Source organism: Xiphophorus hellerii, chromosome 9 (assembly GCF_003331165.1).
Source record: "Xiphophorus hellerii strain 12219 chromosome 9, Xiphophorus_hellerii-4.1, whole genome shotgun sequence".
Lineage (NCBI taxonomy): Eukaryota > Metazoa > Chordata > Actinopteri > Cyprinodontiformes > Poeciliidae > Xiphophorus > Xiphophorus hellerii.
This window is the reverse complement of record NC_045680.1, coordinates 14,177,198-15,114,998: the sequence shown is the minus strand read 5'-3', so window position 1 is coordinate 15,114,998 and position 937,801 is coordinate 14,177,198. Positions and strand designations below refer to the sequence as shown.

General features: G+C 38.5%; 34 protein-coding genes, 2 long non-coding RNA genes and 5 other non-coding genes across 89 annotated transcripts; 13 read left to right on the top strand and 28 right to left on the bottom strand.

The window, feature by feature from the left end:
• Positions 1-40,554: 40,554 nt before the first annotated feature.
• dmrta2 (DMRT-like family A2) lies at positions 40,555-44,038 on the bottom strand. Its single transcript, XM_032571063.1, has 2 exons — positions 42,849-44,038; positions 40,555-42,041 (listed from the first exon to the last, which is right to left on the bottom strand). The coding sequence occupies exons 1-2, from the start codon at positions 43,306-43,308 to the stop codon at positions 41,152-41,154; spliced, it is 1,350 nt and encodes a 449-aa protein (XP_032426954.1). The 5' UTR covers positions 43,309-44,038; the 3' UTR covers positions 40,555-41,151.
• Positions 44,039-58,807: 14,769 nt separating this feature from the next.
• On the bottom strand, positions 58,808-133,430 carry faf1 (Fas (TNFRSF6) associated factor 1). Its single transcript, XM_032572493.1, has 19 exons — positions 133,127-133,430; positions 130,163-130,231; positions 127,402-127,448; positions 123,806-124,071; positions 123,185-123,276; positions 122,828-122,919; positions 113,812-113,917; positions 104,733-104,819; positions 93,345-93,440; positions 93,120-93,243; positions 92,965-93,028; positions 92,770-92,851; positions 84,756-84,910; positions 79,126-79,262; positions 78,959-79,047; positions 75,168-75,248; positions 73,908-73,985; positions 69,618-69,833; positions 58,808-59,752 (listed from the first exon to the last, which is right to left on the bottom strand). Exons 1-19 carry the CDS (start codon positions 133,184-133,186, stop codon positions 59,669-59,671), a joined length of 2,025 nt encoding a protein of 674 aa, XP_032428384.1. The 5' UTR covers positions 133,187-133,430; the 3' UTR covers positions 58,808-59,668.
• Positions 133,431-136,389: 2,959 nt separating this feature from the next.
• Positions 136,390-151,742, top strand: cdkn2c (cyclin-dependent kinase inhibitor 2C (p18, inhibits CDK4)). 9 transcript variants are annotated; one of them, XM_032573299.1, is made up of 6 exons: positions 136,390-136,797; positions 138,762-139,595; positions 143,432-146,841; positions 147,690-147,816; positions 149,580-149,943; positions 151,626-151,742. In XM_032573299.1, the coding sequence occupies exons 4-5, from the start codon at positions 147,691-147,693 to the stop codon at positions 149,940-149,942; spliced, it is 489 nt and encodes a 162-aa protein (XP_032429190.1). In that variant the 5' UTR covers positions 136,390-136,797; positions 138,762-139,595; positions 143,432-146,841; position 147,690; the 3' UTR covers position 149,943; positions 151,626-151,742. The 9 variants fall into 9 exon arrangements, with proteins under 9 accessions (XP_032429190.1, XP_032429189.1, XP_032429184.1 ...); XM_032573298.1 differs by having other exon boundaries at positions 149,580-149,948; XM_032573293.1 differs by lacking the exon at positions 151,626-151,742 and having other exon boundaries at positions 136,392-136,797; positions 138,762-138,924; positions 139,386-139,595; positions 149,580-150,383.
• A 295-nt stretch (positions 151,743-152,037) lies between these two features.
• On the bottom strand, positions 152,038-171,358 carry rnf11b (ring finger protein 11b). The gene is made up of 3 exons (XM_032571486.1): positions 170,806-171,358; positions 155,076-155,245; positions 152,038-154,275 (listed from the first exon to the last, which is right to left on the bottom strand). Exons 1-3 carry the CDS (start codon positions 170,926-170,928, stop codon positions 154,104-154,106), a joined length of 465 nt encoding a protein of 154 aa, XP_032427377.1. The 5' UTR covers positions 170,929-171,358; the 3' UTR covers positions 152,038-154,103.
• On the top strand, positions 162,074-169,617 carry LOC116725432 (uncharacterized). 8 transcript variants are annotated; one of them, XM_032571477.1, is made up of 11 exons: positions 162,074-162,402; positions 163,611-163,686; positions 163,803-163,918; positions 166,760-166,849; positions 167,010-167,152; positions 167,424-167,508; positions 167,692-167,836; positions 167,958-168,151; positions 168,349-168,493; positions 168,592-168,719; positions 169,063-169,617. In XM_032571477.1, the coding sequence occupies exons 2-11, from the start codon at positions 163,620-163,622 to the stop codon at positions 169,366-169,368; spliced, it is 1,419 nt and encodes a 472-aa protein (XP_032427368.1). In that variant the 5' UTR covers positions 162,074-162,402; positions 163,611-163,619; the 3' UTR covers positions 169,369-169,617. The 8 variants fall into 8 exon arrangements, 7 of the variants coding, with proteins under 7 accessions (XP_032427368.1, XP_032427373.1, XP_032427369.1 ...); XM_032571478.1 differs by lacking the exon at positions 162,074-162,402 and adding an exon at positions 162,820-163,424; XM_032571482.1 differs by lacking the exon at positions 163,803-163,918.
• Positions 171,359-172,613: 1,255 nt separating the features above from the next.
• ttc39a (tetratricopeptide repeat domain 39A) lies at positions 172,614-202,766 on the bottom strand. 3 transcript variants are annotated; one of them, XM_032571484.1, is made up of 21 exons: positions 202,506-202,766; positions 198,194-198,244; positions 197,997-198,047; positions 197,637-197,693; positions 190,902-191,006; positions 182,349-182,480; positions 181,110-181,150; positions 180,782-180,849; positions 180,632-180,696; positions 180,377-180,476; positions 180,035-180,100; positions 178,629-178,737; positions 178,476-178,543; positions 178,339-178,398; positions 177,838-177,999; positions 177,468-177,559; positions 176,737-176,857; positions 176,032-176,143; positions 175,377-175,491; positions 175,107-175,223; positions 172,614-174,402 (listed from the first exon to the last, which is right to left on the bottom strand). In XM_032571484.1, the coding sequence occupies exons 1-21, from the start codon at positions 202,520-202,522 to the stop codon at positions 174,288-174,290; spliced, it is 1,824 nt and encodes a 607-aa protein (XP_032427375.1). In that variant the 5' UTR covers positions 202,523-202,766; the 3' UTR covers positions 172,614-174,287. The 3 variants fall into 3 exon arrangements, with proteins under 3 accessions (XP_032427375.1, XP_032427374.1, XP_032427376.1); XM_032571483.1 differs by having other exon boundaries at positions 202,510-202,766; XM_032571485.1 differs by lacking the exons at positions 197,637-197,693; positions 197,997-198,047; positions 198,194-198,244; positions 202,506-202,766 and adding an exon at positions 196,045-196,218.
• Positions 196,372-198,974, top strand: LOC116725436 (uncharacterized). Its single transcript, XR_004340403.1, has 3 exons — positions 196,372-196,762; positions 197,061-197,148; positions 197,624-198,974. It is a non-coding gene; the product is annotated as an uncharacterized LOC116725436 (long non-coding RNA).
• A 962-nt stretch (positions 202,767-203,728) lies between the features above and the next one.
• eps15 (epidermal growth factor receptor pathway substrate 15) lies at positions 203,729-235,980 on the bottom strand. Of its 2 annotated transcripts, none has more exons than XM_032571902.1 (25): positions 235,877-235,980; positions 230,641-230,682; positions 229,862-229,951; positions 229,724-229,771; positions 228,445-228,540; positions 228,281-228,343; positions 227,879-228,004; positions 226,594-226,653; positions 225,961-226,191; positions 225,568-225,713; positions 224,959-225,115; positions 224,295-224,374; positions 220,504-220,576; positions 218,975-219,136; positions 218,643-218,840; positions 217,992-218,384; positions 217,759-217,836; positions 216,241-216,403; positions 216,083-216,127; positions 214,866-215,269; positions 210,585-210,654; positions 210,396-210,466; positions 209,518-209,653; positions 209,232-209,425; positions 203,729-205,832 (listed from the first exon to the last, which is right to left on the bottom strand). In XM_032571902.1, the coding sequence occupies exons 1-25, from the start codon at positions 235,928-235,930 to the stop codon at positions 205,692-205,694; spliced, it is 3,321 nt and encodes a 1,106-aa protein (XP_032427793.1). In that variant the 5' UTR covers positions 235,931-235,980; the 3' UTR covers positions 203,729-205,691. The 2 variants fall into 2 exon arrangements, with proteins under 2 accessions (XP_032427793.1, XP_032427794.1); XM_032571903.1 differs by having other exon boundaries at positions 217,759-217,833.
• A 1,952-nt stretch (positions 235,981-237,932) lies between these two features.
• On the bottom strand, positions 237,933-244,810 carry calr (calreticulin). Its single transcript, XM_032572742.1, has 9 exons — positions 244,533-244,810; positions 243,969-244,070; positions 241,552-241,755; positions 241,322-241,416; positions 240,893-241,102; positions 240,700-240,813; positions 240,419-240,562; positions 239,209-239,301; positions 237,933-239,112 (listed from the first exon to the last, which is right to left on the bottom strand). The coding sequence occupies exons 1-9, from the start codon at positions 244,624-244,626 to the stop codon at positions 238,894-238,896; spliced, it is 1,275 nt and encodes a 424-aa protein (XP_032428633.1). The 5' UTR covers positions 244,627-244,810; the 3' UTR covers positions 237,933-238,893.
• A 1,628-nt stretch (positions 244,811-246,438) lies between these two features.
• Positions 246,439-252,702, bottom strand: tor3a (torsin family 3, member A). Its single transcript, XM_032573137.1, has 6 exons — positions 252,355-252,702; positions 252,125-252,247; positions 250,723-250,988; positions 249,785-249,960; positions 248,356-248,480; positions 246,439-247,786 (listed from the first exon to the last, which is right to left on the bottom strand). The coding sequence occupies exons 1-6, from the start codon at positions 252,518-252,520 to the stop codon at positions 247,539-247,541; spliced, it is 1,104 nt and encodes a 367-aa protein (XP_032429028.1). The 5' UTR covers positions 252,521-252,702; the 3' UTR covers positions 246,439-247,538.
• Positions 252,703-255,452: 2,750 nt separating this feature from the next.
• Positions 255,453-258,553, bottom strand: LOC116725146 (uncharacterized). Its single transcript, XR_004340337.1, has 11 exons — positions 258,274-258,553; positions 258,137-258,184; positions 257,919-257,961; positions 257,097-257,128; positions 256,865-256,910; positions 256,662-256,689; positions 256,435-256,472; positions 256,212-256,260; positions 255,958-256,007; positions 255,763-255,781; positions 255,453-255,572 (listed from the first exon to the last, which is right to left on the bottom strand). It is a non-coding gene; the product is annotated as an uncharacterized LOC116725146 (long non-coding RNA).
• LOC116726541 (small nucleolar RNA SNORD47) lies at positions 255,641-255,717 on the bottom strand. The gene has a single exon (XR_004340614.1). It is a non-coding gene; the product is annotated as a small nucleolar RNA SNORD47 (small nucleolar RNA).
• On the bottom strand, positions 256,543-256,624 carry LOC116726542 (small nucleolar RNA snR60/Z15/Z230/Z193/J17). Its single transcript, XR_004340615.1, has one exon. It is a non-coding gene; the product is annotated as a small nucleolar RNA snR60/Z15/Z230/Z193/J17 (small nucleolar RNA).
• Positions 256,754-256,827, bottom strand: LOC116726543 (small nucleolar RNA snR60/Z15/Z230/Z193/J17). Its single transcript, XR_004340616.1, has one exon. It is a non-coding gene; the product is annotated as a small nucleolar RNA snR60/Z15/Z230/Z193/J17 (small nucleolar RNA).
• Positions 256,977-257,058, bottom strand: LOC116726539 (small nucleolar RNA SNORD79). Its single transcript, XR_004340612.1, has one exon. It is a non-coding gene; the product is annotated as a small nucleolar RNA SNORD79 (small nucleolar RNA).
• On the bottom strand, positions 258,027-258,092 carry LOC116726545 (small nucleolar RNA SNORD75). Its single transcript, XR_004340618.1, has one exon. It is a non-coding gene; the product is annotated as a small nucleolar RNA SNORD75 (small nucleolar RNA).
• A 1,554-nt stretch (positions 258,554-260,107) lies between the features above and the next one.
• On the bottom strand, positions 260,108-300,457 carry osbpl9 (oxysterol binding protein-like 9). Of its 4 annotated transcripts, XM_032571586.1 has the most exons (24): positions 300,309-300,457; positions 298,145-298,195; positions 288,703-288,781; positions 281,458-281,534; positions 275,924-276,019; positions 275,361-275,408; positions 273,577-273,606; positions 273,423-273,473; positions 272,938-272,976; positions 268,702-268,792; positions 268,186-268,290; positions 266,579-266,738; positions 266,240-266,352; positions 265,330-265,448; positions 265,152-265,237; positions 264,879-265,059; positions 264,607-264,691; positions 264,343-264,453; positions 264,195-264,258; positions 263,975-264,115; positions 263,796-263,874; positions 262,979-263,070; positions 262,759-262,894; positions 260,108-261,822 (listed from the first exon to the last, which is right to left on the bottom strand). In XM_032571586.1, the coding sequence occupies exons 1-24, from the start codon at positions 300,417-300,419 to the stop codon at positions 261,748-261,750; spliced, it is 2,220 nt and encodes a 739-aa protein (XP_032427477.1). In that variant the 5' UTR covers positions 300,420-300,457; the 3' UTR covers positions 260,108-261,747. The 4 variants fall into 4 exon arrangements, with proteins under 4 accessions (XP_032427477.1, XP_032427478.1, XP_032427479.1 ...); XM_032571587.1 differs by lacking the exon at positions 272,938-272,976 and having other exon boundaries at positions 300,309-300,419; XM_032571588.1 differs by lacking the exons at positions 281,458-281,534; positions 288,703-288,781; positions 298,145-298,195; positions 300,309-300,457 and adding an exon at positions 278,691-278,995.
• A 1,641-nt stretch (positions 300,458-302,098) lies between these two features.
• abl2 (c-abl oncogene 2, non-receptor tyrosine kinase) lies at positions 302,099-338,353 on the bottom strand. 4 transcript variants are annotated; one of them, XM_032571275.1, is made up of 11 exons: positions 337,684-338,353; positions 323,073-323,204; positions 318,409-318,704; positions 318,036-318,308; positions 317,796-317,880; positions 317,515-317,692; positions 317,236-317,420; positions 316,806-316,958; positions 310,721-310,810; positions 310,331-310,489; positions 302,099-307,265 (listed from the first exon to the last, which is right to left on the bottom strand). In XM_032571275.1, the coding sequence occupies exons 1-11, from the start codon at positions 337,898-337,900 to the stop codon at positions 305,464-305,466; spliced, it is 3,570 nt and encodes a 1,189-aa protein (XP_032427166.1). In that variant the 5' UTR covers positions 337,901-338,353; the 3' UTR covers positions 302,099-305,463. The 4 variants fall into 4 exon arrangements, with proteins under 4 accessions (XP_032427166.1, XP_032427167.1, XP_032427168.1 ...); XM_032571276.1 differs by having other exon boundaries at positions 323,073-323,201; XM_032571277.1 differs by lacking the exon at positions 337,684-338,353 and adding an exon at positions 323,393-323,612.
• Positions 338,354-339,279: 926 nt separating this feature from the next.
• soat1 (sterol O-acyltransferase 1) lies at positions 339,280-346,753 on the bottom strand. Of its 6 annotated transcripts, none has more exons than XM_032571279.1 (16): positions 346,608-346,753; positions 346,077-346,204; positions 345,158-345,216; positions 344,139-344,287; positions 343,940-343,999; positions 343,680-343,787; positions 343,264-343,549; positions 343,073-343,151; positions 342,792-342,876; positions 342,660-342,705; positions 342,436-342,565; positions 342,243-342,340; positions 342,058-342,156; positions 341,801-341,936; positions 341,577-341,722; positions 339,280-341,041 (listed from the first exon to the last, which is right to left on the bottom strand). In XM_032571279.1, exons 2-16 carry the CDS (start codon positions 346,201-346,203, stop codon positions 340,952-340,954), a joined length of 1,698 nt encoding a protein of 565 aa, XP_032427170.1. In that variant the 5' UTR covers position 346,204; positions 346,608-346,753; the 3' UTR covers positions 339,280-340,951. The 6 variants fall into 6 exon arrangements, with proteins under 6 accessions (XP_032427170.1, XP_032427171.1, XP_032427172.1 ...); XM_032571280.1 differs by lacking the exon at positions 346,608-346,753 and adding an exon at positions 346,425-346,536; XM_032571281.1 differs by lacking the exon at positions 346,608-346,753 and adding an exon at positions 346,297-346,315.
• A 1,042-nt stretch (positions 346,754-347,795) lies between these two features.
• LOC116725889 (collagen alpha-2(I) chain) lies at positions 347,796-368,748 on the bottom strand. Its single transcript, XM_032572294.1, has 56 exons — positions 368,722-368,748; positions 368,257-368,310; positions 368,008-368,061; positions 367,887-367,931; positions 367,720-367,773; positions 367,508-367,552; positions 367,353-367,406; positions 367,226-367,270; positions 367,091-367,144; positions 366,383-366,427; positions 366,238-366,291; positions 366,105-366,149; positions 365,902-365,955; positions 365,710-365,817; positions 365,583-365,636; positions 365,431-365,484; positions 364,800-364,844; positions 364,664-364,717; positions 363,675-363,719; positions 363,397-363,450; positions 363,240-363,293; positions 362,692-362,745; positions 362,534-362,587; positions 362,164-362,217; positions 362,021-362,065; positions 361,857-361,901; positions 361,564-361,671; positions 360,817-360,870; positions 360,642-360,695; positions 358,422-358,475; positions 358,182-358,289; positions 357,961-358,014; positions 357,766-357,873; positions 357,560-357,610; positions 355,004-355,057; positions 354,817-354,870; positions 354,650-354,703; positions 354,459-354,566; positions 354,194-354,247; positions 352,856-352,909; positions 352,680-352,733; positions 352,535-352,588; positions 352,395-352,448; positions 352,241-352,294; positions 352,110-352,163; positions 351,824-351,877; positions 351,678-351,731; positions 351,534-351,587; positions 351,381-351,398; positions 351,124-351,186; positions 350,274-350,435; positions 350,038-350,167; positions 349,833-349,939; positions 349,664-349,738; positions 349,356-349,565; positions 347,796-348,358 (listed from the first exon to the last, which is right to left on the bottom strand). Exons 1-56 carry the CDS (start codon positions 368,746-368,748, stop codon positions 348,206-348,208), a joined length of 3,669 nt encoding a protein of 1,222 aa, XP_032428185.1. The 3' UTR covers positions 347,796-348,205.
• On the bottom strand, positions 368,676-377,614 carry LOC116725282 (collagen alpha-1(XI) chain-like). Its single transcript, XM_032571227.1, has 8 exons — positions 375,996-377,614; positions 373,907-375,097; positions 372,192-372,245; positions 371,776-371,895; positions 370,577-370,615; positions 369,512-369,565; positions 369,176-369,229; positions 368,676-368,923 (listed from the first exon to the last, which is right to left on the bottom strand). The coding sequence occupies exons 1-8, from the start codon at positions 376,038-376,040 to the stop codon at positions 368,753-368,755; spliced, it is 1,728 nt and encodes a 575-aa protein (XP_032427118.1). The 5' UTR covers positions 376,041-377,614; the 3' UTR covers positions 368,676-368,752.
• Positions 377,615-378,670: 1,056 nt separating this feature from the next.
• Positions 378,671-486,722, bottom strand: cacna1ea (calcium channel, voltage-dependent, R type, alpha 1E subunit a). 8 transcript variants are annotated; one of them, XM_032571223.1, is made up of 48 exons: positions 486,270-486,371; positions 471,916-472,472; positions 447,551-447,817; positions 436,974-437,079; positions 436,729-436,868; positions 417,274-417,377; positions 415,530-415,688; positions 413,941-414,131; positions 413,027-413,130; positions 412,550-412,665; positions 412,269-412,322; positions 409,999-410,091; positions 409,619-409,828; positions 409,422-409,534; positions 409,208-409,320; positions 408,530-408,661; positions 408,067-408,136; positions 407,835-407,952; positions 407,355-407,422; positions 407,127-407,218; positions 402,597-403,481; positions 401,726-401,958; positions 401,277-401,388; positions 400,663-400,792; positions 399,926-399,985; positions 399,583-399,689; positions 398,928-398,939; positions 398,705-398,801; positions 397,803-397,963; positions 397,471-397,608; positions 396,798-396,999; positions 396,549-396,713; positions 394,761-394,871; positions 394,590-394,670; positions 394,310-394,495; positions 394,082-394,173; positions 392,541-392,715; positions 392,305-392,432; positions 389,216-389,312; positions 386,678-386,783; positions 386,473-386,580; positions 386,225-386,325; positions 385,461-385,567; positions 385,199-385,379; positions 384,162-384,290; positions 383,776-383,923; positions 383,170-383,351; positions 378,671-382,252 (listed from the first exon to the last, which is right to left on the bottom strand). In XM_032571223.1, the coding sequence occupies exons 2-48, from the start codon at positions 472,437-472,439 to the stop codon at positions 381,695-381,697; spliced, it is 7,566 nt and encodes a 2,521-aa protein (XP_032427114.1). In that variant the 5' UTR covers positions 472,440-472,472; positions 486,270-486,371; the 3' UTR covers positions 378,671-381,694. The 8 variants fall into 8 exon arrangements, 6 of the variants coding, with proteins under 6 accessions (XP_032427114.1, XP_032427115.1, XP_032427116.1 ...); XM_032571224.1 differs by having other exon boundaries at positions 385,199-385,373; XM_032571225.1 differs by having other exon boundaries at positions 402,597-403,328.
• Positions 486,723-487,342: 620 nt separating this feature from the next.
• On the top strand, positions 487,343-524,194 carry cep350 (centrosomal protein 350). Of its 2 annotated transcripts, XM_032571396.1 has the most exons (38): positions 487,343-487,712; positions 489,749-489,837; positions 489,933-489,976; positions 490,074-490,182; positions 490,271-490,436; positions 491,484-492,076; positions 492,205-492,318; positions 493,014-493,133; positions 495,353-495,472; positions 497,939-498,672; positions 498,774-498,892; positions 499,462-500,474; positions 500,596-500,749; positions 501,221-501,294; positions 501,666-501,843; positions 506,599-506,729; positions 506,832-506,995; positions 507,401-507,511; positions 507,640-507,780; positions 507,956-508,092; positions 509,163-509,270; positions 509,350-509,570; positions 509,740-509,954; positions 510,128-510,406; positions 510,505-510,654; positions 510,770-510,921; positions 512,107-512,229; positions 513,816-514,072; positions 514,378-514,577; positions 514,727-514,871; positions 515,398-515,546; positions 515,664-515,797; positions 516,141-516,202; positions 516,304-518,111; positions 518,518-519,039; positions 519,905-520,051; positions 520,423-520,545; positions 521,426-524,194. In XM_032571396.1, the coding sequence occupies exons 2-38, from the start codon at positions 489,762-489,764 to the stop codon at positions 521,591-521,593; spliced, it is 9,261 nt and encodes a 3,086-aa protein (XP_032427287.1). In that variant the 5' UTR covers positions 487,343-487,712; positions 489,749-489,761; the 3' UTR covers positions 521,594-524,194. The 2 variants fall into 2 exon arrangements, with proteins under 2 accessions (XP_032427287.1, XP_032427288.1); XM_032571397.1 differs by lacking the exon at positions 512,107-512,229.
• Positions 524,195-526,046: 1,852 nt separating this feature from the next.
• qsox1 (quiescin Q6 sulfhydryl oxidase 1) lies at positions 526,047-556,280 on the top strand. Its single transcript, XM_032572622.1, has 13 exons — positions 526,047-526,559; positions 529,288-529,388; positions 530,705-530,753; positions 531,039-531,141; positions 532,024-532,114; positions 533,293-533,438; positions 537,012-537,146; positions 537,237-537,366; positions 545,377-545,499; positions 547,053-547,191; positions 548,133-548,309; positions 554,285-554,446; positions 554,667-556,280. Exons 1-13 carry the CDS (start codon positions 526,259-526,261, stop codon positions 555,443-555,445), a joined length of 2,436 nt encoding a protein of 811 aa, XP_032428513.1. The 5' UTR covers positions 526,047-526,258; the 3' UTR covers positions 555,446-556,280.
• A 10,309-nt stretch (positions 556,281-566,589) lies between these two features.
• lhx4 (LIM homeobox 4) lies at positions 566,590-577,733 on the top strand. Its single transcript, XM_032573115.1, has 6 exons — positions 566,590-566,873; positions 569,976-570,147; positions 571,783-571,985; positions 572,491-572,645; positions 573,413-573,584; positions 575,228-577,733. Exons 1-6 carry the CDS (start codon positions 566,795-566,797, stop codon positions 575,614-575,616), a joined length of 1,170 nt encoding a protein of 389 aa, XP_032429006.1. The 5' UTR covers positions 566,590-566,794; the 3' UTR covers positions 575,617-577,733.
• Positions 577,734-584,138: 6,405 nt separating this feature from the next.
• On the bottom strand, positions 584,139-618,802 carry acbd6 (acyl-CoA binding domain containing 6). Its single transcript, XM_032573114.1, has 8 exons — positions 618,311-618,802; positions 617,345-617,409; positions 616,908-617,004; positions 614,102-614,178; positions 609,813-609,918; positions 606,066-606,155; positions 587,785-587,815; positions 584,139-585,075 (listed from the first exon to the last, which is right to left on the bottom strand). The coding sequence occupies exons 1-8, from the start codon at positions 618,584-618,586 to the stop codon at positions 584,921-584,923; spliced, it is 897 nt and encodes a 298-aa protein (XP_032429005.1). The 5' UTR covers positions 618,587-618,802; the 3' UTR covers positions 584,139-584,920.
• A 2,853-nt stretch (positions 618,803-621,655) lies between these two features.
• xpr1a (xenotropic and polytropic retrovirus receptor 1a) lies at positions 621,656-686,854 on the top strand. Its single transcript, XM_032573113.1, has 15 exons — positions 621,656-622,176; positions 627,387-627,438; positions 664,692-664,793; positions 668,385-668,605; positions 668,748-668,897; positions 668,973-669,056; positions 669,550-669,631; positions 670,164-670,351; positions 670,634-670,813; positions 673,893-674,055; positions 675,005-675,205; positions 681,304-681,470; positions 682,017-682,156; positions 682,252-682,473; positions 683,290-686,854. Exons 1-15 carry the CDS (start codon positions 622,108-622,110, stop codon positions 683,345-683,347), a joined length of 2,079 nt encoding a protein of 692 aa, XP_032429004.1. The 5' UTR covers positions 621,656-622,107; the 3' UTR covers positions 683,348-686,854.
• Positions 686,855-688,546: 1,692 nt separating this feature from the next.
• On the bottom strand, positions 688,547-709,924 carry sin3b (SIN3 transcription regulator family member B). The gene is made up of 19 exons (XM_032573112.1): positions 709,377-709,924; positions 706,740-706,846; positions 704,689-704,842; positions 703,084-703,446; positions 702,631-702,786; positions 701,704-701,829; positions 701,327-701,416; positions 701,075-701,193; positions 700,566-700,779; positions 700,306-700,422; positions 699,894-700,132; positions 698,964-699,147; positions 695,938-696,823; positions 693,555-693,724; positions 693,296-693,469; positions 691,413-691,505; positions 691,228-691,322; positions 690,601-690,799; positions 688,547-689,747 (listed from the first exon to the last, which is right to left on the bottom strand). Exons 1-19 carry the CDS (start codon positions 709,485-709,487, stop codon positions 689,511-689,513), a joined length of 3,834 nt encoding a protein of 1,277 aa, XP_032429003.1. The 5' UTR covers positions 709,488-709,924; the 3' UTR covers positions 688,547-689,510.
• Positions 709,925-710,260: 336 nt separating this feature from the next.
• Positions 710,261-718,305, bottom strand: haus5 (HAUS augmin-like complex, subunit 5). Its single transcript, XM_032571066.1, has 19 exons — positions 717,994-718,305; positions 717,851-717,913; positions 717,683-717,715; positions 716,831-716,855; positions 716,603-716,735; positions 715,924-716,083; positions 715,763-715,841; positions 715,483-715,574; positions 715,351-715,405; positions 715,108-715,235; positions 714,946-715,027; positions 714,697-714,851; positions 714,401-714,563; positions 713,885-713,965; positions 713,602-713,747; positions 712,740-712,836; positions 711,734-711,872; positions 711,454-711,586; positions 710,261-710,553 (listed from the first exon to the last, which is right to left on the bottom strand). Exons 1-19 carry the CDS (start codon positions 718,089-718,091, stop codon positions 710,451-710,453), a joined length of 1,965 nt encoding a protein of 654 aa, XP_032426957.1. The 5' UTR covers positions 718,092-718,305; the 3' UTR covers positions 710,261-710,450.
• Positions 718,306-730,601: 12,296 nt separating this feature from the next.
• Positions 730,602-737,034, bottom strand: rx1 (retinal homeobox gene 1). The gene is made up of 3 exons (XM_032572892.1): positions 736,728-737,034; positions 733,203-733,456; positions 730,602-731,543 (listed from the first exon to the last, which is right to left on the bottom strand). Exons 1-3 carry the CDS (start codon positions 737,026-737,028, stop codon positions 731,064-731,066), a joined length of 1,035 nt encoding a protein of 344 aa, XP_032428783.1. The 5' UTR covers positions 737,029-737,034; the 3' UTR covers positions 730,602-731,063.
• Positions 737,035-749,236: 12,202 nt separating this feature from the next.
• Positions 749,237-763,913, bottom strand: matk (megakaryocyte-associated tyrosine kinase). The gene is made up of 12 exons (XM_032571676.1): positions 763,527-763,913; positions 761,088-761,201; positions 760,852-760,967; positions 758,634-758,853; positions 756,806-756,899; positions 756,608-756,673; positions 754,682-754,781; positions 753,478-753,562; positions 752,817-752,890; positions 752,511-752,706; positions 752,004-752,090; positions 749,237-751,480 (listed from the first exon to the last, which is right to left on the bottom strand). Exons 2-12 carry the CDS (start codon positions 761,199-761,201, stop codon positions 751,253-751,255), a joined length of 1,380 nt encoding a protein of 459 aa, XP_032427567.1. The 5' UTR covers positions 763,527-763,913; the 3' UTR covers positions 749,237-751,252.
• A 132-nt stretch (positions 763,914-764,045) lies between these two features.
• Positions 764,046-786,549, bottom strand: zfr2 (zinc finger RNA binding protein 2). Of its 4 annotated transcripts, none has more exons than XM_032571672.1 (19): positions 786,418-786,549; positions 782,243-782,489; positions 781,900-782,020; positions 781,435-781,668; positions 780,559-780,884; positions 780,210-780,398; positions 779,820-780,060; positions 779,412-779,584; positions 777,830-777,949; positions 776,192-776,337; positions 775,711-775,846; positions 774,483-774,685; positions 773,536-773,704; positions 771,948-772,122; positions 768,412-768,500; positions 767,844-767,939; positions 767,567-767,678; positions 767,337-767,434; positions 764,046-765,560 (listed from the first exon to the last, which is right to left on the bottom strand). In XM_032571672.1, exons 1-19 carry the CDS (start codon positions 786,468-786,470, stop codon positions 765,396-765,398), a joined length of 3,093 nt encoding a protein of 1,030 aa, XP_032427563.1. In that variant the 5' UTR covers positions 786,471-786,549; the 3' UTR covers positions 764,046-765,395. The 4 variants fall into 4 exon arrangements, with proteins under 4 accessions (XP_032427563.1, XP_032427564.1, XP_032427565.1 ...); XM_032571673.1 differs by having other exon boundaries at positions 781,900-782,017; XM_032571674.1 differs by having other exon boundaries at positions 782,258-782,489.
• An 836-nt stretch (positions 786,550-787,385) lies between these two features.
• atcaya (ATCAY kinesin light chain interacting caytaxin a) lies at positions 787,386-801,062 on the top strand. Of its 5 annotated transcripts, none has more exons than XM_032571907.1 (13): positions 787,386-788,005; positions 789,946-790,045; positions 793,083-793,141; positions 793,232-793,480; positions 794,419-794,592; positions 794,689-794,791; positions 794,878-795,009; positions 795,373-795,459; positions 796,533-796,631; positions 796,817-796,852; positions 797,061-797,129; positions 797,254-797,312; positions 800,448-801,062. In XM_032571907.1, exons 2-12 carry the CDS (start codon positions 789,969-789,971, stop codon positions 797,279-797,281), a joined length of 1,113 nt encoding a protein of 370 aa, XP_032427798.1. In that variant the 5' UTR covers positions 787,386-788,005; positions 789,946-789,968; the 3' UTR covers positions 797,282-797,312; positions 800,448-801,062. The 5 variants fall into 5 exon arrangements, with proteins under 5 accessions (XP_032427798.1, XP_032427797.1, XP_032427795.1 ...); XM_032571906.1 differs by having other exon boundaries at positions 798,632-801,062; XM_032571904.1 differs by having other exon boundaries at positions 798,455-801,062.
• Positions 801,063-802,449: 1,387 nt separating this feature from the next.
• On the top strand, positions 802,450-805,928 carry mibp (muscle-specific beta 1 integrin binding protein). 2 transcript variants are annotated; one of them, XM_032571909.1, is made up of 8 exons: positions 802,450-802,696; positions 803,535-803,625; positions 804,086-804,134; positions 804,375-804,549; positions 805,053-805,124; positions 805,208-805,314; positions 805,433-805,518; positions 805,631-805,928. In XM_032571909.1, exons 1-7 carry the CDS (start codon positions 802,671-802,673, stop codon positions 805,516-805,518), a joined length of 606 nt encoding a protein of 201 aa, XP_032427800.1. In that variant the 5' UTR covers positions 802,450-802,670; the 3' UTR covers positions 805,631-805,928. The 2 variants fall into 2 exon arrangements, with proteins under 2 accessions (XP_032427800.1, XP_032427801.1); XM_032571910.1 differs by lacking the exon at positions 804,086-804,134 and having other exon boundaries at positions 802,675-802,696.
• Positions 805,929-811,370: 5,442 nt separating this feature from the next.
• On the top strand, positions 811,371-817,380 carry loxl5a (lysyl oxidase-like 5a). The gene is made up of 7 exons (XM_032571273.1): positions 811,371-813,135; positions 813,498-813,606; positions 814,772-814,909; positions 815,677-815,833; positions 816,002-816,097; positions 816,208-816,323; positions 816,411-817,380. The coding sequence occupies exons 1-7, from the start codon at positions 812,256-812,258 to the stop codon at positions 816,415-816,417; spliced, it is 1,503 nt and encodes a 500-aa protein (XP_032427164.1). The 5' UTR covers positions 811,371-812,255; the 3' UTR covers positions 816,418-817,380.
• Positions 817,381-821,529: 4,149 nt separating this feature from the next.
• Positions 821,530-831,416, top strand: mydgf (myeloid-derived growth factor). The gene is made up of 6 exons (XM_032572291.1): positions 821,530-821,755; positions 823,000-823,050; positions 823,144-823,205; positions 824,770-824,851; positions 826,920-826,992; positions 829,087-831,416. Exons 1-6 carry the CDS (start codon positions 821,621-821,623, stop codon positions 829,164-829,166), a joined length of 483 nt encoding a protein of 160 aa, XP_032428182.1. The 5' UTR covers positions 821,530-821,620; the 3' UTR covers positions 829,167-831,416.
• On the bottom strand, positions 825,550-847,153 carry LOC116725884 (actin cytoskeleton-regulatory complex protein PAN1). The gene is made up of 4 exons (XM_032572290.1): positions 845,408-847,153; positions 836,788-837,829; positions 831,142-831,282; positions 825,550-826,670 (listed from the first exon to the last, which is right to left on the bottom strand). The coding sequence occupies exons 1-2, from the start codon at positions 846,443-846,445 to the stop codon at positions 836,945-836,947; spliced, it is 1,923 nt and encodes a 640-aa protein (XP_032428181.1). The 5' UTR covers positions 846,446-847,153; the 3' UTR covers positions 825,550-826,670; positions 831,142-831,282; positions 836,788-836,944.
• A 9,976-nt stretch (positions 847,154-857,129) lies between these two features.
• Positions 857,130-885,005, bottom strand: tnfaip8l1 (tumor necrosis factor, alpha-induced protein 8-like 1). The gene is made up of 3 exons (XM_032573138.1): positions 884,545-885,005; positions 862,624-862,903; positions 857,130-860,866 (listed from the first exon to the last, which is right to left on the bottom strand). Exons 2-3 carry the CDS (start codon positions 862,893-862,895, stop codon positions 860,578-860,580), a joined length of 561 nt encoding a protein of 186 aa, XP_032429029.1. The 5' UTR covers positions 862,896-862,903; positions 884,545-885,005; the 3' UTR covers positions 857,130-860,577.
• Positions 885,006-885,740: 735 nt separating this feature from the next.
• Positions 885,741-891,534, top strand: cope (COPI coat complex subunit epsilon). The gene is made up of 10 exons (XM_032573126.1): positions 885,741-885,894; positions 886,070-886,132; positions 886,263-886,363; positions 886,904-887,056; positions 887,405-887,458; positions 887,673-887,754; positions 887,903-888,058; positions 889,855-889,923; positions 890,749-890,823; positions 891,160-891,534. The coding sequence occupies exons 1-10, from the start codon at positions 885,793-885,795 to the stop codon at positions 891,211-891,213; spliced, it is 909 nt and encodes a 302-aa protein (XP_032429017.1). The 5' UTR covers positions 885,741-885,792; the 3' UTR covers positions 891,214-891,534.
• A 1,839-nt stretch (positions 891,535-893,373) lies between these two features.
• cers1 (ceramide synthase 1) lies at positions 893,374-925,275 on the top strand. Its single transcript, XM_032571496.1, has 7 exons — positions 893,374-894,650; positions 915,024-915,183; positions 918,708-918,888; positions 918,973-919,134; positions 919,309-919,456; positions 919,552-919,706; positions 921,171-925,275. Exons 1-7 carry the CDS (start codon positions 894,414-894,416, stop codon positions 921,211-921,213), a joined length of 1,086 nt encoding a protein of 361 aa, XP_032427387.1. The 5' UTR covers positions 893,374-894,413; the 3' UTR covers positions 921,214-925,275.
• A 282-nt stretch (positions 925,276-925,557) lies between these two features.
• On the bottom strand, positions 925,558-935,441 carry ncln (nicalin). 4 transcript variants are annotated; one of them, XM_032571491.1, is made up of 15 exons: positions 935,165-935,441; positions 933,010-933,200; positions 932,295-932,439; positions 932,101-932,195; positions 931,468-931,548; positions 931,209-931,312; positions 931,000-931,088; positions 930,644-930,783; positions 930,134-930,360; positions 928,942-929,029; positions 928,815-928,853; positions 928,529-928,692; positions 927,735-927,788; positions 927,313-927,391; positions 925,558-926,913 (listed from the first exon to the last, which is right to left on the bottom strand). In XM_032571491.1, the coding sequence occupies exons 1-15, from the start codon at positions 935,337-935,339 to the stop codon at positions 926,851-926,853; spliced, it is 1,734 nt and encodes a 577-aa protein (XP_032427382.1). In that variant the 5' UTR covers positions 935,340-935,441; the 3' UTR covers positions 925,558-926,850. The 4 variants fall into 4 exon arrangements, with proteins under 4 accessions (XP_032427382.1, XP_032427383.1, XP_032427385.1 ...); XM_032571492.1 differs by having other exon boundaries at positions 928,529-928,689; XM_032571494.1 differs by having other exon boundaries at positions 930,182-930,360.
• Positions 935,442-937,801: the final 2,360 nt, after the last annotated feature.

Below are 937,801 nucleotides of genomic sequence, written 5' to 3'. Positions count from 1 at the left end.
AAGAGGGAGTGGTGGGTCAGATGGATTTGTCAGAGGATGAGGAGAGAGACATGTTCCCAGGACAGATTGAAGAGGTCACATGTGCTCCAGTTTGCAGGTGTTACAGCTCACAGTTATCATGTATTATTAGTGAAACATTGCTTTGCTGAAATAGTGGCAGTGAGTCTCTGTTTTTCATTCTTTAAAAGGTGCTACTTTGATGAGAAGCTCTTTATTTCACATGGATATATGGTCTTACTATGGGCATACATGTGAATTTGTCTAAACAGTATATTTTATAACACACTGTAAAGTGATCTTTACCAGTGTTTATTAGACATCCACTTTTATTTCAAGATGGAAATTGTGAGACTGCAACCATCTTTCTTAAGATGAAAATCTCTGAGTAGTGAGAGGGCAGATCAATTTTTAACACGGTAATTCTCTTCCATGTAAGCTGCTGAGCTTTATCCAAATTTTTTGAAACACCACAACGTGCACATATATTCTCTGATAGATGTCGAGAACCAGGGGCAGCCATGACCAAAGATGCCAGGGCCATTTTTTGATCCCTGTCCAGTCCTGAATACAACGTTTCAACGCCAACATGCACTCAAGGCAGTGATTGTCTGAGCTTATTCTATTTTTTTAATCTCCAGAAAGATTTCCTCCAACCCCAAATGATGTTTGGATTGTGAAGTGAATTATGAGACAGTGTTCATTTAAAATAAAACACAACAAAGAATTGTTTAATTTCCTAACAAGACAGCGAGACAAATGTGGAAAGTCGTAAAAAGAGTAGTAAAAATAGTAAAAACAAGAGGCAAGATGAGTCTGTCTTAAGATTTTTGCAGAGAAGTAGAGATATGCAGTTGCATAAAAATATTCATTTTTCACTACTTTCTTGGTTTTACTTGGCTGCTCTTTGCAGATTAATTTGATTCAGTTAGCTTCACATATACTTGTAAAGCTTGTAAAGGTGCTGCAGAGGAAGGTTTAATAGATGATAGTTTCTCCACTGCAGACATTCCCGCTTTCACCATTTTTAACAGCACATCCACTCAGCATCTCAACACAAACGGCATCATCCTCTGCAAGCTGGATCAAATCTAGCTACAGCAGACATATACAGTACAGACCAAAAGTTTGGACACACAGTTGTGTCCAAACTTTTGGTCTGTACTGTACATCGACATAATACATGCTTACGCGCATAATATACACAAATGGAATTAATTTTAAGCTTTTAACGATGTGTTTGAAACACCTCCTGTACAAAAAGACGACCTTTAAATTGAAAAACAGCTGGGTTGCATGATTTCAAATATGCTGACACTGTTATGCTCTGTTCACTGTCCTACAACTGAATCACATTCTTTATTATAGACTTCAATTTTTTTCTTGATTAAATCAGTTGGTGTGAACCAAGTTTATAAACGATCCAGAATTTTTCAGTGGAGTTGAGTTTGGGGAAAGGCAATTTAAAAAGAAAAAAAAAAACAGCCACACACAACAATACTGTTAATACCATTCTTGGCAGTTCTTATGTTGTCCTCTGAATATATTTATTCTCCTGCAGGATAAATAGCTCCGTTTTTGTCTTATCTGACCATAAAATCTCTTTATAGGAGATATTTTGAGCTGGAGCTTCACTCTTGGACAATCACAATGGTGTCCCAGTAGCTTCCACTTTATGATGAGCTTAACCCTCCATGGGTTTTTCCAGAATATTCTAACCAGTTTCCTTTTCAACATTATTACGAGTATGTATTTCAGCATGCGCACATTATCTTATAGTTTGTGATTAATAGAAGTCAAATACTCTATCGTGCCACCTTCAGCAAAAAAAAGTAAATTATTAAAGAAACAGACAGATGTAGACAATAAATGGATGTACAGTTTGCATCGCAAACAAATCGTAGTGTTGCAACAAATGCACCACTTCAGTACCAACTTTAGAGAATAGCATTAAATTCTAAGAATACAATTTTCAACCAGAAAAATAATAAAAAGTGAAAAAAATTGTGAAATAAAAGAGGAATACAATCAAATAATTTGTCATTCCATTAAAAAAAACATTAAAATCTTTATAATGCCACTTTGACAATGTATATACTTTAATTGAATCCTGCAGACATTAATAAATTAGATCTCAGAACATATCACAGTATCTGACTGTTGTCAGTGCTCTAGATGAAGATTAGCAGAGTAAAAAATAACCTGGCATACTAACTTGGCATGCTTGGACAGAAGTGCTTCAACGACCCTGTATCATTATTAATAGTACTGTTACATAAGTATTCACATAAAAGTACTGTGGTCCCATCTGTTAAATAACTGAATTCCCTTTGCTCAGGCTGGTATGGGAGAGTAATGCTGCAGGTTATTGACCCTCCACCCATTGAGTTCAGACTACATCCAGTGGCACATTTTCCTCGACTGGTTTTCTCCATCAGCATGAGAGCGGCATCTTCATGACCTTATTACAGGCAAAGAGGAGGAACAGTTTGTGTTTGTTTTGTGACCATATGGCCCCATTAGTAGGGTAACGACCCCACACTCCCTCCAGGACACACACTCATTTCTGAGTTTGTCTCTGCACATTAGTAAATGTGGTCTGTGTGTGCGTGGGTGAGTGTGTGTATCCCTCCAGGACTCTTAACACTGCCCCCAGTGGCCACTTATGCTGGCAAAGTCTCTCCACGCACCATTTGGCCTCAGACCATTGGTTGGATTGTGTAGTTCTAACTTACACACACTAAAGGACAAACCAGCACAAAGCTTCGCTGTTTGACTTTTTTGTCAATGCAATCATACTTGTACACTTGCACAAAAGACACAATTGTAAAGTCTGACAAAGGTCAAGGAAGCTGGCATGAAAGCAGAGCAGATCTCTTGCAGTTTAACAGCTGGGAAACCAAAGAGTTTTTGTTTTTTTTACCTTTGAAATAACTCTAAAAACAATATAAGGCTATTTGATATTACAGTCGGAGAGGATTATGATTTCACTTATTTTAAAAATACGAGTTTGACTGTGGAGATCAGTGGCTGATTATTCCTATTAAATTTGCTTAAAAAACACCACAAATAGTTACAGTACTCTAATACACCGATTTTGTAGTAAGAGATTACATTCATTCAAACATCCTTGAAACACTAAGGACACAAAGACAATATAAAATCTAATTTATACATGTCAAATACATAAGTAGAGTTAGAAAATGGTGATTTTTGAAATATAAGTTTTTTGCAAGTATTGTAAGTATTTCTTGTATGATATTTTTTTGTTTGTTTCGCAGAGCCCATCACAATAGGTCACACCTTACTCTTGCACTGGCTCAAAAAGTGGCAGCAGCCTTTTGTTCACAGCTCTGTCAGGATAGATGATGAGTTGAAGCTGCTTAGGTGAACTGAGACGTGCCTGATGTGCTGCTGGTGTGAAAACTAACCTGCTAACATGGAAGCCAAAGTGGAAAAATCAAACCATTCTGCATGCAATGCACATTTCACACTGCCTGTGTGAAGTCTGCTTTAGTTTTGTGGTAGTGTTGCTTCTGAAATTATTAGCTCTGTTTAATTGGGTGAAAAATAATCTCACTGATTTACAGTAATAAACGAATAACTTTTTACATCCGGACTGATGGTTTTAAAACATAAAATCGTTATTTGCTGTGCATGTTAAGGCAATGACTCAAACATAACCCGCAGATGCCTGAAGGTGCCACGCCCATTTCAAGAATAAATGTGAATATAAAGGCTGCAGGAATGTCCACCCATCATGTTGTTTTTTTATATTATTATTTTATATTCCTTTATTTAACCAGGTAAACCCCGTTGAGATCTAGATCTCATTTTCAAGAGGGACCTGGGCAAAAAAAATTGCAATACATAGCAACCTGGTTACAAGATATAAAAAAAATAATAATAATAATAAAAAAGTTTGTTTGGGATGTTTGTTTCTATGTCCCAGAAACAAACTTGTTGAGAAGCAAGATGTGCACATCACATCCTGAACAGCAAATGACATTATGAAGATGTTGTCTAAAGCTGGTAAAAGTGTCATTATCCTCAGTAAAACAAGTCCTACAGACATGCGACAACAGCAAACAGACAGAGCTACTACCCCAAAACAATCATAAAAACTACAGTTTCCAAATGCACTCAGGCACAAAGCCTTTAGTTTTTATGGACTTTTTGTGTGGTCTGACAAAACTAAAATGAAAGTGTTTGGCCATGAAGACCATTGTTGCATTTGGAGGAAGCCTCATAACACTAATTTTACTAACCTTCAGCCATAATTGTTCTACTCATCACATACAGAATGTTTTGCACATCTCTAATCTGTTTCATTCACATTTTGTCCTTTTCATAAACAAGAAAGTAGACATATTTTGTTTTCTGTTGTAATTTATTTTGTTGAGGGGTCTATTGATTGTTACTCTGATAAGCTCTGATCTGCTGTTGCTTTCTGCAAAACTTCATTTTCCTGATGGATGTCAAAAATAATTTAACATTATCTGTGCTAGAGTTTAGATTTGAAGCAGCAAACTTAAAAAAACAAAAAACTTAGATATGCTCCCATAGTAAACTCCCTCCTCTATTTTAATGTGATCCTTATTGAAATGCATTAAAAAATACTCACTAGTTAACTGACAAATACTCTCCCAAGATTTTATCATCCAGTTATGACCAAATATGATTGAGAAATGACTTGCTTAAAAACTTGAACCAGAGACAGGTACTGCAGATGAGCTGTACATTTCTTTTGAAGAAAGGTTTCTGTTGATGCTGCTCCCTTTTGACCTCAATGGTTCATCTTGCATGTCACACATTTGTTTCTTTAATTCAATTTGCTCCACTTCTATTCTCAGTGAAACTGAACATTTAATGTGAATATTTTCTTCTCTGCTTGCACGGTTGACCAGCTGGTCGGCATTTTGATGTTGATTTCCTCTTTCATATCATTCTCCATCTCCCTCAAACCCTTCTGGGCACCAATTAGGGCTTAAAGCTGCTGGAGTTTCTGTGCATAGGTGTGTGTTTTCTCCTTATTTTTATGTGTGTGCCTTGTTGCGCCTGTGATACCGCCAGCCCAGACAACACGCTATAGGCTACCTGTCAACAGGCACTTCAGTGCTTACCATCTGCTCAAGCTGGAAAATTGTCTGAATTTTTCTAGACTCCTAAGAAAAGGTTGATGCTGACAGAAATGTGCCTAAATTGCAATCTCAGGGAAACAGTTAGGTAACATGTAAATACCGTATGTCCAAAAGTCAGCATTGCTTTTACTAGAAACAATCCTGCATAATTATTCATCCTTGTTATTTACCTCTCACTGTTAAACAATTGTCCTTAAATATTATTTCATAGTTTATTTCCACTTTACATTTTCATCATTTGCTGCAGTGCAATTTCTCAACACATATAACTCTTATATAAAAATTAGAGGGTAAGTTAATAGCTAATCTGCACCAACACATTCCACTGTAAACAATGACCTTATGATCCTAACCTTATCATAAAGACGAAAAACAGCCACAGTTAAGAAAGACCTAGGTCTTTAAATGTTCATCTGGAAAGTTATGAGTAAAATTCAAATGTCATAATTTTCAAAGTCAAAAAGAACAAATGTATCACTTCAGCCAAACAATACTTTTTCAATTTGAGCTTAAAATGTTAATACTGACGTCCTCTCTTACCCCATTCTGCCTTTGCTCCATCATCCACTCCTGCAGACCCACCCACCCCGCTCTCTTTCTGCAGAATGTCATGCAGACGTACTTTGCCGCCAGCCTTCAGGCCATGGGGATTCAATACCAGCCTATATTTAAAGAGGGGTGATCTGTTCAAACATATGTTCCCCTTAACAAAGTCATCAATGTCAAACCTTACTCCCCAAGGCTCCACTAATGCAGCATTTAGCTTACAATGCATAACTTTAAAATCAACTCAACAGAAAGTCTTGGGATTGGAGTGAAAGCTAATAAACCACACTGCTGACCTTCCAGAGTTTCATTTATCAATTCAAATACGGCAAAGTCAATGTGTGTTTTTGTCATTCATAATCATGTAGAATATAGGCCAATTATTTAAATGACTGAACAAAGTATCAATAAAACAGAATTGGTGGTTTTTGTTATTCTAATCTTGAGGAGCACCTATGCAGAGCATAATCTCTTTAAATGTAATACTTGCCTTTGAGAAGTATAGTACTAAAAAAATTGTCTTTGGATTGAATTGATCAAGTCTAAATGACAATTTATACACACACAGACAATTAACATTGATTTGGATCCATGTTTGCTGAATCTAATAAAGTTGAAAATAACTTGTCAAATATATTGCACCACAGTAAAACAAAAAGGTGCACACTTTTTGTTTGCTCATCTCCATATGTCCAATTTAAACATTAAATTAAGCGAGAATGTTTCAAACCAACTTATTGCTGTATAACTCAGTCCACTGCAGTCAGCCACCTTCAAATCAGATTATACAATGTTAGACAATCTAATTTCTATATCACTGCTGCACACTTGGCATTGTGGTGGCTTTCAGCTAAAACTATAGCAATGGGAGCAAAAACAGCTAGAATACTACAAGTAGAGATAACGGGAGAAATTAAGAGGATGTTAGAGCTGTCTGGACACATGAGGGGATATATGAGCCACAAAACTGGGAAACTTGAGCTGACTGAGTAACTGAATGATACTATTCTCCTGTTAATTGGTATATTGCCATTTATAGTAATTTCATAAGACTAAATGATGGATTCACAGGTGTTTAGGAATATCTTTATATCTAAAGACTTCATTATAAATATAATTGATAATTTTTCATGTATGTAGCCATACAGCACAGTCGAGTGGCATTTACAGTATGCTCATTAACTCTGTTCTTTATGACCACAGTAATGGTGTCCAAAGTAAGTCCCTGAGGGCCAATATCTTACAAGTTTTAATTTGTTCCTCGTTTCTAAATAGCTATATCAAATGGAGGTTCATCTGCAGGTCTCTCTGCAGAACTTTGACATGCTGAGGAAGTTGTGACCTTTCAAATTAGCCACGTTGGAGCAGAGACATCTCAACCTGGCAGGACACTGGCTGGGGACAGAAGCCGGACACCTACGGACAACAATAATAAGCTGAGAATGATTATTGCCCTTCATATTTTACTGTGAAAGGACTGAATGAAGTGGCTTTTTATCCAGTATTAAATGCACTGGATAACAGGGCAGTTTACAGTACAAACTCTTTTTTCTGCTTGTGCGGTTTAGCGTTAACTTCCAACTCAATTTTTTGGAGGTTACAGGACAGACTGGGAGTATGTCTGCATATTTATTTATGCGACATGAATTTGTAGCACATCAACGAGCTAAAACCAAACTTGACACTGAAGGGTGCTGGTTTGGCGTCAGGAGTTTTGACAGACACTGATTAGTTTGTGTATCTTCACACCATCCTTTAATGTTCGCACAAATATCAGCAGCAAAACATTTTGGTGTAGTTTCCACAAAACAAACTAGCAAGCCATCTAAAATAATATTTTTTTAGTGCTGAAAAACAACATCTGCATACACCTCTCTGCGTAAACATTTTGTCTTACCGCTGTGTCATTTAAGCATTTTTAATTGGAGCATTTTTACCATCCAATTAAAAATGGAATTAGAAAATCTAGATTTTGAACAGAGGCATCCATGTTCAAACTCATTAAATGTTTAGATTTGTGTTCCTTTTATTTGTTCGTCTTGATTTCCATTTAATTTTGGGGGAAAAAACTGCTGGGAAAAAACCTTTATGTGACTTCTGGTTCCGAGGTGACAAGGGCCAAATAACAAAGCAGAAGCTTGAAAAAAAACATTAGGAGACAAAGGCTAATCAGAATCTTCATCAACCTGAGCATTTATTTTTATTTTAAATGATTAAGCAGACTGAACTACAATTAAACCTTCCTAACAGTTTAATTTAGCATATTTTGTGGCTAAATCAATCAATCAATCAATCAAATGTTATTTGTATAGTACATTTCAGCAGCAAGGCATTTCAAAGTGCTTTACATCATTACAAACAGAAACACAATGCAACATAGAATCAACAATCAAAACACAGCATTAAGTCAAGTTCCATCAATAAATTTGTAATTGATTACATTTCAAATACAATTCTAAACAGGTGGGTTTTTAGTCGAGATTTAAAAGAAGTCAGTGTTTCAGCTGTTTTACAGTTTTCTGGAAGTTTGTTCCAAATTTGTGGTGCATAGATGCTGAAAGCTGCTTCTCCTCGTTTGGTTCTGGTTCTGGGGATGCAGAGCAGAACCAGAACTGGAAGACCTGAGAGGTCTGGAAGGTTGATACAATAAAAGCAGATCTTTAATGTATTGTGGTGCTAAGCCGTTCAGTGATTTGTAAACTAACAACAGTATTTAAATAACATGTTTGATGTTCATAAATGCATACCAAAGCTGATAGAAACCCAAGACACTGGTCATCTTCTTTACAACTTTTCTCAAAGTGGAGCTGTGTCGATGTGTGGATATTTCATACTATTTGAGTTTCCCTTTTTGTCCATTGCTCAATTTTCTCCCCGTTGCTGCTGCTCTCTGGATGTCGTATGGAAGCAGCGTGAGGATAAAGTAAAATATTCCCCTCACACTTTGCAGTGAATGCCTGCTGCTTCTCCCACAGAGTACCGCTGTGAACACGGCTCTGGCAGAAACTTTCTGAGCTACTAAAAATTTAAAGACAGCCTTTTCTAGCAATAAAGTTTATTTCACATCTTCTTCTATCTTTTGCCCTTAGTCCATGCTGAGGAATACGATAAAACCTGTCAGCTTTAAGAGCTCCTGACGTCCGCCACCCACAGGCCTGTATCAGCATCCAAATACTTTCACTTTCCAAGGGCACTTTGAGCAGCGCTTTGGTTCAGCTCTCCAGGCGGGAGCATACTGAGCCGAGGCCACTTTGTGCTCTGTGTGCCCATGTTAGGGCCATGCATTATGTACGCATTTCTCTGGATAATATGCTGAAAAAATGCCCCCTGCCTGCCCTTGTTATTGGAAACCATCTCGGGATGAATAATGACAGACATCAGGGTGCCAAATGTCCCGTGCAGGACACCATAGGAATTTTTCTGCAACAGGAGGGGAACAACATCTGTTTGACTGCTGAATGCAACGCCGATTCATCAGTCTCTCACACAGACCTCGTCTTAAAGTCCCAGTCAGCTGTTTCATAAATCCACTGAGGGGTGCATTTGATTTAATGTCATTATACGCCCTTAACACTCAATCTGATGGCCAATTCAATCTTCAATGATCAGAACTAAAAGTCTGACATAAAATGAAAAGGAAAAATTCTCTCCTTCCTCTCAAACTGCTCACTGTGAATCAGAATAGTTTTAATCATGACTTGTCTCTTCTGCTTCTGAAGGACAACCACCCAGATGTGAAATCTCCACTGGTGGGAGAAAATTGCAGGAATTTCATTTCATTGCCTCAAAGTCTCACCGAACTAAACTCTGAATAAAAGTTTACTGTCCCTCCCCAAAAGTAATCATTCCCCACTAATTGCACCTCTTTCTCTTATACTATGAACAGCTGCGTATTTATGGGGGGTATATGCGACAGGCCAACAATAAGTAGTGCACTTACAATTGTCAGATCCCCAGCTCAACCTGAATAATCTTGACAGGCCAACTACTAGTCATGCACTCCACAAATTTGGCATCTGTGGTTAAAAAAGAAAGATGGAAGCAGGTGCTCTGGAAAGATGAGATAAAAACTGAATGTTCTGGCTTACATTCAAAACTGGAGGAAAATTAATACTGCTCATCACCCTGAACACACAGTTTCCTATGACGAAGCATGGCAGTGGCAAAATCATTCTGTGGGGATGCTTTTTACAGCAGAAATGGAAAATCTTGCCAGAGAAGGTAATCTTTTAATAAAACCTGTTAGAAGACACTTCCACTTCACAATTATGCACCGTGTTGTACTTTGCACTTTGTGTTGGGCTGTAGACACAATCCTGATAAAATACACATAAGGTTTGTTGTAACATTACAAAATGTAAAAAGTTTATAAATGGTAAATAAAAAGAACATGACAATAAAATGGTTACCACAGGACAATCCAACTTTAGACGACTGGATGGATATAACATTTAACATATATAAAATGGCAAAAATAACAGCCTCAGAAGACCGAACAATTTTGTCTATGGTGACAGAGTTGGGTTAGACGATGTAAAAACTAAAAGATCTGATTTTATTTTCAGAGACCAAACTTGATGAAGCCACCCTGATGGTCCACTGTCCTATAATAGCTTTACCTTATAATTACTTAACAATATGCTTTTGGTTGTATTCTTGTTTATTTTTTAAGTTTGTTTTTCTTTCTCAGGGAAGTGGAGTTGTATCTTTGTTTTGTTTATCATAAGGTAATGGCCTACTTGTCCTCCTTTTCTCAAATGTTGAAGTTGGCTTTGTGATGTTGAGGACAAATGTTGTGTAAAATTTGCTAACTTGGGAATCAAAGATAAACATTTTTAAAAATGTAAAAAAGTACATAGGGTGTGAATACTTTTGCAGGGCAGTAGCAAAAGTAAAGATGTACAAAATGTCCTCACATCAGTAAGCTCTCTTATTTTGTTTATCCAGGCCTCTGACTGGTCAGGTCACATATGTTGAGTAGGGGGACAAAGCTGAGTGTACATTCTGCATGTTAAGGACTCTGGGGCTTGACATCTTCTCTGTGCGAGTATTTTCACAAGTCTCCCTTTAAATGAAGGCATTTAATACAAGTCAAAAGGAGGAGAGGATTTCATTTGTATTCTTGAATAAATCTGCAGGGAAAGGATTGTGGAGGGAGGAACTGACATGTGAATGGAGAGGAGAAAATGTATGCCTCAAGGAAGTAGACTTGAGAGGGAAAAATGCATAAAGAAAAAAAAGAGATGGATGAATTGCAGGGATATGAGGGTGCAAATAAGCATAAATCATATGGAGCAGGGCCCCCTCTTTCAAAGGAACAATCTCTTTCATCTGACAGCTAATGATAGTACTGCTCTCAGCATAGTTTTCGTCTTACCCGGGGCGCTATTGCTTTCCATTTCTTTATTGTGTCTAACCAGAGTTCACTTAAGTGTAATATGATGAAGTCATTTTTTGAGGTCACATAATACACCAGAGATGAGAAAAATCTTTTCAAGTTCTCAAACTGACAAGAAAACTTTAATGAATGTAGAAACCATTTAAACATAAACACAGTGATCTCCCAAACTATCTAGAGTCAATTATTTTTTACATTAGAGACTGCTATGGGCAAACTGTTAAATATATAATTCTACCTTAAATCATTCACCTAGAGTAAAAACAAAATAAGTGCAGATTAGCTATATAATTTCACAGTTTTATTCCCCATAGACATTAAAAGTAATAATTGTAATCCAAGTCCTTAGAAAGGTCTGAAATCATATATATTTGCTATAATAAATGTAAAAAAGTTGGGTGAAGAAAGAAAGTTTTTTAATCCCGTTTTAAAATAGTAAAATACTTTGTATGAGTTAAGAAAAAAACAAACATAGGTCTACATACATAAACTCAACAATTTAAAGTTGCCTGATGGTGGTACAGTCTGCCGTCAACGTTTCAGTTCCCAAATACACAATACATGTTTGAAAACCATGTATTGGTTTGAAAACCAATACATGGTTTGTATGTATTGGTTACAAACCATGTAACCAATACATACAACAGTAATTTACTGTTTACAGTAAATTACTGTAAGTAATTCTTCTTAAGTTCAAATGTAAACAGTAATTTACAGTTTTAAATTACTGTAAAATACAGTATTTTACAGTAATTAAGAATTGAGTGGCTTGAAAAAGTTCTCTCTTAAAGTATTGTCTTTAACATTTCTTGGCATATGTGTATAACATGTTACTTTTTGAGATCTTTTCGCCTAGTTTATGTTGTCAGACAAGTTCTGTTAATTTTTTTTATGATTTTGCAGATCCTGCCAGCGAAAATAAATTGAGCCTTGACAAAACAATGTTAATACTCTGTCCAGGCTGTTCTCCTCCTCCTACCCGGTGGATGCACCCTGAAGATGTTTAAATTTGACAATAAAATCTGATGAAATCTGAAAGCAGCTAACTGTAATTGAACTTAATTTCTTATTAAGTTCAAATGAAATTATAAAAAGGTTTCATTTTATTCTTAAACATTTGTGTTTGCAAGATGCCAAATGAATCTTCTTTTAAGGCACATAGCTTGGGTGTTTTTACACCAAAAGAAAGCAAAATTACTTGTAATATGTCATCCTAAATCCAGTCTGAATGATATGTTAGAAGATTATTAGGGCTACAGTGCAGTATGCACAACACTGGACAATAAAAGTTTTAATGCTTTTCCTCTCCATCTAATGCCATCTTGGTTTTCTGTCCTTGCTGGTTGTTTATTAGTATTTCCAGTGGAAATCCGTTAAAATGCTACTGTCTGATCTTAAATTAAACATTCGTTGGATGTCCTTGGATGGAAAACAGGGAGAATGGTGAAGTGTAATATTCTCAGCTTCTACTTCCCAGCTTTTTCCTCACTTTTTGATGATTAATTGAGACAGGTTTAGCCAGTAGATCAGCGTCCCAACAGGTATAGCTTACATTTCTTCATCCACCTTTGTATTTCTTGAATGTGAGTTTTGTCACGTTCGAGTAGAGGAGCTACAAGCCAACATCTTCCAACGTTTGAACAGAAACCATAAACGAAGAAGTGTTATTTCAGCGCCATTATTTTTCTTTGTCACAAAAAAACAGTGTTCAATGTGTTTCACTTACACAGTAACATTTACTACATTTGCATCACAAAGCAAATACATTTTAACAAGTAACTCCTTCCCTGTTGCTTACAAATCGAATCTTAGGATAATGGTAGGAATGTTTCCTTTCTGAGCTGCAGATGCATCCCAGCACCCACAGCAACCATTTAATGTCTCTGACTGCGTTTCTTTTTTATGGCCTCAAATCTTAAAGAGGTCTTTCTCCAGAATTACTGCACATTGAGGCGCAGCACAGAGGCAGGATAAGAGCTCTCGGGCGTTTTAGGGGACAGGTGTTTAAATGCTCCGTGTGTGTGTGTGTGTGTGCATGGTTTTTACAGGAATGTCTGCGCGTTCTTGCCTGTTTTGGTGGATTTGTGTGTGTCCTGCGTGCTCCGTTGAAGTCCTGACAGAGGTAATCACTCAGTGAGATGGGAAGACGAGGCGGCTTTAAATGCCGACACTGTTTTAGGCTTCACTGCATAACCAAATAACGCTCTGTGTGTCGCAGGGGCTAATAAGGCGTATTCCTTTTTCAAGCAGCTCAAGGGGAAAATAGCCTCTCTGCCTTTAAAAAAAAAACTCCATGAGATAGAGTTTTTCTTCTTTCTAAGCTGAGGAATAAATGCCATTTTAATGGTTTTTCTTTCTTTCTGTGCTATCAGGAGTGGAAGTGACACATTGCACTGCCCCTGAAATGTCTTCATATGGGTATTTATTGGTTCCAGTTTCTCCTGGCTATGTTAATAATCCCACAGCAGTGGTGTAATGGATTTAGCCAAACCTCCTTAACCCAGGTATCTCTCATTCCCTTTCTAAATCCAGAGATTATTGCTGAAAATATGTTTTCCGCTTTCAGTCGTTCTGTCAAGTCAGCTTTCTTAGCACTGAAGGCTTTAGAGAAATTACAGGACTTATTTTGGTTTTTGCTCAACTTAAGATAATCACCAGTTCAGAGCGAGGATGTAGATCTGGGTTTGCAGAAGAAGTGTCTCGTTTTGGTTTTGCTTGCAATTCATTGAAATTAAATATTCTTGTTTACATAGCAACCACCAAAAGACTCAAAAAATAAATAAAAATCTCACTGTACATAAATGTACCCACTAAAAGACATTATTATTTTATACTTCTGTTTTTTGTGACAAACATTAAGACTGACCTTAAGCTCAACATGAAATATGCAGATGCATACAGTGTTCTGTCCATCCCATACAGACCCTGTTCAATGCAGTAAACTCCTGTAGTCTTTACCAGAAGACAGCACTAAATCCTAATTGATTCCACCTCTGGTTGGAATCAGCTCTGTGTGTGCAGACACATACACGGAGCTGTGGGGATGCTGATGCTGTTTTTTAGGACATAACAATTCTGACAAGTGAATCTTGTTCTTGCAAAAGAGCTTGATAATGGTCTCACCTGACCAGATCTTCTCTGAATCCTTCTGGTATTCACTGGCAAGCCCAACATACAGGTCTAAGAAACTTGCATCTTAACATATGCTAAACTGTGGGTATGTTTTTCCCAGAAAACACAAATACTAAGTGATTCCAGCATTTTTATCCAAAACAAAATAGAACTGGTACAAGAGTTCAAAAATATAGGGGTCACATTTGACTCAATTTTGTGAGGGGAGACACCAGGGGATTATGAAAAGAATTAAATTTAGCCTTAGAGAAAACCAAGTTATGTTTTAATGCCATAGTTGCCACTCATATGACATTCTGTATAATAAGTTGGTCATCGAGTAGAAAATCAATTTTAAAATCAATTGAATTAGTTATAAACAAGCATGAAATGTGATAAAAATCCTAAATCGTGTCATCATTGTCAAATACTTCAAAAACATAAAAGGCTTAACTTGGACAGCATGTTAAAATATCACAATTCTGTCTTGGCTCCACGGCTAATGCAGCAATTTATTCAAAAGAATCCCAGGGAACGAGGGCAGACTGGAGGGGCAATCGTTCAGTACCGCTCAGAAACACCACTTTTTTTCCAGACATGCAACTCATACTTGGACTACAATTTCAACATAAGAGTCGTTTCACTTTTCATTCAACTTAGAAAGCATTTTCAAAACTGGCTATTGAAAAGCCAAAAATTGCAATGAGTTTTGTGGTCACTTATATATTCCTTATTTAGTTGTGTTATATCTGTGGTTTTCATTAGGGGTGCACCGATTGCTGTCGATTCCAATTTTGGCCGATACCAATTTTTTTGTCTGAAATGTCGCTAAATATAGCAAGAAAGTTGCTGAGTTGAAACAGTGAGGTGACTATATTTAACTGCAAACATGCATACATGAACTGGAGGGCTGATCCGTCAGTCAAACCTCTCTTAAAGCAAAGCAGAAGAGGGCAGTGTTTGATTTTTAGACATCCACTGCTAAAAGTTCAGGGTATAAGATCGGCTTCACATGTACATATCGGCCGATCACTGATCTCCCAAAATTAAGGAAATCAACAGGCCAATTGGTGCTCTTCTAGTTATCATCCTTGTTTTTATTATCTGTGTTTTAACATTAACCTAACAACGAGACAATGGAAATTAGACACCTGGCTATAATCTCACATGTAAATGTGCATTAATATGCATTGCGTTATGTTTTAATAAATTGAAACAACCATCGTTAAAACATCAGATCCTGGCTATCGGTCTGTTTTAGTTATTCAGAAGTTTTTTCCCCATTTGTCTATCAATGTTTCTTTCCGCCCTCTTTCACAGAAACTTGTAGCCTACTTTTACAGTCTCTTTCCATCGTTGTCGCTCTGTCCATCCATCAGTGCATTCATTTATCTTTGTATAGCTTTTTTTCTGATGACTAGCATCGAGAACAATGCCGAGCTCAGGCAGGCAAGGTCCGTGGACGTGTGATGGAGTGCTCCACTCTACAACCTGGCAGCGACGTGAACAAATTGATTTTCTGACAGATTAAAATAGATTAAACCAGCCATAAAAACAAGCAGGAAAGGGCTTAATGGACCATATGTGCACAATAAGCTTTCATATGTATTCTTTTCCCACATCTCCTCAGGCCATCCATCTTATTTAGCGGGACGGGTTGCAGATCATGCTAACGTGACTGTCATGAAGGCTGGAGTGTGTCCTTCATGTGGTTTTGAACATTTCAAGCATAATCTTTCAAATAGATTCAAATTAGTAAGTACTTAAATGTTCACCACATGTCAGAAAATTCACACATCTTGGTTAAAGTTTATCTAAGCACACATTTCATCACTACTCATCAATCTAAGACAAGTGTTCCACATTTTTTCACAAACTGTATGCCGATTTATTTTATTTAAAAATTCAGGGATGCCAAAAGTGATCAAAGTTAAGTTTCTAACCAGCCAAGTCATTGTTCAAAGCCGACTGGTGCCTTTACGAAATGCCCTTCAAGCGAAAGATTGCAAAAAGATATCAAGACATGATGCCCCTCAACTGCATGACACATGTATACAGGTGGGTATTTGTGTTTGTGTGGAGGGAGGGGTTTAATTAATTATGGCAACTTAACAGGTCCAAATAAACACTAAGTGGTGAAAAGTTCTTTAGAAAAACAATCACAACTCGGGAGTGCTGAGGATTCATGTAAAACAGCAGATATCTGACCAGTGTCTGGCTTTTAAATTGAGATGGGTTAGAAAAAGACCGATTTTACACATGCTACTTGATTCAACAGAAACAGTTGAGCTATTCCTCCTTTCATCACATCTCTCGCTCTCACCTTTGTCCAGCAGAAACTTCCTCCTAAAAAATTCCAATTTTGTTTAACCAAATCTTCACAAATGCCTCTGTAGAAAGCTGCAAATGACTATTACATAAGAGCTGAGTCACTTTTTTACCCAAAACTGCCAGAGGACGCTGCCAAACCAGACAGAGGGAGACAGAGATGATGTATTTTTGGGCTCTAAGAAATAGCGACAGCATTTAATCCTTACTCAGTTCCTTCTGTTTTGGTTTTTTTTTTCTTGGTTGGCTTAATTCCTTTCTTTTTTTATTCCTACTAAATTATAGAAAGCTAAAAACATCTAGTCGAAAGTAAATAAAGCTAGAATGGGGTGTAGATGGTGGGTGCTCATTTATTTAGTTATTTAATCCTATTTGATAGAGACAGATAAAATAAAAATAGATCAAAACAATCTGATGCCTGCATCACAGTGTTTAAAGCCAAGAGTGATTCGCAGCTCCCATCCCTAGAAGGACCTTTAACAGTTGAATTAAATGAAGGTTAACAATAAATATGAACAGAAAAAGAATCTGGTTATCCATAAGATACAAAAGCTTTTTCCATATTTACTTAAGATAGGCCTGGACATTTTTTAAGGTTTCAGTGGTATTATAAGTATTGTATGAAAGTTTGACAAGACTGAGCCAGGTTAAAGTAAAACTGGGCCTCTTCGGTCAAACAGTTCTTAGGGAGCTGAATTTTCCTGTTGGTTGCAGCAGTTTGGCTTGGTACAACTTCATCAAACTGGGTATAAAAGCACAGCGCTCCCGCCCAGAGGCGAGACGGGAGTTGGAGTAGCGAGCGTTGCCATGTCGACTGGCAAGCATTGATCGATAGCGTTACTCAGCTTCACAAATGTGTGATTTATTTGCAATAAATAAATCACACATTTATTTATTGCTAATGGTTGCAACTCTTGCTGCTCACTCTGGACAGAAAGGGTGCAGAGTGTTGTCGCCATAAAAGTCTCAAACAACACACTTTTTTGAAAAAAGTCACTAGAGGAGTCTGAAAAAAAGAGTAAATATATCAAAGTAGATAAATTGACAACATTGCTTCCTTCATCCTAAGCATTTGTGCTTAGGTATGTTTTAAACTTTGCAAGTTGAATTTGACACACTGATGGAGCTTTTATGACACTGGCTCTCATCTTGTGCAAGGTGCCAAATAAACATGACAGAGTGGTTTTCAACTTATAAGTGCTTGGATAAATAAATTTTTCCACAATAGTTGAAAAAATTTATGTCAGATTTTGTAGTCAAACTACATAAAATCTCCATTTGCAAGTCAGACCTCAAAGGAAGATGGGAGTTTTTATTGGGCAGTAAAATCTTGATCGCCGCATTTCTAAAAATAAAACGTGCGTGCTTAAAACAGACTTCTGTGTTTCCATAAAAACAAAGTTGTGTACATTTTATAACCAATACACACAGACATGCTTCAGATGTACAAAAAACTGCTTTCATTAAAAACTTATGCCGACACCTGTTGTAAAAACCATCATGGGTTCCTTTGAACGTGCAAAGTGTTAAACACACACACTGTCCTGCAGCATCCCTGTCTGAGGCTGGGTGTCAATGCAGCATGTGAGCATCTCACTCTGTCACTTACTGGCAACCAGCCTATCAAAATCCAACAGCCCACACTTCCTACTGTGAGCCTGATCAACTTTATCCACTTCTAAACGATTCACCAGATGTTTTAGGGAATTTCTCCACAACGAGGACACCAACGTTCACAAACACCTTGATGTCTATTGACTCAGACGGATTAAAACTCACTAGAACATGTGGGCTTTTGTGTGATGATCACATTTTTGGCAAACGTACATAAAAGCAATGTGATAGGATTTAAAACCTCCTTTTGAAGTTTTGATTAGCCAAGGTAAATAAAGTCTGCGTCATCTACAGCAAATAAAACTCCAAAGGTCGTATTTGTTCAGTCACACGTCGTCAGAAAGGTGTTATTTTAAAGAAAATTTTAGCCTTTTTTGGTATTTAAAATTAAATTATATTTTTATGATGTGCTATATGATGCCACCTTTTAGAATACCGTTGAGCTCAGCTGTTTGCATTCATTTTAAAGTCTCCTTTAGCAGGCCACTCTCCTCCCACCTACTGCGAGCCACTCTAGATAATAACATTAGACGGGGCTCCTAAAATGGAAAACACAATTTTGTCTCTGATGATTTCATTAATTTCTCAGTGCAGGAGATTAAACTGATTTAAGTTCCCAGACTCCAAAACAGGAGCCATTTTTAGGCTAAGTGGCCCCTGAAGGTAGCAACACCATTAGTGGCACAATCTGTTGGGAGAAAATACTCTTTACCTTGATCCGGACTTGACCCTTAAGAGCACAGAAATGAAGTAACTCTGCTGTTTCTGTTACTGACTCTCAAAACTGGAATACTCCAATCCGGCTAAGTAGGGCTATCAAAGAAAATTATCACTGTCACTGGGGGGCCCATAAGGGGTCATTTTTCCACCAACAAATGTCCACAATGAGTTGCCGACAGACTCCAAGTTTAAATTCACCAGACCATAACATATTCTCCAGGTTTAAGATTTACTCCTACTTCATGTCCATCCTCCTTTGTAACCAGCAGATATAACTGCAAATTAAAAAAAGGTTAGAAAAATCCTTCTCAGACCACCGAATGGTATGATTTATTATAATTGATGTTAGGTGTGTACCTAATAAGACTAAATGTTAGAATTAGAGTCAAAAAGTGTTTCAGAAAAGTCTTAGTGAATACACACACATTTTGTTTTTGTTTTATTCATCTAAGTTTCATTTTTTTTCAACATCATGAAACCTGACATTTCACCAGGCTTTTAGGAGCCACAGTAGAGATGTCTGAAAATGGTTAGGGTTCATCAAACAGGCTAAGCAGTCCTGACTTAACATCTTTGTTCAGGGTAAATTTGGACAGGAGAGATAGACTAAAAATAAGTTTTCAACAGGTTAGTCTGGGCTGACAAAATGTCATAACATCCTTAAATAGCCATTTAAAAAAGATGTCACTGAATGTCCATAATTTGGATGGGGGAATTATTTTACTAGGGTGTGTTTCAATTACGCACAAAGCGCTGAAATGGAAACAATCATGCATTTAATTTGCATTAGTTTAAATGAGGAAGGTAGGGAAGTCCTAGCGCTGTCAATCATACTCGTGTAAGTATTGCTTTATATGCTAATGGTGGAGAAACAACTTACTGTTCCAGGAAAGCAGTTTCTCCACTGTCATGGGTGGCCATGCTAACTACAGCCTGAGCATTCATGGCAGGCTCTGCTGATGGGGACAAGTTGTAGCTTAGCAGAAAGCAAGGAGAAGGTTGTGAGCAACGCATACATGAGAGTGATTGAAAGCACTAAGACCCTTCTGTCAGCTCCGGTTGGTTGTTTTTGACTGAGCTGTATGTTTCTGTGCTTAGTACTGGGAGAAGGCAGAGGAGCTCTTATTTTTTCACAGCTTATTTGTTTCATACAATATTGTCAAGACATAGTGACAGCTTTAACAAATGTAAAAAAACTATTTTTTATAAAAGTTAGCTTTAACTAAGTTATGTGTGTATTTCCTCAGGATTCGCTGATTGAAAAGGGGAGAAACAAAAACTACAAAAAGTTAAAAGATCATAAAATATTAACGGTTCCTTCCTTGCCACGATGAATAAAATACAACCAGAACCAAATATTGTCATGTAGAAGAGGACCAGGCAGTGTGACGTAAAGACATTTTGAATGCAGCTGATTCTGGATCTGTAAGGTTGGATTAACCAGCATGAAAGCCTAACCGCAGCATCCCAGTTTCCACTAAGTAATGGCAGAAATTGCTGTATACTCATAATACAAACTGTGTTTGTTAAACTGACTGACTTTGGCTAAAGTTTAGTATATTGGTGGTGAGTGATAAACAGATTGCAATTATTTCGTTGTAAAACCTTTTTAATCACGACTGATTTTAACGTTTAAAAAACGTTTCAAAGCACAGAGTGCTAAATATTTCAGCATTGTTTTTGTTAGGATTTCTTTATATAAGCTTATATAAGCTATTTATAATATAGGTGATGGAGATATTAGTTAGCTGTGTTATTTTGTGTTTAGCTGCAGTAAAAGTTGTTTATCCAGTTTAGCTGCACACACAGATTGTTCCTTTTATAAATCCATTGTTGTTCCCTGTGACTGATTTCTTCAGCTGCTGCAGCTTGCATTCAGAGTCATTATTCTATACAAAGTAGGCACAGGTTCAAATGCATTTTTTGACACAAATGGGCATCCATACAAATATTCAGGCATACTTTAACCCACAGACATGTACAGAAATGTTACAAACACTTTTTGTAACACAGAGAGAGAGAGAGTGAGGGAGAGAGAGAGGGAGAGCAGGCATTCAGCAGCCATGTCTTTCTGTAGGATTCTCCTCTGGGTGCTGCATCCAAGGTGAGTGTGCTGGCTGGCAGCTCCTGAGGAGTTGGTAGGAAGAGATAGCTGAGCGAAGCTATTAAAATGCGGGCAGGAATTTCCCTTATCTCTTCTTTCGAGGCAGCTCGCTCCGCTTTGTGCTATTATGGAGATAAAATGCACAGAGGCTCGGAATGAGGGAGGACGAAGGGGGGTAGAGGAGAGGAGGGACGAGGTTGGGGAGGAAAGGCGTAAGAACGTCAGATTTATGGAGCTCGGGAAGCTTAAGGTTATTAAATCGGAAGATTACTCGGCTGCGAAATTGTTGAAGTTTTTACGAGAAGTTGAGGGATTTAGGTCGGTATTAAACAGCTAGGCATTAGGAGTCCGGCAATAAACATTATTCACAATTTATTTTTACTCCCTTTCTTCTGTTCTGCTCACACCTGTAATTAGCCCAACAGGGTTTCCTTTCCACCAGCCAAACAGACAACATCAAGCTCCTCCTAAAGGTTTATTTTAAGGGACACCTGCACCTCTCTTTATTTAAAGAGAGGTGCAGAGAGGGAAAATAAATAAAACAACTTAAAAAAGAAGCGATGCAGCATGGAAATGGAAAGAATTATGTTACCTGTTATGCAAGGCCAGCTTGCATGCATAGATTTCACCATTAACGGTAATTTGATCACAATTATTTTCTAAGAAAAATGTGAGGAAAAATGTGACGACAAAGGCTACAGAAAGATTTGAGTTTACAGTCAAATTATTGTTTACCAAAACAAGCAACAATAAGCAGTGAGGGGAGCATTACCCGTCGTCACTGTGGGTGTATCATGGGGAAGATGAGCAGCAGCAGCAGCATCAATCAGGGTTGTTTTGTTCTGGTTTAAGTGCTGCAGCCATCCTGTGTACATCCAGCCATGTGTACCGTTTACTGCCGACAGTTACAAATGATAGTCCATTCAGGAACATTAACCCCAGTCCTTGGTTTGCCAAAACAAAGTCCTTTTTATAGAATGGATCATCTTTATTGTTAAATGCATTGAATGGTGAGCTGGAGATTTGCTGTTTTTTTTCTCCAAAAATGGATGCATTGAGTTTTGCATAGTCTGTATTCATCCAGAATGTATTAGTGGATTTCTCTCCCTGACACGGCACACTTTCCTGAGGGAGCCTTTTTTTCTTACTATTCTTTTGTGTAAAAAATTATTTGTCCTCTCTGAGGGTCAGGTACAAGACGCCGATTCATGAACACACAAACATGTCGTAGGATTTGTTGTTTTTTCTGTTGAACTATTTTTTGATGCAATTGTCTTAGGTTGAATCAAATTATTTAAAATATTTTTGGAATACGAGAGTATTTTGTTTTGCTTACATGAGTTGAAGATTCTGCATACTGTCCTTAATTATTTTAGATTCACCAAAATCCAAGAGACTTTTGTACATTTGCATGAATGTTTTCCAACAACGTTTAAGCCTCTAAAATTAATACATTTATGAAGCTCACTTATTATTTAGTATATTACGCATTTATCTGTAACTGAAAAAGTCCTGACCCAAAGCTAAAGAATGGGGAAGAAATTTCAAGGGGAGCTTCAAAATGAAAGAACAGCAGCAAGAGGAAACTAGCCTTAGCCATCATCTATTTTATGTATTTTTAAAAATGTAGATAAGAGTTAGGTTTCAACTCCTTTTTGTATCCATTTTAAGTTTAAGACCACTATCCTTAAAATGTAAAACATTGTAGATACATCAGTCAGTATTGCTATGACAACCCTGATGGAGAAGGAAAAAAGGTTTTCTGTCTTTTGTACAAGCAAGGCTCCTTCACTGTGATGCTGGATTCAGTAAAATGGTCACTTTAACTTTTTGAGACAAAAAAAAGGTCAAGTGATTGATCTCCAAAAAGTTCACCTGCCAAATAAAACAAGAGTGTCTCTAACATTCTCTTGTTTCATAGTTTATTGAAAGAAATTATGCAAGTGTTCACCTGTCTTCAGTGTGAATCTCTCTGAAGAGATCCTTACTCTTTTAAATCCTCCTTCCACTAAATGACCTATAAAGATGAAAACATGGCAGTCCTGCTTGAGGAGATACTGCAAATGTTTACGACTGAGAAGGAAGCCGGGGTAGCTGAAAGCAGGTAAGGCACACAGATTGAGAAAATCCACACAAAAAAGCCCTGGCTTCTTGCTGAGAGGAAAGTGCTAAGAATTGCACCACCCAACAGTTACAATTTTGCTTTACCTTAATTTTCCAATTATGGGGATTTACCTGCACTTTACCACAGGCCCTGGAGACACATAGTTAGACTAATGATGTGTAAAAAAAGATGAAAGACATGTTCATATAAAGGGATTAACAACCATAAATACAGACATCTGTTTGTTTACTACTTCACTTTAACATGTTTTGATATAAAGCTACGACTCATGATGCTTTTAGACACTAAAAACCCTCTGAGGAAAGTGAAGCACCATGGAGCTCGCTGAGGGACTGTGCACGTTTCAGTACTTTTTGTTCTATAGTATTGTCAACACGTGAAAGCAGTGATTAAGAGACAACTCAGAATTGATAAAAGATTTAATTTGTAAGATAATGGGTTAATAAACTATTTCTATCAATTATTTTTGGAAGAGAACTTGAAATGTTTTGATTGCAATAGTTGTAGGGTTTAGATCAGGCCTATAAAATCCAACCTGGCCCATAAATATTGCATCTGAACCTGATCCAACCCGATTAGCTAACATTAATTTGCATCCGACATATAAAGCACATAGTTTGAAGCTGAGAAACATTAAATCACTTTTAAAAGCATTGTGTCATTGGTGCCGTTCTATTGCAGGAACTCTCTGCTGATATTGTGTAAAAACATACAAAAAACTGCTAAAACCACCTTTTCTAGTTGCCTTTTTAACTAAAAACATTTATAATTTTGTATGTAAAGAGCCACGCGTGGCTCTGGAGCCGCAAGTTGCAGACCCCCGTGCTAAATCTACACAGAAAGGCGCAAATATGCAGAAAATGTGTCCCAATAATGGGAACTTAGAACAATATGAATCTTTGAGGGACGGATCATTACATTTTTACCAAATACTGGTTAGACAGAGGTTTAACAGCTTCTTGTCATTCTTGGAAGAACCCACCAGTGTTTGTTGACATTCAGACAGAGAGACAGCCACCTCCTGCTTCACTAGATAATTCTCCTCTGCAGCACAGCAGAGAGAAAATTCATTAACCCCTCTGCCACACATCCACTTCAAGAGATGTGCTTGTGTAATGTGGCTGAAAGCAGCCTTTTAATGCTGTAAACACCAACTTGCTAGACGTCAGGATGTATTACACACTTCGAGTAAATTGTCGAGAACTCGTCTACAAGACTGGGTTTCATGGGCTGTGGATAAATCTTAAAAGTATGTGATAAATATGACATGAATGCAGATGTGTAGTTTTTGCAATAATAAACTCGCCCCGCTCGCACTGTCTGCGAAACACTTATTTGTTACAATTGCACTAATATGACACTTTAGTTTTGCTTTAAGTGCCAAAGGGGGAAATTTAAGGCAATACAAATTAATGTTGTAAACCCGGTAATAGTTCTGTCTTGTCATTTCAATGCATTCAAATTAGCCACAATAGTTTCTTAGCCCCTCGAGGGTAACAGTAACAAGCTGTAAAAACAAATAACCTGTGTTCGCTTTTTGTGAAATTATAATGTGCAGGCAGAGATTTTTTTTTTTTTTTTGCACACCCATCTGTTATAAATAAATCATGGTGGTATGTTTTATTTTGGCATGATGTCACCATTTATTTGAAGAAATATCTGTCTCGTTATCCATTTAATGCTTCACAGTCTTCCATGAGGAACTTGGTGCTGCATTTACAGTAAGAATAAATATGAGATAAGAAAGAAAGTAAAAATTAATGAAGGTATTTAACTGCCAATAACCTCAAGAAACCCCTAAATCTAATTTCATCCTGCTGCTAATGATTATTAAATACAGAAATTAATGAGGAAAAAAACTGCCTGCCATCATTACTGTTGGAAGATGGGAAATAACAGGGTACAAATCGGAAAACCAGAAAAAAAGAGAATTACTGAATAAATGTTTATCATTTGAATATTTGTACATTAATCATGAAATGTAAATAATCACTTTCTTTAAGACTATATCCTGATCAACTTTAATACATTTATTGATTATCTATACTGTTAGGTACCGTTTATGGTCTTGAAGGGTAAAGAATGGTTCAACCCAGGGACTGTGCGAGCAGTTCTGGTGGGAATCCGCCTATTTCTCCAAATTTAATAGTCGAATATAATTCCAACTCAACAATCTTCAAAAGATGAATGAAAATTAAAAACATCTAAAGACACTTTTGTGCAGAGCGGATATGTAGCCGAAGATCTGGCTGGTTATTAGCAATATAGTAAATAGTGAGTGTGAGAGTGAGAACTCTTAAGGTTGTTTACAAGAAAAATTGGTGAGATTTCTGAAAATTAACAAGAAGCCATTTATCTCATTCAGCTTTTCTGTTTGAAATAATTGTTACCTTAGGACTATAAAGCAACTTTTATAGGCTTTAGGCTAAGGAACAATCCAGGGTTGAGGCCCAAGGAGAAGGTTTATACACATTGATGATAAATAGTTAATAGTGGGTCTGCAAGCCAGACCATTAAAGAGATGACAAGTATTGTTTGTGAGCATAATGTTTCTTAAGTATTAAATTGAGCTCAGTCATAACCTTGCTGTTGTTTTTGACAGTACAAAATGTTAATTGGTCAAGATGTTACTGTATTAAAACATTTTAAAATTACTCTCTCTAAACATTCCTCCTGCCTCTTCACCCAGAATAATGAGCTGTAACAGCTACTCACTTAATTTCAAGCCAAAGGAGCAATGGTTGTATCATTATTTTAACTTCCTTTCCACCCACCACATGTATGGCATTAGATTTAAATGCAGTTTTAAAGCAAAGCAGCATGCTATGAGATGTATCATAATACATAGTTAATAGTTACATGTTGTAAGGCAACATGTTTAGGTTTTGTTGTAGACCGACTTGAAACTTGGCATTTCATTGTCCTCAAAATACCATTTTGTCAGTTTCTTTCCAGTAGTGCAGTTGAACATTTGTGTGTAAAACATACACACACACCAGATGTTGGGGAAAAAAAATAAATAAATGTAGGATGTCATCTGCTTCTATCCACTGCTGTAATATTTCAGACAATCACTGTCTGCTGGATGGATGGCGGATGCATGTACAGATCAATGTAACAAGTTCAGAATAAAGTTAGTTGCATCCAAATGTTACATCACTGGTGCAGTGGTTTAAAACACTCCACCACTGGACTCTAGAGTGGTGGAGAAGTGTTCTCTGCAGTGATGCACCATGCCTCAATGTCTGGCAATACAGCTCACAACTCTGGGTTTGGCTTTAGCCAGAAGTCTCAGAATATAAACGCATTTTGGGCAGTTTCATGCAACCAATTTGTGGGAGCATGCAGTTTGAACACAACTGCATACCAAGGCACAACTTTGATATGGAAGAGCTTAATTGGTCAATACAGAACACCTTTGAGATGAATTTGAGTGGATACTGTGACCCAGGCCTTCTGCTCCAAATCCAAATTTCCTTAAAAACTCCCAAACATCCAGGAAAGTCTTTCCAGAAGAGTTGAGGTTGGATTGACATCATGCTAATCCGATGGATTAAGAATGGGATGTCTCTCATCTTCATATGCAAGTGACAGTAGATGAGTAAATTGGCTTTGTAGTCTGCCTGACTCAGCTTAGCAGTTTCTATTAATTGTTTCCAGTTTAACACATTTATAATCAGATTGAGTTGTAGGCAAACAGTAAAACATATCTTAATTCTTTTTCTTTCCTTCAGGCTGTGAGGATTTTGAATAAAGCCCCAAAAGACAAACTCATCCATGAGACCACTGCCCTGTCTATATCCGCTCCTCCAGCTGAAAACAATACTCACAAAGCTGCTTCTTAATGGGATCCTTCTATCTCTCTGCATGCAGGCTGGACCGCATGTTGAAGAAATTATTCATTTCTGTAAGTTAACAGCCAAAATTACTGCATAAATGGTATTCTTATGTCTTAAACATCTCTGGACTTTGCAGGCACTTTCATCCTTTCTGGGGGTGAATTTTGGTCCTTTTAATTTTAATTAATGAGTTTTGGAGGGCCCACAGTCAGGTTTAGCCATCAGCGATGGCGCCCAGTGAAAACTGTGTGCTGCCTGCATGCCATTTATTTCCTCCAGTATCTGCCTCTAGCACACACCCTCTGCAGCCAACAGGCTCCTTCTGTTCCTTTATCACACACAACTCTGCTCACACATAGCAGTGCAAAGGGAGTAAATGAGCACACACACATGGATGCACACTGAGAAGATGAAAGGTACAGGAACTGAGCAGAAAAGGAAGAGGGGAATGAGAGACAGTGAAGATTGCAGCTTAACCTCACGGCTCCACTGTAAAGCACCACTCACTCGCAGAAACCTCGCTGATAGCCATCTGTCTGGCAAAGGAAAGGCACTTTTACCTTTCCAACACATCAGCACGCTCACAAACACTCATACTGCAAGCACAAGGGCAGGTACTCATATCTATCCACTGTGCATTTACAGACGATAAGTAAAAGAAAATATTCTGAGAGTGACTTTGAGCCGTTTTTGTTTATCTAACCGAAATGAAAGCTTGGATAAATTTATCTGCAAAATGAAATCTGAAACTGATCAGAATTCAAACTGCATGTTGCTACTGTACAGTATTTTTCCTCCATTCTTGCGAGCTTGGCTTGTGTAGGCACCTATTGATTAACATCTATTTAGAGTCAGTGTGTGACTTTCAGTGACCAAAAAAAAAAAGCGGTAACTCAAAATCCTGATCAAAATCCGAAACCACTTTTGCCATAAATCTGGAGCTTAGTCAATAGCTCCCTCTGAAGGAGAAAGAAAATGTTTGCTGTGCATCCTTGGTCTCCTCCTCTCTCTAACCTGCCACACTTTAAGTCCCTCTCTTCAAACATAAATTCCTCGAAATCCTCCCACTTTCCCACCTCTGCAGCAGCTCCACAGCCCTCACCCTGGCACTCCTTGGTGTCTTCTCCTTCTCCTCTATCCATCTTTGTCCCCCTGATCAATAATCAATCTGCTAGGGCCAAGGCCAGGGGACCCCACACCATCTGTCACCATTGGGAGGGAAAAAGAGAAGAAAGTCAGAGAGATGGGTTTAAAAGGAAAAAAACAGGGAGGAAGAAGGAGATAGAGTTCAATCTATCTCCATCTATCTCCATCCGTGGTCAGGTCCACTCCGCTGGTATAGATCATAATTTGGAGAGTTGTAATTGCTGGTCAGACAGTGGGAGAGGGAGCCAAAGGGGGGATAAGGGGACGTCAATAAAATTTCTTGGGTATCGCCCTCTCCTCCCTTCTTCCCTACTCTCCTGCCTGACCCAGTTTACTTCTTTCACTCCTCTTCACCTCCTCCTTTCCATCTGCTTTCTTCTCACTTTTCCTGCCATCCTCACTTCCCCCTCATAGTTCAATTTACAAAGATCTACAGACCACAACAACTTCATTTATCACTCTTACCCTCAGATTTTATGTTGGTGTGCCTGGAAGGGGCAGGGGTCTTTTTTCTTGTTTATCCTGATGAAGCTTTAACGTCTGTTTTTCTGTTTGTATTCATATCACTGTTAATGTGTCTACTGATGATGATGATGCATATGCTACAATTTACACTTGATTTAGTCACCATGAAGTTATTTAATAGTTTAACAAGTATTAAAAGTGAAACCTCAGTTTTTCCTTGAGACAACCAATGATGGCCTGTGTGAAAGCTCAACATGTTGAACAAATGGATGTTAATTTATTCTAACAATACTTAAAGATTCAAGTAAACCTAAAAATCTTAAGATCAGTTGCTGGAGAGACAATAAATCAAACTTTTATTCCCACTTAAAATAACTGAAATCACATAAACATCTCACATCAAGCGCCAAAATTTCCCCAAGTGTATTATGAGCCTGGCGGGCCACCCGGCTTTATTTGTGCCCCCACCAGGCTTAGCATTGCTTATTTATTTTTAATGTTTGCATTTTTTTAAGACTTTATAGTTGGTGTTCAGATATTAATCTTCCAATAACACATAATTATCAAGTGATATTTTCAAATTTCCTGTCAATTTAAAACATTTTTTAACTCAGAAGCACAGTGAGTTGCTGGATGAATGACTGCTGAGTGACCTAACCCACGGCCCTTAGGACGTTTCCTGGGGGAAACTTTGAAGTGCACATGACTAAAACAGTGCTAATCTGCGATTTGAAGGATATTTGCCCTATTTAACATCAGATATTTAGATATTTGTCAGAGAACTTCAGAAAAAAATGTGGCAACATGCGAGTCTAGTATATTCCAAGAGATCTCAGGCCTCTTAAGTCAGACATTTCACTCAGGTGGAGAACATTTTTACCAACATGTACAAGCAAGTTCACTCTAAAAGAAGCTGTCAAGATACTAAAAGCATATTGTACTTTTAGATACTAAAAGTGTCTGGAAAACTAACTATAATTTTCCAGGCATTCTGTTGCTTGTTCCAAGCCATGTTACTGTTGATGTGAAACTGCATGTCTGTATGCTCAGAAAGAGACACAAATGTAACTTTCATTGCAAGTGCACAAGAAGGAAACCTCTGTATAGTAAAAAGAAATGAAGCTGCTTGAGTAGAAATCTTCATAGCTCAAAACATGCACTTTCAACTATAACAACATACAATTTAATAGGAATAATTAACAAGTTCTGTGCAGATAGTTCAGTAAATAGCTAAAACATTATCTGTAAACACAGAGCGCTCTTCAATGCCAGCAGATTTCAGATATGACGCAGAGTCAGTGCTGCAGGTGGAAAATATTCACTTTTCACTCATTAGTTCTCTCTGAGCTGCCTCCCCATCTTTCACCTGGTAAAGGGTGAACAATGCTGTTAATCCTCACATCTTCTGCCTTCAAGCGTAGAACTGATGGGAAGTTTTGTGCTAATCTCAGAGTGTGACTCATCAAAACAGTTCCTGTGCGAGTCTCGATAATAAGCTGTCATAGCTAGACATAATTTCATACATCTTAATTATTTTGTTACCGCGCAACTGTCAGAAAAACAGTGTAAATATATAAGGTAAACAATAAATGAAAGTCAACTTTTTGATACGTTGGAAGCTTTAAAAATGGGCAGATTTTGAAATGTCAATTTTGGAGCGTATGTTGCATTTAAAATAATGTGGTCTAGAAAAGTAAACAATCAAAATGATCAAGATTGATTTAGTTTTAATTCTACTGATTTATGCATCTTTGTGTTAATAGGAGTCTGCTTTTGGCTACTCTGTGAAAGTCTTTGGATTCCAGAATGATTGCCAAGGCCTCTATAAGAGTCCATTGAGCATCAATACACCATTTATTTTATTTAACTGAAAGATCCCATTGAGATTAAAAACTTCATTTTTAAATGAGACCGACTCAAGATATTCAGCAGCAAGTATCCACAAAGTTACAAAAAAAATACACAATTAACCACAAGCAAAATGGAAAGAAATTATATTAACATTCGATTAAAATTACAAGCAACCTAAATGAAACACTTGCCTGTTATGGAATTGCCCTCAAGGAGTCTTAGTGTTGATTTAAAATAAAAATCAATAAAAATTAACTATAATTTTCCAGACATTCTGCTGCTTGTTCCAAGCCAAGAGAGCTAATTGGACAGAAGCTTTTTTACCAAATTCAGTGCATGCAAATGGAACAGAAAACAACAAGTGATCTTGTAGACTCAAATTATGTCCAGCATTTTTCATTGGAAGAAAGGAGCATGTATAGAATGACAACAATTCAAGCATTGCCTTTTATATAAAGCAATACAAATGAATGCTCTGAGTGGCCAGAGCTAGATATTATACTCAACAGTATAACTCAGTGATGAGTCAGTAATATTTGATTAGTGCTGAACCTCAAAAGCATAATACACACCATTCAAAGACAATGAGCAGAAAGAATTTATATGCATCTCCATAATCCTCCGTAAAACTGCTGCAACAACAAGCCGCTTCTTTGTATGGAAACTTACTACTTTGATAGTAAAAACCCAATTTTACCTCCGGTGCTTTCGCAGATTTGTCAACATTTGGTATAAAGTTGAGTGAGTCATCATTCAAGACGCCCAGATTTTGTATATGTGATCCGCCTCCATTTTATTACGATCAAGAGGGATCACTGAAGAAATCATTTGTGATTCAATTGGAAAACATCAGCTTTGTTTTGTCTGCATTGAGAACATGCCCTAGCTAAATTAATGAGTGCTAGACAGCAACAAAAGCCTTCTGCAGGGGATCCAGAGCTGTAAATGACTGTATCATCACCATAAATATAGAAGTTGTTATCCGACACCCTAAGTTCAAGATTGTGTATGTAAATGATAAATAGAAGTTGCATTTGAACTATATTGTCAACAAATTTTGACTCAACATAAGTAGCAACACCAACAACTTTCTTAAGCCTATTAAGTATGATAGATATTGTATCCAGCAATGCCAAACATGTTCACCAAATATAGATTTACACAACCAAATTTCAGAAATTTTAACAATATTCATATCTGTTAATTGAACCCAAATCCTTACACATCTTGGATAAACTGTGCACATTAAGATGAACAAGCTTTAGCAGAGGTAAGTATTGAGGATTTAAATTCAGATGGTGTCTGAATTGGGATTAGGTTGCACAATAGTACATAACATCAATAGCAAGACAATCAGTAGTCTGACATTATACACCAAATTTGACTTTTGAATGTTGAAGCTAAGCAGAATTTCTCATAAAATGTGAGGTAATCACACAAAGCATGAAGGTTTTGAAGTTGAGATAACTCTTTGGGTAAGTCAGGTGATAAGGTCATGTCCTGTGCCAACTGAATTGGAAGTTGTACATGATATGCATGAGCAATCATACAAGTGGACCTGTTCACAATGTCTCAGACTGAACACAATATTAAATGTACTCACCTTAGAATAACTAATTGTCTCAAAGTCTTCCACAATCAATAAGCAAAATATAGTCAAATAAAAATGCTACTATCCACAAAGCAAAATGCAGAAATATATCAGCAAGCTGTACAAACCAAAAATGGTAGAAAAGGCTTCAGACAGTACAAGCTTTAGCTTGGACAACTTCAGTTAGCAGCACTGACCTTGGTGTAGAGTAGAAGGCTTCAGCAAGCCTTCTAATCGGTGATCCCGATGACTTCAACACGGAGCTGCACGGTGCAGTGGGGTTTAACTCCGTGCTGAGATTGACCCACGCTGGTACAAGTCCTTGGATATTCAGCTTCTGCAAGAGGATTCATAAGATGGAGTAGGCCAGGGGTGTCCGAAGTCTGTCGTCAAGGGCTGTTATCCTTCATGTTTTAGATGTCTTCCTGGTTCAACACACCTGCATCAAATGAGGGCTCGTAGTAATGGTGCGTTCCGGTTACCTGGGAAGTGAGAACTTGGAGCTGGGTTTGACGTCAGACCCGAGGTAACAGTGTTCTAATTAAGAAGTCTGAATTTCAACATGGCCGCCCATAAACTTTATTTGTAATAGCTCTTACAAACATAATTTAAGCATTACTTTCCATAAGCAAACACCATTTTTATGTATTTTTTTCTGTTTAGGCCCTTATGTGACATTGAATTAAAATGCATTTTTGCATCTGTGTCTTGTAAATACATGTTTCCATCACATCTTGTTACCTCTGATGCTGGGAGCGGCCATATTGAACCCGGAAAGCCCGCCTTACTTGTCATAACTGGGGGAAGTGGATTGCTCCCACTATCCCAATGGGAAATCGGACTTCGGAAGACGTTCCAATTAATTTCTCCGACTGGGAAGTTGGAATTTCCCAGTTCCTACTACAACTGGAACGCAGCATAATTACCAGGGTTTTTAACCCGAGGGACAACGAAAACATGCGGCATACCGACCCCTGAGAACTGATTTTGGACAGTCCAGGAGGAGGCCAAAGCCAGAGCACACAGTTTTATAGCAAGATAAAATAGGCCACTGTTCAAAGACTTACAGAATATTTCTAAAAAAAAAAAAAAAAAAACTTGGAGACTGTATGTTTGAAATTATGAGTATTAACCAATCAGAAGCGTGATAAGCCATGACATGATCACCTACGCCTTTGCCAAACTTCTGACTTTGAAGAAATAAAGAAATTCTGTAGAATGTGCTCCCTAATCATTTTAACAATTAGCAAATACAAATAATTTTTGCAACCTGAACTAACCTAAAACAAAAAGGCTTAAAATAACTTAATACCAGATATAGAAAAAAAAGAATGTTTTTTTATTGTTATTTTAATTTAATGTTTCTATTATTTGTATATAGAATATATTTATAGTTGTTGATTTTTTGTTTTACTGTTTTTGTAAAGAAATAGGAAGGTTTATGCCTCCAAATCCTGATGGCCATAATCACATTAAGAGTTTTTTTTAATAAATTTTCCTTCTTGCATTGATTCACCTCCTTCCTTCTTTCTTTCCTTCGTTCCTACACTTTCTACTTGCCTGCTCTTGATGACAGTCATCAAATGTAGATTAAATACTCTTGTATTTTCACATGAAAGCGCGCGCACACACACACACCCACCGACACACCAGAGAATACGAGCACACACATAAAGGCAGCAGACTCAGACACACATATATGCTGAATTACACATGCAGAACTTTTCCTTGTATGCACACATGCACACTGCCTTGGCCCCCTTGGGAAACCTTACACAATTACGGCTAGAATGGGATTCATTCTCAGCCTTCAACAACTCATTAACTGCACATTGCAAATTGTACGTTTCAGCAGAAAGCACCGATGAGGAACAGCGAGGAATGGGGGCTCAGGGAGAGGCTAGCAACATTTCAATGTGTGTTCAGAATTTATTAGCATATCACATATGGTGCTCTATATGTATATTATGGGGGTGCAGACAGGGGTGGTATTAGTGAGTGTATGGATTTTATTACTCTTAGTAACTGTAAGATCAGCAGCTCACAGACTTTGAAATGTTAGCTTTTTCAGACTTTTTAAAACGCTCATGATAGAATAAGCTACTTAACCACAAATACAAGAACTCTGATAAAAACAGACAATCATCTGTTACACAAAGAAGTCCAAGTTCACATGTGCTTCTTTTGTATACATAGTCTCTTGAAAAGTATTCACACTCCTTCAACATTTCCACATTTTTTTCATGTTACAAAGATAAGCTTTAGTCAGACTGGATGGAAAGCAACTTTCAACATCATAGTCAATAATTACCTCCATTCTGAATTAGATTTAGGTCTGTATTCGACTGGGTCCAGCTACAAATTAATATGTATTTATCTAGACAGTATAGCTCAGACTATGTGAGTCTTGTGGGAAAGCAAGTATCAAGTTGTTGTTTTTTTTTTGTTTGTTTTATACACTAAAAGGTTTTCTTCCAAGATTGTCCCTATATGCTGGTAGCCTGATGCTGCTTCCACCGTGTTTCACTGTGGGAAAGGTTTGACTGAGGTGACATGCAGTGTTAGTTTTCCACCAAATGTAGGGTTTTGCATGTAACCCAGAAAGCTCCATTTGTTTCACACCAGACTTGATCATCTTCTTCTACATGCTTGCGCTGTTCCTGATATAAACTTTAAATGGAACTTTTAATGGATTTTTTTTCCAACAATAACTATCTCCTTCGTTAAGAGTAACACTGTAGAGTGTATGACTGATACTTGTTGTGACAACAGACTCTCCCACCATAATCTAAAAATTTTTTTATTAATTTTTTTAAAATGACATAAAATTATTTATACGTTTCATTCCTCTTCGCAGTTATAGTCTACTTTGTGTTGCCCATTTGAAAATGTAATGGAGCAAAATTCAGAAGATTCAATGCTTTTGCAAGGCCTTGCAGTTCTGTGTTTAGAAAGAGAAATGTATCACCTTGGAGTATCCTTCACAGCTATACACCTTTTTCTCACCGCAGCCCATTCACTGCCCACTCATCAATAAGTGTGAGAATGCAAAGAGTAAAAACTAATATGCACCTCTAACAATGTAACCATCTTTGTGGAATTGAAAAAAAACCAATGTGTCAAGTGATCTGTCGGTGCTTTTCTTTCTACTCACACTCACAAGCACTTCAGCTTTTTGCTCATTCTGTGTATGTGTGAGAACTTGCATTTGCTTATTTTCACATCTCACAATATTCATTCATTTATTTTCCATGATAGTTTTTTTTATCAGGGCTGTTTGGGACATTTTCCTGTTCCAGTAGTCACGCGGCAGTTGGCACTACTAGGAGGAAAATGACCTGAACGCCTAATGTGGATAATTATCTGGGTAATAAATCCAAGTTAATGCAGTGCCCTCAGGGAGAACTAAAACACACCCCACCTCCTCAAGAATTTTATTCAGCCATGCTGTACATACACATTAAAAAAATATGGTGTGCATATACAGCATGCAAACATAGATCATGCTCACAGATGAATACTGTCATATTTCAGCACACCTTATGTGTCCCAGCAGTATTAACTATTATTCTGCACGTGAGGAGATTTAGTGTGTTCCTGCTGTGTCAGGAAAGTCATGCACACCCTCTGGCCTGCAAACTGAGATTTGCACAGCACACAACACATGCATCGTCTCCTTCCATCGTCTCCAGCTTCACCTTTATTCAAGCAGGAGTCTCTTAAAGAGGCTGTAATCAAAGAAAAACATTTTAACTATCCAATGAATGTACATAGAAATGTACATACATTATTCTCATAAAAGAATAATCTTAATTTGCATTTTTCATTAAAATGCAGTTTATTGTTGTGTGGTTTCTGGGTAAAAGAGACAAAGCTTAGAGCATTTTATGATTCCTTCAATCCTTGATTAAAAGACCATGTGACTCTATCAGCAGTTTATTGTCTTTTTAAACAGTTGTGTAATCTCTTTTAACCCCTTTACTGTCACCCTCAGAACACTTACACGTAAGTCAACGAGCCTATGAGGACACGGATGTCCCCATGATAGTTAAGTGGTATAAGAAACAGAGGAAGGAACTAAATTGGCAGCAAGAACAAACTGTGACTGCATGTTCTGTCAGATTCCCAAAATGACCTGCCTGTATGAAGTTGTCTTTAGCTGAGGATGTCTAGCTGCAGATGGTGTCATGAATGAAGGTGAGGACCAAAAATTAGTCAACCATGACTATAACTAAACTATTCAGCCATAAAGTTTCAAATAATCTCCAAAATGATTCAAAATCTGGAAGTTGCATTTGCAATGACTGACCACAATATTTTATAACAGATAAATAACTATGTTTTATTATGATTTTGGAATTATAAGAAACAGTCTGTAAATAACTACATTTGTAGTGGTAGTAAGAATGGATAGACGGACGGACGGGTCTTTAGATTTTTAATTTTCTGTCGTCTTTCATTAACAGAAATGTTACAAAAATATTTGTTTCTTTTGTGTTTCAGTCAATACTAAACTTGTGATTTAAATATGCTTGAGCTCCTTTGAAAGCCAGAATGTGCATTCTGAAAAACACTTTGACAGTTTTCATGAATGTTTGGCATTATTTTTCAGGAAGTAAAAGGAATAAGAACTGGTAGACTACAGCTAATCTATCTGCTGTTTTATTATTGTGCTGAACAGTTGGTATTTGTGAAGCTGCAGGCAAGGATTTTAGTTATTTTCATCACTGGCAGCTCGTTTATGAAACACTGTTGGTGATTCAGGCAAGCTATAAAACCTTTTAGTGCATACTGTAGCAAAACAAAACTTTAATTCTTGCTTTATCTGCTTTGCTACAAGTTTACTGAGCTGTAAGATTGGAGGCACTAAATTCATTCCACACTGTGCACAATTGTTGTTGTCTTGGTGCGGGTTTGTTTTGCTGTTATCTATTTGTTATTGTTGCAGTAAGCCGAACAGTGTTTCTGAAAATGAAAATGGATTTTATGTATAGAGTAATAACATAAATGGATTCCCCCATGTCTTTCTGCACCACTCTGTAAGCCTGTGGCTATTTATCTGCTTTTGTCTAATTATTCATTAGTAAACACAGAAAAAGGAGCAGTGAATATATGATTGCACAAACCAGAAATGCTCTGCAAGCTGGTGCTCCTGGCTCTTCCTTTCCATATTTCTGAACCAACTGGCACACTTGGAGATAGATTTGCACTCATTGAGATCTGCACATCAACATCTCTATTGGAGGTGTAACATTGCAACGGAATTGTTAACAAATACATGCTTACGTCTTACAATGCTTCGAAGTTATTGTCTGCTACTGCAAATGCACACATGATAAGCAAGCTTTTCTCTAATCTGCAATTCAATATGTTGCAAAAAGGAAAGTTTTAACCCAGTGCACATGGATGACCAGCAGAGGGTGCTATAAGACTTTACCATTCCTAAAAAGACCAGATTCACAGTAAGTGTAGGTGAAAGCTGGTGTGACATAATCAGTGGCCGTTTTATTTATAGAAATTGTGGACACATGACAGAATAAAACATAATGTAAATGACAGTCCTGTTAATTTTGTCATGTTAATGACAAATTTGTAAGTAGACAGCGCAGTAATGCATTTCTGGGAGGTGGAAAGAAAATAATATGTGGCTTTGAATTTTTGTTGCAAACAGAAATCTGAAAAAAGTGTGGTATGCATGTATATTCAGTCACATTTTATAATTTCGCATTTACAGCTGCATGTCTTTTCTAATGTTTCCCGTCCAAAGACTAAAAGTGTTGCACTGTTTTGTTTCATAAACTACTTCAGCCTCAAGCAGATTGAATGGAGAATGTCTGTGAGTAGCAATTTCCATGTCCTGCTCCTACTGATTCTCATTAGGATTTCAGTCTGGACTTTGAAAGTGCTATTCTTACACATTTCCATATAGTTACATAACCTCCTGTATGAGAGCTTAATCTATGGGCTAAAAACATGTAGGGTTGTCCTTGTGCAAATAAAGCTGTGAACTTTTGAGTTTGTTTTCAAAAATTTGGCAGAAAGACTGGTACATGTCAAATTATATTTTCAGGAACTTGTGTGTAGTGCAGACTTATCTAGTTTAGAGAAGACCAGCCTAAGATAGAGATAATCAAATTCAGTTCTGATTCTTCATCAAAACCACTCAGCATTCTACTGAAACACCAAAGGAAAGGCAGAAAATAAAAAAGTATCTATAACCTCCTGCTAAAGTACAGTGGGAGATGTTCAGTCCTCAGAGATGGGGCATCGACCATCTCCTTAGTTCCTATAAACTTCACTGTCCCTGCTGAAACAAAATACCCCCATGATGCTGCCACCACCAGCAGCCTCTTGCTGTATAGTCAAAATTGATGCACAGTGTTAGCATTTCTCTACTCACATGATTTTGCATTTAAGTCAGATTGTTAGGTTTTGGTGTCATCTAACCGAAACACATTCTGTCACCTGCAAGGCTTGTGGCAAATGTTTGTTTGTTTTTTTCAGCAAAGTTTATTCTTGCCTCCCTTCCTCAAAACTCAGATTTCTGGAATAGCTGACTAACAGCTGGGATGTAAATTAAAATTTTCTAACCATAGGTGTGGATTTCTTACAAGAACTTTGATTAATGCTCTCCTTGATTGGCTTCTCAATTTAGGTAAATGTCCATGCATGTCCTTGTTCAAATCATAATTTGTGCAATTCTGTACTTGCTCTAAACTTCTGACTGCTGTGTTCCTGTGTTCCTTGGTCTTTATTATGCTGTTTCTTCTCCGATGTTCTCTATTAAGTCTCTGATGCCTTCACAGAACAGCTATATTTTACTGAAATTTAACTGCACACATATGGAGTTTAAATAATACAAATGCACATAACTCTTCCAGAAAAAGAAAACATGACTCTTTAAAAAAAAGATGTATAATTTTCCTTGCACTTCACAACTGTGGACAAATCTGCAATGGTCAGTCACATAACATCCAAATGAATGTATTAAATTGTGTGGTTATGTAGGGACAAAACGTAAAAACGATTAATGAATACTTCTGCAAGGTCCTGCACATGTTTGGACATGCTGATGCCGGTCTTTCACATCGTCCTAGTGATGCTGAGGATGCCATTCCTTTTATGAGACTCCCATCTAGTGGTAATGTCTGTCACACACAGGGACTCTGAGTGAACATGTTGACATTCAGCACGTGAATTGTTCAATAATAAAGGTTCAATAATTAGAATTAAATTATGTTGGTCACATTTCTTTTCTTTTTTTCCCATTTTGATCATAAATTTCAGCACAGCAAGACAAGAAGCATAATTTTAATAGCAGAATATAAACTCAACATGTTCCCTTTGACTTTTCCATCTGAATCCAATATTGTGTTACACAAACGCGTCTGTTCAGATGATCATCAACAAAAAATAGGTGAGAACATGTTTCATTGGACATTTTTTTAATCAGCAAAGAATCGGAGTGGAGACGCGTTTTCTAATCGAGCTGCCTTGAATATGAATGACCGGCAGAGGGCGCAATGCACTTTGACATGGTTGTCAGGATACCTGAGCGGATGAAGAGCTGACAGGTAGCATAATCCAGCGTTTTATCGACGGCATCATGCGGCGAAATCACACAAAGTGAAGCCTGACTTCCTTTTAGTTAAAGAAAGAAAACAACTGTCTGCCAAATGAGAAAAACAAATATATATCTATTTTTTTCAGCGAATGTTTAATTTTTATGTTTAGTGATTACTGTTCAATTAACCGTAGAAACTAACATTCTCATCATCCTTGAATTTATTAAATTTGTCAAATAAACATTTTTTGTTTTGTTTTTGTGTTTATTTTCTTCTAATCTTATTTTGTGTTATTAGAATTTGAGATGGATTAGAATAAAACTAATCCGTTTCAGAAAAAAACGGTGGCTTTCATTCAACAACAATGACAACATTATTATTATTATTATTATTATTAGTAGTAGTAGTAGTAGTAGTAGTAGTGGTAGTAGTAGTTGGAGTAGTAGTAACAACAACAACAACAATAATAATAATAATAATAATAATAATAATAATAATAATAATAATAGCTGCTGGAACAACTGTGCCAATTCAGGTTTTGAGACCATTTAGTGCAAAAATACGGAAAAAAATGTATTCCGCCATTTTTAGTCCTGAAAATTGATTAAATCGTTTGTCGAAGATTCCGGATAGTTTTTAAACAAGCTGAGGGTAAAATTAGTCAAATTTACTAGTGTGGTATTTCTTTGAACAAGATTAACTTCGAAATGTTCTGTTCTAAAACTATGTTTTAAGTTTAAGCTAAGCGCTTTACCTGCGGTGTCCAGTCTAATTTAGTTATGTTAAAAAAAAAAAAAAAAAAAAAAAAAGTAGACCCTGAAGATTTTCGCATATTAGTTTGGTCTCATTTTTATCTTGATAAATTATTCTAGTTTCCTCTTTTAGAACACTTAATCTAAATTTACCTAAGTTTGAAGCTACAACAATTGTTTGGTTTTGTTTTTGCCGTTTTTGTATGCAAAAAAGTTTTCCAATTTGGACAGCGCTGAAACATTAATAATAGTCAAGTTACACACATTTTTAAAATAACATTTATTTTCAACATATTTATGTGACATCACATCTTTTAACATTTGAAAAGGGGGTGTGACTAACTTATAAATGAGAAGTCAAACAGCATTTCATGCTGCCAAAGGCAATAGTTTATAGTACAGACAGAAAGTGAGATTGTTGAATTATAGGGGGAAAAAAGAGAGAAAAAACAAGGTCTGTACACACTATTCATTTTTGCATCATTTATTGTCCGATTTTTAGTTGTACCAGGCAGCGTTGAAATAAGACAGGCTATAAAAATTCAAACCCAGGGATAAATATTTATCTCATTATAATATTACATAAAACCTGAAGTTAAAGGTCTGAGTTCCCCCCCCAAGCTCGATTTAGCATGGAACTCGTTGTGATTTTATGAGGCTGGTAAGCGGGGGAAATCGTCCAGATATTTTGTTTTCTAACATTTGACATAAGCTTCAAAGTTACACATAATTCAGTTTAGTTTCTCCGCCTTAGAACAATTGTCTACAAGTCTGATAACTCTAATATACACAGAGTGCAGCCAAAACACATCACAGATTTATTATAATACAATGAAATGTGTTTTTCATGTCCACCAGTCACTGTTTGTCCGGCGTGTTGTTGACTAAAGGCCCGTACAGGCCGCTGGCATAGCCTTGCTCCTTGTGCAACATTGTCCTGTCTCTTATCAGGTCGCTAAAAGCATAGTCCATAGGGGGCCTGAAGCCCAAGGTGGGCATAAGCCCTGTGGTGGAGTAGGGCGTCATGAAAGCCAGTCCCCGGCTGTGCGCAGAGTAGGCCAGCCGCAGCGGGTTCAGTCCCAGGTGGGTTCCCAGCGGGTAGGTGCCGGGGTCTGCTCCGAAGTGCGGGGCGTTCGGCTGGAGCGGAGAAAACGCGGAGCGGTTACTCAGCGTCATGGCTCCGGGGAGCATAGGCCTCGTCGTGGTGGCTGCGGTTGCCGATCCAGCAGGAAGCTGTTGCGCGCTTTGGAGCATCCTCTCGGCCGTCCACGTCTCCTCCGGCCCGGCCTTGTTGGGGGCCTGTGCGCCGCTGTTGTTGAGGATCTGCTCGATGGCCTGCACCACGTCTTTTCCGCAGCCCTGCAGGACGAGCTCCAGGACGCTGCGCTTGTGGCTGGGGAACACCCGGGTCAGGATGTCGATGGCGTTCATGTGTCGGGAGGCCGCGGAGGACGGAGAGGGCTCCTGCTCTTCTTTGTCGGTCTCGGAACCAGAGTCCGATCCGAGGGAGCTGACCGACCCGGGAGTTTCCTCTCCGTCCTTCAAAGGCTTTGACACCGGCGAGTTGATGAAGGACTCACTGTCTCCATTTTCTGACCCTGAGCCTCCTCCGTGCCGCCCGTCCGGGGAAGACATGCCTGGGGCAGAGTCGCTCTCGGTGGACGCTGGTTTCCCCACGGACTTCTGAGTGGTGGTTGACCCGGACAGCTGGGTCTTTGGAAACAGTTCATACTTCTGGATACTGGACTCTGCAGACACGAAGATCAGCGATTAGATCAATGAAGACCAGGACGGATTCTCTTCAGCTCGCATAACCTTTAGTAAAAGGTTTTGAAGATGTTTGTAATAGGTGCGAAATGAAAAGAGGATTTGAAATAACACATCAGAGTAAATTAGTGAAGAAGTTTAACCTCAGGAGAGCTTGTCATTTTGCTAATTTGCCATTTCGTGCTTTTGCTATTTTGATCGTTTTGTATTGAGTGGAACTTCAATGGTCGTCTGTTTCGTATCGATAATGTCCATTTTGGTTCTCGACCCGAGGACGATCTGTCTGATTTGATGATTTTAACAACTTCTCTATAATCTGCTCAGGCTAGTGTAATGAGGTGTGCCTTAAATTAAATCTCAAATATTATATCTAACATCCGGAGGTCGCTCATAGTCAGTGTGGTTTCAGGAGACACAAAGTCGCATCTCGTAAGAGTCAACTGGCCCAAGTGAGCATCAGAATCCAAAATAAATGGAAATAGGGAACAGGCCACAGCAAACTGTTCTGAAAGTTAATAAAAAATATAAATAAAAGCTAACTATTTTTCCAGGGTAAGAATTTGTATGTTTATAGGTACGAAAGTGAAAAAGGAACAGCGAAAATGTGACGTAATATTTTTAGGACAGTACCAGCAACATGAAAAACTATGCGATATTCAATGTAAAATAAGCATCTTTTTAAAGTGTCAGTAAAAATACAGCAAACAGTAAATTATACAAGGAATCAGTGACGTCCTGTCGACAGGTGAATCCACCTGCTCCAACTAAAAACATTTCCCTCCACTCACCTGAATTGCTCTCGCTGTTGACAGAGCCGAACACCTCATAGTTGGGACGCGGCGGGATGATGCCGTTAGCCGCGGCCAGGGCCAGGCCCTCGGCGGTGCCGTAAAGCAGCTGCAGCTCCCGGGCTTCATTCTCCTCCTGCGCCTGCTGCCGCCGCAGTGCCACCTGCGCAGCCATCACCCGCTGCCGCTCGGCAATCAGCGTGCACTTTGCGCACATGCAGTCTTTCCAGCGGCAGTAACGCTTGTGGCCCTTCAGGGCGGAGACCACGCCGTGGTTCCTGCAGCGGGCGCACTTCGGCGTCCGCGGGTACTTGTCCGCGGCGCGCAGTAGCAGCGGAGGGCCACGCAGCAGGTTGCCGGCCATGGACACAGGGATGGAGGCAGCCGCGGCCGCCGCTGCCGCTCCCGGGTGAACCTGGGAGGCGGAGGACACCGTGGGAAGCTCCGGTCTCAGATCCATGCCGTCTTCAATGCCGTCAATGATGCAATAGAAACTAAGTGAGAGAGCGACGCTGGAGGAACGATCTGTTTTAGTTAAACTGACCCTGAGCTTATCACATCTGCAGCAACATCTCTGCTCAACAAGTAAAAACAGCGATTTCTGCTGACAGAATAAAAAAATATATCTCTGGTAGAAGCTATCCAGAAAACAAATGTAGAGAAACAGGCGAGTTTTAGTTCCGAGCCGAGAGGAGAAGAGATCAATCCTCTTCGATCAGAAGTTAAAAAGTGTCCAGAAGCCGCAGCCTGAGACACTAACTTCCTCCAGAGATCGTCAGTGGATACAGATCCCTCTCTCCCCTCTCTCTATTGTTGCGCCTACGTTTTCATTAGACAAATTTGACAACAATGTGGCGTCTGTCATTGGCCAAAGGGAGAGGGAGCGATCTGATTGGTTTGTCTCTCTCTTTATTTTTTTCAACTGTGTCCACCTGAGTTCTTTTTCCAAATATGAAGTGTTAAGAATCTGAAGGGAGTTCCCGGAAAGCTCAAATCGATGCAGTGTATGCCTCCAAAAATGAATTTTATAGATTTTAAACAGCACAATTGTTATCAATTCAACTGATGCAGCCTTATGGCATCTCAAGAGTCCAAAACAAGACAATTTAAACCATCTAATAAAGGGAATTTAACATCCCTTTAAATTACTCTTTTTTTTGTCTATTATCTTGAAAATGCTTTATTTTATTTCGGTTATTTTGTCTAAAAAATGAGAGATTAAATTAAAAAAAATACAAGAAGAATTCAAATTAAACCTGAAGCGCGTCTTTAATCCACCTTTGAGGTAAGTATTAATTATTTTGTTGGTTTAATAAAAGGTAAGATTTACTATCTGAAGGGGAGAAACAACTAATTTACTCCCAGTTATTGACTGCATGTCCGGAGAAGAGGTTGCATGGTTGTCCAAGGGTTCGCTCATCTAACGCGATCGTTTAAACCGTTCAAATGAATAAGACTGTGCAACAAAAAAAGTAAAACGAAACAAAACAAACAAACATAAATAATAATAATAATAATAATAATAACAATAAACGTTTTATACGGCTTAATTTAACATATTAACAATTAACGCTACTGGAAGCTGAAAAAGGAAATCTGTCCAATTCTGCTTGTTGATTAAATAAACACGTTGGTCAAATGTTTTGTGTTACATATTTATTTTTTAAAACTTCATTTTTCAACAAAATAATATTCAAAACCACCACGGAAAAACTTAAGAGTGGAGCAGAATTCACGTTTAATTATGACGACGGTGTTTCGTTAACTATTGTAATGCCGAGATCAAATCGAAAACTTGCAGCGTTTGCAGTAAATAAACATGTTTGTTTAAGAAGTTCATTAAGGCAATCTTAAGTTAGTGATCTTTAAAAATCGCATAAGAGTTGGTTTGAATTATTATTGTCACTGTTCTATTTGTGGATTTTTTTTTTTTTTTGCTTGTTTGTTTTTGATATTTAATTTAATATTTATTTTTATTTATATTTTAATAATAATAATAATAATACATATATTACTATCGTCTATAAAACGGCTTTGCTCTGGGAGCTCTGGCCTCTGATTATACCTCCACTATTAACTATCGAGTGATAAAGCCTCGACGCTCGCAGAGATTTAAAAGGTCCGCGACGCGACGCGCCTCCAAAGGGCAACACCTGCTCCCTCACCTGCTCGCGCAGGAGCCACACAGCGCGCGTGCTGCTGTCGGACTTTAAATTAAAAAGCAAACTTCTAGGTGTTCTCTCTAATCAACAATTGTCAATGCCTCCGAGGATGACAACAACAGCCTTGGTGATCAACGCATTGAAAGCCGAGATAAATGGCTGCTGCAGCAGTGAGAGCGCTCTGCAGCAGCCCTGCCTCTCCCCTCCCAGGCTCATTGTTTACTTTCTGAATCACTGTAAGCAAATGCCATCTGTTTCCCTCGCCGCTGTCATCTGCACCTTAATTACCTTGCCAACGGGCTAATAGAGACGATATTAAAACTACATCTTTTTGACATTCAAAGTAATTATCTGCATGGGCGTTGATCTCGCTCGGATGGAAAACGCAGAGAAGGCCCGGCGCTTATTGGAAAGATGGTGGATTTTCAACTCAGGAATAGAAACTTTAAAAAAAAAAGCGACTTGGTCTAAGTGTTAGATTGAGACAGAAGAGAAAGAAAAAGAGTCTCATCTTCTCAGTAAACAGCTTTTCCCGGTGATAACTCTGATGTGGGATTAATCCCATTTCTCCACACCTCCTCTATGCAGAGGTTAAAATATTGTGAAATAGGATATTCCTTCAATAAATCGACACATTCCGTATGGTGTTGTTTGTTGCATGATTATTTTTTTGACTGTTAAAGGAACTAAAAATACACCTAATTGAATGAATGTATTTTAAGATATTTTATTTCACTACACTAATTGCCCTCTTATTTGCATCCTGTTTGCACAAACGGGATTGACAAAAACTGGAAATTATAAACTAATAAATGTTTTTATTTTATTTTATTTTTTTTTTGAGTGGGGTCTGGGGGGAGAGATTTGCATTAAAGCACACAACATAATGGTTGCTTTTGTTTTTCTGGATCCCACATAAATTTGAGGTTTTTTCCTGCACCAAAAAGCAGTGAAAATGTTTTGTGTGTGTCTGTGACTTTACAAAAATGTTAATAAATATTAAACTGTGTTCCTATTAACCTCAGTACAACAATAAATAACCCAGGTCAAGTTTGATTTAACATTTTAGATATAGAACGAGGGTCTGCAGCTTTAGTCCTGAAGTGCCGCAGGACAGCAACTTTTGGCTGTATCTCTGCTTCAACACATTAACAATTTAATTTTCTTTTTGGGATAAATGAACATTTTTTTGAGCACACTTGAATCAAATTAATGGTTAATGACCAAAACGTGGTGCCAAAGAGGTCGTTCAGCATTTTGATTCAGGCCCATTGGAGCAGGGAAGCTTCCAAAGGTTGCAGGACATTTGCACTTGAGGCCTGGAGTTCCAGACCTCTGATTTTGAACTTTGGACAATGAAATACAGTCTCAATTCACACAAAAAATAAATAATAATAATAAAATTAAAATAAAAAATTTATGAGAACTTAAGCCAGCAGCTGGTCAATAGTAACATTTTCTTGCTGTGCCAGAAACTCTAGGAAGTTGATTGCACTGGGACATAAAAATAAGCTGTAGAAAACTTTACTGGGCTGCTCCCAAGACTATGCCGCCCTGGGCAGAGAGCCCACATCACATCCAGTCACTACTGTGATGCTAAAAAAAATATTTCTGCTGCTTTTAATGCTGGTTGAGTATACTGGTGTTAAAAACGTTAATTGAAAAAACGTCACATACGTTGTTTTTAAAACAATGGTTTTAAAAACAAAGAGCTAAAGAGTCCTGGCCCTTAGCCCTCCACTTACTGCACTGAAACAACAGGAAGGCCCGGTTCCTCAGAAACAAAGGGTCGGTGATTAAAAGTGAGGGTTAATGGGTGAATATTAATTCAGCTTTGGTTTAACAGAGTTGGTCCGGCAACGGAAATTTCATGTCTGAGAAATAGGCATTATGATGAGGTTTAAGCTTCCTATTCCTCCTGCTCCAATTAAAAATGCCCCCTATGCAATAAAAAGTGACTGTGGGCATTTAGAAAATCCAACATTCTTTTACCCACTTCATTAGGCACCATATGCATTAAAAAAAAAACAACATGCAATGCTTTCATTTCTTTCAGGAAGGCTACACAGATGAGTGGAGTTTTAACACCCTTTAGGATCACAACAAAGGCCGTGCTTGACTCAGCATATGTAGCAGCATGTTTCCGCTACCCACGCACCCCGGTGGAGCTTTTCTCCCCTTCTTCTTTAGCGGCCTCTTCCACCGCCGCCGCCCCGCCTGCGGCTCGGCGGGGCCCGGATCCCCTCCCGTGTCGCCCCGCCGCTGCAGCCGCCTCTGTCCCGTGGAGGCAGAGGTTAGAGTAGCAGTTAGACAAGGGCCTGCGGAGAAAAGAAAACGGACAAGGAGGAGGGGAGCAGCGGCGAGGAGGAAGAGGAGGAGGAGGAGGAGGAGAGGGGCGGGGGTTCACTCAAGTATTTACACGCTTGACGGGCACACCGAGTGCAGGCCCCGGGCTCAGAGACAAGAGGCTGTTAACCTGCCACTTCACACCAGCTCCACTGCGCCGGGGAAATGGATCAGGATAAATGCATTCCTTCAAATAAGGCAGACCCAGGGGAGAAGGCAGGCAGGCAGGCAGGCAGCGCTTCAACCACAGATTTACCCTTATAGCAGCTAAACATAACACTACAGTGCAAAACAAAATTTAACAGAATTATCTTTTATAATGAATGTGTTACGTGGAATCTGTCTAAAAGTGCCTCCACTGCATTACATGAAGAACAATATCCCTATTTACAATGAAAAAGGATAATTATGTATTTCATGTTCTGTTTTAGAAAAGAGACTGAAACATTCAAACGCCTATAAAATAAGTGCAGTGGCGTCACTCAGTTCGCTGTAACTCTACAGTAGACAGTCTGTTGCATATTTTCTCATAAACTGAATTGAAGAGAACACATTCTTGGGCAAATTTATCGATTTGGGAAGTCATTGATTAATAAATTAATTTGTTCTTCATTTAAAAAAAAAAAAAAAACAAGCTAAAAAAGCCTGGCATCAGTCAAAGCCAAACAGGGGCAGCTCAGCCCCCAGAAGCTGTTAGGAGATACATTCATATTCAGCACAAACCTGAAAGTTTGTATCTTACCTTCTAGAGTAAAGTGCCACTAAGATGATCTGCTAGTACCCTAAAATAATATAGATGGATATTACTTCAATGTCTCTAACTAATGCACACATGCAGTTTACATAAGGAAGCAAGACTATGAATTTAAATAAAGAACACAAAAGTTTATTTTCATGTTAAAATGGTCATTCTTGTGCTCTTTCTACTTCTCTATAGTTTGTGAATTTCAGTATTCATTGGGTGAAGATCATAAAATATGGACTAACTGTACTGTATTGTATTTCTATGCTGCCTAAATGTTGACCAGCATAGGGATATGTAATATTATGAAAACATACATTTATGGGAAAAAGAAAGTAAATCATCTTAAGTCTTTGAACACAGTAAAACAAACTGTTCAGGCACTGCCATTATTTATGAAACAAAGATAAAGTCAGAAGTGCATCTTACGTTCCAACAGCTGGGGTCCTCATTTAGCAGCAATATTTATCAGTTGGTTATTTTATGCATTTAATCATTTTTGAGTTTATTATTATCTTGGGTTAAGCTTGCAGATATTTATCTCTAAATATATCTGGTAAGGTCCCAATGCAGCATTTCGATCAGTTTGGGGTCTGGAGTTCGATTGGGCCAAAGCAACAGATTACAAAAACAGCTAATTTAGGCAATTTAGAGCATTTAACAGTATTGCCTCAGATAGTTTTCACCTACTCTTCTTTTCTAATATTCTAATCAAGAAAGCCCCAAATTATTCATGCGTTGGCAGATTTAAGTTACAAGTAATCTTTAAAGTTTATCAATATGTTTCTTCTGACTGGAAGTAATATTATTGTATCGGAACGGCTCAGTCAGGGTTTTCTATTTAATCGGCTGTGGAGCGAGCAAACGATTAGGGTGATAGTGAGGAGGATTTCCAACCTCAAACATTTGGAGCATCAAAGCTAAAAAAAAAAATTCACCAGTGGAAACATGTTAGAAAAGTTATCGGAAATTATAAGGAGAGACTGATTCCTGTGGTGCCAATAAGGATTTTTGTTCCACTAACTATTGGGAATTTAAATGTCTCACTTTCATTAAAACGGAAACACAAAAACATTTTTAAAGTTGATACACTGAGAAATTAATATCTCACAAACTTTCTGATCGAATGAAACTCATTTTATTTTGTGTCTTGCCAGTTGATTAGCAGTAAATAGTTTACAAAATAAGTCCTATTTATATAGGATGACATTTCTGGCCATATGGCTTCCAACCTTAGGGCTAAGCCACCTTGGCCTCTTAATCTTGGTGACGTCCCTGGTCTAAACATTCATTTGGATCAAATCAGATAATAATCCTTCAATTAAAATGGTAAAAATTTTGCAATATTATTTATTCTAACTCAAAGTCGCGTATATATATATATATATATATATATATATATATATATATATATATATATATATATATATATATATATATTATAGTGTGTTTAGGCCTTAGCTTCGTCCTTGTGACTGCTGGGCTGTGAGGCCATGAGACGAGGAGGCACTTGAGCTGAAGAGGCAGACAGAGGTCCCTCAAGCGTCGCTCTTCAGCCGCTAGAATAACACTTATTTATAAACGGGGGATAACCCCAGAGAGGCGTATGAATATTTCAAAGATTTGAAGGGTCTCTCTCTGCCAAAGCTCTTGGCCAGCAGCACTCCGGCACCCCCCCTTCTCTCCCTCTCCGTCTCCTCCTCCCCCCACTTTCTGCTCACACTCACACACAAATACAAAATACGTTTTTCTGCCCCCGAGGTAGGTTGGCAGGGATTATCTTTGTTTAATGAATGGGCTACAAGTATTCATCAACACGGCGAGATTATTGGGCTCCCTCGCTTCCCATTCTGCACAGACTATAGTGGCATATAACTCCAGTGTGTGTGTGTGTGTGGGTGTGGGTGTGGGCGTGTGTGTGTGTGTGTGAGAGAGAGAGAGAGGGAGAGAGCGCGAGCTACATACTGCAGCCAATTAAAATGCACTCTCCCCTGCTCTATCCCTCCACATCTGCCTCCTTTTCTCCGCTGCCGAATGGCGCAGAAAAGAAGGAAGCCCATGAATAGGCGCTCATTGAGATCACAGATGGAGTATGGCTTTCTCTTCGCTCGAAATTTGAGAAACACCATTGTCCCCAATCAAAACTCAATGTGTTCTCCGACAATGGTGCCGGCTTTGAGCCGCGCCGCTTCAATTGGCCTTGTTTTTGAAACTTGAAGTGTTCGGCACAAAGACAGGGCTTTCCTAGATGTCACCGGTGTGTGCGTGTGTGTGTGCGTGTGTCCGGAGAGAGAGAGAAGGGGAGAAAAAAAACACAATTAATATGAAGCTGTAATTACTCCCCTTCACGCCGCTGCACCCATTCAGGACCCCACCGGCCCATTTATTGCTTTATCCCATGCGGCTGATAATCCGAATACCACCTTTTTTTATTCTAGGGCCTCAGCGGTGCGCTGAAGGAGACGGACCTGAACATGGATATAAATAAAAGGATGCAGCCCTGAGAGATTAAAGGCGACGCAACAATAAGTTAGACGCTATTATTAAACGCTTAATTATTAATTCCGGTCTCCATTAGCGCATTAATAACAGTTGAGAGGAGACCAGTGTCCCCTCGGTTGTGCAGCAGTTAATTAGGCTAAACACCTCCAAAATTAGTTTTTAAATATTAAAGTAATTCAAATTTGAATTATTAGTTTGTTAGTTGATTATTAGTTAGTCCGAGAGATACTTTATTTGGTCATAAATCCGAGCTTAATTGAAGGTATTTGCTCAGTCAATCATTATTCTAACTTTCATTGTGTCCAGTTATAAAGTTGGACACATTTATAGGGACTCAAAGTTTCCTGAAAACTCAAAACTTGTTAAGGTTTCGACGAAATGTTGTGGAACGTTGCCGGATTTCAAGAAAGGCTGGATGTCTGGAAGAAAAATCTGAATGAAAGGGGAAATAAACCGGTGGACTGGCCTTCTGTTACACAACAATCCTTTAAAATGCGTTATAAAAGTTTAAAACATTTGATGAATTTTGATTATACATGTACAAATGTGGAAGTCGCACTTAAAATTCCTGTTTCAGTTTAGCAGGTGGCAAAAGATTTCCATCATGTTTCCTTCTGTTTATTTCAGTTCAGCTTTTGAATGTATTTTGAGCTCTTTAAAAAGAAGAAGAAGAAAAAATAGTTAAATTGCATTAATGAAAAAAGTAACCAATACACATCAGTATACCGTTTCTGGCAGCATCCTGCTGGCTACAGGAACAAAACCAGCACAACCCACATTTTTTACTTTAAACATAGGGAAAGCCTGCAATCTGATACCGTAGAATTGATTTATTTTAGATAAATTTTAACTTAGTTGAGCAAGAACACTTTAAAAATAGCTGAGATTCATAAAATCTATTTAAATTTCCTGCAGTTATTAAATGGTACTCAACTTCAACTCAAAAATATTAACGAAAATGTCACCAAATCAAATATGGAATGTGTGACCATTTTTATTGGTTTATCATTGGACCTTTTGCATGATCGCATTAAATTGCATAAATAAAAAAAAGACTGATGTCTCAACTGGCTGTAATTTTGTATTTTACATAGGATGGAATTAAAAACTCAGGAACATTTTTAAGCAATCCTCCGCCTAACAAAAAAATGTACTTTTATTCTCCATCAAAGCTTAAACGAGTCTTTTTCGATAGTTTTTTTTTTTTAATGCATCAGCAGGTGGATGCAGGATCTTGAGATGTTTCAGCCCACAGACAACCTGGTGGACCTGATGCTGTGGGAGGAAACATGTTGAATCTCTACAAGTTTCCCTTTCAATAAGACATGTAGCATTACTAACCATAAAAAGTGAAAATGACACAAAAAAGCTTCCCATCGTTAAGTTAAAGGTTTTGCTATTAAAGAAGAGTACTAAGACATCTAAACATTTGACTAAAGTTGTCAGACCTTTGCAGCTGTTCAATCCGTTTCATTAAACAGACTTGCTGCTAACCCTGAAGGAGATTTATTATTCAAAGATTACAGAAAGTGGTAATTTAGTTGTAGCTGGTACTTTGTCCAGATCAGGGCGAGCTGCATTAATGGTTCAGTGAAATGAAACCAAATGACTCACAGGACTGAGAGAAACAAAAGGTTTAACTATCCTTAAACCGTTATTTACATAAAAAACACAACTGTAGGCTATTGTTTTATATGATTATCTTACATTTTGCTCTGGTATTATTTAAATTTGATCTTAAATTTGTATACACAAATTCTTTATACCTCAGCCAAATTTTGTATTACAAGTTAATTTTATTCAACCAAGATATTTGTTTCTGATAGAAATCTCTCAAAAAATAATAAAAACAATTTAAAAGTAGAAGAAGTTTTGATAAAAGCAATTTAACTAATTTTACTTCATTTTTTAAAGCATATGGAAAATAATGCAATTCCTTCCCACGAACTAGTAAAAGAAGCCACGTTTTTACTGCTATTTATATGATTTGTTTTGTCTTTGAAGTTGGAAGGCCTCCTTGCCATCACCCTAATATTTAATACGACAAAATCACTAAACTCTACTGCACAGAAACATGTCGGACGAATTTCTGCAACACATTAACTTTTCTACTCAAGTTTAATGAAAAAAGGTTACATATTGTTCCGCTAAAAAAAGTGCTGGCCTTGTCGTCAGTATGAGAATAACCAATCCATTATACTTTGACCAATGTCTTCTCACAAACTGTGGCACAAATTGCATTAAAGTGAGAAATGGTCATATTGATTCTTTATTGTCCGAAATGGAAATAATTATTGGCTTACTTTAGCTGGAAATTACTGAGTTTTTCCAACAGAGATGAAAACCATATCCAAACTGTTCTTTCAAAATGCCACTTCTAGTAATCATGAGACCTAAAGCTGAAACAAAACTATAAAGTTTCATTATTTATACATGGCGTCCAACATCTTTTGATAATACTTATATTTTACTATTTATATGATAAATGATGGCAGTGAGTCTTAAAATATTAGGGGCAATAAAGAGTTTGACAGCAAATCTGGACCAATATTTGAAGCTACTAAAACATTATGCTAATATCTCACTAATCCAAGAACCAACAGAGAAAATAAACCACTTTCAGCAATCATTACTTGTTGCCTGTATGGTATTTAATTTAATTAGGATGCTATAATTTCTCATTTTATGTACTGAATTATATTAATTTAGCTTGGAACACAAAAACGTCTCTCTTCAAATGTGAAAACAAGATCCAGTCCCACACATTTAAGCTTTTAAAGAATTTAGAGCCATTTAAAAGCCAAACCTAATCAGATTTGTGACATGGCTGAATAAAATGTCCTCTGTTTTTCCTTCCAGGATAAAAATCAAAGTCTCTTCATGTCCATTGTGTCGCTGACAAACAGAGCTGTGAAGAGAAGGAGACGGAGGGGTCGAGATGACCCTCCTTTTGTGTCTGCACAACAGTTTAAGCTGCATAGATTCTGTTTCTTTGAGCGGGGCCCGCGTCTCTGAGAAAGTAAACTTGGGGCTGACCCTCCAGGTTAGGCCGGTCTGGGATTCAGGCAAGGATCCGTCGATTCAAGGATCGGCCGGCCTCTGAGATTTCAGAGGGTCTCACTTCAAAAGGAAGGAGGGGAGAGCACTCGGGGAATTTTGTTTCGTCGCCAGTGGGCTGCATTCTTGACCCCGGCGGGGCTGGTTAAACATCATCGACGCTTTCCGCTTTTGTCGTCACAGAGGCAAGACAGCAACCCGATGTTGCCATCATGGATCTGCAGCTGGGGTAGCCGGCAGAGTGAGCTCATTATCACGCTTTCTCCTGACCCTCGTCCACGGCGATCAGTTTAGGCAGGCACTGATTGAGACATCCATCTAAAGCCAGAGCACACTTTAAAAGAAAATGCCTCGTGTTTGTCAACATAATGTGCTCAAATCCTCTGAAATGTGAAAGTTGGTGCTGTACAGTTTTTTTGTGTGTTTCTTGGTTTTGAAAGACAAACCATTTGTGCAAGCTGAAATTGAACAATGAATCTTGAAGATTTAAAAGTGAAACATTATTTCCTTAAATATCATTTTAGATTTATATGAAAACAGGTTTTTGGTCACAACATGTTCAACATGGAAGCCCAGGCATCCCAAGCACACCAGCTCATTCAAGGCGTTCCCAGGACACCAGAGGGAAAACTCAGAGCTGAGCAAAAGTATTCATAATCCTTAAAGTTCTACTTTTGTTACAACTGCGAACTTCAAAGTATCTTACTGGGATTCTGTGTGTAGCGCAAACTAGTGCATCACTTGAAGGGTGTTGAAAATTACATTTGGGTTTTACACTTTTATTCAGCAAAAGTTCTGAAAAGTGTGGCAAATGTTTAGATTCAGCTCATTGAGCCAATACCTTACAGCAGGTTATAAAATAATCTCTTTCCCTGTTTTTTATTTCAAATCGTGGCATGCTGTTCATTGACATGTAAGACTACAGGGAATAGATAAAACTGCAAATCTAAAGTGGTGCCGTTCTATCTGTGTCCCTGCCAGGTAGTAGATATTAGGAGTGACAGAGCAAAATGGGCTAAATATAAATGCATTTTTTATTTTATTGGTAATAAACTGTGGAAATTATGAATAGTTTTCTTTCCACAATTATGCAATGATTTGTGTTGGTCAGTCATGTAAAAACTTGACAAACACATTGAAGTTTCTCGCTGGGTTATGAATAATTTCCTTTCTGGCCTGGGAGTACCTTAGGATCTCATTCAAAAAATGAGAAAAAGGGGGAAGGATTATAAATATTTTGGAAGTTGTGGGTCTGCATCAGGGTCTCCATTCATGACTGATGAGCAAAAGACAACAGCTAAATGGATCTAAATTAACTAGCATCTTTCCCACATAAGCAGACCTGAAGCCTGTAATTTGAGAATCAAATCTCTGTTTTGCATTAATGTATAGACCAACTTGTTTTGTATAAACGTCAACATAAACCTGATGACTTCTACCAGCGGTACAGAAATATATCACGACAAGTTTTGTCAGGTATAAGAGAGGAATATCATTATGTTTCATGGGCTTATCCGACTGCATCACCATCATCGTTCGAAAGCGAAATGTGCAAACATGCTTGTGCACATTCATCCAGAGAGCTGCATGAAACTGTAATCTCACAGTTGAGAGGAGCGGCACTATGCGTGCCGCTCCCTGAGGACGACGCACTCTGACAGAGGCGCAGACATGCACCTGTCTGCCTCTTTCATAACCACATTCAGCTTCACGCTCACTGAACTCCTCAGCCCGTTCTGACCTCGCCTTCGCCCCTAGCCGCGCGTGTCTCTGCAGCCACAGCACAACGCTGCAAAAAACCCTGAATCACTCAAATACCATTTAGCGACATTACCTTTTCAACTGCAACTTTGCAAAATTGTGAGTTTTATCTAAAATCTCTTTACACCGTGTGATCATGCAGAAGACCGACAGAGTAGCGCTTTCTATGTTCAACACGAAGTTGTAAAACATTAACTGGATTCACTCTGTGTGGAGCTGCTGTCAGACTATTCAAGACTATTTCCCATCTCGCTGTCCATGCTGGTGTCTTAACAAGTGTTAGGTGTGTCCAAATCTGAGGACATGATGGACAATTTGTAGATGATCAAGTCCTGTCAGATGTTTTGGGTCCCAAGAGACCCAATGATGCTAATGGTTTCAGCAGTAATTGAACCCACTTTAACTTTCTAATGCACCTTTGTGATCAAAACCAGTAAAATATGCTCCTGCAGTAATATGCCGTTGAAATGTCCTTCCACATCACAATGGTTTGCAAAATGTTTCTCAGATTTCACCTGCTACTAACTCAACATTTAGATAACTATATTATGTAAAGAATCATCACACAAAGCGGAAACTTACCAAAGTTACAGCTTCGAAACAAAAAGTTTAAAAGTGATGACAGAAGCATTTAAAACCCCACACAGCTTTCAACAAGCAAACATGTAGAAAAGGGAAGACAGTCCAACAATCACACAGAACAGAAGTCTATTGGTAGGAAATGATTGATAAAAGAAACTAATCTTGATCATCTGAGTGTTCAAATGATAAATCAGCTGAGATTCACTGCAACTGCTTTCCTTTAAGTATAAATTGAAAAAAGTAGCAACCCTATACAACTTTTGAAAACCAGTTCCCATTTTATTAACTATGGATTCTGGCAAAGGTGAACAAACTTTTTTTTTCTTGTGCATCATCAGGATTTATACCCCAGTGTATTAATTGGGCCTGAAGGCAACAAGTTGTCTGACTGAACCCGAGGAAGTGAGGCTGACTGAGCGCATTAGATCGACTCATTCTTTGCGTGAGAAGCGACAGCCACACAGAAACTGACTAATGCACTAATAACTGAACAACCTTACAAATGATATTAAATAGCTCTGAAAAAACATTAGAGCTACAAGACAGCAGCTTGAAGTGAGGAAAAGTCACCAGATCTCTCATTAGAAGTTAGACTGACATTCATTGGTGCACTGATGCATAAAAATTAATAAATGCAGAGCTCGGAGTGTGTATTAGATTACACAGTAAAAACATTGGGTAACAATGGAATGCATTATTTAACTCAGCCATTTTCTGCATGAAGCTACTGAACTTATTTAGAAGAAAAAGCAGAAAACTGCAGCATCAGTGTGGAGACTAAAGTTCTGGTCACACCTGCTTTGACAGATGATGATTTGAAGGTTTTTCTTGTTTGTTTTTACAATCTATACACAATCTACAGCGACAAAATGTGGTTGTGTTACTATTACTATAAATACATATCACTAGGAGGTTGCTCAGATTTGATCATAATCTGTAATTTGTGTAATTATCAGTTGACCCAAAGCATGATCAGACACATAATCGGTTGAAACAGGGTGTTATATAAAATCTTTAGAAAAATTTACTACTAAATTATATTTTCAAGAAATGATATGGGTAAATAAAAGAGAAAAAAATGGCTTGTTTATAGGCATGAAATGTTGCCGAATGGATACGAAAGGGAGGTACAAATGGCCAAATATTTATTGCCAATTTAAATTAAAATCTCGTTCTGATTTATTAATTTTTTTTAGAAGTTTAAAGAAATAATTTAAGAAATAGCAAGAACAAGATTTACATAAAAGAAAGTGGCTCATCAGTTTTCCCCTATCTTCAACACCATTTACACTTTTCCTCTGAGATGTTACTGAAAGTGCCAAAATGTTTATTACAGTGAGAAGGTTGGTGGAAAACCATCTTGAACTGACAGTCAGCATAAAAGAATAAAAAAGCTAACTAACAAGAGTTTTTATTTTTTTAAAAATCATAAATATCCCTAGATTGTGTCAGAATAAAATCAAAAAGTTATATCTTGTCCATCTCGCTGATCATGTTTAACATAATTTTTCACTCCCAAGTACACTTGAGAAGAAAATGAGCTATATAATTTATAAAGTGGACATGACTTGACCTCATTTAAGACGTGAGAGTATATTACAGATGAGGGGATTTATTAAATGAAGGAGCTACATTTTCTACAAGGAAGTTTTGGACCCGTCTTTCTCCAACTTTGCCTTCAGCTGACAGAGGAGCCCTGCTGCAGATGGAGGGCTAAGCCTCAGTGATCTCTGCTCGCTGGAGGCATCAAGCGTAGTGGCTGATATTAGCAGGTGGCGTGAGAGTGAGGATATTAAAACATTTGTTAAGAGAGGTAAACAAAAGGTCTGCATGTAGTTGTGGTCTTGCATATTCAAACTTTGGCGCAAACTAAAGCAGGAAAATAATTGTAAAAAATACGAATGACTATGATTACAAGTTTACTCTTTCCAGAAAGAGTTGGCATGATGGTTCTCTGACCCAGATAACTATCATCAACATTAACAAGATCAACATAAAAAAATATCCAGGAAGTTGTGTCATCTTATAGAAACTAAAACGTTCCTGGGAATGTGAACCTTGTTACTATTCCAGGTGAATTTTGAAGTCCTCCACGACTCGAATGCCGTTCGTTTGCTTTTTTATGCGTTGAAGATATTTTGGGTTTTTTCCAGGGTGAATTGACGCAAGTAGCTTTTCAACAAAAAACTGAGTACACTAGTTTGAATTTGCGATTAAGTTTCTGTAATCCACAGGGGTAAAAGCAGACATTCAGCCTCAAATATATCCAGTAATATTTGGTTAAATTTTAGGTTGTTCATTCTCTTTTCACAAACGGCATAATTCTGAGTTTTTGTGGAAATGTGAGAGTTTGTGTATTTATTTAATTGGTTTGTTTTCTACTTAAAACTTTTAAGTCAACAACTTTGGGATTATGCCACAGTAAATGTGTGCTATAATCAAAGTGAAAGGCAATATTACAGTGTGTGACCATTTTTGTTTTGGTGCCCTAACAATGCATTTATTAGAACATCTACAGTATGTATATTATGTGCATTCGAGAAAATAAACCATCAATTCTATTTGTGAGCCCAATTATTGTCTTAAAGAAGTTGAAGTTGTGTCTGAAAGCAAAACGGCTCAAAAGATAATGAAAAGACTAAATTAATGACATTCATGTCTATCACAGGTGTACAAAACATCCCTCATTCCCACTTGAATTATCAGGATAAATATATGAATGTCTTCCTGAAAAAGTTAAGTAAGTAAAATGATAGGTGGGTGTGTGTCTGACAAGTTTAAACAGATTTCTGGGCAGGACAAACGGGTGTTTGTATTCATAGATTTTATATAATGTATATCAAACTAAAACTAATACAGCATCAAACTGAAAAATGTCAGAAAAAATTAAAACTAAGGAGAAAAAAAAGAAAACTGAATCAACCTGGCGTGTGGAGCAGTGCCTGTTAAAACCCGAGGAAGCAGAGAGAGACATCGAGTCCCGTCCCTGCAGAGGCCAAAACATGGAGTTAGGCTAATGGGGTAAAATACAGGTGGAGATGAGGCACCCCAACCTTCAGAGGGCAACATTTAGTTGTGATATTCATTTTATTACAATCTTAGCATTTCAGTTGTATTTCAAACACAAAAACCTAAAAAAAAAAAAGCGGCCTTGGTGTGTCAAATGAGGAAACAGGGGAAGAAGTCCTTAATTTTTATTTATTCTCTTTTTTTTCTGTGACAAAGATTTGTCTACTTAGTCTCTCAGCACTGTTATTGTTCTTTGTGTTGTGAGAGAGAACCATGACACAGCAGTTTGGAGTTGTGAAGTTGTCAGGTGTGTGAACAATTGAGGAAGATGGACAGAGATTCGGGGAAGGTGAAAATTTGGCTGTGTGCTTGTGACATTGTCCTTTCTTCTCTGTGCAACACCAGACTTCCATGTACCACAAAACAGGCCGTGGGCAGAACAGCTTATTTGAACGTGTGTGTTTGCGTGTGTGTGTGGGCGTGTGTGTGTCACTGGATGTGCATGCCAGTGTATGGTAGTCTGAGAGATGGTAGCATATGTGTGTTTGAATGGTCAGCCCAGACTGTGAGGAGGAGGGGGCCACGCTCTGCGACTAGTGTGCGTCCAGCCAGTTCATTAGTCAGTGAGCGGGTTCTCTCAGCATTCAGAGGGTCCGCTCCTATTCCTTAGCCTCCAGGAAGAGCGTCTCCTGAGGAAACAACTTGGCCTCCAGCAGAGTTGACCCGGGATCCAACTGGGTGATCTGAGGAGAAACAGGTGTGGGGAACATTGGGCCGTCTCAGATTAAAAGTCCTGGAACAAGCCAGTGGTTCATTTCAATACTGGTCAAAATAAGCAACATTACTTCAACACAATTAAAACACAAGGTAACACTTTATTTGAAGGGGTTGTTCATAAGACTGACATGACACTGTCATAAATATAACAAAGAAGTGGTTCTGAACACGAGGAAGTCTTTATGAATGTTGTCATGAAGTGTCATTCGGTAAATAATGACACTTTTAATGCAAAGTTGGTTTAAAAGTAGCGTTAAAAGTCCATTAAAAGTGCAAAATTTGCATTGTTTGGTAAATAATGACACTTTAATGCAAAGTTGGCACTTTTAATGGTCTTTTAATGCAACTTTTAAACCAACTTTGCATTAAAAGTGTAATTATTTACCGAGTGACACTTTATGACAACAGCCATAGACTTTCATAAAAACTCCTTCATGTTCATAACAGATGTTATGTCATGTTTATGACAGTGTCATATCAGTCTTATTCACACTCCTTCAAATAAAGTGTTGCCAAACACAATTCTTGCAAATGTAAATAAAAGTACAAAATGAATGTACTACACTTACAATGCATTTTAAATATAAATATACTCACCTACACTGAAAAAATAATAGTTGAACCATCTTAATTGAATTGCTTCACATGGTAACAAGTAATTCAGTTAAGTTTATCCAACATAATTTATTAAGTTGGTTTAACTTGACAAATTTAGGTCAGTATTACTCAAATCATTTAGTTTGCTTCAAATAAACAAGTAAACTAATAAAGGATCTTTTTATTAAAAAGTTTTTTTTGCTCGACCTTTATTTGAGAATAATTAGACAGGGAAGTGGGTAACGAAAAAGAGAGTACCATGAGGCAACGGATATCAGGCCGGGAAGAGAACCTGCGACAGCCGTGTCGAGGACTAAGGCGTCCGTATGTGGGTTGCGCGCTAACGCTGCGCCACTACAGAACCTGCTTGGTACAGGATCTGTCCTGATGAAGCTCGAGTCATGATGTCAAATGTAAAATATGAACGCAGCATCAAACTTTAAAAAATAAAAATAAAATCAATATAAAAAGTTTCTTTAAGTTAAAAATTTGTAGTTTTGAGATAATTCAACATAAATAAGTAAGTTGTCATCACTAAACCAAAAGAATTAAGTGAGATTAACATGAACTACAGCCCAAAATATACTTTTTAGAGTGTGTGCAGAATAATACTCTCTCTCAGTGCCTAGAGTGTTTACTTTTTAAACTAGAACAAGTCCAAACCAGTTTGCCCTCAAAGCTGGAACATAAAAGTTGCAAAAGGCTTGCAAAGTTATTCATACCAACTGAACATTCCCACATTTTATCTCACAACAATAAGATGTTACAGTTGTGCAAAAACCCCCCACAAACTTTGAAGTGAAGTAAACTTTTTTACCAAGCCTCCTCTACTCTGACAGCCCAAAATACAATCTAGTACAACCACTTGACCTCAGAAGTCTTCAAACCAATTATTGGAGTCCATCTGTATTCTAAGTTCAAATCACACACCCCTACTTAAGATGTGATAAACCGGAAGAGGACTTGGCTAAATATGAATGCACAACAAAATGTTCATAATTTCTAATTGGGGGGGGGAAAAAGTGAAAACTCTTGTTTTTTCATAGGCACCACATATAAATCCTAACAAAACACATTGGAATTAGAAGTTGTAACATAACTAAATGTTGACTGCAAATCTGTTTTCCCACCATATCTAAAACATATCAGAAGCCTCTTCAGATTTATCCTTATTAAGTCAGAACTGCTTCAGCCAATTCACTGCCATTAAATCCTTCTGTGACTGACTGGTCAGAGATCTGCTGGGATTTATACTGGAGAACAGTGTAGCTGTAGTTTTATGTGTGTGTGTGTATTATTCTAACATAATGTTTGCAAAAAAAAAAACAACAAAAAAAACCGTTAAGCAGAAATGTGAGCAGTGAGACTCCAGTTACCCTGAGAGAACGTTTTGGTTTGTTTTCTTAAAAGAGCTCCGATCCAGAACAAACTGATGAAGATTACAGGCCAAGAGAGGCGAGTGAGAGAGAGAGAATTAACCAATGTGTTTTTAAACGACTAATAAGGACTAATTTAAGCAGTGGAAAAGGTCAAAGAGAAGCATTGCTAATGGTGTAAAGGAGAGAAACATTTAGCGGCGCTGAATGCTCCTCATAAAAGCAATTCTGTAGAAAGGAATAACGCTGTACCACCCACAGCGCCACTGATCAGGTTAGCTCACATAAAGGGGCTCTGAGCTGTTTTTTACCAAACAGGACAACCCGACTCTCCCTGACATCAGCCACCCCTGTGGGCCTCTTAGCTTATGTGAGCTAATCACTGGAGGTTTAGTGTTACATTGGGCCAATCTAACACCTGGGCCGAGCGGGCGAGGTGGTGTGACACCGAGATGTGTCCGGGGCTTATCTGATCACTGCTGCATCAGCTCCGTCTGATTAGGAATCCTTTCCTAACCTCGCAGCGGGATAATTAGCCGGCTCCCTGTACCTGCTGTAGAAAGGTCAGAGGGCAAGCCGAGTGCCGTAAAGGTCACACCCCCAACAAGTAAAGTCACAGTCTTCACACAGACATTCGTAGGCAGAGAAATATGAGCAGTGACCGTGAACTGAGCCACAACTCTACTTATTCTCACCGGCCACAGGCTAATTACACAGATCTTTATTATTAATGTTAAGAGTTGTGGCTCAGTCACAGTTAGGGAGAATTTCTGGGTTAAAAAATGTGTCTAAAAAGGCTTGGGATGGTATGTGGTTATCACTCTATTATAATCTTTAATAAAAATAATGGTAAAAATTTTAAAACGAATTCAAACAGTATGATCCAAGCATTTATTTAAAACTAAGTAAATGAGGAAATATTACTTATAAATCTGCTAATTTACTACGGAGAACTGAACATAACTTTTCAAATCATAAAATAGATCAAATTTATTGACTGGGTTAAACATTTAGAATGAACGGCTGATAAATGTTAGTAGTCCCCAAATGCGTAAAAACAAATATTCTCCTCGTTTGTCATTGTGATCTTTGATCTGATCTCTATCAGATTCAAGCCAGGATTCTACCTGAACCGCTTAGGAAATATTATTTACAGTGAGAAGAAACATGTTGGTACCATTAAAAAATTACTTTAAACCTAAATCTGCCGGGGGTGTGAATAATTTTGGGCTCACCTGTGTAACATTTATTAACTGCAGTTTGTTTTTTGATATGTAGGATTAACCAAAAATTTAGACTAAACACCAGCTAAATATAGTTTTAGCTTTAAAGTGCATGATATTACACAAGGACTTTTGTAATAAGTTACATTTATAAACCCTTTTTTCCACAATTATGAATTAATTTTTAAGCACTATTATGAATTATAGAAAATAAGTTAACGACACATCTAATAGCATGTATTTAACTAAGATGTTCAATTGATTATTTGACATTCAGGAGAAAAATATATGTTCTTTTTTATGTAGTCGACTGTTATATTAGTTTGCCACCTATCATTTATGCTCTCCTTTCCTACAGTGCTGACCCACTTTAGGCTGTGAAAGGGTGAGAAAAGAGAAAGAGGCCAAGAGACAACGGGGAAGGTTGGGAGGATATATCAGCGTGAGATAAACTCTCCATCTCCCACAGGTGTTTGAAAATGTCACTCCGTGTGGAAGTTGGGATCGTGTTTTCATCGCCTCGTCCTCATTTCAATGTGTCATTTAGACTCTTGACTCCCCAGCAGGGTTCTGGGCTGTGGAGAGAAGCCTGCGTGTGCGTGAGCCTCCAAAGGTGGGAGGAGGGAAAATGGCGAACAGGACTGCTGCGTTCCTTTTCCCACCTCAGGAGCGGCGCGTCACAAATGGCTGCCATGCTAATGAACCCGACAGGCTGTTGTGACACCACAGCATCAGGTAGGAGTAAATGAGGCTTTGTGGTGGAGCAGGTGTGTGTGCAGAATCGACACTGGGGTGTGTGCCCGTGTGTTCTGAGAGTAAAATTGGGTGGAAAGGGTTTGTGCCTGAGAGTGCACCAGGGAGGGAGAGCAGCATCTGACTCTGAAAAAGAGAAGCAGGGAAACAACATGCCACACTGACACAGGAGACGGGCGCCATCGGTGATTGTTTACATTGTTATCCAATTAACAGACCATAAGCATGGAGGCATCTGTCAACAAACAAAGCTGTTGTTTTTCCTCTGCTCTGCCTAAGCCATATTCTCTCTTCTCCTGCCTATGCAGCCACGCATGCATTCATAAACACATGCAGTCATACAAAACAGGACAGAGATAACATCTAACCTCGAGTCAATATGACTTTTAAATCTGACAGTGAAATCAATAAGTGGAATTAGAGGAGGGCTGAAAATATGATTTCTGAATTTTGAGCTTCTCATCTAACAATTAGAAGAATAACATCTGGAGCTAATTAACAACGGGGAGAAAAATCCCATAAATCAAAAGAATAAGAGCTAAATTAGCTTTTTGTTTTTAAACTTGAGATCAATTTTAAAGAGATAATAAGAGAGATAAATGTGATACCTTGCATTACAAAGCCTCACTTAAAAATTGGATCCAAACAAGAAAACAGATGGGGGCTTTTCCACAATCTTTAATTTTCTCTCTCTTGTCTCACTTATTTAAGAAGAAAAAAAATAAATAAATAAAATCTGTGTATTTACCGTCACAGGAACAGGGTGTCTCAACACAGTTAAAACCGCATAATTAGCTATTAATGTGAGTTTTAAAATAAACAGCACGATTGTACGTCACTGGAAAGAAATGAATAAAGCAGGCCGATAAGAGAGGAGGCGACACCGAGCAACGCTCCGCTGTGAAAGAGAAGAAAGGCAAAATAAACACAGGGCCCTCAAGATGTCCGTTTCCAGCGCAATCAGACGTGCAGCTGAAATAACGCATTTTTAATGAAGCCATTACAGGCCCTGCTATGTTAATTAAAACCAAATAACTTGTCTGTTTTAAACTAGTGTTGTCAAGTGTTTGTTTGGCCAATTACAAAAGCAGTGGGAGATCATTATCTGCTGCCAGGAGCGTTGACAGCATGTAGTGCTGGGGCGTGAACAGAGCAGAACAGAAAAGAGTACGGCACTTCAAAGGACGGAGGAAAAAGACTCGACTGGGGGAGGACTGAAGATTTAAAGAAAAAAAACTAGAAAAAAGGAGGAGAGAAAGAAAGAGGAGCGAGGAGAAGGCAGCTTGTTCTTAAATAATCAACTTAAAGGTGAATAAGAAGTGTTTCTAAGAAGCTAAGTTTGGGGGAAGTTTAAAGGGATGAGGAAAAAAACAATAAACGCTAAAAACGCAGAGTTCAGTGCTTAATTTTCTCTTTACAAATGTTTAAAGATATTTTAAAATAACCTGCGCTGAACAAGCGATTTTTCTTCGCAATGTTTCTGTTCAAAAATATAACTGAACAATCAAAGCAAAAACTGTATGTCTACTCATTCAAACCCCAATAACTTAGCACAATTTGTCTTTAAAACGGCAGCCATTTTCAGATATATTTTCACACAAATCTGGTCTTTTTTAGTTGGAAATGTGGGCAACATTGCATTCTTTACTGTAAATGATGATTTACAGAGAGTTTAGAGAATCACTGGAGACACGATGAATCTGTTCTGCTGTTTTAGTTTTGATGCTCTTCAGCTGTGATGCACCTGATTTAGCTGCTGTTCACCAAGAGATCCCCAGAAAAAATCCTGTTTCTCCTTTTCATTGCAACTTTTGTCATTAACTCAATAAATACCACAAAATATTGCGATAAAATTAAGTGATTTGGGAAGTCGCATAAGCACATTCAGATGTCATAGTCTTCACAACAGAGAGCAATATGAGCCACACCATCTGCTACATAACATTTAATCTCTATAAAGTTTGTGCTTTCAACTCTGACTTTGTGTTAGATTTAAATAGACTATTTATAATTTAGTGGTAGAGAATCCTACAAAGGTTTCTTCTGGGTTTTTTTAATGAGGTATGACCGACTGATTTGGAATATTGAACAATTCAGATGTTTTTGTTTTTTTCTTTACAACGATATCACATAAAAAATGTGTTGCCGTTTCTTTAAAAGAGGTGTTAACTTTGAATATTACATAAATAAGTAGGTAATCTTCTTTTCTCCATCAAAGTATATGTCCCGAACTTTAAAATGACTTATTGAACCCAAACGTTTCCCATGGTCCTGGAAGCATTTATAGAACAAAAACAGTGGGAGCTCTTAAGTTTTGACGTATTTAATAAAGGGTGAAGAAAAACTTCAGTTAATCAGATTTTTGAGGAAAATTGTCCCATCTCTGGCCAACTCTGTCTCTAAATCTAAAATCCACAAATCTTTACAAAACGCCATCTACTGGCTTCTAATCCAGAATAAACTTCCTCCTATCGCAGATTCCTCTGATAACAGTAACAGTGTGCTAAACTGCCAAAAATCTTTCAGCAAAGCAACAATAAACAAAACGAAATGTTGAGTGAAAAGCGATTTTAAGACCAAAATCCGTCTTTATGTTCAGAAAAAGAAACACTGAATTATGCTAGTGCTGGTGTTGATATAAGATGGAAAGACTGTTAGAAACCCCCCCGCCCAAAAAACAACAAACTATTAAAAGTAAAGGCTGCTTAACCTCCCACATGTCATCCCAGGACACCTTCAGATAACAAGAAAAACAAAACGCGGTTTTGTAGCAGATGTAAAACCTATTTCAGCACAGACAACAGCGTCTTTCTTTGTCACCGTTTATTTTTTTTCCATCTCTCGTTTTACATAGGAGTCCAACGCTGGATGGAGTATTACGAGGAGGTGACATGCATTACAGTATCATGTTGAGAAAACCCAATACATTTGTTTGACATTGTTTGGGTTTGTGTGAGCGTCCGCACAGGAAGCGCCTACTGCAAACCATTTTAATGGCAGCCTAAACATTTTTGCCACATGCTGAAGGAAGAAGACCTTTTTTTCTCGTTGAGAAGTATCAAAGGAGGGGAAATTCTTGAATGAAGAGCTGAAAACTGAAACACTGAGCCGTTCAACCCCCCCCCCCCCCCTTCCCACTCTTCGTCAAACCCGCTGACAGTCATAGAAATGGAGGAAGGGTTAGTTCCCTGAGCACGGCTAAGCCTGGTACAAATGATGCCAGTGTAAGGCCTGCTGTAGTGCTGAAGAGATAAGCCTCTGATACCAAATGTTGACGAAGACACTGAGTCCAAAATGTGGAGACTAATAGACACTGACTAAGGGAGAAGGAAGGTTGCAGAAGCGTAAATCAGACATTTCTAAACGTTCAACTCATTAAAATTCAAGCTGAAACAAGGTCTGCAACTAGATATATACATAAACAAAACTAAAGTGAGCTTTTTATCCTGGAGAACACCATCATAATTCAGCTCCAACTAATTTTCTAAAGTTGGATTCTGCAAAGCTAAATGAGCTGAAAAGACAGAAATAGTGAAGCAGCACAAAGAGCGACGGAAAACTTAAAGAAGGTTTCAACAGTTGTGCGGTCTTACAAATGCAATAGTGCTCTATCCTCTATCCTCTGAGCCTGGCAGAGCAACAGTGAGAGCGTCTGGACGGGATGGGAGCTTTCTATGCTCCCTCTCATTTAATTACAACACAGAGCTGCCGGATTAGACGGGGGCCTGTGTTCGCAGCCTCCTACTGGCACTAACACTCGGCTGCTTGCCTTTCGGTTTCCTGGAATTATCTCCCGTTTTCTACTTTTTAATATCGCCGCCACTTGTCTTCTCTATCCTTTTGTCTTTCAGACTGTTTCTCTGATTAAATCTTTTCTTTGTTCAAGCGTTTGTCCTTTCTGTTCTCTTCCCTCACCAGCTCTGCAATCACCATTCTCTTCCGACTCCTCTCCCACCCCCCGCTCTCCTCTAATCCTGCCATCCTGTTTTTGCTGGAATTTCATCTGCGACGCAGGCACATCTTTATCTCTGTCTCAAACACATGTTTACTCTTGATTATAAAGAGACAACTGTGAATCCTTTAAGTGACAAAGTTGTGAGCGGGGCATGTGTTCGCCTGAAAATATTTGTGCATGTGTTGAATTGTGCGAAGCCGACGAAACGGGAGTGTGAGCTGCGCGTTAATGTGTGTGTTAGGTGTTTGTGCCCTGACGGTCTCTGCAGACGGCGATGGCGCTCTGCCTGGGCAAGCCTACGCTCACACATCTCTTTGCAAAAACTACCACCCCTCAACATGCACTCCTGTCCTGATTAATGGAAATCTAGCAGCATGGCTAATTAAACTGGTAGTTAGAGCAGCGCTCATTAGATCGCTACCACGGAGCGTGGCGACCAAGCCCTCTAATGACTGGTTGCAGCTAGCTGACTGCTGCCAGGCATCAACAGAAGAGCCAAGGAAACTACTACTGTTAGTGCTGACAACTGTATCCTAACATTGTGAAATTGTACTGCAGGGACAATGGACCGATAATAATTAATATTCACTAAATAATGCATGGACACAGGAGGACGCTGAGACAGATTCAACGTTTTAATAGCTCAGAAACAAGAAAAAGAAGGCACCGGTGCAGCAGTACTGCAACGGCGTAAAACAGCAGGACTAAGATGGAAGCAGAAAGAGAAAAAGAGATAGAAAAATTGAATCATCAGAAAATTACAGCGGATTATCTTTACCATAATCCCTGCTGTTTGCCCGAGGTTTATCTCGTGTCCAACTGAAACAGCCAATTACAGCGGAAGAGTTTTCCAGCAGAGATGATCGTTATAACTTAACATATGTCAAAACCTGCTGTGTAGCTCTGTTCTAGTGGACAACATAAAGGAGGATTAAAGCACTTACATCTTTGTAATAGCGGTTTTCAATCAAATTTAACAAACCATTTGAGTTTCTGCACTATTGGTAATGTCTAATGTACAGCTTAACATGCTACTCCCTCAGTTAGCCTTAGCGCTAATGCCAAATTCCCTCTGCGGCTTCATGATGAGCCAAAACACCTAGACCTTATTTATTTTGCAGGATACAAAATAACTAAGGCATTTTATCTGAGCTGTTTCCAACAAGCAAAAACATGTTCACCGTATGAATGTACCGAAGGGATGTTTTGAACCAGTTTGGGTCCTGATAAAGACATTTTTAAACGTTTGAAACAGGATCCCTGAATAAACTTAAAATTCTCTTGTTGTTGTACTGCCATCAGTTTCTACACATTTCATCATGTTAAATTTAAGGCTGTAGATAAAGTTTAGATCTATGAAAGTTATACAACGTGACTCCCATTCCCCACAAAGTTTGCAAAACAAGAGAATGTTTTCTAAAGATTTGTCTAAAGACAATTAAGCAGAAACACATTAAAATCTGCTACCAAACTAAATCATCATCAAGTTGTACTACACCAACGTTAGCCAGGTACATCGGCAAACTGTTCTGCAGAAAAGCATGGTCAGCAGGAGAAAAATGTGACATTATTTAAGCCAAACTGCAGCTGAATGTGCTAAATCAGATATAATACAAGGATCAAATGATAATGCTGTGTTAATTTAGGTGAAATCTCAAAACAATATGAGAATAGAAAGGCCATCTTGTTGAGGTTTCGGTTAATAAAAAAACTAAAAAGTGAAACACATAAACTCGATTAAATATAATGGGTTTCTTTCTGTTTTGTTTCTTTCCTGCAATTTAAAACTGCTTAACACAAAAAAAATCATTCAGTAAATAGTGGCGAATGATCTCCAAATTAAATTTGTAAATGTACCAAGATGAGGAAGAGTGTCAGTTTCCACACTGTTATTTCACAATGGTAAGAAAATATGCAGAATGCTCACATTTCTACGAGGGAAGGTGGTGAGGATCTTGAATCCTTCGAAGGGAAATCCTTTGGAGGCCACAAAGTCAAAGAGGACCTGGAGCCGACAGCTGCCCAGGAAACGCCTTTCCAGAAACTCGCCGCTCGGCGTGCGGATTCTCAGTTTGCTGATTTGTTCTACTGACTCCTCATCGGGCTCGGGCGGTAAAGTCTGCTCCAACGACAAACGAATTGCCTGAAAAAAAAACAACAAAAAAACAAACAAAAAATTAATTCAGAATTATTATAATTTGTAATTACATGATTTTATTGACGGTGCTCAAGGAGAGCAGACAAGTTGGCATTCAGGTACTTGTTGGATTCAACTACAGCTTCCCATTTTTACAAGCCAATCGCATTTGTTTTGAGAAATTTTAATTTTAACAGCTTAAGAGCAAATTTAGCATAGATTGCATTATCTTGACTTAAAACAATTAAATTATTAAAACAATTTATACAAACTGATAGCCTTTTTAGCGTTTTACAATCATACAAGCATTTATATTTACATTTGTATATCAAACAAAGTTCAGGCATGTGAGGGACGACTGGCTGGTCTAATTTAAGGTGTTGCACATTTTAGACATGTAAAAAGACACTTATTATGAAAACCTATATGTGAAAAAAATTAAGCAAAAAAGAAAAACCTGTTCAAACAATAATATGGACGGGAAATAACGTATTGTTCATCATGTACCGGGTGAATAATACAAACTTTGTGATAACTCATTACCAGGATAATGATAAACTTTAATGGACAATATTTGAAAAAACAAAAACGTATCCTGGGATTCTACTTTGCTGTTCAACTATTTGCTCCATGATGACTTAAATAAAATCTCTACGTTTCAAAATGTGATTGACAGTAATTAATATGTAGTGTTTAGCAGCACAGTAGCACTACTCAATGTAATTTGTGTAGTGAAGTTTCATTTCTTAGGCAAATTTTGTCAGTGAAACTTTGTCAGCAGAGACTCATTTATAAAGTTAGGAATATCTTATGTTACTTTGATGTTCAGCCTACAATGCCTTCCCCGTTTAAACATCAAAACATGTAAAATAAAGTCCAACGTCTGTTTGATTCTCTGTAGATTGACATTAATTAATCAACCCTGTTGTATTTAGATTATTATTAAATTAGCTGCCCTGTGTCTCACCTTGTTCCCCAAAGCCTTGTGTAGCTCTGAAGGTTGCCAAGTTTCAAATAAGTATGATAAAAAAGCACCAACTGTGAACTTTCTTCATTCTCTGACTTCTTGTTCTACTAAACTGAGACTGATGTTGCTCAGTATCTCTTCATAAAATACAGTTTTGAGTTTTGTTTGATACAGTTAAATATATTTTAAGAGACACATAAATGTGGCAATATGTTCTACATCAGACTCTGTGTGGATCAAAATGCACAAAGACAAACATCAACTGTCATCTTTCACAGCAAAGCTAATCAATTCTCCAGAGTTTCCAGAAAAACGTGCTTCAGCTGCTCCCCTGAGCATCCCACTTCTCTCTGCTCCTCACCCCTCACCTCCTCCTCACCCGCCTCCCGCTTGTTGTTCCTGTTTGGCCAGCCGGGGAGCATATGCTGTGACAACAAGCCCCGGCTTTATTTACACACCATAATGCAATTATATTTCATAAGAGTGTACAACAGTAGCTCATTAGCAGCTTCTGGTGTTGGGTGGGCAGGGTAGGGCGCGTGCCGCTCCGCCATCAGCTCCCCCAGGTACACGAGCTGATGCTGACTGAGTTAAAGGGGTCCCCGGGGACAGACTCACACACACACACACACACACACACACAGAGCAGACAGAAGTGCGCATTTTGGACATTTAAATGCAGTGACTGAGCACCACAGAGAAGCATATCCACCCACACAAGGGAGACAGCGTCCTACAAGAAAAGACAGTACACGCGTTTGGTCAATCGCCAGGCCCAGGAAGCCCGGCACAAATAATCAGGAGCATCTCTCCGTCTATTCACCTGCGTGAGCAGCTCCGCTCGGCTGACCGCAGAGAGCAAACAGATGACGAGCCGGGGGAAGAGGAGCACCTGACAGCCACACAACTGTATGCTAAGACCCCATGAAGGAGGTAAATAATAATGCCAGCTCACATACAACCCCGCCCATAATTCAGAGGCTCTTACTTTCATCTCCCTTTTCTTTGCACAAAGGCACAAAATCACAGAGAAAGCATTCCCTCTAGCACTGCCCTCTCTCTGGTGGCAGCTTGAGCTTTTTGTTGTGTCTGCACTTCCTCCAACCCACAGCACGCCAGATCGGAGCCTCATAAGACTCAAATGAAAACTGTAAACTAACAAAATATATAATTGCTAATTATAAAAGGGTGGAACACGCTGTTCCTCACTCGTTCATTCTCAAGAGTCAGGTGACACAATGCAGATGTATTATAGAACAAAAGTAATTACTGCTTAAGAAAAAAAATATAAACATTTCAACAGAGTAGCCACTATTAATTGTTCTGATAGGGGAAGCAACTTTACATTGATTAAAGGTTAGAATAAATTTGGCATTTAATTAAAATGTCGCCATATCAATTTACTCACATACACTTATTTTATATGTAAAGTCTACTAAGGTGATGGTTTGTCTTTTAATAAAACGTAAAGCAGATTAATTTCTCAGTTGAGCAGAACATGAAAAAAGCCATTAAAGTTGTAACATCATCTATCATTGTTAAATAGATTTCCTCCTGTATTTATGAATTAAATCCTTCTGAATTATAAATGGGACTTGTGGTGGTGATTAGAACCGGTTCATTTTCAGTTACACTGACTATCAGCTGATCATAAACTCCAACCAGGTCACTTTCCCATCAGTGAACACAATATCCAGTTACTAACAGGTTGTATCAATAACAACACTCTTTGGAGGAAAGTTGTAGCTGACAGAAGACTCAAAGTTTGTAACTCTCACTATGAGTGAGAAGTTTAAAAAAATATGCAAAAGGTATGACAACCAGTAAACTGTATCTATTGTCTACTCAGGTTGCTGCTCATATACGGGGAATGAAATCCAACCACAGAATCCTGAATGTGTTGCAGTAAAGTTTTAAACCTGTATATAATATATAAAAACCAAAAATCATAGAGAAACAGAGTCTATTGTTTACAGTTAATTATGCTAACTATGCTAATTGTTAATGTCCTGTTCTGTTTTAAAATAACAAACCCTGTTTTACAGTGTTTTTGCAGCGCACTGTTCTAAAAGAAAAATCATGAATAGCTAAAATTGGTATTGGCAGGTTTACAAAACTGGAGAGATTTTGATCACAAAACTCCAATCAGATCATCTTTATTCCAAATGGATGTTTTTATGTCTTTAAAATTGTGATTTAATGCTGCGTTTTAAGTAATCGAATGTATGCTACACTTCTTAGTGGGTTGAAAAAGACTTTTACCATCTAGCTCATAAGTAGAGTTGATTTATTAATACATGTAGAAAAACAACCCTTTGTCTACTGGTTAGATAAAGTAAAAAGCCATTTAATAGTCTGTCAGCTGAGCAGCGCCAGTAAATACCACTGAAGTTGGGTGAGGAGAAAATTAATTTCGGCAGAACTACACGAAGGACAGTAGGTGTACCATTCGTGGTATTATGTACTGTTTTCACTGTGCATTGTTGGCAAACTACAGTGATATAATTAAGAAGCCCCGGTCAGGAGCTCTTTTGTTGTCATTTGTTAACTCAAGTGACGAATCAACTGAGCGAGCCGGGTCACCCAATACCTCTGCCTGCCTTGGGTTTTCTGCTGCTGAGTAAACAACAATCAGTGAGGACTACACTGTATTAATCTGGACTGAACAACATTGCTGCCTTCATTACTGACAATTATTACTTTCCTGTGTGCATGGCATTGTGTCTGCCTGTGTGTATTTGCCCCTATTTTACAGACAATAATTGTTTTCAAGTGAATATGCGTGTTTGCTTAGGTTGTGCATTTGTTTGTGCATCGGCCAGTCTCCTCGACCTGCTGCCGTCTTTTGTCCCACTAGGTTTGAATATGGTGTTGTCTGCGTTGCCAATAGAAAGCAGTTATGCAGAACAATGACAGTGTTTATGGAAGGTGACATTAACAAGCACTGGATATAATTAGGATATTTCCTTCATTTGAAATAGATATCTGGCTGTGAAACCTCACCACACAGGGTCCATTGACTGGCAGGGTTCTCCGAAACCACAATCTAATGAACCGATCAGAGCACACGCTCAGAAACGCATACAAATAAGGTGGAAAGACTCTGTTCTCACCTCCTTCTCCTCCTCCTGCTCTTTTCTCATCTGTTCCAGACGGACTTGTTCCGCTTCTTCTCTTTCCTGGGCTTCTCTCTGGGAATGAAAAAAAAAATCATTAAATGGGTCAACAAAACACAAGTGGCTGCTATACTGACTCCCAAGACTGTGTCACTTTGCCTTGTTTAATTATTAATCATGTTTTATCAGTGATCTGAACCACCTGGTCCCCTTTAATATGCACAAGGTCCTTAATCCAGAATACACAAATCGAATTACACATGAAGTAATGCAGTGCTCTGCAAAAGTATTTCTACCGATTTCAATGTGTTTTATTGAGATCTGATGTGACAGATTGGCGCGAAGGAAAAATGATACATGGTTTTTCAAAATTTCAACAAATACTAATTGAAAAAGCATGGGATGTGCTTTTTTAGCTTCCTTTACTCTGATACCTCGACGTGCAAACAACTGACCTCAGATGTGGTCATATTAGTAAATATGAAGAGTGGCAAGAAGCAAGCTGTTGAAAGAAAGCAGTAAGTAGTCTTGTTTGCAGTTTGCCACGAACAACACAATGATCATATTATTTGGAAGAAAGTACTTTTCAGCCCACATGTAAAATGTGCCGCGTTTCAGAAAACCAACACTGAAAGTCATTCTAAAAGTACTCTTAAAGAAAAGTGGTGGCATTACTTATATCCATGTAAATGTGCCTATTGTTTAACTTCTCAACAAGAAAAAAGGAAAAAAAACTGAGTAATATTTCTTTTTTAATCAAAAAACATTTTGATTTCTGGTCTGGTATATTCTGATGCATACTGTAGTGGAAGAATGTTTTATAAGTTAAATCTAAAAACTGCTGTCTCAAGATGTAAAAAGCTGGTCCACCCTGGTATTGCCTGAAGAAAACTTTTGAAAACCCAAAAAAATTTCCAGATGGATTTACATACAAATCCACATCAAATTTAAAAATAAAATGGGTTATTGTCTATTAACTACACATTTTAAAAATAACTGTATATAATATATAATCCTATAATAATCCTATAATAATATATAATCCTAATAAAGTACATTCAAATTTATTATTTTATTAAGAAAAAAACGTGATAAGGGGCATAAATATTTTTGCATATCATCATGCAACAAATTCAGACTCTCAAAATCCTCAAAAAGAGTGCCTTGGCAGGGGAAAAAAAATCAAATACACAGTAAACGTGGAAACACTTCAAAGTCAGAAAATAACAAATCCTCTTTGTTCTGGACGTACTGTACCTTCTTTCTGTCAGCCTCTAAGGACAAGCGATAGGCTTCATCCTGTTCCCTCTTCACCATCTCCCTGGCCTCGCGCTCGTCCTGGGTGGAGGGAGAAAGAGAGTTGGGCCTGTTTAACTAACAACATAATAAAGGGCACAACGAGAACAAAGCATCTAAGCTGAAGTGCCGGTATAGAAGCCAGGAAGAACTGGGGCAAAAGAAAATGGTGCATGTCAAGTGTGGTTGCGTACAAACATCAGGTATGAAAGAGTAGCAGTAGAAGGGATTTCATTGTGACTGGGCTGTCATTTACCAGACCCCGAACTTCTTTTATGCTTCCTATTCTCAGTTTCACCCTCCCTTTCTCTTTCATTCATTCTGCCCCTCTCTTCCTGTTTGTACAGAGGGAAGGGGACAGGAGGCCTTTCTCTTTCTACCTGCTGTGGCTACAAAGTGTTTCATAAAGACTCGGTCTAAATACGAGTGTCCCATTGTGTTAACACTGCACAGCCATTAGTTTTGTGTTTTCTGAAGGCCCATGCTGTGTGCCGACCCGGATATGGCAAAGTATGCTCATTGTGACGATCAGATGGCTACTGTGCAGCTAGGTGGCTAAGCAAAATGGCAGCGTCTATTGTCGCATTGAATCAGAAAATGCAACGATACATTTGTGCTTTGGGTTGACATAATAGAGGAATAGTGAAAGGAAACTGTAAAAGAATGGCAGAGAGGGACAAAAGCTTCAAAAGTGCCTGCCATCAATACACTGACCCCAAGTCACGCAAACAGGTCAGAGTGTATGACGTACGATACTCCCTTTAGCATTTGTTAAATATTTTAACAAATGCTTTTAACGCATTAATTAGAAGAATCATGAGGCATAATGTTCCTCTAACATGTATCAGCACAAACACTGTGATTCTGAGAGCTTTAACTTTGGAGAGAAAAAAAAAAGAAACAGATTTTCCACAATTAAATCATGGCTACTGTTCAAGTTGGCACAACATGTGGCATCTTTTAGTGTTGATGATACACTTGGTATTGAGGGGGGAAAAAAAAAATCAAGCTGTCACACATTCAATGTTTGCAAACAAAATAAGAAATTTAAACGGCTCTTCTTAATTTGCTTTTCAATTTTGGGACCAAGCGGCTCAGAGATTAAGCTGCTTCCAGAAAAAGTTGGGATGCTGGAGAAAATGTAAATAAATAAAAGAATACAATGGTTTGCATAGTATTTAAAGTCTACATATGACACTCCGATCTGGAAAATTTTTATTTACTTTGTGGAAAACAACATTAGGCCTGTTTTCAGTGTTATTCTTTTTTTATGTGACATATTCACTAATTGCTTACGGATGCTTCTTTAGCTCTGAACACTAAAAGTTTGATAGAAAAAAATGTATACCATTATTCACAGCTTACCACCAAAACTGAAAGTATAGAAGGGAAAGCACATATAACTGACTAGAAAACTGTTTCTTACGCATTATGATAAATGAAGATGAAACAGAATTAAAGATCAATTTCAGGTCCCAAATTCTTTGTTCTCATAACGAGTGGAGTCAACAAAGCACTCTAGTGTATGTACAAATCCAAACAAGTTTGCTGCAGTTTCTGGGTAAGATGTGTAACAAAAGCTTAAATAAATATTTTCATTCATTCATCCAAAACAACTGAGGTAGCCTAATCTCTATGAAAAATGTAGCGTTCTCCAAATTATAACCATTAATTTGACATGTCACTTTTTTATAAAGTTACCAGCTGCCTAATTGTTGAAACCTCCCAAAATTCTTCAAAATAAATGTAAACAAAGCACCAGCTTACTTTTTTCTTTTAAAAAAAAGTCAGTCCAAATTTTTAAGAAGTTCTCATTAGTAATTTATTAATCAATCAATCAATCAATCAAATTTTATTTGCATAGCAAATAAACAAGGCATTTTAAAGTGCTTTACATCATAAAATCACAAAAATGACTTCTTAAGACTCCTTTAACAGAGAATGTTTTTATATGCATGTGCAGTACAAGAGCCCTCCCGAATAACGTGTGGAGACTATTTTCACACTTTATAACATGTTTATGCAACATGACCTGAGAACAACCTGAAAAAACTTGTAGCGCTGACAGATGGAGACCACAAAACCTGAATAGTCACCCTGTTAGTAACCGCTAAGCTAAAACACAGACAACCCCAGGAATGACTGTTGTCTCACTAAGGCTGCTTGAAGTCAAAGTGCAGCTGCTACAGATTCAGACAGACACTGAGGAAGAGTCGTGGAGTTATGCCTGGGTTGAGTGAGTCTCAGTCTGAGTATTCACTGGAAAAGAAGGTGAAGAAATCAAAGAAAACAACGAATTTCACCAATACGTTCTTTGGCAAGAATGACAGAATGAGCAAAGTTGAAGATGAGTTCATTCACTGGTGAAAGGAATATGGTCCTTTCATTTCAAGGAAACTGAAGTAATAAGGTTAATGAACATATTAACATAGTAACAATGACCTATTTCGTCATTGTTACTTATCTTCTTAAATATTTCATTTTGTGAGTTATGTCTCATACAAAGAAGATCCATTAATTCATCCATCTCATTTGTTAACAAGACCCCAAAACACTTGAACTTGGGAAAGGTTCTCGTCTGCCCCAAAGAGGATCCTTTCTCAGTAACAATCATTTTTATATCTTTGATTTACAATTTTAACATGGAAAAACTGATTGCTTTCATATTCCAGGAAGTAGTAATAATAGAAAAATGCAAAACAAATTAATTGGAGAAAATTTTTTTTGAAAAATCTGCCAGACTGAATATGTCACATGTCAATAGCTCTTTGGTTGAAACAAAAATGTGTACATACCACCAAGTGCCACCCGCACCAAATGTCTACTAAGATCTTCTTAACCATTCTGTGAAATGCTAAGTCTTCGTTTCATGCCAGTTTTAGAGTGTTTACTCTCTGCACTTCTCTGGTGCAGCAGCTTGTGTTTGAACAATATTTAACATTTGAAGACTTTTTGCTTGCAGAGCATTTTACCCAAAAAGAGGATGGATATTGTAGAAAAACACGCTCATGTCTTTGAAAATAAGAAAAGTATCCTCTTGATGTCAATAAACTGCTTTCCCTTTGGCAACAATAATAATAAAACTCAAACTAACCATTCTGGGCGTAGGCGACACTGAACGTACATTCCTCTTGCTATAAGCTGTCACTAATGATTGTCTTTCACCAACAGTGACAAATCCAAAAGAAGCCAGTAAATTGTTCAAATATTAACAACACAGAGACAAAAGCTGCAGCTCAGTACCCAGGAAGTGACTGGAACAAGTTTAACCCTCAGGGTGTGTGCATATGTGTGTGGGCGTGTGTGTGTGAGCGAGAGACCCATTAGATGATCATAACTCATGCAACAAAGATGTTATGAATCTCCCAACCGCATTGTTAGTGAATCAGTTTGGTTGGCTGACTCTTTTAATATTTAACAACTAATCCAGAGTGACAAGCTGTCATCTGTAGATACTGTAGTTAAAAAACTGTCATGAACGAGTTTGAAAGCCTGGCAAAAAGTTGTGTATGTAGGACTGAACCACAGTTAATGACTTAAATCCTTCCCAACATACTTTAATACTTCTCCAAAACATAACAAATTGAAACATCCCTATTAAGGCTTCATAAACTGGAAGAATAGCAAACAAACCTGAATTCAGACTTGCTTTTTAAATGATGTACGGTAATTAATTTTCAGTCTTTTAAAAATCACTTCTGAGATCAAACTGAAGACGACTTTGGAATCAAATTCTCAAGCTCCAGCCGTACCTCATCTTTGATGTCTTCTTGCTGTTGTGCTGTGAAAATCTCCATCGCTCCCATTAACCTCATCATCAGCTCGTCCACCGTTGTGTTGCCTGAAGAAAAATTAAGAAAATAAAATCTCCAGCACATGGTTTTTTTAAAGTTAATGAAGACATTTCTCTTTAATTCACCTTGAATAACATTTAGAACTTCGTTGGATGTGCGCTTGCCCATAACTATAAGGAGCAGGGGGAACTGGTCTGTCTTGTATGTCCGTATAGTCTGTGTTACCACGCTGCCAAAGTGCCTCGTACACATGGTGAGAAGTCTGAAAAACAAAGAAGCACACTCCAGCCTATTTGCTTAGAAATGCAATCATCTCATCAGAATTTGTAACTTTAAATAATACGAAAAGGAAATACGAAATTCACAAGTATGCACACGTATTTTTCACAACAAATGGAACTGGTACGCTCTTCTTAGGCTGCGTTGAGAAATGAAAAACACACACAATTCATGGTATTAAGGACTTTAAAACCAATTCGGCTTTTTCTTATTCCATCAGAGTGACATGCTATCTCAATTGGAAGCATAGATGAATTAGTATTCCTCACCAGGCGCCCAGAATTGATAGGGCAAGAGAGGATTTCTTATTCCATTACAAAGACAGAACTTTTTAAATTAACATTTCAGAGGGAAAAGGGTAGCCGGCAGCCGGGGCCCCGCCAAGCTCCCTGTAAATGTCATAATATTAATGAATTGCTATAGACTGAATGCAAATATAGATTAGCTTTTTCTCCCGCCTTTTAATAAGATCTACTTTAATAACTGAGTGGTAAAATGGAGAAGTAATGGAATGGGTGGAGGGGGGGGCAGGTCAGAGAGAGAGCATAGATAGAAAGGCATGTGCCTGAGATAGGGGTGTAACTCATTAAAGATGAAGTCACAGCTATAGAAGCTGCTTGACCAACTTTCAAGCTGAGAAACTGAGCACCAAATCTCCATGTGATAGTAATAATCTCCAAAAACTAGGATGTAATAGTAAAAAAACCAGGGAAGAAAAGTGCTTCGGGCTGTAATTCAGTCAGAACTTTCCCAAATGAACTCCGAGTCACCCTTGACTTGCAATGAAAGAGATGGGTCACTCTAATCTTATGGATCATTTTGATCTGACATTTGTCCCTGTTCAGCCCTCGACCCAGCCGCACCATAACAATTGCCCACAGGGAAACTCTAACCTGTAATGAAAGGCCAGAGAACAATGGACAACAACTTGAAGGGTAACCTAATCTTAAAGCTCTAACCAAGCACAAGCCAAGTTGCTTTGGTTTCCAGCACAAAATCGAAGAAAGTCAGTCTTCCCAAATGAAAACAGACAAAACAGCAACATCAAAACTGTACAACTAACAGACATCGACTACATTTCCACTGTGATTTAAGCTGCATCTAGAACTTAAAACACTTTTGTATTCGGGTAGAAAACAAGTACGGACACAACACTGAGGTAAGAGGAAGCAGAGTTGCTCCAGGAAGTGAGGTGAGCAGTTCAGCAACATCATCCAGGATTAATCTAACATGGTAAAGAAGGTAATTGAGTCCATAGAAAGTCCACTACAACTCCATGAAACATGAAAGAAAACACCTGACAAAACTTGCAGCGAGCGTATTTAAGACTCCGTGTCAACGGACAACGTGATTGACAGGTTCTAATTTGTCCCCCATCCCATCTTATTTTCTTTGTACTTATCTCTACAGCAAAAATAGTTAATGTTTCCCCGCGCTGTCGCCTCACATTTCATCAGGCCCAGTTCACGCATTAAGATATGAATTGACAGGGAGCAGCTGACGTTTGCTCCAGTGAGCAGCTGATGAATCAGGTTAGTACAGTAGCACTGCGGGGAATGTTTCTGCAAGCCACCTGTATGGGAGCAGTCTGGGAACCGGATGCTCCGATAGCTCACTGTGTCATACACACTTTGCTAAAAAACATGGACAAGTTTTGATTTGAATGTGACATTTCGTTCTCCCTCTAAACCAGTTATGTTTTCAGGTTGGCGTATGTCAAAAAGAGTAGTCAGGTATACTGAACAGGTGTGCAAATTGGTCTGTGAGAAGTGAAGCCTTCAGTTTTCACTTTAGGACTACAGAATAATAACACTGTCAGAAGACTGTGTGGGTTAAATATGAGGAAGAACAAAAAAAAAATTTTTTTTTAATATGAACATATATCCCTGTTAGAGCCTTTAAAATACTGTGTCTTGAAAAAGTATTCATAGCTTTGAACTTTTAGAGACTGCGATTATAATTTTAATGGCAAAGTTTTATTTTTTTATTATATCACTAGACCAACAAGTTATTATTTACTTCACAATACAGTGAAGTAAATAAATGTTTTTATGCTTCCTAGTAATATTCTTTGCAGAAATACCTTATGTTGCATTTACTTTTTTTTATCAAAGTATATTTACCAGCTTTGTCCACTTGGAGACTGATATTTATTCCATTAATTTAAGTGCAAATTAATTTATGTTTAGTCAAATAAGATCAAAGTCTCGACTTTGTATCAGATCCCATGGTTTTGCATCAATTGAAAGACAGAGGCACCGGGAAAAACCCATTGAGTAGAGCTAAAGTTAATCTCTGAGAAAAAGAAAACCCATGGTTGTAACTAAAGGACCTGTTTATTAGTATGAGAAAGGCAAGAGTCAGGTTTTTAAAACTACTAGATTGGAGGGATGGTGTGGATATAATGAACAAAAAATGGGATGAGATCAGAAATGCCAGTTTGAGGAAGAGAACCACAGAAGCTTCACAGATCAGAACCGGCAGCAGCTGACAGAAGATATCGGAAATTTATGTCTCATTAAAATCCCACATAATACCTCCCACATATTCATGAAGTTATATGGTAACTAATATAACATATAAGTTATATGGTAACTGTTTTATTTTGTGTTGCATTTTAATTATAACTAGTGTGTGATCAATAGCCCTTCTTTTCCTTTGTCAAATACACATACAGAACTTCTTTCTGCCCATAAAAAAGTAACTAAGTATCTTTTACGTAAAGTAAAATTTTATGAGGAACTTTTCTACTTTTATTTGAGTAGCATTTAAAGGAGGTATTTTTTTTTTATCAAAGTGACAATATGGGTATAGTATTTTTGTACTATTTTCACCTCTGGGTTTGAGCCATTCTGTTGTAGTTCTGGTTGTAAATTTAGGGCTGCTGTTCTCCTAGAAGGTGAACCTCCAACTCAGCCTCATGTGTTCAGGTTTTCTTCCTGTCCTGTGGGCAACACAGTGACCTTCCATGTCACTGTTGAAATCTTGCATCCACACTGCCATAACTCCCTTTCATATTTTAGGCGTGGCTTTTCCAAACAGACTAAAAAAAATGACCCAAAAATTACACTTTGACCCCACTTTCTTCCACATGTCTGCCGTGTCCCCTTAATGGTTGGTGGCAATCTGCGAATAGGATTTCTTTCGACTTTCTTCCAACAATTGTTTTCTTTCTGCCAGTCTTCCGTGAAGCACACATTTGTGGAGTCTGTGTCTAATACTTTCCCCTAGAACAGATACTACCACCTAAGCAGTGAATCTCTGCAGCTCCTCCAGAGTTACGGTGGGCCGCCAGGCTGCTGGTATGATTAATACTCTACCTGCCCGACGAGTCCTTCAGTGTGTACCCTAACCCAAGAAATGCTAAAAGCTTAGAATATTATTTAAAATCTAATTCTGATGTAATGTCTTCATGTCTTTCACCCAAACCCGTCCTCTTGTTCACTAATGTTCTCCAACAAACCTCTGAAGCCATTTGGCTAACCCGGAGTGAGTCCAGGGGAAACAGGGAACAGGGTGCTGAATACAAATGCATGTCAGATTTTTCAGATTTTTATTAAAAATGTTGGAAACCCATTTATTGTTTTAGTTTCCTTTCATAATTATGGACTACTTTGATTAGTTCTATTATACAAAATGAAAAATGCTTTTGGGGTTTGTGGCAGTAACGTGACAAACTGTGAAAACCTTAAATGGGGTATTATAGTGTTTGCCAGGCCCCGTGAGACAGAATACTGACTGTACAATTCTTTTCCCACATTTCTGAAAAAACTCTGGCATCCAATCACCAGCCCCGCTTTTATGCATAATTAATCATTTGCCAAGGAAGCCTGTGAAGAATAGCACATTCCAGTATCAGCAGGTTTATCACTCACACAATTAGGATACCTTTCTAACAGCCTGTGTGACTAATGCCAATCGCCAGTCAGTCTGGATCAGCCAGAGAGCGTGAGAATGCAGAGCAGCCGTGCATTTGTGAGCGGGTTAGCCTGCACAAGTGCATGCATGTGTTAGCGGCATAGCTGCGACTAGCTGTGTGCCTTGAAAAGCTCCAGATGTTGCCTCTCTTTTAATGTGCGATAAAAAAGCTCAGCTGGGGCAAAAAGCAAAGGAGGCCAATCGGAGAGAAAGGAGAGCGGAATGAAGGAAGGAGGGAGTTTCCTTAAAAGAAATAATGGAGGGAAAAGGTCAGGGTGCGAGTCTTTCTTAAGTGGCTACTACCAGAGGGCAGGCTTAACTCAGAAGTTTAGGGAGAGGGGAGGAATGTTAGACCAGAGAAATAAATAAGAGAAATAGAAAAAAATGCATTTAAAAAACAATCTACTGTCTAATACAAAAAAAAAAGATTTGGAAACAAAAGCCCTTTACTAAAACAGTGTACAGAAGTTTGGACTTTCAGGATAAATGAAGTGATAGAGATGTTTGGATTCCAAGGGAGTCCTTCATCTCCCACTGACCCTCTATTCAGACAGCTCAGTCAAAATGCCCAATCAGGGGCCTCGCCGTGCAAACACAACGCCTTTTGTTAGCATGCAACCTCCAAGCTTCAAAACACAGAATGAAGCTGAAGAGAGAGTGAAACTGCTGAAGACATCTTAACTGATTTCTATTGCACGTTTTGTGACACCTGACGTTTCATCAACAGTCCATGAGTTAATATTCCCAAAAGTTCCTGGTGCAGCCAGGAACAGCTGTATAGCTGTTAGTTATACAGCTAAACATTTACCATTCAGTCCAACTAGAAAAAAAGTGTGGTCATTATTTTGAAGCAGCAATTAAAACATGAACAGATGATTGGAAGTCACTAACAATACTCAAACATCCTTGATTAACCAAACACATCGTCTCACTTTGACAACGTGTGTGTTCCCATCAAAGCGATGGTCTGTCAATAAGGTGGAAGGTAACTTTCCCCCCTGATCAGTAGAGAGAAAGACTGTTCATGAGTCCAAGTCAAGACTCCAATTTTGTTTTTGATTAAGTGGATCTAGAGCCCAAGTCTAAGACTTGAGTTTCCATCTGTTACAGGAGGCAGGATCACCGGAGCGAAATCAGGATTTTTTTTAATCACAGCTTGTACAAGTTTAGCTCCCGTTAAGTTTTGGAAAGAGGCTTCAATTTAGGACTAGCCTGGTAAATTATGTGATTGTTTGCTGGAGGCATGACTTTTACTAAACTTTAAAATGACAGGATCTGATTTTTATCCAGTCTTATCGTTTGGCCTTGACATATATAATGTGCTTGATCATAAAGGAAGCTACGCTATGAAGCTTACCAGAAAATGCGTGAACTTTTTAAACTTTCATTAAAATTTCAAAACTAAGATCTTTTATGCAACATTTTTCAAATTAAATAAATCAAGTAAATCAATGAAAATTAATTATATCACCTTTAAACAAGAAATGCATATATGGCATTAATTCTAATGAGTGGACAAGCCATAACCATGGAAACAAAGAAGACTCTGATGCCATACCTGGCTTTGTTAGCTTCTTTAGTGACATCCCAGGCCCATGTGATGAAGTTCTGGCTCAGGTAGGAGACGATAGAGTCGGCACACATCATTTGGGAACAAAAGACGTTGCTGAGGACGCTGTCGTCATTGTGGAGGTAGATGGCCAACAGCTTTCTCTGCAAGAAAGAAAAAAAGAAAAGAAAAGAAATTACAGACAAAAAAATATCAGCCGAGTGTATCCTTTAAGCCTTCACGGTATTTGCCTAAGTGTTATGAGACTACTTTTCTTTTTCTAATTTGGAAGAAGACTCATTTTTAGAATAAGCAGACATACACAGTGTAGTGGCCATGGGCAGCAGAGATTTTTTTTTTATTCATTTGTAAAAAGCAAGTAAAACTAATATTCTGAAGTAACAATGTTTAATTTGCATGAAAACAGAGAAAGTCATTGTCATTTAGATAATAAAACCCAATTGGATATATTATAAAACAACAGAATGACAGAGAGTCATAAATTTGTTTTTTTAGTCTTGAGATGCAGTGATTGGGCTGATTTTGACTGGTTCAAAGACAGAGATGTCATGTCCATATAGTGCATGTCCTTCATTTTTATAACCTCTATTACACTCAACCAAAACCGTGATCCGGTTGCATCACAGATTTTGGTTAAATTTATAGACAGAAAATGGCAGGAGTTTATTAGTTTGAATGTGCTGAACAGCATCAGACCTGCTGATTACTGATCAAAAAATATTACTCCCTCATAATCTATGGTCAACTGGTGCATCTCTAAATTAGGTTAATCTATTATTTGCCATCGTTTCACCACATATGGGTGCCTCCATATTGAAGAGACAGCGAGGGAACATGAATCGACATTAAAGACAATTAGGTGAAGAGATTTGAGCAGCTCATAACAAGGGCACAGCCGACAAAAACAGCAAATAGCAGACACAATCAAGTGGAAAGCGGTGTAAATAAACTTCTCCTGGATGCGAGGCAGATATAGCAAAAACAAAACAGACAAATCACTCTATTTATTTTATACCAAATGCCAGCAGCCTGCTCAGGTTAGTAGCAGCAAGGCCAGACAATATTGACGAAGCTCCAAATCCGAGGATATTGACACCAACATATAAGCCCGCTAGATTTTCCCTTCTGACAATCTAATTAAAAAACAAACACACCCACAAACGTAAAGGGTTTGAGGGGACAATGTTGGAAATAATGCTCTTTAAATTACATGTCACTTTGCGCCGTATAAAAGAACAAACAAGAACAACTCTCAATCTGTGCCTGGTTCATTTTAAGCAGGGCTGCGATGGTGGGAGTTAAGGGGCCTGTTTCTCAGGAGCAGTAATCTAGGCTACGTGCGCCAGAAAGCAAAGAAATCTACACAGGGCGTAAGATTTGAAGAGAAGAGAAAGAAGAAGTTGTGCTATACTGTGGCCTGTGTAGAATGGGAATGGGAGAGCACTGCTGTGTTTGCTCAACGATTAGTGCTTTAGAATAATCTCCAGGGCTCCTAGAGAGAAGGACCTGGGGACTCATTCACTGGGCCGATTCACCAGCCTGAAAAGATTAAACACTCATGCTGAGAAGACAAGCAAATTCAGCCTAGAGGGAGGAATGAGTCTGAGGATAGTGAGAGTTTTACAACCAGAGAGGAAGGGGAAAAAAAGAACCTGATACACACTCGAATACTGGTGTCCCAACCTGAATTTAGGTTTGAACCCACAGGCAAAGAAGGATTTATGCTCACAAACATGCATGCTCAATTAGACCAAGTGTAAAGACTAATCAAAGTAGGCATTTTGGCCAACTGAACTCCTTCATCTTAGTTAAACTGTCCATACCCCTCTGTTCCCTCTCCACTTTCAAAGTGAGATCTTTTGTGTCGCCTGTCTTAGCAGGGAGGAGCAAATCCCTCCGTACAGCTAAATTACTAGGTCCAACCTGAGCGAGATAGCGACCCCATAGCCCTTCCTCACACCTGTTCAACGCAATCTAAGCTCGCTTTGTGAGAGCGAGTGACCAAAGATTTCACACAGTATGGAGCTGATCATGCTTAGGTCTATGTGCGTAATTTAAACTTCATCCTTTCAGAAATTAATCTGAAGAAATTTCATTAAAAATGATCCTTTCTAAGCCTGTTTTATCAATCCAAACAACTTTATCACACAATTCAAATGTCTATGTCTTCAGGTAGGCCTTTTTCACAACATTGCAATAACATTCAGTTAAAATGTTCCTCAGAGGATGTATATCAATAATAATAATAATAAAAAAAGAGAGTAATTCTGATATTTAGCGAGATTATAAAAAAATAAGACTGAAGGCTGAAAACTAACTTCACTGGTAAAACAGATAAACAAACTCCAGCCAGTAGGGGACAGTAAGGCACTTGGAGGTCAGGTGTGAAGAAGACGCCCAGGGGAAAATTAAAAACTTCAAAACTACAATATCACCTCAATGTAAAACGTTTTGCTAAGAGCACAACAGAGATATCAGCTACATCAGGTCTAGGAGAAATGGTAGCAGGTTGGTTGGCCGCCACAGAGATTACATTAAAAAGATTCTGCACCAAAAAGAAAATTTGAGACCAAAGTCTGACCTCTGATTTTATGAAGCTGCCGATACTGACTAACTGGTTTCAATACTGTCCTATTTCATGGATAAATTGAACATTTAATAATCTTTACAATGATTTTCTCAAAAGGGATAATGTGTCACATAGTTGTCTCCATCTTCATTCCAGGAGATCTACGACAGCAGGTTATAGGCAACAGGTATTAATGCAAATAGAATCCAACAAAAACAATCACCACACATCTCATTAGGTCATTTATACTTATAGTTCTGCATCTTTTTGTACACTTTATAATACAGAAGTGCACCATATTTTTTAAGTCGTGTCCAACTTCAAATTTGTTGTATTCAACCTGTCATATATTTATTTTAACAATACAGGTGCCTTAACAAGGCTTTCTGCCATCTGTCATTATTTTTTTATATTGGATGCAGAGACATAATGTGTGAGAGAGAGAGAGCAGCCAATGTCACACAGCTCTGCTATTTAACAGGATTTTAACATACTTAAAAATCACAAAAATGGCATTTTAAACCCATTTCACTGTCAATTATATCAGAAATTATAGGGTCGGTTGATTATAAAAAAGGTAGAATTCATTAATATTTTTTGTTAAGATTATATGAAGGGATTGAGCTACATGAATAGTGCCATGATATTATCTACCTTCTAAAACTAGAAGGTAGACAAACAATTCATAGGCAGAAATGTCACAGACGAGTATTCAAAAAATAAACTCAAACTTTTCAGTTCACTGTTCCCTTTGTGGTTTGACTGGTTGTGAAGAATGTAGCATAAAATTATCGCCTAATTCTGTGTTTGACCTCGTTTGTCAACTTCACTCTAACTAATTATATGCACTTTTACACTTATTTTTGGAGTATCTTGTCAACAGACCTAATTTATGCGAAATTCTTCCACATTTTTGAGTTTGACTGAAAATGAAATAAGATCATTTAAAATGTTTGGACCAACACCCAGCCCCACTCAGTGGTGGGTGGGTCAAACTGACTCAAGAAACTGAATTATTCAATGTAAGTAATGATCATTTTATTTGAAGTGAATGTGACAGAGAGAACATCTGTCATTTCTTTGGCATTATATGGAAGAAAATCATTTCTATTTAACAGCTTGCAGGCAGGTGAACACAGCCTCCTGGAAAACCAACAAGACACGAATGAGAAATAATTTCACAGCCCTATGCAATTAGAAATGCTAACTTAATAGAGACTACAAACAAACAAAGAAAAAAGTCACATGTTTCAGCAAACAATGTTTCAGGTCTCTCCTGATGGAAAACATGATGGGAGAATGTTGGGAGAAACACCTAGAAATAATTGCTTTATTTTAGTAGCATATTTTCTTAATATCCCTAATCATAAACCTGAATAAATTCAAACAGAAAACAGTGTGTAATAAAAAAACACTCCCTAGCAAATGAAAATGTATCCCACTGAGCTATTCTGAAGATTAATGGTGAGGGAAACTACATTTCTTCCATGCTGCATTAAAACTTGGTGTGAAACCTGTCTAGATTTCCTCTTGTCTACAGTACTAACTTTCATTATTACGTATACATACCCACACAGTACCCTTTTCAAAAAGACAAGAAAATACACTGTGCATGAAAAATGGCATAAATCCCACAATACAGCCAAACTAATACCTCCCTCTATATACCACGAGTTATTGAACACAATCTTGGCTGCTGGGGCGCTCCACACTAGAGAAAAAGCTGATATTAATGAAACCAAAATACCAGCTGATATTGTTCTTTTATCAAAATAGCTGCTGTAAAGTCGCTACCAAAGTGCTGAGCTCTATATTTTCCTTGACACTTGTGTGATTCAGAGCTGTATTTACAGGGGATTCGAGGAGGATTTTTTTTTTATATACTGACTACGGTACTTTTAGTTTGATGAATGGATTGTTTTCTGTGGATTTTAGTGCAAGAAAAAAGGTCTTCAAAATATACTGTGTAGAACAGCCTGAAAAAATCCTAGCATCTCTAGCAGAGATGCTAGAGAAATTAAAAATCCTCTCTCAGAGCTGCGGTCTGGTGGAGACATTCATGGTTTGTCGACTTGTTGGCTGGAGCTCATTGTTCACAAAGTTACAAATGATTCAAGAGTCGCTGTTAATCTAGAAGCAATAAATAAATAAATACCTGCCTCCCCACTCACCATTTCTTGCTGTCTGCTAGGATATTAGCCAACCAATATTTGAAGAATATTGTCCAGCGGTAAATCATTTAAAAATGACAATTACTAGCTCTCTAACACTGATAACATTTACAGTATGTTGTCAATGTTATAATTTTGATGTTGTATTTTTGGTATTTAAGCTGAAATCTGGCCTCTTTTTGTCAATTCTGAGATGCATACGAACACCTCTAATGTTGACTAAATCTCTGACTGATATCAAAAAAAGGATTATTTTAAAATTCACATAGATATAAGAACCTTAAATGAACTAACAGCACTTAATGTCAAGCAGAACTTCAATCAGAACCATTTCTCTTTGCTGCAATGAAACAATTAGTTGAATTGCATTAGAAGTAAACGATATATCTGTTTCTTCAGTGCAACATCACATTTCAAAAGACTGTTTGGATGCAATTTTTAGCCATCATATTTCAAGTTAAATGCATTTTGCTTGCTGGGTTGACTTTTGCTGTCTTTGATGCCCAGACCTGATACAGAAATGTAGGCAGAGATGCTGGAGCTCAGCAACGTTGCGATGATGGATAAAAGTCAGAAGGTGGAAAAAAATGTGCAGGTTTATTACAAGTTATTGATCTTAAACAGCAATATCATTTATATAATTTGCAATATTTCCATGTTGCATCTTACGGAATATAAAAATCCCTCCACGTGAAATAACGAAAGATAAAAAAGTTTATATTTACGATGATTTCATTAATCTGCTTTTTCATATGGAGTTAAACAGTTTAGTGCTGTGGTTTGGTTTTCACTTCTCCGTCTGATGAATACAAGGACATGTAAGATCCATATTTCTGCTCCGCCTGACTGCTGCCGTTTCCTCTCAAGTCCTCAAGGTGATCGCTGGGATCTGAAGTGGATACTTGGCAGAGATAAATCCCCGAGCCTCCCTCTTCCTCATGGCTATGAATTTTTATGTGTCTTTGTGTGTGGCAGACAGGAGAGAGGAGCGAAGGAGAGCGGGGTTAGAGTGATTAGCCACTGCATTGATGGGGATTTAGCGAGGATCGCCGTTAGTGATGGGTGGCCTATCACTCTGTACGCGCCGACTAACCATCAATCCCCGAGAGAGTTCAGCTCAGCTCGGCTCAGCTCTGCAGCCCAAAGCATTTTCATTAAGGATGGATTGAGTCTATCTCAACAGTGCCCCAACACAGACCTTCAGAAACACTTCATCAAATGTAGTGTTTTGCTTAGTGATTAGCCTCTCCCAGGCTATGAGCGACTGAGACTGATTCCTCTGTTTAAAAAAGCAAGACGTTGTCTCTCTTCAGCCAGATCTGCCCTTTTCTAATATCCTCTTAATGAAGTAGGCTTTTCTCCCATGATGACAAAAAACCTGAATCTCCTTTTAAATGGAAGCAAACGATGACGTAGCTGAATCGATAAGAAGAAGAAATTGTGTAATTTGGAGGCACTAGACGGTGTAATGAAAACATTAAAACGAGCATGTGTTGGCCTGTTGTCCAGGCTGACAAAACAAGACAAACGCAGAATTGCTTCAGTTTTTCAGAAACTGTCTTGCACATAAACACCATCGATAAACCGTTTTAACCACAACACAGTTGGCAGGCTAAATGAAACTCAGAAAATACTGTGAAAATAAATACTTCATGCCCCTTCGCTGCACAGAGCACTGGTGCGGAGCGCGCGAACACCAGAGACATCAGCCATATTGTGCTGGCTTAGAAGCAGGGATCAGCTGGGAAAAAGGCAGGATGCCAAATGTTTTCTTAGTTTCTCTGTTTATTTCACTCTCTTTCCATCTTTCATCCTCCAAACTCACGTCCTCCCCATCTGACTCACTTCCAGCTGACATTTTGGCCTCATTCTCTTATTTCACATGTTCTTAATAATGCGCCATCACTGTCATCTTTATCGCCATCGCTCTTTGTGTGCCTGACGATGTGAACCCTCCCTCTTCCCCAAACATGTTCCTGTGTCCTCTCAGTGTAATAAGGCCGTAATCCACACAAGCTGTCAGTTGATACAGGCATCCTTAAAAAGAAAAAAGCGGAAAAACAAGATGGGAAAGAAGGCAGCAAAAACAAAGGCTCGATTTTCAGGTTGAAAAGCTAATGCAACTTCTGATAAAATCAAATCAATGTTGCATTATGTGGAAAAAAAAAGGTGTGGACAGCCGTCAAATATTCTGCTTTGAGTTTAATAATGGGGCTTTTGTTGAGTTCTGTGTGTTATGTATATTAACATGATTAGTTATTAAGATTTGTATTAAATATGATGCCATATTGAGATTATCAGACAACCTTCTATTCCAAAAAAATTGGTTTATATAAATTCACTAATATTATGAAAATATACATTTCTGGGGTTTTTATTTGTCTATATTTATTTAATATAATCCAAGCACCAAGTTTCAAAAAATGTGGAACAGATGCAAAAATAGACTGAAATGTGTGAAGCTGGAAAAACTGTTCCTAAATTTGTAGAGGAATAAAAAAGTATTTTATAATTTTTTTGAGAAACTATTTAGCCATGGGAGCAAAACAACCTGCTTCTAAACCAAAAAATTTTTTTTTTAATTATAGCTCTTATAATTTAAATTTTAAATTCAGACTTTGCAAAAACACCAAGGAAGTTTTTCTCCAGAATTTGTGAACTTTTAATCTTCTGCAAGATTTGTTATGATTAAAATTCAACATGGGGTTTATAACTAAAATTGCCTTGTTTTTATTTAACCTATCAAGTAATCTTGTTTAGAGTTTTGTCTTTTTGCTTTTTTCCCCACTTTTATAGCAATATACTACAGTGTTAGTACATTGATATCACACAAGATCAGAAGCAAACAGTGGTGATCATGTCATAAGTTTGTGACAAAGTAACACATCCAACATCACTCAAATTACAAAACATTTATAAAATAATTTACTATAGCTCTGCTGTGGTTTGTAAAAGACTCAATCAGCTATGTCCAGACTTTAGTTATAACAATGACTGTTAAGCTTTAAGTTCCCATGAGCTCAGTAACAAAAGTAAAGAAATGAGTCAAGCTGTACATCCCCTGATGGATGTAGAATGAATAATATCCTGCTCTGTGTTATTTTAAGTAAAGATAACTTCTCAATAACCTTGGGATGAGACCACAGGAAGTAAGAATGACATCAGTGCTGAGGGACACTCTATGTCCAATATAACCAAATACTGTATCGCCTTAAATTACAATTGTTCCTAAGAGGTCTGAACAGTAGAACAGCTCACTTACATCTCGGGCTTTGCCGTAGAAGGCCTCTTGAGACGCTGCCTCCAAAGACCCAATATAGAACATTGGGTGGGTCTCTCCATATCTGTGACACACAAGACAAACAATAGTTCATCAGTTGGGTTGGACATTACAACAATGAAGTCTTGGTTCTTGCTTAGATCGGTTCTTCGTGTCATCACTTGACAAGATGCCCACCTTGAAGAAAATTCGGCAGTAAAGTGAAGTAAGGCATCCGCTTCGTTCTCACTGTTTTCTGGCACTGCAAGATGAAAATGAAAATTAATTCATCTGTCTAACCAAGCTGTAATACGAGCCTAATATGTATTTTTAAACCGTTTTTCTGTACGTACTCATAGGTGATTTCCGACAGCCTGTTGTGCCCATTCCAAACATTTCCGAATCATCCACACCAAACTCTGACGCATCTTCAAAATCGTCCCCCTCGCTGTCACTGATCATATGAACATCTGTGCACTGTAAACATTCAGTTTTTAAATGTTATTTAACCTGCATGCACTACTGGTGAAGTAATCAAGAGAGGTGAGGACCAGGCTAGATCTTTTCTGTTGACTTACTTCTTCTGTGGGTTCCTGGGCGTTGGCTGGTGAAGATCTTCGACAAACACTGAGGTGATGGCATGGGTAGCTGATTCCAGACAGGGCTAATGTCATCTAAAAGTAGTAAAAAAGGAACATGGACAAAGGAGCGCCATTAGTTTTACAGATCAATTAACCAGCTTAATCTGAACAAATAAACCAAAATTATAAAAATTGCAGAAATATCTGAAAAGTGTGGTGAGGTTAACTCCAATTCAGTCAGGCTGGCGGGAGATGCTTTGATGTCTTTGACCATCAATTTTAAACATTTTCCATGATTATCTTCTGGATTTAGGTTGGAATTTAATTGAGTAATCTATTATTCATTGTAGCTCTGGTTGTACTTTTAGTTGGATCATCTGAAACTTGTCTTCGATTACTAAAGCTCGACACACGTTTTAGAGTCTGTGTCCTGCTCGAGGGGAAACCTACCCCACTTCAGTCTTTTGTAATAGTTTTCTTCTTCTTTCCATCAACTCTGACCACCTTACCAGTGTCTTGTTGGAAAGAAAAGCATTCCAACAGTACAATGCTGCCCACACCATATTTTACAGTGAGGAAGATGTCCAAATAATTATTTTCAGTGTTAGTCTTCTGCAAAAGATTATTTTTTGAATGCAAGCCAAAAACTCCAATCTTAACCGAGTAAAGCACCTTTCTCCATGTTAGTCGCTTCCATCACATGCTTTAGGTGAAACTGTTTGTTTTTTTTCCAATAATGACTTCTTGCTCTTCCTCCACAAAATGTCAGATTTGTGTACAAGTCTGGGCAATCCAGCTGATGGCTGTTCCTACCTGAGGTGTAGATTTCTGCAGCTCCTCCAGAGTTACTTCTTTAGTTTGGTTATTACTCCCCTTGCCTGTCCTGTCAGTTTAGGAAAATGCCTCAGAAAACTGAATTATTTCATACCCTACTCATGAGCTGACTATTACACTATTTACACTTATTTTATTGTCGTTACACAAAGAGGCGATGGTAAAATTGGAGAGGAAATGTCACCGGAACACAGAAAAACAAACAAAACATGATGATGGCATACACAGAACAGATGCATTTATATTGATATTAAATTGACCATTTTCTAAATGGATGACTTGCAAGACAACTGGGTGCAGAAGATTTTATCAAAGGTTTTTATTTGTAAAAAAAAAAAAAGCTTCACTTTTTGTCATTTTACCACACTGATCCAGTTAAATGCATAAAGAATGGATACACTATGTTTGTGGTTTTAACATAAAATCTGAAAAGTTTCAAGAAGTAGGAATATTTCCAAACACAACATATAAATTCAGACCTAGCCATCACTTTTTTCATGCCATTAAATCAAAACCATGCTCTTCACCATAACGAGGAGGAACTATGCTGTGGTTTCTGTACACCTGCAACAGCCGCCACTGAGGTTCTGTGTCTGTAGAAAAGGAGCAACTGACTAATTAGCTCCCAGACCCGAAGCCGGCATTGAAAATGTTGGCGTTCAGCAGGGACTCATTACAGCTAGTGTCTCCTGGTTTGGCCTCCAGGGACGACAACAGTATAGCCAAGCAGGTTTTAGGAAGAAAGAATAAAGAAACTTTGCTGTTTTTAAAACCAAAGAAAGTATCTTCATATCAAGATTTTCTGGTAGTGAAGAAATATTTGTTTTTAATCAACAGTGACGCCTGAAAGTAGGATTTTTCATTGTCTATGCATGTGTTCCTGATTGCAGAGATACTGCACCGTAAAGTAACAATATATTTTCACTGATGCACTATTTGTTAGGAGTCCATCAGAAAGACCAGATGTAAAGACTTTTCTGGGAGAGTGCACTTCTAAACCACAGCGGAGCCGTAGGGCAGCCAAGCTGAGTGTGATAAGGGAGACACAGAAGCTGAGCGTCCCCTGCAGAGGTCCTGTGATCTGCTCTATTGTCAGGTGAAAAGACACACAAAGACCAGCTGGACACGGTTGAATCAAGAGACGATTACATGCAACGCCAATTGAATCTGAAAAGGACCAAACAGGCTGAACAGAGCTTTTCTCTGAATTGGAGCGACTGCCCATGCCGCCCTCAACTTCTACAATAGGAGAGATCAGTGTAGCCATCAGACCTTGAATGCAACATGGACCCAGATGTTCCGCTGTTTGAATTGCATAGATAAATAAGACATATTTGCCAAAGTTCCCTGCTTTCTGTCATGTCTGTCACACTAGTCAGCAGCAAGAGAAATGTTTTAAAATGTTTGAACCACCTGCCTGGTGAAACAAGGACATTAATGCATATGTCTTTCAGAAGGGCTAAATAATATCCTATCATTTTGACTGAGGTTGAATCACTTTCTTTTCCCCCACAGAAATTTAAAATCCCACAATACATATATAAACACTGTAATATAAAAAATAAAGTTGAGATGCAACCAGTCACTTTGTAGCAGCCTTTCATATGCACACTAATTTCTAACCATCCAAGTTGTTAATACGTCGGTTTTTTAAGCTAATCTAAGAAGGTTTAAATTATCACAATGATCCTGGAGAAGTAGGCAACAAATTTTCTGGGGTCTTAAGAAAACTGACTGAGAATACTCTGAAACCACTTCTAATATTGACTGATGTGCACTGACCATAATAAAAAAAAGAAGCATAATATACAGGAAAACTAGTATTACCCATGGTATCAGTGACAGAATAATATCCTGGCGAGCAGTTCTCTTGTATGAAGCACATTGACCAGGGTCATTTACAATATTTAAACAACACAAACCAAAAACAGCATCAGAGTTTCTGTTTCCCATTTTCTATTGATCAGTAGTAAATTAAATCAAGAATGGCCAAGAAGAACAACAACAGCTAGCAAAGTCTGTCTTCACTCAGGCAGCTGTATTAAGTACTAAAGAACTATTGTATTGAACCAGCTATTCTCTCCTGAAAACCACAGATACACATGTACAAGTATTGTCAGGTCAAGCAAGATTTTTCAAAAATAAAATAAAAAAACAACAACAAATATGTCAAAGGAAGAAAAGACAAGAGGCTGTAGGAGAGTGAGATTGAGCAAGACTAATAACTAACAGGAAGGCTGAACAGAGTAAAGTTGCTTTGTTTTATGTTTTTAAACTTTCAAACCATCTGTAATGAGCTGGGTTTTAAAGTGTATTAGCCTTTTGGTGATCTCAGATGCTAATTTCATATAATTCTGTCAATCATTGATCCACAAATGTTTATCATTCCCATAGGGGAAACCCCTCCACAGGCAAAAGTTGCAAGTAGTAAGCTTGACTCTTTGATTCGGCAATCGCCGCATCAAGGGCTGTCAGTGATCCCAGCTGATTGCCTTGAATGATGTGAAAGGACAAACTGATCTGTAATGTGGAGGGAGGGGTAGTGATTTATTGTAAATGATTTGAACAGGGCAAGACTTGCGCTAACAGTCTGCTTTGTTTAAGGAACAAACTGCTACTAATGCAAACAAAACTAATCGCTCATGTAAGATTATAAAGTCAGGAAAAAATGTTAACCCCATAATCATTGTCTTCTTAAAATAATTAATAATAAAACCCTGTTTTGCAGTGATTCCTCTGATGCAGTGATGCCATTTTGTACTAATTTAAATTATTGGGCATGCCATGGTGGCGTAGTGGTTAGCGCGACCCGTATTTGGAGGCCTTGAGTCCTCGACGCGGCCGTCGCGGGTTCGACTCCCGGACCCGACGACATTTGCCGCATGTCTTCCCCCCTCTTGTTCCCCGTTTCCTGTCAGCCTACTATCATATAAGGGACACTAGAGCCCACAAAAAGACCCCTTGGAGGGGTAAAAAAAAAAAAAATTATTAATACCACTCACAAAAGGAAGGCTAGCTCAAGTATTATTTGCAATAAACATATCTACTTATACTATAGCTCTTACTGGAAGGGGCCATGGGTAAGTCAGAGCTTCGCAAAAACAGCCAATAAAATGGACTGCAAAACTCTGATTTATGCATCGCTAATGAAAAAAGTACAATCCCTTTAACAGTAAAACAAAGTATGTGGGCAACAGACTCCGATTTAAAAAAGAAAGGACTAGGTGCAATGAACCCATATTTAAAGCATGACGTTGATATGAGAACAGGTATTCTCACAAGTAGCATCAGGTCTTAATGGGTTGAAGAAAAGCCATGGCCAATTAGGACCTCATATGTACTAAGCCTTAAGAGTTGAATTAGTGCAGATGGCTGTAGGTGCAGAGCCAATGAAAGCCATACGAGGTCTAAGCCTGGAGGAAGACAACGAGTGGCCCCAAGACCATTTCTTTGAATTGAGTGGCAATCAAATGTGAGAATCCTGACAGCGAGTACGGAGAGGATCTCTGTAAACCCTTTACGCCGCTATTCACAATGAGAGGCTCTTGTCTAACAACCTAATAAGTGTTTAAATCAAGTTGATCACTTCCCCACAAAAGGACAGCCTGAGGGGTTTGGAGCTGACATTGATGCCAAGAGGGGAGCTGAAAATGGGGAAAAAATGAGCTGAGTGCCTCTCGGTCCTCTTTCTTGCTTTGACCGGATGGCTTTCACCAATGTTGAAGTACATAAGTGAAGCTTGGCGGCTCAGTGATAAAATGTGGAAACAAGGTTGAAGCGCCGTAGGGCATTAGGTCGGGGGGAAGATGAGGGTAACACCCCCCTTAAATGACCCTCTCTCACATCTCCACACAAAAGAAACTGGCTCCTCTTTTTTGGATTCTTTTAATTAACACTTGCATTGAGGCTCTAGGTATTCAAGGGCTGATACAGGGAAAGAATTTTCTCCCTCTTTTACCCCTACCTATCCTGTGCCTCTTCCCTTCAACCTTTTTTCCCCTCCCTGCTCCTCTTCTTCTCTTTCTTTCCCCCCCATTCCCTCTCTGTTTCTTTTTTTTCTTCTTTTCTAGAGTAGGCAGTGTTTGGATTAGGTGTCTGGCTGTGAGTGTGAGATAATTACCACTGACAGCTGCACTGAAGGCAACCACAATCACTGCAAACCAAACCACCTCACACCAGCATGTGAGTTACAGAGCAAGGGGAGAACAGAGACAGACGAGGAGGAGACGAAATGAGTTTGTAAAGAGTAAGAAAAGAAGAAAAACAAAGCTGAAAAATACCCCTCTTACTTGTTTGTACCAAGACGCTGACAGGAAGATACAAAGCAAAAAGAAGATGGAGAGAGCAACCGTTGTGCTGCAGGCCATTTGCACATGAAAGTTAAGAATTTATGACTTTTGAATTGGGGGTAAAAAATAAATAAATTGTACTCCAGTTAACTTTTATCTATCTAAAATCAGACATTTTCCGCCTTAAAATGCAATTAAATTAAGTTGTACTATATTAATCCAAAAGGAAAATTCAATATTGTTGTAACTCATCATCTTATTTTCTTCAGAGAGTTGTTGGAAATGCTGATGGCTGTGGGCAGAAAGGATGTCCTGCAGCAGTCTGTGCCAGATTGGCGAGGAAGAAGCCTCTGACTGAAGACATTTGCATAAGAGTCTCTTGAGGCTGCTTGGGGTCGTCTGTAATTTTCCCTATTTTGTGCAATATGGTTGCATTGCACATAAATGGAGCATCAATATTTCACACTCAGCTTCGTTTTGGCTGTGAGATAAAGGAGCTGCTGCTACAGGTCCTTCCTGTGCCATGCATGGTGGCATCATGTTTTTTATGTTTACTTGAGGTGGTTTTTTACTTTTCAGAAAAAGAGTCGATGCAGAAATGGGGAGATAAAAACACATTTTCCAAAAGAAGTTCTGATAATAGTGAACTTTCCCATCCATTGATTCATCTGTGTCTTATTAGAGGCTTTGAAAATGTCAAAGTCCAAACCTCCAACTTGGAAGGGAAAACTCTCCATTTTTCTCATCTGTATGGTCCATGCTAATTTGCAACCTCTGCATTTTGTTAATTATAGCCAAGATATAAACTTTATCTTACAAAAAAGTATATCAAAATTTTACAATCACTTCATAAGAAGTGCAAGAAAAATCTTTTATTCCAGCTTTATTATTTTAGGAAACGTTATTCTAGGCACAGAATGCATAAACCGAGAAAAATCTGTTGGATCAACAGGATGGATAAAAGCAGCCAGTTTCAAACACCTACCTCCTAAAGTGAAGATACAGTGAAGCAACTGAGGAGTTATACTAAACTTTTTTTTTCTTTAGAAGGAAAAAGAAATTCAGTCAGAGGGGCTTCTTCAGCTCTGAATGTCACCTGAAGAAAGGCAGGTGGTGGAGTGCCTGCGCTTAATGCTGAGCCCTGTTGCTCTGGAAACCAACAGGCCCTCCTCAATAAACCCTTGGTTCCACACACGCCTATCAGGTTGAGAAGGATTCCTTTAATGCCAGCTGGGAAACGGAGAGAGGCTCTGCCCTACAAGGCAAGGCACCTCAGAGGCTCCTCGGCATTAATACATTAGCAAACACCATGAAACACTGCATAAATGTCAGCAATTACAGGCCGGGAGGAACGGAGGGTGTTGGTGGTGGAAAGGGGGGATGGACGGATGAGGCAATGCAATAAGGATGTCCCACTGGCTGTCAATCACTACAACAGGTGTGAAGGAGGCGCTGCCAATCAAAGCAGCTCCAATGAGATGAGGCGCGGCTGGAAACAGACCAAGCTTGCTCAAATCATCCCCAACAGCAGAGGACGTTACCGTCCCATTGGCCTCGCAAATCAGCTGTTGCACAGACCTCTTGTCATCCTCAGCACTGTTCAGCACAGCTTTGCCAAAGCCTCAAGAATCAAGAGGAATTTGAAGGCAGAGCAACATTGTGGTATTTGCAAATAATGCCAGAGTATTTGTTTTAATCTACTTGGAGTAAAATGAACTTCATCAAGTTTTAACTATTGCAAAGTCCAAAATACTTGCATCTGAGTGGGAACTTTTTCCCAGAACTATTCAAGACCGCTGTGATGCAGTAAACCCAAGGAAAATGAAAACAAATGCTAAAGTAAACATTCACACAAAGACAGCATGCGTCTTCTCGTGATCCTCTATTTGGCTGCTCTGGAAAACATTATAAACTGTCTTCTAGCAAATCTAGAGAGCAGACAACATTGGAACGGAAATTAAATAGCTACAGGAAGATTTTAGAAATTCATTAAGAGCTACAAAGCTAAAAATCAAAAGCTTTGAGTGTACTATAAGTCAAAGACCTAGAGATGGCAAAACAGCTCTAAATATTTCAAAAATTGGGATGGATTTGTAGAAAAACAGCAGAACACATTAAAGCTACGTCTCCCAGATCTGCTCCAAATGAGCATCACTTGAACGTAGCCACACCAGTCACGTCCAACACCCCATACAACTGGAGTAAAGTCTATAAACCAATGTTTTGTTCGCTGCCAACTGAGCGTTATGCATCCTGATCCAGTTTCAATCCTTCATCAGGGCCTGAAAAACTCCAACCGCAATAAACAATGAAACAGATTTAGCGGACAGTGTCAGAAGGGATGATGCAACACATAACTACCAGTCTCACTGAAAGACGAGAGTTTCTACAAGCCTCTTTTCTTTCACACACAATCTGTGACTTCATTAAACTAAAACCACACCAACTTAAGAACTTTCTCAGGAACCATGAATAAGTAGTAGAACAATGCAAAGAAAGTAAAAACAATAACCTATAAAAAAAACTTAAAACCACAAAAAATTCTTGCCTTATCTTGTCAGTGCTATTATATAGGGTTATAGTCGTGCTATTTGTGTTGAGCGTGCAGTAAGACTGATGTGAGCGCATATTTCTCTGTGAACAAATATACATACTTGATACAGTTTATGTAAATCAATCACACTGCAAGTCAGTCATAGATGGTCTTTTAGAGTATTTCTTGCAATACTGCATTTGTTTGAATAAGCAACAACCAATTATAACCAGCAAATGACAATAATGGACCAGGCAGCAGTCGTTACTAAACAAAGAAAACTTAATACAACAAATACTTGATTATTACACCCTATGAATATTTATCTAAGCATACAAATATAACTCACTATATATTATTTAGTCAGTTACAGAAACTAAAAGTTTCACAACAATGTACAAAACAGTTTAGCCATCAGAGCTTTAAAATAAATTCAGGAGTAGAAGGAGAGGAGGAGTGAAAAGAGAAAGAGACTCTTAGTGTCTTTTTAAGAAATCAAAATCTGTTAAAGGAATATAATTGTGTTTCATTAGAGAGAAACTCATTATTGTAAGAAAAGTTCTTGTTATGAAGAAATCTCGATTCTCATCTGGAACAACAAAGTTCCTCGTTTAGTACCGAGATAATCGTGTTTTTTTTTCTTAGCTCTGACAGACAAACGCTTTAATAATAATGCTTTGCTTCATTGAATAATTTCTCACAGAAACACATGATGGACATTAGGTTAAATAGTGTTCGTCAAAGTTACTCAAGATAATCCTAACAACTTGAACTCCATCTAATTTGAAATACATCGACTCTGAATCCCAACTATTGTTGCAGACCCTACATGGAGCAGTGATGGACTGATGTACAATATTCACCACCAGAATCAATAACCAGTGGTATATTTGGAATACCCCACATGCAGAAAGCTTTGAAAAGGTACAGCAATGTAAAAACTATAGACATATTACCTACTTGATGAAAAATCAACATAAAGTGACAACCAAATCAACTTTAATCAGGAGAATGTGGGTCTAAAAGTAATCTAGGGGCTGTAGCTGCCATGTTTATTGGCCCAAACCCCGAGAGATGAGACTGGGCTAATGAGCTAGACACTAACATTGGCTCTCCATCCACCCGCTAGGCCAGCCAAGCCCTGGGCTTTCTCTGTTAATACCTTCAGACGTTTCAATAAGAGGGCTATGGCTAGTGCAGAGGCCATTATTACATTTCTGTCTCTCTCTTCTCTGTGCTTTTTTAATATCTTCTCATACAAAAAAAAAAACAAAAACAGACTCTGCAGTTATGTATTAGCCAAGGACCAGGCCTTTGTTGGCACAGAGAGCTCAAATTTATTCATAATCTTTGGCCAATAAATCTACAGCTATGAGCTAAAGTCCCAGCAAAAACTAAAAGAAATTGGTCAAATAATATATGATTTCCAAATAAATCTTAGTGTGAAATTGGGAGTAAAAGGGATTTTTTTTCTAGTTGTTGGTGAATAAGCAACAAGTAATTGGAAATTAATAGCTTTAAAACGTTTTTGCATGAAAACATACATGGTTTTGTTTTGTGTCTTAAATTCTTTTAGATTAACAGAGGAAAAGAAAATATTCAGATAATGATAATGGTCAAAACTTTCAACTTTAAGTTGAAATAATAGGTTTCATTTTGCTGCACAAAATACATTTTCTTAGGTTTAATAATTTGAAGAGAAAGTAAAAGAAACTGCATATAACTCTCTACATTTGAAGGCTTCCATGGCAAAGATATGTACAAATCCTTTAGATTAATCAGCTTCCTTGTTATAGCAAATACCAGTTACATTTCTCTGATTGGGAGTTTTGAAATGTATTTTTCCTCCCTCTGCCAACCTCCTCAATGTGTGCGGTGGCAAGATAAATGTGTGTATTTGTTAAGTTCACCAACCTTTGTGCTTTTTAAATTATTGCTCTAGCTGTAGATAAAGGCAACTTTACATCAGGAGCAATTTTCTTGCTGATTTATGGCTATCGACACATTTTCACCAAATAGCATGTTCTCTTGTCTTGGCCATTATGATGAAGGTTTAGGGAAGAATGGGAATGTGTGTGACATTTTATTTAATATCCGGAGAAGAGTCATGGATTATTAACTTTTTGCTAATCAGCGTTCACTGTCGCAGCATATTTTGCTTGGTGCTTGATGGATTTACAATTGGCTTCTCATAGCTTTGATAGACAAAAAAGCAGCAAACAATTTTCTGTAAAGTAAAAGGGTGGATATGCTTTTATTCTCAGTCCATGTGTGCACCATAAAAGGTATTTGCTTTTACTGTTAATGCTCAAAGCTTAACAAAAAAGTCAGGTGCAGTTATTGTTCTCCTCCTCTGAGCGTTACAAATATGAACAATGGGTACCAGGTATAAATAGCTTGTATTCAACAAAACCACTGGATACACTGAAACAGCTTGTTCTTATTAATCACAATGTGAACTGATATTACAGTCTGTTTTTATGGCATAGGTCACATGTGTCAAAGTATGAATTTAAAAGACGGCAAAGTCAACAACAATACTCCAAACCAAACAGCAGCCACGCATAACTAAAGGGAAAATGCTAGCCGGGGGTTAACCCAAGAATGTGTGTCCAACAGCTTGTCAATGTGGCATGATAAACCATCCCAAACAATTAGCATGGGAACACATACGCTGTCAAAGAGGGGGTGAGACAAAAGGGGTCAGAGGTTCCTCAACATGCTGTATGGGTCGGACCTCTGATCAGCTTGACACTGCGCAGAGTGAATGGCTGGGAAGAGCAACCGTGGGACGGAGAGGTCAGCGGGACTCAATGATGTGAGCTTTAATGTCCACAGATAGGGGACAGGGGACAGGAATGGTCTTTGACATCTTAATTAGCTTCAACATCTTACTCTAAAAAGGCTTGACATAGCAATGTACGACTACACACCAATCAAAACTTTGAGCCGAGATTAGAAATATCAATTAAAACCACATTGTTAGATCCGACTAATAAAAAATAGGAGAATTTTTATACTGAAAATTGCTTGTTTTTATTATTAATATGGCTTCATGTGCAAGGTGTGGGATGATTACTGAAATATTCAAGGGTTTGAAATTGTTCCTATGTTTTAAATTCCTTATAGACAGGGACCAGAGAAAGTGCTGCAATAGAAAGAGGTCAAGTCAGGTTATCTCGTACTCTATAGAGCAAAGTTGCAGATGTTTGATCTATTTTTGATTACATTGATACAATACATGTATCAAAATACTAATTTATTTTTTACTTTTTTCATATTTTGTGTGCTTGACATTAATTCACAAGCAGTGGAAAATATTAACCAATTAGATCATCTCATACATTTTGATTTTAATCCAGAAGTAGATCATACAGTTTGAATATTGTAGCGATCTATGCCTGATAACAATATTAGAGTAGATGAAAAGGTGGTTGAGTGTTGAACTCTTTGTGCAGGATATATTTCAGAGACGGGCTCTCAGAACATCAGAGACTCCTCACACACTCTGCATAAACGTTTTGAACAGTCACCATCAGGCACAAAGTAAAAATCACAGTATTGCAGTTGTTTTGTTTTTATTTAAAAATACTTCACACAAATCCGTTAAATAATCCCAGGGTAACACAGTCACATTTCTTTGTAAACTGCTTATTAAAAAACAAAATTATACTGAACTGAATTGATAAATCTCATTTATTAATTACTGTTTCCATGTGTGGCTCTTACAGAATCATCGGACGCCGACGCAGGCCATCCCTCCCACTGCTGATGCCTGACTGGGATGTTGGTCAAGTCTGAAATGTTCCTCTTGACCTAGAAAGAAAAATAAAATAAAATTAGAACAATATGAACAATGGAAAACTCACACCGTCAATGACTCAGGGCTTCAGGTTATGTTGTGAATATTTCGTCACTGCAATATTCATATTGTAAAGGACTGCTTGGAGTGGAATAATCGTTGGCTAATTTATTAAAGTGTTCTAAGTGCACATTTTACATGTTAATGTAATCTTTAGCCTGTTGGGCTAAATCTGCAATCTTACCGCTGCAGATGTTCACACCAAACACAAATGATGGTCCCCAAAACGCTAAAGGTCAAAGGGTGATGGAAGCACAGATAAGATAATAAGCAAATGTCGCAATTGTTATCGTCACCTCAATATTTACAAATATGATCATAATCATATTTCTAGTATCATGCACCCTAGACAAGTTAAATTAAAAATGATTAATAACTTCAAATAAGGAGCTTTATTACTAAAGGTATAAAAAGTCATCAATGTTAAGATTTTTGCTCCATTTACTGAGATGTCAGAGAACGTGCCTGAGGGCAGCCAGTTGTTTCTGGCTGAATGAAGCCCATTCCCACCCTGCTGCTGCACACTGCTGATCAGATGGTCTAGAGAAGGCTCCTACACTTTTCCCTTACTTACAGAACAGACAAATTTAGTTATGTGGAAACATTTCTAGTTGTGAGTTAATATAATTGTGTGGAAAATTAAACATGTTTTTTTATTTAACTTTTCCCTTCCGCTCCAAAGTGGGGAAAGTCTGCATCAGTCTGCTCTAGTTGCAGTGAGTCAGCAGGGAACAAAAGTCAGCATGAGAGATGAACAGACAGAGAACAGTTTTTAAGGTGGATCTGGTTGGATTTGGGTAATGTGAACGAATAACCAGCCCAATCACATGTTGTTGTTAGCCAATGAAAAGAGATGCTGGGATATGGTAACAAATGCCAACCAACTTTTAAAACAAATGCAGCAACAAGTGGACTTTTGTAATCAGTTGACTTAAAAGTACCCTTGATGACCTTTCAGTCAAAGAAACAAACAGATAATGAGCTTTATTGAATTCACATTAAAAAATTAACACTTAAGTCCCTTTTTATAGACAAAGCAAAATTTCAGCCTTCACCAATTTTTAGTGCCTCAAACAAAACATCTGAACAGAATCTAACAAAGGCCATCACTTCTTCAAAGTGCAAATGCAGTTCGATCATCCTGAAACATCTTAAAGATTACAATTCAATTGATATTTTCATTTTGTCTTGATGTCATTGGATCACTAATCATTTAATTAAGGTGTTGAAATGGATCAATGTACTGTTATATTCCTGTGTTCATTCTATATTTTAGATCAAATATATGAATTTATTTTAGCATACATATATCACAACACTTTTACAATTTGAATAACCAATATGTTGGGTTATTTTTGCAGCGGTAGCAAATAAATCATGCTCTCTACACCAAAGCCAAAAACAAAGTCCAGTTCGATACCCGGCCCCGAGACATTTGCTGCATGTTTTCCCTTTTTCTCTCTGCTATTCTTCCTGTTCAGCTACTAATGAATAAGGAACTCTAGTGTCATAAAATAAAAATATATAAAAAGAATACCATGTTAATTTTGTTGTTTGTTTTTTTATCTTTGATTAAATACTATAATACACTGTACTTGAGTTATTACTTCTGAACATTTCCATACCTGTAAAGTCTCTGGGTCTATGCCTTTTTATCTGTTTTAACATATACATATATATGAATAATTTTCACTGGAAAGTGTGGCTATAATTGCTTCCTGAAGATAAATAAACAAATAGGGCTCAGATTTTATTACTAATCTGCCATTCAAAGGTTAAATAGAAAAATTAGAGGGGAGGCAGAGAGCAGAGAAGGATAAGACAAGACAAAAAAAAATAGAGCCAGTGTTGTCAGCATTCCTCAGATGCCTCAGCTAATTCCCAGCAACAACAGCCACACACTCTGAAATGAACAGTATTTCTCTTCTCCCATTCATGCGCAGACCCTGTATCAGCATCACTTAATAACATTCCTTGGTTTTAAACAGTTAGCAGCCAGCAGCGGCTCTCTAACCAAGAGCCGTGTTAAACCCTCTGGTGGGTTGTTGGTTTAAAGCCCTCACGCCAGCCCGAATGTGCGCCAGTCAAAGCAGATCAAAGCCCCAAGTTAGCGCCTGAGCTCTGATGATGGTGGGTGCTGGTGAGTTTGTTCGGGAGGATCCTGACATTCGGGCCCTGCAGGGCAGGACGCCGACGCTGAAAAAACTACCTATTGTAGAGGAAAGATCCCACCATACATGGAGCAAATCCTGTTTTTGTTACGTGCACCGAAGATAGAGAAGTCCTTCTATGAACTTTGGGCTGCAGCTCATGGAGGTGGAAGTTTAAAGACTGCTACAAACACGAAAGCAAATTTAGGCTATAAAGGAAAGAATCTGCAAAACAATGTATTAATTTCGGGGACAAACATTGTTCTTATTACAAATTACGTCCATGTAATCACACCTGGATATGAATATCTTTTTGTCGAGATGAGTAAATATTTTATCTGAGTTATCAATCCCTTTGAGAAAATATATTATATTTGTGCTGAACCTGACAGCGTGAAGCAATTTACAGTACAAACAAGGAGAGACAATTTAAAAGAACAATGATAAATGAGTGGCACTTTGCTTCTCTCTTGTAAGTCCCACATCACTCCGCTCCGAGTCCATCCTTATGAAGAGACATCCTGGCCAAGATAGCAGGCTGGGGTCAAAGCGGGTGGCCAGTGTTATTACAGAGTGTAATATCTATGTTTGACCAGCCAGACTACAGGGATTTGACTGACCGGCTGGCCGGCCGATGAATGGCGGGGGGGGAAAGGGAGGAAAAGGAGAGGCATAAACACTAGTAATGAAGAAGCTGCAGTCAGAGGTTAAAGCAGCATCAGAGAAACAACAAACTGACGCCCACCACAAAGAGAGCGAAGGTGAGAGGTGGCGGCGGAGTGGAGCGGAGACAGACAGCAAAAGACACCTGGTGGAGGACAATCTAATCCCGGCACTGAAAGAAAACACAGCGAAACAGCCGGCCTGCCCACCTGAAACCACACAGCGAGGATATGTGCCGTCCTCTCCTGACACGTGCAAAAATACGGTGCAATTATGAGAGTTTTTCGAGACCATATGACAACAAAATGTTATTTAAGAAAAAGGAATTTGGAACAAAATAACGCAACAGCAGACAGACATCTTTTCTGAAATACTGCAGGTAAATTGCATTTTTTTTTTGTTACAAACACCATAAATGAAGCAATACTGTCTAATGCTGCCCCCTGTCTACCAAGAGTGACAAGTCAAACTGACTTTTTAAAAGCCTAAAAAGTCTATGGTGGTATTTTAAATGCAGATTTATAACGCTGTGGAAATACATACTGAGACAAATTTTACATTTTTGTTTCTTCCACTTCAACTTTTTTAGAGCACTTTCCAACATGAAGAGATTCAATATGGTTCATGAAATTGAAAAAAATATATATATAAAAATACACACATTTTATATGTAAATAAACTTGATAAGAATATGAAATCAAAAGGAAAGAGGACAATCAGAGAAAATAAAGCCTGAAAATAAAAAACATAAAAAAGTAGAACAAATATTTCTAACTGCATTCTATAAAATGTTCAAAAAAAACTGCTTGTGATTATTTATGCAATCTGAAAAGGCAATCTGTAAAGCAAATTGAACACAATTGGTGTTAAAATAGAATTTAAAAAACATTATTGTTTCAATAAATGATTATATTTTCTATCAAATTGCAACAAAAATATTTTCTCCATTTGTTGAAAACAAAAAATGAATGAATTATTAAAAAAGGTAATGTTTTCAGATCCACAACAAAAAAATAATGTTGATATAATTTAAAAGTCATAAAATATTAATTCAATTAGAAAGAGTTCAGTTCCTGACTTCCACAGCTATCTTCAGAATGCAGTCTTTCAGGTAATTAGTCCCTTTACAAGTAAAATGTTGAGCATTTCTGCAGGAATTCAGCAGGTAATGAAATGAAATGGCCGTCATAAATGTCTGCATACATGCATAGTGGCCTGTATTTATTTCAGAGCCGTATGTACGTCTGAGTTCTCCAACATAAAGGAAACTCAGCTCTGGCCAATACACCAAAATTAACGATCCGATCATTGTAAATGCCAATTGCCTATAATCCCTTGCTGGAAGCAAATCAAAGAGAAGGAAAGGTTTCCATTAAACAGTCACAAGCTCTTTCTCTCAGTCTCTCTTGTTCTTTATCTTCATCCCATCTCAGCACCAGATGCCTTTCTTTCATTTTGCTTCCCATCCAGCCTTGCTTTTCTCAGTCTCGCAGCCCCTGTCTGCGTTTGGTCCCCTATGTCTCTCAGCTGCAGGGTAAGGGATGGGGCCTCAGGGGGAGGATGGGGGAAGAATCCCCAGTACAACTGGTCTGGTCACGGACAAACTGGGACCCAGCAGCCATCCCTATTCTACCCGGTACTCCCCTGGCAAACATTTGCTCTGCAGCTTAGCCCAGAAGCTAGCCAGCAACATAGCCCACCCCACCCCAAACTCTTGTCTGGTTATGCCAATCAAGAACCAACACAAACTTTGGTTTAAAGGATGGAAAAGAGCTAGAAAAAAAAGGGTTGAGGAGAGCCGCTGGGGGAGGCGTAAAGAAAGAAGAAATAGAAAGCGGAGGGATAAGGGAAGATTGTTGGGATTCTATGGCCAAAATAAATAAAAGGAGAAGATAAGACTCTTTCTTTACTGATATGCACAGACAGGACTGAAGATCTTAAGCTAAAAAAAATAAGAAACTAGCAATGGGAAAAAATCCTTTGGCAAAGCCAGAGGTGAGGAAAAACAGACTCAGACAGGCTGAAAATGTTACAATCTTTTTTAATGGAAGCGAAAAGAAATAACTTTAGCTCTAGAACATAGTTCCATGTACCTACTTTTCTTGTTTTTCAGTCAGAACTTTCTCTTATCCATTACCTTTATCATAAAAAAGCCAGACAAAGCAGCTTCAACCTTGTTGAACATGATCCTACATGAGGTGAATATTTTTCCACATCTTGCGGGTAGCAGCATTTTTAGAGACAATGCGTACGCGGCCTGCACATCTCATGTGTGCAGGTTAAAGTTCTAGGTCTCATTTTCTCAGCAGGGGACTTTCAGATGTCTAAAGACAAACATGTGTAAGGAAAAGACCGCGACATGGAGGCCTGTTTAAGCCCACATTGTCCCTTCTCTGTCCGCTCTTGCCTCTTACGGCACCCCCCACCAAGCTAACACTCCTCGGTCTCTTTTCTGTGACCGCAGCTCCCACTCCCACACCACAGGGGCCCCTCCCCTGTGTTTGTAATCCCAGCAGAAACACTTAAGGTTCACAGTGGGTGCTCATCAAAACCATCTGCCTTAGAGGAGAGTGAAAGTAAAAAAAAAAGTAAAAGATGATGAAATGGGGAGAAAATTGTAGAGCGTGAAGGACGTCCAGGGAGGCAGGCGGCCTACAGTTAAGAAGCTAGTCAAACTAATTTAATCAATTAGCACCATTACAGGCTCCACTAGAAGCCTGATTATTAATCATGTGTTCTTCCGCTCTACGGAGGGTCCATGAATTAACCATGGTGGCTGCACAGAGCAAAACAGATGAATGGTCGACTTTTGCTCTGAGATTAAATAATTAGTTTGGATGTAAAACATGACAACCAGAGAGAACACCTGATTCCTAATTATATTACTAAAGACACAGAAGCAGCTGATACTAACCAGAGAAAGAACATATCAGGCGACGGGAATTAGCCAATTTCCAGCTTGACATTTCCGAAGTGATCATACAACAACCCTCAAAGTGGAAGTTATAACTAAGTGAAGCAGTGCTTAAGTTATCGATATTCAGTGCTGATTAGGTTGTTTCAGAATGAAGTCAGAAACAAAAAAGATGTAAGAACATACACTGCTCAAAAAAATAAAGGGAACACTCAAATAACACATCCTAGATCTGAATGAAAGAAATATTCTCATTGAATACTTTGTTCTGTACAAAGTTGAATGTGCTGACAACAAAATCACACAAAAATCATCAATGGAAATCAAATTTATTAACCAATGGAGGCCTGGATTTGGAGCCACACACAAAATTAAAGTGAAATAACACTACACGCTGATCCAACTTTAATGTAATGTCCTTAAAACAAGTCAAAATGAGGCTCAGTATTGTGTGTGGCCTCCACGTGCCTGTATGACCTCCCTACAACGCCTGGGCATGCTCCTGATGAGGTGGCGGATGGTCTCCTGAGGGATCTCCTCCCAGACCTGGACTAAAGCATCCGCCAACTCCTGGACAGTCTGTGGTGCAACGTGACGTTGGTGGATGGAGCGAGACATGATGTCCCAGATGTGCTCAATCAGATTCAGGTCTGGGGAACGGGCTGGCCAGTCCATAGCTTCAATGCCTTCATCTTGCAGGAACTGCTGACACACTCCAGCCACATGAGGTCTAGCATTGTCCTGCATTAGGAGGAACCCAGGGCCAACCGCACCAGCATATGGTCTCACAAGGGGTCTGAGGATCTCATCTCGGTACCTAATGGCAGTCAGGCTACCTCTGGCGAGCACATGGAGGGCTGTGCGGCCCTCCAAAGAAATGCCACCCCACACCATTACTGACCCACTGCCAAACCGGTCATGCTGAAGGATGTTGCAGGCAGCGGACCGCTCTCCACGGCGTCTCCAGACCCTGTCACGTCTGTCACATGTGCTCAGTGTGAACCTGCTTTCATCTGTGAAGAGCACAAGGCGCCAGTGGCGAATTTGCCAATCCTGGTGTTCTCTGGCAAATGCCAAGCGTCCTGCACGGTGTTGGGCTGTGAGCACAACCCCCATCTGTGGACGTCGGGCCCTCATACCATCCTCATGGAGTCGGTTTCTAACCGTTTGTGCAGACACATGCACATTTGTGGCCTGCTGGAGGTCATTTTGCAGGGCTCTGGCAGTGCTCCTCCTGTTCCTTCTTGCACAAAGGCGGAGGTAGCGGTCCTGCTGCTGGGTTGTTGCCCTCCTACGGCCTCCTCCACGTCTCCTGGTGTACTGGCCTGTCTCCTGGTAGCGCCTCCAGCCTCTGGACACTACGCTGACAGACACAGCAAACCTTCTTGCCACAGCTCGCATTGATGTGCCATCCTGGATGAGCTGCACTACCTGAGCCACTTGTGTGGGTTGTGGAGTCCGTCTCATGCTACCACGAGTGTGAAAGCACCACCAACATTCAAAACTGACCAAAACATCAGCCAGACAGCATAGGTACTGAGAAGTGGTCTGTGGTCCCAACTGCAGAACCACTCCTTTATTGAGTGTGTCTTGCTAATTGCCAATAATTTCCACCTGTTGTCTATTCCATTTGCACAACAGCAGGTGAAATTGATTATCAATCAGTGTTGCTTCCTAAGTGGACAGTTTGATTTCACAGAAGTTTGATTTACTTGGAGTTATATTGTGTTGTTTAAGTGTTCCCTTTATTTTTTTGAGCAGTGTATATTAAAAGAAACAGCATTTTCTATAGCCTGGTACACACAGTGTTATTTCAATGATTTTGGGAGTTAAACATCCCACTGTGCAACAGGAGACGCAAAATGTGTGATTTGTTGCTGAAGCAGACTCACATCAGAGACAGAATCTCAACGAGAGGGAAGCAAAGTAACAGGTAATCTTTCCTTTTTATTAGACTCAGACTGTAAAAAGAGGGAGAGAGGAGGAAAAGAAGACAACTGTGGAAGGTTTCTTAACTTAGAAAAAGCGGATAATAATCAGATATCTGCTAGAGCAGCAGTCATGTTGCATGACCATCCCACACCGCTTGATGTGGTGTGGGATAATTAAATCAATGATAAATGATAAATTGATTAAATCAATTTAATCCAAAACAAAAAATAATCAGACATTTTGAACCAAGCTTTCATTCGGAGACCCAGAAAATAACAAAAACACTGAACAGAAAGCAGCAAAGGTTCAGCTTTTGAGTTTCAACCTCTCATTGTACACACCAACATATTTCAGTGTATCACACAGAGAAGCTTTAATAATGCTTTCTGTACAACTTGCTAGAATAAGATGCTGGACACACTTTGAAACTTAAACTTTGTTTGGTAAAATCTGCATCAGCAGGTCAGCTTTTTACATATAACAGAAAATCTTTGAACTCTGATTGGTGCATCTCTAAGAAAAAAAAAAGATGAATTTCTTAATTTAGTGTTGCAGAGTGATGATTCCACCTGGTTTTACTTTGTGAAGTGAATTAACAAAAACGAGACGGCAGAGTATGTGTCATTAATTATGAATAACGTCTACTCAGGTCTCCCTTTTGCAGATGAGGTGAGACCAGGGCAGTAATGTATGTTTGTGCAGGCAAGGCGGTTTCAGCTCACAAACACTGACACACAAATACACACTCATCTGCATAGGCACATGGACCCACATGTTTCATAACCTTTAAACTACTTTCAATGCAGATAGAACAAGCTGTGCCTTCACACAGGGTCCAGGATTAATATTTCATAAGCAGCCAAATCTACTGTTTAGTTTCAGGTGAAGAAAATGAACGGACTCTTCGAGTGCTCCCGCATGCCTTGATCAAACAATGTTCAGTCATTTAAACTGCCTCTGCCTCAGCAGTCTGCAGGGTTGGAGGAAGAAGGGAAAAAGACGCAGTGTATACTGGGAGCAGGAGGAAAGAGGGGGCTGTACCAGACCACAGCTGTGAGAGTAATTATGTGCTCCGAAATGTGATCATTTGTGATGAATAATGAATCGATGGTGGAGATAGACTAGCAATGTTTGGCAAATAGAAGGAAAGCCATGTTATGGGGAAATGAGAATCAGGTGCAATAATATTATGGAGGTGAGAACCTGCGGGTGCGTTACAGAGAACTTCTGTAAGAGTCTGTGAGGGTGCTTCACGGTCGGTGCTTGCATGCTGTTGTGGCGTCTTACCTCTTGTATAGTTTTGGAGCCGGGAAAATTGAGGCTGTAGTCCCTCTGAGCCTCACGGTGGCTGATGACCAGCAGGAAGTTCTGATTTAGCGAATCTTGAAGTGCACTGAATGACAAGAAAAACAAAAAGCTGTCAAAAAAAACAACTGTTAAGCTAATTAAACCAAAGGAGGCAACACATAATAATGACATACGACAAAAAAAGACAGATGCAAGAAAAACAAACATTATCTCTGAGACAAAGATTAGGCAAGCTGAAACTTGTCGAGTAAGAGTGACCTGATGGCCCCCAGCAAAGTGGGTGCCTCCTCAAGGGGCCCGTCAGCCATTTTACTGGTCTTGTCTTAACAAGTCTGGCCGGAGCGCTGTTCAGCACAGCAAGCTCTCGCAGCATGACCACCTGCACGGTAACAGCATGGAGCCCATCAACCTGTATTACCGCCAACAAACCCAGGAGAGCCTTCAGCCATTCATCTCCAAAACCCCATGATCCCTCTGTAGTAGACTTGAATGTAACACAAACTACAGTAGCTTACCATCTTTTAATGATGTGCTTAGGTGGGGCACCAACAACTACCATGCAGGTTAAATTATTGAAATGTTTGCATTATTGCTCATTTGATGCTTTCTTCTTACATATATTAAATCTGCTTACACAGCCATGCAAAAGCGTTCTCACCCCTTTAACATTTTCACATGCAACCTCAAATCTCATTGCATTTTAGTGGAATTTATTTTGTCATAGGAGAACTCAAAGTAGTCAGTAAAATAAACAAAAAATACATGGCTTTACTTTTTTTATTATTTGGATTTTTTCAACCCCTACGAGTGCATATTGAGCGGTATATTGCCTCTATTGGTCTCTACTACCTTTACACTTCTAGTAGAAGCTGCTCAAGTTCACTTATATTAGACAGAAGGCGTGTGTGAACATCTCTTCCCATGTTTTGCCACAGATAATCAATTGAATCTGGACTTTCACTGGGCCATTTAAACACATGAATACATTTGATCTAAAGCATTCCACTGTAGTTTTGATTGTATGTTTGACCACAACAGATTTTTGTCCATAATTGTTTGTTATTTAGCTCCATTTATGTTACCTTCACTGCCAACCGGCGACCTTGTGCCTAACGAAGAAAAGCATCATGCGAATTAAAGTGGGAATGGTGCGTTCAAAGTGATGCGTAATGTTAGTTTTGCATGTAGTCCAAATAGCTCAATTTTGGCCTCATCTGGCCAGGGCATCTTCTCTCCTGTGCCACCTGTGTTTTTGTGGAAAACTGCAAAGAGGATTTTTAAATGATTTTTTAAAATAACTTTCTCTAAAAATCTTTAAAAAACACCTAACCTTTCTTTCACGCGACATTTACACTCTCCTTTTGTTGGCCTATCACATAAAATCCCAACAAAAGGCATTGAAGTCTGTGGTAGAAAAATTTAAACATACTTGGTAGATAAAGTATTACTGGATATGTCTCAATTTGTGAGCCATCACTTTTAGAACACTTGATGGATCCAGTTGAACTGGAGTGAATAATTTGATTTGCATAAGGTTTTTTTTAATGCTTAAAAACCTTTATCGTCACCAATAAAGGTGACCAATAAACTTCAAAATAAAAACTTTTGAAGCTTTTATTTTTTTTAAAAAACTTCAAAATAACATCTGCAAAATATCAAACATTTCTAAGTTGCTTATTATAAATGAAAACATTTGATCTTCTACTAATAAAATGTAACAGCAAAATATTGCAGCTTTTGTTTCGACCAATAGAAATACTGAATGTAGCCAGCAGAGAGTGTTTATAGGTAATCTCTGTCGTGATGTGTTCTTTCTGGACTGGCACCAATAACTCGCAAAGTAACTTGCGGCAATGTCTGAGAAACAGAGCAAAAAAAGCGAACATGGAGGGGATTCAACTTTTGGAGGCTTCATTTACAACAAGCTGCGAGGTTAAGTAGCGTTTTGAGCAAATGCTGGGTCTGTGAGGGTGAATAGCAATGGGAGGCTTAAAGGCCGAAACAGGCATTTAATCAGGGCTCAGAAACCAAGGAAAGGAGGAAGACTTTAGAGAAAGAGGAGGATGAGGGAATTAATATGTAGCGCACACATTAATTATGCAATCACACCCTTAATCTGTGCAGATCTGGACGAGCTTATGTTAACAGAAGCTCAAATTTACTGTAATGACAGCATATTTACATTGACTAAAACTACGAAATCAATATGTAAATGTAATGTTTGTTGTAGCTAACTGGAGAAGATTGGAAAAGTGGGAAGTGGGAAGGATGGATGCATATGTAATGGGGCTGAGCAGAAGGATGAAGGATGGGTGTGTATGTGTGTTTGCAAAAGAAGAAGAGAGAGAGAGAGAGAATGAGGAGAAATAGAAGGGGTAGGGACACATAAATAAGGATCTAGCTAATATCATGATTATGTTTGGACACGGTCCCGAGCTGCTGCTGGCAGGCAGCTAAACTCCTAAATAGGCAGAGATGGAGGGTAAACTGAGAGGAAGTGTTACTCTGTCCTTCCGAGCAAAGAAGGAACATCTTATCAGTCATTTGTGGCAGGCTGACAAAACATTTGGTGCATTTGTGGGTAGAGTTCTGTTCAAGATTTACTTTTTTTGTTATGTTCTATACAACAAATATAGTCACTTCAAACATCAAATGCATTCTGCAGGAAATATAAAAAAATCTGTCATACATAATGAGTCATTTTTTTGTAATTTGCCATCTGTTTAAAGAAGTCTGCTGCATAAATAAATATATATATATGAACCAGACAAGCGTGCTTCAAGTAGAGAGGGGCTGAGATGTTCACCACAGTCGACTGATTTCCATGATGATCAGCCCTGACCGGTGTCCAGCTGGGCTACAAACTCAAAAGTCTGACGTTTTTTTCAATCAGCGAGTTTAAGCATTTAAAAACGCAACATTCTTAAATGTTGCCAGATCACACTGACTTGACAATTAACAACTTCGACCCAAAGGAGTTCAAAAGTTGTTCTGAGAGAAGATTATTCAGCAGTTTGCTATTTTAAGTATTAGAGGGGTGTCTAAAAAATAAAGTTAGATGAAACAGCATTTCTTATGACATGTCAAGACAGGTTTATGAGTCTTTCAGGCTGCAATGGAGAGCAAAACTCGGCAGATAACAGGACGACAGAACGTTTTACGTCAAAGATATTTATTTTTATTTTTTTTGCTCAAACATATTTACCTCAGTCTGTCAATGAAAATGCAAGATTTGGAAATGCTGGCGGACTTTTGGAAATGTGAGTGTTAAGATAAGGGTCCAAATGATCTAAGCTATTGAATACACCAGGACAGTTTTACTAGAGATGTAAATATAAAATCCTAAAGATAGTTTAAAAATTAAACTATAATCCTTTTATATTTTAAATAGTCTTGTTTTACAGTGACTGTTCTCTCTCACACAGTGTGAAATCTCCTTTTCTCCAATGCAACCGACAGCCACTCACGACAGAAACGCTATAAGTAAATATTTTGAATACTCTTCTTATGTCCTCTTAAATCAATGAATCAGAATGATCTACAGTCAGTATCAGGAGGTTAACGTTCTACGAAAATCGTAAACCTGGCACAAATAAATTGTGGTCGATGCATCTGTAGTTTGGGGCGTTTTCTCCCTGAAGCAGGCCCCCGAAGAAGTCCAGGGTTGAAATACGGATGTCTTTGTGTTTGCCTCTGCCAACAGAGGTCTTTTTCTCACTCAACACACATAGTCGGTGGCATCTAGGTCAGCCTGCAACATCTCTGGAGGCTCTTGACGTGGGCATTAGGGTGAGGGAGGGAAATGTCATTTAACTTTATGGACAGCAAAAAGGCAGCGTTGTGCAGGGGAGAAGAGCATGCTAAACAGATTGGTTTCATTCTGAGGTAAGCCCGTCGTCTCAGCTGCGGCTCCCACTGGCACAGAGCAGACTCCAGACCTTATTAAAGAAGTATTGCCAGACACAGAGATGCACACGCATGCACACAATGTGACATGTGACTGAAAAACACTAGCACACACTATGCACTGAGAGATTGTACTACGCATGATCTCTCTCAAATTTTCATAAATATGCTGGCAACATGTGCTTTTACTTCTCAGATTGCTTAAAAACACACTGAGAACGCGAGCTAACCTGTCATACCTTCACAGAGGGCATCAAGAAGTACACATGATGTCTTCTTACCTCCGCCACATTTTACATCCACAACAAAGCAGAAAAATTTGAAACCACTCAGGCTCTGCTCTGTTTTGGTCTGCCATTTTGTCCGAAAATGACATAAGACGCTAATTGTTGAATCCTTTCCATCAAGCTTCATAAGCGAGCTCCCTCTACAGCTCTATGTTTCTGCATCTAGATCGCTCTCACAGAGCTGAGTGAACAAGAAGCTAAGACAATTTTTAAAAAAGAAACAAAAAAACACAAACATAAAACCTAATGAGTCCTTCTGCGATTTTAAACTTCTGTGAGAGTTCAAATTAAAATAACCTTTCATTGGCAAACACGCCTGCTGGGAGCTGGAGCGAAGAATAAACAAGAAAGGAAACAGGCTCCTTTGAAATATTCATCAGGCCTTCATCATTAATGCAGGAGATTAGCTCCTCCTCAACACTCTCTTGTATTCACAGAGAGTCATTGACATGGCCGTCCTCAGACCCCGGGCTTTCACACTGCACTGCTAACTGCACATCACATCGCTAACTAAATAACTACCTGAGGAGGATTGGTGCTCAGAGGAAAATCTCCCAAAGCCTCTAGATTTATTTCTAATCAAACAAGACGAACAAGGAAAGTTTGCTCAGCGCGACCGTAATGACAGTGCACCTCCGTATAATCGCTCCATTCGGTTTAGGTGTGTGCGGTGAGAACCAGGCACTACAAAGTGATCGCCGGAGACACAGTACATGGGACATTTTCATTGTCACTCAGCAACAATTTAAAGCAAATTAAACCCATTTAAACATACTTGGTAGATAAATTACTACTGGATACGTCTCAACTTGTGAGCCATCACTTTTAGAACACTTGATGGATCCAGTTGAACTGGAGTGAATAATTTGATTTGCATAAGGTTTTTTTTAATGCTTAAAAACCTTTATTGTGCCCTGTAAAGGTGACCAAATTTTATTGATATTACTAATGCAGATGTACAACTTTGTTTGGGAAGTAACGTCTTACTTAAAAAAAAAGTGGGCCTGCTCACGTGATATGATTAACAGTAACTCAGCAATTTATACTGGAACTGAGTTTTTACATCATCTAATTATTTCATGAAAAGCCTTGTAATTATGCATTGAGTAAAATAAATCTTGTACAATAATAATACATTTTAAGAAAACAAGCATTATGTTTGAGATACAATAAAGTCAACTTTTCCTAAAATAATCCCACAAGTGACCATATTCTAATTTGAGGGATTGTAATGAAGACATCTTCATTACTGGGACTATTTTTACTTAAGTCACTCTATAGCATTTTAAAAGCACTTTTTGCACTTTATTAACAAGCACTTTCTTTAGCGTTGAACTTTAAGCATAGATTTGCGCATAAATAATTTGCACACAAGAAGTTTTAATTGTATTTATTAAGTATTTTTAGTGATTAGCATGTAGCCTTTTGTTCTGGGCTCTGCATAGCTGCTCCTCATTGAGAAGTGAGGTGGTTGCCTGTGAAGGGAGGATAATTGTTACTCAGACTAATGAGCTACTGATGGGTAAAACTGAGCAAATGTTTGTGCATAATCTGTTAAGTGTGGAGTGCTAATATGAAGTGACTCACCTGTCTTTCTGTGTCCTCTCCCGGATGTTTGGACAAATACTACCCTGAGGTCTAGACACCATTTATAGGTTTCGGGAGAAGCCATTGAAAAAGGGTTTTGTGGTGTTTCATTATGGTGTAATGATAAAACATAAAATATTTATAAAAAGTAAATGGAAATGTTTGTACTTAGTAAAAGGCATTTTATTTAAATAGGTGGAGATTGGTGAATTTAGATCCCCCGGTAAATTAAAGGTGGTTTGGTCTGAAACAGCTGGGACTATTTAAGGCTGCGGTTTCTCCTGTGAAATGGTTATTGAAGCTGTGAGAAGAATAAACCACTGCTGTTCAACCTGACTCTGCCTCAACTTTTCACCCTCACTGTAAAATCCAGCCACAAAAGGCCGCCTTGTTACAGGGATATTGCATAGATTCTTTTAAACTCAGTTTTGCTAAATTTTAGTGTGCTGTTGGCCCAATTTTACTTTTTCACAAGAGGCCAACACATCCTCATTTACTGACCACTTTCTTTTAGGTTTATGCTTTATTTAAAATAGCAAAACTATCACACAATACATAAAAAATGGTCTAATATAAGATATCAAAGGGATACAGATATATTTAAAAAACATTAACAATAAGAGTTGCTGTCAGTCTTTTTGCTTGTCATTAGTGAAAACTATTTGCTGACATCGACACAAATTGTGCAAAGGTGTTTTGATGTCTTAGAAACCAGTTACTACAACTTGAGCTTTAAAGAGCATGCCTTTTACTTAGCCGAGTAAATTCCATGAAGCTGTTTATTAAAAAAAAAAAAAAAAAGGTGTCATTAATGGTATTGTTTAACAAAACATTAAGAGACAAGTGAATAATTAAGTTACTGGATTTTAGGTACAGACGTTATAAAAACATTGAAAACCAGTAAAAGTTTTTCGTCATAACATTCCAACAGAGTAAAGTCAGTTTAATGAGAAAGCAAAGAAAGTACTGAGACCGCAGAATAACACGGAGTTGCCACTCCCACACCTGTTTCTGCACACTGCCAGTCAGTTGGATGAAAGCCAGCTCCTACAGCTACTTTCCAACACTTACAAGAAACACAGAAATACTCCCAGACATGAAAAACTCAGACAGTTCTTGTGTGTAAACATTTCAGGGACTCCTAAGCAGCAGTCAAACAGACTGCAGGCTGGCTACCTGAGCAGATAGCCTGACTAATTAACCAGCTAACCCAGCCTGGTAGACTCCTAGCATCACTGTACAAAGAGCAGAACAAGAAAAGGTACAACATTCTGAACAATAAACACTTGAAAACTATTACTATTTAGCTTGTGTTCATTCTATAGGTTAAGTCTTTGCACTAACATCAAAACATTTATATTTTGATATCATTAAAACATCATTAAAATTGTAGTAATTAATGGTATATGATTTACAAGCAGCTGGAAAGTTAAATTAGCTCCTTTTTGTGTAAATAACATGATATTTTTACTGCTATCTTGCCCCATATCTAGCACTGAATTGAGCTTACTAATTATGGCTGTAATAATAACTGGGATAAACCATTAGCAAAGTCCAAATAATGTTTATTCTAACACATTAGAGCGTCGAATTGGTGTTTTGCTAATAATGTGCCCCAGTTTACCTGGAAAGCTTAGCCGACTGCCTGTATTTACTGCAACAAATTTGCAGACACTGCAAACTAATTGTCAGCGCACTGTGGATATATGGTGTGAGAACAGTTTATTTTTATTCCAAGCTAACAGCTTGTTTGGTCCCCCACCAGGGGGGCCGCTCCCCTCATTTTCTGTGATCTGTCACCCATCCTCTCCCTGTTTGACAGCAGGGTCATCAGACACACACACATACATACACAAACGTGTGTACATTCGCAATGGGAGCCCACCCGGGCCTTTCAGCCCCAACTGTCCGCAGCTAAAATAGCTGCTGCAAAATAATGAGCTCCTGTCACCCAAAATGATATCGATAACACTTGGAGGAATGGCAACGGCGCTGCTAAAAAGACGCAGCAGTCAGAGGGGGAGTGAGAAGATGAGGGAAGCGCAGGGGAGGGAAAACCGGGGAGATGAGGGCCATTAGCTGCCAACACAATATAACTACCACTTAGCCTAACTAGCAAGCAAAGAGGCAAACTGCCAAATTACTTACACAAGGGTTCTGCTGACATGAGGATGCTTGTTTGGGTGAGAACTAAGAAGCATTTTTTTTAATTTTTATTCACTGTTAAATATGAACCCTGTCTTACAACTGTACATATTGTGCCAAAAAGAGGAAGGCTTCAGATGACAGCTTATCCAAGTACTAACTCAGGACAATGACTTTATTATTAAACAAAGGATGAAATAAAAGAAGAGCTGGGTATATATAGTGATTTAACCCACTTTAAAAATAACAATATTATAATATACAGAATTGATTATGATTTCCTATTTTACTATCATCATATAGAAGTGTGATATAAAAATGCATTATTATTGTTCTGATCATGTCCTTGGGAACTATTTTTTTTATTTCCCCAAATATGTCTACTGATGTGACTAACAGCACAAGAATTTCAATGCATAAAAAATTGTCATAAACTATGTAATAATTGCAAAATAATAAAAAAGATCATAAAAACAAGCAAAATTATCCTCCAGTCAGTGAGGTCTGCGTAATCTTCTAGTCCACTTTTATTTGTTCACTGTCAGTTCAAACACATCTTGATCAATTTACAATAAGAGGCTAAAATAAAGAGATACATTTCTACAATTGAATTTACCTGACAGCTTTAAAGGAGTGTAAAAAAGAAACTGCAAAAACTAGTGATTTGTATGGATATTGCACAAAATGTCTGAAGCGCAAGATATAAAGTTAGACACAAGAAACAATGTTCTGCTGAAAGAAAATACTAGTACATAAGGAGGGGATGAAATGATTATTTACATAACAAGGACTGTGGCAGCTGATGCTCCTTTCAAAATGTCACAGTGGATGGGAGAAAATGAATGTGCAACACAGGGTCAAACGTATCCTGATAAATCAATGACAAGGATATTTGTTGGCTGGATTCTGCTCTATAAGTGGACAAATATTGCCACCTGGTGTTCACTAGCCGGTACTGCATGTACAATAATCAGTATTTTGCTTGTGAGGCAGGATTTGAGGAATGAATATGACTTCTAATGAAAGAGCGTGAAAAAGCAGAGATGCTGAGCAATGGTAATGAACGTTACCTGTTTTTGCTGGTGCTGGCAGTAGGGGCGATGTCTGGAGTCAGGACGTACAGGCTGTTGTTCTTGGGAAGGTGTAAACTTCTCAGCACCGTCTGATTACACACATAAGGACAAAAATGCTTCTCTTAACTGAAGCAGACTAATTACACCTTCTTTCTTCCTCACTGTTGTTTCATTAGCATTGATAAAAACATGAATGTCACAAAAAAACCGCTGAAATCCAATCTATGCACAAAAAAGACAAACAGGAGGCGCAGATTTGAATCATTTCAGCTACATTTTTAGTTAATTCTTGCCACCGTGAGTTGTTTTAATTCCTAGTAAAACAAATTTTAAAAACCCAGATCACGAACTCACAGTATCTGACACGTCTCCACTCTTCCATCCCTTCAGATGCATTTTGGACGCTGGAATGCCGAGTTCTGTCTGGAGGATTCCTTTAATTTCTCCTGTGGATTTAATTATAATTAAAGGGACGGTCAGGGATGTAAAAATGAGGACAACCTTGTAAGTTTTTCTTTGCTGAAGTCAAAACTAATACCTCTACAAAAAAATCACTATTTGATAGAATAAGATACACTTGATAAATTGTCCCAGAAATTATTGCAATAAACAATTATGTTGTTTTGAAATCATTTTCAAGTAAAAATAATGGTAATGGCATAGCAATACAAGTACACCTTCTCAAATATCAAACTTTAAATGATAAAGAACATTTATTAACATTGTAAGTGGAAGACATTTTAAATATCCAAAATATCCTTCAATTCTGGTTACACAACAGGGCCGGTTGAGACCAAAGCACCAGACTGAAGACTTTTGTCATCCAGTTTTTGGTAGAAAGAGAAAGAAAAGAGGAAAACGATAAATCATGCAAATTATTGAACTTGCTTTAATTATATATTTGATATATATTTGACATATCTTTATCAAACAATCTTTTCTCTCAGAGTGTGAGGTTATGCTTCTGGTGCTCACCAACTGTGCGGCTCTCCTCGAGGACAAGCTCCACTGATCTTTGCCTGTACTCCACCCTGAAGTTTATCATACGAGGTTGGCGCTCTACAATGTGTCGGGTAGAAGGGCTGATGGGACAAAATGCTGAAGTGGAGGACGATGGAGGAGAGGAGGAGGAAGATGACGAGGAAGGGGGTGGACCTGCACTTCTTGCTGCTGCGTCGGCTGCTTCTGAGTGGCTGGGGGGTCCGTACATGGTGGCCTGGCTCGCCTCGCTGGTAAAGTCACTGCACAGAGATCACAGTTTACTGATACTGTAATTTATAGTGTCAAATTTATATAATACTAGAAAGACGAAAAAAGGGTCTCAATTCAAAAACAGTATGAAGAGGTGATAAAAAGGCAGAACGTCTCTTTTTTCCCATATTTTCTTTTATAATATACGTTTATTTGTCGGTGCTGCTTTCTCAGATGATCAATGGTTCACATTTATTAGAACTGTATTCCAAGAAGGTAGATACAGATTTTTACATAAAGACTCCATTTTATTTAGTTCAGTGATAATGTTTCTGCCTGGAGGTGTACCTGCACCACTCACAGACCCACCAATAAAAAAAAACCAACCACACGATAGCACAGCTACCAAGAGATTTACATACTTATTACACACTTATTTATTAACCTACACTTTTCTTTTCATTGTCATGAGCTGCATTATATGCTTGAATTCTGCAGATTAGTTCATTATTTTTGAGTTAATGCAAAAATTTGTTCCTAGGTCAGCACTTACTGAATCATCTGATTCAGAAAAAAAGTCTGTACCTTTACCCTTACTTGGCACAATAAAACTTAAGGCCATGGAAATATCTGTAACCAGTACAAGTTCACAGTTCAAAATGTCACCATCCCAAAGCAAACCAAACCTTCTGCATCTATACAGAAAAAATATATATTTCAGTGCTCGTACTAACAAGGACATTTTTCTAATTCTGTTAATGACTGGAAAAGAGGTCACAGGCAGAAAGGGAAATGATTTTAGTGCTGGTGTGCCTCACGACTGGCCCCTGCTGACATCATCACTGTTTACTGGTCAACAGCAGTCTTCTCATAACAAAGCCAGCCATTTAGTAAATGTGTAGCCCACCAGTCACACTGCCAACCAGCCTCCATTCAAAGCAATCTGTGTCCTCGACAGAGAGCTGCAGTATTCTCATGGCCTCAAGCCCTTCATGTCTTTTTATTAATATCTCTTCAATGCATTTGAGAAAGCCAGAAAAGGACCTACTGTAATTTACATTTACCTACTGTAAAATGTCATCAGCTCATCACAAAACACAGATTTGTTCCAATGCGTTAGATCGAAAGTCTTTTCATCAATCTCAGTAGTGTTGTCGTGATACTAAAATGTCAAATTCGATGTTTAAAAAAATACTCAATACCGTCAAAGTGTCATTTGCAAACACAAGGTTTGCTTCCAACTAAAATATCATTATGCAATCATGCAATATGACAATATTTTAACTTCCTTCATAAGGGTAACACCATTAAGTAAGGGGCAATTCAGCCCTCACTTAGAAAAATGCAGAATTTGAAAGTGTCACTTCCCCATTTTGCAAACTAGTAGATAGCACTTAGTATAAATGTTAATGTTGTTTATGAAAGTGTGTGTGTTTGATTTATTCGTACAACTATTTTTATATATTTGCTTATGTTAATTGTGTGCTTCCATTTGCCTGTCATGTTCATACAAATCAATTTCACTACTGAGGCATATACAGGGGTTGGACAATGAAACTGAAACACCTGGTTTTAGGCCACAATAACTTATTAGTATGGTGTAGGGCCTCCTTTTGCAGCCAATACAGCGTCAATTCGTCTTGGGAATGACATATACAAGTCCTGCACAGTGGTCAGAGGGATTTTAAGCCATTCTTCTTGCAGGATAGTGGCCAAGTCACAATGTGATGCTGGTGGCAGAAAATGTTTCCTGACTCGCTCCTCCAAAACACCCCAAAGTGGCTCAATAATATTTAGATCTGGTGACTGTGCCGGCCATGGGAGATGTTCAACTTCACTTTCATGTTCATCAAACCAATCTTTCACCAGTCTTGCTGTGTGTATTGGTGCATTGTCATCCTGATACACGGCACCTCCTTCAGGATACAATGTTTGAACTAGAATGGTTCGGTAGTCCTCGGCAGTGACGCGCCCATCTAGCACAAGTATGGGGCCAAGGGAATGCCATGATATGGCAGCCCAAACCATCACTGATCCACCCCCATGCTTCACTCTGGGCATGCAACAGTCTGGGTGGTACGCTTCTTTGGGGCTTCTCCACACCGTAACTCTCCCGGATGTGGGGAAAACAGTAAAGGTGGACTCATCAGAGAACAATACATGTTTCACATTGTCCACAGCCCAAGATTTGCGCTCCTTGCACCATTGAAACCGACGTTTGGCATTGGCACGAGTGACCAAAGGTTTGGCTATAGCAGCCCGGCTGTGTATATTGACCCCCGTGGAGCTCCCGACGGACAGTTTTGGTGGAAACAGGAGAGTTGAGGTGCACATTTAATTCTGCCGTGATTTGGGCAGCCGTGGTTTTATGTTTTTTGGATACAATCTGGGTTAGCACCTGAACATCCCTTTCAGACAGCTTCCTCTTGCATTCACAGTTAATCCTGTTGGATGTGGTTCGTCCTTCTTGGTGGTATGCTGACATTACCCTGGATACCGTGGCTCTTGATACATCACAAAGACTTGCTGTCTTGGTCACAGATGCGCCAGCAAGATGTGCACCAACAATTTGTCCTCTTTTGAACTCTGGTATGCCACCCATAATGTTGTGTGCATTGCAATATTTTGAGCAAAACTGGGCTCTTGCCCTGCTAATTGGACCTTCACACTCTGCTCTTATTGGTTCAATGTGCAATTAATGAAGATTGGCCACCAGGCTGGTCCAATTTAGCCATGAAACCTCCCACACTAAAATGAGAGGTGTTTCAGTTTCATTGTCCAACCCCTGTATAATATAAAACAAATTATCAATAACTATCAATATTGACTGATATGAAACTTTTATATCGTGATGCGTTTTTCAGCCATATCATCCAACCCTAAATCTGTTTCTGTTGAAGTCATCTCTTCCTTGTTTTGGTCAGGTGAGCGGCTGCAGAGAGCAGGAGGGCTGTCTCTGTTGTTGCTGTGCTGCTGATGGAAAAATTGCAACAATTTGGGCAAATGAGGATGGGTTAGTTTATATCAACTTGGACTCAAATGAGCATCTTTGTAAAATACATTTTTTTAGTGTTGATCGTATTGGAATATTGACTTATTTTGACAATCCAAGGTTTCCTATAATCTTGTAAAACTAAATTTTAGGTTTTCAAGAGAAATAACCATAAAGTTTAACATCAGTAAATACTCATAGTATTCTACCTAATGAATCAATATAATATCTGAGGTTCTGAGTTTAACAATTTATTTGAAATTAATAATGACTGATGAATTTTTAAATAATATATTTCCCTCATTACCTTGTTGAAGCAAATCATTTTAGTTTCTACCAATGACTCTTAGGAATATTGACTTCCTCTAACAGAGTCAGCAGTCGTTACCTTTGTAAGATCCCATTCTCCTGTGGTATCACTCCATTGATGGCTGCCTGTAACAAAAGCAAAACTACATTTTACAACAAAATATAATTACATCAATGTGTTTATGTAATGTCCAAATTACCAAGTGTAACACTCAACATTCGATCTGATTATCTAAAAAAATAAAGCAACTATTAAAGGAGCTTATTTCACAAAGATGAGAGACAGTGTGTCGTCATATGAAAGAGGACACTGTGACATCACTGGCTCAATGTTTTCAGAAATGTCAACTAGGTCAAAATGTATGAGCTGGAATATTCAGAGAGGCTGGCCTGGAAAGAGGCACTGAAAAGACAAATATAACCTCTGTCAGCTTTGCAGGTGAACTTTTGTTTCAATGGACAATTGATTCAATCCAATTATCACTGTTGTACACAAGACAACAGGGAGATGTTATGTAACGTCAGCAGGAAGCTGTGTTGCTTGAAAGCATCAGGTGAAGCAAAAACATTTTCTAAATTAAAATGAAAGGGGGTTTTAATCAATGCCAAGATGACCATTCTCATTGTTGTATTGTTCAACACAGTTGAAGGTTTTCATGTAAAATGTTCATACAATTTCAGAATCCAATGTCTGTTTTTTAAGGAACGAAAAGAGAAAAGGGGGTACATGTAATAAAATAAATAGAAGAACAAGAAGGGAACAAGGGACCACATGAGAGAAAGGAAAGGGAAGAACACAAGAAGGAAGGAATGTAGACAGATAGGACACAAGGAAGCTTTAAATGAAGGACACAAAAAGAGGACAAGCAGGAAGTAAAAAAGAAACAAACAAAAAAGGAGAGAATGAAGAACACAAGGTAGGTAGGACAGAAATTAAGAATGAATAAGGAAACAAAAATGGGAGGACAAAAATTAGGGAAAAAAGTAAAGACACAAAGGATGCCGAAAGGAAGAAAGGAAGGACACAAGGAAAGAAAGAAACCAAAATGGAAGAAGTTAGAAAAAAGGAAAGATGAAAAGAAGGACAAACAAAGAAGATCAAAATGAGGGAAGGAAGAACAAGGAAGAAAAGTCTGAAAATGCAAAAAAATATATACTTTTTTCCCTCCATATTTACCCAGACCTTAAAAATAGTGAAATTAAATTCCAGACTTCTCCAAACTACATAGAAACCCTGTTAGCATCTTGTGTATCTCTCATATTTGTTTTGTCCTCTTTCCTTCAGGCCATGTTAATGCCCCTCTCACACAACACTGCACAAGCACATGTTTAGTGAGGCAGTTTCCAAATAGTGAGCAAGAGAAAGTTATTTGTAATAATTTTAAGGTTTAAACAAACCCAACTAGGAGAGCATTTGCTTTAGAGCTCAAGGTCTCCCTTGTGTAAACAAGATCTTGGCATAACTCCACAGTGTGTTTTTGGAAGACAAAAATCATTACTCTAAAAAAAAAAACAACCTTTAAATCAGGAAGCCCTCTTCTCCTGGGTGCAGCTAGGCACAAGAGAGACCAACACTGCCTGCTTAAATCTCCTGACAAGCTAGTCATGATCTTGTGGTGGGTCTATTAACTTCTCTGTGCAACAGCAGTAATTAATCATACACACAGTCCAGAAATAAACACGCATCCTCCTGAGATATCCTAAACTCTGACACAGTTATCTAAAAATATTTCCTACTTTAGAAGTAAAAGAAGTTTTTAAACCTATTGTTTGCCTAATCAGGCTCTGTTATCTTTAAAGTAAATTGATGAAGAAAAAAACTGTCAAATATAACCTACAATAAACTAAATTTATTAAGCTTAAGCTTTATTTACGCATGTTTGATGCCTGAGTGCTATAATCCTCACCTACTGGGATACTGAGAGCAGTAGCTGTGTGTATAACAATAAGAATTACACAGACTTCATAGTAGGAAAACTAAAATGTCACATGTAGTTGTTGCAGGCTTTACAATGCTGCAAAACAGTAGAGTTTGTGTTGCAACCTAACTAAGACGAGTAGCCACATTTATTTTAGTTTCAGTCTTAAAGAGTAAATGTTTACAGTGACATGTAAACTTTTATGTCAAAAGAGATAAGCAGACAAAACTTTATCATGCGGCAGCAGCTGTTCTAGTTTCAGGCATTCACGGTTCAAAACAATGATATAGACTTGGGAGTGTAGCTGAGGACTTTGGACGATGACACTGTCGTTCAATAACCTTGGAGCCGACATTGGTTCAACTAAAGATCAAAAAGATTATAAACAAAATAATTCAGTAATTTACTACATTTATTGTTTCCTGGTCTCTTAAATGGGGGAAAATGAGAACATATCCAGTTTTCCCAACTGCACTCCAGACCCTCACCAAGACCACGGGCTTGTTTTTTGTTTTACAAAAACCAACACCCACTGCAGAGGAACTGCAAGTCATCAGATCCACAGCAGCAGAAAGTCCAGTCCCCACAGTCTGCTCTGCTGCTGCCAGCATGCATCTAATTATAGACTGACCCCTTCCAAAAGGGACGTCACTGCAAGGGGCTCATCATGAATTAATCTAAACCCGACTGGACCTGATCTTTCTGGCCACTACAGTCTCTCTTTCACACAATACAGGACTTACACTTTTGTCTCACAACAACCTTCCTGCTGACATGAAGGTTGCTTGCAAGAAGCATTCCCTTCTTGTTGCAAACTGTGTGTTCCTCGATGATAAAGCTTCTCTGGGAACTTGCACTTTAGATGAACTGAAGACTAAATGTACAAGAGTAAAGCCCAGAGCCAGAAGCTAACGAACTTACCACTAAATCCCAGTTATTAAGCTCTAACAGAGTGATTGCCTCCGCGATGTTGTCGATTCCAGTGCAAGCCTGTGAGAGGACAGAAAAATGGAAAATTGAAGTTGTATTAAATTCAGCTGCTGATACATGAAACGTGAAAAATTAAGGTCCCCTGCAATGTAGTGCTCTCTTTTTTACCGCAGCGTATGTGTTTATTTAAAAACAGTTCACAACATCTGTCCAATCTAGCCTTTGGTCATCCTGTCAGAGACTTGGGAATTTGCAAGAATCAGTTTTCAGTTGCTGATTTTTTCCTTGAATCAAGTATCTATTTTGGATTTTTGTAACTCGGACTAAACACCCATACTTACAGAAGTAATGTTAAAAACCTTACCACCTTAGGATAAGATGAACTGATTGCAGCAGGATCTTTTTAATAACATCCTTTGTTTGTAACTTCAACAGCAGGTTTCATTTTCTACAATGACCCTTTTGACTGCAAAGCCCTTTTCAGATTCAATCACACATAACTATCAGGTAGCCAGCAATAAAACCTGTTTCAGCTCCGTGAACTGGTTTTGCAGCTCATTAGAATTTTTTTTGATGCAAAATATTACATTGTAATACTGAAGTCATTTTCACATGAAACAATTATGTATTCACTATAAACCAACTGAGAGGTTTTGAAATGTATAAAGTATGAGTGAAGAAAGGATCCAGATCCAGAAAAGCTGAACATGTTAAGCATTGACTGTCGATGTCAAACATTCCCGACTCAACATTTAAAGAATGTTGTGTGTGAAAGGAGAAACAAACACTGACTCATAAGTTGAAAATTTCCATTTTTCATCTTTTTGAAAGCATATTATTCAAACACAACTTTTTTTTAACTCTAACCTGAAATAATAGGGAATCTAAACAAACAAATTAGCGCCAACTTTGACAAATATTAAATAATTACGCTCTTATGCGCCTTAACTGGTTTTATCTTTAGAAACTGTAACACTGTAACTGTAAGGATGGTAAGCTTCAAAATCAATAACCACACCATGACAAGTCTCATAATATTGTCTTTTTGAATATTGGGACATGCTTTCCATTGTAACATTTTTTATTATTGCTTATCACAGGTGTGATTGATCACTTGTGCTGATATGTTTGATGTTTTGTAGTTACAATCTTTGCTCTGAAGATGATGTCAGACGTTTGAGAATATTCACTTCAGTGCCAACACACTAACTATTGGGCTTTGTCAAACTGCTATATAAATGTGTGTATTTTTAAGGGGTTTGTGTGATTATAATGGTGGTTTATCGGCAGATAATCTAGTTACAATGGTTTTGAATGTAGTTACTCCAAGTGATCCTTTGCTACATTACATTGTGAAAAAAAATGCACTTCATCATTCTTATGTTTTTGCATTTGATGTCTAAGGTTTCACAAACATTCCCACTTTCATCTCGCTTTTCTTTATGACATGGTGAAATCTGCTCAGTAGGCATTTTCATAATCTTGATACAAGATTCTAGTAATTTTAACATACTTTCATTAAACCAATTTTTTCTTACTAACCTGGTGTAATATTCTAATCTTGTGTAAAAACAAAAAAGGGTAAGTCATCACAACAGAAACAAAGCCCTGGAAACATCAATCTCAGAGTAATTAGTCTATATGAAGAGTTTCACTCATAAACTGAGCTTCTTAAATAAATGTACTTTTCAAAAATATTCAGATTTATTGAGAGGAACCTGTAATAATGGAGTCAGTATTGTGGACTGGCTATCCAAATTTTGAGTCTTATTTTTTTGTTTTTATAGATTAAGAGAAAGTTAGGGTAAACAGTGTTTCAAAGTCCACAAACCAATAGACTATGACTTCATTCTAAAACTACAGATTACTGGGAGATTCTGGGGTTTTCTTCAGGCAGATTCTGATTTATGGTTTTCTTTGATGTCTTCCCTGATGATTCAGACTTTCACCTTCCCCCACACTGCTTAATAAGGACTTTAACACCAAATAGAGAAGAGATATTCTCTGATAAAGTGGATGTAAATTTGCCACAAGAGTTCCAATTTTACACATCAAAGCCTATGTGATTTTATTAAACTCAAAGATTGCATCAAATTACCTTCTGTTAGTTGAGGCATTTATTGTAAATTAGAATTCTTAGTTTAAATGCATTTTTAAATGAGTAAAAATAGAAACTATGATTTTTAGGTAGCTGACTTGCTGATCATGGGAGAACTGTTTACAATTTCTGGCCAATTCCTTAATGTATTAAAACCCTAGAATAGAGTTCTACTTTTGATTTTCTATGACTATATGAAGAGAGGTAGCTCTTTATTCTATCAGGAAGCAATAATACTAAAGTAAATATTACTGTTATAAATGTTGCTGTCCTGAATTTTCGATTTTTTTATTTTTATTTTTTGAAACCCCTTTTTTAAAAAAAACAAATAAGTCTGACATTAAGAGATCAGTCCTTTGTCTCGCTAGCACTTATAGGTAGAAGATCACAGATTAGGGTTGTTGGGAAGATAACCAGTTGACTCAAAAGAAGACAATAGGAATCCAGATTGGAGTTGATTGGAAATAGAAATCCTGAATGTGTCGACGTTTAGCGTCAAGTGTTAAACTGCAGAAACAACAAGGGACGGTATGTAAACAAGTTGATAGTTTTATTGGGTGCAGCAGCTCCATTTTCAGCTGAACTGGAACTGAATACCAGTATTGTCCCATTCTTGGCCCGACAGTTTCGGTAGACTGCGATGTAAACACCGAGTTTTTGGTTAGTAAGTGTGTTCAGAGTCCGTTTCCGAGCTGTCAGTAAGTTAGCTCTGCGTGCTAACTCGGAGATCCTTGCTGCTTCCGACGAGCAGGGTTGCTGTTTCTGACGCCAGACATGTAATTTAATTCAGCACACGGAAGACAAAACGCTTCCAGCTGTAAACAATGCCACAGACAAACAAACAAACGGGGACCCACCTGAAAGTCGGCCAGGATCATTTCTCGATCCATGTTGCTTTCGCCGCTGTCGGAGGCCATAGCAATGACTGGCTAAAAGCAATACCTCTCCACTGGCTCACAGACAGACGCTGAATACAGATAAAAATGGATACTTACAGGCGGCTGTCAGTGTGATGTTAGTTATTTGTAGATATTAAAGTGGACGTGGAGTTAACAGCCTCAAAACAGACAAAGTTCAGGAAAGTTACGTTACAGTGCCCGGTTATCTCAAATCATTATTGTCAGCTAGCCCATTGCTTTACCGCTGGCGTAAAGTGATTTCGACTGTCGTAAAACGTTCGAGAGACTGCTTGAAAGTAAATCATGGGAATTTCGGGTCTTTTCCATGATTCGAATTATGTTGCTCAAACCAAAGATAAAAAGAGACGGTTCTTCCCCCCTCCCAAACAACTGTTTATTCAATACCATTCCTTAAATAACCTTCATATGTAAACATAAGTATGTGTGCATATAAAATACTAATACGACTAATGATATGGTTCTGGTTGTTCATCACAGCAACCTGGGGTGAATAGAGGAACATACTTAAACATATTTCACTCAAGTAAAAGAAATTACTCAAGAGTGAAAAAAGTATAAGTTATGGGCAATACAAATGACCAGAAGTTGATGCAAATAGATAACATAATTAAAAAAATAACACATTTTGATTTCTTTTTACCATATAAAGCCTATAAAACTAATGCTTACAGTGGAAATTGTATGTTTTTCACACAGTAAAGAAGAGTCCTTTATATTTCAACCTAAGGCAAAAAATAAATTGTGGAAAAAGCTGGCTTTCATAGCCTTCTGTCCTGCCTTACTAAATCATGACAACCATTAATTAGATAAATATGTATATGACTCACTAAACATTGGTAAAAGCCAATGCCTACAAACAATCTTGAAATACCCCTAAAATGATGACCCTGCTGCCTGCTGTATGTTCTTCAAAGAAATGCAGGACAAATGGTATGAATAGCCTCTTTCTTCAAGCTGTCCTTTCCCCCCTCAATTAAATCAACCATAATTGGTGTCTGTTTTATTGCGGTATGAGCTGTACAAGTCGTAAAAGCTCAAGCCTGTTCTACTATAAGAAAACAAGCTGCATTTAATGGCCGTAAAGTATGATGAAGAGCACTATACAGGGCAAAAATCCTGATTGGACACTCAGGATTGTCTAATCCTGATTGGACAATCCTGAATTTAAACACATTTGAAATGAGACCACAAAAAGTGCTGAATACATATAGAAAATATATGCTGAACTGTGTAAATTAACATAATCTTGTATGGTACAAAAATATAAAATTTAAACTCACATGTGAAAGCAGGATAAGCAATAAGTTTAAACAACTTTTAATACATAAAGTTACATATGCTTGTTTTTTTCTGAACTTATTACACGATAAGTCACGTCATCCTTTCCTTTCCTTTCCTAATCTGCAAAGCCTTATAGAAAGGGAAGTGAAACAGATTATGTCAATTTTAGACTGGTTTAATTTCCTAGTTTTTGTTACATTCTCATGAGTCAAAGTGTGTACTTCAATATGGAAAAGTATCCACAGCATGCACAGGTCAGAGACAAAGCTATGGGGAAGGTGAAAGACGGGTTCACTGTGCTGTAAAAATAGCAAACACATACCAACTGCTTTTATTTTTTTTTTGTCTCACTTGTTTCAGATCACAAAGCAAATTTGAATATCAGTAATACATAATAAAAATCAGCTTTCAGTGGATGTTTGAATTTGTTGGATTAGAAACCAACTCACCATACCGTAGAACAAAAAGCAGATATAAGTTTCCACAGAGGAGTCACAGAAAATTTAACCACAGCAAAAATACATATCAAGGGTAAAAGAAGAAGACGCAGATGACAACTCATACTGGACTGAAACCAAGAAGAAAAACAATAAAGTCTCTGTAATCCGTGGCTTTATAAAATGTTTTTGAGACCATCAAAACGAAAGTATTGGGTCACCAGATATAAGCATGCAATGGCATGTCAGGGTGAAGTAACTCAAGCAAATAAGTTGGGGCACACCCTTCAAAAAAACTTAACAATTAAAAGAATTTTGAAGTGGATTCACAGATGAAGAAGAAGTTCGGAAACAGTAATGTGTCCTCATTTGCCTGTGATATGTAGTAGCATTTATATCAACTGTAGGTGTGAGAGGGAAACCTAGATAATTCCAGTCAAAAGACTTTGCAATAATCTATGCGTGAGGTGATAAAAGCATGGATGACTTATCTAAGTGGCATCCAGACAGGAGGGGCTTGATTTCTGACAGGTGCCTTATAGGACTTAGCCACAGTGTTGACAAACGAATTAAGTTTTAGGCTGGGCTCCATTTTCACACCGATATTTGTTATCATATGTTTATGTTTATCATATGTTATCATATGGGAAGATGGACTGAGGTACAGACATGATGGTCCTGGAGGAAAACCTTTAGGAGGCTGAGGCTGCAAAGGAGACTGAGGCAGTGGTGCCTCAGTCTCCTAAACATTCAGCCAAAGCTACAACGATCAAAGCATTTTCATATGTTAAAATTACCCAGTCAAACTAAGGACCTAAATCCAATTGAGTATTTAATAAGATGCAACACTTTTTTGTTTACAAACTCTCTTTGTCCATTCTGAAAAAGTTTGAGGTGTTTTGCAAAAAGGTATGGGGGGAAAATGTCATCTCTAAAATGTTGAAGAAACACCCAGTCTAAAATGCATGTGAGTTTTGCACTTGTAATTGCAGCGAAAGGTTAACTTGACAAAGTATGGACTGAATACAATTCCACTGTCTATTTTGACTGAATCTAAAGTCTCATTTATTTAGTCGAATTAATGGGGAATAAAACAAAAATAGCACGCTGAAATAAAAGGAGAGGCCCACTGGACTGGTTAGATAAAGAACACTCCGACAGTACAGTCATCTCAAGGTGCACCAGGCCGCTTTCCTTGATTCAGAAGAAAAGCTAAATTTGAACTCCTCGGTAAGTAATACATGAAGAATAATTGGAAAGTTATTATTTTTATCAATACATAGGTTTTATAGATATAACGTAAAACAGATTTTGAGGGGGTAATACCACATATGGCCACAAGAGGGTGACGCTAAAACAGAAACAGAAAGGAGAAAAGCTCTCCAACGTCACGGCAGTACATGTTCAGCTTACTGTATTTATACCATGTGATGAATAGGGAGTTGATGAAACTTCCTATGCGCAAGCTGCGAGGGGCCTGTGCTCTGTGGACTAGATCCTCCATTTGCTGAAATCCACACAGTCACGTAGCGTCAAGATGGTTTCTTTTCCCAGTTTCTTTCTTTTCTTTTTTTTTTTTTGTGATAGTTTTCAGTTATGACTCCTCCTATTTAAATTTGCTCTGTCCAATCAGGCCATCTGAGCCTATTTTGGTGACAATTTCAAACGCATCTAAACGTTTGACAGAGGCAAGCTTCTCTTTAGCTCATCTTAAATATAGGAGGGTTCTTCAGCGGGGATCTGAGCGTTATTATTATAGATATTCAGTCCGATGATGATGTGAAAGCATCATCTGACACCCGGACGAGTCATTTTTGGAAATGAAAGGAAACCTATTCAGCAATATCGTCGTCGCAAAGTGAAGATCTCCCATGATGATGCCCAAATACAGTAAGAAACTGACTCCCTCTATTGTGATTACTGTTTTGAAAACGAGCGGGAAGTGACGGTTAATGACATCATGTTGGCTGGTGATCGGTGCAGCTTTTTTTTTTTTTTTCCTGTCACCGTAGCCGGGTGTTTTTTTTTGTTTTGTTTTGTTTTTTGTTCGTTTGTTTGTTTTTGCTTTCACCTGTTTATAGTATTTGACATTTAGCTATTTAAATGTAGAGTCACAATATTTCCCAGTTTCTTGGGCAGGGATGCATGTGCTGCCGTTCAAGGGTCATTTGAGGTGAAAGTCTGTTTGTTTTGTGTTTATGGTGTTATTGCGTCTATAAGTTGGACATAAAACCTATAAAAAACCTACAGTGTAAACATTTGAAGGCCTAATGGCTTGTGTGAATGTTTTTTTTGTGTTGTGTTATTTGCCTCCAATCACGCAAGCAGCAATTTGAATGACTTTGTGTTCTGTCATTCAGGACATGAAAATCCTAAATGCTTAAGAAGGCAACTGGACTTCCGCTGTTCTTGATGACGTCTTTCTTTACATCCAAAATAGATTAAAAGAAAGCTTCTCAGTTGTATATGTCCCACTGCTTAAAACACTAAATCAGAAACACATGCGTTTCTAATTTAGTTCTTGGATCCTTAAAGGGAATGTTTTTCCGTGCGGCTTGGTTTGGGAACAAAGGTTTGGACAACTATTGTCTCTCCGCTATAGTTATTGTCTTAAAAGTGGTTTATGTGACGGTAGTAAACCCTTTCAAGTGTTTGCAAAAACCAACAGTGTGGTTCATTTTTATTGGTGATAATTATATTTAGAATATAATTATATGTGTGTGTGTGTGTGTGTGTGTGGGTGTGTGTGTGTGTTCTTGGGGCCTGCTGAAAACCTGAATCACTGCGTCCTGCGTTTCTGCTGCAATATAAGGGATATTTCTCTTTTTGTTCAGCATTAAACCTATTTTTTATACCAGTTTGAAAAAAGATAGGTGTCTTTAAGTCAGTTTATTTCAATTCAAATGAATGCATATAAATATAAATTGAATATATTTTTCAGATTCGTCCAAGTAGCTATGTAAAGAAATTATTTTGAGACAGAGTGTGATGTTGCAGATGAGGTAGTCAAATGTAATAAAGGGTTAATAGGAAATATACATGCCATAAAACAAAAAGTATTTCAGCTAAATGAACCAGGAAGTTATCGCTGTAAAAACAAACAAAAATACATTAAGATTGAATTGATCCATTCTAAAATACAGAGCATTTTTTAGTTGTATGGAAAAAGGAAATAGGACTTTAAAAGTCATAAATAAATTACTAATGCACTGCAAAATAAGGCACCACCTCCAATATAAATTTAGATCATCCAACAAACTATGATTATGTCCAAAACTATACAGCTAGGATTATTTTTTAACTAACTTCTTGTTAAGGAACACACATGAGACAGTGGAGGGGGTTTTGGGTCCAGATCGGGCGCGCCCTGATGATAACAAAGGGAAAAGTCTCTCTCACAGGAAATTACAAACCACAAGCAGAATGTATCCAACACATTTAGTCATACCGTTAGCTATCACTCATTTGCAGATTTGAAAGTACTTGTTGGCAGTGAAATACGGGTCATGATAGTGTCTGTAATGGAGATGGAAATTATATTATCAGATAAACATGCATGGCCAGGGGTGCCCAAAGTGGGTCCTCCAGGGCCGGCATCCTGCATGCTTTAGTTCTCTCCCTGGTTTAACGCACTTGGATCAAATGATGGCTCATTAGAAGGTTTAAGAAGAACATTGACCTGCTGAAAAGGTTGTTACTACAACCAGGGAGAGAACTGAAACATGTAGTATGTCGGTCCTCGAGGGCCGACTTTGGGCACCCCTGGCCTAGGGCTTTATTGAACTTTTTTTTTTTGTCCCAGCAAAAGTGATCTAATATTTTTCTATTTCTATTTATTTTTTCTTTGTGTCCAGGTGATAAGGCTGGAGCACAACGCGCTGGTCAAGGCGCTCCATGAAGCAGGGGCTGCCCCCAACTCGCGCGACCGGGGCCAGAGGCTGATCGTGACTCAATCCCGGACTCTGGAAAACATTAAGAAACCACTGCACAGTTTTTCAAAAATCAGCATCTCTGCATGTATGACAGCCATTCCATTCCAGTCTCAGTGGAATTAAAGCCCAAGTACAGCTCATTCTGCTCAATGGAGTGGCATAAGGTCACCCAAAAGCGGTGTGAAAGACTGGCGGAAAGCATGCCAAGATGCATGACTGCTGTGATTAAAAATCACGGTTATTCCACCAAATACTGATATTTTTGAACTCTTCTTGAGTTAAAACATTAGTATTGCTGTTTCTAAATGAACATGAACTTGTTTTCTTTGCATTATTTGACGTCTAAAAGCCCTTCATCTTTTTCGTTTTTCTGTCCATTTCTTATTTTCCGCAAATACATACAACATTTTTTGCTCGGAATTACGTTGTCAGTAGTTCATAGAATAAAAAAAAAACAAAAAAAAAAAACAAAGTTAATTTTACTCCAAACGAGTAAAATCAGAGAACTGATAGTTTTGCAGTGGTCTCTTAATTTTTTTTTTCCAGAGCTGTATATAGCGTGCTGATTGACAAGTGGGTTGACGTCAATGACCAAAAGGGAATCCTGCAGCCGCACCTGACCGCCAGGGAGGAACATCTGGTGGTGGTTAAGCTGCATCTGGAGACCACTACCGATCCTCGGAGGGTCAAGAAGAACACCCTATGGTGCTGTCGCAGGACTCCCGGGGGGTAAAGACGTCTAAAAAGCTGAAGAAAGTATGTCTTATGGCTTGTAAGAGAGTTCCTGTTCCGGAATGAGTGATTTGGGGTTGGCATAGGGCCTGGACCAAAACTTTTTAAGGACGCTGTCGAGCGGAGGCGTCATGGCTTTAAAAATAATGTATTTATTTAGCGTGCATTGAATTTTACTTTACACAAAAAGCAGTAATTTTAAAAGAGAAACGGAAAAAAGAGCCGCAAATGTTCTGTAAAGTTATTCATGTCAACAGCTCATTGCGGTTTCTCGCCGCAATTGACACATTATTTAAAATAGAAAAGCTTTGAACACTTTGAACATCAGTCCATTTCACTTTGATGCACGCGGTTTTAAAAACAACGAGCGCGGTTTAGTCGAATAATAATGCAAAAATAAAGGAACCAGTAAAATCAGTTTTAAAAACTGATAAAGTAACAAACGGCACAAAAATCTCAATTGTATGTACACTGAGGCCTCGACTGCGTACTTTGTTGATTTTTATGTTTCCTGGCATATTTAAAAAGTAAAACATTGATTTTTACCAACTACATAAACGACACTTAATAAAAGTGCATTAGAAAAGTTTTCCAAGTTGTTATTGGAAGAATATTTTTTACATTTCTATTTGTCATTCATTGTTAGGCAGCTTTAAAGTATCGAGAATGAGTGTCTCAAATGTACCAGCGAAGATCCACCTTTCATTTATAAGACAGTGAAGCATGAAACGATGCTAGAATTATAGGCTTTAGCGTAACGGAATAAGCAGGAAATGTCCCTAGTCGAACTTCGCTGCGGCTGCAAAACTGCGTCACATTTTATCACCACTGCGCCAATGTATGAACCGACTTGGTGAAAATTAAATATTTGAAGTGGTACTTGGATTCTGTTAAAAGTCCTTACAGAATATTTTCTCTGGTCACAACTGACCTCCTTTTCCAACTATCCTCACCTACTTGCTTCTGGAAAATTGAAAATGGATTATACATTAAGCTCAGTTTTAAAAATAGGGTCTCTCATTTCGCTGTGTTAGGTGATGTGTGTACCTCTTCTTGATTTGGTTATACATTAAACACGGTCTCCTTTACTATTGTTATATATATATATATATATATAAATAATGCGGTTTTTTGTGTGTTTTCTTAAGTCTTTTATTACTGCAAACACTGCAGCTCGTCTTGTTCACACAGTTTGGCCTGTCTGAAACGCAGATTAAAACACCCAGACACTTTTAAGATGAAATCATAGCAGATTTGTTGGGTGTGAATTTTGGTGCTGTGGTATTTGGGTGGGGAGAACATCTGTTGTTTTTTTTGTTTGTTTGTTTTTTTACAATGGTGATCATTGAACATTGGTGTTGTAGCCGACAGTAGTTCTTTGTTCAGGGTAGCTCATGTCTTCTTGTCGTTTGGGCGTGACTGGTGCAGAGAAACGGGATTGTCAAGGTCAGGTCTAAACTTGATGCTTGTGATTTTAAATGTACCCAGACTCAGCGTTGCCCTCCCACAAAGTCAGCTGATTGTTGTTTTAACCCCAAAGTGGCCAACTCTCTGTTATTAGATTTGATACAGTAGGGGCTTCCGCACTTACCAAATATATCTGTGCTTTCTGTCACTTTTTTCAGTTGTTAGAACTGTTTAATCCGTTGTTAGCACGTCGTAACCTGCTTTTCCGAGCCGCCTTTAAACGCAACATACACCTGTGCAGCAGCGATGGAGACCTGCTGCTGTGCAGAGCTACTCAGGTGTGTTAGAATCATGGGCGTAGGTTTGGGTATGGACGGTCGTGACATTCAAGGGATATAAAATAGTCCCGACCAACTTTTGCCATATTAATTAAAAAAAAAACCCATATGTATTCTTTAACAAAAACAAAATAAATAAACGAAAATCTACATTGATTAGTTTAGTAAGTTGTAAGGTCCCACCAAAACTTAGACCAAACCTACGCCCTTGGTTAGAATCATGGCAGCAAAACAGCAAAACGCAAAGAACTTTGCACATTCCGCCCACACACACACCAACCGACTGAGTTGAGTAAAGTTGTTGTATGCAGGTAATGTTTGCTAAATGATGACGAGGTAATACCAATACAGCACCTTAAGCCTGTAGGCTACTGATGTTGTTTATGTTCAAAAGTGGGTAGTACTTGTTACATTCATCTGAGTACCTTTTTTGGAAAAAAGGTACTTATAATAGTAGTTTTACTGCACTGTACCTTTTTCTTTTACTTGAGTAACATTATTCTTGCTACGTAGATTAATTTTTGCTCTCCCAAAAATAAGCCGATGTCCCCCCCTGTTAAACTCGTCTGGACACGGGGCTGCCCAGACTTATAAACTGCTGAATCGAGCACTGTAAAGGAGGTTCATGGTAGCTACCATATATGTCACAAACGCGGATTAAAAAAAAAAAAAAAAAGTGTAAACCTTAATTTGAAAAATAAATAATTCTATGCTACAACAAATGGCTGTCACAAATGCCAATACATGTAAATGTTTAAGCTGCTATTTCTGTGGAAACGAGAGTGTTGTGTAGTGCATGCTACAGTGTTGTTCAATTTGAAAGTACAACTATTAGTCATTTGTCATACCGAGCTCACGTACCGCCTTCCTGGTGCAAATGTCCTGGTGCCTTTACCTTCGTTCCATTGATCATAGTTGCCTACTGGTTTTTGCCAGCATCAATGTGTCTGGCAATCCGTCTTGAACTAATTTATTTTGGGAAGTGTAAGATCATTTTTGACCTACTATGACATGTACTTTGTGTTTAATGATACTTGTGGCTCTGATCCTTGTAGGGGTCAGATGACAGAAAAATCAGAAATTATTATTAAAACTTGAGGTGGAATATTTCTTTATCGCTGGTCGCCAAAGTACGAAACTCGCTGTGAGGGCCTGAACTGGTCTGTAAGAAGCGTCCAGTGCTCATTTTTGTCCCCCGACTCTTAAAGTGACCAACATTGCAAAGGTTAGAAACGATGGAGAGTCGCAGTGACCTGCACCCCTTGATTATTGCGCTGCATTCTGGCTCCAAAGAAATGTAATAAATTTAATGAACTGGACATTTACTAAAGCGAGCGCTACGTTTTCTTTTATTTATTTTTATTTATTAAATCAGGTAAAAACCCCATTGACATCCAGATCTCATTTGCAAGAGGGACCAGGGCAGAAATCTGCGATTTATTTGTTGCATTACCTTTATATAAACAATGTACGCACCAAACTTGTACACGCATGCAAAGCGTTTTTTTCCTTAATGGAAATTTGGTAGAGAATATAATTATCTTAATTCTGGAAGATAAGATTATGTATTTTTTAGGCTGTGATTATCAACACAGCTACGTAAGTGGCCGCCGTTTACTGGTGAGCTATTTTTAATCTATAAAGCTTCATGTGCAGATTGTGACCAGCTAACAGATTCATATAAAGTCTAAATCGAAATGCATAACGTGATTCGATATTAAATGTTGCGCTAAAACATATTTATATATTAAACTTTTAAAAAGTTTGAGGTCAACCGCTCTGCAGGAGCGGCTTCCCGTCTGATAATGTAAAAACATTTTTACAAACTAATCTCCGTAGTGCTGGTCTGTTAAAAGCAAACAGTGCACGACGTCGCAATGCAGGGAATAAAGATAATAAACCTTTAAGTCAGATCTAGATCTAAATGTCATTCCCGTTAACCTGTCCTATTTTCCCCAGGGATCAATAAGCAACAAAAAAGCAAAACATTCTTCTTTGTTCATGATATGAATGACGTATGTTTCCCATGTATTTCTCACTGCATTACAGTATAGTTTCTGAACGTTTGTTTTATAATCTAATTCAGTTTTTATTCTCTCTTTCCCTCTATTACAGACTTAAGAAAAGGTCAGTGAAGATCAGGATGTGGAGTTTGTTGTCAGAAACATTCTGACATTTACACATGGATTAAAATATATAACTGTAAATGTGTGTTTTACAAATTAAAGCAAGAGGTTCATTTTTTTACATCTTTGAAAGTTTAAAACAAATCCTGCTGTGGATTTGTAGACTCATGACTATAATGAGTCTGCACATTATAGTCATAATGACTATAATGACTATATATAGTCATTATGTCACTCATTATGACATTATAGCCATAATAAGCTCTACAGACTCTTTATGACTATATCTTCTCGGACAACCTCTGAACGTTTTCATTTGCTCTGGGACCAGTAAGGCGAAGCAGAAGACTGGAAGTGAACCAGTGAAACCTCATTCTACACTCAAGACCGTGTGACAAATATTCTGTTGTCTCCACAGATTGAAACTTTCACTATGCGTCTGTTGCTATTGCAACAATGCCATAAACAAATGAGAAAAGAATCATCATCAGGTACGATTGTCACTTGATGGGTCCAAATATCACTGACAATATTTCATGTTTTCCCATTAATAAAATACATAGTGCAACATATTCCGTTAGGGAACAATTAGGTTCACTGACAATTGCCTTGTAGCTTTCAGTAGAGAAACTTTACTTCTTGTGAATTCAACAGGAAAGATGAATTGTGAAAGTGACTTCCTCTGCTGAGATTATAAAAAATGTCAGAGCTGTGTGTGCGTACGTGTGGGTATTTCACCAAAGTTTTGCAGTCGAACTGACCCTTATCTTTAGCTTTAACAGAAACACATGCAGGTGATTACAACATTCCTGTTTGCTAATATTTGATCTTGTGTCGCTTGTTGGAACAGCATCTCTTTGTTGGTCTTTTTTTAAATATAGCTTACGAATAATCACTATGCAGTCTAGATTTAGATTAAGTTACTTCCCAGATTAGTTTGTTGAAGGATGCATCTCTAAATATAAAGCTCTTGGTCAAGGCGAGGTAAGGAACCCTCTAAGACACTAATATGCAGACTGATATGTCAGTGTACACGATCATTTGCCACTGAAAGTAAGGATTTTTAGAGTTTATTAAATGTATACATCTCACCCTGTACATGAAGAAGATCATTATGTCCATCAGAAGTCCACTTCATTTTAACCTGTTAAATGTCAACATCAACAAAACAAGCTTGAATCTAAATGAGACAAACTGAATTTTTAGTTTTTGATTTCGAAACTAAAAATTGGAAGTAATGAGTGACTGCTTCCTTATTTACTCTCCCCAAAGGAAATATGTATAACAGACTCATTATTTTCAGTTCAGTTGCATTTTGTTATGAGTTTCTTGCCTAATTAGTCAGTTACCACATTATGAAAGCTTTCCAAGTAAACTACTTCATCTTCATCCCAAGGTCTTATTAAGCCACCCTTGCAGATTCATTTGTTGGTAACAGAGCGTTTTCCAGTTATCTTCTCCTCACACTTACTGGAGGACAATATTTTGAGTAGCAAACAAAGGGGATCTATGAATAACAAAGTGGATGCAGGCTTACATATCGGAAATAATTTCATTGGTATAGTCTGTTCTCACACACACACACAAGAAAATGGTTAGAGTCATAATTCCCCATTCATACAGAAGTCACCCATTCATGTAGCTAGTGGTTATTTTAAAGTAAAATTTTACAGCTGCGTTATAAAAAGAGAGAAGTGCCCATTTGTGTGTGCAGACTATTTTTTTTGCAACCATTTCAGGAACTGGCTGTAGCTTGACCTTCATTGATAAAGTCCCAAAATGACTTAAATTAACTTTTTTCCACAATTAATGAAATGAATTTAAAAAAAATGAAAGAAAGTCTGTCGATTTTAATCATGTTTTAAGCAGCCTATTCGGAGCCCCGAAGAGCTGAATTGAAAATGGCACAATTAAAAAGAAAAAAAGTTTGCCCTAAAATAATGCTACTTTTATATCACACTTTGTAAAAATATATATATATAAAGACAAACGGCAGGAAATAACAAAACCCTGGATTGTTGGGGGCTTTTTCATTTGAAAAAGGATGAATGTGGAGAAGAGGGCTGCTTGCTGCAGAAAGTCATTTTGTGGAAAGAGAGAACAGTAAGAAAGTGTGTGTGCGTGTGTGTGTGTGTGTGTGTGTGTGGGTGGAGGGGCGAGGATGCACTTTACTGTTTAGGGCTATTTTTGCTTTTACTGTCGTTATTACTTCTCTGCAGCACATTTGCGAATTATTAAACGTGCTTTATAATTAAGTAAACTTGAACGTGAACATTAAAAATACATTAAAATCCTTGCTTTAGGTGCGGAGTGTTAGGCGGGCAGAGCCCATTTTGTCAGCATATTCGGTAAAGTTTGAATTTGAAATGTGTTCCGGATTTTATTCTCCCATCAAGTTCGTGACCCGCCACGTTTATAGAGGAGATAAAAAAAAAATGTGGCTGCTACGTTGGTTCGCTCCTTCACAGTTCGCCGGCGGTTGATCTGGTTAGAGGTTACGAGGAAGCGGGGGCGGCATCGCTTTCCTGTAACGTAGCGCTTGTTGAAGGGATGAGGACAAAGAGGAACGAGAGACACCGCGATATGTTAAGAGTTTTGAGCAAAAATAACTTCTAAAATCGGAGAGGTCCTTGACAGCTATTATAGCATATTATACATATACACTGACTTTATTCAGAATCCTAGTTAAGAGCAAATTTAATCGTATCCTGCTGATGGCACTGCTGTGTTTGGCTAATGTCAGTCACATGATTGAAGTGCATCAATCATGCACTTCAATCATGTGGTCCAGTTTGAGCTTGGGCGCAGACCACACCCACCCGGAGCAACAGTCGCTCCTCTGTGTGACAAAATGGTGCGAGTCCGCTTCTTCTTCTTCTCCTTTTTGTCTTGTAGCTGGGCTTCACCCAATCAGGCCAACTTCATAGTTTTTAAAACAAAGCGCCTGAACGTCAAACTTGTCTTTGAAGTCAAAACAAAAAGGAGCACTTTTTCCTCTTCCTCACTTTGAGCCTAAAATTCACCGTTTTTGTATCACAGGGTATTTCTATTTCTACCATTCATATTGCAATTTCTCGTTCGGGTTGTGGTTATCCGCGCTGTAATCTCTGGAAACGAGGTGTTTCTCTATGATTCAGCGATATTTGAATCCAACCTGGACTGCTGGTCGTACCTGATGATGCCCGGCCATTAATTTATTTTTAGCTGATTGTTTTAAGTAACGTCAGCCGTTTGTTAATGACAGTATGGTGCAGGATTGTTTGGTCAAGTCTTTGATTTTAATTCAGTTTATGTTTTTTCCCCCCCCATGTTTGACTGACTAGCTTGCTTACATGTCAGAAGTTTCTAAAGTTTCTGAATAAGAGGAAGACATGTGCTGCGATTCAAACCTCATTTCAGGTAAGTTCCACACTTTTTTCGTTGTGTTTGTAGTTTTATTTCTTTTAAAATCCATTTTCTATTTTTATTTTTTTACAAAAAAAAGCATATTTATTGTTGTGTGGTAAACTCATATCCAACAGGTGTTTTCTCCAAAGATAAATGAGCAACGCCTTCAAAATTTTAACATGAATTTATAGTTAAGCAAAACATAGGCTAAAGAAAATATATATATATATATATATATTTAAAGCATTCATCTTGGGCATATTTTAGAGATTTTAGCATTTGAGAAAAACACAAATAAAGCACTGTCTGTCTGCACATGTATCCAGGAAGAGCCTATCAACTTTTGGCAGACATTTTAAGACCACATGAATGTGGTAGAAACAAATTAATATTATACATACATACATACATATACAGTCTATGGAAGAAAAAAAAATACACTTAGTAGGTTGTGGCTTATTTTTCAACATTTATAGATTGCTGAGTGGTGCACTACCAAACATTGTGTTGCCTTCTGCCTTTTATTTTCATGTTAAAAATATTATATTTACGTTCTAAAATACTATAAGTTTCTAGGTATACTGTGAGATTAAGTAAAATGTTAATTACACCAATTCATAGTTTGCAATTGTATGACTTGTGATGAAGAATGGATGTAGCTTTGGATGCATGAAATTATATTTAAAAAAAATAATAATAATAACAAACCCCTAAAATTGTTTCAACCTCTTTTTTTACGCAAAAATATGCCATTTTGAGGTAATCAGAGCAGCAGAAAGAGAAGGGAGAGAGGAAGACAGGAGGAGGGGCCTCAGGTTGATAGGACCACTAAGACAGACATTTTTTCTTTGTTCTATCAGGATGGCGTGCCGATCAGACCTGCTCTGCAATGCCTCAGCGTGTGGGAAGCTGGAAGAGGTGTTGGATTTATTGAAAGCTGGAGCTGATGTTAATGGACTGAATGAGTTTAGGAGGACTCCTCTGCAGGTTTGGCTAATAGTTCACTTTCTCCTATTTAGTAAAATTGGCAGCATTAAATCAACACGGTGCTGAGTATTTAAATTTGTGTAAATGTAACTCTTTCAGAGTTATTTTAACAAGAGAGGGTAGTTTTAACACTTGAACGAGTTAAAGCTACTCAATCTCTTGTTGAAACTAACCATACCATTTCTAAAGGCTCCAGTAGACACAGCACAGTGTTGATTTTAACTCTGTCATTTCCTGCCCTTTCTCTCTTTATGTTCAAAAGTAAGCTAAGTTTTTTTTTTAACTGTGTGCTGGAGTTATATTTATTCCATATTATTATTATATTTGTTATATATTACAAATGAAAAATGTCTAACCTAAAGTAATTAGCAGTTTTTTTCCCCCAGACTTGTGAACTCAGTCATAACAAAGAGAGAGAGAATGATTTTATTATTTATTACTATTTGTTTTATAAAAAAAAATGTCAGCACTAAAACATTTTTTGAGATGAATGTTTTAGTGCTCACTGAAACAGCACAGAGAAAGTAGGAAGTTGTTTCTCAGTGGAAAAATACAGGCCTCCTGTTAGAGGTGAAGTCTTACCATGCTCCAGATTAAATGGGAGGGAAAATTTGCACTGCCATTAATAACGTATGTTTAAATCTTTATTTTTTTCATGTTCAACAAGTAAACGTTAAACTATCTGCACAAACACACACACACCCCTCCCCCCACCCCCCCCACACACACACACTATATTTCTTTCAATCTTTACAGGGACTTTACAATGACTTCCATTCATTTTTCATTTAGGGGTGGAAATTAAATTTTTTCTCTACCAGCTTCTGTGGCTGGTAGAGCATGGTAAAACTTCACCTCTGACAGGAGGCCTGTGTTTTTCCACTTGATTAGCCACAGTGGCTGAGGCAATGGGGAGAGAAAGGCATCCCCAGTCATTCCCCATTTCCCAGGGGAATGTGGAATGAATGAATTAATGAATGAGAGAATGGGGATATTTCACAATATCAAATAAACTAAGAAAGCACAATAACTATAGGGCACTATGTAGCCAAAGAAAATAACTGGCATATTCAAAAAACTATAACAACATAAAAAATACTGTCACAACCTCACAGGTCTGGACATATACAAAAGAAGGGACAACTTAAAGATATGGAGTCTGTATCCTCTCTGTAGAATCCGCATTCAATACTGGCATGCAAATGTTGCAGCAAAAAGTTTACATTAGAATTTCAAATTAAAATATAAAAAACCTCAGTTCTCAGTGTTTATTTAATTTTCATTGACGTGCCTTGGGTCCAAGAAAGTAACGGAATTCCTACACGCGATTTGCTTTTCAAGCTGACTGACTTTAATTTTAACTCCCACTTTTTTCGTCTCAGTTTGTTTAAAGTGCAAACTTAAAAGCCGTAGTTTACTCAACTCATGGGCAAATGACTCATATATATGCCTTAAGTACCCGTGAGTTGTGAGTCAAAACTCACAACTCACAAGTTTTGACTCACAAAACTTGAGTCAAAGTTTTGTCAAACTAAATTTAGTTTGACAAAACTAAATTTAGCTTTGAACTAAATTTAGTTTAGTTCAAAAATTTGAACTAAACTAAATTTAGTTCAAATTTAAATCTAAATTTGAAATCTAAATTTGAACTAAATTTAGATTTAGTTCAAAATCTAAATCAACTTACAAAGTTGTTTGACAAAATAGTTGTGAAACATCCGACCAGTTCACTCGTCTGTCTTTTATTTTCCTCATGTTTCCAGGTGGCGATGCTCGGAAACACCGAGCTCGTCCGGGCTCTACTCGCGGCAGGAGCTGATCCCAACGCGCGAGACCACATCCTAAACCTCACCGTGACTCACGACGCCGCACGCGAAGGTTTTGCGGAGACCGTGCGTGAGCTCGTAAATCACGGAGCGGATGTGAATCTCGCGGACCAAATCGGCAACCTGCCTCTGCATCTGGCCGCAAGGGAGGGGCACCTGGAGGTGGTGAGGGTTCTCCTGGACCTCACCGAGGACCCCCGGAGGGCCAACCAGCAGGGACACACCGCGCTGTGGCTGGCACGAGACTTCAATCGCGCAGAGACGGCTGATTTCATTGAGCAATATCTGGACCCTGAGTGACGTGAGGGAAGGTCTTATTGCTAATTTGTGTTTATTATAATGGGCCCTCAGAGGAAGAGCAGCTCTTGTAGAGGTATACAGTCTAATTGTCATAAGGCAAATGAAAATGTTATTTTAACAGAGTCAGAGTCACCTTTGGTGACCAGACTCTGCTCATTAGAGGTGACTAACTGAATAAGTCTTCAGTGTCACACCATATTCCTGCGTTAATGTTTAATAATAGGGCTTTTGCGACGACTTGTCCCAACAAGACGTCACTTCCTTACGCAGGTGAAGATTCCAGCGGAGGCGCGGCATTGTTTTTGGTTGTTCAAATAAAAAAGTTTGTTTGTAGCTACTGTTGGGTCTACAGCACCCTTCTTCTTTGTGCCGAAGTGCTTTGTAAATATCATGTGACATCAAATACTGATTGTAAAAACAAGAAATAAACTTAAACAGACACGCCTGTGTCATTTTTGTGCTCAGTTTTCTCAAATACAGTCTGCTATTGTGAAAGATGGGCCTACAGGTAATTGACGTTTCAAATCACTTTATTTTCAGAATTTTAAAAACCACAATTAAAAAGTGACACATGTTGCAATAAGTAGTTGTCTTCTTCGAGTCTGCGCCGCAAACACAGAAGACAAAAGCAATTTTCTGAAGCCGATTAAGTCTGACCAGGTAGCGCTGCTCATATTTTTGTAAAGATGTGTAAAATGCCTTAAAATATATTCTTGGTTTTTTTTTTCTTTTGCAGGAGCATAATCTCACTCTGAAAATTGTGCAAAACATCCAATACATTTATTTAGTTGCGTAGAAACAATTAACTAATTATTGGCACCCCTGCTCTTATTACATTGTACAACCACTTTTCAATTCAGTTAAAAAATTCTTAATTTATCCGAAATGGAAATTAAATAACTAAATACACCATCTTTTGGGGGCCTTTAGAAGAACAACATAGCCACTACATCGCAGATTCTCCACCATACATGCAGATCACAACTATTTCTAGTTGCGTTAAGTCTATTTGTATTGTTTGAATTATGATGGTTTTTGCGGCCTCCTATTCTCTCCACCAGTCATTTAATAGCTACACTATTGAATGAACTTTCTGAAAACGGGGCATGTCCCACTGCAGAACTGGATCCACTATACTGTAATGCGCGAAAAGTAGTAAATAAAGACTTTGCAAGCAATTCGACCTGGAATGGTTAGTAAAACTTGTAGGCCTCGGTTTCATTTCGAGTAAAACTTCGGCTGCATTCACTTAACATTTGTTTATTTCTGGTAAAGGAGAAATAACTATGAAATAAATGCAAATTAGAGAGCTAATTCTAGTAATAAGCGCGTTTCGGGTTATTACTATATTCTGACGTGCGGAGACCCTTTATTCTGCGGAGGTAGCAGAAAATTTCTCATCTGAAAAAAAGGAAAAGAGGGGGAGGAGTTCAGCCATATATGGACTTCTATGATGGCAGTTATTTTTGACGTGGACTCACGTTCAGGGTTTTAATTGGCTGGAGAGTGTTTACAGGATGACCTATCAGTGGTCTGTTCTGCGTCTGAGACGGTATTTAAAGCAGTCTTACAAGCAAATACGTTTTCTGTTAAGCATATTTAATGACTGCTTGTAACTGTGGTAATTTGAAGTTTGCAAACTGAGACATCTAAAATAAATCACTGTCTCTTTCTCTCTTACAGACTTGAAATGTGAAGACCATGACCTGCCTCTTGCAACCAAACAAAATTATTTCAGAGCATCTGTCTTCATTACATTACATGAACAAGTTAGACCAAATAAAATTTGCCATGTTCTCATTTTCCCCTCTGTTCTGTGCTTACCTTTATGTCAGGGGTCTCAAACTCCAGGCCTCGAGGGCCGCAGTCCTGCAGTTTTTAGATGTGCCACAGGTACAAAACACTGGAAAGAAATGACTTAATGACCTCCTCCTTGTGTAGATCAGTTTTCCAGAGCCTTAATGACCTAATTATTCTGTTCAGGTGGTGCAGCAGAGGCACATCTAAAGGTTGCAGGACTGCGGCCCTCGAGGACTGGAGTTTGAGTTCAAATGACCTGAAACGGAAATTTAGGAAAGCAGTGAAGCGTCCCCAGAAGTTGTGCTTCTTTGCATTTTTATTTGCTTTTAATACAGAGCATATGCATATGTAATCTTACAAGAAAAGTTATTACAAGCATTCACAAACACATACATACTCCATCCACATGTGAGAACACCTTGCCATTTTGTTATTTAGAAATTAAAAAGGAACCACCTTAAAAACACTCAGTCACATGAGTTTGGTGAAATTTCAATAAATAGGTCAGCAAAATAATGAGTCAGAGTCCAACAGCACTCCATTTTGTGATTAAGCAACATCTTGTGCAAAGACGTGGAGACAAAGGAAATGTTTCAGTCTGTATACAGACTCCGATCCCGGGCCAAAACTTGAGATAAAGTAGCTGGAGAACCTCTAATTTTGTCAGTTCAGCTGCACTAAAATTGAAGTAGAGGGCATTTTGTTGCCACATTATTTCCAAAAAAAGAATGAAAAGTTTCACCATACAGAAGTCTCTCACATGTGTAAAGTATAAGGCCAAGAAGCTCCACCTAGCGGATGGAGGACAATATGTACAACAAAGATAAAAAGTAGTGTGCAAAAAACAAAAGTACAGATGGTTGATCAGCTTTCTATGAAGGTTTCCAAAAATACTCAGGGTGGGAAGCCTTAAAGCCTGTAACACATAATGTTTAACTCTCAATGAGAGCTTACTTGTTTTCTTATTTAAAACATGATCCAACTTATACAAGCAGGGCAGAAGGAGAATATAACAAAGTAATTTAATTTGTTTGTGCTCTTTCAGGTAAACTGGGGGACATTGAGAATGGAAATGTAAAAATGCAGCAGATCAATAAAATTGAGACCTATTTGTGCCACAAGGGAAAATTACATTTAAACAGAAATATGATTAAATAAAAGACAACTGGTCCTAAATGCAAACTACTAAACATTTTTTGTCTTTGTTTTGATGAGGCCTCAAAACATTTTCTCTTGTATTTGCTGCCAGTTTATAGATGCAACAACTCTTATGGGGATTTTCATATAGAAGATATTGTTGATCACATTGTAAAAATGCTGATTCTATTGTTCTAATCTGACTACAATGTGCAACAAAAAAAACAAAAACAACAACAAAACCAGAAAGCTGTTGAGTTGTGCTTTCGCTAATAATCTGAGGGATGAATCCAAACTTTAGACAGGACAGTTTTACCAGCAATCCATCACATTAGTAAATAAAGAACATACACTGCATGTCCTTTTGTTATGTCCACACTCTTGGTGAACACAGATTCAACAAAGCCCTTTAAGTTGGAAAACAAAAACACTTCACAAAACCACAGGACAGTCAATCAAGCCGTTAACCAGTCATGTTTGACAGAAAGGATCAGTACAGACAAACAGAACTGGGCCTGTGTGCTGAAGACGACTAGTGGAGGCCTGTGGTATCTCAGAACTAAACATCAGTAGTCTTAAGTTGGACGTCCATCTCAAATTATCCCACCTGCAGTCCGTTTTGCATCAGAAACAGTTTCTCAGCTAATGTGACTCTGCAGTTCTTACATCTGCTGGAGATCATCTCTTTTAGCTTTTATTATGAACTCTATCAGTTACCAGCAGTCCACGAGACATAATATGCAGCCCAGTGATGAAGGTCAGATGTCTCGTCACTTCTTGTGGACACATTTCTGAGGCTGGAGGTCAATGACGGAATTGTGCATGTGTGTGTGTGTTTGTGTATGCACACACACACACATTATATGCTTAAAGTCTTCTAAATCATGACATTTGCTCTGGCACGCTTCAGTTCTCTTCTCCGATTCCTACCTTCACCCCAGCTGTCTGCACTACTGTCCTTACTCCATCAGTCCTTTCTCAGATACAGTCCTGTCCAGCAGGCTAACTGAGGAAATGTTGCACAAACACAGTCATTTATATGCCTTCACATTTAAGTACATATATCAGCACAGAAACAGAATTGAGCCAACATTTTTAACCCTCCTCAAATCATGACCTAAACTTCATAATCTTACTAATCCGGGATATAAGTTAGCAGTGAGGAGGTTTAGGTTATATAATGTGTGGGTAGATTTTGCTGGTCCAGCGTGATCCAGGAGGCGGTCAGTTGGTCTCGTAGGAGGAGAGCAATGCTGCGTCCACAGGCTCCATGCAGGAGGGGCAAGTGAAGGATCTCATCAGCCAGTCGTCTATACAGTCCATGTGGTAGATGTGCATGCAGGGCAGGAACCGGATGGGGTCTCCATAAACAAAGTCCATCATGCAGATGACACACCTGTGGAGGTGAACACAGAATCTCAGTAACAGCCTGTATGCTTACTAAACTGAGTTTGTGTTGACAAACCCATTACTGCAACAGAATGGTTTCTAGGGTTGCACAATATTAGAAAATCTTGCGACGGTGATATTATTGGTAAATATTGTGAAGGACTCCTAAAACATATTAGCCAACAATCCAGATCCACACAGTCTTTTCAACATGATTTTATTGCTAACTCTGATTTTGCAATAACGATATAATGGGAAAACCACCAGGTGCAGCCAAACCAATCATATTTGACATGAAATATTTGTCAAAGATGATTTATCATAAAAAATATTTTTTTTAAATAAAAAAATTAAACAACTTTCATACAGATCAGCTTTTAGTCTTTTCATCTCCATCTCCTCTAAAGCTCATAGAGGGTGCAGAGTTATACTCTCAGAGCACAAGGAAGAGGTGAGCAGTAATTAAATGACGGTCGTTAGCCGATTCTTAATTGGATTTTGGTCTAGACTTTGACTGAACCACTGAACCAAAACAATACTCATTCTGGGTGTGTTTAAGGTTGTTATCCTGCTGGAAGATGAACCTCCTTCCAAGCCTTTTTTAGCCTCTAACTGTCTTATTCCAGGATTGATCTGTATACAGTTCCACCATATTCCACACACACTCTGTCCCTGCTGAAGAGAAGCATCCGCACCAGGTGATGCACCGTGTGTCACTACAACAATAGTTTAACCAAAGTGATGTGCAGTGCTATTACATTTTGGTAACCTGAATATTACCCCGATCAGCGTTAGGTTTGTACTCACTCTCTGATCTTCTTTTCAGAGCCATCGCGGCCTGGGTCGTACACACCCTTCGGAAGGTGCTGGATGAGTCCGATGCGTTGAGCGATGCGGACCTGCTCCTCTTCAGTCAGCTGAGTGGCCAGTCGGGCCTGGCTGGGTGTTGGGTGGTAGATAGGCACGTGGATCTGCTCCTGCAGACAGAGACTCTCATTAAAATATATCCAACAACTATCCAACAGTCTTGATAAATGTGGGCAGTGAAGGGAAAGACTTGTAGTAAAATAAGTTGCTTTTGCATTTTTGCAGTAAATTTTCAGAGACAGACCCAGTCAAAGTAGCCCATAATCCCTCCACCTCAACCTGTATGCACACTTTAGAAGCCACAATCTTTTTCTGCTTGGCTCACATCCCCCACCACTGGCCAAGACTGGCTAAACCGGCAGTGGGCCTCCAAAACTAAACTTTATCACTGGAGGTTAGACTAACTTGACAATAAATTTGGTTTACTAATATCTACTCACTTTATCAAACTCACAATGGCAACAAGATGCTTCATCTTAGTAACATGCCTAAGATGAAGCATAAAAATGGTGTATAATTGGGTAATATACAATACCAAAATCACAGTAATATCTCTACAAATCAAACATGTTTAAAGGCACTGATGTGTGAAATTCCTCAATATCTAGAGTGAACTTACAAACGAATGAAAATACTCAGTTGAATGTTTAAGTGTCATAACCCAAGACAAAGCCTTTGTTGTAAGCGTGACCGTTACCGTCCTGTAATGACTTGTGAAATATTTTCAGTCACTGCTGTCAGCAGACAGACCTTCCAGTCATAATGTGAGGCTGTAGGTGGAAATCAGTCAGAAGGTGGTAGTGTTTCCCTAGAGCTTGCTTGAACAAGCGGTGGCCATTCTGCCCTCATTTGACTTACTGTCACACTGCAATAGTCTTAATCTTTAAAGACTTTCTAATCAGTTCACACAAAAGTATTCGCACCCCTTAGCATTTTCCACATTTTGTCAGCTTAAAACCACAGACTGATTTCATTGACACTTCATTTGATAGATCAACAAAGAAACGCACAAGAAAGCTTACACATTTTCAAAATTGTCACAAAACACTAATAACCATTGTGTCAACAAATTCCCCCATCAGAGATTGAAATCTGCAGATTTTCAAGAATTACCAGAGAACTCTTCACCGTTTCCTTTCTTAGAAAGCCAGCCTGTTCAGATGGGCGGCCATGTTTTGGTAGGCTTGCTATACTCTTTGCAGTAGATTGAACAGCGACCTGTGTGATGTCCTAAGCTTTAGATATTGTTTTATTATCCAACTTTGCTTTAAACTTCTCCACAGATTTTTCTTCAACCAGTTTGCTGTGCTTCTTAGTCTTCATGATGCCATTTGTTCACTAATCTCCACAGAACTGCTGAAGTTATACTGGGGTTCATTTATGTTCAGGTGGAATCCATTTAGGTGACTTCAGGGGGAAACTGGTGCCATTTTATTTAGGAATATTAAAGGAAAGGCTCCAAATTATGCTGTATTGCTCGGATGAAAATATATATATATATTTTTTTTCCTTCCACTTTACAATAATGTATTAAAAAATGCATCAACAACGTGGTTGTAATGTTTACATGCTACAGAAATTAAAGTGATAAATGTGCCATAGCACAGTGTTCTGTGCTAGAAACCGATTATCCACATTTTTGAACACAGTGTCTTAATTCTTGTTTTCCATTCACTGAACTGACTTTGTGGTCTGGACCGATTCCTTTCCCCCTCCGTCTTCACACACAATCAAACGCTCAGCTGTTATTTATGGTGCATGTTTTGCTTCCTCTTCTTACACTTGAATGAATTGACGGTTTACTTCTTCTTTTTCAGGTTACAGAACCAACACATAGTGCCAATGCAAGGCCCCAACATCCAATCACAGATCAATAATCCCAATTTAATGTAATGTTTGTAGCTATTTTGAGCAAATTGAGCATTTATTTATAGTAGAAGCTCTTTTAGAGGGGAATAGTTTTTTTTGGAGTCAGCTGTTAAAACATGCCAGCTACTAGTTGAGCTTCTAGCAGCAGAGCATCTAAAACTACAAGTCAGCAGATTTTTAAAAATTGGCTGAGCTTGTCTACTGCTCCCCCGGCTTCTTTAGTTTACATTGAAGAAAAAAAGGCTGACAGTATGACCAGGATAAAAGCTACAAACAAGGCCTCACAGTGGGCAGCAGCTGTGCTTGGGTGCTCAACTATGCGACGGTCAGCAGTTTAATTGTCACATATCTGTCCCACTTACTGCCTTGCACGTCAGCTGTACTGACAGCTGCTAATTGAGTGACGTCAGGGTAACCAAAGAGGAGTTAGAAAGGTAGAGAGAGGTGAAGGATGGAGCTGTAGAGCAGATTTTGATCTCGTCTGCTAAAGATGCTGTAGGCTTTTGAACCAAGCACACAACATTTAGAAACTGTCAGCCTGCCAGACCCGGGCTGCTAATGGTGAGTGGGAAGAGGGCAGACGCATGCAGTTAAAATGAAAGGAAAACAAACTGATACAGCCTTCCCCAGTGGGCAAGACTCTGCTGAGAAAAGTGACTTAGTTTAACCAAGAATCATGTTCAAGCATGCAAATCCTTCCAGTTTACACTATTACTCGCTTCAAATGATGTTGTTGTACTTATGTAAAACATTAAACGTCTGTTTATAATGGAGGTGAGTTCACATATGTCCATACATTTTATAGATATATGCTAAAAGACCTCATGGGGTGAGATCTAAAAGACCTCATGGGGTGAGGTTTTTTTCAATTTTTCAATTGAAAAAATTTTTTAAAATCTTTTTCAATTTTCAAATACAATTGCAAAAAATAAAATCCATTTGCTGGAATACTATATTTTCTTGCAACCTCATAATTTATATCAGTGAGCACTTAAGGAATGAAACAACTGAAGCATAAAGAGGTTGCAAACTCTGACATCCAAAATTTTAGTTTGGCCACTTCAGAGTCTGATTGTTTGAACAAGACACCTGCACTGCAGACATCTGCACACAATACAAGGAAAGCACTCAAGTCAGATGCAAAGCCCACGGACGTTACCGTCACAGGAAACATTTGTCAACATGGTAACAGGACAGACAATACCAGTACAGTACATGGGTATGACATCACATAATCTATTTAGGAAGCTTGGTCAAAGATACACACTCTGTATACACGATGTTGTGCTAAATGATGCAAACCTTAACTTGGGCATAAAATACAGACAATTATTTGAGAGGATATGAAGTAAATATGAAGAAAGAATTTATTTTTGTTAAAAAAACTTTTCACAAGCTAAAACTGGCAGAACAGTTCAGGTTAATGTGCATGACTAAAAGGCTACAAATGTCTGCATGAGGGCTGTAAATGTCAGATGAAGGGCAATGGATAGATGTGGGAGAGCAAAATAATGCAACACAGGCCTCGTCTGGAACATCAATCCTGAATGATGACAGAAAATGTGTCACTGACCTGCAGCATAATGTCCTTGCCAGCCACGAAGAGTTTTTCTAACCTTATTTGGGAAATAGTAATGTAAATAGGGGGATGGTGATGAAAGCGGTGCCTCTTTTAAACAAATCAGAACATTAAAGAAAATTTAATCTAATCTGTCACTTCAGCATGAATATCAGAGACTCAACATATCTGAGACATGGTCAAACCACAGTTAACACACTACAGCCAAAACACTGAATTAGAATCAAAATGCTCTTAATTTCACTAAGAGGAGCAACTGGACTGTAGCAGTGTAACCAGGCAGTCTCAACAGTGTTAACACACAGATCTGTCTTTATTGAATTATGACTTGAGATTCTATGCATATTTGTAATCGTTCAGCAAAAAAACGACTTCTGGCTTTTCCTTGGAAAATCTTCTTCCTCTGAAGTCTCTTTCACAAAACATTTCTATTGTAAAACCACCAAGACCAGTCAGTCCTGAGCTTCCTCTGGTCACTCAAAAGTGAAGCTGTAAGTTTTGAAGGAACATGCTGGGAGTTTGGCACCACAGGGGCACTGATGTCAGCACAATTCTTAAATCTGCGTCTGAAGTCCTGTACACTTCTTTTTAGAGCAATGGCGTACAAAGTTAGTGACATAACCATGTTGCAGGTCAAGCACATAATTCAAATGTAAATTATATACATTACACCTTATTGTCTGAACATATTTCTAGTCTTGTTTAAATTCTGTGACAGGCTAGTCACACAAATAATGCCTCATCATTAGGCAGCCTGCCCTCGTTTGACAGCACACACAAGCATGAGCTGCAGTCTGTTGCTTACATAATGGCTCGCTGTTACCCCTAATTACAAGAGATAAAGATAGTTACAAAGACTTGAGTCCCAGACGACGAGCCTAAGTCAAGTCTAAACTATTTGTTTTTGTGATTGTGGTGTGACTTGGGTCAGACTCTGAAACTCAGTTCACCATCCCTGGATGTAGCATCATTTTAAGGTCCGTTTGTCTAGGTGTGGGATGTAATTTTATCGGAAGGTTTATTTCTTTGAGGTGCAATTACAATTTATTTTAGAATTGTAATTCAGATTAGCTAACTGCATAATTTCAGTGAGCCAAGACAAAAAGACTGCATCATAACCCCTGCCACTCTAAATGAGTTTCATTTTTATTTTCTGAAAATCTGAATTTGTTTTAGGAAACAGGTGAACTAATTTATGTTTTTTTAGCACATACATTAAAAAGCTTAGTTTACATAGAACATAATCCTCATTTCTCCAATCCACCATAACTTGCTAGACGTTGCTGGTCTACACATTGCTCCATCACACCAGTATTGCTTCTGACATAAAATCAAACCAACTACAGTTTCTTCTTTTGACGAGTAAACTAGGACATTTGTGCCTAAAGCTCTAGACATCCCTAGATATGATGGGTTGAATGTTAAAAATGTTACCAAATTCTGGGTAAACCTTAAAACCCTACATTTACAGAGATAATGTTTGGTTTTCCAAATGCATTTTTGGCAAAATGTCCAACAAAGACTGAAAGCTTTCTAATTTGATTATCTCCCAAAGAGGGCGGGCGTTTTTGCACCTGATATCTTAGAAACTCTATCGCAAACACATAAGCAATCTACACAATTAAATAACACAGTTATAGAATCATACCAAGAAAATTTAAAGCTTAGGCAAGCTACGTTTTGATTTTCAGAATCAATTATTGTAAGATATCAGACAAAAAGATTCACTGAATGTCTTGAGGCAGAATCAAGAGCACAATGAGGAGCTGCCTAAATATAATAACTTCAATTAGAAAACAAGAAAAATACTTGATTCTTTACTACAAAAAACTCTTCTTAAATATATTGAGCTGAACTTTAGGCACAGAGAAACATGTGTGCAAGTTTTTCATGGTTCAGACTGTGAAGGTGCTGAGTCACCATTAAAAAGTTGGCAGATTTGACAGAGTTGAAATCGGAGCTTTTCTGATCTTAACTCAGAAAACCTCTTATGAAATTTTGTCAGTTCAACCAGACCAAACTATAAACAGACTTCTTCAAAAGAACATAAATACTGTATAAGAGGGCTGTTATAGAAGCTGCACAACTCATGTGTTTATTATGTCATCCCTCTTCTGACCACAGCTGACAGACCTAATTACACAGTGGGAGGGATATGCAATAAAGGGTATAATAAAGGGTGGGTGATAAAAACAAAACAGAGCCTCTCCTAATGGGGAAAGTCATCTACATTGCTTTGACAGACATGAAACAAAAAGCTGAAGTCAATACTTCTGACCTGAAACGTTTCACCCATTGACTACATGATGTGTGTTCAGTAATTTCGTGTTGAAACAAAATATATTCAACTACATAGTCAAGTCACACTTTTTTCCTATTACCTAAAATGCAAATCCCAAAGAATGGGTCAAATAAAGGAATGTAATGAAATTATAACAATGGCAACTTTCTGTACTTGGTAATTATTCAGTAATACTGAGGGTTGTTCAATAACACATTAAAAGGAGGAGAGAGAAAAACCCAGCTAATCCAGTCTGCACTTACTTGATGGTAATAGGGGAGTAAAATTGACCTCAGTTTAAAAATAGTCCAATTAGAAACCTTACAGTCAATTTTTCTTCTGTTGATTAAACTATTAAAATGTGTGTAAATAAACACCACAGAATTCACCTGGGTATTTTGGAAATCCAGACATTGTAAAATACTGAGCAAAGACTGCAGGAAAGAACAAAAACAGATTATAGACTGTGGCATAATCCAGTGTTTAACAAACCTGATCCTCAAACCGCCCTGTCCTGCATGGACCAGAAACATCTAAAACATGTAGGAATGTTGTAGGAAAATGGTCTTTAAAGTGTATCAAATGCAAGATCATACACGCATCTAAACTCAAATTAGAGAGACCAATTAACCCAACAGTAATGAGATTGGATTATGGAAGGAACCCAGAGGACCCGGAGAGAACATGCAAACTTTAGGAAGACACCAGGCTGGGATTTGAATCCAAAACCTTCTTGCTGTAGGGTAACAGTGCTATTTACTACTCCACTGTGCTGCTAAATGACATCATGATTCTTTTCTCTTTTTTATTTACTTTATTAAAAAGATCATAAAAAATTAGTTAGGTGGTGAACAATGATCATGAGTCAATTTACTTAAACCTGGCTGAACAGAGTTAACTAGTTCTTGTCATGTATGAATTGGTAAACAACCACCCAGGATAATCTTAGACGCTATCTGTAAGCTTTATCAAAAAGGAAGATGTAGAAGTCACCTCAGAGATGAGATGGTGTTGAAGTACAAATTCGGATAAGCTTACAAAAACGACAAAAAAAACCCCAAACAAAAACCTGACAGCAGAACATGTTGGAAAGCGATATGATTATGATTGTTCAGATGTGGAGAATGTCTGAAAACCCCAGACTCTTCAGAGAGTAACCAAAATGGTTGACCAATAAGCCAACAAAAACTTAAGTAAAGCTCCCCTACACAGTAAAAAATGCTGGGTTATTTTCATAACCCAACTTCTGGGTAAGAGATGCTGGGTCATATGTTGGGTTACTTTGACCCAATATTGGTTCAAAAGTAGTGACCCAGCGGTTGGGTTGACTTTTTTTTTTGTTTTAATGAACTCCACTTAACTGATTCTGTTAGGTTTCAGGTTCAGTTGACTCAACACTTTACCCAATTGGTTGGGTCAAATACAGTTTGACCCAACCAATTGGGTAAAAATCCATTGCCCTCTTCACAAACCTCCATTTTCAACTGGACTGTGACCTGATCAGACAACACTGGATTTCTCAATTCAAATAAAACATGGTAAGTAACAATATCATGGCATAATATTTTTAAAGTTTATAGGGTTATTGTATTCTTCATATACTACAGATCTTTTAAATTAAATTTATGTAACTTTAATTTAATTATTTGATTTAACCTATCATCTTCGTTGATAGGATAATGTTTTTGAAATAATTAATTTAATTCAAAGATAATTTATCCAATTTGGTTTAAAAAAAAGGTGAGGGTGTGGGAGGGAGAGATAGCGCTTTGCCCCCTGGTTGTCGCGGGCCTCGTTCACTGGCGCGCGCAAAAGGTGGTAGCTTAGCCAGAATGCTAATAACGGATCTATAGCGACAAGTAGGGACTGGAGGCTTTGCAGTAGCGGTGTCCGAAGCGATACAGGCTATACAGGTATTCATAGTAATATATCAGTAATATAACTGTTAAATGTCATTTTCATTAAGCCTTTTATTTCTTACTGAACACACTATGCTATGCTATTATACGGCTAACCTGGGTGAAACCGATTGAGGCAGTGGAGAAGAAAAAAAAGTATGCACCAGCAATGGCAGAGGAGGGGAAGCTAAAGTTGGATAATATGCTTTCTGTCAAACAAAAGTAACTTTTACAGATTTCTAGTGAAGATTTAACTATGTAACAATAAAATATCTGCTCGATTTATTGAAATATCTCTTAATTTAAAAGTGCTCCGACATGTTTGGAGTCGTCCCCACCGGTGTTCTGTCAGATCAGCACACTCTGCGATGGCATATGCTTAACACAAACTGACGGCTATACTGTATCTGTCATTACCATATGATTTTATGTAAGCAGCAACATCATCATGACGCAGAAATTAGATAATGCGCACGTATGTTATTCTGGCCATTATTAGCCACCAAGGTGGAATTAAAAACATACAGTTATTAGTGAAAACAGCTGGATTAACTTTTGGGTTTACACAGATCTGCTTCATGTTGTCAGGTATCAGGTTGCGCTGAGGGGAGAGCTGGTGAAAACAAGACTGAACAGTGTGATCTCTCCTGGTGTCCCAAAAAGTGATGTTTTACATTTGTTCAGGGTTATTAGCTGCTAAACATATAGTCAATGTCCTATTATTTTTTCTTATTTGCTGTGAAATATTTGGTGATTGTCCTAAATAAAATATTTTTGCACACATTGTACAGGTTATTTTCCACATAGGAAAAAAATGACTCAAATTGTATCACTTTTTTCCCTGAAAGATCTGAAAGATGGATGAGTTTGTAAAACAGAAGCTGACTGAATGGAAACTTTCTGACCTAATCCCTGCTTTTGAAGGTAGGTTAAGTATATACATGTGCGTGTGTGTGTGTGTGTGTGTGTACTTAAAAGCATGCATTGGCAGGAATTCTTTGGATTGAAAATATTAATATGTAATTTCTAATATATTTCAGCTGAAAACATTGATGAAGAAAGCTTCTTTCTTTTGGATGCTAACTGCCTGACATCCCTGATTCCTCACCTTGGTCCTCGTCTGAAATTTCAACGTCATTTTGCAAAATTTCTCGAGGTATGCTTTGAGTCATAGGACAAGACAAAATGGGATATGTGTGTTTTAAATGTGGGATGTCTTTAGGACATAACATAAGGAATTTTTTTTCTCACCTAAGAGTAATTCATAACACATATTCAACTTCAAGATATTTCCAGTGTGCTCAAAGTGGATGCAAACGTACATTTAATCATATGAGATCATTTAGGCGACATCTACTAGGGCATGCTATTGAGTTTGACACAGAAATAAGAGAAACTAGTTATGTTGGACATTGTGAAAGAGCAACAAGTCCTCATTTGAGCACCATATGCAATTTAGAAAGTGATGAGGCAACATTGGAACACTGGGATGATTTGGAGGATGTGAGCATAAAAGACAGAGTTGCACTCTTCTTAGCTAGATTGAAGGCCAAATCCTCACAGACCTTAAGTGGAATCAGAGATGTTGTTGAAAACACATCTTGTCTGATCAGTGATCTAGTTGGCAACCTAAAGAGAAAAACTGCTGCATTCTTAAAAGAGACTGGACAGTCTGAAACTACAAAAGCTGAGAAACTTTTAGAGGAGTTTACTTCAGCTTCTGAACCATTTCAAGGATTTGAATCAGAATACAGACAAATGAAGCATTTCACCCAGTCAGGGTACTTCATACAACCTGAAGCAATTCCTTTTCCTGGCTTTTCATATATGCAGGAAATTGATGGAGAGACAGGGAGAGTGAAACAAGTAGCAGTACGAGACACCTTTCAGTATGTTCCTCTCAAATCTATGTTAAAAGTCGTTCTTGAAAGTCCTGGAACAATTAAGAAAATTCTTGAGTGGCAAAAAATGAAAAAGACAGGCCTTGAGGATTTTAAAGATGGAGCATTGTTTGCAACCAATCTTCTTTTTTCTGAAGATGTGTCTATTCCATTAGCACTTTACAATGATGACTGCGAGATGGTTAATCCACTTGGATCAAAAACATCAGTCCACAAATTAGGGTTTATATACTATACCATGAAGTGCTTGCCACAAGAGTTTCTTTCTAGTTTAAAATCTCACTTTTTGTTGGCAGTGTACAAAACTGATGATGTAAAAACCTATGGACTAAATGCTGTATTAGAGCCAATTGTTTATGAAATTAAAGATCTGGAAATGAATGGCTTTCATGTAGAAACTCCATATTTCAAAGGGACTGTCAAGGCTGGAGTGGCACAGGTCTGTGGGGACAACCTTGGACTAAACAGCATACTGGGTTACACAGAAAGTTTTGTTGGAAATAGTGTGTGTAGGTGGTGTCGCATACACAGAGATGTTCTGAAGGTACAGACAATTGAAGACCCTTCAGCATTGCGTGACAAAGCTAATTACAATTCGGACTGTCTTCTACACAACCAGTTTCAAACTGGTATTAAAAGAGAGAGTTTTCTTAATAAGTTATTATTCTATCATGTCACCGACAATGTTGCTCCTGATATTATGCATGACATTCTTGAAGGAGTTGGAGGTTATGAAGTTAAGCTTGTGTTAAATGCACTGATTGAGCAAAAAGTTCTCACTATTGACCAGCTGAACTATAGACTGACCAGCTTTGACTATGGGTTCTGTGATAGTCGCAACAAGCCATCTGCTTTCAAACTCCATGATCTCAAAAATCCTGATTCTGCATTTAGGCAAACAGCATCACAGACATGGTGCCTACTCAGGCTCCTACCTCTCATGATTGGGGATTTGGTTCCAGAGGGAAACCAGTTTTGGGAGTTACACCTTTCATTGCTTAGCTGTATGGAGTTGATTTTTTCTCCTTCGTTAACACAGGGAGCAGTAATGTTCTTGAAATATCTTATTCAGGAACATCACTGTCTTTATTTGGAGCTCTTTCCTGGTAAACACTTAAAACCCAAACACCATTTCATGTTACATTATCCTGAAGCCATAAGAAAATTAGGGCCTGTCGTTCACTTCTGGTCCATGCGCTTTGAGGCGAAACATCGATTTTTCAAACGAGTTAGTCATGTGAACTGCAGTTTTCGTAATATATGTAAAACCCAGGCCTACAGACATCAAATGATGATGTGCTACATTCTTCTGTCTGGTCAGATGTTCTCTCATGATCTTGAAGTTGGGCCTGGAAGCACTAAAATTCTTGGTGCTGTAGATGATTTTGAAAAGGTGACAAGTGGATTGGAGGAATTTGCTGTTTTAACAGAAGTGTTTGTGCCATCTTGGATAAAGTACAAAGGTACAAAATACAGGCCAGGAATGACAATGTTATTGTCTCACTCTGAAGATGGGGAACCCCAGTTTGGAATCATAAGGAGAATTTTGACAATAAACTCAAGTATCAAATTTATTGTGAACAACTGGGAAACCACTGGCTTTGAAAGGCATTTCTTTTCCTTCACCGTGTGTCCCACTTCAGAATTTGGGGCACTGGACATTGAATCCATTGATGATCATCACCCCCTACATGCTGTGAAAGTCCGAAAAGAAAACAGCAATGAGTTTTGCATTTCTATGAGATATAGGCTTTTTTAAAGACTGACATGTTGTGTATATAGTTTTCTCCATAATTTTGCATTTGTCTTGACCTATGACCAATAGCTACATTTTTCAAAGTGAGAACTCATTTATTAACTAAATTATATTAAAAAAAAGTTATTGTGGAGAGGATTATCATCATTGACATTACAATGGTGAGTGTAACTATGGGTTCATCAACTTTAAATGATTATCATTAACATTGTCTGTCTTGATTGTGTGAATACTTTTTTATACAATGTTTATATATAATTAACATAATTTCTATCATTTTGCAGTTTCAAACTTTAAATTTACTCTGGGGATTAATATTTCTTATATTTGTATTGTAAAGACATCTAGCCCTAAAACAACTGAAGATGCTGATCCTACACCACATGCTGAATTAGAGAGTGGAGTTTCTTCTGTTGGAAGAGCAGCATTTGTAAGTTAAGCTGCACAATCAACCTTTCCTACATAACATATTGACATCCATTCTTACTAATTAAAATTAAAAATGACACATCTCATCTTTTCTTAAATTTCTAAGAATATTAAACTGCAGCTAAATAACAGCTATTTTTTTTTTCACTATTTATCTGTAGAACATCCGTGAGATCCTCAGTGCCTCCCCTGAAGGTAGACCTGTGGTTATCAGTCTTGATGGAAATCAGCATATATCCATTCGTGAAAGACGGTGCATGGTCAGAACACTTGTGTCACACCTGATGGATCAATATGGAGAAAAGTGAGTATTTCTTGTAAAAACTGGATCAATTAGGTTGTTTTTGTGACATTTTGCTCTTGGTGAGAACATTAACGGCATTGTGCAGTGCTCACCTAAGTAAAATTTCTCCAGTAAGAAGTCTTAAAGTATGTGTTGGGCTAATAAAAACTGGATTTTTTGGAAATTGTTTGTGTTTTAAGGTTTCTGCTCTATGTTTTCATCTTACAATAACTAATTAAAATAAAATATTTTACTTGCCTGTCTTACTGAATGTAATTTTTTTTGTTTCCAGCCCATCTTCAGACACTAAAGCAATTCTGGCATCTTCGATTGTGGACCAGTTTCCATGTTTAAGAGACAGCCATGGCACAGGATATGTAAGTTTTCACACTTCAAAGAACTAGCACACAAGTACTTCAACAACTTGCACAATGGTTAGCATTAAATATCATTGTAACTATGGTGTTTGAGCTTTGAGTTGTAGGTTTAATAAAAATTTGGACATTAAAACAGAAAGGCTAACATTTAACTTTTATATTTCTTTTGTTAAAAATGTTCAGGACGCCTGGTTTACCCGCGGAAGACAACACAGGCCAGCAACTGGCTTTCTGGAGGAGCGTCTCCGTAATGTAAGGAAAAGGCATCAACCAAGGAAGAAGATGCTTTCAGCCCCAGAAGCTCCACCAAAAAGATCAAGTTTGCCTGGTACTAGCACATAGACTTTTTCCAAGCCCTATTGTTTTGAGCAGCAATCTAAGCTCTTATTGCTGTGAATTACCTCACATTTTTTTTTCTTTTAATTCCTGTAATATTTTTTTCCCCAAAGAACCAACCATCAGTGCTGAGCGTGCCATCCAGATGACAGAATGGCTAAAAAATAACTTCTGGCCCGCAGACCAGGTTGTCCAATACATGCGGGAAACTGCAGTATATCGCGCAGGATGGATCCGCTCAAGTGGGACAATCCCAATGCAGCAGATTTTTGCAGAGTTCCCACGTTTGTTGGACACACCAGGGATGGTGAGGTTATACCTCATATTGAGATCAGTTAAATGTTAAACAATAAACTGCAATACCATGTGAAAATGACAATTACAATCAAACTCAAAATGTCAAACTACCCAGAACATACATTTGTAGCACCCATGAAAGGTTGAATGTAATAGTTCATTTCACTTTTACATTTGATTTGTATTTTTGTCTTTTCTGATTGTTAGATTTTGCAGGACTTTGCCGTTTTATATCCACAGTCTTGTGGAAAACTGACAGAGAACTGGAACACCTTGTTCTCATCAAAGGTCATTCGCATGGGGAAGAAGGAGGAGAGCGGTCTTCTGCCTGAGATTGAGTTGCTTCCACAAGGTATTGAAGCTCAAAAGGAACATTTTCTGAACTAATTTTTTTCTCCTATTGCTCTTTTTTGATTGTGTAGCATTTTAATCTGAGTTTTTCTTTGACAGACAAACAAGGTGACGTGGCACTGCAGCTGCTGCCAAAACTCCTCTCTGCTGTTCCCTACAGAGTTGGGCGAAAGGTGGTCAGACCCAGCAACCTTGAAGTCCAGCAAGCCTTCATTGATGTCCAGCCAGTAAGTTCATGTCAGAATGAGTTCTTTGCTGTTTAAATGTAGTTGAAACCAGAAGTTTAAAACAAATATGCTTTTTTTCCCTCACTGTTCTTTCTGTCATTAATCTGGAATTTACCAAGTCCTAATTGACGTGAAATAAGAATTTTAATGTCATATAACATGAGACAGCGTTGACCAAAAATATGTCTTTTTATATAGTATATGTAAACTTCAAACGCAAGGGTCTTTTGATAATGTATCAAACAAAAATCATATAAGAATTAGTCAAAAATTATTAGTGGGGAATGTTCCTCCTTACCTTTAAATGACTAATGGCTTCCTTTCTGCTTTTTCCACACACCAGATTGGGACAAATATGGTGGAATATCTTGGAAGTACAGCAACAGAGCATCCACGTGTTCTCATGCTTGGGGACAGGTATTGTTGTTCCCAAGCATTTGTCGTCATAAATGGAACTGCTTTGGAATATCCATCTCTTTTGGGGGCCGTTGACGGCTGTTTCAAATCATTCTTCGTTTTTGATGTGAGTTATCCGAAGTCGTGTATCCAGATTTGGGATTTTCTCCAAACTGTGATATATGAAATCCCAGGAAACGAGTCACCCCCGATAAAATTAATGAGGGCACAGTTGGAGGCCATGGAAGAATAAATGCAATTCTTCAATAACCCTTAAATAAGTTTTAAATGTTCTGATTGAAAAACCTTTTTGTTACTATGTTACTATTTTTTTTTACATTTCCTTCAAACTGATGAAAATATTTCGTTGTGTACACCAATAAAGTTAAAAAAGGGTGCAGATTTAATCAACTGTTTATATGTAACTTTTACATGTCTGTATTAAAAATTTCATGTATGTTGGAATGTATAACATTTGCAAATAAAAGTTCTTTTGAGCTAATCTGAATGTTTCTAGTTAAATTTTTATAGTGAATTTTAAAGTAGAAAAGGAAAAAAAAATTAAAAATAAAAATATGGTGGTAAAAATGACCCTTTTAATGGGTAATAAATTTCAACCCAATATTGAGTCATTTTAACTTTGGGCAGTGGTCAATTTAACCCAAGCTTTAGGTTGCAGCTATGACCCAATGTGCTGGGTCAAACCCTCAACCCAACCCAGTTGAGTTAAAACAACCCAGCGTTGGGTCGGTCCATATATGACCCAGCGCTGGGTTACGTATTGGGTTATTTTTAACCCAGCAGTTTTTACTGTGTACTTGGTAGGAAATGTCTGGTAGCAGACAGCTGCTTTTCAACCATTCCAACATTTTTTATTTGTTCTTTTATCTTAAACATCTGAAACGCTCTTTCAAATGATCTATAATACAACAAGTTTATGTTGTACCGACATTGTCTCCCATACTTTAAAAATGTGTATTCTAAACCCAATGATAAGGTCTGGGTTGACTGAGTAAGTCATATAGCTACATCCCAAAATGGACAGAGATAATAACACGAACAACAACAAACATATTTGCAGTGACAACATGCTCTGATATGTTGTCACTACAGATGACAACATATAAGGCTACAGAAATGAGGTCACCAGGCAAACAAAGTTGGTGCCTGAAGATTGTCAGTCAAATGAAGAGTTGAGTAACTTCAGTTGAGACAGTCAACATTTTATAAAACTAAAATATTACAAGTTCAGGACTGTCCATGTTAAAATAATAAAAATGAAAGCACGCATTTATTTTATGATTCTTCACTTCAACCAAATGTCTGTGGTGGTATGGTTTGTTTCATTTTAAAAAATGACTTTTGCATATGAATGCAAAGGGAATTATTGCTTCATTAAAACTACGCCCAGAGGAAGGACCTGGGGATAAGAGGATTAGTTTCAATGCTGTGAAGGGACGGGGTCAGTGGGTTGGATTCCCTCCTGTAGGGTGATGTTAGATCTGTAAACAGCTGATACAGCTCCACATGATTTTTGTTTAAATAAAGACAGCCATCAGCTGCTTTACAGACGGGTATGTTAATAAGGACAGATCTCTAAGATGGTCCAAAACTGAAAAACATTATTATATATTATTTGAAGTTCAGCACTTCACATACTGTGTGTGGTTGAGGTTTGTTATAAACTTACCTGATAAGGGGGCGGTGGCTCCTGATCCAGGTCAGCACCGTCTCCATAACTGGCTCGGTCCGACTGGGATTCATGCAGCAAAGATATATCATCCGAGGTCGGAGATTTCAAACAGTTTCCCATCTCCTTCCTCTTCTGTCAAACTGGACCCCCACCCCCTGTCTGTGTCGGTGTATTTCACGGCTCACTTTAACAGAGAAGGTCAGCAGAAGCGTCAACGGGGCGTTTTTCCCATTCACAGCTGAGAAATATCCTCTCCCAGACGATGGGAGGGCTGCCTGTTCAACAACAAAACATCCTTCAGCTAGCAGCTAGCCGCACAAAAAGCTAGCCAGCTAACACCAGCTTCGACTCCGAACGAGAATGTTTATACGCAAGATACCGAAAATAAAAAGCTTTGACAATATTTTATATCTACTAAGCCAACCAAGAGAAGAAAATATTCCAGTCTCTTGTTGTAAGTGACAGAGGAAGGTGCATTTTCCCTGCCTGAAAGCTGTCCGCTTGAGAGGGACTTTCCAATTTGAGAGCAGCTGCTGAATAACGACAAAGGTGGTGATGTAGCAACGCCAAACACCGCCCCTTTAAAAAACTAACCAATAGGCGACGACTTACGCTCACGATGATCTTGGCAACAACCAATCAGATTTGTGGTCACATTGGCTTACGTCGAAAACATAAACATAGACCTTTAATCTGTAAATGAGTCGTTTTTCTGGAATACACTGTTTATTATTATGAATTGGAAGAAATGACTCACTTTAAACCCGTATTTTAAATAAATAAGGGGACTTAATTCTAAATTTTGTACAATATTTACCTTTGTGACAAAAACCTCAACGTTTAAGGATGAATATTATACCTTTTGTCGAATTGAGACAGAGATCGTAATATGTTTATTTTTTTAATTTCCCTCTCTTATCTGCGTTTAAGGGTGTCATGGCGAAATTTCTCATTGAAAAGCCAAACACACTATCAAAATCAGAGCTACGTGTTATAGTTGAGTTTAGATGTAGAGATGAAATTTTCTGCTTCATAATTAATATAATGCTCTTGTTGGAGAAATTTCAAAAATCAGTGCAGTGAGGGTTGAAGGTGGGGGACATTTTTAAAAATAAATTCTCTGGTGGCAGTTGTTGGTACATTTAAAAATAATTGTAGCTAAAACATGTTTTCTGTTGTAAACTTTACATTTTCACCATCATCAGAATATCTACAAACCTCTTATTACTAATTGTCAACTTTCTGTTTCCCTGGGGTATTAGTATGATTAAACACAGAAGCCATTGGCTGCAAAGCTGGATGAGGAACCAATTTTGGCTGGATTCACAGTGAAAACAGTGATAAAGAGGCATTTCCCAAGCTCACTATTAGAAGACTGCATCTAGGACAAAAGAGTGGTATTTTGGGGTCATCAAGCCTTCCTACATATTAGACAAGAATGAGTCATAGCAAAAAAACAAACTGTTTCTATCATCACACATATAAATGTGAGGGCTATGTTCAATACATGATGAGAAGTTAACTGAAAGTCAACAGCAGACATGTTGTTAAAACCTTTTTCCCCAATACTGCATTAACAAGCTTAAGTAAAAGGTTGGATTTTGCTAAAATTCAAAGTTGAGATTATGCTACTGCAGTAAGGATATAAATTAAGCAAGAGCATCAACATATTTGTCGGCTTCTTAGACAAATAAGAAGCAGACAACAAAGACGCAAGCTGTGCCTGTTTGTTCTATAATCAATACTACCTTGTACTGTGTACTTTCAAATATGATCTTAGATGGAAAAAAGAAGACAGTTTAGAATGGGGTGTTCAGTAAGACATTATAATTTCATCATAAATTACAACAAAAACATTTACATGAGTCATTCTGCTCAGTGGGTAACCATGCCCAATATAATATACAGAGTGTAAACACCTACAACTTTTAGTTTAGAATTTTATCCATCTACAGCATATGTAAAATCAGAGGGAAAATTAAAATATACTTTTTACTAATTGTGTAAAATGCAATATTTTACAGAAACATTCCATAAACTGACTGGATTTACATTTATATGATTACAATTCCTCCACCATTAAAATAAGTTTTGCAACTGACTCCAAGTAATCAAATTATATCCCTATGTTCTCTTGTATAGAAATAAATCATAATTTTTTCAACTCTTCAGACCCCATTGGAGTTCATCAAAGGCTGTTAGACGTGCACAGCCTTTCGCAATAACCCATCCACCAATCAATTATGAGGAGAAACCATATTTGTTGTGCACAGACACTCTTCAGCAGGATGTGGTTGTAACTTTGGTTCCTTCTGTAAGTAGTTCTAGGAAGGAGTTGGCTCAACGGAGAGCAGCATAGGGGTGTCAACAGATAAATCTCACAATATGCAAAGGCTGGAGTGGTTTGTGGTGAATAAGAGTTTCCTTCAACATGTAAAAGGATGCAGCAGGCAGACAAGCAAACAGCCCTGATCACTTTGAAAGGCCGGTTTGTTCAAGCTCAAGTAGCCCTGGAACCAGTCCCACACACCAGGAGGCAACAAAGAGGGAGTCTGCCTTTCTAAAAGACATGTTTATCTGTCCTCTTAAAACAGGACAATCTGTGTAAAAAGGTGCAGCTTACAGTAGGTAAATCTAAAGGACATCTGCAAGTCTTGCTGGCTTTTTGACTTTGGCGAGTTATTTGGTCTGTGCAAAGAGAAAATAGAGGCTTTCAGATAGTTTCAGTCTCATGTCTGGAAACAAAAAGACTGAATGAGTCAACTAAAATAATTCTTACTAACCACTATTTGACAAACTGAAAAGCCCCCCCTGAAATTTCCAATAAAAGGCTCCTTCATTCTGGAAAACACAGTGAACCAATAATTATACACACACAAACCTATTAAAAAAGGATTTTAAAAATTTGGTCAAGTTGGCTCTGAATATTTATACATAGCAAAATATATGTACATAAATAGATTTTGGGAATCTTATAACAAATAATTACGTCTTACCTTAACTCAAATAAAAACTTTTGTTCATTTGTACGTTATATGATGGTGGGGGAAAGCTTGTATATCGCATATATATGTTTATATATAAACAAATTTGACTTTGTTTGCCACTCTTATATTTTTAGTGAGCAGCCATGATGGAAGACTACAGCATTTTATAAACACATGACCGACTTCCAAACTTGTTTCTATTTCAAGTCAGATCAGCAAGTGAAGCTCCATGTAATATTTCTCTAAAAAGAGGATGTAGAAAACAGAGGAAGACGTCAGTTAAGGCCAGTCAGAGCTGCAGATGTCCACGCTAATTTGACACATAACACCAAAAATCAACAACAAGAAAATAAACAATTGCCTCCAGATTTGATGAACAGATAAAATAAACACTTCAGCCCGAACGGGCTGCAGCTGGTCGGGCTGGATGTCGTGCTGTGGGGTTGCAGAAGCAGAAAGCTGCCACTGCGCTGGTGTGCCCTCCTTTGCCTGTTATGGACTGGAAGGAACATGGACGCCGTTCTCCCCAGTTCCCTTAGCTTTGTGCAAAGCAGCCTGGATACGGAAATGCGTCCGTGATTCCATGGAGTAGTTTTTGTAATTGTGCCTAAAACAGAGCAGCAGAAAAAAAAAGCCAGCTTAAAATATGTCAAGTGATATTATTGTGTAAATTATAGGCATGTAATGGATAAAAATATTTTCTGTTTAAATGTGACAAAAATAGATCATTTAAATCGCTTCTCTTTACATGTAGATGAGTTGTACAGCTAAGCCCAAAATTGTTTACCACTCACAGATTTAGATTTCAAATTTATTTAATTCAACCAAAAATTTTATTCATAATGAGAAGCATTTCTCTCAAAAGCCAGTGTGTTTATCTGTGTAAAAATGTTACTGATCTGTTTTTATTTACATTTAAAAATGTTATTGATCTGTTCTTAGTTATATTTTATTGAGAAATGCCTTTCTGAGTAATTAATGAAAAAACCCTATACCGGATAACAGAAATCAAACCATGGTTATAATTGTTGATCAGATTTTCTTTGCTATTTTTTAGATTCATCTTTGGTGATGATCTCCAAGACTTTGAGGTTGAAAGGCCTCCTTGTCATCACCTTCATTTTCAGCTTTCTGCACAGAGTCTATTCATTTCAATTTGGAACTCTTGCTGGGCTGCTCCAAAATGTCAATATTACTTTCAGTCAGAAGAAACATGGTGCTAAAATTAAAAGGTTACTTTGAACCTAAATATGCCACAGGAATGAATCATTTGAGTTCTACTGCAAATATTTGGTGACTTCAAACACTTACTTTGCCGTTTCTAGAAGTTTAATAGCTTCATCTCTTCTCCCCTGCTCCAGGCACAGCAGACCGTGCTCAAGTAGGGCATTAGGAACCAGGTAGTGGTCATATTTTATCTGAGTCTCACTGCAGACAGCAACAAAACACAACAATGGCAGTTTAAGTGTGTGGCTCTATGCTTACTGTCTTCTAGAAAGATCCTGTTGGTTAGTTGCACAAAGACATGCTATTCTCAATTTCTGCTGGCTGCAAAATACTTCATCTGTGTATGAGGCTTACTTGCAGAGGACGAGGGTAAAGTAGTGTTCAGCCTCCTCTCGGTGTCCCAGGTGCTTCAGACAAAGGCCCTTCAACAGGCTCAACAGACACTGATCGTCTACGGTGTATTCAGTCCCTGACAAAGACCAAGCACCAAAAACACAACATGAGTCATCGTGTCATTTATTTAACGATCCATAAAGTGCCTTATGAAAGTATTTATTGTCTTAATATGGAAAAAAAATAATCCGTGGTTTTCAAGATTTTTCACAAGCAAAAATCTGAAAATTTACATTTGAATGGGCAGAAAGTTCTCATCCAAATAGGCAAACCTGGGAGAGATGAAGCCAAAATGTCTTGCAGGATAAATTAGAATGTATTGATTCACAGGAGCTTATTATAAAGACATGCTGAACTCTTCCGATTTTAATTTATAAACAAACAAGTATCACTTTCCTTCCACTTTGAAATCATTCACTATTTTATATTATTCTATAGAAATACCATTAAACTGAATTTGAAGTTGGACCATAAATTATGCAAAGGTTAAACTTTAGAAGGCAATGCATGAAATATACTGGATAAATTGTAGCTATTGTTTTAAAAAAATTAAGTTTTAAAAATTATCTTAATTTAAATCTGATATTACTTTATGCCACTGTAGAGTTTTGCATACTTGGAAAGCTTTCAAGTGTTGCCTGGGCTTCATCCAGGGTTTTCAGCATGCCCTCAGTCAGGTCTTTGTGTTTTCCAATGACTGTGTAGCCGTTCCAGATGTACATCATCTCCTGGACATCATCCAAAAAAAAGGTAAAATGATTTACAGGTACTAATTATCATCATTTCCTATTGTCAGTTTTGGTGAGCTGCTGACAACATACTTTGGTATGTTGTCAGCAGCTCACCAAAACTGCAACTACTTTAGAAACTAAATGCAACAATGCTTACTGCAGATATCTGAATTTTTGACTGGTTTATTCCAATATTTACCACTGCCTTGCATAAATATATATCTTGACTTAACAGCCATAATGCCACTGAGGAAAAGCTGACTGATCAGAGGACTGGAGCTCTGCTTATATAACTGGGTTTAATAGGTCTAACATTACAGAGCACTTTTGTTCTCTAAGAAGCAAGATTTGGGTCTCATTAAAGAATAAATGACAGCTTATGAGAGCAAATATTCTGGTTGCAGCTTTGATCCATTTAGTTGATGACTTTCTTGGACAAGAGCAATGTCGTGTGAAATTCTACTGATGGAAAATTATCGAGCAGGATGTCTTTGACAAACATTTAAGTTTCATCAACAATGAAACTCTGTTGAAATTTTTGACACACCACAGGGACTTTTAAAGCAGCACGCTGATTTTCCAGTACTGACCAGTGGAGGAGCTGGGAGAGGAACTGGATTTTCCCCAAAGTAGCGGCGGGCTTTCCTGATCGCAAACTTCTCTGTTGGCAAAGATTTTCCTGCAATTTTCTGTTTCAGCCCAGGGACCTGCCTGAAACATGATGCAAAAAGAACATAAATAACAGCAACATGGAGACCATGTGAGAAAACTGTAGGTCAGAACTTCTTAAAATATCCCACATTTATCCTTGAATCCGTTTTTTTTTTTCAACTAACTGTGGATATTGAAGAACAAAAGAAACATCCTAACAGAAAGAGGGTGCAGAGCTTTTTTTTTTTTGGTTAAATACAGACAAACTGAAGTGCATTCCTGCAGCTTTGACTATGTTTTGCATGTGTAGCAGCCATTTTGGATGCAGAACTCTTGACAGAGGCAGAATTTTCCAGGACTTCACTGGTTGCTCTGTTCCATTGTTCCAACTCCAAACCTTGTACGTTTAGAGTACTGACTACAATTAAAAGGTGATATATCGATCTCCAAAGAGCCACGGATGCTAATAAAGACAAAACAAACCACATCCCTGGCAAACTAATCAAACCTGAGGACCTTAGGTTTAGGTGATTAATTTATGATCCACTTTCTCAGCTTTACACATCAACAAAAAAAAACTTTACTATGATTCTACGTATCTCTAACGTATCAGGATGAATTATCTGTTTCACTCTGCTGTGAGTAATGTGAGTATTATCTGGGTTCATACCTGAAAAGAGTTAGCGCACTCTCCCCGAAGGTAAGGCAGTCATCCTCAGTCAGCATGCTGAGATAGGCTGCTTTCATATAAGCATACGTGGCCTGAGGGAAAATAAAACATGCTTACCACAGCGATGTCATCAGACCTTTAGAAATGAGGAAAAATAAACCCACAAAGATCTGGGATATCTCAACAGAATGTATTTTTTCATGTTTCTCTCCTGAGCTAAGAATAGATTCACAACAGCTTGACTAAATCTGTAGTGGAAATATTTATAGGTGTGCATCAACATGAAAATAATTCACTCATAATTCCAGAAGTTGATAAAAAAAAAGTATTTTTCTTCCAAACAAATACATCTCAGAGTACATAGTCAGACCTTGGACCACGAGTTCTCCTTGCTAAGCAGGTCTGCGTAGAAATAGGCCATCTTCCAGTGCGTCTTGTATGTGAAGCACCACATCAGCTCCCAGTAGCACATGTGGTGAAACTGTTTCCACTGCTGCTGAGCCTCACAGCACTCCTCAAAGAGCTTGATAGCCTGCACACAACACTGGTAGTAATTCACTGAGCCTGTGCATTTTGTAAATTGTTGAGTCCTGCAAAAATAAATTCTTTCCAGCATAACGCTGGTTCAAGCTAATTAGTACCAATTTTATCTATTGTATGAATTAATTTTTAAAAGTTACATATTTGAATGGATTTTTCCTACATAGTAAAATGAGTTATTTAGTTTGTTGTGTTTAAAGTGTTGAGCATTGCACAAAAAGTATAGAAACAGAGTGGTTGTCTTGTTGAAGCACCATATGTCTCCTGATTACAAAGCAGGTAATTTAGTGACATTAAGACCTTTGCTTTAAGGCAAAACGAAGATACTTGCCTCATCCAGGTTGCCTTTAATCTCCTCTATTCGACCAGCAAAGAACAAAAAGATGGATCCCTGCAAAAAAGCAAAATATAATATGCTATGGAACAACACAAGTCAAAGACAAAAGAATCAAAAGTAGTATTGCAAACCTTGGGGTATTTTTTCAGGTATGGTTGCAAAAGTCTCTCTGCATCTTCAACGTCTCCTTCCCCAGTGCCTGTGAAAAACATTCAAAACTAATTAAGTTTGGTTTGTTTGCAGTTTGTTTTTTGCAGCCTGGTGTTTGTGTGTCTTGGCTTTACCCAATATGAAGCTCATGAATGTGTGATAACACAGCAAGAGCATATTACACAGGAACGACCTGAAGGTGCTTTCTGCAGAGCCTTCCTGAAGCTGTTGAAGACCAAACTCCTGCACACAAACAGAAAAAGATAAAAACTAAACGTGAGTTAAGTTTCTGATAATGGAAGGTCAACTGGAATACAAGCAGTAAAATCAAAGCATGATCAACACACTGATTCAGTTTTTTGTGATAGCAGGGCAGAGGATGCCGCCTGTCTTCCCGGTTTTAAACAAGTGAGCTTGATAAACCAGTCTGCTTCCCCTGCTGCCCTCTGCTGGAGAAGTCAAGTCACAAATCAAACTCTGAACATCATCGGGTTGCTTTTTATATTGGTTACATGAATGAAATTTGAGACATTAGTAGCACTGATTCTAATCATGAAAGAATCAGTCATAAAAACAGAAACTTATAAAGTGATGAAATTGCACTTTCATTACTCATCATGATCAGAGATTCAAAGTCAATTTTGCAGCTGAGGAGTTTCATTTCACGCTTTCACTGTATGTGTCAGGTCCAACACCGTCACATCAGTAGTTATTTAGTGTTTCACCAGAAATCATAATTTACCACTAAATTATTATTGCTACATTAAATTAATTATTTCCATCTTATTACATAATGACCAGAAGTATATTAAAGAGAGCAGAAGGATCATCTGCAATTTTAAAAACTTAAAAACAAATATTCTCTTGTGTCAGACAGGATATTAAAGCTGGAAAAAATGTTACTAAAAGGATGTTCGATCAACTGAATCACATATTCATTACATGCAGAACAGTCTCATGAAATGATCTGCTGGTTTCTTGTAACAAACACTAGGAAAAGAGCTCAAGTCACAGCTAAGTCTCTGCTTTAATAAACATTTATTGACTTTAAATTATTAAAGGATTTAATCACTTACATTTATCAGACAGTTTTATGGTAGAAGAGTTTTAGATTTTAATGAGTTTAAAAGCAAACACAAGACTTATCTTTTTGGTTTAGCCTTTGGTTGAATTTCAACTGCCTTCAACTATATTTTGATTGTATTTGAAGTATTTATTTTGTTTTAATGCTGTAAATGAAGATGTTAGATTACTTTGAATTATTTTTATTCCTCTTTTTATGAATTATGATCTTCCTGTTGCCCCTCATTGGTACTTTACAAAACAATGCCCCTCAGGATTTTTATGCTCTCTGGTGTTTCCTGATTGTCATCAGCAAAAATTATATTTCCTCACATTTCTGTACACTTTACAGAAATGTCTTGTTTATCTAATTTAGTTAGCTTGTTTCTATATAATGTGGAGCCCTTTGTGTTGCCCTTGTTGAGTATGAAAATGGACTCATCAATAGGAACCAAGTCACTGGTTAAGTTTAACTCACCTTATTACCGGAGAATCCTACAAACTCCAGCAGCTTGAGCGTACGTGTGGGCAGCATGGAAATCATCTACAGGAGGCAGAGAAGTACATGAAACGCTCAGATGATCACAGGACATTGGTCTGTTATTAAAGTAAGAATGAGTCACAACAAAATCCTGAATTTCCAAACTAGGACTTGAACGTGGTCACGTCAGACCATAATGGTTCTTTATGGGGTTTTTTGCTTTGCTTTGCGCTTCTAAGAATCTGAAAATGTTAAATCTGTGTTTTAAACATTGGATCGAATCTCTAAAACATTGCATTCACTTTTACACTCTGATAGTTGTATTCTCCCCACACGTACTAGATTGAAGGCTCCGACTCCCAGTTTCACACCGCCCTCAAAATGGCCGTGATTGTCGCCGTGGGTGTATCCAGTCGACTTCAGGACGGTGTGGAGCTCTCTGAGAGGACAATATAAATCGGGAAAACAGAACTGATGCTCATTATCGGATGTTGCCAAAAAGTGTGCAATAACACATTTAAATACAAAACAAAAAGTTCATAAAGAAGCAGGAAAATGTAAAAGTCAGAGTATGGATATGGTTGAGAGTCTCACTTGTATGTCTGGTAGCTGTTCCTCACTTTAATACCTCCTTTGATGAAGCTAATCATGTTTTCATCCTGGACAGAAATGGAGCAAGAAGCTTATATACAGACAGATTCAGTTGCACACTGCAGTGTTTGTGTTTGATGGGTGACGGCTGACCTGAAGGAAGGTGAGTGCTGCCCTCTGCAGGAGACATTCTGCATAGCAGACCTCGGCATGCAGTTCCTCTGAGGTGAACATGATTGCATTACAAATTACCTTCATCAATGCAATTCATCAGTTTGGGTAGCAGCAGAATACACACACACACACACACACACACACACACACACACACACACACACACACATCTGAACCCTAGTGTCACACACACAATTAAAACCAACACACTTTTTTCAGTTTAGACCGACACACAAACATTCAAAAGACAAAAACATGCAAAACGCTAACATCTGACAAACTGAGGTGACATTTTTAACTCTCTGACCTTCTGTGAAGCTTTTTGAGAAGCTTGACTTCCTTCTGTATCTAAAAGGGAAAGCAGACAAAACCAAGTTTTAAAATATTGACTAATCACTCTGGAATCACAGAATAATACAAAAGTATTCATACTCCTTTTTAACATTTTGTTGCATAAGAACTGCAAGTCAGTGTGTATATTGGGATTTTATGTGACAAACAACTGAGCTTTATCTTGCTGTCAAGTGTAATGAAAGGTTAACAAGGTTTTCAGTTGCATTTACAAATATAAAAATAATTCATGTGCATTTTAGGGGTAGATAAGTTGATCCAGACTCTCTTTATTTTGGGAGATTAGTTGATACATGAGAAACCAATCTCAACCAATCCATCAGTTTTATCAAAAATCAGCCACTGCCCCCCTTTTCTCTGTTCACAGGGAGGACTGACCGACCGACCGACCGACCGACCGACCGACCGACCGACCGACCGACCTGCCCACCACAGGCCATGTCTGCATGTGTAAAGTTAACAATAGTCACCCGACTGCTGCCAACTTAGTGACTTTGTTGCTACATTTAAAGACAAACAATCGGTTTAGGACAAAATAGAAATTTGCAAGTCAGGCTTTTTAAAGATCATATTAGGCCAGAAAACTGCAATCAGTAGATACAAATACATGCCACACTTTTCAGATTATTTTAATTATTTACCAATAAATGTAAAAGTAATTGAAAATCTGCATGCAAGTTTTCTTTCAATGCACAGCAGTGTCATGCAATCCAAATAAAAACATTAAGGTTTACGGCGGTAATGTGACAAAATATGGAAATGCTCAGTGATGCAACACTGCTTGTCATTCAGTTCTCATGTGTCAAGTGCTTCAGTAATGCTAAAAGTCTTCAAAAAGAAAAGTGTAGGTCTGATCTTGTGTTGGTGTGAAAGTCATGCTGGATTCTCACAGGAGTTTAAGACCAACTTTAACAGAGCTCTGTAACATTTTTCTGCTAATTGGTCAGGATGATCTCAGCTTGTTCTTTGGCTTTGGCTTGAAGTTAACCACAAAATTCAGCATTAATAAGAAGAATCAGCAGCTTAACACCAGTCATCCAACAAAAACTTCAGGCAAGGTGTTCTGCTCCAGACAATATTCACCTCGTTTACTGACTAACGTAGAGAGGAACTACATTCTGCTTTTTCATTTATTTATTTATTTATTGCAGCTCAAACAGCTGTATTTCACTCTCAAGCTGTGGGAAAGCCTTACCGCTGACAGAGCGTCTGCGCCTCCTTCATAGTACTGCCCGCAGTCAGAATGTGTTGGGGGTCGAAGGTCATCATGGCCTTCATTTCTAAAATAGTGGCGTAGGTCAAAGCGTGGTACATGCTGTCTTTGGATCTGCGAAATGAAAGCAGGGCAGATAAAGAACTTTATATCAGATACTATAGATAGTGGGAAAAAATGAGAGTAGAGAAACCTCTTTTAAGTCTGACTGAATCTGAGCCACTTTTTGTTCAACAAAGATTGACCCAATGGGTTTTAGTGAAAACATCAGCAACATTTTCTCCGTGCATCTTCTTGTTGGACTGGTTCAGAATCTGGTTGCTCCAGTTTTAAACCATTATCAGAACTAATTCCCACATGAATATACATTAAATGAATTACGGTCCACCGCAGAGCTATTCCTCTGGAGTCATCCTTGTTGGTGGTCCCAATGGCAGCTGAATGTGTAGCACACAGTCTGCCTGCACGTAAAAAGTTGTGGTTTTGTTTTGCTTGTTTTGCTGACAAAAGTGTTGAGCCAGGAATGCAGTCGGGTTGCTCTGACTACACTTCACCGCACCACAGAGTCATGTGACCTGCCCATCTGATCAGTCAGCTCCAACCGGCCGTACACTGACGTTTGCATTAACCGATTTTCAGAGATCACTGAAAATTAGCACAAAGCAGAACTTGCATCATCAGAGTTAGTCATAATGAACCGGAGCTCTGTTTGTAAATGTTGTAAACCGGAAGAATAAGCTACAACCTTGTCCTCTTTCACATACTTTTAGATGTCTGTTAACTGAAATATAAATCATGCCCAAAAGTTAATAGCAAAATAGCAAAGTTAAATATCTGAAATGCTTTTAAATCGTTCCAACCATGTCAGACCTGTGTGACAACCAGAAAGTAAAAACAGCAGGCGACCAAGACAATACTGGGCCACAGGCTCAACCACTGGCATTTGCTTTACATTTCCATTTTCCCAGAGTAACATAAGCATGACGGCAACCCCGACTCAGAAACCTTTAAGTATTAGACGTTAACTTAGCTGTCTGACACAGCTGGTTTTTAAAACAGGGACTTGATTGTTTTTAACACAATGTTCCATGATGCAAGGGAGGAGCTGTAATGTAATCTCTTTCAAACACTCCAGGCACGCCTTGGACTCCGCTCTGCACACGTCAACTCGATTCAGGAAGTGTAACAACAGTCAGAGCATCACTACGCGCAAGACAGTTCATTCTTTACAAAATGGATGAAATTAAGACAGCAGAAATATACAAAATCAGAAAGACCTCATAAATACAGATAATCCTGCTCTTGGATCACACTGATTATTTAGCAAAAATAGTCCAAACTCGGACACATCTCTATGTGGTAAATTGACGGTCCAAGTTTCTAGTAGAAAGCAAAAAAGAAATAAATCAGAAAATAAAATTTTGTAACTTATAATGAATGCGTTAGTGAGAAATAGCAAAGACTGTGCTCCCTATTTGACGACTGAAAATAAAGTATATGATAGTAAAACCGACCAAACACTTGGATCAGCAGCTCATCCTCTTCTGAATTAATTTTGATGGCTGTTTGTTTAAACTGACCTTCCGTACATTAACAATCAAACTATTACAGTTTCACAGTCCAATTTATTTACAAGAAACCACTGAAAAACATTTTTGCATCTATTCCCATTAGGGAAGTTCTGATCTCATCCCAAATGTTGGGTCGGGGTCCAAATTAAGGCATTTTTAATAATCTTGTCCTGTTTGTCTACCGTGTGTGATTTTTATGTATCCCCAGTAAGGAATGTTGCCTGATTCTGCACAGACAATATTCAAAAGTCAAAATCAAATTATTTGTGCACAGACATCCCTAATCAAACCTAAAACTATTTATCCCCAGCTGCAGAATTTCTTCGCATACAACCTATATATTTAAAACACCTCGCCCTCGAAAATGAGATTTGACCGTAAAAATAATGGTGACATAAAAAAAAAAGCTCAATTCAACTAAAAATCACCAGAACTTTCTCCGTATTATACTCAAAACAACTGCAATCTGAAAACTGCTCATGAAAAGCATCTTTAGTAGCTAAGAGAGCTGCCACAACCTGCTCCAGGTGTGATTATTAGATGTGATTATTAGATGGGATTATTAGCCAGACTTCAGCTCATAGCAGAGTTCCTGAGCAATCTGTTCATTAATATTCACATTTTTGTGTGATGAAACCAACTTTTCAAATCCCACCAGAGATTCTGAATGGAGTTTTAGGCAGGTGACTCTGACAGTCAGAGTCGAGTGGTCCATCTAGGCCACTCCATGTGCCTAGATGGACTTTGTGCTTTGAGTCATTGTTTGGATCGTCAACCAGACTGAAGTTTCGGCTTTCTTCCCACCACTGTGGCATTTTCTTGATGATTTGATTGAATTCATTTTGCCCTTTAAACGCTGCATGTTTCCAGAGCCAGAGGAGACAAAGCAGCTCCAGAGCACCACCAAGATCCCGCCATGTTTCACTGCAGACAGGGCGTTATTTTCACCGTGTGCTTTAGTCTTCCTCATTCGGACCAACAGGCATAAAAAGTTACAGCTTTGGTTCAATCTCGTCACTGCTTTGGTTTATTTATACAGCTGTGAGCAAATCGGAGCTGATCTTTCTAGTGCTTTTGGGCCAGCAGTGGTACATGCTTCATTATTTAGCATGCACCTCACTGTGGAAACTGAAACCTCAGAGTCTGCTGTCGCCAAGTCTTGTTACATGTCTGTTTCTTCCAACTATATGTTTAAACATATTCAAGGTGCTTGCTATGTTTTAAATCCTTTTCTCTTCTCTAAATTTTATGAACTATTCCTTATAAGCCATCACTCAGTCCAGGTTCTGGAGTTGATCTGTCTCACCTGATGAAACTAAGGAAGTTTTCAATCAGTGGTCTGAGACCACACGTAATATCCAATGAATGCTTTTGTAAAGAATTAAGGGGTACCCATAATTTTGGCACTGCAGTAAAAAAAAAGTACAAATATTTTGATCTTAATTTGAATGAAATCCTCATAATATTAGTTTTATTTAACCATTTTAAACAGTTCAAATTTGCCAATAAACCCAATTGACACACGATATTTTTACTATAACTTTTTAATAAAACTAACTCTGCTAAATTTCAACCAGACCTGTAAATAAACTTAGGTAGCGTCATTGTAAACCCATCCAAATATTTGCTGTTTTGTACGTCCTGTCATGTTGTAATGCTATGAGCCTCCCTGTCAGCTGACTATCCCTTGTTGGGCTGCTCTCTATACGCTCACTGAATTAGCTCTGGCAAAACTGAATTAACCCCTCACTCTTCTCTTCAATGCAGTGCTTCACCAGTCAGATTAAAGGACTAATGACTCATTCCTCCCATTACGTGGACGCACCACCTCTGTCATCACTGTAACTTCACTTCCTCTCTTTGACAAATGAGTAACTTAAAAAGAAATACAATAAATCAACCTACAGTACACAAAATGACCTGCTTTCATGTAAGCCAATAATACAGTTAGCAATCTTCAATAAAAAAAATAAATAAAGAAAATCTAATCAAAGTAGATTGAATTTTACAAGTTTGAGTTAGAAGCAGAGTTATTAACTTTAGTGCACATAGCAGATAAAGTCAAAGGTGGAACAATTGCAGAGCAAAAATTAGAAACATCAGCTCTCAACAAACTGGACTAAACTGTGAGAAGTAACATGATTAAGCACAGTTAATGAGGATGAACAAAGGCTCAAAAATAAACCTTTCACCCATAACAGCCGGTTCTTAAAGTTACCTCCAACTTGTTAACAGGATTTATTTATTATAATTAAAACATATAATAAATCCTGCCTGTATGAATAATTTTAGATCCGTTACAAGCCAAACTGCAGCTTAACAATAAAATATGTCTCATTTTCCAAAAACTTTTCTGTTTTCCTTAGTTTACTAGTTTGGTTCTGGTTCAATCTGTGATATTTTATCTTTCATAAGTTATCTTTTGATACATTTAGGACCAACATAGACCAGATTTATGGTTATATTTAAGTTTGTCAGATTAAAAGTTCCTTTTTAAAATAAAAACCTCAAAGCAGGTGTTAAACATAGTTTAATTAAGCCTGTATTAAAATGTTTTTTTTTATATATTATTGGTCTGATGTAGTACTATAATCTTAAATGTCATGTTTTAATTAGCTGTAAGCAGAAAATCATCATAACTAACAGAAATAAAGGCTTGAAGACATGACTCTGTGTGCAAATGATTATTTCACGTGTTTCACTAAGTAAACCGAGTTACTGAAATACATGAATTTTTCAAAAATATTCTGATTTATTAATTACAACTGTGTATATTAAAAACAGTGCATTGCAGCTTCTTGCCACCATAGCTGTGACGAACACTCGTTCAAACTCGGCGTGTTTAATGCGTTATTAGTTTCAGTGTGACTGAGTGTGTGCACATGTGAGCTCTCATCCCAGCTGATCGGGGACAGATGGAGAAGCGAGAGATCAGAAAACAAGAAATGGGAAAATACTCTTTCATATTGTCAGAAACACAACTTAACATCAAGCAAAGTCGTCTGAGTCGTCAGGCTCTTTACTTCCAAATAAAACCTTTGACATAGGAACATCTATTTAATTATTTTGACAGTAAAGAAATGAAGAAGTATAGATGTTAAACTTTTTCTTTCACATAAAAAGCTTTAAACTATGATGCATGAATAAGCACAAATTCATGTTGTTAAAAACTATTTACTATGTAAATAGGCACCTAATATTGTTTTTCTTTCTGACATTAAATTAGGTTGAACGTTTCCTGTTTTACGCCATTTAGGATTACCGAAATTATTTCTATTTGACAAACAATGAGAGATTTTTGGGAGTTATGTTCTTTAAATTCAAAATCTTACATACTTTTCCTTAATATTTGGTAGAATTGCCTTTTAAAAACTGTATGACTGTAATGATTTGGGTTTTCTGTGTGTTTATTTAGGTTTCTGTGTTCTGTAGAGTTTCTGTGTTGTCCTGTCTACCTCTTGATTGTTCCCAGCTGTATCTGGTTCCTTGATTACCCTCAGTGTATTTAATCCCACCTGTGTTCCTTGTCGTATCTGTCTTGTCAGACTGTCTGGTTTGCGTCTGTTACTGCCGTCCATTGAGTTTCCAGTTGCTACCAGTTTTTTGAGCCTTAGCCTTCCGCTCTTTATCTGTGCTGTTTGGACTTTGGATTGTTGTTTTTCTGAATTCATCCTTAAATCGTTTCTTCATTTTCTGCCTGGGTTCTCAGCGTCTGCCTCACCACCTCACACCGCACCTCCTGACAATGACTTTTATAAAATATTTTGAGTGTCCTTCTGCAAAACTGGAAGAATAGTTTGAAGGAAGTTTGACCCACCTCTCCTGACGGAACTGGTCTAACAAAAATAAGTTTGTAGGCGTCTTTGCTCACATGCAACTTTTCAGCTTTGGCCACAAATTGCATGCGAAGCTGAGATTTTTGGGAGTTTTGTGACAGTCTCGCTAAAACATTGACCTTCTTGTCTCCAAGCCATTTTGTAACTAATTTAGCAGCTTCTTTGTACATTTGGAAGATCTGTTTATTGTTTTTATGTCTTAAGCTGCAGCTTTAATGCTCCCCTATAGTGACGCTTCCTCATGATACTATCTATTATGTGAAGCGTAGCTGTTCCACTGCAGCAAAACATGATGCTGCCACCAAGTACTTAGTCATTTCTTTTCTTTTCAGGATCAAGTATGGTCATATTATTTATTAACTTTGTCTCTGTGTGAATTTGTAAACTGAAGTTTGACTATTTGAGATTTTTCAGTGATGGATGGTTTTGAGTGGCTGTTTTACTCAGCTAGCATCTTTACAAGGTCTTTTGCTTTTGTTCTAAGGTGGATTTACACAACACATTCATCTTTGGGACACCCTCACTGTCTCCTGTTCTTACTCATTATTCTGCTACGTAGGAAAACATCGTGGTAACTCATCTCAAACATGTAATTTTAACAATATGGAAGTATGGAAAAAGTAGTATTTAAATTTGTTCCTGTGCATAAACAAATTGCACCAGTAAAATAAATGAAGACAAAATTACAAATGCATAGTACCAGGGGACAGAAAGCTCTTCTTACTATAAAATAGGACAGAAAAGTAAAAAAAGAAAAAAAAACTGGGACAAAGGAGTGGCCTACAGCCCTCAAAAGCTTCTATTGAAAGGGAAATATTAGTTACAGTGTGATAAAAGTTTTGATAATAGCCCACAGAACAAAAAGCAAACAGTAGAGTAACTTGACGACAGAACTAGAGAACAAAACATGAGGCTGGGTGGGACTGCACTCTGTCCTTGTAACTTCATTATGCAACTTGAAGCAAGGAATCATGGAAAACCTGCAGCCATCATTGCTGTATCTGTTACAGGGCCAGGACTGTTTTTGGTTTTCAAAGCCATAGACTCTTCCAACACTAAATAAAATAAAATAATCTTTTTTTTTTTTTTTTTTTTAAAAAGACGCGATCCAAAATTCTAATTAGAACATTTTGGCTATAACTTTGGAAAATGTTGTATCATTCATTTTGAAAAAGCAAAGCAGAAATACTGGAGACTTTACAGCGGACTGTACAACACACCTCTGTCATAAAAAGCAACGATGTGCCAGCACAGCCAAATGCAAGCAAGACAAGTCATTAAAGAAATGCATCAGCTACTGCAGTCATGTGACATGAGTTCATTTTTCGCTGATTAATGTGTCTTCTTTCCTCACATGGGGTCAAAACTCCCACTTTAAACTCTGCTTGCCAGTTAGATTTAGCTGAATAATGAAAATCACAAAAAGTTCTTCTTTTCCAGTTTTGAGTGAAGTATCTGGTGCTGGTCCATTAATCCAGCCTACATAAATAACAGCATACATTTTGACTTCTGCTATGACAACATTGGTTGTGATTACCTTACATGTTTCTCTGTCTATTTCTTCTGTCACCACAATGTAACTAACGCTCCCCAACTGGAAAAATCTGTTTTCCAGCAGAGCTTGAATGCATCACAACTGAGTAATTAAGACCTATTAAATATTTAATTTAAGCAATCCTCAGCACTGCGGTACTGCACACAGTGACGAATGCAATATTTTATTTGGTGCAGCTGAAATGTCTTAAAATTAGTATTTAAATGTTATTAAAATTATTAACTGAATAATCCAGTGTGTCCTTTCTATAATTTCAGCTCTTGTTCTCATCTGGGTTTTGATCTCTCATTGTTTGGAAGACACAGTCAGAGGAAATATTCCTCTGAATGCACAGTTAAACACTGTGAGGCACCGACAGACAGAAACGTATGACAAATATTAAGTGGACATTCATGAGGAAGATAGAATGTCATATGCTGTACATCAGGCTCTACGAGGCAAACATTTTAGAAATTAAAAAATTTACTTTTTAGTATTTAAACTTTAACTTACAGAGATCTCAAAACACAGTCATCTTCAGATAAACCTCAAATTAAAAAAACATTTCTAACCTACCATGTTTACCACATTTGAACTTGTTCTTTTAGGGACCATTTTATAACAGGGTTACTGTTATAAAATAACAGCAGAAGGAATGAGGAAACGTAGCATTTGAAAAACGCAGGAAGAGAAAATGGGCCACAACCACAGATCTCCATTGTTCAGATCTGGAAAACTCAAAGTGGAAAAACTTCCAGTGAATCTGCCCACAACTTCTTAATGAAATGTTTATCCATTTGGAAACTATGTAGAAGAGTCAAAGGTCAGTTTTTGAAAAGCGAAACTAACTCTTGTGTTCATGACAGTTTTGTAACTTAATTTTAGAAAGTTTCAGCTGCTTTATAAAATACTGAGTGGCGTCTTCACTCCTTATACATTCATATATCCATCAGCTTTTCAGAATGATGCTCAAGTGATAACGAGCTGTCAAAAATATCTTATTCTGATAGGAAGCCATCACACCGAAATGTAGTTTTTGGTATAGAAATCCTGTCATGTCATTTAACCACTGCGTGATTTCTGTCAGGAAGTCACTTAAACCGAAGCTCTCAGGTCCCATGAGAACGGTACAGACGAATTTCATCAGCATAAAAACAGCAGATAGAATATTAATCTTTATATAAAATAAAAGCTGTGTCCAGAACAAAACCTTGAGGAATCCCACAAGACAGAGCTGACATTTCCAGTAAAATCCAGAGGATGTGCATGAACCAGGAAGAGAACATGTGTTTGAAACATATCAACAGAGTAAATTAGTAATTCATTCAGATAGTAGTACCAACAGCCTCAAAAGTAGAGGACAAGTCCAATAAAAATCGCAAAACCTTCCCTGTCTACTGAGGTTAGTTTTCAGGTCGTCCACATATGCACTCCCTGCTGTTCAAAGTGTTGCTTTTCATTGCAGGACATAAATCTCAGAAAAAGATCATCTTTCTCTATGAAACATCAAAGTTTTTACATATTTCCCCTTTAAAGCTGAAAGCCTGGTGTGTACAGAAGATGTGTCAAAGTCGGTTTTAGGCTGTGGTCTTACTTGCTCAAGAGGCGGGCCTGCGCCTCCTCAAACTCATTTCTGAGGAACAGATCGAGGGCAGCCATGCAGTCCTCCAGGGCCACAGACAGGTCGGACCGAGAGCACCTGCAGGACCAGACACATCAACATTAAACCTAGCTCACAGTTAACTGTTTTACAATATGTGTTATCTTACATTAACCAGCAGAGCAGTTTATTTTTGATACAGTAATTTCACTAACATATCAAACATGTTAGTCTTGATAAAACAGTGACTTAAATCTGCATCTTATTGGACAAAAACAGCAACAATTCTTCTTTCTGGCAGGTTTTCTGTGTTCTCCCTTAAATCAGACAGTCCCTTCTGACCTGTATGCTCTTCCTGTTGATTGCATTTTGCACCAGTAAATGTGCATAAGATAAGAAACAGAAACAGGAACAGAGGCTGCATGAGACAGATAGATGAACAGACTCAATGAGAGTGTTGTTAACCATGGGTTTGCATTATGCAGCAAATTATAGAGGAAATCAGCAAAAATTAAAGCTCTTGAAAAGCTACCCCTTTTTTAAAGAAACACTTATGGTTTAGATTCAAACATGACCCCAGTCTGATACATACAAAGAAAGCTGGTCATATAATTTCACGAACCAGTCACTTTTTGGTAAATTTTTCAGATGAACATGTTCCTCCAAATGAGCACACGTTATGACTAATAACCATTGGCAAGGTTTTCTGTTTATCAGTTTTATTACAGCCGGTTTATTTCACACCAGACCAAGACTGCAGAATCTCTGAGTCCATTTCAACATGGCTGAATCATATTAAACTTGACTGGAAAGTACATTTTACATTTGAATTGCAGCTTGGAAGATTCATAACTTTCTCTGTTTTTAAGCAACTTATACGTGCGATTTGGGGGTATGCACGCATCTCCCAAGCTGGAATCCCTGTTGCACCTGTGGATGTATCATTGTCAATCAGCACTGTGCCTGTTCACAGATTGTGGACTGTTTGTTTGAGCTGCTTATAGCAGACACATATGAACATACAGTAGCAGCTGCAGTGGCTAAAGCCTTTTAATAAGTTAGGCCACTTGGAGTGCTCGGAGGCCTGGTGAGGGTGTGATGAAGTTGTATTCTTGGAATGTAACCAGTGTGACCAGCCCATGCTGGACACACCTCATGGATAAGCCACTGGATCAGCTTCCTCCATGCAGGATGTGCTCCTAAAGGCACAATGAGTAAGCAAAATTACAGACAGGAAGCTTCTGCTTGCCCAAAACTGTTCCACACTCCATAGGATTGCATTGCATATTTAATGAGACTTCACCAAGACCTTGCAAAGACCCCCCACTTTATAATTGATTTCTAATGACATGGTGTAGCCTCACTCAGTGGTGAAGGCAACATTCAGATCTACACAAACAGCTCCAGTCTCAGTGACAAACCTAAAACAGAGCAGGAGCTGGTCATGTGACAGACCCAAACAGTGGTGGCTAATACATTTTTACATTCCTGGACGAACAGAGGAACAATAAAGTCATGTTATGAAGGCACACTATGATGGAGGAGCACACACAGCTCTGTGCAGGCTGGGCTAATGACATGCGGGTGACTGCCGTCTTCACCGTATGACCAGCAATCAGCAAAAAGCTCAGTTTCCTAAAAACAAAACACACACTGAGCTGCTCTAAAGTAAAGACGCACACATACGAACCATGTTTTTTTTAAATCATATATATGCCTCAAAGTGTGGCAGGCAACAAAGCTGAAGTCATATTGTGTTGATGAAGCATTAATGCTTGTGTTGCAAGTATGTTATATTTTAAGAAATGATTTAAACCATTAATTGTTTTCTACAGGATGAATAACATAACCATTAAAAGTGTAAAAAAAAAGAAAACAAGCACTCATGTCACATGTCCTCCAACATGTGACCACAGACGTCACCACTCCTGTCCAACCTGCACTTTCCCTCATGTTTACTCTGTGTAGCAACTTTTACACGTATTACTTTCATTCTTTATGTTGAATAAATCTCACCGCTTAATGCTTATAACTGTAAAAATTTATTATTTTTGGTCTGATCTACAGGCACAGATAAACCGAGTCTACTGTGACCCTGTGAGTTTCACCTCATTTAGTATTACATGCTTTTAGTAAAGTTTGGTTTATCTGATTTAGATAAAGTGACTTACAAAATGTGATTGCAATAAGTCCAGTCTTTGAACTCATCAGCTAATGTGTGCTGACCTAAGCTCTTATTTTTCTGACTTTCAGTGTAACCTGATAGCTGTGAAGCTGTGACCTCTCGTGCTTGTTTGTTCACTGTTAATATTTTTTTTTTTAAAAGAAGAAGATAAACAGTACATCCTTGGGTCTGCAGATTGTTTCTTAGATAATTTATTTTCATTGTTAAGATCTTCACACAGGATTTATGCGTAAACTAATGCGATTGTTAGAAAGAAGCGCGGCTGCAAACAGAAACCACACAGCAGCCAATACCCAAATTCTCTTCGCTGCACACAAGCTTTGTATATTCAAATTCATGATATGCAGTGTGTGCATATTAGTTACTAGAGCTCATATATAGCTTTCAAAGTGTTAAAAGTATGCTTCTCGAAAACAACTTTGAAACAGTTTTAAAGTTTTTGTAAACAGACTTTGTAAACAGCACTGGCGCCCCTCAGGGTTGTGTTTTCTCCCCACTCCTCTTCTCTTCACACAAATGATGGCACCTGAACCTTTCTCTGGATCTGAGATGGTTTTCTCACATAGATACTGGCTGGAATAAGACCCAGAAGAAACTGTAGCTCCTGCAGCAACTCAAGAAGAACAACCTACCCAAGGAGCTGCTGGTCATCTTCTACACCATCATTCAGTCCATCCTGTGTTTGTCGATCACTGTGTGGTTTGGCTCACTCAAGACAGGACCAGACAATATGTCTGCACAGAAGGTCATCAGCGCTGACTTTTCCCTTCACACGGAATTTCTACAGTCCTAGGGTCAGGAAAATGGCAACCAATATATCTGTGTACCCCACACATCCTGGACACAGAGTGTTTGGACTCTAGAGAGCACTGCCTGCAAAAACAAGCTGCCACTTAACACAAATGACATAAAGATCACAAAGCTGATTTATCAGGAATAATTGCTATTGCTAAAAATGCTATATCTCATAAAATGACCAGAACTTAATGGCAATAAAAAGCTGCCCACTATTTTAAACACGTCGGAGATGTAAAGAGCACGGACACAGTCTGAACTTAATGTACACTTATCTTTGCTTAAATGTGTGCAACATTGCAAGTTTATTTTTACCATTTCATTCCAATATAATAATAACCTATTGTATGATGATCGCAAAAAATCCTCTTTTGATCACAACAAAGATTCAACTTGAATCAGAGGCAGCTGCTAAGTCTTCAGGTCAGTTTGTGTCTTTTCTAATTATTACCCCCATTTAATGTTCATGTGCTGCCAAACTTCAAATATTTCATAGTTGTTTAATTACAGAGAAGTTCATCTCTCTTGGAAGCCAAATATTTTTGATAAATTACAGCAGCAATAATCATTATTTTCACATTTATACAACATTTGTATTACTTATGAATCCAGGATCCCTTTGAGCAACTTGATTTATGAAATATGAAAGTTTATATTGTTAAATAATACCTTTATTGAAATAAAAAAAAACATTTCCTTGCAGGACTACATGTTCTACTTTAAGTTGCTGGTTGCACAAGGAGGTCAAAACTTCTCCTGTGTCAGTACAAATTCTTGCACAGTCGGTATGAAAAAAGATTTAGTTTGATAAAAGTCAGCAAAGAAAAGAACAAAACAGCAAAGGTACAAAATTGCGAAGGGACAAAGTGACCAGTGACCTCAGCTAAACAGAACAGGAATAAGAAAGCACACTGCACAGCTACAATAATATGACTCAAAAAATGTATTGTTAGTTATCTCACCTTAAAAATCTCACATTTCCATGGGGTTTCAATTAAATTGAATTCAATAAAACCGAATCTGATTAAACTGAATTCAATCCCATTCAGTTCTTTGTAACCAATCAAGTTCAGTTGACACTTTATGTATCCAATTCAACTGAATTCAATCCCATGTCATTAAATCCTCTTCAGTCAAATCCTTTTTTTTCAGTTTAGTCCAATTCAGTTAAATTCTGTTCAGTCCAGTTCAACGAATTATTTATCCCAAAAAAAGATGAAACAATTCATTATCCAGGATTTTAAGTCATTCTTTAGTTTTGTCAATTTTAACACCAAACTCTACCATTAAATAAACGACAAAGTTATTACCTGAAACAAGCCTGAGCCAGATGAGCAAAAATCTGTAGATTTAAATGTGCAATTTAATTTAAGTAAAGGGATTGTTTTACGTGTTTATTCTAACTCCAAGTCTCTTGTGAATCCACTACAAGATAAGGCTGATTATTTGCAGGATGCTTGATAACTTATTTAGGTTATTTAAATAGTTTAAATGACTCCTCGTCTTCAAACCAGTAAGTCACTGTGTCACCTAAATCAGGACTAAAACCAACAGAACTGGAACTGCCTGTTTGGAAAACAACTTTCTGGCACTTTCAGGCTTGAGGCCACAGTAAATGAAAAAAAGAAGAAGAAAAAAATCATCATTAAGTGAATGACGAATACCTTTGAAACAAGGAAAGAGCTGCAGGCAAAAGGGGCTAAACGAACAAAAAGAAACAATTTGCTTCAGGATGTGCATACCACACATTGTCCCAATAATTCAATAAGGTTTCAAGTCAGCAATTCCGTTAATTTCTCCAGAGAGCAACTTGCACAATGCTTTTCATTATCAGGCAGATGCACACGTAAAACCATCACACCATGTGGTTGGCAACACCAGTTTGCAATAACACACACACACACACACGCCCACCCACACATACACACACACACACACCCCAACACGCACGCCCACGCAGCTCCACAGCAGTGACGAAGCATTAGTTTGTCGACTCAGAGCTTTCGCCCTTCTCATTCCAGCTGAAATAACAATTTCAAAAGCGTTTTTTAGGTAAAAAAAAGAGTGATCTCGCCCATTTGCCCAAGCGTCATGGTTAAAAAGACATTTCCCCTCATGTGATGAAGCGGCGCATGCAACATGCAGCAGAAATCTTACCCATTTGACAGACTCTCTTCTTCTTCTTGTGACATTTTCATCTGGCACAGTGTGTTAAAGGAAAGACACAGAGGTAGCAGACAACACACAGAAGATTTGCAGAAGTGAGCCTCGGGCCTTCACCGGGGGCAGCGCAGAGTAATAATGATCTGCGCTTCTTTCTGTGGCTGCAGAGTCTAGAGCAGAAGCAGCAGAAGAGAGGAGAGGGAGAAGAATGAATGAGAGAGGAGGGGAGGGAGGGAGCGAGGGAGGGAGAAAAAGGTCGGAGGCAGCAGCAACAGCAGCCCTTAATGAGATTGGCATGACCATCACACATGAGGAGGGAATACACGACCTGTCTGTGCTGCCCTAAACACACACAAACACACAAACAAAAAGCCGGGACCACCTCCCCTGGCCGCCAGCCTCACTGCAGTCTCTGCTCTGATTGGTCAAAGCAAACAGAGGGGTGGGCTTTGAATGCCCATAGGTTTAGAGCCTGAGGGCTTTTATGCAATACGGGGAAAAAAAAGAGTTAGAGTTACATCATATAGTTCTATATAGTTCAGTGTGCTGCAGTGTCAGAGTGAAGGCTGCAGCGTGTCCTGAAGCAGAGGCCACAGACGCAGCTCAGCAGCTCCTACTGGTCATGAATGAAGAGCCGCCACTCTGCAGACAGCAGAGCAGGAAGAGACTGACTTCATCTACCTTCACACGGCTGTTCTGCTCTCCTGCTTTGGTAAATAGAAATGTTCTGAATGACAAATGTTTGGTCTTCATACAGCCTGGATTCTGTCTGTGACAGGATTCAGGTTAATATAACATCCTGCTGCAGTCAGATTCACTAATATAATATCTGAAAGAAAAGCTCTTCACTGCTAATATGGTGTAAAGTTGGATAAGTACTCTGAAAAGTGTGGCATGCTGGTGAAATTAACTAATCAAACCATGCTCTGCTGCAGTTACAGCTGCTCATTATATTTTTTCACTAAAGAGCTCAAGCTCAGCCAGACTGAAATGACATCTCTTTTGAACAGACATTTGCTAATTTCTGCTCCCTGGGCTTTGACTAGGCCAAAGGTCTCCATCTCCAGTTCTCGAGGGTTACTGCCCTGCAACCTTCATGTGCCTCCGTGCTTCAACACACCTGAATCAGGATGTGGTTGTTTGGAGTCAGAGCCAAACCATGGAGTCTTTGGCTCCGATTCCATGTTTAGTTGTTGTGTTGAACCTTTGCTCCAGCCTCAATTGTTTTGCAGCCTCTTGATAGCTTTTCTAACAGAGCTACTTTGCATTTAGCTCCATCCATCTTTATATATATTCTGACCAGCTTCCCCATTTCTGCTGACCACAAAGCTACCAGCATATGCTAGTTTTCCCACCATACAACATTTTGAATGCTGCACAAAGAAAAAAAAACCTTCTTCCACATGTTTGCTAAGCCCCATAAACTTTAAATATAACTTCTAACGACTTTCTTTAACTATTGGCTTCTTTATTCTCTGGGTGTCAAAACAATTCTTGCTGATTTATTTGTAGCAAATACTGCCTGAATTTCTGCAATCCAACCCAGATATTTTTTATTTTTTTCCCCATTCAGAGTGAAGCCCTACCCATTTGATGACGGGTCCATTGACCCCTGAGTGTCGCTGTTCTCTGGCAGCTGTAACCTGAAACACAGGAACAAAATTGAAGGTGTTCAGAGAAAAGCAGCAACTCTCAAGGGATAAAACCAGCTGAAAGCACAGCTATTGTTTGAGAAACACAAGCGTGAGAGCCACAGAAACACAGACAGGGATAGATGCGGACACTCCCATATTGCAAAGGTATTCACAACAATCTAAGGAGACCTTTTTAGATAATATTTACTTGACATTTTTGGGTGAAAATGGCCTGATGTTTAGTTTATTAGTTTAGTTTTGATCCTCTGTAAGTTTCACTAACATATTTCAGAAGAATCAGAAGAAACTTACTTGAAGTCGGTGATGATGGGGTCCAGCTCTGGACCACTTAAAATGGACAACCTGGAATCAGAAAAAAGGATCAGCCGCATTGCCTCCGGAGCATCATCATTACGGGGTTGCTTTTGAGAAGCAGCGTTTTAATTTAGCAGTTCCACTCCTCATTGTGACTGGATGAAACAAAAAGAAATGAATGAATGCGAACATACCGGCTCGGTGAGTCTGGGCTGTCGGGGATATCTTGTGCCTGTTCAGCGACTCTGTGAAGACAACACAGAAAATGCAAGACATGAATTCCTGATGGAGCGAGGAGGAGGCGAGGGAGGAGATCTCAGGAATAAGGATTTACAAGATTGTTGGAGATAAATCAAATGCTTACAAGGAAAGCCTCCTGGAAGACAACAAACCTTAAACATAATGGTTTTAACAAAATGAAACATTCAGAAAAAGGGCAGCCACACAAATATGGAAACCTGTCTTGTTTTATAAATCAACAAATATGCCTGCAAAGGCTGCAGTGTTTTCACACAAAGTATAACATGCAAACTGCCAATAATATCACGAAATTAGCAAAATATGAAATGACTATGCTATTGCTGGAAATTTCAATATCAATATCAGGTTTTATCGCCTCTATCTTTCTAATAATCTTCAGTTTTTTATCATTAAACGATCTGAGCACCACTCCGAGATTTAACATCTGAGACGCTAAAGAAATAGATCAGGTGGGGCATTAAGGGCAATTACTGTCAATCCAACAGTAAAAACGTATTATCAATATGCACAGCGATTCTCTGACACTTTAAATGTAACATCCAACTCATAGTGGCTATGAGTAGTCTTATTGCACAATCTGACTCTGCAATTCAATATATTCAATTTATCGTGCAGATCACCAACCAACCCAAGGTGCTGCACTTTGAAAAGGATCACAGGTTAAACTTAAAGAATGATTTGCTGAGAAGACATTAGTCCAACAAACATAAGAAGAATTAAAGCTGCAAGCAGCCTCGGGCGGCCCTCGCAGCAAGCGCCGCTCCGGCCTATTGGCCACCGCGGGGGTTCCGGCCAGCGCAGAAGCTCTCGCACGTTTTCCAGAGCCGCAGCCCGCTCCCCACCGCAGAAGCTCTGCCGCAGTTTCCAGCATCGCCGCCCGCTAGCCGCCGCAGAAGCTGTCGCGCGTTTTCCCCGCCCGTCCACCGGGCGACAGGCGTGAATGCGTTCGGCGGCGCTCCCCGACGACTGTCGAAAAATCTGGCGCAGATCGGTCGATGCGTCGAGGAGATACAACCCATGTATTAACTTAGGGGGCGCAGTGGAGCCAAATTACATTTCAAACCCGTTGGGCTCTTTAGAGGTGAACAAAGGTCATACATATCCAGTTTGGCGCCAATCGGATGATCCATGCCTGAATAAGAGCCAAACGTATGCATATGGCGAGGGACTGATATTCGCCATTTGGCCACGCCCACACGGTTCAGCCAGCAGCGAGCATTGACAGAGTTTATCATCCGAATCATCTTGATTAGGTCAAGAGAGCCATAAACGGAGCTTTCCAAGTAAAAAAACGGCACTTCCTGTTCTGAGGGGGCGGGGCTTAGATGACGTCATAATATGATGACATAGGGTCGTCAAGGATCCCACCAGGGTCACTCGTGCAAAGTTTGGTGCAGAAGCTATCGACCGTTCACAGTAAAATACAAGACTTCCTGTTGTCAGAGGGCGTGGCCTACGTGATGTCATCATTTAACCATTGGATATTATTCTACACCCGAGGATGATCAATAACTCAAACTTTGGTGTCTCTGTCAGTTTTTGTGTTAGAATTACAAATTATTTAATTTTTTCCTCTATAATTCAACATTGAACTGTCATTCCGTAGGGCAATGCTGCCCTCTGGTGTCGAATTACTGAAATTACTGAAATAGTTTCATTATTTCAGTAATTCGACACCAGAGGGCAGCATTGCCCTACACATGACAAAGCCCTTTGTATTACACAGTCGATCACAGGGGAACTTTGAGCCTTGCTAACCCCCCTTCAACATGCTCCAAAACTCACCAATTTGATAACTTTAAATCAGACATGCCTTATGATCAGACTGACCAAGTTTGAAGTCGATCAATCGAAATCCCTAGGAGGAGTTTGATCAAATACGAAGGCTGTAAACGTCAAAATCGAGGTCAAATGAACTTCAATCTAAAATGGCCGACTTCCTGTTGGGTTTAGAGCATGGCTCCAAGAGACTTTTTTGTACGTCCTGACAAGATACACATGTGTACCAAGTTTCGTAATTCTAAGCTAAAGCATGGCTTGGGGCTGATTTTTTGAAATATTCTAGGGGGCGATATAGAGAAATTAGGCCACGCCCACCAAATTTTGTTATGAATTCCTGTTGGCGGGTCAATAAGGATCCATCCTAGTGAGTTTGGAGCAGCTCACCCCGAAACTGTGGAATTCAGAGCCAAACGAAATTTGACGGCGTTCGCAACGCCGCCACGCCCACCTGCTTCATCGCAGCCGGTCGGGGTTGGAATCCACAACACACCAACATGTCTTCTGTCTCTGGACACAGTTTCATGTTGATTAGGTCAAAGGGCTAAGATAGCGACCGTTCACAGTAAAACATGACACTTCCTGTTCTCAGGGGGCGTGGCCTACGTAAAAAAATAATTTCACCACAGGGTATTTTAGGACACGCGATGACGATCAATCCCAGAAAGTTTGGTCCCTCTATGTGTTTTTGTATAGGAAATATAAGAGTTTCGTGTTTCATGGCGAGTAGGTGAACTTTGACCCCTGGTAACCCCCCTTCAGCAAGCTCATACAGTCACCAATTTGATAACTTTAAATCAGACATGCCTTATGATCAGACTGACCAAGTTTGAAGCCGATCAATCGAAATCCCTAGGAGGAGTTCGATCAAATGCAAAGGCTGTAAACGTCAAACTCGAGGTCCAAAATGGACCTTCAATACAAAATGGCCGACTTCCTGTTGGGTTTAGAGCATGGCTCCAAGAGACTTTTTTGTACGTCCTGACAAGATACACATGTGTACCAAGTTTCGTAATTCTAGGATAAAGCATGGCATGGGGCTGTTCATTTAAAATACTCTAGGGGTCGCTATAGAGAAATTAGGCCACGCCCACCAAATTTTGTTATGAATTCCTGTCGGTGGGTGGATAAGGATCCATCCTAGTGAGTTAGGAGGAGCGGGGCCCGAAATTGTGGAATTCAGAGCCAAACGAAATTCGACGGCGTTCACAACGCCGCCACGCCCACCTGCTTCATCGCAGCCGGTCGGGGTTGGATTACTCAACACACCAACATGTCTTCTGTCTCTGGACACAGTTTCATGTTGATTAGGTCAAAGGGCTAAGATAGCGGCCGTTCACAGTAAAACATGACACTTCCTGTTCTCAGGGGGCGTGGCCTACTTAAAAAAATAATTTCACCACAGGGTATTTTAGGACACCCGATGACAATCAATCAATGAAAGTTTGGTCCCTCTCTGTGTTTTTGTATAGGAACTATAAGAGTTTCGTGTTTCATGGCGAGTAGGTGAACTTTGACCCCTGCTAACCCCCCTTCAACATGCTCCAAAACTCACCAATTTGATAACTTTAAATCAGACATGCCTTAAGAATGATTTGCTGAGAAGACATTAGTCCAACAAACATAAGAAGAATTAGGTCATGATTCCTGTCAAGGAATCAGTTTCTACATATATATATATATATATATCTCATCCTCTCATTACTTAAAATTTTCTTATAAATACATTTTTAAGAAATCAAATGTTGAAAATGTATTTCTAGAGATGCTTTTTCGTGGTGCGTTTTTGTTGACATAACCAAAACATCTGTTTAATACAAATATTTGCAAATAAATAAATTGTTTTAGTTATGCAGATACATGCAGCTAGTCAAAGTCATAGAATTTTTCAAAGATACTACATACATTACACACTTTAAATTATTATTTTTGTTGCCAAAACCCTAATTTATAAGGTAAAATGGCAACTTTATCGTTCAAAAAGTCTGTCAACCAGAATATCAAATTTACATTACAATAGGGAGGTGAAGTAATTGCAGTTTATGTGGTTTTATGTATTTAGATGTATAAAACCACTGACCCAGACAGCATTGTGTTCATTTCCATTTGATCTACGTCAGCACTGCTGACTATAATCCCCATTTACCGCATCATGAAAGTAATGCTGTCCAACAGGCTGCAGACTGGTTACTGCGACAGAAATCATAAACGCAAACATTTTTCATGAGCTTCCTTCCGTCTCAAATGGTTTAAAAGTTTAAGCCGTATTTACTTGTTCAAGCTTAAAACTCGGAAATACGAAATGAGACACAATCAGCAGGACAGGAGTTTATATTCAGAGTGATGCGTCCACAGCGGCTCGATCTTATCTCCCGTGTGATAAACTAAATAAGACAAACACATGATGAGCGTCATAAAACACCGTATGACCGGGGCCTGGTCCTGCACTGATTTCTGTCTCTGTACTCACTTTTTGCTGTCATCCTTCCTCACGCTTCGCCTCAAGCTGTTGATGAAACTCATCCCACAACGCTGGGGTCCGGTGGGACAGCTGAAGACTGAGAGCAGAGCAGCTTTTTACACAGTGGACATGGAGGGACACACACACACACACACGCCGGCGGACAGGACGGGAACAGAGGCCGCCTCACTGTCACCTCACACGGACTCGAGCGGCGGAGTGCAGCCGCTGAGGCTCTTCCTGCTTCCTGACGTGGTAGAAAGGTGTGCTGCTCTCATCACCATAATAAAGACTTTTGTATTTAAATGCACAGGAATGTGGCTCCATGGTCCTAAAGCCCTCAAAGTTAAAACACCTGTTAATAACAGACGATTAAACTACAAAGAAAAAGCTTATCATCGCTAAATTCTTCATTTAAGCATTAAAATAAAAAGAAAATCCTAAACACATATGGATATATTTTAACGCATTTGTAATAATATTAATAATATCACATATTTCCTAGACATTAGAGCTCTGGAACCTATTACAATGATGTAAAAGTAATAAAAAGAGCAGAAATGGTCTTTTTATTACTAAGACTTGCTTTATAATTTATGAAATTATTTTAGTTGCTACAGCTTTTCAACATTGCCAAAATATCCAAAATAGAAAGGCAGACTGTGCAAATAATTTATTAAATTGTCTTATTTGCTACAGAGCTACTAGTGGTTTTGATGGTGTCTGAATATTCAAATTTAAAAGGTCGACAGTGAGTCGAGTAGATAGTTTATTTCACTATGGATCGTATTGAAGATCTTTTAAGCTGCTTAGTCTTTTCTGTTCATCTGAGGGTGTCAGTTTGAGTCAGGTGGTTGAAATTTGAACATAATTACATTTTTTTGGTAGGATACTAATCCCAAAAACACATCAATGGTGAATTTTGCATGGACCTAATTCAAAATGTATAAACTAAGCTTAAAAAGGAAAATTTAAATGAATCAATATATACAGTATCTAAACCTCCATGTATTATTTTGACTCTGAGTGTATTAGAGTAAATCTCTTTAGTTGTGGTGTGTTCACACCAACAAACCAAAATTAACAAGACATCCAGACTGAGTCGAAGTAAACATCTCACTGAAATTGGATATTTTCCCTGCATGGAGTCGCTGTAAGTGAGGAAAAACAACAACAACAACAAAAAAAGAAAACAAAACAAAACAAAAAAGCACACAAACTACAAAACTACACATTTTAATATTTATTCAGTTTCAATTAAATGTGTTACAATTTTTTTTCTGGTTAAGCCTCCCGATAATGATCTTTCTTACAAGTTAGAAAATACAAAATAAAATACAATAAGTTCGAGATTTAAAAAGACTTTAAGAGTAAGTCTACAAGCATGAGTGGTTCTGGATTTGTCTGTACAAAAGGACAGTAAGATGGCCTTTATAAAAAAAAAAAAAAAAAGAAACAAACTATTAACACTGGTATAACAGACTCAGGAAACAGACATGCAAATCTTGTATATACAATAAACTTCAACACGATGCTGCACTTGTTAAAAAGTGCTGTTTTTAATCACAGATAGTAGTTGGGTTAAACATAAACAGGACTCATGGTAAAAGTCATAACAGAAGTGATCCATAATGCTGTGGTATATTTGATCAACAGGTGACTTAAAAAGAAATGGAGGCAGTCTGTTTTCCAGCCAAATCTTCCCTTACGAGAATCCAGCTTTTACGTGTGACAAGTACCTCTACTGGGAGAAAACACCAGATTATTAAAAAAAAAAACCAACAAAAAAAAGCCCAGGCAGCTGTTAGTGCGATAAGGGATGTGATAAGGCATGAAGATGGAGTAAAATGTGAGGATTTATCGTCACAGCACGAGCTGGTGAGCTCAATCCTCACAGAGATCCAACACAACATTGACTCAGAGAAAGATCTGCTGAAAATATAAAAGAAATCCACTGAGATGCAACGACTGATGGACATAAAGGATAGAAATCTCCTGAAAAACACCTGGGAACACCGAGAGAATGAGCACCAACCACAGCAACGCTTTGAAATCTGATCAAATGAGAGATTTATTAAAACAAAATGAAAACAATTTTTCTTTTAGAGAGAATTAGACTTTCCCTTAGGGAGATCAGTTTCACTGAGAAAATCTAAACGACACCAACATAAACCCAGAAACGATGAAATGTTTCAAATTTAAATGTTAGCATCCAAACTTTCTGGTTGTGTCAAAAATGAAAGGGGGGGGGGAAAAATCAGCTATGCCACATTTATGAAATGTTTCTACCATTTATAAAACTGAGTAATCAGGTAAGAATAGATTACATTTATATCAAAAATGATTCTTTTAATATTCAGCAACCCTAAATATAGTGTTCCAAAAATTAAATGCCATTGTAAGGAAGTAGTTTTAATCCCTAATCTTCAAACATATCAAACATAAAAGAAGAGAAATGAGTGAAAACATGAAACATATCATTTCCTGCAGAAGACTGATATAATGGACATGTTTGTTTTTCTTCTTTTCTTTACATGCAGTTTACATTTCACAGGATTTCAGGGAATACATGTAGAAAAGTTCACTTATAGGGGAAAAAAAAAACTGATCAGATCTCCAAGCAATACATGATCGCTCAGTTTAAAAGGGCTACTTAAAATAGACTTACAGACGCTACATTTTGTTACACAAAACCTCAAATTTTCACAGCCAAATGTGGTTTTTGCAGGATGATTGAAGAGCGCAGAGAAAAGTCGGGGATTTCTGGGTACTACAGTACGCGAATGTTGAATCCCTTAGAAAAGAAAAAAGTGGAGTAGTGTTGTTAGTGGCAGAAAACGGACCATCTCAGCTTAGTTCTGAGTGCATGTTAAAATAAGTTAGATTCTGCAGGCTTAAAGGGGAGTTTGTAGCCATCTTGGTTCATTTTCCTCCTCCGTGTCTCTTAACTCTTGCATCTTCTCCTTCAGTCAAACCCGTGCAGACCAGCAGAATGGAGAAGCGTTTTACTGCGATGTGAGAACAGTGAGCAGGTCGAAGGGGGCAGAGAGGCGCTGAATGTTTCTGGGAACAGTTTGAAGTCTCCGCAGGAGCTGCTGCATCAGACCTGTGCAAGTCCCCCGTGTTGCTTTGGTGCTTTTCGGGCCGGGTCAGGCTGTGCGGCGCCAGCCCGGCTGAGGGGAGCCTCCTCCTCAGGAGAGCTCAGACTTGCTTAGAGCGATGGCGAGCTCCAGGTCCTCCTGCTCCTGCTGGGTGAGCCTTGCTAGCCGTTCCTTTTCCTCTCGCTCGCTCTCGCGCTTTGCCCACTCTATCATGTCTTCCTCGGTTGGATACTGCGCCCATGAAACAGAGTAAGAACAAACACAGAGGACACATTGGGTGGAGAATCTTTCTCAAAGTGGACATTTTGACTCGTCAACCCAAAATGTTCATTTTCACAAAGGTCACGCTTCTCTTTCACCGACAGACAACTATTACCACCATCACAAGCACAAAAACGACAGCTGCCAAAGAAATACACTTTTCATGGAAGGGAGGGGGGAAAAAAGAAACATCCACAAGTGACATCCTCTTGGGCGTTTTGTCATCGTGGATTTCACAGAGACATGTGATCGGGATAAAAATCAACAGGCCGAAATGTGGGTAAAAAGCATGCAAGCTGGGATTTCCACTGAGTCATATGATCAACATCACACCCACTTTACAGATCCACAATGGGAGCTGGACAGGAGCTTTAGAAATAATCAGGTCACTACCCCAGACTGGACTCGAGTCGCTCATCACTCTCAGTGAAAGGAGACACAGATTCATCAATTTTTTTTTAATTTGTTTGTTTGTTTCCAGGCATGCAAAGAAAAATAACCAATCTGTTCACCAACACACAGCAGCCATGATCAGGACCACAACATAAAGAGAGCATGCATGATGAGCAGAGGTGGAAACATGAAATGGAGACAGGAGAGATCATGCAGACTTCACAAAGTCTTCACATCCGATTGATCAATAATATATGAAGGGTGCTGGGTGCAGGCTAAATGAAACCCATGGCGTTAAGATTTTTTATTGTCTATCTGTACTGGCAATTTACTCAAATCTCAGTTAAAATTTTTTTTTTTGAATTTTTAAAAGTAAATCCTTGTTCAGTGAGGTTACATAATCTCACAATACAAATTACAGAAAAATACAACCTCTAATTTGAGCACATTCATTCTGTAATCCTAGACTTTCTGTTTCCCTGGATTTTAAATATGAAATGACATTTCTTTTACCTGGTCTTCAAAATAGAAAAGACAAGAAAACATGACATTCTGGATGCATGTTAATACTTTATAGCTCAGGAAATGGAAACACCTGTGCCTGCAGTCAGAGCAATAGTTTTAAAGCGTAAAACAACTTAAGCTTTTAAAAATGAGAACCCAGATTGATTTTACTATGACTAACAGCAGTGAGCAGGATGCTAAGAAAAGTATCACTTCTAAAAGATTTATTCTGTGGCCATCAGAACAGCCATTAGACACTATTCAGATGAAAAAAAAAAATTTCGGTTCAACCATCACAAACAAACACGGAGAGTTTAATAAAAATATATATTTTTTAAAATTGTGTGGATTAGTGAAGAGATCAAGACAGGATATTTTAGCAAGAAACATTCCAGGTGGGTTTGGTCTGGGAAAAATAGCATAAATTTAGGAGGAAACCATGTGATGCTCAATGTGGTAGAGGTTTGTGATGCTGTTTCCCTTAAAAAAAACTCTTGTAGGCTACAGAGCGTCTTTAAAATACCAGCCAATTAAAATAAAGTGACACTCTGCTAGTCAACTGAAAATGGGACGACATTGGGTCTTTCAACTAATGTGATATCAATACAACAGTGGATCACCAGATTAACAAAAATGAATAAATAAATCAACCTTCTTCCAAGGACATATTAGCACCAAAACCTGAATCCTCTAGAAAACAAGAGTTTATCCCAAGGGTATAATATATTTTACAGGATTTGCGAGAAAACAATTGCACTTTCCCTCTCTATATAATTGTACTCAAATTAAAGGCTGTTATTTTTTAGTCAATTCATTTTGAGTTTTTTAACATTCTTTTTAACCTCCACACTCACAAAACATGTTGAAAATCTAATCATTCAACTTCAAATCCCCAAAAAGCTTCTGGTTTTGTCACTGTCATATATTCCTTCCTGGGTCATGCTCTGGAAAAACAATATGAAGTGCAGAAAACAAACTAAAAATGCAGAGAAACTTTGGATTATTCCAAGTAGAGAGGTGATGGATGCACATAAAAGCCAGAGATGGTGGCTATGATTCAACACTTTATTAAACATTTCTTTATAACAAACACATAAACACACAAAGAATACAAGCAACCACACAATGCTGATCAGATGACAGCTGAGAGTGAAATAAGTTGATGAATGGATAACGGATGGATGGACAGGCGAGAGGGGATGCATGAATTAATGAACAGCAGCATGGGTGAAGAGGAAAATAAATGATTTGGGGGATGATTGAGGCAGCCAGTCGGAGACGGTTAGTGTGTGCAGGTTAGGGTTCGACAGAGGCATGCAGGTGGGGTAATGTGATAATAGAGGCATCAAAAATCAAGAATGAAATACAGCCATCCATCCCAAAATCACAGCTTGACCACCCATTTTTATGCTGCGTTACAGGAACAGAGCTGTAGTTAGTAAAATGGCACAGTTAGAAAATTACTTATTTAGTTACAGCGGAAGCTCAAATGAAGTCGTTTTATTTTTAAAATTCGAAATGTTGTAAATATGATTCATTTGAAAAATGCAGCCCTTACAGCCTCAGCAGCTCCATGTGAAGCTTTTTACTCTGATTTTGATAGAAGTTAAATCAAAGCTCACAGGCTGAGGTGTGAGGGAGTGTTTCCCTCATGCCGAACTGGAGGCTTGTAGGTTATTGACTACTAAAACATTTTCATCACTGTTGACCTGACGCTGCATAAAATAGAGTAACCTGCTGAATGAATACTGTAGCTATTAAAATTCAGTCGAGTCAATTTCAAGGATAAAAGTGGAATAAAATCTTGAAAAAGGCAGTTTAAACGCAACATATGTTTTTACCTTGTAAATAACTTTAACTTGCTCGCACATGAACATGGTGTAAAGTCAATGTGCTGAGTTGGGATGGCAAACAAAAGTCACATTCAAGCAGGTTTTCATCTTTCCATTCACTGCCAAACACGAGTCAATACGTTTGTCAATAACTACTGGCACCACAACTTGTGTTTGTGACTACAGATAAATACAATCTAACTGCAGATTAAATATATTAAACTATTTATAATCTTTATAACAAAATAAGAGTTAAACAAAGTGGAATCCCAAAACTAAATCAGAAATAATATTTTTAACAATGCAAAGCAACAGCACTGTTATTGGGTAGCTAAAATATAAAAACAGCAGCAGGCAGGATTCAAAATACACAAGATTTTGTAGCTAGCTTTAATAAATGTTGGCAAACATAAAAATATATCTATAATTAAGAATACAGGCAACCTTGTGCATTGATACACAAAATGTTTATTTGTCTTCTCTGGGAATCTGTTGGCAGTGAATGGACCGATTCATGAAGGCTTAGTTGCACATTCTTGGAGAACCAGATGTGATTAATGAGCAGAAAAATAAAGAGAAGAGGGTGTGGCTATTGACATTCAGGAGGAGGTGAGGGAGATGGGGAGAGGGAGGTGCTCACTTTGTCAAAGCTGGCAAATCGATCAGCTTCCCGCACGTTGTGGCGAGGAGGGGAGGAGGGGGCGAAGGGGTCGGCTAAAGGGTCCTTGGCAGGCAGGGAGGAAGAGGAGGAGAAGTCTCCAGAGGTCTGAAGGAAGTGTCCTCGTCGCTGGAAGGAGTCGGAGGACTCTGTCCTAGAGACGGACGCTCTCTTACCTGACGAAGCAGAGACAACTCGCAGTGTTAATCCATCCACACCAGAGGTGGAGCCAATTATGAGTAAAATCTGGATGATTTTCTGAACTGACCTGGAGGTGGGGGGGGCGGTCTAGTTGGCGTACCCGTTTTAGGCGGCAGGGCAGGGGGCATGTCAGAGTTGGCAGGCTGGCTGTCCTCCTGGAACAGGTTCTTGTTGTTGATGCCAAACTGGTCAGGACCGTTTGCCTGGAACAGATGGTTCACATAAATACATCCCGATGCTTACAAAGACGCAAACATCAAACTTTTTCATTATGCTAGTAATTTTGTGGCAAATCCAGATGTGCAGTGCATTGTAAAAATATTCATACTGCTTAATTTTTTTCATATTTGTGTTGGCAGACCAACACAGCAGCAGCAGAAAAATTAAAGCATAACAAAAATAAAACAACTTCTGGGTGAATAGTTGACGTGTCTGCTGTGCTCCTTGTTCTTTGTGATGTGGTTTTTTTCACTGCTGTTTTTTAACAAACCTCTAAGGCGTAAACAGCTGGATTTATACGGAGATTAAATTACAAACAGAAAGACTCTGGTTACTGATTAAGTGACTTCACAGTAAAGGAGATTATGTTGATCTGTGCTGGTCTGTCCCGACACAGAATCTCAATTAGATACATTGAAGTTTGTTGTTGTAAAGTGACAAAATGTAAAAATATGTTCCTAGAATCACAGTTAGAAAGACTGATGAACATTTCTGCAGCAAGGTAGAGAACATCTTTCCAGCCACCCACTCCTGTCAAGACATTTGTCTTTATGGTATATTCACATTTTATTGTCACAGTTCTGTATTTGCCATCACAAAGTCACTTTAAGTTCTGATTTTTATTTGAGAAGTAGTTTTGTTTGCACCATCAGAGAACCTTTGATATGTTGCACATCAGATTTCCATCTTATAAGCTGCAGGATTTACCTAAACTCTAAAACTCACCTTTGTCAAAGCACTGAAATCTGCAAATCCTCCTCCAAACGACTCGTTGCCAAACACAGCAGCGAACGGATCTGAAACGTGAACAAAAATGGCTGAGTGCATTTCACTGTTTCCAGAAAACACTTGTTTAAATGTAGTAACTGGATTAATTTTTGTTGCCAGAGGGTGGCGCCATTTCATAAGCCATACCTGGATCTGAGGTGGTGCTCACTGTAGTGCCTCCTGGAGCAAAGGGATCATTACATGGCGCCGAGTCCTTCTAAAACAGAAACATGGAAACTTCATAACGTCCACGATAGAAAAAAAATCTCTTGTCCCAGACTAGAAAGTTATTCAAAAAGAAAAGAAACATGGCCAAGATAAAATTTCCTCCCATATCTTCTGTTGCTTTCTGTTGTCACTATAAACCCCTTTTTTACTAATCATTTATGGCATACCCATCCTGACTAAAACAAGAAATGTTTGGTCTCCACATCCAATTTTAAATGATGATGAATCAGCGGCATGAATATGCGGTAATTTATAAAAGAAATAAAAGTTTTATTGGATTTTTGGTACGCTTGTCAATGAGAAACAAAGCAGTACTAATCATAAGTGTTATAATTCATGCATTGATTTTAGAAGGCATTAATTATTGAACAAATTGTAAATATTAGCATCAATTAAATATGAACAAGATAAGGTGGCAGCTCCTCCATGGGCTGCCACCTTATCGTGGTGGAGGGGTTTGAGTGTCCCAATGATCCTAGGAGCTATGCTGTCTGGGGCTTCATGCCCCTGGTAGGGTCACCCAAGGCAGACAGGTCCTAGGTGAGGGACCAGACAAAGAGCAGCCCGAAGACCCCAATGATGAAGGAAAACCTTGGACTTGGTGTTCCCTCGCCCGGACGCGGGTCACCGGGGCCCCACTCTGGAGCCAGGCCTGGAGGGGGGGCACGATGGCGAGCGTCTGGTGGCCGGGCTTTTACCCATGGAGCCCGGCCGGGCTCAGCCCGAAGAGGAAACATGGGCCCCCCCTCCCATGGGCCCACCACCCATGGGAGGGGCCAAAGGGGTGCAGTGTGGGATGGGTGGCAGCAGAGGGAGGGGACCCTGGCGGTCCGATCCTCGGTTGCAGAAACTGGCTCTTGGGACGTGGAATGTCACCTCTCTGGTGGGGAAGGAGCCGGAGCTAGTGCGTGAGGTCGAGAGGTTCCGGCTAGAAATAGTCGGTCTCACCTCGACGCACGGCTCTGGTTCTGGAACCAGTCTCCTTGAGAGGGGCTGGACATACTTCCACTCTGGAGTTGCCCAAGGTGAGAGGCGTCGGGCAGGAGTGGGCATACTTGTTGCTCCCCATCTCGGCGCCTGTACGTTGGGGTTTACCCCGGTGAACGAGAGGGTAGCATCCCTCCGCCTACGGGTGGGGGGACGGGTTCTGACTGTCGTTTGTGCTTACGGGCCGAACGACAGTTCAGATTACCCACCCTTTTTGGAGTCCTTAGAGGGGGTACTGGAGAGTGCTCCTCCTGGGGACTCCCTTGTTCTGCTGGGGGACTTCAACGCTCACGTGGGCAATGACAGTGAGACCTGGAGGGGCGTGGTTGGGAGGAACGGCCCGCCCGACCTGAACTCGAGCGGTGTTCTGTTGCTGGACTTCTGTGCTCGCCATGGATTGTCCATAACGAACACCATGTTCAAGCATAAGGGTGTCCATATGTGCACTTGGCACCAGGACACCCTAGGCCGCAGTTCGATGATCGACTTTGTCATCGTTTCATCGGATCTGCGGCCGTATGTCTTGGACACTCGGGTGAAAAGAGGTGCGGAGCTGTCCACTGACCACTACCTGGTGGTGAGTTGGCTCCGGTGGTGGGGGCGAAAGCCGGTCAGACCTGGCAGGCCCAAACGTGTTGTGAGGGTCTGCTGGGAACGTCTGGCGGAATCCCCTGTGAGACGGAGCTTTAACTCCCATCTCCGGCAAAACTTCGAACACGTCCCGGGGGAGGTGGGGGACATGGAGTCTGAGTGGACCATGTTCCGTGCCTCCATTGTCGAGGCGGCCGATCGGAGCTGTGGCCGCAAGGTTGTCGGTGCCTGTCGCGGCGGCAACCCTCGAACCCGCTGGTGGACACCTTCGGTGAGGGATGCCGTCAGGCTGAAGAAGGAGTCCTATCGGGCCTTTTTGGCCTGTGGGACTCCGGAAGCAGCTGATGGGTACCGGCGGGCGAAGCGGCATGCGGCTCGGGCGGTTGCTGAGGCAAAAACTCGGGCGTGGGAGGAGTTTGGAGAGGCCATGGAGAAAGACTTCCGTACGGCTTCGAGGCGATTCTGGTCCACCATCCGGCGTCTCAGGGGGGGGAAGCGGTGCAGCACCAACACTGTTTATAGTGGGGATGGGGTGCTGCTGACTTCTACTCGGGACGTTGTGGGCCGGTGGGCAGAGTACTTCGAAGACCTCCTCAATCCCACCAACATGCCTTCCACTGAGGAAGCGGAGCCCGGGGACTCTGGGTTGGGCTCTCCAATCTCTGGGGGCGAGGTCGCCGAGGTGGTTAAAAAGCTCCTCGGTGGCAGGGCCCCGGGGGTGGATGAGATCCGCCCGGAGTTCCTTAAGGCTCTGGATGTTGTAGGGTTGTGTTGGTTGACGCGACTCTGCAATATCGCATGGACATCGGGGGCAGTTCCCCTGGATTGGCAGACTGGGGTGGTGGTCCCCCTGTTCAAAAAGGGGGACCGGAGGGTGTGCTCCAATTATAGAGGGGTCACACTCTTAAGCCTCCCTGGCAAGGTCTATTCAGGGGTCCTGGAGAGGAGGGTCCGTCGGATAGTCGAACCTCGGATTCAGGAAGAGCAGTGTGGTTTTCGTCCTGGTCGTGGAACACTGGACCAGCTCTACACCCTCGGCAGGATCCTGGAGGGTGCATGGGAGTTCGCCCAACCAGTCTACATGTGTTTTGTGGACTTGGAGAAGGCGTTCGACCGTGTCCCTCGGGGAGCCCTGTGGGGGGTTCTCCGGGAGTATGGGGTACCGGGCCCTTTGATACGGGCTGTCAGGTCCCTGTATGACCGGTGTCAGAGTCTGGTCTGCATTGCCGGCAGTAAGTCGGGCTCGTTTCCGGTGAGAGTTGGACTCCGCCAGGGCTGCCCTTTGTCACCGATTCTGTTCATCACTTTCATGGACAGAATTTCTAGGCGCAGCCAAGGTGTTGAGGGGATCCGATTTGGTGGCCTTAGGATCTCATCTCTGCTTTTCGCAGACGATGTGGTCCTTTTGGCTTCATCAGATCGTGATCTGCAGCTCTCGCTGGAGCGGTTTGCAGCCGAGTGTGAAGCGGCCGGGATGGGGATCAGTGCCTCCAAATCCGAGGCCATGGTCTTGAGCCGGAAAAGGGTAGAGTGCCTTCTCCGGGTCAGGGGGGGTGTCCTGCCCCAAGTGGAGGAGTTCAAGTATCTCGGGATCTTGTTCACGAATGGGGGAAGAAGGGAGCGGGAGATCGACAGGCGGATTGGCGCAGCGTCTGCTGTCAAGCGGGTGCTGTACCGGTCCGTCGTGGTGAAGAGAGAGCTGAGCCAAAAAGCGAAGCTCTCGATTTACCGGTCGATCTACGTTCCCACCCTCATCTATGGTCATGAGCTTTGGGTCATGACCGAAAGAACGAGATCGCGGATACAAGCGGCCGAAATGGGTTTTCTCCGTAGGGTGGCTGGGCTCTCCCTTAGAGATAGGGTGAGAAGCTCAGTCATCCGGGAGGGACTCAGAGTAGAGCCGCTGCTCCTTCACATCGAGAGGAGCCAGTTGAGGTGGCTTGGGCATCTGGTCAGGATGCCTCCTGGACGCCTCCCTGGTGAGGTGTTCCGGGCACGTCCCACCGGGAGGAGGCCCCGGGGAAGACCCAGGACACGCTGGAGAGACTATGTCTCTCGGCTGGCCTGGGAACGCCTCGGGATTCCCCCGGAAGAGCTAGAAGAAGTGGCCGGGGAGAGGGAAGTCTGGGCCTCCCTTCTGAAGCTGCTACCCCCGCGACCCGACCTCGGATAAGCGGAAGAAGATGGATGGATGGATAAATATGAACAAATTTGAACTTTGATAACAGAACCTGAACTCAACCTCCAGGCTAACAGCATTTTAAAGGATGATTGAGCAAATTTAAAGAGCAAAGTAAACATGCAGGTGTTTTTTATAAAAGATTTTTTTTTCTGTATGTTCTTGCTTTTAGCTACACATATTTCTCTGTATATAACTTTAATCTTGCATTACAAACACTTGTAAATCAGAACAAGCCTTTCTCTTTTAACTTCTTGAGATACAAGCCTAAAACGTCAGACCTAAATACCCCAAACCCAATTATCAATATGAAATTAAACACTTTAGAGACTTTTTTAAGCTTATGAAGTTTTGGATCTGAATGGGTTAGAAAATTCAACCCATAGTTAGACTGAACCATCAGATTATCAGACTGGGCAGCCAGTGGATTGGGCCATACGCACCACTGCCAGATCGGAGCTCGTGGAAGAAGAGCTGAATGGATCTGACCCTCCGTCTTGTGAACTAAACGGATCCGGCTCCCCGGCGTTGTTCAGTTTGCTTCCAAATGGGTCTGAATCCAAGTTGTCCCCTGTGGAGCTGAAGGGATCACTGGATGCTGGATTGGTGGTCTTGGAGGCAAATGGGTCTGGGGTTGGTGTTGTTGAAGGTGGTGGTGGTGCTGCAGGTTCATCCTTAGCCTTGGCTGCAAAGAGGTCCGGTTCTGGTATTCCAGGAGTAGTGCCAAATGGGTCACCTGAGGCTGAAAATGGGTCCTTTGAGGGAAAAGTGTTGCTGGAGGGCTGGGTGAAGAAAGAGTCTGCAGCAAAAGGGTCTGAGCCTTTAAATGGATCTCCTCCAAAAGGATCTAAGGAGAAAAAAAAAGGTACAGATTCGCTTAATTAAGATTTCTTACTTAAAAGTTTTTAGATGAACAGATTTTCTACTTAAAAGTGACTTTTTATGCTTCTTTCAACAGCTTAGAGTAGGTGTAAAGGCTTTTCAAAACATGTCCATTGCATATTTTGCACAAAATCATTCTAAGACGATGAGATCTAGTCTGCTCAGTTCTGCTACTTTGAGTTTCTTTCAGAAGAAGCTGTTTTAGGGCCTCTTGGTACACTTTAAATCCAAATAAGCTGCTTCTGACCGGGCCCCACAACTCAACTCTCATGTGAAAATGGCTGCAAAAATATGCACAATTATACAACCGTACATCTTTGAAAAGCAGAAGTAGAGGCTCTTGCACAACCAACAAGAATGCAGCAAGTAGTTTCTGGATGGAAAGTCAGAAACAAAACACTTGTCTTTTCCAGCAGCCTTTGTACAGCACATACAGCCATAAAACCATCAGACCAAACGTGCTGGAGCTTTGCTTGCAGCCAAGGCTTGGCTGGGGTTGCTAGGTAACAGGTTTAATTTTGCTGGGTTGCTAGGTCAGGAGCAGTGCCTACTGATTAGTGACGTTACATTCCGGAGGTTTTTGAAATGGGTCGTTTTCCAGACACCAAAAAACATTAACTATTTTTCCAAAACTGGTTGTGGGTGTGTTTTTTTTTTTTTAAGAACTTGGGCTGTTCTCAGAAGCAGTACAAGTCCAAATGGAAATACAAAAACATGCAAAATGGGAATTTTGCATAATAGGTCTCCTTTAAGTGAGGATGTTGAAATGGAGAACCACCTGCAACATCTGCTTTTCCAAACGGATCTTCTTTGAATGGATCATCTAGAAAAGACAGGAAAAAACATAGTAACCCAGCATGAGCCACTTTATGTAAACAACTTAACTGCCTAAAATATATAATGTTAGACATGAAGTTTGACTATTGTAAGGCTTACGGTCGGTGAAAGGGTCTGAATGGAAGAAGTCCATCTCTGGCAGGGAGGGGGGGCTCGTCTGTGGTGGCAGGGAGCGAGCGCCGGCCTGCGGAGGCAACGGGGAGGGCGTCGATTCTGTAGACTCTGTTTGGTCCTGTTGGCTCTCTGGCTCTGGAGAGTCGACCTGTTGGGAGGCCACATGGCTCTGAGGAGAAGCTGGTAGGCATCACAAAATACCATATTCATTTACAGTAAACATTGCTAAACCCCTTAAATAGATAGTCTTCTGCAGCCTGTTCTGCTCAGTCATTCACATCTTTTTGTGGATCTGTGATTATCAGATGTGATTTAGTCTCATTTTACTCCAAATTCTTCTTTGCTGCATAAATGAACTCTAGTCACGCTTAAATGAAAACACATTTGACAATGCCTGACCTTCACCTCACATGATGTGTGGTTAGTTTAAACAGCTTTACAGGGGATAATCTGACAAGGATGAAGATCAAGAAAAGATCTGATGTTTGGGTAAATGTGACATCATGTAGAGACGATATTTATGGGAAACAGTTGAGCAAAATAAGGATAGAGAAATGTTTCTTACTGACAGAACTACAGGTATCTAATGGTAATCTAATAGCAGTTCACACAAAACTAATGCAAGCACTGCTGGTAAGAACATGATGGTGGTTAAAAATGCTTCTTCTAAATCAGCAGTGAACAGAATCCTGTTGTGTTTTTAGGTATAAAGCAGCAGTAGAGAGTAAGGGAGACATGACAAATGAAACAATTGTCTACCACTGTATTTATGGCAATCTATTTGTATATTTATTCCACATTTTTGATGTAGCAGACCATTTTTCCAACCAGTTTGCCTTATAAACTTAGCAAATCTGACACCCGGTTTCTGAAACGTTCCACCTTCTGTTCAAACTGAGTCACAGCAGGAGAGAAACAGCATACACATTTCAAACCTATTAAATTCTGTACTTGTGGCGGAAAATGAATCTGTAAGTGAGTCAGCTCTTACGACTCAAATTTCTTAAAGACAGATGACTCTTTCAGCTCCCAACTGGCTTCTTGGATTTTTTTCATTGCTTAAATAATTAATTACAAAGAGTGATGTCAAATTTTGTGCGGGCTGCGATTGTTCTTGACAAAGAGTTGACCAAGAGTGTCAGTATTCAATATTTCATGCTACCTTTTATGCTACATGAGGGTTCAGTTAAAATTAAAACAATTTATTTAGTTTTTATAGGAGAGAAAGGTGCCCGTCAGTTTTTAATTTTAAAAAATTTGATTATTTGGCTTCTAAAAGCCACATTTAATTCAAACTGGATAAACTTATTTTTTCATTTTCAATTTTGACAAATCCTTTTTCTGCTAACAGCTCCCTCTGTTGCAAGGTTTTATTTAATTCCTCTCTCTCTGAGGGAGTTGGTTTCTGCTTAGGAGGAGTGAAAAAACAAACCTGGGATTTATGTTTCAATGCTTTTGCTTTGGTAATGTATCAAACTCTGAACTAAAAATCAAGTTTTGTACCTTCAGTGGAGTCTCTTTTAGTGATTCAACATCGGAGGCGTCAGATGAGACATCAGGTGCCACAATATTGTTTTCCTGCTAAATTTAAACAAAAACATAGTTTATGAGCAGAGCAACGTTAAGACATAACACTCGACAGATAGATTATATTTATGTTAAATTGTATAATCCTTGTAAATATGTTCACCCCATCTGAAACACAATCATGCAATAAATTCCTGTGACTATATTACCCCAACTGGATTATCTCGAGTCTTAGAGATGGACGACAGACTGCTGTACATATCCGTGGTGGCCAGACAGGAGAAGAGGTCATCCAGGGCATCAGGTTTACTCTTCTCCTCCTCTGCAGGCTTTGCACTCTGTTCCTCCTTCTGTCCTTCTTTCTCATCGACTCCTTCCCTCTCCTTTTTGTCTGAATGTTCTTTCTGCTGATTGCTGACAGCAGCTGGCTCATCCTCCTTCAGCTCCTTGGGCAGGTCGTCACTGAAGAGGTCAAGCTCTGCCATGGAGCCAGCCGATCCATTGACCATGACCGGAGAGCTGTCCTCTAGCGCTCTCTTCCAGCTGAGCTGTGCCGTCACTGACCTCTCTTCCAGGCGAAGGTCTTGTACTTTCTGCTGAACCTAAAGAGAGCAAGCAGATAAAAACAATTACATGGTGATCCTATGTGTCCTATGTTCAGTGGAAGCACATAGATGAGAAAACTAAAACCAAGATGTCGCCAGATAAGTAAATGTCATGTAGCTATGAGTTGCATCTAGGTCTGCAACAAATGATTATTTTAGGAAGTATTCTCTCGATGATTAATCAAATTTTTTTTTTTAAATCCCCATTCTGCAGATTTTTTATTTAACTACTTAAGCCTTTTTAACTGAGTTGACCTGAGAAACTTGAGTGAAGGAGTCCCGCACAGATTCCTGCAGAGGGGTGAGTTGCTCCTGAGCAGCTTGGACTTTCTCCTGCAGCTTCCGGCTCTCTTCCTGCAGGGCCAGAAGCTCCTCTCGTGCCTGAACCAGCTCCTCCTCGTACTGACAGATCTTCTGTTCCTGCTCCTCATGCTCAGACTGCAGCGACGAAATCTGGAAAGATGTAAGTGTATGTGAAGCTGCACAGGACCTGAGACATTTCTGATTTCAAAGAAGAATGTTTCCATTAAAACGTATCAGGATCACCAAACTTTTAGTTGGGATGATTTACAAACTGTGAACCGTACAAGTTGTGTCTCTTGGCTGGTCTGCTGTCGAATGAGGCTGAGCTGCTCCTCCAAGGTGTTCTTCTGTTGGTCGAGCTCGTCTAAAGCCTCTTGGACCTTCTGACGCTGAGACTGCAGCTGCTGAAGCTCCTCGGTCTCCTTCGCCACTTCATCTTGAAGGTCCTGACACCCGAGCAGAGATCAAAAAATTAACTGGTGCAGCTTTTCTGCAAGAAATATTACTGATGGAATTGGGATAGTGTGCGACAGACCAACACAAAGTAATGAACAATTGTTAAGTGGAAGAAAAACAATACATGTTTTTTTTAAGCTGTTACAAACAAAAGTTGTAAAAATAAAAAAAATTTTATTTTTTTTATTGAGACCTGTTTACTCTGAGAGCAGAGCTATAAGGGAATATTTTAGATCAGAGGTGTCCAAACGTTTATGTCTCATAGACCAAAATAATCCCTTTCCAAAATATATATATGTAGTTTTTTGAAAAATCACAGAAAAAGAAGAGTACTTTTTACCTGCAACATGCAACATTTTAATAAACAAAAAAAAAAAGTAATCAGATTTTACGTGTTGATCAATGTTGAGCCAAAACTTCTGTAGGCAAAGAATAGCATCTAAAAACTCTTCCTAAATTTGGCCAAATGTAATAAAATCAAATAAAAACAGATTTTGGGTGCAGCAAAGTCAGCTTCTGAATAAAAGTGAGTGGAAAAATGTGGACCTACTTATCGATAAAGAAAATGCTTTGTGTTCTACCCAACATTTTACTCTGTACTAATTTTCCATAAAAAAAGTCTCCAACTGCAGCAACCACCATTTTTGAGTTGCAGTCACGGACCACAAAAAAATAGGACAGAAATTAAGTCCTGTGGTCTCAAATGTTCTTACACCAAAGAAAGTTCATGTGTTAGAATGGCCCAGTCAAAGTCCAGACCCATATCTAATTTAGACTCTGTGGCAATAAGATATAATGAAAGTAGTTTTTTGTTGCGGAAAGGTTCACAGGGTATGATTAGCTTTCCATGTTGATGTAAATCTAAGTCCACTACAGTGTTGCACTTAGATTATGAGAAGCTACAACTATAAGCCTCTGCTGTTCTGTATTAAACTTTCATTACTGTAAAAGCAGCAAAATGCAGCTAAACAAATCAAACTGCTTCAGTGTGAGACTCCCTTAAGATCTACCCTCGCTGCTTCAAGACTGAATTTTTAAAAGTAGAGCAGCCTAGCCCTTTAAGTAGACGGCTCCTAAAATAGAGACAATCTCTGGGGCTCAGAGGGCTGGACACACCTTCAGGAGGACTATAACCTGATTCACTCAGAACAACATTAAAGGAATTTCAGAGGAAGCATCTCAGACTGCAGAGATCATTTACTCATTTCAATTTAATTTAAAAAAGTACTTAAAAGGGGAAAGTCATGCTTTTAACACCAGCTAAACATCAGTAAATGCCAGCACTAAATGTCTTTATTTGCTTAAAAATGATTCTTTTACTCAAAAACACAGGAAACCAGCAAATGTCCAACCTTACCTGTACTTCATCTGTTTGCTGTCGGATAGCCTCCTCCTTCTCTTTGATTTCCTCTTCCACAGAGATCTTCTCTCTGGGCATCCAGCAGAGGAGACAGAAGTGGTTAGCCACGGAGGACAGACAGGTTAAACTCTGCAGCCCCATCCCACCCAGCCACAGCCAGGTGTCTGCTGAGGGTGCTGCGCCCCGCTTCTCAAACACCGCCACCTCGGCTCCCTGAACTACCATGGTCCCGTCCCCGAATCACAACTTCACGGAACAAAGAGCTGCACAAAAATCCAGAGCGAAAGCAGCTGCGTGGAGATGCACCAGATCGAATACGCGAGATTTCCAGGAGGCACGGTGCCGTAATCGCAGTGAGAGAAAGTGTTTTAGAAAGGGAGCATGTGCTTGGACAGTGAAATGTGTGGGAAGTGAGGAGCGAGAAGCAGATGGCTGGATGAGGCTGGAGGAAGGCGGAGAGAGAGGAGAGATGAGTCATGAGGAGCTGAGATACAGCATCTATCATTTGTGCTTCCCAGGCTGCTCATCCATTTTATGTTGCTATTTCTACCAGGAGTGAGAAATCAGAGATGGGTGGTGTGTTGTCAGAAAGTTCATGTCCTTTTGTACGAATTTGATTTGCTTTTTATGATACTTACAGACCAATATGTGTATTTTTAAAGCAGGAAGCTTGAAAAGAATCAGCACAATAATGATAAACACTAAAAAGAAACACTACAAATTAACTACTTTGAATCTCACTGCATGAAATACATCCATCTGTCAAACCAATAGGACCACCTGTCTCTCTCTGAGTAGGCATGTTGTTTGCCACAAGATCTGAAAAATTAGGACAGACACCTAAAGTTATATCTAGAGCAGTGGTATCCAAAGTCAGTCTTCAGTGGCCGGTGTCTGGCATGTTTTCCTGGTTTACACAGCTGAATAAAATGATGGGAAGGTAGTTGAAGGATTTTAGTCAGCAGACATGCATCTAAAAATGGCAGGACGCCGGCCCTTGAGGACTGCAGCTGGACACTCCTGATTTAGACCAAGCTCAGTTATTAAATTTTAATCCAACCGCTTTTAACTGTACGTTTTCTAGCAATTTAGATAAATAAATCCTAATTCTAGACTAATCATCATCAAAACCTTTAATTGCGCAACATGACATTCTAAAAGTAAATAAGCTTAATGGAAACACACCAATTTAGCAAAACCTAATTTTTCTATAATTCTTTTGCACTAGGATAAGGGTTTTTTTGGCCGTATCAAAATTGGTTTATTCCACAAAAAACCATGAGGTGTGGACCAGCTTATTCATGGCTTTATCCGCCAACAGCTTGAAGAAGTAGCTAATATAAAGAAGTCCTACTAATGGCAAGCTAAATTTCAGTTTAAAATAGGAAAAAAGTCATGTTTTTCTTTTAAAACACTGAAACTACAGAACTGAAATTTAAAAAAGGGAAATTGGATTCAGCCCTTAAAACTAAAGCTATAATTTAATTAAACCTTTGAACAATTATTTTCTCTGGTTTTGGATGATGTGCAGCTGGAAGGATTTTGGTTCTTACTTTTTTACATCCACATAATTATGATGTGTAACTGTGGCAACTATTTATTGTTTTTACCACGGGGAGCTGATTGGCATCTAAAAAGACTAATTAGTCCCTCCAGGATGTTGTGATGTTTTTTGTGGTTGTTGCAGTTTAAAATTACTAATTTTGCAGCATCTTTTTCAAAAGGTTCAAACTTCCACTGTTTACAAAAAAGTTGAAATTACTGCACATAACCTTCCCTTTCCCTCTCTTCTTCTCAAGTTATAATCCCTCCTTACCTGAGAAATCCCTGCCTCATTGTCCTGCTGCTGGCTTCTGGTCTAATGTCTCCTGACTCTTTGCACTTTTTACTGTGACAACAAAGATTTCTTTTAAATATGCGGAAAGCAACAGTGAGCACAACTTCTGTACATAAATTAAAGGGGACTGAGATTGTAAAAAAAAAAAAACAAGCTTAACATGATATAAGTTTGTCATGTTAAGCTTATATCAGCATGGACATCTAGTAAAAATTTAGCCAACAACATCTGCATGCAGCAGATTTACTCAACTTACTTGTTCGTTTGAAAGAAAACTGGTAAAAATAAATCAATTTGAAGCCAGTCATCTTTGCTGTCTGTCTTCAATGCAAGCTAAAAATACGTTTCAAACACAGCAACTATTTTCACATTTTGTCTCTTGAAACACGTCAAAACACAAACTATCTGCTAATATTTCAGCTGTACACCTCGTCCTTTCTTACCTGCTTTCATTTTGACGGCCATCTTCATTTTGAGGAGCGGGTTGCAGCCAACATCTGAAGCAGCTGCAAAATCGCAACATTGCTCCCTAGTTTTGATCTGATGATCTAAATCTGATCTCTGGCTTGTTTCAACTTTCACATATGAATACCTTTAACAGCTGCCACAAGTGTACTTTTAAGACTGTCTGTACATAAAGAATATAGGTGGACTGAACAGTTTCTCACTTCTCACTCTCAACTTTCATGACTGGGGAACTTGAATTCTCTTTTCCATTTAAAACAAAACAACAGATGCAGCCAGCAACCGAAACAAAGTGTGTTCTAGAAATACAATTCATGCAAACACAAACAACGCATCAACCACTCCAGCTGTGACCGAAAAGTATTTTTCGTAATAAGAAACAGAATAAAAAATATCCTTTTATCATCCCACTTTTGGGAAATTCAGATGTACCAGCAGGAAGTTACAGGTAAACAGAAAACAAAAACGCAATAAAAGACAGCATAACACTGTACATTTATGAAAAATAACATATTCAGATATAACTGAGCAGGGCTTTAAAAAAAAACATTTGAATGTGTGTATATTTGTGCATAGAAAGTATCAACCGACCACTTTACTAGAAGTGAAAAAAAATACTGTGCAAATATCAACGGGGATGTGCAAATAACAGCAAGAATGTTCTTTGAAATGAGGAACTATGCAAATCTAGGCACAGGAAGGTGAATTCCTTGATTTCTCTGCAGTTTCTCACTCCGCATTTCCTCCCTTGCAATCAAAAAGCAACTAGATTATTTAGTTTTAAAACCAAATGTTGAACTTTGCAGCTCCCAAAACCCTTACAAAATGTTTACTTATTTCCACCGATGAACAAAAGGTGGTCGGACCAGTTAAAGGATTTTGTCATGCATTAAACTCTATGTTCATTGCAAAATCTAGCTCACAAATTTAAACTTTAACTTGTACAAACCAGCTTAGCAGTTTGATAGAAACATCGCATCCTACTGGTGAACTGAGGATAAAACTATTCAGGAGATTTATTATTATTAGCTTTCCACAGAAGGGCTTAAAACAACTCAATCCTTTACTGCAGCAACATGATCCCCCACTTTTCAGAAAAAGCTCTAATTACCTCAAACCTTTAATGTAAGTAGATTTATTTAGTAAGCAGAAACAATCCCACATTAAGAAATAATTTTCAAACATTGGTACTCTTGTAAACTGTTGCTACTACTTACTAATCAAGTTGAAATACATGTAACAGAAGCATTTTTTAAATTTATTCTTTACTTTTTAAGTTGATAAGAGCATCTGTGAACTTCTAATCAATAATCCATGACTTTTGTTTCCCTGGGGTTCTAAACGTTTTTTTAATTTCTTTATTTTTTTAAGCAATAATCAGGTTTTTTTCTACTCCTCCATAGCGGTGCCACATCCGTCACTATTATGTGTTCAACAAGAAGGTCCACCACATCTCTTTAATGTAAATATCAGGAAGATATCTTACCTTTGTAATTCAACAATCTCGTTGCTGAGGGTGTCGAGTTCCTTAATGGCAGAGAAGTCAGCTGCCAGGTTTGCATTGTTCTGAAAAACATAAACACCATCACAAAATGTGCATAGGTTTACCTACACACAGTAAGGAAGGACTTTTTAAACCCAGAAAGAACAACCACTTTATTGATGGAAGAAGATGGGACACAAAAAACATTTTAAAGTTAAGAAATAGCATCGCGATGCAAAGATGGAAAGAACTATATGAATATTTGATGACAAAAACTCTTAAGAAACTATTGAAGTTACAAATAAACTTTGGTTCAGAGAACAATGACGTGAGAGCACTTACGGTGGGAGGAAAATATCCTACAAAGCTCATATTTAACTTTGTCCATGGTTATTGGATGTTTTCATCCATTTTTCTTGCCTTTACGTGTTCAATAGTAATCTGCATCCAAACAGTTACTTGAAATAGAAACATGTTTGGGCACAATACTTAGTAAAAAGAAGAGGAAATGTCTTCTGTTGGGGCATTTATTCAGAAAAAAATATTATTGTCTTTCATAATGGTATAAAAAGTTAATTTGAAAAATAAATTTCTGTAAATCAATCAAAAACCCTCTGTATTTGTTTCTAATAGTATTAACAGACTTGAGTGTACTTGTGGGCCTCACCTGCTTGCTGTTTTGTCTGTCAGACGGAGGAATCATTTCCGGGGAGAGAGTCTGTGGTGGCTCCAGGCCTTTCGTCAGCTTCAGATTGATCAGATAAAGTGCCAAGGCAAACTGTTCACGAGTCAGCTTTCCCATGTCTCCAATGTCACACAGCTCCCTGGGAGCAAGAACACACAAGTTACGTAAGAGGCCAATGATTTCCACCTCAGGCAATAACTACTTTTAATGATCCAACAGATCCATCATGTTATGCCATTATGGAAACCGATAGGACACGGCAGGATGGATGGTCACCAGCCGTGTGAGGGTGAAAATCAATGATGTCACTGGTCTTATGTAAAAAAAGAAACGTGCCACCAGGATGTAGTAACCCTGTAAAGATCCTTTGTAGGGTAAAATTACAACTAATCTAATTCATAAAACAGTGTTTATGAATTAGATTAATAACTTTTCATACACTGATTAAACAAATGTTCTTCTATTTTAATCTAATTATCAATAACACTGCATTTCTATTTTCATAATGGAAAGAAATGAACAAATCAGTGGATAGAAATTGGCTGAAATCTTGTCTGCACATAACTGTGTGTTGTTAGCATCTCTGCTTACCAGATTCGTGCGAGAGTGGCAGATGGCAACCCAGTTTTGAGAAAAATATCTCTGACTTCTGCTCCAGACACCAAGCCATCCATGTCGCCATCCGTCTTGCTGAACAGTTCATCGTACTTGGCTTTCTCTGCCGCTGATACAACCCACTGCGTAGGCAACAAAAACGTCACTTTTTGCTCCAGAAAAGCAAAAACACACTACAGACGAATGACAGTGCGACCACTGTACATCAAGCCAAGAAATATTCACTCACCTTCCCACTCTTCTTCTTTTGAAAAACACATTGAGCGAGCCAGTTTGAGATCATTTTAATTGAGTTGCTCAAGTTTTTTTTGTTAGTAAAAACACAAAAGCAGGTACTGCGTGCACAGGAAAGACGGAGGCTGTACTCACAGGGGCAGCTGCTGGTGTTGGGGCAGGAGCTGGCGCGGGTTTGGGAGGGTGGGGAAGGGTCTTCGCGCTGGTATGGGAGGAGCGACTGTCTTTCACAGAGGGAGGTGAGGGTAACAGGGGCATCACGGGTGCCGCCGCGGGTTTTTTCCTCTTAGAGGGTGGAACTAAAGGAGGCGGTAGGGACATGGGAACGGACTCGCCTTCTAGTGCTCTATAAACCAGAAACATTGCCTGAGAAAGAGTAGCAAAGAAAACAGAAAAATACATCAGAAACAATAATTACCTAGCAGTGATCTAATCTTTGCATTTCTTCCATGCACAATGATTTTGTTCCATTCAGATTTACAACCTGTAAACTGATGTTCATAGACATTAACAGAACAATGTTGCGAAGAAATGTTATTTTCTAGCTGTCTAGAGACATCCCATATCAGAGATTTGATTGGAGTGAAATGTGGTTCTACAAAACAGTGATTTAGAAGATATAAAAAATGTAGAGAAGTTTGTTGTAACATGACAAATGTAAAAATAAATAAAGATTCAAGGCATAAATACAGTTTTGAAAGTTGGTGTTTCAGTTCCGGTGTGAGTGTTCTTTATTACTATTTCTACTATCTTTATTATTAGTCTTACCACAGAAAATTCATCTCTATCCAACATGCCATCTCTATCCAGGTCACTGAGCTCCCACACCTTCAACACACAAAGACAACATTACTCAGCTTTAAAAAATTTTATGATACATGTTAACTTACCAATGAAACCACTGACTCAATTCTGGTTCTTAAATCAACATTGCTGACATTACTAACTATATCATTGATGTGTTAGTCCATTTGAAAATATTTACCGTATTTTCAGGACTATAGAGCGCACCTCACTATAAGCCGCACCCACAAAGTTTTGTTTTTTTAAAAACTGGAAACGTACATATATAAGCCGCTGGTATCTCCGCCGCTCTCGGTTTTCCAACTTAATAAATCTGCTATTAAGGACGCAGCCCTGCGTCTCCAATGCCAAACCATGGATTCGTTCACGCCGAGCTTACGTGCAGTAGTACCAGATCGATAGCCGCTGCTATCAATTGAAAGCTATCGATCTGTAGTACCAGATCGATAGCTTTCAGCTCAAAAGCTGCATCATATGAACCTCTTCGTGCTGTTTCCATGATGAGGGTGTATGAGTTTGAAAACATTTCTCTGTCATGCCTGCTGCTAGCATGTGCCTGTTCTAAATGAAAATCAGCAAGAAGCACTTTCTTCTTTGATTTCCAATTTTGACTTCCAATGATTCACTTCCTGTTAAAGAGTCCAGTGGCAGATGAAGAAAAATCCACAGAAACGTCGCACCGGGCTATAAGCCGCATGGTTCAAAGCATAGGAAAACAGTAGCTGCTTATAGTCCGAAAAATACGGAATTACAAATTTTATTTAATAGTTTTGACAATTTAGCATTAAAATAATTGCAGACAATTTGTGCATCATATATTGACGTCTTTTACTTAAGGTAAGAAATTTACACTTAATTAAACACAGGTTAGACAGCAGATTAAAAAGATGAGGTGTGTGACAAATTTTGTCACAAAAAACTGATGAAGGAAAGCATTTAACCTTCACCACGCCTTCTTTTCCAGACGCTTCACAGCCTTTCATGAAGAAAGTACGACAAGAACAAGTTCATGAAGAAAGAAAACTGAATTACTGAAACTTCATATGTACTGCCTATCATTGTAAAGTAAAACAAGGAGGAAATTCAGTTAAAGTTATATCTATAATTGAAGAATATAAGTATTGGAATTCCTTTGTGTTTTTAATACCAGAGCAGAAACTATTTCAATGTTTCCAAACAAACAAAAAAACTACAGTGCATTTTCAGAAATAAGAAAATAAAACTTTAAAAGTTTAAAACTGGTTCTTACCCTGCCCAGGATGTCCACAGGCAGCTTGGAGTTGAGCAGAACCGGTTTAACCTTGTCTCCTGACAGCATCCCTCCAACTGGACCCAAACTCTCAAAAATGGCGTCAAACTTCATCTTCTCCTCTGGCTAGAAAATAAAAAAACAGAAGTTCAATGATTTCACCATAAAACCTCATACTTAGGCAGTATTTACATAAGAATTAATGACTAAACTGGAATTAAACAGGAAATAATATTTCTACTCACAGCAAGTTCAAACAATTAAAACTGACCTTGAAAGAACGTTATTACCAGATTTTTTTATTTTACATACGCTCACAATAAAAGATTACAAACCTCTCAAAATAAAACCAATGTTCCCATTTTGTAAATAACAAATAAATCCCACAGAAAACCTCCACACCTTAACTACCCACGGTGCATCAGCAGCCACTCCTTTTGCCAACTGCGGGCTGCTTGTATCATGCTGCAGATGTAGAAGAGCAATACATGTTAATTTTCAAAATTTGTATTAATGCTACTAAAAAATTGTTAACACTGAATTATAATTCAAAGCAGCAAACTTACAAATTTGGGCGGAGGAACAGCCACATTAAGACTCTTAAGCGCCACCTCCAGGCCATTCTGAGCACAAGCAACCAACCGCAATGCTATGAAGAATTGCTGAGGGGAGAAGAGGCAGAATCATGTAAACCCTGAAGGACTAAACCACATCATATTAAACACATAAAAATATACTTATTCACCTCTTTAGATTTGCTACCTGTTAAATATACCTCTAACCAAAAATCTTAATACCATGTTTGATTCTCCAAATAAGCAAATTTGTCTCATAACAGGGGAGGATGCAGACTTTGAGGGGGGTTTTTTTTAACCCTTCTCAGTCAGATTATGTCATCTGGTCACTGTGTTATAGTCAGCATTAGCAAAGGACTAAATCTGGGTCGAGGATGCAGCCTGGTCAGGTTAACTGCGTTTTTTAATTGTGTTGACTGTTTTTCCCCATAACCTTCAGATTTAAAAATGACTCTGTCTTGTTGCATCAAACGTGAGACAGAATGTTGTGACAGGTCTTGCTTGCAGAGCCTAACAAATATCAGAGACATCTGTGAATATCAGACACAAAATAAAATGAAAGTCGGATTCAAGCACAGACTGACTTTTGATCAGTTGATTATAAGCCTTTTTGAGTTAAAAGTAGTTTTAAAAACTTACTATTTCTGTTTATTTGCTGTCTTGCTCCTTTTCCTCCTTTGTATTTTAAAGCCCTTCTTACAATAGTGTGAATATCAGTACATCTTCCCCTGATTTTGAGAGTTTTTTTGTTGTCGCACAACAAAAACTGCAATCTGGCATCAATGTCTTTTAAAAATGTTTGACTTACTGAATGCAAATAAATTAGTTTTGTTGTGAATCTTTAACACATCCAAGACTTTCATCACCACCAAAATCTCATTCCTGTATTATTTATTTTATTCAACATAAATTGCAATAATAATTCATGCAATTAAAAAGCTGTTCAATCATTAGATGATAAAAGTGTTAGTAGTTTTGAGCAGGTTTGATGTTATTTAGATGGCTCATGAAATACAGCAGAAAATGTAGTGTTGTACAATAATTCAGTGGTAATTACGTAGTGAATTTATTTGCAAATTCATCACTGACCCATGAAATACATGTAAGATTAAATGACTGGATTTATAAAAATGTAATTACTGACAGTTTCTGTGAAAACTCACACCACAAACAAAATAATCAAACAAAAAAGGGAGGTGGAAAGAAATTCACAAACACACCCAAAGGGGGCATAAGAGGTTTCCATGCAACTCCAAGACCCGTTTGTTACCTGTTTGTTAAGGAAACCCTTTCTTTCAATGTCTGCCAAATCCCAAATCTACAGAGACATTAAGAGATTACAGATTAATTTTAAATCTAAAACCAAGACACATGTGATGTTTCTGATCCATTTTCAACCTTCACTCACCTTCCCCAGAACCATGTCAGCCAAACCCGACTGCTTCAGGAAAAGAGCCGCATCTGCTGCCGCCACCCGCCCGCTCCCTGTGGGATCCACCTGAAAAACACATGAGCATGCTCACAATGTTACAAACAGGAACAACAATAAGCAAGATATCAGTAGAAATGTGGCAATTTATCTAACAGTTATATTATTTTATGATATGAACAGAACAGAACAATCCTTTTGCATAAAGAGAGAGTGAAATAATGAAGAAATAAACTGGGAGAGTCACTCTTTGGAAGAAAGGAGCCTTTGACTCACTAAAATCAATAATAATAATAATAAAATAAAGCTTTTTTTTCAGAAGTCTATTAGCTTAGTAGTCTTTTATAGAGCTCAGGGGAAGCTTCCCTCCCTGGTTGGCAAAGAGAAACATTAATAATTCATAATGATACTTCCTTTGTTGGACACAAAGGCTTGACTGTGAAGGTAGACCAGAGATCAGAGCTGACTACAACAACACTTTATCAGAGCAGCTAGAGAGAGTTCAGAGTTTAAACAGTAACACAGTCTAGAAATTAATTTCTCCATTTTCAGGAATGTATTACAACATCATTTTGAGTGTTGGTAGTGAGAAACCATCTGCATTTACATTGGCATAAAAACTGTTTATAACATAATACAACTTAAAAAAAGATACATTAAATTGTTTTGATACATAATACAACTTTTTTAAAAATACAAATAAAAAATATTGATACAATAAAACGCAATACAGGCTGTTGTTTACGGGAAGATATTACCTGTCGATAATATTTGTCATAGATGGGATTTCCACTGGAAAGCTGTTAAGAAAAAAAAAAAAAAAACTTGAATCAATTAATTACATTTATACAGGTGTGTTTAGATACATTAGGATATCATCAAAAAGTTAATTAAAGTCAGTAAGAAAAATTTTAATCTGAAACCCATATTTATACTTATTAAACAGATATATTCATGGAGTAACCAGACTACTTATTTAGTTCAAAACAATATTGCCAACCATCAGACTGCATAGCAAAGCCATGAAATGTAAGACATATACTCAACAGATTAAAAGGCACACAACACACGAAATAATTATGCAAATAATGTAAGAGACTAAAAACCATTTAAAAAGCTAAATCCTCCATTGGTTCAGCTTCATATCTGAAATCACAAGAAGCTTCAGATTAGCAAGCGTATCTTCAAGTTGATTTTGGAGATTATGGCTTACAGCGAATGAAAACTCCAAATTCAGTAGATAAAAAGGATATTACATAAGATCTACAAGACCAGAGCAACGTCTTCCTTCTGAAAAGTAGATATATGTTCTGATTACTGATTCCGTTTGCATAAAGTATTGCATAATGCATGGAGGGCCAGCAGCTCTGCAGAGATGTGAAGGAATCCCACGCTGCGTTAGTGGCATCCTTTTCCCTTGTCTGCATTGTTAAGCCTGCTGACTCATCTTCCTCTTGACAATACCCTATAGTTTTCTTTGTGGGGTTTAGGTGAGGGAGGTTTTCTGGTCAGTGAAGTACAGCGATACCATGGTCACAAAAGCAACTACTGGTACAGAGTGGGCAGCCGCCAAGCCCTACTGGGAAATGAAATCAGCATCCGTGGAAAACTTTAGACTGAGAAAACATATTGGACCAACACAAGCCGACTACACAGCTCCACAAATCACTACTGTTTGTGGGACATTCACACTAGAACTGGGCTCACCACTCGGCCAAACTTGGGGAATTTTATTTCCAAATAAAATGCTAAATTTAATTCAGTCTAAAAATAGAACTTCAGATCAATGAGCAATTTCTCCTAACCAGGTAAGCAGCACCTGCTGTCTCTGGTTCAGAAGGCGCTTCACCAAAGGACTGACAGTCGTAGTCCGTGCCATGGACACACCTGACTGTGGTGGCTCTTAAAGACAATGCAGCTCCCTGCTTGCAAATCTCCACCTATAACTCTATAAAGGGTGTTGTCTCATAATCCTTGAATAATCCGTGCAGTTTTACCTAGCCTACTCAACTCCGCTCAATTCTCATTTCCCTTCATGGCTCCGTCAGGAATTTCTCCCATTTAACTCGATTTCCCAATTTCCAGTAAGCTTCATAGCATCGAACTTTCACATTAAATGTTAGCAATTGGGTAAAATTTAAAACTTTAACAGAGCCTATGCCTCCAGCAAGCAATCGTTTCTCAGTAGCAGAGGGTCCAAATCTTCTGTACGAAGCAAAGCGTAGAACAAGGGGCTGGTTTTTACAGGGCTATGTTTCAACTGTTGCTTGTGCACCTTTTTCTGTTTAAACAAAACTTCTTTTTCTCTCACTCAACTTTCCATTAATCCACTTGAATAGAGCACTTCATAAGCTTAACCTTCCTGTAGAAGGTGTCAAGATCGAAAGTAGCCTTCCCTATACTAAAGCTGGCCATAGCAGGGAATAGAGAAAACATTTCTGCATTAAAATCCTTTTCAATTTGTCTCATGTAAATTTGAGAGACTGGATTTCTGGTTTTGATAACACAGAAGCAGTAGTAGTAGTAAACCAGTTTAACATAAGTCTTACTAAGAGTAAACCTAACTTCTGAATATTCAAATTAACTGTGATGCTCTTGTAAGAAAAGGCTTTGCAAAACTTACTTACTTGCCCTCCTGAATTTTAGCACATAATTTGAAAAGCTTCCCAATAAATAACCGTATTTTTCAACTCAAGCAACCAAATAGTACCAGAAACAGAAATAAGAATAAAAACACTGCTGGATATTAAGAAGGAAATATATAGATTAAAAAACAACATTAAAATATCTTGTTGAAAATATCCAATCTAACATACAGCAGTCGTCCATAAATATTTTAAGACTGCTGAGCCAAAAGAAAGTATCTTTAAGAAGCAACAATCCTTATTTGACTTTGTAATTATGAAAAATACATGATTTATTAGTATTTTACACAGCGACTCCAGACAGAACTGTTTGAGTCAGGTTCTTATCATAATTCCTCTCAAGGCATTCAACTCAAAACTCTTCCAGAATTGTGAGTCACAAGAATTGAAAAGACCAACAAAATTATAAAAAATGCCTTTCAAACACAGACAGCCGAACAGCTGCCTCTACCCTTAATACATGCATTTGGTAATAATGTAACAAGGAAGCAACATGTCATATAGCCACATTTTAAAGGAACAGGCGATTCTTTTTAGCTTTTTAGCATTTTTTTAGCATCCTGATTTTTGGGAATCAGCTGTTCTTCTTTTTGGCCAATTAGCTGCTTTTCTTACTTGACAGAAGTTCATTCTGTCCCTCTCTACATATAGATATACTGTATGTGCACATTACGTAGAAAATGGCTTTAGATACTTGACACCATTTAGTGTTGTATCGTGCAGACTGATAACATTCAGTGAGGCCGAACAGATCTGTTGCATTTTGCTTTACTGCGATGTTGATGACTTTGATTCGTCTAGAAAGAGCTCTTCAGAGCTTCCCAAAGCGCTAGACGCTTGCATTAAGAGCAACAGCTTATTTGTCCTTCACTCGAAACCTCTGTAAACACCCTTCTTTCCTCTGACCGGTTCAGTGCTTCACAGGAAACAAATCAGCGTTCCCCTTTCTTTTAGCTAGGCCTGACACATGGTGATCGAGAGCTTCAATTCACGGGTGCAGGAAAGGAAAGCAGAAGTGAACAAAATGAGTCGCCTCCATTGAGCTCTTCGACACTGCAAGGCCAACAACCATTGTGCAAATTTAGTCTCCACTGTACAAGAAGGACGACAGCAGATATCTGCTCGGGTGTCAATCTTGTAACAGATCCTGGCACAATGAGAAACGTGGAGGGGGTGGAGGAACGCTGAAGGCTGTCATCAGCAGTTATCTGTCAGCTTTTTCAACTGCCTCTGAGATAACTGTTGACACACACACATATATCTATCCATCTCTCTCTCTCTCACACACACTAATGCAACTTCTTCTATGGGATGCACAAAATCGTGTGCCAGGAACTGTTGACGGCTGTAACACAGTGATCATTGTACTGGTGACTCTTTAAATCAGAGCTGAAACAAGAAAACGCCTCAATTATCAGTCTCTGCAAGTTTTATAAAGTTAAATTTGAGACTTTGTAAGACCGACTTGAATGATGGAGAATAATATCCTAATAATTTAATTAAACACACATGTAATAGTGCTTTTAAGCATGTAATGCTGGTGCTCTTACACTAATGTTACCTAATTTGAACATCTACAGTGAAAAGTAAGCTCAAGACAATTTACTGACAACAGATTTTAGCCACCTACAGAAAATGTATAATTGCTCCATCACAAAGGAGCCAATAGCAAATAAAGTAACAAGAACATGGTCAATTTATTTGCCTAAACACACAATAAGACAGTTTGAGAAGTAATATAGTTTTTCAGGTTTGCAAAGAAAACTGTATGTTTGGTATAAATTCAATTTGACACAGCTTACAGCGTATATTGCATCCCTCTGACCGTAAAAACACTCTTATTCCTCAGACACAACAAATCATAAAACAAACAAGTTTCAGAAAACAAACAATGGAAGAACCGATGAATAAACAAATGTACAAATTTACAACAATTACATTTACCATATTTTTTCAGGGAGAAAAGCTAACATCTGAAGGTCTAAAGTGAAGTTTGTTTCAGACCTTCTAAGGCTTTGTAGAAACCCTGACTACTGTATAACTTAGATGAAGACAAATTTTAACATAGCAAAATGCCTCTCTGGTCCATTAGTCTGTTGAAGACTCAAAACATAAAACAACAGACAGAAGATATGTCTGGGATAGACATCATTGTCCTCGGGCTTTCGCATCTTGATCACTAGGATCTATATAATGGAGGCACAAAAGGCAGTGAAAGTCCACTTAACTGTTCATATATTATAGACAAGCATAAATTGAAGGCAAGGTACCTGAAATACTATAAGCCTAACAAATAATGCTGGTGAGCACATCTTTGCTATTATGATTTTGCACATTAAAGATCCTGACTACAATTCATCCTGTTGTGCAACTCCAATTTAAAAACCAACAACAAACAGACGGGTAATTTTCAAAGTATTAAGTCAAACAATAAGCTAACACTGCCAAACCACCTATCTGAAGTTACATCCCACAGTGGCTCAGGTGACAAGCCTGGGACTGCAACCTACTGATCAGACCTCTAAACAAACAACATGACACAAATTTGTAGTTCTTCATTTAACAGCAACAGGCTGGCCGTTTTCCCTCAGCAGGGAAGGCTAGTAGCTGCTATGGTTCACTTCCTCTTATGTTTGCAAAGCAGCTCTTAACATTAGACAGTTATATATTTTTGCCATAGTGCTACACCATGGATACAAAATGACCTAACGGGCTAACAGTTAACAGTATCCCACTGAAAAAGTTCATAAGGAAAACACTAATTCAATCTCCCTGTAGCATGTTTACTTCTAATAATAGCCATCTTCAGGCTGGAGAGTCAGTCTAACCATATGGGAAACCACACGAACACCGAGGCAGTCCTAAACACTGGATATAAAACGTAAAAAACTGATATTTGATCAACAGAAATGTGACAGTAAAGCGACAATACAGACTGAGCCACAGATGGGTATCACGTATTACCATCACTTTGGCAATGACCGACTAGCCTGCAGCAAAAAATTATGAGAAATAGCGACAAATGAAACGAAGCCAAGTGACGTTAGCTACACGACGAGTGTGCAGTTTGACAAAGAAGCGTCAGAAAAGCCCAACAGTGACACAAAACTAGCTGTTAGCTCAGAGGCTAGCTGGCTAGCTACGCCCTTACGCAGTCCCCAAAGAGATTAGGCAGAAACTTTTCCCAGTCACAGCAGGACTAAACTTCAAAAGCAGCCACCACGGTTGATAAGGACTCATGTTTCCACCCGCCCCGTCTCAATAACGCCTCCGAGGTGTTTTCAAGAGAAACAAACACAAGCCGGCGACGTTTGCTGTCGATATATTTGAGTTGTACAGACAGTATTACCTGAGTAAGAGACAGAGTGGCAGCCATAGTGTTTCTGTTTCCCACTGCTTTCATGCTGCGATACCTCCAGACACCAAGAGGGGGCGCTGAAAACCTGGAGCAGGACACAAACATGAGGGAATGATGGGAAATCCTATTAATTTTATATTTAAACGCAAGTTGTGATTAAAAAACAACAAATGGGCCCTGTCCGGATCATTAAGACTTACTCACTCTCATCTCAGGGAAAACGCCCAAGCCCCAACTTTCCATATCGGCTTTGTGAGATGATACGCTACAACTTTACAAGATTGTACGCCCCTAAAGGGTCCTTGCAAAAATATGAGGAAGTATGAACTCCCTTTATAGACTATTTCAAGAGTTAACAGATTCCTTTAAATTGGGATTAAAAACGTAAGAGTAGCTATACTTCATAATAATATAACTCAAGTAAAGGTCAAAAGTACAGTAAAACTACTCTTAAGTAAGTTTTACCCCATTACTTAAGTAATTGTAGCAATAAATATAAATAATAACTACCTGCAACTATAGGATACCTTCAGTATTAATACTAACTAAAATATATCTTAGTATCTGCAATAGGTATATTTGACATGGATATTCTTGATTTGTTTTTGCAAATTTATGTCAAAACCAGAGATTATCTAAAGTGCAAAACAGAGCCAATGACTCCCTCTACTGTGCTGCAGCTGAATAGAATAAAATCTCACATTCAAAACTCATATTTCATTGCACTCGAGCAAGTTTCATTATGCATTCATTGGTATAATCTCCCACAGACCACTTTATTAGTGACACTTTGGTGGTACTAAGTTGGACCCTCTTTTTGTCTTTCAGAACTTCCTATTTTTATGGCATAGAATCAACAACGTGTCAAGCACATTCCTCAGAGTTTCAGTAGCTTCACACATTTTCAGATCTGCTGGCTTCACATTCATATCAGTCTCCCAGAAGGTCTTTACTGGATTAGGATCTAGTAATTGTGGAGGCTGTTAGTACTCATTATCTTGTTCAAGAAACAAGTCTAAGATTAATTACACTTATTTATTACTATCATTTTACACAAATGTACTACAATAGTTCTCCAGGAGCAATCTCCAGACGATATCAGGTGTGGAATATGCATTTTTCATCTTTTCTCTTTCTTAACTGTCCCTTAGCATTTTAAGGCAGTGTTGGGTGTGTCGGTGTGGGAGTCATCAATACCAAGAAGATATACAAAAACTTATCAATCCAAGTAAATAAAATAAAATTCTCTTACAAAAAACTGTCCCTAAAATGACCTGGCATTTAGCAAAAGGAAATGATTTTGATCATTCTAACAGACCTAAAACCAGAAAAGTTCAGTTTGATTTAAAGGTAAAATGATTGACCAAAGGCTATATATGTTTTAATGTAAGTAAATATTGAATTATATGTAAACTTTCAGTGCAAGTAAATATCTTGTTTCAACTTTAAGTGTAGTGAAATAGATGTTTTAAAGAAACTGTGATCAAAATCCCTCAATTTACTGCTGCTCTCCATCTTTGTATGTGAGCAGGGAAAAACAATATTTGACTGACATCAATGACATATTCTTTTGTTTCCCATAAAGGAAATGACCCTTCATGCCACTTCATAATTAATAATCACTAGCATTTAGTTGTGGATTATTCATCCAAATTATACATTTTAAAAAAATGTATGAAAATTATTTAAAGCAGTTGTCAGGCATGCAGTCAAGACTTCATTTTTGTAAATTAAGTCAGATTAGAGGTCGGATTCCTAAATATTTATTCAATGTCAGGTTATGGTGCTGCAACGGAGTTTAAAACTTACTAGGGGAATCAAATGTGAAGAATATGCAGAATTTTAGTCTTGCACAGAATGGAAATAAGCTACGTCATTGTAATCCATCAGTTAGCTTTCTCAAAAACACATTCATGATTTTAAAAAGAGAAAAAACACACTCGTCACCGTTGAAAGCCACAAAACCTTAAGTAATCATTATGCCATAACGGCAAGAAGAAAAGAATACGAGATGCAAATGTAACATTTAGAGATAAATACATATCTGTTTGATTTCTTCAGATTGTTTTTATTATTTGCACAGCAACATAAAATTTGACCCCCCACTTCATTTCTGACCATTAGTACAAAATGTGTGTTTTACAAAAGGAGCATTGTTGGAGCATTGTGTATGGGACAATGTGCCGGGGTGCAGCAGTGCAGATGTACTGAAATCAGACAGGAGGAAACTTGTTATATCATCTTAGGTACCAGATGATTCACTGCTACAGGAGAGGACCTAATGTACAACTAACGCTTAATTATGATAAAAAGACTACTGAAGGTGCACCAAAGTGGAAGAGTTGGTTAGAAAGAAAACTACAGATGGGGCTTCATTCTAAAGTAGCCTATTTAACCAGCCACAGACAGAAGGCTGATCTGAGCAGGGTGTAAAATACAAAGTCTTAGTCCTGATGGTGGTTCCCATTAAACCTTGTTTTAATTTAACGTTAAAGCAGGACAGTTTGCCTGCATTAAGATGCAGAACTCAATCCAATCCTTCCAGACTGACATGAATTAGTGTAAAACATGTACAAAAAAACAAACAAATAACACGCAAACCACATGAGGTAAACAAAACATTATCATGGCACCATTCATACAGCAACTACATTTTCCTGTCAAAGCTTCACATAAACCTAGATTCTCATTAAACAAATGATAGTTTATACGGTTCTGCAGAGAACAACTTGCAGCTTTATAATTACTAATCTTGACATTCGTTCCAGCGGATCACTTCTATTATTCCAATTTATATAACAATAATCATGTTAATAGTAGCAGTAGTGGCTCATGGAAACAGGAAACACAACAGTAATTGCCCTTATTGACCTATCCCTTTTGTTTTGTAAACAAACAAATTAAAAAGTCCGTCCCACCCAGATCCACCCCGAGGTGACGCTCATCAGGGTCTTTCGTTTCAGTCTCCGTTCAACAAACCACAGACTCAAACAGAGCCGTTCCTGAGTTTATAACTCATCCTTGAGTTGAGAGTCTGTGCCTTCCTCTTCTTCCTCTTCCTCCTCTTCTTCTGGTTCCTCTCCCTCTTCCTCCTCTTCTTCCTCTTCCTCATCCTTTTCTTCTTCCTCCTCGTCTTCCTTCACCTCGTCCCTCCTCTTCTTGTCCTCTTCCTCTCGCTTCTTCCTCTCCTCCTCCTCTTGGCTTTCCTTCATCTTTCTCTCATTATCCTGGAAATGGAGACAACATACAATTAAAAAAAACATTCAAAACTGATGAAGTCAGATTCAAAGAGTCTTTGCAAACAGACAGAACTGGGAACATACCTTCGTTTTTCCCCAGGTTTCGTTTCCAACTTCCTCGGCCACTTTGGGATCGTTGGTGATTAGGAAGTTGTCAAAGATGGTCCCAGACTTGACCTTTACAAAAACACAAGTCAGTCAGTCCAGATCGAGTATAAATGCTTTATTAACAAAGATCCTGAGCATTTCTTGTTCCCAACGCAGAACACTTCAAGAAACTTAGACAAGAGCTTCTATTCTAAGTTATTTTTGCTAATTTTCACTGTATAGATTTGATTTATTTATTTATTTGAGTGTCATGCACCACAGTATGGTGTTCAGCCTACAAGGCATGTTGAGAAGGCCACCAAACAAGTTTCCCACACTTTACAAAATATTTACAAAAAATGTAATTCCATGGATGGAGTGGTTTTATGCTTTGTCAGCCCGTTTCAATGACTTCAGTAACAAAGGCCAGCTTTTAACCACAAGGATGTACTTTTGAGGAAACAAAACTCTGTCTTGGTTGCCAAGCTTGTTCAATGAATGATGATAATGCAAAGATCTCTTTATTAAATAGCTAAGTTAGCAGATGTGCTTCAGACAGCCAAAACAGATTAGAGTTATAAATAAATGTATTGATTATGTTTAGTTATACAAATATTTATGGGGTCAGAGTTTGAATATGGAAACTGCAAAAACCAGAGACTGTTTTGGAAGGTCGGAGGGACAGATAAGACTGTCGCAATTAGAAATTAATTAATTAACTGATTGCATGATAAATTAAAAATGAGCTCAATTTCCATTATGATGATATTTTGTTTACAGAAGCTTAATAATGCATTCTATTTTTGGTTTCGGTTGCAGAGGTTTTCATTCCCTTTTTATTCATCTTTTTTGTTTTATTTTGGATATTTAAAACAAATAAATTTCATTATTATGCCATTTGCCCCCTAACTTGACAATTTAGGGGGAATAAGTGAAAGAACGAATAAGCAGGTGACTCGATCAATGAGTTAATTACCGATAATGGACAAATTAAGTGATCTGAGTGATAGATGTTGGACGGAGAATAAAGTGAATATTTAAAAATATTCTATGCTCTATTTGATTGCAAGTAATTATTCAGACATGCTAAGATACTTCAATCCAGTTCTATATCTTTCCTTACAGTCTCTGTAGGAACCTTGAGTTTTTGTAATTTAGCTGCTGTATTTTTATCGTTGACTGAACACCATCAGCAAGACCATCCCACCTGCCACAGGTCCAGTCCAATCACGCCGATGCTGTCATATTTGTAGATCTCCGGGTCAGCTGTGTACTCTGGATTGTCGATCTCAGGGTGAACCCACTTGCCTTTGTAAGCAGGGTTATCGATCTCTCGGGGTTTCCACTCGCCCTGCACGTGCAAAAACACATTAAGGCTCATGTAAAAAAAAAAAAACTGAAAGAAATAATCCTGGACAAATGTAAGTGAAAGAGTTTTATTTGGCAAGTATATTTATAACAGCAGTAGGAAAATCTGTGTAAGAATACCTTGTAGTCAGGGTTGGTAATCATAGGGGGCTCCCACTCTCCGTCCATCTCATCATCCCAGTCGTCAGGCTTTTTGGCGTCAGGGTCTGGGATGTTCTCAGGTTTGTCCCAGTCCTTAAAAAAAATGAAGACAGGTTAAAACAAGAGAATATAAAGCCTTCACAAAGTTATCCCACTATTACAGCAGACTAACCTCAGGTTTCTTGTCAACGGGGTCTGGAATCTTCTCCCTGTCGTCCCAGTCCTCTGGCTTTTTGGCGTTGGGGTCCTTGATTTTTTGGGGGGGCAGAAAGTCCCAGTCATCCTCCAGGTTGCCAGATTCGACCTTCTTGTCGTCGATCTTAACCTCGTAGGTGTTGTCAGGGTTGACGATCAGCGTGTACAAGTGGGAGTACTCATCATCCTGCACAGGACAGCGAGATGATAGAAATGGGAAGGAGGAGCTCTAAAAACTGAACTTTTAAAAATGACCTCCTTCCTTGTTAGGTCAACTAGTCAGAACTGAGAGTAATTATTGGTAATCATTCAATACCCCGGTGCTAAATTTAAAAAAACTAGATCGGCTTAGAGCTGAAACTAGTTTTATTAATAAGTTAAAAAAAAAAAAAAAACTATGCCATACCTTGCACCTGATATCTTTGTTAATCAAATGGTTTTTGCCTTTGTAGTTGAAGATCACATGAACTTTCTTTGTGCCTGGGCCACAAATATCAGGACCTGAAGGAGGCATGAAGAAAATAAAGTTTTAAGTATCTTAAAGTATGTTTACAAAACTTTGCAAAAGCATTTTATCATAAATAAATGTTGTAAATGATTAAGGAAGCATAATCTGACAAAAACTCAGAGTCCTACCAAACATGATGTTGTAGACGGAGTCTCCATGCATGTCCTCCTGGTTGAGCTCAGAGGGGAACAGCTTGATGTATCCGCCGCCACAGTCGATGCTCTGCTCGTGTTTCACAGTGAACTGGATGACTAGAGGCTGGCCTTTGTTACTGAAGTCATCGAAACGGGCTGACAAAGCATAAAAGCGGGCATCCTGGCTCGTCTGCAGACCTGCGGTAAAAACAGCATCTTCGTGACAAAGATCCCGGCTGAGGCAGAATTTAATAGGCTGATCCCGAGTTATTTAGAGCCACTTTCATGATGAGTAACAGAAAAACACTGGCACTGCTTTATGAGCCGAGAATCATAAAAGCAGATTTTTAGGCCGAAATGTTTTCAGTGGCATGCTGATTAATTATCAAAAGCTGCCATCTGGGTAAATTAAATTTAAAAAGAAAATCTGAAATTTGATTATTTTAAAAAACAAACAATGGTGGTTCTGATATAGGCTCGTGTGGTTTTCTGCTCAGGGCGGCATGGCCAAGAGGGCAGCGTGAAAAGGCAAAAACAAGCTTGCCGTCATGTCCACTCAGCATATAATCCGGTGCTAAATTAAAAAACTTTTATCGTGTCTTAAGGAGTCTGAACTGCTTTTGACTAACACCAGGTAAATTGTACAAAAACATTATTTTCAAAGTGGAAAACAAACACAAAAAAGATCTTTAATGATTTACAGAGTGGTCCTGCAACTGTTAGGTGCCTCTCTGCTTCAGCACACCTGGCTCCAATATTAGCTCATCAGCAGAGCTCTGTAGAGCTGGACTGAATGCTAGTGATGCATTTTTACCATTTAATTCAAGTGAGAGGGACAAAGGACACAGATAAAAGTTGCAGGACTCTGACTCTTGAAGAATGCGATTTGAGACCACTCCTCTATAGGCATTAGGACGACATCAGACTTAGATTAAAGGTATACTTTTATATATAAAAAAATGTGTTTTACATATTTGTTAAAACTATCCCTTCATCCTGACAATATAATATGAGACAGATAATCTGTGAAGACAAATTAAGCTTCCATGATACATCTTATTCCCATCACCAAAGCCTGTCATGAATGCTCAGGCTCGTTAGCATTGCGACTGATAATGGAGGATTGTTTTCCTGGAACGCTAAGCTATTTCTCCACCATTAGCACTGTGTACACGAGGTTGATTGACAGTGATAAGACCATTTTCGTGGCTCTCATTGGTTGTTTTTGACCGGGAGCGGTGCGTTTCTTCAGACAGCAATAGTAGCACTGGCAGGAGGTGGAGGAATTTGATCTTTCACAGATTATTCGTCTCATCATATACTGTCAGGACACAGTGAGTTTAATAAATATGTAAAAATATATATATATATATTATATACTGTATATATATACAGTATATATATATATATATATATACAGTATATATATATATATATATATATATATATCTATATATATATATATATAAATGTTACATACCTCATATTTAACGAGAGGAAAAAAATAGTACAAATAAAAAAGTAAAAAGTTTCCAAGTAGGAATTTATTGATGCATCTCACACCTTTTCTTCACTTGAACGATGCACATACTAATGCAGTACTGCCCATCAGCCAAGAGCTGCTGCACACTGCCAAGTCAGCTCTATGAAAATAGACAACCACACTTTCTTGCTCTTAGAAGAAGACAGATGTTTTGTGAATATTTCCTAGAAGTAAAAACATCCTCAAAACACTTCCAGCATTTTTATTGAGGTATTGCAGTTTTAAAACTAAAACCAACAAGCTGAAAGGTTCAGAACTTGTAGGCAGCTGACTGCAGCATGCCGACCCAACCAGCTAATACCTGCTAGTTACATATGTAATTCTCTATAAAGAGCAGAATGGCTATTTAATATTCTGTGCAAACTGAAGTTAGAGGATTTTAATGCAATGTATTTGCTTAAGTCAACATATAAAAATCACAAGAAATAAATGTGATAAGTAACATTAATTAAACTGCAATAACACAGTAAGGTAAATTATTTTAGTAAAACAGGAATAACAATTGTTTTTCTGTTTATATAAAATAAGTTATATCTGGGTTAACATTATATATAACTAATATTATGCAGCTGTGATTTTACTAAAGAGTAATGAGAATCCCATAGCAGCCTTGTCCATCTCTTAAAATAAATTGGTAAATCAATTGTTTTAGTTCTTTCTGTGGCTACTATATAATGATTTTTTTTTGTTTACTTGTTTTTTTATTGCTGAATGGAGTTAATGAGGGACCAGGTGTGTGGCTCACCCAGTGTCACATTCATACAAGAACCACCACTGATCACCACTGTTAGATAATCTAAACTCCTTCATTTATTAGTTACATTTACAAGACAAGCTCCACATCACTGTGTGTTTTTTTCTCACTCACCTTTATCTTTCTCTGCGTCTCCGTAGAACTTCCCTGCAGACAGCACAAACTTGCCATAGTCTGACTTGTGCTTGGATTCCATCCAGCGACTATTGAAGGCATCTGCACAGACAAGATCGGGTTGAGCATTCATCGTGATAAGCATCACACATTGCTAAAAGCACCTGTGCTACTGCTGATGATAATGATAATAAAATCTGTGCAGGTGCATGTTACTGAGGGATGAGGGAGATATAAGAGAATGACCAAGGTAGGGATGTGCTGCAGGGTGGGGGGAGAGCTTTGAAGACAACTGGGGGCAGGAAACAGATGGACTATAGCTGAAGGACTGAGGCAGAAGAAGAAGGGGCTCCAAGACTGATCATCTTATAGATTAAATGGCATTTATCCCTATAGCGAGCAGCTGATGCGTGCAAAATATTGCATTAAAAATATTCAAAGTATGAACCCCCATTCTATCAATTAAGCATTTTTTTTATTATTATTTAATCGTAAAATAAACGAAAAGTGGACAAAATCGATATTTAGTAACAACATAATATTAAAATAAAGATAAAACCTTACCTCCATCCTCAAACTGCTCTCGGAAATACATAGAGGACTCGGCCAGGACAGAGGCGGCAAACACGGCCATCAAAATCAGCGACAGCGCTGCCATGGTTACGAGCTAAAAGCACTCCGTCCGGAATAAAGACAGCAAACTACAAATACACGCCTATGTGGATATTTTTGCTTTTTCTATTCTGTATGTCGGCGGTGCTGGTCCAGTTTTTCTCATACAGTCATGCTACGGTACCGAGCCGCCGAGGAGCACCAGCCTCTCTCCTCTCTGCTCGGAACAGATGTCTGAATCTGATTGGTCGGTGGCTCCAAAGTAGTGTCGCGTCATTCAGCCAATCGGAGGAGGGAAAATCTGAACGCTAAGGTTTGTAGCCAATAGGGGAAGACCACGCGTTTGCTTGATACACGCCCAAAGGAAAATTATGCTCCTGGATGAATCACATGGTTGAAGGAAAAAAAAGAAGGGTGGAAGAATAGATTTTATTAGTACCATAGAACTCCCCACCAGAATAACCATCAAAGATAAACCATAGAAAGATAAACCAACATGTAAAATCTTCGATGTTTTCTATAATGCTTAATTAAACCGTGCATATTCAAAGCTTAGAATTAGGTCGGTTTTAAAAGTGAACACTTGAGAATATTTATGGAAATATATGTCTTGGGGGGGGGGGGGGGGGGAAGACAGTCCTTACGAGATTTCGGAATTATTTTAATCCTTATCTTAAAACTATCTACATTTGTTTTTTTGTTTCTCAAAAACAAAACAAAAAGACAAAACATAGTAAATTATGGATTTTCTCTGTACAATTTAACAAAGTACAACAAAGCGCTTGAAAAATGCACAGATGAAAACTCGTGACAATTCCGCTTTGTTCGTTTTTGGGTTGATGACATCACAAGAGGCAAAAACTATTTTTGACAGATTTTGACATATGAAGCATTAGTTACATTTGAGTTTCAATCTGTATACATTATGGCTTTTTCTCTGACCGGTTTCTGTGCATATTCGTCACAAAATAGTAAATGTCATACTCTGTATGTTTTGACTGATTAGACTGGAAAATATCAGAATTAACCCCCACCTTGACAGATTTGTGTGTGGTACATAACTTTATATTATTCACTTTTTTTGTAGCGAATATTTAATATATTTATATGAATTTATTTATAGGAATGTATTTAGGGAATCTGAAGTATTTGCAGACTTCAGCAGACTGTAATACTAAAAACGCATGAATACTGGGGGACCACTGTGTCCAAATGTAAAAAGACTGCAGCTTTTTATTGAAATGTGTAATTGTTGTGTAAATAATTCACAATAATTTGCTACAGTACCTGCAGCAGTATTCATACCAACTGAAAATCTGTCTGCTGTGTCACCTGGTTGTCATCATTCTGTTTGTTCTGTAAGATTTTCTCACAAACCTTTGTTAGAGAACAAAGGTTTGCTTGTAAACCTTCAAAGCACATGTAATAAATTACACACAGATGGAATTTGTTAATTTGATCAGTTCAGATAGGAAACATTTTCACCTAATTTTTTTTGGCGATTGAGTAAAGGAGGCAAAATAAATCCGGATGCCACACTTTTCAGATTTGTATTTGTTAAAAAACATGGATATTTTCCCCACCACTTGGCATTGGTCTATCCTGTAAAATCCCAATAAAATACGGTGACATTTGTAGTTGTGAAATCTAAAAAAAAAAAAAATCTGGAAAAGTTCAGTGAGAATGAATACTTTTAAACTATGGAAGACTATATGAGACATTGTGTCATGATAGCAATAAATTAATGCCAAATTGAATTTAATGTGAAAATTTTATTTATTCCTAAATCTATGCACAAACAAAAACACGTCAATTTGAAATTCATTCACACAATAAATAAATCATGACTGACCACCAATTCAGAACCAAAATAACTATTTTTAATATTTGAATGTTTTATTCCATTTTTCAATAATCCAATATATGTGAAGTGATTTCAACTTCAAACAACAACACTTTTACGTCAACCTAAATCAGAGTGAGTAGTTCAAGGTGACAGAAAACAAATAAAATAAATAAAAGCATAATTATATGTTGGGTTCACATAAAAAAAAGGCCTTTCACAGTTTCACTTTAGAGGAAAAGACATTTACTAAGAACTTTTATAGATTTTTTTTAGCTTCCACTTATGAGCTTAAGGTAACATTTTTCAGTAACATTTACATGACTGTTCTTGAACATAAGCCATGGCATTTTCTTTATAGCACAATACTCATTCAAAGCTCGCTCTATGATTACACAAAACACAAGGGTTGTGCGAGAAAAGTAAGGTAGAAACAATTCAGAAGAACTGGAATAAGGGCGCTAAGTACCTTTGATAATAATGTAATAGAGTGCTGTGTATTCACCTTGGGATAGAAGAGTAAAATACAAAATGATCTCAAGTCTGTTTTATACTTTACTAAGAAACACCACATGGCACAGTAACAAAGTTCAACTATGGCACAAATGATTTCAATAAATAAAGGCGTGAAGAAAAGCACATCTGCAAATATCAACACATGACATGTGAACCTTTAAGACCACATAAAAATCAGTACAAGTTGTAACTCTGCAGAAAGAAAAAAAACCTAACATAAATAGTGAGAGGATACATCAGTTTTCACTGTCAAAGACTTCTTCACGTCTTCATCCTGACGCTGTGATACTCAAACCAGGCAGATAAGGGAGAGCAGCCACGCCTCCTATAACGACCGTCTGGAATGAGTGTTTCCAGCAACGCTCCTGATCCCTGCAGGGCGGCTCCTGCTGCTCCCTCCTCTTATCCTGAACCTGCCCTGCTGCCTGGCCGTCTCCCAGGGACCTGGACAGACACGGCGTGTCTCTGTGTGGGGAGGGGGTTAGTGCACAGAACAGAGCGAAGGAGACACTCTGTGGCTCTGAATGCAGATGGGCTGGAAAAGCAATCGTAACACCTCCTCCAGGTCACTGCGTCTCTCTCTCTCTCTCTCTTTCCTTCTAGGGGAGAAAGAAGTTGATCCTCTGCGGGATGGACTTGCATCCTTGGGCTGAGAAGAGTCTCTCCTCTTTGGGAACGTACAGCATCGCCTTGGCCACCTCATCCAGTGTTGCCTCATCTGCCTCCAGACCTCGCGCTGTGTAGGCGTCTCGTGCGCACAGCTTCACGTGACGGTACTCCAGAGGCAGAAAAGGCACAAAGAAGTCAATCAGGTGGTCCGCCATCAGCTCACTCTGAGCAAAGCCCCCTACGAAAGAGAATAATACAAGTACAAACAACCAAATCAGAATAAAAACATGATTAAAATTTAACTACAGTCTTGAAAACAAATAAAATAAACCAATAGCAATGATTGATTTATGACAATAAATCAGACACAGATAATATGTGTGACAGAATATTCAATAATTTCGCTGAACTCTGATCAAGAGCCGCACAGCATTGTGGGGATGTAGGCAGAAAAACCTCTCACAGCCAGCTAAGCAAGGTTGGTGGTATCAACTAACTCACTCACTCTTTGGTTACCTAGCAACAACTAGCTCAGCCTCTCTTTGGTTACCTAGCAACAACCTGTTGCTCATATCTGCTTAAAAATAAAAACAGTGTAGTGAAAACTGTGGATAAACCAGGAAATGTCATTCCACCAGACTGGCAGTATTTCAGATATTTAAAACACAAAACTAATCAATAATAATTATCAATATTGACTGGTATAAAACGCTAATACGCTTTTCAGCCCTAGTTTCACTCAGTTTGCAAGCTGCAGAGAAAACAAACAGTTGACTATTTGAACATTAACCTGGCTGAGCCACGTACCTTGGGTCTCCAGAGTTTCAGCTCTAAGCCGATGCTCCAGGTCCTCCATACCAATGTCCTCACGATTCTGACCTGAGTGCCAGAAGTCCAGCGCCACGTCATTTATCGTTGCACCGCCTATGTTGCTGTAGTGATGAAAAGCAGTGGCATGTTTATTGCATTTCTGCACACTTTGGGTCAAGATTAGCAGAGTGGAAACAAACAAACTCTGTAACTGTATTATTTATTTTCTTTTCTTTTTTCTTAACCACGCTTACAGTGAAGACAATTGCTAAAGTTAGCTGAAGTTCAAAATTTAAGGAAAAGACTCTTAAAAATAAATATCCACTTAAATAATTAGTGAAAATGTATTTGGTGATTATTCGTGTTGATGAAAACATGAATATTACTAATAAAAACCTGGTTGATCTCAGTTACCTCTCAGAGTTCCTACAAGGTTTTCATTTACAAATTCCAAACTTTTCCTGATATATCACAACACAATACTAGTCTATGTATAATTCTATAATTTATTGTAAAACAATATAGACCTTCTTCTTTGAAGGTCATTTAAAAAAATATGATCATTACCTCTGACCTCAATGCTGCATGTCAAATATGGTAAAATTAGTGACCAACGAGAAATTCACTGAAAGAAATTATGACAGTTTAGTTTCTATGTGACGAATTTTGGATTTTTACTTGAGCTTGTTTACTATATTATCTAAGGATTTGGTTTTTCCTACTCTCTCCATGTTGAGCAATTCAGTATGTGTACCGTATTAGAATTAGTCTAGTTTTCTCCCAGTTATAGAAGAGCATTTAAATGACACATAAAATTAGCTTTCATCAGTTTTCCCAGATAGAAATATATAATCAGAAAACTCAACTCTCTTCAAAAGGTCTATGATTTCCATTAATTCACAGATTGGGCCCAATACTGACCCCTGGGGGACACCACAAAGAATGTCCAAAACATGCAGATGAGAACTCCCACAACCTCATACATCACTATCTAAATGAGCTTAGGATTGGGTTAATTACTGAAGAACATATTCAATGTTTTTGTGAATTTTTAATGAAGATATTGATGGAAAATTAAATTAGATGTTAACAATTTCTGAATATTTGCTTAGAAAAGTTATTTTGTTGACTTTAAATAGTTTCACGGATGATGGGTGTTACAAAATGTTTAGTTAAAAAAAAAAAAGAAATGTTTTCTTGGGTATGAAAATGGAGTAAAATAAATTAGAAATGAATAAAACATTTCGAGGACGTCAAACCTCTGCTGGTCAGTACTTCAAGAAGATTTTAGACATAAACTACTAAAAACATGAAAAATACATAAAGAAGAAAACCCATCCTTCACTGAAAATGAGCTGTCAGAATAGCAGTAAGTGGAGCTGAGCTTGTGACCCAGATTTCACATCCCTTAGTCTGATCCACCAACCTGAGGAAGATGAAGATGGCTCTCCGGTAGCTGACCCCATCCACGTTGTCATAGTGATCCATGTAGGGCTTGATGGCATCGATGAGGCCCGGGTGGAGCTTCTCAGCCTCGTCGAAGATGAACAGAGTCTGTGGGCAGCGCAGCACCAAATCTCGGATGGCTTCCCTCAGCTGACCCTGGACCCAGTGAAGAGAGGCAAATTCAATATCACACATTTAATCAATCAAAATTTATTTATACAGTACTCTTTATACAGCACTCTTTATTACACTTTGTATAAAGTCTTCACTTTATACAAAGTGAAGACACTTTGTTGTCTTCAACACAGTGCTTTAACAGGACACTCATACAAAATAAATAAAGGCACTCGCCTTAAAAACATAAAATTAATAAGTAAACTCAAAGACAAAAACAATAATGATACTACTAATAACGAGGAATTAAAAGAGAGATAAATGAAGCTATTATAGGAGAAGAACTTAATACCTTCAGACCTTCATTTTTCTGACTTTTCCAAATAGAAATAAATTACCTTCTTTTCAACTCATGCTATTACAATGTTTTTATCTTCATGACAATACATGCCACAATAGATTTTTACAGTACCCAGTCGAATACTGTTCTTCGTACTATCAATCCACTATGTAAAGTTTAGTATTAAAACAGATATTGGGTAAAAATGAGGAACCCATTTGAGCCATTGTGGCCCAGTTGGACTCGTGCCAGGTTCCAAAAATCCACGCATATCTGTGGTGTTGGAGCACCAATATTTGACCTGAAGCATCGGTCCAGATTGTGACCGTTCACCCGCGAGCCGGGTTTCAACACGCAGACTAAACATCTGATTAAGCAAGGGAGCCGACCCACGAACACGTTTACCATGTTCCTGGAACACGACGTCCAGCTCCGTGGGCCGACTGGTTTTCTGGGCGTCTCACCTTGTACGTGTCCAGCAGTCTGGCGTGGGGGAAGTGGAACGGGGCGATAAACAGACGGACGCACTCGCTCTTCACCCCGTCCCGGTACAGGTTGTCAGAGATGATGCGGGCCACAAAGTTCTTGCCGGTTCCGGTCCAACCGTGGAAGGAGAGTGTTAGAGGCTTGTTGGACTCTGGGTTGTTGATGAAACCCTGGATGGCTTTAAGAACCACGGACTGGACCAGATGTTGGCCGTGGAGCTTCGTCTGCAGGTCCTTGGCCAAACCTGAGTGGGGAGAAAACAACAGACACACAATACAGCAATTGAATTATTTTTCTTTTTTTTATTATTATTTCTTAGCCAGTTTTTACAAATTCAATTAGATAAAAAAATATACTAACAAACTAATATTTCTCCTCTGTAAATGTAAGGTGCATGGTCTCTTGAAGACCTTGAAATGTTGAACCAATCAGTTCAAACACCTATTTCCCAATCAAGCTTCCTGTTCAAACGTAAGATTATCACAGGAACATTAGTCATCCTGGGGATCTTACAAATATGTACACTGATTGGTTGGCGAGAAACCACTACATTAAACTAACAATAAAATGAGATAACAGAAAACAATAAAGAGGCTCGGCCAACTTTTTAGAACTGGAACGAAACGCAGTGACTGGAAAGATAAAAGTTTCCATGACAGTCAGGAGAGTCATGGAGAAAACTATGTTTTCTCTTCCTCCTTCCTTGGGAGATTTTAAGGAAAGTAGCAGCCAGGTGTTGCTCACCAAACACACTTGATTCTCTGATGGTCAGTGAGCACGACTGCCTTTGTAAAAGCAGAAGTTTTGGTGAAGTTAAATGTTGATGTTCACGGAAGCACAATCAGAAAAAGACAGACAACTAGGTAGGAGAAATGCTTTTCTCTCTGAAAGGAATGTGGCAGTGTGACTTCTGTAGAGTATAAATTACACATCAACAAATATCTCCCTAACCTTAAAACTCAAAAACTGCATGAAATGATCTGCAATGTGATCAAAGGAAAAATTGGTTGATCAATTGGTGCACCTTTAACACCAATCAAGCAGTTTGGTGGAGGGGTGATCATCTGGGCCAAGGACCTGAGCAACTTGCAGTCATTGAGAATTATTCTACAGTAAACATTAAATCTTAGCCCCTAAATATTGCAAGGGCCTAATTAAAGTTCAGACCTACACCAAAAGCAAAATGTTCTAGCCAGACTCAAGGAATGTCCACAACAGAAACGGTGCTAAAGAGAAACTCAAACTTTCTCTCCAACAATACTTCAAATTACTGCTAATGAAGGTGGTTGGACAGGTTGTCTCTCCCCACAGACACACAATGTTGCAGTTGTTTACTCTCAGATTGGCTAAGCAGAGGTGAAACACACACAAACAAATCACCTGTGATGTTGTTGGTTATCCTGCAGTCTCCAGACTCACAGCACTGGCCCAGGCTACAGTACCACTGATGCAGCAGGCTGGTGTAGTCCTGAGGAAAGCCTGGCCAGAGGTCCCCGACAGGAACTTCACACAGCAACAGAGACATAAACCCGGGTTTATAACACCGTAGTAAGCACTGATCGTCTTTCAAAACAAAGACGGAAACTTCTGATCAGTGCAATCCTGCTCACCTTGCTGTGTGGCATCATCCTGGTGGGGCTGACACTCCCCCTCCCAGATGTTGCAGTAGAAGTAGTTGAAATAGTAAGTGGAGACGTTGCTAATGCTGTCGAGGGGGAAGATGTCGGCCTCTGCGGACAGAGCGCAGATCAGAGGCAGCAGCCAGCGCACAAACATCGGGGAGCAGGGCGGAGAGCCGCGGCGGCAGAGGAGATACAGGGCAGCGGAGCTTCTCTCCCATTTATTTAAACCACCAGCTCGCTACGTGACAGCCTGCTGTGGGTGCGTACAGGTCCAGTCTCCACCCACGCTACGGTACCAGCTGTAAATTATGTCCGGGAAAGCACTAGCTTCGCCCAGCCGGTTCCGCCCACACAGAAAAGAGGGGAAAAGCAGCGGCGGCAGATTGATTTCTTCCCCTCCAAATGTAGCTTTACGTAAAGAGGTGTAGTATTGTTTCCTCTTCCTCACACTAACATCACAGCAGCAGCGATTTATTTTCCTCACTACTAGACTTCCTTACAAGGAAGCTGCTATTGTATTATTTTACTCTTTTGCTTACCGGGATAAATATTGATTGCAATATTTATTTTATGAATATCAATGAAAAAGATGTCAATTTGCATCTACGTTTAAATAATGTACAAATTAACTCATTTTTATGACATGCTCAGACGTCATGACGCACCATCTCTAACCCCTCCCTGGCTGTGATTAATAATGATCAGTGACCTCATGCTGGCCATCATAACTGACTGACTTAAAAATTTTTCCAACGATGTATTTGATAACTGCAATAATATGGACAACTGAAACTTTAATATGATGCTTTAAAATAACAGCAAAAACGGTAAATCCTTAGAAAAAAACTGAATTTCTACATATTCTTCAACCAGGTCTATGTCTTATTAAAATAAATATTTTATTTGTAAATAATTATTTACAATAATACAACCAACTGTTTACCACTGTAGAGCCTGGCTCCTCTACATGGGGACTACTTTAACGATCGTGATGTGACAAACCAAAACCAAAAGCCATGACAGATTTGCTGGAGTTTATTAGGGAAATTGCGATGACGGAACATGAAATTTAGATAAAATGAAAAAACTATTTTTAGGAACCTAAAAGTATTTAACTGTATAAACAAATCCTTCAATTTGATCAGCAATCAGGTTTCTGCCATGACGATATTTTCAGAGTATTTGTTTTAACAAGACAGTTTTTATGTAGAATGTCTTGCATGTTAACCATCTGCACCACACATTACTGTAATACCTTTGTCACTACTTATACTCTGGGCTCGTTTAGGGATGTCTTATGGAGAGGCTATATGTTGTTCAATGTCGACGTCCTGTATATTTGGGCCACTAAGTGGAGCCAAAGCAACTAGGTCAAAGTAAAAGTAACCCGTTACAAAACTATACATAAAACTTAAGTTCAAGTCACCTTAAGAGCTGCATATTTTTAATTTGTATACATTTAACGTAATAGGTTTTTCCAGGGTTTCCAATACAAAATTCCTTCAGTTCTTGAAGTTGGAATCAATTGTTGAGTCATTTTCATAATAACATGAACTCAGTCAGGGGCGGCTCTAGCCTCCAGGAGGCCCTAAGTGAAATGTGGTTTTGGGGCCCTCTAGTTCTGCTAACAATGTAGCCTGGCTGCAATCAGCAGTCCGATCATTAGGTCATTCACACACCTGCTATAAACGTATTGCATCTCTGGCAGTGCTGTTTACATTATACATGTATAATAGGATACATTTATTGGCCAACTGATTTATTGACCAGTGGATTTCTGGGCACCAATTTCCTTAATTTTGGAGGATCGTGATCGGCCGATACTTCCATGTGAAGCTCATCTTATCCCCTAACCTTATCTTCGTGAGCAAAGGTTTAAAAATCAGTCTCTGTCCTCTTCTGCTCTGCAGTGAGAGGTGTGACTGACAGACCGACCCACCAGGTCAGGTCTGCACGTTTGCAGTTAACAATATTCACCCCCATTGTTGCCAACTCAGTGACTTTCTTGCTATATTTAGCGACATTTCAGACAAAAAATATTAATATCAACCAAAATCAAAAGATCAGGCTTTTTAAATATCGGTAACCAGGGATTGGCCACAAAACTGCAATCGGTGCAGCCCAACTTAACATGGAATACATACCAACATATTCATGACATTCTCGTTACTGGCAAAGCGTGTGGTACCTACCGCGGCCACCAGGGGGCCCCAGAAGCATTTTTTTTCCTTTTTATCCATAAAATGATTTCTACATACATGATCAAATATATATTATTGGTAAAACCAATCACTTAATATTGAAATTGTGTGTTATTGATATGACATAGAAATTACTAAAAAAAAAGTAAAAAAAAATCAGCTCCTCTGAGACCTTAGTGGCCCCAAGCAGCTGCTTAGTTTGCTTATGCCTTGGGCCGACCCTGAACTCAATTCAAGAAATTTAAGGTAAAGCCAAGATATTTACTGACCATTTATCAAATTAACTTGTCAGTATACCACTGGCTTTATAAAAGTGACTAGCTGAGCAGTATAAAGTCTCATTGTGACACTTTGGGAAGAACTGCTTTAAACCAGCTTCATTTTAAAATTTCTTTCCCAAATTTACTTTAAAGAGCTTTCTACAGCTTTCCAGCTCAATCCCTACAAAATGGCCATTTCTTTCTCTACAGGCATCAACCCAGTTTGACACCAGGATCATTTCAATTTGAAGTTACAGTAAAAAAGGACATAACCCATAAATCCTTTAAACTTTTGTGGTGATTCACAAGAAAAAGAAACAGGGAACCTCATTAACATTAGACATCTTAATTTCATTTAAACTTAAAACTAGTTCAAGTCAGGCAAATACTTCCAGACCATGGACAGCATAAGACTTCTATTACTTTATTAATAGTGGGTTTTACCATGTTCAGCATTGTTTTAGCTTTTTTTTAACCCCAATGGAAAATTATCCCTTTGCTTTTTAGCATCGACTACATTTTCTTAAGTGTTAATGTTTCACCTCAGTGCCATCAAAAATAAATTCAGTGCAACTTGGTTAAACATTTTATATCTTCATTGACTTGTGACAAGTAATCCATAACAGAGGGTTCATTTCAAATCTTTATTAAATTATAAATAAACTCCAGAAGCTCAGACAGGTTCAGATCACAGCATCAGTTCAGTAAATCGAGGATAAGGTTCCAATCATCTTCGTGTCGGCGCCTGCAAGAAAGCGGCTCATCAGACCAAAGTCTCTTCTAATGAACATGTAGGTCTCCAACTGACCACAAAACCTCAGAAATAATGGAACGGTAAGGGTTATAATCAATGCTTATATTCATTTGGCAGAATCTTTTCATCACTGGTTATAGAAACTCCTAAAATGTGTTAAAAAATTAAATTAAATCCTTACCGTTGCTCAAGTTCATCTCCTGTAAAGAATGAATGAGAACCTTATTACAGGTCAGCAACCGATTTTAAAATGTTTCCATTTACTGGGTCACTCAGTAATATTTTGCATTTGTCTACATTACAGTTCAGGTCAGACATTTGTTTGGACATCACCGAACCCACATTTAATGTTTCACAACAATGACTCATTCCTTACCAAAGTTTAAAGTGTCCGCTTTCACGCTGCAGTCCAAAAGTATTGTTGACCTGAAGAGACAAGAGCATTAGTCAGATAAACAACCCAGGCAGGAACAGGACTACCACTGAACTGACCACATCAGCTAGAGCTAATATAACACGTCATGGTTAATCAGTCGTCATTTTGTCATCACAGGTCAGATTATGATCAATCCCAGGTAAAGGTGTGGCTTCTCCTCAACCAGGTGCTCAAAAGATGTCATTTTTACTCACCTTTCAGTTCAGCTTCCTCTAATATGAGCTGCCACTCCCCTCAGAGGCTCTATAAATGGGAAAAATAGATGTCTTAAAATTACACAGCACTGTGCAAACCTCAAATACATACTAACTTCAGATCAGAGAGTTACTTATTTCCTCAACGGGATCAGCGACCTGATTCAAACTCATCACACCTGAACTTCCTTTAGCTTCAACCTGCAGCACTTAAAAATCTTACCTGTGAAGCAGCAGGGAGTCGCATGATGACATTCATTCCTATCAGAAAGCAGGAGATAAAACTGATCAGCTGCGACTTTAAGCAACCAGGACATTCAGATATTTGTGTTTGATACGTCAGCTAGGGGTGAAAGACAATATTAGTTCTTCATGGGATAATCTGCTGAACTATGCAGTCATCATTGTATCAAATGTTACCAAAAGATGCATCTTCACTATAAAGCTCACCTTCATCAGCTGCTGCAGACTCTGGTTCCTGAAAAACAAAAAGAAATTTAAGTAAAAGGGTCACTGAGCTACTGTATCCAAGGTTAGGGAAGCCGGTGCATCAGATAGGAGCGAAAGTTTGTTCTTCACAGTGATCTGTTGAACTATAAGATCATCACTGCATCAGGTAAAGTGTATACTTATTATTTCTAATAAAAACTCACCAACAGATTCAAAACCTGGAGCAGAGAGCATGAGGATGCCAAACACCTGCAGGAGAAACAGGCTGATTACTAAGAGTTGAGGTTTAAGCACAGACATCCATCCTTCAGCTCAAGCTGTGTCAGAATAAAGTCCTCTTTCACTCTTTTTCAGAGAGATTCCCATTGTTTTATAACAAAATTCATCACAGACAGTCATCCAGAAAACATGGAGTACACGTAGTTTGGTCATTACCTGCATCTCAGTCGTTGAAGTGATCAGCGTACCTGAAAGATAAAGATGAGCAATTAAAAAAAGGATTCAGATTCAACGAGAAAATGCATCGAGTTCTTTGTGGCTCAGATTATAAATATAGGTGGTTGAGTATCGTCATCCATCCAGTCGAGAGTAGCAAATAATTGTCATCATTGCAGCACAAGATTATGGAGACGGTGATCAGAGGCAGACTAATGCTTCACTCAGGTGTTGCTCCAGGCTACAGTGGAAATTTCCTCAATTTTGACCTAGGAATAACTGCATCTAAATCTTAAACAGTTTAATCAGAAAACTGACTTTTATTGGAACAAGTTACAAAATGTAGCCTAGTCTACCAATGTTTAGTCCAGGTGAGTACCTATACATTTTGTTTTTACATTTTTTAAATCTGAATGCAGTTCTTTCACATTTAGTAGATCAGTTAATCCAATGTCTGAAATGAACCATTTCATGATGGTCAAGATTTACTTTCAGAGCTGCAGATTTATGTGAGTTTAGGCTTGTGGCCTAAACTCACAGCATTTAGCTAGAGACACTAGATTACATAAATATGCAACTACTTTGGCACCGAGATTAACTGGATCTCAGTACCCAAACTAGCACAGTACTAGTTAAAGCAATCCAATCCACTGCATTTTGATGAATGAATGACATGAATAATAAAAAAGGTTCAGTTACATAGTCTGCAATATTTTTTTTTTTTGCTAGTCAACTTATTTTGGAACAGCTCAAATTCACAGTACACACCAGAGAGATGCATTATTCTGCCTTCAAATATGTTACAAAGCTGTAGAGCCTTACCTCCATCCTACTGGTCCTTCAGCTGTCTGAATTATTCCATAACCTGTGGATGATTTCTCATTAGCCCTGTTCAGTTTAGCAGATTACACATTAAAGCTGAACTGATGAGGCCTCATTGTTAACATTTCTCAGAAATCACTTCTGTCCACTACTCTTACAACTTAATCATCGACCTTCACACAGGATGACCCCTACTCAGTGAGGGAAAACTTACACACCTATGCATAAGGTGCAGATTTACAGTAGTCGGATGATCCATGGTTTCCCTAAACAGAAAATATAAGCAATTAGAATCGTCACACAATTTAGCTTTGGCGCAAACTCGTGCTAAGCTAACTTTAAGGAAACTGCTCACCATGCCACATGGCTTTCCATCTCGGCATATCCCGTACACCGCCCTGCAAACAAGAAAGCAGCATTTTAATAAATATTACTGAGCTAAACTTATTTTTGCATCAATTAGAAAGCCCCGTCTTTAGGAGGAGCTGCACGGCTAACATCTCAGGCCTGCAGCCAAACTGTCCCATTGAGTCAGAGTGTTGTGTCGCATCACATTAACTCAGATGTCCCTAACAACACGAAATTACATCATTCATCTATGGGACAACGACTATTTACAGTTACAGTGAAGTGCAGCGAGGCTGGCATAGTCAGCTACATGCTAACACCAACACGTGGCTGAGGCCTACAGGAGTTTCCCCCTAAAATAAAACTTAAAACTAAAAGAAATAAAAAAAACTTAAAGCTGCATCAACAACAGCAAAACTACAAACAAATAATTAATGTGGTCAAACAGTCAATTAATTAAGTTAAAACTGCAGCGGCTAAATTGCAACGTCCTTACCTCGGACAGAGACGAAATGGGAGGAAGAAACCGGTGCGAGAGGTTTATATAGATAATCTCGCAAAGGCTGATGGGAAAAAAAGTAGGAAGACATTTAGCGCCATCTACTGCCTTTCGATTACAATTTCTGCCTCCAAGTTTAATTATTTGTAAAATAGTTTTCTAAGCACAAGTTTATCCCTCATGACGTTCCTACAAGAACAAAAAGCTAGTCTAAAAGGAAGCCTATATTTGAAATATGTTTGACTCTCTGAAAAGTGTAACAAAAATACTTACAATGATGCGCGTAAGATACTGATGCAAGCATACATTATGTCAACATTATGCATTACTTATATGTTTATTTCTAATACAAACATACTAGCCATTAGTTTTTTCCTGTAGTGCTATATTTATTAAATACCATCATTTTCTTTATTTGCTTAAAAAAGAAATAGTGCTAAATAAAAACACTGGAAAGCATTAAACTACTCACTCATGGATACTGTAGAGCTATAATATTCTACATAAAAAGATCTTTTTAACGGATTAGCAGTAATTAACAATGACACCAACATTAATATATTGGAGCACTTTAAATTAGACCAGTAAATTGTGAAGAGCCGATGGAGGTGACTCTTGTGATGCTGCAGAGACGCCTCTAAGGAAGCACACATATTTCTTTGTTTTCAAGAGCACCTTAGAAAAATTGCAGTTTTTCCCCAACCAGGCCAATGGACATCAGAAGATGCCAGTTTTCTGAGCGAGTAACATGAAGACCTGGTTGGACTTAAGAGAGATTTTTCCTGGGCCAAGAAGACGACTTCTGGTTTTTAGTCAGTGGAAGCTAAGATTTACCTGTCTGGCTGATTAATGAGGTGGTCTTCATTTAAAATACAAAAGGCCCCAGATCAGCATCCTTGCAGTCAAGCATGGTGGTGGGAACATAAGGCCGTGGGTGTTTTTCAGCCACTGAGACCAAAGTAAATGGCATCATAAAAAATGACAAGATGATCCCTCTTAAGCATGGTCTCATTATCTTTAGATCGATGTTGTTCTCATTTACTATCAAACATCTTTTCAGTTGTATAAAAACAACTTCAAATCTGCCAAGGACATAAATAATTTTGGGTTTTGCAGCAACAGCTATAGCATTCAACCTGAACAGTTCCTATTTCTACTCCTATTTGTATTATTGCCCTATTACCGTAGTTGACCTATGCTGTAATTTATTCTACAAAGAAGAGAAGGAAAGTGCATCTTATTATGAAGGTTTGATACACAATACTAAAAATATAAAAAACAACTTTACAGCAGTTATGAAAGAAGGTGACCTAAAAATAAATAGACCAAATCTGACAGGAAATAACTCTCAAAGATTTAATATAATGCTTCAATAATCAGGAGAGTCAGATACAATCAATGGTTATGATGAGAAGGAAATTAAAAAAAGAAATACATTTGTTTTGATTGCTTCTATCAGGCAATACTGAAATGAAAGGCAAGGCCTCTATTCAACAACTTATACAAAAAACATGAAGAGAAAAAAAGACAAGCAAAGCTTCAAATTGAGCTTAAGACCAGGTGGACAATTACAAAGGCCTTTCATTTGTGTTGATGTTACTGAAATTTCAGAATCAGCAGTAAGTTTTTAGATCATTTCAAGTTTTTTTTTTTGTCTTTGTATCAATTGATAATTAACACTTCAACTACTAATAAGAGGCATAGTTTTTGTCATTGTTCGGCATGTTCTGATGATTTTCTTTACCCCCAAATTCAGTTTTAAATATTAAAATCAGCAGTGAGTCAGTGATCAAAAGGCTTAGTATCGACCAACATGTGGTTCTGGATGTAAAAACACAAAAATATTAAACAGAAACCAGTCGGATGAGTCTAATCTGTTGGCTCACTTTAAGATGAGAAGATGATCTGCAGGACAAATGGGAGACTTTACATCCTCACTATGGAGAAAGAACAACATGTAAACAATCCGTTTTGTTCAGGAATGCCTTCAGGTAACCGTTTGCTGTGCAGCTCAAAATCCCTCCACTCTCTTTTTCTTTAAACTTCATATTTCTTTTTTGGCATAACTGGCACTGAAACTTTGAATTGCATATATTCCTTTAATATATATATCTCACCTCTCCTAATCAGTGGATTTAGATGCCATGGCTCATGTTTTGCTTCTGGTTAACACTAAAGATACAAAAAAACCAAAATTGGCCACACTGACATGAAAACAAAACGATGAAAAGCAAAATGGAATGCCTCCGAAAGACGGAAAGCCATCAAGTTCATATCCCCAATAGTTTTATAGTATTGCCAGAAAAAAACAGAACAAAAAAATTGGAAATAAAAAAGAATATATATTTTCCTTATATGTATATCTATATATAAAGATCAGTTAGAACTAGTAGCAGGCAAGCAGAGAAATTCTCTCCCGCCGCTTTAGGATCGATCCGCTCCACTGCTATAAGGCTGTCAGACTCTGGGAGGGTGCAGCAGCTTTCTTTCCTCAGTCAGATTCCCTGAGATGTAGAGCGCCGGTTATTTTATCAAGCTTCACTTGAATTGTACGCCATCAATCACAAACCTCTTGCTCCCCCTTATATAATGAAACAAAAAAACAAAACATGTATTTTGGAAAACAAGTGCTCCTCTGGATCATCGAGAGTGTGGATCTAAAGCTGATGGTCGACTCCTGCGTCCCCTCTCAGCGGTGCCGAGTTTCACATAAGGGAGAAGAGAAAGGGATGGGATCAATGGCCAGCGAAGAGGAAATTGCCCAAGTAAGGAGAAGAGCTCATGTTTACATCTTTGATGCTTTCATTCATTTCCATTTTTTATACAGTCAGATGCAAAGCAGTGTACAGGTTCAATCAGTCATCCCAAGGCTTGAATAAGAAGTGTTGTGTTTTTTTTTTGCAAAAGAGTTCTTATGAAGACTCTTGTGTCTGTGCAGATTTCTTTTTGCACTTCTGTGTTCATCAGAGCGGCGTGGCGTTCTCAGTGCCTTTGAGAGGCTAATCTCTTTAATAGCGGCTCATCGTAGACCCAGCACTCCCCGTCCTCATGGAACAGCTGGAGAAAACATGAGGTAAATCATTTATTTTAAACAGCTATATAAAGATCTCATCTTAAAAAGGCAACTCTAACAAAAACACTTTACAACAGTTTAAATCTCCTGTACAACTAAAACATCACATTTTACTTTTACCAATCACTTTGAGAGAAAACGGCATAGTCGCTGGCTCGGAAAAGAATTAAAAAACTTAAAGTTTTTCACATCCAAATCATACATTTGAATATATTTCTTTGAGGTTTTATGTGATAAAATGGATTCAACTAAGACACTGGGTTGCCACCAGGGCAAAGCTAGGCTGGAATGGCAGCAGACAGGGTGTGTGTGTCTGCTCTGGACTTTTGGATGTGGGCCTGGAGTCCAGAAGGCTAAAATCAAACGAAGCCAGTTCTCTTTACCAAGTACAATGTTTGTATAGAACGAGTGGAAAAGGACTGTCCAGAGGAGTAAAGATGATCGCTACAGCGCCTCCTGTTGTGCAGACAGTAAAACATCCAGATTGTATTTCTGCTAAGTGTCAGGGTAATTAAAGTTGGTAATTATTCTGATTGAGTATGTCCGGTTGTTACTTACAATTGTCATTATTACCATTATTATTATCAATAGATTTTATTGTCTTATGAGAGTTTGTTACCATTTTGTCTATGTAATATAATTTATTTTGTTGGCTCTTTAGCCCAGTATATTGAACAGGCAGATGAATATTATAATGTGGTTGTAATTACAAATTGAGATAAGAGGTAGGATTAAATAAGTGTTCACTTCTTTTCTCCGTTTCAAACAGAAAAGTAGTGGTTAACTAATTATTTCGTTCTTGGTTATGCATGCACATGTTTTCTCTGTCCTGTTTGAAATAAATTAATCAAATCAAAGGTTTTGACCACAGCTGTGGATTTGTGGCAAGAAGCCATGGAAACAAAGGCAGAAAGCCTCACCCTAGTTTCCCACTGCCGCTCCTTCTCCTTCCTCTCTCTGGCCTCGGCTCTTTGCTTCTCCTCCAGACGATGTTTGGCTTCTGTTGCTGCATCGATGTCTTTAAGCTTCAGGTTCAGGGTCACATCTCCCCATAGTCTAGAGCACAAACCAGGGTTAAAAATGCTCATGTCTGGATAGAGATATTTAAATAGTTCACTTAAAATTTGCAGCCAATTTTACCTCCGGGACTCGTACTCAAGCTGGTCCTCCAGTTTTCTCACTTTCTTCTTTATGATGCCAATTTTCTTAGTGTCTATGAACGGCGTGTTCTCCTGGGATCATAGAAAACATTTAGATGTTACTTAATGTGATGGAGGGATAAGGCAGGATAAATGCTTATTTGTTGGCAGGAGAAACCATGTTTTGTCTTTTTTTTGTGCCAGAAACTGGTGTAATTCTTTTAGCATTCAGTTTTATAAATATAAAGTCTTTAGTTTAGGAAAGAAGTTGTAACAGTTTATTTTATTAGAAAAGTAACAAATACAAAGCTGCCTGGGTTTTATCTGAGGTGGAAACGTTACAAATCAGCAGCAACATCAATTGTGATGAATTCTTATTTTCTGTGTCAAGTTGTTTGAAATTGTCAAATTTCTCACCTGAATACAAGTGGTCTTCTAAAGATGGCTACATGTTTATGTACAAATATATACTTTAAATTTTTTAAAATAAATGCCACTATTCTCTTCAGTCCACAAAAAAAGAGATTTTCTAAACTCTTAACTCCTTTATTTCCAGACTTAATTAAAAAAAAGAGCAAGAAAAAAAGGAAATTTTTCCAGATCGAGATTGTTCCAAATTGACAAGAATTTGAGTTCAATAAATTCAGGAGGGCTAAAACTGCAAAGGAGCTTTACTATAAGAGTTTGTTAAAGAATCATGATGAGCAAGTTTGCCGGCCCCTCCACCAGGAGCACGGAGGGGATTTGTTGCTATAAGCAAATATCATAAATCAACAATAATATTCCTGAGCAAAAGGAAAAAAGAAGCAACAACTCACTCCAGTTGCCAGCTTGGAATACATCACTCCGTTCCATTCTCCTTCAATGGAGCAGAAAGATTTCTTGTCATTTGGCGCACTGGGAGAAAATAAGATGCAGAAAAATGTTAAAATATAGACCCATACGCCTGGAAAAAATGAGTTTGAAAGTTGTTACAAAGCTTCATCATTCATCTTACAAAATTTCTGCTGTGACCCTGTGCTTCTTCCCGCCGTAGAAAGGTTTGGTGTGGAACACGATGTTGGCGCTGTAGCCTGACTTGGAGCAGGATATGTTGCACTCTCCACCCAGCTCCACCCACGGCACTGTCAGAATCGACCTGCGGAGACGGTCTAATGATCAGAGAGGTCCACTGCAACCAACGTCCAGAGACGGCATGGGCATGGTGCAGCACATACCTGCCATATCCATTAGGGAAGGTGAGGATGTAATGCTCATCATGCTCCAAACATGACACACAACCTAGATAGCAACCAGAACATAAATATCAATACATAATTATTATTCTGTGCAAGCATGTTGTGTTTGAGGAGGAGTCTCCTTTACCTTGACCGATGTTGTGGACACCTATAGACATGCCGAGAAACTTTGACTTCGTCCAGATGTGAGCGTTGAACTGGATCTTCTTACTTAAACACTCCGCGTAAAATGCAGAAACTACATGGAGAATAAAAGAACAAGACGATGGTGAAGTGAACGAAAAACTAGCCAGACAAAAATCTGCTTTAGGCAAAATGTCTCAGTTTTCTGGATCTTAATCACTGAAAGGTTGAGCAGAGAATGCTGAGATGAGGATGCTTGGTGACTTACTGGGTGGGTGGTGAGAGACCTGCTCTGCCACAAAACATACACTGCTGGGAGAAGACCAGGGAACTGGACCATCTGATACCGTCTCCTGGAAAAGTCCAACAAAGCACAAGTCAGACAGAAGGAACATTAAACACTAACCTATTACTTTGTGTTGGATTATTTCATAAAATCCTAATACAGACTTTAAATTTCCTGGTAGATAAAATTGTAAAAAGTTTAAATATTTCTGCAAGGCCTTTTTAAATTCTAAAATAAAGTCAGGATTTTCTCACCGCAGGTGAAGAAGCTTCTTCTTTTTCATTTGGAAGATCCCAGTGGCAGAAGAAGACTTCACCCAGGATCGGGTTGTAAGGTTTTTTGGCCACTGAGCCTTTCCTGCCTGCATGGAAAGCGGACAGGTACCACTTCACCACCTGAACCATGCGTTCTCTGGGCTCCGGTTGGTCGGCGATACTAGTCAGGCATGCAGAACAATAAGGTTAAAAGACCGTTACAAGTTCTGCATCATGGTTCCTCTGCAGAAAGAGTCGTCACGATGTACGCACCTTACAAATAAATCAGGATGTGCAAAGAAGTCTCCATACATCTCCAACAAGGATCTCCTCTCTAGGATGAAAGTAGGCAGGACCACCTGGCACAGAGTGAAACAGGGACGAGATACATTTAACATTTATATTACAGCACAAAACTTCAGGATGGAGCAGCAGAATATCTGGTGCTTACTTTAGTAAGGTCCATGCCTAAACGGACTTGTGAGAGCAGATGCATGATTACGCTCTTGTGCTCTTCCACAGACTCTCCCTCACCGTCGTCATCACGGTCGTCATGGCTGTCAAACATGTCTGAGAACAGCAGCAGATCACTTAGTTGACTGGAACATCAGTCATCTACCTTTATCTTATTATTGAGTGAGTTTAGCAAATCTCCTTATATACAGTGCCTATAAAAAGTATTCACCCAAGTATAACTGTATCTCAAGTGATTGGTTAATCAGTACTTCTGGATACCATTACAGCATGGATGCAAACAAACATCTTCATAGATCATCAGTCCATCCTCACAAACTGAGTGACCAGGCAAGAAGGAGACTAGCGAGAGCTTATTAGAAAATGTATTGAGCTAAACATGGGGCAATCTGGGAATAAAAGCCTAAAAAGACTTTAAAATCATGTTCTCAGGCACTCGCCATCTAATCTGATCCTGAGTCATTATGTAAAAAAGGAATCAGCAAAAACTTCAGCCAGCAGAAGTGCAAAAGGTGGCCGACATGTCAGTAGATACAGGCAGTCCATTGGGATATGTCTGCCACACTTCTGATTTTTGTTAGTAAAAAAAACATAAAAGAAAAATTGATGATCATGTGTTTTTCCTGTTCTTTCACAATTAGAAACTACTTCATGATCATTTGTTATATAAAAATAGTAGCTAAATAAATTGAAGTTTGTGGTTGTAATGGGAAAAAGTCAAAATGGTCAAACAGTATAAAATATTTTTATTTTACTCCTGTACTTTTGACACGTTGAAAACAACATTTGCTACAACCCTCCAGTACTTAACAGGCGCTTCAGCTATAAGCTTAATGAACATTTTGAATGTATTTTTAAATATCTTTTCACTACTATCTGTCTGTTACCTGCATCTGTGGTGCCATTTGACATGCTTGAGATGAGGGACTCTGTGGTTGTGGGCCGTTTTAACGATGTTTCTTCGTTAGTGGCGGTGGAGGCAGCAGGAGGCCCTGAGGGACTGGGGGCAAGACGAGGAGACAGAGGACAAAAAAAGAAGATGGAGGAATGAGGTGATTAAGCTGAAGTACCGAGGCAATCTTAGAGGAAGCCGTTCATACTGAAGCTGGTGATGCAGTGGGACTTTTAAGGAAACTAAGCAAAATTTCCCCACCTGAAATGACTATCCTGCTTTCAATGCACAAAATAAATCCACAGTGGGTGGTGGAAGATGCAAAAACACTCACTCTGCGCAGTGTTTGGGTGAAGTGCTGCTCTGGTAATACTCATCAGCATCATAAAACTCATCCTCGCTGGAGGAGTAGGAGAAGTCTGGCACTGAGTGTGAGGGCAGGGGCATGTGAGTTGGCGAGGCGACGCCGCTGCTGGGGCCGGACGGGCCACTCCCTGATGGACCAAAAACACAAAGCGGACATCAGAGTTGGTATGATGGAGGGCTCGGCTCTGTTTATGATGGATAAATCAACTGGAAGAGGAGCAAGCAGCGCACAGAAGCATTAACATAGTGACTGCTGCCTCTGCAGAGCATAATGACTGCACAGTCAGGCATGGAGCGAGCATCCTTAATGCACAGCACAGCGTTTTAATACTGCTGTCTCAGCACAGGAGACACACAGGCTGCAAACTTTGCTTCTGGACGTGGCTTCGTTAATTTACCTAATGTTCACCGCCGATGGCGCGCAACAATAAATAATAACCGTTTTTCTCCTCATGTGGTTTCCTTCTCATTTTGTTCAACGATTTAATCACATTACATGAAAATATTTTAAAATAAACTCACTGTAGGATCCTCTAAGAAACAAACACTCAGAGGATCCAGGTGTTTAAAAATTAAAATCTGAAAATGAAAAAGTCTGGATGAGCTTTGGTTATTTTGAATGTTCAAAGACTCAGTAAATTTAGTAAAAAACACATTAAAATTATTGATTTGTAGCACCAAAGAAATAACCTGTCGGAATTGAAGCAATTTAACCATGTAATAAAAATAAAAAACATGATTAATTCAAAGTTTGGTGGGATGTCAACCAAAAGTTGACATCACTGTTTACGTTTCTTTTATTACTGTGAAAACCCCTTTGTTAGAGAGATTTAACATTTTTTAAATCTTTAAACATGGATAAGAGTTTTCAATGCTCCATCTCGGTTATATTTTTAATGTAGAAAAATAAAAAAATAAACTTGTACACTTGAGAGTCATGACCAAAAAAACCTGACAACTGCATCTCAAATACAGTAATTTCCTCAACCAATCAACACACAGAAATATGTATTATCATCACTATTTATTTAATGCATTATTTCTTTTTACAGTAAAAGGCATTACATTCCAAATGATCCCAAAAAGAGTCAAGAAAGAAATTTTTAATTCAGCAGTTTAGGTCACCAGGATATGAGCTAGCATGTGGCTATTATGACCTCTTTATTTGATAGTCATAATGTAAGGTAACAGAATTTTTATAAATTGTGTAAAGGTTAAAATAAAAGATTATTGAGGTTTAAAGCTAGTAATGGTATTCATTTTCACAACTTGGGAAAGCAGGAGATAGGAGCACAAACTGCTCTTGCTGCAATTCTCATTCTGTTGTTCTTAACTTTGGACTCAATAAAATACAGAATTACTTTGAGCATTTTTGTTGTTTGCTACTGAGGAATACCATGCTAAAACCTGGTATACTCCAGGTTATACCAGGAGGTATACCTGGAATTGTTATGTTATAATTGTTATGCTATCAATTACATAACATAACAAATGATATGTTATCAAGTGATACACAATTGATAACATATTGTGCATCAATTCTGCTGTGAGAATAGGCAAACAATGAAAACCTACCTGTGCTGTTGGGAGTTGGGGTCTGCAGACTCCCCATCACTGTGACCACGGGACCAACAGGCAACGTGGAGGGTCGTTGGTCTGATTTACACACCTGAGAAGCGTCTGTTGCAGAAAAACAAAAAAGAAAGCAAATGAGTTTGAACAGACGCCCTAGAAGGAAGCCAGATGATATTAAAACCAGCATCTCATTACGAGAAACGCTGCAGACATAGACGCCAGCTGCGTTTGGGGCAGCTGATATTTTGCGCTTTTTGTTTTCACAGCAGTTTTAACAGCCAGGTCAGAGTCCTCCAGTTAAACTTTGTCGCATCCGAGCATTTTATACAATAAAACCAGAAAAAAAACTCAAGTTTCAAGAAAGTTTACATCTCACCGATTTTATTGTAAAATCAAAAAAACCAAGTATTTTGCATGCAGCTTAGTTAAAAACTGAACAACAGGGGGAGTATTATCATCTTTGAGTTGATCATGCAATATAAACCACTTATCAGAGTGTGACTTGTGTGTGAGTACCTATAGGTAGCGTGGTCTGTGTTGGCATTGTGGTGTTGACTACAGGGTCCAGGGGGGGCTGGTAGATCCCATCCACTGGGTTGATGGTGCTCTGCGAAAATAAGGGAATAAAAACCCAAGTTCAGCAACACAAACACCTGCCTGACTGGTCAAAACACACCTGCTGGAGCGACTGCACCTCAAACACTGCCTGCTTATGGTTTAAAACAATGCTAAACATCTTGGGCATTATTTTACCACGTGTGTCTTAATATTGACTGGACAAAACATGTGAGCTGGTTATAGATCAGATTATTGGTAGACCAAAGCATTAACAAGAGTGCTGCACTGAAACGCCCCATCTAATCCGGAGAGATCGATTCCCTTTCACCCAATGTACTGGAGAGAATGACGGGATTAACTACTGCAATCAATATGAAGCCAACCTGGCTGCATGACAACATAGAAACCAGCAGGACAATAACGAGGATGCCTCCAGTGTAAAAAAAAAAAAAAGAAAGAGATTTTATACTCCATCTCATAATTTCCCTGTTGTAAAAATCAGCAACACGTTTCAGATCATGCGGCCATGATGACTAGAGGTTAGATGTATTGCAGGCAACTAAGTGCAACGTTTACTGCAGTAGCATAATCTTCCAATGACAAATCTAACAAAATTAAAACTTAAAAGTTTGAATGTTTATTCGGAAATCATTACTTTAGTCTCCTATAAAATTTCACAAGGATTGAGCATTCAGGGGGTGGGACTTTGTCCATTCCTTTGCCTAATATCTCTAGATCATCCTGAGTCATGAGTTCACTTTATGCTTTCCTCTCTTGAGCTCACATCTTAGAGGATTCAGGTCTGAGGACTGAGATGATCATGAAAGGTGGATTTTGTTTCACTTCTGTGTTGATTTGGTCATGTCTTGGATCATTACCATATAATGGCAGAATTCATCAGATTGGTATTTAAAGTGTCCCAGTATTCCAAAGATTTCATACAGTGATACACTAAGAGTTTCCAAGGCCTTTTAGAGAGAAACAGGCCCACAGCAACACGGATCCTTCACTTTCCTTGATAGAAGGGGCGATGTGCTTTTTTTCTTTGTAGCTGAAAAGCTCAAACTGTGTAATTTAAACAACTCCATTTAAAGCCCAAGAAGAATTGGGCAAAATTCAAGCGTTTACGTTTTTGATGGTAAGAGAGAAAATGCTTACTAATCCCAAATAACTGTTTGACTCTGAAGGTGATGCTGAGTTTTGGAGGTTTTATTTTGCACATGTTACCATCCTGCTCACTGTGTGCGGTAATTATGGGTTCTGATCCAGTTTGGTAGCAATTGACAATGAGACAAGGAACTCTTCTGTTTTGTCATATTTATACCACAGGGAAAACGTAATTGATAATTCATTAGAAACTCACGATCAACTTTAAAAAATTGATAAATTAAGTAAAGATTTTTGTTACATCCATATATCCAGTAAGCAATCATCCTCAAATTAAAGGTTGGATTTGTCCAAAATTTTCAATGTTAGATTTTGCTACTATAATTTAGGGTTAATTAAGTTAAAGATGTTTTCCACCTATTCTACAGTACTATGCATAATACTTTGAAAAGTCCTTCTTAGTTTAACATAGTCCATGCATCCAATATCCTCACTGACTGGAACATTGACAAACCCAAACAGGAAAACAGGATCATATCGACCCATGATTCAGCTACAGCTCACCCTCAGGGCTCTTGGTCACAAATAAAATGGCCTTTTGTCATTACAATCTGAGAGGTTATTGCTTTAACTTGACCTATAGCAAATTAAACAGCTTTTTCTTCTGTTGAAATTTACAGAAAGAATAACTGCCACAAATGTGGTGAGTCCATACTGATTTTGCCTCAGATAAAGCTGAGAAGGAGAAAAATATAATGTGATATCTCAATATTATATGCCTGTTTGTTTTTACATAAAAATAATTCGAACTCCAGGATCTCAAAATGTGATCAGAGCTCCACACATTTGAGTTCATGCTTCGTCCTCCACTCTGCACGCCTTTGTCCTGATGCCTTTGAGAAAAAAAAAAGTAAGTCAAGGGCTACTAATTATAGCCAAACAAAGAAATATTAGCCTGTCATGATATGGGTGGTCAATCTTTGGCTCCGGCAAGCGGGAGATGACTCAAAAGCAGGTGGAGACGTGTAGTTCAAGTAGAGTTAGAGCTAAATAAACCATGACATAATTAATTTTTTTTGGATGCGAGTGTAATATCAGCACAGCTAGCAGCTCTAGTTAAACCAACTAGATGATGTTGATGGCTAAATACAATCTACTGTTTCTCCTTTTAGTTTAAAGAATCTCTTAAATTTATAGCATATTTCCTACAGTGTAAGAACAACGTGGACCATCAAACATGCTGTTAGTGTTTCAAGCTGCAATGCATTAATTGTTTTCTCCACTTTATAAAAACACAGACAACGTGGCATACTTCTAGTGGTGAAAAAGCTGCAGACAAATCTCAGGCAGGAAGCTTAGGAAACATAAAACGGGCAGATCTAGGGGTAGACGGAGCTTAGGCTGTGCTATTTATATCACATAATACTTTACTTAATGACTATGGGATTATATCTGCTGTAAGAGCAGACTCCCACAGTACGAGCAGTCCAGCCTCTGTGGGATTCACAAATGAGAGAAGATAGTGGACATTTTCTGTGTTAAACTATTATGCACAAACTGTTAGCATTTTCCAAACCATTCAAAGAGCTTTCAGATTGATTTTCTGCTTCCCTCACCTTCATGTCTCTTCCACTGGATGATTCTCCTTTTCTCTGCCCTCCCTTTTCCATGGTACTTCACCTTATACGATATGATACCTAACTAAGAATAGAAAAAAGTTTCCATTTCTTACAAATGTACTATAGAAAGTGAGCTGTGAGCTAGAGTGGAAAATATCCACTTTTCGGAGTTCCCCATTGAAAGCACTGTGGTTGTAGTCTTTGAGGTCTGCTTTAACGGTGCAATAAGCCACATAGTCTATACATGGTCAGGTAAGCAAGGTTTCATTCACATCTAGCTTATAATTCAACATTATTTGTGACAGATTATATTTTTACTCCGCCTTACTTCATCCTAACAGGAGGCTGGACATGAAGCTGAGCGTGTAGACTGAGAAATCAGTCTAAAAGCCTAAAGTGATTGCTTTGGAAAACTAATGAGAATAGTGGTAAGTAAACATGCCCGAGTCCTAGAATGGCCTAGAATGTGAACACGGTGCACCTGCAGAGCCTGCAAAGTGCTCTCTGGATGGCTTTACTGGCTATTAGTGCTCAGAAATTCAATAAGCAAGCAGTGTGAGCGGGCTCAATCAATGCTGGATGATGCTGGCTTTAATTTCAAGGTGAAGTGATGTGTAACACGCTCAGATCAGGTATGACAAAAAAAACATGCATGCATCACATTAACATACACTAACATACAGTGTTTTGTAAAAGGATCATAAAATTAGAAACTTTTTCACATTCTGTCAAATTTAAGCCCCAAACTTCAATGTATTTTTTGTTGAGATTGTATATATAGGCCAACACAAATGTAGCTCATTATTGAGAAATTGAAGGAAAAGCTACAACAGCAATAAATAAAATCCAGTGGCACCAGGTGCAAATTTTGTCAGATGATCAGCTGTAAAAACGTGCTAGAAAACCCAACCTGGATCCCTGTTGCTCCACTTTACAATTATGCAAATAATATACAAAACTCTACCAAGTCTTACACTTAGTTGAACACAGCTATATTTCCAAAATCAGAGTAAAGGGAGTTAAATAAAAATCCAGGACCTGATTAAACACTACTTGGTGTCGGTTTTTCATATAAAATCTCAGTAACTTACATGAAAGTTTGAGGATTTATTGTGACAAAAAGCAAAACAATTCAATGATTATGGAATTTTTGGTAATGCATATGAAAAAAAACCCCTCAGTGTTACATGCATGCATATTTTGTGCTGTGATGAAGGATAGTTCCCAACCATTGCTAAAAGGAATTAAACTCAGATTAAAACAGGAAAGTTTTAATCAAGAAGATAGCAGCGGCAGACATGAGGGGAAAGAGCTTAAGGTAGAGCTTATGTCCAAATTAGATGGCATGCTCTAAAGATCTGATTTATCAGCTTTGCTAAAAGAGAGGGTAGATTATGTCAGAAAAAAAAGTCGGAAGTTTCGTCTGACTTTAATTGTTTTTCATGGACAGGAAAACGTTGAAACTTACTATAAGTCCGTTTGCGTGTTGTTGTTCGTTACTTTGGTCCTTAAAATTTTAAGAAGACAGTGTTAGACTGCTTTGGGTACAAAGGTTCAAGAGTCAAGTCAAAAAGCATCCTGACTGAGAATCTTAGCTTCAGTAAATTGTCGTTTGCAGTGATCGTTTTATCACATGTTTAAACCTTTCGTGCAATGTCCCATTTTTCCAAGTTCCAAAAGTACAAGTCGTCACACCTATCGACCGCATGAAACACCGGTAAACCCCCCACTTCCTTTCATACAGCTGAAAGGAACATGTGATGAAACGAGCACTGGGCCACACCCTTTGTCATTCACCGACCCAGATAGCAACTATGAGCGGGGAACTACCTTACAGACCGGACACAGAGCATACACATCCGTGTGCTTTCATAAGAAAAGTGATTACAAAAAAGACCAATGTCATGGCAGCCCACAGAGAGAGGTGTTCAGACATGCAGTCAAGCGGTTTACCTTGGCAATTTGCAGCAGAACAATACAGTGCTTGATGGACTCTACCATACTCTGAAGGAGAGAAAAAGCAAAAATCCGTTAGAAAGGAACTGACTTCCAAACTTAACAGGAAGTTTGGAAAGACAAAAAACTAAATATGTACGAGTTAACTTACACAAGTAGTCTCCTTCAAATTTTCTATTTTCTAACAAAAAAAAAGAAAGAAGAAAGCATAACGTTAGATTTACAAGGTTCTTAAAGAAGGAATGCTGATGCATCCTGAAACGGCAGCATCAGGCAGCATTTGGAGAAAAATCCCACGCTTAAATACGTCCAACAGCAGCCACTCTTTTGTTTGCTTCAACAAGATAATTTTCAAGAAAAATAGATCTGATGTCACTTATTCACAGCTTTCAGGTGGAAAATAGTGGTAAACATCTGGAACCCCCATCAAAACCACAAACAGAATATTATCATAAAGGTTCCAACAAGAGAGGTTCCTTAGAACAGCTTCCAACTTTAAATACCATTTCCCAGAACTCATAACATTTTAGGAAAAAGCATGTAATAAAACAGGATAAACTCAAACAAAATGGCAGCCATTTGCCCTGAGATTTCTATGTTGTTTAGGTCAGAAAGCGAAACTTTAAAATTTTAGATCATAAAAGTGAAAATTTAAACAGACAAACAGATATGGTAAAAACTGTCTTGACAACAGTCACTGACTGTCACAATCATAATAGTATATTAATTTGTGAAATACAAAAAACTGTGACCAACACTTCTCATTTGCTGTTTATTTTTATTTGTGGTATTGTCGTCTGATATACTTGCAGCTCTTCTTTTTATTTAAAGTAAAAGAAATACAGTATGTTCCTTCCCTTTTTGAACGAACTTGAAGTGATAAAGATTAGACGTAATTCTGCATTTTTCAAAACTTTATTGTGGCTAGAAGTCATCCCTGGTAAAGATGTATCGCAATATTTTACTGAAGTAGCATAAATCTCACAATAAAATATGTTTGAGCATATTTATTTAGTGAAAAAAAAGTGCAAAGAAACTTAATTTATAATGCATAACTTCTTGTTTCCCAAATGTATGAATATGAATCAGAGCAGCCCTAAAACAGGAAAGTCATTCTAGTGACACGGATGTGTACTGATGTTTGAATGTATGGGAACGGTTACAAGAGAAAATCTGTTCCCTTAATTTTGCCTATGGCTACTGAAATAATTTGAAATTTATAACAATTAATCACAGACGAGGCTGGATGAGAAACTAGTTTTATCTCAACACCACACATAGTGAAGACGATGTAACAGAGGTAACAAACATCAACTAAGAACATTGTGACGCTCACTGTTGACATTTTTAGAATGAGATTTTTCCACTGCAAGAGTATATAAAACATGTAAGGTTTTTTGTACATGTTTACCAGGTTTCTCTGAGGAAACAAAAATCAGAAAGAAATAAAAGCTCTTAAGCTGTTTGCTTATCTCTAGAAATACAGCAACAAATTTTAAAAAACTATTACAGAGCTTCAAAATACATTATTCAATATGTCAAAGACTAACTTTTTCTGCATCAAATGATGTAGAGAAACGTGGCAGGTCAGACGATATGTCAACTGTATTTGACATGAATAAGCTAATTGAATATTTATCTACATGCTTGCAATTTAAACACAGTGATCAGAGGCCTTCCAGATAATCTTTCACCAAATAATATCTGGTTGTTGAAAGTTATTCTACAATCAAATTGTCAGTGCAAATGGGTCATAATATAACATTTTATTAATCATTTTTTATCAAAGCTACCAAACAACCTGCAACAGAGGAGACCAGAGCTCATCTGCACAGGTGTAACAGCCTCTAAATTGCATTAAGTAATTCATCAGGGGTCTATTAAAAGAGAAAACACAGGAGCAGAGGTCTGAGACAGAGCACTGCTGGTACTCACTCTGCGCGATTCATCCTCTTTGCAGTCCTTGATCTTCTCATCAAACAGCTGTTTGAGAACAAGAGATGAAAAGGTGGAAAAGGGGACAGATGAGATATGAGCAGAGATGTTTCCAGTCAACAGAGTATTCAGAAGGATCACAGAGTATCTGCAGCCTGCAGATGACTTTAGATAATGTGGTCACTGACACAAAGGAGCCGTGAAGTGTTTTTATAAAGACAAAGGGTCTTAATAAAAACACTGAACAAGCGGAGGAGAGATTGTACAGCTGCACTACTTTCTGCCTTGTCATCGTGTCACCACAACTCTGTTTTATAAAATCTCTGCTTTAAAAATGAGAAAGAGTTCATAAAAGGTGTGAACAAATTACAGAATAAAGCTTTGCTTTACTTATGGAACAATGTGATCATTCAGGATACTTTAGATGGTCAAAGATATTCTAACTGGATCAAAAATCTATAAAATGGGACATATTGATTTCTCAGTCTGATATATAAAGTTCAAGATAGATTGTCACATCTCTGCCAAAAATAAGACCTTCCAGCTCGGACGCTCCATCTTACCTTCAACTGGTCGATTAGGATCTGTAGGTAGGCGTCAGCTTCAGCTAGCTTCTTGTCGAAGTCTTGCACACTCGGAACGATTCCCGTCTCAGCCTCCTGCAGACAGGAAAACAAACAAAGCCAACAATTAATGCAAACTCTATGAGACTTGTGGTAAAAGCCCTGCTAGTTTTGCATATTCAAAGCAAAATGTGCAGCCTGGATCAATAACCAAGAGCTGTCCTTTCATGAAATAATGGCCCGACTCCATCATCTCATGACCAGACGGGTTTTGTAAACGAGAGCAGAAAACGGTGGAAACATCAACAGTTCAGGGGAATCTTCCAGCAATGTACTGTACTACCTGAAATACAATACCAGGAATATTGTCAAAAGGCGAGCCTGCGTGAATAACCAACATATGTGACAGCCCACATTTGTCAGGCTTCAACAAAACTAAAAATCAAGACAGACACAGCTGCAGAGCCGAGCCACAGAGCACAAATGGGCTGAGGTGCACTCAAATTTATTGTTTGTTAATTAGTTTCCCTTAATAGCCTCTAGCCTTCACGTATGCACGCACACAGAGAACATTTCATTACATAAGATCCATTAAAAGGCAATTACTGAACTACAGGCAAAACAGAGGACCACACATGACTTTCTATCTGTCCAAGCTCACCCAAGCACTGGGGACATGAAAAAATCTGACAAATAAAAGTACAAGGAAGAAGATCCGCTTGGCATAAAGCTACAGAGGCTGAACACCCAGATTTAGTAGCAGTGATAACAATAACCCCTGTACATCAGGCAACCCCGGTGATGACTAAGGCCTGTGTCAGAGCAATTTACTGCAACAGCAGTCTGTTTGGTATGAAAAAGAAAGACAATTCCAGAGCAGACCAGTCTCAGAGTAAATGGGAATCAACTGGATCTTAAATCTCCTTAGGAAGTCAAGCTCTTATCAAACCATTGAGAGAGCAGCCGTCATCGCCTTGGGTTTGCTGCGTCGCATACTCCTGCTATCTCCTCTTCCTACAGTCTGGGATTTCATGGGAACATGAAGAAAAGCCATTAAACCGGAGCAAAACATTAACATCTGTCCAGGCCTGATAACTGCTTAGGTTTAAACTTGTTAGCTTTACAGAGAGCAAAGTCCGTTCTGCAGCCCTGAAGCATGCACTTTTCATGACAACCTTCCTGAAAGGATCAAAGGTGCATGTTTTGCTAGTTCAGTTTGCTTACAAAATAAGAAAACAAACCGCCTGCTGGAGGACCTGAGAAAAAAATCTAAATATTACATTAAAGAATGACAATGAGTCAAAAATCCTTCCAGTAATGCATGATGACTGAATTTGAAACCAACAAGGCAGGGATCAATACACAACCGTGCAAAAATGATCTCAGGTGATCAAACAAGCGCAGGCAGTGAACTAAAGTGACCTAGAATGAATTACAAAATGGTGATTCTAGGTGTGTTGGTATAATATCTAAATAAAGCCATGAACACAACTTAAACTAATACAGATACTACATGGACAATTCTGTTGGCACCCCTGGCAAAAATGTGGGAAAAGCCTTGAAATAAACTCATCCTGTGTGACATGATTCAGGAGAATCCTTCCAGTAATGCATGATGACTGAATTTGAAACCAACTTCAGTTTGTCAACATGACATGAATCATGTCATGTTGTGTGACATGATTCACGAGAATCATGTCACACAACAAACTTAGAACATTAATTTCAGCACACTTATTTCTGTGGAAGAAGAAAAAAACCCTCCGATGTAAAGTAATGCTTTCAACAGAAATCAGTACTGGCTCTAAATGTTGTACCTTGAAATGTATAGAACAACAGAACATTCCCAGTTTTATAATTATTTTGTGTGTGTTGATGCTGTATCTTTATAGAGTAACAAAAACATAGTTTGATATAGTTTATTTTATTGCGAAGTCGTTCATTTGAACATTAAGCAACAAACTACATAATTTTCTCCTTTTAATTTTCCCGAACTATACAACTTTCTATTTCAAAAATTTATTCCTTCTGTTTTTGTCTAAAGAATACTTTTTCTTATTTTCAGAACCTAAAAGAAGAAATGAATTTGAGATTCTCTAACAGAAGTACAAACCCATTTATTTTTTTATTTATGATGGTTTCCAAAGGTTTTGGAGTTCAGAACATTTTCTTTAGAAAGTTAAAATGTCTCTTTAGACTGGAAAGGGTGCTGACCTCGGATGTAAACATAAAAGCAAACCTATATAGGTCAGGAAGTTTAAACTTCTGAGGTTAAACACCGTGATAAACATAGACCACTATTATTATGTAGCAAACTAAACCTTTTGTTTTGTCAACATGCACGACGGCAGGCAGGGGGAGGGAAGTTGTATTTTACAGACAGAGCTGATAAGTTCAGGAACAGAAAGTCAGTTGCAGGTGGTTGGTTTATAAACAGCCACTGAAAGGCCACGTCACTCCTTCACTGTTCCAGAAATATTCCCAGACGTCTGCACCTCCACTCCCACTCATTCCCACCAGCCAGGCTCCTCATTTCTGTCCCACAGAGGGAAACTTTCAAAGCAAGGACACACACTTATAATCATCCACCCAATCTGGCTTTAGAAAACAACCCTGCCTCCACAGCTCAATCCCCCCCCACCTCTCCTCACTATGTATTTATCTTTCCACACTGTGTGACCCACTTTAAAACGCTGCTGTCCCAGCGGCGCGCGGCAGATGATCGAGTTGCGTGTTGTTTTTGTTTGTGTGTGTGTGTTTTACTTACAGGGCGCCTCGCTCCAATGAACATGCTGCATCAAAGCTTGTGCATCTCTCAGGCCATTTAGCCTGACAAGCCTTTTTCCCCCTCCACCTTCTCCTTCTCCGTTATGAGCTTTTTTTCCCCCCACAGCGACAAACCGGGACCTCTAGTGAAGTTAGCATTATGTCTCCCTCCTCCTCTCAGACCCAGAAACAAAGACCCTCCTTCTCTTCGAGAGAGTGCAGCCAGTCTGGATACGAAATACTCTTCAGCAGCAGGTATCAGCTGACTATTTGGTATGAGGCAGACAGAGCTGAGTTAATCCAAGACCCTCCCCTGCCAGGAAGGGCACACTTCCTCTCTCACAGGCAGAAGGAAAACCACACAGCACACAAGCACTAAGAGAAACTCTAATTGGCTGCTGCAGCAGAGGCAGATGTGCCGTTGATCAAGCAACCAGATCAGGGATTGGTTAGCGCCGGCCACATGATCATACGACAGCAACTCGCGTAAATGCACGTACGTGTGTGTTTGTGTATGTGCATGTACGGTAAACGAGCAGACATACGTAGCACATCAGAGAGATTTGCTGTGAAGGGAGAAGGGAGAGTAGCAGACAGAGGAGGTAAGGGAAAGGGCAAATGACAAGGTTGATTGTAAGCATAAAAAAAGAAGAGAAATTGAGCTGGAAGAACTGAATATAGTCAGAGGATGGAGGGAAGACTCCTGGATGGATTAAATTAAATGAGAACAGCTGAGAGGTAGCTTAAAAAAGAGAAAAAGTAAAGATGCAGAATATAACACCAGCCTAGCCAATAACAAAAAAAAACACACAAGTGAAGACAAAACAAGGCAGGCATAGGGTCAGATATAAACCGGACTCTAAAATAAACTAACAAAGAAAGATGATGTAGTGCTTAACATGTTCTGCCTTAACACCATCCTTCATGATGCCGCTATATAACAAACTTTTCAAAACCTCTTGGCTTTCTGTTCAGCTACAAAAAAACCCCCCAAAAAACTCAAAACCTCACAGCAACTAGTTCAAGGTTCAGCTTACCCATACTAAATTTAACTGGATCATATTATACAACAAAGAGCAGTAAAAATTTGGATGCACATCACGAGATGAGATATTAGAGCCAGCAATATAGGTACTTCATCCAAGCATTTCTTTGGAAATAGAAAGCACACAGTGGGACTGTGCAGCTCTGATTGGTCCAATGACATCATTACAATCCCAACCATCCCTCCCCCCATAGCCCCAGTAAAGACGTGCAAAATTAGAGGTGTGACATTATTCTACTTTTCAGTCATTTATAGTATTACTTGCATTATGTTGCATTTTGCCATGGAATAACTTTGGTTACTTTGCAGCGTAAGACCATGAGGAGAGAGCGCGTTACTTTAAAAGTTTTAATGAATTACACAGTAAATGTGGCGATGCTTTATTTGTGATTTTGACCTAAAATATTCTTTTTAATCCTTCTTTCATAAAATCTATTTGCTATGACAATTTTCCTGTTTGAATCTGCTGTTTTGGGACAGATAAGAAAACATACATTAGTTCAAAACAATTTTATCTATGAAAAAGGTTGCAGATTTACTTTTTTCTGTCTGTTAAGGTAGTGAAATGTTGATAGATAACATTTCCTCTTATTTTCATATTAATTTATACTATTTCACTGCGTTTGCAAGTGGTTTGGCACCAAAATTTAACATCGTGCTGCCTCTCTCCCATCATTTTGAAAGCATATTTAATAGTTAACGTTACAAAAAAAAAAGCTGCTTCTGGTGTCAGTTTATAGGACGAGTTCTTTCCATTAGGTTTTTGGCTTCAGTTGCAACTGCTTTCAAGCATTATAAGGATTAAGGTCTGCTGTAGTGAAATATTTTCTTTTTGCCAAAGCACAATTAAATCTCAAAAACTCTCAAGACAACATCTGTGCAGCTATATTGTCTACTTTTCCAGAATGATTAAGGAAAAAAGTTTTAAAAAAGATTTTCTATAAGCAGCTTTAGCAACTCATACCGACACTTCGATCTTTGCAGATTGTGCAAAAGATTGTGTTTTGCACAATCTGCAATGTATGAGCTCCAACAATGTATCTGCAGAACCTTGTGTGTAGGAATGACTCAATCTATTTTTAATGGTTCAGGGTTAAAGTGACAAGAAATGAAACACCTTTTTGCACATAATAGTTCCCAACAAACCCAGCAGTGCTCCGATTAGCAACAAGTGTCACAATTTAGTGGGCGAGACTCTGCGGCAACTGATCCTGCCTTGATCCAGTTGCAGGATCAAGGTAACCGGATCATGGAACTGCCTGCTCCAAACAGGTTCATCCTTAACGAGGCAAAGTTAATAGAAGCTGTTAGGCATTGCAAAAATATTGAATTAAGGAATTAAAAACTGATTTTTTCATTGATTTTGGACATTGCATGCATGATCATTAGACATCTTGTCAAATTCACCACGAGTGATGCAAGATAACAAGGTCTTGCCAAGAGAACCTTTTTCCCTTGATATGCATTTTAAACACATTTTGTGGTGGTAGTAAATGTTTATGACATTACAACCATAAACTGTATGTAGCCCAAAGTAAATATAAAAAAAAGAACAGACTGATATCTAGAACTCACATTTACGTTCATCCTCCAGCTTCAGTTCCTTCAAACTGCACACACTAGTGCTGACAGGCAAGTGAACATCAAGGATCCCCACACCAGTGTTGATTTTGCTTGTCAGCACACAGCCATATGCATACAAACAAGGTGGTTTGCTACATACCCGGAGCTGGAGGGTGTGACGTAGGATGGTTCCCTCTAAGGCGTGGATCCACTTCTCACGTTCGTCTGCATCTCGAGCTGAGGGGAAAAGTGTACAGAAACACACCCTGTGAGCCATATTTTCCATAAAGATGGTCAGATCAGAAGCTGTGTTTGAGTCAAACAGGAATGACACAACACTGAGATGATATGAACACTGGGGAACACTGAAATGAAAAGAAACTATAGCTGCCATTTACAAGATCTGCTTTGCATTTTCTAGCTCTTACTGCAGAAGAACGTCCAATCCCAAAATAAAACATGAGCGTCACTTTCTGAACCGAAATAAAGTAGTAAAAGTAACTTTTTGATATAGCAAAAAGTTATTCTGGTGACGCATGTAAATGGCAATAAATTCCACGGAAAGGCCTAAAGTCAACCTAATCTCCGTGTTGATTTCTAACATATATCCTTTGTTTGCATGGATAGGCTGCAGCTTCTGAGCAGAAACCAAACAGGCTACGGGTGACATTAAACAGGGATTCTGTGGAAGCTGTGGTACATGCAGGGCTCACTGCACACCCTTCCTGGCTACTTGTGGTGTCCGTTTTGTCCATTTTTCATGCATGTCAATGTTCTCAGGACTTTTTATTAAACAGGACATATCTTACATGTTTCTTTCATATATTTGTAAAACTTCCAAGGCAGCTTTTATCAGGCTTTTCCACAAGCAGGAGGTTGTCCAATATAATAAAACCTCAACTCGAAAGCTGTAATCTGCCCCTAACACTGGCTGGATAACTGCGTACAGGTCACTTTTCACTCAAATGAAAGCAAGACTACAACAGATGAATGACTGTGCAAGCATGGAGGCTGAGCCATGCTATTGCTGAAAAGCTTTTAAAGACATTAAAAGGCAGCTGAGGCTCACTCCAATCCACTTAGACACTGCCTCAGTGGCCTCTCACTTTCCCCCTTTGCCAAACAGACTCACCAAAGAAGCAGATTAGGGAAGCTAACGTTGTTTAGCTGCTATTCATGGCAAAGACGAGACAGTGGCACTGCCATTCAAGAAAAACAAAGACCCAAGCTCCAGGAAATGATCTAGTTTGTGTTTTACATCCATTCTACAAATTACTTTCAGAGGTAGGCGTTTGCACTGATGCTCTAAGTAGCTAACTGCAACCACCTACATGTTTGCTGTCGTCAGAAACGACAGCAACACGAGAAGCACCCCCGGGTACCTGAAGAGTTACTTATTCAAATAGATTACGGGTCATTTAAACATTTACCTGATTTAGCCAAAGATTTATAACTTTGACCCAACTATCCAATAGCCTGGTGAACGTTAGTCAACAGATGTAGGTCACACAAAGGTAAAAAAGAAATTAAATGATGTGCGTTTTCATTCTTGTCCTTTGTAATAACATTCAGGTATTATATGAGCAGAAAAAAAAATCTAAAGTCACCAAGTTTAGTATTTTTGCCTCGGCAAGACACCAGCGCTTTAAGGTGAAGCTTTAAATCTGCAAGTATGTAAGGCGGTCTTAAGGCCCAGCTGCAGTAGTGCCATAACAGAGGACTGTGTGCAGAGTAAACCCAATTACTCTGGGCTCTGATGCCCCTCTGATAAAGACAAGTACAGTGAGGCTTTCAGAAGAACACAAAGAAGAAAAACTGTACAAAACATGAGAAGCTACTGTGTTTTCAGTCACAGTTGCCTAAAAATGACAGTAAAACACTAAAATCTTGTCTAAATTATACAAGATGAATTAAAACGCAACATAAAATACTGCAAAACTGCAGGAGAAACTAAGAATACTCTATAAAACCTGAATGCTGCAGTAAATCAAGCTCTCATTCTCAGAGCTTAGCTTCAATATGCCCTTAAGAGTAGATCCCACTTCAATAAGCAGAATGAGGAACAGATACTGCACAGACACAAAAACACATCTTAAAAGGGTAGGAGTTTAATGTCACTTGTCACAGAATGCAACTCATCTCACCTTAACTAGCCAAACACACAGGCATGATCTAGACGACGGATAGGGCATTACACCAAATTTACAAATTCAACACTTGAAGAAAAGACTGTTTACATCAAACAGATAAACCTCATAGTGGTTTGACACACATCATACAAAAAACTACTGGTACTTTACATATTCACAGTTTAATGCAACAATAATGCATGTCTTACAGTAGCGGTTGCACTGATGTTTATTGGTGACATGGATTTGTGCTGCAAACTTGTAACAACAAGTTTCCAAAATAGATATTTACCTTAACAAAAGACTCCCGCTAGGAGGGAAGCTGCATGTTTTTCTTCAGCAGGAACATATGATGCGTCGCGAAGAAGACGATGCCAAACATCAACATGGTTGATTTTTTTCCAAAGTTAAAATTTAACCATGTTAGTTTAAAATCGTTCAAAGCTCTACTTCGACAGCATAAGATTTTAAATCACTGATGTGCTTATAGCGGTCTTTGGCTAAATATTGGAATAAATGAATTAAATTAAGAGTTTTAAGCAGTTTTTGTTCTTAGGCAAAACCAAGTATACCACAGCTCTATAGTGGTACATTTGTCTATTTTGGTATACCTGTGGTATACAGAGGAGGAACTCCTGCTGTTGTCGATATGGGGTTTATATTCAGATGGTGTTTAATTAAGATCTGTGAATGCTAAAAAGTTTCTCTGATATTGAAGTAATTATAAGTTCCACGGTATAAATTCTGCAAAGGGCAATGTCATCCAAGACAAGCTCCTGCTCTTACAAACTCATCCAAACCGACCCATCAGTTAACAGCATCAGTAATGACTGACTTATTGAAAAAAAAAAAGTCTTTAAATAAATGTGAATGGCTGAGGTTCTCATTATATTTGTTTTCTTTTTAAATGCTGCACTGTTTTCCATGAAGCTCCTTAATCAAAAAGAGTTCTGCGAGTCGTGCGACACGTTTCTTTTTCCTTCTTCCAGGTTCGGACAAAATGTGACCCAGTTTCAAACCCTCTCTTTCTACTGGAGTTTGGACACATTTCAAAATGAAATGTGCAAATTATTCACATTCCTTGAACCTTTCACGTTACAATTACAAACCTTAATCTATTTCACTGGGATCTCATAGAAGACAGCATATCCAGTTGTTGTTCTCAGTCAAGATAACCTAAAACCAATTGATAACCTGTAGCAAAACTTCATTTGCTGTTCACAACTCAGTCCATCTAATCTGACAGAGTTTGAGCTTTTTTTGTAAAATAAACAAGTAAAAAAAAAAAAAATATCTGGGGAAAAATTTCCATTTGTAGATGTGCAAAACTGGGAGAAACAAATCCAATAGGACTTTCTGATGCAGTTGTAGTGAAATGTGACTCAGTGTTGACGTAGAGGGGCTGAATACAAATTCAACCACACATTTGAGGATTTTATAGGTAAGAGGTTTGAAAAACCATTCATCTTTTTCTTATTATTTCATAATTATGCATTGATTTATAACATACATTAAATATGTTGTCGTTTATAGTTTTAATCTGACAAAATGCGAGAGTTCAAAGTGTATGAGTACATCTGACAGAAACATAAAATCGCTTGGTGAACTAAAAGCACTACTGAAAGACTGAAGAGTTTTGTCAATTGCTTTGTCTTATTTTTATAATTTTATGCTTTTAAATCAAGTGGTATGTCGCTGGATGAATGAAATGCTGACACTGTAAACAGTGGTTTTCTCTCGCAACGTCCCTCTTGAAAAAGAGATCGTCGATCTCTGAGGTTTTTATCTGGTTAAAATAAGGACTATCTGCATACTGGATAGGGTACTAGAAAACTGAAAAGAGTGAATCAAATAGAAGCGAAAGACATGATGGAGGTCTAAACTTGGTCTGATGCTCTGGACATGATGACAGGAAGTGACAAGCGATGGTAAGGTACAACAGAAAAGACGAAGTGAGCAAAGTGCAAAGAGGGAAGAGGCCTTTCAGGCATCTATGATGCACGGCTGGGGGAGCGGCCCTGATGAATTATGGATGATCCTCCAAATAGCGAAAGAACTGGCCAGCACAGTGGCCTGCAGGTTCTAAAAGATATTTTACCTTGTGAAAGACTACAGCTTACATTATACATATGTGATAAAAATAAATCTTAACACTTAAAAGCTACAGTTAGAATGAGTTGAACAACAGCATGTGAAAAGGAAATTCTGTTATAGGTCTGGATTCTTTCTAAACCATCTTCCTCGTTCTCTCTGCAGTGCTGCTGTCCTCCTCCTCACACAGTCAATATCTAAAAACACCTTGCCCACGCACCGGCCCAAACATAATAGCATAGAAGAATATATATATATATATATATATATATATATATATATATATATATATATATATATATATATATACACACACACCCAGAGTGCGCTTCCATCCTAAGAGACTGACTGCATAACATGAGATGACTGAGACTCCTTTACGTCAACAGGGAAATCTGCTCCTGCTCAACATCCTGTGCACTGCTCCATACAGTACAAGCTAGAATCTCATGTTCCACATTCATTAAGAGCTACTTTCCATGCTCATCTTCCAGTGGACATGGGCCAGATGATCATCAGTAGGCCTGATATTTACAACGGTGGCATTACGTTGTTTTTCAGACAAAATGATGAACAGAATGTCATAGGATATACTGTTTACAAAGTTGATACAGTCATGAAATGAGATCGCTTGAGTGCTTAGACTCTGATAGTGGTAATATTGCACCAACTTATCAGTCAGTGACAGAAATCTGTAAATTTTCCCTTTATCAGCTCTGACTGTTGGGCAGCAGGTCACATACTGAATATCTGAATTTTTATTTTATTAAATGCGTCCAAATGCTAGAAATGTCAACATTTTTTGTCTATGAACACATTAACAACCAGCATGTTTTATGCATAGAAAGGAAAAAAAAAATCAGATAGTTCAGGGTCATATGCTTTGATCCATGAACTTGAAAAATCTTGTACTCCCTTCAGTTTCTGTTGGATTCAAAATTACTTTGTCTCAGAAAACAGCTTAGAAAACATCCAAGAGGGAAATGCATGTCATTTTCTTTTCAGGCTGTTATGGTTTTGTTTTTAAGATTTAAAGTTTGAATTAAAATGTTTACACAGATTGGATAGGATATGTTGCAGTCCTTTGTAAGAATGCTGTAATCAGAGAACCTAAACTTCAGGGTTTTTTAAAAATTGAAACATCTGCTAATACAGAGTTAACTCGGTCCAGTTGTCACATTTGTTTTGCTTTTAAAAAGCTGCTGCTTAAAACTTTTTTTAATTGGGGGTTTAAGTTAAACGTTGATTCAAAACAAGGTTTTCCAGCTTTTAACAAAATGCCCTGATAACAGAATTGTTTTGTAAATGTTTCTTATCATTTGCTAAAATGAAGTTACACCAAGTTTATCCACAAGACTTAAGAACATACCGAGATGCAAGATCTATTTTAGTGAAACAAAGTCATGAACAGATGATTATGTTTTTAAAGGGTTTCCAAGTACTATTTTTTAGCGAGTAACGCCATTAGCGCATCAGAATTTTGGATAATGAATCCCCAACAGGCTGCCATCATTTCAAACTCTGTATTACCAATGGTCAATCAAGCTTATAAGCTTAAAAGAATAAAATAAAACAACTATTTTATTCAGTTGTTGTTCCTGCTGCTGCTAAAACTCCTCTATCTTGCAGCAGAGTTTTGTTTTTAGTTACTCTTACTTTAACAGTCTGATACAACTTTCAATATATTTGAACAAATAGACTAAAACTACAGTCTGCAAGGAAGACATCAATAAAAAAAAATTAAAAAAACAGAAATCAGCATCAGGCGGTTGAAGACCGCTTGATGCATTACTGAAGAAGTGCCTCGGTATAAAACAACTGCTGTACTTTCATTGTGATCTGAGCACCAAACTAAAACAAGACCATATTGAGAATGATGAGGCAAATTTTCAAAACTCACAACATTCGCTTAAATTACACAGAACCGCATCTCAGAATGACTACAGCACAAAAGCAAAAACTTCTAGAATGACAATATTTGTGCTACTTCCACCTTAAGATGAATCCTCAAGTCTCATAATATGCATGCAATTTGCAAGAACATTGTTTAGCACAGCTAACAGGCATCAGTAATCCAAGTTATCCTGTCCTAAATTAACCTGGTCTGTTTCTGTCTGCCTTCACAACCAACTTAAACAGCCTGCTTCGCTGTGCTCTAAATCGTCCTTCAGCCTGGGACACAGACCAAAACACCCAAGAGCAACAGAACTCTGCGCTCCACCCTGACTCTCCATCCCAGAAGACAAACAAACAACGCCTCCTCACTGTCCTCGTCCCCCGCCGCTGGCATGCATTCAGACCATGAGACGTGCACGCTTTCCTTCTTACCCTTGCGTTTGTAGAACCACAGCATACAGCTTCGGAACACAGACATGGGACAGGGCATGGAGGAGGTGAGGGAGACGGGGGCCCATGGACCCTCAGAAGGGAAGTGAAAACAGGGTGCTGGTGTGAAGGTGATGGCAAAATGTATACAGATGGACAAATGGAAGGGCAGTGATGAAGGAAACTAAGAGGAACTTAGTTAAAGACCTGACAAAGCGTTAGGGTTTGAAAAACAAGAAAAGAAAACGGAGTGTCTGCAGTGTGCTGGACTGGACAGCCTCAAAAAAAAAAAAAAAAGAAGGGAAAGATTGACGGAACAGCAGGGGCTGGTTCCTTTCCTTTGGGGTGAATGGTTGTTCAAAAGTGAGCAGCAGCAGCGGTGGTGCAGAAAACAGTGAGCAGCAGCATCAGCAGCAGCCAGGAGAGACCTGAGCTCAGCTCCAGGCTCAGCACTATTCCCTCGTTATTCCCACAGGCTCAGCTGTAGAGACACATGAGCAGCAGTCTTCCTTCACGGTCGACAGAGCCGGAGAAAAGGAAAAAGGATTTACTTGCTCAAAAGATCCTGTTCATCTACAAAGATATGCCAGTCTGACCTAGACGGCTATTTAGAAAAGGAGGAAATTGCTCAGACAAAATGCAACCCGCTTCGACTCAGTATAGATGCCTGTGCGTTCACGCGTTTCCTGGCTTTAGAGCAATCCAATCCAAGTCTTTAGAAGGTGGGGAGGGAAAGAGGAAAAAGAGAGAGAGAAAGAGAGAGAGAGGGACTAAATGAAAAGCACAGATGGATGCCAGAAAGATCTCGGAGAGCGAGGCAGAGAAGGCGGCTCGAAGGCGAGGGGGAGAGGACACCTCACCTTGAAAGTGGAAAGTCTTCTGGTCCACAGTGATGGTGAATGTGCTGTCGTCCTCGTCATCTATGCCGATCACAGCTCCCTGGGCACATAGAAAGAGGAACACAGGCAGTCATGTAATACTCCACTTTCCATTCCTAAACTCATGCCCTCCCTCCACATGTCCCAGCAGCCTTCTATTAGCTCCTGTTACTCAGTTAACCTTCTCAGCAAAGCGCTCTTTCCTACTAAAAATCTTTAACTCTTAACTGTTTTCCTCTCTCTCATTTCTCTGCGTATGAATGCAGCCTTTTGGAACCTGGCACAGAGAAAGAGAGAGAGAGAAGGGATTTGGGAAAATGAGGGAGGAGGAGGAAAGCAGAGGTAGGGAGGAGGAGTACAGACGGTGGCAGGAAAAAAAAAAGTACCGCAGGGATCCGGCCCACTGGCTGGCTGGGACATTCAATTCTGCAATAGGAACAGGGCGGGTGTGACCCAAAGCGAAATAATATAAGGGATCGAGCACCATTGGACACGGTGGATGAAATTAAACTAGAAGGTTGTAGAATATTTTTTAAATTTAGGTTGAGCTAAAAGAAGATATGTTCACTTTTCTACAATGTTCCACCAAAAATAAACATCTAAAATGTAATGGGTATGTAACAAATGTCTTGAATTCACATAGCAAGACACATCCCATTCGTATGTGTAGAAACATTTAAAAATTCAAATAAATACTTTCGTAGCAATAAGAACAACACAATTAAATTCAATTTATAACACCAAGTGGCAAAAGGTTATTCGAGGAAGCCTATTTGATTGCACCAACTGTTTGACTTTGGAGCAATGTCTCATTCTGAGCGAGCATGTGGTGACGGTGTGGAGAGGAAAGTCCTCTTTAAGTGTGTTTAATCTGCTAAAAAAAAAAGATCACAATGAATGCTGTGACTATTAAATAACTAGAAAATGTGTGGAAAACTAGCACCCAGTTAAAATAGCTTGTTTTAATGGCAGGCATCAATCAATCAGTGTTAATCCTAAGATTCTGTGCAGTTTAAAGATTCTTGCAGTTAGACTGAAAACTGAAATTAAAACAAGTGTATTTAAAAGCAAAATTAGGCTACTTCATGGAGCTTTTCCAAAGAAAAGTGTTACGACCAGAAACAACAACATTTTACACCTCCAAATATAAAACTTACATATTTAGATCTGAGATTAGCAGCCTACAAGAAAACCAGAATCTTAAAAAGTATCTAAGCAATAAATTAGTTCTTCCTCCTGTGGAGGAATTAAAAATATTGTCTCTAATGTTAATGGTGAGTATCAAACCTTTGCTACAGCTCCAACTTAAAACTTTGTCCCAGGAAAAAATGAAAACAAATTACACTGTCTATTTCCCAGAAACTGCAGAAGATGCTTCCTCCCATTTACGAGAAGTGACGAGATTTGAAAGTGATAAAGCAGCTTATGATCAGCTTTTAAATGTTGATGCTGAACTTTGATATATTTATTTACAAAGTAGTGTCAACACAATATGCAATATAAACAGGTTCAGCTGAAAGAGCTCAACAAACTGCAGTGGACTGGCTGATTGACACACTACAGCGGCCAACATTCTGCTGAATGTGATCTACACTCCTGTATACAAGCGTTTTAAATAGATAAAATTAGATCACACAACATATTGACTAACAAACTGACCTTTGTACATGGCACCTTGACACCAAATGACTGACATAATTCTCAGAGATGATCAGACAGAACACTAAACAGTAACACAATGAAAGTGGTGAACATTTTATTTAATTAAATCATTGCCAATACTCTTTGAGATTAAAACAAGTGAAGATCGGTGAGAAACAGTCATTATTCATTTAGTAGTCATTCTTGTAAGACTTAAAACTTGGTAGCGTGTTATATCAAAACAAAAAAATCCTCTTATGTAAAAAAAAAAACATTGAAAGTAGTGAAGCATCTGCTGCCATCTAGTGGATAAAGATGAACCATGAAAACACTGCAGCGTGCCATGGAGACTGTTTAACAAAACCAGGCGAGCGGATTAAGCCGGAATGTTCCGGATATCCTGGCTCAATTAAACCTGGATTCGGTTTCACAAAAGCAGTACCACATAGTTACACTAACGATTTATCATGTGTCCATGTGTCTGACCAAGCAAACAGCCAGGGTTAGTTAATCCCTGTCTGTTCAGTCAGCGGTCACGCCGATTCAATCTGTTTGGTCAGTGATTTCGGAGTCTTTTTTTTTTTTTTTTAACTAAAAATAATTAAAAAAAAATCAGTCAGCACTAAAGTTTGACAGAAAGGCCTAATAGACTATTTCGCGTTGAGAGTATTTGAAAAATGGGTGAAAAAGAAGCAAAGGAGTTGTAATTAAGTCAAGTCACTTAACTTGTAGCGTACACCTTACTGACGGCTTTTTAGCCTTAATGGCAATAAACCCTCTTAACTTAAAATAACGTTTACAGCTTAAAATAACTTTAGTTTTGGCATATAACAAACCAACAGTTTAAGTGACAGAATATTTAAATAAGTACTTATTTATAACATAAACATACCTGGTGCCTCTATCAAGGGGTTGCTACACTTTGTAACCCTCCGTTACACAACTTATTTTGTCTTTTGGTTGCCGTTAAGCTGCCTTTGTTAACAGTTATACAGGAAGTTGCAATTTCAAAATAAAAGCACCAAAACACAAACAGGAAGTTTACCATAGGTGAAACTAGCAATAAACACTAAAAGCGACACCCTGTGGCGTCACCTGTTCCACTATTATGTGCAATAAGTTACCTTAACACATCCTATTGCTTCAGATCATCTGTGATGCAGACTGCATTTTGACCAATATTGAGTGGTCAAGATTTGTGTCATTTGTGTCTGAACAAATGTTCATGTGTCCAGACGCGTGAACATTTTTTTTTTAAACTGCTAATGTAAGTATGGGAAGCAAATATGTACAGGCACCTTAGACAATATTTTATCCACACACTTCCCAAATACTGCAAAATGTTATATTTAATCTCTCATTAGTCCAGTCATGTTTGTTCTGTATAAATATAAGATGCGTAACAAAAAAAATGACATTAATTAATCTGCTATCAAATTCACATTACAATATTGACTTCCACTGGTTATTTATAACTTTAAGTTTGACCTGAGCAAATGACAGGTACCTCATTGAATGGTATGGCTGTAACATTTTAAGTTAAAAGTTGTACTTAGAAAATATATGTTTAAGGCAAATTATGCATTCAGTTGGTTCGCTATCATTTGCTAGTGTCAGTGTTTCCTTCTGGGAGTATAATATACTTCAATTCCTCATATTCCTCCATCAAAACATATTGCTCGTTTGGTTTGTGTACGCAATTTATCTGTTGTAAAATCAATGAAGCTGGGATCGATCTCATGGTCTCTGAAGAAATCGAAGGTTACTACCGTAACTACGGTTCTATGAATCCCGGATGACCGCCAGAGGCGGTGCTTCAAGCACTGAATGATCATTCTTGCGCATGCGCAGGTCGAGTACTAATGACAACAAAGTCACCTGTGACCTGCCGGGGACCCACGTGACTCTATATAGTCACGTGGCACCCGGCAATCAATCCCTCAATCTTCTCGCGAAAGCAGAGATTCCGAGGGACCAAGCACTCTGGCGGTCATCCGGGATTCATAGAACCGTAGTTACGGTAGTAACCTTCGTTCTATTTCATCCCTACTGACCGCCAGAGGCGGTGCTTCAAGCACTGGATGACTCATATCAACAAGGTCACGAGGAATCAGCAACAAGGAACAGCGACTACACCACCCACCTAATGTGATGTAGAGGCATGCTGCTCCAAAACTCCTTGAAGCGGATGGGGCGCAGCCACATTCACCCTGTAGAACCGAGTAAAGGTACTAGGTGATTTCCAGGAGGCCGCACGGCATATAACATCCAATGGCACCCCAGTCATGGCAGCAAACGACGTCGACATGCCCCGTGTAGAGTGGCACTTCACTCCCGCCGGCAGTGGCCGGTCCTGCAAGGCATAAGCCTTGGAGATCAAATCCACAACCCAGTGTGCAAGTCGCTGCTTGGAAAGTGCCTGCCCTTTCCGTGAGCCAGCGTAGCAAACAAAAAGGCTATTAGTCTTTCGGAAGGATGCCGTGGCATCGATATACGTCTCAAGGGCACGAACAGGACACAGTGGTTCAGAGGGGCTCCCGGTGTCAAGCCGAGCAAGATGGAGCGGCTGGGTACTGCCAGCCGCCAGTGATACCTTAGGAATAAATGCAACGTCAGACCACAGTGTAACACCCGAGCCATCAGGAGTCCACCGGCAGCAGGGCTCGGCTATCGAGAGAGCCTGTAATTCCCCCACACGTTTAGCAGAAACCATAGCTAAAAGGAACGCCGTCTTTAGTGAGAGCCATTTGAGGTCTGCCGATGCCAGGGGCTCAAATGGGAGGGACCGAAGAGCCTCAAGCACAAGAGAAAGGTCCCAGGCCGGTGCCACAGGGCGGTTGGGTGGGTGCAAACGCCGAGCACCCCTTAAAAACAGTACAACCTCTTTGTCTCGGCCCACAGAAAAACCATTCAGCCCAACATGCCAACAGGAAATGGCAGCCACATACACCTTTAAGGTAGATGGAGACCGTCCTTGATCCAGCAATGCCTGCAGGAAGGTCAGGATGTCCGAAACTGAACACTGCACCGGGTCCTGCCCCCTATCACGGCACCAGGTCGCAAAGACCGTCCACTTGTTAGCATAGACAGCTCGCGTGGACGGTGCCCATGCATTAGCCATCGTATGCCCTATGGACCCAGGGTATCTTGAGAAGGTGGACCCCGGCCCTGCAGGGGCCAAATCCAGAGCTGGAGCCGGTCCGGTTCGGGGTGCAAAATCTGACCCCCCACCTGGGAAAGAAGATCTCTCCTGGAGGGGAGACGCATTGGCGAGCCGGAGCTGAGCTCGCACAGTAGAGGAAACCAAGTCCTCGCTGGCCAGTAGGGGGCCACCAGCAGAACCCTGTGCCCCTCCTGACGCACCCTGAGGAGAGTCTGAAAAAGGAGGCCGAATGGCGGAAAGGCATAAAGGAGGGCCCGGGGCCAGTCGTGTGCCAGGGCATCGCGGCCCAGAGGGCTGGTGTTGTCCAATGAGAACCAAAGGGGACAGTGAAATGCGTCCCTTGAGGCAAAGAGGTCCACGGCCGCCCTGCCAAAGACCGTCCAGATGCGCTCCACTACCTCTTGGTGAAGCTTCCACTCCCCTGGAAGCGGCTTCCGACGGGATAGAAAATCTGCTGGCACATTCTCCGGCCCTGGTATGTAGGCTGCTCTGAGGCTGGCTATGCATGGAGCTGCCCAGGTCAGAAGCCGTCGAGTCAAGCACAACAGTTTCCTTGACCTGGTTCCCCCCTGGTGGTTGATGTGAAAAACCACTGTGGTGTTGTCTGACCTCACCAGCACATGCTTCCCCTGCAAGCCTGGAAGAAAGCTCTGAAGAGCCAGAAAGACAGCCTGTAACTCTAGGACATTGATGTGTTCCCTGCTCAGCCGCCGGGACCATGTCCCCTGTGCCATTTGACCCCGCCAAGTCGCACCCCAGCCCGTGGAGGATGCATCCGTAAACACAACTTCCCGACGACACGGGAGGGAACCGAGCGGGACCCCTGTGGTCATAAACAACCTCACCCTCCATTGGGACAGAGACTGAAGACACTGAGGCCCCACCCGAAGTCTGCGGAGACGATGAGTGTACCGTGCGGGATCCAGATTCAAGCTGTTCAACCACATCTGGAGGGGCCGCAATGACAGCAGCCCCAAGGGCACTACGGCAGACGCAGCTGTGAGCATGCCCAAAAGTCGAAGATACCGCACAAGAGGCGGTGCCATGCCGCGCCCGAATTCCGGGAGCATGCTCAATATACTGTCCACCCGCTGGGGTGACGGGCAAGCAGCCATTGAGATGGAATCCATGGCAATGCCCAGGAAGACAGTCTCCTGTGAGGGAGTCAGAGCGCTTTTCTCCATGTTCACCTGCAAGCCCAAGCATCCCACATGATGGAGCACTAACCGAGTATCCCGAACCGCCTGGTCCTGTGTCGCGGCACAAATGAGCCAGTCGTCCAGATATGGGAGGATCCTCAATCCTTGTGCCTGCAGAGGAGAGAGGGCCGCCGCAACACATCGGGTGAACACCCTGGGAGACAGTGAAAGTCCGAACGGGAGGACCCTGAACTGGAAATGCCTCCCCTGAAAAGCAAAACGAAGAAACCGCCAATGGGGCGGAGCGATTGGGATGTGAAAATAAGCATCCCTGAGATCTACGGAAGTGAACCAATCGCCTGGGGAAATCGCCTGCAACACTTCCTTGGTGGTCAGCATATGAAAGGGCATGACCTTCAAGTACACATTCAGGCCTCTGAGGTCCAAGACCGGACGCAGGCCCCCGGTCTTCTTCGGAACCAGAAAATACATGGAATAAAAGCCCCCTGGATCCAGCAGGGGGTCCACAGGCACTATAGCACCCTTGGCCAGCAAGGTGCAGATTTCTTGGTTCAGTGCCTGTGCCTTCACCGGGTCGCAGATCGCAGTCATCCTGACCCGGCCAGGGATAGGTGGCCGGCGGCGGAATTGAAGACGGTACCCCCGGGACAGGGTGGACAACACCCACAAGTCCGGGGTGTGGGCAGCCCAGAAGCTGAGCTGACCCGGGGAAAAATAACCGACCGCCGGCCCTAAGGCATCATCTGCGGGCCCCCCGGCCCTTCGAAGGCCCGGGAGGACGTCGGCCAGACTGCGCGGCTCGAAAGGGATGAAAGGACCTCGTCCCAGCTTGGTCTCGAGCCCTGTTTCTCCGATCTGGAGCAGGTCTCTGGACCGATCTCTGACCTGGTACCAGCCCCTGGGGCTCAGTGGAAGAAGGAGAAGGCCCTGAGGACCTCCGTGAAGGACCCGCAGCCGCCCAGGTGCTGACTGGCTGGCGATCACGTCTGTGAAGCCCTGCCAGCTGTTGCCTCGTTCTAGAAGCCTGAGCTGTACGGTCCAAGGCGTCCAGTGCCGCAGAACCAAAAAGTTCCCCCGGAACCACAGGCAGGGCCCGGAGGGTCCTCCCACAAGGCTCAGTAAGTGGTGACTGCGCCAACCAGACTTGGCGGCGAGCGTGAACCAGTGTGGATAGTGTGCGTCCAAGTTCCCTCGACATAAGAGCAAAGGCCTGCAGAGATGCATCAACCAGGCCTTGCGTGGCATGATCCAGTGGAACAGATTCCAAGGAGGAAGACAGGGCCAGCATAAGATGGGATAGAGAGTTCCCAATCCGGCCCATGCGGGCCCCAGAGTCATAGGCCTTGCAGAGAAGGTCATCGGTAATACGGCACTGAGGACGCGGACAACGGGCATTGGACCGCAAAGCCTCATCAGGTGGGATAATAAGAGAGGCAATGCCCGGTTCCACCGCTGGCATCTGCCCCAAGCCAACCTTGGGGGCCTCCAGCATAGCTGCCAGGACCCTGCCATCCGTCGTCAGACGCGAAAGCGCCTTGGTGTCTGACCAGCAAGCATGGAGTTCCCGCACGTACTCCGCCGAGGGAGGAACCATAAGGGCAGTCTCTGACCTACTGCGCTTAAAGAAGGCGCTGGAAGCCGTAGGCTGGGCCTGAGGAACACTAATCTGTAAACGGGCAAGAGCCGTTCTAATAGCGGATGTCACAGATTCCGCCGTATCCTCCTGGGAGGCAATGGAGTCCGACCCAGAGGCCCCGGAGCCCAGCTCCGGCAGGTCCTCACAGAAATGGGTGCCAGAGGCCGCCACAGAAACAGCATCATCGGCGTTGACTGACATTTCATCCTGCTCGGAAGGGAGAGCCGGGCCGCGATCATCAGCAGTCTGAAAGGACTGGAGGAGGGCTTTCATTTGGGCCAGTTCAGTAGTGAGATGATCCACTCTCGTGGACAACCGCCCTGCATCGGTCCGTCTGGCTCGTTTTGTCGGTACCGAAGGTGCAGCCACAGTAGACCGTTTGCACATCGCTTTCCCCATCGGCAAATGAGTACGCGGCGCAGCGCCCGCCCAGTCGGTAGGCTGCTCCAGCGCAGCCAACCGATCCAGTCTGACTGACCGGGGCATGACGCAACAGTTGGGGCAAGCGTTATCTGACAGCGCCTCCCGGAGATGTTCCACACCGAGGCAGGAGGGACACAAGTCATGTCCGTCGTCGGGCTGAAGTGGAGCCAGACAGGACGAGCAGCATAAATTATCCAGCATCATACCGCTGAAAGGCGTGATTAGCCTGCCACCAACAGAAGTCAACACGAGCAGAAAACGCCACCGGCGACTCCGTTGCAGAAAACCCCCCGTAGAGGTTCCAAACTCAGCATGAGCAGAACGCCACTAGCAAATCGATAATCAACCAAAGATGAACTCAGCACGAGCAGAGACGCCACTGGTGAGTCAGATAAACAACAGCAAAGTAAAATGGACTCAGCCCGAGCAGAAAACGCTACTGGGGAGTGTAGATAAACAACTGTAGAAGAACTCAACGCGAGCAGAAACGCTACTGGTGAGTGTAGATAAACAACTGTAGAAGAACTCAACGCGAGCAGAAAACGCTACTGGGGAGTGTAGATAAACAACTGTAGAAGAACTCAACGCGAGCAGAAACGCTACTGGTGAGTGTAGATAAACAAACTGAAAACTCAGCGCGAGCAGAAACGCTACTGTGAGACAAAAGAGCCACAAAAGAGGCAAATCAAAGCGAACAGTAAACTACTGCTGAGAAAAGAACAAAAACTTACCAGTCACCGCGGATCTGGTAAGGTGAAAGCAGCTTGTGCAGCCCCTGGAGGGCGAGACTTACCCGCAGCTCCGACCAAACCCGGTCACGGGGCTACCAGCAACAAGCAGCTAGGAAATTAGTGGTATACACAGAAGCAACCGGCTTCACACGACCACACACCTGTCCTCAACACACCTGCGCGCGAGAAGAACAAAAGGGATTGATTGCCGGGTGCCACGTGACTATATAGAGTCACGTGGGTCCCCGGCAGGTCACAGGTGACTTTGTTGTCATTAGTACTCGACCTGCGCATGCGCAAGAATGATCATTCAGTGCTTGAAGCACCGCCTCTGGCGGTCAGTAGGGATGAAATAGAACTGTGGACACATATTCACCTGACTCACTTAAACCAGGCTTGACATAGTCACACCCCCTGAGCCAGGTTTGACCTTCCTGAAACGAGACAGGATGAACTTATGTTTTGTCAAGCCTGGCTTTATCTCTTATCCTGGATTTCTGAATCCTGCTTTTAGGAAATAGCTCTCTGAACTGTGTTTTTTTTCCTGATGCACAAAGCATGTTTTTTTTGTTTTGTTTTTATTAATAAATCTATATAGTGGAAAGTGCAGTCTAACATGCAGAGACAGAAAAACCATCAGCCAAAAGCAAAAAGACTTTGAGGATCTTACTCTGAGTCGCACACAGCCTCTTCTGGATCCTCGCATCATTTTGTCCTTAGACTGTAAAACAAGAACAAAAACAACTTACTGCATCGGACAAAAACTGCACAATTTTAGATTCCATTAACAGATGCTCAAACCTGATTAACTGCTTGGGTTTGTTCATTCAAATGGACTGCTTGTAAGCTATACTAAGGCTCTCTTGTTTCAAATAGGCATGAACATTTTCCTTCATACCACTCCAATGGTTTAAAATCGTATAATCGTTTTTCTCAGTTGCTTTGGTGCATTTATCACATCAGTATTAACATTTACAAAACAGCTAGTGCTTTTCTCAAAACAATTAGCACACACTTCAAGACCTAATTGATAATCTGCAAAAGTGAATCACTTGCTCAAAATAGATAGTTCATTCTTCAAAAGCAAGTATTTGTGTCAACAAAGTGTCATCAAAATAAAAAGGCCACCATTAATTATTACTAAGATAACCTTTGTTATGTTTTCATTATGATTGTTCACTCTGGAAGTGTTTCCCAATGCAATAAAAGTCAAATTTTCTCTAGACAGCACTAGACATTATTTACACTGAAATTTGAAGTCTGCAGTTACAGTAAGTGAGGTAAATGAATAGAAGACACTGAATATGACGCTTCACATTTTTACTGCATACTGTAGCTACTCTAACTCCTGATTTGTTCACATTATTGTCAAAAAGCAAAGTACAAACAGTAAACAAACATTCTTTGGGTAAAGATGTGCATAACTGTAAACAACGTCATCAATGAAAGCTGAGGTTCACCTGAGAGAACCTGTTCAATTCCTGAGACATTTTCAAGAAAGGATGATAAATAAAAATGCTCAAACGTTTTCTTGACACTACAACATTTTTGTTTGAGGTGACTCAAGCAAAAAAAAGAAAAGAGGACTATTGTTGGGAATGACTATTCAGCATTCATTAAAATAATTTAATACAACTGACATGACCAAATTATAATGTTATAAAATAGCATAAGAATGCATGGAAGCAATTGATGCAGGTCCAAATAAATTAGCTGTACATGACACTGTCAACTATAATCATGAATGTTACATTGTTTTAGTAGAATCAAAGATAACTGTTGCATTTTTCTTTTAAATGAACTTAATTAGGTCACCTTAAGATCTCTAAAAATGTTTGTGGTCCTATTTACTATGAAATTAAAATGTAACCCAATTCAAAATCTCTATACCAAATGGCATCTTGAATGTAGACAGATAAACTTGTCAATTAAAATATCACCCAATAAACTCCACATTAGATTAAATAAAGTAAAAGCCAAGGAAACAATATATTTATCTGTATGTACACCCAATATTTATTCCTTTTTTTAAGCAACAGATCATCACATTTGGCTGTAATATTTTCTTTAGACGTCAAGCCACTAATAACCCTTAGTTTCTAATCTGTAGTGTTATTTTCCTAAATATAAAGTTTAACCTGGCTTTTTCTTTTTTGTCAAATTGGTTTGCCCTCATTTCTGCCATGCAGTAGTTTATATCTTTATGTATTCAGTGTACTTCTTGAAGCCAATGTGGTTCTCGGTGTACAGAAGACAAAAGGCTACATAAGGAACTTTCTGAGCGGCAAGGACAAATCTGACAACTAATCGGTTAACAACTCTGACGTGATCTGAAATTATGAAACTTAAATCTAAACAATAAGCGCACTGAAATGAAACTGATCAGAAACTAACTAGCCTCTCCTCCCACCGTCTTAGTCGTTAAACATAGAAGTCTTTATTAAAATAACAAAAGAATATTTCCAAACCAGTGAGTGTTGGACTTTTAACTAATTATTGAGAACAGATACCTCTTCACCAGCCTTATTATTACTAAATGACTCTGGCAATGATTTTATTACTGCCTGCCTTCCTGCTGTTAGCCCTGTTAACCAGCTGCATTAGCGGAAGTAACAACCAAACGCTCGACATTACTCGTCAGTTGCTCCTCAAAGCTCACTGCTATTAGCCAACGACCGTTTCAGTCATCAGATAGACCCGCCTCTGCAAGCCAGCTGATACTCCCAACTCCTGACAAACATAAGGCCTTGTCTCACTTCTGTTCAACAGCCAGCGACATGTTTAACCGTCGGCCGGCCACTCTAACCGTTACCGAGCGGTGGAATTGAACATACCGTGTAGTACGACAGGAGCCCGGCATTGTAGTCCAAAACAAACCACCGGTACTGCCAGCCTTTCATGACGTTAGTCCACTTGCTTAGCGGCCCCTCCATGATGGACGCCATCTTTACAACAGGCTACGATTGGGGCGGAGCCGCATATGGTGAGGGCCAGGATGCTGAGGAAGAGGAGGGTGACGATGATTATGATGATGATACTTCTTTATTATCCCCAGGGATAACTCACTTGTTTCCACATTTCAATAAAAGTATGTAGAGCTATATAGCTCTTAATTACAAATCAAACTTTAACTTTAACTTGCATGTTCTGAAATACTTTGAAGCAGCGATGATAAACTTTGATTACATTTTCAGATTGACTTTGGCAAAAAATGAGTAAAAAGCATTGAAACAAATTCACGTTTTATTGCAAAAACATAATCACGTATAGTAGATTTAGAAAATTTGCAAACATTAATTCAGTGGGGGAATTGCACATTAAGATATCTGCTTATTACCTTAATGATTTCACTAGTCAAGTTTATTTCTATATCACATTTGAGCAATGAGGCAATTCAAAGTGCTTTACATAATATAAACACAACATGATAAACAGACCAAAACATTAGATTGCAGTGGTAAGCTAAAGAGAAGTAATGAAAAGTTTCAATGCAGACTAAAATGAAGTTCTATTTTTTATTAATATGACTTTAAGCAAATGGGTTTTAGCCTTAATTTAAAATAATATTGCATTTCAGAATTTTGGAGGTTTTCTGGAATCATAGAACTATAAATCACATAGTGCAGGCTTTCCATAAGATTTAAGTTAGTAAGCGGTTTTGGTTCAATGAATCATTTCTGTATTGATTTGTCTGTGTATACTATATCCTGCTGAAAATCCATTTACTTTATACAGGCAGTAGCCACTATGTGTTTACTTGAATTTTTCTTCCACTGACTTTCCACCATTGTACAGTGGGGATTAATGTGCTTTTCCGCTTATTCGTCTAGAGCCACATTGCATCTCTACAGTTGAAAATGTTAGTTTTCACCTGGTGAGTTCAATTTCTAGAAATGATTTGAAAAATTTATGTTTATGATAGTAAGTTTGAAAAAGATTCACTTTTATTGTGATTTTTAGGGTGCTTGTAAGTGTTGTAATTGTGATACATTTTTGTAATTACTATTTTTACTAAACTAGGGACACCCTCTCTAGTTTGATCAATGTGAGGTGATTCTACTGCAATAACACAAATTTATTAATTTATTTCAAGGCTTTTTACTTGAAATTAATTGCACCAGAGCTGGTGCAGAGTGCTGTATGTAAAGATATGTTTTTTGTCTTTCATTTAGGTTCTGGTTGATGCTAGTCTGGGCTAATTATGGCTAAAATAAGATAGTCTCAGTTTGAACTCCAGCACTGATTTTCCCCATCTTCCATTGTGACTTTAAATAAGCAGACAACCTGACGCTGACCACTCTTTATAGTGCCTTTAAAATAGCAGTAATAATGCATTGATGTAGTATTTTGTAAATTGCATCTTATTTCATGTCTGCTGCTACAGCTATCTGCAGATCAATCCCATTGGGATAATTATAATCTATATCATTTAATTGAAATAGGAATTTCAAGAATATGGCGTATAGGTATCGTAATTACTGGTGCTAATTTTGTTTTTGATAAATCTCTCTACTTCTTTAACCTATAACATTTAAGCATACAGAATTTGTTAAACTGTAAAATTTTATGTTTTGCTTTTAAAAGAGCTCAGTCTGAATACATTTTAAAGGAAAAATACAACAGCATTCATCAATATCTTTATTATTTACAATAGGCTTAACACTGATAAGCAGAACTTCACAGTAATATAATGTGAGCATTAAATAAAATAAAAAAAAACACAAAATATATTTTTGTACAATAAAAAAGTCATGTTAACATCTGACATTTTATCCCTGTTTAGATTCACATATTCCACTCTGGTGTTTTTGTGTTAATTTTACATTGCACTCATCCAACTGAAGACGTGGCCTTTGGTATAATGATGTGAACGCACGCCTTTTAGAGATAAATCCCAAAAACAGAGAAGACAGGAGAAAAGAAAAGACACACTGCATAAAAGATCAACAGATAAAAACAGATGATGACAATTAGCGGAATTGTAGTGGTCGGATAGGAAAAATATAGAGATTTAAACATGTAGGATCTGAAGGAAAAAAAAACATCATGAACAGACTATTTTCAATAAGGCCTTTTTAGAAAATCTGCTCCATGGTGACACCACAAAACAAAGTAACGGACGCAAAGCGAGCCAGAATGGCAGTCATTCAGAAATATATTGATACATATTCAAATTTGGATATTCAGATTGAGACAAAAACAGCAGTTTGGGTTTAGTGCAGCATGGTTGTGTGTATCATTTGTTTATGCAGCGTCATTAAAAGTGTTTGTAACAAAAAGAGCACCTTTTGGTTCCCAGTTTGCATCTGACCATTTAGTAATAAAATTAAATGTAGTGATGATCTAATTATAATTCATAATGGAAGAGCAGACATATGCTGTGATTTGCTGCAATCATCGTGTCCTTTACATATTTTTTCCCCTACAAAAAGGCACCAAAAATGATGAAAAATGTTATTTAAAACGCACAGTGAATAGAAATGAAAGTTTTATCATAAAGTATCCTATTTCCCCAAAGATATGGGTGGATTAGAATGAAACTCATAAAATACAATTAAGGTTTACTGAAAAGTATTTAGAGTTATGCAGCTCGGTGCTTATAGATTCAGTTGTATTTATTTGCCATTTGTTACTCAACTGGTGAGGGCTTTTCCAGTGTACATCAAGGTGAGAACCGAAGCAACAAAACCAAATCATGTTAGAAAACTGTTAGAAGTGAAGTATGTGTGTGTGCTGTGAGTGTTCATTAAAAACAGAGCAGCTGTCTTCAGACTGGTCATAATTAGGAGTATGGGCCTGCAAGTGTAAAAGAAACATGGCACTGTAGGAAAATAAAGACAAAAGTCAAACATTTTATCAGGTTCAGGAAAGAGGGTTAATACATTCAAAGAGATCTCTCACAACATTTCTCTTTAAGCCATCGACACACATACTCTTTAAATCTGAAGAAATAAATGAAAAATCTCCATAATTTTCCTCTCAAAATATGCCTGTGCTTTGAACAAAAATAATTTAGTTAAAATTCATACATTCTAAAAAGCATTTCTCTCTCCAAGTCAAATAAATCCATGTGTCGCTCATGTGCTAAAGACGTACTGCAGTTTAGTCTGGTGAGAGTTCAGTCCTGTGTGACAGGTGTAAAGTAGGTCTCTGCACTCATTAAATAATCTGAGGCACTGGGGCCCTACAAGGCTACAGGGAATCCAACACTGCCCATCCTGTGAAGGACACTTAAAGAAAACACGTCCAGGTCAACCTGCTGCCATCCTGTGCTTTCCACCTCCCAACTATTATGTGATCTGAATATAAAGAAAATTAAAAAAAAAAATTATTGAAATATTTCAGGGATGTTCAGGATTTGTCACCATCTAAACCTCAGTTACATTCAGTCATAATGGTTAAATAATGAATACGGGATTTCCTTTATAGTCCCAATCCAATCTCAGATATTCTACCTGTCTCAGTGATTTTTAAATGATCTATATTAGGATTCCCCAAAGAAACTCAACTGTTGATAGCTGTCGATCTACAGTCTTCAGAAAATAGTGAGCTATGCCTGTTTTCATATGCACAGTTTTATGTGGACATTATGTTTTTGATTCAACATACCAACAATCCCAGTGTTTTTACCTTTTATATCATTTGCTGCTCCACCCTCATTCTGCCTATGCCACATGACTGCTGTGCATCCAAAGTTAACTTCGGCATAAAGACAGTTTAGTAGAGAGCAGCTGAAACACAGTCCCTAACATTTATGATGTCTAAAGCAAAGCATTGAGTTGAGAAGTACAGAAAAATACTTCCTCTGTAAACTGGAATTTGTTACCAGCCCAGTTAAGAAAGAGACATATAAAAACAGGAAATTAGGCTACTATGTTAGCAAACTGCTCCAAATGAAAATAGCAAGCTTTTGTAAAGAACTGTACCTGTATGTATCGGGCCAGATATATCTTTATAAACAAAAGATGTGCTATGAGTGTTTCAAGTGACGGTTTGTCAAAAATATTTCATTACCTTAACTTCTAGGTGGAGCAGCCTCTGGGACACAAAACGGATCAGACTTCAGTATCCTGTCTGTCATTAGTGAGTAAATCAATTACTACTGATGAAATGTACTGTTCTTTTAAAGATATCACTCATATTAGCAGAAGAACCAGGCTGATATTATGTCTGGGGAAATGCGTAATCTTAAATCACTGGGATCTGTATGTGTATCAGGACATACTTTATTTTTTTGGTCTGTATTTTGACCTGCTTAGATTAGAGCATAAAGTAAGTGTCCCTTCAGTTGTTCTGAAAAGTTATGACACGTTGGAAAAAATCCCCCAAAATCCTGGCTACTGATTGAAATGTAAATAGAGCTGAAAAATGATAAAGAAAACACTAAATTTGACACCCCAAGTTTTGAATGCTACTGAATCCTGATGCTGGTTCCACATCCTTACATTCCCAATGGCTTTAGAAAAATGGCTTATGGTCACACAATTTCTCACTGTGAAACAATACATCCAGCTGATGGTCCACATACTTATGAAACAATGAGTTTAAGACTGCCCTCAACCATCCCTGTCTGTTCTAAGTATGCAACAGATAAGCAGGGTGAGTTCTTCCCCACCCGGTTGGCTGACGACACACACAGCTCATACACTCATTCAGGTAACAAAGAGGCTTTCTTTGGCCAAATAAAAACTTGTAGCAAAACATTGCAAAGTGTGACTTGAACCACATTTAGTTTAGTGAAATATTTCTCAAAATATGTACAGCTAAGAGCAACAACTTAGTGACCACACTGGCATTTTAGGAAACAGGTTTCTGTAAACAATAAAAACATGTTTTGTAGTGAATTTTGTGAGGTACTGTAGAGACTTATTTCAATCTGTGCCCCAAATAGCTGAACCAGAAACAAAAAAAAAAACAAAAAACAAAATCGGAATATACTGTAAGTGATTTGCCTGGTAGTAGAGGTGGTGGTTTGTGTGATCACAGTGGCTACCTCTGTACTACGTCGCTAATCTCTTTGATACAGTTGTGCAGGTTGTCCAGCACAGTGTTGGACCCCACACTGCTCAGGCCCCCGCCTCCAGAAGAAGAGGCCCTCAGTTCCTGCAGGCTCAACTCCAGCTTGCCCACTGCCTCTCGGAAGGCAAATTTGTTCCTCATTTGAGGGATGCAGTCCACATAACCTGAGCAGCAGTCCAGCAGCTGGTGGCCGGCGTCCAGAACCTGGCTGCTGGAGGGGCTGTCGGAGCTGGAGCTGAGCACGCTGCTGAGGCTCTCAGCGCACTCCAGCAGGGCTTCGCGGCTAGCCCTCTCCAGGGGCACCCTCTCCACCTGCTGCCTGGTTCGCCGCAGTGCCACTTTGGAGCCAGCAGATGGTGCTGTTTGTGAAGAGGAGGAGGCGGCGGTGGTAGCAGCTCCGTTGGCCATTTTGGTGGGAGTCGTGTTGGTGCTCGCAGGACAGGAGGAGGATGAAGAAGCAGGAGGCACTTGTGGCGGTGGCACTGATGGTCTACCTGTTGTTGCTCCTCCTGACATTCGCCCTGACCTCTGACCTTTTACTGCGTCTCCGTTCACTTCCACAGGGGCTCCACTGACCTGGTCCTCGCTGTCACAGCTGTAGGACTGCTGCAGACCACGTAGAGTCGGGGGAGGAGGAGGAGCGCAGCGGGGTTTTACCAGCCTTGGCCTGTCCCGCTCGCCTTGGTGCTCAGACAGCAGCTTGAAGCGATTCCCCTGAGAGTCCAGCCCGACCAGGTGCACATCGGCTGGGCTGTGCTTCAGCGTCGGGGAGATGAGGACCGGGACTTTGTGGTTATGAGTTGAGGTGGAGTTCTTGGAAGGAGACGACCAACTCTGCTGCCTGTCCAGCCCTCCACCTTCCTCTCTGCTGTCTCTCACCCGAGACAGACTTTCTGATTCCCCGACCTCCCCCCCGACCCCAGGTGCCCTCACCCCTACAGCAGTACCCCGGGGTAGTAGCTTGGCTTTTGGCCTATCCCTGATCTGCGCGGTTCCCTCATCCATCCTCCTCAACAAATTTTCGGAGGGACGAGCGGCCCCGTTCTCCGGCTGAGATGTTGTGGAGGCAGTTCTCTCCAGAGGCGGCTTTGCGCTGCGGTTCCTCGGTAAAGTCAGAGCCATGCGCTCCAGGTCCGGCAGCCCAGATGACATCGAGGAGGTAGAATTCGACCTAGGGAAAGGTTTCGGTCCTCCAACTATACCACTCTCATCTGAAGAGGCTGTTTTTCCAGTACGAAGCCCCAGGGTCTTTTTGATGAGTCTGGGGGTGAAGAAGCCAGCCAGTCCACTCCAGCTGCTGCCGCTCGTCAGCTGAGAACCAAGGCCCCCGGCGGAAGGTTTCTGTCCGAAAGCAGCCCCACAGCAGCGAGACTGGGACTGGGTGGCCTCCCCATGGGAGTGAGAGGGAGAGGCAGAGAAGCCCCCTAAACTGTCCGACTGGGGCAAGGGCGGAGGTGCACTGAAGTCGGCTGTGGGTTCATATTTCTTGTGAGGCTGCGTCTCCATCTCCCGGAAGGAACTGCTCCTCTTAGGAGGTGTGGGAAGGTTCTGTTGCACCTGGGAAGACGGCGACGAGGATGAGGAGGAAGAGGAGGTAGACTTCTTTTTAATGAAGGAGCTAAAGAAGCCAGTTTTGCGGTCTCGTGTGAATGTGCCGATGTCCTGCGCATCCTCCAAGAGGCTGCTGGGAGATTTATCTCGAGGTTGCTGCTTTCTTGGGAGAGCTGGGGAGCTGCTTGATCGGCCGTCCCCTCCGAACAAAGAAGTCCAACCTGAGGAGGAAGGGGAAACAAATAAATTACAATCTCATACATATGTGATTGAAGAAAGAAGAAATGGGAAGTTATTTTAGTCGATGTCTATACATTAATGTCACTCATATTAGCTTAGGGAAAAGCTTTTCTTTCCTCCTCTGGGACTCATGAGCAAATAAAAAGCATGGCAGAAGAGTGAATGGAAATTATGAATCAACGCCAGCTTGCATGTACACCAATTCAATGATTTACAGATTGTTCGCATAACACATTATAAATTAAACATCCTCAAATTAAATCCTGAAAAAATTTAAATCTGATGGATGAGTTATTCTGATCCAACATTTCCAAAGGGCAGCAGTATTCGCTGACCTTTATGCAAGCACAGAGTGGAGAACAATTGCCTTAGCCAGGAAATGAGTCAGATAATGTAAAAGGAAACTGCAAGATGTGGCCGTTATATTTACAGAAACATTGTCAACTACATGGTTAAAGCAGATTCAAAATAATTCTGTTACATTAATACAAATACTATGAATCATCCTACATTACATAAGCAATTATTTTGGAGAACCAGTCACAAACAGCGGTGGTGCTCATTAATGAGTGATACTGACCTAAATTTTTAAGTATAGTTTGTGGTTCATGTCAAGTGATTAAATGTGACAATCAAAAGCATTTGTAAGATAATCAGTGGTTTACAATGATAGTTATAGCCTAACAGCAACAAATAGTGCTCTAAAATTCTGGGTTATTCCATTCAACTGCTGCATAAAGTGATGCAAATGTACTACTAAATCAGCAGGGATAGGTAGTAATCAAGAGAAGTTTTCATAATAATGGAGAAGAAGCGGATGTTAACTATGGTTCCAAACCCCATAAACTGAGATTCTTACTTCAGTGGTAGGATCATATTTTCCACTTTTGGTTACATGATATCAATAAATGCAGCATCTGTTTCAAAACAAGAATAAAAGGAAGTATTGTGTTGTAATGCTTCACAGAATGCAACAATTGTTGTGAAGCAACCCTTTAAGAGAAGTATTTGTCTTTGTGAAGGTCTAACTGAACAAAGTGATGAGTTAATGAGGTGTAGTGACTTATAAATGCAAACTCATTGATGACGATTAGTGTATTTGACTTTATGATACAAGAAAAACATCTGAATAAATCTAATGGGAAATTCTCAGCTAAAAACAAGCTGTGAGTTTAAAACCACAACCTTGATGATGCTGGTCAAAAACAAAACAGTCCCATTTCACTCCTTGCCCCTCATCTCAGCCATTAACCCCCAATTTCTAAAGAAGAGACTTTCTAAACAATTAATCAGAGAAGCAGCTGATAGTATACGAGCTTCTAACATTGTGTAGTTTTGATATTAATAGTTTTTAAGCAAGCAAATAAAATGAAATATATTATATATAGATAGATTGGCACATAAATCAAAATGAAAAACACTGTTTATATTTATGTATTCTTATATGATAATCAAATTAAAAATTGTGCAATGTATATCAAATTCAAACCAGTCAAATTAATTATATTTCAAGTGAAAATTTCTTACAACATGCATTTAACATATTTTTATTAATCTATTTGAAATACTTGGCCTTAACTCTAAGTGCATTTTTATACAGATTATAGTTTATCTTTGGACCAGGGTACATTTTATATTTTGATCTTCCCCAACAAGCATGAGAAAAATATTTGTCAATATGTGCTAGAGGACTGACAAACTGTTTACGAGATATTAGGTCAAGTGTGTTTATATATAGAGTGTCCTTTTAGCTTAATCACTACCTAGCTCTGTCCCTTTTCAACCCTGCTAGCAAGAAGACAGACTGTCTCAATGGGAAGACCCCTGATTTTTAAAGTGGATCACAAAGACAAACGGGATTTCAAATGGAAGTGGACAGATTCTATCCAAGGTTCTGCATCAGCATTCTGTACAACTTTGTAGCTTTTTTTGACATTTATTGAAAGATAAAACCAAAGGTAAAATCTTGCAAATGTATCCTTATTACTGTGCTTATTCTCCTCGTACCATCATTTGCTATTTGGTTGATTCATGGGTGTTAGGATTTTGGGGTTGAGTAAACATGGCATTTGTTTTTGCCATGTTTTGTGCTTGACTTGATTTTATAAAAACAATCTCAAATGCATAAAAGGGAAGAATATTAAATAGCTGTTATTAACACATAAATGAGCCAACAGAAAAAACATGCAAATATCATCAAAATGTTATTTAAATACAATACATAAGCAATGAGTTATCTACATTAAATATTAGATGTGCTATCTGGAACACATTTGTTACAGTCACAAAGCATTGGTTAGGAACAGGAATAAAATAATGCAACAAATACAAATAAATATCAAGTTAGATTAACAGAGCATATACAGTACATGTGTGCAAATCATTGTTAAGAAAAAAGCTGTTCAACTGCTTAATATACAAAGAAAAGATTGTAGGGGACTTTAGGAAAGCCATGGAGATTTTTTACATTTTTACATTCAGTTAAACAAGGATTTAGATGAGAGTCCTTTAAGGTACAGCAGAGACATATCAGCCCAAAAGACTGAAAAAGTTAGCAAAAATTTTAGGAGGCTGGTAAGACAGAAACTGCCTCAGATTTACTGGGAGCTTTGATTTAATATGCTCTAAAAGGGTAATGAGAACAAGAAGCTTCCATAAAGCACTTTCCTCTCCATTATCCCAAGGATAAAACACAATTCCGCACTTTTCCAATTCTTTTATTGCAGATCTTTACCAATTTTATCAAATATGTTACATTTTTACATGTTAGGATGTGATTTGTAGTTTTGTTGATTGGATACCATAAAACAGTGTGTTTGAACACAACATTTTTTATTTCACTGGAAGTGTTGGTCATCAAGGCGTTTTGAAGCTCTGAAAGACTCTGGGTAAAGCGAAGAGCTGGTGAGAAAAATCACAGCCTGTCTTTTGAGCCGGCGTGCTTGGCGGCGCTGCAGCTGCTTCTGCGTGTCAGCAGCGTTGTTGTCAGGCATACCTGCAGAACCATAATGTGGTGTGGGGAGAGCGTGGGCATGCCTGGATGTACCTGAGTGGCTGTGGGTGCTGTGGTCAGAGTGGCCGTCCAGTCCACCCTCGATGTTTTCCTTGTTCTCCGTGTGCTTGTGGAGTGTGCGGGATTTGGAAGGCAACAGGGGCATGTCGTGACTCACAGAGTGCGCCGTCTTACACAACTCCTCTGCAACCTCTGAAAAAAAAAAAGAAATTAGATTACATTTATGCCCATTTTTTGCTACTGATACATTTTCTCCAGGAAAAAATATGGACCAATCACCAGATTTCTCAAAGAGATAGTCTGTAAACACTAATGGAATCAGATTTTTGTATATACACAAATCAATATGATGACTTTAAGGCTTCAGCTAACTAGTTTTAAGCTTAAGAAATTGATTAGCAACTGAGAAAAAGTGATTATTACCTTCTGAAATGCTGGAGTCATGGAACATTGTCTCAAAGGCCTGGTGTATCTCTGCAAATGAAGGTCGATCTAAAGGACTCCACTGCCAGCCTGTCAGAAAAGATACAATAAATGGTTTTAATACAAAAAATCTGCAATATAAGCAGTAGAAAATTAGACACAAAAAAGGCAGTAGTCAAAAATATTGTTTCACTATAATGATTGTATTTGCTAAACTCAGTATTTTCTGTAAACCGTAATGTTATGCATATAACTACTGTTCCCTGAAGGAGAGGAACGAGGTACAACACATAGAGTATGGGATATCACGCCCTGCGTGGCCTAACTGAAGACACCTTTAATCACGCCGTAAGGCAAATGACGTGTGATGATGGGTGGCAGGCCCCGCCTGCATATAAATACACCCCCATCACAGTCATTATTCAGTTCGATGGCCGCTCTTCACCGAGCCAGGCTGACTGGCGGGGCAGAAAAAAGGTGTTGTACCTCGTTCCTCTCCTTCAGGGAACAGTAGTTATATGCATAACATTACGTTCCCTTTCAGTCGATTCACTCGGTACAACACATAGAGTATGGGACATATATACACGCCCCGCGGAGCAGCCATCAAACCTAAGACAAAAGCACTGAGCTAGTTTGAAACCTCCAACCCAGCAGAAAGAACAGAATGAGCCACAGAAGGGGCTGTCACATCCAGACGATAAAACCGAACAAAAGTGTGCGGTGAAGACCAGCTGGCTGCAGCACAGATGTCACTCACAGGGACCCCTCTGAAAAGGGCCCAGGATGCCGCTACACCTCTGGTTGAATGTGCTCTCACACCATGAGGTAAAGGGAGGCCCTTGCTGTTGTAAGCCAGAGAAATAGCCTCCACGACCCAATGAGAGAGTCTCTGTCTGGAGAGAGCCTTGCCTCTAGCCGGATTGGCAAAACACACAAACAGCTGATCACACAGTCGCACATTCTGAGTACGATTGATGTAAAGTCTCAGTGCACGCACTGGGCACAGAAAATGCAGCCTTCTTTGCTCTTCAGAAGCAAAAGGAGGGGGATAAAAACTAGAAAGCTCAATGGTCATTGTGCTGTAATCCAAAGGAATCACCTTAGGGAGATATGCAGCATTTGGTCTTAAGGTGACCCTTAAACCATCAGCTGAAAACTGAACACAAGAGGGGTGCACCGAAAGTGCATGCAGGTCCCCAACCCGTTTTGTAGTTGCCAAAGCAAGAAGCAGAGCTGTCTTATATGATAGAAATTTCAAATCAACCAACTCAAGGGGCTCGAAAGGAGTGCTACAAAGAGCGTCCAAGACCACAGTAAGATTCCAGGAAGGAACATTAGATTTTATCCCTGGTCTCAGTCTACGGACCCCTTTTAAGAAACGTACAGCCAGGGGATGAGCACCTGGTGTCCCTCCATCAAGACCAACATGACAAGCCGAGATGGAAGCCAAGTAAACTTTAATTGTGGAGAACGAGAGACCCTTATCCACTAGCTCCTGTAGGAATGTCAAAACATCCACAATGGAGCACTGGAAGGGAGAAATGTTTTTGCTGTGACACCACTGTTCAAAAACACGCCATTTATACGCATATAACCCCCTCGTGGAAGCTGCTCTGGAGCTCTGAATGGTTGCAACCACATCTAAAGGAAGGCCTCTAGCTAACAAGCTGGACCTCTCAGCAGGTAGGCATGTAGCATCCACAATTCTGGGTGTGGATGAAATACTTCCCCCCCTGCCTGGGAGAGGAGATCCCTGCGGGCGGGGAGTTTCCAGGGCTTCATTACCAGCAAGCTGATTATTTCTGCATACCATGACTTTGCTGGCCAACGAGGGGCCACCAGAATCAAGGACAGGCCCCATCTGCGTACTCTCTCTAGCACTGGCAGAATCATTTCCACTGGGGGAAATGCATACAGAAGCACATTGGGCCATGGGTGAGCCAGGGCATCCACTCCCAGTGGAGCGCTGTGATCCGTTATGGAAAAGAATAGGGGACAGTGGGTGTTGGCTTTGGTGGCAAAGAGATCCACTGAAGCTTTGCCGAACCTTTGCCAAATCTGTACAACCACGGATGGATGTAGTCTCCACTCCCTCACCAGTGGGCCTCCCCTTGACAGCAGATCCGCCCCCAAATTCAGGTGTCCTGGAATATGAGTTGCTTTGACAGACAGAAAATGAATGCTGCACCACTGCAATAGTCTGTGAGATAATTTCAGCAAGGGAAGTGAATGAGTGCCCCCTTGTCTGTTTATGTAGGACACCACAGTGGTGTTGTCTGTCCTTATCAGAACATGCTGGTTCATCAGAACCTTGCAAAAATGCCTCAGAGCTAGCAGGACAGCTCGCAACTCCAGGTAGTTTATGTGGAGCTTGGATTGGGATAATGTCCAGACCCCCCTCACCGCAACGCCATCGCATATTGCCCCCCACCCCTTCAGAGAGGCATCTGTGGACAACACTTTGCGAAAGGACACCCTGCCGATTGGAGACCCACGGTATAGCAGACCGGGCTCTCTCCATGGGCGAAGGGCTGACATGCAAGAAGCAGTTATCGTCAGCCTTCTGTGCAGGTGCCGTGACGTGCACAGCCGGTGAGAGCGTGTCCACCGCTGTATTGGGCGCATTTTCAACAGTCCGAGTGGCACCACTGCGATCATGGAGGCCATTATTCCCATCAGCTGCAAGACAGTCTGGAAGCGCAGTTTGCACCCCAACTGAAACTGAGCTAGGCATCGATGAAACGCGGTCACACGATGCTCTGAGAGACGAGCTCGAGCTGACAGGGAGCATATTTCCAGCCCCAGGAATGAGAACTGTTGACTCGGGTTCAGTGAACTTTTTTGAAAGTTTACCGAGAAACCCAGCGCTTGAATGTGGGACAGCACCTGCGGCAGCTGGTCTGCAGCCTGCTCTCTGGAACTGGCTATTAAAGCCCAGTCGTCCAGATAAGCTAGAATGCGAATTCCCTTTTCTCTGAGAGGGGCTAGCGCTGTCTCCACAATTTTCGTAAATGTGCGAGGGGCAAGAGACAGACCGAAGGGTAAGACCAGGTACTCGTACGCTATTCCCTCGAAAGCAAACCTCAGAAAACGTCTGTGTTCTGGGTGTATTGCTACGTGAAAGTAAGCATCCGTCAGATCGATTGTTGCAAACCAATCGCCTGGGCCGACTGCGTTCAAAAGTTGCCTCAGCGTCAACATTTTGAATTTGAACTTGCGAAGGTGCTTGTTTAACACTCTTAAATCCAGGATGGGACGTAGCCCACCTCCCTTCTTCGGAACAACAAAATAGCGGCTGTACCAACCTCTTTTTGCTTCCGAAGTGGGAACCACACGCACTGCTCCTTTTGCCAACAACGTGTTTATTTCGTCTCTCAGAACTCTGGCTGCTTCGGTCCCCACAGTTGTGTTTATAACTGATTGGAACCTGGGCGGTCTTATCCGGAACTGCAACCGGTAACCCGTAGCAAGGGTCCTTTCTATCCATGGGGAAAGTGCGCATGCGCGCCAAAAGGGTACGCGTGCAGCCAGACTGCTGACCTGATGCACTGTTGGGGAGGTGCTGCCCTCTGCTGGGATGGAGAGGAGTAGCTCCGTTTGACTGTTGTGCACGCTGTGGCACACAGTGCTTTGATTTTGATTTTTTGGCAAAGGAATTGCACTCTTTATTGAAACATGTGGAACAGTTACACAAACATTCAGAACATTTTCTCTCGTTTCTTGAGAAACATTTAGCCCACTTAAACCTGGGGCTGAGAGTGCAAATTGTATGTGCGTTGGGGTGTTGTGCTTGGGAGACTGTGTTAGGAAAACGCAGCGCCTCTTGGGGCTGGAACCCTGAACAGAACAAACAAGATGCCTTTTGCGCATAAACGAATGAGTGGCGGCAATCAGGTCTCCCTGCTTCTGATGCCTCTCTGTTGTCACGCCGTCTCACGTCGTTAGGATGACTGAGGCTTTTTCTTCCGAGACGTCAAATCTCGTTGAAAACCCGGAGGGGGGCCTTTGCTCCAAGCCGACTGGCGGGGAGTATGCTTTTTCAACGGCTGTGAAATTGTAGTGTTCAGAGCTGCGGGGGGTGCTGCTCTCTTAGGTGGTGCCGGTGTCGTCACCGGCTTGCGTGCGCTCATGTTGGACCTGGACCTAGCGTCACGTCTGGGAATGATGCAACGAAGAGCTTCAGTTTGCTTTTTCTTAAGCTCGAACTTCGCTTGGATTGCATCAAGGGACTGCCCAAAAAGCCCATCTGTTGACACCGGCTCATCCAGGTATATGGCCCTGTCCCTATCGGGAACGTCAGAAAGCGTTAGCCATAAGTGTCTCTGAGCAACCACTGTGGAAGCCATCCCCCTCCCCAGTGAGAGCGCAGCACAGCGGGATGTGCGAAGAATATAATCAGCAGTGATTCTGATCTCATTTAAGAGGGGGATCAGATGGCTATCAGGAGGCATCTGAGCCCCTAGCTCGGACAAGCACATAGCTTGATAAGTTTGAAGCATGGTGGCCAAGCTCAGGGAGCGAGCAGTGGTTGCTTGAGCGCGATAGGTCTTCTCCAACTGAGATGCGGAAAACCTGCATTGTTTTGAGGGCAAGGTGGCAGAGTCGCCCACACCATGGTTGTATGATGGCGCCAGGTAAGCTGCCAAGGACGCCTCCATCGGTGGTAAATTAACCAGACCCGCTTTGTCAGCACCCTCCAGGTCCACATACTGCCCGTAGCCAGGCACTGTAACACGCGTGGACAACGGTTTGTTCCAGGACGACGTTAGCTCCGAGACAAAATCTGGGAACATGGGCAGGCGGTTTTTAACCGCAGCTGGCTCCGTCGGAAGGTAGAATCCAGTGAAACGGGACACCTTCTGAGCAGGAGGAGGGGTGGGCCACTCGACGTCTAACTTATCAGCTGCACGACGGCAAAGGGAAAGGAACGATGTGTCGTCCTGACCCACCGGGGATGAAGCGGCAGCAGATGGACACTGACCCGCGGAAAAGTCGTCATCATCTTCCGAAAGACTGTGACTTTCCAGGCCGATGTCTAGCACGTCATCATCACCCTGAGCCTCGAGGTGATAATGAGATGGCGCTGCGTCCTGTACCGTTTCGGCTAACCCGTCCACATACTCCATATGGTCTGCCCAGCTGGAAGCAGGGGCTGCCCAGCTGGAAGTGGAAGCTTTGGCCCCTTCATCCTCGTCAGACTCGGACGAAACCGGATTCCTAGACTCGGACAGCAAGGGGTCTTGTTGTGACACGGTAGCCTCTCCCAGCACTTTCTGCACAAACTTGACCCGCCGTTCAAGCGTGGAGCGCCGAAGCTGGCTACAAAAAGCACAAGCGGTCGGCTCCGACAACGCTCTTCTGGCGTGGACAATTCCAAGGCAGACGGGGCATGCCTCGTGCTGGTCCTTTTCGTGAAGCGTGAAGCCGCACTCCTGAGGACAGGGGCGAACGGAAGACTTCTGCTTCGCCATTTTTTGCTTCGTGCTCATCCCGAACCACGAAACCAAAAAAAGTAAAAAATAGACAAACCGAAGAAACAACTAGCGCTCAGCGGGTAGACACGCTAACCAGAAGGCAGCAGTAGCTAACACCAACAGGAGCAGTTAAGCTAGTTTTGGAAAAGAAAACAAGAGCGATGCTATCTAGCAGCAGCTAGAAAGCACGGATTTGAAGTTAGGTGTTCTCAGCGAGGTGAAGAGCGTAAGAACTGAATAATGACTGTGATGGGGGTGTATTTATATGCAGGCGGGGCCTGCCACCCATCATCACACGTCATTTGCCTTACGGCGTGATTAAAGGTGTCTTCAGTTAGGCCACGCAGGGCGTGATATCCCATACTCTATGTGTTGTACCGAGTGAATCGACTGAAAGGGAACCACATTTCTACCCACAGTTTTGAGTTCAAAGACAGTTATTTTTTGCAAGTTTTTATGTTATTGTTTCAGCTTTGCAGATGTTGCATGGTAAGCAAAATCAATGAATGCAGTTGTTACTGTGCCTCTTTTTCAAACTTGTGCAACACTACAAATGTATTGCACAACCATTTAACCAACAGGTCATATGTAAAACAGATGGTACTTACATGCTCTCATTAGTTCATAAACTTTGGGTGGACATCCTTCTGGTTGCTCCATGCGATAGCCTTTCTCCAGGAGATCGTACACTTGAGACAAGTCTATGCCTGGGTATGGAGACATGCCGTAGGTGGCAATTTCCCACAGCAGCACACCAAATGCTGTAGAGAGAGACAGGTCAGTGATAATCCAGCACATCTTTAGATTGATTATTTTTTAACTTTATCGCACAGTATTATAATTACAGTTGGGTTGGACAATATGCAACTTGATCTGAGTCTTTGATTGAATTGAAATTAACTGATTTAAACTAAACTGGATTTGTATGACTGGAAATAAACTTGACCTGGCATTTGTAGAGCTACATAAATATACAAACTAAGTGAACAAAAATGTTGAAATCCTCTAAATATGAATAAATGCACAGGGTTTGCTCACCCCAGACGTCAGATTTGATGGAGAAGGTGTTATATGCAAGGCTCTCTGGTGCAGTCCATTTGATGGGGAACTTGGCTCCGGCGTGGGCAGTGTAAGTGTCGCCGGTCATCAAGCGGCTCAGACCAAAGTCCGCAACTTTAACAACGTGATTTTCACCCACCAGGCAATTTCTTGCCGCCAGGTCCCTGAGGAAAGAGTTTAGGAGTAGAATTTGAGGATATGCCAGGAAAACCATCCATCCATTTCTATATCTGCAAATGAACCAAACCATACGCATACCTGTGGATGAAATTCTTCTTCTCCAGATATTCCATAGCAGAGGAGATTTGTGTGGCCATGTAGAGCAGTGCCACAGCATTCACCTCAGACTTTTCACAATCTCTCAAGTAATCCAGGAGGTTGCCATGTGGCATGTACTCTGTCACAATGTAGAAAGGAGGCTCCAATGTGCACACACCTGTGGGGAAAAAAATAAGCGAATCACAATCTTTCATTGAAAAAAATTTGGCATTTCTGCCAGCATGAAAAACATTGAAGCGAATGAGCTGCTTAATAATTACCAAGTAGCTGAACGAGGTTTGGGTGTTTAACCTCTTTCATAACCGCTGCCTCTTTCAGAAACTCCTCAACTTCCATAGTGTCCTCCTGCACAGGAAGAAAAAGGAAAGATTATCAAATGTGTAATTCCTACAACCACCTGCAGGTGGTGATCTATAGCTATTCTTAGGACGCTCTATCCATCTCTGCTACTTTAGATACTACAAATAGTTTTCACATATGAATGAATACTCAGTTCCAACCTTGAGCGTTTTGACAGCCACAGTGAGGTTGTACTTCTTCCAAACTCCAACATAAACCTCCCCGTATTGGCCTCCTCCCAGCTTGTGCTTCATGGTGATGTCTGTGCGCTCCATCTCCCATTTATCGTGAATGGGGGAAACGCCGTACACAGTGGGCTTGTTGCATTTGGGTGCAGGATAGTGCAGCGTGGTGACCAGGCCGTCAGGTACAGTGGAGTGGTGGTGGACCAGCTCAGCCAGGGTGGCGAAACGGCTCTCGGATGTGACGTACACCTGAGGGGAAGGGTGGAAAGCAGCAAAGGTCAGAATTTAGATAAATACGATTTGGAGATGCAAAAACAAGAGCATTAAATGAAAACAGTCATGCCTCTACCTTCCCATCAGTGGCCGTGTTGATCCGGTAGTGGTACACTCTCCCCTCGTATCGCAGAGAAATGGACAGCTGGCCAGGGCTGCTTTCACTTTCCCGGACCAGAAAACTGCCGTTGATGAGGGAGGAAAGCAGGTACTCTGCAGCGCTGCGGGAGACCGGTCCGTGGTACCAGCTGTGCTTCTCCAGGCTGTTGACCGGCGTGATGTAGTTGGAGGGCACCCAACCCTGGCCGTTCTTCGACCGCACCTCACTCCACTCTCCATTCTGGTTGTAGCCCAGCACACGCAGCTTCTCACCTGGAGACAAAACAAATTAGGTGAAATTAGCAAAAGTAGCTTTGATTACAGGGTGCATCACAAGAACAACCTCTAAAAATACCAGAGAACAAGTCAGGATTTGAATTAGTCTCAGCAGCATTAGACATCAATTATTTCCGCCATTTTTTGGTCCTTGGAGGTGGTTCCAGTCCAGATTGTGATAACATTTTAAATGCTAGTCTAACACAGAAGGTGTCATGGAGATGACACACCTGCCTGTAAAACTAGATCAAACACTGCTGCAACAATGGAGATGGCAGAACAGAACATCAGTCATACAGGGCTAGGCAAACCCGGGCATGTAGCGACTTTGTTTGTTGTCTTTGTCTGACGTCAGTGCAGGGCACATAAGGGAGTGTAGACGCCAATGTGCTGAAAGGAGGCATCGGTTAGCCAAAACACTCAACGGAACAGAGGTTGGGACATGCATGCTGGATGCAGGTTAAAATGAAAACATATTAAAAGAGATAGATTGAGATGAGAAGAATGCAGATTGAGTGGATCCTATAGGAAAAATCAAATGATTAATTTTAAAATCCAATTAAACCTACAATGACTATCATACATATTAAAAAAGAAAGGAATTTAGAAAATGTTCTGGCTACACTGACTCGGTGCCCTCATTCAATTAGGAGGTCTGTAATTTATCACATTCTACTTAATTGGACTTTTAGTAGTCTTCTGTGGTAATGAGTTTTGTATTTCCTTAAAAAAAGCAGCAGTTGCTAGTTTTTAAGAGATTTAAAGGTGATGTATTATGCTTCCTTAAACAGGTAAGGATATTTCTATACAAACCATGCTCATTACATTTTTGGCACAAAATAATCCTTGGATAAGTTGATTTTAGTGTGATCAGTTCTGCCTATTTGGAGCTCCTGTCTTTTTAAATCTAAATAAGACGCTGTTGGTCACTCCTCTTAACTCAACCTTTATACTCGCATGTGAAAATGGCCTCAAACAGATCCACAATTATACAACCGTACATCTTTGAAAAGCAAAAGTAGAGCCTCCTGCACAACCAACAACAATGTACCAAGTGGTTTCTGAATAGTAAGTCAACAGTACAATATTTGTCTTTTCCAGCAGCCATTGTACAGCACATACAGCGGTAAAACCAGCAGGAACTCAACTGGGGTTGCTAGGTAACGACACGGTGCCCGTTGATTGTAACTTAGCAATCGGGAGGTTTTTGAAACGGCTTATTTTCCAGGCACCAAAATATATTAACTTGTTGCCATAAAACAGTAGGTTGTTTTTAGAAGAAGTAGAAACCCAAATGGGAATTGTACAAAAAAAAATTATTTTGCATAACAGGTCCCCTTTAAGAGCAACATATTCTAATAAAGCAAATAAATCCTCTGAGAAAAAAAGCACTATGGGAATCTGCTGCTTACAAGATTTTTTACAATTTTTTTTTTTCCATACTCAAATTTCGAGAAGCAAATGTTGAGGATGGATACATGGACCAGATGATAGATGGATTCATGAAAGGCTGAGAGAATAGATGGACAAACTGGTAGACAGATGAAAGGATGGAGGGATGCTAGATGGATAGAGGAAAGATTGGAAGAGGTATGGATTGAGGTACGGGCAAGAATGAATGACAGATTGAGAGGAAGAGGAATAGATCAGTTTCAGGTGGATGACGGCAGAGGGAATAAATTCTGGAAATCAAATTTCTATTCTCTTAACATACTGATCCAACCCTGGAAAACAAATCATATTGCATGCTTTTCACAATTATATAAGGAATGCGCACATAGTGACACCAAGATGACACATGATCATGTACTAGGACTATAGAAAATTACAATTAACAACTGATCATCCCCATCCAGTGGTCTCCTGTCTGCGGCGCCAACTTTGTGGGAGTGGAACTACTGACTCCTGTATTCATAAAGGAAGAGTTGCCCCAGCTGGCATGAAGAAGAGACAAATCATAAGCAGAAAACATGTGTTCGCTCTGTCCTCCTCCTCCTCCACCACTGCTCATTCACCTGTTATTATTACAGTTGAACTGATTTAATGTTAATTCAGCCATTAGAGCCAGCCAGTTTCCACGTGCAGCCAAGCCTGGGAGGACACATGTGCTGGCATGTGGGAAGAAATCTCAGATTCACTCCATGAGTCAGGGTCTAAACATCATTTCCATCCCAGGCAGCTGGCACAGAAAGTCCTAAAAATGATGAATTAACAGACTGCCACGTTTAAGGCTTTAGATCTGTTAGTATCGTGAGCCTGCCTGTGTTTGAATCTGACTGAATCTGCATCAGTAACAGAACATCTCTGTTGCTGACGCTCAATTACAGAGAAAACTGAACAGAGTGTGCAAATCTCTATGAAGTCAAACTGGCCAATTCAAATGTTAACTTATTATTAGTTAAAACATACTATAAAAAAGAAAATTTGCTGCAGGTTCTTCTTTCTTCGTTAAATCATATCTAAGCCTGATGCAATAAGCAATTATTTGTATGATAAATTAAAACAAGCTCAATTTCCATTCTAATGATTTAATATTTTTGAAGGGCAATATTTTTCACAGAGGCTTCATAACCCATTTTATTTGTGGGTTCAGTTGTGTTTTTCTTTCCATTTTAATTATTGTTTTTATGTTTAATTCTGAATATTTAAGATATCTTCCAGTTCCAGTGTTGAGCGCTCTTTATAAAATTATATTTCGTTGGTCTTTGAAAAAGCGAGAACTAGCATTACTATGTCATTATTAATATTATTTGAAAATGGTCTCAAAACAATTGTTGCTTAGTGCAACAACTACTGGGACAATTTTGTAACAGGCCTACATACTGTATATAACTAATTAGTATTAGATTTTTATTTAACAAAGAAAATGTATTGGAAGTAAATATAGTGGATTAAGGTGTTCAATTGAATAAAAATGTAGACATTTATGTATTTGATCCAATTAATGGATAAGAATTTCAAAGATATAAAAATAAACTTTTTCACAAGTAACTAATCAGAGCCAACTGAGGAAAAATGTCAAGTACTGATTTCTAGTTAGTCACTTCATACATCTCAGATTTCAGGAGAATATTTTCATGTATATGTATTTAAGGAAAATACACACCAATAAACCCATAATAGAGGAAAATTGGGAGAAATAAACTGACATTTATGCCATTAAATGTGTAGTAAAACATGACCAATTAAGTCATCTCACTATTACTGAATTTATTTTATTTACTCCTTTACTGCTAAATGTTCTTGAGGCCGATTCAACGACCTGTACCTGTTTTTCATAGTTTGTCATTTTCTTTTAACTGTGTAACTCTTTGTATTGTATTTGTTGCTGCTTCTTGGCCAGGACTTCATTCAAAAAGGTTTTTAATCTCAATGGATTTTCAACCCTTTATTGGTTTAAAATGAACAAAAAGGGGAAGAAAATTACCGTAAACCTAATCATAGAGTATATATACTCTAATATACACCCTGAAGGATGTATAATAGAGAATATATGATTACCTCTTCAAAAAAAACAAGTTTTTTTCAACTTTAGTAAATTATAAAACAAAGAAAAGCTCAATGGAGGAGTAAATAAATTGAGCTTTACATTAGTTTTCTTATCTGCTTATATAATGAGGTGTAGGTGTGACTGATACAGAACATTTCCCTGGATTAAGTTGAGCTTGATCTGACATAATTATGTCTAAATGGCAAACACTGTAATACTGTAGCCTGGATGATTACAGTGATGACGCTTCACTCTGATCTGTGGCAACAACATTCATACAGTATGTGTTTCTTACAAGGGCGGGGTGCTGAACAAAAGTAGTCATGGAAAACAAATACCTGAAATACATGTCAATGATGTTGCTAAGTACCAAACCTATGGGATTACGGAATCAAAGAACGTTGTAGGGTGAGAGAATTGAGTTTCTATCCATTACAATAAATTCAGTTTGTAAATTTAGATGCAGTTTATTACAATTATTCTGGGTGCACTGATAAATAGGCTCTGGTTTCCTTAATTTTGGGGGATCGACTGATACTTACATGTGAAACCGATCAAATGCAACGATCTTATCTACCTCTGCACAGGTCTAAAAATCAGCCATTCTCCTCTTCTGCTCTGCCTAAGGAAGATTTGACTGACAGAACCACCAGGTCACCTCTGCAGTTAACAGTCACCCCACTGTAGCACTGTTTCTTGCTATCTTTAGCAACATTTTAGCCAAAAAAAAAAAAAAATATATATATATATATATATATATATATATATATATATAAAAATTGGTATTGGCAGATCAGGCTTCTTAAATATTGGTAGGTGAACCCCTAGTCACAATATAAACACACATTTTCAGTGTATGTTACAAATTATTTTACCTTTGGTGATGCTGAGTGTGTTGTCCCCACTAGCAACAAAGTCATAAAGTGCAACGAAGAGGTTGGGGTCGCTCTCAGTCGCCCCCAGCAGGTTTTCCTTAGAGCTCCATCGCACTGCCTCGGTCAGAACTTCTGGGAGAAAGGAGAAATTAAGGGTTAGCAAGTGGCACAAATCAATGGCTCAAAATTTTTTTTAAATTAAGCATCTGGTGCTGAAAATGTAGAAAAAGGTCAGAGAAACGTAACACAGTAAGTTTCTCTAATACAGAGCTGTGGTATGAAGTCTGTTGACCTTAGAAACTCTCCTTCGGATTGACTACCTTTCTGTTCTGCATCAGTCCCCTGACTAAGCCCTGTGCGAAGCTGCAGGCCGCTCAGAGCTGCCCATTCATCTTCAAAGCTGCTGTTTGCCTGAAGGCACCTCAAAAGCATCACTTTACCCAATGTGCTCTACAAAGAGCTCTGTTATCACTGACTACACACAAAAAGACTGCTGCATCTGGCCTGAGCCAGGTAAGATCTGAGGTAGGAGTGTATTCCATCTGTGTGTATATAAGAGAAGAAGAAAGAAAAGGGAGGAGCAAGAACGCTAAATGGGTGCCAAAACGCACACACCCACCCGATGATTAGCTGGTACAGCAGCTGCTGGAGTTCCTGCGTGTCTGAACAGCTGCTCAATGACTGGAAGAGGACTGCATTTGAGGAAAGTGAACAATCACTAAAAGAGCAAATTACTTGAGGCAAAAGTAAATAGTGGTGTATATAGAAATACTGGTTTAATTTTCTCAAACATAGATGTCTCAAACACATCCACATAATCCCTTCAACAGAACACAACCTCAACAAGTGTTTTTTTTTTTTTTTTAACCAAATAACTAAAAGATACAAAGAATACTGTTAAAACTCTCACAACCTTGATGAACAAGTTTTAATGACTTTCAAAGTCCCAGTTAAACAACAATTATACCAATAACCAAACGAGGTTCAACCCTGAAACCGGCTGATTCATTACAGATTCCTGCTGGACGATTAGTCAAACTCTATTCCGTAATCTTCAAACCTGATAATCTTGCTACTACCGTATTTGTTTTCAAGCTGATCAACACTGATCAGCTGATCTGCCTTTACGTCAATGGAGAGCTCACAAAACCAAGTTTATTTTGAAACGGGCAGATAAACAGAGTACAACAAAAGCTCAATAAGAAATAAGAATCTGTAGTTAATATTGCTATATTGTTTTTGGACAGAATGATTGAATACCAGTATTGGGTGTTAAGAGCCACATTGAACTCTGGAGCTGAAGACAGACATGGTTTAGGCTAAACAACATGTTTGAACATATTCTGATTTTTTTGTGCAATTTTGCCAACATGTGTCTAGTACAACAGATAACAGATGATACTGAATACTCATATTCATACTTTTCTACAAAAAACTATTTATGAAGCTAAAGGGAAAGGAGGGAAATTAAACTTGAGTGTATGTAGCAGCATAGAGCTGAAATTAAGAGAGTTTACCATGTATAGATATAAAATGGTTACCAAAGTAACCAAGATTTAGAAACGTTATGGTGTCAGAACAGCTAAAGGATTCCCACATAACATCCTTATGGTTTAGTCATTTTAAAAGAGATCCTATAGAAAGTGATAAAGTTTTACCATAGCGTTGTTCCTCCCCTACCTGTTGCTGCTCCCTGTTGCTCAGCTGGCTGAAAGGCTGCCTGCTACATGTTCTCTTAGAGTGAGGATGTCATACTGACCGTGAATTGTACCATAAAGACAACATGATCTCCCTTCTTTGGCAGATCAATACGTATTAAATCAAGTTTCTTCTTGTCAATGTCACCACAGCATTTGCCCACCTTTGTTCTGAAGAAGCATACACTCTATCGCTGCAGTGGCCGTGACCTGGCTCAGCCACAACTCCCAGTACATCCTCTGTTTTGTTGTGATCAGCTACTAATCCATGTAAAAAAAATGGTGGGTTTTAACAGTCTTCTTAAAAAATGACAGGCGGGAGCCACTCCTCTAGTTCATTTTGTTCATGGCGAAGCACAACGGCACCCTGTGTGAAAGAAATTATTTCCAGACGTCCTTGAATCAGGACGTCTAAACATCCGACACTACAGCAGTGATTATCGGCCTCCTCTCCAGCTTTAATGTGCCCTGGGAGCAGTGAGACTTCTAAGGTCCACGTGGAGCGCACAATCGTGACTTATGGTATCTGAAGTCTAATGCGCTCAGAGAGGCAGAAAGTGGCAGAGGGAGGGTGCTGAACCAAGTGTGGTTGAGGGGAGCATGTGTGCACAGAGGTTGGGGTGGGGGGTGCAGACTTGGGAAAACTAAGCTCAGTGTGATTAGCGTGTGCACATGTAAGAGTGTATAGGGGCTGAAGTGGTGCTGTGGCCAACGGCAGATGGCTGGTGCTGGTCCTCTGGGGGGGAGAGGTACCACTGACCCACGCTTTGTTCTCTCAGTGTGTGTGGGTGTGTGTGTGTGTGTGTTGCACACGCCTGCAACTGCTGCAGCCATGCCAAGCCAACTGTCAGAGCTGCTCCCGTTACACACTACATATCGCAACACTCTTCTCAGGAATGTTTTAATGATATACTGATATTGTGCCAGTCATAGCTGTCAAAGGCCTCAATCTGAAGAATCTAAATTCCAGTCATCACAGAAAGAAAAAAGGTTTAACCAAAAGCTCTGTCACAGATTATTTAGCAACATTTAAATTACTTTTTCATTTTGAATAATATTAAAACAGATTAGCAGCAAGATGCCATTCACCTACTCCTAACTGGTATCTAATGTGCTGAAACATTTGATTGAGGGCGCAGTTGGCCTGCGTGAGGTTTGTCGTGTGTCGGCCCGGGTGCTTCGGTGTGTGTGTGTGTGTGTTGTGGAGAAACCACGGTATTGTGTCGAGCAAAGCAAAGAGGGTGCTCGGGAGTCTGAGAGGAATGCCAGGCCCGCTCGCGCAGGACAGCTGCGACAGAGGTGACCCTGCTCCCAAAGCACACATAGCATGCAGAGACGCATACCTGCATCGCATTTGCACAAATCAGCGCTAACACCAGTTTCCCTGGCCGTCCCTGCAGCTGTTTGTTGGTGCCTCCCAGTGCCAATAAAACTGTCACTCCACCAAGCAGCAGCCATGTGGAAAAGAATTAAAACACCGGCACCCTAATCAAAAACAATACTGATTGTATTTGAAGTGCACAGAGTAGAGAGGTAAGGTTGTATTTTTAGCTGCTTGAGAAGAAAACATGGCAGCAAAGACATCCAGAAATAACTCTCCACATAGTGATTGTGGCGCTGAGATAATCGGTCGGCCGCCTGCAGGAAGCATGAACAAAAACCCTGAGACAATGTTGCGGATGAGACCCACGTACACAAGACGTTCCATAAGCCTATATGGACAGGTCTTATCGTATCCGCGCATTTACTCATACACAGACAAAGTAGAAGAGAAATATAGGTGGGTCAGAGACGCATGAGACTGAGGACGCTCAGGGAGGTGCACTGGCGAGTCAGAGGGGTTTTAGAGAATAAAAGACAAAGCTTTTGGCGTTTTAGTTCAAGTTCTGTCATGATAATGACATAATAATTATCTGTTGGAACAGAGAAGGTTCTCCAAAAACCCTTGAGGGGTCTAAATGTCAGCTGCTGTTAAAATACAAATAAAAGATAAAAATGTAATTTGCAAGACTGATGAAATGTATGAACTGAGTTATTTTAAGCCAAATTCTTGCATTGTTTCTTTACTTTCATATTAAACTATAAAAATACTTTTTAATTACAGAAATACTCAGAGAAACATTTTTTAAGAGCTTTGAAAAAACAAAAATTATTTGAGCTGAATTATATTTTTTATTGAACTCTTGAAATGTACCACTTGTTTACAGGAACCCATCAGTGGAAATAACTGCAAAACCTAAACAACAATACAAACTGAACTTGATATATATATACTGTATATACACACAGTATATATAAATAAACTTTTCTTAATTTGGTTCATAACAGAACCCTAAAGTACTTTATATTGCTGGGTTTCATTTATAGAACAAAACAACAGACTAAGATTTTACAACAAAACAGCTAAACTTGTATTCTAATGTATTCCAGACAAATATTACAAGAAAGATAATCATGTTGTGGTTTGAGTGACTGGTCCAGATTTTCTACTCAGTGTCTTTTCAGTGGTCGTGATAACAGTTAATTTTCAGCCCTAATTACAGGTCTTGGTGTTTCACAAAGTGTACTTTACTTTTTAAAGTTTAGAGACATGGAAGAAAAAGTTTTTAACATGCCAAAAAATGTGTGGCAAGAAACAATCCAACAACAGTTCTAGATTCCCTTTGTTAACCTTTTGTGCTCATTTTTTTATTGTGTGTATTTTGTTGCATTTCATAAGCTAAAACGGTGCCAGTAAAAAAAAAAATAGTTAGGGTAGGTTAATACGGGGTGATGAAAATTTCTAGTTTCCTTTTTGTACAAATTGCTGATTCTGGTTTTGTCTCTTTGTGTGACACATAAACTGATAGACAAACTCAAAACTTGTGTTGTATTATTCTTATATGTCAAACCATGTGTCCTTAATGTTTATCTGTTATTTGATTTTTGCTAAACTCAAAAAATGCAGATATCAATGTGACCTTTGTAGAGCTAAAAAGTTTATATGCATTTAATAACCAAGAGAAAGAAAAAACTACCAGTAACTGATCAGTAGATAACATGAACAAAGTGATTTAACACATTGTCAAACAATTGCTTCAGAATGACACAAAACCCTCTGCAGATGTTAAATGGAGCAACCAAATTTAACAAGCACAAAAAGAAAAACTATTTGGTTTCAATTACCTTGCCACAGTCCCTATGAGATTACCATTTGCATTTTGGGAAGCAGATAAACAAAGAGCGACTGAGAGGAAGTCAGTTGAGCATCAGACAAAGGACAATAGTCTCCATAAAGCCACTTCACAAATAAAGACCTACTTCATGGTTATAGTTTGAACACTTACATAACATTCTGAAACTGACAAATCTTACGAATACAGACAGGAAAAATACTTCTTAGAGATCTGCATGAACATCACATCCAAACCTGTATGCACATGTCCTCTGCATTTCTCACTGACTTTCTTAGAGCAGACTCACAACTCCCTCATTGATGTTGCAAACCTGTCTGGAAAAAATATATAGCTGCACATGACCACACAGGCCCTTTGGATGGCCTTCACGTCGGCTATCTACAAGTTAATACACAAATAAAGCCTGAGAGGAGAGACATATCAGCCGTGACCTATGGGGCAGAGCAAACCTCCAGGAGTGGATCAGAACAGGAGCCGGCTCTCGCCGGGCTGCCCCTCTCTGGGCCTGTTATGGCTTAGTAATGGGCTTTAAGTGCTTCCCCTCTGTGTGTGCTGGAAACAAAGCTAAGTGCTTCTTTATATGACAGCAGAGTGTATGACTAGCATATGATGACTTCCAGGGGAAAAAAACCTCACCCACTCAGCTTATACACACAAATTACCGGTATATCTACATATAATGTAAAGCTTAATATGTTTATTAAACCAAAATGAACTCCTCCAAGATCTCACAAAAGTTAGTTTAAAATAAACAAGGCTGCAGTTACGGAATATTTTAGTTATCAAGTAGTCCCAGGAACAATTTCTCAATTATTTGGAGAAGCATCCAATAGCAGATATCAGAGTTTTTCCTTAAGGTCCAGTTTTCAAATCTACAAGCAGAACAAATTAGAACATAGTACAACAACATTAATGTACATACAGTATGTCTGCATCATCTACACTCAATTCACTATTTTTTATTTATAATACAAAGTCTTACTAGGACACAAGAGCCAACAGCCATCTTGGTCTTAAATTGATCCAGAGAGGTGATAAGAGGATGCCTGTAATAATAAGAGCTCTTGTTTATTCACACAAGGTGGCAAAGTCAAATGACTGTGCATCATCAAACTCAAATGAAGGAGTCAGAGTCCAACAGTTCAGTTGATAATTCAAAACTTCTTCCATTTGTCATTTAAAAAAATATTTCTTAAAATTTCAAAAAATATTTCTTTGCCAGCTCACAACTGGATCTACTGATCAAAGTTCTTCCTTTCCACTGTCGCATATGTTTGCTCAGGAGAAGAAATTGCCACTAGTAAGTTGATGTAATTCATTTGGCTTTCTTAGAAAGGTTTTTACCAACTTGCATTAAAATCTAAGTTTGACTGCATTATGTTACAAGTGACTGAACTGGAATCTGTGCAGTTACAGTTTAATATGTTTATGTGGATCTGTTTATTGGACAGATTTACTCACATATTTTTAGACATGAACTGGATTCATTTGTCTTGCAAGTGTCTTGAAATCTGTGATGTGTTAGCATTTTACAAACAAACTGAACCGCATTGACACCAAAACAATTTGAAGGTTGTTCACTAACTCATGACCTAATTATCAGAACACAGTAAACTAGGATCAATAAACCGAACCTAGTTTATTCTCTCAGACTGTGGATAATCTGTATAATGACACATGGCCACTGTTTCATCTGTGTTGTGCAATTTTGCAGATAATTATTTTAAATCTTTTTTTTAACACCTCATTCCAGTTCAAACATTATGAATCAGGGCCCTGCATCTGCTTTGGTCTGTCGCAATAAGCAGTATATCTATGAATGCAATGTCAGATCATCTCTTAACTGTATTGATGGGAAGTTGAGTGGAAGGAAAAAAGGTGTGCAAGTGGCAGGGGCACCCTCAGAATGTGAGAGGATTGGAAAACTAAGTCAATTTCAAAACTACAGGTTGTAAATAAAGCAACCTGGGTTTCCTTATCACCTCAGTAGAACAACAGGCTGATCAAATCCATGGCAAACTACATTGATGCAGTAATTAATGCAAAAAAAAGTCCGACCAAGTACTGAGTGTGGGTCTTCAAGAACATACTTTTCACAAATTTATTTTTTAAATTATCTTATTTAATTTTGAATCCTCTAAGAAAATTAATTATGGATTTTCATTCGCTATAAGGACAAAATTACTCTGCATGTAATGAATCTACATAACATACAAGTTTTACTTATGCTCTGGGTTAATGCTATGTTCTGTCCTACTTACTGGATATTAGGGCCATAGCAATTCCTTGAGATAAGCTCAAATGTATGGAAATCCTCATCTTCTTCCAAGCCTGTGAATTACATGATGCATTGCCTCAAGACAATCCTAAAAAGATGTTTATAATTGAGCCCTGTGAGGGGATTTTTTTCAGCCCTCAAATACAAATAAGGTATTTGCAGCAAACATTTGCTTAGTTTCTCCTAACATAACCATACCTGTCAAGTCTCCCGTTTTTTTCCAGGAAACTACTGTATTGTATCTCACTCTCCAGCTGTCCTCCCGTATTAGTATTTTCCTGTAAATATCCCGTACTGTGCCACCAACCCCCTTCCCCAAAATACCCTCTGTTACGTTACTCACCACCCCACCCTCCAACTCCCGCTCTTACGACAGGTATGTATAATTGCACTTTCAACTTTAATGTGTAATGTAAGATTGTCTTCATTCCCAAAAATCTGAAAGATCCTGACAACATGACATGCCCTCCTCTCTTTCTAGAGAAACATCTGTGCGTGGGGTGTTCACGGTGCCATGTCCCCACAGGTAGAGAGGAGTGTTCACTACAACAGATTTAATTCAAAGGCTGAGCAGGAATGTTCCACACCTTGTTACGCATCTTCAAACTTTGAGGTGAAGCTTTTCTAAGCCATCAATCTGCATCTAACATCATAAAAAAAATTGGAGTCAAAGGCGAACTCTTTCCCTTTAAATAAGCACACAATAAAGACGCCTCAAGCTATAAAGTAAAAGAGAATTTTCGATGAACATCACTTGCTTAGGTGACTAAATAAATCATCACATTTACTTGGAATGAAAGCTGAAAAGATTCACAGATGAGGTTTTAGTAGTTGACTCCAACTGCCTTTTCTTTGAGGCTTAACCTGCTGATTCAGGTTATGATCATTTCAGATTTCTCTGTTAAGGAGTCTAAAGCACAAAAAGGAGGGTGGGGTGAGGGGAATGGCGGCATGTTCTTTCTTCCTAGTCTAAAACATTGATCTTGCATGTGGATTCTGCCAAGCAAAGATTCTTCACTTCACTTTTGTCTTGCACTGTTCTAGTTACAAGTCACCAAACTAGACTCAAGCTAATTCAGATAAGAGCACTGACCTTTTCTGAACAATTTCTTTGTGAATCTGCAAAACTACCATTATTCTACCTTGATCAAGCTCAAATTTTAATAAGATAATTTCACTTTATCTTTAAGCACTATTTAGTGATTTACACAGATTTCTGGCATTCTTTGGGGCTTGACTGGCCAATTCCAATTTTAACAGATTATATTTCCTTGCACTACAAAACATTAAAAATGTGCTTCAGGTTCTTTGAGGTAGTTGATTTGAGCCCAAAACAAAGAAATATAAGGTAATCCTTATTCATGCAACAAGTCCAACAGATTTTTAAACTCAAAAATGTGCATAATGTTTTCTGTTGAAAATGGAAAGGTGGGAATTCTTACTTCTATGCAAGGATGGTTCTTTTTATATCTCCAGTACTTTTCAAAATTAATGATATAAAAAAAAGATTACAGCCTTTCCTATTAGAATAATCACAAGCATCTCACTGAACATTTGAGCGCAGTAACGCCACACAGTGACAGGATTAAAGGTTTTCCAACTGATCAGCTTGTTGGATGATTATTAGAAGCCGGACTTGCTGTTTAATCCTCAACAAAAGCTGCACTATTTTACATGTTCCTTAAAAAAAAAAGACTGTAAGGAGTTAAAGAACATTCAAAACTGTCTGTGTGATTTTGTGGATGTATGTGACGGTTAAGTGTGTGCAAGAGTGCATTTCCAGCCAAGTCTTCAGCCTGCAACCCACAAGATAAGCAGCAGTGATAATGCCAGCAGTAGAGTACTCATCCTGGAAGCAAACCAGTGCTTAACAGGCTTGGCACTGAGACCGTCTCTCTCTCTCTCTCTCCCTGGATCTAACTCCCGCCCTGAAACACTACCACAGTGTAAGAGTGAAAACTGGAGGCCACTACAAATAATTTGTTCTCTCCAGCGAAGTTTAAAACCCTGGAGTGTTTTCAGGCTGACAGATGGAAGCATTGCTATACCATCTGCACAGCCAATCATTAAGTGTTTTGATAAATCCCAACTCTTTAATGATAAAAAAGCTATAGAGATGAAGCCAACAAACCAACACTAGGATCTGCAGCTCTGGGAACTACCGATTAGAGTCGACTGATAGCAGATGCAAAGGCTTAAGGCTGTAACTGGGGCTGAGATGCTGCAGGATGCATTCAGTAAAACATTACAGCATTTAAAAGAGGTAAATTTTAAAACTTAAAATAACTGTTTATCCATTATTTAGTTCAAACTAGCTGCAAATCAGCTAAAGTCTGATTTATAGCATTTTTAGCATGAGGTCTTTGAAGTATTTTTGGTAACACTTTATTTGACGGGGTGTGCGTAAGACTGACATGACACTTTCAGAAACATGACATAACACCTGTCATGAACATGAAGGAGTCTTTATGAATGTACATGAATGTTGTCATGAAGTGTCACTTGGTAAATAATGATACTTTTAATGCAAAGGTTTTTAAAAGTTACATTTTAAAATCCACTAAAATCACACAGTTGCAAGTGTCTATTGCAACAAAGAGTTAAAAACCCAAGCAAAAGTGAATTGATATTGATTTAATATCTTCTTCTACAATGAGATTAAAAAGTATAAATAAGCAGATGTCATGTCTTGTTCTACGATAAGATTTAATAATTAATAAAGTTAAAAACAAGTTCATAAATACATATAAAAAGTGCTAAAAATCTTTAAAAACTGTGAAATATGCCCTTAGTGATTGTATTTAGTGACAGCTTAAACAACCAATAGCTGGCGCAGTCTGATTTCATATCAGCCAATAAGGTTGGTTGTCCCATTTTTAACACTTTTTATATATATTTATGAACATTTTTATGAACTTATTTTGAACTTTATTACTTTTTAAATCTTATTGTAGAATAAGACATGAAATCTATTTATTTATACTTTTTAATCTCATTGTAGAAGAAGATATTAAATCAATATCTATTCACTTTTGCTTGTGTTTTTAACACTGGGTTACACAATGTAGTGAGAAACAACACTTTATGCTTCTGCTAGTGGATCTTATCCGTTTTCATCAGCTGGACTCACCTGTTTTGCCCTAATTTCTAATCACTCCTAACCAGAGGAGGGTGGGTGGCATTGTTTAATGATAGATAGGTGTCCTTTTATCCACACCTTAACAGTCAAAAAAAAATAATCAATAAAAAAAATGGACAATAAAGTCCATTACAATCTACCCAGTAGCCAGTGAAGTGTTTGAAATTTCCCTTCCCTAATTCTACACTGCTGGCTATACGTATCCTAATAGTTGGGGCTTCAGGCCATAGAGTCAACAGAAAAGTGGATTTGCCACTAATCTAATTTCACCCACGATGCAAATCAGCTTAGGATGTTAAAACCCAGATCCAGGAACCTCTCTTCTCCTCTGGATAGACTTAACAGTGTATAGTGCTCAGTAGTAAGAGCCTAAAAATGAAAATCCACTCAGCTGCCCTAAATTCTATGATCTGTTTAAATCATAATCACTCTTGATTATTTTTCAAGCAAAAAAAAAAGAAGGAAAACCCACCCTCTACCATACAAGTGTTTTATTTTATGCCATAATTGCAACTACCGAACCCATCCAGAGAGAGTACCTAAATACAAATCCAGATTCTTTTAAAATCTAATCAAGTGTGGCAAATAAGGAAAAGCAACAACTTAGGGAGCAAGTATGAAGGATTTGCTAATGAGATGATTTTAGGAAAAGTTATGCTGCTTTTAATAGCAAAGGTCTCCCAACACTGCAGTGACAATATCAGGTGAAGTCATTGAAATGTGTGACATCCTGACGATGCAAAAAGGAGTGAAACCATCAATACGTCGCGGCCCATGAGAAACCAATAACAATCGACCCAATTCACCAAGAGGGTGCTGTCTGACTGGCGCCGTTTGATTCACCACAGAGGTGGTCTGCTCTTCGTCTGTCCTTGTTTAGCTCAGTGGTTTTGAACTGACCTGTTTGTCTTTACAGGTAAATACAATGAGAAGACAGAGAGGCTGAGTTAAAGATGAGCTGAGTAAAAACTGATGCAAACCCAAGCAGGAAACAAGGTCATGTTTTCTAGCTGGGAATGCTAGAAAGCATGACCTTGTTTTTAGTTCTCACACAAAGGCTACTCATGTTAGAGTTTGAGCAGCAAAATTAGTTTAGAGTAGGGTCAGCTGTTAATTTATGTAAAAACACTAAATCCAGTAGGTCTTGAAAATTGTGTGCACCGACATGTTTCGTAAATGGCTGCTTGGAATCCAGTATTTATTCGCAATTATAGTGCAAGAGTTGTAAATTCAGGGTTTGTAATAATTTAACACTTTCAACCTGTTGGAGAGAGTGAAGCTGTATTATCAGCCAACACCACACACAGATCAAACTGGACAAGATAAGTCAGGAGCAGGGTAATGACAGGTCATAAAGACTCTTATTTTGAAGTGAAAAGGGAAGTAGTTAAAAAAGTACTGAAGAAGCATTCACCTATTTTAAAACAGCTTGGGTGGCTGCATTTTGAGAATTTGATAGAAGAAAATGATAACAGTGACAGATAGGATAAACAGTTTGTAAGCAGGCCAAAGGGTTAATTGTTAGTAATAAGCAGAGTTTAATTTAGTACATTTCAACGCTTTCCATCAGTACAGAATTCAAGAATTATTCAAGTGTTTTCAATTAATCTAAACTGCAACTTAGCCACTCTAATCTAAAGACAGAAATCTGACCAATCAAGTCTGAACTGGATAATTCTGCTCTAAAGAACTTCCCATGACCCCACTTTAACTTTTATGACACCAAATGTATATTTTTAATATATTGGAGAATCACCAGAATAACACAAGTTGGAAAACCCATCCATCCATATATGTACTAGTAAAACCTGAACTGAATTATGCAAATGCTGTATGTTTTGCTACATACCCATATAATTTCCACAATATTTTGTCGCTTTACTTACAACATAACTGATGTCAAAATAGTCAAGTGCAATCCGAATCAATGCCAACGCACTCTTGGTTCAAACTCATAGAGTTCAGATCAATACAATATAGTTTAATCCAGCTTTAGAGTAAAATTTTAATTACATTCAAACCACCTATAGTCCTTTTTAAGACGACATATTCCAATTTATTCCAATTTTGTACAGTAAAACCTAATTATAAAACAATTCCATAAAATCATTACATCAAGCATTATAGAATCTGCATATAATATGCCACATTTACTAAATGTAAACTTGCAACTATTCATTGTATATTTTTTTCCCTTTAAATACAGTATAGTACTTTTACACTACATGAACACCTTTTTTTACCTGGGAATACCCCCGTACTGTCTACCCCTGTCTGCCAGGCTTATTTATTTAAATGTATGTTGGGCAAGAACAGTCAACCATTGTCTTGCGCTCATCACATAAATATATCTGGTTATTTTGGAAGTTTAGGTTATATGAACTTGTGTTTGTGACTGACATGACTAACAGTAAAAACTCACATATATAAACACATATAAAATATGTATTATTTACTATAGCCCAAAGTGAAACTGCTGTCACTTGCAAAGATGGATGGGATACTGCTTAATCACAGCTATACCAATAGACTCTATACCAATAGACTATCAGAATACAACATTAGTTTGATATGCATTGGAGGCTTCAGTGCACAGTAGCAAGCTTCCCCACTTAAAGAGCCTTTGTTCTATTATTGTGTGCTTTGAAGAGTTGCAGTCTCTCTGCAGAGGAGCTGTGTGACAGCACCCTGGTAGCTAAAAAAAGGCTACTCTCGCCTCAACATTGGAGAAAACAGAACAGTGCAGACAGCGAGCCATGCTCCACTCAGAGAGGGCTTGTCTGGCCGTCTGAGAGGACTGTGACTTCTGAGAGCCAAGAACTGAAAATGCTTTCCATTCCCAAAGGTTGCACTTTCTGTTTGTCCTAACTGGCTGGGCCATCAGTGGAAACTAGACAAATTATGCCAAATGTTTCTTTTTTTTGGTCTTTTTACATATTTTACATGAAGCTACCATAATTTATATAAAGAAACGCGTCACTCAAAAAGGGCTGAATCCTTAAAATGTGCAAACAAATGTATTGGTAGGATGTTAAGAGAAAGATTGTACATATTGTATGAAATGATGATCAACACAAATCATGCAGCAGGTATTTTGTCATCTTCACTTAAAAGCTTAGAACAAACAGTAAAATAACAAAGAAGAACACAGAGTGAAAAGAGCAAGCGGTTTCACCGCTTTTCTAGAGTTCAAAGAGAAAACTTTGTAGATTAGAGATGCAGAAATGAGTTAGCCAGAGACCAGAATCACAGTTTTCCACCTGATCAGCTCTATGGTACATCGCCTACAAAAAATATTTTCCCACAACTTATTTTATGCGTGTAAACTCAAAACTCCAATAATTTTTAATCCACAAGTGCAACAACCATCAGCATGGAGTCTAATGCACAGTTTTAAAGATTAAAATAAGCCAGATAAAAGTTACAAACACATCTTAATACATAAACAGGACCAATCTTGTAACTCATTTTCACTAAGATTCAAAACTGCGACCTCTACCAAAGACCTGGAACAATTTTTTTCTCTTTATTATGCTTTTACTAAGTAAAAGAAAATCAGAAGGTTAAACCTAAACAAAAACTGGAACTTTGTATCAACCAGGAAAGGCCTGATCAGTGCATCTGTAGATAAGATCTGCAGATTTCACTGCCAATGCACAAAAACAGCTTTCAGGCAGAACTGTGGTTTTGAGTCAGATGATTGGACCTACCTTTGCTCAAATCAGTTTAAGAATGTGGTCTTCTGTGTCATAGACACATTACATAATATCCGGAAAGCTTTAATCTTTGATTTGACAAAATTTAGCTTTACTGATCTACTTGGATTAAACTTGGCATCAGTTCTACCAAGTAACTAAGCACTATCACGTGACCCTTTGAAAAGCACTGTCTATTATAATACAAGCCTGAGGTATGTGGATCCTATTGTGTGTTAAATGGAGTGGAATTGCATGTCAACCTCCGGAAGCAATAATCAGTGTTTCCCAACCAGATATCTGAAGAACTGTAGGGGCGAACACCCTACAGCAGAAAGCACTGAACTACCACAGTTGTTTTCACAAGCTTTGAGGATCATTAGACCACATGCCTTATTATGTTATGCTGGAACAAACCGCTTAAGGTCCACACTTACAAAAAATAGATAAAAGCAGAAGTAAATAGAGGCTGTATTTAAAGCTAAGGTTGGAACCTAAAGCTAGTTCCGCTAAGGCGTCGTTGACAAATAGCATGGAAATGCTAGCAGTGATTTAACAGCAGCAAAATGAATATGTGGGTAAAAAAAAAAACACCCACACCTTTACAGATATGGCTCTCTCTTTACCTGAATGCTGCGTGAATATATTTATCCCTGGATCGGGCGCGTTGGTCACGGTTGTCCTGACCGGCGGCATCATGGTGCTGCAGCCGGGTTCCCGGGGTCTCCTCCCGGCGACGCTCCCCCGGCTCCCCTTCCCCTGGTGTGGCTGGGACGCATGGGGCTGTGGCGGCTGGAGTGCGGTCGATGTAACCTCACCGACGCGGCCAACCTGCTGTCCCATCCCGGTACTTTTGCGTGAGGACGTTTGGGACCAAGCAAGCAAACCTCCCCCCACCGTGTCCCTACGGTTCACATTCCCCCGAGCTGCAGCGGCCTAGCCCGAATCCTCTCTCCGGTGTTCTCCACGAACGTGAACTAGCCCGTGTTAGCTGGCTCGGCTAACGATAGCAGCTACCAGCGAAACCCACCCAGCCTGCCTCTTAACAATAAAATCACAACCCTGGCGTGTGACAGCGATTTTCTCTATCCGGGTGGTCCAGATGAATTATGAGGAGTAACGAAGGCTCTCCGAAGAGTTTAAGCAGTCAAAGTGGATCGAATCAGAGCCGTTTTCCCGTTGTCGAGCCGCTGCGCGCCCCCTCTGACGCCGCCATCTTTACCGCAGAATAGAAGGATGTGTTGCACAAGGCGGGGGGCTCGCCTCGGCCCCCTGTCAGCTCCAGCGCAGACACCGGTGTTCTGACTATGTGTGCTACCTCGTCAGATTTCCCCACCGTAGCACGGATAGATAACCAAGTCTGTCAGTGCAACGCCTCAGAATAAAACAGTATCAGACAGGGGAAACAGGTTTTTATTAGAATTAAATTAAACACAGACATCTACAAATATAGATCACCGCAAAATCTTTTTTGCGTATTAATCCGTTGTAGATTTTTATCAAATGCAACGCAGACATAATGTATCCACCGAACTGCGAAAGTCACCTGGAATAATAGGATATGCTTAATATATACTAATACTACACCCCCATTACACAGCTTCAATCCCACATAGTATAGCTATGGGGGAATTTTGCTGCCATTATCCAAGAACACACATGTTCAGTCTGAGAGCAAGATTTCATGTATTTTGTTCTCAAAACTTTTAAACTCTTGCTTACAAATTTTGCTTGCAAAATGTTTATTTTGAGAGGAGAACTTGCTCTCAGACTGAACATGTGTGCTCTTGGATAATGGTAGCAAAATTCCCCCATAGTTGTGCAGCATGAATTCAAAAAATCTGGATATGTGGAGGATGCCTCTCTCCCCCAAAACCAATCTACTGGTATCTAATTATATTCGACGTCTGCACAGAACATGAGACGTACTGGGGGAAAATAAAAGTTGGTACAGAACTTTAGAGATGCGTCATTCATCAGCTGGTATTAAAATCACAAAAGATCTAATTTAAAGTAATTGAATTTATAAATTTCCACTAGATTTAAACAACACAGGCTCATCCGTAGAGTTCAGTCAATTTCTTATTCATTCAGTTATGTTGCTTAAACAACTCAGGTGCTGGAATGCAAAATAAAAAATGTAAAAAAATAAATAAATCTGCAATTTCCTACCCCTTTCAAACACAGAAGGTACACAATCACTATGAGAGATGAATCCAAACTTTTGCACAAAACTGTTTTATATAAATTTACACAGCAAATGGCATTTAAAGAACACAAACTTATGGAAATTTTTTAGTTTTTACATTTTGTTGTGTTGGGAACAATTCAGACATGTCTACAATGTTAAGATCAAAAACTACTGGTAATCAAATTAAAGTTAAAAGTGGCATGTAGCCAAATCTGCTTTCAAAAATAATTATATTGTAAACAATAATTTTACTGCTTAGCAGCCTATAATGGCATAAAAAAACCATTTAAATTAGAACAGAAACTTTAAATATTTGAATCCATGCATGGTATAAAATTATTTTTCTGTTACTTGTTTATTACACATTAAGGAATCCAAATAATCCTGGGAATCTGTTCTTGATCAAATGAGCAGTTTAAGACTTTTACTAGAGTGCCACCTTGTGGTGATCCAGTTTTCTTTGTGAAAGTCTCAAGTTCTGCATTGCTGGTTTCTACTTTGAGTTGTGCAACTCAAGTTTCACAAGCATCCAAACCCACAATCGCTGCAGCAAAGCAGTTTATCAACGACCTAGAAAAAACATACGCCAGCATCATGTTGGATGCTGGAGATGCTGGAGCATTTCTCTGATTTTAGTTAGAGAAATGCAAATGGCATTTCTCTTATAACTAAAATCAGTTTTTGTATGATTTTCATTACAAAAAAATAAACAGATCTGAAAATGCAAGCCTGTTCAAGGTTTTCAAGTTGCAATATTGCATTATTGTTGTGACAGTTAAGCAGCCAGCTGCAATTCTGACAATAATTGTTTCACAAAGAAGTCATAAATCACTGTATATAGATTTAAATACTTATAACCAAGGCATATCAAAAATATTAAACATGTTCTCTAGTCTGTTACTTCTAAGTGCTTACATAATTTAGAGGTTTATTCAGCAAAATATCAGTAGTTACAGCAACCTTCATGTCTTAAATATTTTGTAAACCAAGTATTTACTTTGAGTTTTGCAAAAATATCATTAAAGTGACCAAAACATCTTATTGTTGTGACATTGTAGATGAACAGAGGAGTTCATTTGTGCTTAATCAATCTGCTTAAGTTAATAATTAAGTACAACACTCCTGTCACCCAATAATACAAAGACCACCATATCTCATTTACAGTGAGATATCCCTAAGAGATATCCAGTGAGAATGTTTGATATCCAAAATATCATTTAACAAAACAAAAGTCCAACTGGCAATAAAAATAAGGTAATTTCTTGTAGTATAACTCACAGTTTAACACGGTTACAACATACTACCTTGGTAAATATTAACCATTACATCACATGCAGATAATGTGTTCATTGTGTAATGTTTGTATTAAGCTACCATGTCATTGTTTGCACAAAGAGTGGTTTCACAGTGGACCCAAAGCATTATGGACCCATGAGAAAAGAAAATTCAAGTTGGCGCTTCAAATTCTTTTTAATATATGTATGTATGTATATGTGTGTGTGTGTGAACTTCTGTTGAGAAATGGCAGCTGAAAACACAATAAATAAGGCACTCTTGATGTTGCGATTTTGGCATTTCAGCGGATACTCTCCAATACATTCATTCACACACTGTAGGACTCATAATTTTTAAATGCAATAAATTATGAATGACAGAGAGAGGAGAGCTGGTGGAGTCCATCTTGATTGGTGATGGGGTTCCTCTCAATAGTCCCATTTTATCTTATCGGGTCCAGCCATTAGGTCTCTCTGACAACTCCATGAACGAGGCTTCAGCAAGTCCAGGAATGAAGACTGGAACAGAAACAATTATGAATAGCTGCACTGAGTTCACACTTCAGCTAAACAACAACAGTGCCTCTAAAAACTGTTCATACTTCTCAAACTGCTTCTACTGTGGTCAGGTAACAAACCACAAACTTTAATATTTTTACTGGGATTTTAGGGAAGATAGACTAACACAAAGTTGCCCAAAATAACCGTGTAAGGAAAATTATATATTCAGGTGTGTTGGAAAAGCTATGCATCTAAAAGTAGCAAGACGTTACGCCTCGACTGGGGCACCCCTGGTTGAGATCAAAGCTTCTACGTGTTAAAATGCCCTAGTTAAAGTCCAGACCTAAAATAATTTTGAGGTAAGGATTATAAAATGGTGTTCACAGACACTCCCCATCAATCTAAATTGATGGAAAGCTTTGAAAATCATATATATTTTTCTCCTTCCACACATATTTTTGGTCTACTTGGTGATATAAAATCCCATTAAAATTAGTTATGAGCAATGTATACCCAGAAGGTAAAGTGTAAAATCTCAAAGTCCTGGTGTTACCTCTTTGAGTGGACAGTACCGTCTGGCATACCACTCTTGAGAGTACAGACACATTATGACCCCCTGACCCAGAAAGAGGGACGTCCACATTAATATGTTCCAAATGGGGCCTTTCCTTCGATCGTGGAAAATAAAGTTGAACATCACTGTTGAAAGAACAAAAATTAAGAAGAAGCTTGGAAACAACAAGATAAATGAGCCTTACACATTATTTTCCCCCTTACTTCCAAAGCACATAAAGAGGCAGAAAAGCACCGGATAGAAGAATCCGAAGCTAACTGCAAGAATGTACTCATGCACCACTGCAGACACAGTAAACACAAAAAACATGGCGGCTGGTCGGAAACGCTTCTGAGATATCTGGAAGGACAATAACAGAAAGAAAAGAAGTGAATACTATGTTACATTTACTAAAAGCATTAAAAAAAAAAACTTGCCATCATACTAAAATGTTCTGGATTTCAACATAAAACCCACTTACCAAAAGGAAGTCCTTGTACACATAGTAATACAGCCAGTCATGGACCACCACATTCCAAGTACGGTAGTAATTGGCATAAGATGTTGAGTTCCACCAGTCCTATAATGTGCAATCGTAAAATTAATGCACATTTTATTTATAACTTGAATACTTAGGTAATATCTGTCTGAGAGTGACAGCAGTACCTTGTAAAACATTCGGTCTGCAAAGCGAAGCATCTCAGCAAAAGCATTGAGCCAGCAGTGGAGAAAGGCAAAAAAACCCAGCAGGAGAACCAAAACACCTGCAAACCAAAAAAAAAAAACCACAACAATTTATTATTTCAAGCCAAGAGTTCATTAAATAGTTTAATTCAATACAAATCCGATTAAAATTTACCTGGCAGTATAGAGTTAAAGACACAAAGTACCATGGCGCGCAGATTGAACAGCTGCAGACTGATGCTGCGAAACTGTGGGATGCACAACCGCACAAATATGTAGTAGGTATAAAAGAGACAGCCAAGTACCTGTGGAACATTGAAGAAAGGCGGAAATGTAAGACAGTTTTCTTTTACTTTTCTTTTACTTCAAATGTTATGCAACAGCAGTACAATTCAGTACCTGAAGTAACTTTGAGGCCACATAGCCCCATCTGGTCACCGGGTTTCTAGTGGAAGAGAAAAAGGATTTGTTTTATGCCCTAGAAGGAAGTCACAATTGAAACTAGACAAATAACTAAGAAAATCACTTTACCTAGGGTATTTGTCTCTATAAATAAGAGTTGGTGCAAACAAGAAGTAGAGATACTGGGAAACTTGAGGAACCACAGGTCCATTGCCTATAAATGACAGTAATTAGAATGACAAAGGGGACAATAAGTCCAGTGCAAGTCCTTCTGAAGTCATCCAACTAGTAAACATTTCATCTTATTATAATAATATTAATAATTCACCTTAATATAAATATGTCTGTACTGCTAAGTTAATACATAAATTACACAACAATAATTAAGTGTAAGTGAAATAGCAACATACTTGTCTTGTCTTTTTGCCAAGCTAGGACTCTTGGCACATTCTCTCTGACAAAGGAGTGGGCTTTCATCATCAGGCGAACCTGAAACAAGAGAAATATTCCAAGATTAAAATATGCACATTGAAATATGAAAACCAAATATGAAGGTAAACATTTCAGTCCAAATAAAAACAACCTTCACCAAAATACCAACCTGTTCAATGATGACGATAAAGCAAGAAGCAGGCGGCAAACTGTTGGTCACTACCACATATGTTGGTAGGAACCCCAAACACAGGCCTTGGTACAGCAGGAACACAGAGCCAAACAGCCAAGTGTACAGCCTCTGCTGGCCATGGGAGCCCGACTGGCTTTGTGACCACAGATGGAATAAGGTGTAGGGAACCAGCAGTACGGACAGGAACATGCAAAGCCATGTGCACACCACTAGAGGGAACTGTCCAAATGCATAGACCAGCAGGTCAAAGTCCAAGACCAGTCTAAGGCAGAAGAGATTAAGAGAACATGCAAATGATTTATTATGATGTATAAGGAATAATAAAAAATAAATAAAACAAAAGAAAGTGTCTTTCAGCACAAATACAAAGTGCTCACATTATTCAGTATTACCTGCCTTCATCAAGGAAATCAACCACGAATGTGCTGAGAATAAAGAGAATGAGCAGGGCAATAAACATGTGGTAGATGGTCCTGATGTGGTTCACCTCAAACAACTCACTGTGGAAAAACACACATCATAAATCTAGTGGCTGCACAGTGCAGCTGCGTGAAAAAGATGTTGCAGTCTTTAGGAAAACCAAATTACCATACAGCACTCAAATTACAGAGAATCTCATTTGAATGACTTACATAGTGAAGTATGAACTTACTCTAGAAGGGATCTCCGAGTAACAAAGTGCTTCCCGTGGCCATGAGGAGGCTGAACGTGCCTATGGAAGGGAAAGTGGGGAAGAAAGGGCTAAATTTGTATTTTCTTGTCAGAGGATTACCATCATGACAAGAAAATAGGCCAAAGGAAAGTGGTCTGCACATTTATACAGGTTCAGGGTTGATGAGGAAATGCAATACCCAAGTTTGCTCCTCTCCTTGTCCGACTGTGGTGGTGAGAAGGCTGCAGGTAGAGGTGTGGACTCAAGGCTGGCTGATTCTTCAATAAGACTGTCCATGAAATCATGGACTTGGCTTTCAAACTGACGCATCAGGTCGCTCTTCAGGCCCTGGCCAAACAAAAAGCACACATAAAGAATCCTTTTTAGGTGCTTAAACTGATAGGGATAATATTCTTTCATGGTGTCACTGTGACTTTCACAAAGTAGAGCAGACATACTAAATCAGCATAACTTGTGTTTTGCAACGGATCAGTGTGTCATGGACTTTTTCAACCTTTAGCCAAACTGAACACATCTTTTGTAATCATCCTTCCCGTATGCATTTCTGCTCTGGTTTGAGACTAATCAAGCTGGTTTATAAAAATGAGGCAGAAAACAGAAAATTAACTGAATGTCAGTTTATATAAATGATCTCTTTCTGTTGTTTCAGTCACAATAGCATTTTATCAAGTTCACAGATAATCAAAATTATCCATAATGACTCAATTAGGGTTCATAGATGCTCAGAAGTGACTGAAGCTCCTATTCCATTTTTACAGTTTGCAATATACACTTAATCCAACCACTGAATGATATAAATAAAATCACAAACACATTTGTTATAATGAATTTTGCATTTTCACATGTACATCTAAGCCCAAAAGTGAATTTTAACTCAAGTGTGAGCAAAGCTGGGTCCACACCTCAACTCAACTCGCAGTCTGTTGTGAAGGAAATCTAAGACAGTCTTAGGATTTGAATATAAAAATCTGTGGTCATTCATATGACAGGAGCACAGCTCATCTACCAAAAAAACCAAAAACAAAAAACTGCTCTTTGAGGGCATTAAGCTCAATCATAGTCAATTCAACTGAATGTATTGCAACTGAAATACAAAAGCCTAACCAACCAAGTGGTCCTTGGGAATAGCAAAAAATTCACCCATTGATGTTAATGTGGTGATTATGAATATATTGCTCAGTTCTGGAACCAACTAACCTCTGCTTTCCTTTTTAGTTGCAGCTTTTTGCTAATCACATTCTCCACTTCAATTTTCCCTGAAATTGAAATAACACATAATAATGGCGTTAAAAACAAACACAAAAACGAACACCATAAACCATTTGATAATCACATTTGGAATATCAATGCAGCTTTGTGCTGTGAACAGACCTAAATTTGGCATGTTCAATCATCAACAAAGCTTCCGATGAGCAATCCTTCAAGTCGGTTATCATCAAAGTCAGCTAAGCTAAAAAACCGTTCAGAGGAACAATGATTAATTTGAGTTGGGGAAACAAAATGTGAAATAAATCATAACAAAAGCGGTAAATCCCAAAACGTCACAACTTCTCCTAGTTAAGGTTACTGTAGGTCAATAGCATCCACAGACGCCTGATGATTGACACATTTGTTCTTTTATTGATGTCAGCATGGGTGGAGCAGTACTACACCCACGTATGCCATGTGAAAACCTGAAAATTATTTTTGAAAATGACATACACAAGATATACAATGTTTTTAGTTTGTTGTTTTCACTGTTCCAGGATGGTATAAATATATTAGAATGACATACACAATGAGAACAGTTTCTTAATTCATTTGTTTCCACACAGGTAAAGTTTTGCCTCATAACAGAAAAAACTTTAAAGACTTCATTGTTGAAGTCGTTGCAAGGTAGGGTGACTACTGTTGCTTCCTACTGTATGCTACCACAAACTGTACCAAAGGTCAAAAGTGTTCACTTAAAAGGAAGAGATCATCACAATTCACTCTTTTAAAAAAAAAAAACATAAACGGAAATATACTGATGCTAAAAAGAAGGAGGTGAATCATCTAAAAATCTGCAACAGAGGCTAGTGTCCCCTTACACAATCTGCCTGAGATGCGTGTGTGGGTGTGTGTGATATTTGCTCACCATTGCTTGTGACACGGTTATCGTCATTCCCATGCGGATGTCTCCCAGGACTAGATCCTCCATCCAAGTCTGGGAAGGTAGACAGATTGTTGCGGGACCTGAGCAAACTTTCTCCTCCGGTTTCCATCCTACAGAAGCAAAAAAAATTGGATTTATTTGAGGCAGCTTTGAAGTAGAGAGGTCAGGTACCATAAAGAAGCCAAGTTAGCAAACATATCACCTTTCGCATGTCAGTGAAAGGAATGAGGAGGATTTTAAATGACGGACAAAGCAAACTCAGTTCACAATGAAATCACTCTCACATGAGCAGCCTCTCAATAGCGGACAGAGAGATAGCTAACTAATTACCTTCCGCCAGCTTATCGAAGATAACATGCAGTTACAAATGGACAACTACCATAACCTAGCTCACTGAAACAATATCGCTGCTGTATGAATGACAGAGCTAGTCAAATTAGCCTTCTATGGTCAACCACAGGCGACCTGACACCGATTACAAGTGTAAAAATGTCTACTTCCTCAATTACTTACTCGCTTCCGCAGCCTGGTCCTCTCTGTCGAGGCTTTCCCTGGCTACTAAACAGACAGGCAGCTGTCTTGGTCTAATATCGACAACGTGAGTTCACCTACTCCACGGTGCAAACGCCGACCAGATGATGAGCCGGACCCTCGATGGTGATTGGCCGGAATCTCTCCTCCTTTTGACGTCACCAACAACGGCGGCGGGGGAGGAATGGGGTTTCATAAGAAAAGTGAGAATAGATTTTTATGCAATCCCAACTTTTCATCAGGCTGTCACAGAGTATAGTGGAACAAATATAAACACCAGAAAAAAGACATTTATATTAAAGGCATTCATATTTTGCTACTGCATTTTTTTAAGTACAGTACAGACCAAAAGTTTGGACACACCTTTTAATTCAATGAGTTTCCTTTATTTTCATGACTATTGACATTGTAGATTCACACTGAAGGCATCAAAACTATGAGTAACACATGTGGAAATATGCACTAAACAAAAAAGTGTAAAACAACTGAAAATACCCCTTATATTCTAGTTTCTTCAAAGTAGCAACCTTTTGCTGTGATTACTGCTTTGCACACACTCTGCATTTTCTTGATGAGCTTCAGGAGGTAGTCACCTGAAATGGTTTTCACTTCATAGGTGTGTCCTGCCAGGTTAATAAGTGGGATTTCTTGCCTTATAGTCATGAAAATAAAGAAAACCCATTGAATTAGAAAGGTGTGTCCAAACTTTTGGTCTGTACTGTATGTAATTGACATTGACCTAAAACCTATCAGTTTTATTCGAATAATAATTTTACGAACATGAATTTGTCTTTCGCCTGGACAAGTATTGGTCACCAACAAGGTAAAGGTTTACTTTAAAATATTTAATTGAATATATTTCACAAACCACTTTACTAAAAAAAAATCTAGGAAGGATTTTCATGAAGCATTTACCTTTTGCAAAACAGCTGCAGAAATTTTCAAATCTTTTCCATGGATGTATGGATGTTATATGTTTTTGGACTGGAATGAACACTTAACAGTATTATGGCAATAAAATGAAGTTACAGTATAAGGATGTTATATTTTAATGATTAAAAAAAAGACTCTTTATTTTTTAAAAACATGAGATTTTAAATATCTTCCCACTGAATTAGACAAAACCCTTTTTAATATATTCAGATGTAACATGGGGTGGTTTAAAGAAGCTAAAAACAGAATCCGCTTTATTGGACAAGATTGTGTGCACAAACAAGGAACAACTTCAAACAGTGAAATAAACATCAGAAAATAACATTAACTTGTCCAAGTTCAGCATCTACTCTACATTGTGAGCACTTTCAATACATAAAATGTATATCCGGATTAAATATATCAATGTAAATGAAGAGAAATATATATAAAATAACTGTACACTATCAATCAAATATCAAACAATGATGTATTTGAGCAAATAATAGCTTTACATCCAAATAAATATTTACGAAATATACAAAAACAGCTCAAACTAAATCATATCTAACTAAATTACCCTCCTGACATATATAGTATGGATTGTACACAATAACTTACATAATTTTATTGAACCATGAGGAATATAATCCTATACATAATACTGCTCACAAGAAGCAGAGAGGTCCCAAAACTACAGAGATCTCAGAGATACTGCTGGGTGTACTGCTCAACTCTATTCCCAAATCTCTGAGAGGAAGTAACTCCATATCCCCTCGATGCAACTCTGTGCTACCTCGAACCTTCACCACCATGTGCACCTAGAAAAACAGACAGAAAGGAAAGATGTTGACTTTCTTCTTAAAACAAACATGTACACAAGGAAAGGTTTTTACAGCACTTTCAGATTTTTTCCCCCATGTTATAATGGTGACAAAAGAAAAAACTATTTAATTTGTCTCAAAACCATTTATTCAAATATATCAAATGTGACCAAAAAGTCACTATAGACATTGTGAACCATTTTTTTTAAACTTATGAAAAAACTAATTGTTTCCTTCTGCACACCCATTTACTTTTTGAGACTTGACTGTATTTATAAGATGGCTTCACCCAATTTGATTACAAAATGAAGCTGGTCTTGGGGGATGTTATGATTCCAATCTTCATTCATCTCAGTATAATCAATCAGAATTGTAAAGAAGCCCACATTACGACACTAGAAACAATCTGCACAATGATTAAGGAAAGATAATTCACTGCTTATGGTAACAGACTTTTTCTTCACCAGACACAGAAGGACGATTCCTAAGAGGAAATAACCTTTCACCAGTTTTCTTCAGTCCATCCATGTACTTCAATGAGGAAAGTTTTAGTTTTTTTTCCCAAAAACTAGAAAGTGGCTTCTTTGCTGGTCTTCTTGTCTTTTTTTCTGTGCATTCACAACTCTCTGCTATCAATTCAAGCTCTGCACTAGTGGCGAACGTTCTGCAGGTCACTTTTCAGAAGGAGATGGTCCAGGCTTTTCTTCACTGCTATTGGATCTCTTGTGTTCAAATTCTTGACAATCCAGAAAACTCATCTTTTAATTACAATATACAGTAACCATCATTTAGTCACATTTAAAGGTATTTTAAATTCATTATTGTAATTCTTTTAAATAGAAGCACCAAGAAATAGATGGTGTGCCTGTGTAGTCTATGTTGCTTGCATATCATATAATGATATCATATAATGACATATAATGTCTGCCTTGACATGCATTCATATAAAGAATGCCTTTTCGACTGCAGCAATTGCAAATTTTTTTTCGCTCACCTCACAGGTTTTCCTGGACACTGCAATGAAGCTTGTGTCGATGATTTTGCCAGAATCCCCAATCAAGTTTACAATCCACTTGGCTAAATCTGCTGTGGCAGTGGGACTGGACTGGTTTCCAGCACATCTGAGAGTGATGTGCTGGAAAGAAGTGTGACTGTGGAACCTCAAAAACCTCAGCTGTACAATGTCCACAGTAGTATACTCCAACTGTCCAAAAATAGAGAACAAAAGAAATGTAGAGGAAAGAGACAGAAGAAGCAACTATTCATTTGTCCAGATTATTCAAGAAAATTTCTGAGACTTACTCCGTATTTGTTGCATTGAGTAAACCACTGCACCGGCATTCTTGACTTCATGTCTGGTTTCAAAATCATTTTGATCTACGGAAATGACACTCATTTAAATGAATGCAAGGCAAATATTTAAACTTATACATATGTTTCACATTGGTTAACACTTATTCCTCTGACAAACCTGTGAATGTTGAGGATCTATGCAGGTTGCTCCTCCAGCTGTGAAGTTGCAGAAGACTTTCACTGCATCGCATGCACAGCCTTGATTGGGGTCCATATAAAAATAACCTGGACGCTCAGAATAATTTGAAACAGAAAACCTCATCAGTCCTATAACAGACACATATTGTTGAATTTGATGACTCTAAAGCCCTACAGGTGCTCACCATCTTCCAGATGTGGATGGATAAGTTTCAGTTCATAGCAGGTGGTGCCTGGATCATCTTTTGTTCCCAAAGGGAAGCTGGAGGATTCCTCAACTTGCTCATCTGCAGACCGTGACATCAACCGGCTCTGCTGCAGAGGAGTCAGTAACCTTCTTACAAATGAAACTACAGTGACTGACAGACAAACAGAAAGATCATTCAACACAGCATCTATATGACAAGAGAGCTTGTGCAACCTTTTGTTCATCTGTTTTTAGTAGATTAGGAGAATCCTGGGAATTTTTCAGTCTGTGCCTTGAACTGGTTCTGGACTTGTGCTTTTGCTCAGTTGGTAGATCAGGTCCTGACTCAGATTGTATTTGTTTATGTCTGAGTCTGCTGGGTAATCCTGGTTGTCCCTGGGAAGAAAATAGGAAAATACAAACTAATTAAGCTGCATTACAATAAGATGTTTCATGATCAGACTTAATTTTCAATCTGCAAAATTATTCATACCCCTTGAACTTTTTCCAGTTTTGTGATTTAGTAACCAAAAACTTCAGCACATTTTATTAGGATTTGGTTTTCGAATACTTCAGCAAAAAGTGAAAAGTGTGGCATGAATCTTTTCTAGAAATGCCTTTATCTGCAAATACAGCTGCAAGGCTTTTAAAGTATATTTATCAGCTTTGAAATCTAGAAATATAAAGTTTGTCATTCTTCGTAGTCAACTTAGAAAACCAGTAAACATCACTCTCAAAGTCTAGCCACAGATTCTCAATTGGATTTATATCTGGACTTTGACTGGGCCATTGTAACTCATTTTGATCTAAACCATTTCTTTGTCCTTTGCGACCTCTCAGATTTTCTTTTAAGATTTTGCTGTACTCATCTATGAACTCTTACAAGCTTCTCCACAGCATGATGCTGCTACCACCATGTAGAACTGTGGGAATGGTGTGTTTATTGTGATGGTTCAACTATTTTGAGTTGTACACTAACATTTGTGGTTGTAACACCTACATAGGTTTAATGTTCAAAGTGTATGAAGTTTGTTTTTTTTGCCAGGAACGGTGCATATATTTGTATCAACACAATGTCTCTTACAGGAGGTCCGGGTTTGCCTTCAGCTCCCTTTGGTCCTCTTTTTCCTTGGACTCCTTTGATCCCCTTTAAATATCAGTTTAAGTTAATGGCAATGAAACTATTAACATGTCCAAATGATAACAATATAACAATATAATATCCGACCTAAATAACAGAATGCAAACTCTAAAGATAAAACAAACTATTCCTTCACCTTCAATAATGTTTTTTTTTTTTAAAAAGCTGTAAGAATATAAATAAATATTTTAGAAAATCACCTTTTTTCCAAGATGACCCTGTGATAAAGATGGTTAGACAGTGTTATTGTAGAAATGAGATTTTTTTAAAAAAACAAAAAAACCCAGTACATTATTTACTATGCATAAAGTCAAAATTTCACTTTTAAATAGTGTAATATGTCAAGAACATACAGTTAATCCAGGAGAGCCTCTCTGCCCTGGTGGACCATAAGCACCCAGGTTTCCCTATAGAAAACATATATTGATTTTTAATGTTCAACTACTTATTAAAACATTAGAAAACAAACCTAAAAAAAAAAGAAGAAAAAAACTTACACGATTTCCTTTTTGACCAGTTTGGCCTTTTAGCCCCTGCAAACCAGGATTCCCCTGAAGACAAAGTTAGAAATTAATCAAGTCTGGATTTAAAAAAAATCTTATAAAGGATGCACCTAAATTATTTTGCATTAAACTCAAATTACCTTTGGCCCTAGTGGACCAACCGGACCTGGCATTCCAATTTCACCCAAAAAACCCTGTAAATATTAATAACAAAACTTGTGCATACTTTTATCTGGGTTCACAATGAAAGTCTAGAATCTATTCATGCACAATACACTGTTTTGTAAAAACAGTATTAACGTCACCCCTATGAGTGTAAGTAGTTTACCTTTTGCAGCACAGACAATACAGAAATATATTGGAAATATTTTAGCCTATTGCTTGTGAGGTGATGATCATGTAAGATCTATATTATATGTCTTCTACCTCAGTGCCAACGCTGCCTGTTTCACCCTTTTCTCCTCTCAGCCCAGGGACTCCCTGAATAATAAGTGACCATTAGTGTTAAAGATGCTCAGAAATATTTCTTTATTCTTCTTTAAAATTAACACGCTTACCTTTGACCCAACTGGTCCAAGTGGTCCATTTGCTCCTTTTAAACCAGTTTTACCCTGAGAATTAAAAAAAAAAAAAGAATAAAGACAAATATGTTTTTATATTGTTATTGCATTATCAAATTAGTCTTAAACTGCATATGTATGGATAACATACCTTAAACCCGATAGCTCCAGGGTGTCCGCTAATCCCAGGAGGTCCAGGTTTTCCCTATAATGAACATAAAACTATTTCTAGTGGGCAGAATCCCCGCCACACTTTTTTTTGTTCCAGATTCAACATTATCAAGGACTTACTGTCTCTCCAAGGCTGCCGGGAGCCCTGGGAGCTCCTCTCAAACCAATAGCCCCCTTTAGAATGAGCAGAAGAGAAGAATAGTCACACCTTAATCATCATCTGAAATAGAAATTTTAAAAGTAAAAAGCAAAAACTGTTCCTCACCGGATACCCTTCATTTCCGTCAACCCCCAGCAAACCATCCAAGCCATTTAAGCCCTGACATGTAAAAAACAAGCTTTTACATTTGCATGACAAATCATGTAACACTTTAAATGAATTTATGCATGATGTCAGTTTAAAAGATGCGTGTTTGTGTTTTATTCGGTTAAGATACTTGCTGGTTTTCCAGGTGTTCCAGGAGGTCCAGGCCTCCCTTTTTGGCCATCAGATCCCTATAAAGCAATTTTTATATTTATATATTATGGAGCTTAACTCTATATCTAATTTGTTAAATCAGGCAGTCAAGTTTATTTGTATAGTACATTTCAGCAACAAGGCAGATCAAAATGCTTTATATCATAAAAACATAGCAACTGCATAAACACATCACAGTCTTCAGATAGGTCAAATAGACGGGTCATTGATTATGAACAATAATTTACCCTTCATACTCATCAATGATTGATTTGGGGCAAATAATATTTCCTGAAGGTAATAAGATTTTGATGTGTAAACAACATTTAAAAGTCTTATCAATTGTTACATAAGCTTGTCTGTCCTTCACAGATTAGATCTTTAATATAAAAATCACCAGACTGCATCACCTTTATAATGCAACCAAAAACTTTCTGAAAGGCTTAACAGTTTGAGAAATTTGTAAACAAAATTATTTTTTCTTTAAGTCTGACCACAAACCTATATAGGCACCTTTCTAAAATGAACTTGAGCAGAGTAATCCTCCCATAAGCTAATAAGGCCAAAGTAATTATTAGTAATCATGGAGTTTCTCTGTTTGGCTTTAGGATTTCTTACAGACCTATAGTTTTTTTATTGTTTTTTTTGTAAAACATAAATTGTTGTACATTTTTTTGTAAAGCATAAATTGTTGTACATTTTAGAGACTAGGATGAAACAACGGATTGCCACAGAAACATGCTGCCACCACCTTGTTTCACCATGGAAACATATTTTATTAAGCTAATCTACAGTCTCTGATTTCATCCACACACTTTAAAAGAATAGAGCCTATATAATTTGTTTCATCAGGTCATAATCTTTAATGTGTGTACTGCACAACAAAAATATTAGGATTTTTAAAAGACAAATTATTTCTTTCTGGATTTTATATTTCTGTTTCTGCCTGATTTCCATATTTCTGTTTCTGCTGCTCAATGATTGTCTCTCAGTGATATTCTGCTATTTTTCCAAAGAAATGCCACATCTTATAGCTTTTATGTCTTGATATTTTAAATTAATTCTAATAATTTTACCAAGATTGAAGTAAAATTGGGGGAATTATCCAAAGAACAAAATATTTTAGAATCTCGCAGTTTACTTCAGTTCTGTGTTTTGATAAGTTTTTCATTTTGTAACCAGAAGGATGCAACATAAATGTGTTCACAAGATCATTTTTAAGAAAAGACTGATGTCAATTTTAAGAACATAGATTTTATTTTGACTTCCGGATCAGCTCAACTGGATGAGATCTCGTTTTTCCTCAACAAAATGAAACTCACAGTTTTCCCAGGCGCTCCTTTGGTTCCCTTCCTTCCAGACTGGCCAATTTTTCCCTTTATATATATATATATATATATATATATATATATATATAAAAACACCACACAAACATATCCTTAAATATCAATCTTCAAACAGGATGAGAAAACCACAGCCGTTATACCAAACAGGTGAAATATAAATATTGATTTGCTAAACTATTTATTGTAACTGTTGTATATCTGTTTTATTTTAATTCAGGTTCACAATTGAAACTTGTCTTACTTTTGGTCCCTGAATTCCTTTGGGTCCAGGAGAACCAGGAAGACCAGCAGGTCCAGGTTGACCTTTAGATCCTGGAGACCCAACAAATCCTAATTTTCCTACAGTGCCCTGAAAGAGTATTATTGCACAAAAAGTGAGGACACTGTCATGTGGGTTGGGTTTCATGTTCACGGTTAAAAGGAAACAATTACCACTGCGCCATGTTTCCCAGTTTCACCCTTTGCACCTTGTTGGCCTCTTGCTCCCTTGCAAAGACACAATTACAGAATCATTGAACCAGTTTGTCATCATTCAGACCAATCAAATAAGCCTGACCAGTCAAATAGTTGCCACAGGGGGAGAAATGATGAAAATTCACCATGTCTCCTTTAATGCCTGGAGGACCAGTTATGCCTTTCTCCCCATGACTGCCCTGAATTAAAGCAAAGGGCAGAGACAGAAACTAACTAATCAGAAAACAGAAGACACATTCACAGAAGTAGGATCGTCATGTTTGTAGATTAACAAGTTCTACAAGATGTATGAGAATAAAAGGTACATTTCACCTTTTGTCCAGGCTTTCCTGCTTTGCCCTCTTCTCCTTTTATGCCTGATAAACCCTGAAAACAAACAGTGTTATGTTTCTTCTGTGCTAAGGAACTACAAGTAGATTATTCTATGGATGTAAACATACAAAGTGAAGAAGTTTACTAATCAGCCTGAAATCAGAAAATACAGCTGAAACTAGGCTGTTATTATAAAAAGACATCCCTTTTCCTCTGTTTCACATTAAATCAGATCAAACTTTTTCAGTTTTAGGCAAGAGAATCACCAAATAATTTCTATTTGTTAAATTGCAGAATATGTTTTGTTTATCCTTCCACAAGCTGTTAATTAAACAACAGCTTGCTGGAGTTCAGCCCCAGGGCTCCTGACAGAACTGGTGTTACCGAGTGAGATTTGTATGCAGTCTAGTTCTCATATATGCGCTCAACTGTGCACACAGATTTTCTATGGGACTGAGATCGCAGCTTTGTGACGGCCACACCAAAACATTGACTATTCTGTCCTTAAGCCACTTTGTGACTGATTTAGCATTATGATTAGGATCATTGTCAACTTTAGCCCAACCTTAAGCTCTCTGGGTCACGTATTGAGATGTTGCTTAAAATATTTCCATACATTATTCTTTTATGATGGCTTCTATTCTGTGAGGTGCACCAGTACATCCTGCAGCAAAACACCCACAAAACATGATGCTGCCACCTTTGTACTTTCACAATTTGTTACAAATGAATGGCAGACTAAAGTGCATACAAGAGGTTGGCAGCCAAACTCCAAAACACTTACAGGTCAACTCAGGAAACCAAGGCACACTGGAGCCCATATGAGTAGATATAACAATGGCGCAGGTGAAAATATTTATACACACAGGGGTAATCAAGAAGACGAGGCACAACTGGAAGTAATTATGGAGGAAGGAATGTAGTGTTCTACAACTGAATGTAGAACACTAAAATACTAATGAAAATTTAAATGCACAAGGAATAAGAACAAACAGAGAAACTAAATACAAGGAAATAAACTAAGGAGGCCAGCTCTGTGCTTAAGAAAAAATATAACAAAGAAATAATCCAAATACATACACAGATGCAACCCAAACACCATGGAATTATGAAACATACTTCACAGCTGGGATGGTGTTCCTAGGCCTGCATTCTGTTTTTCTTCTAAATTTAAAAATGATTATTATGACATACACTTCAAATCAAGCTTTATCAGACTATATGACTATTTTTAGAAACTAGGATTTTTCTCTCTGAGTACTTTTGCATCCTTTAGACTGGTTTTTACGTTGCTTATAGGAGAAATGGATTCTTCCTCCTTGAGGAATCCAACATCTTCATTAAACTCACGATGGCTGAAGATCCCCAATGATGTTTATATTTGGGTGTAATTGTTTGAACCAATTATCAACCAGACCAGCACCTCCATTCTTTTCCTGATATTTTTGCTGAATTGTTTGGATTTTCTCATGATATCACACAAGGAAGCAGTGGGTTTGATGCTTGTCTGACTTTAAAGATGTACCTCTAATAAACTCAAAAGTTATCAATTAACCAATCAGGAGCCTACAAATTCATGACATCTTGTTGGTTTCCCAAATAAAGACTTAGTGTATATAAACAACACAGTATTTGAAGAAAAAAGTTACCCCTTCTATTATTCTGATATTTACTGACCAGAAATTATTTTGGTGACCCTATGACCAAAACAGAAAGGTTTAGTCTGAATTGACTCCAGGGTCTTACTTCTTGTAAACAGTGTATGTAAATATCTGGCTTCAACTGTTTGTGTTGTTATTTGAGGCAGGTGATGGGAAACATAATGTAAATGCCCATTCCATTATTTATGCTGTTTGTAGGTTGCTACCCATAGTACCCAATAGGGGCGCTGTATTTTGGATCACTTTAAGTTAGTACCTTCATTTAAAGTGAAAAATAAGAGGAAGTGTTGCACGGACAAGAGGAAGAGGAGGATATTCTTCATCTTTATGACTGGACTGTAGCGCACATTCTTCAGAACCGGCTAAAAGCAGCACTACACGGACTTTACCGCCATAAACTTTGCAGCCCTTGGACAGCGGAGCGAGGTACATGTTTAGAACTGCATTAGTTTGTGAAGTTAGCGTTTTTATGTAATGTATTCATGTTTTGTGTCAAACAAAGGCACTTAAGCAAATGTATTTTCTTTTCTTTTAGTTTTCACGGTGTATTTGGAGCACGGTGTATTCAGTGCTATTCAACAAACTTGGTTTCGAAAGAAGTAAATACAAATCTACTGCACCCGTCGAAGCTCTGTGTTTTCTTGGGTCTGAGGGACTGCTACACATAATATACAGTTTAAAACTAATATTATTTCTGATATTATATTAATTTATAAGTTCATGAATTAATTTATCTTTTTTCTGTAAATGTTTTGTTACAAATGTCATTATGCCCTCGTAAAACTAAACTATGAGAGTAACTATGCATCATATATTTTAATGGGAGTACAAAATATAGACATTGTCTTATATTGGCAATAAATCAATGATCATAAATAAAATCAATGTTACATACAGACAATGACAGTCCAATTTTCCCAGTGGGACCGGTCCTACCAGGAGGGCCCTAGAATAGAAAGAGACTGCTATTATTCTCTGCTGTTTCACAACCAAGCATGCATTTATGCTTTACATTGTGACAGATCATGCTAAATGTAACAGTAGGGTTTGCAATGCTCTCTCTCTCTCAGTGTTTCTGACAACATAAATCATCACACTGACAGCCTGTCCCTGGGTCCCCTTCTGCCCTTTGGCCCCTGCTGCTCCAGTTTTGCCTCCAGGTCCAAACTGTCCAGGGATTCCTGATGAACCTCCGGTGCCTGCCTCTCCCTGTGGATGTATCATGTCAGATCTTTATCACTGACTTGATACACATGCAGCATTATTTATAAGGTTATCACACATAAAGTGTCCAACCTTTGGACCTGGAAGACCTTGTTGCCCTCTGTCTCCTGAAGGACCCCTGTATCCCTGCAAAGGACAACACATGATGGCAAAACTGAAGGAACTATATAATTTAAACCTCATGCAATTATCCAGAGCACTGCTCATAACAAATATGTCTGACATTGTGGCCTGAAAACTTTTGTATCCTGTGTCAGGGATGTCAGGAGCAACAGGAGTATCAGTATCTTAACCTGCTTGCCCAGAGGCCCCTTTGGTCCTTGTGGACCTCGGTTTCCTTTTTCGCCCTCGTTACCCTTTAGTCCATTTGGCCCTGTCGGTCCAGTTGTTCCCCTGTCACCCTAAACAGTTCATAAATTGATTAATTAAAAGAACTTTGTAATGGATTTTCAAATCTCACAATATTATATCAGCCAAAACTAAATAAATAAATAAATAAAAGTGAATTAAAATTTGCATTCAGGTTTACTCACAGGGAGGCCTTTTTGGCCAGCTGGTCCTCTGGGTCCCATAAGTCCAATATTACCCTAATCACAAAAGTAGTAAGTTGCTGTTATACAACAAGCATCAATATTATTACCTCCCTAAGTAAATACATGCTGTAGTATAATCTAGCTGTGAACAGGTGTGGTTCGGTATGCTATTTTACGGTCCGATGTAATCAGGAGACTGTTTCCACCACCAGTTGAATTCTTACTGTATGGTGCTGCTTTATTATGGAAACAGACAAAATAACATAAAGAACCGCACCAAAGCGTGTGTGTTTTGGAGAACGACTTTTTTTTTGTTGTTGCCATTTTCTGATTTATAAAGATTGTCAGACATATATCTCATATCATACACTTCAAAATGGCATGCACTTTTTTCTTTCCTGATTTGAGTAAGTGGCTAATTGACATAGACCTGTCTGTCACATTATATTTATACACCAGGAAAAAAAGGTAAAGGATTAATAATTTAAATTTGACTCCAATCAACTTAAACAAGGTATGAAATGTAGAAAATATGAAAAGGATTCAGTTGTGTTAATTTGTAGGAATTTGTTGGGTGAGCATGTGGAGATGATTGTTTTGATTAAAAAAAACAACAATTTATTCTGTTGCCTGCTGAATAAATCGACTAAAATTAAATGCTGAATTTTCCAATTTTTGTTTTTTCATTGTGGGATTATTACGGTGGCCGACAGGTGCAAATGCGCAGCAAAAGAGAAAACATGCAAACAAAAAAGAAGACACCCCCGAATGAAATGCAGCAAACAAAAAGAGAGACGCAAACACCCCCGAATGAAATGCAGCAAACAAAAAGAGAGACGCAAACACCCCCGAATGAAATGCAGCAAATAAAAAGAGAGACGCAAACACCCCCGAATGAAATGCAGCAAACAAAAAGAGAGACGCAAACACCCCCGAATGAAATGCAGCAAATAAAAAGAGAGACGCAAACACCCCCGAATGAAATGCAGCAAATAAAAAGAGAGACGCAAACACCCCCGAATGAAATGCAGCAAACAAAAAGTGTTGAAAACGGAAGTGCTCCAGACCACTAGGGGGAGTCAAAGAAAATAGTATTCATTTCTATGGGACCAGATGCAAGATTCAGAGAAAGAAATTTGAAAGAAAGTAAAGGTATCTCTCTGAATCTTGCATCTGGAAAGTGTGATTATTGTGAGAAGTCTGAAACAATAGAGCATGTTATTTTAGAGTGTTGTAAGTATGAAGAAGAGAGAAGATGCATGCTGAGAGAGTGTGTAGGTATTAAAGAAAGGTTTAATTTAATAGAATTTTTGAGGAGAGATTTCGGGAGTAGACATATTCAAATAATTATTCGGTATCTTAAAAAAACAAAGCTATTTCATAGGATATGAGTAGAGCAAGTTGGGTGTGAGTGTGTAAAGAATATCAAAGAGGGGTATATAAAGCTATAAGCAAGTTGGATAATATAAGCAGGTGTGTATGTGTGGGGGTATGTTTAATCAGGAGTTAATGGAGGGAAAAGGTAGAAAGTGAAAGTTTATAGACCATCTCGAACCACACTCCATACTGGTAAGTGGCGGTAATGCTACTGTAAGTTTGTTGCCAACCGCCAATAAATACCAAGAAGAAGAAGAAGAATCTTGCATCTGGTCCCATAGAAATGAATACTATTTTCTTTGACTCCCCCTAGTGGTCTGGAGCACTTCCGTTTTCAACACTTTTTGTTTGCTGCATTTCATTCGGGGGTGTTTGCGTCTCTCTTTTTGTTTGCTGCATTTCATTCGGGGGTGTTTGCGTCTCTCTTTTTATTTGCTGCATTTCATTCGGGGGTGTTTGCGTCTCTCTTTTTGTTTGCTGCATTTCATTCGGGGGTGTTTGCGTCTCTCTTTTTATTTGCTGCATTTCATTCGGGGGTGTTTGCGTCTCTCTTTTTGTTTGCTGCATTTCATTCGGGGGTGTTTGCGTCTCTCTTTTTGTTTGCTGCATTTCATTCGGGGGTGTCTTCTTTTTTGTTTGCATGTTTTCTCTTTTGCTGCGCATTTGCACCTGTCGGCCACCGTAGATTATAGTACTGGAATAAAATCTGGATTCACTTTAATGTTTTAACAATTGAATCCCAACGGACTGGAGCACATCAAAGATACTCAGATTTTTTGTAGTGGTTAAATTACCAGTACAATAAAAAGAAATCATGTGATCAGCAGAGTTTTATTAATATACCTCCTCACCATCGAGACCAGAAACTCCCTCCTGACCCACAGCTCCTCTGAGTCCCTAAAGATACAATGATTACAGACATTACTTTACATTGCCCTGCTAATCTTGTATACAGGCAATAAAAACAAAAACAGAAACAGAAAATGTGATAAAGGAGAATTTCTTTTATATTCCTGACCTTGCCACCTTTAAGACCAGATGATCCTATGAGTCCTGGAGGCCCATCTTTACCCTGTGTGGGGAAAATACAATTAATATGACTTTGCAAAGATCTTGCTTACCCTAACACTATGACTAACTAAGATTTAGTGAAGCAATGACGATTAAAAAAATAAGAAAGTTCTGCTTTTATTCAACCTCTCTCACACTATAGCCTCGAGGCTCTGAGCTGATCTGGTGACTAACCAAGAGAAATCGTAGACTTTCAGCAGACTGACATGAAAGACACATGCTGTTTTCTGTTCACGTAAGATGCTGTCAGCAGATATCCTAGGAGACATTCTGTCAGTCAAAGGATTAAAAACATTTAAAGCTAATTACTGTTGTGTTATATGATATTTGACTTTTCTCCACAGCCAACATTTCAGCTCCGAACTGAACCAGCTTAGGTCTCAGGTCTGAGACCGAGGCATTCAATCATATGGTGTGATTCTGCAAAGCACAGAGTGATTAAAATGATGAAGTTGACCGCTGCATACACTGGTTGTGTTTCTACATCATAGAAACACTCTCTTGCATATTTGAATAGAGCTCAAAGAAAAAAATGAGGTAAGTGTTTTGTTATTTAGTTCTAGTAATATTTTGGTCAACATGGTGACCTCTTAGGTCCAACAGACAGCCAGACATTTTGACTGGCAGAAAGAGAAAGAAACTAATGAAACCAAATAAATGAGGTCCAGCAGTAGATAATAAAGATTAAACTCACAGGATAACCAGTTACTCCATCTGGCCCAACTGGACCTTGCAGTCCTGTGCCACCTGAAGGACCTCGTGGTCCTTCCTCACCCCAGCGCCCAATGTTACCCTGGATACCCTGTGAGAAAAAAAACAAATCACAAAAACAGAAATTTAACAGAGAGATTGTGGTTTTTAATCATTATGGTAAATGTGATAATTTTGAAAAAAATTGCTTGCACAACCCAAGGATGTGGGTCAGTGATTGATTAGCAGTATTTATTTCATATATACTATCTAATTAATGAAACTCCAATATCTTACAGGAGGTCCTGTGTATCCTTTTGGTCCAGGAGCGCCAATTTCTCCCTGAGGTATAAAATGTTAATTAATAAAAAAATAAACTCAGAATCTCAAATAGACTTTCAATATTTGTCCTTTGAAAATACTTCAATGTTAAATAGCAGCAGATCAGCTAAATTACTCACTGGAGGCCCTTGCTTTCCTCTTGGCCCTTTCTCACCTCTTTTGCCCTTATAAAATCAAGATCACTTGACATTTAATATGTACCTTATCTTCTGTGGCTGTAATATGTAATTGAATAGTTAAAATATGAGTTCTTAATCCTTACCTTTGATCCCTCATTTCCTGATTGCCCCCTGAGGCCTGGTTTACCTTTAACCCCCTGAAGAAACAAACATGTACTTTTAAGTATTTCAACTTGATCAATGACATACACAAATTGTCAAAATAATCTAATTTAGTTATTAGGGACAAGTGCTGCGAATTAGCTGTTGCTATTGCACTATGACGCAAACATGGGACTGCTGTTTTGTTCCGTTTGTCTATGTCGATGTGTGTCTTTACCTATCAAATAAACTTAAAATAAAAAATGAAATAAATAATTTAGCTAACCAATGAGAGCTCAGATATTTAAAAAAACAATGGCCTCTGCTTTTCATCGTCTATAGATTCCCTATGGTGATGGTGATCAGACATACTCTGTCTCCAGGTCTTCCTGCTGTCCCCTTCAGTCCTGTGCTGCCAGGTTCTCCCTGGTTATGAAAACAAACACATTTAAACATGATCTGTATTTTGATCTATAATTTCTCATGAAGAAAATAACTTCAGGTAATTCTGTTTCCAGTCAAATACTCACACTGTTTCCTACAGGCCCTTGAATGCCAGGAGACCCTAATTTTCCAGAAGATCCCTGTGGAAAACACCAAATCATCAAACAATGATTTCAGTAACAGCTGAGCAGAAGTTTATCACTTGGAAGCCCAGAAAGAGGCCTTTCTTGTTTAAATCTAATATGTGATATTAAAAAAAAAAAGTTTGATAATTAATGATGCTAAAACAGCTGTGAGTTTCCAGTTCACTACACGTACATGTTTTAGCACATTGAGAAAACCTACAATAACACTGGAACAAAATGCAGACTCTACAGAGAAAGGTTAAGATTTACACTCAATACCTTTTAGCTGGGATGCAAAACTATTAACATCACTCAGCAGTACAGTGTAAATATTCATAGTACAGTCAATTAATGTTTTGAAGTGTCAGCATTTGCTGGTGTTCTGCAATCATTTTGACTATTTTCAGCTAAAAATGTTCCAGCTGAGGAGGAAGCTGGAACATTTCAGCTAACCTTTCAACACATTAACAAGTGTAAAGTAACATTCATGTTGTTGGGAGTGAGCTCACGTTTGGTCCTTGAGGTCCAGCATCCCCAGTGGTTCCGTTTTCACCAGCTGGTCCCTAAAATATAAAAAAGCCATTTAGCAGTTTATTACACAAAAGCCAAGTTCTCAATTTAAAACATAAATTGACTTAAAGGTAAGTCAGTTAGTGAATGACTTACTTTTGCTCCAATTTCACCATCCTGCCCTCCGCTGCCTGAATGACCCTGAGAACCCTAAAATGGGATAGGACAGCAACAATAAGCAATCTAACTAACTTTTCTATTTCTCATCTGTATTTAGTGGATGAAACTTGGCTTTTGATAAAAGTTGGATCTTCAGGTTACAGTTGTTGCTTCAAAAACTTTGTCAGGATATATTTTCTGTAGCTGATGAGTGTAGGGGCAAAAAAGTTAAAAAAAAAAAAAAAAAAATTGAACACAGTTTTAAATTAAATAACCTTCATCCCTTTTGGTCCTGAAACCCCTGGAACGCCTTCCCGTCCCTGCACAAACATGATAACATGACTTTTTAATCATTACATTTGCTGCAAATAGCAAAACATCTGTTAATGAATCTTTTCACATTCAAAAGATTTTCAGTGTGGAAATCTTCATGCTTATGGAAAGCATAGATTATTACGTTTTCCATAATAAACTTTGTCACATTTATTATGGAAAGCATATTTTTGAAAGCCTATTCTATATATATGGGACACTATTCTCCATGTACCCTAGTTGGTGAATGTTTCTGGATGAAAAAAAATGATCATAAATTCATCAAAATGCACAAAAAATAAAAAACAATATAAAATCTGCTTCTGCAACCAAGTTGTTTAAGTTGTCTAATTAAAAACTATTTGAATATCTCCACTGGAAATTTCTTTACTATAATCTGAGGAAGGATTCCACCTGCACTTTATGCAGATGACTGATGGTATTTGCATATTCGTAATAGTGCACAGTTGTGGTAATTGTCAGACCAAGTACATGCTGTACCAGATGACTTTTGTATTTTGTTATATTTTAGAGGAAATATATAAAAAAATATCTCCTGATTAAATGCAACCTTTAATATTTAGTCTTTAAAGTCTTCCTTAGGATTTTTAGAAAAACAACAAAAGGAAACACACTTCAACAAAAATGAACTTGATGTTGACTACTGTGATGTCTTGTATGGTTATCTTGGATTTTTGTGCTCTGCTGAATTCCTCATCATTCAACCACAATTTCTACTTTGTGATAACATTTCTTTTACTTATGCAGTTAAAATGGTTAACTTTCCACTTCTTTTCATGCTTTTACATTGCATATTTAATAGAGGTTTAATAAAAGTAGTTTATTCTTGGAAGTTATATATATAAAAAAGCCAAGAGCAGTTCTTTATCTTTAGGCTGAATATTGCTGTCAGGTGTGAGAACAGTCAAAGAAAATATGGCCACACAGGAACCTTAATACCAGGTTCTCCTTCAGGTCCTCTCTCTCCTGATTTGCCCATCTCTCCCTGCAGGCAGCAAGCACAACCACAGCATCAGATCAGCCATCAGCATTTAAATTAAACAAATCTTTCTCTTACTCCGACTCACAATGGGTCCAGGCAGTCCAGAAAATCCAGCTCGACCGCCTCGGCCCTAAAACACAGCAATAACCATAAGTCGCATGGATGTATTATTCATGCAGTAATCTCACTTTACATCAAAGGCTCTGGGCTTGAATCAGATTAGATTTTTCTGCGGCTAATGCCTTTATGGGTGATTCGGTCGGGTCATACAGCTGTCCCCAGTAATGTATGGAAAGAAACCAAGAAATCCCATTTGCAGTCAGCTGAAAGCCATGTAGGGGACAGATACTGCAATCATTCTGAAAACACAGTGAAACATGGCGGTGGCAGTATCATGCTGTCAGGAGGATTTTCTTTAGCAGTGACTGTTGTAGAATTTTTTATTAAGGAATAGGAATCTGTTTCAATAATAAGAGAAAGATTAATCTTTGTCTTCAAGTTTCTTTATTCGAAGGCAAAAGCGTTCGAAGACCCGTCTCTCTGAGCGCAGTCAGGAGAAGAGCCCTGAACGACACACCACATCATTATATAGCCACAGCAAGGCAAAGACTCACCCAAAGTCTGATCTTATCTCTATTACTCTCTATTAATATTACTATTAAATATAAACACTTCCTGAACAAATCATGATAGCTTAGCATACGCCTTTGTTCTACCTTGTCACCTCTTGAACCAGGACTTCCCTGATTGCCACTCTGTCCTCGATCTCCCTTTATTAGAGAACATAGACACAGAAATAAATAAAGATATTTTTCATGTTCATTTTTCCACTTTAAATGTCCAAATCCAGAGATTTTATTAAATTCACCTTGGATCCTTCTTTTCCCGGCCTCCCTTGCTCTCCCATAATGCCATCAGCTCCCTTAATCAGAGAAAGATTCAACTTTAGTATCAGAAGTGATTCTAGCTTCATTCATCTAATTAATTTCACTCACAGAGGGTCCAGGAAGTCCCATCAGTCCTCTTGGTCCTTCCAGTCCTTGTAGCCCTATTGGGCCCTTTCGCCCTTTCACTCCCTGTTTTCCTGGAGGCCCTGGAGGTCCCTGAACACAAACAAAAGTTCAAGAACAGAGTCACTGATCTGGTTGACGGTCTAAGAGGATCTGACCTGGAAGGGTCAAACTTACAAGGTCTCCATTAAACCCTGTGCTTCCTTTCTCACCTTTCCGGGCTTTGGCACCCTGATTAAAACAAACACAAACATAAAAGTCCACATTTAGATTTTTAGTTTCAAAAATTAATTGTTGCAGTTTTGCAGGAAGGAATTAAACATGCATGTTGGACCCATTTTAGCTATAGTAAAAAATTAAATGGCTTTATGTAATCTTACAGGATCACCTGAGGGTCCTGGCTTTCCTGATTCTCCAATGTCCCCCTAAAAAGGAAAATAAGACAATATTCGGGCAAGTTTGTGGATAATGTTAGCACATTTTCACTTCTAAACATTGTCAAAGCTGTCCTACATTCAGTCCAGGAGGTCCAGGTTCACCAATTTCACCCTCATCTCCTTGATCTCCCTGGTAAAATAATAATAATAATAAAAAAATCAAAGTGAAAATCAATGACAACATTCATTTTGTTTTCACTTGCTTGTTTAGACATACTTACAGGATCACCTTTAGGTCCTATAGGTCCAATTAGTCCAGGGTTTCCCTTTGAAGAAACAAATAGAAGTTACCTTGCTATCATCACAGCCTTATTTTCACTTACAGGTATCACTGATAAACATGCAGAAAAGCCTTAAAATATATACATTTATTGCAGTTGCATCGTCTCACTGAAAACCTTTGAGAAATGAAACCTTTAATAAGCGTATAGTGACTTAGGACAATAAAAACGTAGCTGCTTTTAACAAAAATCAATAATCAATGGTCCTACCGTCATAGGTATTTTTGCTGTCAGTACTTGTCAGTAAGTACATTTCACAAACTTTCTAGATCATTTCCATCCATTTCCTCCATTTTGCTCTTATGGTTTCTTGTCTTCAGCTCATCCAACAAGTTTTCAGGAGTTTGATCTCATTTATTTTGTAGGGATTATTTCAGGTGCTCTAAAGTGGGATTACTGGTCAATTTGAAATTATGTCCTAATTTGAGTTTTACCCCTGCTGAAAAAATGCACTAAGATAAAAAAATTATATTGAATATTTCTTATGTTTTCAGTGTGAAATCATGTTACTACAATAAAACATGAAATGCTTTTCACACATTTTCATCAGAGGTGCCAGTACCATTGAGTCACGATTATATCTTATGCTTAATCAACTACTTGTTTTACGGAAAGATAGTTTCCAATCAAATGTTTGACATGTTGTACCTGAGGGCCCTGCACACCAGGAAACCCCACTGCTCCATCTGGACCAGGCTCTCCCTGAATAAAACCACAGTCTTTTAGCAAATAACATTTCCTTAAACATTAGCCTGAAGAGCATGCATGTTAATGTCCTGCCACCTGTGGTCCAGCTGCTCCCCTGGAGCCCATTTGTCCTTGATGACCCTGAAAGCATAAACAGTTCTTTTGACGACTGTCTTTTTATTTCCATATCAACGTCACCTGCTTTAAAACTTGTCTTACTTACAGGAGGCCCCTTAACTCCAATGAGTCCCACTAATCCTCTGGGGCCAATTTTCCCCTGATGAGATAGAATATTAATTTACTGAATCTTACTAAGTTTGCACTACACAGATGATGGCTGGTGCGTGATGTGGCGAATCGATGCCGTTACTGACTTACAGGTGGACCAGGAGGACCGCTAAAGCCTGGAGCTCCGATTTCTCCCTAAAAAAGCAACAGTGATTGTAATCAAGGTGTAAGTTTACATGTGATTGGATTTTGATAAGTCACTGCATTCTGTAAAAGTTTTTGAAAGACACAAATCATTTACTTTGAGTGATCTTTAGGTACTGTGTCGATAAGACTGATCCAGTCAGCAGTGTGACACTAACCAGAGGTCCTGGTGGTCCTGGGAAACCACGAGGTCCCCTGACTCCAGGTATACCCTGAACATTGAACACAACATATTGTACTTACAGTCAGAGTACAGTCATGGATGTTATTATGTAACGCAATAGCAAGGAAAGACGAAGTCTGTTCGTTTCAAGCTAAAACTTACACTGTAGCCGGGAATCCCATCAAAGCCTTTGGCTCCCTTATTTCCCTGATGTAAACAAGAAATACAAATCAGACGACACGTCCACCTGGTGAGATTTAAAGGGTTGAATATTCAATCTGACCTTTGCTCCTTTTCTTCCTCTTTGCCCCTGAGCTCCAGCTTCTCCCTGGTAACCCTGGAGGAAGAGAACATTGTGTTAAAATGCAAAGAAAAGAGTAAAATATGAATGGATATGTAAGGAAGAGCTGATATTTTTAAGATGTGCAACAACCAAACATTTATACTTTGATTTTTTGTGTTATATTGAAAACACAATATTACAATTTTGACATTTAATGTCTGTGAGACATGAAGTTCACTGTAATCTTACCCACTCACCCAGCTCCCCTTTGCTTCCCTTCTCTCCATCATAACCTTTAAGACCCTGTATGAAAAAAAACAACAACAACCATACAGAACAATCAAAGTCATAACTAAACAAACACAGGTTTTATAGGTACATGATTTAAGGTTTTTTGAGTTTAGATGAAACAGACTTGTGAAGGTGCACATTTTCTTTCTTGGTTGATTTCTCTGGATTTTTTTCTATAATGTCACAGAAGGCAGCAGTGTGTTTGAGGGGTTGCCTTAAAAATCATCCATTTGCCATTACATCGTCATCTGGACATTCACAAACAAATTAATAAGCCAATGCAAATAATTTTGAGAATTCTTAACCAACTTAAAACAGGAAAAGTTTACTTTGATTTTATGTCAAACAGTAAGTGAAACATGTTAATGGGTGTTTTTATACTGTGCATGTAACACAATTAACTGTAACTATTTATCATTTCACAGCAGCTTTTCCAGTGTGCCAAAGCATTTTTCTACTTATTATGTGGAAAAGCGAAAACACAATCCAGAAACTTTATGTTTGTGAGCATCCGTGCCTGTTCTCCAGGGAAGCCTGTGGGGCCTGATTCAGCATCTCGTCCTGGGGTGCCGTCTTCTCCAGGTCGACCCTGTGGACCCGGCATACCTTGTGGTCCTGGTTTCCCCTGTAGGAACATAATGTTTCAAGAGAAAATAGTCTCTAAAGTTTATTTTTAATATTGAACAAATGCCAAAAATAGACTTTTATATTACATTAATTAATATAATTAATATTAACTCATGTCTATATACTTTTTGATCTGAATTATTTGGAGCCAGAGGAGCTAAAATGCCACTTGTAGCTCTGGATCTACAGACTTTTTGGTTATGAATTAAAGCATCAGTCTCCAATATGGAGTTTAACAACAGGTGCTTACAGTTTTCCCTGGAACTCCTTTTGGTCCTTGCTTTCCAGCAATACCAGGTGGCCCCTGAAAAAAAAGAAGAAAAAAAATTATTCCAGTTTATTTTTCATTTGATATAATTTTATTAGGCAAAATGCACAAAATCCCACTGAATTTTTCACTATCAGTATATTTAGATATTCATTAGTATATGTGAGAATTTTATCATTTCTATTGTCTGAGCCATCATTATTGAGTTTATTCGTGCTACTCCTGTGTCTTGAAATTTCCCCTCGGAAGCAAATAAAGTTATCTGAGTGGAAGTGGATTATGTAATAAGGATTTAAAAAAATTAAATTGATTCCTTACAACTGGTCCCTCTTCTCCAGGAAGTCCAGGTGGGCCTGGAGGTCCTTTACGTTTCTGCAAAACAAAGGATGCAAAAATTATAAGCATAACATTTCTTTCCTTTTACTGAACATTTTAAATATGGTAAAAATCTGAATGTACTGATAAATGGCATATTAATCCACAAAGTTGTACTAACTGTCACTACTTTAGAGGAAATAGTAAAAAAAAAAAAAAAATAACATTGTTCTGTTAATTATCACATAGTCTTTTGTAAACAATAAGGTCCTTTGAGTTTTACAGTTAGATGTAGGAAGGATGACATTTTGCTGGAGAAAATTTAGGCAAGACAGTAAAACGCTGCATCCTAATCTCCACACTATTCAGTGGGATTGCTCTTATTTAAGACAGCAGCAGTAAACAATAAATCCAGATATTAAATGGGATTAAAGGATACAGTGCAATGACAAATGTTTTAGATTAAAATACTATCTCACCAACCATCTAAATCAGCAGCTGAGTTGCTGCCGGACTAATTTATGGTAGACTGACAAACAAATTTAGATAAGTACAATAAAAACAAAGCATTTCATGATAAAAGAGGAAAGATTACATTTGTACAGCACTAGAGTGCTTTTTAGAAGGTAATATTTGTGGACAAACATCTTCATGAAAGGCTTTAACAAGGATGACAGACTTAAAGTTAGCTCTTTAGCAGAAATAGTTGAATCATTTCACAGTTTCTGAAATGCCTAAAACACACATGGATGTGTTTTAAAAGTCCAACAATACGGTACATTGCTTTAAATCTGTTACATTCAGTTTATCGTGCAGAGACATTCATACAGTCCAGTCCATGTTAACTTAAAAAAAAAAAAAACAATGCTGAGTTCTTCTTCTGGATCAGTCAGTGATGCTATAAAACTGCAAATAAAACCAATTCCTTAATTCCTTATCAGGGTTTATCAGACAGTTCTCATCAAACCATCTCTATCTTCCCATACTTTGATTTTATTTTTGAGCACTAGCCACTTCCCTGATAGTAGTATAACGTAAATGCATCCTAGTGACAAAACAGTCGCCTACCGGCCAAGAAGATACAAGCTTTTTGTAGATTTTTTTTTCCTGCAAGAGAATGAGACAAAAAACAGTTGTGAAAAACAATTTTTATTATCACATGACCAAACAAAGTTAAGTAATGATATAGTGATCAAGGGCAGAAGAAGTGTGAAAAAGACTTGTAGGATCAATCTATAAATAAAATCTGTCAGACAACACAAAGTAGGCTAAAAGATCCCAAAAAAGTAAAAATTCAAGTAAAAGAAATTCAAGAACAGACTCTGGGAATCCAGTAAACCCCAGTGAGAGCCATTATCCACACATGGAGAAAACAAGGAACAAGAGTGGCTGGCCTACCAAAATTATTCTAAAAGAGCATTAGCCCGTCCACTGTGGTTGTAGCTTAGTGCTAGAGTAGTACTTTTGCAGAGCAATTGAAAGGTTGTAGGTTTGATTTCAGCTTCAGCCTATTAAGTACCCATACAAATCTGCAAACAGGTGAATAAATGTGTTTGTGAGAGAAAATGGGTGAATGTGGTGAGTATGACTGAAAAAGTGCCACATAAAATCACTTAATGTATCCAGCAGGTCACAAAAACACCCATATAAAAAACATCTGCAAGCAGAGCAGGTCTCACTTTTCTATTTCAAAATCAGTATTTGTGATTTAATATCAAAGAGACTGAGCAAAAATTGTATCTCTTGGAGATCAACTGAAGGTGAAAACCACTGCTGACAAACAAAAGACCTTTCTCACATTTGTCTAAAATACCTCAATGATCCTTTGTTGATGTAATCTGTCAAATTAGTTTAGGATAAACTACAAGAAATCAGTCAATTGTCTGCTCCCTGCAGTTTTATGACTGCAGGGCTGGCATCGTCCATCATGTCATAAATCAGCAGGTGATATAAAATTCCCTCAAGACGTCCAACAGAACTGCAAAGATTGCTAAATGAATGCATCCTATGGCAATGAAGTAAATAGATATGAGCAGGACATTTGTTAGTTGTTTTATTTCTTCGATCTATTTTGTCAGTAATTCAGTAGCTTCTACTGACCCGTTCACACTGCTGTATCTTTTACATCTTTATTATTTTACTTCAATTCATATTCACTTAGCTCACAGCCTCGGTTTATCTGTTCTGTCCCAGACCATTTTGGCTGCCTGTTGTTTGTATTTATGGGGTTTGATTACTGCTGGTGGAAATCCACAGAGGACACTTACCTTGAAAGCCTCCCACTCGTCTTCAGAGGTTTTGAACACAACAATGGCGGACATCCCAGGTGGCCCAATGGGGCCTCTGTATCCGGTCTGCCCGGTCCTGCCCATGACGCCTTGGTAGCCCTTAGAAGCCAGAGAACAATGTGTTTCTTTGATGAGGAAAACATGTCTAATTTTAGATCATGTTGTCATCACTTAGATGAGCCTCTATTGAAAAAAAGAAAACAGCTGGATTTTTAGTAGATCAAAGATTCATTTTTATGTAAATTTAACCTGTAAAGTTTCAGATGGTACAACAAAAGACTCTCAGACTCTAAATGATCCAGAGCCATTAACCCAGTGTTAATTTGCTTAGAATAAGGTATAAAGAAAATACATTGCTACAAATATAAGCAAACTGTTTAAAATGAACACATTACTTTGTCTCCTTTAGTTCCCGGTGGCCCTGGTAGTCCTGGTGAACCCTGCTGTCCCTAAAGAAAAAATAAGGTACAAATTTAGTTTGCTTGCAAAAACTTTACAACAAAATTTTCACTTGTAACCTGGAAAAACAGGAAGAAAAATCTTAATCCTGCATAATTATTTTTCTCACAGCTGTTCATGGTTTGGTTTCATAAATGTTTCAGTTATACACTATTTTCAATATCTTTTTTATTTTAAAGTATGTGGTGATAAAAAATTTTTTTAAACTACAAAATATTTCATTTCCAACACCAACAAAGCTAAAAAAGTGAATAAAGATTTTTTATGCATATTAAAAATTAATTTTAGATGTTTCCAAGAAGTGCAGATATTTAAAATATTATTTATGTAGATAAAAAATATCCTCTTAAGATGTAAGAGGAAATCGTAGTTGTTCAAACGCAAAGGCAAAAGCTCAGAATCATTTGCAATACCAAAGATTGACCACATGAGGGAGGCAAAGCTTTTCAATCAAGAAACAAACCCAACCTTTATTTGACAACGTCGAATCTCCAAAAGAAAAAGGTTTCACCTGTCTTAGTGCCATTTGATTTTTATTTTCAAATGCTACAATGGAAAATTTCAGTAACGCATAGAAAAAAAAGTAAATGAATTTGCTGCACACAAAATTCAACGAGCCACTTTTTAGGATCATACATATTTTACAGCAGTTTTTTCCCCCATAAAATATGAAAAGAAAGAACTTGATTGCTGTGTACAAACCTTTCTATTGGTAGATAAAATATTTATAGTTTTATTGTTTCTAATTATTTCTATTGTATGTACTCTCGATATTGGTTTTTAGGTGGAGGATTTACAAAAACCTTTCTGTGATGTGCCATTTCTTTTGCATTTTTTGTGAATTCTGAATTTAAACTAAACTGAACTCTATAAATAATAAGCAAAACTAAACCAGAATGGACTGACAGTGGTACTGAAATTAATATGAAAAACACCAAACTGAATGAAAACAAATTAAAATGAACTAAATTGGAAAATTAACATTTTGTTTGTTAGATCAGAAGAGTGGATGTGATCTGTCTGGTACTGATCTAAACCAAGTCAGACTTTATGTGATAGAGAGGCACCACTAAATCACAACAAAAGTCACATCTGGGGCTCCACAGTGTTCAATTCTTGAAGTACTTTTATTTAACATCAACATGATACCCTGCCTCAGTCTGTGAAGTATTGCTGTGGAGCTATATTTTCTTTCAGTGTAGTGAAGTGGAGAAATAATTTATTGTTTTTGCTCCCAAAAAGGGAAGATTTAGAAATCAGCACTTAACTTTACCCTATGAGACTGATTCATAAATCTTTAAAACATTCAGAGAATAAAAGGCTTCCTTTCAAAACAAGACAAAATATTACATGCTTGTATATTTAGAGGAAAATATTATTGTTTTCAGGTCTTTATAAGTCTCTTTAAAAATAAAAATCACCCCAGGCAGCTGCACCTCATCAAAAATGCTGCTGCCAGAATCCTGGCCAGAAAAAATTAAAATCAGAAAAAAAATCAGTTACATTACAAGGGTCCTTTAATCTCTGCAGTGGCTGTTTTATAAATCATCTAGGCACTGAGACGGCAGTGCCTAGCATTTCAGAACTGCTTATCAGGGATGAACTTTGCATTTCTAAAAACTTCTTTTGAAAAGTTGTGTTAAAGTCTTACCCTTTGACCTCTGATTCCTGGTCTGGGTTTTGCCTGTACTTCTCTGTATTTGATGTCTGAGGCCTGATTGGCTGCTTGAACAGCCTGTTGTGGTGTTTCAGTCTGGGATTTGACTCCAGAATTAAAGATTAAATCAGATGAGGACTGATGGTGAGATTTGACATCCTCATTGTCAAATACTGTAGCTTCCATTGTTGGATGTTTCAAATCTTCCTCCTCCCTCTTTAACTCTTCATCACCATAATCTGTATCTGCACTTTCATTTCCTCCTGCTTGTGGAAGTTGTGTTGCATTCACTTTAGGATAAACAGCTTCTAGATGATTACCCATTTTTACCTTTTCCCTTCTCTCACTGGCTGAAGTATTATCCAACTTAGCGTCAAAGTCAGTAGTGTTTAGTTCTTCTCCCTTTAATATTCTGCTAGTAATAAAGGTCAGGTTTGAAGCTGGAGCTTTCTGAGGTGCAGAGAAATCCTTTGATTCTGCCTTTTCTTTTTGCTCCTGCTCCTGTTTTGCTCTGCAGTCTTCTGGGGACGAGGTTGTGCCTGCAAAAAGTGGCAATGTGATAAGTGATGATGGTGATTTCTTTCTTACTTCCTTCATTTCTCCTCCACTCTTATATGAGAGGAGTGAGCTGGAGACAAGAGGGCCTGATTCAGTGGTGGAAACAGAAGTAGAAGTGGGAGCAACATGCGGTCTGTTAGAAAAAGCTTCTGTCATGATTGTTTCTGTGGGATTCTCAGATTGAATATCAGGGCTTGAGAGAGTCTCCTCAACACTGTCTGCAACAGACACAATATCACTTGTGAAGCTGCCATCGACTGCATGAAACTCATACTGACGTTTCCCTGGAGTTGGACTCCTGGTCTTGTCTTCAGAGCTCCATCGACTCCCCTGGTTCTCCACATCAGATTTAAAAAGCTCCTCCTCAGTCAAAGACACAGGATGTGGTTCAGGATTCCTGCCTTCATAATCTTTGTCTCTTTCAATGTCTGGTTTGTCTCCATCTCCGCTGGTTGAGCTTATAGACATTGTTTCCACAGTGTTCTGGGTTTGTAGTAAAGCTTTTATGTGTCCATCATGTATGTGTGAAGCAGGGAAAGTTCTCACGGTCGGCTCAGAGAAACCAGTCCGGTTTTCTGGACTTGATTTGAATCCAGCTTGAGTAGTTATCCTGTGAAAAGATCCCACCTGTTTGGAATGTTTTTAACATAAAGAAGTTCAGGTTTTATTCATACATCTTCTGAGAACTGTAATCAAAACAATAAGGACATTTCTCAGAACAGCTGTATGCAGAAATTACTATGTAGGTCAGAATTGTAAAGCCACAAATTAAAATTTTCTCTGAAAAATATGTGATAGGATTGCATTCTCTTCTAACTTATTTGACTTTAAAATGATGAACATGAAATCCTTTCTGTGCAGCAAGCATGACATTAAATCTATAAAGATACTGTGAATAAAACTCAATAATGTAGGATAACAACAGTAGTAACAGCTGACTTTAGGTTAAAAAGATCAGCGAGTACAGACAATTCACAAAAAGCATGAAAACTGAAGAGAAATCAATTCAAACCAGGGATATAATCAAAGAATAGATCATAAATCCAAAACAAATTCCTATCATAAATAGATTAGACTTACAGAATAAAAAAGAAATGAGAAATTTAGCTATGATGTCACTGGCTCCTGTTTACTCTTGGCCAGGTCTATTAATTACATATTAGGGGAAAGGACAACAATGAGGAGACAGAATGGAAACGCTGACATAAAAAATGAGAAAAACAATTGAGGATATAAACTCTCAGCCTTCTTGGCTTTATGGGTTGTACTGTAATATTAAAACTAGGCTTCATTCACGCGCATTTAAAAATAATGTATCTAAGGCAGTTCTGTATCATCTTTGATAAAATAACAATAACTAAGTTAGATTTGATTGTAAATCTGAGATGAAAAAGTTCAATAGTGACATTCAGCATTTTTAGCATTTTGTTAATGCTACACCTGTAGGTAGCATTATTTACATCTCATTTAGGTATTCTAAATGAGACTCAGTGAGGCAGAAAAAAATATCAACAACAAGACTTACATAATTCAGAAGAAATATTAGCACCGAAACTTGAGCTGCAGACATGGCCTCTGGTGTAGATAAAAAACAGTTTCCTCTCTTGGAGTTGTTTGTGTCTGTAAGACCTCCAACTACTCCACGTTTCACTTCAAAAACCCTGAAGTAAAACTTTGTCCGGCCTGACAGTTAGAGCTCAACGCAACCAGGAAAAAAAAAAGAGGAGACCAAGGTGAAAGCACATTCAGACACATATTGATGCGGACGCCGTCTCGTCATTGTAACATTGCTGTGCCAGACGGGCGGCTGTCCAGCAGTTTATCCTCTTCAACAAATCTGCAAGTGGCTCACGCCTGAGAGTGTGAGCAACACTTATGTGAGCATGCTGATAAACAGAAGGCGTGAATGCTTTTCTGTTTATTCAGCGCAGATTATTGGATCCGAGCACATGATCGGATGAGATGAGAAACTCAACTGCTCTGCATGTGTGGGTGAGCATGAATGAGCAGGAGAAATTTAAGTTTGAAATAGCTAAAGTGTTTAAAGGAGCCTCCATAGAAGACTTGAATTAGCCCAGACATTAAATGAAAGACTTTCTTGATATGTAGCACAGGAGTTTTTTTTATACAATGTGTTTCATAAATCAGTCTAACTTCCACCTAAATTCTCATTAAATCACATTTTCTTATCATTTTGTCAGGAGAAAGACGTGGAGCCCTGATGTCCAGGTGAGAAATGTCACATGAACATCAGAAAAGCAATAGGCGACTACATAAAGAAGTGTGTGTAGGGTTGGGTTGGAGCTTACAGGAAAGCGTGTGTGATGAGAGGAATCTTCTCCTCCCAGCAGGATCACACTTAAAAGCGAAATGTTCAGACAGGTCAGGGGTGAGTATGGTCAGCATTTCATAAAGATCAACAGAGAAGAACTTACAAGTGTCCAAACTGTAAACTGGGAATACCTCAACACACTGCTGTTGTTACCAATCAGACTGGCCGGCATTTATTCACCTCTGGATGCCTTGATGAGATCCTTACTTGGACGCTGATGCAGAGTTTTAAATGGTAATAAAAGTACAACTGGATTAAGTTGGTCTTGGTCGCTGACAAATTAATTGTAAAAACAATGGAATAGTATGGCTAATAGAAGAAGAAGCTGTTGTTACAGAACTGCCAATAAATATTGACTATTAAAAAGGATATAAATTATTGTGTTGAAACAAAAACTTTTTTTTAAAATCAAATTTACATCTCTGTGCATACTGTATTTATGCTAAAGGGTCGTAACATTAACATTTAACATTTCCTACATGTTTCTTGGTAAAATAACTTTAAATGCTGCTAAGAGTATGAATAGGTTTGGGCTTCACTATACTTTAACATGTATTCCCAGGTATCTAAAAACAGTTAATCACAAAGGCTTCATGGTGACAGCGTGTGGAATAAAAATATTTTACATAAATCAAGTTATTTTCAACAGTCTTGATAAAAAAGTAAAATGTCTACAAAAAGACTTCTTAGCATCTGATATTACCGCCCTACTGTCAAAAGACAAAAGTCTTAAACATACAGCTTCTTAAATGTTCCAACTGGACCATGAATTTAAATGTTTAAAACAGGCCAGTGGATATGTGACAGATTAAGAACGCACATATTAATATTCTTCTGAGAAACTAAAGACCTTTCCCACATAGAGTCAACTCACAAGTGAATGTAAACTGTGTCACAAAGCTGACAGACTCAGATGGCAGTAGAGCTTTGTGTAAATAACCCAGGTCAGTTTTAAACTTTCTACAGGAAAAAAAAGAAGAAATTACTTTTTACTCCAGTTTGCAAACACTGCCATATGAAGATAATATTCCAGAGAGAAGATGTGGGTGAGAGCCTACTTTTCTTACATCATCTAATAACATTTTGGAGCCAGCCCCACAAATAAACTGAACCAACTTTATGGGGATGAATTTTCATCAGTTGTGATGGAACAAAGCAAAATGCTCAGCAATTCAAGTTTTCTAAAAAATATTAAAAAGATGCTTAGTTTAAGTTAGCTAAAATTGGGTTGTGAGGAGTATTTTGGAGTTGACAATATCTTATTTTATTCTATCTTCAGAAATCTTCATTTCTAAGTTCCAAGGCCCAATTTCTTTTCATCTTTTCTTGTTTGCCTTCAGCAAACCAAGATGAACTAGCTTCCCACCAGCGCTAAAACACAGCTTGTGTTTGTGGATAAGCACTGCTTAGGTCACAAAAAATTCAGTATATGTCAATCTATTTTTGGATGTATTTAACTATTTTAGTACATTAAGGTTTTACAGCCTGAAAACCCTTTGCCTATATATGACCAAAGGCTAGAATCCACAAATAAAATTATCATTTGTTTACTTTGTAAAGTACAAGTTTGTAAAATTGTTTCGCAGGTTCATTGCTTTATATCTGTATATGTACTACAAAAACATTTACAAACATGCAAAAATTGTTGGTGCTACCCCTGCGACCCAACCCCGGATAAGTGGAAGATAATGGATGGATGGATGGATTTCTAAATAAGTTAGCTCATTTATGACACAAATTAGCAAATTTTACTTTACTGTTTTTTTGTTTCAGCTTTATTTTGTAAGGGTCAATGCAAGACCTTAGTAAATCTGTATCCTAAAAGGCATCACCATGATCTTAATTACAAAAACACGTCAGCAGACCAGTGTGTTAACAAATCATACTAATTTAATTTAACTCGGCACAGAAAAGACAGGGCATCTTTTTAATGTGTCTGTAAACAGTCGTAAACAGGCATGATAATTACAGTAGAAATCAAAAGGTGCTATAAATGAAAGATGGATTTTGTACATCTTATACTACATATTTACCAGAGGGTTTGTCTATCTAAATAATCCAGCCTTGATAGGGAGCTTTCCCAGGCACAGATTAGGCTGTCTGTACAGACCGACATCCAAGTTAAGTCCTAAGTTGAGCTGTACATGTGTAGGACATTTCTATGCGATGTATATACTACAGGGAGATTTTACAGTGAACCTCACCGGTTTACTGTAAAACACACTTCAGTGACTTTTCTGCTAAAACTTGTTTTGTTTTTATCAGAGAGCTCCTGGTCTCAATAGGTACTGGGTTCACATTTCAAACTCATTATATTTTAACAACACAACAGCACATGATATAAATATTCATCTTAATCAGAGGGAACAACAAACCTTTTGAAGTTTTGCAATGTTCAAAGTATGTGGAAAGTGATTGCTGAGAATGAGAAACAAATACACTATATTGCTGAAAGTATTGGGTCACCCAGCCCAGTCAGTGAGTTCTGACGTTTCAGCTCATAGGAGTATTAAAGGCATCAAGGCATTGAGACTCCTTCTACAAACAACTGAGAAATTAATGAATTCAACATGGCACAGAACACAATCTGTGAGATAATCCAGTCATGAAATTTTCACAAGAGTGACTGCAAGCAACTGCAACTCGGGCACAAAATTTGTGTGCATTGTGTTTTTTCAGGAGTTTGGGTCAGCCTCCTAATTCCATTTAAATTAATCTTTAATACTTCACCCTAACAAGACATGTTGGACAACTTCATAGGAATGGTTTGGAAATGGCAAGATGATTATTGGGATTCACAAAGCAAGGTATGGAAATTCGTAAACTGTGACATAATGGTAGCAGATGAGAAAGTAAGAAGTAGGCAGGTGAAAATAAATGGCTTCTTTCTTTTTTCTTAGGAAAATTATAAACAAGAAACAAACCAGCCTGATATCAATTACAGAGGACCTGACTCAGAATGAGAAAAAACAAGTAATATTTATGGTGGGGTGTTTGATTACTGGAAAGCAAGACAGAGGAGTTAATGAGCAGATGAGCTATGGACAGCAGAAGCCGAGGCACTGAGGAAGGTACTGGATAAATAAACTGTGAACGCCAACAGAAGGCAAATCAAGGAATACACAGAAATTCAAAATACTACTGACATGCACAGAGAATCAGGGAAACCAACAATATAAAAACAAGCGAAATATGCAGAACAGAAAGCATGAAGAATCCTAAAGCTAAAGAATCACAATAAACCCATAAAACCAGAGCAAACTAAAAACAATTGTGACATCGGTGAACGAGTGTGGTGTGGAACAATTGGTCAGCACAGATGGCAACAACAAAAAAAAACACCTGCTGGATGAATTAGAGCAAAGAGCATGAGCCAGGCCTTCTAGTCCAACACTAGTGTCTGATCTCACTAATGCTCTTTTGAAAGAATGATTTAAAAATCCTGTAAACACACTCCTAAACTTTGAGGAAAGCTTTCCCAGAAAAGTTCAAACTGGTCCAGCTACAGAGAAAGGGCCAATATCATAACAATCGCTGTGAAACAAAAGTGAGATGCCTCTCAAGTTCCTATTTTAAGGTGACAAGTGACTAAATACTTTAGGCAATATAGTGTACTGCTTTACATATTTGTTTTCCAATATTTTTTCTGTAAAAACCTCTTGAAGACCAAAAATAATCAGGCAGCTTCAAGACATGATCATGCATGTGGAAAATACTAAAGCTCTCAAGCACAGAAAATACAATAACGATGTTTCTACAGACGAAACATGATGGGAACAATAAGTGGGTTAGAAATAAAAAACACCACGGCTGTGAATTCTGCTAAAGCATCCATGTATGGCAGTATGACAATTATTTGTCATAAATTTCATCATCAAAGGAAAGGAGGCAACACATCTCCAGCTGTGTGTACAAAACAAATGGCTTAAATTAGCTCTCTGTCACGCCATCAGGAGTGGCGGTCCAGCACAGAGGCGTGGAGGTTGGACAAACATTTGGCTTGCTTCACATGGCAGCATCACTGGACGTTGTAGACGGCGAGCAAAGCAGATGAAAGGAAATTTTCTGCTGTCTCAATGACTCTGTCTTGTTCAAACTTAATTAAACATTTCAGTTCTTAGCTTTTCCCTGACTTTATGTCAGGTCCTTATAATACTCACTGGATGCGCCCAGATCCTGAGACAAAACATCTCTCATCAGTTTTACAAGGTTATACATTGTTTTCACATTTTAACAGAAAGATCAAGCTGTGTAATGCCCACAAATCATGTAGAAACTGTTACTGTAAACAGGAAAAAACAGGACTGGCTGCTCGACCACTGAATTTTCTCCTCCCACAACTATGCACTAAGACTTAACAGCAACTCACCAAATAAACCTGAACATAAAACTAAAATACATTCATCTTATTACGTGTGTATATGCTACCTCTATTTTTCACTTCCACAAAATGCACTTAATCAGATTTTTTTGGAGACATTTGGACATGGTGGACAGACTTCTCACCGTATTTTTGTTCTTTAAACACTTGTTTGGGAAAGAGCTGCAACACATTGATTTGGGCGCAGTGGGCTACTTATGTTTGGGTCTCCCCCTGCTTTTCACCTTTTTTTGGCACATTCTTTATTAAGAGCACACACATGTAAACAGACATTCAGGTCCACACGTCTAGATTCCCTTCGGCTACTACAGATACGCACGGACATGTGAAGACGGACACAGGCGTCCAGATGAACAGCGGTGTTGCTCAGTCCTGGCTGTAATGCTACGGTGCTGAGAACATGAGGTTCTCTGAGCCACAGCGGAGATAAATTCGCTCCCTCCGGTGCTGTGACGCAGTCCTGGTGTGCCCCAAAGCACTGTGCATCCTTTGCATCTTTGTCTCTTGAGTTTTAGCAGCGGTCGTCCTCATCTGTATCACTTAGCAGCTCGCTGTTGTCAGTCGGGCTCCCCTGGACCAAGTGCTTCCGGACATGACCATTGGGAACCTGCCAGGAGTGTCTGAGCTGAGGGGCAGAGCTTATGGCATTGGCCCGTCCCAGACTGGTGGCTATGGCAGACTCAAAGGTCAGTGTTTCCTGCCTGTCACCTGAATCATCACCGCTGAAGTCCTCATGGAACGGGAGATAGGGCTCTGATATGTAGCGGTGAGGCGATGGGTGGCTTGGTCCTGAAATCTGACCTCCAGATGAACAGTGACCCGCCGACAGAGGTCTGCTCTCCTTCTCAGCCCGCCATGAGGTCTCTGTGGAGCCACCGGCGGTGTCCTGAGGCTGGTATTGCCCTTCAGAGGAGAGGGGAGCAGCAGTGGGAGAGGTTGATGGTTTGCAGACAAGAGGAGAGTATGAGATATAAGGCCGTGGACGAGAAGGCGTCTGAGGCAGCTGGCGGCGGTTACGAGGGGTACTGGACTCTGAGGCTGAGTTTGCTGGGCTTCCTGTTGCCATTACCTGTAAAAGACATACAAGAGAAGTGGCAGAGAGAGTGCATTCAGGCCTTGTTAGTCTGCTATAATCAAACTGTAGATAAATTGCCTATAAAGTCTGATTCGTTTGATGAAGCGTGAATGTGAAATTAAACTCTGATGAGGATCAGAGAAACCAACTTTGGTCCTCCTAAAAACCTAGTACTTTATTCGGTTTAGTTGAAGTGAACTCTGCGTTTGTGAATGTCAAGCGGACCGGAGACTGCTCCTAAAACAAGAAGGGAACTATAGTGCAGGGCATTATGGATACATACAACTGAAATTCACCTGTGTCTAGCGGTACTAGGGAAAATGGGTCGTGGTTTCTTGCCAAAAACAAAAAAGAAATCGTACAATTCCTAAAATCTCACACCACTTCATTTCTGTTTACACTTTGTGAAGAGGAAAAAGAAAGTGCTTCAGAGGTTTTTCTGTTGCTTCCTTTAGTGGTTCTTGGTGTAGAGCCACCACAGGTCGGGGGGGGGGGGGGGGGGGTTCAAAGGTTTGGTTTGTTTTCTGTTCAGTGAGAAAAATAAAACATATCAGCAGGAAATGTAACAAATGTTGCAATTTTGGTCCTCAATCCAAAAAAATTTTTTTTTAAATACGATATTCAGAATTGTTAACAGATAAAAAGATTTCTAAAAGTCCTGAACAACTGTCACAAATAAAACTGCTGCACCTCACAATACCACAACTGCTAAATAAGACTTATTATACAAAAACCTGACCACTTAGGTGCATTGCATTATAAAAGGACCGTATTATCCTCCAAATTCATGCAAAAATTAACAATAAATTACCTCTCTGGAAAATATTAAGAAACAAAATTCCAAAAAAACTAAGACATGCAAAGATCTCCTTTTTTGGGGGGTATCCTCATTGTGTGTTCTGGACTCCCACCTGTTTCTGGACGTTGTGCACTCGTCCTTCACTCGGTGAGCGGGAGTGCTTCCTCTCGCAGGAAGGCTCCCTGCTTCGCTCCTCTGAGTTACAGCGGGACACATCAGGAGACAGCAGGTGGCGCCGTTCTTTTGATCTCCCTCTCTCGTGACTACTTGTTTCTCTGGGGCTGATTTTGGGACCTAGAAGTGATAGTTCACATTTCACTCAAAATAAAAATTTGTACCTTTGAACAGTCATTAATTCACTATGACTTTCAGTCTCCAGTAATCAATAACATGTTCTTACTTTCAGGTAAATTTCCAAATGCATAAAAGCACTGATGTCTACTTATCTATGCATTTTTAACAATACAAATAAGATTTTTTATATAATAGAAATAATAAACTGAACTTAAAACAATTAATGAGCTGGAAGCTAAATTGAATACTTAACATGCATAAACTTTCAATTTTGTGTTAACAGTTTATGAAACATAAAAACTATGGTACTAGTGAAAAAAATGACTTGATGTTTTTTTTTTTTCTCTCTTTTTGTCTGATTCTTCTGAACAAAACATCAGAAACATAACATAACGCTTTATCTTTGGGAAAAGGTTGAAGTGACCTCTGTAACTCCTTTGACGAGCTCTGAATGTGCCGTCAGGGCTGATTTTCTCCAGAGAGTGTTGCTCCTGCCACAGGCCGTTCACACACTGATCTCCGATGGTGGAGAAGGAGCGTTTCATCAGCCTCCCGTCTTCCGACACTGCAGCCTTTATGCATGTGAAACGACAAGCAACTGACAACAACGCCAAACCATAATATTTTCTTTCTTGTTTTGGAAGCTGTTTCGATTTTACGGTCAATCATTTCTCGTCAGTGCGGTGGGGCAGTAAATATCCCCAGCTGCACTAAAGGCAGCTGGGGATTTTATTTGGCCACTGATTTTCACAGCACATATTTGGTCTGCACTGGATTTAGGACAGAATACAGGTGATTACTTTTCATTACCTGTGGATCAACAGCCAGCCTGGGCATGGAGGATGCTCTGATAGATGCAGTGCGCTGCGGTGATTTAATAACTGTTTGGTCCTGCCTGGCCTGCTGCATCAGATGGTTGTACTCCACTACCTCTGGCACCTACACAAACAACATAAAATAGAGTATTTCTTCAGAGGAGTTGCAGAGGCTGCACACCTGCAACAAAAAAATCCCAGCCTCTTCGAGTCTAACCTAATATATGTTGCCTTACAGCAGTATCCATAAATCTTTATATTGTATTTTGTCACATTGCAATCATGTATTATAGTAGCATATTATAGGATAGACCAACACAAAGCAGTCCATTACTGTGAAGTGGATAGAAGAGGATACATTTTACAAATAAATATCAGAAAATGTAACATTTGTATTTTGCCCTCTTTGATTTTTATTTAAATAAAATCACATTCAGCTAACTCTTTTCTGATGACGTTGAATTACTAAAGAGAGTCACCCTGTGTGGGATTTACTGCCAGTATAAATCCAGCTGTTATTAGAAAACATCAACGGACAAATGGCTTCATTAAGATGGAGAGAAACAGCAGACAGTCCAGGGACACGCTAGCAAAGATCATCCTTTTATGTACAAAATTTTAAATCTCCACCTGCATATTTTTGATTATTTTAATTGTACGCAGCTTTTTAAATGTCCTGTGAGTAACAATATTTGCCCATTTATCCACAACAACTGGAACTTTCAATATCTAGGAAGTTATTTTCGCAATTTACCGTCTATGAAAAGAGTGCAGCTCAGATTAATTTCACTCCCTTCTACGCCAGGGGTGAAATTACTATAATAACGCAATATTGGTTGGAATTTTTCAGATGGCGCAAAGTGTGGCAAAATTAGGGTACAGCAAATTTAGCTGGATCGCCGGCGCTCCGTTTAAGACTTACAGGGTTAAAGAAGAGTTAGGTTAGAAAACCTAATCCCAAGCTGTGAACATGTAGAGGTTCAACCTCAATTTTAAGGGACTGTCTTACCTGAGGCACATCTGAACACCTACCAGTGTATGCAAATGATGATGATGATGATGATGGTGGTGATGTGGATGGGGGTACAGGTGGTATGGTGAATGATAGTCTTCATCCTCTTCCTCCACCTTCTCTTCTCTGGAGCGAGGCCGTGGCTGCAGGAACATCTCTTGTGGAGAAATGGGGCTGAGCGCCACAAACCCTCCTCTGGTGCTGATGGGAACATAAAAAAATTACCAGAGAAAGATACAGGACATCTAAAAGACGTTACAGGAATGAAAGTTGAATATGTACAGAGCAGATCCAGCACTGTGTCGGAGAAATGACAGGGACTTGGCATTGCATAGGATTTCTTGAGGAAGAGAGGAAGCATCCATACGCTGAAACATGGGGGCGTGTTTCTAAGAAGAGACAGAAAGTGGGACATTAAAATACCTACACCAATGGCAATATGTAATAAACAAGCTTATGTCCTTGCTTCATTGATTTGAACTGTGTTTCTTCATTACCGACTAACCTTACACTCAAAGTTGAGGGGACTGAAAAGGATCCACAACAGAGAGGTTCCTTTTTTTGCTCATTTAATAAATAGTGCATATTGTGTGTAATACTCGGGGTTTGGACAGAGCATCAATTATCAGTTAATTTGCTGTTTTGCTGTAAACTGTGTAGAGCTGAAGCTTCAGTTTTCTCATTTGACCTGATTGATTCATTCATGCTTGCTTATCTGTAAACTCCCCACCCTCCCTGGTAACCTTGTGCTTAATGTAACATGGGCAATTTTCACCTGTATTTGGGTCTTTTTATCTTTCTCATGACGAGGTCGGATTTGTGAATCCATGCACTCATTATTCACTTTAACATTTAAAAAATTTTTTTCATCAGCTGTGTCCACATTAAAGTATAAGATTTACCCAAAATACTGATATTTTTACAAACGTAACTTGTCGAACCTGACCTCTGCAGGAAGTAGACATCAATCATAACATAAGAAAATATAAACACAAATTCACATAGATGTTTAAACCAAATCTTAGAATAAGATAAAAAACAAATACTTGTTCCTCCAGTTGCTGGCGCAGTTTCTTGGCTTTGCTCTGCTTGTAATAATCCATGATCATCATGGCAGCATATATCTTTCCTATAGTCATGTCACTGGCTGTGAAAGAAGGAACAGAAACGATCACACAATAACAATTAACCATTCAGACAATTTATTTAGAAGCATGTTTTTTTTATTATCAATGAAACAAAAATAAACTGATGTTTTCTGACAGTTAAGTAGAGGTTACTGTGAGGATTTTACCTTTGTGAATTGGAACCAGCAGGTCCAGTGACTTCTGGGAGAGGTGAGGCCAGATGACTCCAATTTCCTTCTGCAGATCCAAATCCATTTGATTTCGATCTTCTCCTCCTGACAATGAAACGACAGAAACAAAAGCTTAGAAATAAACTCAAGATTTTAAGCTTTATGTAATATTTTATTATGCAGGTGTAAGATTATGACCAACCTCTTGCTATTTTGACCTCAAGCGCAGTGCGAATGAGGGCCATGAGGGTGGATGTGAAGTGGACCGTCATGTCATCGTCCACAGGCATGTTCATCAGGACAAGTCTCTGATGGTAACAAAGAGTTTACTCAGTACATCGACATGGAACAACACCGCAACACACCGCAAGGCGACTCACGATAAATGCAGATTTATTAGTATTTTCTAAAGCTTGCTCTCCTTTTTGTAACAAAATGTTCACTTCTTTATAAAGGGGAACAATGACTTTTATTTCCTTGTGTAGGAGAAAAAAATCTTTTACAGGAAGGAAAGCTTTTAGTTTTAAGTGTGCATCTGTTTATATATGCACACCCATATATAAATACAGATGCATCAGGAAATTGGTTGGTGATAAGAGATTGATGGATTTTATCCCCGACCGGTCTTGATTAGGTAGAAGATAAAAATGTGATCAGTTGACTCCACATCCCTGATCTCTAAAACAACAACACTTTCCAGTGTGGAAGTTATTACTGCAAGAAGAGGAGTATTTAAGTTATTTTAGTATCAGTTAAGTGTCTAAATATCAAGCTTTAAACAACTGTTGTTTAATTTTAGATGATTTTGCTCAAAAAGTAATATTTTGTGCTCTCCCACATTTTGTAGTGCAAAAATAATAAATAGATAAATAAAAAAGTGAACTACACCCTGCGTTGTGAAAAACAAATGCTGTGATGCATAAACACCTCAGCACTTGTATATTTTTATTAAGGTAAAAACCATATAAAGCATTATTACTTTCAAAGTAGAAATGTTTGTTTAGAATCAAATAAAATTTGGCTGACTTGAGCTTTGCAAAACTGGTGATTGAAAATCTACCATCAGTCAAATTATGATTTTAAGGCAACCAGCTTAAAACTTCTAAGTGGTCAAATATTTAACATTTAATACAATTATTTTCTTAAGATCAATTTGTGAGACGCATGGTGAGTAATTTAAATTAAACAGCTAAAATTTAATTTTGGTGATTACTACTTTATAGGGACAGAAAAAGCTAGCTGAATAAAATACTTGTTGCTGATAATTTGTGATTTTATACTATATAAAATAAAATGTTGCATTCTTAAAAAGCTATATTATGTTACAAAATGCATCAAGACAATTTAGAGAGAATTTCCTTTTTTCTCTTGTAATTTGTAGATAAAAATCTAGCTTGGTGCAAGCTTTATTCCATAAAAGAGATAAATCTGCAATTGAGCATGCATCTATATAATCCACACAGCAACACATTGGAACAACAAACAAACTGATGCAACACACGTCTGTTGCAGCATGCACATGCAGACTTGGCAATGCAGGAGGCTGAGGAGTATGTAGGAAAGGCGAGAGGACAGCTGACGATGGCATCAGGCATGTAGATGTTTAACAACTTTTCTCTTTCATGACCTCAAACTGCCTCAGAGCTAACATGGATAGTCTCTCATCAGATACCAGCAAACAGAAATGATGTCTTATTTTTCTGCCAAGATGCAAAGCAAACAGGCAAATTATCGCTGATGGACAAATACTTTGACAAGCGAATCTTTGTATTACAATTCACACAAAAGATGCTTCACTTTTCTGATGTCTGACACACAAAATGAAGATTCACTGCGCTCATTTCTGGTGACTGAAATACATGGCAGCACCCTTTCTCTGGTGTTTGATCTACCTTATAAGCCACCTTGGAGGGGCATTTCTTGCCCAGGCCTAGAGGTGGCGACATGTTGGTCAACATCTCATACATGTCAGTGTAATGGATACGACCACTGGGGGCGCCAGGTAGCCATGAGGATGTAGATGAGGGAGAAGGGGTTAAAAAAAACAACAAAAAAACAGAGAGTGGGAGAGGAAGAGGAGGGAGAAGGGACAGAGATGGTGTTGGAGGGGAAATTTAATAAAAGGGTGGAGCAATCAGAGGAGTGCATTCCCAAAGGATGGTGGAGGAAAGTAGCACAGGAGAGGGTGAAGGGTGGCAAGAGAGGAAGAGGGATGGAGGATATAAAAGAGAAAAATTATTTTAAGGCATCACAAACACAGAGAGAGCAAAATAGGATAAATAAACCAGATTGCATTCTTTCTATGCCAATCACACAGCATAGAAACATAGGAAACGAGGAGTCCTTCAACAGGATGAGCAAAGAAATGACAGCCTCTCTGGATCTGGTCCAAAAAATTACATACTTACCTTCTGTAGTGCATGTGGCATTTAGGCGACACATAAACCCCAGATCCAAAAGGTAGAGAGAGACAAAATTCCCTCAGCTTGGATCAAAAGCCAACTTTGGGCATCTAGTCAAACTAAGATTTGACTTAGTAATTCCAAATGAGGGACATTTTGTGCCTTAATACCCTGACACTGAAGCATTGTCATTCTTTATCCTGAATAACACATCCCTGAAGATTGAACAGGGGGGTGATAATCAGTGAAGGGATGTGAAGAAAGGAAAAGGAGGAAGTGAGGAAGGATTCCACGTAAAGGAGGCCAAAGGGACGCTTGCTGACATGGGGGAACCAAACCTTGCATGCCACCCTGTGGGGGCAGTTCTTTCCAAAGCCCAGAGGAGGTGAGATAGTGCGAACAACTTTGTACATCTCCTTATAATGGATCCTACCGCTGGAGAGAGTACACATGTCATTATAGAGTACACAACAAGGATGGAAAGGCTCTGTTCTTAAAGTTTAAACATTACATCCTGGCTAAAACAAATAAAATAAAAATTAAATTCACTTTAATTTCTGATTTATATTATTTTCCAATAAGGGAATTTTGGTAGCTGTATAGTTACTTTGATTTAGATCAATTATCATATTTCACACTCAGAAAATATAGAAAATATAAATAAAGAACAAACTGCCTTTCCATTTTTTTCAAAGCAAATATTTTAAGTTAAGATAATAACACTTTTTTGACACAAAATGAGCTTTTAGAGATTGGCCTGTTAAAATAGAAAGAGCATTAAATTATGTGGAAGGTGATGTCACATGTAATTGTCAGAACATATTTTCTTGAGATATGACAACACAGTAAGTGAGGAATAGAGCACTCTTCCTTTCCCCAAAGTTCTTCCACACAAGGAAATATGGGTGAGATTTGTGAAAGCAAATGTGGATTATGAAATGATTCAAATTATGATTTTAAGAAGAGGAAAAACCAAGGCTAAAGAACAAGGACACACAGATCGTGCCACTGCTCTGACAGATTGCTCTACTGGACCCAGCAGCCAGACCATCTGGACAAGTGAGGGTGTCAATTTATGGAAAAAATGAATTTTCTCTCTCATAAAATGTGCTATTTCATTAAATTAAACCATCTAGCACTCTAACCAAATGTCCCTCCTTTATGCTTACTCATAACATTAAGCTGCAGCAGCGACTTGTTTTCTCTCAGTGACTGAGCCAAATGAGCAACAGACTGTATAACAGCATTTTGACTTCCCTTCCAACAATGATGTGTGTAACATTAACTTGAAGTGAATTTTAGGGACCATCTGGTGTGTAATTGTGAGTAAACTAACTTTACATGGAGATACAGTGGCAAAACAGTGTCCTCAAAGCAATATTTCCTTACTGACATAGTGCAGGTGTAACGTCACAGGCGATTAATTTACTGTTTTAGTGAATTATAAGGCAGACTAGGTCAGAGAATGCTTTAAATTCCTGGGTGGGGTGCCAGTATATTAGGTCTCCAAGATAATGCTCTGGTAAGTTTTTCCTGCTTTTGTCTTGCTTTACAACATAAAACATCATCACATTCTGGTAACTTTCCACTGCTTGTTTGGCTGCTGTGCCCTGTGTTATTTTCTTTAATGCTTTTGACATATTTCTCGTCTTGGAACATTGAAGGGGATGTAACTTTTCTTTATGACCAGATTTCAGTTCTTTGGAGATCAGCCGTGTGATGACCAAACGACAAGAGAACCTGATTCAATACTATAATGTCTTGACAGTTCCCTCCAATCCTCTTTAAAAGTAAGATCTTTGGCTAAATTGTCATTTAAATAACTGCAGCGTAATAATGCTTTTAAAAGCACACTAATGCTTTTAGTTGGGAAAGAACAGCTTCACACGTCCTGAGACGACAAACAGCTGATCCTGCTGTTGAGGATGTACACGGTATTCAGGAAAATAAATAAAGAAAACAAGAGAGAAAGTGTATAAACCTTCACTGCTCTATTGCACCATTACAGCAGATTATTTCACCTATAATTTGGGAAAATGTCTTGAATAATTTGCCAGTGGAACTAGTACTTTTTCATTGATATTAAGGAATTATTTACATAAAACAAGCTCCTATATTTTGTAAGTTCATTTTGTCTTATTTCAAGTGTAATAAGATATTTGCACTGAGAACTAGACCAAAAATACTTTGTAAGTTTTTGAGTTTTCGCTGTGTACTTTGCTCATTTTCAAGTATGTTGTGAGCACAGCCCAATATTTATTATTGATACTTCTGACTTTCAGTAGGAACAATTCAAACATTTTGATGACTCATTCAGGGGCATTTTGGATCCAATTAAATTATTTCTTGCAAATAAAATTTGAGCAAAGCTGATTAGGAGTAGAAACTGTCCAAGGCAGCTGGAGATAATGAGAAAGAAGAGAACCTCTCTTCTCCAGCTTGTAGGAGAAGAGAGGTTTCTGTAACTTCTGCTTTTTCAATAAAGTAGCAGTCATGTAGTACGCCCCTGTGACTATCAATGCACTGCTTACAGAGTTAAGTTTTACAGGAATGAATACATATTTTGAATAACTTCAGTGTTTCTCTAACACATCAGAATGACTCAAGGACAGTCTTAAGTGCAACCCTTTTTGTGAAATCTACTTATTTTTGAATAAGACATTTGATTAATTTCTTAGCAGTTATCGTCTTGTTCAAATGATCTCTAGAAATATTAGAAAATGTATTTCAAAAACTCAAAAACGATTTTTTTTCTAGCACTTTTTCCATTTAGAAATTGTTTAATAGGTTTAGAAAAAAATGAGGAGAGTTTAGAAAGAGTAAGAACGTTTCATCCTCATTAAATTGAAACTGCTATATTTTGTTGTCTTGCTTGAAGTTTCCAAAATCCACTTCCAGGGTTTTGATTGTTGTCCATTTGCCCTTCCTGTCTTTGCCACAAAGCAGATTAGTCAGAGCTTTTCCATCACATTGGTTTGTTTTTCTGTGGCCATTGTTTACATAGTTGATTAGAGAGTTTTGGAAAGCAAGTGTTTGTTTCAGAACAACTTATGAGTAGTAAATATGATTTGTCCATGGTTCATCAACCTAATTAAGATACAGAAGACTGTAAATTACAAGTTGACACCAATAATGTAATTCCTTTTTAACATTCTGAGAGGCTGAAAAAGTTATAGGTAAACTATCTACTCAAAGTTATTGCTGCTAAAAATGGTAACTGATTAATTAGGTCTACCACACAAACAAATTTTCGACTCGAGGTTTTCCTCTCCTGAATTTAGATGTAAATTACATTAAAATCTCATTACTTGTATCAGCAAACCTTAGAACTGGGAGAGTTTTCTTTAGACCATAAATATATTTAATTCAGATTTTTGTAGAGGGTCTGCAGAAACTGGGAGCAAAAAGGTAAATAGTGCAAACTGACCTGGCAGCTCGATCGTATTCCCCCCAAATTCGGACAAACTCATCCAGGTGGTGTGGACCCAGGATAGACGAGTCTCTCGTAAGATACTCAAAGTTATCCATGATCACAGCCACAAACAAGTTCAGCATCTAGATGAAACAAGAGGAGATTAGAAGCTAATTGTACCAACATTTCAGAGAAACTCAAAGTTTTCTGGTTGCCTCCACCCAAGAGAACATTCAAACGTCTCGACTTACCAAAAAAGAGCTGAAAAAGATGAAGGAGACAAAGTAGAAGTAGGCGAAGTCTGAGCCGCAGCCCTCCTTCTGGTCCGTCGTCAGGGCTGCAGGGGGAAGTGAGGGGTCTGTTTCACACTGCTGCCCCCCCAGACACGACAGCATGATCTCCTGCCACGACTCCCCCGTTGCACTCCTGGTTACACAAATCACAAAATATGAGGAGCTATTTAGGTCCCAGTGTATAAATCACAGGTTGATCAATGTTGTCACGTCTGCCATCTGGAAAGTTCAACCCAAACATCAATGAAGATTCACATTATATCTATGATTCTAAATGTTAGGATTGCAGTAGATTTTAAAGTGGTGCTTTAATGTTTGGATTTTTTTACATTTTGTGAAAATTTGCCTAAAAAATGATGACATAGGAGCCCAGCACAACAGTATCTCTGGCATCATGTTTTGGAGTTATTCTGGTGAATTTGATTCTCATTCAAATCAAAGCTGTGAAGTGATCTGATGTGTTCGCACACATTTTCTCTCCTTGGTCATCACTGGAAATGCTGTGATGAGAGAAGAAATGGCGCCTCTTTGCTTGCAGCACTGCATTTTTCAGAGGGTGAATTATCAAGAATAAATATATTTAATGGATATCTTTATGACCACAGAACAATTGACAATCTTAGAGCTACAGTTTTAAGTAACAATTATTCAAGTAACACTTGTATTGTGGTTAGTTGCATACAAACTTCTAATGTCTAATGAGCATCAAAAGTTTTTTATTTTTATTTTGTATGAATCTTACAAATGGATTAAAATGGACTTTGATGTCCAGTTTTTGAAGTACAAGAAAACACTTGACTGAATTTCTTTTGCTCAGCGTTTTTACTAGAATGTCATCATCTATGGAGGAGCACAATTGTATTTTTTATTTATCTGTTTTAGTTTTAATTTAATTTAATTCCACTTTGTTTTATTTCATACCTTAATTTTTCTGGCCATGATTATGCCAAATCAATACCGTAGCTAACATTAGGTGCCTTTCTAGCACCCATTGGGTGGCATTATAAACATGACCAATACATCAGATTTCCCTACTGTGGGTAGGAAAATCTTATTTTACATCACTGTGGATGTCATAAATCGTGACATCCACATCCACATTATGACATCCTTAGTGAAATTGCATTTTCCCCTCCCTCTTTTCTCCATGGTTGCTATTGTTAATTATAAAGTAACACGGATCAGCAGCATTTAAACTAAGGCACTTTGCATTGACCAGTTATGGTTGAATGTGGGCCGGACCTGAGGCGGGACCTTGTGTGCAAACTTTGAGGTACAGCTGTGATATTTAAAGGAATTACTTGTATGAATTCATAAATCTGGATTTCAGGTTTACACATTTGACATAGATCCTACATAATGTTTTATAAATGAGAGCCCTGCTTTAATACAAATATAGCATAAGGGGTCACAATGATATTGAGATAATGATTGAAGATAATAATGATTATTCAGATTAATTTCAAACTCAAAAACTTTATAAAGTAAAGGTTTTGTACCTGAACAGCAGCATCAGGGCACCTAAGAAGGTTTTAAAGTTGTTGTGTTGGTTAATGTGAGTCTCTTCATTCAGTTTAATGTTCCCAAACACCTGGTTTAAACATAAATACACAAAGGACAAGGAGAGCATTGAAATTCATGAGATGTCATATAAACTCTCCTATTTTACTTTAGCATGAAATTGTGATTCGTTGGCAGACATTCAATAAAGCCTGTTTATTTCTGACCTGCATGCCAATGATGGCGTAGATGAAGAAGAGCATTGCAATGAGCAGGCAGACGTAAGGCAACGCCTTGAAGGACTGAACAAAAGTCCAGAGGAGGATGCGGATGGTGTAACCCTGCCTCAGCAGTTTGATCAGACGAGCGGCTCGAAACAGCTTCAAGAAACTCATGTTGAACGTGTCAATCCTCTGGTTGCAGTGCAAAGGAAAGAGGAGACAACCTGTTAGCAGCACAAACATGACATTTATCTGACTCTTAAACTATAAGGCGTAATGAAATCACCTGCAAGTCAACCACAATCTCAGTTATGCTGCCCAAGACGGTGATGAAGTCAAAAATGTTCCACGTGTCTCGGAAGTAGTTCTTTCGAAACAGAAATCAAGATGATGAGGCTTTTGCACAGAAAGTTTCATAAATTGTATGTCAGGCTACATTATCGTTCTTTTGTCTCACCAGAAAACCAAAAGCCAGGATCTTCAGAACGCACTCGATTGAGAAGAGGACAGTAAAAGCTGTGTTTAGATGTTTCAGGAAGGCATCATATGCAGGCGGGGCAGAGTAATACTGCAAACATACAAAAAAGACAGAGGTCTTAATCTATAATTCAAGTCTTGTTGTACAACAAAGAAGACAAAGCTGGAGTATTCCCAAGCCAATTCACCACAGGTCAACGTTCCCACTGATATCTGGGTGAACTTCAGCCATGCACCCTCCTGATCTATAGTTTGATGGAAGATTCCTCCAGACCCATAAATAGCACCTATGTCTCTGCACCTCTCATCTGAGGCGCTATAAAAGGAGTCATTCCTCCGGGGGCCGGCAGCCACAGTTAATGAGGTCATGTTAAATAGCAGCGCCTGGACATTATAGATCAATATTTAATAGAGGCTGAGTCACTGAGCGTTTGTCTGTCTGTGTGTCTGAGGGGCTCAGGAAAAGGCCAGAGCAGGAAATAAATACTGATGAGGGACGTGTGGGAGTAAACATCAATCAGCCGGTCCAAATGCAATTATCACAATGTGCTGAGGTGATACTCTGACACCAAAACATACAAGTTTGTCGATTTTCTGGAAACCTAAGTGCCAACCGTGGGAAGTTTATTGTAAGGAGTAAGGACAGAAAGAGAAAACAATAAGACGTCCCTTCATGTATCGCCAGAGCTGTGTTCTGATTTAATTAAAAATTAAAATAAAATAACTTTGTTCTTTGATTTCTTCTTAAGAAAGGCTTAAATGATGAAAGGATTTACAGAAATAAAAAAATATCAAAGGGACAACTTTACAGCTCAAAACAAGATGAAGACGGAGCTTATTAATGCTTATCCTGCTTCAATCCACGAGTTGTGTAGGAAATCTACAAAAAACCCCAAAACCTTAATCCATATTACACAATTTAACCAGATTAAGAATGTTACAGCCCAAATCTGTTATCTAATTACATTGTAACCAAAATTGTTTCACACATTAGTTCTCATTTGATATCAATTGAATATTAATAATCATCTTGCATTGTAATCTATTTGATTTGGTTGAAAAAGGAAGAAGAAAGATTGTCGTTCAACATAAAAAATAATTGTCTTGTTTATGATTATATATATCATTACATTTTAAGTATCTGGTGATTGTAAAAAGATTTTGTAGGTTAGGGTTTACATATTAACAAAGCTTTTTAGTTTAAAACATTAAGTATTTGGTCTGTGTAAGTTCTTATTACGTTCTTCCAACTTTCAATACACCATAAATAGCAACATAAACATGTGTCATCCAAGAGTTTCAATTGTTTTTCCAAGATGCAACATAAAGTTACAAAGTGTGACCTGTTGTAACAAAAGAAATTTGTTGCATGCTCTTCCAATATGAACAGAATTTAACTTATTACATCAAAAATCCATGTAGCACCATAAATGTAGTAGCTTTTTTGTTATTCCATAGCATGATATGAAAACCACTTTATGACTCCGAACAATTGTTTTACTACCATTTTGACTAAAGTTGTACCAAATGCTGATGAGATAAATTTTGCATTCTCCAAAAACATTTAAAGTTTAACCAGATTTTCTTCAGTAAATACAGAATTTAAATAGTAAATAACTTGGGTCCCAGTACAGAGCCTTGTGAACACCACTAATTATTCTGAGACTCAAATACAGACTATGAGCATCAATACCAGCATCCCCACAAGTAACTTTGATAACTGAGGCTCCATTTTAGAAAGGAATCACTTGTTATTTTCTATGCTCACCTTCATCATCAGGACAATGGTGTTGAGAGCAATCATGGTCAAGACTGTATATTCAAATGATGGGGACACCACAAAATGCCACAGACGGTACTGGAACGTGTGCCGATTCTGTGGCATGTATCGAGTCAGGGGCTTTGCACTGATGGCAAAGTCTATGCAAGCTCTCTGAAATCCAGGACAAAGAGAAGTGTTGACAGAGAAAAACAAATACAAGACCTGAAGTTAACGTTTGCATGTCAGAAAGCTCACTTCATTTTTCTCAAGGCTGCACTCCTCCATCATCTTATCCCCCTGCTCTTGGAAGGTGATGATGATGAGAGCCACAAAGATGTTGACGAAGAAGAAGGGGAAGACAACAAAGTAGATGACATAGAAGATTGACATTTCCATCCTGTTGCCGTGACTTGGACCCCTGTCTTCTTCTGTCACGTCTACAGAGTGCTGCAGAACCCTGCAGAAAGAAGAAGAACCGCTTACTATCAACTTTCAATAATAATAATGCAAAAAAAAATAATTATTGTTTTGGAAATAAAGATAAAAATAGAGACTCAGAGCTGTTGAAGAAGATATTCTTGTGCAACTTTCTTCAACTCCTGCATAAATGCTATCTTTATGTTGAATTAAACAGGCACAAGTTTCACACTGAGTAAGTAAATTGTAACCAGATTTTCTATATATTTCAATAAATTGCCTTTGTGACATTTCTGTTCTAACTTCCTACGAACACAAAGTAAATTAGAAGCAAGTTTGAGAAAGACTGCTCATATTTTCATAATCAAAGCCATATTTAATTGTTAATAAAAACATGTCCCAGATTGTTAAGGTTACAACACATTGGCCTGCTTAGTAGAGAAAAGCAATGTGTGGGATTGCTCTTTTGTGAATTTCTCCTGAATCAGCCAGAATCCAGTGGATCACTCACTGAGGCCAGCCTTCTCCGGTGGAAACAGTGAAGAGTGTGAGCAGAGCCCAGATGACGTTGTCGTAATGAAACTCGTGCCTCTTCCAGTCTCTCTTTTTCACCTCTTTTTTATCCTTCCCATAGTCGATGTAGTAACCCCTGAAGAGAGAACAAAATAGTTGAGCTTCTCATTGAAACTCGAGTAGAAATGTACTAAAATGTACAAAAAAAAGAGTAGGCACAGAGCCATAAACATCCAATGTTATTGAAAATCAGAAAATATAATGTTAAAGAAATTGTAGTAGTAAATTGAAAATTTGGACGTAAAGAGGAGAAATCTAAACTATGATTACTGGCAGTCTTTCTCTGTGTCCTTTGAACTGTCGGTGCAATAGAAGAACTTCCCCTTGAAAAGCTGCACAGCGATGACGGCGAAGATGAACATGAAAAGTTTGTAGACAATCAAAATATTGAAGACGTTTTTCAGAGATGTCACCACACAGTCGAACACCGCCTGAAAGAAAAGGAAAAGAGGTGTTAAAACATTGAGATCAAGGATGAACTTTGGTTTGGATAACTTATTTTCACCGTATTTCACATCTTTGTCTTGAGTCTTAAAGCCTTTAAAAAAATAAAAATAAATAAATATTCATCATTTCAATGTTTTTCATTCATAGGTCCGTCTGAATAGTAGACAAACATTTGACCTGATTTTAAATATATAAGATTAAAATTCAGGAAAAAAACATATAATGCATTTTACTTGTCAGGGCCTTTCAAAACACCCAAGTACTCTTTATAATGTTAAAAACACAAATTAAACAGTAAAGAAATGGCTACAAGACACAAACCCACAAAATAACTACACCATTAAAGTGATTGGTAAAAACAAAAAATAATTGGGTTATTAACAATGCCTTTATACTCCACTCCATCCTACTATTTCAACATATTTGTTTTATTTCCACAATTGGCTGAAAATAAGCAATCCATCCAATGATTGAAAATGTAAAATTTTGAGTAAATAAAGAATAAATATTGTGTGCCAAATAGTTTTTCCTTTTATAAGCAGTTTTAATTCTTTAAAAATATATTTTTTAAAGATATTTTTATCCTAGAATAGGATAAGACCTGGTGTGTATTTGTAATTCTAATACTTTTTTAGCAATTTTTTTCTGTTGAATTAATCTAATTGGACATAGATACATCAAACAAGTTTTCCTAACAACACAAACAAAGACAGGCCCAATCTAACCTTGAGCTTAGGAAGTCGCTTGATGGTCTTCAGAGGTCTGAGGACGCGCAAAACTCTCAGAGATTTGATGGTCTTTATGTCTCTTCCTTTGTTGTTTCTGAGCAGAAAAATGCAGTGTTATCACACAACTTATTTGTTACACAAACATTTCAGCTACTAACGCATGTCTCGATTTTTAAAAGCCAGTATTTGAACAAAATTATTTACTAAAAGTTACTTTTACCCCATCACGTTGCTATGGGTCGGTCCCACAGAAGGCATCGTCAAAGAAAGAGAAAAACAAAAATTAATTACACATTACATTAGTTATAATTAATTGTAACTAATTACCAATTAGTTACAAAGCAATTAATAAACAGAAAGAAGCAAAAATGTTTTTGTGCAGAACTTAATATGGTTTAAAATTTTTCACATTATGCTGATTTGTATGTATTGTATGTTCAGAATTCTAGTTGGAAATTTTAAATGCCTGGTTTACATACAATAATCAAAACGTTTCTTCTTTACACATTTATACTTTGATTTCTTGCACACTAATAGCAAGAGTGAATAAGTAATTTTAGCTATCCCAATGGGTTCAATATAGATGCATACAGTCAGAGCGAGGGTTGGTCTGTTCACTACATAAAACTGTCAAATGACAAGAGTATTTCTCAAACGTTGTCAGAGATGTATCAAAAACCAATTGACAGGACAATTATACAAGGCATTCCAGGCATATTTGACGATGAGCTGATGCTATGTTATCCTTTAGAAAGGAATTTTGCATTTGTGACTTGTCTAATTTCATATAAAACAATGACAAAGTATTACCTCCTCAAAGACCTGTAAACAAAGCCGGTTAACTCAGGAGTACAGGAATAAATCATGTGACTTACGTGAGGGCAAAGGCCACCAGTGCTCCCACCACAACAATGAAGTCCAAGATGTTCCACAGATCTCTGAAGTAGGAGCCGTCATGGAGGATCAGACCCTGGTGAATCATCTAGAGACCACACACAATCACATCGTTAGAGGTTACTCCAATCTTAGTGCCATGTCTAAATATTCAGAGAAATACTTATGTTGCAATAAAAAAGTGTTTATTCACAATGAGATCTTGGTGATTTTTAGTCAAAAGCTGAATGGGATTTGACTTTTTTTAGACTAACTTTTTAAGTTAAGACAATTTAGCCTCATTTTGCCCACAAAAATTTTATTTTAAATTATTAGCTTGCTCACCTTTATGATCATTTCAAAGGTGAAGACTCCAGTGAACACGTAATCAAAATAACGTAGAACCTGTAAAATTCAAACAAAGATGAGAACAGATGAAAAGACTATCAGGAACATTTTAATTCAAGTTAATACTTTAAGCCCAACTAACAACCTCAGTTTGGTCATTTTTACTTTTTTTTTTTGATTGAATACATTAATAATGTGTCAATTTTCCTTACAATATCCTGATCATCGCATATGATCTCTAGGATATGAATTCCTAAAGAGAGCTAAAAGGTGAAGCTCTCTTCCAGCTAAAAGCTCTCTTCACCACCTAATTCAAAATATTGATGTTAGAATCAGATTTGGAGCAAAAAGCATAAACACCAAGTTTATGTCTCCCTGCAATATTTCTCTTTACAATCTCATTGCTCATCTTAAAAGTCGTAACTCGCGTTTAAGCTAAATACAGAGTAAACTTCAGATCTATTTTTCAAAGTTGTCCTCCTATAAACAAACCTGTACTAATGCAGCCAATCAAATATCATTGTTGGCATGCTAGTACAAGCAAAAGTTTCTGGTGAATTCTTTTTAATTAACATGTAATCCATTTTTCAATGTTTTCGTTACAAACACACCTAAGAATATTAAAAGTATTACAAATTATGTGCTAATATATTTCAGCTTAAAGAACTATTGGATCCATATAAAATCTGCAGAGTGTCTCATAAAGAGATTGTGTTCACTGAAGCGTCTCAAACCTTATTCCAGTCTGATGATGTGGCTACAGGGTCTTCTGCAGCCAGTGCTATGCTGCTAGCAGCTATCACCAGCAGGATGCACATTTCAAAGTACCTGAGGTTCACCACATAATGACATGCTCGACGCATCCTGGTGGTAAAAAGAGGAGACTGTTAGAGTAAATCAACGTCTCTAACTAATAGGGAGCATGGGAACTCATCAAAAGGTACGGCAAAATTAAAGAGACAAAGATATCATTTAAAAAGAATCAACATGTATTATACAAGATGAAAGTGATGATAACTTTATTAGTTCAGCACATAAAAGGTAACCTAACCTGAAATAAAATGTTATATATCAGTTATTTATGTAAATAATTCATTCACTGATTCAGCTCTGCCTATTTACCAGGAATTATGTTCTCTGCCAAGTTGCTAAGCAACCAATTAACACTCTGTGGCCTCTGTCCAATCAACAGCTTTATTAACCTCCTCAATTAACCCTTCAAAGTCAGACATATTTTTTTGATACTTCATTATTTCCTGAACAATTTATAAGTCTTTCTTTAAAAAAATATTTTTTAAAGCAGCACTATTTCTAATCCAAAACCAAAAAGATCGAACGTGGAGCTCACGGGTTGTCAGGTTTAAAGATGAACATGCTGTCTGGGGTCACAGTGTTGACAGGTTTTGTCTCTTCTGCCTCTTCCTTCTCTGACTTGCAGGTTTCAGGGTCCTTGTTGTTGACTAGAGAAGGTCAAAATTAGAAAATAAAGTTAATTCTCTTACTACTTTTTCCATTTGGGAGGTATTCTTGAGCTAACTAAAATAGTGTGAAGTATTGAAGACCTGACACTGGTCCTTGAGAAATAAAACTTCCTTTTGGCCAAAATGTGGCTAAATCAGATCACCAGGTTCTTGAAATAAAATAAAGGAATCTAACCACTAACCTGCCATTCCATCATTTTTACTTAATGATTTGACATTTTAACATATCAGAAAAAAGATGTGTTTTTTAAAAATATTTCCAAGCATCAAAAAAATTTACTCTCCATCGCCTGAAAGCAACATAGTGTGCTCCTACCTGTGATGGTGGAGAGTTCAAGAGACGACTGCACGTCAGGCACCTCGACAATTACACTGGAGCTGAGCTTATTGTGGTCCAGCTCTGACTCCTTTTCTTCACTGTTATCCTCTGGTTTGTTGGGTACCAGCAGCTCAGACTGGTTCAGAGCGTTGTCTTGCTTCAGAGGGCAGAGGTCACCAGAGAGGACGTCTTTCAAGTTAGAGTTTCCTCCCTCGTTACGGTTAGCCAGTCTGTAGTTGCAACAAAACAAACACAAGAGTGGAAGGGTATGTGCACAGATGTGTGGAGGAGTGGACGACAACCCACATTCTGGTGTTGGCATTTAAATAAAAGCCACAAGGAAGAGCATTATAGCAACAAAGCAGGAGAGAAAAGTAAAACCGGAAACTACAGCAATTTGGTTTTATTCAACAGATGAAAAGAAAGGTCATCTATTGCCACACACTCATTTCAAGCTGAGTGTAGAGTTTGTACTTAAGAGTTAATTAATGCAAATAAATAATTGCTCATATAACATTTAATAAACATTTTTCAGCTCATCTCTCATCTGAAGATTCTTATTTTAGAGGGATAAAGGTAGTTTGTTTGAGTTGTAAACCTTTAGATGCATGAAATTTTGTACTTTATTAAGGAAACAAAATAACTTATTGTGATTCATACCATCTGTCATAAAATGAGTGTAAGAATATCTGCATCCTCTGTCATTTAGATTTTCATACAATATAATTTATAAATAAACTGACTTTTTTGTGGATGTTTTCAGGAACAATATAAGATTATATGATAGATTTTTTCTAAACGATGGACATTGCTCTGAACATTTCTCCCACCAAACAAGCTTTAATGCATCAGTTATTGATCGTCTCACCTGCTCTCCTCGTGCTTGTGCACCTCTCCATCTTCGTTCTCAGGCTCTGGTCCCTTCTCCTCGACTATTCCTGAACTTGTTCTGCTTTCTCCAACATCATAGCTGCCGTCTAACTTTCCTTCATTTCCAGGAGAGGACGCTTGATTTCTGGTGCCGTTCTGATGGTCACAATGATGGCCCCTTCGGCCCCTGATCTCAATGTGACCTCCTTTCTCAGGGGTCAGAGTGTCAACATTATCTGGAGGTCTAAACTTTTTTACATGCCTGTGTTGACGTTCTGCGTTCAGTCTCGGGCTTCGGCGCTCGGAAACGTGTTTGTGATTAAGGCCTGGCTTTTTGTTTTCTCCGGTGGATTCGGATTCGGGAGGTTCTGGTAAGGTCAGGCATGGCACGTTTGTAGGATCCAGACACTTTGATTCCAGGACTGCCATCGGAGGCTCAGGAATGTCACCAGGAACAGTGGCATCCAGGGGCACAGAGGAGGCCAGGGGCTGGGTCTGACCTGGTGAGGCTAGAGGGTCAGTCGGCCGCTTCAAGCTCCCTGATGGCGTGTGCTGCACAGCTTTCCGGTGCAGCGACAGGGGACGTCCATGAACTGAAGCAGGGGGGCCATCTTTTTCCTCACTGGGGCTGCTGAACAAGATCTCTCGACTGGACATCTGCCGGTGTCTCCGTAGCTGACTGGTCCTCTGCTCCCAAACAGACATGGTCATCCTTTTCCTCCTCTCTCTCCTGGACATGAAAGAGTTAGAGGGTTTGAGTGGTGGCGGTGGGCGGCCCTCCCTCATACTGCCCTGGGCCTCCTCCAGGGAGTAGGAGTAGGTCGGCCGGCTGCGGTGAATGGCTCTTTTCCTGTATAGGTAGGGCCGCCTCCTCCGGCTTCCCCTGGGAAGAATTAGACAAGACATATTATCAATATAAATGGAATCAAACCGGCATTAAGATGCTTAATAGAATCACAACTTTATAATTTCATCCATGACATACCAGACAATTTGATTCACCTTGATACTAGTCAGAGACAGGCCGGCTTGCATGCAGTGTCTTTACCAATAAGTTGATATGAGGGAAGTGTCACCCTAGTTTTTGTTAAATTAAATATCAATATTAAATTAAATATGTTCACTGAATGCAAGCTGAATGTTAGAAAGTTTGTTCGAACCAAAGAGTTATTTTTGTTTCAGCACAAAGCCATTTACAGTGGAAAATGTACAAGTCCAGGACCAGTTAGGTTTGGAAACTGAAGATTTCTGTCCCCACTATATTATTTTAATGTTTTGCTGTTTTCTGGAAAAAGAATAAAATGTTTTGTTAACACAAAAAGCAAAAATCAACATCTCATAATCAAAAATACAAACAAACTCTATTCCCCCTTCACAGCTAGATATTGTAGATATAGTATCTTAAAAACACATACTTATTTATTCATTTATTTATTTATTTATTTATTTATTTATTTATCTTATTTGTGTATTATTTTTTAAAATCTGGGACTTGAGTCTGAATTTTGTACCACAAACAAGAAAACGTGGTAAATTTCTGTCTCTTTGGTCCTCTGTTTTGTTTAATTGATAAGTATTTAGATTGTTGGGGCAAATAGTTATCGTTTGTGTTTGTTTACATACGTAGATGAGCTGTCATTCTAACTTTGAAATAATAAACGGATTTGAACTGAAATGTTGTGCCAAACCAAGTTGTTTTTGTACCATATTTGTGTATTTTGTGTGCATGAATGCATTTCCTCTGAGCAAATAATTTGTTATGACAACGAAAATGATTATTTTTCTCATGACAATAAGATATTTTTCTCATTAGCTGAGAATAATAATTTAAAAAAAGACATGTAAAATATTTATAGTGGGGTCGTCGGTTCCTGGCCTCCATAATTCTGTGACCGTAATAACATAAATAAACAGAGTGATGCAGAATGAAATTGGCTGAGTTGATTTGAGACATTTTTATGGACTGATATAAGGTTGGAGAGGTGGACAGGACAGGATAGGACAAAGCATGAACAGATGACTGACTGAGGGACTTGGTTTAGCAAATCAAGCACGGGTGAGTGAGAGATTCAGAGAGCTGAACAGACAGTGTTACTTACTGGAGCGTGGATTCTCGTGCGGTCCGTGTTACCAATGAGCGATTGGTTGAAAACAAGACATTAGTGCTTTTGTGAGCAGAGACAAAACAGGCCAGGAGACACACAGCAAAATGGCATCTTATTCAAAGACTGGTGGCTGCAAACAAAACAACTCCACACCAGCCGCTTTTAGTCTTTATCCATTGCCTGAGGATGAAACCACTCTCCTTAGAGCAACACACATAAATAATTAATCCAAACTTATTACGCAATGTTATCTAATCTGTTTAATGCTGTTTGTAACTAAGACTTGGGGTTTTTGGAGTGTGTCTCCTCTGGAGCCAAGCAAGCACATTGACCAACATGATGGTTACAGCATCAGAAAAACATTTAAAAAACATTTATAAACATCAACATAAGCGCAACATTGATAGAAAGACACTCAAACAGAATGAGAACACACATATGGGCTCCGTCAGCAAAAACACAGGAAAGAATAATTCATTTTTGAGGAAAACCAACCAAGCTGGGATGCAGCTCAGAACACCACTCTATTCAGACATGCGGATAAATTTAAATAAGGAAATTTATGTGCAGAGCATCTCCATGTCAGATTAAAATGGTTGAACAGTATTCGTTGGGGGAGTTAAAGGTATAATAATGGAAGAAAAATAACACATGCACACTGAAAACACCTGCTTTGCTTTGAATGAGAAGCGTTTTTAGTTACTGTGTATTTCTGGTAATCTTTTTTTCTTTCTTTGATCATGCAGACCTTATGACATGCAGCTCCACATGAAAACCATTATCTGACTTCTACATGCAGGGCTCTTTGAGTTCAGCAGCTGGTGTCATGCAAGTTTCTCCAACACCTTCAGGGCAAAGCGTGTTTAACTTTTTGCTTACATCTTAGATCAAAACCCTAAAGGTTCAGAGAATGATCTTAAAATTTAGATGCCAACCCTGATGACCTCTTGATAATCTCACCATTCATTTAGACTCTGATAGAAAAAGCTAATTCTGATGTAATTTTCTTTTTAGCTTTTCTTCCTTTGGCTAGCTTTGAAGCAAAAATCAAGGAAGTATACAGTGCCATACTAAAGTATTCATACCTTTTTAACTGTTCTACATTTTTTGTCATGTTACAACCAGGAATATATTAAATTTTTTTCATACGCCAGCAAATTAGATTATAATCAGAAACTAGAAAATAATGGAAACATAAGTTTCAAAATCTTTTACAAATGAAAATCTGAAAAGTTTGACTTTTTGGATTTTAAATCTCATTTACACTGATACTCCTAAATAAATTCTAGTACATTTAGTAATTTAGTGACTTCTAAGGCCCCTGTTCCTCCTGAACTAAAGCCTCTCCACAACATAATGCTGCCACCACCATGTTTTACTGTCAGCATTTTAATATCAGCCAAAAAGTAAAATGATGGCCTTCTCTGATTAGAGCATCATATGTTTGTAGTATCTACTGGCAAATTGCTTATGGTTCTTCATGACTGACGCTCTTGAAATTGTGCCATATTCTTTTAATTTTCAGATGATGTGTTGAATTGTGCTCTGTGAGAAGTTCAATGTTTCTGCACAACTTTGCCCTGACTTATCTGCTCTGCTCTTTGGTCTTTGTGATGCTATTTGCTCACTAATTTTTTCTTACAAATGTTTCATTTAAACATAGGTGAACTCCATTTGTGCACACCATGCTTTTCAGATTCTTTTTTTGCAAAATATTTTAAAAACCTTGAGGTTTTGGCTTGTAACATAACAAAATATAGAAAATGAAAGGGTTTGAGCACTTTAGCAAAGAGGGAAAGAGGGAATAAAACAGTAATTATCCCAGGGAACAACACAATTTCACCAGAGAGTTTGATTGGAGCTCAGTGGGTCATGTTGATAAACTCTCTGCAAGCTCTTCCACATGCCCATGCAAAAAAACAGCTCCTTGTTTCACAGCGTGCATACAGAGTTTTTCACTTCTGTTCATGCACATGCACTTCCAGGATGTATGACAAGGCAAAGTGCAATCAGATACTGAGAAACAAAATCTATTCTGCAAGTAGAAAAGACAAAGTCGTGTTACTAAACCAATCAAATTATTCACATATTTATCCAGCATTATCCAGCTCTGTAAACTGGCTTATTAGCTGTACTAGATAAAAACAGAGTGGTCAGTCCGTTATGCCGTTTTCACACAACAACCCAGAGGAAACAAAACAACCAAAAACTCTTAATCTTTATTCATGGACGTTTTGCCTGTTCAGCATAATGTATTTCTTCAGTAATTCAAACAAAACAATTAACAAGCAACATTTTAAAGGTGACAGAAACTCAAAACTAGATAGCTGAGTCCTTGGCACACATTCTCAAGTGAGGGAAAGGAGAAAGAGATAAAAGAGTATGGAGGAGGTCAAGCAGAAAAAGCTGCATACAGAACTTACTCTGAAGACATGAAGGAGGAAAGCGGTCCGACCTCCTTTGCTTTCTGCAGAGCATGCTTCTGGTTGAAAGCTGCCTCTGCTTCTTCTTCATCCTGATCAAAAAATAATAAAGACACCTGAGCAACTCAACCATATGCACATCTAAATAATTGATCAGTATTGAAGAGATGGGGCTGAGGAATGACAGAAAACACATCAGATCAGGCATGTTCTGTTTAGTTGTATTACCTTGGTAAGTTCTTGTGCATTGGCGAGGTTATCCACAGCAATGGCCAAGAAGACATTCAGAAGAGTATCTGGTCACACATATGTTAAGGAGGCTCAATCCATCAGCTACTGCTTATTAAAACAAAACTATAAAAAGAATGTTGAAATTGGGAGGTTGCAGCTGTATTTGCACAGAAACAAAGTTCATCAGAGAGTTGACTCATTGAGAACTGAATGTAAATTCAAGCCACACTTGTCCCAATTTCCACCTTTTTAAATGTAACAAAATTTTTATTCTTTTACTTCACAACTATGCACCAGTTTGTGCACATAAAACCCCAATAAAATACATCAAATGTGTGGATGTAATGTGACAAAATGTGCAGAAGTTGAAAAGGTACAAACGCTTTAGTGAGGCACAGTAATAAATCCTCACGATTAGTGAAAAATTACAAGTAAAGATGGCAACAAAATTGATTGTGAATTGTAAAAAGTGGATACAGTTTCCAAAAAGAGTAAGAACTATAAAATAGATGGAGGACCACATCCCCGACTTCACTCCTCCTTGGGAGCGAATACCGTTATACATGACCTCATTCCAGTCCTCTCCAGTCAGGATCTGCACAAACATGCCCACACAAAACGATAGAACATCTGTACAACCACCCTGAACTCTGATGAGCTCAGCTGCAGATTTACTGTCAGTAGTAATTTGTCACTTTTATTTCCAGACCTGAAACACAGTCATAATGGCTGCAGGAAAGGTGTCAAAGTTTGTTGGTGTGTAGTCTTCAAAGATGAACCTGTAGAAAAGACAAGATATGTCTGGTGCTGTACGTCAGGATACATCGTAATTAGTTCATTTAGAAAGCATTTTCTCTTCTCCCTATGGAGGAAAGTTTATCACAAGAACATGCTTGTCTGTTTCTGCCAGTTTTATGAACATGTCAGCCAGAGAGAAACAACTCAGGGGAAAACAAAGAGCCAAATGTGTGGGCCACAAAGGTCTCTAATCTTCACTCAGTGAGTTGGTGTAGTAAAAACAAAATTTCCAATTTCAATACGTTAACCTTCCTTTGAATCTACGCAACCAAGAATAACTACATCTCTGGCAATTTAACATATTTTCTGATATTTCACAGAAGCATTCCAAATAAGTTGACATTTAAGCTTAGTGAGAGGGACTGTGAAGTTACCTGCCACCAAAAAGCTGCATGCCAAGGAGTGCGAAGACAACAATGAAGAGAAAGAGAAGGAAGATCAGGGAGATGATGGACTTCATGGAGTTCATCAGAGACACAACCAGGTTTCTCAGAGACGCCCAATACCTTGACAGTAACCAAATATCAAATTTCCATTAAAATCTAAAACACAGCATTTCCGATTCAAGCTTTGTGTAGCAGAAAGACATTGAAATTAAATGTACTAACTAAATCTAATCAAAATTGTCACTGCACAACTCTATCTATGGGGAAGAAACTTCTTAAAGCCTTTTTTGTTGTTTACAAGAAGCCTTGATTTTAATTTTAATTCAATTAATTTATTACCACAAGTAATGCATGCATGCAAAAAACATGGCAACACACTTTAGAGGTAAACATATAAAGTCACTGTACAACTTCCTTTTGATTATCATTAATAAAAAAAATGTTAGTATAAATTATGTTAGTTGGAACCGTGAGTGTGCATGATGAGATTTTTTCCCCCTTGGCATGAGTAGAGTCAGTCCTGATGCAAATTTAAACAGCTCTTGATAAACCCCAGAAAACCTCTTCAAAATCTTGCAATTCAAGTTTGGACTGATTTTAATGTCCTTTGACCAGTGTGAAGGAAGCCTATAAATGGGAAAAAAGTAAAAAGAGCTGATGACTAACTTGGTGATTTTGAAGATCCTAAGCAGGCGGAGAGCGCGAAGGACACTGATACCAAATGAAGTTCCTGGTCTGAAGAATCCCCACAGCACCTCAAAGATACTGCCAATGATTACCTACAGTATGCAAAAAATGTGAACAGATTTATAAAAATTAGCATTTTTATTTAAACCACAGCATCTTAACTGTGTGAACTACATATGAAAAAGGCACTAACACTGCAGTCAAAGCAGTTAAATGAGGAATGAAAGTAGAGACGTGGTCCCAAGCTGTACATCTTCAGGAACATCTCTGTCAGGAACAGAGCGAGGAACAGGAACTCTGCATAGTCTTTGAAAACAGAAACACATATTAACTACTTCCAATGTTGCTAATAGACATTTTCCTCACATTGTGTAGTTTTGCTGAACTTACAAAGAAAATTGGACAGCCAGAAGGGCTGGTTGTGGTGCACAATGGCGACACACAGCGTGTTGAGAGCCACAAGGCCGAGCACTGTCCAGTAGAAAGTGTGTGTCTTCACCACGCGGCGAATGGAAATCCGCAGGAGACGCTCTTTACGTCGAAAATAGGCTGTTGGACCTCGCTTTGCACTCCGAACGCTGGCTCTGGCCATGGGCATGCCTTACAGGAGGGACAGTGGGTAGATGCAGAGAAAAGCTGTGGTCTAGCAGCACTTACACAGCATGGTGCTAACAACAGTGACAAATCCATTTTAAACCCCTGCGAAGTTCAAGTCGAATGGAGTTTAACTTCCAGTTAAAGTGCAAATATTTCAGATTATATAGACTCACCCACAGAAGAGATATCTCCATAATGTTCCTCCCCTGACTGGCCCTGATGCACATCCATCCCTCTCCTCTTTATGGTGGTTGCTCGCTTCAGCACTAAAGATATAAAAGGGTCCAGTGGCAGGTTGTTCAACATTTAAACCAACATATTGTAGGTGAAACAACAAGCTTAAAGGTTAAATCATTTTGAGCTCTTGGTTGTGAGGAATATTTGTTCAATTTATTTTTTAAATCCATTGCAACAAAACTGTCTTTTGTTAGCCCACCTTCATGTGTAAAACATGTAACAATCTCTGAACAAGGCAAGAAATCAGATTACTGAACAACAAAGCAAATAAAATGGCCCAGAGCCCCACATGCTAATGGGAATATGTAGCTCATTAATGTTGCTGCTAAATGAGACAAAAATGATCATCTAATTTTAAAGCAATGGGCTAATCACCTTCCTTTCAGCGAAATCCTAAAATATCTGTCAGGAGGAAAGCAGTGGTTCCAGATAACTTAACTGTGTATGCCTTTTCTTTTTTTAGTCAGTGTTTACATAGTGGCAAGCCAAGCAGGACACAAACGCTAAAGCTTCTTACTGACAAATGTGTATACGATTACCTCTCATCTTATCAAATCGCGACTAACACCTTCCTGCTACCTCTGGATCTACTTGCAGTCAATATTTGCTCGAGGTCTTTCTAATATGCCGCTGATCAAACACAAACATACGCAAAAATCCTGCTGCCGTTTCCCACATAGCGGTGTTTGCTAAGGGCAGGAAGATTCAGGCTTGTCAACACAAACACACATCCAGGCTGCTGCCTTTTCAGACCAGCGGTTGCTAAGGCAACAGCAAAGTGCCACCTTTCTTTATAATCAAAGCTATCAGAGCATCCACATTTATTTCCATCGCCACCGAAGACAGTTTCAATGTGCACAACAGATTTAAACTTCAGTTGTTTTTTATTTTTTTACTTTACAGCGTCGTAGTGACCAGGTTGCATAGATAGAGTTCTTTGTAGCAGTTACAGTGGATTTCTGTGTGGCTGTAGGAAATTGGCTGTGAAGGTTTTGCTGTGCAGAAGATTCTAGTGGTCGACGCCTGACACAACTCCTACTCTGCTCCCGAAGGGCTTTGGGAGATTCCAGTCAGTCAATATCTAATAAATCCCTTCAGGTCCCATAAATAAAAAAAGATTACTGTAGAGTTAAGAGGGTCGGAGAATGAGTTATCTATCTGCTGGTTGATAGATTGAACCAGGGATTTTAACAAAAAAGTAATTATTTACTTTTGCAACAATGTAGAAGTTTAATTAAATAAATTAGTCAGATTGTTTTTTGGAAATATATGCATGGAGCTAAAACTTAAGGGTTTTGCAGGTTTGCCATATGAAAATAAATATTTGTCTGATGAAAAAATAAACAAAAAGCAAAAAAAAAATTGCTAGTGCAGAGCAATAAAAACAGGATTTATGTCACTATCTTTGGAACTGGATGGATGTTGTCCTTGCAAAAGATTGCTAAAAAAGTGGTTATTTAAAGACAAATACTATGTATTATTATTATTATTATTTAGAACACTTCAATTTGTCTATAATAATTAAAAATAAAGTTTCCATCAGGATCAACTATGCCTGTACTGGGAGGCTAAATTTGTATCAATCTTGTATTGAAGTGAAGGGTCACAAATTGGCAATTTAAAACATCAGATTATACACATATGTGAAGATTTTTGTAAGACATTCGCAAAGAAGCAAAACCACAACAGAGACCAGTTACAGGATCAGGGAGGATCTTGTAATTTGCTCAATAACATATCTCTTTAAATGGAATAGTTGTTGATGCTTCCTGCTCTGTGAGGCTTTGTGCTTAGACACAATACATTAGGTCCAAAAAGAAATATCATAATAAAGTCATTACTTGACCCACTTTGTCAGATAAATAAATTGAGTGACTCCTCTTAGTTTCATCAAGCTGTTTTCAGAGATGACTGAAAGTATGGATGGTTGATGCAAACGGAACGACAAGACATCATTTATGATCAAATTATTCACTCTAGCTGCAAATATCACTTGATTTTTCAATCTGCACAACAGAAAGGAATCACCTAACCTCTACCCCTAAATCTTAAGCTATACAGTTTGATTACCAAGAATGTAAACCAGCCTATGATTAACAACTGATGCATGAGCAGCTATTTAAATTAAATCTTGTGGGGAATAACTAAATCTTAAGATTTATTGTGCGCAGCAAAACTGAATAAAAAAACATCCCTGCTAACTCACCATCAAGTGCAGAAGGTCCTGGATTTCTGTTCTCCTCTGCAAGCATAACTTCCTCTGGAAAGAAAATAAAATATTGAATCAGAAATGAGAATCTTGACTCTGATGACAGAGACAGCCTCACATCATTTCTAACCACATCTCCAACTCGGATACAGCAAAACAAAAAAAGTCGACATGCTGCATAAAATAGTCTACAGAGGACAGGATTAATCATAAAAAAATATTTATTAATGGTCCCATCGTTGTTGAAGAAGCATTTCCATAACTTGGACTAGACCCACCAGCTCGGTCAATCCAAGCGCGGTATCCGTTCAGCTCTCTTTCAATCTGCTGCTGGCGTCTCAGCTTCATAAAAGCTCTACGATTTTCCACTCTCTCCCTCTCTTTGGCAAATTCTCTGAAATAACCAAAACAATAATTGTTGAGGGTAAGAAACCTTTGCAGCCTTGAAACAAATAAACCCACTGTTGTTGTATTGTTCTGTTCAATAAGCCCCTCTTACTGCTCAACCAAATGCAGGACAGGAAGAAAGTTAAAGGAGGCGATAAAAGCAAAAGGATTGTTTATCGCTCTTTAAATTTTTCTTTAAAGATTTCATGTTTTTAAGATGTTAAAGTTGTTCTATTTTCTCCAAACTGGGTGGCTCTGTCTTGCAGTCTGACTTCTGGCTACTGATTAAGGAATAAACACAACCGAAGTCATAGAAGTGAAGGCACTCAGTTAATTTCTTTGATTTCTTGGTGTGAAGTAGGATCTACCCAGAGAGGACTCCTAGCACCAGGTTCAGGACGAAGAAGGAGCCGATGATGATGAGAGGGATGAAGTAAAGCCAGTTCCAGGTGGGACCCAAAGCATCATTGGTCTGAAATATCAAAATAAGATCAAAACTCCATCAAGTACAAAACAATCCCAACGGTACGTAGTTAGTAGCTATTGAACAGTCATTTTAAGTGAGGGCAGGGAAATGTTTCTTTCCTTAGTCTCTGCATGCAAAAACTGAAAACAAATAGGTTTCTGCTCAACCTTTCCTCTTTGTCTTTTTAACCTATTTTGATATGAAAATGCGTAAAATAATAAATGTCCCAAGCTGTCACCTTACATATTATAGATAAATTAAATGTAAAAGTATATTTAAAATTGCAGTTCTCAGAAAAAAAGTGTGAGCTACTAAGGTTTAGTTAAGCAACTTCCTAAAATTCTCCACATTTTAGGACATTTTTAAAACAAAGGCAAATTCTCTTCACAGCTTTCAGAGTCTCATGGTAAATTTACAACCTTCTTGCCTTTCTCTGAAGAGAACACACACTCCACTGCAGATATACAAACTACTAGAGCTAGTAATTTTGCATATCTCTGTATATTTATAAATATTCAAATACGGAAGGAGGTGAGTGCCGAGCCAGTACAAAGCAATGAAAATCAAGGAAACCTTTTTATTTAGTTAATTTGCAAGCAGTTCTTTTTTCATTCTGAAATAAAACATAAAATATATTAGCATCAGATTATTAGAGACTGATAAAAATGCAGGGTTCAGATAATCATTCAGTACCTATTCATGCGGTAAAGCCTTTACTTCCCTGTGAATCGGATTTCATGGATCCACCTTGTAAGAATCCTCAAAGAATTTGAAGCTAGAAAAATAGTATCATGAGAGGCAGACATGTGACCTTACATTGTAGAGCACAGTGGTCCATCCCTCCATGGTGATGCATTGGAAGACAGTGAGGACTGCAAACAGGATGTTGTCAAACTGGGTGATGCCGTCATTAGGTCCAATCCAGGTCTCTGAGCAGGCGTACTTGGCTGGACATTGACGCACGCCACACGGGAAGATGTACTCAGAAGAGTCCACTGTCTCATTTTCTGAACAGAAAGGACAAAGTCAGATGCTGAAGAGTTATCTTTTTGTCCCGTAAATGATGCCCTGCAGTAAACTGACAACTTTTACAAAGAAAATAAAAGTGTTTCACATCTCACGGCCTTTAAACCGCAGCACGTTATATGAAAAAGGCTTTACATTATAAGCACGGATAACCAGTGTCTGTCAATTCAGTGACAGAAAATATTCACTTCAGTCTATTTTTTTTCTGTAGCTGTCCATTCAGCTCAAGTGAAATTGGGGGCAGCTTGGAGGTTAATAACAGCTATGAACTGAACAATAACTCATTGTGCTGCACTGCGTTGTTCGTTTTGTTTATAAAGGCCATTTTGGCTCGGTGGAGTCTCCAGGTGCAGCCTTACACGCTATGTGTCCTTCTGCTTTTCTGGATATGACATCACAGTAGAGAAGCTGCCTATTGAGTTGCTCAAACCTGCACAGCCAGAGATACTTGAATAATAACACAAAAAACAGCTACAGACGGAGCTCAGGTCTTCTTTTAAGATCTGAGACTAGGCTTGAAGATAGAAAAAGTTCAGCTCTTTCATCTCTTTATATGCATGCATAATACAAAACTTTAAATTTCCTTCAACATATTAATTTGTTTCATCATAACAACAAGACGGTGTCATACACTTGTCTGTATCTGAGAAAACCAGATACAACTTATTGACACAAACATCTCCTACCTAAAGATGGTGCCTACCATCTTTGAAGCCAGGCACATGCAGAGGGGGGTGCGAAGGAGGCTTGAGCCCCTGCCCCTTTTATCCTTGATGCCCCCAGTGCCCTTTTTGAGTTTTTTTTTTCAAAAAAATTTTTTAAATTATTTTTTAAATTCTTTTTATCTGTATATCAGAAGGCCTGCGTGTGCCCCTCAGCAATAATATTTAGCTAAATATAATAATTTAGCAAAAATAAACTAGTCTGGCTTTGAGCCTATAAATCAGTCTGGAGCCAAGTTGTTGTTAAATATATATTATTAGGGTTTAATTAGTAAAATGGCAGCAAATTTGCTTATTTCATAACTTCATAACCAGCAACCTTCTCTCCAATGGTCTGTTTAACAGCTACAGTCTCAGATCAACTCAGCCCTCCAGGACTGTCATCAACAAAAACAGCAACTTTATACCTGTTGGGGAAAATATACATTTGCTTTGCATTGTCCCCGCATGATGGCAATGACATAGTAGGATCCAATTAGATTCTTGATTAATATGGGTTGTTGCTATGTTGTTGTAAGGTCTTGTTCAATGTGCCCTTTTTTAACTTTGAGCCGCTGTCCCTCCAAAGGTCTCTGCACCGCCCTGTTTGAAGCATAGTGGAGAATGCACACACCATATCTGTTCAATATCAAATAAACCAGCATGTGTCCAGAGTACCCAGTATTCCTGGCTGTGGTGTGCAAGTCTTGTGCAGTTTTCCGCTGTAAAACTCCAGGCCGATGATTGCGAACATGAGGATGGCAAAGAACAGCAACAGACCGATCTGCAGAAGAGGTACCATGGCCTTCATTATGGACTTCAGGACAATCTGCAGACCTGGAGATAAAAGTGAACATTAACCGGTTGAGTAAAGGTTGCAACCTATGAGCAGCTGTAGAAACAAAAGATCTGATGGAAAATCTTTGGTTTGCTCTTAGAGGAGAATGTTAATTTGAAATGTAGATTTGAAAATAAAAAATAATATTTTACGATTGTATGAATTTTTTTGTACACGGGTAGTTATTTTATTAATAAAAATTCAAGAAACAGAAGATAAGTGCACTTTACAAACAGACAAAATACAGTGAACAAAGTTCAAATGTAAAAAAACCCAAAGAACTATTATTGCATTTACATAAGCATGCTTAGCAAGAATATCCATAAATATGTTGTCACGTTACAAAAACTTCAACGAATCTCATTGGGATTTTATGTTATGTAGACCAACAAAATGTGGTTCATCATGGTGATGTGCAAAGCTGACATTTTTCAATATTTAACTTCAATAAAAATCTTAAGTTGATTTGCTTGACCAGTATTCTGATATCCCTAAATGAGATGAAGTGCAAGCAGCTGGCTTAAATTACATCTGTGTGTAACTTATCAAAACAGCAGAGCAAACCAAACAGGTCAGGAACAAAGTTGTGGAAAAGTTTAAAATATTATTAAGTTATAAAACAAAATCTCCAGTTTTGAACATCTGTTCAAACCATCATCTAAAACTGGAAATCATTTCCGAAAACTGAAAAACTGCCAAGACATTTTGTTCACTTAACCTGACATAATGGACAGGGAGATCTGGCCAATACACAAAACCCTGTACACCACCTGAAATATACCACAGTGAAACATGGTGGTGGCAGCGGCATGTTGTGGGGATGCAGGAATACTTCAGAAGAAACCAGTCAGTAGTTTACCTTCCAACAGAATGACAATAAACATGCAGACAGAGTTACAATAGACCTCTGTCTGCATAGTTTAGATCAAAGCACATTCATTTATGGATGGCCTAGTCAAATCAATTGATAATCTGTAGCAAAAAGAACAGTCGCTGTTCCCAGATTCTCTTCATCCAATCCGACTGAGCTTGAGGGATTTGCAAAAACAGATGGGCAAAAATGATGATGTGGACTAATAGTCGCCACAAAGTATTGACTCAGACAAGTGCAACAATTTTCTGATTTTTATTCATAAAGAATCTTTAAAACCACAAATTGCTTTTCCTCCATTTCTTAATCATGTACTGCACTGTGTTGGTATTTCATATAAAAATCTATTGAAGAACAAATAAAATGTGAGGTTGTAACAAAACAAAATATGGAAATGTTGAAAGGAAATATGCATGTTAACGAAACTATCTGTCAATTTGTAAAAGCTTCAAATTTGGTAAAGGGTAAATTTCCCATAATTTATGTTTTTAGTTTATGTATACAGGTATGAAAATGTGACTTAAATATGTCTAAAGAAAACTGACACAACAAAAACTGGAACAAAACAACTTTCAAACCCTGATAAAAATAGGTGCATGAGGATATATTTTTTAGTCTACAATTACTTTTTTGTTAGAAAAGTTTATGTATTCAACACAATAAATTAAAAAGGAAAAATATTGAACAAATACTGAAAAATATATGACACTCACTTGGTATGCCTGAGACCAGTTTGAGGGGTCGCAGTACTCTCACAGCCCTCAGCGTCCTCAGATCCACTGAGATGTTCATATGAGCCCCTGCTGCAGCCAGGATCCTAAAGAAACACACACACACACACACAAACAGAAGACAGACACACAACAGGATTGACACATGAATACCACAATTTTTATGCTTTATAAGCTGTGTGGAGCTACAGACACACACGTAAACACCCATATTGTTGGAGGACGGCTGCAGTGCTTAGATATCGGAGGAGATGATGTAAGGTTCTGCAGCAAAGCCAAGACCACAGAAAACAAGTGTTTTTTGTTTTTGGGGGGGGAAGTGAAGGGAGGAGGGGACTTTTGCCTGTGTTCTTGTGTGTGGGAGGATGGCGGTGACAACTGCTGTTTAGGAGGAGAACAAAGAATAGCTCCATCATGGGTGGGCAGGATACCCCTAAGCTGGAGAGGCATCATGTTTCTGGACAAACACATCACACAAATATAGGATTTTTTTTAACTGCCATGCAGATAAAAAAAAACAAAAGTCCATTCAAAGTTATATTTTTGCTTTGTTGATCTTGTGTTGTCTGTCCTGCTCTTCAGATGCACCTCTGTGGCCTTTAGCTCTCAGAGTGATGGCTAAAGAAAACATTGTCTGGTGATCTGAGCCCCTGCTCCCTCATTAGTCTGCCCTCCTGTCTCTGTTTTCGCCAAATTCTCTGATGTTGCCTTCTATCCCTTAACCTCCCTCTGGTTATCTCTCCCTTCCTTCACTTTTTTGTCAAACCCCTTTCCAATTATACCTTCTCTGTGACTTTTTTCCCTACTGCTTTTCCCATTTTGCACTTGAGCTTGCATGCAGACTGAAAAACAAAGATAAATGGAGAAAGATAGTTATGAAATCAAGTAGAAGGGCATTGAAGCCAAGGAATCTCCAAACTGAGCCTCTTAAAAACCTAAGACTTTAGCAAAGCTTGCATTTAAAATTAGAAGTGGTGTTTTCCTGAATAATGCTGGTCAATGATTTGAATCTTACAATTAAATTAGGGATCACAGGTATCATAATCTCTGTAAAATATATTGCATATTTATCACTATTTCAGTATCACTGTAAATAATATCAATCTTGCACAAAAAAACAACAACAAAAAAACCCTGTCAGGACTGCAATAACAATATGCTAAGTAAGAATGTTAATATTTGATTATCACAAGTCAAAGCACTATCTCGACATGTGGTATTGGATATGGTGTGTTTTCCTAATATCATTTAATACAAATCAGTTCGCTGACTAACCGAAAGCGCTAAAATGCCTGTACCACAAACTGTTTGGCATTTTCAGAGAATATTTGTCATGTTTTCCATGAGAACAATATAGAAACTCAGCTATACTGCTAGATCCAGAAATGCATTTTAATTACATGTGGGACTGGATAAAGGGAAATAAACAAGCATAATAATGGCATGAAGTAGGAAAATCCAGTAAGCAGACATTTTCTTACTTTTCCGGCCAAATTTTGTTTAGGAAATTAACTGTTTCAGATTCCACTTGCTGAGTTTGAACTTGGCATTACATGCCATTCTCAAAACTGAAAAAGTGGCTTGTTTTTGTCCTGTATAGGAGTTTGCCGTCAAAGGTCAAATGTTAGTTCAATAGTTATAGAAGAGCAATATTAAGCCACTGATGCAGATAAGCGGATGTTACCTGAGTAAATACACAATCATAATAGTTCATTTGTCCTATTTGCAATCACCACAGTATCCAAGCTACATTGTAAACAGTCTGGTAATTGAAGATAACTGATCAGTAGATTGTACAAAATGATTATTATCCAGGATTTATGTACACAACAGTGCTTAAGTGCCCTCTTTATGCACACTAATTTTCCCTACAGAGATTTCACATTTAATCATATAACAAAGCACCACAAAACCAATTACATTTCTAGGATATAGCAGTGAGAATTAGTCTCATCTTTAGTTCTAGCAGAATAAGAACGTCATCTGTTTTAATTAGAAGAATAAAAAGGGAAGGAGAAAAGAACGAAAGAAGATGAGAAAAAGATTAAAATAGCTCATCGTTGTCGATGCACATGCAGAAATAGAAACATCTTCATGAGGATCACACCTGCGGTCTCTCTCTTCCTCAGGTGTGATCGTCACATCAAATTGTTCAGCTTTTGTCTTTGTTTATTTTACTCAAAGAGTTTGTTCTGCTGCCACGTGAAAACTCTGGCATTTAATTTTTCACTTGTTTTACTTGGTTTTATTTAAACAACACCACAACATTATCACTGTATTTCCACTGAATTACACACAGGTTGACTCTGTTCACATAACAGACCACTTCAAAAAAACAACTGCAATGGATTATTTAGAGGGTCATCAAATCATTTCTGCAGGGTATACTATTTGAATTTTTATTTGGAAACAATAAAAACACAAATTACTTCCTTCCACTTCACAAATAATCCTACTTTGCGTTACTCCAGCATGTAATACATTAAGGTAAGTGGTTGCATTGTATCAAAGTGTCAAAAAGTGAAATATATATATACATATATATACTGTATATATATATATATACAGTATATACATGTATGTATAGAATTAGTAGACGACAATTAGAATAACTTTTCAAAATAAAACAGGAAATTAAACTTAAATGAAACTTAACTAGGCTTTGTGCCTAAAATGAGAATTAAACATCTCAGCAGCATAAACAATCCAATCAAAGCATCAGAACACAGAGGCTAATGGATAAATTATCTCTATTTTTCCCTCTTTAAGTTGCTGCATTGAATTTCTTTGTAAGACTTTAAAAGAGCCTCTGAGAAAATAAAATACAAACTTGATAGATTTGATGAAAAGAATTACATATCATCTCCATGAGGAGTCAAGAATACATAAATACAAGCTGAAACACTCTGTAAAGGGCCGTTCTCGCACTCGTTACTACGGCAAATATGAAACACTCAGCCCGTCTGGACCTTGGCACCTCCTCTCTGTCAGAGACGGGGAAGGTGAAGGTTGGCCACAGAATCTGGCAGATTTTAATCTGCTGGGGGAAGCACGACACATGGCTGATTTGGCACAAGTAATCAGTTTGGACGACCATTTATTGCCTCCCTGTCGTCTTCCCTCTGCCTCATAAAAAGATGTTCATTTATTATTTTACAGTAGCTTTGTTTGGTTAATCAAAATGAAACATCTAATAATATCAAACGCTATTTTGCTCATACTCAACATCCTGTGTCAGGATCTGTGTTTTCTGTGTTCATTTAGAGTTTTTTTGTGTCCTTGAGTCTCTTCGTTGTCCTGTCCTCCCCTTGATTGTTCCCAGGTGTGTCTCGTTCTGTGATTACCCTCCCGTGTATTTAACTCCACCTGTGTTCCTTGTTCCTCGTCGGGTCCTCGTCAATGTTTCGTCTATGTTAGCTTCAGTGTCGTCAGTGTTTCCCTGTGCCTGCTGTCCGTTGTTTTGACTGGTTTCCATCATTAAATCCGCAAATTCATCATACCTGGGTCCGCTGCGTCTGCCTCACCACCAACCCGCACCACACTTCATGACAGAAGGACCCGACCATACCGATCGGTGAGGCGGCTAACATGGACCCAGCATTCAGGAGGTTACCTCCTAAAGGGCAGAGCGGCCCGAGGCGGAGGTCCGGCAGGGAGGACAGGGAGCTGGCTGAAGCCCTCGCCGACCTGCAGCGGGAGCTATTCCGGGGGACAAGACTGGTGTTGGCACCCCCCGGATATGGCCCCCGTCGATACCTCCGTCCGGGAAGCCAGCGACCTGAGCCGCCGGTGGAGCCGGCCCCTCGTCGCTTTCCGGAGCCGCCACCTCCGCTGCCCGCTCGGAGACAGCGACGTGAGCCGCCGGCAGACCCGGTCCCTCGTCGCTTTCCGGAGCCGCCACCTCCACGGTCAGCCCGGAGACAGCGACGTGAGCCGCCGGTGGACCCGGCCCCTCGTCGCCTTCCGGATCCGTCACCTCCGCTGCCATATCGGAGACAGCGACGTGAGCCGCCGGTGCACCCGGCCCCTCGTCGCTTTCCGGAGCCGCCACCTCCGCTGCCCGCTCGGAGACAACGACGTGAGCCGCCGGTGCACCCGGCCCCTCGTCGCTTTCCGGACCCGCAGCCGTTTCCCAGGCTTCGCTCCGGCTCACCTCCGCAGCCGTTTCCAAGGCTTCGCTGCGGCTCGCCCCCGCGGCCGGTTCCAAGGCTTCGCTGCGGCTCGCCCCCGCGGCCGGTTCCAAGGCTTCGCTGCGGCTCGCCTCCGCGGCCGGTTCCAAGGCTTCGCTGCGGCTCGCCTCCGCGGCCGGTTCCAAGGCTTCGCTGCGGCTCGCCTCCGCGGCCGGTTCCAAGGCTTCGCTGCGGCTCGCCTCCGCGGCCGGTTCCAAGGCTTCGCTGCGGCTCGCCTCCGCGGCCGGTTCCAAGGCTTCGCTCCGGCGCACCCGAGGCCGAGTCAGCCGGCGTTCCAGCCGGCGCACCCGAGGCCGAATCAGCCGGCGTTCCAGCCGGCGCACCCGAGGCCGAATCAGCCGGCGTTCCAGCCGGCGTTCCTTCCGAGACCCAGACCCCCAGCGCTCCGACTCAGACTCCCTGTGTTCCTCCAGAGACTCCCTGTGTTCCTACCGAGACTCCCAGTGTTCCTCCTGAGACCCTGACCTCCAGCGTTCCTCCTGAGACCCTGACCTCCAGCGTTCCTCCTGAGACCCTGACCTCCAGCGTTCCTCCTGAGACCCTGACTCCCAGTGTTCCTTCCGAGACCCAGACCCCCAGCGTTCCTTCCGAGACTCCCTGCGTTCCGACTCAGACTCCCTGCGTTCCTTCAGAGACTCCCTGCGTTCCGACCCTGACCTTCTGTGTTCCTCCTGAGACCGAGACCCCCAGTGTTCCTCCTGAGACCGAGACCCCCAGCGTTCCTCCTGAGACCCTGACCCTCTGCGTTCCTTCCGAGACCCCGACTCCCGAGACCCTCTACGTTCCCTCCGAGACACCGACTCCCGAGACCCTCTACGTTCCTTCCGAGACCCCGACGACCAAGACCCCCTGCGTTCCTCATAAGACTCCCAGTGTTCCGACTCAGACTCCCGGCGTTCCCACTGAGACCCCCTGTGCTCCACCAGAGACCCTGCCTCGGGGGGCTCGTCGTCGCCGTCTGTGGGCGGCCCCCGGGACTCATCATCGCCGCCTCCAGCGCCGCGGACGGCCGCTGGACCGCCTCCGTGGTTCCCGCCGCCACAGACGGCCGCCGGACCGCCTCCGTGGTTCCCGCCTCCAGCGCCGCGGACGGCCGCCGGACCGCCTCCGTGGTTCCCGCCTCCAGCGCCGCGGACGGCCGCCGGACCGCCTCCGTGGTTCCCGCCTCCAGCGCCGCGGACGGCCGCCGGACCGCCTCCGTGGTTCCCGCCGCCGCGGACGACCGCCGGACCACCTCCGTGGTTCCTGCCTCCTTTGCCTCCGCCCACCCTGTGGGTAGTTTTTTGTTTGTTTATGGACTCTTGGCCCTTCTTGTGTTTCCGCCCACGATGGTGGGTAGTTTTTTGTTTTTCTGGACTCTGGCCCCCCGTCCAGCGCCCCTCCGCCCACCCTTGTTGTGTTTTTGTTTTTTCTGGACTCTGGCCCCCCATCCGGCGCCCCTCCGCCCACCCTTGTTGTGGTTTTTTTTTTTGGGCGTCTGGTAGCCGCCCTTGAGGGGGGGGTACTGTCAGGATCTGTGTTTTCTGTGTTCATTTAGAGTTTTTTTGTGTCCTTGAGTCTCTTCGTTGTCCTGTCCTCCCCTTGATTGTTCCCAGGTGTGTCTCGTTCTGTGATTACCCTCCCGTGTATTTAACTCCACCTGTGTTCCTTGTTCCTCGTCGGGTCCTCGTCAATGTTTCGTCTATGTTAGCTTCAGTGTCGTCAGTGTTTCCCTGTGCCTGCTGTCCGTTGTTTTGACTGGTTTCCATCATTAAATCCGCAAATTCATCATACCTGGGTCCGCTGCGTCTGCCTCACCACCAACCCGCACCACACTTCATGACATCCTGATGTTACAGTCCAAGCATAAAGGGTACCAAGGATAAATAATAGACAGTGTCATCAGCTAGTAATTCAACATACCAGCAAAATACAATTACATTTTCCTCTTAAAGTGCATTTAAAGAATATAGAGCATTACTGAGCTCTGCTAAAGGAAGGTCAGACAAAAGAATTTGCTGTCAGGCTGAAAAGGCCAGTGAAGACACCACACAGGCATCTAAAATGTCACGCAGCAAGGAGGGATAATGTCACTTAACAGGAACCTAATGAGAACACTATTTCAGGTGAGCATGAAGGCACCAATAGACAAATAAACCAGTCAAATTAGTCTATGATGTTGCTGTAGTTTCTCTTTTATGCATTTTGAGTTTTCCAGAATATTTCAGCGCAACAGATATCAGCTCCTCACCTAAATGAGTAAACATCCTCTTTCAGACATATTTTGCTCAAACAGCTTTTTGCTTTTAAACACTGGAGTCTTGTAAACTCAAACATCTCGTGTTTTAAAACATTTTGTGGAGTTGTTGTTATATTAAGGATGTGTTTATGTCTGTCACTAGCAGGTAAAAATGTCATAATTTATTCCTACTTATCCATGTTATGTCTTGCAGGCATTATTTTTAAGCAAATACAAACAAAATGAAAAAGGAACAATCAAATAGAAAGAGATATTGATCACAATAGTGCAAATATACATATTTTTATTTCACATTTGAGTAACTGACTAATCTAGCTACGAAGTGTTTATTGTGTTAATCAAAGAGGCAACCTATGGGAAGAAATTATCTCTGTCTCTGGTTTTACCGCAAAAGCGGTAAAAGTCTTAACAGTTTGCATGTTTCTAGCTGCTGTTTGAGTGAAAGGGAGAACAGCTGGAAACAAAGCAATCTGCACAAATTTCCTCCCTCTGCAGGACATGTTGTTCAAATGTTGAATACATTTGAACCTACATATATTTTGTGAAATATGCTTTATGAATGCAGTGCACAAAAAGCCACTATGGGGCTACAATAAACAGAGATCGCACCATTTATGAATGGTACGCATAAAAATAATGTAGAATTAGAAACTCTTATCCCTTATTTGAAAGCACAAAATGTGGACGGAGTATAAAGCGCTGATATTTTAGGATAACTGGGGAATAATGAGTATCAAATACCTGGGAATTTTCTTAACGTACGTACAGAAGTATGTGAAAGAGTCAGAGTTGGGATCCACTTCTGAAGGTTGGGCCGACCAACCAGATAGCGTTCACTTTAATTGATCTCATATTCAACATATCCAACAGGTTTTTCACAAGTTAATAAAGTCACTTTTATTCAGAGGGCGCTGTCAAACAGATGATGCCCTGCTTGGAGGTGTCAGCCATGATAAGTGAGTACTGATGATAAACCCTGCTGAGGCGACAGCTTCACACCGCCTGACAAATCTGCTGTGACAGCCGTCAGAGCCCGATACTGACAACGTTGTGACTTATGCTCCATGTCACCGTCCAGCCACACATTTATTAATAGGAGCACACCTGATCAATGGAACAAATTTACCTACTCATCTTACGTTGTTAGCACTGCAAGTATCTCTCGGTAATAAACAACACCATGTTTTGGAAACAAATATGATTTCACTAATAAACAGTAGGAAAAAAAACATCTAAAAACTAAACAGCTTGAAAAAAGTGACTGTACAAATGGTCTGAGTAAATTATGCTTGTTCAAAGTCTTCAGGTAGGTAACAACTAGTCATCAAGCACAATACAAACATCAGACAATATTTGTGCAACAAGCTGAGATTTTTTTTTTTAAACTTTGTTTCTATAGGACTTTTTTTTCTAGAAATCTAACTGGCTTTCAGTGCCTTTTAGAGCAGATAAACTTTTACCATATTATGTTATTTAGAAGCATTTCTTCGGAAAAATTCAGAGTATCTCGGAACAACTGTGAGTGCAAAAAGAGCATGGAAAGAGGGCTGCTTCTTTATCAGGTCCCATGAGATGAACTGCATGTTGCACTACAACTTTAACTCAAAACATAATGCAAAACAAATAATAATTACTGGTGCAAAACAATGTTATATGACTTTGTACAAACTGGTTTCTCAGAAAAAATAAGTGATTTGGGTAAGAAAGTTAAAATTGTTTTCATTTTTTAGCAATAAACAAAAATGGGTGGGAAAATTAAATGTTATGCATATTGCATAACTGTTCTTCTCTGCTTTACTTTTATTTTGTGTACACCAGTGCACTAAAACCTAAACAATGCATGCCACAGAATCAGCTTCTTAAACGAAGCGTATTGGGAACAAGAACACTGAAAACTAAAATGGACACAATCAGAATAAGCTGGGCATTCATTTTGGATTACACTGCCGTACTGAATTTGTGTTGATGCTAACCTATTTTTGTTTGCTAAATGTACTTCTTCAGAGCAACTAAAGGACATTAATTATCAAAGTATAATATACCAGTAAATAAAATGACATAACATGTTAAAGAACTAGTGTCATGCTTTGTTGGGCTTTGTATTTATTCTGTTATCTAGTTAAGTTCATTTGTAGTTTTCTGATTTAGCTTGGTTAATTTGGCCATTTCTGTCTATGAGTTTCTCTTCTTAGTTTGGAATCAATCTCATGTTGACTTTTCTTCTGTTGATGTTTTGTTACTCTATTAGGCTCTCGACACACCAAACAGAACATTTATCCAATTCTAAGAACATCTGTCCAGCAGGACTTCTGCCTCTGTCTACAGTAGTTATTCTTTTTCTTCACAGTTAGTAAAGGCCAAGAAGAGACTCAGTTCATATTGTCATTTAGGCAGTAGATTCCATGTTTGTTGTTCTGTTGCAGGTTTAAATATTTTTAGAGAACATATTTATTGTTGAGTCAAGCAATAATAGTGCAAGCATACCAGTATATGTTGTGTGTGTGTGTGTTGCTGATTGTCTTGACAGAATAAGGAATTGTGTGGAGGAACCTCCTACAGCACTGCTCTGGTCGATTTAGTTAATATAAGCTTCTCTGCCTCCCACAGTGTACTCTGTCCTTTTTTAACTCCCCCTGATCCTTCATTTATTCTCTCCCGCTCTCCGTTTGTGCACACAAATCTACATTGATATTCAGCGTGCTGCATACAATCAAATCATGCAGTTCATTAAAACAACAGGCGTAGATTTGAACATGTTTTCCACAAACTGGTTACCAGCAGAGTGTCAGAGCCACCTGTTTGTGTTATGAGAACAGCTCTGATTTATCAAAACAATAAACAGTGATACTTCCATATGTAAACAACATATTTTTTTTATTATCCATACTTAGAATCAATAAATATCAAAATATGTGAAACTATTGGTGACTGCACTTATTGTGTGCTTTAGCAGAACAAATGCACAACGCAATGTAACCTGTGTACTGAGCTTGCTTTTGCACAATGGGTACATTATGGAGTTTTCTATGATCTGTTACCAGTAGCAGTCTTTTACTTCTTAAATCATCTTTATCATTTTCACAATAAATCCTGAAAAATATTGTCATAAAATTATTATTAAGTATGTTTTTTAATCTGCTTTCTAGTACAGAGCCTTGAAAAAGATGGAGCTGCAATGGCCCTGAGGTACAAAACATCAAAATCAGAAAAAAAATAACTTGCCAGATTAAACATGAAGGTCAACAATACTGGATTTATAAAAACCTGATAATAAACATTAAATCAGAAATCTCAAATCAACACAGATATAAAAATGGCTAATCCTAACAGGCTTACCATTGAAAGCAGAAAGCCTTAGTTATTTTACAAAAGTTACCTTGAAACATGACAATACTATAAAATCTGTTGTTTGCTTTAGGTTTTCCAACATTTTCTGCTTTTGACCTTGACTTTAAAGAGCAGAACACTGAAACTATTTCAAACTACCTGCAACCTTCAGAGCATCTCTCGCCAATGCTTCGACTCAACTACTTATTCATACAATACAGTCCCAGAAACACTCAAGCATCTTTTCCTTTAAGTACCATAGATCCAAAAAGGGACATGAGACTTAGGCTGTTATGGTAATTTTATCAGTCAAGAACCTTATTTGTTTCTTTAAAGTGACTTTTGCTGAATAGCTTAAATAATATAACTGCTGCCTCTTCCAAAAAAAATGCCACTATATGTAAACACAATAACTCTTTGGTATCACTCAGTGGAATAAAGGGTGGTTACAGCCCATCATGGGTCCATGCAGAGGCAAACAGACACAAGCAATGAAAAGATTTACAGCTCAGGATACTTTAGAGAGACCAGTGAACTTGACATATATGTTTTTAGAGAGAGAGGGAGCACACTCATGCATGTGGAAAACATGCAAACACAATGCACAAATAACCTCCTTTAGCTGCATGGCAACAGAGTTAGCTACACCAACATGGAGACCTTAACTGTAATCTAATTGACACAATTGCACATTTAGTCTTTGAGGTCACTCAATTTGAAATATGAAAATGATTCTGGATTCAATTAGAAGCTCCTTGCTGGAAATGAGCAAGTTCACATCAATACTGAAGAAGCCATTTTACAGAGAAAGGGTGGAATATGTTCAGACATGCATGTTAAGAGAGGTTTAAAGAAGGTATTAGGAAAATATTCTGTATTTTTAATTGAACAAGTTCTGAATATACATTTTTAAAACAATATTCTGCCATTTCTGTTGGCTCTAAGTCAACAATCTGTCATGAGTTTCTTCTGAAAGGCTCAAAATGCAGACTGGAGTTGGAAGCGTGGATGATGTTAAGTGTTTAATAACAAAAACGAAAAAAACAAAAACCTTTTTTTTTACAAAAAAAACACAGGGAGCAAAGGGAGCCAGAGCAGAACAAAAACAGGAATCCAGTAGCAAAAACAGAAGGGAATCAACAGGGAGATAACAGGATTAGATGAGAGAAACCAGCAAGGAGTGACTGAGAATGAGTTGAATATATACTGGGGAAGTTGATTACTGAACAAAGAACAGATGGATGATTAGAAACGGGTTGCAGGTGTGTGAGGAGAAAACAGAAGGCAGGATGAGGAGAGAGAAAGTGGAACAGGGAGTGAGGGGGTGTACACAGGGGACTAGGAAATAAATCTAACACTAAAGAGTTTCTAGACCTAAAAAAGCATAATTAAACTAGAGTTAAAAAAAAAAACTAAGCACAAGAAATAAACAAACTACAATCACTAAGGAAGGATTGAACTAAAGTAAAACACAAACAAGACTGATCTAACAAAGAAACTAAAAGAACCTCAAAAACAGTTCAGGCTCCTAACATAAACATAAACATATCTATGAGAAAAACTTGTTATGAAATATTGATGTAGCCATAAAACTGACCTAGTTATGGATGCATTCATTTTTAAATTTTACTTTTGATCAGCAATTTACTGTAAACATAATTTATTGCCTATATTAAGTCACTGACATTGCATCAGAAATTACAACGTCACACATTATATAACAGTTGCTGTAGGAACTTCAAGGTGTTCATCACTCATTTAAGGTGTGAAGAGTGTACAGACAACCTGCTTCGACTCCATCTCCATCTCTAAACTCTGTTATTTCATTGAGTCGCGGCTGAAACGCATCAACAATAAATTGGTTCTAGAGAATATTGTGTTGAATTTTGCTCATTACATGTTTCACCTCCGTCGATTCAGACTGAATACTAATAAACTTCAGGCATTAATTCAATTCCCACAAAGGCCCTGTTCATCTCAGACTGAATTTGCAGACAAATTGAAAAGTCATAATTGAGAAATATCCATCATCTTCCCTCAGAGCTGGTTATTTTTGCTAGTAAAAAGAATTTAATTTGACAAGAGTCCCAGCAAGCAGTAGGGCCACTTTGATCTCGGCATATCACCTCATCTTTCCTAATCAGCCTGCATAAAAGGCCCGCTAAACACTCTTTGTATCACAGGATGTCTTTTTACAATGGCTACAAGTGGGGAGAGACAGATGAGGGAGAAACGGAAGTTCAGGGACGCAGATGAGTGGATTTTCATCAGTATGATAATTTTTTGGATTTAAGATCACAGTTAAAATGCATCATTTAACCAGAAGATCTCAATCTGACTAATTACATTTGAACATGCTTTTTACTCATGGTGGTCATATAAACCCCTAAAATATAGTAGTACCCCTACAAAAGTACACTCTAAAAAATGCATTTTAGTTCAAGTTATGGACTTATTTACATTAATCTCACTTAATTCTTTTGGTTTAGTGATGACAACTTACTTTTTTGTGTTGAATTTACTTAAAAGTAAAATTTTTAACTTAAAAGAACTTTTTACTTTGACTTTACTTGAAACAATTAAGTTCAATGATGCATTTGTATCCTACGTCTGACGTCACATCGCAAGCTTCAGGCTGACTGAGCAAAAAAAAAAAAACCTTTAAAAGAAAGATCCTTTATTAGTTCACTTCTTTATTTGAAGTAAACTAAATGATTTGAGTAAAACTGACTTAAATTTGTCAAGTTAAATGAACTTAATAAATTAAGTTAGATAAACTTAATTGAATTACTTGTTACCAATTGAAGCAATTTAATTAAGTTGGTCCCCACTCTTTTCTTTTTTCAGTGTACTGCATGCTTAAGTGGAATGACACAAAGTTTCCAAATTAAAACGTAAATTAAAAATGAAAATTAAACATGTGCTGTACATATGTATGAAATCTCCCCGACCTAGCTCCGGATTGTTTATTGTAGTTCTCTCTAGACTTTAACTAGGCCACTTTAACATTAAAATGTTTTGATGTAAACAGTTCTGTTGTAGCTCAAGATGCACTTTTAGTCTTCCTCAAACCCTCAGAAGGGTTTTCTTCCAGGTTTGACTAATTTTTAGTTCATTCAACTTCTCATCAAGTCTGGCCAGCTTCCTTGTAGCTACTTAAGAAAAGAATCCACAAAGCATGAAACTTTCACAGCACAGCTGGATTTATACTCAGATTAGGTTACATGCTGATCTACTTACCTTTAAAGTCAGTCTGTTACACTAGATTGTATTTAGTGGTATCAGAGGGTATTTGTAAAAGATTTTAGAAAATATCTATAGTTTCTTTCCACTTCCATTATCCTAATTAATTACCCTGATGTTTATTTATTTTATTAATGTGGACATGTTGAAGAGAAATGTATAGTTTTGAAATGCATAGCCTACATTCAACTTTGCTTAGCTTGTGATAAAGAGATATGACAGAAAGCAACAGCCCTTGAACTATTCTTCTATTTGTTTGATTTAGATAAACACAGCACACAAGCTGCAGGTACATTTTCCCCTGGCAAATTATCAGAAAAAAAAACTAATCCTTCCTGATCCAAACTAATTGTAGAGACGCTAACCAGAGAAGCAGGAGAACTGGAGCCTGTGACAGCCTGACCTGAGGCTGGGTCCTCAGTCACCACAGCAGCAGCTCGAAGGGACATATCCACTCCTGCTGTGTCTGATCTCATCAATCCATCAGACAGCAGATGGGAAAAAAGACCGGAGAGGGTGCATCTGTCTGAAGGGGTGTGTGGGGGGGTGTGTAGGCGTGTGTGTGAGAGAGGCTGATTTGGTTACTACTAACAGGTGCATGAATGCCAAACAGACATAAGGTGTAGCTGGCTATAAGAGAGTGGTAGCACATTTGGTTTGTACACGTGACTCAGAAGAACACATATAAAACACCAAATACAGCATCTTCAAGTTCAATTTTTGGAGTCAGGTCCGACATATCAAAAGATGTTGTAATCACTCTGAAGAGAAAGGATGGAAAATAATGTAAATCACATCTCAAACTCAAGGTCCGTGGGCCAAATCCGGCCCCTGATAGCTTTTTATGTGGCCCTCTAGATTCTAGACTAAACAATAAGTGTGCATAAATAATTTATTAATTTTATCTGTGTCCTGCCAAATTATATCAATCAGTCCCTCCAGTTTGTTGAGAATTATAGTAGAAATTCACACAAAATCAACAAGTCCCCACACTTTTTTACGCTAATCCGTAATTGGGAATTTATTGCAGATTTTTGTCAAAAATTGTCAGAAACTTTCTTGGTTGTACTAAAGAGCCACTTCAACCTTAACTGGCATCAGATTGTAGTAAATTATCTATATAGCGAGTAACAGAAAAGTCGCAGTTACAGTGATAAATAGCAAATATTTTCAAATTAGAGCCACAAACACTTTGATTTTTATTGCAAAAAACCACAAAAAGAATCACGAAATCCTGCAGAGACTGAAAAGATGTTCAATATTGTTATTTAAGTTTAAGAATTCAATGAGATTTTAACAATTTGTGGACAGATTTTATCAATTCATTCTGGCACAACCAGCTGTAGGAGCAAAACAAAAATAAGTTTGACACCCCTGATGTAAAAGTTTAGACTGAGTTTAAAGTGGCAGCAAGAAAATATGCAGCCTTAAAAATATTTGATTGATATACTGTTATCTTTACCTTGATAGTGCAAAATCTCATAGTTTGCTACTATATTTGTGTTTTGCTGTGTAATTTGCCTAATTTTCCAATAACATATATTTCTCAGTTGCAGACTTTTCCTTGCTTTATGATCACAATATATTAGTGGGCTGAGGATCCTTTTGTTTAATGAAAACATAAAAAGACAATAAAGAACCACAGAAAGCAGGGAAAATATGGACAATTATAAGAAATAATTTGATTACTGCAAGAAACTCTGAAAGAAAACTATATTATGGCTCTGATATAATGTTATTATGTCCTGCTGACTAGTGCTGCAGATGCTGTGATTGATAAGAAGCTCCTTGTGTTGGCTTTGGCTTCCGGTCTGCAATGTCAAACTGAAAGTACAGAATAAAGCCTGATGACAGCAGCACTGAACTCATCACAAAGCAGAAGGAGTTTTGATTAATACAAAACATCTTAAAGGTCTTAAAGTAAAGCCTTCTTCTCTCTGTTACTTAATGGGACATAAATCCAAACTAACAATTTCAAAGAATAAACCCAACATGTGACTGGAGTGTTATTTTACTGTTTTAAATAAGTTTCTTTAAGTTATAAAGATCAATTTCTAAAACCCGGAGATCCTATTGACAGGGCAACATCTCTTCTTAAATGTAACATTCTTCTATGTCTTGTCTCTGCGCAAATAAATTTGAAATAAATAAAATGAAGAGATGAGAATATGTATAGTCTTGCACTCTACAAATCTTGTGTTTATCGAAGAGTGACAAGAAGAAAAGCGCTGAAATAAAGTCAAAATAATTCATATTGAGGAAGAAGCAAATATGTGGGAGAAGATGTTCTGGTTAGATGAGATCTTGTAGCTTATGTCAAATGTCACATGTATTGGATATCCAACACCATGTTATCCAATCAATCCCTATTCTGAATAACAGTAGTGGCAGCATCATGCTGTGGAGAGGCTTTTATTCTGCAGAGACAGGAAACAAAAGCTCTTATCTAAACCTAACTCATTCATTCTGAAACTAAAATTACAAATAATTAAGTCATCAAAGAAATAAAACATACAAGAAAATACTTCAGGTACAAGATGAGCCATGAATATAGCCATCATGTCTCCAACATGTCAAATAACATAAATAATGCTAACTACTATGAAGGATGTCTCGTTTTCCCTCATTAAAATGTTGTCAACAACCACAGCAAACAGCAGAAACTTGTTGATCTCATCAACTCCCTTTGCACCAAATCTTTGCCCGAGTGTCTGGCACTTTATGGTGACACAAAGCCTCAGTGGGCGTTGCCCCGCGTCTAATGTTGCCAGTCTAATGGAGGGCTTGCCAGCGAGTGAAACTGCCAGGGTGCCAATTAAGACATACGATTACGCACTGAGGCGTCCTTCTCATTTCCTCCTACTACATCCTTTCCTTATGTTTTTTTTCCCACAACAACTGCCGTCATACTTCACTGCTCTTGAGCCAGTTTCTCTCCTGCTCTGCTTCATCACCTGCTTGATTCTCTTTTCTGACTCTGCCTCACAGCTTGAATCTTTAGCAGGGGTAACAGGCCGGTGACCTGAGGAAACCCGTCATCCCTCTACGGTCCTCAACTACACAAAAACAGCCTTTGAGGAAGTGCCATCTGGTTTTTCACATCTCCCTCCCACTCACTCTCTCAGGCCATCTTGAAACACTGAGGAAGCTTGCTGAGGTAATCACGGCCTCCAGCGTTGACACAGTAAGCAAACGCTTCCCATAATTATACATGTTCGCTCATGATGTGGAGTGAGTTAGGGGTATTCACCGAGGAAAGGTTTGCAGGCTTTTGTAATGTGAGCTAACAGTTTAGTAAAGCCTCCACAGGCAAAGATTTCAACACAACTGTTAAATTAGGCTTCCCGCTTGTGTGAATAAAAAGCTTTAAAGGATTTCCAGATGAGCACCTGGAGCTTTGTTGTATTGCTTCAGATTTTAATAAACAGAAAGGCCAATGAATTTTAAAGTGGCAGTTCTGAGTGAGTTTTGTAATTATTTGCCACATGACAGAAGAAGGGAAAAAGCAAGTGAGGAGAGTAACCTGAATTCACCAGTATTAAGTTATTGCGAATTGTGGCTACACAAAAACACTGACACTTAACAGGTTACGTTTTTTATCTATAAAAATCCACAGAATGTCTCAATTTTTTATTTTGTAATTTTTATTGCTGTATTTATAATACTTTTTTTCTAGTGTCAAGGTGGCATGGTCTGGACAAGTGGATTTTTTCATAAAAACAAAAAAAGAAATTCGAGACAATTATACTTTCTCAAACAATCACAACTTGTGGAAATGTACAGCGGCTAATTAATCTAAGATCTTTTTGGATGGTTAGAGGCATTGGGAGGATCTACTTGTCTATGTGGAAAACAAACAAAAAGAGCAAAATTTAAACCCAGGAACTGCTTGCAGAAACAACTTTTTCCAATGTGAGACCTAATTCAGCTCACAGTAACTATTGTCTCATAGCTGCAATAATTGCCAAATGATCTCAGCAGAAATACACATTATGAACTTTTAAAAACGTTTCTCTAAAAATCTAAATCCGAAATTTTTTTTGTAAAATATGAATATTGGAAAACTGAATCTAGAATAATAAAAAAAAGAGATTTCAGCATTAGGAACAAGACTTTTTTTAAAAAACTTGATTGCATTGTTTTATAATCAAGATAAATAATACGCTAAAGTAAAGTTGTTCCACGATGAGAGCAGTTCATTTGATGTGTGGGAGGCTGGTCAAGGTTTCCCCATTACTAAGTGATCAACAGCTCCGATTATGTATCTAATGCTATCAACGCTTTTCATCTAATCTAACAAATCACTCTACTAAAATTACAAACCTTGAATGACGGCTCATATGTTTCCATGTGCGTCAATGTTGAATGAACTAAGCGTGGGAGAAAGAAAGAGATGGACCGTCTGCATTCATCTATCCTTACTGAGGCCAAAATGATAATTTAGAGAGCAATCTATCAGGAGCTCACTTCATCATGCTGAATATTAAGAAGAAACCTGGAAGGCTGTGTTATTCAGATCAAGCACGTCTACTGCCTAATTCAAAATTGGTTGTTAAAATTCAGATCATGAACAGATGAGAGTGGAACAGACACATTTGGGAGCTCATTGTTTTTGAAATCATGTCTTTCATTGCGACTTCAATTAACAATTAAAAAAAATTGGGGAAAGTGAAAAGTGACCACTGGATGATCTTTCAGGGAACCACAAAATACAACCCCATTCCCAGTCCTCAAATGAAAATAAATAAAGAATGATAAAGTTATTTCTCTTTCTCTTCCTGGTTCTCATTCAGGCAGGTGATATTAGAAATGCATTAGCATGCACCTGTATTTTAATAAGGCTGCTAATTTAGTCTGGGATTGACTGTCCTCATCAGCATGTGTGACATCAGCATCAGCTGATCTACAGGAACCCTGAGCCATCGTCCTCTCGTCGTTTTTCTAAACACCTAATATCCCTTCTCTACCCAGCAGTGAGCAGAGAATCATTAAGAAGGCCTCGCTCGACTCATCAATAATTAAAGAGCCAAAATCATGTAGAATTCACTAAGAACCCTTTCTGCCTCCTGTTGTACTTATGAGCCGTGAACTGATTAATATTTCATCTGTGCACATGTACAGCAGTGTGCACGTGAGAAACAGAGAGAGAAAGAGAGACATGTGTCAAGGTTAATTTGTTCTCTCATCAAGTGAGTCCTTTCGCAGTCAAACACATTTCCACTTTCTGCTCCACTGGTGACACACATAGCGCTCCTAACAAAGTAAGAGACGTAAAATGTTCTGTAAGAGAACAGCCTGTTAAAGGTAAGCACTTGTACCTGGACTGCTATAGTCTGCTAAGAGAGAATGAAACCATAACAAATTACAACTGTCTTTAAAAGGGTATTTTGCAGTTCTTACTAAAAATAAAATGAAATAAAACCTCGAGTTCTGCATAACTTAAACAGGACAGGGAGATTGGAACAAGAAACAGGCAATAGGGCAGAATAATCTAACAATGAACAAGGAAAACCCAGGAGCTTAAATACAGAGGCAGTGTGGAAATTGACAAACTAACTAATCAGAGGAAATGTGGTACAGCTGTGACAAAGAGACAGCGGGAACCTGAGGGAATAGATGAATTAACACAAAGAGAGTTCAAGTAAGACTCCAAGGTATACAGAACAAAAGGTCTGACAATAATCTAAGAGAATTAAGTTCAAATGTACAAGGAACAGATTAGAAGAACAGACTAACAAACTAAACGCAAATATGAACTAATATAGTAAAACATAGCGAACGTAAATGAACACTAAGAAAATTATCAAAACACCAAGACAAAAGAAAGCAAAAATCCAAATATCATGACAAACAGAGTCTGCTTCTCAGTTACACACAAATAAATATTCCTCATTGTGTTGTTTGTCTTTAATCATCTTACCTGCTATTGTTTTATGTCAGTATTGCTCCCGGTCATGGTGCTGCCACGCTGATAAAGTTTTTATGAAAGTTTACTTTGTTATGTCACAATCACCTTCTTTGTACTAGTAGCCTTGTGACAGTAAAGCACTCACTGCACTGCTTTTGGCCCTGATCTTAAGCTAAACAAACCTTCATCAAGTGAAGGTTGATGAAGGTAAATTCTGTCAGAATTTACTGACAGAATAAAATTTAATAAATTCAGCTCCGTGAGAGCATTGAAAAATTGGATGAATGCAACAAAGTTTGCTTAAAATATGACTGAAGTGAATTCAAATGTTTCAGATCAACAAATACCTGCAGGAAACCCATAAATATGTAAGCTGATGCTAAACCTTACAACAGGCAGTTAAATAAAAGTCAAAGAATGAGTTGTTCTATTCGTTCATAACATCTCTCAGAACAATTATTCAGTTCAGTTCAAAATGCTAATCCCATTTCATCGACCACACATTTGTACAAGCATGATAATGGACTCACCCGCTGAGGACTACAATAAAATCCATGACGTTCCAGCCGTTCCTGAGGTAGGACCCTTTATGAAACACAAAGCCCAGAGCGATGATCTTTATCCCAGCCTCAAAACAGAACATCCCTATGAAGTAAGGCTCTGTTTTCTCCTGTTGGTGTGAAACAAAGTCAGACAAGCATAAAGAACTCAAACGTAAAAGCAGCACGCTTGTGATTTCTGTCTGTGTTTTAGTTTTCATGTCTGAGTGTCTCACCAGTCTCTTGGACATGGGGGTTTTGTCCTCACCAGGGAGGTGCTGCTCCAGAGCCAAGACAATGCAGTTGGCAATGATGGTAGCGAGGATCATGTACTCGAAAGGAGTGAAACACTGAAGTTAAGGAGCTCAGCTTTGTGGATGATGACAAAATTCAATTATAGTAAAGTAACAACACAGACTGATAAAAACAATAGAAATAGAGGTGATTATTTTTTTAAGTTACCAATTCTTACCTAAAAGAGGAGGGGTTTTAAACTACAGTCCTACTGTAGAGAACCGATAATTTTCGACTTATCCCTGGACTAATTCAGCTGAATCTAACGGCTGAATTAACACCAATAAATTTCTGCAGACACATCTAAAAGTTGGAGTTTGGCACCAATGATATAGAGCCTATCAGTACAAACACTGCTCCCTTCTTCACCTGTAGGTTACACTCAATTAACAAACAGATAATTTTGCAATATAAAACCAATAGTATAAAGTAATCAAACATAATCAACCTGCTGATTTATAAGTTTTGGGTCTGAGAGGAGGCAATAATAAACAGCCTGTGCCTTATCTGGGATAAGCTGTAGCGCAAAAAGATGCAGAAATAGACAAAAAAAATGTGTCTATTTCTCTGAGGCTCATTTCTCTGAGGCTCTGAGAAATGATTGTATAAACAGGGTCAGTCCTACTATAAACGGCACATTGCATCTATTATGAGAGCTGTGCGGGTTGTTGGTTAAAATCTGGCTGACTTTTATCTAATGCTTTGTGTGGGTACTTTCCTCTCACCTGGTTATGTGCAGAAGGCAGCTTAAAGAAAGAAGAACAGAGCAGAGAAAAGAATGCACCAAGAGGAAGTGATAAGCAAGAAAGCTGATCACTGAAGGAGAAGATTATGTTATACAGACAGTAAGATGCTTGAGAAACAGCACGGTGAGGAGGAGGTAAGTGGAGCTGGACAGATCGATGTTGTGTTGGCAGTTTTATCCAGCAGGGTCACTCAGGAACAAATGAATGATGAGAAGTTAAATAAAAAGAGCAAACAAAATGCTCCTACAAGCCTATAGGGGCCATGAGATAAAACAGGGTTGCACTTCAGATTGGCTGCTGGGAGGACAAAACAACAGTAAACAACAAAAACAAGAAAATAAGTGTGAAAAGAGTCCCAGTGACCTGTTGCTGTAGAAATTCTCACATGAAAGGTATTTTTGATTCTTTTTGCTACAGATGTTCATTTTAAGAAGCCTTTTAAATTTGATATTCGCTCCAATGCAACAAAATACGGAAGTGGAAAGGAAAGTGAAGAAATGAAGATGGAAAGACACGGGAGGAGGGTATCCAAGCAACAGCATCCTCTTCCAGCCACTGAAAGTCAGCGTTACAAAACTGTTACTGGGCAGCTGAAGTGTGCCTGTGGAGGTATCTCATGTGCTGACACACTGACGCTAGACTTTGACACCATGCATCCCACTAAACATCAGCAAAGAATTGGTGAGAAATAAATGACAAAATCACTACTAACCATGACTGAAAACACTAATTATTCTTTCCAAGGTAGAACCATTAAAGGATTTCAATTACACCCTTTATTTTTTATTTATTTCTTTGTTGTTGCTATTTTTGGCTTAATCCAAACATGCAATGCAGAGGTGTTTTTTTTATTATTGTGAAGGAAATAAAGAATAAGTAGACAACTTGTCAAAGAGGAGAAGAGTTATAACCAATTTTTGGGGGAGGAAGTCAGCTGACTGGGCTGATAAGGAAAAGGCTTGAACTTTAAGGCTGGGACGTAAAGATACTATCAAGCCACAGCTTAGATATGCACAAAAATACCAACAGTGCTGCTTTCTTGCTAATTTTTATAAGTTAAAAAACAGGATTGGTCTCATCAGGAACATGTCCATCTCCAAGAAAGAGCTTACTGTGTTTTTGTTTTTGACCATTTCCATACCGCTACACCTCCATACCACAGGACGTCATGATACTTCAGCTTTTTGTTGAAGTTTTATACATACAAGCTAAATGCTATTCTACTGCCATAGAAAATTATTGAAACAAGTAACTACTACAGTATTAACACGCAAAAAGTTGTTCATGAAGCTCAAAGACAAACTGAACTGATATGTCTGAACATGAATCGTCAGCCTGTTCTAAACATTCATGACCTAATAATGTTATAACGCCCACCTCTACAGGAAATGTGATGGGTGCTGCTCCACTTTCCACTCAGTTTGCAAGAAAACTTTACTTTATCATTATGCTCTGGACATGAGAAATAAAATGTATTGTAATCATTTGTTTTTATGTATAAAATGCTAGAAATTGCTCATTACATGTGGTGGAAATCACTTAAAGTTTGACGTCTATTGTATTAATAGTACTATAATGATATCAGAGGTCTACTTTTTATGTTTATATATTTATATTTTGGATCAAATCTGCAGATGTTGTAATCCTATTGACTATATACATTTCTGACTCTCATCAAACAAAATGATGGCATGATTAATTATTAACTCAAGAATACATTTATATTAGCAGGTTCGGCTTCATAACTTAACAGACATTTTTCAATCTTTTTTGAGAAATTTTATGGTTTTGTGGTTTTTCTTTGCCTTTTCAGCAGCTCCTGGGGGGAAATGTCTGACTTATTTTTGGTTGGCTATTCTTAGTGCTCCTATCTGACTTACTTCCTATCTTTCCTGCATTTTCAGTAACTGTGGGAAGTTTCCAGCTTCACCCTCAACAATTTCACAGCTTGTCCATCTGAAAAGTCTTTCCTAAAAAGCCCTGTAATGCTGAGGATAATTTAAGTATTTATTACTGAAAATGCTTTGTTGGTTCTTTACATAGAAAGCAGATAAGTCATTTAACCTAATTATTATCCACTTAATGTTTTATCATAGTAAAACATTTACAATTTCTTTTACATACAGAAGTGACTTACTTGTGACATCAGATAGAAATGCAGCTGATGCTCTCATTTCTCTTCTCTACTTTTTTCATTCTTACTAATCCTTGAAAAAAAGAAAAAAAACTTTACTCCCAGTTACAAACTTAACAAGTGTCTCATCAGCCCTTCTTGCTTTACTGGGTGTCAGCTGACGTGCAATATTTGTCGTGATTCGTCTAACAGCTTTAGGAGCGAGGCGTCTCGTGAGCTTTCTGAGTCACAGTGACGCTGGCGCTCTGCCTCGACTCCTCAAACATGCGTGTAAAAATAGACGCAGAGACCAGAGTGTGATGCCCCGTGCATCTGTGAAAATGCTCAAACACAGATTGGATCCAAACCCCAGTGATTATTGTTGTTACGCTGAGGTGAAAATCAAAATGAAGCAAAGGCATCTGAGCCTGGCTTATTGGAAATCTGTAAATGATCTCAGCCATGTGTCTGGAGTATGAGCTGGAGCCAGGACTGAATAAATATATACAGAAGAAAAGCCTTGTAATCTGAATTCATAGGGAAATTGTTCTAAAAAAGAGCAAAGCATAAATTTGAATTGAAATGGTTAAACACATAGAAATATTGCGGAATAAATATAACATTAAAATGTCAGACTCGGCAGAGAGCCATGATAAAGCTTTGTCTACATCCTGGTTATCACAAAGTACAGTGAGATCAGTTAATTATTTAAAGTAGTTTAAAATATTTCTATCAAAGGAAGGAACGTTTATTTTCTTGCATGTAGATCTTGTTAAAAATCATTCCACAACACGATCGGATCAGTATTTGGGCTGCTTATGCTGGTTGTGGGACAGTCTTTGCTCCCTTTGCAGTTGCTTTCTGGCCTCCATCAATTTTAAGGAAGATTATACTTTATCATTATTCTCCAAGCAAGAAAAACACAATTTATTTGAACTGTATGTTTCGAAATATGAGAATTTAGAGAAAATTACATGCTAATGCCCCCAGCAGACAACCAGTCATAAATGCGGTTAAAAAGTTGCAGAAGCCTTTTATTTATGTTAATAGTTCAGCAAACTGTTCACCGCAGTTAGGGTCAAACAAGCACTTGTTAGGTGAACTGGTTTAAAGACCACAGCTCATAGAAACGATGGTAACAACAGGGAACTTAAGACAACGAATGGGAGATTTTGATGATTAATGGATAAGGAACAAGATACATGAGCAGAAACCAAAACTTAAAGTCTCACTGAGTCACACTGTACTGTTTTATCATGAAGGACTCTTAGCAGTGAGACAGGCTGGCTGTTTGCCAATGTAGCACTCTCACAACCAAAAACAAAAAAAACCTGCCATAAATGTAAAACAGTGTATGCCACTTTCTGGCAAAGTGCTGTGGTGTAACTACTGCTGCTGCAACAACAGATGTCTTGTTGTTGCCTGTTTTTCATGTCTGTCTCATTCTCTTCATCCTTCTCTGCATCTCTTACCAATATGAAAGTAAGCAGCCATAAGTTAACCATCTAGTATACATCAATCGATTTTCTAATATCAAGTTCATATTGTGACACATTTAAGCGTTAAATTATTATTTTTTAAATCATGCTGTGTGTGGCAATTATTCTCAAAACAGAACATGTTATGCAGGAACTAAAAGCATCCAAACAAACATGAAATCTAATCAAAACCCAAACCCGAGTCATTCTTAAAGCAAAACACAAATATTAAATCCATGAGCAAAAACCCAGATTTAAGCCTGACTTTAAGAGCTTAGTCATGGGATGATTATGGAAACTTATTTAGTTTCTCAAGTTTGAACCTTTTATACTGTTTATACTGTTCATCAGGATATCAGTGAAGAATAATAATAATAAAAAATCATTTTGACATTCACAGAGAAATTAGTTTAGGATACAAGGAACACAGGGTCCATCAGGGTCATTTCCATCCTAATTGCCCCTTTTTATTTTTCATGCAAGGCTGCAATTTAGTTAGAGGAAAATTAATGATCCATCTCAACTCCAATCAGACTCTAGAGGAATATGTATGGACTTTACAAACCTTAATGGAATTTTTATTACAACATTAACCTGTGTAATTTTAATCCTCAGTGAAGCTTAATAAAAGAACAACATCCTGAAAATATAATAGAAGACCAATGCGGTTACCCTGTTGCACTGTTTTAAACTTAAACCTCCATATCTCCTTATCTGTTTGCACTAATGATGAAACAAACTATTAAATCCAATAATCAATTATTTAGAGGTACACCTTCTCAACGGGAAACTTCCCACTGCAGGGGATCCTGGTGGGGATCAGACAAGAGGAGCAGCTGCCAGTCCTCAGCAGGCCTGCAAGTCTAACCTGAGCCTGAGTGCTTCATTAAGCCCTGGATCTTCCTGCCAGGCCGCCATCAGCCTCCATCAGCTACGCCCTCAGGCAGCCAAGCTTGAGTCAGACTCAGGCATGCACAAATGTAACCATGCCTTGCTCCGGTGAGCCACCATTGATGTTGTCAGTGACAAGGTGCACTCAAACAAATCCAGAAAGGTGTCATGTGATCGTATAAGCTCACCCACACCACTCAGCCAATCACAGGAGCCTCTGGATGTTTGTTGAATTGATCATCCTCTGTTAATTGAGCACTCAGAGAAGAAAAGAGGCTCTTACTGTGAAATGACAGCTGCAGGTTGTGCTGCAAACACAAGGCTGACCTTTACCAGATGTCCTGCAGAGATAAGAGATTATAAGAGAGTGTGTGTGATTACCACTAGCCAGTTCACTAATAGTGTATGTTCTTGATTTGCATGACTCTCACTTGAGACAAATGTCTATTGGATACCCTGAAAATACAATGTAAGTGCCAGTTTCTAGCTTTGGGGTAACAAAACTGTTAAAAGGTTAAAGCCTCAGTGATACGGAAATATGGAACATTTTCCGGTAGCAAATAAAAAAAAAAGGAAAAAAAAGTCCTATCTAAGTAGTTGTCAAACTCCAGTCCTTAAGGGCCACTGTCCTGCAGAATTTAGATGTGCCACAGGTAGAAAACACTGGAACAAAATGGATTAATTACCTCCTACTTGTGCAGATCAGTTCTCCAGAGCCTTGCTAATGACCTAATTATTCTATTCAGGTGTGATGCAGCAGAGGCACATCTAAACGTTGCAGGGCAGTGGCCCTCCAGGACTAGAGTTTGACACCTGTGAGTTAGAGGAACATGACCCACTATTCTTTACAACGTAATGCTATGAAGAAACAAATTCTTACTAACAAATGTTTCTTACATGCTTGGCAGTAAGTCAAACAGGTCATTCCAGGCTGGCCACTGAAGTAGATGATGAATTAAAAAAAATAAAAATAATTTAAACAACAAAAATCTTTAGTGTAGTACTATTATCATTCTGTTAAATCTATTGTTTTGTTTCTGTTAAAAACATAAACATTTATGACAGCAGTCAGTTACTACAACAAAGCATAAACCTTTTACCTGTCAGTATCATAATTTGATACATACTGTAGAAAATAATACACAACGACACAAAGTACACAGTACCAAATAGTCATGAGTTTGGTAATATAGCAGGATTGTGCAGTTGAAGACCTCAAAAACAAAATATTTCAATTCATTTAAGACAAAACTATTAAGCCTGACAACCATCAGTGGGTAGCTCAAACAGTCTGCTACTGAGCCCATTTATCTTGGGCTGGTTCTATTTAACAGGATTAAAGTGGAACCAGTAGAGGTCATTCAGAAAAGGAGACAGTAAAGGTTTCATTTCAAAGTTTTGTGCTGGTTTGATCACAAACATACACAATGAAAACACAGTAAGTAAGGTCAGCCATCTGCTGGAAATCAGTTTGAGAAACTTAGTACACATCAACAGGAAGGAATATCGCAGAAAACCAGAAAATGTTCCTATGCATTAAATATATCCTTTTTCTCCTGCTTTTAATCTGTTACCATCAGGAAGGTTTTGCTACACAGTAATTACAAAAACAGCAGTGTCTTTATTACAGTATTTCTCTGCATTTGTCCATTACTGAGTAGTATGCATGAAAGCCATGAGCAGCTGTAAAAGTATATTTAGATGGAGTTGGTGTGTTTTGCAAACGAGTACTCAAGTCTAAACTTCTTCTAGAATTTCTCTTTTCCACTTAGTTAGAAATATGTACAAAAATATACAATATTCATTAAAATTTGGATTAATTTCCCACCAGCAGAAAAAATGTACATTTTTTGTACCCATAAACAAGGTTTTGTTTATAGTTCTTTCTGAGTATTTGACCACTTTTACTATCACTGATGGCTGAGTTCATTTAGATCGGTTAGTTTCCTGGCAGTGGCCTAAAGTTGAAGGTTTACATTGGGGCCATTCCAAAAGATAGTCTGCTTTATCCTCCACAAAACTGTTTTTCTTCTGTTGGACCACCTGGTTGTGTCCATGTTTCATTCCTGTAGATGTTGATTTAAGTGAATTCTGAGATCTACCAAGACCCACAACAGGAAGATACCACCCACCTGTTTGACGCCATTTGTTCTTAACAAACTTGCTGTTCTTGTGGAGAACAGCAAGTCTTCATGCCAAAAAAACCCCCAACTGATTAAAATGAAGAAAGAAGGGATGCAAATATTCAATCAAAATTATGCCAGAATTTTGTTGATGGCTACATGAAGCATGTGGCTGAGATACAACTTGTATGGGATATTTAACCAAATATCAAAGGAGTGTAAAATTGTTTATGTGCATCATTTTGATCCAGTTTGACTTAGAGAAACTCCACAATAAATTCAGATTTGTACATCAAAAATTCTAGTTTTACTAAATCCTTGCAGCTGTATAATCATTTCATCCTGGAAGATGAGTGTTTTAAATGTATCATTAAAAGTCCAAGGTAATGTGAAATTCATGACAATGGTGCAAAGCAAGTAAGCGTCTGAGCGGATCTGTATCAGTGTGGTTAATCTAAAAGCCTTCTGTTTGCCTGGCAACAAAACAATGACAACAAAACACCAGGAAGTCACTGCACCAGGCTGAGAAAATGAAAATATCCCATAAAAAAAACATGCGAAGAAATTTGATGAAACATGTTAACTGGTGACTTTATCCATGCGCTCGTGAATGAAACGTTTGGTCTGGCATGGATTTAGGCTGCATCTTTTCCTCTCCTTTCCTCTTGGCCCCAGTTCATGATAAACAGACACCACAGTGGAGTTTTCAGAAAGCATCCAATACTCTACAAGGAGCAACTAACCATATTTGCCTAAATGTCAAGTATTCCCTGTAATCCCTGCTGAATATATTAGCACTTGCATCTTTCAATGCTTATGTTTTGCCCCTGGAGCTTCTCATAGGGACTGTGTTGATATCAGTTTGATTACATGTTATATTGCATAAGCTCATGTATTCATCTACTGTTGTTTATTCTTCTGATTTTTGATAAGAGCTCAGCACCATTCTCCTCAAAATCTTAATATCAAACAACAGAATATGATGTGGTGAGTTATGACTAGCCGTAATAGCATATGGCATGGCGATCAGACAATATTTCATATAATTCCTTTTAATGCCTGTTAATCAGATACAGTGGAGCTCATTCTACGTAACAGGACACTCCCTACACAGAGCAAATTAACCTGGAGGTTATTCAGCCTGGCTGCTTTCCTTCTGATCACAACAGCACCCACAGCTCTTTGATTTTGATTTGGAAGGGGAAATAAAATGTACCAGCAGGTGCAATTCTAGTGCAGCTTGGTTAATAGACAAACCAGCGGTGCTTTCGAAAATCTCTGGTGTGATTCACATGCAGATCCCAGACTAAAGATTTAAGGCCAGAAAAAAAACTCAATGGGCAGTAGTCGGCAACAAAAGAAGGCTCCTTCTATTAGGTGTGTTTATAAGCTCAGCAGTGGAGCAGTCAGTCAGTCAGGAAGCTGCTGAATGGAGCAGAACAATAGTCTGTGAACAGGCCACACCTGGCCTGGACACCTGGTGAGCTGTGCAGCAGCAGCAGGAGCAGCGGCATAAACACGCCGCCAATCGACACTTGTGTGTACCGCATCCCCTGCAACAGGCGGCGCAAAACAGTAAAACTGTTTTGAAAGTAAAGCAACAAGTTGGTTTCTATCAACACCAGGAACGTAATGGATGGGTTTCATTTCAAACCTCATAAAAACAACAACAAATACGCAGAAATAATTGAATTGTGTGTGAACATTTAATCTGGGCTGAATTAAACTGTACAAAAATGATTTGGATTGTAATGGACTCTACACCGAACAGGCACAACATTATGACCAAGCATTGGCAATCTAGTCTGCAACAGTATGATCCCTTAGCATAGTAATATGGTTCTGATATCGCATCAGCAATAAAACTTCTTCAGCTGTTTGAACTACTTGTCTTTTGGATCGGCACATATGGGTCAGGCTTCGCTCCCCACATGCACCAAAAGCCCTGCTGCATTTCCACTTCTGATGACCGTCTACTACTGTAAACCTTGTTAAACGTACTGAAATCCTGATCCTTGCCACTCATTTCCTGCTTCTAGCACCTCATCGCTGAGAACAAAATGTTCACTTGCTGCCAAATATATCCAACTAACAGGTGCCATGATGAAAAGGTGATCAGTGTTATTCACTTCACCTGTGAAGCCCTGAGCTGACCTTACAAAATAAACTGAAAACATAAACACATATTATGATTTGATTAATTCATCATTAACGCATAGTTGTGCTTAATTAGTACAATTATCAAGATTCTAGTTTACTTGTGTTCATCTGCTGATAGGTGGAATCAGCAGCTCTTCATGACGCTGACAGAAAGGGTTTAAAGCCATGAATTGCAAAGCTCTTGTGTTGCTTTGCTTTGGCACGTTTTTCAGCATCAAAACAGAAGCAAATGACACCTGCATTACTCAGGAACAGTTTCCCATCTGCTATAATTCAACTTCATTACAAAACAACAAGCTAAATGCGTTTTAGTGATCTATCTTTTTGATAAAACACATGTTACATAATTAAGCAAAATTAAACACCTCTGTACCACAAGTTCTATCCATGGTGCTGAAACTTCATACGTTTATTCTACAGGCCAAAAATGAACCAAACATTTCCAAGCAATCACAACTTTCTGTTTGATAGGCTTTTCTTAAAAACCAGTAAGAGTTCGGTGGATTTTGGAATATATTTTAGGCTAGAAGATTTGCCGTGGTCAAAACTTCAATATCAAAATGAAAAAACTAACAAAAAAACCCAACATATTATATATGCCTTACTGTTGTGAAAGTTGTGAAAGCTACTTCAAAGGGGAAAAGGACCTTATTTATTTTTAGATCAAGTGCTCCAGTTTGATTTTGGAGCACTTGATCCAAAACCAAGTGCTCCAAGTGATAAATGTCTAGATAAATGACATTTATTCATGTCTAGATGAATGAGATTAGGTAAATAATCCCATTTATTTTTCTTAAAGGTGAAACTCTGCAGTATTGTGAAAGTAATTAGATGATTGTTGTGCCAGGTTGGGTGTGGATAAACTCTTAAAATCAGACTTTGTTGCACAGTGAGGGTTGGTGACAGTTGACCTACCTTTTATATTTTCCATTTAGACACTTTGAACAAACAAGGTAAGTGTGATATCATCCGTGCAGAGCGAAAATAAAAAAACGTAAAAAAGGATATGGCCACTCAGTGATTTTCTTAGCATACTTCCGGACCACGTTGTCCTCTCCGAAGATGAAGAGCGACCTGTTGACGGTGAAGCAGTTCTCCCTAACCGGGATGGGGTTGTACAGGGCCATGGTGCGGGCGCGCTGCGCTTTGGTCTGCTTGAACGCCGGGGAGATCCCACCTGTGGACACGGCCGCTCCATCGCGGTTCCTGTTGCGCTCCGATCCTCCATCCCCAGAGCTCAACAAGCCCGGGACGTCGTCTCCAAAGCGGGCCATTCTATCGAGAAGACGGGGTTGAGGAGAGGAGAAGGAAAGCGGGTTATTGGGCTACAGTCCTCCACAAAGCAGGGCGCGGTGCCACGATCACAGCGCCAGCAGCGCGTTGAAGAGATCTTGTTTGGTTTCAGTATTTTGCGGAAACATAATTGCTGATTAACTTCAAAGTTGAACAAACAAACAAACCCCAGAAAAAATATTTTAAGTCACACAAATTTAAAAAAAAAAAAAAAGTAAGTCAACTCCTCATTTAGCGATCCGCCGTTTAAAATGAACCTGTCGGCGGTGCTTCATTTCACTCCATTTGTATCCATCCGACGTCTAAAGTCTGAAAAACAACATCTGCAACAGGTCACATCCCCAAACTGCAGGAGAGGCAGCTCGATCCGTGGATTTCGTTAAATAAACCAGCAACACTCCACCGTCTAACTGAGAGCGCATCTCTCCTCTCTCCTTTGCTCTGTTGACAACCTGATCACCATCCTACCACTGAGCACGACGGAAAAATGAACTCAAGTATTTTCCACAACATTTTTCCCTCGAAAACAAGGTGAACAAAAGCAACCTGTCAACAAAGAGGAGAAAGATGAAAAACAGAGGGGAAAAAGACTCAATCTATTGGGCTGCGGGAGGACCATAAAGGGAGCGTGTCCAGTTTCCCTGCAGTGTGAGAGCAGAAGGAAAGGACACAATTGCGACAGGATCAACACACCTCACCTCACCCTGTCCAACCTAGATCTGACAGCACATAAGGAGAAGGAAAACAATTAACCATACAAGCTGTAATCCACACTGAATGATAAAACCAATAAGGTAGATTTTGTCCCCATATTTCAGCTAATTATCCATTGCGTAGAGAGTAATGTAAATCAAACAGGATGTACAAGTTTGATGATTTTGCAGAACGTCTAGTACGTTTTTAGAAAGTAAATATTCATGCGTTTCACTGGTGACCGGTCAGCTGCCATATAAATTGGTGTCACGCAATATTCGTTTGTTGAGCGTGCGTGGTCACGCGTCAGGGCAGACAGCTTCATGCTGGTCACGCATCAGAGCTGAAGGTTGGGTGTGAAGGTGGAGGGAGTAAACACCTGTTGTGGAACATCGAGCGACAAAAAGCCACTATAAAGGAAGACAGCAGCAAGCATCTTTAACTAATTACAGGCTTCAACGCCAGTGAGCTGCTGCTGAAAATGATTATGCTGGAAGCATTTTTGAATGTTTCTCCAGTAGAAGGCATTATTTAAAAAAGACAAAAAGGTTGCTAAAGGTGATTCTGGTGTAACGTTATAGTTCTCTATCTGTAAAGTTGCTGCAAATAAATCTAATGCAAAGGCCAAAATCAACCATAAACGGATTAAAGATGCATCCGTTTCAAAAAGCTTCTTCCTGTATATCATAAACTTCCACTATAGACACTAAAAGCTGCAGCCCATGAAGAATGAAATCATTATTTAACAAATCTACTGAAAATGATCTGGGGTTAGACATTATCCAGAATATGCATTTAGAGCAGGATGCCAATCTATCGTGAGTGGAGGAAAAATAATTTGTTCAACTTTAAATGGTTTATAATGATGTAAGTTCTTTTTTTTGGAGAGTTTGGTTTACTTGTTACATGAAGAGCATAAATGTCCTCTGCAGATTGGTGACATCTCCACAGAAAGTTCAAATATGTATATATAAAAAAGCTTTCAAATAAACTTCTGTTTTATTCCAGTAGTAGAAACTCAAAACTTGACAAAGATAGCAAAATCAATATTTTAATTTCAGTAGATTTAGTTAGACTGTGAACAAAATCTTGCATTAAGAAATAATACTTTTTAAGAAAAACATTTGTACAATTACCAGTCCCTTCCAATGGACAAAATACAGTCTCATTCAAATCTGAGTGTTTTAAACATTGAATTTACAACCCTGACTTTTTTATCTTGCAATTATGCATATGAATTTTGTTTTTTACTTTAAATTTGGCACCATCAATTTCACCTGCAAAAATTCAACTGCAGAAATTTGCTGGAAAAATTCACCTTCAGAAAAGTGCACATGCAAATATTGTGGCCTTGTGGTGACCCAAGCAAACACAATCAGCACCAGTAGGCAGAGGCGGTTTCTGATATGGGTGACATGGGCAACCGCCCAGGACGGCATTTTGTGGGGGTGGATGAGACGCCCCCATTCTCCCGTCATGAAATCAAAGTCAAATGTCTTTAACATGTTTTTATATCTAGTTACTTGATTGTTATGATTTTAGTCATTTTAGATCTCATATCCATGAGACAATTGTACTAAAAGACAACAATCATTCTTTAAATGAGACAAGTCTCTTATGAACCACTGCATGCTGTGAATCATATGAGAGCAGATTTATAACTAAACAACATTAGTCTTCCTCACAGGCTTCCCTTTAATGGGATGACTAGGAGGGTGGAAGCAGAATACAATCCAGCAGCTATCAGCACTTCATTTAACTGGGAGAGAAAACTGGTGGTAATGGGTAAAAAGACAAGAAAAAAAGGGGAACTGAACCACAGGAGAGAGCGTGAACCAAAACACCGGCACTGATGAGAATTTTGTTGATGGCAGTATGACGAAGGCAGTGATCAATGGCGTGTGGCCTCCAACTCATTAGAGCTCGAACACATTACAGGAAATAAAAATAGAACAGACAAAAAAGCATCAAATTTGACATCTTCTGCACCCAACTCTAGAAAAACTAGTTCATGTGAAAACTGCTTCATGCCGAACCAGACAATTGTTAAACAATAAATGGGCCTTTCATTCTGTTTAATAGTAAGCATGTTACACACCGCTTCTGGCAAAAGAATATGTGGAGAAGTGAAAGGTGAGTTACAATAACTAGAAACTCTAGAAGGATAGAGGGTTTTGAAAACATTCAAATGAAAATCTAAAACAAACTATGAAATGGGTTTATGTGCAATAAATTGCCTTCTGAAGTTGTTCATCTATATTTCCATGTCAGTATAAACCCAATTGTTCTATAAAGGCCTCAAATGTTCGTTGGAGAAAATTAACGAGCAAACGACATCATGACAACCAACTAAGACAGATAGGGAAGGAAGTTGTGAAGAAATGTAAGACATTTTTAGGCTATAAAACAATATACAAAAGGTTTGAAAATCCCAGAGAGCATAAAAATTTAAAGATTATGAAATAACTGCAAGAAATGGTAATCCACCAAAATTGGCAGGCTCTCAAAGGAGAGCATTAACAAAAGAAAACTGTGGTAACTCTGGAGTAGCTGCAGAAATCCAAATCGAAAGAGTGGTAGGAAGAAAGCTATTGTACTATCATCCAATGGTGAAAAGAGAACAGGGCAATCCTCAAGAAAAAAAAAATGCTGAGAGGCTTCACTTTCCAGAAGGAAAATGCCCCAAAACATACTGCCAGAGTTATAAAGAAATATCTTAGATTAAACCATATTATTGTACAAGAATTGTGAAGTCAAGGTCCAGACCTGAATCCACTTAAAATCTGTTGTAAGACTTGGAAATAAATTCTTACAGATGACATCTATTCAGTTTGCGTAGCAGAATGGGAACATTTTCAGTCTCTTGATGTGGAAAGCTGGCAGAGACAAACCCCAAAAGACCTGCAGCTGACATCGTAGTGGCTGGTGGGTCTGCCAAGCATTGATTCAAACGGAATAGAAATGCATGCCAGAGTTTTCATACTTTATTGTAACCTTGTGTCTTTTTGGATTCAATTCCTAATTATCAAATACTTTGTGTTATTATGTCACATAAAATATCAACACATATAGTTTGTTGTCGGAGTGCAGCAAAATAAAAAAAAAATAAAAAAGTCCTGAGAATACTTTTACTGTATATTTGAGTGAAGGACCATTATTCACCAATGACAGAACAGTGATCGATGGTAAATATTGGGTAAAACTGGTGTTGTGAAATCCAGCCCAGGAATGCAGGGTTACTGAGGTTAGCTGCCGTCATGAGAGCAGATTGAAGTTCCCTGTTCTGGTAATAGGACTTACTGCTGCCACAGAACTGAGAAACAAGATTCAAAAATAGAGTGACTGGCTAGGGATACCTCTTACCTGAAACCTGGTCATTACTGACCCAGTTCTACCAAATCTGGTATAAATAAAGCTGATTGACTACCCTCATATGTCTTAACAATACAAACTCTTCTCACAAAGGACAAACACAGCATAAAAACCTTCAAGTGTATTCAGCATGTCTGTACTCTCTCTTTTGCAATGTATTTAAATTGTTGCTGGTTGCTTTGTATGTGTGAAACTCCCAATTTTAAAACATGTTAGAAACAATGGAAGTGATTAAGACCAGAGCAACAAAACATTTTCAGTGTGTCATGACCATTTATACTTATTCTGGTATAACTGTACACAACTGGTTCACTAAATTACTTAAAAAAAAAAAAACGAACAACTGATATCTGTCACAAAAATATTACATTTTGAGGAATATATTTAAAGGTCACCCAAAGTCTTAGATTACACCTCATTTAACACAAGATTCAAGATTGCAATTTATTTATATAATAATTTTTCTATGCACACAGTCTCCCCAAAATGACTGTTTCTATTAGAAGAAGTAAAAGTTGGACCCGTCAGCTAATGCGAGGCAAATAAAACACACAATTCGCACTTTGCTTCAAGTCCAACAGAGAGACAGAGGTGAGGAATCTGAGTGTGTCTGAGCTCAACATGTCAACACATTTTCATCAGAGTGGAGAATGCTGCTGATGACAGCTATGGGAGGGCCTTTAATTGTGCAGTTACAAATGAGAAGACCAAAACACGCTCAGGGAGCAGCAGGATCACACCACGTCAATATCCTTCGAGAGTTTCATAATAGTTTCTCCAGTGGTGATCTTATTAGTTCATTCCCTTCATTACCACATTATCACAGAGCTTGAATCAGCTCACTTTTAATGAACTTGTCAAGGTTTATGTTGTTTGGTTTAGGAGAATTGAAAACTCAGAATAATATAACGTTTAGCCACAAGAGGACTGGATTTAGTCCTAGGTAGGTTTATGAAAAAAAAAAAAAATTAAATCAAGGAAACAATGCCACAGCAGATAAATATAGAGAATATCAACAGACAAAAGCACAGAGAAAACAAAAGATCTAAGAAATATACTGACATTTCAATGCTTACAGACTTCTTGTTGCTTCAGAAAACATTTAAGATGAGCCTTTGAAGCGCAGTATGAAGTGAGGCTGCGACGATTCCTCAATGACTCGAATGATTTGATTTCAAAATCTCTCCCTTCGATTATTATGTTGTTTATTTTCCCACGCAGCTACGTGTTTCACAGGGTAAATGTATCCACAGTGTTTCACACCATGTTTCTGTTTACATTAATTGTGATGAAGATAGACAGGAGATTGTAAAAATCTCTATCAAAAGAAGAGAAGCAAAGATCCTCTACAAGTTGCATTACATGACAACATTAACAATAACTTTTGCAGATGGATGTATTTCTGTAGACACAGTGATTCTGTTGTGAGAGCTACAGGCAGATGGATCATCTTGATTCATCTTGAACAAACCTAAGTGCAGATGTGAGTAAGTAAATCTTAAAATGATGAGCTGTAATTATTCGCTTTGCAGAAACCTCGGAGAGAAAAATAAGTTAGATGGTAATGATGCTGAGATAATCCATTATGATATGAAGAAGTTTCATGTCTGCCTTAATTTGTTCCTCTATTTGTTTACTTTTTGGTGAATTATTATGTTTTAGGTTCTTTAGATTTTGTTACTTCCAACTCTCAAACAGAATTTAAGGCCTCCGGTCTGCATTGTTTTATTCTTGGTTTCTCTGTTATTCTCCATCACTTTCCTCCATTATTACTCCGGTTCTCTGGTCGTCGTTCCATATCCTGTGCCAGACGGTTTCAACCTCCTGTTAGTCATTTGTTGTTTTTTTAATTCAAATATTCTCTGCCATCATCTTTGTGCTTGAGTCCTCTTTTAAGACAAAACATAAAATATTCTTAAGAGATTATTTCATCTTAAATATCTAGGAGGAGCCTATAATTGTTTTACCATCAAAGAAAGATTTTATAAATATTCAATTTGATAAATATTTGCATTCCTTTGCATGAGCCCTTATTGTCTAACTCATCTAAATCTTGTCATTTATCCTGCTTATCATTATATTAAATCTTCAAATACACACACACCATAGCACAATTACATGTCCTATTCAGTTTCCCATTCTTTTGGATCAAAGTACATTATTTTTAATTTTGTCTTTATTATAAAGTATATCACTGCTAATTCTATTTTGATATATTCTACATTTCTACATGTGTGAATCTACATGCTTTATTGCTGCTGTTACACTTGAATTTCCCCACTGAGGGACAACAAAGATTATTTCTATTCTATGCAACAACATAGGTGATGTCAAAAAGACTGAAAATAATTGTGTTTAGCTCAAAATCCGTAAGGCATTCAGTGCAATCTGACAAGATCCACTTTAACATTATCAGTATTTAATTGTTTACTTATCACAAGATGACTGCTTAAGACTGAAAAGGTGTGAAAGTACTTTTGTTTCGATAGCATTCAAACTTTAGCTGAGGAAGTCATGTGACCAAGTGGGCAGAACAGCTGCACCATGTACTGAGGCTGTCATCCGTCGGGGCAGCTGTCCCCAGTTTGACTCCCATCTGGGTTATTTACTACATATTTTCTCCTTTTCCACCCCCTTTCCTTTCTAGTAGCTACTGTCAAATAAAAACCACCAGTGACATAAAATCTCTCTCTAACTCATACTGGGGGCAGTGATAAAAGGTAAATTTCAATCAAGTTGTTGAATTTTGCATTAATAACATCAACCGATAACATATATAATCCTCACACCTCTCTTTTTTTCCTCGTCATCACTGTGAGTGAGCTTAGGTATTCAGCTTACTGTCACCTGTGTCAAGTTTAGGTATGCAGGGTAATGAGTGTACGACTGGCCAAATATAAAGCTGGTGTTCAGAATGTGCATGCGTGACACCTGAAAAATAAACAAAAAACTTGTTGAAAACCAAACTTTCTCTATAACCCAAACATTGCATATACAGTGGTGTGAAAATGTGTTTGCCCCCTTTCTGATTTCCTATTTTTTGTCACACTTCAGTGTTTCAGAACATCAAACTTATTTAAATATTAGTCAAGGACAATGCAAAAAAAACATCCATCCATCCATTTTCTAACACCGTTGTCCCTAGCGGAGCGGGAGGGGTGCTGGTGCCTATCTCCAGCGAACGCTTCGGGCGAGAGGCGGGTACACACTGGACAGGTTGCCAGTCCATCACAGATGCAAATAAACAAAAAAATTTAATTGTTAAATTAAGGTACTTAATTCAACAATTTAAAAAATCCAAACCTATATTGCTCTATGTGAAAAAATATATCTTTGCTACATGACTTGTACTAAACTTCAAACTAGACTACTTAAGTTTTTTTTCCCCATTCTGACAAAAAAACAGATTTGCGGAGTGCACAACTGATAGTCCTGCTGTCAACAGACCCTAATGTTTCCCCAAAAAGTTATTTCCTCTCCAACATGCCTCTAAATTAAACTCTACTTACAACAGACGTTACTTCTGCTAACAACTGAATGCCCTGGATCTTTTTTAGGGTTATCAGACCACAAACTTTAATGAGTGCACAGTTTTAAAGTAAACACTTTTGTATGCAATGTATCTAACATGTACATCCAAACAGAGTCCTCTGTCTTTAATAAATAGTTTGTGGATTCTGAATCCTGTCACATGTCCAGAACCTCAAAATAAAACCTAGTAAGTTGCCTAAAAATAACCGCAGTGTTGGGTCAGTGTGCTGTCGTCCAGAGTGCACATTTCAAGATGACACAGAAAAGTTTGGGGCAAACACAGAGAGACCGACAGAGGACAAAGCCAGACCCATTGATGTCGGTGGATGAAGAGCCCATGGGATTGGACTATATTTAGCTTCATTGAGATGTTAATTGTAGAAACATGAGAAGAGCAGTGTGTGAGTGGCTGGTTGTGTGGTAACAATGCTCTATAGATGCATCACCAATTGAAAATCTGGGCTTTGCACTGGGGAATGGTTTTTGATCACACAAACATGAGTTATTACCAGAAGGTTTTCTAAAATCAATACTCATCTGTCTGCAGCAATACACTGAAATAAGAGCATCTTTGCTATTATCAGGACCAAAAGGAAATGATAAGATGAAACATATTTAACCTGCACAATTTTTGCTTTTTGCCTGTCTTACCCTTCCTCTGTTGTATTTCTCTCCCACGTCTTAACATCTCTCCTCCCCTCTTTACCCAACCCAGATTTCTGTCTTCGACTGTTGTCTTTCCCTTACTTGTTTCCTAGCAACAGAACTGACATGCCCCCTATTCGCAGCCCTGCAAAATCTGTGGTTGTAACTCTGGATTTTATATCACAGCCTATATAAATCATGCTTCCCACAGGGGTTTGAGTTATGTTCATTGTTTGCAGACATACGACTCCATTCGTGGGCATGCTGCTGACCTGGTTTCTTTCAGATTAAAAGTTTAAAGTTTTCGAAGCAACAGTTGGGCAGTGAACAATGTTCACTCGTCCATTGCTTAGGGAAACAAGGAGCTCTGTTGTGCTGCGATGTCACTTAATGTGAACCCAAAGCAAACAGCAAATCATTCCAGGAGGTCTCAGACAGATCCTGAAGCCAAATATAGTTGACATGAAAACACTGCAATGCAGTCATTGGCACTGACGCTGCCCAAATCATCCCTGCCGAATTCACATTCCTCACCAGCGTGTTTCAGAAGGTCGCTGAAACAATTTCAAAGACGCAAATATTCCATAACAGCATGTATATAGTTATGTATAGGTAGATTATTTGCATAGATAATTGATTTGTAACTTAAGTGCTTTTTATCATTTTATTTTTCTAAACTACTAGTTGACAACATTATCCTGAATGCCTACACATTATCAGAAAAGCTTATGTTTAAAGAACGAACTACCACGCTGCAATTTACACTTCATTTTTTTATTCCTACTATTTTGCTAAACCAGGGACACTGAAAATCTATAAATCCTCAAGGTACATAAGAAAACGTCTCTTTTAATCAAATTAAATCTGCAGAGATTCAGCTGTTTATAGTTTTGTCTTTGTGCTGTTGATGGTCTGAGTTAAATTTGAAGGCATTAACGTCACACTCATTATGTTTCCTACCAACATGCAGCTATCTGAATTCCAAACTCTGCCCTACATTGTGTAAGTTTTTGCTTGGACTGAATTCAATTAGGAGCAGCTCCTCGGAGAAGCTGAAATAATGATTTTGAAAGGCAGTAGCTACCATCTGCTGGCAGAGAAGAGCTACTGCAATATTTACTGAGCTGGAGATTTGATTAGTTTTATTTAGCATTAAGTAAGCAAGCTGTACTGTCTGTCTCATCGTTTTTTTATGTATGGACAGGTTGAAAACATATTTTCCAAAGAGCGCCTTAAAGTATAATATGGTTTAATGATTTCATTAAATTTTGGGGGGGAAAAGAACTGTCCAGATCAACCTGGCCAATTGTGAAAAAGTGGTTTCCAATTCTTGCTATAAAGCAAATAATTTGTGCTTAAATTATTAAATTTAGAAAGTTGAGTTTAATTTAACTAGATACTCCCAGGTCTGATTACCTGTAGAAATAATTTAAAAAAAAACTCCATTTAAATAGAACATGTGTAATATGTTCTAAAAGCCTTCAAAAAGGTCCTTGAAAATCATAGATCATTCTGCAATCTAAAGAAATTTAACAACAGATGTTGACAGATGTTAACAACAGTTGTTGACATTAATTAGTCTGAAAAGGAGCACACAGCCTTTTCTAAGGTTTGGGATTTGAACCACACAGAGAGCCATCATCCACAAACAAAGATTTCAAGGAACAATCGTTAACATCGTTACTCCAAGACTCCAATGACAACTCACCAATAAGTTCAAAATGGAGCCCAGAACAATGTCTAAAACTCACAATTCAAACATAAAGAAGGAGAAAATAGCATGTCTTAGAAAGTTTAAGACCAAAACCCTTTCATGTTCACCAAGACCTTAAGAAAACTTTTCTTTGGGCTGACAGAAGTTTAATTCAGCCCAAAGAAAATGAACATCAAATAAATTCTGGGTTATTTTTTTTTATTATGTAACTACAATAAAATATATCTGCCTGATAAGTACTTACCAGACAGACAGCCTAAGGGAAGAAACTGTCTCTCTAGTGACAACTGTGTGCAAAGAGAGCTCTGTATCGCCAACCTGAGGGTAAAAGTCTGAATAGTTTGCATGCAGAATGTCTGAAATCTGCAGACATATTTGTGACCAGTTTCCAGGCTCTAGACCTGTGCAAGTCCTGGATGGAGGAAAGCTCAGCCCTCAAGATTGTCTTCATGGACCTGATTGTTCAATGCCATGTGGAAAATGACTCCAACTCCTACGACAACTTGTTCTTCTTGAGTTGCAAAATCTCTGCTGGACCTTCTTTTGAACAGTGTCTGCACAGAAAGTTGTAAGTTTTAAGTCTAAGATTAAATCCATTTGACAGTTTGACCTTAATCGAGCCGTTCCTGCTTAAAAACTCTCCAATGTGATTAACACAATTATCACAGACACTGGATGGCAACTGTTGTCACCAAGAGTTAAACAACCAGCTGATTTGTTTAGAATGTAATTACTGTTTTTTAAAGGGCCAGGCTGATTGGAATAGCTTTTCTCCATAGTAAATGAAACCATCATTTGAAAACTGAATTTTGCATTTACTCTGGTTATATTTGTTTAATCTTGAAATTTGTTTGATGTGTGGAAGGGAGCAAATACTTTTCCTCAGAAGGGTAGAAATAAGTAACCTGTTTCATAGGAATAACCTGAGATGACACACTACCATGTCCTTCCATGTTACATTTTTATTAATATTACTCATATTCCCCTTCCAACTTGTTCAGAACAAGGATAAAAATCGTCAATCATTCATAAACTTCTAGAGAATTTAATAAATAGAATTAGAAAAACACAAAACTTTGAGGTCGTCATTGCTCTTCCACATAAACCAGAGCATCAGTCTTTTTTCTATTAGTTCAAGGAAACTCACTGAATTTTTGTTGGTAATGGAACCGTCACTTTCATTTGATCATCTTTGGAAATGAAAGTGGTTTTCCTTTTTACCCGAAAAGTAAACTTGTCAGAAATTCATATGAAGGTCCAGAAAAAAAATCTCAGGTGGCTTGTAAATGTGGTTTTTTTTTGTTTGTTTGTTTTTTTTTGCTGACAGGATAAAAGCTTGTAATAAGCTGTAGGCAGTTTGAGGAATATTTCCATTAGTGCTTCATAGGTCAGTGGTTTGAAGTTATTTCACAATCAACACATGATGTAAAAGCACAAAAAAGAAAAATTGGAACATTGTACATTTAATATATATGCAATACAAAACAAACTGTTAAAATTAGCATCGAGATAATTAGAAATGCACAAAAATGTGGCATGTTAATGGTATTTAAGCTAATTTTTTTTAAAATCTAACCAGCCTTTTCAAATATCAAGTTGGATCAAGACTTCGGTGAAGAAAAGGAGTGATACTTATCACGCATGGGTCACAAATCAATACAATCAACAGAGCTGGCTGTAAATGAATAACTATAGCTTTGCAAAAACTGGTCAGTTATAATCCAGAAGGAATGGAAATGTGAAGAAAATAAGGGTGTCTAACAAGGCCAAACATGATTAAAACTGAATCAAAAATTCTCAGATTGCAGATAGTACTATGTAGATAGTACAACCTACTATCTAGATTGTAGATAGTCATCACCCACATAATGAACATGCGAGTATGTGTGCTTGATTTTGCTCTGATTAGACTCACTATCCCAGCAACTGCAGATTAATCAGGCTTGATTTTTCACTCCACAGGACATTGCATCCCCACATCATTACCTAATGACTTCTTAAGTGGCAGCTGCTCCAAACTAGGAAACATACCGTGCAGACGAACTCAACTCAAGCTGCACTGAATCACGCCGTCTGAAGGGTCACAAAATGTTAATTTAACACAAGCAGGATAAAAATCAAAGTCTAGCATGAGCTGGCAGAAATTTGATAGAATGAATCATCAATTCTTTGTGAGGTTTTATCACTTCTTGTGAATGTACTTGTTACCTGTTGCAGGGTTCAGGTAAAGCAAGCCAAACGGGAGCTTCAAAACAAAAAACATGAAATGTCTTGTTCTGAGAAAAAAATCCAAACAAACAAAAAATCGCTTTGTTATGTCAGCAGCCATGTGAATTTATTCTGTTGGACATTTTTCAACATATTTACTTATTTTATAACAAATGTTTGCCTAGGAGGGAAGAACACAATTCATTTGCCTCATGAATGCATGCATGAGCTCCTGTGTGGGCAGTTCGCAGCAGCTCCACTAGAGTTCGCAGTAATTACACAGTAAACTCCGGTCCTCCCACTGAGGATATTGATGACGTTTCCGTTTGCTTAGCCAGCATCATTCTTTCCATTTGTCAGAAAGCTCCCTCCTGGCACAACATAAGTCATGCAGCCGCAAAAGTTGGACTCCATTTGGTTTGTGGAGTGAATTGGAAGTGATGAATGTCTCACATGCACTTCAGGTGTGTATCTGGCTTGTTTTCCTGCACATTAGTCTCTAAAGTGTGGCCATTGGTGCTGACCACATAATTTCTGCGGCCATCACTGAATTATAATCTTAAAACAAGGGCCAAAAAGGCAATTTAGTAATAGCTGAAGCTCCACACAAAGCTCAGTTTTGCTTGAAAGGACCAGTGTCTGAAAGAAATCCTGCTCCACAACAAAGTAAGCTAACAGCACTGAACGCTCAAAGCACAGCACGGCCATCTTTGATATTTTAATCAAGAGCTTTGAATGAGTGAATGGGGAGAAAATTCAAGGTCTGCAGCAGGGAGGACGTTCATTCATTCATTCATTCATTCATTCATTCACCCGCCCTGGTGTGCGAGGACTTTAATGTCCAGGGAAGGACACACCACAGTTACAGCATGTATGCACATGTAAACACACATGCAGGAATAAGAAAAGTATATTTTGTTAAATATACATAAAAACTGTGGAGGATCATTTACATATTTGAAACCTTTTAAGTTTTTTGACAGAAAATTACATTTTAAAAATATGCTGGAAATGTGTTGTGCATTCAAATTACTTTGCAGTGGCAATTTTCTACATCATGAATCATGCAAGTGGATTTAGAAACAGGCTTTTCTTACTTCTATGCTAAATAGTCAACTGCTGTGACAGGTTTATAAATATACAAAGTTAAATCAATTTTTCTTATACACAGAGAAATGCCATAAAATGAGCAATTTTATGGCTTATTTCTTAATAATTTTGTTTCACGATTTCTCCTTGAAAGTTACACAAGTAATAAAATATTGTTTTTATACTTTTTGAATGACAAATGTACCTATGTAATCAATAAATAAATGCTTACAGTAAAATAAGACAGTTATCAAAAAGCTGAAATTGAAGAGTCAAATCTTTAGAAATCTACAATTACAGAAAAAAATCCTCAGGGTTATGTTACAGAGACAACTCTAAATAAAGTTCAAATAAAAAGAATTACAGAATATCTCCTTTACTTCCCGACAAGACAGGATGGAGCAATGTAAAACTGCACCATACATTTACAAAGTATTTTTGTTATAAGACATAAAAAGATAGACGCTGTATCAGTTTAATATTTTAGAGGAGAAAGCTCTGACTTACTACTATGTGTTAGATTTTTTTTTATAAATCATATTTTATTTATTGGAGCAATAAAGGGGCTTTAAGAAGACGGTCTGTCATAAAAAAAAGGATGGCTGCCATTTTTTTCTTTTGTTTTATGGGGGTATCAATAAATAAAAATCAAAAATTAAAATTGGATATATGTTTTAAAACATAATTAATTATCCTATGGTGTATTTGGCAAGAGATGATTTTGATTTTAAAGCAGTGCTCGTTTTCTTGAGATTCAAACTTCCTGTTGAGACAGATTTAAAGTCAAAAACGGAATGAATTTTAAAAATGCTATATACAATCACTTTTTTCATAATCACTGAAAATAATACAAAATGTGTTTTAATGAAATTGGAAGTCATTTTACTGATAAGTACTTCTCGGTTTGATTTTATAAGGGGACACTCAGAATTTACTCGAATATTGAAAAGGCTGAAAAATATAGGTTGTGCATTACTTTGTTTTCCGGTGTTCTTTATGAAACTGAACATAAATGTCTTCTTTGGGTACTTGAACTTAGGCACATAGCAGAATGTTTATTGGTAAGCACTGTACTGTTTGTGAACATGAATATGCACTAGAAAATCAAGGAGCATGTTGCTGTCATGTGATGTAAATGGAGGGAGGTAGAAGCCATATTTCACAGGGTTTTCTCAGGGGAGTGAGCTGCTTCCAGCAAAGCAGGGCGTGTGCCTACAGAGATGCATGATGATAACAGATAAAGATATGCTGCACTGCAACAAGAACAGAGTTTAAAGAACAGGGACATAAGCAAAATATGATTTTGGAAAGAGGAATATAGGCCATTACCATTTTGAATAACTTTGTTTTATAGTTTAATTACGAAAGCGAATAAAGGTTTATTGGTTTTCTACTTTGGCTATGATGAAGAGAACCTGAAATATGCAGACTTAGCTAAAGTGACTGACTGATCAGTGATGGAAGCCCACAGGCCCCCATTATGTTTTATAAAACCAAGGACATAAATTTGGACAGCCCACCATCAGAGAGCCAGAGTAGAAATATTCAATGCCTTGCAAAAGTATTCAATCCCTTTGCTATATCAGATAAGGACTGTAGAACTTCAAAGCAGAGTTAGGTATTAAATAATATCCTAAGTTTTGAGCAACTCACAGCACTGTTGTGTAAACCTGCAAAGTCATGGTCATAGTAACAGACTTGGCAAGAAGAGCAATAACCAGAATAGCAGCCCAAGGTAACTCTAGAGCAGCTGAAGAGATTCGCAGCTCACGTGGGAAAATCTATCGATAGGGCAACTATTATTTGCCTATTCTCTAAATCTGGCATAAATAGAAGAGCAAGAATAAAGCCATTGTTAAAGCCGTAATTTACCACCAACCATGTGACGTTTGTGGTACACTGCCTAAATAAAAAATCTGGAAGAAGATGTTCTGATCAGAGGAAACCACAACTGAAAAATGTTGCTTTGTGGAAAATGATGTGCATGACAGAAAACTGAACACACCATCACCACAGGTAAACAAGGTGGTGGCAGCATCATGCTGCGAACATGCTTTTCTTCATAACAGAAAGGGAAAAGTTGGTCAGTTCATGGAAAACTGACAAAGTAGAGGCTACTTTAGATTAAAGTATATTAATTTGTGTTGATGGTCCAGTCAAAGCACAGATCTACGTCCATTTGAGAATAAAAAAAAGGCACTGATATATGCACAGTCTTGACAGGACAGGATGAAACAGATCATAAATTTAGTTCAAGACCATTTTGTCAAACTAGAATAATTACAGCAATCAATGTAAAATCCTCCATGCTACAAAGCAATCTGGAAACAATTCAGCTGTAACTAGACATAGCAAAATAATATTGTTTCTTATGATGAATGCCATGATCTCTATTCCATCACTGCATTGTTTCTGCTCAGCATGCTGAAGAAATATTTAGACATCGTCTCCTGACAGATCAGATATCTTTGGAAATCTCTTCGTCTCTGTGACAGTCATCAGCAGTGTCAGCTTGCGACAAATTGTCATCCAAACACAGAGAGACAGGGAGCAAAAATAGGAAAAACAAATAAAATTGGAGGGTAATTGAGAGCACAAACACAGGAATAGATCATTTCATCTCATAAATGCAGCAGAGACAGATAGATATACAGTACTTGGTCAATAAACAAACTTAACAGCTTGAATGAAGTGAAATGAATGCTGTGTAGACAGTGAGAAAACATGTTTTAAACAACTTTGTCTAATTGCCCTTAATGATGCTGCTATCCCTATTCTCTGTTTTGCTTAAGAGATGCACAGTTTTGTGGCAACCAAAGCCGCTATTCAGCGTGTCATCATTAATAATTTAAATGTGACAAACTGCTCTGACATTTACACTGCGCTGGGGTGTCTGTCTGACACTGACAGAGGGACAATAATGAAGTGAAGGGCTCTGCTGCTGCTGCTGTGTGCTGATGCAATTAGAAAGGTTTAGGCCTCAAAAAGTGTTCAACCTTCATTGATAAAACACCAACGGTGGAAGCTGTGTTGACCTTTAGAGAAATCATCCACTGTCCTTTAGTTGAGATTGAGCTGCTTATAGTAGATACAACTGGTCACATCCTGTCAGCCAAAGCAGCGTAGAAATGAATCACCAACCAGGTTTTCATGATATTTACTCTTATAGTTTGTTTTATTCCAGTGTCTCCGTTTGCAGTTTCACACACTTTTGAGAGATGAAAGTGAATGTGCGAATGAGCTGCAGACAGACTTGGGTTTTAAAAAGCTTGAGACCTGCAGTTCAGAGGGTAGAGAAAAACCGATGAGTAAAAGTCTCAGAGGACGGCAAAGTTCAGAAAATCTCATAGCTGAAGATTTCTGCAGAGATGCAACAGATTGTGGTAAGAGGCCATGTCAGTGTTTCCCTGACTAAATTGGTACAGAGCCATATGTGGAGCCTACTGTGCAAAGAGGTAGGAAGGAAGCATGGAAAAATGAAAGAGGAAAAAAGGAAAGAACGGAATGAAAGAATATGAGAAAGAACAAACATCTGGAGTCTATAACAGCTGACTCCAGATGTTCTGACTCCAGTTCACTCCTTGTAAATCTCCTTCAAGTCTTTGAATAGATTTAGCTACAAAATCCTCTCAAAGCTGCAGCTGTTCATGCTCCTGCTGCATCTTTTCATACCACACTTTTTTCTTCCACTCAACTTTCTGTGAATAGGCTTGGATCCAGAACTCCCATGATTGTGAAGTCTACTGACCCCAAGTGAGACACCATTTAGAGCAGGGGTGTCGAACTCAATTTCACCAAGGGCCACTTCTGCATATTGGCCACCCTCAACGGGCCACATTGACGGTATAAATCAGGAATGTCCAAGTGCAGTCCTCCAGACTGCAACTTTTAGATGCGTCCCTGCTAAAACATACCCCAGACAAAAAGTTGACTTCCCTCATTAGCAGCAACTCAGTTCTGTAGAGGCCTATGAATGAGTCAATGATCCAGGTGTGTTAGAGAAGGAACGCATCTAAAGTTGCAGTGATAGGTCTGGAAAACTAGACTTGGGCAACCCTAGCATAAATGTATGAAAATGCAATGTTAAAAATAAATTAAACAACACCTCATATTGTTAAATAACTGATTTTATGTATTCAAGTTTTAAATATTACATTTGAGTTTGCATGGATGTAAAATTACTGCTCAGTTTAAAAATTACAATATTTTTAAACTGAGCAGTTTAAAAATATGCTCAGTATTTTTAAACTGCTCAGCTAAACTTCGCTCTTTAGCTTGTTAGCTTGTCGATGTTTCAGTTTTATTCGCTGGGAAAATTAATCTTTGTCTGCTTTAAAGATAAGCAGACAAATAATAAAAAACAAGTTTTGATATTAACTCTCAACGTCATTCACAAAACTTTTTCGTTATTTATTACACAACGAACATGTATTTCACATGAGAACAAAACAATGTTGCCTGTCCTTGAACACAAAGCTGATCCTCTTCACCCTGTCACCAACACACACACATCCTCATTGTGTTCTGTAAATAAACAAAACACAAGCAAAATCAATAAACTATATGCATATTCCAGTATACTGAGTTTTGGTTTTACATTCATTCTATTTAAATTTAGTTTGTTCGTGCTTACCAATGTTTTCTGGCCGGATGTCTGGCACCGTTTTCCCCTGGTCAGTTCGTCCATGTCTGGTTTTAGTTCTATTCTGTGGCAATCCGCAAAACGGCGTGTAGGTTTTCGTCAGTAATGCGCGATCTGGTCTTGGTCTTGTTTAAAGTCATTATTGAAAACATCTGTTCGCACAGATAGGTGCTTCCAAACATGGACAAAAAACACGAGCTGCATGGAGTCGAAGCTGTGGCATCAAATCAGGGGGCAGTAGACGGTAAAAGTCCTCGATTGAAACATCACGGAACTTCGCTCTTTAGCTTGTTAGCTTGTCGATGTTTCAGTTTTATTCGCTGGGAAAATTAATAATCAGCTTGAGGTGACTCTGCTGCACTCTAGTGCCGAGAAGCCGTAATGTTGGTTGGTAAGAATCAGAAGGCATTATGGGAGATGTAGTTTGTAGTCAATTCGTGCTCAAAACCTATTTTTAAGTCAATCAATGGGGCTGTAAAACGGTGGTAGGGGGGAGAGGGCCACATAAAACGACGTAGCGGGCCACATGTGGCCCGCGGGCCTTGAGTTTGACACATGTGATTTAGAGGCTCAAGAAACCTTTGCAGCTGATTTGATTAGTTAACTGAACAGAATATGACACCATAACTTTCTCGTCTTTAAATTGTACAAAAGTTTAATTTTCTGAGGCACTGAATTGCAGGTATTTGTTATCTGTAATTACAAAAATATACAATTGTTTTTTATATTTACAAAATTACAAAAAAAAAAGGCTTTAAATATTTCCTGCTATGTGTAATTAATCCATATAGTATATGATGTTCACTTTCTGAAACTTTTTCATAATTTTCAAATTTTTTCAGATGTACTTGCATGTGTTGAATGGATGGAAAGGTGATGTGGGAACATTATTTTTTTATGTCATAATCCTCCCAATGCTTTTGAGAAAGGCAGATACACATTAGTTTAACTGGGGTACAGTACACGTCCACTCAAATGACAAAATAAGAACCCCTGAATCACTCTTTTCTGCTGGGCACTGCATGGCTAAATAATGAGGTCTGTGGAAAGGAACTGTTGTAAAAAGACACTTTTATAATACCAGCTCCAAGCAGAGAAGTGAGATGTAAGACTTTATAGATGGTCAGAGACACAGTTAGAGCGTTTGTGTCAGACAGAGATCACAAGACACAGGGATCACAAAGAGTTTATCTAAGCCTCTGAACACTCCTGTCAAAAGCTGTTCCAACAGAGACACACAGCTCTGCAAAGAGTCAACGATGACACAACCCGCACACTGTACATAAAAACAGAGATGATGGCTTCACCATTGATCTGCTGCAGTTCGTCTGCCATCTGTTTACCTCTGAAGACTGCAGCATTTTCTGAATCTGACTCCTGTGAAGTATTACACTGAATGCATAAGCAAGCATTTGAAGTTTAATGATATTTTTAAATAATTTGGTTCTCAACTTAGATTTTTTCGTTAATCCACACTGGGTCAAAACTCTACATGCAGACTTAAGCAAACATAGAAACAAATTTGGATAGATGTTGCTCAGCAGATCGCAGAGAAAACACACACTTTTAGTCACTACCAGCAGGTTTTGGGTATAATTCTGTCAGAATGTCTCTACTTGCAATACTAGGTGGTACTCAATAGAATTGGTTGCTTTTCAGGAACAAAGACAACTTAGAAGCAAAGCGAATATATTTTCAATAGAACTAAGAATTGAGTGATTCCTGAAGCAGGCTTTATCTATTGCAACACCGATTTCAAAGTATGTTTTTGATCATTGTTGTGTATGTGTCGTGTTGTATTGGCCACTTGACTCACTGCAAGACATAGCAGCGTAAAGATGTAAACATGTCTTTGACAAGTGCTGGCTAGTAGTTAATATAAAAGACAAAACATGAGACAGATCAAAAATAGAAACATCAGAGGTGCTATGGGAGAACAACATGCTGGACTCAGCTGTGTCTGCCCTGCAATGCTAATGATTTTTCTGGAAAGAGTCCATTTTTTTAAATGAAAGTCTTGTTGCTTGCAGCTCACATCATAAACTGCAAGGCAAGTCAAACAATTAATTTACTGTCCAACTCTGTGTATGCAGCTTTGTTTTTAGGGACCCATTAAAACAAATGACAATTGTAGAGAAAATATTACGTTTCTCTGCACTCTCATGTCACAATGGCTACACATTCATTCAGTTTAATTCAGACAGTTTTGTACTGTTTTGAGATAACATCATCACAATCAGATGCTGCAGACTCATTGATCCCGTGTCTCTTTGCTTTAAAAATGAGCTGATAATTTGATAAGAATCTCTAAACAAAACAAGAATAAAAAAGAAAAGGATACAGGCATGACATCTGTGAACCAGGAAGGGTGAAAATCATTACAAATCAAATAATGCATTTATTATGTAATCTTAGCCCAGTTTTAATTGTACACACACCCAATCCACATTACATGAGATTAATATTATTGGTTTCCAACACTGGTAGGCACTGGCACCTAAAAATGGGTCTTGTGTCAAAGCTGGAAAGCCTTGCTACTCCCTCAGTCTGCTCAGACTTAATTTCCAAGTTCAGTTTAATGACTCATAGATGTAACATATGCTGCTAGTGCTTCAACAGCCCTAACTGCTTTGAATTTCTGGCTGGCAGCATTTAAATGAACCACAACACCCACACGCCTAGTGGCTTTCTTTTACTGTTTTTCTCTCCAGTTTTTGTGAGACCATTTGGAGAATTAGACTTCTGTCAGCAGCACCTGCCGCAGGGCTAATGCAGAGTTTGATGTAATTTGCTGAACTTTGCTGCCGACTGGACCCTGCATTATTGTTGATTAGCCTGATAAAAATGTGTAACCAACCATTCTTGGGAGAACAGTTCATATGATAAGCTCAGCAGACTCACATTTGTAAACAAAATTTCTACACAAAAAAAAACCCCTTTATGACAACCTGGAAAAAAGTCTGGGATTTTTGATAATTTACTAAAAATAGAAAACCAAGACATTACATTTATGCGAGTATCCTTCTGTAAAATGACCCGTTGAGCTAGTCTGAGGTCAAGAGCAGTCTGGAGCATGTTTACATAAAGGATGCTGCATCTGTCTGTCCCCTCAATCCTGACTAACCCGTCAGTTCCTGATGCTGCAAAACATCCCCTTAGCATAAAATGCAAAAATACATTAGACAGGGATTTGAACCTAACACCTTCTTACGCCAAAGGAACAGAGCTTTACAAACCTGGCAGCCCCAATACTAAAAACATGCTCTTATTTTCCTAGATACAAAACCATCAAACTAAGAACTCCAACTGTAGTCTGTCATTGAATGCATAAACCGACAATATTCATTTTGATCTGGATATTCTGAGTTAAATAAAGCTCAGACAAATTTTAGAGACATATTATCTGATGCTTTAATAGGGACAACTTTCAATTGTCTTACTTGGTTTTAAAACGACTACCTTTATCAAAAACTTGCAGCAGTAGTGAGGATTTTTTATTATCGTGCTACTTTTTCACTTTTTTCATATATGCAAAACTCAAAGGTGAAAGTAGATCAATAGGTTTTCTGTTGTTCTTGTCTGTTTGAGAATAATATCTTCCTATAATCAAACTGCCAGTTTGATTCAGCCTGATTACTGTAATTAGAGGCACAATAATGTCAACTCTAAACACAGCTATTTGATAAAATGCTTCCGAGAGGATATCGTAATTTAGATCCTCCTGGGAAGAATGCTGCAAATGCATTCACACAGAAGCCTCTACAAATGTGAGAATACATCAGTCTCTTTTCTCTTTGCATTCTTTGCTGATGAAGCATCAAAACCGAATGCTTGGATGCTTCGTTTCCAGAAGCTGAGGTTGAAATTCAGGATCCCAAGGGGATCCTCTTCTCAATGAGATTCAAATACTAAGCAAACAAAGGTCAAAAAGAGCATGTACAGTAGGTTACCTTACATGCAACAATTACTGTGACACTAAAGGGAAAACAGCTAACAATGACTAACTCTCTTGGGATATCAAAGTAACCCAACCCAAATTTCACTTTGCTGTGTTATTTGCAGACAATAAGCAACAATTTGTCCCAAGTGTGTGATGAAGAACTGGTCATTCGAAGCCCACATGGAAGACAATTCCTCTTGGGTGCCTGAAAACATCGAATACATTCAATGACACATTTTTATGACTCTGACCCTAAAATGAAACCTTAGAAACCAGGCAATCATTAGGACTTTACTTATTGCCTTCAGGGAGTCATGAACACCCAAAGGAAATTCAAATGACGACCCTGTCAATTATTTTTAGAACCCAATTATTGACAAATTTCTTAATCAATGTCCGCTTTTACACTGATTATGACGCATTTGTCACGCAGCAGAGCGGGGTCATGATAATTTCAGCAGCAGGCCATTGGGTGTCATAATAGGGCATTTTTAGAAACTGCACAAGCTTGTTTAAATATTCAGGAAGAGTAACCAAACCTGCAGAAAAACACAGACAAGTTTTAATGTCACAGTGAATCAGACTGCCCTGCAATCAAGCTAATTTTATTTGAAAACTCAAAACAGGTGCAACAATTGGCTCAAGGGCAAATGCTGATTTCCCCCTCTTCTGCCAGGTAGCTGAGATCTGCTGTTAAATGGCAGTGAGAGGTGGATGTGCACGGTTGTAATGCCTTCTGACTCACTGTGGTCACTGTCCGCTCAGCAGCTTCAGTCTACATCTGTCATGACGTATTACGATAATTATATTGGACAGGGTGGAGAAAAGCTATCTGGTCCATGGTCAAGCATCTCTACAGGCCTCTTAATCCACAAATCGCCCACTTGCAATCTACTGTCACATGAACCTAAATATCAAATGCAAATTAAAGCAGGAAAAGTTCTCATTCATCCTCTGTTTCCTCATTACCTCCCCTGCGTTCAGCGCACGTCATCTCCTCTCTCATCTCGCGTCCCACTCTCTCTGCAATTAGCCTCCCTAAACCTCCGTCTCTTTAGGCGTAGCTTGTGATAAGATGCGGCATCCTGTACCTGTGGTGAAAAAGGTTCGAAGGGGGGCATGGAGGGTGCCAGCTAGAGGTGAAGCTCTGGCTTCAGCAGGAAAAGACATAGGGGGGTATCACTGCAATAAACAGCTAGAAACTTCCACCACACCACAGGACAGGAAGCTAATAAACACACACACACGCCCACACCCGCACACACACACGCCTACACACAGGCTATTTAATAATCAGCGCGTGGAAAGAACATGGGAATGAGTGCACACACATACTCATCAATGCCTCACAGTTAAATAGTTGAGGTGACACAAGAAGATGCTGAATGTTTTTAGTAGTTTATTGTTCAGTTTTATGTTGGTTTAGATAAAACATATTTTCCATGGATCTAAATTTTTTGCTTCCAAATTGTTCTAAAAATGTTTCTTTTCTTTTTCTTTATGTTTTGTCTTTACCCTTTACTTTTTGGGGGAAAGATTCTTCCTTAACTTGAGACTAGATTTATTTTCATGTTTCTTATTTACACATTATGTATATAAAGAAGTTGTTGATTTCAATTAGTTTACCTATTAGATGACCCTGTTGATTTTTACATTTCCATTTCAAGAGAGTATTCAGTCTATTGAATAGGAAGTGTTTGCTTGATGACAGTATGTAACCAAATCATTGCATTATAAACTTTAGCAGGTTAAACAATGTGAGCTACTTTGATATTTCTAGTTATGAATCTTTGAAGTTTGTTTTTCTTGAGCGATGTTTTTATACATGAAAATCTGTGATTCACCTTGCATTTTTAGACCAAGCCTAACATAGCATATATACCTATACTGAAATTATCATGTTAAAAGTTTTCCTTTCATTTGCAAGAAAATTGTGAATCTAATCTAGTTAATTCAATAGCAGAAATTAGGTTTTCCAAAAAAAAAAAAAAACACACAGAACATTATGAGCCTAATTGCTTTTTTATGGTATAAAAAATTCCCTCTGTGATGTAAACGTTGGCTCCTGGGTAACATTTTTACCTACAGGACTTCTAGCAGCAGCTGATGAAACAGAAATAGCAGATATACCTGTATTTGTCATAGTGAAGCTACATGGTAAAGTATGTACAATGTAACTCTATAACGACATAGCTTAAACTACAAATTTGAAGTTATATTTTAAGAAATCACAATGTCATACTTACTCCCACTCTTTGCGTCGAGCCTGTGGTGTGCTGTGTATTTTGTGGGCCTGGTGTGCTTTGACAATGTCTTTCTGTTCAATCAGGCCTCCCCGCCGTCTCTTGATTACGTTGGGACTGACTGCCAAATCTCCATCCACCCCAAGCATCCCACCTCCAGCGTCAAATGTTGAGGCCACATCCAGAGAAAGGCCGAGGCGGTTCGGGTGGAGAGTTTGAGCCTGCCCAGTCATCTGTGGGAGGTAGAGGGTGTCGTAGCTGGTGGACAGACTCTGGGGTTCCAGGAGCGGGTGAGGCTCAGAGCAGGGGCTTGAACCTCCAGCCAGCCCTCCCCGATGCTTCTGCCAGCTCTCACAATCCGTTGGTGACGGGTGGAGGACGTGATGCCTGGGGCTACTGCTGCCACACATCTGTCCAAAACCAGGTGCTGGACTGTCAGGCCCTCCTGAGGTGGGAGGTCGCCCCAAAGCATTGTGGTCATCTGTCAGAGACTGAGAGCTGACAGAACATGAGCCCAGTTCCAGCATGGTGGTAAGGCTGCCCGGGGTCTTAGCATAGTGCTGCAGGAAGGAAAAGGAGCAGAGATCAGACGGACTTAAAGTTTTATCACAATATTTTGTGGTATTATTTGGGTAACAATAAAATTGATAAGAACTATTTATTACTCCTTTTCTGGGTAATTGTATGCATGACACAGCAATCATAGCTTCACAAACACAAATACTGCTCTTGAAAATCATTCCCATTTGTAATATATTTCTTTAGGACACCAGTCATATAAAGACGTTTAACATATTATGAAAGTGAAGACATATTTTCAAATTTATTGACATTTATTGATACTCTCATTGAGCAAACAGTGAAAGAAAACAACAAAACAAAGTTTTGAGATTTTTAAACATTATTATCTGGAACTTATTATGAGAACAAAAAACCAAAGTTCATATCATGATAAGAAATGTATCATGATGAGCATTATGATAAATGGGAAGCAGCACATGAAGCACTGACAGACATAAGAGTGATGCATCATTCCTAATCCCAAGTGGCATTCAGACTCAGACAAAAACAATTTGCCTTAATAAAACCTATAAACTACAATGTGATTATTAATATATGTTACACACAGAATTTAATAACAAATGTTCACTCCATTTTGCCACCATAAGTAAAACAAAACACCACCTCATACTTTTGTCCAAGAATAGTTGAATGGTACTGCTCTGTATGCTATCTCATCTTTGTTAGGCTCGCTAAGAGCCTTTGCATCACTGTTACAAATTTACACATGAAACACACACACACACACCCCCACACACACGCACACACACCCACGCACCCAATCTTGCCTTAAGGAGACTGCAGTAATTGAACAGGGCAAAAATCAAACTGCCAGCCATGTTATTGATGAGCTACCTAAATCGCAGCTGCCTTCCACTGCTGACAGAACTACCATAATCTGTTCAAGCTTTCTTTTAATTAAAAAATCTACATTCATTTGAATTATAGATGCTATTTGTTAATTTCCTTAAAAATGTGTTTACAATTAACTAATGTGTGTAATTTTAACGTTAGTATTATGTATATAAGCAGACATAAGGAGTTGTGGTGGGGAATACTGCTCATCACAGCCATTCAAAGAAATGTTATGCAGCAAAAACACAAAATCCTACCAAATATTTTATCTCCCTGTACTCGAAAAACAACAAAACGTACTTAAAATTAATGTTCTAGCAAGATATTTAAGTACTAGTTCAACTGGAAGATATTTTTCCCCTTATAAAAATAATAGAATATTGTCACTCATTTCAGAAAGTGAAACTCATATATATTCATTACATATAGAATGAAATATTTCAGGCCTTTATTTGTTGTATTTTTACTATAATGGCTGACAGATCCAAATATTTTTCTCAATAAATCATATTATAATTGAGCTTTGAAGAAAGGTAGATATCTATGTTCATTTCTATATGAATCAATGCATCAATGCAGCATGACACAGAGGAGATCAGCATGAAAACCCAGTCAGTCTGTCAGCTTAGGTAGAATGGAAATATAATTGTAGGTTTACATTTGTGCTATGCTCTCTCTATTTTCAGAGGATTTCTTGAACAAAGTTCTATGATATGTTCAAAGCTTTGCAAATACATTCAAATCCATTTTTCCACAACTTTATCCCTGACCTGCCTGGAATGTTCCTCGATCTGGTTTTCCACTGTTGTTCTATAATCTCTGAGACCTTCACAGAACAGTTTTCAATTTCATTCTGTCATGCACAAACGCAAAGTACATCTACATTTATGATGTGACAAGACGTTGAAAAAAAATTCAGACAGTCAACATTCATGAAAGCAAGGTAACAGCAAACATCAGTAACAGATATTTTTTAAGATATATATTTTTTGATGAAATGTCAAACACGTGTTAAGTTTGTACAATATGCATAGAATATGTGGTGTGCAGTAAGTAAGCTGCATAAATGGGTGATTAGTACAAAGTGTGAAAACCTGAGATCCCCTGTGCAGTCAGAAATTTGATCTCAAACCCATTCTTGTAGTGTGCAGTGTTGTTCTCTCTCACTGGCCTCAGTCTGTTCAAAATATCCCCAGTCCTCTGAGCATCAAAACCAATTATATAAGCTGTAACCCAGCCCCTCAACACAAATGATCACATAACACTGCCAGGGCTATGCTTAATTAGGCAGTTAGGAAGAAGAAAAACTAACACTGACATCTTATTTAATTATCTTTATGTCTCCCTTATCAAATCTGAGAATTAGTGACGACTTATTTGGTTTTGGTGATGTGTTAAGCAAGCGATAGAACTGAGAGATTTAATTTCCAAATGTGCTGCAGAACGGTGTATACGACTGCTCCTCCTGAAGTCCATTTCAGTTACCTGAATGATGGATTTCTGGTTTTACAGCCCCTCAGAGAGGAAAGCTCCTAAATAACGTCAGAGCAAAGATAGCGAGCTGTGAAAATAAAATCCTGCAGATCACAAAGCTGTAAGGTGGGGAAGCTGAAGTTAGGCCACTCAGTTGTCTTGCATAAGCATACCAAAAAGCCCATCAGGAGACTTCAAGCCATTACATTTTTGGTTGTTAATAAATGAATAAACGCCTATGAATGGAGCGCTAATGACTAGGGATCTTCTATACACCTCATGCTAAAGATGAGAGCTTTACTTTTACATTATTGTGTCCCTCACCCCCACTAAGGCATTCTTTTATCAAATAAAACAGGCATGGAAAAAATATCTGACTTAATGTTCTTTACTTTGTCAGAGGCAGAGCGAACGCTTTTACATATTATTTTCTTGTATTATGTAAAGACAGAAAATTACTCCATCCTCTGTTTATAAGCAGCCACAGGAATGATGCATAGAAAGTCTTAAAACAAATTCTTTTTGACTTGAGTTACATTTTCTTGACAAATATAGTCAATATGCTGAGCTTGATATCACAAACACACAATTTAGTATCCAATCAAATACTGCATCCAAACAGCACTTTGTGATTGCAGTATTGCACTTACTGCTCTTGTAAGGGTGACAATTCAATATATTTGGCAGCACTATTTTCAACATTATCATATTTTTCCATTTAAAGTTCCAACAACGTTTTCTCAACAACATATATTTAAATTTCTGACAAAGGGACAAAAAGGGCTTTTCCTAGCATGCCTCCCCAGAAAAGGTTGACATATAGATAGTGTTTAATGGTTGTTACAAAGACTATGTGACCACAAGAATCCACTCATTGCTGCAGTTTGCTGAGAATATATTTTGGAGATTTTTTGGTACAACTCTTTCCATTGCACTAATAGTGCATGGTAGCAAGATAACCCAAAGTCCTTGCCTGGCCTTGTTTGTCATAATTCAATTGTCTTAATTTGCTCTGACTGCTGGCACGTTTAGTAGTGTAGCATCTCTTGATCACATTAAGTTGTGAATTTAAACACATTTTTGAAAATGAGCCTGTAATTTAATTCAACCACTTTTAAAAACGATACAGGACAACGAGATTAATCTGCTTAAGTCATCTTATCATTCATCTTCTCATTCTGAACTTGCTTTACAAAGGGATAAAGCCCATCATTGCTAGACTCAGACTACAGTTGGATCTTTATCTATAAATTTATTCAATAGGAACATAAATAAACAACCAATGTTTCATTAACACATCTTTACTAAAAGCACTGATGTAGGAGGGGATTGATCAGAAAACATAAATAAGATTGCAGCGACACATGCATGAAAGGAATCTAAAATTGAAACTGAGAGTCTTACTGTTTGGAAAAACTAATAAGAGATAAATTAAAATCAATTTTACACAACAATTTTTACTGTTTGTCTGAGATAAATTGTTGTGTTTTTCTAACTGACTGTGAAATTAAACTGGTTTAAATTGCATATATTTAATGAAAAGATTTCAACGAAAAGGAAAAAACAAGTAATTTTTCACACCACTCTACCCACATAAACCCCTCCATTCTTTCATTTCAGTAAACAAAACTACAGTCCAGACTGAGACTGTGAGTGCAAGGCCAAGCAAAACCAAATAAGCATAAAAACGTAGTGAGCTTGAACAGGGAATCATATGTTGTGTGATTCCTGGTAAGATTAGAAAAAAAATGTCCAGGGAACTCTCATTGATCTGGTGTTTATCGAATCCATTTGCCAAATTATGTTTTCAAAGTGCCTGGACAGAAATGCCAACACAATTAGATGATCTCTAAGTTCAGATAAATGGATCTGAGCATGATCCTCCCAGATTACAGAGCCTGCCACATAAAAGTGAAGACACAACAAAACAGAGAAACTTTCATCAATAAAACAGAATAAAAGTTTGTGGCCAAACTTGGAAAGTGAGGAGATGTTTCTTTATGATCAGAGAAAAAACAGAGTAAACAAAGACGCCCAATCTAAACACTTAGAAATCTTAATCAATAATGGTTGTTGACTTTAAATTACCATCTATATACAACAACTAGTACGAATATGATTTCATGTAAAGACTGCAATTGTCTGTACACATGGTACAGTTTTTATTCCTACTGTGTGCTAAAGCAGATAACGATTTATGATCATCAGCTGGTATTTATGAGAAAAAACACAGACAAAGTTCACTTAACATGCAAAGGGTGTTTTTCCTCTTCTTATTCTTTTTCACAGCTGTACTTTAGTGCCTCACAAAAACAGTCATAGCCTTTGAACTATCTTACATTTTACATATTACCTGCTTGACTGTCCTGATTTTTTATGACAAATTATCGTTTGTGTTGTTGTGATTCCAAAATAACAATGTTTGCCAAAGAAAACAGACTTTATAGCATAGCCAAGCAAAACATATTACTGTTAAAGTGGAAAAGCAATGTCAAAATCAAATGGTTATCATCATGGCAGAATCTCAGCATGCAACATCGATGATTTTTGAGAACAAAAAAGGAAAGATCATATAAAAACATGGGGGCAAATGCCTAGATGCTGAAGTTGTGGCATTCAGATGTGACCCAAAGAGAAGATGAGACAACTGTGTTACAAACCAGTAATATAATTTCATATTGATATGTCATCTGGACCTTATTTAATTGATCTTTTAGAGTCATTATTAAGTCAAAGTTGAACAACTTTGTCTTTTTCTCCCCAAACATGCAAGGCTGACTGCAAAGGGTCTGATCACATCTGCTTAAGCTAAACTTTTTAATATTTTTTCCAAATAATTTAATTGTTCTTAAATATTATTTTACTATTATCGTCAATATTTCTCCGCGCCTTATGTGTGTGTTTTTAATTTCATTTAATTGTATTACTTTTAGACTGCATAGAGCACTGTTGCCAAGCAATTCCCCCCCCTTGGTTTAATAACATCTGGGACTAAATCTAAATTGTCCCTGTGTGTGCGTGTTTGTGCGTGTTTGCGTGCGTGGGTGGGCAGGCATGGGCGTGCGCATGTGTGTGCATACACAGTTGATCTTCCTGAGTGACCCTGCTGTAGACTGACAAACTTTTGGGGGGAATATCCTGCTTCCTGGCCAGGGATTGCTCAGTGAACCTTCACAGAGTTTGAACAACATGATGCAGGAAAAAAAGATGAGTGGATGAACTTAATCTGTTATTTGCTTTTTGTGTGTTTGTCTGACGTAGCTGTTTCAGATAATCAAAGACATACTGATAACAAAACAAGGCAGCCTAAGGAAATACATGTTCTGTGATTAACCTCTTCTTATTTGGTTAAATTTTATAAGCAATATCCAGACCTGATAACAACTAGATCTGAAAAATTAAGCAGAAATCTTCTGATAGAATGACGTAAGCAAAAAATTGTGGAAAAAGCAAAATGTCATATCCCGATCAGAAGAACTTCAAAAAGGGAAAGTCATCATTGTCTATCAGCCTGGAAAACGTTACAATCTTATTTTTGAGGCTTTGAAACTTTATGGACCACAGTCAGAGTCATTCTCAACAAATGTAGAAACATGTCAGAGTGGTGAGACTTTCCATGTGGGCGGTCTAGTAAAATTACTCCCAGATGTCATTGAGGACTCTTCTCAAAAGAACCCAGAGCAGCTTTTAAGGCACAACAGGCTTTTCTGTCCTTTGTTGAGGTCAGCCATCATGATTCAACAATGAGAAAGAAACTAGGTAAATATGGCATTGATGGGATGATTCCCAAGACTTTAGGGAAAATTTTCAGTGTACCGACGACAAGAATTGGAACGTTTGAGAATTTGTTTGTCCTGTTACACAGAATTTCATAAAATGAAGATCATTCCTGGTGGTGAACTGTGGCTCTAATGGTTTCCAAGACCAGGATGTGTTGCCATAACTAATGAAGCTATGAGTTCTCCTTTCTACCAGAAAGTCCTGAGGAAAAGTGCCTGAACATCCATTCATGGCCATCAGCTAGTATGTGGCACAACATCCAAAGCCCACCAGCAAGTCCACCTCTGGATAGCTCAAAAACATCCATAAATTACAATTTTTAAATACCAAGTCAAATTCGGCACATAAATTAGATTGAATTGCTGTAGTCAATCCTTTTTATTGCTAACAGAAGCTCAGGAAGCTTCTGTTAGTTGGAACCTCAGCGCCTTGCAAAATGATTCAATCATTAAAACTTTCCTCATTTTATTAATTTATGCAGATAAATTTGAAATGTGATTGCTTTATCATTTCAGTCTTACCATGTTTAATTGGTATTTGTATAGTATTTTTTCTCTCTGACGTTTTCCTTACTAACGTTTTCCACTGATGTTAATGGTTTTTATGTATTCCACCTGGCTACACAAAGAAAATTCCTAATGTGGACAATAATAAAGCGACAGTGATAATGATATACTGTATATACAGACCATTCATGCTCGAAAACCCTCCAATGTGGCAACCACTCTAATTTCCTCCACAGTGACATTAATGAGTTCATGACTGGCAAAGTCATCACAAATGCTTGATGATGGATGTTGCTGCAAAGGGTGGCACAACCATTTATTAGGTTAAGGGGGGTTAGAAGATGTAAAATAATAATGTATTTATAAAGCTTATGTGTGTCTGATAATAAATTGGTTTGATAATCTAAGACACGTAAGTGCAACAAAAAAAGAAAATAATTTAATAACTGTAAGGGAGAAAATACTTTTTAACAATCTAAATGGATTAGCTGCTGCTCATATTTACACTCAACTTTTACCTAGGGTAGTCTAACATTTTATATCTTATTTGACTTCAGAAATACTGGTTGGATGAATCCAGTGACCTTTTTACACAGAATTCACGTTCCTGCTTCTTGAACATTTTAAAGTGTGGTGTATAAATCTGCTGATGGCTCATTTAATAAAATGCCAAACCTGCCATTCCAAGGGTTTATAAAGATTGAAATGAAAAAAAAAATAGACTATGAGGTAAATGAGGTAGAATAAAAGGTAATTTGTATGATCTGACATTGATGTGAGTTATCTGTGCACTAATGTGGCTACTTTCTGGGCATTTATTACAGAAGCCAGCACTCTGAAAACACAAAACAACCTCAAAGCTTCGTAAAAGTCCTTCTCAGAGTCAGACATCAAGACCCCCACACTCTCCTGTGGCTGCTCCTCACAATTATCAGAATCATACAGTCAAGAAGGTCGACAATGGTTTGTTCTAATTCTCCTCATTAGCTTTTAAGAGGCCGTTTGCTGATTAGCCCCGGTTGCTTTCCAAGCTTTCTCTACCATTACCTGGAATTACTCATAAACATCAAACCCACAGCTTTGCGGCAACTCCTCTGAATCGCTTTGAGTCAAATGAAAAGAAACAAAGAATATGGGTCTTCATTTAAATTGGATCACTGGATTGCAGGAGCCAAATGCTATTTCACACTCTTCGCTGGACAGCCAGGTGTTTGCAAAGTTAATAACGAGGAGTGAAAACGAGGCTGAGGCAGGCGAAAGCACCTCCTCGCACCTGCTGGGGCCTTACTAACAGACCGCATGACTGCCTAATTACACATCATACTGCAGCCATCCGCCGCACAGCCTGGATGGCAACCTGGTGAGTGGCCAAACACGTGTCAGGAGGGGTTATGTCACCTGAAGCTAATGGATAATGTGTTTGAAGACAAGTCAGGTGTGAAATTTCAGCCTGCTGAAAATAACAACGTTGTTTTTAGAGAAGTCAAATAGATTCAGGAAACCCCTGAGGTTCAACTTTAATATTCTAGGAGGGAAGTCAAGGAAATATCTCTCATACTAAAGATGGCAAGTTAATCTCCAGCAGTGATGAAAAATACAGTCTGATGATGTCTGGAAATGTTAAAATGGGAGCAAAAGGCAATAAAGGCAGAGTAAAAATTCTTATCAACTGAAAATAATATCTTCTTTTCTATTTGTCAGCCAGTTTAATGTTTTGCACATAGCTAACAATAAAGAAGAGAAACAGGAGAAACTTTTCTGTTCATTAGAATACTGTAGTTAATTTCTGCACTTTAATTAAAAAAAATTTATTCTAGACATTGTACAAATAAAATGGTCTCTTTTTGTTAATTAATACATTCAGTCTCACATTATGAAATCCAACCAATACAAATAAAACAATTTGAAATTTCCATAAACTACACTGTATCTGCTGTCAGAGCTTGGCCTTTTTCATGCATGAATTACAGCATCAGTGCAGAGTGACATGAAGAGATCAGGCGGTGGCGCTGCTTAGATTTTAAAGAAGGACTTATTGCTTTAATAGCTTCTTTCAGCTCATTTGCGTTGTTGACTCTGCTGCCTGTCAGCTTCCTCTTGATAATAACCTACAGATTCTCAGTGGGGTTTACATCAGACAGACTTTCTGGCCAATCGCGCACTGAATTTGGGTGTTTTATTTTTAGCTGTAAACCATAATCACCCAAATTAACTAACATAGATACTTAAGATATATATCAATTTATCTGTATATTTGTTTTACTTTTTGAATCAATGAAAAAATAGAGTGTTTGATGATGTTTAAATTCTTTGAGATACACCAAAACCTCAGTCGTGTCAAAGTTTTAACCTTTGCTCTAACAGATTTAGCGATTTTCTGTATGGGTTTGTCATTTTACAACCTTGTTTTGCCCAACAAAGGGACCGAATGAACATTTAGGTCAATAGTAACAAAAATTGACTGTTGCAGACTAGAAACTGCGAAGGCTACATTAAAACAGTGAGCAGATGCAGAAGTCTAATTTTCCCTTGCTTAGCTAAGGCCCCCAGACGCTGAGCAGTAACTCTCTGTAAAATACAATCACTTGATATTACTCAACTGTGTTATATGGAGTGCATTAAGCGGTGCCAGAATCTATATAATAAATTTACAGCTTTCAATAACCCTCTATGTTTGCATTTTAATAAACAGACAGATGCAGCAAAATATGCAAATGATGAAATGTTATGGTTGAGACTTCGGTTCGTTCCACCCACCGTCACATTCCTGTTGCTATTGTTATCTTTTAATCATTAATTTCCTTCCTTTGTATCTTAAAATAATCAGATGGTTTTAATGACAGACATACTGAATTTTCCCTGAAGGGCCCTATTTGTGTCACCTTTAATAATTTCTGCAAATTGCAAAGATATTTCCTTTATATCTTGCATTTATCTTTAAATAACTTGTACAATTTTGTCACAATTATTTTCTATTTTATGTTTAGCAAATGCTGTGAAAAACCCTCCACAGAGCTTTTCATTCAGATGTTTTAACACTTGCTCCACCCTTGTGGGGAACTGAACATTGAATATATAATTCATTTACCACATCCTATTAATGCTATAATATTTTTATTTGTTTGATAGCTTTATTCCAGTGCTGTGATATTATTCTGCAGAAGCAACAACCCCATATTCCTGCAGGCTTCATTAAATTTTCATACCATCATTATGTAAGTATTGTGCAGTAAACAGTGAGCGACCATGAGTTTGAATAGATCAAAGTGTTTGACAGCAAACATACTGGGGAATGTGGATTTATTTCAAATTGAGTTCTTAGACTCTTCTTTTACGGCACATCTTAGGACAAAGTCAGCTGGAAGATTACACTGTATGGTTTTGAATTTACTGGATTTATATGTTTGCTACATTTGATAAAACATTTAAATGAATAAAAGCCAGTATTTCTTTTTCATGCTCCAATTAATCTTGCTTTAACTAAAAATGCTTAAAAAGTCTTAAAATGCTCAGACTGAGAGAAAATGAAATGGCAGGGGTCACACGTATCCATAACAACCATTAGATACTGCTTGCCCAAAGGTTGTTTGGGAGACATGAACAAGCCTGCTCTGTCCTTTCATCACAAATAAACATGTCAAGTTCGCTAAACTTTACTAAATCCTACTAGATAAATGTGTATTTTAGTCAAATGACAACCAAATACTTCAGGTGGTTCTAGTATGAAACAGAAAAGGGACCGATTCAATCCAGCTGATTGTGTGGTGAATAATCTGTGATGACTTTGGTTTGTTTTTTCTCCAACAGTCTTACGAACCTTGTTAGAGTGGAAACAACAAGAGATTTTAAATAAAAATCTTCTGCCTTCTGCAATTTAGCTGAAAATGGGTTGACATTGGAAATTTCGACTGAATAATGGTCCAAAACCTATGGCCACATCAAATTCATTTGATGAAAAATCAACGTTTTTCCTATGTGATGATAGCGCCTTGATTTAGAAACTATAAAAATCATGTGGAGTGAGCTGGTGAGGGGAAAAGCATCTGAAAAAACCCAAGGTCTGGATGTAGAGAGTTTGTGCCAAAAGAAATAGTGGAAAATATTACTCTTTGCATGCTCCAACATTACACTATGTTATAAGAAACTGTCCTGTTGGCAAAAGGGGATACATTATTGTTGGCCAGGCAGGCACCAATAACTGTGCAACTCATGGCTTTGTTAAAATAATATTTTTATAATGTCGCTTTTTGTCAAAAACTGAAAAAAAATTGTTTGACTTTTTTCAAATTTTAGTGGAAAAATGTTCTAACAAATATCCATAACTGAGGATGATGTAAGACAAAAATTTCCCTAATTTGTCAATTTTTTAATTTAGATATTTTTTTTGCATTTCACGTATTAAAATTTATCTCAAATATTTTACAGCAACGGATTGCTGCCTTGTATGTGTCAATTTTTTTATGAAGTCTGAATTATGTCCAGAAATCTGGTAAGCTAGAATACCGATAAAGATTTGACATCCTATCTCTTTCATCAGGCTTTGTCTGTATGGGATTATAAGAAAACCCAGCACTCAAGGTAAACTTAAGCTGCAAGTAACTGGGTCCTTCAGCTGTCACATGGCAGTCAATACACCACACATAAATCATATTTTACAGCTTGCACCACACACTATACCTGCAGCAAGAGTTTTTGTTTGTTTACTTTTGGTTTTCCCTACTATTTTTGGTTTTCCTCTTAAAGGTTGTGTTCTTGATGCCCAAGGCAACCACATTCAGAGAAATGAGAAATGTTTTTTGTTATGATCTATCCACTTGCAAAATTCAAGTGTTTGCAAGACTGATGGTTGTCTGTTCAACAATAACTTCATACTGGAGAAGACTGAAAAAAATATGCAGGAATTAGTCATCATCCAACATAAAAGAGACCAAATCCTGTTTTCAACAAGAGCAGACTGAATCTCATAACTTCACCAAGGCTGAATGAATGAAATGTTTCAAAAACTTGATTATTTTTAAGGTGAGTGAAGGTATTACTGTTGATTATTTTTATATGAATCTAACCCTATGAGAAACACTGTTTACAAAACAAATAATTAGAAAGAGTTTATAACTTTGTAGGCTCTGTCATGCCGATATACCAATATATCCTCTACCCTTACACCACCTAATTTCATATACGCCTTCACTACATCGATAAATCTACTTTTTGGTCTTCCTCTTTGCCTCCTGTCCTGTGGCTCCAACATTATTATACTGATATTATCACTGTTTCTCTTCTGAGCATGCCCAAACCATTTCAGCCAGGTCTGTCTGACTTTATCTCCAAAGCATAAAACGTGAGGTGTCCCTGATCCTATCCATCCCCCTTGTTCTTAAAAAATGGAACTAGAAAATGTCATCCTTACTAATTCCCAATCCACAGCAAGTACTTCTACTCTACATTCTTTATATTTTTTTCTTATTCATCAGCTCGTTAAAGTACTATTTCCATCTTTCCATCTAACACTTATCTCTATCTCTCTGATAGCCACTCCTGGTCTATCATTGCCACGTGATTGATGGTTCCCAGAGGCAGATTTGTATGTATTAGTTCCCTCTACCTTCCCATGCTGTCTGACCAGTGTCCCTATACCTGTCAAAGAAAAGCAAAGCACCAGTAGAGTAAGGTTCTTTTCACTCTGCCTGTTTGTTAGATAGTCCGCCATGTTTTTGTAGGTTTGCTTTTCATTTTTCTAATGATGGATTTAACAGAGTTCTATGATGAAAGCCTGGAATATTGTTTTACAACACAACTCTGATTTAAACCCATTCACAGATTTCTCCCTTACCTGTCTGGCTTTGGGCTCCATTAAGCTGTTTGTCCACTAGTGTTTTCTAACAAACCTCACAAACATTCACACATTGAAGGAGGATGGTAAATGCATGTCTATGTCAAAAAAACATGCTTCTGTTGTTTGTTCCCATTTTATAGAGTTATGTGGTACTTTGTGTTGGTTTGTCACATTAAGAAATACATTGAAGTTTGAGTTTGTAATGTGACAACATGTAACAAAGTTCAAGGGTTAGGAATGTGTTTGCAATGTGAAATGATAAATAGTATTTGAGAGCAATTGATCACAATCTTTTTCTGGCATTGAACACAGCACAGTCAACGAACATAGAATCTGTTCTTAAAATGGGCTTTAAGAAGTACACTGCAGTTCACTCTTCAGCTGAACTGCTGCATTAATTTATACACCATGAAAAGCAATTTACACCCCTGTCAGGGAGAATGGTGTTATTTAGTCTGGCCAATCAGACACTCAACAAGAAACGATTAATAAAACAGGAAATAAAGACACCGGGGGTGGTAACTGGTAAGTGTTCATATGATTAAATAATTAACAAGGCAATCCAGAAAAGGGAATCGATCAAAGCCAAGATCCATTTTCTCTTTGCAAAAAAAAAAAAGATCACTTGATTAATTCTAGTCAAAACCCATTATCCTACAGGGGAGATGAGAAAAAAAGATGTGAGGTGACAAAATCATCTGGAAAGCCACTGTTTTCCTTCCCTATCTTGACATCTGAATCACAGACACTCTCAAAATGGTCTCTTGTTGACTGTTTTACTTTAAAAAATAGATGTGTGGGTAATTAGTTCATCTGGTTTGGATTGTTTTTTTAAGACAATTGTGAAAACACCCAATTTATTTAAACTCAGACCATGATAATAAACAGGAAATCTGGAAATGATGTTATTTCATTGACAGCCAGTCAGACAAACACTGAAAAAAACTCTCTGTGAAGCTCACACTTAACAATCAGAATCTCCTGTCCGAAGGATGATTTTGCAGAGCTCAAACAGTGCCGACCAGCTCTGTCACTTTGAGTATAATTCAGACTATAAAGACCTAAAAGATGCAGTGAAGAATGACTTATGTACGTTCAATGTCTGAACATGTTTTGCACAATAAGAATGCAGTAAGAAAATGTGAGTAAAGTCTTAATTTCTGAATGATCTGAAGTGTTAACAAAAAACAAAAAGTGTTAATACGAAACAAGAATTTCTTTCCCTACCCCTTCCCTCTTCAATAATAATAATAATAATAATAATAACATTTTAGTTGTGTGCAGTTGCTAAACTGCAAAAATATTTATAACTAACTATTTAATTTCATTAGAAAGGCAGAATGTCTTACCTAAAAAGCAACAACTGTCCATTCCTGTCCTCTGTCCACAAAATAAATGAAAATGTGCTTGTAGAAACGACCAGCTCCGCTGTAGTATTTCCTCTTCGAGTCCTTAGAGGCAAAGAGAGAGAATGAGGGAGGAGAGTAGGGGGAGTCGGGGTTATAGCAGGTTATTAGAATCGGAGAAAAATTATGACTTGCCTATTTAACAGCACCATTTTTAAAAGGAACACTATAGCTTACAATTAAATCAAATTTAAACCCAAAGGTTGTGATATAATCCAGGCTACAGGCTGAAGCGTTTTTGCTGTTTCACAATAAAACATCACACAAAAAACCTACTTGTTGCCTTCTGCATGGTTCAACAGGGATCCATAACCTGGAAACCTGAGGGTCTGCCTTCATAACGGACTGCTGCACTGCGGTTTATATATTTATGACTCACCTGTGAACACTGAGCGCACATGCTGCCAAAAAAAACAAAAACTATTTTTTTTTTCAGCGTGCACATTTATATCCATTAAGACTAATCTAAGCTATGTAAATAACTACGTTCGGATCAATGGGAAAATAAAAAAGGAAACTGTTGCGTTGAAAACTGCATAAATTAAGCAGATTTTAGCTAATGCGATGATTGTCAGGAAACAAACAAACTAATGCCGTGCAGGCTTCTATGTGTCCACACATCTGTGGTATTTTTCTATGCAATACTAATTGTGACCACAAGAGGGTAGTAAATCCTAAAAGGTCGTTCTTACGTTGTTGCTCATGAGCGTGGGGTAAATGTGTTTTACATTAGTGTTTTACCAATCTTATAGCTTCTTTCACACTTGTGTCATTTCAACTAAACCGTAAATGTGTAGATCACACGCTTTAATAAATTTATCTACGCAAATTACTAAAATAAATATCTGAAAAATTTTATAATAAAAACAATTATTAAAGTTATCTAATAAAATATTTTAAAAATATAACTAACCAACTAAACTAACTGAGAAATCTGACCAAACTTTGCTGTTAATTTCGTGTTTGCAGAAGGGGAGTGTCACAAGTGACGCAGGCCAACTATCGCGCTATTTCGGTGTCGGTTACCTACCCGTCCTGGATACTAGTTTCACCGTTGAAAAACATCAACATAGTAACCCGGGAAAGGCGACCTCTGAAAGACAAGACGGCATATTTCTTTAAGGAAACTCCACAGCTGCTTTGGATACGATGGCTTTTTCTAAAGAAAGTTGAAATAATGGATATATGTCGCTGGAAAAAGTTGATAGTTTAGTTGGTGTAGCTTTTGGCTAGTTGACTAGCTAACGTTAGCTGGCTAACGCTAACGGTAGCAGACAGATCGCTAAAGGAAATCAAAAGAGAACTGTGGAGATTTTAGGAGTTTCGTATTATGAGTTCATCGGCGTAAATGTGGACAATTAGACACACCGGGTCGTCCTCCTAAAGGTATGTGTTTTAAGTGTTGACAAATAAGTTGCTAGGCTATGTTAATGATTTTCCTGCCACCTAGCGAAACTCTTTCGAGTTTGCGGCACCGACTATTGCCTGGATTGAATTTATGCCAATTGAAGTCCGCAGCCAGCTGAGCAGTAGTTACCGTTTTGTCTTAGTTTTTCATACGTGCAGCAATTTATTAGAACATCTCGAATGCATTTTTAAAAGAAAGAATTGCTGAAAGTGAATCTGTTTAAATGACAATGTATTCAAACCCGACTCTTTGTTAGTTCTTAACTATTCCCTTAATAAATTTTAGATACTGACCTGTAGATTAAATCAAGAAGCATTTCCCCCACTAAGTTTAGCTTTTAATGTTGTTTTAAAATGGGCCGTTTTTAATGTAACGAGCAATTCACATGTTTTGGCTGTTTGTGTTTTGCTAAATACATTTGAATTAAGTAAAATAAGTGTACCATGTTGTGAATGAATTTTCTGTTGATTTTATAGGTGCACAGTAATAGTTATTAACATTAAAATGAAAACAATGGTTACTCTTCCTGTAAAAAGGAAACCCCAACCTGTAGTTCCTCTAAATAGGCTTGGGTGAAGTTGTGTTTTGCATATTATGCCATTTGTGGTTTGCAGTTAGATTGCAACAGTTTTCTCTATGTTCATGTCTATCCAAATGTGAGAGCTATAACTATTGCTTGGACTGAGTTGCATATTTCTCATAACGGTTTGCCACAGTATATTAGCATATGAAATATTATTTAAAAAAATAGTACATCATTTGACACAACATTCAGTTGTATCAAACAAAGCAGTAGATTGGAGTTGTTAAAGATAGTCTTGTGGATTAAAGTGTTGGTGTTGCCTCGTGTATTACACTGAAAGTAATACATATACGTTACTATGTTTGGCCTTAGTTGTAACAGTTAGGAGAAGAGTGGTTTACATTTGACACAGACACCCTGAATTTCCACCACATTAATAGAATGTGTAGCATGTGTAAAAGGTTTTAATAAAATACAGAACTTGTATTTCCCTTCTGCCTATGCATTTAAAGGATTCACCTCCTTTATTCACTTCGTCTACTTAATAAGCTGTAAATGGTCGGACAAGTTAGCATCGCATACAAGACTTTTCCTAAAAGAAACTCTAGACGTTTGATGAAGTCATAGACATTTGCCATTTCATAGTAATTGTTATCTAACTCTAAGAAAAAAATTTACTGCATTTATTCTTGAAGCAACCAGGATGGTTGTTTTAGTTGCTCAACAAGAAGTGTTAGACAATGCAGACGTATGCACTTTCAGTTCATATCTTTGCCAAAATGAGTCAGTGTTGGTCAGTTTTAATATTTCAAGGAACATGAGTACTTCAGTTCTAGTGAATGTACCTATTGGTTTTTGTTTGGTCATATCCCACATCTTAAAAGAAAAAGCTGTTGCAGAGACAAAAAGTAGTTGTTTTTCTTCCACTGGTTTCACCTCTTGGCTGTGTCACTTGATTGGTATGAGTAAAAGGCATGACTTATAAAAGAAATCACATGACTCTGGGTAGTTTAATGGATTCACAATAAACTAACAAGTAGTAACTTTATTAGAGAGTTGTGACGGGGAAGGATTATATTTACAAATTTGTCAACACAATATTGTCATTATTTTATGTAAAAGAGGTTCCCTAATTAGAGCTAAGTAATGGGTATCTATTATGTGATTAAAAACAGTACTTGGGTTGGACTGGTCATCTGACCCAGCTGTTCAGGTGTTTTCAGTAAGCACAGCTTTGCTGATGCTTGCTTTCATCCACTGGGAGTGCTCTTTTTTATTTTAATTATTTTTTTAAATTTTGTGTTTTTTGTTGTTTTATTTGACTTTATTTTGTAAAGAGTTTATAAGGCTGTCTGTCTTGAAGCCAAGCATACATATTTTGTCTATTGTGTCATGATTTCAGTTACTGTTTTTTAAAAAAAAGAAATTTAATAAAATCTACTAAATAAATTGAATTTGTAACTTTTTAAGAAGTGTTACTATTGACTGCAGGTGAGTGGGAGAGATGAGGAGCAGCAGGAGGACTGAAGTACCCCATACAAGATCTGCTCAACTGCTTACTGATCACAATATTGGCACAGGTGTGTTTGGGAATTGTAAATGTAATTTATGTTAGTAGTTCTACAGTAATATTTGATCTGTTTGTCATTGGGATTTAAAAAAAAATGTTTTTCAGAGCTGACAACTGCATGGAAAACTTTGGCCCAATCCAAAGCTGCTGTAAGTAAACATGACAGTGATATTTGTTTGTCATTTATTCATTAAGTGTCGCTGTTGCCTTGGACTACAGTGTTTCCTACCTGCTTCTATTTTGTAGCTGCGGCATATAGAAAATCGCTTGGAGGCCACTCCAGGAACTGCTGCTCTTCTGGACTCCATCCCCATCTCCCCCAAGAAGAAAACATCAAGTTCATCTCGCAGCAGGGGTGAGTTACTTCAAAATGTATCAGCTGCATTCTGACACATGTGGTTTTTAGAGTTGTGATTACTTGTTCCAACCTTTTTTCTTGATAGATGGGCAACAAGGTGATGAATCTAGAGGGACTTCAAAACCCAGAGGTGGAAATCAGCAGAGTCCAGCGAAGAGCAGCTCACGCAGCCCTTTGAGAAACGCCACTCAGGACAGCAATGTACGAAAGAACAGCAATGTGGAGTTCAGAGAACCTCTGGCCTCATACAGGTAAGCTAAAGGGATTTAACAACAATTATTGGCTGAATTACTGTTACATTGCTGTATTTGAGTTTGGTGTTGACTAATGTTAAATATCTTAATAGTTTCCCCTGATTTCACATTGACTTTAAGTTTAATGGTGGTGAAAATGGCTTTAGTAAATGTGACATATTTTCAAACTAGGAAAGCAGCAGTACATTTATGCATGCCAGACATTTTCAGTACCCTCCTGTCGATTCAGGGGGCACCTGTACCAAAGGATTGATGTTTTAAATCTACACACCTGCAGAACATTTGTGTCACACAACTTTTAAAAGCTATAGCTAAACATGAAGTTTGAGCACTCCCTCTTGTCCATGAAGTATGCTGTTTGAAAACATTGTTTCCCTGTTTACTACAGCAAGTTAACAGGGAACTTGCTGTAGTTAACAGCAAGGTAGTTACAACAACTTGCTGTTAGTTTTTCCCATTAGTTTTGACTGATGGAGAAAAGTAAAGCTGTATGTCAGTGAAGTGTAACAGCAATAAAGCATACAGCTCGTTCTAAGTTGAACTTAGCGGTAATGATTCACTTGCCAAATGTTACATAACTTGTGCAAAGTAAAACAGATCTTAAGTAGATGCCTGTAGCAATGTAGCCAAACCTATTAATCAGCTGATGTTTTATTTGGATGTGAAAAAATAGGGTACATTTGGAAAATGGTTCATGTGATTGGGTGACTGTATGTGAAAAGCATTTTTGTGTGATTATTTTCAAATATAAGATGAAGCAAACTCTGATAACTTGTAAAGGTTTTTTATTGAGTTCTCAAGGACATTCATGGCCTTAATCTTCAGTGTTCAATGGGAAATGTATTTTCTTTCACAAAACTCTGACAGTTTAAATTTGATGTTTTTTCAAATTAAATTTTATTCCTGCATATTTTAAGTGCTGAGATTCTCTCCTACACACTGAAATAATTTCAAACTCTGTTTCATTTGTAAGTTCACTGAGCTGTAAATTAAAACTAAATCTTGTTTCTCTTCTTGATCCCATGTAATCTGGTGTACGTCCAGAGAGGCCACCCCGCCTTCACATCCCTTTTCTCAGCTGGAGGCCTACAATCTGCAGTCCGTGCCAGGGTCTTCATACACATCCTCTCTGCCTAGCTCAGATCCTCTGCCCAGCCAGCTGATCTACCAGAGAGACACCAGGGACAAGCAGACTGACGGGGACTTGGACAGCATACACTCCTCTGCACTGGAGAGTGCTGAGGTGCGCTACCTCAATGACCAGCCGGTCTTGGACAGCCTGAAGACAGAGCACAAAGCACAACTTGTCATGGATAGTCGTGAATCAAAGAGTTTTGCTCGGACGCCCAGCTCTTCACGCCAAGGGGAGAGCACTCCTTCCTCAAGTCCGGGCTCAGTTACCCAACGGTTGGAAAACCTGAGACGACATCAGCCAGATGATAAATTAGAAAAACTAAAGGAGCGCATTCGACGACAGAGGCAACATTTAGAGGAGACAGCAGACAAGGAAAAGTCTAAGAGTTGTCTTGAAAAGCCCATTGTTGCGTTTGTTGAGGGTGACAATGTTGGTTCAAGCAGCATGCCAGCAGCAAAGATACGGAAAGTCACAGCAGCACCGCCAGCGCCTATATACAAAGGTATTTTAATAAATGCATTTTTCTCATTCCTTAAGCTTTTATGTTTTGACTGCCTACATTAGAATAATGTTTGTACTTTTCAGTAACAAGTAAAGTTTTGCAATGTATTTCTTTTTTATAATCCACAGGTTTCAACAGTGCAGAGACAAAGGTCAAAATTCCTGATGGTAAAGTTTGGAAAGAGGAGGAATTCTCTAACCTCAACAGAAAAGTTTACAGAGACATATCACACCAATTTTCTGGTAAATATATTTACAAGGCCACTCAGTGTTTTAGTACACCTTACTATAACAGTCAAGACCCCAAAAACTTAGTCTTGATTAATTGGACAGGTTTGCAACTTTGTTGTTTTTGTGTTTTGATTAAGATTCTGTGGGGTTTTTTAATATATTTGAGATGAACAAATCTATTAAATCAATGATTGCATATGATTTTCTTAATTTTGAAACGCCTCTGAATGTTAGAGTTTTATAAAAGAAAAAATATAAGTGTCAGAACAGGCACAAGATGGCATGAGAATCTGAATCTTATGTCGAAATACCATTATTTTACTGTGTCATCATGGTATTTACACAATCTGCTTTTGTTTTCACATTCTTAATAGCCAAATATTTCTTAGCTTGCTTACATGCAGAACAGCACAAGTTATTCTGTGTACCATACAGGTAAAGAAAACGTCCCTCTTCAGTGGTTTCATTAACATCTCATTCAGTTAAAGGCTTTTAAATTATGGGATCATTGTGACTAGAAATGTTTGTGACTTTGAAAATGTTGTCTTTTTTTTTTTAAATAACCTTACTATACCTTAGTACAAGTTATCTGATTATGCCTAGCTGGAAATGTTGTGGTGTTTTTTGTACACAAATAGTATGCAAAATAAGAAATTCTGTTTTATTCAGTCAGTTGGGTATTTTCTTTATTTGTCCTTTCTGTATAGAGAGCAGCAAATTCAGGCATCAGCATCAGAGAACAGAACGGTCCAAGGAGAAGAGGCCATCCAAACCAGTCAGGAAGGTCCAAAAAGTTGCTCTGGTATCTGAGCAGAATTTTAAACCAGGTATAGTTCTCTTTACTGTTCAGTATGTAGGCTAACACAGTGCTGAATCTCCATTTAATTGATAAAAAATGGAAAGCCACCAGACTTCTGCTTTATGCTTCTCTTCTATTCTGGCATTCATTTCTTGTTAGAAACATTTTAGGTGAACTTTTGCTGAATCCAAAACAGACTTCCATTAATGTCTATAAAATGAGTCCTGCCACATGCCAACTTATAAAAACATGGAGTGCCAGTTTGCACTTTACATAGAAGTGGTCTGAGTGCTTTTGAAATACCTTTAGGGAAAGTATTAACACTTTTAGGAAGCAAAAATAAAAACAAGCTTAAAGATCAAATCAGTATGTTAACATGGACAAACAAACGATAAAACCCTATAAATGGAGGAATCAGAGGGATCTATATAACAGATGCACAGAGATACTGAAATATACTCAGCTATTTGAGTATATACGTCAGGGCATTGACCTTTTAGTACAACTCTGTGAATTAATGAGCTATAACAATATTTAATTTTCCTTTGGGATCAATAAAGTATTTTTTGAATTGACTTGATAATGTGTTATTTTAGTCTTCAACTATCCTGGTTGTGTCGGGGTAAAAGCTATCCCTCAGTCTGCTCTGCACTTCACCCTTTTGAGGACATGAATGTGAAACTCGCATCAGATGAGTTCATAGATTAAACGATGGGCTCTGAGGTCTATGCTGCTGACCTAGATTTGTCTTACATTCAGTTTTCCAAGCACTGCATTATTTTAACCAGGGATACTGCTCTACTGATCCAGAGTTATGACCCTAATCCCCATAGATTTGTTTTCTATTATGCATTAATGTGCTTTAAAACCAACAAGAGACACAAAGACACAACCAGGCTTCAGCCATGTACCACCGGATCCAACAAAACATTTTATGTGGGTACATGTGATTATTTACCATCTTCATCAGTTTTTGTTCTTCTTTTTGCTGCTTTTATTAATTTTGTTTCCCCTGGTGCACTTAAAATTTTGGAATCCATGAGTAAAGTGCTTCCCTTGAGTAGCTTTTGTCAGACTAGAGGATTTTGCAAATTGACATGAACATTTCAGAATACAGCTTCACATTTAAAGGATTAAAAAAAGAAAATCTTTAAATCTTTGTTGGTTAAACACCAGCTGCCTCTGCATGGCTGGAAACAAGACAGACAGTTGTTGGAAATAGATTACATACAATATTCTGGCTCCTTATTTCAACTTCTCTTGATGTTTAATGTGTGTGTTTGACAAAATTGGATTATTTGTGATTTAAAATCCCCGTATTTTTATTATATCAGAAAAGAGCAAAGACTGCTAGAAATCCAACTGGTTTCTACTGGTTGTAAAGGTCTCACTCAAGAGGAAGAAATCTTATTTTTTTTATTTTTTTTTCTCTTATGTTGTTAGACCAGGCGGTTAGGGTGCATAGTGTGCTGTCATGTTTGTAAAAACCTGCTGTGAACAATCTCTTCTGTTGTTCTTGTCATCTACGCCGTGTTTGGGGATTCCTTGTCTTTCTATTCACCTCAGTTTCACTATTTGTTTAGCAGCTACACAGAGCACATCATGTAAGGGAGTTCTAAAGCAAGAATAGTCAGGTCCAAGTTAAATCTAGCCACATAAAGTTCAAGTAAGTGAAATTATTACCAAAGTTACTTTGCTGTGTTTGTAATTATAAACATATGTTAGTACGAAACTGACCAGTTATCTTTTGAAGAAATCCAACAGATTGCTCAGAAATATGTGTGCAGTCCCTCAAGTCTGACTGGTCTGTGATTCATGTTGGGACGCTACTATAAATAGACATCTGCGATCTGTGGCCAGGTTCACTTGGCTCATCAACTCGGCTCAAACAGCTGCTTGGTTATTTGATGTAGAATACTTGGAACTGTTCTGAATATTTTGTGCACAAGACATTGCAATGCATTGAGTCATCTGTCAGAGCAGGTGAACCATGTCAAAGGAAGTCCTTTTAGACAGGACAAAGGTGTTAGGTTGTCAACAAGGCAACCTAACAAATCTAATTTCTACATAAAAAAATAAAAGAAAAACTTTGTTTTATTTTAGTTTTTTTCTAGCCACTTTACCTTAAATGCTAAAGATCTTCATAGAACTATACACTCATGTTTCCCTTTACCTGTGTCATTCTACTTAATCGTAATGCCATTTTCAGCACTCCCATCTGAACTGTGTATGTTGTTCCTTTTGCAGTGATTAGTCCTGCATCATGGCGTGAGGGCCAAAAACTGGTAAAGATGGTACTAGGTCCTGCTCCAAAGCTACCCAGTGAAGAGCACAGTTCCCATCCAGCTGGCAGACAGACCCGAACAGGTGGGGCTTAGGAACATGAACTGTTAACCCGCTATACATACCAGCACATAATGTTCTGTCATGAGATGCTGTTTGAAGTGGTTACAGGCAAACATCAGACAGTATATGTGGTTTCAACAATTCAGAATTTCTTTCACGATCCAACTCCTGTTGGCCTTAGCAATAATGTCTGTGTTAATTGTACTAAAAGGTAGAAGGTTTATTGCTTAAGTATTTTATAAACCTTGTGAATAAACTAGCTAGCTGTAATTGTTTTTAAAAATGTTCCCATGCATATTGCATCTGGATATCAGTAAAATTCTATTTTGTTAAGTGCAATCTTGTCAAAAGTCGTGCATCAAACTGGCTGAGATAATTAAAACACTGCAGTACAGATACAGATACTTTGGAGTGCATTGGGCATGAGCGCTTATGTCATAAATTCTGTCACATTTTTCCCCGTAGAGCCCTGGGTTAGCCCTCAGTTTATTCCTCCTTTTAGTACAGATGCCTTTAAGTATTTTAAAACAGAACTTTCCCTGTTCTTGGTAAAGCGTTGACCTCTTAATACTTTAGGTCAGCTCAGATTTCTCTTTGAGGGCTACTATAACATGAGACGACTTATGTTTTTTTGTGAATATATAATTTTTTTTCCAATCATTATTTCTTATTTTAAGAATTGAGTTATATATGGGAGAAGACATGCTGCAACACAGGGTTTTACTATTTTAAACCAAGAAGTTGGCATTTGGCATTATACTTTCTACCAGGACTGCTTGACACATCGAATTGAAGTCGTCATTGCAATGACAAATGACTACTTGGATGCCATATTTATAAGGATACTATATTTCTGGTGTCACCCATTCATGCCCTGCCAATTGATTTGACCCTCTGGACAGGCTAACTACCCTTAATACTCACAGCCAATATTTATTTTTAGTGGCTGAGATGCTGGATGGCACCAAATGTGATAGGGACATCATGTAATGTTAAAGCAAGATAAGATATGGAAATTAAGCTAATAATTTTTGCAATAGTATCTCATATTAACAGTATTGCTTTCTCATCTTAGTTCAGAAGTTTCTCATATTCCAGTTTATTCCATAACAGATCTTTAAAGGTTAGAACAGACCAACTTAGCCGTACTTCCTTAGCTCCTCAGCCTTACTGTTGTCTCTTATCTCTGTGAGCACCTCACTAATAATAAAAGTAGACAATTAAGAATCTTTTTCACTCTGTAACAATATCCACCAGCTGTGGTGCTTTCACTAATCTGTATAAACCCAGTCAGGGTTGACCAAGCCGTACATGAGTTGATTCCAGCCAGTTAATTTATTTTCTCTATATTTTTTGTTACTTTTCTTTTTTCTTGGTTGCAACCTATTTAGGTTGAGAAGGTTTTAACTGTTGACAATTGTTTATTATATTGGGAACTTGCTTTTTATATTATTATTTATTATGTTAAACATAAATTTTGAATTTAACTTACACTAAATTATGTAGGTTTTGCACTGGTTTTCACCAAAATGACATGAGCAAAAAATCCAGAGCTGTTTCAGGTCTGACTCGGTGTTAGTGTTGCATTCACACACTCTGAGCTTGTGCCTTCCATTTTATTTTGAATATGTCTGCAGTGTGTTCCACTGACCGGAACAAATACAGATTGACTGGTTTGTCAAGTTGAATGCACAATAATACATGGATTGATATTTATTGACTGCCCAAGTGCATGTGTCATCTAGTGTGTGTGAAATCCAGTAAAGCTCTTCACAGACATGCTCTAAAAAAATCTATCTGGATTAGATGGTCCATGGGAATGTTCAATTTGGCCTAGATTAAAGTCGCTCCTGTTAACCCTCTGGCCATGCCTCATTCATTATGTTGATCCTTTCTGGATCTGTGCTACTGTTCAGATCTTTTTTTTTTTTAAATTTAGTCATTTGTTTGAGCATTCAATGGGATTTAATCATTATCTACTTTTGAAATTATGTGTTTTTATGTGCAAGTTTTACTTATTATTTATATTGAAGTTTCTGTTATCAAAAGATGAAAATGTAAAAAGTGAACAAAAATACCATTACTAGGAGCTTAACTACTGAAATTTTTAAAGCAAGACAAAAATGTGTGACTAAGTAACATCATTGCTTTGTCTGAGTTATAAAATGTAAAGTGACTGCAAAAGGAGACTGAGCGTAACTCTAATAGGATGTGTACTCAGACCTCAGGTATAGAGGCCATGCAGACTTCATCAAACACTGTTTAAATTTCAATAATTTTCAATTTCTAAGCAATAAATAAAGTTTTCTTCTAACTTTTTAATCCCATATTTGAATTCAAACTCAGAACTAAACTGATTTAAACAGTATTTTGTTTGCTTTTGTGGTAGGTTTATCATTCTGGATGTTAATGTACTGACATGAAAATTTGTGCACTGTTCATTTACACATCTGACCTCTTTCTTTTTTTCCTCATATTTTTCACCAGCTTCCCATCACCACTCAGACCCACATTCAGAACAGAGGAGACGCTCTCGGCCAAACAGCACAGACAGGTCTCGCAGTGCTTTTCAGGAGCAAATGGGCAGCCGCCCTACAGCCTCATACAGTCCCTCTTCTTCAGCTCAGAACAAGATGCCACGGGGAGTGAAGACAGATGTTTTGTCAGTAGACATCCAGGGGATTCTTGATGACCTTCAGCTGGATTGCAAATCAGCTGAAATAGAAGAGCGTGCTCGTAAAAGATCCCGGGATGTCAGTGGTAGTAGAAAAGGAAGAGGAGGGTCAGGTTCTCGGACGAGGGCACCAGTCTCTGCTTGGGGATCTACAGGAGTGGCAAACACCAGGTCCAGGGTCTGCCGGAGTGCTAGCCCCACCACATGCCAGCCTGACAATACTGACAAAACAAGCAAAAGTGTCAAGAAGCGGCACTATGACGCAGATATAGTTCGCCAATACATTGCACAACAACAAGAGGAGAGAAAGAGGCGACAGGCAGAAGAGAAGAGAGCAGAAAAAGAGGAGACAGCAAAAAGAAGTCAGAGATTGCAGGAGCTGTACAAGAAACAAAAAGAAGTAGTTAGAACTGCGACCCTTTCCTCTGAGGCAGTTGTGGGTCCTGTTCAAAAGCGACTGCAGGAGACCTACACCAGACTGCTTCTGGAGGATGCCCGATTCAACGAGACAACACCTGAGCAACATTCTGCACCTTTCATTCAGATGGTATTAGGCTTTCAGATAAGAAAGCTTCTCTTTTTTATATTTCAAAGCTAATTTGAGGACAAAAAATTGTGAAAGTGTGACTAACAATGATTATTTTCCAGAGACCCATGTACCAGCCTTCAGGAGAGTCGGACAAAGAAAACAAAAGAATCGGGGTTTCACAAAGCCCCTCAAGCAGTGACAAGTCTTTGAATGAGCAGCCGCCACTGCCATTATTCAGGTACTGACAAGCTGCAAAATGTTTGCTAGTCTGAGTGTGAACTTCCTTTACATTGTAGAGTAAGAAACGCCTCAGACATAAAATTAGCCACAAATAAGACTCAAAGGTCAAAGTTTCTATATCTTATCTGGTGATGCTGGTTCTACCCAGAAAAATCAACCATTGACTTGAACAGAAAGGGCTTTTTTTGGTTAACGACTAAAACACAAATATTTTTAATATCAAAGGAAAAAGAAAACAGCATGTGCAGTCTCCTGTAATCGGTGCATGAAAGAACACAAATTATTGACTGACTGTTTCTGTTATGTGATTTAAAAACAATTTTTAGTCATTTTATTTTCACTAAATAATAATATCACATGTATGGATATAGAGAAAGATATACTGATAAAAGAAAACTGCCCAAACTCTGGTAAAACTGTATATATTTTTGTTCTACTTTAAGATATTTTCATATTGAGCAGTAGTCGTAATGTATTTGTTTGAACTGGTTTTCTTTCGTTATGTTTGATTCACTTATTTTTGTTCTGATTATTTGTGAGCCATCTTTCTTTTCTAATCTCTCGCAGGAATGATCTTGGGTTTACCTCTGTGCTTCAGCCTGATCATCTGAATCCAGCTTTTCAACCCACCAGCGGTGTACAAGTAGCTTCTAATGAACATCTTCTCTCTCAGCTTTTAAGGCTGGAGGCAGCATTAGCCTCTAGTAACAGAAAGTACACTGAACAGCCGGCTGCAGCGCCTCACCTCCTGTCCCCGACCAGAATGTCTCGTATTGAAGCCCTGAAGGCAAAGGCCACATCCCTCTCAAACCGTATCGAAACGGAGGCCCGAAGGTTTGCAGGACAAGGGATCAACTATGGTGCAGCAACTTCCATGGATGTTGATACCGTTTTGCAACCCAGAACCTCTAGCCTTGATGTTGATCACTGGACAGGAACCGTTGCTCATGCTACAGAAAATAGCGACTTCTCTTTTAGGGCACAGAAAGCGTTCACAAATGCAGCTAATACTTCATATACTGGCATAGTTCTTCCAGGAGCAGGGAATCCGCACGACTTAAATGAAAAGACACACACCAGTGTGACAAATCCACATACTGGTTCTCCTGGTGTAAATGGGTTAACTTTAAACACTTACACCCAAGAAGATAGGAGGATTTTTGGTGACTTGGAGATGGAAGAGAGAACAGAAAAACTAGTACAAAGAATAAAAACAAAAAAACCGGAGAATCTGGTGTATCCGTATCAGACTGATCTCCACGATTCAAGTGCTGGCTCCATTAGTGAGGGTCCTCTTCTTAGTGAAGGAAGTTTTTCTGAGGAAGATGGAAGTCTTCCTCACTACACCAGTAACCATGGGTGTAATTTAGATTACTTGGAGGCTGAGGACTACAGCGCAGGTAAAAGAAGTCATAACAAGCGTCTGTTTGAGTTCCAGAGGGAGGCAGCACAGTATACAGCCCTCAGCCCGCCCTTTACACAACTTAATGGCAGCAAAGCACCATGGGAAGAGCTGAACAAAGGAAGTCCTCTGAGCGTAATCAATATTTTCACAAAAAATGTGCAAGGCCATGTTAAAGGTAAATTCATCCATCAGTGGTTTCTATTGTAGGATGATTCTACTGTAAAATCCAGTTTATTTATGAGACACACACAGTTGGAAGTAACACGATATCTTCTTTTCTCCACTTTATATTTTAGTGAGTGAGAGAGCTTCAGGGAATAATTCTCCACTTCCTCATTCTTCACACTCCGAAAACAGCCAAGATGAAGCAGCAGTCTACGAGGATGACTTTGTTTCATCACATAGCAGCAAAACCAGCAGCCATCTAAAGAGAGGCCCCAAGTCACCCAGGTAACAGAAAAACTGAGGCGTCTTTAGCATGACCACTGGGTGGCATTCATGTCACACAGCTGGAAAGAATGAATACTTTGCACATATAAATATTTCCTTGAGTTTTAGCTTAAAGACTAAAAAGCATTATTAGATATATTGTTTCTGTATTTTGGTGTTTGCAAATGTATCAGGAAGTGTTTCCTGGTTGCTATAGCGAGTTGCGTATTATATTGCAAATGACGTGTCCATTTGGCCACATACAGGTTTGAGTTTGTGTAATGACATAAATTCATTAACAATATGCATCTTATTTAAAATATAATTTAATTTGATCATTTATATAGATATCTATCCTAATTGTCGTGGTAAATGTTCCTTTGTTTTACCTGTTTTGTGTTAGCATGATCACATTAAAAAGCTGATCAAAAGTTGAAGTCATATTAGAACAGAAGTGATTTATTGCTAACATTAATCTTTTTATTCATCCAGTCACTCACAGCGCATTTCCCCTGGTTCAACACCTGACTCCTCACCGCTTTCCAGGCACTCCACCAGTAAAAGAGGTACAATTGTTTTTTGGCTTCTTTCTGTTTTGAACAAATTGGAAATCAATTATTATGTCATTAGCAAAGTTTAAGCATCTGTTTTAACAACAAATTAAACTGAGCTGAATTTTTAAAGCTTAGTTTTATCTTTTAGTTGTAAAATTTGTTACAAAGTCATCCATAACGAGGGTTCACAAAAGATGGGTTTGAAAAGTTGGGTTGAAACAACAAGTGGTGTGGATTGAGGCAACCTTAAAGAAATTGAAATAGAATTTTATCTTAGCATTAATAACAAAGCATAAAAATTACATTTTGCTGTGTTTAATCACTGTGCCCATTTTTAAATGCTTGTTAGCAGGTATAAAATAAACTGTTTTATGTATCTACAGCAACTATTTCAGACCAGAGTGACGCAACTCTTGTAGAAGAACAGAGGAGTTCACCGCTTTCAGAAACTCTCTCCTCTGACCACAAAAAGAGAGCTTCAGACAGAAGTTTGAGTCAAGCTCAGGCCAAAAGTGCAGATTCTGACACATTAGGAGAACCTTCAGCCTATTCTCCTCAAAGGTAAAGTCCCATGCAAATTACAATTAAGAAATCAGTTTGTTTAATATGTTATTGTACAACCTACGCCTTAAATCATTCATATGCTTCTTCAAAAAGACCTTTTGTTCTTGAAAACTCATCCATCTTATTTTGTAGTAGACTTACTACCTTCCTCCAGCCCGATAAACACACAGCTTCCTCTTGCTAAACACATAATCACATTCACAATGGATGGCTGTGAAAGACATTGTACGACTCATCAGTGTATTATTCTGATCTTTATGAGGTGTTCTGTACAGTGGCTTGGGAGTGGGCCATTCATGAAAATTGAGTGTTAACATGAGTTTGCTTTTATTGTATTTAGCCTTCTAGGTTATTAACAATTTTTAAAAGTATTGTGCCAAATATATGTATTTTTATTAGACAGAATCATTCGAAGCTCTTAAAGAGACGTTTTAGGAAACAGTGGAATCTTCGTTATTTCATTTGAGAAAACATTTGCTGGAAAAACCAGTTTGACTTCATCGTAAACCTGAAACATGATCTACTACCAGAACTCTGTGCCACCATAGAGTATAATAAGACCTCAGTGCTTCTAGTAACAGCAGCGTCTGAAAAGCAGGAGTCATCTAATTAGCCGACGTTCCTGAAATTACTCAAATTTAGTTTCATGTTGTAAACAAGTCAAATTCAAAAGTTTGGAATAGCTAAATAGCGGACTCAAAAAAGGATAATGTTGCTCATCAGAAGCAACAATTATGCTTATTCAGCTGAATTAGAGCAACTCAACCACTATACACAAACCTAAACTTCAGTTTGAGTTTAAAGAAAACATTTATTTTGAAATGCTTTCTTGCTTTATTCTTAAGTTTAAATGCATAAAGCTTCCTCATAGAGTTCCACTTATTGCCATATGTACGTATATATAGATTGAACTGTGTTGTTTAAAATTACTTGATTTTTCTTTTTATCATTGATGTACAGTACAGACCAAAAGTTTGGACACACCTTTCTAATTCAATGGGTTTCCTTTATTTTCATGACTATAAGGCAAGAAATCCCACTTATTAACCTGACAGGGCACACCTATGAAGTGAAAACCATTTCAGGTGACTACCTCTTGAAGCTCATCAAGAAAATGCAGAGTGTGCGCAAAGCAGTAATCACAGCAAAAGGTTGCTACATTGAAGAAACTAGAATATAAGGGGTATTTTCAGTTGTTTTACACTTTTTTGTTTAGTGCATATTTCCACATGTGTTATTCATTGTTTTGATGCCTTCAGTGTGAATCTACAATGTCAATAGCCATGAAAATAAAGGAAACTCATTGAATTAAAAGGTGTGTCCAAACTTTTGGTCTATACGGTAGTCCAGATGATAAAGTATGCAAGTGTTGTGTCAGGTCTCTTAAATCTATTTTTATTAAAATACCTCACTACAAGTATACAAAATTCTTTGCTGCTCTGTAGAGTGACAAGCTGCTTCACAATAAAATTAATTGATTACATGAATAAATTGTAATTTTAATTTTATGTACAAGTAAAATATTTACTTTATGTCTAAAAAAGTCTAAAAAAATTGTGAACACTACCAGATCTGTTGCGACAGTGTAATCTAATAACCAAGGTTGTGTATTGATCCCTTGTGCTAAAGAGGGTAGAGTCCAATTTAATGCAGCTGTGTGTGTTTGTTCTTGAATTTATGCTTGTATTTGTGTGTGTGTGACAAAGAAAAAGGGTTCTGGGGCAGAATCGAAGAACTGCATTCAGATCTGCAGCTATAGACTTAACAATTTTTGATAGTTAACAGACAGAAACACTGGTCTTGTAATTTCCCTTATATTTCTACTTTCTTAAAGTATTTATAGTGTTTGGGAACAGCCAAAGGTACAACAAATATTTGACTGTTTGCTTCAACATGTAACAGCTGGTCAGTCAGGAAACCTGCTATATTGTTGCTAGAGATTTGAACTTGATATGTAAATCAAGCTGTTGTAAATAAAAGTCTTAACTTCCTTTTCTACTTTCCTAAGCTTAAATAGGCTTCTCTGTGCACTCAGGTTAAATTGATTTTAAAGTTGTTCCAGGCTCTCCACCATCTCTTCTTGGTAAAGATTATTTGCCACCAAAGTGAAATTTACAAAAGCACGGCTAATTACTAAAATGCACTTAAACAGGGATGTGTGAGTGTTCTCCTGTCACCCTGTTTGTTTAGCAGCTAGCTCCAAGCAACACGAGCAAGCAGCAGTTCAACACAAGTGTAGCAAACAGTGGCCACTTTGTTTTGCAGGTTGGGCGGTATGCCAAAGGGAAAGAGAATTTTCCTCTTAATCTCTCTTCATGAAGAGATACTGGGTTTCATACTGGTACCATGAAACCCAGGTGGCAGATTCTTTGAATTCTGGGGTGTGTCTGTATTTCCTATGATGTGAAGGCTTTAAATTCTGGCAAGATTCTGACATTATGACAATCAGGTGTTAAATTTGCCTCTGATTAAAAGGTTTTGCATATAATTTGTATGTTCACAGACATAATACCTAATGTTTGCTTTTACAAATGGCTTCATTTGTTAATGGTAAATTGCATCTAACTTTGAAGAACACTAGCCTGGTAAAAACCAGCCCCTTGTTCTGTGCTTTGCTTTATCTAGGGGGTTTGGAGCCTCGGCCATTGAAAAACTATTTATTCTGGGAGGCTTGGGCTCTTTTGACTACAATTCTAAAACCGCGCCAAAAATCAGTGTCATCATTCACATATTCCCCTTTGGTTCGCTGTTTGGGCTGGTAAAACATCTACTGGAGGAAACTAAGTGAATCAGTGAAAGCTGTGAAGCAAAATTTGAATAGAGCGGAATAGGACAGGAAGGCAATGGCCAGGCTAGAAAAACACATGAAAGATGCATTTTTTATTAGTAATTGGAAAGCAAAATAACAAGATCATTTATAAAATGCTAAAGCAACAAGAGCAAAAGTAATGTGTTTATGAATCAATTCTCAGTCTTTAACACATTACTCAGCAATAAACATTATTTGTTCAACTTAATTATATTTTATCACAATTTGAACATTAAGTTATCCTTCTGTAGTTACACTGCCTGGCCAAAAAAAAAGTCGCCACCTGGATTTAACTAAACAAATAGGTACAAGCCTCCTATTGGATAAGTACTGCATAGGCGATTATCTTTCAGCTGGCAACAAGTTATTTAACCCCAGCTGATGCAATGAGTAACTCCTCATTTCTTAAACAACCATGGCAAAAGACACATCCTGTGGTCGTGGAAAAGACATTAGTCTGTTTAAGAAGGGTCAAATCATTGGCATACATCAAGCAGAGAAAACATCTAAGGAGATTGCAGAAACTACTAGAATTGGGTTAAGAACTGTCCAACGCATCATTAAAAACTGGAAGGATGGTGGGGAACCATCGTCTTCCAGGAAGAAATGTTGTCGGAATAAAATCCTGAATGATCGTGATCGGCGATTACTTAAACGTTTGGTCAAATCAAATTGAAGAAAAACAACAGCAGAACTCAGGAGTATGTTTAATTGTGAACGCAAAAGCATTTCCACACGCACAATGCGAAGGGAACTCAAGGGGTTGGGATTGAACAGCTGTGTAGCCGTAAGAAAACCTCTAATCAGTAAGGCTAACCAGAAAAAAAGGCTTCAGTTTGCTAGGGAGCATAAAGATTGGACTCTGGAGGAATGGAAGAGGGTCATGTGGTCTGATGAGTCCAGATTTACCCTGTTCCAGAGTGATGGGCGCATCAGGGTAAGAAGAGAGGCAGGTGAAGTGATGCACCCATCATGCCTAGTGCCTACTGTACAAGCCTGTGGGGGCAGTGCTATGATCTGGGGTTGCTGCAGTTGGTCAGGTCTAGGTTCAGCAACATTGTGTCCCCAAAGAATGAGGTCAGCTGACTACCTGACTATACTGAATGACCAGGTTATTCCATCAATGGATTTTGTCTTCCCAAATGGAACGGGCATATTCCAAGATGACAATGCCAGGATTCATCGGGCTCACATTGTGAAAGAGTGGTTCAGGGAGCATGAGACATCTTTTTCACACATGGATTGGCCACCACAGAGTCCAGACCTTAACCCCATTGAGAATCTTGTGCTGGATGTGCTGGAGAAGGCTTTGCGCAGTGGTCAGACTCTCCCATCATCAATACAAGATCTTGGTGAAAGATTATTGCAACACTGGATGGAAATAAATCTTGTGACACTGCAGAAGCTTATTGAAACAATGCCACAGCGAATGCGGGCTGTAATCAAAGCTAAAGGCTGTCCAACAAAATATTAGAGAGTGTGACCATTTTTTGGTGGCGACTTTTTTTTGGGCCAGGCAGGGTATATTCTTTCATTGGAACATTGTTACATTTTCTTGTTTCCTTTATCTCTGCTTTGTGCCTGTATGTGTTTATGGCATTCCTGTCATTCTGTTCACCTCAGAGTTGCTTTAGCCAACCAGATCATTTCTGCAAAGACTGGCTGTCGAATTTAGAAAGTATGTAGCAGTGCTTTAAATTTAATCCAAATCTATAATAAAAAAAAAAATGATTGAATTTGCTGTGTAGCCACAGAAAACATTATTTTAAATATATAACTGTTTTGTTTTTTGTTTCCTATATTATTTCTTATAAGATCTCTATGGATTAAAAATGTAAAATTGATTCACCTCATGTTGAGGAATTGCCATCAAACACCTGAAAGTTACTTATACAGTTTCCTCAGATGAGCAATAACCTATTTTTGATTTGTTGTTTTCACAGACCCAAACTGGTTTCCTCGTCCTGTTCTCCAGACCTCAGTTCTTCTCTAACGGCAGACTCTCTCAGTGAGCATGTGAGAAGAAGCTCTCATAATCCAAAAACATCCAGCAGAGCAGAGTCATGGTCCACAGGTACATGAAAAGCACATAAATGTTTTATTGATTTTTATTTTCAACCAAATGAAAAATAAATATACCAGATATTTCTCACCTTGTGTCTCTTTGTCCTTCTAGGTGAGCTACAATATTCCCCTGCTGTCTTGCAGCAGCGCATGGTAGCAGAACTGCAGTACTTGGAGTCCATTGAAGAGTCAATCAAGCAGCTGGGAGACGTGGAGAAGCTGATGGGTGTGTCCATGGCACAACAGGAGAGTGCGTCATTGACCCAAATGCTCAAGGTAATGAAGAACATTTGCTAGTTGGAGAAGATAAGGAGGGGAATCTATGTTGTGTAATTACCTGCATCATTAATGTATAGATAATAGTCGTTACGATAGTTTTATCAATAAAAATAGTGGCCCTTTGTAGACTGTTGCCTCAACTCAGCTATGCTGTATTCAGAGCATTCTAGTATGTAGATAGCTGAAAAAAATCCCAACAAAGCATTTTTTGCTAATTTGATTTTGCACACATTATTACAGTGGCATTTTTGATACAATAGGTTTTTTGGCTCTTGATTTAGCTATTTTGTTTAGTAAAATAATCAAAGTCTTACAAAAGCTACAAAAAAGCTGTTGTCCCTTGAAGACATTTTGTTTTAATATTACTGTACTTGTACCCGTTCCTTGAACTTTAACCTTTAGGCCAAACAGCACCGCCATGAGCAGGAGCTCTATGAGCTGAAGATCAAGACTGAAAGAGAAGCTCTCGAGACAAAACTCCAACTAGAAGAAAACAGACAGAGGGTTGCCAGAGTAATACTCCCTTTTTTTATTATACATATTTTCTTTGAAGATTCACTCTTGTTTTTCATGTTTTCAATTCCAAAATGTAGATGTTTATATTGATGTGTGTGCAATGTTCATGTGTGATTTTTGTTTAGGCTCATTTAGAGCTGCAGGAAAACTTGGCAACATCACAAAAGCAAACTTTGGAAGGTCTCCAAGAGTCAACTTCTAAGATGATGAGCCAACAGACTGAAGCAGCACGATACACAGCAGATGCTGCCCGACACATTAAGGAGGTTAGCAGTAACTTCCTTCCTCTTTTGTCCGAAAACATCTTATGCTCCAGTTTTTCATCAAAAGCTGATTGGTCCGATCGAGTAAAAAAAGTCAGAGGAGAGACAGAAGAATACTGTGTAAACAGTTGAATGTTTACTTAATGACTGGTATCTCGTTTTGTCTCTGGCTTGTCAGATGACAGACCTGGCACGATCCCAGATTGCGGGGCATTTGATAATCCCACCTGTTGCCACTGATTCTGCGATGTTGGTCCAGCAGGAAGAACTAAGTAGTTCCTACACAAAGCAGCAAGACAAGGCAGACTCTAGCAGGTAAACCACAACATTCTTTGGAGTTCATGCACAACCCTCAACTGAAAATATTGATCTTTACACGTTTCCACATTTGTATTACTTGTTTAAAGTGGCAGTATTATGCGAAATCAACTTTTTTTTAGGTTTGCGTGTTCTAATGTTATTTCCTCATTAAAAACATACCTAGAGTGTTACCTTGATTATTTTATGCATATTTCAGATGTCCTTTAATCTCCCATGGCAACCATTTAGCTGTGCAAAACGCCTGGGGGGGAGGGGCTCAAAGTTGTAGTTTGCAAGTTTCTGAGCTTCATCCTTACAGAGCAGTTCTCCCCTGCGACTCCTCCGCTCAGCTCCTTCAGATTAGCCAGCAGCAATTAGCAAACACCTAGTGGATCTGCGCATCAAATCTATATATATGTAGATAGCATTTTTATAACAAATTAAGTTAACTTAGTTACTTGATTGTGCTTTAAAATGGAAAACACTTAATACACCGATCGGGGTGCACCGATCACAGTTTCTGACCAAACTCCGATTACTGATCTTTAAAAAGTCTGACCTGTTGTTTTCGATTTTGCAGGTTTTTTTTATTTTATTATTTTTTTTTTTCTGAAATCTTGCTAGATATAGCAAGAAAGTCGCTGAACTGATAACAGTGGGGTGACTATTATTAACTGTGAACGTGTAGACATGAAGTGGTGGGCCGGTCTATCAGTCAAATTTGTCTTACGGGAGAGCAAAAGAGGCAGTGGTTGATTTTTAGACCTTTGCTGAGGTAGATAAGATCAACTACACGTGTAAGTATCGGTCGATCACTGATCTCCCAAATTTAAGGGAATTGGCACCGATAAGTCATCTTTGCAATAAATCGATGCACCCGTACAAAATACTGCACTTTTAAAGTCATGCTGCATCTATACTTACGTCTAGGCTAAACTAAATTCTAAATTGAGTAAATAATTCCAAGAATTGTTCAACAAGTTGTACAATTTTTGCAAAATTGTTCCAAACATCTCACAAACTTAACTTTGATGCAGTAAATAGGTTTTTGTCTAACACATTTTGCTTTCTGGATTTTATTTTAGATTTAAAAGTGAGGTTTCAGACCGCAGGACCAGGTCTGGAGAGCCCTCAGCTTCACAAAACGGCCTCAGTCAGTCTGACTCTCCATCTTTCAGAAGACCAAACATCAGGTACCAATTACCTTCCTTCTCTAGTTCTCCATCAAAAAGCAACAAAATACACTAAACCTGCTTAATTCTCCATCCTCAGTGGATCTCCATATGGAGGCATCCAAACCAGTCCATCACATGCTCCATCTGATCACACAAAAAGGCTGAACACACAGTCTGGTGAGAGAAAACAGAAGAATGAGAGAGTTGAGGAGAGGATGAAGGCGGAAGCAGCCAGCTGCTCTATTGAGGAGGATGTTGTAACAGCAGCAAATGACTCACTCTGCAGCGAAAGTATTGCCTCTGCAGGGGACGAGAAAGGTACTGAACAGCAGGCACAGTCTGTAGGTTCACGCATCCACTTAGTAATCAGAAGCTAATGGATCTCTACCACCAGCATAAAATCCCCAACGGAAAAGCACTGTTGCCCTTAATTGTTCTGGCATTGAACAGTAAAGGTACAATATACAAATCTTGTCTGGTCCATCAGGAGACACTACATCTGTGGCCACTGAGTACTCTCTAAAGTTCGATGAGTCCATGACGGAGGACGAGATAGAGGAGCGCTCTTTCCGTTCTCTGCTGCCGTCCGAAGCTCATCGTCGGGGAACTATGGAGAAGAAGTCGCACCATCAGAAGGAGGGGGACGCAGTCTGCCTCAATGAGACGTTGGTCCCAGAGACGGGGTCATGTAATTCCTTCAAGGTGAGAAGATGCTGCAGACATCCATATAAACTCTTGTTCTTCTGTTATCAATAAAAATCATTGCAAATAATTACCATTCTGTTTTTTACAACCTAAATGGCATGTTTGAGCATGTTTTAATTTATTTTAACCACAAACAATAACATTTCTTCCTACTCTTGGCCCTCCTGTAGTCTCATGATGCACACATAGCCTTTTCTGGTGGGCAGGACAGCTTTTCTCAGTTCACAATGGAAATGGTGCGTCAGTACATGAGGGATGAAGAGGTAAGATTGCAGCACCAGAGCTCTCTGCTCCATCTACGGCAGAAAGCGCTTAAGGAAAAGACGAGGACAGAAGTAGCCTGGCTTGAGCACCAAAAGAAAAAGCTGAGAGACAAAGGAGAGGATGACAAAATGCCACCAATCAGGAAGAAGCAGAGGGGACTTCTTCTGAAACTCCAACAGGAGCAAGTATGTTGGGATAAAAATTATGCTTTGGCTATTACTCCTGTCTTTCTCTTATAAGGGGCCAGTGTTTTATCTTATTATGCACCATGATGTTTTCACAGGCTGAGATCAGGAGACTCCAGGAAGCCAACAGAGCAGCTAGAAAAGAAAGGCAGTTGTTGCTGAAACAGCAGGAAGAGATTGAACGGATGAGAAACTCAACACTTAGACTGAAGGAGCGTCTCAAGTGTGCAGAGGGAGACATTCCCCCTGTAAGTACTCACTTACCCTCAGCAGAGGGAAGGAAGAACAGATTATTTGCTCTACAGAAGTAGAGCCTAAAGCAATAAAGGAACTCCCTTTGTGTGTCTCTTGTAACATCTGTAGGAGACGCCAGTGTCAGAGCCTTCAGGGTCTGAGCTCTCACAGAGACTTCCTGGTGAAGTCCGCACCTCCTCTCCTTCACTCTCCATTTCTGGAAGTGAGACCAGCAGCATCATGCAGAAGCTTAAGAAAATGCGATCTCACATGGATGAAAAGTAAAGATTTTGTTTTCAGTTCTATACATTTATTGGTACCATTTATCAAGATTTCATTTATATATTATGGCATAGTCCACTACCTTTAATTTTTGTTTTTCATATAATTTTTTTCCATCTTATCACAAGTTTAACATTTCATCTGTGCTTTACTGTCAGTGTGCTGATATTGCTCTATTGTTGCACTTATACTGCTGCAGTTAACTTTAGCTTTTACAGCTTTTTATATAAAAAAACTTTGTGAGAGATTATGAATATGTCTTAAAATATGAGCAATTAATATTAACATTCATTTTCAGTAAAAGCAGATAAAGATCAAAACGGATCCCATAGTTTCTTCTGGGCACAGGGATCAAACCTTTACCTATAACTGCTTCAGGACATCTGAATTCAAGGTGTGACGAATTGAAGGTGTGTGACTTAATCACTTTGTGTTTAAGTCACTAACGAACATAAATGCTTGCTTATGAGGAAGCTACGGTTTTTAATTGAACCGTGTTGGATCAGGGACACATCTAAATGTTTTATACCCCTGCTATAGGGTTTAGTCTTGTTTAAGACCTAGCAGTCTGAACTATTGCATTTTCTTAAGTTTTCACATTTAGACCTCAGCTATAAAGACTAAAGACCTTGTTGCCAGTTTGTGCTAACGCAAAACAATTTCTAACATTTCTCACAAAATACCTGCATTTAATTCTATTTTCAAATATATGTATACTTATCAATGATGTCATGGAGTCAACAGTGGAGAAGAAAATGGTAAAAGTAACAATTCCAACCATACTGGTAGTTTTTTGGTGTTTACACACATCAGTTAAAAGTTTTATCAGATTGTTGTAACACTAACTCACAATTCCTACCACAATAACATTTTTCCCAATAATAATAATAAACAGTAGAGACTGCCATTCCGCAGTCTGAAGCTGATCCTAGCTGACTAATTTTTTTTTACCAAAAAAATATTAATTAATCTCTTTACACTTAGCTGTAATGACACATAACCATTTCCTCAACACTTTCTGTGCAATAGAACCACATTTACTCATATTACTCTCTCCCTTTCTCTCTACATGTTCTTTCCCTTTTTATCTCTTCACAATGTGTGTGTGCGTGCGTGTGTGTGTGTGTTTCTGTACCTTTATGTGGCTTTTTTGACTTTGTCTGTTGCGTGCTTGTGTGTTGTAGACACTGTTCCCCTGTCCACTACTTCTTCTCTGTGTTCACGGCCCACCACTGGGCCTCCCTCAGTGTCTGTCTTCCCAACCTCCACCCTAAATTCCAGCTCTTTATCTACAACCAGTTGGTCAGGTACTGTACAGTGCTCTCTTTCTCTACCTAGCTCTGCTTGGCTCCATTCCTTCTCCCACCCCCACTCCAGGGAACATGCTTGTGTGATCCACTGGGACTTTGTGGAGGGTGGGCTGGTGGTTAATGCCTGATTGAGTGTGTGTGAGTGTGTGTGTTTTTCTTTTTTGTGGGGTCTTAGGAGGGTCTTTGGGAAAAGAGTTAAAATGAAAGCTACAAAGGCGCCCATGGAAAGCTGCTAGAATAAAATAAGCTAATCTTCTGACAGTTTCAACTTTGAATAAAATTATTTATGTTTATTTTGAGTATTTCAGCATTTACTTAGAAGGGAATCCTTAAGTTTTATTTTGTGTGTCTGATATTCATGAAAGTACAAATTACTTGCTGCTTTTGATGGTCTATGGTTATGTTTATTTAATAGGAGTCTTCCTTGTTGGATGGGAACTTCACTTATTTCTTTTCTTCAATTTAAGTATTTTCCCCTTTTCTCCTCTCTTTATATGAATTATGTTTAAAAAAAAATCTGAGGCCCTTTCTAATTGCTACACATCAATGGGCTGTTCAACTGCGGCCCAGTTATCGATGACAGACACATTTTGCAATGAAACACTTTGGCTCACAAGTGAAAGATCTTGTAGAAAACAGATCCAAGATGGTGTCCTCCATTTCTGTAATGAGCTCTGTAAATCTTATCCTGCTTCTTTACTATCCAACTGTTGCATCGAATGGATAATAAGTACAGATGGTGCCTGGCTGTAATGGAGTTTAGTGTCCGAGTTGTCATCAGTATGCATTAGGTCAAGAGAAAAGCTTCCTAATTAGATCACGGCTAAATAATACTGCATTGTAATAGCACCCACAGCTGTGGTAGATAACACTGCAAACACATCTACAGTATACTTGACTTCTGTTGTTATCTACAGTTACAATGTTTTGCATGTAGAGCTTATAGAGTATAACATGGTTTGGAAGACAAGGACACATTTTCAGAACAGATAATAAAATATTAGAACGTAGGCGTTTTTCAAAAAGACAAAACTGTCAATGAGTTTCATATATTTTCATTTCATCTTCCAGTAATTGCTAAATATGTCTGATGTGTGTGAGAGAACAGCAACCTACCCCTAGCTTTGAGTCTGATGCATGAATTTGAAATCTACACCCTTATTTTTCTACTCCTCTTTCAAACTGAGCAACATTTCATCACTTTTTTTATTTTCTGGGTATATTATTTTTATTTGGAGAAATATTTCAGGCATGTATGGAATGTGTGTGTTTTTTTTTCCCTGTGTGTGTTGCACAAAGGTTTGAGGTGAGTTTGCAGTAATAACTGGGATGTCTTGGTGATTTGGGTGTTTTAGATTCTTTAGAGGTCCTGTTTAACATTTATTCTCTTTGTCTTGTTTCTTCTTTTTCCCTCATTTTATGCTGCTATTTTTAATTCATTTTCCACTTTCTTCTTTCACTCTACTCCCATCTTCATTTTATCTTTTCTCCTTACATTTCCATCCTCTTTCTAAATCTATTTATCCACTTCCTCTTCATCCTTTGGTTCTTTTGCTTTTTGTTTTAACCCTGCGCCTCTGCAGGTTTCTGACCAAGCGCGAGCAGCAGCTGATGCAAAGGCGACACCATGCAGAGGAGCTGCTCCAGTGGAAACAGCAACTGGACAAGGAGGAGGCGGAGGTACGAAGGATGGAGAAAGAGGCCGTGGCCGCCTGGGACCAGAGAAGACCTCGGGACAAGGACCATAAAACACCTGAGAGCATTGGAAAAGAGATCAGTGAAAATGAACTGCAGGCCTCTAACCACCAAAGCTTAGAGGCCAGATCTGACAGTGAGAAGGGTGAGGCTGTGCTTTCAAATCAGTTTATTTCCTGGTTCTTATTGGAGGTGTACAGGATAGTTTTCTTAGATTCAACCAGATTAAACTTTGTAATTAATTTTTTACAACTTTTCCACTCTACATCAGTTTTTTTATTTCCCCTATAAATTACCGTAAAACAAGCTTATCTTTGATTCTGTAACAATATATTCTGCAGCTTTGCTTAACAGTCTCAGGTGTGAATTTAGAACCCATATGTTTTTTTTTTCAAGAATTCATATAATTATCTTTCAAATTTAAATTTGTTTAATTTGTTTACTTTTCAGAGCTTGTAAGTGAGGACAATTGCTCCTCAATTACGACCGAGTCCAGTATACACACAGAGGCGCCGGCTTCTCAGCACCCACTCAGTACGTCCTCAGCACAGCCAGCTTCAGTCGCTGAAACACCTCTGGCCTCAGTTCAGAACAGCCATGCTACCTACACACAGGACTTTTCCACTGAGTCACAGTTACCTGCTGTGAAGGTAAAAGAAATGTTTTGTGGTCACACTTGTAAGTTTAAAAATGTTGAGAATGTTTTGTTCACACACACACATCCGTAATTGATGCACATATTTTATCTGTAGTAAACATCCCTCTTTCCATTCTTCCTCTTCCTGTTTGTTCTTTGCAGTCCTCTTCAGTCGAAGGCAGCCGCAGCCCTGCTGCTTCTCCATTAGACAGCAGCAGTAAGACCAAGATGCAACCCCGCTCCACCTCCCGGACACACAGTGAGGTTTTCCCTGAGGTCCTTGGAGCTGCCACAGCTATGCCGTCTGGTAAGTTGCTCTTCAGAAATGCACACATTTTAGAGACTTGGTGTTTTTTAAACTTGTTTTTAGATAAATATGGGCGAGATAAAGCACAGAGTGGACATAATGCAGCCTATTGTTGGCACCATGTGGTTGAATGTGATGTGATGCTGCCAGAAGTACATTATGCGAGCACTTTATTGATGCCTAACTGCTTTGCTCTGGGATAGGAGAGGGAAAAACTACATTTTGCTTAATGTACAACTGAAGTTTTGCTGGCTCAATTTTGCAGTTAAATGTTTTATTCATTTAATTCACCGTCAGGCCGCAAGCATAAACCTTTAAGCTGCATAATTCTCTTTGTTCATTGTGTTTATGAAAATGAACTTTACTCTCTCTCAGTAAAGAAAATGTACAGTAATACCCCCAAAAATGTGTTCTAGTTTCTCTGGGCGAAATGTGGATTATCCTCTACGAAACACTGGACTAATACTGGGTTCACCTCCTAGCTGTGATTGTTTACATCTGAATTTTCTTGTTGAAAACATTTCAGACCAGAGTGACATTGAGAGTCGTATCAAGGCACTGAGGGAAGAGCTGAAGAAACGTAAGATCATGGCCCACCAGCTGAAAAAAGAGCAGAAGAAGCGGCACAAGGAGCGCCTGAAGGCACAGGAGGCAACTCTGTTGAAGAAACTGGAGGTAAATATGTTTGGATAATCATATATGCATTTGAAATAATGTCTAACTCTTTTAATTGTTTTGGCAAATTCATAATAATTACACCTAATTTATTTGCCTTTTGGTTTTTTTTCTAAGAACTACAACAACTTTATTGAGAAAACGAAGGCGGAACTGAACAAAGAGCCAGACTCAACTCCTGAAACGACGTCACGCATAAATGATTCCAACTACATTTTGGAGCAGTCATCTGTTAAACCCTCTTCACACAGGTACAGGAACAAAATGTAGGAGCTGCTTTCAGTACAGTTTCGTATAAAATGCAACAACATACAGAATCCTGCATAAATATTTGTACTTGGTGTTGATCTTATTTTTTATGTAATCAGGTGAATTCTGACCACAACTAGATGCACTGAAGTTTATTCAGGAATATCTGAGTGAAGGCAGACTGAAAGCAAATTCACATAATAATTTTCAGCTTTGTATTTTGTAAAGAACCATGTATAATTTCCTACTTCACATTAGAATGAAATAGAAATGCCTTTGAAAAGCACCTTATGTACATCATATTTAAAAAACATGGGAATCATTTTAATGCAAACTCCTTCTCAGGGCTGACGCGATCAAAAGCTCCGCCTCTGACCGGACGCTTATTGATGCATCATTAGATCACAGTGAGTAGTTTATCAAAGAGTTGTTTCCATATGAAATCTATTTAAAAAGTAGCATCATTTTAAAAAGATCCTACAATAATGCTGTTTTCCTGTTGTGGCAGATGGCATTCCTCAGCCGAACCATAGCAGAACCGCATCCAGAGATTTACCCGAAGATTCTCCCAGTGTCGTCGTGTACAGCAAACCAGAGAGCGATCATCTATCAGAGCCTCTCTCAAGATCTTTTTCCAAGCCAGAGTCTGAGGAGGAGAAGGCTTTGTCTGATCACAGATCTGACATTGAGGAAGAGTTGGATGTGGAAGTGAACTCCAGGTCTGAGGATGAACAGTCTCACCACCTTCTCAGACTCGACTCTCAGGAGAACTTAACTGCATCTGAACGTGTTCCGCCTTTTGCTAAGGAGGAACATGAGCAGTCTCTGTCTGGCAGTTTAGATCAGGAAGAGCTGAAGAAACAAAACAAAATACCCGAGGCGGAGGAAGCTGTGACGTTAAATAATATTACACCCGGAACTCCTTTTTCAGCTGTTGTCAACCTGGAAGCTTCACCACATTTAAGCCGCAGCCCTTCACCCACTGAGCACCCTCTCTCCCCACACTCAGTGGGTTTCTCACTCAATAAAGATCCACTCATAAAGGAAGTTGAGGCTTCTGTTGGAACAGACGGTTACCAGGAGGACTTTGAATCAGCTAATTCTTCCCCTAGGGACGACCATATTTCTAAGCATGAGTCTCAAACCTCCATTCCCCACACAGAAACTAAGCATTCAACTAAGGAATCATCCAGGGCAACCCCTCCATTTGACCATCAAGATGAAGAAGAAGAAATACCTGAAGAGATGAGTCAGCATTCTGGCATCAGTGAAAAAAGCCATCATTCAGAAAAGTTACTGGAACTCCAGAAGAAGGAAGAAGATATAAAATTAGACAATAAGACAGAGTTTCCCAGCCATGCACCTGCTTTTGCTCCTCCCATCGAAGATGAAATGCTAGGTTTCCACCTTGGAGACCGGGTTCTTGTTGGAGGTGTTCAGCCGGGCACACTGAGATTTAAAGGTCCGACCAGCTTTGCCAATGGCTTCTGGGCTGGCGTGGAGTTGGACAAATCTGAAGGGAGCAACAATGGCACTTATGATGGAGTTGTTTACTTTGAGTGTGAGGAATCGCACGGCATCTTTGCTCCTCCAGACAAAGTCTCCCACCTCCCAGACAAGTTTGAGCTCTATGCAGATACCACAGAAGATGAGGACTCTTTCTTCGACGACTTATCTGATAAAGGCGGGAAAAAACACAAAAAGATTAAAGACGGTTCTCAAAAACGGGAAGATCCAGAAATGCAAAATGAACAAACATCTGACAAGGAAACTAAATCTAAAGATGAAATGGTTTTGGATGAGAATGATCAGATTCCACTCAAGACCAAAGCCCACCTCAATTCACAGCACCAGAAAGAACCTGAGCATCAGATTTGTAACGGCAACATGAAGGACATCATTTTGGACTTTACTGATGAATCCCGCACATTCCTCATCCCGGACGAAGATAGAATGGAGGAGAAGAATGAGAAGACGACCGCCATTATTGAGAGAAACGATGTTGACATCGAGAAGGACTTGATTCCTACGGATGAAATCAAGACTGATAAGAGAGAACAGAAGAACAGGGATCTGGTGGAGACATTTGCAGATGACCTCATCAACAACTTTATCAAAGATTCCTTTAAGCAATGTGCTGAAATAAAGAGGGCTAAAGAAGGAAAGATCAGAAATGCCAACCAGTTAAATGGATGTTCGTTTGTTGAAAATAACGACGAGAAATGGGTCTCTTCAGTGGAGCAAAAAGACAACCTGCCCTTCTTTCTGCCGGCTGAGAAGGAGGAGCTGTCTTCTCCTGAACTGTGCAACAGATCAGTGAGTGTGTTTCTGATACTCGTTTAAGAAGAATTTTAAAACTCTTGAAGTAAATCTCAAATAACCTTTGATGATGCAAGTTTTAGAAAATGACCTCTGGCAAATCAATGAGAAAACACCAGCTGGGATATGACTTCTAGTTCTGGCAAATAGAAGTTGTTTATTTGAGCTGGAGGTTTTTTAGTGTGTACAGTCAAAGTCCAGCCTTGTGTTGACAGACTATTGATGCGCTGGTAAAACTGAAAGTTGTTTTATCTTTGGAAGCAGAAAGCACAGAAACGATTAAAGTGTAAAAGTATCAAACACAAGGATATGATTGGACTAGTGCTGACCTGTTACTTGTGCTTACAAAAATCTTTGATATTCTCTAATTTGAGACTGAAAAAAAGTATTTTCTTCCCCCCAGGAGAGTCCAGTGTTTGGCCCCAGTGGTCAAGAGAAGCTTGCTAAGCGTCTGGCTGAGCTGGAGCTGAGTCGTGAGCTGCTGGAGGATCTCGGTGATGATCAGGACTGGTTCGATGAGGACTTTGGGCTCAGCTCACGGAGACAGCAGCAGAGACTCAAACAGAAAGAAGAGCTGGGAGGTGAACTCGGGAGGTCAGCCTCATCATCAGGGCCGCACATGGGGGGGATGGTTTCATCGTTAGGTGGGGAATCACAGGTGAAGACCCCACCGAGACCTGAGCTACCCCTCCCCTTACCTCCCAAACTACCTGAGCAGCCCGCCATGGTTGTGCCCCACTCGGCCACAGAGGTGGAGAAAATGGTCCATTCTGCCACACAGGAGATCTGGCAGACCTTTGATCTGGGAAGGGAGGGGTCTCTTATCCTTGAACATCTTCCAAAGCCGACGCCTTCCCTGGAGTATTTAGGTAAAGAGTCCAGCAGCCAGGACCAGGAAGCCCTGTCCATCAGCAGCTACAAAAAGGTAAAACTAAGAGGGGACAAACCAAGAAGATAAAATTGACTAAAACAACCACACCAAAGGTCCGTCTAAAGAACGTGTCTGAGTTTTTGTTTTTTTAAGTAACTAAAAGGATTAAGAGTTTGTGTCATAAGTCCAAGATATCTTGGCAGTTTTTAACTAGAAACATTGAGAGCACTGACTTACCCAGGGATTTTATGAGCAGTATTTATTTCTTGGCTCCAATACCAAACCAAGTCGCTTAAGATGCTAATACCGAGTGCCAGCCTCTCCTGCTTAGTACAGCTCAGAATTATTCCTGTTCATAGCAGATGTTTACTAATGTGTCTGGAAAGAATAGCGTTTTGGATTGGCCCAGCCAGAGTTGTGAACAGAGCTAAATGTTAGTCACATTAAAGAGACTTTCCAACTTCAAAGACTCATCACCAAAAATAGTCAAAATGCCAATGGAAGTTGGTCACCAATTATAATAAAGGTTGGCTTGCAGTAATGACAGTAAAGATTTTTCCATATAATTTTTTTCTAAATTGGTGCTCCTTTTACACATTTCCATTTTTTTTGAGAGTTGAAGCTTTATGAGCCGCACTCTTGGAAATGGGCCACAACTTTTGAAAACTAATTGTGCAAATGCAACTGCATGGATCGGTGTGGGATCATATAAAATCAAACAACAGGAACCAGGAGTTCAGCATAATTAGGAACTCTGATCAGATCGTTTAGAGCAACTTTTAAATGATCTGGTAGATCCAGTAATTACATGCCTCTCTCTTTGGGTAATTAAAATAAAAGCAGCTGAGCCACTTTTAAGGTTCACTGGAGTTTTAGTGACACATTTAAGCGTCTTTATCTGGTCATTTCTTTTCCGTAGGCTGTGTATGACCTGACATGGGAGATACTGAAGGAGATTTTTGCTGAAGACCCAAATACTGATCAGCCTCAGTGGGTCAAACCACGCCAAGTCAAGTCCTCCTCCATTCACAGAGTCAAGACGTCTGGAGACATCAACAAAATTCAGGTAAAGTTCTGCAGCAGATACCAAATATCCTGTGTGGCTTTTCTATACATGATTGTTTAATTAGACCACTTCAGGAAGCATATTAGTGTTTACAAGTAATAACACACTTTATCATGCATTAATTCTGATCTATTGTAAATGGTTTTTTTTTTCCTTTTTTAATAATGAGTGATCTGTTGGAGGTGAGCTATACTACTGTGTTGTTTATGCAGCCTTTTGCACAGCACCAAACCACAGCACCACCCAGTCTCAGTTTTCTATATTTTGAGTGACACTTATTTTGATATATTTTTGCTTATTTTGCATTTTAAGACTTTAAGACCTGAGATAACCTAAGATGATTTTTTCCCCCGCTTTAATATGCTGCACAGGAATTTGTCACAGAAGAAGTGTTGAAACTGTACGGTCTGACACAAGATGAGAATCAAAAGACCGACTGGCAGAAAATGCTCAAATTTGGCAGGAAGAAGCGGGACAGAGTCGATCACATACTGGTAGGACTGAAATATTTTATATTTCTGCGTTGTTTGAAATTGTGGGTGTTTGAAACATAAAATATTACACTCGATTAAAAAATCCTTTTTATATTCTGCTCTGGGTTGAAACCAGTTTGCCTCTCATGTATTGTTAATTTAACTTCTTAAAAGTGTCTCTAAAAAGTGACACATTTTAGTGTCTTTAAAGTGTCTCTATAAACCTATTTTATTTTTTGCTATTTTGTACAAATTTAAATTTGATATCAAAATGTTTCTACATTTAAAAGTAGAGTCTTTAATCCTTATTGATTAAATTAAATTGTGGAACATAATTTAGTCACAAACTTCTTCTTCATTGTTTGAAATAGTTGTACTGCTGTTATGCAAATTAGTAAAATAGTTATGCTTCCATCAGCAGCTTTTCAACTTGCTCAGACAGGCCAAAGCTTTTGTTTAAACCTTTTCACACTCAGCTCGAAAGGAGAAAAGTGGCTAATTTTTTTTATCATTGACAGCATTTTGTAAGCTCAGCAATTGAATTAAAAATGAAAAATGACTGTTAACTTGGGAAGTTTTAATCTGCACTGTTCCCACTGGTTTTTCATGTCCATATGAAGGTATTTGTCTGAATATTGTGGGAAGTTTTGATCTGCACTGTTCCCACTGTAGACGATAATTACTTTATACCTAGACTTGGGCAAAACCAGCACATGCTCAGTTGAATTAAAAATGAAAAATGACTGTTAACTTGCACCCTGTTGTGGTTTATCATGAAACCAGATATGATGATTAAGTTACTACAACAGGATGCAATATGTAAATTTTACATCAAAACAGGAAGATTATGTTCTGGTTTTCTCTCTTAGTCTTTCAAGTTGAGCCTGTTTTTGTCTGTCAGGTCCAGGAACTCCACGAGGAAGAGGCCCAGTGGGTTAACTACGACGAGGACGAACTGTTTGTCAAGATTCAGCTGGCAGACAGCATCTTTGAGGCTTTGCTGAAGGACACTGTAAACATTTTCACACTAATTTCTGACAAGAGAGCCAAAAGAGGAGCTCTCTCCTGACCGCCCGGATTTTAAAACATGACTTCTTGCTCAGTCCTGGTGTCTCCTTGCCACTGTGAAATTCAAACCTAACTCTAAGACTTCATCTGATCATCTTCCAGTAGGAACTCTCTGATGCCTTCAGTTCCACTGTTTTCTTACAGCTGAGCAGACTGCGACTGTAGCTTTTACTTGCTGAATTTTCCTCCACTGTAGTTTTTGGTTTAATTTGTTTCACACACAGAATGCCTCTTCAGCAACCCCTGCCTTCCTAAACCACAGAGCCACCCAGTCTCAGTTCTCACCTCATTGACTGGTCATTTTATCCCTCCCAGTTGAGACTAATTGGGGTGGACTGTCCCATCAGAAACTCCATGAGTGCTGCTAAACTAGTTGTTCCACCGTGGATCTAAATGTACTTTCCACATAGAAGAACTATGTATTAACTGAACTTATGTGAAATATTTAAAAAAAATAGCAATAGATTAATAATTGAATTAATAAAATTGCATAGCGCTGTCTGTTATTTGATGATAAGCTTTGGTTTTTCATGTCCATATGAAGGTATTTGTCTGAATATTGTGGGAAGTTTTGATCTGCACTGTTCCCACTGTAGACGATAATTACTTTATGCCTGGACTTGGGCAAAACCAGCACATGCTCAGTTGCACTGAAGACAGCAGAAAATGGTTGGAAGGTTTTAGAGTTATGGTAAAGGCAGTGCAACACACCATGGACGTGAAAACCCTTACATGTCTCAGATCAGACTGCATTGTATTGGCACATTAAAAAAAAATCTGATCTATTAAGTGTTTTTTGCCTTCTTAATTATTTATTTTAAGGAAATGCTTGATTGGTGGAGAAAACAAAATTTGAAATGTAAATGGTTGTCAACATGCAGAGAGGACATATTTTTAACATTGTATAAAGAGAATCTAAAGTTGTTATTGAAGCACAATTGAAAATGTGAATGTGAATATAGCAATACATTATGTTAGAGGAATCAGAAGAAGAACGGAGAGAAACTGTTTTAATCCTTGAAGCTGTAATGTTACTAATTAACTAAGGCTGTCTGACCAACTGCTGTCCAGTTACTTAGTGCAATCACTGTGCCCCACCTTCATACTGGATGTACATATTTGGTGTGGATTTCGACCTTGAATGAAAATGCCTCTATGGAGTCTTTATTATAGTAGGTTTTTGTGCAAGCTAATGAAGCTGTAAAATATGCAAGTGGGACACAGACGACTGGCAGCAGGCTTGACTTGATAACTGATCAATTATGGAGGAGTACTGAAATGCTGGATATGTGAACCTTTCTTCTTCCTTCAGCCAATTTGTTTTCTCCAAACATAGAGAAACCTCTCCCGCCACAAATAACTTGTGATTTTGTAGCATCATGTGTTTTCCTGCAAAATTACTGCATCTCCAGACAAGCCTTATATAGCACCTTGTTTGTTCGCTCAGAGAAAATTCTCCATTTTCCATTTAAGTGCCTCCTTGCGTTTAGTACTCTGTGTGTTGATCTCTCAACATCCTCTGGACCTGTTTTCTTTGAATGTGTCGTTTCTCGTCTGTATTCTACCATTTTTGCAAAAGAAACCTCCAAACGACTGCTCTTCCTAGTTTCCTGTTCTCAACTTTCTGCCTTATCAAGAACATTTTTCATATCCCTGTCATTCCCCTGCGCCTCAGCATGAGCCAAACGCTGTCCGAGAAAGTCTAAAAGTTGCCGTCTTTTTGTCGACTCACTCTTACTGACGTACCTTAAGAAATGAGCCGACAGTCCACTCATGAGTGACTCCAGCCAGCAGCACGAGTCACTGCGCTGATGCCTCTGAGCACATCCAAGGGCTTATTTGTATTCTCTGGCTTTGGTCAAACAAAACTCTGTACAGGCTCTGTGGCGTGTGTTGCAGAGCTCTCTAATCCTCATTGACTGTTTAGAGTGGAAGTGACCTTAAACTGAGTTTTCTATCTTTTTTTTTTTGTTCAATTGGTGTATAGTTAATGTATAAAAAGACCAAAACCATTTGATACCAGAATCGCCATGCTGTAAAAGTCTTTATCTGCTCTATAGGCATGTTATTTAATTTTGACACCTGCAGGATGTTCTGGAAAACCCTGGAAATGTCCCTTTTAATTGATTGTGTTTGGGATGAAGTTAATTTCCCGTCTGTATCTATGCAGTATTTTTTCATCTTCAGTAGTTTTGATGTACAAACCAAGCAGCTTTTAAACCCCTGATGAAGTTGTCGCGTCGGTTTTGGTCTGAGGTCAGTTTTCTTCATAACAATGTAGTGTAGCTGTAACCCTTAGAAAAACAAATTGGTTTCATAACATTAAAAATAAAAACAATTACATTGATTCAACATATTTATCGCAGTAACTTAGCATAGATCCCTCCCTCCCTACCTTTGGAAATGTTTGTGAATATTTATAGTGTCTTGCGAGACGCTGATGGGTGTAAATACTCTGTCGATCCAGTTTGACCCACTGTTACTGTAACCTGAACGATTGTTGTAAAATACTGTTTACTTTGCAAATATGTACATAGTATATATTTGTTAACTAAATAAAATTTGAAACTGTAAATAAAGCTTTCACTGGTTTCTACATGAACAAGTTGTGCCGTCTTGTTTTCTGCTGGGTGCAAAAGTAATTACCTCAAGTTCTTTCAGTGCCGACAGCCAGCGCAGGGCTTTGCCCTCCATGTTTACTTTCGCAACTGAACTCGGATGTTGTGGTTTGTCTGCTGGTTTCTGTAAAACCCAGGATTACATGTTGTCATTGTGGCGTTGTACCAACTTGTTTTAAAGGCACAGACCATCTTATGTGGAAACGGAGCATCAGTTAGTTTAGTTAAGCGCTGTAAATGGATTTTATTTAAGTTTCCCTTTTTTGTGTGAGACCATGAATATGTTATATTTTTCTTCCTAAATTAAAATTGCATTTCACTGACAAACATCAAGTGTCTTTTTATGGTAAAGTATGGATACTTCCAAGTAAATTTGCTGCAGGTGTTTACTCTAAGCTTGAGTTAATCTTTTAAAATTGGGTTTCTATAAAGAAAAAATAAGATTTTAAAATGAATCCTGCTGTGTTGTGTACATGTGTAAGCAGACTGAACTGAATTAGCTGATTGCTGTTCAAACTGAACAGCTGTAAATAGATTAAAACTGGCTTTAAAATAATGAAAGCTATAATTTTTTGTTGAAAACCAGCAAAAACTACATTTTGGCATCTTGCACCACCTTAGGCAGAAGCTAGCATGAAAACAGAAATATATCTCAAGGTCAAACCCAGGCTGAGTTTTTCTGCATGAACCTTGGATTTTTGAAAACTTTGGGTTTTTAAAACCTATGGAGAAAAGTTATTGAAATTATCTAATGTCTTTCCAGTTTGTCAGGCATAGGAGACACTGGCACAGGGTGGCATTTATGCAAGAACCAGTAATAATCGAGCCTCTTCATTAACTTGAACTTCTCCAAATATGTAAATCAACATTCTCGAGGTTCGCCTTATTTCACTGGTTCTGGCTCATTTTGAACTCCATGTTGCTTTTCTTGTCTGGTACGTAGTTTCATGTTTATATTTCTGAAAAGATAGCCCCAGGGGGACTTGGTTATTTGAGATGTACTTGTGGTGGTATGACTTTGTCCTTGTGCAATTCCTTGCATCATTTGTGTTGCGTAGGCTGAGTGACAATGTTTTCCCTGAGTAGTTGCGGTGATATTGATCTCTGTGACATGACGCGTGCAAATCAACCATGGGGGTCCAAGAGTCCTACGTGTTCAACAGCAGTTCTTGGTCTTTATCCACTCAGATTTTGCCAAACTGTTTCAGATTTTTATAGTATGCATTTTTACACTGCCTGTTTTTCCTGTTTTCATCGTGGGTTTGGCACAAATGGCACAGGGTGGAAAGAGACCAAGATTTTTTTTAAAAAGAATAAATAATGTTAGCTGTTTGAACAGGTTTTCTGTTGCTTTGTTGAATGCATTGCAAATGTTTTCCAGGTATTTTTGATAATTTAGAACATTAAATTATCAGAAGAAGGATAAGATCAACCCAAAATGAACATCTTGTCCAGATTACTAATGCTCTAGCACAAATGTATACAAAAGATTAGGTTTTATTGAGTTTTGTTAACTTTTGCAATAAATTGTGTTCAATCTGAATAAACTTAATAGCAACCTAGAGTCATGCAAATTGGTAGCATAAAAACTGAATTTCTGTGTGTCAAGAAAAGTGTTAAAACCTTTTAGTTTAACAATAAATGCAGGGATTTTGTGCAATTGGTTTCCTACTCTTAGTCACTGAGCATCTGAAACACATGTTCCCTCTTCCTTGGGTAAAACATGTTATTTTTAATAATAAAAATAATCTGCTGCGTCAGTCTTCACAGTGTGCTTCCTGTGTGCGTGAAGCACCGTGTTTCTTCCACGTCGGTTTCACCGCGCCTTCACCTAATAGTTTATCTCTGTTTTATCAGAGACGAGTGGAAGGGGAGAGCCTGTCTCTGCTGCGCTGTGGGCTTTGGCACTTCGCTCGGCAGTGGGAGGGCCCACTCAGGGTGCTGACCTTAAACAAACAGTGGGCAGAACAAGTTGAGTGAAGTTTGTGACAGTGGTTCAGAGAGTGTCGCAGCTCGGAGTCTCGGCTAGCGGTGCAGCTGTTGCTCGGATGAGGAAGATGGCGCGGCGCTGCGGCCGTGCCACGTCTCGGTTTGGTGAAGAACACGAGATTTCTGTCAGCATGACAGCGACTGCAGCCTTTTTCTTCTGCTTGTGTCTCGCTTTTCCGCCTGCCGCCGAGGCCGGACTGTACACGGCTTCCGACCAGATCGTGCTCTTGTCAGAGCAGAATGTGGGCTCGGTTCTGGTTAACTCCTCCGCTGCTATGGTCGTGGAGTTTTACGCTTCATGGTGCGGACACTGCATCTCATTTTCTCCCACTTATAAAAAGCTGGCCAGAGACATCAAAGGTGGGTATGCATCTGCTGCTTGTTTCACCCGGATGCACAGAATTTTTACACAATAATATTATTCTGACTGCCTGGTGTAATGGGCTAATGAGCTTTCATGTAACTTTTTCTTAAATAGTTTTTAATAGTAAGTGCACAAAATTAAACTAGACATACTTTGAGATATTAAATGAACGAACATTAATGCAATCCTGTTTAGATGTTGCAAAATACTATTAGAATACAATTAATATTGTTGTTCTACATTTACCTACAGTGATGATACGAAGCCAGCCGAAGGTATATGCGGAATATGGGGCTGTTTGTGATCCCTTTATTGACAGGGGGGCAATTAGAAATTTTTCTACACAGCATGTTAAAATGTGCACATTTTCTGCTGTGTAGAAACATTAAGTGCAGTGCAGAAATAGCAGCTGTTTATATAATAGTATTCTCACAAATCAATACAAAATTAGAGATGGCAGTTTTTTGTTTTTTTTAAGATGGTAAATGTCCATTTTGCTCCTGGCACAGCTTTAATTACTCACTAGCTGCTGCTTGGTTCATACAAAATAGAAGCACAAAGAAAGTTAGGTCTATGTACCAGGAGTAAGCTATTAACTGCTCACAACTTCACCATAGAACTCCATTTGAAAGAAAAAAAAATGCGGACCCTGGTTCTGGAGAACTGGGGTTTGAGATTAAGTGTTGATTTATCTTTCAGTCATTTCTTAACTTCTCCATGCACAAGTCAAAAAAAGAAAAACACAACTGAAAAAAACACAAGAAATAGATCAACAATAGTTAAATTCTTGTCAATGACAAGAAAAATCTTGTTTTGATTCTTAGATTTTTTTTAAAAAGTGATTCAGCACTGGTGTTATAAAGATGGTGTGTTGGCTGTTGGACGATGAGGTTAACTTAAAGTAAATCACATTCTGTTTATGGTTCATTCAGCCATGTCCCTTAGCTCTGAGGTGGGTACTATAAAAGCAGTAAACTAAAAACAGAGGCAGCCCAAAGTTAAATGAGATCCTGAGTATATATATATATATATTCATATATATATGATATGTCTGTCATATGTGAAGATATGTGTGCAACTTTTGTCAGCAAGTCCAGGGAGACTTTAGTTTATCTTTGCCTTAAGTAGCAGCAGCAAAGTTTTCTTATTTCATGCACCGGCTCTGCTGTTGGTCATATTGTACCTAAGCAACGACTCCCAAGTCCTTGAAATACAAAGTTTACAATGTTTCTTTCAGCTCCCAACATTACCATTTGGATAACACAACCTTCTCTTCTGCTTCAGATTTTTTATTGAGAAGCTTCTTTCAAGTGTATTTTTCAGTCAGATAAGCTACTGGAAAGTTTCAGTGAAATATTTAGTGCTAAAAATTCATAATTCATTCTTTCAGTCTTTCTTTGGACTGGATTTTCTTCTACCAGCATGGCATCTGCTGGTGCAGCAAGCTGTTGTTGTCTGTCTGTTAAGTAGAGCATGTGATCTAATTAAATAGTTTTTATTCTGGGCTCTATTGTGACTCTAAATAACATCCTGTCAAGGCTGTTTCTGTAGCTCATTTACAGAAGAGTGAGAGCAAATAATATAATTACAGTAATGGGTAAAGAATCTGATGAGGCTGGAGTTAGTGTGTTGCCACTGACAGCTTGTTTTGTAGGAATGATTAAAAAACTTGAGAATAATTTATTGACATGTAGGCATTATTAAATATCTGAATATTATCTTACTACTTTACATTGTTTTACTTTTTGGTTACATTTATGTCAATGTACAAAGTAGAAAAAAATATTAATAGGTTAATGTTCAGGCTAGTATTACCAATGTGCTGGTTATTGATTCAGTCTCTCATTCATTTGGCTCAGACATTAAAAAAATGTCAGATGATGTAATAACTTGTTGCTGTTTTTTTGTCAAACATGATACACTAAAACTAAAATGGAAATGGTTAAACACATTTTAGGAAAACCTTTATGCTGACAAAGTCCTCCACTCAGCTTTAGGTCCTGACTCCACCTGTGTTTTCTCCTCATGCCTCCAACTTCGGGTTGATGCTTTACCCAACACCGAAAGATTTTCTTTCTGTCCAGACTCCAGTGTTATGCAGAAATCTGGATGAAAGTAGGATGGCTCACTCATCCATCTGTTGTCTGCATTGCCGAAAAGCAGCCTTGCATCTGTTTGACATATTTCCCCTCTGTAAAAGTCCTTTTTTAATCAGGAAAAAAAAAACTTGCAAATGCTGTTCCAGACGACACATCATCACCAATATATGATAATGTTTCCTTTTTAGAGAGATGTGGCTCCAGTGCTTATTCTTACATAAGAAAAGATAAGATAATTTGCCCTGAAAAAGAGCAGAAAAACCTGATTGTGATCTGCTTATGTTTTGTGGTGTGAAATGTGATGAAATTTTCCATTTAACTTTGAGGTGCAGCAGCAACAATAGCCTTGAATTCTTGCTGGCTAAGCCAGGATTTCTGACGATTCTGAGTTATTTATTTCTGACATTTTATCTGAAGTTTTATAGTGTATGCTATGTTTTTATGCATTTAGTACTTTTTTTTTTTTAAATGTAGGAAGTGTGGAAAGATCAGTTGCAGTCAGTGATTGGATCATTTCTCAGCATGACTTATCAGTTCCTGTGCAAACGTACAGAGTCAACACAGTGCACAGTGACTCCGCACTAACTGTTTACTGTTCCTCTCTCATTTTCTGTCTCTTGTTCAGAGTGGAAACCAGCAGTGAACATGGCTGCTGTAGACTGTGCTGCTGACGAAAATGTAAAAATTTGCACGAAGTACAAAATCAGAGGATATCCCACCTTAAAGGTATTTAAACTGCCAGCACACAGCCACACAAAGTGTTTCTTTATTTGGTTTATTTTTTATTTTTTTTTTAGTAAAACTACAATTATGTCTGGGTTACAGAGATATACAGAACCCACGCGAGAAGTCAATGAATTTTGTTTTTATTTATGTATTTATCTAAGACTCACAAAACTCCATACAATGCAACTATTGTATCTAAAGGCGTTAAGGGACAAAATGACTTCAGAGGATCAGAGCAAAATGAGTGACATATCTGCTAGAAAGCAGAAATGTCTGTTCCAAGAGATGCAAAAGATGCAGAACGTCGGATGCATGAAGGATTAGAGAAAATGAAAAAAGTCAACCAACCAGATGTAAAGTTAATAAGAGCTAAAAAAAAAAAAAACCCACAAAAAAACAACTGCAGAATTGGCTGTATAAATACAGACATAAAAACCTGAATTAATAATTGACACCTTTTAATTGATAGAATACCAAGTTAAAGCTACGTTCAAAATTAAAAGAAAATTAAAAAAATTATTTTAAAGCATATCTACAAGAGAAGTAGTAAATCGAAAAACTAGCTTCCTGGCATTTCCTGCATTTGTGTGTCTTGCTGTGACATGCTAAGATGCATTATTTTGGTACTAAAGTATTTAAAACGCCTCAGTACATTTCTTTTTTGTTTTCCAAAGCAGTCATAAAATCATTAATTTCCACATTTAGTTTTAACTTTCTTGTGAACTTACCTTTTTAAACATTCATGTCTTGAATTTTCTAGATTTTCTCTGCAAATAATCGGCATTCCGCGTCACTTTATAAAATATTTTTATGTCAGAATACAGAAAGTGTGTAGTTTTATTTTTATGTATTTTTAGGATTGTTTTGGAATATTTATTACCATATCTCTTGAACAGATAGTAGTCTGTTGAGTATCTTTACATTCTTACTTGAGAAATGAGAGATAGTTTTGTGGTGACTATGATCAGATTGTTTATGCAGGATTTACAGATCTGTGGTGATTTGGAACAGAAAAAAATCCCACCTCAAGCGTCTGTGTTTCGCAGTGTCTTGAGCTTGTCTGCAGCAGTGTGTTTTAAAGCCTCTGCTCTGCGTTGTCCAGTGAAAACCAATGAAACAAAGAGGTCCTTCTGTTTGTGCTCACGGTGCAGCTTTAACATCTGCGACTCATTTTAAGCAGGAGGGATTTGGGGGTCACGGCGGGCAGCGGGAGAAGCCCCTCCTCCTTTGTGAAACTTCAGCTGGGATCTCTTGTGGTCACATGCGAGGGTCGTATAATCTGCTCTAACTTTTTTTTTTTTTCTTCAACTTTACAGTTCTTCCATGCCAACTCATCTGCAAATTCATTAGGGAAGCCCTACAGAGGTACTTGTACTCACACTGAAACAAATAAAGGAACATTTGTTTGAATCTACTTTTAACATTGAATAGTCCATCTGGATGCAGGACTAAATATTATACAAGTACCATATTTAGATAAAACAGATTAGCCTTTACATGTTTTTACATTATGTTCAGTATTCATAATGTCGTTGCCTAACAGGAGAGTCGTTTGTTAGTCTTTCTGTTCAGGGAGTCTCCTCTGTGTCTCGGTGAATTATAATCCAGCTGGAGTGCCTGCAGAAAACCTTCACAGCTTGTTGATTTCAGGTTTATCCCGTGATGTTCAAGAACTCCGCCACATGATCATAGACAGTCTGGAGTCTCCTGGTGATCCCTGGCCCCCCGCCTGCCCTCCGCTGGAGCCCACCAGGTAAACACAAGTGTATCTTAACAATGGTATCAAAACATGTTAAAGAATGTCAAGCATCTCCAGTTGCTGTTAACTTTGTGGTTTCTTTTTGAAACAACTGCGCAACAATAATAACAAAAGAGAGGAATAAATATGTCAGACTTGGTTGTTTAATTTCTCCATTTTATCATTTTCAACTTTGTTGTTTTCTATATTTTTTGTTTTTATTATTATTATTTTTAAGCTAGACCAGACTTCCCCTTTTATATTTTATATTTATTACTGCCAGACTTAATTTGCCAAAACCACAGAGAAGCCATGACACATGATTTTGTCGTTTATTTTTAAAAGTAAATTTTACAGTCCTGAGAGTTGGAATAAGCTAGAAGTCGACCAACAAGTTTCCTCTCAGCAGAGTTTTTGTTTGTTTATTTCTGCTACAAAGGCCCCCTGCTCTGCCTGGACACTCTTCTGCACAAATACAGACACAAGCCCTGCAGCCTGTGTGCAGCTCATTGTGACGATTCAGCAGGAAAACCAAGCAGGAAGTGGAGTTTATTTCTGTTCTGACCGTTAAAGAGAAACATCATGGCTCCATTTTTGTATTCCCTTTCTGGATTTGAGCTGTGACTTTCTCTTGTGGGAGGCTTAGTGTCTGATGTTTTCCTCAAGGGACATTTGTTCATAGCAGGCCTCAGGACATGTCCGCAGCTATTGTTGCCTTTCTCAGTGACTGTTGTGTGAGGATGTGGCAGTAAGAAAAGGGTTTTTACAAGATATGTGACTGAATCACATACAGTGTACATGTGGGCCTGATCAGAAATCCTTCAAGGATTTAGCCGTGATTTTATCGGTGTATTTTACTGATGACCAGGTCTCTTTTGTTTTCTCTGTTTTTCTCAGTGAAGCAGAGATCAACAACTTCTTTGAAACCAACACGGTTCAACACCTGGCCTTAATCTTTGAAAAGGAAAAATCCTACATCGGCAGAGAAGTAACAAATCGTGATGAATCTATTTATTTTTGAGCTCATGAACATGTGTTATGCAGAGAAATGAATCATTAACCCACTTGTTCTTCAATGAGTCATATATAGGCATAAATGTTATGGTAATTTTCAATCTTTAAGGCGCATTTGAACTTGTCTTTTTCAGTGTGGTATAATTATAGAAATTCAATGATTTTTCTAAAACTACAAATCACAAATTAAAATTTTCTCTTTGCCCACCAGGATCTAAATTATACTTCCAGGCTCATTTACCTCCACTAACCTTTTTGGTTATATATTTTATTGCAAGTTGCAAAAAATCCACATGATTTGTGCATCCATAAACAAAGACTTGACCTAACACCGGATACACCTTCTCGACAGATCTGATAGAGCTCATTTTTTAAACTACGAATGTATGTAATTGACGGTTTTATTAAATTAAATTGACATTTTTTTGTAGAAATAACTCTTATGTAAAGTTGCTGGTTTCCTGCCATTGATCTGGTTTTTGAGGAGAATCCAGACATTTTAAACAGAGTCGAGGGTTTAACCTTTTGGACACTTTATCCTTTCTAAAACCATAATTGATATCTGTTTTTGACAGTTATCCTGTTGGAGATTTTATCATCTGATGCAAACTGAGGAAGGGGAATGTTTGACTCAAACTTGGAATGAATTGGAAACTACTGAAAGTAGAAAAAGGTCTGACATGTTAGTGGTAGCATCTTCCCTATTTTCTTTTTTGCTGCCCCTGGTGCTGCATTGCATAAGGTATATTATAAAAATAAAGGACTGCATAACAATGTTTCCATATGTAATTGAAACTTGAACAGCAGTGGGATTTCTAACAGCGCGCTGATGCCCAAACAAAACAAATTGATACATCAAGTCAGAAATGTCCTTATAGGTAATAAGTGTGCGTTTTTCCTGCAACTTGCTAAGGTACATTTATCCAAAGAATTTTCTGACCTGTGTGGATTAGGGAAAATTCAAAATTAATTCAAACTGGTTCATTCAATTATTATTATTTTTTAAATTCTTTGCAAGTATATTCTGTATGTGTCCATTAAAAGCAGCAACAAGAGCAGCTCAAATAAATCACTAAAATTCCTGAGCTCATACAATGCAATATAACTGCATGTAAATAAAAACTAATTCAATGGATGTGTTGTATACCTCAGGTGACCCTTGACCTGCTGCAGTTTGAGAACATTACTGTGAGGAGGGTTCTGAACACGGAGGGACGTCTGGTGTCCAAACTGGGAGTGACAGAGTTTCCCTCCTGCTACCTCTACTATCCAGATGGGAGGTTCGAGAGACTCGTAGTGTAAGTGTTTGTGCAGAGTTCCTCTTATGCAACATGCTATTTTGTAATCACGTTGGACCTCAGTTTACTTCAGCAGAAGTGTATTTGTCCAAAACATTTTGGAGAAAATTTACTCAACTTTTAACCAGAATTATTGGCATCTTTTAGCTTTATATCCGAGTGTCATTTATAACTAAAAGCAGGTCAGTGATAACTCTGGAGGAGTTGAAGAGGAAACTCTGCAGGGAGAATCTGGTAACTGGAAACAATCAAATCTGGCTTTTAGAAGAATTTTAAAAAAGCTTCATGTCTCATGTTTCTCATGTGTCTCATGTGCAGTTTGCTGCAGAAAATGTAGGACACACAACCAACATGTGGAAGAAGGTGATCGGGGACGATGAGACTAAAAACAATGTTTTTCTTTGGCCTACATGCAAAATGCCATGCGCTCTGCATGATAGAAACCTAACATCATTTACAAATCTCTTATTGGAGATTAGGAAAGACTTGAGATGGGGCTAGTTCACCTTCTAGAAAGACAACGTCACTAAATTCAGCCACTGGATTAAATCATATTCATTTGTTACAATGTCTTAGATAGAAATATTCTTCACGAATATCTTGAGTGATTTGTGAAGAATGGGCAAAACATTAAATCTCTAGATGTACAAAGCAGGTGGAAACATAACCCAAAAGAGTTGCAGTTGTCATATAAAGAGGGTCTTCATAGTAATTATTCAGGGGGGCTGAAAACAAATGGACAAAGCCCTTTTTTCATTAATAAAAATCATTGAAAACCATGTATCATATTTTACATGCACTACTTTGTGTTGGTCTACCTTAATAAATTCAAATAAAATATGTTAAAATATGTCGTTAGGCAACCATATGTGAAAAAAAGCCGCACTCTGTTGAGAACCCAAACTAAAATGTTAAAGACTGTATAAACAGTTTTACTGCCCATCTGCACTTGCTCCTTGTTAGCAGTCCCCCAATGTAAATAATATTTTTAAATCATCTGAGTTTCTTGGATATTCAAGAGAAGATGGCCTCCCTCAACAGTGCAAGCTAGAGAGGAGTTTTGTTTTTCTTTTGGTTTTTTTGCAGACACTACATTTTGTTAAAATTATTTTCACACATATAAACGACGCCAACATCTTCAACTTTTTTTTTTCTAAGTTGCACAAACAAAAGTGGTTCCCGTTGTTTTACATGAAGCAGCCTTGCTTTCTGCTGAAAAGCTTTGTTGCGAGCTCATTATCTGAACCCTATTCATGAAAATACTTTTAAACATCTGGCCTCTTAATGGGATCAGAACATCAAAATCGCTGCCATTATTCACCATCATAAAGCGGCTCTGATCGTTCTTCACCCTGCAAATTCATCTGCTGTTTATGCCTCTTTGTTTGGCCGTTTCAATAACTTGGCATGCAAAGAGGACTCCTTTTTAGTTGACAAATGCAAAAAGGAAATGATTTATTGCTGATTTATTTATTCACCCTCCATCTCCCACCCCCCTCATCTCGATCACTGTACAGAAGGGAGGGTTTTTAATTTCTTGCATGAAAACAATGCCATTGCTTTTCCTGGCTTCACCTGCCAAACAAGACCCGGCTTCTCATGGCGACAGATGGCCTCCCATCATCGCTGAATATCTGATTGATCCTGGGAGAGCAGAGCTCGTCTTTGTGTGTGTATGTTATCTTGATGTGTGTGTTCGTCACATTCGTCATGCATGTAATGCGTGCTGCTCCCAGGTGAATCTGTTCGCTCTCGGCCGACCCTGACGCCTGCCTGCCCGCTGGCCCTGGGGATCAGTGGATGAATGGCTCTCCCTCCACATCTCTACACTCCCACCAGACACGCAGGTGTAATTGAGTCCCTGGCTGGAGTGAGTGAGCGTAGGGCCAGAGTATCCATCCTCCTTATTACCATCCAGCCCGAGGTTTACCGCTCTCCTTCTCTCCCTCTCTCGGCTTGTGACGAGGAGAGAAAGCAAATGGGATGGAGGGATGTGGAGCATAACACAATAACGGCCGGGCTTCCAGTTTGCAGGGTTAGCACATGGCTAAAATAATCAGCAATCTCTCTCAGTACCACCAGCACCATCTGCTCAGTGCTCAGAAACTAATCTCATAAGTGAGAAAAATGTTTGACTGTAAATTTATGAAATATAAGGTTAAATTAAAGATAACAGCATGTGTTTTACAGTTGAAGACATGTTCATAACACACACAGCAACAAGTGTTGGAACTCCTTGAGTTCTCAGATCTCAGATTCTCTACGTCTACTGCAGCCTGCAGGTTCTGAATTTCTGATGTTTTTGGGAATCTGACTGTAAGAATTTATCCTCAAGCCAAGTTCTGAGTAAAAAGGATTGTACGACTTCAACCTAATAAATATTGAATTGTGTTTTCACGCTTTCCCTTCTGTGTTGGGTGCTAAAGATTAGAGTGATGGCAAAGAGGCCTTCCAGCCTCATGGACTAGCAGTAAAGATAAATCCAAAATACAGTGGAAACCTGCAACATGCTGATCTGTAATTATAAGAATAGCTTGGAGGCTGGATGTTTTTTCCACTGATTCTTGATAGTTGTAAATGGTTCATAATTTGCCATTTATTTAATAAAATGTACATTACAATGACTCTTTTTCTTTTCTCAAAACTTATACTGCTTTGAATTATTTTTTCTTTTGCTTTTCTCATTTCAGAAAAATTATTAGCAGAAGGAAAACAATTAGGATTTATATTTGTCAGGGGTGTGAATAGATTCAGGTTTTATCGCATATATTGACTCTAAAAATAATATTTTCTTAAATACCCTGGAAAAATTAAGAAAATACAATGAAACAGTTATTTTAACACTCAGTGAAGCTCGGAGATGCTTCAAGGGTAAACATGACAGCAGGAGTATATAAACATTTTAAAGCTACAGTTTATTAGTAGTAGATCAAACTGTAAACAAAGGTTGCGTTAGTCAGTTTTCAGAAATTCAGAAATCACTGTTTATGTAATATTTTCATTTTTTATTTCAAATATTTTCTTATTTACATACAATGCAATGTATGTAAAGAAGTTTTGTTTGAACATAAAATGCTTTTTTATACAGTATACTGTATGTTATACCTTGCTGTGTAGTTACATGGTATAAGAGCTTTAACATCTGTATAAATGTAAAGTTTTATACATTTCCAACAATTTAATGTATTGGCAATAGTAAGTTGTTGACATTTAATGTAATTATTCTTAATATTATAACACTGGAAGTGATTTTTAAAAATACAGAACAAGTACTTTAGTAGTTTGTGTGTAATGAATAATTCAATATGAATAAGCATCTAACAGTTCTATTTCAATGTGTTAAAATGAAACGGAGTCAATTTGTGTATTTCAAAGACATTCATTCATTGTTTTTCCCTCAGCAGAGCTTCCTGCTAAGGTGTACTTACTTACTTACTTTGTTGTAATAAGGAAGTTTCTATGAAGCGGTATCATTTGCATATTTTGTCCTCTTTGTCTCCCCACACTTTTCTAGCTGGTTTTGTCACCGTTTCACCCAAAGTGTTTGTTTCACTTAACCTTTCTCACCCACAGCAAGTTTGAAGTTCGCACCTTCTACTTCTACGCCCTCCAGAGGCTGCCGGGTGTGGTGCGCTCAGGGAAACCTCCACCCGTCTTCATAGAACTCCTTAAGAACCGCACAGAAGAGCCCTGGAGAGACTTCAACAGGTGTGAACAAGACACTCCTGCTTCATTCTCATTATTTGCTACTTCATCTTTTCCTGTCTGTGTGTGTGTGTCTGGTGTTTGCACATCCAGTTCCCGGGTGTACATGGCAGACCTGGAGTCAGCGCTGCATCATTCGCTGCGTGTGGAGCTGGCTCTCCAAAGTGTCATCAAAGGAAATGCTCTGACTGCTCTGAAAGCTTACATCTCTGTCCTGGCAAAGGTAGTCACAGCACATAGCACTTATGATCAGAGATGGCAGCATTCTGTACAAAAATATTCAATAAAAAACCAGTGTGGGTGATGTTTTTATTAAATCAAGATATGAGAAACCAAAATTATATCAGGGCTTTTATTTGACATCCTGCAGCAGAAATAAAATGTGGCACTATTTATGCAAACTGTAAGTATAAGTACATAAGTTCTATTGAACTAGAAAGTGGTCATCTTAAAGGAAAGTCAAAATGATTATTAAACCTGCATGGGCAAATTATTTTATATTTTGTTGCATTCAAGGACTTAAAAATATTTTCTCTCACAGCAAGCAAAAGATTAAACAACATTTTCCATTTAAATGAATTGCATTAAGTTTTAAAACATTTCTCACCATTTTTATTTTACGTAAAAACTTTATTAAAATGCAACTCCTATCCACTCTTATTTTCTTATTTTCAAATGCTGTAGGAGTGTAAGATACAGTTCTGTTTTTACTCTTCAATAACCTTTTTTTTTTATTTACAAGAATGATGGTAGAAGTTCTGGTGTATTTACAAAATCTTTTAAATAACATGCACAAAGGACATTGAATAAATTTTTGTTTGTTTTTCAATGCTTAATTTAGACATTTGAAAGTGTCTTCACAAATGCATGTTTACCCAGTAAGCAGTTGCAGCAGGTCACCACTAGATGGAGAGTGAGACAGCATAATGTTGGTTTACTGTGTAGATGTGAGCTTCATGTTCCCTCTTTATAACTATTGTTGTTTTAATCCTTCTCTGTCTAATTTGTGTTTGTTTAGGTTTGCCTAAATACTGTTGCTAAGGATGTTATGTTTCTGTGTGTTTTTTATTGCCACTGTTGAAGCACTTTGATTCGCGCTTTTGAAATCAGAAGTGGATGCCTTTCAGTGGGGAAGGAGCACAAAGACTCCCGTGGGAATGGTTGGCCCTCTTTATGCTGGCTCCCAGTGGGATTGAAGCGTGGCTGCCACCCACATGCAGCCCACAGCGACTTGTTAGTCTAAACAGGCTAAACCAGCCAACACGCCCCCTCCTCATCTCTACGCAGCAGCTATGATTTTTTTAATAAATCACTGTATAAACACAAGGAGTGTGGTTTAAAGAAAACAGATTTTATGCTTCATTTCTTTTCTTTGTTATGGCGGAAACCTTTTTCCTTACTACACATCACACACTCCTGCTTTACCTCTCTCCTCAGTGAGGGCGTGTGTGTGTGCCCACCAAGCCAGCATGTTGTGATGATGAGGCCTGACCTGCTAGCCGTGTCCCTGTTGGCTGCGCACCAGGGAGCTTCACTGCCCCAGTCTGCCACCAATCTCTCTGATTATATCCCACTCTCTTGGGAGGCGTTGCAGTAAGCCAGCTTCAGTCAGTGTCGGGGTGTGTGTGTGTGTGTGTGTGTGTGGAGGGCAGAGCGCCGTGGCCTCCCATTAGCTCCGGTTTGTTTAGTCAATGGTAGCAGGTCCCAGTGGTATTTTTAGCCTGTCTCCCCCCTACAAGAATAGAGCTGCCGCGACTCAGAAGGGGCTTTGTGTAGCTGAGGAGGATGTCATTGTTACGGCTGAACGCGACTTCTGACCGTCCTTATTGACTTCTGACTGAGCGCCCTTGCCTCAAACAGGCTTTGTTGTGAGCAGATGAGATGCCAAGTAGATTATGAAACAAAGATCTGATATCCAGGCCATTTTTTATAAGATGCAAAGATGTGTGTTCTTAAAATGAAGCTAAATTATTCAAACCTCTGGCAAGTTTAGATTTAAAATGGTTTTCAGGCAACCAAGAAGTTTGTTTCTGATTGCAAATGAGTTGATGTAAAAAGAGTATTACGTGGGAAATTTGTCTTTTTTTATTTACGTTTTATTTAAAGGAACAGGTTCTCGAAACTCTCTCATTCTAATAATTAATGAGAAAATCTCATTGATTGAAAACATCCACACTTCTGTTTGAAAGAAATAAGTTGATAAAAATTAGGATTACTTTAAATCTAAATCTTTGCAGCAGATTTTGTGATTTTTATGGTCAGCGGTAAAGCGCTTCCAAGAAGGTTGATTTTTCCATATAATATGAAGTTGAAATAAAACTTCAAAAGCTTGTTGTTGATTGTGGAATTGACTGAGGTTGTTTTTGCCCTGTGCTGCGCCAGGCTGATCCTGTACTGTGATTTCATCTGAGCACCTCAAATCTGATACAAGTTGACAAAAACCTTGTGACAAAAACATTTCAAAACATTTCAGAGTAAGAGGTGTTTGTCATCTTTCTCTACAAATAATTCATACTGGCATCAGTGAGCACTACATGATGGTAAATGATATTTTTCTTAACAACTGGTGCCCTGATAAACCAGTTTGTGCTTTTGGCTCTAACCTTGTAGTGAGCTCAGAACATGGAGCTTCTTATCTAAAAGCAGCCAACGGTTACAAAGTATGACACACAGATTTGAAAGCAATAAAGTATTTATTAGTTAATTAAATTATCTAATTTTAAAGCTGTATGCATTTGTAAACTTCCTGAACCTGAACTTCCTGAGTGAGTCAGAGAAGTTAGAGAGAAAGTGACTCGTAATGGTTTGACTTCAGGATTTGTGTCACAGTTTCACTCCAGTGTCACGCTCATTAATTACGACATGTCTTGATGGTGTTTTCTGCTGAAACAAGCAAGTCATCAAAGTTGTATTTGAATAAATTACTTTACATGTGATGTTGTTTTTAGAGCAAAAGTGTAGTTTTTATCTTGCACATTAATTTTGTTTCTCCGAAATGCTTGTTTTAAGATAACGGTTACAATTACGGCTAAGCTAATAAGATGCTTCTCATTTTATCAATTAACAAAATACTGGCAAACCTGAAAACGCAAGAAATGAATCCTGCTGCTTAATATACTTGAGCACTTTGGAGTAGACATTTGCATTAGCAAGTAAATAGTGTTGTTGCTTTGTTTGCCTGCTTGGAGCCAAACAAAGCAATGACAGCTTTATTGCTGAAGCCACAACCCCCGACATTAACACTGCAGAGGTAGAAGTTAAAAGATGTAATCCAGATTTAAATTAAACAGAAACAGCTGCTATTAAGAATGGAGAAATTCAGAGCCAAATGGTCTTTAATAACTTCATAAATTGTTATATTGCATAGTGTGATTAGAAGGGATGCAGAGTTTTTGTCTTTATACTCAACTTGTTTGCTGTTTGTTTTACCCTTTTGATGTTTGGTTTTTTTTGCACTTTTTGTTGTTTTGCATCACACATACACGCCTGCACACACACACACACACACTTCCCTCCCTTTTCCACCACAGGAACGTTTTCTTAATGCTTCAATAACTGATTGCTTTAAGTCAATTTCTGTAATCTATTTATGTCCAACAAAAATAACAAATAAACAATATCCCTCAACAGGAGGTCAGAGAAGTTTTGGCTTCTCATACCGAGTCCAAATCCGGTATGTAGGATGAAAACAACTTTAAAAATGTTAATACAATTACAATAAATTGTTAGATTTGATCATTTATTTGATTATTTGTTGACTAATTAGTCAGAAATGCTAAAATAAAGAAATGAACCAAGTGACTATGTCATAGATCAGTACCAGCCTGTGTTTATGAGTTTAAAATAATAATGTGCAACTATGTTAAAGAGGCGAATCGCCTCAAAGTCACTCCGCTACAAGCAAGCAAACAAAAAAAAAATCATTGACAATTAAGACCAAGCTACTAGAAAATGATTTTAAAAACTAGCTGGGAATGTCTCAATTTTCTGTAAATTGGCAGAAACTGAATTAATAGAGTTCCAGTTGCTGACACACCGGCAATAAAACGAAGTTTTATCACAAAGGTCTTTGGGTCATATATTGAAGCCCTCATTGCTCCAACAGGACCTCATTTGTGGGATTTTGTTGCTGTGTTTGTGTATATGTGTGTGTGTAAATGATTGTGCAGCACAAAGAGCTCTGGGTGCAGCCAGTTTATGACTGAATGAGTAATCAGCTGTTGCGTTTTGGCTCATCTCAAAGACACATAAATTTGAATTCTGTCATCATCTTCTTTCGTCCAATCCGCAGAAATGCTCCTAATACCCGTGTTTGTAATTCTGCTGTGTCCAATAACTACAGTACTCCCTATTATAGTATCTGCTGCTGTGGTCTTGTAGTGTTTTTCAGACCAAATTGTGATATTTCTAGATTTACATGTCTTGTCGAGGTGAATCCGGATTTTTTGAATGCGCTACATGTTTATGAGGATTTAGAAAAGTGGATCTCAGGAGGCATCAGGAGCATTACAGCGAGGTTTTTAAGGATTACACCTCCATCCTGCTTTTCTTGAAAGAAGCCCTGCAGCTCAGAGGGGAGACAAAGGGACAGGGGAATAAAACAGAGAATTAGGAGGGAGGGGGGAAGGCCTGGTCTGAAATGCTTCCGCCGTCTCACGCCTCCCGAGTCCAGGGCGAACATGCTCTACCTAAATCAGCTGCCAATGCAAGTATGAGCAACTACTAGAAAATATTTCCACTGCTTTTCACAACTGTAGGACGTTTGAACCTGTTTGTCCCTGCTGGATTATTCCCCCTGCCTTCCACCACCAGAGACTGGCCGGGTCGCCCTGCTACAGCCAACAGATGCGACCCTCTCAGGACCTTCTCACCACAAGCAGCCTGTGGTTTCTCAAGTGCTGCTGATACTAATCGGATGAGGGATGACATATTGCCAGGGTGAATGGGATTGTCATGGTCCAACTGGGATGGGATGGTGGGGGCAGCAGGGGTATATGGTTAAAGGAGGCGAAGTTTGTGTGTTTTTTTTAGTTTTCTTGAGCTACATCAGATATGGATGGTGCTTTCTTCTGTAGAGCAGAGAGATTGTGGAGATGATAAAAGCAGCAGCAGGGGAAAAAAATCGATAATCAGAAAGGATCCCTAATAAAGAATTTAACCACAAATGAATCATTTTAATGGTCCTGTCAGCTGAATATTTTTCATGCTTTGTTAAATATTGCTTCACTTAATGTTTATCTACAACTATGATAGTTGATGCAGATGCATATCAGTGTGCTAAGTGTAAACTTCTATTAGTGTAAATGGAAATATTCTGGATTAATGTTTGCAGTGACCTTTGCAGCTTTGGCGATTAAGACTTGACTATTGACATTAATGTCTGCAGACCATAATATAACTTTGCTTTGGCACCAAATGTCAGATTTAAAATAGTGTGTATCTGCTAAAACTGCTCCTGCTTCCACTTATAGTAAATGACAGGGAGATTTATTAGACAAATTTAGATAACACTGTTTTCTTCTTCAAGAAAATCGGTGGAGGCTATATCCTCATGAATATTGTTGCTTGGTGAGGCAGACTTAAGCCTGTTAGTGGAAAACACCTGCGTTTTCTGGTCTGCTTAAATTCATATGGATGTTAAAGGAGGTTTTCTGACTGGTTGGCACTCAGACATCTAATGCTCACCTAAACCTATTATATTACTGCAACAAGTGAGCTGCAAACATCACTAGTCATGGTCTGAACTTCACATCCCGACTTCAGCCTCTGGCACGTGTTCTGCTTGTGTTTATTATCAGTTCAAGCATTATATTATGAACACTGACCATTTCTTAGTTACGACACCTGTTGCTGTATGAGGATTAGAAAATCTGGGTTTACTGAGTTTTTAAGGGTCATTTAAACACTCTGCATAGATTTGGGGTAAAACAAAGGATCAATCTGTAGTGAAACTTCAGATACCGTCTGTTGAGTAAAGTAGAGGATGGGTGATGCTTTGTTTTCTTCCAAAGGCCCTAAAAGTATTGACTTTGTAAGCTTGTAAAACTACCTGTAGAATAAATGTAATTTTATCTGGATTAACTCAATATCTCGTTGTGAGATTATGCTATTATGGAAGAGGATTAGTTTCATTGATATGTAAAAAAGAAAATCTATATTTCTTTTTGTCTGAATTCTGAGAAATATCTGATGTTAAAGTCATAATTCTGAAAACAAAGTTTATTTTTGTTTAGGGTTCTGCTATTTTATCTGGGACAAAAAACATGTTTGGTGAAAACGTTACCAAGCAAGTGTTTCTATTTGGGGAACAAACACTTGATCCTTGCACTCAGTCCAATTGTGCACAAACAGAACACCTCTTACTATAAGATTATAAAAGGCATTTAGCTGAATTCATAAAAGCAGTCCACCTTTTTACTCTGTATGTTGTTAGCAGAAGGCATGAGCTGTTCTCTTTGTTACGTTGTTCGCTTGAAGACTTGCACGTCTCAGTCTGTCATCAGTGGTCTCAGGCGCCCATCAGCTGGATTTCCTCTTTCTGTTTTCGCTCCCTTCTTGCTAGATGCCCTCTCGTGTTTCCTCCAGCTGTGGTAGTTACTGTGGTGACCGTGGTTAGGAGTAAACACGCACCAGGAGAAAGCTTGCTGAGGGCGCGTCTAAGTGGTTGTTAGTGGCTTAGGAGGTGAATCTTAATGAAGGAAGAGGCTTAAGCTCGGCTTTTGTCACACTTACTTACGTTGTTTTTAAAGGTGCGGAGAAGAAAACCGCTCGACCCTCATTGTCTGAGCAGTGTGCAAGCCCGACAAAACATTATTGGACACATGATGTAATCCAGGTGTGCAAATAATGATGTAAGTTTGAACTAAATAGATGAATTATGGGGAAAAAATATCCAAGCGATGAGTGAAAGATACAGGTGGACCCATCAGGCTAGAAAAAGACGACATGTTATTCAATTTTATAAAAACGGACAAGTTCTCGGATCTGTAAAATTTAGTAAACGAGAAGAAAATCCTGTTTCACAAATGTAAACTTGTGCATTTCTGTGCCATGGTAGTTTTACCATCACAAATGTGATTATGACATGACGAAATATGGAACACAAGGCATGAATATTCTTTCAAGGTGCTGTTCGTTTCAGAGATTACTGCTATATTAATCTGGTTTTGATTTTACGGTTGGTTGTTAAACTATCTGCTCACTCATTGGAACTGAATACAAAATTCATGTTTGAATGTTGTTTGCAAATATTAACAAGTATTCCTGCGAAATGACTGGTACCCAAAAAGGTAAACTCTTCTCACCCTCTGATTGGCATAAAAGCCATACTGCTCTCCAGTCCAGAGTTGTTATTGTTTTCTAAAGGAAAACAAATTGTAAGACCAGGTTAGTAGAAAGCTGTTCAGTGCAGCAATATCAATGACTGGCTTGTGCATTCACTGCTTTTCACCATGAGTCTGTTTTCATTTGTTTAATAAATGTGTTTTATTGTGAAGAAAACATTTTAGCTGCTTCTTGTCCACCCACCTCGGCTGCACAGTGACGCATCCTTCAGATCACAGCATATAGAGACTGTTGGGTGTGTGGCATAAATAAAATACAATTTAAAATATTTAACCGTTTTCAGCATATTCTGATTAAACCAATAATAACTGTAAGTTCCAGTGGATATAGTTATAAATAGTACTTCTTAAGGTATACTTAGTTCGGTGAGGATATAGATGTAGATATTTATGAGTTGCGGAGATTACGATAAAGCTATTTGTCTGTTTGCTAACAATAAAAACTACAATTTAGTCGCTTCTCAGAAATACAAGACTGACAATAAATCTATGAGAGGCACATCAGTTCATGAGACCTCAGTTCTCTGAAACTTTAAAATAAAACATCTCCTATAATTGCGCCGAGAAAAAGCTATCGGAGAGTCAAAGTGTTTCTAAATCTACAGTCTCCTATGTATTAAGTCACACATTGTGGATAATGTATAACTTTGTGCTAATATAGTTCTCTCCTGGTTTCGCCCAACCAAATTACAAAGAAGTCCTGAATATAAACCTTTGCTGATATGTGATTGATTGCAGTGCTCCTCTTGCATTATTTTTCTCCCAGAATCAGAAATACTCAGGGTATTAGATTATGTTTTTTATTCAGGGTAGCATAAAAAAACATAATCTAAAATAAGAAAAAGTAAGATGGCTAATGTCTGCTTTTATTGTTCTGTTTGTCTCTCCAGTACTTCCCCGGCCGTCCTGTGGTGATGAACTTGTTAAAGTCTCTGAACTCTTGGCTACAGAACCAGAATGAAGGTCCCATTTCCTACGAAGCTTTTAGAGAGCGAGTGGATAACACAGCACAGGTATGCAAACACTTTACTACTAACAGAAGCATAAAGCACACCATTGACGTTGTAAATTGTGCCTTGTATTGTTATATAAAAGACAAGGAGTGAAGTGTCAGATTGCCAATCGTCACAAAATGAGCCCAGACTGTAAAGTCGAATGTCTGTGAGAAGGCTTTTCATTTCTCAGAGAAGCACAGTCACCTCAGAGAAAATACTTAAACCCTAAACCTATCATATTTGAAATATCAAAAAGTCTTTCTATGCAGGATCAGAACAAAATCTAGATTTCTGAAGATAAATTTGTCCTTAATTCCTTTTAATTCCTATCTGAGAATCTGTTGTCTTTGGAGTGAAGCCTGCATGCCTCCAGTGTGCAGCCCCTTGCTAATTGAAAGAGTCACTTACTTACATCATTAGCTTTTAGCAGACGAATCAATGGATCAATGAATCAATGGGAAGGTATGAATAGACTTCACCTCAGTGGAAATGGATTGTGCATGAACACGCAAGCGTCCACACACAAAATCTTTACTATTGACAAGAGAGTAATCCTGTCAGTCACTGCAGTGACGGCGATGCAGCACAGCGAGTGAAACGACTTTATGTCAGAGAAAATATGTTGTTTGATTCAGCTGCAGCTCTTGGTTAGAGAACTGGATAGCCTCTGTTCATTAGTGGTGGGTCGAGCCATTAACCTGAGTCTGACTTCTCATTGATTGGGAAAACTGCGTGGAACGGCCTTCATTAAGTCGAACAGGTTGGGAGTTCCTGGAGAGACGCTTTAATTGGTAGAGGATTCTCGTAATTCTGTGGAAACTGTAAATTCCCATTGTTCTGAAGAAGACACCTTTTTGACATGTCAAAGCAACAATCTGCAATGAACTCACTTAAAAAACTCAACTTTTACTAAATTATAGATGGTTTAAATCTGTAGCAACATATACAAGTGAAATTAGATGTATTTTTCCCCTTAACACCACATGAATGTAAAAACTTTTTTGTTTTCTGGACTTGCTGGTTTCCATCCTGGCAAAGAAATTGTCATGCAATCAAGGAAATATAAGCTGAATCATTAGAATAAATGGTAATCCTTAAGCCATTGTATCTTGGTTGCACATCTGCCTTGTGTTGCAGCGATGGAGGAAGAAGCACTTTTAGAAAATTACGTTCCAACATCTCTGTTGTACCCACCTAACCCTGTATCATGCTTAATTTCATCACCAGCTGCAGATGTTTTGGACATGTTGGAAAACTTGTGCTGCATGAGGGCCACAGTCAGTCATGATCCCAATACAAACATGTTATTCACATTCAAAGCACATAAAAAGTGATAAACATGCTCTTATGAAATAACTTGATTTTCCAACAATTCTTCATTTCCTCACATTTAGACCTGCATAGCAAGTTAAATGCTAACAAAATAGAAAAATTTGTGACAGCAGATTTGCTAATAATTGCAACATGACTTTTTGAACGTCTTTATCATATTTAATTTATTAAACTTTATCATTGTAGATTGTTTTTCTTATTCCGTTTCTCCTTTTTTCCTTGTGTTTCCTTTCTGTCAGGTTCCAGACGCTGCGTTGCCTGAGGGAGTGAGGTGGGTGGGCTGCCAGGGTTCACAACCCCACTTCAGACGTTATCCTTGTGGGGTCTGGACCCTCTTCCACGTTCTCACTGTCCAGGCCAACAACGCTGGAGGCTCAGGTGCAAACATTTTGCATTGTTGTGAATAAAAAGTTTCTGTTTTTAATGCTTGCTAAGACAGTGGAGGGCTGAAAAAACACAACACCTGAGGAAGCATGAAGATTTATTGGGATTTATGTTTTATGCTTATTTAAATTTTCCTATATTGTGTCATTTTATAACATCTGAAATTGAGCCTAATTGGGACTGTGTGAAAAGGGATTATATTAGATTAGAGGAATGTGAGTGGGTAATAAAACGGGCAGATGACCAGAGGCTCTGCTCCTGGCAGGGACCTTAATCTCCCACTAAACAAACACACACACACACACACACACACACCCCGACTCACCCCCACACACATGAGATGCATGTAGAGGTTAATCCCGAGGTTTATGGACCATCATGCGACCTGCAGATGGACCGGTCAAAAGGGGTGTCCATCTGGACCCCCAAAGACCACCATCCTAATGAGCCCATGTGCTCACTTCCTCCACATGTTACCATTTGAGGGTTTTTCTATCAACACTTTGCAAATAATACAAAGGTGCCCATACTGTCTTTATTTTCTATTCACCTGATAAACACACGCAGGTGTCTGTGCACACCCTAACCTGTGGCTAAGTTCATCTAAAGGGCCAGCTAAGCTCAGAACAAAAGCAAATGACAAAGGGAAAATATGTTTCTGGACTGTTGAGGTCCTGAGACAGCAGCCTGGCCACCATTCACACAGAGTGTTAACGACATTTAATCTCCAGATTGGGTTATCCCATTCTCAGAGATTATTCACCTCAATATGGTGTTAACCCAGCTGCATGTCACTGTGGGCCCACAGATTCATGGGAAGACTCACTGGTGTTCAGGCTGTAGCCATTAGTTTCTTAAAAAATAGTGGATTATAAGTTAAAAGGATAAAATTGCTCATCTTGACCTCACTGATTAAACTCATTATTCTCCTCCAGATCCAAAGGAGGTGCTAAATGCAATGAGAAACTACATCCACAACTTCTTTGGCTGCAGATATTGTGCAGACCACTTTGAGAACATGGCGAGGGAGGGTCTGGAGGAAGTGACTACGCTGCCATCAGCAGTCCTGTGGTTGTGGTATCGTCACAATCGAGTCAATAACAGAATTGCAGGTAAGAGTCGCCACAGCAGCTAAACTGTTAATGCCAGAGCTCCTCTGGTCCTTGGAAGATGATGTCCTCTATATTTTAGCTGTATTTTTGCTCCAACAAAACTGAAGGAGCTGAATACACACCATCTGCTGAGAATCCATTCAAACTAGAGGTGATTCAAATCAGGAACGCATCTTTAAAACCATTTAACTCCAGCTTTAGAGGACCAGAAACCCCCTACCATGTTTTAGACGGTTTTAATGCCCGGCCTGCACTGATCTGGTGTTAAGATAGTACTTTAACAAATTTATGAGTTTAAACACATTAACATATCCATACAATGATTGTTTTCAGGTTCACACATGAAAAAAAGAGTAATATGTCATTAAGTGAAAGGAAAGTGACACATTTTTAAAAATTTTCTGACTGCTAATTCCTTTTGAAGCCAACTAATTGCACTTAATTTTAGACATATAACTGAATAGAGATGCCACGGTTTTCAGATTTTTATTTGTAAACATTTTCAAGCTACGTATAATTTTCCTCAATTTCTCAGGTGTTCACTACATCGTGCATAAAGTTTCTACACAGTACACTAAAGTTTTTGCTTCTAATGTGACAAATATACCTTTACAAGACACATATGATTAAATATCTCAAATATAAAGGTGGCTTTTTGCTGTCTTAGAAAACTTTGTGATTGCAGAGTTCATCATAACAGTGTAAAATAGAGCAAGTATAGATTTCTGGGCTTTAGCAGTGTGGAAACCTTTGTTTTATACATTTGAATTATTCTTAGGTTTAAAGTAGTTTGACAAATAAAGCTAAAAGAGGTTGCCTACACTTTTTAGAAAATCTAATGTTTCTTTATGATCTTAACTCTTTACTAACAGATTATTAGTGGAAAACACAGGTCTCTGGTTTATAGCTGTAAAGAAAAGTAGACACTTAAAACTAATGTTGCACCTGTTTACACCAATTCACCTCCTGCCTTTTCATTTTCCCATCCTGTATTTCCCTGTTTTCAACACCAATTGGGATCAGAAGTTTTACCTTCCAATATTTTGGGTTGTTCTTAAGATCACTTGGTCCTAATTGGATTAAAGGAGGGTGAGGGGAAGAAGGATGGATCCCCAGATCAGACACCAGCTGTCATTCCCGTCTTAGTCCTCCAACTTTTAGCTGCTTCAGCCACCCCCCATTTTCTCCTGACCCCCTCTTGGCCTTCTTCTGCCTTTGCTTTGCCCCTGCACTGATCACCCAGCAGACCCCCACTACTGTTCGAAAACGTTCCAACCATTTTTTATTAATCTGCCAGAATTTGCCCTAGCTATCTGTGCAGGAATGTGAGTGTTAGTCCTTCAGTTAATTAATATGAAATTATTTTTATGTTTGCATAAGAAGTTTCCTCATCTATAAAGATGCACAAGTCAGAATTTTGTAGTTCATTTCCAATAAGGATTTTTTTGTGGTACTTTAATGTATTTTTTTAAGCAAAGTTTCAGATTTCTGTTTTAAAACCAAATGACACAAACAGCATTAAAAATCTGTTATGTTAGTGTTCCTGATTTGACCAGTTATTAATTATTAGTATTGGGAACGGGTGATGTTACACCATTCATGTGTGAGACGGCACTATAAAAAACATGGTTTTTCTAATATTTTAATGTAAATACTTCATAACTGCAAAGTTCAGCACAACAGTATAAAATAGAGCAATTTTCCTGTAGCAGCCTTCCTGTTATCACCTTGAAGTTTCACTCTCTCTCACTGTCATTTACCCTGCATGAACACACACTTATCTCAACATGCTGCAGAAATTCAGTTGCCATTTAAATGGCATCTTGTGTTTCTTCTAACTTTATTTTTTAACACACTTAAAAAGCTTAGCTGAAGATAATGGTACCAGTTTGTCTCTTTATTTTACTTAGTTTCTGACTGGTCCACCTGTTATTGCTAATCATTCTAATAATTTATCTGGTCACAAGCAGATTTCTTTGTATCTCTATTTATCAGTATTTAATGTCCCCTCTATGTACTTTTCATATTAACTACTTGTGCTCTTCCAGCAAATTATTCTTCATTATGAAAGTGGACTTTGATAAGTATCTCTTCCTGTCTGCCAGTGTGTGATTTCATTAAGAACAACTATGTCATTAACAGCCTACTTTGTTAAATCATGATCTTTTGTTTGTGTGTTGCTGTCCCCCTCTCTGGGATGGTTTGTGTCCTGGACAGCAGGACACAAAAGGACACCCGTCCCTGTGCGTCTCTCCTCCCCTGACACTGAAACACCATGCAACTCGTCCCCCTTCTACCCATCCATCTTTCTTTGGCTGTCGTTCCTCTCTCTTTCCACTCACCGTCCCTTGGGACTCATAGCCTCCGCTTGACAAGCAATAGAGCTGCATCCCTGCTGGATAGCTCCCTGAGGAGAGACGGATCTGCCCACACACACAAACACACTCACTATTCCCAAGTTATTATATGACGGCAGGTGGCAACCACCCTGACACACGCCACACACGCTTCCCCTGCTGTACTCCGCCCCGCCCACCGACAAAGCAGCTCATGAACATCCTCTCTGCCTTTGTGAGGCGGGTCAGCTGTGAGGTCCACAGCAGAGAGGCTGTGGGAATTACAGAATTGGTTGCGTTTGTTTCAGTGAGTGGCGGCGTCTTCCCTGAGGACAAGCACACTCCATCTCCCTATCCAGGCAACCCCTCCTCTTCCGTTGTTCCTGAAGTGGAGCTCTTTAGCACGGCTCCCCGCCCCTCCTTTTACAAGCAGCCATGCATGAAAGATCAGCTATTTGTAAAGCAGCCGGACAATTAATTTAGCTGGCAACAAAGAGGCCCCAGGGCCCTGGGCCTTGCAGCAGCTGAGTTAAGACTGGTGGCAGCTCCATCCTGTTGCTGCATGTCAACAGCTGAGACTGAGACACATTTCTGCAGACAGACCAGCTCTGCAGCAGCAGGATCGTCTGCCTTTGCTGGCAGGTACAGTGCGTCCGGAAAGTATTCACAGCTCTTCACTTTCCAAATTTTTTTATGTTATGGCCTTATGACAAATTGCATTAAGTTAATGTTTTCCCTAAAAATTCTAAATACAATTATCTTATTACAACAATGTGGAAAAAGTTTCAGATTTTGCAAATCGAAAACAAATAAATCACATTTAATTAAGTCTTCATATTCTTTGCTACGAAGCTCAACATTGAGCTCTTTCCACTAATTATCCGTACAACTTAAATGAAGTCCACCTGTGGTAAATTCAGTTGATTGGACTTAATTTGGAAAGGCACACACCTGTCTATGTAAGGTCAGTCAGAGCACAAACACCACGTTTTCATTTCAAGTGAAAGCGTGGTGCTTTCACTTGACATGAACTTTCAAGTAATAGAAAAATAGAGACGCCTTAAAGTTTTTGCTCTGGACATTAGTCATACATCCTGGCAGTCATCTACATTATTACGCATTACTCTGTGGTATAATTGATTCCTGTTCACCAGTTTAGTGCTGATGAAGCTGGTTCAACGATGCATATTTATAAAAATGTTTGCCTGGATCTGACAGCCGCTCGGAAACAGGCTCCTGTGACAATATCGGTGCAGCTGGAGTCACTGAAGTCACTCTGTTCCCAAACATGGCGCCTCATTAGAATAAAGGAGGAGGTGGGGAGGCATATGAAACGTGCACTAACACCAGCTAAGAAGCAGCACACACACATTCACGCCTACTAGCAGCCGTCAATCCAAGATACAATAAAATTGATGTATCCTTTATGTAAAGCACTGTATGCAGAATACGTACACACATGACTGAGATTAATCTGGAGGTGGTGGAGGATGTAAATTGACAGCGCTGTAAAGTGACAAACCCGCTGCTGCTCTGCTTATTCCCTTTTCACACACACACACACACCACATACACAAATATACACACAATGGCCTGCTGGTGACAAGCAATTTATTACTGGATGCTGCCCTCATTGTGTGTTTCTGTGTGTCCTTGTGAACAGTGGCATCTTTTTAAGCTTGATTTTTGCGTACATGCGCTCATGTTTGTTCTGCCAATCTAGTTGTAGGTGTGCAGCAGCTACAAACAAGAACACATTTAAGGAGAAAGTTTCCAATTCATTAGAAGGGCAGCTCCCGCCTGAGTTTCTGTCGCCCCCATCGTCAATTTGGAGATTAGGGTTTGCTTTCAGGGGTCTGTGGAGAAACATGACAGGTGGTTCGGAGCACAGAGGTCTGCCGCCTGAAAACAGCGGAGCTGTGTGTTTGTTTGAGGGGAGAAGCTGTCCACTTTGGTAACATCTATTATCTCACCATCCCTCCCACTGGGACACCCCCAGAAGCCCATCGATCATTGTTAGACCCTGTCATATGAACACACTCGCAGACATGCACACAAACACACACAATGTCAATCCATAGATTACATGCAGACAAACGCTGACGGGTGATTTACATATACACACTCAAACGGATACATTCACATATGCATATGGGCACTTAGTTTTTACGAGCACTGGGATAAGATGTAATGGGTTCACCACAGATTGCATCCCGTCCTCCATGCACTTAAATCCTTCAGTCAACAAGGAGAGGAAAAGAGGTGACAATAGAGGAAGCGGCTATCTGGAAACAAAACTTTGTTTTTTTTCTAATCTGCTGTAGTTATTGCAATAATTTAAAGTAGAATTAGATGTATCACTTAAAACGTTAAATTATGATGGTGCTTATCAAAAATATTTTACATTTTGTATTATATGGATTATATCTGTATAGAAGGTAAGGTGTTCTGTAGAAATTCTTAGATATTTCTCATTCATAAGCTGTTAATTCATAAACACTGTCTTTAACTAAAAGTGCAAATTGACCTGTTCTTTGCAGTTTATCACATTTGCTCAAAATTCTTCAACAAGACTTGAGCAAGAAAAAAACAAAACAGGAACATGTCACTGATGGTGCAAATATTAGCAACGTTGCCTCTTGGCAAGAAAGTCATCTCTGTGCAGATTTTGCCTCTGTGCATGTGTGGATTTTTTCCATAGTCTAAAAAGATGCATTGTAGTTTAGCTGAATTGCTCTTGAGTCTAAGTTTGTGCCAGCAGACTTGTCTGTCTGTGTGTTGACCTGTGATGACTTGTCGACCCATCCAGAGAAAACTTTAAGTTCCAAGGATTCAGCAGGTGTGGAAAATGGACGAATGAATAAAACCAAATTCATGTTTTAAAACCCTGATGAATGAACTTATTGCTCCTCAAGTAACTATAGAAAAGAATCCCATGAATTATGGGACCGGAGTTGGTTCCTTTTTTATGGTCATTGGCCTGATAAAGTTGACAAAATTCTGACAAGAATTGATTTGCAGTTTCTGACATAAAAGCATTGCAATCCCAGGCAAGGAATTTTTAAAAGTAAAAATATAAATATAGATACTGTTTTTGCTAGTATCTGGAATATGCCTTCAGTAAATTTCTTGAAAAAATTAAAAATAAACACACACATCCAGAAACAAATAATGAAAAAAATAATATTGTCAGAGTTTAATTTCTGTAAAGGTTCAAATGCTGTCAAACATCAGTAGCTCTTAGCAGCCGGCAACAAAAGGCCTACATTGTTAATTAAATGTTTAAATACATATTCTTGATGTAAGCAGTCTGTCTTTTTGTTTTGCTACTGTTTGTATTTTGACCAGATAATAAAATTATAAAAAATGCTCACATGTGCTATCACAATATAACACATGTTGATCAAAAAAAAGAAGCAAAAATAAGCAATAAGAAACTGATGATAATGCAATGTATTTGACTAGAGAGAAGCAGATTAACTGTGAAATTTAAAGAAAAATACACACAACATTCTCTCAAATTTCAGGTCTTTCTTTTGTCAATGCATTTATTTCTTAGCTGTTGCTCCTCTTTTCTCTCCTGTGTGACTGAGATCATGTTAAGCTTTAATACTGTGTGTCTGTGATCATCCCCACCAGGTGATTTGAGTGAAGACCCTTACTTCCCAAAGATCCAGTGGCCGTCCCCGGAAATGTGTCCGTCCTGCCACACGGTGAAGTACAACGGCGAGCACACCTGGAACAAGGCGCAGGTTATTCCCTTCCTCGGGTCCTACTTCTCCTCCAGCCACATCCTAACAGGTACTCTTTAATCTAGTGGTTTCTTTTTTTAGGAAAGAACAAAAACGTTGAAGTCTTTTACGTTCAAGAGCTTTAGAAAGTCACAGCTCTACATCTGGACTGATCAGAGTGTGTTTAAGTCTGTCCAAACCATCAACCTTGTCATAGAAACAGGATGCATATTAAAGTGTTTAAAACTACTGCAAGGCAGTCATTATTGAAATGTCTTTTTCTGTTTCAGATTATCTTGAGAATGAAGACAAGATTTTGGAAAAGCAAAGGGCAAAACATTCCCATCAGCTGCAAGAGTCACTGGTTCAAAGACATGCAGACAGAATAGTTAGGGAAGCCTCAAACCCCATTACATCTCCGCCGCCATCATCTGTGCAAGAAGGGGAGGAAGACGAGGGACCTCAAGAGGAAGAAGAAGAAGAGGGACCACAGGATGAAACGGAGGCTTATGAGGAGAACAACGAAGGCGGGGAGGAAAATCCAGCTCCTGCAGCTAGCGACCGCGGCCACCAGCAGGCTCACCGGATACCGAGCATCATCGGGATGAGGCTTCGTCCGCGGAGGGAAGACATCGTGGATCTCGACTCGTTTGTGAACCAGCATTTTAAGGCCAAGGCTCTGCAAATGGCTGCTTCCAGCCTGGTTAAGCAACGCACCCTGCAAACAAAGGTAGAGCAGGAGCCCCGCCCAGCGTTCGGCCTCGGCATCGAGCTGGACGCAGGACTCGGCATGGTGGGCCTGCAGCCAGTGGATGAATTCAATGAGATGAATTCAATTCACCAAGGAAAGGGGCTGAAAAAGCGAGAACTGGCAGGGCAATATTTCAGGAGGGAGGTTGAGTTGAACCATAGAGGCCACTGGATGTCTGTGATTAGCGTCGGTTTCTCAAATCTAGACATTAGCTTGTGTGTCATTCTTTATGCCCTTTCTTTCACATGTCTTCTAGCCATGTGCGTTTTCTTTAGAAACCGCCTCAGGAGACGAAGGTTTAAATTCGCTATGCCTTGAACTAAACATGTAAAATTTCACCTGAGCATCTCACTTTCACTGGGTTAAAAGGGAATTTGTCAAGCTGTGGGAACATGACTTTTATTTTTAAAACTTTGTCAGTGTGGATGTCTTGGGTTAGTGGTGAATTGCTTTAATTAAAAGAAAATCAAGATGGTACTTCGAGTATCTTCCAGATTCATTCCAGAGAGATGGTTAGTGGTGTAAAATTTGCGCAGATACAGTAAATGTATACTTCCATACGTTCCTGTTTGGGGCGTTGAAACTCCTTCAGAGATAACTTGTTTTTGTCCTTTTTTCCTCCACTAGTCGAGAAAAATCAGATCCACTTTTTTTTGTTTTTTAGCTAAAATTTTCTCCCCTCTTTTCATGCCTTTTAGTTGTGTTACATCTTTATAATGCTTCTATAACCCCTTTAAGATTACTTATAAACATGGTTTCTATCAGTCATGCGAATAGTAAACTGTCTTGAACATTAGCCACCTTAAACCTATTTATCTTTCAAAGTGTTTATTTAAAATTAATTGTTTTAAGGCAGCCTTCTCAATGCTTAATTTGGTTTGTGTCGTCTCATACTGTAAGAGGACCAGTCAGTCTTTGAGCTGAGGAGATCAGTCCGGTACGTCTCTCTGCTTTTCAATGATATTTATCAGATGTCTTGGAATAAAAGATTACATTTCCTAGTCCACATGGTGGGATAAACTGGTTGCTGTTGTGCTGTGGAATGATAAAAGTTCACACTGGAAAATGTTTCAGAAAAGGCTTGATTTGTTAGTCATCTCACATAAAATTTATATTTGCCACTCTGAATCAATAAAATTATTTTTGATATGTTTCTTGCTTTTTTGTGCTTTGTGTCTTAATAGTTAAACTGAATTATTTGCACAGTTTTTGGGCTATATTACTAATTCTAAGACTATAATACCCTTTTTCATAAGTTACTCATTTATAGATATAAAAACTTCATATCAATAATAATAAGTAAGGACTGGTCTATACTGTTGTCAAAATTACACTCAAAGTCAAAATTATGACGGGACTTTTTGACCACAATCGGTGAAGTGAAAAACTGGACTATCAAATGATACCCTTTTAGTATATTTTTGAATTCCTATAACTCAGTTTCAATCTTGTCTTATGACAAATGATTTTATCAAACTTGATAGGGCATTTCTTAATTTTATGTGGAACATAAAAACATCTAGATTGATAATCCTCCCAGTAAAACTGTATTTGTTTTCTCCAGATCTAAAAACCTTCTTGTTCAAATTCACAGTTTCGTGGAAATGGTCAGCATCTTAACACACATAGTTTCTGAACCACTCATGTCACCGGGCATATCCTATCCTGTGACGTGAGTTTTACTCATACTGACCCTAACGCTTGTGGTTATTGCAATTGCAACATCCAGGTATTGCTACAAAATAAAAATGTTGCAAACTGATTATGTGTAGCTTTTCTTCAGTCTTTCTGCCAGTCTTTGCCAGTCAATTTGAACAATTCTTGGACTGTATCAACTTTTTATTTAATTCTTTATGTCTTGGTGTCAAAAATACCCCTGAAATCCAAACAGTTGTGACAATGTGTCATCCACTGGTCAATGAAGTGAAACCTATTCCGTAAAAAGGTTCAAAACAAACAAGTTAAATCATAGCACGCACTCTCTTAAAATGTTTTTATCCCGTGTTGCTGAGCATATTCAGGAATACCAGATTTTGTTTTTGTTTTGACCAAGACTACAGGAACAAGAGGCAAGGAGGATCGGGGTGTTACATGTAGAAATGGGGGCTTAAACCATCCAAGGTTGAAGGAAAAAGCCTGTTGCCATCTGTTGTGGACCGCAAGCTAAATCCTAACAATTTCATTGGGATTATAGCAAGTGAGTAATCCAGCTTTCCTTTAGGACTGGAGAGGAGAGATTACCCTTGAGGATTAGCTCCCTGCACATAATAAACTTTATTAAAACGCAATCGGCTTTCGTGGGGCCTCTTCCATCCTCACACGTACACTTGGAAGTGGGCGCTTGTTGAGGGCCCCCACAGGACTGGAAGGAGGGAATCAGATGAGGGGGATGAAAGACGAGCCGTGAGCTGGGCGGGGGATAAAAGAATGGATTGACATGTTAAAGAAATGGGTTTGATGTCGCGTTTACAACAAGCTCAACTGAAGGACAAGTGATCCTTGATCTTGAGCTTTGTGCTCTTTGAAACGTTGCCTTGAATTCCCTGGACTCGTGGCCTTTACCTCCACCTGTCTGACACTCAGGCTGATCTCATCTTTAGACTCGTTTCATCTCTTTATCAAAACCACATGCTCAGCCCTCACTGTGTGACAGATTTTTATGGTACAATAGTTAAAGCAGCCGCTTCCACTACACACAACGCTGATTAATAGCCTCTTATTAAAGCAGACAGGCATCAAGGCGGAGAAGATTCAGGTTGACTGAATCAAATCTCTGATACTTTCCTGAATGATGCACATACTGGGTGGGTTTTTTCTTTCTTCTTTGCTTTTTTAAGCAAACATTATATCTACATTTTTAGGTAGGAAACTAAAGTAAAAATTTATATTCTTCTTTTGGTTGCATAAATTGCATATTTAATCAATGCATCACATTTGACTTTGCTACTTTAATCTCACACATCTGAGCTCTTAATCTGTTTAAATGGTAACGTGCATTTGTTATAGGATTTCAGAGGGTGCTGCTTTCTGCTGCTTACTCTACATTAGCCTTTTATCAGGTACCTTGAGCCTCAGTGAGCCGCAGGATGTGATGGTTCAGACTAATGAGAAAGTTGGCTGCATTGTTATAAGTGTCTGCAGTGCCTTGCCAAGGCTGTTAACTTAGACCAGGATGTGCACACAGGGAAAATGTCCAAAAATATAGAATATCAAAACAAATGCCCAGAAAAATCATATTGTGGTCGCATTGGCTGCTTTCATTAGGTCACATTGTAGAGGCTGGGCCATATTTAGAGCTGAGGTAGAATCTGTTGGTTTTTTTGTGACTGCAGTCTCTTGGAACATTGCAGTCCATCACTGGGGTACACCTGCTGTAGTGTCCATCCGTGACAAATCTGGAATTTGTAGAGTATATTTTACACTTTATTAAAACATTTTTTTTTGTTTTTGGACGAGGGCTCACTCTTCCTCTACATTAATAAATTATTGCATTTTGATCAGAAAGTTACTTTCCTTGATTCACGTTAAAGTCATTGTGGTTATATTTACACTCTGCTTCTACAGTTTCACTTGAAATTTGGTAAAAAAAAAAAAAAAAAAGAAAAAAGTACCAAGTAGGTAACATAAAGAGATTAATCAGTACTTTAACAAAATGTTTGCATTGTTGAAAGCTTTTCTGTTGTGTGATGAAACTTCTGCCTAAGGAGTGGAAACCTCACCTTGTTACCCTCTTTATGTCTTTCATAAATTAGACAATGCAGAGTTTTATAGTCACTCTTCTCCTGTGAGCTCTCTGCCTCTGTGTTTATTACCGTATTGATATTAAAATGCAGGGGGGCCTTGATGCATTTTTCTGTCATCTCTCCTTTTGACTTTAATAATACTATAAAGCTTCCTGGTGTGGACAGATGGAGAAGGTGGGAGTTGGGGTAAATAAATTATGAAGAAGAGTTTAATAAATGGTAACAGTGTATAGCACAGCCAAACTAAGCCAGATCCTCTTTCAGGTTTTAAATATGCACCCTTTTAAAGGCAGGAGTCAAGACGGGTCAGCTCCATCTCATTTTACTGCTTCAGTCCCTCCTCCATTCATCTAGGTGCATCTCTTTAAGGTGAGAAGGTTTTTTTAACAACCAGCCGAGGCATCAGATCCAGTCTGGTGGTTGGAAAACAGAAACACGTCATCTCCAGACATGTGATCCGTTTCTTTTGTCCCTCTGAGTGTTTTTCATCATTTGGCATCACAGTGGATTTTATTAACTTTGCCAGCATCAGAAAGTCCCGAAGGAACTGAGTTTCATCCATCCATCCATCCATCCATCCATCCATCCATCCATCCATCCATCCATCCATCCATCCATCCATCCATCCATCCATCCATCCTTCCATCCATCCATCCATCCATCCATCCATCCATCCATCCATCCATCCATCGATCGATCGATCGGTTCCAGAGTTGCAAGTGGATTTTTAGACCTTTTGCAATGACTCTTAATAAAATCATGAAGAACCAACTAATGTTTTTTTTAAATATAGACATAACAACAGATGCAAGTTTAAGCAGTTTTTATTTTTTTCATGAGTTAGTTGTAGTAATTTCTTCACTAAACATACAAGTAATACTTTTGAAATCTGCTTTTGTCATTAGTTTAAACTATGCACTCCACTTTACACAATGTTCTACAAATATCAGCAAACATTGGAATAAAATGTATCCACACTCTTTTCTGCATTTGAAATTCTTTTCTTCATTTCTTATATAAAACAAAAACACAAATGTAAAGTAAATCCAACGCAATGATTAATCATATAATCTGTCCTTTTTTTTAAAGGTCATGTAACATTTGAAGCTCCAAACTGGTTTTATTTATCTATACGGAGGGCCGAAACAGATTTTTGAAATAGAAAGATTGCAGACCCCTGGCTTGAGGAGTAGCTTGTCTCCTCTTGGGTCTTTTCCAAGTCAAATATGCAGAGAAAACCTCCAAACTAAGACATCAAGGAAGCAGGTCCACTTTCAGGCTCCTCCAGGAGTCTTTCAGCACTTAACAACATCTTTATACACCTTTTATAACCACTTCAGTAGGTACCATTGGTAGTAAAGGACTGGAACTCTGAATCTGTTAAAATAACCAGTTTGAGGTGGATGATTTATATCACGCTAAACTGATATTAAGTGGTTCAAAGTCAAGGAAATATCTCCAATACCAGCCTGAACTCCCATATTCTACCTTTTGGTTATCGTCTGACTATATGTGAAAAGCATATCTGTATGAGCTGAGAGGATTTGAAGTCTCAATATCTTGGTCATAATAAATTGTTATCTGAGCTACTGTTGCCTGTCTGTCTTCTCTGACACCAACAACGTTGTGTCATCCACAGGAAAGGTTCTATTTTTCCACCATTCTCTCCAAACCTGATTTAAAAAAAATGTGAATAAAAATCCCATATGAGCATTTCCTGAAATTGTCAGATCATCTTGCTCAGCATCCAAAACCATAAATCTTCTTTCCTCCCTATCCTGCACTTCATTAAATCGTAGGCACCACTTCTAGCGGCCTAAATGTTTTAAGTCGCTGCCGATTTGCTGATTTGCTATTTGTGTTAAGCAAGTGAACAAGTGTAGCTCATGAAATGAAGTAGATGTTTCCTTCAGTATGAATCCAAAAAACGTCTGTGGTTTATTAACATGAAAGAAAAAGAAAAGTCTGTTTTGTTGGGTCATTTTAAAATAGCTTCTTTATAAACCAATAAACTGAGAAAACAGACCTAATTTGAAGAAACATCAACATCCTTTTTTCTCTCTCAAATGTTCCTTTGTTTTCATTATGAGGTTAAAGGAATCTCTAATAATCATCTACCTCATATTATTACCGCCATTTCTCTAAACACCACAGTGAGAATATCTCGGTCACCTTAACGCTTCAGCTGCTTTTGGGAAACAGGTCCCTGCTGGTCAAAATGAGCAAACAGCTTACAGGAAGTGTTTGGGTAATGAAGCTGGAGTAGAACCAACAGCCGTCACTCACTCTGCTGTAATTCACTCAGCTGGCATCGCTCCTGTCGTTCAGTTTCCTGTGAAGATTCACTCCTACTTTCCCCCTGAATGAGTGTGTTTGAAACAGGAGCCCTTTAGTCGCAGAAGTCCGCAGCGGGAAAATAATCAGAGTTTATTCTGGATTTTGGATTTTGTTTCCCAAATTATCTGGTTCCAGATTGATTAATCATACTTCACAGCCAAATAAGTGTATGGAAACAATGACAGGCAGATTTTATTTGATTCATGATAATGTACAATATACAAACAACAAGCTTCGCCCTTTCACTATAGCTTTAATGGACTTTGATGTCTTTTTTAAAATCTATTAACTCGTGTGCATCGAGTATTGAGCTGACGTTTTGGTGCCAGAGTAAAATTTTAAATCTCAAGGGTCTTAAAAGTATAGCAGGCGATGTGGCTTTCTGACAAAGGTAACAAGACCTGGGATTGTGACCGGAAAGAGTTTTCTAAGCCTTATTTAGGCATGATGCTTGATGCCAAATTTATAGGAGCTGTTTCTATAGTCTGGACTAATATGTCTAGTTCAATTTCATAGACTCATCACACCTTCAGTGAATTATTCTACAGGATAAAACGAATAAAACTAATTTTGAGATTTATAAATACTTTATTTCATTTATAAACAGAGATAAAACTGAGTTTGTTTAATGTTTTTCCTCCATCGCTAGCTTGAAAAAAAAAAACTGATTAGTGAAACTGTAGCGATTAGGTGTTTTGAAAAGAACAAACTAAAAAAAATCAGGTACTTAATTTTTCCAGACTTGTTCTTAAAATTAATACACGCATTTCTTAATGTAGGTAAATTATCAGGACTACAGCTGCGATTAACCATATAGTAGTTGTTCCAAAGACGCCTAAAATTGTGTAAAAATGAGCAAGGAATCTTCATATTTGCATTATCCAAGTTTGTTTATACATCGTGATTGACTTATGTGAAAATAAAATCACAGCATAGACATTCAGGACTGTCATTCAGCCACGACCATGAATTATTCGCTTATATGTAATGTGAGAAAGCTGGACAAAAATCCGACACACCAACACCTTGGGAAGGTACCAACCCATCAGAATGCTGGTCCAGATACATGAAGAGTTTTCTGTTAAAGTCTATTATTATTATTATTATTATTATTATTATTATTATTATTATTATTATTATTATTATTATTATTATTATTATTATTATTATTATTATTATTATTACTGTTGTCGCTGTTGTTCCTCCTCCAGCCTGTATTTGATGTCCTCCCGTTTGTTGTCAAACGAGCCTATTACCGCCTCGCCTGAACACAACAGGGTCAGGTTCAATCAGGGAATTGGAAAATATCATTTCTGACGGGGGGAATAGATTCCGTTTGTTCTACCAATCTCTCCTACTAATTACCCAAATGGACAGGAGCTGTCAGGAGACAATAACTATTCCCTAATAGAATTTGCCCCCCAAGTGCAATTTAATTTTCTCCTCGGTGCTCTCTCCTCTAAGGTTTTTTCCCCCCTCGCGTGTTTTTTTTTTTTTTTTTTCTGCCTCTCTCTCTCTGTTCCTCTCCTGTTTTCGGACCAAATGCTTGGGGACACGCGGTGCCTTCGCTGCCCGCGATGTTGTTGGAAGGAAGCCGGGGGGAAAAAAGTGCGGAGTTTCTGTTTCTGCTGCCGCCGCTGCTTGTTGACGGGCGTCCACTTACAACATGCGTCGGAGGGGAAGAAGAAGAAAAAGAAGGAGAAGAAGAAGAAGAGGAGGAGGAGGAGCAGTAAAGATGGGAGAGGAGACACCCTGTATGGAACCTCAGGACCACCCATGATTAGGTAGGTTTGCATGATAAGGAGCAATTCATCTTTGCAGAGAGGAAAACTAAATAAATCCCTTACGTTGTTGACCCAAAGCATTAACAACAAAACTCTGAGGCAATGTGTTCTCAAACTAACACATCAAGGTCAGAAATACTTGGAAAATGCCACGCTTGTTTTCAGATTTTGATCTCATGTTATCTCTGAGCATGACTGACCCTTATTAGAATGATGTAATACAACAACAACAAAAAAGTTTTATGCACAAATCCTTGCAGAACATAATAAATTTAGTAAATTTGTGATCTTTCTCTTTAAGATCACAGCAAATCCGGCCTCCTGTATGGTTTTATGACTGATGGCACCCACAGTTGCACTCATACATTATGTGCTCCATAAAAAGCTGCTCACCCGATGCTGTGTGTTTCTGACTCCACCAGTAAGATGGATCTGTGAATCCCAGTTGTCAATGAACTCGTCCCTTGAAATATTAGATCTAATTAGAGGTGGCTGGGTCACAGCGGTGGCAAAGGAGTTGCCCTCTGTTTGAGTTATTGCCCGAGAGCTGCTTCCTCAACAAATTATTCCCCCTTCTTCGCTTTTTTTTTTTTTTTTTTTTTAACAAACAAAACATTCTGTGCTCTAGCATGGGTTTTATTCAGGTTATTTTCTCTGCTTCTGTCTATTGACAGATAATAGAAGTTTTAGAATGAAAAAAGATGAGTTTATTTATAAAATATCCACTATTTTTCATTTATTTGTCGTATGTATGTAGGCTATGGGTAGAATATTTCGTGGCCTTTTTAAATTTATTTATTTTTATTTTATTTTATTTATTTTTTTAAATCATGTAATGGTCAAATTCTTGGGCATGTCATTTTAAAGATGAGGGTGGGAGTAAAACCATTCCAACAAAGCAGCTGTGCGTGCTCACATACTTTCTCGTTCTGGATCCTCAATTATTCTAATTGCATTGCGTTTAGCTGATAAGAGCATTTTTCCCCATCTCCATTGTTTTTCAGGACAGCTGGGTGGCCTCGATCGCAACAATCAGAATAATTGAATTGATGGTATGCATATTTTATATAGGCCTAATGTGTTGAAGGATTTCTGCGGTAAAAGTGCAGTTATGGATGGATGGATGGATGGATGGATGGATGGATGGATGGATGGATTAGACACCTGCAGAAAATGTCTAAAAACCTATATATACGCCTTCTTAAGCAGGCTGATGTCTGCTTTCTATTTACTGAATTCCATCTGAGTATTCAGATGAAAGGGACTGAAGAGCTCAACAATATGATGTATAAAGCGATTTAAAGAATAAGTGGTATACAGGCTGTGGCGAAGATAAAGCTGCTGCACAAGGGAAATCTGCAGATTTACTAAAAGGCAAATCAGATTTCTCTATTTTCGTGCACATAATCTGAATTGCTATGCAGAAAATCCTTACATTAGCATAATTTTGACAAATTTAGACTTAATGAGGTCAAATACTTTTATTTTATGTTTTAGTCAACAGCCATATGTGTTAGTTATTTTATAATCTCGTTAAATTTTTATTTTATTGTTTGTTGTTGTTGTCGTATAGTTTTCAGTGAAATACTTGAATAAACACATTAATTATGTCGTTGCCCAAGATTACCAATGGGCCAATGACTATTTGAGTCGTAATCCACCTGACTGCTAAACAAATTTATTTAAGTGTGTTGGGGAAAAAATTACAATTTATTATCAAAATAGTCAAAGGAAGCAGATATTTCCGTGGGTTCTAGCATCTGGCTGCAGATGGTTTGGGTGAAGCGAGGCGCCATCGCATTGGGCTCTTTTCTTTCCGCGCTTGAAGCAAATTGGAAGCGAAGATTGAGTTCATCCAGCTTGAACTAGCCACCCTCCGGAGGGACCATCCTCTCTGCAAGAGCGGCCTCAGACGACGCGCGGTGAAATGCAGAGTGTCAGGAGGGACTGCGTCCAGACTCGTAATCCTGTCACTGCCGGCGGACAGGAGCAGCTCATCCAGGTGATCCGGGTCCCGTGAATTTGACTCAAACACGGTTCCAATATCATCCTCTCTGGGTGATGCGGTTCAATTTCTGCTCCGGAGGATCCGTTTTCCATTGCAACCGATTTTTCAGAAACAGAAAAAAATAAATTATAAATCTGATGTGTAGTGTGTGCGTGTGTGTGTGTGTGTGTGTGTGTGTGTGTGTTTACAGGGACGCTTCTAGAATAGCATAAAGGTGGAGTGCAGATGGGGGCCATTGATCATTTGGGACTTTTACCCAAATCCGAAAGACAAGACATAATTTCAGTTTTTTTCTATTTATTTATTTTACTATGCTCCAGAAGTTAGTTGAGAGAACATATTAATTCAATATTTATTTATTCAACACAACTGTCTATTTGTAATATTTTTAAAGTATTTATAATATAAGTGAATTAATTTGCTGGGGTTTTTTATTTATATGTTTAGTGTTTACAAATTCCAATTTATTTTTGTCAAAGTATGACATAGATCAGTATAATTTAAAATAGGACTTGAAGGTCTTTGAGATTAAATAATTCGCATCATTTAGAGGTGAAGGAATACATTGCTGTGAATAAATAAATAACTGTTGCAACTTATGATGATGTCATGTCTTCCTCGGGGGCAACAGTGTGGTAAGATGGTGGTGGACGTTTTCTATACTGGTTTTGTAGACGTGCATCCGTCTCTGTATCTGGTAAGATTATTCTTTCCCAATGGAGAAACTATTTGTAACATCATGCTACAAAACGTTTCTGTTGCAATGATACATGTAAAGTTTGGAGGAGTAAAAGCAAAAGCAAACTTGGGCTCCTTGCCAGCATGGAGCCCCGGTGAGAAATACGTTCACAAAGTTCTACACATCCTCAGAAAAACAGTTTGAACATTATTCCCACAGAGTCGTCATCTAAAACTGATTTTTAAAAATATCCTGCTTGTTGTTGGAGCTGGGAAACACTTCTATCTACATTTTAGATGTTTACATATCACCAAGTAATAGCTGTGGGTTTGCAATGAAAAATAATGATATAAAAAGGATAAAAGACAAAGAAGAAATGGTCAAAAGACCTGCACTGACAGTATGAAAAGTAGATGTTTCGCGCCGTGGGGCGCCAAATTAAATTCAGCATACGGCGTTGTAAAACCCTGGGTCGGCTCTGAATATTTCTGCAACAACAACAACAAAAAAATAACGCTCGTTTGTTCTCATAAATTTTCTTAGATGAGGTTTAATTTAAGCAAGCCAAACTGATGCTCGTTTGTCTTGCTGGGTTCTCCTCTTCAGGAGCTCCTGCTGGCCCGGGGCCCCTCAGAGAGTCACTGCAGTGAGCTATTTATGGTCTCCACAGGAGCAAGGTTCCGCCTCTCCGGAGACATTTTCATATACCATCTTAAACGCCCCTCTTCCTCTCTCCTCTACTCCTGTCGAGGATGCTATCCACCTCTGCTGTGGCGGGGGCGAAGGGGAGAGAAGGGGGGGGAACTCTCCACCTGCACTCCTATTGGCTCCCGGTGAGCCTGTGCCGCGTTGACGTCAGACCCCCGCCGCCCCTGCGGCGCTGAATGGACCGAGCAGCCTGTCTGCTCCATACTCCAAAACAGCTCGGCACGGCGCGGCTCGGGGCGGCTCGGGCATCACCCTGGGAATAGAGAAATACCTGGAAACGAAGGTTTGAGCGGAAACAGGCCTCAACAACAGCTTCGTGTTTTTGAGGGGGGTTTTTTTGCACACAGGCGAGGACGGGGGGAGTGCGCCCACCGCGTTGCGGGTGTATGTGCGTGCGTTTGGATCACGATGATGCAAAGTGCGGCGGTTCTACCGACAGAGAGTCCTGTAAAGAGTTTACCGGAGATTCTCGGTGTACCACTGCAGCGTAAGACATTGTTTGTTTTTTTTCCCCCATCCTCTCGTCTTTTTCTGTCGATTGCCAGTCCGGGAACAGGTTGGTGACCGCAACCACTGCTGCGGGGTCGGCCGTAAGGAGAGGGGGGCTTACTTACAGCCAGAGAAGGAGAGGAGACTGAAGCCCTCACAGGCCAGTGATGTGTCATGCTGCTTATAAAACAAGCTGCCAAAGTACTTAGATGAAATCAAGTCACGGTCAAGAGATGAACACCCCGTTCATCTCTGCAGCTGTTCGAACTGTTTTCTGCAGAAGGTGTCAATGCAGTTTCAAGCTTCCTTAAACGTTTTTAATACTTTCTGTTCTGAAGCAGCGGTTTGGTGTCAGCGCGCTGCATCCTCAGTGCAGAGCTGCTGGATTCACACTGAGCCTCCCAGCTGTTAATTTGTAAACGAGCCTGCATGGTCAAGAGATCAGACGCGGTTGTCATCGTCGCCCGTCAGAGAAACGCGCGCTGGCTTTGACTGGCATCGGTTACCGAGCCTAATAAAAGCCTCGGACGTCTTATTCCAAAAGGGCCGGCACCAGAACGGACATTTGCAGGCGATAATTATCAACGAAATCTCGCAGCATTTCCTGGACCTCGGCGTCAAAGGCGAGAAATATCTTACATCTGTTCGCTCGTTAATCTGTGCCGGGGCCTTTCATAATCTGATCGTGTAAAGATTGAAGTGCGACCGGATCCGTTTCTGCTCTGACCTAATTATTCAGGATCGAGTTAGGAAAATATACAGATGGAGCAGGGGGCTAATAGGCAACCCCCACATCCACCCACCAAAGAAGAAGAAGAAGAAAAAATATATATATATATAATGATAACCCTGTAAGGGTGAGATAATTACTGCAACTTAATTAATCTAGTTTCAAAACATTATAAGATAAAATGCTCAAAACGAAAACTATCTATCTATCTATCTATCTATCTATCTATCTATCTATCTATCTATCTATCTATCTATCTATCTATCTATCTATCTATCTATCTATCTATCTATCTATCTATCTATCTATCTGTCTGTCTATCTGTCTATCTGTCTGTCTGTCTGTCTGTCTGCTCTTTAATTTTATGAATTGATACAGATTAACAGATTGGATAAAGATCCTGCCACTCAGCCTCCTGCAGCGCCAGGATTCATCCTGGATCTAAACCTGGATTATTTCAGGAACCAAAGCAGCCGCTCTAAGCATTTCATGTTAGGAAAAAGGGACATGAAATCCCTTTTCAGTGTTGTAGGGAACACTACAACACTCTTAGGTTGTAGTGTTAACTACACATTTGGTAATCATAAGTTATTTACTTAGTGAGGTGAAAGGTTGGAAGCATCAGTCTTACCCTGGAAATGTGTTTTTAATTCCTTTTTTAAAAAGATTTTTGAAGTTCTCCAGAGAAGAAAGCGACGCAACAAAAACAGACTCTGGCTGCATTGAGAACCACTCCTCTCTTCTACCTACACACACTTTAAATGTTTTTATTTTCATTAAAAAAATATATATTCTGGGTTAGGGTTAAGGCCAGTCCCAATTATTTCTGCTAAGGGAACAATGTTTGCATCTACAATATTCCAGGTTTTCAGGATTCAAGCTGAGTTTTTAACAATAAAATCCAATCTATGATTCTATTTCTTACCTTTAAAAAATTACGAGTGGTTCAGAATGGCGATCTGACTTTTTTTTCAAATCTGATTTTTGCAAAAAAAAAAAAAAAAAATCATACATTTTTACTATATTATTGTATTTAGTTATTATTTTTGCAAGCATGCTTCTCTCGCAGCACCTGCATTTGCAGAATGCAGAATAACATCTATGGTTTTTGTTATAGGGGGATTTTTACAGCGTGCAGATGTGATTTGTCTCGACAGAAAATAGTCCCGCTGCGTGGGTTCAGACTCCTGCTCATTTTTCTACTCACTTTCACCTCAAACTGTCACCGTTGTCTTCAATGGAAATCATGCAGATGTGTAACAAAAACAAAAACGCTTCGATCAATGTTGTTCTTTTTTATGTCTTTATGTTTGTAGACATTCACAACAACAACAACGTCAACCTTACTTTTCATGGAAAGATTATTTTTTATTTAGTTAAAAAAAAAAAAAAGAAGGCCTGCATGCACAGACGGAACGACGCAAAAATACGTCAAATGCGTGACTATGGCTCTGTTTTTAAAATAAATTAAAAATCGTTCAGTTGTGCTTTGGAAATAAATTCATAAAGGTCTTGTGTGTCTGAATGGACACCGTGTGTACTGCTGCAAATTTAGTTTTCAAAATTATATATATATAAAAAAAATCTGAATCTAATCGCGCCTTGATCTTGATTTATGTCAGGACGCCGTCTCACCTAGAGACACTGGTTGTCACCACGCTTTCCATAAAATCATTCAGGGATTAATTAAGATCGAGATGGAAGAGGCAAACCAGATTAAGACGGAGAAAATCAATACGTCGTCAGAAAGAAAAAAAAAAAGCATTTTTTGCTCTGCAGGCGAATACCTCTGAGATCAGCACCTTGGACAGAGACGGTAACACGTACCGAGCGCACACGGTTTTATGTAAAGACATTTATATTCTAGTACAATTGTATCTGAAAAACAGGCAACATTTGCTATGTGAGGATTGATTTTCCTTAAAAACGAGAAAGTAGCATAATACCAGAGCAAGAAGGTGAAAATAGGATCAGGAAACGCGTTATTGGAAAACCTCAGAATGAGTGAAAATCCTGAATGAACAAATCTCCAACACATTTCAACAACATATGACAACCTAATAATTTATATCATGAAAATGCTTATTTTTTTCCCCCCCTCGGTCTAATTTATTACAATTTCAGTATTTTTAACGGAGGGAACTCTTGGTTGATTTTGACAAAGGATTTATTTAGAAAGTTTAATTATAAATTCCTCACCGCTGAAATTCTGCACACAATCTACTAAGACAATGTGAGAAATAAAGAAAATCCTCTCCTTCGAAACGACTTCCTATAAATACAGCGAATCTCTCTGGTGATGTTGGACCTTTGCCTGCCTTGCGCCGGAGGCTGAGTGTGACCTGGCCTTCTCGTTGTTTCTCCTGGCAGAGATCCCTCAGTGTGCAGGCTGCAGTCAGCACATCCTGGATAAGTTCATCCTGAAGGTGCTGGACAGACACTGGCACTCCAAGTGCCTCAAGTGCGCAGACTGCCAGACCCCGCTGGCGGATAAATGTTTCTCCCGGGCAGGCAGCGTCTACTGCAAGGAGGACTTTTTCAAGTCAGTGCGCCTTTCTCTTTTCTTCTTTTCGTTGTTTTCTTGTTATTTTTTAATGAGCATAATCACTGGTTTGTGTTTTATTTTGAGTCGCAAAGATTGCAGCTTTTCTATGGGGGATTATTTAATGCATTAAAACTGCTAAAAGTGCCCAAAATTCAGAAATAATGCTTAGAATCGCTCATGTAGCTAGTTATAGGTTTATATATAGCATACATACTGGTTCAGATTAGACATGAACCGGTACAAAAAAAAAAATTATCATGAAGTTTATTTTATTCTTAGCAAGACAGCTGAATGCATCCATATCAGAGCTACATTTTTATAACATTAGAGTTATTATTACAAAATAATAATCGTTTTCAAAGCAATTGCTCTGTTTTTTTATGTGATACACAAATTTAAGCCAAAATATATAATAAACTGATGCCAAACTTATTAGGTTTTGAATGCTTATTGCATGAAATATACCTGCTGTCATTCTGCTCTTTATAGAGTAACGTACTGTAGGTCCAACATGCTGGTAATATCTGGTTAATGGAAATGTCTGGTTGTGACTTTAATCAGCGAAATCATTGGCGTCTTTTTAGTTTCCATATCATGTTTGACTAGAAATATTTTGAAACAGCTGATTTTCTGTCTTTTTTTGTAGGGGACAGGAAAGTGTAATGGGTCTCTTTCAGCCATCTGACTGGCAGTGTGTAGCAACATGTGGGGGAGGGGGCAGAGGGAGAAAATCCTTTTTTTCTGATGTTTCATTAAAAGGATTTTAATCTGTCAGAACAGTCTGATGGAAGAAAGTTTTGAAAGTTTATTTTAAAGCGGTGGTAAACCTTCACACCCTGCCTGCTTGGTGAAGATGCTATTTATAACATCTGTGATTTCCACACCCATAGATTAACTTGGCTCTGATTATAAATCCCTATATTTCACTATCTTTTTTTTTCTTTCTTTTTTTTTTTGCCATTTTGCTTCTTTCTTTTAATGATTGGATTTCAGAAGCATTACAGAAGAAAATTGAGTTTGACTTTCATCCAAAACAGGATCAGCAGATCTGGGCTTTTTACTAAATCACGTTTGAAAGGTTTTAATGCTCAAAGCTTGAACGAGACCCCCAAGGAGCTCTGGAGTCTAACTGGTTGCTAACTGTATTAGCTGACCCAGGGGGCCCCGTGAGGGGGACGTTGGCATGTTCAAAACTCTTCAAACATGGAACAGCACACATGTGGTTTTTCTGGTTAGCGACTCGAAGGCTTCATTTTCCTTTTTATTTTAGATTGGGTGCTTTCCTGATTTAGAGCTTCTCCTCTCCTCAGTCAGTGTTTTACTGGTTCTCCTCAGGGTGGGTTTACTGTGCTGACTTCCTCAACAAGCTCTGTTTAATGTCGGTACTTTAGCTGCAAAAATACAAGCATGCCAACACACAAGCAGATATGCAAACCTGATGCATTCCACTGAATGCGTCAGTCAGGCTTGCTGTTAGCAGAAATGCACTGCAGAGCTCGTTTCCTTTTGCTTTAAACAGCAAGGACTTCAAATGTTGCAAACTCTGTTACATATTTCAGTTTGACAACATATTTTATGGAAGTTTCGCCGTCTGCATCACCATCACCACCTCTGCTTCATGTTTCCCTTCAGGCGTTTTGGAACAAAATGTGCGTCGTGCCAGCAGGGCATCCCTCCGACGCAGGTGGTGCGGAAGGCGCAGGACTTTGTGTATCACCTGCACTGCTTCGCCTGCATCATGTGCAGCAGACAGCTGGCCACCGGCGACGAGTTTTACCTCATGGAGGACGGGAGGCTGGTGTGCAAGGTGGATTATGAGACCGCCAAACAGAACGGTAGGTGTGCTCACTGTCAAGGCGGAACGAGAAGAAAGGGTGAACATGTACTTCCAGTGATATAAAATGATTGTTGCAAATGTCCATCTATTTGCTTCACCGCTGAAAGGCTCTGACCTAACTGGGCCGCATCAGAATTGCAGAAGAGCGTGATAGATCAAGCTGTATGCACCTCTCAGCGAGGCGAAATAACTTCTGACTGTGGATCGTTGGTGTTTGTCATCTGGGTGTGTGTGCTGTTTCTGTCCCTCCCTCTCCGCTGAGATTTCCATGCGTCTCTGATTGATTATGTAAAGTGAACCGATGCTCTTATATGGTGCGGCTCCAATAACTCCTCTCCTCTGGCAAAGGGTAGATTTATGTCCTCTGCTGTGGGAGTGGGACAGATGCACAAGGACAATAATACACTGCCCTGCATAACTATTCGCTTCATTTAAAACACACACACACACACACATAAATATATGCAGAGGGATGCCACTCATGTTTGCACCTGTGTTTATAGATGATTCAGAGGGTGGAACCAAACGACCAAGGACCACCATCACCGCCAAGCAGCTGGAGACCCTCAAAAGTGCCTACAAAAACTCGCCAAAGCCAGCCCGCCACGTCAGAGAGCAGCTGTCCTCTGAGACAGGCCTGGACATGAGGGTGGTGCAGGTAGAGCATTCATTTTTTTAAAATTTATTTTTAGAAAATTGACTTGGAAAATGAGTGCACTCCAATTTGACTGTGATTGAGTGAATTCCTCTGTCATAGGACATAAATACTTGTGTCTCTGATCATCTGTAGTAATTTAAACAACGTCATTATGACTGGGAAAGTCTGTAGTTTTATCATCAGGACTTAAAATCATGTTTGCTTTATGTGTTTAGAAGCTCCTAGGTATTTTAGCGAATCTCTGCTTCTTGATCACGCTGAGATAGAACACAGTTATTATTTTTAATCCATTCTGTATTTTGATCCCATCTTTAAAAAAAAAAGTAAATAATTATTTAGCAATGTACTGTATGTGCAGAATTTTTAATTAATTAAAATGTATAGATTTATTTATAAATGTATTTATAATTTTTTTAATTTTTAGTTAATGTTCTAAATTAATAAACATATTCTTATTTTTCAATTATATAGTTTTTATTGCAGCAAAATCTTTGATCATAACAAATATTGGTAAAAATCAGTTATAAGTTATTACTATTTATAAAAAAAATTATTGGTGCTATAAATTGCACGCCAAGCAGTTGGAGAGGTCAAATATTCCATCATATTTACATAAAAAATAAACTTCCTTGCTTTATCAGATGTTTAATGCCAAACTAAAAATTTCAAACAAGGTAAAAAAAAAAAAAAAAAAGGAAAATATGATGGCAAAATTATTTGCTTTGATTTGTCTTTTTAAAGATGAATATTATGGTTTGACCCGGCAGGTTTGGTTCCAGAACCGGCGAGCAAAGGAGAAGCGTCTAAAGAAAGATGCCGGTCGCCACCGTTGGACTCAGTTCTATAAAAGTGTCAAACGCAGCAGAGGAGGAACCAAAGTGGAGAAGGAGAGCTCGGCTGATGATGCAGGGCTCAGCGACAGCGAACTGAGCTTCAGAGGTATTTTTTTTTTCCAGCTCATTTGGTCCCAGAAAGGGAATTAGCAGACATATTCCTGCTAATAGGATTAAGGCAGCATTCAAAATGGTAAATCACATGAGAGCTGCAGATACCAACACGTCTTTGTGGCTTTTCATTTGCCTGCTTGTGTTTCCTGTTGGAGTGTGCCACTTTGAGGCAAATCTAAAATGTCATACCTGTTTCGGTTTTCCTCTGTGGCCGCTGATGCCTGTTTGTTTGTGTGATGGAGCTTATTGGAAACGAGCAACGACTCCTTAGTGGGATGCAAATGGAGTTTTAGGCATCTTTCTGTTATTAAATATTCGCAGCACCCCTTCCCCCCCTTTCCCTTTCTGGATAATTGTAAAAGTCTCCGAACCAATTTGAAAAAGAATGCTGTTTTTATGAGAAATGAAAACATGGTGACAGAAACTCTATAAAGCATTTGAGGCTTTTATTCAATTAGAGAGAAAGTACTTTTAGGCTTTGTTGTTACTGAAGCCACACAGAGGATCGATTGCAGATGTAAACACATATTTTGTACTGGAGTTATTGACCAGCACACAGACAGATATGAATTTCAGGTTTAGCATGTGTGTCATACTATATAGAAGGTCAGTATCCACACATTTTACTTGAAATGAGTCAAGAGCTTCTGCAGTCTTCAATGAATGCTAAAAAGCTAAGTTTTTAATCTTTTAAGTTTCTTTCAGAGAAACCCAAAGCCTCTCCACTTCACATGCAGTCTTTTCTATAAACACTCATATCACTTGAATTTTTTTCACTTTGTCATGTTGCAACCACAAAATGCAATCTGTTTTACAGTACACAAAAAACACTGCACAGTGCACAGTTCCTGAAGTGGAAGGAAAACAATGCACTGTTTGATTTTTTCTTTTGTCCACAAATAAAAATCAGAAACATTTGGTGTGGATTTGTATTGACCCTCCATTTTTCTAATAGCTCAGGATAAAATCCCATTCAACTAATAGGATATTCCCACAAATAATATCCCAAACTTTGACAGTCTCACAAAGCTCCATTCAACCAATCACCTTAAAAAGGAGAGAGTGTGATGGAAGACTAGCATCGATCACGCTAGTGGCAGCATCATGCTGTGGGCCTGTTTTTCTTTGAGAAGAATAGAAAAGCTGGTCACAGTTTATCGGCATCATTCTGGAGAAAACCTGTTCACCTTACATGGACCCTGATACACAGTCAGATCTATAACAGAACAATTTACATACAGACTGGCCCAGTCAAAGCCCAGACCTAAATACAATTAAGAATATATGGTAAGGATTGTTCATGCTGAGTTATTTGGATGGGAAAATTGTTCAGCCAAGCTCCAAAATGACTGACCCAAAATAATTGCAATTATGTTTGGTTGTTTCTCCAAACTTTTTAACCTGGGAGATGTTCAAAACCATTTTTACAAACACTTCAAAGTTGTACACCACTTTGGGGTTCTCTGTCATGCAAAAAGCCTTTAAAACAGATTCCCGCTGCAAAAATAAACGTTCAAGTTGTTTGAATACTTAAGGAAACGACTGTGTCTTACTTAATGCTCAATTAAACCTATTAAAAAAGAGAAATCTCCTGTATTATTTCTTACTGATCTTCTTTCCTGATCTCCTCTCTAGACGACCAAGTCTTGTCTGACCTCAGCCACGCGAACGGCCTTTACGGGAGCGTGGGAGACATGACCAACAGCGCCGTCCTGAACGGCGGCTTCTCTGTCGACGCGGCGGGACAGCCCTACCAAGACATCCGGCCAGGGAGCCCCTATGGTCTACCGCAGTCACCTTCCTCCATCACCTCCCTGCCCGGCCACACACCTCTCCTCAACAACCTGACCTTTAACATGGACAGTCTGGTGGCGCAGGGGGGGCCGGGCGGAGTGGGACAGGCTCTGAGGGCCATGGCGGGGGGCCCCACCTCAGACCTCTCCACAGGGAGCAGTACGGGATACCCTGACTTCCCCACCAGCCCGGCTTCCTGGCTAGATGAGATGGACCATTCCCAGTTTTGAGCCTCCAGCTCAGCAGAAGAACCACTATGAGGATTTATCAAAAGGACACGACAGATGTGTTTTTTTTTGTTTTTTTTACATTTCTTTACTTCACTCTGCAAGACTGCTGTGCTTTGTGTTGCTCGGTGGAGAGGAAAAGCTTGACTGGAGTCCGAACAGTGAGATAACAACCAGGTTGGAAGATGCAGACTGAACTTAAGCAGTAAAGCAACACCTGAATGTTCAATCTCAACACTGCATCATCACGATTTTTTATTTTTTAATTATTGCCTGTTTTTATTTTGTTCAATCGCTACAAAGGAGACTAAACTCCACAAACACTGGTGGACTGTGCTCAAACACACAGGTCAGGGCCGTCATTTGTACCGGGCCCAGAAGGCAGCTGCATGCTTCTGATTCACAATGAGTTGAACTGCTGGCCGGCCGTACCGGAGCCTTCACATTGGCATTGCACTTTACTCTCCTCTTCTTTTTCTACGTGAACGGACAGGAGTGCAGAGGAGAGAGACGTATGCACAAGGCAAACAGTGTTTCACTCGGAGAAAAACTTACAAGAGCAGTGGCACAAGCGTGAATCTAGAAACATGCTCATGTTTTTTTTTTGTTTAGCTTTTTTATGTGTTACCGACAAAGTGTTTTGAGAAATGGTCTGATCTGCTGATCTGTGCATCCAGAAATTGTTTTAATGAGGGTGTTTTGAGACAAAGCGGTCATATTTACAGAATTTAATCTGAGTAAAAGACGCTTCAGAGAAGAAATCCGTTAGTATTAAACCCTTTTTCACACGAGGAGCCAAAACTTTCAGTATAGATCATATTTCTGCATTAATTTATTCTTCAGATGCAAAAATATAAAACATGTTGTTTCTGTAATAAATAAAAACACCAATAAGTATTAAAAGAAACAAAGAAACGGCCCTTTGTGTTTGCTCTCTTCAGTCAGATCCAGCCTTCTCTTGATAATCTTCTCAGTCAGCAGCAGCCTCAGCTTTGCCTGCTGTCAACCTACTTCCCCCAACTCCAGATGTGATGTCGGCCCTTTGTACCAGAGGGATTAACACAGTCTGCCACATTCAGAGCTGATAATTCAGCATCTGAGCTGGATCGGCTGCAGAGATCAGTCACCGTCAGCTCCAGCTTCACAAATGATTTGCTACAAGAAGAATATCTCAAAAGTAAATCCCCCGTGAGCTTCATTTAAGTTGTAAAATTAACCAACAGTTTCATGCTTGTGCAGGAAAATGCATCCTCCCAGATCTCATCTCTGCTCCCGTCTCAGATTTGAGGACAAACCGGTCGATGTGAGCACCTCTTTGGAGAAAACAAAATGCCAAGTCTTCTTTTTTTTTTTTTTCATATTTCACCTCAAGGCAAATCAAATAACAGGCAGTGACACAATTACAGATTACAGCCCACAAATTACAATGTGTTTACGTCTTAAAATCACAATGCTTTTAACATGTGAGTGAAATGGACGAGTCAAAAGAGGGGAAAAAGTTTGGCCTTTAAAATGGATCTTTATTTCTTAAAGTGCTTATTTATGCAGAATTTATTTGAACTTTTTTTAAATAAAGGTTTTTGATTATTTATTATTAAGACGTTATTTTAAAAAATCATGAGTTAGAAAAGTGAAAAATGCATTTAAGTAATGCCAGGTAATTCCAATTAGTTTATGCCATGTAAATAAAAAGCATAATCCCTCCTACTAGACGTGGGTCACAGCTTTGTTCCCTGCACAAACCAGTGGATATGCAGTAAATGCTGCTCACAGCTGAATTACAAAGTAATTTGTTGGCTGAAATCTGGGATTTTAGAGGAAAACAACACAGAAAACCCATCATTGAAGCAGTTTTGTTCAGTCGGTTTTGCCTCAGACGTTTGCATCTTATTGTTGTAAATTTTGTACAGTTTGAAAACGTGTAGATTGTCTTGTTTCATGAGCGCTATTTATTATTATGATTATTATTATTATATTATTATTATTATTATTGCCATGTGTCTTTGAAAAAGATGTAAAAGAGAGCACTGAATCTATTCATTTATGCCTTCTGTGTAATGGTATGAACCGTGTAAAGTTAAATCTATATGAGGAAAATAAAGCTGAATTGTCTTTGGTTACCCCTCGAGTGAGTTTTTCTTTATTTTTCACAGAGCTGGCTTGCAGTGATGAATGCGAGAGCTAAGATTGCCAGGCGAGCTTTATTTATGACGCATTTAAAGAAAAATACATCCTGTTGGTGTTTTTATTATTTTTGCCTTATCGAAACGCTCTTCGAGCCAGTTAACCCACAAATTCATTTACCCATTGAGAGCATTTACCACACACTTAGGCCTCTATTCAATTGTGGAGATCCATTTAGTACCTCCAACAGGCACTGGTCAGTCATTTAACAGTGATCGATGCTGTTTTCCTCTCTCGCTCTCCGAAAGTGGGGGTGACAAGAAAGATGCATGAAAAGAAACTATATGGGAGGACAGAGGGGAGGGGAATAAAACATGCACACAAACAGATGTCTTGCTGGCTGCTTCTCTGATCCTATCAGTGCTGAGGAGACACTGGAGCAGATTGCAGCACAGTCAAATCTACCCTTAATCCCTAGACTGTTAACTAATCGTAGAGTGATTTGTGAAATATGGCCAAACATGCATTGTAGTCAGTCAAAGAGAACGTGTCTCTTATGAGAGTAAGACAGGATTTTAAATACATTGTGCATTAAAGCAGTGTTGATTTTAAGCCATCACGCTTTGAGGATTTTCTCAAAGCTGACTAAAATAATTTCCTTTTGTGGCACATTGTTAGAGATGAAGATATTTCTTCTTGTTTTTCTGGATCTCTGAGTCAGGAATCAAACCCCAGACATTTGTGTCAAGGACTAATAGTCTGCAAACGAGGCTCCTGCTCTATAGACATGAAACTATCTCTAAGGTCTTCACTAGTGTCTCACATCTTTTTTCTCCCCTTGTGATGCGACACAACTACTTAAAAGATTTATAGTTATGTAGTACTTTGGAAAGGTATTCATACCTTTTCACATTTTGTTATATTACAACCAAGAACTTCAATGTATCTTATAAGGATCTGACATGATTTTAAAAGATTTTCACAAATACTATTCTTGAGAAGGTCAGCGCATCAAGAGGTCAACCCCCAGAAGAACGCTGGCTAAGAAACAGAATGTCTCAGTATGAATACAGCTGTTCTGTGAAGGCCTAAGAGAACAAACTGCATCATCACAGCAGACAGACAAGAAAGATATGGAGAGGTTTAAAGCAAAGTTAGCTCTAGATGAATGTCTCACAGAGCATGGTTGTCCACTTAAACTGATAAGTAGATCATTATTTAGAGAAGCAGCCAAGAAGTCCACTATTACTCTGGAGGATATGCAGAGATCTGCTGCTCAGGTGGGAGAATCTTTTAAAAGGATAGTAACTATTATTAACTATTAATAGTAACTTCATAAAGACAGATTTAGTCTTTTTGAAGGGAGTAAGCCTTCATCAACATAAAGCTATAATGTTTCTTGTTTAATGTTTCCCACAAGTCATGCAGGGAACACAGGAATGTGGAATCGCAACAGTGAAACTTGTTGGTAGCAGCATCATACTGTGGGAAATCCTGCTCTTCAGCAGAAACGGGGAAGCTTGTTTCTGCTGCGCCTGAGAGACTCAGTACTGTGGTGAAGATTCACCTTCCAGAATGCAGATATTCATGCTATTCATGTGTTTGAACGGCCTAGTCAAAGACCTCTTTCACCTCCTGCACTAAAAAAGAAAAGTTTATTTGAACTAATTTTCTTAGTTTTGCTCAAGCTATAATTCTGATTTGGATAATTCTGAAGTCAGTTATAGCTTGAGCAAAATTAATCAAATTAGCTGTAACAAATTTGAGTAATTTTTGACGTTAGTTAAAAAGAACTAATATTTTTTTCAGTGACAGTACGTGGATGGATGGAAGTACTGTCCAGTGTGTCTCGCTACTCCTCCTTTTGCTCGAATAGTCCAGCCTCTCTGCAACGCTGATCCAGATGAAGTGGATGTGAAAGATGACTGAATTATGATCTTGGCTCAGCATGTTTATTAAAATAATTAGAAAGAAATGAAATGTGTTATAATGAAATTACACCACAGCGTACATCGGTATGAAACTCATTTCTATGTGGGAATGTGGAACATTTGTCTGAAAGGAGGGCCATGTAACCCAAACATAAGTGCTATCGATTGCTTTGTTTTAGATATTCTTTCAGCATTATAAAAACAAAAAGGCAAACACTCATTCTGGTTGGAGTTTGCACGTTTGCATAAAATGCCACAAATCTAGCTGATTTTTATTTAAGCATTGATTGGATGGGCTATGGGCATTAATGGATAGGGTCTAATAGAACCGGCTTACAAAGATAAAGAGCCGCACAGACAGTTAGGATAATTTACACGCCACTTACAGCACTAGTATACATATAAATCTGAGGGAACTCCACCACTGTTGCTTTTGCAAAGATGACAAACACAAGCGCAAATGCCATTATCATCGATCGCAAGGCTTTTATTACAAACTTCCTAAAGGAAACGCCATGGGTTTTTTTCTTGCATGAAGCAAAAAGGAATAAATTAACATGCAAAACAGACAGGATTTGTTTTGGACCGAAAGTCAATCTCAGAGCATCGAGAAAGGACATTTTTCTCCTCAAGTGTTTTCAATGTAGCCCTGCAGTAAACAATGATCTGCATGATGGCTGAGTTGGCTGGAGTCAAGCAGAAGTCTTTCAATGACACATTCAAGGTTGTTTTAAAGGAAAACTGCGACTTGTCTAGTTGCTGGAGCTGCAGATATTAGACAGATGACAGGTAAAATAATATGGGCTCATGATAATCTAGGGGGATCAGTCAATCAAATCAATAAATCTAATTTTATTTGTACAGCACATTTCAGCAATGAGGCCGTTCAACATCATAAAAACACAAAAATCAACAACTGCAACGTTAAATTTTTCCAAGTGCCATCATTGCACATCAAAGTGTTGGTTAGTGTTTCATTTGTTACGGTCCAAAAGCAACTCTAAACAGCTGGGATTTATGTCTAGATTTAAAGGAACTCAGTGTTTCCGCTGTTTTACAATTTTCCAGAGGTTTGTTCCAGATACGTGGTGCATAGAAGCTGAATGCTGCCTCTCCATGTTTGGTTCTGGTTCTGGAGATGCAGAGTAGACCAGAACCAGAAAACCTGAGATGTTCTAAAGGTTGATACAGTTTGTGTGATGCCCATAGAGTTTAGCGTTAGTTTCTTTTTTAGATGTTAGCATGGCAAAACTACAATGTTAGCCTGAAGTCAACACTAGCTGTCCTTTTCTCATTCTCCCATTAAGTGGTCTATTTTTAAATATGTTTGTAGTTACAGTGACATGACTGCACATTTTCTTGAAGTGCATCTTCCATAATGACATTAAGTTCAAGTTGAAAACAAAAAATAAGTGGTAAAATCAACAAATCTTTGCACAGCTGTCCTCAACAACTTAAATGCTATTTTAAGAAATAGTTGAATAAATAAAATTATTACATCATTATAACTTTTATTATAATCATTAAGAGAGAAGATTTGATTCTCTTTCTTCTAACCTAGTAAGCTGAGTTCATAACATGGTGGGTTGAATGGTACTGTTACTATACTAATAAAAACAGTCTTGCACAAAGACATTGTAGTTTTTTATGTTTGAATCCTTCTTGGTTATTAAAAATGTTACTTTGTTTTATATTTCTAGATAAACTCTAAATAAGATTAAAAAAAGGCTTATGAAGCACTAAAGTGAAGTACACATACCTTAAACTGCTTCTGATCCTACTTTATTACTTTTCACCTGTAAAGAAACAGCATAAATATTCTGCTTACAGAGAGATTGTGGTGCATGTGAGTCTGAGGCTTGCAGAGGGAGGGAGCTGCAGTGTCACAAGTGAAAAGCTCAAAGGAAAATTGAAGCTCCATAATGGAAGCATAATGGGCTTAGTGTCAGAGTCTTGCAGACAACCCGGGGGGGAAAGTATGACTGCCGTCAACCTCTCTTACCTCTATCCATTGTAACCGAGGTCCAGGAAGCAACAAGGAGACAACAGTGAGACCAAAACAAGCTCCAGAGGAACACCAGCAGCCTAATGGCTGCATGTGGATGGAATTTATAACAGTGAAATGGCCTCCTCTCCTCTTTGTGGGATTGTAGATCATCACATCCCAGACTTGCTTTGAATACTCAAAAGCTTTGATCTTAGCTTATATAGGGTTCATGAAAACAAATCCTAAATGCAGTTATATAAATCTCATATTGGAGTTGAAGATACTTTGGTTGGATTTCCCAAATGCAAATAATAATACATTCAGAAAAGCAACACCAATTCTAAGATCTTGGGTTCTTTCTGTGGATGAAGGAACCAGAGTGTTTGATTAGAAATAAAACTAATGCTACCAAAACATTAGCTCCCCTGATGATTAATTCATTTGAGCCATTCCATAATAATATAATCTGAGGCTGTCATACACGCAAAGTAAACAGATTCAATCGATTGTGGATTTTTATATTGACCATATTTCTCACTGCACAAGGTGGTACCCCTGACTTGCTGTTCCAGAACAAGGTTTCTGTGTATTTGCAGTAGCAGGTGTCACCCTGTGTTGTGCACAATGTAAACACTGTAGGAAAGTGTGAATGTGATGTCTAATGGCACTGAAGGTGGTCTGTTTTTAAGGAAGCCTTTACTTAAAGTGTAAACTAGCTAAACTGATCAAACCTTGACAGGATAATTCCACACCACTGAACAGAAATGTATTAAATACTAAAACTGATGGAGTCTTTATTTTTTCCCGTAGTTTACTACTCCATACAGTATTGAAGGAGGGACTAGTTCAGGGCACCGTTTGTGTGAGAAGTGTTAAGCTAACATTTTAATTGGTCTTTATCAAGATATCAATCAAGATATAAATTGATATTAAGTAAATACCAGGAGGTCTGCCATGTTTATAACGCACTGTGGTGAGGGACACCATGTATCTCTATTCATCTTCTCATTAACTTTTGGCAGCTTTAGTGTCCCTGCTGAAAAACCCGTATGCTGCCCCCTCTCCCCCCCACCATAGGGTGATGTCAAATGCTAACTTTCCAACAAACACAGGGTTTTGCATGTAGGTTAAAAATGATTTTTTCCACAACTTTTTCATGTAACATTTCGTCTTGCAGCTCTTCCATAGGGACCATGTTTGTAGAGTGCATGACTATACTGTGTTCCTAAATCCTCATTATGCAGTTTGTTTCCTAATGTTCAGTAACAAACCTCTGAGTACCTCTCCTGAACAGCTGCATTTACAGAGGTAAATCAGAACATCGATATGAAGAAAAAGTGGTAAACAAGGGGCAGGATGTTACCAGGCATCTCTCATGCTGCTACTCTGGATTTTACCCCAATATTTTTTAAAGACATAACTTTCAGAAACTGTTCTTCTGTCTCAGGCTTTTCTTCTTCTTTTAGCTTCCACTTTTCTAATTATTTTAGAAAAGTGGAAGCTAAAACAGCACAATATGCTACATTCTCAAACAAAAATAGTGGACAGAAAAGTTGAAAAGACCTTCAGATCTTGTTTAAGAAGCCAAGTTTAAGAAAAAGAAAGACGTGAATAAAATTTTGTGCTGACTACTGTATGTACAATCCAGTTCAATCCAAGGCTGAAGGTCTGGCAGCTTCCACCAGACATGTTGATAGTTATCTAACACCTTAAGTCGCAGCAGATTTTCAGTGTGACACTGGGCAGAGAGGGGGGTTGAGCATGGGGTCAGAGTGCACTTGTGCGTTAGATAGTTAAGGATTAAGCTTTGTCTCAAGTGTTGTGCAGAAAATCTGCTGGGGGATCTTCATGAATGTGTAGTTAAAAATCTGGGTCAAGGTTTAGCGCATTTTCAGAGTGTGTATCTGTGTGCGTTTGAGCCGAGGGTTGACGACAAGTAAAGGAGATTTAGACTCCAACCATGTGTTGGTTATGTTTGGAGAGTCTCCAGATACGTTAGTCTATGACGTCATAGTCCAGAGGCAGAGCTGAAAATATACTGTGTTGTTCAGTGTGTTCACTTTAGCCATGTATTGGTTACTTTTAAACATGAGCAGTATAATAAAACTGCAAAATATTATAAACACTAGACAATATACTGTATATGTAGCTTACACCTGTTGGAGTAGTTTTATTTGGTCTCAAAAGTGTAGAAATCTGTGACATTCTGCACAATTCAACTGAATAAAAATTGAAATAATTCAAGTGCAACCTAAAACTAATACCATGTTAAAGCACCTTTTGGCTCCACTGTCAGTTTTTTTGGCAGGAGTTTATCAGTATCCAATAACTCAATCTGATCACTCTACTATAGCTGGTAATGTTCTCCAAATCTACCAGGTGTTGAGAACATCTTTTGTCAGAAATGAATTGGCTGACCATTGTTTCTGCTTAGGGGTGGGGGTCATTTCTCAACACGACCGAGCAACTGATGGAGGCCAGGCAAAGCTTTAATTAAGATTTTAATGATGAAAACTTTTAAATGAATGAAGCATTCCTTAATATATAACAACAGAATCATAAACTAACTCAGAGAGGACGAAAGTAGAATAAAAGTCTGTCAGGTTATCAGGTTTCAGCTGGGAGACAGGTTGATATGAAGTGTCTGTATGGTGCAGTATATTATGTTAATAAGTTATGTAATATTGTTCATTTTTGTGAATTGTTAAACACTTTCAGAAGAGCAAACTTCTAAAAGTATTTTTCCAAAGACTTGCATCTCATAAATCCAGATGCATCACATCAAAATGATGTAAAATCATTTCAGTAAAATGTTTCCAAGACATTATCTAGTTTATTAATTTGTCATATGATCCACATAGATGCTTGTTTAGCAGAAGTTATTCTGGGAATACTTTCTTCAGTGCAGCAAATTATTGTCAACAGATCTTTACTGTCTTGCAGTAACCATCATGGTATCCAGTTCTACTGTACAATCAATATACACTTTTACAAATAACTGAAAACACATGCAATGCCCTTTGTTGTCTTATCAAATGTGACATATATGTTCACAGATATGCTCCAGAAGAGCCGAACATGATATCAGATTCACCTTCAAAACTTGTAAACTAAAGAACAACAAAACAAAATATCTGCATTCCTGGCTTACAAACCGCAGAACCTAGAGAGTCTTTCCAAGGATCAAGGAGGAGTAATGAGAATGCCAGACAAATGTGTGGAGAAGAGACGAGAAAAGACTTGGATGGTACTATAAAGGAATGAGCTAGCCTTTCGGAGCGGTGTACTGGCGCAGGAGTGTGGAGATGGCGCTGGATTCAGTGACCTCCTCGGGAAGAGAGCCCTCCATGTCTTTGATGGATGGGTCAGCGCCGCTGTTCAGGAGAAGCTCTACAATGTCAGCAAACTCGCAGGCGGATGCTTGGAAACACAGAGGACATAATGAAGCAGAGGTTAGGAGGAGGTGTTCAAAGCAAGTGTTGAGTTTATGAAGGAAAAAATCTTTTTTCTGTATATTGTGTTAATACATGACTAACTGGAATATGAAGATATGGAGAATTATCAACAAGTCATATAAAAACAGAGAACAAGCATGCTTATATAAGCTTTATGTGTTAAGACAGACTTATTGCTAAAACATGCATGTTTTAGGTGGCATTAGGCCTGTCACGATAACAAATTTTGCTAGATCTCAAATTGTCCCAGAACTCATTGAGATAAACGATAAAATTGTTGTTTTGAGACCATTTTTAGTAATATAATAGCATTAATGACATAAAAAAACACATTCTCAAGGATCAATAAAATTTAAATTCTAATGAACATTTAAACACTGGAACTGGAAGACATTTGAAATATCCAAAATAAATAAAGAAAATAACAGAAATAACAAATAAAATGAATTATGAAGTCTGTGTAAACAAAATTATCTTTCAAAAAATGGATAGTTGAGACCAAAACACCAAACTGAAGACTTTTATCATTCAGTTTTTAGTAAAAAGAGAGGGAAAAGAGAAAAACAATGAATGAAGCAAAAGGAAATTATTGAGTTTCTTTTAATTTATCATGCAATTAATTGATTTATTGTTTATTGTGACTGGACCAGGTGGCATGTTAGAACATTGCAGCTTTGTTGACCTTGTTAATTTACCATTATATTGAGGCTGACCTGCAGAAAATTTGATACAACAAAATAACGGCTGGAGTCAAGAAAGATGTAACATTCTGAACAAATCTCCATTGTACAATTACACAAAGGTAATACTGACCTATAGAGTAGAGTCCTGTTTTACTGCACAATAAAGTCACTTAACTTAAGTAACATTAAAGTAGTGTTGCACTCAAACATTTGGTGCAGTCCTTTTGTTCTTAGAAGTTTGGTTGGAATAAAGATGAGCAAGAAACATAGAAGGGAAAAATAAACCTATCAGGAATATCAATCATTTTTGGTTTCACTTTAGATAGAAAGATATTGTTTTATTTTTTATATAATTAGCAAACGCTTCAGAGAACTATATTTTATTCAGTAAATATTTAACCATACATGTTTTGCTAAGCTATTAATAGGATAAAGTTAGAAATACCTCTTTTAAACTGTAGTAGTGATGGGTATCTTCTTTAGGTAAACCTACCAAATATCTTTTCAACAACTAGCATTGTTTAATATAGCATATGTAGAGGATTGAAGTTAATGAAAAGCTTATCTGCAGACCCTGCAGTGACACTGGCCTGGACCTGAGCCTCCTTCAAACACTTCATTTCTGCCCCACTGGCAATATGTGGCCTGCTAAAAGGGTATTCTCTCTCTCTCCCTGTTTCAGTGCAGAATAAAGAGGAGAAGGGACAGCTTGCACTTTCCTAACCCAGTTAGTGAGTCCCATCATTCCTGATGCACCTCTAAACCCTGTGGCACCCCCCCACCCCACCTCCTCTCTCCCTATCCCTCTCTTGTTGTGAGTGCTCTTCTCCGTCAGTATCAATCGCAGGCTCCTTTTAAAAAGCAGACTTTGTGCTGTGCCACGTTCGCTGATGTCAGCAGCTGCAGTGATTGACAGCTAGGCCTTTTAACCTGCAGCCCAGAGGTGGCTGACGGGCCTGGATGCTGGTGGGCGTCCAAATGCGCGAGATGTGATGATACATCGGAATGCATGTGGGCAAGTAAGCAAATGTGAGTGCATGTATGAATGCGGAAGTGAATGAAGTGTTAAAAGCTCAGGGAATCAGCCAAATCAGACTAACCAAGCTCGACTGCTTTTTCTTTTTTTGCTTTTTACAGCTTTGGTTGCAGCTTTCCTCTTGTTGCTCCAAACAGTATTTTATTCAGCCAGCCGAGTGCGCGCGTGGCGGGTGTCTCAGCTGGGCCTTGAGCCGTAAAAAGTGGCCAGCCCTCAGGGGAGCAGTAGAGGAGGAGAACAATTTATGGTGAGCAGTAAACCCTCAATTAATCACTTGCCAGCCACTGCGGCCCTGTGCAAAGAGAGGTAGGAATGAATTTTCATTCTCTGCTATTTGTCTCTTTGAGTTCATCGCTTATGTTTATTAGTCATCTTTTTATACCACATCCTCAGGGGCTGCTCTGATGAGTGCATGTATGTGTGTGTGTGTATGTAGCCTGCTGGTAGGTGATGCAACATGCCCACTCCAACGCCACCACGCTGGAGGACAGATGGTGTAGCAGCTCATACACACATGTACGGTCATAAAGAGGCTCAAAGGACGTGAGCACCGCCCATCAGGGACACGTGTGCTGGGGCACGAGAGGGTCAGGGGAGTCTGAGGACCACTGCTGATTTCCTCTGGGAGGTCTGGCGATTATTACACACACAGAAAAGAGCGCGCACACAAGCACACTCAGCTAAGGAGGCACACATACAAACCAAAGAACAGAAAGGAAACACAGAGACTTGGTGAAAAAATAGAAAACTGTTGAAAATTAAGATGAGGAATGGGACAGAGAGTTAGAAGAAATATGATAAATCTGAGACAAATGTGGGCAACGGGTGTGTGGGCATGTGTGTGCGTGGGCAAAAACCAAGCTGCTGTACATAAAGGGAGGACGCATGCAGACAACATAATCATGACAATGTAAGTTTTTTCAATTGCTGAGATGAATACAAGGGGGCTCCTTACCATAATGTAGCGCTGTCTGCCCTTCATTATCCTGAAAAAGGCAAAACAAGTGTTTACTTCAGCAGACCCATGACAGTGGAGCAATAAAATACTCCAGAGTGAGCAAATTCAGAGAATAATCAGGGTGAGATGCTGCATCTTTGCTTTGCATATTGCAAAAAAGTTTTGAACAGCCAGTGTCTGTAGTGGAGGACATACTGACCGGTTTTGTTCACTCTATTTTCTCTGGTTATACTCTCCATTTACTGTTTACTGCTAACATTAACTTGAAATTCTCACTTTGTCTACTTTCCCATATAAAGGGGTGTCTTACTAACGCACTTAGAAGTCAAGATCCAGCATGTTATAAACATGTCTCTGCATGGACACATCTCCAGCATGTTATCAAGTGTTCTCTTTACTTTGTCGTTGTATTGCTTTTTTTGTTTATTGTTTTGTATTTTTATCACACAAAGCACTTTGAATCGTGTTGTTGCTGAAATGTGCTGTCCAAATCGACATGCCTTAACCTTGTTAAAGCAAAGGTCACAATTAAAGATTCTGTTTGCTGTTGGTTATGCTGCTTTTGTCCTGCTATAAAAAGAACAGGTCACAGTCTCACTTACTATTCGGAGCTGCATTAGAAAGTTGCACAGTGTATCTCAACATTTTGGCAATAATTTTTAGGTCATATGGACTCCAATTCTGTGTAGTCTTTGATTTACTTTCAGTTGAAACAACTCACATAACAGTGCCTCTGTGTTTTTGTATCATTTCTGTTCCTTCGTCCTCCAGTATTTTTCAGCAGATTGCTGCTCAAACTGAGTCTGGGTCTGCAGGGTCTAAAATTGACAGTCTGTGTCAGAAAGTGTGCAGAAAATCCAAAAGGGTCTCTCATGTGGACGAGGACGACTCTGTGTCTTTAGAACAGTACAAATGGCATTTGGGGCTAAAGGGTCAGTGGTGGAGATATAACTCTTGTATGAATTGTTTGACTGAGGACAACGATGTGGAAATATGTGTGTGCGCAGGTATAATGAAGCAGAATATATGACAGGCAACATCAATAGCAGATTCACTTCTTAATCATCACTCCAGACTGCCTTTGCACCTCATAATTGAGACAAATGGATCAAGCTGTTGCCATTGGTCTGAGAAATGAAGAGCTTGAACTGAGCACAGTGTTTCGAAATGCCCAGAAAGACAAATTGATTCGTATTACGCCGAGGGAATGCAAAAAACGTTGCAGAAAAAATAAACAAACAGAAATAACAACCTCTGGTATATCAAAAACAAGCAAAGCGTTAAATAAAAGTTTGAGACATCACACAATAAGAAGAAAGAAACAGTAATAAGACCCAAGACATGACAAAAATGATAGAGCTTTTTTTGACATTTATAAAAAACCTGTAGTAAATAAAAATGTTTTCCGTCCTGATTTAAAAGTGTCAAGTGTCTCAGTTTTTTGGACAGTTGGATCTAGAGTTGAGGAGCATACTAGTAACTAAATGTATCTTGATGTGTTTAAATTTGAGGTTTAAATTTGCAACAATTTCTAAATCCATATTGGTTGTAGAGGCCTTTAGTGGAATAAACAGACAGGAAATAGGTAGAGAGAAGAGAGGAAGACATGCAGGTCTTAGGAACGGCAATCGAACCCAGGACGGCTGCGTTGAGGATTCTACCCTCTGTATGTGGCACTTGCTCTACCTCTACAACACACAGTGCCGCAGCATTATTAAAAGTGACATTAAATATACATTTTAAAAAATATTTTAGGAAACATGCGCTGTCTCAAAATGTCTTAATTTTTTTCACGTAACTGTGTTCCTTCCACTTTTCTTCAATCCTAACATCTCTTTTTCTCACTCTGCCTTTCAGTTTCCTCTTCACGTTCATGTCCTCTCCCTCTCTTTTCCACCTGCCTTCTTCGGCTGGGAGTCAGTGCATTGTGAAACCACTGTTGTGTTTTTCTTCGTCTCTCAGGACCAGCACTTTGGGGACCTGCTTATTGGATTAGCGCTTGGTATTCCCTCTGGGTGGATTTCAGAACACAGATGTGAATCGCCACCAGCATGGAAATCAGTGCTGTGATTCAACCAAGAGAGCAATGCTGTCTGTCTGCAGGTAAAAATCACAACTTAAGATGTTCTGCACAAATTGTCCATTTTATTTTTCTGCTAAGAGCAGCAGCAGAGTGGAGAAAAGTACCTTAAAAATATGGCTTTTAAATAAAGACAACACAGATTCTTATGGCAACTGTTATAAGAATCTGGTTATAAATACAAAACTTTGAAGGTAGTGGAGAGGGTATTACATAAAATCAACTCTTTTTAAGTTTTATGTCATGTTATAATGTTATTCCCTCATCAAAAATATACCTGGAGTTCAGCTTTGACTCTTTAATGCAAGTTTGAGAAATCCTTGAATCTCCCATGGTAACCAATCAGGGGTGCGTAAATGAATACTCCTCCAAAGCAATGTCTATTTCCATACAGACCGCCTCACAGAGCACTTCTCCCCTGCAACTTCCCCCTCTCAGCTCCTTCAGACTAATGGCAACAGTCAGTAAACACCTGGTGGAACTGCAAGTACTCCTAAGAATGGTTGAAAATGGTATCATGGAGGAGCATTGAGGTCATGATAGGCAGAAGAGGGAGTGTTGGAAAGTGTAGCAGCTTCTTAAAGAGATAAAGACCAGTTTTAAGGTGTCAAGTTGCATTTTCATAATAACTGATGGTGACATAATTACCTGATTGTACTATAATATGGCACTATGTCCCTAGAAAATACATAATATCCCTTTTTAAAAAAAACATTCCTCGTTCTTGTATACATCAAACAAAAGCAAAAACAGTGAGTTAAATCACCTAACTCCATAGCTTTATTTAAAGTGAAAGAGATTACAACAGTGGAGGAGTTTAAGTATCTCGGGATCTTGTTCACGAATGGGGGAAGAAGGGAGCGGGAGATCGACAGGCGGATTGGCGCAGCGTCTGCTGTCAAGCGGGCGCTGTACCGGTCCGTCGTGGTGAAGAGAGAGCTGAGCCAAAAAGCGAAGCTCTCGATTTACCGGTCGATCTACGTTCCCACCCTCATCTATGGTCATGAGCTTTGGGTCATGACCGAAAGAACGAGATCGCGGATACAAGCGGCCGAAATGGGTTTTCTCCGTAGGGTGGCTGGGCTCTCCCTTAGAGATGGGGTGAGAAGCTCAGTCATCCGGGAGGGACTCAGAGTAGAGCCGCTGCTCCTTCACATCGAGAGGAGCCAGTTGAGGTGGCTCGGGCATCTGGTCAGGATGCCTCCTAGACGCCTCCCTGGTGAGGTGTTCCGGGCACGTCCCACCGGGAGGAGGCCCCGGGGAAGACCCAGGACACGCTGGAGGGACTATGTCTCTCGGCTGGCCTGGGAACGCCTCGGGATTCCCCCGGAGGAGCTAGAAGAAGTGGCTGGGGAGAGGGAAGTCTGGGCCTCCCTTCTGAAGCTGCTACCCCCGCGACCCGACCTCGGATAAGCGGAAGAAGATGGATGGATGGATGGATGGAGATTACAGCTCCCGTGTTAATTTTAAAACACATTGATCTCTTAGCTTTCTCATACAACAAAAGAGTAATAATAACAGATTATGAACATATTTGAAAAGGATTATAGTATATGTTGGCAGTGCAAATGCAGCCTAAAGCCTTCTTGCCTGCCTGTGAGGGTCATTCTCCGCAAACTTTAATGCCCCTGGATTCAGGACGGAAGCTTGATGGAATCACAGGAAATTGGATTGTCTTCTATTTGCTTTGGAAGCAGACACTCCCCCTCCGACCCTCTTACCTGCAGTCAACATCCCCCACCCCTCGCTCTCCTGTCTCCGGTGCACCCCTGTTCCCATCCCATTATGGAAGCATGTCGCACCAAACCTCTGCTTTTACATGTCATCCAAAGTTTCCTCTTGCATAACAGAAATGCTGGGCTGGATGTCAGCAGAGAGCTCAATAAAGTACTATAGTGGCAGAGGAGACTCGGCTCAGAGTGCTAGTGTATCGCCCTCATAGGGAGGGAGGAGACGGGAGCAATATGCTTAGAAGCTGCATGGATCTATCAGTCTGATTACAGTTTTGCTGAATTCAGGTCCCACTAATCTATCATTTCTACCACACAAATGATGTGAAGCAAGATGAATGTAAGGAAGAGAAAGTGAATTAGAGGGATATAAAAAGAAGGCAAGCAGTCTTGTGAAAAAAGGAAACACTGTAACTAGTCCAAAGTTGTTTGAAAAAAAAGAGTAGCAAAGAGACCAAATAATAATTTTAACTTAAAGGAGCATTGTTTGTTATTTTAAGTACAAGAACTGCATAGGTCAAACAACTAACTTTGTCAGACCAGTAAAATACAAATTTTACAAATCTACTTAGCTGTATTTTGAAATACCAAATATACAGCTAGTGGTTCATTATACTTTATTCATTTTCTGAACTTGTGGCTTTAAGCAAATAAAACTCTAGCATTAACAGAGTTTGGTGTCTAACAACGCTAAGCTAGACCGCCACACATTTTTTGGACACATCGTAAAACTACACAGCACGAGCACAACAACTTTAACACTATAACACTATATATAAATTGCACATAATTGTCACTGCTACGAAACTAAATGATATGTAGCAACTTTTGCAAAAACACACGAATATTGTTGCTCCATACCGTACTACAACATGCCAACGCTCTGTCTGTACTGATGAAGAACAACTTCTCTTGGTATGCCGAATGCTTGGACTGGTCGCAGTAGGACTGTCTGACCAATTTTCTGATTAATCCAGCTAATAAAGATTGGACAACTTGAGACAACTCTAGAACTAGAATGGAGGATAAGATTTTTGACCCAAGATATTTATTTATTCATTATGAAGACTTTACACTCCTTATCAGAATACACAAGTAAAATAGAAATGTGACAAAATTTGACAGATTTTTACAGGCATCAACATATGTACCAAAACAAGCAGAAGTGAGACGATAAGTGTAAAGTTTGGATGCTCGATCATTCTAAAACGTATTTAAAAAAAAAACAGAAAAATATTGCTATTCTTAATTTGCAAAAACTATATATTTTAGTAGAGTAAAAATGTTGATGCTTACAACATAGTGTCAGAAAATTAAAATACTGCCCAAATTATTCAACTTGCTGAAATTTACTGTAAATAAATTATCTGAACTAATTTAGAGCATAAACATTACAGTTCACTAAACCTGTAGCCTCTCTCAAGAAGAAGACATCCTGATGTCCAGAGATAAAGTACATAGATTCTGTTGTCAGTCAGTTTTGCAAAACCAACCAAATATAATTTAGTTTGTTTTTCTAGGAGCTAACAACCAAGGTGGAATGGGCTTACATGCTTGTCTCACTACAGTGATTTTTCCTGTAGCTCTCTTTTCTTAGCTCATTTTTCTGTGTCGCAGTAAACTTTCTTTGGGCTTTTCTTCCTCACTTCCCTTCCCGCCTCCTCCTTTTCTCCTCCTGCTGTCCCTGACAGCAACATTAAACAAGTAGGGAAAAATGAACAAGCAATTATGATTTATGATCAATGCATGCAGCAGCTGCTGACTTTTATAATGACAGTGGTTGGGGGGAGTGAGGATGAATGTGTGTGTGGGTTGGATGAGGGGGAATCAATAGGGGACCGGGATCATTGGTATGCAGATTCCAAGAGATAGGGTTATGACGAGTAGGTGCCATTAATCAGAAAGCCGAATGCAGATCAGGATGGAAGAGATGATACTCCTATACGGCATCATAAGTATATCTGGAGCAGCTACCACAGAGCCAAAATCAAAAATCAGACTTTGTGTGAATTAAAATACACAGTTTGTGCGTGGCATCCAGTTTTTAAAGATACTGTGTTTAAAACATTCAATGAAAAAAACAAAGATCTTAGCAAACGTTTTTTTGCAAAGTGAGATTCCCTTATTTCATGCATCTTACATCAAATGTATCAATATATATATATATATATATATATATATATATATATATATATATATATACAGTACAGACCAAAAGTTTGGACACACCTTCTAATTAAAATGGGTTTTCTTTATTTTCATGACTATTTATAAGGCAAGAAATCCCACTTATTAGCCTGGCAGGGCACACCTATGAAGTGAAAACTATTTCAGGTGACTACCTCTTGAAGCTCATCAAGAAAATGCAGAGTGTGTGCAAAGCAGTAATCACAGCAAAAGGTTGCTACTTTGAAGAAACTAGAATATAAGGGGTATTTTCAGTTGTTTTACACTTTTTTGTTTAGTGCATATTTCCACATGTGTTATTCATAGTTTGATGCCTTCAGTGTGAATCTACAATGTCAATAGTCATGAAAATAAAGGAAACTCATTGAATTAAAAGGTGTGTCCAAACTTTTGGTCTGTACTGTGTATATATATATATATATATATATATATATATATATATATATATATAAGCTTAGTGAGATTTAAGTTTTAAGTGCTGTAGTCAAATATTCCCAGGCAAATCTTGTTCAAAGCAACATGCTAAGTTTATTAGGCAGTAGAACAATTTTTAGATAATGGCATACAAATATGTTATAAGCCAAACCATCAATAAGTCATATCAAAACTTATAACTCACCTGCTAAAGGTGTTCAGTATGTTCTATATAAAATCCTTGCAGGCAGGAGTAAATCATAATCTTATTAAAGATTGTAGTTGACAGAAAATATCTTCCGGTGTAAAGAATAAAGACTGGCATGTTTCAGGTGCTCCAAACATTATAGTAGCTTTCTTAACCTAAAAAAAAATTCCATGTTAAGTTACATTTTATTATTATCCTGTTGGATATCAGGTTCGGAAAAAAATTCTGACATCTATATGGCTTAGCTTTTATTAACTATAATAAGGTGTTGACCTATAAATATAGAAGCCATCATATCAAAAACAAAAAGTCTTTATCAATGCATTTCTGAAAGTAGGTTAGACATAGTCTTGCACATGAATTTGCCCTTTGTATTTGTGTGCAGTTATCCTGCTGGTGAGTGTTTGAAAAGGCCCCCTCTTAAAAGGATCTGGGGCCAGCTGTAATCAGATTTAGGCATCTGTCTGTGTGCAGGGAGAGGTGAGTTTAACCATTCATTATGTGAGCGCTGCCACCCACGGCCAGATTAGCCTGACACCAAACTCCCTGCCCTTCACATGTCTAGGAAGTGTCCTTCACTTGCCTGGAACTTCACCCTGCCCCCTCTGATTCAAACCACTGAAAAGAAAAAAACAAACCCACAACTTCTATAAGACAATAATAATCTATTGCATGTTTTGGATACTTTTCGTTTGTGTCTTCTTGATGGAAATGTGTCCCTGTAAAAACCCTGCCAGTCTAGGACAATAGCAATGCTTTATCTACGTCAGGTTTATTGAAATATCTTGAACACGTCATTACATTTTGACTTTCTTGTCTCACCAAACAAAAGAAACTGGGTTTTCATCAAATTTGCTTCTCGTTCTTTTTTCTTCATGCACATCTTCCCCCCACATTTTTCTCTTCCCCCTCCATGTCACTGGGCTTGCTTATCCTCATGGGACACCTTAGCCTCCATTAAAGCCATCAAAAGAGGAGGATAGGGCTGAGGCTCAGAATTAACCTCACCAGAGGCCCAGTCTGTCCTCCTGCGGCTCATCGATGATGTTTAAAAAGAAATATATGAAATAAATAAATACATAAAAGAGTGTAATATGAAAATCAATGCCAGCAGTGGGGGCTGTGGCTGAGGCATTTGGAGAGAGGGACTCATAAAGCTGAGTACTGCAGGAGACTGATGGAAGGCAAAACACTTACTTTGTTTATTCTCTCTCCTCAGCCCTGTCCCCTCCCCTGGCTGTCTGAATCCAGCTCACACTCCCTCACTCTGCCCCCTCTCTCTGTCTGAAACAGTCGAGGACAGCTTTAATGCGCCTGACAATTTATGTGGATGGTTAAGAACGATGGAAATCAAATAGTTGAGTGTAGGCAAGGCCCAGTGAGTGGCCAATAAGAAAGAAACAACAGCTGATGATGGCAAAGAGGACTGTTACCTGCTTGAATGGCTCTTTAGGCTGCACTATTACTGTCAAGTTGCTGGCCCTTTTCTGAGTGCTCATATTATAGATTCATAACTGTTTCTGTGTCTGATAGGCGCTTTTAACACAGCTTGGCAACAGCTTTCTCATTTCATCGAGTTGGACTAATGTGCAGCAAGTACTAAATATGAATCCTATAAGAGCAGCTTACAGTGTCACTTATAAAATGTCAAAGGCGGTGTGAGGTGGATATTGTGCCTTTTGTGTGGTTGTATGAACTTTTACAGAGGCATGTGTTCATTCTTACTTCCTCAGAAAGAACCATCTTAAGCTCAACCAATGTTGCATGGAAACCAGAATAGCTGCTAAGCAGCAAAACTGCTGTTCTTGCATCAGCTAATCTTAGACATTCAAATGAATGCCTTGGCAGGAACGCAGGCAGCCTTTTAAAATAAAAATTTTAGATTGATTTACATTGAGCATAATATTTTGCACTTTGAATCTGCAAGTCTCCTTAGCTATAAGTCCATCTTTCATGGAGTTAGACCTTCACAAACCTAAATATTAAGCTAAAAATAATACTTATGTGCAACATTTAATAATGTTCACTTGGATGTGAATCTAGAAGAAAAAGTTTGAACAGCAAAAATAGCTAAATCATACATTACAAATCTTGCTATTTAAATACTATGAGTATCAAACAAAAATAAAATGTTCTTCTCTGTATACAACACACAATACAATTGTGTCCATCTCAGAAACATTGATATATTCCTTTGGTTTGGCAACTTAAAAGTCCAGGCATTATTTTTTTAAACATTACAAAGACACCGTGAAAACTAAAGCAGGGCCTACAATGCATTGCTTCATGTCAGTACTATGCCATTCCTCTCCAGAGATTTCAATTCTTTAAAGCTCAGCTTTAAGGTTAAACCTCCAGATGATGGACAGACTGATGGATGGATGGATGGATGGATGGATGGATGGATGGATGGATGGATGGATGGATGGATGGATGGATGGATGGATGGATGGATGGATGGAAAGAATTGACAAGCGGATGGATAATCCCACCCAGGATTATCTATCCTGGGTGGAAGGATAGATAATTAGAAGGATGGATAAATGGAGGGATGGATAGACAGAAAAATGTATGTATGGATAGATCGATGGATGTGATGACTGAGGGTTGAACTGATGATTGACACACAAACGACAGACGGATGAATAACAGGAGTGGTGGACTGATCAACGGATGTTTCAAGAAAGATGGGAAGTTAGCTTTTATTACTTCATCATGGAATTGGACACACTAATATACGTATATATATATATATATACATATATATATATATATATGTCCTTTGCGGGAAAAGGACACACAACTGTGTCCAAACTTTTGGAGTCCAAACTCAATACAGACCAAAAGTTTGGACACACTTTCTCATTGAATTCAATGAGAAGGTGTGTCCAAACTTGTGGTCTGAACTGTGTGTATATATATATATATATATATATATATATATATATATATATATATATATGAAATAATATTTCTCTCTTATGACTTCATCCACCTGGTGTATTTTGCACAGGCTCTTCTGTCTAATTCTCTAATTTCCTCCATTTTCTCTATCTGGGACATTTCAAACTGCTACATTTCAGGAGAGGAGACTCTTGGCATCACTTGCTGCCTACCAGCCAGTGAGCGCACGAAACATCTATAAAAAATCCCTTCATTTACCATGTCCCCTCTTTCTCTGTGTAGACTTCTGGTACACAAACAATCGAGGTCTGTTGTAGACCTGAGACGTTCACACAAATCCAGCAATTCAAGAGGTAAGCAGAGAGAGATGTGGATTTTTTCCCCCCCAGTTTAGAACATAAAGTTTGATAAATTATGTTTTATTTCTCTGATTTACTGTTTTGTACAATTACAACTGGCTGCAGAAAGCCTCTTTCAGGCTCTTTCAGCAAAGATAGGCTAGAAGTGCAGTGCTTATAAACAGCATCTGCTTAGTCTGCATCTAAATGTGCTGTTATGGATTTTCTTTGCCTTTCTATGGATCCATCACATTATTGTGTGTATATATATTGGCATGTAAATATGCTATATAATGTATCATTTCTTTAAGGCGATATAGATAAATTGCATGAAGAAAACAAAAACCTAAACAGCAACGTAACTTTTCCAGTTACCAACTTAAAATGGCAAATGTGAGAATAGAGAAATATTTACCAATATTGCCTTGGTATTTTTCCATCACTTTTATCTTACACCTCATTTTGATGTAAATTTTCAGAAGCTTTCAGCTGTTTAAGTTCCCACCTTCCTGCCTTTCCTCTCTTGCTGACCCTTTACATTCAAGACGATGGGATGCACAATTACTCACACACAAACACACATGCACACACACAATTATGACGAATCTTGCTGGATATTTGTTATGACTGGGCTGACTGAGCCATTAGTTATAGGAGGCAGTGCTGGGAAAGGGGAGGGTTACAAATGTGTAATAATGCCTCCGCCGTAGAATTTCAATCAGCCACCAAGGTGTGTGTTGGCCGATTTTATCACACAAACAGTTGATAGCAGTGAAGAAGACACAGATGAGAGGATTAGGTCATCTCTGTTTGCCAAGAAACAGCCTGAGCTTTACCTGAACAGCTCATCTGCACACAAAATCTATGCAAAAGTAGAAAAAAAAGAAACTTCTTAGTTTTTTCTTAAACATCAAAATGGAATTTACTTAATACTGATCAACTTACAACGTACCCGTTTTAGATCTATATCACTTAATTCAACTAGAATAATATGACTTAACACCTGAAATGGTATCCTAACAAATTAGATACCATTTCAGGTATATTGGATCCGACATTCGCATCCAATAATGAGAATGTCGGAGATGTCTTGGTTGGTGTGTGTCATTGGGCTGAAGGAGAATGTGCTCAGCTTTTGTCACAACATCTTGCAAAACTGCACAATGCTTTATCCTGAATCCAACAATATAAGAAATTTCACACCATCAGTGCTTTAACATCATCTTTGACTTGGATCATTTGGAACTACCATAAAGAGTTAAATCTGTAATGGTTTACACATTAGCTTCTGATTTGTTTTCAATAAATGTATGGTTATCTTTGGGCAACAAAACTCAGGGCTGAGAATCTCTGGACAGCTATGGGTGAACAATGTTTAAATCTTCTAAAACCTTTAAAGGCTTTTCCATTTTTACAATTCTGACATATTTTCACAATATGTCAGAATGGAGGTCCCACAGAAATACCCAATTTTGATGAAATGGTTAAAACCCAACTGGCAGATTATATTAGGAGGATTCCAGTTCATCAGTAAACAATTATTTTGACTTGTCAGCTTCGTCTTGTGTAAATTCTCATTTCTCAAGGATCCAGTCTCTTGCTACGGAGATTTTGATAAACTGAATCCTACTGTATTATAATTTGGATTGAATTGGACTCAAGGTAAATTAATCAGAATTTAACTATAGGGCTGGACTGAACTTTGACCTATTTTAATTCTATTTAAATGGATAACAATTTGATCAGTTGGCTTTGCAAAATGCCCTGAACAGAGATTTGTAATGAATTAGCGTTAGAGAAATAGACTGAATTGTACTGAGTTAGAAGATTCAGGACAGTATTCTTTACTACTGAAAATGTCAAATGAGGAAACTTTAAAAGGAGGGCAGTCTTCCAACACTCCAGCAGAGTGTTGGACCAGGGCTTTATGCAGTGTGCTATGGTCCAACAACTTACAGACACATTGCTTCTTTTTTATTTGTTTGCCAAAAAATATTGATATACACAGATTTGAAAATGCAATGATAAAAGTCTTGAAAGACCTTTTTGAAACACACACACAAACAATAAAACTGTCCACATTTCTGTAAGGGGTTCAAGTGCAAACTGTGTGCATGAGATTTGTTGTGTATTCACCAGCCACCAACTGAAGGCCACTGATATTTATTACTATTGATCTAGCTGGTCCTGGCTGGAGACTTTTGTTCGTTCGGCTTGAGGCTCTGACCTCAATTAAGTTATGAATTTCTATCTGATAGACTGAGAGTGCTTGGGGCCTGCCGTGGCCGAGCCACCACGCTGGATTAATTAGAATTAGCGGTGCTGCGAGTTGCTCTCCCCGCCTCATGGATCATGTTGTTTTAATACAAAGCAGGGGCAAAGGCAGGGAGGGTTGGATTGAAGGGAACCGGGGTGCGGGGGCAGGGCAGAGTTATGAGGAGAGGAGAAACAGAGTCGTGCAAAATGCAAACAAAAAAAAAAAAAGCCGGAACAAGTCGAGTAGAAGCATGTGACACACAGACATGTGCTTAACACCAGCGCTGCCTTTTCTTCCCATCAGCTCCCCTTTACGTCAAACCTTAATATTTCCTTCCTTCCTGGCATTGTGTTCCTGTTGGGTTAACCTGTCTCTCACCTGTCTATCCTCTTTGTCAGCCTAATCCCCACTCTCTGTCACACAGCCTCTCTGTAATCACAGACTAACTCACGCATTGTGAACGCCTTCATTTGACCATTTTTGGCCATTGTCATCACCTGCAGCATCACAGACCCAAAGCACCCAAAGCAGGGCCTTTTTTAACCCCGTTTCATATTAATTGGCATGTGATATCTTGAAATCCATTTCTCCATAGTAACCCTAAGGCTTGACGGTAAGGTTAGAAGAGAGGTTGGGATTTCCAACTGGAAAACAAAAGCAGTGCATTGTGAGAGACAGAGAGTGGGGGTGTGCGTGAGTGTGTGCATAAATTTGGGATTACTACATCCGGACAGCAATGACCACCAGCAGAGCAAACTCACACACACTTGTGTTGTGGAGACTGTCCACTGACGCAAAGCATTCCCAAACTTCTTACCTTCACCTTTGACCATTATATTTATATAACTAAATATCTCAGTCCAAATGTAATTATAACACACATATCAGTAATCTTACCCTAAAAACAAACATGTCCTATTAAATATCCTTTAGACCTAAACCGTACCTTACAGAAGGAGTCCTATTATTTTGTTAAACCCAGCAAGATGCTGCACATCTTCTACAAATTTGTTGTAGAGAGTGTAATGTCTTCTGCCATCAGGCGTTTCTTCAGAGCCGCTGTAGCACTGACTGCTACAGGAGATCATTCTGGCCCTCAGCCATTAGCATCTACAGCAATTCTCAGAAGAGACCTTTATAATATAAGTTACAGCAACATTTAATCTACATTTGGGGTTAATAATGTATTTTTGAACTGAATTTGAATTTTGTTCTCAAGGAAAATTGTTTACTGTTCTCCTTTCAGGTTTTATTGATGCACAGAACAGCTTTTTACCCAAATTAGTCTATTTTTGCAATCAACTGAGTAGTTTTGTTTGCTTGATTTTTTAAATCCTTTTGAGACACAGTAGCATCTTTTCCTCTACATCAAGATGTGTATTTATACATGGTTGTTCAGTGTAATAAAAAGCTACTCATCAAGCAGAGTTAGTAAACTTTTTGTGTGTGTAGTTGCTCTAGTTGAAGACACACATCTCTTCTTGGTAAATAAAGATTAAATTAAAAAGTGTATAATAAATATAGCTGGCTGTAAATATGTTTCTAACATGGGCAAGCCTTCCAGCTCTTTTGGAGGAGAACAATATAATCTTGACATTCTTGAAAATTCAATTTGACCTGTTCCCAAAGAAAAACATTACAATTATATATATATCACAACATTATTATCTCACAAGAAGGGAAAATATGATTACTATGTTTTTAGATCTGTTCTAGTTTAGATATTTCTTATTTAGATCAACCTGTAGTTAGTAACCCATTTATATAACTGAAACCACCACACCACCTGTTTTAGAACGTCCTCTCATTTACCTAAGCTTAATACGGTGTAATTAAAACCAATGACATTACTGACAAAATCAAAGAGCCTCTACAACAATTTCAAAAGAGCTATAAGTCAACAGCTCTGTTAAGACAATTAAAAACACAATACTTGTTTTTAGCAGACTGTGCTAAAATGAATGAAGCACAAAAACACACAGGTTGTCCTACATTTACTGGCACCCCTGAAAAATATGTATAAAAATGTCTATAAAAAGTACAAACTAATCAAAAATTGTCATCATCACCATTCAGATTAACAAATATAAAGTAAAATAAAAAAAAAACTGGACCTGTGAACAGAGGTGGACCAAGTCTAATCAACATGCAGTCAAATCTGTAAAGCTCACTGTTAAGAGAATGCAACCGCTGTTACTTCAAGGTTTCTACACACATTACCCAGGGGAGTTTTAATGATTTTTGGTTTATCTAAGCATATTTCAATAATACCTGCAAAAAACTGCAGCTGGATGGTTTGAAAATAACCATACCAACACAAAACGTATAAAATCTTAATTATTTATGATCTTTTTGCTGTGTGGATCAGGTTTTCCCTGTTGCTTTAGAATGAAGGCATGCTGGATATTTACACTCTACTCTTCATTATTACGTACTCTGGCCTGAACAACAGGTCAATTATTTAAACTTCAGTTTACAGCGTTTTGTGAATTAAGGTTTTACTGCCTCTGTACCCCACAGTTGGTGAAGCCTGCCCCACTTTTTCAGGGAGTATTAGCTGCGGAAACATGGTGAGGTTTAATGTACCGTACAAACACCAGAGCCAGCTCTACAGCTGGCAGGTGGCAGATCTGTGATCTGCGTATTCAAACTCACGCAGCTACCTATTGTGGTCCCTTGATCCTGGATTAACTATCAAACGAGCTCTTAATGCAGGTTACCAGGGTTTGGGAACAATTCGCTAAAACAATCAGTTGATTACTTTCCAACGATTTTCCTTCTCTGCCAAGCAAATAATAATACTTTTTGTTTTAACTCTTAAGCCCCCCCTCCCTGTTTTAATCAACAAATTAAGCATAAATCATGTTTGATCTTTATTTACTGGTTGCTCAGCAGTTGGTAGAGGTCAAGGGAGATTACTGGATGCTTTAATAGCCCGAAAACAAGCCAAACATTCCTCTGTTTCTCTCATGGACATGTACAACCATAAAGTGTCTTTGTTTCATGTCAGAGGCTTTGCGGGAAAAGGACACATTTATAAAAGCCTTTATTACATTTTTTTATCTTCCCTATATCCTTTGGTTTATTTTGGCTCCTTTCAAAGTAGAGGATGTTCAAACATGTTCTAATTTGAAGTGTATTGTTTAGTAAGCTATATAGTGAGATAATTGGCATCTTGACAGAGTGATATGATTTAGCTGATTGTATTTTGCTCTCTGCCACCACATAAATCTGTCCCCAGCAGCTCCAGTGGAAATTAACATTTTTTTAATATTCAGTCTCCTCCACTGAACAGTTCCTCAGACACCTGAGAGAGCGACAGGTGGAAAGTTCCCAATGACCTGAATTTATGAACAGATCAGTGCTTTGATTTCCTGTGAAATCTCACTTCTTTAAAAAAAACTCCTGAAGTTTTCCATGAACGGACAGTTAGGAAAAATTATCCATAGGATCATTAAAATTAAAATGTGGTGTCAAGCAGTTCACTGCACTCCAGCTAGAGCAAATTTCCTGACTAAGTAGGCAAGGAGAGGCAATTTTATTTTTTAGCACATTTCAGCCACAAAGCAATTTAAAGTGCTTTACATAATTAAAAAGTTGATAAAACAGCAAACAAGCAAAACATGACATTGCAGTGGCAAAACAGAGGAGAGCAATGACAGGTTGAAAAACAAACTACAATTTATGACGGTCCAGTTGTTAATCAAAGGCAGCTTTAAACAAATGGACTTTTAAACGATAAAAGAACTCAGTTTTCCAAAATTTGTTCCAACTTAGAGGAGAAGAAAATCTGAATGCTGTTTCGTCAAGTTTGGATCTGACTCCGGGGCTGCAGAGTTGACTTGAACCAGAAGACCTGAGTGGTCTGGAAGGTTGACACGCTCAACATGCCCTGTGACTTATTGCAGAGGTCCTAATTTTCATTCTAAGTCTTACTCTTTAAAGAGAAAAAAAAGCAAAATTAGGTAATATTCTGTACAACAAGCACTTGAAGCCTACAGCTAAATTAGCGGGAGCTTCTCCTATAAAAAATAACTACAGACAAAGCGCTTATATTTTTATCACAGTAATAATCAATGCCATACCATAATAGCAAAGGCAGGAATGTTGCTTAAATAAAAATGATTCTAAAATGTACAACATTTTCTGCTTTAACTTTTCCGTGAAAGTATTGCGATACAGTCGTATTTTCACTCAAAGTTGGAATAATGTGAGACTCTAATATCAGCCAATGTTCACATTAATCAGAAATAAATGACTGTGAATGTGTTACGTTTTGAAAAGAGAAAAAAAAAAAGCCTCTGTTTTCACACAGGTCCAGTTGTGCTTGAACCATCTTGGTGCGGCTGTAAATCATGAGTGAATTGTTTTGTACTTATTCCACTCTTACGTCCACCCCCTCGCTGGGAGCATTCACAAACAAAAGGGGCCACACATGACCACAAAAGAGAAAGTCATTTGTGAAATGTCCTGATTATGTGGGTTGTGCAACGTAAAAACAATTTGCCTGATTACTTCCAATTGATTTGTCCTCGCAGTTAAAACCTCAGCGAGCAGCCCGGTGAGCCGCCCCGTGCCACGGCGGTGGGCAGGGGGAAGAGGAGTAATTTCTCGGATGTGCAGCTGAGCCAGCTTACTGCCTAAGCTAAAGCCCGCTGGATGCTGCTAAACCTCTGAGAGTCTAAACACCAGGCTAGCTACCAGCTAACAGTGTCTGCTAAAGCCCTGAGGGATTTATGTGTGGAACAAAGTGAATTAAAGGTGACCTTCTGAAAGGGATGGAGAGACAAAAGGGATGGCTGATGGGGATGCTGGAGATTTCACAGGTTGCTCGTGCTTTACCTGAGCAAATGAAAAACTCAACTCCATAAAAGAAAAGTTTCTCAACTTTCCCATCTTCTCTGGCATTTGGAAAAATTTCCTCCATATACATAAGAGATAGCTTTATAAAATTAAACTAAACAGTTGGGAAAAACAGATCTGCTCCAAAAAGCTTTAGATTTAACAAGATCCTTAGAAAAAGAACAGAAAAAAAATCCACATTGTGTTGCTTTTCTGTAAAGGGGATTTTTACCTCCCAGATATCTGAAAATACCAACTCAGTGGCCACTTATGCGTCATTGCTGATTGAGTGCGTAATAAGTTTACTTCACTCTGGATTGACATAGACCGCTCTATGTTCGACTGTACATTAGGATCTCTACTTTTTCTAAAGAAAGCAAAACCTCTAATTCTGTCTGCAGCCAGCTGCAAATAACCTGTTTTTACCCCAATTTGTAGAAATTCAGCTTTTTTTTTAACCAGGAATAATGAACAACTTTCTAAATTCCAGTGACAAAGAAAGATCAAAACTAAATAACTTAATGAGAGAATCTACCCTGTTGTCATTTAATTAACTGATTTAAAAATACAATGTTTCAAAAAGAACCTTTTCTAGTAGTTACACATTAGGACCTAGGAAAAATACTACACTTTTGGTTTTTCAGGGCATATTAGATACAATAAGACAACGTTACCTACTTCTATTAGCATATTTTACAGAACTCTTAAATGTGTCAATGCAGGGAAAACTACTCACTTGATGGGATTGTGGGAAAAGGAAGTTAACTAAAATTACAGATGGTGAATGGAATGATGACTGGAGAAATGTAAAATCTTTAAGTGTTTGCAACAGAGTTGAAGCAACTCAGCTTACCCTTACACATCGTTTCTGGTGTTGTACTAAAGTGAAACAATTTTGACAGATCATTGGTGAGGAAATGAACAAAATTCTGGCTGTTAACTAAAACAATAATCTTTTATTAACTATTAGAATAACTTATCCAACTATTGCTGATAAATATAAAAGAAAGCGCTACAGAATGTTAACTTTCTTTTTGAGAAAATGCCTCTTTAACTGGATTTTTGAAAAATATCTCCTCCAGGATGGCAGAAGGTTATGCTCAGCTATGTCTCTCTTGTAACTGTCACAATTTTTTACATGGTGTTTTGTATTATAAGACAAATACAGCACTGAGTCTAAGAGCTTTATTCATTACACTTGACTAGCACTCTTGAGTACACTTATGGGCAAAATGTTATTTTTTTTGTTTGTTTTTTATTTATGTACTATGTAGGTGTTGAAAAACTCTATAAATATATAGAGAGGTTTTCTGCTTACCTGACTGTTGATGTCAGCTTTGTGCTGCAGTAAGACAGACACCAGATCCTTGTGCCCTCTGTCACAGGCCCAGTGCAGGAGAGCCCGACCCTGCCAACACAAGCACACAAATCACAAAAACTCGAAAAGCTGCATAATTGTGAAGCGGAATAATGATGACTAATATTCAAGTGTTTTTACAAATAGTAATTTGACAAGCATAGCCTGCACTTATAGCCACAGCTCATGAATCAATACTTGTGGAATCACTTTTTATTGCAATTACATCCGTGAGTCCTTTGGGCCAATCCTCCACCAGTTATGGACATCTAGAGACTGAAATGTTTGTCCAATCTTCTTTGCAAATTACCTCAAATTGAAGGGAAAGTTTCTGAACACCAATGTCAAGATTTAGGTTTGGACTTTGGCTGGGCCATTCTAATACATTAAAAAACTTTGATCTAACAATTCCTCTGTAGCTCTGGATGTATGTTTGGGTTTGTTGTCCTGCTGGAAGGTGGAACATTTAAAGTCTTTCACAGCCTCTAACATATTTTCTTTCACCGTTGCTCAGCATTTAGCTCCATACTTCTTCCCATCAACTCAAACCAGCTTGTCTGTCCCTACTAAATAAAAAATAAGCACTGCATGATGCTGTTACCACTATTTTTTTTACCATGGGGGCTGTACAGTATGTGCAGGTTATTAGTCTTAATCTTCTTCAGTTGAATGTAGGCCAAAAAGTTTCATCTCATCTCTGAGATGAAATAACTTACAGACAGCCTTCTTTCTCAAAGGTTCTTTCCAACCATAGCTTGTTTCTGCGCCACTCTTTAATAAAGGCAAGATTTGTGGAGTGCACAATTAATAGTTGTTCTTTTAGCATATTCTTCCACATGAGCTGTAGGGCTGTGCTGTTCTTTCAAAGATACGGCGGGCCTCGTGGCTGCTTCCCTTTGCCTACAACCGTGTCCCTAACCTGTCGGAGGTGTTTTTTGTTCAGGATTAAGCTGTTTGTTCACTAATGTTCTCTAACAAGCCTCTGAGCCCTTCACTGAACAGCTGTCTAGCACAGCTTTGACTGAGATTCATTTACAAACATGTGGACTCCATTTACTAATTACAAAAGTTTGAAGGCAGTTAATTGAACTTAATTTTTATTAGGAATAAATGACTAAAAGGAGCTGAATACATGTGCATGCTACACTTTACAGAATTTTATTAGGATGTTTTTTTAAAAACCAATGCTTTCCTTCTTCAGATTCATGCACTACTTTGTGTGGACTCGTCACATAAAATTTCAATAAAAGACACACATGTTTGTGGTAAAATGTGAAGAAATATGAGGGGCATGAACACTTTTTTGAGGTGCTGTATCTTGGTTTGTGTGGAGAAGAATTGGTTAAAAGCTACAACACAAACTGCAGAATCAAGCACACATTCACTAAAGAGCACTTCTTACACATACACTATCCCAAAGGCTTTTCCTTGGGTCTAAGATTCTTGTTCTAATAAAACTTCAAGAGCTCATTTTTCAATGAGGCCAATTAGGTAAAGCAAACTCTGCAAGTCCAATTCTGTTGCTTAAATTATATTGATCACCAAGGCTGAATGTTAAAATGGCTACTTATAAGTCAGGTCAGAATACCGATGTTGCCTTCTCTCACTCTCTCTTTAAGGTGCTCTGCTGCAGAGTGCTGCATGCATTTTCACTGCACATCAGAGCTTCGTGGTTCAAACAGGAGAATACAAACTCAGAAATATGATGGCTCTCAGGTCCAGCAGTGATAAAACCCTAATTAAATCATGTAGAAGACTGAACTGGTACAATAGATCGCACTAAATCATGGCTAAATTAGTGCTCTCCAGACCACAGGGAGGGTATTTTTTTAGCACTGTCTGATTAAGTAAGAAAAACTTATTTATCTTAATGCAAAGAGTTGGACATGTTCCAAAAAAAGAAACACATCTCCATAAGAAAATTAGCAGATAATAAAGCTGGCAAAGGTTTTAACATTAGAAAAGAAAACAATTACACATTCATAAACACTTGTTGTGCAAGCCAGATGTGAAAACTAATTTTGAGTCCTCCTGTCATTGAAACATTGACATCTACTGTAGCTTCAAAGGTTTATATGTTACAACCTTTCTTTGACAACTCTGGCATTTTACTTGCGTGAATTTGCCAAGGGGTGGTTTAAGATTGCAATTGTTTGATGACAAGAAGTAAAAATAACATGTTTTTATGGTTATCATCTTAATACATTTTTTAAATATAATCTAATTACTTTAAAACAGCTTGTCAACTACGTAAATCAGCGGCACCTTAAAAAGCCTGATTAGAGGTGCTCCTTTTAACTACCAAATGACCGATTACGTCTTTCTAAGCATAGCAGATTCTTTTTTTAAACTTAACTGACTGCCAGTGCATAGCAACAAGTGGGGGAGGGATAGCATCGCATAACTCTATTTCTATTCTATATTATGTTATCATAATACTTTGAGAAAGTAAAGTCTTTTTTTAATGTTCTGTTATGCGTTTTGCTGTTTTAATCGTCATTCCACTGCTTTTGCTTCACTGACAAATACAGGACACACAGCAGCAAATTGATGATAACTACAAACCCTTTTTAGATTAAAGACAAAGTTAAGCCATTTGTTTACATGTGCTGAAAATATACCACAAACTTTAACATTCAATACAAGAACTGAACTGAGGTGATATTTCTGATCCACACTCATAAAACAAGTGGTGAGACAGAGCACCTTTCTTTGAACCTGCACTTAACACTATTTTGAGCTGAAACATCACCACTGCCCTCTGCTGTCTAGTGGGCAGAACAACAAAGAATTAGAAGAACACAATAGTTGTGGCTAGACAAGCCTTTTCAGCAGAGATGGCTCAACCATCTGGCCTTTGACTGTGAGCTCAGCGGATGAATGCCTGTTTATTGTGAAGAGTGGCGGTGATTGAAGAAAGGGCAGGGGGCCAGTTGGCTCGTCTGATAATGAATCAAAAGCAGACGGATGGATTTCACGATCCATCCAGGAAACACCTGATCATCGCAACGGCAGTTTCTGCAGTTTTAGAAATTTCAGACTTCTAACTATTGGTCCTTACATCTGAGTGAGTACAGAAACCTCTATGTATAAACTAAGAAGGAGCTGCATTGTCTGTCACTCATTAACAGGTCATTTGTATCTTTACAGCAGGTCCAAGCAAAGTCACTGACTGTGGACACATACAACTCTGGAAAAAATTAAGAGGCCGCTGCACTGAACCCCATTGAAATCCTCATGGTTATCCCACCAAATAGTGATTTCTGAACTCTTACTGAGTTAAAAAATTAGTATTGTTGTTTCTATATGATTATGAACTTGTTTTCTTTGCATTATTTGACATCTGGAAAAACTGCATCTTTTTCATTATTTTGACTATTTCTCCTTTTCTGAAAATAAATACTAAATTTTTGCTTGGAATTTCAGAGACATGTCAGTAGTTCGTAGAATAAAAGAACAATGTTCATTTTGCTCAAACATATGCCTATATAAAGTAAAATCAGAGAAACTGATCATTTTAAGTGGTCCCTTAATTTTTTTGCTGTATTTTGCTGTATATGCAAAATGTTGGTGAAAGAGTCCTCAGCAGGACAACTGTATAGAAATAGCAGTCTAATAATAAGTAATAATTTGTTGGAGTAGGTCTATTTAAAGCAACTCTCACATGGAAACTACGTCAGCCTTTACATGCTTTTTTTGGAACTGTACCTCTTCGTCTTTGGTATTGACATCCAGTTTCTGCGTGCTGATGGCATTCCTGATGTGCTCGATGTTATTTTCTCTGCAGTAATCAAAGATGTTCTTGTCCTCTTCCCTGAGAACAAGACAGGAGGAAAAACAGATGCAATTTTTTTTTTAACAAAACAGGAAAATAAGAAAAATAATTTATTGTCAGTAAGTCTTTGTAGATTAGTGGGTAAATCCCTGTGCAACTCAAGTTTTGTTACAGATTTTTTTTCTCATATATTGTTTTTGGTTGCTTACAGCTTGCAAGAAATGCAATTGTGAAAACCATCGACATCAAAGTTATTTCCCTGCTCAAAATACTCTCCAACATACAGTATATGTCCTTTGCCAGTCAGTGAACTTAAACTTCCTTCCTGATTTGTACGTCATCCAAACATACACCACATAAGTAGTAATGACATCAGTTTTGAATCATCAGAAATTTAACACCATCAACATATGATACTGAACCATCTGATATCACAGCGGCAGACACACATGCCACGTCCCCAAGGGACAGAGGCACGCGCAGCGGCACCATCCCACCTCTAATTATATCTCTCTGTCTCTAATCACCTTGTTGCATTGGGGACAGGAAGGAGTGCTTTGGGGGTGTGGTGAAGGTGGGAGAGATGTTGGGTAAAAAGGAGGGGTGCAAAATCTCATTTAGAGCTTTACGCTTTCCACTCCCTCTTACCCACCCAAGCCATTCAAATTAATTGAATTTAGTGCTCTATTGTCTGAAAGAAAACCTGCATATTTGACGCTCCTACAGAGTCACTCAGTCAACACAAATCCCATAGTTCCTCAAGTTGTCTTGCTGTGCTGCTTTGGGCATGGAAAACTCCTGAGAGCCCAGCTAGCTTGAGCCACACTTACACTCCATGAAGGCTAAACATGACTAGGCACAACTTAGCGGGTGATACAGTTAAGCCTGAAGTTATTCATACTCTTAGCAGATTTTGATTTTAAATTATTTTTTAATAAAGAAGTTTGTTTATGGTGGAAAATGAGACAGGTATTGCTCAAAAAATAACAAAATAACATAAAAGAAAGCAGCTGAAACAATAATCATTGAGTTATATGATGTTCAAAGAGCAGAACAGCTCTTTTCTGCAAGTTTTTTTCTAAACATGATCTACTCGACTTGAACTGAAATTATAGTCAAAATATCAGAGTTAAATCAAAATATAGTAAAAATGCTAAGATTAACCAAGCATTTCTGCATAGTGCAGTTTATTCAAGACAACTGTATATATATATACACACACACACACACACACACACCCACGCGCGCAAACCCCGGCGCACCCACACACAGACACACCTACCCCACACACATACACACATTTGTTTGAGAAAATTACACAAGACCTAAAGTATAGCTTTCAAAGCCTGAGGAATTTTGTAAAAACTATAATTTTCATGCTTAATTGGGTAAAAGACGACAGTACAGAAAAATAAAAACAAAAAAATGTTGAGTAGCTCAGATCAGTTTAACACCACACTGAGGGGAGATTAAACTTGAAATTAAAAATTTAAGTATGTTACCTTTTTCTATAAGAGAAAAACAAATACAAAGAGAGTTTTCTCAGTGGTTCCTTCTTTTGTTTTTTAGTAATCCACACTTCTTTTCCTTCATTTTCTCAGTTACATCATCTCTCTTTTGTCTTCACTCACTTTTTGTCATCTGCTCATGGTGAATGATGAATAACTCATCACGCTTTTATCAGAGGAGGGTTATGTATCAGCACATTCATTTACATACTCCTGATTACTGCAGCTATGTTTATTCATGAAGCCCTCTAGTGGACCACGCCCACTTCCTTGTCTGATGGCCATCATGACCCCAAAGCTTGCCTGATGCGTGGCCACCATCCGTCTCCCCCGGCAACTAATCAATAGGCGGAGTCATCCGTCTTTAGTTGATGGTGAGACAGGGCTGGCATGACACATACATATGAATGACGACCAAGAACAAACACACACATACACATCAGGGAGCTTTGGGGTTATAAACAACCATTAAAATTATTTTACAAATGAAGGCACACACACACAAACAATTATTTGGACAACAACTTTTAGCACAATAGGACAAAGGAATCTGAATACACAGACGTAAAGCAACAGGCCATATTCAAACAAGTGATTAATGCGGGCCTTAAAAATAACATGACATCCACAACAGTGTAAAGCATGCTGGGAAGGTCACAGGCTGCTCTGTCATCACGGCAGCGCCAAGGTTTTTACTGTTTGTGTATCTAGGATGTGCATGTGTGGGAACATTATGTGCCCACACATGTGTGTATGTCCAGTGTGGTGTACTGGCAGATATGTCCTTCATCCATCAGGCCAAACTGGTCACACTGGTAAAAAAAAAATACTCATCTACCTGGCCTGAGTTTTAGTGATCAACAATACGGCCACATAATCCATCAAAGGCACACGTACACTCACACAATCTCTCATCTTGCTCCCTCGTAAGACCTGAGCTTCAATAGAAGCACCTGAAACAATGAGAACTGAAATAACAAAGGTTTGGCTTCCAGCAAAGAACTCGTTTTTATCGGAATCCATCTTGCAGGTGGTCGGCAAATTGCAAATGCAGCATTCGAACCCTCAGATCAGCTCAGCGGTTGCTAATCAATTCTGTTTTCATCTATAAACGTTCCAGACACACACACACACACACACACACACCCCCACACACGCACACACACCCATGAGTGGAGGTTGAGTGAGCAGAGCAATTAAATCAGCCTGGTTAACAGGTGTTCAGCTGTTTAATATGGAGGCTGTTTATGTGTGAGAAAGAGGAAATTGAAGAGCAGCAGAGCAGTGAGTTCATCACGTCTGGGAGGTTATGCATGACTTTGGATGATAATCACGTGGACATACAGCATGAAGTGTATGACTGTCTGCTCAGGTGTGTTTGTGTCATGTTAATGTCATCCTTGTGACGGGTTCCCCATAAGTCTTTGCTGTGACTGGATATCACCAGGGGAACATCGCCCCGGGAAGCTGTCTGTAACAACCTCGCTCTGCAGTACTCGGTGCATCTCCATAACCCTGCCTGTGTAATTGTGTAATTTAAAAAAAAGGGGGAAGACTCCAGGGGCTTCTTACAGAAAATATGCATACTAATCAGGTACAGCCATTTAGTAGGAAACCTGCAGGATTCACACATCTCATTTTCATCACCAAAAAGCTCTTTTTGCATTGAAATGAAGATGGGGGGTTTCCAAGCTTCAGTGAGTCTGCCAGGCAGGAGTAAAAGGAGAATGGTTTTCATTAACATAAATCAGAACTGCGTGACATTTCCAGACCTGAGACTGCAGTTACCGTCTGTTGAATATAATCAAATACAGCGTCAAGTCTAGTGGTTAACAATGCCAAGCTCACTAAGTTGACCTGGGATTTAAAACAGGGATACAGCTTCACAAGGATCTATGAAATACTTGCACACAAGGCAGTACAGACCTCTATGTGATGAACACATATTTACTTTGCATATTAGAATAAACAAGCAGATTCTGGTGTATGATTGAAGAGTTTTGAGCCTGGTTTCTGGTCTCCAGTTTTCCAATTTGCAGTTTCTCTTTAAGAAAGATAATATATGAGACTATATGAACTGCCTTGTTGTCAGAAGGGGTAATTAATTACCCCTGCTCAGGTGTAATTAACAGAGGCGACATGTGAGTAAATTCTCTGTTTTATTCATAGGTATATCCATACATTAACTCTGAGATTTCCAAAGCTCAAAACAGTTAGCTTCAGCCTTCCTTTTATTTGCTGAAAGTCTTGCTCTCTCTCTTTTGCAGTAAGAATATCAGTTGAGTTGAGTTGAGTTTTATTTATTTAGCGCTAATCCACAACAAATGTAGTCTCAAGGCACTTAACAAAAATCCTTTCAATTCAATCACACATACATTCCAATTGATCCTAGTTATCAAACAGTACAGTGAGCTCAATTAATTATTTAACTAAAAGATTTCTATCTCATCAAGTCCTTGACTTGCAGCATTTATGCATAGTATCATAGGTTGGAAAATGTGGCCTCCTTTTAAATTACTTCTTAAATCTCTACACTTCTTCTGACTTTATTATTAAAAACCGAAAGCAAAACTAGCTAAGTTGGAGTCTTCTTTATTTAGAAACATCCTCCACAATCAGGAGTGATGACATCAATAAGTGCTTAGGTGTATTGCATTTTAACACAGCTAAATTGGTGCATCTCAACTTGAATGTGTTGCCTCTGATTTAAATACCTTATCATCTCCTCCTGGTATAAAGAGCTGACTGCTGCTCCCCCGAAACCTGTTCTTCTTTCTGCTCCTCGTCGTTGCTGTAAGAATAACACAGAAAAATCTGAATCCAGCTTTGAGTCAGTTTTCAGTTAAATCTAGTATTTAACACACAGACCTAAGCGACAGTTACCAGTTTACAGTACAGTGATGGCTTGTCTCAAGCACGACCATTTTTGCTGACCACCTGTCAAAGTCTCCTCCCTCTTTGAGCAGAGGTTTTGGCCTTACTGCTTTGTATTGACTCAACACAAAGAGTCTATTCACCATGAATGCCTCTACATGTACCCCTTCTCTAACAGTCTGTGCATTCCACATCCTGTATGTAATTTTGTAAATACTCAGAAACTCCCCTGTGTTGTCGGTCTGACCTCATTTCCAATAAATAAGTGCCAAAATGAATGCAAACATGATAACGTGCACTGCGCCTCAGTTTGTGACTCTTGTTAATCATCTGTGTTTTCATTTAATTCCATTGAACATCCAGTTGGGCGAAGAATTTATTACCTAGACTATTCTTCACTAACCAACCTTGACTCACAAAAGAAGCAGCACAAATCGGATTTCAGGGAACGGGGAGAGAGGGAGCAAAACAACTATGCGTGCACTTTTGGGACAAACTAATTCACTTCAGAAACTCAGAATATTCGCTGATGCACCGGCCCTGCTTCTCTACCTTATAATATAATATAAAGCCAGTGTCTGCTTAACAATTGAGAGGGGAACAGAGGTCATATTGTGGCTATTATTCTCTCCCCTGCTCCTCTGTCTATGCACTCCTACTTACACCATTTAACTGTGCCTCCAAAAGAATAGCTCCAGCCATGCCATGACGCTTTGTTAACACTAATGCAATCAGGTTCTTTTTCTTTTTTGGAGGCGTGGGTGGTATGAGCTTTTGCTGGGTTGTCCTCTGTGAGGCCGAGTCAGCAAGTATTTTCCCTGCACAGAATGGCCGAAGAGAAATGTGACACGGTTTCAATTGTGGTGGACAGTGATACTATTAAAAAAGGGACATAAAAGAGGAAGAAATGAATAAAAGTGAGGGACATAAAGAAAAAGGCCACTGGGGTTAAAAATGGAAAGATGATTTGGAGGCACAGACACAGAGTGCTAGTGGACGATAAAAAGAAAAGGAAGGAGCTTAAGCACAACAGTAGGTCAAAATGAACATGTGAGATGAATCCACTATTCCTTTTTTTCAGAAGAAAGAAAAACAACCTTAGCTCATTTGTCAGATATACTGCTTGTAATATTTGTAACTTTATACTTACTCCTAGTGTTAACAGCCATAAGTACACTTTTCTATTTGTTCTTCGCAATTTTCGAAGTGTAACCAACATGAAATGATTTTAGCCTTTCAAAAACATACAGTGAATGGTAGAGACATTCTTTTTTTATTTCCATCTATCTGCTCTACATGCACACAGTTTCATAATCCTCTACAGCAAGGAGAGGATTATGAAACCGCTCCTACAAACACTTTTATTATTATTATTAGCTTCCTTTACTGTATTTCTGCAGCAGGTTCCTGAATAAAGGTATTTTTGAGTCTAAAAGAAAATGAACCCTCTACATCCCAAGTTATTTGTCAAAGCACATGTCTCTCACCTTTTCAGATTTTTATCAAACTCAAAACAAAATGCACTTTGTGTACACTGTGGAAAGTTCAGGGTAAATTCCTCCAGTTTCTCCATGTGAGAGACGGTTAAAACTTACAGATCAACATAGACACATATAGAATATAACTGACTGTAGAATATAAATATTCTACAGTCAGTTTCAGTAATCTGAAACTGAGTCAAAGCGTAGATGAAACACGAACTAAAGTAAAATTCAAACAACTATGGACCAAACTGCTGTGCTTTCTTTTTGACTTCCAATAATCACCAGTGTATAATGAACCACCAGAGAAGGCTCAATAACTGCTTCTTGGAATTGAACTTGTTTTAAAGATTGTAACATTTTGATGCAAAAAAACAGTCATCCAGCTCTTGGTTGTGCTAAACAACATAAATGAATGTTCTGTTGGTCAGAGCAATGCTGCCTCCATACTTTACTTCAACCGTAAATAAGAAGTTTTAAATGAACACCACTAGCTGAAGCGAGCAACAGATAAGAGCATGGGTTTTTAAAATGTGTTAAAGTTTTGATCGAGGGACAGGAAAAGGGAATGACTGCCAGCAATGTTGAAATTTGGAGGCTGTGATGAGAAACAAAGGTGCTTTTTGTAAAACATAGACTTGATATGTACTCTCCTGTCTCAAAGGACAATGTGTCCATGACAGCATAACTCTCATGACAGTCACCTCACATCATGCAGTGGGAAGTGAAAAACTACATACAAGCTGACTGGCAAAGTAAGATCAGTTTTACTTATATTAATTTCTTTTAAAGTTACTGCCAAAAGAAAACAAAAGTATTCCAACTTATATTTTTTATGCTGCATGTACTGTATAAAATAATTTGGTAACTAAAAACTGCAATATGACAGTGACATCTGCTGGCAGAGAAATTACACTACATCCACTCAATATGCTTTGCACATAACAAGGTTAACAATGAAGGACCAGGAAGGGTTTACAGAAAGGCGTCATATTAAACACAGACAGATCTAAACACTGAAAATGTAAACGTCACATCATATTATTGGTTCTATTCTTAAAATACCAAATATATCCAGAAACCTTGATGAGTCTTAATTATTGCATGGTATGTCAAGATCTGTAAATGATCATCTCTGGATGTTCAGAAGTGGTTGTGTTTTTACCTTTGTGGCACCGTCGGGATCTAACACATTGACAAGGGAAATGTATTCTTGCATTGCCTGCTCGGGCTGCATGTCTCCAAGCTGCTTCCAGGCTTGCCTGTCATGATAATACAGTGTTGCTCACAATTCAGGACCACTCCATTTTAGATGCTAAATCTAGGATTAGATGAGCGTTTTAAGAAAGACTCAAAGTAAAAAAAAAATAAAATCTTACAACAACATACCTGGCCAATGAAAAAGATTTTAGCTGTCAGAATCAACAAAAGCCTGTAAGACTGAATGTTGTTTTTTTTTTTTTTCATTTTTACATGAGGGCAATTACTCTTCTTAATTTTTCCTGTCTTTAACCCAAATTCAAACTTACATATAAATAAAATGTTTCATAAAAACTGAATGTCGCTTGTTGAATTGCAACAGAATGAGAGTTCTTAACTTACCATTTCCGTTGTCCTTCAAAATCAAAGAAGCCAGGCTTTGATGTATTGCACTTTCCAACTTTGACCTGTTAGAGGAAAACAATTAGCTGGTATAATATTTGATGAACTACAAAGGTAAGCTAAATCATGTAGGATTATGTTCTACTACAAACCTCCAAAGAAGTTGGAAACTGCTGATGATATGTACTACATCTTGCAAAATGAATTATTCTCTTTGAGATTGTACACATTTTCTATGTTACAACCACAAATGGCTATGTATTTTATTGTGATTTTGTGTGAGCCAACAGAAAAGTAGTGTTTGATTGTGAAGCAGAAGGAATAAGATCAATGGTTTACATTTCTTCAATCAGCATCAACAGCTCGTGTTGATGCCAATATGATGGTCGTGTAATGGCCATCATATTGTTTCTATTTATTTTCAAGTCCAGTTTTTAATCTTTAACTACATTTTTAAAAAGCATATGCATTCTTGTCATCTTTTGATATTTGGGTTAAATCCTGAAGAGGACCTCAATGCCTTAGGCTTACATATTTCTGGGGTCAAGATCCTAACTTTGGGAACTTCTGCTCTCGTCAGCTTTGATTTTTGGTATTTATGCAAAGCACTGCATGTTTATAGAAAACTAACACACCATCCAAACAGTGAAACGTGGTGGTAGCAGCTCTCTGTGGGCTTTTATTCAGCAGGAAAGCTGGCGCTTGATGGGAGGTTTGCTGAAGCTAAACCCTGAAAGAGAAGCTCTCAGAGGTTGAAAAAAAAAAGTTGAGACTCGGGGGGGGATATTTGTATTCACAGATCCGATAACCTCACGGAGGGGAAAAAATTAAAAGATGTTCGAATGGAGTTGCAAGACACTGTAGCAAACATTTGACATTTTGCCTGAAGCCACATGGTGTCACTACCTACATCCAACATACACCTTTCGATGCCACTGAAATCCAGTTTGGTTTAACGCAACACACCTGTTTGTAGCGGGCGTACAGGTAGAGCAGCTGGTCCCTGCTGGCTGTCTGTATCAGATCCTTCACGCGGTCGGCTGCAGACTCAAACTCCAGCTCCAGCTCCTCTCCCTCCAGCAGGTCCCCCACCCCCACGGCGCTGCAGTCAAATTTACTCAAACCCAAGTCCGAATCAGAGTCTGAGCCCGCTCCACCAAGAGGCTCCCCCGTATCGGGCCGGGCTGGATCCGTACCGGAGCCCGTCGCAGTGTCCGGAGAGGACGACGAACCAGAGGCCATTGTTATTGTTTACAACGAACCGTCTCAGACGACCGGGACTGTTTTTTTTCCCGTGTGATGAACGTTAACAAGAGAGGCACGGCGGTGACAAACTGCAAATCAATTAACAATTTAAACGAGAATTTACCATTTAATCCGCTAAAATTCCACGAGAGAGGGAATTGTTTCTGTCGTTGGTCCGTCTCTGGTACTGTCATCAAACGGCGCCGATGTGTCACTATCGGCTACTGAGAAAAGTTCTGGTTCCACTTCGAAACGTTCAGTTGGTAAGAAAATTAACATCAGAGAGAATGTGACAATTAAACTAAAATATCTAAAAAATATCATTTATATAATTAAAAAAAACGTCCCGCGGGATGTTTTGTTTTTGACTGATAAGTCAAGTTAAGAAAACAAAGAAGAATAAATTTAACTAAATGTTGCATTACAAACTCTAAGTTAGCAATCTGGTCTCTTGCAACATAATTATCTGAAAAGCTTTACTGGTACATTATTTTGGAGCGACAGCAATTTCAATTTTGTAAGATATAGTTAAAACGTCTTTTTACTATATTTTAAGAAATACAATGCGTAGTCAATAAAAAGGCACTTTGGACTATATTGTAATATTTTAGCTAGCTAACTAAGCAAGTATTAGACTCTCCTATTAAACGCCCGTGTTTTCAATTAGTAATTAGTAAATTATTTAATTTCTATTCTATGTCAATGTTATCCAAAAGAGATAATCTTCATATCAAAGCTGCCATAGCAAATGGGAGAAATTAATTCATCAAAATTTGGTAGGTATTTATTTTTTCACCTTGTCTTTTTCGTGTTTTCAAAGATCGTCGGTGACAAGCTTTAGCTTCAAATGTCCAGGAGATGGCGCTATTGTAACGATCATTTAGTGCTAATTAGTGATTTTTGGAACAGCCATCAGTGGTTCAACAAGGCTTTGGTCAAAATGTTTAAAAATGTACTCAGGTCGCTCTCAAAACTTGTACAATTAGGTTACTCAAATAAATTTATTTTGCATAGCCACAATGAATATTTCATTTTGCAGATTTTACAAAATTACTAAACGCCTGCAGGCATGAGATTCTCACCGTATCTTAATTAAAAATACCAGTTTCACAGTATCAGCGTATCACCACAAAGATTTTGAAACAAAAATGTATAACATCATCTATTCAAATCAGGAAACGTGCATGTATGTGTTTCCTAATTCTATAAACATAAAACCCAATGGTTTATTGTTATTTTGAATTTGATACATAGGACTAAAATATTCATTTTAGGTGTATATTGTTCAGGATCGTATGCCTTTTAGCTCTTCTGTTTTTAATCAGGTTACACAAAAATAACAAGCTGACATTAGATGGTTAACTAGTGAGGCTGTTCATTAGGGTAGAGCCTGCAATCAGCTAACGTAACAGACTTGCTGATCACAGCTCACCAAGAAACCTTCATCGAGGTGAATTATGCCTCCTTTAGTTTGCACACCCATAAACGTGTGTGTTTGTAGTAACCATAAATGTTTTCAAGCAAGCAAATTTGTCTTTCTTGTAATAAAGGTAAAACTTTAGCCTCCTTACAACAAGCTGATTGGCATTCACTTGCAGGTGGGGGAAAAGTAATCTTGTATTATTTTCATGAGCCAACAGGTAGAGAAAACATGGAATAGTGATGAATCTTCACAAGAGTGGCTGGGCTGAGTTGCCTCAGTAAAGATCTGTGTTTATAGCAGGGGTCTCAAACTCCAGTCCTCGAGGGCCACAGTCCTGCAACTTTTGGATGTGCCTCCTGCACCTGAATAGAATAATTAGGTCATTAGCAAGACTCAGAAAACTGATCTACACAAGGAGGAGGTAATTAAGCCATTTCATTCCAGTGTTTTGTACCTGTGGAAAGGAAAAGGTTTCCCATAAGATGAAGGCAAAAGGCAACATTTTCCACTGGAGCTTTCTCTTTAGGGCCCAGACTGTGGAACTTTCAACCTTTGGACTTGAGACACACTTAAGTCCAGTTAAAAACATATATTTTTAAATTCATTTATTATTTTTTTCTCTTGTGGAGCACTTTGTGATTTTATAGAATGAAATGTGCTATAACATTTACTAATAAGAAAAAGACTGGGCAAAATGGTATCAGTGGGACAGTTCAATGGAAAAAAAAAAACTGCTTAAAAAAAGAAGTTCATACCGTCAATCAAGTGTATCAAGGTATTGTGATGGTCTGGGGTTGAGCATTCAGAACCTGAACATTTTGCTGTACAGCAGTGTTTGAAGGTTATCTTTGTGTAAAACCCAATGTTACAAAATTTGTTGATCTGAAAGGTTTTCATGTTATAGAAAAAAACAAATGAATGAATTTACATGGTATAGCCCACCCTGCTTCAAACAATTTCACATTGCTGGCAACTTTTTCCAGAGCAAGGGTTTAAATCTGATTGTTTAATAAAACTGAAATCATTCAGAGTAACCCAACTTTTTAAGGTACCGTAATTTGTTTTTCTTCTTCCACCCTCATTAAAGTTTTTTTTATTGCATCAGTCAAAAATTAGATATGGAGTATGATGAAAAGTTTTTATAAAAGTAGGGGTTGCTTGTTATCCTGTTCTTGTAGAACTTTATAATGGGATACAAACAAGCAAAACAATAACTCAAGCATCCAATTTGTTGTTGCAAATAAAATTGGTCAGTCCTGTCCATGAGAATTAATGAGATTATGAGTCAATTGCAGAAAAAGCATGCAACTCTGTAAGTTTATACTTTGGCTTTTCTGTATTTAAAGGAAAATTAAAGCTATAGCATTTAGAAGAAAAATAATATGATGAAAAAAAGATGCACAAATACACTTCATGCTTAGTGAAATTACTTATTCACTAGACAGCGATGGTTTGAGCCGCCTTTAATGCTTAATTAATTTGTTATATTCACTTGTTTAGTGTCAAACCTGAGCAGGTGTTTCATCTGGGAATTAGCTGGAGAAGAAAGTATGGTAACTCTTCTTCAGTTATAGAGTGTAACATAATTTCTGTTTTTTTTTTTTTGCAGACAACTCTCCAGACTGCAGTATAGAAAGCCTCTATAAGGACACAATTAAAGTAAGGAGTAGATATCTGGAGTAGCAACAGTTATCCGGAGGTCCCAACAGCGCCCGGTGCCAGAGCGCGCCCTGCTGACGCAACCACGTCAGTGCTGTTCACTGCATGACCGTCAGCAATGTCCCCAGAACGGCCCAGGGAGGGACCGAGGAAAGTCACTGAGCCAGTCTCACATTGTGCTGCCGGGCCACCTGTTAAAGAGCAGCCGCTGTCATCGCCTGGGTCCCCGTGAAGTAGCATGCGGGACGGGATCCGCTCGGAGCGCACTGAGCGGGACGAGCCCAAAGTGAAGTGAGAAGGAGCGGAGAGAGGCGCGCTTCCGCACCGCATGTTGAGCCAGCAAGTTGCCTGACAGAACAAAAGTCGCGTCGACGGGGAAGACGGGGAGACGCTCTCGGATTTAACAAAGCTTTTCAGGAACACTTGTTTCGGAAAAATGAAATTCGCGGAGCATCTTTCGTCCCATATCACCCCAGAGTGGAGGAAACAATATCTTCGCTATGAGGTACAGTCAAATACAAATTGCAGGCTGTTTAAAAATAAATGCCTGCTGGATGAGGATACAGGCGAAGCTGTATTATGTTTTTAAAGTCTTCAAAGAAACTAAGATATAACAAAATTATTATTATTTTTTTAAAAGCACCTTTACGTATTTTTTAAATTTATATTTACTTTTGAAGTTTATCCTTCTCTTGAGAGCAATAAAAGACTGGAGAGATAAGAGATGCCCTATTGTTTATGGAGGGGGAATTGACTGCGGTTAAGAGCCAAAGGGAGCATTCAGGGTTTATTGTTTGTAGCTGAATTTAAAACACCTGAAATTAACTATTCAGCTTCTTTACCAACTGAATTCTTGATCAATACCTATTGTAGAAACATTTTTTCTTTCATTTGGGTCATTCCTAATATTGTATTTGTGCAAATATATATTTTTTTCTAAATAAGTACTCTCTTTTATTTCAGATCCCATCTCTTTTATTTAAGATCCCAGGAATAAACCTTAATTTTTTTTTTACCTAGTTGATTTATGGGGTTATCTCACAATTTGTGCTGTAATTTGTTACAAAATTGGGAATTTACACTTCCAGTTATTTTTTATCATAATATAAAAAAAAACAGAAAATCATGTCTTTTTTTTCTAATTTGATATAGGCATTATTAACGTTGCTACGTTTAAGCAGAGATAGTTGCCTCTATAAGAGTGTAATATTTTTTGTTAGAGATGTCTGCAGATATAGAGAGATAGATCCTTGTTAATACTCATGCTCTTTGTTGAGGGATGTGCAGGACTTGGGGAGCATGTTATTTTTCACAACCTACTTCTTACCGGAGAAGCTTTGGTGCAGACATGCTGCTCAGTTCCATTTAGCTCTATGAATTATAGACAAAGACCCTGTTCTCGTCACCCTGTGCAACCTACACCCCAGACCCAACAGGAACTCTCTGCGGCAGTGTTATTTTGGTAACATGCACTGGATATTAATATTAAGTTTTGAAGTCCCTTCAGTAGGCATGGAGAACTCTCCATCTTGAGGCAAATGACATGCTGCCATGTTCGTGTGATTAACATATCTTTAGATTAACCCGTAAAGGAGGAAAAAGTTGATAATTATCAAATGCAGTGGGAAAAGGTTCTTCCTAAAATAAGAGTTAAATTTAACAGAGTTATTAATTTATACACATGCACTCAAAGGTTGTGTAGTGTCGCTACATGTATGTGGGGAAGCACACTGAGCTTGGGGACAGATGCATGGCCATACCAGCCATTTTACACCTCCAGTATTTGCCAAAGCACTCACTGACCTGAGATGGATGATGATAGATTTTTTTTTCCATTTTCCTTGCTTAGGCTTAATGTTGATAAATGGTTAGAATTTGATGTTTACATTTATAGTTTTAATATATTTTGGCCAAATACAATGTATGCTGTAATAAAAATAAATGTTATAGCTGGTTTATTTAATGCACAATACAAAGACTTGGGTGCGCTAGAGATTTTACTCAATCACTTATTTAGAATGATTGAGTAGAATCATGTAGAGTATGATTTAGTATATCATGCTTTTTAGTATATCATGTTTTTTAGTAAGCATAGTCTGTAAACATCTTGTTGTTGAATATTTGACTCTATTTTTGTTGTAAATAGTTAAATAACAGAAATGCTCTCATGTTCATATTCCTTGAGTTTATCTCCAGTCTAAGATGCAGACTGTGGTCCAAGGATGTGTTTGTGCCGAGAAGCCTTCTGTCCTTGTCTGACCTGTAAACACCATCAGCACCTGAGTGGGTGGCAGCTCGATAGCTGCTCTGTGCTGATCATGGGTAACTCAATTAAAGTCAGTATATAAGTTCAAACTGGTAAAAACATAAATTGAGTCATTCTCAGCCATTCAGCAAATACAGGTTATTGTTTATAAACTAGAATATCCACAGGGTGTCTGAGAGTATGTATTCTCATGCAGAAAACATAATTTCTGTAATGTCATGCAGTTCAGTATTGAATGATACACTAACATATTGTCTCAACACTACAGGTGTTTATTTTACCAGGACACAATGCAGAAAAAGCGACACCTGTTCACATAGCTGTGTCTTTGGTTGGGTGGAACATTACAGCTGTTCATATCCAGACTGAATATAGTTGTAGGTGACATTCCGTCTCTTGTGTGCTGACATTAATTAACCCACTGCCTAGTTTTCACTCTTCATTTTTTTGTGTGCTCTATTGTGTGGAAAAAAAAACATACGCAGTCTGGGTAGATTGGTCAACCCGTTTCCATGCAGATTAGAGAAATGCAGCAAAGTGAGTGTTCTAGCAAACAATGCCTTTAGTTGGTGAGGCACTTCATTCAAACATGGGAACATTGACAAGACGATTGAGCGATGGAATAATTAGGTGTGTGCTTTATCCTGTGGGATTGTAGGTATAAACCTGTATGCTAAGCAGCTGCTTGTTATGTAGGTACATGTCCTTCCATCCCAAGAGTTTTGTCCAGAAGGACAGTAGATGTATATTGATGAGAAAGATTTTTTCTTTAAATGTAAATCTTATAATTAAGCAATTCATTTAACCTTCTGAACAATTACTGGGTTTTTTCCCCCTACATTTTACATCCAATATGGAGGTGAAAACAATAGCCAGATGTGATGGTAACTGTTGAATGTACTTGTATTTTGTCTAGCTGTGGAGTCTGAAAAACATCATAAGAGAAAAAGATGTAGTTATGTTTGTGTGTGGGCGAGAGAACAAGGTTTTCATATGCATTTGGCTGTTCTGTCTAATCAATCCTAAAAACCCAATGAGGAGGAGGAGGAGAGAGCATAACTCCTGTTTACAGATTAAAAACCAAATTATTGTCTCGATTTAAACTGAACATAGATGTGATTTCACTAGCTTGTTGTGTGTTCAAAGGTCAAGCATTGTTCCATGCCTTTATCTTAATTAGACTGAGTGAAGTGGTTTAGGTTTTGTAACAACTACATAAATTATGTATTCTGAACAGTAGAAATGTTATTCATATGCAGAATACTACAGTATGACCATTATGTATACAACAGGCATTGCATGGCAACTGCTGAGAGCCCCCCTGCTTTCTATACCTCCCTCCTCCTTCCCATCCTCACCTCGCCGTTCCTCCCCCACTGGGAAGACATCTGGTCCCTTACCAGACCTGCCCTCTGCACTCCTCCTCCCCTCTTTCCAGCCTCTCCTCCCATCCTCTCCACTCCTCTTAATGTACAGATCCACTTAGACACGGAGCTGCCGTTTTAAGTGATCCATTGGCTTTCTGTTTGAGCCACAGATCTCTTCAGGCCCGGAAAGGGTCACTTGCATGTGATTACATAGCTGTCTGGCACTGAAATGTGTCGGTTAGTTTAAATTCAACACATTGCGGCTTTTTAAGGATTTGTTCCAAAGATATTCCTTATGAAGCCACTCTTCTGTTTTGAGGAGGAGATTTAATCCCAGTACTTGTGCTGTATTTGTGTTTGGTTTAAGTGTGCCACATTACTGTATGATCATCAAAGCTGATTCTCCCATAATACGTGACTTTGGCATTGTCCACAGGCTTCGCAAATAAAAACGGTAGTGTCTGCTGGATCAACTCAGTTACATTTAAAGCCACACTCACAATGCTTCTCATAACAGCGATGACCTACAGCTTAGCCCTGCAGGTTTATGTTAGATATCGGAGTTTCCTATATACCAGTTGGTAGGTGTTTCCTAGTCTTAAGCCAACCTATGATATTCCCTATATGTCTGTAGTAGAGAGTGTAATCTCTTCATTTCTTCTGCTATCATCTGTTGGGCAGAGCTAGTGACTTAGAAAGACTAGACAACCTGATAAACTGTTCTGGTGACTGCTGTGGAAGCTCTGGAAATGATGGTGCAAAGAAGGATTCTTCATAAAATCAGTAAAATTATGAACAACCCTGAACATCCTCTTAATGAGTCTACTTTACCACAACAGAGTGACTTCAGTCGGAGGCTTCTTCAGGCTTGCTGTAATACAGACGGCTATTGGAGATCCTTCCTGCCCAGCATCTACAACAACTCTTTGAAGAACCTGGGCTAATATGAGTTACAACAGCATTTAATTTCTCTTTTGGATCAATAAAGTATTCTGAATTTGAATTCAGAGTGCTCCAATGCTACTTAACAAAATGTTTAGCTCCTGGTGGACGCGTCAGTGGCAGAGCTTCCTTCTGCTCCTGTTTTGCGGGGGGACATTAGTATCAGCTATTAACAAGCCTAATGCACTTTGTTTATGAGTGATTCTCGCCCACACATAGGATTTCCCACAGTGCTCCCTCACTGCTTTGTTGTAAAAAAAAAAACTCAAGACAGAAGTGACAGCAGACCTTTTTAGAAATCAACCTAGTTTTTGGCTCAGCACTAGAAGTTTGTCATATGGATGTTCAGATTTCTGCATCTTATTTTAATTTTTTATTATTATTATTATAAAAGGCTGCTTGAGGGAACATATATTAATTGTTTTTTCAAATGTTTAGATCTTTAAAGCTTAGATAACTAAAACTTTCCATTTGTAAGTTATGTTACCACCTGCCTGCTGCAAGTTTGCTGTATCTCTCATGAGCAACCTTTAAAATGTGCCCAAGGCTCCCTGTTTGTTCATACATGCTCCTTACAGCAGCAGTATTTCCAGTTGAGATGTCCCACAACTTTAAATACTCCTGTTTACTATGAGTGGAAGAGTGCACTGTGTACAGTCACAGGGTTTTGGTTACAGCACATATGAAAGGTTCTGTTCTGATCCATAGTGATGGTTGTTTGTGTCATTATAGAAATTTAAAACATGCATTGAGTCAAATCTGTATTTATAATTGGTAAGCAATGTTTCAAACAGAACAGCAGATAAAAAAAAAACAACTGATTGAAAACCTTTTACAAATAGTTATTAAATGATCAAATGAATGTGGCTGAGTAATTCTGGTATGAATGCTAAGTGACCTGAATCTGTCTGTATGATTGGATTGGACTTGAAGTGATTAAAATTGAATCTCAATTGTGTATAAATTGATATAAATTCAACGTGTTTGTCTTGTCAAGACTCTTGAGGTCACATTTTATGCACGAGTTAAAAACTTAACTAAAACACATAGATGTAAACCTTAAGCAAACATGAGTTCTTTCATGTTTTCTGGGTGCATATCTGCAGCCATCCATCATTTTAACATACATGTCTTCACCAGGCCCTCAAGGAAATGCTGTATTCGGCCCAGGACCACGCCCCATCCATAGAAGGTAAGGACCCTCGCTGTTTGGATAAACAAACACAAACACACAGACGGGCAGAAACTCTCAGACACACTTATATGACCCCTGTTTGGGCATCCCCAGAATAACAGCCCTTCATCTGCTAAAAATAGATTCAAATTACTGCTAACTTGTTGCCACACTCTCCACTGTGTGACTCAACAAAACCAGAGTCAATTATTATATCATTACTGTCCGCTTTACCTTCACTTTGTTCACTGCTTAAATAAACAGATAACATCACATGAGAAGAGAGAAAACACCTGACTTGTTTTCTTGGATGATTGATACAGTTAATGGATACATTTGTTCCAATGTTTATTTTATTCCAGAATTGGTGGGAAAGTGGATGTGTCTGTATGAAGCAAATACATTTATAACTGTTAAAACATCCTATATTTTTTAGAGTCATGCACTGCAGGCCTGAGTGGTATAACAGAACTTGGGTTCAGTGCCAGGTTTGCAGAGTATTGCTGCTACCAGTGCAAAGATAAGAAAGGGCACTGTCTATAATTACTCTTTTTCCGCTGGATTGCAAGTGATGTGTACTGAGGTAAAGAATTCAAACCATTTGCTTTTTATTTCAGGTGGCCATTTATGGAGGTAAACAACTTTCTTTAGTTGTAGGGTGGAGGTATACTTTATGACGACATGGCTGCACCGGCTGTGACTGATAGCATGTGCCAGGTCCAGTTGAGAAAAAATAGTACTTGACCTACATGTGGCAGCACAAACATGACTTCTGCTATTTTCTGTTATCTGTTTTAGATAAAATTGTGCAGTTGGCTCAATTTTTCCAGTCCCCTCATAGAGCTGCAGCTCTGCTCACTGTGCAGACCTGATATGGATGTGACTGATGGTGATGTGACTCTTTCCATGAGCAGTAGAGGCGTAACATAACCTCACTGGGATGAGCAAACTTTCAGTTTGTGTGAAAGCTGGAGTGTGAGCTAGCTTGATAAAATCAGTTTCATAAATTTGCCTGCAGTGTTTTGATTGCTGCAGGTGTAAAATGAGACCTTTGGCATGAATAATGAGAATTTCTTGATGAAATGAGATTTAAATATCACATGATTTTAAAACCTGCATTTATTTCTGGAATAGACAATTCATGCCTTGATGGTAACATGTGAAGCCTGTCTATCGTTTGAATAGTGTTTGTAGGAGCTGCAGGACAGGCTCAGTGTGCATGATAGATTATTTCCTGTCCTGTGTATAAACTGTAGTCATAGGTCAATGTTCTGTCTCTGTCAGCCTAGGATGACATAGAGGGCAATTTCCTTTAAAAAGAGACAGAATCAATCAATCAACAGAGAAATGTGTCTTCAAGTCAGGTTATTCTAACATTCCCAAATTTCCCCCCTCAATCAACCTGATTAATATTCATATCACACTTTTGCACAGAATGTATTTGCATAGACATTAGTATCCTTATTAGCATTTCTTGTGTTCAGAGTTTTTTTTTTTTTTTACTGTTGATTAGTGATTAACATACAGCATTTTGAATTGAACAAAAGTTGAGTTGATTTTGTCCATTTTGCTAATCAATAGGATGTTTGTTTTTTGGATTAGTGTATTTAATTCCTTTAAACATCCATCATAATATCTATAAGTCTTAACTAAAGCTGATATATTAATGAGAGACAGCAGGGTGCAAGCATAATCCTAAAATGACAAAATTAAAGTACCAATGTACTTATTCTATAGGACTAATATTGCTAGATAAAATTTGTTTCTTAAGATATTAGACAATCGTCATTTGTTTTGGTATTGTCAGCGGAAACAGGCTGTAATGTAAGCAACGGCAGAAACAAATAGCATTATTGAGCCCTGAGAAATACATTCTCTTGTGGTTTTTTTTTCCCTTTTCATAAAACAAATAAGATCAGCAGGTGTTATTAAATATAGGCTGACTGCAGCACTTTCTCTTACATTAAATTAAATTTAAAGTAGGACAAACCAGTCGATTTTCTTAATACTTTCAATCTTTTTTTATTTTTGTAGCAAACCAGTTTGTAACGACGGCAGCAAAAATGGGAATTTTGACATCACATCACTATCAAGATTTTGCTTGAATTCAGGACTAGTACATCCCTAATTGTGTAGTTTAACAAAACGCATGGTGCTTGAACAGTTTAATGACGACTGTAATAAATTTCCAAAATGTTCTTTGTTAGAGGAATACAAACCTCCCGCTTGATTTAAAAAAAAAAAATCATAATCCCACTTATTTTACTTTCTACTGAAGGTACAATTATTTAACAGAATTTCTAACTGTCTTCCTGTTTTTTTTTGTCTTTTTTCATGCTTCAGCATTTTGATATTCAGAAAGTGTATCGTTTGCCTCGGGGAGACAGTTTATTGAATTATAAGAACTTGCTCACCCACACCGTTTCTTTACTGGACACCCTGCTGCAGCTGATTAAGATGTGAGCGGTGCAGTAGTTGGTGAGTGCTTAGCAAGCACATTTCAAGGCCTCCTCTATCTAGGTCTCCTTATATTATTAACAGATTGGAAGACTAGTGATGCACAATATTAGGAAAACAATAACAACCATCACTACAGTGAGCCTGTTCAGGAATACAAAGCAGAAAACCAGACCCAAGTAGTGTTCTGTTAACCGCTGTATTTAAAATAATTAAAATATAATATCTGTTTTAAATTACTTCATGACCCCATTTTCTTTGGTCCATGTATAGCTGTAATTAAAGCACACCTGTCATGTTTTGAGTGCCAGTGGAAAACAGAGAACAGCTGGTGCCCAGTCTTCTATCCGTTGGAATGAGCTATTCCAGTTCAATCACCCTGATTGTTATGGAGATAAAAGTGTTATGATATTATATGCAAAGCTTTAAGATGGATCTACATTCTGTAAAGGTGTGAAGTTGTATCTGGAGTAATGCTCAGATTTATGTTGTATTTTGGTATTGAAGCCATTCATTTGTGCTTCATTCATGTATTCATTCACTGAGTCTTTGTTTCTACCACCACCCTCTTAATGGCCAGTGCATTGTTTTGATGTTATCTGTGCAGGGCTATGCTGCTTTGCTGAGCAGTGGATTAGATTATTATTGATGGTGCTGGTTAATACACAGAGAGGGTGAGCTCAGTCCTCAATGTTGCTATAGTAGGGTGCCAATTATTAACATGGACATCCACATATTAGCCTGTAAATAATTTTCCAGTCTTTATCCCATGATTGATGACCATGTAAGTCACAACCAGGAAAACGGTATACCTCAAACTATTATTAACTTGTTTTGGATTTTATTTTAAGAATGAAATATTTGACATGTGGGCAGTATCCACAGCTGCACATCTGTAAAATAGCAACATTTAACAAGCATAGCTTGATATTTTTGTTGAGATTTTAAAGCATCCTAGTTTCTCAAAGAAGTACAGATAGAGTCAGGACAGGTATATATTTCTAAAGGTAGGAACAATTAAACAAACAACAGGAAGGGTCCCTTCCTATGGAGACAGAAGTACAGATGAATAAAACCACTCATCAGGTGAGAACAAACTGACCTCAGAGTCAGACATTCATTGTTCTGTCTTGGACACCTGTTCCATCAAAGCCATCAATGCTTCCTGCACTGCAACTTGTTTTTGTTCTCTCATCTCCATAAATGTATAGTTCCTCTCATTGACTGTGATAAAGCTTTAATAAGACACAAATAACAGGATGTTAATGGTAAACACATGTTAGTATGATGATCCTGAGTAAAATTATACAGTGATGTGATTGATTAATTTTATTTAATATTGATGAAGAAAGCTCACTCACAGTGCTCCCAAAATATAACGCATTTGTTATTACAGTGTTGGTATTATATATATTTGTTCTTGGTCAATCTTTTCTTAGGGTGCAGACTTCAGCAAACACACCAAAATGTGAACATTTTAAATTCATTTTCAAGTGTTTTTACCTGTAATATTCTACCTTTTTTAAAAAAATCTGATCTCTTTGAAAGCCTGCACTCAGCTGCTGAAATGTGCTATGGGAGTGTCTTTAATTTTCACTCCATTACAAAAACAGTAATGTTTCAAAGCATCCCAATTTGTCTAACTTATAAGAAAGGGAGGTGTGACGAAGGGTTTTTAGCCAATGACAGTGTGCAGCAGTATGTGTGCTATGGGAAGTGCCACATCACTCTATGCTCTGCATGAGGACTGTTGTCAACTTGTCTGTCATCTACTTTTTAAAGGATTTCAAACAGTAGGGATGATATGATAGAACATTTTGCTGCTTTTAAAAGCATGACTTGTCTTAACCACAAATTCTTGGTATATCTTGACTTACTTGGTATGTTATTACTTGGCTTATGCCTTCTTGGCACTATCTGTCAAGCTTTAAACTCTACAGAGAAAAGTCAGCCACCAGGCACTTGGTCAAAGCCCAGCCTTTTTGACCAAGTGCCAATCTAAACAATTTCCCAACGAATATTTTTGTGTTTGTGTCTGGACCTTTTATGCCTAGTCAAAGCACCAGCATGAGCAATGAATACAAATCATGGTAGCCATTTTCTTATGTGGCTGTCCATGGTGCATGCTTGCTCGCCATTTTGTCTGCTGTTTTCACACCCATGATGAGGGGTTAGTTGAAAAGCTGCTTGGCTGTATAATACAAAGCTGATTGTTATTCTGCATGCATACATGTTGGAACAGCCACTGTTATTACTGTTCTTGTTCTTTGTTTCTGCCATCCTGTGCCCCATGTGGAAAATTACATTCCAATTTATGTGATGATTTTTATTTGAGCTTCAAAAAAAGTTTGTGGCTCAGATGTACATTTAGAAATACTGATGTATAATTTTTTGTTCTTTTAACTCTTTGTTTCAAAAATGAATTTTATCCATTTAAGATGAAGACAAAGTGCATATCGTTGCATTAGTACATCCAAAATCCTCAGAAATAAGCCTAGTTGAAGAAAAATTTGCACATGTCAACCAAAACAGACCAGGGTCATGTTTGTATCTGCAGTTGAATTATGAATGAATAAATATTTTCAGGTTCCCTAGACCTAGAAAGTCAAAAACACATGTGCCTAAGATAAAGCATACACACATCTCTGTTGTTATACATACAAATAAACCCTGGCAGGTTTTCCAGAGGTCAGCCAGTCAGTGAGATATAAAAACAGAACTGGAAGGGGGACATATGGACATGCAGACAGACAGATAGACAGGCAGAAGAGGGGGTGGTGGGACAGTTTGGCAGCCAGGGTCTCCCTCCAGCTGCATTATTGATAGCTTCTTTGACAAGCTGCTGCTCATGCTCACCTCAAGCACTAACTGGTGGGTTTTTGTGGGGGTTGGTTCCATGTGTAGTTCTTAATCACGGTGCCACCCAAGTTAATATAGTCATAATATAGTGTAAATCCACAGAATGCTGTCTTATATAGCTCAAAAGCAAGTAAACTTCAGCTCTGAGGTCAGTTTTGAGCAATGAAAGTTATATACTAGTCATTTGAAGTCTCAAAAGGGAAAAGATGCAGCAGGAGCCGGGTCAATACAAATCTAGGATTGCTATTCCAAGGTCAGGGACTCATTGAACTGAGGTAACGAGCAATGAAAAAGGTATTGAGTAAGAGCATAATGAAGAAAGATTTGAGAACAGTCTGGGTTTTGTGTTTGCCTTGGTGGGTAAAAAATAATAATGGTATTCATTTAAAAATAAAGGACTTTGATAGCAATTGTCAGGGTTTTGTGTGGATCAGGAAAATGGAACAGAAACTGAAGGAGAGGAAGCAAAATCCTTTGCCCAGCAGACAGACAGACTGAGTGGGAGGTCTCTGGGCACATCTCCAATGCATGTTGCCCTGCATTAGCACTATAGCCATCCCGCAAGAAAAAGACGGTGAGAGAAAAAGAACCTCGGCAGATGAAAGTCTTCTATCTGTCCATCCATTATTCATCGATGAATTAGATTGTGCATGAATGAAGTTGAGGAGGAGAGAGCAGAAGAAAGAGCAACTGAGGAGAAAAGGATTGGGTTTGTTTAGATAGATCATAATGTTAAATAATGTTAAATATTAAACGATTTAAAAAATGACATTTTTTTAGATGTGGGGGTTTCTATCAAAAAGCAGGTTGCTGAGACAAGGACACGTGAAAGAATGATAATGATGTGGTGTATTCTGGAAAGGCAATGGGTGAGGGACCAAGGTGAAGGAAAGGGTAATGGGGCTCAAAGGAGTAGAGATGGTCATAAACCTTTACACCTCCTAAGCAGAACTATGAGGGTTTCTAAGGCTCATCATGGGTCCTGTACTCATGGCTGTCCCCAGTTAGCACTTTATGTAGACATTCAGGAAATCTGCACTTCTCTGGCTAAAATGCTGCAGGGAATAAACAAAGAAGTGCAATGGATATGCTTTTCCAACTATTTTGCACATACTATTAGACTGCAGTTGTCATCTCTTCAGCCACAAAGACAGAAGGTGCAGAACTGCTCAAAGAGATGGAAAAAAAAATCTGTTCGTCCATTTCTATACCTACTTGTCCTTGCAGGTGCAAGCGGAGCTGGCGCCTATCTCCAGCTATAATTGAACCTTGAACAGGTCATTAGAGCAATACAGAAACTCACAGGACTGACGTACATATGCTGAAATAACGCTTATATCTTTTTATGAAGTATTTTATTTGTTCCAATAAGAACACAATTCTGTAAATGTGAAATAAAATTAAAATATAGATTATTGGATCTAGCTGCCATGTAGCCCAGTTGGGATCAGGTATTTGAAGCATCAGTGATCTCAGCAATCTCATGCATGGAAGGCATGTGGATATAATTAGATCTGTCGTTGTTGATTATTTTTCATGTTTTAGCACTTCCAGAGCCTGCAAACTGTAAGGTAACCCCAGTTATTAGATAAGTTGTTTCATTAATCAAATGTTAAGAATCTTAATTGACAGCTTTGGCTGCCAGCCAACAGGTCAGCAGCCTCTGCAGGATGGAAGCTTGTGAATTTATTGTAGCAATTAAAACAATGTGCTGAAAATGAATTTACAGCTTTGGGTGTCATGTACATTACTCACATCACATCTATGTTTTAACAGACCAGATGAATGGTTAATAGAAAATAATACAAAACAGGAGATAATGATAGACAAGGAGAAAATACAGACTCATGACTTTGTATTTCTTTATCTTTGGTTTAGTGTTTTCACATTCAGTGTGTCTTTCCTCTATGCCATTCTCACATACAACTAGATAAAATAGGTTTTCACATGTATGCTTTTAGTGCTACTCACGCTCACAGAGGTAGCTGCTCTATGTAGAGTGAGTGGGTGTGATTGTGAACCACGGGTGATGACAAGAGTGCCATATGCTGATGTATTTTTATTTTGTCTAGTGCTCTATAAAGAGGAAAACCACTTACTTGTTTTTTTCTACAAATGTTCTGAGAATAGTAGAAAATATTAATTGATAGACAAAACTGACATCCCCTTTTAAATTTCTAATCCTGGACTTTGTTATTTTTAAATTTCTCAGCTCAGTTTATCTGTTTTGATGAAAAAAGTTGTATTTTTCATGAAACATGCTGGCCGCATTGTTTAATTTATTCTTTATATGTTTTTGGGTGATTAATGTCTCTGGAGAGAACTTGGTTCAGACTGACTCAAAGGCATGAAAACATGGTAATGCTGGAGCATCACATTGCTCTCTTTTTTTCCTCTTTATAAAGCAGTATTGCCTCTCAGATGATTATTGGGCATATTACAAGTGTCACCGCCCCCAACTGACAACTATTACTCTGTTTTGAAAATGATTACAATGACCTTTCCTTATCTACTGATGATTACTGCACAGTTATTATATTTTAACGAGATTGACCTCTTGAAAGTCAAGGGTACTCAAGATGAATGCATGTTTGATTATTGGGCTTTAAAGGTGGCATCCAGTGCCTTGGAAAAGTATTCATATCTCTTGAGATTTTCCTCATTTTCTCACCTTACAACCCAAACCTCAGTGTATCTTATTAGAATTTTATGTGATACATCCACACAAAGTACTGCATCATTGTAAAGTGGAGGGAAAATTACACATACTTCAAAACCCTTTTCCCTGAGACTTCTAAATAAAACCCTCAAGCTTTTTTTCTATCAATTTAAATGCTGATAAGAATAATGATAATATTAAAAAAAACATTGACTTTTGCTGTAGAAAAGTTCAACAAGTCTTTTTTAGGGCAATGTTTTTGGCATTCCTTGGAAATTAATGGTACTTTATTTTATTCTTTTCTGCCTCTGAGATGAATAGAGAGGCGTTCCAAAAGGACCGAAAGTCAGTGGAAAGTGAGGGAGAGTAGAGGATGCTAAAAAAAATAGAAAAGAATGGAAAAAAAGAAAGGTGACATTGGTGATAATTGAAGGAAAGGAAGCTAAATCCTAAGGGAGCCTCTATTCTGAGATGTTACATCTACTTGTAAAAAATATGTGGAAAAAAATGAAAGCACTGGAAGAGCCCCTCAGGATGGAGTTTGCTCAATTTTGATTCTTTGTATATTATCACTCTCTTTCATTTTTGTCAGTACTGTAATTTAGCTTTAACTTACATGAGGAGTGGGGTTTCTGTTCAGGGAGTAGAAAATTATTAGTCTAGATTTATTTCTTCTCTTATTTACCCTGCATCATCTTATAATCCTGTGACCAGAGGAGAGAGATCAATTATTCACAACTATTGTTCCCCCCCGGACAGCCTGTCTGTCTTTATATTAAATGATGAATTATTAACAATGTGCGAGATGGGAAATCTGCTGAATTTCCCTCCTGATGCCCATGAAATTTAAAAAATTTGCTTTGGCACTCAGAGGCAGCCATAAGATGACAACAAGGAAGTTTTTTACTTTTATGTCATATCAGGGAAAGGTGATGTTGTTAGACACTTAAAGAAACACCATGAAATCATTCCTTAAATCTCACCAACATTTGTATACATTATGTTGAGATTTGTGCAGCTCTTCTTAAAATCACCATTTCAGACAATTTTACAATAAACAGACCAGTGGTCTGATGCATATTTTACATTTTATTGTTAGAAAAAATTGAATCTGCCGTCCGCCTCGAGTATGCGGAGACCTCTGACAATCAGGCATGTTTGTGTCTATTGGTATGTTCGTTGACTTACACAGAAATTGTGTCAGTAGCAGCTGTGTCATTACAGAGACATGAGTCCTGAGCAGTTTTTCAACAGAAACAACTGTTTGTGTCTGTTTTGCATTTTGTCTTCAGGCCTCTTCTCGACAAGTGCCATCTGATAATTAGGCCCCCTAATCACCCTATTAATATGCAGCTCAATTGAGCAGAGAACAGCTTATAGTTCCCCTGATAGGGTAATAGCAGACATTTAATATAAAATGACTATTGAAGATTTGTTTTTTAGGGTTTTGTCTGACAATTAATGTTTTTTGTGGACTGGGGCAAATTGTAGCATTCTTAATCTCTAAAGAATTTCCTTTTATTGCAGCCTGCAAATAGCATTGTGAAATTATAAAAGTGTTCATGGGGGAGGTAGTGGAATTGTGTATGTTTTAAAATAAGAATAAAAAAATCTAAACCCTAATGTCTCTACCGTTGTGTTGACAGAGAGCTGTGTCTAACATTTTCTGTTATAGTTACCATGGCGCCACAGAAAGAGCCTGGAATCATTTGAGCCTCATTTTGTCCCTGTGACATTCAGGTTACAAACACAATAAAGCCAGGACATGCAACTAAAGGGCTTGGGTGATGTTGTGAATTATAATGGTCTCTAGTGAATTCATGATGCTCCCCTCTGAAAACTCAGAAAAAACCCCACGGAAAATGTAATTTAGATGAGGAAAAAATCTGAATAAAAATTGATACAAGCAAACTTATAACAATCTAGTTACATCTAAAATGTAGCTAGAATTGATTGTGAAAAAGTTAAATGTTTTTTGTCACTAATTTCAGAACTTGCTTGGGCCTCCTCTTGCAGGAATTACTGCATCAATGCAGTGTGGCATGGAGGAGATCAGGCTGTGCTTCTGCTGACGTGTTGTAAAAACCCAGGTTACTTGGAAAACAGCCTTCAGCTCATCTGCATTTTTGCGTCTGTTGTTTCTCATCTTCCTCTTAACAACCCCATAGAGACTCCATATGGGTCAGCTGAGGCCAGCTTGTTGGCCAATCAAGCACAGTAACATCATTGAACCAGTTTTTGATCTCTTTGGTAGAGTGGGCATCCTGGTATATAACTGCATTTATTGTGGATTTTAGAAAACACAGTGGACCAGAAACCAGCAGATGATTGGGCACCCAGTCATCACTGACTGTGGACACTTTCCACTGGACTTCAAACAATGTGGATTCTGTGCCTCTCCATTTCATAGCCGAGTGTACCAATTGCTTGCATTTCTTATGACAGATTCCTTCATTTCCCACAATCCAAATGGATACTAGCGAATTTGATGAGGCAGTTGGGCACCTAGCCCCATTTCTTCTCCATCAGCCACTGCGTACCTGTCAGTGCGACACTGAGAGTGGCTTGCGCCTATTCCCAACCTTATCAGCTTGTTTTTTTTTGCATATTAGACAGTTTGATGTGAACTCTGTTTCCTACCAGGCAGTTTAATGTGTGACACAGATTATGCGATTGTAAAAACTGACCTTTGCCCAGATGTGTCTGACACATGGCCGCCTTGTGCAGACCTGTGAGGAGTGAAGTTCACCCGAGTATGTGGAGGTCTTTAGTCTGCAAGAAGTATACATAATTTTGAGCCAACTTTATGTGCTGCATATCATGTTTGTGTGTATATCACATGTTAAAAAAGGGCAGACATAATCCCTAAGGATTGGATCCATGCGAATCCAATTGCATGGAAAAATAAAACGACAACAATGTTTAGGTATGATGTTTTCAGGAAGGGTCATTGGGCAAACACACACACACACGCACCCCCCCATGCACGCCTACACACATACGGATCTATCACTCTGATACCACTGCAAGATTCAGCCATGACTTTGTGGTTATTTTATGAATGTGATGAGTGGGAATTCAATGCCCAAGTGCTCACTGATGTTAGATCCTGTCTGCCTCTCTTTATACACACATTTAGTGAGCAGCTACTCCATGTTGATCAGTGGCATACACACAATGTGAAAGAATCTCACACCTATACACACATTACATGCAGTACCACATGTATGCATATTCTGCACGGCGTGCTCAGAAACAAGCCATGTCCCTCCTAAGCTTTCTAAACACCATCTTTATAGCGTACGCTGCACTGCCCAGGTTTACAATAACATTTATTGGGTCTTTAAAGAGAAGGGAGATCATGACATTTCTGGGTCAGCAAAAGGAACATAAAACACTGATTTCTAATCAAAACTTTGCATTCTTAGTAAACTGAATACTTTCTATTTGTTATACTGACAGAAGATTTTTTCTTTAATGAATGATTGTGATTGTAGTTAAGTATGACATTCATTCCCCCTTTCTATACCTACTGGAGCATTTATGTACAGATATGTACTTAGACCTTTTCTAATGTGCTAAATAATTTTGTATTTTTTATCTGTCATTGTTTTGGGAAAATAGTAAACAAGGTGCTTCCTGCTCTTGTAAATCATGTTAATGATATGACACTGAAGCACCCCAAGGTCAGTGCCCACCTAATCAGATTGAGTCAGGAAATTGCTCCTAATCTAATAACATTAAGTATTGGATTCCTTCCTGCTTCCCAGGACTGTAAAGGTAAAATGGGCTGTATGACGGACCATTTATGAATTAAGAGTTAACATTACAATGCAAAAACGGAAACAGAACTTCAATGCAGAAAGATAGTCTACAGAACTGAATTAAAAATTGATGGTACTACTTTCTGCAGCATGCATTATTCACTTTGCCTTTGTTTATGCTGATGGCCCAGATGAGTTTCTGCATGTATTGAGAATAATATCAAAGTCAAATGTTAAATGTCACATCTATTCAAAAACAAATATTTACAAAGTTTTGACAACTTTGTATTTACAAAAACAAAGTTACCAAAATATTTACCTATTTTGGCAACTTTTACCAAAATAGGTAAAATACTACCTATTTTGGTAAAGTTTTAGTTAGGGTTGACCTGATGTAGTTTCATTGTTATACAATCCAAATTAGAGATCCAGTAATCAAAATGTTCTTGCCGATTTCGAAACTTTGGTTTTGTTAAGATTTTACCCACTGATATGACTTTTTGTGGGTTTCAATTTTATTTTAAGAACTATAATGGTAGAAATAATATTATCATTCAATTCTTCCAAGCCACACTGCTATGACTGGTCATAAATAATTTATATTAGGAGTAAAGCATGATTTGAAACTGTGTGATTGTGTTGTATTAAGAAAGAGTATATTTAAACTAGGGCTTTTCCTGGTACCATTCTTGCTGTATTACTTTTTTTAGTAATAGCATCTACCAATTAAGTAAAAAACATTCAACAGATTAGCATATAATATACAGTGTATATATTACAGACACCCAATAGTGCTTCTTTATTTGTGACTTTTTTATTTTTTCTTTCATGGCATTTTCAACTCATAATATTTATTTTCTGTATTTACAACAATCTTTTTCCTATGTTTTGTATTTCCTTGCAGAGCCTCAACTGTTTTCACATCACTTTCTTAGTCATACACTGAGTCTACTTACATTATAATCAGTGGGATTTTACACATAAAACTGGACTTTGCTGATCGTATAATGGATTCTAGGTGACCTTGGCAGGCGTCCTGCCTGACGGAAAAATCCTTTGTCCTGCCTGATGGAGGATTTTTCAGAGATTGGGCAAAATGTGTTCATAGGAAACTGCCTTGTTTCATCTAGATTTATCCTCTAGCTTTTAAATAGCTGCCATGTTACAGAAATATGTCTGTGTGGGAATATATCAGTGTGTATGTGTGACTCTTATCGAGAAACTACAGCTGCTGGTTTGAAAGTGGCATGGTGGCTGGGAGCAACATTCACACACCTTGGTTTTCTTACACCAAGCAGACCAGACATACACACCTAAACAATTATAAATGGTGTCCACATTTTACATTTACTCACATATGAAGAACATTAACAAAACAGCATTATTCAGTTTACAACTAGTAACCTCTCTTTATTTTATCATCAAGATATTTTCACCACTCTCTGCTGCTACAGTCTAAATAAGGCTTGGGCATCAAGGGAAGTAACCAACTGGCCAAATGTATTATTGGAATGCGTAGTGTGAATGCATTTAACTTGAAACATATTAATCTCCTCACTTTTTTATCCAAGCAACCCTTTACAGTTGTGATGTTGCACATCTTGTGATGACGACTGTGATTTTATGTGTTCTATTCCTCCCTCCTAACCATAAGGAAATGAAGCATTGTTTCCCCTCACATGTTTGAAGAAAGTTTGATTTTTTTTTAATCCCCTTCTGAAAAACCTGTGTATATTGAGATTACGAGTGAGGAATTCACAGTGTTCTGCTTTGTTGTGGCTAGTATGTTACTTTTCTGTGGCTTTGCTGTGTCATTTAATTACAATTTTCTTGTAAAAGGATCTGGGAATGAAATTTCAATTAGCTAATCATGCAGTAAGGGACTCCATCAGATTTATTTGTTTCCTACAGTGCTTAGTATACTGTGAGATTCTATAATGATGTTATTGGGTAATTTCTACAATGTTGCAGTTGCATCAGTTGTGTTGGAGTGGTGCACATGTGTTGTATACATGGCATGAGAAAGCAACATATCTAAAAAAAAATCAGTGGTAGAAAAATTATGCATATGTTACATGTTACGTCAAATTTCTTAAAAGCCGATATTGTATTACGTTACTGTTGCATCCCGTCTTTCTACACCATTGAAAGAAAAAGGCAGATAGGCAATAGTGTGACGGGAATATAATGTTAGTTCCCTGACTCTTTCTGTTATTGGCATAGCCACCCTCTAGGGAAACGGACAGCAGATTTAATCTACAGCTGCTGTGCACTCTCTCAGCATTTGTCATAGTTATAGTAGAAAAGCCTGTGCTCTTGTTCTGCTTAGATTAATGACCTCAGTTTGGACTATTGACACAACACTTATCTGTTTTTATGAGTCCTGTGGCTTCTGTCTATAAACCACAGTGGCACAGGAGCTCGCACACTAATAAGAGTGTAAGTATACACTCACAAACATGCACACCTGACTGAGACCCACGTATATTTCTTCCTATTATTTCTTCTGCGTGTCTAAAACAATGTTTTTATCCTAGTCCTGATAGATCTGAGCCTAAGCTACAGCAATAAGCAGAGCCGGTGTTTTATACAGCAAAACCTCTAAATCATAGGAGAGCACATTGTCTTTTCATTATTTAATATAAATTTAGGAGTCAACTTTTTTTTAGAAGTAATGTTTGCTCTTTTGTGTTTGGCATAAATGATGAACAGTAAAAATCTGGAATATACAGTTTTGAAGAAGATATATTTGTTACATAAAGGTGTGTTTTAGATTAAAGTGAAAATATATTCTGTTTTTTTAGATGGTTTGACATTTGTTTTTTAGAGTACAATTTTGTTCTTGATTTTGACTCAAAACCTAAAAATATTGTTAGATCTTAAATCTTAGCATGTTATTACTATCAACTAAGATGATAAAAATGTAATTTATTCCTATGCACTTGTTGTCCTGTTATTATGAATCATTTAATTCAAAATATGTCTGCACAATCTCACTAGAGTCCATGAGGAGTCCATTCAGAGTAAGAATTAGAAACCTTTTCAGAGAAAAGAGGAAAACAAATGTAGAACAACACTGCAGTTACAAACATATTTCCCAACATGTTTACTTGTAATATTTGTATTGTTTTGCAGCAATGTTGAAGATAAGAGACAGAGAGAATGAGAAAAAGCAGATGAGTTGTCCCTGTAGGCTCTGCTTCCTCTGTACCTACAGGATCAAACGCAAAGAGAGAACTGAGCATCACAGGAAATGTCAGCCACAGTTAGGATAACAGATTGCCCTGCCAAACTTATGTCTGTCAGCGAGAGGGAGCCGATGCTTGTATGTGGGAGAGACAGTGGAGAAGAAAGTAACTGTGGTGACACGGACTGGTTCAAATACACAACATGTAACATTTATCATCATGTGACATGCACAAATACAAACAGAACTATGGAAAGTGATGTTTTTCTCTTGAGAGACTTATGCTTAAATCTTTCAGATCTAGATTAGCTTAAATGCAGGTTGCAGCATATTGCTATACAGTCAAGCTGCACAATACATTGAATCACAAATGTTAGCGTAGTTTCAATATATCCATTGTCCTAATTGTAAAAGTTCCTTGGATGCCTTATTTGGTGGCATTAAAGCTCTGCTACCCTTTAATACATTTGCTACAGATTTTAGTGACAAAGATGATAAAGCTCAAGGAAGTGATGGGGCCAATGTGATGATGGAAATAAGAGAAAGGCGGGGAAATGTGAGTTAATCACTATCAGTATCGTCATCATACGGTCATCATAACATTCAACAATAATATTCCAACTTTATCTGTCTAATATCTTGCAGCCCTGTGGCATACCCATGTGTTAAAAGACATAAAATATTCTAATATTTTAAAATAACAGTTTAATAGCAGAGTTAAAAAATTATTGTTTAGCACAAAACTGTTGGTACTTAATCACCGTAGAAAAAGGCTCTGTAATTAATGCTTCATACACAGACTAATTTATTCTCGTAGCACCTTTAGAGGTACTCTGTTGAGAGTTGTAAGTACTTAGATCTGCTAACAATCAGGTGTATAATGAGTTAGTTGGATGTGATAATTGTGCCCTGTTGAACAGCGGCTGCTTGACACCAGCTATGATTGGCTAAAGTGGAAATTGAGGCTTGTGATTGGTTAGTTGTGGCTAGACTTGGATACAGGCTACTGACGCTTGCTGCCCAGTTGCCTGGAAACAGCCATCCCTCTGTGTGTTAGTGGCCTTGGCAAAATGACAGACAGCATAAACGCTCTGCAGAGGAATGTGTCAATGATTCTGCTGAAGATTTCTTTATCAGTCTGTGCTGTGGATCTGTGCCATTCCATGAATCACATCTTTTTATCCCTCATGTTCAGTGTTGTGATTTAAAGAAAAAAAAAAATACAGTTCAGTGATGAGAAAACATCATTGAACCAATAAGAATAACATTTTTTGTAGTAGTGAGGATTTTAATTCCAGCATCAGTTTCTTTTTTCTGTGTCAAGTGGGCTAATAATAGAGAAATGTTTTTTTTTTCTCTTTGACTAAAGGCATTACAAACTCATAACATTGTTGCTTTCTACTTATTCTCCAAGGATTCTAAAGAATTTGTTTCTTTGAGCTGTTTTGATGTCAGGATATTTAACTTCCATATTTTTATTGTAATACAGCCTCCACTTTGAACAACACTGCTTCTACAGTTGTTAGAAAATGGAAAGTCACAAAAATCTTCACACTCACATTCTTGAATTAAAATTGTGCTGGAATTGAGAAACTTTAATTTCACGGCTGTCAGTGACCTTATTTGACTTAAAAAGGCCCAGAAGTTTTTGTTTTTTGCCATTACAAACATGAAAATACTACATTACATTTGGATAGATTTAGATTTCTTTCCCTGACCTGATATAGATTTTAGTAGCTGAGGTAAGAAAGAAAAAAGGCAGACGGACAGAAGAATATGGATATAGTGTAATTGTCATCAGCACTACAAAATGTACAATATTGCAATTCAGTATTGTACAACTCTAGTGAGCCTGTAAATGTTAGGGTCATATAGGGACCTGAAGAATGGAGCAAGTGGCACAGCTAAACTTAAATTGTTGCTAAATTATAAAAACATTGTTACTAGTTTCAGTCAAACAAATCTATAGTCTCTATTAATGTTAGATATACAAATTGACAAATTAAAAATAGATATTGGAAATAAATTGTAAATTTTAGCCCCCTGTCCTTCACTTCTTAGTTGACTCAATCTATGTCACGCCTTTCTGTTTTAGAAATAGAAGTCACTCCATGCCAAGGTAATCTCTTAAGTCAAACAGTATAAATAATGGAAAGGAAAGGTAGAACTAAATCTGAAATTACTTTTGGTTTGCAAGCACTGTTTAAGTTGAGACTTCAAACTGCTGAAACCTGTCAGTCTGCATTGTGACATGTAAGCGCATGTTGGTGTCATCATGTCTGTGTCTGCTATGTTGAAGCTCCCCACCATTTGTAGAAACATAATCTGAGTGACTATTTTCAAACTATATCTAGCTGTAAGCTCTTTCAGGTGGCTTATTAAATCAGTGAGACAGCAAAAAGTGGCAGAAAAGTTTTCATCTGAGATCATCCAAACAGAATAAGGACACCAGGACTAACAGTTAAAGCCACAGACCTGCATGAGCTTTTAGACCTGAGACCACCACCAGCCTCATACTCTCTTTAAACCATGCATACTCTGGCTGCACTCCAGACTGTGGGTCCAGCAGTCTGCCTACTAATTTGTTATTCTTGGTGGCCAGACAGAAAAGCTTATGACCGCACATTCTCCTGGACACTTGTGGTCTGTTTGTGTTTGTGTCCCAGTTCCTGCCACCTCACTACAGTCGGTGTGTGTGTGTGAGCCCTCTAAGGAAGGTTTGGTTTGTTTTTGTCTCTCTGAGTGCTTGGCCACAGATTGCTGCCACACTGTGTGTATCTTATGCTACTGATTTGTATTGCAGTCACAGTGCTATTCTGCAACAAGAATCGGATGCTCTTCAGTTTTTTACAGACATGTTTCTAACTTAAAAATAGAGAGCCTTTAATAAGACTTTGAGACTAAGAGCACAAAAATGAGAATAAAGACTGGTTGTCATTATTCTTACATAAGGAAGACAGAGATCCACTGTTATTTATATGTAAATACACAAAGTTAATTAGCCCATTAAACCTAATAGGCTCAGCGGTCAGCTGAGTGGCCGCTGGAGCATAAACAGGTCTACAACAGATGGTCCTTCTTAGCTGAACTCTAGTTTAATAACTTCATTAGGACTTCTCTGAGAGCCAATTGAACACCTTTGTGCTTCACACCTATTTACATATTTTGTGTCAATGAATGTGTTTTAGTTTCTTGCAAATACAACTAAAACTTCCTGCACTTTGGCCTTTATGAGGAAAACAACCTGTAGGCCTCAGCCTCTGGTGTTGACATGCTGTTGCTACCTTAGGTACCTTGGTCACTCCCTCGCTGATTGTCTCTGAAGGCCACTGACACGCTCTCGTAGAACCCTTTCCTCAGTTGCCTTGACAACTGTTCTCTCACTGGGCGGGGTACCACTCACTTTCCCAGTGATGGCGCGATAAGTGCAACAATTATGTAAATTCTGTCGAAACGAAAGTGTTTTTGCAGATCAATCATTGCAAGCTGAACAGCTCCAAACTCAATGCTTTCAGCGCTTAAGTTGTATAGATAATAATCTGCCCTGCTTTGTTGAAGAATGGCCTCCCTCCACTTTTGTCCTTATGTTTTCTATAGTTTTACATTTTGTAATGTTTTTGGAAAAATTGTGAATATTTAACAAAAAAAAAAATACAAATAGGTGAAAGTACTTTTTTAAATATGTTTGTATTTCTGGAATATATATTTTCATAGATTTAAAAAAAATGTTTTGCCTAGGTCATTTTTGAATGGAAATGTAAACATTTTGAATCCCCTACTTCTGTTCCACTGCTACAATCTCTCTGCTCTTTAAAACTTTACAACCAAGTGACAGTGTTGGTAGAGATATACTTTTTGTTGGCTGTACATGTGTTTTTGTTCTTTTTGAGAGAACTCTTGCCCTCTGGTTCAGCTCCAGCATAGCTCCTCTGAGGCACTTTCTTAGGGCTTACAGAGACTGTACAGAGTTGGCACAGACTCTCCCAGTGTAAGAAGTCTCTGTGTTTCCCTGGAGAGGAAAAGCTTGCATCCTGGTTTGTTGTGTTGACATTCTTCTTTCTGCTGTCTCTGTAGCTTTGCTTCTGTCTGAATCAAGGCTGAGGTTAGCTTTGTAGGGCAACATATTTTTGAAGCCTGTACTCCAGCGATTGTCCAACATGCTCATCTTTGCAGGGTTTTGAGTGGGGCATGTTCATTTTTTAATAATATGAAATATTTATATAAAATGGTACCAAAGGTGAAAAGGCTGATAAACTAATATGAAATATGTATATAAATATGTACCTACAGATACAGACTTTTCCAAGGCACAATAATATTGTACATCAGAGATTATTATTTTGTGTAATATTTAACAAAAGATAACAAAGTTCATATCACCTGTATAATAATGCTGACACGTTATGGCCTTTTTAATTCAGCAGCTTTCCATTAATTGGCTTCTCTTTTTTTAGCTCTGTGCTTTTCTAATAACTTGCTTTCATTGTTAAAATGTCCTTATGAGGTGTGTAATGTATTACTTTTTAAAATTATGGTTAGCTACCTTGGAATAAAAAAACAAAGTCCATCTTTCTGACGGTTGTATAGAGGATGAAATATTGTTTTTTCTTCTGTGAATCAAGTTGATGTTTCAATTAAACAAGAGTTTATGAGTACCGTATATCTATAAGTCAGACTTTTGAGGATGCACCTGTTACACAAAAGCGGGAACAACATTTTTTAGAAATGCTCATAAATATACATGAAGACTAACCAAGAAATTACAGCTGAGTTTTGTTTAATCCACACCTCAATTTTCCATGTGTGAAAATGTATTTTCCACTAGTGGATAACAGATGATTCACCAAGACCATAGATGTACCGTATGCTTACATGTTTGTGTGTGCATGTGTAAAGGGGTCTCATGAAAGGGCTCTTTTGAACTTCGGGGTAGTGCCTGTCTTTTGTTGTCTGTCTGTTAGTCGCCCACGCTCTCTGCAGCCCCCCTCTCAATCATGCAGTGTGAAGCCATCCTCTCTCTCAACTCCCATCCTCCAACACAGCCACAGGCTCTTTCATCTAGCCTCAGTTGGGCAAAGGAAGGACTGCGTGTGCATGTGTGTGTTTATCTCTATGTTGGATATGTGGTTCCCCCACACTGGGTGAACAGCAATACAAATACGAACATTTGACCTTTCACCTTGTGTGTCCTTGTCATTCATTGTATGCCATCAGCTGTATGAACATGGCAGTGTTGCTGCGGATTTTAAATGAGCAGAAAGACCTGCATATTGAATGACATGTGTGCCAGCAGTAGAGGAAGATCAATTTTCCCCTGGTGTTCCTCTAAATGGCAATAGAAGGGACATCAGAATACTAATAATCATAATATAATTCCCTGATGTTACAGATGGTAAAGGTCAGTGGAGCCAATGCAGGAGCAAAGCCTGCATTAGATTCCTGACCATAGTTTTCTTATTTCACTAACTAAGTATAGTATTTATGTGTGTAGTTTTTTCCCCAAGTCAGTTTTGTGTTCACCAACCAACCAACCAACCAAAAGAGTCTATGGCTACTTATTGGATATTATCCAATATTGGATTGAGTCCACTCAATCCAATATTGAGTGGATTTCTAATGATCCCCAATTGAGAAAACAGCCTAGTGTTATGCAGTCTTAACTTTGGATCGTTCCGCATTAGTTGAACCCCAAAGTTCATCTAATGCTTCAAAAGAAGCTTGCAACCTACAGTTTTTTTTCTACTCATTTAGTATTTTCTTTTACCAAATGAGCATTAACCAGACACAAGAAAGCTACAGCATGCCACTTATTTTTCACATTTTAAGTGTTTCGGTGTAGATTACACAGTGGTTGTTGTTTCTTTATTTCTCTCTTGCAGCATAAATGCAGTAAAACATTGTCATTCTACCTGAACAAACCCCCAAAAAGAAAGTTTTTATCCTCTTTGCCTTTACTGATGACATAAAGCAGAAATTCCACCTTAATTTATTTGATTTAATTGATATTTCTACAAAGAATATATTTCATTGCAATGCCCTGTATTATCCATTGTGAGTGACTAACAGAAGCAAGATTTCTCATGTTACGTCTTAATTACCAAAAAAGCTTCACAATTTGCTGAGCTGAGATAAATTCAAGCCTTTTCCCACTGTGTTTATGTCTGACTTAGTTTTAAAATGCCAAATCCTTTACTTGTTTGTAAATTTATAAATAAATATATTTCTTAAATCTTAAGACTGATATCTAGCTGTAATCATGGGGAATATATTAAGGCATTCAATACTAGGCTAATTTGTTCAGTAAGATGTTTTCTAATGAAATGTGGACTTTTTCATCACAAATTGACATTGTGTTTAACCTCTTTAAATGTTGGACATCATAAAAGAGATGAAAGAGAGCCTATAGCTTGAAAAACAAGCACATGAATAGCACATGAAAGGGATGTTTCTTTCTAATAATTTTTAAATGAACCTTTAATTTTATGAATGTCAGTTTCTTCTACAAATTTTTATCTTAAATTAGAAAGAAGAGTTCTTTTAAAACCAACTTAGCCTCCAGTTTTGTTTTACATTATAAGCATTTCCTTTCCAGCCTTTGCCTGGTTTGTGTCTCTTAGTTCTTTGACTTCTGTCTATCCACTGTCCACAGGTCTAAGTCCGCTGTAATCACTCCTCTTTAGCCTGGCAGCCCACACAGGACCTTTGCACTGGCACTAAACAAACAGCTGGGAGAAATGCTGGGTAGGAAATATCTGCTGAGCAGACTGATGTAATTCAGACTCTTTCTAGTCTCAGATGAAGTTACCAGAGCATATCGCCTGAAGTCTGGATTTGCAGAAAGCAACATACAGGCCAAGACCCTTAAACTTGATGAATGTTTATTATTCCTCTGGTTATGTGAATACAACAGGGTGATCATTTCGGAGAATATGCTGAATGTGTCTTTCTTTATTTTGTAGTACAGTTTGTGTTTACATGTGTGCCACTGCATGAGGACTGCATGTACTTTTCCTGGTCTCAAGCAGAACAGCTGTTTAAAGCACATTGTGGATGTCAGAGCTGCAGGCACGCATGTTGCAAAAACTCAGACCTCACACATGATTGCAAGTTAATGCAGTCCCTCCAGAAACCTATAGGTCTACCAGAACTAAGTTTATTTCCTGAATTTGATCCAGTATCATACACATAGATTTGTAAATAATGTTCTATGACACATATGAACACTTAAATTAGATCTTAGGTATATTCACAGATGCTTCATTTTTTTCTGAATGTTTCCTAGTTTGGTTAATCTTCAAATTGTTCAGTAGATATAAGCCACAGTTCAGTACTTAACTTGGTTTTTGAGAAAAAATTTAAATGTCAGTGTAAATGTCACTTATTTTGAGATGAAAATAAGCCACATAAGAACACGGAAAGATAAACAATCCTGTTAGTAAAGAGGCCCTTCGTGTAAAGTAAGACAGTTTTAGTCTACTGGTAAAAAATTTTCTCACTCTGACTTGCACCATTTCATTTCATTTAGAGATATTTTCATTTTACCAAGAAGTTTATTTCTGTTAGGAAATGAGAAAGATATCTATCAAAATCTGATTAAACTATTTAAACTATTCATATGTTAAAATTTCCTGTCAATTTTAAACACTTTTTTAACGTAGGTTGCTGGATTATTGCCCTAGCGCCACTGGGTTTAGCAAGTTTTCTGGGGTAAAACACTGTTATCTGTTGTTGTGTTTAAGACCAGCAGCTGTACGCCTATACTTCAGAAGTATAGGCCTATACTTCAGAAGGATAGGCCTATACTTCAAAAGTATAGGCGTACTTTTGCCTTGTTGCACCTCCAGCTGCTGATACCTGTGGCTTCATGTGGGCTGAGACCGCCACATCCATCAAAATAAAGGTTGCATGTGTTGAGCACAGCTTTACTCTGTGGCATTTTAGGGTCCTTAAAGGACAATTGAAGCGCGCTGTAATGAATAACCCATCAGCTTTCCTGATGCTGCCAGCAGCCACAAGGGCACTATCTGTCGCATCCATCATGAAAGGGAGGGGTCACTCAGCAAACACACAGGTGTGTATGGACAAATAGGGAGGTTTTGTTTGAACCGCTTAGATGCTGTGTTTTGGAAGGAGGGCTAGAATCTAGGAACAGAATTGGTGATGGGGGGCGGGAAGATGATGATCAGGGAGTTAGAAGGAGAGATTGTCCTGGTCCAGAGGGGTTTAAGAGACACAAAGAGCTACAGCTCCCAGAGGACCGTCCTCCATCAGCCCACCCTGCATATATTACCAGCTTGATTACTCTCATGCTCCAGCCAGTGATGTAGCTATAATATATGTTCTCTTTCTCCCACACAAGGTTTTCACAAGCACGCTTACATCCCCATGGGCAAACGCTGTGATCTGTCACATGACTGGTTCCCATGGTTATCTTGATATGTATTTTCCTCATAATTATTCTTAATTGCATTCTTTATCTTTGCATATCTGTTGTTCTTTAACAAGACTGAAAAAGTGAAAAATGGCTGTTGTAATAAAATGTGAAGAATCTTGTTTTATTTATAAACATCCCTCAGTTTGCTAAAAAAAATTCCCCAGAGAGTTATGTGCTAAGATTGCAGAAGACAGTTTTATTCCAGTTTAATTATGATAATTATGTTATTATTGCACAGTGGCTTTACATAACTAATAATAATTACATCAAACATACTGATGACAAATTAGTTTCTTTTTTCTCGAATAACTTAAATACATGAACAGATTTTTAAAAGTAAGAATACACACTCACAAACATTTCCAAGGTGGCCTTCAATATAAAAGGATTTTTGTGTTTCTGTGCTGGGATTGCTGTTTTCTGAGTAACGTGTCAGTGATTGCCTAAAGGTTTTAAGGAAGCCACTGGAGATGTGAACCTTATTTCATATTTTTGTGAGCTGTCTTTGAGCAAATGGTTATATTTTTCCTAGCATATATTGGCTAAGAATAAAAATTCTGTTGATTTATTAGCCTATCAAGCTTCTCTTGGATCATGTCTGTTTTACAGATGTTTTCTAGATGTTCTTATTGTAAGCCTGACTCTGGAGGAAGCACACACACTGTCTTGTCTCCATCTGTTTCTCTTTCATGTCTTTTCATAACAAAGATCTAGTTTAAATCATATTCTGGGAAACAGGTTGTGCAATATTAGTTTTATTTTGCCATCAGTCATGGAGCAGTGTTTTATCTTTCTCATTTCACAGTCTGTTGGTGTGTACTGCTCTTTCTTCTGCTCTCTGAGATTTACATCTAGCCTACACAGAGATCCCAGCATTGATTCTCTGCCACACAGAGATGTTGTTTGCAGTACAAAGGTACTGAGCAGACCTAATCAACACATATTGATTATTTTATGCTGACTGCCTATTTCATGTGCATTATTTTCTGTCCTGTATGCCTGCTGTGAATTATTTCTAAATTAGAATTTTTTTGGTTCAATCCTCTGAGGATGTAATGATTCCTAAAATATTTGTTTAAACACACATCTCAAATTGGGAATAAATTAGGAACAGTGGGATAGAATTTTATCAAACAATCAAGTCAGGCACATTCAATCATGTCACCATCACTGGGTCACAGATGTGAGGGTAAACACACATACAAACAAATAGGGAACACCTGCTCATTCGCATGCGTGCGCACAGTCACACGGTGATGGGAGAGCAATTGGCTGCAACAGAGGAGAGGCCAACTCCTGGAGTTGGTTGCTAATGGCTACAGGATCCAGGGGAGCAGGAAAAGATGTCGATAATGACAATGTCACTCCCAGCCAACCAGCTCCTGAAAGAAACAGGATACTTACTCAAACTGATTCAGGCCTATTGGTCCATTTTTAGTGTTCACACACACACACCTACAGGGATGCACAACTACACAATGAAATGGAGGAACAATTTTCTTCCAGCAAGGTAGCTGCATGTTATTATAGCTGTCAGAAATAGGCTCTTCTCCAAAGGGCCTTTTTGGCTCTGACTGCAGTGTTTGAATTGATTTTTCTTCCTTGGATAACTGAAAGTATTTTATCTACTATATTTAGCATATCATTTCCCCGAAAAGGAATTAAGTTTTATGCAAAAATAGCACAAAAAAAATTCCTATTAACTGTCACCTGACCAAACTGTGTTCAAGATTGTTCAGTGCGGTGAAAAGCATCTTTAAAGTTTTGTTTGCTTTTTCTTAGATGTAAATGATTTAATATCAGACAAAGACAAGCTGAGTAAATACAGGATGTAGTTTTTAAATTATTTCATTTTTCAAGAGAAAATTTCTATTGAAAGCTACAGTGCCCTACGTGACAAAGTGATTGTCTTCTGAACCTGATAACTGGTCTAGGCAACATTGACAGCGCAGAAGAGAGGTAACTAGTAATGAAGTTTTGCCAGAACATCTCTAGAAGATATAAATCTGTAATTTGATTATATCACTCTAAAAAAACACAGTTTATTTTCAATTCTTCAAACCGTTCAAAAATAGACTTGACTTGTTTGTTTAGATTATGCTTGGATTTTTGTTTACTACCTGCTGGAAGAGTTCTGTATGTGCTTTTAGGGCAATTTTGTTAGCCTGGCCACTTTTGGCAAAGTGGCCACTTTAGGCCACTAAACTGGCCACTTTAGGCAAAGTGGCCAGGCTAAATCTGAGTGAGTGTGACTAATTACAGTTAAAATATAATTGAACAACAATGACGGTTATATTTTCACATAAAGCCAGTTTAGTTAAGTTTTAATTCCTTAATTTGTTAATTAAATACTTTGGGTATGTTAGACTGATATTAATTTTGATTTGAATCACTTAAATGTGATAAAAACAAAAATAGGAATCACAACACTGTTCCAGCTGTAATTTCCATATCTAATATGTTAGCCTGTGTATTTTATTAAGTCTGTCTGGGTCAGTGGGTGATAATGGATGCTTCGGTTATGAAAGGAATAATTTCCTTACTCCATCCATCAGCACTGCTCCTTGTTTACAGCAAGAAAAACCAAATTATGCCTGGAAGTATCAATGTAGTTTTCACTAAGCTGCATATTTAATCTAGAGTGTGAGTCTTACAGTTTTTATACAACCCAAAACTATGGGATGCATTCAGTCATAGTCGGTAAATTAGAAAATGCATTTCAATGAGGCTTATTTGCCAGATTAAAAGTAACTTTTTTTTATGTAACTCTTAAGTAGGTATTAAACATACTTTTCATTAATGCTAGATTTCTGTATTTAAAATGTCTTTTTTACTTAATCTGTTGTAATATTCTAATCTTTAATGAGGAGTTTTCATCAGCTGTAAGCAGAAAATTAATAGAATAAGCCTTTAAGCAATCAGTGTGTGATTAATGTTGTTTTTTTTTGCATGTTTCACTTAGTGAATATAGTGAAATTAATTAACTTTTCAATAATATTATATATCATTTCAGTTGGGCAGTTTTAATTTAGAGCCTTTAATACTTTTAGTAAATATTAGACAGATTCATCTGAGATGTCCATTTTCTCATGACACTTAATTTAGCCAGTGTAACAGCTGGCCCATCAGATTAAAATACCACAGAAGAAGATGATGTAAGGTTATGGAACTCTATTGGACAGTTCCAGTGCTCTGCTGTTTAAATTAGTACATTATTTCCAGTGATAATAGAAGGCTAGATCTTTTTTTTTACTGCGACAGTAAGCTATGTAGTTCAGTGTAGTTTTCAGCAGGACTTTGATTCCCCTGCAATCTTTCACTTGCTGTTATTTTCCATGTGAGTGCAGTTAGGATATCACAGTCATTTCTTCCACTTGGTTTCCTGTAGATCAGCAGAACAAGCTCAATGAGGAGGAAAGATGAGAAGAAGAGTATCAGTGCAGAAAGGAGATGAGCGTTCTGAGATGAGCAGAAAGTAATGACGGGACAACAAAGGTGGAAGGATCGAAAAGAGATGCTAAATCGACGGATTAGCACTTCCAGTCCTCCACCCCTCTCCAGCAAAGTGTTGCAATGAGGCATGAGCCACATTTTGCTCTGATCTCTATTGACTAGATGATGATTAATATCAGTCACGTTTGCTGACGCTGAGAGCAGAACATAAACCTTATTGTTGTTCTAATGAGCCATGACCATGTAACTAGCCCTGACTAATGGGGTTAATCTGATGGTGGACAATCCTGAAAGAGATCTTTTAGACTTTCGATTATAAGGGAATATTTTAGCTCGTTTTCTTTTTTTTATTTACTTTGGTTCTTCAGAGGAGTTAAGTTTGGAAGAAAAACAAGTACTGACCTATTAAGTTAATGTTAATAGCTATGAGGACAGGTTTTCTTTTTTTGGCCAAAGGTTGTTGAGTCTGTGCTGCTGTCTTCATTTGTCCCCCTCATTGCATTAGGGAAATCATTTTGTAGCAGCAGCTAGATGATTTGCATTCATAAGACCTGTACGACAGACCTCAGTTCAATGCATAACAGGCTCATACATATGCAAGCAGGGGCTGTGCAGTTAAGTGTTGGTGTCTAATCATTTAGGGAAACAGGAATAGTCAAATACCAGTGACTACGCCATGAGTCAGATGGTGGAGTTTCTCTGTTTTACTGTGGTTGTCTCGTGCTTTTTTAAGACACAAGTCTTAGATTTAATACTGCAATTATTCATAAGCTCCAAGCTTGTTTTTAAAATGTTATTTATTTAATTTACACCTACATTTCAGATGTTAGCAAGTTTAAGTTAATCAAATTTAAAACATTTACTTCTCTTTTAAACACAGGGATATTGAATAGCATGACTCTTTGATGACAGATAATGTCATCAAGGATAACAGATAATAGAGAACAGCCCATTTTTAATAGGCTAAACCTTAAGTGTTTAGCAGTAAAATGTAGTGCCAGAATACTGTACTCATCTCATCTAATAATTCAGAGATTAGTGTTTTTGTTATACCTTTGATCTGCCTGACATTTATACTAAAACTGTGTTTTAAAGTGTTCATTTCTGTAATACAGAACAGTGTTATAGCTTTAACTAAGCTATCTAGGCTATGATGACTTTAAAAATACCAAAGAAGTATTGTATCGCAGTATTAAAACAAAATGCATCATATTATCTGATTGTTTTATTTAACAAATAAATAACAAATGTCTAACAAATGTGTTGTTAAACAGCTCAAAACTGTGTGTCTTTTAATACATATGATAAAACATTTAAGGACTTGATTAACTGCTAGCTGGCAGTGTGTAGCATTAGGCTGAGGGCAGAGAGGGAAAACATCCAGGTATTCTCCATAAAGCATAAAAAACCTCTCCTCTGTTCAGCACACTCTCTTTTTCTCTGAGAACTTAATAAATGACTTAAGACTGTGGGATTGATAGGACAGAAAAAGTTGGTGATTTTAAAAATGTAACTTGTTAACCTTGGTATACCTTGATACTGGTAACTGAAAGTTTGCCTAAATATATCTGATTACACTTACTATAAAGTAGCAAAGTTCAAGTTCAGCATTGTATTTTAAATTGAGAAAAATATTACTAAGTATAAAAATGCTTTTGCATCTTTATGATTTAAAAAAGTGTCCATTTTTAATTGACATTAGAGGTATCCGCTTGTATTATTCCTACAGAATGTTTCCGCAGTAACGCTTCCTTTTAAAACAGCTTGAAACAGATCTGTTAAAGAAAATTAGATTTTCCTTGGTTATTATATTATGAGAGATCTGAGCAGTATGTGAGTTTGCATACTAAGACACTGATACTTGCCCATATCCTTTGTTAGACTTCTGCCAGCCATAGCAGACTATAGGATATGTAAAATTGATGATAACTATCAGATTAGGGGAGACAACACTGATGTGGCTGAGGATGCAATTACATTTAATACACACTAATCAAAACTTAGTTGAATTGGAATAGATATTACAGCTCCTGTGTCATAACGCTTTAGTGCATAACATCTGCACAGCAGAATTTATTGCTAAATATATATTTTAATGTTCTAGATTTCATGGCCGCAGACTGTCTCACAAAGTTTGAGAGATGTGACTGAAGCTAAAATGTCCTGGTGATCGTTTCAGTGAATGAGATGAATCAGAATTTATGTCAAACTGTTATCAGTTTGCCTTTTTCATTCAGTCCGTATCTACCTGGAGAGAGATGCAGGAAGTCAGTGAGAGTCTCAGAAAAACAGTTCAGATCTTCAAGGCCCTGTTCAGTGCTGTGAGGAGAGCGAGAGAAAGGTCTGGGCCAAACTTTCCCCTCGTTCTGTCTGTCAGAGATAAAACTTCACAGCAGCAGCTTTGGAAATTAAGGAGCAGCTGAGAAGAAAGGAGAAAGAAACAGATAAAAAAACAAAATGGAAAAAAGCGATTCAGACGATGCACAGAGGGACTTTGGTGTTTTCCTTTCCTCAGAAGATGTTGGCAGCATTAATTAACTTTTACTTCTTCATCAATGCTGTGCCATTTGTTTGAATCTTACATTGCATGGTCCATTTTTGTCCTCTGTCAGCTTTTACTTCTATCCCAACTTTATTCCTATTCTCTTATATATCCATTTAACCTTCTCTTCACTTTGAACCCCTGCACATTTAGGCTTTCATTATGTTTCAACCACAGTGCTCTATGTTTCAGTAGGATGCTGCCCTAAATGTGCGTCTATTAGTTTAACAGACTTTTCCCCAGTCTGCAGAGTGTGTATATTGAAGCTCAGAAATGATAAGGGAAATCTTAATAAGATGTGGTTTGAAAAGACAGACACACTTAGCATGCTGTCCTCTGTAACTCGGTTGTCATGTATTGTTTTGCAGGAGACATTATGGAGAAAACAAGCCTTCGAAAAACATGACCCATTTCAATGTTGCTCTCAGAAACTTTGCCTGTTAGAGTAATTATGGGAACTTTATTTGAGCTCTAATTTGGGTAATTGCTGCAGAGAGAAAACATTTCCATTTTTTATATGTATTCAGCTCCATTATTCTGAATGAGGAAGCAATTTTAGGAGATGCTTTTTGAGACATTTTTAAAGTACTACAACTCCACTTTATTTCTCCTTGCCTTTGATTATTATTTGCTGATTTACTGACTCAATGTCAACAGTAGCAGTCTACAATTTGACAGAAGAAACACCAATAAATTGAATGTTGACTGAACAATTTTCAGCTTGTTTGACCTGACCAGTGACTAGTCAGACAGAAACTGAAGATCTTTTTCTGAACAATAAACAAATGATGCTTACCTGCTATCATATCTTACTGACAAGATGATGTATGGACATTGTTGAGAAGACTCAAAGTGAACTATTTCAGTATCCTTAAGCTTTAAAAGATGAAGTCAGAGAAAACTCAAAAGCTGTAAGCTATTTTAAAGGAATGTATTTTTTTTACATGTCCACACATTTCTGAGAATTAGAGAAACAAAAATACTTCAGCAGATAACAAGAAGGCTGAATGCAGCACAGGAAGCTCTGTTTTATTTTTTGAGTTCTCTTCATCTTTCTATTAGCATGGAGAATTTGGTCATTAATAATTAGTTGTTTGCAGGTCTTTCTTTATAAGAAAGTGTATAATTAAAAAGTAAGTAAAAAGTAAGCTCGAAAGTAAGGACATCAGTAACTTTCTTAAACCTGCCGTTAGTTACTACAATGGAGCTGAGCTGAAGTTGACTAACATGTAAAAGCAGCGAAGTCACACTGTGGAGCTGAAACACTCATTTAAACTGATGAAATTCACAATATGCTAAACTGATAAGATTATTGTAAATTAGATCTATATGGATTATTTCTTATTATCCACATAGATCTTAAATTTAGTTGTCAATTAAACTTAGTGAAACTTGCAGAAATACTGTTTACAACTATTATTTTCTCATACACACAATATGGCATTGCTATTGCTCATAATATAAATAATAATGGCAAGAAGGCTAGAAAAAATATTTTAATTTCTGTTCTCATGGCTTTTTGTAGTTTGTATTTCCTAAAGACATGATTGGTTTAAAACTCTATAGGCCTATCAAACCTTTCCAAAAAGCAGAGATCAGAAATTGGCCAACATAATTCTGTGCATCTATCATTTTGAGCATATATAATAGAAAATCTATGAGCTTTGCATGGGCAACAAGACATTAAATTGTGCTCACACCTGTTTGTTTTTTTCCCCCCTGTACCTGAAATGTAAAAATAGCCAAGGAGTCTGTCATCTGATAAATTAAAAATAACACATAGTTTTTTTTTACAACATGTAATTATTATACATAGAGGCAGTTGCTTGTATCATATTCTTCGAAAGAGTTTAGTCTTAATTTAACCTGGTGTTTGGTCATCTCAAGTGTTGATATTCCTTCGCTTGCTTATACTTTTCAGGTTCCACCATGTCTATCAGCATCTGAAGTTGTGCAGTGATTTGAAATTCTCTCCATCCAGTTACAACTTTTGTCTCTGTCTCTTCCTGTATCACATTTCCACTTGTATTCCACCTTCCCTCTGTCTGTTAGACTCTTATATAATTTTCCAGTATGTTTGGGTGTTGGGTCTTTTCCCTGTGGTTCCTAGGATAATCTCACACTCCATCTGGCCTCATGCCTCTACTCTTTTTTATTCAAACGGCTGCTGGTAATTTGCCCATCCCATGTGTCTCTTACGTTCTTTCTCTTTCTCTCTTTCGCTCATCCGCCAACACAACTAGCAAAACAAATATATTTAGCTCCTCTCTGGATATGTCGGACATAGGATTCTGTTCACTATTTGATATCTCTTCTTAGCTCAGTTTTTTTTCAAACTGCTTTGCTTGCATTCTTGTTGTACAAATAGTATACAATGTATTGGGATCAACAGTGGCTCTTCATCCTGCCTCCGGTCATGTTTGGCTGGCATCCTAGCCCAGAGAGTGTGCATTCTTAATGCTCCCCTGGCCTCGATGAGAGAGATGATTGGTAGAATTAATTGTGGCTGGAGGGCTGAATGGGAATAAGTGAGAAAAACAGGCGTGATGGAGGAAAGGGGGCGGCTGGGGGCTGGTATTCGTGTTGCATTCACTTCCTTAAAGCCTGCCAGTGGAGGAGATCCAGTTTATTTTCCTACATTCAGGTCTTTGGTCCCTCTAGATTAATATCAGGCCTGAATGAAGTCAATCCTATTCTCTTTTATAGCTCAGTTTGTCTTTCCCTGTGATTTAACACCTGTGGGCTTGCAGGGGGGAGATAACAGCATTTTCTACAGCAACAATCATAATGTAATGGCCTGCTCGCTTCCCCTGAGAATAATGTTATCTGAGAGGTGTCATTAAATGGGATTAATAGGCCTTAAAATCAGGGACATACAATTTGCGTAGGGTGTTTTCATGTGTATGATTGTTTTACCAGACTGTAAAGAAATATATCCTGTGTTCACCCTCTAGTGTAATGAAAGGTTACATTTGAGATTCAAACAGAGGAAATCATTCCTTCTTTTAATTAAGCATATATTTTCATTAATGGTAAAAGTTTATCATATTGTAGTTCAGATTTGTCCAGTTTGTTGATGTCTCCAAATCCTTCTCCTGGTCAGCAGGTTTAAGGGTCGGTGGATTTATATGGTAGTTTTTATGGGGTCGCTTCACAGAACGCCTGTATAGGAATATAAAAAGCTGGGGGGTGGGAAGTGTGTGTGTGTGTGTGTGTGTGTGTGGGGGTGTGCGTGCGTGAGTGTCGGCGTGAGTGAACTGTTTCGGGGGTGAGTGGAGTGGGTTCTGGGGAAGCTGTCTCATCATTTATTTATACAATCTACAGAAGAAGGGGTTAGCGGAGAGAGGGAGGCTGCCGTCTACAAGCCGCTCTGGGAATACTGTAGGTCAAGAGTTGTTTTTCTAGCTACCAGCACAATTCTTTGTCTGAAAAAAAGTGAAGCTCCCAAATAAGCACAACATACTCTAATGTTTGTAATGCATTTCTTCTCCAAATATCTGGTTTTTAATGATGCAGAGTTTCCCCTTCTTGATGTCCTATGGATCCTGTTGTCATTATATTTCGTCTGAATATTCTTATCAGACATGATACACAGTTTAAACATTGTGACCTTGAACACAACAAGTATCATTTTCATCACTTATTCTGTATATATATTGATGGGTGGAATTAGGTTGACTTTTTTAAAATTTCAAGCTCTCTAAACTTTCTGTTAATTAGCTCAAGCAATAAAAATAAAAAAATCCCCAAATTTTACTTCTAAACAATAAAGATTTTCAACAATAAAGAATCACCTGAATAATTTATCAGCCTGTTTGGAAGTGAGACAAAATGGGCCCTATAGTTGTATGTTTGTATATTATAGTCATTAAATGTTGGTAAATATAATTACAACATATTGATTTTTTGTCTTTGTTAATCTGGATGAAATATATACTTTATAAATCAGTAGTTTCAATGTTGGAATTACACACTCCTACAATAGTAACAGGCTGTTTATTCCCGACTACTGTATTAAATCTTTCTGTCACACATATGCAAGACTAGAGCTTCCATTACCTTTAAGCAGTGGCTGGAGGAAATGCTGCAGGGTTCCTCTTTGTTGCTCTGCTGTCTGAATGTCAGGTTGGCTGCAACTATCCTTCTGCAGACAGCCAAGGATGTCATTTACATCTCAGAATAGTGTTGACAATTATTACTGTATCATGCAGAAGCCTATAAAATACTATATTTCTGGTTAAAGTTTCTGTTGGATGTTGTTCCTTATATGACTTTTAACTCATTTTGCGAAGGTTGCTGAACTTGTGAAAGTTGTCTCTGCCCTCATTTCTCCAGAGAAGAGATAATGAGAAACCATGCTGTTTGACATGACAGAGACTCTCCCTCCTCAGTTTACATGTCGAATTATCTTTGGGAAGGAAACCAAAATGCTGACTTCTTCTCCAAAATGCACAGAATTTACACTAATGAGGTTTAGATCTTTCTCTTTGTTTGCAGTGAGATTTTTTGGCGCTGTTAGTATAAGGAGTGTGAGGATTAGAAGAGGTACATCTCTATGGCTGTTCTAATAATTTGTCAGTGAGGTTTCATTGAAAACAAAGAAGTAGGGGTGGAATCATAGATAAACTGTCACCTTCATTGTTCTCATTGGACTCACAAATATACAAATATAATTTTATTAAAACAAAGAGATGTGGGTACATTCTGTGTATAAGTAATGATACTGATGTATTCCTAAGTGTGCCAGCAATCTAACAATGATACATGTATTCATACCAAAGAATTTTGTTACAGCCCATACGGTACAATAAGGCATGTGTACCAAGCAATTAAAGCCGTAAAGTAAACTTTTACCCATTCGGAGCGTTTTTGTATGAAACTAAAGCACATAATTTTACGTTCCAACTTTAAAAAATGAAACCTAAATGTGATGGAAAAATTACAATAAGGTCACATCTGCTAGTCATGTTATATGAATGATTGTGAACTCTCACCAAAAGAACTATTTGGGTTACATGTAGAAGGTTGGAAGTTGTTTTCTACAGCTGCATCAGAACCAGACTGTCTCGCCCCTTGTTGTTAATTCTTTATCCTTGGTATAAATGTGTTGTCTCTGCCTGACAGAGCTTTTCATCCAGACCTGCTTCGTTACTGATTGTTCTACAAGCTCTCTGTATTGTGCTCAATATATGAATAAACCTGATTGAGTGATTTCACCTGAACAGTGCTTGGAAATAGTTTTTTTTTTCCAACACACTAAACAAAGCAGAGCTTTAATAAAGTCTGTTTGAACTTTAAAGCAACAATTGAGTAAAAATGGTGGACCAAACCAAAGCTTTACTTCAGCATTTTTCAACAGCAATGAGCTAAACTTGATTACTCACCTGGAATAGTCATTGAGTGAATCATTTTGTAGTTCCTCTTACACAGTTTCTTTAATTGCAATGTTTGGTATAGATTTTTAATGTTCCACTTTTCTCTGCCTCTTATTCTATGCTTCATGCTTCACTGTTTCAGGGTTTTCATTAGCTGTGTAACCTTTTTACTTTGAATTACCTCACCGTATGCTTGTTGCCTGCAGGTCTGACCAAACCGGTGTATTAGCCCATCAGTCATTGTGTCAGGCTGCACTGGCCAGCCAGGTGCTCGATCACTTTGCCTAAACAGCTAATGTTTGCCGGCCGATCGTTTAGAAGTATAAATGTGGCTCCCTCCATGCCATCATCCATCCAACCACCTGAAACAGCCTGACATTCAGCGTGGCAGAGAGCAGATCCTCAGGGGCAGTAGAGCACTGAATGCACCTGTGTAGCTGTGTCATACTGAAGAATACATCTGTAAACTGATATTTAGAGTTAGAAAAATAAATTGTTAAAATGAGCATTGAGATTTCTATCATTTCATACTTTCTATTTGTTCTTTAATTCATTTTACTATTGTTTTTGCAAATCACTCCACTTTATACCCTTGTCTGTCTTTTGTTTGTTTCTTTAGATCAAAAAGTATTATTTTGTGCTTCAATTGACTGATTTTGACATAAGTGAAGCAAATTCTTTTTGTTTCCTTGGATTTCTCCCTTAAGTCTTCCATATTTCAGTCAGTATTGGACATATCAGAATTAACATTTATCTCAGCTTTTTGTAGACTTTTGTCTTTGTTGCAAGAACATTTTTAAGCCCCTTATAGGTTTGTAGTCCTGAGTCAGAGAGTAGTTTCAAACTGCATACTGAATTGATCTTTACAATGTACAGTTGGGTATTGTTTTTCCTTGGAATGATTATTTGACTACTTAAATCAATAAAATACAGAATTCCTTTTTAATCAGCACCTGTGTGTATAACAGCAGTCGTTATTGCATTTAAATCTTAGACGTATGGGTTGGATAACTGAGATGTTAACATTTATAAAACTAATCTCAATATCTTTGTGTAGTTTAGGATTACTTTGTGTGATATGTTCTAATAAATATTTTACTATTTGATCACTTAAAATTCACTCCTTTTTTGTGTTTTGAGTAAAAATTTTTATTTTGAATGAAACTCATTGATTATGATTTGGTATCAAAAACTCTGAGTTGGTTTATAATTATTACTCATTATGTTATATTGCTGTATTTATGATGAAACATTTGCTGATTCGAAGGTTGCTTAAAAGACAATTGCAGGTACTTATTTGTACATCATATGTGTGAATCTGCTATTTTACAGTGGCTTTCCATTGGCTGCACGTTAAGCTCTGTCAGGTGTTGGGTAGCCTGTTGTGAATGAGGCAGAGAATTGTTTGAGACAGCGCATCAATACTGATTGAATTGGCATGTCCTGAAAAAGACAAGGAGGGTTTATTCAGACATGGAGAGGCAGGAAGAAGCTGTTGATCTAATTCAGACTTGAATGAAAGTCTGCTTGCCTGAGGTTTTCTGAACTCTTAAAGGAATACTCAGAGTTACAGAAGGATTGGCTATTTAGGTCACTTAATCATTAATGAATGCCTCGAAAGCAAAACAAGTTACTAGCTCAACACTATCCCATTTTGGATATTTAATGTCCTATTAATAAAGTGGTAGAGATGACATGGCCAAATGTAGTAACAGTAGTTGGATTGCAGTTGGAGAACTACAAAGTATTAATATTAAAAAGTATTAGCTAATCTGCCTTCATTTACATTTGAACACCAGTGGGATCCCATTCTTAATCTGTAAAATTTGCAGTTTTACCTCTTTTAGGAAGGCTTTCCAATAAATTAATAAGTGTGTTTATTTCTGGCAATCATTCTAAAAGTGCGTTTGTGAGGTGAGACACTGATGTTGGCTCTCAGTTTCACCTCTTATTCATCCAGAAGGTGTTTTGTTTGGACAGTGGAGACCTTTTTACCCCAAACTCACTCATTCACAAGTTTATGGACCTTACTTTATACACAAATGTCTTGGAAAAGGAAGGGGCCGTAAGTACACTGTCCCCACAAACTTTAGAGCATAAAATAGTACAAAATTTGTAGTCAGTTTGTATTGACTTGAATGTCTCCAATACTCTAGAGTTTATTGGCAAGATGCTCTACACTACTCCATCTGACATTTTGGTATGCAATTGGTGATGTAAGGCTTGAATGGTTCTTGTACATAGATATAGTGTAAAACACCATTACATTAGACTTCTCATCACATCTCATCTCATTCTTTTCAAAATGTCTTAATACGGTTTCATCCTTCAGCATCTCTCAGCTTAATATAAACTAAGCTTTCCCACCTCCCCAGTGTTTGTGGGGATTCAGTGGGGATTCAGAATGAATCCAATCAGTTCTGTGTTGTGTGAAAGCTATAGATGGACTATGAAATGTTATAGTCTCTCACACATACTTGTTTCCTTGGGGGAAAAAAGTCAATAATATTCTGTCTGCTTCTTTTTTGCTTTTTGTTCCAGTCACAGATGAAGACACAGTGAAGCGATACTACGCTAAGTTTGAGGAGAGGTTTTTCCAGAACTGTGAGAAGGAGCTTCTGAAAATCAACACGTTCTATTCAGGTACCACTTTACTCCACAAATTCTCTGGGTCATGAAGATAAATAAATCAGTTGAGCCTTTTTTTGGAATGTGAATTTGACCAAGTCTCATTTTGGTTTGCAACAGGTTACAAGTTATAAATGTAAATAGTTTTTTTTTTACAAATAGAAAATCAAGCTCCTGGCTGCTCAACACTGGAAAATTTTCAAAGCTTCTGCTTTTATAAAGGGGCTTGCTTATGATCAGCTAATAAAGTGTAATTTTTTGAGCTGCTGAGACAAGCAACTTTAGATCTGACACAGGCTCTGGTAATTTTTTATTATGGCTCTAACATCAAAGTTTATGTTTAACTTTGGAGCAGAAATAAAAGTACATTTGATTCATATTGACATCAGGTTTGTCGCTGTAAAAGAAATTGTCACTGTAGCCATACCTTCTTATAGTTTCAAATAAACATACTGCAAATCAGAATGAATCCAATCAGCCTGATCAATTACATTCCCTATAAAAAGTATTTATTCCCTTGGATGTTTCACCCTTTTATTTTTTTTCTTTGACAAATCAATCATGATCAACAAAATGTGTTTTTGTTATTAAAAAAAATACTAAAAGAAAACATTAAACATAGGAATAAAATGTTATTTCTTTAACAACAGTTGTATTTGATTTAGTGAAAGCCCTTCTTCTTCCCCAGAAGAAAAAAATTGCATACAGCATAAACATTTGCACAGAATATATTGAAAGTCACAATTAAATTATGACTCTTGCACAAGGGTTTGTAACCAGTTTCATTACTTGGGATGCAAGGAAAAAATATTGCTAGATATTGCTAGATAACACTGGGTTTAGTCTTAGTCATTAGACTGAACAGGTCACTAGCAGTCATGCTTACGGGAGAAAGCATGCATGTATTTCAAGAAGCAAGTGAGACTGCGTGTGTGCTGTGTAACCTGAGATGTTCTCCATAATATATTCTGGTACCAGACGGGTACTTCTAGAACTTGAGTTCATGGAAATGTGTCTGCAGTAAAGGCAGACGCTGCCTCCTCCTTAGGCCATCTGCGAAACTGCATCCTGAGGTGGGTCAGCGCAGGGACAAGGTTAACTGGGAAGATTGTCCCAGCTCATAACGATGGGACATTACAGGCTGATTGATGGCAAAAGCAGTAAAATGAGTATAAGTCACTCAGCTCATAGTTAGAAAGATGCTTTGTTACTGAAGTAATGGAAGTCTTTCTTTCCCAGCAGAGTGGAGTAGCCCATTTAGCAATATAATAACTTTCAAACTTATGTGGATTAAGAGGACCTGCATTAAAGTACATTTTACTATTTAGGTCCATTATCTACTATGGATGATTACAGCAAAAGTTTGGTGCTTTTTATAAGTAATAAGTAATTCATAGGAGCAGAGCAATGTTGAATCTTAGAGATTTTATAAAGAAAAAGCAGTAACGGATACATCTTCTTCATTTTAGTGCAACAGCAGGGGGGGTCATGCTATATCAGTATTAGAGTTATTCGCTGTATCTTCAGCAGGCAGTTTGTCTGACGAGGGTAAATGTTTAGCATGAAAACATTATTTCACCCAGTTTGTTTACTATCAACACAGAAGGAGGAAAGAGGAAAGGCCACAGTTTTGCCCAGCAAGTGCGTTTATCTCATATCTGTTAGGGTGTGTGCGTGTGTGCTTGTGTGTATGTGTAGCTATTTAAAAAGGATTTCAGGGTTGATTGAACCATAGAGAGATGGAGATAAATGTGTGCTGACTTTACATGAACAACCTGCCTCCACATCGCTCTTTGTGTCTGTATCTCCCTCTGAAAGGGGTCCTTGACCTCTTAAAGCCATTCTACTGCATTGCGCTAAAATCCTGACTGTTGGACTGCAGGTTCAATATTGTATGTTTCACAATCCAGGAAGAGGACTAGATTTTGTCAAAATTTGCAGTTGTTTTATTATTACAAATATTCACCTTGTGTGTGTCTCCAAACTGAGGTTGAATAAAATGGTTCACTCAACCCACTTTAGTTGAAATTTAAACCACCAGCTGCAAGGTTCATTAGCCACATAGATAATGTCTTCTGTTTTTCTCCTTCACTCCAGACTCCAGGTTTACTCTAAATCTGCTTTCAGAGGGCACTGGGTGTACTGGCTTCTCAAAGCCTCCTTTTGTTGTCATGAATTGTTATTACGGATTGCACAGTTCAAGCAAGAGGATTACCAAGAATATAGTTGTCAATAAAGAGCCGTGGCATTCCTGAGAGGGAGGTAGTGTGATTGTGTGTCAGGGTGAGTTCAAGCAACAAAGCGTGAAAGTCACCAGTGAGTCTTCAGCATCAGCAGTGTGACTTTATTAATTTAAGGACGGGTAGGAAGCCGCTGTAGCCTTGATTTCCCAGACTGTCAGGCTGACTGCATGAATCATAACATAATATATGTGTTGTTTTCTTGTCTGCTGTTGCATACATAACCTATTTTCACCACTGTCTGATGTTAAATCTGACTTCCAGTCTTAGGTCAGTTAGGATTACCATATTAATTTCAAAATGTTTTTGTTTTGTAAAGTAAACTTGTTTAATGGCAGAGATTTTTTTCAGTTCAAAAGATTACATACATTAAGATTTCGATCCCTTCAAATAAATAGAAAATCCTCATAATGACAGGTTTAGTAACATTTTAGTTAATTGGAGGCAAACCTGTGGATGCATTTTATGACAACACCTCAAACACATCGCCTTAACCGACGTGGAAAAATACAAAACTCTCCAAGGTTTCAGTAAGAGAAGTCTGGTTTAATTTTGAGGCACCTGAAGGTGTCAGGTTAATCTTTTCAACCACTTAAATGCAAGTATGAACACCAGGAGAATCTCCAACCATCTTCAGGAAACAGACAGGTTCTGTCTAGATGCGTGTTTTTGAGGACAAAAAATATACTGGAAAGAGTGAAGTAACATATCAAGGCGTTAGACGGGGTGTTAAAACTTGGGCACACACGGGTTCAAAGAAACAATGACTCCAAGCACAAAATGTCTCAGTTACATCGTTTTTGTCTGGAGGACTGGACCAAAATTCAGTCAAACCACTGCGAGTAGCTTTGAGAAGGATACCCAAAACTCTAATCATACAGGTTACAAGGAACTATGTTACTCCTTTGAGGAAGTGTTAACCTATCTTTGACCCAGAAAGTGGTTCCTCACTCTCTATGCAGCTTTCACATGCCATCTCAGCCCATGTGCTTATGTTTCCTGGAAGTAACTGGAGAGAAGAGGATTTTAAGATGAACATGTTCCCCATTACTTGGCAAATTCTTGTAGCTTCTTGATGCTCTTTGAAGAAACCTTTCCTCAGCATTTGGAACAGCTGAAACGTTTCCTTTTTAATTAATATCAGATTTCTCAATGTTTCTATATTGTTGGTTTTAGTTTATTACTTTATCTTTCTGATAAGAAAAATTGATCACTCAATGCTTGCTGTGACTTCTCAGTAATACATTTTCTGCAGACTGGAATATATTTGTTCCTCTCGCTAAGCTTTCATCTAAAGATTGGTCTGTGCTGTGTGAAATGCAAACTAACTTTAGAGTTTTCAGCACATTCTCATCATTCTGTGCAGAAAAGCTCGCTGAAGCTCAGCGACGGTTTGCAACGCTGCAAAATGAGCTGCAGTCATCAATGGATGCCCAGCGAGAGCAAAACACTCCATCCGGCCTTCGCAAACGCAAGACGTTGTTCCACCTGACGCAGGAGGAGCGCTCCAAGCACCACAACATCATGGACCTGAAGCTAGCCTTCAGCGAGTTCTACCTCAGCCTCATCCTGCTCCAGAACTACCAGGTTCCCTTCACACACACAGAGAATTATCGCTACTCTGATTTTATGTGAACAGATTTGCCCAGCCTTGTTTCACTGTATTTGTCCTGCAGCAGCATGTCTGATTACTATCTTACATAACGTTTTGGACGTATGCTATCCTCAGAACCTGAACTTCACTGGTTTCCGTAAAATCGTGAAAAAACATGACAAGATACTGGACACGACTCGTGGAGTTGAATGGCGTCTGGCTCATGTGGATGTGGCTCCTTTTTACACCTGCAAGAAGATTACTCAGCTCATCACTGAGACAGAGGTGACTGCTCACATCTCCACAAACACGCAAATACAAAATAAAGATTATACGCTGATGATATTCTTCTGTGGCTAGACTCTGGTCATCACAGAGCTGGAGGAAGGAGATCGTCAGAGGGCTATGAAGAGGTTGAGAGTTCCTCCTCTGGGGGCAGCTCAGGTCAGTATCAACTGATTATTATGTTTACTGCACCTTTGTTTCTGAAATTTCTGCTGTATTTATTTTAAGTTACACAGTCAAATATGTCGATGTAATCCTACAATGCCAACACAATGTAAAAAGGTTTTTATGAGCTAAAGTGAAAGGGTAAGAGAGGAAACCATTCTAGTCTGTTATATGCAATTCATGCTATTCATCAGACAAGATATTGTTTGGATATTACATGTGTTTGTGGGCCTTTTAATCCCATTGTTTTAGTCATTGATTTCTGTTATTTCGAACAGAAATTGTTTGAGATCCACACACATAAAAAGTATGCATGTAATAAATTGAACATATGAAGCGAATAAAATCAGCCAAATTGTTTTTTTTTTCCCCTTTAAAACGTGGAATATGGCTGAGTCGCACCTGTGAGTTAGTTTTTTAAGCTGAGTGCATTATAAAGCTGTCTTTATTAAATACAGTAGTTCTGTGTTTTCTCTGCCCGGCTCAGCCTGCTTTGGCCTGGACGACCTTCAGAGTGGGTCTCTTCTGTGGTTTCTTCATCATTCTGGTTGTCGCCTTTGTTCTCACTGGTGAGTCATATTTTAAATCATATATATATATTTTATTATACCGTTCTCTTATATTTCATTGTTATGTGTTTGATATTTTTAATTAATCTGAAGGCTAGACCATCCAATTTCACAGCTGCTCACCTCTAGTCTTCCACACCGAACCGGCCTACATCAACCGGGTCGGCCAGGACACATCCTAAGAGAAAATGTGTCACGTTGCATTTATAAAACATTGAGTCATAAATAACTATTTCAAAGTTTATCAACACAAAGATCTTTTATTAGTAGGGTGTTCTTTTAAAGGACCCTTGTATATTTACTTTATGGGATTCAGAAGAGATACAGATATTTGTGGTACCTGTGATTTTGTGAAAATAAATGATTTATTAAAAAATGTTTAGTTAAATTAAAAGTTGTTTTTTTTCTGTAAAAATCCCAAAACATACATTTATTTTAAAGCTTGTTACATATCTTTACCACAGAAGCCAGTTTGGGAGATTATTTTCAAGCACACTGTTTAATTTTTCATCTCTGCTCTGGTTTCTTTTAGGTGCTGTTTTCATTCGCTACGAGAACATTTGGCCTCTGGTGCGCATCTATCGTGGCGGCTTCCTGTTGATCCAGTTCCTCTTCCTGCTGGGGATTAACACCTACGGCTGGAGACAGAATGGAGTCAACCATGTCCTCATCTTTGAGATTGACCCTCGAGATAACTTGTCACACCAGCACCTGTTTGAGGTTAGCCAAAGGCAGAAGCACAAACAACTGAACCCAGCCAGGCGTCTCTTCAAAATTAAATTTACTTTCATATTAGTAAAAGCAATGTTTTTATTATTCTCCTGGATTTATTGATGTTGTTTAGTCCTGTTCAAGAGCATAAATGTTTTAAAATAAGTTAACCCTGCAGAAATATAAAACCCACACTTCTCAGTTTGTGTTTCATTACTCTACAGTATTGATTGTATTGAAATGTTATTGGCGCTTTCGTTTAATGCCGCTCTGTTTATGTTTCTGCTGCAGATTGCTGGTTTCCTGGGTGTGTTATGGTGTCTCAGCATCCTCTCGTGTCTATACTCAGAGTACACCTACCTCCCCATGCAGGTCAACCCTCTCATTCTTTACGGCTTCATGGTGCTCTTCCTCATCAACCCATTTAAAACCTGCTACTACAAATCCCGCTTCTGGCTCATCAAACTGCTGGTTGGTCACCTTCTTAACTAGAGTCCTTTTTTTTTATTTTCTTTTTTTAAAGATCTTTTTATAGTGTTTTATATAGTGTAGGTCGATCACGATAACGAATTTTGCTGGATGATAAATTGTTCCAAAAGTCATTGCGATAAACGATAATATTGTTGTTTTGAGGCCATTTTTAAGTAACATATCAAGATCCAAGTCGTTTTTAAATATCCAAAATAAAGGAATAAAACAACAAATAAAATTAATTTTGAAGTCTTGGTAAACAAAATTAACCTTTAAAAAAAGGGCTAGTTGAGACCAAAACACCAAACTGATGACTTTTATCATCCAGTTTTTGGTTAAAAAAAAAAACAAAGAGGGAGAGAAAAAGCACAATGAATCATGCCAATGGAAATTATTGAGTTTGTTTTAATTTATCATGCGATTTATTGATTATTATGACAGGGCTATACATGAGTTAATAAAAAGAATAAAACTGATCTATTGTATTGTTTTATATCAGTGAGCTGTTTTGACATTCTTGTGAGTGACACATAGAATGTCACATAGAGTCTCACTCCTAACCCCATCCAGCCTGTGCAGCGCATCTGATGCTCTGAAATAAGATTGAAGATGTCTGAATAAATCTCAGTGCATAAAGCCCAAGGTCAGAAACCGCGAGAGCAGAGACTAAGCTGTGCTTCAAAAGAAACCGCCGTGCCACTGGGATCAATATAGCCACACGGGCTCCGGAGCAGCACCATGGCATCCAGAGAAGTAATCTGATACTCTATTATGTAACACGGAAGCAGTTCATCATCTTTGTACAGAAACACATGTGACTTCACTTGGCATGCTCACCTTTGGGGGATTTCCAATTGGAGGAACAGTTTTTAAAGCAGCAGGTTGTTTACTATCACAGTCTGAGTTTGTATAACAGCAAAAGTAAGAACATAAAATCCATTAAAAATTATTACAGTTACACTCTTCGGTAGTAGCTTATGCAAATTTCCATATGTTCTGAAGTTTTATTGCTAAAATAAACAAAATCATATGTTATGGTTGTATCGTTGAAAATCAGAGTTTTTGATATTCATGATCGGAGCCTCTCTCTCACACTTATTGACTGAACAAGATGCTGGTCAACAATTTGCTGAGGGAGAAGATTTTTGTTTCGTTCCTGAGGATGTAATTTACATGAATGATGCTGTTTTGATGATGCCAAAGAGGTAGATGTTGAGACGGAAAACATTCCTGGACGTTTAGTCAACACAGGCCTTTATATACACAGGAAGATGATGAAACTTTTGGTTGAATTTTGGGACAAGTTGATGTTTTGGAAAAACGTCCTTGCCCCTGATTTCATTGGCAAACTGTAATGTCTTACAGTGTTTTATGTTGCTATGTATTTTTTTAGACCTTTAGGCACCTGGTAGTTTTAGTAAAGGATGAACCAAACTTGTGGAAGTCTACAATTCTTGTCTTGATATCTATTTTTTTTTCCCATAATGTCACACAACTCAAGGCTTTGCCTTAAAAAGCATCCACAGGTATGGCTTCATTTAAGCTTCTAAACCCATGTTGTCATCATCTGAGCTTTCTCAAGTTATTTAAAGGACTAGTAATCTCAGTGCGTTTAATCTTTTGAATTTGAAGAAAAATCTGATTTGTTTGAGCCTTGCGTGAGTTTCTTTTTTTATAGAGCGGTGTATTTTCCTGCTGTTATGTTCTGAAACTGAAGCATGTACCGAAAGGGTGTGAGGGACGTGTGTGTCTTTATTTTATCTTCTCAATGAATGCAGGTACAATCCAGATATCTGTCTCCAACTGCATGTTTATTAAACTGCTTTCTTTGTCTGAGCTGTGCTACATCGCTGCAGAACAGAGGATGGGGTGTGTGCAGGCGTGTGTGTGGGTGTGTTTTGGGGCGACTGGAGTGAGAACGGGGCCAAGGGTTGAGGAATAATAGAACGGGCCTCGTCTCAGGGGAGATGGAGGCTGTGACTGTGCAATCATTACAGGCATAGATCTATCAGCATGCTGATGCCCTGAGCTCCTCTGTCCCTCGTCCTCCTTCTCGCCTATACACACCCCCCTCCTCATATCTTGTCTTTGCTTCGCAGCGCCCCACAGTTCCCAGTGTTCTCGCTCAGCCCTCCCCCAGTGATGAGGCTGTAATCAGCCTTGATTAATTTGGCACCATTACAACCGTATGAGGGGTTTTTAAAACAAAAATGACTATTTTTTATTATTTTAATGCAGGATATCTCTTAGGAAATGGAAGATTTATTAGACATTTCAGTCTGCAGTTCACTGGACTGTATGTTGCTATAAGAGCTCCTATATTCTTTAATAGAAACCACTCATAAAATGTATTAGAACAAACTGCTGCAGTTGTAACATGCAGTAGTGTTTATTCAGCAAATGAAAACCTGACCATACAAGCACAGCAGGATTAGCCTTAAGACATCAACGCAGAGTGGAAATAAGTTCAAAATCCTCCTGATCAATACACACTTTGATTGGCACGATCAATTTTTTCTGAGGGTATGTGTGGTTTTTCTCTGACACTGTAAATGGGGAGCAGCATACAGTCACCGGCTGAATGTCAGAGGAGGCCTGCGGGGTTAATGGAAAAAGTCGAGCAGGATTGTATCATTTTACAAATGTGGTCAATAGCTGCAGCTCCTGCCAAAGCCGTATCCCAAATAACATTCCCATAGACGCATTTCCTGGCTGCCCGTGCGTTACTCCACTGATTAGCAACACAAATAAAACATGAACACCAACGCAAACCGTGACTCACCACAGCATCCTGTGCAGGGCCGATAAGGCAGTCTGGAGGATTTATTCTTTTGTGTCTCCAATTATTCAGAGCTTTTTCCCCATCTTAAGGTTTCTCCAGAAATACTTCTCACTAATTATTGAATTATTTTGTCCTCCTGTTGGAGCAGCTTCAACTGAGTCTGACATACGAGCTACAGCTCGCTTTAGTAAGGTCATCCAAGTCTTTTTTCTGAAATGTACCGACCATTTTCCATTTCAGGAGTTCTGTGCATGCCCTCTCCTCACCTGCTGTCTTTCCTCTCTGGTTTGTCTCCAGTTTCGTGTTTTCACTGCACCGTTTCATCGGGTGGAATTTGCAGACTTCTGGCTGGCAGATCAGCTCAACTCTCTGGTGGTTGTACTCATGGACTTCGAGTATCTCATCTGCTTCTACATCTTTGAGTTGCAGTGGAGCAGCAGCAAGGGGCTGATTCCCCCAGGTGAGGTGTTGATTCAGCTCGGCCAACAGCTAAAAGGTTGCTCCGTTGAATTTTGGCTTGAACCTTTCAGTGACTCCCAAAGCTGTGTTAACCTGTGATTCACTAGCAACCTGCCCACTGACTGGTATATTCCTCTCAACGTTTGCTCTTAGATATGTATATTTTTTGTCCTTCACCTTGAATTTGTTCAGATCTTTAATTTTTATGTACTCTTCTCATAAGACCTGCAGTTTAAACTCTGGATGTTCAGGGTTTATTTTTGTCATTCTTGGGAATAAATACTAGTTATGGTTGTACTTTGTGTTTTAAATGCTTTCAGAAATACCCACTTTGGGTAAATTAATATATCAGGGGCTCACATAATTTCTAAAATAAAATATGGTCTTTAAATTTAAGCAACCTGAGCTTAAAATGAGGAAATTATCTTGCATAAAAAACTGGATTCATGTTTAAAAAGGAACACTTTTTTCTTTTTGTTTAGTGGGTGAGAGAATTGATCCTACAGAGAATAGAAATCTGTATCTAGATGATGCGTAACACTGTGATGCCTGTAGGTGTGAGTGTGAATTGTTGTCTGTCACTTTGTGTGATCCCGTTCATTGATGGGAATCCACTGTTCACCCTGAGATGCTCCTCCTCATCTTGAAGCCTTCTAAGTGATAATTGAGCTTTTTCAGTGCCTTGCAAAAGTATTCACACAACTTGAACTTTTAAAGGTGCACTGTTGCAAGACATTGTGTGAATGAGCTGGGTGTAAAGTGTTCAGATTTTTTGACATAAAATATGACAGACATGATGCTAATTGGTGCCCTCTGCTTCCATCCTGCTAGTTAACTCAGAGCTAATGGCTTGTAAATGTTTGGCCGCACAGAGGTCAATGTCTGACCCTCATAATGAAGACCGTTTCTGTCCTCAGAGGAAACTGTAACATTGCTGTATTGTATTCTAGATTCCGGTCACCACATCTGCCACAGCTACTGGTACGGCCTGCGCGCCATCATCCAGTGTCTGCCCGCCTGGCTTCGTTTCATCCAATGCTTGAGGCGTTACCGTGACACCAAGAGGGCCTTCCCACACCTGGTCAACGCCGGCAAATACTCCACCACCTTTTTTGTTGTCACCTTCGCAGCTCTCTACGCCACACACCAGGGTAAGACTCGGGACAGACGACGCATTAAGGCAGGGAGCTGTCCGTTTTATGACTCATCTCTTCCCGTACTCGATTTGATTTGTGCTGAGCAAAGATGATAACACATCGGTTCCCAAATGCACTGCTTGCTGTAAATTCCTGTTTTGAATCATTGCAGACGCATTGAAGAGAGATGTAAGACTTTTTGAAGCTTTAAATCAGCAGTACTGATGTGTTGCTGTGTTAGAGGGGCATGTCAACACACAAGTCTCTGAGTCTTTTGTGGGTGTGTGTGTGTGTGCTCGGGAAGCAGAGGTGACCTTGAGTGCAATTGCTGGAAGCCGGCGTCGGTTTCCTACTCTGTGCCCAGAGCTTTATAATGCAACAGGAGAGGTTTGTCAAGCCGAGCTGCGGATAAACAAGATTCTGCTCTCACAATGTAGTTTCACTCTCAGGGCAAGAGGTTAGAGAGACCAGAAATGTACTTTGGACAACAAATAAAGAGAAGAAGATAAAATGAGAAACATTGCATTTCAAATTCTTTTCGCAGGAGCATAAAAAACATGAAGAAAAAGTTGTATTAATAGTCCGGTCACTCTCTGGCTGACAGCTTTACAATTAGACTGGAGCTTGTTTTCAAAACAGAAAAAATAAATCATAATTATTAGGTCAGTCTCCATCAAAATCTTGGAGATTTGTCCCCTCTGCCACACTCAAAGCAATCATTTCACCCGACACGTATTTAATCTCTGGCATTTTCCCTGCAAACAGATTCATTTTTCTGCAAAATGCCAGCTGTGGAACCTAATCTGCAGCCTTTCAAAATGCTAAATGTTATGTCTCGCTCTGACTTTATTCCTTTGCGGTAAAAACTTGAATCAATACATTTGCTTCTCATGCTGACCGCCGGTCGTATTGAATGAACCCAAGCTGAGAGACTGAGGCAGACAAATCCCTCTTTTATTTTCTTTTTAAACCCACTGCTCGGTAGGAAAGACGTCCATTAAACCATATCCTTCTTCCTCCTCCGTTGTGAAGCCTGTGCGCTCTTCCATTAATGGCCTCTCTTCATGTGTTATTCTCTGTGAAGCTGTCTTTCATCCTGCATGTAATGGAGACTGAGGCCGAGCGTTGGTTAAGTAGAGGAGGAGGTTGGAATCTCACATGGATGATGATGGTTAAGGAAATCGCCTGTTGTTGAGATATTTTAAGAATCATGTGCAGCAGCAGCTCCTCCAGATTTTAAAGCTTGTTTAAGGGATCAATTCAAGCAGCAGTATCAAAATATTCTGCATCTATACTTAGATTTGATTAAAAACTCTTCCAGCTGCGCTTCCTCTAAACTGGCGCCAAGTCTTCCTGCATTACTCTGCAGCGCCGGTAGAGCCGCTCAGTGTCATGTTCTCACCACTGGGTCCAGCTGTAAAAGGTGCCTCAGATGCCAGTCATAATCTGGCGGATGTCCCAGTGTCTCGTGTCACCTTTGCTGCTATCCTGATCACAGCCGGCAGGTTTAAGTGTTTCCTCGCTGTCAGACCGCCCCCCTGATTTGTGTGAGTCAGAGCCCACATTTAGATCTGGGAAAGCAGGAAGAGAAAAATGCATCAGGATGCCAATAAATCATGGAGCACTCTGCTGCAGAGATGAGTTTAATTAATTGACCAGCGACACCTTTTACGGATCTGAAGCTGCAGAATTAGAAAGGTGTGTTAATTCTGCATATACCACTACACGATCCTCTGTTTGTGTTGTTGGTCTGAAACAGAAAACAATTCACATGTTGTCCAGAAGCCTGAGCGTGTTTCCTTTAGAGAGTCCCTCACTTCACTGCTATGAATGACTGATGGGACTCCATCATGAAGCTGTAATCTCAGCAGATTACAAAGAAAGAAAGTTATTTCTACTTTAACAGTAGTAATAACAGTAGTTATTTCTACTGTTAAAGTTATGATACCGCTATAACTACATTTTATTGTAAATGTTAAATTCAGTGATGCATTCGAGCCCATGAATACAAACACACCTGATTAGGATTTTTATCAAAAATGGAAACAGTACGACAGCCCCAAATTAAAAATGTTCATCTGAATTTGAAAGAAGAAGCCTTTAGCAAACACTTAAATCAGAGAGTTAGCAAGCCCACTGCACTCCTCTTATGAGTTGTTTCAGCATCCTTCATGCTCCTGCTACATGCTAATCCTCCTCCTGTGCTCTGCTAGGCTTGCCACTCAAATTACCCAACAGGAAAAGTGCTTGCTCACAAAAGCCGTGTAGGAATATGCTGTGTCTGTAAAAGTGTATTCCTTCTGTGCAAAGCAATACACAAACCTGCCTCATGCAGCATAACTCTATAATTACAGATTTATTGGGATTTACCAAACATCTTTAAATGAAGGCAGGAGGAACTGCTTTGTTTTTAATTGCAAGAACGGAGATTGTGATGTGACTTCTTTCTGCGCTTTAAAGCAGTTCATATGGGATGTCAGTGGATGGAACGTACTCTTTTGATTTAATTTAGTTTCAATGGGAAAACATCCATTTATATACAAATTTCTGAGACAGTAACTGCCTTTAAATGTATCTTCACAGGTTCAAATGTTTGGTTTATAATGGCTATTTATGAAAACGCTGACATTGCCTGGTTATATACTTAGCTCACTATAAGCTGCTTCACAGCTATGCAACACATTTAGTAGCTTTCTGTAACAAGAATGATGGATGGAGGTCCTAAAGTTTTTGCTTTTTAACTTCTGGGATTTCTTGGCGACTGAAACTTCTTCTTGTTAGCATTTAAGACAAGCTCTAGCCTTCTTACAACCAGCTGCACTGAACATACAAAGCAACATGTCATCCAGTTTATTGGACACTTTATTCTGCATCTTATTAGGAACAGTATGAGAAATTTTTGTGGTTTAGTTGCTCAAAAAAACCTCCTAAGGTTGCTGCGGGCTAATTGTAGCATCGACCAACATCTTTGGTTCTCCGTGTCTTGATAAAAATCCATTATTTAAAAGCTTTTGTTTACTTCTTCACTGGGGATGCCAGTAATTATTGAGGGCATCATAGACTACATCTCTCTGTCTGGGAAATCCACAGCATATTCCCAAAGAATAATGCCAGGCCTGCTACTCTCTGTGAGAGACTGACTGTGAAGAGTACAGCTTAGCTTGGTTTGCTGGACTCTATTGGAGTAGAAAAAACTCAAAACTGTCAGCTTTTGTAACCTAATTTCATCTGCTGACCCCTCGTTTACTATCCGGAGGAATTGCTGCACTCACACCTTTACTGATAAAGATAAAAGACTCAGAGTTTAGTCTCTGACTGCCTCCCTGAACTCCAATTCGCCAAAAGCAATCATTGCATGTCTGGGTTCAGATTCAGGCTGAAGGTCGGAAGTGTCTCTCTTGTGCGGGCGGACTGCATCAGAAATGTTGTGATAGGTGGAAATAAAGGTATGGTTAGATGAAACAGATTGAAGCACATTAACTGAACCAGAAAGACAAATTCAGGAAAAATTAAATGCCTTTTTCTGAAGCAAAAACCTCACTCAGCCTCCAAATTTAATTACAATAAATATATTAAAATGAGATTAATTTGGTTACCTTATGTTTTTGCCAGAGCACGATTCTGTATTATTAGTCATAATTTCACGCCTGACAGCTCAAAAAGACAAAAGGTTGAAGCGGATTTGCAGGAAGGGTCTTTAAGCCATGAGCTGAAATTTCCATTATCCACTAGTTCCCAAGACGGCCCTCCATTCCTGATAGCTTGACTTGAAATAACAGGATTAGGACAGGTGTATTATCAGTGTCTGCATGCCGACTCTCAGTAGAGTATTTACAAAACGAGAAGCTCTTCAAACTGCAGTGTGGCTGTTCTAACCTGACCGCTTTAAACCCAAACTGCTTTAAAAACGAGCTATTATACCTTGTTGAAGAACCGTGTTCCCATGGGAACGGATGAGATATCGTTGTAACAGCAGTGACTGACTCTTCTTGTTTTGAATTTATTTCAGTGGGATGTTAGATAAAATGAGCTCCAGCTAAATCGCTGTAACGGCCCAGGCTCCTGTGAACAACAATCTCTGCTCTGTGTTTGATTGTGTGTGGACTGAATGTGCGTGACAGGAACCAGTGACCAGCGTTTGCCCTAACTGAGCATCCGATCAATGTCCATCTCACCATTTTAACCTCCTAATGGCTGAGGATCCTGGTGAAAAACGGCATCGGCCTCCACAAACACCGAGGGGTTAAATACCTCTAACACACTGAGGAAATCACCAGTAGATATTCTCCACTGAGGGGTCTATTGTGGAGGACTAGGTTTAATCTACATCTGGGAGACGTGTGTGTGGCCGTAGGGACTACTTCCATCTCATTGCTCAGCAGACAGCACAATGAAGGCAGCAGTTAACGGAGCGGTGCTGCAGTAATTCTCCGTTAGGAACGTCGCCGCTCTAATCCCCGGCGTCTCGTTGGCTGGTAGCAGGAAGAAACGGTGACGATGACAAATTGGAGAGAGCCTGGTCTCCGTCTGGAAGCTGGTGTGAGTCACAGTGAAAGGCCACAGGGCGCTGATTTATATATCAGCACCTGCTGAGCAACAAGCAGATCACATCCACAGTTCGTCCGTGTAGTGCACGGCGGTGCTGCTGAGGACAGCTAATTACAAACACTCCCATTATACGCAGCAGACATCTGTAAACTGATTTAACGATTTCTATGCAAACTGAAGGCACCACAGTGATCTAATCGTTACCATTACGACCCAAATATAAAATGTTGCACATGATGAGTTATTTCCATTCTGATGATTAATATTTTTTGAAGAGCAGTTTTGTTTGCAGTGACTTCATAATCAATTTTATTTACTGTTTCTGTTGTGAGTGTTTTTTATTTATTGTTTTTAGTTGCTGTGTTTTATTGGACGTCTAAAATGTCTTCCAGTTCCAGTCAGGACTGTTCTGTACAAATTTAATGTTTATTACTCTTTAAGAGGACAAACTTATTATCCCATTATCAATATATTACTTGAAGACGGTCTCAAAACAACATTATTACTGTTTGTTGCAATAATTTCTGGGACAAGTTATGGCCCAGTAACGTTTGTTATAGTGACGGGCAATACTCCAGAGCTGTGATCTCAGCAACTGATTTTAGGATGCTTAGCAGAGTTAGCTCTGTAACAGCATGAATATCAAACAAAATCACCAACTGATGGAGATGGATGGTATTTATCCTTTAGATTTTTACACAGGTTAGTTTATATCAGTTCTTGTTGATAAAACTAACTGAATAAGAGGTTAAATGAACCTGGGAATGGGAAAAAAATATATAAGAGAGTGTCAAATCTCTGATAATTTACTCATTTTGAGTATGATATCATAATCAGATTCGTTATCAGAACATGACCATAACCATCCTAATAGAATAGAATAGGATATTCCTATTAAGGTTCATGGCCATATGTGAATACATGAATACAAATAAAACTCTTGTATGAAAGTTTTAGGATGTGGTATTTTGACAGGTTCTGAAGTGACATACTGATTATTTATTCTTAAAAATATTTGTTAGACAAACTTTCAAATATTTCAAGATTACTTTTTTCACAACATACCAGAATTAGGAGATGTACAATTAATCGCAGTGAAATATAATATTGCTCTTTATAAAATGCTTTATATTTGGTAAAACGCCACAAATTAATTATATAACTTGTCAAATTTGCCTGGAGCCTCAGTACGAACGCTTTGTTAGAGCAATATGAGTAATATGTGGAAGATCCCCAGTAGTAATGGGAAATGCAGGAATACAGTTAATTTGAATTTTTATTTTGAGTATATGCTTCCCTATTCAGGCGTGTGTTTTTGGTGATGGATATTTGTTGGTGATTTAAAGCAGACAAATTAACTGAATCTTTACGCAAATGATAAAAATAAATCCCAACGTGGAAAAAAATGAAAGGGGCAAAAGCATGTGCTTCAGGTCATCTATCATAACCACCACTGCTGTTGAACTCATGACTGTAGAGCTCCCCCTTGTGGACATTACATTGAAGCATTTTTCTATGTCAAGTTATGCCTTAAATCATTTGACATTTTTGTGTGGTTATTTCAGAACAAGGACACACGGACGCAGACATGTTTCTGTACCTTTTGATCGTGTTCTCCACCATCAGCTCCCTCTACACTCTGACCTGGGATCTGATTATGGACTGGGGTCTGTTTGATCGTGGAGCTGGTGAAAACACTTTCTTGAGAGAAGAAATCGTTTACCCGCACAAGGTAAAGTCACAGTGACGTCGAGTCCTTGTAAAACACAGAAACACCCAGAACCTCTGAACCTATCAATCAGTAAGTTTAACTGTGTAATTATTGGGTTTGTGTGATCTCTGCATCCACTTTCGCTATAGAGACGGCACTCTTCTGCAAAAGAAAAATCAAGTCTATATATCTTTTACTTAGTACTACCCCACACTTCCACACAGTACGTCAGAGTGAACACAACAACCACAGAAAAGAGACATTTAACCAAAAAAAATGAGTAAAATATATGTATCTTCATTGGGATCTGAGAAGGATGTGGCTTTAATTTATTAATTCAAAAAGCTTTACTGCTTACCAACATGAATATGATGAATCTTTGATGAAGACAACACCTTAATTGTTTAATTTATCCCTGTATTTATGACCTCAGTTTTTAAATTCTTACTATTTAGATTTTTCTGTAAAGCACTTGGAATTGTCTTGTACACAAACTGTGCAACAGAGATAAATTTGACTGCCTAGCCCACGAGGAGCACCCACTGAGCCTGCTCTCTGTCTGTCCAGGCCTACTACTACTTTGCCATCGTGGAGGACGTGCTTCTGCGTTTTGCCTGGACCGTCCAGATCTCTCTTTCTACAATGACCGACCCTCACTCTGTGGGCAACATCGTGGCCACCATCCTAGCTCCTCTGGAAGTCTTCAGGTACATTTTCTCCTCGTGTTGCTAAATTTTCCTTGTGCTCCAAACAGACTCGGCCCTCAGACTAACTCATCCTCCCCTCCTTTCCTTCCTAAAAGGCGCTTCGTGTGGAACTTCTTCCGCCTTGAGAACGAGCACCTGAATAACTGCGGCGAGTTTCGAGCGGTGCGAGACATCTCGGTGGCGCCGCTCAACGCTGATGACCAGACGGTGCTGGAGCAGATGATGGACCAGGAAGACGGCATCAGGAACCGTTCAGGCAAGACCTGGAAGAGGAACCACAGCTTGTCTCTCCGACGCCCCCAGCTGTCCTCCTCACAGTAAGTAATCACTGACCCATTCAAAAAATGTGAATATTATTGAAAAGTCAATTTATGTCCGTAGCTCCAATACCATTTTACAGATCAATTAGTCAAAAATTGATGTTTTAACATATTAAAATTTTATAACTTCAGACCAGTAAAAGGCTATTTTTAAAAAGAGAAATATAGGTTTAATAGAAATATCTTTAACACCTGTGTAAAGGTTATTTTAAAAAGGGACTTTTAATGTGGGAATGTTTTCATTTTAATTAGGAACAAAAGAGAGAATTTTTATTTTTATATTTTGTAAAAAGCATCACTAGTTTTGTAACTCACCATTCAAAGAGTAGAATGAGTTCACAATGACATAACATCACACAGCTGTTTTACTTCTACTCCATCCTTAATGGTTTGAATAACATTTTACAGAAAATAGTAAGATATTTTGAGAAACTATGAGCTTTGTGACGTATTTTGAAATAAGACAATAAAAGATTGTGGTCTCTTTGATCCTGGTATTTAGTGTTAACAAAGCAGGACAATGACATGGTGACAAGGCCTAAACAATAATAACACAAGTCGCATATATTTGGAAGTGTGAACAACCACGGCAAAAAAAATAAATCCGATTTGACAAAAAAAATCGGAATTGGGTCACTTGAGGCTGCAGTGTGAATGTAGCCTAAGTGGTTTATACGTGTTGAGGAAGAAATAATGTATATGAAGTAACCTGAAATAAACCATTATGTAAATATTAGTTCAATAAAAGCAAAAAGATTAACATGAAAGATGTAAATAATAAATAAATGTATCTGATTTTCTGTTTTTCTTTAGCTCGAAGAAGGACACAAAGGTGCTGATTGAAGATACGGATGACGAGGCCTTCAGCTGAGTCCGCTCCATCATCTAAAACACACACACACACACACACACCATGCTATATTTATAAGGACCGCCGTTCTTTTCCTCCTTCATAGTGTAACGTGTTGGTTTAAACATCAGTGTAATCGCTAAAATGCATAAGCTCCTCATTTTAACAGAGATTACCTCATCTTCATAATCTCTCAGTGTCTAGAGTTGGTCCTTAGAAGTATAGGAAACACAAAGTACAATCCAGAGACACACAAACACGAAGAGAAAACCTGCTGAAGCACAAGCAACATGTCATCTCGGTGCTGTTGAGGAGAGAGCCGACGCTACATTCACACTGATGTCAAAGAAACCTTCTTCACTTAACTTACAGAAGCAGATCACACTGCCTGGGATGATTCAAAGCTTTTATTGAGAATGACTTCTTTACTGTCTGTTTGGGGCTTTTTTTTACGTTGAGATGTTTTGGGTTTTGTTGAGTTTCTCTTCAGGACGCACTGCGGACGACTGTTCACACGCCTTTCTAACACCTCCGGGATCAACAGGGAGAAGACGAAGCCAATAAAAGACTAAAAGCAGGAATCTAAGAAAGGACTGAAAACACGTGACACCATATCTAACAAATCAACTGGTTTCAACTTGTTGATTTCTTTTATACTCCTTTTGTTATGTTTTTCTTTTCTTTAGCTGTAGTGAACGATCGCAACCTTTGAAGCACTTGCAGGAAAAGTGCGTTTACAACATGAAACATGAAAAAGGTTCCTTAAAAAATATGAAAGATGTTTCAATTCAAACATTTATCTTTGACGTTTCTTTGTTATATACGTGTATTACTACTATAGATGTTTATACTAATAGACTGTTGATGTGTTTTATAGCGTTAAATGTGCCACGTCTTTATTAGAAACACAGAGCCCTGAGGTACTCCCCGACTTAATTAGAGGATTTTAAATCTCTGATGTTATCTTAAAGTGCTCTTTTACACTGACTTCAGCTAAGGTGCATGCGTTGCAATTAACACTGGTTACCAAAGTTTTCTTCCTTATGAATGTGATTCAAATGAGGATAAATCTGTTCATCACGTCTGCCTGATCGCGTCAAACGATACCAGAGCCGGAGTTTTGTTTATCTGCTGCAATCTGCTTCATTTTGCAGTCAGCCTGCGGCTTGTTGGAAACATGAGTGGACATCTAATCCTATAAAAGGTCTTTAGATAGGTTCATCTCAGTAAATTAGAATATCACAAAAAAGTTCATTTAGTTCAGTAATTCACAAAATTGAGGTCTTCAGGAAGTTGAACTACGAGCGCCTCTAGCTTGTTTGTATTGTCTTTGGTATCTCGTTTTCCTCTAGGTAATAAATAGCTTCTCTATTAGGTTCAGTTTTTGCTGGCCAGTCATGGTTAGTCATTGATATTATGGTCATTAATGTAGGTATTGATACCTTAGATACCTTTGGCAATGCGGAAAATGAAATCACCATCTCGAGAAAGATTGAAACATGATTTGATCTAAAATGTTCTGGTAAATGGTTGAATTCTGTGCGGCTCCACCTGGTTTCATTTGAACTTTGAACTTTGAACAGCAGGTCTTTATTTTTCTCTTTATTCAAGTTAAGGTGATTTTGATGTCTCTTGTTCAGGAGTGTTCAGAGTTTGCCAGAGTCCTTCTGTGTGTGGCATTAATTACACAATCATACCTTTTCTTTCCACTCAACTTTCCATCAATGTACTTGTGTATGGCTGTTCTTCCCCACACCATTAACTTTACATCTGCCATGAAACAGTTGGTTAGCTGCATAAATAAATGAGTTTCACTGATGTTCTAATTTGCAGAAACGGGAATTAAAGGTGACGCTAATCAGCTAAAAACGGAAACAATATAATTTTCATGCGCTGTGGTTACTGTCCAGAGATGAATACGTTGTATAGTTTTAGGACTGAAGTCTTTGTAGCAGTTTAAATGAAAGCTTCTTGCTGAATTGGTTTCTGCTTACAAACAGAAACATTTCTAGAAATGTTTGTGCGTGCTTTGATTTCTGTGATCACGGCACCAGGGTTCTGATGGAAACTAGGATTTCTCTCTGTTGCCAGATTACCCCTTATGTTGACTTTTGAATAAATTCAGAGGCTTTTTTTAAAATTATTATTTCTGTGAATGAACTATTTGCTGATTGTCAGACTTCTATCATTCTACGCTCCATTTATGTTTTTGATCTTCAGTGTGGCCTCGCCTGTTTGACTTCAGGTGTTGTGGTTTCTTCAGATAAATGTGCTGATGTCTGCTCTTATTTCTCTGCTGGCTTTGCTCAAATATGTTACCAGAATTTTTAAGTGAGTTCCTTCCTCTAGTAACAAGCCCTGGTTGTCCTAGAAAACTTGACGCGTGTTTTCTAGTCGCTTATACTCCCATCCGATCTTAATGTGAACTGGAAAGTTTAAAGGGTGGAAAACCTCTCTGTCCACATTGATACTCTGCACAGACACTGCAACAGACATTCACACACACGCTGACAGCTCACATCGTCTCTCTTGTCAGACAGTTTTGTATAAAGGTTATGTCGTCTTGCCTGCATGCTGCTCTTGTTTTTACTTTGTACAGAGCTCTTAATTTATTCAACATAGTGTTTATATTAGTAATATTTGCACACACCGACAATGATGAATTTTTATTTGCAGCCATTTGTGCTCCTGGACAAGCAGTATTTTTTAGGCAAAGAGGAGTTTTTTGTTGATTGTATGCAATCCTGCACTCTTATTTTGATTTTTCCTCTGCCTGTGTAAAGCTGTTGAAACGTGTTTGTAAGAAGAAGAACTGATGTTTCGCTGTATCTTGTTGGTGGTTTCTTTAAATCTAAAAGCCTCACGGCGGGGGTCCGGGGGCAGATTCCTGAGGCTGTTATGCTGTTTGTACATTTGTGAAAGTGCATGAAAACGTTTGTGACATCTGTTGTTGGTGACTGTCCTGCAGACAGAAGCACTTTGACACATTTCAGTTCAGCCCAGGGACAGACTGTGGTCCAAGCAGAAGTCGGTAAACTGATCCCAGATCAGTTTAGATGACCTGTGTCTGTTCATAGAAGCTGAAAACAGGGTTATTTTGTACAGTTTCGTGTTTGATGAGATGATGGTGAAAAACCCTGACATCCCGTTTTCTGATTTTGTTTTTTTTCTTACCCACTGCTTGCTGAAACCTTCATGGTGTAAAAGTGCTTAAATGTGTGCACCCCTCACTCCCCGATTGATGTCGTTTGTACCCTTTCTCTGAACTATTTGAACGTGCTAGTACCCGTAGTTTGGTAGATGGATGTTCTGCTTTGATAACTTTAAGAAAAACAAGAAACTAAATGTGATTTTAAGAGAAAATGTCTCAACATTTCTCCCCGAGTTGCTTTTACAGAGTAGTTTGTACATGTTGAGTGTTTACCAATGTTCTATGATGGTTTTTCTCATGGTCTTTGTATTTCTGTAAACACTTTGGTGATCCTGTCATATCTGGGTTTTATAAACCATGATTATTTTTAAAACTCACTCTGCCTCTTGACCCTTCTTTCACCTTCTGTTTTTATTCTCCATCAGATGAGAAACTCTGCCTAGGGACATTTTCAGTTTCAGTGGTGTGTCGCTTCAGCTCTGACCGACCTTTTGCCTGATTCATAGGTACTTTAGAGTGTGTTGGTTTCCTCTTTGTGACCGCCTGTGTTTGTTTTTAAGGTCTGTGTGGTATGTTTCAGTCCAGTTCAAAGCCAATTCTTCAGCATTCTTCCTCTTTAGGCTGACTGGTTGGCAGGATTTACAGATTGGTGACATTTTTTTCCTTCATTCCTTGTATTTATAGAAGTTACTCACCCCGTATCGCCTGAAAACAGCTTTTTGGTGGAGAGAAGACCAAGCCCAATTAATGTTAGAGATGTCCCAAACAGGAGTTTGTTTTGTCCCCAATATTAAAAATATCCACTCATATTCCAGTAGATTTAATAAATGCATCTAAAGTCAACATTTGCTGCAAATTAAGTTTGACAAAATTACTTTTCTCCAAGCTTAACATAAAATTCCACCTTTAAAGTTGCAACCTGAGCTTTAATAAAAGGATGTTTGCATATTTCTTAAAACTGTCCCTATGTTGTGACATAAAATTAATTTGTGAAAAAAAAAAAACTTGTTCAATTTGCCTCCTCCCAGTGCTACAAAAGACAACCAATCAGAGCCAGGAGGAAGGGCTTAGTATCCCCTTCATGACCAGTATCTTTAGTTCTTATTGTCCTCCTTCCTTTTATGACCCACTACAAACTATTCCTGGTCAGATAGCAGCTTCTGGCAGAAATCCTGAGGCAGCAAAGCCATTCTCCTCCATTCAGTTAACAATACTGATATTTTTAAATGACATTAAAATCAGGCAATTAGGATGTAATCTGAAACCTTGGTGGTTTTTAGATCATTTTCCGGTTTGAAGCTTCAGGTTCCTCACAGACATCTGTGACTTGCTCGTGCTTCTTTGAAACCAGCTTTCCATCAACATGCCTTGCTTCATTTGTGCCAGAGGAAGCAAAGCAGCTCCAGAATATCTTCCAGACATTATTCACTACTAACGCAGCAATATTCTGCTTTGAACAAATGGAAAAAAATGAAGATGAATGCAAAAGCAACAGACATGAGAAATGTTCCCATGTTCAGTCTGTCACATCTGTCCTGCTTCAGAAATTATTTATTTTTAACAGCCGTGTTACGGTCTGGTAATCTAAAATAATTATTCAACTGCCTGTGAAAAAGTTCTGCAGACTTTAAAGATTATCCGGTTTTAATCAGCTCCTCATAATTAATCTTCAGGATCATGACAAAACCTGTCATGATCAGTTCCTATTTAAAGTCAGAGCCCAAGTCTATAGCTCTGTATCACACTCACCCCTTTGTTTTGCATTAATCTTGTTAAAAATGTTCTCAGTCACCCTTCATTCAATATATTGATAAGAATAAATGTCTAATTTAGAAATATAACACTAAAATGTGGTATTTTAAAAAGACTTTGCTTCATAACTGAAGGTAAAATCATTAATTGGACTTTAAATCTGTTGGGTTTGTATGATGTGTGACGTACAGTAAAGCTAATAATGTACTTTATGATACGTTTGAGTGCAGCTGCGATATCTCATGTTAGTCCTGCAGCTCCTTTGTGACATTCAAACTGATGAATATCTGGAGCAACAAACAACCCGTCAGTCCAAGTCTAAGAAGGTCACAACTAGGTTGTTTATTATCTGATAACTGATACAAGATAAACATTATACATTCTTTTTAACACTGATGATACTTTGCTTTTATTTTCAATGTCAGTATGCAAAAGAGAACAATGCAAAAGAAATGTTTTGTGAAATCATGAATAGTACTTAGACTGTTTCATTAATATTAAACCCATTAAATTTAAGCACTCCTTGTTGCCCCGGTGATAATTCATTTAGCTACAACACAAAAAGGAAGAATACAAAAATAAAAAAAAGAAGAAAAGCACAAACATCAAGGTTGGCCGACAACAAATACTTTCAGGAATCACATGATCTTCTGATGTATCGACTTGTGTAGATGCATATATAAAAATACAGGATCCCTGTATATATGCACATACAGTAATAATGTAGATACTATAGTTATAAAGCCTGTTCTGGACTCACAGACAAAATGTAGAGAGCAGGATACACATACACACAAACATTTACCATTATCTCTCCATATAAACACGCATGAATCAACCAACAGGCAGAAGGCTCTCTGGCTTCAGAAGCTAAAAACTACACTCAACATTTAAAAAAAAAAAAAAAAGAAGACATTCACATTTCTGAAACAAACTCCATGATCTCTCGCTGATCAATCATCAGTCCTGTGAACTCTAGAGCCGCCAGAGGAGACGGGATGATAGATCTGCTGCAGATGAGCTCTGTTTGTGCAGTTGCGTCCGACCGATCGCATCAGTCAGAAACTGTTCGCTTTCATTGATTACTTCAGTCTGTTGGTCCTCGTCCTCGCTCTGCATGCTCACTCACCGACTCGCAGTGTTTCTGCCAGTTTTATTCATCCATGAGTGAACATGTGGGAGGGAGGCGGAGAAATGGGACTGTAGCTGTTCATGTCTGTTTAGTGTGCAGATGTCCTGTAAGTCCATGCATTTACCTGTGAGGGCGCGACCTGCTGATCTTCACGGAGAGGACGGGGCTTTGCTACTGCTGTAATGAACCTGGTATCTGTTGACCGCCTGTCCTTTCAGCTCGGTGGACAGGCAGGTGGTCTTGCAGGGTATGAAGTCCTCCTCTTCCTCACCCATCAGCCAGTTCTGCACCGAGCGCTCGGCCGAGGCCGGGACATGATTGGCCAGCCAGCTTTGGTGCCACTTGTCGAAGCGTTCGTGTTGGCACGCTGCGACTTGGTGCTGCGACTGTAGGAGAGCAGGAAGACGGTCAGCGTCCTTCACAGTGTTCAGGTCAAACCTCCACAGCTTCTGCTCAGTTTTTTAAAGGGGCAGTATTGTGTGTTTTACAGAATAATCAAGTAACAGCGTTACCTTCAGTTGTTAAAAAAAAAACATGCCACATATATCAAATATGAAGAAATTTGACTTAATCATATAAAGCCTTAAAATTGGGCCCCTGTTTCTTTAAAAACTCCTGCTCTTTCTGAAACTCCACCTTCAGGAAGTCGTCACAACATCCCCCTTCTATTAGCCTTTAACAACCTTTTTACCAGGGATGTTTTTGATGAGGGAATGACGTTAGAACTTAAAGGTAAAATCGTTTACCAAGGAACATCTTTACAGTTTCTAAATGAGAGATCTTCCAAAATCACCAAGACGACGAGGAAGAGATTGATGACAAATACTTGGATAGATGCATGAATGAACGAGTTAATAAAAGGACAGAAATATGAAGGTATATAGACCTGATGCAATGGGGGGTTTTCCATTAAATAATTGTTTGAATATATGTAGTTACATTAAATAAATGACAGCGAGTTATTTATGTCACTTAAATCATTTCAAACCTAGTTTTGTTTAAACTTTTGGGCCAATCATATAATCAACTAATGTAAGCAGGAAGTACTTCAGAAGAATAGAAAAAACAACAGTTGTATCTCAAATGTAATATTTTGACACCTCAACACAGACATCTTCTAGCAAGTGGGTGGGACCTTTCAGGAGAACCAAGCTGTGCAGCTGAAACAGGTCAAAGGGTCTTCAGCATGTCTGTGTAAATTAGACGTCTGCAGTATGTAAGGTGAGGAGCAGCGCCTACCTTCCTGGCCTTTACCAGCGCGCCGCGGCGGTACATGTAGTCCTCAGAGTTCATGACAAACACCATCTTGTGAGTGTTGAGTTTGAACCTACACTCCAGACTGCCGGCGTTCTCCACGGCCAGCTGCCGCTGCCACTCTCTCCTGCAGCGCATCGCCTCCACCTGCCGCACCTGCCAGCGCCGGAAACGCCGCAGGTTCCTTTCCAACAAAACACATTTATGAAGACTTAAAACAAAGTTGGTTTGTATAATGCTCACTGTTCACGCAGCTGTTCAATCGCTTAAATGTTCACAATGTTGCATTAATTACATTTTAGTGTCAAATACACGAAACAGAGCGTTTCGATGCTTCCCAGCCAAATTGTAAGATAAAAACATGTAGATTCCTGGTAGTATGTATAAAAGTAAGACATTTTAAAGCGCATCCTGATGTAGACTTTTTAGTCACAAGTAGCAGACCTTTTGGCTAAAAAAAAAAAAAAGAGTTGAACTGCTTTAATCCCCAGATAAGTATGAGGAACAAGCCATGCCAATCGTTAAACTATCTACTGGTAACTATTCAACAAACCAGAAGGGAAATACTCTGCAGTGGAATAAACACATCCTGTGCTTTTCTGGAGCTCCTACCTGGGCAGGAACACAGGCTTGAAGAAGTAACCTTCTGCCTGGGAGCACAAACTGGACTCTGTCCCAACAAACTGCTCCATGTAGCTCGACAGGCACTGATGGAAACAAGAGTCACATGTTTAATCATTAACTTCAGATGGATTGTTTTTCTGTGGGTAAACAAGTTTATCCATTAGCATGACTACCTGAACATCTAACGGATCATCAGCCTGAGCTTCCTCGGTGTCCAGCAGCTCGAGGGTCATCGTCACCTGGCCTTTATTTTGGATAAACATGACCTGAGACAAACAAGAGATTATAAATCCGAGTAAGAAGACGATTCAAAAATGCTTCAGTAAACTTTAACATTTAAATTCTCCTTTTTGTAAGGACCTCATCCATCCCCGTTGCCCTGCTGGACGATGCGTTTTCATTTGTTTACAACAGAATTGCTCCTGCAGAGGTTGCTCAGCCACTGTGACGGTAACAACCTCTGAGCTATTTAAACCTTCGTAACCGTCCCAGCTGAAAGGCTTTTCACTAATTCAGTGCTGCAGACATGAGTTAATGTTAACAGGGTTACAACTCTTCTATAACACTGCATACTGCTCCAGACTAATAAGAGCTCATTTTCATTCTTGTATATTTATTATTTCAATTTATGGCAGGTAGATGGGAGGAAAACATAAACGGAAAGAAGAAGAAAGAAACAGACAAGAAACGAATGGAGGGGAGAAAAAAACGGAAAAATGATAAAAACACATTTATTATTTTAACATTAAAATAATAAATGTGTTCAGACCCAGAGTTCACTGCATTAATTTTGAGTAATTAATAAGATTGTAAATAAATCGGACAGACGCAAAAACGGCAAACAAGGCAACGGACAACAGAATTATTTTTTGCTGAAATCATCACGGTTGACATCACAGTAGCACGGTGTTTATGGAGGTAATAATGGATGCTGCCATCTATGGATCAATTTTAAAGTTACTCAGAGCTGGCAGTATTGTCCCCAAATCATAACAGCACAAAGGAAACTAATAAAAAGAAAGCACAAACAACAGTGCTAGCCTTTTGTGCAGCACTGAGCTACTGCAGAGAAGTTTGATTGGATGTGTGGTTGGACCAGGAGTGGTGGGATCGTGATGCGCTTCACTGACACAGACTTCTTTCATTAGTTCATAATTATAATTTTCAGCCATTATTTATGGGCTGATTTGCCGCTTCTGGCTTTTTCCGAGGCATTGATGTCTCACATCAATGATGTAAAACTCATAAAAAATGCGAGATGACCGCTCAGACTGCAGATGCTTTTAAAACTATCAGATCCATATCCGAATAAGTAGCTCACACAGAAGCGGCACAAATGAGGTTTTTCAGGGGGTGAAGAGATCAGAATTGGGCCGTTCAGACTGCCTGGAAAAAGACAGATATCGGTCATATTTATGCACAAAGAAAAGTCGGCTTTGCATCACAGTGCATGTAGAGTTCACTTGTGTGTGATTTAGACTCAGTTGGAAAATGCAGCTAACAGGTCAGGGATGAAACTGTGGAGAGGCCGTGTGGGGCGACACAACAAACATGGAGAACAAGATGTTCCAATACAAATTTTTTGGACAAAACTAACCCTGAACAGACCATCTTTAAAGTTAAACAATAGGTGGCAGAATCATGATGTGGGGATGCTTTTCATCAGCAAAGACAGGAAAGTGACCAAAGTTGATGTAAGAGCCATTGGAGATGAATAGAGTTCAATACTGAAAGAAAAGTCGATAAAAACTACTATGGATCTGAGACTGGGGTGGACATTCACCTCCCAATTGGACGTCGATGACCTTAGAGGTTCAGCCAGAGGCAAAAATCAACAACAAAAAAAAAAAGTTTTCCCACCAGCCTCAGAGGAATACACAACACGGCTTTATTTACACTGAAAATATATTGCAGACAGGCATACTCCATTTCTGAATTCAGTTTGTTGCAGTATTTATGGGTATTTGAGTAAAGAAGGCCTGTTAATGAAAACTTTTAATCTGCTGTAGTTTCACTCAGGGTTATCTAGCTCTAACTGTAGCAGCACTCTGCTCACCTTGAAGCAGTTCTCTTCAGCCATGATCCTCTCAGCCTTCCACTGGTAGCTTGTCTCCCAAGCTGCTCTGACGCACTGGGAGGACAGGTTCCCGCCTGCCGCCCCTCTCTTCCTCTCAGCCAGATAAAGATCCACCACTTGCAGACACACTTCGTCGCTCACAAGGTGCTGCAGCTGAGGGCAGAGGAGAATGGTTACAGAACAACTGCCTCAAAGTGGAACAAGACCAAGCTAAAAGATAGAGGCGAAGCATAATCACCTGCCGGATGATGTTGTGGATGACCTTGTCGATGGTGAAGCCGATGTAGGCGTGGATGGTGAACATCTCTCTCAGCGTGTCTTCATACTGTGTGGAGTCCAAGTTGCCGTCCAGGAGACTGCGCACCATGTCCAGGAAGGCTGGATAGTACTCCTCTAACTCCACCTCGCCTGTGGACAAAGAGGTGATGTTACAGGTTTTCACACCGTTTTGTTAAAGAGCAGCTTAGTCATTTCCCTCCCGGTAGAAGTCGGCGTGTATCTGAAACCCAGAGCTGTGTGTGTTCTGCAAGGTTGACATTTACAGATATGCAAATCTATTCTGGGGTGGTTTTAAAACAGATCTTCAGATTTAACTAGGTATTTTTTTCCTATTACAGGAACTACACTTTATTTTAAGGCACCATTTCATGAACAGCTCTAACTTTTGTCATTTCAAAAACCTTAAAAGGAAATTTCTACTAGTACTAGTATTTAGTTGTACTCAATTTATTGTCCAGTTTGCCTGAAGTAGGGAGCAAGCAGATGGAGGTTTTCCCAATCGCTGAACAGACAGAGTTGGTGCTTTGAGTTAGAGGCAGCAGGAAGGGTTTGGAAAACTCCTTAAATTAAACAAGAAAAATGTTTTGCTGGAAAGAATTTAACTTTAAATTATCTTCCATGTCCACCATCATATGTGAATATTAATGGACAGGAAGCAAGGTTTAAGCGTTGCATGTTCCCAGAGTAACAGAGCACCAGTGGTTAGCTCAGCTGTAACAAATGTTAAGCTATGGATTCAGATTTATCAACAGTAAAATCTGTTATCGCTTTACCCTTTGACCTATCTGATCCAGTTCCAAACATCCAGAGACTATCTCTGTTCTCTATAATCCAACAACAATTTTCACCTCCTGGTCTGCTAGCAGCTCATCACTACTTACAGTCTTGCTTTTCTCAAAATATTGCAGCAGGGTGAACAAGAGTAAGCAAATCGCCTGTCATGGTCAACGCAGCCCCACCTGTACATTTGACCTCAATTAATTTAGAGAGACAAGTCGGTCTATAAATGGTGACTACTAGATACATTGCTCAACTGACACTGCAACAAATGCGCAATTCTGAAACTTGTATGATTAACAGATTATTTTAACAACAGACTGGAGTCTGACTTTCACTTTCTGAACACAAACAAGTCAAACAGAACAAGTGTGAAGCTCCATTTAACTACTTACTCTCAGCTTCCACACACATTTTAAGGTTAGGGATGCACAAATAGGAAGAATTGAGCAGATATTGGTATTCAATATTAATATTGATGTTATGGCCAATAAAAAATATCACTTATAGGCAATATTTCACTACCAATTTGATACCTTGGAAAAAAAACAACCAAACCACTGATCCTGCACTGCATCACCGTCACATGACCAAACAAAGACCACATGACCAACATCCTCTCCCTCCAGAAATAAATGGCAACCATATTAACAGTGACATAAATATTGATGTGAATATCAGCCCAGTTTATCGTACCAATACAGATTTGTTAAAAAATTACTGGGTGATATCAATGTTATTTATGCATCTCTATGTAGGATACATGCCTTTTCACGCTTAAACTCCCAGTCTTCAGTCTTTTTAACCCATTTTTAAAGCACAAACAGAAAGGTTCAATTAGGCCTTCTAGGCTAGATACGCACATATTTATATTTTTAACAACAGAAAAAGATGCATAATCTGGTACAAGGGACAGGGAATAAAGATCTTTCATCCTTTCAGATCTGGAAATGACCTAAATTAAATCCCAATCATTTCCAGACTGCATCGTCTGCCATCATATGATCACATGAACAGCAGGAAATCTGATTCAAACCTACCTTTAGATTCAGAGTTTATTAGATTCAATTTTTCTTTACATCAAGCGTGGCTAATGCTGTTTAGGTAAAGGATTTTATAAGAACAAATAGAAACAGCTACTCAAGTTTGAGTCACGCGTAAGCCCTAACTAGGAGTGCACTGATTGCAGTTTTCTGGCCGGTCCCAGATTACAGCTTTTTAAAAAACTTGACCTGCCGATTCCAATTTTGCCCAATACCATTTTTTTGGTCTGAAATGTTGCTAAATATAGCAAGAAAGTTTCTAAGTTGGGGTGACTATTGTTAACTGCGAACGTGCAACATGACCTAGTGGGTGGGGCTAACAGTCAAGCCTCTCTCATAGGGGAGCAGAAAAGGACACTGGTTGATTTTTAGACCTTTGCTGAGGTACATAACATCAGGGAATAAGATCAATTTCACATGCAAGTATCAGCCGATCATTAATCTCCCATAACTAAAGAAATTGGTGCTGATAAATCAGCAAAGAGTAGTCCTAACCTGCTCCTTGCACTGACAAATACTTACTGGGCTGTTTGAGGCGAAGCTCCATGGCCAGGTCGCACGCCTTCTCCCTCCTCCCATCCGCCATCAGCAGCCTCTCCCGGTTCTGCTCCGCTCGGTGCTCCAGCAGCTGCCGTTCAGCTTGCCGGTAAACCCGCAGCAGCCGCGAACACAGAGTCTGGTGCAGCCGCAAAAAGAAATACCAGTTGTTGTTTACAAAGAAGAGGTTATAGACACCATCCAGCTCCTTCTGGTGTTCTGCTTCAGGGTCGCGGAGGTCCACTTTTTCTCCCACGGCGCTGGAGCTCGCCTCCATGGGAGTAGAGCCAGGGGTGGAGGAAGCCGTCACTGTAGGTTGGTTCGTGCTACTGGATGTGCTGGAGGGCTCAGTGTCAGTAGGCTGAGATGGACTGCAGCGCCTCCTCCTGGACTCACCGTTGAGTTGCTGCTGCAGTTGGGACTGGTTCTGGTTCTGAGCTGGCTGTAATGGAGGTTGACTTCCTGTGGTGGTTGTTGCTGCTGCTGCTGATCCCCCTGACGCATTGTTCGGATGGCCGCTTCCTCCTCCAGCTGCTGCTGTTGGTGGTGCAGAGGCTCCGCCCCCTCTTTCTGCCCCATCCTCAGGCTCCGCCTCCTCATCGGTCCATTCTTCTGTATCACTGAGCTCACCGCGGCGAGAGAAGAAGAGGTCGGGAACAAAGTGCTGGATGATGCGCTTAATGTGGTCCTTGTCGTCCTTGTGGATGGTGGGCTGCCGTTTAACGTGGTAGATGATGAGGGAAGCGGCGTCTTCCAGGATCTGCTTGTCCTCATATGTGAACATCATGTGAGGCTCGCTGGAGGATGCCGAGCCCGAACCATTACGGCTCTGATGACCAACGCCTCCTTCTTCTGTGCTCTGCTCCTGACGCTGGAAAGAAGGAAAAGGAGTTCAATAAAGAGCTAGTGAGGAAGATAAAAGAGGTGCACTGCAAAAACACAAAGTACACAAATAAGTACACTTGAAACAAGGCAAAACTAACTTACAAGTGACCTTTCAGGACGACATAGAAGCTTGTTTTATGTCAATAATTACTTAATATTGATTTAAAAATAATCAAACAAGTGCCAGTTCCACTGTCAGATTATTTCCCTTCTAACGACATTATTCCCAAGTAAAATAATCTGCCAATTGAACTACTACTTACTTTACTAATATTAAGACATTATAGACTTAAAACAAGCTCCTTTATCTTGCTGAAAATTTACTTGTATGTTAGTTTTAGATTATTTAAAGTATTATGCATCTCTATGTATAATACTTATATTTCTTGTACATTTGCACAAGAAACTAAAAATACTTGTAAGATTTTGTGTTTTTGCAGTGTGTTTATAACAGGTTTCATATGTGTGATAAATTTGTGAAAATAAAACAGCCCAGTCTGCACAGTGATGCAGTTGGTAGCACTGTTGCCTTGCAGCAAGAAGGTCCTGGGTTCGATTCCCAGCCCGGGGTCTTTCTGCATGAAGTTTGCATGTTCTCCCTGTGCATGCGTGGGTTCTCTCCGGGGACTCCGGCTTCCTCCCACAGTCCAAAAACATGACTGTTAGGTTAATTAAAATTAATTGATTCTAAATTCTCCTTAGGTGTGTGTGTGTGTGTGTGTGATTGTTGTTTCCAGGAACGTTAGCTGGAGATGGGCAGCAGCACCTCTCCCGACCCCAGTAGGGACAAGGGTGTTCGAAAATGGATGGATGGAAAACAGCCCAGTTTTCCCCTTTTTTATTATTAAGTTGCTCTAACCAAGTGTACGGAAAGAATAGAAAATAATAAAACCATCAAGAAGTTCAGTTACATGGCTGTGAAGTTTCATGTCTGAAATTATCACTTGCATTCAAGAGCCATGGTTTTAAAAAAAAAAGAAATAGAAGCATTTTTTTTGCATGAAACGTTTTCTATTTGTCTTAATAGGTGCACTCTAGACATAAGTTGAAAATTTATTCATTTTACACATTTGTACCAAACCCTAGGTCTACTTTTTACATCGATACTGTTCGGGTCAATTTGACCCGGCAGTCAGGTTAAAGTGCAAAAAAAGATTTTATAATGTCCAATTCTATATGTTTCCTTGCAGTTATGAACCATATTTCACCACACACACACTCACACACAAACACACGCAACCACACACACACAAGCCCACTTTCTCACTATTCTCTTTACTTCACTAGGAAACTGCGAGAAAGCAGGTGTTCACACAACCTTTGACGGGAATCTTTTCTGTTCCTGTGGACAAACTCCACCCACACTGAGTGGACACTCAGCAGAAGTGGAGAAAAACATAAATACTCTCTGCATGACTCATTTATCTTGATTTTAATCAGCGGGTCAATTTGACCCAGAACAGTATGTGTGTCTCAAGTTCAATTATAAAGATCACCCTTTGGTAAAAAAAAAAAAAGTATAATATAAAATAATTTACCAAAGGTCAACTTCAAGGAAATTATTGTTTTTTTGTGTCTAGGTTTTTTTCATTGGACATTAAAAATCTAAATTCCATTTTTTATGTCCAAATGAGTAAATGAGCAGGTTGTCGTCATTGATCCTTAATTTCTGAGAAATAATAAAACATCATTGCACAAATATTGATTGAAATGGTTAGTATTGGAGTTAATAATCAGATACAAAAATGTTTTGGAGGAATTTTTTGGTTTCTGACACTATTGCATGATTAAACACTCCCTGGGTCAAATTGACCCACGAACATTTTTGCTGTACCCTAGAAACGAACATAACAGGAGGGTTAATTTGTAAATTTTAAAACGGGTCAATTTGACCCGGAACATAACAGGAGGGTTAATTAAAGACGCGTAGTGATAATTTCCTAAATGATGATTTTTCATCTTATGTGTAGGAAAAAACTAGTGGGAAAGCTCAACTTTAAAATAAACAATAATAAGAAGTCAGTCAACTTTAAAATAAACAATAAGTCAGTCATCCTCAAAAATGTAAACAAAACAAGTCTGTTGGATGTTTCTTTAAACGTTAATCAAGACCTCAGGGGGTTTACCTCATCATAGATGCTTTCAATCTCATTGAGGAGACTTTTTGACCGCAGGGCCTTCATGTCATTCTGCTTGAAGTTCACTCCTTGGTGGTCCAGGGACTTCAGGTAGGCTTTCTCATACTGCTCTCTCCAAATCTTGTTGAAACCCTGCTGGGCCTCTCTCCACTCCTCTTCCTTCGCTTTCAACCTGAATAGTGAAAAACATAACAGTGATGCATTGTATGAAACACACAGTAATAAATATTAGGTGTGCAACCAGATATTAAAGCATTTGGAAAATTTTTGCTATGGGTTTTCAGTTCTCCATACAAGAGAACAGAACAAATGCAGAGTTGTTTTGAGTTAGGACTGATACTTAAAGCGTTTAGACAGAGATTTCTCCATATTCTCCCAAAGAAAAAAATCAGACAGATAGTTTTGGACCTGGCCATTTTTCTTTGTAGTTGATTGTTTTCATGTATTACAAAAAATAATAATATAATAATATTTTTAAAATTATGCAAAGAATAATTAAGTCCCAACCACACTCTCTAAGTTACAGGATCTCAGTCACTTAAGATACACATCAGGGGTCGCTTAAAATCAGTTGCAGTCCTTTCAACAGGCCTATTATAATGCACAGCGTTATAGTCAGAAAGTATATAGTATCTTACCAAATATTTTATACAAGAAGTCCTTAGTGATTGAGATATTGCACAGCTCTACTTGGCACCAACATAAAAATATTACAAATCAGCACTTAAGTTGATTCAAGCTCCCACAGCATGTAGTACAAACATCCAAAACCGTAAAACTTAGAGTTTGAGATGTTCATTAGCGTAGATAACAATCCTACAATGTGAGTTACAATGCATGTTGCTGTAGAAGATGTTGAACTTTTAGAAAAGATTAGTAAAAAAAAAAACCTTGAAGTTAGAATATAAAAAGACAAACCTCTTAAGCACCACAGGCACAGCGGTAGCGGGACTCTTCTTCAGTCCCTCTATGATCTCAGGGGCCTTGTCGCCATAGATACGATAGACAGCACGGCGCTGGATGACCTCAGAGGTGCCACCCAGGCAGTCATCTAATCTGAATCTTTCCTGGTCCTCTGGTGACAGGCGAGACAGCTTCTTCTGTACGCTCTCCAACACCCTGATGGTGGCCAAATTCGTCTCCAGCACAACGTCCAACTACAAGTGTGACAAAATGTGACAGACGGAGCATTTAGATGAGACACAGTCATATGTTTTGCAACCATGGAGTTAATATTGAGATCTTTCAAAATATCTATCCTGCAAATAGATAAAACTCAAATGCTCCATTTAAAAAAACTAAAACATTTTACAATAAATATTATGGTCACCTCAAATCTTTCATCCTCACAGCGATGCAGTTGCTCTTCATATGGAGTCTTCTTTGAGCTAACAAAGGTCGAGTCCTCCGACCAGGAGGGGAATGAAACCCAGGTGTCATTTAAGACCTGAACATGCACAGATAGAAAAGATTATTAATCTATAATCAAAGATTTGCACTTGCAAACGGTATTTAATCAGAATTTACAATATTTTATGTGAGAAAAAGAAGAATTAAACAGAATAAAACTATGACGACTTCTGATTGTACCTCTTTGCAAAGAGCAGTGCGCCCACTGCATTTTGGCTGCTGATAGGTCTTGGGCAATGCTCTGTAGCTCGAACCCAGGCGTTTACAAGAGGCATAATCCACTTCTCTGCCCCCTCCTCCTTCCATGTAACGATCAGCGAGCCCCGACACAGCATGAGAGAGCTCTTTGTCCCCCAGAAATGACTTGAACTGAGAGTACAGCTCAGGAAACTTCCTGTAAGATGTCATATATGGAGAGAGAAGTTGAGATGAAGGACTGAAAACATTCTAGATATGACAGGATTTTAATTATCCAACGATAGTCATCACAGTCCTCTAAATTAAGTTTATGCAAATTTACAAAGTATGAATATCACAGTGTGAAAGTTAATTTATAGATATAATTATGTTTAGTTCTAAGTTGCATCTGTTGTAAAAACGGGCTACATTTTTTAAAATACATCAACACTTGGATAGTGGGCATCTTTCTTATCTTCCAATTTTATTTATCTATATTTTTAGCCACTCACCCCAGGAATGGAGTCACTAGTTGTAGCAGCTCTGCCCCAGAAACCACTTCTTGGTTGAACAAGGCAATGCATCGCAGGAAGTTCTCATACACTTCCTGGCTTTTAAACAGGCGACGAACCTGAACAAATAGGGATGTAACAAAAAGAATTAAAAGAATTAATACATAAATAAAAAAAGCAAAACCGATCAGCCAAATGAGAAGAAAAAACAAAACAAAATCTAACAAAAACTCATGAAATCCGGTACCTTACCTTATCAAAAAAGGAGAATTCTCTTAAGACACCATGTTTCCCAACAGAAGCAAAGGACTGATCTTTGGCGCAGGGATACTTCATCTTTTTCTGAGTAAAAATAAGACAACTGAACTTTAATGTGTCCTACTGCTTTTTGTTCAACTCATCTCAGTTACTTCTGTAAACTCTGTATAAAACAGGAAATTTTGTAAATATGTCCTCCCAAACTTGTTGCCAGAATAAAAAGCTGCACAGCCTTTTGGAAAGAATATTAGAGCTACAGCTTCAGTGTTGCCATTTTTTGTAAAACGAAACATTTTTTAAGCATTCACAGATTAAAAAAAGCAATTAATTTGTAAATCGCCAGGAGAACTTCATCAGCACAGAAAGTTTACCTTAAGCAGTGGGGACATATGCATCAGCAATGGTCTGGGCCTCTTCTTGTTCTGTTTGGCTATCGGGTCTTCTTCCTCTGACTTTTTCACCTGCTCTTTCCCTCCTGTCAGGGAACTCCCTGTGAACTACATGACAGGGAGCAGAAACAAAAACCAGGAGCTCAATCAAAACTCTTCAAATAAATGGTACAGTAAACATTTTTCCAGTACATATTTAGTACAAGTGCAAAAGAAGCTAACATTATACAGGAAATGTAATAGATCAAAAAGTAGTGGATTCTGCCAGTCTCAGGAGGTTAAACACTTTTTAAAGAGATTTTTAAAACAATTATGATCTAATTTAAAGACCTAAATAAAATCAAACATAACTTAACTTTCTTCACAGTATAACTTCATTAGGAAATAATGTTGATGACTTAATTGGCCTATTTGCCTTTGGCATGCAAGTCAGCTTTGTTGCATGCAGGAAGTTTAACAGTTATTGATCAAAGGTTTTAGGCAACAATTAAAAGTTATTTTTAATCTGTACATTGTTAAATATTAACTCTTGAAGGTTTGTAGTAAAAGCAAACAATAAGCCAAATTCATGAGACGTTTTCTTTGACGTGTTGGAGGAAAGGCTGAAAGTCGGGGCATGGATGTTTGCAGTCCTGCATGAATCTTTATTTCTTTGTAACTAATTAACTAATCAATTCCTTAGCCTGAACTACAACACACAAAATAAGAACAAATTTTAATTTAAAAAGAAAAAAATGAATGAAAAACGGCAAAACAAATTTAAGTTAAAACTACCAACATTTTTTAGATTATTTGAAAATAACTATGATAATGCTGGAAAGACAAGTGAAAACTATCAAAAAATATTAAGCTACCATCTGCTTCAACGGTGGATTAGTATTTATCTGTGTCTATTTTTGCTAGACCTACCAGTGATCTCTTGGCATCAGGCAGGAACTGTCCGAACTCAGCAAGTAGGTCCTCTTGTCCCTTGAAGAGACTGGCAACTTTGGAAAACACCTCATCTTCGGTCATCCCGCTGCTGCCTCGGCCGCCTCGACTCTCCTTCACCTCCAGCTGCTCCTTCTGTGGTGTTTTGGAGGAGTAGAACCAGAGGAAAGTTTAATACTTTAGTCCGGCTACATATCACGGTTACTACTAGCTGAGCTGTTGTTGTGCTTCAGTTTTCTGGAATGAGTTGTGTTTGGTTCCGTTTTAAAAATTAACACAAAGTAACAGAGTACATAATTAATTCCTGAAATACCAGAGCAACAGTAGTCAGGTTTTACAACAACCAGTAAGTGCTAAAATCTGTGAGGTGGAAGAGGACAGGATAATAAATACAGCCACTCAGTAACCACAACATGTCTTAATATTTGGTACCTGATATGTATGAAGGATTTCTAGGAAGGCTCTATAAATCTCAGGGTGGTCCAGGAAACGGTTTTTAATCTTGTTTACGTAGCTAATGGCACTGTCAAACTCTACGGGGCTCGTCTCTGAAGCAGGGGGGGAGATAGACGAGGTGGTGGCCTGACTGTGGCCCTCTTTGCTCATCAGGGGAAGAGAAAGTTTGCTGGGAGGCTCTGAGGGTCCTGCTGAGGTTGAAGCTGGGTTGTCTGATGAGGCCGCCTTGGTGTCACTGGTTTGGGCTGGTCCTGCTTCTGAATGAGCAGCAGGGACACTACCTGAGGTGGCAGCCACTGCAGGAGTGGTCAGACTCTTCGCAGGCTGTCCGGGAGACACCTGCAGAAAAGATTAATAGAAATGAATCATCATCTTCAGTTGTTAGAAAAATCCTATATGTATCAAACATGACAAAATAAATTTGACTTTGTAATTTAATGTCTTTAAATTGGGCCTCTGTGTCGGAAAGAGTTGCTGCTCTTTCCGATATTCAGTACGTCAACATTCCTCTATTAAGCGTTTACAAACGTTCATCAGAGCACTGGACTAAGAAGTAGCTCAATAAGAGCAGCGGACGCTCAGTTCCCCAAGTGTTAACTAATTGCTGCTGCTGGTTTGAAGGAGCTGAGTGGGAGAGGCACCGGGAAGAGGTGCTTTGTAAGTTCGGCTTGGTACTGCAGCTCTGGCGAAGAGTTGCACATGGAAGGTGGTGCTTCGTTCCCTCAAGTGTTTTACAAACCTGAATGGCTGCCACTAGAGATTCAAGGATTTCTCAGACATGCATTAAAGAATGAGAGCAATACTCCAGGTATGTTTTTGATGAGACAATAACATTATAACATGACAGGTTTATATCAGATTCATTATTTTATGCTTAGAAATGAAAATGTAGCTTATTTAGGAGTCTGAGAAAAGGAAGTACAATCATAGCTTCAGCATGCAGAAATATAAAACGATAATTGAGTATGCTATGTAACGGTGGGCATTTATTGCATTGTTTATCATTTATTGTGATAAATTTCTTATAAGAATTCCAATTATCGTCACAATAAATTCCTATTAGACTTAGACTTGTACTTTATTGATTCTTTGGGAAGACTCCCTCAGGAAATTGAACATATTAATGATGTTTAAAACCCCCTAAAATGATCTGTATTGTCAGGATTGTTGGTTTTATTATTTTCTGGGCAAAGGGAACATTCAGCACCACCCTCTGGCAGCCAGTAGGGATGAAACTGAACTATCTGAAATTAATAGCTTTTCATGCATTAATTGTTTGCTACACGTTGAATATGGGAGTCACATATAACACATTTAGGATTATGTGACTTTTACAGAGCTTGTTCATGCCTAACAGGTAGGAAGAGGTGGCACTTCAATCCTGTTACCTATTTTATCCCCTAAAAAGGAAAGTTTCATGGAACATTTTACTGTAAGTTCTACTTTAGCCCACCCAAATCCTTCCAGAAATGTAAAAGTTCTCTGGACTTAAACATTAAGGACCTTTTAACAGAGGAGTACAGAGCCAAAACTACAGACATATAATGTCTTTGGGGTTTTAGGAGATAAAGGATGTCTTACCTGTGTAGTGAATGGCGACTGAAGGAAAGCCATCCCATTCTTGGGGATCTCTATCCGGTAGCCTGGTGGCAGGAAGGCATTAAAGCCCAAAACGAGGTCTGGGTGCCCATGAAATAGTTGTGACACTCTGTTTATAACCCCCGGTGTGTCGATGCTATTTAAGAAATAAGACAAACATGATAATGTAGCTGGCAATAATAATCAACTTCTCCTAAACATGAAAAAAATGGGTTCTAAAAAGCATAGTTTAGTTTAAAATAGTCAAGATAAATTATCTATTTTAAAATGAACTGGTACATAATTAGAGTAGGGCACTTTCTAAAAAACCATTGATTATCACTAAAGCAAACAGATGATTCTTGGGTGTTAACATTCAAGCAAAGTAACTAAGCAAAGAAAGCAATCATCTAACAGCTCTGTCAATATGCCAGAGAAGCAGTATTTTTACATGAGCGTTCCTCACAACTACAGATTTTGGACTTTATGCAACATTTGGGTGATCGTTAAAGCTGTCAGTAAACCAGAGTTCTCGCAGTCACTGCTTATCATACAATATTACAAGATACTGCTAAAGAAAACTGAAGTGATTGAAGATTCATCTCTGTTACAATAACTGAATTTGATTGAAACTTTAAAAAAGGGACTGAAGGCTGGTCAGGCAAGCAACTTGTATGTAAATGATAATGTGTAAATATTACTAGGCCACAGCTGGTAACAATAATTTAAAATCCTAACAGGAAAGTACAGAAGCGCCAAAGCACTTACTGATCACCTTTAGTCAAGGTCAGTTGATAGACAGTTACAGAAGCAAAGAGTCGGTATGAAACATTCTAATTTTTGTCTAACTCACACAGCAAGATTTTAATGCCAATTCATGTCCTGATTTTCCACTTCCAGCAATCTTAAGGACGCCCCAATTATTGTAATGACTCATAAGATGATCTCAAGAGATATTCCTGCAGTGTGTGGTGTGTAAGAGTGACCTGGTCTGCTCTGAAAGACATTAGGACTGCTCCGATCTAAAAATCGAGAATATTCAACATGTTGGATTGTCTTGGCCTTATTGAAGTGTGACAAGGAGCCAATCAGAAAGCAAGGTGATGGAAATATGGAGGGGAAACTGAAGTACAGAAGATTAAAACCCTTCCATGTCACACCAGAAAGTCCAGTAGACATCAGGGATGTCTTTTTTAGTTTATTAAACATTGCTTCTTCCATATTTGTTTTCTCTGAACTCGCGTTTGCGCATTGAAACATTTTGCGAGATTTCCCGTCTGAAATCTGAATGTTGGCAAGTGAAATCGGTTCACTCATGGCAGGGGTGTCGATCCTGCCATGTGGATTGACACCCCCGACTTTGCAACCAAATCTGTTATACCCAAGATCTTTTGTCGTGTGTGGGGTCTCTTAAAATCTTGCCGTGTAAACCAGACATTAAGTGTTTTACCTGCAAAACTGTTTAGTTTTTGATTTCACTTAAGATTCCTTAAAGCTCATTTTAAACTTTTGTCATCCGGAAAGATGCCAGAAGACGTGAAAGCTGACAGTCGTATTTCATATTAATTATTTTGATTAACATACATGCTGTCTTAAAAAAGACTGAGTGTCATTTGCAACACTGAGTTGTTTATAAAAGCAGATGGTATGATTTAAGGATTAAACATTATCTAAAAAGACTGTTGCAAACATCTGTTGTGGGAAATAATAAATGCTTCATATAAAGAAGCCTTCACAAAAAGACAATATCAAAGAATGGACAGAAAAACTAGTGAGGCAAGGAAGAAGCTAAGTTTCCAGTGCAGATTAGATTTGGAGTCCATACTGCAGATTTCTTTTTTTTGTATGAATGATTTCCAAAGTTTTTAGTTGGTGACAATAACAATGTCCCTAGAAGCTGAGGTCAACTAAAAACCCTAACTAGTCAAATTAGTCCTGCTTGGACATAGAGCACTGGAGACAAACAAGAACTGCATCGATTACAAGTTAACTACATGACATTTAAAGCTTAAAATACACAAGTTTAACCTATTTGGATGTATCATCAGTGATACCTCTGTGACTTGAATTCTTTCATGATGTCCAAAAACTTATTATATATGCCAGGGTCGTTCGCAAAGCGAATTTTGACTTGGTCCAGATATGACAAGGCATCTTCAACCTAAATACAGAAAAAACAGGCAGAAGGGAGAAAAACACAATTAGTCTTAAACAGATGTGTAAATTATAGTCACAATATATAAATGTGTGCTAATGGTGAAGTGAATGTGACAGATGTTATAGACAATTGGCACAGAACTAATTTTTAAAAAACTGCAAGAAATGTTTTCAGATTAAATTTCAAAAACCTCATATTTTATTAAATGAACCAACTACAACCATAAAAAGATTGCGAGAATGCTTTAATTCCAGTGGGTTCAAATAAAGTCAGTTTCTTTAGATGTGTTCACTGCTTCTGATCTAAAATCGTTCTGCTAGAATCCTGATCAACACAAAGAAAATAGAGCCCAGTGAGCACAGCACTTTAAGGATTGATATTAAAAATCCAGAAAAAGAATTCAGATATGCCTCTTTGAGATCTCTCAGGTCATCCAGGACGCGTTTACTCAGCATTCCCAGGTTTAAAAAGGGAGACAGCATTTACAGTTTACATTTTCCTCACCTCTGAAACCACCTCGCTGTAAACCTGAGACATCCAGGATCCATGGACTCCACTACAGATGCACCAATCAGGCTTTTTCTGGCTCATAAAGATAGTTTCTATTTTTTTGTTTCTTGTGTACCAACACTTATTTTGACCAAATATGATTTTTGTTTTCCTCTAAGAAATGCAACAAGAGAAGAATGTATTGCAGGTCTTTTGACAGTTGATCCAACATCAAATAAAGGAGTAAAAAGATCAAGACCATTTTTTCATCCAAGCAAAAGATCTTAAACACAAATCTCTAATATCCATCTGATTTTTTTTGTTTTGTTCATTTTCACATTTTGTGCATTTTCTCAACCATTATTTAGTACTAATCATGTTAATTTAAAATAAACTTTCCTTTTTTTAATTCTATTGCACTTTGAATTCTATTGTGTGCAAATGGTACAGAATAGCTTAACACTTATAGAATAGTCTCAGCACAGTTTTAATAATACTTTTCAGATTAACCAAAATATGTAAATACTTGTATCCGTTATGGTGTTAAAGGCAATAACAGGTCCACTATTCAGTTCAAAAGTCCTGTACAAGTTCCTGCTAAATAATTAATAATAATTGAATACAATAGCCCAACTGCCAACTTTATACTCTACTAATGTTTTTTCTAAATAAACTACTTTCACAGATAAAAGAAACCTCTTTCACTGACAGTTTAGAGGCATTTATTTATTTTCACATAAAAATTAGAGTCAGACAATTATCCCTTTTGGTGACCAACAATTCAAATACTGAAAAATCTATTTCCAACTGACTAAAAACTTTAAAACTTTACTCCCAGCATTTTAAAAACACATTACTTTTAAAATACTTTTTAGATATCTGAAAATGGTTAGACATGGTTTATTGTAGAAATCAAGAAAAGCTTCTAATTCCTGTATTTGCTATTGGAATAAAATACCTCAACCATCTGATATGATATTTGTTTTTTTCTTTTTGTGCGTTTGTACTTGAAATGATTATCAGTTATCATACCCATGTTTATTGATTTATGATGCATGCTATAGTTTGTTACAATAGATTTTGTAAACTAATCACTCACAAGACCATGCATTTACTTAATCCAAGTAAAATCAAGGCTAAAAATACTGTAATTTTACTGTAAACGTCTTGTAAAGAAACTGACATACTAAGGCTTTTGTTTTAAATATGCATTTCTATTGCTTTATTTCTCATATGTAATGGCTTAACTCGAGCAGCAATGCAATCTTTATTTTTTTTGCAAAGCACTCAGAATAACCTTGTGCATAGTTGGTATGTTAGAAAGCTGGAAACCAACCAAATTAATATGTTAAACAAATAGGCATTTTTTGTTTTAAAAAAAGCATTGATTAAACGTTGATAAACCTAAACTACCTCGAAATAAAAAAGCAAAGCTTTGTAACCAAGTCTAAAGAGGGTTATTGCGGCTAATGTTAGCCATAATAAGTCCCCTAACACCAACTACACCCACCCGCATACACATTTACACAATACGTTCAGTCCCCGCTGGTTCCTGGCCAACTGTATTGTGTCGGCAGGAGCAAACCGATTTAATAAAACACCGCAGCCACAAAGACATGTGAAAACGAAGCTGCTAATCAAGCGAAGTAGCCTTTTCTTGGCTGGCCTGGCTTACGTCCTCCACTTTGTTCGAGCTGGCTGAAAAAAATCCAACAAGAAGGAACTTCCCACAACCGAGCTCAGACTAAATGTTTGCTCACAGCAGCTGCCGCTGATGGCGTAAATACTGAAAAATAAATAAAAAAGTAAAACAAACTGAGTCCCCCGAGTGCGAGTTACGCATTTGTTGAAGAAAAACAGCTTCCACGTCTAAACCTACATGTCAGTCTTGTGCTGGTCAGCGATGAATTACTTTTATTATTAGCCCAGTAAGCTAACTACCGTTAGCCAACCGTTCCTTTCACTACTCTCGACGGTAAACCCAGAGCAACAAAATGGTTGAGACACCGACACTTTTCTCTCATCTTGTCCGTTGTCCTCTTACCTTGAGCTTCTGGAAGTGCTGCTGCTGCACTTGCTTTTGTGTTATCACATAAGGCTTGTCTTGAATTTGGTTTATTTGCTTGGCGGTGCTGTGCGCCTGAATCTTCGCCATTATATCCCCGGCGTAGGGAGGCTCGAGAGCCGCTACCACAACTTGAGAGGGAAGCTTCGGCGTTACCTCCAGTTGTTGGCTAGGCGACAAACCGTCTTCTCGGTCGGGAAGCCAGCCTGCCAGCGAGCAAACCCTACTTTGCCTAGCTGGACAGTCTCGACGAGCAGAGAGAGAGAGAGAGAGAGGGGAAAAAGCAGGCAAAAAAGACGGGAAACCCAGCAGAGTGGAGAGTGATGACAGACAAGCTACTACTCGCTGCGACTTTGACTGAACATCACGGTCGAATAAAGCAAACGAAAGCACGAAGGGTCGGTCTGTAAGCTCGGAGACAATGGTTGTCGTTTTACGTATTTAAAATAACTATCGCCTGTCTCTTTAAATTCGGCGGCAGCGGTCTATCTTGGCGTCCGGAAGCCAGAGTAGGAGTGAAAAATAAGAAAAAAAACGGAGTGAAAAATTGAAGTGCGCAGCCGCAGCGATGGGAGGAGCCGAGTTCACAAGAATCAGATTGCTCCACTCCCCCTTCACTGCTACAAAAGAACAATGTTGCCCCGTGTAAAATAACAGCCACATACTCACTCACATTGGAAATAAAACTGCAAGAACGAAGCTCTGCATGCAAGGTACACCAATATTAGAGTACGTGTATGCAATTAATGCGAATTCAAAAAGCACAAGATCAAAATGTATCGATCTTCAGCCTGTTTGAGCTCAACAGCGAAGGCATTCCTACACAAACTGGGTTGGATCATTTAATAAACGAAGACAAATGCTTTCAAAATGCGTTTTTTAATGTCTGATTTAAACATGACAAGTGTTAAGCGTAACAAGGCATCTGTAAAATACAAAGGAAAAACAAACAAGAATTTAATTACATTTCAGAGTTTTCTAACTAACAATGTAATAATGTATTTGAAAGGTGACTAAAGCGCTCAGTTGTGTTTTAAACCCTTGGGGTATAAACTATGAAGCTTTTGCTTTAAGTTTCCATATCTGAAGCCACTGTTGGAAAGTCAGTCCTCCTTTGCTGAGCTCAGGCAGAACATGCTGGGCTGGTTTGTCCCACCTACATGTTTGAAGATACCAAAACAGATTATTATGGTTATGTACAATGAGCTGCAAAGGGAAAGTAAGAAAACCAATTCAATAGAAAAAGCACATTGTAAGATATAGATAAATACTAGTGTCACCTTACTAATACATGTGGGAAAAATAAATCATCCAGTAGATAAGAAATAAAAATTATAAAGCATTAAAATTTGATTGTCAAATTGGGCTAACCTATTGTTCTGGATTGGCTGGTTGTGCATTTGTAGACTTGTGTCTCAGGCCCAATTTCCAAGTACAAAATAAAAATTTCTGCAAATTGTTGTTTGTTACGTTCTACTTACAATATGCAACATGTAAATGCTAAATGGACTGAATGGGATAAACAATATGATATAAAGTTTTTAGATTATGATATTCAGTCAAATTTCAACCCTCTAATTACGAAAAGAAAGGAACTGATCTGCAGCAAAGTGCATGGAAACCAAATGGTTAGTTTACAGATACAATATGCATAGAGAAAGGAACAATATGGCATGAGTAGAAAATAGAGGTGTGAAAGTCAGACCAAGCCAGTGTAAACATTTGAGTGTTATAACTGAATATTTAAGGGTGTATTAAATTTATTGCACTTTGCAGCTACGATTTCAAAGTGGTTATGACGATGTTATTGGGGAAAAATGTAAAGGGTTATTAGTAAAATGCTGTTGGATTGACAGCCTGTGGCTTTGATTTTTACTGTACATGTGATTTAGGTAACAAATATACTGCAAAGCTATCTAATGGAGGAAGGACATTACTGGGAGAACAAAGACATTTTGAAAGCACAAGTAGGTTAAAAATGGTTATTATTATTATGAGTATTTATTTAAAAAAAAGAACTTCAAAGTCAGCTATGTACTCCAGAAGTATACCTCACCAGTAAGAGATGGCGGTCTTGACTTGAGCTCCGTAAGAAAGACCCTGAGCGCAGCGGTTGGTGAGACCTCTGGCTCTTGGCAGCAAAGACTTTAGGAGCTTTTGATCCGCCTCCCTGACTTTGGACAGCAAAGCTGGGATTTAAAAAGAGAAAAACAAAAACCCTTTTATTAAACATATTGTAAGTTTTTCCAGCTAAACATAAAATTCCCTATTACATCCAGCTTTTATAAAAGAAAAATATCTAAGAAGAGCTGTCTGTTTTCAATTTCCTCTCATACCTTTTTGATCAGATGCATGCAGTAGTTCAGAGTCCTTCTCTACTTTCTGCAGTGTGGCCGAGTAAAGCTGCAGCAACTCCCGGAGAAAACGCAGCTCAAGCTGCTGGGACAGCAACTGGAAACACAACTCCTCTGGAGCCTGAAGCATAGGCATGAAAAAAAAAAAACATAGTAAAAGTCTAAATCACATTCAATCAAGAAAATGTGAGGAAACAACTTAGAAGTCTTTAATGAAACCTTAGCCTCTAAAAAATTAAATCTGAGAATATTTAAGGAGGAGCCAACAGTTTGTTACTGTTATAAATAGATTTATTGTGTTGCTGTTTTTTCGTATTTTTATAGTTTCAGTCCGGTTTACCCTTTTACTAGTTTTTAAACCCATTTTGTACTCTATTGTTGCCATTTTGTCCGAGACTCTGTTCCATACCTTAAACAAACAAGACATACACAGTACCTTAACAATGGCGTATTAGTTTATTACTCCTGGTAGTATTTTGACTATTTTTAGGGATAATTAGCAACCCATAATACTGAAATTTTATAACTTGTTCCCTGAAAAATAATTAACTCAGGGATGCAGAATATATCTTTGCTGCAGGACTACTAGGAAAGCAATATTTTTTGGATATTATACACCAGGTGTTACAAATATACCCTGATCCATGGCTACAAAATATTCAGCTTAGTGAATGAAGTCTCACTGCCTTAGATGTCACCCCGTGACACAGATTACAGTATCCAAGACTGGATTGGATTTACCCAAGATAATATAACCAAGTTCAATATTAAGTCATAAATTAGCAAAGCGGATCCAAACATCCTCAAAGTGGTTTACCTGAAACTTCCATTTCCACAAGAACAAACAAATACTTTTGGTTACCTTTTTTTTCTCCCCATTTTGCAACAGAAGGTGTGTCTGTTTTTTTTTTTTACATCTATGTGGACCATGAGTATGTTAAATAAAAATTGATGAAAAGCCTAAACCATTTAACCTCCCAAAACTCACTCTATACAGAGGGAACTCCAGGCTCTCACGCAGGCTGCTGAAGTTTGGGGCCTGCAGGCGGTGAATGGACAACCACGACGCAGGAACTCTGTGCATTCTGGAACGAGAAGGGAACAAAATAAAGTGAACTTCATCCCAATACCTACCAGTTTTTATCATGTACAGTGCTTCACATTGAGTATTCATTGAAAAGCGTGGCATGTATATGTATCTATTCATCTTTACTGAGACTCCTAAATAAAATCCTATGAAAACAACTCCCATCAGGAACAGCCTTTTACATTAACTGAGTCCATCTGTATGCAGGCCAATGATCTTAATACATCTGTTCTGTGAAGTCCCACATGTTTGTTAGAAAATATGTACAAGTGCTTGGCCAAGACAAAGTCCCAACATACTGTAAGTCCTATTGAGAATCTGAGCAAGACTTTAAAAACTCTGTTGACAGATGGGCTTTGTCTAATCTGACTTTGAGCTATTTTACCAATAATAATGCACAAGAATTTCAATACCTAGATGTGCAGAGACTGAAGACATAACCCAACAGATTTGCAGGTGTAACTACAGTGCAAGATAAACCTACAAAAAAAAATCTTTCAAACTCATGAATACTTTTAAAGTACAAAGTACTTTGCAAGACACTGTATTACTTTTAGCCGTGCGTTGCTAAATTTACAAATGTACCATTTTTTAAGAGAAGGTTTTTTTGTGTATTATTGTACCCTCTTCTGTGTAACTACAATTTATCTCAAACACAATCAAACTCAATAAACTCAGCTTCCCATTTCAAGTACATATTCTTGGATACTTTCAAAATTGCTTCAGGTCTGCATTCTGTAGATGTAACCAAATGTGTTTTTACCCATCTGTGGTCCTGTGGTCCAGAGCAAGAAGTGAAACTGTTCCAAACTGTTTGGCCTCCTTATAAACAGAGTTTCGGAGATTGTTGGCTGTGCCAATTACGTCTTCAAACTGTGGCACAAGCTTTTCCTCGATAAATTCCTGCAACTGAAGGAAAAAAGAAAACATGGTCATGGAAAACATGGAGAATAAGCATACATCAATATAAAAAGAGAAATGTTCCAACAGTAGTTCAGTCATTTACAGTATTTTGTAATAAATAGACTAACGGATTAGATTCAGACCTCTCTGTGAACACTGATCAGCTGCGTCTTAGCTGACGAGTTCCCCTTAATCAGACCTCGTAACTGCTCCTGTCTTAGAGCCTGCAGAGAAACAATAGACACTAGATATGTTTATGGCATCTTGAAAAAGTGAAACCAATAAACCTGGGGAATAAACCGATTTTACAGATTTTTTTTCAATTTTTTTCAATGAAGATTTAATTTTGGAAAATCTGGATTTTTTTCCCACCAATACACACTTTGGAGTTTCCGTAGTTCAGATTGATGTCAGCCCACCCAGGGTCTATTATCTTGTTTAACAAGCATGTTTTAACATCTTTCATTTATTTGCACTTTGAATTCAGATCGACTCCCAGAAGGGATGATGGAAATAAAAACAGGTTTTAGAAAATACTTCTCGCCATTTGTAATTTCTTCTGAAACCCAGATTTGGTTTTATATAAAACAGTCTGATTTTATTTTTAAGCCATTTTGCCCAATAAATAAAAATGTTGTGCATTTAGTATTAATTCTCACCACTAGTTCCCTGAAGTCCAGAATGCTCTGCCACTGGCTACGAAGACTCCTTAATGCCTCCTGACGGTTTCTGGCATGCTGGTCAAGCTGAATACAGCGCTCTCTGATGTGATCCCGAGCGGCTGCCTGCATCACACACTGCAGCTCCACCTCCAGTGTTGACCTATAAACAATTTAGAGATGACATTTGAACTAAGCACGGTAAATTAAAACAATCAAAATTCACAGATTATTTGGCACTCAAATTACAGGAACTTGATTAAACAATAACACTTTTTTTCAATTGTTGGACTTACAGTGCTAAGCTTTTATTGAGGTTCTCATCTGCAATACCGGACACTTCCTGCTCAGCCTCCGCCTTACGAGACTTCAACAGAGTTTTGAGCTGTTGGATTCTGGAGCGAGTCTGGGACAGCTCTGTGAAACTCTGCTGCACCTCAACCCAAGCAGCCTGAAACAAGGAGTATGAATAAAATCCAACATGTAACAGAGCAGAACTCACTCACACACAAAAACAAGACTAAATGTCAGTGAAGGTTTCACACCTCTAGGAGAGTCTGAACAGGCGGTAGCTCATCACACTCCTCTGCGGAAATATCCAAAAGGTGATCGCTTTCAAATCGGAATCTGTATGGGGACGATAACTTTGTCACTAAATACTGCCAATGTGAACAAAACCCATTAAAACAATGTGAAGTTTCTCTTACCGTAGAGCCGCTACGTCCTGCGCCACATCCAAAGAAGCTAGTTGGTCCTGCAGAGCCTTCTGCTCTGTCACAGCTAGATGCTGCAGCGCTGAGAGGACATGGCTAAGAGGGTAACTGCTCAACACTTCCTGATGAAATAACAGAAAACAACCTTTTCATAAAAAGATAAATCATTTTGAAGAGCTTTTATCTTAAAAATATCAACTTTGTTTCCACAACCCAGAAGACCCTAAATGCACCAACCTCAGCAGTATTGAGCCAGTACTGAAACACAGCCGTCCTTTGCTCACGAGCCATGCTAGAATTAGACAACAATCCAGTAAATAAATGAAAAGTTATAGCTTAAAAAAAAAAGTCTGATCTGATAATAGTTACCTTTTGGCTGCAGAATGTTGCGTTTTCGCTTCGCTCTCCTGTAAGCATTGAAAGAAGTGGACTCTGTCTTCACTCAGCCCTCTCAGCTCACGCTGACAAACAAAAAAGGATAAAGGAAATTTTCTTCAAACAGAAAATGAGATCAAAATCTGCACATTAAATTTTCAAATATGATTTGAAATTCTCTATTTTGTTTTTTTTATTCACCTGTCAGTGCAATAGTGTATAAGATAATGTATATTTGATAAAAAAAATATAACCAAATTTCTGCAGCTCCTACCAGGACTTGAGGTACTGCCACAGCCTTTGAGCTGAGGTTGGAGGGCTCATCACCAAACAGCACTTCAGTCTCAGCTTCCCTGCAATACAGCAAGATGATAATGACAGATATTTTTAAAATATTTGTAATCATGTCTATTATTTAAAAGGATTTTTTAGTACCTAGCCATCTGCTCCAGCACCAGGCAGTGGTAGTTTATCTTTTGCACATCGTCAGAGAGAACCTTACGGTTGGAGACGCTGCGCTGTCTGAAAGCCTTCAGAAGCAGTTCCCGGGTCTGGTTCTCCTCGATTTGGACCCAGATGCGATTGATAGATTGCTCTACAATTAGCAGTGGAAGTATTGTTTAGCACAATATTGTTATTTAAAAGAAAATACAATGAAACACGTTTACCTGTAGCAGCACATTAGTACTCGCGAACATCTGTACAATACAAAAGTGTGTAATATTACAATTGTAAGCCTAAAGAGAAAATATTTGGTAGGTTATAATAGCCACGGTTATACATGGTCAATCTTTGCCGTTATGCCAACACCTGAGAGATGTCAGCGATCAAGAGGCTCTCAGGTAATGATAGGAACACAGTGATGTAGGAAAAGAAAGACAAGGTTGAGGAAAATGTGGCTTATTACTACAGTTTAATGTTTATTCAGTAGCTCATCATACTCCTTACCTGCTTCTATTTTAAGCCCAAATTTTATGTCGGTGACAATATTGTCACATTTTCTTCATTAATCTCTATTTACATTGGTCAGCTCACAATTCCTCAACTTAAAATAACATAATGTAAATTTACATTGATTCCTCCTTGATGTGCATACACCATAGGAAGGACAAACCTTGTGTTGCCATTTGTTCTTCTGTTCCCCTGATCTGGGAGTCCAGGTGACTGATCTCATGCCTCAGCTGTTCTATCTTCGTCTGAAGCTCTTTGCGCTTTGCTGCCTCACTTTGGCTTTCAGATTGCATCAACTGAACACATAAATAATACACCAGAAACCATGCTGAAATTCCACTGATGGTGTAATGAATTGGACATACTGGGAAAAGGACAAGGTGAAGCCTACCTCTTTGTCTTGTAGTGTCTTGTACCTTTAATGATCGCAAGGTGAAGGAAATTGCCAACAAACACAGTAAGTAACACACAGATTTACAGGATTGCAAAGAGAAAGGCACTGTTGATAATCTGTAAATGTGCGCCACACTTCATGAAGTTTTATAAAAGTAAAGAAAGAATAAGTCAAAACCTTACCAATCCACTACAGCGTTCCTACACTTTAATGTGGCAAATGAGGCCAAAGAGTTCTCTGTCAGCTTGTTGTATTCAGTACATTCTATACATTTTTGTGTAAATAAATAGCATAATTATGGAATTTTTTTCCCAAGGTTATTGTGCCATAAAAATCTTATACCAAATTATGCTTAGATATTATGGCTTAATGTCATTGTTGACAAATTATGAAAGATTTTTATCCACATGAATCCGCACAAATTTCCTACTGCGCGTTGTTTTAAACACGTCAAACGCATTGGGGACAGTGTAACGAAAACCTAAAAGCTTTGCCAGCCAATCAGAATCCTTCAAAACAACCACAACTTCCTGTTAAGAGTTAAACATGGAGCCAGGAGGTTCATTAGTGTGGACAGAAAAATAGGTTGAACTACTGTTGAATAGCGTGATCAAATATAGAGTTAATAAAATACAAAACAATGTAGACTGGGAATTGTGTGGATATATCGGTGCATTATTTGTCGCAAACACAAATATTCTCAAATATCCACTTTGGTCGGAGTTTTTGTAATTAATCATTATTAATGGTATGAAGCTGAGTTTTCGTGGGTGTAAAACAAATAAAAATGTATTCGTTTTCCCAAATACCTTGCTATAAGTGTACTAGGTCAAAGCTAGGAAAGGATACCACTGAAGATTGCCTCGCATGATCCTCACATTCCTTGAAAAACAGAAAATCCATCACAAGTCTTTAACACATTGCAGAAAGGTAACAAGAGGCGCTCATTACGATATGTCATAATGCTTGAGGCTTGCAAGAATCAAAGTAAATCATCAAAAAGAAAAGCAGACTGACCTCTGTTGGAAAACATGTTGGATCATGTACGTCCATATTGACTTCCCAGTCCCAACACAAAGCCTAGGGGGGGGGGAAATAGATTACGTGAAGACTGCCAATAAAGACGTGTCTCATATTTTGTAATTCAGAACGCAACTTACGTTTTTAAATAGCTTTCATTAGGTAGGCTGTCGGGAGGCAGATTAAATTCCTCTGTAGCCCAGCGTTTCAGCTCCTTCACCAGATTTCTATCCGCCATCCTAATTGCTAACTATTCTCTGATAGCTAAAATTAGCAACAATTAGGAACCTCCTTTAACTTGCTTGAGTCGTGTAAAGTTTTTGGTGGCTTACATTTATAAGACTGCTTTCCATCTACCTAGAAAGCGGTCTTTTCTCCACTGACTATCCTGACAATAATAATAACATACACGTATTTAAAATATTTCCCGCGCAAGTATTTCCTCTTACTTCCGGGTAGCATTTCCGTTGCGACAGCGCCACCTCTCGTTACAGTCGGGTGCTGCCATGGTTACAGGATTCCATCTGCAACAGTTCGTGTATCATTTTTGGCTTGGTAAGTTTATTTTTATTGCAGAAACTATAAATCCTGAATGAAATATAATTTTTAAAAAATGTCAGTTCTGAGACAATTTCATCATGTTTCCAGTATATCAATCAGTTTTTATGCGTGTTTGTGTCAAAAGAAGCACAGATTCAGTAAAACCAAAACCAGGATTTGATGCTACACCGTTATGTCATATGTCTTTTAAAGTATTTAGTGTTTTTCTGTATGGAGCCCTTCTGGTGATATTGCTAATCGCAACTGTCTGAAGAATGTGATTAAAATTAATTCCCAGATTGAATTAAAACAAAATGAGACCGGATTTGCCCATTATTGTCATTAGTAATGATACTAATTAATGTTATCATTAAGTCATGGCCATGATTTTTATCTTTTTTTTCTGCAGGTCAAAAGATTGGCTTAGTTCTGTGGTATGGACTGAAGAGATCTTATAACTTTATAAAACAAAATAAACTCGAGAATAAAACTCACCTCTACCACAAAAACACAAGACCCAAAGCTGAAATGAATGTACAACAAATGTTAAATCAATCCATCCAGTTTAGCAGATGTGTGATTTTTTTTAATTTCATTTATTTTTATCTCTACATAACATTTCTGGGACTAAAAATGTTTTACTCCTATCGATTTGCAATAAGTGGATTATCAGTTAATGGGTTTTTCCCCCACGGGATGTAAACAAATTTTATATAAAATCAAGTTGGCTATTGAGATCCTTGTAATTTGCAGGTGTGAAATATAGAGGGCGCACCTGATCCACTTTAAAATCTGATTCTACACCCCTCCGAAACCACGCAGTGATCTACTTGAACTTTGAGCAGGATGAATGGTGTTGAAATTTAAAATTCACTCAAGTGGTCACAGATACCGTGTTAGAGCTGGGTGATTTTGATTATTGCATAATTGCTCAAAATACAGAAACATTTTAAGTAAAAGATCAAATAAAATCAAATTGACTAAAAATTGAGGCTTCAGAGAAAATAGCTGAAAACCTGAAAACCAGGGAATCTGTAACAACAGTCTGTATTCCACTAATCCAATGCAGAAAGATGAGTTTCTTTAAACACATAGTTGCACTTATACTGTAATTATACCATTTCTGCAGAAAATATTGTCTTAGAATGAGAATTTGTCAATGAGAACATGATAATTAGTTGTGTAAAATGCAACACTTCATTAATAGGAACATGTTTTTGTGAGGTTAATGTTGCAAAATGTGAGTAAAACATTTAGTGGCATCATGGAGGCCCTCTTTTGACCGGCTTTGGGTACATTATCTTTTGCAAATCCTACTAAATACTTACTAGCAACACCAGAAGTGCTGTGAAAAGAAAAAATGCTCATGCTTGATGAAATGTTTGATAATCTAATCAAGTGTAAGGTTTATTTTTAGATCCACTCTCCAGTTCTAGATTATTTTTCAGCCAGATTAGACGTTCATGCTGCGAGTGTGTGAATGTGTGTAAGGAAGGATTTTAGTATTACCTTCATCCAAAAACTGACCAATTTTGGTACCAGCATGTGATCTGTAGACTTGGCTAGAGGTTTTATACTGAACTTTTTCACATTTTAACAAGTTGCAAGCACCTCCAGTGATTTTTATCTTGATTTTATGTGACAGACCAACACAAAGTAGTGTATATTTGTGAAGAAGAAGAAGAAAAAGAGCATAGAGTTTGCTATATTTGCTAAACTACCAAATAACATCCAGTTCCTTCCTGTTTCTAATTCAACTATTCTGCGGTGGTTTTAGAGGTTGGTTAGGGAACATTAGTGAACAAACAGGAGTTGCAGAGATCCACAGTACAGTTGTGAGAATCTCTGAACAGGACAGTTATTACTTGTCAAAAAATCTGCCCTTTATGGGCAAGTGACAGAGCAAAATAAATGATTTTACAACACACTGTAGTTTTAAGTCAGTAGGAAACACACGGATAAAGGGAATGCAGCTTTCACAAATCTGCCTTTAATGTCACCATTTGTTTTGATAATAATGACACAAAGAGCCCCCCCCCTGTGAACTTCACTGTGTGTTTTCTGGTGAGTGAGTCTATTGAAATTTACCACATTAGACACACAACATAGTTCCAGAAGTGTAATGGAAGGATAACCCCCTTAACAACACACACACACACACACACACAAATCACACACGCCTTGCAGACACACCCCCAAAGCACTGGCGCCAACAGCTAAATCCCCCCAACTCTCACCTCTCCACCCACCCCTAACTGACCTCTAATTATGTCATGCGAAAAAGCTGTGTCCCATTGAAAGGCTCTCTTAATCAAACCAAATTAATTCTGCTATTTTCCCTTATTATCCTGTACGTGGAACGCGTCTTTCCAATAAGACTGTTAACTCCAGCCGTGGTCCTCTCAGATTTATGAGAGTGCAGGAGCAAACTAATGCACTGCACAATTAATCAATTAGTCTTTGTCATCTCTGTTCTTCCTGATGAATACAGTAACTGAGGTGAGTCGGGATGTCTGCACAAGTGTATCTCCGCTTATCCAACAAAATTGTGTTTTGGCAGGCGTCCTAATTTCTGCTTATTTGGGGAAAAACCACACAGAAAAATCCTGAACTCTTCTTCCTGGCTTTGTAGCATGCATGTTTTTTGGTCATTTATATCACCAATTCATATTTTAGAGATTTTTTGCATGACAAAGTTCCACCTAATTCCTAAAGCTACTATTTATGTATGTTCACAAAAGTGCTTTTATATGGGACCAAACTTTATGAAAAAAAGACTTTTCAAATCAGTTTGATTCAATTAAATTCAAAAATACTTTATGTATCCAGAAGAGGAATCAAACATTGTCACAACTCATGTCCTTGAAGTATCATCAAAGAGTAATTAGATGGTGATGAAGTTGATAGGAATGATGTCAGGTAGCAGTCAGTCTTGCAGTGCATCTGAAATGCCTCTGATTTAATATAGAGTCTCATGACCGTCAGGACATTTTAACAGCTTAATATCTGGGAAGCATGAATGACATTTCATACCAAATGTCCTGGATGACAGACTCAGTTGTTGACAAGCATTGCTAATCTACCGCATCTGCTTTTGAATAATGATTTTGCTCATTATTATTTTGAGGAGAGTTGGCTTGAACTTCATCCTTCTCTTTCTGCTATTCGGTTCTGTCCTGTATTCATGAAGCCTTCTTTTTGACTCCTCTGGGATTTGGATTTGCAGTTCAGGTTTTGAGATACTAATCTCAAAACAAACAAACAAAAAAACAGCTTGTTGCCATAGTTACAGATCACAACTGTCCAAAAGTAAAAAAGTAAGAAGAACTAGAAAATTTCGGAAGAAATTTAGCCGGGGCCTGCCAAGGCGCGCCCGTCGGGCATGGGCCCGGCGTCGTCACGCTACAAATCGGCGTCGACGCTAAAGAACGCCGCGACGTAATCAGTGGCACGCGGAGAACCGCAAGAACGTTAAGCGAGGCGGACGTGCACCATTCGGTACGATTTAAAATGTTGTCAAGGCTTTTATTTTGGAAGTTTTGTTAAACTTCATTTCAAAGGGCCAAACTAATCCCAAGCGTAATAGTCCTTGGGTTAAAATAGTTATATAATGCTCAAAACACAAGTAGCTGATGTAAAAATATTCAAGGCTTTTATTTTGAAATTTTCAGTATGCTTCATTTTAAAGTTCTGAACTAATACCACGTGTAAGAGTGCTTTGGATGAAAAAGTCAAATAAAGCCAAAAAGAGCAATTACGTCATGTAAAAATATTCAAGGCTTTTATTTTGAAACTTTTGTTAAGCTTCATTTCAAAGGGCCAAACTAATACCATGTGTAACAGTGCTTTGGATGAAAAAGTCAAATAAAGCCAAAAAGAGCAATTACATGATGTAAAAATATTCAAGGCTTTTATTTTGAAATTTTCAGTATGCTTCATTTTAAAGTTCTGAACTAATACCACGTGTAACAGTGCTTTGGATGAAAAAGTCAAATAAAGCCAAAAAGAGCAATTACGTCATGTAAAAATATTCAAGGCTTTTATTTTGAAATTTTCAGTATGCTTCATTTCAAAGGGCCAAACTAATACCATGTGTAACAGTGCTTTGGATGAAAAAGTCATATACGGCCAAAAAGAGCAATTACATGATGTAAAAATATTCAAGGCTTTTATTTTGAAATTATTATTATGCTCCATTTTAAAGTTCCGACCTAATCCCATGTGTAACAGTGCTTTGGATGAAAAAGTCATATACGGCCAAAAAGAGCAATTACATGATGTAAAAATATTCAAGGCTTTTATTTTGAAATTTTCAGTATGATTCACTTCAGAGGGCCAAACTATTCCATTGTGTAACAGTGCTTTGGATAAAAAAGTCACATAAAGCCAAAAAGCGCAATTACCTGATGTAAAAATATTCAAGGCTTTTATTTTGAAATTATTATTATGCTCCATTTTAAAGTTCCAAACTAATCCCATGTGTAACAGTGCTTTGGATGAAAAAGTCATATACGGCCAAAAAAAGCAATTACATGATGTAAAAATATTCAAGGCTTTTATTTTGAAATTTTCAGTATGCTTCATTTCAGAGGGCCAAACTAATACCACGTGTAACAGTGCTTTGGATGAAAAAGTCATATACGGCCAAAAAGAGCAATTACGTCATGTAAAATATTCAAGGCTTTTATTTTGAAATTTTCAGTATGCTTAATTTTAAAGTTCCAAACTAATCCCATGTGTAACAGTGCTTTGGATGGAAAAGTCAGATAAAGCCAAAAAGAGCAATTACATGATGTAAAAATAATCAGGGCTTTTATTTTGAAATTATTATTATGCTCCATTTTAAAGTTCCAAACTAATCCCATGTGTAACAGTGCTTTGGATGAAAAAGTCATATACGGCCAAAAACAGCAATTACCTGATGTAAAAATATTCAAGGCTTTTATTTTGAAATTATTATTATGCTCCATTTTAAAGTTCCGAACTAATCCCATGTGTAACATTGCTTTGGATGAAAAAGTCATATACGGCCAAAAAGAGCAATTACGTCATGTAAAATATTCAAGGCTTTTATTTTGAAATTTTCAGTATGCTTCATTTTAAAGTTTAAAACTAATCCCATGTGTAACAGTTACTGAGTTAAATCAGTTATATACAGCCCATAGCAGCAGGTAGTTCTAAAGGCCAGTTCTCAGTCCTGATCTGTTTCAACTGAGGGTAGATAGAACTACAGTGATGCGTATTCGTAGTCCTAACCAGCAGCCAATAGCCTCTTGAGTTCCGTTGCTATGGTAAATAATGGTCTCAGCAGGTGTGAGCTGTGAGCTCTGAGCTCTCAAACACACAAGTGTGTTTGAGCAAACACACTTTACTGAAAAAAAGCATTGGAAACAAATCCTTCTTGTTCGGGAACCGTAATACATATTGGAAAAGCGTTTTAAGCGTATGACAGGTCAATGTGTCTTCTGCGATAGTCCCGAGATTCATATCTGTACCTCACTCAGAACATTTACAGCGATGAGAGAAAGAAATGTTGTGCCCAGATCTGAACCGAGATCGGCTGTCACTGTAATTTGAGCAAAAATGAGAAAGTTTGGGTCGCTTAGAGGCAAATTGTGGACAAACCGTAACTGGTATCGACGAGCCGTCTTCACTTTCGAAGAGATCACAGACGTATCTACAAAATGAAATTTGAATGGCATTTCTAGGTGAATTTGTGACGACACAGCAAATCCTCAAAAATAGGGTATTTCTAGGATTTTTCCCATTGAGTTATAATGGGGTTTTTTTCGTAGTTTTTTGCGAATTATGTCGCCACGTTAAGCCCAAATCCCACCAGAAGTAATAGCTCCAATGGCGTGAATTTTCTGCACGTTTTGATACCTCATTTGTAGGTGTGCACCCAGCGGTACGAGCCGCATTAACGGTTACGGAAGAAAAATAAAGATTAAAGAGACGCTTCTCTCCGACAATAGTAATAGGTTCCTGCCATTGCTTTGCATGGCAGGCCCCAAAAACCGTTCCAGCTGCATAGCGTCAAAAACAAGGGGGAATAATTGCCCAATAACTAAAATTTGTCAAATTGTAGAAACATGTAAAATGTTACCCTTGGGGTTTTGACATAATAGCATAGTTTATCTGGACATCACATTGCATTTGCTAAATATTTGTTGTAATTTAGTCACGTTGGATGATTTCTCATAGAGTGTTTAGTATCACAATCTCTCCATGCGATTTAAATCGGCACTGTGACCAAGTTTCCACAAAATGTTAGATTATTATTTTACAGTTTTACATTGTCTTAATAATAAATCATTATGTTGTCATATTAATTATTTATACAGTTTGTTCTTCTATGGATTGATGAACTCTCGTGTACGGGAATGTTTTGATGCATCTCTCCAGGTCTTACACCAGTAACTGGTTGTATGCCTTTATTTATAGCAAACGGCACATGTGTAACCCACACCTTTAATCTCATCATCTCATCAGTGGGGTTTACCTGTCCTCGTATTTTAAGGGCACATGAGGACTCGGTGGCCTAATTGAGACATCTGACTCCCAAGTTGCATTCGAAGAAGTCATAATCTCAGAAGCACTCTTACCTCTGCCAGTCTGTCAGTTGAGGTCATGAGTTGTGTTAATGTTTTATTAGTTTGGTCAGGTTGTGTTTGTCTCTACATGTGACTCAGGTGATGACGACTGAATCACAATTTCCAGGAAGGCAAAGCAGGTAATTCCAAAGCATTCACAAAAAATGTATTTGTACCTTTCATGGGAGGGTTTTGAACAAACTGCAGCATTCAATGTGTTTCCAGGCTTAAAAAATATTTTTTGTTTTTGAAATGTCTATTGGGCAACTGATATTTTTATGCATTTTCCCATATCAAGGACAGAGAAAATGCACTTACCTTAAAAAGTGTTGTAGCGCAAAAGTGTGAGCTTTGGATTTTTATATTTAGGTGACACAAACCTTTGTCTGCATGTAGTTTGGAGCAGTTTCAGTTGTCATATCTTTATTTTTCTCTGTATTTTGATATGTTCAGTTTTAATTTAGTTTTCAGATTTATAAAGATTTACTCATACCTGCCTCACTTGAACGATATGTTTTCTTGTGTTTTCCAGTTTGAGACTGAGAGAAATGGATCTCTGTATTACATCAAATTTATACTTGAGGAAAATAGGAAACTAAGAAATTACTAGATTCCAAAACACTCTGGTCAAGTTTGCTTGTTCTCCCTATGCATGCCTGGGTTCTCACTATCCAAAGACATGCATGTTGTGGTTCACTCTAAAATGCCTTCAGCTCTAAATCTTTTAAAAATATATTTTTGAGTGTTTTGTGTACATAACAGTTTGTCCTGGGTTGTGGTGGACTGGTGAATTGTCTACTCTGCCTATCGGACATTGACTGCAGTGACCCTGCATGCATTATGCCAGCATAGGAAATGGATAGATGGATGCCTATTTGTTGTTGTGGGATTGTTTTTCCCCACACATGCATTGTGTGGGGAATGCATAATTTAATTTGAATAAATGTACTCAAATTAAAGGACAGATTTTCCTAATTTTTTTAGTTTAGGTTACAACAGTTCACTAAAGTGTTCATTTATTTTCTTTTTTTAATAGAACAAATGCTATATTTCCTCCAAACAAATGCATAATTGTATTAAGTTTGAAAATTAAATATATCTTGCTGATTTTGAAAGGTAATTTTTTAATATAACTCTTTTTCTGTACTTTTTCCCAGGCTTTTCTCAGTGCCACTAACAGCTCTCGGCCCTGGTTATTGTCCCAAAGCAGTCCTGGCTGGGTAATGCCAGGCAGACCAATATTTAGTAAGTTTCCGCCTGGACCCGGGTTGACTCAGCCCGGTCTGGGTACTAATCCCGTAGCTCTCAGAAGACCCCACTCTGAACTCATCCTGCAGCACAGGAAAATGCTCTAATTGGGGGATTTTCTACATCATTAACCCTGATGAGCACCCTCCCCTCTTCTCTCTTCCTCTTTTCTGTGTGTGTTTTTCTTACCGTCCCACACTTAATCTCCATCTTAAGGTTTTCTCTTTTTCCTTTCTCCCACTCTGAATCCCTTACATTTTTTGGTTTACTTTTATTGTCTCCCATGAAAAATACAGATTTTTTTCCTTTCTGTTCTCTCTCATATGTAAATTTAAAGTAATATATATATAATAACTTGTGAAATAAAAGAGGGGTGATACAGTGCCTTGGTAAGAGATTCTCCCACCTGAGCAGAGGATTTCTGCAGCTCCTCCAAACATTCAATCAACCTCTTTGCTGCTTAATTGATTGATGCACACTTTAGCACAGTTTAGGTGGATGGCCATGTCTTGGTAGGTTTGCAGCTGAGCCATATTTTTTCCGTTTTGAACAATGCTCTGTGAGACGTTCAGAGATTGAGATATTATTCTGCAGACTAACTCTGTTTTAAATCTCTCCACTACTTGATCCCTGACCAAGCTACTCTGTTGACTCTGCTTACTGATTAGCTTCTGGAGGCATTTGGTCACACTGAATTTTAATTATGAACATTTGGTCATCGATGCAAGTATATATTTCCTTTTTTTTTACTTATAAAACTACTAAAACTATTTATTTTGAATATGCAATTGTTTGTTCATTGGTGAAAATTAACACGAATTAGTATTTGTGTCATAGGGTTAAGACCGCTCTAAAATATACAGAAATTTCTGCAGAAAGGTTTAAATGGTGTGAATACTTTTGTAAGAAACTTTGAGTCTTTTTAGTTTTACCTTCACTATCCAGTAAATTATATCCAAATGATTCCTGCAGCTAGCAGATTTCTTGTTTTGATGTTTTCATTTAATTTCTTTTCTCCAATAATAAACTGATTAAACTGTTGTGGATCACTCGGAACCAAATATGACTTTGCAATCAAAACGGCATCTCTCTTTGTTTCTAACTTTAATATAATTAAATGTTAGAAAATGAGACGTTAGCTTCATAATAAATAGTGACCAGGCTGATGTCTTTGTTAGGAACTAGAAGACTATAATATGTCGGCCATGTGGAACTAAGAGCTGGAGCTTTTCAGAGCTGTTTTTAATACTTTCAGGAAAATTACAACATAAAGCTACATGAAAAACGCAGCTTCTTCAAAACGGCAGGCTCTGCATGACCTCTTTGGCAGTCAGAGGTCGACAGCACACAGACATTGCAGTAGGCTCCATCTAATCACTTTACAAAATGTCAAAAATCATGCAGACATTTCACCTGCTGGTTCATCCATATGTTGCTCAAAGTTAGGGTCTATTCAGAAACTCCATCTGTTTTGGAAAGTGACTCACACTTTGCAGAACGCCGATGAGCGCGGCGCCACCGGTCCCCTCTGTGAACATGTGCAGCAGCGGCTTGGCCTGCTGGCAGACCTGCCTGCCTGGGGGCAATTAAAGAGCCCGGGCCCTGTGGTCAGTGGCCCCCCCTGGGGTGCCCTGATTGATTGGAGTCTCATCTTCCTAACAGGCTGGCCCCCTGCCACAAAACCACGGAACAGCACTGAGCGAAGGGAGGGGCGAGGGAATAAAAGGGCCTTTACATGACAGAAAGAGACGAGAAACACGAGCGTTTAGCTGAAAAGAAAGAATGTATGTCAGATGATAACGATTATACTGTAGTAATCTTGGATTGCTCTTAAGTCCCAGCAAGGTGTGTGGGAAGGAGTAGTGAGAGGTCAGCATGAAAGCTCTTCAGTGAGAAAGTGCAGATAAGCATTTCTATCAAACTATATTTTTATTGTTCTTACAAGAATGTGAACAATGATGATCCGGACATAATTAACAAGGATTAATACAATATAACTATAACTACGACAATACCATTCACAACTTCACATAGAACCCCCTCCCCCCCACGAAAACAAAACTAAAAACAACTATAGTGCAATTTTTTAGCACTATCTACACTTTGGCTTGTTCTTGGTCCAAAAATCATGTTTTTGTTGCATCCTAAGGAAACATTTTGATGTGCAAAGGTAGTCCTCAGTTTCCGTAAAAACGTCACTAACCAAATTACACCAAAAACAAAATTACATGAGAACTAAAAGCGAGCAGCGGATTCAAAACTATTTTCCCTGTTTGAGCAGTATGAGAAGTAAATTGAACCAAAAATACCTCAGGATTTGAGTTTTTTGCTGTTTGCATTTATGTTAAAATAAAACATTACAAGACAGAATGCAATGACAGAACAATAAAGGGGTATTTGAGATTGCACTGCAAAAATAATGGTTTTGATCTCCCTCTTTTTCCATTATCAAGTTGAAACATTGTTCTACCTGTACATGTTCAAGTTTTGGGATGCAGAAACATCTCTTAATCAAAGCTGATTTTTCCTATTTCATATTGATTTTTACAACTGACCTTCTCTACCTTGAAGATAATTAGAGCTCAGTGCTGCAACAGATGGTAAAAGACTGATTCTGTGTCCCTAATGACTGCAGCTTACAATCTATGTTCCTTGTCGTTTGATCAACAGGGGGAAAAAAAGAAACTTCCATAACAAAATGGGCCTATTTAGTCCAGCCTGAGACCGTTTCTCCCCCTTCAGTTTCAGACAAAGAGGATACACTTGGATCAATTGTGCCAAACAAAGACCAAACTATGCGGGGTGACGCATCACACAGGACTCTTTCTGCTGCGCTGCACGTACACTCAGCCAACCAGCACTGAGTTGCCAACAGGTTTTCTCCTCTAACTGCCACTCAAGCAAGAAAAGCAACCAAAAAAAGAGTAATTTTGCTGGTTTTGTATCTGGTGCAACCCTCTATTTCATATTTAAAGCAGAATGTCAGAAAATAATCAGGATAGGTTTTGGTACAATATTAACTCTGGGTCAAAAAGGTAACAGGACTTCTTTCTTCAGGACCGAATTAGTATTATCTCCAGTTTTCAGCCTCACATTGAAGAAAATCTCCAGGTTTACAGAGCTATGAATGCCCTCTGTTGACCTCTTTCTCCAATGACTTTGAAGTATCTGAGCTATGATCTCTAACCTGAAACACCAACCAAATGCTAAAGCCTTACAAAATTATTCACCCCAGATTTGCCAGCGGAATCACAAATTTCAGTGTATTTTAGTGGGGTTTTATGTGAAAGAAAACACAAAGCAGAGTGTAATTATGAAGTGGAAGGAAAATGATACGACTTTTTAAAATTTGTACAATGAAACGAGAGAAGTACATTTTTTCTACTAATATACGTTGGGACTCATGGTGGTGTAATGAGCAGAGCAAACATGTATAAGAAGATGTTCTGTTTAGACCAAAACTGAAATCTTTGGCCTACATGCAAAATATCATTTGAGCTAAAAGCTAACATTGCACATTACCCAGAACACACCGTCGCATGGTGAAACGTGATGGATGATGAGAGTTGAGGAAAATGGATGGAGCTAAATACAGTCGAATCCATAAAGAAAACTTATTAGGGCTGCAAAAGACCAAGAGGGCGGAGGTTCATCTTCCAACACGACAACTCTAAACATTTGGACCAGAGATACAATGGAATGGTCCAGATAAAACACTATTCAACACTATTCTAGTCTTAAAATTGCCCAGTCAAAGCCCACACCTAAATCCCATTCAAAATATGTAGCAAGACTTGACAGCCTTTCTGACTGAGCTTGAGCTTTTATGTAAAAAAAGAAATGGCAAAAATTTCAGTCTGCAGATGTGCAAAACCAGTAAAGATTGACTTCAAAACACTCGGAGCTGCACTAGTTCTGACATAAAGAGGGTGAATTAATTATAAACTATGCTGAAATAAACTTTTTACAAAAATCTGTTATCTACAGAGCAATTCAGGAATGAGACAAATTCCCTAAAAACATCAGATATTTGAATACTTTATTTTTTTAGAGAACTGAAATCTCATTTTTAAATCTAGGTGAATGTATGTAATTTGTAAAGTGAGATGTCTGACTAATTTTGTGAGTATTTATCTAATGTTATAATTATCCTATGTTTTGTTTGCATATTTTTTTTACTTTATCATTTGGACCCCAGAAAGATTAAGACAATTAGTAGCCAGGAAGATTTGTTTTGGTGGAAACTAATAGGGAACGCAAATGCTTCTCCTTTTGTGTGTGTGTGTCAAAAATCTTTAAAACCCCTTAGCATTGTTTTCCACTTCACCATTATTCACTGCTTTGTATTGTCTCATCACATAAAATCCCAACATAAAATGCTGAAATTTATGGCTATGACGTGACAAAATCTAAAAAAGTTCAAGAGGTGTAGATACTTTTGTAAGACACCCAAGTATGTTCATAAAATGTGAGAATTAATTTGTCTGTGAGTTTTTAAAAAGCATGTTTAATTAAAAACAGTGAATTACAGTAGTTTCTTGGGTGCAAGCTATGATGACCATAGTTGGTTTTTCTGAATTTGTTGCACCCAAGGCACCAAACATCAACAGGTAGAAGAGATAACCAATAATGTTATTGGTTATCTCACACATGGTTTCACTTTTAAGTCTTGGAGATGAGAAAAAAGTTAAAAAGAAAAGAAAGTACCAAAAATGTTCTTCAGTTTTCACAGCTCAGTCTCACTTCAATTTTGTGGCCGAGCAGGCATGACAGGAGTTTTCATTGTCTGCTTTGTGCCAGGATTGTCCCTCACATGGACTGTCAGTTAGTCACATGGGCTGCCAGGTCTTGTCCATGGACTGGATGTGTTCCTTGGCTTTCATTCTCAGAGCGGCAATGCTCGAGCTGCGCTGGTCCACGTCTTCCAGGGGGAATTTATCGGAGTACGGGGCTGGACACTGGTAAGGTGGGGGAGCCATGCTCTGCATCCCCTGCCCCGACGGAGGATGGGGGTGAACGTGCGGGTGAGGAGCATGGGGGGCGCTGTTGAGGAATCCATGGCTGGGATAACTGGGCTGGAGGGCCTGAGCTGGACCCATGAAGCCTGGGATACACTGGACGGGTGTGGCGCTGGACAGGGGAGACGTCAGCCAGGGATCCAACGGGAGGGAGTTGGTTATTTGACCCATGCTGGTGTGAACCGGAGGCGGGCGATTGAAGGACAGCATGGGGGAGTCATGAAGCTTCATGGTGCTGGCATCCATTTTTTCCTGCCGACGCCATTTAGCTCTGCGGTTCTGAAACCAGACCTAGAAAAGACACAGTTGTTTACATTCAAAACAGTACTACAGTTAATTATTGTTAAAATTACTCCGGTTCATTGGGAAGACATAATTTGCTTGCCGGAACCATTTCCTTACACTTCAAGACCTCAGTTCCACTTTTCACATTTTGCTTCCACACATGTTAACATATCTTGTCAATTATTATAAATCAGTGCATATTTCATTAGAGGTCTTTTAATCCATATGTGGATTATGTGAACTCCTCCAGTAAAAAGTGGTACAGTTTTATAACTGAATAAAGACTCACTTCAACCTTCTTCTCTGCCATTTAGCTTTATTTAATAGCTCAGTTTCCATTCAACTTATCCATGGACTTTTCAAGTAGAAACAGATCTTCAATTCCCAACTTATTTTAGTAACTGGGTTTTCTATGGAGCATTTGATGATGTGTAGGAACGTTAAGACATGAGTTGAGATGGGAGTTCATCTAATGCACTATATGTTTATTCCTTCATGTAATCATATTTGTGTTCATTAAAATAAAAATATGAATAGATTGCCTTACACTATGCAAATACATAAACTTTTTACATAGTTTATGTACATAGCTTTTTAATCAAATGATATTGTTTGGCTGGATTACTGACAGCTGCAATGCACAACAAAAAACCTATCTTTTTCTTTTTGATTTATTTTTATGCAATTCACAAGTCTTGAATCATGAATTTGCATTTGCAATTTCTATCTCTGACTGATTATTGTAAATAATTATTCTGTTTTCCTGTGGTGTTGGAATGAGATTATTCCTGTTTGGATTGCTCCATTTAATCTTACACCTCTTTGTTTTTCTTTTAAATGTCTTAAATCAGTAAACATTAACACTGGCATTATCAGTCAATGAAGTCAGCACAGTACCTCTCTGGATACTTGGAACTTCTTTGGGCTCCTTCTAATCTTTTTACACCAAGCTGTTCAAGTAGATACTGGAAAGCAATAGGCGAAAGGCCAAGAGCTTTGGCTTGAAGCTGGAACAAGCCACGTAAGTCAGGTTATTTAAGGTGATGGGGCAAGTGAGGAAATGTTTACCGTAACAGCAACAACGCTGTTTGGCTTTGTGCTGTAAATTTCAGCAGAAGGGGAAGAAAACCTTTACAAAAAGAGGTTGTAGATCTGTAAATAATCATTGATAGTGGTTGTTTGCGCATTGATCGCACCCTGGATAAGCACCTAAATTAGCCCCCCAAAATCAGCTTCTTTTGAAACACTAATTTAGAGTTTAATGTGCAACCAAACTGACTCCAAGGATTATGATCGTTGACAAAAGCACAAAATAAAACAGGAGAACCACTTTTGTGGAAAAACCTGATCAAGGCTCAAAACTGCACCTTCCAGGAAAAGAGTAGTCACAAACAGAGTCCTCTGATAGACTCCATTTATGAGATTAGAGAGGCTAAAATGTAAACAATACATCCTGATAGATAAACAGTCTCCTGACAGGAGCTCTTTTCACATCCTAGGTTACAATATTAACTTTAAAAGTTAAGATTCTCAGAGAAAAGAAGAAAAAAGCTTTTGACGAAAGAGTCCAGTGAGGACATCTCGAAGGCTTCTTGGTGGACAGTATGTGAAAGCTCAGATCTGTGTGTCTGTGCCCACTCTAGTGACACTTGCAGCCCTCCTCACCTGGACTCGTACTTCAGGGAGGTTCACCTTCATGGCCAGCTCCTCCCTGCTATAGACGTCTGGGTAGTGGGACTTCTCGAAGGCGCGCTCCAGCTCGTGCAGCTGGTAGGTGGTGAAGGTGGTGCGGTTGCGTCTGTGCTTCTTCTTGGGTTGATCATCCTTGCATGACTCAGGTGACTTGCCTTCATCGCTCTCCACATTTTTCCTGAGCTCACCCAGCTCTTCGTCACTCTTGTTTGTGTACAAACCAGCATCTGCCCAGGTGAGAAGAAAGAAGAATTGAGACATTTTCTTGGCTTTGTACATTAAATGATTTTTGTGGAAATCAGAGAAAGAGAAACAAGCCTTGTTCTCAAATAGAAGTTGTAACATCCACTTTCCAGCACAGCGGACATTTGCCTGACAAGTTCAACAATACTAAGTCAGTGAAGGTAGATCAGTGAAGCAAGTAAAGGCTTGAACATCAATGGACTTTAAAAGCATTCCTAATCGGATTTTTAAAAGTTGATCCCTGCTTTACATTCACTAGAGGTAAAATTAAGTTAAACGTTTTAGAGATGCTTTACCTGCATTCCTGGTCCATCTCACCTGAACCAAATGATTGGTTAATGACTAGGCCTTTGCAGAACTTGCTGACATGACAACAAAATAATTGAGCCTTTTGATTCAGGTACATGGAGCAGGGATGCATCCAAAAGATGCAGGACTGGAGTTACAGACCCGTTCTTTACCCCTTTGTTTCATTCATACATAATTATTTATTATGCCACTGTGGGTTAAAAATAAACTGGGCATTATATTGACAGGTGACATCAGGCACTACAAGGCTTTCACTGTAATCCTTCCTCCAAGGTGGGATCATTCTTAACCTTCCTCTCTGCTCTTCTTCCTCGCCTTCACGGGTGTACATCACCTTCAACAATAAACAACATGGGAAACAGTGAAGTCCACAGTGGGGGGCTGCTGGGCGAATTAGATTAACAAGTAAGTAATTCAATTAAAGAAAATACAGAGACCCTGATCCCCCAATCAGATCAGTTGGTCTTGTGAAGCAGTGACCAATGAGGAGCTGATGTTTGCCAGGACTGGACCCGGTTCAAGGGCTGTACAGCACTCAGCTCAGGTTGGATAAGATGCCAATCACTGAAAGAAGGTTAATTTGACTTGCTTGCATAAGAAGTTTAGGTTTAGTGTCACAGCAGAGAATAGTAGCATTTTGGTAGCATCTGCTTCAGGAGGTAAACGATTTGCTCAAGGAAGGAGACATTTAAAAGTAGCAAGCTACACGAGAAGCTGCCACTCATTAAAATATTTACTTTTCAGTCTAAAGTTCATATTGGCAATATAATATAATCATCCATCTTCCAATACACTTGTCCTTAGCGGGATCGCAAGGGGTGCTGATGCTTATCTGCAGAGGTCGACGGGCGAGAGGCGGGGTCAACCTGGACAGGTCACCAGTTCATCGCAGGGCAACACAGAGACAAACAGGACAAACAACCATGCACACACACCCACAAGGACAATTAAGAGAAACCAGTTGTGTTTTTGGACTGCAGAATAAAGCCGGAGTACCAGGAGAGAACCCAGACATGCACAAGGAGAACATGCAAACTCCATGTAGCAAAAAAGACCCCAGGCTGGGATTCAAACCCAAAACCTTCTTGCTGCAGGGCAACTGTGCTACCAGCTGCGCCACTGTGGAGTCATAATATAATAAATATAATGTAATATAAAATAAGCGATGGGTAGCCATTGGACATGTCTTATCTGCTTTACATTATAGTACAAATCATTTAACTTGATAACTGTCTTTATCAGCTCCTGAAGAATTTTTTTAGATTCTTAAATACTTACAAATTTACTGAAATGATCCAGTAAAACAGAAAAAGTGGATAAAAGGTAACTGTTTACCTCCAAATAAATCCGTAAAACGGAAAGGAGTGGCAGTTTCATGTGATAATTTTGATCTTATGTTTATTTTCTCACATTTTCAGGGACCGAGTGGTCTTATAAAAATGTTGACTGGAGTAGTTTCATGTAGAATACAAGTTACTACAATTAGGAAGTAAGCTTTGTAGCAAGATGCCATATTATGGTCTTAGCTTTAATAAAACAACAGACTGTTTCCGAGTCCTACTGCTGCATTAGTTTATGTTAATGGGACATATTGTTGAGGATAAAAGACAGGTCGGCATGGTCTCTGCTCTGACAAGCAGGAGCAGCAGCAGAAGCAAAGCAGGATTGGAGGGGTTAATTTATCCACCTCTCATTAAGGAGCCATGACAAAGGCTAGGCACTGACAAAGGCAGAGGTCAGGTCTGGTTCAGTGACCAGCTCTTGGCCTGTCAGCCCATCACAGCTACTGGTCTGAAGCCTCCCCACTGGTTCTCAGCCAGGACAACATCTCCACACTGAGAGCAGGGGCCGAAGTGACACCAAACAGGAAAAAAAAAAAAAAATCAAGCAGAGCTTATTCAGGAGGATCTGGACCAACTTCACAGGAAACACAGACATAAAGGGAGTGATGTCACTCCTGCTGATGCATGTCAGTTAGACAAAAATAAAGCAATTAATAATCTCTCTTATCAAGAGCGCTCTGTCTCATCGTCATGCAGATTTTTTTTTTTTTTTGCATGCTTGTTTCTGCCACCAACCACCTGCCTGATCCTGCATGTGAAAAAAGCTTCAGATTAAAACGAGGAAAATTTGATTCTGCGGCCGAACGATGACAATAACACCCGAATGAACTACTGTACAATCTAATCTGCGGAGAAGAGAAGATTAGGGGGGAATTCCACAAGGAGATGGAGATGGGATTGGTCTTGGGGACATAAACCCGCTCTACACCATCTTGTGTTGTGATTTATCTGCTCGGTCCAGTCAAAGCAACAGGATCTACAGAACAACAGCATGTAACTCTCTGATTCGGAATCAGCATGAGCTAAAATAGAAATTTTAATTGGATGCCCGACGGGATTAGTCTTTTGTCAGGTTTCTTCAATGAATAAACATTATTGTGCTGTTTGCATTAGCTTCAATATGAGTCCATTTCATTTTTCACAGTAATGTCCTCACATTTTGTAAAATCGGTGAAATATTTGAAATGGTAACACTACCCAGTTTATTCATTCTAACCATGAAACACTAAGCTTGTATTATAATGTTAAACTCAACAGTCAAATAGTTTGAAAGATTGCTCAGTTTGGAAAGATCTTCCTATTGCTCCAGTGTTGAAAATTTTTTTTGTTAATTGATTGAATTTTGACTAAATTTTGTTAACTGCTGAAAATCAATTATACTGTTTTTATCAACAAACTCTTCCCCTAAAATCTAAAAAAAACTTCTCATATTAATCTTCACACCAAGCCAACTTGAGAATTGATATTAAAAAAACACCTAAAGTGTGTTTGCAATAAATAAATAAATAAAAATGTGATGATATATATAAACAAGCCTTGGGCCCAAAGCAATTGATTCACACTGGTTTAAATCTAAAGAAAGTGTTCATCTGTTTTCACTCACCCTGGTACTGCTGCTGCTGCTGTGAGCTGCTGTTTCTCAGGTGTCCGCTGTAGGACGGGTGGGACAAGGACTCCTGCTGCTTCACATGATTTCCCAGGCCATCTATGCCCATCTTCTGGGGCCCCATGGGCCCGGCAGGACTTAGCAAGGGGTCCTGGTCTTTATTGAAGCCCAGGATGACATCGATGCTGTGGACGCGGCCCCCGACTGCGGCGCCCCCGCCTTTCCCCATTTCGTGGAAGTTGCTGGGCGAGAGGCAGCTGTCGTCCACCATGCTCATGGTGTCCAGTGATAAATGCATCCGAACGTCAGGGGGAGTCACCTGGACAGAGGGGAGAGGTGAGGGTGAGGAACCAGAGGAGGTCAGAGGCGACCCAACATGTTCATAAGGGTCTCTGGATGAATTTTGCTCAGTCCGGATTGGGCCTGCATTCACAGTAGACTCCAGATCGGGGTCCAGTTGACTAAATACAACAAGTTGGGCAATGTATTCTCACATGGATTTTTTCAGTCAGAACCCATGTGTGTTCAACCTTTTATTCAAAACTATTCACATTTAGGGCCAGTTTTCTACTAATATGGGTCCCATATGCAAATGTTTGACAAGAAATCTCCAGATCACACTTAATGGCTCTTTTTCAGCTACAATATATAAACCTGAATCTTGTCTTCAGAGGTTTATATTACTACTGAAACTGAATATAACAGATTATATTTTCAATCTTTTTCTGAATCAACTTGGAGTCATGTATGAAGGCTAAAAAGTAACACAATGACCGGTTAAGTTATAAATAACTAGAAACAAAATAGTTTGTTAGGCATACATTAAAATCAATGTGTCACTTATAAATACAGTATTTAGTAATTTCATGCTGTATTTTTATCTGTTGGTCTTGCATAGTTAGTGGGCCGGCATGTTGCAGCTCTGGTGAAGAGGATCATCAATCACTTTTAGAACAAGCCAGAGTTACAGTTTTTATAGGTTTTTTTTATTGATGCATTGCAGTAAATGAAGCATTACATTAGTTTATCAATTCTGGTAACTTCATATAATTCAAAAATAAAACGAGACCAAATTTTTATTTATGGGTTTTGTTTAAGATATTTTAAGTAATATAACTGCTAAGGTATTGGCATACTTACATACATCCAATTACATTTTAATTCTGTTTTAATTAAGTCATTTTTCAAAGACATTTTTAAAATAAAGTTACTACTAAATTCCTTTATCTTGAAACTTTAATTAATTGACAGTCATGCAGTTGTGATCATGAGTATTAGTTGATAAAAACCTTCTCCCATCTAATCAAAGATCCAGCTTTTATATGTTTTCAAAAAGCAAAACAAACATGTTCATTTCATATCACATGAAGTCTTTAAATGGTATAAATGACTCATTTTGTTTGTTTTTATATTCTTCTCTGCAGAACTACCATAGACGGGTAAAACATAAGATGCAAAGATGCCAAAGAGTCAGAAATGTCAGTAGTGAAAGCAAGAAAACCTAAATGTTTTTTTAAATTAGTTGGTCAGTAAACTAAACCCAGATGTGTTTAGTATGTTTTAAACTTTTAAGCTGTAAAGAAACATCTAATAGTTACCTGTTGGGAGGAAAAACGATGAATTGCTGGAGCTGCTGATGCCGGGCTCCACCTGCTCCTCTGAGCCTCCAACTTTTTGCTTTTCCCAGATCAGTTTTTTCGCTCCTCCTGCGGTTTCTCTCAGTCCAGCCTGGTCTCTGCTGTGCATTCCTCGATGTATTTCCCCCAGTGAGCCATAAATGGTCCAGACAGGAACTCTTCTGAAAAGGGCCACCCTATAGAGCCGCTCAGTTTAGCAGCATCCACTCTGGCTCGGAGAGCAGAGTGGCAGAGGAGTGAGACCGGGAGGGAGAGGTGGACAGAGCTGAGGAGGCGTAGGAGGTGAAGCCAAAGGATTAGGACAGCTTGTTTATTGCAATCCTTCCTCTTTAAGAGTGATTGGCAGCCATTTTCTGCTCAACTAACTGCTTTAAATGTCCTTTAGAGTCAAATGAAAGACTTTTGCTGATGTAATTTTGGTTGTTTCAGAAGAAAATAATTATTAAGTTTTCACTAAGCACAGTCACCCTTTTTGCGCCGAGATGAAGAAAGGAAAAGCAACAGCTCCAAAGACATAAATGTGTATTATTAATGAAAGTTTAAAATCTTAACAAGGATAGTAAAAGGATAATGTTTATAACTGCATGTAATTCCTCTTATTTCACGTTATATCTGATAAAAAGGTGAACAAGAGCGCAACAAAAATTGTGCTTATTGTTCAAATTAGCAAGAAGTTAAAGTGAAATTTAATCATACAAATTAATTAGAAAGTTTATGAACATGCTGTCTACAATTAATGAGAACCCTGAAAAAGATGGGTAAAAATTCAGCATTAAAACCATCAAGCTGAAAATCTTTGGGGAAAAAAAAGAAGTTAATTTTATCATAAGATGTTTAGTAAAAATATTCCACAACAAGAAACACTTTTCTAGACAAACTAATTGTTGCCCCTTGAACAATGTCTATAAAAACATTGTTATTGAAGCATTTTTAAAAGTATGTTATGCTTTGTGAGTTTCATGAAGAATGTTTAATTAGTAGTTAATGACTTCTTGTTTTTCTGGCGTATAAATTTAGAAGGAATCCATTATCTGCTCCTCAAAATGGAAAGGACAAGAAAACATGCCATTAAGTAAGTCATGTACAGTATGTGTGTTGACCTTTGCCTTTGCTCCTACATTTGCCCATATTTACAGTCAGGGTAATGATAAAAAGAGATAAAAACAACTTGAACTCTGACAAATTATGTTGGACAAAGACGTACGTTTATCCTGTCACCATTTAGCAGGACTGAAGGGGGAAAATCTTCAGAGTTCACTGTTGGACAACTGCAAGTATTATTTTATTTTATTTATTATTTGTGCTACTGCAAATTCAATTCCAAACCCTTTCATGCATCATGAATTATGATCCTTTGTGTCAGGATTTTTTCCAGAGAGTTTTTGATTTTCTTAAGGCATAAAAAAGGTCGGGAAAATAATTTGTAAAAAAAAAAAAGAAATTCTAGATTTTTTTCCAGGTAATCAGTTGTAATTTTCTCCAAAGGCAAAGTTGTTATTTGGAAAATACATCAGTAGTGTTGTTCTTTAGGGGTTACTTGATGTCACAATATTTTCTTTTTACCTGCAAGCGTCCTCTACAGTAGAAGGATGGACTGTCTGGGTTGGTTGGCATGTTTTTTTGTCTGTCTGCCGTGTTGGATTTAGCAAAAGATTTCTTGCAATTGCAATGGATGGCCAGTAGTAGATAGTGTATTGTATAATGAACTAGTGTCCACTTCAGTGGCCTGTTTGTATTTATAACATAAAAATCGACAAGAAACACAAGAAGATGGCTTTTAGATAGCTGCCCACTGTAGTGACCGCTACGCATGAAAGGGTTAAAGCTTCTTAAACATTTTTACAAAGTGCAAATGATTTTTTTTGTCAAAGTGGATGAACATATAGGTGTTGTAATAATTTAATTTGTTAATAAAGCAAGTGACAGCCAATGTGTGCTTTTATTTATTTAGTTTTTGAAATATTATTACATGAGACAGTTTCACAGCCTCTAAAAGTGATGAAACTTTTAAGAGATGACCCCTGCATCACTCTTTACAATGTTATCTGTCTGTCCAGCCACAGAGTTTCACTGCTTATGTTAAGCAATGAAACAGTCATGTTTTTGCACTGTGGGGGGAAGCTGGAGTACCCAGGGAGAGAACCAGTACATGCATGGGAAGAACATGCAAACTCTTTGCCTAAGAGGGAACCCAGACCCTGATGCTCTAATCCAGTGTCCCACTGTGCAGCCCTGAAACTTTATTGCTAATTATTTTATTGTGAAGGTTTAATTCATTCAAACCAGGTGGTTCTGACAGAGGAGAGTATTTTTTTTTGTACTTGTAGGGTGTCTGATTTGTAGTGCTCTTCATGGACTCTCTCTTCCACTGTAGATCGCAGTGTGGATGTGAGGATCAGCTGTCATCTGAATAATGCTGACAACAAACTTTAGTAAAGATATTTACTAAAAAATAATTACGTCCTTCCATATGTGGGTCAATGGAGATCCTGCAGGTGTAGTGCCTGGGGAATAAATTGATTGCACAAGCAGGTTGTTATTGAGTCAATGGAAAGGTATCGACTTCCAGATGGCAGGAGGTTAAACAGCTTATGGGCTGGAAGAGAGTGATCTCTCATGATAGCGAGCGATTCCTCGTTGCATCTCTCCTTTGAAATAGCCTCCAAGTTGTTATGTAGATCCGGATGACTCTAGATATACTTTAAAGTTGACCTCACTTGTCAGCAGCATAGGAGACCCACAGGAATGGAGAAACACAGGTTGATGTAAAAATAGATACACAGGACATGACATACTTACCATGAAAAAGGGAAGTTATTCAAAATAAATATGTTGTATGTCTGATTTTGCCTCCAGATCAGTTTGTCTCCTCATAAATTTATACTCTCGTTTTTCACTCATTCATTTCCAGTTATCTTCCAGCCTATCTTCATCTCCGTACCAGAAAATCAGCAGCCAAAGCTGAGGAGCAACTTCCGGTCCTAGAAGTGAACTGGAGAAAAATCATCCTTCACTTCTGTGCTCATTAACATGCAAACATGTCCAGACACTCACACAGCACATTTCTGCACATAAGCAGATGCAATACATGCAAACACAAGGTGCATGCAGAAGCTAAAGGAGTTTTCTGTAAAGTTTTTGGTCCACTGTTCAACTTAACTATGACACTACGAATCAACCAGACCTGGCATTTTAATTTTGTTTTTGTTTAAGAAAAATACCAGCTGTAAAATGTTAAACAAAATGCCCTGAAGTCCAGCATCCAACAATTTGTTCACATCTGCAAAACTATGAAGAGAAGCACCAAGAAACTTTTTATTTGTGTCTATATCTATGTATTTCTTACACATATCCACAGTTTACGTCATGCATGCAGATCAGCTGATCTGTACATATAATTGCTGTCATTACTCTGAATAGGTGGGAACTTTTCCAGTGAATTAGAACAAAAATGGCTCCCAGTTGAGCGTTACCATACTGTCACTCTGGATCCACACCTCTGACCTTTTCAAATGTTTGTCAGGCTGATGAGAAATCATTTTGGATAGACATCATACGTATAAAAAAATTCACACACTGCACAAAGTTTGGTGAATTGCTTACTGTGAAGCTACTGTGAGGAATAAAAACACCCGTGGAGCTGGAAAGAAGGGAGAGTCTCAGACCTCCTTAGTCCTCTCTGCAGGATGCTTTAGCAGGTCAACTCTAAATTGCCCCCCCTGGCACGGATAACACACCTAAAATCTCTCACCCAAACAGTGCTGGAGCTTTGTGGTTAATTTTAGCCTGCAGATTTTGATAAAGAGGAGGAGACCTGTGTGTTTTTGAGAAGCTCACGCAAAGAAAAACTAAAACAGGTACAAGGAAACTACTGCAAACAAGCTCCAAAATCAAACGTTTGATCATTGTTGAAGCCATTGAATTATTGAAATACATCATATTCATACACTATTGCTGTCAATTTATAACTTAAGGTTAATTTAAAATGTGTTTTTTATATATATTGTGAGGGGAAGTTGTTGCAGCAAAAGAGCAAGGATTGAAACGGTGACATTACACTGCTTATTATATGCCTGAAAATTCTCTTTGAAATTTGCCAAGTGAATATAAGAATAAACGTATATAAAGATGTTTCCCATTTAAATCTCTCATTTACTGAAAAATTCCTCTCATTTTTCAACAAGCCTGTGGAGCACCACGATGCTCACCGCTCATATTTTTCTTGAAAACATTTTTGTCCTTCCAAGGTTTCCCAGTTATCTTAATTGAGCATAAATTGGTTAAGAAGGAGCAGTGTAGTTGTCAAGCTGCTTAGTTTTATCAGATGACAAAGTTAAGTCCTGCTGATCCTATTAGAGGTAAAAGCAGCTAACGTGTAAATGCGCAGTGTCAGCTTAGTGGGGAGGGAGCAGAGTTAGGGAGGGTAAGTTCATGTGACCGTGAGATGTCTGTCATTGTCTTACACACACACACACACGCACACCCCCACACACCCACCCACCCACACACACACAGCTCTGTATTGATTGACTCTTAGATTCAGTTTTCCACAAACCGTTTAGGATGCTTTACATGGTGACATTATGCTTGGAAATCAGCCTCGTTTAAACTCGTTTCTGCATATCTATCAAATAAACTGTTATTAGTATCAACATGTTTATATCTAAACATTAAGAAACAACTTTTCCTATATTTTTTCCATATCTTCTTCAGTTGCATCGTCTGTTGTGTCTGAAATGCTGCCAGCTGGAACCTCTCAGAAGGCTTTGCTCTGTTTTGCCTCATTTCTGATCAAACTACTTCACAATTTGATTTTCATTCCTGAGATTCTCCTTCCCCAAAGGGAAAGCACGAGAACAGAATGAGAATGACTCAAAAATGTCCATGTTGCAAGCAAATATACGTATATATAAAGTTCAGTTTATCAAGAAATACTTGTTTTTATTCAGAATAACCTCTTGATTGCTTTTAGTTAGAGTTTTCAACCCCATCACAGTAATAAATATATATATATTTTTTTTTTAAATATGGTTAAGTCCTAAATTATTCGTGCCTCTGGCATTTTTAGATTGAAAATGATTATTTGCGATGGTGAAGGGTGTAGATTTAAGGTCCCGAGACAATTAGTCTTTACCAATGTTTCCATGTTTCCATTTGTATTTTGATCATTTCAGGTGATGAACTCAAAGGTTTTGCAGTTGGAAGGTCTCCTTATCATCACTCTAATCCTCAGTTTCCTCAAGTGGGGACTCTGGCTGAGCCACTCAAAAAACTGATCTTACTTCCAGTCAGGAGAAAATGGTAAAAGTAAAGTATTACTTCAAAGAAATCTTCTTTTCTTCCGGAAAATGTTCTCAGTATTATTCTTCCGTTATCTCACTTTAAACTTCAGTTCAGTTAAAATAATCTGCTAACTTTAGATTTTCTAAAGAAATTAAACTGCAGTTTTGTACGTCTGTGGAGAGAGAGGGAGTGAGTCAAAGTATTATTTTAAGACTTGAGGTCATTTATTTGAAAATTTTTTCAGAGCATTTATGTATAAAACCCCTCAGAAATTAATTTCACTTGGATTTCACTACTGCAAGATACAGTATGTGCAACTCTCCTTCTACACATGTCTGATTTACTTTATGGAAATCATGTTTGTTTCACACAGTTTGGAGAAATTTTATATGTACTTTAGATTGTAAAAAATGAAAAGATTATGACCACAGAAAACTGGTTTGTTTAGTTCGCTTAGTTCCTCTTGGCTTCATTCTCGGGTCACATTTATTATTTAAATATGATTACTGGATTACAACACCTGTCACATGTTTTCTTCTTCTTCTCTTGTGTCTTCTTTTCCGGTCGAGAACCAGCTCACTGAAACGCTGAGATGTTCAAAAACGGTTGGCTTCTTCAAATCATAATTAAAACTATAAAATTATTGATAAATTTCATGTAAGACTAAAGGTCGATCAGTTTATTTGAGGCGATAGATTAGCAATTTACTGCTTCTTTAGTCAAAGCCAAAAGTTTAATGTCGTCCTTTGGGTGTTTTCAAGTCTTTTTAATGGGTTTCTACTGCCTTTTTAAAACACGTTGAATTTCATTGAAATGTATTTGCATTCTCAGAGACAATTAAGTCATGAAAAATCTTCCCGTAAAACTTTTGTTTGCGATTTAAACTTGCTTCTCTCAATGTAGAACTACTCAATTATCTGTAACCACTGAGCTTTTAAACTGTCCTGGAATCGAAGCACATCCACTACAGCCTCCATTATTTTGATAATTAAGACCATCAGCACCTTTGTCAAACAAGCGCCTCCACTGTCAGATAGGACCCAAGAAACAGACAGCAGCTCTTAAGCTAATTTTGATAATTGAATTACACCTACCTATCAGCAGGTAAACCTTCACACTAAACTGCGGGAGCATGTGTAGTCTCATTTGTTGTGTAAACTGATATTATCGCTGTCATGCAGAAAAAGGCCGGCTCCCTTTTCTATCACTAAAAGTTCATTTCTTTCAGAACAAATCTGTCATTTTTGACTTGGATAATTTTACTTCTTGTTTGGCAAATAATAAAACGGTAACGTTTGATTTCTTTTACTTTTCGACTTTTTAAAGTACTCTTTATTCTCCCATTACTTCAAGGCTTCTAAAATGGTGTCTGTTCTTTACGTGCATAGCATTTTCTGATTGCTCTAAAACCCCTGATAGCATTCATTAAAGTTGTCCTGCTTTAACCAACTGAATGAGAATCAATGAGAGCAAATGGACAAAACACAGCACCATGTTTAAAGACTGCAATAACATCTAGTGCTTTTTGCGTTTCCATCTTGAAAATATTTAAAACACACATCACAACTTTGTACCAGAGAACTAAAAAAACAGCCTATTTGTGTTATTTCAAGTGGAGATATTCTGCTATGGATCTGTTTTGGCAAAGAAACTTCGACATCCTTCCAAAGTCGTAGCGTAAAGTTATAAGTCTGACTTTGAACTCTGCTGGATTTTACCTACTTACATGTTGTAGGTTTGCATTATGTGCTACACAAAGCTCTTTGCTCATGTGGTATCATCATAGTCACATCACTATGATAGTGATGTAAGTCTATGCAGACTTTGAACCCAGTACCTTTTGTGGGGAAGCAACGGTGATACCACCACTGGCCTACGGTGATGCTAACAAAGCTAAAACAGGAAATGTGAAATCTGATCTAATGTCAGACAGGAAGGAAAAAAAGGTCTTATCTTTTTAAATATGTAAATTTCTATTTTGTATAGCAGAAAACTGCCAATAAATTCACATTTATACATTTAGCTTAAAAAAAAAACAGTGATTTTTTCCCCCCTACAACCAATAAACCCATAAAAGTAAAAAGATAAACTATTAAAGTGAAAAGTGTATGTAAACTTCTGACAACTGCTGTGTATGTTTAGATTTTTTTTAAATGCAGAAATTATTTCAGTCACTGAGAATTAACAGTAATCACGTTTATTTTTATTTTTTTTTGAATATCTATAAATGCGAATAAAACAAGCAGAAATGTAAATTGCTTTTAAGATACTCCCAGTGGGGCTTTAGGTTTGCAAGCCCATTAAGAAATGGATGGGTATTATAACCAATATTTTCTAATCCATGTAACACTCAAGTACACAAAAACATCTGGTTATGCACTGTTGGGATTTTTGCTTTTAACGGGCTAAATCCTTCTGTAAAGAGAAACATCACCATCCCGAGGAGTTGATACCTGGAAGATGCCGCCTTCTAGGAAGAGCATCTTGGTTCTGATGCTTAAATTGGCTCAGACAACTAGTTTCTGACCCGATCTGAACCCACCAAAATCTACTTAAACCATACCAAGATAAACCCTTTAGGTTAGGCCAAACCATTCATTTACACACTGCTGCACACGCAGCCAGGTGCAGCAACAGTAGAGCTCGACTTGGACTTTATACACAGAGTAACGTGAGATAATTTGAGACATTTTGCTTCAGAAACAGAGTTTGCATGTTTGTTGTTTTGACTCTGCATCACTAATTGAATTGAACTCAGTTTAGATTTCAACTTGCATATTTTGTTTTAGACCAGCTTGGAACCACAACACACAGACAGAAGTTAAGAAAAACTAAAATCCTGCATGTTTTGCAGACAAAGCCAGAGATCACACAGTGACAGCTTGTTTATCAGGGTCTTCCATCCACTCTCTAGGATCAGGTGAAAGCAACAGGTGATCGGTCATTGTCTGCTCAGACCTGCTGCTGCTGCTTCAGCAGATTAGCTGTTTTCTAAGTCTTTGTAGAAAGCGCAACTTAAGGACTTAGAGCCTCCGAGAAAAGCATCTCAGCACACTCCTTGACATATGGGTGAAGGCTTTGTGTCCCATTATCCATCTACACCAGGACACAGCCCGGAGCGAAGAAACGTCCGGCGATATTTCGACCCCAGAAGCTTGCACCATCGTTTTTTTTTTTTCATCTTTATTATTATTTATTTGATTTCTTATAAATCCCTGAGCAGAAAATTGCTGCTCATCCCATTAGAGGCTTTAGAAAAAACACACAGCAGATTGAACAAATCGTGAAGGACCCCCGCTCTCACCATATGATAACAAGAGCTAGAGGATCAAGCTGCAATTTGTGCTCCGTCCTCTGGGATACTGATAAACACCAGGCTTACGCAGACTTATGTCAAATGACATCTTTAATTTGGTCTTGTGACATGACAACAATCACACAAAGAAGGCTTTATTCTGTGGTGAGATTTAAAGTGGAAATATTTTAGCATTACTGGGAAAATTAACATTTTGCTCTATGTTTTTCTTAAATAATGAAAAAAAGCATACAAGACATATGTGGCCTGCAATACACGAAACGTGCGGATCATTAAAAATGTTCCCCCTAAGATTAGTGAAGCAGAAAAATATTGAGTATCTACAAAAGCCAAAGACGTCCCTGGAGGACAGTGGATAACACAAATCTCTGTTCTAATCTCAATATTTAAAGAGGGGACAGAAAGCAGGAATAAATGTTCATTTCCTTTTGATTTAGTCTCATGATAGAAATTACATTTGAACGAATTGAATCAAAGTGCCCCATGTATCTGATGGCTCTGGTGGATGAAAATCTGTCATTTAATTTAAAATAAATACACATAAATTCATAGGAGGAACCAGGACTAACTGTGCTTGTGAAGAAAAATTATGCTCTATTCCAGGAAAAGTTTACACACAGTCTGATAAATTTCTGTGTAAAATCAACATCTCAAAATAATCTTTGCTGACTACGTTCCCTCTAATAATCATTTCATGCTCGTATTGTTAACACTAAACCTTTGTTTTCCTTCCATGTAACGAACTAAACTCGTCTCCTGATGTTGGTCTACTGTCTGTGATTGTATGGCAGCTTAACCCATAGAAAGCCAGCCAAGTTTAAATGGTGGCTTTTTCAAAAACTACAGCCGGTTCTCTTGTGCTTGTCCTGTAAATATGTGTTCTAGATTGCGCGTGTTGTTTCATTGGTCTCATATCTTACCTGAAACCTAAGTGTTTTTCCGTCCTTATAATGAAGCTTACCGTGAAAAATGACTGTATTGGCTGCAGCAGCTCGGTCCTGCATCAACTGTAAAGACAAGGACTTTCCAATCAACATTATCAAGAGCCTGTTGTAGTTCCCTTGCTCATATTTTGGGGTTATTGGAGACTTCTTTTAGCATCTTGCAGTCTGTTTTCCGTGTGAATTTGGACGGTCACTCCTGTCCTAAATGTCCTCCACTTGTACACAATGTTCAGCACAGTGAAACTGTTAAAGATCTCTGTAAGACTCTTTTCAGACTCAAAAGCTGCTGCAATCTTAATTTCTGAAGACCTTTCTGTCTCATCATAGCATTCCCTCTCAATTCGACAGTAAGGAGTACGACAAACTAAATGTTAAAAGGTTTGAAGAAGGTTAAACATCCCTCGAAATGCTGAGTAGTTATGCACTGATCATGTGGATCTAATGTGAAACATCCCAGAACATCACAGGTGTGTAAATTAGAACGGTAACAACCACAATGCTAAATACAATACTGATTAAATGCTGTACTGTTCAAATGTAAGCAATGCATTGATTTTATTCAGTTTTAGATCGGTAGCTGCTTTATATTGGCAAAAATGCTGATTCCTAAAAGACCAGAATTAGCATCAAAGCCAAAAACATCTGGATTTGAGAACCTCAGTTGTTCAGTTTTTACATTTCATTTGGGTTTCCCTACCAGTGAATAAGGCGACAAACAGACGAGAGAGGTGAACAAGGATCTGGCAAGGAGGAAATGAAATTGACTGACTTTTAAAGTACTGGGAATTTGGACTGGTTAGCAGAAAACACTGAAGCTGGGAGAGAATAGAGGAGTTGAAGGGAAACACTGAAATGAACACACCTACTTGCGCACCTATCCAACAGGGGACTGTTCATTTAGTCCTACCAAGAGGGTAACTTCTGTTTCTAGTTTGTTGAAAGTAAAACCCCAAAATAAAAATTTATTTTGAAGCTCTATTACCATAATATAACTGAAGATTTGACTTTTAATCATTTTTAAAGAAATTGCCAAGAGGGGACCTAGAGATCTGAGCGACGTTTACCTTACAAAGAGGGGACCTTTACATACTGCAGTACAAATGACTCTACTCATTTTTGACTGAAAGAGGATTTACTTACTACAATGAATTACTTTAACTCTTTTAAGAAATTTATGATTTAACTTGAGTGATATTATATAATTTTTTTTTTTTTTCAAAACAAATATTAGAGGTGCCCTCTTGGTCTGTACAGAACGACACAAGTCCCCTCTTGGATAGGATGGAGCAATCTGCTCCATCGATCTGCAGCACAAAGTGGTCAGAATAAAGAGTAAAATATTATTTACAGAGCACATTTTTTAGAGAAATTTACAACAGCCTTTGTCAAAAATATTAGAAAATAAAAGGTGCCCTCTTGGTCTGAACAGAACGACAGAGGTCCCCTCTTGGATAGGATGCGGCAACATACACACTCCAGATAAAGAAGAAAATGACCTTTTATCAAATAGCTTTACTTATCAACTTAATGAAGTAGGGATGGACAAACAGACAGAAATAAATTAATAAATGTGTGATAAGGCGACAAACAGACGAGAGAGGTGAACAAGGATCTGGCAAGGAGGAAATGAAATTGACTGACTTTTAAAGTACTGGGAATTTGGACTGGTTAGCAGAAAACACTGAAGCTGGGAGAGAATAGAGGAGTTGAAGGGAAACACTGAAATGAACACAGAGGTGATCTAAATGACACAAAACAACACACACACAAAAAGAATCCAATATAAAACCAAAAAATAAAAACACATGTGTATCATGAAGGTTTCCTTATGAACGCTGATCCTTTCTGCTTTCATTTTGTTTTTTATTTATTTAGCATTTTATTCCCTCCAGTGCTGCAATCATTTAAGTCCAGGCACAAAATAAGATTCAGATTTATCAACATTTGAACCTAACATATTACATTCTTTAATTTATGGCAATAAAATCATAACAGTGTAAATAAATCGAGACCGCAACAGGATTTGGTTGCATTTATACACAAACTATTTACATGTGGTCACTAAACAGTAGCAAAAGCAAAATGCTTCAGATAAAACAGGAGCACTGACACTGAGGCGTTGTGTGATCATTTTTGTCGTTGAAGTTTTTGTGGATCTACGATGTTTTGTCAAGAGGAATCTGAGCTGCACCAAGACGTTCGAGAAGAGGTTTGAACAGCCTTAGACTGACTGCTGTTCTCCTTGAAGATATGGTGTGTAGCTGTGGCTCTAAAAGACCGCCTCATTAGGAAATACTGGGTTTCAAACCTGGAGATTACCTTTTATTTTAAATTACAAATGCAGAGTAATTCATACACATCATTCCAGCTACCGGATCTCTGTCATTTACCTGATCTTCTAAGACAGAGTGAGCTATGGCAGTGAATTAAAACCCTGCAGCGTCTTATTCAGCAACTGAACAAGGAATAAGTTCAGCTTGGACTGAAAATAAGGCACTAGAGATTATTAGTGAGTTATAAGGAGTGAAGTTGCTTGGTGTAGTAATTATTTTGAAGTGTTTGGACCATTTGCTTTGTGTTGTCTTGTGTTACATTTTTGTGTTGCTGCAAATTAATAAAATGTTATAATAAAATATTTGCACCTTTGACAAAAATGTGGCTGTTAAATAAGAAGATTTGTGCTCATCGATGAAGGTAATGAAAATATTTTATGAATTGTCTTTTGGTTTGTTTGGTTTTAGTGAGATATTAATACTAAATTATCAGACATGTATGCAATTACTACACTGGCTTGTCACTAATTCATAATCTGTTCAATCATACTTGATTACATCAACCTCTCCATTGACTGCAGGTGGAAATTTGCATTTTTTGCTATAATTTGGTCTCATGCATCTCTCACATTAAAAGGCAAATAAAATGTTTGTTTTTTTATCAGTGTAAATAAACAATATAAAGCAGCATAAAACTTTCTTTTTTATTAATTTTATGACCTACACTTTGGTCAAAAGCTGCTGTTTAAAATCTGCTTTATAAATAAAGAAAAATCTATTTTCATTTACTAAGCGAGAAGTTTTTAACTTCTTTCAGTGAGAATCTATACCGAAGCTTTTGAGACAACTCCATTTAGACCAAACGGTGTCGACCTCAAACACAGGTGACACCAATAAATATTTCCTGTATACAACCATGAATTCATGAAAACCGTGTAGGTTCGCTCCTCCTCATCATCGCTTTGACATTTTACCAATCCATAAATTAAATTAGTTTAAGGGTCTTTATCCCAAGTGTCTTCACCAAACGAGAGCTGGTTCTGTACAGCTGCTGGGTACAGACTTAAACTCAGCTCCTCAGTCCAGTCTTGGCAGATTCTTGACACCCGGCTGCAGAGCTTGGGCTCATTTTGCTCAGTTCTTGTTCAAGTTTTTCTCTCAGTTTGGGGAAGCCAGGTCTTTTCCGTGGCTCCTGCTCCCAGCAGAGCCTCATTATGGCGTAAACACCAGGATGACAGTCCTCTGGAGCCTCCATGCGATAACCTGCTTCCACTTTTTCCTTCACTTCCTTCAGAGACTAAAACACAGAAAACAAAGAGGATCGATTGAATCAACAACAATTTAACTTATGCAGAATAAAGCTGAGACAATTCTTGCTGCCGTAAGTGAGACAGAGTTTATGAATGCTAGTGACAACTTTCTTGAATTGTTTATTAAGCTTAAAACAACAACTGTAATTTATGATTATGTCATTAAGAAAGAAATAAACGAACTAAAAATACTTCAGGCGGCTGAAGAGCAGTTTTCCTCAGCTGGAGACAATACGATTTTGTAATTCCACCACATTCTTCACTTAAAATATTCAGAAAGACATCATGATGCTTGTTCTGCTGTCTGAACTATTTTAGATTTTTACTGAATTTGACTCTGACTTTTTTACATAAACACGATTACAGATAGTTACAAATTAGTAACCAACATTTATTGGCATGAAAACAAATGAGTGACAACAGCTAATGTGCTCTGCGGTACTGTGCTGAAGGACTTCCCTGTGAAATCACAAACATTCACAAACATCGCTACAGAGAGTTGCTATGTACCATCTTAGGGTAGGGCTGGCGGCCGTAAGAGAAGATCTCCCACAGGAGAACGCCGTAACTCCAAACATCTGACTTTGTGGAGAACTTCTGCAGAAGCAACAGATAAAAATTGAGGACAGGTTTGACAGGAAATTAAATGATGATTTCGGTTAATCAAAATATAAATGAAGAAAAAAACTAAGGAGTAAATTTCACACAAAATGTTGTTCCTCCTAATTATGACTTATGACCCAGTAAAAGTGCGTGGAGGTATTTATGGTCTGCCCCTCTCTGCTGGAATTCCCCGTTTTCTAGTTGTGATATTTTAAGACTAAAACATGTGAGAGTAAGGTCTGCAGTTATTGATTAATGACAATATATTGATCAGAGAACAACACACAGAGAATGTTTCAAATTACTGTCTTCTCTTTATGCACTGACTGAGTAAACAGGCCTCCAGGCATCAGATAAAGCGAGCTGAACAGTAAAACGAGGAGATTGTTCTTTTTGATAACAGAGTTCATATACCTCTTTCTTCAGAGCTTCAGGAGCCGTCCATTTGACAGGCAGCTTGGCTTTGTCCGTCTCTTTGGAGTCCACCTTAGCCAGGCCGAAGTCGCTGACCTTCGCCACGCTGTCGTCAGAGATCAGGACGTTTCGCGCTGCCAGATCTCTGTGTACAAGTTTCTTCGACTCCAGGTACTCCATCCCTTCACACACATCACTGACCACAGATCGTGCAAAGAAAACCACAACGTGGAGGAAATCACTATCTGCTTAAAAAGTCTCCTCTAAACAGAAATGACAAAACGAGATCATTTTGACGAGACTCACAGGGAAAAGCGCAGCAGCTGAGGGGAGCCAACGACTGATCGTCCTCTGGTCCTGAGAAAATTCACAAGGTTTCCCTGCGACACATCATAAACCTCAAGTTTAAAGGTAAACACAAACCTTTAAGAATAACATGTCAATAATTAAAGAGAAAATAAGACTAACGGACGGGTTTGAATTGGACCTGCATTTTAGCGCCCTCAACTGGCAGGAAAAAAAAACCATGCGATTATTTTTAATGATCTATGATAAATGCCTTTATCATAAAAGGGGAAACTATTTTAGCAAATACAAAATGCACAAAAATAGTAAAAAAAAATTATATTAATTAAGAAGAAGTTTATTGATAAATAATTCTTTCTTTCTTTTTTTTTTACAAGTAGTTTACTTACATAATAAAAATAAATCAGCAGAACATGTCGCTTCTGTATCGTTATAACCACCTTTTATATGTGGTAATGCAGTCATGATGAGATTAAATTTAATATTTACCAGAATAATATTTTATTTCATGATTTATTATAATTAATACTCATTCATACCTCTGGCACAATTAGGTTTAAATCTCACACAAAGGCGCCAGTCGCTCAAAAAAAGAGGAATAATCTTAATCCACCGGGGGAATGAATAATTTTTGGGGTTTAACTGTGTCCGTTAAGCTTACCTTGGTCATGAGCTCAGTGACGATCTGGAGCCCCTTGTGAAGGATGACTCCCAGCAGCCGCACCAGGTTCTTATGCTGCAGCTTCCTGCAACAAGGAAACCACACAGAGAGAAGTGGAACCAACTTCAATCCTGAACCAAACTGCATGGATGCACAATTAAAGTCAGACATTATATACATCTATCATCTGTGTTTATCTCATGTTAATACAAACGTTTCTAAGGATAATGCAGCAAATGACTTCTATGATTTTTTTTTTTAAAACAAGAAGTGGCTGCGAAACCTTGACTCTATTTTAGATTTTCTCTCATCCACACAGGTTAAAAAAAAAAAAAAAAACAGTAATTTTTGGCAAACAGTTTTTCAGGAACAGCTGTATGTTTCAAGGTTTCGTCCATCTGAATCAAATCACCTTCCTCAGCAGAAAGAAAATCGGTAATAAACCAAATTCAACCAAAGCTCAAGCTAATCATAAACTGAAATATTCTGGGTCATCAGTGTCCCTGTGTGCAGTGAAGGAAGCTTAACATCACCACCAAGTGAGACCAAGACACAGATCCATGGTCAACACCTTCAAATCTGCAGCCCACCACCAAACTCCTTTTGGTTTGTAGCCAAACTTGGACAATCAAGTAGGAACACTGTAACATCCATGCAGCACAGGTGGTGGCACCATCATGCAGAGGTGTTGCTGCCGTTTGTATCGGTGCATTCCGCAATGTGAATAGGATAATAGGTGAGAGTTAGGTATAAATTCTTCAATTCAAATGAACAACTTGGACACAAATGAGCCGAAATGTGCTTCAAAACTGGACGTGAATGGATAAAACAGGCTGATTTTGTATATATTTATATGTTTGGCAAATGTTTGTTGAAGGTTACTAAAAGAATGTGGTTTAGGAGCAAATTCCTCATGGACATTTAAGCAAATATTTGTCTATAATTTATTAGACTAGATTATAATAGATTAGAGAAAATCTACCACAAATTGAAAATTGCACCCAAAGTTTTGGTGTTTGTTTTCTACCAGTGGGAGAATAATTCAGCTAAATCTTAAAAACCAGGAAATACCACAACATTTTTGACCATAATGAGTGTATGTAAAATTCTCCAGAACTTTGTGTGCTTTTTGCAGTAAACAAGTGATAGATAACGACTGATGGCGTTCCAAGGTAATTCAAACAGCAAACGCTTGAGGACTTACGTCATTACAGCCGTTTCCTGCATGAAGGCCTGAGCTGTGACATCACATTTTATGGTCTTCACAGCCACCATCTGGCCCATGTACTCCCCCCGATAAACAGCTGAGGGTTGGAAATTACACAGAGATAATATCTATTAAGACATTTTGTTTTAATCTGACTTCCACTGGTCTCTAAATGTTCTCGATTAAATATATGTATATATATATATAAGTATATGAAAATACTGTATATATACACATATTTTTTTAAATTAAAAAGTTAAAACTGTGGCATTGAAAAACATATTTTAAACTGTATTGGATGAAAAGCAAACGGTTTAAAGGATAAAGCGTAAATGCTTATGTGAACACTATGTTGGGTTAAAACCAGACATTTAACTATGTTTAAGTTTGGATCATCAAAAATATTTATATTTCCTAAATTGCCAGATTAATGACTTGCATTTGTTTAAGCTGATTTTTCATTATTTCCTTGAGTATAATGGAAATAGCTTCCACTTTGGGGAAGCTGAGATGATGATATCATGGCTGCCGATTATTTCACAACATTTGATGGAATTTACAACTATATATGCATTTTTTTTTTTTTTTACACCTCCAGGGGGTCTTTTGTGGGCTCTAGTGTCCCTTATATAATAGTAGGCTGACAGGAAACAGGGAAGGAGAGGGGGGAAGACATGCGGCAAATGTCGTCGGTCCGGGAGTCGAACTCGCGACGGCCGACTCGAGGACTCAAGGCCTCCAAATATGGGTCGCGCTAACCGCTACGCCACCATGGCATGCCCCCAACTATATATGCATTTAAGGAAACACCTCAAACACACTGACTCCTTGGGTGACGTCATGGAAAAATCAGCCAACATTTCAACGAGACAATTTTCTGTGGTTTAGGAGCAAATTGCTCATGGATATTTAAGCAAATTTTTGTCTATAATAAATTTTCCCTCTTGGTGGATTAGAGAAAATCTACCACAGTTCATGGTAGCACAAGTTCGTCTCTGGATACAGTTCCAGATTCCAGGAGAGAAGAACTCATATGTCAAAAAGGCTGATTACAATTTCCACAAAATGCACACAGAGACAAAGACATGTCCTGTGGTCTGAGTAAACTAACATGATAAGTGTTTGGACACTTATCATTTTGTGATAAGTGTCCAAATGACCCAATGACCGACAGTCATTCTCCCAATGACCGTTGGTACATTGGGAGAAAAGAAGAAGCTTGCTTGTACGGAGGTGGTACCATCATGTTGTGGGAATGTTTTGATAATGGAGCAAAGTTTTCTGAGAAGCTTGAAGAAAGATGCACAACTTTTTGGAGTCTAAAGTCAGGTTTAAAGTCAATTCTACCAATTACATATGAGATATGTGAGTAGAGTTGAAAATGTCAACATTTGGAGATTAAAAGTAATTTTTTTTGTCCTAACTGAAATATTCTGGGACACCAGTGTCCCTGTGTGCAGTGAAGGAAGCTTAACATCACCACCAAGACACAGATCCATGGTCAACACCTTCAAATCTGCAGCTCACCACCAAACTCCTTTTGGTTTGTAGGAGCCAAACTTGGACTATCAATTAGGAACATCCATGCAGCACCGGTGGTGGCACCATCATTAGAAAAGTAAAAGTTAAAATGTTTTACACAGTGTATGTAAATATCTAATTTTGGCTGCATGTATTTTAAAGTAAGGTCATGTTTAAATTCTTTTTGGAGGTGTGATAGAAAACTTTTAAGACACAAATCTATAAATAACATATTTACCAGGGACTTTACTATAATGCGTGAGGCTTGTTTCATGTCAGGCAGTTTCAGTAATACTTCTTAACCAGAGATACCATAAAAAGATTACATATTTCCTGTTGTCATTTCCTAACTCCTCCTCGCACCCTGCAGGTTTTGTCATCCTGTAAAGAAACAAAACTCACCACCAAATTCTCCTTCTCCAATGTTTTCTCCCAGAATGAGCTTCGTAATGTCCAACAGCCACCCAGCTAGAAAAAACAAACATTATAACAACTGCAAATATATCAAAAAGCATAAACATTTGCGACATCTTGTTTTGAAGTGCACAATGTTGTGTTTTTGTACAAAAATATGAAGGCACAACTTGACTCTGAACTTACTTTTAGACAGCTCCTGCTCAGCTGACTTGGCTCCTTGTTTCTTCCTGGGCGTCACCAGAGTCGTGACGAGGGAGCCTTTGTTTTTTGAGTAAAACTGCATTAAAGGAAACCAAATTAGTCACCGATGGTGAATATGTGTAGTCTATTTCCATGGAGCTGGTTGGGGTGAATTCACATGTGTTACCACAGTTCACCTGAATTTTACTAAAAAAGAAAAAAATTGTCTGGCAATAGGTGTGACACACTGGGTTAGTTCAGTAGCTGTATCTTTCCCCCCTCTGTTTCCTCAGCAGGAGTGAGTTACAGAGTGACTCAGCCCACCGATAAGGACGCTGCAGTGTGACTCTCCACACAGCCACAGACATGATAAACCATAAAAGGGTAAAACAGAATGAGGATTTATGCTATGACCCAATATTTGGTAAGTTAGTACATTCCAACTGTCATGAATTCATCCTCCGCATATCAATATGTTAGATCAGTTAAATGGACGATAATTTACGTCAATGTCATTTTGATGCAGAAAACAGAGGTTTAGTGAAACATCTTATGGTTAAACTGGGATAAAATATTTCTTTCCTAAAGATACTAATTGAATCCACTGAAGTATCAGCTTGTCTGTAATACATCTTTCAGTGTCATTTTTCATTTTTATTTTTTATTTAAAAAGAAAGACTTCGATTTGTAAACCACAGACCTGTTTTCGAAAAAGGTTCCTGAAAGAAGCAGTTTGGTTTTGTTTTTCTGTTTTGCACTGTCAAAAGGTCAGGACCGGACTTCATCAGAGATCAGAAATTACACACGGTGAGGGCGTGACACCTTATAAAAATGACATTCTTAATGCATGCTGACCAAAGAGAGTATTTGTGTTTACAGCTAGTGAAAAACCTAAAATCAGTTCTTCAAAAAGTTCAAAAATACACAAAACACAAAAATGTTATATTCTGGCTTTCACCAACCATGGGGTGACTGCTGGCTTCACAACCTCTAACACAAAGGTAAACCACTAAAGGTTATTGCTAAAGAAACTGGTTGTCAACAAGGTCCTGTATGCAAGCATGTTAGTGGAAAGTTGAGTGGAAGGAAAAGGTGTGGCAGATTAGAGTATGCAAGCGACAGGTTTAACCAAAACCTGAAGCGGACTGTGAAGCAAATGCATTCAGGTGAAGATGATTCACGAGCATGGATTGATCAACCACAAGTAAACCAGGCTGCAACTTTACATATTCTTATGTAATTTCATTTTTGTCGACTTTTAGCTCTTCAGAGGACACTTTATTTCTTTCATCACATCTCAAATGAGATCCTGCAGCAAAATTTTTGAACCACTTTCTTACGCCAAAGACCAACCACACTCCACTAACGCTTTAATTCAAGCTAAATGAGTTCCAACCAAATATCGACCAGAAAAACAGTTTTCATTAGAATATTTATGTACAAAGAAATCCTTCTAACTGATCTTTTGTATTACAACATTTTTCTGAGAATTCGAACTAACAAAGATCTGCAATACAGCCACTGAGTGTGATGAATGGATATGCTTCACTTTTTTACTGAAATAAATGAAACTATGGCATTGAATTACTGTGAACTACTGAAAACATGACATGGATCACTTTAAATTGAATCTAAGAATTCATCTTAATAAATCATCATACTTGAATCATCTTAAAGTGAAATAATTACATTTCTGAAGAATCGTTTAAAGATAGACGCCGCATTTAACCTAAACTTCATGTCTCCCTCGAATTCCTCTAATGTTTGGTTTTAATACCGAGCCTAATCCAATCTCTGAAGGTGATTGATCCGTGCGGAGTGTTTCACTTACTTCGATCATATCGATGAGGTTGTAGAAGTACTGCTGGTTGTCGATGGTCAGCTTGTTGTCTTGGTAAATCACTCGGTAATGGAAGACCTCTTTCGAGAAGCTGACACACAGGACGTAGTCGCCCGGGTGGCGTATGCTCTCTCGCACCAGGAAGAGGCCATCCTGAGGCGGCTGCAGCTTTCCCACCGCAGTCGGTCCGGAGATTTTCCCGTGAAACCAGCTGAGGACAAGCATGAGGGCTGAAACTAATCAATTCAATTTGCAATTTGCTGATTAATTGAGTGAAAAAAAATTGGCACATTTTGCAGTACTTTTTTACCCATTATTTGAACTACACTAGTAATGCAAATAAGCAAAAAATTCTATTATTTTTTTGAATAAGAAAACAAAATTTTGTCAAAAATGCAATAACAATGAACATTTGATCATTTGTGGCAAAGATGAATCTGCAGCTACAAAAAACACTTTCAGCTAATCTGTTGATTATTTCTTTCATCTTATATGCAAAATGTGTATTTTTTATTCACTTTTGAACAAAAACAAGATGCACAGCACAAATTGAGATGAGAGGGAATCAGAAACAGCCTGGCTGTGCAGCCCTAATACACCAGAACAGCAAAAATAGACCTTTCACTTCCTCTGCATGGTCTGTGCATTGTGCATACGACATGTCAAATCTTAAAAAGCAGCACCTCAAAACCTCTTGCGTAAATACAGTGATAAGGAGGTTGAAGTAATATTCACCTTATTCTTTGATATTATCATCAAACCAGTGCCTTCGTCTCTCGAGGACTTGCAGATAAAAGTGAAGAAAGACCGATTCTGTACACCAACATATCTATCTGCTTCTCACCTTGGCTGCTACAGACATCCTTGATTTTCAGTACTTTAAAATCACTGAGAGCACATTAGTCATGTAGTTGGTTATTTTTTCATGACAATTTTCTGTCGTAATTTGTAGATGTACAAGACTGGCCTGGAACGCCATGAATTAATTATTACTATAAAAGGGACTTTGTTGTTTCTGAAAGCATTTTAGATGGCAACGTTTCTTCTTCGGTGGTGTAATGTGGCACAAGCAGAGAGGCAATGTTTGAATCAGCCCTGGATTTTAATTTACAAACAAAAAGAGCACACCTGCCAGATTTTTGGTGGTCTCCCTAAATTTAGATTCTTCAGCCACAATCATCTCCACTCCTTTTCTGTTGGTAATTTATAGAAAATAATCCACGGAAAAATCCATCTTTAGCATCCACTGGTTGAAGCCAGAGGCTCTCGATAAAGGTCGAGCCACAACCAGAGAAACTAACAAGGACTTTCATAAATGACTAAACTTCAAAAGGTCACATTCTTAAAAAAGAAACTTGGCTAAATTACTAACCGCGTAATTCAAGAACACAGCCACCAAAACAAACCGCTTCGCTGCAGCTTTCACACAATACAAACGCAATACAAACACACTCCGACACACAGCAGCACCACCTGCAATGAGACTGGATGACCATGAGAAAAATATTTGGTATTGGAACAACTGATTTTGTTTTACCACACTTGACATATTTAATCCGGTTCCCAATCCATCAGGTTTGTGTAGCTTTCCCAGTGTTAGACTTTAAATAATAAACCAATCTGACTCAATTGCAACAACACTTTATAGTTGATTTCCCTTCCCCTCCACAAGTCGGTGAGGGTGATATTCTGAGGCTGTGAAAAAGAGGACAAATTGACAGAGTCGTGTTTGTGACTCTGCTCAAGTAACTCCAACAAGAAAAAGAAAGAGAACGCATTGAGGGAATATTACCAATTTTGTAATTTTGTTTTAAATTGTGTCTATTTGTGTATTCACTTTACTGAAACAAAGATCAACGTCCCAGTTAAAAACTAGACTAAAAGAGAAAGCTGAGTTGGTCTGTGGTCTACCTTTCTGCAGGTACAACACTGATGACTCACTTGTAAAGAACATCATTTTAAAAATAAATTGAGCTCTTATTTTAAACATTTATGTCCCATAAAAACAGGAAGTTTGAGAACTTAATCTTGTAGTTAGTGTTTGCTTGCATCTCGAGGATCAGCCCACACAATGTGGTCACCAGATAAGCTTCAAAGACAAGATGACAGAACCTGCTACAGTCGCAGAGCACAAGGGTCTGACTTGAGACTTCACTGAATCATCAGTAAAATGATTTCGTGAGAATCGGAGGAGGATGATAAGACTTACGGCATGAGGCTGAGGCCGGGGTCGACTCGTAGCGCCTCTCTCTCACGCACATTGCTGGAGTTTATGAGCCCCTCCTCTGCTGTGGTGTTGTGTCTGGCAGCGTAAAAACCTTTCCTCTGAACGACAAGCAAAGTTTTCTCATTAAGTAAAGAATGTGTTAGTCGTTTCAATCCAACATCTTATTGGTTTTACAGATTCTGTGAACTTTTAAACAAAGATTTTTGGTGAGGTAGTACCGTGCTTGTATCAACTATAGTGAGAATGTCTCCTTTGTGGTAGAGCAGCTCTCCAGGTTTAGCTTTCCTGTTGTCACACTTGGCTACACACTGAGTACCAGGAGCCCAGTTCATCTGCCGGGGGAGAGGAGAGATAATAATAGCAACATCAGCCGCATCTTCGCTCAGGCTTCTTCCCTACAGCCTACTGAACAGAGCATAACAATTATTAAAACCCCAAATGATGATGCCAATGCTTTCAGAGCTTCTGGTAGGTTAATATGAAACAATGAAGTTACTTTGATAACTGTGGATGTCTGTAAAGCTGCCACTCAAACAAACTACTTCCTTGTTTGACATCATGGAATTTTTTTAAAAAATCAGCTGATATACCACAATTGTGTTACCCCACATGTCTGGCATCCAAGTCCAGATGCCTGGAAGTGGCACGTTCATCTGTTCAAACAGTTCAGATCAGTTTATTCATGTGTCAAAGGGTATAAAAGAAACATAAAACTAATAGAAATGTAATTGAAGTAAAGGAGAGGGACAACACAGTGTGCCAAAACAGCATCAAATATAACTCCATACAGGACAGGAAGAGTGCCAGCAGTGCACATCATCATCTTGTTTAACTCCTAAGATCTTGTTGCTTGTATATATGACTCTGCTAAGTGCATTTTTTGACCTAATGTTGAGAAACCAATAGAGAAGGAAATGATCAGCACAGATAAAAATAATATCATCATTGACTTATCAAATCTGAAACTTTGACAGTTTTCTTAGACAAAAGAAAACTTTCTTTTGTCTAAGAAAATTTTCTGGCCCTTTATTTGCAAGTTCTCTGACAGAAATAGTTCAAGATGTTTGTAATTTTCTGTCTGGCCTTGAATTATTGTCGTTTTCTTGTTGTGGGTTTTTTTTTTTTTTACAGCAGGAGGGACTGGTACACTTCACAGGTTCCATCTTGAGGAAAATTACTCTCCAACTACATGCAGCCATTTTCTTGCATTTATGTCAGTCACTTCAGTATCAAAAATAAAAGTGGACCCAAGCTTGTTTTACAGTTTAGTTGAAGTAAATGAATAGAAACTTTTTGTAAAAGACTGTCAATGTAAAAAATGTTGAGTAACGCTCACATCCTTTCAATCTATCCGACCGTCTTCTGTGATAAACTGTGAATTTAGCTGAATAAACTGAATTGGAGCCATGCTTGTATTATGATTCCACTAAGAATAAATCACATGCAGTTCATACATTGAAAAATGAGTTTGCTGAGTTGGGAAAAACATTGAGAGTGAATTTTAAAGCGTATGTTTTTAGGAAACAAGTTGACAAAACTGCAAATCTGTTCTATTTTACGCAATGAAACTGTGAAAAACATATTTTTAAAAGTGATTATAGAGTCATTACACTATAATTTATACACTATATAAATACCTTTGTGTGTATAGTTTTGTTGACTGCCCCTCAGACTCAAAACCAGAGCATGAATTGTTACATCGCTACCAATATAAAACCTTGTGACTTTGGCAGTCAATAAAAAGCTGAGGCCTGATATTTAAACTATTTTTACTCGTAAACAGAAACCTTCTGGTATATCGAGACCTTTTCACCACATCCTTTTATGGTTTGTAGCAAACACTATTCATTTATTTCACTGACTATACCTTGAATATTTCCCTTCTGTTAAATGATATCGTTTTAAAAGCAGAGTGCATAGAGAGTTATTTGTTTCTATACTTACTGAAGTTTTGGATCCAGCAAAAATGACCCCCATGACTCATCCAGGTTACAAAATACTCCAGAAGAATCAAGAGCAACATGCCATTTTCCTGAGTTAAGGTCATTGTTTATGATTCAGTAATAAAAAAGAGAAGAATGGGAAGAATGGAGATTTCATTGGATAGCTTCAAGGTGAAAAGAACCCGTTCATATTTGTTGAAAAACAACTTCATGATCTCCATGATTTGTTGGAAAATAACCTGTGCACTAAAATGAAAGCAGTGGAGCTTTTTGGAAGGTGTGCGACCTTCTGCATCTGGTTTAAACAGAACACAGCTTTTACAAAAGGATCTGTTGTGTTTTGTCGAGGAGCAAGTTGACATTATTCTCCCTCACAGCAGAAAATCCTGACGGACAATGTCCCGCCATACTTAAACTCAACATACAATCCCACCCTTTAAATGGCTCAGAGCAGAGAAGGGTTTGGAGTGGCCTACTCAAAGTATGGACTTACAATCCAATTTAGATGAGATAGTGTGGTAAATCCATGCATAAATAATAATTATAATAAAATAATAATAATAAACAAGAAATCTTTCAGAAGACACTGTTTACACATCAATTTGAGTTGCTTTGCCCCAGTAGGACTTGACGGTTTGTAACGTCCCTGCAAACACATTAACTTTCCCAAGTCTTAAATGGGAACTAATGAGATGATTAAAGAACTGAACCCACCTTGGATCAGGATTTTGATGACTTTGTTCAGAAATCCTGCGGAAAACAGGAGCGACAAACTCTAAAGGTAATCCCGTAATGATGCAGCTGGAGGTGTCGGACAGAGACTGAGCATGGAAACGCTGACGGCTCGCTCCGTATAAATATTTCAGTACCTGCAGCTCTCTGAAAACACTGACAGCCGCTTTCAGGACAGCCGGAGATCAGAGAAAGCAAACAAAAACACGCCAGACTTTAAATCCTCAGCAGAAAGAGCCCGATTTCCCTCCTAAATCCAGGTCCAGTCAGCTCGCACGGCGCTGACATCGCAGCTGGATCCGTCTGTGTTGCAGCCCGTCATCCTGGACGTCTTCTAGTGCGGGCCACTTCCTCAACACTGGGAAAAACGTGCCGCTAATTCAGAAAAGGCGGCGCAAGAAGTGACGCACTCTGCAACTTCTACGCCTGCTTTTAGCACAACTGTTTTCCTCCTTTATTTAATCTCCCCTGTCCAGAAATAATAAAAACAGGAGACGAAACGTCTGAAGAGCGTTTTATTACCTCCTCTTAATTTTACGCATCACTACAAATACATTCAAATAATAGAACAGCGACGTTCACACTTCCCGTTTAAACAATACAAAAACAGACTGCGACGTCCTTTGTAAATAAAATAAGCAGGACTCATATATGAGGCTCTTTGTAAATAAACACCAAACTAAAACATATCAAGTAACTCTCTCATATCGGTTTTTATGTTGTGCAACCGTCCCTTCCTGTACCATTTACCGAGACAACACTAACCACGTAGAACAACTTATAAATGTTCCCCCTACTCAGTCTTTTGTAATACACATGACGCAGGCACAAGGAAGAAAGTCAAGGGACTGTAACCTTTTGATCCATACAGCAGATTTTCAGTCTTATTTGTCTGACTAAAGATCCTCCCCTCCCCTAAACCTTCTTTGGAAGAAAAACAGGATTTCTAGGCATAATATCTAAAAAGATAGAACTATGGCTGCATACATTGTCATCTCTTAAGTGCTTTGTTTCCTCTGAATAAAACTGTGCAAGGAAAGACCTCCATCTGCAGAGACGAACATATTTTCAAGTGAGCCCCTAAAGACAAAACCTCAGAGGTTAGTTCCTGTCTATGTAGGTTTCATAACTTAAATTAGTTTGACTTGTTTTGTAGGTTTCATAAAGGGGGTTGAGCTCAACCCTAAAGTCTCATAATGTGTAAATAAAACCAGAGGAGCTTTAACTGGTGCAAAAGTAACCTAAATATTTATACACCCTTTTTTCGCTATTTTATATCTGTAGGCACCGGAAAACATCACAGTATTTTATGTGGTTCTTACTCCTCCAACGTTAAAAAGCTTCCTATATTTAACGAAGTATTTTTAAGCAGCAAAGTTAACTCAGTGAGATCAGGAGTGAGAGTGAGCTGGCCTGAAGAACAGCAGAGGTAAGCACTACAAATAAAACTTGAGGTGAAGGTGTCTTAGTGTACTTGAGACTTTAAGGAGACAGGAAATAAAAGTGGTGATTGCTTAAGATAAAAACAGAGGGTTCGGTTTAATAGTGTGACTCAAAACCGAATTGGAATGATGCATCTTTAACATAATTATTATTATTAGTTTTAAATAAACTGAAATAATTGCAGCTTCAAAATAAACTGCATTAAATCTGGTCTTCAACCATCAGCCCAAAACCTTCTCCAAATACATAATTCCTCTTGATTTAACGGTAGACATGTAACATGTAGAGTCATAGGTTATATTTATACGTGTACATCTGTGGGTTAAAGTTTTTTCTGAGATTAAAAAAAAAAAGTGACATTCTACCAGTCTCTAAACTAGCAAACACCTCTGCTGTGGGGGGCAGAGGTCAAGCTTCTTCCTTTTTGTCTTTTTTGCCCTCTCCCTCTCCTTCCCCCGTGTCGCTGACATCCCGTCGGCGTTTGCGGTTGCGTGCGTTGGCCTTAGACGCTGGAAGCGACTCCATGCCCAAAACCTTGTGGATCTGACGGAAAGCAAGAAGCCGCAAAGCATGCTGGGACCAAAAAAAAAAAAACACGAAAGGTCAGAATGTGGAGATTTATGGGCTGCATCTAACACTTTGTAGCATTCAGTTCAATTACAGTGACTTTCAAAAGCATTCACACCCTGTGGGGCTTATTTTAAACCTAATGGGTTTAAAATAACCTGCATTAGAACCAAAAACTTCAATAGACTTTTGAGACTTTACAGGACATAAAAGTTAAACAAAATGGTGCATCTATGTAGAGTGGAAGGAAAAAGATGCGTGGTATTCAACATCTATGCACAAATAAAACCCTGAAATGTGTGATGTGCATTTATGTTTAGCCCCCTCCATTTGATACCTCTAAATAAAATCCAACCAACCATCTTTAGAAGTCCACAAATTAGTACAACATTACATAAAGGAGTCCATCTGTGAAGACGAAGGAACACAGTACACAGTTTAAAGTAGCTTAAGAACATCCTAAGCTGTAAATATCTCACAGTGTTGTTCTGAAAATGAAACTAACATTCGTAAACATGGCCATCAACCTGTAGAAGGGGCTTACAGCAGACAATCTAAACATTGAAAGTTTTTAGATTGTTCTTCATTTAATGAATGTGTATTTGCAGACATTGTGCTTTATATAAAACTGATTGGCTCACATCACGAGTTGTTTAATATTTTTATGAATATAAACAATACTTAAGTATTTTAAAATCATTGGGGAACAGAATGGAGCTACTGGTTAGGGGATGTATAAGCCTACCATGCATCAGTTCATACCTGCTGATTTGTAGGACTATTTATTTATTCATGTACAGTACTTGGGATTATTAAAATACATTTTCCTAAGTGGATAGGGCACCAAAACTGGCTCCAACCCCAGGACCCAAATCCTTTAAACCCGACCCTGCCGCCCACTTAAACTGACAGGCAAGGCAGGAGGGTAATAATCAAAGAAGCAGCCAAGAGCTCCATGGAAACTCTAGAGGAGCTGCAGAGATCCACCATTCAGGCTGGAGAATCTGTCGACAGAACAACTATTAGTGATGTGACTCTCTACAAATCTTTATTGTAGAAGAGTGGCAAGAAGCCTTTCCTGTCTGGTTTGCAGTTCGCCAGGAGCCACGTAGGAGACAGGGAACCGGTGAAAAAAGGAGTTCTAGTCACATGAGACCGAATTCAACATTTTTCCTTGCATGTAAAAACTTGTGCAATGGAAAACTAACACTGAACATCTCACATCTAACTGAACATAGCACCCTCATGGTAACACGTGGTAGTAACACCGTCATGAGGTGGCTTTTCTACAGCGAGATGGAAAAAAAAACTGTCAAGTTTGCAAATGACTTTAGACCAGGGCATAGGACTTTCAGTAGATCAATAACTAAATGATGTTATCTATATTGTTGGCTTAGAATTAATCTCAATCCAGACCTAAACCCACTAAAGAAATCTGTATTAAAAACTGTTTTGTCAAAAAGGTAGAGACAAAAAAAAAAATCAACCTGCAGATGTGAAAAGTTGTTAGACAAATATCCAAAAACATTTGTGTTGCGAAGAATTAACTCAAAGAAAGGCTGAATACAAAATACACATCACACTTTTCAAATTTTGTTTGTAAAATAAAAAACTATACATTATTCCATTTCACAATTATTAATTACTTAATTTGTGTCATTCTGTCGTATAAAATCCCATTGAACTGCACTGAAATTTGGAGTTTTTAAAATGACAAACAGCATGAAAAATTGACGTGCCATAAATGCTTTCGCAGGGCGCTGTAAAGCTGCAGGTAAGTACCTGTGTGCTGGCAGTTATGTCCTCCCGGGCTTGAAGCTTCATGCTCTCCAACACATCTGTTGGCTCCTTCTCACAGGGATCCATCAGGCCAGGGCCGTCTGTATGACGAGAGAGAACGGTAACGAACAGAACCACTTTGCAGCCAAGTTCAGTTGTATTTGCTGCGTCACTGTGGAGCAAAAACAGTTCCCATAATAAAGTTATTTATTATGGTTGTGCTAATTTGTGACCTGGAAGCAGGATGCCTGTGGAGATGCACTCCAGGACCCGCCGCATGGCCTCCCCGGGGCTGAGCGGGCCTGAAGCGCTGCTGATCACCTTCTCCACCAGCAGCTCCATTGCCTGACAGGAGAAAGGTGAGCAAACTCTAGCTTATGTTTGCACAGTCTTTCTAAAACCACCAAATCTGAACCTTTTCATGTTTGGTTGAAACCTCCACAGCTATTATTCCTGCAATGATGATATTCATTTTAATTTATAACTACCAGAGAACTGAACAGCACTTACCCAGCTAGGCAGCTTCCCCCAGGTAGGAACACGCTGACATAAATCTCTCAGCACCCGAATGACGATCACACAGGACTGCAATCCATTTGCACGAGCCTTTAGAGAAGAAAAAGAGACAGCCTCGTCAAAAGGGAGCATTTATTTCTGAGAATATGGACTTCTGTTGCGTCAACACTACAATGTAAGCACACAGAATATTACATAAATTTTATTTACTTTGAACAAATTGAATAAAAAAAAAACCAAAACAAGAATGCATATGCAAATGTACATACCTGTACACAAGAATACAAAACAATGTTTTCAACATAAGAATCAGCCATTTGGGTACATAGCCTCGACAATAAAACATACTGCATTCAATCTTACATAGAAAACAATTTTATCCTATATTTAAACCATCTAATATTATAACATATATTCTACTGTTTATATATATCCTTCTTCTTCCATGTAACTATTGCACTGTAAAACTTATCTGAATCATGGAAACATTTCTTACAGTACATCTAAGAATAAAAGAGCATATTTGTAACATCAACAAAAGGATTTTCAACCTAGATTTTACCTGAAACCATTTGGCATGTCGGAGGGAAGCCAGGTTATCCAAACATTTCTTCATGTTTAAAACATCAGGAGGATCCTTCTCTGACATATCTGTTGAAAATAAAAAGCAGTTTTACTTGACATCTTGCAAAATTCACATCATGACAGCAGTGTATAGCTCAAGTTGTTACTACGTTTGGTCGAGAATAGGAATATCTCTCATAGTTCATGCAAGTATGACATTAATAATAAAAAAAACATTAGATTCAGCAGTCAGGTAATCTGTTTTAGTCAGTATTCAAGAGGATACAAAACAGGCATCAATAAAAGGAGAAACAAAACCAGTCTGGAAGACAGTTTCTAAATAAGACAAGTAGTAAGAAAAAAATACAAATGAGTATTCAAAAATGAAAACAGAAACAAGACATTCCACATTTAGAGAAAAGAGGCCATGTTTGAGTCCAATCTCCACCTTTTACACAAGAACAGTTAGGGTTGCTCTCTCAAAAATAGACACAACTTATGAAACGAAATACATTTCCTTCAAAAGTTTCTGTTGATGTCCACCAGCTTGAAAACCAAAGCAAACAGTGTTATTAATTGTATTATTTGTGACATTCAATGATGATAAATAAAACTGTCTGCACTGACAAAAAAAGGAAAGAAATTAGACATAAAGGACAGTTTCTATTTTCCAACATGAGCACTGATCAGCCACAACTTTTAAAACAAATACAGTTACTAAGAGCAACCAGGATTATTTAAAAGTAAAGACAAAGTTCTGCTAAAAAAGCTCTGGTCTTGACATTCACGTAGCACTCAACCACCTTTCTCTCTATCACATCATAGTGTGCAACTGCATCAATAAAACTATAAAGACCAAAAGGGTACAGGTCCTGCTCTGTATTTCCCCCACCCAAATGGATCAGCTGCTTTCCTGGTGCAGGACTCCAGGAAAGCCCCAGAGTTCCCTTTCAGTCAATTCACTCGGTACAATACATAAAGTATGGGATATCACGCCCCTGTGTGACATCCCAACCTCTAGGTATTGTACCTCGTTCCTTTCCTTCAGGGAACAGTAATTATATGATTACGTTACGTTTTGTTTTAAAGGCTGGAAGGAACATAAAACAATAACAGGAGTTTGCTTTGTGGCTGATCAGTGCATTTCCTTCTGCTTTCTCTTTTAGCCTGAGATCAAGATATTATATTTTTGTAGTTTTTACCAAGAAAAATAAAAATTGAGTCATTATTCTCCCAAATTTAAACTCGAATCTACTTGCTCCTCAAATAGAACAATGATAATTTATGTAAAATGTCTCCACGCTGTTGAAACCAAGTTTATTCTCATTTATGTAATTTTTCATTCTGAGCGTGGTAGACTTCTTGTTTTTGTTTCTCTTCCCAACAAGCCCGCAAACTATAGAAGAACAAAAATCTACTTTGAAACAACAAATGTGAACACGATGGTATCTCTCTAGAGAACAAAACTCAAACATGTAGAGTCCGCCTTGCACCCTTCTGCAAACGTATTCTAACAAATCAAAACAACCAGATAAAAACAAGACTGATGAAAAATATAAGAGGTGTAATGATAAAATTAGCAAGCACTACAGAAATAACCTAAACCCTGTTAGAGAAAAACATGGTTCAACAGTGTAGACTGTCAATGCAGCTGGTCATCTAAATGTGAAGCTTTTATTTGTAAAAGCAAATGTGGTTAGTGATGTCTTCACTAGCCAGTCATGGGGTTTCCACATTTCCACATTAGAGAACTATAGACATTAGTTGTCTTACATGGGAAAACAAAAAAAAAAAATCAGTTTTGAAGTCTACACTATAATACCACTTAGAATCAAAAATCCACATTCATTATAATTTTCAAAGGTTTAATTTAGGAGCAGTTCTGATGCTCTGATGTCAGTGAACATGAAGATTTTATTATTTTTTTAAGACAAAAAAGCCCTAAAATGGGTCAACTTGATTTATCAACATTTCTTCTTAGTGGTATGTGCATGAGTGTCGTCTTCACATGACTTTGGCCTGCTAGGGACTGCTGATACAGAATGAAAGAACTGATCAACAAACCCAAATAAAATACAAGACTGACTGAAAACATCTGCACCATGTTTTCAAAATTTATTTTAAAAATAAATAATAATAATAACAATAATAAAACACAATATACTGAAATAATTACAGTAACTAAAGCAGGAAAAGCAGTGATTGCATCACAATGATTCTGGTCTTTTTCTCTTCACTGTTAATGGGACCAATCATAATGTTATGGTTTATTTAAATTTCTCTAATAAGAGGTGGGATCAAATTCCAGAGAAAGCAGAACTTCCTCAGACTGCAAGAGCAGAGTGTCTCTCTGCCCACACATTCCTTTTTTTCAGCTCTTTATTGGTTTCTAACATATTATTTTTGCTTGTTTACAAGGCAGAGTTTTCCATTTTGAAAGTCATGGAGTGGAAACTAAAAGAGAGCCACTTACAACTGGTGTTAAGCTGATACTTTTTTCCAATTATAGCTGGATTTCTAAGAGGCTAGTGGCAGGTATGTCAAGCAGCAGACTGCAGGCCAGCGCACCCAGTCAGTTGTGCAGCTGACTGGGTGCACAACTGACCCAGTCAGCTGCACTGGGTCAGCTGTCTGGGCTGACTGGGTTATTTTTTAAATAAATGTTTAGGACATTTATTCAATTTCAATTTGTTGTTGTTGAATACAACAACAAATTGTTGTAGAGAAATATTTGCTGTTCTTTCTGTTTCAAATTGTTAAGCGTCAATTGTATGGCATGCTTTAGGTTGTAGAGCAGTATTTTGAAATATATACACTTCGCTAACAAGCAGTAGTGGTAGGAAAGCAGACTCAACCAACATGAATACAACAAGTCTTTTCAGTGTTTGTTTTGGTGTCCTCCCATCTGCCTCTTCAAAAAGATGTAAGCCTAAAGGGAAACTGTCAGAACAACAGAGTCACTTTCAATTATTAAAATCAGATCATTGTGGTGCAGGTAAAAAACACTCCAGTACCTCAACATAGATAATGCCTCAAGATGATGCAGGAATGACAGACTTACCATTTACTTCAATGTAAATCTTCTACATATGAATGGTGGTGTTTATAAACAGAAAGTCTACTGGAAAGATGTTCATCCCTGGGCATCATCAGAACAATGACTGTCGTCTAAGATAAGGTTCTGGAAATTCTGCATGAGCATGCGTTCATAAAATAAAGACACACCCTGTTGGCACAGAAAGGTCGGAGAGCCCGGCTTTTGATTCCCATTAGAAAATAAATGGTCGACTAGTGTAGCTGCAAAAAAATGGGCAGATAAAAAAGTGGGACAAATAAAAAGGTGATTAAATTGCTAAAGGTTAAAAGAAATCTTAAATTTCGGCTTTGTGAAAATCCCAACATTACTTAATTCTGTGGATTACATTTAAATCCCTAGACGGAGGAGTAAAAGGGAAAATATGGGTATATTAGGTGTATTACAGATGTGTACTACACATTTGGTTACTTGGTACTGAAAGCTTTGGCTTCTCTAACCTTTCTCGGCCGCTTTTCCTTCTGCCTGCTTGTCCTTCTCAGCAGCAGTGTCCTCCCTCATCAGCGGCGAGGTGAGAGAAATGGTCACCTGCATTTTGGGCTCCTGGCTTGAACATATCACGATGTTCGCCTCGTCGGGATGAGCCTGCACCTCATACTGATCTTCAGAAAATGTCTGCCGGTTAAAAGGACACTTGGATTACTCACTACAGAGGAGGAAGGGTGTAGGGATAAAAGTAGCCTTGTTTGGTTAAGTTATGAGGCAATACTGCTGCGTTTGTAGCCTCTGTTAAAGGCCATTGGGATTGAGTCTCCTCATTAAGAAATATAAGGGTCACTATGAGTGATTTGTCTGATGGGTCATGAAAAATGTATTTAAAGACGTAAAATTTAGAAAATAAACTGGGAGGATAATACAATAAGTCTCATCTCACTCTGTAGGATTCAGGTGTCATAACCAGGCAGTAAATCTAAAGATCAGTGGAAAGCTCCTTGAATAAAACATTCATACTGCCACAGCAGGAGGGAAAATAGTAAGCATCACATGATAATGTTGTATAAAGTTGTCTCGTAGTCGCACACAAAAAAGCACATTTGGGTTAAATATAACAAAACAGATGTGGAAGTATTTCTCCCAAAGCTTGAGTCCCCAGATGATGTCACATGAAGAGAGTCTAGACTAAAAGCAATGAACTGAAAACAGACCGAGTGTCACTTTAAGGTTTTGCGGTACAACACTATTCTAGCGGATACCAATTAAAATGTAGAAACAGAATTAAAGCCAAGAGCCAACTAAGACTTTCCTTGAATGTTTTTATGTTTTGTTATTACAATTCACCAACAAAAGCCAATCTTCTTCTAGAGTCTCTAGCAGATTTGCACATCAACAGATTAAAATTCATGTCTGTTTTTCTTTGCAAAACACCAGATTGGAAGGAGGTCCTCTGTGACCAATTTTCAAGCTTTGACACAACTTCTCAATTGGATTTTGGTCTGAACTTAGACGAGGCCATTATAAAATTAATGTGCTTTGCTCTAAATTATGCCGTTGCAGCTATAAATATAATATGGAAAACATGAAATAAGGAAAAACGAAGCACTGTAAATGCTACTGTCCGCTGTATTGAGGCAAAGTTTTGACTGACTGAACTTTTAGGTAATATTTCAAAGGCGTGTACCGTTTTTGAGGATAAACTGTTCTTATTTATGTCTGAGCCAACTTGAAAAATTGACTTTAATACTTTTCCTAAGGTAATATATACAGCGTTGATATTTGTGAAGTCAAATTTTAAAGATGCTGTTCCTCTCCCACGGCACAAACATCAGGAGAGGAAGCCTCTGGTTCTCATTTTACCTGTTTCACAACTACCTCTCTTTCAGCCAAGTAAATGACAAGACATAATGTTGCTTCCTCTTTAAGTAATGAACTAATGACACAACTTTAAAACTGCCTTTGAATAATATCCTTATTGTTCCTTTTTTAATCTCTCAAGATCATATAAAAGAGAAAGTACCTCACCCAAAAAGCCCAGAAAATACATATTTGGAATATAAAACCCATCTTTCAAATGATTAACTGAGCGCTTACCAATAGTTCCTTTGGCAGCTGCTTGGCGATGCTCTTCAGTAATGACACGGTGGGTTTCTTAGCTGTTAGTAGTATGAGCTCCACATTCCTGTCCCCGCGAAGCAGCAAGCCTTTGGCTAGGATCCCCACTCTCATCACACCTTTTAACAGCCGGGCCGGGTTCTCAGCGCTGACGAGAACAACGGCACATAAAGGTTCAAGGCTCAACTGAAATATATTTCCAAATGTCCACAGACTCAAAATAGGGCACTAAAATTAAAGAAGCAAATTAAATATTGTCAGCTTGTTGGACTTTTAAATATGACGTGCTGACTTTATTTTATGAATGGGGACGTGAACTCTCCAGTTACAGCAATCATGACTTGGGCTACCTTCTTTAACCACAGGTGTTGCTGAAACTGTGGTGCCCAATACACCACAGGAAGTGTATCTAGATACTGTGACCTTTCCACTCTCAGTTCACTGCTACTAACGATACACACTAAGCAATAGCCAGCCACACAGAGCGATGTTACCTCTGCTCTACTAAAAGTAGACCAACATCTTGTAACGTCTTGATGTAAAACATGTTGTCTCTAAAAGCAAATAGGATTTATAGCAATTTATCAAATCTTTTCTTGCTTTTGAAAAATAGAAAGCTTGTATGGGTTTTCTGTATTTTTCTCTGAAATGATAGTGATACATTGTCACAAACGATATGACTCTATTTGTCAAAAAGGTTAAAATCTAAAATCAAAGTTGTTTGACTCATTCGAACAATTTTAGGATTTATCAATTATTTTTCATATTTTCTAGGTTTAAATTTAACATTTTGATATCCAATGCAGCACATTCCAGGGTTGTGCTGCATTCCATGACAGTATATCTAAGTATGAGAACGTCTATGTTAGAAAACCTACTGTCACTTTAGACATTGTCATTTTACTCAAAACACTGCGATAACTTGCCTTGTAACCTCTCCCTCAGCAACAGTAGAGGGGATTGCTGGTTCCTCCTTGTCGAGCAGAGAGTCTGACACCAGTTTCAGAGCTCTTTCAGAATGAGAGACGATCCTCTGAACAGCTTGAAGCTCCTCTTCCACCGGGTAAATAGTCGAATGCTTGGCCATGATGTGACGATCATCAGCAGAGTCAGGGCGCCGGACACAATTCTTAAAGCAGAGACACACTCATGGTCAATGCTAATATTCTTTAAATCGCCCATTAACAAACAACTCCTTGCTGTCCCAAAGTGCTGTACATACAGTAAAATCAAATAGCATTAGAGTGAAATAAACATGGCACATAAGTATTATTAAAATGTGCATAAATATATTTTTCAGGAGCAGCACCAAACAAACTAAATATTCTCTTATTTTAATTTAGTGGTAGTAAATTAAACGGTGAATATCAGTGATCTGCCTGGAGCATGATGGTGCTACATGCCAGAAAGCTACATTAAGATATATTATGCTCCTGCTTTCTCTTTCAAGTCAACGGGCAAGTTGATGCATTTTGCATGTTTTATTATGCCAGAGCTATTTTACATACACTTCCAACAGTGGGTAAAAGTTTGAGTTTAGCAGACTAAAGAACAGCATTAACTCCATTGAAAAAATGTTTTAATCATGGTAATATTCTCAGTTTTGTTTTCATTTAAGCTTAGGATTTATTTCCATTTATGATATTTTTTTTGGTTTTTAGGACAAAGTGGAGAAGCAAATTTTTATTTACAGAACGAGGCAGATTTGAATTTCATCCACAAGAGAATGAAAAGTAATATCCTGCTTGTATAAGACTAAATAAAAATAAAAAAGATGAAACACACAAACAGGGCCCAACATAGAACCCTGAGGGATGCCATATTGAATTGCTGCAGAATAATACTGTCCAAGGCTGACATAGAAAGCCCACAGGATAAGAGAAGTACAATTTAAGAGAAGTGTCTGCACAAAGTTCAAGATATGGTGGAGGCACTGATGGTAGACAGGTCTAAAACTGATAAGGCAGCATTATCCTCAGGGTCAGCAGGTCGAAGTAAATCATTAAAATCTTTAATCTCTTGCTTCAATGATGACAGTGCTATGAAGAGTGATAAAATTAATTATTAAAGTCTAATCTCATTAAACATAAGATAAGTGTTCAATTTTTCTTTACCAATCTACCATACACACCAAATGAAGAACAAGATGCTCACCAGTAGAGGGGGAACTGGCATGCCAGGGCGACTCATTAGAGGCGGAGGAGGTGGAGGAGGCATCCTGCGCCTCTGCTCCCCCCAGTACATCTGCTCCTCCTCCATCCTTCTCCAGTACATGTCCTCCTCATACCGTCTGTATGAAAGAGGGACAACTTGCTCATGTAAATAAAGTCAACTTTAAAAAATATTCTTTGTTGTAAAATATTTTGTTCTGAACTACTCTCTAGAAAACTAGTAAAAAATGTTTTGATAAACAAGGAAAACCATGTGAGTGAGAGGCATCACACGCAGTCTGTTCATGTGAGTCTTACTGTCAAGTGGTCAACTTCACCCACTTCCCTTTTACTGCCGTTACCAACGTGGATGCAAGTTACTCATTCTGACTTTTTTAGTCACTTCTGTAGCAACAATAACATCTTTCAAAACTGACGTCAAAATGGGAAGAAGTTTAGGCCTGTGACAAAGAGTCAAGCCTGACCTCATCTCCATGTGCCAGCGCTGCTCATCCTCTCTCTGTCTCTTCAGCACAGCCTTCTGCTTCTGCTTCTTCAGCTTGCTCTCTTGAAGCTTTCTGGCCCGATTGCTCGGCTTGATCTCCACAGGCAGCTCTGGGTTCACTTTTTTCTGCAGAAAAACAGAAGTTGGCAGAGCAAATGAAGACAGATACAGGTTTTTCTATAGCCAAATCTCGTATTTAAATTTACAGAGCACAATTGTTATATTAGGTTGATAATGTTTATGTTACATTACCCCCAAAACTTCTTCCTCATTTCTTCTTTAATCTGACTTGAGAATTAAGTTGCTTTCTTTCATTTGAAGAGTGCAGAAGGTTGGAGCAACAGCTTCTTATTCCCTCTGCTTTATTTATGTGGTGGTGGAGACGTTTCAGGATGATTATCATTATTTTTCGCATTAAGATCTCTGCCACATTTACATTTTACGATTCTAGACTCATTTTTTTCCCTTCAGTTTATTATGACATTTGAGTACAAAAACCTAACATAGTTACATATTTTTAAATGTTCATCTCAATAAATCTTGAAACTGTACTGAGGCTGGCTTTCACTTAGGCAACCAGTTGTTTAAACTACAATTTTGCAATAAGTAACCTCTATTATACAAAAATCCACCACAATTATAATTTCTAGAATGCTAGACCTAGATCAAGAATCTTGGGTCCAGTTTACAAAATAGAAGTGAAATGTACTAGAGGCCAAAAAAGCTCTAAAATGTGCCTTTGAAAACTGTGTAAAACGTCTGTAAATTTGACATTTTCTTCTCCAGGTTATTAATATACTTACACAGTCTTCTTCATGTTTTTAACAACACAAGCAGAGTGTCACAGATGAAACGACACTGATAATTAAGTAGAGCTCAGAGCTAAAGATTAACGTCAGTTACATCAAACCGTATAAACAATAAAGTCTTTATTAATTTAACTCTGGTACCTGTCGCTATTAGAAACTTTTCCTAACTTTAGCTAAAGCTTAGTTAGGAAATAAATTGGCAAAACATGAACACACAGTCAAGACCAACTGCCAATAACTGAACAACAAAATTGCGCCTCACTTGTAAGTTGTACCTTTTTTAATAATGAAGCAGAGTGAATGTGAAACAGGAAGCTTTTAAAAGAGATGTTCAGTTATCAGCAAACCTAATACTGTCAACCTGAAAAACCGATTCTACTTAAACATCCCACAAAAAAATAAGCTGCAGAAACCACCTTGAACCAAGAACCACAGTTCAAACTAAGATTTATGATCTTAGTTTGAACTAAGATGCTTTCTGAAAGTAAAGTGGGCAACTTAAGAGGAAGTAGAAACACAAGCAGCTCAGGAGTTTTAAATTATGACTTGATCACACAAAACACTAAACCAAATCATGCAGACATCCAGGCATTTTGTGGGAGCCACCAATCATCTACAACTCTTTGAGGAAACTTGCCTTACAAAAGTTAAAAGTATTTCTTAAATTTATTTATTTCAACTCAGTTAAACTATCTGTACACCGTTTTCCACCAAAAAAATTTATATTTTCAGTTATAGCATTGTAGTACAGATGTATGTGAAAGGGTAAATCAAGCAGGAAGCAGCTTAACCACATTACAAGGTCTTACTTTGTATTGCAGCCTGTGCCTTCGTCCCTTTAGGTGCATGTCTTTAGCATTGGGGTCATTGAAGCTGCACTCACAGAGTTTACAGTGAAATCGAATCACCTTTCCATCCTCGTTGCGTACCTGAAAGCACAAGACTCCAGTGAACAACGTAAATAAATCATATTTTAATTATTTAGTTTAAAGCATATTTCAAAAACTATTTGGCCTTAGGAGGTGTTAATGGTTTAAAAGAACAGCAGCACATAATAAACTACCCCAAATTTTAGTTTGGAAACAAAGCACTTTGTAGAACAACAACAGCCTGAAGTATTTATCATAGTTGAGATCTCATCAGTCCCTTACATCATTCTGAAAGAATGTTGATCCTTTTTCTTTTTTTTTTTGAACAAGACATTGTTCAAGTGCAGCTCTGTCACAGCATTGCAACACATTCCTTCCCAGTTTTTTCACCCAATATGCATGGTCATAAAGTGAATGTCAAAACAGGTAAAGACATTCATAATAAAATGTTGTAAATTATGTGTGAAGCTACATATGTTGTTACATTTTTAGCAACCATCAGAGGTGTTTTTTCCACTTGTAATGAAGTCGATACCCACAAGATCCTAAAAATACATATATGACTGATTCTGCAAACATTCTGCAGTAATTAAAGTAATCCTACATATAAGAATTACTTTGAATAAATATCTGCTATCTTCACTAACACAGAAACTCAAGCAAAACCCTCTAAACTCCTCTCCATTTTTTCAAATATAATTTCAAAATGTAATAACAAGCCTCATCTATTGTTTATATTTCTCTATAATATTAATTTTTTTTGTGCAGATTTACTTGAAAAATTGATGCAAGACTGCTTCAATATAAAATTTTTGTTACAATGTACATCAGTTTTGTAAAGATGTATATAAAGCCTTAAAATAATTTTAGATTCTATTGCAATAACTTAATGATACCAAAAAATAAAGCAACTCAATCTTATGTTGGGGAACGATTGTTTTTGATGAAGCTTAGATCATATGAATATTAACATTCCAATCAATTTCTGTACAGCAAATGTTACTTACCCATTTTTTACTTTAGACTTTTCTAGTTTTCTGGGGTACAAATATGACATAACATAGAGGCCCCTTTCTTTTAGTTACTCTTCAAAATGGAGGAGCATGTACATATAAGGAAGACATGCACTAATCTTAATAAACTGGGGAATTACAGCTCAGATACACAGACAGAACAATAACTAAATAGTTTTAAATGACTGGAACTGGGACAAACAAGAATGGAGTGGTATTCTATACAGACACCAAACACATACTGATGGCATAGGAAGTAAAAAAAAATCTCAACAGTTTACTGTTAGTACCAATTGTTCAAACTATTTTAAATTTTCTGAAGACATATTTACAAGGGATTCCAATAATGTGGGGAGGAGCTTAATTTAGTATGTAAGCTCAATTAGATCAAACATTTTACTTTATTATTATTTCACAATGAGACATCAGCAATGGTTGTCAAAACCACTAGGAGTCAAACATAGCAAAGTGCTCTTATGGGGATGTGATCATTAATATTTTCCTCTTACCTCCTCCACATAGTCATGTCCCACAGGCTGGATGTCTCCCTGGCCTCCAGCCTGGTCAGATCGCTCATCTTCAGTCTGTGGCTCCATCTTCTGGACTGACAGCTGAACTGGTTCCTCCTTAGTCACCACAGTCATCACAGGTGCTGCTGCAGGAGAGCTGGCCGGCTTGTTGGCTGTGAAGAAAAGCCAATATTTTAAAGAGCTTAATGAAAGACACTATGACTACATAATATATTAATAATAACAAAGTGGGTGAGCTCATTATTCACAAAATCTTGTGTGTCTGCAACACTACAGCAAACAATTTTAAAAACCTGTGAAAATGCTGTAGAGAAAAGCAGAATATGCAACAGTATGTAATGTTGAGATAAACAGTTTTATATTATCATTGATTTAAATCAAACTTACAAGTCAGAGTTATTTTGGTGGGAGCTGGTTTCTTGATTGGTGGGGCTGTTTTGGCCGTGGTGGTCACAGCCAACTGTTTGGGTGTTACAACCGGGGTTGAAACGGTCGAAACCAAGGCAGACACGGAGGTTGATGCTGCAGGTTTCCCACTTGTGGAGTTTGTTGTAACTGGGGCAGAATTCACCAACACTGGTTCAGTGGAGGGAATAGGTTTGCCAAGCTTGGTGTGAAGTTTTACCACCTTTGCATGAATGACAAAGAAACAGAGGAATATTTGAAAATGTCAATTTGAAAGACCTAAACTGACACAAACCACAAGAGGACACATGGAAGCTTCCAGCACCCTCAGAGATATAACTTGTTAGAAGATTGCAGATAAACATAACTAACCTTCTGGTGTTTGGCTCCCCGGATATGGGCGGCATAAGCGTCAACCCCAGTACATGATACATCACACAGTTCACAACGTAACTGGGTCTGGACTCCCCTGGGTCCATTGGTGGTCCCAGTCTGCCCCCCTGCCTTCAGGGCTGCTTCCTTTTTTTTATGTTTCTGACCCTCGTTGTGTTCCCGGTATGTCTAAAAGTGGAAACAAAAAAAGAGAGGAAAAAAGCATCACTCCAATCAGATAAAAAGCTGTCATATTTGTATTCTAGCTTTGATAAGCAGCACAATAAACAGTTAAAATCTCAAACATTTCACTACAAAACTAATTTTTACATATTTCATCTCTGCTTACCTGAGGGCCTGCACAGCTGATCTTGCAAATGTCACAGTAATGAAGCTGAGACTGTTTAGGGGGCCCTTTGGGCCGTTGCAGCTTGTTCTGGAGGAAGGCCGGCTTTTTGTAGGAGTTGACGGTCGGAGTCGTCACCATGTTGCTCCCTGAGGTACTCCAAGAGGAACTTGTCAACTGTTTTGGTGGTTGCTGAATGGAGGGCTGGGGTTGTTGCGGCTGCTGCGGTGGAGGCTGGGGTTGGGACAGAGTTTGCTGAGCTGGCTGGTAATAGGAGGGGGTGGATGCAGAGGTGTAGCCAATAGAATCGTAACTGGAGTAGCTGATGCCTAAGGGGGAGAGGATAAAGAAGACACTGAGGACTTATGAAGAAATGAAAGCAAGCAGAATGTGGGTCATCATAAACAATTAGCTGTTACAAAAAGGAAAACAAGACAAGATGTCCTTTAATTTCAGCAACAGACTACTTTAAGATATCTACAACAAACATGTAGTAGGAAAATTAGCTTCCTCTTTTAACTTCTGATGAGTTTGTATTTGGATGGGCTTTGAAGAATATCAACAATACGGATATTTTTCTTATTATATCTTCAACTATTCTGCAGTCAGTGCAGATTCAGCATCAGTTTTCACTGCAGCTGTATTAAATTACAGATGAATTCACTCTTCCTTTTGAACTGACTGTATTTCAAGAATAGATGTAGCTCTTTTTATCTTTTTTTGAGTGGATTATAAAATCACTGAACAGATTGCAACATTGTAATAGTTTGCTCATTACAATGCATTATTAAATAAATATCGTTTTTTGATAAATAAAAAGAAATCTGAATCTTCAGTGTAAAAATTGACAAAAAGAAAGTTTCATCTGTTTTCTCTCACCTGAGTAGGAGGTAGCGGAAACGGTGGAGCTGAATGAGGAGCCCGGTGTGTATGATGAAATGGGTGTTGGAGGCTGTTGGACGCTAGTGGACACTGGGTAGATGTTGTAGCTGGTTGACACAGCACTGGAGGGGACCAGAGGTTTGAGGGCAGTCACCTGTCTCTGGGGCAGAGGAGGCTGGCTGTACGCAGTGGAGGGAGCTGGGCTGTAGGCGCTCTTCACTCCTACAGAGACTGAAACAAAGCAACAAGATGAAGAAAGAGCCAGTGTGAAAGAAGGGTTGGGTCATGCAGGAAGCCCAATTTCAAAGAGTTGCTGATCTGTGAGTTATTAAGAGAAATAATTGTCTAAGTCAATAAAAATCAGATTATTTCATTCTTATAAAATAATCTGACAAAATGAAAAACGTCTGATCAACATTAAAATATATAAAACATAATATGAGAAAAACAAATGTTTCTTACCAGTCTGGTAATAGTTATCTGTGGGCGTCCTCTGAGCTGATGCTACACTCGTTTGGTAATACTGTTTGTTGTCATAAGTTGTAACTGCAGCAGGACGCACGTAGCTGTAGTTTTCCTGCTGCTGTTAAAATAATTTAAGGAACACTATAAAACGCATAGAATTTGTGTCCATTTTCAATGAAACACAAAACATTCAGGATGAAAGTTACAGCAAATTGTGTTAGAAAGCTTTAAATTACATTATGTGCAACAAAAGAAGTAGAGCTAGTAGATAAAAGAAAATTGTAACATGTAATTCAAAAGAGAGGAGCAAAAATGATAAAAGAAGCGAAGGGAAACTGACCATGTCTGAGTATACCTGGTACGTCTGTGGGGTAGTGGTGGGCTGTGGAGGATCGGGCTGCCTGTAGGTGTAGTCTGGAGGTGCCTGGTGGCTCTGGTAGGTGGGGTAGGGGGAAGAGGCCACAGGCCTGGCTGCCTGGACAGGAGCTGGGGAGTAGGAGGCAGTCACTGCATGGGCCACTGCTGGAGCCTGCTGGACACTGTAGCTGGCTGTAGAGGGATGGGAGTAAGCCGTGGGAGGCTGGGTACTAAATAAAGGAAGAAAAAAGCAAAGAACTGGGTCAACTTTAACAGCAGCACAATATTAGTAATTGGCTAAAAGTTAAGCTTTTTTCACAAAATAAGATCATATGACATGCTGCTTCTAAATATTGTGTACCCTAGATCAAGTATCGGTACATGATCTCTAATCCTGGTTCAAAATGGGTCACAAATACAACTAAAAAAAATTCAATCAACCCCTTCAAATGTTATCCCCACATTTGAAGGGATCATTTTATGAACCTCCAATCATCATCATCCATTAGTTTTTTGACAGCTTGACTACACACATTAAAAATTAACAGACTCCAACTTTGTAGATATCTCTAAGGCCATTGTCTTTAATTTTCATCATAAGTTTGCAATAAGACACAATAAAAAAATACTCCTTTGACATAATACATTACTATTTGTTTTTGTTTTTTTGCTGGATGAGAAAATCAAAAATCTCAATGTCCAGTTATGCGTTTAGTGTCCAGGTGAATCCAACTGTCTACCTTGATCATTTACCTGTTTCACAATGAGATACCATCAAATCTCCTTGTTTTCTTCAGTCAGTCAAAAGACCAACAGCACATTAAACATATTAAAGTTTATCAATAATGTTCTTATCTAATCCAAACTGATAACTTATCTATAAATCTCATTTTTGCTTTCTTTCATTTCAATATTAATAACTGTTTTGTGTCCAGCTTCCATGCAGGCCCTTTTGGCTTCAGCTGATGACTCAAGCCTCTTTCCCAAAACAGTTTTGTAATTTTTTCACAAAGACAAGCCTCAAGCCATAAATCATCTTGCAGCTACCTTGATGGAGCCAGTTTTCCTGTAAATCCTTCAGGCTGCGGCAGCGCAGTAAATCTTGACTTTAAAGTCAGACTTTATCAGTGCATCCAGACACATGCAGGAATTTGTTTTGGACCAGGGTCCTTTCATTTTATAAACATAACATGTGTAGTATTGATTTTATACAAAGACTGTAACTTGGTCCAGTAGTGTAACTTTTTCTGTGGACATGTAAATGTAAATGGTTATTTCAACTACATGACTTCCTACATTTTCTGAAGTATATTTTTGCACAAGAATATAACCTTACATAGAATATCCTTGTTACTATAAATTTTAACTTTATGAAAATATCCAGTTAAAAAAAGCTTCCCATGTACCTTTGAGGAATGTGATAGGCCTTACAAGTAAACAAATATCTGTCTAAAAGTGGAATAATAAATTTAGAAAAGACATCTGCGAGGTTGAATATGTGGCCATGTCAACAGGGATGGGCAATATCACATTATATTATATTACACATATTGTATCATAAATGGTTCTCTCTCTAAAATAGAACTAGGCAATATGGACACAAAAAGAAAAAAAAAGCACAATATTTTTACTGCTTTAAGCAGTTTTGAGTTTCAATAAAACTGGTAAAACTAATTTTAATAAAAATGAATAACTAATGCTATTTATTTGTTTAAACCCCATAAACTAAACAGACAATTACCTAAAGTGGTAATTGTTATGGATAACAACAAAGTAAAAAAATAACAATTACTCAACTAACAATATACTGGTGAACTAAACCCGTTTGCAATAGGGTAAATATGTTTAGTACAAACATAAAGTAATAACATTCAAGTTTTCATAACAAGTTTCAAGCTCGCCTGGGAAAAACTCTTAAAGAAGGGTGACTACAAGACATGCCTGATAGGCCACATGTATTGTCTGATTAAATTTTACAGTGCACCTTTACGGCTGCACTTGACATTCTCTGTTCCTTCATAAAATATTTTAATTTCACTGCCCTACTGTAAATTATAAACACAATTACCTCAATCAAAACATAAATCATTGAAATAGTAGTTGTTATTCTTCCACTGTTGGTTCACATATAAAAAACGAATTAAAGTTTGAAAATATGATTGAACATTGTTATTATTGTGTAGTGCTTAGCAGGTGTAGTGCGGTGTTGTGAAGCCTTTTCTGTAATTTCTTCTTAGAGCAATATTTATGCTTAGTTTGTACGCATTGATGAATTTGCATCCAAAACAACTGTGATTAATTCTTACATTTTTATTCTCATATTTGCAATTAAGTATCAGCATAAATATTGATAAAAATTATAGGTTTATTTTTGCTTTACCATAATATGAATCTAAGCAAAACTGTATCACAATAGCCACTGAAATATAAAGACTTGCGATATTGCAACTGCAGACGGCTGCCTGGATGCAATATGTGGTAGATTTTTATACTTCAATTGCTCTGCATTTACACTTGGCATCCAAATAGTTTACTAAGGTATATTTTAACAATAAAGATACTAAAGCTAACAGAGAGTGGTGGGGACATAATGATAATGGAAAACAGAAAGAGGAATGAGAGAAATGTGTGTTAAACGCAACCATATCATCAGAATGTTCCACAATGATATTCCAATTGCTTGAACTAGAATACACTCATTGAACTAGTCCAGACAACAAGACCACATACTACAACTGTGACAAGTTTATAGTTACACATAAAATGATTCATACCCATGAAAGGTTTTTGGCCTAAAGTAATTTAATTTTACCAACACGTTATCTCTGACTGAAAGTAATATTACTGCTTCAGAGTGGCACAGCCAGAGTCTTTAAAGACTTGGAGCTTAACCACATAAGCTTCATAATCAAAATACCAGTACAAACATGCAAAAAGCTGGTCAGCAATTATAAGGTTTGATTACTGTAAAGATCTTCCCTCTTATTATTGAGAAACATATTTTCAAAGTACCAGTTTTTATTGAAATGTCTGATACATGTTTAAAGACATTGTTTATCATTTTACAGGGTTTGTTGTTATAGTTTGAGAACTACTTTGTTGAATCAAAAAATATTTAAAATGTAAATATGCCAGGATTATGTATCGTTATTGAGGGAACGGTACAAATCAAATAACATTTGACCGTACTTTAAAATGGTAAGGAAAATACATTTTTTCACAATGGTTGGATTTTCTTTTAAATGAAAGTGTCCAAAAAAATAAAACAAAACACACATTCTAAAATAGTATTATGCATTATAGACCTAGGCTACTTTTTTCACCCCCAGTAAATTAAAATGTATAGACAAATAAAGCAGCCAAAGGTTTTTTTGGGGGAGAGGGGGGTATGTTTTACTGGTATATGATAGGAGTTTAACATACTCTTTTACATAAATGTATGTAAAGAAACGTCTTGTGTTAAGTTAATCATGGGGTAGTGCAAACTCTAATGATGCACAGACAGAGCTATAAAGCTATTCCTGTTTGCCAAAATTTGTTGGCTGGAACCCAGGCCAGAACAGGAAACCTTCGCAGCACACTGACCGCAGAATAATTATAATTCAATTTATAAGAATACCTGTCAGGTTTACAGGAGATTTATTAATGACTCAAGTTTACAAAAAGTCAGACCTGGCGGTTGTGTCACTAATTAGCTGGTTTTCTGCCTGCCCACAAGAACCCAACTAATTCTGTTCATGCCAAAAACTTTGACTGCTGGGAGAGCTCGGCATTACTGGAGCAGTGTGAGCCTCCATAATCCCAAACACCGGCCAAAAATCTTACCTGCCGCCGCAACCGACTCCATTGTCGTGCCGCACAAAGCCTGCTATGCCTGTCTGTCCCTGTTATGTCACATTTCGGCATGAAACAAAACAGCCGGAAAGCCTAAGGCTCCTTCTCCACAGAGGATGTCCGCAATGTGGGGTTCATCTAATGTCAAGCTGCAAGTCGGTTAAACGCTGGCCTGCCAATTCGGTTAGCTAACGTTAGCTAACCGTTACCGAACCAGAGGGTCGAGGAGCCCTCTGACGACCCTGTCTCCTCCGATTATCCTCCAGAAACAGGCAACCTTGACTTAACTCGAACAATGACAACAACGTATGTGGTGTGAAATACCTGTACTGCGGACTGGCACCATGTGTGAACCCGAAATAGTTGCTTGCAGCCATTTTAGCCGAGCTCCCCGGTACAGTACAGTACCACAGACTGGGACAAACAGCAGCGAAGCGAAGGAACTCCACATCAAGATAGTTCCCCACCCTCTCTGCTCCTGCGAGAATGACGCTCAAATAGGACCTAAAAATAGATTTATCTCTGACATGTGCACGGTAAACACATTACAGAGACATAAATACGGATAACTTAAAGAAAAAATAATTAGCAAGTGGTTTTAAAAGATTGTTTTCGACGTTTAAGTGCTCTTCCACTGGTAATTCAGCAAAGACGGAAGTACTTGGAAGTGCACTTGCCCCAGTTGGTAAATCTGAACGGAATAAATACGGTAAATTGTTTTGGTTTATTATTATTTATTTATTTATTTTTTATTTTTTATTTATTCATACAAGTAGTATTCTTAGAATACGAATGAGCTAAAAATAAAAATCAGTTGCATGTTCATTATTTTAGTTTTTTTTTTAGCATTTATATTATGCATTCTTTCATAGAAAATGCTTAATAATAATAATAATAATAATAATTGTTGTTGTTTTTGTCACTATTTGACATATGACATGTCATGTCAATCCACAAAGATAAAAGGTAAAAAGCACAGCTAATCCTTATGACTATGGTTATGATTATTTGGTAATAACATGTCATCAGAGATGTTTTGTTCATTTCAATTTACTATGAAATAGCATATAATGAAAAAAGGGAAGACACTACCTCTTCTACATTTTTTCCCAAATTCAAAATGGAAAAGTCACTATGCGGGACAACTGGAGCTGTGAGATGATTGGCTGGCTAAAAGTGAGGTAATGTACTGCATACTTCATGTTATATGAAGAACCGTGGTGTGCTGTGTGAAAGAGATTGGGGCAAGGAGACAGGAAGGGAGGGGAGAGGGTTTGGGTTGAGAGAGAGAGAGAGATGCTGTTGCCAGGAAACAGCAGCCACATAGAGGACGACAGAAAACAACTGCAGGATTATCCAGCAGAGTAAAGGATACGGAGACCAAAGCTCATTTCCCCCAAGTTACTGTAGGAACAATTACACTGGTGCCGTGGAGGATTTTATTTAAAGGGAAACGATTTGGAACTGATAAAAATTGTGAGGTTGTACATGAATACACATGAGGACAAAAATGGAAGCTAGAGAGAACGACCATGGTGCCAGAGCAGATGCATTCCCATTAAAGGAATTTTGTCTCTTGGTGGGTTGAGAAGAGGGCTGTGGGCTCATTCGTCACGGCCAATCTCTCTCCAACAAAGGTGGCCGGAGCAGGAGGAGAGGAGGGGTGATCCACAACAGAGGTCTCCCCTGTCTTCAGACACCTGCTGCCTGCTAGTTGCTGACACTTAGGACACTGTAGGACTGTGTCTACTTTGCATGAGTGTATATGCATATAAATTAATGAAAGACAGACTGACCCATGCTTCTCAGTTGATATGGGAGATTCTTGCCTGAAATCCTTGCAACTGTGACCAAGGAGGAAAAAGACACTCAGACATAGACCTGAGGGAGATTTGGATCTCTCACCGTTCATGTGAGTAAACACATTACTCAAATACACACGCTTTATTTAACATTTTTAAATTCTGCTTGCTGCACAGGTCAGACTTCTGGTACTGATAATACAGATAGTAGATTTTTTATTAATATCTAAAATTATTTAAATATTTATTTTCATGGGATGTTCGGTTTGGGGTGACCTACAAAGGGAGTGGAGCCATTTTATTGTAAAGTTGATGCATAGCAACTATGATTGTATTGAATTTTGATGAAAGAAATGACTGAAGTGTTGCATCTTTAACTAACACATACATTTTGTGCATAATTGTACAAGCAAACATGTTTTTCATTGTCTTAAGATCAACATCAATTTATATTCACTGTGTTTCTTAAATAGTCAATATGATTAAATATTATATCTATGTTACTTCCAAATGTGATTTAATGGTGCATCCTATAATTTTTGCTTCATTCTTCATGATTAAAGATCTGTGGACATCCAGATTACCTTTATTCACAAGTACTGGTGCCAAAAACACCATGATCATATTCATATTAAAAATGCATCTCCAACCTTACTGAGTATTTTTGAGAAGTGTCTTTGTTATGTCTTTTTTAATGCATATCAGTGTTGTGGGTTTTTTTTGTTTTTTTTTTACACATTTAAAGGGATGCCGATCTCTCTTGTAGATTGAATCCTATGTGTTGCAATTTCCTTGACTAACATTAGTGTAATGAACCATTGAGGGGAATGCACTCATCTGCTCTGGTCAGCTCATGGTACAGTTCCTACATGTGCTTTATGTCTTTGCTAACCTTCACTACACTCAAGCTCTCTGTTCCTAAATATTACCTTAACTGAGGATTTTAAAATGATCAGCCGAACTGCAGAAACTCCTCAGAAATAATGGATTTAATATCAAGAGAACATAATATTATTTAGCTCCAGTGCACCCCGAAAAATGCATTAAAGGGTCATTAGTAAGCAGTGCTTTAAAAACTATCCAGTGATGCATGTTTTACATTACATTAAACTGCACTGACAATAAATAAACTGTGGAAAATAAAGTGTGCATTTATTGCTGGATTTTACAGAACACCACAACAAAGGGAAATAAAATAACTCATTCAGCCTTTTTTATAATTGGGTTGATAAGATGACAAGAGGTGCAAGAATGAAACTGGTATTAGTAAACACTACAGCAGATGAGTCACTTTTGATGGATTTTGACACAGATTCGGGAGCATTTGATTTTTCATTCCAATCTGTGGCAATATTTCTCTGTGTTTAATTGTTGCAACATCTTCCCAAAATCCATTAACACAAGGTTAGATAACTTCCACTAGGTATACAGATTGATTTTACATAGAAGTCTGGTGTGTCACTTTCATATTTCTTGATATCATTGTTGGATTTAGTAAATTCAAAGCAGTAGAAGACCTATTGTTGTCATCGCCTATTGTGCAATCAGTTATCAGTCTCCGTATTTCCCCTCGCATTTCATCAGAATGTCACATATTTTTTTAGTGGACGGATGAATGAATGTTATTTCTGCAGTATAAAGCCTCCAGTGTTAATGGAGATCAAAAGGTAGGAGTGTGGAAGGATTAGGGAGCGAAGAAGGAGGATTAAGCCAGAACATGGTGCTCCACACTGGCCTCTTAAATTCCACATTGAAGGAAATTTGTCCGTAATGTTTGACTTTGAGGGGAGCTGAGCCCAGAAAACGGGCTCTTTCTCAGTTTGTCACATGGGTCTCACATGCGCTTTTGTGGGCAAGGGTTTGAAAGCCATGTGATCTGTAATGGTTTCAGTCTTTAAATTGTAGTGAAAGAGAGTTAATTATTTTATCAAAATCCCTCCTTTAGGACAGAGTTTAGGACAAGACGTTACTCTAGCCTTGCAGTAATTTTTATCTTAACATTGAAACATAAATGTTGTTGATTAATAGACATTTTTCCACACTTGTCCAGATCCGTGTTCTTCCCTCTGAGGGATGGGCACAACGGAAGCAACTCTACGAATGGAGCACATGGAAGTAAAAGACGAGTGGCAGGATGAAGACTTCCCCAGGTTAGATCCTTGTGCCTGCTATTTAGTATTATTTCATAAAACTTATACTGATGTGAGAAATATGCACAAAGATTTACATTGACAGATTCAACCTATGTAACATTATTTTTATTTCAAGATGAATATGTCTGGACAATATGTAAAGATTTATCATAATTTTTTGCAAGCATACTCTTTTTTTTTTTGAATAATTTTACTTTGCTTGTGTAGATTTAGCTGTCCTGTGTCCAGCTATGTTTAATGATCCATGAGTGACTTGAAATGGAGTTCAAATCCCTCTAACTGCTTCCCTCACATTTTCACATGTTGAAACTACCAACTTTAATGTATTTTATTGCCATTTTATGAGACAAAGCAATGCAACTCAATTTTGAGGTAAAAACCTTTTTTCCAAATACAAATTTGAAATGTGTGGCATGCATTTGTATTTAAACCCCCTTTCCCTGATACCGCTATATAAAATAACCAAATGCTCTGCCAAGTTATTCAACTCATAAATTGAGTCTACATGTAATTTAACCTCAGTTTGAACACTGCTGCTCTGTGAAGTCTCTACAGTTTTGTGGGAGAACATTAGAAAACAAACAGCATCATAAACACAGCAGAGAGTTTAGAAATAAAACTTTTGACAACAGTAAATCAATTAGAGTATAAAACAATATTTGAAGCTTTGAACATCTTCCAAAACATCCATAAAATGGGAAAGGTATGGCAAAACTGCAACCTTAATCAGACAAAGTCATCCACCTGAACTAAAAAGCTGGGCTTGGAAAACTTGAATGAGACAAGCTGCAAGACTCCCTTGGTAACTCTGGAGGAGCTGTGGAGAAGTACTGCTCAATAGCTGTGAAAATCTATTGGTCTTGTACAAATCTGTCTTACAGTAGATGAATAAGAAGGGAGAAAGGTGGAGGGAATTATTTCAAGGGAATAAAGGAAATAAGAGTAGAAAATAGTGAGCGTACAGTTTTCTTTATGGGATGTTACAAAGGAGTGTATAAAGCAAAGATATACAGTTACAGTATATCCTCAAGACATAAATGATCCAACAGCAAAGAGTCTTTTGTAATTTCCTGCTAGCTACAATAACATAAAAGTAGAAAAGAAATGGTTAGTCGATGTGTGCAGGCTGGAATGCGGAGCTTACTGGGAGAAAATGAAGTAGCAAGATTTCTGTGGTGGAAATCAATCCTGGGCTTCCTACTCCTCCCTCCTTCCTTATTCCTCATCAAATAGGAAGGCAGGAAGCAGGGGAGCAGGTGCAGCTCCGTCTGTAAATGGTCTGAGCCTACGTCATGTGATGCATCAGCAGTGAATGATCAACAACACCACCCTAGGAAAATGGTTGCAGCTTTTGGCCAGAGACACAGGCATTGACAGCAGTTAGATAGCACAGATAGATGCTCTGCTTTAATATTTTTTTTCCCACAAGCTGGTCGGAAGGGGAATGAGCAAGCAAACCTAATATAGATGTTTGTGAGGTCAAAAAGCTTAACTGAATCAGCTCTGACAAAAGCTGCATCGTTCTCTCTCCTGCAGGTAAGCTTCATTTGTTATTTGAGTTCATATACTGGTGATGATGCAGCCACGAAGATGAAGAAAAGATAAGATTGTTCCTCTTGTTAAAAATGATAAAATATCCTGGAGTGAGCCCTCATTTGTTCAGAAAGGCTTTATTTTGGACAAAGGAGGCATTGCACCAGTAATCGCTGCATGAGTCCTCAGGGAGTATGGAGTCAGCCTCAAGCCTGCTTCTCTGAACTGCAGTCTGTGTGTTTTGGGCTTGTGGGAACCACATGCAGTCACACAATCTGCATAAGAAATGTTTTTTTTATGACAGTGCACTAAAATCAAATCTGTAGAACAGCCCAGCAGGTATTATAAAAACACATTTTTATGCTGCCCCTTGCAAAACAAAACTTTTTCACGTGTTGTCATGTTATATCCATAAAGCCTAATTTTTATTTTTATTGAGATCTGAAATAGCTGACCAACACAAAGTAGTACATAATTGTGAAAATGAAGGAAGAATATATGTGGTTTTCAAAAGTATTTGCAAATAAAAATATGATGAATGTGAAGTTTATTTGTTTTCTGTCCTTCTGAGTCAAAAGCTTCAAAGAGGAACCTGCTTGTATTGCATTACACCTACAAGTTATGTCTACTAACTTAATACATCTACACTCTAACATTTTTTTCCATTCTTCTTTATAAAATTCCTCAAATTGTATGGTAAAGTATCCATCAACACCAAGTCTTACCACAGGTTCCTAATTGAATTTAGCTCTGCCTACGTATTGCTGATGGTCTGCTGGAGGAACAGATGCATTTATGGTGTGATTAAATCACAAATTATTTGAATTCTGAATTAATTTGGTTAAATAAGATTGTGTTTTGGGTTACCCCCCTAAAAGTGGCTGAATACAAAGGCAGGCAACATTTTTCGAACATTTATTTGTTGATAAAGTATTAAGACAGCCATGTATCCATTAACATTTGATTTGCAGCGTTATGCGCTACTTTGCTTTCATCTGTTGTATAAAAATCCCAATGGTATGCATAAAAGCTTGTGGTTTTAGTGTGACAAAATATGAGAAAGTACTTTTCCAAAACAGGAAAAGTTTGCATTATTTTGCTTGTTTAATACCAACGATAGGCATGTGCAACAAAAAGAAGCAGATTTTAAAATGAGGTGCTTCTCTGTTTTTACAGCAAATATCTTGAAGGGAAATAAAGATGGGCCCTTTTTGTATACAAAGATGTTTTTTTCATCTTCCCTTTCTTATCTTCTTTACCTCTACTCCCTCTCTTTTGTCCTCTGAAGTCCATGGCAGCTCTGTAATCTTCTAGTCTCCAAAGCAAGACTTTAATAAGCACTTTTGCCCGTCTGCTTACTCCTCTTTTCCCAGATTAGCAGCAAGATCCCCACTTTGACTAGTTCATTAAACATCACTCTAAGCACAACAGTTCCTGTTATAATGAGTCCTGTTATATAAGACTGGTGTGCCAAACTTAATAAGGCCTGTTTTCCCTCCAGGCCTCTTCCAGAGTACGGAGATATGGACCCCTCCTGTGGACTCACAGACAACAGAGTCTGTAAGTACAGAACTATCACTGGCTAATATTGACGTAATACTGCTTGAATCTGTCATAAAAGGAGTCTTGCTTTTTAATTTATTGCTGAAGCTCCTCCTAATTCCTTACACATGAGCCCACCTGGAGGAGGAGGTGGCGTGGGTTCGTCTCACCGCAAACGCCGCACCCTGGTGGCCCCTGAGATGAATCTGTCCTTGGATCAAAGTGAAGGTTCTCTGCTATCAGATGATTTCCTGGACACCCCAGATGACCTGGACATCAATGTCGATGACATTGATACCCCAGATGAAACAGATTCACTGGAGTTCATAACCAACGGCAATGACCTTGAGTGGGAAGGTAGGTAGTAAATTTATACAGTTTTTAATCAGAAAAAGAAAGGTCAATGATTTAGAAAACAAAGCTGCATCTTTTCAGAAAATTATCTCCATATTGTGAGCTACGTTTTGCAACCAATTTTTCTAAAAACTAAATCCTTTCAAAGTGAACAAATGAAAGGCATTTTGTTATATCAGCTGACTTCTTGATCAAAAACCCTGGACCTACCATTCTGGAGTCAGATATGATTAATAAAGAGGCTCTACATCTTTGTCCAAATTGATATGCTACAAATTTAAAGCCGCTACCCACACCTTTCAACAAAAGCACACCTAGAGAACATGTTATAATGAGTTTTTAAAAAATTATTTAATCTATAACTACACTCCTAAAAATTACCTTCCATGTACATATTCTTCTGGTGACTGCACAAACACAAGGCAACTAAGCAGATTTTATTTTGAGTCCATCTATTTGTACTTTTCATGTTTTTCCTCTTTATTTCCATGATTTTAGTCTAATTTTATGTCCATGGCAAAATCTGCCATCAGCAATTGTGTTTATTAATGGAAGCTGATCATCTCAGTTTCTGTATTTCATCAACCCAAATGCATACAAATTTTTTCAGAACATATGTAAGCTTTCTGAAAAGCTTAGTTTTTGTTGAAATCCTGCACAAAAAATCTACACATAACTACCCCGTTGTGTTTTGGTTGTCACTGTTCATTCTGTTAGAATGAAAAAAAAAATTAAAAAGACAAATTCTTTAAGGCTTCTACATGTGCTCACTCAGTTGTTTTTGTGCTCATGTGAATTTAAAGTAAATATCCTTTTGTTTTAAGAGCTGAGGCATCCTAAATTGTCTGGTATCCAAAAAGCCAAATAAAAGGGACATAATGCTTCAGATTTCTACTTTGGCCAAAGCAATTCATTCAAACCCCAGACTGTCTCCTGTCCAGATGACACCCCGGTGGCTTCAGCCAAGGCGGGTCCGGGTGGAGGCTCCGGAGCGCCGGCTGAGGATGGGAACGCAAACAATGGGCGACTGTGGAGAACTGTGATCATCGGAGAACAGGAGCACCGTATCGATATGCAGATCATCAAACCGTACCTCCGGGTCATCACACATGGAGGTCAGTGTCAGCTGGACAATGTTTGGACATTTGATTTAAAGATATTATGTCTACTTCAGAAAACTCAGAAGAATTATTCTTTGCTTCTCTCATCAGGTTATTATGGAGAAGGCCTGAATGCCATCATTGTGTTCTCTGCTTGTTACCTGCCTGACAGCAGCTGTCCAGACTACCACTATATCATGGAAAACCTCTTTCTGTACGTCTGTTCGTTAGATCAGATCAGATTTTTTAATATTGTAAACTTGTAACCATAAAGTAAATTCTCACCCCTTCCACCTGCAGATATGTGGTCAGCAGTCTTGAGATGCTGGTGGCCGAAGACTACTTGATCATTTACATGAATGGAGCCACCCCTCGGAGTAAGATGCCTGGAATCAGCTGGCTGAAAAAATGCTACCAAATGATTGACAGAAGGTAAGCAAATGAGAAATATAGTAAAAAGACTAACACTCTGTAGTGACTCGGATTTTTAATTCTTATTCTGAAAGCTGCATTAGGGATGCTCTGCTCTTTAAAACCAATGATTTTTTTCCCCAAGGTCAGAGAGAAATGTGTGATGCTGATAATGACACATTTGACAGAGAGAGCAATAGAAGCTGTCATGCTGTCCATCAGTGAGCTGAAGGTGACTCACAGCTGCATTTAGAACAGGAAGGGGTTGGAAAACCAGTTATTAGTGTTCAGTGTCTTCTGTGTCTACTAGTTTTGGTTGAATGTTCACTTATATTTGGAAAACACAACCTTTAATTCACTCTGTTTTAATTTTTACAATGGCAGGTTGAGGAAGAACCTCAAGTCTTTGGTCATCGCTCATCCTACATGGTTTATACGCACAGTTTTGGCGATATCCAGGCCTTTCATCAGGTAACAGCAAAAAGGCAATCTTTGAATGCTTCCATCCTGAAAGACAACAGTGGGCTTATTTATATCATCAGTGCTCAATCGAAGGATTATTTGAGGTTCAGAAAATCCTGCAGTGTCTCCCTTTGCTAGGGGTGTCATTTTTCACCCTGCAACTTTAAGCATTTAGTATTTGTGTGTTTGGAAGCTTGCAAACTTCAGGCTGCTCGGTGGATAGGACATCTTCCTGTGTCTGTGGCTCAGCATGAGGTGTTGCCACACCTCATCCTCTATCTAATGTGTTGATGTTCTTCACTATACCTACTGCACACTGCTGGCAGGTCTAGCACATGCTGCTCTGGGCGAGTTTCTTCTTTTTCACTCAGTATTTCAAAAATAGAAAATGGTTTCATAAACCCCAAACCAAATTTTGACCAGTCTAAGTATTGATTTTGAACTATAGATTATCAAATACTTGTTCTCCATCTCGATTATGTTAAACAAATTAACATCACATAGGATACAGGTTGCTGGATCCTCTTTGGAAACCTTCAGTGCATGTCAGGCTATTTCGACCTCCATATTTTTTCCATTTTCTTTTTTAAGACCCCAGTCCACTAACTCTCCAACAAGCACCTGTAATTTATTGTTCGGCCAAAAATGTTGAGCATATTGTACAGGGTTGCTTTATGGTTTGATGTGGACATTAAATATGTTTTTGATGTTGTTCTGCATCAATTGAGATTCATTTACACAAGCTGATGAATATGTGGATTTATCTTAAATACTAGAAGGTTAGGTTCAGATAAAGGTTGTCATAAGGGAGAAGCATCAACTGGTCTGCAAATTCACACACTAACTTTAAGTGTCAGTGTGTGGATTCGATTTAGTTTCAATCAAAGCTTGATTGAAACTAAGTCAAGCTTTAATTCTGATTTAGTTCAGAACTTCTGCTGAAGCTTGACCAAATTAAAACCAACTTAGGGACTATCAGGATAAATAAAAGTGATCCAATACAAAAACACAAGTGGTAAGTAATGTGTCATATGGCTGTTATTTGCTGTAACTCTTCTGTTTCCTTCGGTCACTCTCTGCAGTGTGAAGTTCATGAATAAGATCCAGTACGTCCACAATTTGGATGAACTTGCAGAGATTGTTCCCATGGAGCACGTCCATGTTCCCGAGTGTGTGATGCAGTAAGTACATATGACCACTAGATGGAGGTGAAGGAAAACAAACAGCAGTCACTGCAGCTGTAAAATAATGATTGATGTAAATGTACCTAAAAGAAACTCCCCGCTGATCAGTTTAAATAATAGGTTTAATAGGCTTACTCCTATTCTTAGATTTAAAGGTTGTAACTGTGCTCTACTTGTTTTAGATATGATGAAGAAAGGATTAAAGCCCGGAGGGAAAGGTAAAAATACAGATTTATTTTATATGATTTAAATGACAACGCAATAACCCTCATGCATAATAACCAAACTTGATAGCATTCAAACCTTTGCTTAAGGGTTTTACGTTACTTTATCTGCTGCACACAATTGTCTCTGGATTCTTACAAAAGTGGGCACCATGAGAAATGCTTATAAAAGCTGTTTCTATGTGTTCGTGTGGACAAGCAGGATGGAGCAGGAGCGGCGACAGCAAGAGCAGCAGTCAGTCCCACAGGGGCCAATTAAAAACTCTGTGAGGTACAGGACCATAAGCTTCTGAATCCTGGCATATGTTACAATGTGGATACACATCTGGCTCAGGTTTATGGTGCATTGCCCTGCTTTTAGAAGTTCTCACTGTCTTTGTTTTTCTATTTTTCAGGCCAAAATCAATGATTGTGGAGCAATGATTATGAGAAGGACAAGACCTTGAATGTGCAGGTAAAGTGAGCCCTATGTTGTTTTTTCTATTTTAGTCACAAGATGACTCTGTTCTGTAATGAGTTTATCACATACATTTCCACTCAAATATTAAACTCCAGCCTGCGGATTGCACTTTACAGCTACACACTACAGCAACCTGTATGTATGTATGTATGTATACCTTCAAGGTATGCATACCTTGAAGGTATACATAGTGGTAGCAATGTTATGCTGTGGGGATAATTTTCCTTAGCAGGGATGGTGTTCATGGGTCAATGCTAATATAACACACCACAGGAGCATTTCACCGGCTCAGACTGGCTTCAGACAGTTTGAACTGGTTTTAACCAGCAGCCTGAGAGATAGACTGTAAACAAAACAGCAAGATGCAACTTTCAAAATGTCATACAAAGACGAATGAGTAGTGTCAAAATGTTGCCAAAGAAAATGATTCATTTTCAAACAAAATCTACTATTCTATGCAGAGACTGGTGAACAGTAAGCTGTAACAGAATGAAACAAATCATGCTCAATTCTTCAGCCCTGTCTCCACCAATAAAAAAATTATTGGGATAGTTTTAAAGCTTCAACTAGCTGTTATTTTACCTCAAACAACGAGTGATCTTTGATCCCCAGAACTGTGACAGCCAGTAATGCAACCAACAAAGAGCCACTGCTGTCCTAAACACAGTAATAGCCTGAGCCATTATGTTTTATTGTTCCCTGTTTCTTTAAATGTTGCAAAGCTTTGAAAATGAAAAGCCTTCCCCACCCAACAAATCCACAGACCTCAGCACTGCATAAAAACACACAAAAGCCCAAGCATTACCATTGTTACCACCATGACAGCATATTTTTGTTGTTGGAGAGTCCTGCACAGGCTTCAGCAAAAATGTCCTGTTTATTATGGAGAACCAATATTGACATAAAAAATCCACTTTAACTTCATACCAGGATATGTAAGGCTTGCAATTACTCCCTCATCTGTATTTTGTCATTTGTACAGTCAGACTTGTTTAGTTATTTTTTTATAAAGATGAAATAAATAGATTAATGGAGTCAATTATTGCTAATTTCTTGCATGGAAAGGATCATGCAGATTTTGCATACATCTTTAAAATCTGTGTTTTACTTTCCAACATTTGTTTGTGTGCATACAGGGGGTGACAGAGAGAGATGTCTAGCAAGTTGACACTTCCTCCCTTATTTTATGCATAACCAGCTGATTTCTCATGTTGTTCCCCAGTCAAAAGGAGAACAACTCTGTCATATGATTTTCAAAGTGGGATACTTTCCGGGTTGAAAATGTAAAACAACAAGTGGCTGTTCTGTTACAGAAGCTGTTTTCATTGGACGTTGTCGCTGCCTGTTGCAGGACCTGATTTGGGATTCATATTGAATTGCTGGACCATGATGAAGCATTTAATTGTCTTTGTTATTTTTTCAGTGATGTAATTTATGTTAAGAAAGATTATCACTCTCTCTGACTTAATAATAAAGCATAAATCAGAGTAACTGAAAAAATGCACTTTTTAAAGCTCAAAATGTAGAGTGCTTCTACAACTTCAGTGGCAAAAATTTGAACATTTTTAAGATGCAACGTGTTGGGAAGAAAGATTTTATGTGAGAGCACCACTAAAACAAACTGCTCTCTCTTGCTGCAGGTTTTTGAAGATATAATTGTGTCAGATGTAGCAAAGTGAAAGAAGCCTTCATCTCTCTTTCTTTTTACCTCGTAGCTGCTGTATCTTTAAGGCCTTTCCAAGCTCTGTCTTAATTGTTCTGATATTTTTAAAAAGTCCAAATACACTAACATTTCTTTATGTCAGTCTTTTCTCTTTCTGGCCTCAGTTGCTATGTGAACTATTACTTGTAGTGTATTGTGTACTATGATGTGCCTGCATTGTACTGATAACTACACATCAGCATTTTCTAATGTAGAAAATCCACATTTGAAAAAGATCTATAAGACAAATTAACAGTACCATAGTTAGTTTGTAGGTGAGAGCAAACTGCAGACAGCAGACAGGGCAAACCTTTAAGTAAAATGTTCACTTTGCTTCCTTCCACATTCATGTTTTTATAGACTGAACAGATACTAACACAATACATGCAGAGATTCCACTTTAGATTGGACATGGGAAATAAAATACATCAAATTTCTTTCTAATGCATTTCTTTTAAGATGCCAGTTTTCTGCTTAGACTTAAAATCACTATGTTGCAAAAAGTATTTGCTCACCTCCTTTTGCAGACATTTGAAATTGTCTTCCTATTCCTAATCCATGGGGTTTAAAAAGATTTCAGAGCACCTTTCGCATCTGTAGCAGCTTCAGATCATCTGGGAAGACTTTACATAAGGTTTAGATATGATTTTAAGGTATTTTAGACCATTCTTCCCACATTGTATTACTGAAGTCAAACACTACTTATGGAGAATACCTGGCTTAATTCATATCAGAGCTGTTCTGTTGGGTTGAGTGGATTCATAACTCCAAAGCACAAGTATTCACTGCTCTAGAGTCTGGTGTTGGCTTGCTTCACACCACCACTACTGAGGTTTTTCATCATCTTTGGTTCTGTAACACATGGGTGTAGCTGCTTGTTCATGGAGACCCACTTCACAAAGCTCTCTAAATGAAGTTTTTGAGCTAATCTTTAGGCCACATGATATTTGGAGGTCTGTAGTGACTGTCTCTGCAGAAACTGTGACCTTCAGCATCTGCTATCCCCTCTCTTTGATTACAAGACTTGCCACATCATGGCCATTTTTGTATAACACCAATAACAGCTGACTGATGAGTATTTAGTAGAGAGAAAATATCACACTCGGATTGACTGTACACCTTGAAGCGACCTATTCTTTCACAAATGTTGAAAGAAGCTGTCTGCAGGCCTGGGTCCGGGATCGTGTTCACCTGTGGCTGTAAAAGTGGCTGAATCACCCAACTGCAAGGATTTGATGGGGTGAGCAAACTCTATTTGCAATATTTTGTATTTGTATTTAATCTTAGATAAGTAAGACTTATGCAGCTTGGATTTTGCCCATATGGAGAGTATCAACTTCAACTTGTTTTAATTAAAAGCAGAGATAATGAAACAAGATTAAACAATTAGAAAATCCATTTTATTGTTATGTTTTCTGTGTTCACAGTCTCTTTAAATAGGGGACGAGAACATTCCAACCACATGCCTGGTAACGTTTGTGTTTTTGATGTTGATTTGCACTACTGCGTTTGGTTCCTTACAGAATGTTACTGTTTTATGTTCAATGTCTGTCTTTTAATCGCGTTGTGAACATAACCCATGTATTTAGGCATGTTGCATAAAGTAAACAGTTTTTAAAAAATTCAGTTCACATTCTGTTAACTTTTTTAACCAGGAATTCTGCATAAAGGGTTAAATATTTCTTTTTCAATGTATCATGTTTTCACATTGTTTCCAAAATAGGCTGGTTTTGTGGCTGAACAGAGTGCCTGTTGAACTCGAATGAAATCTAAATAGATACCAGAATGTAAAGTGAAGCATTTTGTATTTTCTTTTTTATTTATGATGCACCAATGCCATGAGAAATGCTGGCATAAACCTGCCCTATAGTTCTTCTGAAATAAAAATCCTAATTTTCACTGTAAAAGCACAAAACAAACACATGTCTATCATTATACTGTAAATTGTTTGCTCAGATTAAAATGATCACATGAACTCTCACTTGTTATGGTCTAAAACTGGCTGTAAATATGGCAAAAATAAAAATAAATCCTTCAAGGTTCTGGCTTGTTTTTGTTTGTAAAATGTTTTCATCCGTTTGACCTGTTGGACCGTAAAACGTGCTCCTGTGTCAACTGTAAACCGCTGTGTTATGAAAACAGCTACTGGGATTTATATCTGAACAACGGGCTTAGAGAATGAAGGTGGGCAAATTTTCCTTACAGAGAACATAGTGTGTGCTTGTGTTGTAAAGTACCTCAAAATCAATAACCTTTCACCATTTCAACTGGTGAGAGTGTAACCTGCATGTCTGTACTGGACTGTGTGACGGTGGAGATAAGACAAACGTGAAGTGTCTTATCTTGGTCTGGAGGAGTTTTGTAACGGCATCAGATGTAGAGATTTGTCACAATTCACTACAGCCCTCCCTGGGATATTAATCTAGAAGAATCAATCTCCAGACAAGTATTCAAAGTCCAGACACGTAGAGACATTAGTAAGCACAGGGCAACATTTTATGATTGTACATCGAATTAGATTTCATTTAAATCAGTTACTTTCCTGCATGTAACCCGACTTTACAGACATGAACACTTTATTTATTTTGATTTAAATAAAACATTTATGGCAGAGAGAAAATCATTTGGCAGGCAGCATATTATTGCCCTAATTCCCATTTGAATCACTGACATGTGGCCCAATTACTGGGTTTCCATTTAACTTGCTGTCTAATAAAAAAGCTCACTGTCCTCAAATACCTGACACACATATGTGAGATAATTGTGTCACAAGAACTGACACTCACAAAGTAATGCAATATTAAATGCATTTTTTCTTGATGTGCATATATAATTTATATATATATATATATATATTTGAATTTACTAATATTTGAATGTTAAAAACAGGCAAATCAGACTACTATATACGTAAACAATTCCATTATGTTTTGGGTGTTTGATTTTGGTAATTCTAACTGATTTAAACACAGAAGAGAGAAAAAAAAGTTTTTATTCTTGTATGTAAACTTCTGGTTTCAGCGGTGTCTATTTTGGTGGTGTGGTAAGCTTTTGCTTCTAATATACATACAGTATTTCCAAGGCCAAGTTTGTTTAGCTAGCTGCCATTTACTGTAATGTGACCTTAACTGTGAGCACATCAGCAGACATCTCCCTAAAAATGACACATCACACAGTTGTTATTTTAGTGCATCCATTCGACACCATCAATGGTAGTTTTCCACAGCTGTAGCCCAAGAAGGAGGATTAACTGCTGAATGGAAGAGTACAGACCGCAGCAGGTGTGGGGAAAATATGTAAATATTTGGTGGTTCTCGCGCGCTGATTGGCTGTCGTTGAGTGACTGCGTGGGATCTGATTGGCTGGCTTGAGGAGGCACGTAGCGCGAGGGGAAAGTATGCAGTGGCACGCTGTAGCACGAGAACGCCCCGTCCGTGCGTAAGCTGTGACGCAATAGGAGGCAGGCTGGATATAAAGTGAAATGCCTCGAGGTGCAATTCAGTAAAGAGACGAGAGGAGAGAACAGCATCAGGACTACAACTTTAAATACTTTTAAAAACTTTATATCTATTGGAGTTTCGTCCAGATTTGGTCTTTCAGATCTTTATATCAACTGACGTCTGGGAAGACTGTCGAAAGAAGAAGAAAAGATGAAATACATTATAGGAATTGGCGGGTAGGTGTCCTTTACTTTACAAATAAGGAGCTTTTTTTATTATAACTATACATTATTTGTAATTCCTGCTGTAAAAGTTGCAGAAAAGTTAAAACTTGCTTGTAGTAATGCTGAAACAAGCCATTCGGTGCTTTTGTTTTTATTTAAAGGAACATATGTAGTTATTCAAAATCAACAAGAACAACTGTTTGTATATTTTTAACATTTAATCTGTCTCTAATTAAGGTTTTTGTAAGTTTGTGGTTGATGTCATCTTAATGTCCACATGTTTTATCAGCCGCCCGCCGGAAAACAAATAAAGTCACATCCGGTTTGGTTTGTTGTCATAAGTCGAGCGGGACTTTTGAAAATTCACCGCGTGATTTTCTTCAAAAGTGGAGGGAGATCTATCTATTTCACCTACAACCTCTACATTATTTAACTTTATTGTGTTTATTAGTTACTTTTTATTTAGGCTTTCTAGTCAGGAAGTTGTAGGTTTTTATTGCATTATAGAAAAAACTTTTTGTTTGATTTTTACATAAACGGAACATTGTCATTTTTATTTTGAGTTCTTTACTGAGAAATGTTTTTTATACATATATATATATATATATATATGTATCTATCTATATATATATATAATTGTAACTCCTAAGCTTGAACCCATATTAATTAGCAGAATTAACAGATATTTTAGAAAAAGTTACCTTTTTGAGATTGAAACCTAAAATAGAATCTAAACAACTCACACACACAACATAACTTATTTATCAGCTATTTCAACAACTTTTAACCACAATCTGACCTTTAGAAGTGAAGCAATACTCATTTTGTGTAATTTTCTTTGTTTTTACAGGGTTACTAATGGTGGTAAAACCACTCTGACTACTAAACTGATCCAGACTTTGCCCAACTGCTGTGTTGTGCACCAGGATGACTTTTTCAAGGTGAGTCTCAACAAGTGAATGGTTAAGTTTATTGTGATAATTTGGCTTCGTTTCCATTCATTGCTACTGCCTGAGCTTTGTCTGTAATCAAAGTTGGATGTCTGACCTTTGGAAACTTTCCCTTCCCCCATTTTCTTCATTCCCATGCAATTCCTTTTCTATGTTGATCACATTTTCTTTGTTTTTAAGTTTCCTATTATTTGCTTTTATTCTTAGCCTCTTCTAATCATCTAACTTGAAACTAAATATAAAACTTTTCTTCTTTTTATCTGTCCTCCACAATATTATATTTGCATACTAACTCTTGCTTAGTTTTATGCATGTCATCTGCTTTGTGCCTTCTGTTTCTGCCTTTTCTTCCTCACTCGTTTAGCCTAACCTTTGTGGCATGTGAGTGAGATCTGCAAGTGTTCAGAGCCGTGAGGTTCCAGCAATGTTTTATTGGTGACTGTTATTTCAGAAACCCGATCAAATAGAAGTCGGGGAGGACGGCTTTAGGCAGTGGGATGGTAAGACTTCACTGAAGACTGCCAGTGGCTCATATTTGACCTGATATCTAATGTAGTAGACCCCATCCTCCGCAGTTGCATCAGTTAGAGCTAAAACATTCATTTGTAGTAACATCCAAGCAGCAAACACATTCATAAATCATTACAGCTGTTGTTGGGATTTTTTTTCTAACCTTCTCTCATTGTTTCTATGATTCTCTTTCTTTCTTTCTTTCTCTCTGCCTGTCTCGTGCTCCACAGTGATCACAGCTATGGACATGGAAGCCATGACCAACACGATAAAAGGCTGGATCGAGAACCCGACAAAGTTCGCCCGCTCCCACGGCGTCGCCCTGGCTCCTGTTCCTGACGTAACCAACCCTGATGAACAGATCCACATCTTGATTGTTGAAGGCTTCCTGCTCTACAACTACCCGTAGGTTGATTGATTGTTTACTTTTGCATGGCTGACTGTTTATTTGAATCGAGTTAGGGATGTAGATCTAGTTTGTTCTTGCTGTAAATACAGCAGCCATCTTGGCTAGGTTCCAGCTTCTATGATGCAGACTAAAAGATTGCCAGAGATTGAGCCATCTTGGTTCTCTGAAACCCTGAAGATTCATGATTGCAGATGTTGTAAGGGCGTCGTTAGTTCTGTTGGGTCACGTGCTAATTTTGCATGCTCCCATTGGCTCATGCTCACTAGCAAGCAGATTTGAGTTTGGTCTGCAGGTAGAGATAAGGTTTTCAGCAGAAGGAGGCTCTGAGTGGTCGTTTGCAGTCACAGCAGGGTGGTGGGTACTCGGTGTGCTGGTGATGAGTGTCAAGCACGCTGCAGAGACATAGATAAAGGACAGCATGAACAGTTGTACAACTCTGCTCTTTTACATGGAGGATGTTATGTGACGAGTGGTCAACACCTTTGCTTCTCCCCTTTAGGCCCCTGCTGGATGTTTTCAACAAGTGCTATTACATCGCAATCCCCTATGAGGAGTGCAAAAGAAGGAGAAGGTGAGCTAATTTTGTGCTCTCACAGTGTTCTGCATTAATCTTATTAACTTATTAACTTACTTTATTTATTATTATGATTTTAGTACCAGACAGTACACCGTCCCTGATCCTCCTGGCCTGTTTGACGGTCATGTGTGGCCCATGTACCTGAAGCACAGAAAGCAGATGGAGGACCTCAGTTTGAATATTGGTACGATGCGATCACTGTCCATATTTGTAAAGCAAATCTCATTGTAGTGTTCCACCTGTCTGTGGTTGGAGTTTTTATCAGTTTTTGGTGTAAAAATATGTTTTGTGTTTTGTTGCAGAGTACCTTGATGGTTTGAAATCCAAAGAAGAAATCTACGGCCAGGTGTATGAGGACATTCAGAACAACCTGCTCAATCGTTTATAGGTAAGAAGGAAGGACTTGAAGTTGTAATGGAAAATTTATTTAAATATTTATAACATTTTGCATGTAAAATGTGAGACCTTGTCTAACGTGCATTTTATTTTTTGTTTTGCAGCAGGAGGACTTCTTCACACCTGTACAGATTTTGTAAATAGCCAGTGATTCTTTTTTTATAATGTGTAATTTTATTTTATTTTTTTTACGTGTTAACTTATGTTAACTTTTTTTTTGCCATGTTAACTTATGATGTTTTTACCTACTTCTCATGAACAAAATGTTTTTGTTTCATTAAAAGTTGACTGGTCGTCATTATTTTTGTCATGCAGTTGACCATTGTTGGACTACTGGTCTCTACCAGTGTCTCCTTCCAATAAACCCACGAGTTTCTGTTAAATACAGATCATCAAAACCTCTTTTTTGTTGTGTCTGTTTTACTATCAACATTTCTACCACTTGAATTAGGGTAGAAAAAGAAGTTTTAGTTTTCTGTAATTGTATAAATGGTGGTATTTCTGAGATCAAAATTGATGCAAAAAACTTCCCCATAACTGCTGATTTTCTTTTTGTTTGCCATTAATAAGTCATACTGATTAACTGTCTTTGTAACATGAAGTGTAATACATTCCTCTATATACCTAAAACCAGTGACGTGCGGTGAGGTTCATAGCTGGTGAGGCACTGACGTCATCAGAATCAGATTTGCAAAAAAATCACTATCTCTATTATAATCTATCGCTGCACTTGACTTGCTTCCCGAATCGTTTAGCCTAGCTCGCTGTCACTAACTCGGCAGTTGAGGAGTGAACAAGACGAACGTCTGGGATCTTGAGCACCCCCTGCCATGAGGCAAGAGAACTGCATGCCTCACCTCGAACCTGTTCTCTGCCGTTTTGTAATCGCTCAGCACACGAAACACGTTACACAAACACATTTGGTGACAAAAAGCACTGTACATTATATACATAAGCTAAATTATTGGAAATAAGTTCACATATTAAATTTGTTTAAACCATTTTATTGACGCCGTACAGCAACATGCTCTCTCCGCTTAGCAGCCAGCGCAGAGCCAGGGGTTGCGCAATCCAAGGTGAGGCAGAGCTCTCTGCTGCCTCACCGGCATCGCTTCCAAGCATTTGAATGGGAAAATAAGAAAATTCAGCGATTTTGAACAAATAAAAATCGAAATTGGTGAAGCTACATGAAAAATAAATATTTTTTAGTACAAACCACCGGATGAATATAACAATTTAAATTACTTTATGATTATATATTTTCTTTCTTTCCATGATGGCTGGTGAGGCACTGCCTCACCTGCCTCCCCTGACCGCACGTCACTGCCTAAAACTCACTTTGGAAATGTTTTTGATACTAAGATTAAAAAATGGGAAATAAACACTCAAAGTGAGATTTATGGAGTAACTCTTTTAGAATTGATGTCAGCTTTTTTTAAGTCTACAAAACATTAATGATTTAATAAGTGGGAATTATATTTTCTCAGAGCCAAATTAGTTTGAAAGTTGTTTTTTTTATGAAATGAAATCATTTGAAAACTTCATTTGCTTTTTTTCTTGTCTGCAGAAACAAATCTGAAAGGTTGTAAATACCTTTCATGCTAAAATTACAGTTAGTTAGTGGAAACAAATCAAATTATGCACTTTGGTCCTGAAAATGCATAAAATAAAGTGGAAAAACAGTTTTATAGAATGTAATGAAACTGAAAGATGGTTACAGGAGCTGCTGAATGAGAAAGTTGGCTTCTGTGAATTTTATTAAGCTACTATCTTGATGAACCTGCAAAATTTGGTTGGTGTATAATTTAATTTTCCGGACACCTCTACAACACAATCTAGGCGAAGTCACTTAACTGAGACCCTTGGCATCTATTTTAGAAACAGGAAGCGCTCAGTCAAATCACTACTGTATGTCTGTCCTCGTGGGTGTTTCCAGATTTACAACCCCAAAATAACTGTCCTCACTCATCTCAAGTAGATGCTGGAGTAGGTCACAGACTACCCAAAAGATTTAGGCTATTAGCACAAGATTATACTTAATTAAGGCTCATGGTTCTCTAAGCACGTGCTGCCGGTATCTGCTATATATGTTTCTGCACTACATGTATAAATAGATCAGGATAATTTCACATTTCCCTAAAGAGAACATTATGACCAAGTGTAGGATGTCAGGTAAGTGTTAAATTTAAACTTCCTCTCTCCAAAGTAGGTGGAAGTTCAATGACTGAGATCATTTTTTTCCCTCTCCGTTAACATTTTCAGTTTGCTTTAGTGATTGAAAATAGCTTGATAAAGTCTCCCAGCAGGTATTTCTCTCTCTGACTGCTTCTCCTGATGAATCTGAAAGAATCTGTTGTGACTCAGGGATTCTGGCCATTTGTTGTCACCTTTTTGCAACAGCAGCCATTCTGACATCAGCTGTTTGTATATGTGATCCGTCATGTGGGTGTCATATGGATGCTGGGTGGAAAGGTGATTATTGTAACATCCTAACAGGTGGTGGCACACAAAACCCCCTTTGGCTTGGACTCACCGTGCTAAAAGTGACACCAGCATGGATGATGCCTGCCAGGACAAACATAAATAAAGACGCGTTTCACATAATAGAGCATCATATTTCTGCGGTACACTGTTGGAATAATATTCCATCCCCATCAGAAGCGGCCCACTGTGAAAAGGTAGCTCCATTATCCCAAACTGAGTAAAGAGCAGCCTCGGTGCAGAAAGTTCCCTGCAAAAACAAGAGCTGATTTCATCTTTCCTCCAGCATAAGACAGAAGCCCTTTCACTATTTCCACCCAAGAGCAAACCACAACTCTGAGGACAGCTATTTCTGCTTATTGCTGGTACTCTGTGTCCTCAATTACACCTGTTGAACTATTTCCTGTTTTTGTGGGCGTTACACGCCTTTTTTGGAACAGAGTGCTGTGCTGGGTGGTTTTACACCACACTGCATCACAATGAGACAATGTGCATAACGTGCTGTACGCCAGGTGGGGAGGAACACTGGAAACAAGCTTGATTAGAACAAAAGGTCCAACTGTTTTTCTGTCTGCAGTAAACAGTTTTGTGTACTTTGTGTATTTGGTCCAAAATGATACAGATTCAGAATATGATTGTGTGGATTGTTTGGTGCATAAAAAGTGTCTCTCTTAGTGGGTAATTAATGAGATATAAATGAAAGTGGCAGACTGTAGTAATAATAATAATCTGCTCACAGTCTCAACTGAGCCTCTGCCCCGTAATTATGTCCCAGCCGCAGGCACACATGCACAATGCTTTCCTTCTGTTTGTCACATTCGTGCATGTATACATATATATTTAGGCCGTTTAGAGTAAAGGAAGTCTGCTTTTAGTTCTTTGATTACAGAGTGTGCTACTGTCTTTTTTCACTGTTCCCTCCGACTGTGGCTACCTGTCTGTCTGCACGTCTCGGCAGCCAGCATGACTAAGGACAAAATAGAAGGAAACAAAGGCAGAGGTGAAAGATTCTCACGTTCCTTCAGCGTAGAAACTGTTTATTACCACAATCTGGCAGCAATTAGAGCTGGTGGTTTGTTTTTGTTTTTGTTCTTTTCTTTTTTTTCTTTTTTTTGCTTTATGTAGGGCTCATTCAAAGAGAAAAGATCTGAAATATGAGTTAAGTAAAGTAGGATCTGAAACTGTTCTCAATCAACCAATCAATCAAATTTTATTTGTATAGCACATTTTAGCATCAAGGCATTTCAAAGTGCTTTACATCATATCAAACACAGAAACACGATGTAACATAGAATCAACAATCAAAACACAACATTCAGAAACAAGTCAGGTTCCATCAATAAATTTGTAATTGATTACGTTTCAAATACAATCCTAAACAGGTGGGTTTTTAGTCGAGTTTGAATCCATAAAAGATTTACCTGTTACACTCCTACTGTGTTAAATGGAACAAAATACCTATTGTTGTTTTTATTCCCACTCACGCTCACAATCACGCAGTTTAAAACGATGTGGACAGCATTTCAACGGGCTTCTGGCACAAGGCTCAGAACACCTCTTTCAAGGAATTTCGAGCAGGGACTCCGCCGTCCCTCACGGATTTTTGTGCAATTCTATGATACCTGTTTGTGTCTAGAATTTACAGGGTTTGTGTTACACGCAGTGACCCTCAGTCACTCGCTCAAACAAGTGGTTAATGTTTTTGCAAAGTTTTTTAACACCAAACAGTAGGGGTTATTTATAACAGATAATTTCATAAAACATTGCACAACTACCCAAAAAGCAGTTCTTTCTGGTATTTTCACGTTGTTCTTTTAAAGTCACCAACTCAGAGTTTTTGCAGCTCACACTGTTATATTGAACACAGAACATTGTAAGGACATTTTACACAATGCGAAGTTTGTGTGTGATCTAGATGCCAGTGTTTGGATAAGCATGTGTGACTGTTGAAGAAGAAACCTTCAACAGTCACCCATAATTGTTGAAGACCAAGGGAGAACATAATGGAGAACAATGCATTAAAAGCGCTTGTAAACCTCAATGAATTGAAACAGTGTGTTAAAATGGAATAGCTTGGCCAAGATCCCCTCTTAGCCTCTTAGAAAGAGACCAAGAAAGTTTACAAGAAACAATTATTTTAAATTATAGTATTGCTGGGAATTTATAGGGCGTTTGGCAAATAAAACGCATCAGCTTACTTATTTGGACCAAGATTAAGCAAGAATCCAATCCTTTGGTTAAATCCTGGTCACATTTCTAGAGACGGGATATGTTAAGGAAAAATAATTTAAATTAATCTGAGTTCCACAGTTGGTCCAGTCACACTCAAATGTTGCTGACGGCAACATCATTTTCAGGTCCCTGAGTTTGTAAGAGCTGGAAAATTGGCATTATGAATTGCAAACAGTGTCACATATCTGTGTAGATTTTAAAGAGCGGTCTGTTGCTTAACAGTCCAGGATGCCAGCTAAATTAAACTCCACTGTTACTCGTGAGAGGGCTATAAATAAACGTGACCTTAAAGTAACCTCTACATGAAAAGAGACCTAATTATGTAACAATCATCTAGGAAAAGTTATTGGATGGTTTATGGTTTAAATTTATTCTTAGTAATTCACTAATATTGTATATTAAACATTTTTTGCCTCATCATTGTTTTGAAACAGTGAAAAGGCCTCATATCTGATGAAGACCTCAAGAAACCTTGACTCGCACTATTACAAAGGAAATGCCAGTCTTTCTGTGGGGACTCAGCGCCCCCATCTGGCAGAAAGGTAAATTAGAACTGTGATCACCGGACACTATTTTTTAATTTTAATACGCTAAGTAGGTTAAAAAAAACTAACCTTAATTCAATTTTTGGTTTTTGGGCTGTCTGAGCTTAAGTTGTGTTGTTTTAGCTGACAATGACTTTATTGATTTTAACATTTTAAGCTGAATTCACATCCCTGTGTTTTTCCCCACCAGACAAACATAACGTTGCAGATAAAAAGGCATTGGAAGAAATATGATACGTAATGTTTTCCCAATTAAAAATCTGAAAAGAGAGCACCTGTAAACGGTAATTTCCAAGTATTGTCACAAATACTGAAATGTATTTAGATCTGAACTTTAATTAGGACATTATGGTTTCATCTAAAGTCCTGATTTTAGATTTTCTTCCAGAATTGCACTTGACTCTATACGGTTTCGCTGAACCTACACTCTAAAAACAGATGTGTTAAAAAATAACACAAAAAATGTGTTATTAAATTAAAAGCATATTTTGTGTTAATTTTACACATTGTGTGTTAGCATGCTAACCGTAGCAGGTTATGTTGTCACCACCATGTTTCATGTGTCCTGAGTTAGATTTATTTCAAGTTTTGTATGTTGGCCAAAAAAGATTCATTTTGTCGATTGTGACTAAACCACCTTCTTCCACATGTTTACTCTTTCCCCTAAACAACCTGTGGTCCTTTAAGGGAATTTCTTCTTCTGAGTTTTCCATAAAAAAACACAACTTTTCCCCCTTCAACACACTTTTTCACTTGAGTTTTTGATCCCAAAATGAATGTGAACCTCTAACGGGTCTCTGGCTGATTCTCTCATGTTCTCTCTGTTCACTGTGTTAGTTTAGGTTGACACCAATGTCTTGGTTTAAAATTGCACTAAACTCTTCCATTTTATACCACTAGTTTAACCTGTCTAATGTGTTCCTTGGTCTTTATTATATTTTTTGTTCTTTAATGTTAAAACAAACAAATGAACAAAACACTGGCCTTACAGAAAAAAGATATTTGCTAACTAGATGATTTCTGAAAAGAACAAGTTTAGGAGTATCAGTACAAAGGGGTCTTACTAAAATGCATGCCACACTTTTTTTTTTAGCTTTTTTTATTTTTAAATTGTGCCTCTTTTTCACTTCTTCGCTGACGCACACTTTAAAAACGATTCTGACCAAGAAGATTTGAACTAATATGTTGTTAGTACAATTCCGCTTACATTAATTGTACATTAATTAGTACAGTTAATGTAATTACTTTAATAACTTTCAGGATTTTATTTATTTAAATCTAAAATAAAACTGTTTGCCCACATGGGTGAGACTTCCCCCACGCGCTCCCCTCTTGCCAGTGATGCTGTGCGCAAGTGCGTGACGACGTCAAGTGGATTTGAAACCTCTCCTCCTGGTCTAACTCAAGTATCCCTCCACACTCATTCAGTTGTAGGAGTTTTCAGGGAGAGAGACTAAAATCTCAGTAAGCCATGGAGAAGATCTGGTTTCTTCTTACATGCCTTCTGGTTGTCCTGGTGCGTTTAGGCGCCGGTCAGGACCATTTACGCGCGCCTGTTGGCCCCTGGAGACAGCACATTCAGTGGGAGAATAACGGTCACGTGTACAGTTTGCTCAGCACTGGGACTCGGTATCGCTTGCCTTCCCAGAACAGGAGACGCACCCAGATGTTACTAACAACAAAAAACTTTTTAAACCAAGTCAACCCTCCTGTTGCGCTCATGAGAGCCACCAGAACCAGGTCTATGAGCCTCCAAGACTCGGATCACTCTGAGCAAAATGACCAAATAGACACGTCGCTTCTTGGAGCAGATGTGCAGTACCTCCTGTCCGCGGATCGGACCGGCACACAGAGTCAGTCCAATGTGGCTGTGGATTATCACTCAAGCCAGGCTCCGGCTAACAGTAGCGCTGCTGTTTTCATCCAGGAGTTTTCCGGCAGCGGAATCCCCAGAGGAGGCCGGGGTACTGCTGCGGAGGACAGCGGTGCGCAACAGACAACTACGCCACCAGCTAGAGCGCAGGATTTGACGCACAGCCAAGTCGATAGAAGCTCCCCTGAGGGTTCGGATTCAGTCCACAACCTGGCTAGTGACGGTCGAGTCACCCAGCAGACCAGAACGCAATCCCTGACCAGAGTCACTCCAGAGGTGGATGATTCCAGCAACGCTGTTGAGACTCAGTTCCCTCCTAGGAGTCCAGATACAACAGGTGCAGGTGATCCTCGGGATCCACACAGCATCCACCACAGGAACTCGGTTTTCTATAATGTTTACCCAGCAGACCGCAGGAACAGGCAGAACGCGCGCAACCCACCGGGCACCGGCCACGGCACCAGGTTCTTCCACAACGGTGAGACGAACAGCAGACCGGATAGTAATGAGTTTATTTGTCTGACATCAACCGTAAACCATGATCCAGAGCCGGTCAAAAGCTTTATGGGGCCCCAAGCAGCATCTTCTAAAACCACCAGGCTTCACAGTTCAATGCTTTAATATAATCTAAACGTGTCTGCGTCATACATCTAGCATTGTTACTATGTTCACAGCTGAAAAATAAATGGGTTATTCAGAGTCTTCTGGTTTTCAGTCACCATCCATCACAGCAGCTGGTTGGGTCTGATATCCTGTTTGCAACTATGCGTTAAATCACAAGACCAGCCATACAAAATTACCTATTTTATCTTTGAGTAATTTATATTTTATTATTGGCAGGTCTCCCAGACCTAATCCCTGACCCGTACTACATCCAAGCAGCCTTGTACATCCAGAGAGTACAGATGTATGCACTTCGCTGTGCAGCTGAAGAGAACTGCCTTTCCAGGTACCGTTATGTTCACAATTTTTGTTGTTCTCAGGATCATATATAGTTTGTTTTTTTTGCATGTAATCATGTTGCAACCACAAACAGTTAGATATTTTATTGGGATTTATGTGGGAGATAACCTGACATAGGTAGGGCACAGCTGAGCTGTGAAGCATTCTTTTCTAGATGTCTTGCAAAGGAAAATCTAAAAATGTGGCATGCATGGCAGTAACATACGGTGATTTTAAAAAAACTACACCATTGTTGCTCTGGCTGAAGATTTTGGGTCACTGTTCTCTTGGAAACTGAACCTCTAGCATCTTCACAGCATGATGCTGCCACCACCATGCTTTACAGTGGGGATGATTTATGCAGATGTATCTGATCAGACCTTTTTCCTTCACAACATGTTATGGAAAATGGCAAACAGGACTTTTCATGGCTTTCTTTCAACACTGTCTTTCTTCACTTATGGTCATCAGATTAAAAGGGTTTGAATACAAATGTTTGCAGGTTTTAATTGTAAAAAAAAAAAATTAAAGCATGTCATTATCCTTCAACCTCACAATTATAATCTATTTTGTGTTAGTCAAGCACAATCCCATAAAACACATGGCTATATGTAGTTGTAACATGCCAATATGTGTAAAGGTTCAAGCTGTAGGAACACGTTCTCAATGCAATGTGTATCAAGCTGCTCACACGGACTTGTTCAACAAATGGGATTAAATTGGAGTTAATATGTTTGAATTTGTCCATTTGATTGGCTGCCATTTGAAGAATTAATGAAGTCAGTTATTAGGACTTAGGCTGCAACATGAGGATAGTTGGCTGTCCTCATGCTTGTTGGCTACTTGGATGTAGCAGCTCAGTGGCAGAGCGGCTGGGCACAAACCTGGCCACTTCTCAGGATTTCTCTCCTCTGATCTGCGGAGGATCTAAGGAGCCGCGCTGCCAAGGAAAACAAACCCTGAAATGAAAGGCAAAGGATTTCAGAGCTGAAAATATAAGCCACCAATTCATGACTCAAACACATCACTGGAGTAAATCTGCTGTGCAGGGCGATCTGAGGGAATTTAAAGTGCAGTGAAGTGTATGTCAGGTGGACGGCATTATGTAAAGATGAGGTCATTCAATCCTGCATGTGCTCAAAGTAGCTGTCTTGGATTTCCTTTCTCTGCAGGTCTGCATATCGTCCGAGTGTGAGTGACCTGGAGTACAGAGTCTTGCTGCGCTTTCCACAGAGAGTGAAGAACCAGGGAACTGCAGACTTCCTCCCAATCAAACCCAGACATGAGTGGGAATGGCACAGCTGTCACCAGTGAGTTCCCTCATAAAAACATCTAACCTCAGCTCATAAAGGTAAAGAACAGGAAATCAACCCATCCAAATCAGTCAAAGCAGATGTCTGGACACAGATTCTCAATTGGACAAATGATTGTTTTCAATTTCCTCAATTTTTTTGTAAATAATTTTCTGTTTAGTCTCCGTTTTTGAAATCAAAAAGGTAAAAATAAAAAATATATATTTAAGAAAATCTGCTAATCATTTAGTGCACCAAATCTTAAACATCCACTTAGAAAGAGTGCCAGTAATAATAACACATGCACACATATAAGCAGCTCAAGTTTTGTTTGCTTTGTTCCAGAATACAAAATGTTACAATTAAGTTCTGCTAAATGTGATTGGGAAGTGGGACAACCAATGAGGGAATTTCCCACACTCTGGTCAATGACTTTTCAATTTTGGTCTAATCTGACCAGAGAGCTTTTTGTGTCTGTTAAACGCTTTTGGCCAGCTGTTTAAAGCTAGGAATATTAGGTTTGAAGTGTGCATGTTGACATCCCGTTTGTGTATGTTTTTAATGACTGAATGATTTTTTGATCTGAGTATCAAACAATAAATGATTTAGAAAAGTCTGGCTTCTTGAAAGAAAAACAAAGTGATTAGGGATGGCTCAAGACTTTTGCACAGTACAGTACAGTCCCCTTTGCAACGACTCACAGAAACCTTAGTTTCCACAGCGTGTTCAGCTCAAAGCGGTCCCGCTTTCTGAGTGTGTTTGTTTGCGTGTCCAACTCTCTGCAGACATTACCACAGCATGGAGGCCTTCAGTAACTACGACCTTCTGGACGTCGCCACTGGACAGAAGGTTGCTGAGGGACACAAAGCCAGCTTCTGTCTGGAGGACACCTCATGTGACCCGGGAGTACGGCGACGCTTTGCCTGCACTGCTCACACACAGGTTAGTCTGCACTAATGTACTTTTTTTTATCTCTACTTTATAATTTCATCTTATTGTTGGTTTTAGATGATTTACTGGTGTTTAAATCCCACTTCCTGAACATATAAAATGTATTAACCCAGCATTTAAGCAGAAAACATGAGTAAAATGAGCTTGGTTTGTTTCAAGGGGCTTGGCCCTGGATGCTATGATACATATCATGCTAACATTGACTGCCAGTGGATTGATATCACGGATGTGTCACCTGGAAATTACGTTCTCAAGGTAGAACTGCAGATCAAAACGACTACTTCCACATTTCATTGATTTACCTCCTTTGTAGATTTTAATTTAACCAGAATCTATCTTGTACGTTACCGTTTTCTGTTTGCCAGGTGACGGTGAACCCCTCCCAGCTTGTCCAGGAGTCTGACTTCTCCAACAACGAGGTCAGGTGTGACATCAGATACACGGGAAGCTACGTCCAGGCAAGGAACTGCAGGATTGTTGTGTAAGTCTGATGCGTAGCGCCTGTTTGTTCCAATGTGACTCAAGCAGAGACAACTTAAAGTTAATCAGTGTTGTCCCTGTTTTCCAGGAGCTGACCTGCAGAAGACACAGACATGTGCTTAATAACCTTTAGTTGTTCTTAAAGTAAAGCTGCTACTGTTTTGATGCTGTTTCGTTGTTTGCTACTCTGTAGTCTTTGTATTTATGATACACTTCCTACCACACATATTGGCAACCCTGTTAAAAAGTGTCAAGACTCAAAAATAAGTCTTTTATTGCAGTAGTGTGACCTCACATTGAGAACTTTAGTAAAAATCATCCTTTAATTTGAGAACATTTATTCAATTTCCTCTCTCCCCTTTAGTTCCAGTAATGCTGAAGATCTCATTTACCTTCCTTTACATCAGTTACAAGTGAAGACACCCCCTACATACTCTGATCACTGTAAATCAATAAGTTAAGCAATTTAAAATGCTATATATTACATTTATTTTACAGGAATGGCTTGGTATAACAATAAGTGAGGCACTGGTACATTTTTCAAACAATAATTAGCAAATTTTAGTTAATTGGTAATCCCGCCCCCTTCTTAAAAAGTGTTCTTACCCCAACGGCTGGATTTATCCTCATTTTGCTGCAGTAACAAAAGAATGTATTTAAACATGTTTTATGAATCCATACCAGACTTATTCATATGTGTGAAAGAGGCTTTAAATGACGTGTTGTACCTAATGATAGATAAGCCTAATATAGTGTTATTTATATGAACAGATATCATTAGTATATACGTATAAGCAATGCAAGACAGAAGTTAACTAATGCCTTACATGCAAGAAAATGTGTTTTCTAGATTTACATAAGTGTCAACTATGAAGTAAAAGGCCAATTATGTCTTATTTCTGTATTTCAAGTTGTGAGACTTTTTTCTTCTGTCTATTTTAATGTATATTATTGCAATGTTTGCTTTTTTATGTTTTGGTTTGACGTTGTTTGGCACTTTGATTTTCACTCGAGTTTTAAAAAGGGCTTTATAAATAAAGTTGAATTGAGTTTTAATAGACATTGCCCAGTCTTTTCCACTGTGAGATTGAGCTGATACAACAATCTTTTGAATTCATTTTCTGTCTTACACTAGACGTTTAAACACAGGGGAGCCATTCATGACCAATTTTGACGCAGAATTATTCCTGCTGATGAAAACATGCAATCACCAAAAACTGAGGAGCATTTTAATGTTGGGTGGTTCATTGCTTGACTTCTCTGAGAAATGGCTGCAATTATTGCACTTTGCATGTTCGTGTCTGGGAAATAGCAGGAAAATAAACACAGCATCACACCAGGTGCCTGTTTGTGTGTATTTGTTGTGCTGCGTTGCAGCGGGTGACTGATTGGGAAAACATTCATCTGGCAATAGCTCCATGTCAGTCTCCTGGGAATGTCTCGGTTTATTTGCACTTTGTCACCAGGTTTTGGTGGCACACTGTTTAGAAGCTGGCATGTCAAACGGTATAAATAATAAATGAAGTTTTTGTTTTTGTTGAACAATGCTCCCTTTTTGCCTCTTTTTAATTTTGTCATCCAAAAAAAATATATACCCCAGACTTAAATACACAGAGATTGTTTTTAATGCTTTTATATCCTGCCACAAGCCACATTTCCTCTATAAGCAGATATGCTTTTAGACTCTAAATACACATTCATTGCAGCAAGATTTATATTTCAGCAGTGTTCAAAATCTTGATTAATATAAAGTCATCTAAAAGTAGCTCAGGATGTTTATGCAAGAAACATGCAAGCGGTTTAGAAGTGAGTTCATGGAGTTTTCCATTCAAAGGTATTTTTGGCTCACTTTTCTAAGGTGCTTTGCTGTTTTTTTTTTTAACATATGATCACTTTTAATTGAAACCCATTTCATTCATTCTCTTACCCAAACATTGCCTCTATGTGGAGCTCACGCCTTCTTTGGCCCCGAAGAGCCGAGCCACTGCAGTGGGTCTGAGTGTGATGGAGTGTCTCCAGGTGCTGTTTGCTCAGGGCAGGGTGGCATGCCGAGCCTGCAGGCCGTGCTGCAGGCCGATCCTGTGAGAGATGGCAAGGAGAAGAGAAATTCCACAGATCCGGCGACGGCCAGGAAAACCGGTCTGCAAACTGCTGACCTCAGTGTCTCCTCAACTCTGTCATTCTTATCGTGGGCTGACCGTCTGCATGGCTGCGCCCAGAGGACCTACTGTCTGAGACTGCCAGTCAGCATGTCAGAGATACAGGGCAGACTGCAGGGATGCTAAAGAGATGCCAGTTTGTTTCTTAAACAAACCAAAAAGAGGACCTGAATTAAGAAAAGCTTATTTCTAATGCATCTTATAAATTTGCTCTTCACAAGGGACCAATTCTAAGTTTGTTAGTGGAGATAGCAAAGGTGAATATTCACAGCTGACTGGCTGTTTCATGACAAAAAGTTGGGTGTAGTACCAAGAAAACAAAACTAAAATACCAGTGAAGGATTTGATTCATCCTCTTGATGTCACTAGTCAGATAATTTATAAGAAATCATGAATGAAGTAATAATGATACTGAGATAAATGAGCAAAAGATGCTCTGGTTTTCTTCTTGCCACTCTTCCATAAAGACCAGATTAATGGAGCGCACAACTAAAGTTATCCAGCCAAAAGATTTGTTCATTGTTGTTCCAGGTCTCTCTTAGGCTGCTCCTCATTAATGTTTGGTTTGCACAAATCTTCAGCTTTCGTGGACATTCTTGCCTTACTATATTCATAGATGTGCTCTGTGAGATGTTGAGTAGAAAAGTATAATTTAGTACTGTTCAGTAACTTCACTCTGCTTTAAAATTCTCAAAAACGTCTTTGCTCACATGTCTGCGGTGCTTCCTGGTCTTCATGATGGTGTTTGTACAGAGACGATCTCTAACAAATTTCTGAGGTAGAGCAGAACATTTGGACTTATACTGAGGATAAATTACAAACAGATGGTTTCTATTTACAACTTTGATGAGTTTTGAAAACAGTTTCATTAGATTTTTAAGGGTGTCATTGTTAAAAGGATGAAATACAAGTGCATGGTATTACAGTATTTACAGATTTTTATTTGTGGAAAGGTTTAAAGTTTTTTTTTCTTCCGCTTCTTATGCTCTACCTTGTAAAGGTCAAAACCGTGTGAATGCTTTTGCAAGACTTTGAAAAAGTGAGCATCTTAGAAATATCAGAAGACATTTAAGTATATATAAAAACTGGATTTAACAAAATTCAATGAATAGAGATTAAAAAAAAGAGGGAAGTGATCACATGACGAAAAACTTTTCCAGTGTGCATAACACGAACTCTCTAAACTTATCAGTTCAAATGCAGCTGATTAAAACAATTTAAAATACAAATTTAACATGCCTCTGAGGCACAGAAATGTGTTGGGCTTTAGTGCTGCCCACTGTGTGCCAAGTCCAAAGCACTGAGTTCGCATCATTAGTGAAATAATTTGGCGCCTTCTTGATGCTGACGTTCTGTTTCTCTGTCTGTGGCTCGTGTTTACCTTCCAGGGAATTGTTTGTTGGCACCAAGGAGTGAAAGCTATTTGTGCAAGTAGAGGGGAAATTAAACGAGGAAATCATTTTCCCCCGTCTGACACAGTCTTGTGTCTGATGTAGAGTGGATAATATTTGCCCGGAAGAACAAGTAGTACCTTATGTGAGTTTGACCAGTCGCACATCATTGCATCTAACAGGAGATTTCCCTGTCTGATGATGGCAGTGTTTTGAATTATTCAGCTGCTGTATAAATATCAAAGTACATAGCTGGCTAACTCTAACTGAGTGAATGCATCCTGTTTTTAAAATTTCGTGGGCTGACTAGTTTAACTTGGCAGAAAAGTTTTTCGGCTGAGGAAGAGGAGATGTCAGGCAGTGTGCACAGAAGGCAGATTTGGGTGAAAAGGTTGACAAGCTGAAACTCTCTAGTTGTTTTGTGTTTAAATATTTGGTCCAAATGCTTACAATGTTTGTGGACTTTGCATGTGAGTGCCAGACAATGTTAGGATGTCTCCTCTCGAAGGAAACATGTTCACCCGTGGATGTTTAATGGCTCCAGAGACATAAAGCACACATAAGAGAAGACATGCAGAAGCAGACCTCAGGAAAATGGTCTCCTGTGAAACACAATCACATCAGTTACAGCATTTGTGACATGTTGCATGTTTTTGGCTTTAAGTGCTTGTCTGTCACCAATTTGTGAGGTAAGGGCATTTATAATTGAGTATACCCTGGAACGAAATGGTTACAGACACAGAAGGAAAAAAATAAACTCAGAGACAGATTAATATAAAAATTAAATGGAAATAGATGTATAGTATTATCAATAAAATAAAATAATATTTGGAGACAGAAAGTCTAAAGGTATCATAATGAAGGAGTCTGCATCAACAAATTCCTAGGAAGGAACTAATATCTCCTACTCAATTGCACATTTCTTTGAATCGGAGTTTGCTATTACCTCCACTGTATTTTTTATGTTGTAAATTTGCCATTTCTGTACATTATTTTTTATTTTTATATTTATGCCTCTATGCATGCTTCCATTTTGCCTGTCACTTTGCTGCTTTTCTATTCTACTCTGTTCTATTGTATATTTTGAAAATAATTGTAAAATAAAACTAAATCATATGAATACTTTGTGACTGACATAGAAATCTTTTTAGAGAAATAAAAAAATACATATATTTAACATAAATATTAGAAATAAAAAGGCAACAACAAAAAGAAAAGCAAACCACAAAATCCTTGCAAAAATATTAAAGAAAAAAAGTAAACTTATTTCTGTATTTATTTTTAAAATGAAAATAAATTTAATATTAATTAATAACATACCTTAACATTACCTAAGTACCAAAAAAAAAAACGTTGCCAGTAAACACAGATAACATAATAAGTATTATAAAATATAATATACGTATATTTCAACTTTTAAAACAGGTGACTTACTATTAAATGGACATTGTATTAGTTGAAAAAGAGCGTCGCCGTGTGGTGACAAACAGGCCGCAGTGAGTGTGTCCATTTCTAATGGAACGAAGTTCCAAAATATGTGAAATAAAATTTAAACTAAGTGCTTTTTTAAAAATAAATTGTTTTTAAATATATTTTTTAGTGTTTCCCTTCAGGTGCTTGGTGTTGCTTGGCAGTGGTTCGCGGCGTGACGACGGCTCTGACGTCATTAACAGTCGACGGGACATACTCTTATTTGGATTGACTGGTCGGAGTGTAACGCCATACATCAAAGAAGACCGAGCAAGAAAATGCAGCTCTTCGGTAAAATGTCTCTTCTGCTTCTGGGGATTTCAGTGTCCCTGTGTGTCTCGGCTGAGCAGACAAAGGTAGTGGAGTTCAACGTCAAGCCGGGAGGAGTTGTGCATACTTTCTCTGAGAGAATCGTAAGTTGCTTTTCTTGTTTTCTGAAACCCGTCGACTGAGCCCTCGTTTAAATTGAGTTGCTATGGATACAAAAGCCTGCCATTATTTTTAACCCGAGCGTTCCTTTATTCTTCATCTTTACAGGAAGTCATATTCATTATGTAGGTCTTTGCAGTTCACCGACATTGTTATCGATTTAAAACTGTAAAAAAATAAAAATAAAATAACAACCCATTTTTAACTTTAAAATATACATGCTGAATATGTCAAGTTTGGCATTTTTAACGACAAAAGCGGAAAAACTACATTCCATCGGTCAGTTGTAGTCGCTGAGTGATGACGACACAGCCTGTGAAACGCTGACACGTCTATGCTCATCTGCCACAAGGGCTTCATTGATTGGATAAGATTTTTTATTTTTTTAATAGCGCTGAACTGGTTTTCATGAGAATAAGCCTAAAATTGTTGAATGTTTGATGTTCAAGCATCAAAACGTATTACGTGGAATACCTAATAAAACATTTACATTTCTGTTTATAATTTTGCAAGTAAAATGGTTGATCATTTGAAGCTATTTCCTCATGTTTGGAAAAAGCTTCATCATGGCAGTTACAGCACAATTGACACGAATGAGATTATTTAGTACTTTGTTTGTGTGCTTTTCCAATGAATTTCCGGTCAAACATTACATTATGAAATGTTTGATGGGGTGATTTTTATTGCAAACATTTTCGTTTCAAGAACCGGTATTTTAAAAGACTCGTCCTTTCCCCATTCCTTTTCAGGTTTCCATGTAATCCAAAAGTGATCTTGATCAGAAAAGTTCTTCGGGCTTTCAAAAAGTATTTTAAGAAATATATTCAGACTTTTCAGCCTTGGAGGACTTATAAATAATTCAGAAGGAGAAAACATTTTAAACTTATAGAATGAGCCCCTGGTGTTTCTTCATGTAACAATGAACTTGGACATTGTTACTAACACCCTGAAATAAAGTTGCAAATGCTTCCCATTTATTTAGGTTATCTATTAAAAACACCAAAGACTGAACGGTTTGAGTGACAGAAAATAATATCAGAGACTGTGACTCTTTTTAAACACGGCTTTCATTTAATATTAATCTGGTTTGAATTACTTTTTTATGTTCTCAGTCAGTTAATAAATATCATTCATTCGTTGTTAAATAAAAATAAATAAATGTATTATTAAATGAAGCTGTTCAGACTTTGTACTAATTGGCAATAAACCTTTTACTGTCTTGTTTCAGAGCGAGTATGAATGCATCTTCACCTATGCTTCACAAGGAGGAACTAATGAGGTATGCGTTGTCTCAATCACTCGGACCCTAAAGTTTTATTGAATATTAATCCCAGCTGGCATGACAGTGAAATATTGTTCTGCTTTAAAACAGCAATGGCTGATGAGTGTGGGCCTGAGCGAAGACGACCAGCTGTTTTCTTGCTCCGTGTGGAGGTGAGACGGGCACAACTTGTAGACACTTCATCGATTTGCATTCAAAACATGTCTTCCCCTGAAACGAATGCTTTAGGTCCGTCCCGATAAGGAAGGCTCGTTCCCTTAATGTGACTGTGTGAACAGATGTGTGTCCTCCTCTCAATATGAGTAATACCTGCCCACTCACCATACCAAACTGTCTGTGGTGGTTCCTCCTCTTCACTTGGCCGACCCCGTCCTCATCATGTCCCATCTGCGGCTCCTCTGAGTCACCTGATTGATTTATTTTTTTAGTCAGTTGTGACAGTTGCAGGAAAGAAAATCAACTAAAACCTCTAACAATGTCTTTTTGTTAGATTTAAATGTGTAAGATGATGAGAAAAGTTTTAATATCACACAAAGATAACCTGGAAATGTAGAAAAGCTTTAAATGGTTATTGTTAATGATTTATTAAGAAAAAACCTAATAACTGGTTGTGCACCTCTCTGCAGCAGCAACTGTCGTCAAGCAATACCCGGCAATTTTTCATTATTTGTTATATATCGGCAACATAGGAGAAAATCGCTCGGGTATAACCCGTCTGACAACATGAAGTATGCTGAAATATTCTGTGAAAACAACTCATCATCGCCTAAATAACGTCAAGAATAGATGAGAAACAAAAAGTCTGTTCATCTGTCTGTCTGGAAAGGGTTCAAAAGCCACTCCTAAAGCTTTCAGATCCACAGTCAGAACCATTACTCACAAATGGAGAAAAGCTGCAGCTCTGGGGAATTTTACCAAGATTGACCAATCTTCCAGAAATTCTCCTAGAGTGCATTGACGACCCGTCCCAGAGGTCACAAAGGAACCCAGAACATCTGAAGTCCTGGAGGTCGCTTTAGTTAAAGTGATGATTCAAGAATAAGAAACAAAATGTCAAAAAAAAGAATTGGATTCCTTTAGGTTTCTTGTAAAAAAAGATCCAGCGTGTCAGAAACACACCGTCACATGACGCTTTGCTGCAGCAGTGGCCGACATTCAGTTTGACATTACGGATGTAAAGTGTTTTTCCAATGAAAATCTTGAAGTCTTTGGAAATTTTGATCGACACTCTTCTCGTCTAACCTTCCAAATATATTGCTATGAAAAAATCTTGAAAACGGCAAGGCTGTACAGTATGACAAATGTCAAATTAGCAATGGGAGAAAAAAAAAACTGGTGTAATGCAGCAAGTCTCATATAAATGGCTCAAAACAAAATGAAAGGTACTGGAGTGGCCTCGTCAAACTATGGACTTCACTGGCATTGAGATGCTGTACATTACCAATGTGGTTAGAATCAAACATTTCTGTGAAGAACAGAGGGTCAAAGCTCCTCCACAGTCAAACAAGAGTAACTCTGTTAAATCGGTTAACTGCTGTTTGACTGTATTTTTGTTACCTTTGATATAAAATGATGTTTGATCTGAAACATTAGAGTATGGTGGAAAGTAAAAAAAAAAAAAAGAAGAAAGGGATCTGTCAGGGAGCAGTGAATACTGAAGAGACTGTGTGTTGGGATCATTATTGTTTAAACATTTCTGTTTTTAATTTCTTTCAGGCCTCAGGGAAAATCATACCTGTTTTTCACCCAGTTCAAAGCTGAGCTGAAAGGAGCCAAAATTGAATATGCCAACGCTTTTGTAAGTATGAAACCAGGCTGTTAATTTCTTTCTTGCTTTTGTGGCTTTGTTTACATGAACCGATAATGTCAGCTGATCTTGATCCCAAGGCGCGACGGCCACCTCACCGGCTGAATACTGATGAGAGCCAAACGATAAGTTGATCAAGAATCAATAGTGGCATTAAGCCACGTGAAACTGGGGCATAAAAACCCCCTCCTGCATGATTTTATAGGACTGACCTATGTTTGCCTTTAACTCTGCATCCTTTAGAGATAAAAATTGTATTTCTTGACAACCCGCTGCCACAAACCCTCTCAAGCCGAGGCAAACTAACGAACAGCATTAAAGAATTGCTGCTTGATGTTTCCATTCTGCCTCATACACGCTGTCAGTAGAGAGATAAAAGCTTTTCATTACTCAGTATCTGCACAAATGTCAGAAAATCAAGGCGAATTCCTGTTGAACGTCTTTTTGCACAGCCGGCAAATAATGAACATTTCAGCATCAACACACATGTCAAACTCAAGGCTACTTTCATGTTCTGCAGCTTCATATTTCTTCTTCTAAGCAACACATTTGGTATCAGATGAGGGAGGGAATACAGATGTCACCATTGATGCTTTGATCTCGTTTTTTGTGACAAAATAGACATTTAATGGCAGAATTTGTCAACAAAACCATGACTTTCCTAGATCAGCATGAAATCATCTAACGTATAGCATTAGTGAAGGGATTTATTGTACATCTGAGTCACAAAGGCAGTCGTAATATTCATCCACCTCATCTCAATCTGTATGGAAAATCCTTTTATCATGTTCCAGCTCTGGATAAATGTCTAAGGTTGTTATTTGTTATCTAGTTGAAAGAACTGGGATTTCTTTTTTAAAAAAGTGCTTTATCATTGATTTATTCAGCATTTAATGGCATCTGTTCTTTTTTTAAATTTCCACATCATAACTTTATTTCTGAATTAAGCACCCAGACCGACTGAGAATATGCAGATAAATTCTCATAAAAAACATTTCACTGCCCTCTGAAGCTTCTAAGATCAGGATTTTCCACTGTACCTGTGGTTCTTAACCTGGTCCTGGTTTAGATGACCAACACTGTCATAAACTTTCCAAAAAATCTGGAAAAGTTCAGGAAAGTGTTGGGACATATCTGCTTGGAAGTCCTCCAAAGTCTCCACTAAGAAACATCTTAAAGTAGGCAACAAAAAAAAAGAAGGGAAATGAATATCAGTTCTTCAGCTACATTTGGTAAATACCTTTTAGTCAGAGTGGAGGTTTGAATGCTAACATAGCATTTTCACACTATTAAGTTATTAGTAGTATTTCTTTTTTTAAATTGTGGCTAAATTATGGGGGAATTTTTGGATTAATCTCATGTTTTTATCGGACTACCAGAATCTCTGCCAACAATCTAATCTTGTCACCTGATTTTAATTAGTTTTCTAAATGTCTTTCTTCCTCTCATCCATTAAACCCATTATGAGCTCCACACCTCTGCATGTTTACAGCTTTCATCCTCTAACGATGGCCTCAGCACCATCCCAACTTTTTACAACTTAATGCAAGTCAGAAAGACAGATTTTTATTAGTTTTTGGAGTCTGACTTGGAGTTCTATCTCTGCACGTAATGTTTTCAGTGGAAGGTTAATGTCTGGACGGTCACTTCGCAGCGGTCTGCCGTATCTGATGCGGTCGTGGTCTGCGAGGCGATGCGAGGCACACCTCGACACGCCTCCTTTCCCCCAGCAAGGACATTCCTGACACTCGCATCATTAGAAAGAGAGAGAGAGAGAACATGTTTCCTCCTCCTGCTCTGGCTGTGTGCCCTGCACGGAAAAGACAAACAGAGAAAATAACTTCAGAGTGAGGGAACTGAAACAACATTGCAAACAGAAATGCATCTCTTTGACCTTGATGCTGAATCGGAGTTCTTTCCTCTGTTTTTTTTTCTTCTTTTTCTTCCTTCCTGTGCAAATGACATTGTTCTTTGTGCCGCCGCCTGTTATCTGTTTTTTTGTCATCTCTTGTTTTTGTTTTCCACCGTTTCCTCCTCGTCGTTGCGGATGCGTCTCCAGTCAGAAACAGCAGTGACAGGCCAGCGTGACGTACCTCTGAAGCCAGACGAATTTACCGTAGGAGAATCAACAGGTGAGGAATTGATTGTGTCTCAAAGTGTTCAATCAACTCCCTCTGCCTGTCACATCAGTCTCTTTCTCTGCCTCCACACACACACACACACACACACACACACACCCACCCAGCCCTCCCATTATCACGTTGCAAGCTCCCTGCAGATTCCCCTGCGAAGCGTGCGCTCCAGCTGTGAGTGGGTTTTCACAGTCGTCCCCGTAGCATTATTTGTTGTTCTTCAGCTCCTGCAGAAATCCCCAACTGGGGCTTCAGTTCCAGCCTGTGATTAGCAGGATTTGACTAGTCACCCCGACTGGCAATTTACTTCAGCTGTCATTTTCAGCAGATTAGACGCTAAAGTACAGAGGCTTACAAGCTTCGAACTCAGCGCCGATGACAGACTTAAGGATAATCCCATCACTGAGAAACAGTGGGAGCGATGAATTCCAGGCATAGATTGCTTATCGGCGTGTAGTACAGTATGTAAGGGGCTTTTTAATTACTACAGCCTTAAAGCTCCTGCTGCAACACATGAAGGCATGTTCAGGTTTCGGTAACCCAAACAGAGACACCTGTTGGAGAAAATAGTAACTACATGTAAAGATACACTGAAAGTATTGACTTATTTTAAACCTGTACGAACCATTTATTGTTTTCTTTCAGCTTTAAAATATTTATGTTTTTATTTTCTGGTTTTCATCAGCACAGATCTCTTTTCTTACACTGAATAATTTGTCCAAAACCAGACATTTTGCCTCAGTTGTTGGCCCTTAATTGTCTGTGTGACTCATTTATTTCTGCACTCTGAGTTTTCATTCTCCATCTAGTGGCAGCTGTAATTATAATGCTCTTTTGTTAGGAAATTTTTTTTCCTGAAAGCTAGTAATTTAATAATTTAGTTAACTGGTTCATTTTGGAGTGTATTCTATATTAATAGAGGCCATCTTTTTACCATGAGAAAAGATTTTGCAGCAGAACAACAAAACAAAAAATATACAAATAAATTATAGAAAGCAAAAAGGAACCTTAATTTATACAAGTTGTTCTAACCTTAACATACAGCCATGATCTAATCACAATTTGTGTTTGAAAATGTATCACAATAATGCGTATTACCGAGCTTTACAGTTATCATGATTAGAAATATTGTTAAAATGTGTTGAAATTATTGCTACAATGGTGTTATTAACCGCATTGTGTTGAGTTATGTAAACATTGATATTACTAAGACAAAACGACTTAACAGAATATTTTCTTTGCGTCATTCTATTTATAACTATACTCTTTGCCTTCAAATTAAGACTTTATCACTGAGATTACCTGTATTCATAGATACAAAATAATATAGACACTGGAAAATGTTTACACTTTTTTATTTATGAAAAGGTAACAAGAAATAATATTTCCATCAAATCAATTTTGTTGCAGTATCCAAAAATGTCTGCTCATCCAAACATAATTAAATTAACTGCTTCTGTAGTTGTTTCTATGGCAACAAATACTTTCTACTAATTATTGTATGAAGAATATATATATATATAATATATATACTGTACTGTATATATATAATTATTTAAAAAAATAAAATAAAATCCCAGTTAAACAGCCATAACTCAAAATATTGATATATGATGATATGTTAGTGCTTTGGTATTTATATTTTTTGTCATAAATATGTTTGCAAGATGACAGTTGCATCGTGGGAGATTAAAAAGCAGATACAAATAAAAGTCAGGTCTTCAAAAAAATACTTAAGATTTCTTGCAAAAAAAAATAAATCGAGTTGTTAGATAAAAACCACCTCTAAATATTAAACAGCAGAAATAAAGCAAAAAAATAAATAAATCATAAGACGGATAAGAAGATAAAAACCAAGTTTGTACATGATCACAGACCTAATCTTGGTCTCATTTTTAAAATTTTATGTCTCACATTTTTCCCTGCAAAAACATTTCTCTTCTGAACCTCATCATAGGTTTGACGTCTGATATTTAGCTGACTGTGGGAGTCACAGCTAAAGCAGATATTATTATATATACACCTACATAAATCTAATGTTAAGTGATCGTACACAGACTCCAGCAGTAATCCACTCTCCTTTCTTAATTCCAGTGACCCAAAGAGATGGAAAGTTCAGCGCTCAGCTTTCCAAGCTGACCGTCATTGGACGGACGAGACATGACGAGCTGTGATTGGACAGAAGTCTCGCTCTGCTGTGACCAATCACAGCACCGCGGTGAACTGTGCTTCTGCTCGTTAGTATCAGTGGATTTCTTCCTGAGAAACGACCAAAACTGAAGCAGGATGAAGCTAATCTTGGTTTGAGGAGACATGGTGAACCAGTTGTAGTACATATCCAACCTTTTTCACTCATTTTTGGATTTGTTCTACAAAAGATGAAGGAACCTACTAATTATCCAGACTTTTCAGGATCAAAATGGGCCATAAGGTTACGTGCTTCTGTAGTTGTTTCTTAGTTTGTAATATAAAGAGATGCTGGTTTGATCCAGACGGTGTGGGAATGCATAGATTGGTGTTGGGATGGGGTCTGTCCAGCTTAGATACATTTTAGATTAGCAGGAGATTTATGCATCTTGTGTAATCCTGAGAGGAGAGTGAGTAATCCCTGGTATTGTGAAGCAGCACACATCCAAACAAGTAGAAATTGCTCTGTCTCGCTGCGTTCCGCAATGCTGTTGAAAGAAGCACTTCAGTGTCTCCGTTTATCTACATCTGCTGCAGATAACTCAAAGCATCGCGTCTGATCCCTCCAAACATCAGACAGGTTTTTTTTGTTTCCTGCCGTTTCTCTCTGGTGAAACTATACTACTTCAAAAAAATACGTCACAAAAAAGAATCAAAATGCAATAGATTTTTTTTTTTTAGGTTATGCAAACTATTGACCTGTTTGAGTTTATATATGAAATTTGCTGTATGATGAGATTAGTAATAATGCTGTACATTAAAACAAAATTATATAACATGACCTAATTGCTTAAACAGAAAATAATTTATCCTCACTGCTCTGACATGTATGACATCTTGATAGAATCAGTTATAATAATGTTTTTTAAGAAGTATAATAGCACATTCTTGTAGTTTTGAAACCAGAACTTTTTAAATCTTCAGCCGGCCCATCCCTAGTAAGAGGTAGCGTCCTGAAAGGTCTGTAGGAAAAATATTTCATTTACTCTCTATTCCACTGACTAAGTGCTAAAAATTCAAATGTCTCAAAAATAAAAGCTTTTTTTACATAAATATTGAGAAAAGTATCTTTATCGCATCTTTCTTTGTTGTCCAACTCACTGACTGGAAGTAAATTCATTTAAAGATCCAAAAAGGGCCACAATTTCACTACTTTATTAGTAGTGAAATTGTACTGTTATCGGCGTGTAGTACAGTATGTAAGGGGCTTTTTAATTACTACAGCCAAACTTAATTACTACAGTAAAAACTCTTAGAACTGATAGTTCTTAAATTTTGCCAAACAAACCCATTTATTTTTTCAACAGATGGTGTGACTTTACAAGAATAACATCTGGAAGATATAGAGTATATTTAATGTAGGACTATAGATTTCCAAATGGAACTGATGTCACTTTATTTAAATGCCAGAAGTGTTGAAACAGCCCTTTTCCCACTGAGCTGAATAATAAAGAAACCTCAGCGTTGCTTTAACTTTTCTGGTAGTAATAATCCCCAACCAGATCAAACTTTTGTAGTCGAATGCTATAAAAGCAGTTGGGGGAGGAGGGGAGAAAAATCTAGAAATTGAAGTCTGGAACATTAGTGCAGATGTTTAACTCAAAAGTAATAAAATGTAGAGCATGCACAGACATTTGGAGGTTTCTAGATGAGGAATAAAAATGCCAGCACTCTCTCCCTCTCGAACCTCTGGCTTTCATCTCTCGGTGCCACATGTGGGGATCAGTGAGAATATTGCGCAGGTTTCAGAAGTGCTTCATTATCACATGCCCCTCATCTCCTTCTCTCCCCTTCTTCTTCTTCTTCTCTGCTCTCCCCTTTCTCTGTTATGCTTGCGGCCTCTTTATCTTACCGGCATTGATCCAAAGCCTCAAACAGCACAAGTGTCCAAGGATTGAATTCAGATTGGAGGATTTCTCTGATTTGACTCTGCTCTTGGATTAGCTGGGATAGGCGGCGTACCTTCGGTGTCTTTCATCTGGTGTCGAGGCGATCCCCCCGGAGTGGAGGAAACGCCGGGTCCCTTTGTCGCCATCCAGGCTCTCTTTCTCTCTTAGTGGGGGTCAGCACAGGAAAAGATCACACCTGGACCTCGACCTGGCTCTGAGGAAAAAAAACAAAAACATAACATGCGTTATTAATTTTATACATGCGTCCTTTCTTTTTCTGCCTGTTGATTGCTGCAAATTATGATGAAACTTGATGGGTGTTTGAATAAAGACACTTTGTCACCTCGGTGGAGATAACTCTTGTGTTTTTGTCGGGTTACATCAGTCGTGGTCTGATTGAAGCTGCCGTAGCCTTGTCAGAAGGGTAAACATGAAAAGAGAGGAGGAATTTGATTGCCTGTGTCGAGGCGTTAAATATTCTGAGCGCTGTCAGGGCCGGGCCTCGGCGAGGATTGCGTTTTTATGTCCCATCTTATCTGCCCAATAGCCGTAATTTTTAGAAGCGCCACTAATGCATTCCTAATTTGGACCAGTTTAGGGAAGCAGCCAGTGTCGGAGCCTCCAAATGAGACTTATGAGACCCTTTCTGCTAGAGTAATGAAAAATTAGCCTTAAAATGTATTCCGTAAGCGTAGTCAATTAACGTATATTGTGCTCAAATAAATGTTTCTCAGAGATAGAGAGCCTCTATTGTTTCCCCGTAATTTCTGTTGGGAGGAAGAGGCTTTGCTGGGAGGATCTATTAAATCCAGAGGCACATATGGGAATGTATGGACTGCTGATCTTTGTGGGCTTACTGAGATAGAAAGTCAGGAGGGATTTATCTATCATTATGTTAAATCCAGAGAAAATCTAGATCGTCTGCAAACCGGTGTCTGCTTGCTTGATGCAAGAGTCGCAAGTCGGAGCTGAAAACTCTCCATTCAGGAGTGTTTTTAAGCCTGAAAATTGCTGCTTTTCACCTGCTGAAAACTCCCTGGAACAGCGAGGCGTTAATGATTTCCTGACATGCTGTGCAGAACTGACCCGCACCTTCGCAGCAAAGCAGAACCTGTGATTTCTGCAGTTTGACGGCCAAATTCTGGCCCGTTTCTGTTGAGCTGTTTGTTCCTTTGAGTTGTAAATCTCTGCTTCTCAACAGCTCTTTGTTTGCCCATCAGCTCTCTCCGTCTGCAGGGCCCAGAGCTGCCTCGATTCTGTCATCCAGATCCTGAGCACATATCAGCACCTCAGCGTACTGTCTGACACCAGCAGAAAAAGTTCCTTACATCACAGGAAAAACTATCAGGAGGAACATGCAGGATGTTTTGGATCAGAGGTGTATTACACAGAGCTCCTGCACAGCTTGTTGGAAGGACAAGTTACAAATAAAATACGAATGTTGTTATTGTTCTAGTTAGATCTTGGCTAAAAGAATGGGCTATACGAACTCAGACTTTATATATTCCCATGCAAAAGTATTCATACCCCTTTGTGCTACGTTTGTGCACTTGTTTTATTAGGACTTTATGTGGTTGACCAACACAACCACATAAATCTCAAGTGATGCAAATGGTATGCATTTGAATGTAGATTGAGTGCAACCGATTGCCTTTACAAGTTCTCCAACTGTGAAGGTCTCAGGTTTTAAGAAACCTCATGATGAGTTTAAAACATGGTTAGGGTCAATAAAACAATATCCCATCTAAAGAGTGGGACCTAAAAGAAATCCTGTTTTATGTTTGGCTCAAGCAATGCAAAGGACACAGCAGACATGTGGAGGAAGATGCTGAGGTCAGATGAAGCCAACATTGAACATTTTAGCCTAAATGCAAAATATGTGTGAAAGGGAAAAAAAACAATGCACTTCACTCTGTGGAAAGCATCCCCACTGTGACCTGGTATCAGATGAACACTGTACTGATGAAACACAATGCTGGGTGCATCACTTCAGCAGGGACATGGAAGCCATGAAGACGGATGGAACTTGAGACGGATCGGTGTTGGTTCCTAAACGCCTTGTGTAAGTCCAGACCTAATTCAACTGAAATCTGAAGGCTTGAAAACTGATGTTTATTGTCTCTATTCACCAGCTTTGACCGAGCTAGAGGTGCTTTGCAGAGAAGAATTAGCAAAATGCCTGTGACTTGATGTGTAAAACTGGTAGATTCACATCCCCAATGATTTGCAGCTGGGAACATTAAATATTGATGAAGACTTTGCAAATTTGTATTTTGGAAACCACGTATTATTTTCCTCCCACACAATTATTTGCTAGAATGTGTTCATTTATAAACTGAAGTTTGTGGTTAAAAGCTGACAAAATGTGAAAAACAGTTTGAACACTTTCCAAAATACTGTATTGTATTTAGTTTTAGAGATTTTCAGGGAACTTTAATCATCCCTGTTTAACATTTATAACAGTATTTCGATCTTTGGAGTGAATTACATGCACAGCTAGTGGTCTTTGATGTGATCTGTTATGTATTTATTCTGTTTGTAGAAGTTAAAAAAGAGAAAAACATCACTTTCAGCGTTTAACAGACTCAGAGCTAGGAGCAAATGGTTTAGATCAAAGCATATTTATTTGTCTGGATGGCTTAGTAAAAGTCCAGACCAAAGTTCAATTGATAATCTGGCAAGACTTCAGATTTTGGTATCTAGACGTGCAAAGCTGTTAGAGACATGCCTCAAAAGACTGGTAAATAAAAAAAATGTGTAATTTTTCTTTCCACTTTACAATTACATGCTATCTTGTCTATGACATTAAATCCCCACATAATACATGGAGATCTTCGGTTTTAAAATGACGAAATTCTTCTTCAAAAAGAAGAAAATCTTTTACAAGACACTGTAGCGAGTCACGTATGTCATTAATTTAGCAAATATTAGACTACAATGTTGCAGATTTTAACTGACAAACTTTATTCAATAAAAATTCATAGAACTGGTTTAATTTCATGAGTTGCAGGTTAGTTACTTAATCAACTTTAGATATTTTCTTATAATTACTTAATCTATTTAAGTCATTCGAATCTGTTTATTTATACAGCGCCAATTCACAAAAAATGTCACTTCAATTCACTATAATAGATTCATTATACAGAAACATAGTCGATTCATTTCATTCAAAGTGAGTTTCATCCATTCTAAATAAATCCAAGTGTAAAATAATTCACTGATATACAGTTCAAAATAAATCCGTCCAATTTCATATGGCTTAACAAGCATGTGGTGACAGTGAACAGTTAATTGCATCTAGTCATTAGCTTTGCAGCAATCTATCCTACTGTAAACGGTTATTTTTTATTTTTTGGTCATTCTTTTACAGTGCAGCAGTAATTCAGTCCAGTTGGCCTGATTGCGAATCAGTGATCCTGGTACCATCTGATGTAAGGCAATGTCTCCTTCAGTATGCGTGTTTGTGAGATGCAAAGAAAAAAAACGCTCATTCTTTTTCCTTCAGAGACTCGTGGTAATTTGTTCTGTGTTTAATCAAGACTTGTAAAAGAAAGATTTTGCATTCAGGGTGCATGCAGAATTTTAAAGGATTTACATAGAAATCTGAGAAGTCTAATTTACTCGAGTCGGTCTCACATCCTGGTTCTGGAAAATCTGACAGCTAATCCCTATCTGAAAATAGTTTCACATAAAAGCATGGCTCACTCATTCCAGAAACTCTGTTTAAACCCGATAATGCCCATGACTTGTGAAATGTCCCGGGCGTTAGAAGAACTGATACTGATATGGGAATGTGTGTCGCAGTCAGGCAGCATAAATATAATGAGATTAACCGCTGATTTTGATCGTTTCATTGAATTTGTTCACAATGGAATAAATTGCAAACTAGCAGCAGCTTTATTCTGTTCAAAAAGGTCGGCACAAAGAGAAAAGGATCCAATAAAGCAGCATTTATGTCCTAAATGAAACAGCTATCGATTTCCTGTGTTGTATTTATGTAATCAATCTGGCTGGCATTCCTCTCCAACACACCAGCTCCTTATTTCTTTCCTGTTGCATCCCCTTGACATTTAGAGGGGAACAGATGGAGACGGAGGCCAGGTGGGTCGAGCCAGAGGCAGCAAAGGAGATGGGATTTTTGTAACACCGTGGGGCCGGGTGAAGGGTACAACGTATGGCCAGCTGCCCCCTGTCTCCCTTGACATGCACCCCAATGCTGGCCTGAACTTTTCCTCTGTGGCCTTGCCAAGCGTCTCCTTTTATGAGAGCCTTTCTTGCCTCTGGATGCACTACAGATCCCTGACCTTGCCTCTCCTGTGTGCGTTCTCACACCGCCGAGCCAAAGTAGCTTGAGCCGCGCCGACTTCTCATCATAGCATCACGACTCCTGACAGCAATTACCGACCACAGGCGATGCTGATATATAAGAGTGACCATGCTGGGATGCATTGGGGTGAGGTGCAATAAAGTAATCACCTCTATCTTTGTCTCGCCATTCTGAGGTAATTGCAGTTTCCTTCAGATTTCTGGCTAATAATGCCTTCCCCTCTGCCCTTTAGCTGTGCAGTCCGTGGGAGTTTGCAGAGCAGGGGTGCAAATTGAACATCTGCACAAAGGCTCTTGTTACCTGAGCGGTAAGCCGGCCAGATGTCATTACGGCCCCGTGCATGCACCCAGGAGATTTGAGAGCAGGGAGGGAAAAGGGTAGAACCAGCACTGCAAAAACACAAACTCTTACCAAGTATTTCTGGTCTAATTTCAAGTGCAAATATCTCAGTACACTTGAAATAAGCCAAAACTAACTTACAAGTAACTTTTCAGCAAGAAACATGAGCTTGTTTTGGGTCAATAATTACTTTAATATAGTTTTTTTTTTTTTTAAGTGGCTGGTTTCCCATATTTTAACTTATGGGGAAAATGTCTTGTTCCCTCTGTCAAATTATTTCACCTATAGCTTTTTCACCAATATTAAAAATATATATTACTGACATAAAACAAGCTCCTATTTCTTGCTGAAAAGTTATTTCTAAGTTAATTTTAATTTATTTCAGAAACTAGACCAAAAATACTTTGCAACATTTTGTGTTTTTGCAGTCTAGTTCTGCCCTTTTTACTTCATGTTATGAAATCTCTTGGCAGGAAGTAGGAGCTTGTTCCTATTTCCTGCCAAGTATTAAGAACTTCATCAGTTCTTAATGTATTAAGAACTTCATCGGTTCTTAATGTATTAAGAACTTCATCAGGTCTTAATCAGTTGTTACTTCTAAGTTAGTTTTGTCTTATTTCAAGAGTTCTAAGATATTTCCACTAAAATCTAGACCAAAAATACTTGATAAGATTTTGTGTTTTTGCAGTCAAGTTCTGCCCTTTGTGCTTCATGTAAACAAATCTCCTGTCAGGAAATAGGAGCTTGTTTTAAGTTAATAATTCCTTAGTTATTGACTTAAAACAGAGCACTAATTAGTGTCCTATATTATATTTTATAATATGGGAAAATTTCTTGTTCAATTGGCAGATTATTTCACTTATAACTAGTCCTTTTTCATCAATATTAAGGTATTATTGACTTAAAACAAGCTCCCATTTCTTGCTGAAAAGTTACTACTAAGTTAGTTTGTCTTTTTCCAAGTATCCTAAGATATTTGCACTAGAAACTAGACCACATATACTTGATAAGATTTTGTTTTTGCAGTGACGCAGTTGTTCTGGACTTACTCACCCTGAGTTGCGTCTGCATCCCGTTGCCCTGGAAACTTGATCTCGGCTGAAGTTGGCGAGCCGTAAGCTGCCTTAAATCACTTCCCACTCCTGCAGACATGTGGCTGGTGCTGTTTGTGCCTCTGTTCGATCGGCCGCCCCCCTCCTGCTGCATTGTCTCACACGGTGGTTGAGAGCAGCCTTCTTTTCTCAGGGTATGGAGGAGCTTTGCGGGGCTCTTTCACTTTCTTTGTGGGCTCAGAGAGTCTGTGGTGCGGGTACGGTGGGGGCTTGCGGGCCCTGCGGCCCTGTCCTGTGGGTGGCTTGGCTGCGCAGGCGTTCGAGGGTCCCGCTGAGGCCGCTCGCCGCTCTTTGTCGTGCAGGGGCAAACTTTTGGTTTCAAAGTTGGTGGGTGGGCAGCTGGCAGACTGAGGGTGAGATAGCAACGGTGTAAATGGACCAGCAGATGGGAGATCGCTTTGTGGGGTCCGGAGTGACCCGACTTTGGTCTCGATGATGACAGAAGGGCTGAGAGCAGGGGGGGGATAAGACTTTGGAGACAGAGGGGAGGAAGGCTGTGATCCAGGGCTGCTGGGGTAATGGAGGTTCACCGTTAGTGGAGACAGCCCTGGAGTGGGAGGCCGAGCAGGGAGGCTTCTTTTAGGAGACAGAACGTGATCCTGGGTGGTCGGGTTTCTGGGTGGAGGGAGGCTGTTTGTGTTCACCCGAGACAACGTTTTTCTAGGGGATTGCCCACAAGTTAGTTGAACAGTCCGACTCCTTTCTGACAGAAAGCCCGCGGTAATGGAGCGCAGCTGCCCGTTCTGCGAAGGCTGACTTCTGCTGTGATCCTCTCTGCTGGGGGTTCTGTAGAAGTCTGCAGTTCCTGGCTGGTTTTCAGTTCCCGGAGCCCTCTGCTGGGCGCTGCGTACCGTCACTTCACTGGAGCTGGAGCCTGAACTGTAGCTGCTGTCGCTGGGAGGCTGAGCTTCTCCTCCAGGCCTCTGCTGCTCCTCATCATCCAGATCAATGGAGGAGGTTAGATAGTCAATCTGCTGCACGACCTAGAAAACACACAGAATGGTTTATAAATAAAAACACAAATTATCCGCGACACTCTCCCAGAGGGAATAATTATAATCTGTTGCAAGCAGATTTTGTTGCTGTACTGTAAAGTTCCCAAAGTCGATATGTTTTGAAAATCAGATAGCATTTATAACTGGTTTCTATTAACGAATAGGTAAATTAAATTATAAAGTCATGCACATTTTTAAATGTGTGCAGCTGCAGATCATCCCTTTTGAATTAGAAGAAATTGCTTTTGGATTCCTACTTAAGTTCGGGTCATCACATCAAAACATCACACCGCTTACTGCTATTGGCTTATTTTTGCCTTAATTGTTACAAAGAATAAAAACAATTAACATAAAGCAGAAGGACTTTTGTAGTTGTAGGTGGGATATTTTCAGATTTTGTCACTTCAAGCACAAACCTTAGTGGATCTTATCTTATGTGACTAACCACCATAAAGTGTATAAATTGGTGTATAACCGCAGAGTGAAAGGAAACGGTACTAAAATTGTCCTGCACATAATAGTCAACAAAATGTTCATGTTTTGTGTTCAGTACATCCGAGTCAAGACGAAAAGCACCTTATAGCATAATGTAGCCACTACTATGTTTCAACAGAACACAGTTTTGCTACCTAAAAAGTCAAATTTTGTTCCCTTCTGAATAAAAAACCTTCTTCCACATGCTTTCTGTGTTCAATACATGACTTTAGACAAACACTAAGCAGGACTTCTTTCCAGCTATTTGTCAACAGGGAATTCATTATCTGGCCTGAAAGTTCAGATGGACAGTCATGTTTTGGACAGTGATTGCTGAATACAAATTCAGGCCAGGGGTGGACCATTAAAAGTTTTATTAGGTTATCTTGTGGTGTGATCGTGGTAATAAAAAAAAAAAGTGATGATAAAAACCTATTCATTACTTCTATTTTTAGCTAAGTGTATAACTGTGATTGCATGGCACATCTGTTACAGCCCCATGAATATAAAAACTACTCTTGAAAAACATTCCCATTTCAAATACGCTCCTCGAGGACACCAGTCACATAAAGAATGATTTGTATCACTAAAGTGCACACAGTAACTGCATTTAATCATGTTTTCAAATTTATTGATATTTATCATATGGGACAAGCAGAGGAGAAAATAATACAAATAATTCTGACAATGCTGCCAGTTTTGGGTTTTTAATTGTGATTTATTGTGACAATGATCATAAAAATGGATGGAGGTTTGCAGCCATGACATAAAAACATTCAAAGAGTTTTCACACTTTTGCAAGATATTATATTATCTTATATTATTATATTGGTTTTGTATGCTGCGCTGACACTTTTTCCACATTTTTCAAGTAGCATCAGTGGGAATATCAAACTTCTCATTTTTGGGGTTTGGGAACTCTTTTCAGATGCTAGTTGGTCTCTCATCAGAAACCTTTGCATACGTTAAAGCCAAAAATTGCAACAGATAAAAACTAAATATTTTATTGCAGCTTCATAAACTAAAGATGAAGAGTGGCTTAGCAAGTCTGAGGCAAACATATACCTTGCAGGTTCCCGGCTGTATATCATCAGCTCTGTTTTTTTTTAGCCAGACTGCAGAGGACCAGGAACAGGCTTCTCACTGTGTGCAGCGATTGACCTCAGGAACTTACCAGCTGTTTTTACTAAAACAGAGGGGATCACTGTTAATTGTTCTGGCTCGTCTGACACGCTCATAGATCAACACTGCTGTATCCGTCATGCCACAGTTTAAAGTTAAGCAAATAAGACCATTTTCAGAGTTGTTTTCAGGAGTAGACACCAAATAACTTGGATCATAAAATCCAAATCTGGACATAAACATTTCAGAAAAAGAAAAAATACTTTCATCATTCAGCTCTGCATTGTACTGATGGGCCATGTCTTACAGTTTATCTTGAGTTTGAATTGTGTTGAGGAGGTGGTGGATGCATAAGGTTTAGTCACAGATTAATCACAACCCCGTATTGGTGCTTTGATTTTTTTTTTTTTTTTTGCAAAAGCCACTTAGAGGAGTAGTGGGTGAGCAGCTGATTCATGTGGACAGAAAATGGAGATTTTTCTGCCCTCTCTGGTATCAAATAGGTCTATATATTTCTGTGCCTTTAATATAAGGTGGAGGAGTTGCAAAGGTACTGTGATTCAGGAGAACTAATATTTAGGAAGTTATGAAGAGCTGCTGTATAGAGGAGAAGTAGTAGAGAAATAATAAATAAACCTGCTGCTTGGGGGGGTCCCTTAATTACAGGAAGCAGTGAGGCAGATGTTCACATGCCCTGACTGAAAGTCCACTTTTGTTCAGTGTGATTAATGTTTAATACACCTCACTGCTTTTACATCTGAAGATCCATTTTGCTCCCCTAGATAAAAAGCTTTTAAAAAGATTTCAAATCAGGACGTCTGAGCTCAAAGGCTTCAACAATTTAACCTTCAGCTTTCATTACCAAACTGACAGGCTTTTATTAATTGATGCAACAATCTGCATTTAAATCTGACTCTGTCTTGCTTCAGTTTGGACCATTTATTTGTTCTTTTCTTGTTAATTGAATGATTCTAGAAGAAAGACACAATAAGGACCCAGAATGAGGGGTAGTACCAGTCAATAAGACGATGGCATTACAATCCCACAGGCGAAATGAACATATAGTCAATGAACAAAAGCTGGTCCTGGTGGGCAGAGAAAGTTCATCCCACGACGGCCCGAAACTGAAAACAACAAGCAGCATTTGTTCAGCAGATCTCAGTGATCTGGTTTAAGTGTGCAGAGTTAAAGGATCGCTTAGGTGCTGAGATGCCAGTCTGGGTTAAGATTTTAAAACAAACACAGATGGTTTCACTTGTACATGTTAGCAGAAGCTGCTGAGAACTGTTGATTGTTGCCTATTTCACTGCTGCAACAGCCTGAGGGGACAAAATGAAGACCTACTATAAGTTACATTTTAGAAGTCCTAAAAAAAGCTTTTGAGAAAAGTTCACGTTTTCACACCATCTTCTGTTTGCCAAAGTTTCAAGCAGCTTCCAGATTTCTAAGAGAGCTTCAAGGTCATTGGTTAAAAAAAAGCACATAATTGCCTCCCTGCAGACTTAAGAGAAATTTAGTGGCTAATTACCCTAATATGCATTTCATTTAACTGTGAATGAATGATTTAATACACAGAAAAAATGCAAGAATATATCAATTCCACGCAGCGTGGCACCAGCCTTGAGTCAAACCTCACTTTCCATTTTTTCTTTACTTAACCAGACATTTAATTGTCATCAGCATAGCAGGGAAATGGAATGTCAAATTATTGACAAAATTAAACCTAATTGGGGAAAATGAAAAGAGAAATTTACGAGACCAAGAATGAACCCCTGAAGTACGCCACAACATTGAGGCACTTTAGGTTATTTAAGATCTAAACCTTCTTGTTGTCAACAAAGTGCTGCTGTCGATAAATCAGCCATGTAAAAGGTAACAGGTCATTTTGTTTTGTTTTGTTTTCTACACGGATCCAGGCAGTAAAAACCTTCAATTTTCCTTTGTGTCAGTCAGTTGGAAAACTGGAAACGTGCAATTTACACCATTTTAAATTTAACTTCATCAAATTAATTAAACCCTTCCCTTCTTACAGATAGCACATCATGTATCCATCCATCCATCCATTTTCTGTTCACCCTTGTCCCTAATGGGGTCGGGAGGGTTGCTGGTGCCTATCTCCAGCTACGTTCCAGGCGGGAGGCGGGGTACACCCTGGACAGGTCGCCAGTCTGTCGCAGGGCAACACAAAGACATACAGGACAAACAACCATTCACACACACACACACACACACACACACACACACACACACACACACACCTTGGGAGAATTTAGATAGACCAATTAACCTAACAGTCATGTTTTTGGACTGTGGGAGGAAGTCGGAGTACCCGGAGAGAACCCACGCATGCACAGGGGGAACATGCAAACTCCATGCAGAAAGACCCCAGCCGGGAATCGAACCCAGGACCTTCTTTCTGCAAGGCAACAGTGCTACCAACTGCGCCACTGTGCAGCCGCACATAATGTATTTAAAAAAAAAAAAAAAAAATGCCTCAAATCAAAACTCACATAGTCAGAGATCAAACTCCGGATCAAACTCTGGACCATTTTCAGAGAATTCATCAGGAGATTTCTTCCAGATTGAGTCAATGTTTGATAACATATAGAAATAATTACAGCCCTGAAGCTTCTTCAAGGTTAAAGAAATAATAAAAGTTACGGCGAACACTTCTGGAGGCCTTCCTCTCGTCTTTATTTTTCACATTGCAAAGACGTTAAAATCAGCCAAGACAGAATGAGAGTACTATTACAGTGGTGTGAAGGCTAAATTTAGTCAGCCCTCCCATCTAATGCTTCTTACCCAGATAGTAAAAAGCCTGCTCCTTAATGTATCAAAAAAAAAAAAAAAACACACATGTCCAAATGCAAAATGGGTGCAAAGAATAAGTATATGCTCTGCAGACGTGCACTAATAAAAGCTCAACACAAAGACACACGAACACCCCGATACACAGGCAGCTGTGTGATGACAGAGGCTGGAGAGATTGGAGAAAATTACGCTGGGGAAAATGTTTGACCCAGCTCACCACCTGCTCTGTGTGCACAGATAAATCCTCTGCTCATGCCGGATGAGTTTTGTCCTCTGTGTTCAACAACATCCTTGCTGATGTCAAAGGATGACCTGATTTGTTTGCCTGATTTTTTTTTTTTTTTTTTTTTCTGTTAAAGCTGCGGCAGGTTTTGAGTGAAGCCTTTCATTTTGCTTTGAAGTGGTGCATGTAGGATATGCACATGCAGTGACTCTGGGCAGGTACTGCTTGTTAATGTCAGAAATCGGAGGAGATAAAAGGGCTGCTTTTCATCTGTTGCTTTGGAGGACGTTTGTTAAAAAAAACAAAGTCTTTGACCCCTCAGGTCTACACACATGCTCCGCTGTTAGAGCTGAGAGATGTTTATTGTTGAGCTCCGTCATTAAAGTTTCACTCCGCTCTTCGAGCTTGACGCGGTTCTTTCTTCTCTTCAGGTTCTGAGTCATGGTGCAGCTCTTCTTTTTTTTTTGTCTTTACACTTGACTGAAACACATCAGCAGACTATCGCCGTCAGACTGACGATCGATCCAAATTTTCCTCTAATTTGCTTTGAGCAAAGATGCTGATCATGTTGCAACCATACACTCTTATGTATGTTTGGGAATTTTATGCCCAGTGACAACAGAAAATAGTGAAATGAAAGAAAATTACATGTTTTATTTTTGTAATTAAAAATGTGAATCCCCCTGAGTCCAACTTTGCAGACGCTGTTCTGCTGAAAGTCTTTTGGGCTTCGTCTCTTCCAGGTTTGCTCATCCATAGACTGAAATTAATTACAACTTTTCTTCGCCAAATATTTTAAACTTACATTGACAGTTGAGTGCATTTGAACATCAAAGCACGGCCACATATTCCTAATTGAATTTAGTGATTGGGCTTTGACTAGACCACTTAAACCAACCCATTGAGGCTTAGACTTTCAGGACGTTTCCAGGTATCCTGGAAGAAAACCTCTAACAGGTTTCCTTCCAGGATTGTTTTGCATTTATCTCTATCCATCCTCATTATCACCGTCTCTTCAGCAGGAAGGCATCCCCACACCATGATGCTGCCACCAACATGTTTCACTGTGTTCAGGCTGAAGTGTAGTGTTGGTTTTTTGCCACATGCCACATGTACAATTTTGCATGCAGAGCTGAAAGTTCAGCTTCCAAGTCTAGTCATTGAGAGCTACCCTCCTGTAACATTATGATGCACGTCTTCTCCAACACACCTGAATCAAATGAATGGCTCCTCATCAGGCCCCTGCAGAGCTGAACGACTGCTGATGAAGGAATTCAGATGTTAGATTTAAGTGTTGCAGCAGAAATGTGTCTAAAAGTTGAATTAAGGTGGCTCTAGAGGAGTGGAGTTTCTGATTTAATCCAAACTTTAAATCAGACTTCTAATGACTTTCTAGCAACAATGGTTTTGTTCTTCCCACTCTGCCATAAAGGCACAGTTATTAGTTGTCCTCCCCAGATCCTCCCACTGGTTTATCTTCTATAGTGATAAATTTCTTATCATTATAAGAATTTTGATTTATTGCTGTTGTGACAAATTACAATTAATGATGTTTAAACCTCCCCATTTCTGTCCATATTGTCAGGATTGTTAGTTTTACTAATTTCTCCACTGTTTGTTCAACGAGAGTTTGAGTAAATATCAAAAAATTTGAAAACATTTGTGCAGTGTAGTGAGACAAATCGAACTTCTTCATGTGACTGGTGTCCTAAAGAAGCGTATTACAAATGGGAATGCTTTTCAAGAGCAGTATTTGTGTTTGTGGGACCATGATTGTTGTGTCATGGAGACACGGCCATGCTGTTAAAAGAAGTAGTAAATAGTTCACTTTTATTGTTCTCACAATAGCACCACAAAAAACCTTGATCATTCTCGCATCGTCTTCCTTCCAGCTTACAAGTCGGTGTTGGTCTGTCACATAAAACTCCAATAAAATTAATGTTTTTCAAGATTGTGGTTGTGATGTGAGATAGTAAAAGCAGTGTGATTACTTTTCCATGCCAGTAAATGATCTCTGCCATTGCCTCACTCCATTTCTTTTTCACATTAGTGCTTACTGCTTAATGCAACAAACATAAATAGCCTGCACTACTTCCACAGTGACTTACTCTCTTTTCATTTGCCACTTCTGTTTATACATGCAGCCTTATCAATCGCTTTTTTCACCTTTCTTGCTGTATTCTATATAAACTTTCATCACGGGAATATTAATTCTGTCACGGAGAAGTCTTTAAAGTCACAATGATGAAGTTACTACCTCTGGGGCTTGGCTGTGACCTCGCTGATCGGACGCCAAGAGGAAAGATTTGCATGTCACTTTTACTGGACGAGGCACGGATATTCAGACATAAATGGATTATAAAAGAGCGCCGGCCACCGTCCAGCTGTGCCTGGAGCAGCAGCTGTCCATGAGAGGGAAAAGTGGTGGAAAAGAGAGGATGTTAGAGTCAAGGCTTTTTACTAATGTCACCCTGCATCGTCTGAACATCCTCTGAATGCATCTGGCAAATGGGCCATAACTACCATCTCATCCACCTTTATGAAAGCGCACGCCCGACTTGAGCACAAAGTGCCAGACTCTAGAGTGTCTGGGGAATAGAAAGGAGAGCCTGAGAAACAACAACATGTTTTGGGTCCATGCATCCCCGCTGCAGATGCTTTTCTGCTTGTTTAATTCTGCTGAGAAAGTGCATTTGTAGTCTGCCTTGTTATCTCTAAATGCCCTCAAGGTTTTGCTGGGGTTTTTTCTGCAAAAGCTCAAACATTTTCTGCATGAGGAAAATGTCTAAATTAATGAGAGAGGATGCAGTAAGGCCCTGATTTGTTTATGTTCCCACCCTTCAGCCTTGGAAAGAAAAGAGACAAATCTGCAGCTCTCATGGCAAAGTTTCAGACACATGATACATAAATCAACAAACAACTGTGTGTGTGTGTACCTCTTTGATTTCCTGCTGGATGTCCCTGAGGGAAGTGAGGACCTGCTCCAGGTTGTCCACCACCCGTTTGATCTGGTTTCGGACCACCTTTCTGCTGCAGCCGGCTCCGTTCCTCTGTGGCTCCTGCTCTCTGTTTGGTCTGTGCGGTACCCACGTCTGGTTCTGACCCAGGATCGCAATCCGCTCCGAGTTCGGCCGGGGCCTTCTGGGGCCTCTCAGGGTGGCGGTGCAGCCCAGGGCTCCAGGAGGGGTCTGGCTGGAGAAGATGAGCCCGTTGAGGGCCGTCAGGTCCCTCTGACTCTGAGAACTCCTGCCGTGTTTGTTGACGCAGCTGAAGCTGGAGCTGAACCCGCGCTCCCTCTCGATCAGCTGCTGAGTGCCTGAGCTCAGCCAGCTGGAGGAGTGGACGTCTCTCTGGCGGTAGGTGGTGTGACTGGTGTAGTCCCACATCTTCCCCTCGCTGTCTTCCATGCACACCACGACAGGCACATTGCAGTCGGGCTTCTCAGCCAGCAGCACAGGTACAGGAGTGGGATGGGGCCCCACCAGAGGCCCGTATTTCCTCACTGAGGGGCTGCTTGTGTATCCCACGTTTTGGCTCTGCGGCGGCGAGGAGCAGCTGTCGGCCAGTCCTTTCTCTGGGCTCAGTTGAGAGTTGGTGCTGGGCTCCACCTCCAGCTCTTTAGTCTTGCTCCACCTGGCAGGACCGTCCTCTCTCTGGTTCCCCACGCTGCCTGGCAGGATGTGATGCCCCCTCAGCACCACTGGCAGCATCCCTATGCCATTACACCGGAGCTCCCCCTTCTTGGCTCGGCTGGAGAAGAAACCGATCCCCTTGGCCCTCTCCAACGGGGTCAGGGTGCTGCGGCCCTCCGAGCTGGACCTGTACGCCCCGTTGAGCCCCAGGTCGCCGCTGCTGCTGCTGCTGTGGTGAGCCTTCAGGCTGTTGCGCAGCCATGGGATGAAGTGGGGGGCATGAGCCTTGAAGCCCCTCTGCTCCCCAGGCGTGGTGGCGGTGGCCCGGCTGTCAGAGAACATGCTGACAGACGGTGACCTTCTTCCATGGATCTCTTCCTGCTTTGGCCATCAGCATCTGCTCTCCCTTTGCTGTTTCCTCAGTTTTCAAAACTTTGTTTCCTCCTGTGCTGTTTTCCCTCCTCAGCTCAAGTCCCACCCTCTGCCTCTGCTCCTGCCAAAGCCTGGTTCTGATTTTATCACCCTGCCTCTTTCTCTCCCCTCCCCTCCGATCCTGCTTCTCCACCCACTCGTCTCGCTCTCCGTTTTGGTGCTCCTGGAGCCCCTCTCCTCCCTCTCTCTGGGCCTGTCTCAGAGAAACCAGGAGGCCCCCTCTCCCTCTCTCTCTTCGTCTTTCCCCTCTGCCTGCCTGCGTCTCACTGGCTCTGTAGCAGCAGAGGCTTCCTGTCTCTACATCGTTCTCTCTCTCTCTCTCCTCACCCCCTCCCTCACTGCACTGCGCTGCCTCCTATCCTCGCTCTTTCTTCCTCCCACTCCCTTTCTCTCTCTGCCTCCTCCCTCGCCATCCCTGCCTCCTCTCTGTTCTTATCACAGAACCCCTTATCACCCTTTTGCAACTCTCTTTTCTTTCCCTCTCCTCCATGTCACTGTTGTTTTTTTTGCACTCAGCCCCACCTTCCAATTTACCAGAGAAAGCAGCTGAAGTTCTCTCTGTTCAATCAAGGCAGCAGTATTATTAATCCCCCCACCCTGTTAGAAAGTGCGTAACCATGTGACTCTTCTCATCTGATTACTCCTTTCCCCAGCTCAGCCCATTACAATTAAATACTGCTTACAGAGGGATGGGGGGGGGAGGATAGCAGCAGGAAGGGATGAAGCACATAATTGTGACCTGTAAGATGAGGGATCAGCGCCAGCCTGACAGAAGAAGAAGGAACTGCCCCTCTGCAAACAGCAGCCTGCCTGTGGGACGGCTCTCTCCCAGCTTATAATAACTGTCAGCAAATAGTGTCACATTACCTCCCTGTTGTTTTCCCCTGTTTTCCATTTCCAACTTCGATTTGTTCTAATTAAACAGAGGCAGCTGCTATTTACTGGACTCCTGCTCAATATTCTTTTTTTTTTTTTTTTTTTTGGTTGTCTGAATCAAATTTCTTGTGTCTGACAAGCTCAAATATCCCTCCTGAGGAGCTTTTTCCACTCAGCTGCTGCTGCATTGGTGGGAACCTCCCTCTCTGGCAGCATCTGAAATGAAAAACACCAGCAGAGACACACAAAAGCCCTGACAGTTTGCTGTCACTCAGCACTGAGACGCTCAAAGCATCTGCCATGCTGGTAGTCACACAGCAGTGTGCTGCTGAGGTAGCGCCCTGTTAAAATATGACTTCATCTCCTGACATGCAACACATAGGAATACTGTACATACTCTGTGTAATCTGTCTGCATGTTGACAGATTGCTGTCAGTCTGTAGTGACCATTACGATGGATTAAAAAAAAAAAAAAAAGCATTAAAAAGTGAAAGCAATGGAGCAGCTGCTGTTAATCCTTCTGAACTCTTCCACGGCACACGGCCAAAATACTGTGGCTGGTCTGGCATGGATGTCAACAAACTATGCTAATCCCTCCTTCTACCTACAATATTCCACCTTCTGTTAGTTGAATGTAGTTTTCTTGTGTTGTTACTTGCTACAAGCAAATTTTATAAACGTAAATATAAGTTATATATTGTAGCTTTAGCAAATCTCTAGGTCATGAGGTGCATGATGCTCCCTGCTTTCAGTAAAAAAAAAAAACAATTCCAGCTTAGAATTACAAAATATCACAGTCATATAAAGGTGGTATTATAGATAAATATTATGATAGTAAAATGAAATCATTTCTTTTTTTAAACAACTTATGTGACCGGTAGCATCTTGTACGTCTACAGCAGGAAACTCCATCAGGCTGAATCGTATAGGCATGCAAAAGGTGTTTTTATGGAAATATATGGAATGTATTAGTCAACAATTCCTGCATTTCAAACAGCCCTATGCGATTTTACTGCTGCATACACTGATTGCAATGACGATATATTCATGATACATTGTGTGCCAGTGTGAAGAAAACAAGTGGGCATTCAAATAAAAACAAAGATGCATAATAACTTGTGGAAAAACTTACTTTGATACGAAATGAAAAGCTGAATAAAATAACTTCTGGATCCTGTTATAAACAAGCTGCCCATACTTATAGTTCACCAGCAATAAAATAAAATGTTTTACAGTATCTTTTGCTGGTTTTATTTTAATTAACGATTTAATTCAATAAAATCTCCCCTTAAACAAAGCAGTTTTCAACAGTTGTTAATTTGCTAAGTATTTCCAAGTACAGCTAGAACTGCTTTGGGTTTTCTCAATGCATTTCATTTATGTTTGTTCTCCCAAGGTATTTACGTGAATCTCATACAGCTGCGGAAAAAACCCTGGAGCATATATGCAGAGCCCAGCAAAGTTTCCAGATATTTGGTTATGAAAAATGTATGGAAGGGGCCATGAAGAACACCAGGCCAGATTTTATTTTTAAGTACCAGCTATCTATCTGACCAGTTCCTGCAAACCAACTGCATCATCCACCAAGATAAAAAGCTAACTATGAGCATGGCACATTTTGGGAAAGGCAGAATCCATTTAAGTCACGAATTCAAGTTCTTCTTTGATTATGTAATGGGTGTTTAAAATATATAACAGTGGATTTGTGTCTCATCTGTACAGGCGCTTTGCTGGCTTATCATCGTATAATTGTAGTAACAGCTGCAGAATATGGCTTTACAAGTGGCTGAACATCCTTGTCGCTGTTTGTTTAGTCTCTCGTTAGCATCCACCACAGCTCATGGACTTCAGAGTTACATTAAAAGTCACACATGTAAGGCTGAAACCCTTGCAGTCGCCTGACTGGTGAAAATGCTTCAGGATCCACATAGTTATCCAAAGTGACCCAATATGATTTTAACATTGTAACTATGGTTCAGATTTTAGCCGGTTTTGGTGTTTTATTTTTTCCAAAGTGAGATGATCAAATGCAGTCCATATACCTTAAAAAACACAATTCATTTCAATTCAGCTTATAGCACCACTTTAGAACCTTTATGCACTTAACAAAAAAGTCAGTTGAATTCAATCATACAGATTTAAAGCTAAGTACAATCTAGTTGATCCTAGTTATCAAACAATGCAGTCAAGTCAAGTTTATTATTAAAATTAGCCAACAAAGCCCTCCTTATAATGAAGCCCGGCAGATTGCATCAAGTAGTTGGCTTGCAGCCTTCACTCCTTCTAGACTGGAATGTTGTAACAGTAGGCAGCCGCTTGAGTTGTTGACTTTAGAGCAATCACTCATACTGAGCATGAAAGTAGCAACAGTGGAGAGAAAAAACTTCCCTTTAACGAGGAGAAAACGCCAGCAGATGTAAGTGAGTAAAGTTTTTATAAAGCACTTTTCACAAACACTCAAGTCACAAACCGCAGCACAGCTGTACAGTTATTCTATACAAAATATAAAAACAACCAAAAAACAAAAGCAGTATAATGATGACATAAAAATCTGGGAGAACAAAACAGGTTTCAGTTTTCAAAAACCTCCAGTGAGTCAGCAAAACAAAGCTGCAGTTAGTAAACTGTTCCATAGTTTTGAAGCCACAGACCGAAAGGCCTTGCACCCTGCAGTTTTTAAATAAGGAAGAACCGGAAAATTCTGGGCTTGGGATTGAAGGCCACGAGCAGTAGAGTGTTTTGTTAAAACCCGACAGAAATAATCAGGAGCCTGGCCATTCGTAGCCCTGTAGGTGGCAACAGGAAATCCACTGGGAGCCAGAGCAGAAAGGACCAGGGTGGTGTGAGTGTATTTGTGTTTGCTGCTTTCCGAATAGATTTCAGACGTAAGACCGATCACCTGTCTAGACTGGTACAAGCAGCATTATAGTAATCTAAGCACAATGACACAAAACCATGAATAATTTCCTCTAGATCAGCTTTGGAAACCATGTCTCTAAGCCTGTCACAATAAACCATAAAAATCAATTAATCGCATGATAAATTAAAAGAAACTCAATAATTTGATTTAATTTGCTCGATTTATCTTTTTCTATTTCTTCTCTCTTTTTACCAAAAACTGAATGATAAAAGTCTTCAGTCTGGCGTTTTGATCTCAACTATCCCTATTTTTGAATGATAATTTTGTTTACAGAGACTTCATAAATTATTTTGTTTGTTGTTTTCTTTATTTATCTTAGATATTCCAATTGGTTTACGGATCCAGTGTTTAAATGTTCATTAGAATTCAAAACCTATTGAACTTTAAGAAAGTGTTCTTGCATTTTTATGCCATTATTACTATTATATTACTTGAAAATGTTCTCATTTAACTCATTTTATGTTCTCATTTCCAAGTAATATGAAACAATGTTATCGTTTATCACAATAAGTTCTGGGACAATTTATTGTCCAGCAAAATTTGTTATTGTGACAGGCCTACATGTCTCGCATTTTGGAAAATAAAGTATGAGCCAAAGCCTAATGAGAACTCAAATGTAACTTCTAGAGGTTTTATTCCCATTGAAACTGTTTACTGGACAAAAAGAGGCAACTGGTTTTAGGATGCAGGTAACTGGGAGCTAATATTAAAAAAATAAGTCTTTGTCTTATTATTGCCCCAGTAGAATGACACCCTGGGCAGCGAGCCACGCCATCTATTTTCAACACCTGCCACTTAGAAACAGCAGGTGTTTATCGTCACTTAAAAAAATACTAAACTGAAAACTGGTTGTTTTATTTGCATGCATAATGAATTTAGCTTATATATGTAAGCATTAAGCTAATAACCCCAGTGCTTCATGATTCCAGAAACTGAGTTTTTTTCAGTCTCTCTCTGGCTCACATATTTATTTTATTTTTCCTTTGATGAATTAATAGTGTCGAAATTAATATAAAAGAAGATGAAAGGAGCCCATGATGTCTGAAAAAAAAATGTCTCTTTACATTTGGTGTTTTGAAAGGCTTTTAAATATCTGAGCTGAATTGTTACTCACTGAGTCAACGGAGAAAAGCTTCTGTTTCTAAGGCTAAAAAAACCACCAAAAAAAATGCAATCCCTAAATGTTGGCAGCCAGCAGCAGTGATTGGGATCCAAGCAGATTTTAGACATTTGACTCATCAACCACTTAAAAGCATAACACAGGTAAAAGTTGCTTTCTTGTTTGCAATTCAAATGTGGCAACAACTGAAATTCAAATCTTGTACCTTTGCACACTTGGTGAAAATTGCCTTTTAACTACGCTGCAACAGAAAGTTTGTTTGCAACAGACCTCACTGGCTGAGGCTCTGATTCCCAACACACACCTGATTATTTCTACGCAGCTTAATATCAGTTTACATCTGTCAAATTAGCTGTTACATACATTGTTTGACTCATTATTTTTGTTGAAGTCTCAGCTTGAGTTTGAGAGTTCAATTCTAGTTAATCTTAAGTCACAAAATAAAACCGTTCAAACTTGATGTGAACTTGGATAATGGATCAGTGAACACCTCTGCTCATTTGCTGTATTTAGAGTTAATAACCTGTCCTGGACCTTTATGCTGCTTTTGTGTTTGAATCTCTGAATATGATTTAAACAATATGGCATCCAACATTTATATATGTAGAATCTGGGCTGATAAATTTTGCTTCCAGTTAAAGCCTTCATTTGGTACAGACTCAATCTAGGTTTTTTAATGTGTTTCACAATCAAAACTGATTTGAAGCTCTCCACTCTCCTTATTAAGACCATTTTTTGATCTCCAGGATCTTGAGGATGCTTCAAATGCAAATGTGGAAGCCTTTCTGGTTTGTTTTTATTAATAACATACAGTACAGACCAAAAGTTTGGACACACCTTCTAATTCAATGGGTTTTCTTTATTTTCATGACTATTTATAAGGCAAGAAATCCCACTTATTAACCTGACAGAGCACACCTATGAAGTGAAAACCATTTCAGGTGACTACCTCTTGGAGCTCATCAAGAAAATGCAGAGTGTGTGCAAAGTAGTAATCACAGCAAAAGGTTGCTACTTTGAAGAAACTAGAATATAAGGGGTATTTTCAGTTGTTTTACACTTTTTTGTTTAGTGCATATTTCCACATGTGTTATTCATAGTTTTGATGCCTTCAGTGTGAATCTACAATGTCAATAGCCATGAAAATAAAGGAAACTCATTGAATTAAAAGGTGTGTCCAAACTTTTGGTCTGTACTGTATATTTTCACCTGCTGCTTTCATGACCATCCCCTGGTATGACATCTGGACCAGGACGTCTTCTCAGAATCTACGGGATTTCCTTTTAAATATGGTAGGTTCCTGCATCTCCACCATCAGTTTCAGCCTTTCAGGCTTGCTGAACCACTATCAGTAAATTAATTTTATTTTCAGCAGCATGAAAAGATGTAGGTGAGAAAGATGCAGTGCATTACTAACCACTGCTGTGCAACAATTTGAAACTGGGCCAGTGCTTTATGCACACATTTTTCACTGACCACTGTGAGCTGATCTCACCAAGGTTTTAAAAACCCAGCAAACAAGAAGCAACAATTGTACAATTATATTATAAACCACTAGAAGGTGTTCACCTTCTAACAACTGCTAAGTTGCTTCTTACTGTGAAACAACTTAGCAGGACTTCTCTTTGAGTGCAAGACGAATACATTTAAATGGCAACAGGAAGGACTTTGAACTTCCTGCGGTTTCAGCACCCAGGCTACAGTTGAAACCATATGTTTGTAGATACACCTCAAAACAAAGCATATGGTCTTGTGAAAAGGCTGGTTTACACTGGTAATAGAGTCATGATTCACAGTGAAACAAATCCTGTATCAGCACGGGCCGAAAGGCCACCCAATGAAGAAGACGTCACTACTCCATAAGTAACATAAAAGTCAGATTACAGTTGAAAAAACAAACACAGAAAGACAAAGTTTCTTATTTGGAGACATGTCTTGTTGTCTGGTAAAACTCCAATTAAAGTGTTGAGCCATAAGGTGTGTGTGCGTGTGGGCGTGTGCGTGTGAAGATAACAACCTACACACCTGACTTAGGTACTCTATGTTCTGTACGGAGAAATGGGTTAAAATTAAAACAAACTACTGTGAGAATGAAGCTGGTGGAAGCAAACAGCAGATGTTCGACCCAGGTCACATGGTTTAAAAATGAAACTTGTAATATACTACAGAAATGCATATAAACTGGTAAATTGAGAAACAAAATATTATTAATAATAATAAATGACCAAATTAGAAAAGGTGTAATCTGATTTAATATCAGCGTAAAAAGGTTGTGTCTCTTTAGTGCAGCTTGTGTGAGCTTCTGGTTTCAACTGTACGTATGTGCAGTTTGGAGGGGTGTGTGCTACTTTCTACCTGGAAGCCCAATTCAAAAGGGAGCACAGAGCAAGGAGCCTGATGACGGCACAATTTACTTACGCCCTAATATCTGCAATCTTAACTGGTTGTTTCTGTAATGGTGTTGAAAAGAAGGTACTGATAATAAAGTAGACAGATAAGTAAAAAGCCACATCTGAGAAATCCAGTGTAAAGTTCAAGGCTAAAGAGGAACATGGAGAAAATGCTACAGTTTCATATTTACAGGGGTTTTTTTTTGTTTTTTGTAGCTCAAACCTTTGTCTGAATAGAATGGCAACATTGAAATTTTGCAGACTTTAAACATAACGATAGCAATGCCACAGGGCTAAAACAGGGCAAATGTGCTTACAACATAAAAAGTTGCCAGAGTAAACATGATTAAATGGATTTATTTTATTTACTTTTCTATAATAGACTAATGGATGTTAGTAACCCTGTATTTGTGTGTGAGAGAGGGTGTTTAAAGGCGTTGAACTTGTTAAAATTCACAGTTTTCCCCCGATCAGCCACCCACCATGTACGACGCTTGTAAATGAGATGGCAGCGAAACACACAATAGCAGCTCATTTTAAAGTCAATGTGGAATAAAAAATAAAGTAGCTGTCACAGCTTCTGTCTGTGTCATGCCGACTGGCCTCTCCATTCATTATATTAATAAGCTGAATGCGTGTGTGGTATGTGTGCGTGGGTGTGTGTGCGTGGGTGGGGGTGTGTGTGTGTGTGTATCAGGGAGAGAGAATGAAGGACAAAAGCAAAAACAAAGTAAGCTAGTGAATCTTCTCCTTTTTAAAGCTTTAGACCTCCAGTCTCCCGACTCTGCTTTTCAACCAGGTGGCCTTTTTGTCACCATCATGTGCCGACTGAGAGCGGCTAGAGAACAGACACAGCATATGGTCTCCCTCTAACCTTTTCCACTGCCTCCTGTGGTGCTCCCTTTTCTTGTTTTGAGTGGCTGCAACAAACCGACTGCCCGTCGAGAAGCAGCAGAGCGTGCGCTGGGCCACTCCTCTGCTTACATGTGTTTGCTGAACTTTACTGTCACTGCAGGGACAGTTTTCAGGTTGAATATCTTCCACGGAAACCCTTACATAACTCGGTGGAAAAGTCAGATGTAAAAGAAATGCTTTGAAACCCAAAGCCCCCCCCCGCCCCCCACACTCCCCTGGAGTCTGTCGAAATGTGCTGTGCAAAATGGCTTTTAGTCACAGTGAGGATGCCTCTGGGCACATGGGGACTTTCAATAGCCGCCTGGACGGCAGAACAGCTCACACCAAGGAGGATTATGTGCTCCTATTTAGCTCCGCGTTGACACAAAGTGAATTTGAAAAGTTTTTTTGAGGGCATATTGTTCTGTTTTGCGGTATTAAAAATGGAAGCAAGCAGATGCTGGCGTCCCTCAAGTGTCCAGCTCGCTGCTGGTGATAATCCTGAGGGGTTCAGGTGCAGGAATCTGTGAATGCAGCCGCGCGTGTGTGCGACTGTGTCTTTCACATCTTCTCATGTATTTTCTTTTCTTTTTTTTTTTCTGAGTTGTTTGCTTTTTGGATTCCCCTCCGCTGTGCTTTTCATCCTTGAACAACACGTCAGTCAGGTGCTCTCTGAGGACTACAGAGCGAGGAAGGAAGAGAGAGGAGTGGGGACAATGGGAAGGAGAAGGAGAGAGAGAGAGACAGACAGACAGAATAAAAAGGGAGGGAGATGGAGTTTTGAAAGACTTCTAACTTCCAAGCTGACTGTCATAGTTGTGCTTGCCAGAGGGGAGAGCACCTTTAAGCATACCGGATGAGTAACGATGTGGAGGGACTACAAAAGCAAAGTAATACATAATAAGCAGCACAGAGTCTGCAGTGCTCTGCCAGCTAACCTACATGAGATTGGTGTGGAGCAGAAATTTTGGAAGCGCTTAAAATGTCAGCAAAGGCCCTCGCCTGAAAGGGGCTTCGCCTTTATGGCACGCTGTAATGAGATTTAGACGGAGTGCATGCAGTCGTTGGTTCGGGATGATCGCCTTGACACATGGATTTCCATAGAGATGAGGAACAAAAAAACAGACGAGTGATGACTAAATATAAAGCTGCAGCGCGGATACGCAAACACATGTTTCTGTTTGCGAAGCGAAGATCACAGAAACAAGAAGTGGAATCACGTCGCTGTTTCTTCTTTATGCTCTCTACCCTTATTAAGCCCAAGAGCCTTTTTATTATTATTCTGGCCTTGATGCTAAAGGAAAATCTAGAAACACGCTGCTGTTTGAACACAACGTCCCGTGGTTTGCTTTGTTGCACCACCCAGAGTTCAAACATTGGGGTATTTGAGTCCACATTGACATGCAGCCAGACTTCTTTTTTTGTTGCCAAAACTAACTATATTCGCAGGGATGGAGTGTAGAAAAAAAAAATAGTATAACTTAGCTTGTCCTTTCCTCACAAATCTGCCCACAGCAGAGAAACTCAAAACATAATTTGTTACTTTTTAGCAGCCAGGAATGATCAGTGAGCAGCTGAGCACAACTTTTTCTTTCGTTAGACTTATAGGTGTCTGCTCTATTGATCATAACATGGTAATCAGTGACCAAGCATGAGCAGGAAGAGTAATGGGGTCATCTGCATGCTCCCTTTTTAAAATGCAGACCAGCTCCTTTGTAGTGACTTTATTTTGTAGAAATGATAATTATGCCTCCAGTGGAAGCTGGCCGACTACGACTCTCAACCCAATGTATTCATGGTGCCTTGCTAAAGCATTTATGTTTTATGTTACAATCTCAATAGATTGTATTTACATTTTATGCAGAAGACTAATACAAAGTAGTCTATAGTGCAAGGGTAAAGATATGTGGATTTTATGGCTTTCAAGATTCTTTACGGACTAATATCTGAAAAGTGTGGCATGCATTCCTATTTCGCCGCTGGTATTCTTATGCTCTCAATTAAAATCCCTTGCAGTAACCTTCAGTAGGCCTTAGAGGTTTGTTTGAGAATATTAGTGAACAAACATCCTGGCTATCAAGTAGCTCAGCTGAAGGAGAGTTTTGCAGAAATTAAAAGCAGTTTTAGTTCAGAAAACAATATCTAAGGCACATAGAGAGCCTCATAAAAGTATTCACACCTCTTTTCCACATTTCATGATGTGGCAACCACAAAAAATGCTGTATTTTATTTGTATGTGATAGATCGAGACAAATTAATGCAAAATAGTGAATAGGATAGAAAATTCTCATTTTTCAATTTGGTTTGCAGTTGTAAAAATGGAAGAAGAAAATCGCACAACTGTAACCATAATAAAATGGTAACACTGAGAGCAGCAGAGATCCAAAGCTCAGGTAGGAGAACATGGTATTTATTTTTTTTGTCATGCACTATGCGAATCTCTATGAGAAAGTAGCAAGAAATAAAAACACTCCTGAAAGAAACCTCATGAAGTCAGAAGCCATATAAACAATACAGCTAACATGTTAAAGAACGTGATTTAATCAGATGAGGCCAAAGTTTTCTCTCTTTTTTTCTCTCTAAATGCAAAATGCTATGTGGGCTAGAAAACGAACACTTTAGATTAAATAAAAACAATGGCTGGACTGTGAAACACAGTTCTGACATGATCATAATGTGGATGTGGATTTCTTCAGCACGGACATCCAAGATAAACACAAAGCAATGCTGAAAACAAAATCCAGTTAGAGGCTGCAGAAGATTAGAGCCTGGAGAAGAACTTCACCCTGCAGCAGGATAATAGGCATAAACACAGTCAGAGCTATAATAGTTCAGATGAAGACATAATTTTGTGTTAGAATGGCCTAATCAAATCCAGACCTAAATCAAATTGAAAATCTGTGGTAAGACGTGAGCATTTATGTTTATGGCCAGTTTCCATCCAATCTGACTGATCTTGAGCAATTTTACAAAGAGAAAAGGGCAAAAATTTACTCTCAAGTGGTTCAAAACTGTTAGACATACAAAGGTGGTAAATATAAACATACACCTTGATTCAGATTTTTTTTATTCTATGCGTCAATTAACTATTATCACTACTCTGCATTGGTCAAGTCTGCAAAGTAGTTGCATTGATAGACCAACGCACTTTCAGTGGAGTACTTTCATTGTACTCCACTGAAAGTATAATGGAGTACTCCACTGAAAGTATAATGGAGTTTCTGAGTTTGACATGACTAAACACTCCTGCAAGCCATTGCATCTTTGGCAAGATAGGAAACAATAATAATAATTAAAAAAAAGCTAAATTATTAAAACTCTTAGCACCCCTGCTGAACACCTCTTACGCAACTTCCCCCTGGGGAGAAGGAGAAAGAAATATTTCGGATTAATGTTTTTGCTTTATTTAACATCACAGGAGAAAAGCAGGAAAGACTGTAAAAAATAAAGATGCTTTTAAGCCCCTCAAGTCACAACGTGCTCTGAACTTGCACACACACAAAAAAACCCTCATGTTGAGTTAATGAGCACATTAGAGGATAAATGGCCACTTAGTTCTGCAGCAGATTTTCAAGTGTGCTACAGGGAGGACCGTCGGACACGTTTCAAGGCAAATTATCGTTTCAGTCTAAAACCTTGCAGAGTAGACGGCGCATTAAGAGTGGACGTACATGCACACAGAGGAATTTAATCAAACTGAAGCTGAGCTCAGTGTTTAAATGCCCAAAAAACAGAAGCTAAAAAAGTCTTTCTGCATTACTCATTTCCTGCCCTACCTTTGACCGAGGCGTCCGCTTGGGAGAAGCGGAAAAAAGTGACCCCAACTCGAGTTGCTTATCAAGTCAGATGGGTTTGTGTTTTTATTCTCCCTCCCTCCCGAGAAAGAGTGAGGGATTTAGTTGACAAAATTCAGGTCACACACACACAGAGATTAGTCAGACCCGATCCGGGCAGGAAAAACGCCGAACATCCAACACGCTGATGAGATGATGCTGTGTGTGATTAAAGATAAAAAGAGACAAGGGAGAGTTTATTCTTTTCCTTCAAAAAGTAATCTGTATTATATTAGTTGCGTAAGGATACAGTACAGATACACGAAACAATCAGCAAATACAAAAATTCACTGAAGTAAAAAGAAAAAAAACAAAACAAGAAAAGAATATTAAACGTGAGCTTTGTAAATATAAATGAGGCAGCTCAAACGGCCTGCGGTGGTTATTTTAAGCTAGCAGATTTAAACTATCCCTGAGATGTGGACGGACTTTTAAAAAATGCCATAAAGAGACAATTAGAGTCAACTCTTTAGGGAGAAGGGATTTACCTCAAAGCCTTCCAAAATGATGTGGTCAAAAGTGAGAGACAGTGTGTAGTAAGTCACGCAAGGTTGAAAAACGGTTCATTAAAATAGCCTGAAACCACAACAGTCAGGTTCTTTGTGTCCCTTATTGTCAATAATCAAGTGCATGCAGTTTTACTGAGTGTTACTCTAAGAAAAGGAAGCATTTGGAGTTTCATCAGTGCTGTTTTCTTTGGCAGGGCTGCTGCAGAAGAAGTTAAAGTTTCAGCAGTCCTATCTGGGAAAGCACAGCACTCATTACACGGCTCAATTTCCAATTCTCTCACAGGTACAAACACACACACACACACAGTCGGAATACTAAATGAGGCCGCAGCACAAAACAATCTCCCAGACAGAGGCGCTGATACAAAACAAGGTGGACAAAAAGGAAAGACATCCATTATTATGTGAGCTTAGAGAGGGATAGGTGTAACTATTCATATGCTGCATAAAGGGGGAAGAAACATGTTGCAGTCCATTAAAGGACTCCTCACTCTGCGCTAGCAGAGGTGGCTGCCTCCATCACATTAGGGGGGAATGGAGTGGCTGCTCGACAGAGGCAAGCTCCAGGCCATTACACCACCCTGGAGCGAGGAGCTGTAATTGCGGCGGGAGAGCACAATCAGGTGCCGTGTTCGTCTCTGTGATAATTTCTGTACCTGGCCCGGTCCTCCAAGCAGCCAGTCTTTCATCTGACTGCTTATGAGGAGCCACTTCAGCTCAGACGAGGCTGGATCTGAATGTCCAGCAGACTAGGGCTGCAACATCTAGGTTTCCCCCGCTGGTCAAACTTTGCAGCTGGTGCCTCACTGGGATTCTCCCCGACCGGATGATTGTGCATCCAGAGAGACGATCTAAACAATCAACAGTGTGCAGCACCAACGCATTCCTTCTTGTTTACAGTTCTTCCTGTGACTCGCATATTTTACATCTGTTGTGATGGCCAGAAACCAGACCATTAAAGTTTCCTTTGGAAACAAACGCCTGGCTTCTCCTCTAAAGGTTGGGAAAATGCAGGCTAAGCAGGATTACCCGGCTGCTGAGCATCACATGGCGTCACAACGGCAGATGAGAACACGGTACAGCGCTTGTTCAGAAATGAGTGCAACACTACAAGGAAAAACAAAAACAATCATTCCTTTACGTCATTTGTTCCTCTTTAGGTGCATGTCCCTTAAAGGCACCTAGCAGAGGTTAGGCCTGTGCCAATGTTTATGAGTTTTTAATGCAAAAACAAGAAAATAATGTGGGGGTGGTTTACAGGCACAGTTGTCACATATACTAACAAAAGTGTAAAGTTTTACATTCATTTATATGTATGTAAAAAAAAAAAAAAAGCACAGAAGCAGTCTTTGGACAAACTTAATGAGGGAATGTCAGTACAGCAACATCTGGAAGCCAACACATGTAGAGTACAAATGTTTATGATTGTCACCTTTACAATAATAATAAAAAAAGAAAATCCAACAATAAGCGTTGAGGCAACAGTACGGCGACTGGAGGTCAGAGGTTCCCATCGTCGAGCATCTTGTTGACCCCGTTGCAGATCCTCTGCAGGTGGGTCCGGTAAACCTCGGTGGGCCCATACAGAGCCGCCAGGAAGTCGCAGTCGGCGAAGTGATTGAAGACATGATTGACCCGCGAGTGGCTCTTGGCGGTCAGGTGGCGGCGGATGGCCTGATGCAGGAGCTCGCGGCACTCGTTCAAGATGCCGCTCATGACGCGGCGGTCGAAGGTGAACTCGATCTGGTGGAAGCTGACGGCGGTCATGGCCAGAGTGTGGACTTTCTTCCTGCGAGGAGGAGAGCGAGTGAGAGGCCGTCAGTTTCTACACCAGAGCAGCAGCAAGAGGGGAGTAAAAAATAGAAAGTGCTGTCTCGTGATTTTCAGGAAACTTTCACGGCTCCCCCCCTGCACTAGTTACAGCGCTGTCCTGCACAGCCACACTTCTCCACGCTAACACAAGCCCAGTTCTCCAGACTCTGCACTTATGTCAGCTTCACAGTCCTCCGACTTTTACTGTTTTAGTGGAAAATATACAAAGTGATGTAAAAGTCAATTTCATTAAGCTGCTCCCATCAGCACATAAAAAAATGCCTCATATTGCAGGTTTTATTTTTCTGGGAAAAAAAAGGTCCATCCTTGTTACTTCTTAAGAATCTGACATACATTGTTTACAGTCAGATTCTTGACTCAAACAGCCAAATAAACACAAACCTGAACATTAAACCAGAGCTGAAACCAAAACAGAGAACAGCTCGTGAATGAGGAACAGGCTGAGGGGGTGAAGGATATTTAAAGGTTTATGTAATCCAAGACACTCAAAAAGAAAGCAAATAAAATGTTTTCGACAAATACGATTTAGCAATGCCTAAACATACTGTATTTGAGGGAACTTCAAACTTGGAACCATGTCACTTTGAGCAGTGGATGTCAGGAATTAGGTGGATACGGTCCTGTTAACTGGATCTCTCTTGCAACATCACCAGTGCTGAGTAATTCTGTTATTAGCCTCACAAATTACCTACAAGTGTATAATTGATTAGTTTCTATGCTACAAAAGTCAAAACCCTGCAAACTTTCCTCACACAGCAGACACCACTAAAGCCGAGGCTGAAGGAGAAGAAAGCAAGAAAGCAGAGTAAGCTAAAAACCGGAAATATTCTGGAAATAGTCTAACACTACCTGCCTTCCCTCTGTGCAGAATACAAGCAAATCATCAAGCTGGATCTACAGCACTGCAGGAAGGTTTGCAGGCCTGCTGTGCTTCCTGCTCAGACCTGATAAAGTCAATATGCTGATAGGCACAATGCTAATATTAACTATAAATAATGGCATTGTTTTTAACTAAACGACTTTGTTCCATAATGCAACAGCAACAAAGATTGAATATTGTGTTGCACTGCTTGTTTGAGAAATAAAGTAAAGACAAAAATGTTTAGAAACCAGCCAACTGTTTTAAAATAAAATTTTTTTTACAGCATATAGTGCCTAGGGAAAATATTCATAGCCCTTTCCATATTTTGTGATGTTACAAGCACAAAAGTTGAGGCGTTTCATCAACATTTCATATGACAGATCGTAGCAAAGCAGCACATAATTGGGAACTGAAAGTAAAATGTTACATAAAAGTCTGACTGATGAAGAGCCTTAAAGGACCCTGTTTGTAAAACACTTCAACACATTCAAGAGTGTGTTCTGATGGAAATGAAACCAAATGTAAACTTTTTGGCCTACATGCAAAACACTGTATATGGCAGGAAACGTATAACCACAGCTACAATGACATGATTTAGGTTGGAGCATATTAACTAAATCGAATTCAAAACATGCTGCAAGAATTGAAAACTGCTTTTAATAGATACTCTCCATCAAATCTGACCGAACTGGAGCTGTTTTGCAATGAAAAATATGAAGATTTAGCCATTTCTAAATGTCCAAAGCTGGTGAATATACCCTTAGCCAAATAGAAAATGAAACAATATTTAATTCTATAATGTGATATTTCACATTAAATAAAAGATGGTTTGATGGTTTCTTCCATCTCACCTGAAGTTTTCCACCAGAATCAGCTCCTCGCTGTTGAACTGGTTGTTTCTGTAAAGCACGCCCAGCTTCACCACCATCTTGATTAGGTTTTTGATGATCTTCTGGGACTCTTTGCGGTTGCGTGTGTACTCCTTGGTGACGCGGTACAGCTCGTCCAGCACTTCGCTGCTGGTGTCGTCTATGAAGAGGTTGGCCATGCTCTTGGTGGCCATCTTGCTCATCAGCTTCTTTTGTGCCTGGAGGGCCAGGTTCTTGGTGCTGAAGGAGTCCATGGTCGAGTCTGGGTCAGGATGGAGCAAAGAGAGGACAGCAGCCTGGTTAATGGTTATATCCAACAGGAAATGGATCATCTTACAGGACATGCCTATAAAGACGATGTTTGTTCACTGGTGCTCCGCCGTTGGCCCAAAATTAGAAACTAAAGCAACCTTTCCTTAGACATCCTGTTTGACAGTGCATTACCTTGGCAGTCTGCAATGCGTGAGGTTATTGCAAATAACATTTACATTGATAGTGTTTTAACTGCAGGGCCAAGAACTGTCTTTTTATCAGATAATGAGCCGTGGCAGCTGTTAAATTAGTGCCGGCACCACTCTTGCTTGGTACTTGGAGAAGAATGTGTCGTCGTGAGTGTGGGAGTGAAGTCGCTCAAAGCACGACCACGCAAAGCAGCTGGTGTAACCTGGACATCTAGTTAGCCTAAAACCGTCCAGGGAACAAGGCGGACACGTGTGCATGGAGGTGAGCTGCAGACACACAGAAGCCGTTTGGTCGCTGCATACGGGTGGCTTGACTTTATGTGTGAATCTTTGTGTTTGCGTGCCAAGTGAGGTGACTCAGTGACAGGCTGCACGCATGATAAAAGCCCGTGAATAGTGGGAGGTCACGGGGGCTGCCGGCTTTCACAGCAGGTTTACACATTCCTCTTTTCAAAGGAATAAAATAAAGAGAATCTATTTTCCTCTCTAACCTTTGCGAATCTCCCAGCATCACCTGGGAGTATGTGGGAAAAAAAACAGAAAATGTGTTGTTTTTTTTCTGTAACAGTCCATTAGCAGCACAGGAGAGTGAATGAACAGGTGTACCATGAGCTTCATTTTACACACGCTTGTTTACAGATTTACTATATATAAACAGGATCTACCCGTTTGAAAACGGGAGCTTTAAATTGACATAAAACGTTTATTTTCATTTAAACTCTGCAAATGAGTCAAATAAACAGTGGGACATATATAGATTCATGTCACAAATTCTGTTCAAGAATTTATTTTTATGATTATGGCTTACAGCTCATAAAATTTTGTGGTACATAAAACCAATACAAATTATATCATTATAGAAATGTTATGTCTATGTTATGGTTTACTCAATCAAGTGGAAGATTGCTGACTGGACTCCCTCCACCAGGAGCATAAGCCACAAAACGTTCCCACAATGCTTCATCCAAGAATTTCAAGAGTTTGGGCGAGAATCACAAAGCACAGACTGAGTCACCACACCTGGTAGTATCCAGGGCACGGACTGCTGCATTTTATGTCTTAAGCAACTCTTAAACCAGACACCAGAAGTGTCCCTTCTGGGCTAGGGAGAAAAAAGATTGGACTGCTGCTCAGAGGTTCAAAGTCGTCTTTTCAGATAAAAGGACATTTTGCATTTTATTTAGAAGTTCAGATAACAACACCTGGACTGCCGAGTCACTGGAGTCGAGTGTGAAGCTTCTACAGTCAGTGAGGATTTAAAGATCCACGTTATCTGCTGGTGTTGGTTCGCCATGTTTTAGCAAGTCCAAAGTCAGCGCCGTCCTGTACCAGGAAATTTTTAGAGAACTTCATACTTCCTTCTGTATGGAGTTGGGGATTTGATTTTCTTGCAGGGCTTGGCACCCTTCTGGACTGCCAAAGGTACAAACATGGTTTAACAATCATAGCACTTCTGTTCTTTTTTAGCAGGCAAACTAGAGCATTGTGAAGAAGAAAATGAGAGAAAGCAACCTAATAATGTGGACAAGGAGGAGGCTGCAATTAAAGCAACCCGAGCCTCCTTAGCACTCCAGCAGAACTAGAGCGATTACAGAGGACACCCGCCAAGTTTTCAGTGGAATCCCAAATTGTTTACAGGAAATTTACCTATTCACAAATATTTTTTGTACAGCATATCTGAAATTTTCAAAAGACAAAGTGCAATGCCATTGGTTGGCATATGCAAAGCAGCCAATCCAGGAGTGCCATACATTTTCCTTGTCACTGATGGGGTTGTACGTCCAAAAGCCAGGATGAGGAAAAGTTCTTAAGCCTCTGAGACAGTAACCATTGTTTATTAATGCATTTTAAGATATATTCGCTGCTCCAACTATTAAAATAGACAGTTACAGGTGAATAGATTTCAGCTATTTACTGATAAGGCTATTCAGCCTAATAAAAAGTAAACCCAAATACCGAGTTTAAATTTTATTAGGCTGACATTTCCACTAGCTATAAGCTAGCAAAACAGAAACCAGAGCTTTAAATATTCGGACACATACACATTATATGTGTCAGACACGCATATAATGTATACGAGTTTCAGTTTTTGAATTTAATTACTGAAACAAACTTTTTAATGATAATATAATTTATCAAGACGCAGCTAAAATGGCGAAATTAAACAGCTTATTCCTTATCAGTTTTCTGCTCTTGTCTTTATGGAACTACTATAAATGGGAGGTGTTAGCCCTCTCCTACTGCATTATTACCTCACCACTACTGGGATGATATAGTAAGGATATTTCATCTTTAGCAAACTCCAGCAACTCAGAAACTGAATGCAAATATTCAGCAAATTCAGTCTGCTTGAATGTAGCTTCACAACTACTACTACATTTTGTTGCTACAAGCTTTATTCATGTTAATTTATGGTTGAGTGCATGGCATTAGGAACCAGTTCATAAGAAACATCAGCAATGTGCTGTGGAGTTATTTAAAGGGATGAATCAGATTTTATAAATGATGTTTCTGTACTTATCAGTGTTGGGTACCTTATCTGTGGCAAACAGAAGTTTTATCAAGGGGAGTTTGGAGAGAGAGATACATTCACATACCAAAGGAAGGCTAACAGTCAGTTTGGGGTTCCTGATAGGGAGGATTTAAGCAAACTCATATCATATTAAAAAAAAAAAGAAAGAGAAAAATATCCAACACTATTATCAGATAAACACTTTCTACTCTATGGTGTGAGAGCATTGTTTAGTTTGTCACAGTTTCCTCAACCTGAACAACATCTGTGTCACTTGGCTGCAGAGGATACTGATTGTATCAGTCTGGCTGATATGATTTACAGAGAGAGAGCTCTGCAAAAAGGAGGGCAGAGAGAGAAAGACACTATGCTGCTGAGGAAACTCAAGAGCGAATGCAATCTACCTCGTGGTGCTGATCCGAACAGTGTTACGCTGCCATCACAGCCTGACTGCTAAAGTATTCCTTCCCAGAGTGGAAAGGGACAAGGACACGACCTGACAGTCTATTACGCTGGGATACCAGCGCTTCACTGGGTTTGTATCTTAGCGTACAGCAGCTCCTCTCAACTTCTGTGCTCTGCTTTTAGACCTTTTTTTATGTATCCTAAAACTTTTTATGATGCATTATAAAACGAGTACCCCTAAATGTATTACAGAAAATGCAAACTGTGTAAGATGATATTATGATAATATATTACGCAGCTCTAGCCAGCAGCATTATAACCATTTCATAGAAACAAAGGGATAGTTTTTATTTAACATATTTTATTATTGTTACAATATAGAAAAGAAGAGCACAAACTGAACCAAAAAACTTTCAGAATGTACTAAACATCCCAACCCATCAGTTCAAAGATACTAAATATGAAACTAAATTCTTCCCCCTTCAAAAAACAAATAAGTGAATACAAAAAAGAGATAATTAAATAAATGCTTAGGTTTAAGACAAACTAGTATTTTGCACATTTTCAATTATCCTTTGTTTATGCTGGGCTTCTGTCACCAAATTTAGGGTTGAAGTAATATTTTATTTTTTGAAACATGTTCCTATTGCCTGAAGTAATATCCACAACCAGAATGTGACAGGAAATCTGAAGAGGGAGTTAAAGATGATGCTGATGGTAGAGAAACCGTCCAAACTCAAAGACTTGGAGCTCATCACCAAAAACGAATCATGAAAATAGCAGTGGAAAAATGCCAAACCAGGGTCATCAATTAAAAGAACATTGCTGAAGCAGATACCGGCTATGTCACCGGTTGCTGAGAAGAGTATAAAGAATTGTATGCTTTGGTTTCAGAAAAACAAATCTTCATCCTAAAAGAACTTCTCATCCTGAGCTTTCCTGATGTAAAACTGGCATCTGTCAGTTTTACAGATGTACTTTTGCGTCTGTAAAACTGGCAGATTTGTCGATATGACTGAAGTAACTGGTAAAATTAGCATGCTATGATTTCCCAGTGGAAAAACCGACAAGCTCTTGCAAATAATTTCATGTTAATTTCATGTTATTAAAAGCAAAAAAAACCCCCAAACAAACAAAGAAAAAACTTTAAAGCTCACTAAGCACAACCTGAAAATAAAAAGTATTAGTCGAGGGGAAAAAGTTTTTTGTTTTTTTTTCTATTCGATGAACAATCATTTGGCTAAAAATGTGTAAATCTTGGTTTGTAATTGTATCTGAACCTTAAAGTACATCCGTTCCTTTGTTAAATAAACAATGCCTAGCCCAAGAGTGAGGAACTTGGGGAAGTGACGAAACGCACACAGAAATAAAGGAAACACTTCTACACCTCAGGGGGAAAAAAGACAAATAAAGCAGACTCGACAGTCAGATCAGATTTCCTTCCTTTCAGAGGCTCAGACATGTGAATTATTGCAAAATGTAACTGCAAAAAAAAATAAAAAAACGAAGAAGCTGCATTTAACTAAGTGTCCCATTGACATCATGATAAAGAGTTAATCTTTATGTCTCAGCATGAAAGGAGCCCTAAAGATTAATTGAGCATATGCCCCAAAGGCCAACTGTCCATCCTCTCGCAGGGCCGTAATTACAAATCCAAAGCAGGAAAAAAGAAAAGAAGGAGCTACGAGATTTCCCTGCTAGGTAAGTTGTGATTTTTATTTATTTTTTTTCCCACTGTTGATGGAAGCAGAAAGGAGGCAGTGAATCTCCTGCTGCAGTGTGTGACTTTCATTCCTCTCTTTCCCTCCGTCTGCAATGCCTCTCTAAGCATATCAATAAGACTCCTTGGAGAGCGTCAGCAGGACGCCTCCCAGAGAGGAGACCCACGAGGAGAGGGCGAGCGAAGGCGGGGAGATGGGAGAGAAAATAAGAGGGTGGAGGTGTGTTACAAGTCAATACTGATGCGTTGAGAAAACATAGGCGTCGAACGAGAGCTCGTTTACAGATCGTTCCGAAGCAGGATGTAACGTCGGCCTCGTCTTGAGGCGGCTGCCGGACACGTAGTCGTGTCTCTGGTTTAGCTGACGAAGAAGGAGCGGCAGCAGATCCCTCATCCACCGCTTCAACGTAGTCCTAACTTACTGAGCTGCAGATGTCCTCTGATGCAATGCGTGTGAAATGTAAAACAAAGGAAAAGAGACGTACAATGACTGGGCCAAGAGAAAAAAAAGATGAGTTTGAAATCTGTTGCTATATAGGTGATATGTGCTTGGCTGGTCTGGTCAACTCTGAGAGCAGAATCACATTTCATAGGATTCAAGAAAAAAAAAAGTCTGGATTTACACCTCCCTGTTTCTCTCCCTATGATGGAAGTGTATCAGTGTTGAGAAGTGCTGATGGATAACAGACCACTTTCTTAGATTGGAGGGAGATTTCATAGTGCTCATTAAATTCCACTCTCGTCAGGGACCTGAGCCATCATAAGCTGTCAGCTGTGTAGCCGGAGAGCTACAGAAAACAGGGGATGAGGAGGACGGGAGCAGAGGGAGGTGGAGTATTTGCCTGTCAGGGTTTGTGTATACAAACAGTTCAAATATGGAGGCTTGTGTGCAAGTGGAGCCACTCGAGAGAAACACTGAGAGGGCATGTCAAAGTTTTGCTAACCTTCCTGTTATTATTCATAGTACAGAAGAAAATTCAGTGATCTCCAAAGAAGAAACACACTTTTAACATTCTTGCTCTAAAGAGGAGAATGGAAGAGCTGCGCAAATGCTCAGCCAACCCGAGAGATTTCAGCTTTCAAACGACTTTTACTAAGCTCTAAAATCTTAATTAGCTTCTATGGGCTTTGCCTCATTCACAGCCATTTCTTTTAGGAAAAAGCCGGGACACATTTAATTTGAAGGTTTATAAAACCAGACTCCTCCAACTTCATCTCAACAATCCGTAATGTGATACCTGAAGCAGCTGCCAAAAGTGAGAAAATGTTGATGCTCTCTAAAAGCTTGTGAATGATCGGCAGCAAGCGTGTTTCCATTTAGTTGTTAAAAAAATAACCTGAAACCCTCTTTTGTAGGGATTGTGTTATATAAAAAAGATCCCACTGCAACAAAATACATCTAGTCATTTATAAAGATATAAACTAGGGCTGAGACGATTAATCAGATTGATCATGGTGAGTCGATTATTGATATAATCGTCAACTAATTTAGTAAACAATTAATCATTAAACTGGAGTATACAAACTTGAAAAAGGCCATTTGGTGAAATAAACCATGCAGAAATCAAGTCACAACTGTACAAAAAATAGATACATTTTACATTTAAAAGAAAAAAGAAAAAACAGTTTTAGCGTCACTCAGTTCAAATTCTTTTTACAAAGAAAAAAAAAAATCTCCTACTGACCACCATTTGTTTGTATATAAAATACTGAAGTAGTTAAATGAAAATTTGCAGAAGTGTCAATTTTTCATATCCAATTAATCGATTAACTATCAAAAAAAATCAATAAAAGATTACTTAAATAATAATTAGTTGCAGTCCTGAATTTAATTGGTACAAACTAATAAGACCTTGCATTTCTTTTACTACCAGGTTAGAAGAGGAGACTTGTGGAGTATTTATCACCACAATTGCATAGCTTTCTTAACATCAGCAGCAGGTGAGGGTGTATCCGAGTGACACAAAGACATTTGCACGGTCTTTTCACGAGATGAGCAGCAAAGAACAACACTTTTATTCAATAATAACAAAGACTGAAATTCCACATGAAATGCAAGAGAACTGGGCAATGTTAAAATCGCCAATGAATCCTTTGTCCATTTGCTTCGGACATCTGGAAATCATTTATCCAGAGCTGAAAGGGTGAGCGCTGCCTTGAGCCCTGTGTCCTGCCAACAGAGAAGCCTCCTGATATGATCCATGTGTGCGGTTGTTTCTCATCCAGAGGGAACGGGGCTTACTCACCACCAGAACGCTGCCAGGAATAAGCAGGTGTATAAAAACCTCCTCCAAAAGCAGCTTCCTCCAAAACCCACCAGCAAAACCTGCTCATCGTCTACATTTCTGAGCAAAAATGATGCATTGTGTGAAAAGGAAAAAGTTAAAAAGTAGCTAAAAAATATATATAACTCCTTAGATGTTACTATCTACCTAGGACTTGGGCTCCTAGTTCATTTTGGGGTCACTTTCCAAAACGCAGGTGAATAAGTTGAAACCAACCAATTGTGATCAACGCAAACTACAAATAAAACCATAATGGATCATCACCGATCAGGGTAAGGTCCAGATGTTGATATGCAGCATAAGACAAGTCTGTAAATATGATAAAGAAGAATACTGTTGTATTGCGTGTGAGTCATTACACTGTGATGTGATAAAAGGCTTGAAATATGTGTGAAATCTTTCTTTAAATAATTTAGAGTATTTCAAAAAGATTGGTAAAAATGTGTGCATGACTTCATTTAGTGTCTCCATTTATGCAGGGCAATGCCTTTATCTGTCCTCATCAACATCTTTATATAATTTCCATTCACTTTTGCTTCTTGCTGCATGTTAACAACCTTCCAGAAACCTTCGAACTGCTCCAATACATTTCTGTGCTTTTCCTGATTCAACCTTTCAGAGTTCTCAATCCTTAAACACAAGGAGGAAGGAAGGAATGAAGGGATAATGAAATGGGGATTAAAGTCAGAAAACACCTATTTTTTTTATTCATTTCTTTTTGTACCTGGAAAACGATACAAATTCCATTCTTCTTCAGACTGCATAGATACCCAGCATTTACCACAGATATACACTCAAACAAAATGGGTTGGTTGTGTAGATAAAGTGTAAGAACAAAATGGGAGACCTGATTAATGAAGGGGTAAACTGAACCTGAGTCAAGTCCAATATTCCAGTTAACTCTGCAACAAAACATTAGATCCCTTTTTTACATTTATTACAGGCAAACCAGAGGATCTTACACACATGGCCCATCGGGTTATACACTCGCCGGTTAAAATTAATGTCCTCTGAAAATCATATTTTATTCACTAAAGTTGTCCCTTCTGCATGCCACTGCAAAGACCCGTCCCACTCCTGTTACCCCCAAAGAAAGAAAGCTTAATGCTCCATGTAAACATGGTTTTAGAATAAAATCTGTGTACATGAGTGGCTGCGAAGCATGAAAGTGGTGAGCACCTAATCTTAAATGGTCTGTGAAGTGCAGTGGCTGCAGACAGCAAACCCTGACACGGTGTCTCCACGGTATTTAGAGAGGCAAGACTTTACCAGATCTGAAGCAAAACAAGACGTGACAGGAGAAAGCGCTGCTCAGCAATGTGGCAGAATACACAAGGCATGCTGATCAGCACAAAAACAAATATCTGCACTTACGGCGATGGGCCTGGCTGCCGGGAGCTCGGCACTTCTAATGAGAGCAATTAGACGAGCCGTAAACTCACACGGTCGCCTTGAACCAGCCGACGACGCCTCGCTCAAAAAGAGACAGCGGCTCGGCAGAGGTGACTCACGGAAATGAAGCCAGAACTCACACAATGTGTGATGGATGTCTTGTGACAGTGCATGAGCTCAGGTAATGGAAGCACAGACTCAGTTGCCCTGCTGCAAGTACAGACAGCCCTGTCAAGTCAGTGTGACAGCCCAACTGAGGGATGGAGCTTAAAACAGACTGCGAAGACAATAAAATAACTTATCTGGCCTTCCTCACAGTGTCTGGGAGAATTTTCAAGCGAGATGAAAAGAAACTGAGATATCCATAATTAATTTGAGGCGTCTGAGTTTCAGAGCAGATAAAGCTGCTGTTTGTATGGGGACACTTTGGATGCCATTTCAATGTATTCATATGGAATCCATGAGCTGTCGCATCCAGCTTTTTCATAAGGTCCTTGAGAGCAATGAAGTGAACGGACACTCAACAAATTATAAAAGGAATGTAACATTACCCAGTGTAAATGGTTATAAAATGTACTTATTGTCCTCACATGCTGAGAAAATGCTTTAAAAAAATGTTTAAACTAAAGTATTCTGACACAGAAACGCACCCATGACCAAGATCTTTATGTGATTTTGAGGTTTTCTTGGGTTATTTTGCCAAACAGCCCAGAGACCAACATCATATAATTTGCAATTACACAGAAAGCCACAGCTTGTGGCATAACATCAATCAGGACTTTAATGATGACGGTTTGAGGCCTTGTTTGTCACATGTTCATCATCACCATCCAGGACTTATTAAAGGGTGTAGATGAGGGGGATATGCCGTTATTCTCAGAGATTCCCAGAAAAAGTGCAAGGATCCATTAAGAAGTGAATGTAGAACTAATCCCATCACTCGGAGACTAATCCTCTAAATTATAAATTCGCTTAAGCAATAATACATTTTAGCCAAACTTTAAGAACACATTAGGGACCGCACCTAATGCAGGTTTTATGTATATGTGCTTTTCTTTCACTACTCCAAACCCTACTTCATTTATTAGTGTAAGAACAGTTACAAAGAAATACTGAAAGTAGGACAAAGAAACTAAAATCCACACAAACCTCACTTCAAAACTGCAAAAACACAAATCTGAAGGTCTAGGTTCAAGTGCAAATATCTAAATACACATAAAGTAAGACAAACATAACTTACAAGTACCTTTTCAACAAGAAATAGGAGCTTGTTTTAATTCTAGAAATCCTTAAAATTAATGAAAAAGCACTAGTTCCGATGGCAGACTTTCACTTAAAAAATGGGAAAAATGTCTTGATCCAGTGGCAGATTATTTTACTTATGACCAGCACTGGACCATCAATATTTATTAATTACTTACTTAAAACAAGCTCCTATATCTTCCTAAAAAGTTACTTGAAAGTTGGCTTTGTCTTATTTGAAGTGTGCTAAGATATGTGCACTAGAGACCAGATCAAAAACACTTGGTAAGATTTTGTGTTTTTGCACTGAAAAAGTTCCGTTTATATTTAAGTTTGTCCATTTGGCAGACGCTTTTATTCAAAGCAAATTACAAGCCAGGATCTAAAAACATAGTTAATATCAAAGCTAACAATATGATGCTTAGCAGGAAGGCTATGCAGAGGTGTCAGAACCCAACAAGGAAAGTGCACAAAGAAATATTGCAGTAGAGATTGTAGGGAAGTACAGCGAAGAAAATTCTATCTGAAGAACCGGGTCTTCAACAGCTTCTTGACAGTAAACAAGGTCGCCCCTGTTCTGGTGGTGCTTACTAGGTCATTCCACAATCTTGGAACGACATCTAAAAAAAAAGCCTGGATTGTCTTGAGTGTGGTGTAGGCAGCGCGAGCCGACAATCCCTTGGTGACCTGGGAGGCCAAGTTGTGACATAAGCCTTTGCGAGAGCATTCAAGTAGGTGGGAGCTGTTCCATTAGCAACTTTGAAGGCCAATATTTAAAATATGTTGCAGTATTCAAGGCAGGAGATAAACATCGACTGAATGACGAGCTGGGCGGCGTGTTGGGTTAGGTGTATCCTGATTTTTCTTCTGTTTAACAATGTGAAGCAGAACAATCGAGCATTAGAGGTTCTAGGATCTTTAAAGGTTAGTTGGTCAATCAATGAGAACCAAGTTTCTACCTCTGGAGTAAGAGGTAGGGATTCAGTTTAGATGAAGATATTGTGAAGACAAATCACAAGACAAGTTGATTTTTTTGTGCATCCTTATTAATGCATTGACCCAGATGCATTACATCTTTGAGTGTTTCCATTTTTAACCAGCAATGAAGGTTTTGAACAAAGATGCACCAATCAATGAGTCCAAGACAAGGAATCTGCCAAGTTTCCTTAAACTGCTTCTGATGAGTAATTGGCAGATAAAATATACTATAAAAATATCCCCCAGTTTTATTCATTAAATGTATCAAAACGAATTACTCCCTCCTCCATCTTGGATCTCAAAATGCATCACACAGCAGCTTTTGTTTGGATGCACTTTTCATCTATATTCAGTAAGAATGAGATAAATGTTTGGGATTTACAATATAAACCAGATATTGCCTGATTTTTTTTGCCTCACTTTCTGACAGACTAAACCATTGATGCTTTAGGCAAGTAAAGGATTTTTCCATACTTGCTAAATAATGAGAAATAAGATTTTTTTTTTTTTAATGTTTTATTCCTTTCCTCAAATCCATAAGTTTACATATATTAAAATCTATTTCATTTTAAATAATTTGAGGAAGTCCAGGAAGCTTTCTAATTATTTCACAATATTTTATTTAAATGGAGACAAATATTATTTCTTTTTAAGTGCTGTAGCCCTAGGGAAAAAAAGTAAAAGTGCAATGCAAATTGGAATTAGAAGGTAAAACCAAAGAAAAAGGAAATCTGTATCGGTCAACTAAAAGCCTCATTGATGCATCTAACATTTTCTTCCTCTTCAAACTTTTTTTTTTCAAACCGTTTGGGTTTATTTCAAATGTTTCCTTTCAGTTTCAGACGCTTGATAAGACAGATTCATCACAACAGCAGTGTTTGATATTTTAGGTAGGCTGTGTAGCATTTGTTTACAAATGGGGAGCATTGAGCAGTCACAGATAAATCCTCTACATCACCTCAACTCTGCTGTCAGAGACGATAAAGCTGAGAAGTGACAGGTGAGAAATGACAGGATGCTGGAAACAGACAGCTTGAGGAATGCCGATAAGAGTCAGCATTAACAGGACGGCAACACAAAAATATAAAAGTGCTTGGGCCACCACAACTTGGGGGTAGGGGTGGGAAGCTTCAGCTGGGACTGTGGAACTTCCCATGACAGAATAACAACTGATTGGTTGATGGCAGCAGAAAATGTCACGACTTTCATATTCTTCAGAGATTTAGTAGTCATGTGGACTGGAGCGCTGTGACCCCGGGAGAGACAACGCCATCAGAGCAAATCCTCCCTTCTTTGGATGGAGGAGATCACAGAACCAGAACACGCAACAACAAACAGAAAAGCTTTGTAATCCCCTCACGGTTTCAGTCACTGACATTTCAAAAGCAGTGGTTAACATGGTTGTCTAACTCACGTACGGTCTAACAGGTTAGCAGTTTGAGCCGGGTAGGTGACCTTTACGGTGCGTCTGCCTCCATTTACCCATCGGCATCATTTCTCTCCTGGTGTTAACTGTCGCTGAACCAGCAAATGTCAAACACACACAATGAAAGACTTGGTGGGTAGGTACATAGAAAGAGTTCATATAATTTACCAATATATTTAATCACTTAAACAGGAGCAAATTATTTGAAAACTTGGTGGAAAAACGTATGTTTACACAACAACGTTTTTACAGCAGTAACATAAAGCAGGAGAATCTGAGTTTAGGCTGAGCCTATCAATGTGATTAATGAGTGCTACTTTAAACTGGGAGAAATGTATACATGACATTTAAACTCATTTAAACAAGCAAAGATGTTTTGTAAGTAGAGATGGAAGAGTACAGCGATGATGTAATAAGAAGAGTACAGCGTTCCGAATATTTTTACCTCCTTACAGATTTTGTTCTGTCCCGTCACACTAATTTTAGCCATTTTAAATAACCATAGTAAACTTTAAAAACAGCATTTTGTATTTAATTACTGTAATATCTTTCTCCAATTAACTCAAATTTGAGATAAAAATTATAATTTTATGTCACATTATCAATGAGTTTTATCAACAAAAAAAGCAAAAAATGATGTTAAAGCAAAAATGTAAATCTGCTGAAGACTATGGCAGCATTCAGTCTACTTTTCATTTTAACTTATTTAATCCAGTTAAAAATATGAGCCTGCTTGGGGGAAGTCCCTTAAATTCATGATTGTTTTCAGTGGATAGATGATTGGGAAATCCCATCCAACTACCATGAAATATAACTTCTTCCATGTGGACTCTAAATGGACTAAGCGTTGGGTAGGATGTCGCTCATTCAGAAGCGGAAGTCGGCTCACCATTAATTACAGAACAGAATAATGCACTGGCTAAGATGTCCGCATATGAACAGATATCCTGTTTCCAGTCTGGCATAACAGAACCATATTACCTTACAACAATAGCAGTCCTTAAAACAAAGGGTCAGCTCCTTTTCCCAGTGCTGGCACGCAACCTGGCCAGAAGTGATGAAGTTTGATAGAGAGGAGAATACTTGCTCTTTCAGTTGATTACTTCAGTTAATTACTTGCGTATAGGGTATATGCTGGTTCTTTTATCACCTAAAAATGTGAGTTAAATGACTGCATCCAAAATTACACATATTTAAGCAAATTAGAGGGACTGCTGTCCAAAATAAGCTCCTAAAGTTGTACATCATAAGTAATAAAACTGACTGGACCGATTGCAGTTTTCTGGACAACCACCAGTGTATATATATGTAAAAGATCAAATAAAAAAGTCTGAACTGCTGACTCTTGATTTTGGCAGAAACCAATTCTTTTTAAACTGATACTGCTGGGTTGTTATGAGGTCACAATACACCTTCAATGTTCCAATCTTATTTTATTGAATATTGATCAGTACATGTGAAACAATACAAACTTGTTTTAGCTGAACATGAGATAGTGCTCTCAAATATAAATGAAACGTTTAGAGCATTGCTGTCCAAACTACTAAATTCACTAAACTAGAAAAATCAGTTTCTTTAGTTTTTAATGTTTTACATTACAAAATCACAAGGCTTGAGGTAATTGAAAACCTTAAACCACCAACAAAGTGTGCAATAAAGTGTGCAGCAGCTTTGTGGGTATTTAAATGTAAATAAGATTGGTGGATAAGATTGGCTTCAAATGTAGGCATCAGCCGCTCGCCAATCACCCAAAATTTATGAAAATGGGGTTGATTGACCAGCTGATCGATCAGTGCGCCCCTACTTCCCAGCTCCTTTTATTGGTGGTCAATGATCTTGCATTCTTAATGAAAGATAATTGAAAGCAACAGAATTACCAGTTAAAATCCTTTAAACAGCAATGAATCCAACAAAGTACAAAAAGCCAATTAAAAGATATGATTTAATGGGGAGAAACTCAAGAAGCTAAACAGTAGGGTACAACACAACCAAAAAAAAAGACCAGACCGTAATCTTCCTGCTGTTAAGAAGATGCACCACCACATAAAATGTTTCTACAGCTTTTCCAACAACTGATTCTGCCATAAAAAAAAAATACACCAAGCAAACAAAAACACAGTGTGGTTTAGAAACAAACTGCCAGTGGAAAATGTCATGTAATCAGGCAGGAAACAAGAAGATGCAAGATTTTAAAAATGCAATAGAGGAAGGTTGTTAAATACTTCTTCACAATTAGGGGATAGCTCCTGAAAGTTGTCTTCTGAGACCAGAGTAGTGCCTCTGAATAGCTTTATTGCATAATAAAAAGTTCATGCTTGACCTGTTAGTGGAAAATTTATGAATTGGTTAATATTTGTAGGTGTCGCTCATCTTGTTTGACTCTTCACACATTCAAGGCAAAATAAAAGCCTTGCAAAACAGAACGCAGATACCAAACGATCAGAAAGCTGCAAGTAAGTTCCAAGTAAGCTATCCAACTCTTAGTGGTTGACAATAAGAGTTGTATCCCAGGCCTGGGATAACGACAATGTCTACACACACTGATAAAATAGAAATATATAAGCTGATGACAGGAAAACAGACAATTTTCAGCTCAATTAGCCCTGACTAGTGACCAGCTCATTGGAAATTTTAAAAAAAGGACTCACTTCTATTCAAGCTAAATGCTACTAATCAGGGTGATTAGTGATGACAACCATTTTTAATATCATGGAGGCGTTTAAAAAGAGGTCTTATGAAGCATAGATATGCAAGAGGCTATTTAAAAGCAAAATGTATTTTCTTCGACATATCAAGGTACTCCTTTGGTTCATTCAGGCTGCGAGTGAGCAAGAAAAACTGGGAGAGAGCAAAACTTTCAGCAGACAACAGGAAGGCTTAAAGAAAGAGCATCAAATTGCTGTTTGTGCATTTGAATTTTAACCGCTGTCTGACATGAAACACGCTGCTGGATTTGCAAATACTGGCAGCTTTTGTAAAAACTCAGAGTTAAGATTAGAGTTAGAAATCAAGTCCTTATGGTCAGGTGGTCAGACATGTCCCTCCTACAACACAACAGATTCAGGTCCACAAAATTCTCTAAAAAGGTCCTTTTTAGTAAAAGATAAAAACTATTAGACCGGTGCTCTGACTCCCTTTGAATAGCAAAGCTGCATGTACAACAAACAAACATGACAACAGAAACTCCAAATCAAGCTGCAACAAAAAGCAACTTGTTTAATCACGATCAAAGGTATTAGATGTCTGCTCAATTATTTTCCTCTTTCTCCACAGATTCTCTCCCTCCCTTTGGCTTTATAATCTCTTTCCACTTAAAAGACACAATAGAAAATCCTGGTTGTTCTATAAAGTACATCGGCGCTTTGTGTTCTGAGAGGACACGTAACCACTTCAGTGAGCTGCACAACTGGAACCACTTTGCTGTTGGAGATTTGGGATGCAGGATTTCAGGACAAAGCGCATGCTGCAATTTCACCTCTCATCAAGTTTTGCAGTCTCACTCTTCTCTTGAGATGTTGCGTAACGGAGGCGGTGCTGACTGCTAATGGATACTTGCAGCTTGAAGCATCGCATGTGTTAACAAACCGTCTCCGGCAGGCCTGTGTGTCTGTACTCATCATTGTGTAGCAGGTCTGACTTGTGAGGAGCAACTGCAATGTTGGAACAGATGCGACACGCTTATGAGTGCATAAAACAACCCTGCTTTGGATCTTTGCATTGTAATTATGGCTCTGTCATTTTTATTTCCTAATGCAGTAACCGTTCGCAGTCAGTTGGCAATCAGTGTCTTCTGCTCAAATACTTTGCCCTTCCCTTTAACGGTTTTCTCAGATCTGCCAGAAGCCCGCTGAACAATTAATAATTAACACACGGGCACATAATGGATCTGCTTTTAATAATTCAGCCTGCCAATTTGAACTAAAATAGACTTGAGGCTGAGAGCGGGCTGCCACTGCGCAACAGGTTGGGGAAAAAGATGAGAGACCAGGATAAAAGCTGGACTCAGCACATATAGGAAGAGATAGTGGCTACGAGCTGCTGGCATTAATTTGGGAACATCAGTCAGTGTTAGGCATGTGTAATAAGGCTGAGAATACAGTGGCTGCTGCACAGCCTGAGGCCCAGCACAGTGCTCACTCACAACACTTGTTCATGTATTAAAATGCATAAGTGGATTGTTAATTAATGGGTACAAGCAAGCTCATTTGAAATAAAAGGTAAAAAAAAAAGAACAACAAGGAATCACCAGAGCTGCCCACTCTTAGATAACTTCACTTTAACTGGCATGTCTATGTTTTAAATTATATATTATTTACAGTATAATTAGCATCTTAACAGCTCTGCAGATCATGGGAGACATAATCAAGGGGCTAACCAGTGCTTGAGCTATGACTTATGTCAAGGCCTTTGACATTTTAATTAAGGCCACCATAAGAGCGGGACACATTATGACCAATTGTCCTCACCTCAAGCACAGAGAGCATAATTTTCTAACTTGGCGCCTAATAGGCTGACAAATACAAGTGTGCTCGGGTTTGCAGGAGCAGCACAGAAAGCGATCAGGGAAAATTGAGAAGGACACTGTGAGTCAACAGATGACTCAAGTGGAATCTAAAATGAGTCCGGTTTTATTAGCGGACTCCATCAGCGGCTCAATTATTTCAAACAATGTCACGGTGTTAGCCCGTCGGGCCGCGGTGTGCTTTCAGATCAGCTGAGGCTCCAAAAACTCAAGAGTGTTTCATGTTTCCAGGGGCCACCACTGCTTCCAGTTGAACTTTATTGGCTTGTAAAAGAAGGTCAAACACCTTTCTGGTCGTGGTAATGAGTTACCATGGATTCTCCTCAGCAGGAACGACAACGTCTCCAGGATTACTGTGGAGGTTTTCGAGCTTTGCTCTTAATAACGCAGCACAGGGAGTGCTGCACAACGTGACAGTATTGTCCCATTTTGAAAAACATAAATGCTCAGAGGGGGATCTACTCGGGACACAGTTACACTGCAATATACATAGATGAGGCTTACAAGCCTCTGCTTAATCCTGCTGTGCAAGTATTGTTGTTTTATTTATCGTCTTTCTCAGTCATGCGGCGCTGAAACAGTGACGGAGCAGTTGTGAGGGACAAAGCTTTCATTAATTAGGAAAAAGCAAGCAGTCATTAAAACCAGCTCTGGCTGAAATCTACTGTAAATAGATTTTAAATCTGATGCTTTTCTGCCTACAGAGTCATCAGACTAAGAAGCTTTTTTCCCCATTAGAAAGCATTTGAATTGTTTCAGATCTATGTTATTAGCCATCTTTTGTAGTCCTAGTTGGAATACTTGAATGAGTGCAAAAGAGCACTGAGATTTTTTTTTAACCATCTAAAAACTTATGCAATATTAGAGCTGGGACCTGAAATCTATGACTTCTGCTATTTATAAAATGTATTTCCTCTTCTAAAAAAAATTTAAGTGGCATGCTTACAAATCATTTATCTTCCTTGCAAACAACGTCCCACTAATTTCAGCTGGAAACACTTTAAATGTCAAATACATCTTAAGACACTGAATACTAAAAACTGCTTAAATCTTTTTCTTATATTTCACAGTTTACATAGAATCGCAATTTAAGTTTCTGATGTCATGTTTTCTTGCCTAAAGCTCATAATATCACCCACTCTACCACTCTTGCTTGGTAAAAAAATTTTACCAAGCAAATTATTCCTGCTGACACGTCTTTAGCACAACAAAACAATTTATGCATCAAAAAATTGAAAGAAATTTGTCCTGTCTCAAATTATTTGACCTTAAAATAACAGAGCCTTAATGAATTTGAACTGTGTTTAAGAGCAAAGAGAAGTCATGTCCACTTCTAACAAGACGCATAAAAAAATCTGAGCACTTTCAATAACTACAAAACCGATTATTGTCTTTCATTTTAGCTGTTATGGACGAGAACCTCCTCTTAACTCGACAATATTTTTCAGAAAACAAAACCTTGAAATAAACCCTTTTTGTTCACACAAATAATGCTTCACAAATAACTTTAAATATCACTGTGGAGTTACAGTAAATACATTACAGTCTTCATTTTTCTCTCAATGTAACTTGGTAATGATGCCAAGAAGGCATTAAACATACCTCGTTTCAGAATTTGAATATAAAGTTTCAATAAATCACAACCTGTGTTTTAAATCTGTAAATTTTGAACTAGAAATTGTCAAATCAAATGCATCCTACAGTTCTTAAAATTAAATTGTAAATGTTGCAGTAGATAAACATTTTGGAGTTATTAGTGCCATTTGGCCATATTTTCTTACAATCCCCAATCTCTACAGACTGAACATCACTAAAAGTGCTTGTGTTGCCCTCCAACAAAATGGCGCCCTTGATGGGAAACTGTATCGCCGATATCAAAAACCACCACTGCTACTATGTGACAGTAAAAATCCCTTAACCATACCAACAACATAAAGGTTAAACATTTACAGGAATTCATTGAGTTTCATCAGTGCAACAAAACCAGACTAGACTATGAGGTTTCCAATTTCAACTTCTGATTTTTTTTTTCTCTTTCATGCTTAAGACTTTACTTGTATCTAATTTCTGTGACAAGTTCATAGCATTGACCCTGGAAATGTAATATTCCTTTAGTTTCTATCATGTTATTGTCTTCACATCTTAGAAAACACTGTAGACGTCTCTACAGTACCAAGTAGAGATTGACTAATCAGGCTATTTCTATTCCTATTTCTGACCGTCACTGAGGTTTGACCTGATAGTTATTTTTTTCTGAAGACTGCACCACAGAGAAGAGGAAATGAAATATGTGCTGCAGGTTCTTTGATAGAGGCAACAGATTTGAATCTCAAAGAAATGAAGAAATTAAAAGATTATCCCCATTCATACATCAAAGCACGTGTCTCTAACCTTTATCTCATTTTTATTAAACTAAAAAGAGGCTTCAAAGTGCATACCCGTGATGTCTTGCATCTACAGACTGCGAGTGGTGGGAATTTATTTGTACCAATAATAACCCAATTGATTTAGATGACCTCAAACGAGATGATACTTGCATTGGAAACGTGCTATTCTTCACATCTGTGAATTATGTCTGTTCCTATTAAATAAACCTAAAAAACACAAAATATCTGCTATTATATATAACAATACTCCAATTGCTCTCATCTTCTCTCTCAGCTCTGCCGACTGACAGCTGCGGCTGCCAGACACAAAGGAAGCCCTGGCAACTGAAATACAGAGTAGGCTGAAAAACGCCAAATCATTTTCAACACCGACACAGCTAATGCACGGAGCGAGTCCAACCCCAGGGTCCAAATCCCAGGTTGTAATTCATTTGACATGTCTGTCTGGGCTGTGCATGATAATGTGAACTGCTACCTGCCAGAGCCCTGCCTGCACAGAGGGGCCATTCATATGCACACAGGCCTTGTTTTGTTGAGGAAAGCCTTTTACAATGTAAACAGTAATGTGTTACAAAACATATCACTGTTTGCCAACCATATGTCTTGCCCCCATCTGCAGCATTGGTTGGAGTAAACTTTGGATTAGCCCCCAAAAGCATAAGGATTATTTTGGTGGGGATGAAACGTTTCGTAATCTGCCGTTGGTTGGATGGGTCTCGATGAAATCACTACAAATGAAATCACTTTACAGTAGTAAGCTGTCATGTTACAACCACAACTTGCAATATGTTTTATTGCGCGTTTATGTAGAAGACCAACACAGAGTAGTGCATAATTGTGAAGTGAAAGGAAAATGATGCATGCAATCTGAAAAGTGTGGTGTGTGCATTCACATTCCGCCTAATGTCCACTGTAGACTTTCACTGGAGTTGTAGCTGCACATGTTTTGGGGTGCGTCTCCACCAGCCTTGCACATGTAAGACATTTTTGCCTGTTTTTCATTCCACAGTAGCATTGTCCTATGTTTGCTTGATCAAATCAACTTTGATCAACATTTTTGTGCTACAAAAAAGCCTGACCTCAGCGCGATGCTGCCACCTCCATGTTTCACTGTGGGCTAAAGAATTAGCTAAAAAGTTTAATTTTGTTCTCGTCCTTAAAGACAGAACCATGTACATGTTACTTTCAAGAAGACACATTTGCCAGCTGTGCTTCTTATTTGCTGCCACTTTGAGCTTTTTCTACTTAAAGGCCATTAAAAGGTGCATAAACTGAATGTAAATATTGAATTTCTAATTTTTTGATATTTAAAATCTTATCCTGTAATAATGCTGACATATACAAAGGAAAAAGTAAATATTGAAATCATATCTTTATGCATTTACTCAGTTTATTATTAAATTCCCAAACATAATTTGGTCATTTAATAATAATAATAATAATAATAATAATGCTACATTCCAGGTATCTGGGAAGTCAGAACTAACTGGGTTGAACTTCAAACGAAAGGTAACAGCTTTAGAAGTTAAGAAGTTGGGATTTCAATATGGCAGTGCCCATACATATGGTTTGCAGTATGTCTAATAAACATTATAAGATCTAGTTTCTATAGGAAGACAACTTTTAATTTGTTCAGTTAGGAGTTGCAGGCACTACAAATTGATTTTAGATCCACTGATGTACGTATGTCTTGCAAAACATGTTTCCACCACATCTTACCACCATTAATGTAAGGAATGACCATACTGAAATGCAATGTCGGCCTTTATAAGTAATAACAAAATTTCCCAGTTCTGAGTACAACAGGACTGCAATATAAGAACACACCCACATTGTAAAAATATTAAACGCACTGCTCACTTTTAGGAAGAAATTATAGAGTTTAATGCTCAACTTTCAAGTTAACAGTGTTTTTTATTATTATTATTATTACTATTTAAAACAGATACGTACTGGAGAAGAAATATTAAAAGGACAAATATTTTTGGCACATTTGGAACCCCATGTAAATAATATAAGTTAAATTTTTAATAGGTTCAAATTGGTATGCATGCTTCCAAAGGCACTGCAGTTTTATGACCCAGAAACTCAAAAGTTTGGCAGCTTTTTGTTGCTGATTAGGTGGTTGTAAGACAAAGATTCTGAGTCTAAGGGACTCGGGTAAAACATGGAGCTGGCTTTCAACGTGAATTACTGACATTTACCACACAGCAGTGCAGTTTTCATCAGAAGCCAAGTAAACTGAGCAAACACACTCCCACCCAAGACAGCTGCGGGCTGTCTTTATCAACATGATGTCTGAATCCAAGTGTTGACCGTTACTTCCTATAAACATGGCGTTCGTCACGTTCAAACAGCCTTCAACCACGCTGATAAACTAGATTTCGCTCACTAAAGACTGAACTCCTCCTTTATATCGAAGCCGCATTTACACAACTCTTGTGTCGTTAGGGGCCAGGCCTGTGATGACAGAAGTTTTACGGGTAATGTTGCTGCTGCTGCTTGGTGGGAAATGTTTCATTAAAAACCCGCGGAGCGTTAAGATCACAGCGGGGCCGCCAGACAGCACTCACCTTCGGTCAGACGCGGGAGTTGACAAGCTTTAATCTCAACAGAGTCGCTCAGCTCTTCATCCTTGTCGCTTCACAACATGCTTCTCGTATTTTTGTTGGATGCCTGCTATAAAAAAAACCAAAAAAAAAAAAAAACAACGTCCAATTCTCACTACCCTTTTGCTGTTCTGTAACCGTAAAGCCACCAGGCGCAGATTTGTGAATTATTAAAATAGTGTTTTCTTCCCTCGCAGGCTGTGAGATCAGTTACAAGTTTGCTGCTGTTCGTGTAATCGGAGTCCTTCTCCTCTTCGTAAAAAAAAAAAAAAGTTTCAAACTTGAGGGGGGACTTGGTTACTCAGCAGATTGATGTTGGATTGGGCCAATAGACGAGCTACCAGAGGAGTGGGCAAACCCAGTAAGGCCAAAAAAGAAAAAGACCCATTTAAAATCAGCGTCCGCCCCCCTCCTTCCCATTAGCGTTTCCAGTAATTATGCTTGTCCAGGTCCCAGTCCCACGGCTCCAAATTTCCCAGAGGAAATGGTACTGAGGGAACAATGAACAGGAACTGTGGGGAGCAGCCGTTCTCTCATCACTAAATTTATGGCTCGTTAAGTTTTATGGCACACTTTGACATAATAAGTTAAATCAACATTTGCGATTTTCATTCACAATGTCTAATGAGAACGTGCTTGTCAACTGATACGGATGTAGAAAAAAAGTCATGAGCGGATGTTTGCAAGACAGAGGATTTTTTCCCATCACATTAAAGAGGTTGAGGAAATGCCCAATGTTTGTTATCCTTGTTTAACCCCTTTTTTCACATGCCTTTACAAACTTGCATACCCTTTAGTTTCATCTTAAACACGTAAGACACTCGTTTAAAACAGAAACACTAGAACATGAAGAGCATAAATCATACTGAGCCACCACAGCAAGTTTGTGAAATGTAAGAGCTCGAGCGTCCTCTGGTGGTATAATTTATACAGCTATGTAGGCTATAACATACAGCATATAGGCTATATTAATTATAATAACCTATGGTTGAGGAGCTTAATTTGGGGTATTTAGAGCGTTAGAGAGATTTGCTAACATGAATTACCCATTTTAGGTAATAACACTGGTCAAAACACACATTTGGAAAAGGAAGGGATGTTTTAAGCGAGAATTCTGTGTTTATTTTCTGAAAAATACATTTCCCAGAATCCTCGGTCGAACGCAGGAAGAGACGTGTTTTTGCGACGTGTCAGGAACTTTCAGTAGTCAACATGGCGGCTCAGCAGGGAGATGTTGATGAGCTATTCGATGTAAAAAATGCTTATTATATCGGCAGTTATCAACAATGTATTAACGAGGCGCAGAAGGTGAAGGTATGTGCTTAATGTTGACACTTAAAATATTCACATATGTTGCTTTATTATGTGCTCGTTTTCGTTTGGCTAACAGCAGCTATGCTAATAAACGAACTAATATTGGTATTTATGATTTCTCCAAACATTTTGCCTGAATGACTTTGCCACTTTAATCTCCAATTTTTTTTTTAAGCCGTCATCACCCGAGAAGGAGATTGAAAGAGACATGTTTTTGTACAGAGCGTACATCGCTCAGGTAAGAAGTGACAGGTAGAAATCTGCTACTAATTGGGTTTTTTTAGCCATTCATAGACTCATCGTGAGTTTATTCTTGTGAAAATAAGCCTTATCCACACCCTGAACTGTGAGTTTCTGTGTATTCCCAGAGGAAGTATGGTGTTGTTCTGGACGACATCAAGGCCAACTCTTCAGCTGAGCTCCAAGCCGTAAGGATGTTTGCAGAGTTTCTGTCCAATGAGAGTAAAAGGTAAAATCGTCCTCAGTTGACGATTGCTTGTCTCTCAAAAAGCACTAGCATCACTAATACTTTTTGAGAAAATATACAGAAATATTGCTTTCTGCATATTTAAATGTATTTAGCTTTATTACCCCTCCTTTTTTCTGAAATAAGTTAAACTAGTATTTTTTTGTTGGTGCAAGATAACACTTTTGCTCTGAACTTTCCATGCACCATATGTTTGCAGTGTGTCTGGTAGGATTACAGATTGAATTTGATACTATTAATGTACCACAAATTCCTAGTAATTACTAGATTTTTCCACTTTTTTAATGTATTTTATCTCTCTAATGTGCTTTTTCTCATAAGCGATCAAACTTAACCTATTATACATTTGACCTAGTTTTTGCTAAATTTTCTATTCAAGTTGACTTTACAAATGCATTTTAAGCATAATAAATTGTGGTGATTGTTAGCTTTAGCTTAATACCCAGTTTGATGCTAACAGATGCAAAAAACAAAACCAAAACCAAAGATTTCCATCAAAACTTTCTCTTTGCTTTTGCTCAGGGATGCTATTGTTACTGATTTGGACAAGAAGATGGCGAAGAGTGTGGATGCTGCCAACACCACCTTCCTGCTCATGGCTGCCTCCATCTATTACCATGAGACGAACACGGACGCTGCGCTCAGAACTCTGCACCAAGGAGAAAGTCTGGAGTGGTGAGGGCAAATTAAAAGACTTTATTTGTTGTACCGTTTCAACATTTCTAAATAACAATTGATCTCCACAGAAAATATCAAGCAGTACCAGTTTGGCTTTGGTATTGTCCACAAAGATTATTGAGTCTCTCTCTATAAGGCCACTCTATGGATTTGTGTAATAAGATTTGCTGCAAATGCATGCCAGTTTCTTGTTGGCATTTAGGTTATTATGATAAATATAAATACTGTATGTGAAAATCTACTTTAGCATCAATGAGTCTTTTTGTTTTGTGCACCGAAGTGTGTTTACATTGTTCTTTTTTATGAAATGGATCAAACTGAACCTAAATCTGAATTTATTTGCAGCATGGCCATGACCATTCAGGTGCTTCTCAGTCTGGACCGTGTTGACCTGGCAAGGTTCGTAGTTGTAGTTTGACATCCTGTAAACTTAAATATAAACAAAAGGTCTTGCAATGAAGTTGAAGATGAACTTTGTTTTGATGACTTGAAAGAATAGCTATTTTTAAAAAAAAGATAATCTTGTATTTTAATTTTAAATCTCAGTTTCTAGCAGCTATTGGTAATTATTGGTTGTGAATATTCTCTAATCTCAATGAACTTTCCTCAACAGGAAGGAACTGAAGAAGATGCAGGAGCAGGATGAGGACGCCACACTAACCCAGCTGGCCACAGCCTGGGTTAACATTGCCGTGGTGAGAAAAAAAACACTAGTTAATTTTATAACATCAGCAGCATAGGCAACATTCATATTTGCAAACATTTGAAGTCTTCTTTAATGAGCTGCCAACTTTAATGCTGTGTCTGATTAAGTGTTTGGCAAACACTTGCTTGTTATTTTAGGGTGGAGAGAAGCTTCAGGACGCCTATTACATCTTCCAAGAGATGTCTGATAAGTACTCGTCTACGCTGTTGCTGCTGAACGGCCAGGCTGCCTGCTACATGGCTCAGAACAAGTGGGAGGAGGCAGAAGGAGTGCTGCAGGAGGCTCTCGATAAGGTCAGACAGCAGTTTTTTCTGCTAGTCAAACTGATTGTTTATGTACTGAACATTGTTGTATGAAAATGAGAAAAATTTAGTGAAAGCCTCCTGAAGCAGAAGGTGTCGTCGGCTGCTCTTTGTTAAAATCGTTGATATTTTCTTTATAATTGTATTTTCTTTTGTGGAAAGGATCGGATCTAATTTTGAATTGTGTAGCCTTTTGGAGATTTTACCAAAAAATGTTTCTGAAGAAAGGAGCAATCACACTTTTACTTCTTTAATTGAAACAATATTTTTTAGTTATATCTGTCTCATTCTTTTCAAGGTAGATAACTTCACTTTTTAAGCTTATGTAAAGATCTCTTACAGGATTTTTGCAAGATCTTAAAATTATATAATTTTTTATTTTGAATGATTCCAACTAGGTAGGTCTTAAATTGCACATTTATTCACACATTTGTTCCATAATTTGTATGTATCTTTTAGTGCTGATTGGGTTAATAGATTAGGAATTTGGGTGTCATTACTTGCCTATTATAACTATCTGATACCTAACTATCTGAAAGTTGCTGGATTGTAGCACTCGAGGACTGAACTCGGTGTTAGGTGTTGAAGTTAGGTAATTCACATAAGTTCAAAAGTTAGATGAAGGTCTTTTAAAGTGTCTCAAATTTAACCCACTCAAACTTCCAGAAACATGTTTCCATTTGTTAGATTTTAAAATGTCACATTGTGTTTCTTTTTCTTAGAAAATCTAATGTAAAAATAGAAATGTTGTACTTAAGCTCAAAGTGCTGGCATCCTGAACAGAGTGTAAATTTCTCTTGACACTGTGAGGAGATGAAGTGTACCTAAATTTAAAAGCTATCCATGCATCAGATTGTGTGTATGTTTCCAGTGAGGCTGCAGAGGCAGCAGTTTTACCTCCAGGTATTGTTTTAATGACAGGGTCTGTAATACTGTGCAATAATCCAGCAGGCTTTGGTTGCTTTAAATTACCTCTACAGACAAAATATAACATGCAAATTATTGTGATCCCATAGACTTGTCAGTTAACTTGATAAGTAGTGTGCTTGGATAGAATAGCATTTGGTGTTTGGGACAGTTACAGCACGTGTTTCTCTAAGCAGCCTCTATAATGACAACTGTGTTGTGGCTGCTTTCTGAGTCTGTCTGTACAAATCTAAAGTAAACATTAAATAACCGTTATCAGTCAGATTTGTTAGCTTTTTCCTATTGCTGTGTCAGTGTTTCATAAATATAAATAAAATGCATTTTTTGTCATTTACCAGCAGATGGCAGCAAATACATTTATTTTAAACAATCCTGCAAAAAAAAAAAAAAAGGTTACTCTATATGGTACAGTAATTTCAGACTTTTTCTTACTTTATCTGTAAAAGTGTTAGGTCTTACCAAAAATCTGTTTCATAATTTTAAGCTGAAGCACCTGTCCACTTTTAATATCGTTACCTGAGCAGCTTAATTGCAGGGCTTCATGTTTACCAGTCAGCCTCGCATTTTTTGCGTTTCAACGATGTGAAAAGGTTAAATTTTTACCGAGTGACAGTTTTTTATTGATGTTATCTCTCACCTAACAGGCAGAACTTAACAAGGGTGTGATATGACTTTCAGCCCTTGTGTTTTGCATGGCTGAAAAAGACAACATTTTATAGTTTACTGATTAATTCAGAGATGTTTTGTGTGCCACTTCCAGTTGTGTGTGGACTGGAAGTGTTTTTTCGCATGTAAAAATGCATAATTTTTATGTATTTGGGTTTGATAACTCACTTTGTATTTTATTTTATCCCTATTAGGACAGCAGTCATCCTGAGACGCTGATCAACCTCATAGTGCTGACGCAGCACCTGGGAAAACCTCCTGAGGTGAGACCAAAGTTCGTAGAGGTCTCTGCAATGACAGCCATCAGCTGGATAACTATCCTTGGGACAAATCTATAAAGAACACACAGACATGCCTGTTCTGTGACCCTAAATGAAACATGCACATTTAAGCAATGTTCTGTTTGCTTTGATTAAATCAGTACATTGCTTACTGCTAACATCTTGTACCAATCACTTAGGCATATCTGCTGTTCAGTGGTGTGAGAGTAGAGTTCATAAGATAAAAGGGAGAATAATCTGACTTGCTTTTGCTGGACGTGATTGCAGTGTACTAGAATGGTGGCCATTATCACGGACACATCATTAACATGTCTGCAGTTGCGATAACAACTGATAATTACACCTCCCTCAAGGTTAACTTGGAGACAATTTCTTAGCAAATTGGAAGGAAAAGGGAAAGGTAATTAGAGAATAATCTTAAAAAAAATGTTAAGTCTACTGATCATTAAGGTTTTGATGTTAAAATAGTTGGTTTGGTGACACAGACCCCAAGTAATTATCAGATATACAGCTTGCATTAGTTTTAGGACACAGTTTGTCTTAAAGAATTGCAAGAAGCAACTACTATGCTGCAAAATATTAATTTTATTCAGATTATTATTTGTGTTAGGTTTAGAGTCTAAATTTTACAAAATTCTGTTCAGTGGGCAGTGTCAGCAGCAGAGCCTCTTCTACTTCAGACTTGTAGAAGAGCAGAAGCATGCATGCAAATGTCTCTTTGGCTAGAAGTAATAATTTGTTTAAGGCTCCTCCTGGTTAATAATCCTTTGTACTGACACCAAGCATAATGTGTTTGTGTTTTCTCAGGTCACCAATCGGTATCTCTCCCAGCTGAAAGATGCACACAAAGCTCACCCTTTCCTCAAAGATTATTTTGCCAAGGTAACAGCTGGATTATATGCTTAGAGAAAGATACTTATCCACTTATCCTCTAAGTAAGAATCTCTGCCATGCTTTCTCAACTTCCCTGTTTTGTAATAGTTACAGAACTGTTTGTAGTGCTAAGCTGGCAGCAAGTATCCTTGGATCTAAGCCGAGAAGGGCATTAGACCTTCACCCTTTGCTGTCACTTTGTGTTGCAATCACACTAGAGTTCAAACGTACATAAACATGTTTAAAATGGGTTTACAACCTGACTGATACAGACTCGCCAGTTTATTAACTAGAATTTGGTGTTTCTGATTTCTAACTATTTTGTTTTGTTTTGTTTTTTTGCAGGAGAATGAGTTTGACAGACTAGCAATGCAGTACGCCCCCACCGTTACAGCATAGACCTTCTGTTTTCCTACAAAACTCCCTCAACAGTGGAGTTTAGGGAAATGACCATGAAGATAACCCTGTTTCTCCCTGTCATATGTTTTTTTTAAATGTTTTTTTTTTCCCCTTTAAAACCTTGGCTGTATTTAAACTGCACTAAAAATTCATATATATATCTGCCTTCCTCCTCAAGCCCTACAAATTTACATTTATTTTAGGGACAGCCGCATTTGTTATACAAGCATTCCTTTGAAATGTTAATAAATGATTGGAAAAACACTGAGCGGTTGTCTTAATATGGGTAAAAATCTACTTAAATAAATCAACTTTGAAATATTTAATTTGTCATTTTGGATGTACAGATAGAGCTTGTTGAATCCAAAGATGAATGAACATTCTTTTAAGGAATGTGTATTTTAAGCGTTTTTGTTTTATTTTAATTATGATCTGCTGCAAATAAAGACACAATTAAGTTTCTTAGAAGATGAGGATATAACCATGAATAAATAACAGCTACTGGAAATGTTCTCAGTGCTTCGTTGGGTTCTCCTTACATCAATTACTTCAGATTATCTGCATTGTTGGGTCTGGTGTCTCACCTTCAGTCAGGTTTGTTGGCACAGTGATACCAGGGTTATTAAAGCGAGTATTTAAAACTGTGGACAGGTGTAAAGTCCTGCAATATAATTTGATCATCTCTTTTAAGCTAATTTTTAGAGTGCTTTCATGTGTCCAGCTATTCAGATGCACTGAGTGGATTTGAGAAAACACAGTGGATCACCAGCAGATAACATGGGTCGTCAAATCTGTGGAAACCTCAAACTTTACTTCCAGAAGCTTTGATCCTGTTCCTCTCCACTCTTCCCTCACATTCTTGGATCTTGATTCTCAAATTAAATCCAAAATACACAAGACAAAAGTAAAAGGTAATTTTATTTATAAAGCACATTTTCAGCAACAAGGCAATACAAAGTGCTTTATACAAATTAAAAGGAAATACAAACAAAATAACAAAACAAATGAAAGGGAAAAGAAAAATAGTCTAATGTTGATCTATCCAAAGTATATAAACTACATAGCTACTCCTATTCAGGGTTGGTAGATACGTATTAAGTATCCTGTGGACTTTCTAAGTATGCTCTAAATTTGTAAAAGTAATGAGCAGTCCATAGTTTCTACGTAATAAAAACTAAATGTTCCTGTTCTGCAAGATTATTTTTTTTATATTCTAAGTTTGTTCTAATTCCTTTTATGGGCTGCAATAATAGGAGTCTCTCTGCATAATAATCTAAAAAATTAATCTAAGAAGTATAATATTGATCTAAATAGTGAGTACTATACAGTTTTTAAAAAAATTAAGCTAACGAGTCACTTATAAACTTGGGTCTCTGGATTCCAATTTTGTTCTAATTTCTTTTCTGGGTTAAAAGTGAGTACTCCACAGTTTCTCATAAAATGAAATAAAAAGAGGAAAAGACACTTTAGGGCATAGCAACATAGCAACATTTAAACAAAACAAAGTATAAAATGAAGACATGAGTGAAGGCGGTGACATTACCAAGGCAATGTCAGTGATTGAACAAAAATAAAAGCTTCATTTATAATTTGTGTCTAATGAATCCATATATTATGAGTTTCATTGTGTAATTAAATTATCATATTTGCTGTACCTGTATATCAGTGGTGTCCAAACCTTTTGCCATAATGGCCAAAATCCTGAAGTTGAAACCACAAGGGGCCAGATAAAATGTATATTTTATAGCTTTTTAAAAAGAGACTGTCACTTTTTTTCATTTGTATCCGCTCAGTAAACAGAAAAAAAAATATATTTGATTTAAATCAACAAAATAGATTTTTGTAGAAAATGCTCAGTAAATCATTGAAGAGGCAAAATAAAAGGTCTTGTAAGATAAGACAAACCCACAGTTTCTACATGTTTGGGTTTGGTTTATTTTTCTTATTTGTGCTGCAAGATTTGCTTTTGACTAATAGCAGATCAATAACTGTGATTCAAGTTACTCAAAGATTAATATAAATGCAAAAAAACCCTAATAAATGAGAATATATATATATAAAAATTAAGATTATGTTATTTATCTGTAAATAAAATGTTGCCCTAAAAGGTGAAAAAGTGTCTGTCTGCCTCAACCTTGCAGGTCAGGGGTCCGCCCAACGTCCTACAGAGGACCGCAAATGGCCCCCGGGCCACACTTTGGACACCTCTGTAGTATGTGGCGCTGTAAGCGGGTTTCTCTGCGCTGTCACTTTAAACCATCCTTTCGGTTCCTCGGTGGTCTAAGTAGAGAGTTCATAAAGAAGATAGCGGGCCAGTAATACGTCACGCCCTTACGCTAGTTTTTTTTTTTTTTTTTGTCATAAACGCAGCTGAGCCATAAACGCAGACTGTCCTCCTTTCTTTGAACGCACCAGTTGATCTCCGCTGTGGACCTGAGAGCGCCTCGTCAAAAAAAACGCAGCGTCGGACACGTTGACCAGCGCCGCAGAAAGAGAAGAAGAAGGAGAAGAAGAAGAAACGACGCATGCCTTCATATACCGGGTTATATGTCAGTCTGATTCTATTTTCGCCGGAATAACTTGTCCGTGCCTCCGAGCGGCCGCGCTCCCTCATGAAGCGGCTCAGGATCGTTATATAAGGCGGATAGCGGTCCGAGATGAGAGCGCGTCTCTGACAGCGGCAACAATAGTCTGGCCGGGCTGCGTGTTCCCGTGTCTGCGCTCGGTTTAAAGGTTAACTCATTAACGGTCCCGCTAACAGCGGGGAAGCTGCTCCCTCCACTGCGCTGTCCGTTTGATTTATTGTAAGCTAGGCGGCTAACCTGCCGCAGATGAGCAGTGTGCGTAGCGGAATGATGAGCGGGACGAACCACCAATTTGCCGCAGATGAGTCAGATTAACGCCAAGAAACCCTTCCTGTAATTTGACGTGGATTTTAATTTCTATTTAAAATCGAATCACCGCCTTTGGTTTGATCTGGCCCCGAAGATTTTTTTCTCCATACAAGAGCAAAGAATGGGCCCATGTCTTAATTTGGGAGACAAAAAATTAGGCGCCTAAAGAGGGGATAAGCCTGTTAGATAAGCTTGCTCTGGGTGCTTTATTGAGCCAACGAGCCTGGTGAGCGGTCAGTCTGGACTCCCTCTGCTCCTCTGCTGGAGGCACCTCTCCCGGTTTTTACCCTCTCTGTCGTCACAGCGATGGGCAGCGCTGGGCCGGTGGAAGTCGAGCCCATGCCGGGCTACTGGGAGCTCATCACCAGAGGCTCCAGCGCCATGCTGGGCGCATGGAGGGACTGTAGCCACTGCGGGCTGGAGTTCTCCAAACGGACCCTCTTGGATAACGCATACATCACCTGGACCGAAATCGCCCTCTTTTTCTTTTGCGCCTTTTTGTGGACGATAATCAGGAAGAGACTGACAGAAAGTCTGTTTAAGGTAGGTGAAAACCTCCCTCACCCTAAATACAAACACACACACACACACACCCACACACACCTACTCATTGCTCCTTCCTCTAAGGCGCATTGCTTCCAAGATGCCAAGAAAAACACGAGCGAGAGGAGGCAGTGCTTGTAGGACAGCTAGGACATATGTTCACACACACACAGCCGGAAAGACAGAGCTTACCCTCTCCCCAGAGAGCTTAACCATAATGTCAGAAAATATTAACCTGACTCACACAGACGTTCAAATAGCACAGCTGCTGCATTCACAGTCTGCTCTTACTCTCTAGTTTGGGTACTGTGAGTCATTCAAGATGGTCGGTTCAAGCTGGGCAAGGAAGTGTGTGCCCACGTGTAGCTGCGATGCACATGCTCTGGTCATGCATGTGAGAGAAAAAGGCCTCACACTTGTTAACTGTGGGGCCACCCACGGCAGGAAACGTTGGCCATATTTACTCCTGTGCTGCACAAATGTGAATCATATTGAAGTTGTAAGGCTTTATGTGCAATAACGTTCACAAATGTTCATACTTAATTTCCCCATTTTGTCATGTTGAAACAAATGTGTAAATAGTGAATAATTGTGAAATGGTGTGAAAATAATGTGTATATATACATACAAAAATATCTTTATTTATTTCAGTGTAAGTAATGTGGAACAACATTTTGCTGAAGTTATAAGTGCAATCCATATTCTTCTTGGAAAAATAGCTTTAGCTCTGTCACAATGGCTGGAAAGCATCTGTGAATAGAAGTTTTCAAGTCTTCTGAGTCGAATCTGGGTCTGGGCTTGACTGACCCAGTTGAGGTCAAGAACAGTTTGTTTGATTCAAGTTCTTCATAATATTTTAGACGTGTCCTTTTCACACCTGATTCACCTGACTGCATTATGTGTTGATAGCAAGTGTTCATGATGAGATCAGTTTAAAATGTCAGAAACGGAGACTGATTTTGAAGTGGAACTTCTTGTCACCTATATTTAGTTTTGAATTGGTACAGCACTTTTTGTGGTCATTTGTTGGAGGTAAATCAGTCACCAGAAAATTAGCTACTGCAGCAATCAAAGTATCCCTTCATACTATAAAAAGATCAAACACCGTCTTTAGAGAAATCAAATGGTGCGGCTGGAAAACTATGGCCTGCTTGGATATATGCGCTTACAGAACTGCAACAACTCTAAAAGCAGCAATCTCACCCCACTTTGTCTAGCAGACACTCAAGCTGTCCTCTGACAGAACTGGACCTCTGCCCAGATCTTCTATATTCTCCTCCTCACCCATCCAAGACCCCGGGTCCCTCCCTCCTCTTTCTGCTGTTAGTTTATGCCAAGCAAGGTTCCTCTCTGCACAGAAATCCTGGATGTGGCACCTTATTCTGAGATACAGATGGTAGAGAGCATCATGCAGGATCTCAGGGCAAATCCAGACTGAAAAAACTCTGAATGAGGCCTGCTTTATCTTTTACAGTATATAATCATGCCTTACCATCACCCTTATGATATTATCAGACTGACTGGTAATTAGTGCCTAAACTTCCTGTTATTGAGTTCATGTCAAATCCAACTGGAGAGGGCGAATGTTAGGGATGAGGCGGGTGGTTTCAGAGTAGGTCAGCCATGCAGAGCTAATTCAGTTACAGTATTATTGTTATACATTATAAAACCAAAGTGAGTTGTCAGGGAAGCAGAAGTAGATTGTTTGTGTTCTTATTTCTTGTGAACACATCCCACTAGCCTGAAACAAAACCAGATTGTTTCTCATTAAGGAGACTGACAAATAAACATGTGTTTAATAGCTGCCTTCTAAAGATTGATGGTGTGGTTTTTACTGTATTGACATGTGCGGTTGCTATGGTTTCTTTAATGGAATAAAGCGAGTGCGGTTAATTACATCATAGATAATTAGGTATGCACATCCTTAGAGCTCATAAGAACCTATAGTTGCTGACTGATAACTTGGACATTAGTTGACAAAGTTCTTTCGATGTTTTAAGACCTTGAAACTTCATCTGCAAACATTTATTAGCTGATTCACAGAAAATTCTGTTAGACTTTTTGTCAAAACCGAACCTGCTGTACCTTCTGCACTAGTATGAACTGAATTTTAAAGAATAGGGAACGCTGTTAAAATATCAACGGCAATTACAGAGCGCTCCACATTTATTGCCACTCTAAGTTGATGACCGTTTGTGGAAACGTTTCATCAGTAATAGATGACTTCCAGCGTCCCTGCAGTAAATTTCTGATGTGATGCGTTCATTTCTCTTAGTCATTCTTCAAAATGGGAAAAATAAGGGAACCTGCTAAGTAAAGCAAATGTGTGTTGGGGTCAGAAACATATGAATGTTATTTGTTGATAATTGATCAGTTTAATAACACAAAAGTATTTAAAATTTTAAAGCAACATTTTAATTTTATTTTATACTGAGTTACAAAAAAATACAGTTTGACTGCAACTTGTTAAAATGGGAAAGACAAGAGAACATGCCATTCAATTGAGGAAGATTTATGTTAACTGGAAAACCTGCTTCTATCTAATTTATTTACACCTAACAAAATGACAAACAGTAAAACATAATAACTTAAACATAGCATGTTTAACTTATTGACTCAATAAGTCAAACATGACAACAACATAAAAAGTTTTAGTATTAGCACAACGTTCAGGAGGAGAGCGGCAGATGTCACGGTCGGACAGCAGGGAAGGTGGGGGTTGTCCCATCAGACGGTCATTTCCACAAGAAAAACCCAGTAAAAGAGCGAGCAGGTTCAGTGCTTCCCTGCCGGACTGCGCACAAAGTAAAAAGCTTGCCTGATCCAATCGACTCTATCTCTTGAAACTGTGTTTAAACAGCTGTAATTGTAAGCAGTGTGAGTCTATCCTACAACAACAAAGTCTTTTTACAAGTTGTGAGTAACTTTAGAGGGTGTTGCATGTTTTCAAATTTAAAGACCAATTCATTAGATAAAAAGTATTCATAAAGATACCGTAAGTCATAATTTCAGAGGTTGTTGCTCCACAGAGTCTGTCCGCCAAGCGGCAATAAAAACTTTATTCGTTTCATGGTCAGTTACTTACAGGACTCTGAGTTTGGTTTGATGAGTTGACTAACTTAAGATGCACATCATGTACTGTAATCATCACTCTCCCCTGCTCAGGAAGTGCTTCTGTTTTTTTCAGCGGGTTACCGACTCGCCTTAATTTTTCTCTCAGTCTGGAGTCTGAAACAACAGTTAATAGAGACATGTCAGAGCAAGAAATCTTGACTTGTTTGTAATGGAAGTACACATAGAAAACTAAATCGTTGGGCTTTTTTGATGGAGGATTTTAAGATAACTCAAGTGGCAAAGCTTTGACCCAAACATGGATGCGATAATCCATTAAATTAGGGACTTCCATTTGTTGCCATCGTTTCACATGTGACTGAGCTGATCTGTTGAGTCTGCTGGGGAGCAGCTCGTTGGGGGTTGCTATCGCTCTGTCTCCCACAAAGGTGTTTCACATTTGCTTTGATGCATGGCTGCATGAGGCACGGCATCACACATCCAGGTCGAATAACTTCTTTTACAAGCCACTGTTATGTAAGATAATCATGCATCCTCACCATGCTCTTCCTCGTCAGCTGGCAGCATTGTAACACTGGCAGTTCAAAGAAAAAATAAATGTGACTTTTAAGATAAGAGCTGAAAAGCTGTTCAGAGGAACTAGCATGTAAATGTTACACTTAGAGTTCCCAGCTACGACTCCTTCCTCATTTTCTTTTTAGCTCTGCTCTGCACAATTTTGAGACAGCTCACGCAGCTTTTGATGTGTTCAAATTTGCTTGCATGATTTGACCGATGGTGTAACATTTGCATCTGTGTGTACAGATGCAGGATGGTTTCAGATGCACAAAGTGCTCATTGTATCTGCATGCTATTTCTTGTTCTAGAGAGTGTAGAAGCAGTTCGTAAGAAGCCGCACGTTGCTTCAACAGGAAGTATAAACGTTCATTAAAAAAAATAAAAATAGAGAAGAAAATACAGTAGAGTTCAGAGAAGAGGAGGGGAATAGTCTGGGGGATTAAATGAACAAATGAAGAGGAGTTAGAAAGAGCACGGCAGAGTAGAAGTGAGCTTGAAGGGCCTCGCTTGCTGACTCAGCTCCAGCAGCCAATCATTAACATAGTTGCATATTCACCCATACACATCCATATGCAGTTTGAAAGGACATATGCTCTTTGACGTCTGCTCACTTTCTAAACGTTTGCGTCCTGCATCCCTGCATCACTCTGCTTGTGTTTTGTGTGCTCTGCAGTCAAGCTGTGTCAGTGGCAGCAGTTTGCAACCATTCTCATAAGTGCCTCTCCGAGCGGTAATTTTGCAGCTTCAGCTTTGTCGCAGAGCTTATCCTCCTGCACCGAGCTGGATGGCGAATGGGGCCGGCTCTCTGTTGTTCTCCTAGTTCGGAAAGCATCCTCTGGGTCCATGGCGTTCCCAACCACAGATCCCAGATTCATTTTCCATTAGGTTGTTGCACATTAGAGCCACAGGCAGAAACCTGATTCTGGGGATTGTGGTTAGCAGGGAGTGATATCCATTCTTCCAAAAGTGCCCACACACATAAAGCTTGCTTGTAGTTTTGACACTGATTGCAAGCAATAGTGAGTTTTTATTACATTAGTTTGTTGTCAGCTCTCTTCTTCTGTGGCCCAGCTATCTAATTTCTTGCTGCATCATATGCATTATGAGCAGCATTTAGGCCATCACCTGACATGCAATATATTTCCACCTTGGCTTTTGATTTGTAGTTCATACACAGAACTTATGGCTTCACTAAACTGTCCTGCACTTCACAGGCTTGCTGAAGTTAATGTAGCTTGTCACTATAATAAATGATCTGGAGCAATCCTAGATATTGATCAACCTCAGTGTCAAAACCACTAACAGGTGAGCCGATTTACATTGATTAATTCTAGAAAGTTCTCATGAGGTATCTTGGCTTCCATCTATATGCCATGTTGACACATATCAGTCACCTGGAAATGACCGTAGACTGAAGACGTGTATGCATGCAAAGAGTAAAATTACACAGCGCAATAAAGAGAATTTTTCTCCTTACAAAGTTTTTTTTAGTCACATATAAAGCATCAAAGATAATGAGGAGTTTTTATACATGTAGGCGAAAAAGCAGAGTCCGAGTTGACCCGGTTTTGTGTGAAAATCCCTACGCCAGGCTTCTGCTGCCTGCAGCTCCAGAGTGCAAGTGGAAGACGATGAAAAATCAACGACTGCATTTAAATATAGATATGTTAACAATGGCCTTCAGATTTTGCATTTGCTAAAACAAGCTATTTTTCTTGTTGTTAGGTTACAAATTAGGTGTTTTATATCAACACCGAGTGGAATATTTGCTAACATCTTATATTAGTGTTCATTTTAATACCTAAAAATAGAAATAAAATGTTGACTCCTTAACAATTGCAACAAATTTAATATAGTAGAAAATTACCATGTGAAGCTGTCAGAAAACCCCCCCAAAAAAACCTGAAAAGTTATACTGGTGGTAAAAATAGCTCCTTGAACTGTAAAGGTTGCGGGCCACTAATGTCTGGTTGTTGCCCCCTTAACGACAACACACACTATGAAGGATTTTCTGATACCTGAAAATGAGTGTTTCACATTGCTGTGAAGGAAATTTGACCCACTCATCTTTGCAGAATCGTTTTAATTCATCCACATCGAAGAGTTTTTGAGGATGAATGATCCTTTCAGGGTCAAACCACAACAGGTGAACGTCTTTTCCCAATTCTTTGGATCTTTTTTCTACACTGCGTGAAAAGATGATGGCCTACTGAAGGCTGCTGATAAACTGACCTTTTCGTTCAAGTTTATAAAGCCAGTTTTAAAAGTGTTGTTTTTTGAGCTTTGTTTCATAATTGAAAGCCCACTCTGCTCCCACTCACCTCCTACCTGCTGATAAACACAAACTCCAGCCACATGTGAACTCAGCAGAGCTGAAGTGGCTTAAATGAATAAACAGACTTTTTAAATATGGCCGCTGTTTTTTCCTTTCTCGGGTTAAAAGGACTGTTATGAATTGTTTTTCTAGTTTTTCAGTAAGATGTGATGTTGAACTCTTAACAACTTGTCACCCAGGTTTATATAACACATTGTTTGTTGCTTCACTGTGGGAATTGAAAAAATGACATCCACAAATGCAGTCATTTTGAGTCTGGACAACCACACTTAGGAACTTTGATGAGAACTTTGTTAATTAGCACCATAGATGACCTTATTCCTCTGCCGTAGATTGACCACAGCCTGGAGCTTTGTTCACAGATTGTAATGTGATGTTCTTGGTTAATAATTTAACAGAGAGTAGTCCTGCATTCCTTAAATTATAGTTGCAACAGGGATGTTTATACATTGCAACGCATGGGGATGAATCAGCTCTGTTTGCAGACAGTCAGACTTTCCTCTGGTCAGCAGGAATCCGACATGAAGCTCTGAGTCTGCGGTCTCCCTCCCAGTCTTTTTTCTTCTCTTCTGTTCCTTCTTGCTCCTTTGTTTGTTTCTCTCTATCCACCCTCAGCGGACAGCCTTTGACTGGGCCAGAACGCACTGTAACTGTGAGCGCCTAGCTTGGTGGATGAATCTCCTCTATCAAGGACACTTTTTATCATCAAGTGAGAACTGAGTAGTCAGAGGTAGCTGAAGTTCACTCTCTTTCTGGAAGGAAAACATCATGTTTTATGGCTTGCGTACCATAATTGTGTGGATTTGTTGTTCTTGCACTGTAGTTATGGGTAAGATCTAAAGAGCCTTTTATTCCCTGGAAGCAATTAGATGAGTTTCCCACTTCACAGATGGACTTTCTCTTTCTCTGTGAAAGAAATTGCAACACTTGTATGGAATCCCTCTCATGCAGAGTGCAGTGTCTGGACAGCCGGCTTTCATCTCTGTCCTTTTCTGAATATACAAATCATCGCACCTCCCCTCCCTCCTTGCTCATGTGTCTTGTCCTCCCTGTCTGTCCCCATCCTCTGTGCAGTTTGGGGTTTGCATAACCGCAAAGCTTAGCTAGTGCAAATCGAGTGGTTGAGAATGAGACCTTTTGATTAATTTCTTCATGTCAGAAAGTCTTCAGACTAGTTAGAAAACCTTTGAAAGGTTTGTTTCGAAGGTCAAAAGAATAAAGTTCCATACAAGACTTGTAATGTTTCCAGTTACATTTAAGCTGAAAATGATTCATGCTGCTGCAAGATTTAGATGTAGTTAGCTTTTTTCCAGTCATAATTCAGTTTGTAAAAGACCCAACTGCAGAGATAAATGAACTTATAAAATTCTCACAAGGGGGCCAGGGCATAGGACACTGGACTTATATTATTATTAAAACCTAAACAGGCGGCTTTATGAATTATGTAAGATTTGAAAGCAATATGTTTTACTTAGTGGTAGGGATGGGCTATAATTCTAGTTTATCAATTAATCAAATTTTCTGTTTTTGAAGATTTAATTGTTGGAAAATCTGGATTTTTTTTGACTAATGCACACCTCTGATTTCCATACTTCAAGTGATGCTAGCCAAGAACTACAATCTTTTTTAACAAACGTCTTTAATAGCTTCTTTCTTTTAAGACTTTGAATTTCAGGTCAACTCACAAAAGAAATTATTGAAATAAAGATCATTTTTAAAGATATGTCATTTGTAAGTTGTTTTAGTCGATTAAAATTATAAATCGGATTTTGTTTAAAACAAAATTTGAGATTTTATTTTTAACCCAAATTGCCAAGTACCATCTAGGGGTCTCAAAGTAAGAGGACCTGGATTGGATTAAAAAATAATTGTGAAAAATAATAGAAATTTCCTTCCTCTTCACAGTTATGCGCTACTTTGTGTTAGTCTTTCACATAAAACCCCAACAAAATAAATGTTTTGGCTCAAATGTGGCAGCATGTGAAAAATGTCAAGTGGTGTAAACAACAGTACACACACCTGCTCTCCTGAACCATAACATACACACTTTGAAACCTCAACACACACCGGTGGTATATGCTGCAGTTAGGAGATAAATAGTTGGTCCGGATGTCTTTTCTCATCAGTTTAAATCAACCTGGCTCTCACAGTTACTCTCACCCGCTCTAGTGTCAGCCCTCGTTCTCGCCGTGTTGCAATAAGTGTGGCTACTGTATTATGAATGACAACCATATGTCTTCCAGCTGTCAGCTTGAACCGTGAGCCAAGTAGGTCTGCGTGCAAATTCAGAACCGCCTGACGCACACATGCAACATGACACATCCAGTTTGCATAAAATCCTTGCACTTTAAGGTGCCGACATGGTTTTAAGGTTAATTTAATTTGAAGGCGGTGATGTCGCGTTCTCTGCAGAGCTGCAAATAAACTTGTCCTCAAAAAGAAGCTTGACCCGCCTGACTAGCTTCAGCTGCATTATCGCTTTGGTTAGTTCTGGTTTGTGACCTGACATTGACACAAACACAGTTAACTGAAGCCATTAGACAAATAAAAGCCAAGCAAGCAAATTTAAATCATTTCTAATTTGCAAAGTAAGAAAGAAATCAGGCCTTTTGGGACATGTTTGCTTTACTTTGTTTGTGCTGCTGTGGAAATCATAAATATTTTCACACACAAAAAATCCTTTCTTAATAAAGAAAAAACATTTTTTAACAATAGCTTTTATTGATCATAGTTTTTCTAAACCTGACTGTATACCGACTTCCAAATAGTTTTCTCTTCACAGATTGCTGCATTTCACCACATGATAACAGAGGGAGTTTATTACAAGAAAGCACGAGTGTGCAGCTGTAGACAGCAGTGGTGACAAAGTGAAAGCAGCTCTTCTAAAATATAACAGAGTGCAGACGTTTTTGTTTTATCACCTAATTCATAGGACATTGTAGCAGAAAACCTGTCACTGAACTCATTACTTCACATCTCCATGATTTAGAGATGCGAGTGAGACGGGCTCTCACATTCCTGCTTCCTAAAAAGGCTGAAATGGTGTTGAAGGGAACACCATTTCGCCATTTTTAAGTGCAAGTTTCCTCTTACGACGCACATTCACACACACATGAGAAATCACAAAAAAATTTAAATAAATAAACATTAAAATGCCTCTGTTGACTGACATATTTTATTTTCATCATGACTGCTTGCCTATACTTTGAATTTGATGGCAGAATAATCTTTTACCATTCTGAAAGACTCATCTTTTCTGATTATTGCACGACTTTTTATATGTGACGGCTGAAGTTAGTGATGGTTTGAAAAGTAGAATGTGGTTTTATTGAAATTGATCAATGAAATACATTTAATTTTTTATGCTTACACATCAAGACATTTTGTTTCCATTAGCTTTTCATACATCACGCTAATGCTGATGCGCTCAGTAGATGTTGTAATTCAGGAGTGTTATTTAAAGCTGTTGTAAAATGAGGTTGCTATGAACAGGAAATTTCAAATCTGTGATATTACATCAGACGAATCAACTTTACAAATAATTTGTCCCCAATGTGACTTAATATTGTGGATTTTCTTGCTGCTGAGCCTGTGTGCGGTTGCTCTGATTCTCTTGACATCAATTTGATAAACAAGCGAGGCGTTAATGTCTCCTCAGGGATTCACTGATGTGCTGGACCTCCCCCAAGCAGGTGTATTATTTTGTTTTTGACTAATTGTCATGTATGAAGTGTGAAGCGTGAGAGGGCTTATCAGAGTCTTAGGGCCACAGTTATGGATCAGGAACTGAAACTGCTGGTCTAAATCTTATGCAAAAAGAAAAAAATAGCTGAACCAGTTACTTCAAACAAATTCAGAAATGCAAAGTCACTTCATGTTGCTATACTGGGAGCCTGACGGGGAATTAATATTAATTTTTCACTCTTCAGAAATAGACAAAGGCGTTTCCTGCACTGCAGCTCTAGTCCGCCAGCATCACTTGTCAGTCAGATTTCGGTGCTCCTGCACACATGTGCATATAGTGGTGAATCATCAGCACTCACTCAGACCCGTTCTAATTTAGTGCCTCATCTAATCACGGGCTTTTAATCAAATTAAGTCCAAATGTTCAGCTGCTGGTGTGAACTATACGGGGGGACTGAGTTTTCCATCTGCCAGCCACAATCTATTCCCTTCTTTTTGGAAAGTCAAAGATCATCACATGCTGCGGCATCCTGTTTCTCCTCAGATGTAACTGATTTGTTATTCAGCAATATCCACCTTAATTATTGGCTTGCATAATTAAAAGCCTTAAAATAATTTATTGCAACAGAAAATCTCACACTGAATGTTTTTTTTTTATTACATTTGTCATGAAGTGGTGCGGTGAGGGTTGGTGAGGCAGACGCTGTAGACCCAGGTAGGATGAATAAATGATTTTAATAACGAATGTCCCAAACAAAGTCCACACAACCAGGCAGCACGACTGAGCAGAAGCCAGGGCTCAACGCCGGTAGCAACTGGTAAATTCAATGGACAAGACAAAGGACTAAACGCACATTCGACACATTGACAACAAATTGACAAGACATTGACAAGGACCCGACAGCGACGCAGACACACAGGTGGCATTAAATACACGGGAGGGTAATCACAGAAACGAGACACACCTGGGAACAATCAAGGGGAGGACAGGACAACGAAGAGACTCACGGACGCAGAAAACAATAAATAAATACACAGAAAAACACGGAACATGACAACATTATTTGGTGGGAAAAATCCCACATTATCACAAAAAATATTTAGAAAAATCAGTTGTTGGACAATTAGCTACAACTCCTGATTTTATTATCTATAAAATACATGTAGATAATATATTTTTTATCTATATATGTATCTTTTTTTAGCTTGAACAATGACCTTACATGCTTTTAATTAGTAATCCACGACTTCCTTTTTCCATGATGCAAATATGTTGACAAAAGATCTACTTCTCTTCAGAACAGAAAAAAGTAGAGAAAATTTCTTTCATGTACGGAAGACGTGATTTATCCTTTTATCTAAATTAATAACACACATTACAGAAATTATTTTTAAGCCTTTGGTACGAAGTTGTGAAATGCTGATAATGGAGGTGGACATTGGACATTGATAAGGACATTTTGATCACTTTTCTTTGACCAACAGGCCTCAGTTAACCTCTATTTCAACCTATTGGTGCTCTGTAGCATACTGAATACTCTTGACTCAACACAATGAGGCTCAAAATGTTGAAGTCTGGAGCTCTTGACTACAGAACTGATTTCTCTTGAATTTACTCAGATCCCGAGGGCTATTGATGGCTTCAGAAATGTTTGTAGAATCGGTCTAAATGCTTATTTTTATGCTGCTCTACAAATGAAGGTGAATGACACATCTCAATTTCATATTTTGATAGGGCGTCTCAATACTTCTGGCAATGTAATGTATGTCAAATTTAGTTCTTCGAGCTAAAAATGACAGAACCGAAGCAGAAAAGATGCTAAGTGTGCTTCAAAGCATTCGTCTTCTCTGTTTCTGTGTTAACATACCTGCAAACTTTCCTGTCAGTGGGATCAATTATTGATCGCGTCTCTGTTTATCCTCCGTGTCACTTACATTTCCTTTTCAGTCTGCGTGGAGGGCTGATTCATCTGAGACCCTTAAGGAACCTATCCCTCATTTTTTGTTTTATTTACAGACATACAAATAAACAGCTGACTCATTTCCCAGCATGCAATCCACCAAGTATGTAGGCAGGAAGGGGAAATAAGGAGGTCAGTAAAAGCTGGCGTGATTCAACATTCGTGAGCTGGAAGCGTTTTTGTTTTCAGTGGGTCAGCAAAGATGTGGCGAGACATGCAGCGGAGAAAACCCCTCTGGGGGAAATGGTCATAAGGTGGCATGCTGTGTAATCTGAGGGTTTGTTCCACAGCTACAAAATAAAGCAGCTTCCCTCCCACAACCAGGCTGCTTTTATTGTTGCTGTTTCTCGTTAGAAACCTTTCCTGTTCCTTCTAATTAAAGCAAAAATAAGCCGGGCGCAGATAGATAGCGTGACGACAGCTGATCTGCAATAACTCCTTGGAGGAAACGGATTAAAGATAAACGTTGGGAACAGCACACAAAAACACTGGCAAAACATAAACATAATAACATTCGGAAAAGCTGAAAAAAATAAAAGAAGAGACCCTACAAAACACAAAAAAGCCCAACAATATAAAAACAGCATGACTTAGTGGGAAATATAAACAAGAAGACACCTTGCAAGTGATTGGTTGTATGATAGAGAAAAAAATTAAGTAAACTTGACATGGTGAAACAAATGACAGAAATATAAAGCATAGAAGAAAAGCAAAGCCCAATATCCCATTTTTACAAACAACTTCAAGCAGAAATGCCAAAGTTAAAACCCTCAATCTTTATCCTCAGTGGCAGCTGTCCGCTCTCCACCTTGTTAAGAACAAGACAGGAGGGCGAATGACATCATTCTCTTTATAGAGGCAGATAATCCACACTGTAAAGTAAAAAACAAATGTATTAAAACGGATTATCGGGTCGCTGATAATATTTGAAGACAAAAAGTGGATTTGAAGCGTCAAGATGTTCTAGAAGGCACTTCAGATTGGATTGTTATAATTGTTAATCACAGATGAATGGGCTATTTTTACCCACACATGTATATATAGTCTAAAACTGGTCATCTGTTGGATTAGCCCTGGCAAATCCTATTTACCCTAAAACCAGAGGGCATCTGTGACAGGTTTGGGTTTAAAGGTACTCCGAGATAACCAGAGTGACGTCGTCAGGCAGCCAGAACGAGATCGAAGCTAGAACGAGCCAAAATAAATGAAAGAAGGCGAATGAGAGCAGGCCTGATTTAACAGATCCACACATGAGCCAGCATCCTGACTCACTGGCCCAATTTATCTTCTTATGCAACAGGCCAACAAGGCAGAGTCCATTCACCTCTTGTCCTCTTTCGTCGCCTGCTTCTAGGAAGTGAACGTGGAGATCTTCTGGAAAAGACTAGCAGTCGAGTCAGAATAGAAAGGAGAATAGAAACGACTGGAATGAGAGGAAGATGATGCTTTTACTCAGACTGATGTCTCACATAGGGCAGCAACTAATGATTATTTTAGTAATCGATTCATCTATTGGCTATTCTGACGATTAATCGGATAAAGAATTGGAACATTCTGCAGATTTTTTTTTTAAACCACATAACTCCCTTATACAATATTAGAAATACATTAAAAGATGCAAATTGTGCCTCAAGTCTAATAAGCTAGCAATGAGATTTAGCGAAAGCACAATCATTTATAGGAAAAGATGCGCAGCTAAAAAAACTTCTAACATCAACATGTGAAAAGTTTAGCCCTTTCTGCTTGACATAACACCAGTAAACGTAAGCCTGATCTGTTGATTGTTTTTGTATTTACCGATAAATAACGGATAGCAAAAGATACTTGATAGGATATTTGAGCCGGGTGAAGTTAAAACTTTGTCACTTGAGGAGTTCTGGGTAGAACATATCAAGATTTATTTATTTATTTTTTTAAATTAAAAAATGTTTATATATTTTTCGTGCAGTTTTAACTTAATTACTGCTCTGAGTATTTTCTTTCAGCAAACGATTTCAGTTAACGATTAATCGCTTGCTAAATTGATTCATTACGATTAATCATATTAATCATTTCATACGATCAGCTTCTGTAGCTTTAAGTTACCCACTTTTTCCTTTTTTTTTTCTCCTTCCCCGATTTCCAGTTCAGAGTCTCTTTGGCAGGGAGGCAGAAAGGAGTGAAATGAGAGGCAGCGATGCCTCAGGCGAGGGGACGAGTTGAGCCAGAGTCGCTCTGTCAGGGGGGGAAGAGGAGGCAGGGCGATCTGTTGAGAGACTGTGGGTCCAGCCTGAGTGTAGTTCAAGACCTTATCAGTCAACTGACAGATGATGAGGGATGACTGTCCTTGACCCACTATATCTCTACTTGGGGGGCTGACATAGAAAACTGATGGATTATGGACAATGAAATCGGAGGGTTGGCTCGATATAGAGAGAAACAAAACATAACTTTTGGCCAAATGGTAAATAATCAATCAATCTACATTTCAGACCAAGCTTTGGATCATAATCTATGTCATTTCTAAGGTTGGTAAAGTTAAAGAAAAGTATGCCAAACAGATAGGGTTATGATAGGGTTATATTATGATATCTCCAGAAAATATTGTATAATAAAAATGGGTATTGTATTTGGGAACCTACACTTCTGTGACCCTGTGAGGATCCTATATGTTGGGATGGATGGATGGATGGATGGATGGATGGATGGATGGATGGATGGGTGGATGGATGGATGGATGGATTGTATTTGAAATTGCAGCCGAGGAAAGCTCCTTTCTTTCAGTGCTCACAAATATGTTTCCATCTTATTTTATTTGCCACAGAGATGCATCAATAAGGCCTTTTCCTATCCTAAAACAAATGCCAAATTTCTTTACAGATTTTAATTTTTATTCTATAGGGGGAAAAAAACACAAAACAAGCGTAAATTTGTACTAAAAATGAAGAAGCTTCACGTTTGATATAGGTATAAGTTTGGAATCCAGCTGAAAGTACAACATTGGGTCGATTTATAAATTAAGGCATAAGCCCCTAATTTTTTTATTAGATTTTCACCGAACAGAAATTTAAGTCTTGTTGAATTTGCATTTGCAGATCAAAAAACTTTGAGAGTTCTTGGTTTTGCTGCATTTTTCAGTACCTGACCCAGTTGTTGCAGACAAAATTGGCAGATTTTTATCTGTCGTTGAGTCATTTTTGCTTCTTTAATTTTCTAGCACATATTGCACATAAAGTTGTCTGTAAATAGACCCTTGAAAAGCAATGTCATGGTACATCGACAGAGGCTTTGTGAAAGTTGGAAGCATACACCGAAGTATTCTAGGTCGCTTTTCTCCAGGGGCTGCTTTTGAAAACATGACAAAAGTTTCTAACAAATACATTTAAAGCAATGGTACTGTGCAGAGGCAGATGGATAGACAGACTGAAGCTTTCTCTTAACTCCAATTTTTTTATAAGCACATTTGAAAGACCAACAATATAGACAAACCTTCAGTTAAAGAAATAAACACTGTCTGTAAAAGCATCAAAATCATGTCCAAACAATCTGTAATGACATGACTAATTTCCATAAACCACTCCATGTATCTATTATTCAAAGCACACCTTATGATCACAGCAGTGATGCTTTGTTGTGCAATTTGCTTACCTTTGGACAGCACATACCCCGCTCTTTGTGTCTCCTCCTCTCTTTGTCTGTCTGTGGTGTGCTGTTATTATGTTGGTAACAATTTTCTTTAACATCTTAAAACATGCTTTTGAAGATGCATCCTCTTATAACCAGGTCATTTTAATATTATGGGGGTGGATTGTTATTTTAAGGTGCTACTTACTCAACACACTGCTTTAATTCTCGAGGACCCAAGTGTCATGTTATCCTATTTCTGATATTGCGAGATGATATATTTTTTATCATGCAAGTAGTCATACTGGCAGTATTATTGATGGTTTGATTAACCACAGCTCTACCAGACAGCAGTCACTTTCTGCTTCTCGCTTACAGAAACCTTCTTTGGAGTTTTTGCAACCAAAGCCAACCAAGAACAGACGGTCTGATGATAAATATTAACTTCAATTTAGGAGTTGAGAACTAACTTAATCTTTAACTGTATGGAGATTATGACATTTTGATGGTTTCTCCACACACCTTCCAAATATTGACCATTAAAACGTTAAATGTCCAGTGACATGATGGTTTTATTGGTGTAGGTTCTCAGTCACCATTAGCTATGTTTCCATCCAATTGAGCAAACTTTTACAACCTTTCAAACTTATTAGATGTGTTTCCATCTACTAGAATTAAATCAATTAACTGCATAATAAATTGTCTTTTTTCTCTCTCTTTCTACCAAAAACTGGATGACAGAAGTCTTCAGTCTGGTGCTTTGGTCTCAACCGGCCCTTTTTTTTAAGCCCGGTTTTGTTTATAGAGACTTTATAATTCTTTTTGTTTGCTATTTTTGTTGATTTGTTTATTTATTTTGAGTATTCAAAATATCCTCCAGTTCCAGTGTTAAATGCTCATTAGAATTTTAAGTTTTTTGAACGTGTTCTTGCATTATAATGGCATTACCATTATATTACTTGAAAATTATCTCAAGACAACGATCGTTAATCGTAGTAACTACTGGAACAATTTATTGTCCAGGAAAATTTGTTATTGTGACAGGCCTAATTGTGCATCCCTAGTTACTTCACTACTCTGCAGGTCGACTAAAGCGTCACACTTTAGTCTGTTGACCACAAGCTGCCTGAATATCAACAATTCATGAGGTTAAAAGTCCTTTCATTGCATAAGCATCTTTTTTTAGGTGTGAGCAATGTTGCCTTCCATCTAAAAAAAGGCAGAAATACAGTAGAGAAATGAAAGACGTTTACAGAAAGGCATCTTTCTATTCTTAAAAAATTATCAAACTGGCTAACCAAGCCTGACTTTGGCTGTTTATACATACAGGATGTATGGGCTAAAAAAAGTCACATTTTCGACATATTTTTCTGAACTAAATAAAGACAAGGCCTCACTGACCTTAAATAGCCATAAAGAAACCTCCAGGGACGTCCTGTCATCACAAGGAACTCCACTTTTCAACAATGCCTGAACATCAGACGTTATTTTGAGAGACCTTCAGGGTGACTCACGATGTGACGAATCTCATAAAATGTGTTATGGTTACTTGAGTGTTTTGTCGTTCGTTTGTGGCGTTAACGTCGGCAAGCAGCTGCAGTTAATAACACAGGAGAAGAACAGTGATTTTGTGCTGCTGAGGAGACAACGCAGTCGGTGTGATGTGTGGATTTGGCGGCTTTAGCAAGAGCATGAAGTGCAGAGTCACTGTTCGCTTCAACCAGCTTCAGTTTCTAGTGCATTTCAGCCTTTGTGAGTGCTTTGTGTTGAGGGGTGGGGGTGATGTGCTAAAGGACTGCAGGGGGCTGCACTGTGTGCTGACAGCTGGCTTCTATAAATAAATGTCACAGGCAGGGGAGGAGGACGGGTGGGTGGGACGCAGTGGTGGATGGACAGCGGGAATGAGGAAGAAGTGAGGAGAGGGGGAGACAGATCGGTGGGACTGATGCAGATGCACTGGGAGACTTAAAAGAATGCGGTGGAGTGTCCTGTGCAGCACTTTGCTTGGGTCAGGACCTAACGGACACTTAACACACGCCACCTGTGGCTGAGCCAATCAGCTGTCCTGGATGTGGTCATGTGACCCCTGACTCTGTACATGTGTCCTGGCTAATGAGTCTGTTGCCGTTACATTTTTATCTCACATCTGTCCAGCCCCAGTCAACTTCCTTTCCCTGTTGTGTCTCGGGTCTCTGGTGTGACTCACGGACTCCATCACTTAGTGAAAACAGCAGGAAAAACAGGCGTAAAGAATAAACAAAGGAAGGCAGGAAATTAAGACGCAAGACGAAGACGAAACTGGCTGTTCTGTTTCGTATCACGCAATCAGGAAAAGCAGAAACTGAATAATGTCCTGACTCTAAGCAGGAGTAACGCTCTCTTCATGAATTTGTCATGCAGGCCGTCATTGAGCCCAGTCCCATCAGGTTGAGTGGGCTGTATCACTGACACAGGCTACTTTCACTTTGCTGCCTCCAGTTACACTCTTTGGCTTTCTACAGCACTGTGTATGTGTGTGTAATTTTGTTTACAAGGGGGGAGGGGGAAGGGTTTGGTTTCCGGTCTTGGCACAGCTATCAAGCACTGAAAAACAGCCCATCTGAGTCCCTGCCATGCTCATATACCTGTTGTGTATCTGCTTCACCTCCTTTGTGTCTCGTTTACACTGTGTGATTACGTCCAAATGTTTCCGTAGTTTAGTTTCTTTAAATGGGTCATTTTATGTCCGAGGATTGTTGCAACATAGAAGCTGCAGAAGTAAAAAAATAAAAGGAGTGATGAAGCAGGAAGACAGAGGAAGGCTTAGGATGAAGATCACATGACCCTCCCACCTGTGGCTGAATCTTTGCACAATAATAGATTGTGTTGGTGCTACAAAACTTTTCTTCGACTTCTGCTTTCTGCTGCACGCAGAAAAAAAAAACTATAAGCGGGCTGTCACATCGTGCTGCTTTTTTTGCGCATGAACAGACATGCGACACTAACAAACGTGAAGCATTTATAAAGATAACAAATGTGTAAATGTGATGCAGTCAAACACTTTGAAAGCTTAAATACTAGAATCCTTAATTTTATTTTTTTACTTTTCTGAAAATATTTTCAAACTATTACACAATGATAAGAGACACGAGAAAAGGCGAGACATAGCATCGCTGTTCACCCGGAAAACAGTTTAATCTCTTCTGCCATCATGTGTTGGGGTAGCAGCATCAAAGACAAAAAAAAAAAACAACCGGGTAAAGAGTGCTGGTTCTGATCTGGAGACTGCTCTCAACGACCCAGAGATAACGGTGCAAAGAAGGATTCCTCATAAAATCGAGAAAATTATGGCCGGCCCTGTTGTATAAAACTCTTGTATGACAACAGAGTGATTTCAGTCGGAAGCTTTTTCAGATTCGCTGTAATACAGACTGCTACAGGAGATCCTTCCTGCCAACAGTCATCAGCATCTACAATAACTCTTAGAAGAAACTTAATATGAGTTACAACAACATTTAATTTAATTTAGGGATCAGTGAAATACTTTTGAATTCAATTGAAAACATGTTCTGCTACATCTAGTCAGTTTTGATGTGCTAAGAAAATATAACTACTTACATTTGAAATATTTTTAACTATATTTATTTTATTTACACAATGTTGCCCAAACTGGGTGATGCTTGGTTGGATTTCTCTTTGCTAAATAGCACGTCTAGTTGTGGTTTGGAGAAATCTAGGCACTACTTCCTGGTTTAAAACCCCAGCCTGAGCTGCGGAAAGGAACATAACACTTCAATTTCTTAGCTGCTGCACTGCAACTATTGATAATTATGAAAGAAATACATTTTATTTTAGATTGCAAACAACTCTTGTTTAAATATTACATTTAGCTTTGTGTGGAAAAAGTTTTAAAAAAGCAAAAAGATTTTTGTGGCATTACTGGTCTTTCATTAATAGCAAATGGTTTTTCTCTTTCTATATTCAGCACCTTTTAGTCTGTAGATATCTTTTTGTTAAAAACAGACTAAAGTCATCACTCATCTGAGTCATTGGGTGCTCAGCTTTATGTTTTTAATCGTCAAACTGTATCAAATTTCACTTATCAAAGAAAGCATCAGAATAGCTGATCAAAGTTAGGTTGGTAGCTCAACATGTGTTGTTTGGTTGGCATGCTCGCTCATCTTCCCCATTTTGAAGACTGGCTAGAAGAAATAAGGGAAACAGAAAACTGTGGATAATTGATCAAAGGTTTCTAGACACTCTCATGAACTTGAAGTTAAAACAATTAAATAAAAAAACAAAACTGTGAAATAATTTCATCCATCCATCCATTGTCTGCAGCTTATCCAAGATCAGGTTGTCAGGGCAACAGGTCCATCCACCTCCTGTAGAAGATGATTTCTGCTGCTTGTGTCCAGGAAATAATTGTTTAAGAAAACTGTTCTTTTGAATAACTACTAAAGCTTTTAGACACTTTTTTTACTCTTTGGATACCAAAAATATGTTGTAAATAAAGCTTTTTACATCTGTGGTTAAAACACCATCACCTTACAACCAGACGTTCTCTTCGAACGTCTAAAAAACAAAATTATTAGCTACTTGGTTTGCTTAGTCACCATGGCAACTACAATTAGCCAAGAGAATCTGGCAGTGCTTCATTTATTCAAACACCTTAGCAACAGCTGTTGTTTTAAGAGGAACTTTGACTTTTAAAATGGGAATCTCAATTTTCAGATCTTTCTGAATTGACTCTTTAAAAAATCAAACTCCAGGACACAGATAGGAGGAGCCAAAACTGCAGATCTTACTGGAGTTAATGCAGTCTAATGCAGCGGTGCAGCAGTAAAGCATAGATTTATGAAGATGTGGATGAATAGGTTTTATTTGCTGAGGTGCTGATTCAGCTTTCTGAGGCCTGCAGTGCGTTTGAAATTTATTTCAGTAAGCCGAGCCATGGCTTTTTTTTTTTTTTATCACGTTCACTTAAATTAGGATCGGTCAAATTATGGTAACACCTCTAAAAGTACGACAAGATTGAAATATTCATGCCATGGTTTTGAACTTTCATCTGGCTGATTTTTCTTTTACACATTTTTTTTCTACCTTATGAGAAAAGGAGTGTGATTTTCTTCTGACTGCCTGTAGAAGTAGTGTGACTTATTACTGATTTCTCTCCTGCAGCCTCTTGCACAGTGGTGCAGGCTGATGCCCAAAGATGCTGCCAAGATGCCAGAGAGTGCGTGGAAGCTGGTCTTCTACACCATGTCATGGTCCTACAGCACCTACCTGCTCTTCTTCTCCTCCTACTCCTTCTTCAACAACCCACCATCCGTCTTCTCCAGTAAGACACACAACCGTGGAGACATTATGTTACTTATAGGTCATTTAATCTGGGTCTGTGTGGGTTTTTTTTCTTAAAATTAAAGTCAGTGAAGGTAATCCAGTCAGTAAAAGTCAGCCAGATAAATGGATAAATGCTGACCTAAGGAGAGGTTTCCTTCCTAGATTTTCAGGGCAGAGAAAGAGTGAAGGTCAATGGTGTCCAAAGTGCAGTCTGGGGGCCATTTGTGGCTCTTGAAATAATTTTGTGTGGCCTCTGTCACCAGTTCAAGAATGGTGATAATTTGGGCATTTGTTTTGTAATTGTTTTGTACTTAAAACTTTAAGTGCAATGCAGAGAATTAATTTTTTTTTGCTTTTATTTCTTAGTAAGGTGGGCCACAAACATTCAGCCATTTTTTACACACAGGAACACACACATCCATTGCACTTGGCTTGGCTAAACACAGCAAAGGTTTTAAAAGAAAATTCTCATTTTTGCTGGAAATGAACATTTAAGAGACCAAGAAAAAAGTTAAATAACTGCAAACATTAAGGTGAATGTCATACTGTTTCCTTCACTAAAATATTAGTTTTTTAATTTATTGTCATGCAGGAAAAGGATAAAATATTCACAATGATATTATTTTTCTATTTTTAATTGGAGAGAAAAGGCTCATTTTCGCCCCTCGGGGATTCTGACCAGGGCTGCACAGTGGCGCAGTTGGTAGCACTGTTGCCTTGCAGCGAGAAGGTCCTGGGTTCGATTCCCGGCCGGGGTCTTTCTGCATGGAGTTTGCATGTTCTCCCTGTGCATGCGTGGGTTCTCTCCGGGTACTCCGGCTTCCTCCCACAGTCCAAAAACATGACTGTCAGGTTAATTGGTCTCTAAATTCTCCCTAGGTGTGAGTGTGTGTGTGAATGTTTGTTTGTCCTGTATGTCTCTGTGTTGCCCTGCGACAGACTGGCGACCTGTCCAGGGTGTACCCCGCCTCTCGCCCGGAACGTAGCTGGAGATAGGCACCAGCAACCCTCCCGACCCCATTAGGGACAAAGGGTGAACAGAAAATGGATGGATGGATGGATGGGATTCTGACCATTGGTGCAAAAGGTTTGGACGCCCCTAGCTGTGGTTATTTTATCAGAAGGTAAAATAAGGCCCTATAGCTACTCTATAGAGACTCTGCAGGAGGTAAAATTCCCCTCACATGTAATAAGTACTGAGGGGCAGATATATGTATGTCTAGTCATATAAAGAGTTTGAAGACTTGCATATTTTTTGAGCCTGCGGGAAACCTTTTTGCTTTTAAGGTATGACCTATTTTAATGCTTCAGAGTCTGTCCATTAATAACAGAATATGTTTATTTAACATATTTTACTACTATAAAATATCAGTACTATATTACTACTATATTTTACATTAGGTTTCATACAACATTTATAACAGGAGATCTTTATGATTGTACCCTAATGGAAACCAGAATCATTACAGTTTTCAGTGTGTTGCTAATGGAAGATGGAAGTGCTCCCAGACTTCGCGTATATTCCACTCATGTCTTTTACGGTCCCTCGACCTCCTCCGTCAGACACTGAGGTGTCAGCGCTCCTGGAGAGGATGAGGAGGAAGAGGGGAGAGGGGCTCACGAGGGCTATTGGACAGCATCAGCTTCGTCTTTGATCGCCACGTCACGGCTAATAGCCGTCAGTGTGTGATGTGTGGAGCAGGAGAGTAACAGGGCCTGACTTTTAGAGAGGGAGAGGAGGAATCAAGCTGAGAGGGAAGCTGGAGAGAGGGATGATAAGATAATCTGAAAAACAGCACCATAATCGGCAAAACCTTGCAAAAGCACTCACATTGTTTAAGGCTACAACCACAAACTTCTGCCTTTTTTATTGGGAGAGGCCGATAAAAAGCCGCACATTGTCATGAAGACATTTTTTACCGTTTTACAGATAAAAAACTGAAAAGTGTGGCATGCATTTCCTTTGGGAATTACCAGAGTTTTAATTAGATTCGTTTGATAGCATCTGTGAGCAGCAATTTTCAGCATTTTAAATTGAATGTAGGTCTGGACTTTGACTGGGCCATTCTTGATTTAAACTAACCCTCTGATTTATCTAATAGTGTTTTAATATTTATGCTCTCTTATCTGTGAAAGGTGCTGTATAAATAAAAAATAGTGTGTATAAAATGTAAAAATAAACTTCCGTTTCACACTTCCGAATTAGTTTTTGCTGGATTTCATCAATGAAAACTGTGACGGAAAAATGTAAACAAATAAATAAATTGAGTGCTGTGAATACTTTTGCAAGGTGCTGCATATTTATCCTGAATAAAAAGGTGGAAAAATCAAAAGTTTTAAGTAGGAAGAAATGCCTCTGCTTCCCATTCCTCACCTTGGCAGCTTTTCTGCTGGGATCCATTTTTCGAGCCTCTTCTCAATGTTTAATGGTGGAAGCTTTGATCGATAAACATTACACAACGCCTGAATGAAACCCCATCCCTGTGGAGACAAACCTCACTCAAACATCGGAGGAGAGAGTTTCCGTCCAACATCTGATAGGCTTCAGAGACTCGAGCTAGTCTCAGCCTGCATTCAGGCGGGTTTTCATCAGGATCCTTCCCTAATGCTGCTGGACACCTGATCCCTCCTCCTTCTGTACAGCGCTAACCACCACAGCTTCTCCTCCAGGATCTCTGCTGTATTTACCATGCTGTGCCTCTGACTTGTGCTCACAGGGATGCATGAGGATGATCAAGACACGACAAACTGTCCACGCCTTGGAGACTCTTTTACATCTGGAGGAATTTAAATGATGGAAAATTTTCCTGCTATATTTGTAACAAAGTTTAAGCAGAAACTAAAGTAAAGAGGGAATATTTATTTAGTTCTAATTTCAGAATTTGAACCCAGGACTTTCTTGTTGAAATGCACCAGTGCTGCCAAATGCACCACCATGTGGACCGTGTTCATTATTTATTGCAGTTTAGTTTAGATTATTAAGAATAAAAGTAAAAAGGCATCAGCAATCCATGTATTTAACATACTGCAACAATCGCATTGTTACATTATGTTAAAAATAATTCAATTCATATAAAAGATTACTAAATGTCTGCAGATTTCTTTGTCGAATTTGTAATTTCCTATAGTGGTCCGCAGATGTTTTCGAAATCATTTGATCTGTTTTTACTTGTGTGCTTGTTACGCAGCATCACGAACTCTGCAAAACATGTTTATGTATCTTTACTTTTTGATATCATGACAAAAATCAGCATAAAGTGCATAAAATTGGATATTTTTTTACTATAGGACACCATGTTTGCTCTGTGTTGAGGCATGCATTGGGTTGTGTCATCCTGCTCCCACCTACAGGCAGAGAATCATTGATTGTATTTATAAATGATCTAAATAAACTATTAAAGATGGTTTGCGACCTACTTTGTAAAACATTTTGGCCAAGGCTTCTTGTGTATCTCTGGCTGCTGCAGTCATCACAGCCTTTGTAGCCCAGCATCTTCCCCTGATCTCCTTCTGCTCCCTCAGACTGGAAGAGTGGTATGACAGTGCCTACAGACATCGCCATAGCCTACCTGATCCAGGGCAGCTTCTACGGCCACTCCATCTACGCCACCGTCAACATGGACACATGGAGGAAGGACTCTGCTGTCATGGTGGTGCATCACATCATCACCCTGGCTCTCATTAGCTTCTCCTACGCCTTCAGGTACTAGAACAGGGGAAAGGTGTGGAGAGCGTTGCACCCGACCGTGTTCTGAAAGTGCATCTCGCTTTGATTTCTCCCTCTCAGGTACCACAACGTGGGCATCCTGGTGTTGTTCCTGCACGACATCAACGACGTTCTGCTGGAGTTCACCAAGCTCAACGTCTACCTGAAGGCCAGAGGAGGCGGCTACCACCTGCTCAACGACGTTCTGTCCAACATGGGCTCCGTCAGCTTCAGCGTCACTTGGTAAGCTTTAAATCTTCAACTCGCTTTCTGATTTCTCCCCCTCCGCTGCTTGGCTGTCTCACTGAAATGATTTGAAGTTTTGACAGCTCTGTCATTATGCTGTCTGGTGTCTTATTCATCCACAGAGTCCCTAAATATCTGCTGTCTGTTTTGTTCCCGCCTCGTTTTTCTCAGGTTCTGGTTCCGACTCTATTGGTTCCCTCTTAAAGTGCTGTACGCCACATGTGTGTCCAGCATCCAGTCGGTCAATAACATCCCCTTCTACTTCTTCTTCAACGCCCTGCTCTTCGCCCTGCTGCTCATGAATATCTACTGGTTCCTGGTGAGCGCACTTTGAAACCGAGTTTTTAAGCGCCTCCAGTTCACACTCTCATTCTGACCGCTTTGCTTGGTGCGCTTCTCCTCTGCTCGCTGCAGTTTATTGTGATTTTCGTGGTGAAGCTGCTGAAGGTGAAGGAGGTGAACGACGTCAGGGAGTACGAAGACGAGGACGCCAGGAAGGCAGCAGAGGAGCTGCTAAAAGACGCAGAAAACAATGATGATGATGCTGGACATCACAACTCAGCCCAGAGGTGAGCTGCGCCACTCCCATTTCAAAATAAACTTTACATTTGAATATAAGACACGGAGCGCTTCAACTTATGCATGATGAAGCCTGAGTTTTTATCAAGCACAGAACATCAGCGGGGGTTTAGCTATGTGCTGGCAGCGGCAGTGGTAGTTTATCCATGAAGTGTCCACCACATGCATGGGCTTGAATTGCTTATCAGAAAATGCAAAGCAGGTCTAATCCTGCTGTTCTCCTCCCAAGCGGGCAGCCTCTTCTTGCCCACACCTGCCTGGCAGGGCTCCATTTAATTTCATGTAACACTCTTGGCACCGGCGTCCATCTCTGCTCTGGCTGAAGACCAAAGGAACCTTAAGGAGAAACTAAAATTAGCAATACACAAAATGCATGCTAGTAAACACAGCACCATGATCAGACTTCAAGCTCAAAGTAATTAGTAGGCATTGAAAAAGGCTTTCAGCTGCTGGGAAGCACACACCCCCAAATTGTGCATATTATATTATGTTATGTTATATTATATTATATTATATTATATTATATTATATTATATTATATTATATTATATTATATTATATTATATTATATTATATTATATTATGAGACTGAGGCAAGTTGTAACTTTTTCAGGCTGTTCAATTGAAAAATATATTCGTAAAGCTGCCAAAGAAAATCTGGGTTAAATTAGGGGAAGAGTGTCAGTGTTACGGACATCTGGTGGACTAAGTCCAGAGTGTGTAACCTGTGACCTCTGATGCTCTAATACCAAGTGTTGAATAGTCAAAACACAGAAAGGAGTAGTTTGAGTTTGTTTTTCTAATCAAAAATATGGAAATGACTTAAAGCTTTCTGTAGGCAAGCTTTGATCAGAGCGCCACTCTGTAGTTTCTAAGGCGTCGTGTCACAAATGTCGTGGTGAGGCTTTTATATTTTTTATTCTGTAACTTTTGATACTTTATAGAAAACCGTGACACAAACACAGTGTCATTAGTATGACATTTTGCAATCGTGAGCTTTAAGCAACAAACTGCTGACAGAAACCAAAGGGTATCTGTTTTGATCTTTAACCTCGGCACTGACAGCCACATGCATCTCTATCAGAGCAGCCTTTGACCTCTGCAGACTTAAACACCCTGCAAACCTGAAGTCTCCTCTTTACCCAGTCCATCTCACTGCTCCGGGCAGTTTCAGGAAAATCCTGAATAATGTATTGCAAGATAATCTAACGGTTTGGTTTTGGCCTACCTGTCCTCTTGGAGGCTGGTGCTGAACAAGCTAATCTTGCACAGATGGGGGTCTGTAACAGCCCAAGACCATACTGAGATGTGATTACGCCCTTATCTGAGCGGCCTTGAACACGTTCTGATATCCTCTGAACCAAATGTTGCACATCTGCTCATCAGCCCTCCTGCCGTGTGCACTCCTTCTTATCCCCGCACTCTGCTGTGTGTGTGTGCCTTTCTTCCCGCAGGAAGTACGTACAGAACGGAGTTACCAAGGACAAGCATCTATAACAGGCTCTCCGGTGCCCCCTCCTGGCTCTGGACTGCACCTGCAGGCCCTCCTCGGACAGCAGAGGTTCAAAACGTGACCGGACGGGAAAGAGCATCACAACCACAAAACAAAAGAAAGAAACAAGAAGTAGAGAAGGGAAAGTTAGGATACAATCAGTTTATATTTTGTATTTGTTTTAGAGCATTTTGTTTTCAGGTTTATTTTGTTAGAGCACTGTGAATGTCATTTCAGCTGACTTCCTCTCTTGCTGTTGTTGGATTAACATTTGATAGATCTAGACCTTCTTGAGGGAGGGATGAGGATAGGAGCCAGTTTAGATCTGTTCTCATGTCTTCGAATAACCTGTAGGAACCAAGGGAACAAGCAAGAGGTTGGGGTAATTTGTTTAGTCGTTCTTCCCTCTCCACTTCTTTAACTTCCATCCATCCGCTCCGACTTATTGTATGAGAAGAAATGAGGGATTATCGCTGCTAATCCTTCATCTGCTTCCCAGTTTCCTACATCCATTCATTTAAACTGAGAGGCCAGAGGCAGCGTTTGCATATTTTAGGACGCCAAGATCCCGCAACTTTTAAAGTAACAGGAATAATTTATTTCATGAGACTTCTGACCCACATGAACTTTGAATATTCCCTTGGATTCCTCTCCAGAAAGCGCTCCTTTTCCTTTTTTTGTGCTGTTTTGTCTCTGTATAGGCTACATAGCATCCGTTGCTGCACTGACATGAAGGCGTACAAGCTCACTGCTGGTTTAATGACAGCAAACAGCTAGAATTGATTGACTAGGTCTTTATCGCAATTTGATTTGCTTACGAAAGAGATTTCTAATATTGTTAAATGATATTCAATGTGTTCAGGTGACGGACGGTGGTGGAAAATCAAAAACAATGTATGCACTCACGCTACTATTCAGGAATGCATGAAGTCAGAATGATTTTTGGAAATGTGTGACGTATTTTTCACAAATCTTTTAGGTATATCACCGATAACTAAAACTGCTCCTAGAAGTGACTGAAGTCCTAACATGCAAGTCAGTATTTTACACCTTCTCCCAGCGGCACCTAAACGCATCTTCTAGACAAATGTGATCAAACTATACACTGGAGAAAATAAGCGTTGTCAGTGTTCTCAGTAAATGTATTTCTAATGGTGTTGTTAGCATGTAATTCACATCGGATTTCAGTAACAACCCAACTAATCCACACTTACAGAGAAATAAACAGATATTAATCTGCTAATTAGGTTATGTGCGATAAAGTGGAGAGACACAAGAAAAAAAAGAAGTGTAAAAATGCTGAAATCTGTTAGTATTTAGAAAATCTGTTGCTCGAGGTTTAGTCGTAATTTATGGCCTCTAAAAATGTTTCAAATGTTTGTTGAAAGGTCTCTGCAGTCGTTTTACAGCAAATTATACGGATGACATTTGTTATAAACAAGAGAGAATATCTCACCAGAACCTTTAGGATTTTAACTAGTTTGAAAGAATGGATCAAAACCATTTAGTTTCTCCATACAGGAGACTCTGTGAAGGTGTCCCACCAAAACAGACTTTTCTATTTCCTATTTATTATCTGCGTCATTCCACTAAATTGATTTTATTCCCTTACATGTTATTACCGACATCTGCGACATCAAATATATGCGCCGTAATGACGTTGCTGCGTTCAATGCTTATTTTTCCAGTTGTATAAGATGCACATCTAGAAACCAGAAGTAATTAGAATTTAAACGTTTTTCAAAACTTGAACCATAAATTGAAAACCAAAGACTAAGAGGAATCATTTTCTGAGGTGCCTGCTGGTTTACTGCATGCCTGTAGAAGAAAATAAGGAATGTTTCCACTTTGTCTACCTTCTCGATCAAATTCCAGCTCTTGTTTGGAGGAACAGCATGCTTGTGCTGCTTGAGCAGGCCGCAGATGTTGATAATCCGTCGGCGGGAGGACGCGGGTGTCTGTTCTCTTTCGTTTCTGTCTTCCATCATCCTCAAACCAGTGTTTCAGGAAAATTGAAGCTTATCTTGAAATTTTACTTTAAATTATGATTATTGTTGCTGTAGTTAATTTGATGTTTGTATTTTTTTTTCTTCGTTGAATTGCTGCTGTTTTTATCTCTGAGAGCACTGTTTGTATTCCAGATGGTTTTTCTTTTGTTTCGTTTTGTTTTCTGCTGATGTTGGGGACAGTCATGTGATCAGGGGACCATCACTCACCTCTATCTGGACCAACATCTGGATTCAGCCTCTGATCCGTTCCTGTTGATCATTCTCTTATTACTGTAGTACATCTGTGTTGTAAACAACACGGTCCGCCCGTTGCTCACCTTCCTTCTCAGCTCTGATACTCTAATCTGTTTCTCTTTTAATGACAGCAGTAATCCCAGAGTGAGTCACAAACCCTGAAATCTGTGATCTGGATTGTCTCACTACATTAGAGGGCTGCGACGAGATGAGCAAACAACAAACTTTCTCTGGAAGAGGCCACTACCTGTCTAGATGGTTTCTGTCCTTATTGCACCTCAGGGTTTGTTGGCTTTTGTGGACATTTTTCATCAATTAGCTTTTTGAAAATCTTTACCCTTTTGGAGGTTTTGAGATGCTGACATTGGCAGCGCCTGGTAAATATGTGCAAAAAGCCTTCATTACAATAGTTCATTACAATCGCATATTTATTCAGATGGGAAAAAACCCATGTGTAGAAATAATTGTACCAGAAACTGTGGATCTAAATTTTTTTCTAGATCTGTTGGTGAACCACTCCCGTTTATCAGATTTTTAGGGAAAATCTTATATTTTAAAGATCTCATGCTGTACGCGCTCTAACAGTCCACTGGGCTTTTTAGAAGAGAAACAGACTCAAAGCATCACAGATCCTCCACCGTGCTTTACAGTGGAAATCAGAGGCTGTTTCACAATTTCACTTTGTTTTAAGCCAGACCAATGTGGAGTTTTCTGACCAAAATGCAGTTTAGCAAACTGTAAGTTGACACAATATCCTATTTATCCCCCAAGAAAACTGCATAAAAAATTTATTTAATTTATTTCTAAGAGAAATTGGAGGATCAATACATCAGGCACCAGTGGCTTTGTTCAAAATAATTAAGTTTTTTTTTCCCTGACTGAATATTTTCAGTGTGATATGTAATATCATATTACATTATTTTAAGGCTTTTTACACGTCTTTACAAGGGGTGCCAAAAACTGTGGCCCGCACTATAAATGATTATTAAAAATACAGCCAAGAATTGAGATTCCCATGATCCTAAACAAAGAAAACGACTAAAAACAAGATGATTCACGTGTGCAGCTCACGTTTACAGATTGAACATTTGACAGTCTGAATTCGACACCTAATGTCAAACGAATAAAAGATGATCTTGGGGTTTATTGTAATAACAAACCAAATACATGTTTATGTCCACAGGAGATGTGGTGGATTTTTCCCAAAACATCAGGATCGGACAGAAATGTTCAAATGCGCTCAAACAAAACCGCGTTGTGAATGACGTAGCATCTGCAGATCTAATCTCATATAACAGTGAACGCTGCATTAATAGGATTTAAGAAGTGGCATTCTTTTGTTTTAAGTTGAGCTCTGCAGGAATATGTTGGAAGGGAAAATCTTTTGTGAAGACATTACGAGCTGAAATAATTTACCAATGATGAAATCGAGGCTCAGTCCAAATTTTACCATTAAATATGAAATTTTGCACAGAAACTGTGATATTGAGGATGGAAAGTGAGTCAGCTCCACCAGTGCTTCAATTGTGCCAAAACATGTCCTCTGAAACAATAAAGGGAAGTGTGGGAGTTGGTGATTGAAGCTGAGGAGCTGGTTGAGCGTCGGGCACAGAAGCCCGGTGGATATTTCCTGCACATCGCATTATCATTTAAAATTGCATTGTTTCTATCGCTTATTAGTAGATTAAAACAAAGAAAAAGGGAGCAATTGAGACTTTTTACCGTGACTGAAGGATCATTGACTAAATCAGGCATTGAAATGCAATTTACTGATTTTTTTGGACCACTGGTGAACACTGTAAACTACAAAAATTACAAAAAAAATGATTTCCCTCAACTTTTTTTCCAGTCTGAATTCGACCACTTTTTGAAACACTTGATAAGAGATCTGTATTTGCTCTTTTGTAATACAGTTTTAATACCATTCAGCCAATGTTTCATTTTGTTCTCATGAAATAAACAATGTCAGTAAACAAAAAGACAAGTCCCATTTGTCATTTATTTTTAAAATCACAATTTTTCATTGCAAAGATCCAAGTGCCACCGATGACGTGAAACAAGCTGCAGAGGAAAGTTCATTTCAGTGCGCAGACAAAAACAAAGCACTCCAATAAATTAGATTTTATTTGTACCAGTTTTTCCATCTGTCGGTAAATAAGAAGTTCTGTAATTGTTACCATGGGTCATGCAGTAAAGCAAAAGAATACAAGAAAACAAAGCAGATAAACACCATAGAGAGAACCATTTAGGACATTTCTGCCTCATTTATCTGGTTTCTAACCATTTTTAAGAAGTCCAGTGTTTTAAATAACCTCCAGGTTTGAAATAAAGTTGCTCAGAGAAAAAAAAAAAAAGTCAAAAATCAAATCATTTTCTGCCGAGAAATGTGATTTGGGCATTCTCTGATATAAGAAAACATGATTTTTCCGATACTTGCCATCACATGATTGAACAATCTCTTTTAATCAAAGGAGGAGAATATTCAAAAATCAAAAATAAATCATAGAAAGTCACACAGCAACATGAAACAAAGTAGAAAAAAAGTAATTAATGGCAGAATAAAGAAGAAGAAATGCACAAACAGTTTATTTGGGGAAACTTGCACAAATCAACAGGTGGTAAGAAAAAAAAAGATCTAAAAACATCTTCACATTTCACAGATCGTCTTTCCTGTAAACAGTGTTTCTTAGGAGTTTTGTTGTTTGTTTTCTGAATGTGTTCTTGATTAATTTTGATCGCTCTTCTTGTTCAAATTCAGCTCCCTTTCCAGCAGAACTAAGCTGTCAAATATCCAGCGTTGCAATGAGAAGTGACTGACTGCCACCAGCTAAAAATAAAGGTTAAATTGGCACAAAAACTTTGAAGGCAATTTATTTCATGTTGGATATTATTGATTTGAGACATTAAATGCTTGGTAATTGACCCTCTGTTTTGGGGGAACTTTTGAAGCATAAAGAACAATAGTTATGCATTTTGCAGGACATCTCATAAGCACGTGAGATGGACATTGAAAGAAACTAGAAAACTTTGCATCTTTCCTTTGACGGGCCTGTGATCACAGAAACTCCAGACTTGACTCAGTTTCTAGCTGCCTAATACGACACATCAGTCCGGCTCAAAGAGAGACGGGGAAATAAACAAGGATCAGCACATAAAAACATAACCAAACTGTTAACATCTCAAAACACAACTCCTGAATATCGAGGTCCATGAGACCAGGAAAAGGTTGGCAGCAAGACAGGATCTGACATCATAGTTTGTGCATCCGGGCAAAGGAAATGGAAGTGACTTTTCTGGTCCTGATCAGAACAGCAGTTCGGTCCAGCTTCTGCGTTCTTATTGGCTAGAGTGTCTGGATTTGAGGAAGGAGGTACAGGGAGGTCTTGAAAACAGGAAACCTCAGTGGACCTTGACTTTGGGCTGGGTGATTCTCCGGACAACGCTATAAAGGAGTCCAAAGTTCTGCAAAAAGAGAAAGGAGACACAATTAATCTCTGACTTGCAGACGGCACGTTCTGTAACTGTTCACACAGCAGAAACCAGATAATTCACAAACTACAAAAAACTTTCCCCCTCACTCTGACATTAAACACCAATAAGTAAAATAGACTATAAATAAAACTTCACTATTGCTATTTTGTTTTGTTCTATATTTGATTCATGATGATCCATCTGTTATTTAATTAAACATCTTCTTTAATAGTACAAAATAATAATAAATAACTGAAGACCTACATTTTAATAAGCAGCTCTAAAAGTAAAAGCTGAAATTTTCTTTTTTCCACTAAACCGATGCTCCACATATTTCTCAATGGCGGTCCCTAAGGAGATACAAGCCACTGCGACAACATAGTGACTTACCTGGATAGCCAGATACATCATCCCTAAGTAGGCTGCAATGCAGAGAGCCAGCAGCAGGTCAAAAATAGCTGGCTTCACTCTGAGAGAAAAGGAGGGAAAATGGCAAAGACTGAGAGGACCATCAGCAGTTCTGGCATCTGAAGGCAGTTCATCTCAAAATGATCTGAATGGAACATTTATTATATCAGTGATGATAAACTAAAAATGAGGAGCCTGTTACAATTAGCTGGAAGCTGCAGAGTTTGTACAATTTTACAATAAGGTTGATCTGTTAAAACAACCTAGAAGGAGCATAAATCCTTGTTCTATCAATGTATTCAATCACATGGTGAATATGGAGGTAGGAGCAGCCGGGGGCACATCTGCTGACAAAAACGTGGCTTTAGACGAACTGAAGCATCTCAGAGGTGATGATGCCGTACCTGTAAGCATTCATAGTCTGCTTCAGCTGATCGTAGAAAACAAACTCTGGATCCCTGAAAAGGAGAAAAGTGAAACTTTTATTTTAAGATCATATTTAGAGTAAGCAGATCACCAACAGGTCTGACAGTGGTATGTTCCAGCAGCTTTAAGAAACCTGATCCCTATTACTACTGGTGTAATACAGAAAATGGTTCATTTACTGTGTGTGTAGTTTAATTTGGCTTCCATATATCAGATAAACATTTTCCAGGCTGATTTGTCGCTCCTTTATGTTAATTGTACAACAAAAACTATCAATTTGAATTCATGGCAGTCTGAAAAAGACAGCGCACAAAAACAAAGGATGGAAGGAAGGGTAAATGAAAGAAGGACAGATGAAAACAAGAAAGGAAAGGATGGAAGGACAGCAGAAAGAAAAGAAATAAGGATAAAAGAAAAGGAGAGATAGAAGGAAATAAAGACTTCAAGATGGAAAGAAGGGAATGAAGGAGTGAAAACAGAAGGATTAAAAAAGGGGGCAATGACAGAAAATGGGAAGGAAAAAATCATCAGAAATGCTGAAAGGATAAAAGGATGAACATACAGCATTCGAAGTGCAAAAGAGAGGAAAAAATTACAACATTTACACAATCAAAAGTCTGGAAGCACAAATATTTTTCTACACTCTTATTTTCTTTGTCCATACTTCTCCACAACTGGAAACCAAAGTCAAATTTCAGACTGCAGGCGCCGTGTTTAACAGACAGCGTCACCATGTTCATCTGTACTTCAGTGTTCCTTGTTCCACCTTCACCTTTTGTCAGCTTTGACGTAGTGCCTTTTGACGTCCTTGAGGTAACGGCTGAGGTGATACTCCAGCGTGGAGACGATGCTGCTGTCTTTGTCCACCAGCTGAGCGGCTCGCGGCTGCGCTGTAAGCCAGTCCACCACGGCGGACAGATGCTCCTCCTGCACCTGCTGACGTGAGACACCAAGTGCATCACTACAGGAAAGACGACAGCTGGACAGAGTCCATTCAGTGTCCCAAATTATACACAGAAGGTTAAACTTGTTTTCTAGTTGACTCAGTAGCTACACACCATTTGTTCTGTGAAAATCTGGAGGTCTCCAGAAGCTCCCTTTGCAGAAGAGAAACGGACAGAATGCATTACATGCAGAAAATAAGCAGAACAAATTATAATTAAATTATTCACTGTCGATTTTTACCTTTTCTGTGAGATTGTAGATGACCCTCGCCAGAGACTCTGCTACCACTTTGGCATTCCTGCTGAGCTTGCTGACATCTACATGAGGTCTGTAAGAAGAAACAGGTTTTTATTACCATCGAGGGCCAACAGGGCCACAATTCAACATACATGGTTGTTTCTGAGTGGAGCTGAAAAATAAGTCCAATTGTATTCATCACAATCAAAAAGACCTGCAACATTTGGTAAGTTGTTATATTTTAAGCAAATGATATATTTAGTCAAATGGACGGTCCTTGGTACACACACCCGATCCAAATTTTTGCAGCTTTTGGTGGCTGAGAGGTTTAAAGTCAAGAAGAGTGATAGAAAAATGGTGATGATGGAAAGGACAGAATCAATTAAGAAAAATGTGAACTAATCACAACTAATATCACAGTTTGAATCAGAAATATTGCAGCCTAACTTCCATGTTTTATAAATCAGCTTCTCCATGGTGCCAAAACCAAAAGGCAAATCTGTGCAGCCACTCTGTGCTGCTTCACAGGTGAAAAAATAATGTTTAGTGATGTGACATGTTTTAAATCAAGGTGGTCCCTGTGTTTACTGGAATATAAATGTTGAGAATCTACCAAGAGATGAGGAAAGAAATACAGAAAAGGAGCAAAGAGATTTTAAGGCACCGTTACAGTGCGGGGCTAGAAATAAGCTTGCTCATCTCCTCGCTGATGGCTAAAAGAATAAAGTTACATAAATAAAGAGAACATTTGGAACATTGCACCTCATCCAAGCCAGGTTTTAGAAAAAAAACAAAAAACTTCTATGGACTGAAATACTGAGCCAGCAGACTGAGTGGCTCACAAATGAAGGAACTGGATATTTCTGCCAAATAACGGCAATAAACTTTCTTCTTTGGCCAGGATTTCTTGTTTTAAATGTGTACCTTAAAATGCTTGGAGGAAGAACAGACCCTTTAGCAGTTTATTATGATTATTACTGGACAAAATATTTAAAAAGTACCCTTCCTTTAACAACTAAAAACTATCCCCCCAGAAATGCTCAAATTTGGATCAGTCAGACCTATCTTGCTGCAACAAAGATGAAACGTCATTTTAAAGCGGCATGCAGACGATGGAAGAAAGCCCGAAACTGGGAGCTGCAACGCAAGACTCTTTCTTTTAGGGAATTCATGTAACTTGCAGTAATGAACCCACCCAGCAGGGGGCTCTCCCGCTCCATGGCGAGAGGAGGGGGACACTGACCGCACGTCCATGATGCTGGAGCGCTGAGCCGAGCGGTGCGAGGGCAGATGGGACAGAGTGAAGGCCGGCAGCCGGCGGATCCCGAAGCGCTCGTGCTCCCAGGCCAGCATGTCGTCAGCCAGGTTGATTTTCTTGTGAACCATGGAGAACTTTACTTCAGGGTGTTGACTTGCAACCACCTGGGAGAGGAGAAGAAGCAAAAATACAAACTGAAACCAAATCTTTGTCGCCTGTTAAAAGTAGTGAAAGGCATCCTGCACTTTGTTAGAAGAAAGGACTTTAGGTAAAATGAATAAACTCTTGACACTGATACAGTATCAAGTAAGAGTGTTTTTTGTAAACGTGAGAACTGAACATGTCTCTGCAAGTCGCTGCAGCACAGGAAGCTGCTTATTTTATCACGGGGTTTTTTTTAGATGGTAAATGTGGTTATTCTGACAAGATGGATACTTGAACTCTTACAGTCTCCAGTTCTTTGAGCAGAGAGTACTGAGGGGTTCCCTCTTTTGGAGGTTTGGACACATGAAGGTAGAGCGAGTCACTGTTCCCCAGAGTGTCCAGACACAACACAAACGCTACGTTGTCCTGCAGCAAACTGGAGTCTGAAGATGGCAATAAAAAAAAAAAAGAGAGAAAAAGTCAAATGCGTGAATAAGAGGGACTAACTAGTAATACATTTGTAAATACATGCAGTCTATCTCAATGAATTAGCTTCAAAGATTTGTAAACAGATGTGCCTATTAAGTCAATTCCAAATGGAGAAACTTGTTCTGAAAAGGAGTTCCCCAGGTGTGAGTGTTTGGGCAACTAAACATCACCTGTGTGGTCCAGGTTGTCCTCTAGCCAACGCTTAGTACCCTGGTAGTTAAACTTCCCTCCACCAGACACAAAGAAGAGCAGGTTGTACCTAAAAACACAGTCAGTTATACAAGATCAGCATATCTGCAAAGCGTCACTGAGAAGAAGCACAGAGCCTCTAGCTCTGATCATATCTGATCAAAATCATCTTAATGACGGTTTGACTCACGCAGCGTGCGTCCTCTTGTAGGTGTAGAGCTTGGAGAAGAGACGAGCTAGCTCCAGCAACATGGACACACCACTGCCGTTTGAGTCTGCGCCATATGACAGCCACTACAATAAAAGATCAGGGTTTAGTTTGCTGGCCTTTTGTTGCGAAATGATGTTGCTGCGAAACATTTAGGGAGACATTTGTGCTGCTGGGTTTTGCTGAATGTGCTAAAATTACAATAGACCATGAAGTAAGAAAATAGAGAAGGTCAACATACTGGAGCAACACCAAAAGTATCATAATGAGCCACCACTACGATGGTGGGAAGGTCCTCTCCTCCAACTCCAGTCAGACGGCCCTAGAAACGCAGAAAGCAGAGACTGGTTAGACCACAGATATTTTGTTGGAAAAACAAAGTAAACAAAACACCTGCACCCTCAGTGACTGGCTATGGTTTGAACTAACTACAACCTTTACTCAAAGCTGTTAAAGCCGTAAAGCAGGAATGGTTCTTAATTGCGCCAAACTCAAACTCGTACATTAGACTGCCTGACTGGATTTATCACCACAGAGAAAACATCTGCACATAGAGTCCAGTGGTTTGCTTTAACACCCCTAAATGCATTACTTTGTGTTCGATCTGATCATGTAAACCTGATGATGTAAAGCTGATCGGCCATGGAAACCTGTTCCCTAAAGCTCTCTCTACTCCAATCTTCATCGAACCTCAAACACTTTTTCTATTTAGACTTGAATTCTGTACAAAAACTGTTCTCACTATCTCCCAACATATAACATTTAATCTCATACTTCTGAATGCAGCTGATAAAATTGTCCAAAACAAATATATTTAAAAACTGCAGAACAGGCATTTTTACTTGATTTATGCTTTCATGTTTCTGGGTCTCACCTCCAAACTGGTGATGGCCCAGTCACTGATGGCTTTGCTCTGAGCTCCACTGGTCACCATTTGAAAGCCATTTGCTGTGGCTGTGTGCAGCAGCACTACAGTAAAACAGAAAAGTTGAACAAACGAGTCAATATCTAATCAAACCATGTTTAAAACAGAAGCTATAGTCTCCTCTGCTCATCGGGTGTCTCTACCTTCAGCTGCAGATAAGGAGCCCTGAGAGGACGAGGACGTGAGGGTCTGGGTGTAGATGGATAGCAGCTCATCGTCCTCCTCGGCAAAGTAGACGGGGACGATGGTTTCCATGGCCAGCATCTCTGGCTCCAGCTCCATGAACTGCTACAGTGGGCAAACAGTGAACAATTGCAGGCGTTATAAGATCAGACAGCTGCCTTGAGAAAGATGCCGACAGCGAAAACAAAACAAAACAAAAAAAAAGCTGACCAGGAAAATCTAATCTCAATTTTCCCTGAAAGATGAGTTAGAAAAAAATCTTCAAAAAATGACTAAAGAAAAATGACTGCAATTATTTTTTCCCCCCAAGCAATAGACCAATAAAATAGTTTATTCATAATTTATACTTCACATTCTAGAAGATGCCTACTCATGTTATGGGAGATATAATTAGTTAGGGGGTGAAAGAAATGATTTTGATTTTCAAATATAATCTCTTTTAAGAGCTTAGAAACACAACCAATGCTTGGCTTTGTCACGCTTTCCACATTTCAAATTTTAACTTGCTTCTGACTCATTTTACAAAAGACGGATCGGAACCATCAAGAGATCAGATGGAGGATTGTGTACCAAGAAATGACTTTTGAAGCCTCTTAAAATACATTAGTTAGATAAACAGATTAGAGTGAATGAATATTTTAAAAAACAACATAGCATAATGAGCCGCATCAATACCTGCACTATGTCCTGCGGTATGGCAGACATGTTCTTGGGCAGGATGATGACCACGGCCCCCGCCGACTGGCGCAGGGCTTTCTGGTACTTGTCGTAGGAGAAATCTGCCAAACGCATGATGACACAGCGACGACTTAGTACCTCTGCCTCCACAGTACGCGCCTCTGTATTCAGGATGGCATTCCTGGTACCTAAAGGAAAAGGACAAGCTGATAAACTCTGACAGAAGCAACAATCATTCATATGTTGTGTTTGTCAAATAGGAACTGACAAAAAAACAACAAAAAAACACAGCTTTGAATAAAACTGTTGTTTTCATCATGTTTTATCTTCTTACTCATATAAATGATTTGAATGACTTTTACCACCATTTTCTCAGTGTTTCTGAGCTAATGTGAATGCAAATGACAGTCATAGTTTGTTTCATAGAAGCCTTTCAAATGGGATTCACAGTGAGAGAGGCTGCAGCGGCCGTCAGTGTAGCAGAGGATGCTGCGCTTAGCACAAGTTAAACACTAATCATTAATCTAAAGTCATTCAAAGCACAGCAATCAGGAAAAAAAATTTGTTCTACCTGCATATGATTAACTGGGATCACATCAGCCAAACTACAAATGCGTAGGTGAATTTTTGAGTCAGATACACATTTAAAAACAAATTATAACGCTGTAAGCAATCATAAGACATGGTCACAACATTATAGCAACTTTCTTCTCCTGTCTAACCTCTTGGAGAACCTATTGAGGCCGATAGCTTCAGCTCACTGCGATAGCTTTTCAAGGTTACTCAAGGCATTGATTTTATTCACTTTATTGCAGTATCAAGGCTGGACTCAATATCAGCTGGTTGTGCCTGTCCTTACTTGACTGATTGCATTGGGGACGGGGACAAAAGAAAAAACTGAGCGACTGGGGCACCCATATTGTGCTGTCCTTGGGAAAAAATGGTCTGTTCTGACCATGTTGAAAAGATTTTGTCCTAAATCCTATCAGACTGTTGAAACATGCAGAAAGTGCTGCTATTATGTTGATTGATGTACTCAACAAGTCTGTTAAAACCTCACATTTCTATTGTGAAATAATTAAATTTTCTGTATTGTTTAATATATCCGACTTATTTCATATTTGTTACTTTTTTTGTTTCTTGTTTCAACTGTTCTGACATTTTTGTATGTCTTTATGTAGGTTTATGCAACATAATTTCTTTCTGCATTATATCTTTGAGGTGCTGTTGAATTACAATAAAGTACACTTTCAATATTGTCCTGTCCTTGTGAAAAAGTTTGTATAAACCTAACCTAGGCAGCACGTCTGGAGGTATGCAAATAATCACATCCTATTTAGAAATATTCAATTAAATTTAGTTTGTTTTAAATAGCAAAAAATCACAACACCTCAAGACACTTTACAGGACAAAAAGGTAATAAGGTTTGATTAAAATCACAAACTTTAAAACATACTAGTCCAAACTGATTTGAGTCAGACCAGTTCAGTCCACTAAAAACCAATCAAATACAAGTAAGATTCAAATCACATTGTTGCTAACAATCTTTGTAAAAAAGAGGCAAGACAGCAAATTCTATCTTATATATTTTCTTAATTTCTGTCCTTTTTAAAGCATATTCTCTATATTCAAAAAGCAGGGTGAAAACCACATGCATAGTTAGTGACGAAAATCTGAGCACAGCGGAGCAACATGTTCTGCTAAAATTTGGGAATTTTAATAGAAGATAAAGCAGAAAATAACATCTGAACCCTGAAATAAAAGTGAATTCTTGTAAATAAACCTTTAATTGGCTGTTAAGGTTACATTTCACTCTCTTCCTTTAGGCAGAATAAGCTTTTTAATGACAGAGAGTGGAAAGTTCTCAGCATGTGCGTTAGTATTAATATCTCATATTTTAAATGAACTTAGCTAATTAATAATTAACACCATGAGTAGTACAATGGGAGAGAGAAGGAGGTTCTGTCACACACCAACACTGCCTTAACGGGAAGCTAGGCTACATTAGCAGCTAGTTAGCTGTCAATGAAACCTAACATTAAAGGTGTCTGAAACTGACGGAACACTTCAGCTGAATGACTAGTTGTAACCTGTTAACAAACAAGTAGATCCGTTTAGTTTAAATAAGGCAGGAGAAGAGCGGCAGGCTCACCGTACGGCTGTCCCTGGAGGTCGTACTGCTGCATGCGGTACACCGTGAACTCATGAGCCGCCTCGGCCGGGAGCGGAGACACCAGAATCAGCACCGCGGGGATAAACACTATAAAGGTTAGGGGAAACGAAGATTTGAACATGTTGTCAAACACTTCACTGGCTTCTTCGAACATTTTGGCGATTGTACTCGGGGTTCGGTAGATGACTAAATGTTCAGCTGTCACCACTCTCAGCCACTGACGGTTACTAGCAGCGAATTTTGATCAGGCACCAAACACGACGACCCATTCCACTGTGAAAAATACACAGACAATTTAAAAAGAAAAAAAAAATCATTGTTGGTATTTTACAGGAAAAAAAAAAGACAAAATGCATAGCAAACTTTGAAAATTAATTATTATTTACAATATTATCTGTAAAAGATAAAAAATTTATTTGATCATTGGGTTCTTCAGGGATCTTAAAGGGCAACTATACTTAAAAAGTAGTAAATTATCTAATGACACTAGATGGCGCAAGGCACCATAACAACAACCAACCCCTGTTTTTGGATAAAAAATTATGTTTAACCTCGTTATTACCATACTGTCAGCCCATACAAAATTTGGCATGTGGTTTTTGGTTTACCTTTTAGGAAGGATTTTCGTCAAAAAACAGCTGTTGTGTAAAACTGCCTTCTACTGAAAGTTCAAACTGCCATCAAAAATTGAAGTTTTTTTTGACAATTCTAAATACATAAAAATCCCAATTATTCCAGATGTCTTTTATTTTATTCTAGTCTTATAAAAGTAAAATGTCACCACTAACTTCCCAAATAACAGTGTTGATATAATGTTCGAAAAATATGACTAGAAATCAATTTATTCGTCTTATTGAAATAGGCAAATGTTCCTCTTATTCATATACCAAAAGCTTTAGGATACATTATTTGAAAAAAAAAAAAAAAAGTTTTATCTAACCAACTATGTAACTACCCAACCAATCATCCAAGCCTCTAACCAGCTAACCAACCAACAACAGCTACAACAGCTTACCTCCTAAGGTACAAATATCTTCTCATGCTATTTTAAAAAAAGATTTTATTTTCTCCAGGATGTTACAGCCGTATCCAAGAGGACTGTTTCCAAACTTGATTTGTGTCTAAAAAGTAACACATAGTTGGACTTCCTGATCATAATCGACCTTTCAGTGAGAGACTGAGTGAGTAGTGCAAATTATTTCCCAAGGTACCATTTTAAAAGATGAGTTCTCCAGCATCCTTTTTCAGAGTAGAGCAGATTTATTTACATAACCAGCTGCTTCATAATACTGTAGCCTAGCTTTCCTTATGGGGCCCAAAACATGGACCCCATAAGGAAAAATGCTACATCTGAGTTAGTTGTTAGGTTTAGGACTAAGGTGTTGATTTGCAGTCTTACATTAGATTTAGAGTACAGATGGGGGTTAGGTCCTAGAAATTAATGAAAAATGAATGGAATGCAATCTAACGTCCCTGTGAAACTAGAGAGACGTACTATGTGTGTGTGTCTGTCGGGGTGTGTGTGCGGGTGGGGGTGTGTGTGTGTGTGCATGTGTACATAAATGTACGCCTGTCTGCACATTTTGATCATTTGTGGATTTGAGAAAAATCTGCAGTAAATTCACACTTTTGCAATACATTAATGATTTTATCAAACATTGACTATCAGGCAGTTCTGTAAGAAGAAAAGAACAAACGTAAACCAATAAACAAGTAAAATTAATCTTACAAAATATGACTGTATGTAAAATCTCCATCATAACTGTATAACACCTGCATTAAAAATTTAAACTTTGGTTTAGCTGTGCTAATGTAAAAAACTAAATATTTTAGGATATAAAAAAATGGAATAGAGAAGAGCTGCAAACAATTTTCTCTCTTGTCTCCCCTCCATCTTGTTCTCCCTCCTGAGGCTGCTCTGCTAAGTGGGAGATTAATGCTGATATGGTGTCCTGACATCCCACTTAATGGACCTTGGCGTGATTATTTCCTGTACTACAAGTAATCCGTACCCGGGCTGGTGAGAAGACTGCAAGAAGCAAACAAAGCACAAAGCCAATTGAGGGTGGATGTTGAATTAAAATGATGGAGAAATGATTATCTGGAGATCCACTGACATGAGCCACTGTTCGCTTGAAAGAAAACAAGCTAGCTGAAGACAAATGCAGAAAGGGACATTTGTTCAGAGGCGAAAAAATGTCCCTGTGTGGTTGGTGCGTGAGCAGCCAAATCACATGAGTTGAATTCCTTAAAATTCATAACATCCTGTCATCACATGACCATTTGGACTTGGTAGCTCAGCAGAAGTACACGAGGCTGCATTTTCCACCTGCTGTCACCTTATTTTTTCCCCCTCATACCTTGCAAAGGTGAACAAATAGGCACAGAACCTCTATGCATCAGCCTCTCGGTATCCTCATTTCTTCACGGCATTCCTGGGAATGTCCTGAGTCAGAGCTGCCTCAGGTCCCGTAACACTTTCTCTCTCCGCTGGCACACAAAGGATGCAGTCAGTGCATGTTGGGTTAAGTGCCATGGATTAATGAGAGATTATATACCTGTCCACAAACCACCCACTCGCCTTCTGGTTTGTTGCCCATTTTCATTCTCAGAGGA

What these genes read in the sequence shown, in the direction of transcription:
- cers1 (XM_032571496.1), top strand. Translation starts at nt 894,414, where the DNA reads ATGGGCAGCGCTGGGCCGGTGGAAGTCGAGCCCATGCCGGGCTACTGG. An exon ending in TGACAGAAAGTCTGTTTAAG is followed by an intron (nt 894,651 to 915,023) that starts GTAGGTGAAAAC and finishes TCTCTCCTGCAG; the next exon opens with CCTCTTGCACAGTGGTGCAG. An exon ending in AGCTTCTCCTACGCCTTCAG is followed by an intron (nt 918,889 to 918,972) that starts GTACTAGAACAG and finishes TCTCCCTCTCAG; the next exon opens with GTACCACAACGTGGGCATCC.
- dmrta2 (XM_032571063.1), bottom strand. Translation starts at nt 43,308, where the DNA reads ATGGATCTGAGACCGGAGCTTCCCACGGTGTCCTCCGCCTCCCAGGTT. An exon ending in CAACAGCGAGAGCAATTCAG is followed by an intron (nt 42,042 to 42,848) that starts GTGAGTGGAGGG and finishes TCGTGTCTGCAG; the next exon opens with AGTCCAGTATCCAGAAGTAT.
- acbd6 (XM_032573114.1), bottom strand. Translation starts at nt 618,586, where the DNA reads ATGGCCTCTGGTTCGTCGTCCTCTCCGGACACTGCGACGGGCTCCGGT. An exon ending in TTTGAAGGACAACGGAAATG is followed by an intron (nt 617,005 to 617,344) that starts GTAAGTTAAGAA and finishes TTATCATGACAG; the next exon opens with GCAAGCCTGGAAGCAGCTTG. An exon ending in TACCAGGAGGAGATGATAAG is followed by an intron (nt 609,919 to 614,101) that starts GTATTTAAATCA and finishes TCTTGTTCTCAG; the next exon opens with GGAAGAGGACAAGAACATCT.
- ncln (XM_032571491.1), bottom strand. Translation starts at nt 935,339, where the DNA reads ATGTTCGAAGAAGCCAGTGAAGTGTTTGACAACATGTTCAAATCTTCG. An exon ending in TACCGCAGGACATAGTGCAG is followed by an intron (nt 932,440 to 933,009) that starts GTATTGATGCGG and finishes TGCCCACTGTAG; the next exon opens with CAGTTCATGGAGCTGGAGCC. An exon ending in CTCCTTATCTGCAGCTGAAG is followed by an intron (nt 932,196 to 932,294) that starts GTAGAGACACCC and finishes GTTTTACTGTAG; the next exon opens with TGCTGCTGCACACAGCCACA.
- loxl5a (XM_032571273.1), top strand. Translation starts at nt 812,256, where the DNA reads ATGGAGAAGATCTGGTTTCTTCTTACATGCCTTCTGGTTGTCCTGGTG. An exon ending in GAATGGCACAGCTGTCACCA is followed by an intron (nt 814,910 to 815,676) that starts GTGAGTTCCCTC and finishes AACTCTCTGCAG; the next exon opens with ACATTACCACAGCATGGAGG. An exon ending in CCTGCACTGCTCACACACAG is followed by an intron (nt 815,834 to 816,001) that starts GTTAGTCTGCAC and finishes GTTTGTTTCAAG; the next exon opens with GGGCTTGGCCCTGGATGCTA.
- atcaya (XM_032571907.1), top strand. Translation starts at nt 789,969, where the DNA reads ATGGGCACAACGGAAGCAACTCTACGAATGGAGCACATGGAAGTAAAA. An exon ending in ACTCACAGACAACAGAGTCT is followed by an intron (nt 793,142 to 793,231) that starts GTAAGTACAGAA and finishes TTATTGCTGAAG; the next exon opens with CTCCTCCTAATTCCTTACAC. An exon ending in GTTCCCGAGTGTGTGATGCA is followed by an intron (nt 796,632 to 796,816) that starts GTAAGTACATAT and finishes TACTTGTTTTAG; the next exon opens with ATATGATGAAGAAAGGATTA.
- mydgf (XM_032572291.1), top strand. Translation starts at nt 821,621, where the DNA reads ATGCAGCTCTTCGGTAAAATGTCTCTTCTGCTTCTGGGGATTTCAGTG. An exon ending in ATACTTTCTCTGAGAGAATC is followed by an intron (nt 821,756 to 822,999) that starts GTAAGTTGCTTT and finishes GTCTTGTTTCAG; the next exon opens with AGCGAGTATGAATGCATCTT. An exon ending in TTGAATATGCCAACGCTTTT is followed by an intron (nt 824,852 to 826,919) that starts GTAAGTATGAAA and finishes ATGCGTCTCCAG; the next exon opens with TCAGAAACAGCAGTGACAGG.
- qsox1 (XM_032572622.1), top strand. Translation starts at nt 526,259, where the DNA reads ATGAGGAAGATGGCGCGGCGCTGCGGCCGTGCCACGTCTCGGTTTGGT. An exon ending in GCTGGCCAGAGACATCAAAG is followed by an intron (nt 526,560 to 529,287) that starts GTGGGTATGCAT and finishes TCTCTTGTTCAG; the next exon opens with AGTGGAAACCAGCAGTGAAC. An exon ending in CAACAACGCTGGAGGCTCAG is followed by an intron (nt 547,192 to 548,132) that starts GTGCAAACATTT and finishes ATTCTCCTCCAG; the next exon opens with ATCCAAAGGAGGTGCTAAAT.
- LOC116725282 (XM_032571227.1), bottom strand. Translation starts at nt 376,040, where the DNA reads ATGTCTGCAGCTCAAGTTTCGGTGCTAATATTTCTTCTGAATTAT. An exon ending in TAATATTTCTTCTGAATTAT is followed by an intron (nt 375,098 to 375,995) that starts GTAAGTCTTGTT and finishes CATTCCAAACAG; the next exon opens with GTGGGATCTTTTCACAGGAT. An exon ending in AAGGAGTTCCAGGGAAAACT is followed by an intron (nt 368,924 to 369,175) that starts GTAAGCACCTGT and finishes ATGTTCCTACAG; the next exon opens with GGGAAACCAGGACCACAAGG.
- faf1 (XM_032572493.1), bottom strand. Translation starts at nt 133,186, where the DNA reads ATGGCCTCCGACAGCGGCGAAAGCAACATGGATCGAGAAATGATCCTG. An exon ending in AAGAAGACATCAAAGATGAG is followed by an intron (nt 75,249 to 78,958) that starts GTACGGCTGGAG and finishes CCCTCCACCCAG; the next exon opens with GACGAGCGCGAGGCCAGGGA. An exon ending in AGCAGGAGGAGGAGAAGGAG is followed by an intron (nt 69,834 to 73,907) that starts GTGAGAACAGAG and finishes TTTTTTTTTCAG; the next exon opens with GCAATTCGTTTGTCGTTGGA.
- zfr2 (XM_032571672.1), bottom strand. Translation starts at nt 786,470, where the DNA reads ATGGCTGCAAGCAACTATTTCGGGTTCACACATGGTGCCAGTCCGCAG. An exon ending in GGGGAGCCAAACACCAGAAG is followed by an intron (nt 780,061 to 780,209) that starts GTTAGTTATGTT and finishes ATTCATGCAAAG; the next exon opens with GTGGTAAAACTTCACACCAA. An exon ending in GCTGAGGGAGAGGTTACAAG is followed by an intron (nt 773,705 to 774,482) that starts GCAAGTTATCGC and finishes TGTTCTCGTCAG; the next exon opens with CGCTGAGAACCCGGCCCGGC.
- tnfaip8l1 (XM_032573138.1), bottom strand. Translation starts at nt 862,895, where the DNA reads ATGGACTCCTTCAGCACCAAGAACCTGGCCCTCCAGGCACAAAAGAAG. An exon ending in ATTCTGGTGGAAAACTTCAG is followed by an intron (nt 860,867 to 862,623) that starts GTGAGATGGAAG and finishes TCCTCCTCGCAG; the next exon opens with GAAGAAAGTCCACACTCTGG.
- rx1 (XM_032572892.1), bottom strand. Translation starts at nt 737,028, where the DNA reads ATGCATTTATCACTGGACACCATGAGCATGGTGGACGACAGCTGCCTC. An exon ending in GCAGCAGCAGCAGTACCAGG is followed by an intron (nt 733,457 to 736,727) that starts GTGAGTGAAAAC and finishes TCACCTGGGCAG; the next exon opens with ATGCTGGTTTGTACACAAAC. An exon ending in TCCCTGAAGTACGAGTCCAG is followed by an intron (nt 731,544 to 733,202) that starts GTGAGGAGGGCT and finishes TGTCTTTTCTAG; the next exon opens with GTCTGGTTTCAGAACCGCAG.
- matk (XM_032571676.1), bottom strand. Translation starts at nt 761,201, where the DNA reads ATGAACTGGGCTCCTGGTACTCAGTGTGTAGCCAAGTGTGACAACAGG. An exon ending in TCACTGAGCTCATGACCAAG is followed by an intron (nt 752,891 to 753,477) that starts GTAAGCTTAACG and finishes GATGTGTCGCAG; the next exon opens with GGAAACCTTGTGAATTTTCT. An exon ending in GCCAGCCCTACCCTAAGATG is followed by an intron (nt 751,481 to 752,003) that starts GTACATAGCAAC and finishes TCTGTGTTTTAG; the next exon opens with TCTCTGAAGGAAGTGAAGGA.
- tor3a (XM_032573137.1), bottom strand. Translation starts at nt 252,520, where the DNA reads ATGTTTGTGCGCTGGCTGCTGCCTCTGATCTGCGCTCTGTCCGCAGAG. An exon ending in GGATGATGCCACACAGCAAG is followed by an intron (nt 252,248 to 252,354) that starts GTGAGCAGGATT and finishes TGCTGTGTGAAG; the next exon opens with TTCCTGTCGGGGACCTCTGG. An exon ending in TGAAACTCTGGAGACCCAAG is followed by an intron (nt 247,787 to 248,355) that starts GTACGTGGCTCA and finishes TCTCTTTCGTAG; the next exon opens with GGGGCTTTGCTCAGAGTGAG.
- ttc39a (XM_032571483.1), bottom strand. Translation starts at nt 202,562, where the DNA reads ATGAGTTTCATCAACAGCTTGAGGCGAAGCGTGAGGAAGGATGACAGC. An exon ending in ACCTGAAAAAATACCCCAAG is followed by an intron (nt 178,399 to 178,475) that starts GTTTGCAATACT and finishes GCTTTTTTGCAG; the next exon opens with GGATCCATCTTTTTGTTCTT. An exon ending in CTCTCCCAGCTCCTCCACTG is followed by an intron (nt 176,144 to 176,736) that starts GTCAGTACTGGA and finishes GATGATGTCCAG; the next exon opens with GAGATGATGTACATCTGGAA.
- cdkn2c (XM_032573299.1), top strand. Translation starts at nt 147,691, where the DNA reads ATGGCGTGCCGATCAGACCTGCTCTGCAATGCCTCAGCGTGTGGGAAG. An exon ending in TTAGGAGGACTCCTCTGCAG is followed by an intron (nt 147,817 to 149,579) that starts GTTTGGCTAATA and finishes TCATGTTTCCAG; the next exon opens with GTGGCGATGCTCGGAAACAC.
- soat1 (XM_032571279.1), bottom strand. Translation starts at nt 346,203, where the DNA reads ATGGAAACCGGAGGAGAAAGTTTGCTCAGGTCCCGCAACAATCTGTCT. An exon ending in TGGCCTCAAAGTTACTTCAG is followed by an intron (nt 342,566 to 342,659) that starts GTACTGAATTGT and finishes AATGTTCCACAG; the next exon opens with GTACTTGGCTGTCTCTTTTA. An exon ending in CTTTAACTCTATACTGCCAG is followed by an intron (nt 342,341 to 342,435) that starts GTAAATTTTAAT and finishes TTTGGTTTGCAG; the next exon opens with GTGTTTTGGTTCTCCTGCTG.
- cep350 (XM_032571396.1), top strand. Translation starts at nt 489,762, where the DNA reads ATGAGGAGCAGCAGGAGGACTGAAGTACCCCATACAAGATCTGCTCAA. An exon ending in GCCAGCGCCTATATACAAAG is followed by an intron (nt 492,077 to 492,204) that starts GTATTTTAATAA and finishes TATAATCCACAG; the next exon opens with GTTTCAACAGTGCAGAGACA. An exon ending in TGAAACTCCAACAGGAGCAA is followed by an intron (nt 510,407 to 510,504) that starts GTATGTTGGGAT and finishes ATGTTTTCACAG; the next exon opens with GCTGAGATCAGGAGACTCCA.
- LOC116725432 (XM_032571477.1), top strand. Translation starts at nt 163,620, where the DNA reads ATGGATGAGTTTGTAAAACAGAAGCTGACTGAATGGAAACTTTCTGAC. An exon ending in ATTTTGCAAAATTTCTCGAG is followed by an intron (nt 163,919 to 166,759) that starts GTATGCTTTGAG and finishes TGTATTGTAAAG; the next exon opens with ACATCTAGCCCTAAAACAAC. An exon ending in TGTTGGACACACCAGGGATG is followed by an intron (nt 168,152 to 168,348) that starts GTGAGGTTATAC and finishes TCTGATTGTTAG; the next exon opens with ATTTTGCAGGACTTTGCCGT.
- mibp (XM_032571909.1), top strand. Translation starts at nt 802,671, where the DNA reads ATGAAATACATTATAGGAATTGGCGG. An exon ending in TTCCTGCTCTACAACTACCC is followed by an intron (nt 804,550 to 805,052) that starts GTAGGTTGATTG and finishes TCTCCCCTTTAG; the next exon opens with GCCCCTGCTGGATGTTTTCA. An exon ending in GGACCTCAGTTTGAATATTG is followed by an intron (nt 805,315 to 805,432) that starts GTACGATGCGAT and finishes GTTTTGTTGCAG; the next exon opens with AGTACCTTGATGGTTTGAAA.
- cope (XM_032573126.1), top strand. Translation starts at nt 885,793, where the DNA reads ATGGCGGCTCAGCAGGGAGATGTTGATGAGCTATTCGATGTAAAAAAT. An exon ending in CCTGGGTTAACATTGCCGTG is followed by an intron (nt 887,755 to 887,902) that starts GTGAGAAAAAAA and finishes TTGTTATTTTAG; the next exon opens with GGTGGAGAGAAGCTTCAGGA. An exon ending in ACCTGGGAAAACCTCCTGAG is followed by an intron (nt 889,924 to 890,748) that starts GTGAGACCAAAG and finishes GTGTTTTCTCAG; the next exon opens with GTCACCAATCGGTATCTCTC.
- osbpl9 (XM_032571586.1), bottom strand. Translation starts at nt 300,419, where the DNA reads ATGGCGTCCATCATGGAGGGGCCGCTAAGCAAGTGGACTAACGTCATG. An exon ending in TCCTAATCGACCAGTTGAAG is followed by an intron (nt 275,409 to 275,923) that starts GTAAGATGGAGC and finishes GTTCTCAAACAG; the next exon opens with CTGTTTGATGAGAAGATCAA. An exon ending in CTTGAGTACGAGTCCCGGAG is followed by an intron (nt 262,895 to 262,978) that starts GTAAAATTGGCT and finishes TTTGTGCTCTAG; the next exon opens with ACTATGGGGAGATGTGACCC.
- calr (XM_032572742.1), bottom strand. Translation starts at nt 244,626, where the DNA reads ATGGCAGCGCTGTCGCTGATTTTGATGGCCGTGTTTGCCGCCTCTGTC. An exon ending in AGACGCAGAGAAAGATAAAG is followed by an intron (nt 241,756 to 243,968) that starts GTGAGTGAGAAA and finishes TTTTTACCGCAG; the next exon opens with GTCTGCAGACGAGCCAGGAT. An exon ending in TTACCAACCCTGACTACAAG is followed by an intron (nt 240,563 to 240,699) that starts GTATTCTTACAC and finishes TTGCACGTGCAG; the next exon opens with GGCGAGTGGAAACCCCGAGA.
- abl2 (XM_032571275.1), bottom strand. Translation starts at nt 337,900, where the DNA reads ATGGGACAGCAGGTTGGCCGCGTCGGTGAGGTTACATCGACCGCACTC. An exon ending in AAGAAGAATTTCATCCACAG is followed by an intron (nt 317,421 to 317,514) that starts GTATGCGTATGG and finishes CTCTTTCCTCAG; the next exon opens with GGACCTGGCGGCAAGAAATT. An exon ending in CATCAAATCTGACGTCTGGG is followed by an intron (nt 316,959 to 317,235) that starts GTGAGCAAACCC and finishes CTCTCTCTACAG; the next exon opens with CATTTGGTGTGCTGCTGTGG.
- lhx4 (XM_032573115.1), top strand. Translation starts at nt 566,795, where the DNA reads ATGATGCAAAGTGCGGCGGTTCTACCGACAGAGAGTCCTGTAAAGAGT. An exon ending in TGAGACCGCCAAACAGAACG is followed by an intron (nt 571,986 to 572,490) that starts GTAGGTGTGCTC and finishes CTGTGTTTATAG; the next exon opens with ATGATTCAGAGGGTGGAACC. An exon ending in CAGCGAACTGAGCTTCAGAG is followed by an intron (nt 573,585 to 575,227) that starts GTATTTTTTTTT and finishes TCTCCTCTCTAG; the next exon opens with ACGACCAAGTCTTGTCTGAC.
- haus5 (XM_032571066.1), bottom strand. Translation starts at nt 718,091, where the DNA reads ATGGCGGATAGAAATCTGGTGAAGGAGCTGAAACGCTGGGCTACAGAG. An exon ending in ACTGGCTCAATACTGCTGAG is followed by an intron (nt 715,236 to 715,350) that starts GTTGGTGCATTT and finishes TTATTTCATCAG; the next exon opens with GAAGTGTTGAGCAGTTACCC. An exon ending in CTCAATAAAAGCTTAGCACT is followed by an intron (nt 714,564 to 714,696) that starts GTAAGTCCAACA and finishes AATTGTTTATAG; the next exon opens with GTCAACACTGGAGGTGGAGC.
- cacna1ea (XM_032571223.1), bottom strand. Translation starts at nt 472,439, where the DNA reads ATGCTGGAACTGGGCTCATGTTCTGTCAGCTCTCAGTCTCTGACAGAT. An exon ending in ACCGGAGAAGGCTGGCCTCA is followed by an intron (nt 397,000 to 397,470) that starts GTGAGTGATCCA and finishes TTCTTTCTGCAG; the next exon opens with GGTTCTGCAGCACTCTGTAG. An exon ending in CACAGTGCTGGATCTGCTCT is followed by an intron (nt 385,380 to 385,460) that starts GTACATATTCAA and finishes TGTTCCCATCAG; the next exon opens with CACCAGAGGAGGGTTTGTGG.
- eps15 (XM_032571902.1), bottom strand. Translation starts at nt 235,930, where the DNA reads ATGAAAGCAGTGGGAAACAGAAACACTATGGCTGCCACTCTGTCTCTT. An exon ending in CAACACCAGCAGCTGCCCCT is followed by an intron (nt 225,714 to 225,960) that starts GTGAGTACAGCC and finishes TTGCCTACGCAG; the next exon opens with TGGGTTGTATCAGCGGCAGA. An exon ending in ACAGACAAAACAGCAAGCAG is followed by an intron (nt 224,375 to 224,958) that starts GTGAGGCCCACA and finishes TATGTTTTTCAG; the next exon opens with AACAATGCAAACCTGGCAGC.
- sin3b (XM_032573112.1), bottom strand. Translation starts at nt 709,487, where the DNA reads ATGGCGAAGATTCAGGCGCACAGCACCGCCAAGCAAATAAACCAAATT. An exon ending in AAATCCTTCATACATATCAG is followed by an intron (nt 702,787 to 703,083) that starts GTACCAAATATT and finishes AAAACACCACAG; the next exon opens with AAGGAGCAGCTGGAGGTGAA. An exon ending in TTGAAAGCATCTATGATGAG is followed by an intron (nt 696,824 to 698,963) that starts GTAAACCCCCTG and finishes CCTTCTTTCCAG; the next exon opens with CGTCAGGAGCAGAGCACAGA.
- rnf11b (XM_032571486.1), bottom strand. Translation starts at nt 170,928, where the DNA reads ATGGGAAACTGTTTGAAATCTCCGACCTCGGATGATATATCTTTGCTG. An exon ending in AGCCACCGCCCCCTTATCAG is followed by an intron (nt 155,246 to 170,805) that starts GTAAGTTTATAA and finishes CTCTGTCTGCAG; the next exon opens with GAGCAGATCCACGTGCCTAT. An exon ending in TCTGAAAAGAAGATCAGAGA is followed by an intron (nt 154,276 to 155,075) that starts GTGAGTACAAAC and finishes TCACCTCCACAG; the next exon opens with GTGTGTCATCTGCATGATGG.
- LOC116725889 (XM_032572294.1), bottom strand. Translation starts at nt 368,748, where the DNA reads ATGCTTTGGCACACTGGAAAAGCTGCT. An exon ending in CTGGTGTGCAGGGCCCTCAG is followed by an intron (nt 366,428 to 367,090) that starts GTACAACATGTC and finishes GTTTCTTCAAAG; the next exon opens with GGAAACCCTGGACTAATTGG. An exon ending in AAGGAGAACCTGGTATTAAG is followed by an intron (nt 363,720 to 364,663) that starts GTTCCTGTGTGG and finishes ATGTTTGTGCAG; the next exon opens with GGACGGGAAGGCGTTCCAGG.
- xpr1a (XM_032573113.1), top strand. Translation starts at nt 622,108, where the DNA reads ATGAAATTCGCGGAGCATCTTTCGTCCCATATCACCCCAGAGTGGAGG. An exon ending in TGTCGCCTTTGTTCTCACTG is followed by an intron (nt 669,632 to 670,163) that starts GTGAGTCATATT and finishes GGTTTCTTTTAG; the next exon opens with GTGCTGTTTTCATTCGCTAC. An exon ending in CACACCAGCACCTGTTTGAG is followed by an intron (nt 670,352 to 670,633) that starts GTTAGCCAAAGG and finishes TTTCTGCTGCAG; the next exon opens with ATTGCTGGTTTCCTGGGTGT.
- LOC116725884 (XM_032572290.1), bottom strand. Translation starts at nt 846,445, where the DNA reads ATGTTCTCTGACAGCCGGGCCACCGCCACCACGCCTGGGGAGCAGAGG. An exon ending in TCCAGCAGGAAATCAAAGAG is followed by an intron (nt 837,830 to 845,407) that starts GTACACACACAC and finishes TGTGTTTTCTAG; the next exon opens with GTCGTGCAGCAGATTGACTA.